Genomic DNA, 1,153,433 nt, shown 5'->3' with positions numbered 1-1,153,433 from the left:
TTTTTTTGAGAGGAAATAAGGCAAAACTACTGCTGGTAACAACTGCCCACAGATTTCCCAGCTCATCATTACAAAGATGTTGAGGAGGAGATTCAAAATTTGGCAAAAAACTGATTTTCAGATAGATGTTTTCCCACCTCACTGAAGAATGTCTTTAAGAAAAATCATTCAACCCTATCAGCAAACTCATGTTTTCTGGCCTTTTTTTCCCATAAAAAAGGGTTCCCAAGGGTCAGTTCTTTAGACTCCTTCCAGTAATACTTGCACATGTAATAAAATCCCAGGATGACAAGACTCTAGACTGATAAGACACATTCTATGGTTACATTGGATTAATTTCTTAGAAAAACATTGCATTTTCTGTAATTTGTTTCATAATCTGACACATAAGGTCAAATATTTAGCCAAATTCACGGAAGAATTATGTTAAGTGAGGTTTTGGAAGATATTAGTGGGTGGAAAATGAAGCTATTGCCACCATTTTCAAGGCCCTATTTGTCTGAAGTACTTCTGAGCTTCACTATTACTCTTCGGGCTCTGTATAGTTGGGGACAATAAAAGGGTATCAGACTCTGAGCCCATGTTGCACTTGTTCAGTCTTTCAGATTTGCACCCCAAACACCTGACTGAGCTACATTTTCACAGGAGCTCATGTGGGAAACATAAAAAGAAGGGTTATCAGAGACTAGCAAGGGAAAACCATGATCTGAGAAAGAAGGATTTAGTGCTACAAGTGGGCTAAAATCCTGAATGCAATTCCTTCTGTCAAACCTCCTATGATAATATATAGTGATATAAATCAGGATATAAATTCAAGTATGGGTGATAATTTGTCTGTCTTTCCTCAATATCCTGCTGGCAAATGTGGTTTATCAAGAGATAAACCTTGACGTGACTGAGTGACTTCCTCATTTTCTAGAACTCTCTCAGCATGGGAAGTTGATATTGTGAAAAAAAGTTTCAAGGGGAGCAACAGCTGGAGCTTCCCAGGAAATAGATATGCCAGAGAGGAGACATTTGACAAGCTGTCTTGTGCCTACAGACTGTGTATTTGTCACAGAGAACAAGTTTCTATGCCAGAGAAGAGCAAGGGGGTTTAAGAGAGAACAATTCAGTTACCTAAACATAGTCATGACAGCCTCAAATGACACAGGCCCTATAATAGATTTCAAGGCAGACAACTGAAAGCCTTAGGGAATACCCTAAGCATTGGAAGGTCTCTGGACACCAATGTTGATGTAAGTGAATCCTGCCCTAATAATCAAATGAAGCAGAAGGGTTCTGGTGAGCAAAGACATCTGAGAGGGAAGGACAAGGCCTCGAGAAGACAGCCAGAGTATACCCACAACATTTTCTTCTAGAAAACCTATGGGATGAAACAGCTCATTATAGGAAAGACAAGATAAGCGGGGAGAAGATGAAAGGGGAAAAAGAAAGAAGAACTTTGTTCAGAATATGGACAGTCTAACAAGGGGCAAAAAACAGGCACTAGAGAAACATGTCCTGGAAATGGGATATGAAGGGTGAGGAGCAAAGAGGGAGGTAGCTCTAATTTGGAGGAACATGTACAAACCACCAAGTTCAAAATACATGAAGTAATACACTCTGCTTCCTGAAAGTAGTTTCCAGTACTTTTTCAGCAGTTTTCCTTGAAAAAGATAAATCATAGATTTCTGCAGCAATGTGGAGGATGATCTCTTTAAACTTTGCCCAGTTTTTCCATAAGCTTTCAGAAACACTCAGTTTCTTTTTGTCACTTCCATACCACAGCTAACATGTTCCCAGACAATGAAATTAAAAATACATGAACCTGAAAGTTTATAGGATAAAGGAAGAAACCACACAAGAGAGAAGAAAATTACAGGGTTTTGATTTTTTCCTCTAAACAATCCAGTAGGCAAATCCTCTCAGGAGTTCTCTGTCTGAAGTAAGGACAATTGCAATGCTGTAATTAAGACAGAAAGATTACTAGTTAACTCTAATTACATTTTGATTTCTACTATTTTTTATGGTTCATTTTTTTTTTTTGAAAGCTATTACTCACTGGAATGAGCCTGAACAGCTGTGAGCCTTTCTTGGTGATATGGGTTAGGAAATACTATCATTTGAACTGATTAAGTGTGCACTTGTCTTTATCTCATTAAATTGTAATACACAATGCCCTGTACACACTGGAAAACACACAGATCACACACACAGGAGACAATCACTTGAGAACTGGAGACACCAGGCTTTCCTGGAGGCCACCTGGGATTAATTCCCACATAGCACAATATGTATTGGTTTAATAGACCTCATAAAACTGGGATTAAGATTTCAGCCCTACGTTAAGGCACAGGACAAATTTTCAGCTGTTTTAAAAATGAAAGAGAGAGTGAAGGAAACTTTTTTAGAAGAAAATATGGGGCACAATTTACATTATAAAACTCCCCTTATCTAGGTAATATAGTCTTTTGCCCAGTGGCAGCAGCCTATCTGAAAGGGTTGCATCAGGACGTAATTTTCTTCCCCCAAAATAGAGATTAAAACCTACCTAGTAAAAGATCACCAGAAATCCAGGATGTGTTGCACCTCCAAGACAGAATGTTTTACTGATGGTTATTTCAATTCTTTATGAGACAGTGGTTTCCAGGGCAGTTTAAATTTAAACAGAAGCAGGGAGGTGTTGCCTTTTACAGATCTCTCTTCTATGGTGTTGCTCCTACCTCTAGACCACACAGCATGACAGAATACCTGTGTGCAATCTTTGGTTTTCCTACCCTTCTTGCTGATCTCTGCTCTTAAATCTATTCTTGGTAAGTGCAATGACTCGGAGTAATGTATGTTTCCTACATGAATAACAAAAAGAGAAACTCCTGTTACACTCTCTTATGGCACTTGATGCTTGATTTGCTGAAGTTATAGGGACTAGTCAAATATTAACAATCTTCAGAGCCTTTGCAAATGCCAAGGCTGTTTTGCCTAAGGTCAGAAATTATGCAAAAACATTTTCTTAACACAAATAATACTTCAAAATCCCAGTTTAGTGCCATATATATATATATATATATATATATATCAGGTTGTTCTCCAGTGAACTGCATTGAAAATCTCAAAGCCCCATTTAGTAATGCCCTGCCTGCCTCTCTTAGCCTGGGTCAGTTGCCATGGCATCTGCAGAGCTCTTTAAAAAGAACCCAAAGCCAGTGTGAGCTACATCTGAGTCAGCTCAGTTCCTGACCTAACAAAAATATTGTTGCCTAAAAATGAGCACTCCTAGTAGATTTTACCTGAAGCAGACTAGTTTAATCCAGACAATAACACTACTAAGGCAAGAAAATGCATGAGTGCATACAACAATTATGACCAATAAAATAATGAATTTTACCACTGCGCTTGTCAAAGAATTACACAGTATCATAACACCAAGTGTCAGAGAAGACAAAATAATACATCAATGTACAAACAAGCACTTAGTACCCAGGGTAAAGGACTTGATATCTCTTTCTTTCTTTCTTTTCTTTCTTTTCTTTCTTTTCTTTCTTTCTTTTCTTTCTTTCTTTTCTTTCTTTCTTTTCTTTCTTTCTTTTCTTTCTTTCTTTTCTTTCTTTCTTTTCTTTTCTTTCTTTCTTTTCTTTCTTTCTTTCTTTCTTTCTTTCTTTCTTTCTTTCTTTCTTTCTTTCTTTCTTTCTTTCTTTCTTTTCTTTCTTTCTTTTTTCTTTCTTTCTTTCTTTCTTTCTTTCTTTCTTTCTTTCTTTCTTTCTTCTTTCTTTCTTTCTTTCTTTCTTTCTTTCTTTCTTTCTTTCTTTCTTTCTTTCTTTCTTTCTTTCTTTCTTTCTTTCTTTCTTTCTTTCTTTCTTCTTTCTTTCTTTCTTTCTTTCTTTCTTTCTTTCTTTCTTTCTTTCTTTCTTTCTTTCTTTCTTTCTTTCTTTCTTTCTTTCTTCTTTCTTTCTTTCTTCTTTCTTTCTTTCTTCCTGCCAATAAAAGCAAAAGAGTGTAGTGCTTGAGTGTGTAATAGTGGGAGTCGGAATTCATGAGCACTTAAAGAAATCCCTCCTAAAATTTTAGTAAATAATAACGATTTTGAATACTGCATTTCATGCAAAATACTGGATGTCTTCTATTTTTAGCACAGCAAACTATCTCTTCTTAAAGCAGTCACTATTAAATACTTTTTGCAGTATGTGAAAGAGAAGGGAAGTTTTGCCTGGTAAATTTTAGTTTTTTTATAGTATCATGAAGCGGTGGTGAGGGGGGGAATGTCTATGTTCTGTGTGGACAAATGCCTGTTTCTTCAGTCATTCACAACTGACAAAATAATAAAAAATTGTGCAACTTACATGTTTAAATTAGAGTAGTAGGGACTGCTTTGGGTCGTTTGCCCATGTTCCAGACTCCAGTTTTAAAAAGTTTTAAAAAGACTGGGCACGTCCTGCTGCTAATTCTGCTTTCCTAACCATTTTAGTCTGGAGAGCTAGAGGTGAATGACTGCATCTCGTAAGGAACTTTCTTTTGCTCTCCAACCTGTTGAAACCTTAGAAAATTCTCCTAGCCTTACATGTGGAGCTGAAGCAGGAAAAGTCTCAGATACAATCTAACAGCACCCTAATCTAGGACAAAAACACACACAGCGTGTGAACCAAATGCTGCCCATTTGACTCTGCCATACCCAAGCCTCCTGCACAGCTGCTAATGGAAAAAGCACACATGCAGACGCATGCAGGTTCCTTTGGAACATTCTACCCACTGGAAGAGAAGAAATCTGCCTTTCACATGAAGTCATTTTGCCAGTGTTTTGAATAGTATTTTCCGCATGCTTTTTCTATGAGATCAGCAGTCATGCCCTACTGTTCCACATTATCAGCCTTTTTTTTCCACCCTGTGTTTTACATTAGCAAATCAGCCAGCTCCGAGATCATATTACGTAAGTTTCTTGTTTTCTTTTTTTTTTCAGTTTCTGTGTTTCTCTAATTAATAGGAAGTGGCTCTCCATTAAGGCCTACAGATGACAAATGGCTTCCTTTCCTCATCTGTGCACAGCTCAGCTGCGAGCCCATTGTTCCTTGAGCTGCTCTTTCCCAGTGCTGCCAGCCCCAGGGCTGTTGTGTTTCACAAAGCGAGAACCACTCCAGGAGCAGGACAACAATGTCATGGATACATTTGTCCCTCACCAGCCAGAGGCCCTTGTGACAAAGTACAAACGTGCACGCAATAAACTTTGACCTGTAATTTTAGCCTTTCCCTAAGGAGGATTCATCCCACTTGACATTGACCTACTGAAAGGCAGCTGTCTGAGCTATTGGGCTGGTTACTGATGCTTCCTCTGTAATCAGTGGGGAGGAGTATTCAACCCAACTGAGGTGGATGAGGATTTTCAGGAGGTGCCTACTTGCCGCTGGCTACAGAGCATACTGAGGCAGCTACTAAATTAAACATCTACTTTCCACATGACTGAAGTGTTATTACATGAATTCCATTGTACATGGTTTCCTGCACCAGTTGAAGCCTGCTCTGAAGGAGAAATGTCTTCTTTATCCTTCAGTCTAAGACAGTCACCACCACCTCCATTTTTTGTTTTGAAGCTGTTGTATGACTTTCCTTTCTTTTCTCTCTCTTTCTCTCATTAATGGAACAGGTAAATATTTTGCAACACATCATGTACTTCCATGAAATGAAAATTTTGGAAATAAATAGTGAACATCTCCCAGTTTTCTTTCAAAGCATATGCTTTTCAAAATTCGGTGACTGCATCTTTTATAGACAGTTGGGTAAGAATATTCAATAATTAAAATTCTAAAGCTGAGTCTTAGTCTGGTTTGGATTCATTCACCACAGAGTATTTTTCCTGTTCTGTGGTAGAATACAACTAGAGGTTATTTGCAATAACTAATTTGACTCTGCTTGGTACTGGTTTAAAGGCATGACAGTGGTCTGTTACAATGACTCAGTTGCATGGCATTAATTTTGAGCTGAAATGGAATTATTTAAGATGCTGAAATATGATGGAGATTATCTTGTCTAAAAATTAAGCTTTATGAGTTGAAAATATATTTTCTGCAGATGAACGCTAATAAGCATTTAAAATTCATAGTTTCTAAGAATACTGTTAGTGAATTTATTTGCTGCAATATTCCTGAAAAAATTTATGTAGAGCAGAAGTTTGTATTGGAAATACAGTCCTTACTTTTGTTCAGCAAGTTAGAAGCTGAGCATTAGCGCAGAACAGACAACAGATTAGAAAAATAAAAAGGAAAGGCTGAATTGCTATTCCCATTGTATTTCTTCTCAAACGAAATGTTGAAAATTGTTTGGTTGTCTCTGATATAAAAATGTTAATGAGGGAATGGTCATTTCAAGTATAGCCATTCTCACTTGCATATTGAAATCTGAAGATAATCTCAGATTTTTATTTGGGAAACAAATCCTTGAGTTCTGCCAGTTATTTTTGAAAAGGCCTGGAATAGTTAGAACTGGGTGGTGTCACAGAACAGAACACATGCACAGTAGCTGTTAAAATAAGATGTCATATTGACAAAGCTCAGGAGCCAATACCCTGTAAGAGCCTATGTTACATCCATGGTCTTTCTTCTCTGAGTGTCTCCACTGAGAATTCTTCCTGAAGAGTCCTGGAAACAGCACCCTTCCAAAGAATCTGGAAAGTCTTTTGCCTTCCTAGCCTTGTCCTCATGTCTTGCTAGAAAGTGAGCTGCCTTCCAACAGGCAATTCTAATGTGCTACTTTTTTTTTTTTTTTGTTCTTCTATATTTAAATTTTGTTATTCCATATTCCTCTCCTGCATGGTCTGGGATTTCTTAAACTGTCTTCCGTGCAATGGAACAAACTAATCAGCCAGCTAACATTCTCTATCCCCTTTATTAATTGGTCACAAAATCCAAAGAGTAGAGCATTGGACATATTTCAATTATTGAGGTGAGTAAAGGAAATGGGATGTGTCAGAACTGATGCTCTGCTCTCTGGCAGCTAAATGCTATAGCAGCACACACTGCTGAGAGTTACTAGATGGAGGATCTGTTCCACAGAGGTGTGCTGGTAAGCTGATTTAGCAGCTGTGCCTGGATACAGGTCCAAACAAACAAGGATCTGAAAGCTGGCTCCAAATCAACAGCCTGGTAACCATTCAGCTAGTCTTAGAAAACATTTTGTTCCAAGGCTTTAAGTGCTTTCTATTTTCTGCAGGAAAGTCTCCACTGAATTACTGTTATGCACCTTTCACCCAGCTGAGGAAAATATGTGATTTCTTTGCATTCTGAAAAGTTGATTTAATACAAAATCCTAGTTGGTAATTTGGCATTGGTATGGATAAACTCCCAAAAATTTGAGAAGTGACTGTTCAAAGAGGATGACAGGCATTAGTATGCTTTGGAAAAAAAAAACCCACACTGATAACTCAGCACATTCTTCTGTGTTTTCTTTGTCAGGTTCTCTAGAAGAAGCATTTTGCAGCCACACTTACAGAAGTTCCATTTGGTTGCAAGACCTTTGCCCACACTAGAGAAAGTTATGCCAGCATTGGAGTAAAATTACATCCAGAACTGTAAGGGAAGTAAAACATCCCAGAATATTCCTCTTTCAAAAGCTACTGGTGAGAATGATGGGCAATGTCCCCGAGTTTTATAAAAGCTCTGAAAATTTCTGTTTGTTTCCAAAGCTCCATTTCCAAGAGCCTGTTTGACTGATGCAGATCTCTGAGATCACATAGGTTTAAATACTTTCCTTTAAAAAGTGACAGCCATATTGCACCTTCTCCAACAGGAGCATTTCCTAGCTAAGAGTAATAATTAGCAGCAAACCCAAAAATTAAAGGCAAGCTGTTTGAAAATATATGCCCAGTCACAATTGTTAGGGAGCTAAAATTTCCTTATTTCCTTGAAGAGGCATGTCTGTCAGCCTGACAATCCGTTAGATGCAGCATATCCAACATCTGGTTGAGGAATCCAGATATTTATAGGATTTATAAAGTAAATCTGAGGTTTTTAGGTCACTAGACTACATCTGGCCTACTTTGGTAATGACTAAAAAGTGTTATCATCACTGCAAGTGATTGTGTTCACGTTCATGTCTGTGGTGGTTTATGCAACTTGGATGGACTAAGTTGCTTTTTTTTATTGTTAGAAAATGGTGATAGCTTCATTATCTGGAGAAGGTCGACAGCTCCAACATAAAAGAATTAAGTCAAAAAAGAAATATGATCACAGATCAGAATGGAAAAGCCCAATCATCACGAGCATACACAATCTGTGTAAGGACCAATGAATATTCTCTAGGTTTGTAAGTCTAGTATCCTTCACAACATGAGAAAAAGTCAAAACAAAAAGAAAAAGAGGCTGGCAAAATTTCTATCCTTACTATTGTAAGTCATGCACAACACCTGGAAATGCTTAGGATTCCAATAACATCTCAAAATACAGGGTTTTTTTATATTTTTTTATGTAAAAAAATACATTTTAAAATGTAAAAATATACATTTAAAAATATATTTTAAAATATATTTAAATACATAATAAATATAAATATATAGTAAATATATTTTTTCAAAATATAGCTTTTTGTTTACATTTTTTATGTAAAAAAATATACTTTTTTTTTTTTACAAACCGTACTAGTATTATTCACTCCATTTTGTATCTGAGCAATGTAGATTGGCAAGTACTATAAACATTTCTGGAAACAGTCACTCAAATTTTGCTTCACCCGGACTTAAAGCATTGGTATTTATTTTCTTGGATTACTCTCTTCCCTGGGGACAGAGCCAATATTAGAGCAAATGTCACCCCATGAGAATATAAATGATTGATAACTAGGTTATTCTAAAAAACAAGAGAAAAGGGCACTTAGCTACTCTCCCTGTAATGCTTCAGTATTACTCTAGTATCAATGTGTACCACTGAGAATTAGTTTTGTAAGTCAGACACCAAAACTACGAATAGAATAGCTGATTCCGCCGGATCCATTGCACATTTTCTTTGTTTCATGTTTCTTTGTTATTACACAAAGTAATGGAAAACAATTTATTAAGAACTTATTAGAAAGAAGATACTGCAGGCTGTCCCCTACAATATAGTATTTAACTATCTTACTGGGCTGGGCTTCCTTGAAGTAATCCCTTGTGCTTTGTTTTGGACAGTTTTTATCATAAATTTTGCTGAAAACTTCCATTTGCTGCAATGCTCGTCATGTCACAGTGCAATAAGAGCAGGGCTGCTCAGATCTACCATGTCACCATGCTTAGTGTTTAGTTGTGTCCTCATGCTCTCCTGCTCATCCACCCTCTGTGTCTGGATAAAGAGGTGTCTGATGCCAGGCTGCCTGTGTTTGTGTTGTGTTTGCACAGGGCCTGATCCCACAGAGTCCCTGTCTGTAAGCATATACCTAAGCTCTCTAACTTTTATAAGAGACAATATAAAAAAAAAAAAAATCCTCTTCTACTTACACATAAAAGACAAAGAAAAGTAATGGAAGTAGTCACATGTAAAATATTAATAAGAGGAGAGCTTTGAAGTTAGTTTTGAAGAGAGGAGGAGTCACAACTCACTGGTGAAACCAAGCCCCTAGAGAAGAGTCTGCTGCTAGCTCAGGCCAAGGTGAATTTTGGGTGGGAAACAGGACAGGCTCAGTGAAACAGGAAGGTTGACAGTTACAGAGGACAAAGGAGGGTCCTTGCCAGTCCACATATTTTGTAGCCAGGCCAGCTGGATTTGATGGCAGACCACTCCAACCACCTGAAAATTCTGCACCAGACAATTTCAATAGGGAAATGAAGATTTTTATAAAATGAAACAGAAAAACATTACCACCCACTCTGCCTGTCTTCCTGCAGAATTTAGCACACAGTATTGTCATTTGCAGCTTATAGAGTACTGCAGGTTTCTGTCCTTGTGCCAGCTTGCAGAATTAGCAATGTGAGAGGTGAAGGTGTTGTTAGCTCACTGTACAGCCAGTGGGGTGGGTGAGTGTGGGGATGAGTAAGGGCATGGGTGCAGAGGCAGTATGGAGTGGTGTCACATGCCCTGCAACAGCTCAAGTGAAATAACTGGCAGTGTGGATGCTGACACAGTTGCCTCAATGGTGGAAGGTTCTCAAGTGATTGGAATAGGTCACATCTGAAATTTTTCATTAGGCTGTCTACATATCCAGGAAAATACAGGTGTTTTGGATTGACCCAGTTTTTTTTTGTTTGTTTGTTTTTTTTTTTGTTTTTTTTTTTTTTTCTTTACAGGTAAGAGCTAGAATTGGATTTTAGATTAAAGCCCTTACTTTGGAAAACAGTTTTGTGCTATAGAGCATACTCCATAGCCTGTATCAAGCCTGCATGAGTGCAGGTCACCTGTAGCTGCAGACTACTGAGAACTTGCTTAACAACCAAACATGCTGTGACCATGTCTTTGAACAGGGATTATTTCAGTATAGCATTAAAGGTTAAATTTCAAACCAGCATATCCCTCAGTTAATGTTTCCTTTAGCCTTTGATGTCTGTTTACTCTTCCCCATACCTGTTTCTATTTTCAGTCAGAGGGCATTTGTATGTAGCTAAGAGTACACATATCTAAGAGACTATTTCTGCAGGGATATTATAGAGGGTAATTTTAGGTCCAGGACACATACTGAGAAGTGGACAAGCTGCCAGAAGGATTATAAAACCAGTCGTGTGTTTCTCAGATCCAAAGGACAGGTTTCAATTAAGCAAAGCTAGGTTTGGCTGTAACAAAAATCAGTGCCAGATAGAAAAGGCTTCTCTGATCCCTCTCCTGCCCCATCCACCCTTCCCATTTTGTACTTCTGGCCAGCTATGAGATGAACATTTGCTCTGAACTTGCAAAACCCTTGCAGCATGCCAGTCTATGGAAAGCAATTCCAAGGTGAAAGGTTTCTACATAGCTGGACAGACTAGATTGGTGCAAGAGGCATGTCAGAGGCTGGCCCATTATCAGGAAGATAACCCACCAGTCTATATTCTGGAAGTCACTTGCATTGAACAGGCAGGAAGATACTGTGTATTTTGCCATTGTATAGGTTCTGACTTGATGCCAAAATAAGCTCCTGAATGGATGCACAGCGCAGCATCTAAAACACTGCACTGTCCCAACTGTGGTAAAAGGAAAACACTTCTTTCCCTGTTGCTATGTACTTTGGCAGATCTCCCATCCAAAGAATTGTGCTCAAAGTACTCTGGAAACACCTGCCAGGAGACTACTTGGGAATGTTGTTTAAACAAGCCTACCTGCCAACTTTCCAGCACTGTTGACTTTGCAGTACCAAAAACGCGTCCTATTTTAAAACAGGCTTGATGGATAACAGGAACTGGGCCATAAGGATGAAGCACAGAATGTGCTTAAAATCTGCTTGCAGTTCCTGAAACTGCTCAAAGTATGTAACTGTCTAATGTACAGACATTTCAATATGCAGCAGCATACATGGTTGGACTCCTGACAGGAACACATACGTAATAATGGTATGTGTTGATGCTGTGTGAGGAGAGGAAGGATATGTTTTTCTTACAGTAATTTACTCTAAAAGGGCTTCCACGTAATTGTTTTCTGATAAGATGTCTTTTTAAGTGTGTGTACAATATTTTTAGAGGAGCTATAAAATTTTTCAAGCTTTAGTGCACAGTGTTTGTTCTCAGGGGAGGTCATGCAGAATCAGAGGTAAAGAGAGTAGCCTCTTGCCAGATTTGTCCACTGAAGGGAAGAGGAGGTGCAGACAGACAGAAAAAAATGTCCTTTTTCACACACACACAGACTTAGCATGCAGACAAACACACTGGCAGGGCCAGAGTTATCAGGTAGTGATAAAAATAGAGTCTGCTCCATTAATATTGGTCAGTGCAAGACATATTGACAGATCTAATGAGGGAAACTGAATTTCCTTCCATCCCCACTATGCACATACTTCTATTTCCCCATACAGTGTGTTTATTTTCAGATGTAGGTAGCTCAGTGTCCATTTAGTTAAATTCCCTCTGGTCCCTTTGAGGATTTCAGAGATCTGTTCATGTCTTTGTTCTTGGCCCAGTCCTAACGCATTCTTGTGATGGAGAACTTGAATCCCATAGCAGCTTTCTGTATGTGAAGGTCTGTGAGGTTCTTCCACCCCCCTTTCACTACTTCTAGTAATAGCCTTAGTTCATAAATTTAATCTCTTCAGGGAACTTCAGCAAACATGGAAAATGGTTCTCCAAAGGATCATGTTAGGCACAAGGAGGAAGCTCAGCCTCTCTGACTCAATTATCCACACTATGCAAGTTCAGTTCTGCAATAACTCCAAGAAAGGCTGCATCAGAGGTTTTGCTGATCCATGGATGTGTCAAAAGTCTTACATCTAAAGTTGCAATTAACCCCCAAGAATATGCAGCAAATCAATGAATGTCCATCAACATGGCAAACAGTGAGTTCTTTCAAGCTGTCTCAAAAATTTCCCACTGTTGACCCACAGCAATGAGGAATACATCTGCCACTTGTAATGCAGTATTTTGTGAACTTTAAAACTGTTCTAACAAGCTAAAATCAAGAAGCTGTCTGAAGTGCTCTTTATGTCCAGATAAAAATAAACTGTCTGCTGTGCCAGCAGAAGTATATAACTCTATCCTGAAATATTTACAGCCTTTTTGCACTGCATTTTTCTCGATCTGAAGCCAAAGAAGTATTTCCCAAAGACTACTGACTTTGTAGGACTATTTACATCCAGCTTCTCTTGGATATCAATGGAAAGATTCTTGTTGACTTCAGTAGGAGCTGGATCAATGATCATATCACTGAAATCATAATTCATTAGACAAAAGGCTCACAAAATTAGCTGCAGCTACTCTGTCACTAATCAGTACATACAATTTTTTGCTGACCTTTCCACTGCAAAGGCACCTGTGCCATCAGAATAGTCCCAGCTGTTATTCAACAGTTTAGAAAACATTCACAAATATTATTATCCAACTTTTCACCATGTAAAGTGCTCTGGCTCTATCACTCCATCTTAACCTGTGGAAAAGCCAGAGGTATCCCTTATGACTAGAGCAGGCTGAGTACTGCAAAACCAGCTCCACGGAAAACACTAAAATGCACAGCTCTAAGCTTGGCTTGAGGACACTTAGCGTTTGTTTTTGCAAGCTTCCATCTCTCATGTGCAGTATGCTGTCAAGGAGAGAGTTTATATCCTCAAGCCAGTAGCAGACACATGAAAATGTAAAAACCTCCCATATCCTTAATCAACAACTGAAATCCATAGATGGTAGGGACAAGCAAAGCCAATGCACATGCCTTAGTTATCTCCTTTATTTTCTATAGTGAGAGTGACTTGGCTTTATATGTATTTTCCCTTTTCTAGTGTGCTTGATTCCCTTCACTGCCATTACAGTCTGATAGCTCAGTACATCTTTGACTACAGTGTTTTTTGTTTGTTTGTTTACTTTTCTACAGGAAAGGTACAGCATTTGCTTTGTTTTCTGGTTTCCACTACATCAGAATTAATTTTCTTCTTTTCAACAATATAGAAACCAAACCAAAATTGTATCTGTTAAAAATAATTTTAGGAGGAATAGTGCTCTAAGGTATTTATTTTTAAAAGCCTTATGGTATTTAAAAATGTTGAGTCCACAGAAAATAAATGCAGCACTTTGAAATTCCTGCAAGGTTCAGATCTCTGACTTCATGGGAGGAAACTTTGTTTTAGTTATTATGAGCTCTTTTATCCATTGTCTAATTCTTGTTTCCTGTATTTTAAATACAGGAGACTGAAGAATTAAGCTGATTAAAATCAGAAAAAATGTTATTTTAAAAAGTTAAACATAATTTCTGAGGTGAACTGTTGCATATATAGCATTCTTAAACATGAGAATTTTTCAGCACTCTGAAACTGAAATACTTTCTATTATAAGGTATTTTGCCTGCATACTCTGAAAGATGCTTGAGATACTTGGCTCAGGTTTATCTTCTATGTGTAATGAAGTCTATAAAGCAACATGATAACAGGTACTAAATTACAGCAACAGATATCAGTGAGAGGTGGAGGTTATATACAGGGCTGTTTGTGATGTCCTATTGTGTTTATCAAGAACTTAGTTATTATATTTCCCATATTGAATTTTCATTTAGAAATCTCTTTTCTATGTCTGAACCTACAGATTGCCATGCATATGCAAGGCCTTTGCCTAAAACTGAGGGTCTTTTTTTTTCCCCAGAGAAACAATAATTTGCATACAGTCACTGAATGCAGCTGTAATCTTGACAATTTTGTCAGGAAAACTTCAATCCTTCACATTTTGGAGTGAAGTCTTGAAGACACAGGAGCTTGAGGACTAAGGACTTCTAACCAAAAAGCCTCTCTAATCTTACCACAGGTTTGGGGAGATCAGATTAAGAACTATGAAAACTTCCTTCATTTTATTTTGGGGTTGAGAGTTTTGCTTCATGAGAAATGCTTTCATTTTCCTTCTGTCTTCTTTCTCTCTCTAATTTTAATAGTTGAGATGGAGCTACAAAGACTCAGTCATTTAATCCAAGCAGCATGTAGACCCTAGCTGCTTTCAGAATTGACTGTATTTGACTTTAGCCACAAAACCTAGGTCTTAAATGCTGGCTGTGCTAGGCAACTTTAAAATCCTAATAATAGGAAAAAAGATTCAGCTAGGAATTACAGAGCAAGTTGCTGGAACTTCACAAAAAATAGTGTCAGATGTGTGTGTGCTGGGCAACTGTCGCTGCAAGAGACTGTAGAGTTCTTTGTGGTAAATGGGTCAGAGAAGGGTTGCTAGTGAGAACTGATAACTTCATGACAACTTGCTTAGCATGGCAAAAAGCAAAGAGTATGGAGAGTAGCATGAAGTGTTGCTGATACACAGGAATTTCTAATCCTAAAATGGAAATTTGTTGGAGTTGCTCCAAGGTATGCTATTGTTCAGTGCTTAATGTTGACCCTACAACATTTGATTTTTGAAGGATGGGGAAAAACCTGCACTGGATTTCATGTCTCCACAACAAAGAAGTAAAGTGGTTATAAGAACCATCTACCTTGGTCTTATGAAATCTGAGGACTTCTGAATATTATATGCAATTTTGGCTGGACAGCTTGAGCCAATTCCAGCTCCCTCAGTAGTAAAAAATAAAAAAAGAGCAGCGGAAAAGAACCTGCTAGTGTATTCCGTAGAAATAACAATAATAAAAAAGTGGTATGCAATGATGTGGTGGTATGCAAAAAGGAATGGTATGGCCATAGAAATACAGTGATAAACAGCAGGGAATAATATGTACCAGCAAAAGTAATTTGCTTCTACACTATTACTAACCTCTTGCTTTTCTGTTGAGGCCAAGAAGCAAGGGAGCAGCACCAGGCCCAAATCAAAGCAGACATGTAAGAAGCCTTCTGGGACAAGAGCAATATCCCCAACCAGACAGATCAGGTGAGAAGACCACACATATTAAGAGATCAGCTCTCCCTGCCCCTCCATGTACTGTGCTTCTCTCCATCAACTGCCTGTACTTGTGGTTGTGATCATGGCAGGGCAGCTGGGGTGTCACTAAATGGCAGGAGAAAAGAGAGGAGAGGCAGGGAGGCACCAGGACCAACAGCAGGGGCTCTGTGACTCCAGGACTCCCCAGGACGCATCCAGATGGGGCAGCCCCATCTCTCTGATTGTGGCATGTAGCCCAGGTGACATTTTGGTGACTCTATATTTGCCTGATAGTGTTAAAGCCTTTTGCTGGAGTCACAACACCTTGTTCTTCTATTGAAAAGTGCTAATCAGGTTATTTTCCAGCAACTAACTCCAACAGCATTGACACTCACCTTTTAATTTATGGCCACTACCCTGCTTTCTTAAAGTTCATTTTATTTATTAACCTGCTGTTTTGTAGTGGTCTCTGTTCCATTTTGATACAAGTACAGATGCAAATTGCAACAATTTTATTAGTTCACAGATTTTACATCTCTAACAGTTTTGCTATTCACTACACTCTGACAGGCAATGTTATCACAGTTTACTGGGCACAGTTTACAAGATACAAGTCTTGAAACAATTCTGCCCTTTTTTTAAATTAAGATACTAATGAATGTGGAAAATGTCTCAAGTTAATTTGGTTCCTCTCAGAGGGACTGGAATGGGAAAAGGAAATGACAAGGGAAATAGGTATAAAAATAAACCATTCTTGTGCTCTAAATTTCCTGATCCCCTGGAGTTTTTCATAAGCTGAAGTAAAGGAAAAACCTCACAGCTGGTGCATTTTTGCATTTTAGATGCATAGGAATAGGAATATTTATGCTTTAAAATACCAACATAATTTTAAACCACCATTTTCTAATTGCAGCTGATATATGCTTCGTGTGTTTCTTGGCGGCTTCCTTTGGAAAAGACACAGAAACCTCAAAAGTGTAGGATTTCATTAGGAAAAAAAAAAAAAAAAAGCAGCACAGGCTGCTGTATATAATGAGGAGCTTGCCAAGCCTATGGGGAATCAGAGGAACAGATAGGCCAGCCTCCTTCTTCCAAGCTCCATCTCTATGAATTAAACTCAGGAACATTTTCTGCCTGGGACAGAAGAAAATCCTATGTGCCTAGGTAAAAAAGAACAGTATGTGCTTAGGCTAAGCCAATCACCCAAACTCATTTTCCATAAACAAGGCTCTGCTACGGAGACATAACTGTGTTTAATCCTGTCTGGATGACTTCATTAGCTAAGCACTCCAGAGCTTGCCATAGACCATGTGATTCACCCAGCTCCATTCACTCCAGAAAGCGGCTCTCTCTTTGACTCTGAAGCAGCAAAAAAAAAGGTCATTTATCAGAGCAATAGAATTAACACAGGGTCATGAATACCCTAAAAAGTTGTGTTGGTTTTGCAACTGAAACTGCCACAAAGGTATCTCTCCCCTTCAGGAAAAGTCTTTCCAAACTGTTGTATTTGATTGATTTTTATCCTTTTCCCATTGTTTTTAAATAATCTCAACCCACTTCCAACATGGATTCACAGCAATTCCAGCTACTGGAGAGCAGTAAGTGTTTCATCCTGAACAAAAAAGAACTCCATGTTTTGATTTTTTATCTATGTTATATTTTAGGACATTATATAACTGCTTCATACAGCAAATAATTTTTAATTAACCTTTATGCATTTCTGTTTTTTACTCCCCACTACATGGAAGAGCTTTCCCTACCCATGAAAGGCGGGTTGGAACCAGATGTTCTCTAAAGTCCTTTCCAACTTAACTAGAAAAAGCTGGATTTTGAGTCCATTTGTGCCTTATGTCGTAACTCTCTTTGAACTAACTCAAGCATGCAGACAACTGAGGAGTAAGAACTGACTGAAAGACAGTGCAGGTTTTGGCCCTGAAGGTGAGGTTTTCAGATCTGCCAGTGAACGTGAGGTGCCACAAAGGTTTCTCAGGCTGAATTTCTCTCCACCATACCCTCGAGCTAGAAATGCAGGCCAGGGAGCAACAATCCCTGGAGTCTAATTAAAAGATCCTGGCTTGTAGTGTGGGAAATGCCTCCATGATGAATAGCACTTTGCTGCACTGAACAATCTGTTCTTAAAACATAAAATGGATGTGCTGATTGTAAAGTGGGAATCTGTTTTATTTGTACATAACTAAGGAGCATTTGCCTACATGCAAATAGGGTCTGGGCAAACTGCTGGAATTCTGCAGCTCTTGGCTGCAGCAGTAATCAGTGGGCAGTGACTATTAGTGTGGGCAGAAATCTGATCTGGATCATAAGAGACGTGGACCTCGGCAAAATCTACAAAGCCTGAACTTGTCATATGTCTGCTGCATAACAGAGTGAAGGGCAGAGAAGAGGGCCCAGATCTGGAACAGAACAAGGCAGTTCAGAAATACCCATCATGGTACTGCACCAAATACCGCTTTAAGATGACTTGACTGCATTTTGTTAATATATAATTCATTCATGTTCAAGGTTTACACAAAGAGGCCTAAAGTATGTTCCCTGTTATTCCCATGCCATTGTCAGATTCTTTTAACAGATCAGGACAAAAAAACTGATGCCATGCCTCAAATGTGAAAAACCAGGGATCTCTTTCTAGTGGGAGATACTGAAACCTAGTCTGAAACAATGTTATTCTCACACTTGGACCACAAGTTCCTGGAACTGAAAAACATTCTCCAATTCATATTTTGTCATAAATGACAAATTATCCTTAGAAATTTTAATTTTACCAAAAAGAAAAAAAAAATTGTTTGGAAGATTCCAAACAACCTTGCAAGAACAGAACTGAATGTGTGGATTTGGAGGACAAATTTCTCAGGAAGGGATGAGGATGGTAAGCAGATACAGGCATTGACTACTAGAAATAGTCCAAGAGAAACAAGGTGCAGCATGTAAAGTACTTTGCAAAATACCAAGATATGGTCAGCTAGTGCTAAGGAAATTCTATAATGTATATTCATATTGGATCTTCAGGGGGATGCAAGGCAATTTTTTTTAAGAGGTGTGCTGTAGAAAGATTTTACTGCCTACTCAAGATTTTTGCTGCTTCTCCTGTTGGATTAGTATTAATATGACTTTCAGAATGGTTTTAAGCTTTTCGTGATCCCAAATATTGTAAGCTCTCTTGGCTTTTGTTTGTTTGTTTATTGCTGCTCAGTTGAACTGACCTAAATTCTGGGACAGTGTCTCTTGCAGAGAGATCAGTATCTCATTTCTCCTTTTGTGGACTTGGCTTTTATTCCTTTTGCTAATCTCATCGAGATTGCCTGTAAATCATTCCCATCAGGGCTGGTTTTCTCATTTTCTGCTTTTGTTTCTAGTGTATTTTACTGGCTGTCTTCCTCTAAGGAACAATTCCTGCAGCCAGTCCAAAGAGCTTCTTCAAAAGGCACTTATTTAAATGCCTCTAAAACTTGAATGGAAGATGACAAAATATCCAAACTTGAAACTGATGTATTCAACACAGAAAGAAGTAAAGGGAATGGGAGATGGGGACACCTGAGGAACTAAGCAGCACCACCACAGGGTCCTACCCAGTCTCACAGCACACCAGCCCTCCTGCCCTTGTACAGGTTTGCAGGCAAGAAAGTATTTAGTTACTCAACTGCCCCCTCCGTGTCACAATGGCTAACTTACTTTCTTTTTAGATTTTACAATGCAGACATCAGTACCTTTAGATAATATAAAGCACCATGTTCTCTAGCAGAGTAGAATTACATACATATATGCATACACGCTTCTTGTATGACAAATGCTGTCACCAAAATTATGAGAAGAAGCTACAGTTTGGAAAAAAAAATATATTCCCTACTAAAATGTGAATTATGTACTAAATCTATCTCCTGTCACATCATGATTCAGAAGAGTTCCACACCCACAGTGTCAAAGGCTGAGTGTATTCTGTGCAGAAAGATATTTTTTAATCAGGTTTTACAGGGCCAAAAAAAGCCAATAAAATCTATTGGCTTTTTTCACACCTCAAAAAATTAAATGTCTTAAAAAATTAATAACAGATGGAAAAATAAAAGACCATATTTTTGAAGATAAAAATAGTTATGATTCCCAGTTAACCCTGCACTGCAGTAGCAAGAAATATCAGGCTTGCCTAGGCCATTTGAAATTCCCAACTAAAAATGCTACAAGCAAAATTTGGGCTAAAATCAGGTCATCATCACACAAAGGATATTAGGAAGAGAGCAAAGAGAAATATTTTATTTTATTCAGATGAAGCATTTAAGCAATGTGCATGAGCCAATTCCACCCCTCACTGGATACTGAGACTCTCTGGTTATGAGAAACTGTTCTTCAGAACAATCTGATTGGAGCTGCTGGACTGGATCTTACAGGACTTACAAGAAAAAACTCTAACATTTTGTCCCCCAGTTAGCACTTCCAAATATGTTGTCCAAAATCTAAATTTTAAGAACTTTGCCTGCTCTGTAGATTAGATTTTTTTTTTCTCCTATCCAGCTTCTTTTACTGCTTGAAGAAGAAAAAGAAAGCAAAAGTCACTCTTTAGGCTAATGATGCGTCTTAAGGATTAAGAGGTAAAGAGAAAGACTTATATCTTGATTAAAATTCATCTGTTACTGGGGTTGCTTCTGTGCAACTCTTGTGAGTCAACTGTTAATCAGCCCAGTTAAAATACCATGCTATATGTATCATTCCTTTCTACTCCCATGACATTTTGACTTTAGAAAGAATAATGCCAGCCCCTGTTATCTAGGTTTGCTTGGTAATATCTCTTTTCCTTTTTGGCCTGTGTGTCTCTCACTTTCCCAGCAAGTGTCTTGCTGATGGAAATTCTTGCACTTTTGCTTCTTCCCCTAAAATTTCCTGTAAATGTATTTTTTTTAATGACAGTTGATGTTGCAAAATAAATGAGAAAAGGATATGCCGTAAACACCACATTTCAGTTAAAATCATGTTTCTGAGAAGAGATGGACCATTCCAAATGAAAAGTGAAACTGTCCCAGTCTCACAGCTGGACTGGGTATTGATGAGACACAGAGATTTTAGCAATTGCTGGGATGAGATGAGATGTGGGTCCCAGGCATTTTCCTAGAAAATCAGAATGGACAGCTTTGTAAGTCAGAGGACACACACATCCCCACCCCCCTTAGCCTTTCCAATTTGCTTCATCTAAAACTAATCTGGATTGCCCACAGTATGGGGCTTTTATCAAAAGGATTGAGCAGAGATAGGGTGGGGATCCTGTTATGGCAGGGTGTGTTTCTCTGTAGTTGTAAAGACTCATCCCTCCATTGTATTTACAGGAAAAGAAAATCAATCTTATGAGCATGTCCTCATCTTAACCCAGTTTCTGTACACACAGATAAGAATGAAAACCAGACTCCCCACCTCCCCTGGGCTTCATCTTATTGACTGTAAACCTCTAGATCTGCCATGTACTCTAATGCTGAGATATTACTTGTAAATTGGTAACAGAATTCTCAAGGATGTAAAATATTTATAAAATCATGGATAAATCTGGATCAAAGTATTATCTCAGATTTTAAAACAGTCAGCTGAGTTAGGTAATAGTAGAATATTTTTTAGCTCATAGACACTATTGAAGGACAGTAAGGCAATAGACAAATTAAATCCCTACAGTAAGTTTTAGTCTAAATCTGAATAATCCTTATTAGGAACATGGAAAGCCACATCATCTTCAAAGCTGTCAGCTCTGACACTGTTGTCACGCCAAGACCTTTTTGTTCCAGAACTTTTCTGGCTTCTAGATGCAGTGGAAGAGTCTTGAGAGCTTCACAGCAGAGAGGAGGGAGCAAGGAGCATACCCCGAGACTGAGTTGCAAGAGTGTATTAAAATTGCAGTCTAGGATTCAACCTCAAATTAAGGGAGATGCCTAATGAATAAACTGGATGTATAAGAACTCTGGTGGAGTGAAGCATTTCCCCAGCCCAATCTCCCCAAGAAAATATTTCCATTTTTTACTGCTAAAAAAAAAAAAATTACAAACTTATTCCAGTGTGTCAATGGGCTACACCTCCAAAGTGCCTTACTCCAGCTCCACCAGACTTCTTTCTCCTCAAGTGTCACCTCAGATGACCCAATGGGAGGAATCACATTCTCTGTGTCAGCCAGGGCAAGGAGGACCAGAGGACACCTCTTCTGGTGACAGGGTTTTCCGCTGTGCCCCCAGAGCATGAGCTGGGCTGAAGGGTTGGCACACACCAAGAGACCTGTGCAGCCCAGCAGCCACAAAAGCAGGCTGTGTCCCTGCAGAGTGCTACTTAGATTAGAAAAGGCAGCTTGATTTCTGCACCTCATATGGCTTGCCCCACTGGAAACCTGTCATGATGGTCCAAATTGCACAGACTTATGAAGAAACAGAAGCTAGATAAATATGGAAAGACTAGAATGATTCTTACTACGAATACAGTTATCCTGGATTGTCATACAGCCATTGCACCACAGGATTAACAGAACTCCTTGCTGACAAATTTTCCTGCTTTTAGGCTAGCTATTTTTGGGTGCTAAAAATTGTTTAATAAAAAAAAAAAAAGGTCTTAGGTGTTTTTAGCATATCCTTAATATTCAGTCCATAAAAATTTACTAGAGATATTTTTTTTTAACAGACAGGGAAACCAAAGAGAGTGATAAAGAGTGATTTTTCTTAAAATGGTGGAAGAATTATGGGGAAATATCTGATATGAAATATGTAATGGTATGTGTATCATCAAGGCTATGGAATAACACAGATAGATATGACCATTTTGGACAGGATATTTTGGGGAATAAAAAAGTTGTATAATAATTTTCCTAATAATTTTTAATAATTAAAATGATGTCTTTTTCATATGGTCCCTCTTTTCCAAAATGAAGGATTTTTATCAAAATATGCTTTTCCAATGCTTCTGTTGAAAAAGGGTTTTGCAAACACCCATGGAACAGTTCCATCAAGAACAGGGTTTCATTTTTACAGTTGGTACTACGGTGTTATTTCCCCTCACACATATTGAGTACAACCATTAACAGCGTGGTTATGGAATATGGCAGACACGGTTTCACACTGCTTCATAAAGCAGCATTCCTTACCAGAACTTAACTACCCAGAATATTAGAGATTAAGGCAAGATAAAGGAGAAGCAACCAGGTAACTGCTGTAGAGACAGAGAACAAAGCTGGGAGGCTTTTTCGCCCTGATGCACAGAGATGTTGGAGGACAGGCAACGTGCTTTGCAGAAATGAAGCGGCTGCATTTTTTAAAGCGTGGGAGGAAACTTACGAGAAGGTACACTGCCAAAAGGGGGATGAGAAGATGGAGGAAGTTGTCCTGGGGAACAAATGTGCCTGAAAACTTTTAGCAGCACTGCCTGACTTGCAAACTCAGCAGCACACTCTTTAGTCCATCGATAGTGCATCTAATAGCACTGGTGTATACATTAGTGGCAGCCTGTGGAACTCAACCCCTTTTCTGCTCTGCCATCATGTTAGGTTAATGGATGGACGTGTTTGCATAAAAAGATTAAAATGCTGAAAACATTGCAAGCATGCAGTATTTACTAGTAACTGTCAGCTTTCTATCTCCTACAGCCATTTTGCTTCCTCACATATAGATGTATTTACATAATTTTCAAAATGCTTATTATCAAGCTCACTGTTATGGTACCTCTGGAGTGGTTACTGTCTATTATGTAAACATGGCACTGCTACAATTTATAACAATCCTGTTATTTACCCCATAGAATGTGTAACTGTTCCAAGTGAGCCATTACTGACTGCCACATAAAGTAAATTCATCTTCAGCTGCTTTTGCAAGCATGAGTTGTAACAACGCTTAACATTTCAATAGTGCCATGCACGTTGGAAGAGCTCAGTGCACCTTATAAACATTAATGAATGAATTCAGAATTAAAAGCAGTCCAGTGTGGCGAAAATTAGAGCTAACCCAATAATTCATAACCATGTCCCAGTTCAGGAAGAAGTTTAATCGTGCGCACTGACTTCAGTGTGGCTACTTATGTGTCAGAAGCTTCACACATGCCCAAGTTCCCAGGTGATGCAAGTCTGCAGGGTCCGTGACATTCATTTTTCATCTCTTTCTATTGGCAGAACATGCTCAGCTTGCAATCTTAACACAGGAGTTCTCTCTGCAAACCAGTCTTAATTCTGTAAGACATTTGGTTTGAATTTCATGCACACACTCCCCCCAACCACACAGTGAGTTCATTCTTTTCAGGTGCCTTGTATTTTGGGCTAACTCTTCCCAGAAGAGTGCTCCACCCCACTGCACAGTGTTCTTAGAAGTGCTGGAGGGAGGCAGATGGTAAAGTCAAGCTGAGCTTTTCCCAGCTGGGCAGCAAGGACACAGCTCTGCAGTCAGGCATTTCTGCTTGCTGAGGGTTTGAAGCCTTCAAAGTTGTTAACAGAGAAAATAGTTGCAGGTGTCCAGACTAGAATGCTAAAAAACCACATGTCCACTGCAGAACAGCAACATACTGGGGAATAGTAAAAAACCCTCACCTCCAGTTACTACTTTTCACTTTAAATCCAAGATTTTGACTTACTAAGATGTGCCATGACCAAATGGTATTCCTCTGAAGTGCATTTTCTTATGACAGCTTATTTGGGAAAAAGGGAAATGGAAATGAAATTTTATATTAACTTCACTATTAACTTACATATATATATATATATAGTCCAATTATCCTCTAAATTGTACTGGCTCCTGAAACACTAAAAACAATGGAGCTAAACAAGTCAAACAGGAAGACAGCAGCACAAACAAGAAGAAAATTCTGTCTTCTTATTTAAATTAGTAAAAAGTCAAAAATGCATAATAAAATACTCTAATAATTACAGTGCCTACAAAAATAGTAATAAATAAATTTAAAAGAGCTCTTAAGAGACATCATCACCTATGGATGATAGCATTTCTCCATGAGAGAATATGTAGTGAAGCAAGTCAAGGCTTTTCACTTTAAGAAATGGAATAAGTATTTTCACTTTAAGAAATGGAATAAGCTCTAAAAATTAACCAGGTTGCCACTGCTGAGTTATACTGGATTGTATTTTGTTCTGCAAATCTGTTTTTAAACTGCACCAAAAGCATGCAAGTGTGTTCTGGAGCATATACAGTACACAACTGCTCTAAGTAGCAGATGCTGCACAACCTACTTCTGATCAGGGATAAATTTTAAAACTGAAACTCCAGTACCAAAAGTGTTCTCAGAAGCAAATTCCTACACAAGTGGTGCATGGATATCAGATGATTTACTGTGTTCCCAAAGGTGCCAGAACACTAGGGGGTCTCTATGAACAACATTTCAGGTTCATATGCAATTGTGCCTTCTTAGTCAGTACGTGGGAAACAAGTTGCACATACACTGCGCATCAAGCAAACACTGGTTGGAGAACAGACAGATGTGCCTGAAACAGCCTGGCAACAGCTTGACATTCTGTGGACTTGCAAACCAATTGCCGGGTAAAGCAATGCACGGCAGGAAAACAACTCACAGGAAGGTTACCCTTAACTTTCCCTCTACTTTATCATATTCTCTTCTATTATTTACTGCTGCCTATAGATTTTCATTCACCCTGCAATGATATGGGAGAATGCAATGTCTGGAAATTTGGTGGAAGTGACTCCCTTAAGACTTAATGAACTTGGTTCTTGTCTGGCAGCTGGTTGTCCTTGCTGCACCTCTATTTAAATCCAGGGAGTTAAGTCATCCATTAAATCAAAATAGTTTTGATCAACATTTATGTAACTAATGAAAGCATCATTTCCATAGCCTCTCTCAAGTGATACGTAATCTTCTGTGGTGACTGAGCGACGATTTCCCTAAAAGTAGGACTCCTTTTCTTAAAAGCTGAATTCTGGGTTCTGTGAAGTTGATGACAAAATGCTCACTGCTTCTGATCTTTTTTTCTGGCTTTTCAACAACATGTAAGTAATTCAGAATGGAGAAGACAAGTGCACAGTCTTAGAGTACTGAGCAACATTGATGCGACAGATGAATGATACACTCAAAAAATAGAGAACTTTGAATATCCCTTCTTCTGCAGATTTAATATAAGTCAGATCCTTCAATATTGTATGGATGTTGATTATATTAAAGAGTTTGAGAACAATCCCTAAGTAGTGAATTAAACACTATAATTCAAAAACGTAATACAAAAGTGAGTTAGAAATCACAAGATATGAAAGACTTTGAGAAAAAAATTAACGGTCATGCTCTCATATCTCCTAATGATAAATGATGTCTTGCATGCAGATAGAAAATCTCTTGCCTTTTGCTTATGATGAGTTTTTTCACTCTATATAACTGATATAGAAAAAGAGGACTTGAAATATTCCTAATTACAGAAAAATTCTGATGTGGAACATATATCTCATTTCTATGTTCCTCTTATTGCTTTTCTGAGAGATACATGAAGTGCCAATTTGAAATTCGGCAGAAGTGCGTGTATTCCAACTCTCCCCAAAGATCAGAGGTTTGTATGCAGCTGGGCCCTGTGTATTAGCAAACACAGTTATTTGAAACCTAAACATATGGGTGCTTTGTACTGTCTCATGGAGTAGAGCAAAAGACGTGAAAAAGGTTTACATTTTATCTTTCAGCATGAAAGGTACTGCGGGACCAGGCGAAGGAGCCTCTCCCATCAGCACAGGTTATGGGGATGACCCTATTTCAGCTCTTTTCTCAGCTCCCTCTAAAATGGGAAATGTCAGTCCTCTAAAATGGGAACAAAAGACACAGGCAGAGGAGGGAGTGCTAAATCTGTATTTTCTTTCTCATGGCCCATTAACAAAACACACTTTAGAGAGGTCTCAATTTACAGTGGGAGCCAGTCAGACCTAAGAGCACAAAAATACAGGAAAATCAAAGAGTTTTTTTTAAATATCTCTCTTTCTTCACTTTCTACACTAACCACAATGACTGAAATCAAAGAACACAGTTTATGCTACTGCCAACAAAGATTCTGAAGTTGGAAATTCTGAAATATTTTGCTAGCCTTTTATGAGCAATAGTTCAATCAGAATGCTTCCAAGGGTCTCTTCCGCATTTGATTTTTTTCTCTGTTCCTCTACTGATTATATAATAATAGATCTACCAGTGAAAAGACTCAAGTGATATGAGATTTTCAGAGCCTTTTTTCCCCATCTTCAATTTTGGAAACTATCTTCACTCATTTCAGGAAGCAAAGGGGAAGTAAAGTTCAAATGAGAAGAGAATGAGTTTCAAATGACCATCTTCCAAAAAACTGACCTCCTCTTACATGTGTTTCCATCATAGTGGAGAGATTTACAGAGTCTATTTTCATTCCTCTTACAATTGTAAAACTTCACACTTAACACTCAGGCATCCCCATTTCATTCTTTCCCAAATACCTTTCAGTCAACACGACAGCTTAACTGCTTCTTTCAGCCATGTAGTTTTGCAGCCTTGCTGCCCAGCACCATTCCTCTCTTCAGAAACAGATCATGTTTCTGGATGAGAAATTTCAAGGGCATGTCACATACACTCATGAACTGTCACTGTGCTTTCTACACCTACTTTGGACACCATGAGATTTACCTCTTGAAAAAAAAAAAAAAAAGAAATATATATATATATATATATATATATATATATATATATATATATGCAGTTGGCTTTTGATATCCTCCTTAAAAGGCTATAGCTGGCTAAAGCCAGATCCAGGCATTTCCACACAAATCCAGGCATTTAAGTGAAGATCAGAATTAGAAGCATATTCACTACCTGTTTTAGGTGACTGGCCTTCTGGAAGACCTTAAGCACCTCCACAGACAGACCCTTAAGTAGGTGCAATGTCTCAGCCAGAAAAGAAGCTGCAACTTTAGGTTTGATTATCCATTTGAAAGAAATGTAATGGAGGTAATTAATTCCATGTGACTACCCACAGACTTGCAACTAATTTTATTTGTCTATTTTGTGGGACCAGAGTGCTTGAAATTTAGCAGGAATAGTGCTGAACATCTCAGGGGACAGCATTTTTCTTCCTTTTCTGTTGCTATATAATCACAGAGTATAAAATTGGTGTCTACTTACCAGAATTTGAATTTCTTATTCCTACAAGTCATGTTTTGCCAGTATAAGGTGCAATTGTTTGTAATGAACCATGCAGACTTTAGCTTTGCTCATTTAAGCACACTCATTTTTGGGACCAAGACATTTGCTTTATCAGTATACATTAAATCAATGTGCTTTGGATTTGTTGCCTGCAATCTTGGCTTGAAAGCACATGTTAAGCTTCTATCAATTCCATTTCTTTCCACATCAAATGCATTAGAGTGAATAGAGGGACATGGGGTAACCACCATGGCCCAAAACTCATAAATGGTTCAAGCACTCCATCCAGCTGCGCAACATGTCTATATGACAGTTTTGGGTTTGCCTCCATGGATATGACTGTAAGAAGTGGCTTCCTGGCAAAGTCTGAAGCAAAGGCCACAGTCTAATTACTTACTATTTGTAGAAGTGGCTTTAGGTAAATTTATTCCTAAAAGCCTCAGTGTAATTGTTGAAGCTACAGACTTTTCTAAGGAAAATAGAAATGCAAAGGTAGAGTAGAATAACCAATTTTTAATTTTTTAAATTTTTTTTTTCCCTCCAGAAAAAGCTCAGCTGCTTCAAAACATCTAGATTAAGGTTTACCCAGAAATCACTTTTGTGCATTTTGAGGCTCCTGGAAAGTGGTTAAATACCTGTGAGATGGCAGAGTAGGCTCCACTCTAAGTACTGAAATGAGTCAGTCCCCAGTTCTGATAAAGGCTGAAGGAAAGAGTCTTACGATGGAATTTAGGAAACTGCACCTCTCTCCAATAAATGTTGTTACTGTGTTTTGACTGGAAACATTTTGCACAGTGCCATGGTTAGATGGCAATGAGATCCACTTGGGAGAGATCACACAGGAACCCTGCATGGGGGATCTCCACACATTTTGAAGGGCCACTGCTCCCCAGCTCAGTTTGCAGCCAGGCCACGCTGTGGTAATGGCTTTTGGGAACTTAGACACCCCTCAAAGTGGACTCTTCTGCTCACTTTCACTGGTACTGAAAACGAATTTTCTCTCATAACATTTTCTTTACAAAGTAGAACAATAAATTAGTGATTGATTCTGCAAAATACAAGCTTCCCTGTGTCCCACTAGTTCCATCAGTATGGAGAGTGCTCTCTAGGCTTTAATACAAATATTAATTTCTCCAACCATATTGCATTTACCACTAGGATTCCCAGGATTAAGCTATCCAAACCTCCTTGTGGAACAATGATCTCCACTTTTCCTTCTTTACTGAAGTCACCACAGACATGGGATTGCATAGCCACAGAGTCTGGCTCTGCTTTACAGCACACCTCCTACAACACTACTTTAGCTGTTCAAAGTGTTGATTGCTGCAGCTCCAGGGGCCTTTTCAATATAAGGATGAATGTTTTACATTTTATTTCTGCCAAATGTAGAGAACTCTTTATAGATTGTACAATATTAACTGGAGCTTTTTTTTAAAAAAATACATATATGATTAGAAGAGAAGCATCATCCTGTGGGGATCCTGCCAGCTGACTCGATATGTACTTTTTTTCCTTTAGTGGCTCTGAGAAAAACATATCAATTACTAGGATGAGGAGATGGGGAAAAATCTAGGGTTCCATTTTGGGAAATAGGGCTCATCGCAGTTAGCTTTAGCTACCTTGAAGACAAGCAATCCAAGCCAGTCACAGGTCTACTAATTCTCTCTTAAGAGAGTTGGGTTGAATGAGTCTCAGGAGTTGCCTGTCTCTGTTCCTTCGTCTCCAGAGAGAACTAGGATAATTCACTTAGATTAAAGGGTTGTAAGATGAGTTTAAGATATAATTAGTATGATCCTTGTGCTGAAGCCCACTGCTTGCATGAGAGGAAAAAAGAAGAGCAAATTCTGGTGAGTAAAGGGTCTATTTTTTCTTTTAATGAAGGGTAGTTTCAAGCATTTTTTGTACCCACTGTTTCCAATCCATTGTTTAAATGATGAATTATTGCTTCTTTGCATACCTAACAGATTTTGCTCTTATTTACAAACTGAAATGTCTCATGCTTGATCCTGATATTTTGAGATATAAGACATTATTATGCTTGTGAACACCTGAGAACTATCCTTCAGGCTGCAAGGAAAATGAAGCACTGCAGGGCTGAGCGAGTGTCCTGATGACTGAAAGAAGTCAAAAGAGAGGAAGACAATCCTAAAGATACCAGCCAATAATATTTTTGTGATTCTGTTAAATGATTATATTCACTCAAGAGTCAGATCTGTGTAAGTACAAATCTAGGAAAAATGCCAAACAAAATTATTTCAGTTCAGGGAACTGTTTCTCATGAAGAGCACTAAAAATTTAAAGTACCCCTCCGCAGCTTTCAAATTTCTGTTTCTCTGGCATCTTCACAAACAACATTACAATATGATAATAGTGGTGCTTTTGTAGTCATGAGCAATACTATTTATTTTGAGTCTGCCTGATGATTTTATTCAGGCTAGAGGAAATATTTGCATGTGTGAAAACTTGTCTCTGTTCTCCAAGTGTTTCAGCTGGTCTTATGCACACAATAGCCCCTCCCTTCCAGTTTGTGGTTGCTTTCAAAAAGAACACGCAGACACCTCTGGTGTCAGAAGTTACTGTAAAAGGCCTGGATCAATACTTCCCTGCAACAAAGGCCAAGCAACAAATTGGAAACAAGGATGTTTCAGTTAAACAAGCAAAGAGTGAAGGGCAGTGCTGGGGAACACAGCAGCAAGCATGGAATGTGAAGAGGACTTTGGGAATAACACCCAACACCTGCAGCCTCACTAGCAGACAAATATTCAATGCTCTCAGAAATGACTCATACTAATTTGGGAGTGTAGAGGACAAGCTTTGACAGCACAGTCAAAGAGGCATCTCTTATGCCATGGAGCCAAAAGGCTGTTCTTTAGCAAACAGCATACTCAATGTAATTTTAATCTCACCATGAACATTTTCCAAGCTTGAGAGAGGAAAGAATCTGTGCGTGATTGGCTAGTCAATGTCCCCCTACTAATAATTGCTGTTGAAGGGCTCTAGTGTCACTCACTCATAAACAGATTTGTTAAAAAGCTCTAATTATTCCAAGACATTTATGGAAGGAAAAAGTGTCAATGGGATGTTGGGGAGGGGGTTGCAGGCACCACTTTCTGCAATTTTTGAGAGCAATGCTATTTCTTAATAGAAGTAATAGTAGAAAAATTCCAATGAGAGAACAGAACAACACGTGGGTCAGGTTTGGCAGTACAGATGACTGCATCCAAATTCACACCTCTTATGATTTGCAGGCAAGCCTGCATCCCTACACTCACTAGAACTAGAGCTTATTGTGATTGTGGCTGTCAAAGCATTAGCACTCTGCTGTTCCTGGATATATATAAAATGACATCACACAAAATGGACACTTCAGATTGCCTCCAGCTAGTTTACCCAGCTTCTATTGCTCCTAAAGCTGCAATACTGTGGCCTCTAGCAAGGATATTCCTGAAGAGAACACATTAAGAGCTGGAATTTCTTCTCTGTAGGAAATTCTAGACTTCTATTTTCCCTCTTTGGAACAAAAGTACAGACATTTCAAGAGTTTCCTATGGAAGTGAAAAATTCCCAAATATTTTGTTTCAAAATAGCTAAAATGACACTGAAACTGGAGACTGTGACAGACTTTTGCTTAATGCCCAGCTCCTTGTGTAGCAACAGGGAGTCAAGGCCCCAAAACTCCATAAGCGAGGCAGCAGATGAGGAATATGGGAATCAGCATTCCAGCTTATTCGCTAAGGTGTCCAGAGCATGGTCCTCACACAGAGCAGGATTTGAAGTTGGCTTATTCAAGTCCTGCTTTCTACATGAACCACCATCAAAAACTAGAAAACAGTATCTCAGCCTCTCTTTCTTCCAAACAGGAAAGCAAGATTGTTCTGGGCAGAATGAAACGCTGTAGCTTAAGGATTTGTGGTGGGTTTTGGTGTTTTCAAAATTTTTTAGGTAATTTTAAGAAAAAAAATCTGACTCTCTTTTTCACCCAAATTATCTATGAGTTTCTTGCATAGATATAAGCAGCTATTTTTTTTTCATTAAGAAAAAAAAAAGGCAGTTTATTTCTAGAAAATTTCAACAGTGTCTGCATGAAAGCCCTGAGAAGGGTTCTCAGCATGATCTCTCAGCATGATCTCTCAGGCTGCACAACAGTGGGCCAACTCCAAGTGGGACCATAGGTTCCTTGGGCTTCCGGCCTCCAAATGCCTGTGAGAGATCCTGACAGCCATAAAAATCCAGAGAAGCCCTGTGGGGCTGAAGAAGTGACTGTTGCTGGGCTCTACAACCTCCTGCCAGGAAACAGTGTGCAACAATGACAACCTCCTTACAGTTCTCTGTCAGTCTGCTAAACTGACGGAGTTCCAGAAATCATTCCAGGTGGGATGAGTCACCAATTTCTGACCAAAAAAAAAAAAAAAAAAAAAAAGGGAAAAAGGGAAAAAAAAGATGGTTTGACTGGAGAATATCCAACCCATTCTATTCTTGGGATGGCTAGAAATTCTCTTGTACTAGACTTCCTCCTGTTCTTTGACCTACAGGAAAACACAGCCCTTGAGCTAAAGAGACCAGAGCAGCATGCTGCAGTCAGTCAGGCCTCCAAGCACATTTCCCATGAATCTCTCATGTCAAGGAATACCTGTACTTTCAAGCTAAAAGCACCTTCAGCACTGCCACACAAGTGTGCTATCCCTTTCACTGTGTCTGCCAAAAATCTTTGCTCTCAGAAACAGCACTAAAGAGCACAGGTAACAGAAAGACCAGTTTATACTGAGAATTCTTCCAAATGCAGTTTACTTTTCAGAATGACTGGGGTTTTCTTTGTTTTAAACATCCCTAAATTTGTCCCACAAGTGAATTTTAGGAGATGGAGAAGCACATATCAGAGTCTTACTGTAAACTGGAAGAAAGTTAACAATCCCCTGACAATCAGGTACATCCCAAAATATGAGTTTGACTAGCCTAGCTACAAGTTCTCCACACAGTTTTGTACACTTGTTAGTAAGGTACCTACCCTCCTGTGGCTTGTTAAGTGTTGTGCCTACCTGTCCATTCAGTCCCCAATAATATGCTCGAGCGAGCGTGGCAGAGCGACGGCAGTTTCAGAGGCATGAAGGTCCTACCAGTTCCATGAAGGCTGGGCAGAGTCAGGCTATCAGTGCCTCCCATGAGGGGAAAAAAAAGTGCAGTGTTTAGAGGATACCAGAAAGCCTGCAATATCAAAAACCCCTCTTAATGAAAAAACCCTTACCAACTCCACTGTTGGTAAGGCTTAAGCAAAACCTCCCAACTTAGGCTGTGAAGTCAAGAACCAAAGAAATTCATAGTAAAGTAAGTTTTCTTCCTTTTGATGCTTACAGTATAGACAGTTTTTTTCTAATGGAGGAAAGCAAGATAATGTTATTAGGAGATGTAGTTTCTTTCCTAACTTCAGCAAGCCAGTCTTGGTCATTTACTGCTTCTTCTTTAGTACAAGGGTTGATGCAATTAGGAGTTTGCCAGTTTTGGATAGTTACAGACTTGGAGTCAGACTGGCTGTGATAATCTGTGTGAAAATATGTGGAAACAGCTTGTGCAGGCAAGAACTTGGCTATCTCTTAACAATTCTATCAGCCAGTCTAATAAGATATCTGACACCTCCACACAAGGAATGCTTCATCAGTCATTACCTTGGCATAGCTTCCAGTGAATTTGAAGGAAACTTTGTAAAAACAATAGATGGCAGAATAACTGTAGGATTTTGTGCAAACAGCAAAATTGTCAACTCTCTCATGTTGACTCTGGTTTGGGAAACTAAAAAATTTTAAGAAAAATTAACACTTTGTCATTTTATGAAAGATCATTGTCATTAAGTCCCGTTCATATTTTAGATGAAGTGACGGACATATTCATACCTTGCACAAAAGAGAGGTAGGGAAATGTGGAACTTTTTGTTTCAAGCAAAAAGAGGCCCAGATCATATATTGAAAATACTATTATTATTGAAATAATTTTATCTAATTTGGAGAGCAGAATGTTTGAGTTGCTGAATGTTAAGAAAGAATACAAACCATGCCAAGATCCTTAAGCGAATCATTGACACACAGTGTAAAATCTGCAAGGACTCAGCAGCAGTGTAAATTTGCATTTCCATAGTCATCCCTGCTGAGATGATCTCAGATGAAACAGTGGGATCCACATATGTAATTTAGTGCAGGAACTATTCAAGCCTGTTCTACTGAAATGTATAGTGTATTCAATTAGTTTTATGCATCCTTATTTGCCAAACGCTGATGCTCCTTAAAAACAAAAATGTTCTAACCAATTTAACTTCATTCCTGTCAGGAAATTAGTATTAAATGACAACCAGCTTTTTCAGAAGTGTTTCTTGACTATTTTGATGTGTTTAGCAGGATGATGCAGTGCAGCAGATGCTGTTAGGTCTAAATCCAAGAGAAAAAAAAGTAACAAAACAGGGACTCTGACCTTGTGCTGTTGTTTAAATCCTTCCTGGTTTAGCACAATGTATTGTTAACTCAAGGGCTAATAGCTATCCACTGCATATCTAGCTCTTGCTTACACAAGTCTTATTAATAATGTCTGAGTGTCTCTGAAATATTCATTCTGACACTGGGACACTGAAGTGTGTAAGTTTCTCGTTTTGCCATTTCCATCCATGGGTAGGTGCTTTGCCTTAGCCAAAGTGTCCAGAGTAGCTATCACTGCTTTGCCTATCCACACCCAGCATCACCCAGTCAATTCCACAATACATGCCCCATACTGCAAATCCTGGCTCCACAGCTGTCCCACACCCCTCCATTTTTCCTCTGTCAAAGGCATTTCTAGCCCATGGCTCATTGCGTGCAAAGTATTTGCCTGTCCTGTGCTCAGTACATCAGTTTCCTGCCTTGAACCTCAGTATAGATCACAGTTTCAATGCTGGTTTTAAACCCCTCCACATGAAGCCACTCCACATCCCTGTAAGTGACCAATATCATAGTTGTGAACTCTCCTGACTTGTGGGACATAGCTTTAGGAATATTGGTATAAATATCCCATCTTTCCTCCAGGTCCCCTGCGGTCCCTCTTTTGGGCTGAGGCATCTTAAATACATTTTAAAGCTTCTCTAAGCATAAGTCTCTGCATGTTCCCATCTGTTGCTTTCTGGAATAACAGTGGATGACTGACCAGACTGGTTGGAGGACCAGTACCAGAAGACCCTCCTGCCCAGTGGAAAGATCTTTGTTCAAACCCTACGTAGCTGCTAACTTGATCCAGACAGAGGCCTAGTTACCCCATTCCAGCTAAAATCTCAGGATTGGTCTAGCAAGCAGACAGTACCATGCAGTCAAGAAGATGAGATGCTGAAACATTCAGGAGTCAGTCCCACTAATAGGCACAGTGAAATGACAGAAGATCAATCAGGTGCTGCAAAGGATCCTATGCAAGTTATTTTATGTGTTTTACTTCACACTTGAGTTAGCCTGGTTCCCTAGACTGAGTATTCCCACCTCTCTCCAGGCAAGGTGTCTCACCAACCCAACTGTGCCTGGTAAGTCTGCCAGACAGCACCAGAAAATAGCTAAACTTGCAAAATTTACTGCCTTTTGTTTGCATATAGCCATAAGAGATTTGTGGCAGGTGACCAGATATAGGTTCACAGCAAATCTGCTCATCAAATTCAAATTTCGGTCTTACCACTGGATTATCCTTTTACCCGGAGAAGGGGGCTTAAAGCTTTATCAGTGTGTAGGTGGCAAATGGAACAAGTGCTTATCAACACACAGAGAGTAAAGGTAGAAAATATGAGCAGCATTGACATTTTAAGCCTTTCTGTGAAATGATCCATTACTAAATATATCTTTTCTGGTATATAAATATACCATATCAGAAAGGAGGATTATGATCAAAATGTCATTTTTAATTGTATTTTCTATCCTTGACTTGGTAACATTTAGAGAAAACTCTGACTCCTTTTCCCTAAAAAGGAGAGTCTACTCTTCCCAAGTGTATTACATAAAATGAATTATTTACAGCTCCATGAGAGAGATTTCTTTCTAATTAGAGGTATAATTAGTGAATCCTTAGTGTCTGCTTTTACATATGGTTAGTATTTTGTAAATTCTTAGAAAATTGATTTTTACGTGATGATTTTAATGGTAGCCATGTAAATCTGAGCAAAAATGAGCTGTTTTATAACAGAGACAGAAAGGCAGGAGGAAAGTGTATACAAACTTTGCCATTACTTCATTTACGATTTGCTACATATGGTCCCACATGGAGTTCAGTACACAAATAAAAAGCTATTTAAGACACTCCTTTAACCAGCGCACATATAAACCACAGAAGTCATGAACAGGAAGACATGTATATGCTGTGTGGCAGACTGTGTGAACAGAAGGTGAATTCCAGAAAAACCTTTTAAAGGAAAATGTGTCACTTTCTGCCATTCAAGTATGTTTATTTTGACACTAGAAAAGTCATAGTTGATGTAACTTTATCAGATTTAAAAAAAAATTATTTTAAGTTACCTGAAAGCCAGAATCCCTACATGTGGCACCAGTTTTACTGTAACTGAACAGAATTAGACATTTAGAGCGGAATATTTTTATCTTCTGATGTAAGGATAAACTGCAGCTGTTTCAAAGGTGCTGAAGCTCTCACATCTCCAATTAAGTGCACCGGTGCAAAAGATTAAGAACTCAGAAAGTGAAGCAACCATCAGCTGGATTTGCACTGCTTATATGAGCAAGGGATTCTTCTATTTTCATCTGCATTTTGGGCTTCTTAATGAAGAAAATTTTTAGAGCAGATTCTGGGCCTCCTTTAAGTTACAACACAGCTGCTTGTACCACTATGGCAACAGAACTGCTGGCACAGAACAGTCTGGTAGCACTAGATTATATTTTAGGGGATAAATGTAGGGAAGGGAGCTATGGTCATGATTGATACAACTAAATACACCAGAAGTTAGGAACTTTTGCAAATATCCTTCCCAATAATTTATAATGTGCAAAGCAATCAAATAATTTACTTTAGCACCAGGCCTGTGAGGGAATTGGCAATATTGTAAAGCTTTTTTATGTTGAGACCTATGTGATTTTGTTGGGATTTGCTCAAAAGTCTGACTGAAAACATCTTTAAGTTTACTGACACAGTTTTCCCTCCTTTGCCAGTAGCATAAAGTCTGGGGCAAGGAAGCATTTTAAATTTCAATTTTTAACCTTTTCATGAAATGGGAATACACCAAGACATCAGGGAGAAAGCAATTCATAAAACAGCAAAAAGTAATTTTGAGGCAGAGCAGTGACTATTATTCCATTCCTGGAGGTATTCAAGGTCAGGCTGGATGGAGATTTGAGCAACCTGATCTAGTGGGAGGTGTTCTGGCCTATTGCAGGGAGCTTGGAGCTAGATGATCTTTAGAGTCCTTTCCAACCCAAACTATAATTGGATTCTATGATTCCATATATCTGAAGCAAACAATTTCAAGGCACACAACTACCTATCCCAAGCACAGAGCAGCTGTCTCTGTTTATCCTGTCCTAAATGTCTAAAAGTACAGCAAAGCAAGCATGGCCTATGACAAAGAACCAGAAGGGTAAAGGTTTGCAGGAAAGAGAAGAAGCAGCAAATGGACAAGGATGTGATAGTTTAGAATTCTAAAGCTTGAGAGTGTGGCAAATTATGATTTTTTTTATAATTTAACAGGTATGGACAGATGTTTGAAGCACCTTCAAGTCAGCAGTACTTCTGACAACAAATTTCAGAAGAGAAGGAACTCAGAACCTCATCACATTAATTCTGATTTGAATGCAAACTTTCTTTACATTGCATTTCTTTTCAAATCCAGACACTATTTTCCAGGTAGTGAAAATACAGCTACACTAAGGTTATACTTTTTTAAAAATGGAAACTAACAGTCTCAACATGACACAAAATAAACCAGGTTTTATTTGTATCATCATTGTTAACAGTGGCTTGGGAATCTGAAGAGATGGGCAAATATTTACAATTTTATGTGGTGTCAAATTCTATTAAGGAAATACTAATGCTTACTGCTTTGCACCTGCAAAAGGCTCTTTTGAAGAAAGACTTTTTAAATTGGTCTTTTTACCAGTCAAAATGTTCATTGCTAAAATTTCCATTTATGTGACTATAAAACCAGAGTCAGGATCCAATCCATAAATTCCTTTGAGGTAGGTAAATATTTCTTCAATTACACAGAAAAAGTAATGAGTTGTTTAAGTTAAGTGATTTTCCCTTACAGGCATGTATTTGGAACTAGAGAATTCTTGTATTTAGATCTGTTCATTTCTCTACCACATTTTACTTCAAACCAGTATTCATTGAGGATTTACAGTAGGTCACATGTGGACAATAAGAAAATTTCAGGGAGAATTTTTTTTTTATTTTCTTTCTTGATTCTTTTCATTCTCAACTCATAAACTTGAGTGGCTTTTATAGCTCTCAAATCAGGAAGACAAGCAATTGCTTGATGGCCATGAAAAAATGCAAATCAAGACTATGACATCAATCGCAATTGAATTGTCTCAAATCACCTTGTCTTCAATGTCTCATTTGCTTTAAAATATATGTGCTGTTGCATTCTTTCTTCCCCTTCCCATCTCAGTCTGTTCCTGGACTTCCAGAAATTTTTGATCTTATGTGACAGGTAGGGAAAAGAACACACAGTCATCTCCATGCCTTTGTACTTTGACAACATCTCCTTCCACTTTCTCCTTGTCTGCTCCACAGACATGACCAAGAACAACTTGCTTGGTTATGAACAGAGGCTGAACTCATGTTCAGCTTTATAATAATTGCAGACTACTTTTTCCTCTAAGGTGTCTCGGCATTCTCCCTTCCCAACACAAAAACACAACTTTGGGTGTCTGACCATTAACTTGTCTCTTCCATCTGAAAAACTTATGTGTTCCAACATCATCCCCTTTTAAAGTTATTTCTGTCCTTTGCTGGCCATCTCATTCCACTTGGAAACAGAGGCATGTGGCAAATTTATCTCAGTAAGTTATGCTTTGTATATGTTATAGCTGAATAAGGGTTTCAATTTTTCAATGCTTACAAAGCCTTATCTCTTGCAGCTAGAGCCTATTTGAACATGTTAAGCACTTGGTTATTTCCACTGACTAGATCAATTTGCTACCAAATTAGAAATCATCTAACCTTCAGTAATTTGAACAAAATGAGTGTTGAAGAGAGAGAGTTTGTATTTGTTGAACTCAAAATGAAACAATTCTAAACCCTGAGTAACATTCCTGACCTCATTCATACTTGAAATACCATCAAATATTATGGGTCAGATATTGATCTTGTTCAACAATGTGAGAGAAGTTTACTAGCCTTTTAGATAATTTTTCATATTGCAAGATTGATGCTAAACTTAAATGCGAAACCTCAAGCCACTCCCTTTGAAGACTAGCACAGGAGTAAGTCCAAAGAAGCTGCAAAACTTGAAACATTTTGGGTGTCAGGACTATTTCTAAACACTGAGTGTAAAACAGCAGAAATTACTGTTTCCAGGGGGCTGCTCTAACTTCCAGTGTTGGTAATATTATCAGTACAACAGGCAAGGGACTTGGTGTGTTCCAAGCCTGAACATCAAAAAATGCAAAAGAAAAATCAAAAAGTAAATTTCTAATTAATCAGAAATATTTGCAAAAATGTGCTGGAGTGGAGGAACGGGAAAAAAAAACCTGCATTTTGTGGAGCATGGTTCTTTCTTTTAAAGTTTTCTTGAAACATTTGTTTTTCTAGATATTGAACTCTCCCTTTCTTCTTTCAGGAATATTCTGGACAAGAAACTCCAATATTTTTGTGCTCGAGTCAACATTTATAAAAAAAGAAATTTTGACTGTCTGTACATACAAGTATATCTCTGTTCTCAAGAAGTCAAGTGTGATAGGGATCTCACAGTGATTTTTTTCACCAATGCACATCCTGTATCTTTGAGCACAATCAAACAAGTACAACTCATTCATCGATATGATTTCTTGAACGTTTCTGGAGCAATGCTGTAAGAATGTGCCTGCACCCTCAAAAGCCTGAGTTTTACCAAATATATAATAAAAGTATGGCTATGACTGATTCAGATTGCACCAGTGCTCTTGTTGAGGGATTTCTGTAAAGTTCTTTTTCCTCATGCATTCTGGCTTCACCACGAAATATTCTTTAGGAAGGGGCCTCTTTCAGAGGTGCTGATAATTCCCAGTTCCTCTGAAAATGAGTGAGTTAGTGGGCTTTTTGCACATTGCTACAGTGTTCTAACATTTTGAATGTTCCTTCAAACCATACCTATCTCAGCTGACTGTTTTCTGCTGTAATTTGGGATTTGGCCAGAGCACGACATTCACATCAGCCCTATCTTGACATCAACAGTTACTTATGTTTCTTCATTATTCCACTTTTACCAGCTGGCCTATTATATAATATAGCATGTCACAAGGGATTGTCTCAATTACATGAGGTTATGCTACATCTGTGAGCATAATGTAAAACTGGGGCTGGGACAATGGTGTTTTCTCACAGCTCTGGCTAAGCAAAATGGCAGTTTTACAAGAATGGGTGCTGAACAGTAAATTAGAAACCTAAAGATCCCCCGATTTATAAATTACTTTTACACGAATGAGTTATGTTACCACAAATATGTACCAAGCAAATATGCAGTTAAACTGCTTGAGCAAGTCAAGGAATCTTTTCTCTTATCTGTCTAGAGGTGCTCTGGAAGCTTAGGCTTAATGTTTGAAGTTGAAAAAAAAAATCCTTAAAAGCACTTCAAATATTCTATTGTGCAAACTGCAGTGAAAAAAAGGTCTACTTCTAAATGAAAGCACCCTCATGGAGTGGGCAAAAAAGTGCTCAACCTCTGTATCACTTCATATCACTGGAAGGGCTATCAAATTCTCTAGGCAGACAAATCCTAAGCCAGGATAAAATGACTGTGCCAAAATATTTCCCTTAAACTATATAGGGGCATTTGAAAAAAACAAAACCAAAAACTTCACAAGTCTGATTTAATTGATATCAGCTGGGATGTGTTCCAAAAAAAAATCAGTGTTTTCATTCTATTTTACAAATCATGAAGCTGTATTCACATTTTGTGAAGGTGTGGTTCTTGCAGTAATACTTTTATGGCCATAGACATTGCAAACAGTATAAAATATTTGGTGAGAGAAGCAAACACCTGCATCTTCTACGATTGTGGGTACAGAAGAAAATGGTATAACACATAGGAGCATACTGTGGCATTTAGTCTGCTACGATTCAACTACTGCTGTGAAGGGAGCTTTTGAGAAACTAAAACAATAATGTTATTATTGTCACTAAACAATACTGCTCAAAGAGTCAGTGCTATATATAAACTCCTAAGAATGTTTTCATCAAGCTGGAAAGCCAAGTCTTTGTGAGGCTGAAAAGAAAATTTAGTAAGTGAACAAGTGTCCATTCTGCACTGCATTCCCCAAGGGTTAGAAAAATAGCAGAAGGCTACATACTTTATAGCATATCAGCATTTTTTTTTTCATATACAGAACTAGAAAAATTAAAATATACCTTTGTTTTATATGGATTTTCTTTAGCCTTCAGACTACTGAGCTATTCTTCAAATGCCTCCTGCTAACAAAGACTTAACATTTACCAGAGGATCGGGCAAATTCCTCAGGCATTAGAAACATGGTTGATTAAAAAAGCCTGTATTTAGTAATTAAAACAGTGCAGCTAATCCACAACTTGAAATATTTTGGAAGCAGATCATGGGGTGAACAATGCAGCTGTCAAATAAAGAAGAGCTTTTCTCATAAGGGATCACTTCACAATACAAGCATCTCCAGATCCCCTCGAGCGATAGTGCACTTCTGCATAGTTGAAGACTTTTAATATTTCTTAATAGCTGATATAAATCACAAAATTTCATAACAGTGCAATATTTCCTAGGGTTGGTTTAACACTTACAGAGAGCAGCAATTTGCTGTCTTATCCAGCTAATGCTTACAAGCAAGTGGTTTTGATTCAAACAATGTAATTAAAATGGGTTTAATATATTGCTGGTCATCCTTTTGTAAGAGCTTTGCCATTCCATATCCTAAGTGGCTTAAAATTTTAAATTAGGTAATTAGTTATGGCAGACACATTAGGTGTGGAAACCCAAACTGATCTGAAGCAAGCCTCAAGGAACCAAGTACAGTGAACTTAATAGTGGAAAGGCCCCCTTTCTTTTTCTTTTGTCTTCCTGATGGTCATGGTCTGCTTTCCTCACATCTGTACTGCTTGATCAGAACAAACAAGTCCCACAAAACTTTTGTGGCAGCCCCAGTAAGAGCATCTGCTATTTTACAAGCTTTAAGAAAGTCAAGGTATATTCTTACATCAATTTTCAGTCAAGAAAATAATAGTTGACTGCTATTCACAACATTTCCTCCCCCCCAAAAAAAATTTCTGTTACTTCAGTCGATAAATATGCTAATCTCTCTCAATTATGTTCCTCTCTATCAAGCATGGATGAAAAATATCTTGTTTGCTGTAGAGGAAAATAACAAGGATAATTAATTTGTGTCAGGTTTTTCAGAACTCATGACTGGGATCCTGATCACCAGTGAAACCACTTCACCTGTGACTGCCATCAACCATAGCTCGCTCTCTCCACACTCATTCACAGCAGCAAGCCAAATGTGCCACGCTGGAGGTACTGAACCCTGAGGAGCAGCCATTAACTTCAATGTTCCCCCAACAAGAGGGGAATCACAAGAGAAGGGAATTCCTGGGTGGGACACTGATGTTTGAGGTGCTCAGCAGCACCCTACAAAGCTACCAGCAGGTATTACTTTGTCAGCTCTCCTCCTTAAGTTGCATCAGCCTTCACAGACCCACAGACACAAGAGGAAAACGACAAGAGAGTCTTACTGCTCACATGGAATTCAATTCAAAAGATAACAAATTACTAGGGAGCTTGTCTAGGCCTGGCTGGAAGGAGAACAATTTATTCAGTTGTGAATTGGATAAAGGGTACAGTGCAATTTTTTATAGATTTTACTTTCGATGTCTTTAGGCATAAAGACTAAAGAAAGAAAAATATGGGAGATTTCCTTTCTATTATCTCTGTCCTATGAATATTTATGCAACAAAATACAACAGACATGTATTATATGGTAGGAGCTCCCTATTTAAACTAATCCATGTAAATTACGTGGGCTCTTCACAAAGGGCTCATTGCTGCTTACTTTTACCTCCTACAGAAGCACCTCTACAGGTATTCTCAAAGCACAGAAGAATACAAATGCGCATAATCAAATTGGATCACACTAAGAAGATTATGTCTGCATTGATTGAAAGGCACTACTAAATCTGTCCAACGTTCCTACAACCCTTCAAAAGAAGTGAACACAGTTTTACTGAGAATTTTTCCCTGCATTCCCAGTTATCTTCTTGGTAAGCGAAGTTACAAAACCAAAAAGAAATGTAAAATATAAAGCTGATGAAATAGGGAAATATAAGACAATGGATATTTCTAAAGGAATAAAAGATATGAAACACCAAGATATTAATTGGCATTAAATTTAACGTGGTGCTTTAAGAAAAAAAAATGGCTATTAAATTTTTCCTCAAGATTACTTTTTATCAGTCCAAAGCCTTAATTCTGTTGAATTACCACATGAGAAACACAAATTGCATTGCAATATGTCTGTAGAAATATACGTATGGGAGATCCTAGTATCAGACAATGGAAAACTTCAATTGGTGTTTATAACTCCAGTAGAAGACAATGGTTAACCTTGGATGTTACAGAACACACACTGAACACTTCCTTCCTCAGCATACTTGTGTCTATACATGTTTCTGCACATTATTTTGATGATATTAAACAAGAAATCCCTGTTTCAGAAAAAATGTAGTATGAATACATAGACACATCTGTGAGAGAATAACAAGAGGCTGGTGGATGTGGGACATCATCGTTTGTAGAGGTCCTCTCACAGCCAAATAAACCGCATCATACAGTACTTACTGTCATGTCGCTATGGAGACTATGGAGCCAAACTCTGACATCCATATTTCCTTTTCCTCAGAAGTGGTGGAAACCTGTTGGCCTTTACCCACTTAAGAACTGCCAGCTGGCCAGGGTCAGAGGTTGCCTGACTGTTCTGAAGTACTTGACTCAGTACTCAGCTACTACACAGCCCTTCTATTCTCTGCCTTGTCTTTTTACTGTATTTGTTTCAGAAGCTTGGACCAAATCTTTGACCTGGATGAAGTCACAGCAAGCTTTGCTTTTTGCTCCAGTGGGAGCAGCATCCTGTGTAATTATACTGTGAGATCCTTCTCCCTTTAACTTACATGTCAACACATTTTTTGCAGCTCTATAGAAAGTACTGCAATCTTTAAAAAGATGCTTGTTGTAGATAAGCAGGGAATGGTATACTCTGTGCTGATTCTAAATCAAAACAGTGCTATCTATGTGAGCTACTGAAAACACTTTGGTCTTCACCAACCGAGAGCAGTGCAAGGGATTCTCTGCTGCTAGCCTGAAAAACTGCCAGCCAGTTGTTTCATAGAGCCAATATTACCTGTGGTTTTGTTGTAGCAGTATTTGCAATACACAAGGAGGAGGAATGGAAAAGTTGAGACTTCTCCAAACATCTCCACTGTTTACTCATTTTAATCCCTGAGAGTCATCAAACAAAGAGGGTTTTATTTGTCTCTCTGATTCCCAACTTGCTTTGTTTTTAAATAAAAAAGGTGTAACTACTTCTTCACTCTGTTCAAATCCAATGACAGCTTTCAATACAGTTTTTTTTTAATTAGGTTTCCAAATTTGTTCATAAGCCGTCCAGGTCACAAGGAGAATTAAAAACAAACACTGGTAATATATTTCTTCATTATTTCTACAGACCGCTATGTTTGACTTGTATTCAGAAGCAAAGTTAGCAGGATGCACATGACTGCAAAGGGCACCAGTGAAGTCTGACATTGGTTAAGCTTCTGGAAGCTCTGCTCTGAACTCTGCAGTGCCTCTGTTACTTTGGGATTTGTACAAAAGATACAGGCTTAGTAACTCTCAAACAACACTCAGGTACTGGAACTGAAAAGCTCACCACTAAACTGCATGAAATATTTATGCAAGGATAACAGTTGTATTTTCAACACGAGCAATGGATTCCTTGCTCCTACATACTCCTCAACTCCATACATTAGTGATTCCTCATCTACAGATTTCATAGTTATCAGTAATTTTATCCTAATTCTAAAATTTGCTCCCCACAATTCCCTTACATCCACAAGTCAAGTTTCTAAGATATAATTTCTCCTCAGCTCGTTTTTTTTCTTTTTTTTTAATAGAAAACAGAATGTAATACTCATTACAATGTTCATAACCTTCCAGGATTTCAAAGGTTTTTTAGATTTAGATTTTTTGCAGGTTTTTCACCATTTATCAGACAAAACCAAAACTCAACACTCCCTCAGTTTTTGCCCTCTCATGGCAAAAACAGGACAAAAAAAGCAAGATCTATCATGATTCAATGGATATATTAGTCAGAGTTAAGCTCACACATCCAGAGTTGATTAGTGATTTCCTAGTCATCCATCCTGATATTCCAATATTAGCTCATCAGCAACTCAGGAACAGAGAAGGGACAGCCAAAACCAAAACCATATAAACACTGTGATCCCTTCCTCAATTTTCCGTGCAAGTAAAGTACAATGTTATCAAATTTGCCAACTTAAAGTATTTTAAATTCCCTTGATCAAAAAAATACTATTTACTACAAGAGAGATAAAAGGGAATTTGGGAAGACAGCTATTATCCATGGGAGCAAGTCAAGTAAATTTGTGGACCCTAACTATGAATTTTCAAACTTTCAGGTGTTTGATGGCTTGTGAATTTAATCTCAACTCTGAATTCCCTAGGCTTTAAAAAAAATCCATGTATAAATACCTTTCTGCTAACTATAACATTCTTGCAGAGTGTTGTGCTGTAATTTACACTGTGTTCACACTGAAGCCAAATTGCTTTCACTTAAAAAGCACCTCTGCCACGGTGTATATCATTTCTAGTACCTTTGCTTCAGCACTTTGCTCTCCTTTTATGCACACAGAAAGCTTTTACACAAGGGTGACTGTCAATACCTTTAATCCCAGTGGTGGTACAGGCAGAGAAATGAGATTCTTCCTCCTACTCCCCCAGGCAGCTCTGCTGGTTCTGAAGTGCAGAGACCTCGTACCAGCTGCTGCACATTATCTGTGGAGCAATTAACAGAAGAGTTCACTGTACAGAGCTGTCCACTGGGATCTTTTACAGAACCATAGAACCATTACAGTTGGAAAAGACCTCTAAAGATAGACGAGTCCAAGCATTACTTTTCACAACTCTTACAACAAACCCCTGAAAATTGCAATCCAAACTAAGCTACTTAGTGCCAAGTACTGCATGAAGTCCTGAAAATGCTACTAGAGCAGCAGACTATGTTTCAGACGTGGACTAGGGGTTCTGAGGTAAGACTGAAGGGCAATTGCTTACCCTTTCTTCTCTCCCCATTTCTCAGATGCTATTGATCTAAATACAGAAGAGACTGAACACACAACTTCACTGGAAAGTGCATCCATATATTTTTTTTAATTTACAGTGAGTCTGAACCAGCAAAGAGGTTGTATGACATTTTTTACATTTACATATTTCTTTAGAAGATACCTGAATTTTTTTTCATAGGATTTTTTTTCAAGCCTGAAAAGTGGTAAAGGTTTGCATTTTCAAATCATATATAGATACAGCCTGTACAATCCTTTCTGTGGTATTGACTATGAAACAGCAACCACAACATTCAATTAAATAAAAAGAGGTAATATTTTAAAATGTATTCAGCCTCACAATTGCATTACAGCAAAACTGCACTGACTTTATCATTTGTCTGCATGGTTTCTCATTTCCTACTGTGGTATTTCCTTTTGTGGTGAAATAAGACTCCTATTATTGTCTCACTGTAACCTAGATATCCATTTTACATATAAACCATAGAAACAATTCTGGTTTTTATGTTCTCTTCTTAGTGAACATTCAGGATCACCAAGTTCACTCAAGTCATTCTTTGCATTTCCGTTGTATTAAATACAAAGGAGTCTTTGTAAAGAACTGAGAAACATCTTTTTCATCAAGGAATCATAGAATATCTTGAGTTGCAAGGGACCTACATGAATCATCAAAGTCCAGCTTCTGGCCCTGCACAGGACAGCCCCTAGAATGACATAACTTTTATTTCTTGTGAATAATTAATTTATCAAAGAAAAATAGCAATGGCATTACCAAAACTATTCTACTAGTCACAAAGTTTGGCAAAAATGTTTGAACAGATCCTTGCAGAAGTAGCAAAAATATTTTAAAGTTCTATTTAAAACACTTAGTTAAAAACTAGAGAACAAAGTGAAATAGAAGGACTAAAAAGGGATTTAAAAAACATGAAAAACTTTTACAGACCTACCTCTAAACATGGGAAATACTAATATAAGAATGCATCCTGAGGAAAAGTCCATAAAAGGAAGTAGTAGTCAGAGCGTTACTTAAATACAATTGTTAAGTATAAAATAAATACTATTATTAATGATCATATTTTTAAAAATAAATTGTATATTTTATAGTAAAAAAATTTATCTTATAACTCACAGCTCTAAGAAATATATAATGCATTTTGGTTTGCATTAATACAGAGGTATTTAGTTATTCATCTTGTAAAAATGGTTTCTATTTTTAATTATTAGAAAATACTAAGCATCACTGTAGATGAAGGAGTTACAGGATTTTCATCATTTATTAAACAAAGATTCATAACACATAACACACATTTGGAAACCCAGAGAAGGGAATTGGAATACAATTTTAAACTTTAGTTCTATCAGGAAGAAATAAAAATCTAATTTTCATGAGGCTACATGGTGTCTTTCAATTTTGAGACCTCATTCATCTTTTCATCTTCCCAATCTTGAAAAAAAGAAGTATAGTAGCAGGAATAAAACAGAGCATTTTAAGCAGCAGGGGGTTTGAGAATCATACCTTTTCATTAGATTCAGTTGCAATCAGAGTACCTTAAATGAAGATTAGCCCTTAGCAGGCAATGCACCATCTGTTCCTGGGATACTCAGGGTCTGATGGCCTGATCATGTATTTTAATGCGTATTAGCTTACGAGGGCCACTCAGAGTTTCACATCTGCAGTAAGAAATGCCTCTAAAAAGAATTTTGTCCTTTCTACTTTCATGTTAGATGGCATAACAATGAAAAGAATGAAATGGAAAAGATACTTTTTAGGGCAAAAATCTGTTGGGAGATAGTTGCATATATTATGCCTCTCAGCAGGCAGCTGAATCAGTAAGGCTTCGTAGAACTCTCTGCTGCTGGAAAGAAACTGGTGCAGAGAAATCTGTTTGCATTTCAGCTCACTTCTTCATATAAATGACAGTAGCCAGAAAACGTGCCTGTGTCCTTCTTTCCCTCCAAGACAGCAAATCCTTCTGGGATGGAAGTGCTATGGATTGGCTTGGACAGGGACTGTCCTTCAGTCAAGATAGGTCTCAGTATCAGAGCAGAACCGAGCAAGGCAGACTAAAGAACTTTAGCACACTAGGCTAAAACCTGGTCTTTTTGATGCTCGATGTTGTTGAGATAAAATGCACAACAGGCAAACGGAAACGATATCTAGAAATGCAGGGAAACAGAATGACCTCACCACATGTAAGCAGCCATGACTCTGCCAGCACAGCAAGGTCGTTAAGCACAGGGCCTACAGCTGCTCCTGGAAGCTGCTGAGGAAGGCAGAGGAGAGTTTCTCTCTAGCAGCTGCACACCAGGCTTAGCAAAGTTTAATGCCGAGAACTCCAATCAACTTTCCCACAGTGTCATTATCTGCACACCAGTTTGGAGGCGCAGCTTAATGGAATGCACAGAGGGAGAACCTCTAACAAGAAGAAAGCTTGGCTGCAGACAAGCTTGACTCTAGGCTAGAGGTCTTCTACCCTTTTCCCTAGTAGTGGCAGAAAAAAAGCAGCAGACATAACTTTTACTGAAGAGTCTGAATTATTTTAAGTTCACTAAATTTCACTTCCTTGCACTCACTAGGATGACAAATGTCAGCAGCAATATTTTAAGAGATGGCAGATAGACAAGAGTGTCAGATTACATAAAAGCAGTTAATGTTTCCTTAGAAGCAGAAAGTTTCCTTCCTTCACACCAAATTAACTCAATGAGACTGAAAATTAAATTAAATTAATTTTCCTTAATTTAAACAAACAAATAAATTCCCACTGACCTTTGAAATACAAAGCATAACAGGCAAAGGTATGATTTAAGGACCACTAGGTAATTAAAAATGAAATCAGAAGCTTTCTGTAGGCAACCACAAGAAACCTACTATACCAGCTTTACAATGGGCCTGGCTATATGAACAGGGGTTTAATTGTTAGCAATTATTTTCACATGCTGCATATTAGTTCCAATTGTTATTAAAGGCAAAGGATGCACTGTGTGAATAGCTGAGTTCAGAAGTATTTTTCAGTAAAAAGCACTGACTATCTATGATGTCTCAACTGTGCAGATATGTGTTTTCTACAGGTGCTTCACATAGGAATCAATAGGTGAACAATGAAAGTACTTGTTAATTCTAAGGCCCAAGTGCTTGGGTCAAGAAGCAAGTTCTGTTTTGAAAGTTTACTCATAAATATCCTGAGCTGCAACTTACTGATATCAAAGAGCTGTTGGTGACTCACAAACCACTTCTTCTGAATGACTGACTGTGCAATATCAAAGCAGAGATTCTAAGAGTCTCAAGAATAAATAAGCTAGCACTTTCACTTCTGTGAAAGTTTGAGTTTGCCTGTTTTCAGAATTCCATGCTATATAGATAAGCCTGGTTTATATGATTCTTCCTGATTTCTGTCCATGTCACGTAGCAGAGTAGCATTATTTCAACAGAGAATATTTTTTTAAAAAGAAAGGAAAAAGTAGGCATTCTCTGAACTATTCTTTTTAATTTTGAACCACTGTTATGATTTTTTTTCTCTACAAAAATGTAGGATCTGTACAACCAGCCATGAAAATCCCACTTTGAGAAATCACATTTCCTCTAACTTCCCCTCACATCCTGCAGAGTGACTTGAGGATGTTTTCTGTCTAAATACAGAAATGTTAACACACGTGAGGGTTTTTTCTCCTTGAAAAAACTTTTCCAGAAAATATTCTAACACGTCCCTCCACAAATAAGAAAATCAACTGAGGAAAAATATAGTGCAGACCCACAGATCCCAAGGTTGTAGAAAACCTCACATGGCTTTGCAGCTGACTTTGGAGTTGATTTATAAGCTGTCATCAAATCAGTGGTCAGAAGCTGACACAAAATGTCTTCTGCAAGCTTTGATTCCTTATTCAGAATGTCTTCTTCATTTATATTCTATTGAACCAAACAACCCAGGATTTCCTCTCCCTTTGTTGGATGCTTCCTGTTCCTGCAGCTGCCTTCTGTGATGTCAAAACATGAGAGTTAAGTGTTGCCTGAGGATTATGTTGCCCAAGTCCACCAAAATATATCAGATTTGAGCATTTAGTCCTTTTAACATTTCTAAATATGTGGCTTTAAACAGCAAAACCTTCTGTAATGAGGCAACTCTTTTCCTTCACCAGATAACCTCATGACAAGTAAAGATTCAGTATGACTTGCCTTGAATCTCACATGTTGCAATATACTGAAAGTTTCCTATTATCTTTTCTCCTTTACTGCAGCAGAAAAAACACTTTTACTGCATCAAAGTCTTATAGGAGCAGATCTCACTGTATGTATAATTGCATATTATTCTTCCCTTCCCATCTGACCTAAATCAATTCTTCTGGTGGCAGAGTCTGTACTCTGTATTTGAATAAAGCATCAGTTGTATTGAATGTGCTGGAATTGGCAGATGGTTGGTCAGTCATTCAGTTTGATATTAATTGCTTCTTTGAAATCTCTTCCAGAGAACTGAGGACAAAATACATAGTGTCTTATTACATTAAGAAAAAAAAATCACATCTGAAATTCTTTGATGAAAGATTCGTCTGCCTGGCAGAAAATGTACTTTCTCCTTAAGAGTCAAAAAATGACTAAAAAATTCCATTATTTAAAGATTATCTCATTTCCTTCCAGTGAGTAAAAAAAATCAGACATTTTGTTTGAAAGAAAAAATTAATTTTTTTTCTTACTATTTGAACAACACTTTTAACTGATTAACAGAGGGGGGTTCTATTGCAGGAAGAAGGTCACGTATTTTTTTTCATTATTATCAATTTTTAAATTCCTCACCGCTCATTTATGCTCAGCTGTGTTCATTAGTCTTTTAGTGGCTCATGTTGAAGACTAGAGTAGCAAGCAGGGGCAGGATCAGTTATAACAAGACTACTTAGCACTTGATTTTGAAGAAGTGGCAGTTTAGAAGAGGACCTAAGCAGCCGCGGTGAGGACTGTGGGTCTGTTCTTCCTGTATTATGGTGGGTCTACTGCTAGAGCCAAATAATTTTCTACTGGTATAGAAAGTACTCCCACAAACTCTCCAATATACTTGTAATTATATTCATCCTTCACATCAAATAAATTTTTCCTTCAGTATATTAAATGTATCTGGCACCTAAAAATCATTATGCATGATTTAATCTCAGATTCATTACTTCACAGATATGTAAAATGCATGTTGCATCATTTATTCATTGGCCATTAGAAATACATAAAATAGCTGTGAGCTGTTAAAAAATGTGGCACCCATTCTTCTGATACTTATGTATTACTATTTCCATCACAGCAATTACAGCAGGTGCCAAATGGCACCTATTTCTTTTTGATAAATGGTATCTTATGCAGTATTTAAGGAAGTACTGTGTCTGCTCACCCTAAACATTTTTAAAGAGGTGACAACGAGTTAAATCTGGAGGCTGCTTCTGTCACTGCAGCATTGTACTTGCTAAGTGAGCTAAATGCCTTGTTTCAAAGATGAGTCTCTCTCACATCAAAGGTCACAAAATTCCTATGCCATTTCTATGTTTCACTTTTGCACTTTTCCCTGAATCCTTTCCTTGGTAATATTTTCTTTTTCAATAAGCACGCTGCACGCCCCAGTTTTGTCCTCCTCCTATCTTACTCTTGACATCATGGTGGGTATTTGGACCTTAAGTTCAGACACTGAAAATCATAAATGTTTCAACTTCTGCCACCTATTTAGAAGCAACTTGGAGATAAATCAGTAACACACCTGGTGTTTCTAATTTTAGTAAAATCCTCCACAGTGTCTGAGCTAGTCTGAGCTAGTCTGCTCCACTGAGCTAGTAAGCACCATATGAGTTCCACTGATTTAAATGAACAGTATAAATCTACACCAGCCATGTCTTTGTCTTCAAAAAAAATCTCAAGACTTCTTGGGACCTCACATGCTTTATATGGAAAGATGGATAAACACAGAACCAAGATTTTGTCTCAAAGCTGAGCCTCCTTAGGTAAACAATAAAAATGGCTTAGTCGTATGTGGCTATATTTTGCTCTACAACTGGAAAAATATGCATTAACCAGAAATTATTGACATTGACTAAGGCTATTCGCTTAATATTTTATGACAGCAAAATACATATGTTTTTTTCCCACATGGAAGAACCACCGGAACAGCGCTGACAGCAGCTTGGATACTGTGGGCTCACATGGCTGGTTTGAGAGACGGATCAGTTGTGCTCAGAGCAAGGGAGGCCTCTTGGACCTGTCTGGGTGCTGTGACCTGGAGCTACCTCTGCCCTGGTGGATATCAAAATTCAGTGACAGTCTTCAAAACACCAGAACAAAGACAGCAGTATGAGCCAGCATTTCAGGTGGGTTTTAAAAGTTCTCTGGGCTCAACCATCATTATTATGCCTGTAGACAGAGTACAAGCTGAAGAACTTGTGCTGATAGCATCTTCAGAGGCAGTTTTGCCATGCTGTGTTGTACCTCTCTCTCTAAGAGTTGTTGTACTTTTCCCATTCAAGTCTACAGATAACAGAACTGTACCTTGTTGTGCTTTTGAAAACAGCTTCAGTATGTCTCTATCCTGCTGCCTAAGTACACTGGCTCATTCGAGCCAAAAGAAAAGTGGCTTTAGGATTGGGAAACTTTATTACAATGGTAATGAATTGTTCCATACAATTAGTGGGGGCACACTGGAGCGATGCTCAAGAATGCTGCTCGGATATCAAGTAGCCACACCATGTATTCAAGAGGAGGAAAAACAAGGTGTGACCTAAGATGCTGTAAAGATTTAGGTAGTGTGGTGAGCTTTGCAGGGAGGTTAACTAGCCTGGGTTTAGTGCTGGGTTGATGCAGCTCTGCTGCTTCCATTTCTGAAGCTAGTGTCTGCTGGAATTTAAGCTGTCTTATGTGTACAAAGCAAGATACTCAGGGTAGCTAGGTATCTCTTACACAGCACTTTATCTCATGGAATACAAACCCAGAGAGCTGCATTGAAGATGACAGACACTCAAGTAGGAATAGTTGGACAAAATAAAAAAATTCTCACTGGATCTATTAAAAAAAGAAAAACTCATATCAGCTAACTTGTTAATCATGCATGCCAGATGGCAAATGCCTATGGAAGGGTTAAGAGGAAGAATTCTTTACTTTCTCAGACCTACTGTCCCATACTTTTAGCAAAATCAAGCCAACAAATGAACAAGAACATATTGCCAGAGAGAGGATCTGCAAGAAATATTCTAAACCAGAAGAAAACACATTTGGCCACAGCAGCAAAGAGTCAGTTGACGCACTCAGCAGAATTTCTGAGCTTACGAATAAAGATGACAACTGAGAAGCGAGCCAAAACTCAGAGTAAAACTACATAGCAATATTCACACCTCTAACGAAGCCAGGGAATTTCTGGCTCTGAAGCTTTTGTGCTTTAAATACGACATTTTAGGCATTTTGCCTCTTTGTGTGTGTGTGTTTTAGTAGTGTAAAGATATCTTAATTTAAAGAACCTCTTATTCAGCTTTTTTCCAATTAAATACCCTGCTAACAATCTCTGAAGTCAAGGCCACATGAGCATCAGAGAGTTGGGCTCAAAGATAAACAAAAATACAATTAGACCAAAGTGATTTTTTTCTCCCTGAACAATGTTCTGTTACTTGCATGTTATCCTTTTTGTCTTTGATTAAGTTTTGGGCATGCTAACACTTCTCCATATTTGATTCTGGAGGTACTTTAGAGCTAAGCCATAAGTCAAGTCTAAGTCACTTCTCACCAGCCCCATAAATTTGTCAGATAGGAAAATGCCAAAATAATGTGTAAAATTACTCCATCAATTCCTGTTGCCTTACAAAATATCTTGGCAGGCTAATTTTATTTTCTTTAGACCATCTTGTAACAAGTTTGCTGGAAACATCATGTTTGGACAGATTTACTGTCCAAGGTTTTTTTTTTTTTTTTTTTTTTTGCAATACTTGCAATAATTTTAGCTTGTAATTAAGAATGGATGGAAAAAAAGTTATATGCAAAGGTTTGTAAATGGTTACAAGAGGCCTTGCTCAGGGGCCCTGGCCTAGGTCTGGAGAAGGAGACGGAATTATCCTCAACAGGTTTGCAACCACCTGTTGGAGAAAGGCATGCGGGAGGATGCAGCTGATATGCTCGAGGGCAGGGCTGCATTCAGAATGATCTAGATGGGAGAAATGAACTGACAGTAAACTTCATGAAATTCATTCAGGACACCTGCCCTGCCATCTCTGGAACAGACTAACATCCAGCAGGAAACAGGCTGGGATTGCCTGGCTGGGGAGCAGCTCTGGGAGCAGGGGCTGAGGTCCTGGGGCACACACACCTGGTTGAATCTGAGCCAGTAGGATCCTGGCAGGGTTGAAGGCTGAGTGCCCTGGGATGTGTCAGCAGGAACACAGCCAGCAAATGAGGGAGGCAGTTATTCCTTTTTGCTAGGCATTTGTTTGGCTATCTCTGGAATACTGGGTTCATCTCTGGGCCACTGAGTACATGAAGGTTGTCAATGAACTGCAGTTCAGCAGAGAGTCCCTGAGGTGGTCAAGGCTAAAGCACTCATCTTCTGAGGAGAGGCTGTGGGAGTGGGGCTGGTTCAGTCTGGAGGTGGGATGGTTTCAGGAACCTGCAGTCCCCAGGACCTACAGAGAGTCAGGCTCTTTGCTGAGGTGAATAGTGGCAGAATAAGAGACAGCAACCTTAAAAGAGAATGAAGTGTTTTTTCTTGGGTATAAAAAAAAGTGAATTTCCATGAGGATAATTAAGCAGTAGAGCAGGAGCATATCTGGTAGGCCAAGGCCCTGAGCAACCTGTCAATACAGGCTTCTTTCTGGTTGCAATGTATTCTCTTTGTTGAGCCCTACTTCTCGTTCTATTGCCTCAGCTGCTCCAACTGCACATTAATTCCTTTGGAGGGGAGGTACCTGATGAAAGATGTTTAAAACAAATTGAAAGTAGCAAGGAAAAGGAAAGCAAGTTGGGGAAGGATGCATAAAAAACTATGCCACAGTGCTGAGGCAGCAGAAAATAATCACACATAATCATATGTGCCAATACAGTTAACAACTGAAATATTTTGTACGCTGTGATTAGATTAATTGATATCAGCTTTGACGAATGTTGGGTATTTCATCTTTAAAAATAAATTTTCATGAGAGAATGTGCTTGTGCGGTCTATATTCACCAGTGCTGATGATTTTGCTCATTTCCTTCAAAGGGCTTTCTTCATTATAGACATTCCTTATACTGACAAGTGAAGAAAAATTTGACCCAAGTCTTTTTGTTCCATACTGACATCTAAACCATTGGTGTGGAGTGGTTTGTAGTAATTTCTGCTTTAGGAAGAGATCATGAAGTTACAGATATACATACTTCCCTATTGCCACAGGTCACTACAGACTATTACCCAGACACTTTTTGGATCACCTAAGGAGTGATAAAAGAAAAGAGGGCACAGAAAGCATTTAGAAGCTCACGAGATTACACAGTGGTGACAAAGGAAACATAGAGATGTGCTAATGAAGAAGCTTTCATATCAGTTTAATATTTTTTTCTTCTGCACTCCACATCTGAAAAATGCCAGTATAGATGCATGATACTCTAAAAAATATTGGTCTGTCATACTATCACAAAACAGTCAATTTCATCCACTGATTTTACAGATACTTTCCCAGTAAAAACTTTAAGGCTGAACTGCTGAATAGCCTCTGCCAGCTTGTGAGGATATGAGCTGAGGACAGCTTTGGGATTTCCCTACCTTGCAGCACAGTGGATGTAGGCTCCTGGCTCCAAGGGGGATATGTGGTGTCCATAGTGTACATGCTGGATGCAGAGCCAGCATCACAACACACACTGCTGATTTCCTGGCTGAGTCAGCCAGAACTCTCCCCGGGGCTTTTCCTGCACTACAACTCCTCAGCAAGCTCAGACCTCAGAACCACAGATGGGTCCTATCAGACGCTTTTCTTACCAGTTGTGTAGGGCAGGAGACACAGCAGCAACATGCAAATGGAAAACCCTTGTAGTAGCTACCAATACTTTCCAAACTGTAGTTTGAACCACTAACATTCAAAGCATAAAGGACCAATTTCAGTGCGGGAATAGCTCAGTTAGCTTCTAGGAAATTATACTGACCTACCCAGAGATAAATTTTCCTCTAACCATGAATGCAGTTAACATAAACAGCCATAGAAAAACTGTGTAGGTCATTGATTTTGTAGATTATTTTACATGTAAACTAACTTCACCTTCTGGATTTAATGAGTGTTGATTCAATTTTATGGACTGTTATTTCTTCAGTGGTCCTGATTCACATAAAAATCCCATAAGGAAAGAGTTCTGTGATTCCAGCTGGTAAAAATTAGCTGTATCTTCATTCTCCACCTGCTTTTCTCTTTGTTAGGATCATGTATTTTATTGTGGTTTTATCAAAAAAAGTGAAATACAATTTGATAGTTATGATTTAAATAACAAAGAACTTGTGGGTTTGGATGTAGTAACCAGGACTGTCTGTAAAAGCAGAAGTTTGTGGAAATTTATTTGCTATATTCACTAAGGCTGAGCATTCTAGTTCTTACAGTTATTTAGACTAACTTGAAAAATTTGAGCTTTGTTTTCCTAATCGGAGTTTCACCTTTTTTTGGTCTAAATCATACATACTAACTGGCCTGGGATATTGGCAATTCTTAGCTACTGGTCTCTGCAATCTCCAAACTCTCAGATATCAAAATATTTTTTTGTCAATTATGTTGAAGTTAAACAACATTCTGAAACTTTTTTACTTTTCCAAGTGTTGACTGTTAGGCAGAGAACAATTGAAAGCTAAGAAGAAGGACCTGAGTATTCTCCCTCAGATAAGAACATAGCCTCTCTAGTTACTCTTTTTACTGAAAAAGACCTCTAGAAGATAAGGCAGGATGCTCAGCTATGAAGATTGTAAGACTAAAAGCCAGGAATGTGGAGGGGAAGGTAGGCACTGAACACGGTATTCTTTAGATAAGCAAGCACTTAAAGAAACTAAACTACCTATGTGAGGTATGAAATTCCCTTTGTAACATGGGTAGAATGCTCATGTTAAATGGAAATCCATAAAATATAAACTCCAGCACAGAACTGCTGGAAGGAGCCCTGCCACTGCCTAGTCAAAGCAATGCTGATGTTTGAGAAACTAAAAACTCTTTCCTTCTCAGAGTGTTTCTAACGTTCTATTGTTTGCTGCAAACAAGGTAGAGCAATATAGCTCTACAGGATGCTGCTTGCAAATTGAAGAACCCACAAAACTTTTGTGCTTTTTTTTTGTTTCTAAAATTATTCCTATAGATAAAGTACTTGATCCTGCCTCTGTGCTGCACTTTTCATGAGGTATACTTTGCAAAAAGCTTAACAGAGAAGTTTAGATTTAATTGTGGCCCAGTAATTAAGAAAAAAATATTATTTTGCACCGAAAAGAAAACAAAATAACAAAGCTGTGCATTCCTGAGGTTATTTTAGAATGCATTTGTTCCTGTCTGTCACTGCCTGTAGTAAGGCAACAGAACCTGTGATTTTTGACTAACTTGGTGCTGCAGCCACTTTGGTCAGTCACTTTGCTAAAGAGCAAAGGTGGATGTTCAGGTGCAGTGGTGATCAGCATGCAGCACAGAACCAGTTTATCCACAACCATGTCCTCCTAATCTGTGTCCAAGCATTGTCAGAATCAACAAAGTATTACATAAAGGTAACAGCAAGAAAGATCCTGTCTGTAAGTACCATTCAAAGTAAGTTATGGCCAGAGGTCTGACACTTTAGAAAAAGTGTCAGTAAACTTTGTTTCAGTAAACTGTTCCTTTTCTCTGGAGTTAGGTTATACCATTCTTGCCTTTGTTGGCGCTAAAGAAGGAATATACAGTATTTCCTCAATGGCTGTAAAGTATTTGCAATAAATAACAATATTAAGCTTTCTCTAAACACATGCTTTCAAAAAGTTTTGGTCTGTCCTTTTTTTCCTGAAACACTCTGAAGTCCACAGATTTTGCGTCTACATTACGTTGCTGATGGAAATGACGCCTTCCTTTTCTGTGATCCATCCATTTCCTTTCTCTGTGGGCTAGTGCATGTGCACAATCCATAAACATAAATAGATAAATATAACTAAATATATATACACAAATATATATATAGAGAGATACTTAAATAGACCTATCCCCAGTTAGGGACATGAGTAGCATAAAAATGATTTAAGTAGCCTATTTGTTTCCTTGTTAGGGTTTGCTAAGGAGCAAGGTAGGTTATAAAAAAACCCTGGATTAAGTAGGCTTCAGTTTTCCTTTGAATACAAATGAAATTATTCTTTGCACAGCATTGGTTCTTAAGTTCTGTTAAAAAGCTGAGTCATCTACTTAAAGGCAAAATTCTGGTGAGGAAGATTAATTGCTTTTCAGTGAACCTCCCCATACTTAGTGGGAGCTGTGTTCATTGCAGATGGACAATCATTACCACTGACATCACTGAAACTACTTAGAATTCATGAGCTAGAGACTGATTAAAGAATTAGACTGGTATTTATTCCCATTCTCAGGAAGGGTCTGATCCTGGTTTACAGGAGACTTCTCTGATTGACCCGGGGAAGGGTGGAACTGAGCTCCAAATTGACAGTGTGATTAATAACAATAGCACAGTGATGCTCCAGTCTGTTTCATTAAAATAGATCCTGAACTTTTTGCTACAGAGATAGTGCTCCTTGTTTCATTTGTGTCCTAGTACAGGTCTCCTGATCATTTAGTAGCTGAAAAAACAAGCAGAAGCTAAAGGCCACCAGGCCTTCTGCTGGTATACACCATTGCAACTCCTTACACCAAAGGGCAATGGAGTTTTAGCAGCTCAGACCAGCTGAAGGTCTTCTGCTGAACTGCTTCTCGTAAACTGGAAGGAAAGGCAGAGCCCATATACCACAGAGCAGGCTCAGAATGTTTGAGCTGCTTTTTCTTTGTACTCAGGGAATGTGCAGGTACTCAGGGGAAAGTGTGAAAAGAGAAGAGAAGCCAATAGCCAAATGGATGATTGTGCTGAAGGAAGAAAGAGCTGTGAAAAATTGAGGAATAATGAAATGAATGGGGCAGTTGGCATGGGAGGAAGACTGTGATGTTTGGTCCCTCAGTAAAGTTAATTAATAGTTGAAAAATGTGAAACAGGATGCAGAAAACATGTGGCAAATACCAATGAGGTAACCAAGGCCATTTAGAGTACTTCCTATCAAAATTCAAACACATGCAAAAATAGAGCTGCAGCAACTCATTTAAGAGCACATGGTTGTTCATAAATTTTGGTTTACTCCTACTGGAAATTACCAAAGTGCTTTTTTGCACAAAAGAAACTTAAAAGGTCTGCGACTGTGAATATTTTACTCAGCTTGAAAACACTCTGAAACCCGTTAGCTGAAGGGAAGGTAAAAGTTTCACATTGCTCCAAACCTCACTTGCTGAGCTCTACAACTGCAAGCTATTTTCTCACAGAGGCCGGTGCCACTTCTGTGGAGGGACCCAGAGAATTTCACTGCTGTCCACTCTTTGTCAGGATCTACAAAACATCATCTGTGGGGGTTGGTCAGGATTATTGAGTGCCCTGATCCCCAGCTATCTTTCATATTTGCATGCAGCTATGCTTCTTGGGAACCCTCCACAAATGTATTGGTGGGAGGGTGTACTTGGGTGTATTTGTGTGTTTGCCAATATATTTGGCACAGCCAGAATGCATAAGTCTCAAAGAAACTACAGGATATCTACTCTGACAGCATTCCAGTAATGACATTGAACTGAGGCAGACATATCTATGGAACAATCATGCATTTGTCTGGTCTTTTGAATCTGAAATGCTAACTTGAATTGGAAAGGGCAAGGCCTTTTCAGAGCACTCATGAAGCAGTTGGGAGTAGGAGCTCTAGAAGACTTTAGGTTTTTTTTTCTATCTTGTTCTTTGGAGCCTAAATGTTCAAGAACAGAGCACAGCCCTGAGGGAGGCTTTTCTCATGCCTAAGCCCCTGACCTCAAAATGGAAAACTTGGAGTCAGCTAAGTCTCCCTGACAACAAAGAGGGGGGGAAATGGAATTGGCACTCCACATTATTAATTTATTTGCATTACAATTTAATTCTCAAGTGGGGAATAAACTGAATCAACAAAGAGTGGTAAAGAAGTGATCTCTTGTCTACTACAAAAAACATATACATATGTATATGTGTGTGTGTGTGTGTGTTTACATGTATATATATCTTTATGTATATCTGGAATGAAGAGACAAAGTCTGCTTGCCCTTGGGGGCATGGCAGGCAGCATTGGGTGTGCCAGGGCAGGAAACAGCACTTATCTTATCCTGTGACATTTTGGGGTCCTCTTTGAGCCAGGAAATGCCATCATGACCTGCAGCAGATAAGATAAAGAGCTCTAAAGAATGCTGCAGAGTCTTTATGAGTAATCAGAGCCTTTATGAGAAATCAGTTGTTCAAACAACTGCTTATATTCTGTGTATTCAGAGAAATTAGTACTGATTTCCCCACTTGTTTCTTGCCAGTGACACCACTGGCATTTTCTCAGAGGTATCTCAAGACCTGAAATCTACCCTGTATTTTGAAAAAAAAGCCCCACAGGAGTGCTTGGCAACTTGAAGAATTCTTAACCAAAACAATCCCTCTCTGCCTTCTCTAGTTCAGTTTCCCTACCTGGTAAAAGGAAGAGTTAAAGTGAAAGGAAATGGAGTATGACATCAGACCTGAGGCCAAGTCCTTAATTTGTTTTTTTGCTGATGCTGAACTCAAGGAAGTCAACTGGATCCTTGCCTGAGTAAGTAATGAGCAGAAATTAAGGAAGGGCTTGAAGCCTGGGTCTTTGATGATTAGGTCAATGCCTTCCGTGTAATCCCAAGTGACCAAAAGAGCACAGAGAAAAAAAAAGAAAACTACCCCTTAGCACTTCCCATTGCCAGCTCAAGCAGGAGGACATCGGTGCTCATAGAATGGGGATTCTACAACAGAGCTGTTAAAACCTCATGGAAATTAGAAAAACACTGGGGCTGGGCAGTTGTAACCAGTAGCTGCAAAGTTAAAATGGAGCCATTTACAATTTTGACAGATTCCTCTCTTCAAAATCACTGTGAAGCACATGGCTGTACACATACATCTCCTCTGAGCACACCTCAGGATTCCAAATCAGACTGGAGAAACATTCTGCAAAGCAATTGTCCAAGGATGTCCAAATGCCTATATCACCTACCTCAGTGAATTCAATGCCTGATTCATTAAGTCCAAGGACTGGGTTTGCAAAGCTTTCATTGAAACTATTGTACACTATGCAATTACAATAAAACAGATGACTGCTTTTACCTACAGGTATAGGGCCTGTACAAAGCAGATTGGTTCTACTAACACATAATATCATGCCAAAAGTTCTCCCAGAAAGAGAATGATAATGTTCCAGAAAGTAACCAATATGTGACCCTGCTTGGTCTCCACAGATCTGTGTACACTGTTTTTCTTGGATCTAAATGTTATGGCCAAATTTTGTATTGAGTCATTATTCAGACAGTCTTATTGACTCCAATGGAATTGTACCAATCCAAATCAACCCCAGCTGTCCAACATCCTTCCCTTGACTCCTAACCCTTTGCAATCCTATTCTTCCTACCTCACAAAGCTTGCCTTGAGCTAATTCAATGGCAGGAGTACAAATGAAATACTGCAGAACTGACCAGTTTTATGTATTCATAGCCATAGCAGCCAGAGCGAGTCAGTAATCCTGGAATCATCTCATTAGACAGCACACAAAGCTAAATTTAATTCCATTGTTTTGCTGCCTAAAGCAGTAGTAGGGAAAGGAAAGCTATTAGTAATCCCATTCTGTATTGCTCTCACTGTAAATAAGTGTTTTTAGTGGAATATCCAAGGATGTAGATTTCATATTATAAAACATTTTATTGCTGTATAAACTATGGCTGTAAATTAAGGTGCAATAGGTAATGAATATATAACCAAGAGTGCTCAGGGTGAAAGCTCTTCAAAGGACTTGCTTGAAGACTCAGATCACAGCATCAGTGAGGAGGATTTATATTTATACTGTTAATCTGAAACAAACAAGATCATTCTAAATAGGAGAGAACTTAAGCAGATTAAATAAGCATTGTACAAATATGTATACAGTTCTGCTTCACCCCATTTCTTCCCATGCACATCACTTACTTGCATTTATTATATTACACGTAGGGAAAATATGTTCAGTTGCTTAGGATTAAGCTCACAAGGAACAGAAATGGCTGAGGTAAGTACTCGATGGTTTGGCTGGCTCCAGCACTAAGGAGGCAGCTGGAGGGCATCCTCACTGCACATTGTGTCAGGAGCCGTGTGTGACTCGGCACAGTGTGAAGGGGAATCTCATGCTCGCACCCCCTGGTGCCGAGAGACTCTGAGTGCTGAGTGTTTATCACCGAGCTATTCTCACCTTGAGGAAGATGAGAATCAAGTCCTCTGCGATGCCTTTGCACACCATTGGCTGAGGCAGGAGAACAACTTGAGAGGAGAGGAGTCCAGCCTGGGAACTCAGCCAGCAGGAGAAGGAGGAGGCAGAGTCTGTCTCTGACATTTGTAATGAAAGATGGTGTTCCTGCAGTGCTTATAGAGGATGGCTGGCATTACCACAGGGATCTTCTAAGAGAAAGTAAGACTTCAGCTTTATGAGGTTTAAAATAAGTGCTATTTACTATGCAACTCTTTCCATTTGTAAAAGACAGAGCCCTCTGCAGACATTAATGCTTTCTCCTGTTCCTCTCACAAGCATCTGACATATTTTTGCTCACATAAAATTTGCCCACCAATTCCTTTGTCCCATGCTTTTAGGAGATGTCATCATAAATAATTTTCTCAGTAATTGTTTGCTTCTACCTCATGTAGCATATACACATTATACATGTACCTGGAAGAGGACAAGCATCCAGAATGTATGACCTCCCCTGTTGCCTGTCTGACTACGTATGAGGTCTACACCACATATAGCAGACAGACAGAAAGGATTTGGGAACAGCAAAACTCAGAGGGGCAAAAAAAAAATTGTATCCATTTGGTTTGTTGTTTCCAGGTTGCCAGCAATGAAGTGATGGTGTTTGTACACTTATCCTTCATGTCACTGCTACCCAACTTTCAAACCTCGGCCATGCTGTGACTTGCTGCAGAAACCAGTGTCTCTTTACAGGAAAGCAGTGTGTGCATATGTGTATGTATGTGTATGTGGAGTGGGACTCCACACTGAAGGACATAATGCTCATGACGCATTCAAAAACCACACAAGCTGCAAGTAGTGCATTTTGCCTTAGCACAACTGCGTTCAGTTTAGGACATATTTCAGGCTAGGTTAGAATAAGAAAAAGCATCTGGTGTAAACACTTAAGAGTTTAAAAGTTCGAAAGTCACTTTCTGAGACTACTCCCCCTTGCAGTATGCAATTCAATGGCAGATACATTTGCTGTTTTCACCTACATGTTCATTACCAAAGTGAGAAGAGCAGGCTGAAAAGCACACTAATAATGAAAGCACAAGGGTATTTCTTACAAGAAAGGTAGTCTTAGGTAAAGGGAAGAGATGGATGATTCCCTGCTTAAGCCAGGAACACAGATACAAACCTCAATGTAACTGCAGATTCTGATAACAGATTCATTACAAGTTGGACATTTTTTTTGTAGAAGAGAACATAATTCTGAGAACCTCTCCAAGAGACAGCTCTTTAAAATCCAAATTTTAAGGGCAAATAGAAAAAAAAGGTTAGAAATAGGATTTTCCACATTCTGCTATGTATCAAATGAGCTGTTTTTGATTTCAGAATCTCAAGTGATAAAATTACTGCATACTGGGTGGAATCTGGCAGCCTCACGCAAAGAAAGCAAACATAGACAAAATACAGTGAATCAGCGTGTTAAAAGCCCTCTAAAATAGTCTGCTATTATAAGTCAATACTTTCTGAAGACGTCAGATAAACAATTGTAGGTATCTGCAGAGTCTGCCGTGATGGTATGGCAGGTCTGTCCAAAGACAAAACTCATCAGATGGGGCTCAGCAGTTTACCCAGGTGCAAAGCCCAGAGTAGGCTGAAGTAGACCAGGGACAAAGGTCTGGCACAGCCTGTCTTCATTCAGCTGGCAGATCACAGATAAGCAAGCCACCATTTGTAGGCTGCAGTAGCTGAGATGCCAACTTCCAAAATCCTTGGGTGGTACTGCAGGCTCTCAGAGAGGCAGGCAGAAGACAAAGTACATTGGGAAAGGCTGCAGTGAGGTGGTGAGAGATTAACTGGGAAGTCTGAAGCCTAAGATTTTATCCCAAGACCACATAAAAGTCTCACCCAGGAGCAGAGCACAGCACAGTCTGAAGTTGCATTAAGAAACCAACCAACTAGATAAAAAATAAATCCCAGTTTATACTGAAACTAGCAATTTTGTTTTAAAAAGCCTCCTTCAGCTATTTCACCCTTCCCTTTGGTTTCAGCTATTATTCAAATCTTTAAAATTCAGCATCAGTTCTTTAATCTTGTGGAACCAAATTTCTGTTCTGCAAGGAAAGGGGAATGTAGGTTCAACAGAAAACCAGAAACTCAGCGAAGAGCAAAAGTAGTTTAAGTATTTCAAAAGGACATGCCCCTTCAAAAAAAAAAAAAAATTCAATTGGAAGTGTGCAACTGATAAAGAAACTTATAGTACTTTAACTTGGAAGCATTCAAACTGTTGAAAAATAACATTGAAAGGCTGAAGAAATAAATCAACGTTCATTGGCCAAATTCTGCACTCAGAAAAAAAGGCTAAGATCAGAATCTCTCCCAATTGCTATCTGTTTTCCTATTTTATAATTAAATCTTGCAATCTTTCCTCAGACAAAATCATCCTCTGGGATTGCTGGCATTTTTTAGGACTTCAAAAACTTAGCACTCAGTGTTCTCAGGAGGAAAATCTTTAAGAGTTAAAACTATACAGCTGAACTGCAAAGAACTGTCCAGAAGTGGCACGACCTCATCCCCTAGCAACAGAAATCAATAACAACAAAGATAATATAATTACACCACAGAAAGGATCCAGAGGGCAGATTATGTCAAGTATTATGTTGTTAAGAAAGAATGACATGTGAAACAGACAGTTTTAAACACAGATGAAAATACAGAAAATGTGCAAGGTCGATAGAGAAAAGTGAAATACGAACACAGAATAAATTAGCCTACAAACTCTTAAAAGGGAAAGAAAATTATTCCTGTTCCCACTTTCACTGTTTTATTTATTTAGTACACAGAATCAGATTCCCAGGGGAGCAGAGAAAGGCATTTTATTTCACAAGAAGCATAGTGGCACAGGGAAAATAGATGACCCTATGATGACAGCCTTGTTCTGGAGCTCTGAAGACCCAGTTCATTTCCTGTTTTGGTACAGATGGTCCATACTACTCAGACAAATCGTGGGCTTCCTGTTCCTCTGACTCCCATTTGGAAAAGAGTGCCAGAAAAAGTATAAGGATTCAGAGCTGAGATGGAACAGATACCACTGTAGTCTGGGGATGACATGGAATTACCTACAACAGAAGGATTCCTGTCTGCATTGGCATGGAACATGTATTTGTCCCTTGAACAATGCTTTCACTTTTGCTGTTCAGGTTGCTCAGATGCCTAGAGGAGGCAGGACGTAGTGCCTGGGCAGCCTCCACTTCTCTGCAACACTTGGAGCTCCAGCACCACCTGCCTGCCAGCACAAAGCTCATTTGGAAATGTGCTCCCTGATACAGCTCCCTGCCAGCGCTTTCAAACACCTTTGAAACACTAAATAGCGTGGGGTAACTTTTCAAGGACAACCTCATTTTAAGCAAAACTGATGGGTACCAATAAAAGCCTATATGCCTATTCCTTTACATGAGGCAATGTCCCATCACCAAATCATCTGATCCCCCTCCTACAGTTTTGCCAATTTCTTCTCTATACCTCTGCTATGTGAACATAGCTTTCTATTCAGAGTCCTAAGCGGGTTCTGGCTAAAGTGACCCTGCCTTTTTCAGCCATGTCCAAGATATTTGCTGAAATTAAACTACTTAAACTAACAGAAAATCCAAACAAACAACTGCAAAAGGAACAACAGAGGTTAGTAGTGGTGTCTCATCATCATTTCTACATACTGATATGTGGACTAAGCTACAGCTTGGTGAACTCAGTTTCTAAGTACTCAAGGATCTCAAAAGCAGGAACAAGGTGAGATGTTTATAGTAACAATTTTTTTAGGGAGTGAAGACGTGCACTAAGAGTATGATTTTCACTTATTGCATTTCTGGCATTAGTGAAAGAACCTTCTGAATGACAAATATATGCTTATGAACACTCTTAGCAGTACAGCCAATAATAATGAAAAAGCCCAAACTAGAAAGACAGAGAGAGTATTAGAATGTATGTGAGGTGTAACTCACACTATAGGTTTTGTCTCTCAAACAATCTTTATTTTACCTGTTCATTGCCATCCTTGTGGTACTTGGTGTGGTCAATCTTTCTACCTCTGCATCAAATTTTAAATTTGTGGAGTTCTTATGTCACACATGGAGGACACAAGCAGAGCAACACCAAAGCACAGAGACTACATCTGCAGCAATAAATGCAGCAGGGCCAGGAACAGTCCTGGACACTCTGCCTCAGTCATCCACGCTGTTAACTTGTTTCCAGGAACAGTTTTGGCCCAAGGCTGATAGCTCATCCTGAAAAAGTCCTGGGCACCGTTCAGAAGTTGACACTGGCCAGGGAAAATTCCCAATGGCAGTTTGGATGGAGGCACCTGATTTGGATAATCAGAGAATTTAACAGTGTGGACAGGTTCTTCCATACTATTTGGTCTCAAAGCCGGTCCTGGGGACATTTAATTGACTCATATGTACATTATCTGTGATTATTTGTGCCTTCTTACCATGAGAAACAAGTGTCACTATTCTGAAGTCTTTCTAATTATTTTTTAATTAGAAAGGTTTGAAGTAATTATTAGAGACAATTGCTTCTTGCCTCCAATCTATGCAGAGTCCTACTGCATTTTTTGAACCTTTACAGGCAAGACCCAAAACTGGGCACCTATCCAGGACTGCTTTGCTGTTATACCCATCTTTATATCTCTTTTATGAGTAGAAGTAGCTGATATCAGACCAATTATGCTCATTATTCCTGTCATAAGATGTAAAACTCATTACAGATGGTATCTTATTCAACCTTAACATGATGCAAACAAAAGAACTATTTTAACACACTGTATAAAATCAGGGGACTTTCCACACTCTTTCCCAGGAGTGCCTGAGAACTGATGATTTAGCTGTCTTGGCACCTACCCTAGACCCATCAGCCAAACTAGACTATTTTTCCTTCAGAACAATATGTTTTGCAGATATTACTAAATCCTGTTTTTTCCCCCAGCTTCATATGGAACTGTGTTAATCACAGCTCAGTGGATGGGAGAATCAGCACAGTGGATGCAGTTTCGTAAACCTTTTTCACAGCCTGCACAGTCAGTCTCCTCTAATACTGGCTGCTACAGTTCTCCCATCTGAGCTGCTGTTTAACTCAACTGCTTCTCCTTTGTATCACCCAGCTCATCTTTTCTAAATCCTAAAAAGGTTTAGCAAAGACTAATCAAGTCGCTAATACCCCTTGTGATAAAAACGAGCCAGAGTTTTCAACCAGGACTCCCTGTAAGTTAATTTGAAACAAGGTCATTACCTGCATTTATTAGCAGTTTTTGAAGTGAGAAATACTTCTGAAGGTTGAGGTTAAAAAAATGAAGCTGAAATAAGTTAATACATTTTTTTTTTTTTTCTGGTAATCTTACAATCTGCAGGGACACAGATTATTTCAATAGTTCAATTTACTGGTGTGTATTCATGTGAAGTAAGAAGATTTTCCACATGAAGTAAGAATACTTTGATTTTTTTTCTGGCAAGTACTGTGTTAAAAAAAATTCCAATGTTAGGTCAATTTAATACAGAACAACATAGAAGTAAATTGTAAGCAGGTAGAAAACACAGTCAGTATTTTAAAAATGCACAGATTGTGTCCCAGTAACAAAGAATGTACACAGAGAATCCTGCCAGTGGTGACAGGATTCATGATTATTCTCTGTTGTGTATGATATTGCCATTCCTCAAGGATACTGCAGTTATTTCATAGGTTGTTAAATAGCACATTTCATCATGGTGAAAAAACTGATTGGTCTATTTAGACCTGTGGAGAAGAGCATAAAATCTTTGCTATTTTATAACTTATACTTACATTTAAGCTAAGTTTTAGCTCTTTGTCAATGCCAATGTCTCTGAGTATCTGAATGTCAGCTGCCCAGAATAATTGGTTTGATATCTTTGTTTGGAACTCACTGTAAACAAAATAAATTAATTAATTTTTTATCAACTCTTGTGAAAGGACTGCATTATTTAGGCAAGCCATGTATTTTATTGCCTCTAAAATCTCCTGGTTTGGCTCAGAACGATTTAAAAATGACACTGAACAATGCTGAGTATATGTTTACACAAATGAGCATATTATTAGCCTTGATCCAATCAATCTTGCATTTCAATTGCTGCAGGAAATGGCACTGGCATGGATCAAATAACACACAAATCATTACAGCTAAACAGAATGTAAGTTATTGAAAAATTCCTCCCAAATTGGTGGAAACATCTGTCTACTTCCCTGCCCTCAGCTTCTTTCATATCTGGTACACAAGAAGGCATGTTGCTGCTATTCTTGGTTCTGAATTCCAGTAAAATGTTCAGGATCACATACATTTATAACGAAGTTAAGTAACATGTGATCTAGCTGGATATGGACAACAGTACTTTTGTGATAATATTTGAAGCAGAAACACTTTAGCTTTGAGAGGTATGACTGAAAACGTGCTAATAAATGTTAGCATTTTTGGTGTACAGTAAAGAGTGAAAGGGTTCATGTCTTGAGCTGACTGAAGAAGTCTTTGAGAAGAACAAACCCCTGTCAATTTATCAATTATAATGTTAATTTCCAAGTATTTCCTGATTTGCTGAATAAAATCCCAGGTTTCATGTTTGTAGGTTTTTTTCTCCTCCAAATTAAAAAAAAAAATCATGGAACTATAAGAACAATAAAATAATATACAACTAAAAATTATACATATTTATCCAGAAGTTTCTGAGGAATGAAGGCGACACACTATTTCCCAAATTGTGTTATAAGAAAAGGCAACAAAACCAAACACCCTTGCAATCACTCAGCAAATCTTATTGTTGTCAATGTATGATTAGACTGTCCTAGAATGTGGCTGGACAATACTACAGGAGAAAGTTAAAAGGTGTTTGCACACAAGTAAAAGATGAGGGGAGAAACTACAAAAGAAGAATCACAAAGGGCTTAAAAGGAAAAGTACCTTTAGCCTGGCGTGGAAGATAAAAAGTGAACCTTACTAGGAGAGTGAAGTTAATAGAAATATGATATTGGAAGAAAAAAAATTACTGTCAGTTTATTTCAAATAAGGTCTTGACTTGCTAGAACTGATAATGCTGCAAGTGTTGCCAAGGGGTAATCTCTTCCTGAGTACGGTTCCTAAAGAATTCTCCATGAGAGCATGGAGCTGTGAAGGAGAGCAGCCTGCCATGCCCTTCATTTCTGCTGCTCAATGCCCTGAAGAAAGCAAGAGGAGTCAAATGGAAGTATACCTAAATTTGCCCTCAGCAGCTTCTTCTAGCAGACTGTTCCTATGCCCAAGGCAATGCAGAAGAGTAAAGGCATTGGTAGGCAAAATGAAAGGCCTGCCCTTGCTGATTCGTCTCTGCTTCAAGAAGTACATTTATTTTTAAATTAAACTGGAATAGGTTTGGAATATATGTATACTTTGTTACAACTGTTTCTTCCTCACTGGGAAACTAAATAGAAAAGGCTTGCTCATTTTTAACCCACTGACAGAATGGTCCTGTTGGAAGAACAGTTCTTCCTTGCCCCTTAAATACAAAGGATGTGATTCTTGTCTGTAAATGAATAGCAGAAATAACTGCTGAAGTTAGTGAAGCTCAACAGTAAGGAAAATGAGAATCATATCCTAAATGTCAGCACGGTCCCTCCAGATTTTCTGTACTGCTTGGCACTTAGACAACACTTTTTATCTGAGGAACTCAAAAGGCCAGTTCTTAGTTCAATTTTGTAATACCCTTCTGAGGCTGGTAAAATGCCCAGCTAAGGGAACTTGAGTACAGAAAGGTTAAATAATTTACTGACAGTCACACACAGTCAGTAGCAGAAACCAAAGGCCCAAATGCCCAGATCTGTGCTGTAAATGTAACAAGCAAGAAGTAAATTCTGGTCATTGTCAGTAGATGTGTGTATCTGTACTTTAATGGAATGCATTGACTATGCATCCTTTGGGGCTTAAATGCTCAGTAAATCAAACTGAGCTAAGGCTTGTTTTAAATACATGTAGATTTCTAAAACAAATAGCAGCATTCACTCAGAGAAGTGGATCATAACTCATGGGTAGGCTGTTGTTTTGGAAAGAATAATCAGCAAAATGCAGGGAGAATTTTTAGAGTGTTTTCTAGTAACAGTTATTACTCCTGCACCACATTACATTTAATAGCAAAGTCCCTGCTGAAACTGCAATACTGCAAATGCCTAAAATGGTTCTTTGTGGAGGATAGGAATTATTACATTTAGTTTCCATGCAAAGAAACTGATGTCCATTTGAAAACTGAAAAATAAGAAGATTCAGCTAAAGCCAATTCCAATTTTGAATAGTTCAGATAATGACAGTTAAAGGAAAATGGAATTAAAATCCTGCCCCATTTAAGAATCTGTTATACAGTACTTTTCACAAAAACGTGATGTAAAATCTGAACTTCTATTTCAGGACTTCTGGAATTCTAGACCAATGTGCCACCCACAAGAAATCCTGTTTAGCAACATTTTTTAAATAAGTGAAATTCCAGCAATTATAGAAAAAACCCAGCAAGAGTTGAAGAGGTATGAAGAGGTAGGTCATCAATAATTTACAACTACGGAAAATCTTCTTTTTTTCTTTTATAGCCAATATATATTACAGGAAAATGCTTATTAAATTTCCAAGTGGCATGGAGCTAGGACGAATTGTGAGTTCCTTGGAGGACAGGATTAGGATCCAAAGTGATCCTGCCAGTTGGAGAAATTACCTAAAAAACATAGGATGTAAGAGGACATACAGTTAAGTAAGACTAATTAACTGCATAACTATATAATAGTAATAGGAAGAGTAGCTCATTCTTTAGGGTTTGAGGTTTATAGTGCCTCAAAAGCCATGTTAACAGTGTCATGTTGTTTGGAAGAAAAAAGCTAAATATGATACCAGGGGACATATGTAAAGCAATTTTCAACACATAGGAAGCCAAGTCCCATTTTCTGTCAGCTGCTGGTATATGAGTGCTGAGTGAAGTGGTAGACCTGGGCCCAAATTTCAGCTCAGGAGCCATGAAAAATAAGAGAGGGAAAAAGGAAAAGAGATTCTCAAAACCCAACCTTGAAGGAAAGATTCAATAAATAGTGAAGGGGGGTGGGGTAGGGAAGAAGGCAGAGTTGATAATCTGTCAAACATACAGAAGGCTACTACAAAAGAAGGAAAATCCATTCCCTGTGCCTAATATGGAACCTAAAGTTCCATAAGAAGGATTCAGGATGGGCATTGGGCATTTTTAACAGCAGGAAAGGAAAACCCCGCAGTAAGTTGCAGGAAGCTCTACAGTCTTCCCACCAGTGGTGAGATATGTAGCTATGAGGAATGACATTGACACAAGATGTGTAGATGGTTTCCCTGGGACTCTGATCCTATTCTGCTAAGTTACATTTCTTTAATATTTCACAGAAATATCAGCATTAGTAATTTTTCCTGATCTAGCTTGATTTCATCACTTGATCTAAGCTTCCACTCAGACAAAGATGGAGAGGATCTAAGAGGACCAAATGGCTCTAACTATCAGATGCCCAGTCCACAAATCACTTCTCAATTAACACAGTGCCAGCAGGCAAATGGGAAATCTGAAGCAGGCATTACTCTCAGAAGGGTTCTAAGTTTCAGTTGTGGATGTTGTAATCAAAACCAATGAGAATGAGTTCGAACTTGATCAAGTTTGACACTTAGTTTTGCCCCAGGCTAACTAGGGTGGTAAAGAGAAAATCATGGTTTACAGCTATCGTACGCACAAAGAAGATCAAACATCTGTGTTGACAGAAACACTAAAATGCAGTTAAAGAGTGTTTTAACAGATAAATCATACCTGGCTTTGATTATGCATATGATGCATCAGAAACATTTGTATTGGTGCACCCAGGCCTATACTGGTTCAAAATTATTTTTGCTTTGTGGTTTCTTGCAACTTTGCCTGAAAAATGTTTTACCCCAAAGTTTAAACTAAGTTGAGATATTTTAATAATCTTATGACTATTGTTCTCCCTCTTCATAGCTTAAAAATATCTATATTTGCCTTGAAGAAATAGGTATATGTTAGTTGATCCTGACATTCATTATCTAGAATTATAAAAGCTTACTGCAAATACATCATCAACTGCCAAAATCCACCTTTTTTTTTAAAGAATCAAAGTGTATTCATTACTTCAGAGTGGCTTTTTATTTTTGTAAACCTTCACCTGTATGGACCAGAGACAGAGTAAAAGTGAGGGAAGATGAGGAGAAGAAGAGAGGGAAGAAGAGATCAGGGGACAGCGAGAAGAGAGGAGGAGAGGATGAAGAACAATCCTAATCCCAGTACCTCATCTTTATTTTTAGAAGACTTTGTGTCACAGACCTAAGAATTTTAAATAAATTCAAATCATGCTGAAAAATTGCTGTTACTCATACATTCAATAAGTTTATGTAATTGCTAATAATGAGAGAATTTTGCTTCTGACTTTTAGATGCTTATTTAAATTTTCTCTGATTAAAACACTTGAAACAAACCCCTCTCTTCATTAGACTTTATAGCATTCAGCAACTTAAACAATAAAATGCTTCTCCCTCCATTCTTCACAGAATTCCTGGGTAAATTACGGGATAAAATTATATTTAGTGTAGTTTGAGGGTTTCTAGAATTAAGAACCTGGTGGGTGCTTAACAGTAAAACATAGAGAAGCTCAGGTTTTGTGTGTATACTGAATGAACCAAGGCCAGAGCATATATGTCTTCCATTGTGCAAAACTGAATGTGTCGTTAAATTAAGAACAATAGGTATTCATAAATCAGCACAAGTGCCCATGAGAAACAAGTCTTCTAATTAAATAAGAGAATCAGTGTTCCTTGTTCCGGGAATTGTTATTTGGTATTAGGTAGGATATATTGATAGTAGAGAGACTTTTTTTGTGAGAAGAATTATTTGGTTTATTTATCAAAAAAAGCTCCCTTCCTACACATTATTCAAGTTAATTTACACAACTGGTTTGGAGGGAAATACTATTTGTGCTTTTTGAAAAGGAGCTATAAAATGCTCATGCAGAAAAATAAATCATTGTTATCAGAATAAAACAAAACTAAAAGTAGTACTTGTGTGGAAATCATTATGGTATTTCATTCTGTTTTGATTTTATACTAAAAGATAAAACCAAAGAAACTCAAACTCATCAAAAAAAATCAAGGCAGGCATTAGTGTCCTTACTAAGGGAGAAAATTCTGCAGTGATACAAAAAAGAGTCGATTTATTGTCTCGACAATACTTCAGAATTTGAGTGGAAATATTCTCTACTTGGTGAAAAAATGTGGCTTGAGGATGGTTTTGTGATTTTCTGATCCTGATGCTTCCCAAGTACCTGTTTTTCCATCATCTCATCAAGACAGAAAGCAGAGAACTAACGTTTTCTAACTTTGATCCTGCAACCCCAAATTTCATCCACCCATTAAGATGCCTTACAGCTTTTCAAGTAGAAAGAAGAACCTGAGTAGGTTATACTTGGTAATATAGTCAAGAACACTTACATTTCAAATAATGGGGACATGAAACATCTCACTTACTTTAACCTCTTCAAAAATAAGACATTCTAAAGAAACTTTCAGAAATTTGTCTTCAAATCAGCTCTAAAAAAATAATAAAAAAAAAAAGCCTTTATACAAACAATTTTTATTATGCCAGTTTGATGGAATCCCATAGTCTGAATCACAGACTAAGAGAAGTAATTACATGTTTCCTGCACAAAGAGTAAGTACTTAGATTGCCAGTTTAGGAATCAGATTCTGTTCTCACAGTTAGTCTGAATTCCTTTTCAAGGCACAAAAATCTCTAGTGTAGACACACTTATAGTGATATGAGCTGGCTCTGAAATTCCATCTTCAGTTTTACTCAAACTAGAGAATAGTTAATACATGTAAATTCCCTTATTTTCCTTTATGTCCCTTGATGTACAAGTTCAAAGTAGGGAAATCCCACCAATGCCTTACTTTGATGGCTAAAACTAGGCTAAAACTAGACTTTGAGATTGTCCTCTACAGTATTTCCATGTTAATGTAGATTAAGCTGCCAGGGCACTTTGCTTGCCTAACCAAGAATGTGCACCAAACAACCTGAATTTGTTGTTGCACAGGGTATCTTGCACATTTGAAGCTTTTTATTTTCACAAGAGATGATTTGAACTCGGAACTCATTGTGTCATGGTGATTTGAATATATTTCGTCATGAGTAGTGTTTTAGGGTATAAAGGCAACTTTCTGCTATAAATGCTTTTTAATAGATTTAATGGGTTTGGGGTTAGTATTTTTCCACCCAAAGAAAACCAAATTCTATACAGACATTTTGGTCCTGCGAATTATAGCCCAAAATATGAAAAGTTTTAAATTTTTTTGAGTTTCCTGAATGAAAGAGAGAGTTAATGCTTGAATATTCTGGGATGAAAATGAAAGAAAAAACAGGTTTTGAACATTCTGAGTTCAATATCTTCTCTTCTGCTGAAGCTTTACATGACATATTAGACATACAGCATCCCTGGTTCTGTATGTTAATAGTGTCAGAAACTTAGAAATTAAGTATTGCAGTAACTCTCTGTTATTTAACTCTGGGCAAAATAGAAGGATGATGTGATTTCAAAAGCAGACTCTTTTCTGCTGCCATCACAAGACATTGACTCTTTGAAAGACTCTTTTGAAAGCCTTACCCTAGGACTTTGGGTCATGAGTCTTGCTGGAATCCAGTCAGTGAAACAGTGGAGTGAAGGCTTTTAAAGTATTTTCTTGCTCGAGTCATGGCTCTCAGAGCTGAAAATTTGTAATCAGGTCATTTGCATCATTCTGTGGCAGCTTCTGGAAGATTCAGTAATTTTAGTCTTTCAAAGTACAAAGGTGTGCTTTGTGGATTTGTGTCCACAGAGCTGTTGTTACTGGCATTTTGACACGAGGCAGGTTTTCCCTCAAAGTTCGTTTAAAGTTACCACTGTAGAAAAATTACTACCTCTCCAAGTATTTATATAGATCTACCATCAAACTTTTGGGTCTATTCCATGCAGATGTAACAACTAAGAAAATGTTTCTGACACTTTTTTATGCCCAGTTGAGTGATTTTGGTGACATATCAAAAAGACAGAACCCAGAAGCACAAGGAGGTAAAAGCACACTATTTTTAGGCCCAATTCTGTGATGTTAGAAAATGTTTGTGAAGGCTGCTTGCCCAGGGCGTTGTACTCCCCTTGAGCTTCCAGAACTCAGAACAGTAATAGACCACACAGCAGTGACCATCAAGGGCAGTTTTGCCTTTCAAAGTCTTTGATTTCCAGCCCTATAGACTACGTTATTTTCATGGCCATTGTAGGGCTGGTTTTTCTCTGCCTGCAGCATTTTCTACAGAGTAAATTCACAGGCCATGTGTGAGGATATATGAAACAATTCATATAGAATTTTGCCATAATTTCACAGAGGACACACATTGTCAACTGCCATTGTACCCAGTTCCAAACACAGGATGCTGATCCCCTGACAATGCAGCACCGATTTACCAATGTCCAGAACAACATTTTACGAGGCAGAGGAAAGTTGTCTAAAGAAGCAGAATTTAACTGGAGAAAAAAACACCATCAAACAACAAAAAATCCACCCAAGCAAGCATAGAAAAACCGAAGCCCATTACAAAGAAAAGATTAAGATGACATGACTATTTTTTCCCCCCATTGTTAAATGTAAACTAAGTTAATGGCAAAAAAGTTGTGGAGGATGAGGGAGGGAAGTTGTGGATGATTGCTGCATTCTTTATTACATCCCCTCTCCATCCTGGCGAGCTGGAACATCAGTGCAATTCTCATGCCAGCTTCCAAGTAAACAACACGCACTTCCTGGCTATCTCTAATCTGGGCAGCAATGTGTGTGAAAGGAGAGTGCTGAGTGATCTGTGGCTGTGACCAGGTATCCTGTTTTGACAAGGGTGTTTGTCCTTTACCCAACTTATTGCAGAAGTTATTCTTGACATTTTTGTACTACGTTTTATTGGAAAAGACCTAATTAGGTCTTTCGGGAATGATTTAATTTGGATTACTGAGAAGGTTAGAGGGCCAGAGGTAACAATTAAAAAACAACAACAACAGAAAAGCTTCACTTATAAAATGTCTATTGCTTTCAACATTTTAGTTACAGTTAATTCAAAGATATTAGTTTTCCTCTAATTAATATTTACATTATATATTATCTGTGGTTCAAAATCAAGTTTTAAATTTGATTCTAAAATGTTTTGAGGAGCTAAAGGAATTGTTTTTGTAGCTGGCTCACACTTCCATTCTGTAAGTAATGCTGCTCCAAAGTTATTTTTAGCAAAAGACTTCTATTTTGGATAATGTCAGTTAAGCAAACCCCCTGACTAATAGAATGTAATGGTTCTAGTGAAGCTCTGCTGGCAACACCAGAAATAAGAAACAAATTTCAAGATGAATGAAGTGCAGATTGGTATAACTATCTGGTACTTGGATGAGACGTCATTCAAGATCCATTTTTTAAAGACAGATATGCTGTCTCCCGAGTGAGTGGTCTATTATGTGGGCTGAAGAAAACTCTGTAATTTTATCCAGTGAGTCCTTAGATTTACCCAGATGAAGAGTGTTGTCCACAAGAGAGGTTTAAAAGAGGCTAGAACACTAGAGATAAAATTTTCGCTGGGGTAGAGTTCATTTTTTTCACAGTGTCTAGTACAAGTTTATGTTTTGGGTTTGTGCTGAACACAAAGCTGGCAATACAGAGATGTTTTTGTTATTCCTGAGCAGGGCTCATGCAGAGCCAAGGCCTTTTCTTATTTTTGTACTGCCACACTGGCAAGGAGGCTGGGGGTGCATGGGAAACTGGGAGGAGACAAACCTGGGACAGGTGACCCAGGCTGACCAAAGGGATATTCCAGACCTTATGACATCATGATCAGTATAGAAAATGGTGGGGAGAAGGTGGAAGTGTGGAACATTTGGAGTGGATGGCATTTGTCTTCCCAAGTAACTATAATGGGGCCCTGCTCTCCTGGAGATGGCTGAACACCTGCCTGACCATGGGAAGTAGTGAATTAATTCCTTCTTTTTCTTTGCTTCCATGCACAGCTTTTGCTTTCTTTATTAAGCTGCCTTGGTCTCATACCAGAAGTTTCTAAGCTTTTACACCTCCAGTTCTCACTGTAATCTCATTGTTGGGGGAGAGATCGAGCAGCTGCATGGGGCTTGGTTGCTGGTTGTGGTTAAACACAAGAGTCACACAGCTGACACAGGAAGCATAAGTGGCTGTTCCTTTCCCATCTCATGTGGAGAAAATACCTGAATGGGCAGTTCCCATATTCCATCTAGTTGCCAGAGCCATCTAGATACTGGCATTTTTCATGGGTAAAATACCTCAACCCCTATGGTTTTATGGAGAAATACTCCATAGGAGTTCACTGTCCCTTCCATAGGAGGGGAATGGATACCCCCCAAACCAAAAAGCTTGTCATTTATGAACTTAAACTATCTTAATTAAATCTAACATAGCTACGGATTTTACTCTGATAAGTGGTGCTGGCATTGAGTAAGGGAAAGAGGAGAGCAAACGAAGGCAGGTTACTTGTGTTAGAGACAGCTGGAGGATTTAGGCAAACTCTAAGCTGAGAGGTCATTTAGCAAGGCAACAATTCTATCTGCTGTATCCAGCAGGTACAGAATTTAACCATTCTCTAACTAGCTTTCTCCATTTACTACATTTGATGTCAAGAAACCTTAACTAAAAGTGGCTTTGAGCTAGCTACAGAACCTGCTTAAAATGCTGAATATTCAGAAAAACTTAATACCTCAAAACAAATTCCCATGATGCTATCTCAAAGAAGAAAACATTTTTTGTATTTTCCTTTTTTTCTTTTGAAGATGAATTTCATCTCTGAATATCTTGGAAATGTCCAACCAGGGAAGGAAAATTAGAGCCATACGTTCTCCCTAAATTCATTCCAGTTGCACAGGTGTGACCCTGGGATGACTTTGACATGTAATTTTATCATTCTAGAGTTTTGCTGGATAATTCCCCCTGCATCCCAAATTGCACAAATCCAATGATATATGAGTATTTTGAAAATGTTAAGAACCTGATGTTGAGTCCTACATTTATAACTTTTTTTTGAGAATATAGATTTTTTTTATATAATCAAATATTCATCATTGATTTTCTATCACTTCATTGTAATATTTGAATAAAGGCAATCCAGAGGCACAAATTCCTATTATATAAAAAACAGCAGGACATTTAATGGCATAATATGCAGTTAATATAGGGACTGACAGTGATGTTATATATTGTTGGGAACTCGGTGTCAATGAACTTAGAGCAGACCTCATTAAACAGAAATAATTTGCTTTTTCTTTTTAAGGCAAAATCCCAGTTCCACAAGACATTGTAATGGATTGTGATTCCAGAAGTCCTTCTGAGCACAGTGCTCACATAAGGACCACTGGAGGGACCACTAGTTAAAAGGATTTACTTTTAAATTATCTGGTATGAACTGAATATATTAGAAATAATGAATCATTACAAGCTGATGCCTTAGAATGCTAAATCCTCATTTTAGTTAAATATACTGCACAGGAATGATCTTGGAGGGTAATGAAAAGCAAAATAATGACAGATTAGCCAGTTCACTAACTTCTCTGATTAAAATCTTTCTCCATAATGAGCAAGCCAAATTAAATGGAGGCGTGAGGTAAAAATATAAAACATACTTTTTTGTTGAAGTTTCAAGTACTTTAAGCAAATTTTGTGGTCAGATTTCAGACTCAAAGACCAGAAATGTAACCTGATGTCTCTCCCTACATTTTACTTGGGATATGACATGTGCCAGTGGTAAAGCCTAAATGAATTAGACAAGACTTACAACACAGAAATTCACAAACTGGGACTTGAAATCAAGACTTAATCTCATGGCTGAAGAAAATCAATAAAGAGATGGATTTTAATCAGGTAGAGCTTCCCCAAGATAACTTTGCAATATGCTGGAAACAGCAACTTGCAAACATAGAAATCAACAAGTCCAGCCTTGGTACTACCTTAAATTGATTTTTTTTTAATTTGTTGAACACATACTAATGCAACTAATTAGTTCATTTGGGAAGCATCATTAAGAATCCAGTTCCCACTGGAGAAACACACATTTTCCAAGGAAAAGTAAAGTAATCCAGGAATTACTTGGAAAAGTCTGAGACCCTAAGCTGTCATGTTCTCTTACAGCTCATATGGTTTACCTGCCTGCACAATCCACCTTGTAAAATTTGTAAAATTAGTGACTCCAGTGCATTCTTTATTATTCCACAGTCATAAAAATTAGCCATATTTTAATTTCATTTACACTGCTGTCAGTCCAAATAAATTCACTGGGTAGCATCCTGAGGTTTTTTAAGTCAAGGACAAATTGTCCATTTACATCACTGAGAAGAGTTCCCTCTAAATTTGGTGGAGTTACTCCAACTCATTTCTGTGCTATCAGCTCCATATCTCATCTTTTATATCCTGGGGTTACAGCATAAATAAGGGAGCAATTAGAGATGCAAACCAAGTTTCAGTATCAAGGTTGGAAACGGAATGTGTCACACTAGGAAAATAGAAATGTGAATCCCAAATGATTTAGGCAGAGCTGCCAAAGGGAAAATCTAGCATTTCCTTAATGGAAAAAGTGACTATTAGGTGGAAAGCATAATTGGAAAAGTACAACAAAACTTGAAGCCATATGACTGATTTATATAGAGCATAACTTTAAGTATGTTCACCTGTTATTCCCTTTCTAAGGTCTTCAAAAAGAAAGTGTTGGTCACTTTCCCAGGGGTGTCTCAAATAGCAACAGATGTGGGGAGAGCCTTATATAGATGTTTTGGTTTTGAAAATTGTTTTGCCACCATCCTTTGTTAAGCATGAAACTCTGGGAAAATTTCACACATTTCTAATTTCCCTTACTTGTTTGCATTGCACTCATTGTTTGTGGCTATTCTAAGACTCAGAGTCAGTACAGAACAAATTATTTTAGAAAGAGAACTCAAGAAACCCAGGGCCTCTTTTTTAGCAAAACTGAAAAGTCTGCCTGTGTCAAGTCTAGCAAAAAAGAATACTAGCTTTCAGCTTGTTAGGAGAGCTCCAGATTTCCGTGAGTCACAAAGAGGTAGCATCTCCAAAAATTTTAGTGTCTAGGAAGATTTACAGTTGGACTCGATGGTCTTTAGGGTCTATTCCAGCCTAAATGGTTCTGTGGTTGGTGGATTACTAGATGATGAGTTTGACTGGCTGCATGCAGGCTGGAGTAAAATTTCTTCCAATCCTCAGCTTTGTGTGCCATGCACAGGCAGTGTGGCTGTGTTTCTCGCTTATACCCTGCAGCAAGAGAGGCAGGAAGCCCCACTAGCTGACTGTCATATTTGATGTGGTCTGGAGCCCTCATTATGCTTAACTGTTATTACAGACCATTCTGGAACACACGTGAATCAAGAAACATGGACAGGAGTGGGTATTTCTCAGACAGTGCACTTCGGATCCCCTTTTGCTCAGAGCTGACCTCAAAGGCCACAATCTGATCTTGTTTTTCAGTTTGTTAAAGAAATCCATAAACCCACAGATGTTAGAAAGTTTATTTTCCTGCATTCTGGCAAACTAAAATAAATGAGAAACCAAAACCCTATTTCTAGTAAAGAAAAAAATATTACATGTGAGTGAACCATGACTTTGACTGGTCTTTTGGCATATAGGTATGTGACTGAAATCGCTCTGAAAGGGACTAGTAATTATTAGGAAAAAAGAAGAAGTAAATATGTCTTTTAACTTAAACCAAAGTATACATCACCTTCAAGATCTTAATTACATTTCTCAGCAGGAATTAGATCAAAAAAAGAAAAAAAATCTTCAATCAACTTAAGAAGGCTTCCATAACACAGAACCTTGTGCTATTAAAGGCATTTCAGAGAAGAAACACAGTCACAGTATGAGCTTTTACAGGTAGACTGACAAGAAATTAAAAATCCTCAAGTGGAGATATTACAAAACCTAACTCTACTTCCTTCTTGCAGCAGATAAATCTGACTCATATTTTTAATTAAAAAAAAATAATGTCACTCCATCAATTTTAGCTAGGAAATCAGTGCCTTCCTGATACATTCTTAAAGATTTTACTTTCTACCAACTTCTCTTCACTTGTGTCTTCCTCTTCTGCTTTTTATGTAAATCTTGGTGCATCACAAGCTACAGTTACATGCCCAGTCTGCACCCACCACAGAGAGCTTGGTCTGTATTTCTGTCATTTGCAAGATGGTTTGTGTGAAAACCATTCAGGTGCCCTCTGGTGACTGAAACTGACAGTGAATTTACAGCTCAGTACAGCCGTCATGAGCATCTGATGGACCCAGTAATAGCAATAAGGAGGATGTGGATTTGTTGTTGGCATTTCCCTGTTGCTGTGACCAGCACTGGAACATCTCACAAACAGCATGCCTGGAAGCCAGAGGACAGAAACTACCCACCTGATATAGAGAAGGTATATGCTGTGATGACAGGAAACCACATTTGTTTATTACGTTGTCAATCTTAGGTCTAAGACCCACAAGAAATAAAAAATAATGGTAATCTATAAACAGTTTATTGCATTATTCGTGAAACAATTTCTGCTACTTTTATTACTCTATTTAACCAAATAATGGTAGAAAAGCAATGTACTAGTAATGGTAGGCAAAGTTTCCATTTTACCACAGGCTGGATAATGGATTGTAAAATTTATGCTGTTTCAATTAATTCCGATTTTGAACACTGCGATGTAACTGAGCGACAGAATAACATCTTATTCCAGAAGTGCACTATTTATTTATCTATCAATTTATCAATTAATCTAGAAGCTTAGCCTTTGGCAATAGAGAATCATATAATACAATACACTTAAATATTAAAGCCAACATAGCTTGATAAAATGAATTCAAATTCTAAGCAGTAAAGTATGAAGGACAAAAGCATAAGTTAGGTTTCAAATTTCAACCATTTAAGACAATAAATATGGCAAAAATACATGGAAATTATTTTTTCATTTCTGTTTTAAATAGTAAGTTACATAAGGGCAACAAGCCACATCACAGAGACATTTTGGCTCACTAGAAGACATCCTGGTTGTGTGGGTTAGTATAATAAAGGTAATCTGGTTCAGCAGTGAATTACCTACTGAATATATAGTTCTTAGGAAAATAGCAAAAGATACTCAACCTGCCCATGCCATCATGGGCAAACCATTTTTCCTCTCATACCAAAAGGAGGTCTACAATTCCTTTCCATGCTCACATTCGAAGCAAAAAGGGGTATTGCACTGAATTAGCCAAGGAAACCACAGTTAAACCATAGTTATTTATTGTTCTCTAGCAGTTTCATTTATACCAGCATAAGTTTGATTATGTTTAAAGATATGTTTAGACATTAAAGCCAGCACAAGTTCTGTGAAGCATGAAGAATGGAGAAAGTAATGAAAATTCAACGAAGGGCAATTCTGGGGTTTTGTGCTGGTAAGGTATTCCTCTGCATACACTTGGAGGCCCTGATATTATCACAAATTGAACACTTTGAATAAATGCATAGTGGTTTAGTCAAAGTATGCCACTCTACAAATTCTTGTTGAAGTGGGATAGTCAGCAAATGATATGTAAGCCAGAATGATCACTTTTACAAGGAGTTTTGCAAAATACCTCCTTTCTTCATGTGCTTCAGTTTTCCTGAGTTATAACAATAAATACGGATCCACGTGTGGGCTTCCTTGAAAGTTTTATTTTTATTGTGTGCTTCAGTGAACCCAGAAAGCTCAGCAAAAATACCCACCGGCAGGCACAGCCACATGCTTAAAACCAGACACAAAAAGTTTCAGTGTGTGTTAGGAGAAAAAGAATCTGTTAAAATCCACTACACAACATGATAACAAATCCTCTACAAGTGTGACTGTTCTCCAGCTTATCACTACTGTTCTGAATTGCTGTTACTTCCCTTCCTTTTACCTCAAACTTTCTCAACCTGTGAACCATTCATCATGTAACATTTTAATCCTTATGGTCCTTTTTGTTGTCTGCTCTATTTCTCCTTTGTCAATATCTCCCTTAAAATATTACCTGCAATATTATTTTTTTTGTATTCTCATTTTCCTTTTTTTGCCCTCCCCTCTCACAAAATGACAAAAATTTTATATTGCAGTCCTCATAGAATGAACATTCCTCAAAATAAATCAAACTCAAATTTAAGGTTGAAGAATAAACCCTAAAACGATCCAAAATTTCCACTGGTGGTCAAGGGTCTCCAACTTTCAAAAAGCTCCTGCAAGTGTAGGTTTTAATGGGGATGTTTATTGTTTTATTTATTGGAGCAGGCTTCTTTATTGTGGTTTTATTTTTCAAGTTTGCCTTAGAGAAAATCTCTTAAATGGTTTCTAGACTTCTTGAAGGTCTCAAAAACAATCTCTCTGCACTACCAATTTTCTTTTAGCAGCAGGACAAGTTTGCCTGCCAGCAAGCCAGTTCTTTGTCAGAATGAAGAGCTTCTCATCAGTAAATGGAACATCTTCAACACTGTATTTCACTCTCTGCAGTAATAACACAGCCCTACCAATGACTTGAAAATAATTAGCCAGCAGCAGCATTGATATTTTCTTCATTGCCAGCACTGCTCTTCAAAGCAGTAATTCGTCTCTCTTCAGGAACATCAAGCCCTTCAATTGAATAATGATGGACTTGAACAAATACCAACATCAGCAGCAGAATTCCTACTGTGGAAACTTGTAATCCAGTTTCCTTGTGCAGTAATCTAGTGTTTTTAGAACTACCATCAAACCCTCCATGAGAGTGATATACTTGTGTGCAATTAAAGTGAAGTAGATGAGATCTAAGCTTCTGAGGGTAGTGTTTTCCTTTCAACACACATTTCAAATAAGTCTGCAATTCCCAAAATTCTCCCACATTGCTACCATGTTCACACATCCCAAACAAGTTCGGTGACCAGTTTACTTTTTCAGTCCTGAGACTACAGCAAGCAACACTGTCCCTTTTGTATCAGCATGTAAATCCTCCTACTGAGCCTCACTGACCAAGACTTCAGTCTTTTGAGCAACCTGTCTAATCCTCTACAGACACTAGAAAGTCCTGAATCATGTCTTGTGTCCCCAGTCTAGCACTTTGTTTACATTGTCTCAGAAATGCACAAAAAAAAGAGCAGCTAGTTTAAATGCAAGCTACAGAAACACTTAACCTTCATTCTCACCAGTCTTTTTCATTTCCCTGTGCACACACTACTTTTGCACATGGGAATAGGAATGATGCTCTGTATTTGTACTCTACTGGGACTAAAAAAAGTGCTGTCCACCTTCCTCCAAGCCTGCAGCCATACTCCAACAATTTAGGAATGAGATAACCCCCTTTGATTAAAGCAAGTCTGAGTGATAGACAAATGGCAGTAAGAACAACCTCTGGAAGGGAGCACATGGTCAGATTGCTCAGCTGGGTGGGTGGCTTTGTCTGAGTAACCATCAATTCCTAGAAGAAGCAGGTGAGAGCTATAGAGACTTTGCTCAAGCCTAAAAACAGTAACAGCCAGTGAAAAAGCAGTTTAGGTGAACTATGAAAATTTAAGGTCTTCCTGTGTTTGTCAATCCTATACCCCGAAGTAATTTCCTTTAATGAGTTAGTCCAACTTCACTTTTTGTTTGGAGAGGGTTCTTTTCTTTTTGTAGAGTTAATCAAAACCACTAGACAAAATGGCTAGATATTTTTCTGACATCTTTTTTGAAAAAATCACTCAAGGGTGTGTGTTTATTTATGCAAGTGTATTAGGAATATCAGCTGTGCAAATCAACAGTTAATTTCCCAGTTAAGCTGATTGGTAGCAGCAATTAAGACAGCAATAGGTGGCCTGTATAGTATAGTCAGGAGGCTATCTCCATTTTCAAATTGAATAGATTTATGTATGTCTTCTTAGTAAATAAGCAAATTGTCGTTTCTTTTACTACAAAGTCTGTTTTGGTTTGTTTTGAAAATAAAGCTCTTTTTCATCTGTGCCAAGAAGAATATCCTTTGAAGCTAGAAGTGAAAACTCCAGACATGATCTGCACCATTTCTAACAATCAAAGAGCTCTTAACTGAGTACCAACACACATTCGTCTAAACAGGGCACTTTCTCAGATCTATCTGGCTTTCAGCAGAGCCCTCCTACCTCATTATTTGCATTGCTAAAAGCTGCTTGTCCTCTCCATCCCTGCTGCTGAACAGCTCACTTCTATTGATGTCTAAGATGTCTAATGTCCTTTTCATTCCTCTTGAGATTCCACTTCATTCTTCTATTCCTGCTCCAGTTCCTCACTGTACTTCTCTGATGACCTGACAACTCGGCAGAACTACCTAAAATTTGTCACTTTTAAATACCTGTGTTTTGGGAAAAAAAAAAAAAAAAAAACAAAAAACCAGAATGTTCTGTCTACATGCCTACATGGACTTTTCTACCTTTTCTGAACACTTGATGGCATTGCCTCAGAGCACGTAATATGGAAAGGAAATTATTAGGATGGTATTAATAGAAATCCCATCCATCTTCTTCAACAATTCCTTTTCTACACTTTGCTTCCCGATAAGTGGAGTTGGTCAGAAGATTTTCCAAGAAGGCCTAATCACCAACAGGAATGCTGTCTGAAAAGATCTGTCCCAGTCATTTAATCCCTTGTTTCTCTGATACATTTCCAGCATAACAATGCTTCTAACAGCTCTGATTCATGTACAGCATTGTTTCAGTTCGAGACAGCTACTGAGGCTCCCACACTCTGCTCACTCCTTCTTGGACTGCTGAGTCAAAACAGAAACTTGTACACTGGTTTGCTTAAAAATGCTCTGTGGAGAACTGCTGCTGCCTCAGGAGTGAATTCTGGAGCAGCATTGCCATTCATTTAGGACTGGCAACTCTGTTAGCTATTCCCAGCTATGTCCCCATGAAGAATACCTAGGTTAGAAATTCACTGTGGCACAGCATGTAAGCAATTGGTCTTGTACTTTTGCAATTTGCATTCCACACTGGCCCTTATGAAAAGGAAAAATCTACACTCTTAAGAAATGTTAACAGAAACTGTGGAGCAGTTCTTTCCTCACTCTGTCCTTAATTTCTGTCCAAGCATACAACTCCTGAAACATAATTAAAACCTAAAAAAGCTCTAAATGATTCTTAAGTATACTAAAAATGGAACATCTGCTTAATTAGCAAATAACTCAGAAGTTTAGGACTATTCACATTTGCTTCAAGCAAAACAAACAAACAAACAAAAAAAGCAAGTGTCATAAAACCAGGAAAATAGAATGAAAATGCCTCCAACCACCACAAGCTACACATTTTGATACCATTCATTCCACCCACAACTCAGCAAACCAATGTTAAATAAATAGAGAAATGGCAGATTTACTTGTACTGAAGTCATTTGAGAATTCTGAAGTAAGCAAAGAGAGTTGTGCAGGAAAGTGCATGGAAAATGCAAGTTGCCATTAATTTTCTTGCAGTCTTGACTAATGAGGATGTAGGCAGGGGAGAGTCTGGGAAGCATTAACAGAAAGAAAAAGTAATGCATAGCTAATAATATCTCAGGCTCCAGCTCCAAGTTTATTATTTTATGGCAAATTACATAGCTAACATTATTAATATTCAGCCTAAGTGAGAAAAGGCAGATAAATTACAGGCTAAGCCTAGGTGCACAGAACACATACCCCATCTTTCTCATTGGCTTGTTAAAGACAGCTTAAGCTTGAGTAAGCTGCTGTTTCTTCTCTTACATGCTCACCTTCTTCCATTAACACTTTATACTAATAGTTGTTAAATTGAGGTTTTTCTTTTAAAAAATCAGAAGCAGGAACTTAAGGTTTGCAAAATAAATTTGTGTCAGCTTAACTGCAGAACACTTCATTCTTTGGCAGTAAAACCATAAGATACCATTTTTATAGGACAAAAGGAACAGGTTTAATCCTTTTGTATTTAACCAAGGCTTCAATTTAAAAATGTTTATCAAAATTATCTTGCTCATAAGTTCTTGTATTGTTTTTTATGGGCTTCAGAAAATACATGTGGGTATTGAGAAATAATTATCTGCTAACAGGCACTCTTGGATGAGGATAGGTTTTAGCCTCTAAAATTTGCACAATAGACACATGACTTTCATGTCTTTGAATATCTGTCCAATTCAAATCTCAACAGCCTTGCAGTCTTTCTTATGCTATTTTTAATACTTTTTCAGTTTGTTTGCACTATATGACACTGTTTTGGTTTTCTGTGCAACTCTTCAGTTTTGCCATAACTGGCATCTAATTGCACTTTATTTTTATATAAGACCAATCAAGATTATGTTGAAACCTTACATGGCATCTACAGGTCAGTTTTCATGACACTGCTGCAGATTAGGCACAATGTAGGGTTTTAGTCTATCGTTCCTTATCTAAAAAAAAAAAAAGTTGTGTTCAAGGAAGTAGAAACACTGCCAAAAAACTTACACTCACATTCTGCTTCAACTCTATGCCTCAAACTCTATTCAGAGAACACCACATTTTCACAACATTGACAATAGAAACTAGAGAAAGAACAAAGAGATCAGTGGAAAAAAGATTCATTAGCCTGAAAACATGGGAGTATTCAAGACAAAATTAGAGTATTTGAGAAGCATGAAGAATTAGTCCCCCAGCACACTTCACAAAGGTATTTGGAACACACTGGGAAAATAAAGCAAAGCTGCAGTAAGATGTTAAGTCTGGAAAGCACTGGAGAATAAGAAATACTAAACAGTTAATATCTTTACCATAAAGACAGCACAGTAGGCCATTTATATTCTTCAATTTCAGATGGCTATTCTATGTTTTTTTTTTCTTTTTGTAAAACAGGGTGAAACCATGCAAGCGGACCAGAAAAAAAGAGTAGTAAAATTTTATCACTTCAAAATGCCACAGACTATGTACGACAGATATTCATTTTGCACAGACAAATCAAAACTAATCCTTTATTCAAAGTATAAGGTGATAATTTCTCAGATAAGGTGACTAGCTGCACTGCACTCATGCTTTTCTGACTAACACTAAGGCGGACCCAGGAAAAGCTTATTAAGTGGCTGCACTGGTGAATGACTCACTGTGAACCCTGATGCTAATCAGGAAAATACACACGAAAGTTCTGTAAAATGCCCCGAAGTTGCAGTTAGTCAGAAAACAAAATCTTGACAGCTCTTCCCTGGAATGGTGCTGAGGTTATCACTGGTGATGCATCAACAGCTCCTTAAGATAAGACTGCAGAGAAAGTGAAGTAGCCAGGCTGACTTGCTACAGAAAATGACAAGCCATCAAGGAAAGGCACTGGAACTGCAGAGTGCTCTCCTGCATTTACATGTGCTAACCAGAACCGGCAGCTTAGAATGACTGTTGGCAACACGAAATTCCAACTATTTATCCTCTGGCACATATTTTTTAACAGTGATCCTAGAAAGTGAATTTGTTCCTCCAAAAGGTAGAGTGCTTTCTGTTACTATTAAAGAAAATTTCAAAGGCAAATGATCTGAAGCTCAGTGGCATTTATGCCCTCAGGATATGCCTGTGGACAATTAGCACTGCTGCTAGTTAAGATCTGAGGATAGACATTCACTGTGTATCAAGTGTAAAACACAGAAAAGATGGTCTCTTTCTAAAAGAACTTTCAATTCAGACTGAAAAATTTGAAATGGAAACTAGGTGTGATAATAGCAGAGCATTCAGGAAAGCAGATGACAGTCTGAGGTACTGGAAGGACTTATGTCACATGTTCTGAGAGTCACATGTGAAATCATTTGGCAAAAGTTCTGTCTCCTATTTACCTGCTCTAAGCAGATGTATCGAGTTGGGGGGTGTAACAACAACTCTCTAACCACAGGGAGCAGGCACAGACTTTCCCAGGCGTTTTCCCAAAGAAGGCTGTGAGAAGATCAGAGGAAAGAATGAGAAACAATTCTTACCTGCACTTACACCTGCTGTTGTACACATGTAGAATATGTCATGGAGATTTGTTTACCAAAGGGTGATTTCTTAATTAGACACTAGATAGTGTTTAGATAGATTGACCAATTAGGTCAAAACTGTATCAGACTAGCTGTAAGAGTTACTAAGTTTCTTAATAAATATAATATAGTATAAGATAATATTAATAAAACAATTAATCAACCTTCTGCAATCATGGAGTCAATGCTAATTATTATGCAACTAAGAGCCTACAGCGACGGGGGGGGTAGATCAAATAAACAATGAACATAGGGACATAGTAGCATGTAAGTAAAACATCTCATGCTTAGATGCCTGCCCCCTCCAAAATATGCACCAAGCTCCTGCTTGAGTACTGGAACTCTCATAAATGATGTGCAGTCAGAATGAAAACCTCCTGGCATCAAGATGCAGGTGGAGCTTTCTGGACAGAGTCAGCAAAAAACACCAGACCCAGGATCTGTCTGAAATCCTGCATCTCTTAGGAGCTTTAAGGCTTGAGCTAGAGCTTGGGCAGATGTCTGGATTTACTCAGGATTAAATTTCCTGTGAGTAGGTGCTTACAAAGCTGTGTTTTTCTCAAGCAGGTAAGCAAGGCTCACTTTTGAAGATTCAGCTTCTGAAGGAAATAAATAGTATGAGATGTCAGATTTTAAACAGTAGCCTTATATAGAAATTAGATGACTCAAAGAAAACTTCTGGGCTCCTAGAAAAGCACCTCGCCCGACAAAGTGTGTGTGAGAGAGGAATGCAGTACCATGTCCCTGTGCAGAGTTTTATAATGATCCTGGGGCCAGGAGAGAAGCACAGGGCTCTGTTAAGCTGCTGTCCTGCCTCCCAAGTATTTTAAAACTGCCCAGAATCAGCCAAATCCCTTAGCCATGGATACATAAGCTCACCCCCTCTTTGTGCAGTTCAGTGACTGCTTTGCAGACACTCATATTTCAAATTGATCTACAAGCACTATCATCTCTTCCTTTGGCAATAGCTTATAGAAAAACCACGTGATCATCAAAAAATCCACCAGAAAAAAAAAACTCCAAAGCAGGCATCAAAACCAACAAAGAGTAGCATTTTGCTGAACTGTTTCATAGCTGCTTTGTCCCTAGCCTTAATTAACGTTAATGGGACCTTCTGCGAAAGCACAAAGGGGAACCAAGGCCACTACTTTGTGCCTGGAATTGTAGGGTTCCCATTTCCTGAGGTTCTTTCCTGCAGCAGGAAATAGTCCAACTGACTCAGTAGAAAGGTCTGAGTCAGTGCTGAATCACTGCCCAACATGATGTGAGGGGACCAGAGGCCACGTGCAGTTTTTGTTATGTTGTTTTCTTGTAGTGTCTTTTGAATATAAGCGTTAATTAGGACCACAACAATTTTAAAGATGGGACAGCCCACTATGCCTTCCACACAAATATCTATAATGTTTGCACCCCTAAAGCAAAGAGATACAATATCCTGCCTCCTGTTTAATGGTGCCCTAATAGCTAAGAATCTGCAAATCCTACCGGGGAAGTAACATTTCAACAGTGAATAGGAACAACAGGAACAGCAATATTGCTCATGACCTCATGCTTGTCAGAGGTCAGAGGCTTGAAACACCTAGGTTTGAGTTCTGAAGTAAGATCAAACTTTGTTTGCTTAGATACACATTCAAATGAGATGCTTCATGCCTAAACATCGATCATGCCAAAACTGTAGTCCTTAAATCCATGATCTCCACCAGGCCCATCTCCCTGGAAAGGCTAATTCTCAGAAGACCCCCAAATACATAACACACTGCAGAGTACACTAATTTTAATGCTGCCTGTGGAGAAAAATTAGAATTTTGTTTCTCTAGGTAATGATGACAATAAATTAGGCAAGACAATGTTCCAAGTTCCAGGTCTTGCTCCAAAGTCAGTGCATACTTCATGGCTGGTTTATGTCAAATGCAGACCCTCTCCAAAACAGAATCCTAAACCCAGTCCTTTCCTTTTCCCTCATAAGAATCCAAAAATTATGCCGAGTATCACGTTTCCCCTCACTGGGCCAGTGAATCTGCAACATATTCCCCTTAAGTGCAACAGCTTCAGGAAAAAGAAAGCTCCAGCCATATGGAGTTCTCACTAGTCAATACCATATGGAATGCTCACTTTTGCAAGATGTGAGTGTCTTCACCAGTCAGGCGAAGACAAGAATCAGCTGCTGTCTCCTCTGTCTTAGATCAGTGTTCTAGCCACTGACATTACCCTACTGCAAAAGATACCAAGCTGCACTTGAGAGGAAACGGATTCTCTCTTTATTGGCTGACAGACTGCAGGCAAGCTGCCTTGAAAAGAAGATATTGTGGGCTGCAATTCCCAGGAGTGAGTCTTTAGTCTTTGTGGAGTTGTATGGATGGAAGGGGTAGGTTTTAACTTGTAACACAGCAGTGCATTGCATAGTCCTATTATGCCAAACAAGTGACTCTCTGTTGACCATTCTGGTTCCTAAATCTCTCAAGGCATCCAGTTTTTCCCAGGCAGTGTTTATTGGGTGCTAGAAGGAACCTAAGCACCAGTTTGTAACTCTCAGCTTGAGTTGTTTTGGAGTTAACAAAAACAATGGGCTGTGCTTTGCCCAAGGCCTGTGGCAAAGCTGTGACTGCATTCATAATTTGTGAAATGCTCAAGGGCATTTTCAGGACAAAGCACTATAGAAAACTCAAAATACTGTTGGACTGATTTCCACACCAGAAAGGAAGCAAACTGTCTCCTACCAATGCCACAGGCAAAATTCCTTCTTGTCAGTGACAGCAGAAGGAGGTTCCAGATAACTAGAAAGCCAGTAGGAGATAGTGAGGAATACCACTGAGCAGCATTGCATTTTGATTTATTATATTGTTTGTATTTTACGTGGAAGCTCTCTCCTGTTTTACAGCCCCTGGTGTAGAGAGCTGAGGCTGTGCATTCACTGCCTTGATCCAGGAATTGCCTCTATGTCTCAGTGCTGGTTTTTAATTGGGAGCACCACCCTGCTGAATCCACTGGCACAGGCAGACAAAGGGCAAACAACTGAAAACCTAGGAGTAGTAGGGAGTGAAACAGAAGATAGTTGCACCTCATTTTGCAGCAACCAAATGCCAGCTCATTTTGAAAGTGAAGAAGATAGCTCATCCATCACTCTCCTCTCTTTCTGACTTGTATGTCACATCCTTTTTTTAAAATAGTTTCTCCTACTGCTTGTACACTGACCAAATTAGGATTGGTTAGTAGGAGGCTCTGGACATCCCCTTGCACGCCAGAATATAAACCACAGTAGCTTTTGTATATAAAGAATCTTTAGGGCTGTAATTTCAACAGTGGCCTGTGCATTGAACTGGAAATGACCTGGAAAGGCTGCCTTTCTATAGAAATAGATGATTCCTCTTTCCCCTCTAGCAGTGGGATAGAAATTATAAGAAGCAACATTGCCAAGGCAGAAATTTCCTTCTGAATCCCCTAAAATTTCTGTTCAGTCCATGGCACAAATACTAGGTGCTATTAAAAAGCTGGAATGTACACTAAATTAGGAACTAAAGAAATGGAGTGATGATTTAATTCTGAATGTGTGAAATTCCTGAGAGATTTCTCAATTATATCCTCAAACATTAATGACTTCATCCATGAATTCAGATAATAAAAGTTACTGTAAACTACAAATATGCACATATGTACAGTAAATTATTCTTGTTCTATTGTACTATTCTATAAAATGACTTAAACTTTTCAGAAAAGCAGACAGATTTCTGCACTTCAGAGAAATAATAAAGCCCTAAATAAAATTATCACAGAATGAAAATTCATGCTAATTCACTAATTTTAAAAGGGCATGCATCTACCAAAGCATTAAAGCAGCTTACAAACAAATAGGTATTTTTTACAAAATTCCTTTTTCTACTCAGGCTGAGTGTAGAGCTTAACTCCGTGATGCCAACTGAACCTAGGAGGCTCCAAGAATAAATGTTGAGATTAGCAGCAAGGCAGTGCAAAGCCAAAGGCTCAACTATATTGAGTCACATTTTGGATTGATATGAGTTTTCACAAAAATGAACTACAAAGCCCTGCAAAAATTTATAAGGTTCATGCAGACAGACCAATAACTCTCAAGAAGATGCTAGTCTAAAAAATAATCTAGAGGAAAGAGAATCAAAACAGATTAAAAAGAGGTCTGGGTGAGGTCTTGTCCATCAGACAGAAATCAGATGAAATATTTAGATTTTGTGTAGGCTCTCTAGTTCAGGACTATTTCCTAAATGCCTGACAGAAGACATTTTCCTGTTAGCACACAGCAGTAGGTGCTTCTGCACAGGATTGATTGAGCCTTGTTTTTTAAAAGCTGAACATATTCATTCTGCATTTGCAATCATATGTTGAGAATGTAATGATGGGGAGAGGAAGCAATTAAAAGTTGGAAGGATAAATTTTCTCCCTCCAGTCCAGAGTTTTAAACTATGAGATTTAAACTATGCTTTATTAGTTGGGGTTTTTTTTTAATCCTAGTACTTTTGAATTACAACATTTTATTAATGATTTCAGATATGCAGAAGAGATCAAACACATGATTTGTAGGCGTTACTTATAAGAAGTCGGATCCTTCTCATGACATTTTATTTATTTACTCGTTTTTTACTCCCACTATCACTTTATTTTGTTTAAAGATAGACAGAGACATTATTTCCCACTCACTCTTTTCTCCACTTGCTTGTCCCTTTAAGTTGCAGTTTTCTCTCTTAATAAGCTCTGAAACCATTTGTTGTTGAAGCAGTTTTGCCCACTCTGCAAAATGCAAGTTGTTGGTTTATTTTTTCCACCTAATTCACAAAATGCTTTAGGCATTATTAAGTGCCTACAGCTATAAATCACAAGTCCTGTAGCAATTTTATGTCAACGCTCTTACTTCATACATCACAGGATAGCCAGCACCATCTACGCTTTGTGCAGTATCTGTTGTTTTGAGAGGCAGCAGATTTGGATGCAATGGCCCAGAACTGTGAGGCTGTTGGCCAGAGAGGCAGCAAGGTGAAAATGCCAAGGAGTTGTAGCACTGAATGTTCCCTTTCATGACCATGGACCATCACCATCTCCACTATTCAAAGCAGCTTCCTGAAGAGTCACTCAAAGTAGCCCTCCAAGGTCTGACCACCCCCAGCCACCAATATTATGCCGTGCAAATAAGTCACTTTGAGTCTCTGGGTTAAAACCAGCAGAATTCCTCTTCAGGAAAAAAGCATTAAGAAAGCCTTATTTCCAGAGTATCCCCATATCTTCTTTCTCCTTCCACCTTGAAGTGAGCTACAACAGTGGTCTTGGGGTGCATTAATATGTGGTATTATCTGGGATTGTTTCCAAGGGCTTAATTTAAATGTTTAACGGGTTTAAGTCAACAATCACCAGAAGTGTCGTGTGGAAGTATGGAATTTAACTTGAATTCAAGACTTTAAACAATTTGTAGTTTGTTTCTGGGAAGCATTTAGTTCTCTGTGAATTATCAGAAACCTTACATTTAAAGAGACTTGAGATTTTTTTTTTTTCCGTGAAGCAAGTACTACAATTCCAGTTATCACAGATCACTGTGCCATCTGTGAGCAATTACCTTTCACCTCCTTTTTAAAACTTTGTCAACACGCTAAGCTAAGTCAGGCCACAGTTTTTTTCTGAAGTTTGGGTGCATGATCGAAGATATTTACAGTAAGATCAAGTTCAGCCCAAGCCTTCTCCTCCAACTTGTTTATATCAAGAGTTGCAGCTTCAAAATCGCCCTTTCTGAATTCTCCCTGGTTTTCTGTCTCTGTTTCAGAAACCCCTTAAAACTCCGTAAGACCAGTAGCACTTTTTGGATGGTACTACTCTCTTTTTATGAGCCGTATAAAAAATTGTTCCTCTAGGGGAATGGATGCTTCAAAGCCCGAGGTATTTCTTTCTCTCCCTTTGTCCAGGACAGACTATTAACTTCTCCATCCTTGTATGTTACCAAATTTGTTCTTCTCACCATATTAGTAGGAATAGTAACCCTGGGGGTCAGAGTGACGTTGCTGATTTGAGAGGAAAAATTTTAAAAAAGAGAAGAAAAATATTTTACTTTTCTGTGGCAGTTGAACTGCATCTTAGACAGGATTGAAGATGGCTGTCAGTACATGGTCAGTACTGTCCAGGTTCTGTTTTATGTATTGGAACAAAAAACCACCACATCCTTACATAAAAAAGGACCCCTTTTAAAAGTTTTTTTAACTGTTTCGTCAGTGCATCAGTTAATTTCTTACCATATTTTTAAGTGTTCAGAGGACTGATTATTTATTAAAACAAGGACCAGCAGAGCTGGAAGTAACTATAATCCACGCTTTCTAATTTTTCTTCTACAGTACCTCCTCTAAATGGAAGTCCTCAAAAGATAATAAAATTTATCAGATCTGAATGTCCTGAACACCCCACATGTAAGGGTTTGAAAGGCACATGTTTTTGATTAACATCAAAAATTCACCCAAATATAAATTTTCTGGAATTTTTCCCATGACCCCTGGAGCAGACCTTTGTTAGCACACATATCTTTTTAACCATCAACAGCATTATTAACGATATCAGCATCAGTAGATACTGCTGCCAACTGGAAACATTCTCCATAGAGATATTTAAATCCTGAATGGGATTAGAAAACCTCAAAATGAAGCTGATTTATACTGTTGGAGAACTGAGAGGTAACTGATGTTCACCCCTGTTCTTGCTGCTCTGTGGCAAAATTTTAACCTTTGTAGTCTTCAGTCCACCACCATCACCATTGTTTAAGAACAAATGTGAAACATACAAACTTACAAACTGGTTGATATTGCACTGTAGTAGTACTGCTGTGGTCTTTGACCCTCTTACTTCTAGAATGATCTCTCAAGGTCTCCAGAAGGTTTTCAAATAAAGTATTAGAAACACTTTTCTTTCACCCATTACTTATCCTTTCAGTACCTAAAGAGGACCTACAAGAGAGCCGGAGAGGGACTTTTTACAATGGCCTGTAGTGACAGGACACATGGGAATGGCTTCAAATTGAAAAGTTTAGACTAGAAATTAGGAAGAAATTCCTTACTGTGAAGGTGGTGTAACAATGGCACAGGTTGTTCAGAAAAGCTGTGGTTCTCCCATTCTTGGAAGAGTTGAAGTCCAAGTTGGATGGGACTCTGAGCAACGTGGTCTAGTGGAAGTGGGGAGTTACAATTAGATGATCCCTGAAGTCCTTTCCAACCCAAACCATTCTATAAATACAAATGTTCTTCATTACTCTTCTAAACCCATACCATAGTCCTATGACTGACTAATAGCTACTAGAGATTTAACCTAAAGTTTGGTGTTATGAGAATGGTGGATGATTCAGGCCTCATGAGTCAAAGACAGACACTTTCCATAGTCAAGGAGAAACAGTTGCAAAAGCTACAGCGGGTAGATGGTCTGCTTATGGTCCCACAAGCTTGTTTAATTCAAATACATATAAGATACCACTTCTGCTATTCACAGTAATCTATTCATTGTTCAGCTATAAAGACAAAATCTCTCTTCAAGACAAATAAAGGCTAATTCTTATTGATTCAATAACATTCTAATTGATAGACTACAAACTCCCTCAGAAAAATACTGCTACTTCAACAGTGATGATGGACTCTCCTATAGCGCCAGTGTTGGAAGTTTCATTTTTTGGAGCACCTTTCCAGAAAAATTTGTGTGATTTTTAACCACAAAATGATGGCTAGAGGTGTCCTAGTGTTATGTCTTGTGCCCACTGTAGCAGCACTCTTCTCAATCCCTCATTGTGTTGCATAGTGTCTATTTAGTTCTGCTTACACTGTAAACACAAACCACTCTGATTATCTGAAACATCAGAAAAAAGATAAGCTGTGAGTGGGACATTGTTACTGGATTGTGAAACTAAACCACACTGAAAAGATTTGTCTGGCTGAAGGACATAGGAGACCCCAAACAACCATCACTGCTCTCTTACACTCTTCCACCCTCAAGTATTCATAAAATGAATGAATGAATGAACGAATTCAGTGAAAAATGGAAAGCATATTATATTTCTTGCAAAACACAATTTCACACACACACTTATGAACAGCACTTCAAACCCACATTCATCATTCCAGCATCCTCTGCCCACGTTTCAAGTACTTGCACTCTCATTTCTCAACTTTTACATAGGACAGTTTCAGCTTGGTCTGAAAATTATCCTCAAATTTATTTACACTTCGCAATTTATATTTTTTCCAGTTGTCTCATGAAAAAAAAAGATTTCGAATGTCATAAACAAAACTATTTAAATATTAAAAATATGTTAAAAAACCCAGCCAACATTAATTTATGCCAATGCCATCAAACTAGACTTATAAATTTCACAGACTGCTGAGTTTCTAACACGACTCTTTGATTAAAGAAGCTGAGAAACTCTGTTCTGCTTACTAAATAAACTTTTTTTCCCCACCTCTGATATTTATAATTCCCATATAGTCTTATAATTTCTGTAACACCAGCCTATTTTTTCAAAGGTTTCGCATTTAGGCTTAGGCAACTATCAGTTTCTGGGCCTCAGGTTGGGCTCCTCCCTGGGGGTTCCCCTGTCGGGGGGAAACCTTCCTGGAGCAGTTTGGCCAACAATCACTTGTTACAAGGTCTTTTAAGACTAAACTACCCAATTAAGAAATGACACTTAGATTATTTTCCCTTTTAACCCAATAACTGATCCCTCAAAGCCTGAAATGCAGACTTTTCTTTCCAATTCCAAGACATCACCCAAGCCCATGAAGAAGAAGTTGAAGAAGAAGAACCTGCCTCTGCCCTAAAACCTCCATCTTGTTCCCATCTGCAACATACTAAAAATCCCAAAAGCTAAATTTCTCACCCAAGTGACATGCTATACTACTTTCTATAATCTATTTCACACTTTTGTGGACTCTAGCCTATCTTCGAGTCTTGGAAGCTTTCTCCATGAATGAGGGTCAAAGTCAGTGCTTCTCTGGGGTTCAGGAGCCCTCAGAGCAGACGAAGAAATATTCCCTGTGCCCTGGGTTCCCACAGGCAACAATCATGGTAGATTCCACAATAACATTGCCAATGTTTTTTTCTTGGTGATTCCCAGTGGGGTTCCACTTGTTGGTACATGGGGTTGCACAACTTCCTTTTAATCTGGGCATGACATTTTTCAGTATGCCTTTAGCGCTTCTTCAGAAGCTTACATGCTGCATTTTCACTTAAGAATTTATAACAACTCCTGCCAAGACTAACTTCAGACACCATGATGGCAGGAGGCTGCTCTGCCAGTCAGCATCAGCACTGAGGGATGAGCAAGCTGAATTCATGGAGTGGGGGTTTGAAGAACTGTTAAGTGCTCCTTTACAAAAATCGGTATTCAGGACATTCAAAGTAATAATAATAAGGCAAACAAACAAAACCATAGCTTGGCTATGAAATCAGGCTGCTCTGATGTCAGGGAAAGTGAAAGCAAGCAGGGCCTCTGAGCTCTTTCAACATGCAGAAGTGTAGAGAGCTGCTTCACTCTGGGACAGGCCCAATTTGTGCACCAAGGTGCAAGCGTGTTGGAAGCTGGATACAGCTGTGAGAGCATTTTGCTCAGCATTGTTGCTCATATTTGTCATTGGAACTGCTCCCCTGTGCTGCTGTCACTGAGAAAAGCACCTGCACAAGTGAAGAACCCCGCCCCTATCTCTATTACCGCAAGACCCCTAACAGCCAAGTGTACTTCTTCAGCAAGGAGGTGGAAATAGCTGAGCAATGTGCAGCCAATGAGTAACATTTAGAAAGTAATTCTGCCACTTAAGAAGAGCCAAAATGTCAGAACAGTCACATGTTTTGCAATATCTAGTTGAAAAAGTAAAAAGAGCCTTACATCAACAAATTTTCCTGACAGTTTTTATCCCTCTCATTCTTTTGTACTTTTTATCCTCATCATCACCAATGCTTTTATTAACTTCCTCTAGCACAAAGCATTTTAAATAAGTTCACACCTTTGTTTGTTCACAACAACAAACACCTAGACAATTTGTGTGTGTGTGTATGTAATTCATTTTAAAAAGCTGTGCAATGAGAATAAATCTTTCAAATTAAGCTGAGGCTGAATATTACTCTACTGAAAGCATAACGTCACAGAAACAATTTCCAATTTTACTTTTTTTGTGCTTGCAGCAATTTTCCACATTTAGTTTTATCACCTATGTCTCACAGTATTGCCAATATCTGTAAAAAAAATTCTCCATACCTGCCAACAACAACAAAAAAAAACCAAAAAAAACAAAAACAAACAAACAAAAAAAAAAAAAAAACAAAAAAAACAAAAAAAAAAAACAAAACAAACAAACAAACAAAAAAAAAAACCAAAACCAAACCAATGCAAAACACAGGCAGAACATGTTTCTTTGGACTTCTATATATTTCAATTTATTTTTGCCCATTCAACTAACAAGCTATGGGTATAAGTAAATAACATTTCAAGCTTAACTTTTGACATGGACCAAGAAAGCTACTTTATTACCAGAGTAAAATATCTTGGACTTGAGTATTTTTATAATCTCACGTCAACTTTGGAACATGCTAGAGGGAGATTTTTATTTTCTTGCTACTTTATGTTTGATTTTATAACATTTCCTCAAAGGAAGTCAGATCTTTTTGTTTAGCTCTATGTATACTTATTCAGACAAATCTTTTTGTTTCGCTTTGTGTACTGACTTAGCCATATGAGGAGGGCTATGGAGAGAGTGTAGAGGGTCTTATCTTCTGATTTGTTTGAAATGAAGAGATGCATGAAATACCACAGTTCAAGCTTTTTATCTGTGGTTAAATCCCACTTCCCCCCCCCTCAATTAAAGATACAGTTATACCCTTTGTGTTGTTATCTGCTGCAGACTCCCTATGATTTCCATTATTGAGAATATGAGACACAGCAGTTCAGATATTTTACCTTGTTATCTCTCCAAAGGTACTTTTTGGTCCAGTTATGTAATGGTAATTCTTGTTTTGCAAGACAACAGCTTTGAAGAGCTGAGAAAAATTAATAACAATTTTCTTAAAACTGATGTTTTGTAAGGCTTTGGGAGTAATCAAATTTCCTTTCTAATAAAATAAAACATTAAAAGAATCAAAGAAAACTATTAGGCAGTGTCTTGAAAATGGTCATTAGAGACAAGATAATCGGTCTTGTTTTGAACAGCTTGGTTGGCTAACAAGCAAAAGCTACAGTTCAAGAAGAGGAGAATTTTCTAAGTAGAGAGAAAACCACACCAATACACGCAGCCACTAAAATTATAAAAAGGCTAAGTATTATGAGCAAACAATGATCAAGGAAGTCTCTCAGATGACTAGAAGCCAAGTAGTGTGAGAGAGTGAACAAAGAAATGAACCTTTACTGTGTAAATTGAACACTTTGAGGGCATAGAGTTGACACACACAACTTTTTAAGGGGAATTTGATAACTGATTCACATGACATAAGGAAAACTTTGCAGATTTTTATGAAACATTTTTGAAAAGCCAGTTATCACTCTTCCTTCATCAAAAAATTTAAAATTATCATCAAGTAAACACAACTACGGGGCTGTCCTGTTTATGTGCAGAAGCCTATAATTCTTTGAACTACGTAAAGTTGATTCTTTCTCGTCAAATGTTATCAAATATTCTTGGGCCTACTACAGAGTGTTTTTTCCTCTATTGTTACTACATGGGCAAACTTTTCTCCACCAATCTTGTTTCTGTAGTATCAGTAGAGAAGAAAGATGATGATTAGCTGTGCATTGTAGCAATGATTTTGACATTTGTGGTTTATGAGTCAGTTATACCTTCTGTGGAGGGGGACCAAACCATCTCTGTGGAAAGGAAACAGTTTTGCAGGTGAGATGTCATGGCTGCTGAGATATGTGACTATATCTAAAAAAGGAAACTGATGTCCTCCCTCCTTGAGGTAAAGAAAAATTTGAACTTTCACATAGAATACCTACTAGCTAGGATAAAACGTTAGCACTAGCATTTACATGCTAGCTAGTTATGCAATCTTACTTTCTGCCACTCCTGAATAATAATTAGATTCAAAGGATAATATTCAGGCCCAATATTTCTTGGCTGGCTTCCCTCACTCCTTTCTCCTGTGTATTTTTTAATGCAATAGATTAGCATGGAATAGACTCACATGGAAGTTGCATAGGAGGAATTTAAAATAAAATGACACTGTGGGCATAGCAATTGCTTTGCTAATGGTTAATAATCTAATTGTGCTTCTTCCAAATACAATGAAATAAGAGGATTCGGTGTACTCCTTGAATCACAGACAAATTTACAAATCTGTCCAGTGGCACTAAATAATGAAGAAAGCAGAAGCCCAAATTTTAGAAATTAATTAAAAATTTATTTTAAAGGGGTCAAAATCATCACTATGTTTCTTAAGCTTACTAAAAATCACAACGAGAAAGTGCTATTGTTATGAAATGAAATACTACAAATGCAACTGTACTTGATATAAAAAAGCCATAGAGCCGTTTAACTTTCCTCCCCACCATTTTGGCCCATCTGCTTATTGTGTGATTTAATAAGAAGACAGTTAAAGTTCTAAGCAGTAGCAGACTGATCTAAATAGTAAAAGATTTCCAGAAAGGAGCACTTCTCAACTCCATCATCCTGTCACAAAATCTGTGAGGAAGCCAGTGCTTTACTAATTCGCATATCTTTCCTTGTGCTGGTTGCCTAAATTGGGAAAAAACGATGTTTTAAGTATGCCCTAACTGTCCTGAACTGAGAAAATAACTCCATAAACTTACTGTCAGATATAATTCTGTACAACCTGCTAGAAGGAATGGAGGGAGGAAAGAGAGTTTGGTCTCAGTGGAGAAATGCCAGAGATAAATCTGGCCAACTATTTTCACAACAATGTAAAAAAAAAAAAAATAGTCTCTCCAACCTGAAAAGAGGAACCCCAAACCAAACTTCAAATAACTTTTTCAATAGCTTTTAAGTTTCTAAGAAAAATGACAGTATTCCTGAAAGAGAGACCCCTGGTTTCTGCCAAATATCAACCAATAAAGAAATCTCTATTCATATCAGAGGATGAAAAGTTCTCAGAACAAAGCCATTTTATTTCCAACTTTGCCAAATATTAGCGTAAATTTATTTTCCAGGGAAACCTATCCAAGGCAAAGTACTTTTCCTAGAAAAAAAATTCTACTAACTTACGTCAAACAACAAGGAAAAATAACAAGCAAATTCCTGAACCTTGAATACCAGCTCATAAAACTCAACGGAGGAGAACAGTTTCCTCAAAACCAGAAGAAACTGTGGCAGACTTTCTAAAGTCTTTCTGCAGTGAGAGCTTGTGCATTCAAGACATGTTTGTACAATATGGGAAAGAAGCAAGAATAAGGAAAAAAAAGTGGTGACTCTAGGAAAACTATTGTAGAAAGTGTCTGTCTTCATAGTTCAGTAAGTGATCCTGTGCTTTAAGAAAGGCTGTGACAGGGAGGGAACTGCAACAGCGCCATGTCTTACGAAAAAACTTTGCATACCTGAGTATTCAGGAGTGTACTCTACCTGCTTCCCCTGCATACTAATTCCTTACAGTTTACAGTTCAGGACTGAAGAAACTTCAGAATCTCATCCCAGAACGTTTCAGTGCAGTGTGTAAACACAAGTGATGTGTTTTAATTGGCAGACTCCAGTAACCTGTGCTCTGACAGTGCAGGATGCAGCTGAACGTGTCTCGAATACAGAGCAACAAGTTCAACACACATACCATTGTGCAGAGACCACATGCCTAAACACAGAAATTTAAAATAGCTCTTGAATGTTGTGAAACTAGGCAGAACAAAACCTGTTCTTCACTTACATGAGTGAACTCAGTTAGCAGAGGATGCTTTCCACCCTTACTCCCATCCCAGGGAATCATCAAAAGTCATTCCAGTTTGAGACTCTCCACATGCCAGGAAGGGTTTCTGACCTGGAAATTAGCTTTGGAGGTTTTTCAGGCTCCTAATTCCGTCTCCAATGCTGTGAATTAGCATTAGCAAATACCTGCTAGGCTACTATTTGTTATGGAAGATGGAGGTTATTTTATTTTCCATGCTTCCTTTAACAAGAATGTATTACACCAATCTACCACTACTACACCTTCAAGCAGCAGAGAATGTCAAGCTTATACAAATGCTTCCAAGGGTCTGTTTCCCTTTCACCATATCCAGCTCCTGTGATTAATATTAATCAGGATATGCTGGATAGGACTACTCAAAATGAGAATTATGAATCTATGTTCAAAAACCATACTCATGCTACTGGAAAGTATTTACCTTCCATTATACTCAATTTACCATTCTTTACAAATGGAAGCAAAGGAAGAATGTGTGCAGTTGTCTGATTCTTCTTTATGATATATAATGTACAGTGTTTACTGCTGCTTTTGAAATATAAGTTTTCTTCATTTTTTGGTAGTGGTTTTATTTGGCAGTTCTCAAGATGGCAAAAAAACTAATTGGAAAACAAGCAATGTAGTTCTATTTAAATTAAGATGGCAAAATACAAGCTATTTTATCCAAATAGCAGAGTTTTACTGAGGTATTTATTTTTCAAAATATAAAGAAAATCTAATGAGTTAATGCTTATAATTTGCTCTTTTATTATCAAAGGAACCAGACAATTTCAGAAGGAATAACAAACATTACCTAATAAAGTTGTGTACATTAAAATACTTTTATATTCTTTTTGAATTAATTTTATGACTCTCTGCTCTTCAGAGGTCACTTACAATCTATATGATTGTCATATGATATGTCCATATGATGTCTAAATAGCATGGCTATTTCTGTTTAATCCTCTATCTAAATTAATTGGTTAAAAATATTCAACCAGATTCAGAGTCAGGTTGAAACATGTGCTTACTCCTAGTGTCAGTGCAACTGTAATAACCTCCATATGATGCTGTGTCTCATGCTGGGGTCATATCCTTGTTTTCTTTCCTGCCTTACCTTTACATTTTAAATTAATATCTATTTAATTCAAATTGCAAGCAAGACTGGAAAGAAAAGCTTGATTTGCGAAATATTAATTATTTGTACCTTCTTGATTAAGGACTGAAAAATGATAAATGCAAGCATTTTGGTTCTTTCAACAATTTATCATTACCAACTACATTAACAACAACTATTATTGATTAATTTTTTAAGATTAATACTTATTTCCACATTCTGTATTGATTTATTGGGCTGAGACGTAATGTCAAAATTGTGAAGAAAAATAATCTAAGCTGCAGAAAATGCTAGCATGCTCAAACTAGGAACATACAGCTAATTAAGATCTGGTGACTAGCACATGTTTATGCTTTTACTGACATGCAGTGGATGTATGCCAGCACAGCTAGTTTTGTTTTGTTGGTTTTTTTCCTTCACAAACACAGCTGTTTGCAATGAATCAATTCTTATAATTTCCCAATTGACCCATAATGAAAGAGAGCAGCCTACTTTAAACTACAGTTCTTAATATCCTTTCTTAATCCATGTTTGTGGGGCTACCTTTGTAGTGTGTTTTGTGAAGGTGAAACTGGAAATGCATGTGTGCAGGGACACATGTGTGTGTATTTTTTCTACAAAGAAGAAATGCAGAATGACATTGATAGCAAATACATGAAAACTATATGACAATCCATCTCTAAGATTGAGGTCCTGCCTTGGTCCCACAGAAGTCCAATCAGTGGCATGATGAACATATCATTATATTATACTGTCCACAACATATTCTGGACATAATTCAGATCCTAGGAATTTAAAAGCTTTCTGAAAGTAACATTCATTAATTATACTTCACAAAAATTTTCAATTTATATCCCAGTGAAGACAACCAGGAAGCTCCCGATGCCACCAGAATAGGTAACAGCAAGATTATTTTGTTGTTTGGAAGAAAAATTGCTTGGACATTTCATGTTTCATGCTGTTTGACATTATACCTATTTAGATCTTCCTTAGACCACGATAACTGTGAGGAGAACTGAAAATCTGAGTATCCAAAAAGAGAAATGCACAAGATGAGTCTCATTTCTACTTTTCTCAGTTGGTTTAGTACAGACAACTGATACACAAGTAGCAGTTTTCAGCTTCAGATCACTACTCTGACAGGTTTTTCTACCTAGAGAAGTGAAGCTACTTCTGCTGTATTTAACAGATAAAGCCAAAGACTCACCTCCTTATTAGATGAAGCAACAATAACAATACAGTATTTTCTGAAGAATATAAATGCTTTTCCTATGATTAAAATAAAGCTTTTCTAAGGTCATCTATAGGCAATAGCTATGTAGTATATACCACAAATTCCAACAGCTTAAACAGATACCTGAGTTTATGAAATAGATACACAGATACTATATTCTGTTTGAAGTACTAAAAAGGGGACACAGTCAATGGTACATCAGTCAAAAGACTCATGTATGTGGTATGGCCTTCATGGCAAAGCTAGAACACAAAGGAGTTGTCCAGCCTTTGCCTGAGCTTTTGCCTGCAGCTTTTGATGATCATGGATAGATCATATTTCCTAAAGAACTCCATAGCAGCTCATTTTAAGTAGCTCCATGAATCATTTTGCAGCAAGCTGTAAATGTTGTTCCTTTGAAGCAGCCAGAATTCCTTTGAGAATCTCTCTTCTGACGAAGTTTGGATAACTGTCAATCACTTGTCTTGGTGTTTAATGATATGAAGGCCAAAAAAAGAAAAACATACATAGAAAAGAGTTATGCAGTAAAAAACTGTCAGGCCTGATCCACACTGCAGGTCCAGAACACAGCATGTGATCAATCTGTCTTACAGATGGCTAATAATGTTCTTGGGCCCATTCTACTCAGGTAACTTTGTGGTGGAAGCAAGGACATTTGCCTTTGAACTGAGCATGGAAAGAGATCTTTTGGAAGTCTGAGTAAGAAAAGATGATTATACCAAGAATTAAGTGGAATACATTCTATGAGAAAAGTAATATATTTTTAACTGCCCAAATAGTGGAATTTTATTGTTAGCATTAGAAGTGCCATAAAAAAATGATACTGTAAGTGTCAGAAACATATTTGTCTAATAATAATTTTTAATATATAACATATGTTTTTATTTAGCTCTTTGGTAATGTGTTTTCCAAGAAAGAACAATATACCTCAATAGAGAAGCAGTACTTTATAAAGGAAAGATTTCCTTGACAACATCAGTTTTACTTCTATCTGCATGGATTGGGACATAACTGAAACACAGTGCTGCAAGGAAAACCTACAAGCCCAGGCACAACATTCTTATGACATGGCAGGCCTTAAAGGTGGCAAAAATGTCCATGAAACTTCATACATGGAGATCAGTCCATGTTGGGTTGTTGAAATTCTCTATGGAAATCATGTATTTTGTAGGGTTTCTCAAGTAATGAAGATGGAGAAGAGCCTTTATTTGGTATCACTTTAATAGATGGATTGGAACAGAATGGAAAATGTAAGAAGCGCAAACAGGTTTCTTCTCTCCAAATCATTTTGACAAAATTCAGTGGTAAGAAATTAATTACTTCATATATTTTAAGTCAGAGCTAACATTGGCAACAGCCCATTAGGTGACCTGAGTTGTAACTCAGTAAAAAAAATAAAAGAAAAAAGAAAAAAAGTACATTCCAATGTTTCGTCTCAGTCAATGTAAGCCATATAAGATATGCAAAATTTCTTTCTACAGTCTCAGCTATTTTCCAGGGGACTAAGAGGGTGAAAAGTAGCCTAGAGGTAAAAAGTGATTTTTAGCAGGCATAAATAGCATCTCATTATCTCAATGACACAATAATGTACAGTGCAATGGGAAATAATATTCCTTCAAGTGAAAATGCAACCATGTACACTATAGTCTTCAGTCGAGGAATTGGGGAAAGGCAGGTGGTGAGACTCACAGTCATAAAACAGTTATACAAAACCACAGATGTCTCAATAGATATTTGTTTGCATTAGATTTGCTTTCTGATATTTTAACATGGATTAAAAGAAAGACTAGAGTTGGAGAGGGAAGGTAAAGACAGATAGAAAATGATGAGTGAAACTTATCTTTTATCCCAAAGAAGAGTTCTGTAAGAAAGGCATAACATATTCAGAAAAGCCATTATTTCATATCAACAGGAATGAATTAGCTATGGATTATATGGTTGATTTGGTCATCAGCTGCTGTATCTGCATTATTATAGATCTTTTTTCACAGTATGAGTTTAGCAAAAACCACATGAGTGAAGGCAGTTGGAGTTTTATGATTTTGAAAGTAAAACAGTGAGACCTAAATTTCAAGGGGACCACCTTTCTATGAGCTTCTGGAAAAACAAACTGGGAACGCTGACATGAACCAGAGAGAGCATAAACTACTCATTTCAATCCTGCAAGAGTCCACTTAAATCCCCCTTCTGAACAGATAAATGAGTGACTGCAGGGGTGATAAATTAGTTCAGCTCTCAGCAGTCACAGTGACAAAAGCAGTAGAATTCACATTTTTGGATTATTTTATATAAGCAATATCATGGACATTTGAAGAGAATGAGTCTCTTTCATGGTGATTTGATCTGCTTGGCACACAGGGTGCCTTGAGAAGTTGCAGGCTGCTGCTTGCAGCTGTGCTCCCAGACACTCCTGCTGGACTCACGGTAGGTGCTGACAAAGAGTTTTGCTACCCACAAAGCTATACCACCTCCTATATGACAAACTAAGCCACCAAAAATACCTCCTCTGTAGCAATGATTTTTCCTGCCACTGGAGACACTGGATTTTCCCCCAGTCCTGGCTAAGGATACAAGGTCAGAATAACTTTCCTTTACATCCACCCTTCTGAAAAGTGTTCCTGTCTTCTCCACAAGCTAGTGCAACTGTTGGAAGATAGAGAGCTGTGAAAACAGACTTCTATCTTCTCTGACCCTTTTAGAGGACTTGGTCTTGAACTTTCAGTAGGGTTTGATACATGAGAAAAAGTTACAAAGCAACTCCCTTACTTTTCTGACAGGAAGAGATGGATGCAAACACTAATTCTAAAAAATTGGATGCAGCTGAATGAGAATAATGCTTCACCTGCAGTATTCTGAGTCAGTGTTATCCCAATACTGATCTGAAGCCTTGTTTTTCACATTTAGTGTTGGTGAGACATTTTATTGAACTGGATATTACAATATTAGACAAGGACAGAGTTGTGAAACATTCTTTTGCATTTATTTTATTGCAGTGGAGAAAAGAAGTAGCAGAATTTTTTATAGCATTAATTTGAAGTTACTATGCTATGGATCACGTGCAGTGAGACAAACCCACATATTAAAAGCTACAACTCTACTATAAAAGTATTTTTTCAAAGTCTAGTAATAATTCAAACCATATAACCAAATGTTACAGTCCATTTAGATCTAGTTCCATCACACATTCCTAAGCCATACTGTAAATCCCACCCAAAACAATAAAAATCACAAAACAAAAGCTCAAAAAACTCCACCAAGAAACCTGAAGGTAATCACTTTGCAAGCTTTTTTATTTTGTTATAAAGTCAAGCTTTTGGAAAGCTTTCAAGACAATGCTAATTCTTGAATAAATGCCACTACAAACTGCAAATGTATACGATCAGGCAGACCAGTTTCTGGAGAGAGAATGAGCAAGCATCCAGCTGAACAAACCACACTACCCCCTTATCCCACTCATATCCTTTTTCTCCACACAAAAGCCAGAAAACAAATTTCATCTGGATAAACTGAATGCTGACTGACTGCAGGTCAGTTTGGTTTTTTTTTTTTTTAATCAATTTGTCACCTTGGCAAACCTGCCCATATGCTCTGTCTCTATATGCAACCAAGACTGCTTTTCTGAAACACTTTCAAATTCTCCTTACTGTCAGGAATACCAAATGTTTTACCTATTAGGCTTGAATCCCCATGGCCATGGCATTATTCAAATACTGCTGATACAATGGTCTTTGCATACAGCTGCTCCTGCTAACACGTACCAAGAGGAATTTTATTGTGACAGCTTATGAAAAAAAGTTCATAATCAAAGGAAACGTGCTAGCACCTTAAGTGTCCAGTATCGTGTACTTCATCACAGCACAACACCTACAGGAAATGCCTGTGACATCCACAAGTACTAAATGAATCCATTAGGATTAGTGGTGTTAAAATGAATACCAGATGCATTAACAAGGGACTGCATAAAACAAAATGCTGCACAAATGTTTGCATCCCAATCCCAGCTTTCAAATAACATCAGCATATTACCCTAAAATCATTACTTTGCTATTCTAGTTCCTTTCCTAGGGAGCTCTAATGATAGTTCTTGCCCTACAGTGAATTCATATTGCATCTGGCACAGGAAATTTGGCATTTCAATTTACATAACTGTTTTCAATTGCACAAATTTGCTGTTCCCTAATTCTCAGCGTACTTTGAACAACAGTTTTCAATGCTTGACTGAGAAAGAGAAAAACTGAGCCAAACGTGTTTCCTTTCCCTCTCTCCCCTTCTGTCAGTAGGTTCTCGCGCTTTTTTCAAACAAAGATAAAAGAAGGTTGAATGTCAGATTTCAAAGAAGAGAATTTGTCCATCATTTTGCCTAGTTTAATTTGGATAGATGGGACTGACTGATAGAGACTGGATCATGTATTACAAGGGAGAACTGAAACCTGGGTGAAAATCTGGACAACAAAAACTATGACATTTCCCAAGAAATAGTGTTCTTGTTTATGTTGGATCAAAAGAAACAGAGATAAATGATAGTATTTCTGTGAGACCAAGAAAAATCAGTACAGATTTATTACTGACTGAGTTTGAGCCGAAGCTATGGAGGGCAGATGTGCTTCTCTAGGGTATGTCCAGTTCCAAGGTATACATTGCTGCATGTTGAAGGAGTAAGCAATGAGTGAGCAGTGACAATGCACTACACACCATCCATACTAAATTGCAGTGTGGAATTTAGGATGAAGACAACAAAGGTGGACTAGAGAGGAGGAAATGTGACACATAAAAATAAATCAAATCAAGCTTTAAGGAGCTGCAGATCCTCTCTAATCTAGTGGTAACTAAAGCCCTCTAAGTGCTTGTAAATCAAGGAAAATACCATTATAGTGAGACCCAGGGTTTCAGCTCACACACTGAAGCTATTTACATTTATTGAGAGAGAAACAAAAAAGCTGATATGGTGAAATTGCAGAATAGTACAGCTGTGGAAAAGAAGAGGCAGGCTAATCCTAGTTTTGTTGCCAGTGTCTCTGTTATTAGGAGCAGCAATGATAACATTATCTCTTCTGGTTGTCATTGACATCCCTAGTTTATGAACATGTTTCTCAATTTCCCAACATTGGCTGCTGTGATATATTCCATTTTTGTAATTACCTTCCCTGTGGCAAGACACCTAGTGTTTCTAGAAGTGCATTCTTCACATGCGATTCTGGTGTCTGAGACAAAAAGAAACAATTTAGCTTCTCAACAGGATGTGTCCTCAGTAAAGGAAGACAGCACCATCTTCATCCACTCAGAAGAACCTATTAATAGAAACGATAAAGCCACAAAGTGTGGTCTCTCCCAGCAGCTCCCGATGAGATAGGTAGTTCTCCTTGCTGAGGCCAGAACACAGAATTGACAAGCAACAGAGCTCAAGGGAATAGTTTGCCAGAACTACACTCCCTTTATGTGCAGCCACGTCCTGTGACTCCTGGCCTTTTTGAGGATAGAAATGGCAGCCACAGGGTGGGCTGGGGACACAGAGACAGGAGGAATTTCCAAACAGAGGAGAGAGGAGGAGCTGAGCTCAGCCAAACAAAACACGATGCCAAATTTCTAAGGTACGTCAAAGCCACAGAAAAGACAAGAACCACTGGTCTATGCAAATCCCTTCTGTCATCCTGAAGCCTTCTTGGCAGCCTGGCCCTTCCTCTTCTTTCTGCTTTCATTAACTGCTGCCACCATTCCACCCACTACAGCTGTTTGGCCATCTCCTCTTGCCCACTCATTAGTGTGTCCCAGTCCCTTCCTTCTCCTGGCCTTTGCTGCTGCTTCACATTGCCCAGAAGGAAAGCATACCAATCACCAACTCAACAGGTTTGGGGAAGAAATTAGAAGGGCAGATTTGACTTTTCAGCCATTATGTGGCAGAATTAGGGAGAAAGCCACAGACCAATGATATGTAGCATAATTATAGCTTTTGCAGATTTTACTGCTTGTTTTTTCCCGGCTTGTTTACAAATTCACTGAACAGAATATTCCAATTCCATCCTAAAGGTCAATCAAAGTAAACAGTTTTAAGAGCTCTTGAGATAATAATTTTGAAGAAAAAAATATACTGCTTTACTTAGGCACCCTACAGAAGATGGTAGAGTATAAACATAGAAATTTCTTAAGCTCCTAATAATTGAAAGTAGAGAGTGCACCCTGGAATAGGTACATAAAAGCCTGTGTGTACAGTGTTGTGGACTTAGTCTGTGCTTTTAAAATAAGTACAAGTTCCAGTTTACATCAGAGAGGTCTGATGGCAAGAGCAAAATATTCCACCATGAAAGCAAAATACCACAAAGGATGAAGGAATTGAAGCTGTATTAGTTGTTTTATCCCTGTAGTTAAAAACAAGAAAAATATATCCAAACTCCAGAGACTGTGTTGAGTCTACTAATGTCACTGCCAATAAGAGTTAAAATTTCAGTTCCTATGTTTGTCTTTTTTGAATACATTTCAGACTACATTTGCAATATGTGGTCCAACAGGGAGGTCTAAGAGAGCTGCCAAATTCCTCTTCCCCCAAACTCACAAAGCTACGAATAATCACCTCTATCAAAAAAAAAAAATCAATTTTTTGATATTATGAAAGCAAAAATAAATTAAGGAATTAAAAAAAAAAAGAAAAAGGAATAAAATAGAAAAACGGAAGCATTTGTCAAGTATTACCATTTTCAGAACCACTAACAAAAAATTGAAAGTTATGACCATTTAAAATGGCTTGAGGTGTCGTTCTATAACTGAAATTAATTTCCAAAACCTTCTGTAATTCCAGTGAAGTCAATAGGATTTGAATGAGTTTGTTGCACTACATTTATAAAATATATGAACAATGACAGTACTGTCTACCATTCATAAGATTTTTTTCTACAATTCTAGCTTAAAGAAGCATGGGGCTTATAAAACTGGAAAAATACCATGTACAAGATTTCATTAGTTTATAGATGTTTTAGCTTTTTGGGATTATGCATCTCCATGTCACTTCATATTCAGGAAATACAATTCTATACTTAACCAAATGCTGATTCAGAAATGGCATAGGGAGAATCCACTTTAAAATACTTAAAAGCCCCCTAAAACTATAGTTTCAAAGAGAGCTTGATGAAATAATCTATCTTCATGTTAACTTTTTTGGGTAGAAAGAGAGATGATTAAGCAATTAATATTTTCCTAAGTTTAAAAGTCTGTATATATGAATCACTTACATAAATGTTGTCATAAAAGGCATAATCTGCTTTTAGGCATGGATTTAAATAGCTCGCATCAGCTTGAATGTGGCATTCACAGGCAGAATTGCATAGGAAATGGTCCTTTTTCATTTTTGTGCCTTCTGAACAACAGGTACAATCACACAAAAAAGCCCCTTCGTTTGAGTCTTTACACATGTCTCATTCTCAGATCTAAAAACCGAATGTCAAAGAGAGTATATCAGAAATCTCCATTGCATTGTTTATTGTGCTCTCTGTAGAAAACAGCTGCTAATAATTAATCCATTTTGGTGTTACCAAACTGTCTTTTCTGCAGCTCTCAGAAGAGCAGCATTTGCAGGATTATTAAATAAGTTTTTTTTTTGTTTAGGATGAAGAAGAGGGTATAGTCTATAGCATTAGACAAGTACGAAGCCAGTGAAAGACTGTGTTCTAGTCCAGAGCCTCAAGCAGACACTACCAAATACGGTTGGTTTCTGGTTTTGTAATACTGAATAATTATGGCTTGAATTCTTCCAAATGGAAACAACATCAAACACTTAATCCTGCTTTTACAAGGTTTCTATACTGCTTTGCAAAACCATTGCATTGTGTACACTTCACTGGAGTCTCATAAAAGAAAAGTTGAAGAAACAGAAATGTCACCCTTTTCTCTAAGCTTATCCACTTTAGTTCATATTTATTTCATCACTATAGCTATTATTATTATCACTTCTATGTGAGCATTGTCTTCTCCACTTCCCACCTCAGGTTACTGTAACAAAGTGTTGACTGACAGATGGAGATTTCCAAAATTAACCTCAATGAGCTGAGCAACCCTAAGAGCATGACCCTTGTCAAGATTTTCAGCAGGCATTCAGATTACCTTGGTGAAACAAAGGGCAACTTTTGACTAATCTTACCCAGAATGAAGTACTTCAGTGAAAGTAAAAAAATTATATTTACTGAAGAAGAATGGAACTCTGAAGATCTGTTTAAGTTAATTCTGATTATAAACTACACTATTTTCAAGGTGAGGATTTCATCAAAGGAACACTAAAAGAGAAGGCGTCATTCTAAACATGAGTTAAACAACCACCCACCTAGAGTATTCCTTGTTGTGACTGCTGTCTCTCATACCAGTGCTGCTATTTTGGGAAGTATAATGCAAAAGGAGACTGAAGACAAATTAAGATCAGTTCATAAAACCCCAAAACAATCACAGCAATAATATGCAGAGGCTTATGAGACTGTGCACTGCAGAGATTCAAAGGCTAAAACTAAACCTGCAAAAGAAAGTACCTGGTCAAGGGAGCCCATTAACATATTTGAGGAATTTCGGCCCTTGCATACCTTACTGACAGTCAAAAATGCCCAATCTAAGATATAGATTTTATATACAGATATATATTGAACACAATCTGAAGTTGAGGAGAGCTCCTTGAAGAACATGACCAAAGAAGGATATGATGGTCAACCCCACATTTTGATCTGGAGAGAACTGCATCAACAGAGATGATGACTTCAGTAGTAGAGTTTCATATCCAATATATTTAACATTAGCAAATTTCATTAGCTTTGTATATTAAGCAGGCTAAATTGCTACAACTGTTCTTTCTGACATACTGCAGCGGCTCAGCACAATGCTAGAACACAAAATAACAATGCACAGCTAAGTCCCAACAACTGCTTTGCAAAAGAAAGATGAAAAAATCTTTAGAAATCGTACTTCCCATAATCCCTTCCAATCCCAATAGAGAATAAACCTCTTTTCCACACAAGACTATATTCATATGCCAAAATAATTCAAAAGAAAAGTCTTGCACAGTCCCTTCAGTTGTAAAAATGACATAGCTGCCAGCAGATGAAAGAATTAAAGCAGAAAGAACAAATCATTAGCAGCAGATACTTTACCCTCGTGTTAAAGTACACACCCTCATGGTAAATAGTGCAGCTGTTCTAGTGCTAAACACTTTGGTCACAATGATCTCTTGCTTTTTCAGTCTATACCTGCTTCAGAATTCTCTTCCTCAGAAATTTTGAGTGCATGGAAAAAGATGCATTAGGGCAGCTCCATTAGCCATCAGATATCCAACAGATCAAAGTGATTTTGGCTCAACATCCTTATATACCTTCTTGATTACAAATAGGCCTTGACTTCTCAATCTGTGCTCTTTGAAACTCGTTCTAGGGGCTCCTACTGGGCAACAAATAACAACAAAATCTGTTTATTAGGAGTAACTTTATAATTACCTGTTGGGTGATTTTATCCTGGACAAGGAGAAGCAATGATCCACTGTAGAGAATTGTCTTAAAATTTGCCTGTGGTTCTAATTAAGTGCTACATTTTAAAGGATTATCTGTGTTTTTCCCAACAGTGAACTTGTAAAAAAATGTACTAAAGTTGCCTTCTGCCTTTTACCTTGATACTTCTTTATTTATACGAATCCCCAAATGCTCCACTGAACTGAAAATACACAGAAACTCTTTCAGTGTTTTACATATTTCAGTTATTTTTTAAATGTTAAAAACCTTTTCTGCCATTTTCTAATTCTTTTTACTATAAACAGTCATGTTTAAATATTGAATACTCTTTTGAGAATTCTTTTGTCACTTGAGGTTTTCTATTCCAGCTTGTGAACAGTTTTGCAGATGGTATTCATTTTTAAGCTTAAGTGAGGTGATCTTTTATATTATTACTGTTCACGCTTATTCATAACTGGCTTTCTTTCAACAAAATAGAGTATTTGTGAGCTCTGTTCCACTAGTACATAATGTACAAGAATTTTTCTTTCTAAGAGTCAGGAATCCCAGCCAAACGAAGTCCCTATATAAACATTTGTCTGCACTGTTCTGTTGTTTATTCCACTCAAAGAGAGATGAGGTGCAACTGGTGAGGGGGTAAAATTAGACCATTGCATATAAATTAGTTAATCAAAATAGACAGGAGAGTGTTAGAGAGGATCATGTTCAAGCGAAGGATGATATTCAAGTGAACATTTCTCCTAGAGATATTGAAAAACCTATCCAAGGCAAATAGCTTAGACTAGCAAATGACATAGGTGCTGCTGTTTTAAGTAAAACAGCAATTAAAATCTCAGTGAATCTATAGGTGTACACAAAGTCAGCACTAGGAATTCAACTGTATCCAAATTCAGAACAAATCCAGAAAATAAACAACAGTAACTACAGGTGTGGTCAACCTTTAACTACAGTACTCTGTCTCAAATTACTTAGGCTTGGGATTTGTTTTTTTACCAATATGAAATACGTGTGCTAGGGAATTCAATGCCCTAAATTATTTGGCTTTCCTACAGTCCACCAACCACTAGATGTGAGAACAGCAAGGAAAATGGCTTTGTGTCAATTTCTGTAAGCCATCACACAACTATTTGAAATCCAGAATTTTCTAAGTGTGATATCTCTGCATGAAACAGCTCACAGGCCAAGAAGACTGAGTGAGAAACACTTGTCTTGCCAGAGTAAGGTGTGCTATGGAACCAATAGAGAAGAAAAGGTGAGAGTCTAAAGATACCTGTTTAGGTCTGTGGTGTCAAGGCTGTTGGTTTCTGTGAAGATGTGGATGTCATCTGGAAACTTGAGTACAAGATCTTCAAGTGTACTTCATCATTACAGGGTTATTCAACAGCAGCCCTAATTTCCATGAGTTTTCCCCATAAATACAGTGCAAAATGAGCTGGGCACTGAGTGCTTGCGTGTGGGCTGGAGAGGGACACTAAATGCACAAAGATATGATAAATATTTTAGGTTTCTACTTTTTTTGGCTTCAATCTCAGAATGTTAGTAAAGTCTGCATTCCTTGGGGTGGTTACACGCCACGATTTTTTTTTTTTTTTTTTTTTTTTTCCCTGAGGATTAGGTTTCAATTCTCAAAAAATTCCGTGCAGGTAGAAATGTTGTAAAACCTCTCTGCAGATCTGAAATTCAACCAATTTTTTTCAAGAGCCATTTGTCCACTTAGCATCTATCCATTCTTAGAGGAGATATTTTTAAAACATCATTCTGCTTCACCCTGAACATAGAAAGGCAGCAAACCATGCTGGAAGTCCCTGAGTGAAAGGTAAGATGTTAAATACATAATTAAGTACTATTATTCAATAGGAAAAATCAACATATCAAGAAGTACAGCATACTGAATTCCCCTATTAGTCTGAGTTACAGAAGCAATTGGAAAAGTAATCTCCTGGGGAAACCATTCCATTAACCTCACGTAACATGGCACAACCTGTCTCAATTTTTAATCCCTAACTTTCAGGAAATGTGGCTCCATTATAGCAGTAAATGTTTGTGTCAGAGCTAAAACTAAACAAACCTCAATGGAGTTGAATATGTTGCAATTTCCACTTCCTATTAGCCTGGCTGCTGGGGGGTATGTGCCTGCCTGCAGTACAGTGTGACAATCACAAGTGTGTTGCTATGGTTTAAATTAACTCTTTTTTTTTTTTTTTCCTATATTTAACAGACTAACAGCGTGCCTATGGTTCCATGTTGTACTGTGTTGTATTTGAAATAAAGGAGGGAATTTCCAACCCTTTTAGCTTTTTGCATCTCACACAGAATCTAAGTCAATTACTTTTGTTCATGCTCCTGAGAGTCTGTAGGTTTTCTTAGGCAGACTTGCTTATGTCACTGCCCTGTCATCAAAACATAATTACATAGCATCTGCACACATTGACCTTGTTTTGTCCTGTGGCTGCAGTAGGATATAACAAGCATAAAAATAAAGCTCCAGTTAAAGCTCCAGTTGCTTGGTTGGTACATTACATTAACACAGACTCTTCCTTGAATTTAAATAGGTGAAATTGGTCCTGGGAAACATGGTGAAGTACAACACTGTGCATCATTCATGCATCAGTTCAGTACTTTCAGTGATGGCAGAGAGTGCAAGGGCATGCTTTGTTAGCTTAAATTTTTTAGAAGAAGAAGCAGGAGATTTTGTTTTGAGTTCTTAATTTTCAAGGTACACTTGAAATACACTTCATACACTTCATGTCTTGTCTTATACTTGATATTTTCTATTTCATCTTCTTGACCACAACTCTTCTACAGCTAGAAGCCAGCCTCCTCCCAGAACCATGCTGTGAAGGAAACTGTCCAACTTGATTGCACCCAGGAGACAGAATGCAATTCATGATATTAGAGACATCACTGCTGATGTCAACAGAAAGTCAGTGCTAAGACAAAGCTGGCAGATGGAAGCCAGACAAATCCAAAATTGGAAAATACTACAGTTGGCTGCCAGTGTGAATTACTTTCAGGTGGTCAGGTTCATTCCTAATTAAGATGGCACCCTCAGCATGCAATCCTAATGAGCCCTCAGCAAAGGCTTAACGAGTCCTAATTCTCAGCTTGCATAGTTGCATTTCTCAAAGTGGGCTGGTTACTATGCAACAAGTGAGGCATAACAAAGGTCTTGCTTTTGCTAAGTGAAGTGGGAGTCAGATGAGATTAAAAATTTCATTAGTTCTTTTCCGTGTGCCTGTTTTAAAATAGTCTTTGAGAATGAAAAAAGCTAAAGTTCACAATTTATCCTGCCATTATGCTGGGGAAGTTGTGTTGTTTACATGGAATTTATAACATTTGAAAAGACATAGAGAATACACAAGGCTTCCTGTATGTTTTGAGTTTCTTAATATCAGAAGTCAAACAAACTAGAAAAAAATGGACCTCCAGCACAGTTTTCTTGTAGTTGAGTCAGCTTTATAATAAAGCTTGAATAAGGAACTTGGCAAGGTAGTATAAAAGTCAGGTCTCTTGTAGGGATGTCTGGCCAAGGGGTCATAGGCTATCAAGAAGAAGATCTGGCCATTCCTGGCTGAGCCACAGAATTGTTCCACTGACTTTAGAAAAGCCAAGTTTTCTTCTGCAAATAGAATCAACTAAGTAGAAGTACCTATGCAGCCTCATTGCTGTTTATTGTCTGTAACACCAAAATAGATTCCAAGTCTCACAGGCATTTCATGACAGCTGTTGTTCACAACATTCTAGAGCAAAGTAGCCTCCAAAGGTGCTCATTAGCATGATATGGTTAATCACAGTCAATTCGAAGACTCAAAGGTTTGTCCAGAAATTGACCTACTACTTTCAAAACAAAGAGCCACTTTAACTTCAAGTCCCATTTGTGAATCATAGATGCTACTTTATACAAATAAAGAATTAAATTATTATACCTAAACTCTATAGGTAAGAAGAGTAGTTTACGTCTCTGAAAGTATAATAGTAACTCACAAAATGATAAGCACACCTGATTTACCTTATCACATAAGAAGTGCCTAAACTGGCACTAAGCAATAAGGGATTTAAGTGTGGTGTCCTCCAAAATTTTTGCTCATAGGACCATAATGAATTTTAACAGGCAACCTTATTACTATTTACTCAAATTACTGGGAGTATTTGGATTATAGGCACAGTAAAACTTGTCATGGTCTTCATACTATTAAAAATCTTGCTTACATTGCTTGCTGTGACCATAAGATTGCTCACATTGCACTTTGCCAAAAATGTTGGGCTGCTTCTGGTTTTTGTTCATTAATATTTTCTTATAGGTACCAATACTTTGAGCATTTGGGGAAATACAACTCAGTTTAGTGAAAAATGTGAAGTGCCAGGTATTCAGCTAACGTGAATAAGTGTTGAAGAAAATGAGTCTGGCAAGGGAAGTTTTGCTGCTATGTCCAGGCTCGTGTGTGTAAAGATACAGAACTTGACCTAATAGGGCATCATATTCCATGGCAATATAGCCTGAAAATAAATCTGATTGATTTACAAGAAAAGATTCCTCCTTTTCTTGTCTCTCCCTTCCCCAGTGCCTCAAGGAGCTGCCAATGCGAGATATAAATGCCACAGAGAGTTTCTGGCTTTCACAGTATCCTCACCTCTCACAGATATGCTGAATTCTGAATTTCTTAAATTACTGAATGGCAATTTAAGAAACCATCAGGTAATATTTTGGCATAGATTGATCTGACTCAGCTGTTTCATCCTCCTCTCCCCCTACTCAACTGCACATGGATCTTCCTTGATATCCTTTTCCTAGCTAGGCATTGCTAGATACTAGCACACACTCTTTCAGAAAGTCATATCACTATTAGACTTGGTTGGGAATTTTATGTGATTTTTATTTTAGTTAGGAAACATTGAAAAAAACCTAAACAAGTCATGGGAAAGTCAGTTTGTAATGAAAGATCAAGTGTAACCTATGTTACACAGTTGCAAAATTGTCTTATTATTTTACATTTTCAAAAGCAGTTCATTTCCTTGGTGAAAATGACTCCTAATTTTGAAATTAATGTATCCCTCAATTAAAGGGTTTGTAAAAAACTGCAGAGGGGAGGTTGATGTGACAGGACTAGGGTTAAGTGTTATACCATGGGAAAAAAATCCTTCCTGTGATTATCAGAAAGACTTACGACTGTGCTACGTAGACATAGTTCTACTTAAAAGCATCATACAGGAAAAATATTGCCAAAATGGTAAGAAAAGTTTTGTATGGACAGACCACTAAAAACTAAGATTCTTGTGATACTCCATTTAGAACTGGATGGCTTCCTAGAGGTATCTTATACTATCCCAAAGGCTAGACTAAGTCTCAGGCTTGCCTAGGCCTGAGATGGGCTTCCCACCCTGCTCTTAAGAGCTGTCAGTGGATGGCAGGGTCCCTAGTGATTCCCATCCAGTCTTCAGACATCTCTAGCTCTACAGACACAGATTCCAACAGAACCTTTTTAGCTATGCCAGACCTTGACCTTAAAAATTAGACTCAGAACTGCTAAGCAAGCCTGAAAACTCATTGCAGATGTCTTCTGAACAGTCTGGAAGATTCTAGAGTCACAATAGCTGCTAGGACAATGCATTGTTTGAGCATAATTTTTAAAAGTAACTAGTCCAAGTGGATTTTTTTTTTTTTTTTGCTGTTTCTAGGAGCAGCCTTCCTCCTGGTTAATTACATTAACAGAAAACTTTGGGTGATAAGACAGCACGAGACCATATTTTCAGTTACAGATAACTTTTGGTAAATTCTCTTGCCTTAACCAGGTTGTAAAGACTGCTTCTTAATGCTGCTGGTTTCCCCTTGATGAAAGCCTCACTTTGCCTACTCTTGGCAAAGATATTTCCAGGCAGAGGCAAAATGCAAAACTATCTAAGTAATAGGGAAGATAACCGACTATACACAGCTAGAGAAGGGTTGAAAGGATGGCCTGGGCACAGAGGCAGCATCACAGGAAAAGCCTTGTCCTCTGCCTTGCCTAGACAGGATCACAAAAAGCAGATCTAAGGCTGTTCCTTCTGTCAAAGAATTTAGAATAAGTGATGTAGCAGCTACAGCATGGAGTTAATATCCCATCCCAGCAGCAGCAACTGTCCCCTGTGAATCCATTACACCTTTTCATTATCAACAGCCAGAAAAATGAACTTATTTTCCTATCTGTATTTCCAGTTCATCTTATCACATGTCCCTGGCTATGACTGAAAGGTGTGCCTGTCCTCTTTAGAATAATAAAATTCAGTTTTGCCTGTACCAATAAGTGTCTCTGAGAAAGATCTGCTTTTGGAGTGAAGGGGAAACAATGTCAGGGTAAATAAGATTAGTCAATTTCAGTTTTCTATAAATTTCAGACAAACTTAAAGACAACCTGCAATAACACCACTTTTCAAAATCAACTAAGTTTCTGACTCTGATCTCCTAAAATTAAAATTATGTAATTATTTAGAAATATCTATCTAAGGAAGCCATTTAGTTTTGATTGCTGGAGGTGTTGATGAGCTTTATCATGTAGGTGTCAAAGATTAATATGTTTCTCCATGGACATGTTTCTAATCCAAAGTAGATCTAAATTCCACTGAATGACTAAGGATGGTGAAGAAAACCCTCTCATATTCTTGCAATTACAAAAAGTTTGTAATAGAGACATTTTATTAGCCTCCCCAAAACTGCTTTCTCCCAGCTGGATGTTATAAAACCAACGCAGAACCCACATAATTGCAACCTCAATTATGCGTACAAATTAACTGCTCTGTTAAAAGGTTATTTACTGTTGGAATGATTTATTAACAGCTGATAATATATTTATTTATAAGTTGAGAGGGGAAAGCCATAGGGGATTTCAGTTTCAGAAACTACACACCCAATCTTATCTTGGTTTTGCCACCTGAGACACCAAGCTGTCCAGGTACAGATGAAAACATGAGAAGTTCTACCGGTTCCAGTTTTTCTTTATTGACCTAGAAGTATTACTCCCTTTTGATTTTTTTTTTTCTACCTTTAGAAACTATGACAAAACCTAAAATTTTAGGCCTTGCCTCATAATAATATAAGTTAGAGGTTTCAAGGTACCAGTGTTGCAGCAATGTATATAACGAAGAATGGCGTGAAGTTTTGTAGTGCATATGCCAAATGCTGTCATCAATATTTCATTAGTTCCAGATTAGGAAAAAGCACGAAATTGCTCCCATACATGATAGAAATATTAATTGCACACAGTATTGCCCCACTACAACTCTTCCATTTATAGCAGGATAATTGGACTGGCTATTCACCCCACGAGGCTCAAGAAAATCAAGGCAGCTGTTAAACTTCTGTGCTGGGGATCATGCTTCTCATACTTCCATGGAAGTGGTTGTTTAAGTGAAAATAAATGCAAGCTCACAGAGCACACAGCATCACTTAAACAGCACCATACATTGTCTAAAACAAAATTAACAATCCTATCCCTCCTGAGCAGCAGATCATGGAGAGCAACAACCCTCTGTGTGTCCAAATTGCTGACCCTGTGAAAAGCACATTTTAACTATGGGGAAGAGCAAAACAGTTATCCAATGGTGCCCTCAGAGCAAAGCAGCCTGGAAGTATGGTACTGGCCAGGCTAGGAGAGTGTATAACACCAAGAATATGACAATTACATTCCACTCCACATTTCACGACAGGAAAACATTCAGGGATGTTTACTTCCACATAATCATAAACAGTTCGACAGTCAATTTATGCACCTACATAAAAAAATCACCTGGAAACGTTATCACGACTCTAGCATGTACACCCTTGCAGCAGCTGTGATAGTGAAATTTCAACTGCATCTTCTTCTCCAGATGAACAAACTTTCAAAGGCTCAAAAGTTATTGTTGTAATAGGAGAGATCAAAGGCCTTGTAGCAGGTGTTTAAGCAGCTGTTCCTGTCCAATTTCTGCCCAAGCAATTCACAGCTGGCTATGGAAAGACCTGCAGAAGCTGCTCAGAGAGCTACTCAAAGTTAGGGGAAGTCTTATTTTCTCTGACTCAGTTTGTTATGGAAGAAGTAGATTATTATTATATTATATTTTCTATGTAATAGCAGGAGGAAGAGCTTTTCTGTTAAACACCTGGTTAGCTAAGGACTTAAACTCAACAGCTGTGCTGAATAACTCTGAAAAGCATCTTTCTGTCTGCTCAAAATGCCTACAGACACGTTGCAAGGAATGGAGCTAGGTGCAGAAGTAGGAAAGAGGGAAAGGCCAAATCCCTTATGTGGTGTGGGACATCACAGCTCAGTTGTAATCAAAAGAGACTCACTGACAGACTGATGTTATCGTAATGGGGTATTGATGTTATTGTAATGGGGTATTGTATTGTACTGTAATTTTAGCAATAAGCACACATATGCTGAGTACCACAATTTTCCCACTGCTTGTTAATGCCTATTAAAAAATTGACAATGGTCCAGAAAACAGCATTACAGAATGGAAAATAAACTATACAATGAAAGAATGTATGTCCCTTTTCAGAGGAAAGGGACTTAGTGGTCTGTGGTTTATAATATACAGACAAAGATTTCTCATTATGAAGATGCACAAAATACAGCACGTGAAAATTGAAGGTAGACTTTTTGTGTTGGAAAAACAATCAAATCCCTATTTAACAATGAGATGACTTTTGCATTGTCTGACATCTTTAAATGAAGTTGAGAAGTGGTTTAAGTTATGTGCTCCTGCTCCTCCAGAAGGTCTGGGATAGAGTAAGACATTGGTGACATCTTTAAATGAAGTCAAGAAGTGGGTTAAGTTACACGCTCCTGCTGCTCCAGAAGGTTTGGGATGGAATAAAACATTGGGCTGAACTGCCTTGGGATGTGCAAATGGATGTACTGATCACTTTACATTTGGAAAACTGTTTATACTGCCATAAGAAAAGCAGGCAACTGGAGGATATGCACTGTGCACATCTTCTGCCACAACCATCCTTAGGAGAATAAAGAGTGTTCCCACTCACTGTGGCTGGAATACCATCATGTTGAGGTAACTGATTATCACCCCAATGCACACCAGACCCTATGGTGACTTCACACCAATGTGATAAACATCAAAATTTTTGCTACAGCTATAAATGTCCCCAGATTTTATATTATGGAAATAATTTCAGTAGTTAAATATTTGCTTGTATTTCCATTTGAATAAAGAACAAACAAACAAAAAAACCAAACCAGCACAAAATCAGAGGATTTCTCCTAACACGATAGAATTTTCGTGAGAAAATTAGGTTCTGATCCAACATGTCTTTTCTATTTAAAAAAGTTTCATTTTGCATAACCTTTGAAATATTTGTGTTAAAAATTGAAATACTGATTTGAAATGAAATATTAAATTATTTCATTCCCAGCAATGTCAGCACCATTGAAAGTGTGAGGTAGAAATTTTCCAAAATGAAGTGTCATTGAAAACTTTGACAGAAGGTTCTGATTCAACAAAGTTGCTTTTTCCAAACAGAAGAGAAAAAAAGTGTTAGAAAAATGATTAACCCAGCTTGAGACCTCTGGAGGCAAGTTGTGGTGTAAAGTCTGACTGCAACTGAGGAAATTAAATACAGTCTACACTCTTTAAAAGGCAAAGCTTTTAAAAGTGCATTTTTTTCCCTTTTAACTTTTATTCAAGCATATTTAGCACACCTGCAAAGAGTCAGGGGGACTGTCCTGGCAGCTGACCTCCTTTCACTAGAGAACAGTTTGAAAGCAAGGAAAAGCAGAGTGTGCTTCCTTTTTCCTTTCTTCTCTTTTTGTTTTTCTCCACAAATTTCAAGCAATCCAACCCTCATCTGGGTAGACCATCTGCACTTATGAGAAGACAGCTCAGTGTCCATCCTCTTTCAAATTCTTGATCTAATTCAAGACACACAGAGAGTTTTTTATCTCCTTCCAATGTAGAATGTTAAGAGGGTACTGGAGTTCAGTAATTTTAAAGCGAACGAGAGGAGCTGGCAACAAAGTAATGGAACCAAGAGTGAAGATAGGCCTGCTGACCCAAGCAATCCTAAACTGAGAAATGACTGTAAGGGAGCCACCAGTGAATGCTAGAGTCAGGGATAGAGATTCTATCCCAAACAACATGATTTCCTCACCACGGAAAATCATGTAGCCACTTTAGAATACTTAGTCTTTCAGGTTAAGGTAACTTCATATGCTATGCACTGTTGTTGTAAAATATCAGATACCAGCCTGAGGTTTGCATGAATTAATGTAAGAGTTTAATTTTTGGACTGCAGAGCACGCACACTGCAATTAAACAGCTGACGCCAGGCAAACAATTTCAGGGAATTTACTCTTTGTCAAAGTCTTTAAGTTGCCACTCTTTTGAGGGGTTAAATAAGAAGCTATAAAATATAAAAGGATAGCAAAGATATCTGCCCTATGCAAGGTAGAAAATTTACTTCTGGATTTAATCCATGCATGCATATGGGTTATTTATATATATATATATTCCTGCCACACTTGGAAGAACTTAGAGGGTTTTATAGTTTTGTACATGTACACCACAGACTGTTTGAGAGGTTATTTTGTGCTCTGTGAACAAGGCAAATAACCACCTTTGAATTGCTTTTTGAACCAAAACCAAGCACAGAATTTTAATATTTAAAAGGCTAAAATGAATGCATTAAATAGGGTGTGGAATACAAGCATGCACTGATTTTACAGAGAAATAAAGGGGAACTTTAGCCTCTGCTCCCACTTTTCTGGTTACCATTGCTGGGTGTGCAGCATGAAGTCTGTGGCAAATAACTGGGTTGAAAAAAAAAGATAGAAAAATAAACAGAAAATAAGCCCACTCCTGCACTGTTTTCTTCTTCCAGATTCATCATTATAACCAGACCTGCTCATAAAGTAGCACAGACTTCCTCCTTTTTGGACACAGATATATATGACTGAAATAGGTCCATACTATTAACCATAATCTCGTATTGAAGGTGAGATTATGTTGTAAAAGCTGAACTCTCCATCTTCTTCCTTCAGTAGCTAGGGAAGTAGCTAGAGTTTGACTCTTTCATTCTGTTTTCCTCCAGCTATTTGACCATCTTATCCCAAAAAAACCTACTCAATAAATATTTCAAAAGCTTTTTCTCCCACCCTCTCCCTCAAATCAATTCACTCTGTGCTTTAAATTCATTCTGCTGAATGGGCTTCACAGTTGAACAGTAATGTCAGGAGTAAACATGGCTAAGTTAGGAGGACTGAGGCTGTTCAGCCTGTGGTTCTTCTGATCTTGGCCAACAAGTCATTACACACCAGTACATTTCCCATTGGGCTGGAAAGAGCACAAATTTACATAGTTTTGTATCAGTTACACGAGCCCGAGCACCTTTAGCATCCTGGATCTTTAAATGCATGGGTGCACTGGGTCAGGAAACGCATGACAAATTAATAAAGCCCTATGAGATACTTGGAGCAACAATCAATAGCTATGCCAGTGACATCATCATTATTGTGAACCTATTGCAGTTTGGCAGAGTTGTGCCCAGCAGAAGTAAGGAAGAGAATTATCTTCTATCTGATATACAACTATATTGTGACCTGAGGCATTACATGTGCTACCCAACTGTCAAATTTTAGGAAGTGCTGGTTACCTGCACTCACACTGAAGTCATCTCTTGTGACTTGGCTTAATTTGTAAGGAGTAAGGAGCTTGCAGGGTTGAGCAATGATAACAGGGTTGAATGAGACAAACAGCAAGATTTTAAAGCAGTGTGCAGAGAAACGGAGAGCCCAGTGCATCTCCAGAGACAGCTCTAAAAACACTTTTTCTCCTACAAACCATACTTAGGGTTTGCTTTGTTACGGCTCCTAAGGAGTACGTATTACACAGCTACTATAGCAAGCACTAGCTGCCACAAAGTCAAAAGGGATTTTGTTTTGCTTTTTTTTTTTTTAACCAAGATGTCTTAATTGCAAAAGAGAGATGATGATGATTATGCATAAAACTGATACATTAGGTACATCAAATCCAAAGATGAAATATCGTCAAATTTAAAGCTCAAACATCTAACTGGTCAGAAAGACTCCTGGCAGTATCCAACTGTAGCATTGGAGATTTCCTCTGAAATCAAGCCTTGCTCACCCACTTCTTCCCTCCCCAAGACAGCTGCTATCAATATTAGAAAACATAGCTTTATAACAGTCTGTCTCATTCAGATGAACTTACCTACATGAAAGCAGATGATTTGCGGACCAGGCATTTAGCTCCCAAGTGCAATCCCCCTGGGGGCTTATCCTAAGGGAATGATTCCCAGACCAACCAGCCTTGCTTAAATTACCCAGTAAGATAATGGGGTTCTAGCTGACTTCATTACTCAAATAAAAGAACAGGGGAAGGGAGGAAGGCAGGACAGTGGCTTAAGCATCGGTAAAATTATTGCCAGTGTTCTCTGTAAGTAAATTATCTAGATTAATCTGGACAAGATCATCAAACAAGAGACTGAGGGGGAAAAGATGTGATGAGGTCAGTGATGCCTTGCCTCTTTCTGCAGAGATCTTGGTGCAGGAGAAGGCTTCACTGAATCCCTTGCTACGACTCAAGCTAAAACAGGAGTGTGTTGGGTGCAGTCCTACAGTCAATTCTTAACAGCATTCGTGTCCAGTACGACAAAGGGAATCCATCTCAACTGCTTGATATCCTTGTTCTTTACTTAATGAACAGGCTTTTTATTTGAACCCACCCTTGCCTGTGTGTTCAGTTCTGAGAGTCAGGATTAAGCAGTTTTCCCAGGATGATCATGATACCTCTAAGGGCCTAGAAAAACTCATCATTTTAACAGGTCTACCATTACTGTTCTTGTCCTAAACTATGGCATCAGGTCACTTGCTAGAAGAAAATCCTCCCTAGGCATTTATTTTTTGCCTTATACTCAATACTTCCAAGTCATCCAAAGTCAGCATCTGCTTCTTCTATAACTGCAGCAGCAAGACTGGGGGAAGCATTACAAGCTTCCACTTTACTGCATCTGGATTTAGAATAACATGCACAATTATTAACTGCCTCCCTTGGAAATTTCCTTCCTTTATTTTGCTCAGACAAGCAGATTTTGGAAACTTGAGGTTGAGTAGCCTCAGCAGCACGTAATGGTCAGTGATTTATTAAGACAAGCTGTAGGTGTAGAAATGCTCACCAGGTGGCTAATAAACAAGCTTTGTGAAATAAAACTAAGGGTGAAAAAAAAAATCAGTGGCCTTTTCTTGGGTTAGTTTCAAACATTTTAAATATGCACTGGGGAAGGCACACTTTTTTTTTATATTATTATTTTTTCAGTTTGACATGCTCTTTGAATGTTAAACAGACATGCACTTGGCATTTTTGAAGTCAGTATAATTGCACAGTGAAGAAGGGGGAATATATTAATATAGAAATAGTCTCCCTTCTGTGTGGAACAGCATTTAAATCTCATAGTGAAATGGTCTTTCATAATGAATTACAAGTATAATCCAAAAGCTGAGGAGGGCTTTGATCACACTTCAATGTGCTTCCCAATCTGTGGTGACACAAGGTAACTGAGGCTGAGGAATGTTGCAGACAAAACACTTGGAGAAGTTGAAAGATGAGCCTTCTCTCTTTTTTTTTTTTTGTTTTTTTTTTTGTTTTTTTCATTGTTGTTTTTGTTTGTTTGTTTGGTTTTGTTTTTATTTTTTTTTCTGTGCTAAACTGTGGAACAAGAACATGTTCCAAACCATGGGACTGGAGTGAAAATAAGAAAATTGCTCTGGGGTGACCAAAATAGATATTTCAACAATAAGTAAATGGTCTTTTCAAACAAGTTATGTATCTTGCATATATAAAAAGGTTAGAGAGGGTAGCCTTGATAGTTTGGCAAGATAAAGGTGGATCCCAATTGTTTAAATTTTGATAATAAAAATAATTTTGTACAGTTCTTAAATTTTTTTTTCTAGAATAATAAAACATGAAATCTTAGAAACCTTTTGTTTGTGGTTTTCATCAGTTAGAGGAGAAAAATTCTTGAACTAAAAAGTACATTGATTATAGGAAATATTAAATGAATTTATAAAAAATGTAATAAAAAGAACATACTGAAAAAAGACAAAAATAGACATTGCAAACTGATGCAAATTTTGATTCCAGAAATTTAACTGATTACATACAATAAATTGTAATTCCATTACAATAAAGGAATAAGAGGATTTCTTTTTACAAGCATCACTTTTTCCTTTCTGTCACATTTCTTGTATTAGTAGTACCTTGCATTGAGACTGGATATTAGCTGTTAAACAGGTTGGCATGGATCAGCTCTTGATGAGTCATTTGAGAACAGACAGCACCCTTTTTAGCTGGCATCCAGTTTTGCAGCCCTGTCTTTGTCCATGGGCCAGAATATTTTGCAGAATGTGACCTCGAGAGATCATTTGTAGAAATAAGAGAAAGAGAGAGCACGTGTTCAGCCACAAGACATTTCCATTACCAACCATCCACCCATGTTCTGTGTTCTTTGTTCTTTGTTTCTTTCACTGAGAGAAGATGTAAAGACTGCCCTGTGACCATCTCTGTATTACACCTTAAATGGACTGCACAGAAGCATTTCCCAAGATTGCACAGATCGGGAGGCAACAGCACTGCAGCATTCCAAAGGAGCATATGCAGAAAGCATTGTTGATTACAAAAGGAGAAAGGTATCTTACAGTGTTTATGAACAGGTCGCTGAATTTGCCAAGCTATGAAATAGGCAAGCTTTTGAAAACTGAAACACTTGGGATCCATAGTCTTTGTAGGCCACATATACATCAGCCCTCTCCAATGTACTTTTATTCACTCTTGAGCAAAATTATTCTGCTTTCCTTTTCCTGCCACTGGGATTAATTCAGTGAACTTCCTCAGATTGCATAATTACTCAGTAAGAACAAAACCTGAGCTCAAAGATAAGCAAAATATCTGGCTTATTGTTTAAAGCTTCAGTCCAGAAGCACGTGGTTGCAACTATCCAAATTCAGGTTAATACTTAAACATTTACTGAGGTCAGACCAATCTCAATTACATTTTAAAAAATTTAAAATGCCCTCCTGAATGTAAGCAGGAAGAACTCCTGGTAAGCACGTCTCTCAAACTGGTGGGAGACCTCCACATTTCTGAAAGGATTTGCAGCTGTACTGGGATTGCCTCACTTGCTGATCCTTTTAAGAAAAACTCTTGCTTTAAGTAGTGTTAAAACAATATTTTAGATTTTTCCCTCAGCTTCTTAACCTTGATGGCCATGTAAGTCACCATAAAGATATTACTTATGAAAAGTGACAGATTAACACATTTGCAGTAGAAACTGTTCTTCATCAAGGATTTGTGGAAATAATAGTGAATCTGTGGTACACCCAGGCTATAAATTCCAATATAAAGAGTTTAATATGGAATGCCTATAAATAAAAGAACTCCCCACATCAGAATTGCCTTCCTTCTTGGCTTCCACCATCAGCTGTCAAAGGAATAACATCTTTCACTGATGTTTCAAGCAATGATCCCATCTCCCATGCCAATTTCAAAAAAGGAATATTATCAAGTAAATTGTCTAACTTTTCAAATGTATGATGCATGGTAAAACAGTGCTGCCTTCTGCCCCAACAGTAAAATTTCACAGAAATGGGTTGTCACATCTGACAAAATTTCTTTTGAGAAATGGCCTCCTTTTTACTGAAGAACCCAAATTACTGGTCCCAGTGGAGACCATAGCATCACCCTGGAGATGCAAAACCATCAGGATAAATAACCAGACAGAAGGACACTCATCTTAATTTTCACATAATGCTCTGTCATCTTCTGAAACTTGCTAGTCCTGAGAGACTTAGAGTACTAACCAGATAAACTATAAAATATGGCATGGAATGATCTACAGTGACTTGTGCATCTTTCTCAATCCATAAATAACTTTATATTTCATTTCTGGCAGCATGACAAAGCAAGGAGGTAATGAGCCATTATGGAAAACCCATCTGTTGCTCATAAGGGGAAAGGCTTTGTGCTGGTAGATTTACAGAGGAAAATTTTCACTGCAAGTCCTGTTATTCTTAATGAGAATTGCACATCTAATTGCCCATGCTGAAAGTGTACCCCATTATGTTCCTTCACTATTTAGATGGTTATTGTGTGCTCCAGCAACAAGGGAAAGTTATTATGAAAAGAAACCCCATTGTGAAGTGACAGTGACATTCAGATGGTGGGGGAAAGGAACATAGAACAGGGGAGGCTGGGAGAAGACAAGTACAAATGTACCAGATTGTGCAGCCCCTGCATCCCACAGCAAGTGCAACAGGACAAGAGGTCAGGGGAGAAGAAACTTGGGCCAGAGGTTTCACTTAGACCTTTGACCTATAAGCATTCTCAACCCTTCTTCCATGTCTCTCTGCCTGAACTTGCCAGTGCCACAGGACAAGACAGCAAATGCTCAACCACAGGGGCTTGACCATGCCAACACCTGAACAAGCAACTCCTCTCCCCAGCTCCAAGACTCAGCTTTGAAGCCACAGACACATAGCTTGTGGTTTCCTACTACCATTTCTCTGGTATGGGATCCAGGGCCTGATGAAACAGGCAGTCAAGAAGCCTCATAGAATATTATGAGTTCACTAACACCAAGAAACATAGAACAGATGGAAAGAGAGCTTTAAGGAAGCAACAATAACAGGTTCCTTCTAGTTCCTAGCAACATAAAGTTACTGTCACTCAGGCAAAATAAATTTGCCCTTCTCATTTAGAGAACAGGAGCAGGCTCTGAAGCCAGCCTGGAACAACAACATGCTAACTTAGAAATATCCAGATATGCAAAAGAATTCTGTTTTAAGAGAATCTTCTCTGGCTGCAGACCCCCAGAAAATGCCTCTACTCCAAACTAAGTCTCTGTGTCAAAAGCAGTGGACCTTGAACAACAGCAAGCTCCTACTTTATCTTTCCAAAGCATAGCTACAAAGTTAATCCACCACTTAAAGGAAAATAGAATATTGCAACCATTGCCAAAGTTTTCTCCACTTATAAAATAAAGCTGATGAGCCCCCAGATATGTTCTGGGTATTCTTCTGATGGCTTGATGACCAGCAAAAGTTTTATTCTGCTGCAACTTCCAAGTGTGGATACGATTGAAGTTACTACTGAATTTAGCAAAGCAGATGTCTGAGCAACAAAAGCAACATGACAAATCATACAATGCACATATTTTGAAGAACTGTTGTTCAACAGCCCTTCCTATTGGGAGGCCTCAAGTACTGTACAAACATGCCTTTCCTTTGCATCAACTCAGTGAGTTTGAGATGACATTCCATATGCTATTCCTGAATTACTCACATCTGGAACACACAAATTAGTTTGTGAAGAATCACAACAGAATCTGCTTAATGTTGCTGAAATTGTAGGAGGTCTGTAAGTAATCAGAATAAAGTCAAGAATTTGAACAGATAACTATGTTTGACATGAAGTACCCTGTGGCTCTTCAGTAGCCATTAGTAGCAATATTAGCTATAGTAATTTCCTCAGCAGAAACAGTTAAAGAAGTAGAAACCTCTCTAAAAGAATTACTAATTGATTCAGCACTACTTTTGGGGGGTAACAGCAACATCATTTTTAAATGTCCTCTGTCCAATACAAAGTCAGATTATTCCTTTGGGAGCTGCTGATCAGTTTAGTATGTCATGCTACAACCAGCTCCTTTTAGAGCTCTTAACTGAACAAGGAGTTCTGAAATCACCACAGGAGAAGGACTGTGTTGCTTTAAGGATTCTCTAGTTGAAGAATCATACTCTTTGTCAGCTTGTGAAGACTAACATGAAACTTCATAAGACCACATGTGCCAGCTGCAGTTTTGTGAGACAGTTTTAATAGAAACGCTATAAAGAATGAAGAGACAGTTATTTCAGTTTTATGTCTCAGTCTGTATCTATGTACACATGCAAGCATGCACAAACCCTGAATTTATAGAAGCTGGATCTTGTCTCATAGATATTTTGTTGGGATATGGTTTAAAAATGAGGATAAGGGCTCAAGGAAGGTCAGGACAACATCAAAGGTAACAAAAGTAAAGTTGGGCCATCAAAACCAACACATTGAAATTCAACAGAAACCACCTTACAACACTAAAAGTAGAAAAGAACTATGCTGTGCCCCCATAGCACTTGCATAATATAACTTGAAAGAATGAAATTCCTTGGGGAGAAAAGGAGAGGTGTAAAAACCCAGGCTGGGCTGCGATGTGGTACATCTTAATGTCAGCAAGTTTCAAATGGCACCACGAGATCTGGCACACACTTTATATAACATCCTGCAGAACTACTGTGGACAGAGGAGTATACCTTTTCCTGAAGGCATAAAAGATGCCTTTACTCTGCTGCTGTGGATAAAACAGGGTGGGGAAAATGTATGTTTAGGTGACAACCTAGCTGCAGGGTAAGACCATGACTGGAAAGGGCAGTCCTTGCACTTCAGCTGGCCACAGTACAAAGCTCTGTAAAATTTCCCTTTCCTTCCTGAGTCTGTATATCTGTCCAATGTCTCCATGCTGCCTAGCCATACAAAAGGCAACAGGAAGAAGCATTCTGCCTGGAAAATTCAGTATTTACAGATAGCACATCCATAGCACATTCATTCCCCTACTTATTAAGCCTTATGCCACATCTAAATTTATTTATAGGTGCTGGAACACCTATAGGGATCAGCAAGTTCTTTTGAGGAAATACAGTTATAGGAACATAAAAGGTCAGATCACTTCATTTAAGAACTGCTTTAAGATTCTTTCTAGTATAAGCTACGATGCCTACAGCAAAACTTGCTGTTGCAGTTCTACCAGTATAACTGTACCAGCAACCCCCTTCAAATCAGACAAGACCTTATTTCACCAGCAGAAGGTCTAAAATTGTTTTTCTCAGAAGACCTTCTCTCTTCTGCTGCCTGTGTCTCTGACGAGGTTCACCAGCTCTCTCCCTGGGGGCGGTGGCGTGTACAGGGCTGTTTTCTGATCTCTACAGGCCTTCAAAGCAGCATGATCAAATGGATGACTGAAGAGACCTGACAGGCACGCAGCTGTGTGCTGCAGCTCCACTGCCCCCTGACTTCCCAACTCATCTGTCTCTCTTGTCTCACAGCATAAGACAGGACAGAGCAGAAGATAAAAGCCACATTACACGTTACTGAATTACACCGGAAAGAAAGCAGATATCAGCAGAGGACAGAGATAATGCTCCCAAGTAATAAAGCAGACAACAAATTCTGAGAATCCCTGTTCTCTAATTGAAATGAAGCCTCCATTTCATTCTCCCCTGGATCTTCTTGGGTATTCTTGAGGTTTTAACAGTTTTAAGCTCATTCATGCCAAAGAGATTAGTTCTCCATGAAAAAAGTAACAGCAGAACTGACACAATTATCTGTTTTATAAACATTATAAACAACCATCTAAATCACATTTTTTTTTCCCCTGAAGAGCTCCTTAAGGTAGATCTGAGCTCAAGAAAATGGTAAACTAATGACATTTCTTCTTGATTTAAACTGACTTACTCAATATCAGACAAAACTTAACTGTTTTAACTTAACCTATAGCAGAGCATCCATACAGGCCTATTATAACTACAGAATGTTCAAACACAGTTTTCCTGGAAAAGTTTTGAGAAGACATTGTAGCTGTTTGGCTGCTTTAGGGAAGGGAATAGATAACTGCACATACCTCACAAATAAAATCATATATGAAGTTAATATTCAAGAGAGTTTAAAGCCTATGTCTAGGGTTCCAGTATTGTTCTGTGTATCATATTTCAGCTTCCACTTCTGATGGCCGTCTCTACAGAATTTAAGACTGCACTGGACTTAAGGCAATTAGACTGTGTAATTGAATGTACAAAGATGAGCAGGTACCTTGACAGTGAATCTTAAAGACTTCCTGAAGAATCAGAAAAATTAACAAGACTAATTCTTTCATTGATGTGTTTGAGTGCAGTGTACCTTTGTTCTTGGTTGCACAATTGTACCTGCAGAGGCAGCTAAAGGACGCGCCACTTCCACACACACCTCGATAGTTGCCATGCTCAAGTGTTCCAGAGACTGGTTTAGGGAAACAAACAGGTGTGTATCCCTGGGGATCACATTAAACTGGCAGACTGGAGGTTCCAAACCCCCTCTCTCTATCCTCTGTCATGCCATCAGAAGCAAACAACTCATTTATTCTGTGCTTTTTATACCTAGAGAAAATACACTCATATTCGGCAGGCCAGCTCCTAAAATACATCTCCTTTTATATTCACAGTAAGACCTTCAGCAGTTTGCACTTGTCTCTTTTCAAAAATAAAACCAAAACCAATGAATTGTGTATGTCTCCTTTTCCAAATGCATAAAGAAATGGCCCTTGATTTTATTTTCATTGTGTAGATGGCATGGGTGTGATCATAAACTGGCAGTATAACATGCATAGTGGTACGAACAGTATGAAAAACCAACATTCCTGGTGGAAATCCATAAAAATAATTTATTTATAAGTACTTTATCTCATTTAACCCAATGAAAATGAGGGAGAAAATTGTATCTTTACATAAGCAAATTTGAGTTAATATTTTTATTTAAAATCTGTCTACACATTAGAAAATACCTCATAACACAGTTGATTATCATTTGATAGCGTAAAGCTCAGATTCATCAGGCAAGGAACAGATCCATAGAAAAAAGCACAAAACAATTTGGACCTGCCTGCAGAAGTCTGGTTAAAGCCCTGCACAGTTCAGCAAGGATGGACACAACCCTAGACTGGGCTCCTTTCCTATTCACAGACTCAACTGAGCCTTCTCAGTACAGAACCAGGCAGCATACATTATACTGGTTAATATGTCATACTGCTGTATTTACCAGCTTGAAAGAAACTTCTTCATTAGCACTCTCTGCCTTTGATATCCTAAGATTTTAATTAAGCAGTGTCACAACAGGGTGTGCATTAACAGAGCATTGGCACATGCCTTTGGAGCATTGTGAAGCATTGGACCAGAGACCAATTACCTTCTACCACCCAAGCAGTACAACAGCAGCCCATTAATGCACACCCTGGTGTGGCCTGTTTCAATTAAAGTATATTTGTGAAAGGACAGGCAGTGTTGGACCACTGAGAAAATCAGATGTTTTTAGGCTAGGATCCCACTGATTATTCAAACTTTTACAAATGTACACACTGAAATTCAGTAAACAAATTGCCTAGCTTACTTGGTTACACTGCATAGTAAGAAACAGGGCTATTAAGAGAACAGAATGTAATTTCCATCTGAACGTAGAGAAGGCGAGGAGGAAGCTGTGGTGTCAGCACTTCTGCTCTCTCCATTCCCCCAAAGGAGGCTCAGTTTCAAGACTCTGGCAGAGACAACATTGAGGAGAAATAGGCTCTACTCACTCCATGACAGGGTTTATCCATGGATAGAGTTCATCTAATTATATAGCACAGTGCAATTCACTAGGAACTTAATATTCTCTTTGTGTCTTGGTTTGTGGCTTGTTGGGGTTTTTTTGCATTTACTACAAAGCTAATTTTCTCCTTGCATAAAAATTTCATGCATGGCTTCAGTAAAAGACATATACACACTTGGCAAAATATGTTTTAACTAAACATCCCACGCCCATCAGGCAAGTCTTGCTTCCTCACATTTTTTTGTTTCCCTTTTCTCTCTCCACTCCTTTTCCACCTTTGTATTTATGTCAGACTCTTTAGGGTAAGCAGGAGCCCTTCTGAGATCCTCATACAGCCCCAGTTATAATGCCTCACAATCTAATGGCTTTCAGCAACTTTAACAAAGTCACAAATAAAAATAAAGCATTGACCTGTGGCCAACTGGCAGACTATAATTGCATGTTACAGAAGGGGAGCATAAAGCTGTGGCTTTGATCACTATACTCCAATTCAAGCGCACACCACCAAGGGCCATAACAATACAAGTTGCAGAAAGCACAAAAATGGTGGCAAAAATTCCTTGGTATGAGTCCTACTCAGTGTCCATAGAAATCAACTTGTCCTAGTTGGTTAGTATAAAACAATTTATGACTACACTGTAACCACTGCCGAAATACAGGGCAGAATAAATCTGGCAGGAGCATCTAATCTGTAAGGAGCCATATCCTACCTTACTAGCTACCTACCAGGGTAGGCTGAGAGATGATGGACTGGATGATAGAATATCTGGCAACTAGAAGCACCAGAAAGGAAACTAGTTAAGCAGCAAAACAGTGTTATTACTAGTAAGCAACTAGGAATGAAGTTAAAGTGATGTTCTGGATGAGATTTTAAAAGAGAATTATTGTGAAGTTCCCTGTAGGAAATTAAGGTGGTTTCACTAGTCAGGGCATTGAAACTCTTCAAAACTCCAAGTAATCTTCTATTAAGGGGAAGCTGGCATTCGTAGGAGGATGAAGTGGATGGCACAGAACTACTTTTCCTTCTTAATTTTCCTGGTTTTAAATGAGTCATCAGCCTGTGTATGTAATGAAGTCATATACATCAGCTATCTTCTCCCAGGTCTCAGAGGTGAAGCTTGATACCTCTGCAGTACAGCTAGCTAGTTACACAGTCAGCATTAGAGCCTCTAGAGATTTTAACTGCAGTATTGCATGTAGCAGTTGGACTTGATTCCATATTTCAGGATCTACCTGAGCCAAGTTTTAAATGAAAAACAAGCCATATGATGAAGACCCATTGCAAAATGATGAGATATTGTCCCTCCTATTTTGTTTTCTTTCCTCAGGGTATAGTCTAATAACTCTAAAAAGCAGATGTCATCTTATGTCAACTACTCTTCTTTCTCTCTTGCTGTAATAATGAAATTTGCCAGTTCTAATTTCAAAAATGCTATGTCTTCTAATCTTGAGTCACTGTCTAAGTATCAGGAGAACAAAAGCTTTTGTTCTGCAGTTACCCAGTGAGCTGAATGCTGTGCCTATTCTCTATTTTGTGTTAACAAACTCCCAATGCAGACAATATGCTGCCAGAGTGATGGATATGGTTGAAATATTGACAATTAGATACTGACTTCTAAGCAAAATGGCAAACATCAAATGAATTTCAAACATATATGAGATGATGTCACTGTTTCTCCAGCTACCAATTCTTCTGGCCTCTTACCTGTTTTCATGGAAATTTATTCCGGGGTTGACAGAAAATGTCTCTCCCAATTTTTCACTTTCTTTGAAAGGAAAGATGAATCTGTCAATCCCAATCAAAAGGTAGTCAGAGAAGATTTGTAACGAAGCATCTAAACCTTTAATTAAAAGCAGTAAGACATATTTCTTCTATTTTTCCTGTACCACATTAAACAGGATGCCTTGCAGGACTTTCAGGATAACTTAAGAATCAAGTTTATACTTTCTTCTCTTTTCCAGATGAGATGATCTTATCATCTGCAATTGCTTTTTAGATTAGTATCTTATCAAATTATTAATCAAATAAAATGTGTATATATATAAAAAGTATAAAGGCAATATATAAATATATGGACTACACATAAATACATAAAGAGATATAAAGCATTTATCAACATAGTTATGTATATCAAATATGTGTAATATTAGAAGTAGTAAATGTGATTCCTAATTCAATTTCCTTTTAAGGAAGAAGTCAAAAACAGCACATCCCAGGTATGGTGTGTGTGTGTATATATATATATATTCAGATGAATCACTATAATTGAATTTATTGTAGATTTTCTAGAAGCCCTGTACACTGGTATCTACTGACAAAACATTAGTGCAAGCCTGACTGAGACTAATATCTAGATAAAACAAGGTATAGAACATTAAAAGTTGAACCCAGAATAATATATAGTTGATTTTAATATTTATGTTTTATATTTTTCTATTCTTTTATAATACATGGGTGTTAGAGATAAGATGTAAAAGTGTACAATCCTTATTAAAGGTTAGAAATATTTTACCTTTTTCTAACTCTAAAGAAACTTTGAGGAAGTTTTTTGCTCTCACAATTGGTTTTTATTCAGAATGAATCAAGTTGTTAGGATTTGGATTGCAGTAAACATATCAGATTGAGTCCTCTGTATACATCTTGCCATGGAGATTCAGTTGAACATTTATGGGTAACTAACTACTTCATCCTGCTTTCTGCAGTTTCGTATGATTGAGAGTTGTTACCACAGGGATAGCCAGTGAAATATTCCCCAAAAGCGAGCTAAGTGTGCTTTCCATAAGCACTTGTGTGCACTATATATGTGTGTATGTATGTATAAATAAATAAACATATATACACAAGATACTAAAATTTGCATTGTTATATCACATTTAAAATACTACAGTTATTTTAGAGATGGTTAGACTCTTGAAGGGATTCAATTTATAACATTGCCTAAAACTTCCAAAATGAGACAAGAGAAATAATGCATAAATTTCTCTTCTAAATGGCCCTTTCCAAAACAACGTAGGTTAACCCCTTATATTTCTCTTAACAAAAGTCAATTGCTAACAGACAAAATTAATAGCTGTTAATCTTTGTTGCTAATAATCTTTTCTCAAGATGTGCAATATAGAAGTTAAATTAGTTCTTCATGATTCAAAGACTATCTGGTAGAAGTCAACATCACATAAAGTGATATAATGGCCTGCCTTGACAGAAAGGGAGCATAAGGACATTATTGGTGTAAGGGTACTACTTTACAGGCCTACAGAAGAAAATTATTCTTCCATAGGGAATATCTTTTCTCAGTTGCTAATAATTGATTCCTTGCTTTAAGTCAGCAATTTATTGCTGCACTGCAACTGTACAAAGTTGAAGACATTATTTCAATAAATATGAAAACTTTTTAGGTTCAAATATTGCTTATTGTAATTGTTTAAATAAAATATAAGGGAAAATAGAGTTCCTCTATTATTTTCTATGCATTGTGTTGACAACACTGTTACAGCTCATGAAAGATTTGTAAGTTTCATTATTTTATTTTGTCCTGTCACTTCACTGACTTTTTGCACATCCTGCTAAAAAGGCAGGGAGCGCTAGATTTCCATGTGTGTTTTTAAACAGCAGTTCATGAGGCTGATCACTATTTGGATTGATTTATGTTTTAATTTTATGGATGATATCACACAATTATCTCCAGATGGAATAATCGGGATGAAGCATTGCCAAAGAACATTAGACACTAAAGAAGTCAGCCAATGCAATCCATTCAGTACTGTAATTATTTTTGTTTTGGCTTCAGATATTTCTACAGAGGCACAAACTCATTCTGGTAGGGCCTTGTTCAGTATCTGCATAAGTCAATGGAAAGACTTCTATAGATGAAAGGAGGCTCTGGCTCAACACCCATAACCCTGAATTCCCTCCACACATTCCCCTATGGTATATCTCAGAGATTCCTTCACTGTATTTCCTTTCTCTTGCCTTCCTCTCTTCAGGAGTCAACCCTTGCCTTCCCACCCTTGCATCCACTGGTTTTTTTTTTTTTGTTTGTTTGTTTGGTTTTTTTTTTGTTTTCCTTCCCAGAAATCTGCAGCTGATATTCAGGCTCATTGTTTTTGGTTTATTAAACATAGACAAATGACATCAAAACTTATACAGCCTGGGTAAACCAGGAAAGTTTTAATTCCTATAGAAATCTATATATAGTTCTTATTTGTATGCATTTCTTGGACAAGCAAGATTGATTACTTCAGATTTCTTGAACTCAACCAAATATTTCTTCCTAGATTAAATCCAACAATCTAAGAGATAGACAAGGTTCTCTTTTTTGTTTTCTTCCTGGGAAAACAGACAGATTGTCTTGCTTAACAATCCCATTTTACTCAGCATCCAACATTTCAATGCATACAAGTAATTTTCTAGGCGTGAATTTTCAAAAGAACCTGCCTCAGCTAGTAGCACAGATCCCACTACAAACACCCAAACTATATTTAGAAACTTAAATAAAACTGAAAAATTGATTCTGAAATATAAGTGTAGACTTAAGGCTGTGACTATTTTGGCTCTACTTCCTACTGCAGAACCCAAACAAGCACCACAGGGGAACACAGCAGATGGCCCTCTTAGGACACATCTGCATTGGTAAATGGCACTACCAGAGAGCTAATCAGCTACCTCAGGAGCTGGAAGCAGTGTCATGACACCAGTGCAGCTTGCTGAAAGATAGAGATAATTACTGTACCAGTGTCTTTATAATGCTTTCAGGACACATGCCTTCCATCATGGATTCTTTCTACAGACCAACACAGAAGTAAATCACATTTCTACAAATAAGTCTGATCTGCCCATAGACCTGAATGAGTTACTTGGTCTTCATCATACACTCATGCTACCTTAAATACGTTTGTTTATTATCCTGCACTTGTGTCTGGCTGAATGAGGCATGACAATCTATATAGTGTCATAGTGTGTAGAGTTCTACTTGCTTAAGTTCCCAAGCCAATGAATGAAACTGTCAGGCTTAAGGGGTCTGAGCCAAACTTTCTGAGTTACACAACTTTCTGCTAGGTTTTGGATCAGCTGCATAGATTGTGACTGACACTTGAGAGTAGTTGAACAGCATGTTCTTTTTCTTCCTATAAATATAAACATATAAAGGTTTTAGTGTAGGGTATCATGTCCGATTATTTCAACTAATTCCTGAGAATGCAAAGGGCAATATTATTTGATGGGTTTGTATCAAATCTGGCAATCTTTTAGCATCATTTTATTAACCTCCACTATAGACTTTTCCCTTAGCTTCTTCTGAGACATTCTCTGTAGAATACCACTGACTTAAATATAATTACGGGGCATTGGAAAAAGAGACAAAAAATTGCCCTTTCTCTTTGCACTGGTTCAAAAGTAATCAGATAGCTGTAATGACCACTTCCTTACAAAATTCATAAGACTTTTGGTCAACAGCCATACAAAAGAAGGGTTGCTTGCCTCTCAGTTCGTAAAAAAGAAATGTATATTTAAGTTTTTAGCCTTAACATAAGAATCCAGGATATGAGTTTACAGTTTATGAGCTACTCCACAAAAAGTGCCCCTCTGTATGATCTACGGTGGCTTATCCTTTAACTGAGCAGCAGTCACCTCTACAGCAGCTGTCACAGACCAGTTAATGCTGTGTGAATTCCCTGAGCTTGCACCAAAAAAGCAAGAGGTAATGCAGACACTTGGTTATTCCTTCTACTTCATCCCACAGCTCTGGCGATTTCTCACTTCCTATAAGTAACTTGGCAGGATAAATCTCATTTTAAAAGCTACTGTGACCCATTACAGTGCATGCACGAAGTGTAAGAAAAGTAAACAAAGCTGAGATCTGAAGCGCAGAGACACCATAAGCTAAATTGCAATACCTTTCACCAGAAACTTTATGCTGAGTTCAAAAGGTTCTTGCTGAATAAGGTGCTAGCTCTAGCCACAATAAAAGCAGGCATGCTGACAAGATGACAAGTGAATTTATTAGACTGGCATTGCTTCTTGGAACCTCCAGAGTTGTATAGAGATGTTCAGGTGGCACTCAATAAGCCTGGCTGGCTTTGAACTGCCTCTGTGCAGTCCCATTCCTTGTGGGAAATAGGAATGCAGCGCTGAAGTCTTCCTGATGACTCCACAAAATGAGTCTGAGTCTTTAGGGCTATTAGTTTGTGTTCTGAGACTCAGTGTGGCTAAACTGCTCACAGACCCAAGCTGGCTGGGAAGGCAGCACAGCTGCCTCTTTCTGGCATTGGGCCTAAACTATTGAGTATGGGCAGCCCAATGCTGGCTGGATAAGGAGAGAGCTCAAGTATTTCTGCTTCCATGGTATGATTAACCTCAAACTGGTTAAAGCATCCACAGATAACTGAGTGTTGATCACAAATAAGTTCAGAGCCCAGGGCTCATTCAGATCTGCACCTCCTGCATCTCAATCTTGTGCCTAGGAATTAGTGTACAAGATTGTTTCCCCTTACCAGAATGTTTTCAGTCATGTGCCAGTAAGTAAAAGGTAGCTTCTCTTTGTGCCTGACAAAATCATAACTAGCAGAAGACACCTACAGCAGTGCATAGGTTGTTAAACAAAAAGAGCAGTAGAACAATAATTTTTAAAAAAAGGAAATAAAAAGAGCCAAGTGACCATTTCCTACACCGGATAAGTGAGGCACAGCCACTCTGATCACAGGTAGTCCCCCACCTCGTGGCTAACTGCTTATGTCAAAACTGCAAATCATTTCTTACCAATGCACCAAGACAAAATTACCAGTTAGTGGTTTTATTTCAGTCTCTGGATTCAGACAGACCAATGTGATTACTGACTGTACTGTAATCTACCACAGTTTACAGCTTTAAGCTGAAGCTGGGTGTTGCCTGAGCACATTATGAGGATGCTTGAGGGGTAAATTCTGCTGGTGTAGATGCCAATGTAATGTTACAAATCATAAGAGAAAACACCACCAGATGCACGGCAGCCTTACGCACTCATCTTTCTGGTGAAGCCTGTTGAGTGTGCTCTTTCACAGAGTTGTACCCACATGGTGACTTAGAAAGCCAAGCTGTGTGACCCAAAGCAGAGCTGGGATGGGGAGGAGTGCAGAGTGGGCACTAATACTGACAATCCAGGATCCAGTGCATGAATGTTGTTAGGTCTCCTTTTCTTGAAGCGTGTACATTTACCTTGATGTTTACAAACTCAACCGTATGGTTTCAAAATAGATATAATTACATTTAGAAAGTATTTCTGTATCCCAGGAGTGATGATGGACAGAACATGTGAATATTGGCACTACTCAGTACATATTTCTTAGACATAAAAATAAAATAGCCTTCAGTTGGAAAGCTTGCTAAAGTTCATTTCATCCTAGCGGCGTGCTTAGTGCTAAGAGAACTATCCTAGGAAGAGGCTATAAATATCTCTTTCTCCTTGTCCCCTCCCCAATTACTAAAAGAAAACACATATGATGGTGAAGAAAACAACCTGAGAGAAAAAAAAAAAATCATAACTTTGCAGAAAAAAGGAAATGCATCCACCATTGTATTGTGACAGATCTCCTTGTATTTGTTTGACAAAAGCATTGAGTTTGTACAATACAACTGAAAATGAGAGAAGTCACCTTTGCCTCCCCCTAATTATTATCAAAGATTGTGCAATGAGTTTGAAAAATTCCATTACTGGCTTGTGACTTTATTATTTGCAATAAAAAGAAACTGTGCTAATAGAGATAAGAAAGGTAAAGGAAATGGAAAAGCATTCTGCATGGATAGCAGGATAGAAATCAAAATTCAGCACCAACATACAACATTCCTCCTAACATCTCGGTGAGGATCAGTGGCATTCTCCTCTGCATTCACAGACTCCTGTTTCAGAGGAACACAGCAGAAAGACTGCAGAGGTAGTAGAAATAAGATTACAATAAACTCAGCCAGCCCCCTTTGATTCCCAGATAAAGGCAGAAAAAGCTACATTGACGCAGTCTAAAAAATTTTATCTCCATCTTGCACTACATTTGAGGGAGCATATTCTTGAGCGCCAATGAAATACTAAAACCAGCAGCAGAAGCAGCTGTGGCAAAAAGGCATGGTAGACATGTCTAGTGTTTGGGAGGTGGCAGAGGGTGTGGGTAATGGCTGAAACTGTTTCATGACCAACATTTTGCTCCATTACCCAAAGCAACATGCCACTTTCCCTACTCTACAGAGTGACAAAGTAAACAACAGCTTGTGGATTATGCTGGTTCATCAATAGTGAGAATCTTTTGTCTTCTAACACATCCTCTGAAGACAATCTGAATCATGGCAAGTAGTCACACAAAAAATAAAATAGCACTTGCTTGCTCTTGAGATTGTGGAATTATCTTTATTATAAAAACATGCTCTAAAATTATATATAACTATTTAGAGGTCCTAAAATTGTCCAGTTAAAATACGTCCTGTCACCTAAATTTCCTTCTATGCTACAGTAACTGCCTTGTGGAGTGAGGGTTAAAACCCCACTAGACACAGTACATCTTGACTTTGACATAGAATTTCCATCAGCAGACTATGAAATGAAGTATTGACTCCATTACAATACAGTGGGTGAAAAACCAATTGCTTTGCCTTCCAAATGGGTTTTAAAGGGATGTACTCTGGGCCTGATTCCACTCAATGCTTTCTTAATGAACAGAATAAAGTATGAGAGTATATGTTTATATATTTAGTAATGATAATAATTGGGACTGCAAAGGGTAGGGTTCATCATAGTGTTGAAAACTGAATATGGTAGAAATAACAAAAGTCAAAAACCTCAAAACAAATGTAAAGTACTACAGGCTGGAAAGACAGATCAAATATAAGACATGGGATAAAATATGTAAGCTGTTTTACAGCAAAAGAGACGCAAGGGAATTAAAGTAAGTAATAAATAAATTTTGAGGCCAGAACATGGCATCACTTTTCCTCAGTGTACTGTATTTAGTGCTGGTGAAATTTATCTGGTACATCTTTCAATTTAGGACATGAAAAACTGAAGAAGGGAAGAAAATATCAACAAGAATGGTGTGAGAGCTAACACACTAATGAAGGAAGAAAAGCAGATTGATTTGATGAAATAGTCTTCTCTGAAAATAAGAGATTAAGTAAAAACAGAGTTCAAAATACACATTGACACACTTTTCCAGTACATACAAGGGAGAAAAATCAAAAGCTACTATGGGAAACCTAAGAAAAATTTTGAGCTTCTGAGTGTAATCAAGACTTCAACTAGAAAATAACTAGAAAAAAAGGAATTATTTAGTAATATTTTCCATTAGAATTTGTTTTTTTAGATAGCTCCAAGAGGGGCTGCTAACTTATTAGTCCTCCATCACAGTAGGGGAAGTTCTCATCCACAGTCTCTGAAGTCCCTCCTACCCATATACTCCTAAAATTATGCCACAATTTATTTGTACAATGACAAAGAAGTTTTGGTGCAGTGCTCTTATATAAATATGCTCAGAGCTGAACAGCTCCGCAGTGACTCTCTCATGTGCCTTTTAGATGTTTGTGCTAGGACTCCACAGGAGTTTAAGCAGACAAACACTTCTGTGCTTCAAATGATATGTTTACCAGAAACTGGGAATCTTGATCTAACTATAGTGTTTACAAAAATTATGTTTCTGGTCTGCATTTTTGTTTTGCTTCTCTTGGTAACAGGATATAAGATACAGGATTACACTTTTGGCAGGTGGTGGGAGTTCAGTGCACTAACAAGTGCTTTGACTGTCCAGGGTAAACAACAAAAAAAAAAAAGGGGGGTAGTGGAAGTCATGAAAAGAAAATTCCTACACATTAGAGTTACTCCTAAACAAGCTGGCTACGGACATATCTGTGTGTCATTAGGCCCATGCACAAACCTGTCTGGACCACTGAAGTCTCATTGGTCAATTCATTACTTGCTCTAATTCTAGGAAATCTGCCATTGAATACTGAAATGAAAAGTAGCCAAAAGGAGTCATGAAAATGGTATTTGCAATGTCTTGGACTTCATGGACAATAAGCAATCCTTTGGTGTGTAGTATGAACTGCTTACCACAAATATGATCTCCTAGGAAATAATCTTCAACATGTAACTTTTGTAAAGCTCAGCTACAGATCCCCTTTTCACCTAAGACTAAACTAAATTTGCATAATCTGCACTGACTTTCTCTCTGTCATCCTGTTACAAATGGCAGTCTTTTGACTAATCAGTTGAAAGAATTAAGAATATCTTCTTCCCATGACCCTAAAAGTTTGGCTGGGTATAGAAGGCAAAGGCAGGGCGAGCTTTCTGGTATAGGGTTTTAAATTAATTTATTTCCCCTCCTTAAATTAAACAGTTCCATCATTAATTCCAGTTTCGATACTGCAATAAAATAATTCATGGGGCCCAAAGTAGATAAATACTAAAAAAAAAAAAAAAAAAAAAAAAAAAAAAAAAAAAAAAAGCACTAAGAATTAAAAATCTTGTAAGACCTTGCAGAGCAATAAACTATTGTCAACTGCTATATGGCAAGACCTGTGGCAGCTGTCTGTTGTAAGGAGAAGATATTTTATCTAAGAAATTAATCTCTCCTTAAAGGTAAGCTTTACTCTCAGTGGAAATAGAGGCAAAAACTGAAAAAAAAAAAAAAAAAAATCACCACAGCTGTAATTTTACACCCACCTGTTGGGAATATAAAGTCTGTCTAGTTCTGCCCTGGCACTGCCCCAGTTCCTGTAGCAGTACAAAATATACAGCCCTCTACTCTAGCTCACCCTGACGATGCACACAGAATAGGAAAGGCTTACAGGGGTAATTTAGTTTATCTGGCCTGTGTAAGGCTCTCCTGACAATCCTGGATGCTGTGCCATGTCTTTGAATAAATGAGAAGTATGCCTCTCTTTTTTTAATTGAAAACTATTTCAGTGCACAGACTTCCATTATCACGCCAGTCCCCTGAGATTCTGCTGAATCCAGGTGATGACAGTATTGCCAGTATCAAAGTTTATTTCTCTGCAATCTTGCCTAATATTGCCCTGTTGGGAAAGAGCCCCCAAAAGGGCTTGAAAAAGTAGCTGGTCTGGATAAAGAAAGCAAGCAGGCTTCAAAATCTGAATTCTGACTGCCTACTGCCAGCCAGTCTGAAACACTGCCCAATTGTCCAGGCTAGCCTGCAATCATGTGAGAATACAAAGCTACACTTGTAATCTAGACAAGCAAATTGGCTGCTGTTTCCTGCACAATGATACAGATTTAACTGGGACGCTCTCCACTGCAAACACAACCGAGGTAGAATCCCTTAACAGTATTAACCTTAACAGCCTGGATTTTGTCCTTCTTTAAATGGACATGTACCAAAAGTACATCTGTTTGAACCTCATTTAATAAGGGTGACCAATAATTAGGTCCTCTCTCTGCAGAACCTAGGATGTGGTAGTCCCTGTTTTGGTCGCCTGCTTAAAATAGTAGCTGAGTTTCTCCTCACCACACTCCCTGCAACCTAGACAAATACAGCCTTGCCCTACACTTAGCCATTCAAAGATAATTTTCTTATCTTGTCTTCCTGTTCATCTCATGGTCCATATCTATTCTAATTCCCTCCCTGATTTTCTTACTCTACTCAATCTAATCCAAGCTGCTTCTCTTCCCTTTCTACATGGACCACAGCCTAACTTCAATGTACCTGTTATTCACAGTGGAAAAGCTGACTTTTACCTCACCATCCACACCTGCTGTCCTTGACTTAATTTGCATTTGCAACTGGCTATCTAAGATGCAACACTAAATAAATTGGTGCAGAAGCCAGCTTTTATCATCTGTAAATATGAAATTTTATTCTGTAACAAAAATTCTCAAATACTACAGAGATGTAAATTATAGAAAAGAGTACTAGTCTAACACTCTAGAAATCTCCAGTAGTCTTCTACTGACCACTGGGCTTAATCTTTTAGTTGCTAAATATATAGGACTGAGCTTACTAACCTCATTAATATACTTAATAACTTTCAACCACTCCAGTTCCTCTCATTTAACCTCACTGTTGGTGTGTTATAAATAAGTCATTATAAATGTAGCCCACATGCCTGACATGTTCCTGGAAAAGCCATTTTACCATTTTATCAAAGGTGTGGTCAAAACCACATGTCCAAAAGCCATCTACATCAGTTGTAGATGTACTTCAGACTCAACTTTCATCTTCAGCTTTAAGGATCATCATGTTTTCTAATTATTTCAACTTTTGAAGGGTGAAACCTTCAAAGATTCTTACTTTGTCACTGGGAGAAGTGGTGGTATAAAAATGAATTGCAATTGTTCTTTGTTTCTTTTAGGAGTACCCAGAAAATGTAGGCCCTTTGAATCTCTCCCTCTCCCTTATGTTTATAAACATTTCTATCCTTATATATATATATATATATATATATTCATTTCTAGAGTCTGAATCTGGATTTTTGTGAATGGAATGGATCTGAATTGTTTTGCAGAAGTTTTCTGGGAGATACAAGATTTAGCATGCTGTTGCCAACCAAATCAGACTTAATAGAGATACGTACTCTTCTTTAGATATTTATTTAAAATTTCTGCAGTTGCAGAGATCACAGACTACTAAGTCAACAGAAAACCTAATATTTAGTCTAAATCATTCTCACAAAATGCTTCTTTAACCCAAACTCAGAAACATACTTTCCTTAGCCTGGCTGGGTATTCACCAACTGTTAAAGTCAGCATTCTCTTCAGTTGGAAAAGAAATCTCACAGAAATCTAGGCCCACTTTTTCTCGTCTCATCTATCACTGACAAGGAAAGCAAAGAAGACTCCTTCCTTCCTTTACACTGCACAGTTTTATATTTTTGAAGGCTGCCACATTGTGTCCTCCCACTCTTCTGATGGAAAATCTTCCTAGATCATATTTCCCAGGTGTCCAATCCCTTTCAAGACTGATGACTTCTCCACATCCCTTTGCAACATGTGCTTGCCTCTGTAACATAGTAGCTGCTATGGGGAACTTGACATGCATTCACCTCAGTCTGACAGGCATTTAGATCCCTATTTGTCTTGTTTTGAAGTTTTTGGGACTCCTCACATTGCTTTCAGTGGGGGCAATGTCAGATCCCATTCACAGCCGCTCATGCATTCAGCTTGATTACTACACGTATTCTGAAAGATACGAGAAAGCCAAGGTCCTTTTCTGAAAAAGGATCACACACATTCTGTAATTCCCTTTAGAGCTGAGATAACCCATGAGAACAAAGCAGTGATCTTGGCTCAGACACATACTGGCTTTGCTCTTTGTGTTACACTTCAATGTTCCTTTTCTTTCTGAGCAGTGTTTCGTGAGTACTGTTGCCTCTCTATCAGTGAGGCTCAGACAAGTCATCAACTCACAAATCAAACTTGCTTGGAGATCTGATTTGCAGTTAGTCCAGCAATATATATGTAAGTTCTTTAGTTGATAAAAATCTAGTTTACACAATCCATGAAATCAAAAATATTACTTAGTATAATTGTAGCCTACTGATAAGGTTTAACATCTATCAGTAAAGTATATTTAGTGTTGAAATTGAAAAATAATTTAAGGAAAAGCTAAATCAACCCACTTTAAAGACTTTGAACTAATCAAAATATCAAGTTATTTCCCCCCTTTCTTCATTAAAAAATATGTGAAAGCCAGAAAGAAAACCAAGGATAAAATATTGGCATGATCACAGAGAAAAAAAAAGAAGTGGAACAGAGCTATAAGCTTTAACTTTGATAATACACATAAAAATTGAACTCATCTCTTTACCTGTACAAAGGGTAGGTAAAAAAAACAAACAAACAAAAATAACAAACAAACAAAAGCAGTAGCATGAAATCCTAGAATACCAAACTGAATGAAAAAAATCATTTGGTAGTGACCATGAATGAACACTGAAGCTAAAACAATTTTCAGATGCCATTTGGTGAGCTACATGAATCAATAATATTAGAATAACATCCTCTTGGCTTTATACGGTTTTATCCAAATCTGTAGTGGAAGAATTTAATGGAAATAGAAACCAGCAAATAACTGCAATAATCAATGAAGCCAACAGAGTTTAATGAGACCCCTTTTTTAGCTTGAAATGTGTTTATAAACACATTGCTTGTTCATTTATTATGTACTTTCTCTATACCTTAATGTTGTTTTGCACCTGCAGAATTCATCCCACACTGCATGCTGCAAAATGAGTTAGCCATACTGCACTTAGACAGGAAAGTTCTCATTTCAACTGAAGTGACAGATCAAAATAGGTGAAAAGTCTTTAAATTACTTGGAAAAAGAGTTCTGACTTCACTGGTCAAGATCCTTCATCTGTGTATTCTCTTTTGAATAACTTCTATGCAGCCTTTTGTTACATGGGACAGGACAATTTGTTAGAAACTGATTCTAGCCAATAGTGAGTGTAGTCCAGGATCAAATTTAAATGTATTTTCATGATTCATGGTGGAAGGTGCTGCAGTTCTGAATACAGTTCAAGAAGAAAATTGGCCAAAGTTATTTCCTGAAGAAGTCAATACAAACTGCAGTATTAGGTTTCTATAACTAAATAGGCATAAAAAGGATGGGCTACAAGCATATAGAACATCTAAACCACTCCTTCCTCTGAAGCAGAACTGCTGGCAAGAAACTCATTCCTCATATTGGGCAGCATGGCCAGGATAGGATCAGGATGGACTGGGAAGGAACAGATTTATCAGGTTTTCACACTGGCTTTGAATGAAGAAGAAGTCTGTCAATCCTCATGAGAGAAACTGCTGCCCAGAGATGTGTTCCAGGAATTTTAGTGTTAGAAACTGTCTTTAGTGGGAATATATGCTACCTAAAAATGGGTACATGCTGTCAACACAGACATTTGAAATTCCTTCATAATTAGACCAAGGGAGGTCTCCATAATACAGAAAAAATAGTTTTAGTAGGATCAGGAAAACAGGGCAGGTTGAGGAAATTATTAGCATATTTGGATAAAATTCAGCACATACTGAGAGGAAAGAATGCTGCAGTGATCCCTTTTGACAAATACAAACGAAACCCATTATTATTCCTTCAAGACATCATTTGCAGTAGGATGTAGTGCTACCACTTCCCCTCTAATGCATGTATTCATATTAAGACTCTGCTTTAAAAGATAAGAGAATGAGGGTCAACTTCCGCCCATACCAGCTTGGGGTAGGGCCTCAGTGAGAGGCCTCTTCTGACTGAACTGTGCCAAAATGAACATCTTTCAATGTTCCAAAATGGATGTCTTTCAATATTCCCAGCTAAGAACTTAAACCTCACCTATGTGTTCAGATGTGTTGATAAAATGGCTTCTAATGGCTCTAAAATGGGAGGGTGCCATCACAAGCTGTCTGTACACAACCACTTTTTTTTCCTTCTGTCCTAATGAAGATGTGACAGGTGATTTAGCTCTAAGAGACGATGCCCACCCTCTCTGTACAATATTTTTGTAGTGGCAGCACAACTCCTTGCTCCTAGTAACAGAAGTATCAGAAGGAATGATGATCAAAATTCCAGTTCAGAAGACTATATGAGGCTGCCTGTGATATACTTGCTTTGATCTTTAAGACTGATTTTCCACCATATTTTTTAAAAATCTCTTCCAGTAAGGTTTCAGCCAGCCACTTTTCACTCTTCATTGCTATTCTACCTTCTGAAGTACTGCAGGAAAGAAGGGACCTTTCTGCTTCAAAATATCTATGGAATTTAGGTCAGAATAGTGTAATACAACAAATGCTATTAAATTACAGAAGGCTTGCTTTCTCCACCTAGTGGCTAAAATAGGCCAAAGCTAATACCATGTACAAGGAAAAAAGGCAAAATAAAAAAGAAATTAACAACACAAAGGATAAAAGATAAATCCTCTGATTTACTAATACTTAGTGGCTTAATTGTACTGAAAAAAAGTGACAAATTTTTCCTCTTCTCTCATCCTCAATAAAAGCAATTTTGCCTTTTCAGGCAAATGGAAGTACATGGATTTTGCCCTCAATGGAAGCTGCTACAATAAGATCCTTGGAGATTCGAATCTCCTGTTTTTTTCATGGAAAAGGCATAGTGCAAACTGAGAAGACCTCTATTGTGACACTGCAAGCTGTCCAGATGCTGAGCAATATGACAGGAAGAAACTCAAAGGAATGATTTGTCTTACCATTTGTGCTTCTAAGCTCACTGTGGGCAAGTTTTCCTGACTGCCATAAATAGAGCACCCCAAAAAGGGAGGAAAACAATTTTTTCTCTGATTACTTCAAAGTAAGATCTCATCCAAGCCTGGGTACCTCAAGCTGGACTTCTATATGAAGTGTAGTTTCCCAGGACTTTCTTTACAATCAAGGGACAAAAGCAGATGCCTATTGAGAGTGAGTCTTCTGGTCTCTCTCAGAGCTTGGCTCAGTAAGAGCTGCACTGGCTGCTGCAATGTTCATATCTTCTAAAGAGACCTGGGAAAAATAGCTCAGAATCAAATTGTTTCTAATATGAGGCACTAAAATAGAGTACAAGATAGGTACCTGGCATAGTAGGATGGGAATTTTTAAATGTTACATGCTATGCTTTACTTTTCAACCTGAAGAGGCACTGGCCTCTCAGAGCGATCAAGGCTCCCAGTGAGCACTTTGTTTTCAAGATCAAAAGTCCTGTCAGCATATTTTCCACTATTTCAAAATAGGATGAGGACAGAAGAAAGTTTTCGGTTCATATTTACCTCCCCCATCAGCTAATCATGTAAGCTAACTGGCTCTAAGTTTCACAAAATTAAGAAACAAGAAACAGAGGGAATGCTGAGGTAAGTTTTGCCACTTTCTAAAGGCCCAGTACAGTGAATTCTGAGCTATTGCACAAATAATCTGGCTCAGCAGCCAGCACTGCTTATTGACATACTCAGATCTGTTAGGAGATGACAAACCCTTGCCCACTGTGTCATAAGAGGCACAGTTCAGAAAAAAAGTATCTTAATCATTTTTTTGGTAATGAGAAACAACAGAAAAAACTTCCTTCATTCTTGATGTCCAGTACATCCAGGCCCATCCAAAAGCATATGTTTGCACGTGTTCTAAAAAGCTAAGGAATTCAATGTGCTTGTGTCTACAAAGAAGACAACCAGAGCAGAGTCAAAGTCTCCAAGCAGAATGAACTTTGTTAAATAATTGCAATTACTAAACCCCTGGTTTTAGTTGTGAAGACCACACAGGGCTGGTTTGAGTTAAATCATATTTTTATTTGCCCTTTCATTTAAGCATATGTTTAAGGGATTTCCTGATTAGACCTTGATTTAAGTCTGCATTTAAGTGTTTTTGCAGATCTTATGTCATAAACAGGACCTAAGAGAATCATTTTGATTTCAGGATTTTCGACATCACAGGAAAATTTAAAAAGTCAATAGTCAAAAAAAATCCCTAAACCTACAAAAATGCCAATAACAACCCCCCACATCCTCAACATATGGGGAATAAAGAGGCCTTATTTTTATGGTTTCTAATGCTCTAGGAGGTGGAGGAAAATATTTTGTATTTGTTTGGGGATTTTTGCAACATTTACACTGAGAATATTCAGTTTATATATCACTATCTTCATCAATGGATCGTCAGCATGAAAAGTTGGACTATACCATACTTAGGAAAAGATTATATTATCACTTATGTTATTTAAGATTAATCTGAAATAGTTGTTTAATAACCCTAAATAGCCTTTCAGAGTTACAATACCAGGTTTCTCAGAGGAAGGCACTTCCTGAACAATATATTTTAAGAATTACTGACCTACTTTCACTCTTCTGTTCAAGCAGTGAAAAGTATTGAACAGATACTTGCATGGCCATGAAACATTGCAAGTTGAAAGCAACTTAGGAAGAACCAACACCCAGCAGCTTAGCACCTAACTTTAAATTAATAGACTTTTCTCTTTTTCTAATTAGCAATGGTAGTTCATAATGTATATCACTATAGTAGTACACATTAGTAATACGATCTTTGCTCTTGGAGATAACATCTTTGAAAACAACTTCTTCAATCTACTTCTGATAGGTTGAAAAAAGCCCATGACTTCTACATCTTTCACTCTGCATCTCTGAACAAGCTTATTAATTAGAGATAACTACTGCATAATTCATTCACCATCTTTTAAATTTATTTCAGTATATTTTTCTGTGCAAATTGAAGGGAGAACAGCATATTCTGCTTCTTTTCATAAACCAGTAGAGGGTCAGAACACCCTCTTCAGCCAAAATAGGTTATGTTATTATTTTAGCACTGCATTACTGACAGTATTTTTCTACAGTGTGGCAAGATTACTGCAACATGCTAACATGATAAAATTGCTAGTCACACTGCTTTTCTCTTCACAATCTATCTTAGCATCTCCCTTTTCAGTGAAGGATAACAGCAACCCAATGATGTATAATAGCTGACATTGCTAAATCTCCTTTTCTATGCTGTGAAGACCCATGGTGGAAACCTTGAAGCAGCTCCTTTGTTAAATCACTTACTAGCAGTCCCCAATTTAAGTTCTCTCTATCTGACCAAAGGGATAGAGACACAGATCAATAGTACTGAGAGATGGAATAGGATGACTCTTTCAAGAAATTCATAGCCTTTCAGGAAGAATTTGCAATTGCATTTCAAACAGGATCTAGGAATACCTGTGCACTGTGAGCTTTGTGAATTGTTTTAATGGCATTATCTGAGCACAAAATGGATTCTTTGACCTGTCACTCAGAAAATTTGTGCTTTGGATGAAATCTACCTTATTAAATGTTGAACTATTTCTGCCCCCATAAGAAGACACCCCAAATATAAGCAAGGACATTCACATTTTCAGCTAAGAAATTACCCAAATATTTGGAATCTGATACAGGTAGACAGAAGTCCCACAGACAGACTGCAAGAACAGAGCTGTTTGCATTTCCTACTCAGACACAGGCTATTTTTAGACCATACTGGTTCACCAGCCAAATAAGATTTACTGCTATCCTAAAGGTGAGATGGAAGGGCAATACAACTCTTCACTGGCTCAGTAAAAATGATTGCTACTGTTGCAAGCATGAGAGGATTTTGCCTTTATTTTTTGAAGATGTTATTAATATTCTCTGAATTAATTAAGTGGGGAAAGGCATTTTGTTTCCTTTTGCTTTTCTGCAAGGATTGCTTCATATTGCTTAGATACACAAGTTATATGTTGCAGCCAGCAGTCACAGGCAATCATGCATTTGTATACCACATTTCCACTAGGAAAGACAATATGCTGGTGGTATAAATGACAGCTATTTGCACTGCTTGGTCTTCAGACCTGGCAAAGGTCATTAATAGTCAGTATGTACCAGGAGACTTTTTGCCTGTGCTCTTCGACAGTGCTCAGGGGACTGAAATAATGAAGCTGTCGGTGACATCTCTTTAAAAGGTAATTGCAGGTAAAAATACAAGCAGAAATGAGAAATAAGTAAGAAAAATCCCTGGCTACAGTTAGTGAATTACTTGGGTGGCAGGGGAGAGGAAAGGGGAGAAAATGCTCACCAGCACAAAGCCTGATTCTCACTGACTCTGCTCCTGCCCACACTGCCCTAAGCTATTTCACTCTGTTGAAGCAATTTCACATTGTAGTGATTGAGACTTTCAGAGGCTGATTCCTCATCACCACACACCTTGTATTTCTGGTGCAATGTAATTTCATTGTACAATGTTTTACTTCAACTCTTTGCTTGAGCAGACAATTAAATACAGTACCACATTAAGCTTATAGTCCACCACTTACTAGAAGGAAATCCAGCAGATGAAACATAGATTTCAAAGCAGAGCTTCTGCAAATAAGGAAGAGTTTGTAAAAGTAGGAACTTAAGATAAAAAGTTACTTTGAACCTCCAAAGATTCTGATTTAGACTGGTACTTAGGTGTGAGGCCCTTAAATTTCAGTTTGGATTTCAGTTTGGGTAAAATTGAACTAAGCCATACTTTCATTTAGATATGGTCTTACAAATCCATTTCAGACTGCCTAACTGTACATATGATTTTAAATTAGACACATTTTAAGTGTCTTAATGCAGTCCAGATAGATGACCGGCAACTGGGGTCATTCGAATGAGTCATTTTTCACCTGTAGGAACTATTTATCCTTCAACTCCTGCCTAGCACAAAGCCAGTTGTAATTTCCAGATAAATCTCAGGAGACAGTCTGACAGTTGAAAGAGAGAGAGAAGCCTGCAGCTATGCAGTGCACAGTACATGACTAGCTCTCATCTACAAACTGCTCCTAAGCGTGGCTTAGAGTCATAATGGACACTGATCTAATGGAAGGCCTTGCTGTTTGCTTGTGGGTAGGGTTTTTTTTTTATTTTTTTTTAATCATAAACCCCACAGAGTTAGTGGAGTCTTGTAATCAACACTGTAACATGACTTTTTTAATGAGTATCTCTCATTTCTCACACTTCAGTCTGACTGATGCTGATGCTTTCCAGCTTGTTTTGGTGTTCGCACTCCATACTTGTACAGCACTGAAGCATCTCTCAAGATTTGCTTTCATGACCTCTGAAACACTTCAAGGTTGCTTTAAATCCCATCATTGTCTCTTTCCTCCCCAAGCAGACACCTAATACCTAAGGTGTTCAAGTATGCACAGGTCATGCCTAAGTGGTGGCCAGAGTATATTGTGGATGTCCAATATTTCTGCTCAACAGGAATCCTTGGAGGGAGCAAAGGAGCATTTATTCAATATGTACACTCAAGAATGTCCAGGACATGCATCTCTGTCTTGCACTACAAACAAAATCTCTGTTACTTAAAATTAAAAGGATGTGCCAGATTCATGGCAGGTATTCCTTCTCTGGTGTAATTGTGTTTCTGAAACAAAGGCAGTAGCTTTAAGTTAAAATTTCAAAGATGCAGAGTCCTGGTTCCTCCCTTAACCAGAGAGCAGAACCACAACTTATGGTTCCTCAGCTGGTTCCCTGATGCCCCATCTTCCTACAATCCTGCTGCAGTATCAGTGAGCACAATATGAGCTCCTTTGCCTCAGAGTTATGCCTTGTCCTCTGCCCTCAGCAGCTTTCTTATATCACTCTGTTGAAGAGATCTCACTTTTTTACTAAGACACTTGGAATACACCATGCACTCACATGAGCTGCTTCCTTACAATCTGCTGTAAGTAAATATTTTCAGTTTGAAAAAAAACTTCAAAAACTTCAAAAACCTAACCCAACAACAACAATGCCAACCAACCCTTTCAAAGCAAACAACCCCTCAAGCACAAAACACCAAAGAAAACAAAAAACAAAATCCATACAACTAATCCACCACCCCATACCTCAAGCCACTAGGGAGAGTGAACATAAATAATCTGTGTAGTTTGGTGTGGGAATTTTTTTGGGGGGGGAGGGCGTTTGTTTCAACTATGTAGATTTTTATATTTTCCTATTGTTTTCTGCCTGTTTGGATTTTTTTTTAAGGGGAACAAGGTATTCCTGTTGTTTAATTTACTACAGCTCATAATTTCTAAACTTCTTGGTTAACTTTACTAGATCTGAGAATGAGACAGATCTCAAAGTAACAGTGTATTTTTTTAATACATGTTTTTTCCATAAAAGGGGCAGAAGGGAAGTTCCAACAGGAAACAGATGAAGCACTGAAGGGCTAGTTAGCCTAGACAGGTTTGCCTTTTGGCACCCATCAACCAGGCAGCCAGTCAGGCCACATTCAGCTGTGACCCAGTTATGGTATGATGGACTTCCAGATCTGGAAGGCTTGACAGGGGATAGATTAGAGGTTTTACAATGAGAGAATAAGAGCACAACAGGGAAAACAAGAGGACATGCAACAGGAAACTCATGGGGAGGTAGGGAAGTGAAGAAGTTGCAATATCTAAATTTGTAGCAATTCAACTGCAACCAATTTATTTTTCTCAGTGTTCCTGTTTGGAATTACAAATGACAGCTTCATTTATTCTTCCGGCTTTGCTCATTATTTCTACAGGAAAGACTCCAATAAAAGTAAGTACAACAGCAAGGAATGAAGCTTTTTACAACTGCACTCACATAGAGCTAACATCCTTCTTCTACCTTCTCCCACACCCTCAGAAATACACAATTGAAGAAGGGCTGAGAGAAAGCTGAAACTCATTACTGGCCTGTGAAAGCAAGATGTCTGTGTATATGCTTTCAAATTCTGATGCAACACTCTGGTATGGTTGCACTCATAAGAAAAATAAAAGATGGCTGAAAATTAATCTTAGTGGGAGAGACACTACATTTTAGTTAATAGGACATATTTCTTAATATGTTCATCTTCCTTAATAGCTCTAAAGTAGACAGGCAATTGTGTTGCATCTGTTCTGTATAAAATTGATTTTATATTAAAATTATAGCCCTCTAAAAATATTGCAGCACCCTCAGGATTCAAAGACAGTCATATATCATAATTTTATCTTAGAATGCATACTGGCCATATTTTACCATGTGTTTTGTTTCTAGGAAACACACCCTAGAAATAACAATACAGTACACACATATTGAGTAAGCACAGGGAATTATTTCTCCTCTGACATGGGTGTACAGCTTCCACTCACTTCAGGGACTACACAAGGCAGGCCTGGACTTCTGTTTTCAGTGTAAATTCGAGTGAAACATTAAAAGTCTACAAGCAGTAAAGCAGAGAGGAAATAATGCTGCTCTGCCCGAAATAAAAGCATAGACTATAATTTCACTGTATGTGCTTAGCTTTCAGTTCATTTATTAAGAGATACTAAAATTAACCACGCAACCACTAGTTTAGTTAATTATAGGCCAAGAAGATCTCAGATCATCTCAGTGGATGATCTAGCATACTTCTGCTATTGTTAATGATGCAAAAGTAGTTTATACCAGCTGAACGCATGGCTTCTGTTATCATGGAGAAATAACTGGCCTTGCCTTTGTACACTTATGGAAGAAAAAGGGATGTGGAATAAGGAGGCAGAGATACTGAATGCCTTCTTTGTATCAGGCTTCACTGACAGGATCAGCCCTCAGGAATCTCAGGCCTAGGTCCAGGGAAAACCAGAGGACGAAGGAAGATGTTCCCTTGGTCAAGGAGAATAAGATTAGAAATCACCTCATCAAACCTGGCATCTGCAGTTCCATGGAGCCTGAAAGGATGCATCCACGAGTGCTGAGAGAGCTGGCAGACAAGAATGTGGTCAGGAGCAATAAGCACGGGTTCACTAAGGGTAAATCCTGCTTGCCAACCTGATTGCCTTCTACAATGGCAAAACTAGCTGGATGAATGAGGGGAGAGCAGCCCATATTGTCTGCCTGGACATCAGCAAGGTTTTTGGCTTTGTCTCTCACAGTATCCTCATAGGCAAGGTCAGGAAGAGCAAAGGGTGAAGTGGACTGAGAACTGGCAGAGTGACACATCCCAGAGGGTCGTCATCAGTGGCACAGGGTTTAGCTGGAACCTGTCACTAGTGGTGTCTCCAACAAGAAGCAAGCAGAAACTTGTTTGCACAGGAAGCTCCACCTGCATAGGAGGAAGATCTTTATACTGTGCAGGTGACCATACACTGGAACAGGTTGCCCAGAGAGGGTATGGGGTCGACTTCACTGGAGATATTCAAGATTTGTCTGGACACAATCCTGTGCCGTGTGCTCTAGGAAACCCCTGCCTGAGTAGGGAGATTGGACCACTAGTGGTCCCTTCTGACCTTACTGTTCTGTGACTCTGTAATTAAATAGAGTCTAGTTATTAACATTTATTTATCATTAACTTATTAATTAATTCGTTATTTCTGAGAAAGTTACATTTCAGGTTGTAACTTCCAGCTACTAAGAGAAAATTCTTTAGAATCTGTTAAAAAAAAAGTTTCATTTGATTTTATGGTTTTGGTTAAAATCACAACCTTATGGTGTTTGCCTTTCTGCCAGGCTTCTTAATGCATCAGGAAGTCATACACAGAATTGAAATACACTGCTTTAATATGATTTCATTCTATGATTGGAGAAAATACCATGAAAGAAAGGGACTAAATCACACCTTATTTTAGCTCCAGAAATGCTTCTCCTAGGTACTGAAAAATGTAAATACAAATCCAGTAATAATACATTTTACGGTTAGTTAACCCACTACCTTCATTTTGACTTTACCCGAAATCAAATTCTGTGCTGCACACTCATGTGTTAACATGTTCACCTGCTAAAACAAGCTTTCTGGTCATTAAGTCCCCCCCCCCCCACAAAACAACCTACGAATAAACTCTGAGTAAACAAAACAAAGCAAACAAAAAACAACCAACCAAAATAACTGAAAAGGCAAAATCTTGTAGCATCTGCTGTCGGTGTTGAATTACATATCAAGGAAAAAAGTTTTATTTCCATAGCTTTGTTTGCTTTGGCAATTGATGTTTCTTCCTCTTGTGTTTTAAAGCTGTCTTTAACAAAATGACAGCTTAAAAGCCCTCCTTATTCACAGCTTGAGGTTGAAATGGAAACAAGCCAGAGCTGGAATGGCTTTCCAAATTAGCAAGGGAACCTACTGTTGAAGTAGACTATTAACCTGCATGTGTTTGTGCATACAGCCTTGTTTCTCCTACCCACAACTGGGCTAGCTATCATTTACTCACCTCACAAAGCTGCCTCCTTCCTGTTCTTCTCAAAGAATTTAGTTAAAACAAAAGAAAAATCAACATAAAGTCTTTTGTGCTTGAAAGCACTTTTCACTTCAAATGGCCAAGCAGCATCAAATCACTTAGGAAATAAAGAAAGAGTCTTGAAAGTGCTCAAGGCAAACACAGTGGGCTGCAGTTTCAAAGGGGCTGTGAGAGGCTCTGAAGGGCTCATGTCTGGTGAGTACCTACACAGTGTAAGTGGTACACAAAAATCCAGGGCTACAGTCACATCAAAGAAATATACAGTGCAAATTGCATAGATCATCTGGCTTGCAGTTCTGTTGAGGAACATCTTAATGCACGTGCCAAGATAAGGCTTTTTTTGTTGAATTCAGCCCATGCCATACATTTTGGGGAGACCAACAGATGCAAGGCACTTTAGAAATGGGAAATCTAAGCCACATAAATGCACCAAAACATAAAAAGAAGACCTTCAAAGAGTTAACAACAAAGACAGAACATGTCCTTCCTGATATAAGTTTTCTACCCTTGCAAAGAAGAATCCTGAATTATAATGGACATTAACAGAAATTACCTAGCTATTGGGCTGGCTTGCTTACAGGTATTAGCACTCACAAAGCAGCCTAGCATGCAAAGATGATGGGCAGTCATTTCCCAGATGTCTCTTGATCATTTTCCCCTTGATTTCAGTTTGCACTGAAATCCATACAAATCGTCAGTAAATGTGCTCCTTACAGAGACACTCCAGAGCTCAGGAGCAATGAAAAAGGGCAGGACGAACAGCAAAACTACTCCACAGCTTTTGGGAGATAAAGGGAAAATGTCACATGCAATCAACTGTGTATGTCTATGGGCTGCAGTCAGAGCACTATTGCACATTGCAACCCAAGAGCCCTGTGCTAACACAGTTTAAATTAAAGAAGCTAAAAGTAAGAATTTCATAACCAAGTAAAAGGCACATGCAGAGCCTAAAACCACCAGTAAAATTGCAGCAACAGCAAAATGAGACCACATGTCAAGAAAACTAAAGAAACTGCTGACTATGATAATGAACTACCTTGGAAAAATCACAACCTTATTCCACCTTGCCAAGAGAGTTGGATCACACATAGTCCTCAAAGCAACTTAATTATTACTCACAGTTCACTTTCTCAGTTGCCTTGCTGCACTCCTTGGACTCAAACAATAATCATGGGATAGAGCACCACACAGTCAGCTCTGCTGAGTCAGCATCAAGGGCTAGGTAAAAGAAATCACATATGATTTCATCTGCCTAGTTACTTTCCTCATCAGCTGCAAGCACTTCTATTTAGCTCTCTGATAGAGCTAATTAGGAAAATACGGGAAAGGGGTTTGTAGCCAGGTGTGGGGCAGTTCCTTCTTCCAAGTAACAACTGATAGGATGAGGAAATGGCTTCAAGTTGTGTGAGGAGAGTTTTAGATCAGATATTAGGAAAAATTTCTTTATTGAAAGGCTTGTCAATCATCGGAACAGGCCGCTAAAGGAAGTGATTGAGTCACCATCCCTGGTGGCATTTAAAAGACCTGTAGATGTGGAACTCAGGGACACAGTCTGTAGCGGACCTGGCAGTGCCACATTGATGGTTGAGGTCAATCTTATAGGTCTTTTCAATGATTCCATGATTCCCTGGAAGAAGTGGATGCAGCTAGGATTGACTCAATTTTCCTGGTTTAAGCACTCATCCCCAAAACTCAGGTGAAACTCAGTTTATCTCTTTTGCCTGCTTCCAGTGAGAGGTGATCAGAAGGGACAGCATGGGATGGCTGCCTCTTTCTGCATGGCCCTGAAGGCTGGAGGTGTGTGCCAGTTCTCACCTCCCTGCCCACACCATAGCCTAGTTTGCAGGACATTCAGGTGTTAGTTTTGGTAGTAAATCCCAAAGCCAGGCAAATGTTATTGTACTTCTGGTATTTCACTGGGCATTTTTTCATAATTTTTAGGTGGCTTTTCTTCAGAGGCTAACCTTTCTTCCTAGCCACATATTTTCCTTTACTTAGATTATTGGAAATGACACTGTTTCAAAAGATGCAGAGCAGACAGGGCCTTAGACATTTTTTCACCCTACATTAAAATATAAGTCCCAAATAGCTTCATAAAAATTTCAGTTTTTAAAACAGTTTCCTACTTGAGATTGATTACCTCAGCAAAGTGTCTGCCCTGGGATCAGACATTAGTGGTTTGAGACAGAGAAGCTGTAGATGAACGTAGAAGCAGCAAGGACAAAACCTGGTCCTGCCCAAGCTCACTAACCCTGGTGAGAAGACAAGGGTATTTATGTTGTGAAAGGCCAAGGTTTCTGAAGAGGTGATGGAAAAGAGATGTACCCATGGCCAGCCATGGTCACTCAGGCTGCTGCTCCCTCACACAGCTCATGGGTGACATGGGCTGCCTGTGCTGGCCCTTGCACCCAGACAGACACGTGCTCTTCAGTCACTCTGGTGTGGAAAGGATGACTCCTAACAGCATCAAACTTTTCCTCCAGTGTATCCAGACTTTCTGTCCCATGCTCTATGCAATGTTCTATTCCCATGGCCGGCTGTGGGATCAATACAATTTGAATCTCAAAAATACTCCCCTGATGTGACTTAATGGAGTCAGAAAGATGAGTTGGCAAAGGGGTATTCGACATTAATCTTAGTGGCCAGGAAAACTTGGAATTTATGTTTTAAAATAGGAGTGAGTCTTAATGTTAATGTTTTTTAATATTGTATAAAATGAAAATAAATCAAAAGAATTTATTGGGGAAAAGCTTCAGATTTGAAACACATTGGTGGGGGCAGGGAGGAGGGAAGGCAAACTTCCTGTTTTTCTGGCTTTTTATTTCAGGTATTCTATCATGAAATAGAATCAATCTTCACTTAAAATAAACTGTGCCAGTGTGATGTATTACTGTTTTTAGGGGACCTATTTTCACAGCAGAGTGCTACCTGACATGAGTGAGCCCACGTGGCATGTTCTATCTGTGTGAAAAAAACTACTTTGTTTTGAGTGTTTCATCATTATACCAACAATTTTAATATTCATGGCCCTCCAGCCTTTGTTCCCTAAGCTAGAGCTCTCCCACCTTTCTCCTATTTACCTCCTCATCCTCTCTTCCAGTACCTCCTTCCTTTTGTTCTTTTCTGTGTATTGCAGCCCTTGAATCACACCCCTGTTGCCAGACAGTTTGTCCTCTGCGGTGCTGAATGGGGCACTTCAGAAGGCAGCGTGTCTCCTTCTCAGGAGTGAGTGCTTATTTCACACACAGAGAGGAGCAGCTATTCAGCACAGCGGGAGAAATTACGGAATGCAGCCTGGAGGGGAGGTCGATGAGACAGAACATTTTTCTGGAGCTTTCTGGCTCCATTTAACCTCTCAGTAAAAGTAGGTTAGAGCATCCTGATATTAAGGACTATGTGAAAGGGGAAAATTAAAAAAAAAAAAAAAAAAAAAAAGTGTAGAGAGGGGAAGGAGGAAGAGAAGGGAGCCTTTGGTTAGGAAAAATGTCCTTGCAGGTAATGCACATAGAATTCCTTCCTGATGCATAGGATAAAGGAGGGGATCATTATGCTTGGCTCAAGAGTTTACAAGTGTGACTTTTTTTTGGGTCAGAATCAGGTCTGAACTGTCACAACTCTAACCATGCTTATTTCTGCATTTGGGCTTGGTGGGCTTGGAGGATAGAAAAAACATTGTCACTTACAGTTCAAACAGGCAAATCTAGAAAATAATCTGTGCTGTATTCTTAAAAAAAAAAGTAAGTGTCTGAAGGTCCCAGATTCTTTGCAAACACAATCAGTTATGCTTTCAAACAGGTGCTGAAGTGCTGAGCAAAGACTTGTATTCCCATTTCTCTATATGGGGAAACTGAGGAACCTTTCCCAGAAGGTAGTGTGAGACAGCTCTGGACTGGCCAGACACAGGTGAAGGGATGGGGACATTACCATTAAAATTAAATGTAAATTGCTTGTTAATAGAAAACACCCAGAGAACCATGAGGAAGCTACTGCTTCATTGCAATTACTAATGTAGACTCATAATGAGGGGGAAAAAAATAGATCAGCAAGCCAAGGCAGTTTTTTACCCCCGAGTTATGATGGATAAAAATGTTTGAGTGGGATTTTATAATACATTATTTCTGTTTTAATCAGGCACTATAAAGCAGCAACAGGGCTTATATACTTCACAGCCACTTTGGATTATTGAATGCTCACAGTAGGCTAAAAGAGCACTTACAGTTCATCAAATTAGGCAAAATGTATAAATTAGGTACCATGAAACACACAAGCCAATGCATTTATGAGGAGTGAAGAAAGGGAAATAGAAGAGATTTAAAGGATGAGGCATTAAAGTGTACTTTACAGTATGCTTTTAAGAAATTACATTCATGACTGAAGAAAATAATTAACAAGCACCTCAGCCTGTTTCTATCCATTGTGCAAAGCTAAGACCTTTGTCTTAGCTACATGTCTCCCTAGTCAACTATCCATCTTCCCTGGCCAACTATCTATCTTCCCTGGTCATTGATTATTGCAGTATTTCCAAAGAGCATGATTTATTGTCTCCCACACATGTTGCAGTTTATATAGCTCGCCTGTCATGCAAGGCAGGCTCAGCCTGGAGTTTAACATCTGCAGTGTGGATACATACAAAGCTCAGGGTCTCACACACAGAACCTGTTTTGCAGGATACCATGTGGAACAAAGGCACAGGTATGCTATGAGACGAAACTGCAGCCTTCTGAATGCAGAGCAGCTTTCCTGTCACATAAAAGCCTCATCCAGGTTTAACGAGCCTAGGAATTTCAATACTTCTCCCTGTCTCTGGGTTATCAGAGAGGGGTTCCTAAGTGGAGAATCTCAACTTGCTTTTTGGTGCTATGAGTTTGCCAGTCAGTCACTATTCTTCTTTGCTGCTGGTTCCTGGGCACCCATCATAAATCAGTGATGCATTTTTTTCCCCTGGTGGTTCCCATGCAAGTTCTCAATATGTTCAGGATTGCTTAGAGTCCCAGCTAAGACTGGGGCCTAAGACAGGCTGAAGAGGTCTTCTGCAGGAACAGGAGGCAGCAGATGCCAGCCCATTTCAGAAAGAGCTGCAAATTAATATCTTAGAGGCATAGGGTGAGAAGAGGGCAGTTTCACCTTTGTGACACCTAATCAGGAGGGAGGGAAGGAACAGCTGGACATGAACAGATGAAGAAAAAATGCAACAAACTTTTTTTCTTCCATATACACTAAGATGGTATCGTTTCTGTTGTGTCTTTTACTGTTGTGATAGATTATGAGAATTGCCACAAAGTAAAGATAACAGCACAAGCTAAGATAACTCTTTAAAAGCATGGAGGGAAAGCCATCAGGATTGTGAAAATGTCAGAAATTAAAATAACTTGGAAATGAATCTCAAACCAAAAACCTTTATGCATCTGATAAACTGTAAATGAGAGCCATATATCTTTAGTCTACACTGCAGCATGAAACACCACCTTTTCAGCAAGGACTTTACAGTAACAATTAGATATCATTGTCCTCAAAACAATTACTATTATTTCTCATCTCTATGAAGACAAGACCTCAGACATTAAGTAGTCAGCTGGAAATCCCCATTGAGGACTTTTCAGATAAAGGAGAGGTTTTGTTTCTAAAATTAACTGAAACAACTGAGAATTGATTAAGAAAAAAATGGGAATACTAATTAACAACCAAATTTACCACCCGTGATTTAAATACTAACCGGCTAGATAAGGAACATTTTATAAGCATTATTTGCCAGTTTCTTCTAAAACCATTTTTCTGTGTCCATTGTCAAATTCTGCTCATCTTTCAGATTTCTACAGTATTCTTACAGGGAATGTGTTAGATGAAACTACTGAAGAATCAAACCAAGATAAGGCAGGTAACCAGTTAAGATAGAAAGCATTCCCTTCCCATTTCCTACAGAAACATTGGGTAGGCAGCCCATATTGGGGTGTGAAACAGTTGGACTGAAAAGATTTCAGATTTGGATTCTGTAAAATAATCCTTCAAAAACTGAACTGTATATGAGAATGACCATGCAGTAAGTCTTGCAGTTTAGAAGAAAGTGGCTACTTTAAATTGTACTAGAAATTAAAATTTATAAAATGCACTGCCTCTTTTATAATTTTTATTTTAAATAGTCTGGGGTGCCTGTACCCTGAAAGTGTCAAATACAGAAGCACTATTTCTAGCATGGTCTCAAAGCATGGTGTTGGTTGGTCTTGCTCCTCCTTCTGCCTTGTGTGGTAGGATAAGAGGCAAGGAATGTGAGGTTTGTAGGTGTCTAGTACTCATGTGTTTTCACTAACAAATACATGTCTGTGGCTGCGCTCATATGCACATACATTTATATAAATATGTATACGCACACACACACGTATAGACTGTGGCTATGGCTCACAGTCTGTGGTGCCATCTGGTGGAAAGAAGTCAGCAGAGGCCCTACTGCTGGAAAAATAAACGTAGGAGTAGCCTTAAAATAAGGAAGGAAGGAAGGAATGAAACACCAAAAGAAGGAAGGCCTGATCACATGATTAATGGAAGCCTCACTGCTCATCAAAACACAATCAGTTCCAGTCTGTCTCAACACGTAAAGCTTCTTACCTTTACTGTCTCAGACTGTCACACTCATTGATATGGATCAGCAATCACTGAAGAGCATTTAAAACCACAAAAAGCTTAAATGGGTAATGGAAAAAGAGAAATACTCCCTCACATTTCTAGCTGTCTCCTGTCCCGATTCTGTCTGAGTTAGAAGGGTTGGAGTCCTTCAGACTTAATGGAACAGAAGACATCTTCAATGTATTCAACCTCTGCATCTCATAGAAAACCTTTAACAGCGAGCAAATATTTCCAGGAATACAAGGCTTGGGGTTTTTTTCCCCTGATGCTCTGTCAACTTCAGCTGACATGAGTTGTCTCCATTTCTATCAGTAGATGAAGTTCTTGGGACCAAATAACATACCATAACTTCTAGACAATTAAAGCAATCATTTGTTTTAAGGATTTCTTGGAGTGACGTTTGCCATACAGGCAGAGGAAGGCAGTCATGTTTTATATGAAAGATCTGGGTTTCTTTTCTCAAAATTTTTTGTTTGTTTGTTTGTTTTTGTTTGTTTTGGGGTTTTTTTTGTTTTGTTTTGAAGAAAAAAAAATTGAATGGTTACATTTTTAGAGAAATACTTTATCTTCAAGGAGAGCACTCACATCAGAACAGATCAAGGCCCGAGGGAGCCTGCCCAATATGAGTAAGGTCTAATTCTTCACTAGGTTATGCAAAATTTGGTCATTTGGGAATGTTCTTTTATACAGAGTTATGTTATATTTCTAACTGTGTACTCACAATTACACTGAGGACTAGGGATAGGCATAACATTTTATATTTCTAACTGTGTACTCACAATTACACTGAGGACTAGGGATAGACATAACATTGTTAAAGCTTCCATGGCAGAAATACATGCAGCAAAAACAGTTTTGTAGAGAAATAAAAAATAGTTGAAATGTTCATTAGTAAGGGTGGTGACATTATATCATGTTCATATTCTTATGAAGTAGCTTTAAATGACAAAATGTAGCTGACAAATATCTGCTTTCCTTTTTTCAGGTTGAGATCCTGAAATGAATCAGTGAATTAAAAAAAATGATCAAGATTGTTTCTTAAAAGGCTGGAAAGTTTGTCAAATGTTCTGTGTCTCATAAAGAAAATACTCTGGAAAGCAGAGACTTTAAGTACATAGCTGAGCAATCACAAATACATATCTATATACCAGCTGTAATTAGTTTCTGCAGCTGAGGCAAATGAGCCCCCTACACTTCTTCCTTCATTTTCTTTCCCCAGGCTCCCTTTATCCTTTTCCAATTCAGTGGTTGTATATCACTTCTCCACTTAGTTCTCAGGCTCTCTTAAGGCTCCATTCACCTCTCTGACAGCCATCAAACCCTCTCAAAAAAGTGAATGGAAATGCAGTGAGGAAGAGCGGTGATATGACTAAATAAAAAATCCATCCCTGCTGAGATAGCATCCTAATCCGTTGGCAGTCTTTCTTGATAAAGAGGGAAAAAAATCTTGGATAAGATTTCAGAACTTGAGTTGTGGTTGAACCATCTTTATAGCTGCCAAATTAAATATATTCCTTGACCTTCAAAACTCAGCATTGTCAAAATGTGATCTTAAAACTCACTCAAAAAGAGTTAAAATGTATGACTCCTGTTTCAGCCATTGCCTTATTTCTGCAATTCTTGCTTTTTGCTCTTGTGTTCTTTTGTTTCTCACTGCTTATTATTATGATGTCTGAATCACAGGCTGCTTCTTGTATTCAGTGAACTCAGCAGAATAATTTGTATTGACTTTACTTGTATAGAATTGGATTTACTGTCCATTGCTCTAATCTGCTAGCTTACTTTTCTCCTGCTATTTCTTTCTTATATGTAAATAAACAATGAATATAGTGAAGTTGTACTTATTGGTTAATGTGGTTGTTGGAAGATTGGAAACTAAACTAAAGAAATGGCTATTTTGGGGAATATTTTTCACACATTTTTTTACAAAATATTTATCCATAACTTTTGACGATGAGTTGTTAAAAAACAAACTTCCATTTACTACAGAAATGAAACATTTCCCAATAACTATAAACCCCCTTTCTGCCTTCTTGTAGCTGAGATTCTTCCTCATCACCATCACTCAACAAATCCATTGGGAAAAAATTATCTTTTTTTCTCCCAGTTTTTCTAACAAAATTTCTTCGTTTCTGTGTAAGCTGAGAAATAATTTCTGAGAAGGGGAAGGTTCAGCAAGTTCAGTGGTGAATGCCTGGAAGACCCTGTGATGTGCATTGTTACTGTGATTAATGACTCTTATTATTGATGCAGAACTATAAATTTATACAGTATCTGTCTAGAATAAGTAAGAGAGCAATGTGTTCTGCTAGAAAGGGTTACAGCAGGAAAATAGCTAAGATTCATAAAAAGCAAAACTTAAGAGATAAACAAATATATAACCAAACTGTGAACATGATATGCTCCCTTTGTAGTTCTTGGAATGTTGTCTTTTCTCTGAGATGGGAGGCAGACTGGGCTCTTAGTGGATATAAGAAAACCAGAACACAAAAAAGAATTTTAATTTAACGAGGGAGCTGATTCATTTCCTCATAAAACCTTGAAAAAGTCATTTGAAGACAATTTGTTTACAAACACACACCCAAACTGATGTCTGACTGAAGAAACTGACAGTAAATGGGATGGTGCTACAATTCTGGGGAGCAGAAAAGAGACCCCCTTTTCAGCCCCAGTGATTTCTTTGCAGGCTCCAAATGGGCATTATCCTCTGTGGTCTCAAGGTGCTCTTTTCTCTGGGGTGCTGCACTGCACATCCTCACTCAACAATAAACTCTCTGCATAGGTAGTGACACAAACTTGGTGTGTGGAAAGTAGGGGCTGATAGTGTCTGGTAATCTGTAAATTATTTAGATAATCAACAGCCAAAAATATACACCCTGGGATTTGGTGCTATCTGTCTTGTTTACATATCCACCTCTGCCTAGGGCTAACAAAGGGCAGCCAAAGTAATTTCACCTGGGGCCTCAAGAACTATTGGAGAGATACTGCAGAAAAATCCATCAGGGAATTGTGGGTTCCATATTAAAAGAAAGTATTCTCATACTACGGGTCAAGCTCACTTTCAGTGGTTTTTGGTCATAAAATGGTAGGAATATCTATACCTATTTTTGTGCATAATGGAATGTATCTTTGAAGTGATTCTGATTTAAAAAAGAAATAATATGGAAAAAGTAAGACCTAAACTCTTGTAAAAACCTCCAAAGTTTGCATTTGGATGTAGAAGTGAAATCTAGTATAATGAAAGAGTACAAAAATGGGAAACCAAATGACATGGATGTTTTATTGGCAACATGTAGGGAAGGAATGGGTTCACATGTGCTACAAAGCTGAGGAAAGAGGGCATAGACAGGATTGGTTTTTCCTCCTTACCTCAATATCACAAGAATACCTTACATGACCATATGCATCACAGTTCTGAAATCTCCTGTCTTTCCTGTGTTCTCATACTGTACTGAAAAGCACAATTTAAGCTTCTTCCATGCTTGATTCTTCTGGGCTGCTCTTGTTCTCTCTGTGGTTGTATTCCATAAGGTTTCCCATTTCATGTCATGTTCGGCTCAGGGACTCCTTCAGTTGGCATCTCTCACACACTGCTGCTGGCTTCATTCTTAGAACACCTCTTAGGTATTTCCACTGCTTTTTCTGAGCCTTAATTACTGAAAATGTGTCTGGGCAGTATCAACTGACACTAAAATGATTTCCTCTTTAATGTCAATTGAAAAATGAGTTCCGTTTCTTGCTCCAAATGTTACTTTCATGTCAGTAATTTCATGAGGCCCCCGAGAGTTTTACTAGAGCAGCCAGCTGCCATGATGGAATCGTGCCGTGTTGGACCAAGCTCCGTGAGCGCACACTCAGCTGTTACAGGCATTCTGCATTTTGAGTGCTCAATACTTACAGGAACACCAAATATTTTGAATAGATCTTCATTGGGTGGGAAGTGGAGATGGTGCTGCAGGGAGCTACTGTGCAGACAGAAACAGTAATGAATTCTATTGCAAGAAAAGAAGGATTGAAGGCTTCTTAAGTAAAGCTATGGGAGAGGACTGAGAGGGTTTTTTGTTGTTCATTATGGTTGAAAAGATTACCCTGCTTAGGTCTTTCTCTGACCTCTGCACAGAGATAATTTTTCCTGTCTAGAGTCATGGACTTCCATGCTTTTTATTCTCTAAAGACTACATCTCTGCTGTGTCTGTTTCACCTAATGGCATCTGCAGCCTCTAAAAGTGAGGGTGGCAAAAGCCCAAGTTGGCACTGGCAGGCAGTGGTGTGATCAAATGGACAGTCATGATTTGCACGTGTGCCTCGCTACCAGGCAGTTTTTACTACTGAAACGGGTGTAGGAATAAAGAAAGAAACAGGTTGTCAGCTCTGTAGCTTGCACTTTCATTTGAGTTCTGAGGATGGGTTTTGGGTTAAAGAAGACTGAGTATAATGCACCATGGAGTCCCTATGGCGTAAAATTATCCTGGATCTGTTAATACACAGGTACATACATTCAAATCCACAGCACAATGCCTTTCCTAAATGGCACTTCATGAAAGGGCAGAGGAAAGCAGAACTTTGCACAGGATGGAAAGCAGACATCTTTCTTGACTCTGGTCAGCACCTTAGTCTGCAAACAAAGTTATCACACAAGTGTGAATCTTCTATAACTCTTTTTGAGACAAGTCTGAAATACTCAGTGTCCCTCCTTGCACTTCTGATAAGGTCTGTTGGCAGGGGTAGCTGTGCTTGTTAAATGTCTGTTTGTGTGTGCTGGGGTTGGGGCAGGCAACAGGTACCTGAAAAAGGATAGTGACTGGGGCCTTTTTTTTTTTTCTTTTTTTTTTGGTAATTAATTTATTTCTGCTGATTGTAGATATCACTACCAGAATAAGTAATCCTGCTATAAAATTTTTCATCCTGTGTTTCTGAGCCCCTTTTACCAATAAAGTGAAAGCTTGTTTGCACCACAGTGAGGAGGAGACAATTTTCTGGGCCAAATGCTGATGTCTTGCTATTTAACATTGAAGTTTCCTTGTTCCCTCAGAGCCTGTGTGCACCTCAGCCATCCATGTTGCTTCAGTTCTTTCCCTTTAATCTGTGCACAGAATTAATCAGAATTATTTGTTAATTCATTCACCAGGGCAGCTCATGGTCACATATCTAAACGTTTGTAGTAGTCTCCAAAGAGAGGCAAAATAGGATAGAGACTTAATAGCCTGCTAAGCCTAGGGAAGATTCTTTCATACCTCTTCTCTTTGGGAAGTTTGTTTAGTTTTGCACATTTTTTCCAATTATCTAGAACATTTAATACTCCTACACAACAGATGAACTGCTTCTCTCAGGTAAACAGTCCACATTACCACAGTGAGCTTTGATGCTCAAGTCCCTACTGTTGAATGAGAATTCTTTCCAAGCTTAATAAAAAATTATATGCTTTAGGAAAAAAATAATGGAAGAATTCCCAGCAGAGAATCCAGTGTGGTTATAGCTTGTTGAACCTATACTTTTTGAAGGTTTCACTTTGGTGCTGTGTAAGCAAGTAATAGAAATCACCTCAGAAAGTTACACTCTGCTTGCATGTCAGACAGGATGTGTCATAGGGAAGGGAGAGATAAATGAGCTTGAGTGGATTGGGAGGAGCAGGAAGTTCTAATAAAACCAACTATAATTTAGCCAAAGAGCAGAGGTCTTTGCTGTTGCAGTTCCCTGATCCTGGGTCTCCACAGCTGGAGGAAGTTTCTGACACTTTTTTTTTTTTTTTTTTTTTTTTTTTTTCATGGAGAGGAGACATGAAGGACTTGTTCTCAGGACTTCCTGTCAAGAGGAGCTGGCTACAAGAGCTGAAACAGTAATAAACATAATTCACACAGGCAGGAGTGGCAAATGGAAGGACTATTTCTGCAGTCCAGGGAAGCCCTTGATGTGAAGTGAAAGAAAACCTTCTTTGTCCAGGGGCCTCTCATGCCTCTCTGCAGGGGCAGAGTCCTTGATGCCTTAGGTTTTAGCTTTTACATTTTTCAGATTCTGTACTGCTTTAGTGTGTAGTTCTGAGCTTCATATTAAGGGATGGTAAGCTCTCATCACAGAGTAGGAAGACAAAACAATTACTTTTCTAGCTTAGGACCAAGGACAAATGATCCAAATTTCAGGCCCAAGAGCATAAACAACTGTGGACTGAAGAGAGAAAAACAAGAAGGATGGGACTTCCAGACCTAAAGCTATAATTGAACAATTAACTCCAATATGCAAATGGACCGGAACTTATAAAAGTGAGAGACCCTGTGACTGGTCATCCATTTTGTGACCATTTGGGTTCATCTTGGGTGTAGCCCTGGCTGAGCTCTTGTACTGCCCAAGGTATATCCATTGAGGCCTTCTAATAAATATCTACTTTATTCTTTAGCTCTGTCTAGCCTCTGTTCTAGGTCAGCCTTCTCAAGGCATCATCCTCACTAGAAATACAGACACAGTTCCCAGCACACTGTCAGCATGGAAAGGGTCATTTTCAAAGGGAAAGCAAGGAAAAAGTGTCATTTTCAGAAAACACTTGTAATGCAAGCCCTGTCCCCAGTGCAAAAGACAAAAGAAGAGCCAATTTTATGGCCAGCTCACTGCACTAGACATTAAAGTTATGTTCAGGTGAGGTGCTCTCGTACAAAGACAAACCAGTTCCCTTGTGTGGTAGAAACAACCCTGCTGTGAGCATCCTGTCTCAGTCATTGCTACAGACAACACTCATCACTACTCGGAGCACGCTCAAAGCTTTAGTACCTTGTAAAGGTCAGTCTGGCTGTCTTTTTGGATTGAAGAAATATTTCATCCTCACCATACAGGTCTGCACAGGGGTGAATCATGCACCTCAAGATGATTTTGGTGGCACTGAAACTACTGGGTATCTCTATTTTTCTAAGCAGTAGTAGATGTTTCTTTTGAATATTTTTTCTTCTGAAAGAAAAAAGAGAATTGGATATTCTCCAAAAATTGGCATCTGCAAACAGCTGTTTATATCCCAAAGCCCTCACAGTACGTGAAAAGGGAAACAGATTTTGGAAAGCAGTCCTTGAACTCTGTGTTATTTCCAGCTATTGCTGTGAAAAGTAACCAGAAACACCAAATCCCACTGAACTCAGGTGTGTCAGAGGGTCTAGCAGAAATCTGAATCACTGAATAAATTAGACAGGTCATTTTTTCCTCCCTCATAAACCTACCAGAATATGTCTTTTTTTCTGTGATTGCATAACACCTAGTGGAGATTGAGGCTACTGTGTGTTACTATAATAAATATTTACTTGCTCATTTGGAAGCATGCATGGGACATAATACTGAAGGGTCACAACTGAGAAACAGGGGTGAAACATTGCAAAACTGATTTTTTTTTTTTTTTTTGGTAGCTTTCTGGACTTCTCAAAGACTCACCTTTAGAGCAAGAAAGCCAGGCTGTCAGAGTGCTTGCTAAGAGGAGAACCTGGAACTTGCAGCACAAATGGAGAAAGGGAGCACTGGATCTGCACTTCTCCTGGTGGCTTACTCAGTTTGCTGTGCAGTGCTTGTTCTTTTCTTCAGCTAAGGTTTGCTGTGTCTTGGTATCAACTGAGGAGATGCCTCTACTTCCCTGCTTCTGCCCCTTCCTCTAAAAGGGGCAGAAAAGAGACTCAGTGGTGGCAGTGCAACTTTTCATGTCACCAAGACTAACTAGAAAAAACCAAGATGATGTGTGGAAAGCTCAGAGGAGCCTGGACTCCATCAAAGAGTATTTCATACAAGATTAACAACAGGCAGAAGTTGCTCTGCCTGAGGAAGAGACCATCCTAGTCAGCTGCCTTGTGATGTAGCACAAGGGCTAATAAGGAGGAAATGATTTCTGAGTGAAAAACATGGAGCTCAATCCCGCAGGAATTATGTTCAAGGAGCTTAGACAATTTTCAGTTGGCTGCATGTCAATGGCTGAATTCTACAAAAGACAGAGAATGTACTGACTGGTAAAAAATGGTGAAATAAATCAAATAATAGATGTGAATAATGGTTTCTATCTTTTTCTCACACAGTTCTATTTTTCAGCAGCATTTCCATGCAGCAGAACCTAGGGCCTCAGCTAGTCACACTGTAAACATAAGCCCATTCAACTTTTAAAAATAGCTGCATCATTTTAACTGCATTGATTTTCAACTCCTCCATTAAAGCAGTGCACATATCTAGTAGATTATTTACCTGTAATTTATGCTCATTCAAGTAAGTTCAGTGAGGTACCAGGCAAAGCATCTGCTAAAGGTGAGCACACCTGTGACAGAGGTCTATACACATAAATTTTGTAAAGGAAGGAAGTGGTTTGGTCACAGGACCTTGCCAAAAAGTGGATTTTTTCAGGAACATTGTAACATTGGTAAACAAACCTTGATGACTGTGCCTGTGTTTCCCCAAACAAATAGGCTCTGGGAGGGCTTAAGTGGAGGGATGTGCTATCTCCTGCCTGTCTCCCATCTGCGGAGATGGGAGACATCCCCTGCCTTGTGTGCAGCAGTGGGCAGCTGCAGCCTCCTGTCTGGATGTGCTGGGCAGCACGTTTCCCTCCTGGCAGGCTTGTTATCTGCCTGGCAAATCCTCCCCTGTTGCCTGCAGCCTCAGGACCACTTCTGTCAGCCATTAATTATCACCGTTGCTCGTGCTCACCTAAGCCAAATGGAGGCTTTTGCCCAGTGTATGGTGTTCTGCTGAAGATCAAATTGACATGAATGGGGCAAGGAGCTGAGGCACACACAAAGGCTACAGCAAGTTTGCCAACAGTCAGGTGGACACTTAGGTTCAAATCATGGCTTGCTTGGTACTTTCAGTAACTCCTGATGCAGTCCTGTCTGCTCCCGACCTTTTGCTTCTGTGTTTGCTGATCATTATTGGCACTCTGAGACCTTGGTCTTAATGGGCAATCTCGGGTCATCCAAAATATTAAAATTAAAATTTATATACACCTGCTAATTGTGGAATTGTCCTGAATTTATGCTATACCGGCTATTGATTTGTTTACTCTCTTCCCCTCTACTTGAAATCTCAAAGAGTGACAATCAAAGGATGTGGCTTTCTCCACATGGAAGTTATGGACATCCATTCCAGATGCAGACTACTGATAAAAACTGCTTTCGCCCTCTGGAACAAACACACCTCACAGATTATAAAGCCCCATTTGTCCTTGTTATTTTAATTCTAAGGCTAAGACAGATACGATGATATAATTTGCCAATTGTTTTTTTTTTTTTTTTTTTTTTGGATACTGACAGCGGGGCCAAGAGGATGCGAAGATAAAGCCTTCTTACCTGAACTTCTGTGGAAGCTGATGCAACCCCCCCTTGGACTGGTTCCGTATGCACACAGAGAGACAACTGACAGACAATAAAACCAAAACCACTAATGCCACAGTTGTTAGCAATTTCATTTTAGTAGAGCTTGAAGTGGAATGATCTTGGAAATGGAGCAATTCTGGCAGTGACAAAGATGAACCTGACACCAGAACATCAGCTATAAACCACCTTTGCACCATCTGTGTTACTGGAACATGGTGTCCCACTTTCTGCTGATCTCCCCAGCCTCCTCAGCCACCACTCAGAGTTCCAGGCAGGCTGCAGCTTTAGCCTTCTGCCTTCTTCCTTTTCTCACCATTATCATGGCCAGAAGCAATGCACATTTCAGCACAGGTGCACTTGAAAAAACCCCTCTCACCTGCTTCGTCATCTCATTCCTCTGTCTTCTAAGGATTTCTTTGTTCTTTCCTGATTAAGCTGAAGGGAGTTAGAAGCTCATTGATGCGTATTGCATTGGGCAAAACAAAGTGAAAAGAAAGTGTGCAGGCAATCGCACAAAACATGTATAGGGCTGAAGGAGACAGGCACACTCCTGGTAGGTAAAAAGGAGCTCTCAGTGACTCCCAACCTGTGAACAAAGCCACTCTGTTTGGCTGGGGAGGAGACTGGAGGTGGACCCTTCCACCCCATCCTCACCTTTGCCACAGAAACTGCCTGGTAGGAAGAAATGCACATGGCAACAAGAGAGCTGCTAAGTGAAGCAGCCATGGGGAATGCACCAAATACCTTTATCCCTGTGAGATATGGCTGAGGAGGCAATTTATTTTCCACTTTCCTTTCAAGATGAAGTATGGCTCACTCTACCACTGCTTAGGCTGTACTTATTCCACAAATAAAGATTTTTTGTCTTCCATGTGGCAACTTTTGCCCTGAAGTCACTCTTTAAAATAAACCTCAGAAGCAGAGGCAATGTTATTCTAGCAGGTGCACAGCTGAGAGCCTGGACAGCAGATACCCACCAGCAGTGTATATTCAGTCTGGGTGTGAGAAACACTTCCTCCTGTATTTCACCTCCTAGCAGGTGGTGGCTGTGCTCCTGGCAGGGCAGCAGAGCTGTCCTGTCTCTCTGATTCCTTCCTTCCGTTTGGTGAAGATGCAGAGGAGGCAGACTTTGCTGCAAAGCCTTTCTGCTCCCTCTGTGCTCAGCCACAAGAGTCACAGCCTTGGGAAGCCTCTCCAGAAAGGTGCCACAAGAACACAGAGTCACCCATCTCTTTTCTTTCTTTATTTTTTTATTGAAAGCTTCATCAAAGAAAACAGAAGTTTAAACCTAACATCCACTGATCTACAGAAAGCCCCAGGAGTGGGAAAATGGCAGCTATTTAGGACTGTGTTACAAATGGAAAACATTAAAAAAAATCATAGCAGTACAGATCTTTCAGAGACATTCTGAGACATCAGCACACAGATGCCCATATAAATAAGATTCATAATTTAATGTATCTCAGAGGTTCTGTATTCTACATTCTGGCTGCAGTGAAGTCTGTAAGGGCTGTAAAGAACCTCTGACCCATTTTTGTGATGCATGTTTTCTTGATAGGAAGTTCATCTGCTTTCAAAGCTGCTTTGATTTTTCTTACAGATAGAATCTATTCATTCTCCTTTAAAAAGGAAAACAATAAAAAATTCCTAAATGAATTCTGTACACTTCCTGGTTTTACATAAAATTGTTTTGCCTCAAAAAGATAGTAGAATTTTCTTCCACTCTGGAATACATCATATTTAATAATACTTCAATTACATAAACATCATGTTCTCTTCTTTAGGCTGTATTTTTGGGCTTTTAAAAATATAACTGACTGTAAATTTCACCAAATTCATAAAATTATTATCCAAGAGAAAGACACTTAAAGGCAGAAAATTAACGTTGGGCAGATACTCTTTTAAGGACAACAGATCCAGATCTTGGAAAGTGCTTACACCTTGCAGGCTTTGGACCTACAAGGAAAAATGGATTTGTGAACCTGTCAAGGGCTGACATTTTCCACTTCATTACACATTTTTATTAAGGAGAAAGAACTCAGCTGTCACTGTTGGGGAATTAACAGTTGAACTGAACAACTTCAACAAACACAAGAATTTTTTCTTATCATGGAAACCTGAACCAGTGCTGGGATTCATTTCTTTTACAGCTTTACTCTCATACTTTTCTGTTCAATTTTAACAAAGAGCATGTTAATAAAGGGGAGAATAAAGGGTCTCTTCTGCCTGCTTCGAGGCACAAAGGTGAATAAATCTCTGGGGTACATAGAGATCTAGCCTATTTGGGTGACAGGAGCAAGATAGAAAAGGTTGGTGCTCTTTTTGAGGGGAAAATAACTCTCCTTACTCTGCATCTTTGCTGTTTGCTGAGATTCTAGAAATCTGCTCCACTGAAGGGGAGGAGAAGTCTGCTGCTCACTCAGCCCTCCTTCTGAGAAAGTGTGCGTGCATGACTGTGTGTATGTGCATTGGAAATGAAAGGAATCCTTGTTACTAGAGTCAGTTGTCATTAAACAGAAAAGACTAATGCACCAAATGTCAGCAGTTTCATTGTTTCCTGTTTTGCATTTCCATCACACCGTGACTGTTTTCTTGGTTCATGTGGGCTACCGAGAAAGACCAGGAAACTCCCTTACTCTAGGGCACTTTTTTTATATCCAAACCAATTTCATGTTAAATAAAGTTTTGAAAGGAAATGTTGATCACGTGTGTATCAAACATTACTATCTTCAACTACCACATTTGGTCTCATCACTAAAAATTGATTGACTCATTACTTTAAGCACATTATCACTCTTTAGCATGACTCTTGCTATAGGTGGAGTTAAGTGAGTCTGCCTAAACCTGTTTTGCTCATGTCAACCTCAGCATTAAAATGAAGTGGCATGAGGAGCACCATCAAGCTTAAAACCATGAAGCATGGCAATTTTTTAAACACTTAGGATCAGTCTCAATCTTTAGTACCATAAACAACATAATATAGATCCAAATACTATGACATATTAAAAATAAACTTTATTACAATGCAGGCTTCCTCAAATTTGCTGAGTTTTGGTACACATACATACATAAATAATACCCTTCATTTGATTTTTACTTGAGTAAAAATCCATTTGAATGCTACAGTCCAATTGCCCGTTGAAAGTTTAAGCCCTCACTTCTCTAATGACCAGCCTTTATCTTATGCATGTTTGGGCATGCATCCATAGCAGAAGATGATACAATGTGATGCAATTGCTCTCAGATATGCCTCATTCTGCATTACAGTGGATTTCTTGACCAACACAACCAAGGCAGTCTCTTGGTAAACAGAACTACACAAGTAAGCACAGGCTAAGGACATTTCAAGAGTCTGTTTCACCAGAAGGCAATAAGAGGACATTCACAACTTGAGGCCTGACTGTCACAGGTGAAAAGTGCTTACAAAACCAGCAGTAGAGCCAGATAGGAAGAAGAGTCCCTCTGCAATCTCAGCAGGAACAGTGAGATTTTTTCAGTGCCCTGATCTACACTCGGGTCAGCACCTGCGAATATAATACTCTCTTCAGTTCCACTGTATCTTTTTTTTTTTTTTTTTTCTTAATTGTTAAGTGACAAGCCCAGGTATTCAGAATTTTCTAGCCATAATTCATAGTTTTCTGACACCCCTTCTGTATTTATCTTTTAAGGTAAAAAAAAATTACCAAACCTGAACATCCAGATTTGATTATTTACAAGAATTCAGGTGTGATGGAAAGTAGGTACGCAGTACAGTTTATGGATTTGATATTACTTCTAGACCTCTGGGCCAGGCACCATTGCCTTAGACATCTAGAGTTGCTTCTGCAATGTTTCAGGAACTCTCCTGATATTTAAAGCTAATTTGGCAAGACAGACAAAGATGTTGACTTTACAAATTCAGGTCTTCAAAAAAAAAAAAAAATGGAAACCAGAAACTAAACAGAGCATAACTAAAAACCTTCAAAAAAACATATTAGCCAGAACAAACACAAAGTTTAAGATTTCAGAGGCCACCAAGTGACAACACCCATGCAGCAAGTGTGCTGCTATTTCACTGTTCACTTTTATATAATTTTTAACTTTTAGAAATGAGTTATGACTTTCTGAGCATTTTGCAAGTTCCAAATAAGCTTTTTTCTTACCTTATGATCTATGACTTTATAATCAAGGCTCACAGTGTTTACAATTCATAGATTTCAAGTACCAGTTCACTGGTTTTTTGGGATCAGTAAGATGATGAATTGTATTTAAGGGGTCCATTTTCTTTCCTCTTCTTCTTCCTCTACTTCTTTGCTTTGTTTCTTTTGATTTCAAACACTATTGAACATTATAGCACGAAAAAGAAAGGGAACAATTCTAATACAGAATGCACTTGAAACACTTTAAAGTGACAGGCACTGTGATATCATGTTGCCTGCCTGGCTTAATAAAAAACACTGAGATTGTTTAACTTTGCTGAAAAAATAAGAAAAATGTTTCTGAATGTATAAATAAAGCAGCAGAGTTCTGAATAGAAACAAGAAGGTACCTCAGCATATTCATCAGCCACATGGTAGCTACCTTGTAGCCTCATTGTTGATAGTAAATGAGACTTTTTGTGTGTCACATTAGAACTAACACAGAAACAAATGTCTTTATTTCATATTTAACTGACTTGTGCCTGGGGTTAACTCCATTTGTACAAATAATTCAGAGAGACACAGAAAGAGAGTATGCGTAGAAAGGAAGAAAATAAGGCTAGATTGATTTTTTTCCCTCATATGCCCTCTAAAGAAAGAGGGAATCTTTATCCAAGGACAAAATTCAAGTGCCCCTCTCAAAATGCAACAAGTAATGAGACAGCACATAAAACAGAAAGAGAGGTTTGGGGTTTTTTTCTGAGTTGAAAACATGTTGTGGATGATGTTGTTCTTTAACTTTGGCATCATCTGGTTTTCAGAAGTGTTGAATACCAACAGCTACTCTGGAGAAAGCAGAAGTTTTATCACTTCTGAAAATCAGGCCCTTTTCCTATGGTGAAGAACCATGTGAACTCCCATTTCTCTCTTTTCTGTTGCATACCTAGCAGCATTTACTTGGGAAATCCCCTCCCCCCCCTCCCATTATGTTAAAAAATACGATCTTGTTTTATCGATTTAAAAAAATAATTGTGTTCTTTTCCCCCAAAAAGTCAGGTTAGGGAAACACAGACCTCTTTTTAAGATTGGGCAGCTGAATCAGATTGATCCAATACATATGTTTTCGTTTTCCTTATTTTTAATGGATACCCTGTCTCTAATCCACCACAGTAAATGTGATGAGCATTCCCCTCTCTTCTGGATGGAGGAAAGTTTAAAAATGTTTGGTTTAATATTTACACATAGATATGTGTGTATGTATGTATATATGGAAATGCTGCTTCACTTCTGCCTCCTTAAGGAAAAAAATCATCTTTTGACTTCCTTCTCACCTTTTTCATTTGTCTGTTTGGAAGAAGTAAGGGTCATAATCAAGATTTCTGTATGGAAAATAACTGTCATTCCTAAAACATGTTTTGGTGGATTAAATTTAATTTTTTTTTTTTTGCCTGATCATACTAATTAGTGATTGTCAGCCAACATATTAAGACAACAGAAATCATAGCAGAGAAGAACAATTTTTAACTTTCTGCCTGCATGACAATACGACATAATTTTCAAAATTTCTGCTTGTATGGGAAAGCTAAAATGAGAACAAATATCAAGTTTACTTTCTCTTATATCTACCTGGCAACTGAAATGCAACACTGAGAAAGAAATGCACAATTAAGGTGGCTATGCATGCTGGACGATGACAAAGACTGAGGTGAAGAAATGAATTGGTATGTTAGAATTCAGAAGGAAGACTGTTGTTTCAGTAAAAATACCAAAGATCAGGTAATTAAAGAGAAAAACTCCCCAAAATTAAAGCCTGCCTGGACAGATTAGTTGATAACCCAATCCCCCTTGCTTTGGAATGTTCTCCAAAGCACATCATCAAAAACCTGGACAGCTTCTGATACCAACTATTCTGAAATTTCCACTATAAACATATGCAGTATGTAAAACACCAGTGGAAGATAGTTTAAACAAACAAGAAAGTAAGAACTGGTCCGGCCATGTAGGTCAAATAAAGATAAAAAAAAAGAAAAGAAAACCCTCTATCTTCTGGACTGCGTTAGGGTGTCACTTCATCTTTGGTATAAAATAGGCCATCCATAGGCTGCATTTGTTCACAACTAGGAAAGACTACAGAAATTGTCAACAATTTCTTCTATCTATTGCTTTTTTTGCACTTTTTTTGACCATAAGCTCCTATCTACTTAAGTTTTTTTAATGCTCTTAAGCTAGGTTTTTGCAATGTGACAAGCAAAGCAGACTAAAAACTTCTTAAAGCTCATAAAAAAGACTGCAGATAAAAAGCACTAATGCTTTTGCTAGCGATCACGCTTTGTAAATAAAAAAATCTGCATTCTGCAAGAAAAAACCCCTGCATTCTCTATAATGCAGCAAGTTTTTTTCTCAATTCAATAACTTTACTGTAAAATGCTTTAGCCTTCTAGATTTTTTTTCTGTCAACACTTAAGACAAAGTTCATAAAAGTCCCAGCATTTTTCCAATCCTTTCAGTTGTCACAGTTCCTTTATCATCAGCTTTTCTTCAAAAGAAGAAAATCATTTTCTTTTAAACTGTACAGTTTATTTTTTGTTCACCCCAAAAACTCAGTCTATTAAACTTCTGCACCAGCACCGGTGTGAGCAGTTTCAATTCATTCTCGGGTTTTCTAACAAGACGTTGACAGCTTGCCTTGAGAGCCTTTGACGTCCTTAAAATTAAGGCAATTAAGATTCAAGATAAACCTTACCTAAACATTTCTTTAAAAAAACCAAAAAACAAAAACCAAAAAATACTCTAGATTAAAACAAGAAGAAAAAGAAAATGAGAGAAAAAGAGTAGCTTAATTTCTGAGGAAGACAATTGGTTTTCATCACAACTTGCTCCCTCTTGACATCATCAGTTTTTCTGTTAAAAAAAAAAAAATCTAGCTACACCTCCAGGTAAATTCTGAATTCAAATGTTCATCCAGATGAAATGTCAACCCAGCATTTTTCCTCTGGGTTTTTCCTTTAGTTGAAAAAAAAATAGCAAAAATAAAATTGTCAGACTACATGACGGAACCATTTGCACAGCACATAAAAACACTGTTTTGTTTTCGTTGGGAAAGGTAGAAAAAAAAAAAAGCATTCATTTGACGCCTGTGCAAACTGGAAGCCAACTTCTTGTTCAGTGAAGTTTCTCCATTCAAGGCAAAGATTTCAGACCGACATTCTTCAGTCCTGTTTATTGTCTGTAAAAACAATTGAATTGAAGTGGTCATTAAGTCAAAACAACTTTGAAATAGCCTCCTCTCCTTTTTTTCCACCCAATTCCCTTTAAAAGTTATCCAAGCTAAACTAACTTTGCAGCTGTTTAAATATGATACCACCACTAAGCTGAAAATAGTCAGGCAAAAATAGGGAACTCCTGTTTTGGGGACATTAACACATCTTAAGCAGATGAATTTACTCTTTGAATGCTAGGCATTAATAGGCAGTCTAACTACACTGAAATGAGATGAATACATGGCTTAACACTGTGTAAATCTTTCACAGGTAATTCAATAAGAGGGTGAATATTTTCATAATAATAAGTGCCACTATTTATTTTGGGTATTAATAATAAAATGAAAGATAAAATTACAATAAAAGGATACAACCAATTTGCTAGAAAGAACACATTTTCTGATGGCAAGAACAATTACACTGTGGAGCAGTCTGCTTAATAAGCCAGTTAAGGCTAACTTAGCAGAAACCTTCAAGGCAATATTAATTAGAAAAATATATTTTTTTATCATATAGTGTCATATCTTTCTAAATTTAGCACAGAGAATAAGGAAAATTAGCAACTTTTTTCCTACAGAAGATACCTCTCATTTTGTGTTTCTGATGTTTTGTGTCACTTAAAGATATGTCACATCTAACTTATTTGAACAAGACTGTGTGAGATCTTTAAGAGAGACCCAGAACCTACATAAGAATTCTATTCTGTGTCTAGGGCTATCTGTAAGGATCAGCTGTTGCTTTTCCCACAATCTTTAAAGTTTACATGGAAAAAAATCCTTTCCTGACCAAAGTTCAACACAAGAAAGTCCAACACCTTTTCTTTTGCAAACATTAATGCATTTGCCTTGACTAGTTTAAAATAAATTTTAAAATTAGGAGTTAAATTGTGAAGAACGTTGATGACCTAACATTTGCCACAGAACTTTTCATCTGGGAGTGTAAACACAGAACTACAATTTTAAATACTAAGTTTGCCAAAGGGTTTTTTCATTGCACGACACCTGAAAGGTAATATTTTGGAAGTTAAGAACAGATTTATGTGGAATGCAACAATTAACTATTTTCTTCTGGTTTTCTATGCATAATTTCAGGTAGGACTACTCAAGCTGGAAGCTCACCTCCTGAGATTTTACTGCCCCTATGGGTTGAGTGGCTGCCATATGTGCAAGAGACCAATATCACCAATGGGTCACAGTACATGCCCTCTAATCTAACCTGGCATTGAGTTTGCCTACAAAAGGCTCCAGAAAAACATAATTCTTTCCACATTTAAAATCAGAGTATGTTGTGCAGCAGAGTTTTGCTTGGAGGTAAGAGAGTATACTTTTTGGGGGCAAGGATATCCATTGATCTCCGTTTCATAGTGTTCATGCTTTTATGTGCAAAATTAAATATTTACAAGGAAAAAGGGTAGTAGGGTCTGAAATAATTAAGGTGATTTCCTCATAAAGTAGATTACTCTCCTCAGAATCAAGGGCTTTTTTCATCTACACAATATGTAGCCAGGTTTTTGCCATGAAGTTATCAATTCTGAACTCTGTGGGTGGATTCCTCAAGTACAGCATTCAGCATATTAAATAAAAGAATATGTATGCTGATTAGAAAGTGGAACTTAAATTCCAAGTTTCATGGTTTATTTTTACTTACAAAGAGAGTACAGAGTCCTTATACCACCCAGTTCATTCTTAGTACATTTTCTCTCCTTCGTTGCCTGCAATTTTATGATTGTTGCAAAGAAAATAAATGTAAGGAAATATACCGTTATAACTTTCCTCCTGACCAATCAGCTCCCATGAAATAATTTTACATAGTCTGCCTGTTCCTTTGCCTATATCTGACAAAATCATTGTCCAGTCATGTTAATTACTTTAGTATATCTCACGTTGACAATTACCGTTTTATATCTGGCATGAAGTTTGTTATTAATAAATGTGCCCTTTGAAAAGCAGAGTAACAAAATTATATTTTAATTATAAAACAAATTCACTTGGTTTTATATTAACAGTCACTGGAATATTTTGTCAGAAGTTATTTTTTAAAGACAGAGATTGTGTACATTTTGGTTTGTTTCTACAGCTTCCCACACTGCATTTCTGCCTGCAACTGGCAGATATAAATAGAGGGCCAATTTAAGATTAAAAAAAAAATACTGAAATAAGCATAATAAAAAAATCTGTGGTGGATCTGCCTGTCTGATTAAAAAACAAAGAAAGACCTCTGAATATAAATGCCAGTGCCATTACAAGTATATTCATTGCTGCAAAAATGCTGTACATGACAAGGAAAGATGAGGGATCTCATTTTCAGGGAATTTACCACATGAGCAAGAAACACAGCATCCATTTCAATAAAGAATTGCAATGTCGTTTTCTCCTTTGCTGGAAAAATGCCAGAATCTGCAGCTCACTGCTACCTTATGAGGGCTTCTAGACCTAAGTCCTTTTTCTTTGAGATGTAAGAGAAAGGGAACTGAGATACAGAAATCATCAGATCCAAAAGCTACAGAACACACTCATTAAAATAAGTCAACAGGATGGTACAGACACATATTTCTCTCTGCCTTTTATATTCTGTAAGTATTTTGCAATCATTTATTTATAGGTGCTAGAGAGAATGGCAGCTAGAAAGGATAAGCATACATAGTCTGTGTCTCCAATTGGGTAGCTTGTGATTGATTGTTTTTGCAATGGGTACATACTGACAGATCTAAGCATAACAAAAAATAGTCTTCTGTCTTATGGTGGTCAAAACCGCATAAATCTGAAACCATTTGATACTCATATGGTAGAAAAACAAATGCATCTTTCACTTCCTGAGGTCAAAATGAAGTAAAGCAATTGACAAATTGTTATAATTCTAATCTTTATATACCAGCTCGTATCTGATGCCTCTGTAAGTACAAAGTCTTGATGCATTGACTGACATATCTATCATATTTCTTGTCTGGCTATTTCTCTCCTTTCTTCCCGAAGATAAAACAGGTATAATTCTATTTTCAATGTGATGCTGGTGTTCAATATACATGTATTAATGAAAGACTGCATTTGTGCTCCTTCCTAGAATCTGTCCAACATTTATCAGTCCCAGTGATATCAATAAGTAACCTTCCCTTTGTGAAGATTTTTATTGTAGCAAAGAGAAGTTGTGTTTGAAGAGATTATCCTGAAGATGAAGGGACTCTTTAGAAGTTCTAAATACAGCTGTCAGTTTATAAATTTTGAACTTTCCAAGATATTCCATGGGAAGCAAACAAAGGGATCATAAGAATGGAGACAGATTGAACAGTGCTTCTACCCACCTTCTTCTTATCCCTCTTCCATTTCCAGGTTCTGCCTATTCTGTATCTGCATGGCAGTTTTGCACAATCACAAATACCAGCTTGGGGTGATTTATACTGTTTCATTAACTACACTTTCAGAAAGAAACCTTTACATGTGGCAATGTGCGCTGTACCAATATTTTCACCCTTTTTAACCTCTCATGCCAGATTCTGCTTTAGCCTAGCATGACGATTGTTAAGGCAGTTGTTCAGATCCTTCTGAGTCCAGAAAAACAGCAGACAGTTAGAGAGCATATCATTGTGGGCAGGAGCTCAAGGACATTTTGCCAAATTGAGACCATCAGCCAAAACCTTTTGCTAATTGCAGTGCTATATATCCAGAATTCATCAGAACTTAATGAAGCTATTCAGAATACATATTTCTGAAAGAGGGAGTCAAATTTGTCCTACTATAATCAAGAAGCAAACCCTTCTGACTCCAAAGCCTATGCCTACTTACTTAGACTGTTGGTAAGAGTATGCAGGCGCATGTTCACTGGATGTTTCCACTGTCATCTGTTGCTGTTGACCACTGGCTTCCTGTGATGAAGATGCTACTGTCTGTGGAGAAGTATCAGCAACAACACCCTAGGGAATCAAATAAGAACATGAAAAACTTACTAATTTCGCTCATGGCAGTGAGTTATGTACAAGTGCTCAGCACCAGCTCACCGTTAACGCATTTCTCTAGAGATCAAGAGAGTTTGAGGTAGCAGAACCACATGCTAACACAACAAACTCCATCAGTTTTAGAAAGCTAGTTCAGCAACAAGATTACTCAGCCTACCAGTAGTACTTTGCTCTCACAGGCTGCAGTGAAAAATACCTTCCTCTTTGAGGGCAGTTCCCTGCCCATTCAAAACTAGAGGCAAATCTTCTGATTTTGGTGGATTCTGTGTTTTACTTCTTGGCTTTTTCACAATGTATATATTCCTCTTCTAATTTTTGCTTACCTATCCCAACTTCACAGTGAGTTCACATTTATTTTGCTTGACTGAAAATGCAATACAGAAAAAATGCAATACAGAAAAAATACAGAAAATGCAGAAAGAATCTAGGTCTACCACTTTCCACTTTACTACACATCCAAAAGAATTTGAGTCACCTTAGAAGAATGCTGTCCTCTTCTACACACTGTCTCTATGCATGTTCCCTTCAAAAATAAATTTGCCTTACACTAAATTTGCCTTACACTTACTAAAGTGTAAATTTGCCTTACACTTTAATCTGTTAAGTCAAAGCTCCAATGAAGTTTTGTTTTATTTATATGTTTGCAAAATGTAGATAAGTAAACACATAAAAGATTATATTCATGAATGTAACATTATGCACAATTTCTTATCCTATTTAGACAGTCTGAACTTGGTTTAAGTTTTTCATATGCTTTCAAAGCAAGATACATTTTCTTTCCTCTACTCTCATACTTGGTGTGTTGGTCTCATGAATAGCAAGTATCTTCAGGGAACATGCTTTATTACTCTATTGCACACAACAGAGCCAGAAGAGGGAGCACAAAGCACTTGCTTTGTTTTTATTTGAGCCCTGTGTAAACAGGTAGTTTATTTTAAAACATCTGTTAAAATATCAGTTTCATTTTTCAGAAATCCTTTGTATTTATTGCTTAGCAGACTGCCAGTATTATTTTTTTCTGTCTACTTCCTTGTCTTTATCCTTCTCCTTTTGTCCATCTCATCTTGAGATTGTAAGCTCTCTGGGGCAGAGACTGTATTTTTTGGTCTCTGCTTGTGGAGCATCCAGCATGGTAGGGTCCTGGTTCATGAATACAGATAAACATTAACAATAATCATCATCACTGGATAAGAGCAAAACAGGCTATAGATTCAGATAATATTTTGATTATTATAGTAGATAATTATGACATTGAATTACTTTAGAAGGCATGAATATACTAGCGAGTGATGGGGAGGAGGTCTTGACAAGTAATTTAAATTAACCTTAATTCTTGTTTGGACAGGTGTGCAGCCAACCCCATGATATGAACCACTCTCTATCCCACCATCTCCTTTAAATTCAGATTTGTATCTGCCTGATTTAGACTTAAGAATGGCAATTGAAAAGAGGCACTCACAGTGAATTTGCAAAAAAATGAGGTTTAAGGCAAAATTATACCAAGGCAAAAAAGACTGAAACATAACCAGCTCAGTACAACAGAATGGTAGTAGCCTTTCCTGTGGGACCTTATCTGGGAATAATTGCAAAGAACTAGGAGAAAACAGGATAAGCCCACTTGACTGCTGGTGAAGCCATGCCAGCAGTACCACTAACTCACATCCTCAAAGCACAGAGTAGTAATAGCACAAAATCCAAAGTCCACACAGATGAAGACAGAAGTACAGAGACCCTGGCACTCCTTGCCTTACCCCAGAGTAGGGCAGAAGTTGTTAATAAAAGAGGGTAGTGCCAAAGAGAAACACACAGGGAAGAGGATGCCAAGGCTCCCTCCTCTCGCTGTGCTCAGCTGCCCTTATGAAGCTTCACAGAAGTGGAGGCCAAGCTGATGCTCTCCCAGCAGCTTGTGGTCTACAGGGTTGAGTAAATACTTACTCATTAGACTGTCATCAGCATGACTCAGCCCCAAGGAGGGAGGGAGCGAATCCTTCCTCAAGGATGAAAAGCACTCAGTCAGTGCAGCATCCTCCATGTCTGTATATACAAGAGGAAGGTTTCCATTGCTCAATCACTTTTTCTGGTGGCTAAATGTTTCAGCAATTACCTATTCTTGCTAAGGACTGCATCAAACCCTCTTGCAATCTTCTCTTCTTGAAATCTCTTTTGGTTTCGTGGTCTGCCTGCTGGGTTTGTTTTCCTGTCTCTTCCCATCTCCCTCCCAAGTACATGGGGAAAAAATAGTCACAATCACTGATGTTTTTATTCCGTGTCCTGCTGTACAACACAACAAATGCAAAACAAGAGCCCTTGCAAATAATTTAAAAAAAAAAAAAGAGGGGTTAGAAAAAAGAAGGAAAAGGAAAGAAAGAAAACAAAAAGAGAAAGAGATGTGCAGTCCTCATTAAAAAAGCTGAAAGCTTCCAGCCACCACTCCATAAAGAACCTTTAGGCCCCTTTCAAACAACAGGTGCAAGAAGACATAATAAGTAAGAGTTCTGTTCCCCCTTCACTCTACTTTCACGGATGGAGATAAACTTACTTCAATAGGGACAGCTGTTGGAGGCACAGGAGTGTACTGGGGAATGTAGGTCCCTTGCATAGGTGCAGCAGCAGTCATGTACTAGAAGAAATCAAAAGCAAATGAACAGTAGAAAACTACAATTAAGATGCATAAAATCATGTTAGAAGAATGATACTATTTCAATTTCCCATTCAGAGCTTTTAGTAAGAGTATAGCATATTATTTCTTTTAAGTAAGGACTTTAGGTAATGGTAGAACTTACCCAGCTATAAAAAATTATAATCTTGAACTTCAAACTCAGGTCATATCTGAATATAGGCAATAGTAAACCTCTTACTGACAGAAGCATATTGTTCTCTAAAATTGAGAGACTCCTATTTGTACTTACAAAAAACTCAGTGGAGACATGATAGCAGCATATATATATATATGAAAGTGGTTACAGATACAAAGCAGTCTAAACAATCTTTTGCAGTCTTATTGACCTTATCTAATGACACCTACAAAACATGAAGCATTAAATTTGAGAGGTTTATTGCAATCTATATTTAACCCTATCAACAGCAGCAGTTGGGTTTACAGGGATACAAAGCTGCAGATATGTGCAATCCGAGGCAGGAGAAATAAAGCAAGAGCAAGATCCATCTGGAGTTTCTCCTTTTGTACACAAGTTAGATAAACTCTTACGGCTTATTCTTACTATCCAGGGATCTTTCCTATGCATTTTGAAACTTGTGCAAATTATTATAGCAACAATTTGTATTAGCTTCCCTGAAACATGGTCTCTCCCAAGTCCTACAAGACAATCTTTTTTAAAATTCATGTATGCATGTGAATTTTGTCATTGTTATGGCACTGACTTCTTTATATAGAGCACTTCTCAAAAACCTCTTGAACTGAATGCAACAGTCATTGTTCAAAATTTCAAATAAAGTATTGATATTAAGTCCTTATATCTAGATGTACTTTTCTTTCTACAATCCAGTCCTAACTACATGCTTCACTGACAAGAATCTCAGAATGTGCCCAATCCCCCAACTGACTGTATGACACTTCCACTACATATTATCTTCAAAGACACACCAAAGATCTGAATCAGCCCACAATGTATTTGATGAATTTTAAAAGGAGTTAAATATAACTTTGCTTCCTGGCAGAGCTAGGAAGTGCTTGCAAGATTTTATTCCACTGTTTATAGTAAAATTTACATTTAAAGCACTCTCCCACCTCAATTCTAAACTAACTGGATGGTTTGATATGCCTGTCACAAACATGCATTTTGAAATTGCAAAGTGGGGTGAAGATTGCAGCAATGCTGGCAAAATGCCTAAGGGAATAAAAACAGCATATGTAAGAATCTCACAGCTAAATTCTGAAATATTCTTTCAAGTAGAAGAAAATAAAAAGTATTTAAGTGAAATTGTTTTCTATTAAAAAAATAAGTGAGGATCATCTGTGATATAGAAGGCATACTTGCAATATGAGCAGCCTATGCTGTTGAGAACCATCACAATATTTTTCCCCAAATTCAGAGTGTTTTCCTGAACTTGAGCAGAGACCGGAGCGTCCTCAGTGTCTGTGTGCCTATATCAGGCCATGTTTTTCTGCAGCTCTTTCTCCTTGTTCTTCAGGAAGAGAATTGAATTCTATACTGTTTTTTACGAAGGCTAACCCCCCAAAAGCATTAGGCTAACTCTCCCTACTGTACTCCGTGCAGCTGGGCTGTTCTCCTGCCTTACAGATTAAGAGCTAATGAGAATGCTACACTGGGGTGTTGCAGAGCTGCTTCCTCTCCATTCATTCTGCCTTGTAATGGTGCCCTCACATGTTGGGAAGACATCTATTGTGTGGCATTGTTCTAAGTGCGTCAATATTTAAGATTAACCTGAAGCATGCATTCTTAGAGTTCTACAAAGACCTGCAAGGGTTCTAAACATCCATGCAGTCTAGCTTCACTTGTACAAATATATAGAGAGTTTATTTGAAAGTGTTAATTTAAATAATAAAGTGGTATCGTTCAACTTGAACTTCCTCTGTTTTCTTCCTTGAACTTAGCAGATCAACATTCAGACTCTTATAAGATGTAGTTGTCTGCCATTCCCTACCTTAGGCACAAACCCATGTGACTTAATATAAAAATAATAAATTACGCAACTGCCTTTTAATTCAGATCACTCCATTTTTGCAAAATCCTTTGGCACGGTGTTCTGTAGCACAATGGAAACTGTCTGGGAATTCACTGATCTCTTTGCTGACTGTAAAAGCTCTGCTCTCAGTTTCTTACTCTCTTATTTTTTATCTCTCAAGGCAGATCCTGATCTTACTTTCCAGCCTTCTTCATGTTGCTTCTTTCACTGCCAGACAATCTCTAGGGAAAAGTGTACTGTTGACTTGAGTGCTACTGCTGGCCCTGGCCAAAACCTGCTTGCCCTGGTCTTTTCAGATACTCACACCTCCTGTTTTTTTTTTTTTTTTTTTTTTTTTTTTTTCCCAGAAGTTTTAACTGAATTCAGCCAAACAGCAATGATTTAAAGCACTGGATACCAAAGCTATCCAGTTACTTGCCAGACTCCCTGGAGAACTGTAGGAGAGTAACTTCTCCCTTGTATATAACATTCTGCATGTCTAAATGTCTGTACTAATGGTGGATCAGTTTTTCTGACAAATCCTTTAGAGTTCTACAATTAAAAAGAAAAATGTTGTTAGCCAAATTAGTTCCACTAATGGCACAAATGAAGTCATAGTACTTGGGGCAAAGATTTTGGTCCCAGGAAAATTTAGCCAAGGCTCAGTGCTACAGAATACTGGTGCTTTATAAATGGCCCTGGATCACACAGTAGCAGTGGTCTGTATCACAGGTACACATATTGTGCCCTTCAGTGGAATAGCCAAACATATTTAATGTCTTCCTCTTTATGAATGTAAAGATACCCTCACCATTTTGGGCAAGAGTTATTGGGGCAACAATTAAACATGTTATGGGGTTTGGAACTGGTTCTCTATCTCCAGGGTCTCACTGAAGGCTTCACTGAGGCTTCTGTAAAAATCTTTACCAACCTATAAAGGACAACAATGACTTAGTTCTCAGAGACACATAATTGGTGTCTAGTATCTGAAGTCCCCTCACATGCAGCACAAGGGAGTCCCAGCTGAGACCACATGAATTTGGAGATGTCTGCCCTGCTGGATCAGTTTCTACCATGGGAAGTAGTGCTGAGAATCTGCTTTAGCTTAGTTTGTTTACTAAAAGTGTCATGAAAAAGGAGACAGATTAATTTTTTTTATAACTGACACTAGCTCAAGCAAGTTTACATGTATTTCTTTCCTTTGTGAACTACATAATCCTAATTCTCTGATCTCACAGGATAAATAAAGATTACACAGTGCTAAGGCACAATGTCAGTGTTGATACTTACAACAATGGGTTTGGATAATGCAAGAGTTGAATTGCTTGTCATGAATATTCATGGTTGGTTGTTTAGCAAAATGTTTCCTGAACACTGCTGTTCATTAGCTTCCATATCCAGCACACAATGAGCCCACTGGAATCTGTGTCCCTTCCTGTGTCCCCCAGACACTTTACCTGGGTATTCTATTAAAAAATGTGCTCTGGATCTGTTAAAGTGAGTAGAGTCCACACTAGGAGGTGGAAAAGGTATTCAGAAATTATACTGAGATTTAAAGAAAAGTTAAATATTTTATATCTACTCAGTTATATAGTAGATATAAACTACACCCAGGATGAAAATTCTAGTCTAAGGACATCTTTGAGCTGAGGGACTCTGTTGTAATGCAGCTCAATTTGGAATTCCTGTAAATGTTCATACTCTGCATATGGCTTCCCATCTACCTCAAGAACCTCATGTAACTTGGAAGTAGGCAGATGGCAAACAAAGAAGATGTCTGTGTCAGAAGGTCACCACTGACATTTATTTTCTCCTGAGTGAACCACACTCAGTACAGTTCTTTATCCACACATATGTATGAAATAGAGACAGCATGACTCACAGGCTCAGCTCAGCAGCACCCAGCTACATCCACTAAATATCAATATTATGAGCACTGAAATGAGAGAATCTGAAAAACCCAAATGCATCCTTTCTTTGTCATGTGTTTCCATCAGGATTAAAGATTCTTGCACTGTGATGTGATCAGTCATTCAGCAAGGTATGTGCAAGGCAGAGGAAACGACTGTTCATTCTTCCACAGATGAACAGGCTTTGTGGGTCTAAAAGTAGAAGCTGCTCATTTCTGACAGTAAAATGAATAGTGACTCTACAGGCAGAGATGATGGATCTAGAGGTTATAAAGGAGCTTTTCTCAGCAGTCTGATCCTTTAAAAGCAAGTAATTTCTACTACAGAAAACGACTACATTGCTGGTGGCAACAGGCTCTTAATTTGCTTGCAAACTATTGTTTTCTTCATACAGTACAGAGAACAAATGTTTTCAGCACTGAAGACGTGCAGTATTATAATATGATTCATGCTTTATGATGGCAAACTGCGTAATTCAGACTGCACTGATCAGGTACCAATTTAGTCTATATGCTACATTAAGAATTCTACTCATGTCTTTTCCAATGGGGTTTTTGTTTTTTACCATTTTGAAATGACTTAAATGTGTGGAAGAATATATAGAGAGAAAACGAGAGTGTTGATGTACACCTACATCTCTGCTCTTTTAGATACTGCCCTCTGTGACTACAAAGAGTTAAATGCCAGGAGGTAACAAATGAGAAGGTGGGCTGAGGGGACAAAATGAGATCCCTCAAGAAGGATCATGTTTAATTCAGAGAGCAACATCACTTCTTCGAAATCTGCAAACAGTAGGGTGTCCCAGCCTGGCTCCAGCAAGGATCATGTTAAGCCTGCAGCAAACACCAAACCCATAAAGGTGACAGGCACTGGGAAATAAAAAACAGGAGGAAGGCAGCTGCCTGTAGCCAGCAGAGTGTGGGAGCATGCTGCAGTAGGATAATATGATTTACCCATCAAAGATGGAGCTGAGTCACCTGCAGGGAATTTGCAGGAGCTTTTACATTGAGACTGTGGCACAGGCAATGTCCATTTATTCATCTGTCCTAATAAGCTCTTAGCCTGCTTTTCTCAGGCCCAGGTTAATGCAGAGTCAGGCATCTTCCTAACAGCTGAGGTACATAGCAAACACCCCCTACACCAGCCATTAGTTACTGAATTTCAGCTAAGACACTGCCTGAAAGAGTGCCTCTTGCAAGACCAAACTATTTCATTTACATCACCAGAAGAGTTTGGCTGCACGCTCTGTTTAAATTCTGAAGGCCATCATTAACAGAATGTGTAAGAAACCACCCTAAAGTTCAGCTCTATTTATAGGCCTAGTTGCCTATAAAATAACACAGCTGTGATTAGACAGAGGCTGCTGCAGATACATTAACTCTCTTGGTTGCTATGAGTACTGTGAGATTTTAGAGAGTGACAACAGTTTATAATCTGATCAATGTTGAATAAGTTTCCTGGTATAAAGAAAACAAAAAAGAATTTACAAAATTAGATAGTAACAGATATGTTGCAGTAAATCTGGAAACCTCAAACAACACTCAGAATCAGTAGACTTGCTAAGGACAAACAGCAATGAGTGAGGAAAAAATGCTTAAGAAGGCTTTTATACATTCCATATGCAAATGCTTTTTTCTGGTGTTTTGCTTTGGTTTATGTCAATATATATCTGTTGCAAGAATCAAAGATCTCCTTCCTTATATCATCAGCCTTCATGTTCCTGAGAAGACATGGAGCCTTTTCACTCAAGGTGAGAGCCAAAATGCTCACTCAAGGTGAGAGCCTTGTACCAGAATATGCTGGTAAGCCTTTACACCAACCACCACAGCCTGCTAAAGGGAGATTAAATGGGATGTCTAACATGAGCAAATGCTAAACCATGTATCTGAAATAAGCAAGGATTCCAGAATCTGGTCTTCAATGACTATTTGTGGTTTCATATCACTGCATGAGCTATAGTACAGTGATAATGACTTAGCTTTTCAGGATTCCCAGAATTAATGCCAGGGTTTTTTTTTTTTTTTTTTTTTTTTTTTTTTTTTTTTTTATCTTTTAAACCATCTAAGAAGTCTAGACACTGCATCACTAACAGAATTATGTGAAAACATTTGAATTGCTGGAAAACTGAAGGAAATGAGTCTGTTGGCTGAATTTTTTTTTTTTTTTTTTTTTTTTTTACCCCATGAAGGAAACCTGCCCTTCCACTTTCAAATCTCTTTCCCTTCAAAGAACAAAAACTGCATCTCTCTTTGACAATTGTCACGTGGCTATAACTTTAATGAAATATAGAATAAAACCACTGCTTTTTTCTCTCTGGTTCCACCTTCTCATTTGAAAATACCCTGTTCTCCAATAGAAAAGAACATTGTCTTGCTGTGTCCTCTTATCCCATAGTCTGGCATGGAGATATGGGAACTCAGGAAGAGAAAAGGACCATCTAGTTCATCAGTGCCGGTGGCAGTTCAATGAAATACAATATCCAGCTGCCACAGTTTTCATTTTAAACTTAAAATATCTTTTGCTACCCAGAAACATTCTCATTTTCCAGCTCAATCCTGTACTTATTCAATGGCTGTTATTAATTTCACTTTCTCCCAATTAAAGAATGGGAGAATAAATGATATGAAATTTTTGCATATATTACAATAATTTTGCTAATAATTATCAGCCAGGCCTAAAATATAATAATATAATTCCATTTTACCACACAATTATCATAGTCCTATCAAGAACAGCTCTGTCATTCAACAGAATCCCATTGCTGGGCCACTGCACTCATTGTTCAGGCAGAGAATAGAAATCTTTACCGGATTTAACATCCCTTCCCTGCTGCTCAGTAATACAAATGTATTTAGGAATGCTGGCTATCAATTCACTTTCAACCTTCCTAATGAGATGTTACCTAATTCTCTGAGCAAGTTAAATGAAGGTAGAGAGAATAATAACTTCAAGAACTATATTTGCAAACTAATCTCCTTTTCTCTTCAGGAGTGCTAAACATCCTTCGCAAATCCCTATCTTTGGAAATCAGAGTAATACAAAGGTATAGAAGAAAAAGTGCGGATGAGCTAACCCCCCCATAGCTAACAGGTCTTTTCTTCTTTCTGAAATTCAGTCCTGCCACTAAAGCACAGTGATCAGGACTAATCAGATAAAGACTAATTAGAGTAAATAAATATGAGAACAGTCAGATACCCACATACAGCTGTGCACCACACTCTCACTACCACACACTTTGTAAAAGCTGTAGTAAATGCAAGCAGTATAAAGAGATAAATAAAAAACCTGGCTCATTCACTTTAACCACTTCTTAGTCTAAAAGCTGGCACTACAAATGAACTCAGTAAAAGTCTCAAACCACTTCCAGATATCTCATCAATGTGTGAAAAGGGCAAAAACAGAGGAAAACTCATCAGGATGTGAAAATAAATTCCCATTCTGATTGCATCTTTCATTAATTGTAAACTTCCTTTAGGCATTTGACCTGAAGGTGCCAAAGATCCTTGCAGTCCATGTGAGTGTACCAAGGCCCATGATAGTTTCACTCTTTCTTGTCACATTTTAGGTCGGGACTCATGGAAACTGTACAGAAATGTAAACCGATCTCCCATGTATGACTGCATATATGAACAGCCCCAAGATGCAAAAACTGCTTTTTTTGTGAAATTTGAATAATGCCATATGTCTGATGGATAAATTTGCAAGAGAGGAAGACTTCTGTGCTTAAAACAAAGAACAAGACTCTGCCAATTCGTTGTATTTTCTTAATTCCTCAGTTCCTTCATGTTTCTCTACAAGACAGGCCTTTTTTTTTTTTTTTTTTTTTTCTAATATCCTCCTCTATGTACCTGTTCCATGAATACACATTATGAGCTCTCTGGGGCAAGTTTCTGTGCATGGGTTAGTGCCTGATTTATTACAGTCCTGTCTGCAGCATCCTATATAAAATCAGGGTATAGGGTCTGTGTCATAATGTAGAAGTATCCTGCATCAGTCTCAGTCAACCAGGGGTGGCAATCACTGAGATTCTGTGTGAGATCCACACATTTATATTCTTCTTTCAGATCCTGTATACTGAAGAATGAAGGGGTGATGCGGCGGCATTATAGCTGTGGCTTTTGATACTTAAAAATTCCCTATGCACGCCTTTAGTTGGAAATTCTTAGACATTTCCATTTAACTGCAATTCTGCCAATTAGTCCCCGATGAATGGCTGCTAGTAAGATGAAGGAAAACTGATCTGTACATTTTTGTATTTTCAACATAAGTAAAAAAAATAAAATGTATTGGTGAGTCTCTCAACATATAAACACATTGAGGTATAGTTAATAACACATCTATTTATATGAACAAATAATTATTTTCTAGAGGTAAACATGTCTTCTAGATGCTATTAAATCTCCAAGAATTTGAAGCGTCTAAAGAGAAGCAGACTGCTGTGTGCAAACATTTTGTATAGTTAAAATAAAAGGAGAACTGCTTAGACTTTTAAAATAACAATTGCTCATCAATCATCACATGCACTTTCTGTTGCTCTTTCAGACCAGGGATAAAAGTGGCCAATTCATGGGCCAGCTGTCCAAGAATGAAGCAGATGAAGGCCAGGACAATCAGCTGGAAGCTAAACCAAACCAAAAAGAACAGTAAAACTAGACAAAAGGGCACATGAATGTTAGTATTTCCAGTTTTCCTAGAAACAGGAAGAATTTCAGCATCTCCTGCATGAAAAGGCAGTCATGCCAGGCAGAGGAAAGGTAGCAAGATAATAGAATTATACCTCCAATGTACACCTTGGACGTTGATAAGAGCAGCTAAAGCAAGATATTCTTCAGTCCTTTATCTCTAAAAGATCCTTAGAATCCAAAACATTTGGCTAAGTATCATGAAAGATATCACTGTGGGAACGGAGGGGAGGACAGGGCAGGACAAGGATCATTTCAATACTTAATAAAAAAGACTGCTGTTTACCAGTACCCTGTATCCAGAGATGGAGGAGAAGCTGTCAGTTCAGTGAGCCTGAAAAACCTTGGAGATGTCACCTTTTGGGGCTTACCCTGGAAGCAAACAGTGGCATTAGGGATGCCTTGCAAGCTGGCCTTCCTGAATTGATGGTGAGCATGCCAGTCCAGGCTTAGGCAGGGAGAAACACATTCCCTCTGGGAAATGCTGGGCCCTTATGCCTAAGGATACAAGGAAAATCAGCCTGCTGTTGGGCATGTGTGGATAAACATCCCACAAATCATGCACTCAGGCCTTCCAGGCAGCTCAACACAGAGATGGTGTGGTTCAGCAGGGAGTCTGCAAGCACCAAGAACCCTGCTTCATATCAGCCCTCATGTGAAACTCTGGGATGTCCTTACCTCTTCCTATACATCTGGGAACTGGCAGTACCTCTTCAGTCTTCAAGCCAGTGCCCTGCTTTTTTTTCCAGGACAATCCCACCAAGTTGCCTCACCAAAGTAACATTCCTGGGGTTTTCTGACTTGGCTGTGAGACTAATCTGGCCCTCAGTAAGCAGACCTGTAAGCCGACCCAATAGGAGGTCTGGAAGCCTGCCCAAAGCACTGGACATGCTGAGGCTGCTCTGGAACATGAAATCCTGGGAGTGTTTTGCAGCTGCTGCCTGAAAACTGACAGAAACCAAGATGGACATTTAAGCCAGTTGGCAGCTGCCAAGATCTCACTGATTAGATTTTGTATTGGGAACAACATGAGGCATTGTTTCTGAAAATTAAATTCTTTTTGGAATTTCTGGCTCAAGGGAGAATATTTTGGTTTGCTCTGAGTTTTTAGAAGATGAATCAGAATGAAACCAAATTTCATAAGACTGATTTCCCACAAACTGGAAACCGTGAGTGTTACTTGGCTAACTCTTCACCTATCTGCAACTTCAGCCATATTCATATTTGGATAGGGTGGGGATACTAGAGAATACTAACCTTTAAAGGCTGGTGCCAACTACAGTACATTTAAAGTAAAGTGTTTTAAAGTGATGCAGTACAAAATATTGATTCTCATTGGCATAAAAATTATTGTGTCCAAATCTTTAAATGTATTTACATGATCATTAGCTTTGCTTATATGGCAGGGCTGTGAAAGGTGGTAATAGTAAGCATTTTTTAGGAAATCTTCCTTTTCCCACTTCCCGCAAACTCTTGAAATTCTTGTGGAAGAAGGATCACCTTAAAATTAAAGTCGGTGCCCTACTGATAGAGTGTGACTGTGTAAGAATATTACAGTCTGCCCCTGGTATATTACTTATCAGCTGTGGGAGGATCTCTGAGACACATTGGATCACATCAGCAATAGGGCTACAAAAGCAAAGGAGAAAACTTGACTTTTAGCAGAGTGGACTGAACTATACTGCTATGTCATCAGCTTATCTACCATGTAATGGTTTGCTAACAATGTTGAACTCCTAAACTTGTGTGATAAAAATTACACAGAATCTCTCCTAATTTGTCATTGTTTCATCCAAAAGATAAGGTGAAGATGTAAAGAAGAAGAAAATATACAAAAAAATAAAAAAAACCAAAACAAAACAAAACAAAAAAAAAACACCACAAAACAATAAAAACCAGCAGAAGAACAAAACAGAAAATGAAAGAAGGAAAAAAAAAATCTCAGTACCTCAAAAATAGCCATTCCAACTTGCCATAAGCCCCCCAGTTTTATCATCTAATCAATAATTTGTCTCCTACAGAGAGGTCCCTTTAGAATGTCTCCCATTTTGGACTCCTGCAGGTCTTTCATAGTATTTCCCTATAGTATTTTCTTAACCTATTAGATACTGTTTTGTTGGGGAAGTGTGATCAACACAGCTGATGAACCATAAGTGAAATAACCAAGATTGCAAGCCTGATGCTTCAGCTTTAATTCTCACTTTGTACAGGTGAGCAACTTAACACATAGCAAAATGAGGTTTGTTTGAAAAATAAAAAAGTGCAAGTACTCATTTTTTATATGACACTATTAACTAGAGCTTTATGGGTATGCTTAACAGTTATTTTACCAGGAATAACATGAGCAATGCTTGAAGGGGCCAGTAAAACAGATGTGTCTTAGTGCTGGCAGAATAGCAACATTCCAAGCCTGTTCTTTGGGTTCTTTCACTTCTAGTTTTCCAAAGGAGACATAATCACCTCATATGCATTCAAATTATATACAATTATCATTTGGTATGGATTTGTGCTTTAACACCTTCTTACAGTTCTGGAAAATACAAGCACTGAAAGTTTTCAGTGTTGATGTATGAATTTTAATAATTTCTATGGCTAATAAAGACCTGACCAAGTATAAAGCAATTCCCATCACTGGAGAAAAAAAAAATATCTTAATCAGTCTTTTCCTTGCTCTCACTGTACTGATTGTAAATAGGTTTAGACAGGGCTAAAAAAAGTGTAGCAGCAGTCTCAGCTTGATAGACGAGTATGCTGAAATGGTTGCTCTTGATATATTTTTTTCAGTTAACACATTCTGTGAAAAATTAGAAGCAAAGCTAAATAACAAAATCTTCCCAATTTCTTTCATTCTCTCTTATTCTGAGAGAGATTATGAGGAGAATAATCCAGGAAGGGAATCAAGATTGGGGAAACTATAAATGCATGTTCAAACACCCATATTTCCTCCTTATGAATGCCCTTTATATGACAGAGATGTCCAAACAACACTTAAGGAGCAACAGCAAAATGCCTGACAGACAGGCATGATAAGTAATGGCTCAAAATGTTTGCAAGCCAGACAGAAAGGGTGACTTTTTCTTTTTTTTTTTTTTTTCCCTGAAAATCCTTTAAGGTAAACTCACTCTGTGTCTGCTGGCATGCAGCCATTGTCCTATAAATTCATATTACAATGCTGTATTTCTAATGGATTGGGTATGGTGCTTTTCCATTTTGCTAATGAGAAAAGCTGAAGGCCATTACTTGTTCTGATTAAGATCCCAAGGGAAGAAATGTGATGTGTATATTACCAAGCCATACGTAAAGGAAGTATTTGGCATTTCCAATCAATCAGATGAAGGGTAGACAGAAAAAGTCTTATCCTGTGACTGCAGAGGAAGAAGATATAGGGGGAAAAGAAACCATAGAAAGTGTCTTTAAAAGGTGACTTACAGGAATCAGTTATAATGATATTAGTATGATCAATGACTAGAGCTACTATCTGGGAAGGATGTAATTACCAAAATGAAAACTTTCAAATGGGAAGCCTGATCAAGGGCAGAGGTACTGTCATATTTCTCAGAGCACTGTCAGCTCTCATCCACGCAATGTATTACGGTGCCACTCACAAGCACTATGAGGTTGTGCTTCCCTGGAGTGGGAGCAGACCTAGGAGTGAGGGATTGAGAAACTCTGCACCCAGCTCAGAAACATGGGTAAGTCTGGCCCCAAAGGCAAATTCAAGATAAAGAAAGATAAGGCTGGGCAAAGGGGAAAATAGAAAATTCCCAGTCATGACTGGCTTTAAGGAAGGTTTTGCAGCAGTGCACATTTAAAAACCATTTCAAGAGAGAGAGAAAGGAAATGCTGTAGACTGATGAGCTACTTGTCATAAAGGAGAGGAAACAAAAGCATGTACCAAGAGATGCACTGCTCAATTTACAGAAGGATAGCCTGGAATATCCTCTAAGATGTTTCAATACGCAATTCCTACATGTTTAATCCTGTTGTCATAGAATTTTTAAAATTTATATCTGAATGAAATACAAAGTTTAGAGACAATTTTTCATCCCTTTTTCAGTGGCTGTGTAGTAACAGCTTGAAAATGGTACAAGATAGATGCTCCAAATGGCAAATAAAATGAATAGAGCTTGGAGATGGGTGTTCTAAGAGAGAACAAGGTCCCTTGACTGTGTCACAATGCACAGTCAGAGCTGTAGATATACATTAAATAGTATATTAATTTCACATGATTTATTATGTGGTGACAAAAAATATACCACACTACATCCTCTCAAGTGGAATTCCAGATTAACATTTCTGTCAATGACAGTAAAACTATAATAACTGATAAGGTCAGCAGGAGAGATGGTCTCCTGTACTCGCCCAAATCTGTATTAGGGCATTTAGCTTTCCACATTAGGACACCATTGATTCTTTACAGATATTTGGGAATGCTTCAAATACTGACACTTGGGAATAGAAAGAAAGGGTGTACCACTTTCCCCCATGTGCTTTAAAGGAACATTGTCAACCCTTCCCTTTGTCATGAGATCAGGAGGCAAAGGGGAGAGGCATATTTTTCTTAAATTTATTGGTGACAAGGCATGGATGAAGCATACAGTGCCAGAAAAAAATATAAGAACCACAGCTGAGAAAGCCCACCTACAGCTATCAAACTGAAATTCAATCATCTTCAGCTTTCCTTAAAGGCATATATTTAAAATATTTCACACAGGCCCTAACAGGAGTTCTCAGTGAGCTCTTCTGATCCCTCTGCTCCAATTATGTGAAAAGGAACAAACACTGCACAAATGCAACCCCAGCCTGTACAGGCAAGCAATTTTGGCCTCTTCTGAATATCACAGCCTGGTCAGGGAATTGTTCTTCTCAGGAGGATCTTGCAGAGTATCTATTTCTAGGCTAGGTTGTCCATTCTGGTTCTTTGATGCACTTCTGGCTCTGGCACACGGACTGACTGGAAAGCTCAGACATCTTCATTTTGCACTGGCACTCACTGATCACCATAATGTTCCCTTTCTCCTTTCCTTTTATACACAATATTAAAAAAAAAAAAAAAAAAAGAAAAATATTAAGTGCTGTGCAAATATTTGCAGTGGAAAAAATCCTAACTGCACCACAGATTTCCATGTCCAAGAATATGACAGAGATGACAAAGTGGCCATTTTTCTGTCAAATAAATTTATATCAACACTTTAAAGCCACAGGACTTTGCATGATTCACCTTACAAAGAGGGATCGCTGCTGACATACAAGTGTTATACTGAACTTATAGGCTACACTGCTGAAATACAAATCAGCAGAGGTAACACTTAGAAAGTATAAAACTGGCTATTCTTGAAGCTGAATAAGGGCATTTGCAGATTCCTCACACTTAGTGGCTGAAGTCAGGGACAACGAATTTAATCTTAAGATGGGAGGGTGTGTGGGGGGGATGGTTTGCCAGCCTGCCCAGCTGTAATATCTCCTAACAGCCTTGAAGGAATGGTAATTGTGAACTGAAACAGCATCTGCTTAACTGTCATCCTTGCCTCAGGACTGGAACTTTTTTTGCTTGTTGTGAAGATCATGAGAAACACTACATGGAGCATGAAGATGAAAACAGAGCAAGATTAAAAATATTAAATACAACCACCAAGACACAGCTGTCCATACTGCTAGAGAACTCAGGGAAATATAAATGCCAAAATTTGACATTCAAGATATAACTTGGTATGGGAATTTAGAGCACTGAGTTAACAGCAGAATTCTATTTTAAAATATTTTTCATGATTATTCATATAGAGGACAGATTATTACACATTATTCAGCAAGAAGCAATTCAGATTCACTGCTAGGCAGTAAAGCCAAATATAACTTCAACTGGTAAAATCTTCTCTTTTCTTACTGAGAAGAATGGGCCAATTAGCTCAGCTGCCTTGACCAGAACAGCTTATGGCAGTCCATCACACTGAGACTCTGGGCTTTGCCTCAAATGTACAGCTGAGTATCCCTGGGTTTGGAACAGAAGCTGCTGTCAATACTGTAAGAAACACTACACTATATGGAAGTCATTTAACTCAAAGGAAATCGAAGAACTTGCATTAATTTGATTATTTATTCAAGTGATGCTATAAGGTCTAATTAATATTTTTAAAACACCTTGACTATATAAAATGCATTATAGGTACTGCTGTTGCTATTTGTCACTTGTTCTCTGCCTCAGGATGTCTCTGAAAAGACTGGAGTCCTGTTGTGTTTGGGAGGAACAGCAAATGCTACAGATTCCCTCCTGTATAATTTGTACCTTAGGGGAAAAAAAAAAAAAAAAGAAAAAGAAGAAATGTTTGTCATAAATCTGCAGGATATGTGCAGATGGAGTTAAAATACTTCCATAGAAATGCCACAGCTTCATAAAGTGAACTAACTGAACTGCCTAAAAAAGAAGTGCTTCAAACTATCAGTAAGTACTGAAATTTCTTAGTTTACAATAGGATCAGCTCCACCTGCCAATATCTCTTTATAACAAGTATAGACAAGAGACACTAATACTTTACACTTCTGTGCCAAACTCGTAATTGCAATCATATAATTAAGAGTCCTTGGAACACATATCCAATAGTGTATTCAATAAAGTAAAAATCCTAATATTAAAAATAAGCTCAAGATGATGCCATGGTGTTTAAGCCATATTTTCCTGTTTTGAAATGCAAGAAAATATAACACTGCTCATGACATCTGTATGAAAATTAATGAAAGACAAGAGTGGATTTATACGCCTTGAAACGTTATTTTCTTTGCCTTCTGTTGCAGATTAATTACTTTAAATTTTTCCATCAATCATTTTCTGTTTTCCAGCTCTGTTACACTCAGTTTTAAACAAAGGGTAAAGATTTCAGCAAGGTCAGTGGTCTTCTGCTCTCAATATTGTTCAGGTGCAAATAAAATAAGGAAACCTCCTTCTTCAACCAATGGCTACACACTGAGTGGAATTTTTTGCTACTATTTCATTATGTCCCCTAACACATCAAGGAAATCTGAAATTGTTGCTACTTCTTTTAGTTATGGATAAACTTCACGTAATACAATAATCTTATAAAATAATCTTATAGTGTAGAGGAAAAATAATACCAATCAACCAAATGATGGCCATTTTGTTGGAACAGCCCTTTATTTCCAGAAGACTAAAGATTCTGAGATAAGTCCATTGTCTTCATAGGAAGTCAGTTCCACTAAAGCTAGATAGGAGTACTTGTACGTTAAAAGAAAGTCAGCAAAATAGCAAAATGGCTTTTGTTAAAAAGTTATCTTCAAACACTAGAATTTTGAACACCAGTTTGGATTCTGTGGATAAACTAGGCAAGGTTATTTGTAGGAATACCAACATAGCCCAATTCTCACTTCCCCTTACTGTATTTTTGTCACTCCAGTTTGCACTGTCAAAAATGGCGATTGAAAAAAGAACAAATAGAACTCATTTTTTAGTCAAATGCAGGTGTTTTAGGTGGAAAAGGCTGGCAGTAGAGCAAAATTACAGTAAACAGGAGGAAGGGAACAGTCAGGTGCTTGAGCGGTTGAAAAAAAAAAATCACTTTGGAAATCATAGCACTTGTGGTCTATATTGCAAATACTGCACACAGCTGTGGTTCACAAGGCAGAGAACACAAACAGCATGAAGCTCTTGCATCACTGAAATCAGTTTGTGTCATATAAATATTCTATTGATTTAAGAGAAACCCCCAAGGGAAACACAAAAAAGGAAAACTGGGAGTTGAGGCTGGCAAATGCACAATAATTTGGACACTTAGATACTAAAGTCTTACATTTTCTGTTGCTGTATTACAACTACTAATATTAAAAAGGCAAAATTAGAAGCATACAGGTGAGTCTATGACATTCAAAAGTCATAAAATGTCACAAAGGATAGAGCAGTCCTTCATGGGACCAGAAAAGGATGTGCCTCTGGATACAAGGGCTCCCTGGACCCATCCCCATGAGGTGTGGCTCACCTCTGCCACACAGTAGAAATCTGCTGAGTTCAACAGTTCATCACCTTGCTAGAAAAACAATTCAATTCAGCAAACTCCCAAATTCACTCAACACAGCTGCTCTCAAACCCCTTGCTACATCTCAATGAAAAGTGCTGACTGAGATGTTTCATAGTAAATATTAGGTACCACAGAAATCTCCTCCCAAACTGAGTCTTTTAGGAGCAAGAGGATTCTACAGCCTCCTAGCTCTGACACAGAAGCACCCATAACTCATAGATAATAAAATACCATCGGAAGGCACAGAGGTTATTGCCATCAGCAGCTCCCTGTAGATTTGTAAATCATTTGAACAAAGCTTATCCTTTTCTGAGAACTTCAGGCTGAAATCACTGTGTATACAGGATCCCAGTGTCTTACACAATGTATGAAGACTGTACCTTTAACGCCTTCATTTAACCTTGCTTCACAAATGAGTGAACCCTGAACAGGCAGCTCTTTTCGGAAGAAAACAAGAAAGATACCCCAAAAGCACTGGTAATTTGTCTTACAGGAAGTTTAAACCTTTGGGGTACCAGTTTGCCAATCATCTGATAAGCCATGTGGATTAACTGTGAAACACACTGTGAGCTGAAATTCAGTGGGATATGATATGGAAAAAGGCAGTGAAATTCAATAGAATATTATTTTTGTGAGCAGCTGCAGGTCCAGGACTTTGTCCAATACACAGGTTATGTTATCTCTTCCACTGTGATTAAAATATGTAAAATACTGAACATCTTTCAGATTAAATTCACTTTCAACTCCATTGTATATGTTTTTGGTAACATGGCAACTGGTCACCTTCCAAAACACTGAAACACCTTCAACCTAGTGTTTTTGTGAAGTCCCAATTCCTCTGGAATTAAAAAATTTCCCTTATGAAAGAATATGGGAAATGTAATTCAAAGGTTGCTGCTCAGAGCAGAAACATTTTGCTTAACAAAATATACCCATCTTATTGGAAAGAAAAAAAAAAATTCAAAGAGTGCAGTATATTTACTAATCACACAACACATGTTGAAATGAATCAGTCTTACCTCTCGGTTCCAAATGATTTTTAGTAAGACAACACTGTAAATGGCCAGTTGCAACATATGTTTACTCTTTGACTGTAAACCTCAGACATTGCAAAAAAAAAAAAAGTTATTTTGATGCACAGCTCTTTTCTGAGACTTGGTACATCATGCTCAGCAAACATTTTTAAAACTTTTTATAACATCCTGAAGTCTCAGTATTTAAATGACTATTACTTGTTTTGAACTGAAATAACAATGTCTTTTTGTGATAAAAACTGAGGTTGGAGATGAAAAAAGGCTATTAGCCACTGCTCTGGATTTGTGTCAACACCTGGAAATTCCTCCTGTGGATTTTAAAGTCCAGTTGAGTTCTAGACGTCCCAAACAATGAATGTTCTATGCCTTGTTTCAAACATTAGTCTAACTCTTAATTTCTTCTGCAACATATTAAAGTTATGCTTTCCCTATTCAACTTCTATAACCCTGTTGTTAACGCCACTAAAATTTCTTTTCCTTTCCATGGATACCCTTCATGCACCTATGTTGTGCTGTAAACCACTGTCGTCTTTCACCTCCATGCCATTTTCTTTCAGCTAAAGTTTACATCTCTCTCTGAGGTTGATACAGTTCAAGTGCTTCACCTTAGACCTGAATGATAATGTGGGAAGGACTGCAACAGTACTTAGGATAAGCTAGCTGGTTTTCCATAAAATTTATCATGTTGTTCTTTTCCTCTGACAATAACTTCTTCAAGGATTTCAAGACTTCTTGCTGTATTTGTGTGCACTTGCATACGAGGAGAAATGACCACCGATCTGTTTCCCAGCTCTTGGCAGAGAAGAGCTGTGGAAGCAGCACTCTGGGAGACACTTCTTGCTTTTCACATGGCCACAGTTTTGAAAAACACCCTTCATCTCTCTATCCTCAAACTTGCCTTGTATTACAGAGTCCCTACAGAGCTTGTCTTCACCACTTATATTTTGATTTATTACTTCTCTGGAAAGCCATATTCCTCATTTCAGTGAGAATTACCCAAGCCTTGTTTAAACACAGGCAGGACAATAAAAACAAGTTTCATTCTAGTAAGACAAAGAGTTCTCTTCTGATTGAAAAATGGAAAACACACTTACAAAAGAGAAACATATCAAGAAAATACAGATGACAGACCTGACATTTAGAGTACTTTTGTTTTCCACCTCTTATTGAGTTGTCAGTTGTAGGTGTGGTGGGATGTTTCAAACTAAGAATAATTTTCAGGATTTTTTTTAACCTATTATTTTTTCCTCTCTTCTACCTCCCTGTCTGCTAAATAAAGAGATTCTTTCTCTCCTCAAAACTTGCCCTGGCATTTACAGCATTAGCACAATTTCACAAGAAAATGTGTGAACATTATATTTTTCCTCTTGAAATTCAGAGTATTTAGGTAAATGACCTACTAGTAGTTAGCAAAATGACTTCGCAGTCTTGGTTCATCTGTAGGAGAGATAGCAACAAAAATTTCTGGGAGTATGACTATAGATGAGCCTTTTTGGGGGGAATTTTCTGCAGACCACTAAATTTATGCCAGATACTACTAGTTTTATGGCTTTCAGTTTCTATTTATTACCACAAAATAAGAGTTCATTTTATATGCAGTGCATGGCTATCACTAAATTAAAAAATAACATGCTTGGAGGAGGTGGCTTTGAACCGCACTCCCATTCACCAGGTGGCACTTCTAGAAATCACAAAAAGAACTGCAGCAGTCATATTTAAGAAAATATATGAAAAACAAGCCTCTAAATATTCTAGTTTACAGTTATGTAAAGTCATTTGCAAATAAATTATATGAATGAAGTTAGTTTGATGATGAAAATGAAGTTATATTAGTTAGGGCTTTTCTGGCTGATACTTTCTGCTTTCCTGATCCATCACTGTTGCTTTGTGTTGATGTGTATTTTTATCACCGCAATCAGGGAGTTGATTCCTTCTCTGAAATGGAATCTGGGCTAATGTCACTTTGAGTCAGTAGCTGAGACCTCAAAGAGAGGCAACAAAAGCTCTTTGTTCATTTGTGGAAGTGTTGTATGAAGGTAAAATTTAATGCAGAATAAAAGCTACTGACCTGTTGGGCTCAGATGAAGTGGTGCATGGACCAAAAATGGAATTCCCTCCATCTTTGTTTATTCACCTTTTACATTTTCCCTTCCTGCCTACGACAGGTAGTGGCTTTGAAGATTGAACACTTGCACATAAAGGCAAACAGTAAGCCACACCAACAAATGGTAGGAAGATAGAGCTGAGTTCAGAAGTGAAGGGGGAACACTACAGAGATATGATTTTATAAACTCTATTCATTCAAAATACCATCTAACCACAGCTATGGTCAAACATAGACTGTGGAACCCCTGTTGAAACAGATGAGCAGAAAGAGTCTCATCAACACAGGAGCTGACTGCTTAGAATCTGGTGCTTTTCAGTTGCACTGAGTGCCCCTTTTTATCTCAAATTACATGAGTTAAATTGGAACTGTCTTTCAAGAGAATGGGAAAAAAGTGCAGGAGGAGCTACTTGTTTTTTATAAATCTCACAAGAATTTATGCTGATCTTCTCCCTTCTAAATAAATTCTCCTTAAATGGATCTCCTGCCCCGGACAGCTCCATGTTATTAATCATTTACATTCACCCTAGACTTTGGCTGAGTAAAAGCATAAGGAAGATCTTAGTTTCAGCCTGTTTCATTGGAAATGGGTTCAGTCCTATATTTTCAACACAAACAGTAACCGAAACTGTCAGTCAATAAATAAAATAAAAGAGCTCTAAGATTAACACCTGATAACGTGAAAGGCACAAGACTGCAAAGAAACCTTGCTCCTGTAGCTCTCCAAGGACCTTGTGACATACAATTAGAATAACAGAGAGTACTTTTTTTGAGCAAGAGCCTGAACATGAGGAGAATGCGATGATGTTTCAGCTCCATGTAGCTGTAGTATCTGCAAATTGAATGGAAGATTAAACAGGAAAAAAAAACAACCCTATCTAACAAAGCAGTTATTCTGCTGAGGCCTTCAGGTGACATTTTAAACCACTAGTGACCATGGAGCATCCAAAGGAAATAAAAGATAAAAAACCTATAACAAGCTTGTTGTTCCATTGAAGGGTCCTGGAGATATCATCAAGCCTTGCTGGCAACAAAAAGAACTAACAAAGTGAAAGATAAGACTGATGTACCTGCATAACAAGCCTGCTATTCCACTGAGAAATTTCAGTGAAACTATAAACCAGGAAAGCCGAGTTAAGGTAGTTTGCAGTTACAACAGGATGCTACATTATGCTATTGCAATTCTTTCACCTGTATTTTTAATACAGAGTATCTGGTACAATTAAACATTTTTTGTTTGTTTGTTCTTATTGTTTAAAAAGTGCAATGGAGGGTTTATTTTGTAAGTTGCCTATCAAGTTTCTAAATTAGAAACTGAAAGCAGAATGGACGTCAAGTGTGGAGAACAATTAAGCAGCTCAGTTGAACTACCACCTTGAGTAAAAAAACTGGCTTCTACTCACTCTCCCATTGGAGTGGGCCTCAAAGATTTAAGACGAAACAAGGCTACACTATGGCAGTTCCAAAGGAGCGGGAGAAAAAGCTGGAGTTAGCCCTCTGCCTATGAGGACTAACAAAGGCTGCCTCAAACTATTGAATGAAACTGGAATCCAAGCAGTATCTGAAATGGATGCTAACACCAGGGAGGAGAGGGAAACCCCAACCAAGAATGTGCAGAACAGCAAACTTCCTTCAGGAATGACAAGCACAGGAGAAAGAATAAAGCAAATCTGCTTCCCACTGAAGAGGCAGATTATTGCTGCTGACGGCCAAACTTGGAAGTGCCGAGCAGCAATGACTGAAAGCAGTGATCAAACTGCTCAGTTTTTACATTTCTAAAGGTTTTTGTATTATATCCACTCAGGCATCAATCACAATGTTATTAAACCACGAAAGAGATGTCAGATCAATGGCTGTATCAGAAACATTTTGAGTGATAGGCTGATGACGGAACAATTCCAGCCTCTATACATTATTAAACACATACTAATGCTGCTCTTTCAGTGCTACCCTTACAGACTAACACACTCTGTTCTCCCTCTACAGTACCTTTTTTAATAGCAGACCTAATTGTAGGTGACTATTACATAGGAAAAACAAGACTTACTATAATAAATAATAATAAACTAGGAAAAAAAGAATTCAAGCCTTAAACCTCTTGTCTGTCTTCACATTATGCCTTCTGGCATTAAAATTTCATTTTAATACAATTGTAGGAGCTGAGGCTGGGTTGTCAGCCTTAATCAGAATATTCAGAGCTATTGCTTTCTTGCTGTAATCTTGACATAATTTAAGCTTAGGTTTCCTTTATGTATTTGCCCACAGCTAGCACACCCATGTAAATGCTTTTTGCTCTTTTTGAGTGAAGAGGTATCTATGAAAAATACATATAAATATGGCAGAAATCACCCCTCTGGCAGATCGTCTGCTTAACTCCAGATTTCAAGCAGAATGGGGAAGTGATCAGAGCAGCACACGTGCCTCTCAATTCATCAGCATCAAAAACTGTATTTTCACCAGCAGAAATCAATTTGATTTTCATAAAGGCAAAAAAGAATTATGTTCTTGGTGGATAAAGCACAAAGCACAGTAACTGGGACATGCAAATGCTGTACCAATTTCTCTCACAACACAGGAGCATAGGGTCAAGATGCCATAAATGGCACACCTTTACCTCCTCTCTCCCTCCAGTGCCCTATACCATCCTTTGCCATTGGAATCAAGCAAAGATGGATTTGCAGCTTTTCCTGGCATCTTGATAGCCTGATTAGGCATCCTCCTGACTGGGGAGTGCTTGGTATAGCAGAGAAGTCTAATTTTATGCAGACAATTCAATAATAGGTAAGAATCAAGAATGTTAAAAATATAATGAAATGAAATTAAATATGCATTTTTTAGGAGTTTGGATAGAAAGAAAACTTCCTGCCCCCATTCATGGCAAATAGTTTCCTAAACAAAATTATTTGTATTTTGGGGGGAAGGGTTTACCTAGCACAAGGGAAATGCAGCTGACCATGAGTGAGTCTGTAGGAAAGCTACTTTGTTTTGACTGCTGAATTGGAAGCTCCCAGATAGAAGTGAGCACCCTAGCAGCATGAAGCCTAACCAGGGCTGGTGACCAAATAATCAAGTGGATGAAGGCAGCTACCCCCTGGATTCCCAAGGGTTTTTTCAGGGCTGACAGATCAAAACTCAAATCCAGTTTTTGGATGGAGGCAGGAAATAGCAGAGGCTGCTGTTACTCAGGCCACTCACCTCACCAAAGAGCTAAAGAGTGAAGGGGGATGGAATGGCTCCCTCTGTGAAGGGAGATGGAATGGCTCCAGCCTGGACAGAGTATTTTAATGTTTTAAGGTACATCAAAAGGCTGAGTAATTCCCACAAGATATAAAGATGCATAGACCCTTGTGCTATTTCTCTAGCTCTCTCACTAAAGAGTAGATTTTCTGTTGAAGCAATGTTTTAGAAACCAAGTGTTCATCTTGAATCAGGCAAGTGTGGAGGTGGTTTTGAAGTCAACTCTCACTTAAGTGACCATAGGGGTCTGTTTCGGCTGAAAAATATGTTATGCTAATTAGCAAATGCTTTGTCTAAGAAAGTGAACCTATGAAAGCCTTCCAATAAAACCTGCTTTGCATACTGCAAGCTTTTAAATTAAATTGAGACAGAGTTACTGCCAACAGTGAGTAGAATTATTTGAGTAGAATTATTTGTGACTTTTTGTCTTGTTTGCCTAAAAAAATCTGGCTGGATTCTTGGAAGGTAGCTGGTGGCTCTTTATCGCACTCTGTTGCACAGTTTTAAGGATAAAAATGAAAAATATATTCATAATAGATATGTATCATTTATATCCTTTATCTCCCATAAAACCTAGTCCTGCTGAGGCACTCACAGTAGTATGGCTTGGACTTGGCACAATTCTTCATGCTTTATGCTCTCAGTGCTCCTCTCTCTGGACCAAAACTCAGAATTCCAAATAAATGAAGTAAAAATATCTCTAAATAAATCAAATCTCTAAATAGCTTGTTTTCCCCATGCTGCTTTTTTGGTGTTTCTGTTTTTGGTTTTTTTTTTTTTTTTCCTGTAACAGAATACATGCCGAAGAACGAATTTCACATCTGGATGGATACATCCAGCAAAACTGCTACTGGCAGCCCAAATCATGATTTCTGATAGGAGGAATTCCCAACAGAAGAAACTATCTATGACATCCATGATTATACTGCTTGCATAAGTATTTAAACTGAATTTGGTGCTGATGCTGTTTTTATCTAAGAGAAATCCCGTATGTGATAAAAATAGGGTGTCATTTGAGATGTTTGAAAAACCTATGGATATTGTAGCACTCATCAATTGTTTACTCTTTCTTGCTCTTTATGTTTTCTGCAAGTGACTTAGGAGTTGTACAGATAGTAAACATAAACCTGTATGGTATACCTCTGAATGTCTTTCAAGAAATTATCACAGGGAATGCTGCGACCTTGAAAGATAAAATTGTGTAAAGAGCGAGGAAAAGAAAGGAAAGATTTTCATTTGGTTGCAGAAACATGAGTTTAGATCTCAGGATCTCAGGATCCTACTATATGACCCACTGCCTCTCAGAGTCCTTTGCCCGACTCCCCAGATGGATTTGTTACTGTAAGCACTGTAACACTGGTCTCAAGCAAGGAGATAACATTAATTGGGAATTTTCTAGTTTGCATTAAGATTGTGAGACAATGAGTGCAGAAGGCAATGTCTGTTAAGTGTTATGCAATTGAAAATGACAGGCAGAGGAAAAAATTCATAGGAGCTGCCCAACAGCATAATCAGAATTCATTTTCCATTTCCTTGTCTTAACTGTTAAACAAGCTTTGGAATCACAATAATTACACAGGCAGAAAATCTCACTAGACCAAGTATTTGCTTCAATTTAATGAAGGGAAAAATGTTGAGATTAACTTTGCCATGTAATTCCTACTTCTTTGGATTATTGAATGCAACCTTTAAAATGTCAGGAATAAACAATGAACCATCATGTTTAAGTTTTGTCAGAAAAAAATACAGAACTCTTAGATCTTAACTGAGATTTTTTAAAGAAGTGGGAAGAGACACTGGAGTTAGATTCAACAGATAAGAAAGAAGCAACAGAAGAGAAGAGATCAGGAAGAGAGCCAACACAGTGAGTTAAATAACTTTGTAGAGCTGCAACTGTATTAAGTACCTTATTCAACTAAAAAAAAAAGTTGGAAAACTGTGTTCCTATAGATTAGTATCAAGTAGAACAGTGGTGAAAAAAAGGGTAAGTGCATAACAGAGCATGTTATGTAATTACATGTTTCATGTAATTATGACATAAAGAGCATGTGTGCTAAAGTAACAGAAGTCTAATATGTATGCCTGTACTTTTGCAAAAATTTACATTACATGCAGTGTTCACACATTCACATATCAAACCATCATTTATGATCTGCAGCTGCTGCATTTTAGGAACTTTTCAGAGAGAGTAAAGGATTTTAATTAAGGGTGGTTTTTGCATTTCTCTGACTCTGAGGGAGTTAACTGAGTATGACCTACACAGCTGAAAAAGAAAATTTGAAAACAGCTGTTGAAATATGCATATTTAAATATGATATACTAGAAACACAGCTGGCCTTGACCAAAAAATCCCATTTCTAAGCCTGGAACAAAATACATATGGCTGGCTACTATGGTTTCAAGTGAGTAGTGTATCCCACCACAAAGTCAGAACTCCTGATCCCAGTGGTATGAAACTTTCTCAACTGACCAGCAAACAATTTAAAAAACAAATTGAGAGAGCAGTACTTCCATAATTACATGAGAACAAGTACAGATAATTCCTCTTAAACATAGATCAGGTTAGGTTTTAGGTTTTGTTGGCCTACCATTTTATTACTCATACTACTTTGTCATTTCTGTTCTGTAATAACTAATGCTTACTTTGTGATGATGAAGCCCTCACTTCACCATCAAAAGCACTGAAAAGAGTACTCAATTACCTTAGGAAAATCAGTACCCAATAGATGCTTTGCAACAGAGAAAAAAAAAGTGATCTTACCGTTCCTGTTGTGCCCAAGGAAAGGTGGTTCATCTGTTGGGTCAGAGGGCCCATCATGCTTGCTGGCTGCATTGACATAGTGTGGTCCATTGTTGGTGTTATCACAGCACCCTAGAAACACACATTATTTACAGTTCAACCTCTCACATTCAAAAAAACAAAAAAAAAAAAAAAAAAAACCAAAAAAAAAAAAAAAAAAAGAAGAAGGAGAAGAAGAAAAAAGGCATTCTTTAAATGAGTGAATCTGACTGAAAACTTGACATGAATCTTAAAAGATGCTAATACATCTGTCAGAAAAAATAAGTTTTGTTCCTATTGACAACCAAGCTACACACATATATTACTTGTATTGCTAATGAGGCCATTTTATGTCAGCTCCAATTAAGTGTCATTTTTTACTTCATTGCTTCTGACAAACAAATGCATATGTTCTTTCTATGATGAATGCTACTGTACATTGCAAAATGCCTGTCATTTCCATTTTTTCATATCCTATATAGAACAATCTTACAGACAGAACACATATGTCCCCAATTTTCTCTGACTTCTAAAGCCTTCAGTCTGAGAGATCTTCAGCCTATTACGGTAATGATCTTGGATTTTTCCAGTCTCAATTAAGAACCCTTACTCATGGTGTTTTATAGCTGATTAAGTAAAGCTAGCTATTGACAGTAAGTTTGGTAGTGACACCCATTTAAAACACATACACAATGTTTTAAAGTATTTTTCTTCTCTTCATGAAAAACAAAGACATTAATAAAAAAGAGCATATGTACTAAAGCAAGACTGAGACTTTGACCAAAAAATGAAACAAAAGACATGCCAGAGGAGCGTTAGAGAGAGAGCTTCTTTGCCATTCATATTCCTTGGCTTTTGGTCTCCCACTCCCCAAGGTCCCATGTTGGCCACATCATGACTTAATGAAGTGTTGATTCTCTTCAGTTCTATGTTGTAAAATGCTATTTCCTGTGTTGGTTACAGAAAGTCAGTCAGAAAGTGTGGTCTGCTCTTTTTCTTGCAGATAGTGCAGTATTTCCAGTCATTTCTTCAAACAAAATAATAACTTTACTCTGTATGCATCTTTGTGCGCACACATCACAAACTTGCACAATCACATTACATCTACTACAAAGCGCGAAAGATGTAGATGAATGTATCTGTTAAAAAAAAAATTACTTTTTTCCCCCTTTGAGAATACTGGAAAAATTCACCTATAAACAAACTTGTTTAACCAACCTGTAAAACAAACTTGTTTCAAAACTCATAGCATATCTGTTCTTACATGTCTATCTCACATTTACATAGAACTATTTTTGCAAAGGATCTGATTAGAAGGATTTCAAATTTTCAGTTGCAAATAAAAATAAATAAAAATAATTCTGATTGCTTGGCAACAGCAATTGGGAAAATACCAATTCAATTTTGACTCACCTTCCAGCAATATTTTTTCTATGCACATCCTGTCTGAGAAGTATAGAGTCTAGAAGGTAGGCTCATTTTGGTCAGTCCTTTTTGTAATACTCTCAGCATATGAAATACATCCACATTTGTTTTATGTCACAGAGTGGATTACATTTCTTGCATTGACAAGATTCCCTAAGGAAATCTGACAAATTACAGAAGCTAGCCTCTGTGGAGTATCTCTCATGATTCCAAATAAATGCTTAGGAAACAAGCCAATCAGTGTGCATGTGTCAAACCTGCAACACTTGCCACTTTTGTCACTTTAATGGCTATTAATTATTTGCACTGGTTTACATGGATTAATTTATTGATTAGCTCATTTAATGAACTACCACACAGTGAAATCTTTCCTTTGGGTGAAAGAGTCTAAAAGCAAGTCTGCAGGGCACACACCCATTCAGCCCATCCAGCAGTTCCTGCATAGCAAATTCAGTACAAGAGTCTGAAGAAGAACCATGCACAACAAAAGTAATCTTGTTTTGGTTTTGAAATCAGTGGCCTCAGATACCATGCAGCCAGATAAGGTCCTAGGGTTTGGACTTCAACTGCACTTTTTGGTTATGATAGGAAATTGTAAGCTCTGTGCTCAGAGTGATCAGTATTTTTACTCTATCAAACCATATGCGCTCAAATTAAATTTGTCAACTGATAAACAGTTCTCAGTTCCCTCTACAAGCAGCGTTCTCCTTTGGCTCAAAGGTGGAGAATTGCCTCAGGGCTTCCCATGACAGACAAGTTGGGCTCCCACTTGTGATGTCAAGGACGGTGATTCTCCCTCTCTTCTCCATGTTCATAATATCCCACTTTGAGAGATGTGTCCAGCTCTGGGGGAGCTCTATAAAGAGAACGTGGACCTGTTTGAGAGGGTCCAGAGGGGGAACCATGAAGATGATCAGAGGGCATCAGTGTATGTAAGCATCTGAAGGGAAGGTGGTAAGAGCATGGAACCAGGCTCTTCTCAGTGTTGCCAAGCAATCAGGCAAGAGGCAACAGGCAGAGACTGATGCACAGGAAGTTCCTGAGGAAGAGCTTCTGTACTGTGCTGGTGATCCTGTACGGGAACAGGTTGCCTAGAGAAGTTGTGGAGTCTCCCTCACTGGATATACTCAAGAACCCTCTGGATGCAATCCTGTGCAAAGATGCTTAATTGCAAAAGTGCAGTTAGAGGAACTTGCTGTGATTACATATGTAATCTATAACTGATAACCATTCCTGGGTATAAATTCAGGAACCTGGAAATAAAGGAGGGGCAGTGATGAAGGAAGTCTTACGGTTTAGTTTAACAAATGTAACTGCCAGACAAAGAATGGAAAAATCTGAGAGCAAATGTCTTTCAGCAAATAAGTTACCACGACAGGTATTACAAACAAACTATTAAAAAAATATGGGCTAGAGAGAATATATCAAGGACAAAAAAATTGCTCAGAGACAGAAAGCATATAATTTCCAAATTGAAAATATACATATTCCTGTCCCTAAATATACACCATTTAATATGCTAGAAAAAGAAGCTGAGAAAACAAATCAAATATTTGCAGCTTTCCTAAGACAGCTTAAACATGTTTTAAGCTGACAGTTACCTAGAGCAGAGAATTACATGCATTTCCCAGATCATTAATTCACCAGTTCAGAATCTTCTTGTGATCACGTAGGAAAGAAATTATACTTAATTAAGGAAATATTGTCTGGTTGTTAGGGCGACCCCCAGTCTCCAGACCATAATGCATTTCATATTACATGCTGTCAAGTCCATTCATATTCAATTTATTTAACTGTAGAAGACAAAAATGTTTTGCCTCAGATGTTGCCATCATATTAAAAGTAATTTGATTCTTTTCAGCCTATAATATGTAATTGCTGATAAACATCCAGTTGGCTACTGGCAAAGGTTATATCAAACATATTGTTTTATCTTCATCTGTTTGGATGTCTGATTTTACTGGGTTTGTAAATTTATAGAAAGGCATCTTAGCATTGCAAACTGTTACTTAAAGCCCATTTTAATGGCAAAAAAACCGTAGAAGAAATTATCATGAGGTTTTGGCACTGTCTTTGCCAAAAAAAGTAGTTGTCTAGTCAATTATTTAGATCTGTCCTGTTGGTTGCCCTGTTGCCTCGGCATGATAACTTTTTTTTTTTTTTTTTTTTGTAATTCCCACAAGAAACTGATGACAATGACTTTTAAATTTGGCAACATATTCTCAGCATATGATTAGTCATACAATTGTGTCGATGCTAGAGTGGTTTTAAAAGAAATTTACAGGGCAAATGGTAAGGAATAATGATACAGACAAGCATGTTTTTTGTAACATTTTGATAAACCTAAAATAAGCTGACATACAGATTAGCTTTTCTTTTCACTTTATTTGAAAGACCTTGCTGTTTTAGAATGCTTTAAGCTTTATGCACATATTTTTCCTATAAGAAAGTAAATGTATATATTTCAGAATATAGTCATCACTTACAAAGAGAGAAGCCAGACTTTATGAACACTGCACACCCCCTCTATGGCAACAAACTCAAATTACAGGAAGGACACCAAATACAGTTTATTATATGTGGTAAAATATCTTTAAGTATTTGCCAATATCAAAAGGCATCAGCAAAACAAGTCTATGTTGATGCAAAGACACATGCCAACTTTTGTCTGCTGAAGGGTGGGAAACTGACATCAGAAATAAAAAATGTATTAGGAGGCTTTAGGAATGGAAAGTTCACTAGTTGAGAGATGCACTAAGGGGCCAGTGGGAGGATAGATTAGTTGGTCACAGATTTCTACAATAATGAACTGCATTAAAGGCTTCTATTTTATTTCAGTGTTCTAATACTGATATTGGAATTACGGGGAAAAATACCAGCTGAATAAATATTTTTAAAGCTTACAGTAAGCATGTGTTTATTTTAGGAATCTACTTTTCCTTTATTTAAGACGTTTAAACAATTTAACCATACTCACAAATTCTGCTTTGTAAATACTGGTCAATGTAAAGCCAATAAACTTTACAGCAGAAAACTTACTATTTGTTTTCAGATATCTTGTGCAGACATATAAGCACTCGGCCATTCCATCTGACAATTTATTACCCTACTACCAAGTGAATGCCTTTATGTTATTGAGAACATGTTGTTCCTTGAGGTTTTATTAAATTGAGTGAAAGGATGACTTTCCTTATATTTATCAGACAGACACATCTATCAAGAATTAATATGAAAAAAATCAACATGCATGCTTTTTTGCAGATAAATACACTCTCTCTGCACACTGAACAAATGATGGCCATATTTCGATTGATTTACTGATCTCCTTGGGCTGCCTCTTACAGGCAGCAGAAAAACCAGGTCCCCTTGTCAGAACTGAGTCTACTGAACTACTCCAAACTGGTTGGTAAGGGTCAAACTCCTATGACTGTTGCAGGAAGATTAAAGGTAACTTTGAAATCCTCTATGTCCTTGTCATCACCTCTGCTGGGAATACTTATTGATATTTCAAAACAAAGCAAAACTTATTTTCCCTTTCTCAGTGAAAAGGTAGCAATTGCCGTGGCACTTGCCAGTTTATCAGAGATTAAATAATGATTTGAGTATAGTGAAGAAGATCAGCAAACATCAGCTAAAAATGTATATTCTATAAATCTTAGGATCTGTTTTCATTTCATTACATTGTTGATTTCAAAAGCTTGCTAAAAATGTGGCAAAGTGAGCAAGAAGCCCAAACCCTCCACTAAATTAAAGCAGCTTTAACTTTGGAATAGGCAAACCTGATACAGACCGTTAATGCTGAACCCTGCTTCTGTACTGAGTACTAAACCACAAGTTCACACGGTAATATTTTGAATCATGGGCATAAATTCAAATTCTTATCTGACATCACCTTCATAACTTAGTTGAACCTCCTAGAAGCAACGAGCATATTTGCTTTCCCTTTCTGTATGTTTTTGCTGTATGTTTGTGAACTTTCCTCAGCTGAAAGTATATGTCATAGGTCCAAGAGAGTTACTGCCCAGGAGTAACTGGTTTTAAAAGATTAAGAATCTAAATATAGTGTGGTAAATAAAGAACAAAGGTGACCCTTGTGTAGGCTTCACCTTTCTTCAACAATAGCCAACTTTTTTTGATGGTTTCTTTCCCATTGTCCTTCTTGCCTTCTATTTCCTGTCTCCTAGTCTGAAATACAGCTTTGATAATGTACAGATACAAGCCTACATGTACAAATGCAGATTAAAGGGATGTAGAAATGGGAACATCAATATATGAGGAAAAGACAGCTGATGCAACAGGAAGAGTTTTATATTAGCAACTTTTTGTACAAATAAAGCAATACCTGAAACGATATTGGACCAGTTAATAAATGTATTATATCAGGCAGTACCATATGTCAGTAGTTTATGCTTCTACCAGAGTAGAAAAAAATCAGTAAATATCATAGCATACCTCTGTCTGTTAATCTAAAAGGACCTAGTAAAACCAAATAGTTTATAATATCATTTATTCTGCAAACAAAAAGCTGCCTATGTCACTCAGTGCCTAAGGTGACTTTTGCATGGTGACTTGTATCTTTCCACCCAAAATAAGGTCTAAAAAGAAAGGCCATTCAAGAAAGTGACAACATTGACAAATATTTATGAATGGAAAATATACCTGAGTTCCTACAGGGACTCTGAAGCAGATTTTGTGGGCCCTGTGTTAGACCTTTGTCCTTACTCTCTGCCCATGCATGTTGGACCACAAGCCCATGTGCTTCTCCATAGTCTGAAAATCTGAAGTTTTCATACCCTTCTTCAACTTGCCCCAGGAATAAAATAAAATTACTGGTATTATGTGCAGTAACAAGTGGGAGTATTTTAGCTGGGGTCTGCTATCAGGAAGGAGCCCACAGCAATTAGGAAATGAGCTGTTGCAGTGGGGTATTCATTCCAGCAATTGTTGGAGAAGGCAGAGAGGCCATAGGCAGATCCCTCATCTGACCTATTCTAGAAGGGAATGAGAAATCTCATTTGCTTTTTTCCCTACTCTTCAGCTAATGAGTATGCACTTGGCTGTATGATGGCTTCACGTAGCCACTCCAGGTATCAGTACTTTTGTTATGTCAAGAACAGCCACCACAAACAAAAGAATCCTCACAACTCAAATAGGGTTTAGCATCCCCAGAAGACAAAAAAAGAAACACAAAGGTGGTAATTTGCCTGGGACATAACTACTGTAATTCACAGATCAAATCTTCTCCTGCCATTCCCACTCTCAGATTTCACAAAAGAAAGATTTCAATCCATGTCAAAACAAGCAATTCCATTCCGTTTATATTCTTATATATATATTCTGATGTGGATGAAATCCTTCCTTCCTCCACTGTCTCCCAGCGGCTGATGTGCCATCCTAGTAAATGGGAATCTGGAGTCTCTTTTCTGTGGACTAGTTTTTCTTAACAACAGAATGGAATTTCATCTATTAAAGTTAAATCCAAATAATACTTCCCCTCAAACAGCTCTCTTCTATTCCCTCCCTTCTTGCCTATAAGCAGGTGTGAAAATTCACTTAATGGCACATCCTAGGTGATAAATAGATATTATCAAACTGTACATTAAAATACAAGCCATAACCAGTCTTTAGGTAACATTTTCACTTCTTCATCTTAGTGGGTTCAAATGAAACTTTCAAAATGGATGTCATATTTGTATCCTCAATAGTTTGATTTTACATCTCCATATATACACTCACAAAATTACACATGAGAAGACAAATTGTATTGCCAATTCTACTTCATCCACTCAGGCCACGATGTTTTTTCAGTATGTGGATAGGTTTTCTTTAAGATTTGAAACTCTCAGTGCAGGATTTATTACGGCATATGTAACTAAGAGCAACAGTGACTGGTTTTTAAACTTCCTGTTCATGAGCAACATTTAATGAGCAATGAGTACAAACTTCTGTTATTAGCTGAAAATGCTTACCAATTTTATTTTACTCAGGCAAACATGCTCCTAAAACAAGAAAAATGCTTGACAGAAAATTTTGCCTCCAGAGGTTTGTGCTTTTAACTAGAGTTACAGAGAAGGTTGGTGACATGAGAGCATGTAAGATGTTTAATGTAGTGGGGCCTTGTCTCTCCCTGGACCTCCAGTTTTCCATGCCAGGTGAGGCAGTCCCACCTGTCTGTGTGCTCCAGAAAGGCATGACAACAGATGTCACCCAGTGTCTGACACACCAGGCTGTTCATCTCTGCTTTTCTGGCAAGATTGCAGATGCAGATCTTGGTTTTCTGGCAAGATTCAGTGCACAGGTCATTTGCCAGGCACAGAGAGTGCTTAACTGGGTTTGGGGAGGAAACTCCAGTGACATTTCTGCTATGTGCACTTCTAGCCTCGACACTGCAATGGCCAGTGACAGGGCAGAAGCCATGATCTGTAACAGATAAGCTGTGTGTTTTGTTTCCTGCCCAAAACCTGAAGGGACTTGCACTGTAATCTTATAGCTGAGCTGGATGAAATTATTCACTCATTAGAAGGACAAACACTGACACTGGGAGAAATGAGAAATTATGAGGAACTGGCTATCACCAAGAGAAAAAAAAATAAAACCAAACAAAAAAGCGGGCTGGTAATATAATCCTATGTATTAAGAACATATTAGAGATAAGATGACAAAAATGACACTCTACACAATGAAGAAAATGGTATGGCTGTGCTTGGTCTTAACTCCACAACACTTAACACAACCAGACTTAGATGGAAATATCTGAAATACCTTCAGCTTTCAAAAAAGTGAGCTGGTATCACTGAATGAAGTTCCAAGGAGACATACTGAGGTGCTAGGGTGGAAGACAGCAGAGTGCTCCTTTGTGAAATCCCAAATACTTGAGAGGACAATGGGAACAACAGTCAAGGAATGGTTAGTATCAGGATGTTTCCCTGCAATTCTGAGATCAGAAAGGCTCTTGTAAACCAAAATTTATCAGTGATGGACAATACAAATAAGGCAGCTTTACACTTGCTCCTGGACTTTCTGTCAGCCCTTCCAATGTCAAGCCAAAGGGAACTCTTCAATGTCAGAGTTAATTCCTAGGCAAGGCTCAAATCTAGGCTGCACTCTCAGAAGCACAGTGATGTAAGGGCTACCATGTAATCCAGGTACACAGCTGCATGGGGTGGGTAGAAAGCCACCTTGAAATGCTGAGGTTAATGTTGCTGTATCACGCCTGAACTTGGCTACAAACACAATGTCCATCCTCCATGAGGATGCACTATGGTGCACTGACATCTGCTGCCTATGTCTCAACTCCTTGTTGGCAGCTCCTGCACAAAGATTAAAGGCATGGAGGGTCTAAAAATTATGTCCTTTCCCTCCTCATACCATTTTTCAAATTTAAAAGTTCTGGAAAGCTGATGAGGACCAGTAATATGCACATAATCTTCACAGGAATCCTTCTTCTCCTACCTATTAGGAAAGACAGATAGCAGAAGATGCTATAAATTAAACCCTGGGTGAGTAAGGATGCTTTTCTAATGATATGCTTCTGTTCAATAATAGATTTTAGACCTGAAGATTAGATAGACTGGGAAATCTTGTACTAAGCCACTGTTCATGTTATGTATCAATTCAGTTCTAGATCACGGTGATTCATACCAATCTTTAAATCTAAAAACGCGCCCTTTATTAGAGAGGACAAACACAGAAATTTGTCTGTCATGTTCTGTTAGATTTGTAACCTGTAATGTTATACAAAACCCTTTCCCACACAGTAATGGAAAGACAACTATTCCAGCCTGCCTTTTCTTTCACTTAAACCCCAAAATTTTCACAGCCTGTGTGTCCCGGCCCAGATCCCAAATTGCATTTCATTTTCTGGACTTGTAACTCCTTAGGGGAGGCTACGAATGGAATCCACTCCATTCTATATTGGGATTTTTCCTTTGACCATTTAAAACTGGCTACCTGGCACTGCCAGCTTTGTGACAGACCTCAAATTCACGATTGAGGCACATATTTCCAATAGTGCCTTCTTACCTTATATTCCATCATTAAAAGTAACACAAGACTATGTCTCACACATGCCTCTACAAATTTCAAGCATGATTTTTCTGACTAAAAATTCCACAGCAGTTGCTCCTTGGACTCTCTGCAAGCAAAATGCCGCCAACACCTGGTTTTTGCTGCTCCTGGACAATCCGCCCCTCTTTGGATGATGCTCCCAATGACACCATGGCAGTTTGTACACTGTTTTGAACAACTGAGACTATAGGAACAGTCAGACAAACTGTGGCTGCAGAAGTGTCCCTACCTAAAACTTCTCTCCCAGATGCATGAGACCTCAAGAGGCCAGTAAATCAGATGGCAGTAAGTAAACAGAGCATGTCCTTCAAAGGTAACCACATCTAAATCTGTGAAGGTACAAGTCATATAGATTAAATCAAATTCAAGCCCTCAGCCATGTGTCACCAGTCAGAAAAAAAATGGAGTCTAGAGAGGGTAAAGAGATTTTTTAAACTAATAATTGGATATTTTAAGTTCTCCTTTACTTTAAAGTACTTCCAGTGAAACCAGTCTTTGTGCTAGAATAAAAAATTAATATTTGTAAGTCTCCCTTCTACCAAAGATCTCCAAGTGTTTTCAGTCCTGTGTGATATACAGAGGACTCAGGAGCTGGTCTGTTATCAAGGTTCTGGGATGAGTTTGGATCTACATCTGAACTTCCCAAGTCCATGAGTGCTCAGACTGGGGGGCTACATCTTGGGTCATCACCATTGCAGCCCCAAAAAGAACAGGTGCTTCCAATTACACACACCAGTCCAAATTGATCAAGAAAATGATACATTTTAACTCTTGATTCATGCTGAGAAGATTTGAAATAAGTAAGAGAAAATGGCTAACTTGAGTCTACTTTGCTCCACACTCCATTGTCTTTTAAAAGCAAATGAAAATACTGAGGAAAAGTGATTTAAAAGCAACCCATGTGAATAAATATTCAGTGCAAAAATGGTTCAAATAGGTCTAAGAAGCAGACATGAAAAGTTCAGAAAGATGCAGATTTTGGCTATTATTAAGGCTAGAAAGAAGAGAAAGTAAGCAATCCACCAAGGATTACTCTACTTTTAAAAAAATGTATCTTTACTGATTAAGAATGACTAAATTGATATATTTTCCCTTTTGTTTTCTGTCCAGATAAAGTCACTCTTGGGCAGAAATCTTCCTTATAAAGTTTCAGCCTAGAGCACATTTTTACAGCTGAATTATTATCCTTAAAATACAAGTTCATACTGGAAATGCTGGCAGCCCTCATAACTATTGTATAGCAGTGTGCACAGCTGTAACATGTTAAATATGTTGAAAGTACATGGGGGAAACAGAGTGGCTCAGGGGTCTGGTAACAGAACAGAGAGTCTCCGTGCTGGGTCACCAGGTTTGGTCGTTGCTGGGACTGAAAGTTATCAAGCAACAGTTGCTCAGTTCTGTTCAGGTATCAGCTACCCATGGAGAAACCCTCTACCTCAGACATACATCACTGTGACTGGTGATGCCCAACAGCCTTCCCAAGCATTGGGAAAGGTACGGGGCTGCATCTCCACAGGTTAGCTTGAAGGTGGAGAGCACTGATGACACAGAGGGGAGAGACTTGCATGGTCCTTGTCTGGCATGCTGCTCTGCCTACACTGGGTGCTTGCCACTAGCCTATGGCTACTGGGTCTTCTCAGGGCACTCAGTTTTATCAGAAGGATGGTAACTACCAAAGACAGTTCCTATTTCCACATTAGTGAGTGGACCACATCCATGCCATCACACTACCAGTTTCAGAGGAATTGCCAAAGCAACATAGGCAAATGAAGTCAAAGTCTGCTGCTTCAGTTTTCTCTAAATGAATTTACTGGAGTAAATCAGGTAAGTTGCTCTGTTTTACTCTTATCCATATCAATGCTGCAGTAATCTCTACAAAAATATTTTATTTATTATAGCTTTTTTTTTAATACACCACCATTTCCTACCAGCCACTGTGCACTCGTTCATGGTAATGCACAGCAAGCAGTCAGATCCTGACATATGACAAAGACGTTTTTACTTCTTTGTGACTTTGTGGTTTCCACACACCATCTGATTTGCAGAAGTTTAGGCTGAAATAAAAAAAAAATTTTGGGGCAGCTTTCCTGAATTTCTTTCAGCTATTTGAGTATTGTAGAGGTGCTCAGTTTTCTCTGGAAAAAAAAAAATCTTTATGTTTATTTTCTCTGGCATCTAAAAATTAACTACCATTGTGGCCAACAGTAATTCCAGAGGTTCTGCGAATGAGCCAAGAAAGAGCAGTTCAAGTTTTTTTCAAAGTAATTTTCTAAACCTTACCTGAAGTAAATTCTTCAGGCTACAAGGTAGCTGATGGGAACTGCCTACTACCAAATACTGCTCTGAAAACATCTCAGACAACAGAGAGCACCTTGCTCTGGAGCCAGAGAGGAAGAAGCTGATGAGTCACTGCTGTGGTAAACGTACCAGAGTGAGTCTTTGACCCAAACTGGATGATCAGCCTTCTATGAAGCACTGATCAGGCAGCTGAGTCTGCCATGAGTAAGATGTCTTTTACACGATGGTAAGAAGATGTTTGGAGGAACAAACCATAGAGCAAGCTAAAGAAAAGAAGGCCAGCCTGGATTGTATATGCATATTGCTGAGATGAACAGTAAATTATTTGGAAAAAAAAAACCCCAAAACTCTGAAGGGGAATAAAACATCCTGTGAATCCAGGTTGCACCTGGCACATAACTGTGACCAAAAGAATGAAAAAAATTGGAGCTGTCAAAAAGCAATGTTTCCAGCATATTTCAAAATTACATGACATTTCAGAATTTATCTAAATGTGAAGGGAAAAAATAGCTTAAAATTAGTTCAACAACCCAGAAATGAAAACAGGGAGATTATAGATATTTTGTCTTTGTTCTTCTTTTCACCCTTTCCACACTCCCTAAGTTCTCTCTGGGAGTGAAGTCAAAACAACATTTTCACAACTTTTTCCATGTCACTACTCTCTCCCTCTGCACATTTCCACTTGAAGACAAGTTTTAGAGCTATTATTTGATTCTGGCCACAAAGCCAAATTTTATAATCCACAGAGTATTATATATGTAATAGTCCTGTCAGTCCTAGCCAGAGGCAAAGGGTAGCCTCAGCGGTAAAGGAAACAAGAAACATCCAAAGGAAGACAAACAGGAATGAGATGATAGGCAAATGGCTAATACTCCCATCTTTTGTTGAGAGATGTGTGGATAGAAGAATAGTGCTCTAATTAATTCCAGAGTGACAGGGACTTGAGGGCTGGGTTCTGTGCACTGCATGCTTGTGAATCTTCATTATATGTGAAACCCCTTCCTCCATAAACCAAACAAACTCTTGTTTTGTCTTTGACATCAAAAGATGCATCATAACTAACAACAGATGTTCTGATAAACTCCAGTAGAGACAAACCTCTTGGCAGCCACATTTCTGTTCTGCAGTGACTTTTCTAGCCACACAGAAAATCCACTTGTGGGATTAAAAAGTACATGAAATGGTTTTCTGTTAGTATTTCCTGTGGTATTTTCTGTTACTATTGAGGAACTGCAGCATCATGAAGGACCATCTTCTGGTGTTTCAGTTGAGGGTCATTGCAGGTGATTATGAATTCAGGGAAGTAATGCAGAAGTGCACAGCTTGAAGAGGAAACTAGATGAGGCAAAAATTTTAGTAGAAGCTGATTGCAATTTCAGTGGTTCAGTCTTCTGTAATCCAACAATCACAGTAACATACATATCTTAGTGAATTTGAAAAATTTTGCTTGAAATCCTGGCCCTGCTGAAATTAATTACAGTTTTGTCATCAACTTGAATGCTACCAGTATTTCACATTGTTTTAATCCTTTGAGATAGATGTTGAGCTGTACATCACTGTGCAGGTATCCAAAAGATTTTTATATCACAGAGAGAATTTCATTAATTAGTTATGTCTAGCAGAAATGTTTCTGCTCTTATTTTCAGATTCAGATTGTAATTCAGTGGTTTTTGGTTTTTTTCAGTAATCCAATTATAAATTTTGTGGCCCTATGCTGCCTGCAGACTTGTTTAATCAAGAAACAAAATTTTGTTTTCCGGCAAGACGGCCATCTTGTCTAGAAGCTAAAGTAATTAATAAAGATAAGGACAACCAACCTTGGAATGGGAAAGAATCAAGTCTAATAAAAATTTCCAGTAAGAAACCATCTAATAAACACTTGTTATGCACACTAAGAAGGATCCTTAGGCTGAAATGTTGCCATAAATTATTCATATGGAAGTTCTGGACTGTAAACAAATTTATGAAGATAATGATCTCTTTGCAATTCATGAACAAAAGTGGAGGGAGGGGTCAATCCCCAGAATAAGCTGCGATGTATAAATCCACCAGCTGGAGGCATAAAGTACTTATGCAGAGATTCACTGCAGAAATTGTAAAATAATCCCTGTGTGTTTTCTCCTTCCAGAAAGACAGCTTTGAAGAGCAACTGCAGAGCCAAATAATTTAGCATATCCTCATTTGCTGTCCTTGACCAGAGCAGTAATCACAAGTTAGAAATCAAAGTCTTTGGACTATAATGGGTGAATCAAATGAGAACTGTGCACAGCATTAGCCTGTGCCTACTTAAAACTAACAGCAAGCAAGCGTGAAACCTTCGTCAGTACAGACCGCAAGGGGTTGTTGCAACTTTGGGAAACACTGATGTTCATTTTTGTTTGATGTACCCTGCTTTTCCTCAATTGAGGATTCATACTGACTGCCTAGGTGGTTTAATAAGCTGAATGAATTTCACAATGGCAAAGTTTATTTCCAGTACATTTATTTAATGGCTGAGGGAACTGATGAAAGGGAAATAAAAATCTGATGAGGGAAAAAAAAAAATTAGTCTAGAATCTAGACTCCCCCAGGACAATTTCTTGTGCTTTGTATCCTCTGTACTGACAGATAACATATTTGCTTTCCAGCTAATTACCAACAAGACTAAAATTTTACATCTTTGATGTGTATGAGATCAAAGAATATTAGGAAATAAAAGTAAGATTAACATAATTGTCTTGTACAGCTATAATAAATTATGACTACATATACAACCAGACACCCTGCTCATCGGGAAGGCATAAACTAGAATCAATTGAACTATACAAGAACCTTGTTTAACTTTGTTTCCTCTGCAGTTTCTCACCTCTCTTGACAGCCACCGCTGGATCCCAGATGGAAAGCCACAAAAGAGGCCCCCTCCCAGTGGCCTATCTGACTGACACCCATGAGATCCACAGAAGCTCCCATTTCAGTTGTTGAGCCTTAAAAAAACATAGCAGCCTTGTGCAGACACGGCAGGCCACCAGCAGGGGATGAACAAAGGATTTCCAGGTCCAAAATCACATATCCCTACCACACACTTGATCTAATTTCTATTTAGGCTTTTTATTTTTTACTACTATTGTCTACCTAATGTGCTTACACAGACTGGGCACCCAAACCTCTTTGGGAGCATTTTATGGTAGTGCAACCTTTTTCTATTATGTATCTAGGACACGATTCTCATCCATCAAATCGCTGCGACAGTTAGCATGCTCAGTTTAGGAAAAAAGGGGAAAAAAAAGGGGGAACCAATGCTTTGATGTATACCTGCATCTAATTCATCATTACCATGGCTGAAATAATGTGTTAGGAGTGTTGCATTTTCTTTAAACTGTCTATGAGAACAATGCTGCCCTATAATAACTGATAAACGCCTGGCTTTGATTGATTTGTCTTCAGTCTTAATACACACAGCATGTTTGTTTACTCCATAAATATCTTAGTATTCCTACTTCCTCACCCGCTCAACTATGAGAAAAAAATCAAAGGCAGCCAAAAGTAACTGCCTTGTAAGAGTAAAATGGGGTGGGAATGTTTGGATCACTCTGGCTCATTAAGGTGATGTGAAAGGTCTACTTCTGGCTAGGAGCTGTGAGTTATTCCTTCAAGCAAAAGCATTTTGAAGGTTTTATTTGTCATCAGGTGGCAGTGACAATGAAAAACATCTATTGCACTTTAAGACAGCTGGTAATAAAGCAGCATGGGGAATGACTGACAGAATAACTATACCACTGTAGCTTCTAAGTTTTTACAGACATTCAGCTGGAGCTATACCATTGTATTAAATGTGGTTTAGGGTATAAAAAACATTTGATACAGAGGGGTTCTCTCCCTCCACATTGCTGTATGAGGAATCAGTGCAACAAAATTTGGGTAAAGCGGTCTTTTGTTTAATTTAATTAATTGTTTTTACTGTGTAGTTTTGCTTTAGTTCACACAAGGGCAAGCCTAAAAATGTTTCTGACTTTCTGACAACTGCCTCATTCAGCTCCCTTGCAAGCAGCTCCCAACAAATCCCAGTCTTCAAAGGCACATTGTTTTTGTTTGTTCTCATTGTAACAGATGTTTTGTATCATGTACTTCAATGAACTAATTCATCTGCAGAGGACCGCCTACTCTGGCTGGTGTGCATCCAGCTGTGGAAATAGCTCAAGTGTCATCTGTGACCACTTTCATTCCATTCTTCTGACCTCACAGGATCTCAGTGACCGCATCCAAGCCCATTAAAAATAAACAGACCTGAGAACATCCTTTTAAAAATTTTCCAGCAGAGGAGTAATGCTGCTCTAGGCAGGAAGCCTTTCTGGAAAGAATGTAACTGATGCTGAAGGAAGATTCACTCAGCTCTGGAAGTCTCCTCCAAAACATGTTGCTTTTATCATATGAACTACCCAGTCAATATTAATAGGCACAGGAGCAATGTCATGTGTGATTTTGATGGAGCTGAGAGCTTCTGACTAACTCAGTGCCATATCAATTAGCCTGAGCACCAGACAATCAATTACCACTTCTGCTCTAAATGTACTGAGCTCCCATTAGAAGTTACAAATACCATGAGGCTACTTCATCTCAACACACTGAGCCCTTTTATATATTGTGGCTCTACAGTAATATATTTCTGAAGTAGAAACAAAATCAATCTGAATTGCTCTGGAGTGGAAGCATATCCCATTAACAGCTGTGCACCAAGATTAAAATGTATTAGTGAATAAAATATAGTCTATGTCTGTAAGAAGACAATTACTGCTTTCTTAAAAGTGACCAAATAAAACATCCAACAGCAATAAAGAACAGACTTTCTGAAAATGCCTTTAGAATCAGTTGGGATCACTTCATCACAAGTCAAAACATGCCTGGGATGGTGCAACCATTCCTTGATTACCATCCTTGGAAGCAGGAGCAACAAGTTGCTTTCTGAATTTCTTGAGAAGTTGATGACAGTTTTCCACAGGAAATAAGTAGTTCCTGATAAGATGCTGATCATACACTTCAGTACTGGGTCCACTGTATTTGCTAATTACTTTCAACCACTTAGTCAAGTCACCCATTAAGAGGAAATTATTCAATTGCAGATTCACTGAACTGAGAAACTCAGTGACCAAAACTCCTTGTGGAGCTAGAATTATCCACCTGTGTAAGAGGGCTCGCAATATGTCAAACCAGGTAGTTAATTTTGGCTTTGAGGAGCAACTATGGCTGTAGTTAATTAGACAGCTTGGAAGGATCTTTAATATTGTACAACACAAATTACTAGAATATTTCAGAAACATTTCAGGAGCCTTTGAAAACCTTCAGGAAAATTAGAGCCTTATAGCAATCATCAGAACTGATTCATCACTTTCAGGAAGTTGCATTCCAAACCCCATATTCTGCAAAGAAAAATTTTAAACTTTCTGGCAACTGTCCTATATTTTAAAGATGATAATTCATCTTTTCACTTCAGCTTAGGTGTATTTATCATGAACTTGCTATTTGGGTATATCTAGGGATCAGCTGCTTTAAGGTCTAAGCAGATCATGCAGAAGGCATGAACAGCTGGCTGCAGCTCGTGACATTTTCTGTACTTCCTAACCCAGGGGTCAACAAAATGGACTCACTCACAGCAACGCTAAAGAATTTCACATTAGTGTTTACTGACTTCACAGTAACTCATTAAATGGTGATACCTAGGGTACAAATGGATGCCTGACAGAAGACTCTTTTGGGATTTTATGTCTTTGTCACACATTCTAGCCTTCCGCTGATTTTGCTGTTGCTTGGTTTGTTTGGCTTGGGCTTTCATTTTGGAGCATGTCAGAATGATAGATAGCATTCTTTGAAATAGAGAAAATACTTCTCAGAGGGAAACCACCACATTTGAGTAAAACTGCTGTCCTTCAGCACATATAACATACAAAAGTAATGCCCGTGATGCTCTTATGACTTATCCTGCATATTGGAATTGTTAACGACAAAGCGTTCTGTCCCTTGTATTTATCCACAAGACTTTTGCAGCACAAAAGAGTTAACACAGCTTTTTATGCTGTGAGAAGCAGAACAAATATTGCATAATGCCTGGTTACATATTGTCCCAGCTTGGCCAAGCAGATGAAAGGAAACAGCAAAGCACAGTCTCATACTTCACTCGATACAACAGTACTCATGGCATGTTTCTACTTACTCCTTCACTTGTCTGTTGAACAAAATAATGAAAAGAAGCTCAGAGAGGATTCAAATACATTGCATATTGTGGAAGCAGGCAAATGTCACCACAAACAGATCATTGCTAATCACCACAGCCCACACTCTCAGAGCCATGACCTGTATCACTGATTGTTATCTGGAAGACAGATTTGAATGGCAAGTAAAAGTCTAGGAAGAATAAAAAATGTACACATTTTTAATATTGTGAGACAGTACTCTTCAATTTTGGTATTTGAAGCTTCCCAAGCTCTATTACAAGATGTTTATAATGAGTTCACCTGGCTTACACACATGTCCAATATATATATTTTTTTTCCTGAATGGATGCAGTTACACACATTGGTACACTTATATTATCTCAGTGAAAACATCCATGGTTACTACCCACTGAAGGATGAAGTCCAGAATCTCAAAGACGTGCACATCACCTGTGTGGGCCAAGCGAAATATTTCTCAGGGTTATAGCCAAACCCGAACTTTGTAATCCAAGGATAAATTATATTGCTTTTCTAGCCTGGAAAGTGGAGGCAAAGCGAAAGAAAGGGCCAAACTAGTATGGAGTTCCCAGGACCTACTCCAGGTCCATGCTTTTAACGCTGGCATGGATTGAAGGTATGTTTGCTGTGTGAGTCCAAATCTGAGCTCTGAGCCATAACTCTTCTCTGGGCAGCAGCAGCAGTACCAGGATTCCCTTTCAAATACCAGTTTCCCCCACCATTACCATGCTCTAACCAGCTGCCTAAAATTTGCTTTATAGTCATCTCCTGGTAGAACCAATATGCCCAAGGTGTTGAATATCTGTCAAGATTTAGGTTGAAATGTTTTAAAATTGGGTATCAAGTGAAAGCTGAAGATGTGAATAGGGTGTTACTGTTTGCAGAAAGCAGCATGAAACCAGGGGAATTGCACAGGTCTTTCTCTTCAAATTTTTCTTATTCCTGCGCTGTTCCTGGGGGAGGATGTGGCCTGTCACAGCTTTAGCTGTCATGATGAGTGTCTTTGCTTGCTGCACTTGGAGTGGAGTTAGCAAGGGAGCTAATACAGCTTAGCTACTTCCACAGACACAAATCAGTGAGATGGGGTTCTGCATCTGCTTGTCTATCAGAAACACTCAAACTGTTCCTGACAAATGTCCACCCCTTTCTCTCCCTGAAGAAAGAACTGTGACAAGCACCAGGAAACGATCATTGCATCAAACACTTCATCCTCATTTAAAAGAAGTACATCTAGAGCAATCCTCTCCTTTCCACAAAAATGAAGTGGTCTGCCAGCAGGAAGAAATGTCAGTGGTGAAATGCATACAATCATGCTTTTCCTGGAACACTGTTTGTTCTCCTGGACCGCTGAACTTTGGGTTAGCCAGGAGCAGCTGTGGCACTGTGGATGAAGCAGCTTTACAATGGCAGGTCTCTTCCCCTACCTGCCTATGGAAAATATACTTCTAGCCACAACCCTGTCAGATGTGGGACATCTGTGAATGTGACACCCACCCCCACCTTCTTGGCTAGAGGCAGGCAGTAGACCAGTAATTTCCAAAGCTGCAAGCAGGAGTTTCTTATTGATAGTGCTAAAAAGGAAGGCTGCCAAGCTGGGAGCTGACACAGACTCACATCCTGTGTGGATTGGGCAAAGAGGGGGTGCATAATGATTTGCAGATTGCCATACTGCAAAAGTACAAAGGCTGTTTGAAAGCAGGCTGTGTGCTGTGTGAATCATATGCAGCCCTCTTGTCCCACCACAGGGATCAGTAGCAGGGTGTCAATCCTGTGATCCTCAGCTTGAAGCTGAAGTAATCATCCAAGTCATCCCAGACTGAACCCCCCACAAGTACTCCACACTCTGAGTTTACAGCATTTTAGGAGGCAGAAGCAGACAACTGATAATGAGGAACCCAATTGTTTTTCTGCTTTGGGATGTGCATGTATGGTTTCCCATGCATAGAGAAAAGATAACTTCCGCTCAATTGCTCGCTCTGAAAAGCGCGGTGGTGAAAGGCTACACCTGGGCTTTGGGGTGGATGTTACAGACAGGGTCTCTCCTCGGCAACAAGACCTGCAATACCATTACAAAACATCCCAGGTAGCTTATGTAAAAGGCACAGATTGAGAAAGACTGTCCAGCAGATGTCATTTAACAAGAGGTTGTAGTCAGTAACAAGAAATAAAAAATTGGATTTAAACTGTAGTAAGAAGAAGTGAGATTTCAGCCCCTAATTTCCAATTTCTTGTTAACAATAGGCCATTTGATAAGAGAACCTACACTGCTGTAAGTGCATCTCTTTGGCAGGTAGTCCAAAGGTAGTGGTTTCACTAAATAACAACTTGGCACTCCTTCAAAATTCTTCAGATTCTGTTGATCTGTGTGTTACACAACTCATTCTTCATCAATCCACTATGAAACAGGCAAAGAATGTTCAGTGTTTATGCTATTACATTTCACTATTTGTTTTTGCAATCATGTAAGAAAGAGGTTGAAACCATCCTCTCAACAGCACTGTAGATACCACTGACTCACAAGAGGCTTTGTGGCAAGCACTACTGAATGCATGGACTTAATCCTAGTTCAAACTGCTTTGAGAGGAAAACAAGGCCACAAGGTTACAACCTGAAAACTGTAATTAAGCAATTATTCCATTTCAGTGGGATTAAAATCAGTTTAGGAAAGATACACATGATTTGCCTCAGTACTGTACAGTTTAGGTCAATATTATATTCTTTCTAAGGACATTTGAAATGAAAAGAAAGCATTTTACCTATGACAGTTAGAAAGGAATGTCAAATACTGTTAGACCTGACTACATTCACTGGTTTCAATAACAAGCTACTACTTATGGTGTCTTGAATGTTTCTAACTTCCAGGGTGTCAGAGCACAGATGACATTTATACACTGAGATAAAAAAATAAATTGTTAGCACTGCTTCTGCAAAAATAATTTAAAAAGAATTATGTTATTAAGATGCTTCAGCAGTTACGGTTGAGAAGGTGTTAATTAATCAGCCACTTACTCAGACCCCTCAATAAGTATATCAGGAATGAACACAGAAGGGAGGGAAAAAAAAGGCAAGAAAACACTACATTTGGAGGCCAGAAATAAGATTTGCTATAAGTCTACCTGAGACGCTGAAAATTATATTAAAACACCTAACAAAAAGTTTCTTACATAGATAAGTGAAAACCAAGGAGACAACCCAGAACTTGGCTCCCCATGCAGGGGGAGGATGGGGGATGCACTAAGGTGTTTCAGAAGGAGCCCCAGCAGAATAAGGACACTATCTCAGTTTCCTACATCAGACAGCAGAGGCAGCACTCAGAGAATGAGTGTTTGGGCAGAAAAATGAATAGAGACAAAGGAGATGAAAAACCCCGAGAAGTCACTGAACTCAAGGTGAATTGAGGAAGCAGGACTGGATCATCTCTATTGCAGAGCTGGAATATATGAGCACAGGTCCAGTGGCCAGGACTAAAGGATATTAATGAAGATAGAACATAGATAAATCAAAGATAGATGTAGCTAACCTCATTTTTTAAAATAAAATTCCCTATTTTCTCAACAAAGGATATGCAGCAGATCTAAACTCTCTGAAGGTCAATAAAGTATTTCAGGCAGTGCTACAGCCAGAAATTACTAAACTTTGGGGATGATAAAGGATTAACTAAAGCAGAAATGATAACAGGTTGTGCTAAAAGACAAGCTATGCTACTTCAGTGGGAGGGTCACTAAAATCTCCATCAGGATTGCTCTCATCCAATGTTTTTAATAATTCCCTTGAATAATATTTGGGGAAATTGCGAAGTTGTAAAGCACAATTCATCAAGTCAATCAGGCTAACATGTGGTTTTCTTTATCACGTAGGAGCATATGCCAGAAACGTGGAAGAAGGAGAAAACCTAGGTATATCAGTGAATTTCAAGATGACTGCATTACCAGTCATGAGCACAAGAGAAGAAAGATATTTTACAATGCAGCAAAGTCATCCCAGAGAAGAGAAGAAAGTATTAAAGCTATTTGTACAAAAGGCTTGAATCCTTTGAGCTTTTGCTGCTCCAGAAAACTTAATTCAAAGTGGAATAGATCCAAAGAAGGGTCATCATTGCAGACAGAGGTATAAAATCCCTACATTACTGCAAATGAAGTGATGTTAACATAGTTAACCTAAATTGAAAATGCGGGTAACATTTTTGTCTATAAAGTAATGTGGTGAACATTGAGAAAGGACAACAGTTACTGAACGTAGGAAGAATGTTTGACCAAGAAAATGGAGGTGAAATGAATAGGAGCACCTTTAGGCTGGAAATTAAAAACTGAGTGCTAAGCCTCAGAGCAAAGGTGTTTTGAAACAAACCTCCTGATAGGATTATCAAGAGGCATAAAATCAAAGTATTTAATCAGGTTTTGCAAGGGATTATGTAACATGCCACTGAGATTAGCTCAGTTGGTTAGAGCATGGTGTTAATAATGCCAAGGTTTTAGTTTCGATCCCTGTATGGGCCATTCACTGAAGAGTTGGACTTGATGATCCTTGTGGGTCTCTTCCAACTCAGAATATTCTGTGACTCTGTATGGATCCTGGATACAGGAATTTTTAATCTTATAAACTGGTCACTAAGTCCTTAGAGTACATTATTATAATTTTTTACACGAGTCCTGCACTAGAAAAATCATGATGCATTTGTAAGTAATACATAGATTAGCTAGTTTCCCCTACTTATGTAAATTGGTCCTTGAACACACTTGGCGTAACATAATGGTAATTTATGGAAGTGCTGTTGTTCCAAGGATTAAGAAGGTGCCAGAGTCTCCTTCATCAGCTTATTGCTGCAGGCATGATTCTCTTCTAATTCTCACTGTTTCACACCTATGCAATTCAATTTTCTTAAGTGAAGTTAACTCTTGATTTATTCTGGTAAAAATCAGATCCAATATTTCCTTTTGCAGCTGGGACAGGTTTATTTTAATAATTAACATGAAAACCCTGAACCCTAATAGTATCACTGTGAGGATGTGTTTAGAGGCATCAGTCAATACAGGCCCTTGTTCCACCAGACTTTTCACAAACTTCTACTAAAAACTACTTAGCAGTATGACAGTTTTATAATCTAAATAGATCGGGATTTGAAAAAAGACAAATCTGAAACTGAGCCTAAGAGAAAGATGTTTCTCCAAGGTCAAAAAGCTGATCGGTGGCAGATGAAAAAGTATCTGTCACTAAGTGCTCTAAGCCTACATGTATTCTTTGAAGCCAGTGTGAGGAAAGGCAGGCTCAGGTAAAAAAGGTGCTGCAGCAAGGATAAATATAGCTATTAAATACATTTGTAGCTAAACAAGTATATATAATTTCCATTTGGAATTTATTTTCAAAACCAGTTGAAGCCTCTGGGACAAAACCTCAAATGAATACCATATTTTAAAAAATAGTAAATTTATTAAACTTGAAGATTACACCTTGATTCATACAAAATCTTCTTCCTATGCAATTGTTTATAAAAGGACATCTTGTCAATAGCCTAAAACTTGACTTGATCCTTCACTAATAAGAATTCACCTTTACAGCTTTGACAGGTTGTGCCAGTCTTTTTAAATCCTATTTTGGAGCTATCACAGTTAGGGTGCTGCCCTTGTAAATCACACGCTTTCCTCAAGAATCCTCTTCTGGGTTTGCAGAACCCCAGAACCTGTTTCCTGCTCCAAAGCTGCCCAATGCTTCTTCTGTAAATGGAAATGCTGAGTTCCTGCAGTTGTAGGGATGGAGTCTGGGAGGCAGAAAGGAGATCCAGGTCCCCTTCTGCTGGTGAACTGTCCTCTGGTAACATCTTGTATTTTTAACTGTGCTATGAAAATAAGAAGCACATCTCCATCATGGGAAAGGCACCCAGAGATTATTCCCAGCCTTGCCACCAACTAGTGTGGAACCTCTGTGCTCTCAGACCACAGAGCACATTCAAAGCTCTTTGCTGTCTGTGGCAGATGAAAATTGTTGCCTTTCCCTTCCACCATCACAGAACTTGCATATTTGGTAATTGCACCACATGACCACCTTCGTTACAAGCAGGCTGGGATCTGGCTTACGACGTGCACATCATCTGATTTGTTGTAAGCCAGCAGAGCAGAGCGCTCTCTGCGGAAGGTGGGTAACATCAGCATCACCTGCAAGATAGCAGACAATGCTAGGCACAAAATAAGAGAAAGGTTCATGATGGAGGGTAAATTTGAGAGGACTGTAACACACATGTCACATGCCTCAGCCTGTTCACGGCACACATATGCATGCATAACCAGAATGCATCACATGGGGCAAAATACCTGATGGTGAGCTAAATTCAGCACTCTGCTGAGCCCATTACTTTCTGCAAACTGATTCTTCTAATTCTTGGCCTATCATTAATAGCATACATTTACACAGTCCACCACTCTCTCCTGATCCTATTGCAATCTGCCTACTTACTAATATATCACCAGGTAAATAACTAACTGGACCAGCGCTCACCAAATTAGGAATTTTTGCTCAAAATGGCAAACAAAACATATGAATCTTACAGATTTGTGTTCAGGATTTTGACTTTGTGTAAATCTAAAACTTGATGAAAATGCAAATCTTCATGAAAACAGAGCTGTTACATATATTAATATGAGATAAATTAAGTATTGCTGATATTCTTAGGTGATGCACATGGAATGGGAAAAGTGAAAGCAGAATGCAGGCTTTGTACAAAATTGCACGTTGATTTTTTTAAAAAAGGCAGTATATTCTTCCACAGAAGGTACTCTAATGTCTATTGATTAATAACTATCTATTTAAAAAATAGTTCCCTTTGGTAAAACTGCTTTTAAACAGCTGTTGTATTAAGGTTTTTCTTGATAATGAAGGTTGACGGGTAAGGTTGCATCTTTTCTGTTAAAAAGAAATCAAAATTCCACAACCTCAACCAAAATTTCCTGGCTTCAAGGAACTTTGGGAAACCTTTCAAAATATAGTGTCAGATGCCTTCCTTTCCAAATATCTTTTTCATTTATGTTTATAGATTTATATGAAACATAGATGTTATGTTTTTTTCCACTAATGTTAATGTTTTTAAACAGACTGATGGTTTATCCATTTAGTGTTTATGCTATCTGTAGAATATTTGAAAGAAAAGAAAATTTTACTAGAGCTCTGAAGTCTTTTTAGGATAAAACAGCACACCACAAGTTCCACAAATGCAAGGGCTTGTCTACTGGAAACATTTGTGGTTCTCCTGTCCATGTTTTCTAAGTGAATTCATATGTGGTGTGTCTTGCTGCCATCACAAAAAATGCTCAGTTTCACTAGGGGGCTCTAACAGAGAGTCAAAAAACGTTGGCAATCAACCTTATATATATCTTTTTCTGGCATTCATATTAATTTCTACAACAGCAGAACAAAGGACTGGAGCAATACTTTGATATGATTCCAGAAGCATTGTATAATCAGACTTAAAAACTGCTACACTTGAGTAAGAGATATAACTTGGCTGAATCTCTTACACCTGTTTTCTTTTAGAGGTCTAAGTTAGTTGAACTCAGGCATGGCTTTTCAGTCCTGGGTACTCTCCCCAAAACAACAACACCTGGCACTAAAGGAGGTCAGCAAGCAAATGCTCACCAGCATCTGAAAAACCCGTTTAGGTAGCACCGAGACAACATCTGTATACAGTGGGTGCTGGGTGAGAGGGAGGCAGAAGTGACCTCATGTGAGCCTGCCTGCCCCAAAGGAACATTGCCAATTATTGTCTTGATTATCAGAGTTATAGAATTTGCAGTCCTTGATTTTCTGCCTCAGGAAACACTGGAATTAAAATTGCTCAGCAGAACTTTGTCATTGGTATTTGGTTAGTTATTTCAACCTCTAAACACTTTAGCCTTAAGAGTTCAAGTAAGTTCATGTTCAAAGGATCTCTTAAAAATACATGGCTAAAAGTTGAAAGACTTGCTGAAGATTCCAATTTCTAAGGATTATTTCCTGTTTACTTTTCATACCAGCCAGCTGAATTCTCACATTTCATCTTGGAGGCGGGACTCAACTGTCTGCAGAGGACATACTTTGTTTTCTTACACTCAAACAGGCAAACTCAAGATAGACTCCTGGCTCTGTTTACTAAAAAGGTAGAGCAATAAACGTGAGGTAGAGAAAGCCATCTTGGGAGAGGGATGTGGATTGGAGCACAAGGAACTTCTTTGTTCCAGAGTGTAGGAATCAAAACACTGAAACTGCTGTGGTATTTTGGGTATTATCCAAAGCAGCAGAGTCGCTAGTGAGAAAATGAAAACTGATCCATTCCAGTTGAACAATTTGTACCTTTTATACTGCTACATTCATGCACAACAATCAAGAGGCAAGGATCTGGAGCCCTTACTCAGCCTTGCTTCTCACCAAACTAGGGGTTTTACACTGCTTATGAAATAAGACATGTTTTTGTTGGTGCTTTTAAAGACAGACGGATTCCATTTAGCCATGGGCCACAGGAAAGATGACAGAAAAAAATAATAAGGGTGTTTGTTAAGACATTGACCTCTCTGGAAGGACTGTAACGGCTTGAGAAACTTCCAGAACAGAAGTTCTCCCCAACATACTTTATCATTATCATTTATCTTTATAATTATAGTGGTACATTTTTCCATATGCTGCTGTGCTTACACCCTTCCTGCTGCCACTGGCGTACTCCATCTCCAGCTATTATGTAGAAACTATTCCAGACTGACAAGAACATCTATCTGTGCATACCCAGTGATTACACACACAGTTTTACTTGGAAATAAAAGAGGATAAGTGTAAAACCGGTGTGTACATTGAGTATTAGCATAGCACATTTCTGTTGGTTCACTAAAAAAATTGCCTTTAAAGAGGAATACTACAAGTATTTTTTGTAATAAAGATTTGAATCAAAATGTTTTTTACAAATGCCCCTATCAGTAAAAATGGAATTGTCTACATGTGAACTGACGTGTAAACATGTTTTTCAAAGTATCCCCATAACTTTCAAACAGCCTTCAGGGACTACAGGAAAAACACAGTAATATGGCAAATGTTATAAATCTCCAGAATAACTCTTATCCCATTTATGTTTTGATTCTGTCATTACCATCCATCTATCCTTATCCTGAGGCAGTAATGAAAAACAAGACTTGTTTCAAACATGGAAGAATAAGCACTGTGCTTTGAAAGATATAGTTAACTAAACTGAGCCTGGACTATCATCAGTGCATTAAATGTTTTGCCAATTTTAATCCAAACTCACACTGCTATAACTCTTTTGGAGCTTGTCTTCCATTAAAACTGCGGAGAATGACCAGGGCACATGGCAAAGCAATGAAACTGACAAATTTTAGCTATTCTTACTTTGACACAGTGAAAGCAATATGGGAAAAAGTGGTGAAGGTTCAAATCACAAAGGGTGCATATTTCAAAAGTGTCTGAGTCACACATGAACCTCCAGGTAGATTTTTCCATCATGTCCACATGACTCAGGAATACCGCTCTCCAAAACCCTGAAGGTTGTGTAAGCATTAAGATGTGAGAAGTTTTCATGTATGACCTTACTATGCCAGCAGAAGTTTATTTTCAATACTACTTATTCAGAAATAGCAATGCTACCTCAACCTATTTGATATTATTTTTCCATGGCTTTTGGAGTAAGACCAGCAAAAATCACTGATAACCAAAAATAAAACCCCTTTTAAAATTATATCTGCAGTTGTTTATTAACAACGCCCTACAATATCAGTTCTATACCTGCAGAGTCCTTGACTGTTCATCTGAGTTTCTCTTTTTAGGATAAAAATGTTCTGAATACTATTTTCTTACAAAATGTAATTTTGGTTGTTTTCTGTTTTTAAGGGTATCACAGAAGTAAGAAGACAAACAAGGCTGAGAAGGAAAATCAGTATACTCAAATATTTTCCAGTTAATATATATGTCATTTTTGGTTGTTAGGGTCAGAAGTTTATCTGCTTGTAGTTAAAAAGCTACAGAAGGAATTGGAGATACAATCTTTTACTATAGTGGGCTTTTTAATCCGCCAAGTAAATGGATACAGAATGTACACATGCACACATCAGGAAAATGTTGCTGAAATTGATATACAAAGGGAAATAAAGGACAAAAATATCTGACAGGCCAACCTACTGCAGGGGATATCACTGAAGAAAGAGCTTTGTATTTGCTTCACAGGGAGGCAGGTGGGAAGGGAGATGAGACAGGCAGGCAAAGGAGGGACAGACAGACACAGGATGGTAGTGCTGTGCAGCACAGCTCTGGCCTCCTGTCGGCAAGCCTGCCAGTCTGAGAGAACATTGCCCTGTCTGTGCACGGCACGCTGAGTGAAAAACCCCCTTTGTCTCCTCTACAGCATGGTTCTGCCTGTCTTTTTGTCATGAGGGACACTACGTGATGTTAAATTATACATAAATATCAAGTAGGACTTTCTGTCAGAAATGAAAAGCTAATCATTCAGTAATGTGATTTAGTGGATACTTATACTCAAAACAAAGAATTAACCACCACTGTTTGGGCAATTCAAACTGTGCTTTCTGTATGAGTTCATCTCTACTGACAAAGAATAATAGAGGCTCAACAAAATGTTCTCCTTCCTGGAGCAAGGGGAATGTAACATTTACCTGCAGTGGTGTCCATGGGGACATCACATGCCACAATCAATCACCTCATAAAATATTACGAAGTAATATGGTGGCAATTTAGAAAATAGCATGGAAAACTAGCTTACAAGAAGAAACAAAAAGCTACCCAAATTAGAACATTCCCAGTTTCATCAGCTCACAGGATTACCAAAACTCACATCTTTAATTCTGCCAACTTTATTGTCATCTTTTCTTCTTCTTTTTTTTTTTGAGCTATGGAGCTGCCTAGAATAGCGCCTATTATATAGTTAGGCATGGAGCTACAGAAACTTAAAGTGAACACAGATTCTTTATTTTCTTTCAAAACAGACCATTAATTCTGAAGTCTCCCGAATTCTCTGTGTGGCAATACTCTGACAAGTTTTCAGACATTTCTAATAAAGAATTCATCTCTGAATGAAACCTGGGGAATGGTAGTTCTGCCTTTTTGCTTTTTATGCTTCTTTGGTACTAAATGCCTCATGTCCTCATAAGAACATAATCTTTGGAAACATATGGGAAAAATCTGTCAGTGAAGAGTCTAGGACTGCTACAGAAAACACATGGAAGTAACCCACAACAGCAATGAGACTGGAATAGAAATGGTACACCACTTATCCACTCTCCCTCTACTTTTCCATCTAGAATCACAATTCCCTTTTATGACATGACTCTCTGGTTCACAGTGAACACCAATTTAACTCAGCATTTTGAGGGGGCCACTCACTATAAGAGACAAGTTTTCTCTTCATGTCCTTACTAAGGGGTAAATACATTCAATTACCTTATCATAATACCTCTCCTAGTACTGCATAAAAATGCTTTGCTCAATATTGTCAAATAAAACTCAAACACATAATTACACAAAACCTGGGACTGGTAAAGTGCTTAAGTTTTTCTTTTAGAAAGGGAGTCTTTTTGCAAGGATTGGAGATTCTTTGGCTTCCACAAGTCTCGTAACTCATTATGTACACACATCTAAGACTTTTTGTGGTCTCCTATTAAATCCAAATATTAGAATATAGGACTGATGTTAACTGTGAATTTGCTCAACATGTTTCATCTTCCTACAAAGAATACAGCAACAGCTTTACTCCACTGAGACAGAAAGTTCTCCCAGGGTCTGCAGAGAGGTGAAGTACTGCAGCAGCAGGAATTGGGTGACCAGTCAGAACCACATTATGCTCCCTGCCTTGCCAGAGAACTGAAGAACTTGCCTCCAAAGACCTGAGGGGTGTGGAAAGGGGGCTACAAATTGGGATGAGAGACTTGTGCAACTAAACAGATATATAGTCTATCCACGTTGCTGTACAGCTAACTCTCACCAGAAGTTACACTACTGTGAAGTCAAAATATTTGAACAAAAATATGAATAACAAACAATCCTAAGCTACAGACCTTCATTTTAATATTACTCCTCTTCTATAAATCAATATATTGATGATTATGTGGAGCATGCATTTAAATTTTGATTAATGGCACTGTCAAGTGGATCTATACCTGAGAAACTCAAAAAAGGTAGAAATGTAACTAAAGTGATCTGTCTATAGTGGAATTCAACATGCTGTTTTCTCCTGGTATATCACTAATATTTAGGTAAAAAGCATCAAAACTCTTCTGTGAGGTAAACAAAAACCAGCTGCACTAGACCTAATGAATGTTGGTTAGAAACATATTGCTGCTTTAAGTAGTTATAAATTGATAAAATGACAATTTACTGGGGGCAGAGGGGGAAAGAGCTGACTGGTCAAATCATAAAGCAGATTCAGATTTAGTAGAGACTCTCTAAGACAGTTGTGCTTCACCCTTTTCCATTACGTTGAAATGCATTACTGAGGCACTGTATCCTCATCCTTGATATGAAGCTGCACAGGACGTTTTTGATGGATAAGCATGTAAGGGAATGGTCACGTGTTGATCCTGGCAATTCAAAGTACGCAGGAATGCGGTTATTTTGCAGTCCCTGAAGCACAGCTTCAGAAGCAACACTTCAGAACTTGTTACTCTCTTACAATCAAAGCTATTAGATAACACATCACCCATTCTTCCTTTTCCACTAAATCAAATGGTGTTCCTTAAAGAAACAGAATCTTTATGGCAGAGGGCTCTTGTCACAGGGAGCAGCCGGCTGCTATTACATGACCCAAGACTTCAATGTGGTTGGACAAGCAGAGCAAGGCTGCAATGGAAGCACTTTTAGCCAGATATAACCAAGTATCCACTTACTGTTGGTTGCATAACATATGGCGGATGAGGCATCCATGAAGTACTCTGGACCTGCATATCAAATACTTTTAATTAGCATAGAAAAGTTTAAAACTTAAAGATTTACTTGAAAATATTTTCTCTATTACAACTAAGGTGCTAATTTTGACAAAAGAGTTAAGTCTTATAACTCAACACAAAATTAATTTACGCTTCATAAAGTTATTGACAAAGGAGAAAGATTTCAAATTTCATTTGATAATGTTTTCCACCAAAGTCAGAAGTCTGAGTGATTGCAGCACTTCTATGAATCACAACATTTTATCTCGTAAAGAAGCCTTCAATATTCTATGTGTCCTATTTTTTCATTTGCATTGTTTGCTTTCATCCATCAATGTAATCATGAACATGTCATCCAACCGACAGTGCAGGAGACATAAAATGTTCAAAGTTTATTTTCAAAAGTATCTGTATGAACTTTTAAAGGCATAACATTTTCAGAGATCCCACAATGACTTATTCTGTTTCCAGGAAGAACTGCAGATCTAATTCAGAGCTTTTGAAAAGTATTCTAATTGAAATCTTTCACAGCAAAGCTGGCTTAAGAAGTCTGTCCCTCCAGGATCATTCTTAGCTTGAACATCCTGGGGTCTGCTCCCACCAGAACTCCATACGCATCACCAAAGACTTTCTTTGTTGTTCTGCCTTGTGACTATCATGTAATATATTTCAAGGATATAATAATTTTACTAAGAATTAGACACATGATAGAGTTTTTGCGTATTTGTTGTGGCATCTCTGAGCCACAGCTACCTTTTGTGCTATGTGTGAATGGCCCACATGCTATCATAACTCAGTCTCAGCCCCAAGAATTTTGTATGTTAGTTTCCTTTTGCATCAGCCTGGACAACCCAACACATAAGTACACAAAAGATGTAGCTGTGCTAGAGCCACCAGAGGACACCTCACTTGCTGTCCCAGAGATGGGTGTGTGTCACCTCAGACTGAGCAGGACCAGGAATAACAAGGAGAAAGCTACAAAGTCCCACTTCTCCAGATGCCCTGTGATTTTGTTAATGAAGAAAGTGTTGCAAATTAATTGTATAACCGTGTGCTCCAACATTTGCATATGTTTATCAAAGGCTATTTTTTGTTAAAAAGCAAGTTCAGCAAAACATCTTTAGAACCAAAACCAGCACACCCACATGTGAACACACCTCTACTACAACACTTTCTGCTGTGAATCCCCATGAGCTGAAACACACTAGAGCTGCCACAGCTTGCTGCTGCTCATTGGTCCCACTCTTGCACCACTGCAGCTCCTTCACAGTGCCAAGGTAAATGTCTTTGGGCTTACAGTGCAAACTATCTAAGCAAAATTATATAGGTTAAAAAAAAATAAAAATGAATGGTTTTGGTGCAAATGCATGAAAACACAAATTGACGCAATGGTTCAAACCAGAGTGGGAAAAGGGGAGCAACTGTGAACTGTGGAGCAGTGATGAAAGTAAGTGGCTGAGTGGCCTGAACTCAGTGGCCTGAATGGGAAGTAGTATGGCTCTTAAGCCAGCTTTGCTACCAAGAAAATTGCGTGTGAGCTGCACTCAATGCAGCATATGTCTCTGGCATTGACTCTTTGGCACTGCCATTAGTGAAATTTACTGAATTTACCTCATCAAAACAACTTTTGTTTGGCAAATGCTGCATAGCCATCTCAAATAAAATAACACAAAGAGAATTACAAGAATCATCTATCTTTGAAGATCAAGTTTAAAGTAGAGTAACTGCCCAGAATTACCTGTAGGCAGTACCATACCACCTGCAACCCCCCAGCCACAACCAACCAACCAACCCTAACATTAAGAACAGACCACCATGCAGCTTTGAAAGTTTGAGTAGCTTATTTCAGGTAAGACTCAGGGCTGGAAAAGCACTGATGGCACAGGAGAGAAATAACTAAAATTGGAAAATGTATAGTCAATGACCAGATTCTGTGAAGTAATAAGTTCCCAGACGATGGCTAATAATAAAAATGTACAATCTGGTTTTGACTTCCATCTCAGAAAGACAATGATTTCCCAGTGGAGACCTGAAAGGGATATGCTGAAAAGAGAAATTCTGAATAACATGGCATGTAGCAGACTAAAGAATGATTTGAGGACACTTATCCTCAAGTAATTTGCTTTGTCAGGGTTTATTGGATAAAAATGAGTACTTTTAAAGGATGTAGTTACTGGAAAAGTAACTACAAAGTATAATGCAGTCAACATAAATTATTAAAAAAAACCACTTAAATTTTTTTGGCTAATGAAGGGGAGCCAAAATGAGGGAACAGATTGGAAATTAAGCAAAATGTTGTTTATCAGAGAAGCTGATTGAAATTAAGAATTACAGCGGCTTTCATTACTGCTGTAAAGAATGCAGGAAACACTTAAAACTCTCCCCAATGATACCTGAATATTCCTAGAAAGCCCTTTGTTTCAAGTGTGACTCACGAGTACAAGCACTCACAATTTTCTGTGGTATACACTCTGCCTTCATCCACATCCAAAACATCATTAACTGGGAAACACAGTAGACAAGTGCATATCTGACGTACCTGATATGTAGAGACAGGGGAAGCAGCAATGAATGGCGTGATTGATGTCTGTGGAATCATGCGGTTTGTTGGAATACTGTACGGTGAGGAATAAAATCTGCAAACAAAGAACAAAGGCAAGAGTTTTTTGAACCTTTTGACTACTTAGGCTCTGACTAAATAATTCACTGCCTCCTGGGCAAAGAGAGAAAGAGTCTACCCAGGTAATTATGTCCATCTATTTCCAAAAGTACAATAAAAAAGATGTGATGGCTCCATTGAGCAGATCTTGAAAATGGAAAGGAGGAGGAATATTTACACAAAGCATATTTTTTTTTCACTTCAACTAGCACAAATATAGAACTTCACAATACAAGAAGCAATTATCTGAGATGCAAAGACAGCTGATTTTCCAGGGCGCTAGCTAGTGAAAGGAAATTTCTTACATGATATCGAAAACAACATTACTGATTTCATTTTTTACACAGGGTACTGTTTTCTTTTCATATCCTAGTGCTTCAGTGCTGAGAATAACACATTCTATATACATGCCTGAATTATTTTATTAAGAGGTGGCTACAAAAACTCTGGCTGAAATTTTCGTATTCATCTATGCAGAGAGCAAAACCCCCTTTTTCTGCTGAAATGTATCAGGAATTATGAGGCTAAATGCCCCAGGCAGCACTGAAAAGCTCAGATTTAGTCGGTTTTATTTCCACTGTTGCATGCTATGAACAGAATCTGCACCATCTCTTGCTTGATGGTAATGTTATATTCTTTCTCCTTCCCCATGGGTTAATGATTATTGATAAAATTATCACTTGGAAAATATCATCACTATTGCTGGATTGTGTTAGTACTTAATATGTGTACGCATTTGACCTTTTTGCAATTTCAACTGTTAGCCAGAACAATAAAATTGCTTAAAAAAAAGAATGTTTGTGGTTTTACTGTTGTCTAAATGCCTGTATTTTGGACTCAGAGAGGAACACTCAGGTGCAGTGCTCTTTTGTACAATTTAAACCTCATGTAGATCTTTCTCACATAGGATGCACCAGTAAGTAACAGAAGATTCTGCACAGTGAAGTGAATTGCATTCCCTCTCTTTTCATATTTTTTCCCCCTCCCTCCTCTGAGGCAATCAACAGTAGCTTTCCATGAGAGCTATGCAACAACAACAAAAAAGTCATTACTGGTGTTTAAACAAGTACTCTATTTCCTGATCGCCCTGGCATCACAGATTTAGTACTAATCAGTCTAGTTCAGACTGGATGCATTCATTCTGGATGCAGGCTCAAATAACTACCGACATCAACCAATAGCCTTGGAAAAACAGGCTGCTCTCTTTGAACGTTGGGTGGAAACATTCAAAGTTAGGAGGGGAGAGGGAGACAGAGAAGCAATCATTTGTTCTTTCTATTCCAAATCAGATTTTAAAATGCCAAAAGCAGCAGGTGGTATCTGAGTGATTTTTTGTTTAATAGAAATCTAATGCTATTTTAGGACCATTTATCAACCCTCACAATGCTCACACAGAGACTATTTTAAAATAGTCCAATTGCCCAATTTTATATATATCCTATTATGAGAACTTAGAGGCAATTGTATCCCCATGCTTATACCAAATATTGCATTCACACAACATCAAGGGAGAAGGGATTTTTATACCACTAGGGAGATTAATCTATGGCACTAGCATGTTGCATATTATCTAACCCCTTTACAGGGGTTTTCTCCCAGATTAATGTTAACCAGAAATCTCTTGGCTATGCTCTTGCTAAGTGGGTCAATTAATAAATGATCTGTGGAGCAAATGAAAATACTCGATGGCAGACTGACAGAATTTAGTCTATGGGTAAAATGTGTAAAGTATAGAAATATATATAAATCTTTTAAACTAAAAGATAATATAAAACTATAACTCTTTTGAGAAAACCACACATTTTTGTTTATTCTTTTCTCATTCTGTTCATAAACCTGGCATTGATGCTGGGCTCATACCCTTAACGATGCATGAACCACTCGGACAAAGACAAGTACAGGGAAGAAACAACTTTACATTTGGAAATAGTGCTGACTCTTTGGAATAAACTCTCCAGTAAATCCCAGCAAATACTAACAAATTTACAGAAAATGTGTGCTAAGCCAAGAAGTTGACTGACAGCTTGCCATTTCAGTCTCAGCTTAGAGATGCATTTATCTGAATAGTACACAAGCCTGTAGAATATATACTATGGTAATGTGGAAAATACAGCCCTTCCCACACCACTGCCAATACCGTTTATCTGTCGCCATTTGGAAGGCTCTCAAATAAGCATCAAATAAAATATACCACAGGACATTCAGCTGTATTGGGAAAATTAGTGCACAAGGGCATCAAGGAAGGGAAATGAAGAAACTCTGATGCTGCAAATGACAATGCAGGAAAGTCCAGTTCTTATATATTTAAATTTTAATAATAATAAAAAAAAAAAAAAAAAAAAAAAAAAAAAAAAAAAAAAAATCAAGTGTTACAATCTCAGCCACTGCAACAGGCTGCAAAGAAATTATTTTGTAGTCAGGAAATCCTTACATCAAGAGACAAAGGCTTGTCTTCTTTCCTCAGTGCCACTTGTGGCCAGAAGGATCTAATAGTAAAAATAGTGGATGTCTCTGCCATATGTGAAGAACAGTGGTGTGGTGAGGATAGAGGTGTCCTTGCTGGGGATGGACTCAAGCATAGCCACCCTGAGGTATGGGATGCTCAACCTACCAAACTGCTGGAATAATTTGCTCCCAGGGCAGAACTCGCTGACAAAGAGGGCTCAACACACCCTCACCCATGGGACACTGAGGCATCTCCCTAAATTCCCTTTACATACAAACGGGCTAATATCCTCATATGCAACTGGCACAAGTGGCATGCTAGGAATCTAATAAGAGACATGGGGAACAAAAACACAAGGGTGGCCTGGCCTGGCACAAACCCTACAGCAAAACAAGATTTGCAGCTGAGGACCTTCCTATAGTCAGTCTTAGGCTTTGCCTTATTTTTTTTCTTTAGGCTTAGGGAGAAGTGCAATGAGGTGGGAGATGTATGTTTTAAGTTCATTCAAGGGAATACAGGACTCTCAGTCATCAGAATATCTACATCAGAAAGAGGAGTGTAAAGAGATATGAAAGGCTTTGATTTGGCTTAGATATATTAAATTATGCCTCCAAGTTTCCTGGCATTAAAATGCGCACAGTGTATATAGTACCGTGCACTAGGTATTGTGAGAGCTGTAGGCTTTGTGGTGTGGTTGACCCGGGAGCACTAAGGAGAACTTTCCAGAAGGCTCAGCTGCATTTTCTGCAGATGCAGTTTGCATCCTTACATTGATCTGTGCAGTTTTTTGCAGGTGCAAGACAATGTCCCTGCTCCTCAGCTGCAATTGCAATGCTAGGAGCACAAGCACGCAGGTGGCAAGGGCAAGGCAAAATGGACCTCACCCTTGTATTAAAAATAGACTTTTTCAGCATGCCTAGATTCCATAAGCAAAGGGAAACTCATCACTAGTAGGCAAAAAGATGCTCTTGGAAGTTCCTGAAGGGATGTTTATAAGGGACTCAAAAGAACACATTTTTAAGTGACATTTAAAAGAAGCAAATTTCCAGCACCTCATCAGGCACACAGAGGCAGCGCTTTAACAACAATTTCTGTTGCTTAACAGACAAAGCACATCCTCCCCTACTACACCAACCCTCCCTTTGCATTTGGGGACTGCATTATCTGCAGTGTCTGGTCACTATTTCCCTGCCAAAAAGTGGGAAAAAAAAAATCCATATGGTTCCCATTCTATTGGGGAATGTGCAAGCTTCCAGACAGAATCTGCACAAGAGCAAGATTCTATTTGCACTGCAATAAACACCATTTGCTCATGCCTCGTGCCTGCGGGCAGTACTGAAAAAGTTAGATTCATAAATAGTATCCTGGGGCTCACATAATGTAAGAGTATTACCAAGCATTATCAAGGCAGCAATTTTCTGTTGCAACAAGGCACACAGTCAGATGTTGGAGCTGGAAAAGACCTAGCTGAATATTGAGCCCATTGGCCAGCAAATGCACAAAATTGTCCCCCAGATATGAGGTACTAAACTGATACAGCACATCACAATCTTAGTCAAATGGCCAGGAGGACTCCAACCTCAGGAACATTTTAAATGAGCTTCCTTACAGTGCAAGTACAAGAGCCCTATCCTGCTCCTTGTATGAGTGCATAAAACTACTAAAACAATGTTAATGCCACAAATTAAAAAATCAATAGCATTTCACAACAGGCACACTACTCCCCAAAATAAAACCCGAGTACCTTTGTAAATACAATTCCAAAAAGGCTGATTATAAAACAAGAAAAAAAGGCAAAGTGGTTGCCAAGTGAAAAGATCTTATCTACTGAAGTGAGTGCTTACCATATCTTCAGTACCTCATACTGCAATGCTATGGTACACTATGGACTGGATTCTCCACTGCATTATACCAGTTTTACGCTGATGTAACTCCACTGGATGCTTAAACAGAGCTACACGGGCATAAAAACAATATAATGAAATGGAGAATAGAGCTTTACAATGTAATAGACTCAGAAGAAAATCATCTATTTCTTAGCAGAGAAAAAAATCATAGTAATTTTTAGTGAAAGCCTCTCTCACACTGTTTTATTTCTGCTATAGATTTTCAAGGCAAATATGCAGTTATATGGTAATAAAAGTCATAGTATGACACCATGAACAATAAGAAACTACCTTTTCATTTGGAAACAAGAGTCCATATTCTTCCCTGAGGTTTGGTTATGGCCCAACTCAAAACCTAATATAATCTATGCCTCTTAAGGAACTGTGAATTTTAAATACCACCCCATGACACCTGCTGCAGAGACATGTTTCTCTAGTAGGCTTCCATCCTCCACATAATCCTGTGTGGACTTAGCAATTTAGATGCATCCAAATGCATCAACCCTATAAAGAACTCTAGTAAACGTCAGCATATGCAGTTAAGCTTTCTTTTTAAATTTTGTTGGTGGTTCATAACTCTTCTGAATCATCACCTTGACTTGGTATCTTTACATTTCTCATCCCCAGACTCAGTTCACTAAGTTCTGCACTGGTGACCCCAGATGAATGCTACAAGGAAAAGGCCTTTGTTTTACACATCTTTGGGTAACATTGTTCCATGCAAACCTTAGTGGCTTGGTCCACGTTACAACCAAAGTATTCTGCAGCCTTTTAAGCACAGTATGGGTGTGCCACACTGCCCTTCCTGTGAGGAAGATGCCCCTTTGCTGGGTTAACCTGGGTCATTTCACAGAGCTTAAGAGCCTTTGAGCCTTTTTCCCCATGGCCACACAGCGATGCCTGTGTCTTGTGTCAGCAAGCAACAGACCAAATTTACACAGTTCACAAGCAAAGCATCAAGGTGCTCCCAGACTTTACTAAAACAAAACTCCTGAGCTAGATTTTCACTGTACTTGCAAGTAAAGAGGCTTATGAAAACCAGAAAAAACTTAAAACTACAGGACATCTAGAGATTGCTCTGTGAATGTCTGGGGAGATAAAAAGATCCTGCTGGACCAAAAGGGTCCTGGTGATCCTCATGATACCGCACACAATCAAGATCTCACCACAAGAGCATTTTGAATGATGGTTTAGTCCTGCTAAAACTGAAAATAAGTGTCAAAAGACACTTCAGAAAAAAGACATATGTCAAAGTAGTAATTAATTGTCACTCTTAGAGAGATATCTGGTACTCTAATTTAATTTATTTCTTGCCTTAAAAATAAAAGAATATTTATAAAACTGCAGAACTGTAATTCTCCACAGGGTACAATTTCTTTACCCAGTGATCAGTGACAGTATGCTCAAGCAATTGAGTGACCAAACCACCTGAGCAGCCTGAACACCATGGGTGTTCTTTGATATAAACAATGTCTGATTCTGAGATAGCTTTCATAAGTTCAGAAGAATTTTTCTTGAATTAAAATTGTATTAGTCTCAATGGATCATCCAAACTATGGTTTCCAAAACACTCACACATCTGACATGCAGGAATTTATATGAAAAAAAAAAGCCACTTGTCCACATGAAACAGTGGCGGATTATGAAGCAGTGATGTTTTTATCTATAGATTATAATGTTTTACCAGCTGAAAAGTATGACAATAGAGAAGAATGACTCATTTGGAGGTCAGAACAGGGAAACAGAAGCAGAGAATTCTGAACTCACAATTATGAACAAGCTCTCTATTCTTCTGAGTTTGGCCTCTTCCTCCACAACACAGAAATATCACAAGTCCTACAAAATTACGGCTTGTGAAGGAAAATTAAGCAAAATAGCGTAACTATTACTATTGTTTTTTTTTTAACTACTGGGAATGTCAGGGGTTTTTTCTTAATGCTTCAACTAGCAGTACCCTAACAAATATTTAACAAATAAACCCATTCATATCTATGTCAATAAATTCTCCCCTTCAGCTGGAGAACACAGGTGGGAGTACACATTAAATTTGATAATCATATCATACATCTCTCTGATCAGAGCGTGACTGTCAGAGAGTTCAGGGCTGAACTTCCTGCCTCTTTTCAAATGGTTGTTAACCTAGCTGAAAGAGAGCTAGATTTCAAGGATATGTTTTTCTAGTTTATGAAATAATTGGAAATATAACCATGCAGGTAAATAATATGATGATGTAATTTCACTGCTCAGTTTGAGAAAAAAATTGCAATTCCTCATGCCAGCAAATGGCAGCTGAGAAATAAAGAGTGTTGCTCAGAATTTTACCCTTAAATCCCATCTGCTTACACACTAATTTAAGGCTTTCTCCCTATCTGACATTTGTATTCAGACAATGCCATGGAAGGCAGCCAGCCTGCAGAAAGAACCCCAGAAAAAGTAACAGCTCTATTATTCAAAATACGTTGGAATCTTCAGTGATTATTTTAACAAAAGCCAAGTCAGTAAAGGGAAACTTTACTGGTTTCCACTTCATGACAGAGAGAGATTAAAAAGACGTCCACTAACATTTGCCAAATATAGATGGAAATTATTAGGAAAAACAACTTCCCATTCAAATGGATATTGCAAACAAGAAGGCATAAAATGAAAAGGAAAACTAAAGGAGAACTTGATAATATAGCATTATATGCTCAGACAAAATATGACTGAGTGGATTTGCTTTTCAGAAAGTTTCACTACAGAAAGAGAAAACAGAAGATGACATTCAAAATAATTTAAAAAAAGACATAAGAAAACATGCATTTCTTACCCATTCTGTATAGCAGCTGTTGGATCGTAAGTCAAAGCCATGCCAGCCTGCACATAGTTAGGGAAGAAAAACAGATTTTTACTATTACTGAAGGAAAAGAGGAAAAAAAAATACATTAAACATATTCAAAGCCAATATGAATAAAAACTGTATGCAACTTAAATAGAAATCTAAATTCTCAAGGGAAGCTCAGATGGCCAAAAGCAGCATGGACAGATTGGGTACCTCCCCAGCCTGAGAGATCACTGAGAAACAGATCTGTTCAGTCTTTTGGTTGCCATCTTTCCATAACATTTAGGGCAAACGGTCTTTTTGTTGCACCAGTATCAATTAATAACTCCACTGAAATTAATGTCTTTACAGCTGATTACTCACTATAAGAAGAGAGGCCCAAATCCTGCTATGGACTGTGAGATGGGTAGTTGGCAAATATTCCAAAGCCAACTTCATGAGAGCTTCACAGGAAGGAGTCTCGCCTTTCCTAAAAAGGTCACACCTTGTATGACCCCTGCCTACTGTTTCCCTGGGGTGTAACTCATACTTAAGAGTTAATACATTACCATGAGACAAGAAACAAAAAATTGGATGCGAAGCAGAAAAGCTGGAGCTTTCAAATAAGGCTTTTAAAATACTTCAGAGGTCTGGACAGCAAAAGAATTTGCTAATGTGTTATACAGAGCTTTTCAACTGCCATTTACTACCAAGCAGACCATGACCTGTGCAAAAGGATATGGCAGTGTCAAAACATTGTCCAGCTAACAACTATCATCACTGCCACTGTTAGCAGACATATCCACAGGTACCACAGGAAAGGCAGTGAGAGAGCAGGGCTGCAGACAGAATTAAGCACTCTACCTTATCCTCCAAGATAGCAGCCAGGGTCATGCAGGAAAGACCTTTCTTCCCCTCAGCATTTACTTAAAGACATGGAACTGACAATCTCTCCTCCCACATACTGCATTTGCTTTGACTTTTTCCTTTCCATATTGATTTTTATCCCTCCCTTTGTGAAATGCTTTCCAATGTAAGATACCAAGAGACGAGAAGAAGTTATCCTTTGTGCAGGGTAAGAAGCACAGCAGAGAGACATTCTATTGCTCAAGGTGCTGCTCTGCCTGTGGGAGCAGCTAAAAAATACCATGGCACTATCCCACCCCAAGATACTGTATTCCTCTTCATTTTTCATACATATCCTATGCTTGTTGCCTGAGACAGGCAGCATTTTCTTCAAGGACAGATGCTTTACCAACCACGTGGCATAGTCTGTGCTCCTGCTGGGAGCTTTTCATGCCCCTAAAGCCATCTACCAAAGTACTTCTGAATAATGGCATCTGCCCCCTTCCAGATGGCTGCACAGACAGGTCAGGAAAGTGTCTGGGCTTGGCTGGTTCCCAGGCAGGCAGGTGAGCAGCCAGGGTAAATGCACTGGTGACGAGCAGGCGGGACAGCAGGCAGCATTCCTGGAAGAGCTGGGTTAGCCCGGCAGCTGCAAACTGGTCTAAGAGGAGGTGGTTCAAATTTCCAGAGGCCAAAAATAATTTCTGATGTGAAAGGCCAAGTTTCATGCTACATTATGCTGCCAAAAAAAGGTTCATATCCTTATTAAATTTGTATATTTCTCTCATTATTCTTTTAAGCAGATGCTAGGGCAAATGTTTTGCTTTATGAAAATGCCACTGTTTTAATAAAATATGTAGTCCCTCCCAGGCAAAGGACAATTCAGGAGACAAGTCCAAGTACATGTGGCTATTTTTGAAGGAAGTATTGATTTTATACAAAGAAAAATCAAATGGCTATTTCTGCAAGATTTAAATGTCAGAAAACTGAATTTAGGGAGACCCAAACCACTAATAATTTTCATGTAAAAAATAAATTAGCTTAGAAAATAATAATCCCTTACTTAACTTGGTTTTATACTCTTATGTCTTATGCATGCTTAGCACATTTTACTGTTTAGTAAGGTTGCATTAATTACTAATGGGGATGTAGAAATTTCCAAACAAAAGAGAAAAGAAAACTTTTTGGCTGCAATATATTTTTGAGGAAACATACTGTCTTGTTTTCCTTTCTCTTTTCAACACGTATAAAATTTGTTATTGCTCTCTTTTTCTATTTCTGCACCAGTGAAGACAACTTAAATATTACATACAAGCCCTAGAGGGACAGAAAAATTAAATATAACAATTTTTTTAAAATACTCTTTAAAATAACTTAAGATGTTCCCTTTAAATTGAGATGTTTACATTTTACCTCTCATCACACATCTACTCAGACTAACAAAAAAAAAAAAAATTGTAATTTTTTGGGAAAGGACATATCCAAGCTTTCCAAAGTAAAAGGTTTCTAGATCTAGTTGTCCTTAGAGCTGCTGGATCAGGGCTCACTACATCCTGCAGCCTGCATTAGTGACTGGGGGGTAAAATGGCAACAAGGTAGGTGGGTCTGGGAGGAAAAATGAAAATGAACTACTGATCTTATCTTAGTTTCTTTGACATAAATAAGAATGAAGGTGCAGGAATGAAAACCTACAGCAGCTCTTTCACTTGCTGTCCACGTGAGACCTGCAAACACATTTGTGCCGCTTTCATTTACTTTTCTCACAGATGTTTGAGCGCATGGTCATGGCACGGACACTCAGCTCACCCTTCAACCCCATCACACCCAGACCTGTTTTGTGTGGGTCCATGCAGACAAACTGCACAAACTCAGTTCTCAATATTGGTATTAAGAATAGGGGACACAGCTGTGATCCTCAAGAGTACAACATATGATAGGCTAGACACTCATCTCCTCTTTATCCACGTCCCATATCCATACTGCATGGAGACAGATTACCAGAACCTGCTCAAGTACTTCAGCAGTGACCACTATAAATATCACCATCACATTTAGCAGTAAATGAAAAGTCTCACATTAGACAAATAGGACACAGTGTGTGGCAATATGTGCATATGGTAACCACCTACGGCTGGCCCAGTAATATTGCTAATATCCCCCGTTGCTGCATAGCCTTAAACAGCTGCTATTTCAAATAGCTGCTAACACAGGACTATTTACTTCTTTCCTATCAAGTCGTATAATTTCTCCCCACAAAATTATGCTGGCTGGAAGCCCAGGAGTGGCAACTCTTAGCCTGGACCGGTCAAAAATTTATGGTCTGAAGCATCCTCATTCATCAGGAATAAAAACTGATGAGCAATAATAACTTACTGGCAAATTGTCTGAACTTTCCTCCATAGCAGACAAACAGGAATTCCAAAAATACCAAATGCAGAATATTAGGGTTGGCCTCAGATTTCTGTGTGAGAGTGGTCTAGCTCATTCTGTTAAAATCAGAATTTAATATAGCCATCAAGCACTGGCTGATGCCTCTATAGCAGCCCTCTGCTGTGCTGAGACTGTTTTCTTCTGGGCCTTTTCACCCACTGGTTTGCTCGTGTCTCAGTAGAAGGAGAGAGTCTTACTCTTTCTTCTCATAATGACACTTCCTGATAAAATGGCATCTTGAGGGAGAGGCACTGATGATGGAATGTTACTTTAGGGAAGTATTTGTCAGATAAATATTCTATTAAGCAACAACTAAACCACATAATTTTCATGCCACTCAGCCAGATAATGGCCCTAGACTCAGCTACTGAATGAAAACACTCTAATAGAAATAAAGGTCATTCTTAATGACTACTGGTCTGTTCAGAAAGTCAGGTGGCACAGAAATTAACACAGCTTGTTAAAAATATTGATTTAAAAAAAAAAAAAAGATTACTTAAACCATATGAGTTTACTTATTTCTTATTTTTAACAAAGTGCCTGAACTTAAAGGACATGAGGAAAGAATGAAAGTTTTTGTTATTTTTTGCTGCAGTTTTCTAACTATTGACATCAGTGAAAGAGATTCTAAGAACAAGAGATTCAGTCTGCACCTGTCTTTAAATTTAAGCTCTTTCATTCAAGAAAGAGTAGGAAATATCAAAAAGCATCTGGAAAACAAGGGTTTGAAGGCCTTTTGTTCAAAACTTTACTGTGAAAATTTTTCCATGGGCAAAGACAAGATGTTATGTTTCTGGTTTGATTTTTTTCCCCTCTTTTTTATGATTTGAACATAAATGATCTGATCTTCAATATCATGTGAAATGAAGTGGGTTTATTTTTTTTTTACCCAATCCCTGTGATGTGTCACAAGAAAGAACTTACCAGCGCAGTACCTGTCTTCCAGCAAACACAAATACCTATAAATGACCAATTACTTCTGTGCATCTTCGGTGTTGCTGGGGAGCTGCTTTCATGAACAACTTCACATCATGAACAACTTTGTATCATATCCCCATATCTACTCTCTGTGTACATGTCTTTCTGACACTGTGCAAAAATTCACCACAATATCAACCTGTTACAAGATGTGCTTTGCCTCCTCCTCAGAGGTGAGACTTCCACATCATCTCCTCAGACCTGACCTGGCCACCCTCTGCCTAGTGCTGGAGCACCTCTGCAAGGGGAGGCTGCTGCCACTGCAGGATCTGGGCTGTGCAGGAGGCCACAGTCCATTGGCAAAAAAATGGAGAGGCCTGCAAATTAAAAAAGGGTGAAATCCATGGATGTGGTGGATTTTCCAAGCAGAAGGCCCCCTGGATTTCTCCTCCTTAAGGTGAGATTTGGAAAGGCAAGGTTGTACACTTGTACTTAAGGGATTTCAGTGGTGAACTGACGTGGGAGTTAGACTAAAAGGTAAGTCTGTCCTCTGGATCTCCAATGACTCAGAGCTTCACCCTTTCACACTGGAGGACTGCCATCCCAGGGTGCACTCTTGGCTGCTACAGTGGAATCAATTGAAATTTCAACACTCAGATTCCTGTACTTGTTTTGCTTCCATCAATAATATCTGCCAGGCATCACAACACAAGGATCTCTTGTGCCCTGACAGAAGATATCCTTATTGAAATGCTTTGAAGAAAGAAGAGAGTAGGGAAAAGAAATCATCAACCCAGATGAGATTAATGCAAAATACTGATGTAATAAAATAAGATCAGTCACCAGTAAACTTGGCAGAATTCTTTTCTTTGATTATTTAAACAGTTCTGACAGAAATATTCAACATTATTGGAAAGACTTATGAATTTAATAGTGAATAACTGCCCCTCCCCTTTCATTTTTAGAGAAGGAGAAATCTAGAATATAAATGTGACACCTTGTAGATATCTAGATGCATATGAAAGGAATGGAGCATTTCTCAGTGATGTGTGCTTCTTAAGCAGCTGCAGATTCTGAGGGGAAAAGTGTTGTGGAGAGAAAAGTATATTCTATTAATGTCAAACTTGGGAAGTGATTCATGAACCTCAGAACATCAGAGACTGCACTGATAAACAAAATAACAAGTTCAGATATCCAAATGAATGACAAGAAGCCCTTTTGTCCTATAGAACTGGAATGGAAGTCTGACATACACAGCTTCTGTTCTTGGGATTGAGTCACTTTCTTTGCACTTCAACTCATCTTGTTAGTTAAAATACAAATGCCGAAGACTACAAAAATTGAAAAAAAATCAAGAAAACCAAGAAAACAAAAAAAGAACATTTATAATATAACATAATTATTGTTTCCACAGCCAGTCTATACATTCAACCATGTCACCTTCAGTTCTATTAACTATCTGCTTTTGGGGATCTGGCATTCCCATTTTGCCATGAGTGTGTTCCAGTGCTATATCAGCTGTGTATTACACTGACATCTGCACACTAGATGTGTGTGCTGCAGTAACTTGGGAAAACTTCTAGGGGCTGGCAGCACTCCTGATATCTCTTGGGGATACAGCAGAAAAAGGTATGTCCTTTCCCTGTTTCCAACATTTGTTTATTCTGCCTAAGAAAGCACTGTTACAGCAGCAGAATTTGGAGGAAAACCCAACTGCAGGAAAATCTCCAGGGCAAATGGCATAACATTTTTCACCAGAGAAGGAAATTCTTAGCTAAAATGAAAACAAAGAAAACTGATCTCTAAGGACAGGTACACTGCTGATTCTATTTTAACTGAACCATGGCCCTTTTAAAATCCTGATTGCATTGACAGTGATTTCACGTAGGTTTAAAATATTTCTGTGTAATTTATAAGGTCAAAATCCAAACCGGTCTTTGGTATTTGTGCCACTGAGGCATCTTTTCAAAACGTTGCCCACAGCATCAGCACCTTGTGTCATTATTCTAGATCTTTTCACCTACTGGTCAGTTATGCTTTGCCCTTCTCTTTCTCCATCTGGAGAGAGGGCTTCTTTTCAGGTTCAATGCCTCTCTTCGTTAAACTGAGCTCTTGTTGAAAATAAGCATGCAAAGTGCCAATGTTTAACTTACAGGCATGCTAAATATATCTAGTAAATGTCTTTGTGGGTGGTTTACATATGAGGATACTAGTGTTTCTCTCGACAGAACAGGGAATTGCCTCTCACAGCAAATAAAAGTTACTTGTCTAGGTATAAGAAAAGTTGCTTGTCTAGACACTCATGATTATGGAACACAACTAAGTAGTACCTATCTCCTTGGAAGCATAAAAAAATATCCATGACTGAGTTATAAATAGGCCTGGAACAGAACTACTAATAATTTCTAAATGCATCTGCTGGTAAAGAAGAGACCATTGGCAGCAGGATCAATTGCTTCAGCCCTTCACTGGTACTGACTTTACAAAAAATTTGGGAAGTATCTCAAATTACCGATTTTATGTTTTTCTCTCTAAATTGCTGTTTGAATTAGATAAAGTTGTAATTAATAGTGGATAAAAAGAGAAACTGTTACAAAAGCAACATTCCCAAACTACCAGGTCATTTTATTTTTTTAAGAAAGAATTAAAAACATGCTTAATTCTTTGGATATTCCACCAACTGAGCTTGAAAGAAAATAAAGGAGAAAAGAGTAAGCAGAAAGAGAAGAAAGGGAAGGAAAGGAAGGTAACCGATTGGATCTTTAGAAATAAAAAATGTAACTTAGATTATGGAAGCAAAAAAGCAATCAGTGGAAGAATTATTAGTGACAATTATTGAATATCATTATAGACATCAGACCAAATTCAATGCATTCAGTGCTGCATCTCACTGTTGTGATAAATGCCACAATACTGTAAGGGTGGTACTCTTTTACAAGACAATGCAACTATTTAAATAGCACAAATTTTACAGAAACTTGCAAATGAAATATCAAGGAGTTCAAAATACTGTGACCATCAAAAAAACCTTAATCACATTGGGCTGACCAGATGTAGAAAAGCTACAATTTCTAGAAAACAGTAATAAACTTTAGGCAGAATTCTCCCTGTCTACCATGTAATTTTCAAATATACCTGCTCTTAAATACATGTATCAAAAGACTTTATTTCTGAACAACCAAAACAAGGTTTCATTAAATCTACAATAGAAGATTATGCTGCAACATTTATGTTGCGGTTTTTTATCCAGTCTGATCTCATCGTGTGACTACACTTGATTCCCTGTGTGCATTTTTGACTAAAACATTTTTGGAGATTTATGTCACCCACCTGTAGGCTTGTCAATTTCAATTTAAAGGTAAATTGAATCAAGTATTTTACAGACAGAATTTGAATATGATTATCCTCTATCACCACCTCAATATAATCTTGTCAGGTTAAGTTTCAAAACAGAGTGCTTAATTAAACCAGTGTGAGGAGAAGCTAGCCCAAAAAAGAAATTACTGAACTTTGTGCAGAAATTATGTCAGTTGTAAATATTTCCAATGCTTGCATGTATCACTGTACATTTATTGCACCTGTCTATTCGATGTCCAATTTGACTGCCTTATATAAAGCCATCACTAATATAAACTTTCAGCTTTGTAGTCCAGAACTGGTCAACCATCACAAACACTCAGTTAAATGTCTCATAAATCTGCTGAACATTTCCTGAGACTCCAAACAAGAGTGTAAGGGTAAGGACTAGAAAACACTATTCAAAATCTGCCATTCTTCCCCGCTTACAGCTGGCCAAGTAACCAAGCACCAAACCCACCCACCCCACCCCCCACCCAGACCTCCAAAAATCCCTAGAGAAATTCAGTGTATTTCTAAATATTTTACTTTAAAAGAGCAGGCAATTTAACAGCCAATTATGTATGGTTATGAAGCAATCTACAAAGACGTAAGATAAGAATAAGATTTTCTACTGCATTCTGCAGTATGACCTGACAACTTCACAAAAAAACAGAAGAAATCCTGTTTTATAAAATTCCACAGAAGCTCTTCATAAAAGAGAGCAAAACCTCTGAGAACAGCATGACCAGAGACACACCACTACAGCAAACCTGCTCCTCCCCACTAAATCTCCTACCATTCCCTCTCTAAAGCAGAGTACTGGGAACAGCTGTCTGTCTCTACTTTGCAAGCTCAAGTTTGAGGCCAGTGACAGAACTGCTGCTGTCATTTCTCTGGGAACTGCCCTTCCGAGAAATACTCCTTCTGCACGCTCAGTGCTAATGCTGGTTAAACCTCAGATGCCTTAGAAATGCCCTTCATGAAAGTGTTCAAGAATGCAAAGGCTTATCTGAACAATAGCCAAAATACATCTTGGTCTACATACCACAGGATTTGGCCAGGGTGGGAACACTAAGGGAGTAATCTCTTGGATGGTGTTTCAATACTTTTCTTTGGGGAAGTAACCAAGAAAGGGCAGACAGAGGTGCAGGGAATATTTCCAGATGCCATTTGTCATCAGAACTATGACACTTGTCATATATCACATTTCTCACTTTTCACTACTCACTGCCTGCTCTTTTAAAAGGAAATTAAAAGAAATTAAAGCTTACAGTAATAACTGTAGGAAGGTTAGTCAAGTGCTGCTACCTAAAGAACAACTCAATGGTAGATCATTTTTAGAATAAGATTGTTAAAGGATAAAGAGTTTGAAAAACCTTATTGCATATGAAATATAAGAGTAATTATACAGAAAGATTTTACATTGGAAATAAGAAAATTAACAGTGGGGAAGAAATTCAATAAATTAGGGACCCTAAAAGAGAACATGCATTCTTGTCTTTGACGCTCTGGGTAGCAAATATCCAATGTGCAGCAAGGTATTAACCAGATGTTAGTAAACAGAGAAAATCTGAGAAAATCTAGCCTGAAATACTTCTGAGTTTTGATCTTTACCACCTTTTCATGTTTTTCCTTTATACTATGACAACAGCTCTGTAGTTGACTGTGATCAACAACAAGGAATGATGTCTTCCAGCCCTGAAAATCAGTTTTTAAGTGTTGGTACTACAAATACACCAGCCACACCCTACCTCTAGGTCACCAGGATATCATTGGGCTAATAGGCACCACTCCACTAGTAACAAATGAACTACAGAAGATGCAATAAGCTGATGCCCTGAGGCCACAGGCATAATGGTGACTCGCTGTCTTTAACTTTATACACTCTTTTATTATTGATTTGAACTGAAGGAAGTATAAACAGCAGAGATAATAGCTATGATGGCATTTACTTTTTAAACAGGGATTTAGAGGTCTTTAAAATATGGATTGTTGACCTTATTGTTGTCTCCTATACATAAATCTTTGTTTTTCAAGCTATGTATAGGCTGACCTGAGTCTACTGCTTGAAGTACTTCTTGGGCACTTGTTCCTCAGTAGATCCCTAATATGACAAACCATAATGGCTCTTAAGAAGTTAACTCCAGTTTTTGAGACATACGGTGTAAAATACTGCAATGACCCTTTGGAGACTTCTGCAATGTCCTGTAGCAAATGTGTCTCCCATATTGGGATTTCCAGCCCACAGAGCTAAAAATGGAGCCTTTGCTGTTGGAACAGTGTAGAACAGCTATGGGATGGTGAGAGTAATTTTTACACTTTCAAAAGGCCTTTCTGTTTGTTTTGGGAGCTCACCAATAGTGCTAGAGTACATATGTCATAAACCAATGGTCTGAAAAGTATCAACTAGAAAAATCAAGTAGTTACAAAAAAGCAGAAATACTCCAGAAACATGTAACTCAGAAAGAGCAAATAATTTTATTTTCTTTTTTTTCAGTTTGCCTTGTAAAATTGAAGTAAACATAGCAACACTCACCCCACCCCCCCAAAAAGAGATACCTTTCCCTCACTTCCCCCACAATTTGTATTCTAGAGAAACACAATTGAGACCAATACTTTTTTTTTTCTTGAAGGCTCAGTCACAAACACAAAGATAGTTGTTTAGGATAGAAATACTTGCAAGTCCTTCAGCCTTCATAGCTAACACCATGTATATATAAGCAGGCACTATGAGCAGATCTACCTTATTTGTTCAAGTCTTTCTTCGGTAATAAAATTCAAAAACAGTAAATAAACTCTTGAAGAATCAAAAAATGCCTTTCTTATTTCACTTTCATATGGAGTCACTTCACATAAAAGAACACCAAAAAGAAACTCCAGTAACAGACTACTTGCAGCAGAGCAGAGAGCAACCATTACATTAGTTTATTTGAAAATACTGTATACATGATGAAGCTGAGGCTACTGTAAATTGCTTTGTCTTGAACAGAATTAAGAGCTCAGCTCAGATAAGCTTTTGGAAAACTTTTACATGGACCCTACATTTGGATGCACATCTCTCTCTTTAGAAACAGCTCTCACATTCTCTAAGGATATTTTACCACCAGAAACTAGAGGGAGGAAATAACATTGTTGAATTGCTTCAGTGGAAATTGATTTGGTTTGTAAAAGGCACACCTTGAGTGCTGATGGCACACCAGTAAGAGAATCCTGAGCTCGGGTCTGCCTGCAGAGCACTCACAGTGGGACCAGGCTGTGCACAGTTCCACACCAAACTCAGAAATTCTCCTTTCCTGTAACTTTACACTCTGCACATTATCATAAACCTCCATCTCCCCACTGCTTACATAGTTTTTTTTCTGTATGAAACTATTGCATTTTGTGTGCAATCTGATTTCTTCACAGTCTGAAAGGTAGACTTCCAGGTCTGTCGCTGACTTCTGCCAAACCCCAGGAAAATAATTGCTACATGGCACTTACCTCTCCTTCTCTGGGCCATGGCCTTCCATTCTGTGTGTATTTGCTTTGATTCTGGCGCTTCTTTTGCCCTCCATCAGCAAATTTGCACAGCAAAGGCTCAGTGGGGGCTGTGAAGACAAGAAACCCAGTCTATATTAGCATCCCCCCCAAAGAAAGTGATTATACCAGCAACAGTAGTGCTTTGTAATACTGATCTTTTGAAGTAAAATCTTGCCTTCTGCAGATATTTTTTGCCTCTTTTAGCCTTGACTCCACTGGCAGCTGTTCTTATTAACTAAGCTTCAAAAAATATATACTGGCAGCCCTTAAAAGAATTTAGCAAATATTGTTGAAAAAATAATCAGCCTACGCAGAATGTTAAGTTGCTGTAGTGGAACAGTATAGTCAGGCATTAGTTCCAGCTAAGTTAGACACGTATTCATGACCAGCATTAGTGCAAGGATAAACACTGCTTTAGTAAAGCAGCTTTCAGTTTTTAATTGTAGAAACTCTGCAAGAACCTGCTTAAGGAATAAGTGTTCTCACTATTTTGGTGTTTCTCAACATCCAGTCCTTTAAAAATCTGACTGAACTGAATAAAATGGAGACTTTTGCCAAGCCCAATCCAATCAGCTTTCTTTTTCCTCTTAACTCCTTCTTTTAAGCAAGCTGGCAGCTGAGAAAACCCTTTTCCTCTCCAAGTGAGACCTGGAGTGTGTGAATACCATAGTCAGGAGGGGCCAGAGTCCCAGGAAGAAAGGATAATCAGAGCGCTGCACACCCCAGAAGGCAGCCCACAATAGGGTCCCCTAGAGAAGAAATTAACACACATCAAATGGGCACAACAGGAAGGGAACTTGGTGTCTTGGGATCTCTTTCCTATCTACCCAGATTTTCACAGCCTCCTAAAATGTTTTTTAAACAAAACTTTAATTACTCTGCTAGTGGGAGCTTGTCTACTCACTTAAGTCTATGTTAGGGTTGTGCTTTATTGCCTATATCAGCAGAGAAGTAAACCAGTGTTTTCCTGTTTGAAAGAAATCTAAAAATCATGTGTCACATCTGAGTCCTTTCAGGAATCTTTGAGTTCCGAGGCATGGTAAGTCTGTAATTAATTAACCAAGAGTTTTGATGGAAAAACTAATAAATGTGGTTTTTCCCTTCCCATTTCCTGTTTCTAGGAGGTTAGAAATGTTGAAAGAATACACCTGCAGAGACATGAAGAAAATTTTTGGGTGAGGGTTGCTAACCAAGTTGTTGACTTATTTATTTGTAATAAAAATTATGATTTGGTTAAGGGACAAGTTCATGTGGCATTAAAACAAGTTAACCTCCAACAAGCTCCTGATTATAGCCAATTCAAAATGGGTCAGAAAGGATAGATTAAAACTGTGATCACTTAAAAACTGCAAACAAGAAACAATGCATGGAGAGAATCTCACATCAAAACCACAATTTCGCATTGGGACAGCATCACTTTGGCTACTTCTGAAGCTATAACAGCTTTGTTTTTTCATTACCATTTTACCAGGCTAGTAATTTCCAAGGTCACTAAAAACTGAACAGCAGGAAACAATCCATTATTGGCAGAAAGCTTGACTGTGTGACCCCAGAGGTCCTTCCCCACCTCCAACTTTGATTATTGTATCAGATTTTTCTAGAAGCAATGTTCAGACAACCATTTTAAATTTAAAATAATGAAGGTTTAAAAGCATCCAGGTGGCTATAGAGATTCTTTCTGCAGATGGAGAGACTTCACAGGGCTGATTGCCCTGCGCTTTCACTGGTTTTACTCCATGGCCTGATGCTGCATGATTTCAGAGTGGTTACTTAGAGTTCACTTTGATGTGATTGTGAGGGAGGAGCAGGTGCTAAGCCAGCATTAGAGAAAGACCTATTAAACATCACATTTGAAGCTTCAAAAGCTTTTTGTTTTAAGCACTGAACAATTACCAAGGAACATATGATACCATCAGGAGGACCATGCAAAAATCATCTGCACAGTGGATATTTACACACGCCCTGATCATCTGCTAATGAACACATCTGGTATTAGCCCATGTCCTGTGATGTGGTTTAACATGCTAGGAAATCTACACATCTTCTCTCTATATATTAGCCAACCACAAATAGGAAGCTGTTACCATTTCTAGAAATCCCATCTCCAGCATTACCATCTGACAACTGCATATTTGTCAATTAGCGGCTTCCTAAGGTTGATTGAGATCAAACAGAGCTACCAAACAACCTTACTAACGCCATCTAGAAAAAATGTGAAAAAATATTGTATAGACTTTTCAGGAGGTTGGAAAGAAGGTGGAAAAGTACAGTGCTCTACACAGGCAAGTTTCTGCATGGGAGATTATATTCCTCTATGATAAACTGAGGGTAATTCTGTGGATAAAATCAGTGTGTGCTGACCAACATTAAAAAGAAGCAAAAATTTGAAAACAAAATGTTCTGACAGGAGGACAGAGCCCATATAGGATGGTTTTAGGTTGATGATTTTCAGGGTTTTGTTGGGTTTTTTTTCCCCCTAAACACAGGCATGTAGCATCAAACAAGACATGAAGTGGTGTAGGTGCTAATGGTTTATACCTGGAAACAATTATGGTAACCAACCTGTGTATGTGTGTGTGTGTGTATAACCAAATTAATAATCTCTCTTCTTTCAGGACATAAAGTAGAATGTAACAGTCTTGGGAGCTCAAAGATGTTGCTCTAAGTACACGGAAGAACTCAAATCTTGGTTTACTTCAACCTCGAGAAATTCTTTGCAAGAAAGGTCCTCTAGGCTTTCCAAGATCAGATGCACCCACATATTAATACCATCATTCTTAATGGTCAAATACAAAGCAACAAAAGATATGAGAAAGACCACACCCCATTCCACCAGGCGAGCATAATTATTTCTAAGTAGAATTATTTTTAATGGCTTCATTACATTTCTAACATGCTTTAAACTATAAATTTACTTCAGCCATGAAAAGGATCACAATTAGGTACCATGGTTATCAATTCAAAAAAGAAAATATTTAGGAACTAGTCAAACAATATCAACCTTAGATGAATAATATTTATGGGTTGCAGAAGAAGTGGTATATTTCACCCCAAATACTTCAGAAGGGGAGGAAAGAAAAAAGGGAATATTTTAAACTTTCAATTTCTTTTCTTTTCCACTCCATGTACAATTTATGGACTGCATTTTTACTTTTCTCTTTTTCCTCTGTATGAACATATGGACTGAAAATAAATGCCCATGTCTCTGCCTCTTCTCTCACCTTTTGTACTTCTGACTTAATAGAAAAAATAATTTGGATATGTGTAGATGTTCACATTTTGAAGTGATAAGCAGATCTTTTTATATGGTTCTTAACATCCTTTAGGGTTTAAGCATATGTGGTATTTTGAAGCATATCTGGAAAATCTACTGCTGCTATTTTCCTGTAAAAAAAGTGAAAATTGATTCACTTGAAACAAATTTCAGGCTATTCCATCCTGATAAACTCTTCAAGATAGAAGGCACTGCTCTTTCACTGACTTCTACCTGACAGCAACAAACACAAATACCAAGAATAAATAACTGCTTTAAGCTGAACAAGGTTCATTAAGCCATAACCCATTTTTCAAGGCAAAGATTTAAATGCTTGCTGCAGTTCCCATCCAAAGCCTTCTCTAGTTAATAAGGCATAAATAGTCCTGAACTTGGCTTTGAGTCTTGAGAAGGAAGTGGGATCAAATTGATAGTGCTTCTAAACAGCATTTGCCAAGATATTCAGGGCTGCCTTAGGAGAGGGCAGTAGCTGCTAGTGTTCAAATTCTGTTCCCATGGAAGTCAATGGCTAAAACCCTATCTCACTTCAGTCAGACCCTGAATTTACTCTAAGAGTTCAGTGGAGGTGAAAGAGAGAGACTGGTTTTATGTCAATCAAGCCTGTCGATATTGTTGGAGTTCCCTCAGGAGATCAGCTTCTCATGCTCTGCTACTTTAGATGGACAGATTGTGCAGACAAACAGCACAGAGCTGCCAAAAGGCTGTTAGTATCACCAAAAGCAACACTGGTACTTAAATAGCACAAAAACTTCTGAAGGAAGGAGAAGGGGTAACAGTGCCCCCTTCTCAAATCTGGCAGTCTCTAAGAAATGTTCCAGCTCAGGAAGGGAATTTCAATTAAATTGGAGAATTCAACAAAATAAAGCAAACTTATAACTAATTCTGAATACATAATTTCCATATTCTTTCATTCATCGGAAGGCAGATACACTTGAGCTCGTACATGTGCAAAAATGTATAAATTCATGAGCATGTGCTTCATAAAGAAAGATGAAAGATGCCATTTGCATTTGGTGAGACTTTTTCATTATTTCAGGTGCTCTGAAACTTTTACTGCCTTAAGAGTTACTGAGAAAAGCTTGTTCCCCACTGTCTTTGAGCATCATCTGTACAGCAATGGCAAGAATTACATATACAAAAAGCAGTAACAGGACATTTTTATGCATTTTAGCTGCTTTTACTAAAAATATTTTGGAAGACAGAGTATTTTTCAGCATGTCAGGAAGAATTTAGTCTCTTCTTCTCATTTTTTGAAACAATAAAAGTAATATTTTCAGTAAAAACAGCCATGTGCATTGTGAACATTCATGTGGGTCTTTAGCCACCTCTATTTTTTTAATGTGAAGAAAAATAATTAGAAAGTCATTGGTATGGCAATGAATGGCCAGTGCACAATTAATGATCTTTTTCAAAGTATGTTTTGATGAGAAAGTTGGATTAATTTCTTTTTCAGCCTTGGCAAATCCTCCTCCACAGTAAAAAACTGTGCACAGTAATAATTGGGTTCACAATCAGACCAAGCATTCACACTGACCAAGCTCTGATAACTATTTTAATTCCTAACTGCCTTCCAAATTTTAAATAGTTTGGTAACATTTTCATGTGCAAATCACACAGAACACCTGATTGAAACACCCACGTAAGAACCAGCCTCTTCGTCTGTTTCAGATCAAACATTTGTAGCCTTTAAGAAAAACTTCACCTTACGGTAACATCAAAGCCATTTGTAAGGGAGCAGTATTTCACAGGGAGACATGAGAGACACAAAAGCTGTAGAGCAAGGTAGGACAGAGCAAGTTTAAGTTTTGATTTAATATCTGGGCTCAGATGCATGCACCCAGCAGGACTATGGTATTTACAGAGCCTGCAGAGTTTATTTACAAAATGCATGTTGCTGTTGTAAGCTTTGAAAATGTAGAAGACAGAACCCCATCAATAGAGTCACTCTCTGCTCTAGTGAGTCCACTAGCCTCTAGGAAAGTCCTGCCACACAATACTTTTTCATCCCAAAGTCATAAATAAACAGATCTTGAACTTCAAGGAAGATTATAAAACAAAACCATAACTATTCTGCTCTTGGGAAATGAAGATGAAGAATTTCAAAAGATGGTATGTGACAGAAAAGGACATGTAAGGATGAAGTGTTAGCTAAGTAAGGAAACCATAAATAATATGGCAAATAACCACTTCATCCTATCCTGTGAGGAGTTGCTAAAGGACCAAGTAATAGATTTTGTCCCAGAATTCCAGGATACAGGATGTGATGTCACAGGAGAGACTCTCAATGTTTGCAAGAGTTAGCTTTTAACAGAGGTTGAGCCATATATAACATATTTCATAGAACCCTAGAATATCCTGATTTGGAATCATAGAATATCCTGATCCACTAGGATCATCGAAGTCCATCTCCTGGTCCTGCATGGAACAGCTTCAAGAGTCCCACCATGAACCCGAGAGTGTTGTTCAAATGCTTCTTGAGCTCTGTCAGGCTTGGTGCTGTGACCACTTCCCTGGGGAGCCTGTTTCAGTGCCCAAACACCCTTGGGGTGAAAAATCTTCTCCTAACACCCAGCCTAGACCTTCCCTGACACAGCTTCAGGTCATTCCCTTGGGTCCTGTCACTGGTCACCACAGAGGAGAGCTTGGTGTCTGCCCCTCCACATTCCTTCACGTGGAAGTTGTGGACTGTGATGAGGTCTCCCCTCAGTCTCCTCTTCTCCAGGCTGAACAGACCAAGCGACCTCAGCCACTCCTCATTTGGCTTCCCCTTCAGACCCTTCACCATCCTTGCAGATTTATCCAGTATTTTAGTTAACTTAACTACATGATATTAATTGGATTTGTGCAGATGATTATGAAAACAAAACAACAAGTTATCACTGCATTTTAGTTTCTATAAAACTTCACTTTTACAACATAATTATAGTAACTGGGGGCACAGTTAATAGAAAAGGACACCAAAGTGAAAAAATATAGAGCAAACATCTATTTGGATAAACAAGAAAAAGGAAGTGATCTACTTTTGATAAATTGTATCAGAGCTTAAGTAATTATCTCTTGTTCACCTCTTTGTCTTAAGAAATGGAAGCAATCCTTTAATCTTTTCGTATAATAATTGTTTCTAAAGAGCAAGAACATGTAAGAAAAGAAAAATAAAGCTCAGAGAGAAATAATGTGTCAAGCACAAAGGTAGGACTTCTATTCTTTGAAACAGAAATTACTTAGAGCAGGTGGAACAGGTAACCATATGTGTGTGTATGTTGGAGGAACAGCATGCCAACTTGGAAGTGTGGAGCAGATCTTGTTGCGATCAATCTAAATACTCAAGCTACTACATGGAAAACTTTATCATATTGTTGCCAAAATGTTCATAACTATTTGTTAGAAACTGGAGTCATCTTTCTATAAGAAACTGCAGCATTCATTTTACAGTGTTGTGGGTTTGTGGGTTTTTTTTTTTTTTTTTTTTTTTTTTTTTTTTGGTTGTTTGGGGTTTTTTTTAAACAATTTTCCTTTTTAAATTTTCAACGGAAGGGCAGACTGAGAGAGCCTGATTCAGGCCTATTAAAGTGATCTACTCCAATCTGCTGATAAGGAGGAACTGTTGTAAAGGTTATAGAAACAGATGCTTCAATATGGAATGGAAAGTTAAATCAATCAAAATAGAAAAACTGAGATACAGTACTAAAATCATGCTGAAATGTTGTAATACGATGGTCTATTTTTATTTCACTAAACTCCATTTCTCATACAACTCTAGTGCTGGTCTCCATTGGAGAGAATGAATGCATGCTGAGCAAATCCAGAATAGAACTTTTATTAGTTAATTTTATTATCTATTAAATATTTATAAAATACGCTGCACTTTAACATTGGAGTCTTCTTTTATTATAAACAAAAGGCAGAGCTCACAGAAATTAGACATTCTCATTGAACCCAAAGCCTCTACTGAACTCAAGTTTAAATTTGAGGTAAGTGTAAGCAAGAGCTGACTCAGGCCCACGGGCTTTGCCACAGAAATCAGCTTCCTCAAACTTGACGATACAGCAAAGTTCTGCCCTATTGGAGGTCCACAGCATAATGCTGAAAAATTCCAGCTGTAGTTCATTCTTTGTAACCAGTGCTGTGACAGCTCTTCACAACCTTTAACCACTGGATGAAAAGGAAGTGGAAGGACTGATTTATTTTGCAGTTTTAAAATTTCTCCAAGAGCCTTTCCAGCAAAAGCGTAGATACTCCTACTGAATGACTCTGCAACGAAATCAACTAAGCATGTGCATCAGTTTGAAGAAATTATTTCACACACCTGTGCTTAAACCCAGTATTTTTTTTTTCTGTGACTTTCAAATAGGATCTGTTACAAACTCAAATTCAGGCCACATTCTTTTAATGTGCCAATTCTAATTGCAAAACATGTAATTCAGCTGGGTTAGTATCTCCTCCAAAAAACACTTTGATAGACTCCCTTGGATTTGTGCCTCATTGGAAAAGCCATATACAAAAGAAGTGAGATGATCTCATGTTTTGAACAGGAGCATTTGTTTAAAGTCACTGGAATCACTTCACATATTATCTGTGAGATACATAATAAATAAATATTGAACTGTTAATTTATGTTAGATAAGGAAAGCCTCTGACTTGCTCTATCATCACTGTTAAAAGATGAATGCTTAAGAAGTCCACCCACCCTGTCTGAAGAATTTTTCTGTGGAACTTATGTGCCCTAAATTCCCTGTTTTTCTATCTTGCCAGAATAACTAAGCAAGACACTGAAGAAAGAAGAGTCTATGTAGCTCTTCTGGAAACTATGCAAATAATCAGTGGAATAAAGATTTATGATAATACTATGGTCCCCTATCAAGAGTTTCTTCCCATTGACAAGAGCTGACAGCTATGAACAGTTTTTCAAAACAAACCAAACAAAACAACAAAAATTATATTTTTTATGTTTTTGTATAGATTTTTTGCAAATACTAATTATTGTCTGGGATTCTGACTTATATAGTTAAAAGGAAAAAAGAAGAAAAAAAACAGAAGGGTTGCTTGTACCACTGTTATCCTATTGACTTACTGCATCAGATGCTCATTGGACTACATGATGGGCAGGAGCTGATCCATCCAAATAAAATGAAAAAAATGTCAAACTTAAAATATATTCCTGTATTAAAAAATAATTTTAAAACCTTTTTGTGTCTCTCACTGTAGATTTCTAGACCATGCATGACTTGCCACACAGACACACACACTTCTGCTGAGCGTGACAAGGAACTAATAGAGATCAGGCAAACAATGTCCAACCCAAGATCCCAAGATCCAGTGAAGCTGATGAGAACACTTTCACTGGAAGTAAATATGACAGCAGTTACACTGAAATAGATCTTACAAACTTTGGTTTTGTGTTTTATTTGGTCTTTAAACTTAAAGCTGAAATCCCTTCACACTGGCAAAATGCAAAGAGAGTGAAGACAATGGCTAACATGACATCAGAACCAGTTTTCAGGAAAAATAAGTTACACAGTGAGGTTCTGCTGTCTTACTATGTTGCTTGTAATCCCAGAGAAGCATTAAATCTGAAAATTCATACACTGAGGCAGTGAACTAGAGGAGAGGTCTGAGTTGTATCACGGTTTTAAACCAGTAGCACAATGATTTTCCTGCATGTACTCCATACTGGTTCTCCTGAACTGACTGTGGTTGATACACCAGCTGTGTGGGGCCCCAGGATTCCAATCTGCAGGTAGAAGCTCACTGAGGAAACCTGACCCTCTCAATGTGATTCCAAAACCACTCTTTAAATCCCCCTCTGAGACTGCCCTGTGAGCTTTTAGGAAGATTGCACTTCATATACCTTTTACTCTTCTCCCATCTCACAAGTTACTCGGATGAAAATGGAGATCTTGTATTTCTTACTGTTCAATTATTAAGGAACGACAACAGAGGCGGTTTCATCTGAAAGGCTGAGCGATTTTTAAATGATCTCATGTACCATAATTTATAATGGAAAATCAGGTACAAATAGTGTGATATGCTTTCTAGTTCCTCTCTAATGGAAATAAAATGAATCCCTGGTAATGGGTGACCCTACTTGCTTCTGTGGTCACCCCTTTTATTTTTTCAGTGTTCTCTTTAGTAGCCTCAGGAGAAAAGAACAAACGCAAAGCTTTCATCCAAAGCTGCTTCGCAAAACAATAGCTCTATGCTTCTGCTATAAAATCCATTTTTACTATTCTCAGAAACAAATATTATTGATCACAGAGGCTTTGCTATTCCCACTGAGAAAAGCTTACTTGCACTGACAGTCCAGAGATAAAATTATTAGAATTTATGCTGTACAAATGAATTCTGTTCATAAAAGTTTATTTCATGTAGCTGTTTAAGTGTTACTCTAATATCTAGTGTGGAATCTATTTATTTTAGATTTAATTGTATTATGTTCTGTATTAGTTTTTACTTTGTATTTATTTAGATAAACATGAACATTACCATCATATATTCCTCTGTATGACACTGCTAGAACTAACTCTAGAGAGACAAAAAAACCTCTTCAAACATGTTTTCAATATAAACACGGAAACCAGGACAAATGTCTCATGTCAATGAAATGATTTCTTTCCACCAGCATAATGATAATTCCTGTACATTCACATTTATTTTTTAATAATTGCAGTTGAGCTTTGGGATTCCCTGCTCACACTCCAACACATGTATATTATTAATGTTAAGAAGAGCTTATGCAACCCAGGGTTATACTACATGAGTTAAAAAAAGCTTCAGTTATGACCATTAGCTTATTTAATTCACATGTATGTGTTCTAATAATACTTTTTTCCTTTGTCCCAGTTAGGGAAAGACACATTTGTTGTGTCTTCATGAATGGCCACTGTAATAAAAAAAGTGGCTACATATATACAATGCTAACACTATTTGCAGCTCTATTCACAGCCTGTTAAAGAGTAGCAGTAGAAAATATAAACAATCAATAAATATTTGGTTTGGGTGAAGATGCCCTGTGTGTTGTCAAAGTAATCACATGACCTTCTTGACATCTGAGTTGAAACAATCTATTTCTAAAAGCACTGATTACTGCAGATGCATGAAATATTCCAGTGTAAATGTAAAATAAGGCTAATTTTTAACCAGCTATCAATCTGTTAAAAAGTTTTAAAATATTCAGAAATATTCAGACATTTTTCTCAGAATGCCTAGTAAGAATCCTTTTATTTAAATCAGTTCTAATTAACACACATTCTAATAACAGCTGGGTACAGCAGCAAAAACTCCAACCACTAATAATCTAAAACATAGCTCAGCCATATCATTTTGCCATTAGTCTGAGAAAGAAGGAAAATCTGAAGGGAATTTTTTAAAAAAATTATTGTCCTATGTATGCCCTAAAATGAAGGAGTTTACTAGGAGCTAACAGATAGCATCACCAGCTTTCTCACTTCAATGCAGGAATAATTTTAAAAAGTGATTTTGACCCTGACTATGACAAAACCAGGGCTGGGTATAGGTTCCAAAGCAGGAAGCATTTAAAAAACAGTGACTGACTGATTCTTAAAGGCAGGAGTTCATTTTGCTGTGGTGGACAATAACCAAGTCACACTAAATGCCTTGGACAGCATAATTTGTGTGCCACAAAACCTCACTGTGTGCTCTCACTATCTTCTTCTGTAAATGGGCCCAAAGGGAGGAAGGCAATACTTTGGAAACAATATGTAAGTAATGATGCCGATACACCTTACCTTTTTCTCCCCAGAAGAAGGGGTGAGCAGCAGCTCAGAACAAGGACTGCAATACCCCTTGCAGCTCCAGCCTGATGCATTGGCTGCTCCTCCTGGCAACTTCCAAGCCCTGAGTCTGAAAGACAGACTTTTTTTGGGTAGTAACTGTGCTGAATGGCTACTGCCCCACTCACCAAGTACCTGAAGGTAGGGAGTGGATGTGGCACAGGCATTTATGTGCTAGAAAAGGAAGATAAGACCTTGGAAAAAAATGCTCAGTAACTCCCATTTCCTTGAAGGGCAAGAAGGCAAAAAGGCCCTGTAGCACATGACCACCTGGAGCTCCTCTCAGGACATCGAGGCTTTGCACCAGCTTGAAGTAAGCCTTCAAGGCACAACTGTACCTGTGGTTTCCATGACAGAGAACTGCACAGTGGATTCACTGGGAATTTTCCACTAAGTCACCTATTTATGATGACACTTTATTTGAGGGAAAGACAAAAAAGTGACATTATAATCTTTTCCCAAGACAATGGAAGATCTTACTCATATTTCATAGCTCTTTGCAAAATGTGTTGATGATATCAACACTAAATCTAATGTGCTACGACATAAGGAAAATTCTATGTCTTGCAGCTTAAAAATCTTTTATTATCATCTGAGACAATATCCTAGAATATTAAACAGATAACACTAAACCCTTCGGAAATTTCAATTGCAGAGCTCTCAGCTGAGGGTAGACAAGGAAGCAAACCTACATATTAGAGACTGAGTGATAGACTAATCTTTAATGTTCTAATACATTGCTCAGAGATTTTATGAAGGTCATACTAGATTCTACTTTGCCATGCACCCCAAAATTACAAATTTCAATGCTAAGATTTGCAAAGTAAAAAAACAGCCCTCTACTCCTTCAGTTAAAAATACTGGAATAATTAGAACATGAGAGAGCCAAGCACAAGGAAGAATATTTGAAAAGGAAAGAAAGGTATAGAAATATGCAAAAGAACCCACTTTAACAGAATGAATGGAAAAATAGGAAAAGAAAGGAGAGCAATGTTTCTGAATTGTCCTTGAAAATGTCCTAGCTTTACAGAAAAGTAAATGCAACTCATGTCCTCCATTTCTGGATGACAACAGGGGCCTTCACAAACACTTCACAGAGACTGCGGCAAAAAGAAAATTCTAGCAGAAATGGCTGCTTAAATGTCACTGCCTATAGCAAACAGAATGACAGAAGTTTTTTAAAAGATGTAGTACTTTCTGAAAACAAAACAGAAGAACTATTCTGTTGGATTGCGAGGAACCCACTAAGGCTGTGGATGGTCTCAGGGACAATTGTTTGGCATCAAATCACTAAAGATACTGGGGGAGACGATTGAGTCTCCACTATACAAAAATACCAAGGCTCTGCTATTAAAGTAAATTCAAAAGCTTATCTCAAAACTCTATAGATGAGTCAATGCTTACATGCCAGAAAATAAAATTAGAGACAACTATATGAATGATGAAAAAGCAAGGACCTCTCTTCCAGATAAATTACATTAGGAGAAATAGTAATAGTTGCTTGCACCAAAACATATAATTTTTTAATGTTTTGTCCCCATTTGAGTGGGATCTTTCTTTGCTTTACAGGCACATGGATGCAGCCATGCTGGCATGATGAGTCTGTGTGCAACTCTATTCAAAGCTTGATTGTAACTCAACAGCAATATCAAAGTCTGGTCTGGCAAAAGCTCTTTCCAGCTGATGTGAAACAGCAATTTTCTTCACAGCAAATTATTTCATGAATCAGCCAGCAGGGAGTGACAACATTCTGCTGCCAGTGACTAAGTGTATGACCTCTGGGTTGTAATTTCCACCAGCCTAAGAAGAGTTCATTGCAAACATGAGCTTATTTTTCACCCTACTGTTAAGAGAGATGCTAATCTGGCTCTTGGTTTCCTTCCTTTCTTCTTTTTTTTTTTTTTTTCTTTTTTTTTTTTTCCTTTTTACCAGCTTTATTGCTTACAATGTAGTATTTCCCTGGAGACAGAAAACAAAGTCTAGAACAGGTTGCTAATAAAACTTGAAGACAACACAGCAGAGTAAGAATTAAAGGGCAACAACTTTTCTACTTCAAGGAATTTGGCAGGCCTAGCAGAGACCTAATGGCTTTCTCCTGTCATGAAAAGGCAGGTGAGTACTGAACCTTGCAACCTGGCAAGAGACAAGCAAACTGAAGTGAGAGGGGAAAAAACCTTTTTGAGAATGCCTTTTGATACAGAACTAGAAACAGAGGAAAAATCCCAGTCCTGAGTATGGTGAGAAGATGAAGAAGGAGTTTTAAATGAAGGGTAAGGTAAAGACTGAGTAATGAAAATATGAATATTACCCGAATTACCAAATGTTCTCCAAATACTTCACCTAGGATCTGCACACAAATAAAACTTCCAGCTAATGAACCACAACAGATTGATGTCAGTATTAATTCTACTGAATTAACACAACAGTAGAATATGTACTGCTCTATGTGACTCGGTTGTAACAATAAACCATGGCAGAAAGTGATTTTATACCCTTAACAGAAGTGTTGAGGAGAGGAAAAATGGAACCCTAGATTTTATTCAGCATTGGGCTTCCCTTTGACTGTTGATCCTAAAAGGAGTGACAGCCTTGTTAAAAGAGCTGTCATTAAGCCATATTTGTTATTTCTATTCAGTGCAGCTCTGCTTCTTGGGTTGTTATCAGTGGGGAGAACAGTCTCAGGCTCTAAAGCTCAGCTCCAAAATGAGAAGGACAAGCTTCTCATACTGATAACCAGTGACTCTTAGACTCTATGGCAAGGGTAGAGGAAGCTGTATTGAAAAGGCCAGCATGGACTTCTTGGTGGAGCAGGAGATGAATGTAAGATTTCTTTGTCTCCATCTCTGTCTGGGGTGCCCTAAGAACCGGACTTCTGGGACGTGTGCCATATGATTAATGTGGTTCTATCAAACTGTGCATTCAGAGGGACAAAGTCATACGAGATCTCAGGGAACTTATTGGTTAGCTACATGGTATATGCATGGGGTTTTTAACTGGCCTGGATAGAATATATTACTTGGATTTAAATACAAGCACATGTTGCATGAGATGAAATCAAGGTGATCCAGGCCTCAGCACAGCCTGTTTGCAACAGACTGCTTTTGCTAGTGGATAAGCAAAGATGAAAGCATATTTAGGCAAAAGCTTTTGTTTTAAGGGTGCCTATGTGCCAAAACAGAATAACATTGCAGGAGGACTTGCTTTATAGTAACAGAAGAAAAATATATTTATTTGAAATGGTCAACTAGATTACTTTTATTATCAGATTTTACTGTGTTTACACAGCATATAAAATGAGCACAGAATTATTCCAGGTTTAATCCTGTATCTCTTATTCCTGCTTTGTAATACCCTTGTAGGAGAGTCTTCTCATACAAACTGAACTCTTTATATTTACATTATGCAACATGTTCTAGCACTGCAGGATTAGGGTACGAGCATGCCTACGTAGTTCTCAAGCTGTGTCATGCCAGGCTCCTTCAAGGTAACTTCTGCTGCCACTTTTTGCATCCTAAATAAGGTGGGGGTTTTTATAGTGCTTATCACTGACTTTGTTTGCAAACACCTTACAAGCACTAATGATTTCATTCTCCCAGTAGGCAGTAAAGTATTTCCTTCATTTCACAAAGGGATGAGATGCAGCACAGGGATAACAGAAGTTGTCCAGTGTCACACAGTCACTGAGTACAGATCTCCTGACTTGCTGTGCAGTATTTATTCACACGTTAACCCTTCTCAAACAGTTCTGCCTAGCTGCACCATTTTCTCAGCCTCATTTCCCATTTCAGTCTATGTCAGGAAAAATCCCATTCACCGATCCAAGTTTGCAATGCCACCATCAGCTCACTAAGTGGTTTATCAGAAGGCAGCCTGATCTATAGTGCTCATTCAAATTGAGGTTGTAATGATTATAAGGACTGGATGCAATCACTGACACACACATTTCTCTCTGTACATGTTTGTACATAACATAGGTTTATATACATATCTATATTACATAGTATCTGTAGAAAGTTATCAAATACAGAACATCAGAACAGTAAATGTGCAGTTATCTAAAGCTTCAAGCAGACCTGTTTATTCAGTGCAATATTTAGCTATTCCAGGCTCACACTCGTATCTATATCCCTAGAGGGCAATGTCACCTAAGAGGTTGTGCTCATGTCCCTGCCATCTTCATGTGAAGTCAAAAATGATGCTACTGCAAAGACAGACAGAAGTAAATATGTACTTAATAAAATTAGTTGTAATTAGACTTGTCCCTGTTTATACTGAAGAAGTTTTGAAGCCTGATTTCAAGAACAGCAAGGCACAGTTGATTATCCCAAATTTACCTACCTTCACAAACCTCTGGGATTTTCCTAGTATGTCCCAATGTCAAACAGTGTAACACATAAGTAAAGACAAAATTCACAAGGGTCTTAGAGACCAGCATGCAGAAAACCAAATCACAAGAGAACCTTGAAGGGAAAACAGAACATTCATTTTCTTCCACGAATTTACTGTCTTGCTGCTTCACAAATAATATACTTTCTGCAAAGCCAAGTTTCCTGCTGGCAAGGCCTGTGTCTATCCCCAGGTCTCGCTCCACATTTACTCTCAACATTGTTCAGGTTGGATTGTTCAACAGCGCTGCCAACCCTGGTGGGCACCATTTCAATGGTCTCTTTCAATGTGTGAAACGAAACTCCTCACTTCAACAATGTTCTACCTCTGAACAGAAAAATAATGTTTGGGTGGGGAAGTTTTCCAGCAAACCTTCTGACAGTGCAACTGTCTTTTAAAATCAGAATAATGCCATATAATTTCTTTATTGATGGATCTAGCAGCCTGGATTTACCCTCTGAAATATAAAAAAAGAAGGCTTCTGTTGTTTGCTTCCTTTTTGTTTTAAATGATTGATAATTATTTCACAAGTGTCTTCCCCTGACATTTGATTTGCTAGATAATACACAAACATACAGTTTCTAATGGGTTTTCTGGCCTTTTAATCTGATTTCTTTTCTCATTACTTTTCATTTTATTTCCAATTCCAATATAAAATCTGTTTTCCAGAAGATTTTTGCATGATCTGAAGCTTCCTCACTTTAATGATATACAGAATGATATTTTAAAACAACGACAAAGCCAAGATCAATGATAGCAGAAAAGCAAAATCAACCCATATTTTTAACTTTTCTTTGTCATGTTGAACTCCTTCACATGCATTCTCTCTCCAAGAAGGTTCCAAAATTACAATGGAAATGAATAATAATTTTGCTAACCTTTAAAAAGAATCTGCTACATGAAAACAGTTAAGTGAAGACCAAACAAGAGAGTTCAGCATAAGAACAGATGTTTTGCTGTCAAGCATTGTTACTGTATTGCAAGGATATATTAGCTATTTATTGATTAGGGAGATCACAGAGATAATCATTAAGAGATGAAAATTATATATTTCACATTTTTATAACACAGAAGAGGAAATAACAGCTAAAACTTCAGAGATATATATGAATGTGCAGAAAACAATGAAAAAGTCTCAGTGTTAAGGGAGGAGAAATAGTAAGAATTCCAGTACACTCACCAATTGCAGTGGCAGTGACTAACAAAAGTCCAGTAATTTATTTGCTATAACAGCATTTGCACTCTTTGGAACAAAGCAGGTTGTCAGAGAAATTGTTCTGAGTGTATCTTTGGGATTGTACTAATTTACTCAAATTTTATCTGTATAAAGAATTACACTGATTTTTTTAGTTTTCCTCAGCCAATATAAATCTGTTGAAGTCAGTGGGACCTAGTGATTATTGGTCTTATGGCACTGCAGGTCCACCCACCACTCCATTCATAAATGCATCAAAATGCAGGTCATCTTTCTAAAGAAAACTACTTAAAAGTATAAAGGACAATAGCCTTTTGTGTCCTTTACTGGAATCCAACACGACTAGGAGGGAGACATAACTTTTTTTTTCCTCCAGTGAAGATTCTTAATATGCTATCTGTATATCATCATTCTTTACAAAAACGCACTGAGATTTCCTAGCACTGCATTAAACAAATGAAATGCATTTTTGTATTTCTGTCCTATTCAAAAGATTGCTCCCATGCACTAAGACTCAGAATAGAAGAAGCCTTCTGAAAGTGAAGTCTAAAGAGAACACATCCAGTCTGCTATTTAACCTATTTTTCCCATTCTAAAGACTTTTTTTTTTTTTTTACCCAAGGTGTAGCTCTGGTTAGAAAGGATAACACAATAATGATCTCCAAGCAACAATACCTGTATTGTAAAATCCCAATTTATTCAGATGTCCTTTCCAGTGTAGCCAAAAGAAATAACCTGACATGCTAACAGACAGGTTTCTATTTAAACAAAAAAGAAAAAACAGAAGTCCTTAAGAAATAGCCTCTAAAAAACACGTTTTTGACTCTTCTCCTTGAATTCCACTGACAAAAGTAATAAGTGAAGTGACAGGAAACCTGATATTAATTCTGCAAGTTCTAACTAGATGTGCAGGAGATCTAAGCTCAAGGAATAGGGCTCGAATGCAGAGCAAATAGGCAATTATTCTGAGCAGGAGAATTCTGTGCCTGATGATGACTTGCCTGTCTCCTTTCTCTGGGAGAATCTTCTATGTTGATGCCTATATTCAATCTTAATGCCTGATACTGAGCAATGGGAAGCTGTAGGGATTCTTTGGAGATTCACTGTTAATAGGTTTAACTCAGTTGCCATGTCTGCTGGGATATTTCATAAATACATAACCCATGCCATGTGATCGGAATAATTCACTAGAATCACACAGAGCACACAGCTCTAAAACTTTTGCCATCTTCTGCTTTAGCCCCTCATCATCTTAAAATAACAAATGCTGGTAAAAGGGCATGGAGTGATTGCTCCTCCTTTGCAGGCATTCATGGCGTGCTCACACAGCTCCTGCCTTTGCAGTTGTGAGGTTCTGAAGGAATCAAGATTTTCAAAAACATTTTTTTCCACATGCTGGGATGGCTACAGTTCTTCTCTACTGTCTGTATGAAGTATTCTACAGAATATATGCAAGTTATACTCAGAACCTGAAAATTCCTGTCCGAAAGAAAACTTCAGGATATGAGTGAAATGTTTTGAGAAAGAAAATCCTGCTGCAAATGTGTTTTTCAAGCAGCTTAAAATTTATCCAGCTGCTTTTTTTCCATTATTAATCTTCTGTATCTTGGTCCTCTCTTTCCCAAATGCAATATCAGCTGTTTTTGTTAGCATACAACATGAGGAGGTTTATTTTTCTGTAAGGCCTCTCCATAAATAATGCAATTGCTATGGCTTCTAACGTATCTGAATTCCAGCATTTGAAGTGGACTGCATTCATTTATATGAGTGGACTTCCATGACGTGGATCTCAATAATCCACCAGTAGCAACATTCTCAGCATTTGCCTTTCCTGCATTATTGTATTAAAGAAAATGAGGAAAATGACATAGGGTCCATCCCTACGTCATTAGGTGCTTCAATTTACTGTGCCAGGTGTCTGACACATGATTCAGGCATAGTGACCCCATCCTCTAAACCTACCTTCTTTTACTCTACAGTTTTCCCAGTTCCTTCAAAACGAAGGAGTAATCCTGAATAAAATATATGTTCAGAGGTACAGGACTATCACATGACGTAAAGTGTTCCCACTCAGTCCATATGAGAGAACCCCAGGGGTATATTCAGCCTGCTAAAAACAATCTTGCTGCAGTATCATTACAATGCAATCTTCATTTCCAATCCCATCAAAACACATGGCTAAAAATTGTTTTCTGAAAGCTGGATCTCATCAGATCTTCTCATAAGAGTTAATGTGGCTTTCCTGATGATCAACATGAACATGAGAACATTGGCCCCAGAAACTCCATAAGGTAAGGGTGACAAGCATGAAGCCAGCAAAATTTAAAAAAGGAAAAATCATACCATTTAAGTTTTATGATCAAATTGACAATGGGTTGTGTTTGTTTTTAATAGTCATGCCTAGTTAATTCCCTTCAATTAGTAGTTGTTGAAACTTTAGTTTGAATTAGGAAAAATGATATTACTAAGTAATTTAACAATGGTTATTACCACTTAAGACTTTCAGATGTGCAATTATGCAAATTCATCAAGCACCATTCTGACTATTTTTTCACTACTTGGCAAAAATTGCTGATAGAGGAATGAATTTACATAATGTCATCTGCTATTTCATTTACAATTTGTATTTCAAAATTAAGGTGTGTATAAGGTAGCTTCTACAACAGTTCCACTGCTTCTCACTGCCAGTTGTTGCCATTTTAATTTTTTCCCACATGTTTAGTAAGGATGCAAACACAGGACTGAAAATAAGCAAGGAATCAAGAATACAGCTTAGGATATTTGCCAGTACTGGTCTAATTTCCAAAGTACATGCTCTCTGACATATGCATACTTCATTTTAGACACAGCTAGAACACAAATGCAGATCTAGATACAATAAAACTTCCCATTTTCGGCGTACCATGAAAATACACATATTTTACAAACCTCAAAGCATAAAACAAAAAATTGAGATATTATCTCAATCCTCTCTTCTGACTCCCTCCTCCAATTCTCCTGAATTAAGTATTTGAAGATTCTGGGCTCTTGAACACTCTTTCACATGGCAAATTAACAAAACAATCCTTTATCCTTTCAACCTTGCTCTACTGCATTTCATATCAGTTCTCACTGTGTATTCCTCTCATAAATTTCCTTACCATTCCAGTTGCCTGTATTGCACTCCATACTTGGTGACACTGTATTTTCCATTACACTTCTTGACTGCCTAATTGGTTGACTTGAGTATTACAACACTCAATGAGTCAAAAGTAAAAAAAAAAAAAAAACTTGACCAAAAATTTCTTCATGTTTCAATAACGTCAATTACACTCACAGAATAATGGAAAGGAAAAACAAGGAAAAGAAGAAAACCACCCTAAAGGCCAAAACGGACCATTTTATTCCTATAATTCTATGGCATAGTGGGCTGAACATCCTGTCATCACCCTCACCATTATTATGGGCTTGAATTACTGGAACACAAGGTAGTTTATGGTATTAGCTTGCCTAATACCATAAGGAACAAACAAAGCATTTACTGCTGAAGTACAAAACTAGAAACAGAGGACACATAAGACAATATTTGACATTATTCTTTATGCACAAATAATGTAACTCATCAGTTTTCTGGTAGTAGACAGAGACTTTGCAAACAGGATTTTTAGAATGGATTACCAGGAGAAGAACTGTGATAGAGACTTTCAGATGCATCTACATTCTAAATATATACAACACAAAGTAAAAGAAAAATAAAAAGAAAAACAATGCACATTTTACAGGAAAGATTGATCAAGGAAAAGGTGTTAAAACCCAAATGAAAGTTAGTTCAAACTCACTTTCAGGACCATTGAAATATATGACCTTTCATTGTTTGATCATGAGGAAGGAAATTTTTGTGATTTTCATTCAAGAGAGCAATGCTACGAAATCACATCCATTTGGACAGAAAAACAAATACTTTGGAATAAAATAAAATACTGTACTTTTGTCTAGTTCCAAGTTTTCTGTTTGTTTTCAAATTTTCTGTCCTTATTCTAAGTTCTCTTTGTTATTTCAACTTAAAAGTTTCCTTCTCATTTTTAAAGGGGAAAAAATCAGCACTTCTTTGAGAGGCTGGCAACTCTTCCTGAGTTCTGCAACTTGTGCCCTTGTCTAGAGATATTAAACTTTGACTTTAACTTCTTCTGCTTTGAGTGACAAAATGAAAATTAGATCAAGGTAGCTGGAGTTCAGAATTGTTGTTGACACTTTCTTTGTGAATGCTTTCTCTTCCCATTTTCACCCAAGACAGTTTTTTTACTCGTTTCCATTTTTTTTTTTCATCAAAACATTTCACTTTTATGTATCTGCAATACATGGGGCTGTACAGCTTTTGGATATGAAAACACTGAATCTGTGTTTTAACTGACCATATGAAATAAAAAAACCAATAAGTTATGAAACATTTTACAAAATGTTTTTTCCATTCTTTTGGCACTTTGGGACTAACTTTAAAATTAAAGTTGAACAAAGAACTATTTGCTATTCCTTCTGGAGACAACAAAAGCAAAGTTAGTGCACACATTCATCACACATACTTAAATACATTTATACCAAAATTCAGAATGATTCAGTAGTCAACTACTACTTGTGTCACCTCTGTATAGAAAGAATCACAGAAATAAGAAAAGACTCAATAGGTGATTATTCAATTATCACTAAAAGTGGTGGTAGCATTCTTTGCATACTGCCTTGGAAAATATCAATGACACACAGAGTACACTCTAAATTAGGGAGACAATATAATGAGAAACGCATAGAACCTTTGAATAGCACATTTGCACATAAATTAATTGAAAATAACACATATTCCATATAAACACTTCTTGGTTTTCTTTTTTTTAAATCCTTTAAATTGACACACCACACTACAGCATGACTGCTATGTGGGCAAAGATATTAACACCAAAAAAGTCTTTGTAAGTGTTTATTTCTGCTTGTAGCATGCATTTAAAAGCTGCAAAAGAACAATGAGGCTAGAGCCAAAATTCCTCGAAGTTTATACATTCAATGTTAGCATTAAAAACTCAGTTTGTTTAAGAACGAGGCTGAGATCTGCTATTGTCCTTTCCATTTTAAGCCAAGCTGCTAAATACTATTTTGGTTTTCTACTTAAATGACGAAAACTTGCATATATTTATTATAACCCTGAATATTCCTTTACTTCACCTTCTGTAAGAGGGGTAACCCTGTATGTGTTGATTTGACACTGGTAACTGGCACTACCTAGAGCACAGCATCTGGTGAATCAATCACTACCACCATAGTGGCACATTGCAACTCAGTCCAGGGTTTTTGTGTTCATCGCACAAAGTAAAGAAAGTTTATTCCAGATAAACTACCAACTTCAAGCCAAGTATGCTGTCTTATCACATGTTTTACTGTAAGTTGTGATACCAGACTACGCTCAGTGTACTGATCTGCAAACTGGCTTTCTGAGGGAGGAGATGGAGGAGTCTCACTTCTCTGCCAAAATGAACTGTAAGAGAGAGTCATTACATACAACGCCATAATAAAAGATTGTGCAGTGCCATCCACAGTTAATGTATTTTTTTTATATTTTACTGTGTTCAGTATTTAGCTTTAGCATTGAAAAAAGCTACTTTTCTCTCTCACTGACAGGCTAAGACCTTTACAAATCTCTTTTTAAGAGACCTGGCAAAACCTACACTGCTCTTCCTCTTGCTCTGTTCAAGAGAAACACACTTAAACCTCCAGCTCAATACTACTGTTGGTAGAATCAGAGCTCATTTTCTATGAAGTAGAATTCATGGGGTGGGAGTGCTTCTCAGGATGATTTCCCAAAGCATCACCTAACATGACAGAGATGGTGGCTATCTGCTTCTGCAGGAGCCTGCCTGAATAAAACAAACTCAGCAGGTTTTACTAGGGACAACTGCTATCATTTTCTTCTAGTAATGTCACATTCCCTGTGAAGTTTATATACTCACTGGCTGGGTAAAAACCCTGCTTAGGGTATGTGTCCTCTCTCCAGAGGCAGGAAAAACGCAGCACAAGGATCTGAGCATACATATAGCAAATGGTGCAGCCACACCACAAATGAAGAAACACTTTGACAACAACCCTACGGTTTCTAAGCAAGATCTCCTCATGTTATTGAACTTCCACTTTTCTGAAGGAATTGTTTCTCCTTAAAACAGATTGGGGCATTACATGTGAGCTGTTCCTCCTGAGATTCCTCTATAAGCAATTAAGAGATGAAAAAGTAGAATTGGGAGATATATCCAATTTCAGAATAAGATGAAACATTAATTGAAAATGTCTATTTCCTTCTGTTAACTGTAAGAAGAGACCAAGTGATGTGAGATGCAAGATTCTACATCCAGCTTCTAGTGGGTAAATTTAGGCTCTTGAGCCTGAAGATTAGAATTCCTACTCATAGAAGTGCTTACCAAAATGGAATGAGATTTGATCTTTTCTAATCTGACTAGCAATAGTATAAAAATTAACAATATTCTTAATATACTGATCATGGTAAAAATATGCAGAAAGGATTAAAAAAAAAGACATTTAAATCATAAAATCAGCAAAGAAGGTGGTCAATAGTACTTTACATATGGAAGTCAGTGATTCTGATTCAAAAAAGCAAAATTTCTTGGCTGCTTGTTGATGACATGGCAAAAGTTAAAGTAATTGATTTATAATGCAAAGGGTAACTTATGCTGCAGTATTATGTCACTGCCTTACTGTAAACAGAATTCCTTCTCCAAAGCCAAAAGAAAAATGAAACTTGATCTTATACATTAAATTTAAGTATTCATATGCGTTGGTGAAAGTCTGCATTTGTATCAGCTCTCTTTAATATCAACTGAAGCTGCCTATGCACAAGGACATTCTCTTCTTTGTTTGTGTTATGTTACTGTTAGATTAATTTATCCCTGAGCTTAACAGGTCTTATTTATGACACAGTGATGCACGAATGTGAATGAGAGGTCAGGGAGAAGGATTCCTTTCAGCCTTCTTTCTTGTGTAAAAAAAAAAAAAAGGAACCTAATTATGAAGAATTTAAGACTCCAGGCTTTTCCGCTTTCTGCCTTGTCTGTGAAAACTGTCCCCACCATATGGATGGGTGAAAGACAAAAATAATGATAGAAATTACCATCACCCTATTCTGTCTACCTACAGAAGACACTCGTATTTGATCCAAATCCTGGGCTTGGTTATTCTCTTCAGTCCCTTCTCTTAGCCATTCACTTACTTGCATATAACACCAGTCCAGCATAGCAGATGCTTTCATTAGGTATGCTGAGAAATGCTGGTCTGGCCTGGAATTCAGAAAGAAACTCAATTTAAAATCAAAATGAATTTAAATGTCTCTGGATATGACACTGCTGAGAGAAGCACTACTGAATCTCTCAATTTATTCCAGCAAGAGCTTTCAGGTTAATATATACTAATGTATTTTTGGTAGGTCTGCAATGCAAGTTTGATTTGTTTCTGCTAGGAGTAATTTAAATTTAAATTTAAATTCCAAAGCTGTAGCTATCTAAAGAATGCTTAGGTTCTCTTAATCATGTTAAAACACCATATACAAGGATTAAAAGAAGCCAACAGCCTATAGAGAGTCTGTTTAGAGAAGTAGTCACTTGATAGCAGTAAGTTGAGAGTAAAAAGAAAACAAAATGAAATCCCTCTTAAAACTTCCAAATAGATTTTTAGAGCCAGCAGGCTTGAATCTGGGGTTTAATCAACACAACTAATTACCTTCAGCATAAGAATTGAGAGAGGAAAAAAGTGAAGAGACCTCTTTCAGGCACCATCTGAAGCTGCGTCCAGTTCTGGGTTCCTCAGAGAGACATAGAGCTCCTGGAGAAAGTCCAGTGTGGGTAACAAAGGGACAGAAGGATCTCCTTCACAAGGAAAAGCTGAGAGAGCTGGGCCTGTTCGGCCTCGACAAGAGACGGCTGAGGGGGAACCTCATCAATGTCTGCCAATCTAAAGGGGGGCTGCCAATGGAGCCAGGCTCTTCTTGGTGGTGCCCAGCAACAGGATAAGAGGCAACAGCCAGAAAGGGATGCACAGGAAGTTGCACCTGAACATGAGGAAGAACATCTTTACTGTGCAGATAACCAAGAGAGGGTGTGGAGCCTCCCTCACTGGAGGTATTCAAGAACTCTCTGGACACAATCCTGTGCCATGTGATAAGCCTGCTTGAGCAGGGAGATTGGACTAGGTGACCCCAACTGTGGTCACTTCCAACCTGACCCATTCTGTGATTCTGTAAAAGCTGTCTTCACATTCACAAGCCTACTCTGACTCTTCCTTGAATTAAAGAAGATGCTGGATGGGAAGCTGCAGCAAGCATTCCGGCTGCAGTGGGCAAAGGCTGTGAGTCAACAGCTCTGCTCCACGGAGGACAGGGTTTTTTTTCCTATTTTCACAAAATCTCAACTAGGAGAGACAGCTGTGCCCATTGAGACTCTTTTGTCATGTAGGGGCTCTCTGGCCTCCAGCTGTCAGAGGAGGCAATGGGAAAGTGTAAGGGTGAGAGTGGAAGGAGATGCTTAACCCTTGCAGTCCCCAGTAACAATCACCATATGCAGAGCACCCAGCCAAGGAGCACTCCTTGGGCAAAGGGATAAGCTGGGTTTTTTGAGGTTTGATTTGGGACACCTTTTTTACAATGATGTTAGAGGAGTAGTCCACCTTCTTTGTCAACAAGGGAATGTCAGGTTTACTTATCTTATCCTGGGTTTTCTCATCTTCATGCAACTGCCCTTCCCAATACTAGCCACTCATGTCATGGCAGTTCACAAATTTATGCACAACAGGTAGTGTCAGTAAGAAAAAGTGGCAAGTTTCTAAGTAGTCTATTTGTGTTTCTGCAATTTTTTTTTTTCTGGGAAAGCTAAAAATTCTACTAAAATAACTTGGCTGTCTTCTGCTTTCTTTAATCACACTGGCTAGCAAATGACTTCTTGGTAGCTGAGAAATTCCTATCTTGCAGGCTTTACTAGTAACACCAATTAACACAGCAGGAAATACAAACATTTCTACCACAAAAGTGATTATTCCAAGGCAATTACACTCTGTTGGTCAGGGTGAATAACTCCCAATACCTAAGCAAGCTTCTAGTCTCCAGCACTGGGAAAAAAAAAAAAAAAAAAAAAAAAGGAAGAATTGGAGAAATGTTTTTTTACCTTTCTCAAGAAATAAAAGCTCAATAAAAAGAAAAATCCCCAAGCTGTATTTTTCAGAATGTGAAAATGTATGTGAGATGTAATGTCTATTAGCTTCTATTTAGCATCTTCTTCACACCAAGGAACTTTATAATAAGAAGCAGTTGAGGAGAAATCAATGTTGGCCTCCATGGATGTTCTGTATTCATAGGATGGCTCCTCTGATTGATTTGTTTGCAACATGAGATAAAAACAATTTAAATAATAAAAAAAAAAACTTAATGAGAGCTAAAGCTTATATGAGAGAAGAGTGAGAGACTAATACTAAAAAAGGGAAAAGATTTTTAACAGCTCCTCTAACCTTGCTTTATTAAAATTTTCTGTGCATGGACAAGGACAATGGAAGGAGAATGGCTTCTCCCCTAAATTTGACCTGCTGAGATAAAATAATCAGGTCAAAATACTTGTGGCCTTCCACAGTACGAGAGGACACATTTGGCTGAAATAATAACAGAGACCCATTTATTCTTTTCCAGTTTGCAAACTAGACAGTCCTACATTTATTTTTTTATTTATTTTTTATGCTTTCTTATGGAAGACATAATCTACTTGCTCTTTGGCAAAGCTAATCCTCCAAGATTCCACAAAGCACTAGTGGGACAATGCCAGAGTATACAATAGATTATGGGTCAACCCAGCACCTGACCCTACCTTTGAAATGTATTTCTACCTCAAAGAAATACTTCTCATAACTACTAAAACACACACAGAATTTCCCTTTCCTCTTGCACACAAAATTTCAGACTGTACTATATACATGTATGCTTCATAGCCACAGGATAACCATTTTAGCAAATGTTTAAAAACAGGGAGCCTCTACGTGAAGGCATCAGAGAGGACCTGGAGCATTCACAGAGGTATTAGATGAATGAAGCTTGAAAATGGTGTGAAACATAAATTACACTGCACATAAATTCAGCTCAGTGCCACTCTCCATATGAAAAGCTAACTAAATGTTCTGGTAGAACTACATGTTCTGATGCATATTTTCTTTCCAACCAGTATTGTGCACTTCTTATCTGCACCACAGGTCTCTGCTGTATATCCTGAAAGTGCCTAGTGCACAGAAATCCTGCTGAGATCAATGAAACTTCTATGCATAGAAGGGGCAGGGAATGAGCAACGGAGATCCCTGAGGTAGATAAGTCTTTAAAATCAAGTTTATGGAAGGTGAATTTGCCCTGCGTGACTGGTAGCAGATTTATTTCAGGTTTTGTACAATTCACTGAAAGCCAAAGATAGGTCTGGGGTTTTACCTGTCATTGCTTTTAAAGGAACACTGAATTAATTTTATTTAGAGGCAGATCATGCAGGTCTGTACACTGACCAACAAAGAGAAGTGACTATGACATCTAGCATAGACGCAGAGTATAGATGCACTGAGGAGAAAAAAATTCCAAATCAAGTGGGATTCTCAAGTCTAATGTATAGCTGTGCACTTAGTCTGAAGTGCTTTGGGCAGAAAAGAATCAAGATATAACAGGCTTAACAGCAGAGCACTTACTCTTGTCTTTTGTCTCCTGGTGGTGGTTAAGTGGCAGAAGAGAGCTGGTTATAATGCAAAGTGCTTTCATCCATGCAGGATTATGCCCCTCTTTCTTCTTCACAATTTCAATTTTTGTGCTTTCCAGGATCACACATATTTTTCCAACACAAGACAGAGTTATGGGGGAAACTGAGCTCTCATAAGGATTCATACCTTATAATCACTGAGCCCATCCCAGTATTTCATACAGACTTCCTGAGATCACAGCTGCTGTAACTCTGTAACACAGCAAACTCTGAAGGACACCAAGATTTTAGGACAACAGCTGACAACACCACCAGAACACAGAGCAGAAAGTTTGCTTTAAAGGTCATCTGTTTATGTGATTCACTTTGTCTCAAAGCTTTGCAGTTTGAAAAATGTCTTTTTTCTTCATCTGAGTTAGTACATTCCAATGCAACATCACAGTCTCTTGCAGCTCATCCCTTGTAACTCATCACTATAATCAAAATGTTAACATGAATGACCCAGAAAGCATGCAATCACTCAGCATCGACACAAAACTACCTCTGTCAGGCCACATGGGCTTACAAAGCACAAAAGAGCTTTTGGCTGTAAAGGACAGATATTTCAGCAAACACACTTTGCTAAACATCTACCTACAAAAGTTAAAGCTCTTCCTCACAGTTCTGATCATACAAGTGTAAGTAAAAAATGATATCCCCTTGTATCTTAATCTCTGCAGCATGTTTCCATAAAATGTTAGTCCATTCCACTGCAGTGTACATCCACTCAGCTCTATTTTCCCCCTAATTTCAGGATTTAGAATATTCCTTACATTTTTAAGAACTTTTTTTTTTTTTTTAATAAAGAAATCTTTTCCCTCCAGAATGAGGAAACATTGCCTGTTCTGTGCATGATGAAGCACACAAGCTGCCATCCACTACAGGGCCTCCTCTACTAGCTCAATTTCATAATAGTGAAGCCAGTCTACAGCTGTTCCAGGAGTCCACCAAATTCCAAGACTAATCACATGTTACTGACAAACTGCTGAAACTTAGAACAAATGCCAACTAATCAGTGCAAATAAATGCATTGGCTTGTGCTATATTTCTATCCCATCCAGGTTAGTGGAACAGCAGTCAGCATTTCATCATTTGTCCATAAAATGTGTGAAAAGTGGAAACCTGGAACCCGTAGCACACTATGGCAGTGGGCCTTTCCTTGTGTCAAACTTTGGTGTATTAGGAGATATTTCAAGAAAAATGTTAAGCCTCAAATCCTTTGTATAGAAAAATGCATCATTGTACTCAGAGTAGAGACAGCTCTCCTCACTTAGGGATGCCCACCTCAGCTGATGCATGGCCATGAGCAGTTGTGGAGGATACAAAAGGTGGACGTATCTCCCATAAACTCCCACCCCACAAGAGAGTGAGGAGTCAGTAGTCTTAAGAACACAATCACAGAACCATAGAACAGCCTGGGTTGGAAGGGACCTTAAAGATCATCCAGAGCCAGCTCCTCTGCTGTGGCCAGGGACACTTTTCAGTAGATCAGGCTGCTCAAAGCCCCTTCCAACCCAGCCTTGAACACTAAACCTGAGCATACCTCTGGTTATGACTGCTATGCAAGCTTTGTTCAATTCCTGACTTTGACAGCACAATTTATTTACATACAAATGATAAAAAATCAGCTCAAAAATGTAATACAAAACAATAAATCATGTACTCAGATATACCTGTCTGCCACAAATGAAAATACACCAGTAGAAATCAGTGAAATATATTTTCAGCAGAAATGCCCCAAAAATATAGGGCCTAACCATTTACACAAAAATCACTTCTCACTAATCCCAAGATCTATACTCTGTTTTGAGGGCCAGTTAGTAGAGATAGGAGTATTACAAATATATGTTTTGGTCTCAAAATGAAGACCCAGGTATAGAAAGCAGGAGATCTGGGCTCTGTTTCTTCCTAGGCCTCAGAGACTCATGCACTGCACAGGAAAAGTAGGAGTCCTTGGAAGGTGAAGTCAAATCATCATCTCACTGTATCTTTAATGGGAAAACTGGGATGTTTACCTTATACACAGGAATGGAATTAAGCTAAAATAACAGGTATTTGGAACATATTACTTTGAATGCTGCTGACAGACAGCAGCTTTCTTAATCTGTTGAGAAGATCTGACTGAAGAAAGAAAACAGTATCCCTGTGCTGGTCCTAAATATGAACAACTTTGTATCCTGAGGCACGATGAAAGAAAGGGGCAGGTGTAGTCATTCTTTGCCACTCTGTGGTGGCACCATCAGCCAGTGAATCTATCACCAGTAATGGACAGATTTTCATAGCTTCACCCTGCAAACCACCTAAATGAAGATTAGCTTTTTAAAAGTACCCTGTCCCTTCTAACAGCCATTTTGGCATTTAAGACTGAGCACTTTAAGGATCTGAAACACTGGATGTTTTATCTTTAATGAGCATCACAGAAGCTCAAACCATTAAAATCCACTCACCATTGATCACCTAGAAGAAGAGAATATCCTTCAAAGTCATGTAAAATTTTCAACATAAAGCATTGACTTCTTTTGCACCACCTTTGAAGATATCTAAAATGCAATTTCCTTACATCGTATCAACAAGATCTTCATCAATTTAGTGAGAGAAGCATTTGTGCATTTTGTTTTACTCTCTTTGATAACCTTCCCCTCCAAACACATAACCAGGTCCAAAGGATGATTAAATACGTAACGGGATGAGGCATAATGTGACATCTTACTGAAAGATAAGAGGGCAAACACAAGTATTTAAACTTTTCTTCTAGCCTGTGACAGATAAAGCCAGCACCATTATGTAGCATAGGCTTCATGTTACTTTAAATATCTCGTACAATTCCTATAAAGCTTTTGTGTAAAATCCTTCCCTGCATATATAGAAATGAATCATATCACATTATAGCTTGCTATCCATTCTTCCTGAAGCACACTATGTTTTAAATTACAAAATCCATTTTTATTTTCTTTTTCATTTGTCACCTCACCACTGGAAGGAAGGTTTCCTGGCGTGTATTCCATTGCGTGCCTGACAATATCAAGTTTGTCTTCAATATATTAGTATAAAAAATCGAGGATAAATGATTACATGAGGTCAATGAGCAAGTATAGGAGACAAGAAGCCTACATGATTCATTGTATCTTCTGCTACAAAACTCTGAGACTTTTTGATGAGACTACAGATACAATAAGTAAGCATTTAGCAGAGAACTAATTTTTTTAGTACTCTGATAATTTTCAGATAATTTGGATAAATAAACCTGATATGAATATGTGCTCTTTGTTATCTGTTATCTCACAGTACAGTAATGTGCTGCACAGTGTAAGCCTCTCATAGTCCTTAATATAACTCAGCCACTTGGAGATGAGGCGCTGATAGAATTTCTCTCTGAGGCATTCTCCTTTTTAATTCTGAATTTGTACACCATTCCAATTAATGTATATATTCACAACATACTTATACAATAAAGCTTTAAAACTGGTGCAAGCATCCTATAATGCTTTTTCATGCATGTGTTATTGAAAAAAAGAAAGGTAAAAAGAGTAACATGTAAAACATGTATAAAGCAGAAAGGCTGAGCATGCTCTGCAGGGCTGAAACGCTTTTCAGAGGACTGAGGGAGAATCCGTAAATATTTAACGTTGCTACAAGCAGAGGGATTAACAGAGTAGAGCTCTTTGATCAATACTTGCAGCATCATGTATTATTTCCAGCGGGCATGAACAGCAAAATGCTATTTATTGACTAAAGTATGCTACACATCATTGAAGTTTAATAAAAGGGGACATGAAATTCTCTCTTGATCAGGAGTAAGCCCCTGACCTGACTGTAGCCTAATCAACCATTTCTTGCACTGCAGTAGCACTTGATAGTTCCCAGACTCATTTTTTCTGGGAGTTTTCCACGACATAGACAAATCCAGTCTCTGACATCAAGAGATTAAAGTATTAGATAGTTTAAGATGAAATTAAATAAAGCTAGTGCAACAGAACAAATAGAAGTATGAGTAGTGAGAGGGCAAAAAGCATAAAATCACTTGGGTTCACAGACTAATTAGGACTTCAATTAGAAGTTCAGAATAAGAAACAGTTTTGGTTTAGTTGTCTAGCTTATAAAGATAGTAAGAAAGAGTTTTGGCAGCTTTTGTCCCACTTTCATTGTATGCAGTGCTACGCAAGCTAAAAAGGAACAGCAAAATGAACACAGTTGCCAGACAGAAGAGAGTTCTTGTTGGGGCAAACCAGAAATGTCCCGATCAGACCAATGCCCCATCTGCCACAGACAGTGCTCCATATCAAATATATATAAGGAAAATTCCAGGAAGCAAACTGTAAACATCTGTGAAACAAATGGATGGTAAGAAAACATTATTTGCCCTGTGATCCTGAGTCTCTTAAAATATATTGCAGGATTCTCACTCATTAATCTCATTGGGATACATATGAAATTACCCAGCACTACTTGGGAAAAATCAACCAGTGAACTTAAATTTCACGTGCTTCCAGTAGCTGAAATATCTTGAAACAAATGGTATGGCCCCCACCCTTAATGCAAAGCCCTGCTGCACATACAACTGCCAAGGAAAAGCACAAACAAGGAAATTTGCATCAGTCATTCCTAATACTAAGACCTTTTGAAGATAAATTATTGTACTCCACTGTCCTCCCAGTCTGTTCCAAATCTCCACCATTTCTGTTGCTGTGGCATGCAATGGTTGTTGTGTTTATGCTAAAGCTTGGAGTAGATAATTGACCAGATAAAAATCCCATAATAACAAAAGTGCATTAGTCCAAAGTCCAGGAACATATACCCTTGTATATTCAGGGGCAACCCAGACAACAGAGTCCACATGAAGCTCTTTTCCTCTTGATGCTGAATACAGATGAATTAGTGTCACAACAGACAGCACCTGAAAATTGTGGTTGTCTGCTAACTCAGGTACAAGGAGAGGCCTTCCAGAACACAGGAGCTCAGCTGTCTCCAGACCCATCACCTTTCAGGGCTGAGCTCATCTCCCATAGTTCGTAACCTATATTCGACGCTGCTGAATCTAAATCTGTACTGCTTATTTGGAACTAGGTAACTGGGATAAAATGAAATAACTTTTCCTCAGAAGGGAACCCTCTCAATTTTCCCTTCACAGCTGCACTTTCTGTTACTCAATTTCAAGGAAACCAAAGTGACTGAATGCACCTGACTTAATATTTTTACAGGGCTCAAATATGGCTTTTAATCTCTCTTCCTCGCTGACTTACGTATCACATCCAGGAAGCAAAGAGATGCTTTCCTTGTAAGCTCTGAATAAACTTTTCCAGTCAGTGTATTTTAACTCTTATTTCTAGGAAGGACAAAGGTTATTCAAATAGACAATTGCTATTTCTGAATTTTATTTAGCATATATCTCTCATGAGGTTTCTAAGTGATACATGTCAAAAGCTAAATGTGAAATTCCAAAGAATCCTTCAACCACTCACCTAAAATGTCGTTTGCTGCCAAAGAATGATGCTGGAAGGTAAATCCTTAAATGACCATTTTATATTTTCTTCTTTCCAAATATGGTCCTCCTTTCCCTGACAAAGCATTTTGAGTCCTCTTTGGAGATATAAGCTTTTCTTAAGGTTTTTCATGTGTTATGATAACATTTTATGATTGCTTTTAACAATGACACATAATCCAAAACACCTGTGAGGGATTTCAGGGAACAAATTTCAGCAGCTACTGAAATAAGGAATCACCAACTTCAAAAGGCTGCCACCTCAAGCTATCAGACTGACTTGTTTTCTGCATCTGGTTTAAAAGATACAGTAACTCCACAATGCTAAAACAAATGAAACCAAATCAAATAGTGCAATGGTTGAAAATACTAACAAAGAAATGATGAATGGAAAAGAAATGATGAATGGAATAAAAATAAAAATCCTTTTCAGCACTCCAGCCAGCCCACAAGAACCCCTTTGGGCATCTGATGGGTATTTTCTTGGCTAATAGCAGGACTGAGGCAGAATACATTGCGTACATAAATTACATGAAGTGATGAAAAGAGGATGAAGAGGATATATGCACTTAAAGAGGAGCAAAGACACCAGGAGTAGAGTGAAAATATCCTGTAGAAAGTTTCTAAAGACACTAAAGAGGTGTCTAAGAGAGACTCAGAGAGGCAAATGACAGTGTCTACTGAGGTAGGTGGTTAAAGGCAGTTCATTCGTATACATTCAATAGACAGAACACTAAGGAAGACTCATGTTGATGAACCTCCTTGCCATGAAACTTTCCCACTGTTTTTCCTTTTTAAATAGAATTGTGTACATAAATGTGTGTAAGGGATTTTAATGAGATGTACACTTTAAATGTATTAAAATGAATTATGCAGAAAAGCAGTAGGAGAGCAACAGATGTACAGATCCAAGGGTGACATGCTTAGTTTCACTTGATGAATGTTTGTTTTGTTACTTTGAAAAATTAATGTAATGAAATATTTAAAGTGAACAAGAAACTTTAAAATTAACTGGGGGATGGATTACTTCCTTACAAGGACAGGGTTTTATTAAGGAAAACATGCTTTTAGCATTCAAATCAGGACTCTATGAACAACCATTAAAATAAGCCAGATATTTTAGGAATGCCTTACAGACAATGTGTTTTCAAACAATGATATAACACCTCTTATGGACCGTAAGACCAGAGAACTAAGTCTTCACAGCATACTTAGAGGTAGTGTTTCCAGTTTAAAAGGTGGTGACATGATAACCTTTAAAAACTTTCACAATCTGATAGAAAACCAAGGCTGTCCACTGGTCCAAAAAAATTCTGGACCATTGCTCTTACTTATACCAAATAGTGACAGTAATAATTCTAGGAACTTCATTAACATCTAATTGTTTTCTTTCCATGCACTTTACCAAATGAGGGAACTAGAAAATGAGAATTCCATCCATCCCGTATTTCTGTTACTAACAGTGTCTGCTTTCTTGTCTAGAGCAGGATTTTCTGAAGTTTATGTTAAGCAGGGTCTTTCAGTAGTCTTTCGGTTTGAAAACCATGTTCAGGTATTTAAATTTATGTATCTACACCAAAAGGACAGTGGACCCTCTGCCTAGGCTCTTCAGCTTTCATTGGCAACAGCTATGAGGGGATCACCTATGTCTGCCTGGTACCTCAATGCAGTCTGTACAGCATATAGAGAAGCAGCAAGTACCAAGCTTTTGATTTCTGAGTCCAAAGTCAAATTCCAGAATTGTAAATAAGAATTAGGCTGTAATGCCCAACTGAAAGTGACTGTGAATGAAGCAACAAACTGGAATTGTTAATTTTGCCAACAGCACCTCAGGGAATCAGATGATTTTGAGTATTTTCAAAGAGAAAGCATATTCTTGAGAATATCCAGCCTCTCCTCCATGAGAAAATTGTTCTTGAGGCAAGTAAAGGAGAACAGAGGAGGTTATGATGACATAACTTGCATGCCAAGCCTTTGAAATGATAGCCTCATGAGAAATAACATGAATCAAAAGGATTCTTTGATTTTTTCCTTTTTAAAATAAGACCCCAAAACCTCACTTTGTCCAGTACTATGCTCTTTACCATTTAGAATGGCTGGTAGCCAAGAAACACAAACTAACCACGTATGAAGGATACATGTCAAGGTTGTTATGCAAAAACAAAAGAACTTTTTGTGGCCTAATAATGTTCCCTGACTCTAATCCATCTGTCAAGAGATTGCTACCGATACAGCACCAGCAGCAATGGGAAACCTTCTGGGTAAAAACATAAATTGCATAAGATGTGGAAATTGTATTATTTTGGTAACCTCAAGCCTTGTCTGTGTATCTGATAGACACCCTCCCTCTCCCCATGTATCTTGATCCCCTATATACAGGATCAACATGTAGAACACATTTTCATGGTGGACTTTTCCAAAATCTATTTTACTTTCATGAAAATTCAATTAAACAAGAGACTGCAATTATCTGTTTACTGGCAAACAGGCAGTCCACATTAGTTCAGCTCTGCTTTGCTGAACTGTGTTCAACTGCTCAAAGCATTCACATGTTTCATTATGAGATTTCATCAGACACCCCTGGCTCCAACACAATGGCACAGTAAATGGAATGCACAATGCCCACTGCTCTCCACATTTTGGCTGCAGCTTAAAAGCTGACCATGAAACTAGTCAGCTTAAAAGCTGACTACAGAAACTGTTCACAAGTATAGCAAAGGTTAGGATAGCTTCATACATATTTGGTTTGTATTTCCCACATCTTATCCAGGCTACTTCCTCTCTCTCTTTTTTTAGCACGGAAAATTGAAAATTAACTTTCATGGCTTTGCTTTTGCCTCACTTTAATCACAATGCCTAAAAAATCAACAGTATAAATAGTATTTTTTATTTTATTAACCACATGCAGCCTTACTGGTGTAACTTCCCATCAGTGCACACAAAGCCACCCTGTCCCTGCACGGCTGAGCTGGCATCCACATGCTGATGGCACAAAATACATCTGACTGAATTGCCATTTAAACCTGAAAGTCTGATGGAGCCAGAAAAAGCTTTGATCCTGGGAAATGTTTCAAGTGAGCTGTCCCCCTTCCTGAAGCAGACAGATCTCAGATCTGAAATGTCACGCACAATTACCCTAGAGTCTTTGACTCTGAATCTCCAAATAACTCTGGGCATTATGCAGGCTCTCCTCTTCCCCCAACAACTTCAGGACTTGATTTTAGTGTAATTTAAAGAATTTTCTTTCAGAAGTAGTGGCTAAAATGAGACCTATGTTGTAGTATATGAAAAAAATATTACAACACTGATTCTTACAAATAAGAAGAAGAATGCAAACTGTTAGGAAACAAATAGTAAGACTGCTTCAATATGCAGGCCATCTAAAGATTTCCAGGCTTCTTTTTTATTCTGTGTTTGGGATTTCTTTAATGAAGACAAAATGTCCCTCTTTGTAATGGTGGAATAAAAAACCATGGGCATTTGGAATCAGGTTGTATTGTAATTCAATATTGTGTATCAATATTGTGCACTCAATATTGTGTATTGTAATTCAATACTGTGTATTGCTGTATCATGCTTGTGCTGTGATTTCCACATATTGCTACATGAATCTTGCAATTCAAAATCCAATGTAACATCAAATATCTTCAAAACCCTACATTTGGCATTAGAACATTGAACAGTTGTGTTGCCTCAAACCTGTTGAAGCGACCACCGTTTGTAGGCCAGGACTGGCATTCACCAAGCTTTCTTAGTGCTACAAGGATGAGGAGCTTGGTGAGTTCTGTGCCAGCAAGAGGGGTCTGTGGTTCTATGGGGCTCAGGAAGTAAGGTAGTGCGGCAACTCATGATATCAAGAGGTTGTTTTGGTGGTCATGTGCAGGGGCAACTAACCCAATGACCATCAGACTAGTCTTCTGATGCTCCATGTCTGCATGGATACCTGGAGCAAGCAGGATCAAGGAAAGCAGAGGCTGCTCTCCTTTGAGTAGCATGCCGAAGAGGCACTTCACTGAGCCATGAACTTTCCTTGACAAAGAAAGACAACAGACTAAGAAAAAGAACACCAGAGACAACATCTTTGCACAGAAGTTACCACCACTGCTTGTGTAAACAATGATGGGGTGAACCCCACAAAGCAAAGTGACAGAAATGAGCCCAGGGAGGCTTCTGAGCTCACCAGCATTTCCCTTAGGCATATGTTCCCAGCCTCAATATGACCAGGCAAGAGGGCTGGTCATACATGGGATTAAGTTCACTGTGCAACATCAACAATCACTACTGCTGGCCTGAGATGGGAGCCGAAAGTCACTGACCAACAGCTCATCATCCTTGGACTAGGTGATGGGCACAGGTGAGGTATGTGCTCATGAAGTTCAGTGAAGAATATACAGGCAACCACAGCTTTGTTAAGAAAGCTGAACTGAAACCAACACAAATGATACCCACAAGGTAAAGAGCCCTTTGCTTTAGATAAAGAGCATTATCAGTTGAGTAGATCACCTGTTTTGTGCAAATTGTGTTCCCCGACTCAATCCAAAGGGTGTAAATGTCCTTCTGAACCATGCAGGAAATGTCTACAAGTTTCAGGCCCATGAAAAGTATAACACACAGGCAGCTAATAAGAGAAATTTGGAAAAAAAAAAGCAATCAGTTTGAGCTGGCTTTGAGCCACATGTTCCTCTGCAGTGACTGGGAATGCTCAGCACCATAATACTGAGCATAAGACTGGCCCTGGGAATCATGCTTCTATTTTGATTCTGTTGTGTAAAACGATTGCCATATCTCGTGTTGTAGTTTCAGTGTATTGCTCTTCTAAATCACAACCGCACATAATATCAAGTATCTTTAAACAAATCTGGAACTCTTCTCATGTGAAATGTCTGAAGGAACCAGATCAGAAAGTATTGGACTCTGACAAGTGGAGTCTCAGGAGGAAAAATGTTTTTTTTTGTGGGCTGTTAAAATGATACTACTTAGAATCTAGGGGTCAGAGATTCCAAACTTACCCCTTTTTATTTTTGTACAGTGAGAAAGCCCAATAATTATAATGAAGACTATAAATAGACTAGATAAGAATCTTTTCTCTCAACCAAGCAGTAAGAGCCATGGGAAAGCAGTGATGATGCCACTAAGTGCTTATTCCCTAGCATCCTCCTCCTGTGAGCTCACAAGCCCAAAGACATTCCCAGAGCTGTCATCTCACTGTGCAGGGAAACAAGCAACTATTTAAAAGCAAATAAGGGTAAAAAAAAAAAAAATAGGAAAAAAAGAAGGTGAAGTCTTTTAACCAGGAAATTAAATCCAGGATCTGGCAAAAGTCTTAAGCAGATTTCTAATTTTGGCAAAGGAGGAGATTGAGCATCTTAAAGACTGGCTTTTTGTCTGGAATAAAGCTTTGAGATTTCCAAATAGGCAACAAGCAGTGAAAAAATTTCAATGCACAGCAAAAAGAATGAAACTAAAGACCAAATATTAAAAGAAAAATCTATCAGGATGTCAAAGTCAAGGGGACTTTCTGAAAACTGCATGTTTCTAAGACTGACGCAACTTTTAAAAGCTAGCACGGAAGAGGAGGAACTGTTTTAAGTTGATAGATGCTTTTGAGCTCTTAACACAAGAAAACAGGAAATACCTAAGGAATTGTTATTTTGGTTTTGGCAGATACTAGGGACAGACCTTTAAAGTGCCACAAGAGCAAAAGGATATCCTCTTGAAAGGAACACAAGTCCTTTGCTAAGAGTTAAGCTCAGTTACAGAAGCCTATAAAAATGAACTAAGGCAAGTGAATGTTAACAGTCGTGGCTCAATTCCCTATCCAGCTCAGCTGAGATCTAATTCCAAAAGACAGGTATTTCAGCACAAAAACACATGCCAACAAATTAGAAGCAGTACGCAGAAGGAAGATGCAGGCAGAAGTGGTCTCAAAAATTGGAATATCAGGATGATAAAATATACGGAAACTTAATTCCTTAAAATGGATTACCTAGGAAAACAGATTTATAGTCACTAAAACCAAAATAAAATCCATCAAAACCATCAAAATGAACACAATCTGACTCTAAGAAGAGTTAATGAGCTTGAACTAAGATGTAGGATTAAAAACCAGATTTCTTTTGAGCTCCATTAGTGAAAAGGTATATGAAAAAGCTATGCATTAATTATTCTTATTATTCTTAGCACTCCAAACTTCCTGCATGACATCTTCTCTTTCTTGGTCTCACCATCGCTGCCAAAGAATGGCCAAAGATTTTCTGTATATTATTCTGTGAGCTAATTCATTTGTAAGATGGTCAAATAGAAATAGATATGCATATTGAACAAACAAAAATGGCCAAAGCATTCTGAGTATAAACAGAACATAACTGTTTTCACTGTAAGTGGATGTCAATATGTATCTAAAGATTTGGTGATTCAGAGGAGTTCTTGGCTTGCTCAACTAATTCAGGTAAATTGATTTTGATCTATCCAATTTTTTTTTTTTACCTTTCATTTGTCTTTAAGAGAAAGATAAAAGCCATAATTCAAATCCTTGGCAGATGTTAGAGAATGAATTTTCCTCTCTCACCCAAATACTCTTTTAATCTTTATACAGAAGGTTCAGACTCAGGTACCACTGCTATTCAGGTACAAAAAACAAGCGTTTATTTAAAATTTGAGTAGGGGTTATTTAAGTATGTGCTAAGAAAACTTTCTCAGTCAAGGTCATCAGTGAGATTTCAGGAGGAAAATAAACCCTATATATATATATTTATACATACACACAATCCTGAGAGAATCAGCTTTAATGGAAAATGGGCTTGCCAACAATTCTGGCATGACAGGTGGGAGCACAACTCAAATTTTCCTAGGCTGTTGGACTGAATCTTCAACTACAAAAAGCAACAATGCAAGGCATATTCAAGTCAGCATATTTCACATGTATCAGAGCTTGAAAGGCCCAAGCAAAAGGGATATACCAACCTCAGGTAACTGTCACATGGATTTAGCTCCAATGACACAAACTGGTTAACAAAAGAGGTTACCAGAAAACAGAAGGTTTCTGCTGTCTAACCTGTCACAGGCTAAAATATTAAACAATTTTGACCCTGCATTGAGCAAAGGACACAACAGACAGGCTCTAGGTCAAAGTCATTGGTCTGCCTACCAAGAGTGGAGGAATATGCGCTTTGTCATCATCCAGCAAAACCCTTCCTTCAGGAGAGGGTAAGTGACAAGATGCAGACGGTGTCTGATCTAGTGCTGCAGGCACAGCACATGGAAATGAAGGATTGTATTTACAAGGAAGTTCTGTGCAGCTGAGGCTGCTCAAAACCCATGGAGGAAATTTTTGAAATGCTGGCATAAAAGAGATGGTGACAGCAAGGCAATGCTAGCTGCAGGGAAGACACACTGCACTAAGCCTGCTGGGAACAGGGAAGAATGATGGACAACCATTTGATTAATTGAGATACTCTCTGCAAGGTGCAAGGAAAGTGAGATGCAGTCAGCTGTTTCCCAAGTAGTTGCTTGTACAGGTTAAACTGGTTCTTACCAGCAAAGTAGCAGTTTAAGAAACACTAAAAAAAAAAAATTTAAAATGTAGATTAAACCAAAGACCAAACATACCATATTCTTAACACCTGAACTCCCTCACAGAAAGCATGATATCTGCAGTTTCCAAAGGTCTCTGCTCATAGGTGTAGTCGGACTGACATCCCCATGAACTTGGCATCGTGTCTTCCCCTGCCTAATCTTCCCCTGCCACATCCCTCTTAGATGTTGCACATAAACCACCCCAGTCTGGAATCCATCAGCTGTGTTAGATAACGGAGTTACTTTGACTTCTTAACTAATGTTGGTAAGTTCTGACAGCCACACTTAGTTTTATTAAATGTACTGGTGCTGGCTAAAGCCTTTCCCAATACCTCCTTAGGGCACTATTACAGATTTCAGATTGAGACTGGACTGCTTGGGAATCATTGTGTTCCTGGAAAATGGGCTAATTACAATGGCAATCTTGCACAGCAGTTACCAATAGTCTCTGCCTATATTGTTTTCCCCCTGAAAAAGGTTAGAAGCATGAAAATAAATAGAATTAAGTCTGTGTTTGTTATTAGAAGATATGCAGCAATCAGGCAGAAATGTTTTCATGTTCACTGCTAGGTACAGGATCTGATGCATGAGAAATGGTAATGAGATAACAAATTAGCCATTGATTCAGACACATCAATGATGACTGAAAACCATTATGTGGTAACTTCTCTTTTCTGGGGGTCTGTTTGAAGTATGTTGGTGGTCCTCATGTATTTCCTAGGAGAAGAACATCTGTTGAACAAAAAACACTATTAAAATCAATATAATTAGCATCTTTTTGAAACTCTTGAGTTAAAGGAAGGGTGGATCTTTTTCCTGACCCTGAGCTGATCTTTCTTGTGTGACAAATAGAAGCTTTCAGCTTCCAAGTTGTTTTTGTTGGATGAAGAAACAGTTTTATTTCCCAGGTCTGACAGTCTGGCTCTATTAATTTGTATACACTTGGTTACATTAATGTTGAATAATAGTCAATAGTTTCAATTAAGCCTAAAAGACTTCAATACCCAAATATCCCTGCAAATTATTGGGACTGACATACCTCTCACTCAAACTAATCCAAAAAATGCCCAAAATGTTAAATTAGTAACAGATACCAGAGGAATAATATCCAACACACTTACAGAATAAGCCTCCGTTATGTCACTACTCTGGCATTCAGAAAAACCTTCTGGAGTCAATGATCACATAAAATGATCAGAACAGCAGAATCTTGAATCAGACCACCCCTAATGTGTATTTTTAGGGGTGCTGAATATTTTTTACTATTCCAGAGCCAGCAAACAAGCAATGTCTTGGGAAAAAAAAAACAAAAAACAAAACCTTTAAATTCAAGGCACATGCCAATCCCAATATCTTCCATATTTCCCACCTTCAACTATTATTTCCCATCTACATCTCTTAGTTTCTTAGCACTGAAACTAAATCCCATTTTGGATGCAGCTCCTAATATACAATGCTATATCAGCAACCCGGGTCATGTTGTACACAAAAGGACTATTTGGTTGAAATTACAGGCAGGCAAAACATATATAAATTAAAAATTGCCTACCAACACCTTAATCACACACAAAAAAACCATTTAAGCTTTTTAATGATTATTTCTTCTTACATTACATGAAATATGCTGAAGTAAAGATATGGAAAATGAACTGCTCAACCTAAACTTGTATCCACCACAATTAAAGCCTCCTAAGGCAAAGGTAAATTTCTTGGTGCTACTGCTCACATTCAAGAAGAATGCTTTCAAAGAATCCAGCTCAGTTTTCCCTGGTTTCTATTAGAGCCAGCCTTGAGGCTAGTCTGAAATAAGATAAATTAGAGATGAAAATAACCAATGACATCAACTCCTGCATCAGTGAAATGCAGGCTCTTGCAATATATTTACTCCTATGCTACCAGGCTTCTTTTGAAAATTCCAAATGCTGAGGTTTTCGTTACACTGTAATGTAAAATTCAGCTGATGAAGAATTTCTTTGAAGGGCAGGTGCTCATTCATGGTGCTGTTACCATGGGTGAGGTTGGAAAGGGAAATCCAGACAAGAATACAGTTAGGAAGCTGCTGGGTCATATTTTCTTACTTTGAATACATATTTCAAATTTTTACAGTATAAGCTCTGAACTAAAGAGCTTCATATATGGTCACAAAGTTACAGTATTTACTGAAAGGAGGATAGAGGGAGAAGGAGGGGAAGATGGGAGAAAGGGAAGAGGGGGGAAGAAAAAGGAAGAAAGACTATGACGAGGGAAAGGGAAGGAAAAAGAGGAAAAGAAGGCTCAGATTCAGTGAATTCATTGTGCAATCAGTAATCTAATTGAGAAGAATGCTTGTTATATTTAGTAATATAATACTGTAACTGAAGAGCCACCCATGACAACTGGGATATATATCTTTTTAGTTGTTTTGGGGGGATTTCTTTTGACATTAAAATTTGCATTTTTTTTAAATGCAAAAGTCTTATGTGAATTAAGGATTGTTAAATTTGGTGTTTGAAAGTTATTTTTCCTACCATATCTGTGCAATCTAAAAGTCAAATTACTCCTTTGCCCTTTTTCTCTTTTTTTTTTTTTTGGTTTCTTTTTCTTTGCTGAACAGCAGCAATTCCAAAAATACTATATACAGAAAGATTATATACTGGGTGGTAGGGTAAAGGCTACATATAAAATGCTGCTTTAATGAGCTTTAACAAAAAGGACAAATGTAAAATCAGATATCCATCACCTTTCCCCTCCCTCTTGATGTCTCTTACATTGTAGAAGATAAATTGCAGACACATCATAGACACTGAGGCAGCCCAAGTAAAATGTAGGCTGCTTTGCCCTTCTTTCAAGTTCCTGTGATTGAACCTGGGAAAGACCTTTCTATGATCTTGTGATCAAATGCTGCCATTCAAAAAAGAAAAGCTCAGAGAAATGACTAAGAAATGGGGCTTTTACAGCTGCTCAGGACTGCTGACCAGTACAATGACATTGTTGTTGGGACAAACAAATAAAAAATCAAATAGAATCTTAGCCTCCTGCTTCCCTAGTGCTTTCAAGGCTGAATTGCTTTTCTCCGTGTTTTGCAGCACCATTCGAGGAGAAGGGTGAAAGAGAGACTTCAAGTATTCAAGAGGCTCCTTGCATACTTATTTGACTACCTTGAGGTATTCAAAACATATGGGAAAGGGAGAGAGAAGCTTCTGGTATTCAAAACATATGGAAACTGCTCTTGTGATACCACTGATCTTACTTTGTCAGGATGAATCTCAAGGGGAAATATCTTCACACGCTACTTCAGACACTTCGTGTCACTTCATGCTCAGGGGGAAAGGCCTGCAGAGGAGTCCTCAATGCTCCTCTGGTGCCAGGGACAGTTTTACTTTGGAGGGAGGGAGGAAGACAGTGTGGCAGAAAGACGAGACTACAAAAGGATGACAGGCTCTGGGTAATTTTTCCTCTTATATGTGTCTTCCCCTTCCCGTGACAACCCTTTCATCACCACAAAGTCCTTCCTAAAGGCATCCACGCCAATTTTTCCCTAAAATGCTTAAGGACAGACACACCGAGTTCCTGCAGGACTTCTGTTCAGACAGGTACTCAGAAGTTTGGATACAAATCCTCTTTCCAACTACCAAATTTTTCACATGCTCTACCAATGAAAATGTCTTTGTAGAAAACTCTCTGTACCAGCCCTGATGGGACAAACCCAGCTGAAAGCCTCCATAAGGCTGTCTGCCACCCAAGGGCACTTCAAGGCACCTCTCCTGGATGTTTGTTGAGTGGTGTTCCAAAACATGTGAAAATTCAATACTCCAATTTTATTGGGACATCTGAAAAGTCTGTTCCCAGAGGCTTCCACTTCTGGTTGAAATACAGATGCACAAAGCAGTGTGTCAAAAAATATCTGTTTGCACATTGTTAAGCTTCAATAAAACATTTTTGTTCAGCTTAGTTGGAATTTACAGGGTAACAGTAAAGAAGATTGAAGCTTCTGACATAAATTTCTCTACATTTTGAATTTAAAAGTGTTCAATGCGTAAGCAAGTGGAAAAGTGTGAGGGAGGGAGGAGGAAAGGAAGATTTCTTCTATGAAAGGCCTGCAAGGGAAATAATTTTCCTCAGTTAAAAAACATGAGATCATGCAAACCACTTGCTGGGTGTTATTATTATTGAGCATAACACACTATGAGCGCAAGTGGTTAGTCTGTGCTCAGCCTTGCTCAAGTTGGCTTTTTAAATGACTTTTAAACTAGTTGGCTCAGGTGTGACAACACTATACTGCAGCAGTAGGGTCTGCAAAGCAGATGTACTCCATCATTTAAAGTGTCCTGAAGGGACTAATAAAGTAATGCAGGAGAGGAAGAAACAGGAGGAGTTGTGCCACTGCTGGCCACAGCTGATGCAAAAGCAGAATTGCTCCCTGAAATCTGAATCACGTACAAATAACTTTACAATGTTCCACATTGTTTCATGCTCTGATTTGCTTGTTTTTATTTATTTACATTGCTTTGTTTTAAATTGCCAGCCCTTTAGACCTTAACAATCTGAAATTCAAGCTGTGAATCTTTCTGGCTCATAAATTTTGCCTGCCATAACACCTGCGCAACTCGTCTGTCTTGTCTCGGATTTTACAAGTGCATCCAAGGAACAGCACTGTCCCTGGACCAGAAACTTGTCGACACTTCTCCTGCTGATGTATGAGGCAAGACAGAATTCAGTGCACACATTCAGCTGTGCTGGTTATGCAGCAGTAGCATACAGAAGGGGCTTCTTTATTCTTAAACAAATATATCCACCATTTCCCATAAAGGGAATGGATTTTCTGAATTAGAAGATTTACATAGTCACTCTTAACAGCAAAAAATGCCCATGAGTTAAAAGAAACAAAGAAAAGTATATATTGAAATTAGTTTAGATAAACTGTGGCACAGTTCATTGCCACTAGATATTATGAATGAGAAAGGAATGCAGTTCTCTGTTTATGCTGCAGACTTTCAGAAATCTTAGGAAAGATATGACAGGCGCTACTGTGTCAGGAAGAAAAAACGGAATAGTCTTTTCTCATTTATATGCTATATTGTTCTCTAACTTTCATTCTTATAAACCAAGTGGAAGATTTTAATCCAAACTGCAGTAATGCTATTTTTTACATCATGACCTGAATTACTGTGATATCACAAACAAACTGATCTTATGCATTTTTTCGTTATCTCTAGTTACAAAGTAATACAAAAACCCCAACCCTGTAAAAGACTTTCTCCTTAATTATACAGCTAGATTATAAAACTCAATATTTGATCGTATAGTTTTTTGAAATACAGAAAGATACAGTTCTTTTCCTAGGAACTTACAGACCAGTACAAGATCAAATGAAACCCAATGTAAGTATGAAGCACTTCAGATCTTTGACACTGTCCCCATCACCAATAACTTTTTGTATTTTTGGAAAAGCAGGCTTTAGATGATGGCAACATTCTGTCTTCTCTCATACAGCTTTCCTCATGAGCTCAAATTACGTGGTTTAGCACTGATACATACCTCTTAACACCTTAAATACAAATTGGCTCAGCCCTCATTCCTCCAGGAAATTAGTGTGTACCAACTACTGGGGTTTACTAAGTAAACGAATATGTCCGTATCCTCCTAACCAAAGGGAGTCTTCTTTGAACTAAATGGAAATGACATAAAATCTGAAACAGATAGTATTTTTTTTTCTTTTTAGAAAAATAACCCTTGCCTTTAAAGAATCTAAATAATATACAATCTTTAAGATCCAAGAGACCTAGGAAATTGGAATGTATCTTTGCATCATGACATGGAAATATGTGATATGAAACCAGAAATGCCTACAGCAATGTCAGCACAGTAAGGACAACTGAAGGTTACATAAACTTAATTCTGAAGAAAAAAAAAAAAAAAAAAAACCAAAAAAATAAAGGAACTAAAGAGAGAGAACCCCATCTTGTTCAGGGGCACAAAATGACACACTTCACATTTGAAATTCTTAAGAGAATGCCATGAAGTAAAACAAGTATCATCAGATTTTAAAGGCTGTCTTTAAAAGGAAGGAAACTTTAAAAGTCCAAGAAACACTTGATTTCAGGTGAAGTCAAAAGCTATTGGAAATCTCTGAAGAGTTGGTACACGTTAGATTAACTACAAATGATGTTTGACCAAGTACTGGAAGGAATGTAAAGCCAGGAGCCTGTGCTGGTCGTGTTAGACAGCTGTGAGTCTAAAAGGGAGGGCAGAACGTGGAGCAGTGATGAGGTTTTGTCCACATCATAAAAGCCTGCATGAGCCAAAAACCAAAGCCACTGAGATCTTAACAGGGAACTGCTTTCTAAGCAACAGCTTTTATATTTACCAACAACTCAGTACCCATTCTGCAGTTTCTTGGTTAGAAAGTCCATCTTTATGACCATCTTCTGCAAAGTTTATGTCATCTTAAATATTATGTGAGATCTGAAAAATGAAGCTATTTCCCAAGGGACTCTCTCTTCTGAGAGCTGTACATACCACCCAGACACCTCTTAACATCTAACAATCCCAGCAAAAGGTCCACAGAGCCCATTCTGCACGGAGCTGTTTGTCAGAGAGATGTGAGCTTGGGACAGCACCTGCGCATTGCTGAGGGCATGGGAAGCACACGGGGCCCAAAGCAGGACAGGGGTTACAGAGGCCTCATGGTCGCCACCAAGACTCAAGCAGGAGTCAAAGATTTTAACTGTTTGTCAAAGATGAAGACTTGGAAAGAAGATGAAAACAACAGAAGTTAAAAGAATATTCAGAGGATTTGCAATGTAAAAGAAATTTCTGCTAACAATGAGCTGAGTTTGTGTATTTATGGAGCACAGAAAGTGAAAGATAACAGCAATTCCATAAAAAAATGACAGCCAGAAGTTGGAAACAAGAAAAACAAATAGAAAATTTGTTAAACTGTTACTTTTTATGAAGGTCTTTCCAAGGATCATATGTTCTGATACAACAAGGAAGAATTTATATAGTGCTGTCAGCAGATAACAATGAAAGTATTTACAAACCTGAATCCCTAGAATTCAGGTAGACAACATAAAAGATTCAGAGAAAGTTTTTGAGGATAGCAATATGTAAAAGATAACTTCCTTTTTACACTAGTTTCACTGAGTATTACCAGTAGAAAATCTAGCAGATTTTCCTTTATTCTGGGTTCTCTGTAGCATTCAACAAATGTTTCAAGATATCTACAAACCAATATCTGGTTTATAGTTTTGGCTGCTGTCCTATTGAGTTTAAAATGTCAAAAACATATACATATATACAGACAGCTATGCAAATGTTCCAAGAAGAAATATTTGGAAGAGTTTTTCAGTGTTTTATCTATATAAATGAATAGAGAATTAAATAAAAAAAGATAAAGCGCCAAGAGATATGGTCTAAAAAGCTATCAAAGAAAACATTTTAAGTTCATTCACTCAGAAAAACAACTTACAGCATCACTAATGAGAAACAAGATAGTATTTGTTCATATACTAAGAGAAAAACAGTGGAAAATGTTAATATCCAGTACATAGTTAACCCTCAACTGGAATACCGTTCCTTCATCACCATTTAAGGCACAATATCCTACAAAACATGTTGCTCTAAATAGAGTATTCCAGGTTCTAAGCCTACTTCTCTGAAGCAAAGGTTAACTATTTGAATTTACTCTCTATGGTGCAAGAACCTGAGAGACGTCCTAAGAGAAATATTTAAACTAAAGAGAGAGGCAGAAAATATCAATTGATTTTGGTGAAATGAGTCCATAAAAATGCAGTGCTTGGAACACTTTCAAGAAGAAAAAAAAAGAAGTAATGATTAAAGCAAGATATGAGATATTTTCAAATACATCTGTATTGTTGCAGATAATTTCTGTGTATTTAAGAGTTTTTACTCTAGTAAAAGTCAGTATAAAAACGATGCAGTCACTTGTTACTTGTGGGGTTCTTAATGTACACAAGGATAATAATTCCCTGTTCTTTCTTTTTGTCAGATATCTGTAATTAAATTAGCAATAAGAAAAGGAAGATTATTGACCATGTAATGTAGCATTCATGTGTCTCACTTGCTTTAAATTTTCTCAGAGAAAGTGACTGGCCCAGTGTCCTCTGACAACTCAAATGAAATTTAGGAAGTACTATAACAACTAGAAAATGCTGTGAGGGAGTATAACGGATATATCAGCAGAGGACAATTACTGCAATTGAGTCTTGTTCCTGTGAAATTCCAGAAAGAAGTAAGAACTTGTTAAATTTTTGCATTAATTCAGAAAGAGAAAATGAAGTTATTTAAAAACATCCAAGGATACCAGGACAAAAACAAAAACTGTGTCAATATCATACCCTAAACTTGCCCATTCAAACAGAAGCCATCTTGTCACTGAGAGACGAGCTAGGAAATTTTAATTTAATTCAGTGATTGCGAAATGTCAACGATTAGCAGGATTTCGTATCACCATCAAAAATATATGCAGTACAGAAAGACTGAGAGCTACCTGCATTATTAGTAGTGCTCTTCACATCTTGATGGACACGTAGAGCAATACAGAATTCATTTGCTAACTTTCAGTGTGGCCATACAGGGCCTATACCATTAGTTCCACATGAGGCTGAATTCTCTATAGGATGAAAACAGGCTATATAGGCTGTGTAGGTCTGTTTATCTCAGGAAAGCAGTGCTAATAAAGGGAAAACAAAAAAAAAACTCTCACAAATAAAACCCACTAAAATAATAATCACTCAAAGCTACTCAGAATATTTATGAAGTTGACATGGAATCTGCCAAGAATTGAGATTCTGCAGATTTCTGGAGATGACTGTGCTTTTTCAGTCTAAAAGAAATGCAAAGACATTAACTAATTATTTATGGAACAACCAATTATTTTGTACTGTAAATCTAAAAGTGAACATCATGAAATGCTTATTAGTTGAGCAAGCAAGAGAGTGGAGCAATTCCTTCTGGAATGGAATGAAGCCAAGCAGTTGTACAGAGAAGGCCCCTTAATGAGAATGATTCACTAACACAGACACAGTGATGCTCAATTTACCTAGGCACTATACAACTGCCCATCAAAATGTTTCAAGAGACAGAAAGTAACATTTACATTGTGACTGGGTCTGGAGCTACAAGTGCTCAGTTCTACAATTTTTAAGAAACAACAGACAGTGATTGAAGTTCTAAAGTCAAAGAAGGACGGATGTTTTGCCTTCAGAAGGTACAGAGGACAGAGCCTCCAAAGTGCCCTGTGTGCCCTCCTTTCCTTCCAGTTGTAACACTGCTTTCCTGCTGCATTGTTGGCCTGGGCTAGCTTAGATGTGTGACTCTTGGCTAGGCTCAAACATCCAGGTACACAGCACTTATTCTCTCGTAACTTTTTTCTAACTTACAAGAACAGTAAAGAAACCCCAAACATGACAACAACAAAAACCAAATTTAAAAAATTCAGTTGCATTTACATCTCATTTTCCAGAAAAAAAAAAAAAACCAAAAAAAAAAACCTAGTTGAAAAAGAGTTCTGTATTCAAAATTAATGTTTCAGATAACACTTTGGGAAGGTATAACTAAGTCAGGTAAGGTATTAACTTTATTCTGGCATGAAAACCAGAGCTATGGTGCGCAGTCTTTCTAATGGGCTGTTCAACATCATATGAAAGTTACCTACTCCAGATCTCCTGTCATGACTGAGTAACCAGGCAAAACTGCCCCTGCAGCACATGAGCATTTTATCCTCTAAACATGCTAATCTTACAAACATACATCCCACAGAACGTATGGTGACACATCACCAGGATCACATCTCAGGGAGCCCAGTAGGAGAAGACAGCAGGGATGGAGGAGAGCTGCCAAAATGATTTCTCTGGTCCATAATCCCACTGCCTCAGGCCAGTAGCACATGGCCAACAGCCAGGTTGATTTCTTTCTTGATGGGCCTCATGCAACCTTCTATTAGCTGGTAAACCTGAACCAGAACATTAGAGCTTGGCTGAGAGATGTGGACAAAAATGCAAAAAACTCTTTCAGTTCACTGCTACATCTGAAAGAAATTAATTTGAAAATCCAAAATCAATGTAATTTAACCCTAAAAGTATTGATCCATTTTCACTCTAATTAAGATCAGGCCTTTGAGCTGCAGAGGTTAGTAACAGATAGTGTTGCATATTTCCACTAATGTTCTCTGGTCCTTTGTTTTTTAACTGATATCCATAAAGAGGTCACAGCAATAAACTAGAGATGATTCTCCTTCTATGCCAATTACTGAGATGCTGGGAAGATCCTTTTCAGACTGTAATTGTGACTTTCCAAGTACATTAAGAGAGTTAATTTTCCTTCCTGCTTCATGCAAGACACTTCTGTCTTTGCTGAGAGGCTTAAATACAGGTTCATACCACAGATGTAGAAACTGAGTACAAGCTTTAACAGGAATTTACAACAAAAAGAAAGTAGGAGTGAATAATTTTTTGCACTGGATAAAATGTAAATGGTCCCTTGAATCAACCTCCACTGCCAAGGTGATCGTGTTTGTTCTCTGGCTTCTTAAGAAGAAGAGGAATGAATACAACAAATATTTTAATTATGGATTTAAAGAGTGCTCTACTCTAATAACAAGGCACAAACAGCCTCTTTTATGTGGACCAAATACCCTGCAACAAGTTCTAACTACCTGTGTTCAGAGATACAAAATCTGCCTCCCAAAACTCAAGGACAAAATGGGATCTTACAGATACCTTGTGCATGGTTGAGTGAGTTCAGTTAATGGTTCAGTGACTTTTTGCAAAGCTGCATTATGCTATATCTGCATCTGAACAGTACTTAGGTAAATTAAAACCCTTAATATAGTCACTTCCTAAATAATCCTTGCGACTAAATGCCATCTGACAACAACAATCATGAGAGAAACAGAGTAGACAATCTTTTCACATGGACATCTTTTCTTCCTCAAGAAACTAGGAACTGATTCATGTCCTTTAAGAAAGCATCAGAAGTTATAGCCATTCAAATCCAATTTCAGTGTATCTCTTGAAATAAGATATAACAAGAAATAAATAACCATACTGTCTTATCAAGACCCCTGTTTCAATGTACAACATTGTTCATGTTGAATACGCAGTTCACTTCTGATTATTTAAAAATTTTAAAAAAGAAGAAAAAAGAAAATTATTTTAATTTTATAGCTTTCATTCTTTACCATGTAGCTTTTTGTCTCAAGCAGGGCCTGTAAGTATATTCTACTTTAATACTGGATTTAATGATGTGTCCTTTCTGAGATAACTGGGAATGTGACCATGGAGCACACAGGCTTATACTGACAAAACCAGCCTAGCCTTACCAAGTCCTTGCTATTCACACTCTTTCCATTGGGTGTTGCTATGATATTAAACAGATTACTGCTGGGATTCAAAGTGTGCATACAGAAAGGCAAGCCAAAGGTTAAAGTTCTCCGCCTATGCTGCTCAGCCCATTGTTCTACGCAACCCAAGTTTGTTGTACTTGACAAAGCTGGTGGTGTAATTCACTAGCTGGTGCTGAGAAAAATTGTCTGTGGCTGCTTTTGAAAAAGCAGTCTTAATATGGAGCCTTGCAGCCTGTACTAAAAGCTTTATCTTCTTTCATGAAGGTGATCTGACTAAAATTTATATGTACATTGCAGCACTCAATTACTGTACACTGTAGCTGTGCAGATGGCTTTCTTTTAATTAGAGTATTTAGTACATCTTCTGCATAAAGAACCAGGCAATGAATAAGAAGAAATTTAATGAAAGTAACCAAAAAAAGGAAATAGTTTAAAGGAGGCTAGGGGATTAAAAAAAGGGGGAGATAACAACTTAGGACACAATTCTTGCAAGCATTTCCTGCTCATTTAATGCAGCCCTTCAGAAAACCCAGAGGAGAAATCCTTGCAAATTTGTGGCCTTGGAGAGGTCTTGTCAAGCAGTAAGTATCAAGCAACTGATCACTACACTTTGCACAGCTGATGAACGGACGGATGACAGCTAAAGATTTGAAAGGCAAAATAATAGCTGGAACTTGACTTTCAATGTGGCATGAACACACAAGTGAATGTGTTCTAAGGGTATTGTGAGAAAGTGTCAGGACTTCATTAAGTTATGGCAAGAAAAAATGATATAAAATAATATTTGAAATATCCTCAGTGTTAATACCAGTAGCTAGCAATACTGAGTAGTAACTGTGATGAATATAAAGCTGCTACAACCTGAAATCCTGGATATTTAATAATCAATAATGAAGCTGCTAGGCTTATATTCTTATATAAGTTATATTCCTAGTTTGTTAGAAAATCATCGGCATTTAGTTATGTGGCCTCTATACTAACTGGAAAAAAAAAAAAAAACAAACCAACAAACAAAAAAAAAAAAAAAAAACAAAACCAAAAAGAACCAAAAAAAACCCCAAAAAACAGCATTCAAAAGGAAGAAACACAGTGAGACAACATGAATTTTATATGTTCTTAAATTTGCTGTTGTCAGGCACAAATGCTTAAAACATACAATCCTCGGTAAGAAGAAGTTGCTATGGGTCATAAAAGATAGGATTCAACCAGGGAAGTTATATGCCCTCTTAGCAGGGGCAGTAATTTAGGCCACTCTCAAGATAAATTCCAGTATTTCAGTATTCTAAACTCTTCAGTGAATTTTAAATTTCACAGTGATGGCTAGACTTACCTGGTAGACCAGGTGGGGTTTTCAGATATTTGCCATTAAAATGCTGAATTACTACTTCACATTTTTCTGTAGACTCCATTCTGGAAAAGAGAAGAGAGTGGGATATGGGTAGAGGCAATATGTGTTACTAGACTGTTATGGAAGCACTCAGTCAGCAAAAAAAACCAAAAAGCAGAAGGAGAAAAAAAGGACAAGCACAGATGCTCAGAAAAACCTTCAAAGCTGTTGTTGCTGATTTTTGCAGAGAAACTGGTTGAGCCCATTAGGACAGAGTGTGGCTCCTGAGGGGGACCTGCCACCCTCCCTGCCTGCAGCTGCACTCCCAGCTGTGTTTGAGCCACAGCCCTGTCAGTGAACAGTCCCCTTCTGGCTCCAGGGCATCACCCTGAACAAGGACATTCTTTATGCTCTCATGTGCTGCTTGGAAAAGCAATAGACACGTTTCTAGCCTCCTTGTGCACCCAAAATAACTTCAAATGGCTTAAAGAAATGAATTGCAGGATTTAGAGAAGAACACAGAGGATTAAACAACAATTATTAAGGATTACAATGTTAAGAAAATAACCTGCAAAGACAGGCTTTATAGTAAAACTGAAGACAATGCATATATGACTATTACAATATAAAGCTGAGTTCTGGGTGAAGACAGTAATTTATGTGTAACACCGGCAAAGGAAATGCCTTACTGTTCATCTTCTATGAGTTCAGGATAACTTTCAGCATTGAGATATTAAAGCATTAACAGTGAATTGGTAAATTCTGGAGAATTGGTATTTCTGGAGAATTGTTAGGAATACAGTGTTGCTAGTCAAATCCCAAACCACAGTTATACCACATCTGGGAACTCAGTATTGCTTCCGATCTTCTAAATTAACTGCATAAAAGTCCAGAAAAAGAGTTAATCTTGCTCCAGAGGGGGTTTAGAAACTTTGAAAAGAAGAAAGAGAGAAAAGGAAAGCTAGTAATATCCTAGAAAATTTGTGTTTAAAAATTATGTTCAATGCTCCTCCAATACACCAGTACATACCTCCAGGTATTCTCCACAAAATAACTCTGCTGACATATAGATTGCTTACTTCTCGCCAGTCTAGATCGTTTTAAAATGAATTTATCCACTATCCTTCCTGTCACACAGTTTGGGGAAAGAGTGGTTCACATACAACAGCAGTTTGTCTCCCAGGATACAATTTTGCCAGAGTCCAAAAAACTACACCACAAAAACAAACAAACAAACAAAAAAACCCCGAAAAAACCTCTAAAAAATCCTGCTTGCCCATTTAATTCTTTGAGGAAGTCAGACGATTGTCCAGTTGTTTCAGATGAAATTAAAACTTTGCCCTTCCAGGTTGTATCACTGTGTATCATGTGGGCTGGGCTATTTCTACAAGTACAAAGACAGCGACTTAGATTGTTCGCTTTGGCTTCATTCAGATTTAACTAAGCGAATGTCTGTGCTGAGCCTTTAGAGACTCTTGTCTCTGAAAGAATAAATGCAATAAAAGTCTGTTTTCTGTAGCTGCAGGCACTTGGTGTCAAACCATGTTATGTTGCACCACACAGCAGTGACAATTTCATTTTAATACATGGGGTACATTTTAACAAGCCAAAGCAATTCCTGCAAAGAATGCAATATATAAGCTGCCAAATGAAAGAGACTCGGTGCACTTCATGCGTTTTATGTGGGAAGAGAATAAAAGTGAAACCCACAGTGTTCTGGGATAAAAAGCCCATAATTCGAATAGCACTCTGAAAAAGAATGTGCACATTTTCCTCTCAAGTTTCACAATTAACGGCTCTCAAATGCCATTGCTGGCTATCTGTAATCTGGCACACGCTTCGCTTGAAACCGACACTGGCATTATCGACTCAGCCTGAAAAGGCAGCACAATAGACAAAGCCCTCTATACATGTTCCCCTCTTGTGTTGCTGAGTAACAACTGTATCCATCCTTTGCCCACCCCACCTGAGGCCTCGTGTGCTTTCTGCAACTTCTGCCTGTGGGGGTGGCCTTTCCCCCAAGCTGGGCAGAGGCTGGCCAGGCGTCCACCACTCCAGGGCCACCAAAACATGAATTATAATTGTCCACAACACCCCTTTGCTTAGAAATAACCCTTTCAAATTGAATTCTGCAGGATGATTAGCTCACTGACTGACTGGGAAAAATTAGGGGTACAGAACAACCAGATATATTAGCAAAATTCTTGGATTCTTGACATAACAAGACCCTGGTTTTAGTTTAGTCAAAATTCTGACCAGTATCAACACTTATGTGTCAATGCTTACGGCAGGCACCTACACATGAGTTGAAGCTATCCACACACACAGATTCACACATTACTGCTCTTCTTGTTTTATCCATAAAGATGAGCTGTATCTGGGCAGAGGTCCCAAAAATAAACTTTCTTTAGGTCCACATTAATGAATTCCTCCTACTTTTCCTTCAGAAAGCTGCAGCACTCCTCTATTGTAGAATGTGCTTTGAATTATTCTTCTTATATGAGGTAGCAATGTTTCAAAATGTTGCTTGAGACAGGTATTTAATAAAAATGTCACTAATGGAATTGTTATGTTAAAAGTTTTTCTGTAAAAGAATGTCGTTGAGCACAGGTAAACTTGAGAGAACATTTTTTAATGTTAAATGTTAAAACATTTTTTAATTTAATACATTTTTTAATATTAGCATTCCTTTCATAATTTATAGAACAAAAATATGACAAATATAATATTCCGGATAAAAGATAAAGATCCTAGATGCTTCAAAACTTTCTACTGAAGGATAGATATACAACACTTGCTGGATAGGGAAGGAAAACAGCTTCACATGATAATAGAAATTTGGTCTGATTAGATAATTTGTTCAGTATTACTTTCAAATTCCTTTCAATTGTATATTTTTGGTGTTGATCCTAAGAGGATCTAAGATAATAATTCATCTTTAAATGCAATTTGGAGATAACCATAATTCATCTGAATATTATTTTGAACCAGCAAATGCACTGCAGAAAAATAATAATTATCAAAGCCACAGGATTTTATATTTTTTAAAAGGTACAGATAATGATATAAACTCAAAGGAACTAATAAAAACATGATAATTTATTTTTACCTGTGTCTATATACCTCCCAGTTCAGGAAACTAAGTTATAGGGTTCCCAAATACAAAATAAGTAATGAGACTGTCTATATTCTATCCAATTTGAAAAGAAGTACATTTTTTAAAATCTGAAGAATGTTTTTATAATTTTTTCTAGCTATATTTTGTAAACTAAAGATATTTCAATAAGAAAAGTAAAAGAAAATAAATCCAAACAAACTTAAACAGTGAATGTTTAAACAAACATCAGAACTAAATAATTTGATGTTCAGATCTTGGTATTAAATATTTACTTTATATAATTTGAAAACTTTTTATTATTATATAATAATAATAAAATTTATTTTATAGTATAAAATTTATATGACATATCTCTCTACAGACCACAATGGTACCAAAGTAGTCATTATGTGTTATTAGAAATAATAGGGAACATTTAACATGAACGAGAGGAGAGGGAGAGGGAGAGGGAGAGGGAGAGGGAGAGGGAGAGGGAGAGGGAGAGGGAGAGGGAAGGGAAGGGAAGGGAAGGAAGGGAAGGGAAGGGAAGGGAAGGGAAGGGAAGGGAAGGGAGAAAATAAAAATTATTTTAGCCCCCTACCTAAAGCTCTTATACATGCTTATTATAAAGATTGATAGAGTGTCAAGAAACAACTCAATACAATTTTTATATAAGGAATACCATGGTAATTACATAATTATTACCTGAGAAATATTCAGTACCATGTAATTACCACTTAGTGGAAAAGTGTGGGTTTGGTTTACATATATTGTATAGTCACTTTGCTTAATAATAATAATATAAATGAGAATCAGGACTATTTTTTTTATATCCAAAGTAAATATTTAAAGATGAAATTGCTACTACCACATTTATGTTATGATCAACATAATAATATTGTTTACATTTACTAGAGTGGGTATAATAAATCTTGGAGAACAATGTTTCCTTACTATTTAAGGCATTTTGCAAAGATGGAAGCAGGTCGGTAGTACAGTGAGGGGAGCCCAAAGAATGGAGACCATAGTTAGAATACACATCAGAGAACTGAATTTCTTTAGCATATCGAGAAGATGACTAGAGGGGCAGTCTGATAGCACTGCAGAAGTACCTTTGTGGGGAGAAAAAACTAGGGAGTAAGGACTTCTTTAATCTTCCTGAAAAATTTGTGACAAGAACCAGATAACTTCAAAAGAGAAATTAGGCAGAAACATTTAACTGCAAGGAAGATGATCCACTGGCAAACATTAGCTAGAAAATTGGTGGTTCTTTTTTTTCTGGTTGATGTCTTAGAATAATTTCTGAAAGTCTTATTTTAGTAAGACATAAGCATTATCCCAATATTAGGTAACAGATAGTATTTCAACTGCCTAGGATATAAAATATGTGAGGCAAAATGATCTTCAGATTTCAAATACTCTAAAGAGTATCTCTAAGCAAGATAGTTGTGATTAGCATGAGGTTTCCTATGTTTTTCATCCTGCCATGGAAACACATTCACTAGCTTTTAAATTTATTTCGCTAATTTAATTCCAGGCATTCTAAGACCCTGATGTGGCTGCAACCTTATTTCCTCCTTCCCTGTAACAGACTTAGGTATCTTGTCTCCCCAGCTTTTCAGTCAGTAAGAGATTGCTTCAAGATGTTTGTGCTTTTTGGTTTGAATCCATTTTATGTTGGAAAAAAGCTATTCCCTTTGCCACTCACAGCCTAAGAAGACATTTATTTTGACAAGTTCTCCTCATGGCTCACAAATTACATCTTTTCCCAACATCTCTTGCCTGTATATTCTTCAACTGTCTGCTTGAACAACAGGAGGTTGTTCATTTTCTCAAATAAATATAAAAAATATATAGAAACCACTCTTTTCCTCTCAAGTTGTGGTACATTCTATACCTTGTAGCACTACCCATTATGCCAAGGTGAGCTGCCCGAGTATCTCTGCACTACAGTATCTGTATTTACAACACTCTCCATAGAGAAATTAAAGGCTCATCTCTCTTATTTTACTTCAGTGGAAACTGGAGCATAACCATTTCTACTGAAATCCATGCAGAGCTTCTATAAATAGAATAATGATCCTGTGATAGTTCAAAATCTCATTTCCTAGTTTTTGTTGCTCCCTTTTAGTTGCCGAGTTGAATATTGTTTCCAAAGACTAAATTTAAAAATGTAAGATGGGGACAAGCAGGAGATAAGTTTAGTAAAAAAGATAGAAAAAGCAAAGAAAAGCAGCCCATTAGAATCTTTTCCAGAAGAATAAGGTAGGGAAAAGATGAAGATGAAACCCAAACTCCCACTAGCAGAGTGTTTAAATGCCTCACTACAGACCCCTAGCTAGGTCACAAAGGGATGGAAGCATCCCCTGATGTGTACCTTTGCTCTGAAGTGACAGCTAATTGAGAATCTCTTGACTTTGGTCATTTGCTGGGAACAGCATCATAGCATTCTTTTATGACAATTTGTGTTGTACACATTTTCTCGTGTGACTAGAAAAGAACAGTACGAACACACAGTCATTTCCACCTAGACCTACGCTGATTTATGCTACTGTCTTCACAGTCTCAGGTTAAGTATTATACTGGTGCCTGCCAGCAGTGCAATACTTGACTGTCTGACTGTCAGCATTTCCATCATAAATTTCTGTTTTCAGAAGCTTATGACTTCGTTGTAAAATGTCGCTTGTGGGAGGAATCTTGCAAGGTCGTTTTCAGTTACAAGACAGCAAACAAAATAAAAAAGTTAGTGGTTTCTAACTCCTTCTTTGCACTTTATCATTTAAAAGGACCTATAAAATGCTTGTTCTGCTGTTCAGCTGAGTGTGACAAACCTGTGTATGGTATTATTAATACTACTATCTCTTTAGGGAAGATACTTAAATAATACTTGAATGGTATTTTATTGTGGGGTTATAAAAAGCAATTTTTATTTCATTGATTCAATGGTACCAGTTAAATCCCTCCCTAAGGTATATACCAATATCTCCTTGCTCCCTTTCCCAAAGACCAAGGAGTTCTTCAATTAAACTCACAGTACCTCAGGCTTGGATTATGCAAATTGCTCAGCCAAATTATCTGATGGCTCCCAACTTTCCAGCTTCCTCTCTCATCACCTTTCATATTCATTTTCATTTTATGGAGTCCCACTGATATTTGTCTAGGGATCCTGATCCATCTGTCCTTCCCTGGAGTTTGCTTCTCCCTGCTTCTTCCTGAAAGTGCAGCTTCATGCCTGACAATTTTCTTAGGGATGTACAAAGTCCAGCAAAATTTTTCCAGGTTGTAACAGCAGATAGGAATGTGAGGGCCTCAGAGATACATCCCTACACACACGTCCTCGCCACCCTGCAGCGTTGCTCTGAGACTTTTTCAGGGAAGCCTTTCAATGGAAATGTACCACCACAGGCATTGGAATATTTTCCAGATATCACACAAAGTCTTTGGAGCGTGCTTGGGATTTCCAGTTTCACCTGAGACATTAAATTATAAAGCAATTTCCTGGTTAAGATGCAGGATGTGACAGATCATTCTTCTGAGTGAAAGTAGGAATGATCCTTATAATATCTAAGCCTGTACTACCATCCCAGATGAAGGATTTATTCAAGCTAAATTATAGCACCTTTTCAACCAGCTTCAATTAAACCCTTGAATGAGGAAGAACAAAGCACTTTTCCTCTTTACAAATGCATTCCTAAACTGCCTGAATGTTCTTTATCCCCTGGTGCTGCTGACACTTCTGTCTCCAAAGTAGCAACATCACTGATCCTCAGAAATCTCTCTCTAAATATTTCTCCTAACAAAACAGCACCACTGCTTTCCCTCCACTGTGATTTTGTCATTCCTTTATCTTCTCACACCTTAACGTTTGGAATTCATCCTCTGTGGGCCTGTGGAAATCCAGGTCTTCCAGCACATACAGTTACCTCTTTATAAGTGGCAATACATCTTCAGGATGAAGATAAATATTTCCCTCCATGCTCTCAATACTTTCCCCTATCCAGTAGTTCCAGCCTCCCTCAAAGACCTTCTTACTATCTCTGATCTGCTTTTTACTCATACCATCAACAACACTACTAATGTTGTTTGCCAAACTCATATCAACTTTAAAATTATATCTTGAAATAAGTCTTCAAATCCTGTTTCTGTGGATTTCTTTCCATTTTTTGGTTTTTTTTTTTGGGAGGTTTTTTTGTTTTTTTTTTTTTTTTTTTTTTGTTTCACATTGTTTTGTTCTCTTTCATCTTGCTGATTTTTTTTTTTTAAGGATGAAGGACTATGATTTTGTTCTAAGCTCTGAAGAATGCACTTACACTTTTAAAATGGAAGATCAGCTGCTGAAATTATTAGATGACTCCCAGCAACAGGTATTTAAGAGAAACACCTACAAATTTAATCATTTTGATGAAATTCTGTGCAAGGGCATCACAGTGTCATTCCCTCTTTTAATAGGCAATCTTACAAAAGACTGAACTCAAAGCTTCACATCCAAAGATGTGCCTCCTTTTTTCCAATATCCTACTTCTAGTAAGCATTTCTGTCCCCTTCTATTTCTTATTTCTCTCTCTGCTCTAGGATAGGCTGTGTGTAGTCTCAGCTTCTGCTTGCCATTGTCAACAGAAACACCCCTGCCAAAACGCCATGGCAGCGCGAGCCTTGTGGAATGCCAGCTCCCAAGGAGAGTCTGAAGACAGGTACTATGGCCTGGAAGTAAAAAGCATGGGTCAGGGGTGAGCAGAGGCAGATGTGTAGAGTTTATAGCATGGATTGGCTTTTATGAAGCCACAGTCAAAGTCTAAAGTTTCCCTTCTCTGGCCCCTTGCTCCTCCCCAAAATCTCCCCTGGGGTGTACCCAGTCATAGCTGGTGCAGGCCACAGTGAAATGCGCTGGAAAGATTTAGGAACATCTGTTCTGTTGCTTTTGAAGGATGCAAAAGAGAGGAAATTGTTTCATGGCTTGACTTTCACTCAGAGCTAGTTTTGTACACACATACTCTAAGGGAGGCTGTTAATGTCACCTATTGTCATAAGATAATTTTGATTCAAGAACATTTGAAGTTCTCCAGGTTATAAATGATTGAGTAGCCACCTGCAGTACTATAAAACTGCTAATCTGGCCCATATAGGAGAAACATCTGACAATAGCTGCCTACATTCAATCTTCTGATTGCTTTTTGAATGAATATACTTGTTTTGAGATTGACCATTTCCATGATTGGGCAGACTCAGAAAGTGACTTTTAATCATCATAAAATGTAATTAATAACTTTGAAACATCACATTTCAAAATTGCTGGATGCTGCATCATTTCAGCATATGCAAATTTAACTGTTTCTCTGGTGCTTCTATGGCTCTGTTTAGAGCTATGCTAAGCATCATGGTACATTCCACAGGCAGGCAAGACATACTGTGATAAAAGGTCCCAGATCAGAATAGCCAGGATCCTCACCTAGGGTGCTGGTTTGAACTTCTAAAATCTTATTTGGACTGGAAATCCAGCTTCCATCCCCTACTTATACTGCCTTGGTAGCCATTCACCATGTGTTCATACCATAGGTACACTAGAATGAAGCCTTCATGACTACAAGCAAAGCTAAACAAATTAACAACCTCTTTGGTTTGACATCCAGGAAAAAGATACCAGGTAGCATTTCTTTACAAAAAGAAAGTCAGCTGGTTATGTAATTAAATATTGTATTGATAATTTTGCAAAGACAGGAGTCAGCATTTAACTATGGTTCTAAATTCCTGGATTAACTTTAGCCTCACTCAAATCAGTGGGAGAATTGCTGTATACTTTGATGGAGGTTTTAACCCACTGTCACTGACATGGTGAATTACACAACCTACAAGTTAGATCATTAAAGAGTCCCTGAAATATGTTCCATAATTAAATACATTTTCACAAAGTAAGTCAATTTTCAAAAAATGCGAGTTTATCCATGACTTAGACTAATATATATTTAGTGAGCTAGAAAAAATCATGTTATTATCTGCAAGAATGCACAAGGAACAGTGTGCCATCTTTCAGCATAGATGTTTTGCCTTTTCCCAATGAATTCAGACAATATTATCTCAACATTTTTTGTGCATGATGACCTTTCACATCAAGGGCTGAGGTAACACTACAATGTCACTTTTCTTGAAAGCTAACTTTTTATCATGCAGTACCTCATTTCACTCAGTGGTATTATGGCACTAACAGAAGTGCCATGATATACCAAGATATGATGGATTTCAGAGAAATTTGCAAGACTGAGTTATTTTGCCTCCCCTACAAAGCACAGTATTATGAATATTCTGTAGAAACAATTATCTGGGATTTTTTTTCCCTTTTCTTTTGAAGCAGAAGACTGATTTGCAGCAGAATTGCAAATTTCTCTTCTTATTTGTTTTTTCAATACCTTTCTATATATAGCACTCTATTTCTTGGCTTTTGAAAAGAAAACTATTTGATTTGAGAATGTTTCAAGCTGAAGAGAATCTATGTAAATATTCCCTGAGAGTAAACATGGAGTCCTGTCTATCTGTACTAACAATGAAATACATGGTAATAATACGTTGCCCATTCTGTCTAAAATGTCTGACTACCCCATAAGGGCTTGTTCTATGCAAATATTTCTTCTTAAGCTCTTTTCACAGCTGCAGTTCAAGGAAGCTGCAGCTTTCAAGGAAGACACGTTTCTTCAGTTACAACTCCTACCCTTTGCTCTTCCAGCTGTTAAGTTTACTTTTTCCTGTTGCAAAATCTTCGTCAAATATTTAAACAGTTTCATAGAATGGTTTGGGTTGGAAGGGACCTTAAAAACTATCTAGTCTCTCTCCAGATTTTTTACAAGACCCCTTCAGGTAATGAAAGACTGCAATAGGCCTTGGCTTCTTTACCAAGTGTGTGCTTTTTGCTGTAGGACATTTATTATTACAGAGCTTGATCCTGAATGGATAGCTCACTATTCCTAGACATTTTTATTTAGATATACCTACACAGAATGAACTGGGTTTTAGAACAACGAAATGAACATCCTTCCTCACTGGCATTTCCTGCTGGAAAGAATGGATACAATCGGATAAAGGTGCCACTCTGCATCTTCCATAGCTGTGAGGCTTCAGAGCTACAGAACAGACAGCAATTGCAAAGGACCAAAGGTGAAAAAATGCACATGAAAAGTAAGAGCAAAGGTTTCACCTGGCAAAGCCGACTCCTCTGCTGACTCCATTTGCATCTCTTAATATTCTGGTGGAAATGACATGTCCAAAGGGTTTCAGCATATTCTCCAGTTCCTGCTCATCCATGGACACGGGTAAATTTGAGATGTATAGATTTGTGGGATCTTGCTCTTGTTGCTGCGACAAAATAAGAGAAATATCCTCAGTTAGGCTTAACACAGTAGAATAGCTTATGGCTCATATAATAGGGTTAGTCAAAATAGGACCAAGCCAAGAATTCATAGCTGCATTAGAAGAAAAGCTGGGTAATCTTTTCATGATGGCAACATATTTGCCAAATTTCTGCAAACTCTCATGCATGTGCTTAATTCTGTGCGTGATTGCTCCTATTGAACCCAGTGACACTACTCATTTATAGAAAATTACTCTCATGAACAAGTGTTCTTGGATTTGTGTCCTAATTTAGCAAAGAAAATGTGATTTCCACAAATGTGCTAATGTTAACATAAAGAAAGACAAAAATTCAACATATATTTTAAGCAGATGTTCTTTCCAGCCTGAACACTTCCCATTCAGCCTGCTCATGATGAAAAAGATTGGTTGAAAAGACAGAACACTTTTCATAGCATCTTCTCCTGTTCTTTCCCCATCGAAAATGTCTTTTTTAATAATAAGATCTAACTGGGCTGGGGGAAGGAGCGGGCAGTTCTGCAATTCAACCTATGGTCCTGGGTGAGATAGGTCACATGTTTGTTCTGAGACTAAATGAAAACATCTTATAAAACAAAGCCTGTAGCATGAATAATTGAAGAAACAAATTTGAAAGCAGCTTTCTTGTTCTGTTTCAGCTCTTTAGGTTAAACTTTCCATTTCCAACTCCTGTTCTTGCTCGCTGGACTACTGCATAGAAACATGAAAGAGACATAGATGCCATATGTAAAATAAGTGTATTGAAGCAATGAAAACCCCCTTGACTACAGACAACCAGGTCTTGATTGCATTAAATCAATTTAGTTATGCCCTTGCAAATTTTCATGGCTCTGTCCATTTTTATTGATACAAGCTTTACATAATATCTGATCACCTGCCAGTACAAGTCTGACTGGGATCAGGCATTACTACATTATTTTAGCCAATGTTAAATAACCAAAAATATAAGATGCAATCATTATACTGTGAAGTAATACAGACAACACCTTCTCTGAGAAAGTTCTCTGAAAGAGTTTTTAATTCTTTCTATTACACATTTTAATAGGCAGAATTAATTTGTACTTGTTCAACATTGAGTTGATAACAGCAATACCCTATTTTTGCTGAGTTGTCCTAAAATCAGATTAATAACCTTGCAGCAGCACTGCAACTTTGCACTGTTATGAAATTACACACAGTCCTGCAGCCATCTGCCCTGGTTTAACTAAACTAGTTTCAAATTTCACTCCATTAAAATCAGTGAGGATGTGCCTTGTCAAACACAATCATGCATTCTGTTTCAAGAAGATGTAAGAAGACAGGACAGAACCAAGATATCTGCTCCATCACTGCCTTTTACATTCAAGGCCTCAATATTGGAAAGAGAAATTGCTTCAAGCTGTGATTCAAACACACCATCTTTGCAGGGACTAGAATGACTAAGGCAAGTCTAATGTAGCTAAATACCAGAATCAGAAGCTGAAGAAAGTTTTTAGCTTCTCTTACCTCAGGCCCTAGGGAAATTTTAATCCTTTTGAATGAGACAAAAAAAACCCTGCAAATAGAGATCCCAAAATGCCCAAAATCAGAAGGCATGTAATACTGTTATACTGTTTAATGTGGATTCTGATCTCAGGGCTATGGATGCTTGTCTTTGGATGTACTGGCTAATGACCACTGCATTCTAGCTTTGCATCTCCAGACTCACTACCCCATGAAACAACACATTACTGTGCATGATGAATTCTTCACTGTTTTACAAAACAGAAATAAAAGACCAAAGTGGGCATGTTTGCAAGCTGCTGTCCATAAAAATATACCCAGTTATTACCATGTCCTTAAGTAAAGGGCAGAAGAGAGGAGAGGAACATCACACACGTGAACACTGACCTTACTGCAAATTCAACTGAAGTTACAAACCTCAAATCTAGAAAAACCTTATTTCACTATCCAGTTACTTCCCTGCAGTCATCTTCCTTCCTCTCACATCAATTTACATTTATACATGTCCAAAAGCTAGTTCCTCTCCAGTAACCAAAAGATGCTAGTGAAGGGTCAGAACTGCCACAGTACTGACAACGGAAGGAAAATCATGCAAACAGTCCTGGAGGGAAAGTAGACAAGAAAAGAAAAGGAATATGAGCTTCAGATCACACTTTTAGCTTTGGGAAAAGCAAGGAGACAAGAATGCAAATAATTTTCTTTCTCTGTCTCTTTTTTTTTTTCTTTACATTTTTCAGCTTTTCTGTATGCAAACTAAGGAAGTTTTATTGGTACTTCCCCCCTTATCCACCCTCCACACCCCAAAACCACACAAAAAAAATGAAAGATGTAGGAATTTGGAAGCATCTTCATTGTTACTAAGTGCTTTGAAAGGGTGAGCAATATAGGCAGGTAAAGCAGAGGCATTCAAAAGCAAATCGAAGCAGAAAGTTTTGCAATTTCAATTGGCACAGTTCTTCAGAAATAATGCCATTATTATGCAAACCTCTACCTATAGATTGGTTAAGGGCTTTGATTAATCCTCCAATCAATGCTCAAGGACTAACATCTCTTGCTAATATTTAGAAAAAAATATGCTGATGAAATCCCTGTAGCCAAAGACCAGACTAATGTGGAAAAGTGGAGTTATGCATCAGTAACTTCACGACAGCCTCTGCTTTCACTGAAGCAACTCAGTCCCACTGCACATTAAAATGAGAACTCCTCCTTTGACTACTCAGTTTTCAAGCTGGGTCATACAAATAAAATAAATAAGAACCATTGCCAATGTGTCTCACTTCTGAACCAGGAACACATAAGCTTTTTAACTGTGCCAGAGATTGAATGTCGTTGTTTTAAATATCCGTGGAAAGTTAGCTACGCTCTGAGGATGAATGAAAGACTAGCAGACCATAGTCACTCTTTCACAGGGATTTGCCAATCCTATCTTTTATCAATGTGATAAATAAATGCTGCAAACAGAGAGAGACAGATGAGGCCACTCATGCTACCTCCGCAACACAACTGTGTTTTCTAAGAAACGAAAAAATTCACAATATTTTTCCTTACTATACAAATACAGCATTTAGAGAAATACCCCTTTCCTTTACAGGGAAATATCAGGCCACAGAAGCCATATATTACACAACCAACTGGAACAAGATGAAATGCTTTCACAGTAATGCAGCTGGGAGCTGAAGAGGCTTTACAGGGGTGATGTGAAACCCAGCTGCCCTATCACTGTGCAGCCAGAACCCACTGCCACTTACCCTCATGAGTTCCTATTTCTCAGGCTTCATCCCACTCCCAGCCTCTGGTATTGAGGCTCCTTGTGACCTTTTTCAGTTGTGCAGAGATCTCTGATGTTCAATGTGTGTTGACACACGCCTCTCATTTTGCCCAAGCCTGCGTATGAGATATTCTCTTCCCCACCCCTGTGCCACTGCTGAGCTTTTCACTGTCAAAGGTAAGTGCCCTGCTGTGCAAAATGTGCCTATTTGTTGACAAGATAAGCCTAATCAGAACCATATGTCCAAGCACCCCATGAACTACTTGCCTTTCATAATCTTAACAGTTGACAGCTCAGTTTCTGCCTTTAGTGAAGGAACATCTCCTGGGGTTGCAGGACTGATGGCGATGTTAGTGTCTGGATCAGACTCCCTGTGGTTAATTTAATTCCCTCTAAGACTTTTCACTAGACATTAAAAAAATGCTACTTGCCATCTTGGGCCACTAAAATCCCATTTATTATTGTCTCCAGTCTCAAAATACACTGACTGACCAGTCATTAGTGAGAGAGCTGAAAGTCTTTTGTTTGATACTGAAGGTCATTTCAGAACTGCACCTTCATCCTATGACCCCGATTGTCTGGGCAGGAACCAAAAGGGTGGGTAGCAGAAAGCCACACGCTCACCACAAACAACTCCAACAGCACCGTGACTTGGATGCCCCACAGCTGGAGACTTGGAGCCAGCACCGTGGGGCCACCAGCCAAGCAGAGTCTGGGCTTTGCTAGTGAGTTCATAGAATCCTAGAATCACTAAGGTTGGAAGCAATCTCCAAGATCAAGTCCAACCAGTAACCTAACACTGCCAGGTCCACCCCTAAAACCATGTCTCTAAGCACTACATCTACGTGCTTCTTAAAAACTTCCAGGGACAGTGATTCTACTACTTCCCTGGGCAGCCTGCTCCAATCCCTGACCATCCTTTCAGTGAAGAAATTTACCCCTCTGGACCACACAAGAGACACCATGCTGGCCCTGCACCATGGGGGAGTGACACACCTGTTGATGCAGTCTTCCCAAAGCACACCTGTCCCTTGGATCTAATCCCCCATGAGTGAGAAGGGCCTCCCCAGGGGGACCAGGGCCAGCCACTGCAGCTGACTGCTGTCCTGGAGGTTTGCAGGAGCAGGGGGCTGCTGGGAGCAGTGGAGCAGCACAGTTCCTCTGCCTTTCCCAGGCCCCGTGCCAAACACAGATAAATAATGGGTACAACACCACGCCAAGTTGCTGCTTCATGAAGAGAGTGGTGAAACAAGTGTGCAGCATGCAACTGTGCAGCCTGTGTGCCAACTGCCGAAGAACCATAGTCAAGACATGCAAACTTGCAAGCGCAGTCTCAAGGCACCATCAAAAGCCTGCTCTTGGCTATCTTCACAGATGTTCATTTTAGCCAAGATCTCCCATTTGACAGCCCAAGGATTTTCCACATACAGTTTGCACTTGCACTGCAGCCCCAAAGAAGCAGGGATAAACTTATCCAGTCAATTCCAACCCTAGGAAATCCTGGCACAGCCTCACACCTTAGGCTAAGCACATTCTGGGACCCTGGTGTGTGCCAGTCTGTGTGGGTACACTGAGTGTCAGAGAATGAGCCAACAACAAGAAAAAAGAATAAGCTCCTCTCTCCAGAGAAGTGCATGGCTTTTGCAACTCTCTTTGCTTCCACTGCAGCTTGTTTCACCATCATTGTATGAGCATAACACCTCAGCTCCTCCGGCCCTTGTGCTCCAGGGGCCTTAGCTGCATGCATTTGTTGCAGCTGGGCCATTCTGGCTGGGGATGTGTATGATAGACACTCTCAAAGTGGTCAAAACCACACCTAGGAAGGCTTAAAATTGTGAAGATTTAATTTTTTCTTTTAATTCTAATTTGGAAAAAAAAAATTCCAATCTTAAAATTGGAAGGTTTAAAATTGTGAATACTGCAAACTAGCAGTAGGTCAAATCCATGTTTTTTATTAGCTCAGACCAGCTCCAGTGGTCAGCAGAGCAGGCGTCCTGCTGCAAGGCTCTGGAGTTCAGCAGTCAGGAGCAGTTGTACTGGGGGAACAGCCAAAATTTGGTTACTGCCTTTAAGTAAGTACTGGGCCAGTCACTCAGCTCCCAAGGCCTGTGCCAAGGAAGCGAAAGAAGTTTATAATGCAGAGGATTTGAAGTACACTACAGCAACAGCATTTCAAAGGAAAAAAGAAAAAAAACAAAACCAAACCCAACCCTAGTGGGGCGTGTACTACAACTCAAAGTCTGCTGTTTGCTTTGTTGGGTCCTCCCAGACACTTTTGAAAGGAAGGACAACGTTCAGATGGGATTTTCCCTCCCATCTTGAGATAATCTTTGGAAGCAACGTGTGAAAAACTGAAAGAACAATTCCTTCTTGTGCGAGCTGAGGCTAAAGCTCCTTACACAGTACATTTAGTAATGCATTCTTTAAAGACACGTGTAGGGAGGGGCAGACAGCTTTTGGCGATGTTCTTTTTTTCCCAAAAGGAACTCAAAACTCTTCTAATCTGTGATCTCAGTAGGACTGGAAACTGAGTATGTTTGGTTTATCTGGAAACCTTGTGTACCAATTCCTTTTATTGAACCTAATTTATTTCTCCTTAGATCAGCTTGCCCTAGGAAACCAAGCACTGATTACAAGTTCAAATTATTTCTTTTTCCATCTTCCAAACTTATTCTGGGAATTTAACTTTGCATGTGGATCAATATGAGATTCTGAACTCCTCCTTTAAAAGATATAATCAATATTTATACTAATAGATCATATGATTTTCTTGTCCTTAATAAATTGAATTTTCATTATACTCATTTTGACACATGTCAGTATTTCAGTTCACCTTTAGAAACACAGTTCTATCTTTTCATATGCAGGTTCAAAACACCCTTTGAGCAGTATTTTCCCCAAATTAGTTAAACTCTGCCTTATGGCTACTGCCCAGATCTTCAGCCTATGCACTGAACTCCTTGTCTCCTTTAAAGATCTACGTTGAACTTCTGTATCCCCTCAAGATAAAAATAGTTGTGTTTTATATAGAAAAAAACATTTATGTGGATCCATATATATGAAACCAGATAATTTATATGGAAACATTTATGTGCCATTTCATACGCTTTCCAGTGTTCGCTCACTGTTTTGAGAACTGCAGTTGTATGGCAGCATCAGTCTCATCCTCAGTTTATTAAATTATTTCTAAACTGGAGTTTTTATAGCCACTAAGCTTAAATTAAATTTAGACGAAGCATGTAATATTTACACTCAGTAGCTTCACATTCAATAATTCTTCTTGTTGTTTTATTTTGTAATAATCACGTTTCTAGTCCTGCAGATCATGAGAACTGTTCAGGACATCTGAAACAGACATTCATGTAAAAGCTGATCTTATGCACATTTGGTTGGATTCACAGACCAAAATTTGGAATAAAAAGACCTTCCCCCCAGATTTCTATTGTTACTCAATTTAGTCATGCTGTTTTTTCATACTAATATAGCATATTTTTTCACATGTGCAAAAGATGCCTGGTTTCAGACAAAGTTACTGAATTTATAGTCCTCCTGTTTAACTTCAGCTCTAATACCTAATGTCTTCAAGGAACATTTAGAGATGTTCTCTCTTCACTGACCTATTCAGGCACGGCAGGATGCTCCTAACTTACTTAATCACTGTTAGACAGGATGAATATGGGCTAGTAATGTGAAAGTTAAAAGAAAGTCACCCCAAACTCCACTACCTCCTGGTATCAGAGAGGTGACAGCAGGAAATCCTTTTCCTCCTTCTCAGCGAGGATGGGAAGGAAGGGTATGGTGTAGGGGTTGGGGATGGGGATCTTGCCTGTGTACCTGCATGTGGTGCCTTCCCAATCAATGAAGATACACTGATATGAATTAAGTGACAGTAGTCCCGCTTTCAAAGACTTTTTACATTACATATTTGTTGTATAAAAAGAAGGAACAAACTAAAATACTCTTGTGAAACTTTTGCTATAGCCTTCCAGATTTGCCAATGACATATTTTGAGCCATCATTGCAGTAACATGAGGTGAACAAAACGAATGAAGTGCAGCTGCCAGGGTTCCCTTTGACTTTTTCCTTGCTTATTTGCTTTCCTTTCTGCGGGCACATTTTTAACAACGTAGAAAGCTAAATCAATGGCCAGCTAACTATTGATGCCTCGCTAGTTTCACTCTCTTGTTGAGGACCACCCCAAAAGGCTTACAATGCTGTACAGAAAGCCTAAACTTCACATGGATTTTATTAGTGAACAATGTATTAATAATATAACAGATAGAGTTGAAGGAAACGCTAAAAGTAATGCAGACCTCTTTGTCAAGAGTATTTCTGAAGCTCTTTTACAGAATCTTGGAATTGTCTAAGTTGGAAAAGGCCTGTATGATCACTGAGTCCATCCTTTAACCCAGCAATGCCAAATCTGTCATTAAACCATGTCCCTACCTGATACACATACTTGTCTTTTAAATCCCTCCAGAGATGGCAACTCCACTACTTCCCTGGGCAGCCTGTTCCAGTGTTTGACAATCCTTATGGTGATTATTTTTTTTCCTAATATTTAATCAGAACCTCTCCTGGTGCAACTTGAGGAAATTTTCTCTTGTCCTATCACTTGTTTCCTGGGAGACTGACCAGGCTATAGCCTCATTTCAGGCAGTTGTGGAGAATGATAAGGTTTCAGCTGAGCCTCCCTTTCTCCAGGCTCAATAACCCCTGCTCCTTCAGTTGATCCTCATAGGACTTGCATTCCAGAACCTTCACCAGCTTAATGGCCCTTCTCTGAACCCCCTCCAGCCCCTCAATGTCTTTCCTGCAGTGAGGGCCCCAAAACTGAACAGAGGATTTGAGTTGTGCCCTCACCAGTGACAAGTACAGGGAGACAATCACTGCCCTGGTCCTGTTGGGCCACACTGCTGCTGGTATAAGCCAGGACGCCATTGGCCTTCTTGGCCACCTGGACAGACATTGGCTCATGTTCAGCTGGCTGTCAAGCAACATCCCCAGGTCCTTTTTCCGCCATTCAGCTTTCCAGCCACTCCTCACCAAGCCTGCAGTGTTCGATGTGGTTCTTGTGACCCAAGTGCAGTATCAGGAACTTCACCTTGTTGAACCTCACACAATTGGCCTTCTCCCATCCCTCTGGATCCCCAGGATCTGGCCTGTCCAGATCCCTCTGTAGAGCCTCCCTACCCTCCAGCAGATCAAAACTCCTGCTCAACTTAGTGTCATCTGCAAACTGACTGAGGGTGCACTCGATCCCCTCATCCAGATAATTTATAAAGAAATTAAACAGGACTGGCCCCAACACTGGTCCCCGGGGAACACCATTTGTGACCAGCTGCCAATTGGATGCAACTCCATCCACCACCTTGCCCTGGTCCTGGCCATCCAGACAGTTTTTATGAAGTGAAAACACATGCATCCAAACCATGAGCAGACAGTTTCTCCCAGAGAATACTGTGGGAAATGGTGTCAAAGGCTGCAGTAAAATCTAGGTAAACAACATCCACAGTCTTTTCCTCATCCACTGTGTTACTTTATCACAGAAAGAGACCAGGTTGGTCAACCAGGACCTGCCTTTTCAAAAACCCATCTTGACTGGGCCTGATGCCCTTGATATCCTGGATGTGCTGCAGGACTGTGCTTAAGATGATCTGCTCCATAACCTTCCCTGGCACCAAGGTCAGGCTGACAGACCTGTAGCTCCCCAGAGATTGCTGTCCCTATAGATGGGTGTCGTAATTGCTAACTTCCAGTCAACCACAACCTGTCTGCTGGGAAATGATTGAAAGTGGCTCGATGAACACTATGTCAGTTCCCTCAGTATCCTTGGGTGGTTCCCATCTGGTCCCATGAACTTGTATAACAGAACACTAACCATTTCCCCTGGGAATATATGGGCTTCATTCTGATCCCATCCCCATCTTTCAGCTCACCTGAACAACTGCTGGTCTTATTATTAAGGACTGAGACAAAGAAGGCATTAAGTACATCAGCCTTTTCCTCATTCTTTGTCACTGTTTCCCTCTACATCCAATAATGTATGGAAATTTTCCTTAGCTCTCCTTTTATTGCTATGTATTTATAGAAGCAATTTTTATTTTCTTTCATGGCAGTAGTCAGACTACCTTCTAGTTGGGTTGTCAATCCCAACCTGTTTTTTGGGGAAGAAGCCCTAATTATTACATGACCATTCTCAGGTGCTTCTGAGGTTTCCAACACCTCAATAACCCCTGTGTTCTTGCTCCTGCATGGATGTCCATCCCCTGTCTCCACTGAGACAGCAGATCTCACTAGCACACTGTCCCTCACACATTGGCATGATGCCCCCAGGCTTATCTGTACTGAGCCTGGCTTTATCCCTTTTCCACTTTAAATTTTTTTGCATTAGGCATTGTCAGAAGCATGAGCTATCTCCTCAACCAAGGCTGCCTAAACATGGATGGTTTCACAGGGAAAATACTGAAGAACAGAGGACATTCAGTTATTCAAAGCAGCTTATTTTGTCTTAGATACCTTCAAAAGAATCTCTGTGTTGTTTGATGGTCTTCCAAAGTCTCCAATACACAAAGATTTAACATCCTGAGATGTTAAATCTCACACACTGACAGATCAACTTCACAGTAGTTGCTGTGCCTTTTTAGACTTAGTGCTGACTACATGTTTCATAAATTATCTTTCTTCTGTGCCCAGCCCTATCTGATGTTTACACTACACTACGGTTCAAAATTTATCAAGTGTGGTGTTTCCAAAGAGTCACAGGAGATTTGGCCCCAGTATAATTATGCAAACACTATATAGCAATAATTAAGCCAAATCCATCAAACATTATAAATACAGCTAAAACTAAACCTACAGCATCCATTTTCTGTATAAGCTTGATTGTCATTAAGTCATGTCAAAAGTCTGTTAACAAGGTCACTTTCTGAAAAGACACAGTGGTTCTGCACATGGACACAGGAAACACTCATAAGTGCTATTCTGAAGAAAAGCATTTTCCCAATGATTTTCAAAAGTATTTTATTGTTATTCACATACGTAAATTTAAGCACTACTGAAATTTAGAATGACCCAAGAAAAGAACTCCTGCCATTTGAAATCCTTTTCCTGGAGTAATCTAATCAGAAAAGATGTGACTTGGGCATCCAGCATGACTGGGCCATCACTGAAACACTCTTTGCAATTACTCCTTAAACAAGGCATAGGCTAAAAATTGCTCTACCAAAATTTGTCCAAAAAATGCAAACAAGCAAATTCCTAAACTCCATGACCTATGAAGAGAAAAAACGAAAGTTATTGTAGGAAATTATCTGTCACAAATACCTGTATCAGCTCCACAGTAGAGTATTATTTGTAAGTACTGTTTTAATTAAAACCACAAACTTTAAAAGAGTTCACAGTTTATATATGCTCAGAATTTCTTCTCTCTGTGCAAATTATCAGAGTGCTGTGTCTGCTGTGTAAGCTGGAGTCAGCTTTCTTTTAATTAAGTTTGTTCATGGACAGCACAGCATTTGCTAAAGCTAAATATTGCTGGAACTAAATTATTATTGGTCAGTCCAGCACAGAGCTGCTGCAGAACCTTCCATCATGCAATTCATCTGCCACTGGTGATTTGATTTGCCCTTTGTCTTCTGTGGGAAATATGGGTTTGAGTCACTGTATTTGTTGCCTCCAGATTCTATAAGATACATGGTACCTCCCTTCACTTCCACAGAATACAGTTGTAACCAGAACTATCAAATACTGATATAAAAACCTCTTATTCATACTTTTGCTATTACAAGATGAGATTTTTAAAATTTCTTACTTCTTAGTCTTCCTAGAAACAAATTTCCAGTTTCCAACTTGCACAGTACAGTGCAGCCAAAAAGGCAGATCAGCTCAGAAAAAATCATTGTGTCATTCTAACTTTGAATATGTTCAGTTGACTCCATATTCTATTTCACACTGTTGTAGTGACTGGTTTGCTATTTTTATTGCTGTTAAGTAAGAATCAATTGATTACCTCAGATGATCTGATGACTGTCTATAGCAATTTCTGAAAATGCTACACTAAACCCTACCCCTGAACCTGATATCAGAAACTCACTTATAACCTCTGGAAGCAAAAGGCTAATTTGCCAGGTGAGCTGCAGCCTAAGTTGAATACCTTATCTATTTATTTTGATTTTTCATCGATGGTGTGCTGGTCAACTTATGACAATTTTCTATTGCCCTCTGGACAAAATTGCCTTAAGTATGTTTGTTTCCTTTATGCTATACTGAGTTAATGACATGCTGATTGATGTATATTTTGCAAGATTCTTTTACTGATATTTAGACAAGAGTCAAGTCCTTTTTCCCTGCAGAGAACTGATGAATCTTGCAATTTAACTCTGCTATTCGCTTTCTCCCAGAACTGTGTTTTACGTGATGCTGTCCAACAGAAAGGGTGCATTTGTAATTTGTAACAGAGAGCAAAGCGGTCATGGAAGAGTTTACTTGCTTTGCAGAGGACACAGCATGAAATCAGACCACAGTATAAACTTTCCACTATCAATAAGGGAGAAAAGAAAACTAATTCGACCTAAATTTCCATATGCACTAAATCAATAACATTAACAGCTTCATTTAAAGTGCTCTTAAAAAAAGAACTTAGAAGTATGCACTGAAACATCCCATTTTAATTGATTCTTGTGATTATTGTTTGTAACTTTGAAAAATATGATATAGCAAATAATATTTAGTAGCACTGCTTAATTCAGTTCTTCAAAAAGTATCTGCAGTGCCAGTGACACTAATTAGTTGAAATGTTTTTTATATATGTAAAATGCTCAGTGAAAAAAAAAAAATTCTGATTGCAATAATATATGAAAAAGAAATTCACAATTATTTTTGCTCTAATAAAAATCATACTTCAAACACCTGACAGAAACACCACGCATTTCCAGACGAAACTCTTGTTATGTTGAGGCACTATAACTCTTACAAAGAATTCTACAGTTCTACTTTGTGTAAGCTGAAATATCAAGAGTTATGATAATCAATAATCAGAAGCTGGATTTTTGCACACAGCAATGCAGATTCTAGAAATGGTTCAAATTATTACAGAATTTCTAGATCTTGCTTTTTTTAGTCTACATTTGTCAAGATGGCACCTCTCAAGAGTGGTGAGTCCTGGAGCTGACTGGGCTGTTCCACTTCCTTACCTCAAAGTATAAAGCAGAATGTCTATGTTCTCATGACAGTACCATTCGACCAAAAGGATTGCAAATGGCAGTGGAAACAAATGGTTTTCTCCCTAATCTGTCCCAGGATACAGTACCACTTGCTCAGTGCAGAGGTCAGAGTGCAGTGTCATTGTAGGGGACAAAACTGGGTTCCTCAAACTGTAGATAAAAAGCATTTAGGTCAACCTGTGCATTTGCCTCTCCTGTGTAACTGTGGAGACTGTAGCAGGCGTTAGAGCAGAGGTTGGATGCTCCTTCCTTGGCAAAGGAAGCAATGAGACTTAAACAACAGGAGCGTGGCAAAACTGAGGGCTTTGCTGTCTGATCATCCAGAGGCTATAGGATGGCATAATGGAGCAGCAGAGCCACAAGTTACAGATGTGGTCGTGCACATATGACCTGTATTTGGCCATGGTAGCTTTAGGACTTTCTGTCCACTATTTTTGGTAGCTATTCTGTCCAAGGACAGAGTATTTGCCTGTCATGGCCTGATCCTTCTCTAACTGAATGCTACAGAAAAATTGTCTTTGTTTTAGTTGGCAGCATCGGGATCTGTGCTTGGAAAATATTTTCAGAACTGCATTCAGTTTAATAAAGATGCAAATAGCCCGGTGAATACATTTCTTCTGATGATTATCATGCATTTATTGTTTTCCTTTAATATTTCATTTCAAAGCTGCCAGAAAAATAAATATAAAATAGATTTGCACACACGGTTAAATTATTATCAATGTTGCACCCACCTGTAGATCAGTAGGAACTCATGTGTTTCTCTTGAGAAGCTTCTCTAGATTTGAGGCTAGGTCTGAGGAATCTAAGGAATCTCAGATTTCTTCATTTAAAGTTCAAAGACTTAACATTTAACTGTCTACACTTGGACTGGAAAAAGGCCATAGCTATTAACAGTAGTAAATTATCAGCACTGGGACAGCATTAAAAGCTTTAAGGGGGCTTTTTGGGACAGTAAAGGTTTTTTAATATTTGACCTACTGACCCAAAGGCGAATTCAAGCAGTGCACAGGTCCCATGTGATTGCCTGTGAAGAAAACGGAAGGCTTTCTTTTGTCATGTTTTGTGTTACTTCCTATAAACCATAAATGAAGTCAGAATTTTCTAGTCTGGGAATTCCTGTTGGGATAAAGGTTGAGGCCTACTTAGCCTGAGTCCATACAAACTGCTAGAGAACAGTTATTCATCTTGATGCATATGCCAGAAATAGAAACCTACTAGTCCTTGAGGATGCATCAATTTTCAGGGAGTCTGGATACTTTTAACTACTACAGAAACCTAAGGAAAAAAAAATCTACATAGACACTGCTTAAGGAAACCAAAATCCATTGTAAAACACTGCCTTGACAGCTTTATTTTGAGAAATCTGTATTTAACAGAGACAAAAATACCATTTCCATTTAAGATCAGGCTCAGCTTACAAAATATACACTGCAGAAATACTTGTACTATATCTAAATGCATCAGATATAAAAAGGCAACCAAGTCATGTTTCAAATGTGACAAGGGATGGTTATCATTCAGAAGCACGACAGATGCAACACTACCACATTTTCCCTATTTGTGGAATTTCCAAAGCTGAGTCAGCATGTCCCAGCAGAGGGTTAGCAAGAAAGAAATAATCAGTTTCCACTCCCACAGAGGAAAATGAGGAAATATTATGAGTAACAGAGGAAAAAGAAACTTTCATTTATTTAAAGCATAACATACTAAAAATAGAACAAAAAAGCAGGGTTGAATTGCTGTGATTAACACTGCTGAATCCCATTGCATGATACAGTCCTGAACTGCTGAGCTGTCTGTGCTTTCCTCAGCACCCATCAGAGAAGGTCCTGCTCTATGTGATGAGATTACCCTGGTAATGAAGTTGAGATTAGTGGCCAACATCAGGAAAGAAACACGCAAGGGTTAATGATGGGGTTAAAATCCTGTCTCTTTGCCAAATGGAGCAGGCATGGATGGTTCCATGGTGTCCAGGCTGGAGTCTCAGCATTGCTGGCACTGTCTGTCTGGATTTTTCCTGCCAAGGAACTCCACTGCTTCAGTCAATGTCATGCCCATGCACAGCAATGCCAGGAAACAAATCAATAACCCATGGTGGCAAATTATATGGTGTTCAAACACATGAAATTTCACTACAAGAGTGGTAAACAAAGTAATCTTTCTATATCCCTTCACAATCCTTCAGAAATACCATGCACTTATTCAGTCATGGGCACGGATATGTGGGCAAGTTAACTCATGTAAGCCATGGATCACATAGTGTATCCTGATGCTGCAGATGAGCTAAGTGTCAAAGTTTACCTTCCCTGACACAGAAACCAAGTACCACTGTGAAAGGAAGCATTACTTAAAGGTATATTATGCTTTGTGTAGGCAGAAAATAGGGAGCTGAGCGGTTCAGTGCATTACCTAGAGGTTTGGGGAACATCAGGGGAGAGTAGTAAGCACTGTTATATGTCTACAATACTGGGGGAGAAAGGAAGGATAGAGAGAGCAGTACGAGAAACATGGTTCTCCTCTTGCCATATGATGAAAGCAGAGAGGAAATTGTACAATCTACAAAGAACATAGTGCAAGATGCTGGTGGGGGGAAGCAGTGAACCAAAAAGTAGTCTATGAACTCTTTTACATCCAAAAACCAAGGTAAGCCCAAGTTCTTAATGAGTTTTCCTACAATCCTTTCATTAATTCCTTCCACATTTCATATCAGCTAGAAGAATGCTGTTTTCTCAGCAACAGACCCTGACTCAAGTTTTCCAAGCCAATGAATGTTTCCAGTTGCATATTCACAGAGAAAAAAACAGAGTCAACAATTATATGCAGAAGAAAGCAGAAAACCACTCTGAAATTAAAATACTTATAGCAAGGTGGACAATGTTGCCAGTTCTATCCTCCTATCAAAGGTCAAGACAGAATTATAAAGCAGATTTTGTTGAGCCATGAGGGGCCATAAGCTGGTCCTATTGTGGAGAGGAAAAAGAATTTCCCTCTGCTCAGGAAACTGGTGTGAAAGGGAATGTGTACTGTTCTTGTGGCAGAAACAGAGTTTTGAGAAAGCCATTAAGCACAGATATCTGGTAACCAACATGAAATAACAGATTCATTTGTCAGCTGGTCAGCTGGTGAGATGCATCAGGACTGGTGTGGCTGGACAAGGGCTGTGCAGCACAGAGCTATTCAGGGTGGGAAGGACAAGCTCAGAGGTGGTGCTGCATGAAGCTCATGCAGTTCATTGTCGGAACCCAAGGTGTCCCTCAGACACTCTTGGATGTTCCGGGTCCAGGGCAGAAGCCTCTGAGACCCTGGCAGGCAGTCAGAAACCCCTGTGGTCTTGAGTTTGACTCATGGAACAATTTACCAACTTTGCAGGAAGAACAAGAAATCACAAAAGTTTAGATATTATAATAGAAGTAATCACAAAGTAAAAGGTAGGATTTTTGAGTGCTGTACAGGGGGGTTTTAGGCCTTGTACAGAGGGGTCTGAGTTTTGTACATGGGGGTCAGAGGTTCTAAGATGGAGGGATTTGGGCGTGCCCTGTCCTCCTTCTTTCTTCTTCCTATTCCCCATGTTCTTGGTGGTGTTGGCACTCACAGATTGGTTTAGAGTAGAAAGTCACTGTTTAACATAGGTAATAGGCATTGGGGAAAAACTATAAACATCTAATACGTAATGTGTGATATAAAAGATGGCACCAGCCCCTCGGGAGACAGAGACGAAGGAAGACGAAGGAAGACGAAGGGAGACAGAGAGAGACGCAGAGGGAGAAGGAGTCAGGGACAATGTCAGGGAGTCTGTGTGCCTTGAGATAACATGCAATAAACTGCCTTGAGACCAGATGACTGAAGACTACTGAGTCTTTCTTTGAAGGCACGGGTTGGAGGAGAGACTTTACCACCACCCGGAGTCACCCCAATCTGGAGGAAGGCTCCGGCAGTTCATGGCCTTTGTAAGGAGGCAAACTGCAAGGATGGCACAAGAAGATACAAGAGAATAGTACAGAAGAGATTGAAAGACACTTCAAGTTGGATTCAAACAGAGCACAGTACTTGAGACTGAGTACACATGACCAGTCCCTGCAAGAAGGAGAAATAGAAGAAGAAAATGATCCAAGCCCTGTAATTCCATCTTTCATTTTGTTTCCAGAAATCTGGACTTGGCTGGCTGTGACTGCTCACATGTCAATGACTTGCTATGTTTTACTAAACTGGTCTGTGAGAAAAAGCACTAGCATTCCAATATTAAGCTCTCTGAGGTTCATGCATATCTGTTCTTACATCTGTATAGATGTATATATATACAGATATGTATATATATATATATATACACATATATATATATGTATATACTATACAGTACATAATACTGTATAGTATATACATATATATCTGTTCTTACATCTGTAAGAACAGATATACATACATATATATATGTATATGCATATATACATGCATATCTGTTCTTACATCTGTATAGATGTATATATATACAGATATGTATATATATATATACACATATATATATATGTATATACTATACAGTATATAATACTGTATAGTATTTCAGCTGTGGGTAAGGTGTGTATGTATGTGTGTGAGCCTATGTGTGTGCCCTACATGCATGGGAATCATAGAATCATAGAACGACCTGGGTTGGAAGGGAACTTAGACACCTTCTAGTTACAGGCCCCCTGCCTGTGGCCAGGGATGCCTTCCACTAAATCAGGTTCCTCAGAGCTCCATCCAGCCTTGCCTTGAACACTGCCAGGGATGGGATATCCACAGCTTCTCTGAGCAACCTGTTCCTGTGCCTTGCCACCCCATGGTGAAAACTTTCTTCCTAATATCTAATCTAAATCTACTTTCTCTCAGATTTAAGCCATTTCCCTTTGTCCTATCTTAAGTATAGTGCTGTATTATACACATAACAACAAAATGTACACATAAAAGTGCATTCTAGTTTACATATGCTTTCAGTTTTGAAGATCTGGCTAAACAGATGCCTATGTGTAAAAACATACAAAACATAAGACTACATCCAGACTTGCAAAAAAAGGATGCACAGTTGCAATTACACATCATATGTGTAAGAGACTGTGTATGAAAAGTAGGTTTCCCTACACATAGTCACTTAATGTGCTTAGCTGGTAGTCTGCTTGTGTGTGATTAAATATATCTGCATGTAATCATATTTTACATTTACTTGTATAAGTGTATAAACTCTTCATATAAAAAGTGATGTCTTCATCAATCCAGCAAATGAAGAATGTTATTATTCTCTTTCTCACTTATAAATCAGAAGCAACTCTAAGAATTTCTGCAGTAATAAAACTGTAAGACAAGATGTACAGGCATTCCTTGAGTCCCAGACTGGAAAGTAATTACAGTGGGGCATTTTGGATGTAGTGGATGGCTGGGAATTAAAGAGAAATGAGAATCTGCTTCAGGGTATAGAAGGAGTGGTGTGGTGTCCTCCTAGGATGCTGAAAGCTGGACCTGGTTCTTGTGTTGGTCCTTAAATGATCTGAGTCATCAGGACAAGGGGGAATGGGTTCAAACTGAAAGAAAGTAGGTTTAGATTAGATATCAGGAAGAAATTATTTACTGTGAGGGTGGTGAGGCACTGGAACAGGTTGCCCAGAGAAGTTCTGGATGCCCCATTCCTGGCAGTGCTCAAGGCCAGGTTGGGTCCCAAGGGGGAGCTCTGAGCTCCGGGTCTAGTGGGAGGTGTCCCTGCACATAGGCAGGAGGGTTGGAACTAGATTAACTTTAAGGTCCCTTCCAACCCAAACAATTCTATGATTCTATCACTTTATTCCAGATACAGAATCCTTCTTTTTTTTATAATGAAAAAGCATTAAAGAAGAGAACTTGAACTGAACATTTTAGGCTTCTGGATTACCTCTCTCAGGTGCTGTATTCATAACTTGTTTTCAGAACAGTTTTAGTGAAAAGAAAAGCTGAAGGCTTAAAAGTGGAACATCTTAAACTCTCAGCTCTCTAATATTACACCACTAGTGCCAAGAAGTAGAATGAGAGAGAGCCATTTTATCATGCAAATTAGGAGTGCTTTATCTGAGGTGCACTACTTATGCCAGTGCTTATCCCTGCTGATACTGATACCATCAGTTGATGACATAAATAAATAAATAAATAAATAAATAAGAAAAAAAAAACCAAACCAAAATAACAAAACAGCCTTACCCTTTTTTTTTTTTTTCTGGAGGTAAAATGAGTTGTTTGTAAAGGAGGTAAGATGGAAAATATACCTGTGAAATTCCAGAGTTTGTTTGTGAGGTTCCTGCCATGACTGTAGCAATTCCTGGTGGCACATGGTAAAACACACTGCTGTGGATGTGTGAGCTTTCTTTACTAGCTGTGTAAACACTTTAAACCTAAGGGGCCAAACCTGATATTATGCAGTCCTGAGAAATCTGTGTTCAGCTCAACTTTTTGAACAGATCAAGCGAAGGTTACATGTATTCTGTGGACCACTAAAAAAGAAAAAAAAACCCTTAAAATGCTCAGGTTCTCCAAGAGAAAAATAAATATCAACTGAACCCCACAGAGTAATGTCTCAGTCTGATGTTGACTCAGTTGTGGACCTGCAGATTGGTGATTGCCACAGATGGATTGCACATCCAGCAGCCTCAGGATGGGATCTGACACTCAGAGGTTTCCCAGCCTTTCCACGCCAGGGAGCGGATGAGGTTGGCTCTGCTAGGAAAAGCATCAACAACCTCTGCAGCTTGTTTGTTTTTTATGGGAAATAGTTTCGAGTTACATTACCCTGTTTTTAAAGATCAATAAACTTAACCTGCTAGGCTGCCTGTCACATGTTTTTGAGATATTACATTGTTTCAAAAGATCAAGCAATTACCTGAGAAAGTGAATAGCTAAGGAGTAGAGCTATTTGCATTTACTGTGCTATTAATTTTAAGAGCTTAAATAACAAAATTTAAAGAGTTCAAAATAGTCAAGTATGAAAAAAAATATTTTGTGGTAGTCAGCCAATCACAAGTCATGCAGTGAAACAGGAAGAAAAAACAAAATGCACAACCAGCTCCTGCCACTTGTGATACATCTAGAAAATTGTTTTGTACTGTCCCAGTGTTGCTAATCCCCATGTAAGTAACAAATTTCCCCACTTTTCAATTCTGCTAAACCTGCTATCCATTCTATAAGCTCCAAAATTAACATGAAGAAAAAGAAATACTATTCAGAGACAAAGCCCACTTGAAACCAAGGCCCTGAGTACTCTGGGACAATTAAAGTGCAGCCTGGATATATTAATCACAGTCTTCTGGCCCATTTCCAAATTGGGCAATTACAATCTGCCTACCTCAAATTCTCTCCAGAGTTTCAAATGCAAGACTTATTTGTGATTTCCTTCCTATAAAAAGTGTTGTTTAGCACAGTCAGTAAAGACTGGTTTCATTCAAGTGATGGGTGAATAACCCACATTGACTATAGAAAATGTGTAAAAGCACTTTAGGATACTTCAGGAAGAAGGACACTTATTACATGGTCATTTTACAGTGCTTTTATTATTCTAAGAGGAAGTACTCCTATCTAGATATTTCTTCACAGGCCTCTCAGTAACCAAGTAGTTCAGAGTTTAGACTTGTTTTTCTAAAATTATATTATGGTAGATTATTTTTTTTGTTAATTGAAGATGATAGATTTGAAATGCAAGCACCGTATCACAAAGACAGTTTAGGAACACATACACAACTTCTGCTTTGAAAACTATTCAGACAATTCCTGAGCCAAAAAAGATTAATGATTTATTATGGGGCTCATTAATCAAAAATTGTGTGTGCATGTTTTTTAAAGGACCAATTCCACTGTTCAAGTCAATTAGGTCCTCTAAAGCTATTACATTGGGAAGGAGCCACAATATTACCAAGACTTCCTGCAATATTGTTGAGACTTCCCCAAGTGTATTTAGAGTATAAAATAAATGCTATTATTCAGGAGATACTGAATTGCTAAGCTTCTTAAATTTGTACAATTGGGAAATTGAAGTACATTAAAATGCTGAAACTCATTAAGAGTCCTTTTCACAGCTGCAAAATCGTTGGCATTCACAGCACCGTGCAGAACAATAAAACACTCCCCACACCTTTGAACAGGGCGACTTCCGTTCCTCCAGCTCTGCTTTAATGAATCACTGAGGCAGAACTGGTATCTAACCTCTCCGTCAACCTCTCTCATTGAAAGTAAGAAACAAAAAGCCACAATAACACTAATATTCTGAACAGAAAAGAAAAATGTACAAGCATACTGTACTAACCCTCCCCCAGCACAAAAACCTCAGCTATTGCTGAGTCTTTGTTAGAATGTAATTCAATTTTCTCCATCAACAAGAAACAAACCATCTTCAGTGGCAGAAAATAATCCCTGTTTTTCTCTCAAGTCACCCACCAAACCATGCCAAGTAGACTTTGGGTGTCACTCTTCTGAACCCAAAGCACAGAACTCAGCATTTGGGTGGGTGTTTTCACTAACACTAGCTGGAAAAGGTCACTCTGCATGCCAAAATGTCTTCCTGCCCTGATCACTGAAGGGCTGGATTTTGTGCCTCCCAAGTGGTACCAGAACAAACAGCCCAAGACCACAGGAAACTTGTGGACACCCCATAAAAGTTTGTGACACATTCTCCAGCAGATGCACAGTGCTGGTCCTGATGATCAGAAGACAGCGCCTTTCTGAGATTCAACAAAATTCCATCTTTCTGCAACTGCATCAAGGTAAGCTGTGCCCAACCCTTCCCAGCCAGCAACCAGCCACTCTGCACACCAAGAGATTGCAAACAGCACTTAAAACCAATCCCTCCCTTTGATCTGGGAACAGTATGTTCTGTCTTCTCCTCAGTCAGGAGGGTCACAACTGCACCTCTCATATCTACAGGTCTCACCAACCCCAGGGCAAAGAAACCCAAGTCTTATCAACACTAGTGTGCATCAGCCTGATTTCTTCAGCTGAAGGATTTGTTTCTACGTAGATTTCCATTGGGCCACCTACTGCACTTCCTTTGGTATTTGAAAAACAGAAGGATAAAAAGTCAGTAACCAACCAAAAATTAAGTGAGAGTAACAACTATGGAAATAGTGACTACTCTAGACTTTTCACAAGATTCATCATAATCTTGGTGCTGGACAAAACTGAAAGAAACAGTTTTGGGACTATTATTTAGCTCATTAAATTCTATGCGCAAACTCTGTCTGTTTATTTCAAACTATTTCCCAAAGCAACAAACAGATTGTCTCCCTGAGAGGGGGAAGTTTTTCCCGTTTCTCTTCTCAACATTTTTGAAAGAAAAGTACAATGCCAAACTAGTGAAAAGATTATCTATTTCAGAAGTGGGTTTGAAAGATTCAACAAGAGATATTCACAATAAAGATCACAGAATTAATTACAGAAAAAGAGGGGGTGGGGTTCTGTGTGGGAGTTCCTGTCTACATCAAACAAACTCAAAGCAAGCAACATTACAAGGGAAGATTACAGTATGACAAAAACAAGGCATGTGGTTAAAGCAAAAGATGCTTTGATAGTATACAAGCTGAGATGGTTTTTTTACTAGCAACAACAACAACAACAACAACAAAAAATGTAGCTTTCAAAGCTTAGCTTAAGAATACTACCCCAGCCCTAGAGTTCTTGACAAAACACACCACCATTGGCACATGGTTCAGGCTCCATGTGTTCAGCTGGGGATACCTAAACGCATGCCAAGTGAGGAGAGCAAGAAAACTTGCCTGCTGACTGCCACAGGAGCACACACAGGTGTACCCCCTGCATATCCCCTCCAGGACCACATTCCTCAACTGCTTCCCAGCCATGGAGACTTGGGACCAGGCACTGCTGGTGCATGGCCATCAGCACTGTGGGCAAAGGAGGTGTCTGCCTCCATGCCAAATGTTGCAAGAGACACAGCAGTGGCAACTTCTTCCTAAAAAAAAAACCCAGTAAGAAACCCAGTTTCATCTGGCCAGTTTGGGGAACTGATTGATACTTGTATGGAGACAATAAAAAGAAGGAAAGGAGACCTCTAAGCTTTTCAAAACATAACTGATAATAATTTTTTTCCATCTGAACAGGAAAACAGTGCCCAGCAGAAAAAGAAGCATTTTCAACAGCTTTTTATCCTTGAAGTGTTTTGGCTTTCCCTCCTGAATCCATCTTACTCTTTCTGTTGGATCATTTCATTACAACAAAAGGGAAGGGGTCATTGTGGAATCCATTCCCTTTGCTGAGTCAAACAGTACTCAAGCTTCCACCTTGAAATCATACTGTAAAAGTTGTCTTATGCTGACAACTCAGGGCTTTCCTTGTCCTGTAATTTAGAGTAATTGAACTTTGCCATCTTGTGTTTTGCAAACTTAAAACAGAATGCCAACCTTCTATCACAGTCTTATCAACTACCTTAATTTATTTCACCTAAGCTTTTGTTCTCTTGGAAAATAACATAACTGTGCTTGCATCCAAGCAGTACAATTAAGCATCTCTCCTTATGCAGTGTGACCCAGTACACCTTCAGAGCTATGGTAATCTTATGCATTTTAGAGTATGGGCCAGTATTTTTACACAGTAAAAATCCCATCTGGAGAGAAGATCTTGGCCAGAATCATTTTAAAATTACAAATCAAAACCTTCTGTTCTGCATCCCAAATCGTTGCACTTGAATAATACTGGGCATTTGGAGCTGAAAGCACATGGTTGCTAATAGTGACTGAACTGCACACAGAGGCAGAGGTATGAGCTCAAACATCTGCATGCCCATCATGGAGGTTTGGATGTGCATTATGCACCTGACTTTGTATATCCAACTCTGGCTCTGGGAAAAAGACATGCTTGATTTCAAACACAGTGCCTTCAAGCATGAAATATTTTCTATTTTTCAAACCAACTTTTGAGAACAGCTTGAATTATTTTCTTTCTTCATTAATTATGCTTTGACCCTTAATGTAGGAAGTTCTTTCCAGGAAAAAAAAAAATCTGAATAGTTTCCAGATGTTGTCCAGACTGCACACTATGGAAAGAAAAGCATTTACTAAAGTTTTAGGTTCACAAATGAAATATTAATATTTACGTGCAGTATTTAGAGTATCTGGCTTTGGAGTTAGGAGTAGGTACCTCATCACACAGAGTTTCCCTCCCACATATGTGAGAGACATTTAAGAGATGTTTTAGTTTGGGCTGTTGTCATAAGGGATCTCAACTGCAGTAATCCAAAACTGCCCTGCTTTAGCACCTAACCCTGGTGCCAAGATTCACCAGGCAAAGACTGTGTGGATTGCAGACCCCAGCCCAAGGACTGTGTCTGATTTTAAAAGCTTTTTCTATGCACTGCCTATGATTACCCTTTTAGAGAAGGAAATGAGAGGAAGAAGCCATTCTACATGACTAGACGAAATTTAACTTAGGTATCTAAGGTCAGACCAAGAATTTTTGTTTCAGAGTTTGGGTTGTGTTTGCTTTTACTCCTAAGTGAGTTCCAGTTTGATCAAAGAGGCCGCCTGTGGCAGCTGAAAATGGTACCATCCCTTCAGGTCTCATCTTCAAACAGATCTCAGTACTCTCCCCTGCAATCCCCTGTGGTTTTGAGCATCTGGCCTTTCCTTTCCTTGCTAGATAACATTAAGAGGATGAGTGTAAGGCTCAGAGTGGGGCAAATGAACAGCTCATTTTCCTCAGCAACACCTAATGTGCAAATATGGCCTGAAAAGACATGGAACACCAGAACCTGTATTTCTAAAGCAAACAACAGTAAGCAGACAAAACCCCAAAATCATCAAACCAGAAAAAGAAGCAAAAAAAACCTACCAAAACCAAAATCAAACCAACAACAAAAATCGTCACCAAAGAAGCAAAACCAACCAAACAAAAAAGGATTTCTCTTTCAGCTGTTTCAAGTATATGAGTCAATGGTGCCTTATTCAGCCAAGCATTTTGCTGATCTAACTTACACTAGTTTTTATAAAATCTCTAGCAGCAACAGAACCACAGAACCAAAATTAAGTTATCAGAGAATATCTTTCCTCATATTTTGCTCTAAATACTATGTGCATCAGAAAATCTGGAGGTGAAAGACTTCCTATATTTTTGATATAAGGTAGCTAAGCTTTTGTCCAACTCTAGTGAAGCAGTTTCTCAATCACCCAAGTAACCAACATTAAAAAAAGAGAGAGCAAATATTAATTTGGCCAAGCAGGTTCAACACCAAATTATGCTGAATGGGATGGGTTGTGCACAAGCGAAAGCATAATACTTGTTTGTAAATCCCAAGATCAAAGGCTAGAGAAACAATAAAGAGTGCATATCACTAAACTCATAAGGTAAAAGAATATGTAAACATAAGGAAGATTGTTAACCAACATCATCATATACCAAACGTATTTTTTAATTACTTTTGAAAGTGCAATCCTCTGGGTTTAGGTTTGCATTTTGACTCTTCTACACTTGTGCCCACTCTATTAAAAAGAAATACTAATTTAATTTTTTTTTTTGCATTTTTTAACATGTCAAACTTGTAGCTATACTAGGACTACTAAACTTCCATGTTCACATGGTTTTAAACAAATTCTTTAGTTTGCCAACACAGAGGACCAAAATGAGTTGAAATCTTCTTATGGAAATGTGTAGAAAGCTAGGAACAGATTTGTGTACCTAGCAAGCTGAATAGAGTTTGCAAGTTAAAATTAAGCATAGTTCAAATCCCCTGAGAACTGCTACAAGAGCACTTTCTTTCTGAAAATACCAAAATAGTTAATAGAGGAGTTAATAGTTAATGATGCTTAAAATGTGGACCTTAATTCATGAACTTTATGGGGTTGATAAAATATAGCAATGGGCTTTTCTAATGGCTTCCACAGTTCAGCCATCCTCTCTTAACGGGTAGGACCTCAGGCTTTATGGTGAGCATAAAAAAGCAGTATTTGCATCTTGGTGAGGTTGCTGGACTACCTAACCTAGAGATTACATCCCTTTACTAGTTTTGTCATCACAATGCAAAACTAACAGCAGCTTTTACTAATATAACAGTGAAGTTTAGTCATACATATGGGAAAATGAAAATACAAGTCATTACTGCTTTATGCAGTATATAGAAAATAACCTAAATTAAGATACATTTCAGATATCATTTTTTTTCGCAACTTGTCTTTGTTTGCCATTAAAATGAAAGGCTGGGTTAGAAAATTGCAAGATTACATGACAACACTGGGTCCTGCCTGTTCCTTCTATTGCCTGTCATGGCAGTGGCAATGGTTTAGGAAATCCACTGTCCCTGTCTTTGGAGACCCCAGAAGAACACCACAGTTTCTGCCTCATGGAGAAACGACAAAATGTTTTCAGCAAAGCACATCTTTTAAGTTGACATCATCCTTCCAGAATATGTCAAATACAGCCACTAAAACTGCAACCTACATATGGTTTAGATTAAAACCAACAACAAACAAACCAGCCCTTAAATTATGAGGCTTTCCAGGAGCAAGAAGCCAAAAGATCAGTAATTGCTTTATAGAGCACTGCAGGGACTGCCAGCAGAGCAGCACATCCGGCGCCACTCAGAGGAGAGAGCGCTCCCTGTTTCCAGTGAGCAGGATGGAGTAACAGCCTCTCCCAAGGCAAAAGGGCTGCTGGGATGCTCTCATCCCTGCTGCACGCTGGCTGGCACTTACCCCCAAGGGCACCTGCACTGACAAAGGAGTGAAAAACCTAACACAAAGCACAGAAAATCCCTCCATGCAGCCTGTGCAACAGGCTTTGGACCTCCGCCTCAAGGAGAAAAGAGCTCCAGGATGGTTTGGTATTACTGACAAAAATTAAGAAATTACATTCATGCTGCTTCCTACATTTAGTAAAGGAAATTATGCATTTCCCACAAAGCCTAATGCCAGCTCCACAGGGATTATATTACTATTTATTGTTTTGTTTGCTCCAATAAAACACCTGTTGAGGTCAGCTATTCAAAGAATTTTTAATATACAAGCCTTACACTATGGAGAGTAAGAAATGTTTATAGAGGCACTCCTGGTAAGATTGTTGGCTTTTTCCCCCCAGGTAGGTGCATAATGATTTAATAACAAAAACAGCATGCCCACGAACCTCTGAACCTCAGATTTAAATAAAAACTAATATATCTGAAATCTGGATATCAGTCTCCTTCAGCCTTCCCTGTTATGGAAGGAGGTGTAACCCTAGGATACGGCATCCTTCTTTTATAAAGTCCCATCTTAAAGTGTCAGGAGTCAAGGAATTAAAAACAAAAGCAGCATAAATTGTTGTCAATCATTAAAGTCTTTGATCTTCTCATTTCTTCAGAAGGCATTATGCCTCCTAAATGGAGGGATCAATCACCCTATGCCAGACCTGCTGCTAGGCACTCCTGCACCTCCCCGCCAGCATGGAGGGCAGCCCATCACAGCACATTCCAACTCCCCTTCCAGGCAAACCAAGGGGCAAAACCACACTAGCAGGAGAACAAAACAACACAACACGAACCCCTTTGTGCAGCTACACAACATAACTGCCTTCCCTTTTGGTATATTTTTAGGCTTTTCTGTTAAACAGCAGCTCACTTTGGTCTGCCTTTCCCAATACGTTCTCAGTGTGTGTTCCACCATCACCATGCCTCACTAGCAAACAGGATTATTGGGGATGTTTTTAAAATCAAGGAGAAAATGTTTATATTTTCAGTCATCCGTGGCCATATGAAATTATATGTTGGCCTACATTAGCTTGTCTCCTCCTCTCTTACAGTAAACAAACAGGCTGCATAAGTAAAGGAAGAATAATTTATTCACCTCTTCCTCAAATGCCAAACCTCCCCAAATGCAGCACATTTATCTCACAAGGAAGACTGAGCAGTTAAAAGAAAAGGAAAAAAAAATTTAAAAAGGAACTTTCTTACCATGACATCTATGCACAGAGATACATACACTGAATTAGCCATGGTTCAACCCAGACAAGCCCTGCTGTCCTGTCTTGCAGGATGGATCCTGAAAGCAGGCTCAAAGGGAATGCAACCTCAATGCCCTGTACCAATGCAGGAGATGCAATGAGCTCCAAACAAATTCAGCAGGATTAGGCCCTTGATTACCATCCTGGCTGCTGATAGAGTTGCACAGATTTGGTGAAAAAAAAAAGGATTTTAATAATAGCAAATGGTACCAATCAACTGCTGGCCAAGAGAGAGTATGAAAAGAATACTTGTTTAATATGGGTGTGCTTGGCCTGTGGCAAGAGTTAAATAGGTTTTCATCCAAATTCAAACATCTTTGTCACTTAAAGGTTTCTATTCCTCACATGCCTCCCAGGCCTTAATTCTGTTGCCCTTCCTCAGTTTGAGAGCCCTTTTCCATAAACATTCCTTTTAATTTCAGATTATGGCAATCATAGCACAATCTGGTCTTTATAAACAGAGAGTTGAAAAGAAAGCAAACATCAAAGAGATAAAAGTAGTATTGTACTTTTAATTATCAAAGTATTTTATTTCTTTTAAAGGAACAGATTCACTGGTCTTTTCCAGCTGCCTTGCATCATCACAGCGATGCAAAGCATTGTAAATCCAGTTTTCAGGCGAATGGTTACAGTGAGTTAGCAACTGCTTTACATCACTGGAGCAGCATAAAGCAGCAAGCATTTCAGTCTAACCCCTAATCTTTCGAGGCATTTTACAAAACAAGAGAAAAGGTTTTTCTCTCCATCAGTGACTACTGCTTAACTGAGAGCAAAGAATAATCTAGTTAAGAGGAATAAAAGGTACTAGAGAAAATCTCTGAAAACAATTTTGAGGCAGAATCTGTACACTTTATTCTCCTTTGGCTAGCAAGAACAGTTAAGTCTCCTCAGTGTAAGTGGTGGGAGAAAACTGTTTGAAACAGTGTGCCTCATTTTCAAACCTGATTTTAGACAGGTTACAATATAATGCTTCAACACAAGTTAGAAGGGCAGATTCACTTTTATTTAGGGCTTGGAGCATGGAAAAATCAACGCTCAGATTAAAGACAATAAAGACAGATAAGCACTTTGGGTGAATATTAAATAGAAAGAAAAATACCACTCTCAAACCCCTCCTGCTTACCTAATGCAAGGTAAGTGGAAGTGTGGTATCTTCCATAAGGTGACTGCAATGCTTTTTTCACATGCTTTCAGCCTCATATCTGTTCAAGGCTTCCTCTGTTCATGAGCTGCACTGCAGCCTGATTAGCTGACCAATTAGCTATGCCCTACATTGTTCTTTTTCACCTGGCTATTGCTTCATTTCTCAAGTGGATGGAGCAATTGCTCCTGTTTGGCTAAGCTCTCAACAACCACAACTACTAATTTTCCATATACTTTCAGGCAACCTGCAGTTAGGAGCAAACTTTTTTTCTTACCTGAATGCCATAGAGAATGGGGGAATAATGCCATTGGGGGAATGCCATCCCCTGTCAACTTGTGCTCCACTCCACATGTGCACGCACACACATGTTTATTTGCGTACAGTTGTCGTCTTTTACCTTGCCATGTTTGAAAAATGACTAAAAAAACAAAAGTAGACTTCATTCCCATCTCCTATCAGTAAACAGTGGTTGTTTTATGCAAGTTCCTAGGGAAATGAGGCAAACACAGGATCACAGAATATCCTGAGTTGGAAGGGACCCACAAGAACCATGAACCCCAGCTCCTGGCCCTGCACCGAGCCACCCCAAAAAACACACCATTTGTTTGAGAGCATTGTCCAAACACCTGAACTCTGGTAGGCTTGGTGCCATGACCAAACATGCTGTTTGTGTTCGTAATTTTTTTAACCTAATAGCTGCTAAACCCAAGAGAAAGATAAGGTTTTCAAAGACAAACTATAGTTCTACATGTCTTTTGTCATAAAGGAAGATAAGAGATCAAGCAAGTTCCCCCAGCTGTAAGGAAAAAAAAATGATGTGTTAAGAATGTGTAAAAGGGAATGATGTTAAGAATGCTGTTGCAGATAACTGTGCAGCATTCTTTCTTGGCTCCACTTTGTGATAGGCCTGCACTGTGGGTAGCTGCATTGCACGAACATTCAAGTTGCCCTGTATTTGCATCCCCATTGATCTGCACCCATGCAACCAAATGCTTAACTTCATTTGCACACAGGGCTTCAGCATGTGAAATTGTTCATCCCTCCCTCCCATTGACTGTGGCATGTCTTAGGTGGGGCTGGGCCCAGCACTGCAGCCTGGCTGCTGCATCACTCCTGATGGACATCCTGGAAGCACTTGGCTGGCTTCCCCATTCAGAAAGTGGGAGGCTTGAGCACAGACAACACTTTATTCAAATGACAATTACTGGAGTGCTTTCTTGCAAGCCATTTCAACTCAATTACTTCAGTGAGCAGTAACATTTAATTTTACAGCCTGGGAGCACAGTGATTCTGTAATTTAAATGTTCCTGACAATTTCAATCATACTGTGGTCTTCATGCAATTTGGTTCTTGACATTGAATGGCAGAAACTGCAGAACTGATGCCACTTGCCACATAATCATGCTGTCACAACAACCTGGCAGCCTGGCGGCCATGCTACCAGGTCCTGGACACATCCATAGCTCCCTACCACTGACCAGCCAGATAAACAGGACAACAGACAATGGGGAAGAACGCAGAGTCCACACTAACACACCTGCTGTTCCTTCTGGAAGACAATGGCAGTAAAAACAGCGATTCACCCTCAAATATCCCGTTTTCTGGATTTCTTGTAACACAGGAACACCACATAAAATCCCAGAGACTTCAAGTACAGTCCATCACACCAGTCTGCCAGTCTCATTTTCTACTACAGGCATTACACCTGTAATTTGCTACAGGAACAAGCATTCTTTCTTCCCTTCCCTGAAGTGCAAGGAGGGACTTGGTGTGGTGGAGGAATTTGGCAACTCACTAGGTAACAATATGGCTGTGCAGATCCCACCTGCTCTGCATTTCTAAAGGATGGCTGAAGCCTACATCTCAGAAAAATTAGGACCTTGCTTTCAGAGACAATCAGAGAGGCTGTAATGCATTCATCAGAAATCACAGTAAATGTGCACACCTTCTTCCAGGGAAAAGCTAATAACTAAACAAAAAAAAGGAAAGAAAATACATCCCCATTTAGGTTTGAACACATAGAAGAAGCAAAGCTTTTAGACCTGTCTTTCTAAAATTAAAAAAAAATAGAAAAGGTAAATTTACTTTAAAATTTAATTATGAATACTAGTTACAAACATTTCTGATGACTACATGGTATCTATCCAGTTTGGACTGTTTGGCCTCCTGATTTACTAGTACTGACACCCTCACTTTCTATTTTCATGTGTGAGAAAGGCAGGGATGAGTGGACAGTGACCAGTCAGACTTCACTTTCCTCCTTTACCAGTCAAAATGAAAAGGAAAGAGAAACCTACACCATGGTGAAACAGGGGGCAGCTGGGTGCAATGCCAATAGCACCATTGCCATTTTGCAAAGGCACTCTTTCATTCCTCTTTATGCATCTGTCCTTGCCACCTTGCCAGCCTGAAGCCAGGCAAGCTGAAGGAGAAGCAAAGGACAGCTGTCTGACCACCGAGCAAGGAAAAGTGCTGAGATGGCTCAGCACCAGGCACAATCCTCCTCCTTACTTCTAAGCTACACATGGAGTAACATTTCCCACTCTTCCTTTCTTTCCCTCCTTCCTCCACCCAATTCTTTTCTCCCAGAGGACAAGAATTATCATTAGGAAGGTCACTTTATAGCTGCTGAGTTTCTCTCTGGCTGTATTTCAGCTGAAGCTGAAGTTAGCACGCTGCTGGGTGTGAGGCAGAGCCCTGCAGACCAGCTTCTATCCAAATCCCCAGCGCTATAATTAAAGTAATTGCTATGTCCAATGAAAGAGGTTTAATTTCACAGGGATTCAGGCAAAGCTGGAGTGTGTCTTCCCTTCCTGAGGGCTACATAACAAACTCCAGTGGCATGGAATTTTATTTTGTCATTTTTAATTGTTATTAAATTTGAGGAAAACACCTGAAATGTTTCCACAAGTATGATCAAATATGTTAAGCTGGGGAAAATGTGCTATCTGAAACTGAAAGCAATTTTTGAAAATGTATAAGAATGCATGACAGCAAGTGACTTCTTTCTCAGAAAAAAAATGTTTACTCCAAATGAATATGCTTCCCATGAAACACAGTTTTACCTATAGAAAAGTTTTGGTACTGGAGCAAGTATTTAGTCTTGAAAGACAATAATTATTAGAGTTATTGATGAAAAGATTAGTAAAACAAATAAAACCTTTTTTTTAAAAAAAAAAAAAAGTATGCAGTATACAATATCAACATCCACACTAATTTTTCTACCCACGCCTTAGGATACTATTCTCCGTGTGAACTCCGACAATTTGTATCCAGAAATTTTTTGGAGAGAAATCTATGCCTACAACTATTGCACATATTTGGTAAACTCAACATCATACTCTATATGTTCTTTACAAACAGTCAAAATGTTCACATGTAAATCCCAATGCAATGAATGCTGGAATGACTGTTTCACACAAATCATCGGGTGACACATTCATGGCTCAATGCTCTGGATTTGCTGTGCATTGCGACACAAACAAAGCATGCATGAGCAGTGACTTCAGCCACACTGCAGAACATCTGCACATGGTGGACATGGCTACAGTGCACCAAGCTGCCCCAGGGATCCCTAAGATAGTTGGCAGTGGAAGTGAAATTGAGTTGAGTTTAACAAAGGTCTCATATACTGCCCAAATAAAAAGCCTTGAAAATCTCCCCTGACAATTCTGTTCGTAAAAGAAAGATATTAATGGAAAAAAAGTGGGTGATGATCCTTTTATGAAACGCTCTTCTGTACCTTGGTTATCAAGAGATGACCATTGCACAAGCAGGAGGACTGCTTGGGTGGCTACTTGTTTCCTAGGGAGGCACAGGAACTGTCTGCAATTCACCCATTTCAGAAAAGAAAACTCAAAACATCTGGAGATTTTCTTTTCTTTCTTCCCAAAGAAAAAATATGAGTTAAATGCTTAAGAGCCCTGGGAGAGTTGATGTACAACTACATATAAAGCATCCACTCCCCTCTGCGTGAATCGGCTGCTTGGTGCAGCTATGTGGAAACTGGGGGGCTGGGAGAGCTGTTGGGTAAAAAGGATGAGAGTACATTTTCCCTGAGGCTGCAGTTTCAGTCCAGCTCCAGAGTGCCAGAGCTGTTGCTGCCAGACACCATTTCAGTTATTCCTGCGCAATGATGGATAGCCTAAACCCATTCCCTAATGAAGATTTCATCAGGAAGGCTGCCATTGCCATCAGCTTCTTTTTAAGGGCAGCCTTAAAAGACAGGCTAAAGAAGAAGAAAAACGAAACAAAACAAAACAAAAAATCCCCCCCCAAAAAAAAAAAAAAAAAAAAAAAACCCAAACCAAAACACTTACTGCCCTGTGCAGTTCTCTTCTGAAAAGTGAGGTGCTAAATAGAAGCAAGAAAGTCCTTGAGAGATTCCTTTATTGTATTTATTAGCATCTCCTTTGTGTAAAGCAGAGAGGAAAGGGGAAGAAAAGGCCTCTCCTACAGGCTGAGACCTCAAATGTGCATGCCAATTCATGCTGTGAATTCAGGACATCAGCCAGTTACAATGACAAGGAATTTCTGTTAAATTCTATAGCATCATAGTGGTCAACTAGATTGAATACTTCTGCTGCTAAATGTTCCACCCAAACCTCTCTCAGGTCTCTCTTATTTTCTTGAGTGTGTATATGCACCACATACATATGATACAGCATAATGGAACACAGTATTATTTTAGCTAAAGAAAACAAAAAAGAGCAATTCTTACTTTAACAGTGTCTCGTACTAACTAGTTATAACAAGGACAGACCAAAACTCCAGCAAAATAAAAACAACCAACCATCTAAAAATTGATGTTTATTCTTTTAAACATATTCTTTTTATCTCAAGTACTAGGGTCATCTTCATCCATCTTTTTAGGAAGAATAGGTGACTACTTGTTTGCTGGTATTATAGCACTTTTTCAGGGATTGGCTACAAAATGCAATTTAGTCATCTCCTCTATAACAATGGTTTACAGAAAGATTTTCCCTTCAAAAACTAAATACAGAATAATGCAAGTAGCTGAAATGAGGACAACATGCTACATTTATTCTAAGAAAATAGCACTGTCTCCCTTAAAGTAGAATAAAGCCCTAAACTTTCCACAAAGTCAGCAGCTGGTGAGAGTAGAACCAGGCTGCTCCCACTGTCTTCTGAGAAGCCACAGAAACTTCTTGAATTCAGAGCTTTAGCATTGTTGCATTTAATGTACTACCAAGAAAGAAAATGCACCTGCATTAAATTTGCCCCTTCTTAAGAGGGCACAAACAGGTCATCCCACCAGCAGAAGACCAGATGAAGAAATTATTTGTAACACTCCTCCAAAGATGAAGTTGAAAGATTAGCAACATCACAGCCGAGCAAGGTGTGACTTTAAGAGTGCTGAGACCTGGGAAGTCCAATGCACTCTTTACCCACTGTTGTTAGCAGGGGAGAAACACTCCAAAGAATATTGTCAGTCGCTATTTCCACAGCTCAAACCCTAAGGAACCATGACTGCTTCACTTAAATTCCTATAGCTATTGCTTATAAGGAAGCATTGTTTCAACGGCAATGATAATGCTGGACTTCATAATGGTGGTGCTCACATGAGAACTTCAGGGTACTGCATCTGAAAGCGCCTGATGCTCTGTGGATGCTACATCAACGATCACAGCTTTGAGTTCAATATGAAAACTTGGGGGAAAACAATTTTTTTTCTCACTGTAAGCACACTAAAAATGCAAACCGTGACGTTATGCACATTTTTGGCTTCAGACTGTACTTGCTGGTATTAGCAGCCCTTCTTTGCACATTGGTGATACACTCTCCCTGCTTCCATCACTTGCCATGAGGTGAGTCAAACCCTACACCCAGCCAGATGTTTCAAGGTTAATGCAGACTAATTAGTTGAATTTCTAAGGTCAGTTTTGTGCAGAAAATCCTCTGTTGGACCAGTAGCTATGAATGATATCAAAGACCAGCTGTGAAGAGGGGTAGCTGCTCACAGACAGAGACATCTTTCCACATAGCCTTTGCACTTATTAATAGGTTCCTTCTTCTTAAGTGCTTCCCTCACATTTGGAGCAAATACAAGGATGTAGACTTTAGCATCATAAATAGGAGGCAACTCTTTTAGGAATGTTTTAGTGTTTCCAACAATCATATCGTATGTCTTTGTTATTGCTCGCTGTTCTCCTGTGTGGATAAGGTTTCCTTGTTAAAAAGTGTCCAGTAAAAGAAGTGCACAGAATAAGAACAATTGAAGATGTTTTCAAGACTTACAGTAAATTGGTTTTTCCCTGGCAATAATATTAGGATTTAAAAGTTTAAAGTCATTCAGGGATAAAAACAAATATTAAATCACTGAGATACTGGGTGTTTCTAGTCTCATTTTATGGAAATGAGTTCCCCTCCTAACTACCAAAAAATGTATTATTGTACTGTTTGGAGAAATGCCCTACTATACTTTCACAATGCTTCAGCCTGTTGCTTCTGCTTCTGCTAAGAGCCACACTGCATTTGGCCAGGTTCAGCATAACTGCTTTTACCTTGTCCGGTCCAAAGCTGCAACTTTTACACTTTTTAAAGTGAAAATGACATCATAACAGAAAGATTACCCTCACCTTTTCAGATGATCAGTGATGTGTGCTTTATGCTATCCAAAACTTTCAAATATGAAAAATAAATTTCAAAAAAGATGAACTAGAGGAGTATGTAGGTCAAAATGTCCAAATTTCTTCTTGTACAAGCTAGTATACTCAATACTTCTTTTTTTTTTTTTTTTTTGTTATAATTATTTACCTTATAAATGCAACTTCATAAGTAGCTGTCATATTCTGCCATTTCTGCCATCATATGCATAGAGAAAAATGTAGAGATAATATTCCCTTCACTGGTAACTGGTATTATACTCTAATTATACTGGCACAAATTATACATCTTTAAATATTTCTGGTTGCTGTTCTTTTATTTGAATCCAAATTTTTACCTAAATGCTATTTTATTCTTACTTGTCAAATCCCTTTATCAAAAATAAACAGGAAACGTCTCTCTTTACTAGCTCCATAATATTATAAATGCAATGCAACTAAGCTCTAAGAAAAAGAATAAGAAAAAACTGTAATAGGTGACAAACTGAGATTGGTTTGTAACTCACTTGAGCATTGTGAGGAGCGGGTCCAACCTCAGCATGCACCACTCAGTTTCAGCACGTTGTAAAGTAATCTCATGTTGGGACTAAGAGAGAAATTGAAGCTTCCATTCAATACAACAGGCCACATTAGAAATATATCCTGCCTGGTCCTCATTAAACTTGTAAAACATGACTGCAGGAGTGCAGTGCATAACACCCTCTAATAGCACCATTTAAATACCAGTCAACACTATAGAAGAGGTAGAGAAACGTGACAGAAGTATTAAAGCTAAGTCAGCCCTGAAATGTCTGGAGTTTAAATGTCTCTCCAAATCTCTTTGGATTTGGAATCAAGAAGAGAAGTCTTGTGTGAACATAGAGATGTTTTTTCTCCAATACCTGTTTGCAGTCAGGCTTCAAATACCAAGAAAAAAATCACTAGGAATATCAAGGAAAAAAATGTAATGTTGGAATAAAAAGAACCATATCTTTTCCTTTTCACCTCTCACTGGCTGAAATCATTCTTTCACACCCCAGAATACTTAATTCCAATGAAATGCTTCATTTCAAAGAGTTCCTACATTATCTTAAAAAGGAAATATGAAGCAAGCATTCTCCAGGGGAGAGTAAACACTAATCTAACTTGCTGCTGAATTTTAAGAGTGAGGGTTGGGGGAAAGAGCATTCAGTAAACATTAAAAGCAGCTCCAAACAAAATGAAAACAAAATTCAAAAACCAAAAAAAAAAAAAAAAAGAAGGGGGGGGGAAACATAAATGATAAATCCAGGGACAATGCAAATTGATTTTGAAAGGAAAAGCACTTTTTTCCTTACTGTTTTCAGCCCTATGACAATTTTCTTTTAAATACACTTTTATCTGTTATTTGTCTTAAAGCATGTTAAGCATGCATATGTGAGCTGTTCCTGTTGCTAATTACTATTACAGCATTATAAACAGAAAGTTAAGTAATACTGAGGAGGTTTAGTTTCAGAAAGGCATGTCTAGTCAAACTTTCAAGCTTTGCAGGAAAGACTATGCTTCCCTCCAACATTTTTAATCTTGGAAGAATTTTCTCCTTTGAGGTTGAGATCTAGTAAAATTTCAGTGCTGTTGACTTAATGGAATTTATTTAACTTCACACTTCAATACCAATAAAAATTCAGTACAGTTATCTGAAAACAGCCTTACTGAACTTATCCCAAACTCTACTGATGGATAGGAAAATAATGTTCAACACAAATAAATGCATAAAACATTTCTAAGGATCTGAAAGACTCCCATCCAAAAGCAATTGTTTCAGCAAGTCTTTTTCTACCTTTCTTGCTTAAGTGCTGCATGAAATAAAATTATTTCCAAAATGTTTCTTCATAAAGTAAGTGTTCAAGTGAATCAGTACGTGTAAACAAGCTCTACTGAGGATTCATGCTGCCAATTTAGGATAAACTATTTTGTATATTCAACTCCATTTCTCTGGTAAAATTTCCCTAATGAAATGTAGTAAAACTCACAAACCATCAGATCAACACACACCAGCAAAATTAAACCCCTGAGAATATTCACTGCTTTATTTTTATTAGTACTGCTTTAAATATTCAAAATGTATGGGTCATAAAATTATGCTTAGGGCAACATTTTCTCATAAGTTCATTTGTGCATGTTTTAAAACAGATTTAAAAACTAAATAATTTTAATCTCAACCTTAATGCAGACACAACCAGCAGAAGTAGTGATGGGGGCAGATCTTAATAGGCCCCTCCTCAAATTGTTAATTTTAGGATGGTTTAGAGCAGGAAAAGAAATGTATTTAAAAGCCTGAAGCAGTTTATATAATGCTTCAAATTTCTAGGGCAGCCCCCACATTCCCTTCCTTACAAATACAAGATAAAGTTACTTGGAATTTCCTTATATTATTACTGAATATAGGACAAACAATAACACAGTCAAGAGTCAGACATGGTGACCTGTGATTATTTTTCATGGAAAGATCACAAGACAATATAAAATCTGAGCAATTGACTAGAAAAATGGGCTTCCATGTAGTTTAGACACATACATCTCAGCCTACAATTTATCATGCTATTACCCTGATCACAAAATGCAAGAGGAAAAGTTCATGTCTGCTTTCTTGCAGATGTGGGGTATCACTGCAGACCCATGCACAGGAAAATCACAATGCGATTTGAATGGGAAGGGTTTTTTTTGTTGTTGTTTTTTGTTGTTGTTTCAGTTTGGTGGGTTTTGTTTGTTTGTTTGTTCCAGGGGTTTTTGTTTGGTTTGTTTTTTTAAGAAGTTTTTTCCCTCTCAAGGAAGTCAGAACAGCCTGTGATATGACACAAGTTACTTCAGGAGATAAAGGATGCATTATCTGCAGTAATTGGAAGAAGGGTGCCCTCATGTTCACCCCAAGAATCAAAAGATGCTAGACCCCTGCTAAATATCAGAGGACAGCCTTGCAACTCCTCCCAAGTTTTTTTGCTAGGTCTGAATGTAAAAACAAGGCTGAAGAAGAAGTGGAGGAAGGTGGCAGGTTGTGCAGGGTGCCTGGCAGAACTGGGAAAAGAGAATCTGCTGCTAGCAGGATCAGCAGGGGATGTGACACCTCATATTAATCCTCAAGAGCCTGGAAGCATCAGGGACAATATTCAGCACAAAGCAGGCAGCTCCACAAAATGCACTCTGATTTGAATTGCTCTCTGCCCAGCTTTTGGGTTACCATGAGCTAGAATGTAGATAGGCCAGTGTTAAAGCTTTCTGATGAGGTATTGCTGCAGGGCTGTGTGTTCCACCAGGAGAAGATGCAGAAGCTGCAAGAAAAGTCACTATGAACAGCCACCTCAAGCACATAAGAAAGCTTTTTATTTTCTTTCCTTTCCTTCTCTCACCTCTTTCTTCTCCTCCGTCCCTCTCTCTTCACACTCCTCTTTGCCGGTCCCTCTCATCAATGTGTCCCCTATGAACAGACATTAGCTTCCACTTTCTTTTACTTCTGCTTGGAGGCAGGAGCAGAAGTTGCCACAAACAGAAAGTTCCAATGCCAGTGACTTCTGGGTACAGGCAGTACAACTGCTCAGTACTATCAGGGATTCTCTGTATGAAGAAGTCAGTGGCGAATATCTGAATAAAAACTATCGACAAAGTGCAAACTGGCTGTAGATTGCCTAGAGCAGAAGACTGCCTGACTGGAGCCTTGATGTTTAGGCAGTCACAGACAACACAATGGCAGCATGACCTAAGAGTACTGGGAAGGAATTGGGGGCTTGGTTCCAGCAGTTAGCACCAGGAGAAGTTTTGGAGCAAACCCCAGACTGCTCCTTTGGTCGTGAGTTAGACCTACGTGTCAAGTTTTACCCTTCTGTGGTACAAAATTTTGCATCCAAGAAAAACCGGCCTTGGCTATTACTCAGAACAGGCCTAAATGCAATTTCACAGAAAATTATTATTGAGAAGAATCTGAAAGTATACAACTGGTCAATCCTACAGAGAAAATCACTTTTTTAGGGAAAAGGAATGAAATCTTATGTACATCACATAGCACAAGATCTTAAGAGAGACAAATTGACCCAAAATGCACATCTAATGTTGCTTTCCTTTGGGATTCTTTTTTTGTTCAGACATTCCATGCCAGATAATAAGGTATCTGGATAAGAATCCAAACTTTTGGATTTGCATAGAAAACCCACTTTGACTACGCAATGAGGCAAGAAGAAATTTTTGTCTAAGAGTTAAAAAAAACAAAACAAAACAAAACAAAACAAAACAAAACAAAAAAACTTTCTTGGTGAATACAGTGAAATCACAGACCAGACAGCAAGAAGAAATGGCACTGGTGAGGTGCAGACCATTATAACATTTCTCTAGAAAGATGTCAGTGGTCAAAAGTGACAGGACACAAATCCACAAGTGAACATGTACAATGACCACCCTGAAAACACCGTGCAATGCTAAAGCTGGTTGAAAACCATTTTTAATTAAATAAACCTTTCAAATGCACAGGGAAATGTAACAGCCAAGAAATCACCTAAATGCTTTTCATAACAGATTCTCAGTAGAACATTAGTTAAATATTAAGGCTTATAATTGATGAAATTACTATTATAAAATATTATGTTAGCAACAATATTTCCCAAAACCTCTTCCTTGCATTATACTGCTCCTTATTCTATTTTCAGGCAGCCTCTCTAACATGAAATGCCAACATTGTACACATCAATGGCCTCGAGGGTATAATTAAAACTTGTTATTTACATTTATTTTTTAAAATAATTAACTGGGAGCATGTCTAATGAATGGTAATGGGGCTTAAATTGAGACACAATATGTCAACTACCTTGCCATTTGGAAGCGAACTCCCATGCAGCTCCATGTGATCGAGAGCACAGGGCTGGCGGGGGAGCCCTGCGGATGGCACTGCCGGTATAAAGTCAATGGCACACATTGGCTGCCACCTGGTTACTTTGAAGAACCTGATTTTCACAGATATCTTCATTTTACATATAGCATTGATGAGTTAAGGCACTGGCTTGGTTTTGGTAGGCATCAGAAGTTAAGCAGAGGCTTATCCATACCCTAAGCTACACCTGCTGCAGTCCTTTGTTACTACAGTCTCTCTGTCTTCCACTACTCATAGGTATGTCCTCAGTTGACACAGTTTATAGGACATGGCATAATCAGCTATTCATGCCAGAATAAGCTTCTGACTCAGAAAGAAGCTATGCATAAAGAAAATCCTCACACAGTGATGTACTTTCAAAATGCATGACCTCATTCTTCCCCAGTCAGGCTCTCAAAGGAAAACAGAACCAAACAAAACATTTTGTGGAGCGAAATATGAAACCAGTGTCGGCTAGGTCACTTCCAAGAGTGAAAGGCAAATTGCAGATGTGTAATCAATGTAACAGCGCTTTTGTCCACTTACTACGGGTATAAATCCATTTTCCCAGCTTCCTGAAAGATTTTGCCACCTTGTTGCACTTGGGTAAAAAACAAGGAATTGACCTATAAAGGTGTACTCATTCAAACTTGATCACTGGTTGGCAGTGCTAGTATTACTCTTGTCCATCAGTTAAAAAATACATAAAAATCTATTTGCAATGTTTTCTCTAACAGACTCCTATAATCAGTTCAATTCATGTAAGTTTAGACAAACTCCCTAGTTTTCTTATATGGCTTCAAATGTATTTCATAAAAGATTTGCAGCCGTTTGTGTGTAATACATATGTTCCATAGTGTGAATGAAAAAACCTCTCTAGGAAAAAAGCCTGAAGGCATCTGTGTCAACAGTAAAATACCTACCACATGTCACATAATCATCTGAATGAAGTTCCAGGTTGTAGATACAATAAAAAAAAGAAATAGAAATAATATGACATTTTTCAAACACATCATTCATAAGCTGAAGAATAGTTAGATGTGTGTTACCATCTAACTTTTATTTATCTTTTATTTATCTTTTCCCCCCTGCCTTTAACTTTTTCCCCTAAGCCTGTCCATTTCCAGGATATTTTTTCCTTTCAAAATCCTTCTTGTCCCTCCTCCTTCCAGGTAATTTTTTGGCCTATTATTGTGGGCTGCACTGGTAATATCTGATGTCACCTAATTTAGGCAAGTCTAATACAATACTAATGAGTTTGTAGTAAAGGCTGCAATATCTAACAAAGCTCATTTGACATCAGCATGACTACCTTATATAGCTCTGTGAGGACAAGTTTAAGAACATTCAAGATGAGGATAAAGAAATACAGGGATTTATTTATCTGGATCTATTTTAAAATGTCTGCTATATACAGGGATACAATGGAAACCACCTCAAGTAATGGGCCAAAAATCCATGAATTCCTTGCCTCAGCTAAAGCAAAACTGTGGCCCATAGAATTATCCCTTCAGACTATAGCAAATCTACTCTTTTGGTCCAAGAATTTATTAATCTTTCTTTAGATATAAATGTGCATGTATGTGCATCAGTTTGTGGTAAAAACAGAAGAGAAACAATGCTTCTGTTTCAACACTAAATATTTAAATTTTTAAAAACAGCTAAAAATATTTGAATAATTGTACAAGCAAGGGAAGTTGTTCTAACTAGATAATTATTTCTTTGTATGATATACAAGAAGAAAGTGCATCACAATCACATGTGTACAGCTGGGTGCACTTCTACAGAGCAGGTAGGAAAACAGCAACCATAATGCATATGCTAAGAGAAAGCAGAAGGTGGTATTCTAGACAGAAAATGTACTCTACCTGTAATATCTGTCAGTGTGAATAATTTCTTGGCTGCTGGCTAGAATATATTCTGCAGTTCATTTTGTTTTATCACATTATTCACACTTTTTTTCTGGAACAAGCCGTTCTCTTCTTATAAGACTATACTCTAGTGGAACAAATGAGCTCAAGCCTATGATTGATTCTCCAACATAGTTGAGATGCTATAGCTTTATTCACTTTTTTTTTTAAACAGCTTTATTCATTTACTACCTCCAGCATGACTCCAGAGTATCAGCTGCTCAGAGAAACAGCATTTTGAAAGGTTCTTTCCATGCTCAAGGAGGTTGTGGTAGCTTTTTTTTTTCATAGTAAATTCCATGATAAGGAGGAGGAGAAGTGCCCAACACAGACAGACTGTCTCTGCTCACCAGTTCAAAAAGTGCACTCCCAGAAATATTTTCTAAAAGCTTATCAGTCTAAACATTCCTTTTCAGCTCTGTTTCCCTGTTGAAATGCCGTGTGAGTCTATTTGGATCAAGGCAGCAACTCCCTGTTTTATTTCCTGCTGAGGAACTGGCAAGGATGGGATATCAACAGCAATCTGAGCAGGGTCCCAGGAGAAGCTAAAGCCATGCTGTAGATGAGTAGGTTTTGTACAATGCTGTTCTGTCACAGTATCACCAGAAAGAAAAAAAAAGAAAAAAAAAATTTAAAAATTCCAAATTTCAATAATAAGAAACTCCAAAGCAAACAATGACAAATCTTTTTTTTTTTTCAAAGCTGTATACATATTTTTTTTTTTTACCTCTACAATAACCAACTAAAATAAACATATTTTGGGGGATACAAAATTCACACAGTAGTCACTATATTCTTTTCTTGAAAGACTCTCATGTTAAGAGCAGAATGACAAGGACAAGGACTACCAACTAACATGTCGTCTTTCTCAGGACTTGCTTGTTTTGTTCAGGGAATTTTTTTTTCTAGGAAAAAAGAAAAAAAGACCCTTTTTCCAAGATTTTCCTTGTTATCTCAGACCTGCAGCACATCTGCCAAATGGCTCACACACAGCTATTTCTGCTCAAGAAGTCCTGTGAAGTAGTATGGGACATATATATTCATTCTCATTTACAAATTCATACAGTCAGAATAATCCTGGACAAATAACTACATTTCTTAAACATCCCAGTAAAGGAGAGATTTTTAAACATCCACCAGGAATGAAAAGAAAAAAAATTAACTGCTAGTTTGACAACTCAAAAAAAAGATGTAAAAATATCAAAGGAAAACACGGGTTTACATACAATTTAAAAGGTACACATTTAGTCACAATCCAAAAGTGACCTAAGTTGCTTTTCTTTATGACCAAGGAAAGCAGCTAAACTGAGTTGGGCCCCATCAACTGGAAACAGTATGAACATACAGCCAATTCTGCAGTGTGGATGTTAAGATCTGTGATAGATGAAATTCAATGACAAATAAAACTGGTTTTAGAATAAATTGTGAAAAAAATGTTGCAACATGTGGAATTAGAAGAGCCACTGCTATCTCGTAGTGTAATGGTTTTGCTATTACTTTTCAGAAGTATTTAGTTGTTGTTTTAAAGGCAAGAACTTTATATGGTGTAGCAACCATGGCTTATAAAAATGTAAATCTCTACAGGAGAGACAAGAAGTAAAAACATGCATGAATTTAACCCAGATCTCATGAAATAAAATGACCTTTTAAAGTTCTGCTTAGAAGCAGCTGCATAATTTACTCTGCCACAATCTTTAGAATGCTCAGAAGGCTGGAGAAGGAACAAAATTCAAATACTTGGAACCCAACCACTGAATTTTGGACTCCTTCCTTTTCCAATGTCTTAACTTTGTTTATCAGCAACTCTTCTGCTGTGCAAATAAAATTGTAACCACTTAACTGAGCAAGCAAGAGATGCCCTAAATTAAAAATGCTCTGTGAAGAGAGCAACTGTGTAAAAGCATCATGCAAACCAAAAATTACTAAGAGCAGAATCAAGCTAAGCAAGTCCATGAGCTCAAGGATCTCAAGAGGAGAATGTTTTCCAAAAGCTCAACCTCCCTCCTTTTCCAACATACAGGACAGGAGAAATATGAAGGGAGCAGAACTTCCAAGGGATTGCAGGGGCAGAGAAACAGGGAAAGCCGCAGCTGGTTCTTGTGTCTGTTCACAGAAAGGCTCCTTACCTTTAGAAATACCTTTTTGTGTCCAACACTACCTCTTGCTGGGAGAGACTAAGCCTGCTTCTCTGCTATAAAGCCAATACTCACCAGGTGCTACAGCAGTAAAATAAAGAGGGAATAGTAAACATCATCTTTGTCTCTCTGACGGATACAGGGGTGGGAATTACTGATTTTACACCATTTCCTTTCAACTTGCAAACAAACACCAAAACCCTTCCTCCTGCAGTAAGGGAACAGCCTTACTGCACTGTGCCCTGCGCCAGTGCTACACACACTGGTCTGCCATTCTCTGCTATTATAGTCGGTATGATTCACCTCAGGTATGTATTAAACGTGAAGCTTTTTAATGTCTTCTCATTTTTAAAATAATTAATGTAATTTTATGCTTAGGAGAGAATCTGTAAACTCTTCCAGGCTACCTAGAAGACATTCACCATTTGTGGTTTGTATGTTTTCTTCATTTGGCTTCTTTAGACATCCTTGTCAGCAGTTTTGGAAGAAAGGGCCTTCAGAGCTCCTGAATGACCCAGAACCCTTTCACCCCATTCCACCAGCTGCCTCAGGCTCTGCAAGGCAGTGCAGCACTGCAGCACCAGCTTCCCTCTCTGCCTGTGCAAGAGGCTGAGCATTTAGCACTCTGCTGAATGTTTATTTCAACCACAACAAATGGGAAAGAAATGTGCACTTGATCTCGGCCACCTCCTCACAAGCAGGGGTTTCTTATCTCTCCTCCTACCTCTTCAGAGCTGTAATTTAGAGCACAGTTCTGGGTCTGTTATATGCTACTTGGAAGTTATCACTGCTCCAGCTATTCATGGCTCATAAAGTATTGTTCTCTCAATTGCACTGTATGGTTCTTTGTGTGGAAATGATGGATGAAATGGGATACATATTACTTAATGATTAGACTTCTGCAAAACATGTTCAAACAGATATGCCAGGCTTGATGATACCTTATTATCATCAATGAAACAGAGACAGCATAATGGTGCCATGTATGTATTTCTCAGCAGTAAATGCAAGGGAAATGTTTCTGTTTCAAAACCCGACAGCTCTTTAGTCTCAGTTATTTCAGTTCAGCTAAAGATGACATGCTAAAATGAGGGCATTTATTACTAAGTGGCATTAAGAAGGGGGATATTTAACCTACCATTGCTTACAGCAATGCATGAAGAAATCATCTAATGTGTGCTGGCAGTAATTTATGACATTGGAAAAAATGCTATCATCTTTTTTCCCCAGTCTGTGGTCTGGCTTTGCAAACTACAAGCCCTCAGGAGCAAGTTTGATATAATGCGGCTAATGAGAATAAGTGAGCATACTGCAATATTCTTAAAGGGTTACACTGCTGAGTCTTTGACTCTTTATACTTTTTAATTTCCTTGCACAAACAGTGCAGTGAAAAACGGCAAAATCCATTTGGCTGGTCTGTGCTACAAATTAAATCCTTGATTAAATTTTGGCAATTACTTCTCCGGGTCTTTTTCATTTAAACATTTTTAATTCATTTGAATAAGCTTCTTAATCATGATTCTGGCAATCCATTGTATAGCAAGACAAACTCTAATAAATGCTATAATGCAGGAACAGGCAAACAGAAAGATGGATGGGTGCTGAAAAGGAAGGGTTCTCTCTTTTGGGCTTCTTTTTTTTATCTTGGTAAGTGTTGCCTATATCCATCTTTCATGAAAGTTGTATTCCAGTCTTCTGTGATGTTGAAATTTATCTCATTATGTGTTGACATTTCCCTTTGTGATGTCAAAAGCTAATAAAGACTCCAGGTAGGGTTTCAAACCCTCTTAATAAGAGGGTGGAAGAAAGATTAAATCATCCTTAATGCACAAATCAATACTATAGTCAACCAAAGGGTACAAATTAAGAGGAAAATGTGAAGGGCTGTCACTCTTGTAGCAGGAAAGACGCTCAATGGACATTTTCAGCAAAGTTGCTTTAATTTAGCTGCTTAGCCTTTACTGCACAGGATTGTATTACCTGTTGAAAAAGTATCACAGAACCTGAGCTCTTCTCTGGAGGTTTTGGATGGATTTTTTTCATCTGAAAAGACAGACATGAGACAGCAGGAGGTAAAGTATCTCCTTAGTCAGAGAGGAAGTGTCTGAGCATGGAGAGCAGCACCATGCCCTTTTCTGTGCAAAAATGGCGTAAGGAAAAGCAATGGCAACTTGATGAGGACAGAGTCAGGAGAGAACAGAAATTAAAAGAAAACCTACAGGAAAAACAAAACTGGGTGGAAATAATAAAATTTTAACGATTTGGTTTTAATTATTGTGCTGCTAGTTTACTGCTGCTAAAATATGTAGAAAATAATATAGAAATTCAAATTCATACAATGTTTATCAGTGACCCTAGAAAAGAAAGAGTTAAAGTCTTACAGTAAGGCCAACTCTCTGTCAGACAGGAAATATGCTAACATCTAACCCAGAGTATCCCTATTCCTGTAACCTCTGCCAATGCTTAATCTCACCAAAACAGAAAAGATAACCTCTGTGATCCTGAGAGAATAAACAAAGAGAATGCATATGCCCCATTTTCCCCCCTTTCCTTTAAGCCAGAAGTCACCTGTAGATAGGTTTTGCTATTTTTTCCCACTACATTCCAGAGGCCTGGCATTATGTGGTTCATAAAGGAGAAGAATTTAAAAGCTGTACATTAATTTAGATGCACTTAATTGCAATTTCACCATCACATTACATTGTAGGCTCAGTGTGAGGTAAAGGCACAAAGAAAACAGATAAATAGAAGACCAACCAAGATTATATTAAAAATTAAAAGAGAGGAGACACTAACTCTTAGCAAGCTGCATTAATGTTGTATCTGCCTCTCCTTGTCCCTAAAGGCAAGGGACTGAACTCTTGGGGATTTAAGCTGAGAGGTGAAGGTTCTGCACAAACGTTCACTAGCATGCAGGGGATACAGAGTAGGTGAGCTCATCTGTTCAGTATAAACCAGCAATGGCTAAAGATATAGTACCCAAACAATAAGTCTGTCAATGCCATGTCATTATGCTTATGCTCAGTTTCACCAATAGCACATAAAGCCTTTTTGAACTTCAAATGTTGGGCCACGCAATTTAGTTCACCAGTTAATAAAATCGGGGTATTCTTTTTAAAGCCTCTTCTCATGACAGAATTTCATTCTCTGGAGTGTTCTTATCAAATTTTTGTTATGATCCTGAATAAAAACCTAGTGCCTGAAAAATACTACAGTGAAGGGAGGGGGGGGGAAATCCCAAACGAAGCACTAGAGAGAAAAATTCTTACCAAGATAAAAACTTTCAATGTATCACAACAAATCATATTAGAGCACAGGTGACAAACACTCCAAATCCATCACCAGGAAAGAAAAATAAACTATGATCTATTTATACAAGTATAGTGATATGAAAGGAACAAGGAAAGAATAATTCACAGGAAAATTGCAAGTTCTGAGCTTCTAATTTTGTAGATTGTTGTCATTTTCTCTACAGATGTTGGCACAGAGAGACAACTTTAACCCTGAATTCCTTTCTTGCATAAATGAGGGACTACAAGCCTCCTGATACTAGATTCAATATAATATGAAAATTAAATCTGGCAGAAGTAAAAGTCATGTATGAATCTATTGAAAGGGTAAAACACAGAAGTCATATATAACATCTTCAGGATCGGCATTCTAGTGCAAGTGGATGTTTTTCTGTAGAATCCCATAATTTAGTAAAGACTAAATTATTATCCCATAATTTAGTAAAGATGCAGACACTTTCTCACTGTGATTAGAAATAAAGGTCCGAATTATACGTCTGGATGCCCAGGGATTTCTCTAAATGGAGCATGGGAGTGTAAGGGAGACATGCAGCTCACTACCTTTGATAAGGAACCATACGATGTCAACAATGACAAGAACTCAAATCCTGCTCTAAGCTGGGCTCTTCACAGGTGCCTATCATCTGCTCGTAAGACTTTTCTATTTTCTACACCCTCAGAACATTACCTCAGTGTTGGTGTGAAGGATCAGACCCTCTGCTTTGAAAGCAATGAAAATATAACTACTGGCTGATTAATTGGTGCATCAATGCATTTTTTATCAATTATTATGTATTAGAAGCTTGGCCAAGGACTTCCATAACCAAAGGTTTGCAAGGATGGCACTACATTCATATAATTCCCTCTCTCAAGTAGTCATCCATCAAGAGGCAGGCTTTTTTCACAGCTCTATTCTTCTTCTAATGATTTTTTTCTTATTTTAAAATAAAATCTTTTTATTAGCTTCAACTCCAGCACATCACAGCCTGCCAAATTCATCTGCTTATAGCCCTAGGCTGAAACATCCTTTAATGCTCAGTTTCTACAAAGCCTGAGAAGGACAATTCCAAGGCCTGTTTTGTATCCACTCCTTCCCTACCCTACTCTGCTCAGCTGGCACCTCCTGCCCAGCCCGAGGGGAACCTTCAGGACCTGGCACTGGCAGAGAGACACCCTTTGTTAATCAGTGTAGGGGGCAGGCTGCAGCCCAGAGCTCATCAGGACATTACCATGCAAGCCAGCATGTTACTCTTCCCTATTCAGTCCCTAAAGGAACTGTGTTTGACAGAAGTGAACAGCTGCTGTGTATTTAGAGATGTGAATGTATTGCATTATTTAATGAATTGTGTCATTTTAATATAATTATTACTAAAACCCCAAATGTAGGCCTATTTTTATTTATGCTTAAAATTTTTACCCACTAAGCATTTTCAACTCTGTTTGCAGCCAGAAGTGCTTTCACAAGGTTAGACCACCATAGTACTCCCAGTTTCGTTTGTGGATCCTTATTCAGCCACTTTCTTTTCAACAAGAATGATCTCCTCCTTTCCAGATAGTACCAGGACTGTAGCTGCACTGCTTGCACTTGAGCCAGCTCCCCCACATGCCACTAATATTTCTACCTCACATACAGTATTTCTGGGTTTTTAACAAATAACATCCATGCAAGGATTCCTGTTTCTCCTCATTATTTTGTAAAACTCTTTTATTACCCCAGTGCCTCCACCTACATGTTCACTCTTAATATCATGACAGTAATACCTATGCCAAAAAGTCTTGAGCATGAATTATTCCTTCATGTGCTAAGAGAGTACCTCATGTGGAGCAAAGGATGAATTTCAACAAGGCACTTGATGCTACCAATTTCTTAACACACAAGCAGCCTAACAGGCACCAGTGCAGCTCAGCAGGTCTCTCTGTCAAGCCCAGAGCACAGCTCGGCTCCCACCATGTACAAGGACATGACAAGGCAGTTTTGATCCCGGTGTTCACTTTTACCTTCAAAACAGCACCACTAATAAACTCGTGGGGTTTTCAGAACAAGAGGGAATAAAAAGAGAACATGGGTTGTGACACTTTGCTACCTTATTAATGGAATCCAGAGCATGACTGGACTCTGCCTATCTACTGCTTAAAATTACAGTGAGGTAAAAGGATTTTAGAAGCCGTGCTCTGTCTCTAGCAGGAGACGGATTCAAAATGACTGGTCACACAGTCTGGTGATCACATGCATTCACAGGCATCTCATTTTATGCACTTATGCAATAACCTCATTTCTGAAAGTCATCTGGAATCATTCTCTGGGGCTGGGACCCTGGGCCTGACACATGTTCTTTTTGGAAGGTGTTTCTGGTTTCCCAACTGTTGTTCTGCATTGCTCCAGGGCTTACAGACACTCTAGTGATGGCCACAACCTCATGCCTTATTCACATACCTCTATATTGCTACATTACTGGGTGGATACTGAATTAGTCATCACCAAGGGTCACTGAAATATTCACCTATTACTTCATTTGCAGTAGATATTCGTGTGGATGCTAGCCAAGTTAATGCTGAGTATGTTTTTCCCTTGCAGTGTTAGATGATGTCCTTCTTCTTTTTCTAAAATACCTGTTGCTATCGGAAGGAAAGAAATGTCTATGTATCTTTCCATATATGTCACACACATCTGTATGAAATCAATTGAAGATAGGAATGTTGCTAGCCCACCTTAAAAAATGCTTAGGCAAAATGTGTGTACACCAAACTACCCCATGCTGAGTTTTTTAAAGATACTGTTTATTTAAAGTAGTCAGACCAAATGGCCTCTAGGATAAAATTCAATTCAATCTTAAACAGCACGGAGAGAGTGATCACAGAAGGGTAGTGGTCTGTTTCTTTCTAAAGAAGTAGAGAACATCATATGAAACTGTCAGAGGTCTAAAACAGATACAGATTTAATAAAACTGTAGAACTCGCTGGCACGGGACACTTTAGATGCCTACGCATCCACAAAGTGGTAAGTATGGAAAAAAGATCCCATCTGTGTGAAGCAATCCAGCCCAGGGATGTCAAGGTACACCCAAATATGTCTGTATTTGGATACCATACCCCTACATGCTGCAGAAGCAGGACACAAGCCCATTGAAAGCCTCTCTCAGCAGTGCACCCAGGCATGATGCTGTTTAATCTGTCCCTTAGTACTAGTTTTCATTTGCAAATTGAAAGGGGGAGCTGTGGGCAGGAGGGATGTAGCCTGTTCCTCCCAAAGGGGTGCTTAAAATCCAACCCCTTTTCTGAGCAGCCATAAGTGCAAAAGGCAGCAAAAAAATCCGGACAGGCACTCTAATGAAAATGCAGCCTGTTGTAGTCCTTGTGATAGAGAAAAATTCAAAGAAAAGGAAGGAGCAGCCAGTGAGGCTTCACAAGGGACTACTCTGAGGGTTTAAAGAAAAAAAGCAGGCAATACTGGAAATAGAGAGGATCCACATAAGACTACAGAGGATCAGTAAAGACTTGCAGGGAAAGTGAGAGTAACAGAATAGCAAGGGGAGTTCACGCTAGCCAAAGGGATTAAGGGGAGTAAGAGAGGCTTTTACAAATACTTCATGTCAGGCAAGAAAAAGATGGAAGAGTCTCACTAATAAATGAACACCAGGACAAAGAAAAGACAGGGACTCTAAAATGAATAAATCGACTTTTAACAAGGGACATAAATAAGAGAAAGCCAGATAATAAAAGGAAAACTGGATAATGAAGAGGCAGGTAAAGGGAAGCCTGAGTTTGCTGTTGCAGCACTGAGGCACAGGGAACACAGGGCAGCAGGGGAGCCTCTGCAGCAGGCACTGTTCCCTCTCCATGGGGCAGAGGGGACAGCATGGCCCAGCAAAGGCTCTTCATTAGCATTATAAGGCACTACATGTTCCTGCAGCTCTGCTGCATCTCTCTGCCAGAAAGCAAGGAGGGAGTGAAACAGCTGTCCTCCTCTTCCTCACCCACCTCAGAGACCAGGAGAAGGATGGGGAGCTTCTCCCAGGATCTTGCAGATGTAATTGACTGCACAAAGCTCAAAGGCACGAGAAGTCAATAGTTCATATTTTGGACCCAAAACCATGTTAAGTGGCCATTGGGCAGAGAATTTAGTGAAGATCTTCAATTCTTCAATTGTCATGTCAATTCTGTCTCCCTTTGATGATACACTGGTTTACAGATGCCCTGGTTTACAGATCAGACCTGCTGTGACATCCCTTATGGCACCTCCATCAAGAGATTAAAATTTAACCTGCTGATCAAGTTTAGGCTTTTCCCCAAAGAAGCACAAAACCTCAGTGCATAGCAGAGATGGGGTAGCAAATTTCCACCAGAAGACTTGGCCTGTCCATGACACCCATGGAGGTGGGTGACATACAAGGCCAGCAGCTCAGGTAAAGGCTTCCAGAACAAACCTAATGTCACTGCAGAACATCTATAATACAGGTAGAGATAGATCAAAATAACCCGTCAGTTCTAAACTGCTCTTCAAACTTGACCTTGAAAAATGCCTTCCTGGAAAGGATCAGACTTGCCTCAATCTTTTATGTTTAGGTTCCACTTATCAACAAGAATACTACCAATGTGATGGAAACGTATGGGCTACTTGATTGCTATGTGCCCTTTACCATCTCTAAAACTAGGCAAAAATGATAGCAATACAGTCAGATGCCAATGCCTCGAGAGCCACACAGCAATTTCTGAGAAACCTTGAGAAATTTTCTTTCAGAGATGAAGATATTAAATAATTTAAATGTGTTTATGGGAAGTTTCCCTGATAATAATCTCAGCCAACAAAATATATATGTGTCAGAAGTAAATTCTGTATTTTTTGGACTGTCCACCTTAGCTATATTAATATTTCTACTGCAGCAAGTTGTCGAGTGCAGCCTAGATCCAAGAAGGGAGTGATCCTCCAATTCTGGGCCCCCTTGCCCTCTTACTGAGGACCCAGTGCTCCACAGAGAGCAGTTCCCATCAAAACTACTGCTGCTAACTCAAAAGCACCCAAAGGCTGCAAACCCAAGCCATGTGCTCCAGCTCTGCTTGCAGGGGTGGTGGGATGATGCCTGCCACCTTTGGCCCCTCTCACGCAGCCTCCATCTCTCTGTGTGGCCATTTCCTGCTTCTTCCTTGCCCCAGAAGTTTAAGTCCTATTTTTCAGGGAGACCCTGGTGCAGGAAGGAGGGCTGCTGAGCCCTGTGGGGAGGCACGGCTCAGCCCTGCTCTCAGCAGGTATTGTCCCCCATGTGCTAAGCCCACCTACTCCACCTCTGCACTAACAGCTTCTTCCTAATGGTGTTCAGCTCTACACCAGCACATCGAGTAAAACAATTTATGCTGCCAAATGGAGATCCACAGAACCAATGTACCAAACAGCAGAGATATTCAGCTTGTTCTCTGCCTATTCTACTCTGAAATGCACCCAGTCTCATTAAATTGCTGATCAGAGATTATTAACTCTGAGTACTTCCTTCCATTTTGTCCAGCTGTCTCTAGGTTTTCCCTATCACCTGCCAGAGGAACCCATTAAATTTCTACAAGAGTTTTAGCCACTTTAATAAATTAAAAAAAGAAGCAAGAATGAATGGAGCCCGAATACAATTTGTACCAAGTGGAAAGTAGTCAGAGATACTAGATTGTTGGAAAATAAGCAAACACAGCCATTTACACTGAATCTTTGTCCATATATCAGCCTCTAGACAAAAGCACCTGAAACCACTTCTCCTGTTTCAGACAGGAGATACATTAAACTTACTTCAGACGAGGGTGGATAATTAAGCTCAGGACCTATTAAAATCTTGACATCTGATTTAAAGTACAAGAATACATAAAACAGTACATGTCAAAGACCCCAGAAATTTCCAGGCATTAGGATACAGGAGAAGCAAAATGCTGCAAGCAGTGACCCAAATTAATTATTCCACTGGAAATCCAGAAGCTGTCAACATTAAGCAGGGACACACCAAACTACATGAGAGAAATAAAAAGTTACTTCAAAAGGTATCCATTTTTCTTTGCTAATACCCCTAACCTCTCCTCAGTTTTTTTGATAAGCTAATAACATAGGCTGCTGGGGGAAAAAAGCCTGCCGTGAAGGAAGAACTGGGTAAAGCCAGAAATCAGATTTCATACAGGAGTCAGAAAATCAAAACGTTTTTTAGATACAGGATAATTTATGCACTAACTTTGCTTTTCAGAACAAATTTGCTGCTGAGGCCCCAAGAATGCCTCTCACTGAGGCAAAATATTATCAAACAGGAATGAGTGCTTTGCTTTCTCAAAATCCCAAACAACTCAAAGAAGAAAACCTGAAGCTTATTTACAAGCATCACTTGTGCACTCTCAGCCATGAGTAACAGATTTCCATTAACACTCTGAAAGAGTATTTGATTTTTACAGACAAGCTACAGGCTATGCTTAACTTTGGATACAGCCAGTGACCAAGCTTCAGTGATTAATTTTATGTGAATCACAATTATTATGAGAATGTCTGTGCTGTTTTCTTCATTTTCTGATTTTTCACTTGTATGTACTTATGCCAGAGACTTCAACAAAACAGATTTATAAACAGGGACTTGCATTATTACCCTTGACTCTTTCATCATCTGAAATAATGCAACATCTAGTGTAAACTTGAACAAAACCAATGAAATATACACAGTTTATCTGTTCACAATAAAATTACACAGAATAAAAATGACTTAAAGAATATTTCATCTTTCCTCATCTTTCATGTAAATTGAATTTTGCTACTGTGAGCTCTTTCTGCACACACAGGGGTGGAAAACCAACTAGTTTTTATGGCATAATGAACACTTAGATAGCTGCAGAGAGAAGCATTCAATTGCATTTACATTTTGCAATTATTTAATGCCACCTATTAATATCCAGCTACTGTCTCCGGCAGTCCTACCTAGCAAGGTGGCTGAGCATGCAAAATGTGCTAAAAGGGAATTTCCTCCTCATTTCCATCTTTGTTCTATTAACCCATGGGTCCCATTGTCCCTGCATACCATTCCCACCAGGAAGGCAACTCATATTAAGCACAGCCCCAGCACACCAAGCCTGCTGCCAGCACACTCTCAGCACATGTTACAGTGCCTTACTCTTTTTGGGTTTTGTTTTTGCAATCACTATCCTATTGCTGCTTGGGAGGTTGAGTTCCTTGTCTGCCTTGGAAAAACCCCAACAACAGAGCTTTGAATGCCCCAGGCTGTGATTTTGTCTTATCTTTCCATCTATTGGGAAGATTTAGGTGCAACATTGAGACTCATAGAGCCAAGTTTCTACTGTGCCACTGATATATCAAAGATAATTTTCTGAGAAGCAGACATCTATCTAAACTGATCTCGTGACTAAATTTCAATTTTCATTGTTTAGATCCCTGCACATCTTACACTTGAGTACTGTTTTCCAACCTGCTGAAAGCATGGAGTGGTGCTGCTGTGCCATGAAAACCATGTGGTGCACCTGTACAAAGACAGATGCATGTCATTCAGGCAGAGAGCCTGTGTCAAACCAGACACAGAGTGATCTGAGGTCTGAAGCATTAAAGGAAGCTTGTAATAAGTATATTTTCAGAGCTTTACCATATTATTGACTCTTTTCTTTCACCAAAGCAGCCTGCCCACTTTTAGTTTCCTAACACACCTTCCTTCGCCAATTCTCAAGATGATCAGCATCTCTCTCAGGAGCCCTCATTTCCCCTCAAAATGAATACACATGAAGTCAGATCAGCTGATGATTAATCCCACTATGTCTCTAAAGGGTCAAAATATTGGCAACAGAAATCAATGGTCAATCATGTAATGATCTCAGCAGGACTCTGATTACATGAGCACAAGAGAGCTTAACACAGAAAGCTGGCTACCATGTGAATCTACTTTGGAGCCCCAGGGTATTAGAGGCTGGCAGCCAGAGCACAGACGGGCAGCAATTCTCTCAGCTACACATGCAGATGGATTTTTAGGTATGCTGCAAATAAGTCCCAAAAGCAAGAAGAAAAGCCCAGCTTTCTTCCTAGTGTTGTTTCATTGCTGATAACTGGTAACACCTTTCAATTCTTCTCTCTTCTCCTTTGCTCTATAAAGACTGTGCTAGCAGAATAGATCCCACTATATGAATCCATGAAGACCAGTAGCCCAAGCATATTTGACACTAGTGGTGAAACTTCCCTTGGCTTCAGTGTGGGAGAAACTCATCCTCTAAGTTCCAATCAAAGAGTCTGAGGTTTACCTCTGAAAACTCATATACAAATCTGGGTCAAAAGTTGCAGAATTCCTACAAATCTGCCATGACCAGCTCAGAAAACATATTTATTTTAATTTGGGACATGAAAACAAAACTCCAGAGAAAGGCCTGCTGAACCAACTGCTATTCACTCCAAATCTTAAGAAAGACTCTCAATTGTTTACACAGCATTCTTTTGGCTATAAATAACTATTCCAATTGGTATCTACTGCAGCCACATCTGGTTTAGACAAATACTTTAAAACCATTCTGCCCAGGTGGGAATTTATTTAAATACACAAAAAGAAAAGAGAATTTAAAGTCCAACAACAATTGCACACTTTTAGGAAGCAGATTGGAGAAATGCTGAGAAGAGACTACTTCGCAAAAGTTTTCTGACACTCTGCTTTGGATTGGGTGGGTCATCAGCCAGCCCAGGTGTAATCCTGAAGTACTGCAGATGGGAAGATCATACCAAACATGTGAAACAATCTCACCACAAAAAAGCGCTGAAGAAGTCAATGTGCCAGTGCAAGGACTCTGTAGCATCAACACTGAGCCAATTCTTTCTGAATGACATTGATTCATATCCATGGAAAGACAGTAAGGTTTCCAAGGATGTAACGAAAATCGAAGATGCAGTTTGAAGTAGAAAGCTTTTGAGAGAGGTATGGCTACCAAATCTCTCTACTTTTTTTTTTTTTTTTTTTTTTTTTTGGGGGGGGGGGGGCAGCAGGTTGGGGGAGGGGTGTGGAATTTTGCTCTCTTTGTTTCCAGTCCCAGACAAAACAAGGAAGGAAGAAAAGTTCTCAGAGATTCAAATCTGGCTTTTAAATAAATGTCCCACTGTCTTGCGAGAACCAGTCTTTTGTGGAACAAGTGTCCCTCCCTCGTATGGGGAGAGAAAAGGGAAGGCTTTAGATCTTGACCAATAAAATGAATCTATAAAATACTGACCAGAGCCGCTACTCCTTAAAAAACTGCCACACAAAGGCATCATTTTGTGTTGCTGATATCTGACCAAAGGCAAAGAGGCTGAGCAATGTGCCTTCATGTCAGGAAAAATAATGCAACGCTTAGATTGTGCCAAGTGTGGAAGCCCACTGGGGCAGAAAGGGAGGAAATGCAAACAATAAGCCTTTAGTTTCGCACTCCACAGCGCTACTCTGAGGCTGAGCATCCCAGACCCTTTCCAAGTCCTGCCTTCAGGACTTTACAGTAGTCTTTCTGCATGACTGAAGCATACAATAAAATAAAATTAAATTAATAATAAAATAAAATTGTAGATCATCGGTTACCCTTCTTTGTCTGAATCACTGGGCAGTTTTCTTAAATCCACCAGAGGGGGTTTTGCCCAAGCATCTTACAATCCAAATCTCATCTGTGCCAGAAGTTATATTGTGAAATACACCCACAGATGTTAATAAGGCTTTGAAAACTGTTAATCTGATATTCCTCTTCTAAAACTCAGTGGCACTGAGGTACTACTGATAAAACAAACAATGTCCAAAGGCTCCAAAAAGAACAAAACCCAAAACCACTGCTCTGTCACCATGTTTCTGAGCCTTCTTGCAAACCTAGCTTCAAAAAACTTAAACTCCTATTTTAACTTTTTTAATTAAGAAATGAACTAAAATGAATTAAAACTATTTTTAGATTTAACCTGCTTACCTCTTAAGTAAACAACTACCTTGAGACAAAGTGTCTGAAACACATGTAAAAATGAATATTAAACTCTTAGTATAAAAATACCTCCTGTGGATTTCAATTTTACTTTTAGACTCCTCTTGGGAAAATTATTTTAAACACACATGCAGATAAGAGTAGACTTAGATAAAAACTGGTTTTCAATAGTTTGGGGCTGGATTACAGGCTAGTAATTCCTCTGTAAAGCCACAACAGTAAAGATAGCCTGGACAGATGCTGAAAACTTACATATGTACATTATAAATCTTACACAAGATTAGATACTGCTCTTAAGGGTGTTAAGAACCTAACAAAACACTCACAGCTCTCATGAACAGAGCCAAGACAACTAAAATTTGTAGTTTTGGACACCTTTTCCTCCCATGAGAGTCTGAATTGTCTGAGAAAGATATTCAAAGCATACCATTAGCCTAAGACTTTCCAAAAAAGCACTCTGGGTTAGTTTTTTTAATGGAATTTCCATGTTTAGGAGTTAAGTATCTATCTGTTTTTAAAAATCTGCCTTCAAGCATAAGTGCATCTTTAGATATTTAAAATAAATTTTAAATTCTGGCCAATAGTGCCCCATTTTCTCCCATCTAGCCTTCGTAAGTTAATCAGCCAACTCTTCACTTTGAAAAGCAAGAGCAATTAAATCCTTGTATTAGAACTGGGTCCCATTAGATCTCCTCCAGCAGAACATCTTCTTAAATGAGATCTGCAAGAAAAAGACATCTGCTGGAAGAACTGGGCTGTAAATTACAATTTGAATGTTGATGGCACTGAAAAAAAGAGAAAGAACTAAAGGCATTTAAATTCCTATACCTAGAGAGGTGTGTTTTTTAATTAGATGGGAGAGTTGACAAGGCTTGGATAATAATATTTTTATGTGCTCTGCCTGAAAATACAGATCTCTCTCTTCAGTCCTAAGAGAACTATCAGTTGGATGCGATTGTGTGCTATAACTCTATTTATGGTATAGTCTAACACATTGCACTAATGTGTTCCAAGAGGTCCTCCCTAGGAAAAGCCAGTATCCATGCAAGCAATGAGAAAATTTGCCTGTGGAAGGCATGGCTTGCCTTGCAGTGCAGGGGGGGGCACAGGACCTGTGTGTGGGTACTGATCCATTGTGCCTGTTTCCAGGTAGCCCTGTGCTCTCTGAAGGAAGATAAATAACTCCAAAATGAGAACAATCCCACTGCTCCACATATTAAATTAATTTGTCCTGAAGGAGCCTGTGCTAATGATGGCAGAAAAAAACTAAAAAAGTTTCTCTCTTTTCCTAGTCTGACTTTGGATATAAATCTGTGGCAAAAGAAACATTTGTACTTGGTCCAAATAAGTTGTTACTGAGTGAGTTTGACAGATTGATAACACTTTCTTTGATGCAGTAATAAACATTTTCAAACAGAAATCAAGATTAGTCGTTTCTGTTTTAAACAAGGATCTGGAGAGGTCCAGTATATTCAGTTCAATATTCCAGGCATATATTGAATTAAAACCAGTTTGGTAATGAATGTTTGTATCTTTTTTGTCAAGTACTATAACTAAAGAACACTGTGGAAGGACAGTTTTTACCCCGTTACCCTGCAGCTAGCACAGAGACGCCCAGTAATGACCCAGCGTGTGAAAACAATGGCAGGAAGGCTAGAAGAGGTACAGCAATGTCTTCAAGAGGTCTCCCAGCTACCAACCTGACACAAGGCTGAGTACATTTACTCACTGTTCTTTATAGGGCAAAAGATTGATTTCAAGTGCTGGATAAGCAACATGGATGAGCTGGAGGAGAAACCAAGGTTAAGGAGATGGTTTGAGGGAGCATTACTATGCAAACTGGATCTCTCCCCATTTGGCAGGCCTCTGAACAGAGATGAAGAGAACTGCTTGCCATAAATATATGTAGGGCTGCAGTGCACCAGCTCTCTTGTGATGAGCAATAAGGGATCAAAGCTGATCCCCAAGGCTGCCATGTGCAAGATGCCAAATAAGTCTCTTATGGACTTCCAAACCCATGACATTTCTATCTTCCTTCCTTTTATTTTCCCCCCCCATAATTCACAGATGCCTGAAGATCTCTGATATGTCAGCAATCTACTGGGGATTGCCAGATGAATAAATGGCTGAAAAGCCACAATAACAGCCCACACCCTCCCCTCTTGCCTGGATTCATTTAGTAATGCCAGGACTTTCATACGCCCCAGGAGCTCCAAGAGCAGCACGGGCGACTGACTGTCTAGTAAAATAAGGATGATTAAGTCAGATCAGAGTCATTGTTTGCCTTTATGACCCACGTCTAGTCTTTCATCACATTTACAACACTTAATCCTTAATAGGAAATGCTCCATTTATTTTGACCACTGATGTATTCAGGACAGTCTCAAGGGTCAACACAGTTTCCATCTTTCTTCTTCCCAAGCTACATTATTAGTACTGTCCCATGGGAAAATCAGGCTTCAGCTTATCACATCAGTTTCTTGCAATTTTCTGAAGAAGCTCACTGAGAGGAAAGTGAGGGAGAGCCAGGGCAGAACTCTTTCCCCCCAGAAGCATATCTACCAAATACATGTAACATGAGCTTTGGTTAAGTGATCACAGGGAGATTCCAGCAAAGCTTGGCTGACATCAACAGCATTTCCTCCAAAATACTGCAAGACTGCAGGATATTGTTCCTCCACCTTGATTTGTATTGAAAATGGTATGTACATAATTTAGCTAACTTGGGGTGATAATCACTGGGATTATTAATTGTGTTCGTATTAAATTTTTAACATATTTTAGTGAATCACATTAGGATAATAATGAATATAATAAATTTAAGGAAAATAAATACTTAGTTCTCCTTTATAAATAAGTTCTTCTATTTATTATTCACAGAAGAATATTGATGTATTTTTACATCACTGCATTCTTACTGTGGTCTGTTCATTTATAAAGTTTTGAAGTCATGGATATCATATCACTGAGATGGTTTCTTTAAACTTCCAACTTCTTTTACAGAGTTTTTCACCCGGATAAAATATTTTCCCTCACAAACACAATGTGATAGCTCTGCACTCCACATATTTGTAATGGTAGACAACCAATGGACATCTGACAAACTAAATTATGTAGGCTTATAAAGGAGGATTGCACAGATGGGTACATTTAGCAAAGCCATCTTCCACCAGCCTATGAGTATCGAATTTCTAAATTCTTAGGTTTTTATTCATTGACTCTTGCAAGGTTTAGAGGCCAATTCATTTTCTCAATCTCTCAACTTCATAAATTTTCATTATTTGCATTTTAATTCAAGCACGACCTTCATTCTAGATTCAGAATGAGTTAAGATAGGACAAGAACAAAAGAAAAAAAACATTCTTATAGATGGTAGAAGTAGAATTAAATGAAGGAAAGGATATAAGTTGATTTCAGATTTGGAAACTTAGAAACACCAGGGAGAAAGCTATTTATTAAAATTGGAAAAAAAGAAGGAAGAAAACCCCAAAATAAATGGAGCACTGATTAAAACCTCCATCTGGTTAAACAGGATGGAAATAAATTTAATGTACTTTTAAAAGAATGAAAAATAATATAAATATCAGAGGAAACCGTAGGCAGGGGACAGCCTCAAGATGAGAAGACGTCAAAATGAAGAACATGGAGCACAGAGGAAAGGTACCCTTAAAAGGTCATTCTTTCTATTCATTGCATAAGTTTGACTTTGCCACACATTTCCAGCACTCACAACATTTTCTGTGGTATGTGCTGACCTTTTAGGTTTGTCTACTCTAGTATTTTCTTTTACTTCAATATTTTTTCTTTAAACATTTTGAATCAATGATTTAATGTCTTGATAGGTAGAGCACTAGTAAAAATAAACCCCTACACAGAGAACAAAAAAAAAAAAAAAATCCCATGAAAAATAACCCTCCAGAACATTTCCAGCTTTGTCTTTGGACATGGGTGTAAGACCTCCTCCTCAGGGCTAACCTGTGAGCTTTTTTGGGGTCTCTTCAGTGTTGTGTGGGAAAGCTGCCTGGTACAAACACTTTTATATGCAGCATCTCTTAGGACACTAAAAGCTTAAGGATTGATGTAGCAAAGTGTGAGCCTGTGACTGATGTGGCACCTGAGTATTACGCTGGGAGCAAAACGATGGGTTATAATGCCAAGCTCTGACATAATGGCCTCAACCAAGTGATTTAAGCTCTTCGGGCTTCTTTCCCCTCCTATGGTCTTATAAATACTACACAGACCACAAAGAGTTTTGTCTCTCGACATTGCCTGCTCACGCTGCTCCACTTTAGGGATACACAGACTGCCAAATAGTGGTCCAATGCTGGAGTTGAAGAAGAAGGGAAAGTGAATTTTTCACACACAGCAATGGTATCAGTAGCATGATACCATTTTTCACATATCAGCAATGGTATTTCTGGTCTGGCAGTAGGTTTAAGCAAGACTGACAAGACCTAAACTCAAATGAGGCTGGAATTCATGCTCTGGTTAAATACAAATGCTGTACTTCCAGTCCAGAGTATTTCATTTGATGGCGTAAAGAGATTGAAAGACTATAGCAACGACATGAATAAAATCAGCCAGGAACCTGACCACAGTTTATTAACACGAAAAAAGTGAAGTGAAACAAACAAGGGGAAAACTGGATAAAAATTGAAGGCCCTATATATTACATTAAGATTTTTAATGATAACTCCGTCATCATTATCCAGAGTTCAAAGTCCACAGTTATTTCCTTGTACAGAAAGGCAGACTGATAATTCCCTTACGTCACTTAAGGTCTTTTTTTCCCCCTCACTCCTTACACAAAGCCCTTCTTGTCACTGGGAAATTCATTAGACAGCAGCAGGCTCTCTTGCTAAGAATGAACAAGACACAAAGCTCAACTTCTGCAAACCACTGCTCATTCAGCAGATATTAATTTGAATACTGAACTCAAAGTGTCTGTTGACAGCTCAACATCACTGGAGAAATGCAAGACCCATGATGTAGAGCTCTGAGAGGGCCCTCAGATTTGTACATACCTATGCATTGCTGCTGCCCCACTCAGCAGGAGTTTTAAAACTGGTGGCCTGAGTCTCAACATCTCAATCATTAATCACAATTTAAATAATGAATTAAAATGGACCTCAAAAGACAAGGAAGCCTTTCAGCTATCCTATGTCTTTTAGGGCAGAAGTTTGATGATGTTTCTTTTCCTGCTTAATGAAGTTGGCTCCCCTGGCCCCTATCTGCAGATTGAGGTAATTTTACTTAAAAAATTCTTTTAAGAAAAAAGCCAAGCAAAGCATGTGTATCTTATTGAGCCACATAAGGAATATTCAAAGCACAAATCTCTAAACACAATAACAAGTCCTGCTTGTTTCAAGACACTGGTTTCATAGTCTCAAAAAGTCAATCACATAAGTAAAATGTGCACATAGCCAGCACATCCAAGAGTAGAAATTTAATTATTTGTACTTTGTTAAGGAGTAATAATCAAAGAGGATTCCGGAAGAACTTCAGGAGAATCTCACTAATATTTCCAAAAGTTACAGATAACTACTGGCCAAGAAAAAAGATTAACTAGAAAGGGGGGATCTGAAGCTCCTGAACATAAAACAGTGTTTAGAAGAACTATATTTACATATGAAATACATTGCTGTTCCTTGCTACTTGATACAGAAATGAAACTACATTGGGCATACTAACAATTTTTTGCATGACTCTACTGGACCCTGGTATGGAATGGCACCATCTTCAGTTCTTAGAAGTGCTCTGGAACTGCTTTTTCCACTAAGTCAAAATTAAAAAACGAGCCATGCTTTTGCAAAGCTGGCTCTTGCAGACTTTTTCTGTCAAACTTTACAAATGCATTTTTGAAGATCAGCTCAGATCTGGTACTCATTTGCAAGTGAAATGCTGAACTTGGCATGAAGTTTAGCTCAATTCTTCTCACGGGGTCACTTCTTCCCATTCTCCCTTTTGGTGCATAATGCCTCCTTGGTGAGTTCTGCTTAGTCACTAGGTTCTCACAGGAGACATCGGTATATCTTCTTAAGGAATTATTGTTATTTTTAATTGGAGCCATTTGCCCTTCTGAGAAATCCACAGCACTAATGGCAGCTCTTCTGTTTCTGACCTCCACCACCTCCCTGTCAAGCTGGAATGGAAAACAACCAGCTCTTCCATTTAAATCAGCTCCTGCTGTCAGTGACAACACCCAGAGTTACACAAGTAAAGTTAAAGCTGAAAAAAATGCACTTCCAATCTCTACTGCTGCTGCACAAGCTGTCTTCACTCAGTTAAACTCCCTTAATCTGAGCAAGGTGAGAAAGATGAAAGGAATTTAGATATAGCAAAAATCAAATTGAACTGCAACATCTGGATCCAAAGTGTTATTCCTATGTGACTGTTGGAGGGAGAGACAAGGAGTTTCAGGATGGAGCAAAGGTGCAATTTAAAGCACACTGAATAGGAAGACCACCAAATTTCAAATATCTTATTGAACAGTTGTTTTCTAGAGATAGGAGAAAACTCCATACCTGTCTTTCCCGGCCGAGTTGATGTTCTGGCCTGATGTAAGAACAAGCAGTCTTTCAGGCAGGCCAGCTGCTTTAGCGCTCGTTCAATTAAGCAAGGATTAGAGAGGGGAACTGAATGGACATTTTTTTTTCTCTTTTTTAATTCTTCTATTTGAAAATTATTTCTGCTTTATGTAGGGGTAACTTTTTCATATACAAGGATGTTATTCAGAGACAAAATTGCAGCCCCATTGCAGGGAGTTAACCAAGCCAAAAGGTAACTGATGATATCTAAACCTTCAGCAAATTCAAGCCCTCTGATTTCACAAGAAAATTTGAGAAGCAAGCATTTATATATCTTCTGGCAGCCCACAAGAATTCTCTTTTAAATGCAAGTGTAGGAAAGACCCACATTTAGAACATATCTTTCTTCTTCTCCTGAAGTAAGAGCAAGACATATCTTGCCCACTTACAAGAACAGTGGGTTGGACTGCAGAAATAAATATATGACAGCACGAGGTCTGCTGCCCTTGCAAAAAATGATGAAACATTCAGGGATCAGCAATTTTCGCCCCAACCACTTACAATCCAAAGCAGATATTTCAGGCTGGCAAGTTATACCTCTGAGGACAGAGTTATGAAATAATTTCTCCCCTGGCTTGACAATAAAATGGGGGGGGAAGAAATGACAGGCGGGATAAATGTGCCTGTCATACAACTAGCAAATAGGAGAATCAAGCCTTAAGCACTCTTAAATAAAAAAAGAACAACAAAAGCAGGAAACTCAAACATCAGAACTTTTGCCACAAACTGAATTAATTTTTCTCTGTGAAAAATCCCCCTCAACCCACCTTCTATACCATAGATATGTCACATTGTTTGACATCTGGCCTGAAGATAACTTGATAATTGTTGGCTAAGCACTAAGGTTTTGTTTGGTTTTGGCTTGTTATGTTCTACAGTTTACCATAGGACCTTAGAAAAAAGGAAAAAAGGAAGGAGGAATGATAATTTTTGACTATGTTATCAATGTCACCTCTTGGGTGACACCCCTTTTCCTACATCATGGGACATCCAAAATGAATAAGTATTTTTCATATTTAATGATTGATGGTGAACTGAGGAAGTATCAAAAGAGGTTATCTCAAAGAGTGAAAGCAAGTCTGAACAGAAATGCTTTATCATAATTTAAAAAAAACAACCTGACAACAAACAAAGACAATGACATGATGCCTCTCTTGTGTCTTCCATAGGCTACACTGGGCTAAGAGCTCATCCCTAAAAGCTCTGCATGTGCAGCTGCTAATGCACAGGAAATGTGATTAACTGACTTGAGAAAGGCCCAGAATTACTCCCATTCTGACTAGATTACTGGATAATTAGATTGGTGGCACTCTTCCCTTACTGGGCTGTCAGATTAAATCCTGCTGGTTTCCTTCAGATAACTGTCATGTTTCACAATAATAAACAGGGACTGACACCAAGTCTCTTCGTGTTCAAAGGAAGCAAATGCATCTTCTACCCCCATGCATCCAAACAGAAAAATACTCAATGCACTTACTATTTCATTGAAAATGTCATTAAATTTGATTAAAACATACCTAGTTGATGAACCTGGTCAGAAACATTTAATTTGACTTGATAAATGGGAATCACAGGGCTTTGAATACTCATCTGGCAGATTACTTAATGGGAGGGCAAAATCAAATTATGCTTTAATAGGGGATAAAGAAGGAACATTTCAAAGTTCTGCTTACAGAGAAACAAGTCTCTCGTTCACATGCTCCTAATGGGGATTTGTTCAGTCCAAGAAAGGAGCTGGCAGGTATGTTTGGATCTTCCACATCTGCATAATGTGGGAAGTGAAAGTTTTTTGTATTCCTCAATTCCTGTAACTGCTACTGCACCCCATGCTGTTAAAACAATAGTCAGTATATTTATGGTATTTGGCTCCTCTCTTCCTTCCATGAAGACCTTGACCGAGCTTGATATGAACTCTGTGATTTGACCGGAATGTAAAGTTCAATTACCAGTTCCCAAAATGCACATATAATGCTACCATTTTCAAACCCACACATTTAAACCTCAAGAGGATCAGTAAGTTTGATGTTTCTTCCTGAAGTAATCAGTGAGTGGGGAAAGCCTTCTGAAAGATAACAACAGACACATGCCAAACCTGAGCCAGTATCTTAACTCAGCTGAAAACAGTGCTGAGCTTCCCATCATCCTGAAGAGGATAGAGTAACAGCCCTTGGAAGAAAGGGTTACTAACAGAGGGAGCTTTGCTGCCCCATTGTAACCCTACCCCAAAACCGAATCCCCACCGAGGCACCCACAAGCGATCACAGCACCACTGCAGTCTTGTTCCTGCAGATTTTGAGAAGGCTGCTATTTGGAACAAGGCAAAAAGCTTGATATTCCAGTATTTTTTCTTCTTGTTTTAAATTATATAATAGTGCCTTATTTGAAGTATTGCCGCTGCTAATTAATAAAAGCAAAGTTTTCTGTTTGCCTGGTCGCACTGGCAAATTTATGCAATGTGATGAAAAATGTATCTTTTGAAGTTTGCATAAGAAAAAGAAGATTGGAGCCAAAGAAAAGGTGAAACATCTCTGATAATGTACACCAGAATATCAAAAACATTAGAAGTGTAAATCTATACCTGCATCTCTATTTTTCCCCCCCCGCCTTCTAAAGGCTTTTAGGTTTCTTTTATATATTTTAAACTGAAAAAGTTGTTTACACTTTTGTATGAGATTACCTGCAACAAAATGGGGAAGGGATAGAGTTAAAACAACAATGGCAATAAAGTAGGGGATAGATAAGCAGCTAAAACAGTAAACTATAAATGTGAAGAGCATAAGCTAGCATTAAAAAATATGTCACAGTTATATGGCTTGCATTTATAACACTAATATATGTTTATCATATTCAATATGAATAATAGTTCCTAGGACTCGCAGCAAGAGTTAGAATAACAAAACTAATCACGTTAACTATATGGAGATACTTATCCAGAGAACCTTTTTTTTTTCCACCCACAGGTTCTGTTTTTTATAAAACTAGATTAGAATCATTTGTCTTTTTCACTTATGGCTGAAACAGAACCATTTTGGAGGGAAAATGAACTGGCTGATCTACAGTGCCCAGCAACATCAAATAGCAAGTTTGGATAAGAAGTGACTGACACTTTACCTAAGGAAAACATAAAAGGGATTACAATGAATTTCTTGAACTAGAATTTGACAAAAACATTCAAATTAACTCTCTCCACTCTCACAGATTGAGACAAACAGTAAATATTGTGAGATTGTCTCCATCAAAGTATAATAAAAAGGGAATGCTCAGATATTTGTATTAATGAACTCTATTTGTTAATACATGCTAAATTATTATCTTGAGAAATAAGACTAGCAACACAGTGCCTTGAAGAAATCTTGACATTTGCATATGTCTTCTGAATGCTAGAAAAAACTAAGTTCCCACAGAAAATTGACATTCCCAACAACTGGGGCCTTTGTATGCCTTACAGAGAACTGGTGTAAAACTTCAAAAGTCCATTGGCTTCAATGGAGCTAGGCTGATTTGTATCCATGTTTTATCACATACCCTCACGCATTTTCAAACCCAGATCTGTGACATTTCTTAAAAAACTATGCCTAAGAAAATTGCTGATGAGTCAGCGCCTTGGGTGGATAATTTTGGGCTACTGGGTATAAATGTGTTTTAATCACTACTCAGGGGGCTGGGATTAAAATCAATACAGAAAGGGGTTCAGAGTAATTTTTTAATAAAGAATTCTTTCTCTCAGTAAGGGAAAGAAAAATGTCTTTGACTACTTGACAGAAGTAAAATGACACTTGTTTAAGGTTGCTCGGGGACTTGGAATGGCAGAAAATGACCTGTGAGAGATGGATTAATATAAAGTTAATCCTGCCACAAGTACAAATACATTATTCACCTGTCTGTGCTGTTTATGAGATGGATAGATAGATATATGGATAGATACATGTCCATGCAGTTGGGCACTCATAAAACCTTGCCTAATATTTGAAATACTTTGCTTTTGCTTAATTTTCACTATAGCTCTTCATGCCTTGAGGCTGCTTTGATAATGCCAGTTGAAGGAAACCTTCCCATGGAGTTGCCACAGAAGAACTCAATTTTCCTGGGTTTTCATCCTCAGGCTCGCTCAGGAGCAGGTGTGTTTATGCTCACTATGATGGAGGTCTTCCCTGGACACCTGTCCAATATGAGCTGAACAGAAACCTCTGACACCCTTCACGGTGTCTAACAGCTATCAGATGTTAATGCATTTTGGCTATTAACGAGCGGGACTATGATTAAAGCCAGCATCGTAGGAGTAGGAGGGTTTTAATCACATTCTGACATGCACTGGGGAGGGAGAGCTCTCCATTTTGAAAGGCTATCATCCAGTCCCTTTGTGAGAACTAAATGCAGTAAACCAATAACGCAAATAGTATCCACCACCTCACATGCTTTGGGTGGCCTTTCTTAACAAAAGGTTATTCATGCTGTTACATTATGAGAACCCCTAAAATCTCATTAGCAGCAATGAAGCAGATCCAGTGGCAGTAATAAACTCTAGTTTAAATTAGAAACAGCTACATTTTGCACATTCACATGTGTATACACGATCTGTTTGTTGATAACCCAAAATTACCAATTTATTAAAGTTTAAGTAACTTAGAGATGAAAAATAATAATCAGCAACCTCTGCATTTAGAGTAATAAATCCTTTATTCATCCTACAGCTGAGCTGCTCCTCTGATCATTAAGGAAAAATTAATTAAAACATCTTTGCAGAAATTGCATCCCAGGGTGAAATGTGGTAGAGCCAAAGTAGGCTCGCATTTATTTGCAGTGTGTGGTCCCTGCTGTGAAAAAACACACAACTTACAAGAGTCACTCACATTTTAAATATTTCCAGCCTGAACATTCACTGCAAAACATTATTGCTAAGTTTGTATTCGAAAGACACAGCATAGTAACAGCTCTCTATAAATGCAAAAGGAATGCTTTTTGTTTTACAGCTGAACACTCCTCTCCCTCTATTCCACTGAGGAAAACACTACATACTGCAATTCAAATCAAGTCAAGTTTGCTTTCCTGTATGAAAATCCCTATTTCAACATCACAACTGCTATTAAGTTCAAAGGAAGCTGACAGTTCTGCAGTTATTAAGTTAAAAGATGGCCAACTTTCAGCTGGAGTCATTGCAAATTAATTCTGCCTTACAAGGCCACATTAGGTCATTTCCTGAGCTGGTGGTAATAAATAGCCCTTTCCATAATGTAAGAACAAATGAGTGTAGTGAGGCTGTCCTGATGTGAAAACAGGAGGACCAGGCTAGGCTGGGCTCAGGAAGTGCTGTAGGGCAGCCTGAGCCACCCACACTCAGACCCCCCTCCAACTGGAACCTGAATCTTGCCATACAATGAACTTAGGTGCATGTCCAAGCTAGAGTGTTGCAGTAGGTATGATCTCACAGTGCCTCTTTTACAGCCCCTTTACTCTCTCATTTTATATTTTGGGTTGTAACTGCCCTTGCCAGCTACAGGGCAGAGATGGTGGAGTGGAATTGAAATGGGCTGAGATCATTAGGTTTTGTCTTACAGGTTTGTGCTCTATTAGGTCCTCAGCTTTGAGGGGCATTTATTTATTAATGGATGTATAGGAAGGAATAGAGTTGGCAGGGACATGCTGTGTAAACAAGCATCAAACTCCTGACATTTTCCCTTCGTGCCTTTGTGCTGAGTAATTTGCCACAGACACGTGAAAGCACTAGTTAACAAAGCCTAAAACCCAGGATTTTCTCTTCCTACTAAACTGTTCTGTTAGCTTCATTTCTTAGAATGCAATGACCTCCAGGCAAAACATTTCCTCAAGTAGTGGGGGGAAAAAAAATCCTGCCTAAACCTTGCATGGCCTCAGATTTGTGTAACCGTATCTCTCTATAGATACAGAGATGCCACAACATCCAGGTACACGGCCACCCTGTAATACACTGTATTATCCTGCATCTCTTATCACCTGCTGTCTTCCACATGAATCTGTTCCACTCATGGGGCAAGGACTGCTCTTCTCTTGGTTTGTTCAGGACCTAGTAGAGTCATGGGCCTGACCATGACAACGCTAACACGAAGTCTCCATGGTGTCCATGTTATGATCAGGATCAAATGACACAGGCTAGTGAAGAGACAGCTTTTCTGAAAATAGCAACAAAACTTAGGGGAGTTTTGCCATTATCTTTAGTGAAGCTACCACTTAACCCAGAAGGTCCACAACTCATGTTGCAAGGTGAGTAGCAAGAAGTCTGCACTGGGCCTCTGACACCTGCCTTTCATTATGGGAACACAGATTTCCTCTTTCTAGCTTTTATCACTGAAACCTCCATAGCCACATTCTACAATGGTTAAGTGAATTTCAGGGAGGATGGCATAGATTAATTCTCATTATTACTATTACTATCATTATCACTAAGTACAAAAAAAGGAAAAAAACCCAAAACCTCCGACTCTGTGGCCAACAAGCAAGCTTAGGTTTAATTGTGAACAAAATGGTCTCTATGGTAGGCTTTTGCACAAGTCTTAGACAATCAAAGCTACTGATAACAAGGATTGTTTACCATGGGAATACACTGTTTTTTGCTTTGTACAAAAGAAGGAAACCAGAGAGCTGGGAGAGCAACAGGGTATCTCCATGGGTTAAGTAGTGTATCTTACAGCACACAAAACATTATTGGGAAAACCTATACTGAGATGGCCACGCAGCCCATTGCTGAGCTTTGAGGGACTGAGGAGAATGCAGGTCAGGAAGAATAACTGGCAGATTATCCTGCCTTTTCCCAAATCAGAAAAGAACATTAAAGTGCTGCACACAATCTGACAGCACAAGGCCTCACAGGGATTCCAGGCTTCTCCAGGAGGATGTGAGAGCTCTGAGTTCAAGGCCCTACATCCCTTATACCTAGCAGGCTACAGCTTTAGTCTCTTGCCCTGCCCCGATGATTATTCAATTATTCATACAAGGTGAGAAAGGTCTGGGTGAGAGAGAATGAGAATGTCTTCTTTCAAGACTGCAAATAATCTGATGGAGGGGCAATCACCTGGCATGTAAGAGACCCTCCTTAGAGCCTTAAGAGACCCTCCCTAGAGCCCCTGCTGCAAATTAGATTGACTCAGGACTGAGGCCAAGCCACCAAAATCTAAGCGAGTTCCCTGAGCTCTGAATTATTAACTGTTCTGAAGAAAAAAGATTCTTTCGCCATTCAAATTCTGCAGCTCTTTTCTTTTTCTTCTTTTGGGGGGTAAGGTCAAATAAGACCTTGCCTTTTTGACTATCATATTTATCTACTGTTGTAAGTGGCAAAGCAAAGTGACGTTAAGTGGTCCACTGTGACTCATGATGAAAAGTTCTACACAAAAATAAGAGAGATGTACAAGGATTTAAGTCAAGAAGGAAGAAGGTAGGAATATTAAAAACTAATAAATAACCTACATAAATTGAAATTTCATTGACCCTGCATTCAGAAAATTGCACTTGGAAGGATTTTAGGAGTGCCTCAAAGAATTAGAATCTTGGGGGTCTTGATAAACAGAATTTCTTAATGAAAAATTAAGTCACTTAACATAGTTCAGCAAAGAATACAGCAACTAGTCAGGTGATACCATAGATATTTAATATATACAATCAGGATAATTTGTTCACACAACACACTGCAAAATAAATCAAGTAGACTGATTATCTTCAGTTGAACTGAAGTCAGACATAATTGCTAACACATTGGCACATGCTATTCCTCATAACACTCATATTTTTCACCTCAGAAAGTAGCCACTCATTGTCCTTTGTAACCATTTAGTCTTTTCCATTGCTTTGAGACTCTCGTTGTCATATAAAATGCATTATGGCTACTACACAAATCCTTTGCAATTACAGTCAAATTTTCTGAAAATGGAAAGAAACCCAGCAATATAACCAAGTGAACCTCATGGAGTTCAAAATCCCAGGAGAGCTGTACAGTGCAGACAATTAGTTTTTGCTTACTGGTAATATTTTGCAGGCAAACACAAGACAATGAAAAACAAAAAAAAATCCCCTCTTAAATAAGGAGAATGGATAAGAACTCTGAAAGTGGGAAAATTGCAAAGCATAGGAAGAAAAAAATCAGAAACAAAATTTGAGACTATCAAAGCCTGCTTGTGTTTCACCTCTGTAGGGTCTCTGTATGTACTTCTACCTATTAAAGCATATCCACTGACATTTTGAAAACAACATGAAATAAAGCAGGTCTGTTTGGAATAGCATCTTTCATTATTTATTTACTATAAACCACAAACTACTACGCAATGCATTTGCTGTGATTGGGAAAAAAAGTAATTTTTATTACAGTCTGAGTCATTTCCTATTTTCTTCCATTACCGAATAATAATTTAACACAGTAAACAAATATCTACTCTTTAAAGTTTTTTAGCAGACTAAAGCTTTGAGTCATTGTTCTGGCAAAATTTGCTTATCTGAAATCTCTGTGAAGTGCTTTGTGATCAGTATTACATAGGTAATGAACACAGCACATGAATATAAACAACAAATGTTCTGTGTTTCAGCACACTGAAAATCCAACCATGCAGAAGAGCTGTTCATACATTCGGTCATGCTCATTTTGCAAACCTCCTTTAGCAGCTCTCAGGATGGCAGTCACCAACCTCATCACTGGTTTAGCCCAGAACAACACTATGTGGGTCTCATCAGAAAAAAAAATCTGCTAATTAGGACACAGCTCTGGGAGGCAATGTCTTGGGTCCATGATGAGCACAGAGACATGGGGGAAAAAGGCTGAGAACAGCACACATAATATGGGCAGTGACAACCATAAAATCAGAGTAAATGGCTGAAAATAACCTCTTGGCTGCCTTGATTAAGTTTAACACATGGCAGGGTTCAAACCAGCCATCTTCAGATACATGGTGGAGTGTGACCAGCTCTGTGGGACTGTATCTCATCTCCAGGGCAAGCACAAGTTCACAAAAGTGACTACTGAAAGTTTAGAGACCAAAAGAGAGAATAGCGTTTAAAAAGTTTTAGTAGAATGGAGAGAGGAAGCAGGAAACCATTTGCAGGTGTCGTTCAAGACTATGCATGGCAGAGACTACCGAAAGTCTGAAGGAATCTGGCCTTCTCCTAAAACATAAAGGTGAAGACACGTGCATACACTTTTTGTTTAGATCTGTACTTTCTCCAGTGTTTTGGTAGTCAGAGAATACTACTTGGTGTAAGCAAGGGGTTTGCCATTTATGATGGCCAGTATTGATGGTGCTCACAGAGGTCAGGGAGCTGCACGTGCTGAGTTAAAACTAGACCTGCTGAGATAATCACCAACATGTGATCCTGCTCAGGGTATTTAAATAAAATATAGAAATCTTGCACACCCTGTCCCAAGACTCGGCAGTAAGCAGGATGCAGAAAGCTGGAAAGGACTCTGGGAAAAATTAGGAAGCAACAAAAGTCAATCTGTAGCACAGACTATTAAAATCCTGATTTTAAAATTAGGGAACAAATCCTCTTGTCCTAAGTAACTTTTATCAACTTTCAAGTAACAACAGTAAGACAGTGCCTATATATATCCATGAAACTGAAGTTTCAGCAAGCTTTTGGTGAGAGATACAAAGCCCAGCCTGGGCAAGCTCAAGTCAGCATCCCATCCAAGGAGGACAGGCTGTGCAGCTACACAGTTAAAAATAGATGGAGGTGCACATAAAAATCCCTCAGGAACAGAATGGGAAAGCTAGGAGCTCTCTGCAGCATCTTCCACATCCATGCACCTGTGCCCTTTTCTGGTAAGCTCTCATAGAAGAGCTGCTGAAGACTTCTCCAATTTGCAGAAAAAGCATTAAAAAAAGAAAAGAACTTCAACAAACAAATCAGACCAGAAAGTCAGACACAATCCTGTTTTTCCATATGGTACCAGTGAAGTATTTTGAAGCTGCCATGAAGATGAGCTGCTGGCCTGTGAGCAGGTCCACGGGAGCCACATCTCCTGTGCAGCGATGTAGGAAAAGGAGATTCAGCTGCCCCCAGTCCCAGGGGAAGTGAGAGACAAGAATGCACAGCAACACTGTGGACCTCATCAGCAGCACCAGCGGGGAGGACCTGCACCCAGCATCCCTCCCATGACACCCTCTGTCCCTTACCTCCCAACATGTTCTGTACAAAGAGGATTCCAGAGATTCCCTCTGAGGGGATCTACTACAAATAAATAAGCTATTACTGTTAAGGCCAATAGGGATCGTCTTACAACTGTGATTTCTTTTAGGTTTCTTGCTGCAAGTTAAGACATCTAGAGGACTGAAAATGCACACAACACCACCACTGTCCTGTACAGTGAAACCAGTGGCTCTGAGGACATTTGAAAGCTCTCAGTTTTTTTTTTCATTAAGCATCTGGGACTGCTTTTTTCTCAAAACATCCAGCAATTTAACAAAGGGCAACCCTTCTCCCCTCCCTCAACTCTTCGCAAAACATTTATTTTTCCAAACCATAATAAAATTTATTCAGCAGGTACATTAGCATCTGGCATTCAAAGAGGCTGCAGAGAAAGGAACAAGCTGAGAGAGATAAGGAGGTAGAGAAGAAATAACCAGAGTTGAGAGGGAGGAGGTTCAGACTGGTTTTGGACATTTCAAAATATTTTACATTTAAAGATAGGACTGTGAAGCTCCAGATGACACAAAGGTCTACAGCAATATTCTCCTCTACAGTAATCTCCAGCACAGATATAAAATATCAGAGGAAGAACAGATGTAACAGCCAAGCATTATAAAACAAACAAATAGCCAGTCTTTTTTTTTTTTCTTCCCCAATTTTAGATCCTGAAAATTCAAGAATTGCCAATCTACTGTCAGGAGTGGCTCCAGAGACTTCTGAGCACAATTTTGAAGGCTTCCCTTTTATTTTATCATCTCTTTTCCACTTCTGCAGCCTCCTGTCTCTCCATTTAATTATAGACGTGTCAATGAGGTTGATTAGAGCAAGGTTTTTAGGAGCCAGGGGACTGCCATTATAAAATCTAAGGAGAGACAGTTCTGATGAAAATCTTTTATAAATAGCTACAATTTGCAACTTAGTCTACTTAAGAGGCCAGAGGAAAAGGGCATCTTAACTTGGGTCACATCGCTACGTTTTGCGATCTAGCCTTCGAGTACCTGGAAATACCCATCTTTACAAAACTCCCCAAATCCTTAAAACCTAAGGTACCCTTACATCAATCCTCTGGTAAATGTATATTAAATCCCCTGTGTCCTGAGTCCCCGAGCCTGCAATCCTCTTCAATTTGAGCACTCAGTGCCTTAGCTTAGGCTGTACCACAATATGCTTTTGAACTCTGGCTCCTCAGCACAGACTCTATTTGAAGAAACATGATAGCAGGCATTGCATTTTTTTCTTCTCCATGCTTTTAGATAACTGTTATTCTTGACAGTACATGTTGCAATATTCTATACTGAGCAGAAATTTTGTTACAAAGGCTCAAGGGACTAAACTTGTAACTGGAGAACAGAATCTGCACTGTTATGAACAGATAACAATATGGGCAAAAGACAATCCAGTATATCTTTTTAACCTTATAAAGTAATCTACTTGCTCTATTAGGCTCTTTTCCCAATAACGGCTGTATGAAGCTATTTACAACATAAATTAAGGCAATTACTAGCCTTGATTCCCACTTACCCAGTCTATAATTATTCCCATATCCTAATATGCTCTCACTTGTTTCCTTCACATTTTCCAAGAGGTACAAAGTACCTTGAATATAAACAGGCACAAAGCTCACTGAGGTTGCATCTACATTTGCATTTCAGTGTGAATCAGGCATGTATCTTTTATGCAAATTTCCTAATTATTCCCACTTGACATGTGCTGGTTCATATCACAGAGCCATTGTGGAGCACAGGGAACTCAGGCACTTTCAGATTAAAATTGCCCAGAAGTTCACTTCAGGACTCCACTTGATGTATTTCCACCATGACCAAGCCTGCTGCCCCCAGGGCCTGAGGAGAACTCAGAGAGATAAAACCTCACTAAAATGCACAGTGTGGATGTCAGCTCTGCAGCACTGTTTGTCTCCCCACATCTGCTCCCATTAGTCCAAACTGCTCCTTACAGTAGGCACAACCTGAACACTGGACTTGGGCAAAGACCTACAGCTCTCAGCTTAGCTCAGCAAACTGCCCAGCTGGAAACCACAGACTCACTTTGCCCTCTGTTAAATAATATATTCAGATTATGCAGATCTAAAGATAAAGCAAGTGAGTGAGGAGCTCAGAATCAGACATCATTTTGGTCCCCTTGTGTCACTCCAGCATTGTCCTTAGCAGCAGTGCCCAAGAATGCAACATACAGTAACACCTTTCAGTCTTCACTGACTCTAGTTAAGGACAGGAAGGTTGACTGCCCACTGCTATCCCCATGTCTGGACAGAAATAATGAACTCTTAGGAGCATAAATTTAAGAAAACACCTAAAACTCCTTCATGATTTCTGTTCGAGTAATAGTGATACTTTCATATAAATATTACTGAAGTTATAGAATATTCTTCTGGTAGTGTGAAACTGAAATGTTTATTCATTTTTATATATTCATATTCATATATATATATATATATATATATATATATATATATATATATATATATATATATATATATATATATATGGAATGACCAAATTTGGTTTTATTAATGAGAACATAATTTTTACAATGAACATGCCCTGAAAAGTGTCAAAACAAGTGGGGAAAAAAAATAAAAAAGGTCCCATTTTGAAACAGAACTTACAGCAATGTAGCCTTAGTGACCATTAAACAAAATCTCTTTTCATGGTCATGGTAAATGTGTATGCTGCCTAGGACAAGGAAAAACATATTTCCTGGACATAAAGAAGATTTAATATGTCCTCAAGAGGTCTGTAGGATATTTACTAGTACTTGAATTTTAAAAATCAGCTTAAATTATTAAGTTAAATAACATATCCATATCTAACTTTCTATAAAGATAATAAGCAAATACCTGTAAAGCTTACCCACATATTTGCTGTCTACAAGAGAAAAAGCATCATCATACACTCCTGGGGAAAAACCTCTCTTTTTTTGACAGGACTTTTTCTTGTCAAGGACAGCACAAAGACAACATAATACACAGACTACAGAATAAAATTAAATACTTAGAAGAAACCTCAACTTATCAAATAATCATTCTGTCTGTATAAGAAATGTCTTGTTTAAAAATGGCAGGAGTATATTTCCTCTAATTTGCCAGTTCAATGCTATAATTATATTAATGTTGTGTGTTTCCTTGCAGTTTTACTATAAAGATTTAAACATTCTCTTTTGCTTTTGATGAATATAGATTTTCTCCCCTAACTCCTCCACATCTTTATTTACCTTCACAGAATGGAATGAAGGATTTTCAAAAATATATCCAAGAAAACATTTTTATTGTGGCAAATTACAGAAAAAAATACTAGTAAAGCAGGTTCCAGAAAAAAAAAGTAGGCGCTTTTTTTTTCCCCTCTGGAAAGGCTAAGCAATGAAACAGGTGCACTGGGGAAAAAACAAATTTGCTGGCTTTGCACAATGGAATGGAAAGTCCACTTTGTTTTATTACCATTTCAAGCTGCTAACAGACTTCAGTGTGGAATGAAAAAAAAAAAAAAAAAGAAGAATTAACAAAATCCAGATTTTTCTTGTATATACTTCAGGAAATTCCCTTACTAAAGCAGAGCAGTAGAGGTTTTCTCTTGTTTCCCTTTTCTCCCCTCCCTTTTGAAAGAACTGTTGTGATCTTGAAAACATAATCTTGGAAGAAACATCTGGTCTTCACTTTTTAATTACATTTCAGTCATCTCAAAGGCTTTCCTGGAGGTAGACCTACCTACAAGGGCTTACTGTCAAAACTATAGGAGTTACAGGGCTGCTGCATAAATGGATCAGCTGTAACGGTGGATTTGGGACCGGTCTAAATAAATAAGATCATGCCACGTAAAACTTCAGAAGTAGGGACTGCATACAAGCAGATTGAGAGTTTTTGATGCCGACAGAAGCATGGCTTGGGGAAGGGCAGGGAAACCTTCAGGGAGAAGATAAGGCCAGGGGCAGAAGAAGCATCCAAACTGGATGGTGGAAATAACCCAGCAGCCTGCCTCTGGCCACTGCCCAAACCTTTTTACATTGGGAGCAAGAGTAGAGCCTTATCAAGGTCAAAGGCAGTGCCCTCCCTCAGCACTATCTCAAAATGAAGATGGAAGGGAGAGCAGTGCCACGGCAACGGCAGCGGGGCTGGCTGCCAGGCAGCTGCGCAGGTGGGCTGCAGCCGCCTGCCTTGCGCCTGGGACTCGCTTCCTGAGCCTCCCCCAGCCCAGGTGCTGACACTCGGGAGACCACATGGGGGGAGCAGGAGAGCTGCCAAGTACAAGGTGTTACCTTGGACACTAAAATGCCTTGCTACAGCTCTGAAACATGCAGTAATGGAGATATGAGAGGATAAGGAATTCACAATTTGTTTGGGCTGCGATCCAGCAAAAACCACTTAAGCAGGTGTATTACCAACAGAGCCACCAGCTCCATCACACAAAGGAAACAGACATCCAGTTTCCCAACAACAGGCTCTACACCATCCTGAGGGAGCGGGAGGATCACTTTGAGAAAAGCCCTTTTTCCTACTATCCATTTCCAAATTTTATGTCAACCTGGCCACAGTATTCCAGTGCCATATAGAGTGCAATGGAAACACTGAACAACAACCAGGGAAAAATGCTTCTCTCTTTCTTTTCTCTAATATTTATGCTACAGTGAGAAGAAGAGCTCTGTGCTATGTTCTGCACCGATAGAAAGTAAGAAAGTGTCCAAGAGCAACAGGTATCAAAAAGAGAAAAGCTAGAGACAGTACAAAGATGGTGAGAAGAAATGAGTTGACCAGTGTCACACAGTAAACCATCAACAGAGTGTGGAAGAGTATCCACACTACCCTGAATTTGCTGCCTCTTAATTGTGAGGGTCAGTACTATCTCCTGTGTCATCCGTACTCTGGCAGCCCAGAATGAAGGACCAAAATCTGAAGTAGCAGATGTAGATTATTTTTTTATAATCGGTACTATGTGCCATGCTTAGAGTACTTTGGGGACAACATGTGCCAAAGCCCTGAATCCTAGCAAGTATTTTGCTATTTTCATTTATGTAATAAAAAATGGTTAAATAGTTAATTCTCTTTTTAGAGCTCTGTGTGCACATATGCACACATATGTACATATTAAATCTAATATGTACTGACAAGACAAAGTAGTTTTCCCCTATTCTTTCCTTTACATGAACCTAATGAGGCTCTTCAAGGCTGTTATGTCTCAAAGTACCAGTACCATCAGTGACAGATAGGTAAATAAATAAATGTGTCATCCACACCCCTTTTAAGATCTTTGCTCACAGTGTCCATTGCTGGTAAGGTCGACCCGACATAAACCAGTTCTCAGCAGGCATCTCCCAGCTTTCAAATAACCACTGAACTTAAGCTCTGCAGATGATAAAGCACCTTGTGTCAAAACCAGTGCCTTGTGACTTTGACCTTGAAGTTAAACCTCAAAGGTCTGTTCTGAAATGATGTAATCCACAAATTATTTTTCTTCCTTACTGTTTTTAAACTTCACAGTGGTGAATAGAAAATCATGACAGGCTGGAAAAATACTTACAGGTAGCAAAGTGAGAGCAGAAATTATTCCTAAATTTTCATTAGCCTGCCTTACTAATAATTAATAAGCAAGATAGTTAGCGAGATGGAAACAGTTGATGCTATTTGAAGTAGACTAAGTCATGACAAACAAAAATACCCCACTTTGATTAGCAAACAAACTCCCAGTAACCTCAGTTGTTTGTTGTTCCCAGGTGGCAAGGAATGGGTGTGACTTTTCTTGTCCAGAATAGAAGTGTGCTGACCCTGAACTTGACTCAGCCACATTCAGGGCATGGAGTTTTCCCAGCTTTTACACCTTGTGTTGGCTGCTGTTAGTTTATACAGCCTTTCAGTTAGACACAAGACCTTTCCATCCTGAGCTAGCTCCACAGTCCATTTAAAAACCCATTTTCTAAGAAGGAACAGCTCTATTAAATAACACTCTCAGTGTGATCCTGCCAATATTCATATTCAATTGCTTGACCTGTGGTGGCAAAAATATTTCATGAACCTACTGCTGCACATCCAGTAGACTCGCATTTGGCAGTGATGGATACTGCTGGCAGGCAGTGCTGTTGGCCTAGTCCAGCCACACAAGAAGGCCAGTTGGGGTGTGGATGTGGTTTCTTCACTACACTTATTAATTTCAGCAGCTTAGATGATATGTGATATTAATGGATTAGAGGCAAAGTTGGGAAACACTTACTCACATTTTAAAACCACCAATCCTTAAATTTGGGATGAGAAAACACAGAAGGAATCCCAGCTCAGAGGGCAACTTGCTTTTACAACTACTGCAGCTAGAGAAAGGCATATGTTTGGACAAGATTTATTTTTATGTACTTGGGGACGGATCAAGAGTAAAGCCCTGTCACACCCCTTCCAAACAGCTCATGGAGAAGTAGTCAAAAAGCCAAATTGCTTCATGTCCTCTCCTATCCCCCCCTTCTGAAACCCTGCCACACACAGGTGATGCATCTGATGAAGGGATGCCAGGAAAGTTAGTTGGGCCCCCAAATTAGGTCCATACACATATTATCTATCTGACTAACCACTTACTAAAAGAGAGGGACCCAAATAAAACAAATTAAGAAATCACAAAAGATGCCTGGAGCTGAGGTACCCTGAGCATTTTGGGGAAAAAATTAGCCAGGACTACAGGGTCTTGTACACTTCAGAGTGAAGAACTATTAAGAAAGATAAGGAAAGAACCCTGAATATTCTAGGTATTTCAGAAGTGCAGGGTACTTGAAACCAGGTTTTACAGCAGAGGAAGTCTGGTGTATTGGTTCTGTAATGCCCTTTGGATTTCCATGAAGGAATATCCTGTGAATAGAAATACAAGCATTCACAAAAATGGGATCAAGATAAAAAGAAGCTAGCAGTGCTGTAGTTAGAGCAGCATCAGTGACAGTGGCATATGCCTTTCTGTTATTGTAATATGAAAACATACATACAGTACTTTTATCCTGTGCCAGGGACACTAAACCCTGCAACCTTCTCTTGAGGTGAGAAAAACAGCACAGAATTTCTGATCTGAGTGTAGCCTGGACAGGCACAGTCCTTGAGACGAACAGTAATGAGGGCTGGTTGTCTGCCTGCTGCATAATGTTTTGGAGGGGATGTTAAGCTCCAGCACAAATGAGGGCAATGCCTCAGAGCTACTAAAGCTCCTTGCCATGACATGATCCAGACACAGCATCTCGTTTCCATGCTGCACTTGTGGGCCTCCAATCCCTCTTCCAGCAATCAACAGTGGTCCAAATGGAAACACAGTTATGGGAATTTGTTTCATTAGCCTCCTGCACCAACATTACATGTTTCCTTCTCACTCCTTTAATCTTTAAAAAAGAGCTACTGATTTTAAAGATCTTGGCATCTCTTCCTTCTTGTGCACTAACCCGTCCAGCACAAGACAAGTTACCAGTACCTTTATATTTCTTTCCAAAAGAGTCTCTGGTTTCTAAAAGAAAAGGAAAATTAAAGAGATATGATTCTTCCTTAAAGTCTCCATAGATATTTGTTTTCTCTGGATGACTGTTTTCCTACATTTCAGCAAACGGCCTGGCTGCATGACCCTCCCCCTCAGCACCTGGGAAGCACATTGTCAACTCTGGAAGTGTTTATTCTCTGTAGATTAAACAGCATTTGCTGGACGGTGATCACAGAAAGTTATAAAAACAGATGGACAATGATCTGTCCAGACTTCCAGAGCTCACCACGAAAAGGCTACTTACATAAAAACATTTTGCTGAAGGATCAAAGGATTTTCTTGCCCCCCCATCTATACTCAGTTGTATGAGGAATTTTATATAAACACGGGAATGCAAAACAACCATCTTAAATAATGCCTAAATTCTAACTTTTGAAACTAAGATGTTAAATTAGGCTAATAGAATTACTGGATCGGTTTAAAAAATCAAACCAATCCTATGTATGATCTTTTTCCCATTTCACCTTTATCTTGAAGCCTTTTTCTTTTTTTTTTTTTTTCAGATATACAATCATTCATCTTAAAATCATGCTATTTTCAAAGAAAATAGCAAAACTATTTATTCTCACTAGAGCTCCAGATCACACTGATTCAAAAGTTGACATCAGTGTGCCCTCTCATGTATCAACATAACCAAACAATGCACTGTTTAAAAGCATACAGGCTTTCATCTAGGAATAAGAAATAGCATTTTTCTAGGTGGTGAGTTCAGCCCTGAGCTGTACCTCTGACAAAGTCTTGAGGTCAGGCTAAATGAGAAGATGAACATGAATTCTTAGAGTAGCACTGCTTGAAGAGGCTATGATGTGATGAAAGGGGGATACAGGATGAGTAAGTACAACACCCTGGCTCTAGTGCTTGCAATCCAGGAACTGAAAGTGAGGTCCAAGTTCTCACTTTCACAGTAAGGGCTTGGAAAACCAGAGCAGTCACAGGGGAAAAAGCAAGAATGATGAAAGGATCAAAGCATTTGCTTCACAGTGTGAGATGCAAGATGATCAATTTATTTAACTCATCAAAGAGATGGTTTAGAGGTGGCTTGGTCTCAGCCTATGAGTGCCCATCTGGGAAACAGAAATTTAATAGATGGGTTTCTAACCTAGGAAGAAATTACTGAGATCAAACAGCTAGAACCTGGTTTGTTCACATTATAAAATCAATTGCTACCTCTCTGTCACCAATCCTGACTGTATAACCATCTGGTCCTTCTTCATATACTTCAAATTGGAATTTAAACAGAAAACTAACCAAAGAACTGAACAGTATAAAACAGGAAAGAGAATTTACATGAACAAGAAAAACACCAGTGATCTGAGCAGTATGCAAATACTGTTCTTCAAGCTCTGACTTCTCCACCATTTCATGCTCATGTTTTTCTGCATTTTGTGTTTCTAATTATCTCATTTCCTAACTGTTTGTTGGCAGAGAACTAACTTTTCTGACAACAAACATTGTCTTTACACTTATCTTTATGCAATCAGGTTTCTATGTTGCCTACAAAGTCAATATGAATAGTACCTTTATTTTGTGTACCAGGAAACTGGAGTTAGTCCCTTGCCTGGAGAGCAGCAGTTTTTTCAAACTGGAGATAGAGCACTGCCATTTTAGTGGCCCTTGAGAGGTTATCAAGGGGACAAGATGATTAGCATTTCTGCTCCTATACAAAATGTGGCCTCCCAAGCTTTTAGGCATTCTGTGATACTGTTTTGCAGTCCCCCTGGGGCATGCATCTTTGTACTCCCAGTTGGCAGATTGGGAAAAACTACTGTACAGGAATGTCATAGTGCTACTGCCCAGAAGGCAGCAGTACTTTTTGCCTTTTTTTGCTAAAGAGGAATTTTGTATAATGTTTTAAAAAGTCTGAGTAATACTATAAATTTGCATGTGCAACTTTCAGTATAACATCCATTATTTTTAGAGAGTAATTGATGTTGTTTATTTTCTTCTATTATGGTAGTTAAGCATTGGAATTTGACAGGCAGATTAAAAATAAAACATAAGGAAACTCCCAGAATATGTTTCAATCTAAACAAGGCAGATAAATGTTGGGAAAGGGAAACACCCCATGTAAGAGCACCATATTTCCTGGCATGCAAAGCACCAGCATGATTATTTGGAGCTGCATGCTTTCTTGGTCACATCCTCAATACCATTATGCTGTATCCAGCAACTCATAAGGAAGTGGGCACTATGCCAGCCTTTATCAGAGGAGGCTGAATGGTTCAGTACTAAAAGCTTCTAGTGCAGTAGCAGCATGCTGTATATATTTAATAGGTGTATGCTGTACATATTAATCCACAAGCACTGTGCAAGCTCTCCCAGACAAGCATTTTGCCTTGTGTGGGATTTTTTTAAGATACATTTAAAGCACATTGTAAGAGTAACAGTCCTGAGATACATACAAAGAAAAGTATTTGCCATACCAGTGTGTGAAATCTCTGAGCTGACAAACTCTAACACAGAACAGAAGAACACCCCACACTTGACTTACCTAAAGAGCTCTTCACGAGCAGCTGAGTTGGACTCAGAGTCCGCCTAAGAAAAGGCTAATTAAGAGTTTCTCTTGTGAAAATTTAGGAGGAAATGACAGAAGCAGAAAAAGGGAAGACAGAGGGACATGAAAAGCCCAGCCCCCCACCTGCATGATCTTTGTAGGGCAGCAGGGTGTGGGGACCCCAGCAGTCACTCTGTATCTACTCTGATCCCAAAAGCAAGCAGCCTGCCCCTCAGAACACAGTGCAAAGAGGGTGAGAGCCTACTCCTTCCCTGTCTAGACTGTCACACTGGGAAAACTCGGATACTCCCCTGAAAGAATTAAATAGCAGACATAGGGAGGAATGAGAAGAATCACCCCTCAGAAGGCCCCTCAGCTTTTACCCCATACCATGAACTGCACCTTGGTGATGAAATCATGGCCCTGAGAAAATAATAATTAGGTGAACATCATCAAGGAGGAAGAGCAGTTCAACTCTTTTCAGGGGAGATGTTTATAGAAGATCTCCTCTGGATATGGCTAAACCATTGCTCCTCACGGTCCTTGTCCTGCCAGCCCCCGGTGTCAATGTCCACTCTGGGCTGCGAAACCAGGGCCACTCCTCAACTGACACAGTGCGTAAACACGCTCACAAGAAACAAAACCTGAGGGAAACGGGGGCAGTTATGTCACTTAATCATGAGCAAAAGGAAAGCCATTTAAACAATGGAAGCCAAGGATGAGTTAAGTCCATCTTCCACCTTTCCAACGATGTAAACAAAGTTAATTCTTCTTTTCCCTATCTTTGTCTTCCCTCCCTTCTCCCCTACTGAATAGTATAGCACATTAATATAAGTTTCAAATGGAGTCCTTGCCCCTGACAATCAGTTCTTCTTGCTCCCTGCCTCAGGAAACACAAGCTGTTTGGCTAACCCTCCTCTTTTAATTTATGGAAAAGAGCTACAGTGCTGACTAGCAATTATAAGCAAGATTAATGATTTGCCAAGAGATCTCTTTGTACTTTCAACTACCTATACAAAAGCTGCTCTTTGCCTATAGAAAACAAATAGTGTTTTGAGAGAAAATATGACACAGTTACCAGACTGGAAATTTTTCCCTGAATAGTACAGGTTGAATATTTTAAGCCAGCACTACTGTAAGGCCTGCTTTGCACAGTGTCTGTTTGTATCAAGTATACCCTACCAGACAGAAACTCCTCTAGCTTACTCAAACCCTTACACAGCAATGTTTTAGACAGGGAAACCTCCATCAGAAAGCAGCAAGCACAGTGCAGACACACCATGTAGCCAGTTAAGTTGCTTTAATACTGATCTGATTTTTTTTTCAAAATACTTCTTCTTCAGAAATAGTTATTGAATCAATTAATTGTAAAATCAAGCAAAAAGACTTTTACATACTTTCTGTCACTGATAATGTTTTTGAAAAATTGTGCAATTTTTTCTAGGAGATAAGAAAGGGATCATGGCTTGCTATTACAGTGAGTTAAAATATCTTTCACCTAAGTCCCTAGAAAGCACTATTATTGTTTCTAGGCATCACTGTGTTTGCTATGAGGACTCCTAAATGTCCTTTCTCTGTGTTGAATTCTTCATCTTTGTGTAGCTTAAAATTTACACAAATCATTTATATATCACAGCATGAAAAAAGACAGAGGTTTTAAAATGCAAAAAATGCACCTAGCTATCATATTTTCTTAATGTGCCTTTCCTGCTGCTTGCCTTCTTGCTTAATTACAGAAAAAAAAAAAATATGAGCAACACTGAGAAAAATAAAAAATAGTTATTCAAAATAGGAATTGTGGTGCAGAAAACAGATTTATATTCAATAGATTGTACATATTATGCTCAATAATGGTTACTATCTAATACAGCTCCAGCCTCCCATATACACATACATATACACAGTATAGATATTTTCACTCTGCGATCTAGAAAAGAACTGATAGCTTGCAACCCACTAAAATTGGTAAGAATAGCTGGAAATTAATTGTATCCTGGAATTATCCTATTACTTGTAAGAATAAAGACTAGGACAAAAGAAATAATTCCAGTGACTAACAAAAATATGAACAATTTATTAAAAACTCCAAATTGTTTAACAGGGATCATGATTTCTGCCTACATCTGTCTTTTGGGGGGGAAATTATGACAAACAAGGAGTCACTCTAGGTGTTCTCCTTGTGACTACTCATTACTTCAACAATAAACTTATGCATAATTTCATTTTGCTACTGATAGATTCAGATTACCAGGAAAATGGTGCATATACCAGACAGCTCCATCTATTTTCCAATACAAACACTTTTTAAGAAGACAAACAGGTCTGAATCTTATGCCTTCAATCATGGCTACCATATTCCTGGGAAAAATGTTCCAATAATTATGACTAGCGCTACTTTATGTTGGATACTAAAAGCCTTGGGTAAATGTGATTTTCTTATTATCTTTCTAAAATTCTATCTTTTCCTTTTACTCCAGGTAGTTAAACTAAATACAGGCCAATACGTTTTCCCTGACACGAGTTGTGGAGGAACCACAGTCAGTCTAAACATATGTGAGGCTGTGACCATCTCTTGCTTACACATAGTGACATCAAAGTCACTCACCAAAACTACAATTCAAGCTAAGACAGTTTATTGGACACCTCTCACTAAGCTCACTGCAAATGACCCTGTGCTCCAAGGGCAGTGTCAGTTCTTTTCCTCAGCAAGGAGGCTGTGCTTGTAGGGTAATTCTGTAGGGACTTCCCCAGGATCTCATTCTGCCCATGTTATGAGCAAAATGAAAATCAGAGAGCTGAAGGTTAGAAGAGAGCTGAGCTATGGACAGAAAAACTGGCTGAGCAGTTCATATATTTAATTTTAAACATAGTTAAGCTCATCTTCTGAACAAAAACTAAAATGATCAACTACAATACGAGAATTACACTATATTTTAAAATACTTTTCTGAACAAAGGCCAGGTTGCAGTATCTCACAGAATTTGGTAAAAACAGGGCATTTACATTAACACATTTGCTAAGGCTGTGCAGATGTGTTAATATAAATTATTTGTAATTCAGTTGCTACCAACAATAAAGCACTTAAAAACATGATGACAATAAAGGGAGCACATGTAAAAATAATGTAAATGGAGAAAAAAAGGCCAAAAATTGAAATGTAGCCATAGCATTGCAAAAGCAGAGAAAATAGTGACAAGATATTGAGGTTTATTAATCAATTACAATGCTGTTTGCAAAATCGAATATTTTCTTCTTTCTTTTTTTTCCTTTTCTCCTCAACCTCCAACCTGCATTTCAAGTAGAGGAGCATGCAGGAAGGGAGTGATTGCTGCATTATCTGCTATATTCAAAGAATAATAGTTTGCCTTAAAATCTGAAATTTCAGAAATAAAGGGAAAATACTGATAGTTAAAAATGTTTGACTAAGGCAAGGCAATTCGTGATTATTTCTATGAGCCCCAGAGTGGAGCCTGCAGAAACCACAGGTAGTTTGTAGCTGGTTCTAGAGCAAAACTTTTGGAGAACTCTGCTTTATGTGACATAAACAACTCTAATAATTGAAGGCAAACTGAGTATTTAAACAAACACTTTCTTTCACCATCAAATTAAATGCCTTCAATGAATGCCAACCTTCCAGAAATGCAAACCTTCAAAACTGCTTCCTACCTCAACAACAGCTATAGATTACCCAGCTATGGATAGCAAACACATTGTGTTGTATTTAAAGTATGTTTTTTTAAATGCTTGGCATAAAAACTAGGCATTATAATAAGGTATTATGCCAGTGTCATTACAGCACACAGTCTGCAGGTTGATTAGTAGAACAGAGCATGGTCCCAACTATCCCTATTTGTTTTCTGCAAAGGAGGAGAGTATTTATGAAAGAAAGCCATAAAGCATGCCACATATATCAACAATCAAAAGCTTATCCGCATTCCTGTTCCTCAGGATGGTGGATCATTTACATTCTGACACCTCCTGAAACATTTATGGTTTTTTTCTATAATTGCTCCCCTTTTGATGATTCAAACCCAAGGCAGTGCCACACACTGGAAAAGGGAACTTAAACAGGGAAGAAGAAATGCTACCAATGTACAAGAATAATGGAATAAATTTCACCTCTTGGAAAGCAAATGGCATTTCTTTTCTGCATGGGTAAAGGCCAAATTTTTAAAGATGCATTATCCTAGGCTTTACATCTGGCTTACCACCAAGTTCCCCTTGATGTAAAACAATTTATACACAAAGATCAGTACTTCTCTGTGCTAAAAAAAACACAGCTACTGCAGAGTTCCATTACCTCTATCATCTCACATCATTTCTTTATGCTGGCAAACTTTTTCTGGATTACATACACAAGGAGGAGTCTTACCAGGAGTGCTATGAATTTACATAGCTTTTTATCTGTCACCTATGGACCTGACTATTCTCACTGCATGTAAGACTCAGTACCATTCATGCATTTGCAAATCCTTCTGCCCATAGAAAATAAAAAAGAAACATATTTTTTTTTGTTTTATACCAATTCTTACAAAAACTTCCCTTTTTAAAGTTTCTATTCCCCACTCTCAATCCTTTCTTAACCATCTTTTATTTTCACTATGTTTTTTACCAACCATCTTTAAAGATATTCAGGAAACCTCTCGATAAGATGATAAAAGATCCGGTAGGGGAAAAAATTGCCTAGTACCAATGGCAAAAAAACAAACAAACAAAAAAAAAACACCCACAAAACAATGTGAAAATTACAAAGAAGAATAACACTTTCTCTTTTCAAAGTTTTCCACAATCAGCTTTAACATACTCCCCATAACTTCACAAACTACACAGATAAGGCAAAAGCCTCATTATGTAATTAGACAAAATCTTTTAATGCCACAGTGTGCACCAAATGTCTACCTGACACCGAATAAATATGTGGGAGGCTTCCCATTTACTTCAAAGGTTACTGGACTAAACTCTGTGTGGGCTCACTAATGAGCAACCTGACTTGTGCTTATGAGCCTGGCAAAGGATAGCTCCAAGAAAATGCAATCTCTACAGCTCATAATTGTTTAGATGCTGGAAAATGAAAATAATGAACTGGTAGAGACACAGCCCATGACACATTTTCTTTTAATGTATGCCACTAATAAAAATTTGTGGCATACCATTGGAAGAATAAAGTATTTTTTAAAAAAATAGAAAAAAAAATAGAGCCTAAATTTGTTATCTAGGGTGGGTTGACAGCTCGTTCATAACTTTGGCAGGAAAAGCCTGTCATCTATTTGGAGACATGCACAGAGACAGTGCAGAGAGAGGCATACTTAGGGGCATGTTTACATTGCAGTGCAGGAGAAACCCAGCCATGGTCTTAGAGAGTTCTCAAGAAGCTAATTTATCTTGCTATGCAAATTAGATACAGACCTAACAGGAATTATTTTCTCCAGAGCATCTTTAACCCTCACACACCCACTACCTAGTATCAATCTAAAGCTTCTTTAAAACATCAGGTCTTGATAAGATTAGGTTGAATTACAAACATGAGATTGGTACTTTGATTTACTTTGTGCTAAAATACAGCCAGCACACAACATTGGTTTTTTACTGCTTTATGAAGTATACAATTACATGAAATACACATCAAACTCATCTAAATAGCTGGCCATTTAACTGTCTGTTTGGAGCAGTTGCACACTTTGTCATCCTGTGTGATCTAAAGCACAGAGTCAAGTCTGGCTGCTGTTTGTAATTTAAGATAGGTAGCTCTGAACAACAGGGTCTTTCCCCCTCCTCCCTCCCAAGCAAGGAAAAGCTCTTAAAAGGTCAGGCACCAATGCAGTTTACTGAATAAAGCTCAAGTTTGAAGAATGTGCCTTCTAAAGTGATTTTACTACCTGGGATGTAATGAGTTTTACAGACTCGCTTTGTTAAATTGCCCTGACAATTTCCATTTCCACTTGCTTCAATCATATTAACAGAAGCTAAAGTTCACAAGTAGTAAAATATTTCAGTGTACTGAGCTGGGTCTCTAAAAAATGGATCACACACTTGACAAACATATAGGACATAGCATTTGGCATTCCATTTCATGTTTGGCTTGGCATGTCTCGTTTAGGGCAGGACAAGATGTCCTATCATAGTATCTCATTACTCATGGAAATAAAACATGGCTACACCAAAGACTTGACAAATCCCATTTAGTATGTCAGAAGGACCGGACTGCCCCAGTGACTTGGAGTGGGAATGAAAAGGGAAATGTTGGAGATGCTCCACTGAAAGGGAAATGTACTTAACATCATAAAAGACAAACATACAGAACCTGGGTAAAAAGGTAAGAAACCAGAAATACCTCATTGAAATGAGAAAAGGGACAGAAAAAGTGAAGACAGCAAGGATAAGTCTTGTTAATGAGGGGATAATTCTATCATTAGAAGACTACACACACTACTCTGTCACTACCTTGTGTAATTGCCTTTGCCTTTTTAAATCACACAGTCCTTGGGGCATGGGATGGACCTTCCTTTGCCTTTGCTAAGTGTCCAGTGCTCCCTGAAAGGTACTGCAATCCAAACAAAAATGACCAACAATTGATAGTTTCCCCTTTTCCAATGCTGAAAGAGTTCTGAAATCTTTTTAGAGTTTGCAGAATATAGGAAAGAAAACTTCAGTGAATGATTATATCATGCAGAGAAGGACTTGAAATCTTGCATTAATTCAAAGCAAAGGTTTATAATGTGCAACACAAGATGCTCACCCATGTATGCTGATTTACAAATTTTACTTCCCAAGTGTTTTTCTACACTATTATCCTTAAGTGCCATAGCTATGGCTACATGTCAGCACTAGACTGAGATTTAAATTGATATACTATGACTTTGATTTAAAATGCAACTTGATGCAACCAAGAGTAGAGCTAGGCCAAGAAATGCTTTTGCTGATCTAACCCACACTAAGTGACACATAGAACAAATAGAGCATCTCAACATATCCAACAGCAATCTACAAACTCACTGAGTGAGGGAGTCAGACACAGACCTTTAGGATGCTGGTTAATGAACTACTGAGGCTCTTCAGAGGCAAAAATAAATAAAAAAGGAAAATCAATGATTTCAAAACAATTTTAAAACAAAAAATTTGGAACTCTGCATTATCATCCAACTATTCTCGGAAACATTAATAATGCTGAAGCAGGTTGAGATGCAGTCAATACTCAACATAAAAACAAGGGAAAAAACAAAGCAGTACTTAAATAAATGCTGTACTCATCACTCACTGCTCCTCCTGAGTCCCAGACTACAGTAACTGGCCTGACAGCATGGTAACCAGATCTGATGTAAAAGATCTTTATTATATATACTTATCTGGCGGCACTGACTGAAGGTGGCAGACAGTATGTGAAGGAAAGATGAGCGCATAATGGGAATGCGGTTCCCCAGATCCCAGAAGGAATAAAAACCTGTAGCGATCAAGGTAAATCAAAGCCGAATGAAAAGAAACGCTCACCTCATTTAGATGCAAATATATCCCGATGCCACTGCACGCCACCTCTAAACAGTATCTCACAGACAGTATTACTTTCATTGTACCAACAAATGCCTGTCTTTGCTCTAATAATGTTCTCTTTGATGCACATGCTGTGTAAGAGTTAAGGCATATTTACATTCAATCAACAAAACTTCATCAGCACAGTGAGATGAACAGAGATCATATCCATAGCCCACATCTGACCTTTTCACCGCTCTCTCCCTGAATGCACGCGTGAGGCAGGCAGGCGTGCACATGCACACCAGCAGAAACCAGACATAATGCCTGAAATCAACTTCTGCCCAAGGCATCCTGATAGTTTCTCCTATGGTAAGTATTTTATTCACTTCAAACACTAGATTTTAATTTGTAACTTCCACAGAGCTATGCACAGGGTTGGTGCTCAGGTAATGAGCATTTAATGGAATTAGAAGAAGGCAATAAATAAAAAAAAAAAAAACCTCACATTTGTTAAATAAGTGCATTACCTTTAACTGAAACCACATATTTAGTAAATTACTTATTTACCAATTCACAACATTAAGCCAGGTTCATGACCTACTCATCACAGGCCTGTGCATATTGCAGGACTTTCACCCAAAACCAGGTTATTACACATCAACCACCTTTCAGAATCCATCCACATGAATATTCTTCTCTGAAAATACATGTAACGATTTCAGTTTAGTTTATCATTCACTAAAGGAAGGATAAATCAGCAATGTATTACTATGACGCAATTTGTTTATGTGTCTTGACCTTGCAAGTTTTACACAGTTGGACCTTGATCAAATCTATCATTCAGCATCTAGAAATAAAATCTTTATACATACAGTGAACAGCAGAAGCTAATAACACTTTTGATGCTACAGCTTCATCTTAACAAACACAGGACTGCAAGAGCAAACTGCATTGGTATAACAGGCCAAACTGTAATGGTATAACAGGGCACTGGATGGAAAGCTTCAGTTACAATGGCTTCTTTCTTACATTCTGCATAATGTGAGAAGCTATTGACTTCTAATTTTAAGAAAGCACATTAATTGTGCCTTTTTACTTTGTTAGGACTGGTTTTGAAAATTCTAAGCTGTCTTAAAACAGCTAAAATAATGTATACTGCTTATACAAATCCGTTGTGGTCCTCTTTTGGAAGGGGTTCTTGAAGAAACTGCTGGAACCTCAGCTGTGATTTAGGTCCCAGCATGCCTCAGTTGCACCTCAATTCAGCTCTTCAGATTTTTGAGGGAGGAGGTGGTTCATGGATTCAGCAGATCAAAGTGCACATCACTGACTGTGGCTGATAAAGAGAGAGTCGCCCAGAAGGCCAGATGCTTAGATTTTGGTTTCAGCTTGATGGGCCAAGCTGACATCTGGGAAAAATTCTGTTATCTCAGCTTTGCCTTCAGGCTTCAAACTATCCACAGCAGGCATGGAGGACCTACACTGAGACACAAAAGTTTTGTGGAATCATTTAATATGGATATTTTCCTCTTTTTGAGACTTGAGTTTTAAAGGCAAACCTGACTCCCATTCCTAAATTCTTCCAGAATGAAATCTTGCACCATTATCACTAAGGGTGAAAACCAAAGTTTGTTGCTTGTTCTCAAAGAAAAAAGTTTTCGGTTGTTTTTGTTCTTACTAATATGTTAAGGAAGGTCAGTTACATTATTGATGACCAAGAAGAACAAAATCAAATATTTGAGGTTTCTTTGCCAAATACATACTACCTTGAATTATTCTTTCTAAAACAAAAACTAAGAAAAAGTGTGAATGGAATTAAAATTAAAAGATCAACAGAGTTCATTTGTTGAACAAAAGTCTTCAATACATTCCATTTCTGCTGCAAGATAAAATAATAAGCAGAGATAACACAGTGAAGTATTTTACACAGGTGGAATATTAGCTAGGGACCAAGACTGTCAAAATCTTGAAACAATCCAGCAAAACTTTCTAACAAAAGCCTTTATACTCATTATTGCCAGCTGAATACACGTGTTAACTTTGCATTCAAAATATAGGTCTATATTTTAAATCAACTAACTTCAGAACCACAAAAGACTGCTACATGACTCTGAGCAATCTTGGTTTTAAACATAATTAGAAATGGCAGTACAACAAGGCTGAGGGTCATCTGAGTCATCCAAACTTCCAGATTTGACCTCACAAAAATTAAGTTCTGCCTTAAAACAACCAAACTTGATTCCCTGAAAAATATTTGTACATATATCTGTCATCTGGATATTTATATTGGGATACCAAGATTTCAAAGTTGTCTAAAACAAATATTAGAGACATATATCTCTAAAGTGCATCTCTCAAGAGTACCAATTTGAACAGAGTAGATCATTCTCTTAACAAACATTTTGCACATCTCAAGGTTTTCCTCTACATAATATTTATGTGAACAGTAATTCTGACAAAAAAAAAAAAAAAAAAAAAAAAAAAAAAGACCACAACACAAACAACCAAAAACATGAAAGGAGAACTAGAACTCATTTGCATCTTATGGCTCTCTACTTTAGGCCTATATTTCTCACCATCCTATCTTCATGTTAAACCTTTTAGCTGTGAAGTATCTGCCTAGATAACAGAGTTTGTGGTGGCTGCTTTTTTTTTTTTTAAAGGTAATCCTTAAGGTAATAAAAACCTGCCAATTTCATGGAACCTAATACTCATTTCTTAAAATGTGAGATTTTATCATAACTGAAGCAAATGTTCCCATGGGGCAAAAATTCCAAGATTTAATATGCTAGAAACCCATCTATCCCCTATTGCTAATTTCTTATATTCACTTTTCTTTGCGAAATGCAGCATTTTGGGAAGCATTTAAAGTTTAGAAACACATAAATATAACTTACTTTCTATATCTCCTATTTGGCTTACTATATTTTTGGAATTATACATGGCTAGAAATTAAGCTCTGGGACACTAAGCCTTTCCTAGCACAACTCAAGATAACCTGGGGTGTCACATTTATGGTGTTAAACAGCCAACCAGTTGGTATACTCACTAAAGACAAGTTGAAGAACAGATCTTTAGCTATGAAGGTTTGCAAACACTTGTGGCATAATTTTAAAACTTGTGTTTATAAAATATAACATCTGCATTTGACTCTAGAGCTGCTAAGGCATTCAGAAGTTTAATTGAGCAAATGAAATTTAACAATAGAATATGCAAAACAATGTAGTTCATACACCTGCTAAAAATCAGAATGTCTAATGCAAACTCTACAGTGCCCATCAATTGACTAAAAGGCAGCAAAATTATTACAAAATATTACAGCACTACAGACTCTCTGAAAAATAGCATACAGCTCCACTCAACAAGATTTAAGAAAGATGGATTTTAAATAGAAAATGTATAGAAAAACACTATCAGTCAGTGGAATAACACAAGAAAAAATGTGAATATCCGAGAAAAGAGACTTTATCTGCCTGTTGCAACAGCACCACTCAGCTCAGACCCAAAACTGCAACAGGATTGTGATAAGTGTGAAGGAACGATCTAAAAAGAATGTGTTATATTCACAATAGCAAAAGGAAGGATGCAAATGTGGTATCATTCTGCTTTCCCGATGTTTTATGTGGATTGACTAGTGTGGAAAAGACTAAAGTGAAAGGACTTCACTTACGTGGGAAGAAAGGGGGACATTACAGAAGTAAAAACATTTGTCAAGTCAAATACCACTATTAAAAACTTCTAAAATATTAAGTTAAATACCAACACAATGGGTTATCAAAGAAATACCAGCAAAGAGGCAATAAATAGTATCTATAGCTATTATTCCATGACTGATCTGATCTATGGACTGCTAAGACCAAGTGACTTGAGAGTGCTCTGTTTTGTGAGTGGTTTCCGTCAGAGTGTTGCAGGTCTCAGCTACTACACTGATTCAAATGACCTCTCAGCAAAGAAATGGAGAAACCTTTAGTAAAACCCACTACAGCAGATAAAGTACTAGATGATGCTCCCAGCAGGAAAGTGCCGAAGTTGCTACATTTTCAGACCACGTCCTTGAGGTAAGTCTGCACCAGGCTTCCCAGATCAAAGACAGCCAGCACAACAGTCACTTAGAGGAGTAACCAATGTAACCCCTGTAACCAATCTAATTGCTCACTGACATAAAATGTTGAGTCTCTTCAAGGTATCCCTCTAAGCCAATCTGGAAATTACTTATATACTCAAGAGAAGTAAATAGCATGCAACAATGCAATCATGCAAGATGAAACCATTTATTTGAACTTCAAGGAAAGCAAAGCAGAGTCTGCATCCAACACTCCTTCTTAACATATGAAGTCTGAGTTCAAGCAGACTCAGAAGATTTATCATGCAAAAGACAGCCATTATGTATTTGAGCTAATTAAATTTTATTCTGAAAGGGAAGCATTTCCATTACTCTAAGCTCAGCAGCCTCAGTAAAGAGGGCAGGGCAGCAAGAGCACTGCAACCCCATTACAGCCAGATTTCAACCTGGTTTGGATCAGTTCTGGCTCCTTTACCAAACCCATGACTTTACCATGTGCAATGTGCCATGCAGCAGGAAGGCAGGCTGATGTGAATTAGGTCATGCTATTAGGAGTGGTGACCTTTCACTGATGAACAGTTTTTAAGCAAGGGAAAAGATTTTCTGGAAGCTAAGACACTGTGAAAACCCTCACTTCACTGACTCCACATGCTGCTTTATGCTACATCCCAATAATAAAGCAACACAGACATATAAATGATAGTTCTGGCTTTCCATAACAAGCTATAATTGGAGTAGGTGACTAGGAAAATGTTTAGATAAATGGTGGGATCATAACCTTTTATGCAAAATGGACAAATAAGTTATGGAAATATCTGGGAAACCCTGAGGCTGTGTAGCTATACTGCAAGCTGTAGGCACAGTTAAAGCAGACAGTAAATCACTAAATCTCGTCTCAGAGTTTACAGTTTTGTTGTTTTTTTTGGAATTTTTTGCCAGGTTTTGCTGACAGATGGAAAAATACTGACTGATTATGACCAAGATTTAATTTACCTCCAATTTCCTTCCTATTTCTACAGCACATGTCTAAAAAAAACACATACTATTTTATTTTCAGGGCTTAGAAGTATTATTAGCAAACAGTCAGACTCCAACAGCACATATTATGAAAATACTACTGCAATACTTTTCGCTACTCATGAGAATCTCATTATATTATAAAATTTTCTCACTAATATTTCTAAATTATCATCTATAAATGTAGGCATACATTGATATAAATATAGTTTCTTGAACACTTATCAACTAGTCATGCACAAAGTAAACCCCCGTATGTCCATGCACAAAGAGACAGAACTGTGATACTGCACTGGAACAGCATCACCTACCAACTAAGTGAGGTAGTAAAGTGCCAAAGATACCTTTGAAGATGGGGAAGCCTTTCTTCAAGGTGTCTTCTCTTTCTTTACCTGTCTACCAACTGAATTTAAAGACCAAAAATAATTTAGTTGCAAGAAGTGACGTCTGAGACACAGAGTTCAGTCTCAACTACTAGAAAGGTATGCTCACTTGTTCTGAGGAATTCAAAGCCCAACTTTCTAGCACCAAGCCCTAATTATCCCAACTCCAAAGTTTTTTGCTAGAAACGAACACATATTTTCCTTTTTGAATTGTGGTAAGAATACCAGGATAGAAGATGACTGACAAGTGGTAATCATTGAACACAGCCCAGTTTGTTACTTACTGGCATCCAGATAAACAAAGCTGTATCCATTTTAACAAGGCAAAAATATACCTCCTACCAAATACCATATCCATATTCTAACGATGTGTTCACATGGGGGAGGTCCAATTTTTCCAATTACAAAAATGTCTTTACAGCTGCTTTCATCAAAGTTTACACTGTTCTCTTTGGTTTTTGAGAGCATAAAGCTGTGAGGAGCAGTAGAGAAAATAGCTGTTGCACCTCCATTAAGGCAGTGTAAGGGATGTTTTTGGTAGGCGTAAATCTCCCTGACGTACTCAGTAGATACCTTTGGGAATCACTGAAAGATTCCACCTACCTACACAGTGGAGGAACTGGCAATTTAGGGCCCCTAGGTTCTTGTATGTGTCCACCATTGTGAACTATGACTAATAAAATGGCTAATATTTTCTTCCATGAGCTCTAGAGAAAGCAGAATATTAATATAAATCTCTCCTAAATAAGGATTCATTGCACAGCATGACATCTGCTGCAGTCCTTTCCTCAGTTTAGATATGAAGGCATGTGCTGCAGCATTGCTGGTCACATCATGCCCAAGCAGTGGGTGCAAGACAAAATGCACAGTGGTGCTTCAGTAGCCCCTGGCAAGAAGAAAGTCCTCAAGCCTGCTGATAGAATTGGCCAGATATCGATCCATTGGTGGCATCAGCTTGAGGTATTGTTCATCAACATGACAGATACAAATTAATCTAATATTTAAGGAAAGTTGTGACCAAACAATTCCAGACTTTAAGGCAGTTATTTATAATGCCTTATTCATACAGAGATGGGGGGAGTTGGGTATATTTCCTTTTGACACACTGAACACATGTCCTTGTACTTGGGGTTATACTTCTGTTCACTTGCTGCTTTCAAAGGAATAGCTCTGTTACATTTTTTTAACACTTCAATTATTTCTGGGGTATATTTTTCTAAAGCTGACAGTTCTTATTTTAAAAATTGATCTTCCTAGGTTTAATCAAATATGTGCATTTATCCTTGTGCAAAATGAGGACTGCCTTACAAAGTACCTGATACCAGCCAAATGTACTGTGTCGTCTCTGTGTCCATTTTCCCATTTCCCAGGCTGCAGCACTACACAGCATTAGCAATACTTGCCTCATTTCCAACATATTGATATAAAATGACCCTCTAAGCTTCCTGTCAGCTCTGCTCTCATATTACAAAGCCACTTTAATACGCTTCACATTCATTACTTAGCAACTGCTCCTTGCTTCTAAGAACCACATCCTTATTGACGCACACATATCCTGGCACATCTTTCTTAAAACTGGAAACAGAACAGGGATTAAGGGAAGTTATGATTGCATTTTATAAAATCGTAAGTGCAATGAAAAGGATTCATAGGGAACAAGAGCCTTCTGTCTTTCCTGATACAAGAATTAGCAAGCAATCAATGAAATCTACATTGTAGGTCTAGAGCAAGCAAAGGAGATGGATCTTTGAAGAATATGAAGTTAAACTGAAGAATTTCTTATGGCTGGATATTGTGCTGCCAAAATTTTAAATGCAAAACAGGCAGCATAAATTGTTTATTTGGGGATGGGGAGGCAGTTCTACAAATGACTATTCAATACAAGCTGAAGAAATCCCAAATTGCAAATTGCTAGAGGCTAAGAGACGGCTCTGGGGAAGTATCCTCAGATGCTTGTCTGGTTCTTGTACTCCTCTGCTGGCACATGCTATCGTGCATTATCAGAAAGAGAATCTGATATCAGAAGGAACTTTATTCTGGTCTGGTATGGCCAGAATGGATTTTACATTCTTATATCTCTTACATTTATTTTGAAAGCAAATTTATCATGACTACAAATAGAATTCAGCTGTTCATGTCATCATTATCTCCCTTTTTGAGCACAAATATATAAAGGGAAAGGACTAAAAAATTCAGTGAGCTTCCATTATGACTCAGTATGTTGCATGTAGCATAAGCACAGCCTAATTTCATATTTTTATAAAAAGGAAAAATAGAGGTTCCTATTATAGTGACAAAAATGATCATTCATTAGTGAACAAATCTGCATCTAAGCCAAAATTTAGTTAGATTACAGCCAAACTACTCAGACATGTCAGTTGAATGGGAGACAGTCATTAATAAAGAAATAACAAGCAGAGTATTCACTAATACAGTAACATTTAGATATTCAGAGGGAGATGCATAGCTGCACAGGGAATATCTATGCATATTACTGGTAGATTTGTGTTTACTTGTAGAGTGTGCACCTGTGAATTTCCAGGCTGATGAGCTGTTATACAGGCATTCACATAAACTCAGAAGAAATGCCACTGAAGTTTGCACACCTGCTTTCCAAATCAAACCAAATAATCTGAAAGTGGCCTGGTTTTCACACAAATTGCATTGCTTTGTTGAAGCTGTGTTTCAGTCCACATTAAGCAGTACCCCAAAAAAGCATGCGCATATCCTCCTGCTGGTGGTCACATGAATCATCATGCTAGATACAATGAATTTTTGCTTCTCACCTTACAAAAGCATTGTCCTCAGGCCAATCTACAGAAGAACATAATTAAATGATATGTCACTGAAAGGAAGGATATGTCCATTTTCTACCAGAGTAATATTTTCTAAAACCACAGCTTTTTGAACATTTCAGCATTCACTAGGTTTTTCCTGGTGAGTAAAGCTGTGCTTACTGAATTTAGAACATAGTTCTGCTCAGTCTGAGCTGCAGATTCCCAAGCTGCATAGTTGTGGTCAGATAACTCTTCTGTGGGGCGTTTGGAGTTTCCTGAGTATGGAGGCAAAAAAGAATTAATCTGACTCCAGTGTTTAACTCATTTGCAGGACTCAGATTTCCTCTTCTGCAAACATAAAGGGTTTGCAAAGAGTGTGTGAGAGCTTCCAAGATGTATAGCTATGTGAGTGCTAAAGATAGGGAGCCCCATTCTTCTCCCCAGCTTAGATTGCCAAAGCACTGTGGATTTCAGCTGTATTATTACCAATTCAAATGTGTTCCAAGTCAGAGGAAAGTCAAGAACAATGTGTATTTATGAAAAAAGGCCAACTCTTGTTTGGCTGAAGTTCATAACCCGAAAAGAACCCAGTAATTCCACCATTCTTCAGCCTAAAAGTTGGCTACATTTTTCACTTTCAGCATCTGTTCTGTGGTGCAAAGCATTAATAGCACGGAGGTGGATATATTTACTGATTGTTTATATTTTAATTTTCAAAGGCAGAGGAATGTTTTAATGCTAGATGAAGTTACAGTATATAAAAAAAATAATCAAGTAAATCTAGAAACTAAAGCAGCACTTGAAAAGGGAAGGAAAATACCACGGCCAGGTCTACCTGAGGTGATAGCTAGAGAATAAACATGACTGTGTGTGCTGTAAGATTTTCTAAGCTAACTTAGTGGTTAAGAAAGATGCTGAACTACAATTTTTGGGAGCAACGGAACACAGTACTGATCTAATTCCTCTCAACTGGCCAACAGTAAAGTTCCATGGACTTTCAGAGAGTAGAATTATGTCAAGTTAAGCACTTCTGAAAACCCCCAAAGAAATTATTGTTTCTAATTTTGGCAGGTGTGGTTCAAACACTGTCGATGTGCATACCCTCCTTGATGCTGATCTACATGTTTTTAGGAGAAACACGTGCAAGTGTGAAAGGACTGCTGGATTTTAGTACCCACAGGATAACTTGATGTTCTTTCAAGAATGGCTCTAGCTAATGCATTCTATATTGGCTTGTGAATGCACATCTAAAAGCAGGAAAAGGATCTTAAGATCATTTCACACTGGCTACCATACAGTTCTCAAGTAGAAGCATAAAATTTACAAGGCTAGATAAGACTAGGAAGTCCTTCCATTAATGTCATGTATCTTTGCTATCACCCCAATCTATCATTGTTTGTGCAAAGCTGCTCATTGCTTTAGTCTTGATTGTCTAGGACACTCATGGGACAATGTCGTCTGCTACTGCAGATTTTCTGAAATTTAAAGTTAGCCCTTTGCTGGCACATCTGTGATTTGAATCCTGAATTTAGACAGTGTTTCATCTGGGGAAAAAAAAAAAACAAACAAACAAAAACCCACAAAAAAAACCTTCCAGGTTTTGAAAGGCATATCTTCCTAAGAAATTTTGAGATAAAACCTAATATAAACAAATAATTTAGCATCTTGTTAATGCTCTTGCTTTGTTAATTATTATCCTTTAAGTAATGGAAAAAATATCCTAGATTTACAAAACCTGAAAAGGCCAGCTCCATCTGGGAACCTCATTCCCCATCCCAAGAGTAAAAGATAGTTTATGAAAAACAGAGGTAAGCAGGCAAGAGAGGATGAGGACAGCACGACTTTGATAAGCAGCAGTACATGAAACTTGGAACTTCCAGTTAGTGCTTCTGCAGGACACCTTTGGTATGGCTGACTTGGTAAAAGAAATCAAAGGAGAGAGACACTTGCATGTATAATTTCCAAACCTAAATTGAACTACCTGTCATTTCTTTTCAGCTGTAACTTTCCATTCTCATTGAACCCAGGACTGTTATCAATTCAGGTCAGTACTGGTCAGCCAGCATGACCAATATAGTATATACGTGCAAAAGCACAGGGAGAGAGGGTGCACATTTTTGGAAGACGAGAGGACAGCTCACTGGAGAGTGCTCCATACACGTACAAGAGTTGTGCCAAACGTCTCTGACAACTGTTGCAGCAGCAGCAGCCTATGCCTGGCTGTGCAATTCATTCAGAAACGATGTGGAAGGTGGCCAGCACAGCCATATTCTCAGCTTCTCCTACACTGCTGAGCATGGCCAGGTTTCCAGAGACACCAGCTCCTGCTCCAGCAACAAAAAACAGTGTTTTATAAATCACCGATACAAATATTAGACTTCATAGAACAGTTCGCTGGGGATGGGATAGCTGATAATTAAAGCACAGGAGTAAAACAAAGCCTGACAATTTCAATATTGAGCTCTAAAACTCCTAGAATCCCACGTTGGTTTCAAAAGGAAGGTTAGCTCAGTCAACCAAAAATATTATCAAAAATTCGACCAACCAGTATCTTGAGGTTTTGTTAGCTAAAATTTGCAGCCATTTCAATCATGAGTTAGGAAACCAGTGTATTATGCGTATAGGACATATTTCATATTTTGTATGGACAGCATTCTTATTATTTTCATGAATTTTTAAACTGCAAAAACAAACAAAACTTTTCATTAAAAAGATAAAAAAGCATTGGAAAGAAGGGTTTTCATCGGAGTGTTTTCATTTTAAGGATGAGCCCTTTAGAGTATTGGTATCTGACAGAGGAAAAAAGGGGAAGTAATTTAAAAATAAGAGAATATGAAGCTAAAAAATAAGCAGACAGAACTAACTTATTTGGTCAGCTGACTCATACCAGAGCAATGCTTAAAACCTACGCAAAGGTCTGGAAAATAAGTAAGGTTTTCTTCTGTGGGATTTCCTTTTCCTTGTTCTTGTAGAAAATCTGCCTATTTAACTATACAGCAACCAGCTCTCTATTCCTCTTTAGAAGCTCTTGTGCTTGGCTCTGTTCTGTGGGAAATAGCTCCCTTTTTTCTTTCACCTAGATGGCGATTACTCCCTGTATTTAAGCTTCTGCATGATGGAAAGATGAGGAAAATATCACACAAGAAAGAAAATCACTTTCTGCAATTCCCTTGTGGAGGAAAACACATCAGAGCCTACTGGCACAGCCCTTTCTCAGAACCAGTTCCTGCAGTGTACTCTCTGGATGGCAATTACTGCAGCAGAGTAGTCAAGAAATGATTCCTTGGACTTAGACAACTGCCAGTGCTAATTAAATATTCCTTCAATATCCGCATTTTTCACACAGGTCTTAAGGATGTCTAAATGCATTATACGTACAAAAAGAAAACCCAGAAAAGATACACAAGATCAAATACATTTTTCATCTTTTTAAAAGCAGGACTGAAAACCCTTCCTTTGTGAATGCATTTGTTTCAACAGGTTTGATGGGCTGCTAGGTATTAAAGAAGCTATTAGATACTCTGCAAGAGCCTACCTTCACCTGAACTTTCACATTATGCAATCTTACAGCAGACTAGAACTGGAAATAAAAAATGGTAGAGAGGACCCCAAATGTCTGTGAAGGGATAAACTGATTGCACAGTTCAACTGCAAGCTGACACAAGCTCAAAAGCTCAAATTTATTTATTTAGACAGCAGACTTCTATTGATTTTTCAGGTGATTTAGACTCCTTGGCATCATTAAAACTTACATATAAAGTAGATTAGGAAGTGTCCTCATGAATGTGTAATTCTAGGTGAAGGACTATTGCAAATCCCAAGAATAGATGTGTCTACAGATTTTATTAGAACACTGATACATTTTTCATGTGTACTAGGCTTCTTTGCCTACTTGTCTGAGCCAACACCCATATTACTAAGATTCTCCTTATTAATTTTCCATATTCTGTCTATAATATTTTTCTAGGAAATGCAGGAAAGGAGCATCTGGAAAAACCTAAACTGATATATAAATCATGCACATAAGCAATGTTTTTTTTCTGTCATGTTTCTGTGGTCCCTAGCACAAAGAGACAACCAAATCAATAATTCCTGTGAGATTATCCAATTGTGTCGGTCATAGGAAGACAAACCCAAAAAAACACCTGGACTCTGCGAGCCTGACCAAGTAGGCACTACATACACACAAATGAATCTGCATGTCCAAAGGCACACAGGAAGCACACAGCAAAGTAAACCAGGCCAGCTAGGAAAATACCCCTCAGGAGCTCCATAGCATTCATTCTTCTCAATAAATGAAATGCTTAATAAGCACTTCTGAAAAAGATGGATAACTTAGATGAACATAGAACAGCAGAAGTGGTTAGAACTCCTGGTTCATGTACCTCTGAGAGAGAAATGCAAAAGAAGCCAGGTGACAACATCTGAGTGCAAAAGACTCACACAACTCTCCTGTGGGTGGGAGGTTGTGTGGGTCCTGTCCTTGTGTGGGTGCCTGTCCCACCAAGTGGGCCACATGAGACCTCATCTCCTCAGCTGCCACCACCACCTCTGCAGGCATACTACTGCTGTTCCTCTCCCTCAGCCCAATCCTCACCCGCCTGCTTCAAACCAGAACAAAAAGAGAAATTCAGACACGTTTAACAGCTGGGTTTTTTTTTTCCCTTTGTGGGTTTATGGGGTGTATTAGCCTCAATAGAACAAGTTTTCCAATACTGATGGGACTTGGAGCATCAATCCACCAGAGTTTAACCTTCTTCCAGAGGCAGCACTCTGAAACAAAATCAGCCAAAATGCTGTCCAAATTCTATAAAAAAAGAGGGAGGTGGCTGTATTTTAGCATCGATAAAATGAGTATATTTTACTCAAGTATCCACAAGATACTTCTGCTAGCCAACATGGACAGGGGTTCAGTTCTGCTTTTTGTTTTTCAAAGAAGATTCCTGGATTTCTATGAGAAAAATTATATTGTGTTAAAACTGAGAAAGAACCACTCTTTCCGAGCAAGAGCTCTCTCCAGGAAAACATCACAGACAATACCGACACTTCAGCATATTTTCTCTCACTACTGAAGAAGGCCAGCACATAGAAAGAGTTGGCCAATGCCTCTTTCACCTTTATTCAAAAGCATCCACAGCTAGACTGAGATTTTTTGACATTTGCTGAACACAGGTTACAGTCTGTCTCCTCTCTGGCCTCTACACGGGGCAGTTTCACTGCTTTGCAATGCAGAGTAAAGGACACTAATACTATGAAAGCATGGCACACAGAAGGTTTAGGGAATTTCTTCAGACTTAACTCTCTTTATTTTGATTTCATTTGAAAGCCACCATTCACCACTAATTAAAGCAGCTCTTGAAATAAAACTGCTCTCGATAAACTTCCAGAAATGCAGGTTAGATTATTGTTCTGCCCCTTTCCTCAAGCCTCTTCTGAGCCCTCGCTGTTAATTCTGACACTGGCAGGTAATGCTGTCTTTCAGTCCTGTTATGTAACTTGGCTTCCAACATATGCAAGAACTAACATGTTTCTCCAATAGATTTGCTTTCCCAGGCCCTGCCTTCTCGGCAATGTGAGGTACTTTGCGTGGAGTCATCTCAATTTCCTTTGAAACCTCATTTTTCTAAATACTTAGATTTTTTTCAGAGATAAGAAAAGTCAGTTGTATATTTATCTTGAGCTATCAGACACACTAAAAAGAATCTATCTGAGATTCCAGGCACCATGGCTAAATAATAAAAATACAGTCAGTCTTATGCAAACAAATCCCTACACACCAGCCGCCTAAAAATCTCACAGGGCAAAAAACTGCTCCTGCCACAGGTTCTCCAGAAAACAAACCAACCAAGGGCTGGTATAGCTCTTCCCACTCTGAAAACATCAGGCTTTGCTTTTAGTCCCTAAACATTGGACAATCCAAACCGTAACATTTTAAGTCACCATCTTTTCTGGTGTTTCCATGAATATAAGTACTGCAATTGTTCATTGTTCTGAATCCTGACAACCCCAAGCATAGATTTATCTTTCAATCCTATCTTTAAATCTATAATTTTAAATCTATAACTGTACAGTTTTATATGGATTTAGGTTTTTTTACAGATTTATATATAGATTTACTCCTTTCTAGAAAGGGCTATTTGATATCAATCATTAGGACAAAATATATCTCCTGTCTTTGTTTTTTTTTTCCCCACAGCTTGACTAATGCATCAAATTGCCTATATTTTAAGAAGGAGCTGCCATATATCTGAGAAATAAAACAGCACAATCCTTAGTAGAAGTTCACATTCTTCAGCTTGCCATCTTTTACCAATTTGAAGCAAATGTTTTTTATCACCATGTGTCAATAAACACTAAGAACCAATAAAACAGCCTAGCTTGCATTGTGGGACACTGTTAAACAGAAATACATTTGTGACATCCAGTTTCTTTCAGGCACAGTGAGTGCAATTCAGTAGAAGGCAAAAGAACCTCATTTACCAGCAACTATTTTTCTCCGTTAAAAAAAAAAAAAAAAAAAAAAAAACACCTAAACAAAACTATGCTTTTACTAAGACATCATTGAAAAACAAAGGTTTAAACCACCAACATTCCTTTAAGTAGAAATCTTCAAATCTGAGGGCTGTTTATTGGTTGATTTCCCTCTTTTTTGTAATTACCTGCTTGCTTTTGCTGTTTTAGGTTCTAGGACAGCATCATTTCTAGAGACACTAAGTCAGGCAATATTAAGTGCTTTTTGTGATTCTCAGGCAAGGCATTTTTAAAGTACAAAGCAACAGCTATTTTTGCTGGCTGACACAGTCTAGAGGCCAAAGACACATTATTCCACCTTCAGAAAGGCAACAGCTGGACCACATAGTGGTCATTACTATAACCCCTGTCTCACCATCAGCCCCTTTACCTGGGGATGAAGGACAATTCCAAGCCCAGAGTGACTGAGCTCACTGTTCTTGCTACAGCTCCTGCAGCCTCTGTGAACAGATGCCAATCATCTCCAGACAATCTTTAGCAACTATTCTTTCAGCAACCTTCTACACTTTCATTTATGTCCTCAAAATAAAAAAAAAAAATAAATAAAAAAAACACCTCAACAAGCAGGAGAAGCCAAACCTAGGCAGATCAACCAGATTTTCCTTATGCTCAGTCATTCACTCCTTCAGAGAAGCTCACCAGGCACATCAAAAAAGAGCAACTTTTCCAAAGCAAAAGAACCAAATGAAGACAACTTCAAGGTGAAGAAAAGGCAACTCTTTCACCCAGTACTTAGCAAAGGGCATTTCCAATGCTCTTCCACTTCAGTGCTCTGTCTTAAAACCCTCTCCAGTCAGAGGGGCAGAGGGGGAGTCAGAGCAGAGCCCATTACAGGAGACACAGCTCTCAAGAACACAGACAAACCATGGGATGAACAAGGTGCTGGAGCCAAAGGATTCGTGAATCTTTGGAATAAGCAATCCAAAACCTTAAGAAAAACAGGAGCAAAACAAACCCCTGGAAATTTAACCCAACAGTTGAAATAATCCTGCAATTACACAGTTCTTCTTACCTTTGCCATCTGCGCCTGCACGCCATTTGCTTTGAGAGATGCTACTGCTTTCTGTGCTGCTGCAGGACTGTCAAAATCTACAAAACCATAACCTGGAGAATAAAAAGATAAATATAGGTTTTCAGTATTATCCATGTGTATGAGCACAGATAAAGATTTTATTTTTTTAAAGAAGGAAAATCTTTCCATTCTCTCACACTGTCTCATAATCTTCCAGCAGCACTGCCACCACACCTCTATTTGTCACATCTTTTCTCCTGAACCTAGTAGGGTTTGAGGGAATGCAGTGACCTGAAGCTTCAAAGTGCCAGAAGATACACAGCAGAGGGGGAGTGCAGGCAGGTCTTTGTCTGTCCTAACAGACTAAACACCCCTGGCAGCAGAAGGGCACACATGCTCAGTGCTCTGGAGTACTGCCCCATCTCTTCCATAAGAGGAGGTAACATTTTGGACCTTCCTGGGATACAAAGCTACAGCTTGCAATGGCTGATTTCACAAGAAAAGACTCCTTCTCCTGTCCTTTAAAGCCATACAAAGATTAAGCTTCAGAAGAGGAGGGCAACAAGTCCGTACGGCAGGCTGGGGTCATGTGTGCAGGGGCAAGGAGAGCAGCCTTCCAGCAGGTGGGACCAGTTCAGGGAGAAATCCCAAGTGTGCTCTACAGGCAACTGCCAGATAGCTCTAGAAGATGGTGAGATAGCAAAATCTCAGCTTTGGTTAAACCACATCCCTTTCATCTCACTGCTCTCTCTGCTGGAATAAGGGACAGATCTCTGCCAGGAATTGCTTTGGGGTATCATCTGAACAACAGCATAGAGGTTAGATCTTAGGGATTGGCAAGGAATAATCATCTGCTTTTAAGTGGCTTTCTTACTCCCAGTATTTGCATTAGTTTAGTACATTAATCAGACAGTCACTTCCTATCTTCTCTTCCTACCTCTCCATTTTTTTCTTCCTTTAGTCAGCAACACCAGTATGTTCAAGCAAGCCCAGGGCTGTTATCCCTACTGGCTAGCAAAAACCCTGAAAGTTATTTTTACTTTCGTAAAGACATAAAGCAGGGGTAAGAAGACAAGGAATTGACTTTTCACAACTTTTAAAGCACTGAGCTCTCTCTGACCTTCAACAGCATTCAAATGTCTTGCTCATAAAGATTTCAACTGAATTAAGAAGATCTAAAAATCTCACCAAGCACCTATTTAGGCAGCTGCATATATTTCACAATCCGTCCAGGGAAAACCCTACATCTTATTAAGCAATTACAGCGCAGGTAGGCATGTGCTGCTCAGACAAGCTGTGGCCAAGGGCCACATCTTTGGCTTCTCCCTGGAAAGCCATATGGATGAAACTGAACCGCCTGAAAGCTTTAATAATATTAGCACAAGCATATTTATAGCTTCTTTGCAGACATCTCCCATTTACTAGGTCAATACACATCCTACAGGAGGCAACCACAGATATGATTTCCTGCTGTATCCATTTGTATTTCTTTTCCCAGCCTTTCTTCCTACTCCTAGGAGACTTCATTGCCATCATCTCTGCACCAAATCTAGGTATAAGATTGTGTGCTTGTTATCACCCTGCCCCTCAAATTACAAACATCTCTATTATTATTTTGGTATGCATACATTACTCAATGTAGGGGTTAGTCCAATCATGAAAGAATTTTGTGTACATGGATGTTTTTGTTTCTTGGCTAAAATCTCATCCATAAAGTTTTAAGAAAACTAAAAGAAGTAAGAAAAAAGAAACAGACTCTAGCAAAGTCAAGATCTGTACCTTTCTTTTCTTTTCTTTGCTCAGTTTTCTATTTTGGTTTGTTTAGTGGAGGGTTTCTTGTCATGGGGAAGACTGGGGAGATTTTTTTTTGATAGGCCATTACTACAGACTGAGGGACACTGCGATACAGACACTGACAGATTGAGGGACACCATGATAACAAATCTAATAAACACTAGAGTTTGATCAACTTGGGGATGTGAGGAGTGTTTGACCTTCTCTAATTCCCTCATTTGATTTTCCTTTTTTACTGCAAGCCACTTTTAAATCAGGTTGTCGTACAGCGCATTTTCCTTTGCAGTGCTATCCAAGCTCTCTTCCCACTACAGAGCAGCAGTAAAGCTGATGCTGCTTTGAACTAAAAAGCATGCTACAAGAGAGCAAGAGTTCTCCCTGGATTTCTCCAATGCCTTTGCCCTCTGGAAGAGAAACTTCTGGGAGGAAGAAGGAGATACAATTAGATGCAACTTCCAATTTCCTATATGAGAGATCCTGACAAGAAGCCAGAGCTGTCAAACAGGAAATGTGAAACATCTTGGGAAGTGATGGGATGGCTTGGATCAAACACTGAGAAAATTACTTTTTAGGACAGTAGAGATGGTCTTCTCATGAAACTAAATTGTTTTTATTTCTCACCATTTCCATGCCCAAAAATTAGGAGGTAAAAGTGCAAAAGTAATTTTAACATTGTCGTTAAAAACAGATAATGGAGTTAGATTTTTATATTTAGCATCAGTGTACAGTTCAGGTTTCATGTATGAAGGAATAGAAAGGAGATTATTTTTAATCTGACTTTCTAGACAGCACAGTAGTTATTCACATCTAAGTTAGTTTTGCTTGTAAATAAAAACCAGAATGTGTAACAATATTCCAGTGTTGTATCACAGATATCAGGTATATCTAGCATAATAAATTATTGAAGAGTAATATCAGTCCATAATATCTAAAACCACTAATATCTTCTAAGAATTTTTTCAGTGGGCACAAGGGGCAATACGACCATATCAGAGATCCAGTGGAGTCTCAAGACAAAAAAACCTCACATCTTTAGCTGCCCATTATGCATTCTAGTATTACTACTCCCAGTCTCACTGCAAAGCTGTTCTTTTTCCTTCCCTCAAGCTCATTTCCATTCCAAGTATCTTTTTCTAGCCCTCCCCCCTCCTGACACATCTCTCCACCACACACAGAACATCAGGACAAAATCACTCCATGGCTGAAAACCCGTCCAAAGAACATCAATCTGCCGCAAGGGAAGCCAAGTTCCCAGGCTGTTTCAGCATTCAAGTATCCTTACAAGAACCCTGCAATGCTATATAACAGAAAACCAGGCATGATGCCTTTTTGTACAGTTTCCGTTCTTCCACGTAGATGTTTATAGTCTATGTTAGTGACCTACAGTAAAATATTTCATTTGTTTATAGCCTCACTTCATTTTTTGTCTCAGGCACTAACTAAATAGTTTTGGTTTTTCTGTTTGGGTTTTGGGGTTTTGTGTGTTTGGGTTTTTTGTTGGGTTTTTTTTTATTTACTTGTCTGGGTAGATGAAATTTAGCCCTCATGAAAGCTAAAACTGGGTCTTGGAACATCCTCTCCAGTGTTCTCCAAAGTGTAAATGAAGCACCAAACTCCCTGTGCTGAGAGTCACTCCCTCCTGTCCAGGCTGTGGCTGAAGTGGGTTGTGCTCCCTGCCAGCAGAACTGGGCTGCTGTGGCTGCCCCTGGCAGGTGCGCTGTGGCTGGGTTTGGCTGCTCCAGCATCTATTTCTGCTCTGTTCCTTGGCTCCTCCTGGGACAAGGTAGGAAAATGGTTGGAATCATCTCCCGGGATGAAATTCAGATCAGGGTCTGCCAATTAGACGCTCCTCTAAGAAAACATTTAAATTTATTTTTCCTCCTTTAAAAACAAGTGCAAACCCCACCAGACTGTCCCTCTCCTAGACTCAAATTCCACAGTTTTTTTTCTTCCCTTTCCCCTGCGTTTTTATTGTGTTTTCACCGCCTTGTAAACATTCTGGTCAATGGATTATACATTTTTCCCCCCAAGTCTTTATGCAGAACATCATGAAAAACGAACTCAGATTCTAAACCAGGACCTTCAGACTGTGCTCACAAGAATCCATCACTACCACAGGAAACCAAAACCAAAACCATTTCCCCTTTTTTCCTGAAGCATCCTGACATTTTCCTTTAAGAACTCCAAACACAAATAAGGAAAGCTGTGCTGTCCCCTGATGCTTTGAGAGATGGGAACTGAACTTATCACTAACATGAACCCCTCACCTCAAGTGTACTTAGACTGAGGGTGACTTTGGTACTCCAATGCTACAAGTCCTCCAGGATCCTGAGGTTTTTTTGTAGAATGACATATTACAAGTTCCTACATGCAAGCACACAAAGAAACCCAGGACAAGACTATCTAGAATAATTGTTAAACCTTTCCTTTAAGAAATACAGTGCCTGTAATTTTGTACTGGCCTGATGCCATTAGGGCTAAATAATTAAATATAAAAAATAAAACCAGTATTTTTTTTTTTTAACCTGTGGGGGGAAGAAAACAGCTAAGCATCAGCAAACTCAAGTTTATAGCTAGCTGCAGTGTTACCCAAATACACTGGCAGACACTAAACATCTCCGTCTCCTATAACCTAAATGGCTGGGGGCCTCCCAGTCTCAGTTTCTCAGTTCCATAATTAAGCTTGGCAGCAGGTTCAAATGAATTAAAACTGAATGTCACTATTTCCTCAACAAATCCCTCATCCTTGTTTTTTTTTACTTGTCAGGAGAAGACCCGCAGAACAGCAATTAGTGGTAAGCAGTGCAGTGAAAAAGAACCAAGCATACACTAATTAGGTCACTCGCCAAACACGTTCATTTCATTGGCAGATTTAATCAATGTTTTCCTGAAATGTCTTAAATCTCCTATGCTAATTTAAAGTTTTGTTATTGTTGCTACTTTAAACACAGATGGGATGCCTGGAGATTTTCAATTGCTTTCCACAAATCCATTTCAAAATAACAACCCCTCATATAGTATATCATCAAAATTTCGGCACAGGTTTTAGGAAATGGCCTCTAATTTTATGCCAACATTTTTGTGCCTGCAAATACCTACGGCTGCAATTTTGTGGATTTAAGTAATTGCAGGTGTGTAGGGCTCTTAGAAATCAAACTCTGAATTGCCCTGATGGATCGGGTACTTAGGGGTAATGTCTATTTAAGGGACTGCCTGCCACTTGAGGTTCCCGTAACTCTTGTGAAGTGCTGGATGGTGGCACAGAGCAAAGGTGAGCTTCCCCTGGCACACATGGGCTTTACACTTCACCTCCAGGGAGCTCTGCTGGTATATTGACAGGAAAGAGAGCCTTGCTGCCTTTTTGGAGCATTGAGGCAGCTCCTCAGTCACTGCTGAAAGCAGCATTAGTTACTCAGAGTGCATGGGAACAGCAGTTTCGGGGTGTCCTAGCAGCTTGGTGCCCCAGTTAGTGCTTACAGCTAGCACACCAAGGTGCTTTTTTGCACGGAAGACACACCGTCGGGAGTCGTCATTGCTGTCGCCGTGGGAAAGAGAGCTGCCACGGCTGCTGAACTAATCTGCACCACACCAGCCTGCCCTGCCCTCCTTCCTGTCCTGACTGCACAGCCTCGGGTCCCTGCAGAGGCTCCATCCTTCCTGCTGGCGCTGCCCCCAGACCCGGCCCGCCCACGGCCCCGCAACCACCAATGGGTTTGAAAGGGCCGCATGCGGCCAAGCCACAGCTCGGCAGCCACCTGATCACCCAGGGTCAAAACAAAATGAAAAAAAAAAAGCCGAAGAGCAGAAGTGTGGTTTCCTAGAAGTGAGGAGCGGAGTACCCTGGTACGCTGCTGAGCTGGAGCTCTGCAAAGACAGGAACCTCTGGCAGGAGGCTGAGAAAGGAGAAGCCGTGACAAACGAGGGAAGATAAGCTGGGGATGGTGAGTTCTGAGCCTGACCCTGACATAAGGCCAAACACCACATCTGACCTCTGACCAGGTGCTGCTTTGAATCACTTGAATTCAAGTTAACCAGTACTCTCTGTTTTCTGGCTCCCACACATCCACACAAGCAGAGACAAGAGATGGAGACCTGACCCATCCAGCCAGGAGACTGGCATGGAGTCTGGGCACTAATTCAGCCAGTGTTCCTGGGTCAGTGACTGTGAAAGCACCTAAATACATGCATTGATGGGGAGCTCACACATACTGAGGAGCTCTTCTGGTTCCACTGATGCCAACAAACTCACTTCATCAAAAGAGTTAATGATTGGTTTCTGTAAGTTAATATCTTTGCTTCCTTCCTGACAGATGGAAAAGGCTGACTGTCCCAAGCAGCCCCCACTCCTGCCGGGCCCTCTGTACTAGGAGCTGACGTGGACATTTAAACCAAGTTCTGGCAAAGCAGGAACTCCAGCTCTGACATTTTCCCACATTGGAGAGCTTGACTTGGTCACAACGACTCCTTTTGGCAGCATAAGACGTGTACATTTTGCATAATATTACATAATAGTGGAGAAACTTTTAAAAGATGAACACAGATTTGCTTATGTGTAATTACTATTCCATTACACCTAAACTTTTTCCCTAGGTCTGATGCACCAGACAATTTGGAACTGCGCTTGCCACCAGCATACAATGTTCTTTTAATGTAAAAAAAGTTCCCAGTCCTTGTTTCTGACCATCTAGAATTCCATATATCAGACCTGAAATCCAGAACAGAGAAGACTGAGCATATCATACAGGTTTGGTCTTCAAGGAGTGTAGAGGTTGTTTGGACAAAAAGGAGGATAAAGTAATTTCAAGAAAAATTTCATCAATGTTTCTGCTAATGTTACTTAGAGACTGGAAATTAAAAACCACCCCCAAAAGGAAATGTGATGAGGGAGAGGAATACCAGCCTAGAGACGAGGCAGCAGTCAAAATTACTTGGTGAATTAAGAAATAATTAAATAGAATATATTTATCACAAATACCTGATTTTAACTTTATGAGATCACCTCCACATATCTATATATGCATACATTTGAAGACACAAGCATGAAGTTTTGACACAAACACTAGTATAAATACATATCTAAGCAAATATATAATAATCAAAGACATATTTCTCCTTCACACTTAGAAGAAACCACTAGAATCTCACAAAAGCCTATGTTAATTTGAGTTTTAAAGTTCACTTTTGCCCAGCAGTCATTTAGAGTCTCTTAACAGGCAGTGTTTGTTCTGACAGTCAGATAGTCTGCAAAGTAAGTGATTATGTAGTAATTTACTATACAATTTTCAGACATTGTTTTATGCTCAGATAAAGAATCAAATAAAAGTTTTATAAGCCTTGGAAAATTAGAGTTAGGAAGCAAAGAGGTTGAATTACCAAAACCAGCTTTTTCTTTCATTGTTCAGATTGTCCTAAAATATTCCTACAGCTCCAAATGCTCAGAGTAATAGTAAAATAGTCTACATCATTACTATTTTTAAATCTCTACTTTATAAAAATATTATCAGTGGCTAGAAAGTGGTGAATCGTCACCTTTTAATTAAAACAGCTAATATATAGTTAGAAAAATAATTGCAAGTGAAGACTCTTAAATGCAAGAAAGAAAAGATGGTCCCTTCATTTCAGATCACTCCCCAGAGATGCACCTACATTGTTAAGTATGCATATATAGCTGATTTTTTTGTTTGCTTTAGCTTGATATGGAAATACAGCACAAAACTGTCACTTTGATTATGTTTCTGCAGTGATTTCTTTTGCTTCTTGCATTTTTTGAATCCCCTTTATAACAAGAGAATTGCAGAAAACCAGCATTAACTAACAGAATTTTTAGAGATCTCTTTGCAAACACATTCTTAATTTGAACATTCAATTACTTTGAATTAAGCAGAGTGCATATGAATACAGGTTATTATTAATTGCATTGAGTAACTAATGATAATATTTTAATGCAAAACTGAAGTATGGAACTCATTATGATCTTTAAATGTATTTTAAACTGCTTATAAATTATTTTTGTCAATCTCTGGTAAGTAAAGGAAACAGTACAAAGACACCTACAAAATTTTGCTTTGTGGGAAAGAAGTACTTATACATCAAGTAAGTAACTATATGTATATGCATATTCATGTCTACTTTTCTGGAACTTCATGCTTCCAAAACCTTAGTCTCTGAAGGAAAAAAAGCAGATCTTAACCTGACAAAAGCTCTTTGTGAAAGATGGTTACAATAACAACTGTGAGGGGGAGAGGCATAAGGAGTTATGAATTTAGCAAGTACACCTATCAAGAAAACAGCATTGCACTTGAGTACCCTCTCTCAATTTACACTGCATTCCTTGCAATTCAGAACCCCAAAGACTGGCAAACTACAGAAAATCCTAGAAAGAGCACAAACGTAGCCATAAAAATCCAGATTTTGCAAGTGGCAGAACACAATTTGTTTATCCCTAACAATATGACAAATGTTTGGGGCCTTAAAAGTGAACCCACACGTGCATGAATACTTTAGGGTCCAGCACAAACAGAGAGACCTAAGACTTTCTGAGAATCTGTCAAAGAACAAAAATCTTGGTGAAAATGAACAGAGTGAAGTTGAGAAATATTTCCTGGTATTTGCTAACAGCGCTAACTTGGATTAATCACACAAAACCAATGATGGAAAATTCATTGCTCAAGTTACTAAATATGGACTGACTAAAGAAAAACCATTGTAAATCTTGCAGTGTCAGAAGAATATGAGATAAACACACTTTTCCATCTTTAACTTTCAAAGTAAATCTCTCCTCAAGTCCCATTGATTCACTGTCAAAATTCAAAATGAAGAGTAACTCTGTTTTTAAATACAGGGATAGCTTACATCTACAATTGCCATATAAACCTATGTATGATTCAACATTACAGTTATTTACCACCGTAACATTTTTAACAATACATTAGTTCTATAATGTAATCATTAAGTTTATTTTCACTAGATTTCTGTAGCACGAGACGTCATTGTGGCTTTGAAGCTGAGCTAAATTTCACACTTGAAGCAGTAATTGAAGAAAGCAGAATGTTCTCCCAAAGAAATACTGCAAGAGGAGTGCTTAGTTACATATTTATATAAAAGGGAAGGAAGGATACAATAGCTGTTTCTTTCCTTGACTGGAGAAACACTCAGTGCCTCACAATATTTTGTAATACCCAGAACAAAATAGCCAGAATTTGCAGTTTCAGATTTACATCACCTGCTCTGAGATCCAGTTACAGTATCAATTAATAGCTTCCCTGAAAAACTTGAAAGGAGCCCTTACACCCAAGACTGAAAAAGGGTTTGCTTTTTAAACTGCTATTTTTCATATTCACTTTCCTCTGATTACAGCGATGTCCAGATGCTAAAGTTTCAAAATACCACAAGAAAGACTATTTTCTCGGTATTTCCAGACAGCAGGAAACACTGACACTCTCATGAGAAAGTCTGCTCTTCTGAGGTTTCATGCTCAGTTATGCAGACTCCAGAGCTTTACTTAGCTTGGATAATGTTTGGGTAAGATATGAAACCAAATCTCTTGAGATTTGTCCATCACTTATTTTAGACCTGAGCGACTTGAGTAAAAAACCTGGTGTAGAGAAACAGTTTAGGAAAAAATCATTCAGCCATTACTTCTGAAAGCTCCCTGTGCCTGTGTAAAGCAACTGATTTTCTCTTCTAAATATTGGACCTCAGTTTATCCAAAGCTAAGCAAGTTATCCACCAGCTGTTCACCAAAAAGGCACATAACCTAAGAAACTATGAGACTAATTCCAGCTCCTGAGGACTAGTTAGAAATGAACATTAATACTGTTCTGCATCTCTCAGGGTTGGAATCTGGCATGGCATTCCAGCAGGCATTTATGGACAGACAAAACAGGATCTATGGGTGCTTTACTTCCAGTGCACCACACCCATGGAAGACAGCAGGGAAATACTGGGAGGGGGGAAATGAAATCTCTCAGCAGCCAACTCTACCAACACTCACTTTAAACAGTGATACTATTCTAGGAGGCAAAGGAGGATGTTGTGTATCACCCAGGGATCTTTGTCAGAAATGAAATATTCCATTCTCTTCTTCCCAACATTGGATTGCCCAGCAACCTTAACATTAAGTAACTGCAAATCCTTGCAAGTAGGAAGAAACAATCTGACAAGAGAAGATGCACTTGGTGATCACACTGTGATTACTGTACTTTATTAAAAATAATTTTCTTTTCAGTATGTTTTGACAAGAAAATAGAAAGCATCTTGTGCAGGCTTCAGGAAATATTAAAATAACCTAAGGTGATGAACATGCTATTATCCAGTCTGTTCCAGAGGGAGGATGCTCAAGTACTGAAATGGTTTTCATTTCAAATACACATTCATTTTCAAGACACTGCACTTGAAAAATTGGACTGTATATTTGTCACACAGTAAGCAGTGATAAAGAGCACAGCAATTTATGTTCTTCATGCAAACCACTTGTAATTCAGAAAACAACTATAGTTTCTAAAAGGCAGCAAAGTGGTAACACTTTCCCAAGAAAGTGAAATGTTTTTTTTCATGCCAGTTGGCCAATTCTAGCATGCCAACCTTTGCTGAGATAAACATTTTGGATAGCATGAAAAGAACTCCTATTCCAACCCATCAACACTCATGATGTCTTGGAGCTTTAGGCAGAGATGAGCAATACTTTCTGAATATTTCATATTTCTCAGAAAAGGATCCTGGTACCACCACCACCACCATCATGCTAAAATAATGATGACCTTTGAGCAAGAGGTCAATGTGCTTTCAAGAAATGACTGGTGGTAACAACCAGCATTCCACCACTGCAAAGGAGGAGAAGCAGAGCAGATTAGGGCAGTACAGAGCAGGATAAGCCACAACACACAGGTAAGAAAATTGGTGTTAAAGACACAATGTACATTTATTGCCCAATGATTTTGGACATAGACAGTATTTCAGACAATCAGAATGTAAGCTTCCTTAAAGTTTCATAGTTATATTGACCAGGGTGTGGTGTTCTTTTTTCTTTTGTGGTTAAATACCAGTTGCACCTTCTGAGCCTTTTTTAATGTATCTACCACATTTATCTGTAGCCTGAAGTTCCAAAATGCTATTATTATGGTAGCCAGAAATGGCTATTACTTTTCCAGCCTGAGACAAAATGAAAAAAAAAGGAAAAAAAAAGGAAAAAAAAAGAATTGAGAAGAAAATAAGAAATCACATCAGAAAATCTCTTTTCAAGATCTCTAATCCATTTTCTTCAGATTTGAGATAGTTCTGCAATGTAGGTAAGTAGAAGACACAGAGAGAGTAGGTAAAGTACAGGGTTTTAATCAAATCTGAATTTTGAACTAGTAGAAGTTTCCTATCACTATAAACCCCATATCTCTAATACATGAAAAAGAATCAAGCGAATAATATAACATTTGAATCTGAAGCAAACACCTTCCTTGCTATCTTGAATTTAAGGTAGCTCTTCTGTGGTAAGCATCTACAACACTCTTCTGTGTCAGCTTGCGTGTAACAACGTTCCTTGCTGGTACAGAACATGGGGGTCACACACCACAAAGGTCTGATGAAGGTGCTTGCTGAAACCCGTGCTGAAGCCCCCTGAATGATGACTGTGAGGCATCAGGAGGTCAAACCAGCAGGAGGACAATCCCCTGTGAATAAATGCCAATATGTAGGAAGCCTCTTGCACACTGAAATTCATGGCCTCAACTAGCCTTCACAGAGCTTGTAGAGAAAAAAGGCGCAAATATGGGATTGGAAGAGACATCCTGGGTCTTTCTGGAATGTGGATGATGAAAACCCAACATTAGATGACCACATGGGGTAACATCAGTGATTTACACAGTTCTTTTAATATTACCCTTTACTTACTGGAAGGATCTCACCTGATACATCCTTGTACCATATATATATTGTCTTAACAATTGTGGCTATTTATGGCTTGGGCACTTACATAATCATCTGATACTTTCCCTAAAAATAATCTTTCAACTTTCCATTCAGGATTTCTTCTATTACTTCCTAAGTAAATTATTTTACTATTGGATTTTTTCTCTTTTTCTCAAAATCCAGCCTTCAGGATCATCTAAGTACGTCTCCACGTAATTGCCTTGTGTAACAAGCAGGTATTGAGGGAGCTTTGGCAGCAATATCATGGAAAAATAAATAAGAAGTCTGATACATGCCTTAGAAAGAGGGGGTGGGTGGGCATTGCTGATGGTAGTGACTGCTGTGTCCTATCCTGAATTCAGATCATAAGAATATCAGCAAGGACTATGTTCAGTAGCATTTCCTAAATGCTCGGGCATCCTCTGAATATAAAGCTGTTAAGTTTAGGGTCTCCAGAGCCCCTTAAGGATTTAACTAAGAAGCAAACTCATTGATATATATTGCCAGTGAAAGGCCAAATATACACTGAAAAGAACTTTCACCACATTAAGCCAGTTTAAGGTATGAATTTCAAGGCTTAAAAATAAAGGGTAAATGTGAGGAAGGCAGATATGCTAAAATATTCTTTTTAAAAATGAAAGTGAGGACAAGTCAGATATAATCATATTCTGTTATTAATGAGGGATACTTTATTATTAAAAATATCACCATTTTTATAAATTATACAGATAATTACTGAGATGTCCAGGTCTGTAATAGTTTGCAGAGAGTGGTTGTACATCACTGTAGCACAACAAATAAGCAAAAATGAAAGAGGAAGCAGCAAGGAGTTTAGCTGGGACACATAAACCCAGCAAACGTTATTTTGCCAAAATGCGCAAAAAGAGAAAAAGACATTTGAAATGCCCAGCAGGATCCTCATATACCACATAAAAGAAATAAAGAAATGGCAACCAAATATTTTTCTTTCAAGAAAAAGTGCAAAATATCCCCACAGTTTTGTGTGTGTGTATGCTCTTGGTCAATCACTCAGCCTTCGTTTGCTGTGGCAGACGAGACAGGGAATAGACACAGGCACTGCCGCGCCTCTCTCACGCAGACGCCAAATTCATGTTGGTGTTGTCAATGCAGAGATATGTAAATGTTTTGAGCCTGAATGTCTGCTTCCTGTCAACAGCAAGAATTAGCCAGACAAATATCCGGCAGGCACGGCTGTGCTTTCGTAAGAGTGTAAAAGTTCTACAAAATTTCGTGCTTGCTTTATCACTGGCCTGTAGCTCTCAAAGCCATTTTTGTGACCAAATGCAAAGGAAAGCACCTTCCCACACCACCATGAGACCCTGAAAGCAATGAGGGGTGTGTATGGAGGAAGATGATGAGGTACTAGCTGGCTGAAAAAAATGAACACAGAGCTACTCAACGACCAAAAGGGTGCCCACAAAAGGAGACCCATCTCATTTCCATTACACAGAGATGGCAGCCTTTACAACAACTTGCTACTCTACCCCTACACCTTCCTAGGCATCACTTTGTATTTCTGGGGCAGTCCTGGAACTCTTTCTTCCAGAGGTGACACAGGCAGGTGGTGTATCAATCAGAAGATGGCATGTCCACGTATTTCTGTATATATAATGCAATCAAAAAATCCTGCATTGGGTATTTCTATTACACTGAGTGATATTCTCTTCTATGACCCTGAAAGCAGGTTTCTTTTTCACTGCTTAAGGGCAAGGGTAGGGGGTAACATGGAGCTGAGGTGTAAATTCCCTCACATGCCAGGCTTGAAACCTTTTACAGAAACGGGGATTGCCACTCTCATCTATTCATGGGGTGCAACAGCTTCACCCTCCCTAGTGCTCTCTCCTGCACTAGAAGACAATATAAGGTTCCAGCAACAGACAGGGAAAACATTTGGAAAGAGAAAACCTCCCTAGTCTTCCAGAAATCATACAATTTTGTCATGCCATTTTATTACTTATTTTTTCTTTCTTCTTCCCAGATGGTTGGGACAAACGTTGCACATAAAAAAGAAGTAGCCTTTCCTTGCCTGTATCTAGAAACAAGCAGATGGAACAGATGAAGGATCTCATGCAAAGCATGATGGTGTGACACGATGGAAGACAGACTACGGTATTAATCAGCCTTTCCCTCCCGAAGTCTACACTACACCTAATTAGGATGCCCATTTCACCTTCCTATCATGGATTTTGTCACCTAGGAAGTCTGTATTTATTGCATCAAGGCTTTGTTGTCCCAGATAACAAAACCTAAGATCTTTTAAAAACAGGAAAAAAAAGAGTCCAGCAAATCACGTGATTCCAATCCTAATTCACATATGTGGCACAAGTGCATTGCACTTGTTTAATGGGCAACTAACAGAATCAAGCTTCCCTCAGGAAAGTCAACATTTTAGTGCATGCTAGGAAAATTAAGAAAAAGCCATCTTCCAACCAAAAAATAAACCCCACATTTAATAGCTTAAAATGAAGCCACCGAAGACTAAACATCTGGGCTTTTTGGATATTATCCCAGATGCTGCGTGTAGCACTGAAGCTCTTCATCCCAGTATCCTCTTAAGAATTTGAGTAAGATCATTCCCCCAGTATATGTTGCTTCTCTGCAGGACATCAAAAAAACATGCATGTTGCATTAAGACCTCTGCTATGTGTGTGAAATTCACACAGAACCACTTTAGATTTCTTTGCGTTCTCCAGGACTTCACATAATACTAATCACCTACCTGCAGCAGTAGCAACAGCAACCACCATGTGGATCACAAAAGCCAGTTAGAGAGGGATGATCAGAAACACTAATAAATCAGCAGTGTTTCTACAATTTCCACTGGAGGTCAGTGGGATTTTTTGTTCCTGAAATACAGCAGGCACATCCACAGTGCGTCTCACCAGCATCCATCAGAGACCTTCGCACCAGCACTGAACAAAGCAGTATTGCCTAGATGGCAAAGACCAGTGCCTGAACAGTGTGGTCCTCCCAGAATATTTAGGACTGTTTCTCATCAAGTATAAAAAGAACTAACAGAGAACCACTGTGTTACTGGTTTCAGTACTAGTTTGGACAGGTCTACTCAGTACAACACTGTGTTTTTAAAAACCCCAGTTCCTGAACAACTTGTTTTGAGATCTCCACTGGTCTCATCTTCCAGGCCATACCAGCTGTGCTGAGATGCAGCCTGGATTTACTGGGACTGCTGCACAGAGTTCTGGACCTGGTTCTGTGCAGAAGGTCAGACTGATCAGTGGATTTAAGCTCTGCAAACTTCTGAGAAAGAGTGTGTGGAACTGGAAAGCAACTGAACCAGCACAACATTTCATAGGCCAGAGGCACACAGATTATAACTATAGCCAAACTACACAGTGTGAGAGAGCCACACAAAAGACAAAAGTATTGGATAAGGCTGAAACAGAATTAGCCTTAATACACACTGCCTCCCTAGAGCTTTTATGCTCACGGCCAAGCAAAACGGTTCTGCACAGGAAGACAAGAACTGCAGACTTCTGGCATGGGTCTTGAGACATAAACAGTATGAGAGACTTGTTCCCATAGTGGAACAAAGAGGTGAAGCAGACCCCCTTGAAACAAACAATTCCTGGCCATCATACCATCCAAACAAGCACAAATAAAATTGTTTCATTTAAGCTTTCCCTTTTTTTTTTTTATCAAATATATAAAGTAGAAAATAATATTTTAGAAGTTGCTAGCTTTTTTTGTTTTATTGACCTTCCTCTACTTCCTCTAGCAAATCACACACAACCACATTCTCCCTTTTTTTAGAGATACGTTGGTAGTAGGAAGCTCTGTTGTAGACTCTCTTTTTGTTTCTTTTTTTTCCAGACAGCCTTGTCCATTTTTTTCCAGTCCTGAGACGATCACTCCTATTCTTCATTTTCCTCCTCTCCTTGCTCCTCTAAGGTGACTTAAAAAGAGAAAGACTCACGGAATAGGCTAGGAAGATGGCTTGATTAATGGCTTTTCCACTCCTGTAAGTAATTTCAAAGGAATCAATTCTATGCAGGGATGACAACAGGGAAGATGTTTCCATAAACCCCAGTATGCTTCCTGCAAACACATAAGCATTCCAATGCAGGCAAGGAGAGAGTGAAGATCTCATTCTCTAGCAATGCAATTATTTTCCTTTTCTGTTTGCTTTTACTCCCCATACTTTCTGTTTTTTCCATACTTTCCATGTTTTTATCTTTCCTTTACTGTGTTTTATGTATCTCTGTAATTTTCTTCCATCATCTCCTCTTTCCTAGCATGTTTTTCTAGCTTCTTCAGCCTCCGATTTCCTTTGTCTGCTAATTTCAGCAATTAAGATGGAAACAGTAGTTCTCAAACAAAAAAAAAAAAAAAAAAAAAATAAACCAAACACCTCAGCTTTTAAAGTTGAAACAAGAAAACTGGACTTTGAAAAAAGGTGAAAAGTAAGGATAAAGGTTTGTTTTGAAATGATAGTGCAACAAAGGAAGCAATTAGGGAAAAAAGTAAAGTGAAAAATGAATCCAAGTTTTCACTTGGAATTCAGATTTTCTTTCAGTTAAAAAAAAAAGTTCTTGTCCAGTATGTTTCTGTACTTACTGATTTTATCCATAACGGGGAGTAGATTTGCCAAAATATCATGAGAGTCTTACTAGTAATGAGACTTTTAGACAGAGAAAATGCCAGAGTTTTTCGATAAATCAGAAACAGAAAGTACTAAGTACTTAAATGGAAAATTTCTCTCATGAGGGAGTGCAGCCCTGTATCTCAAACAAAACCAGGCTCACAAATTGCTGTACTTACATTTTTAATAGTCTGCCATGTTAATCAACTTTCTAAGATTCAGTCTAGCTGCTTCAGGAGGGGCTTTGTTATCCACACTCTGCAATACGCAGGACAGTTTGGTCTTAGCTGAAAGGCAAAGGGCATAGAACAGAGAACCCAAAACCTCTTGATGGATGCTGCAGCTTGAGGTTGCAGCACATTTCTAGTGCAGTTTGAGAAAGCCAGTACTCTGCTGCTGTCACAGCTTTTGGTTGCCTGCTGCAGGGATTCCCTGCTGCCACTTGCTTCACAGACACTTGCTTCTGTCCTATAAACACAGCTAGAAAACATTAAAGATAAACTTGGGGCCTTGGAAAGTTTCTGAAGACACTTCATATAACTATATTTTTATCAAAGGAACATGTATTAGAAAGAAGATTATTATTTTGCTTCTCAAAGTATGGTTGCTACAGGAGAAAACTTGTTCACCAAAGTACAACTCAGAAGATAGCTCAGTTTCTGAACCTCAGTTTTGCCCAGCTTCAGGTAATGTTGACTAATTTAGGAGACAGGAAGACTACATTCTTTATGCGTCAGAGGAAATGGAGAGCAGCTCCTTTGTAGGGCACTTCAGAGCCCCAAAGGTAAATTCATTTTCTGAACCACCTCTGAAGGAGCTTCTCTCTGCAGGGTTCATATTGATTCTAAGAAAACGAGTTTTAAAACCGAGAGTTTTGCGTTTGTTTCTAAAACTGGGCAGGGCAGACATTTCCCTCTGCAAGTGTCACTATTCAGCCTTTATCAAGCTTACAGTGTGGGGCAAGATCTTGCCAGCTCATGGCATGTGCCAAAACGAGAAGAAAGGAAGGGAAAGGAGAGTGAGACTGTCATACTGGGATTGCACACAGAGGAAGGGACAGGGCAGTGAGGCACTCATACAAGGCACAGCATAGGTGGATAAGGAAACAAAAAAAAAAAAACAAAAACCAGGGATACATGCACATTGGATTTCAGTTCTAATAAATAAAAACTAGGGCAATGCACCCATTTTTATCACAAGGCTTCACTAATGAGAACACTGCTAATGAGAACACAACATGGACAAAAGCTTCTCTCAAAGCTTTTTCATTCAACACCAAACACTTCCCAGTCAAAATCCAGAAAGACTTCCTAATAGGGATTAGCTCATTTTCATTGTGAGCCAGAGGCCATTGGAACAAAAATACCAAGTGTTTGGTCAGGAAAAGTAATTTGGGCCAAATATTGTTCTCATTTGGTCTTGGTCTCCCTTTCACACCCCTCTCTGTTCTCTCCCAGTGATGATGAAGGGTATGACTGTCACCAGTACTTCTTCCTGTTAGCACATAGGAAAGGCTCCAGCGAAAGGCTCTTGCTCAATTCCATTCATTGCAGCTGGGTCATGCAGACAAACCACAGCGAGCTGATACAATGAAAAGCAAGTTTTAGCTGGAAAGCATGATTATTTTTTTTCTTTTGCCTCGAATTGTTCTGCTCTCTTATATAATTTTAAAGCAATGTGCTACTATGTGTATTTTTAAGGAGCTGAATAAATTAAACCAACTAATCCTTTCTTCTTGAATTCTTTTTTCCTTACAAAGTAGGCAGAGCATACAAGCTAAATAATATTATTACATGTATGCATAACTTCTAAATAAAAATAAGAGGTTAACTTTGGTGTGATTTACTAGACTGACAACATACCCCCATCAAGTATACAACACCCTAATAAATCCTGAATTGCTCCCTTAAATCTGCATAATACGTATGCACTATCACTCAAATCCAAATGTGGATTGATACAGACATCTCAAGGAACAAACAATTCACTGCATAGGCACAGACTACAATAATAATCATTCTCTGATTATGGCTGATGCCCAAAAGATTAGCCAGCTAGCAGAGACAACTATCTACCAAGCTGCCTGAATTTAATGAGCATTTCATTCACCCTCAGTAAGAGTCTCTTTGAAATAAAAATTTAAAAAAGCCCCAACACTGTGGTGGTTTTTTTTTAACTGAAAGTGGAAAAACACATTACAGACTTCAGGTACATCGGCTGAAGTTCATCATTACCATGGGAGATCAAAGCATTTTTCTTAATCTCTTCTTAACTAAAACAATTTAAGCCCATTTTCATTGTTACTTCCCCAGGCTATACCTTTCAAGGACAGTTCCACTGTTTTTAATCTAAAATACAATAAGCTGCTTCATACACAACACACATAAATTTCCAAATCTCCCCGTGCCAGGCAAGGGCAGTAAAGTGAGAAAAGGACGAGTTCAGTAACTTCAGCTGTGCAAAGCCTGTTTCCTAGCAGGGGATCAATAACAGCTGACTGCATTATGGTCAGAGAAACCAGCAGCAGCTTTGCTGTTTTGCTGCTGGAGGTCACTACTACCCTCAGTGCAACTGAGCCTGATGAGGTACATGTCCAGGGTACAAAGGTGCAGAGATCCCCGAAAGAGCTCCAAACAACCCAGCCTGGTTGCTGGAAGCAAAAGAGCTGCAGGACTCAGGGAAAATGGTCAATGCAGACCCAGGTTAGCGCAGCAAGTGCCTCACAAATATCTTCACTTCTTCCACAGCTTAAGTAGGACTATTTTTACTTCTTTTGACCTCACACATCACAGCTTTACTGGCCATCTCCACTTCCCTAACAAAAATAATAATGCTAAAAAAAATTTAAGTCATAGGTCCTATGAGGAGCTGTATGGGGAGGTTGGGGTTTTTTAGCCTGGAGAATAGGGGGAGGCTCGGGGAAGAATTTACCACTCTCTACAACTAGCTAAAAGGAAGTTATAGGGAGGTGAATGTTGGTGTCTTAGCACAAATAACAAGAGATAGGACAAGAGGAAATGGCCTCAAGTTGTACCCGGGGACGTTTAGACTGCATATTAGGATTTTTTTTTTTTCACTGAAAGGGTTGTCAGGCATTAGAACAGGCTTCGCAGGAAAGTGGTTGAGTCATCCCTGGAGGTATTTAAAAGATGTGTAGATGTGGCACTTGGGGGCATGGCTTAGTGATGGGCTTAAAAGTGCTGGGTTAATGGTTGGATTCAATGATCTCAAAGATCTTTTTCAAACTAAATGATTCTATGGTTCTATCTCAGTTTCATCTTTGCAGGGGTTACTCTTTCCTCTCAGAAAGGAAGGATGAGTTGATCCAGCTCACAGAGTTACAACTAAAAGGGTGAAATGAAATACAGAGTGCTCACTGATTCACCTAGATCACCAAAGAGAGAATGTTACTTTGCTTTATCTCCCTTTCTGTTTATCCGTTGAACTTGTCTTTCTTATTCCCTTTACTACAACCAAGGCTACGGTCTGCAGACCTTCCTGTAACTTAACCTCTTGCTGCCTCAATTTCTTCTTCTCTAAAATGGGAGTAATACATTTATATTCACCTTCTGGCAACTAGACTTACTAATCCAATTAACCAGTTGTAAAGAACTCAAGCTCATCAGAAGCAAAGTATTACAGTAACACAAAGTTTTATTGTTATTGTTGTAAAAAATAATCAAAATTCAAAGGGAAAGGAAAGATGCCAGTTGGCAGATTGAATATCCAGTCTCACTTATTGGCAGCAGGACTATTGCTGATTATGCAAACTTGTACTTCCAGTCTTCAACTGGTTAAGGAGCTGTTGTCAGCTTATTTCACAGAAAGCTCCTTGTGGCTCAAAATACTGTCTGATCAGCTTCTTTTCATGGATCCAGGATTCCCAGAAGCAGAAAAGCACATGCTAAGTGTAAAACCAGGATTTAGGTGCTGTGGTTAATCACACTCACAATAAAAAACCTCCTCAATGCAAGAAAATAAGAAGTTTTTTCCTCACAAATATAGGCATATATTAGAGTATCCAGGACCAAAATTTATCTTAATAAAACTCATCTTCAAACCTTGCATTTGCATAGAGTATATTCATATATATATACATATATATATATACAAACATATTTAACATGAATCATACATATTTCATTTAAATAAACCTTTTCTCTGGGGCTTGGGTCTTGGTGTTGCAGAAAGTTTGTAAGACTCTGCTAGGCTTTCACTCACACTTGTTCAAGATATCTGAATTACCCAGGTCTAAGGGATATATTCAAATTTGAAAGGGCCTTTCTGGATGTCTAAGAAAAGTTACGTGGTCATGGACACAGGAAAATGGATGTGTGCCACAGAACACACCAAGGTAACAAACTCTATACTGGCAAGCATGGACTCTTCTTGAAAGCTGAAAAGTAGCAATCTGTGAGGATGTACAACAACTTCTGAAATAGAAGTTTGGAACATTTGGAACATGGCTGAATCAGCAAAAAGGTAAAAAAAAAAAAAGGTTATGAGAAGAGTCAACAAATAGAATCTCCTCCTGGAGTAATTACTCTTTCTGGAATAAGCAATAGTTAATAATGAGAAGCAGACAACCACTGAAAAATGAAAATAAAAACACAATTTAGTCGAAGAGAGACGATAGTTACCACACACAAGAAGCATCATTAATTAGGACTTCTAAAGGAAGATTTCTCATCTTGAAGGAACTTATTAGCAACTGATTGCTCCAAGGTAGGTTTCAAAACATGTGAAAATAACACTTACAGAATGTTGCTAGCTAGAAGATGACTAAAACGATGAGATCAAAGATTAAATCTTCAGGGGTTTTTATTGGTAAATTCCCACAAAAGAGAATGGGAAAATGGGAAACTTCATCATAATGGAGATACTGACAACTGAGTAGAGAAAACTACAGGCAAGTCAGATACTGATAACCCTTGCCTACTCAGTAGAAAACCAAGCTGATTACCAGAGAGCTGTTTCCCCAGATCAGTGCCACAATATGTCCTGAAACATACCTATGTATTAGACCATCTCACCAGGATGTTAGAGAAACTAACATCATGAGCAATGTAATTCCTGATAGGTAAAACTAAAAATCTAGCTTGGAAAAACCTGATGGTCTCACTCTTTTAGGAAAAGCAACAGCTAGCAGATAGCTGGAGGGTCCAACAAAAGATTTGATATACCACTAGAGAAATCTAGGCTGACCAGAAGAACAGGGTTCAGTGTTCTTAGATCAGACCTCAGGAACTGACACATCTCAGTTTTGTCTGTATGACAGCTGAAAGGCAATGCAGCAGCTACAGCTGCAAAAAGCTCCAGGGAGACTCATCTGAAAGCCTGCATAGGTGGGGATACCAGCATGAGAAAGAAAACAAGTCAAATCAAATGTTAATTTCTCCAAAATTTGTCCTCAAAGGAAAAGGCAGGAAAACATAGTGTGTAAATCAAAGGTGATCTAAATGAGTCTGATTATTGGTGACAGGGAAAATAGATGACCCATATTAGCATATCTAAGAGAAGAGCAGACTGGATTTCAGAGTCCAGAAGATTTTGTGTGCCTACTGCATTTCCACTTTCAGAACAGTTACTGAGAAGCACATCAAGTGGCAAAACAAGCTCATTAACTTAATCAGTTTTTGATGGCATCTGACAGCCTCCATCACTGCTCACTTAAACACTAACAGAGGCATCTGAAGGTTGATCAGAGGCAAAACAGACCTTTGTTGTCGCAGACACAAGGGGCCATGGCTGGATCGTTCTTTTCACCAGAGAAGAACAGCATAAACAATTTGGTTTTCAGGTCTTGAAAGACAATGTGAAAAGAGTCCCTTTACACTTTGCCCTACCCCAGTAGTAGCCACCTTCCAGCCCATCCCAACACCTTGTTGGTCACAGCACCAAAAAATGTAGGTTCCTAGGACTCTGCTAGGAGTAGCACAGACATGGTGACCACCATTATTATCCTCCAGGCTGTTGTTAAATTTGCTTACTTGTAGCATCTCTGCATCTTTATATGCCATGGATTCCTTTAAAAATAATGACAAGGCGTAACATGAGCTCTCAAAATGAAACAATAAAGGCATGGGAGCAAAATAGGTTGTTTGTCTTCTGCAGGACACTGCCACAGATTTTGACAGGAGGAATGGATAAATGGATACTGTCTAAAATCAGTGTACCCTTTTAGCATGAGGCCAAAATTTGGCATTCAGTGCCAAAGTAGCAAAGTCACATTCAACTATTACATACATGCCTCAAAACTTCACACCCAGTAATGATAACACAAATAAGATGCTGCAAATGATAAGTTAACAAAAAACACAGATCACAAATGAATTTTTAAAGCAGAAAGCACAGCCGAGTTCATATATATATTGCCACTGGCTTGCATGTTAAGAGGGATAGTCACAAAGACCTATCAGCAAGGTGTTAAGCACTTACTCATTCAAACAAACTCAAAATCTGGCTGTCAAATCCAACACTTAAGACTGCAATATATGTCTTCTTCCCCTTAATAAATTGGCATAGAACAATACCCTTGAAAGATAGATTTATGGTAATAGTCCCTGTAATTTATCTTAAAAACATGATGAAAATACCTAGTTCATTTGCTAAGAACAAAGCCTTACCATTAACCACCAGGTAGCTGTGGAACATATAAGGATATCTCTCCTTAGGCATTTCTTTTCTTCAGGAAGAGATAATCTATGGATCCTGATAGAGAAAATGCACTGAGACCAGGCCAGGGGTGTCCAAGAGTGAGTTATTATTTGAGATCAGAGGATGTATTCCAGTTAAAGGACATCATCTACATACATTTATTGCCTTTACTCCATCATTTTCTATACTCCATAAGATATATCACTGGACCTACAAGCATTTCTGGGGTTTTCTTGCTATAAAAACAAACCCTGGGTTTCTACTCTTGGTAGTTCTTTGATCTGAGATGTCTTGGTATTGATGACTCATCTTAAAGTCAAACTCAAGAGTTTATTTTCCTGATAACTTTTGATTTGTTGGTGGTTTGCTTTTTCAGTGTTTGGGTTTAGCAAAAGATGAGACTTGAGGAACAGAATAAACAAACCTGACTAAGCACATAATGCTACCTCTTTGAGTACCATTTTAAAAGATGACAAAAAATATGTGATAATCATTGATTATTTGTATTATATTGTAGAAGAAAGGCTTGCACTACCCTTGGGGCTCACATTGCAAAGCCTTGTAGAGCAAAACAGAAGATATATTTCATGTCTCAATCAACTATGGATAAAATATGCATGACAATTTCAGCTTGGGAGGTCCAGAAAGATTATTTATTTTTCCTGTCTGGGAAAGAGTTATTTGTTTGTTTAATTGTACTGTGCCTTTTAATAAGGAATGTTAAGGAATCTTCTGTTGACAGGAAAAACAATACAGTCCAAACCATTTCAGCAAGAATGCCTATTATTCACTGGATAGCATTATGCATATGACATGCATTGTATTTGCTGCAAACAGGACAAACATTTGCTGTTTTGCTCAGCTGAACAGAGAACAGCTTCTCACCCATGTTTTATCTACTTTTTTCCCAAACACTAAATATTACATCACTGTGAAATAAATTAATTGACCTTTCCTGTGAATAAATAAATTAAAAAATTCAATATGCTGCTTTGAATTTGCAGCTCATTTCTGCAAGATGGTTTTGCAGTAGCTGTAACATATGAGTTAAGTAAGCCTTTCTGACAGGTGTAAAAGCCTTTCATACCGCTTGCAAGGTTACGTTAGCGAAGTGTGACAGAAAATGTGGACTAGTCACAATATCATATGTTCCAGATCAGCAAGTATCATAACAGAAAGGCTCACTACACCAAATAAAATGTACTATGTGGTAAAACAATGGGTGTCTAGAAATAAGGCAGGAGCTGGGGCTCTAATTTGGCATGTTGCTTTGCCATAGGATTAACCCAAATGAGACTCAGTATCTGGGAAAAATAAAATAATGAATTTATCCATCAGGAGCATTACCCTATGCTTGGCTAAGGAGAGAGGAAGCAACATTTATTTATTTGTTTGCTTTTTTAGAGCTGAAATGAACTCATACAAGATATGGAAGTTTTCATATGTACTGCCTTTCTCTGCCATCCTGTTGCATGCGCTTTCTCAAAGGGACTTTATTGATCCCTCTTCCCAGATGTTTTATATTTGAGGAAGCATTATAAATCACTGCTGGAGCAGGAGACATTGCTGGCTTTCACCCATCCAGTTCTCCAAATCTGAATTTGATTTTGTTTTGCCTAGTTAGTAGCTCACGCCCAGCCCTGGACTGAAGTGCCTGTACCCAGCTCATCCCAGTGATACCCTGCGTACTGCACAAAGAACATTTCAATGGCCTTGGCCAAGGAATGTTTTTGGTTGCTATCAAAGCTGGGTGACTGCTGAGCCACTCCATTCAGAAAAACAACTAATGCCGGAAAGGAACTATTTTTTCTATCATAAGACTGAACAGCTGATGAGCCAAACATCATCTAACTACTCACTTGTGATTTTGGAAAGAGCTCTACCCTGGAAAAAAAAAGGAGCCTGTGTGGAACTGCAAGCTGGACTTCAATCAGGGTCTCTGTGCTACAAGGCCAGCACTTCATTTGGTATGTGATCCAGAAACTTCTGCAGAAGGCTTATGTGAATTACACATTGCCTCATGTTGAAAGTCAGGCAGTTAAGACATACTGTTCTAAACATCCTTGTTCACATGAACTTCAACCACTATTTACTAGTGTTCAAGAGAAAAAAATAAATAAAAATGACATCAACACTGATCTAATGCTTCGATTTTTCACTAGGAGGACAGCTGTTTATACCAGTCTGCCTCACATCTGTGAAAGAGCACAACTTATCAGACAGCTGAGGGATGTAGGGAGCAGTACTGAAAACCAAGTTTTAAACTTCCCAAACCTGAACTGACACCAAAAAGTAGATTTTTTTACTGCCTCGCTTTAAAAAATGCCAAACAAACAAAACAACAAAACTAACCCACAACATCATAACCAGTATTCAGAGAAAGAAATTCGAACAAGCTAGGTATCAACAAACAAAAAACCAACCCAGCAGGATAAATAAACCAGGGATTAATTGTTTTGCTCTGTGACCATCAACAAAGTCTATCCGCTAGCATCTATTTCTAGAACTTCTAAATTCAAATTACACCTAATGAGTTTACAGTACAATTTTTAAAGGGTCTCGCCTGAGTCATAAAGACTGAAGCAACCATTAAGGCCCATTTGTTAACAGCTATGATAACTGCACTGTCATTACGCTCGCTGTAGGACATTGTGCTACACAAAGGACTAATGTTATTGCACCAGACTAGAAGCACTTTAAAGTCATCTTGTGCAACTAGTAAGACAGGCAAAACACATTTTCTGATCATAAAAAGCATTCTGGAAATTGCCAAAATTCATGCATTAGCATCAACTATACATGTAATATATGATGTTATTTTACCATTTAAGTAGATTGCATTAACCTGCCACGTTTAACTTTTAAATTTCATAACTATGGTTATGAACTATGGTTTCATAACTATGGTTACACTTATCTATGCATTTAGATTTGATGACAGTTTTGTCCTCTTATGCCCTTTAAATTATTCTCATTTGAGGCATCAAATTTGTCATCCCTTCTTTTTTTAACAATATTAATTAACATGTTATTTGTATTATAACAGTTCACAGAGTCTAGACAATGACACAGAGTGTCAGCAGATATCTTAGCAAAAGTGATGAAAACTATGGATCTCTGCTTGAAACTTGATGGGTAATCAAAGCTTATCTACTTGTAATTAAATTGTCACCAGGCTAAAGATTGCAAATTGAAATCTACTGACCAGATTCTGCTCTTAATATATACCTGGAGAACACTCATGATATGAGAGATATTCTAATTTAGAGTGATGCAGCTAAAATTGAATTCTGAGGGTTTGTTGTGTCTCAACTCTAGAAACCAGGGCTTTTAAAAATGCACATCTAAGATATAGTTAGAAAAAGTAGCTTTATCTCAATCTTAAGGATATCTTTACGTTCCCACTTATTTATAGAAAATTAAAATGGAGCAATAGCACATCACAGAACCTTGTGGCTATGTCCTATCAGGCTAGAAGTCAGACATGAGACCTTTGATAGTTCTTTTGTATCAGAAAGGAGGTGTGTCTGATAGCATTGCCATGAGGTACTGCAAAAGAACTGAATCAGTTTTGAGGGGACTGCTGGATGGATAGCAACTGCTACTATACCTTCACCCCAAGAAAACATGTAGCACTCATATAGTCCTTGTGAATGTTTCATTTCAACATTTCAGCCAAGGTATTCTCAGAAAGCCTAATGACTTAGAACCAAAGAAAGCAGAGATATTGCACAATACGCAGTGGTTTTTAGAGACTGATAATCACAACACGGCATTCTTCTTTGCACAGAAGGATGTGAAAGACAACTTAGGATAAAATTTTTAAAAGCCAGTCTCTAGAAACCCCAGTTAATGATCCATTTATATACAGCTTTAACTACGATCCTGTGATGACTCTTCTAGATAAGCAGAAAGAATTAGCAGGCCTTTTATATAGAGCAAAAATAGAAAGAAAGAAAATCTTGGTCAAATCTGTATGTTGAAGGTAGAATCTGTCTGTTGTATGTTGGTATGCCAGAGAATTATTTATAATACCATTTGTTTATACGCCTCAGAATAAATAAGGCATCACAACAGGGAATGAGTCCTTGTCCTCTCTTCCTTACAAGTCACTTTATCATTATAATTTTCTGAAAGAATTATTTATAAAAGATTCTCTATAGATATTCATTTTGGGGCATATGCCTAAAGAGATAATCACTTAATATACAAACATCTTAATTTAGAGTTAACATTTGGCAGCATGTTCCTCTTAATGTTCATCTGGTAACCACCAAAATGTCTCAGTTTAGAGAGGGACTTTCATCTGAGGGAGGAGGATGGGAGGTGCATAACATCTAATGTCAGAGCAATGTTTTAATCCTCTTATCAGTCATAAACCTTATGACTTACAGTGTTTATACTACTTACTGTAGCTATTTAATTTCTAAATCAAAGGCTTTCCTACATCTTACTATGATGTCTGCAAGGTTTTCACTTCTACTTCCCACATACAAGTTAATATCTTGTAATGCCCCACACAGTGACCACCAGCACACAGCTGTAAATTAATGTCCGAAAATTGGGTGCTTACTTCTTCTGGTTAAATTTAACTTCTAGGCTTCTAGGCCAGACTAGTGAACTCCTCACTGCTCTGATTATTCCTAGTCTTACAGCCTTAGTGCCACTACAAACTATGCAAGCTGCTTCAGGCTTTCCTCTGACCAAGTGCAGTCTGCAAGCAGTCCTGGACACAGGCGTATTCACTCTTCTGGGCCACATAACCCAACACTTTGACTCTCCAAGTCATTAACACTTTTCTCTGCAACTTGTTCCTAAATACTGTAGTCCCAACAGCAGAATGAGCTGGGGTGTTGCCAAGAAATAGTTCTCTGAAAAATACCCCAATCTATTCAAATTAACACAAAACAATGTAGTGGTTTCCACAGACCTTTCACCTCCACATCATAATTTCTACTAAAAGCTGTCACAGAGCTAAGGGAGGCAGAGCAGCCTGAAGGTCAGGACACCCTCAGTGGGCGTGGAAGGGGTCAGGCTGGGTGCTGATTCAGACCCAGAACTCCAGCCTGAGCTTTTCACCTCTCAGCCAGCTGTCTGGATAGGGTGTTCCTTTCCGTGGTTACTATTAACTGTGCCAAGCTAAGAACAGGAGAAACGCAGGTACAGACAAAATACATTTTACTAGACCAACAGACAATATATAAGCACATATATATGTACTTATATATGTGCACATATAAGCTTTCCTTCAGATTCAAAAAAGCTTCTGTTTCTTCCCCCACTCTCTTCTTCCAAGCCTCCATTTTTTTAAAATCTTGAGTTCACCCCATTCCAGAGTAGGTGAAGAAATCCTCAAAAAGACTTAACAGATGGGAAACCCCTGTTTCATTCAAGAGTATTAATTCACAGCTGACTGCAGCTGAGAGAAAAGTTGGATCTCGAACAGGAAAAAACCTACTGAAACAGCACTCCAAAAGGACATAGGAAAGTACTAGGCAAAAAGCTTATTTCTAACATTTAAAAAAAAAAAAAAAATCATGGAAGTGTTGTTCCAGTTGACACTGCCTGCTAATAAAGTAACTGGTAAAACAAGTGATTATTTGGATTTTAAAAAATGTTGCAGAGATTTGGGGGCTTAAGTCTGAGGATCTTATCTTTGTGATGATTATGTGTAACTACACCTATTTGTAACTAAAATATTTACAGACAAGAACATTTATTCTTGGGAATGGTCCACATTCTTGGCTTTTTCATGAGAGCCAAGAAAATAGTCCTTTCATTAGTTCAAACTCTGTATTGACACATGGGCTTTGCTATCCAAACAGTAAAAAACACAACTCAGCTGAGCTGCACAGATGTTTTGAACTGGCCCAAAAGGCCAAGCAACGTGATCAACATCCTATCACCTAAAGTTGTCTCCCTGAGCACTCAAGTACACATCTGTACTGCATATTTCTTCTTTCACCAATGACATCCAAAAAAAACCCAACTAATTTAACGTGATTGCCAGTGGATTCTTCAATATTTCACTTAAGTCAAAAAGAAAACAGATTGTTTTTAGAAAAACACAGCTATTTAATGTATCATTATTGCTGCTTGGACTTGGAAGCCAGGCAGCAGACATGCAGCCTACAGAAGTCACTGAAAGCAGGGAATAAAAATGTATTTTGAAACAGCATATTGATTTTTATTTCTTTTCTAAGGGCATGTGGAATTTTCCCTGGGTGTAATTCAGCTTGTCTTGTCAAGGAAACATTCTCTTTGTGTGTGCAAATTGACTGTTTATCCTTTCAGCCACTTGGGAGCCGGTGGCTTTGTGCTCCTGGTGCCCCTGATGCCAGCAGCGTGAGCATGCTTTGCTCATCCATTTCTTACCAGCCTTTCAGTGCTGTGACACTGGGGCCAAGCTGAAGGCTGCCTCTTAGCTGCATGCACTTATGATATCATTGTGCTTCCTTTGTAGTCCTTCAAACAAGGACAAATGTCAAAGAAGCCCTCTAATACTCAAACTCCGAACAGTCCCTCCATGTTCTCCGTTTGCAGCCATCACTGGCGCCCACTGGGCTTGCCCAAAGACACAAAAAGTTTCCAGTGAACACATACATTGCCTTCTTTTGTCTTTCATTTCACAATCCAATCGCCGCTTTTTTTTTTTTTTTTTAGCCTCTGTGTATTTCTAGGGCAATTTGGTCCTTTTTACTATATGTGATCCATTAGCTGCATAACTTTACAGACCAAGACATAGGTTTCAAAGGGATTCTCAGGCCCCTAAAATCTTGGAAGCTGAGGGAAAAAATGGATTAAAGGAGGCTAATTTGTCTGGCTTCCTATGCCAAAACCATAAAGATGACATGAAAATCAGAGACATAAATGCATGGATAGGTGGTCTGGCTCCAAAAAATGATGGTTCTTGAGTTCTAACATATGAGAGTGGGATCATTTTCCACGTGTAATAAGCTCAGCTATTTATTAACATTTTACAAAGGGGAAAAGTTTTTTAGGAATAAACACAAAGTTAAAAAGAACAAAAGAAAAAAATGAAGACATTTTAATTTTCCACATTTAACAGTGTTTGTTCGCATAAGTATAAAGCATTACTTCTCTTCCTTTATGATAATTTAAAAGGTATGCTATTAAGAGTACAACAATACCAGGAACGTATAGAAGGGAAAAATGCCAACAACAAATTAAATGTACTGATAAATGATAGGCACAGATAATGGCATTAAATAATGGCATTCTACAATTAGAAATATGGCCAGATTTTTTTCCCTTAATTTTATAAAATGTTTAGTATTAGTACTTTTTTTTTTTTTTTTAAATGTTTAATTAGCCTCCCAATTTCCCCTTATCCTTCAGCCATTGGAAGCAGCATGTTGACACTCAAAAATTATCTGGAAGTACTGAAATGTTTCAGATTGGAAAACAATGTGGAAGCTAGGTTGGTTGTGGGACACTGCCCTAGCCTTTCACCTCTGTTGAGCTGGGAAATGAAATCTGTCTTAGGTCATAAGTCAAATGGACTTCGTGATATGAAGGAGTCCCTCAGGAATGCAGACACAGAAATGAGGAATGAGAGAGAGACACACACACTAGGACTCATAACCTACTTCTGTATTGCTCTGAGCCAGCTTCCTATTAAAACCTCATACAAGCAAGCTCCTTCCTACCAAATTTAACCTGGATGTATCCTCAAAAATCACAGAAAAAGCTAAGCTTTCCATCTTCAAACATCACACACACAGATATACAAAAAGCTCTTCAACATTTTTTGGACCTAGATTGATCCTTATTCAGCACACTGAGCTCTTGGCATGGAAAATGCAGGCTTCATTCTTCCCACCCCTGCCTGTATAAACAGGCATTTGTGTCCCATGCCCTGTCGTGTTCAGTCACAGCAATTCCCGGCCACTGCCCTTGGAAGCCAAGTGACACAAGCCTGCTCTCTGAAAATGAGGTTTGGATGTTCAGCCTCATCTTTCTTTATTTAATTCTGTAAGCCTTTATCTTACACTTTTGAATCATCCTCCAGGCCAGGTAGTTAAGGAATCTCCTATTTATATCCCCTGTAGCTCAGGACAGCAGTAAAACGCTGGTATGCCAGGAGGATTACCTGAGCAGAGAGGTTTTCGCTACAATACTTTTCCTCCCTGCCACTAGCACTAAAAATGCAAGGCAAATCCTATCATGCGCACAAGGAGTAGCAGTGACTTTCTGTAGTCCAGCTCAGACAGCTAAAAAGCTTTGGGGCACCAATGACTTTTTCAGGGCTCCCTGTTTGATCACTGCACTGCTGTAGCTACAGCTATATATTTATTCCTGTGATAAACACTAAAGTTATTATATGTATTTATATGTGTACATAAGCATGTATTGATAAATGCATGCAGCAGAGGAAAGCAGCTAGACAATGAGATATTGCAGGTAATATGACAAACACATCCTACTACAGGCTTTGCATTAAAGGACATGTCCAAATACAGTTCTTTCCTCCAGCTCCTGAAGGCTGACTAGGCTGGACATACTGCAACAGAGCTGTAGCAACTGTATTAAAATTGTTTTCTGACAAGCAATAGCACATTTTCACGAGGCTTTACACATGGTCAGAGATTCAACACTGCCATTAAGGAGAACAGTCAGCCAGTAAATATCTTGTGCTGTTCTTCCCTAGCTGGAGTGTAATTACACCCCAGCATACCAAACTGCTCTATCTCGTCCTTATGACCTTTGTCCTTTAGCAAACCGACAAAGGGAAAAGCTGGTATTCCTGCTCCAAGAGAATTACATACAAGTTTTAATCTGCTTCAAGATTTCACTGCCCTTAGAAACACTGAACTCTCTTCTGTGTGAACAACCTGACAAGAAGCCAGGCAAAGGGCCACTCGCCGGTCAACAGGAAGTAAGCTGGGACAAAAGGTCCAAGTTGAGGAACGCTTCTCTGGGCTCTCTGTCGATGTGCAGCCTCGGCAGCCTGCACTTGGGGCAGAGCCAGCATAAAAATGTACTCTGGGTAACTGTGGGCTTTGATTAAAAAGCCACAGTGCTTAATAACAAAACCTTACTGGAGAGAAAAGAGGACTGAAAAAGAAAGAGCCAAGTTTATGAAAAATAGTTTGTGCCCTCAGGCTCATTTTAAAAATGTGTTTGATTGACTTTTTACTTGATTAAAAGATATTCTTATTCTCTCCTCAGATACTGTCCACTGCTTCATACTGCACATCAATAGATTATGAACCAATGCAAAAAGCTCAGGTAAAGCAATCCAGAGCAACTGTGTGAACTAGTTCATGTTTCTCTCAGCATCTTGGAAAAATGAGCTCTTGAACTATTCGGAAATCCCATTAAACCCACACATGGATAGAAAATAATGGCATTTCCAGAATGTCTGTATGTGCACTGATACTATGAAATACTAAGTACGAGTAGAACCGATGAGTTCCATGAGCTCTTCTGAGTTAACTGTTGTGAGAAGGAGAAGCTTGCAGGCAGCTGAACCTGGTGGCATTGCAAGTACCAGAGGATGTTTTTCACTGAAAAATCTCCAAAGTAAGACTTTGAGCAGAGATATGAAGGCTCTTTAGAGATCACATCAAGCACTCAAAATCAAATCCCTTTCCTCACTTGAAATAGCCTTTGTGTATACAAAGAACATGTAAATGTGTCCTTGTGTGGGAATATCTGTTCGTAGCCATCCCTGCAATTTTACTGTGTGCAGCTTTGGGGAATCAAGTGGATGTCTCTTCTTCCTCTCCCCTCTCACCCTTTTTAAATAAGGTTTTGAATTTCTTTTGCACATAAGGAAAAAATATCCTTAAAATGAGATTTAGCTCAAATATGACTTTCTAGAACAGGACTGTGTATTCCTCTCCAAGTAATTTTAACTGGATGACTAAAATTTTCAACTGAATTATTAAAAATAGAAAGATTCTATTTCCTTACTGCCAGAAAATTTCTGAGTGCTCTGATGTCAGTTGGCTTAAAAAGTATCACTAATAAATAGAAAGAATAAAAATAATTCATAATTTTAAATTCAACAATACAATTTCTAGTTTCAATTAGGAGACTTTTGCACTACATTATAAGTTATGGTTATAAAGCCCTTCATATTTAAAATGTGGTTAATTATTTTTTCTTATAGTTCAGGATGAAACCAAAGTAGCAATACAGGGACAAATTACTATCCATCACCTGTTTTGCTACACCCTTTGCAGGTTCTCACACCATAAAAAATGCAAAGCAGCTTGTTGCTCCTTTGCTGAAAGTAATCTCTCTGGTAAATAATGTGCTTTTACCCCAATGTCCTGAGATGTGTGTGGACCTGAACAGTCCCTGAGGAGCATGCAAGAACTTGCTGCTTCACAGTAACCTGCACATACAAATCTTCATTCACTCCCTCTCTCCTTCCTTTGTTGACTTTGCCACATAAATAGCAAGAACAAAAAAAAAAAAAAAAAAAAGTGGTAAGAAGAGATTTTGCAACAAAAGTAATCTAATACGATGCTTAGGTCATACTAGGGACATACTTTTAACTAAGGAGGAGAATGACTGTCTGGCAGTAGCTTTGAAAAAATATATGCTGGAGTTAATAGTGCTGGCAAAGTCACTAATGCCATCAGAGCACTGAAGAGCAGATCTTACTGCAATGAAAGAACAGGAAGGTGGTGCTAACACCAACTACAATAATCTTTCCACTGTTTAGTTTGGAGGTTTGTGCCCTTTTCTGAAAGCCACATTTCATGACTTTACTTTTTCAACTTTTTTTTGTTCTACTCTGAACTTTACCTTCTGGTAAAGTTCAGAGTAGAACAAAAAAATAATTACAAGGTTAGATAATATGAGCTAAGAGGAAAGACTGGAAAACTCAGGCTCCAGTTGCTGGACAAGGCAGAGCAGAGACAGGATGACTCTAATCTGGTAAATTAACAGTTGCTGCAATGTATAAAGGTAAAACTATGTTTCCTTGTTCATTTGGAACAGTAGCCTAAAACACAGCAAGGAAAACAGATTGGGTGTCAAAAAAAACCCCAAACCCTATGGGTAAGCATAGTATGCATTGCCTAATAATATTTAGGAATCCCAATCATGGAACTTTCTGGGGATAGGATGTAGGAATAACTGTAGAAAACAACTCAGCCTGCCTTAGGATCAGGTGGATGGACTAGATAAAAGTCTTCCCAGCCCTATCTTCTACAAGTATTATTTTTATCTAGCATCATTATCATCTCATTTGGAACTGCAGAATTTATGCTAATATTACAAGGAATATGTCTCACAACAGGTTTATACTACTGAGCAGTCCTTGATAATTTGAAGCCTGTAATAAATATATTTTGTAACTAATGAAAAGTTATATATATTACACTACCAGCTGAAGACTGCATATTTCATTGCAGTATTTTTTCACTTCTAAGGATACCAACATTTTTCTCATGTTAACCTCTGTGAATTAAAAGATAGACTAGTGTTCAAAAGCTTATGTATGATGTGGATATACAAATCTCAATTTTACAATGGAAAAAAAAAAAACTGCATAGGTATAAATTTTAAGCTATCCAAACAGTCAATTACTACACAGCTGGCATTTCTGTTGCTGTCTGCTACAGTCTGTTTGAAATTACAACAATCTCTCACTGTAAAGCTTGCAGAAAACTTGACAATGTTTTCTGATCCCTTTTTTTATTTTCACTGCTCAGTAACAAAACCTGTGGAGGACACCTGCTTCTACCTTCTGGACATAACTTTCTGCAATCTTGACTGGTAGAAAATAATAAACTCAGAACTTTATTATAGTGGTAGCCAGCTCTGTCATAGGGATTTTCTATAGTCATCCTCTGTAGAACTCAGAACTTCGGATGGATTTATTAGGAAAATCTGAAAGATATTCTGGAGTACAGTATCTAAAACACAAGGAACACTGATTTGCTATTTCCTTCTTTTGTGCATTCTGTGTTGTTTCCCTCATTTGTTCGTGTGTTACACTGTCAAGCACATTGGAATTAACCAGACGATATGACCCAGATGTCGGTGCATTTGTAGTGGAAAAAGGCAATTTCAGAGTCTAGTGCTTAATAAAATTTTTGCATGATTTCCTACAGCTGTTATCCATGTGTTATTTCAGGATAGCTGAAACACTGCACTGTTAAAGAAATGAAACAAACACTCAAAACACGCTGAAAATGCAAATCCACAAGTGACTTTAATGTGGGATGTAAGTCTAACAGAGTATTTGAGGCTAGCGCTGATAAATAACCACTATGTTATCCTTGCCACCAGATTCTGGATCCTAAAACCAAAAACCTACTAAACAGATGTATTTGCCATATGTAATTATGGCATCCTGATTTAGTCACTGGAGTCTCTTCTTTCGCTGAGGTTTAATCTTGTTTATTTTTGACACAATGTGGGTTCTTATTGCACTCTAGAATCCAGAGACAAAATACTAAGACTGTGGGTTAAAACAAAATAGAAATCCTTCCATATGAACTCCATGTCTGATGATTCTAAGGGCTACAACTATGTGTAAGTTTCAAATAATAGTCCTGAAGATTTAAAAAAACAACAACTCACTTTCTCTTTAAATGTTAAAGAAAGCAGGAGTTGGTTTGCCCTATGCTATGAACCAGGCTGGAATCCTTCTTCATTTCCTACACCACATTTGAACACAGAGCTTTTGGTCTGTGTGTCACACAATAGATATGTGAGTTCAGCAAGTGTTAAGCTTACCCTAAAAAACAGATGAAAACAAACATCCATGCTTATGAATACACTGCTACTGCACTTGGGTGGCCATCTACAAGAGAAGAGATGCTGGGACCAAAGTCTTCCCTGGTATATTTCCAATGACCTCAAGGTTACATCAAGACCTACTTGCCGATTGCACTTACTGATACACATCAGGATTTTTAAATAAAAACATATCTTGGGTGAGAGAGTTCCAGAAACAGATGCACAAAGCCTTAGAAGGGTTTTATACTCAGCATGGTGTAACTGAGTGATCCTGTCCAGCAAAACACCGGAAAAGCACATTAATCAAGAGCCAAAAGCCCACATTCTGGATTTTTTTGTTTATCTTAACATAATTTGTTTACATAAACTTTGCACAATATTTTTCAACCCACTGTTCCATTGGTATTTACTTATCTTCCTAGAAAAAGCTTCCTGCCAAATTAATTATTAGAAAATAGATTTTCCCCTTCCCAATTATTAATTATTGCTGCTTGTTAGAAAAGATATTTAAAGAGACTTGATAGTCAAGAACGGCCTCCTATGATATGTTCATCAGTAGTCCCACAACTTCAGCCCTTTGCACTGTTTCACATAAAAATAGAACATAAAATGTTTATAAAATATATGGCTTTTACAAAGGCAGATGGCTGAAAAGATCATTCCAGGTACAAAAAAAGCCCAACCCTAGGCTGTGATTTAAGAAGGACTTTTATGAAGGAAAGGAAATTTTGCAGAATTTCATTTCATGAGGGCAAGCGTTAGAAAGAGGGGAACCAGCTGCAGACACCTAGAAGGTGGCTGAGTATTTATTTCTGCAGAGTAAGGAGGAGGATCCAGATCAACAGAAAAACTCTATGGTATCTAAGAATGATCCTTCCATGCCCAGAGCTCTGGCTATAATCCCAGGTAAATACTGACAAGTGTGCTCTCACGCTTCAGAGCAGAACACTGGATACCTGACCTTCAGATGCTCTACTGCTGCCGAGAGAATGCTTTTATAAAACTACTGGAAATGCATGTATCAAATCTCCTTCTAATACCTCCATCAGAAGTAATTAATGATGGGAATTTATAGGTTTGCACAGAACTTGCACTTGCAGGACAAGTCACTATGGGTGCTCATGACAGAACTTGTTTTTACTTTTTTAAAACACCTTAAATAACCACTGAACAGACACCTTTGAAACTTTGTTAAAAACTGTTGGCCTATCAATAACAAAATAACACACCCTCAAAACCAGCTGTTTCACATTCCATTCATCAATCTTTTGGTTGCTTGTGTCAAACATTGACAGGTTTAATGTATTGAGAGATAGGAGTTTGTCCTTGGCTCTAGCAGGAGGGAGGAAATGACAGCTGAGCACCAACTCACAGCACACATACTGAAAACAGACTAAACTGGGGCCTTGAAAAAAACTCATCCTGCCATGCCCTGGGATCACCCCACACAGACACCACAGGAGGCACAGATGTGTGTGCATGTCACACTGAGCAAGGACAAAAATAGCAGTCCCTGAGCTTTTTATTTGATCCATTTTGGGCAGTGTAACAGTAACGGACATAAACCTCAGGTACTATATACTGGGCAATTCCAAATCTCTCCTAGGCTTAAAAAAAAAAAGAAAAAAAAAAAAAAACCAAAAGAAGTATGTTTATGCAAACACATATACCAGAATGTATATTCTGCACTAACACAACGTAAATAGCCCCTGCAAACATATGCATACCCTAAGCAGCCAAATAGTGTGTCCAGTTTCAATTTTGTGGGTAAAGCTGAACCATGGAAAGAAAGTACAGGTATCTTGAAAAAACACATGCATCCTAAAAAGAGCAAGTGGTAGTACCTTTTGCCTGATGATTTAAGGAAAGGAAAGGCATTGGTGATACTGAATTAAGATCTCTGTTTCCCAATGACAGTTTTGTACACAGCGTTTGGGAAGCCATTTGATCTCAGCTAGCACTGGAATTTTGTCCTGTCTTGCAGTGTCCCTGAAACAAATGTGTTTGCCCTGGTAATCTACTGATTAAAGGGAAAAAATAGGGCTGCAAGACTGAGCTCGAGTTGGATCCTGTTTCCCCACAAAACTGGGAGCATCTCCAACAGTTCTCAGGACATTCTTTGCTTTCCTTGGGGCTTCTTCCCCCCAGCTGCTTCACAGCTTGCTATGAAAATCAGAGCAAGCTCATTCTCATGTACACATACCCAAGATAATTTGTTTGGGAAAGAAAGGCATCAGCTTCAACCATAAAGACAGCAATCTTTCCTGCAAGTTTGTAATACCCTCTGGTGCAGGAGAACATATCAGTATTGCTTAAGAAATTCAAGACACTTACTTTATTCTATTTGTGGTATATGTTATTATTAAATTCATGTTGAACACAAGACAGTATGTTTTAAATTTTACCAAAAACCTGGTCATATTTCCATCCTTACGCTGGACACTATTTCCCAGATAGAAAGAAAGGTTATGTTCATACCCTGGGTCTTGGTCTACTTAGCCCAGAAAATACAGTGGCTACATTACTGGAGCTACTTGGCACTGCAGCATCTGTATTATGAAAATAGTCTGAGGGAGCTGGGCCTGTTCAGTTTTGAGAGCAGATGACTGAGAGAGGATCTCACCAATGTATATAAATATCTAAAAGATCTGTGCCAAGAGGGCGGAGCCAGGATCTCCTCAGTGGTGACAAGCAATAGGACAAGACACAATGAGCAGAATCTGATGCACAGGAAGTTCCACCTGAACATGAGGAAGAACTTCTCTCTCTGTTCCAGAGAGGTTGCCCAGAGAGGTTGTGGAGCTTCCCTCACTGGAGATATTCAAGAACCACCTGGACACAATCCAGTGCCATGTGCTCTGGGATGGCCCTGCTTGAGCAGGGAGGTTGGATCGGGTGACCCCACTGTGGTCCCTCCTAACCTGACATTCTGTGATGCTGTGATTCTGTGAACAGCAGTTTTGGCCACCCAGCTCTAATCCAGTCAGGAATACCTACATTTAACTGAGAAATACCAGTGGTATAGTTGGCGTCACAGCATATTTCCTGAAAGATTGTCCTGGTTATAATGTAAGAAGGGCCTACCTTGGCTAAGAGAGGCAATAGTTATTTAGCCAACTCAACTACCCAATTGACACCTTCACCCAGGAGGATAATAAAAAAAGTAAATGATACTCTCAGGATCCTCCACCTTCTCTGGGTATTATATACGGTTAGAGGGATAAACGTCTCGTAACAACCACTGACCTGCAAAATCTGCTCTACCACACACTTTCTTTAAAATTCTGTAAAAAGGTATTAACAGTACGTCTCCCACATCCTGGGATGCTGGGAGATCAAATGCATCCAAGACTGGGAGGCACTCAGATACTTCAGTGATGCAAGCTATGGAAGAATCCAAGACAGACAGATAATCCTCATTTATACCATATGGGGAAACACTGAAGCAGAGAGAAGTTAAGCAACCTGTCACTCAAAAAAAAAAAAAAAAAAAATACATAGAGAGTGCCACAAGGAGAATTTCATCCCCTTTCCCCAGTACTTCAGACATTTGGAACAAGCTTCAAGATGAAGAATATTACTGGAAATAACAGCTTGGGAGACAAGTGACTAGCAGCTTCCCAACTACATAGCCCAGTGCATATAAAACACCCTCTCCTCTATCCCGTCACTGGTATTAGCATATAGAGCACAAAATGACTGAACGCAGCATGACTACAATCATTTTGATAGCAATTGTTTAAGTCAGTCAAGAGAAGAGCTGGCTGTCACTTCTAATCCTTTTGTTTGAAATGTGGCAGCACCAGCTCTGCCTCAATCCTTCTGCAGGATCTTACACCTCTGAGCATCGAGGGCTTGCTACTACCAAACAAGTTGGCAATGTATTAACTAATGACATTGGAAGAATGACTCTTGATTTCCACTGGCATTACCTCTGCCTGGGTGGTTTAAAAAACAGAGTTATCAGATAAGGAACAGCAATTTAGAAGCCATAAATGTGGGGACAGAGATACCCATGGGATTTGTGTGCTAGCTTTGCTTGCAACAATAGATCAGAAAACCAGATCAAGAGTTACTAAAAAAAAAAAAAAAAAAAAGTAAGAAACTAAATACAGACTGATAAGAATTACTGCAAACCCTGCACCTCTGAAATATAGGTCTAATAAGAAGATATTAATGGGTCCAGAGAGTTTCTACTTCCCATGTGTTCATTCACAAGTTACACACCTACTGTATTTTCCATATGCAAAGCAGTCATATGTAGTGATTTAAACTACCCATGAAATCAGCACTTTAAAGAATTATTGTTTTACTAACAAATGTTCACATGAAAACTCAATGTTTTTCAAAAGTGTTTACAAATCAGAAAAACGTACTGCCATGTCTTTAAAAGAATAAGCACCAATGTTTCACCAGATATTTTAGTACAAATTTTGTCAAGCTCAGCCCTCCAGACATGTCCAGTTTAAAACAATGCATCTTTTTAGAATGATTTGAGCTATAAAAATCACATAATTATAATATTAGCAAAGAATGTATAGCAATTTGCTATGGCAACACTACTTCAGAATTCCATGATACAATGGAATTGTATCATGGAATTCTGGAATAATCTGCAAGAAAGCAGATTATTTAAATATGAAATTTTATGTCTGTCCTTAAGCTTTTCCAGGAACAACATCAACATTCCAGTCAATGATTTAAAAGGAAATACAAGTGTCTGATTTTTATTTAGCTATCAAAAGCCTTTCATTGTGTAACACTACATTCAGCAGTTCTCTTGATTCTCTCCAGAAAACAAAACAAAGTGCTGAGTCAAGTTTAAACCTAAAACAGCAAAGTACCATGACACACTCCTGATTTTTGATGGCAAATGCTGATGGAATACTGTCCTCCCTCCAAGACTACAATGTGTCTCCCATAAATCTAAAAAAGTACTTCTCATAAACAATGACAACTGTGAAACTCACTGCATTCAAATAGTAATGGAGAAGGTCCACAAGGATGTATGGCCACAATAAACTCATTATCAATTCACGAGTGTATGCATGGAAACATATATGCAACTGTTTATCCATCACTACTGCTATATTTTTATTGTTATGAATCATTGTAGCTGTAATTTGCATGAGGTGTACTTACTGCTACATGTTTTTAGTGGATAAATTTGGCATTTTTGTAGCACTTCTAATAGTTTGCATGGCCAGAAATAATTATGTTTCCCTACAACTGTGCAACTTGAAAAACGTTTTGAAACTCAGGTTTACTACAGAGCATTTTGAAATGCAGACTTCAATAATTTAATTTCACTTGCCAGGACTCCCTGTTTTCATTTTCTTAACTACACCAATTAATACTGACTTTTTCTGATCTAAATGGGTTTTACAAATTCTTTACCTCCTGGAGCCAGTTGTAAGAGTTTTGTGAGATGCACGTGAGACAGCAAAGAAAACTCAGAAGGTTTAATCCTAGTTTTGCCAACACTTCCTCCTGAGACTGTGGATAAAAGACAAATTCACCCTCCCTCCCTCCAGTAGCTTCAGTTTCCTTGAAAGGATCTCAAAATAGACTAATAGACCACCTGTGAGGAGATCTTAAATTCATTAAACTCTTATAAGAAATAAAATTTCTTACTATTTATAATTTAGTCCTATTGCTGATCCATTTAAAGAGAAAGACTGCAAAAACCAATTCACATGTCTATTAACTCTGAAGTCACCAGTAGCCCATTATTTGTGACAGTTCTCCAGTTTGAGCTTATTCAATCTTCCTGTTACATCAATTAGGACTCTTCTATAATCTCTAAGGTAAAGACTCAAAATGTATGCATTCAGAGCATTCTGTCAGAATAGTCCTTATTCTTACTTCTCCTGCTTAGCATTTATTAGAGGCCTACAGCAATTTTCCTCAGGCCAAGTACTATCATCAGTGCTTTTACACAGTTTGGCCTTTCTTCCTAATCAATCATGGAAACATGGTCCAGAGAGGGTCTCCTCATTGTCAGGTGACAGAAAACCAGATTATTTTTTTGTTATTCATTCTATCAAAATATTAAGTCTTGGAGAATTTTCAGATGATAATATACAGGACTTTTTGCAGAAGGTGTTGGCCAACATATCCTAACAGACATCATCTCTAATAAAGGATTTATTCTTTTCAGGAAAAGCTTATATTGTTCCTTCTTTTTGCAGCAGAATGTACCAGATTTGCCAAGTGACAAGGACATGCTCTTTCCAGCCTTTATTTGCTCATCAGGTGGGATGTGGGTTTAGTTTTGTTTGGGTTTTTTTCCTACTTGGGTTTGGTTGGGTCCTTTTTTCTTATTTTTAAGGTGATTGGTAATATGTGATGGTACTGCGCTCCCTTTGAAACAGGAGTGCAGACTATTAAATGTAAAAATTATCTGAAGTGCCCTTTTTGACAGAACCATTAAGATTGAAAAAATCCTCTGAGATCATCATAAACCCAGCACCATAATATTCATCACTAGATCATGTCCCCAAGTGCCACATCCACTCAGGTTTTTTAACAACTTGAGAGATGGTGACTCAACCATTGCCCTGGGCAGCCTGTTCCAATACCTGAACACTCTTTCAGTGAAGTATCTTTTTCCAAACATTCAATCTAAACCTCCCCTGTCAAAACTTGAGGCAGTTTCTCTCATCCTGTTGCTTGTTACTTGGGAGGAAACACTTGACTCCACCTGCTACAACCTCCTTTCAGGTAGTTTTTGAGTGTTTTGAGGGCCTTTCTGAGCCTCAAAGGCTCTCTCTTATAGCCAAGATCCTAATTTTTAGAGCCCAAAGCCTTGCTCCTTGCCTTAAAAGCCTCCTGTGAATAGACAAAGCCTCATTTCAGGGTAAAATCTCCTCACTCACAGTTCAAAGCCTCATTTTCTTCATTTTTAATACCTCATTTGGAGTGTCCAAAGACATATTTTTAAGGTGTAAAGTCCCATTTTTAAGGCCAAAAGATTCATTTGTAGGGTCCTAGCCTGTCTATTAATACCCATGGAAGGAAGAGAAGAAAGGATGGTTTTGGCAAAGTTCAGATGACTAATGACAGAGTAAGCATTTGTTTCATTACTGAGTTGTTAAAGTTTACCTAAAACTGACATGTAATATCTAGGACACAGATGATAATAGCAGAGGAAAAAATGAGGGAGGACAGATGTGATAGCTGTGTACAAATAGAAGATAGAATGTCATTAAGGAACAGAGAGTCTAATTATTTATTTAACCAACAAAGGGTAGAATAGTAAAGAAGGGGCCTCAAAATGTTAAGAAATCATTCCATAAATAGCACTGATGGAAAAGGAGAGACATGCAAGCCGAGACATTTGAAAGGTTCATGCCAGGACATCCACATATATATCAAATGGCAAAAATCATCAAATTATTAAAATCACCTATACCCTAAATATTTATTAAATAGGACTTCCTAAGTACATTTAAGAACTGTCAGACTGGTTTGATTTCATATCAGATCATAAAAACTACAATTAATCTGCCTTTAAATAAAAACCCAAAAAACAACAACAAAAAAGCCCAAGAAAAAGCAAACAAAAATGGCTTAAAGGCACTGATACATAAAAATCCCAGTTTACAAGGTCACTGACACACTTACCTGGGGTAATGCATCTTGTTCTGATCAGTTTCATACCAGCAATTTGTAAACAAATCAAAGGGTTTGTTCACTGATGAACAATAACATTGAATAGAGGTCAGCAGAAAGTTTTACAAGGAAAGATTGCTGGAGCTCAAATATATCTGTTGAACTGAGTAAATACAAGAAAAGAGGATTGCATTTTAACATTGAACTATAATATTGAAGGGTAAGAAGCAAAAACCAAAGAGGGAGATGAATTAATTAGTGTGGTGCCCAGAGGTAGGGGAGGAAGGATAATGAAGAGTAGTGGGATTAAATTAGGAAAAGCAAAATTTAGGCTGAGTATAAAGAAAAAAAACTTACTAATAATGAGTTTTATTATTTCGGGAATTAGTGTCTCAGGTGAAATGATGGAAACACCTGTCTCAGATTTAGGACTTTTAAATTTAGGTTGCGCAAAGGTGCTAATGCATGAAGCACGAAGTGTGCACAAAGACACACACACACTTCGGGGGAAAAGACAGTGCTGGTAGGGACAGAACGAGCGGATGCAACCACATCCTGTTTCAGCTCCATGGCTACAGAGCAATTACCAACATCCTCTCCAAGAACTGCCCAAAACACAGCCTGGCACAAAACACATACATGGCACAAGCTCTGCTTGGAAGCACTGCCCACGTGGAAAAGAGATGGCCATGTGCACAAGTCGGTGGTTGGCAGGAGTTCCTGGCCCAATGTAGTTCCAAGAACAGTGGGGTAAGGACACATCAGCACACCTGGTCTTTGCTCCCAGCATTAGCTCTCTTTGCCACCCTTGCAGGCCTTCCAGTTTGATGGTAACAGCAAAAGAAATCCATAACCAAAACTGTAGCATTTTGTTGTTCTACATCAGGTAATTTTGTTTGGACATTAGTGAGCCCATGTCACACCATTCAGAGGCCAGTCTTGGTGCTCCAGTCACAGCACTTTGCCTTTGAGCACTTTCTGGAATCAACAGTGCAGTTCAGAGGAACAGCTGCTATCGCTCCTGCCTCTTCATTGAGTTCATGAAGGCCAAGCAAACCAGCAAACACCATCACCAAACAAAATAAAACATCCCTTCAGAAAGGGCTGCAAGACAAAAATGCCATACACTGCAGCTAGTAATTGGATGTCTTGTTTATAGCACTTTTCCTGCTATCTTAAGTGGGAAGCATCACCCAAAACTGTACTAACATTTATTTTTCTGGGGTTTTCTTTGCCTACCTCACATAAAAATAAAAAACAGCAAAACCCTTGCAGGCAATTCTGAGAGCACTGCCAGGACCACAACTGGATAAACAGTTTGTGCCTAATAACAAGCAGGCTGCCCACCCTGTGAAAAAGAAGGGTTAAACACTGCAGCTTTATCAGGAAATTTGAGGCTTTACACTGGAAGCAATTTGTTCAATGGCTATTTTGACCATAGAACTTCCTAATCTCAGTTCCCATAAAGTTTGGCTTGGAGCCAGCCAGAATGGTTCGTTGCTGCACAGATATCTTCCACAGAGGAAATAAAAGGATTTCAAACCCCGGAGTCATTTCCTTTGGTTCTCGGCTCATTCAGAAAAAATGTCCTTTCGGTCAGTGATATCTCCAACTTAATTCCTGCAGCATGACTTTAAAAAAAAAGAAAAAAAGTCTTTGTGGGAAACTTTTTCTGAAGGTTTGGAAGTGTGCCCTATAAGCTCTTTGCCAGTTGGTGTAAAATACCTTCTTTGCTCACAGAAGTTTGCAAAGAAAAATGTCTTCTTCACTTCTACATTAACTCTGAGCTTTCCAGAAGTTTTTACTCATCTAGCAGTCCCCATTTAATAATTAGAGGAGATATTCACACTCATACACACAGATATATGAGTTTACAGAACTGTACATCAAAATAATCCACTAAATGTATTTTAATCACAGGGATTGATGCATGTGCAGCTTCAGAGGTAGTAGTGCGAGCAGAACAAGCAAGCGCTTACCAAGTGCAGCAATGTATTTCCCAAAAGTATCATAGACTTTGACACATTGTAAGCCTCAGTATCTTGCTTTTGAGAGTAGCTGACAAACATCTGAAGATTCAGCCCCACATCCGAAAAGTGATCCAAATGGTCCAAACAGGATATGTTTAAAACAAGCATGCAGGCCAGCCAACATAAATACCAGGAGTACAGTGTCCTCTCCAAGTGAGTGGGATACATACTCCTTGAGGCTGCTACCATCTTAAGCAGGTAGTCAGGGTTTCACTGAAATAATGGAGATAAAATTTTTGTCACGCAATCTAGCTGTAATGATCAAATTCATTCCAAGCACATCAGACCTGTGAATGCTACCTTTACATCATCATGAAAGGGAGAGGAAGCTTTTTAAATATATCCTCAGACCCGTGATATTTCTAAGAGCCCAATAAAGCAAAATATAGAGGTGCAGGACTCAGTAAAAATGGCAGCATTTGTGGGTTCCGTAATAGCAAGCTTACGCATCCTTTGTCCTAAAATGAACTTTGAAGCACCAGGATGCCTAGGAGCTGACACGTTTCATCAAGAAGATTGATTTTAGTGAAACTCAAAGCCTTCTTCAGTACTGTGCTTCAGCATGCATCTAATATTAGGCATACACATCCTGAGGTGGCCCCATCTCATGTTCAGAAAATTCAGAAAGTGGAGTAAATGACACATGCAAAATGGAAACATTAATGAGTTGAACCCTACTGTCAACTTCAAATGTCAGTGCCGATCTTGATAATTAAACTGCTCTTTCTAGGAAAGTTTATCACCTGATTAAAATTATAGTTTTAGTTATTATTTATTAATTGAGCATTGTATAATGTACTTAAAGGCTCAAAATTGTTTCTTCCTGCATTTTAATAATTCACGGTGTTATATGAGATGGACTGAGACATCAACTCCTCACAACACATTCAACACATACACACTCATATTTACATGTATCTCCATATATCTCACAAGTTTCATTATAGCCCTGCTCTGCAAAGGGCAACTGAGGCCTTAGAACTGAAGGCCTTCTTTAGCCTTAGATATTTTCTTACAATGTCTTGAATAGCACAGACTAGACCTTCAGTCCTTCAATCTGTGGATCTCTACCAGAGAAGAGATAATCTACAATATTAGATCTTATTTCTGTTTTCTGAAGGAATGGGAGAAGGGGAGGGGGATGTCTATTCAATTTATAAAATAAATTAAGAAAGTAAAATAAACAATGAAGCACCATTTTCTATATGCCAATCCAAACATCTCTGTTTTGCAAAGTTCCCTCTATTTAAATCATTATTTACCAGGATAAAATAACAGTGCCAAGATACTGATGAAGCATATAGAAAGAAAGGCATGGGGGAGATTTACAGATAATTTTTCTGAGGATAAAGTAGACCTAGACTGGAATTGTAATGGTACCTTTTTCCTCTTTCCCATTCTTTTCTAAAGCTGTATGTAAATTCAAACCAAATGTTGAATGGAAATTTTTTCCCCTTTTACGTTCCACTCTCCTTCTCCCTTTCAGGAATGCCAAACACAGGAGCTGAGTGTCAGTAAAGACTGACCAAATTAAAACAGAATTTCTGGTTTCACTTAGCCCTATGGGTAACATACTTCTACTCTTGCACAGTGGGAACATGGGACTTTAAAGTGTAATCTGCAAATCCTATTTTCTTACAAGACTTATTAATATGAAATGACTCAGTGACAGTCAGAACTTCCATTTACAATAATAGAAGAACATTTCATAGCCAGTCCTCTGCCTTATCCTCACTTCCAAAACACTGAAAGCTCACCTTGCTGGGCTTTTGAAGGTTAATTTGACAAAGGCCATTTTAGAGGTTTTTTTTTTTTTTCTTTAATGTGCAAACCTGCAGACATTTCCTAGGCCTCACACTGGCAAACACACAGGTAATTTGCAAGGAGATGAACTGTAACAGAGCCACACTTCACTCCTCCAGCTCCTGCTCCCAAGCATTTCAGCCAAGCATCACAGTTTCCCCCACACACTCCCATGTGCTCCAACACAGCCAGTCAGGCTGGCTCAGGATGAGTGAGACAGTTGCCCTCTATTTTAACTCAAGAGCCAGGCTTTTTCTTCAAAGAGTTGCCCTAGCAGCTGTCTTCCAGGTAAAGATTTTCTCAGCTGGGCTGTAGATAGTGTGGTGCATCACACCACACTGTAGATAGTGTGGTAGCATCACAGTCCCAAGAGCCCTGAGCCAACACCCAGCCCTAATGACCCCAAGGAGAGCAGTCCTAAAGGGAACATGTCTCCCAGCTCCCTCTCCAGTGCTCTTTGTGGGGGTGCAGCTACTGAGACTATTAAAGCAGATGCATGAAAATGTATCTTACAACATTTGCCAGACTCCAGACTTAGAATATTGGGGAAACTCTTCAAAATAAGTGCACACACTGGGGAAAGAATCCTGACTCCACTCTCAAGCAGGCTCATGCCACAACTCCTGCTATCATATAAACTGAGTTTGCTCCACCCTCCGTACCAGCTGCTCTGCTGGTCAGAAACTCTCACCCATATTTAATCATGGCCTGTTTACTCTCACTTATTCTAGCTGCCAGCATTGTATACACATTTTTTTCCCTTGCCTAATACCAGACACTGATTTCTTCATAGACATTTCTATTTTGTTCTAGTTATGTGAATGTTGTTTTAAATGCTATGTCTTCCATTCCTCACCAATCATTCTCTATACTCTTTCAAGCAAGAAGAGCCTCAGCATTTCCAAGAACAAAACTAAGACCATAGGAGCATGAATTTGACTGCATGGAAGAAGGAACAAACTCTAGCTTTTGTCTTTAGGGCAGCAAGACGAGGGGAAAGTCAGTTAGATTACCTGGATAGAAAGAAATGGTAGGAACAACCCTATCAAATAGTTTGGGAGAAGAAATTAAAGTGGGAATTAGCCAATTTAATATGCCAACTATCATTTCCATGTTTTGCCCGTGGGAGAGCTGCACACAAGGGCAGCAGGTCCAGGTCTATTAGGGCAGTTGCCAGTTCAAGGCAGGACTCAGATGGTAAAGCAGGATGTAATCCAGTGCTGGATCTTTCCCACTAAGAGCTGCTGGGTTGCATCTTCTTGCCTTGAAAATGTCCCTCTAGAATTTGGAGCTAACCAGAAGGAAGGAGTAGGTTGGACTGATGACAATCTCTCTCTCCAGGCAAGCAGATGGGGGAATTGAGAAAATAGAGAAAATTATAAGGTGATCCATCCCTATTGCAAATAAAACACCAGGCCCGAGAAGCTAAGTGGACATACTGCAAAGTAACCATGGAGTCACTCAAATGCGGTGCTGACAACACAACTGAAACATCAGTGGCTCCCTAAGTGTCTTATGCCTTAAGAAATAAGATGGGTAAACTTAACTACATAATGCAGTCAGAAAACAGTCACAGAAAAACTGTGAAAGCAATGCAATGAGTGGATCATCTTAACACCAAGATCTAATGTGCATGGCAAAGACAGAGCAGGGGTGCTGGTGGGGTAGAAATGATTAAACAAAGCATGGCAGAGAGCCAGAGAGCAACACATAACCTGAAAGAGCTGAAATGCAGAAATATGCAGAAAAGTAGTAAGTGGAGTATTGCCCCTTTTCCGGTAAAAAAAAAAAAAAAAAAAAAAAAAGGAAAAAAGAAAAAGAAGTTAAAAAAGCAAACTTTATTTTCTAACTCCACTATATATACAGTAGCAAAAATGACAGTGGATTGGAGGGTGAAACTGCTACCTCTCCAACCACACTGGTCAAACTAACAGCCCATTAATTCTTTCTACCTACAAAGAAGAATGCAAAACAATCATTATTTACATGAACATGTGTGAGAAAACTCAGTTGAAATATGTAAATATCAGAAGGTATAGGAACTTTTAGAAGAACTTTAAAACTCTCAAAAGAACAGGGCAACAGTGGAGTGCTCATAGAGGACCTTTATCATCCCTACACAGATTGGGCAAAATGGGATGTAAGGCAAAGATCATATTTTTAGGTGCTGTTTCAGAGAGCAGCTGCTTAGGAAGCCCAGAACAGATGCAACTCTTAATTTTCAATGACCACAGAGAAGGTTATAGGACAAATTGACAAAAGTGAACACTAACAAATTGCAACAACAGATGGTATTCACCCTCCCAGTTTGAAAAAAGCTCCAGGACACAATAACTGACTACACACACTAAGAAGTGGTGTGCAGGTTTTTTTTTTCCCTAAAACTGACTTTGTACCTGAGGACTGGGAGGTGGCACACATGGCCCCAACATTCTGAAAATACCCCAGGTAAGATTCAGGTACATAAAGATCTGTAAACTTGATGTCATATCACCAGAAATTACAGAAACAGAGTAAAATCAATGGAAATAAAGTATGTTGAAAGAGTTAACCTGACTTTTGTAGGTTTGTTTCACAGACCTATTGGAGTACCTTGAAAAGGTCAATAAGCCTGTGGATAAGGGTGATCTGGCTAATATAGTCTGCTCAGATCTCCAAGAGACATTTGACAAGACCCTCACAAAAGACTTCTTAGGAAACTAAGCAGCCATAGCTTAAGAGGGAAAGTTATTGGGTAAACAACTGGTTAAGAGATAAAAACAGAGGGTAGAGGGCATGATCTTTCCTACAAGGGGGGAGCAGGACCAGTGGACTTCCACAAGGAACTTTGCCAAGACCCATACTGCAGCTCTCACTTCTAAATGATGAGAAGAGACTAATCAGTGAGGTGACAAGATTATTTAGGAGACAAAACAGGAGATGCATCTGTGAAGAGCTGCAGAAGAAACTTATTAAATTAAGCAACTGGGTAATAAACCAGAAGAAATTAAATGGAGATAAATGTAGTGATGCACATGGGAGAAAATTCTCGTTTTACGTTATGATGCCCTTTGAAATGTCCATAAAAGTGTCAGCTTCCTATTTGCTCAGAAAGGCAAATTGAATTCCAGGAATTATTACAAAAGAAGCAGAAAGCAAGGCAAAGAACATCCAGCAGAAATATCTACATATATTTCCCTGTCAGCCCCTCCTTTCCCGTAACTTTTGAACTGACTGACCCCATTCCAGCAAATTTTTCAGAGGTAGCAATCTCAAACACTTTTAAATTCCAAAACCTCAATCTCATTAGTAGATACTGGTGAAAACACAGCAGAAATTTGTTAATCCCAGCAGCCGCAGAAGGATTTGTTGCACAGCATACAACCCCCTCTTTTAAGTGTAACAATTTTACCACTTCTGCAGTAAAAATCCAAGAAAATAGAGTATGGCAGGAAGAGCTATGCAATTCTTTCTGATGTAAGAACTCAAATTCACCCAACTTGATAAATATGTATATGTCTCCAAAACTTGAAGCATATTTAATGTCTGTTCCATGACTTTCTTCTCTAATAACTGTCTATAATAGCAATAAAACCTGTTTCTATTTAAAAAGGAAATTACTAAAACAATGTGCAACAAATGAACAAAAAATTAAACACTAAAATATTGAGCATAGATGTTTGGGGTTTTTTCCCCTTAGTTTTGGGGCTTTTTCTAAAGATACCTTACATCAATAATGTGGAATTTACCCTGCAATTTACTGTGAGCTGAAGTGACTGACGAGAGCAACCAAGATACCTCAGGCAAACCAGGTCACTGAGACTTTTTCTTGCTGTTTTGTGATTAAAGGCTGACCACAAAAACCTTTACGTTCTACCGAATGACATGCTTGGTTGGTTAAATATGCAGGCAATTAACATAGAGATAACATGCATTTAAATGGAGGTCCCATTGACCCCCAATCTCCTGACTGCAACCTTTGCTCTGAAAGCAGACAGCTTAGCAAAAATATTAAATTAATAAAAAGCCATGAAGGGCAACAACTCCATTTCAATTAATTTAAAAATAAATAGTGTTTACTGCTCCGTATTTAATAAGTGAATAAAAAACAACAGCACAACTAATATCTCAAGCAGCAATGTGCCTGAAAGATCTTTATAAAGATCATGCAAAAATACCCAACCCTTTTTCTCCTTTGTTTAGAATAAAACAGAACATTCTATATGCAATGAAATAAAGCAAGCCTGTTTAACACATTTGAGCCCCTTCTTTCTTGCCTCTGCCCATTTCCTATCCCAAGTATGATGCTACAACTTGCTGCAATGTCTCCCATCCCTCTCTCCAAGCATTCCCTACTGTTTCCACCCTCTACTCTCATAGCTATACCTCCCTCCCAAACACCTTGCTGGCCAAAACCAGCACAAGCTCTGGTTCCACCATAGAGGAGCAACTAGTGAATTACTGTAGTTACTTCAGGTGGACCAAAACTAAATCCATCCTGGATTTCTTGTAGCAGGAAAACTGAGTGTCAATTCTATATAACTGCCAATTTTCTGAAAATATTTAACTTGGTTCTAGTTGAAAGTCCCAGCCCTCCTTTGCTTTAAACTGGACAATAAGTTGTAAACTTCTTTGTGAATAACAAATTGACAGCTTGGAGACTTTGAAATTGGAAACCAAACTAAGAAAAATTTAACCATTTGTAATTTTTTATTAAAACTTGTAGTTTGGGGTCCAGAGAAACCACGTATCACACCACTGCCATCTAATGGAAGAAAACATCAGCCAATTATTGGTCCTGGGGAAGACCCACTCAGACAAAAACTATTCCATAAAGTAGGAGAGTCATTTCTAGCACCTCCTTTTCTCATCTATAAATTTAGCTCTTCTCAAAACATTCTGGGTTGAAAAAACTCACTAAATGTTATCCAAATATACGATTATTCTCGGGAGAGCTGAAAGACTGGTTTAGTTAGGGTTTTTTGTTTAGGAGTTTTTTTTTCTTGGTGGAGAATTCAGTAATTTAAAGAAATGTCATTTAACTCCATTCAAAATCCTAATATTACTTACGGTACCTAAACTGATTGTGGAGCCTGCACTCTTTTTCAAAGACCTGGGCTGCAAAGCCCATAGGGCAAAGTTGCCTTTTAGATATTTTTTTGTACAGTACAATTGTTTTCTGTACTGTTGATTAGCACCTAGAGCTTTAGTGCTCACATACCTGTATATGGCTACCATAGCCTAAATAGATGGAGTAATATTATTAATGCCCAGCAGTTCCCTTCCCAGAAGTGGTGTGGGTGGTTTTTTTGATCAGCATTGAGGGAACTACATCTTTATTGACAGCAGTTATGATTTTTCTCCTGCATTGTACATCTACTCCTGCTCAAGCAATGCTGCACCATCTCCAGACAGGCAGCCCTCAGACACCCAGAAAGACAGATGTAATAAAAATGATGGACCAGTCTCTTAGTGTTTCACGGTTTCATACCCTCTACCAAGAAAGAGAACATCTACTTAATTCACTTGGGTAAGCGAACACTGCTCTTCAAAACAAAAGCAGGGGGTGTGCAGTAATAGGGGAAAAGTGAGCAGTGACCTCTCTGCTGGAAAACCACAGAAATGAAGTTGTGTTGTAATTCACAGATCTGATTCAGAATAGTTCCTGTTGAGTACCCACGCACAATAAGAGCCTGTCAACTGGATTCATTATCAAATTGTCACTATATCAAGGCAGCATATGTTTTGCATATGTTGTATATTCTGAAAGAGCCTAATGGAGTAGGCCCTAGAAAAACTAAGGAGCTGGGCACTGTCCTCCTCCTGCCTCTGCCCTGGGCTTCTGCAGGTTGGCTGCTGTGCTGAAGGTTTTGAGACTTTTCAGGAAGTAACTTCTGAACAGAGTACCATCGCTTTTAAAAGAGATGACTTGCCTTCAAGCAACTAGAGGCTGAACAGATATACTGCTGTATAGGATGCTGTATCATTGCATCAAAAAAAAAAAAGTTTAAGCAGAGTGATTCTTTAAGACATTTGAAAAAGTCAAGGCATTGGAAGGAAGCTTTCAACAAAGCTGATTATGAGCTGCTGTTCAGATTTAAAAAAAAAAATCTCATCTGTTCATTTCTGTGCTATGAAATAGATATTTCCAAGTCTGTTGAGACCACTAAGAGCCTACTAGCATTACCCAGTCCCAAAATGCACTTCAAGTGCATGCCAAGCTATTGGCAAAGTTTTATACAGACCAACGAATCAAAACATTAATCACTGTGTACAAATGGAAATTTTACTTTTTTTATTTCCCTGGAAGGAAACAAAGTTAAACCAATTATCTGTCAGCGATATGGGTCTGCAGATTTTGGAAGCAGTAAATTAAGAATAATCACAGATTAGATATGTCACAGAATACTTGAGCATCTTGGGTCTCCCTACATAAAATATTTGCTAGGCCATGAGTTCATTTATGAAAAGATAATGACCCAGGAAATTTTTTTCCTTAATTGCAAAGAAGCCATTTAAGAAAATGTCTGGGGAACTAATTAGGAAGGAGTTTTCTCTGTAGAGGACCTGGCTTTAAACTCGCTAAACAACTTTTAGAGGTCTTTTTTGAGACAGAGCACCATTTAGAGGCAGTCAAGAATGTTTGCTGAGGTGCATTTTTGCAGGCATTGGGGTGTGTATGTCTCAGTCCTTACCATGGTGATGCACTGCTCAGTGCTGGTGTGCTCCAGCTATGATGACTTGCTGGGCACAACTCATTGAATCCTTTCCTATTTCAATTCAGCAGATGTGAAAAGTATTCAAAAATATACAGACAGGAGAATCTTTACCTCCAAGCTAAAATGAGAGTTTGCAAAACACTTGCACATTTGCCAAGACATAATAATGCCTGCTGGCCAACCCAACAGGTGCCAGGAAAATAGCTTTGTTATGACACCTAAACACCCATGAATACATCATCTGTAAATTCAAGGAGACAATTATGTAGTTATTTTATTTATATATATAAAATATATATAAATATATATTTATATATAATATATATTATATTATATATATATATATATATATATATATATATATATATATATATATACACACGCAGCTTTCCCACTCCCCCAGTATAGTTCCTGGTAACTTCTTAAAGTGGTCAGATTTACAATGTATCATAGCTCATGAGCCCAGCAATCAAACGAGCTTTTATTTGCTAAGCTTGGGTGTGAATTTAGACTTCATTTGTGAGGGAACAACCTCATGGGTTTTTTTACTGGCAATTCCTTTCACTTCATTTTGATATATGTCTGCCATCATGGTGTTTAGATGCCTCCTTTAGGTATTTTTTCTTAAGACTTGACTCTTGGTCCAATGTGGTTCCATAGTAATATCACTTTTTAATTTAAACTGAAAAAAATTATCTCAACCTTTACTTATAAAAACCACAGGAGTCAAAGTAAAAAAAAAAACCCTGAAGTTTAAAAAAAAACTCCTAGAAAACAGACAAAAATACCTCCAAATATTTACAAATTTTAAACAACTAGCCTCATGTTGTTTTGTGTATTTTTTCAAAACACACAGCATTGCAAGTTTGCTTTTTTCCCTTTCAACTGTTGAAGACTTTGTCCTTCTGTCTCTGGAGATTTGGTTTTATCAGCTGGCTTGCTAACCAAAAGTGATACAACTCAGCATAGTTTGTGCACTCTGTTCAGGAAACCCAGGAACAGAAGGACCAGATTAGCTGAGGCTGCTGCAGGTCAGTGGTGAGATGGACCAGCAGAGCCACAGACAAAACTTGCTGAACGCCTGCCCCACACTCGGACACTCAGCACACGTCCAGCTTTCACAAACGCCTCACTGTCAGAAAACCTGCTGAATTAAAATATTCCATATTGCTACACTTTTCATAACTTGAGAATTATTATACCACTGATTACGTAATGCTTTGGAGTGGATCAAAAAGGGAAGAAAAAATTAAAAGAAAGAAATGTGAACAAACAAAATTAATGCACAAAAACCAGCACATCTATTGCTACTCTGGCATCGAAAACAGGACTGATTTATTAGCTACACAAGTCTAGAGTTTCAAAATTAAATAAGTCTGTTTTACAAATTATTTACTTTCTACAAGATCCATTTCCCCTTGAAGCACACTGTGCATGCCCTCCTAGTGTGAACAGTTTACAGTCTGTGATCAGGCACAGACCTACTTGTCTGGATTTTTTTCCCTTTCAAAATGGCAATTCTGAGAATCATAAATTACACAGCACAGTTATTGTAATTCGAGCTTATTCCCAATAAATAAAATTTATTAACTAAATAGCTTTCTATGTGGCTTAGCTCTTTCCCACCAGCTTATTATTTTATATAGACTTGCTTCTCATTCCTAGTCACAACCTTATTTTTGTCCCATCTTAAGAATATGAATTTAAAAATACAAAGTAAAAATGCATAATTTCATATAATCACAAATAACCTTCACTCCCTATAGAATATTTCCAGAGAATACTTTGTAAAATTTGAAGCTTTGAAAATATTTTATCTAACACACATACCAAGGTCTATCTAGTATGAATATAAGCTTTGTTTATCAGAACACCAGAGCAGAAGCCTCCAGCTCATTAAGCTCCAACGCATTAGAGTATTTAGGGATGCTGGTGAGCTTAAGCATATGACTAGCAACACTGACACAAGGCAGGACAGACTCCTTTTGGGAGATATGAAACATCACTTTATCATGCCATTCCAATTATCTCCAGCACTTATAGCAAGCCTTCAGTTATTCCATTTTTGTTACACAAATAAACTCTCAATTTATAAAATAGGTCATGGCAAATTTTACGTCCTCGTCTAAAAACAGCAAGGAAACTGGAGAAATAAAATTATATGTGATATATGGTGGGTTAACACAGATGACCTCATGGCTTTTTTTTTTTTTACCATAAACCTACCCCAATCCTAATGAGTGCATATCTGCATCCACAGTTTTAATATTTTAAAAAGAAATAGATCATTGCTAACATTTCTCAAACAGAAAAATGTCATAATGAAATACTAAAATTATAAGCAGAGTCACTGTAGTTCCTCTCATCATGTTAGGCACATTTCCCTCCGGAGACAAACACTGTTATTCAAGTCACCCCTGGTTTGTAAAAAGATACATAAAATGCAGACTATACCACTGAAGTGTTTGTCTCCTACAAATTACAAATTTAAAAGGTTTTATTTATTAAAAAAAAAAATCCCACATGTGGAATTTCAGACTTTTAGTCATTCTCCTGTGCTCATCTTCTAAGGTAGTAGCAAAATACTCAAAATCATGCAAGCCCCTGATTAAACCAGGAAGCAAATCTGCATGCATGCAATTACAGTGTCTGCAAGGGCAGACGCAGATGACAGTAATTCATACTCTAAGAAATGGGCTTGTGTATTTGGCAGATTAACTGTTCTGTATTCCATTGCTATGAGGTATGGAAACTGTACTGTGAAACAACCATTACTCATTCCCTCAGCTCTGAGCACGTAGGTCTACCAAAGGCAAGCCAGGCTGAAGAGGGTGGGGGGCGAGGGCTGGAAAGAGAAGAGTCTACATGTTTCAGATTAACGCTTCTCTTGAATGGTTTCTTTTATTCCATTTCCCCCACTTTTTAAATTAGCAAATACAGTAGGCCCAGAAGGGGAAATGAGCAAGGGGAAGAGGGAGAGAGGGGAGGGAAAGGGAAAAAGCAAAAGCAGCCAAAACTCTCCAACTTGTTCATTAGGGGTTTTGTTTGAACATCTGAATGAATCATGTGTCTGTTTTTCATTATTCTCCATATGCATTTGTTCTTTGCTTTGTTCAGAGAATTCTGGCCATGTTGTCATGACTGTGCTTATTTTGTTTTATATATTGTTCCATTACAGGGTGATGGTTACTTCTCGTCTGCCTCACTTAGCAGTTACGCCACCAACAAAGAGCAATCTGAAAATGAGAGGTTATGTCAAAAGGTGTCCCTAGTGAACTCCCTTGCAGCCTATATGATTACTTTAGATCTGACTGCTTAATTCAGACCAGGGAGAAATCCTGAGATAACACTGTTCCTTATCATGACAGGAATGCTGTGGGTATCTTTTTAAAAATCTGAGGAATAATGGAGAATGACTTAAAGTACATCACTGAATGCCTTCCTCATTTCTCCAAAAGGAAAGCTAACACTTGCTAAACAGTAACCTGTTTTAACAGATTGGCTGTTACATGGAGGTTTTGAAATAATTTCCTTGCTAAATTAAATCTTTCTACTTTCAGCTTTACTCTATACCTTGGTCAACACATAAATGACACTGAAATAAATTCTGAAATCACTAATCATGTGACAATTTCTATCATCAAATTTAATCCACCCTACTTCATTGGATACACATCACAGGATGATGTGCTCATTTAACAAGATAATCTCTTACTTGGCAGAAAGTGAGTGAGACCCAAAAGACTGGAAAGGAGCAAACAAATAGTGTGTTTTTTTTTCCTTTTTTTTTGATGTTTGAGTACTGGGTTTTGTTTGGAGGTTTTCTGGGTTTGGAGGGAAAGGGGGATTGTGTTGTGGCGGGGGGGGGGCGGGCAGTTGGTGGTTGGTTGTTGATTTTTGTTAGGTTTTTCTAGGGAATAGATGTAGACTCCACTGTTTTAGAGACAGTTTCAACTTCAACTTTCAGCAGATAGGAAAAAAAAGGTCTAGCTGAAAATGCTGTGAAGTAGGTGCCAAATTGATTAGCATATCCAGTTTAAAAAATAAGTTCTCAATGGCTTAGTATTGCACTACCTGGTGTACTGAGAGGGTTTCCTCAAAAGTCTTCCCCAGGTCTGTTATTATTCACTCTTTTCCACATTATCTTGTCCAGTGGATTAGAGAAACCATTTATTAACTGTGAAGAGGATACTAAAGAGGTAAGTGCTGCAAGCACTCTGGAGGCTTAAGATTATACTCAAATCTTAGTAAATTAAGGAGACCACAGGAAAAAAATAGGATAAAATTCAATACAGACAAATGAAAAGTTCTAGCTCTAGGAGGGAATAATCAACAACCCAAAGCAGAGCATGCAATAATGAATGCCTGGCTAGCAGTAGCACTGGAAGAGAGTGACAAAACCAAGGGCTGCACAGAATCTCTCAGCAAAAACCAGCACCATTTTTCTCATGCAACACCCTGTGCCTCAGAGATGGATCTATATTTTAAATATATATAAAATTATATATATGTATACATCAACAAAGAGGAGAATCATGTGATCACAGAGAAGGCAAATGAAACCCCTCTATACTATTTAAAATGATCAAATTTAGGGCATCTAAAAAACTATGCCCAGCTCCAAGTTCTTCAGGTAAGAAGAACTTGGAGAACTTAGAGTAACCAGAAAAGTGCATCATATTGAGAAATTTAAAACAAATTGCCTTTAAGGAAAAAGTTAAATGACTAGTGTTTAGTCTAAGGAAAAGATAAGGCAGATGCAGATCAGTCTTCAAATATGCTTGATGCAAAAAGGAAAGGAATAAACTGCTCTACATGTCCACTGGGGGTAAGAAAAGAAGCAATAGACTTAAATTACATCAAGAAAGATTTGGGTTAGCCATTAGGAAATGCTTCATTGTAGTGAGGACAGGGAGTGTTATCACAGAATGCCTGAGAAGCTCGAGGAATCTCCACCACTGGAGGCCTTTGAGCAAAGGTTACAGAAATACCCCTCCACAGTGGGTTAGAGCTGATCCTGCCCCAAGGCAGGTCCAGACCTCTTCAGGTCGCTTCCACTTCTGATTCCTGGGAAGGTTTTCTGGTTTTTTTGGCAGCCTTACTAAAGAGAAAGAAAATTGCACCCAGCATTTAAAGCAGTAAAACATCTATTATTTTTATGCCATAAAGCATACTGTTAATAAATCCAATTATGTTTATGATCTTTTAATGGCACTGCTTATGTCATAAAGATCAATCTTTGAAAATAGAAATAGATATCTCTGCCCTACAGTGTAATACAACAGCATGAAAGCAAACTAACAGAAAATACAAACTCATTGTTATATGGCTCCTATTAAAATGATCTTAAAGCTAACTATAACATAAAGAACACTAAACCCAGACATTTTTCTTTCTCAAAATTCTACCATTAATATTCTTTATAGTTTTTTCACTTCACATTTTGTGTTTCACAAACAGATACACTCCTTTCCTTGTTTACCACTGGCAATGGGAGCAAAGGAAGTTCTGCTCACAAGGGTATTCCTTTATAATGTAATCCTAAAAAAAAAAAGAAAAAACAACACCAAACCCCAAACACAATGAGGTCTTGTTCCTGGTGTGATATTCAAAGAAATACTGAGTGATATTATCAGAATTCCGCCAGAAGAGTGCCTCAAGGAAACCAAACGCACGTTCAGGCAAAAGCAAATGCACAGCAGTGCAACTTATGACAATGGCCCTGACCAACTGGGTTGGTAGAGTTTTCTAAGTCTAGAACTACAGTCTTCCAACTTACTTTTCTCCTGAGCAGCTAATAAATGCTGTTTCTGGCAGGCAACAGATAAGGTCACACAGTCCTACAAATCTCAAAAGCATCTCTGGCACGGGTGGCAGGATTTTTCTCCCATCTCATAATTTCCCCAGAATGCTTCTCTGCTGCTTCTCTTCACCCTGTATCTGGTCACTCACAAGACAGTCCTAAACTGCAATGCCTTTTCTTTTTACTAACACATATAGAAATGCTCTCCAGGATGTGTTTCTTTTCAGGAGAACCCACTCTAGCAAATCTTATTACTCCAAAAGTATTCTGTACACCACTAGTGGAAAGCTACAGAATCATTTTAAGGCACATTTTCTCCCCCATAGACTGAGTGACACTGCAGACTCATAAATGAGTAACAATTCTAGTCCTGAGATAGTACTACAAACGTTAGTCAATATTTTCCTCAGCAAGTATAGCTACACACACACACAAAACATGCTATATTTCATTTAAAAATATTTTCATACATTAGCAGAAAAATTAGGAACATAAAACTGGAAGAGGAATTATTTGTATATCTTGGTATTGCAACTTGTAGATCTAATTGTGTCATAAAAAATAATTTCTTCTTCTATTAGCATATGCCAAGACTTCAGAAAAATATAAAAATTAGATCAGGTTTTCCTTGGAAAACTTTTCCCAAAGGTTTCTCAGTTTTATACAGGAAATCAATTTGCATCACTGATGATATCATTCAAATCAGACAGCACTATGTGCTTAGAAGGCAATTTACTCTTCTGCCGAAGCAATTTGATACTTGTTCTGATTTGTGATTTTCATTTTGTTTGTTAATGAAAAAAATTAATGAGCAATGTTACTGGAAGCACAACTCAAAGCTTTGGCATTATTAAATATGTTTGTAATATACTGTGCATTATGTTGATTGCACAGTTGGAGCCAGAGCTTTGGCAGTCAAGCCACCAGTCAATCATTTAAACTGGTAATGAACTCACAGGGTGGACACTTTGCACGTACCTTTGCACTGATTTGTGTTTTTGTCAAGAATTGCCTTTGTGGATACAATTTTCCCATACCTATGGAGAAAACAAAAATCAGAGGTACAAGTTACTATGTTTTAGTAAAGTACATAGTGATTTTTGCATGCATATATAACACATATCCTAGGAAGAGGTCTAGAGCTCCTGAAAAATGTTCATCTGATATTCTGGAGAGATCCCTTATGCCACTAGCTCAAACATGTTTAGAGTTCCCCAAGAGCACTTGCCTGTCCATCTCTGGTCCATGCACTGCCAACACAAATGCCAATCACAGGAAGGATTTTAGGACACTAGTAAAGAGCCTAAGTTATTTTAAGTTTGTTTAGTTTAAATACAGACAGACCACATTCCTTCAGGATTAATGAAAATGCAGGAATTATGGTCACTTTTTATACACAGGCACGCACAGCTGTGCTCATGTGTGCATCCATGCCTATGTATATACACTCTATCTAGTTTGGATAAACAGAACCTTTGAGGTTTGTGTGCATCTCCCAGCTCTTGCCAAGATGAATGTTAATATTCATTTGAATTTATATCACCTCCCATAGATAACATGGCACTGAACTGCAATTCGATAGACTTGGTACAGTGAAGAGGGAATTCAGGCAGCTACAATTTGTTATATAAAGCAACTAGACCATAAAATAGGTATCTGTGTTTACCTCACAGAGATTAAGACTAAAAATGCAGACTTAATAGTAAGTATCACAAAATCTTGGTAAAAGATCACAGAAGATGGCATTTATGGATGAGCATAAGACATCAGAAGAATAAGCAAAATAATTCTATTTCTCAAATCACAGATACATTTTGTTCTTTGTTGAAGAGAACTTCCCTTAAAATGCCCTTTCCCACATTTTTTTAAAAAGCATTATTGATACTCTGATATATTGGGCTTTCATTTGGAGGACTGTTCCATGAAACACAAGTTTCTACATCCACAAAGGACATAATACTATGAAAGATTTAAGAAAATTATGTCTTCTAATGCCAAAGCAACATCCATGGAAAACAATCAACATCAATTATAAGCTATTGAAATGTATGGTATACAAATGCTTATTTGGTTAATCTTGATTAACAGCAATATAAATTTGGAGTTAGTGGCTTCTACTTGCAATCCAGAAACAAGAATGTGGAAAACCTGCTATTCCCTTCTCTGCCTCAGGAGGAAATCCATGTCTCCCACTATACAGAAAAGAATTCAAGAAGTCTAAGGGCAGCTAGAATACTGTATTCAAGGACACACTCTTCTTTGTCTTCTTTGTCCTATGGGTCTGTAAACATACTGAGAAAACCAGCCCAAAAAAAAAACCCAACAAAAAAAAAAAAAAAAACAGGGAGACAAAGAGGGGATGGTACCATAACTCAGAGTGTAAAAGTGACTCTTGGGTTTCAGTCTGAAATTAAGAAAACACTTAAATACCTCATGAAGGGGAGTAGCACCTACAGGACAGAATGGGAATGGCCTATCCAAACATACAGTTTGATATCAGCAAAAATTTGCGACAAAGTTCTCAGCTGAAGTTTCCATACTGCAAGTGACATGTAGACACTCAGCTTAAGATAAAGTGCACTGAATCACTCACAAAAGCAGAGTAAGGAGAGATGAAAAGTGAGACTTTCCATTTCACTGTTTTTCCTTTGCCTAAGAATACACAAAAGCATTTGTTTCCATTTGACTTTCATTTGAGGAGGAAAAGCATGTTTAGCTTCATTTTGTTTCAGTCTGAAACCAGTCAGGAGGAGGAGGAAAAACTGATCTAAGAGTATTAACAATTTGTGTAAACTAAGTCAAGCCCCAATTCAGATATCTTTTAGCAACCAAAAAAGTCAAACAAGACTTCCTTCCCTTCACCTCTCTCCACCTCCTTTTTTTTGCTGACTCTGTAGGTCAGAAGGATTTTGGTCTCTGAAGGCAGAAGCAATCTGTTGTTCACTGCACTACGATGGGTACATGAGCAAGTAGTTGAGAATCTGTTTTGCCATAGCTGGCTCCACTCCAACCAAAGACATAATAGATTTAATGTTAACCATGAGATCACATGCTTTTCTACCCTCAGGACCTTCATACTCACTCATGTTCCACTTAATTTTATAATTCTTCATGGTAGTACCTGAAGTTGACCTTGGCCTCTAAGATATCAGAGCACATGTCTTCAGAAGGCAAAGAAAAATTCAGTTCAGTGATTTATGGCTGTTCAGTGGGTCAACCTACCCAGCAGGAAATCTGGCCCATGCAGTGCCTCTTCATTTATTTGATTTACTTAGATTTAATATCAAGTACATGAAAAACATGCAAAAACACGCCTATCTTCTACAGTAATACACCTCTGACAGATAAATGGGAAAAGAATCCAACAAAAATCAGTGGCTAACCCACAACAACCTCAAATAAAACACAACTCCTACTTAAACTTCCGCCTATAAAAACCAACACCCCGCCTCCATTTCAGTCCAGCCACTCCTAATGAATTGATATGTTGGTCCATCCAAGTCACGAGAGAGCTAGAAGTTTGCATTTCTTGCCAGTAGAGACAGGCATTTGTGGTTCCACTGCTTTTATTACAGATTTCACAGAGTTATTTGCTGCATACTGCCATCCTGCAAACACTTCATTACATGAGAGATTTTACTCACAGAATTCTGTTCCGGTCAGGAAATGCTTCTCCCCACATTCAAAGTTATGTGCACACCTTCAGGTTTGCAAAAACAGACATCAGAGTGGTAAAGAGGCACCACAATAACAAACACTGTTATAGGCAATTAGCCATATGTTGGCGATTTAATCTACTGCTATAAACCCTGAGTGCTACCACAAGAAAGTAATTGGAATTAATTTGGACACTGTTTTACTAAATATTTCAAGTAATTATTCTACAGTAATCAGAACATCAGTTCTGATGAAGAATGTTAGTTTGTGTGCTGCATGAAATCAGGAAGGTATTTTGTTCCTACAAAAGCAGTCATATTTCTTTCTCTCATGTGTGAAGTGTGGTATTAAGCTATAGCTTATCTCCAAAGTTGTTTGGCTTTCTGCTTGTTTTACCTTTAATCATAATTTGATTCACCCAGAAGTAAAAAAAAAAAAATGTATTCAATGGGAATGTTCACAAAAACAAGGATAAAGTACATTACAAGAGTTTACCTCTTGTTTTCTTATATTTAAATAGAAATTACTACAAAATTCAACAGCCTGCACACCTGTGTTCTACAAACTACTGACAACATTAATGTAAAGAAATAACAGGTATGGTCTCCTTTTTGTGAGAAAATGTGAGCACTATTTAATTTTCTCTTGGGTACAGTTCATACACTCTTTCAAAGATATTGAATCAAAAATTCTGGTCATAAAAGGATGACTGTAAAATTGAGTTCACCTCAATGCCATATTACCAACCCTTCAAAACAATGGCTGTATTATTAATGATAACCTACTGCATCACACGGAAACAGATGTAATGAACCTGAGATGACTACCTCAAGAATGTGTCTATTGAGCATCTGAGTTGAAATTGCTGTCCAAAAAGTTTCCAGGCACTCTTCCTGAAGTGTTATCTAAATGCACAGTAACCACTAAAAAGTTTGTTCAAGTGCTTTTTAAAATCCTTGCAATTATTTTTATTCAATTTTGCTTTTGATTCTTTTTTATGTAATAATTAGCCTGGAAAACCAGGTGATCAGATTTTGAAAGCGCTTCCATGTCAAGAACAACTGCACAGATTAGGGCTTCACCACATTAATGAAGAACCCATGCAGTGAAATAGCGACTAGTTGTCTTCACTGTTTCTCATAATATATATCGACTGCCCAGAAAATTACAAAGTTTAAAATCTGCAGGTTCTAGATTAGAGAGCTACTTGGGGAACTCATTGCCACAGCCCACACTGATGTCCCAACAGAGACATCACTACAAAAAGCTATTGGACAGCTTCTAGGAGGGAAAATCTGTCATGAAATTAAAAGCAAAGACACATTTGTGCCCTGGAAGTCACATACCACCAGAAACTGTGAGAGGATACCAGAGCAGCATCATCACACGTTGTCCCTGTTTTAACATCAGGCACCTCCCCAGCTGCTGAAACAAATTCCTATCTGGCCCAGCCCAGCCATGCTTACATTCCAAGAAAACATTCCGTTGAGGGTGAAAATACCTTCTTAGAAACATAACCAATTCTACTTTATCTTGTATATATCAGTGAAACTGTTGAAGTCATCTGACATACACTATTAAAATTACAAAGGTCACTTAAAAACTCTTCACTTACCAACAGCACTAACTGACACCATGGCACACAAAAGGGAGAACCAAGGGAAGAGCTCTGCACAGAGAAACAATCTTTCTGTTCAGTCCCGGCTATAGAACTATGTCAAAAATCACTCTTGAGAGCCTCATCCCATTGCACCCCACGTTTTCAGACTACTCAGCAGACTCAGGAAAGATGCAAGCAATGCAAAACGAGCCCTTAATGTATGTACATCAAAGCAGATCACTTTGAGAGCTTTCACGCAGGCGGTCGATCAGCACTTACACTGCAGACAAAGCTCAACACACTCATTTCCAGGAAGTTACTTGATAACTGCTGTTAAAATGGAGATGGTTCCTGAAGGAAACCATTCAGCTGTGGGTGATAACTCTCATAAGATGCATGAACCTTAACCAGAGCGAACCCCAATGAGAGGAGAATTTGCTGTCTCAAAACACACAGAGAATTTGAGGCATTTCTCCTCCTGCCTGTGGGAAGCTAGGGTGCAGGGAAGGTAAGTGGACAGCTAGGGTTAGGAGACAAGTGAGATTCAGCTAAGGACTAGCTCAAGGCAGAGGAGACAGATGCCACCCATCCCACTGCTGGCAGGCAACATACCATAAGAAGCTGGCTGAGTGACAGCTGTGACCAAGAGTTGCTGCATCAAAGGATGGATTTCCTAGGAGACCAGGCTGGTGGGGGCTACACAGGCTTTTCAACTTTTCCATGTCATTATGGGCAACAAAACCTCTGGGATAGGCATATTCCATCTTTTAAGCCAACCTTGAGGCTGGCCATAGCTAGTCCTGTAACACAAGATGTCTGTAGGAGCAGACAGGATAAATCTCTGACCACTCACCCAGCTCTCTGCTGCACGTGTGCTGCCATCCTCATCCACAAGGCAGCGGGTGCACAAGCAGGTACAAAGTACAGCTTTTACCCAATCCCAACCACTGCTTGTATGCTTCAAATAAAAGTGAAGCTTGGAACTGAAACTCAAGTTACCGGTGTAGAGAACTCTTCCTTGCTTAGTAAAAACCAATGGAGTTATCAAGTAATTTCTGAGTTCAGAGCTTAATAATTATATCCCCAGCATTCACTCAAGGCCGCAAGCATTACTCTGAGCACAATCCACCCCACTGAAACTGTCTGCGTTTCTGGGCATTTAGGTAATGTATGCTTTTATCTTGGGAACTTTTGTACTGGGATGAATTTGACCAGCAGTAATTGGATTTAGATAAGCAACTCTGAGGCTCTTTCATTCTTTTGAATTAATATCTAAATAGCATAACCAGGTTTATTTTGTTTAAAGCAGACTCTATTAGGCAATTCATGGGTTTTGGGAGAAAATAAAGCCCACATTATGAAGACCTAAAGTAGGGAAAGAACTGCTGTTGAATTTCTTGGAGAGATATTTTTCCTGTAATACACTGTGACATAAACTTACAACATCCAAATACACACAAAGGGGAAATTCACTCCAAAAAAACCTTTTAATATTTGCATGATAATTTCTGGGCATTTCATCTACTGCATGGCATTTTATATGCTTATATTTTTTTCCCTAAAATATAAGTTATTCTGTCCCTTAACAAAGACTGACTTGCTTTGTTGCCCTTTCTCTGTATATTATTTTAATTGTAAAAAAACCCAAAAACCTGAAAATGTAAGACAAAATTCTTATATTCACACAAAAATACAACAACAAAATACATGCCACTCAGAGCCCCTCACACAGACCAGTGCATGGCTTGGAGAACAAACAGAAGGAGCTACTTGTAGGGAACTGATGGTGTACTGGACTGACAAGACCATGCTTCTGTAAGAGCTTAACATTTGGAAGCTCTGTCTTCTCTAATTACTTTACTCTGGCTGTCATGTTTACAAAAATCATTCATTCACTCAGTTAAATACAAGCTTTTGTCACAGCCTCTCACAGTATGCCGCTGGACAAAATGTCCAGCACACAGCTGGATAAACACATCTTGCAATGGGTGAGCAACTGGTTCATGGGTTGGGCACAAAGGGTTACAGTGAATGAAGGGACATGCGGCTGGGCATGGTCACTAGTGGGGTTCCACAGGGCTCCAGCCTCAGCCCAGTGCTCAAAATCTTCATAAATGGCTTGGACACAGGACTGGAAGGGACACTAATTTTGCAGAGAATAAAAAGTGGGAGGAGCTGTTGTGTCTCTCAAGGGCAGAGAGACCTCAACAAATCACAGGACTGTGCAATCACCAACAGTATGAAGTTCAACAAGGGAAAGTGACAGATTCTGTGCTTGGGACAGAGTAACCCTGGATGTATGGACAGACTGGGGAACAAGAGGCTGGAGAGCAGCACTGCAGAAAGGGACCTGGGTGTCCTGGTTGACAGAAAGCTGAATGAGAGCCAGCAGTGCCCTGGCAGCCAGGAGGGCCAGCCCTGTCCTGGGGGGCAGCAGGGGCAGCATCACCACCTGGGCAAAGGAGGGGATTGTCCTGCTCTGCTCCTCACTGGGGCAGCCCCACCACGAGTGCTGGGGGCAGTTTTGGGTGCCACAATCTAAGAAAGGTATAAAGCTAGCAGAGAGTATCCAGAGGGCTGTGAAGATGGTGAGGGGTCTAGAAGGGAAGCCATATGAGGAGTGGCTGAGGTCACTTGGTCTGTTCAGCCTGGAGGAGACTGACAGGCGACCTCACTGCAGCCTGCAACTTCCTCATGAGGAAGAAGAGGGGCAGGCACTGATCTCTTCCCTATGGTGACCAGTGACAGGACACAAGGGAATGGCCTGAAGTTGTGTCAGGGGAGGTTTAAGTAAAGGTTCTTCACCCAGAGGGTGACTTTGATGATCCCAGTGGGTCTCTCCCAGTTCTGCACAGAATATTGTGTGAAGTTAGTAAGCAATTTAGACAAACAACTTGTCCAAGAGTTTCAGAAACATCACAAGAAAAAGGAGAGTGGCCTCTTAAATCTTTTGTTTGTACATCTAAACCAGCCCTGGACTTTCAGAAGCCATCCTAAGTCATTAGCACCAAATTCTGAAAGGGCAGCTCAGCAATTTTTGAAACTGAGACCTTCTATTTCTGTTCCTAACAGCACAATTAGAAGCCTAGTTTTAAGCAAACAGTAATGAACACTGTAGCATGTGGAAAGAGTGAATTTTCAAGAGAATGCAAGCTGATGAATCACTAAAAACAACATATACATATTCAATAGAATCTTCTGGTACAGATATTTACTACTAAGGGTGTAATGATTTCACTCATAGATGGGCCAATTAGTCACCATTATCCCACATCCACTGAAAATATGTTTTTCGGAACTAGGAGAGAGAAAAAGATACAAAATCCATAAAATAACTATATTATAAACCATGTCTATAAATACTATTATTGCTTTAGACAAATAAAATCCAAGATCTTACCATTCTACTGAAGAATGGTTTCACGTTAGGAAGAAAGAACCTAAAAAGCTATTTCAGATTATGGATCATGCCATTTACAAATCATATCCAGAAATCCTACTTTTCAGAAGATGCAAGCACTCTTTATCTCAAATCACAGGGCTCTAATATAGCCCTGGAAGGCTCTGGTAGGTCCTTTGGTGCTCTTTTATTGAAGAATGGGGAAAACTTAGTAGTTTTAGTGACGTTTGCTTCATGTAAAATTTCAACAACCTCAGAAAAATAATCATGTAAATAAACAGGCATGTAAAGAAACACCTATAACTAAAAAATTCCTCTGCAGTTAAAATTCTGGCTTTCCTTTCCAAAGGAAAATCTACTGCTATCAAAGCCTAGGAATGTGTCTCACCTTCACCCTCACTAAATTGAAAGACTTGTCTCACATTAAAGTTAGAAATATATTTACAAGACAACACATATTTACCAAGAAAGAGAAGGTCATGCTTCATATTCAAACTAATCTGCATTTATATATATCTATATTTGAACCTTCAACTCTGGAAAAACAATTTCATATGAGATTGTACAGGCTTGAAGGCTTATTGAAATTGTTTTAAGTATTTGAGAAATTAAATCAGGTAAAACAGAAGTTAAAGTAAATGAAATTTAAACAGACACAACATTTGTTGAAATAGTAAGACCTTGAATTTTCAGACCTGCAAGACATATATCACTTTAGTAGTTTACAGGTAACTCTTCCTGTAACCTTGTCCCTTTCTTTGCCAAAATCAGAATAATATTTTTTTTTCAGCATGTAAATGACATTAAGTGGTTTAATCTAACACTTTCAGACACCAAAGATAGTTTTTTCATTGCCTTCTGTGGGGTCAACCTCAAATCCTACTGACAGAGTTTACAATAAGGCTATCACACCCTTGTTACTCAGGACAGAATAAAACGCCACTTACTAATGTGGCACTCCCCACAATAGCCTGACATTTTACAGTTTTTCCTCAGCTTGTTGCAAGTAAGACACTTGGCTATTAGCTGCAGTTTCTATTCTAAATGCTGTTTATTCTTAATTAGTGCTATGTATTATATTCATATTAAATCTGTGTACTTAAATATTGAAGCTATTTAAGACTATTTAAAAATTAATTACATTATTGTATATCATATTAAAATTATTACATTTATGTTTTTACTTTGACAGAAAACTATGTTTTTCCCTCACAGCTCTGCCATGACAAATAACCAGTGTTAATAATTAATTAGCAAAATATTCTACAGTTGCTAAATTAAGTATGGAAAACTAAATTCATGCACAAATTAATAACTATGATTTCATGCAGTACAGTTCAGTTCCTTTTCTGGGCCATCATTAAATCTTCAATTACTAATTATTCCACATTTTCAAGAATTCAGATGTCTTAAAGAATAAAATGCAACTTTTGTTTACAGACATTTAGCAGTGCCTCTAAATTTTCTGTATGATAGCAGGCACTATTGGGAAGACAGTTTAGGGATCTGAAACCCTTCACAGAATGACATGTGGTTTACTGTAGCCTTTCACAAAGGATAATGCCAGGCACACCCTAATTTTCAAAAGGCAGTGGATTTATTAAAACTCCAGATCTTTTCTATGATAAAGACATTGCTTTGGAAATAAAAAAAAAAATGAAGCATTTGAAATAAAAAAAAAGAAGCAGCTCTTCAAACTTGAAGAATTTCCTCTATCCAACAATTAAATTATTTTAGACACTGTGGAAATATCCCCTCTCCTCCCTAACATATCATTCCAAAATGTAGAATTTATTTGCTTTGTATGTTATAGCATGCTGTGCTGTCTTGAATCCGATATCTCATTCACAGTTTTGCTTACTTACGGAAGATTCATTGTTAAATTACAGTTGGTATGAACCAGCATGCCAGCATACCATGATATTAATCTCTGAAGTGTTCAATCATTTAACAATAGCCTCATTATTCAAGGCAACTCTGAGAATTCAGTTTGTGAAGATTTTCTGACATTTCACTAAAACAATTTACACTTAAAAGAATTCAATGACTGCAATATATTATAATATTATATTATATTATAATATATATGTATATATACATGCCTCAATCAGATGGTTCTTCTCTAATAAGACAAAAAAAAAAAGAAGAGGAATTGAAAAGAAAAAGAAATACAGATAAAAGCAAGAACTGCAGCTACCATCAGGGACTGTGAACTCAAACAGATAATTTAAAGCTAAAGCATTTTATAGGGTTCACACAGAGGCCACTTGAGTCAAATGTGTGAGTGAGACTTCTTGAGTTCACACAGCTCCCATTTCATTATTTACAAGTTAGAAAAATCCAGGTACATGGGTTGTCTTTAGAAACAATATAGATTTGAGAGGAACTGTTTCTTCAGTATTTTACATTGTAAAATACATCATTTGAGAGCTACATCACAGAAAATATTCTTTTTCTTCAATATTTTTAGTTTAATCCTTTTATTTCCAGGGCTGGAATATCACAGTTGTATTCACTTTCCAAAGGCTGAACTTTGAAAAAGGTGGCACAGAGGCACATATATTTTTCTGCCTGAAATTTTCAGGAAGAAACAACAAGATTTGGATTTTTACAATTATGCGGGCAAAAGTTCACACTGCTCACCCAGAACTGGGACAGAACACCTCTGGGTTTGAGTTCCTTTGAAGTTTAATTCCATCTAGTATATTTATAAAAGCAAAGATTTTTTAGTCCATTTATTTTTACAACTCTAACATAATGTCAGGCTCGGGAGAGTGTGTGAAAGCAGATTCGATAAGCTATTTGTTCGTGATACTTTTGAATACTCATGCACATGTACAATTTCAGGCATGTTGAACTTAAACAGGATGAACGACATTTCTCAAGGTTAAATTATGTTTGTAGGCTCATAAATTAATGTGCTTGTTTGGTGTGGAAAGTCCTCCCTACAGCCTCCACACAGCAAACAGATGTACATGGGACATATAAGGACATATAAGTGCATGTTCCCACTCAGCCAGGGCTTTGCTTTCCTCAGTGCAAGGCCTATAACCACCACAGTAATTAGTTTCAAGAAGACAAATCTGCTCTGGCTGGTAACTCACCACAACTCCCAGGTATTCACCAAAATCTTCTCTTGAGTGATAGTTATGCCAACAATTAGATTCAAACTAGGCAAAGCTGCCCCACATGCAATATAGATACACAATTTATGAATCATGTAATAATACTTTTTATGTTTTCAAATCCACTAAAAACTTGCAAGTAAATGCAGCATTAAATGAAGAGTCACCTGATACAAAACCACATTTACAGGTTTAAAAAGATAATTAGTTTAGAGTCTTTGTCTATTGTATAAATAATTACTCACTCTTTATTATCCAAAGACAGATGGACATATTTGAACATATTAGCCTCACTATGTCAGGTGGATAAATATCTTTGGAGGGGGAAAGCTTATTGAAAACTTCACTTTGGATCTGACTCTTGCTTTCCAGAAATGTGGTACCCATGTGCTGGCTCCAAGGGTGGCCCTAATTTACACTGTTGGGGCAATTGCTCCATGTCTTGAAGTGTTAAAGATCTGCTTTTATAAAACATCAAGGGGTAGGTTGTGCAGCATAACTAGCACATCCTGTAGCTCCCTGCTCATCAGTGAACACTTCTGAGCCTAAGAAAAACAAAATTTTAGTTAACCCAAAATCTTGTGCCAGCTACTCCCACTGGACAGCTTGGCCATGAGTCTTCTACAAAAGAAAAGCCAACACTGGCAATTGCTGTGCTCTGCTGTGGTTCGGTTTGTGCCCAAAAACAGCTAACAGGGACCAGGAAGGGATGAGACAAGCCATGGGATTCATTAAAGAAATAAACTCTTTATATCCATAGAGTCTTCTGTCCTTAAAAGGACATGTAGTTGGTCCTGCTAGGCAGAACCCTAGAAGGAAAGCAATACAGAGATGCATTGTAGCCCATCCTTTCTGAAATATCCACGGGCAGATCTACAGAAAGGCACAAGAATTTGCATACTTTATGTTTCTGCTGAAAATTTTTACCCCAGGAAAATAAGACACACTGAAAAAACACAGCAAGCCCATTTTGAAATCTGACCAGTAATGCTGAATTTGGAAGCAATTTAGCTTCAATTGCTTGGGAGTCCTCAAGAAAAGACTTTTGTATATTACTGGCTTCAGGCATCTTCAAATAAACTAATTAAATAAGATACAATCCTCAAACCATATAAAGATACACATGGAAAATCTGAGACCTCATTCTGAGTATGGGGCATACTTCGAGAGAGAGAGAGAGAATTGTGATTCACTGGGATAAATCCACATCTTCCTGAAACTGGTCAAGGAACATAGCACTGTCTGCAAGGAGCAAAGCACAATTGCTCTTTAATGCACAAGAAAAGGTTATGAAGTTAATTTTGATATTAAATAATTACAAATAAATATGAGACATCCTTTTCTTTTGCTTATATATTTCAAGCCCCTGTTATAGACGCAGGCTGTATTTTCATGCTTCTCTTTAGAGACATGAGGGAAAAAACCTACATTTTTATAAGAATGGAAAGCTGAGTTCTCTACCTTATCACATGCCTAAGGAACTAAGGGTTTAAGAAACAAATACTGTGAACCTAGCAATAAAATTTTGAGGCATGGCAACACCAAGGGCTACATCTTCATCAAATATTAGTGAACAACTTCAGCTAGGATAAGAACATTGCTTGGGTGGTTTGGGTCCCAGAAAACAATCCCAAGGAAAAAAAAATATAGCAAGGAATAAATCCAGCCGGTGATCTATTCCCCAATTTATAAAACGAGATGGAGTTAAAGATAGATCAAAAACGCAGTACTGACACCCCTCACTTACTGCTATCACACACATAAATAAAAGGTATATCTTATACAGATAAATTATTTTCCAGCATATCTATTGTGCCAAGTATGATCTCCCAAAGGTGCTGGGTTTAAAAATTAGTACACAAAATTTACAATGATCACCTATAGCAGCAAGCTGCCTGCTTTTTGAACACCCCATCAGAAGCAGTGAAAGCACAAAACCTATGTAAAAAGGTCACAGTCATTCTTCAAGGAGTCAAACACACATTCTGCAAGAAACAGGTAAATATTCTGCAAATATTTACAACTGTGAATGACTGAATTAATATTCTGGACAGTCTTGAATGCACCCAATGGCCAGCCTTCATCAACCTAGCACTTGCAGTATCAGACCATGTATTTATGCATTCCTGAAACATCTTATTCATCCACAGCATTTGCACTCTTTCCTCCCACTTACTCAGACCTTGGGAGTTTCTGATTCTTTCCCTTTCTGCTGTTCAAAAAAGGAAGTTCTCAAAAGACCAACATCTTGAATAAGAAGCCAAGGCAAAAGCAAAGGTCTACTCTAGCTATTCATTTCCCATATGCCTTTGCCCTCCGCTTTATTTGGGCTTGTTCCAGAGACCACAGAGATCAAGAGAAAAACCTGTGGATTTGCCCTGTTTTGCAATTTCTGAGAGCCATTAAATGTTACTCTACATGCAGCATTCCATTTTGTAAGACAATTTCCTATGTTCAGACTTCAGTTTCTTTGTGATTCCCACATTCTCAGGACAACAGTTTCTTTGTTCAAGCTTCCATGTTTATGGTATGTTATCTTATCTCTGGTTTAGCCTTTAATATTGAGCAGAGTCAGAAAAGAATCATCCTCTTGTTTGTGATGCAAAGTTTTATGTCTGCTTACATTTTTAAGATACACAAACATACTTTAAAATGCCTAAGAAAATATATTCTTATTAATGCTATTATCTGAACGATGATATTTAACCCCAGTTGCAGTTTAGTTCCTTTATCTCCCTTGTGAAATAGCTTTTTTTTCTCTAGGATGCTGTCATGTTAGTCTCATATCAGAGTCTGAAAAACTTTCTCCAGCTCTGCAAAGGGAACAGCAAGGTTGGATTAGAAGGAAATTCACAGAAGTGAGAGTGAAGCAAACTATTACAGTGGTGGGAGAGGGCAGGAGAATTTCATAGCCTCGAGGCCACCCAAAGTTGAGAGACACAGTGTCACAGTGAAACTGATTCAGAGAAAAGACATAAAAGCATAAGAGTGGAGAATGGCAGAAAAATTCAGGCCCTCGTCTGAATGCCAAATTGCACCTGCCCATTGTGAGGAACAAAAGGACCTGTCCACACCACAGCCATGCCAGTTTTGCAGGAGAACACAGAGCTACCTCAGCTGGCTTTGACCTGGTCCCAGGTTTCACTGCATGGCTCTAAAACCCAGAAGCATCTTCAATAGAGGCTCCTTCAGGAACTGCATGCTGTGAATGTGAAATGCACACTACTGACTCAGTTCTGCATGCTTTTCCCCATCTAAAAGAAAGCACTTCAAAAAAGAAAAAAAAGAATCATCATTTGTTTAAACCCCAGTCAGGGTTCTCGCCAACCTTCCCATGTCCCCCCCATCCCCAACCTTCTCCCAAAGGCTGATTTCTCGCCCACCTCTAAGATTAGTATGTTCGAGATCTGCTCAATTTTGACAGGAAAAAAATGGCCACCTTGAACAGAAAGCCTTTTGAGTCTTCCCTTACTTTTGAAGCCTTTATATTTTTTAATCCCTGCTCTGCCAATTTCATCTCCCTTTTCCCTCCTCCCCTTCAGTGGAAATTTTCTACTCTTTACAAGCCTGTCTCTCTGCAGAAAATTGATTTCCCCTAGGATACAGCCATCCTACTGTTCTATGCATGGTCATTAATGACCATCCTGTTCACCACAGAGACAGACAGGCACGGTGGCACTCCTCCCCTGCACCTTAGCACAGAAAGCACACGGGGGAAAATGGTAACAGCCTCAGAGCTCAACCATACCAAGAGTTCATCATCCCCAGAAAACACCATACAAAATCCCCAAATGAGCTATTACAAGAATAAAATGATTCTTGCTGGTTTCTGTCACTCTTTACTTACACTGCATTAGATGGAATTTTTTTTAATCTCTCCCAGGTAACAACCACTATGCATTTTCCTCTCTCCCAGAGGAGATAGTTTCCTTCTTCCCCCACATGGGAACAAACCCTAATCAGATGTTACTTGGACTCATAGAGGTTTTACTTGGGGACTGGCATCAGGCTATCCAAGGGCAGAATGCATTTCAGCACAGATTCCACAGCCTCCCTGAAGATGTGAGAAAATACCTGGGTGCTGCACTATTTGCCATTTCAGCTCCTTTGCAAGTAGTGTACCTGCTGGCTTCACCATTCCTGGGAGATCTGCCATCTCACATCTGACTGCAGCAATGTCCCATCCTTGGAGTGACAATTCTCCCCTTAACTCCTGGCGTCTCTGATGCCAATGGGTAACACAAAATGACTGTACTCACAAAACTGCTTAAGCCTTCTCTATAAACATCTTGTGGATGGACTCTAAACTGACTCCCTATCTCCTCCTTGACCCATGGGGTTCTTGCAAGAACTTCCTTTTGTCCCTGCTGCTACAGGGAGGTACAATGGAGGACTTGAAGTCACAAGCTACATTACTAGTTTCAGCAGGAACAAAAACAAGGAAAATTACTCGTAAAGCTTAAAGATGGATATAGAGCTGGCTTTTGTGGGTTCTGTTTAGTATTCAGCTTGGTTCCAGTGAATTTACATTAAATAAACAGGAACAGTGTCTTTAAATCAAAAGGCAAATTTTTAACAAAAGAAAACCTTTTTAGTGACTGATCAGAAAAAAACCCAACTCTCAAAATTAGTTCTGAAACTGAAAGAGAGCCTTAGCTACTGAACTGCAACTTGATCTGAAAAATGTCAACATAGTGAATGCCTTGATGCAGCACCTCAGAAAAGCTGGGGTGGGGAACTGTCCAAACCAAGACGTTAATATTTAAATCTCACATTGTCCAGCTATGTCCACTTTGTATATTGTGCCGTGATTTCTTTATGCAACTCTCAATAATGCTGGCTGATACTAACCAAGGAAATCCTCTGCATACAAACAGGACAATCCACCCCACTGTAGGTCCCATAAAATCACACACTCTGTGGAAATTTCCAAATACCTTGACACAATATGGGCGAGTTAAGGATAAAGTTTCAAGCCTGAACTCCATAATTTCCTGTCTTTTGCTGGTCTATGCAGCCCTTCAATGCTATGTTAATATCATTTCTGTGGGTGTGATTGAATTACCACTCCTGATGTCAGCATTAGTGGATTTCTGTGTAACAGGAGAGCACACTTTACTGCTCATACTGTTACTAAATACTATTAAGCAGAGCAGCTGCCACACTCCTGATAGCAGGACTGGAGGGCTACCTCGTTAGGAGGGGACAAGCACTTTACTGCTGGCACATAGCCTGAATCCCAAGAGCCCTCAGCACGTCCAATTTGCCTCGATGTCCCCACCAGGCAGCCTGCCACAGCATATCCCTCAGCCAGAAAAGGTCCCCGGGCCTGTAAGTCTGCTGAGATGCAGAGATATCTCTCACAAGCTCAACATCCCTAGTCCTACACGATGCTGCCGTGACTTGGCAGCTTGAAAAGATGGAGATGTATTTACTTGGCGACCTTTTGGCTCCAGGTGCAACAGAGGGCTGCTAAACTGTCCACTGAGAGCACACCTCACACACTGGGGACAGCTACTAACTAGTGGCACAGTGCTTTAAAAATCCCTTTCCCAAGTCATTGCGAAGAGATTAAAATGCCATACGTACGTGGATTGTAAAAACTCCATGGCAGCCTCCAAAGGGAGATTCAACATGAGTTTCTCATCAATAACCTTGCACTGCTAACCAGCACCTACTAAGCAAATATGAGCCTGACTACTCCACAGACACATCCCTCTTTAGAGGATTGCATTAGAGAAGAGAGGGAGAGATGAGGAGCAATGGAAAAAAGAATGAGGGAGAATGAGGAGTTTACGCATAGTTGCTCACTACACACTGACAGACAAAATCATCCAAGCAGTTGCAATGAGCTGTAGTTACATTTCCTGCCTCTCTAATCCACTTCTTCCTCACCAAAAAAATCCTCTATGGTGCCTATGCACTTGACCAGAAGCAGTGGGAGATTCAGCTGCTAGCACTGAACTAACAGCAGTCCCATGTTCTCAATGGACAATGGGAACAGCATGGCAGGGACACAAGAGGGACAAGAAATGTGCTCTTGTTATTGAGAGAAATTCTTGTTTCTCTATATCTAAGTCCAGTAAGAACGAACAAACAACCACAGGAATCTAATAAGAATTACCACTTGCAAATCCCATATTATAAAAGAGAGAGTTATTTCTTACCACTCCATGAAAACAGAGATGGAACAACTACAAGTCCTGAAAGTGCTGATAGCATTTAACAGTTGTATCATTACAACCTGCCTCCCACATCTATAAGAACTGCAAACAGTTATGTCTGTAGTTCAATTCTTATGTTAGGCAATGACCAAAATCACAGCATGAGTATAGTGCCCTGCTTTCATTTAAACCCCACCAAGGACTTGGTCATTTTCCATTTTTTTCACCATAGGCATAATTTTTCCTTTCCATCTAGTAGCACATGCCTTGACTTCATTTTATTCTGAGTCCAGAGACTGTCCTATATGAATCCTGCAGGTCCGTGAACTGGCTGTATGTTCAAATAGGTGATAGGAATTAATTTTTTATAATGCACTTCATTTGTTCCTAAGGCACTTAATAAACTTTATATTGAAATATTTGTATTAAATTATTATAATTAAAAAAACTTCCTAGCCGTAGTCCATTTAATTGGCAATTCTAAATTTGGTGTTGATTTAAGTAGAGCAGAGGAGACCCAATACATTAAAGGTAAGTAGAGAAATTGTTAGGTATGGCTTAGATCCAAATTTCTTACTTTTAAAAGTAAAGCTTCAAGGGTGCCGCAATTTTCTCATTCTATGGGGTTTTTTTGCTCACAGCTGATGATGGACAGACACATGACATAAAATTAAAGGTAATCAAAACCTCAGAGGTTTAGAGATGAGCTTCTGCTTCTGAAATAATGCCAGTACCAGTGTTCTGTGATCTCACAGAGCATATGTGGCACCTCCTGACACTCTTATGAAGACACTACAGCAGCTTTTGAGTATCTTTTCTCTTGCTTAGGAACACAGATGTTCCAGTAATATATTTCATCTATTTAAGGACACATACAAACATACATAAACTAAATATAATAACAAATGTCCATAAACATGAAATAATTCGTTTTTAAAACATTTAAATGATGCCTGTAGTCCTTGATGAAATTATCCAAAAGCTGGAGAAAACTGTCTTACAATCAGATACTTAAACTGCTCCACCTATTTGGATTCTTAAAGAAAAAAAATCTGAGAAGTGACTGCAGAAGTGCGTCTCGGAGAAGAACAGAGCAAGAGAATTCAGAGAGATCCTTAATCTCGTTGCACCAAGAACAAACAGCGAAAAATTAAGACCAGACACTTGATTTGCAAGTGGGTTAGAGATTCTGACCAAGTTAACAGGAACAAACTCTTGGCAACAGTGGTAGGTTTGCTGTTGTTTTCATATCTTCAGTTCCAGCATGGGTGCTTTTCTGGAACATATTCTTTACATCAAAATAAATTTTTATGCTTAGTCCAGGAACAAAGAAGGGAAATTTAAAAATCTTAACCAACCAGAAAATTATGGTAGACTGTCCCTTAGTCTCTTCTGGATCTTAAATTCTATGACTTTGTGAATAATTTTATCCCTTTTAATTATTAGTTTCCTACTATAAAAAAAGCTAAGAAGTTAATGTTCTTGAATCAATGAATTACAGAAAATAATTGAAGTTTCATAATTGGATTATAACCCCAGGAGAATATGGAAATGCTGAATTGGGAAGCTGAAGTAAGGAAAGCACGTCTGTTTTCTTTTTTTTTATGTGATCACCAGGCAGTAATAGCCATAAATGCTTCACTTATTACCTGTATCACACTGAAACAATAATATGCCTGTGATCCTGCAATAACTGCTATTTGAACAGACTGCTGTGCTTCCGTGAAGCTTCCATGGACTTGGGTGTCTGTTGTCAGAAATCTTATTTCAGACTAGGTCCTATAATTCCACATTGCTATTGCCTTTATTGTTTTATTCAGGGTTGCTGTGATTAGATACCTTTCAAGAGAACCAGAATCTAGAGGTCTCCACATTCCCTAGAGGTCCTGATGGGGACACAGAAAATACATTCCCAAGACAGAGAAAATCTTTTTAGATCTCTGTGAGTTCAACATCTTTTAAAAATTAGGCTGAAAACATTCCGCTGTTCCTGTCTCTGTTTATAACGAGGCAAATAGAAAAACCTCTGACATAGTTGCAACAATTCTAAGAAATTCCTTCTCCAGTGAACATATTTTTTAAAAAATTAAAGCCTTTGCAGTTTTTAACACAAATCTAGTAGCAACACTTGTCACACAAATAATTCTGGGAAGTTACCAAATACTTGGAGTGAAGGACATTGCATGCTACATAGCACAGAGCTCTTGTCGATGCTTGTTTGGAATGGTATGAGAAAGTCTAGCGGCTGAACACAATGACATTTTTGTTTTCGTGCTGATAATATTCAATAGCTTTGCCACCAAAGTTGGCCTGCCACTTCCCCTTGCATAGAAATTGCAGGCATGCACTAAGGCTTTTGCCATTAGCTGGAAGCAGTGCCCAGGTTATTCTTGGTTTGGGGAGGGGGTTGTTAAGCATAGTTGGTATTGTTTTCTTTCAGCAAAGCTTTAGGACAATGTAGTTCTCAAACAGAGTAGAACATTATCTGCGTCATACCTTCAAGGAAAAGGTTAAAGAAACATTTCTGCTACACAAATGTCAGAGCGTGAACAGCATGTCTCCATCTCCTCTCAAAAGCTGGTGGCTCCTAAGGAGTAAAAACCACATGCCAGTCACAGAACTTCTGTCTCCACTCTCTGCACATGCAAGACAGCAACTGGCTCTGCTCTCCCACTGCTGCCATCAGCTCTCAAAGGATATGAGATCAGAAAGACACACTGAACCTGACACCGTGGAATTTAGGAGAACAAACACCAAAAATGCAGACAAATCTAAAACACATGGAAAAGCTTCAAAACAGAAGAAATAAAGATAACCAGAACTTGCAATGCCGCTAAAAAAAAACAAAACAAAACAAAACAAAACAAAACACCATTATGACTTAAAGGACAGAAATGAAGTAACCTTTATCAAACCAACAGCATTTCAGCCAGCCCCCTCACTGGAAAACAGAAACCAAGCATCAGAGTTTTACAAGACACCTTAAGGGGCGGAAAAATTCAGACTGTCGAGAGATCCATGGTTATAAAAGCCCTTTTCACAAAGAACATCCACATTACAAAAATAGACATGTCCCACAGACTTATATGGTGGAGAGCCTGTCTGTCTTCTGGACAGTGTCTGGCAATGAGCACTTCCAGACTCAAATGGAGACATGAACGGATGGTGATGCCACAGCTGACTGGCTGCACAAAAAATATGCTGGTAAAGTGAAGAAAGAAAGAGGACAAGGAAAGACTGGAAACCTATATCGCAGCACAGGTTAGAAGAAGCTCACTAACTGTGCTGCCCTCCTATCTCAACACCCCTCCTCACAGTAAGCAAACAAGTGGCTGTTATCATCATGCCCTTTACACTGCTACAGAAAATTCAGTATTTCTGAGTTCTCTTTTCAGTTGGGGGGTGTTTTTTTTTCTTTTTCTTTCTTTTTTATTCCACAAGGACTTTAATTAAAATTCATCATAAGAAATATTTTCAGCAGCAGTGTCTGAAAATGCAGCCTCCTCCCATATCTTCCATTAAATCAGGTTCATCCAACTTGAAAGGAGATGAGAAACTCTCACTGACACTGTCACACTCCAGTGAAAAGACAGGCACATTCAAAACAGAAGAGAGTGCAGGTGCTCATTTATTACTTTACGCAGATTATTTTTCTGCCTTTCTTCCTGAAAATGGGAACGTTCACATCCCGGATGGAGCTCTCTGTAGTGCTGTGGGCATTTGCTGACCTAAAGTTTTGTTTTCCCTGATGAAAGAGGCAAGGTAAGAAGAGGATTGGTTCATTGCCTACTGAGGCAGCTTTAATGTTTGTTTCTAACAATGGAAGACGTTTGGGGATTATTTCAATGGGAATGAATGTACAAATAATTTTTCAACTATATCAGGTAAAGGAGAAAAAAACCTGTACACATCCATGCCCATATTTACACACTGCAAAAATATAATATTCATATAAATGACTTTGCAAAACTGCAGACTTCCAAAACTGATTTTGGAAACAAAGATGCTGTTCAAAGGAAATACAAGGTCACTGCCTTGCATCACTTCAGACCTAGAGAGTAACCCCACAATGTTTCTCGCAGCACTGATAAGCATCATCACTATAAAGACATCTTCAACGCAAAAATTAACAAATCACATCCACAGCATCAGTTTTCTCTGCTTTTATGCCTACATTATGCATCCTTAGCCTTCACCATTTGTCTCCTGATCAAAAGCATTTTCACATTAAAAAATTACCCTTCTTTCCCCATCCTGCCCCCCTCAATAAACTTTTAGGAAAAGTCCATGATATAAAGAACTTGAAAAGAATGTAGATTTCTCCAATCTAATGCATCAGTGTGTTTTTCTCTGGTCTGGAGACACAAACATTAATAAATGAGAGGAATATACTCATGTAGTTCCCCTCCTTGCTTTCTATCAGCACATTAGTCCAGCAGTGTGCTTGGTCCAGCAGCACACCTTTCTTAGGACTTCGCTTTTCTGATTTTACTTGGAATAACAAAGGAAATCCAGGGGAGGGGAAAGGGGGAGTTTAGGTGTTTTTCCTTTTTTTTCCCTCAAGTGTGGGCATTTCTTCAGCTCCCATGAAGACTGATCTCTTCAGTAGATTTCATAGCCATTCCCAGTTCTCATATTACCAGGATACACTGAACCAAAATATCCACCAAGACTTTAAGCAGGAACTATTCCCTGTGATGCCACATGGTTCCTATATGAGCTAATCCCACTGAATGAGTGCTCTCACCTTCATGCCCTCTCAGTCTCTGCTATATCACAGAGCAATGGTGTCAGCTGATATTAATTACAGGAGAGACGGAGGTTGTGGTTCTGTTTGAATTAATATTGAAGACAGAGTGCACATTGCTTTAACATACAGAATGTTACAGAATGCAGTAAATTCCTTTACCACTCCCAAGATTGCTTCTTAAAAATTGAGGAGCAGACACAGCCTAATGCTCTGTAAGTCTGTAAGTCTCAGATAGTTTGGGTTTTGTTTTCATCAGGGTTGGGATGAGAACATCAGTTTACACTGGGTACAAATTTTCTCTGACTTCATTGTGGAACAGATTGACTGCAGAGATTGTTTTGGTCTTTTTGGTCCTGAGCACACTATGGCAATTGTACTTTGATTAATCTTTATTTTATCTATAGTTCACAGTATTTTCAATTCTTTTTATTTAACTTTTTAACAGGAAAGGAAGAGAATTTACTTTCCCCACACCTTCATTCCATCAGATATTATATATGATATGATATATGATATGATATATGATTAATATAATATAATATAGTCTTGTTATTTAAACAAATTAAAAGGAAAATAAACATAGTCAGGAATGTATAACTCTTGCTGCCTTAACACGTGGCAGGAATGACGATTATGAACTTGCTATAAGGCTTGGTCTAATGGAAATGTTGTACTTGTTGCAGCTATTAACAAGACAACCTATCCTGAAAGGCACCTTGAACTCCTCTGAAACCTCAATGAACTCAGCCTTTTTCTGTGAGAGCAAAAGGAATACACACAGTTCATTTCAAAAATAGTCTAGAATTTAAGTTTCAATTGATAACCTCAGTTACATTAGCCTTGGGACTAACTCTTTAGTAGAACCTAAACAGTGACAGCCTGAATATTTATTCAGACGTTCCACAACACAAAACCAAGGACATCCGTAATTAAATGAGAGGCTAAAAATCTCACACTTAATGAATTGTCAAGGAGTCAGTTGGGATACCTTCAGACAAAAGAGAAATTAAAAAAAAAAAAAAAAAAAAACCAAAACCATTAAAACAACCAACTCCATTAACCCAAAACAACCACAAATCACTGACCAATCTGCTCAAAAGTATCAATTTAGACGTTTTTTAAAGAAAGCAATACTTATGAAAATAATTATGCAGCAAGAATTTCCCATACCTGGATAACCTCAGAGAATTCTGTCCCATCTTCCTCAAGAGTTAGGCTGAGCAGCATACAGACTTACTCTCTTTAGGTTTAGATATTTTTATTGTTGTTGTTGTTTTAATTAATTAAATAGGGCCTTTAATTTTACCCTGGAACACAAAGAACTCAAGTTGACCGAATCAAGATGAACAGGGATTATTTTTTGAAACATGTCAATGTCTTAACTGTGAAATGCAGAAGGCTTAGGTTTTAGTCAAATGCTGGAGCTTTAAGCCAAAATTTTCAAAATTAGTTGGGGCAGGGGGGAGAAAGAACTATAACATAACTCTTCTCCCAAATTTTCTTTCCCTTCTGCAAAGTTTATTTTATCTTTTAAAAATTTTTGGGCCTAAATCTTCTTCGTTGCAAAAATGTAAGAACAAACAAAAATAACAAAATCATGAGAAGCGGACTGACTTCTTTAAATTAAATATATTTTAAAATCATAAAGCTCAGATATTTAGTCTGTGTGTGAGATTTCTTTCAACTTATCTTCACCAGGATGCAGTTAGGAAGAACAGGATGAGTGTAATATAATAATAAGGCACTAATTCATCTGTGCATGTTTTTAAGAAGATCTTAGAATTCTTCTGGGTGAAATATAAGGCAGTGCATGAAAATTAAACTGGCAGATTATGAATATTTCAAAGATAATAATTTATATTTTGCTTGTAAAATGACACAGCATGCAAATGTTCCTGTCTATAATGTTATATTTTAAGTCTGATTATCTTTCCTTTTGATGGAAAGCATATTTCTACTGGACATATATACAATGATAGATACACATACAATGGTGTGTACCACTGCACCAGCAGAGAGCGTGTACCTCTGAGAAATAAATGATAACTATGTGATACATACTATTAACATTATGAAGTATGTAATTATTTAAATTTTAGACTAATAAGTTCTGATGATCAATATAATCACAGATAAGTATAAAGCCTCTTTTTTTATGAATCTCAGAAAAGGTTAAGAGAGTCCAAGGTCCATTTTTGGCAGTTCCTTTACTCAGTGTTTATGAAAATCCAGAAGATTATGCATACACTAAAGAACAACAGATTCTTGCTTGCTTTAACACTTTTACCCTTTTTTGATGTAACTTTTGAAAGAGTTATTGTATAGAGTCCCAAAAGATACAGTGCAACCTAACAGCTCCCTGCTGCAAAAGCGAATTTGATGAAATTCTGCTGGACACATGTTAAAACAACTACTGAGGAGCAGAACCACACAAAAAGAAAAATCTTCCAGTAGCAATTTTTTTTTTCATTTACTCAGCTACTGTACAGCCCATGATGACTTGTTTTCCTTTAGTTATATGAACAGTTTGACAGATTACTGTGACAAGGTTACTCTCAAATTGATAAAAGGTTTGATAGTGTCGGAACATTTGTCAGAAATGTCTCACATCACGTGTAATGGACTCTGCACTTCAAGCATCAATGGTACTCCAATCTGCTGTTTTCTGTTTAGTGTGCAATGCACACCAACAAAAACACACAGCAAAAAGACAGAAAAGCAGGCAGGATTCATCAAAACAGCCCCATACTTTATCAAACCATTCTGATTAAAGGGGTTTTGCTCCCTTAACGCACCTCACAAAATGAAATTAAATGAAAAACTTTACACATGACTTGAAGGGTGGCCTCCATATGGGACTAAACCTGAAAATGGAATGGGATATGATAATGTACATAAACATATGTGTTTACAGCATTTCTGGTACTTCTAACAGGGAAATATTGTGGGTTTAGAACATTATTCCTCAGCCTGCCAAATGTGAGACATTAGAAATGATAATTGTACTGCTAGCAGCCTTGTCCCAGGCTAGAGCAGAGGAAATGGGTTCAGAAGGGCTCATTTTAGGCACTGGCAGCTAGCCTATGGGAACCAGTGTGCTGGACATAAGCCAACTTTGGTGAATACTTCCCTTACACAGCTCTCCAAAAATATTGTACTACAAAATAATAATATGGTTTGTGGATTGGAATTAAGGTTTTCACTTCACATCTTGCAGCAAATGATGCTAATATTAGGCTATGCAGGAAGCCTAGGAGCCAGCACCTTCTGCTCATTTGTAAATACCTGTTTACATTAAGACTTTAATGCCTAGTGAAGCCCCAGTCATGTAAGCTAGAAGAGGGCTCTACATAGGACAACATTTCTGAGCAGAAAAGTCCTTTTTGTTCATATAGCAGCAGACTGTTGGGTTTGGATTTTTGTTTGGGTTTTGGGGGAGAAGGTTTGGGTTTGAGGGTCTTTTTGGGAGTGGGGACAGGTGAAGAGATAGGAGCTTTGGACCTTTATCTACTTCTACTGAGTAACCACCCGCAAAGGTTAAGAAAATAACTCGCAATGTATTACTTAAAATCTGCACATTGCTGTCATGAGCAAGAGTATCTGAGATTGCTTTAAAAAAATCACTGGCAAGGGTATGAGCAAAAAGTCAAATTTAAGCATTTCTCAGATCATACTGCAGCCTGGAAAGCAGTGAGAGGGAATGCACCACCACAGCAGCCAGTACAAATTCTTGTCTTTTCATATGTTTAAGTTTCCCTACATTTTCTTTCGATTCTGCCTTGAAAAATTCTTTTAATTTTCTGAAAAAAAGAGTCAGAAGAACTATCTGTTTTCTCCTCACTGACATTCAGGCAAAGGATAGAAAAATCAGCAAAATGAGTGTCAGCATTTTTCTTAAAGAGCATCTGTTCACACAGGAACCTCATGACAGCAAGACAAAGCCCTCTAATCTTGTATCAGATTAAGTTTAGCGGAGCACATTAAAAATGTTGCCACAGTGCTAAAAGGAAGCCCTGAGATACTTGATTTGCACTTCCCATACGCAGACAAGGGGTAGAGACACACTCTGAACTTCATGATTCAAGTATCACTGCTCACACCGCAGCATCACACCACAGCAGCAGCACTTAAGCACCAAAGCTGTGAGGCTCCTTTAGGAATAGTTAGTTCAGTCCTGATCAGCTGAAAGGATTTATGAGAACTGGAGAAGGATCAGACTGCAAGAAGATGTATCGCAAAACAGCTTTTTGAACGACAGTAGACTACAGTCAATTTATACCTACTGAGGATCTGGCCCTTGAACTGGGATTATCTGTGACTGTCATGAGTGGAAAGTGTCAGTGAATGTAGTTTGTACAAATGTTGGACAGGTACACTCACATTTCAGCTTGCATGAAACACAAAACGTCACCAGCACACTATTCTCCTGTGAACAGTGAGTCAATTCTACCCACAGGAACTTTAAACGCAGAAAGTCACAGGGAAGAGTTTCAAGCTCACTCAAGTCCAGGTATCACTTCAGTAAGGCTGCTAACTCCAATCCTGGCCAGTCATGCCCACATAAAGAGTACTCAGAGAAACCTTTCAGGACTTTAAATCAAAATCAGGAAAGGCAGAGTGTCATAAAATTGTAAAAACACACTGAATTGTTACTCCTATTGCAAGTTTCAAAACAACAGTCATTTGGATCCAGGTCTGTAGATCAGCCTCAGACTGTTCCTTACTTTACCAGATTTTATTGATATCTATTTGAAAGGCTGATTTTTGATGACAAAATACAGAGATGATGTTGTCTTTTGGAATAGATGACTCTATGGCCAAAGCACTGCAGTTCTGCATCATAACAAGAGTGGATTTTTATTTTTCAGATTTCTCCTTGTGCTTATTTTGACGCAAAACAAAATGTGTTATGCTAAATTCCACCATGGTGATCTCTGGCTGGAATCTCAAACTGGATTATTCTCCTCCCACATGTCAACAACAATAATCAAGAGTTTGGAATTCCAAACAGGTTGTCATTTCATATTGCCCACTACATTTAGTCAAGAGAAAAAGGGTAGAAGAGTGCAACGTTTTAGGAAGTAGGTCTTTTGATGATGCATGAGGAGCGAAGAGCTCCTTTATGCCACTTCTTTGGTTTCAACACAAATAAAACACAATAAAACCATATTCAACAGTACAGTGTGCAAATATGACTCTCAAGATAAACAGGGAAGGAGAAGGTGCCACTTTCTACAGTATCATTTTTCAGTGGCACTACAGTTAATTAGATGTTAATTATATGGCTACAAGGCCACCTTCAGTGGGTTTCATACTTCTCAATCTTTGAGCCCAGCAATGTGACACAGCAATCATAAAATGTGATAAATGATTGAGGAACACCCATGTATTGTTGTGCACTGGGTTGTGATTCACAGATCATTATGACTATAAAATCTGTCATTAGGGAGGTTTTCCTGCCATGCAAATTCTCCTTTTAACATAAGAAATCAACCAGATTAGAGCAAACAGAAGTCAGTGTGAAGGCCTTCACCTCTCTTCACCTAAACTCATTTACCTGAAGGTTTTTAGCAGGCATTAATTTGCCATTCAACTAAAGGAAAAACACTCAACCTTTAAGTGCAGGAGGCTTCTGATGCCTTTTAGGGGCCACACAAGTGTAAGCAGGAAGGCCAGCTCTGACATCTTCCCACAGAAAGACACTGAGTATTTTACAGGCACTTACGGCTGGCACAGCTTGATAAGGTCCTGGTCGGTGGTGCCGGGTGGAAGGCCTCGAATGTACAGGTTGGTTTTACTCAACTGCTCTCCGCTGCTGTTGTTGCTGCTGTTGTTGCTGCTGTTTGTGCTGGGGCTGGGAGGAGCCATGGGGTGGGGAGCTGGTGCATAGGACTGCTGGAAACAGAGCAAAACAAAAAGGCTGTTACAGGAAAAGGCAAAATAGCATGGCAGAAGCGTGTGCGTTACCTGGGTAAATCCAGCACTATGCTATGCTCGTCCTGCCCTCCCTGACCACTTCCAGCTGCCCACTCCTATGGCACCTCTACCCACTCCCAGCCAGCAATGCCTTTCAAATGCAAAATAGGACCAACCAACATTTTTGGTTCAGCCATAGCTATGAAATGCATTATTCTACTATACTTTTTAACTTGGAATTAAAGTAGCTAGATCACAAAACAAAGCTCTGAAATGACAGATACTCAAGGAGTAACTAGCATTAAAGATAGAAATTAAACACAATCTGCTCTAAGAGTATGCTAAAACACAAATAAGAGTATCTAGCCAAAGGTACAAAAGCTGGTGCCAGAAGCCGAGTTAGTCTTTTCTAAACATGGGGAGTACCCAGTACACACACAGTCAGGTGGCAGAGAGTTGGCTAGTCTGAGAGAGGAAGAAAATTCCATAGCAGCCTAAAAACGCTCTGTTGTTACGGATGTCTTTCGCAATAGAGAAACAGGGTTTGGAAAAGACGATCAGGCCAAGACCTTCTGCTCTCAAAATCATACCCACTTCTGAACAACCACAAACCACACACAGCAACTGGGACATATTGCTTAAGAAGGGAGGCATTCTCACATGGCAAAACAGTATTCTCCCCTAACTCACTGGTAAATACATGCTGTGAAAAAAGACACCCACATGCTAGAAAAATTACCTAAACATCTCTGATCTGAGGCAACAACAAAGAATTTCAATTGCTGCAACCATCCCTGGCTCTCTGAGCACTGGAGTTTTTACTCAGAGCACAGGGTGCTTGCCAGGAGAACAAAGGAGCAATTGGAAGGAGGAGACCATCCTGACACCATTGTGACCTATGCAGAAAAACTGAAATCCAGGGAAGAACTTGCAGGATCCTGAGGACCAAGCTCCAGATAGGCAGCCAGGGGAACTGGAGTCAGAGCTCCCAGTATGTAACTGCCTGCTGAGAAGGAGAAAATCCCATTTCCACAATGCAATCAGCACACTCTGCTAGCTTTATGTGTAGTGACAACAGCAGGTAAATGTTGAACCAATGCTAAGTTAACCATGCTATGCTAATGGACTAATAAAAGCAAAACATCTGCAATTTTCATTACAGCAGCAATGACACTTTAGTGACTTCTAATATGCTTGTTCTACTTTTAGGACTTGAACAGAGAAAATATTTAAGTCTGTGAGTAATTCTGATCACGCTAATCAACTGCCCCTTTAATGTCAGTGGCTCTACTTTAGTGCTTAAAATTATGCATACACTAAATCACAGTCTTAGTAGATGGATTTCTAAATTAGTAGCTCTAAACTCTTTCAAACAAGTCCCTTTGTTTAGTCCCTTATTTAGAAGGAAAAAGAAAAAGTTGGAGACTATAAGGGGCACATCAATGACAGGTGATGATCAGATGTTTCAATGAAATGAAACGCCACACTTGCACTGATGCCTTTCCTCCTGGCCTCCTCCTTCCTTCTTCCAAGTTTCTCCCATTTAAAGCAGGAGAGAGGGAACATGGCTCCAGGTGTCAGTTCATCAATTCCTCTGCAATCTCACCTGGCTGTAATGTGACTCAAGTAGGAGCCATTAAAAGAAAAAATACTGGGTTTTAGTGTGATCACCATGCTATCAAGTAATGACATTCACTCTCATCTCCTGTAAAAGAGAAAGGGCAATGAGCTCCCTTCCCCAAGTCTCTGCACAGATACTTTTGCTGACAATCAAAAGCACTTAATGCATACGTATCATATTTCTCTGCACACACATTTTATCACTGGGTAATCCCCACCCACTCAAGCTTCAATGTCATTTCCAGAAATAGAGAGCTGAAGCAGCAGCCTGAAGTACCAGCACAGGCAACCACCTCAACTGAGCCCCAACACTGGGGACACATCTTGGAAATCAATTCCATGACGTGGCCACAGCCCAGCTGGATAACACTACAGGCAACACTAACATATATTAAATATGTAGGCATCTTTATATTATCATATCCTGTCTGAAAGCATATTTAAATCTCTGTGCACTGCAGGACCATAGAAGAAGCAGGTATGACTGTGTATAACATGTTGTTCTTTAATATATCAAGAGCTCAGGAAATATCCCATGCTAATCTTGCACATTTTGAGCATTGCTAAGGTTAAATAAAAAGACAAACAGAGGTCGATGTTACATTCTTACCACTTTAGCCTACACCTCCCAGATTGCCATGAACACTCAACGCACGTAAATGATGTAAAGCAGAGAAAGATCTTCCCATAAGCCAATGAGGTGTTGTGTACTTTAATTATTAATTGTTATTATTATATATGTCTTACCAGGGAATAATGAGTATATGTCCTCTTCTCACACCAACTTAATAAGCAAGAAAAGAAAAAGTTGAAATTTACCTTTGAAATACAAAGAGCAATTTTCATTCTATTATAAGATCTTTATCCTCACACAGAGGAAAACACTGGGGGCCTAATTCTAATTTAAGCTTAAGACATTTTATCCCTATCAGCCAGCTGAAAGGGGATGTAGAAGTGAACACAAAATACATTTACATCAATTTTGATGCCATAGCTATTAAAAAAAAAAAAAAAAGAAAAAATGTCCTCGGTATACAGAGAATGAGGCCATATGACAGGCTGTCCCTCAAGTAAGAGCTGCTCACACAACAGGCACACATGGATGCCTCAGCTCCCAGCAGTATCCTTGGAGATGCTTTAAGGGTGGACAGAGAGGCAGCCACACTCCACTTTAGGGGATGCTGATCTTCTCAGCCCAACAAACACTGCTACACTCCAAACCCTCTTAACTAATAAATCTCAGCTACAGCAGCCCACAGTAATTTCCATGCATATCCAATACCCCAGAATACCATCTGCAGAAAGATTACAGAATTGCCTGTACTGAGGCTGATGACATCTTCTGGCTGGTTGCCAGACTAAAAGCTTCAGGTCAGAAGAAAGCTTCACCCGGTTCTTGTTTCCTGAGCTGCTGAGTATATGACTGATGGCAGAAGTATGAGCTTTGCCTCTAAATGAGCAAAGGATCTGGTTTGGTAATCTCCAAGTAATAACTGGAGTGAAAGAAATGACTGGCAACCTAATGATGATCCCAGATATGGACCACTTGGTACAGGATCCTGGATGATGCCAAAGTGGGGCACTATCTGGGGAACCACCTGTACATGTGGTAGCAGGAAATCTGTGCCTTGTTCTGACTTTTGGCCCCTTCATGGCTGGGGGAAAAGCACTTAACTTCTCTGCCTCGAGAGCCAGAAGGAGCACGCACCACTGTCGAGACTAGTTCGAAACACCCTGACACCAGCTGTAGAAACCTGGAAAAGAGGTTTTGCCACCACAACCAAGTACAGGACCTACACTGCTAGGAAAAAAAAAAAATCTAAATGTTTCACTTCAAAAGAGAGCTGGAATTCAGAGCTGGTTTTGCCATTAATTTTTTTCATAACCAATGCAACCAACTCATTTTTCAATTCTCATGCTTCATTATTCAGTGGAGAGTATGTGGGGAATGAACTGGTTTGTAGATCATTCCAAGCAGCTTATTAATTTAGCATGGATGGCTAATAGGATTTGTTTTCATCTTTGAAAAATGAATGAAATTTCTCCTTTTTCATTATTTAAAAGTGAAAAAAATAATGTGCTAATTCTGATCCATTCTCAGGAACGCACCCTTCTTCTTAAACCCTACAGTTCAATTCTTTGAAACAAAGTGTCCTGTGAAACTGCACACAGCTAAGCATGAATAATGAGATACACCTTGGTCTTTCTATGTAAATAACTCAGAAATGCTGAACCAGAAGCCTCTCGGATATCAAATGAACAACGCTCCTCCTTCCAACATCCAACCTCCTTACACAAGAACAGTATTTATCTTTCCATAGCAACCAAGTACTCTTAGGTAGTTTTTCACTAGTTGCAAGCTTAGACTAAAGTATTTTCTTTCCAAAGCAAAATACTACTTAAAAAGACAAATTTAAAATATTTTTCACATACAATTCCTTTTGGATGGGAATCACAGGCCCCAGATGCCAAGTTGTAGAGTCTGCTTTATTAGCAGCAGCTGGCTCCTTGGCAAGCTTCTGAGGTGGTCGGGCTTGTGGTTTTGGAGTGGCCTCAGAGCCTAGGATACAGCTGGACAGTTATGCTAATGGACTAGCCAATTTGTTTTTAGTCACCTTTGGCTATCCCAGATTTGTATTCTTTTATCCACTTGAAAGGGAAGTCTTGGAAAGATTCCCTATTAACACCGATATGTTGACTTTTCCTATCATAGTCCATATTTTATACGAAAAAATGATTACAACACACAGTCCTACATTAAAACATGTGTTATTTAAGCAATTGTGAACACACACTATCTATTTCACTCTGAATAGAGTGTTTTCCAGCTGCTAGATTCATCTAAGTGCCCAATTACAACACAATTCCCTTCTCTTCCAATTGAGAAAATAAAATAAGACAAAGTAAATACAAATAAATTGTGCAAATACCACTTTACAGCTCACATTAGGAAAACCCTGTTCTGTCTGTACTCTACTGTACAAAGGAATAATTTTTGTGAGCTGGAGAGTTCTTACAAGTCAATTATAGAGAAGATGAGAGGATGCCACCAACTATTAGTCTGTTGATGGGATTTTGGAGCTGAGTGAACAGAAAATCGCCTCTTAAGCAAAAGACAATCATCACAGTTGAAGAGAAAACAGAGCAGTAAGGGAAATTCAGGGGAAAAGAAACATAGGTCAAAGTAACAGCAACTCTCCTGCCATTGGTTTGCTTCCTCAGTGAGGAGCAGCAACAGAAGGCAAGCTGTATTTCCCATCCATAGACAGGTAGAACAGAAAAGTGAATAAAAGATGAACATTGAAGTGGGCAACACAGACACCCCACGTATTTTAGAAAGGCTGCAGTCAAGGGAACTCAAGTTATAATTTTCTTCCCAAGTCTGTAGAGCATTCAGTGCTCTTGCAGAATCCAGCCATGACTATTGCCTATCTCTCATCTGGCCAATGAAGACCTGGACGATAGAGCTTCTTTTGGATTCTTCTCTACATATATGAGAGAAAATAAACAGATCTAAAAGAATCTGAGTTTTCTAACCCCTCTGCACAGTAAAAAAGCTTCCTAGACTGTTTCTGTAGAAGCACCTCTTGGCAGCATTTTCAATTTGTAAAGGAATGGCACGTGAAAACGTGAGTAAACTCAGAAAATGAGCACAGACAATAAGGTTCAAAGTCTATTCCCTCACAGTTCTTTCAATCAAGAAAACCAGAACACACCTCAAGAGGATTTTGATTTCTCTGAATTCCTTCCAAGGCCTTCAAAAGTGATTTGCCGGATGCAAGAAGCCCAGTGAGTGATAGCTGCTGGGTTATACTCTCTGTACTGCAAAATCACTGTGCTACTCCAAGCAAGTCATTTAAGTTCCTTACATCTCAGTTTACTAATCTATAATGATTCTTCCTTACCTTCTTAAGGCATATATAATGCTCTGTGATTAATGGATGAAAGACACTACTAAGGATTGCAATATTACTTAAAGATGAGGAAAATATTATTAAAGTCTAGCTTAATAATTAGAGCTAAACCAAATTCTTTTGCAGATAAAAATGATTTCTGCATAGAATGGTTTTGCTATTCTGTATCTAAACTGAATGAATGAAATAATTTAAAATAATAAAATACCAATTAAATTAATTTTCTCATTAATATTTTTTTTAATTTAAAAACAACCTTAGAATTATATGTTCACAGGGCTATTGTGATTGTAATATATGTATTGAACTCACTTTATTCCAAATGATATCTTTATTACATGGGAAAAAGCTGCAATTGTGTTTTGCTTACCCTTTCATTTCACATAGGAAAAAAAAATAAGGCCACTTGGGGAAAATGGAAATTATGAACAAAGCCTCAACCTAGTCCTCCAACAGACACAGTAGTCACTCAACAGTCAGACTGAAATTGGGATTTGATGGATCAGTAAAATAATTTGAGACCTTTGCTTCACAGACAAAGCTGTTGAAGTCAATAGGCTAAATACTCCTGAGGCTTACAATTCCCTTGAACCTGGTACAAAGCATTAAAGATCTATAGAATGAAAGCATAGGCACAATTTGAGTCAATTTTCTCTATTCCAAAATAATTCTCTTCTGATCTGCATGACTGTGAAGTTTTTAGCATTTTATAAATATTTACAGATAGACAATACAGAGAAATCGAGGCATCCACCGGAAGAGGAAGAAGTTCTTTATTGGACATTACTCCATGAAGTAGGTCTCATTTTATACAGTTTTCTGAATTAAAACCAACCAATGAGACAAAGAAACAGCAATTCACTGATCTGGCTATCTTCATGATCACTGAGAGTTTAGCAGTCATTAGCCAGGGTGACATTCACTGGAAGCCTGAAAATCTTCTCACTAATCATAGTATCTCCTATTTCCAGTAAGACAGACTGAAATAGTCTGCACTACCACCATTATCAACAGGAAATTTCAAAAGCAAATCAGTTGGGTGTAAAGTAGCTTGTTTTGAAGTGTGATGAATTCGAAATAATAAAGTGGATTAGAGAACATTTCATTAAGAGAGTCTGAAGATCATCTTATCTGAGGATGAATAGGCCCCAGCAAAAACCAGTCCAAGACAGGGGAATGGCATATAAATTAGAAACATTATTTGCAGATGGAGAATACCCTGGCCATCATTGCCTGTCTGGGGTTTGGTCACTGAATAGATGCTACAGAGCTGCCAGCTACAGCTCTTCACCTTCTCCTGCCCACATACTGTTATACCACACATGGAGCTACTCATCCCTCATAAGCAATTTTCTGTTTATCCACAGATTACCTGTAGTTTGGGTCTAAAATACGGTAACTGCTCTGAATTTAGGGCTTCTTGCATCCAGCCAGGAGGGCAAAATTTAGTCCCTAGCATTAAAAAGCCAAAAACTAGCAATAAGAGCTGTGTCATCAAATAAATATTTTCTAGAGAGGAAAATAACCTTCACAGCCTTGTCTCCTCCCATTTATTTCGTGGCAGGAGGCTCCCATGACAGAATATTCCTGAGGCATTATTTATTTCTCCACAAGGGAGAAGAAGAATTCTTTCTATAGATAAAGTATTTTGGCACTTTGGCAAACTCGTAAACAATAGCCTATATCCTTTGACATAAATTACTGTTATTGCTTCATTATCCAATCCATTCATATTTTATTGATGCACTGAGACTAAATGTGAACAGACTCGAGATCTTAAAATTACTAAATCTGAGCAATCTGGACAATAAAATATTGCAATTCCTCTAATAAAAATATTTTAGAGCACAGATCAAAATATGACTGCAATTACCGTTTGTGATACAGCAACTCTGTGGTAAAAAAAAATAAAAAGAGAGGAGAAATAACAAATTCAAGAAGAAATTATTGTTTGTGTTTACATTTCCACATAGCCAGTTTTGGGGCTACAACGAGCTGTCGATCCATTTAAAGGTTAAGAACGAAATTGCAGACCAAGAGGCTGATACTTAACTTTCCAAATGTTTGCAAGAACAAACATACATTTGGTTCTGAGGAACTAAATTTACTCTCGGGGTATTTGTTTACATGTGGCAGACTAAAAGCATCTTGGAAATGAGATGCAGCAGGCATATGCTGCATTGCATTGCTTTTCTGCACACAGTCCACACATACCCCAGCATCAACACGACTGTGAGAACCTGGCTACAATAAAAGCCCCCCACATAAATCTGAATTTACAGCATAGAATGAAACTAAATGTCGGTATCATGTCTTTCCTCTCCACTTGAGAATTTGGCAAGCAGAGATCAGAAGCAGATGTGTTTTCATTCTGCAGCAAGAAAGCCCAACCAAAAAGGTTTTTCAAGATCCAACCAAGTTTCCTAAGTTTATCTTTCTTATAGAAGAATTAAGCAGGAAATCTGCCACTGTTGACATAAGCACTGCTGGGATGGAGGATTCAGGGATGGCAGAACTCCCCAGGAACGTTGCTCATCAACTCCCCATGTTACCACAAGGATCTTCTGTAGATGTGCATGGGGAAGCTCTGCCTCCTCCACCCAGTATATATAAAGATGAGTTGTGCCTCCCGTCCTGTGGCCAAAAGAATCCACGGAACGCATGGTTTGGTAAAGGCTTTTCCTTTCCACAACAGCGTGGCATCATCACCACAGAATGTGGGGCATTTCACAATAGCCAGAGTTCATGCTTTCTTTGAGACCTCTCGAGCTACAGTAACACACTGGTCCCAGGCAGGGTGCCAGAGGATGCCTGCAGAAGATATGAGCCATCACAAACCTCACCACATTTTTGCTTCCAGTGCAAACTCATGCAGCATATTCATCACAGAAAACAGCTTTTTAAAAATTGCCCACAGAAGTCATTACAGTTCATACATAATTCCTCACTTAGGAAGAAGAGTACACGACCAACCTTGTGAGACCAATGTATGTAATGTCATTTATAGGAGAGCTAGAAAACCCTCCAAGAGCAAACTGATATAGTGGGGGTAAGAATTTAAATCCAGGTTAAAATTAAGGTGTCAGCCTATGGACATAACTGGTCAAGGTGGTGCCAGTCACCTTCATGCTTCTGGCAGCCCTGAATGCTGTACCAAAAAAAGGCTAAGGGAGACAGGGAAGCTGGGGTAGGACTCACTGCAGGGCTCACTGGGGGGTGAAACCTCACATTAAGAACCTCTCTGTCCCATTCCAGATACTCCTCTACATTTTTAAAACCAGTCAACTGCGTAAGAGAGAGAACTGCATAATGAAGTCACCATTATACATGACCTGAGATACTGTTTGGGCCCATGGAACGACTGAAGGAATGGGACTCTGCAAGCCTTAACTTGGTGGGGAGGTGAATTCCAGACCTCCTTTTTGAGGTCGAAATGCAATTTGAGCATCACCTGACTGGCATCCCAGGAGCACACAAAATATAAAGAACATGGGAAGGTGAGCAAGATATGCCAGGAACATTCTGGGATGTCAACTATGAGCTTTAAATCATTTGCTACAGAAGATGAATAAGCACTCTCGACTTTGTTATTGCAGATTCCGATACCTTATCAAATCTCCATTTTCTTTAGATTTCATGTGGCAGACTTGGGAGGGAGTATGGGAAAAGCTGTTTAATTTTATTTGATTTAGCAAGTATCTAATATAGCTTACAATTAAAACATCTTCCAGACATCAATCAAACCCACTTGAGGCAAAATCTACTAAATAAACTGAATAATTAATGCAAAAAATAGAGAACTTTGTTCTATCGTAGGAATTTTCAGAATTTAACGCAATTTATTTACAGTCTTTTTTGTTTTCTGTAGATTTTATTGATTTTGAGAATGAACTTAAGCATGCTGAGAGTGAGTACAAAACCCCAACACTATTGTCTTTTTTGGATCTATGAAGCAAAATATTACCATACTTTTGTTTCCACTCATAATCTTACAAGGAAGTCATATGTACCTTAGGTTGAATTGAAGCCTGAGCACTAAACTCTCAAGATACACCCAATACTCACACCAAATGCAGACTGAGGCAAAGGTGCTAATTGATCATCCCACTCACAGGGGTACTTTGCCACCTGTCTAAGTAGATGCCACGGCAGTTAATGCCCAGCATGCACTTTGTTGCCATGACTTGAGGTCCTGGAACTGCAAGACTACTGAATGATGGAAATTTTGTAATACTCAGAGTCACTGAAAGATGACAACTATTTTTTTTTTTTAACTAGTGAGATTCTGGCATGTTTTTCCTACAAGGCAAATAAAAACTATGAAGGTTTTTTTGAAAGGTAAAATAACTTTAGAATGCCAATTTGGCTTCAAAAACAGTGAATCTGAATATAGATAAACCTGACCTGCCGCTTAGATATGCAAAAGACCCATCACTTTTAAAATTGCAATCCAGTATTATTCAGTAAGTCCTTTCCCATCTAATTCCTACTTATTTCTTCAATGTTTCCCCTATCTCTGATTTTAAGCAGTTTTCAGAGCAGGGGAGGAAAAAAATTAAAATATCTACATTTACTATGGTGTAAGTTCTAAGTCTCTTCCCATTTCTTCAACAACAGATTGTGCCACTTGTCCGAAGTTTCAAATGTCATTTGACTCATGCACTCAGAAATGTTGACTCAATTAAAATATCCACACAAAACTAACTTTCAGTTTGCTAAAGGCAACCTATTCTCTTTTTTTCTGATATGCTTAGGATGTCTCATAGTGCAGAAATACAATTTCAACGCAACAACTTGCTTTTTCTCAGTTCCCCAAAATCATCACTATTTTGTGCTAAATGTTGTGGCACGATGAGCCAAGTGTCTCACTAACAGACACAAACTCAGCTGAAGATGCTCTGCCTAAACCATTATGGGCTCTGTGCCATGTGCTTTTTCCATACCACACGAAGGAACAATACGAAGAACCTCAACTTCTGCGCTCGGAGGTGAAGAGCTTTGCAATGTGGGGATGCAGCTGCTTCGTTATGCATCGGTGTAAAATCCAACGTGCCACTAATTGGGATAATGAGGTACTCCTGTTGCAAGCAATAGGAATTTAGAGTAAGAGAGTACATATGTTAAATTCCTGAAACAAGTCACCATCTCTATTTACTGTTTTTCATCCAAATTATATATTTCCTGATAAACAAAAGCTTAAATTTCCTTCTGCACTGCAACATTGCCTCCAATCTCTTCTGCTAGCTTTCTGACTTTTTGACCTTTTAATATTCTTCATTCACGCATGATTTATTTTTTAAGTCGGCATTTTTTCCTCTGGAAAGAATATATATTTGAAGTAATTTCAAATGTTAAATCAGGATAAGCAAAGGAAGAAAGAAAATCTCCTTAATACATTTTCTTAATAAATGTTGTACCATGCTTTAGAATAGAAGCTTGAAGAATTATGGCATGTAATAATAAGGTTTATATTTCAAATCAGATACATATAAATACTCTAAGTCTTAATACCACTTAATGCCTCTGTCATAGGCTCATATGCACAAAATGTTGTGCAAAAAAAAAAAAAAGTTCAAGTCTAAAATGAAAAATTATTTACATTAGAAAAACCAAACCAGAATGGGGAAGAGTGGTAACTACAATACTTCTAGCAAGTATTACAACTTTTGTAATTATAACACAGTGTTACCAGCTGGAGCAGAAAGATAAATTTGTTAGGAATACCAGCTTGTCTACAGGAGTGTTGGCAGCAAAAGGAAGACTAAAGAAAAGATGTGCCCACTGCTCAATAGGACAAAGGACAGATGAAAGCACTTGGTGCTTTCTTTGCCTCAGTTTCCACCAGCAAGGTCTGCTGCCAGTCCTCTTGGCTGTCTTCCCCTAGTAGTTGGGCCTGGGGTGAGAAGTGCTGCTGAGGAAGAGGAGCATTAAGTTAGAAACTACTTCAGGAAACCAGTGAGAGCTTACTGAACACAAACTGTAAGGGAGCCGGCTGGTGTCACCCAGAGGCTGCTCTCTCTTTTCTCTGAAAGGCCATAGCAACTCTTCAGAAGAGGGTGGATTGGGGCATCAGCAGGCTGGCCACAGCCTAGCATAACTAAGGAAAAAAGCCTCATAGGTGCTGTGCCTAAGCATGTGAGGGGCAAGAGTATGTGTAGGTATGAGCAAGGGCAATCAAGAATTGGCCACCTTGCTCAACTTCTGCATTGGGACAAGCAGCTCCACAGATCAGGGGAAAGTGGTAGATGCTGACCTTAGCAAGGTTTACAATGTGGCACTGTCACAACAAGCTGGAGGACAGGAGGGAGTGCACCCTCACCAACACTGCAAGTAACACCAAGGTGGGGGGAGTGGTTGGACAACTAGAGATAAAGGCTGTCTGAAAATATTATTGTCAGTATATCCAATGTTATAAGAAAGAACTACTCAGCACAAAACTCCTTCACCTCACGTATTATGTATGCTAAAAGCTCTCCAAGTTTACTTACAGAACAAATGACTACTAAGTGATTTGTGCAGGTACATCCTATAATCAAATTCATCTGCACAAAAAGGATTTACTAAAACTGAGACATCTGAACTTTATTCCTTTGCTATGCTTTGACCTCAAATTTAGTTCATTTGCTAAAGTCATTTTTAAACAACAATGTTCCACACAGATTCCAACAGCAGTAGTATTTACATTAATGCCATATCCCTGGATTAAAGGAATTAGAAATACTGAATATCCTATTCCTCAGCTTCTTTGAAGATCTACAGTGTAGACTAAGGAAACACTCTCTAAGAAAAAGCAGCACTAATTTAAGGGCAGTCTGGTTCTCAATAATTTGAAATTAAATAAACTGAAAAGTCTTTAAAAAGCTCTGAGACTAAAAGTTACACAATTAATGCCACCACCAGTTGCCATCAGATAATCAAAGTTCAGGCTGGGTAAGATTTTAAATTACACGTATCCATAGTTATAACGAATTGCCTTTTTTTTTTTTTTTTTTTTTAATCATCTTCTTAAAATGGTGAACAGAATCTGACTCCCTCAGCATACTCAGTCCAGGTACTCAGAATATCTAGGCTCAATGTCAGACACAATGTGTCACACACAATAGAACTAAAGGGCTAACTTCAACTTAAGCCTAGGTTTGGGGAATTTGATCCAATAAAACTTGAAAAACATCTGCAATGGGACACTGAAAGTCAGCACCAAAATGCTGCAGGTCTTCCAGGTGGGTCTGAGGACAACTGCAGGATTGAGTCCTAGCTATAATGAACCAAACTATCACTAAAAACAGCAAAGCCTGAGGTCTTGTGGAAAGCACAACATATCCAATCAAGTGTTTAAATGACCATGTGCCAATGACTGCTCACACAGGATCCAAATTCAGGCTCATGAAGAATTCCAGTATTTCCTAAATTCTGACTCTCTGACTATATAGTCTTAACTTCCCCTGACAGAATTAGCTAAGCATGATAAAAGGAGCTGAGACTTAGTTTCTGTAAGAAACAACCCATTTGGGAAAACAAAAAACCTACGCAGCAAAAATACTTACATTTGGGTGTTGCTAATAACAGGTGGGAACATCTTAGGAAATGGCATAAGAAATGCAAACAGAGAGTAAATATCCCCAGAACACTTTTCACTTTGCAACCAGATGTTGTACACAGATCATCATCCTACATCTTCTGTGATTTGATCCATCAGACTTTAGTACTCTAAAAACCTCCTAGTGGGAATCAGTTTTAGAATTAGATTTTATATTAAAGAAAAAAAGAATATGTGTGGTTTAAATCTGCCACCAAAAAAGTGTAATAGAGGCTGCTTGTCCTCATTCTTGTTTTACAAGAAAAATTTTGCAGTGGTTCTTTTTCCCCCTTCTTCCTACCATTCAGAACATTTTATGTGAAGCATTTTATCTCATGTCTTATGTGGACAATCCCCAAAAACATGAGGAGGTGGCAGCCACACAGGCAGGGGGATTGCTATCACATCTTTTGCAAGTAAATAGAAACACTGTTAACGTGGCAATGCATTTGACAAAATACAGAGACAGGCTATTAAAAGCACTGGATGTTTTTAACACACTTTTAAAAACAAATGTCTATATTTAAAAATGTTTTTTTCACAGGGATTTCTCTTAAAAGAAAAAAACAGGGTATCCTAGGCAAAATGTATATTGATACTCTTAATTCTGCTGGTGTTAAATATCTGTGTTATTCCTCATAGGCCTAATATTTTGTTTGCAATGGCTTGCCACCACATTTCCTTTTGTGAACCCTGGGCTAATGAGTTCTTGCCAGGCAAGAAGTCTTTCAATGATAGAAACAACCTGTTATCAGCCTATTTATAAATATGTTTCACTGAGGTCCATTTACCATTATAATTCCCCCAATCTATAACACCCAACAGACAAAATGCTGCTGCAGAGGAAGAAATAGATAAAGCATCAATGCACCTCTGGGAAGGACCATGCCGCAGCTTTTGGCTGCCAGAGCCCAGGTTTCCCTGCTCAGATCTTGAGACCTTACCCTGCTCCAAACACATCTGGAACAGCCCCTGTAGCCAGCAGACCTTCGATGATCCACTGGTCTGGCAAGGAGGACACAATTTAAAAGTTCCTTTGCAGGCTGTATACTGAGGGCTTCTGAGCCGCAAGTGGTCTCCTGACCTCTTCTAACCTTTCTATCCTTTCCCCCTTCTAAACATCATCAGCTGCATAAAGATGACTCAGAACATTTGGAAAGACAGGGTTTGTTCAGGCTCTGATGGCAAAATGGGCAAGTATAGGTGAGAGTCAGTCTGCAGAGTGATTCCTGCAATTCAATACCATAGCTCTGAAAAAAACCAGCAAAGGCTGTGAAGTTGTAGATATGCATTCCCTGCATTTCTCAGTGCCCGTATCTTACATTTATTCACCAAAGTAACAGCTCTTCTTTTCTCATTAAAGCTTTTTACAGTCTTCAGTAATTTTTCTGTAGGAGGCTGTTAGTACATCACCACTAACCAGGAAAACAAGACTTTGAAATACTCCCCCTGTGGCTCCCTGCTAGGGGTGCCATCGAGAACAATGTAGCCCTGGTTTCCCTCAAAGCACTGCCACCCTCCCAGAGCATTAACTGCCAGGTTTCTGCAGCCACAGTCTGCAAGGCTAAAATTAGCAAGCAGCACCTTCCCTTGCACCTCATCACATGATAGGAAACAAACATAAATAGGGAAATACAATATGTTCCTAAAGGTGGAGTCAAAACACTTTCATCTCCATAATAGTTTAGTAAAGGACACTTATACAAGCAGCTTCTCATAATGTGTCATCTGTTACTTGCACTGTCATTTGCTTTCTGCGTAGCACTAACAACAACTACCTCTAAATGTACTCTTTCAGAACCATTTCTGGCCTCAATCAAACTACTTAATATCTTTGCTACATACAAACTGTTTTATTAAGCACCACTGTGTGATCAGATGCCTATTTATTCTTGCATCCTTCTGCATGGATAAACTCCGACCTTTCAGTGGATTCATCTCATTGGCAGCTGTTGCACATTTCACCCTGGACTATCAACTCCTCTGCAGGCCACATCCCTGCCTCCTGCACTACTGAGGTGCAGCTAATTGAAGGCTGCATGACAGACTTGAAAGATAAAGGTCCAGGTCATATTTTCCTAAACAGTGCCCTGCAGGTCTTAACAGCCATGCAAAGCAGCCACAGCTCTTTTATTTCAAAACCTTGTCCAGAGCACTCACAAAAAATTAGGTGTATTGAAGTAAATTTGCAGATTCAAACGTAACAAAGGGCAGAATTGAATCTGCTGAAGTTGCATCACAGTCTGCACCCAAAAAGAAAGTGTAGCCAAATTATTAACACATTTAGGACCTTTATATCTCCTGCATAAGGGAAGCATAAATAGTCCTTTGCACGCATACAAAACCCAGACATATATCACAGTGTTACATAAGATGACACAGCATACAGCAGGAGGGCATAGAGCTAATGTGATTCTACTTACACAGACTCTGACCACCTGCTTCTAAAGCTTATCATCACCTTGCTGGCTCAGTTCTAGCACAGCTCAATCAACTGCCCCATGTACTCCTCTTCTTGTGCACTGTGCCTGTGGCTGAGGAAAAGTAGCTTCTCCCTGAAGCAAGGTTCTGGCGTGGCCACAAATTCCCAAGGCAGCACCCAGGATGTGCTGGAGCCACAGCCATGTCAGCAGACCTGAGGTAGGGAGAGACTGAGATTTTTGAGGGTTTTTTTTGGTTTTAAATCCTCAGGGATCTGACTGCTTCTATTTTAGCATTCCTAATCGCAAATATGGTTATTTTGGTCCTAAAATATTTTGAGCTTTTATAAAATTAGCTGCAGCATTTTACTTGAAGATGCCCTGGCAGAGGGCAGTTGCACAGGCTAGCAGCCTGCTTGCTAAAATAGTATTTATCATCTACTCACTTGATCACAATCATATTTCTGTCAGTTTACACTTGAGTTCAAATTTAAAGACATTTAAAAAAAAAACAGACCTCTTGATTAGCAGTTCTCACCCAACATCCCACGTTTGTGAACTGACCTTGATGTTTAATAAAATCATTCATGCCAATAAAAGGGAATTAAAAACAAACACAAAATCCCCTCCCCTGACACAATTGCTAAGGAGCAAACAAGGCCATCACCATCGATTCCTCTCAAGCCATTTATCAAACTACTGGCAAGAAAAAATAAGGCCCAGCTTCATTACAAAGAGAAAAATTAAAAAAAAAAAAAAAAGGTTGAATATAAAGGAAGAAATGCTCACAGACAATAGACGAGTTTAAGAATTATTTTTTACAATATATTTTTTGTCAATAGTCCAGGCACTAGGTTTTTTACACTGCACTTAAGAATTATCAACAAAAGTACTAACAAAATTATGTCGCTGTTTCTGGTTATGTTTCATGACTTTGAATTTCAATTCGTTTTTGAAATATTTCATTATTGATCAGAGCTTTTTAAAATACACATACAACATTCATTAATGAAATCAAGACAGGACAAATCACTTTCATCTTCATAAGCACTAGCCAGTCTTACTCAAACAAACACCCAAATTAGCTTATTCTTGCTGCCTGTCTTCCCAGACTATCATTCATATTTACAGATTTATAAAACGAGCTCAGCTTTTTTGAAAAACAAAAGAAAAACAAAGTCCTACCAAAAAGAAAAACCACCACCTAGAAAGAAGTCTCAACACTTAGTCCAATGTAAGGCTGCAATTTTTGTATTCTGCAACCAGAGGCTTAGAAGTGCCTTAGCTGCATTTATTAGCTACGAGGTGCATCAGAAGATCAGCTTCCTTTGCCATCCCACGTAGGCTGAGACAGACACCTCTGCCAGAAGGTTATGGTCCAAGGGCTTGGTCGTGCTCTTGTCATCACCACGGAGAGACAACATTAACACTCAAGGACCACCACAGTCCCCCAGGGCAGACAGGTTTCTTAAGCAGGGGTGAGATGCTGGGCAGAGGAGCATGGAAGTCCCACCAAGAAGAGGATGCAAACCCTCAGGATCTCAGGGCAGCAGCACTCAGCAGAAGGCCACTGCCTCGCTGCAGCACTTAACCCCTTCTTCACATTCGTCACTCTGCGATGGAGCGGAAGCTCTCAGAAATGAATGTAGACACTGCTGCTGGCACTTTGTATCAATTAATACATTTTAAAATAAATAATACCAACTGTGTGACAAGGCTGGGAAATGATTACCAAGATGCCTCATAAATCTGCATCAACTTGCCATATTTTGAATTTAAAGCAATCAAGGCTGTGAAAGGAGAGCCTTTTTTTAGGAAGGTAAAACTGGCAGGATAGAAGGTTTCTTGATATCTAGTACCAATATTAACACTTGCACACTAAGCGAGGTAGTAGGACAATTACCCTATCTGAAAATCTGGAGTATTGGTTATATTAGCAGGTTAATTTTCTCAATTTTCTAAGCTCCCTTGCAGTGATCCATTGATGGCCAGCCTCCCTCTGACAGTTTATCCAAATAACTGATACTATTGCTGTTATCATTAGAATAGCTTTTCTTCAAGCTGCTATTGTTTAGCAGCCATGGTCTGTGTATATGAAAAGGGAACCCATTAAAACTCATTTCAAAGATCTCTGTTAGCCCAGGAAATATTTAACAGCAGCAGTAGCTATGCAACAAGAAGGTTAAGCCAGTTAGTGTTTGTGACAATTGCACTTAATCATTCTATCCAATGGCAAGAACATCTTTGCATTTATCAAGGGAACAGATTTAGTAAGAAACTACACACAGCAAGAAATAAATGAGAGATGCGGGCAAAACTTGTATTATTGTGGCATCTGCTAGAGCTATTTTAGAATGGTGTCCCCCTGTGCTGCTCCACTGATGGGCTTGTGAGTATCAACTAAAATTAAAATCTGTTTCTCAGACATTTGTAAATAGGCCACGAAAATTTAACACGTCTCAGTGGTGGTTTTTTTTGGTTTTTGGGGTTTTTTTGTGGTTTGTTGTTGTTGTTGTTGTTGTTGTTTTCATGTAGTCCCATAATTTTCTACATTCATTTAGAAAGTGTTTCAGCTTATGCTTTGGAATGGCCCTTGTGCCCTGGACCTGCTGTGAGAAAGGCTCTGCACTTCCCTCCTCCTCTGCCAAAGAAGATATTCCTTATGGCACACCCTCATCTCTCTTGCACATAGGGACAGTTGCAGCAAGAGTTTGCCCTAAGGAGTATTCATTTCTCAAACAGGACTTCAGTATTAAATCCAAAATTTTTGTGAGGACAAAGCAGCTTTGTTCCTAACAGCTTTGCGCATCCAATTTCTTAACATGTGTGTAAAAATTCTGCTTCATCTTCTACTTTGCCTATGCACTGGAATCCCTTGCACAAGGAAAGCCAAACATTTATGCTTTTTCACAACTCACCAACGTTTAATTGTGTTTTGGCTCCCTTTAGGATGTGGCCGTCTGACCAGACAGCCAGAAAAACATAAACGCAGAAATGGCTTTGAGCAAGATTGCAAGCCCTCTACTCCCCTTGGCAAATTTGCAATACTCACACAGGCACTGAAAGAATTGGGGCAGTATAAAAATATGCTCAAATGTGAGAACAAAGGTTGTGTAAAACCAGCCACAACTAACTTCTAGAAAAATGCACGTACCATCACTCTTACCACGATTTCTTTTTTTTTTTTTTTTTTTTTTTTTTTTTTTTTTAGTGGGAGTTACATGCAAGGTCTATGTTACCTCCAGAGACAAAGAAAGAAAAAAAAAAAAAAAAAAGCACTGGGAGCCTAAGAGAGAGAACCAAAATGGCATGTCTAAAATTTAAACTAATGCTAATCTTAAAGCCTCCTTACTACGTGACTGTGTTTAGAACACAGAAAGCAGAATATGACATGATTTGAATAAGTTGCACTTGGCAATATGAAGGAGAACTGCTGAATCACTGACTTCTATTTCTGGAAAGATGAAGTTTATACTGATTCTGGCTATACCAACACATTAACTCTTCATGTCATCAGTCTCCACATAGTACTATCAAAAGTGCTTTTCTTCTTCCTCAACAGGATGATAAAAGGAAATCCTACTCTTGTAGCTATGTAAGTGTTTCCAAGAAAACCACACTGCTTACTTTTAGGTGGAAAAAACTGTATCTGTATCATCAAAATGGCCATCAGCTTAGGCAGAAAAAATTCTTTGCATGCCGAAGAAAGGAAGTGCCAAACTGAAGAACAGAACATCTGTTCTAGAGAAAGCTATAATTATCTCATACATCTGAACACCACTGGGCATTGAAGTTACTCGAGCTGTTTTGCCAGATACTCTGTGTTCAGGGTTCCTACTTGACACCAGCTGGAAATAATCAAGAGCTTGAGAGGCCTGTCAATATAGACCTTACACACTTCGAAGGGCACTACTTTTGATGTCGGATGCTGAGTCTTGTTGCTCTAAGGGGATGAAAATCTGAACTATTTTGCTGCCACTGTCTCATATTACAAAACACTCTAACATTGTTAACTGTATCACTCGCAGTTTAACAACTACTTCTGTACCATCCATCGTGGTGTGCTTCACTGGTTAGGCATTTTAATGGAGTCCTCGGCAGAAAGAAAGCAAAAAAATAGCAAAATTGCCACTCTGCCACCTTACCTCCACCCAGCAGAAAAAGCAAGTGGTTTTCCTCAACAGATGTACAGTAAGTGTTGTTGCAGGAGCTATTCCCTGGGGATGCCAAGCAGAAAAGGCTCGAGCCTGCTCCCAAACCTATGTGCAGGAGCTAGGCTTTTCTCTCTCTGCAGAGGCAACTCCCAGTCCCAGGCACCACATTCGAATCCTCTCAATGAAAACCTTTCACGAGTGCACTCTGGTATTTTGTTAGCTTATCATGCACTTCTGGTCCTCTCACAGAGAACATATCAACTGCAGCTGAGCCCCAGCAACACTTTTTTAAATATCCACCTCACGTGTGTCATCAGCAGATCACACAGGAAAATATGGAAAAGGGTTATAAAGCTGTTCTTCTTTTGGGACAACAAATAGCTACTGTTCTATTTTCCACAAGTAATATGCATAATCGTTCACTTACGGCAAAGCAACAGAAGAAAGAAGTAAAACACATCTTTCCCTGCTAATTCTCAGTCTATGCCTGTGCTTTTCTGAAAAGGGGATCAAGGTAGAAAAGGAACGATAAAAACACAGACAGCAGCAAGAAGGAGAGCGTACAACAATCTCCTTTGATTCTGGGAACACTAGAGGCTAAAAGAAACTCAGCTGCCTGGGTATCTCAAGGACAGATTCCCATGTGAGACTCCAGCCCGGCTGTGTCACAGACACTGACAGATGGGTTTCCCCAGCCTTGAACAACCTAATGGAGCTTTTAGCCAATTTGCATAGTGGCTGTCCCTGGGTGAAATGGGTACGTGTCAAGGACATTAAGCAGGCCAAGACAAAAGTGTAATAGCCTTGTGTACAATATCACTTCTTACTGCTTGCTATTTATAACCCCCAGGGGGAGGAAAAAAGAAAAGAAGAGAAAAGGAAGCCTCGCTGAAAGCCAGTTGTGAGGCAGCAAGTTCCTGCTTTGGGGAATGGGCTGAAGAAACAAGACACTTTTCTTGCAAAATGGAAGAACAAAAGCACTGTGCAGACAATTACTAGCTAGTTTCTTTTCTTTTTTTAAAGCAAAACATTGTTGGAGTCTCCCAAAACCTGTCTATATTAGTGATCTATTTTGATCCCAAACCCTCAAATAGAAGCATGTGAAGCTGATTCCTGCCCCTGAAACAGAGTCCAAAATATAATTTCTAGAGTCCCATGCAGGTACAAGAGCCCAGCTGCTGCAGCTCTATACAAGAGCTAAACCTAAGGCTAAGTTTTCTCAGGTCTAAGTCCAGATCTTCTTTCATATCTCCTAGCACCTCACACACGGCTGCTTCTTAACAAATGAGGAAGAAGAATGAAAAAATTCAAATTGGACTCACAACAAAAATTTATAGCTTGATGTGAAATAGAAGGTCAAGCCCTGAGGGTGGCTGAATTACCTGCTGAGTTGCTGCAGCCCTCGCACACTCCAGGGAAAAGCACGTGTACTTTATATTTGTTCGGCAATCACCACAACCTCCTGGCTAGATTCTGCTCTCAGCCACATTAGAATAATTCAGCTACCAGACAATAAGCTGTGATTGAAATGTGGGGCTGGGCTGCAACTTGTGCAAAAAGAGCCCCTGTATGGAATCACTGAATTTTGTTGCCTTGCCTTCTTCTTCAGACTTGCTCCTTACAGATTGCTATAATGCACAATGGAGGGTCTGCCAGTGCTTAAACTAATTCTTTACCATTTAGTAGAGATCAGATTAAAAATTAAGCACACAAACAGAGGCTTCCCTGAGGAAAGATTCAGCTCTGGCAACTAAACGCTGCACATAGCATAAAACATACCACAGAAAATGTCAAACAGTATTTTTGACAGAAACAAAACCCACACCAAAAAGGCTTAGGATTTAACCCAGCTGAGCTATAATACATCAACACTGAGTGAATACACCCATATGTGATGCTATGAAAAACTAGAGATCTTCAGCAAAGGAGAGCTGTCTGCAGATTTGACATCTGTTTATGATCCTCCTGCTCATGGTGGGCGATTATCCATCCTGAGAACACAGGAGGGACCAAGAAGGTAGGTCCTGGTTTTGAGTGTAGCTACCTCAGTGCTATTTTTGATTTTGTCATTAGCTGGCTGCATGATTTTGACTAAACTGTCACTAGGGACTCCCATTGCTTCTAAGCGAAATGGGAGCACTAACTTTATTTTAGGCATTTCTGAGGTCATAGGATAGAAAAGCTCTATAAATGAACATTATTACTGTCAGCAATACTGTTCTACCACTTCCATGGTTATTCAAAACCAAAACCAACAGTAGTGCACAAAAGAGCTATCTAACAGTTATCTGCAAATCTAGGTTATGACATAGGTCACCACTTTATGTGTTAAAAAGCTGCAGGATTTCCAGATGAGCATCTTCAGTCATCATAATATCTCAAGCTCAGTTCTCAAGTCCATTTAATTAGGGTGGATGGAGAGGAATAAAGCCCAGAGGGTGTTTCTGCTTGGGTAATGTGTTTGTTTAGCATTACAAAAAATGCTATGAGCTTAAGTGTAAATTATTTGAGCCTTTGGCACTATTCAATTATATATGCTAATTTTAGATGGAGTAGATTGTACTTGAAATGACGGGATTTCATGTGAGCAAAGCCTTCTGTGGTGAAATTCTGTTGATGCTCTCTCTAATCTCTCTTGCAGAGACCAACCCTTTCTCACTGCTGGACTTTTATTGTGAAGAGAGGGTTCACTCTTGGTGTGACAAATAAGCATTTCAATTTAAGCTCCTCATTCAGTTCAATTACATAGGAGCATGCATGTATCTACCCAGTAGCTAATGATAGGGAGTTGTAAATACTGTCACATCACTTGATTTTAAGAATTTCAGTGTTACTAGAAATATGGTAAGTTCAAAATTTTTAACATATTAACCGATACAATACAGCATTTCATCCCTTTCTCATTTCACCTTTTATAGACAGAGACTGGATGACCAGCAGCAAAAAGGTCAGTATAACAGAACCAGAAGTAAGGCTAAAGCTTAGTCAAAATAAGTCTAAGCCTAATAGTAGAGGTAAACTGCATTTTGCACCTGAGTTGGTTGCTCTGCAGTAGCAAGCATAGACCCAGCAGCTCATTCACAGTGAGCTGAATTAAGGTTGCGTTATGCCAGGTAGACAGTTCCTTACACAATTTAAAAAAGAATAGAATATAAAAAAACCAAATATGCAGCAACAATATGCAGCCCCACAATACCCAATGTCTAAAAATCTAGAGCCTGTGTAGAAACCTATCTTCCTAATGGAAACATCAGAATAGCACACAAAAATAGCAGTATCATAAGGGACATTTAAACAAGGGAGATTTTTTCTTTCTTCTATACTTGTCCTGGAACTAAGAAAAAATAAAGTCATAGCAGAAAAAAAAATTATTTGGGGCTTAACTTTGATAGTCTTTTCTTGGTTTCAGGGTGGGAGGGAGGGGGTTGGATAGTTTGGTTTTGGAGGGTTCTGTTCGTTCTTAACTCAACTGCATTTAATTGATAAGACAGATCCATCAAATAATTTTTGAATAGCAGAGAATGTAAAAATGAAAAAAAAATTATTATTATTAACAGTACTTCCTTCACTAAAGAAGGTTTAAGAGTTTTACATACACAGCAGCAGTCTGAAATGCCAACCTCCTCTAGATCTTGGGTTCACACCTCAACCCAGCAAGGCAGATTCAAAATTTACAGCTTAGTGACAAGTCTGCCAATTCATCACCACTAAACCATCTTGAGCCCTCTTTGGAAGTGGCACAGGTCAAAAGAGGAAACCACCAGCTGCTGTAGAAATCCCTTCTCAAATAAATTCATTCCACAAGTAGGCAGCCTGGCACTAGCTCTCTCACACATCTTCCCCCACCCTCCACCAAAATCGGTGCTGCAGTGGGGCCATACTCATCCTGACTTTTCCACTTACCTTCCAAAATCACAAGCATAAATTTTAAAGTGTTACCAAACTTTAGGATGAGTTAATAGAAAGAGTCAAAAATAGAGTAAAATATAATCACACAAAGCTCCAGTGCTTCTGATGGTTGAGTTTTCTCTAAAGACAAGAGTGGCTGTCCTATTATCTTCCATTCTGTAGAGGCACAGTGGTTGGACATCTTAAGTTGAAGAGTAGGTGAAAGAGAAAATTTACTTCTATCAATCTTTAAAGGAAACTACAAAATAATTTAACAGCCTATGTGAACACCCAAAGAGAGGATTTTTGTGGAGCTATTGTTCTGGCAAAGAAAAATGAGGCAATTTAGGATAGTTTGACCAGGAAATGCATATCCATATCTACACACCTTCAGTATTCCTACCTACATAGCTATTTTATCAAATATACTCACAGTTCAGTTTCAGAGTGACTTACTTTACCTTAGTTTAAATCTTTGTCCTAATTAATTTAAACCAAACTGTTATAGAGCCAACAGAATGTGGACTTAGGCTTATGCACACAGTCTTTAGCATCAGTTTAATTACATCAGTTTGAAATTACACCATAAATTGGACTAGTAGTATTCTGCATAAGCTTAGCCCTTGCAGCATCAGACACTTAAACCTCATTGAAATGCTGTGACATTCTTGTGCTTAATTCCCTAAAATTCCTTAGGAAATCCTAGCCTAAACTGTGAGCAGGAAGCAATCACACCGAAACCCTTCAGAGACGAAGGGGGCAGCTCACATCTCCACCAGAGCTGTTTTCTTACCACCCCTTGCATAACAGAATACTTCAACCACATGCTTAGTGTTTTGCAGAGGAGCAGCAGAATTACTCAGGTGTTTAGGGACAAGTTGTGCTCAATTCTTTGCTGGGACCTCAGAAATTACTGTTTTGGTCACCTCTGCAAAAGGTACAGTATCTCTGCTCTTCAAAAGCTGCCACTGAAGAGCACTAAAGCTTTAGTGAGGATCGGTGGGTTGGGGACCAGCCTGCTATGTCATCTTCCCCATCATCCAGTGCCCTCTAAAAAATGCAATGGGGAGGGCTGGAGTGCTACCTGGCTCAGCTCCCCCCAGAAAACTGCCCTCAAGAGCTGCTGAACAGCCTGACTGACTGAAGAGACATTCCCAGATTGCCTCTCCATCACTGCAGTTACTCTAAGGCAGCTGGAAAGAAAAAAAAAAAAAGGAAAAAAAAAAAGTATGAAGGCTGTTAGCATGTAATTTTGCATACCTCATGGCTGCTATTTCAGAAACAGTTTTCAGATGAGTAATTTGGCAAGATTCACTGTTTGCAAACTGCATACTTGGTCTAAAGAGCACTTAGAGTGATGTCTACAGCACCAATGTTCAGGCCACAGATCTCTGTTTACCCTGTGTTTTAGACCACCCAATCTGCCTGCTTCCTCACAGTGCTGATTATTATTTATTCTTGTAAAACTTCAGCTAATGGTGCTTCTGATACAAGGACTTTTTTGGGTTTAGTTTGGGTTTGGTTTTGGAGCGGGGGGGGGGGGGGTTGGGATGGTTTGGGTTTGCTTTTTTGACTTTTCTTATTATTTTTTAGAAATAAAGGGAGGGAAAATAATAATGTTAAAAGAAATAAAGCCTAAACCAGAAAAGTTCATGTCCTGTCATTCATCATCTAGGAGAGCTGTGAGGAGCAGTGGCATACAAAAAGACAAGTTCTCTAACTGGCACGTCTCCACCAGCCTTTACAATTAACAAGCTAGCTCATTGTCTGGGTTCTTATCTAAATTACAGTCTAGCCATTTTCTGCTAATATATTTTCTGACTTTTAAAACACTATACTGTACAGTACCTAGAACAAAGGCATCTTTCTCTATTTCTATTTAAATCTCTATTTCCCTGTTTTAAAAATTAATTACGGTAACCATAGCCCTAAGCAAAGAATAGGAGAAGGGGAAAAAGGAAGAGAACATACTTTTAGCAAGGAGGGAAGGGAGTTCAGGTGTTGGAGTTTTCTTTGAGGCAGAGGCCATAAAAACTCACTACTTTTAAAAAGACTTAAAATCCATTTTTGGTCCCATCACATTTGTTTTATCAGCATTCATCAACAGCAACAGGCAATTGAAAGAAAGAACAAGATCGGTCCTTTCTTATGACATATCTGAACCATTGAGTATATCTTCACTTTCTTGTCTTCTTTTTTTAATACCTAATTCCAGTAGAAAGAAAATTACTACAAAACTTTTTTTATAAAGAGATCATATAGTGGGGGGGATACAAAATAATAAACGTTAAGTGTCATCACAAACATATGTTCCATTATATTTATTCTAGTTATAGCACATAAAAGATAAAATGCACAAAACTTGGGAAACATATAATAGGCGTTTTACTAAAATTCATAAACAGTCATCTTTGGATCAGTCTACCTAAAATCAAAAACTTTTTCTGCTTTTACGTAACTTCTGTTTCTCGAGATTCCCCTCCCAAGTAATCTTTTGTATGTGTAAATCTTGCACGTATAGGCAAGTGTGCTTTTATGCTTTTCAACCATTTTTTTAACTTCAGATACTGGAACTGCTTTTAGAACATATTAACCACAATTACACATATCCCATACTCTTCTTTTGGCCAACAGGAAAAGGGATTAGGGAAAAATGGAACCTGCCTCATTAGTTGATTATTTTGAATTTGTGGAGTCTGTAAAAATAATGCTTCACTCAAAGTTAAGAAAACACAATTTTCTTCCATTCCAGAAAACAAAAAAGCAGCAAGGTTTTTCTCACCATGTATGTCATCATAAGCAATATTACTTCTGTGACTGAAGGCAATGTAAAAGTAAAAAAAAGTTTGCCATAACTTTTAATGGTGAAGTTGTAGGATAGCCCATCAATAAATCTATTTTTAAAAATCAGCAATAATTACAAACCATTGAACAATTGTAAACAAGATTTCCATATCTTTGATGTTTGCTTTTCAGCACAGGGTTTTACTGGTGCCGCTTGTCTAATCTGGCTGACATTATTTAAATTGGAGAGCAACAAAAATAAACCTCTTTTTTTGACCAAGAAAGATTACAGATATGAGAAACTTCTCAAAATTTACTTCACCCTTTTACTGAATGGTGGTCCTGACACACTAAATCATTACACCATGAGAAAACACACTGAGGGCTGAAAACCTCCATTAGAAGATATCTACCAGCAAGTTGGTGTTTACCAAGGAATTAATTTTCGATTAAAATACATACTACTTGAAATTCTAGATATTAATTCAGATGATTCAGTACCCGCCAGTAAAGAACATGGATTTGGTTTTGATGAATTGTTTACATTCCTCATGGGATGGGGTGCTGTAACAATAGTCTTCCCTCTATAAGTGCAGACACAATCTAATGTGATTGTGGGTTGGGCCATTTTTCTCATACAGACTTCACTGAGACATTTGTAATGTAAGGAAGTTAAGACAAACCCTCTCACTACTGAATGTATTCAGCTCGTTCCTTATTATTTTTGAAAATTGTTCCAACCTCACTTTTCCCAAGCAGCATTTATTGCTAAGACACGTCCCCTTGGTTACATTCCCCACAGCCAGACAGTATAGGTGCCTCACAGCAAACCCTGAGCTTCAGCAGCAGGCTGACACCAGTGAGGTATAAATTGCAGCAACTTTTAGTCTGCTCCAGCTGGCACCTGAAACAAAACCAGTCCTCTGATGGAAAGCTGTCATTGGTGTCAAGCTAAATCTGACCCATCCTTTCAGCTCAATACCAGCAAAAGCATAGAGCCGCTTTAGGATCAATAACTTAAAAAGCTGTTTGCTCTGATTTGTAATCCAAACAAGTATTTGGGAGACAAAGAACTGGAGGATTGAGCACAAAGTCGTTACGTCTGACTTTATACTTCCAGAAATATACCTCAGCCATGCATTTTAAATAACCACATTTTGGAGGTTAAACATATATAAACTGTAAACAGAGCACAGCATAGACTCAACACAGGGCTTTTAACATGAAGCATTAATATTTATTCAAAGTGTAAGGCTTTTATGTGAAAAAAACAATACCTTTTCTTAGCTGAAACATGTTTAAAGGTTGATCTTCTCTGAGGAAAGTATCAAAATGCAGTGTGACAGATAAAAATCCAGCACATACCATGTCCATATTCACATATAAAAAGATATTTTCAACCTTTCAATTCAAAGACCAGCAATAAAAAAATCCCTCTCATATCCTTAGGATGCTAAATAATCATTTCATCCATGTCTCAGTATTGACTTACAAAGACATGACTTGCCTTTGCTCTGTAGTTTTTATATACAAACTAATTGAGGACAACTCATTGTTATGGAAGTCAGTGGGATTGTCAGCTTCTTTACCAAAAAAAAAAAAAAAAAAAAAAAAAAAAAAAAAAAAAAAAAGTCAGCTAAATGCAGCTGGCTCACAACTCTGGAAAAATATTAAAGATGACAGAAAGAGTATGATGTTTTGGCTCTTCTGCAGCCATTATGATATTGAGCAATATGCTGCAAAGAGCTATTGCAGTAAAGTGCTGCAAGACCACCTCCTTGCTGAATAAGGGTCATGCAAGGACTCTGTTGAATACTCTGAGCTGCATTGCTATGTCTGCATCTTCCAAATTATAATTTTTATGCATCTTTCCACCATGAATTTTGGGCTCTTCACATACCAACAGAAATTCTGTGTTGATGAATAAGATCTTCCAATTCCAAACATTACCAAAAACCTAAATTATTTGTTTCATTTTTACCATCAAAACCGTGTTAGCTGTTTGCCTCAAAATAGCTTGAAGAGCTTTTCACGATCCCTACCACACAGCAGAGAGACAGAGGTGCCATTCTTGCCCTGAAACAAGAGGATACTGCTCTTCTCCAGGGAGTGTGCTGATTATCAGAAACATCTCTACCCACCCATCCTCACCACAGCAGTTGGTGGTGGTGGCCAGACATACAGAAAGAGCCCTGCATGGACAGATGTACAGAAAGAGCCCTGCCCGTCTGACAGGTCCTGACAGCCACCCAGCACCTGCCTGGCCCAGTATCCAGCACCCATCACTAGCCTGGGACTCAAGGAGGTTTCCCTCTACTGTGTTTTATTTCTATTATGTTATCTGATGGCACTTTATATATGAATAGAATGTATACTTTATATAGATCATGTATATTTATGCCTACATAATGTATACAATATATATATACGTACACATTGTAGGGAACATACATCAGCAACAGGCCTCTATTGTAGGGATTGCTTCAGTCAATCTAATAGCTGACAATTTTACAATTTGTACTCTCTCCCATATTTTATATTTTCAGAAGGGGAAAGGAAAGAAGAGACTAGAATTTCTCCCTCTAGTTACTCAGACCACAGAATCAATGTAATTCTGCTGTCTTCATTACATTATTTTCCCCAGAACCCATAATAATACAAAAAGATTAAATTAAATAATAGTCTAAAAAAAAAAAAAATCAAGCTGTTCTTTAATTTCATTTCAATACCATCTTGTTCTTCCAACAGCCTCTCAGATGTGCAGGAAATGGCTTAATGATGTGCCTTTATTAGAGGGAAGTGCTGAGGTATCTCTGCAGGTTGCTCCCATCCCCCAAAAGTTTGCACAGCAACAACTCTGAGAATACATATCTGCCAGCAAAAAATGTCTTCATCAGAGCCTCCTTTTATCACAGAAGCTGCAACAAAAACAGCACTTAAAGGACATAATCATCTCTACTCACAGTACCTCCTGAACTGTAAACACAGTTTAAAAACTGCACGCCATGGAGCTCAGGCGTGTTATCTAATCCTTTAGAAACTCTATCCTACTGCAAACACAGGGAGCAGCAATGCCAGCCACACCATGTGCTTCCACTTACTGACCCACTCCCTTTCCACAGGCACACAGACACCATCCCTCACCACCCAGCACAGAAATGCTAACACAGCTCTCATGGCCCAAACACTCAGGGGCTCACCTGGGAAGCAAATCCAGCCCTGCCAGTCACCTCCCTAACGTCCCCAGATGTAACAACAAGTGCAACTGTGCATTATATATGCACAGAGTTGTATTTCCTCACCCTTGCCTTCACCCCTCCAGCACTACAGCTGAAAAACAGAATGAAAGGAGTAGGGGTTTTAGTGTAGTTAACTGGGGCTGCTGAGCTGCTGAGCTTACTCTGGCTGGTGGTGTGTTTGAAACATTACTTACCTGAGCAAGTGTTGCAACACTCCGGCCACACTTATTTTGTTAGCAAAGCAGCCAAACAGCTCAGGTGACTTTGCAACTGCTTTGAAGGGCAACACTGCAACAGTACAGGCTTTGACAGCCAGACCTGTCACAACAAGGAGGAAACAGATGTTTTTTTCTTTTCTTTTTCTTTTTTTTTTTTTTTAATCTTCACTTACTCTGCACAAGGTAATTTGATCTAACTAGAAAGCCATTCTTTTATTTTCTTGCTAATAGTGCTGAAGACTCCTGACAACACATGTGAGCACAAGCCTCATTCAAAGTGGCCTTGGGTGCAGCAAGAAATACTTGGTACCTGTTTCAGAGCTTTGTGTGGCTGGGGCAGGAGCCACCCTTGACAGGCTCTCAGTCATAGCACCAACACTATCGTAACTTGTAATGGAATACAGCTTCTCCACAATAAAAACAGACAGCAACTGGTAGGTGAATAATTCTGGGCAAGACACCTGAAAGGTGTGGGCTTTGCCCTGTGCCCCAAATCATACCAGATCAAACTGTGCCTGAAAAAAACTCTGGCTTTTGTAAATCCTAGTGCTGTGAAAAGCTGATGGTTTTTCTGAAGGGTAAGCAGAGATAGTTTTTTTCTACCCTCATACTTTCAATACAACTTAGATGCAGTAGTTTCACTAAGGACCATATGACATTTTGTAAAAGCTGTTACCCATTTCTGCCTCTGTTAGTCTCTGTCCCAACACTCCACATCGCATTTGAAGTGCTGAACCAGAGAGCATTTAAGTTCTAACTTGCACTGATTTTTAAAACCTGCCCACAGAGAAAGAGGAATCCTCCTCTACAGATCAACTTACACAACCATCATGGCACTAAGGTCACAGACAATCTTCTACCACGCAGTTACCCTGTAGGACCTGAAGGAGCTCTCCCAGTGAAATCAGCTTTGCCATTGGAAACACACAGGACCCTGCTTTGGATGATCTGAGACTCAAAAACTACATTTCAAAATCACACATGGAACAGATGAACATTCAAACATTCACTCTTCTATTTCTCAGACAACACTTGTTTAAAAAAAATTAAATGTATCTTTGTTAAGGGTCAGCCATACTGTAGATGACAATTTAGTCAAACACCAATCAGCTTCATCCAGCTGCTCTCTAGTATCACAGATCATGTACTCGCCAAGCACAGCTTCAATGCCAAATCATTCTCTACACAACTACTCCCTATAAAGTTTACAAGATCTCAGAGACAAATATTAACATCTATACAGGTATGAAAACTAGAGCAGAAGATAACGTATCCCTGTGCCTAAAATTATATATTGTAAGAGAATTCCTATATTGTGCCTGGATTAATTACTTGCTTCAGTACAGGACAATTTTTACAGGATTAGCATACATTGGTCTAACAAAGGGCTATGAAAATTTTTGCTTGCTTCAAGCCAAACATGAGATCTAAACACCCCTGAAAGCCACACACAAAGCTAGACCTTAGCAGCACCCACACAGAGATGTAAGTCATGTTGCATTAGATCCTACGAAGTGGAATTGCAGCCCACATCCAACACACAGATTGTGTCCTAGCAGGCCAGATGTTGCATGCATGATTAACTACCAGCCTTCTAGGGGAATGCGACGAGCATACTTGTACATGTCCTCTACGCAGACTGTGCCTGAAAATATTTTTTTTCTTTTTTTTCTACCTTGTGAAACAAGAGTTAAGCTGTATTTCACACAGATTTTAGGTGCTGTTTGATTCCCATTGTCATCACTGGTGGGTAGACTGATCCACAGAAAGGAAAGGCAGTCCCACATCACAGGAAGTAGCAGCTGCCTTGCAAGTACCCCCCTTCTGGAGCTTTGTTGGGAACTATTCACTGCTGTGTACCCAGCATGCAATCTTAGGATCAGTCAAAACTACATCATTACCTTAAGCAAGGATTAATCACAAAAACAGGGAAGAGATACCTGTCCAAAGACACTGCTGCATTCACTACCTACAGAAAGACATTGCAGTCGATTCTCATGTAAGAGATGGGGATGGAAAGCCAAGGGAACAAAAAGGGGAAGATTTTCCACCAAAAAAACCTGTGTTGGGCATCTGGTCTAGGAAACACACTGGGCAAGGAAGAATGACTGAATCTTCACTGGCCTTCACTCTTAAGGCACTTAAAAATGCAATGATGCTAATCTCACATTTCACAATTTTTTTTTTATTATTTCTTTTTGTTTTATTCCTTCTGTGTAGAAAAAAGAAGTTTAGACAGCACATGTTTAAAAATGAAGCACAGAGTTCTTAAAGGTTTCGATGACATAGGGTATTAGCAAACACCTTACAAATCACATCTGGCTGAAAAGACAAACAAAGACCTTAGAGAAAACAAATTCACATTTTGTAAGACAGTCTGAAGATGTTCTATCTGTATTTATCTTATTAGCATGAAGCAGCTGACACTACCATGAACACTGCAATGCAAAGCTATTGTGACTCTGTACCATTCATAAGTGCTTCCATTGTACACCTGAGGACTTAGTAGAGCGTCAAGGGGGAGGAGATTTTTCTGCTTCCTAATTAGCTGTGAAGTGACAGAGTTCTTTTTATTGTCTGCAACAGAATTTTGGGAAATGGTTCCTCAGTGCATTAGGTCACACAACCCATGCAAAGCTAAATGCACAGTTACTACCACAAGATGTGAAGGTGCTTTAGATTTCAGCCAGCCTACTTATTCTTCTCTTGTTTGCCAGCTACTCTTAATTTCCTTCACATCTCATTCCTTGTTGGTCTGTTCCCCACTTTACCTCCAGGACAAATAACTTTTTCTTTTGAACTCATAATCTAGATTGGCAAAAGCATTTGTTCAACTGTTTGTCCAATAGTTCTCCACTGTCATTTTGCAGATGTTCCACTGAATTTACTAAAATTTTAAAGCTTGCCACTGATACAGGAAAATATTTTATCAGCATATACTTCAAATGTTAGGGAGGACATCGAGGAAATTACTATATTCACATCAAATTTTGTTTCCTTGAGGGGGAAAAAAATCAAAACACTGTGTTTCTGCTTCCCTCCAGTCATCAGGGTAATACCCCTAGTCTTTTTTTGCTACTTTACTTAGTTCTAAGCTATTGTTTGAAACTGATGCTTCAACTTCTTTAAAAAGCATTAAACATGTTCTGCTCACATTTGTGCCAATTTCTTGGATTAAATTTATCAAAACTTAGCTGCACCAGTAGGTCATTGAAAAATGAGCCTCTGCCTAGGAGCTTCCTGCATTATCCATTAAAGGAATAGCTCAAACAAGAGTGCAACTCAGAAACGCACCACTAGCTGAGCAGCATCATGAACTCTTTCAGCTCCTCCCTTGCATTTTGTGATCATTTATACTTCTGGATGAGTTTTGATTATCGCTCAGCCAATGTTAAACAAAAAGTAATTAACCCTAAGAGTATTCATTACAGGCACACACCCATAAACTGCAATATGAATGTCATCTGTGATTCCCTAAGTAAGGGAGTCCCTCAAGGCTCAATTACTTGCCACTTTTTGCTCCATTTCAGATGTTAGCAGCCCTACTCTTCTAAATGGGTAATAACCACAGATAACCATTTACAAGCAGCAATTAAGAGTTTTAAACTGATACCAATGACTTCTCTCAAAACTGGGACCAAGCTTTACTTATGTTTTCCAATTTCCTAGATAATTATCTCAGTGTAATCTGTTTCGCACATACTTTACTGAATCACTGTTTTTCACAACATACACCTAGATGTTCATTGAAAATCCCTGGTAACAGGGAAACTGAAAGTATTGATATATCAGATGAATTTTTCTCTATAGCATAGATCCAAGAATGGTGATTAACTTTGGATGAGACCATGTTAGTTCAGAATATCTGCTTATATCCAAGTACAGCAGACAAACCAGGCTGAATAAACTCTCAGCCCCACCTTTTCTGAAACCAACTTCTACCCCTTCTCTATAATTGAGCTTAGCGTGCCAACATAATTCTAGGAGATACTGGAAGAAATCAGTATCACATAATGATTTATCATGTGTTAATTAACTGTCTATTGCACATTCCCTTGACCATTCTTTTGCAGCTTCCCTGCTCCTACACTCAGCTATTAGCTGTACACACACCCATCCAAGACAGGAAACAACACAAAACACCCCAAATGAAACAGGATCTGTCCCAGCACACTCAGAAACTGATTAGCCAAACCAAAGCCTGATAACACACTCTGGATGTTGACAAAACATCCAAATGTCTGACAGCCTGCAAAAAGGAAAACAGAAAACTTCCAGCAGAGGCATCTGAGCTGATCACGGCAGCAAGACTCATTTCACATACAGCAACAGCGAGCAGAAGCCACAGAGCTCTCAGCACCAGAGACCAGCAGAATTACCCTGAGTGATAAAATACAATGTCAAGAGTTTCAAAGTCTTTATCAACACCCTTTAAAGATATTTCCTTTGTTATCTAGATTTTTTTTCACCTCTATCCTTTTAACCCTGAAGAGCATGGCACTTTGCATTCTACTTTATTCATTAATTAACGATGGTTTGACTCATAATTTCTGTTAACCAGTTCTATATACCAAGTAGATATTTCCATGGATTTAAAGAAAGTAGTGAATAGGTACTCCAGGAAGTAATGTAAAAATAGTGCAAATGTTCCACATGTTAAGAGTGAATAATGTACCTTGCTTACATTCCTTTTCTTTAAGATTCATTTCTAGAAGGAAAACCCTACTCTTCAAACTTTTTAAACTGGTTTTTAAACCCTTTAAACCTGCATCTCTCCTTCCCAAGGTTACACAGCTTGTGGCAAAGTATATGTATGGAAGTAGAGTAAGAGAAGTCCTTTCACAGTTATTAGCCTGAAACCTAGTCAAATGCCAGACCCAAGAAAAAATAAAATTCAATAATCTATACTTTTAATTGCATGTTCAACTCCCTTTTTTTGCGCTTTTTTTATTGCTTTTGCTTTTCTTTTTAAAACAATTCCTGTATTTGAAAAGAACAAAAAAAAAAAAAAAAAAGCCCAATCAAAACAAAACAACCCACAATATAAAATAATACAGAGTTTAGACACAGTGCCTGGTGGGTTCTTTGGGTTTTTTTCCCTACAGTACTTATATACTCTAGTCAGAGCAGGAGACAAAAAATAGGAAAGTATAATATATTCATCTTTCTTCAGAGTCACGTGAAGATGTACTTGGACGAGACTGAGGGAAAAAAGGAATAGAAGTGATGTCTTTTTTACAGTGCAAACTTTCAAATGCGTACTACATTAAAATCAAATATCTAAATGTAGCATCTGTAGCAGTCAAAAAACCCCACAGATCCAGCTGACCAGGTTGTTGTTATTGCCGTGATCTCCAATGCTGAGCTTGTGCCGCCTGAAAACAATGAAAATTAAGACTCATAAGCAGCAGCAGTCAGACCTCTCAAGAATGTTGATACCTCTCTTTCAGAGTGTCTTCGGCTCCTGACAGCCAGATGCAGACAGGCAAGGTAAAACGTTTCAATCTGTGCATCCCTCTGGTCTGGCTGCAGCGCAGTGTACGACTTCAAACAGCCCTCAGTAAACAGTCTTCTCATCACTCCAGCCTGGGCTGAATTTTAATCAGGGTCCTTTAAATGCCATTGAGCAAATCCATATACTATGGATTGCTTCTTGCATGCCTCCGGCCAACCACTATTTGGAGGGTCATTTATTATTTTTAGGAAACCAAAGCAATCCAAAGTTACAGTACATATCACAGCACATCTCAAAGCAGAGTGCAGTTATTTCTGGACATTTCATATTGCATGAAAATGAAGCTTTTAATTATTCCTTTAACGTGGCATAGTGGATGCATCCATCTGTTAGCCCCACAAGAAGAGGAGCTAGGTTTATCTCACGACACAACAGCACAGTTAAGTTTTCAGGCCACTCAGATGTAAAACTTGGATTCAAAAATTCACATATTCTGCACTAAAGAAATATGGGAAGAGCTCCTAACCATAATAGTAGCAATAAAGAGTCTACAATTCAGAAGGGATGCTATGTATGATGAAAACACTAAGCCTGCTCATAAACTACTTTTTTTTTTTTTTTTTTTTTTTGCAAACCTGTCCCAGGGAAGGTTAGGCTCTGTGCATCAATTATAAAACCAAGAGGATGTCCCTAGTAGAACTACAAGCTCAGCAAAAACTCATTAGAAAGTGTGTGTGTGCAGGGTTGGGGCAGGGGGGGTGGGGGGGGAGGAGGGAAATGTGGTCATTATTTGACTGCTCTGTTCTGCAAAGAACTGTATTAGGGAGGTGTAAGCCAGCAGTGCTGACTGCTACAGTTCTTTCTATCTCCCATAGATAAGTCAATTAATCAAACTTTGCTTACTACCTGTCAAAAGCCTGTGCCTGTCCTCTTGTTGAAATATAGAAGGAATGCAGGGGCACTTCCTCTGCCTGCAGGTTCTCTCTTGCTTAAGGAGTGGTTCCAGTAATTTTGAGAAAACATTATTTCATCCTGTTAAACAGCTTTAGGAAAATTCTCTTCTCTGTCTTTCTTGCAAACAGAGCAGCTGACAAGCAGGGAGGGAAGACATGCACCCAAAGAGAGGAGTGGCAATTAGTACAGCATCTGAGTGCAGCCTTTAAAACCACTGTAGTGCTGCTGCAGACACCTTCCTCCTGTCCAGGGCTTGGTTTGGGCCAGGTACCAACATGGGCATCATCCCTTGGCTTCACAACTGTCCATCTGAGTTTGAATATCAGACTGAATGGGCAGTCTCAGGACCAGCAATCCACGTAACTCTGCTGGCTCAGAGGAGGAGAGTGAAAGCAGGTCTTTCAAGAAATGCATGTCTGGGAAAAATATTTCCTTTGCCTCTATGTCAGGCCACCATGATACAATCACGGCAGCAATGTGAGATGAGATGATGTTTCTCTTCTGCCATAACAATTACAGACATTACTTCCATTATGGGAAACGTTTGAGTATATTCTTAATTGGAGACTCAATAAACATTCTTTAATAAATGATGTCATGTCCTCTTCACAGGAACAGGGAAAAAAAGGAGGAAGAATTTTCCCTTACACCTTGAAAAGCCTGAGGAGCTGGATTTGTACACTGGAATTCAGGCAATGTAAAGTGGTCCCTATATTTCTTGGAAGGTATCTTAAAAGAGGGATGTTTCCCTAGGACTTTGTGGAAGAAAAATAGAGTGTCACAGAGGCTGGTTTTCATCCAGATTTGAGGAAGATGTGAAAAAGAGCTACACATATAAATCCCAAAAGATGTATGTCAGGGAAAACAAATGCAGGATAAGGACATTATTGCACCCAGGCCAAAATGAGCCCAGAAATCTGGGCAAACAGTCACCATATGATGAATCGAGAGTCCACCAAAGTAAATGGAAACACTACCACTTGTTACCATTTGTTCTGTCCAATTCTGGCCTATGATTGACTAGGATTTTTAGTACTTTTATAGTAGATATTTCTTTCACACTATTGCCTGATGAAATGCTAAAAATGACCAGTTGTTGAATACAGCCAATTCCCAGAATACAATTATTTTGGATTAGTTTCTGAACTAGGTTCAGACTAAACATTTTTAGGTCTATTTTTATTTGTAGATGCTTCAGTGTTTTTAGCTGTTTGAGCAGCAGTTGTTGCCACAGACTACTTTGTGGCAGCATGAGCAAGAGTTTAATTCAATGTTATTATTTGGAAAGTATTTGAATTTTTTTTCCTCTTAAAACTGTCCTGCATATAGATTTGTTTCTAATGGTTTCTGCAGTTCCTCTAAGAGAAAAGAAAATATTCTTGATTAGGCTCCCCAACTCAAGCATAGTGAGAGGCCACAAAACATGAAATCATAATTCTGGCTGTGGTTGAAGCCAATAAGACAAATTTAATTCCTGTTAAAAATATTTCTTAGACTTTCTGACTAAACTACTCCATTAGGCAATCACAGCCTAAGGTATCAACTAAGAACTAAAATTCTAATCAGAGGATCCCGCATCCTCCATGATCATAACCTCCAGACATTTAAGAAAAGCCCCACACAATCAAGCAAGACTGGTGTTTCCACTCCCTAGCTTTTAGGCAGCAGCTTTCAATTCACAACAATCCATTTCATTAATTGAATTCTCACACTCTGAAAAAATTCAGAATTTTGGTAATGGAAGAAATTACAACTTTTGTCTAAATACAAGTATCTTTTTTCTCTCTAGTGAAGTCAAAGTAACTTTAGTGAAACTTATGAAGGAGCATTTCACATCAATTAATCAAGGTAGGTGCCAAATTCTTAATTGGAAGATAAAGATTATGCCCCCTTGCAAATCTGTCTCCAACTCTTCTACTATTTTCTTCATGTATTTGTCTTCCTTGACACATACTGTGCTCCTCCCCCTTGCTCACATGCATGCTATGGGTGAGTGCTCTATCATGCGTTAAGTAGCGCAAAACAGCTCAAGGTAAAATGTTCCAAGTCAAGTAGGCAATTCTAGTGGTTCAAGAGACAGTTTTTGACAGAACATGAAGTATACTCTTTGGCTCTGGCCCACTTCACTAACTGGCTGATAAGTACCTTGAAACATCCAAGCAAACACACTCATCAAATGAAGCAATTTAATGCAAGCAAGATGGCTTTGGGAAACAAAAAATTGATTCAACACAGTTGACTCTGCAGATTTGTACAGGCACTACTCTTACAGACCGTTCCATGAAAGAATTGTTTTTCCACTGGCCCCTTGACTTTTGGATTCTTAAGAGTTATTCTTCTAAGCTATGCTGCACCAGTTGCAAAACCTGAAGAAGTTCATTTGTCATCCTGATTACACAATGTAGTCAATGAGTCCATTTTACAATATTATATTGACTAAAATATTAATAGGAAGTGTTGACAGGAACCAATCCAAAATAGCAACATACACTCTGTTATTAGCAGTGTAGTTTCCACCATTAAATAGTTTAAAAAAGCTTAATTGGATTTTAGCAGCCCTAGAAGTCAAGAAAGGAAAAGAACCTTTCAAAGCCTTAACATCTCAAGTCCTGCAGCATGTTTCAGGAGCCAGCACAGCCCAGTGACTTGTTATGCTTGTGAAATATTGCAGAAGATCACCAATCTTTTCCAAAGTCCTGTTTCTTTAGCCCTTGAATTGAAAATTAGAACACGGCATATAAGGAATTTTCACCTGAAGTTTAAAATGCCTGTATACATAGAAGTTTAATTTATTATTCTAATGACTTTCACAGCTTGAGATTCTCACTGGGAGACATGCCTGTATGCATTTAATAAGGCTGCAGAGATTGGGACTATTCCTGAAGGACTTTCGGAATCATTTCCAAAGCATCTTTTTATAGCTGGCAAAGTATAAATTATGTAAAAAGGCAATTAGATAGATACCATCAAATCTATTTGACTGTTAACCCCTCTTTGTTAGATTAATCTATAAACCTGAAAAGAATCCACTTTTAGCATTCCAAGACCATGCTCACATATTTAGATGTGAAGATGTAATCATTCAAATAACTGCAGCAGGGGGGCAGGGAAGGGAGGGAGGCAGGGAGAGAGGAAGGAAGTCTTCATGTTCTTCTCCTTTTCTCTTGAGACCTAAACAGCACGTTCATGACAAATATGCTGTCCTCTTACTATGATGTTGGTAACTCACAAACATAACTAATGATCCCAGCATTAGATTTTTGGAAATCTGGCAGAGATTTGATACACAAATGTATAAAAAAAAGATTGTTGTATCTCCTTTCCTTACTGATGAAATCCTAGTTCTTTTGGGATGTGAGAATTGAGAAGAAACATTCCCACACTTCCCATAAATCTTCCAGTAGCAGAGAATGAAGAGAGCCAATGGCACAAAATAGAGTTCCAATTAAGCCATAGAATTTTTTTCCCGCAAGATCATCCCACAGGTAACAAAACACCAGGGTTGGTGCCACAGCTCTCTGTTCCTTTTCATAAAGGGCACTTCATTGCCTTCTTGGAATTCACATATCATGGCACTGAATATTAAATACAAGTTGCACAGGGAGGGCAAGAGCATGAAATTCCCTAGCGTTTCTACCAGGGCATAACTCTAAGTCAAAAATTTATCTTCTCCTCACAAGGAAGTTATAAACAACACACAGTGTGTTTCTGCTATTCAAAGGAAAGATTCAAGGCCTGAAAATTGCCCATCTCCAGTGTCAGTGCCCTTGAAGCCAGACAAGATCATTCAGCCTCAAACACGAACTGCAGCCTGCCTGTAATCCAGACTCAGATCTGAACACCCTCTTCTTCAACCATCTCTAATTATGGGTAACCTTGATTTGCTTTTTAGCTGGATAAACAGACAGGCTGGCTCACCCCATGGCAGAAGAGTAGCTAATACATACATCAAAAGAGCTCTCTTCCCCTTCACCGCATGACTTCTGTTTTACGAGGCATGCCCAGAAGTAGAGATCATGTTAAACCATTTGACAAGAACATTCACTATTTCCTCCCCCCTCCCAGAAACTGACTGTGAGATTCTAGTTACAAAGACATTTTGTCAGTTCACTGCTGTAAGTGGCCACTTTTCATACGCACCAGCTAAGCAGAAACTACCTGAGAGTTATGAATACTTATCAGATTGTGTGAAAGTCACAGGCATCACACTGCTGTCTGACTCTCAATAGCAGGGGACTTCTGGGTGTCATTTGGGAATGAAAAGATGCTGTCATTACTCCAAGAGGAGAAAGAGAGCCAAATGAGACTACTTGTGAAAGCAGCCCAATGATAGAACATTTTGATTAGAATAAATGACACCAAGAAATTGTCTGCTGGCAACCACACTTTTTCCTATTACAAGAACATGATATAATAAAAGGGAATTTCTTTGCCAACTCTCATTCAACTGGAAGGTTTCTGAAACCTCAAATTTCATGAGACAACAGCCTCTAGAGATGAAGAAACAAAGGAAAGTATTTTCAGCTAGTGCTTTTCTGGGGAACAAAAAGAAAAGTTTCCTTACTTATATATACACGTGTACTTCCCTTCCTACAATTGATCTGGTTTCTTTACAGGGTAAAAATCTTGCATTTCAAAAAACTCCAGACTATTAAGAACACTCTTCAGTAAAACTATGTTGCCTGGCATGAAAGTCCATCAATAGTACCAATGGCGCTGCTCATTCACAGCCAGCAAAACTGGTCTTCACAAGGAGCAGATGAGTATGGAGAGTATTTGAGAGCTGTTTGTACCCAACAGCATTAAAAACTGAAGCCCAGCCCAGTTCAAAGCTCCCTGCATGCACTGCCAGCTCTGCACCTCAGTCACTGACCCCATCACAAGGCAGATGTTTGGAGGCATCTGTGCTCAGCTCTCAGCTTCTCTGTCTCCAGATCTTCTCTCTTGCCTCACCATTTTACAGATATTTCTTCTATTCACATTTGAAGAAAAGAGGCATTGCCAGTACACAGCTGTACTTGGGGGCATTTTATATGAAAATATAATTCATGGCTTTCCTCCACCAGATCCTTTTGCTCTCAGTCATCAACTAGACATTCGCCCCTGGAATAAAGCTCTTTTCCAGACACCTCGAACAGATGGAAGGATTCAAAAGAAGTTGTTCTGATATGTGTGCCATACTAAGTGCCTGATCCATGCAGCTAGAGAGCCAGCCCTTCTTGAATGAATTTATATTTAATTCTACAAAATTGAACCAATCTAAGAGAAGGAAAATGTTGGTTTGGGTATGGGAAACCGAGAAACCGGGGCTCACATACAACTTAGAAAACAGCTGGAAACTGCACTGTGATCATATTCTTTGCATGTGACTATCCCCAAAAAAATGTGTTAGCAACTACACTGGACACTTTTCCTCTCTCTCAACTGAAAACTCACCATACACCTCAGAAACATTTACCTAGAATCTTGTTGAAATTGGTAGGTACTTGAGCGGTAAATAAGTCTGGAAGAAGTGGTATTCTGTAACTTCCTGCCCAGTGAAAATTGGTTTAAATGTTCACTGAGAGCCCCAGCAAGCCTGAAAACTGAACTGACCTTGGACTGAGCCACATTTTATAGAAAGCTAATCAGGCACCTGCAAGTCCAAATAAAAATAAGCACATAACACTTTCAGCTAGATCAGGGGAAAAGGAAGAAATCAATACTAAATACACCACAAATTTTGTATTTTGAGATACAAACAGAACCTATCCATGGTTAAAACTCAGATAATAGTTTCAGTGAAAGGAAGGTTTCAGCTCCTATATTAACTGAGAAATTTGATCTATAAAAACAGTAAGGTTTTTCTCCACATTTTTTCACTAAATCACTTGAAACTGACATTGTTTAAATATTAAAACGCCAAACAAACCCAGAAGTGAGCAACACACAGGATGTTCCAAGCAGAAAAAGATGAGCTGTTTTGATCTAAACACTCTTACCTTAAAGGACATAGTATCATTAACTAAGATGGAAAATTTTAGATTTATTTGGTTCGATGCAAATCAACATTTCAGCCAACTTTCCAATTAATTGTCAGACTTGAAAACCATTTATACATACAGCTCCACGAGTAATGTATCTCCCACCTTGCTCTGGTCCTCCTGCTCTCTTTTGGATCACTTCCTACATGGCTTGAGATGGATGTCCCCAAAAAGTGGTAGCACTCAAGTACAAATGAGCTGCTGAAAAGCCAGTGGGTAATTATGGCAATCCTACATCTCTCTTACTTCTTGGAATTCAACTGCTCAAGTTTCTGGAAGGTAACTTGAAATGGATGAGTGCCCAGGACTGAGTGCCCCAACCAGGAGGAACCTAAGTGCCACATCTAAAAATAAAAGTACTCTTTTGTCAGGTCAACACTTCAGTGCTCTTGGGAAGTCATCCAGATGGAAATTGCAGTCTTCCCCCAAGAGCCACATCCAAACACTCTGAAATCAAGGTGCTGTGAGATCAAGTTACAGCTGTGATGTTTTTCACATTTTAGACCAAGACACCAATCTCCACATCAGCTCCTTTCTGCCACATCCCAGAGGTGTGGCAGTATGAAAGCCTTGCAGCTGACCTGCAGAAGATGCACCAAAGATGCCTGAACTCAGAACAGTTTTAAGGCTACTGTAAATACCACACTTATCCCCAGCATTTACCTTGTGGAAAGCTGCAGTACTCTCACAACACCACTCATGCAGTGACTACAGACCACTTACCCAGGTTCAAACCACGTGGTCGATGCTAAAAGCCTTTTCTGGAGCTCTACACATGGGTAAATGTGACAGCAAATGTGTGACAGCTTTGCATGAGCACAGCCACCCTACGCTCCACAGAAGAGGGACTCCATCTCGCCGCTTCACAAAGCATCACACACATCTTTGGGACTAAGGAATACACACTAACAGCAAGAAGAATTTAAAACGAAGAAATAGTATTCATCCTACAGCTTTCTGATCACAGTGAGGCACTCTACTACGCACAGGGGCCTTTCAGAGCAGAGTTTACCTCTGGCAAGCACAGTCATTTGCAAGCTAATGCTCTTCCTAGAAAATACGGATTTACACCTTTGAGGATACACAAACAATGAAGTTCTGTGACCAAATGAGAACTCACAAAAGCTTATCTAAAAAATCACCTGCTTGTAACTTAAAGGTTTGAGTTTGGGTCGTTTTATTTTTAATTAATTCTCCCAAAGCTGTGCTAAATTCCAGATAGATACACCACTTTTCAGTACCATTCTTGCATGCTCTTTTCAATGCATTTTATTAATGCACACTACAAATAAATTCTATTGTAGAGTGAATGAAAGAGAGATTGTAGAGAGGATGAAAACATTTAGTGGCACAATGCAGATTTGTGGCATTCAAGTAAAATACATGTTTCAGACCTCCTGATGTAAATGTGAAGACAGCAAACTGAAAAAAAGATGGGAAAGAAATTGGAAGGAAAATCTTCCTTTCGCATTGAAAAGTTACTTTTGTTATGAAAAGACTAAATCAAATAGTAAAAATTCTTGTGACTCAAACTATATTCTATTAATGTGGCTCCACAAGATAGTATGTTTCTACACTGTATAAATTAACTTCAGTTTTCTGGAGAAAGTAAGTAAGGAGTGTTTTGTCTAGCTATATGGGATCATGAACAATGTAACAATTTCAAAGCATTCCCTTCACGCATAAAAACCCCTGCATACTCTTAATATATCCTGACTAGATTAAAAGTCTTGCAAATGATTTTGCCTGAAAAGCCCTAGTATGAGATCTCCTTCAGGGAAATATCTTCAGCACCAATTATTTTAATTGACAAGGAAGCCAAGAGAATAGCAGCGAAGAGACAGAGACAGAGTAGACCAGGAAAGGCTCTGCTTCCCCATTTGCTCTCACATCCTGGAGTCTATTTGCTATTCGTACTTGCAGCCTTCCCCACCCTAACTATTTATATTACTATCTCTTCATGGATATGTTGAAACTTTAAATCATGGGAGACCATGTAAGAGTAAAACTTAATAGGTTATCGGCACCATAGCCATGCCTCACACACCTTTTTTTTTTTTTTTTTTCCTTTAAAAGCCCCACTTTCATCATTTGTTGTCCCCAAATAGCTGGTATGCTTTTGAACAGTTTTAGCACACCACAATTATTTCCCTCCACCCTCCAGGGAGGAAACAAAGGAGAGCAAATTTAACCTACTCGGTGTGATAACAACTGTGAAATCTTCTGCTTTCCGTTCCTCACTCCCCCCACAGTGCCCTCCAGAAGTAACCCGAGCCTACCATCCCATCAAATCAGTGACATTTTAAGGCCCCTGTGCAAGGAGGAAGAAGGAAAAAAAAAAGTTGTTTCAACCTTGGGAATCATGTGGAATCCACATAATTTACTATTTCCTGTGATTCATCAAACTTCCTTCTTCCCAAGAGTAATTGGTCACCACTTATTTATACACCACAGAGTGGCTTAACTCCAAAGGTCAGTCCAAGATTAAAAAAAAAAGCAGACCATTTATTCAAGAAATCTGGGTGGTTTGGGGTTGTTGGCTGTTTCTTGATTTTTTAAATTTTGGTTGGGGTTGGGGTTTTGGAAGTGGGGGTAGGGGTATTAAACGCATAAAGAAAAAAACCTTACATGTCTTAAGCAGGCACTCAGCCTTTTGGACAACACGTGTTACCGTCGCTAAAGCAGTATGACAGTGAAGATTTAGGATGCAGAATCTTTAGCAGAGAGAACTGCTTGCATGTGTGGTAAATCAGGTCTCAATTTCAGGCAGAAAAACTAGGAAAAGTGGGAGCATGCACCACAGCATTGCACACTCACTTTGGCAATTCCTTTGCCCATTGTAAAAGAAAAGGATGTCACATATTTGATCCAGACCTGCCTTGACGCCCAGGCAAATGGGGTGAGTGTCGGTAACAAAAATACTTTTGCAGGAAGAGTGTGTGTGTGGCTTTGTGTTTAAAAAGCAAACCATTTGGTTCCCCTACAATAAAAATGTTTAATCTTTACGATAATAAGAAGTAAGGAAAAGCAATTATGAATCTAGAAGCCCAGAGGAGAGAAATAAAATAGTCCTTAAGCTCCACATTTCAGACAAAACTGTCATTCTAACATTGAGCATCTACTTTTAATATACATGCACTTTTAATAAACAAACACTAAGACACTATGAAATTGAATACTTACTCTAGCTAGAACTTCTGCCCAGATTTCTCTCTACACCTCACAGCCCTGTAGCCCTATCTACACAAATGAGTGAAGTAGTATGAAAAGAGATGCTTGAACAAGTTAATATCACAAACTGCAAACCCCAGTTTGGGGGAACAGTTTATATCATTTGAATCAATTCAAATGTTAAAGATTTGAGTAATTAAATGCTGAGATACAAGATGTCCAATCAAAAAGAAAGCTTACATATGTAATGCACATATATTACAACGTCTATAAAAATACAGCATGTGACATAGCTGACATTAAGAAGGGGACATTCTAAATCATCTTCTTTAAAAATTAGAAAACATAGCCCAGCTCTTCTTTTAGGATGGAACTGAAGCATATAAAACATATTTATTTATTATATCAAGAAAACAAAAGAAACCTGCAGAAGTTAAGCCAATTGTTACAGAACAACCATGTATTTTCTATCCCTCTTACAGATTCCAAAGATCTCCTTTATGGGGAGCAAAGGAATTCCAAACATCCTTGCAGGGTACTTTGCCCCAGGCATTAACTGAAATTCCCACCATGATCAAGACAGAGAAAGAGGAAAAGAAACCACATATTTTTTTAAGTGTATATGTATACATACACGAATACATATATATATAAAGCAAAATTATATATATGCAAACAGTATGTAACAAGATGTAGTCAATTTTATTTCAGATGAGGAAATAGATGGAATTAGTCATTAGGAATATGTATACTCCTAATTATGATGTTAAATATGATTCTCCATGACAAAGTGGCACATGGAGAAGTCCCAAGATATTTAGGAAAGAAAATCTATGTTACTGCTTTTATTCATGTGTTCAGGTCAGGTTTTGTTTCACTTTTTTACCTTCATTTCTTCATTAGGAAATATCTGATGTCTGAAAAAACAGGGATCTGAGACAAAGCCTTCTCTCCTTCAGCTAAAACACTTCAAGTTTTTTTTTTTTTCCCCTTTAAGCATTTCTATGTACCTGCCTAACACTGGTCAGATGTATGGTCAAGATCATAACCATTTTTTCAAATTAGTTCAAAGTACTTCTTCTACTCCAAATTAATCATTTTAATTATGCTGTCAACAGCTGCATCAGGGCATCAAATCAAATCTGTTTCCTTAATGAGATCCTGTTGCCCTACGCTTTTTACCCAATACTCTTTTAAATTGCTAAACTACATGTTAGGATATTCCATTATAGGCAGGTCTTCATATAGACAACCACTTCAAATAATTTAAAGAACACATTCTGAATTTTCATATGCACATATTAAAAAAAAAACACAACCTCCTGGAAGTCTTGTCTCAGGAACACAGGAATTTTTATCCTTCATTCGAATGCTCATAAAAGTAACAGAGGGAAAATCGGTTTAAATGGAAGTGTAGCAGAGAAGGAAGATAATAATCCTTTCCTTTTTGCTTTGTGATGAGCTGTGATCCTTCCTGTTTCTGCATTTGCTTCAGTGAAGCCTTCCTAAATTGGCAGAATTTTAATGCAACAAAAATATGTACTGGCAAGGTCGGGATTTTGCTTAGCTTTTTTCCTCCCCTCCCTGGTGTTCCTTTAAACCTTACAAAAGAGCCTGTAGACAGGATTGTCAGGTAAAATTCACAGAACAAAAGAATGCAAATTGCCACCTATTACCTCTCAGGCACATTTCAAATAACCAAAAGAAGTCTAGATAAATGATAAGATTCCAGTCAATAGCTCATTTCTGCTATAACCACACAGTTCTGAAAGGAAATACACTGCAGTTAAACCAGTAGTGATTACTGGACAAGAAAAATATAGTTACCTTTTAACCATGGCACAGTAGCATTTACAGATCAAAAACATGTTATTAAACTCACAGACTGGCCACTCTCCGCGTCTTCTCAGAATATTTCTCAAAAGCTAACATTTCTAACAGCACAGCACCTGAAAGTATGCATACCTCGCATTTTCTTTCCTGGCTAGAGCTTCCATAAATCCCATCTGCCCCTCTCGGAGGCTAAATAACTATCCTTTTAAGAAAAGTATTAGCTTTTGTAAAGTCACACGCTTAAAGCTGCCACTGAAGCAAGGTGCTTATAAGCACTTTGTGTTGGCCTAACCCACACTCTTTTGAAAATACCACCCTCGGGCAACTAAATCCTTGGCCTAATTTTCAAAATTGCTGAAGATTCAGCAGTTTCTAATCATTGCACGGGAACTAATGGGGTGTTTGAAAAACAGGCCACTTATTTGAGTCCCTTAGGACCAGAGGATGCCTAATTTTACACAGTCATTTTTAAACACAGCAGCCTTAAGCCAGGCTTTTTGCCTAAACTTTGGCCAAGCAGCCTGCCCCTTACCATGAGAGGCTAAAAAAGGCTGACACATTTGAATATGGAGAGGAGGATGGGCAGTACTAAAAGCAAAGTTTACAAAAACTGCATGGGCAGTGGAAGAGGTGAATGCAGAACTGCTACTCCGCAGAACTGCTGCTGCATGGCAGGTGCCAGAAAAAAAAAGAACAGGAAACCATCATGAATTAGAAGTAGAACCATCATGAATTAGCTATGTGGAAATGACAAATATGTATCCATCTTACAGGAAGACATAAATTAGAGCTATAGCACTATTGCTTAGGCTCTATGCTGGATCATAAGAAAGTTGTATTATAAAAATGCTGCTTCCCAAGGGTCTTAACTAAAATCTTAGCCCCAGTATACAATACCCTCCAGCACAGCATTCCTCAATGTAATTCCTGCTGTTTGGCTATCAGTAACAACTGGAACCATGTGATAGCACTCCTGACAGATCGTGGTGCTGCTGTGCCCTGCCTGTGCTGCCAAGGAACAGGTAAGCTTAAAGGGTCTCAAGGCACTGGAAAAGTCTTCCATGCTACTGAGCATGGTATTGCAGTCCCACGAGAAGCCCCACCTCGAGCTTCAAAAACAGCTTCCAGTTGCCCTTGTACATTGTGCTGCTCTGTATGTATTACAACTGCTTCAGAACTGGAAATAACACACAGAGGAAAGGACAGCCTGACACCAAGAAAGCAGCTCTCTTGTGAAAATACCAAGAATTTGGGGTTTGTAAAGCAAAAGGCAGCTCATATTTGTCACCAAATTTCTGATGACTTACATAACCAGCTATGTCTGATGCTTGACAATGCTGATATGTAAAATTAGACGGCACCTGAATAGCATTGGGCAACTAAAAGGGGGAAAACAATTATACCTATGGTCAAATTCTAGGGATTTCTACAACTTTTACACACATTTGCAATAACTACTTTCATTCATAGAGCAAAAAATGGAAACAATTATCAAGGCTGGATCTAAGTTTTTTAAATATCCCACAGGAAGGCATTTTATAATGCACTGAATCTATTTAGCAGTTTGAGAACACCAGTATCATCAGCCAGCTAATAATGAAGTCAAAACATTACCCAGGCAAAGAACAACGCACAGACAAATTCTATCTCCTAAAAGTCTGAGCTGTATTGGAACATATTTTCAACATAAACATTAATAGTGTAATCCAACAGATTTATAAGATGTATTCTTAAAAGCTTATTATCAAACAAATGTTTTATGAAGGATGGTATGTTCTGCTTTATGGCAAGGTTCTGAGGTAAACTTTCATTTAAATGCAAACCGTAAAATGGTCTAAGCATTATTTTGGCAACTTGATGTGTACGGAATTCATCCCTACTCCAATTTCATAATATCTTGAATAAATTCTTGTAGACTGAAATTGTGCGTAGCAATTATTTAAGAAATATGACTCAAGAATCTAAATATAGTTTACAAATATTGCTAAACTATTTGCCAGCAAAATACTGAAGTTTTTTCACTTTTCCCATAATGTAGTTAGATTTCTCTTGTGGGGCTTTTTCAGTGATGGAAAATAATTTTTCCCTTAATATCAGAGATACAAGCTCAAAGGACAGGTCCTGTCCTGGTTTAAATCAGGCAGCTCTGAGTAAATCTATTTTGCTCAACTGATCATCTCCCTCAAAGAAAACAATTCTTGCTTTTATGTCATCAAACCACTTTTCCCGCCATGAATTTCCATTGCAACACTCTTTTATGGAAGATGAATTACAGCAAGAGCTTACATACCTCTTCCATTTCAATTTTGACATATCAAGGTTTCACTAGCCTCTATTTCCTCCTCCTTTTCCCCTGCTGTAATTGCCAGGATTGCTTTCTTCTTTGAAATGTCCTTCACATGCAAATACTGGAGTTAGCCAGGCTGGGCACCTCTTCCCTCTCAACAACTAGAGGAAGAAAAAGCTAACTTCTATGATGAATCAGAAGACTTTCATGCTGTTTCTAATTTTACCATTTCATGTTCAAGTAATGCTGATCACAGACTTTTCTTTCCTAATTACTGTTTTGGATGAACTATATGCTTTTTGAGCTGGTGGAAGAACATCAAAAAAGTACAATAAGCAAGCAGGGCGGCTGAGAACGTAACACAGGCTAGCAAAGGAAAGCCAATAAATAAGAGATTGAAAAGGGAACTAATGTATGTATCAATTAACAGTTTGTTCAGTGCAAGGTAGTTTAAATAAATTAGCATTTGAACAAAAAAAGTTTGTCTTTGATGATGATGTAAGTCATGTTAATATCATTTCATTCCCCCATATATTACCTCTTCATGTCTTAGGAAGAATTAAATATTTGCCCACTGAAAAAAAGCTGAAATATTTGGCTATTTTACAAGGCTGTAATAATAGCAAAAAAAATATATATTTCTAGTTAAAATTTGGGTCTCAGCAAGGCAATGCACAATAACAAAGATCTACATACTTAAATGAAGGTGTTTCCCTTCCAGCTCTGGCAGCACCAGATACAGAGGACAAATTCAAAACTTTGTATTTCCAAGCAAAGAAATTAACATAGAGCAGATTTTATTAGAAATGCATTTTCACCTCAAAAACCTTTCTCCAAGTCTCTCTGCATGTCACAATCTTTATGTAAATATTTTTTAAAAAAACCAAAACAACAGAAACAAAACTAACATGTGCAAAACCCAAGCAGCCTCATACTACCACCTGGAAGTAGTTTTTAGCTAAAAATTGGACTTGAGAAATCAGATCCTAAAAACCAATTCAGTTCACTGAAGAAAAAAGTCTCTGAAATTGGTTTCTGCCCAGCCATGCTTGTTCTGTCCTGAGTCTGCACATGTGCAGTTCACACTGTAGACTCTTGCACTTCATGCCCCCCATCATATCCACACCTCTGTGTACAGGTAAGAGTTTAATTGAATGAGTTACAGTTACTGGCTTATAACAAGACAACTCTATTTCCATGGTGCAAACTTTTACTGAGACAGATTACTTCCCAATTATCAAGCACACTTTGCTTGCTCCTTTATCTCCACTGTTTGGGGCTCCCCTTGCCTCCCAGTTTCCAGATACTTTGTCCTTAATGATTTTTTTTTTCTCAGATAATTTAGCATTATGAAACTTTTGGATTTATGCCATGGAAATCACAAATTTAAAATTATATATATGTATATATATACATATACGTAAATGCAGCAATCTCTGCAGTACAGACCGAGGTTATTCAATTTATTTATGATATACCCTGTTAGGAGCAAGTCTTGTTACCACTATTAAATTACCAACAGGGAGGGAAAGTATGAATCCTATCTTAATTTTCATCAATCTTAAACAAACTATTCATTATGTAATTAATACAGAAATTCCTATGCAGACACTCACAGACTTTTATTGTTATCTCTATTCTATGTCCACTGTTATCTTGAGAATATTTTGATGTGTGGGTACTGTTGGTTGACATGCTTTGTTATAAGGAAAACTACTATTACCTAGAGTAATTTCCTCCAAAAACTGAAGAGCAGTAAAACACTTCTTACAGTTCAGCAGGTCTGATTAAAACACGTATATGGCATTCAACTCCTCTTTAAGCATCATTTGCCTGCAAATTCTGGAAAATACTTTATATTTGCCTGGCTCATTCACTAACATTTTAGGCTGACTCAAAAGCCAGACTACATAACCAGGCACTGTATGATCATGCGCAAAGTTTAGGTGGTCTTTTTTGCCCTATTTCAATAAACCTAGTTTAAGGTAGATAGCTGATTGGTCATCCAGATAAGAAAAGCTTTTTTTCCCTGCAATACTGTGTTTAAGTTATTTTTAAGAGGCACTTATGTAATCATGAACCCCCATATACTGTAGTCCTAGTGTTTTACCTTGACCCTGACTAAAGGGGTTTTTTTCTCCCCCTACCTACTATCACTAGAAAGGATTTTCAAGAATTCCATCTCATCATGTCAGATTCTCCTTTCAGAGCTGATCTCTTTGCAAGTCAGAGCCTGGAAGCATCAGGAGAAAAAATGCAGAGCAGCTTCAGCAGAAGTCATACATCACTTACAAAGACCAGACAGACTCGAAATCACATTCACATCAGTGATGCTGCACTTACAATAAAAAAATCAAGTCCAGGAGTTCTATCCCTCCTTCCTGGCATTTTTTCCTCCTCGTCATTCCTACTCAACTGTAGAAGTTGCACATTCTTGAAAGTGAAGCACACTTCTTCTGGGGGCTTTCCCAACAATTTGGTGTATCTCCTAGAGGAATTTTGTGAGAGACCCTTTTTAAATGCAAATAGATCAAGAGACAGACAAACCACAAGGAAGCACTAAGCTACTGCAAAAACACTCAGAGAAGGGAAGACAGGACCACTGGATGAGCCCCTGAGCTCCTGTGCCTCAGAGCCATGATCTGAAGCAGCTACTGCTGCCCCTTTTCCTGACAGCACTGTGCCTGGAAATATAAGTCTGGATAACAGTCCCACTGTGCTATACAGAAAGGGATATTTAAACTCCTTACACTCTACCCCCCATCTGTGGTATCATCACAACTCAGGTGCATTCTAACATGCATTGCATCTGCTGAAAGCACATCCCTCAAAACCTGTAAACCTGGATTATTTTCTTGCCTTGTCCACTTTATGAAAGCCCTAAATTTTGCATGTTTCCATTTTCAACACTGGACACAATGTAGCAGTACTCCAGGATCCAGGGAGCATTCAGGAATCAGACCACAGATTACACACCAGGAATTGGTATTCCCTGATAGCACCTGACCCCTAGTTAGACCAAATGGTCTGAAATGTGCTATATAAGAGATAGGTATTATTACTATAATTTGTCTCTTCTGTGCCAGACAAAGCAGTCTGAATTGCAGCTTTCCTTGTTTACATGAAAACAAGGAAGTTAGCTTTCTATTTCCCTAGTGCTATCTAGGGAATGCAAAAAGGATGCCCTAGAAGAAAGGCTTTCAGAGTTTGCCACAATAAAGATACTTCAGGGTGGGAACCTATGAAAACACCTTTGAAGTGGGAACTGCCACTCAAAGGCATCCTAAATATGAAATATATTATTGTACCAATCCAATTATTAGTCTATCTACTAAATGTTATCTATATATTAGTATTCAAGCAGACATGATTACATATTATTATATTTGTTATAAGTACTGATTATATTTAATTTAAAATATTTATATTTGTATAAATTACATATATAATTATATTTTATGCAAAAACATTTCCAATTCAATACCCACATATGCATAATGTGATGAAAATTATTTCCTTAAGAATTGAGGTGCTGGTTTATCAATATAATTCCTGTGCTTGTGTACTCTTCTCTGACTGCCTATCTTTCTTTTTAAAGGACACTATACCAGATACATTATATAAAGAAAAAGAAAAGATCTCGACTGGCTCTTTATGGGTTGGTTTTATAGGGGGTTTGTTGGTATTTTTAAACATATAGCAAGTACATGGTAAGATAAAGGAAACACTGTATTTTAATTGTACTTAAGGATACTTTGTAGTTAATTGCAGTTGTGTTTTCTTAAGCAGCTCAAACACCGCAAATCCTAATGAAGTAGGAAAATATTATCTTTTCAAATGTGAAGACAGAAATCAAAATGAAGTGACTTTTCCAAGGCCAGTGACAGACAGGAGAACAGAAAGAAGCAGAATCAGCCTTTCAAACATTCGATCTTTTACTAGAGAGAGGTCTTCTCAGATGAAACAAGTCTATTTTGGAGACAGTTACAAAAAAATAGCTTCAGTTGAAAATCAGAGGCCTTTTCTATTTGGCTTTCTGAGTTAGTTGGAATGGGTAATGGAGAGACTCATTAACTCCTGTGCTTTTCACCACTGCTTTCAAAGCAATCACAGAATTAGCTGAAAATTGTTCTCTGGCCTGTCCGTGTTTTCTATTGAACGAGTCTCATGATAGAAGAGCCAAGATCTGTGACCTAAACTTGGCTCCAATAATGCAGAGAGCAGCCTCTCCTCTGTGGTGAACTGAGCCTTGAACAATTTCATTAAAAGGAATCATTGGAAAAGATGAAATCGATGTTCTCATAACACAATAGCCTAAATCGTTAATACAGATCCTAATTTAAAGCAGGCAAAAATGTAAATTTTCTCTATCTTCTTTCACAGAACAACACATGGCAGGCTTTCATGGGAAGCACAAACTCACCTGCAGTACTGATGGCCAAGTACAACATTTATTAATTCCAACGACACAAAAAACAAAGGTGACAGCTCCATTTTGTAACATGGAGCTAGTCAGGCCTAAGCACACAGCAGCAGGAGGTGATCTAGCATGTAGATGAGATAGACGGATGTAATGAAATCAGCATGTTTGTCACCAAATGATCCTACTGCTGTCAAGCAATTTCAGTCCATGCACAAAGATCCCAAGCACAGGTCACAGTAAAGCATTCAATTCAATACCAAGAACTTTATCATATTATTTCACATCAAGAAAGACTGTATAGTCAAGCAGACTGACAACTTTGCCTATGAAGGACAATTTCTCCAAAACAAATGCCAACAGCTTATTAAGTTACCAATACATTGCTAAGCTATAGTGACTTAATGCCACCAGGCTGAAATATTTTCTGATGATTTTTAAAGGGCAGTGCTGGGAAGCTTGCAAATCACACATCCACATTTTAATGAAAGGTGCAATTACTGAACATTTACCTTGTATTTAATTAGAATGAAACATCAATAAGGCTCATTTAGCCTCTCTCTAATATGTCAGCAACTTTTTTTAAAGGCGATAGCAAATATTCATTTTTGATTTATAGTTATAAAGCTTTGCATTTGCTGGGTTGCTATTAAATGACTGAATGACAAATGGTGCAGTTTTGTCAATTCCAAAGCAAAGATAACTCTGCTGTTGTTCTTGCACAGAACTCAAATCAAAGACTAATTTAAAATCAGTATAATTTCCTCTAAAATAACAACAATGGTTAGGGTAATCATATGCAATTATGACAAAGGAATGTATCTGTTTTTCTGACCTAGCTGTCACTGTTTTGACTGCTTCCTAATGCATTCAAAATTACAAATAGCTGACGTATCTTTTCCAAAATTAAAAAAAAATTAATAACCAAGCAATAACACGAGAATACCTTTGCTGAAGACATCACATGCAACACAACTGATTCCACTTTGCCAGTATGGTTTCAGCATAAGCTGCTCCTTATGCTACATACCTCAAACTCCCTTTCAGCTGGTGGCACAGTGACAAACCAGACACAAAGTGTAAGAATACATTTCCTTCTAGCTCCACAGTATTTTGCTGTTTCAAGCATACTTGGAGTCACAAACTCCAGATCTAGATTTAAAATTCTATGAAGATCTGCTGATCAAGGAAGAAGGCAATGACTCCAGCTTTGCTGGACCAACTTCTTCAGAACTAAACTATAAGAATCATTTGCAGCTTCTTTCCAAGAGACTAGAAAATGATGAGAGGAATAATGGAATATAAACAGAGGAAAAAACAACACATTGGAGCCTTAGAAAGCTTACCCAAGAAAAATTTGTTTCCAGATTGGAGTACCAGGCACGCAAGTACTCATGTATTACATAAGCTTGCCATGTAATGTTGTGGTGGCTGGGATGCACAAATACTCAGAGAAAAGATCATGGCAGGTTTGGCCAAAGAGAGCTCACAGCATGCTTGAATAACAACATGCTTAAAAAAAAAAAAAAAAAAAAAAAACACAACAAAACAAAACACCACCAAAGCCCTTATGACAAATGCCAGTATGGGAGATATCCCATGAAAGCCAACAGAACAATTTCCATGCCTTTACCCTACAGTACCAGCTGCAGGTGCTGGTTGCCACTGACAAAACTCTTCTGGACCAGGCTGCAATGACATTCTTTGGAAATAAAAGCCTTAATGCCTGGAGTAGGCACTTCAGCACAAAATGACTATAGAAAAATCTTACTTTCATTTTACTCACAGTTCAATGCTCGTGCACCTAAACAAGAAAGAAACCTAAGAGAAACTTGTCCTTCTAATTCAATACTGAGCAGCAGCCTACCAGGTAGGAATATATATCTGTTACAGGAAAATTTAAATATTTAACATCTTATGTGATAAATATCTAATATTTACTCAAGCTCATAATGAATGCTTGTCTAGGAGGAGGACATGAAACTGCACTACAACTATGTCATTACTTAATTAAATTTTCCCTTTTCAAAAAATTCTAATTTCCAGCCAGCCAGCTAATGATTTCATGACCATGCTATGTAAACATTGTTTCCCTGATTTGCTTTAGATGTTTTCAAGCAGATATTGAAAGGGCATTACATTTGCCAATGGTCTCTCTGCTCTAACTCATGGGAACTCATGACAAATATCTGCCATAGAAGGCTTAGAAATCAGAGGAAATGGTCAGACACATTGAGAAGGTATCCTGCACAGGTCAGGGCTTTGAAATAAAGCAGAACTAAGCATCTCAAGGCTTTCTGATTATTGCCTGCTCCTTACAGGTCATCTGTACACAGCCAAGACATTTAAACAGGAACATCTTTGAAAAAAAAATGACTGCAAGAGACAAAAAGGACCATTCTCTGATAGAAGCTCCAGAATGCATCTCATGAATTTTGAGTTCAAATTCAGGATTCTGCCAGGCTGACTGTGGGATTTGAGAAATTTCACCCTCTTTGCCTGTAATTTCCAAAGGGGATTATTTGTAAGACTTACATGAGGCCTTCACCTACAAAAGGAGTGGAGTTTAGGAGCACGTGCACCCTGAGCACATTCTACAATTAAAACCAGAAATCAGTAAGTTTTGAACAGACTGCAAATATCCTTATGCTACAAGGAAAGGAACAATCTGTGAGAGCATGTGTGTGGTAACACTGACCCCAGCTGCCCTCAGAAGTGGGTGCCAGGTCTCCACATACTTACAAAGGAATTAAAAGCTCTTCTGTCAAGTCACTTTCAGGCAAGTGCTAGACACCCTTCTGCCTAAGCTTACGTCAAAACTTCTTTGCACTCACACTGGCAGGTCAAATTTGTGTTTTACAATCGAGGCACACACACATACAAAAAATAAAAAATAAAGAAAAAGCTAGAATTACATTTTCTGATGGAACTGATGTAACAGACTGAAAGGGGAATGAAGCCTCAGAAGGAAACTCTAGCAAAACCATACTTAAATGTGTTCTTAATTTATAACAATGCTAGAATCCAGGACAATTATAAACTTGGTTTGTTCTCAGTTCACACAGACTCTTTTCTCCCCAGAGTAATTGCACAGTATTTCTTGCCCTCCCAATTAGCATGATCTCCCAGCCCTCACTGCAGATGAAGTTAATGTGAGGAATGGAAGTGCAGCTCTGCCTATCTTTCTGCAGGTAGCAATTTTGTTACATCAGCCTAATACACACCTGCCTCTCAGCAAACTGCTCTGTGTCACAGGCCATCTTGCAACCATCAGATGACAACTTTTCAGCACTGCTGATCTGAACTGCATTCAGGTAACGACAACATTGACAGTTCTTCTGATTTTCTCATATTTGATGTTTTATTTAAAACCACAGCTGCTCCAAACAAATGATCCTCTAGGAATGTCAGCTTTCATTTCCCAAAGCATACTTTCAGCCCTCATGTTGTACATAAAAGCCTGGGAACAGGAACCAAATGTACCTTGATGTCTCAAAAATTCAAAGCAAAATGAAATATATAAGTACAATGTGTACTTACATACCATCATTTTCAGGTATCAGACTGCTTTCCACTAAGATTAGGATTTTTTTTCCTGAAAGCCAATGTGACTAGCTAGAAAATTTACCTTGAATTTCAAAGAAAAATTTGCTTACAATAAGAACTGTTTAAAAGGCACAGGCGTACTAAACAAGTTTGAACAAAGAGTAGTTTGAGCTTTTTTCTTCTCTTTCTCTTCCCACCCCTTCCCTTGGTCTTGCTGGCTGCTCATTAACCCCAAGGGATGGAGGAATTCATATTGGCTCTGGCTTAGCATTTATGAGGTGCCTGAATACTTCAGTGTAAAGTGGATTTGTTTGGCGTTTTTACTTGAACCTGTACAGGGACTCAGGGATGGACTGATTGGTTGGAAGGGATGTCCTGAGGATTTTAATAAAAATCTTTAAGGCAAGAAAATACTTTAAGTTATCAGAGAAAGAATGGAGGGCACCCCATTGCTTAGCCAAAACAAGGACCACAAGGAGTTAATTTCTGACCAACTTGCACTCTTTCCTCATATTTCACTCAAATGCAAAATAATGACTTTATAATGCCAAGATTCAACTTTGAAAAACACCACTCTCCCAGCATTATGCATTTTACAAACTGGTTAATAATATACATTCATGCATAAACCAATGCTATAATTGAAGATTCCTTAGAACAATGAAAGACTAAACAAATCCTAAATTTACAAGGCTCTGTGGTGCTATTTAAGGACATCCGTGTGTTACTGTAGACTTCCAAGCCCAACTCTCACACTCACTTGCAGGGAGGACCCAGCTAATCCTACACAGCAGGGGGGTTTAGTAACTTTTCTGCAATTAGCCTGAGGCCTGAGATGAAGAAATGCAAAGCTACCTCCACCCACCTCCATCCCATTTACTGTGGGTTGCAACATGCTCAGACTCCCTAAGGGTTAGAAAGCCCTCATCCTCCCAGAAGAGACCCCAGAAAGATGAGAAGAACTAGCTGGGCTGGATGTGGGGGGAAAGTCAGTCATCAGTTATTTGTGTGGCACTGGCTGAACAGCATCGTCGCTCTTGTGCTGACAGCTTCCATCCAGCTGCCATTTGATGCTGCACGACAAGCAACCTGCACACAGATAGACTTTGCTTAAGTCTCTGGTAACAGAGCAGCCAGGAAGGAAAACATCCCCAAAGGAAACTGGAGCTTCAGTTCAGCATTCAGTATATTCATCATCATGGGATTTTAAGAAGAATGGCAGCTCAAACAATAGAAGAGTTTGCCAGGAAAGAGAGAAATCACCACATGCAAAGCGACTTCAACTCAGATATACCAGTCAGGGACACTTTTGGCTTTGTTCTCCTCCCCTACAGCTTGGTGCAGTCCTAGTAACACACCTAAATTCAAAGGGATTTTACAAGAGAGGATACAGTATGTAAACAAAAAATCAAATCTGATGGGACAAACCTGATAAATGTGTAAAAGGAGCAATTATAGGAAAGTAACAGATATTGTGGCACTTCACATTTCCAATCAAAAGGTGTCAAAGAAAAACAAAAGAAAAAAGAAAAAAGGCTTCCAGTCCCTCTACCTTTTGTATTGCCCACAACTGCAAAACAAATTTAAATTTGGAGGACTAAGGCTCCTACCCCTTCCAGTGGGTTGCTACATATACATTTTCTGTGCCTATTTCCCTGCAAATCTAAAGAATTTCAGAACTAGTTTAAGAATGCTGATTTTGGTGCTGTCTGACTTTTCAAGACTCACAAATGAAAAAGCAACATGCCATACTGAATTAGATTCTCATTCAAGTTCTATAATCCTGCAAACAGGATTTGCACACTCACCATCCACATGCTATCTTGAAACTTTTCCCCAAACTGACTACAGTGGCAAATTTAACATTCTTATCCAATAAAACTGCTTTTATATTAAGGCTGAGAACAGAGTTCCCTGCACTTGTATAGTTTCACATTAAAAAAAAAACAACCCACACAAAACAAACGAAAAAAAATATCCTAATCAGAAGGCATAAAAAATGATTGATATTTGGAAGAAGAGATGATTTTTTTTTCTAGAGTTATTAATATTTCAATCAACTGTGCTGTAGACCCATCACAAGTAAGATGTTTGTAACATCGATTAGACAAATTCAGAGATTACACGATACCACAGAAGTCATCATTTAGCCATGATAAAACTTCATTATAACTTCAGTTATGTGATGCATAACCCCAAACATGTGTCCACAGCATTTCTGAACAGCACCAACTTGTGTTTTAAGGCAGGTCTTACAACATGCTCTCAAAGCATCAATACCTCATCACTGATGGTTAGAAATAAAAGTATCAGTGGTGAAGTATCAGTGAAAGTGAATTAAAGGAATAAATTAAAGGAATTAAAGGAATAAAGTGAATAAAGGAAGAGCCCTACTTGAGTGTAAGGAAAATCTTTTCCCACTGTTGTAGAGATACAAAAAGAATAATTGAAGATAATAAGAGGAGAAGCATTATGGGAGAGAAAAGCACTACACCACACCACCAATTCTCATGGAGTATTCACTCCAAACAAAATCTCTCCAAACTACTGTTTGATAGGGCTAGAGAAGAAGAAGATGAGCAGTCATCCTTAAAATCTTTGATAATATTTCCCTTAAATTTTATTAAAAACACATGGCTATTTCTTTCATTTGAGCCAACTTTGAGTTAGTTTTTAAATACTAGCTTCATTCTCTCTTTAGCTCCCCTTTACAAGGACAGCAGAACACTTCCTACAGGAGAATTGAAGCCAGATGCTGACAACTGGACCATGAACCAATATATTTCTTAAATCGTATATTTATACACTTCCAACTTCCTTTGTATCTTTGGCCAACTGTATCAACAGGCCTGTTGCTCAGGGTATCACTTGTGATCAGGTACTGGCCAGTGTGAGGAGCAGCAGTCAGGCACCTCCAATTTTGAAAATCTGGCTCTTCATTAAAGACAGTATATTACATGGAGTCAGCAATATACCTTCAGAATTGAGAAACATGTTTATTGAGTCATTCCAAACCTATGCATATGATGGCAAATTCATCCTTCTCTCTCACTTGCCTTGAAAAAGACAGAACAAAGTACCTGGCATGAATAGTCAGACTCCTTTGTTTTCAAACCACAACTTCCCTATTACCGAGGAAAGACATGAAGGGAAAACAAGGTACTGTTAAGGAAAGAACTTCCAAAATATGTAAAAAGAGCCACACGCTTGGTAATACTGCCCTTTGACCAGATGAGCTTAATCATGCCTAATATGGAGCTGAAAGCTTTTGCAGAAGCAAAGCTTCAAGGATGCAGCAGTGATGGAGAGAAACATTCCTGCCTTTTACAGGCCTGAAGGATCTTGCTTTGGGACAGGGTGTCTGGAATCAACACCACGCCCCACAGCCATAGAAAAGGTATAAACAGATTCGCTCTGGGTACCACCACTGATGCTCACAACTTCTCCTCCCCTGTTCTCTCTAATTATGAGAAGTAGAACCCAACCCCCTGATGAGTGATTTTGCCAGAAGGTATCCCTGAACATTTTCCTCAGTCAAATACCATGAATCATGTGAATAGAATAGGAATGGAAGAAACCTGACTCTATAGAAATGCCTTCAAATAGCCTACGGACTTGAGCTGAGATTTATGGGTCTGATCTAAATCCCTTTGAGGGCAGTGTAAAGACTGCAACAGGGTAAGGCAGGAATTCTGTTCCTGCTGTGAGAAAGCACAGAAGGACATGCCATCCTCTGTTAATTATTTTATTTCTACAAGGAATTCTCAGGAAAGGAAAACCTGGCCCTAAAACATGAGAAACAATATATATGACTGAACATCAAAGCTTACTTTAGCAAATCAATAGGATTTTATCTTTTCTTCCCAATAAAAATAATTACTCTCGGAATAAATTACAAGCATTTTGATATTATATACTTTATTAATCAAATGAGCACATTCACTAAGAAATTTTTGATCAAATCACACTGATAGGCAGTTAAGAATGATATTAACAATTGTCTAATAACAGCTTGGAGTAATCCCATTTGATTATTTCTTACAAACATATGTGAAATCATGTTGTCTTATTTTGCTGTATTCTATGTATTTGTGCATTTGTAACACACTTAGATAAAGTACATAAAAGTTCTTCTTAGCTGTTATTCACTAGAGTGTCCACCTACCATTTGATATGTATACAACAAAGTCCAAACAGAATTGAAATGTGGCATGTGCAAGTTTACACTTCTACTTTACATTACTTCTCATACTTTTAGATATTCCCCCTCCCTCTAGAAACATATTTTTAAGGTTTCTTTCCTGGCTACACTGACAAGTCCAAGCCAAAACCCTGCTCCCTGCACAACCAAAAGTCAGATGTTTCTGCTCCAAAAGGTTTACAAATGAAAACACTACGAATGCAAAACAAATGGATAGCACAATGTCTATGTGGATATATTAACATACTGACAGTGGAATGATTTTTCTTGCACATATACCTCATTTGTAAAACTGCAGCATTCATATGTCCTGAATTTCAGAACCACTAACTTATTAAGTCCTTGGGACCAAGAAGGATAAAGATACAGAGATGTCTTAATTTTAAAAAAAAAATCTATTGCAATACTAAAAGTTGTTTTCTTAATAAAAACTGGATTCTACTGGCAGCTGTCTACATTGCTGTATTGAGGTTTTAGGGCCACTATCATTTTATTTCTTTTACTTTTATAAATGCAGAATATGTAATACTGCATTAAAACTGATGCAACTAAAGTGAGTTCTTACAGTGAACTGTAATTCTTCTTTATTATCTTTATTCAAATACTGCTTGCAAATTGTACTCTGACTGCACAACTATTTATTTCAGGTTTGCTTTCAGAAAGCCAAATAGGAAAAACATTGTTTGCATCATAAAACCTTTTTTTTTTTTTTTTGTTAGCGTTGTTCTACATTTTGAGGAAATGTCTATAAAAGCAGAGATTTCACATGGAAGACATACAGACTTCCATTACTACATTTGTGTTTACTAATAGGAGCAGATGCATGTAGAAAACTAAAAATTGAACATTTGTTCCTGGTTCTATTCTTTGCAAGGAAGGCTAGAACTTGCTGAGGCTACTTGTGTGGCATCCCACTCCACAGGCAGCTCTACAGAAACTGCTGGGTTTCTATGTTTGGCTGAAATGCAATTTACCACCCAAACCGAGCACAGAGGCCCTTAGCAAATGCCTGGATGGATATTTGTAACCACCGTGCCTTTGCTCAAAAAGGAATCAAGACTTTTCCTAACTGTTCCACCCATTCTGCAGAGCAGCATGGAATTCCTGCCCAAACATCTCCTCTTGTGCAAGTTTGAATGCTGCTCCCAGTGCCAGCATCACACCCCAGTACCAGCATTACCATCAGCAATATCAAACTAGTGGACCCTTGTCTGAACCCTTGTCCCCACCTGATACCTGTACTGTGAAATATCTCCTAAGGAAGAAAACATTTTGTTTAGAGCTCAGCGAATTTCTGCTTCGCTTTTGCAAGGGTTGTAGCACTTGCAGAAATGCACACACAGCTGCATATTTTAGGAGTTTTAATATTCATGATATTCTATGTTGGAATTAAAATCAGAGAGCCAATCTCTACTGAGGCTCAGATATGAGTTGGTTACCAGCATCTTTAAGGATCTCACAGGGAAAAGAAGAAAACAAAAACCCCCACAGTCCAGCCTTGTATCTTTTCATAAGGATCACAGCCAATGGGTGAGGGGAAGGAAGAGAAAATTGTTTAGGAGATGGCTAATGAATGATATGAAGGTTTTCCTCACCAGCATGATGAGATGTTCATAACAAGATGCCAAGTCAGTGATGACTCATCATTTTTTAGCAAGACTACAAACATTGCCTTCTGAGCTTCAAGCTTTTTTCACTCTTGTGACAATTCTTACCCATTATAATGAGATTCAACTGTGCTGGCGACAGGAACCCAAGCTTTCTCACACTGTTCAGCTGTGCCTATTGATATAGATTCTTTGCACCAAAGACAGGATAAAGACTTCAGATCAGTTCAGGCTAAGCTAAAATTGGAATACTACTCTAGCATAGCAAGAGGCAGTTGTGCTTGTGTGCTACTCTGCTTATGCAACAGCATCACACACTTGAGAGGAAAACTGAGGTTTACACCAGGCACTTCTTCAGTATCAAGCAATCTCTCAAATGCAGCTAAACCTTTCAGTAGTGCATTGAGCCCACTCTTCTCAGGCAAACATAGTGTACCAAATACTTACCATTTTCTGAGCAACAAAAGCAGACATTGAAAACAAACACTTCTGAATAATGCAAAGCATTCTATTATTACATTGGACCCCTTCAGATAAACACTCATGCCAAAAATCACTTCTATGTGTAAGAAAACCTACAAATCAGAACTAGTGCATAGACTTGCTCACATATTGAGAAATAATACGGATAAGAGAAAATCTGATACTTTATTTATAACTACATCATGGTAATGAAGAGGTTAAAGGCATATCAGAGACTGCAAACACAGTTTTCATCTCTACAAATGGATAACCTGACAAGCAATGTGTATGTGTGTGCCTGCCTGTGTCTGTGCACATGCAAATGAGTGAAATATTCAGCATCTTGTATGAAACCAGCTAATTATTTGCTTACTAAAAATTTAGACATGATACATTATCTCTTGGTCATTTCCTATACACAGAAATACACACTGGTTCCCAAGTACAAGCTAGGGAAAAAGCTAATAAGCAACTTCTAAAATTATTATAATATATATTCTAAAGATATGAACTGCAGAGCATGTTCCCAGTAACAGCAACCAAGTCACTTTCTGACTTCTTCCTCCCTGATCTGTTTATTTCTAGCAAAGTTGTGCTTATGGATCATCTTGTACAAAGAAAGGATTTTAAAGTAAATACAGACACATTTCATCCTATCAATCATGATCCTAGGGATCAAAGATCTTTTGTAAAAAGAACTTCCACCTCTTCCTCCCAGATGCATTCCTTAGAATATAAATACAGAGAATGAGACAAGTTGTATAAGGTTTTCTCTCAATACACACCAATGCACAGAGCAGACCTGGGGACACACACTTAAAGGACTGGTGACAAAGAGGCACAGTGGGTGAATTTCTATATTACTAACCCTGAGGCCATTTGGCCTGTGTCATGCCAGGCAAAGTAATTTCCCTGCCTTGAAATTCTGAAAGTTTCTCAGGACTGCATTTTGAAGTTCATCAGAAGAAGGAAAATCTCCTACATTTACTTTGGAAAAACGTTTGAAAAAAAGTTGAGAAGACTACTGCTCTGATTTCAGAGTACACTACTAGGCTTCAAAAATTGTCTGATTAGAAACAGGGCCTCTAAACATGTCTATCTTGATGGAAAAAGTAGTATAATGTTTATTTTTGCAGGTATTTGGCCTGGAGAGAAATATATGAAGCAGACTGAAGTTTCCAAATAATTTTCAATTACTCTGCTGGGCTAAGGAAGAACAGATCCTTCTTGCTTGGACAGCATTCTCCATAAAAACACAAGCCCTCCTGAAGGAATCCATTTAACATGGTCTTTAAACAATACATTTTGTCTAAGCCATTACTGTATGTCTACTTTTCTGCATCTGTGAGAGTAATAATGATTTCATTCAAGTATCCATTTCCTCATCTGGTCCCAGACTGCATTGCAGACCAGCTCTGCAAGCTCAGTATGCCACATCCAGGGATACATTATCCAGATAGGAACTTCAGCTCAAAACCAGTACCAACAGCACAATGTTGTTCTCCAGAGTCTGAAAAAAAAAAATAGATTAAGAGACACAGCCCAGTTTCATGAATCATGCTGCGCCAAATGGAGATAGCTCAAGGTACAGTGCTTGTCTTTCAGGATGCAACGTGATCAACTACCAAATTGTCTTAGAGTGAAATTAAGGGAAAAGAGAAAGAAAGGAAAAAAAAGGTGGTATAGGGGTAAAGTCTACATTTTATTGAATTTTCCCTCTATTAGGCAACGCTGAGAGATATAATAAGCTCTGTATCATCCAAGAAAGGTTTACTCAGTAAATCAACATCAGTTTGAGTAAGTTAGCTGCTCACAGAAAAAGCATTGCTCCAAGATCTTAGTGAATCACCAAGTTCAGCTGGATGGATGTTTTTGCTTTTTCGTTTTGGACATAAATAAGCATCTCTCCTCTCAGCATCTGAAATGAGGATTAAACTGACCACAGAGTCATATTCTGTATTCAGTCAAGACAGCAGAGAAAGAATAAAAGATTATGATCGTCATAGCCAAGGTATCTTCTAATGTGAAACAGGGAAGAGATAACAGGAATTAATCTATATCCTTTTGATTCACAGACAATCTTTTGTGGAAGAAGAGCTTTCCCAGAGGGTTCAAAAAGGATGTATTGTTTTGATTTAGCAGCAACAGCTCTATTTTTTCATAGTGATTTTCATCTTCAGTTAACATTCATCTGAGCTGAAACTCATTCTTGACAGCATTTATCCCCTTGTGTTTGTGGTTAGAGCAAATCCAGGGTAATCCAGGAACTAAATTATCATGTATGTTTCCCTCTACTCTCTCTCTGGACAGAACTCCGATCAGGTAGAAGAAAAATTCTGAGAAGTAAAAATGAATATGCTTCTACTTCATAGATAGGTTGGCCTTATCTGGGAAAGCATTTGAACAGTAGCAACCAAAGGCTGAAAACAAAGGCTGCCATTCATATTCAAACTAAAGAAAGAATATGAAGATGCACCTATTTTTGGAATCTACCTAGATACCAGGTGTCAGATACACCAGACAGAGGTTTGCTCAATTTGTTCCTCAATCACTTGAAGTAAGAGGAGGATGTCAAATGGGTTGCACTGTTCCAACCTCAGGAAGCTGAAAAAAACAGCTTTGTTCATGTCTGTGCAAGTCCATTGATAACAACAGGAAAGCACATTTGCACTTCTGATTCTTGTTTATTTCCAGAGCACAGCCTTGCTGGACAAAAATGTCATTATGATAAATGTAGCTAGTACCCCCAAAATTAACAGCCAGGCAGCAAAGGTAGGGGAAAAAAATTTAAAAAAAGCTCAACTCCATAGAAGACTAGAAGACTTCTCACACACCTTCATTTACTTCCACAGAAAAGAGCATTTGTAGCTTCTTTCTCCCTAAGAATAATTTATGGTTTGCCCCAAAGCTCTCACTTTTCAGAACAAAAAAACCTCATACTACATGCAGAACCTGCCAAGCTCCATAGTAAAGAGATCAGAAAAGAGAGTGAAAAGGAAGGCAAGGACACTTGCTTTCATCTTTGACATAACTCAGGTCTCCTTCCTAGAGATCTGTAAAAGCAAAAGGGGCCAGAAACTCCAAGAAGCAGCAGAATTAAGATTAGTCTCCTTATGAGACAAAAGCTGTCCTGTGATACAACTGAAAATGAGACACAGAGAGAGTACTGCTAGTCCAAAATTTAAGTGTCTCTAATAATAATTCAGAAGCACAAAGGCTGTTTTGAGCCAGTCAGAAGCTAAGTACAGAGTATTCATGATTACTGCTGCCTAAAGTTCCCCCTCACCTAAACTCATCAGGCTGAAGCACCATTTTAGGCAGAGGACCTTGACAGGATTTAGAAAGAAACACATGGCTCACAGAATGCTAATTATTCATTATAAGTGAGCTTATGAATAGCATATTAGATAATATATTTCAACCAATATTCTGTGGGTTTTATTCCCAAATCCGTGGTAGTACTACAGCACTAGCCATGTCAAGACAAATGCACACTAGCACTGTGTAGAAACAGCAGCACTAATGAAGTAGATATCTTTGGAAAGAAAGTCACTGATGGTAGGAAAGTTACTGAGCATTAAAAGAATAGCATATATAAAACTAAATTGGTTCCCTATCTTATTTCTGTTGGGGGAAAAAAAGTCAAAAGCTGGATTCATTTTTCACTGGATCATTATTATGGTCTTCTGGATATTGTCTGCAGTGACTTTCATTCCAGGAAATAATATAAATCTAGTATTACAGCTGAACTCAGGAGTCACATGCACTTTAAAACCACAAGTTTAATTGGGTTCTGGGATCAAAAAGTTATATCCAGGTTGCATTTGCCATTCTTTCAGCCTCCAATTGTCCTTTCCAAATCAGAATTGCTAATAGAAACTTTTATAAGTCTGTAATAGTGAAAACTCTCACATAGAGATAATGGCCTGGATTGTGCCTGGCTCTGTGAAGGTGTGCAAAGGGGATAAGATCACAAAGAGCCTACAATACACAATATATTTTCTGCAGGGCAAGCCAGGATTCACAGTCTTCCAATTTATGGAGCAGAGGCCAGTGCTAGACTCTCAAAAGCACTCGAGGAGGGTTCTGCCTGCAGCAATTGACTTGTCTTGCACAAGAAAAAAAGGACAGACATGGTGCACCTTCTCAAAAGGGGCAATAACAGCCAGACTTTTAGAGAAGAACTGCAAGTTTTCCTTTTGCTCAAGCCATAATGTTCTTCAGGTCTTTCAAATTGTACTAATCTCAACCCTGCTTTAAAGAACCCTGAAAATTCTTATCTTTGAGTTCTGGCCAAGCCAGAGATGCTCATGTAGGTTTTAAAGAGAAAGCAGATTAAAACTCAGTACTTATTATGTGCTGCTCCTGGAGAACAGCACTTCTCAGCTCTGATTGCACCCCACAGAGCCCAAAACCACATCTCTTTCTGCACCAGGAGGATGATAAGCTAAGCCTAGCTGTTCTCAGAGAGGATGCTAGAATGTGGTATTGGACTTGCAGGAGCTGGCTGACAGTAAGAGTTTTAGAAGAAACATGTTACAGTGACAGGAGCAAGTTTAAGCTCTGGGTAATATTAGTGACATTGTAGAGTACTGATAAAATCATAATGCTAAACTGTAGCTAGAAGACCAATAGTTTACCTAATAAACGTTCTTTCTCTACTCTAGAATAGGCACTTAACTTTTTTTCCCTCAGAAAAAAAAATGGAGAAAAATATCTATCTTTGCTATCAGAAACAGTCACCAGTCTTTCAAAAAGACTAGGAAGGCAAATCATCAAGAGGGTTTGCTGGTGTTTGTTTTGGGAGTTTTATATTTGCAATTCAAATTATCTAACACAGTAAAATTTAATTTTATATAAGTTGCATATTATTTGCAAACATCATTCTAAAATAATTGCTGACATTAAATACAGTCACTTGAGAAGGAAAGGAATGAACACAAAGTAACAAAAATTTAAAAAACAAAACCAACCAAACAAAAAAGAAATAAAGAAATCTTACCACTAAGGTGTCCTGACATCAAGAAGTTACTCAGATGGAGCTTAAGGTTTTGCATCAATCTCAGCAAAAATGTGGGAAAGAATATAATTTACCTTGTTTGTGGAACAATACTTCAATACTTTTCTTTTCTGTTAACATGTACTGATAAATACAAGCCCAGAACAAATCCATCAGCTGCAGGGAGTGCCTGTACTTTCAACATCCTTTACTACCAAAGAATGTTTTCCATTCTGCTGAGGAAGTGCACCCCTTTATAAACATGTGAATCAAAGGCCCTCTATTCTTTAACAAAACATGTCTCAAATTAAAGCATTAAATCTTTCCTTAATCAAAGGAGCAGCAGAGGTTGAATAGCAAAATGATTCTGCTCAGATGTTCAGATTTATCATTATTATTATTACTAGAGTAGTGAGTAGCAACAAAAAAAAACAGACTGGAACCTCCTTTGGGCAAAGCACCAAGCAGAACATGGGGACCCCACTGGCACAATGAGAATTTGGTGAGGTAGGACACCTTGGGACACTACCCCATCTTACTTGACACATGTGTGTTCCTCAACTATTACAATTTCAAAGTTAGTGTAATCTATTTCAATGGCAGTGATTCAGGATAGTTTAATTTAACCTGCTTTAATGTGCAGCCACAATGAAATTCTGCTGAGAAGCAGAACTTCCAGCAGTGCAGAGCCAAATCTTTGAAATGCTTTGCCTTACTTGTGACTCTGCAAGCATGGTCTAAGAAAGTCCTCAGCTGACAGAGATGACAACTGAAATGACAACACAGAAAAAGGGTGTGTATCAGGAAAACAGGAGAGTTGAGTCAAACAGATGAAATCACTTGTCCTGAACTGAACGGCACACTAATGGCACAGCTGAGCAGATAATGGGTTCCCTTCCAGACTATAGATATGAGGGTAGCTATCAAACCTGCTCACCTGACCTTGGGAGCTTCTGTGACCAGTTCACAAACACCCCTCTGAGGGCAGCATCCTCAGACTGAGTTACCAGAACAGCTGTCTGAATTAAACTCTTGTGCCTATGGTTACAGTACTCTGCTTACTCTGATACTTGTAAAAATATTCTCCCTTCAAATTGCAAAAACAGCTATGTCAGTTCGCAGCATTTTTCCATCTAGCCCCAAATCTTGTCTTCAATAATAATCAGAAGTAGATGGCAAAAGGAGAGGACAGGAGCAGAGGAAACATACAGATAACTACCCTTGACCATACTCCCATCCTTTAACAATTTGACTGTTTGGCATTGCATGCACAGTCTTTCGGAGGTGATTCCTCAGTGGTTTCTATGAAATGAAATTATCAATTCTCATTTGGAACTCAGGTGAGCTTTTACCATGCCATTACTCTATGTTCTTTTTCTCTTAAACTGTGATCAAATCCCCAGTTCTCAGATTCAAAGTGGTGCCCAAGCCATGCAACTACCCATGGTGACCCATCATTATGGCTCCAAACAATTTGCAAAGTTTTACCCCCTTTCACCCAGTCAAAAGTCATCCTTTTTTACAATCATCACATTACTCTATTTTTCAAGCATCCCTGTCCTTCTGTTCCACAAAATATTTAGCCAGTACCATCAACAATGATGCCAACACAGGCCACAAGAGCAAAAACCAGCAGGGAAGAAAATCCTCTTTGAAAATAGGATATTGCTCAGGGTGGGAAGCAGGCTGTCCATCTCTACACCTGGTGTCTCTCTGTATCAAGTCTCTACTGGATAAGCAAATAGGCATCGTCCTCAGAACACAGGAGATGGGTGGTGGCATTGCACCTATATAATTTCAGGTAGAGAGATAAATTCACTATACTTCAAAAGTTAAACCATTCATGTCATTTTTGATACCCATGCAGTATTGCCATCACAACAACAACTAAAACATGCAACTGTTATCCAGGCTAACAGTTTGTCTTACCATAACTTTGAAACAACTTCTGTGACCAGTACACATCAAACATTCCTATGAGGGCAGGATTCCCAGATCGGTTTATCAGAACAGCTGTCTACACTAAACTGTCGTGCCTATGGTTACAAGAATGTGCCATGGCTAATCTGGATCTGGGTGGGATTAACTCCCTACAGCTGCTGGTGCTGAGATTTCTGGCTCTATTTAATTTGGCAAAGAACCACACAGGAAGCTGAAAGACTCAGTCACTATAGTGAAGCTTCTGACATTTTTGTGCCTGGGCCCTGGAGAATCCAAACACAACTCAAGCCAGAAGTCAGTAAACTATTCAATTTACACAAACAGGCATGTAAACTCAGGTTGCAGTTTTGTTACCAATTTAGTTGCCCAAAATGCAAGTTGTCTCTGCCCTCGCTACCTCCCTTGGCCGGGTATTTGTACTCCTTCTTGGATGCCAGTTCGAGTGCTTGTTTCGCCATGTGCTGAGCTGGCTCAGAGAGCCCAAGGACAAAGGAAAAAAAAATAAAAGAAAGAAAGAAAAAAAAAGTGACAGAAACCAGAATGCCTTAGTTTTCAACCATATCTGCTCCCTAGCCTGATTCACCTGGTAGCCACACAAACACAAATGTCTGCACCAGGGAAGGAGCAGCTTCCAACAAGGACAGAACTACCTCCTACCACTAGAACTGAATTAAATAACCGTGAAACAGCAGTGTGGCAGGGCTGTACTTGTCCTCTACAGAGCTCAGCAGTGTTGCAGCAAAGGGAGGGAACAGGTCTGCTTGTCTGCAGCACTGCATAGATCATGATTCTGCCATGGCTCTGGACAGCCACTTCTTAAGATTATTTAAATATCTATAAACACTGCCTGTTCAAAATTAAACAAATTAGTTGGTCTGACAGTGCACATTTACTAATTACTTCACTAACTCTTGGATAGTTTATCTAAGCCAGTAAGCCTGGCTCAGCTTTCTTAATAGACAAGACACTTAAGCAACAAAGTACTGTACAGAGCCCAGGCTAATTTCACAAGAACTTTACAACCTGCCATCTTCATCTCTGCTGAGCCAAAAAAGAACTAGCCTTTGTTCTCAGCCCTTGGAGAAACACAAAGGTCTATGTAAACCTAGGGCAGAGTACTCAATTCTCCACAAGATGTGATTTTCCCCTGTTAACATTAAATAGGATTATCAGGGAGAGAGAGGAGACTTTCACCAACCCTGCCTGTTCTGTGTTTGGGAAGCTTAGGTTGCTGAGAATGCCTACATGGTGTGTATCCACAGGTAATTAGTAGAGTCCATCAAAGCCACCCCACCCCTACCAGAGTTGCTGCACAGAGATCTGAATCTCTGCCTTCCTTCTAGAGGGAGGCAGGGATTCCCTTCACCATACAACAGTGAAAAATCAAATCCAGGAATCAAACTCAGGTACCTCACTGACAGATCACTAAGGCTGGCAGAAACATCAATTTTAATCAAAATCAAATAAAAAGTGAGCCACTGAACCTTCAGAGAGCTGCCACAAGCAAAGTATGCACAACTTCACTTTAAAAGACAATAACAACAAAAATAGCATAGCCTCATCTGTGCTAAAATACCTTTGACATTGGCCACATGAGCCATCCCAGTCGACTTATTCCCACTGGCATGTAGCTTCAAATTGCATCCCTTTATACAGAAATGCCTAAGAGGATTTGCCTCAAGAGAGAGCTGTCATGACTGCATAAGCCTTCACCCAAGGGTTCTTCCCTATGGAAAAAAAGCTTTAATTTGCAGCTTTACAGTATTTTCTCCATTTGAGGCTGCAGGGAAAGAAGGCTGAATCTCTGCATCTCTATGCAACTAGGACCAACTACATCTGCTCAGTCCTTCAGAGAGAAGGAATATTGTCCTTTTTCTACTGATAGAGTCATTTCTATCACCAGGATCTTGGATCCAATGCCCTCATCAAGAGGTCAAGTCTATAGACTTGTGCATTCTAAAACATTTAGTACTTCTAGTATGCCTCCCTTTCTCAGTGATTTCCTCACCAGGAAGCTTAACAAAGGACTGTTTTGAGATACAGCCAGAAATGTTTCCCCACACATCCCCTTCAAAACTTCCATGATAAAAGTCATATAATGCCTTCTATTAAGAAAGGACTTTTGGGAACTAAAATCAGAAATAATCTGTATGACACTGCAAGTGAAGCCACTGAAGTACATTTTAGGAATAAAACAGAGGTTTAAGGGTCTATAGATAACGAAGAAAGAGTCATGATGTCCACAGTTAAATATTGCATGATACTTATTTAGGCCTGTCAAGCAGCATTCCTTTTTCCTACTTACCCCCTCCTTTTCATCTAAAGCACCCTTCTGTACATAAAAAAAAAAAAAAAAAAAAAATTCTGCTTCCCATGTAGCCAATGGTTTCCACTAAGCAAAAATAACAGAGAAAGTAGAAGAAAGAATAAAAGAGCCCCAAGAAGATGTAGTAGGCAACACAAACTCACCTTCCAAACTGGCCTTTTCATTTTAGTTAGGGAGTTTCATCCTTGTTATAGAAACAGGGACAATTATGTTCTCCAATCTTTAAGGAGGGTGGCTGAAAATCATTAGCAACACCTGCATCTGCAAATCATTTTGTAATGCTCTGAATGAAAGATGATAATAAATTGCACTGACATTCATGGAACATTTGCAATTTCATCATTCAAGAGAACACAGGGATTCTGGAGGAGAAGCACGATTGAAAATCTTATATGATAGGAAATAATATGGGTAGTTTGCATTTATATAGCTCCCACCACCTGAGAATATTAAAAAAAGAAAAAAAAAAAAAGATACCAACTGTATCTCTGAACATCTTTCATAAGATTCTATAGGCCTTCTTGCCAACCTCAGATCAGAAAAGGAAGACAAAACAGTGAGTTTTTCTTCAGTTCATACAGCAAGGTAAAAGGCAAAAGAAACCAGTCAGGAATTCCTTGCTCTACCTACCCCACGGCCTCCTAAATGCTTAAGTGCTGACATCAGAAAAAGAAAAAATTCTCTAAAACATAATGAAGTGGCACAGAAACATTTATCAATGCTGCAATCTGGAATAGAGTTTAGCCTTTTAGCAATATACTCTGAACTGAGAGATGAAATAAGTTGCATAGCATGTAACTTATTCCTAAAGCAAGTTCTACTGTAACTTAATTAACATACAAATACAATTTTTCTTCTATTCAATAATAGAAGGAAAAATCCATTCTATTCCCTAATGAACTACAGTTAAAATTTCCTTCATTTCAGCTCTCCAAGAATGGAAATGTTACTACTGCATTTCTTGACTTTTTCTTTTAACCTTGTTTGTTGCAGGAATTTTGGAGAGTACAAACAACCATAAATAGAGAAAACTCCCTAAGACCACTTGGACTTAATTGTTTTCAATACAGCAGTTTATATTTCAGCATTATTGTGCTGTCTAGTCCTCTTCTAATTTTCCCCTAGCCTGAGAACATGGTTAGCTGGGGAGCAAAGAGAAAACCAGGTGGCTTATGAATAATTAGCACTTTTTATAGTATTTCTTCACATGCATTTCTACTAGCACACTGTTCCAAATTTAATGGGATTCTGAATACTCTGAACATAAAGAGAAGTATTTACATGGAGCAGCATTGTCTGTCTTGGTTGATTTATTGTTGGTAGAAAGAACTCATTAGCTGTCAGGCCAGTTGCTGAAAAGACTATAATGCCAATGCACAAAGTTGACATAATGAAAATAAAGGAAAGAACCTGGACCAAATTCAGAGGCAATCTGTAAGGTAATGTAATTTATACCCACTTATGCTCACTCAGATTCCCTCAGAACTTGTTCTACCCACTCTATTGGTGCATGAGGGAATCTAAATTGATGTAATTTATATATCAAAGAGTCAGAAACAGTATAAGGCCCCTAAGTCTGGGGCACTTAAAGTCATGGTTTCCTACATATTGTTCTATTTGTTAATCTGTCCTGATCCCTCCCTCCCTTTACTGTTTCAGCCTGTGATTTATGCCATCAACAATCCCTGAAATGCAATAGGCCAAGTGAGAGGCAGAGTGTAGGTAAATGAACACGATTCAAAGGAAATCTAAACAGATGGAACACAGAAGTTAGGGAAGCCAGGTGTCTCTCACTCTCACATGCACTCTTCCCAGTGCTTGGATTCAGTTTGAGATTTGGCTCTGCATATCCTCCATTACCACTGGCAATTGAATTTGTTACTCAAACAATACAAGCAGTCACAGCTCATAGACCTTCAATTTAGGGCCAGGAGAAACATTACAAGGGTCTAGTTGGACCTTCTGTACAAGAGAAGCTAGCAAATATAATCCAGAAACCCCGGACTGAACACAGCAAAGATGAATGAGAAAGACCCATTGACAAAGACTTCAAATGATAGTGCAATCTGCTGCATCCCTCAGCTATATGTTCCAGTGGTAAACTACCATTGCCTTCCAAAATATGCACTTTGTCATCTGCTGAATTTTACTGGCTTCAACTTTCAGCCATTGGCTCTTTCTTTGTTCTACTAAATTTCTCTGTATATTTCTTATAGAGTATATATTCAATTGCCTCTCACCCTTCAGTTCACTGTCTCACATTTTCTACATCTGGACTCAAAAGAACATAAATTTTGTACTCAAAATAGATTTACAGTGAGTTGAGCTTGCAATGAAAAGTATTTATATATGTTATACTGATAAAAGCTTTTTCATTTGGAAGAGGAAATAGGACAGCTGGAATCTGGTGACCACAGTCTCTCCCTTCAGTATCTGAGCAGTCCAGGATATTATCAATTGAAGTATTTACTCTCTCTACTCTATCTGAACATACTGGGAAGAAGAGAATGAGAGCCAGGGTTGCAAGAGGTTTGATTGTTAAACCACTGCTTTTCAGTTCCTTCCACAGCTCTCTAACTGACAGCTATTCTGCTATCCCACTCTAAGCAAACACTCCATCCCACAAAAAAAATCTGATTTTATCACTATCTGCTAATATACAGAGATATGTGGTCAGCAGTAGCTCTAGTGGCTATGATATATGGTCATATTTTCTGGTTTCCTGTTGAACTACAAAATAGTGCGTAACAAAAAATCCTCACACGTTAAGGGAAACCTCATTACAAATTACATTACAACATAGGAGTAGCAGGAACGCATGAGAAATGCATAAAGGGATGCTCTGGAGCAGCATTCTGGTTTCCTATCAACCCGCAAACAGGATTGGCCAGAATGAGATTTTTCACGTTGTTTGCATTTTTGTTTCTAAGCTCTCCAAGAAGATTTGTCAGACAGTTCAATATATCCCACTGTTGCTTCTGATTTCAGAGGTTGGCACACTAGTCTGCTCTGCACAGGCATGGTTGATGCTACCTGTCCCAGTTGGAGAGATGTTAAAGGTCTATGCCCTGTATGACTGAAAGGGATGAAGCACAGACTAGCTCAGTTTCTCTTCTGGTCAGAAATCTAACTCTTGGATAGAAACTACCTGGCTCTCGGCGAAGTTAATGTTGCTTTATTATCTGTCAGGATTCTCTGCTGTTCATTTGGAACCTCTGCTCCTCAAGAGGGGGACAGACTTTGCACAGGAGCATCAAACAGAGCCAGGAGGAAGCACATGGCTGCAGCGAACCGCAAAGAGCAGCCAGCATCAAACCTCGGTTCAGTGCTTCCTATCAGCTAATGCCTTTCATCCTGTGGCCTCCTTCACCTCCAGACTTGGCCTCTGTCTGCATTTACACCTTCCCAGAATAAAATCCTTGCTTCCCCCACCCACTTGGTAACCATCATTCAGCTAGTTTGTCTATGACTCATCCACTTCTAAACCTTGCTGACTCACAGGCCTCAAAAAGGAAACTTGCTCAAAGAACGTACTGAGACAAGGGTATGCCATCCATGCCAGCGAAGAACTCATCCAAGCTGACCCAGGCTTCTTACTAGGGAAAGGGAAGGAAGGGAATTCTCATTTGTGAATCTTTATAGTTTTAAAGCCTAATTAGCTCACAGATATTTATAACCAAAGTATACCTCAATGGCCTGATTTCCAAAAATATTACGCACCTAGTAGTTCCCACCAAACCTCATGGGCACTCGACAGTGAAAAATATGATAAGACTACATAGCTTTTCAAACAAGAATATACAGGCTGACTTCTTGAACCCATGGATAAAAACTGACTTAACTCATGTGATAAGGCATGTTTGACACCTTTGAAGAGCATGTTAAGTTAAAATAACAGCTGTAGAAAAAAGAAGGTAATAAAAAAAAAATGACATTTCAGATGGACCTGAGTTGACCATGCTTCTTCACCTTCATGTATTTAAAACTAAGTGTTTTATGGGGGTGGAATAGCAGGCTCTCCTTGAAGAAAAAAATTAAAGAACCAGACTAATTGCCTTTATTTTTTCCACTTCACCGTATAATTACTAACACACCTACACAAGTAGGTAGCAGAACCCTCTCTAACCAAGGGTGAGGGATTCAGCAGCTTCCTCAGCCACATCTCTCGCCATGAGGCAGGAATTCATTGTGCCTCCTTATAATACAAGCCACTGAGAAATGTCTGGTAGAGGTACTGTAAATCCATTTGATTTCACTTCTGAGGAAGGGAGCATGGTCTGGATGAGGTCTCTTCTAATACTGCACACCTTCTAACAAAATACTATCAGCATATTGAGGAAATGAAATTTCACACTGCAAGATTATCCTTCCTGCTCACCCCATTTCTCCTGAAATTTACCAGAATTTCTCCTTCTCCAAAAACTGCCTGCTAAATGCACAGCCTAGTTCAAATCCATGCCTTAATGATGAGTGGTTTACCTTTGATTTTCTCTAGCTATGAAATGACCACCAGTAATTTTTCAGTCAAAAGTTACCACAGACTTACATCTTCACTAGGACACCTCTGGAAGCACTCATAAATGTTGGCAGTAGGACAGCTCTATATTGCTCTAGAAAAACAACAACTAAGCAATGATGACAGAATCATTCATCTTCTGAATTAACCACAGGACTCATTATTACAATTTAAGTTTCCTCAAAAATTTCTTACTGTTCACATCCAAGGAAGACACCCACGCATATAAACTAAATATAAACTAATCAAGGTGTTTCTCTGACAGACTAGAAAGAAGGAGAGAAAACAATGTTATTTTTATTTCTCTTTGAAATTGTTTGGGAAGAGCCAAGTACCTTGTTTAAACAGATTACATAACTAGCTAGATAGATTAGCCACATAAAACTAATATTGAAATGCTTCAGAACTGAATATCTAAACCAGTTAGTATATCCTCTCACTGTCATCTTTCTTGCTTTAAGAACTTAGTCCTATGTACTAATTTAAATATTTACTGTTACTAGAGTAATTTTTAAAGGTAGAAGATTGCATCTAACAATTTACATTAGCTGATATAGATCTGGTATGCATCACCTGTAAAAGTGCAAATATTATTTGAATGTTTTTCAAACAATTTAAATAACATTGAACAACAAAGAAAACCTCTGTAACACTGGCTATTTGATAATTTATCCCTTATCTGCTTGATGTGACATTTAGGAAAACACATTTTTAAAAGTCAGTAATGTATTCTGAATGCAACACTGACACTTCTTGTACCCCAAAACCTCAGTCAAATCATGAAGAAGGGAAGAAAAAAAAATTTTAAAACCCACTTAACATCTTCCAAAACAACAAGCTAAAAAAATACTATTAGAATGTAAATTTACGTAATACAAAAATTTTTTTTAATCCCACCTGGTGTATTTTCTCACCCCCTTAAGAAAGATGTGTCAAAGATTGCACAGTTCACTGGGGACTTCAAAGTTGCCATCAATCTCTACATAGAGAGCATTCAGATACTGCTGTGATGGGCAGCAGTATAAAACCCAAAGAGAAAGAGAAAAATAGATAAAATGCCCTCAGGAACAAGTCTCTTTCCAAGAAAGTTTACTAAACCAAGGCTTAATTTGAAACAGTATTATTTTTCTATGTAGAAGCAGTTTTTCTTCTTTTAACTCTCTCTTGTTTGTAATACACTCACAAAATGAAATTTCTATCCTAAAGGCCAAATTCTGACAGTCCCCTTCCCACTGCATAATTCCTTATCCTGTATGCAGTGCTGCAGTTTCAGCAGAGTTGCTGACAAGGCAGTGTTCAGCTGGGTGCACACCTGGACCACAGGATGGGGCCCAAAGGGAACACACCTCACCGCTCACCAGGCTCCCAACACCAGCACTCCATCTGTCCCAATAAATCACTTCTACCAAACTCAGTGGGAAGAAAATTAATACAATTAAATCAGGCATGGGGTTCCCCCCCCCCCCCCAGTTGTCTGCTATGGATATTCCCACTGTAAATGCTGAGTAAGCAACAGATACAGCAGCACTTGGCATCAATATGAAACACAAACCCAGAATTTCAAAATGCATGTCTAATTAAAAAAAAGTCAATCAAGCTGAGTATTAAAACTACTACTTAAAATTATTTGAGTCTATAAACTCAAGAAATACTCAGCACTGCAACCTACACCTAAACACAAGGAGCCCTGGTGAGGCTGGCTGTTACATCCCAAGCTTTTTAGAAGACTTAATTCTGCTTTTCATTGTGTGACTTTTGAGCCTTTTAGGTATATCTGGATTAGACGTTCAATCTTTTCCCTGCAATCTAGAGGGAGATTAGAATTGGTACATAAACAAACACACATTTTGACAATTTAGATCCTTTTGAACTAAAGTACCTTAGGAAAAATAAATTCCTGCCACCTAGTATAACTGAAAGAGCAGGTAACAGACCAAAGCAGTAAGAATTTCTCAAAATGTATGTTTAATAAAAATAAACTTCACATAACTGCTAGAAAAGCTTCCGTTGCCTTTTTTCTATCTAAGCAAATAATCAGTCCATGCATCCTAAACGCTACAACATTTTTAAAAATTAAAATGAAATAAGGGAAGAAATCACATCCCTCTTCATTATCCAATCTAAGCTATGGAAGCTAAATAAACAATAACGTTATTTAAATCATTAAGATCACACCACTAACAAAATAAAGAATTACCTGTTAAGAGAGATACTTGCTTTTGGAAATACATTCTATTCATGGCTGTAAAAAAAGAATACAAACAAGCAAAACTACCCTGAAAGACCCAAACTTCTTCCCTTTGTCTCCAAACTCTCTTTTCTTCCCCTACAAAAAATACAGTAAAAGCGAGAGGTTTCCCTGTCAGCTTGCAAGTACTATTTGAAAAAAAAAAAGTAACATTTAAGCCCTAAGGAGCTCTCGGTCTTCAAAAGTGCAAAGTACATACGGTTCTAGTTGAAATTAAAAGGAGCTGCAGGTGACCAGCACTTCTGGCTCTGAGGCCCCAAGCTACTGTACAGAGCACTGTCCCTTTGAAATTTCAGCATTTACCAGCAGCCAACTTGCTGAAGTGCAAGACACATGCACCCCTTTCCCCCACAGTATTTACTTTTCAAAAGCACAGAACAGTTGTGGGAGCATGGCTCTCCTGCAGCATTACAGCCCTGGTGAAACAGGAAGCAAGCATGAAAAAATACCAGTTCTAATCCTCACCGAGAACGAGCCCCCGGCCATTGCACACCAGGATATTTCCAGAGCTCTCATCTGCTGGGAATAGACTTCTTGTCTCACACTGACCTCAACTGCTTTGCTCTTTTATCCAGTTCCATTACGTTGTCCGTGAAGTCAGCCAGCAACATCAGACTGTATTTGTTCAGTGCCAGTTTACCAACACAGGCAACTCCAGAAATCCACTCCATGGCTTCCTTCACTTTGCGACACCCAAAATCTGCTGGACAATGCATGGGAGACTGGCCACCAAATAGCAAAGATGGAGAAATTAAAGCCCAGGTAAGCACAACCATAGTGCACAAAGGTAGAAAAGAAGGAATGATTCTGTGCAACTAAAACCCTAAGTATTAGGGAAAGAAAAGAAAAAAAAAAAATCAGGAATGCATGAACTGGGAAGGCAGAGTGACTGATTCCCAAGGTGAAGGAGTAGTGTACAGTATATGGGTAAACAGTAAACACTACTTGCCATCTACCATCCAGGTCCTGGCACTGCTTTGCAATTAGATCTCCTACCAGGCACTTCACTTCTCTCCTTTGCTGCTCCTACCCATTTTTGTGAGGCTGCCTTATTTACATTGCTCATAAACTCTTGCAGGCAGGGACTGTCTCTTACCCTGGCTTTGTATGCTGCTCAGCACTACCAAACTGCAGAGTCAGAGGCAGTCTGCAAACAGTAAAATACCACCAAAAAAAAAAAAAAAAAAAAAAAGAGAGGGGAAGACTGTGACTGGCTTAGGAAATACAACAGCAGTATCTATATGTAACAAAACAGTTTTGATGGTCAAATGGCAGAACAAACACCATGGCATATACATTAGAATTAGGTGAAAGAAAAATGAGAACCAGCAGGGTTCCTATAAGGCTAAGAAGAAAACCAAAACAAGGGGGAGGAGGGAAATAGAAACAAAGACATCGGTAAAGAAGTAGATTTGCTAAATCAAAAAGAATGGATAAACTGTAGAATAGGCCAGAAATAAGGCTTCTGGCTTTCCTTACATTCATGTCATGGTAATGACACCCTTTTTTTTTTTTTTCCTACCACTAGGGATCCATTTATATCTCAGCTTTTACAAGGTCTGTCCTTGTCACCTAAGCTTCAGATCACCTCTTTGACCCTCAGGCTGGTAAAAAAGAAGGCATGAACTTACCTGACAATCTATCCTGAGAGCAAATGAGAATGTGGGAAAGAGGAGGAGGGAAATAAAATCCACCTATCTCTACCTCAAAATAGCTGACTAGTGCAGAAAGGAAGTTACCCACTGAAAGTTAAGAAACAATAAACAACTAATAATTTACTCCCATGCTAAAAGACCAGGAGAGATGAAGCATAAACACCTACTTCATCGGCTGTTGCTGGAGCATGGCAGTCCTACTTCATTCCTCAACACACATTGTAAAATCACAATCTACATCTGTGTGGCCATTGGCACAGTTCCTTGTTCAGTTTTAAAACACCAATAATCAACGCTTGTTTGTAGTGTTTTCACACATTTAAAACAAAACCCTTGGGACACAAGAAGTTATCAGCACCAAGAATATCATCATTTCTCTCCCATCCACAAAGTACCTTTGAGCCAAACAAGCTGTGATTTTTAAAAATGCAACTATTTCCAACACAACAGAGAGAAAAGCACATATGATACTGTTACAAGCCAAGGTGAGAGGAATAAAAAGAGTAATGACAACAGAAAACCTAAAATAAGTCCTGGCAAGGCACACGACGTCAGGCATGAGAAAACCAAAGCCAGTTGGCTGTGACAGTTCTGTATCTATCAACTACTACTTAGCTAACACCCACCCATAAATAACTTCTTTGCTATTGCCTTGGTGACTAACAGGGTGCTGTAGATTTGAAATATTAACCTGAAGGACTCAAACACAGACCAGTTTCCTTACACAATGCTGGTGGAATTGTGACAGTTGTTTTTCTATAACCTTCCCATCAGTGCCTGACAAAGCTGGCAAGGGCCAGTGGGACTGGGGACTGCGCACATGCACTGTTTGAAAGCATTTTTCTCTTCTCCTTGGAAGACTGAGAAGTCCTTTGCATCCTTTTCCAGATGTCTGCTAAGTTTTTGTCTCCTGGAAACATTTGGGCCAAGCACTGCTCAAATCTCTAAAATGCTGCAAGCTGGGCCCTGATATGCCCCTCATAGCACTGGCCAAACACCACAAAGATCTTTTTCAGTCACCTTAGCAAGACTGTAGTCAACCTCCTTCCCCAACACTGGGGACACAACAGGGAATTCCTCTCCTCCAGAAAGTGCATCCTCAGGCCCTTCTCCATTTGTCCTCTTCCCTGGCAGAAGGAAGGCTCAAGAGGAAGGTGTAATGTTGAACCAGCAGGCAGGTTCAGGCACTTGCCTCAGGTAAGTGCTCTTGCAAAGTCTTCTGTAATTCTGTAAGTCACATTGGGTTTAGTGTCCAATGTCTTTGAGAACTCCATCACCTAAAGCTGATGGGCACTCAACACTTCTGGATAACTATAGATGAACATGTCCCCTTCTAAAAATGCTTTCCCCTTATTTTTTCCAGCTTTTTCTCTACTCTTAGACCACTCATGCACCACATTTTCTCATAAAGCAGCAACAACATTCCCCACTTCCAGATTATGCCCATAGAGAGAAGGTGTGGATGCTACACAAGCCCCAACTCTTGATAATCCAGTACAGGCATCTGAGGTCATTATTTGCATGCAGCCATTGCATGAGCAAATAAGGTGTTTAAGGCACCTCTCAGAATGGGCTCTGAAGATTAGTTAATGTTTATACAGCCCACTGAAAATTGAAATGACTGCTACATGCTAAGTATTACCATCACCAGGGATCCATTTAATTCAAAGCAGGGCAGACAGTGAAGGAAAAAAACCTTATTTTTTCTGTCCAGCACAATTACTGCCAGACTTATGCATGCTAAAAACACCCAATAACCCATCTAACACAGTAAATTAATGTTTATGCTATTAAGTTTAGACAATCTTAAGCTGAAAGCTTTTCAAACTAGAGGAAATTGCATGTTGCACAGGGACAACTGTATACAATTACAGTGATTTCATAAAATGGCAGAGATATAAAGCAGAAACTGAGTGGCCGGCAAGGCTTCTAAATCACACAGATAACAAGTATGTCCTGGTGGGCCAGGAATCTACATCTTTCTCACAGCTGTTCCTAGAGACAGGAATTATATTCATAATCTCAAAATTCAAGACAACTCAGTGCATTGCACACCTGAATCTGTGAGGCAATGGCAGACACATCATTGATCAGCATGTACTATTACTGTCATCGTGGAGTCACCATACATCAGCCAGTTTTATTATTATCCTATCTTGCACCACCAGCTGACACTCACAGTAAAAGCAACATTAAAAAGGACACGGAAATATTTGGACCAACCCATGTGTTTCTTTAGGATGCAAAAGCTCCAAAGAGACACAAAGAGCACAAACATGAAATGCAACGAGTGCAATGCTCCCCCAGGCAGAAAGTTCCCAGCTGCTTTGCTAAAGGCCACAGCAATATGTCTGCTTTGTGCTTGTTTTCATGAAGGATTGTTTAACAGTACACTTAGTGCAGCTCTACATTGACACAGTAAGCATCATCTTAATACAGCCTAGGTAAAGCTTTCAACTTACCAAGTCCTGCTGCACGCTTTGTCAAACATCTGAAGGACTGCAGTGCCTCTGACTTTCTTCTGATGTCTTGCAGGTATAGAGAGGTATTAAAGGTAGTTTTCATGAATGCAAAACCAGGCAGAGGCTTTTCTAAGAGCTATCAGTCCTATTTTTTACCTTATTCATTGTACTGTTCACAGCACATTTTTGTTGCCAGTCTCCCTTCCACAAAACAATTCTAGAAGTGTCATTTGCACACCAAACGAGTGTATATTGTACCATTCAGTTACATGTGGCAGATTATCAGGTTGTGTATAGCAGCTAAGCAGAACATTGACAGCTGTGTAGACATCTCAGCTGATACTAAAAGAAGTCTTGTCGGCAGTTCTGATCTTAAAGTAAATACACTGAAAAACTTAGCTCCAATTAGGCTGAGGCTGATACGATTTTCTGGAATGAACACTAAACAAATGTGGCCGATAACACCATCTTTGCAAAATATCTTGTTTGGTTTGTCTTTAAAAGACTACATTTTCAAGATAAAAATGGCCTGACTTAAAAGCGATAAGTCCCTGCTGTCTGTGTTCACAAAAATTGGAATTTTGTATTTTAAGCTGTGTTACGCTTCGTTAATATGAAATTGCCACCCCACATCACTGACATATTAGCTGAGCTCCAAGTGACCTAATTCATTTTTAATATTTCATAGTTTGTTAAAAGCTGTAACAAGAGATCACTAACACGGCTCTGACACTCCCTGTCATGAATCAAAAGATGTAGGGAAAAGGTCATGTACTTACTAACTGGCACCAAACCAAATTCATCACTACAAAATGAGAGAACAGAAATGAAGACTGCATTTCCCATTATGCTTCTCTCTTTGTAAGAGTATCCATCAACTTGTATGACTCCAAAAGCAGAATTTATTTATATGCATGTCCCCCAATAAAAGGTCAGAAGTGAGAAAAAGAAGAAATAAGGATTGCATCCTTTGTCTAAGCAAGTAGTTCCTTCCCTTTAAAGCATACTCAGCAGCAACAGCTTTTGAAGACCAAAAGGAGAAACAATTCCCAACCACATAAAGAAACTAACAAGTCCCTTATATGGCTAAGAATTGCAATGCCATTTTTTTCCACAGCCAGAAAAATTAGAGCAAGAGGGGAAAATAGAGCAAACTTTAAACAGGCAGCTCTCTGAGTACCAAAGAATTCACAGAGGCACATCATTCCAGCTTTAAGAACTGCCAAACACTTTCTTCTTTAAAGGGAAGGAGGACATTACACCAGGTGAGTCCCTGTAATCTAGATTTTAACTCTCCTGATGTAACTATGGATACCTAGCTTTAAAAACCTTTTGTGATGTAGTGGTACACCAGGCTCCCTTATTCCATCCTCTGGTGAAATGTCTCCATCTGAAGCTCTCTAATGTCCCTTCATCTCACAAGTCATCAATGCACCACTGAAAGTTATTGCCAGCTCTGAGACTGCACATCCAAACCAGCTCTCTACCCTATCCACTCCATCTTCAGACTGCCTTTCACCCTCCCATAACCCTGGCAAAAATGCTGCCAGCTTCTCAACAGGGAAGGCAGCTAGATCGCATCACATGTTGTTCCAAATAACCAGAGTCTCTCACAGGCAAGACACACGAACAAGACTTGATGGTTGATCCAGTCCGGCCGTCTCCCACCGGCAGGAGGAAAGGTCAGGCTCCTGCGCAGCATTGATACTGAACTCTGAATGGCTCAGCCTGGCTGGTCTCTAAATATAGCTGGGCAGAGGAAGGGCTGTGAAAGTGGGTGGGGAAGGGAGTGGGACAGAAGCCAAATGAGCAATCAGTTAAATACAACAACACCATGTTGGTCCACCAGTAAGACTTTCCCTCTCTGCTATGCCAGGTTCTGCAGCAGAGTATTTAAGCACAGCTTCAGGATTAAGTCTATGAATGCAAACTCATAAAAAAAAAAACCAAAAAAAAAACAACCTGCTGGTTGATTTATACTTGGGGAGGGGGAAACACAAATCTGTTCAACAACTTATCTTCTTGAATGAATTTGAATCACACAGGAGTGACATCACTTCCACAACATGACAGCACATAAATCATCATCAACCACATGGTACTAACCATAAAACATGTGTCAGGAAGACACCAACAAGGAACAAAATATCAGAGTGCTTTACATTGTAAACACATGTCTTCTGGCTTCTACTATGATCTATATACATCAGGTGTTTTATTTCATTCATTTGCATCTGAATGAAGTCAATACAATTAACAGAGGAACCCTCATAGAAAATGTCCAAACAATTTCATCTGCATAAATATACCACAAAAGAAGCACTTAAAAATGTAAATATTTACTTTTTAATAAACTATCACATTTGATACTGAAGTTATCTATATAAAAAATAAGCAATTTATTTCCACCATGGTTGCAAGCAAGTCCAAAAACAAAGATGGAAGGATGGAAGGAAGGAAGGAAGGAAGGAAGGAAGGAAGGAAGGAAGGAAGGAAGGAAGGAAGGAAGGAAGGAAGGAAGGAAGGAAGGAAGGAAGGAAGGAAGGAAGGAAGGAAGGAAGGAAGGAAGGAAGGAAGGATCTTTCCATTCAAAAAAGCAGGAAAAATAATCTCTTTCTCTTATTTGACAATGTCAGACCTGAAGTCTTTCAGATAATAAAAAACTTCTAGGAGATTAGACTTTGCTATAAACCAACAAAATATAAAAAACAGTATGACTGAGGAATTCAACAGGAGCTTCCAACCTGCAGCTACAGATAGGACAAGCAACCTCTGCTTAAGTTCTCCATTTAGAAACACTGTATCTTCAGAAAAGACCAACACAGAAAATTGACTTGTTTCAAATTTCAAAGAGGCTACACAGTATTTTTATCTTAAAAATTACATAACTAAAAGCAAAAACAGCTCTCAGATACTTTTTTGTGGATTAAGTTCACTTAGCCTCTTACTGAAATTGTTAATCTTCATTATAGGCACTGGGCTCCATGTGAGACATCTCCTATGGCAATTAGACTTCCCCTCTGTATAAATCGTATCTCAACTGGCAGAGAGAGAAACAGACAGAAAGACAAAGCATCTGGTTTATGCTGCTTATTCTCTAAAATTATAAATCACAAGAAATAATGTTAAATAGAAATTATAGCCAGAGCAAACACAAAATGCTGTTAAGAATCAGATGAGCTATTTCCTTGGCCCCTTGCTTAACGTGGAATCATTTTGATTTACTGTTTTTATTTCTTTTGTGACTGTTGTTTGGTTGGGTTTTTTGTTTGGTTTTTTTTTTTTTTTTTTGGTTTTTTTTGGTTTTTTTTTTTTTTTTTAACCTGCATATTATTCAGCTGTCCTGGTTTCACCATGGTGATCAGTATGTGCTTTGTGGGCCTGATTCTGTCTTGCTGAAGACAACTGAATCTTTTTCATTGATTTTTCAAAGGTTGCAGAACAGATCCCTGTCACTATAGCTTCTATTCAATAATATTATTGTTAACCCTCTACTTAAAATACTGGTACATCATTCTGCATCAGTAGACACCATTCTTGGGCTGATACCTGCTTGTTTAGAGTAGCTCTCTTTGTAAAACTGTTTACTTCTAACCTTCCCTTTGTTACTCAATCTTTCCCATATGAGTGGGAAAGCAATTGCAAAACACCACTACAGGAATACTCAGAGTATAGGCTCTGACAATATCTGAGTAAATCACTGTTCTCTGTCTCCCTTCTCTGCCCATCTGCAGTCTTTGGTATGGAACAACTATATCATAAAAGCTCTTATTCACACATGCTTTTGATATTACACTATATAATCACATACAGCTGTAGCTGATGAGACTGTTACAAAACACAATTTTAATGCAGCACTGGAAGCAAATTCTTGAGACATATTAACTATTTTCCTCTACATAAAATTTCTAGCACTAAAATTCTTTTCTTCAAGAAAAAAAAAAATACAACTAGACTATTTGTTTTTTTGAAAAGTCTAGTTCTCTTCCTGGACAGTCCAGAATGGGGTTGTTTGCAAGCAAACCCAGTCCCCGCCTGGAGTATAGACAGTGGAAAATTTACTTTCCACCCCTAAATAAATAAATAAATAAAACTTAAATTGAATTAGAAAATACTGCTTGCAATTATATGCAAAGGGAATACTATATAGGCTACTCACAGCAAGACCTGAAATGAACTCCGACATCCTACTTGAAATTCAGCCTTTCTTATCTGTTTTTTAATTCATGGAAATTTAAGAACTGACAGTCTGATGATTTTTACCAAGATACTTGAATTAAAGTGCAAGCACACCATCATGCTTTCTTTGCAAGGACTTCATGCATTAAAAACCAAACCAGTTCATTTCTGAACCACTGCACTTTATTTTGAAAGGGCACCTTGTATAAGGCATTCTAAATTATAATTATTAACACACTCACCACAGCAAGGTCTTTGTAGCCTCATCTGGCAAATCCTTGCAACTTCCATCTTTTGTTACAGAAATAAAATATCTGCTCGCAAAACAAATAGCCATCGAATATCATAATAGGTAAGTGTTTGAAGTAGTAAAAATTTGATTGTTCTTTTTCCACAGGTTTGATCTGTTTTTTTTTTTTATTTGTTTTTTTTTTTTGTTTTTTTTAAATTTTATTTTATTTGGTACTTTCTTTTGTGGGTATTTGTGGTTTGGTTAGTTTTTAATTTAAACAGACTTACATTGAGGCAACATATGAAAGGAAGATCAATCAAAAAATATAACACCATTTTAATACATATCATCATGTCCCTTAAAACAACAAAAGTATTTTTATCCAGGCATGCAAGGATAAATGGAAAGCAAATGAGTTCATATATGCCTTTATTTTTCAGAGGAACACAACTTTTATCTTCCTTATTGTTTAAGCCAATTGGCAACTACTAGAGCTAAGTATTAATATTACCATCAAAATCATAGCTAGGCTGAAATACTTTTAAATGACATTTAAATGAATTTGTGTTCCTCTTGGGCAGCTCTCTGAGGTATTTAAAACATGCTGTGACATACTGAATCAAACAGGGCTAAGTGAGAACAAACTTCATTCCTAGAAATGCATTTCTCTAATTGCAAGTGTTTGCCTTTAGTTTGGCATGATCACATGGGCTCCAGCTAGACTTTTGAGCTCTGGCAGCGATCCAAGCTGCAGATGGTTGGAAATGCAGCCTGAAATCAGTGTGTGGTTGATGAATTACTCCTTACACCTGACCCCTGCTTCACACCAGGCACCAAACACAATCTGAACACTACTAGCCAGAGAAGCCCTGTCAGGCATCTCCGTATCTGGAACGCTTTCTTCAAGGCCTTCTGTATGGCCAGATGGCCAAAAGTGGGGAACGCCATAAACCCTCTAAACAGAAACATGAGTGACTAAAGAGCACAGGATTGGTAGGTAAGAGGTGAAAAGAGGCAAGAGCTTTGTACCTATGCCAAATGCACACTTTCTAAAAGAGTGATGGAGCAAAGAGGAAGGTATGCTTATGCCACACAATTGAAGGAAGTCCCCAATTCCCTCATGCCAAAAGATGCCCTAAAAAATGTCAAAAAGGAGATATAGCACACACCTGAATGTGGGCCCATAAAATCACTATATCAAACTTAAACTCTTCTAAGTACACCTGTTTGAACTCCCTAACCGTTTTTTACTCAGGTGGGGCACATATCTGTCATTTCAGGAACAGGTTCATTAAGCCCTCTTGCTTGCAGGTCAGTCCCTTTCACAGCCACAGAGATGGGGTTTTATTCAGGTAGGCATTGGGAAATCACACTTCTTCCTTTTGCACGTGTTCACACATGCATCAGGCATACAGAGATGAAGAGGTACTGTGGGTACTGTAAACACTGCCTCTCTGTTTGGGGTGTTACTGCCATCTGACTGGGTTACAGAGTCAACACCATGAGAGTTAAACTACCAGACCCAAACCATGACTAATAAGTAGGAAATATCTGGAGAATGCATGAAAGCAAACTGCATGGAAATAGCTGCTTAACTGGCATATTTTTACCCCGAGCGCAGGTATAGAGATCGTAAACCAAACAATTCCTGTCGACAGGTAACTGTGGCATCACCTCCTTTCTACCCAAGTGATTCAGGTTTTTTCAGTAGACTGTTTGCAATGAAAGCTGACCCTAGCAAGAGGTCTAATCATAAGCTGCAGAGGACAAATATAAAACACATCACCTACTAAATCAAGGAGCCTCTTTCAAATATACTGAGTTAATATTTTTCTCCTCTTTTTCTCACTACATGATATTTTGTAGTGCTTATTTTTGTTTTCTTCTGTGCTAAGTGGCAAAGAGAAAAGAATTTGCATTGGCAAGCAAGAAACAAAAGAAAGAAATTCAGACCATAATGCAAGATTTGGCATCATTAACATTCTACATGACAATTTGCAACGTACTCCTGTAAACCAGTTGTTTGAGTAGTTACACCATCAGCAAGGATGCAACTGAGGAAATTCTCTTAACATCTCAAAATAAAATAAAGAAGTACTACAGATTCTCATCAGATATACATGAGCTGAACCACTTCCCTGCAATATTTTTTGCAACAAGAACACAAGACTATGCCTCACAACAGTAACCAGAAACACTTACTGTGAAATAAACTCCTAGGACAACTGGACTCTCTCCCTACTCTCAGCATCTACCTAAAAAAGTTCCAAAACTGTAAGTTCAAACTGAAGTTGTACAACAGCATCACACCAAAACAGAAATAAGGTTATGTATTGTCTCAAACTCAGTGCTTGTCCTTAAGAGACATATTAAATTCCTTGCAATTGTCTCATAAGGATTGACACCCTCCCCTTCTTCTCTTTTTTTGGATGACAATGGCTTTTCCTAAACCTGAAATTAAAGTTTTAGCTTCAGTGGTTGCATTTGATAATGAAGGAGCACAAATAAATGGAACGAGTGCATGTTTTGTGTTCCACAAAAGGCCACAAAACTCTAAAAAGTTAAAGCAATCAGACAAACATATGGAATCCATTTTTTCTATTTATAATCTCATTACCCACATAGCTATTCATTTACACCCTTTCTGCACAACAACGTGCTAGCCACGTTAGAAGACACACACATACAGACTGTAGGCTGGAATCCTGCGCAGCTCCGTGCTCCCCTGTGAGAGGGACGTGATGTACAGTAATGCGGTACTTCTCAGAGGAGAGCCAAGGCAACTTCACCAAACAAGCAAAGCAAAAGCACTTCACCCAAACACGCTGGGGAACATGAATTTCCAAACTTTGTCTGTTGAACATGCTGCCACTCTGAATTTCAGAAGCTGTACCATGCCATAAGAAAGCCTAGAATTTCTTTCTTAATTACAAATTAATGTGCACTGCGCCCCCCCCCCCCCCCCAGCATGCATGACTATGAGCATAAAAACACATTCTTTTTGTAGAGCTGAATCCTACCATGCTTGGTACAAAGAGCAGTTTTTGGAAAATAATAAGTTGAAGTTCTCAGGCCGGCTGGAATCATACAAAGGTTTATTTATATGTGTTGCTCCAATAGGGATGATAAAAGATACAGCTCTCCACCACAAGATTATTTGATTACCCAGCTATTAGCTTTAGACATACAATGGATCTAACTGCTTTAAAATGTCCCAGAAGCTGATGGCTAGCTTTAAGGTAACAAAATCCAGATGCTGCCTGTCTGCACTACTTTAAAGTCTTATAGAAGAGAAATACTTGCATCTGTGTGTATATGTGTATATATGTATATGTATATATATATATATATCTGCACACGTGTATATGTGTTTATTATTTAGAGTTTATGTATGCCCTTAATTGTGGACCAAGGAAAATGAGAAAAAATAAAGACATCTAAAATATATCACCAATTTGAAATTTTATCTGTCCTTACTGTAATAGTGCAAGTGTGCCAAGACTGATGCACATGACTTTTCACAGGGTTGATAATTTTATATACCCGCTATAAAAATACATTTAAGTTATTTTTTAAAGCAAGGGGTTAAAAAAATCATGGTACAGAAAAGCTATTTTTCTACTTTAAGCCCAAATATAATGTTAATTTTCTAAAAAAGCTTATTTTACAAAGTTAAAAAAATGAAGAAAAAAAGAAAGAAAAAGGACAACTGGCAAAATGTAAGCTACGTGAGTAAAAGGGATGGAATGTCCAATATTTCTCCTCCAATACTCGAGGCTATTGTTCTTTCAAAAAAACACTATCAATTGTTTCATGTCCTTGGCTTGCCAGGTTTTGAGGAATAGCATCAGCCTGCATCCCCCAATCCCCCAAACAGTTAAAGCTATAGGCAATATTGCAGTCAAGCTAGTGACGAGCTGCTGCTGCTGCAACAGCAACATTACACACTAAATGGTCACAAAGGTAAAATGCTATTTGGATTGACCTTGAAAAAAGGGGTAGAGAAATAATAAATTTCATGCCAAAACACAAAATTTAAAAAAGGATGAATTTTATACAAAAAAAAATACCTGCATGATGCAGTGAAAGAAACAGCAGAGCAAAGAAGTGAGAGGTAACCCTGCCATGAATTTCAAGGCTGTAATCATACTGAGTGCTTCTGGTGTCATCACAACTCCAACCAGCCTGAATCACAGTTTTTACAATTAGTTAATTTATATAATGCAGTACTTCGGCTATAAATGTTAATGGGAAAGTAATTTTTATTAACAAGGAATATAACTTATCCTTTCCCAACCGCAGCCAGATCAACATGCTTCAAACCAAAAGTCTGGAGAAGTCAGCCTCCCTTGTGGCACTTCACCACACACAGTTGCACACATCAAGTGTCCCATGTGTTAAATTTGCCACAGGAGCACAATGTGTATATTTGCACGCAGTACCATATGCACGTGTGTGTGCCCTGCCCTGGCTTTTCCCTCCTAAAGGATGTTCGTTTATTTACTGAAACTGTTAATCTGGGGTTGTGAGGTCACACTTCACCTTGTGAAGCATGTATTTTTTTCTCTTTCTTCCCTCCAAATACAGTGTCCTGACAGGGTTTGCAAACTTTCGGTTTAGGGCTTTCTTTTGTTACTGTCTTTTGGTCACAGGAAATCTTTTCAGAGAGTAGACTATTATACAATGACATTATAAAAATAAGGCTTTAATTAACTAACTCATGTCCAGGTAGCATAGACTTCATTCAGCCTCTCTAGGAGAGGCCGGCCTGCTTTCCAGTCTGCTAGCATTTTAAAAAATATTAAGAAAACAAGAAAGAAAACGGAAGCGTCCACACTTGGATACACTCTCCAGAAGTAGTTACCCTCTATTTCTAGACCTCTTAAATGCAACAGAGTACAGCCATATCATCTTCAATATTTAATGAAATATTAAAACCAGTGCAATGCACTGAAACAAACTCCACCAGGTTTACAGACGGGTAGCTCCGAGCTCCACAGCATCTCCTCCTCAGCCGATTAAAAGTTTGAGTTGCCACAGACAGCTTCTCTAACAGCAAAATGCTTTTAAGCTATGAATAAACTGTAGCGATCGCCGGAAAATCCACCAAAAGTGTTTTATATCCGATGCTGTCCAGAGCAATCTTTATCCCATGCAATAACAAACACACTACCTGCCCGCTGTTACGATAGCGTTAACCGCACTGTTCTACCCAAACAATAAAAGGAATTAGCCGACGCCAGCAGCCCTTGGGAAAAAAAAAATAAATTAAAAGAAAAAAAGAAATAAATGGGAGGGCAGACAGTAACCTTCCTGCCTCTCTCACGCCGGCTTTATGCCTAGCAGCTTGGCTCTATGTGATACCAAACCCGAGAAAGAGACAGAAAAATCGCCAAAGAGAAGAGGAGAGCCCGCAATTCGCGCGGCTCCGCTCTCCATCCCCCGCCAGGCGCCCGGCCCCGCCAGCCCTTACCTTGGTTTGGAGATAGTGGGGGTAGTAGTAGGTGTACTGAGGGTACATTGGCTGCTGGTCCAGGCGTTTGCCCATGTAGCTGGAGTCCTTCTGGCTGGTGCGGGGAACTCGTTGGCAGGGTGTAGTGCCCCAGGGCCTTTCTTCCTCTCACGCCGCTATTCCTGACAGCGCGGGCGACAGAGGAGGCTGCCGAGACTTCCTCGCCGTCTACCGCGCGCTACTTCCAGCGCAGCCAAAAACGCGCCCGCATGAACATATACGTGTGTCTGTGTGTGTGTGGGGGTGTGGGTGCGTGGGTGGGTGGAAGCCCCGTGCCCGGGTGCCCGCGGCGGAGCAGCCCGCCTCCCCCGCTGGCAGCAGCGTGCCCCCGGCGGTGCCCGCTGCCCGGCTCGGGAGGGAACCGTCCTGCGAGAGCAGCCGGGAAGACAGTGCAACTCCAAATCTCCGCAGAGCCGCTCGCTCGCTCGCTCGCTCTCCTCGTCCTCTCCTCGGCTCGCCCCGCTCTCGAGCCCTCCCCTCTCGCTTCCCCACCCACCCCCCTTCCAACCAAATAATAAAAAAAATAAAAAAAGAAAGAAAGAAAGAAAAGAAAAGGAAAAGAAAAATAAAGAAAAAAAAAGAAAATAAAAAAAAAGGGGGGGGAGGGAAGAGCCTTCCCCAGCCTAGTTGCCGCTGCCTCCTTCACGGAGTGACATGGTGTTCAGGGCTCGTCCTGTCTTTCATTCAAACCCCCTCCGCGCCGCGCCGCCGGTGGGAGGGACCTCGGCGCGCCGCTCCCCCGGGAGGTCGGCGCAGGCCGCGCGGCCGCCTCCGCGCCCCCGCCCGCTCCGCGCCCGCGCCGGACCGGGCAGCTCCGGAAAGCGGCCATGGGACTCGGGAAATCCTAACGCCGCGGGGCGGGGGACAGGGGAGAGCAGCTCCAAAACACGGTTTTATATTTATGGTTTTAATTTTAAATATATATATATATATGTGTGTGTGTTTTAACAAACGGGAGGGGGAAGGTCACGGAGCCTGGTCGCCGTCCGCCCCCTTCAGAAAACTACTCCGCACCGTCATCCGGCGCTTCGCGGAGAGGCGACCCCGGGCCAGACATATTAAATACATACTTTGTTAACCCGCTTACATAAGACTTGGTTTATTTAAAGTTGGAACAAAATGGAGGAAGAGGGTAAAGAGGAAATTCGGCCGGCCTGAAGGGCGGGTGCCTTCCCCCAGACGTGTGAAAATACCACGGTGCCACAAAAGTTACCCGCGGCTGCGTTTCCCCCGGCCGGGCTCCCCCGCACGCAGCTGCCGCCGCCCGGACCCAGGTGAGGGCCAGGTGTGGCCTCCGCGTCCGGCCGAGAGCCCCACACCTGCCACAGATCCCAGGCGTGCAGGACCTGTGTCAGCACCGCCATCCCAAATATTTATCCTCCGAAAGACTCGAAGGAAGAGTCTGTTTTACAACGGGGCTATAAATCACCAGGAAAAAAAAGTGCGTGAATAACAAAATGTTTCCTCTTGTACACAAATCCTAGCGTTTCTCTTTTTTTTATAATAACTTATTTCTTTAACATGTCATCAGATTCCTGAGCCTTTCTACGGTGGTTTTGCCTATTTATAAATTTTTGGGGAAAAAAATGTGGGGAAGCATTTTCTTTTTGTTTTTATTTAAATCATCCATAGTATGGCAGCAGGACTGTCAGCTGCTGCATTATCAACCAAATTGCTTTAAAAAAAAAAAAAAAAAGGAATTATAAAAAGAATGTCTTTAAAGGGACATTTCTCAAGGCTGGTAGGGCTAAAATTAGACTTGCCAGCTGTGTTTTGGTTTGTGGGCACGTGCTTGCACATGACAGGAACATGGAAATATCACGCTTTACTCTGGCAGTTTGCTGTTCTCATAAGCAGAGGGTTTTGTTATGGGTTCCCATAACTGCCCCATAGCCAGTCCAAAAGGGTAGTGCGGGAAGCCATACACAGGCTTAAAATACTGCATATACACTGTGCATACATCACCAGCCATTCATAATCGTCGGTACTTAGGTACCAGCCCTCTGCCATACAGTGGGAACACCATGCCATGCTCGCACAGGTATTTGCCTCGTGTGGCAGGAGAAAAACTTCTGCAAAACGAGTGCTCTGTTCCCAGAGCACTGTGCAGGCATTCAGCGGGTTCCTGCAAACCTGGACGAGCCCTGTGGAGCACTACCATTGCCCCAGTTTTCAACAGGCTCAGAACAAAAGCCTGGTTGGGTAAACTATGGAGTATTTTCAGTCCCTATCTTTAGTATTATCATTCCAAGCTGGCCACGACCATGTGGTCCCTCTTCTGAGGGTCCCTCTTCTTCATTCATCTTCTCTTTTGAGAAGTGAATTTAGAGAAAGAGATAGGAATGGGAGGAGAAGCCTGCAATCCCCGCCTCCCAACCCCTCGGTTTGTATCACAGCTCAGCTTTAAATACGCTGCCTCTCATTGTAGTGCATGATACTCTTGCTTACACTTTCTTCTCCCCCCGCCCGGCTTTCCCTGAGGGTGAAATAGACTGTTTGAGGGTTGGGATCTGCAGAAGTGAATAGTGATTACTTGACTGTACGTGATACTTTGAGCCGAGACAACTTTCAGATTGTTCTTTCAACTGCCAGAATTAAGTCGTTGTGCTTCTCTCCTCACCTTCTCAATTTTCCCTCAGGATATTAACGCAGTTTTTCTTGCTAAGCGGTTTGCTTGTAGACGTGGACGTAACCAGATTTGGGAGAAGAAAGAATCTATGTGTACAGGGTGAAATAAAAGATAAATACTAAAGGAAGCAGAGAACGGCGTTCTGACCAAGAAAGCTATGTGAACACACAAGGTTTTCCATGGTTGTTAATTTAAATCCAGGAAGGACTGTTTTGTCTATATCATCTGACTACTGTGAGTATTTCAAATCATGCCATAAAGTTTCAACCCAAGATTTCCACACACTTCTCCATCAGATGCACTGGCTAGTAGCTCCATCAGTTCTAGCAACTGAGAAAAGGTGGGAAGCTACAGAAGTGTGACTATTATGTGAGTGGGGAACAGCTCCACCTTTCATCTGCTCTCTCTCTCAGCAAAAATCCTCAATATGCAGATGCTTTGGATTTCCCTTTTCACCTGTAATCCTGACCAGGTGCTGAGCAGCCTCTGCTGTTTGCTCTGAGTGTTCAGCATCTCGCATGATTGAGCCTTCAGAGATGCAAGACAGAGTGGAGGCAGCAGAAATAGGAATTCAATATAAAAGAGTGGGGGGCCAAGGGGAGAAGACAGGAGGCAATATAGCATAGCAAAAATGCAAATGAACAGCCACAAAAGCAGATTTAGATAGCATACAGCCTCTGAACAAATGCTAGTGCTGGAAAATGGAAAATTTCCATTTGCAAAATACAGACATCAAAAAGATCATCTGTGACTTGGGAGCACACTGTTTAAATAGAATCCCCTTCATTTTCTGGCCTGTGCATTTGAATAACTGAATCCACTTGCAAACTGAAATAGCAGTTTGCCTACTGAGTGTTAAGTATAAATGTTCCTCAAAAGAAAAGACAAGCTGTTCGATCCCAGTGAGCAACAGTGAGCAACTTCACAACTTTTTTTTCTTCCTATGGGAGGGCTCATTATCAAGCCCCAGCCAGTCCCAGCCTCGGGAACCCAGGGAGTGAGCCAGATCCCAGTGCATCTGCAAAGGCACTGCTGCCACTGCTGTCACTGACCTGAGGGCAGATTCAAGAACCAGGTGAGCAGTAAGGATCTCTTCAATGGAAAGTTTAGAAATGAAATGAAATGAAATAAATGGGAACACATCATCTATAAACTTGACAGCCAAGTGCATTCAAAGACAGGCACCAAAGGATATTAACCCTGCAACAACCAAAGCTGTGGATAAGAAACCTGGAGTTAACCAACAGAAGGGAAAAAAAAGGAGGGAAAAAAAAAAAAAAAAAGAAGAGACTCATTCTCCTGGCAGCCTGAAGTACAGAAAAATTACATATGTTTGGATGTATTTTTACCTGTCATAGAATGCAGATTTCTTCATTCACTAAAACTGAGTTAAAAGAAAAAAACAGATACCTAGTAGAAAATTCAGGGGTTTTTATTAGATAAAATACAATTCTACGTACACTTTTTCTTTTTTTTAAATAAGCTTACCTATCCAATTACAACCTTCTAAAGTCAGGTATCAGAGTCAGGGAGCAATTAAAATATTTTCTAGCACCTTGCTCTTGAAAAGCAGCGATATGTATTGTAGAAGATTTAACTTCTGGCAAAATTATGTCAAAATTTTCTAAGTCAGGACTAGAGAAATAGAGATACCACCACCTAAAGCAATATAATAGGTTAAAAAAAAGAACAATTATATTTGACTTACATTTTTTACCCTGTCTCTCTACTTTTATTCTCTTTATTTACTCATTAAAGCTATTACAAAGGAGACCATAGGAATGCTTGTCAGCTTGTTTACAATGGATTACAAGAAGAGCACTGATTTTATTTTTAGATCTGTCAGCTCCTTCAGTCCAGCTACCTTAAAACTTTATTGACAAACACAGAATTTTAATATTAAATGGATCATTTATCAAGTTGATTTACCTAAGGAGAGCTAACCAAGTTTCTAAGAAGGGACATACCCTGGTGCAACCATCAGTAAAGCATTTGATAGCCACAGAGAAGGTTAAAAGACATAGAAGATCAAAACACGTAGCTTAACAATGACAGTATTAAGTGTCTGGGATTGACAGAACCTCTCTGAGTTGGGGGATGCCACTGTTTTCAGGTGCTTTCCTTTCATAAGAGACCAAACACCACTGGAGGTGGCTTTACCCACACACACACACCCCACTTCCCTGCCTGCAAGAAAAAACCCAGCAGGTTTGCTCTCCAGCCTTCAGCACTAACCATCACAACAGCACAAAGTATAGAATTAGGCAGAGTTACAGATGGCCTAAAGTAAATCTGAAAGAGTTAACGGATAAGATTTTGTACAACAGCAAAGACTTGCCATCTATCATCATACTTCATTATTTTCACTTTTTCAGCTTCTGTCTTTACTTTATGGCTCAGGGGTTTCCATTAGTCTACTTTTACCTGAACATCCAGTCCTAAAGGAAATCTTTGGACAGCAGCAGAGTGAAAAATTTTAGATGAAAAGTGAACAACAATGAACATTCACTAAATTGTTTGTGTTTTCCACCTGATATAATCCCTTACAAGCACAAGCCAGTGAAACTAGCAGTCAGTTGTACAGACAGACTGAAATTATGCACTAATGTTTTCTTTCTGCAGATGTTAATGGATACGACCAAAGTAAATAATACTTAGTCTTTTGTCTACAGTTTGTTTCCTACACATCTCTGAACACTTTGCAAGAGCTAATTCATCCTGCAATGTGGAAGAGGATTAAGTAACATGACCAGTCAATGGCAGTGCCCCAGTTGTGACAGTAAATGGTGGATTCCTCTCACCCCACAAACCCTCATTGCATAGTAAAAGCCACAGCAAATAAGACCAATGGGGCAAAAGATTGGTACTTTCAGTTCTGTAAGGGATTCATGTGGAGAGAAAGCAGTGCAATGGCAGTGAGCGCATTGTGAAGAAATGGGAGAGAGAGACACTGGCTGTAGCATATCATAGGATCACACAGCAGTAGTTTAGAGCTTTCAGAAAATGCCAGGATTGTGCACAGGCTAGAAGACATGCCATTCAAAGGTGGCATATTACATAGCAACTCCACATCACAAGTTAGTAAATACTGCATCTGGTCTTGAGTCTAAACTCTTAGGATAAAAAAGGCAAACAAACCCCCCTAAACACTAACAGGACTAGCCAAGGCCATTTGTCTCTTGCAGCATATTAACTTAATACTACCAGCATTAGATGTGGTATGGTTCCAGAGGGAGAAAATTCTTCACCTCCCACCTTCCTCCCTCCAAAATCCTGCTTACTAATCATTTTCCCCACCCATTGTTTACTTAAAATTAGATTGTAATCAGGGAACATGAGTTTTTTTCTCTTCAGGAAGTTTATTTCTGAAGGTAATGGGGAGATGTAAATATGCTGCCTGTTTACTGAGGCTCATAAACATATACGAACACAGGCAATTAATTGTCACTGAAGGAGTTCCAGCAAACATTGAAAATCCTAGCTTTTTAAGGCATGTTTGACTAAATGTTCACCCATCATGTACTGAATTACTTAGTGAGATATTAATTTTGTGCTCCAGCTGAGGGTAATCACAGAACAAACTGGCATTATTCAAGTTACTCTGTGAAATTACAGCAAGGGTAAGCTTAAGAACAAAGGCCAGCAGGAGTTGAGCCTCTCGACTTGAAAGGAATTATCTTTTCCTCTAATTGAAGTGAGGACTGTTTTGTTTTTTCTTTCCTTCCTCTTGCTAGATTTCCAACAACACTCTTTGGCAGAAGGTCTTGCAATGGGATTTTGCAGCCCATGAGCAGGGGCTCATCTGCCTGGGAAAGTTTACTGATGTAATTGCATCAATATCCTCGACAGCTAGAGTTATACCTACGTAACGCCTCATATGGGCATTCTTCCCCGGGAGTGATTATGCTGGTAAATGCCCCTATTAACACAAATGCAGACTTCTGGGTCCTGTTTTCCTGCTGGTGCTGCCACTGACCTACACCATGACCTTGGACAAACTACTTCTCCTGCTCCCTCCTCTCTGTCTGTGTCTCATGAGTGTCAACTGGAACTCTTTATGGTCAGAACAATCTCTATGTTTTTACAGTACCACAGGGGAACCTCAATTTTGGTTGGGCCCCAAAACAACACAACAGAAATCTGCAATAATGTATGCAAACAGTTTGTTGTTCTACCATCAAGACGGCTGCTATTAGAGAATTCACTGGTTGTGGATTTTTTTTTTTTTTTTTTTTTTTTTTTTTTTTTTTTTTTCCCATGAGAAAAAGTTAACAATAGGAAAGAATGGAGGGTCATTTCAGGCGACATTCCATCGCTATCAAATATAATAGATTCTGCTTTCTCCATACTTATATCCTCCCCAGCATGCCAAGACACATTTTTTTGTCTCTTTCATATCTGGCAGGCTTATTTGCCCACTAAGTAACACTTTATCTAATGCTGGCTGTAAATAAGGTCTGAAGGAGCCTTTGCTAACAATTTCTGTTTCATCCCCTAATAGACTCCCTTGTAAAACATGGTACAATTATGGCACTACCCTTGCAATTTTGTCCAAAACTACATTCAAAAGTGTTTGTAAAAATAATTTTTCATTACAACTACTGGAAATTTTATGGTTTTGATGAAATCTCAAAACATTACCTCATTTTTTCCAGTTTAGTTCAAATTTGATTTTTTATTTTAATTTTTCCATTAAAGTTCTGCCTTGACTCAACTGCAATAAGTATTTTCCTACTTAGTCCCCCTGAAAAAGGAAAAATCAAAGTCTAAAAAAAGTCTCTAACATATTTTCAAAAATATCTTAAGCAAAAACTCTTTTATCTCTACACATGCAGGAAAATGTTATTTAGGAAATATACAAATGAAATACCCCTATTTAAATCAGTCTCTAGGGAAATGTGTTCATCAGTTGTTTGTTTTTAACTGAAATTCATGACTGGGAAAAGCGATCTGCACTTTAGCTTGTGCCAGTAAACCCTACAGTAATTCTGAGTCTATTCAATCCAAAGTATTTTATAAAGAAAAATCACAGGTTGGGAGGAACTGTAATCTTCAGCCATAACAAAATGCTATTCTTTTCCTTCTCACCTAAACACAACTGAGAACTGAAGTGGAAAGCACATAAAAACAAGTGCTAAGATTGCCAGCGCCTTCTTATCAACATGCAAAGCTTCCCTGAAAGCATTACAAGAAAAATTGTAAGTGTCCACTAAATATGGAATCAAAAGATTTTGTGTAACGATTCCCAACAGAGGGGGAATTTCTGGCTCTCAAATTCTGTCTCACCAAGATAGGGAGAGAATGCATAGCAAATGGAGAAGTACAGTACTGGGAGTTGGGTAAAAAGTTCCATGTGCAGGTAAGCTGCAGACTTGAACCAGTTCTCCGTTTTTCAAATCAGTTCATTCTTTTATGGGAATAATGGCTTTTTTTGTAATGGACAGCTACCATTTACCACAGAACCAATGCAGCCTGCTGTGCAAAATGAAACCTTATGTCACACTAGATTACTGTCCATCATAACCCAAGAAAATGTATTGAACTGAATATATTTGGTTCAGGAAACCTGTATTTTGTCAGCTGCAGTATAGCTCATTGTCCACTAAACAGTACCAAGCCCATTCTGAGCAGAGCACACTGTGGAAATGTTTCACCTCCTAATCCTGCACTTGTACACTTGCCAGAACAAAAGGGAGGGTAATACCTGACATCTAACAAAAACAGGGTTAGGACTGACACTTTGCTGTACCAGAAAAATTCTTTGCGTAAGAGATCATTTATTTCCTGCAAACAGACAAATGCTAATTATAGCTCAAATCTTCCCTCTTTTTCCTCTACAATTTCTTTTTTCTTTTGCTTCCTCCTCTCCTTTGTGCATCTTTTCTTCAGTCTTGTTCATCAAATATTTTTTGCCTTCAAAAAATCTCATCAAATCTCTACATTCTCATTCATCTGAAAGTTATCTGTCTTGAGAATAATTTTCCTGCCTTCTTTTATGTATTCCAGCTGGAGTTTTTAATAAAGCACAAGGACTCAAGGCTACTGTATTTTTATTAGGAGATGGTGGAAACTTTATAGTGATTTCTATTCACATTCAGCAAATGTTCATCCCTATTGTTCTAGCCTATTTACCGCTCCCAACATCCTATTCCCATATAGTTTTCACTCTGTAATCCTTATTCTGTTTTGTTTCCTCTTTATTTCTGTCCCTGCCTAACTGCCTATCTTGCCAGCACAAGCACTTTCTTTTTCTCAAATTTTTTCTCCATTATTTTTTTCTCTTGCCCCCATTCCTCAGCCACAGATGCTTTAGGCTCCACTTTCTTACTTATGTTGCAGTTCTTTGAATATAGAACAAAAATATTAATGGGGGGAAAAAGATACCACTGCACTATTCTTTTTAACTTAGAAATCCATCCTACTAGATGGGAAGAGAGAGCATAAACATCTAAATTCATGTCAGCTGAGGTGCCTTGGCAGGATTGTGGACAGAGTTAAAATAAAGTGGAAGGTGAGAATATTAAGTTCATTAACAGAGCAAGAATTGGGTCTCACAAACTGAGGAGCCAATCAATCTCACCTCTTACTGACTTGTTTTCAATAAAGGGCTTTAAAGACATTTCTGCTAAGTACAGATGTACACAGGTTCCCTTCTCCTCACAATTGCAAGTTGTACACCCCTGACGTCACCATGCTTGTCTTTTCAGGATCCTATGGCAGAAAAACATATATCAGCTTAAAACCTTAAGAGCAATCTTTGCCAAAGAATTCTCACCTCATACAGCAGGGTAAGAATTACAAGCAGAAACCACTGAAAGTGAGTAGGAGTTAAATATTAATCCTTTGATATAGCTTTTCAGATGAAATACTGACACAAATTCAGCTTGCAGATAATTTGCACTTTGGCCATTTGGTACATTCCCACCAAGCAAAGGTAGATGTTTCTGTACTGTGAAGAGCTTGTAGGAGGAAAAAAAACCCCAAACATTTAATTGTATTTTAGCAATAGATATTTCTTTGTGCTAGTCAATTACTTCAATGTTTCATCAGAAGGGCCAGGAGTGTTCTGTCCCTATGGGGTACATATTGACATTTCCCATGGTCTCAGACATTCATTGGAGTGGAACACTGGTTTGTCAGAACTCTAGCACTACGGCCGAATATTTCCATCCTGAAGATTGCATCCTCCCTTCGAGCTCATGGTGAGAAATTTGAGTCAAACCATTTGTCCTTTTCCTGTTTCTCAAGATACATTTTTTTTACCTGTGTTGGAATAAGGTGGTGCCAAATGAAGGGAAAAATAGCCAAGCTCATCCAGCTTCTTCTCCTTGAATAGTGGCAGAAAGGAGCCTGAAGGAAGGCAAGGTTCCTTAGAACATGTGGAAGAGGGACCAGAAATTTGCCTAAATGAGTGACTCATTCTGCTAGGGATATACCTTCTACCTTTTTTGTGAAAACTTTCCAGGTTTGGCCACATGGGAAACACTTGAGTAGGCACAGTCCCTGCATCCTCAGCATATATCTCCCTAAAGTCCCTACACCTGCTTCCCTCCCAGCTTCCATAGACCTCTGCAGACAGACACGGAATGGCACCTTCCTCCCAGGAACAGGAGCTGTACAGAGCAGGAGGCAGGGATGACAGGCATAGCAGGAGATGCTGGCACATAACTCTAGCAGTACTGTGAGGTATTGCACTGTCTCTGCTGAGCTGTTGGGGTGCTGCCCATCACTCACTGAGATGAGGAGGTGTGGAGGAGGGAGCACAAAAGCAGACTGAGGAGTGAAAGAGGGATGTGCCTTGGTTATAGGGGGAGTGAAGACAATACATCAAGGCACTGGTGTTATAAAAGGACCCTAGGGTGAGTAAGCATTACAGTCTGAGGTGGAAAAGAATGAAATAGGGATTTCAAAATACCTGTGGAAAATGGGACCTGAGGTTAAGAATCAACTAAAATTGAGAATGAAAAAACAGTAGTGATTGCAACCAGGTAGTCAAGATGATCCAAATTGATTAGGAGGGATAGGCAGGACATGAGAGGAGCCAAAATGGGTGAGAGCAGAAAGGCACAGAGACATACAAGATAAAAAAGAGGACAGCCCTTTTCCCTCTTCATCCTGGCGGTAACCCCCAAATTCCTGACATTGACCACTCCTCCATTGTCAAAAAAATCATCTACACTCAGCTGCAAAGTAATCCAGCCCCTTCTAACATGGGTCCACACAGTCTATTAAAATCTAATGCTGCCAGACTCTCCATGTCTCTGTGATAAATAGAAAGATTTCAACCTTGCTGACAATCCATTTGTCAATATGCCATGGGATGGTATTTTCAGGTTCCTTTATTTTTTAAAGGAACCTTTTTCACACACAAATTAAATTAAAAGAACAAGTGGCAAAATTCCATATGATCCCACATTTAAGGTTAATGAGTAATGGCATAATTATAATGAATAATAAAATGATAACGAGTGTTCACAGAGAAGCCCATTATAACTGCATAGACAACCTTATTCTGTAATTTTATACCTTTTGAACACGTAACTTTGCAACCTTAATGCTTTTTTAACATTGTTTTTTGCCTGTGTAATGATATATAACAATCTCCGGACACCATCTGCAGTCTTCATATTTCCTTGATACCTTTCAAACAAATTTTTATACTGAGTATGAGAAGAGGCAAGTGATTATCTCACTAAGCAACAGCCAGGAGATAGTGGGGGATGCATTTGGTTGTTGCCTTTCTGCACATTCATAATTCCTATCTCAACAGCTGGGACCATGTTACAAACTCTTGGGCTTGGTTCGTCTTTTTTAAAGCCTCCATTTTTATGACAGTTTTCTAAAAATTTTCTGATTTTTCTGATTTTGCAGTTCACTTCTCCCATTGTTCTAACAGTGGAAGCCAAGTTAACAAGGTTTCAGGACACAATTAAATACTTTATTTTATTCAGTTAGGGTTGTGGCTAAGAGCAAGGCATCAACCATTTCCTTCACTCCTTTCCATCTGACACTGTACCGATTTACCTTAGTTTTATGTGCTGTCCTTCACTGCTGGACTCCTGCTTAGACACAGTACTAGGTACATTTTTTAATTGGAAAGAGGCATTGCATGCTTACAGACTATCATCATATTTCATGTTTACTGCTAGGAAAAGCCAATATTAATAAGGGCTGGTTTGCATTTCTTCAGGCATTACATATTTTAGCTGCAAATGTCAGCTTTTAGCAAGCTCTTAGCTCTTCTTTCCAAAGTATGATAATAATAATAATAATAATAATAATAATAATAATAATAATAATAAAAAATAGGACTGTCCCAAATCCTTGTCACTCAAGCAACTCTGGGTCACCTTAAAGCCACTGCAAGTACCTGAACATCTGCATTATTCAGACTAGAATCCTAGTGTGTACCGTATAGCAACGCCCGCTACACTACCTGCATGCTTATATGCAGGTGGCTCTCTTGGCAGCTGAGACTTCTGTTTGCAATAAAAGAAAAAAAAAAAACTGTTTGTAGTAAAGAGCAGACACTTTGGGGGGCCAGCTCAGTGAGCTGACTACCTGTGGAGCACACATTCTCATTTCCAGCCGCATGACCCTGAAGCAGTCATTGCAGTCTGAGTGGAGAAGGGGAGTTAACACTAAATAATATTAGATAAGAGTCAATCTCTAGTCAGCACTCTTCAAACAGCAAGAAAAACATGTCTTAGGTATAAAGTGAGAGATCAAGTAGGAGGTAACAGTAGTGAAGAATGATAGGGCAAATGAAAGACCCTCTCTGCATGCTTCTCTGAATTGGTCTTTTCTATTATTAAGTTCTTGGCTATAAGGGAAAGGTGATGGATCCCATGCTCTCACTGCCACAGCAAGTCATTCACTTGTTCTTCAGCATCACAAAGAACAGTGTATGAACTTCAGCAGATTTATGTATCTATTTTATGCAATAATTTAGTTGCTGCCTCCTTGCATGTGGGAAACACAGTAACACCTAATTCAAGGACTAGTCTTGTAACAGTACTAACCAGCAAGACAAAGAAAAAAAAAAAAAAAAAACACCCCAAAAAAACACCAAAAATCAATCAGGTGGTATATGGATACTTAGTTGTATACCTCCTACAAAGATGAATGAAATCAGATCCTCTAACTTCCAACATGCTGCATTGAAAAGGACCATCTCTGAACTGAAATGGTGGATGGCTCCCTATGTACAAACACTTAAATACACATGTAACCCATGATCCAAATAGGCTCATAGATGTCAGGGTGCCATGGCACACTTGGTCCCACAGGACTGTCTGGAAGCAGTTGGACCTGATTAAGCAGAACTCCCTCTTAAACATCACAATAATTTCTTGAACCAGGTATTCAAACCCACTTGCAGCAGTGGACTTTGCAAGCTGCACACCCTGCCACTCACTCCAGCTCCCCTAGGAGCCCTACAGTGCCTGTGGCTCTGCTTGTATGTGGCTCTGGAATACCTTCACTGCTCAGTCCCCAGCTCTGGCCTCCTCCTTAGAGCTGGTGGTTGTTGCACGTCTGCCAGCATGAATACCAGCAGCTTTTGGCTGGGGAAGAGGTGTCATACCAAGCCTGGGATTTCTGGAATATGATACTAGGATTTCTACATTAGCCTGATGGAGCTTCTGAATTTCCACCTTAGCCACTTTATATAACACAACAGAAAGTATATTAAAAGACAAGTTGCAAAGTTAATAGCTAAAATTCCTGGAACACTGGAATTAAGACTGCTTATTCCACATTAACTACATCCTTGAGTCTCTTCCTTTGAAAAAAAATCTGCAGAATTGCATCTAATTCTATTGAGAGGCCCCTTCCCTTGTTCTCAGTGTTGAATGGGCACTGCGAGCCATACGACAAAATATTTCATATTTTATTTTCTCATCACTTTTTAATGCCATACCATATTTCCTGTACAGAACTCAAATTATGCTCTGAAGACAGAATTATTAATGTTTGCATAGATTCTAAAGCAGTTTTTTTTTTTCACTATAGTGACAGTGTGCTTTGTAACACATGTAAATTTATCTTCCTAATGCCTGAGGAGATGGAGAACTATGTTCATCTCCAGTTAACCAGTAGGAAACAGAGGCACATACAAAATTCACCAAAAAGTCAGTGCTGGATTTTAGTGCACATTTTAAGGAATGTGCCTACATTTTCTGAATACTGTGTATCATATGGCACAGTTCTGCTCAAAGCTCAAGCTTCTGCCAGTTGTCAGCCACAAACAGAGTGACCAGTAGCAACAAAACCTTCCTGTCCTCCCCTATGAGACTGGCCCATCAAGCTGCAGCAGTGAGCCTCATGTATATCCTGGCAGCAGAGAGACCTTGGCAGGCAGGTGCTGCTCCAAGCCCCAGACCTGCATGCTAATCTCAGTCTTCTTGCTCAGTAAACTTAATCCTGCTCTTACAGCAACTGAAAAGAAAGATTCCTAATGGGAAAGGATGGGAAATCTTAACAATAAGTAGTTCCATCAATCCTTTTCTATATATAAAATTAATGATACTGAATTGTAAAATTATCAGAGAATGAAGCAATAATTTTATGAAATAGAGAGTTAAAATAGACTCCAAAGGATTAACATCCACAGTAGATTATCCCCTCCATACTAAATTGGGTAATGGATTTCACTGAATAGGATATTTCTTTATAGCAGAAGCATGAGATATTCTTTCAAAAAAGATCTGTAATATCTTACTTTACATATGCTTTGTGTTTTCTTTTGCTAATTCCTTCAGTCATTTAGAAGTAGAGATCTTGACTGATGACACAAGTGCATATTCTTGTTGAGATATATTAATATAATGGGGAGGAATACACAAGCTACACATGATCTTCTTTGGAAGGAAAGAGCAGAGGTCTCCACGTGAAGATTTCTGGTCACTAATGGAGTATGGTAGGACACAAGTAGGCAAAAATAGCAGTGTGGTTAAGATACTGGACTAAACTTGGAAGCTATCTTCTGGTTCCTGGCTCTGCTGCAGACATCCTGTGTGTCCTTGGATAAATGCCTCTTGTGAGACTAATTTCATTTATGTGCTCATGTACATAGTAATGAGCCTCATAAACACTCTATAAATATAATCACTTGAAATAATTTTTAAGGTACAATCTCTCATACTCAGTGAGGGATTTCATATTCTCCTGGGAAATGAGAAAGTGTTTTCTAGGCTAAAGGCATGAGACTGGTACTGGTTTGGAGCCATCTCTATTTCAGTGGCATCTGTGTGCACATTTAGATTTGGCACATGCAGACGTTTATTAAAAAAAAAAAAAAAGTCAGTATTATTTGCACTATTTTTCTTTCTCAGACTGGGATTGTTTCTATTTATAGGAACTCAGACTGTAGGAAGCAAGGAGAGACACACATATAGATGATGATATCTTTGAAATATGTACTGGCTCCATGTAGTTTTTGTTCAAAATTCTTGGAAACATCCTGTAAAAATCTGTGTGCATGCACAACAGTTGTGATTATTCACATAGACTGCACTGTAAATCACAGATTCATTCGTACATCTGGAAGTTACACATCTCCCCACACACAATATGCATAGCTACACAATTCACAAGTAAATTTCTACAGGAAGGGTGGTCCTAGAGCAAAGGGAGATCTGCCAAATCTGCTAATCAGTGTGATATTTCACCATTTCTCATGCAAGGTACTCCTTTACTGTTCAGGGGGTTTTTTGGTGCTCTGGCAGCCTCTGTTACAGACATCCAGAAAGGCCAGATAAAAAACTGCTGCTCTCAGCAGGTCTGCTTCAGGTGGGCAGCAAATGCAATACACCATGGACCCTGGGACTAGTCAGCAAACACAAACCATGTCAAGGTTAGGCTACCACAGTGTTCCTAGTTTTGTTTGTGCATCCTTATTTAACCACTTCCTTTTCAACAAGAATTATCTCCTCCAACATGTATCTTTGCAGTTGTTGACCCTCTGTGGCTTATATGAAGCGTAAGGTATCAGGAAAAAGTAAATTATGAAAGTAAAGATTTTAAGTCTATATCTATCATCTGCACCAATGACTTTGTAAAAATACAACTACCTGCTTTCCAAGGTAGACACGCCTTACTTGGGGTGGGTCATTATAGAAGCCTCTTTCTTTCTTTTTTTTTTTTTTTCTTTTTTAAAAAATTTAATATATCCAGTTAAAAAGCCATGCATATGGAGTAATTTCTCTATGGATCATTTATGGGCAAAACAAGAGTCCAAGTTTTAAAATTCACCCCATCAGGAATATGTTTGCCAAAAACCAAAGAGTTTAATATTATGAAAGTATAAAAGAAGATACTCTTGATGATAAGCCAGGAAGTAGTGTTCATTATTAATCTGTAAATTAACTACTGTTGCCCTTAAATCTCTATAGCATTCCTTGCATCATGTTACTGTTTTCAAATAACTAGAAATGCCAATACCTTAATGAATCAGACTACTACCAAATAGTCTAAGATTGTTAGAATACAAAAAAAAATTACAATTCCTAATATAAAAGGGAGCAGGCAATAAGACAAAATCAAGGACCCAAGCAAAAGAGACCTGCTGTCTCCAAATAAAAAGCATCAAGGTGCAATGCAGCTAAAAAATCTGTGACTGTGGGTTCTACAAGAGCTGATAATTCAAATGTGATCACTTACATATAATCTATAAAAGCAAGTGCATATCTACTGGGACAGTTTGATAGTTACAGGGGGGTTTAATATTTTTTTTTTCCTGGATGGGAGTCATTGTGTACTACAGTTACCTAAGTGAATTCAAGGTCATTTAAGGGCAAAGATATGTTTCTGGAGCTACTCCTGCTGTCTGATCTGTCAAAGAATTAACAGCCTTAGCAGTTAGGAACAGAAGCCTTACCAAGCAGGATCCTTTTCTAAGGGAAAGGAAAGAAGACATGAAATTAAGAACCAGGGCCTCTCAGGAATGGCCTGAGCTATTTGTTAAATGCCTCGGCACTGAGATGTCCCAGTAACAATAAGGCTGTTGCAAATCAAGAATCTTGACACACCCAAGAACTTGTGAATTCTGGCAAGTAAGTTATGTCTGGGGAGATGAAGTGAAGAAAGTGAGGATGTACTAATTGTCACATTGCAGTACCATAACATTATGAATAACATTCATAATGCCATCAGATAGCTTCCAAAAGAAGATTCCTGATACAGCAAAAAGCTGCCCCTAATATTTGCTCATATTTTATTAAAGCTGAGGATACAGTGACAGCTCAACAGTAAACTGTATGTAACAATTACTCAATAACAGCTTGTATAGAAGGCTTCAATAGTTTCTTGCTTGTATCCTTTGGGCTTTTTTTTTTTTAATCTTTTTTTTCTTTTTTGTCATGTAATGACAAGGACATTGCTCATGTTCACTGAAATACCTCCAAATATACAAGCTGTGATCAGTAACACATTTACCAGCATCTCACACTGCCCTTATATTGCTATTTTCTATTTTTCAGGGAAATACATTCAAGACACATGCACAGAGTAAATCCAAAATGAGCCTTAAATAATCTTGTTCAGGGCAACAGAGAATAATGAATGTGTCTTCAATGAGGGGCATAATTACAACAAGCTGTCAAAGGAAACTTTAAGAAGGTTTGGGGGCAGGGGGAATTAAAAGCTATTTACCTCTATCAAAGCAGAATGAATAAGGGTAATGAGTAATAACCCTGAGAAAATGACAACAAAGGGGAACAGTCTCAGCACCATGAGCGGGAAATTAATCAAGTTCCTCTTTTGTTAACAGGTGTTACACAATAAATTCCCTGTGTTCCACCCTGAGAAAGCATCCTTAATACCAGAAAAGAAAACGTTCTAAGAAGTAAACAAAAAAAGAAAAAAATATGCTACCTTGACCTTACAATACATCACTGGCAAATGTCTCAAAGCACCTTTTAGTTCAATACAGTAAAAGAAATACCAAAGCTCAGTGTTTCATGGCATTTGGATTTAAAATTATGGGGAAAATCCAGTGTCCTAAATTAACAAGTAGGCAATGGATGCATGACTAGGAGAACCATTTGGACAACACCAAATAATTTGCAGGAAGCACAAGGTAACAGCTAACAAAGCCCCAGTGTGCCTACTGGAGATAGGCAAGCTTGGATGTCTTGATTACCTCTACCACACCTCAGTCCCTTAAGCCAGGGAATACTTAGTTCAAGTCAGAGCAGCACAATGCAGTTGTGTAAACAGAAGACTGAAAATCAGGAAATCCTTAGTTCTAAAATGGGATCCAACTGTGCCCCTTTTTCCTGTCCACAAAAAAGTTAATGAAGCAGCCTAAGCAACCCGCCCTATCCTCCCTCCTGGACAGAAATAGGAGTGTGTAAGTGCCAGTCTCAGTGAAGTACTGGGAAAATTAACAGGGATGGATTGAATAAGTTCACGTCTTTAACATATTCTGAGGAAGCAAAAGGCTCCATAAGAACTAAATATTATTAAAATACTGAATAAAAGATCTTTTCAAGGGGAAATTACTACATTTCCTTTCCTTATGTATCGATTACTCATTAATGCAGCAAAACTGAGAAAGATCAGATTTGACAGTTCTCAAGGAATGGTTTTCACTCTTACATATGCTTTTGATTTGACACTACAGATAAAAATGTTATTCATTAGACCCCAATCATCTTCCAAAACTACTCCTGAGGGCCACAGTTTTAAGACTTTCTGTGCAAATTATCTTCTCTAATGTCCATTCCAGTTTAATCTTACGTACTTATATATACTTGAGAAATAGCATGCACAAAAATTGCTCCTGCTGCTTCTTGTAAAAGTATTTGAAGACAATTCGTTTAGACACCTATTAATTTCAGAGATTTTGAAATATGCTTTGCATCTTCAGATTTATCTAAACTTCTAAAAATATATTTATATTTATTGAAAGAAATATAAAAACCCTGAAAAACAAAGATTATTTCTAAGCAAAAAAAAAAAAAAAAGCAGCAAAAAAACCTCCAATCCCAACAGTATTAAATGTTCTTTATGTAAAAGCTAATATGAATGCCCAAGAGCTCTGTGCATTGAATGCAAAGCTGTGGAAAACACAGATGAAGGTATTATATCAGATCATGGAACTGTGAGCTTAAAAAAAGTTCAGAAAGCAGAAACACAAGAGGGACAATGACAAGGTCATTTTGCCCTTTATATCAAATGACATATTTACAAATTGCAGTACATAAAAGTTTAAAGAAACTCAACCAACCCACAAAAAAAGAAAAAAAAAAAAAAAGAAAAGAAAAAACCCCACGTAAACAAAAAACCCCAACCAACCCACTCAAAAATAAACCAACACCAAAACCAAACAACACAGCACCACCTTTTCTTCGCTTTTTGCACTTAGGCAACTGACGTAGTTGCATTAAGGGATGTAGGTAGATGAATGGCAGTAGGTAATATGAGACTGAATAGGAGGGCAGCATTTGGAAAAGACCCTCTAGAAAGAAATGAGCCATGTAGAGAAAACATGAGAACCTTTCTGCAGAATAAAAGGCACTAAATTGCATTTGAGTTTTGCTCTTCTTTCAGAAGCTATTTGAAAATAAAAAATGCTCTTTGAGTAACCATAAATAATTTCTTTAAAAGGACAATGATCCTGTACAAGAAATCTCAGTGTCAAGGTCTAAAGAGAAAGAAAGGGTTCTAGAAAGCATAAAGTCCAATTTACTTGCCAGCCAGGCACTTTTCTCCTCCATCTGTTTTGGAGAATCTCCCCCTAAAAACTTTAATAGCTTTTTTATTATGCACTTTTGCTTCATGGTGAGCAAATACAATTAAAAGCGATGGTATATAAATGTGAGAGTCATGAGCCTTGGAAAAGTCAGTGAAACTTGCAGCATATTTAGCCCTTAAGTGAGATTTCACATGAACATATACAAGCTTTAGATCATGTATTAAATTGTTTTGTTCAGATTAAGACAGGAAAATTGATCCAATCACACTAAATCCTGAAGAACCAATTTGTCTGGAAGCACACAAAAAGAAATCTCCTTTACCCAAACGACATGGTTAGAATGCATTCCAAACTTCCTGTGTGTCATTGGCCATGCTGAGCAGACAGGGCTATGATTTCTAATCTAATCAGCCTCAGACTGACTGTGAAACCAACAGCTGTGTCTGAGCAATTGGAAAAATAGATACAGAACAAAGGGGACGACCATCTCATTGGGGCTTCTCCCTCAAGTGCATAAACTCAGCTTCAGTGGAAAGTATAAATATTTCATTCACTATTTTGTACTGTATTTCTCCTGGGATTTGTGCTCCAACTAGTTTCTTTTAAAGGTGCATTAATGTCTTCTTTTAACAGCATCCCTTCTAAACTTTTCCCCTTGCTTAATGGGCCTGAAGGGATTAAACCCTTAGCAGAAAAATGCATCTGTTGTACATAACATCACAGTATTAGACTATCATAATACCAAATCATTTATTCTCGTTTTGTGGAAGTATACCTTCCCTTAAGAATGATGCTACAGGGTATATTTCCTTCCTGATGCTTCCTTTCATGTATTGTATGATGTTAAGGAGAAACACTTGTATTCAGACATCAGAAGCCCAAGGCCCACTTTTTGCCTTGCATTTTGAGGCCACATTATCCCAAAAAGGCATCTAGGCTGGCCAGCAAAAAGCTCCAGAAATTCTGCCTAAGTGAATACACATTGTATGTTCTTTGTGCTTGTCACAGCTTGGGACACTGACCAGACAGCCCTGACTTAAATTTGCTTTTGATTTAGGTGACCTCCTTCCTCTGCATCAATTTGAGAAAGCTGAGCTTAATATGTCAGTGAGGTCAGCTGTGGTCTAACTGCTCGAACACATACCATAATAGTCAACACCAGTCTGAACAGTGGTGCCATTTGTCTTGGACTGGCCAAGGCTTTGTCTATGCAGTTACAGCTTCCATTGTCCTTTGGCTTCGCATTACTTAGGATTCCCTGCAAGTGCATCATAGACTCCATCAAGACCAAGTCTCAAAAACAGCCTTGAAACCAAGAAATTAGAGGGAATACAGGTAAAAACTGGTAACTACTCTCAGTTAGTCTGGTAACTTAGCTTTGGCAAACTTGGCAAAATTTATAGTTCACCTGAATGGAAAGATGTTACTTCATCTGTAAACTAACTTCACTTTAATCCAGATAAAAGAACTTGCGTATATTTTGTGCCAGGATGAAATGTAAGATGAACATTTTCCTACTAGGGCAAGAGAGGAAAGATGGTCTTAGGCAAAATTTTCCAGGGGCAGTTTTGAAGAAGCCATTTTTTGAACTGAACAGAGAAGAATGTTTAGTTCTCCTAGCTAACATGACAGTGATCAGGAAGAAGTATAGAGCCAATGTTTAATGGTTCAAATGGAGATGCTGGCAAGGATCTGGCTTGGAAAGAGACAGATCTGCAGAGGTTTTGACTCTATATTAATCTCTTTTGAACTGAAAACCCTAAGTGCTGGAAAGGGAAAAGGTACCAAATTTTCCTGTTTCTTCATGCTAGCTTTTTTGCAGGATCTTACCCTCTTCCAGGTTTAAAGGCAGTCATCAGTATTACCTTAGCAGAAAATTAAGATGTCTAGTAAATAACAAAGGCAGAGGATGAAGGGGTCACTCAGTCAGAAAGCAGATTATGCAGCCTGCAGTATGCTTGCAATGTGACAGACTTCCTCGAGTACACAAGTGTGTTAATCAATAGTTAGGATCTGTCTAAATGTGTAACAAGCTTCACCTTTTGAGAGCTCATATTATCCAAGAGGGGGGCTAACGAACATTAGCACAAAACAGAACCATGGTTGCAAAATCCTAAAATGACAGGGAGAGGAAAATAACACCAACTTGGAATCACTGCGGGCTTAGCTGCTGAATGATGCTGAGAAGGGCACAGTCCCTGTTGACTCAAACTAGAGATGAATTCAAGCCACACAAATTCCAGCTCAATTTCAGACTTGCCATTATTTTTGCAACCCTGCACAGATCAGCAATCTTCTTGACTGGACTTCCCTTGCTGTCCTTCTCAGTGCAAACAGCGGAATAGTCTGCTCTTCCTAATGCACAGAATTGCCAAGGAAGAAAAGGATGCTTCTTATCCCTTTCCATGACTTTCCTGTTTACTGTGAAGCTTCCCCTATTAGCCGGAAAATGTAAATGCATTTGACTTCCATATTGCAGCAATATATGGTTGCATAGTCCTTCAGTCTGGTTAGCCTTCCCAGTTGTCTTTCATCTTCCCTGCATAGCATCTGTTTTTCAAAGACAACAGATTCTCTGCTGTTGTCCTGGGACAACACTGGGACATCTTCCCTGAGGAAGACATTTTGTTGCTGTTCTGCTTTGTGTAAATTAGCAGCGACATCTTCTGAGATTTTTGCTAAACCTCTGGGGCTGCTTTTCCTTTGTAAGTTGTCTGAGTAAAGTGTCAGCTCTGTTTTCACACTGGACAGCAAACATACAGTTTTGTTGGTGCTTTCATTATGCTGAACTGTGTAAAAACCACTGCACAGTGTTAAAGGCAGAGCATAATAGAACTTATTAGCCTCAGCCTCTGAAGCATTTTCGTGTCTGTTTATCTCAGAATACTGATAGAATATCTTAGTCAGGGTGGTAACTGTTACTAGATTCTCTTTTCCATATCACTGTTACATGTGCAGCATAAATACACAGCCCTATTGTGAGATTTTGTGGTCTGTTTTACTTTACCCTCAGCTGATAGTTCTCATTTATTTCTTGACATCCCAGTATATCTAATGTGGAAGCTCCTGAGACTAAGAAGTTTACTAGGACATAAAAATTGACTGGTTTTGGTCCTTCCTCCATTATGGAGAAATGTTCAATTAGAAACCCCCAAAGACACCAAATCTTTAACCTTTAGCATCTTGGCACTTTTAGAAAATTAACCCATTTTGAATTGTCTCTTGTTAAGCATTGAGGATCAAATTTGCTTATCAGTTTTAAAACTATGGATACATTACTCTCTCTCTCTCTCGAATTTCTTTTACATCCATAGAGCTATCCACACTTCTAATAAATCTGAGCTGGATCCAAGACTGTATTGATCTTCAGACACTGGCTGTGTATATTAATCTCCACTATTTTTCTCAGAGTGTATTTCACTCATTGACGAGGTAATTGGACCACTGGGCAGGTATAATGCTACAACCACAACTACTTCCACAGAAAGCCCCTTTCTGATTGCATTTTAAGTTACTTTTCCCCAAGTCTCTCTCATCGATAAACATTGACAATTTTGCAGCAATGGAGGATTACTTCAATCACGTAGAAAAGGAATATATAAAATTACCAGGGCCTTGTAAAAGCTGGCTGGAAAGGTTATAAAAGTAATAAGTACCTGAGTCAGGTAAAATGTTTGAATATGTGGGTAATACAGGAATATTTACATAAGTACTCTGTTCTATTAAAATCTGAAATAAACACCACTATTCAGTTTACGTTTCAACTTGTCAGACTGATCAAAACAGAAGATGTGCATGTGAACTGAAAATTAGGAAGGAAAAATAAAAAACGTTCCATCAGGCAGTAATATGTAGTTCATCTTTCAAGTGAGGAAATAATGACTCTGCATGTGTGCCTTTCTGTGGAACGAAGGCCACAGCTTTTGTGAAATACAGGCAAAGGTAAGACTGGAAGTTAGATTTGTTTTCTTATCCCTTAAGATGGCACATAACAGCTATCCCAAGGATCTCTTACAGGAAACAAAGGCTGAAAACTCTCCAAAGATTTCAAGGTAAAACAAAAGTTAAACTTGAAAAGACTGCATTAATATTGGGTCAGTCAGACTAGCATCCCTCTCACTGCAGGCATAGTGTTGGCCCAATTTCCTTCTCACCAAAAGCCAGAAATCACCAGGTGGTGATGTATGCCATACTTCAACAGGAAGATCTTTTCATTATACTGCTGGGGTCAAATTCTGAACTCAGCTGTATTAGCACAGAGCTACTCTATCAAAACCAGAAGAGCTGTTCCAAATTATTGAGTAAAAGAGAAATTCCAAACTCCACCCGGATAGAAGGAGACCATTATTTTATTTTTTGCACGTGTATACAACTATTTTAAGAGGCCAAGTATGACCTTAAATTTAAGGAGACCTCAACATGCTTAGATCCCATAAAAGAGAGACTTGGCCTTCCCACATCCTCCTCTGTTCTCCTTTCAGATTCTTGCCTGATTTCCCAACTCATGATCATGGCTCTTCAAACCCTCTCCCTCCCAGCCCACTTATAAGCAGTGAGATAGCAGGAGCAGAGTCTGAAATGAAATCCTACAAGCCTACCTCATGGAAGGCAAGGTCAGATGCTGAGCAGCCAGATCTTGCTAAATTCCTGCTGGCTGCCTTGCACTGCAGCAGGAAAGTGCAAACCAGCTGATTGACAGTGACTGGCTCCTGCCTCATGAATAGATTGCTCAAATTTAAGGGCAATATATCTATATTGTAGAAAGGTTTCCTTGGAAAAAGGATTCTCTTTAACACTTAGCAATAGGGCAGAATTGAGAACTTGTGTGTCCTTTTGATTCATATTTCAAACTTTAGCTTCCATTTTGGAGAAGCTGCATGACATAAATCCCCATCTCCCCCTTCCACAGTTTAAGCCAATAAATTCACAGAAACCTGATCACCTATGAACACATAGTTTCCATCTTTCCTCCTGGGTAGCTGCTAAAGTAACCTGTTCTGCTCAGAGGGAGTATTTAATGTTGCTCAACTACTCCCATTGCTCTTGTCCCTAAGAAATTTCAAAAAGAAGGTTTTGCTCAGAAATGGTCATTTAAATGACCACCAGGAGTAATGCAGTTTTCATCTTTCCTGAAGACAATAATTGACTTTATTTAATCGAAAATTTAACGCAAGATATATTTCTGTATAGTCAACCACTTCTAACCACTCTCCAAACAACCTTTTTTCAAAAAAAAAATCCCCTATTTACCATACCTAAGGATCATACCAAACTTTGAAGTGATTTAACAGCAGACAGCCACTAGCCAAAAAAAAAAAAAAAACTGAAACTTCAGAAGCTATAGAAATTCATTGTTTCTTTTAGCTGATTATAAGCTTATACCTAAGATTATACAAAACAAACTTTAATAATTGCTGAGGAGCAATGAGTATAAATTCAAGCTGTGTCTCACAGAAAAAAAAAAAATTAAACAGTCTATAAGTTGTATCTCAAAATAAAGTGCACTAGCTACACTGTGCTAAAAATAAATGATCCCGCTACTATTCTAGTGAAATATTTTATTAAATCTCCTAAAGTGTGATCCAAGGCTCTGAGATTCACCCCCACCCAGTAAAGCTGGTTAAAGAGACAGCAGAGACAGCTTACTATTACATAGTTACCAGAAGAAATCCTACATTTTACTTCTGAAAAAAGACAAAATAATTCTCTCTGCTATGTGAAAACATATCCTCTGCCCATTTTAACAACAGTCAGACCAATGCAAGGCATCAAAAATATCTAACTGCCAATTCAGGCAACAGGTTTAAACCCACCAAAATATTAATTGTTTTTTTCTCAGCAAGCATAAATAAGCATTGCTAGAAGACAGCAAATAGACCAGAAGCATGGGAAATTAGAAAAATCTTTAGGCTGTTAACAGTTACGAAATTCTATGATTTACATGTAATTGGGATAAGGAAGTCAGTGCCAAAGGCTGAAAACTATTTCACTGCAAATGTCACTCCACAGGTCCTGTTAGCAGCCTGGCCTTTACCTCTGGCCTGGCCTGAGCCTGTCTAGCTGTTCCTGCACATCCACAGGCAGGGCCAAGAACTTCTCTGCATAGCACCTGGATCAGGTCATTATGGTTGAATTGACCTAGCTTGCTCCTGAAGCCTCAGGATGTCCAGGTATGCACATTTCAGATAGTGAAAAGAGCTAACCCATGGAGCACTGGACAGACAACATCTTGGAACTGATGGAAATACAGAACTTGCCAGTGTTCAGGAAGGACAGATTATTATCTGCCAAGGAGCAAAATTAAGATCAGAATATAAGGCCTGTTTTGCAAAAGCGATTTAACCAAAATTTGCCCCATGTAAAGTAACTATAATCTATAATCAATAGAAAAGTTGAGTATTATTTATTTTATATATAATTCTAATTTTGAAATTAATGAAATATTTTCCCTACATTTAAATTTTAAAAATAGTTTTCCCTTACATGTCCACCAACATGGACAGTTGCCCATCTCATAACATATTACATTGCCCCAGAAAGAATGAGAAGGAAGATAACAGATGAACTGGGAAATGTTTACCTAATGGGACAGAGGTCTTCATACTTTGACAACTCAGTCAGGGGTTCTGATGACATAATCAAAATCACACCTAACTCTTTGTTCAAAAACCAAGGACTTTGCTATATTTCAATTTCATTCCGAAAATAATAAGGGAATAAGCAGGTTTTGGTTTGGTTGTTTTTTTTTTTTTAAGTCAAATTCTACTTTCTTTTTGCCTTTTTTTTTTCTTAAATAATGTCTTCTCAGATTTCAAGCTATTTGTGAAGGTGGTTGTACATAACCCCGAGAGTTATTGATGACTAATGAAATACTTCTCTGGGAAAATACAGAAATATTTTCAGTTCAAGTGTATGTTCAGATGAGAGGTTTCAAGTCAGTTGGCAGCCCTTCAGTAAAACCTCAGAAAGCACTTGAACCCTTCTACCATCTTAGTTACTGAACTCTTAACCCTTCAGCCCATGCGTATCTTGACTTCAGTTTCAGTGCAACTAATGGGTATTACAGCTTTTAGTCCTTGGGGCAGCGTCTCTTCCACTTCAAATGCTACAGGAAAAAAAAGGCATCTGAACAACAGGCATGGGAATAATGTCATTTCCACCAGAAACAACAGTAATCTCTCTTTTTAAGGATACCCTCACTCTCACATGCAACAATTAAATATTCTTTCTCGTTTTTCACCAGTAAGTCAACTCCTACTTGGAATTCTAATCTTGGTCCCCACTAATTGTATATTAAATTGTCAAAAATAAATTTTCCTTAGATTGTCCCTCCCAGGAACTGCCTGAGAGGGGAGTTCTCTGTAAAAACCACTGAGAACAATTGTTTTTCCTATTTTTCCTTAGAACTGCTGCGATTCCTCCACAAACACTAATAGTTTAAAAAGAAACACTTCTGTCTCAGAAAGCACGTCAGCTGCAAGCTCTTGGAGGTTGGGAGAGCAGCAGTGTCTGGCCCTTCAAGTTTGCCTTGCTCCCTGCCATGTCCTAAGACAACTGTATTGCCACTGGCAAGAAGAGATAACTTGGCAAGACATATCTTAAATTTGCACATTCCTGTGTCACAAGCTGCCTGTAACCTCAACAAACACCTTGCATGGCTTCTTTGCATTGCTCCTCTCATCCTGCCTGCGTGCTGCCTTTACTGCCAGCCCATCATCTCCTTGTGGTCTGCTTCTCCTCTTTTGCTCTTTTCTCCTTCAGCTTGGCAAGGGCACTGGGGCCCCTGGCTCTGAATTTATGAAAACAAACCACAACAACAGCCTCAGGGTGATTTCTCACCAGATAAGCAGGCTATCTTTGAGGTAATATTTTGAGATACAGGCACAATCTTCTTTACAAACCTCAAACTTTTGGAGAGAACTGGGGAGTTCAAGCACAGTGAATGACAGACAAAGTCACCACATCAGCAAACAAATTGTTCCTGTCCCTTCAGTGGTACCAACTTCCAATCCTGTCCAGATTATCCAAGCCAAATCCACTCCTTGAGCTCTTCACTTTGAAGAACATTGTGGGAAAATGCCTCAAAATGGAAAGAAAAGTCAGAAGCATAAAGTGGCAGATCCACACTACTTACATGAAAGTGAAGGATAGATAAAATGTTAATGTACATATTTGGGGAGTTATATTAGAGACCATTATTTTAAAAGCTGGTTAAAATTGTTACTCTGTCATGGCATTATTACTGAACAGCAGGCAAAACTAAGGATCTTTTTTTGAACTCTCCTTCACAAAACAAAATTCTTCACTTTTTATTTCCTATGTCTGTTAGAAATTCAGGAAGATAATTAGATAGTTTGCTGGTTTTAGGATGGTAAACCACTGTCAGAAATATTTAGAAATACCTTAAATTTCCCATGGCATCAAATTCTCAGGGCTATTCCCTTTACATGTTTACTTAGATTTGAAACTACAATTATGCTTGTGGGTGGCTTATGTAGCTCTCTCAGTTTGCTGTTTATTTACAGCAAATAGAGCTCAAATGGAAAGGGTTTCTCCTTCTGTACCTTGAAATCAATCCAGATAGATGCTCATTATAAGCAGTCTACAAACTAAAAAACAAAATAAAACAAAAGACCCCACCACCCTCCCAAGAACAGCATCTCCTTCTTGTATGGCAGGATTTCCACATATGCAGGGAAAGGTGTCTCTTCAGCTGGAATGAACTGTCATATTAATGTAAAATGGAAATTTGCTCTTTAAATCTACAGCTGATTTCTACATCATCTGAAACATTACAAATTGCATTTCTCATTATAAGGAAAAACAAAGTCACTTGGGAAATTAGTTTTACTTCTCACCTTCTTTGTGTTAAAAAATGTAAAAAGTCTGAATTGAAAAACAGCAATAATTGACAGACTATTTCCCCAGCAAAGGGTTATTATGGGAACACATAAAACTGGACAAGCATTCTGAATTCATCCTATTAAAAAAATGAAAAAATCCTTTTTTGTTTGTTTTATGCAGGTATAAAATAAAAATCTTTTTCTCCTACAGACTTGAAAAGACACTCTAAAATGTTCTGTTAAGATCCCACTTATCATCAGTGCTGAATTCAAATGAGTTTCAAACATACTGAACTATCACTTTGCAACATATTACTTACCCAGGATTACTTTAATTTTCATCCAGTGCTACTAAAAATTCAGCTCTCCTCCTCTGCCACATCATTGTGTACATAATGAACTTTATGATTTCTTACAGGCACAATCTATTGCTTTTGGTTTGACTTTCAGGAAGTTTTCCCCAAGTAATTTTTCAGCAAGTGAAGAAAGTCTAAATAAAATAACTTTCCTGATGAGATTTGGCATCTTATTGTATTACAAGATAGGATACTTAGGTTTTTTAAAGATCAATGTTTTGAATAGATCTTTGCAGAGCATATGTTTAAGAAGCATTCACCCTCATGACACCTCTCATATGCCCAACATCACTCTTTTGGAATTAAAAAATAAACAAACAAAGAAATAAAAAAAACCCCTGTGTAACTTCTTTTAGTCATAGATCAAACTTGTGGAGGCTTCCACAGGTCTATGGAAAAAATACTTCACTGACCAGGTCAGATTTCATTTGATTTTGGACTTTGACTTTCAAAGTGAGAGATCAAAGATGCTGGGCCAAAAATATCCTGAATGCTGTAGAGTGATCCATGTGGGGAGCCACCCTCATCTCTACCTCAGGCAATTGCCTTTGTGCACATGGATTTAATGCTGTCTTAGAACTGACAATACTTTCAAAACATTAGGAAGGCCAATGGCAAGTATTACTGCATCATTCTGATTAGAGGGTAAAATGCTACAGAAAAAATTGGGTGAGTAATATCTGCTAGTCCATTTAGCAATGTGGTAGGTAAGAAGAAACATGAGTGCCAGTCCCAGTAATGGTCCCCATCTAATTTCATTTCACCTTAGTTCTCCTAAACTGTAAAGGAAATGTTCCCCCATTGAAATACTGAGGGTAACTTCTAATACTTGTGTGATGCTACAGAATCCTTTTATTAACTAATCTGAAAAATATCATCAACAAAAGTGCAGGGGAACATTACATTTCCTGGGTCTAGAGCCTGGGCTTCTTTCAGCAGCCTGTGTTGCCTCAAAGAGGACAAAAGCAATTTTCAAACAAAAACAGTGGTGAACACGTGTCTTCAGCAACTACCAAAATAATTTCTCAGAATTTCCAAAAAAAAAAAAACCCACCAACAAACCCCAAAACCTGAAAAAGTAAGCAAAAGAAAACAGCAAAGCTATTTCCATGAGACAGAGCTAAGTACTGAGAGAAGAGTTGCGGGATGAATTCCAGTTTGCACAGCTCTGTAAGTGGGTGGTTGTATTAAATACACTTTATTCCAGCATTTTTAAGCATTCTGAACACTTCTAACAAAATAGTTGGAAATAAGAACTATCCACAATTGACAGAACAAATGTAAGCAACAGCAACCGTACAAGCAATTATATAAAATGTGTCTAGGGAATTTCCCTCCATCAACTAAGAAAACAACACCGAAGAAAACCATATGGGGATGGAGTATACCATGAAAATATTTTAACTGTTGCATCAATAGGAAAGCGTGAGTATTTTTCTAAGATGCCATTTCTTAGAGACTATGCATTTTTCTTCTTTACCAGTTGCAGGAATACTGTTATTTTTACATTCATGGAATTTAAGAGCAGATACAGACGTGAAAGGTGAATTTTCTAACCATATTGAGGAATATTCCAAACACTACTACTTGTCCATTCTGGAAGTGATACAGCAGAGTACTATCAAGGCAGCTTCTTAAAATGAATAGCATGACTATCTCAATCCCCACCTATCCTGAAAAGTTAGTTTATTAATATGCAGTACTGCAGGAAAATTATTATAATGTTACAATTTTATATAGACTTTATTTAACAAAATACTACCAAAATGAAGAATTTTTTTCTCAAAATTTTTAGATTTAGATTGACTGATAATAAAAGTGAATAATTTGTAGGATTTCCTTTAGTGAGATTTGGAGTCCTTTTAGGATTTACCAAAATATTCAGTGATGTTAATGTCTACAGTAATTAATCTCAGGAAGGCTCTTTGTTGTTGTTGGGGTTTGGGGATTTTTTTTCTCTCCTTGGGTTCATTTGCTTTTACTATTGCACATCACTCTCCCCTTCAATAAACAAAATCCAATGCAAGCAAAGCGACTAGCCAAAAATAAGTTCATTTGCAGGGGTACACTCCCATTTGCAGGTTCTGGTCTTTGAATTTTTCATGCTTTGCTGAGCACTTCATGTGGGTTGGCACATTTGGTGAGTCATATGGTGACAATTCTCATTTTCTGCAGCATCTGAAATGTCCACTCATGGCATCACTGACAGCTAAAATTAGGTATTTGGCAAAGCAGACCTTGAAACTAAGGGCTTGATCAAGTTGCCTAATTATAGCTGCCTAGTGCCATTTGAGATGCCCTGGAGTACCCCCAGCAACCACAGAGACCTGGCAGGTATCACACAAAACCTACAGGAGACCTGTGGTTCTCCAGAGTGGGAGCTGTAGGCAAGGAAGGATAATCCCACAACATTTCAAAGGGCACAGGACCTTTTGTTTTGACTCATTCAGGAACTGAACACTATGTGCTTGCCACTGGGATATTGAAGAGATCAATTCTCCTGTCTTAGCTTGTTCTTGCATCACATTCCACCTCTTTGCAGGCGGGTGCATGAACTCTCACTGTTGCTCTGTGCCTGCTCTCTGGCACAGAGCACAAGGAATAAAAATTATGAAAATAGATCAGAACAAGTGTTAATTTTGGTGGGGTGAAAGGGTTGGTAGAGAACCTCTTCCAGGGAATAGAAGGGAAGGCTTGCATATTTTCTCCATATTCATCTCATCACTGTTTATTCAGAGGATAAAAAAAAACAAGATCTGCTTAAGGAATTGTTCACGTTAGTTCCTATTGTGTCATGGGTTTTCCTTGGAGGTGTCCAAAGCAGAATCCAGTCTTGCTTAATTTGTGAAATTTGACATGATTTCAGACTGGGGTTGATAAGGTTTGTGTTTAGGGAGTCCTGATGGCACCTCTAAAGATTGTAATTCTTCACCCACCTCTCTTTTCTGACAAGATTGTATAAAAGTAGAATAAAAAATTGCTTTATTCTTCTTTTTCACATTAAGCAGAAAATGGCTTTCTTGAGATTATGCATTTGCACTGGACTCAAGAAAACAGACCCCTGCAGAGCATGAAATGACACTGGGGAATATATTTTCCTTGACATACTAGGCATTTTTCATGTGAGGCAGCTCTCCACCATTCCCTCCCCTTTTTATTTTTAACATAGTTATGCAGTACCTCATATCAGCACTCATTCTTATATTCGCCTTAAAAATATAATGAGCACCAACAGTAGAGAGGGACAAATAATGCTTATCATAATAAAAACATTATGGTCTCAAGGAAGTAAGCACTATTTGGAAAATGGTATGAAAAATACAATGCTCATGTAGTTTCCCAGTGGCCAAAATTTCAAATTTACTCATGAAGGTGTAAAATATTTCCTAGAAACCTGCTGAAATTACATGAAATCTAATAGTTTGATGCCCAAGGCAGGGCTAATAAACTTTCCCTACTTCAGCCCAACAATTCAACTGCCTGAATAAACAATACTCAACAATTACCACAGCTCAAGTGTCTCCTGAATATTAGATCCTTTTCTCCAAAGAAATAAATCTCATTGAGGCCAATATTGATTCTGACTGGCATATATTTCTGTTCAGATCAGCAATTTGCTTTTTTTTTTTTTTTTAATCTGAATCAATATACATTGGTCTTACACTTTTCTGATAGGGAAACTGCTTCTAAAGCCCTCTGCTTTCTGCATTAACTCAATCTGTTCAGCTGCACAATGGATTGGTTAAGACGATTATTAGTGATATGACTGAAGTTATTTGCTCACCATCATAATCAAATAGTGCATTCAGAGTACAAGCTAGAAATAGCATGCTTAAAGAGTGGCTAAATGGAACAAATTTTTAAAAGTAGTGAGTAGTTAATGAACAAGGATATTCACTGAAGTACTTCTCAGTCAGAAACTGAAATAAAAAGCCTGCTGTTGAGTAAAGATCATTTAAGATATTTCAGGACCCAGTGTAGATTGGTGGTGAAATGAGAGCCACGCCAGGAGTTCCTGGCAGTTGGTGACTTCTGTGGGTCAAATTGTCACCACATGGCACAGCCTCACATGCCTAAATGCCACCTTGTTCTTGCTTCCATGGAGAAGCTCAGAGGCTGTGGAGCCTCCCTCACTGGAGATACTCAAAAATCACCTGGACACAATGCTGTGCCATGTGCTCTGGGATGGCCCTGCTTGAGCAGGGAGGTTGGAGCAAGTGACCCACTGTGGTCCCTTCCATCCCGACCCATTCTGTGATTCTGTGAAGTCTGGGAAGCATTGTTATTAAAGCATAGGCTGAATGGATACACCCAGAGGTGTTTTGTTAGAGTTGGTTTGGTCTCATTTTAGTGTCTAAAAGTTTTAATTGTCTAAATGTTTGAACCATTATATTTTCTCTATAACTGTTATATGAATATAACAGTTATATATATGTTAACATATATATATATATATGTTATATGAATATAACATATAACAGTATATGAATATACTCATATAAAAATATGAGTATATTTTTATGAAAACAAGGTCCAAGAAAATATCTTGCACATCACAAATTTTTGTCATCTTAATATTAAACCAAGGAAACTTTGTATTTGTTTCAATATTAGAAAATTATAAAGTATAGAGATGTATTAATACTCTATTTAATAAATATCCAACATTTAGCAGTCCCAAATAGTTTAAAGTAATTCTAGATAGAAGGGATGAGATCTGGTGAATTTTAAAATATAGGTTAGCCTGTTAGACAATATTTTGAACAAATTTTAACAAATTACATTTGGATTAAGTAGATCATGTATTAATTTATTAATGTCTTATGCTTCAGCTGGGGTCTTAAATCTGTCATAATGCTACAGAGAAGAAAAATATTTTAAGATGGATAGAGATAGGACAGTTTGGAGAGAAAATTAAAAGTTTATGAACTGATCCCATATTCCTATGAGAAAAAAAATACACACTTCTTATTAAAACCCTGTGGCACCTTGATGCAACTATCACTTGAGTAGCATCTGGCAGTGTCAAGTAGGGTTTCTTGAAGACTCAGATCTTTTGGCTTCTAAAATAGTTACAAATAACCCAAACCAGTCTTTTTTTTTTTCTGAATCACCATAGCAGGATTAAATAATCTGTACAGGGAAGCAGATTTTTCGAGAAATTTTTTATGTATGACACTAGAGAAATTATGTGGCATCTAAGTCACTAAATATAAATCTGGTGAAAAGGTTGCTTTATTTGCTGTGTGTATTGTTTAAAAGTAAGCACACAAAGAATTTGACAACCTGAATTTTCTGTTTATCTGAGAAACTGTACACCTACTCCTTATATTTGGAAAGAGATTTCCTGTCAGCACTCATGAATTTCTCTCTTGACCCTGAGCAGCAAGAGATATATTGCAAAGGCAAATGTTTAAAGTTTATATCAATACACACGTGGGACAAAGGTAATTTACTCAGTGAAGGAAGAACCCCCTGCTACATTTAATCATGCTCAAGTACATGGGAAAGTGCCCTTACAGCTGTTGTTTCTCTCTGCCTTTTTAACCCAACTATTGAGAAGCCCTTTTCTTCTCATGAAACACCTTAAACCCAAAGCCTAATTAAACTAGTAAAACAGCACTAAACCTGGTGGGCAGACTTATCTCCAGTCACTACAATTTGCAATTAGATTTTGGGTGAGGGTACAGGAAATCGATGCTATGGTCACTCCTTAATGAGAACATAAACACTTCCATATTAAAGGATTATTTTCTTAAAATCCCCACAGGTAGGCAGGGGATTCTTGCACCTGTGAAGGAACAAAAACATAGCAAAGAAAAAAGTGGGAAGCAAAACAAAAAAAATCTCTCTGCCTCATGTGGAAAAGGTATTTTCCTTTCTCCCATGATCTCAAGAAAAGCCTGATGAGGACAGAAAATAATAGTATGTATACATGTGGTCAAAGCAACAAGGTCAGGGCAAAACTCAGAGCCATTCTGCCTCTTTAGAACCATCTGAACCAGGCTTGTTTCAGTGTACTGATACAAGAGATAAAATAAAGACACAAAGACAAAGAAACACCTTCTACTTTTGATCATCAGCGAATACAAAGAGAAATGTCTTGGTGGAGGCCAGTGGGACTTCATCGCCTCTGATCATGCGAGAGCTTGGCTGATTGTATTCTCCAGACAGAAACTGCAAGTGTATATTTTGGGGCTTTTAGAGAGGAAAAAAGCAAAAGTGAGATATCTGTGGGAGACATTCTGCACAGCAATAGAGACTGGAATCTGCATATGAATGTCCAATAGCAAGGAGTCTCACACTCAGCTGCAGATCTGCTGATACCAACACCATCACTGACCATCACTGTAGTTAGAGACTTCACTGAAGTAACCTTCCCTTCCTCATGAAATTTAGGCATTATATAAAGCAAGAAAAAAGCTTCTCCTTACAGTATGTAATTTGCACAGAATGACTCTCAAGTTTCTCCTCCAGTCCCCTGTTTGGACCAGCAGCTAATACTTTGAGATCACTAGCCGTGTTTACTTCTGCTTTTCAATCCCATTTTATTCACTGTCATTTTAAACAGAATGAACTATTTTTATTTTGGATGTAGTAAAATTAGATGGTTTTATTCTTCCAGACATATGACTCCTAAAAATGAACAAGGTCAGTTTAAAAAGCATTCATTGAGTGGGAATGGCATCTCTGTTGGGTCTTGGGTTTTCGGTGAGAGAGGGAGACGGGGTACTGGGTTTTTTAGAACAAATTTAAATATGTAAAAGAAAAGTCCTTAAGAATATTCTAGCTAACAATGTAAGTTCACTTTTGCTGAAAGAGATTATATTTAGTTTTTTTCTCTCCTTTTTTATATTTGACATGTTTTTTACAGACTGTTTAGCTGTTTTCCACAAAACATAATCTGATAGGCATTTTTCTTTCTGGGTGGGTTTATTCTTCCTTTTACAGAGGAAAAAAAATCTTTACACTTCCTCCTACCCATTGCTTTTTTTTTTTTTTGCTCTTAAATAAGGAAAAATATTTTCAGCCATGCCTGTTACTCTACCCAGAGGGACCACGACCAACACAGACACCCCTTATGAGGTTAAAAAGACTAGAAAAAGGTGTTTATTCACATGGAACATCTTACAATAAAATATCAAAATTGGATGTAGTCATTCAAATAATTTAATTTGGTTTTAGTCAGTTAACAAGATTTCAATGCTGGTTGCCCTTTAAAAATCAGTTATTCATGAAGCCATACAACTTAGCCATCACAAAAGTACTAACATGCTTAGCTTTCTTTTATTAATGTTATGTGATTTTTTTTGTTTGTTTGTTTTCTGCTTCACTAACATTTCAAGAAAAACAAAGTGGTTGCCATGTGGTGCAGTCAGTGCTGGAATGGCAGCACAGCCTTTTATTCCCAAATTCTGAGAATTTTTTTTTTGATCTACATAGCAGCCTGTATTTTCTCTGAAGGGAATTATACATCTTACCATAAGCAGACACAGTTTCCATAGTCAGTTTCCCTATTGTACAATACTTGGCTGTAAGAACAACAAATTGAACACTTGTCCTCCTTCTGTTGCCCCTTTTACCTTGAATTAACTCCTCTAGGAAAAAAAAAAAAAAAAAAAAAAGGTGTGGGGGGGGAAGGTATAGAGGGGCACTAAAAAAAGTGATGGCAGAGAATCACAAATTACTCAATTTTGCATGTCAGAAAAGTCAAGATGCCCAAACTTCTGCTTCAAACACCCTCTATTGGAAAGCATCAAGTTTATGTCTCTTTCCCTGATGTAACTGAGCATGCAGGAAGAAGTGGGGAAGCATGAACATTTAACTGCCAGAAGAGACAGGTATCCATTCCATAGATCATTGTCTTGCATTTCGAGGGAGGAAAAGATTTGATGAATAACTGCATTTGACATTTTTGACTATGAGGTGCAAAAAGGACTCTGTTCAAAATTACATGACAGCATCCCTTTAGCATCACACCAGACCTCATAGGTTTCTCTGGAAAGGTACAAGTGTCATAAAATTCTCAGCAAGTAAAAATAGGATCTGAAATAAAAAGACTTTACTATGATACACACAAGCAGTAACCTGACTTATTTGCCCCACAGATGGGAATTTTTTTTTTAAATTTGAATTAAATAGCTTTAAAATAAATCTGTTCATTTTGTGTAATTCTCACGTAACAAGTATGATGGGAAAAAGCTTCTCTGCAGTTCTATATGACCACAGCTAGAAATTGTTTGTTTACCCAATGCAGAATTTTGTTCTGTAAGCAGATCTTTTCTATCATTAAGTTATTAATTATATATTGAATATATTCACTGTGGGCTGAAACCCCTATGTAGCCTGAGTATCTTAACTCAGTGCTGGACAGATTTGCTCTTTTAGGAAAGATTTGTCAAAATTGAGAGAAATGTCATCAAAAGAACATTTCAATTTTGACAAATTGAGAACTTTCACTCTTCAGAAACAGATTCTGAGCTACACTTCTGAAATCTTGGTCCCCATTTTCATCATGATGAAAGAAAAAAAAATACTAAATTTTCCAGGTAATGATGGATCTACTAACATTGCTTTAAAATCTACATCCCAACGAACTAGTTGGAGAATGCTAACACATCCTTTTCCTTACATAGCAGTGCCAAGAGATTTTTAAGACTGAAAAGGCAATTCTATCAAGCTTCAATATATAATTAATTCTTTTACTTTCCAACTCCAAAACAAAATATTAAGATAAACAGCTTGGTATCAGGCATTGTTCATCGTATGCTCTCCTTTACAATGCTACAGCTTTCACAGTTCTGTTTGTCTTGCATAATGTACTGTATGTGGGGCAGTGAATTACATTCCTTTCCAAGAGACCATGCTGAATTACTATTTCTTTCCCAGGACTCAGAGGTGAATAATTGCACCTGTCCTCCTTAAGCAGACAAAAGACATTAAGCAGCAGCCAAATGGAAAGAAAGATTTAAAAAGAAAATCACTTTATAGTTTGGCAGGAAAACAACTCAATCCAACCTTTCACCCAGCTGTATACAATATGAGGATTTTCTTGTGCAGCTTCTGAAGAAAATTAAGTCTTCAAAGAGACTGCCCTGATGACAAAGCAAAAAGTTGAGGTGCTTTCTAGAAGTTTAAAAGATCCTACTTTTAAAATAAATCAATGACAATACTAAAAGAAAAAAAAAAAGAAAAAAAAAGGAAAAAAAAGCTCAACGACACATCTAAGTGTTTGTGGGCAAATATTCTCATTTACAGGATACAAACAAAGAAATAAAGTAGGATGGGGGAACAAATAAAAACACAAGGCTTTTCCAAGACCACACAGAGATGCACTAGGATAACCTAGCACAGAGCAGAAGTGAAGATGCTGGAACTTCCTGACAACCTTGACACTGTGTCACAGGTTTGTGGTATCATTTAGACTGGGAAAGACCTTTAAGACAGAGTCCAATTGTAAAGATTTTGTGACCATGCTGAATATAAAGGCTGAGTTTTGCTCTCCCTGACTACAAGTAGCTGGCACAGAGATCTGCAGCAGCTCTGGTTTCAGCAGAACAAGCCATGCTGGCAGGCATCCAGGGACAGGTCACCAGGGCAGAAGGACAGAGCCTCAACAGAGTATTTGCCTTTGGTGCCAGGAAATTCCTAGCACCTGACCATGCCAGAGGGCTAGTGCTCAAAAAGACAAGAAAAAAGCATGAAAGGTGAAAATACTGAAGAGAATCTCTGCAAAGACCTTTGTAATATTTCCAGACCCTTACAATTTTTTTCCTCTTGCATGGAAGCTGACTATATACCCAAGGAAGAGAGGTATTTGTACATAAATGGAAAAATATTCTGCTCCTTGTGAAACCTAAAGGTTGTCAGTCTCTTTGGCAAAAATCCAGGCAGTCCATCTTATGGCTAAAAATGTAAATGCCATGGAAAAAAAACTATATTAAAATATTGACAGCACCCAAGTAAAATAGAAGCAAAAAAAAAAAAAAAAAAAAAAAAAAGGAAACAAAGGAGTGATGCCTTGAGGGGAGATGCCCTTGCAGAAAGCAAGTCTCTTTTCCCAAAAGCACAAATGCCTGTATTTGACATCCCTAATGAGAACCTGATACTGCATAGAAGAGAAACACTGGTGGAAAGCAAAGAACATAATTAACCATACCTCCTTTCAGCCAGAACTTTTGGGCTTCACTAAAACACCTCCATCACCTTATAGTTACAGGTTTTAGAACAAAAGCAAACACTGCCTAGTTATATACTTGGAAAAAAATACAGAAAAGAGCCAGGTTTGACAGATAAGGTAACAACCTGGAATGAATGAAAACCAAAGCTTACTGCCATTCTTTTCCTCCAACAGCTGCAGGACCGTGGGTAGGATCTCTTTCGGTATCATTGCTTCCCTTCCTATTTTCTGTGCCATCTAGTTACATGCCTTGTGATAGGGACTTTCTTTTGCAGTAGTTTTGATACAAATCTGAGGTCAATAAAGTCCTTATCAAGGAAAAAGTCAACACAGCACTGTGATGAGTTGTCCCTGGATTTCATAAATAAATAAAGCCTGTTATTTTGTGGATCTCTATTTTTCCTCTCAAAAATTCCAGCTCCCTCCTTGAACAGTGATGCAGAAATACCTTCTACAAAACACCTTCAGTCTCTTCGAAATGAAGTTCTCCTACAGAAACCTTAAAACTGGACAAAAGTAGAGAAATTAATGAAAAACTTGCCCAACACTGACACACAGATCACAATGTCTCTCAGGTGTCTCTTTTAGAGGAAATCCAGCTAAGAAAAACAAGAGCAAACATTTCAGCAAAGGTGACAAAGATGAAAAAGGTGACAAAGACGAAAATTTAGATTGCTTAACAAATTAAGCATGTAAGGAACTCTAGGATTTTGATCTTTTTTAGATCATGTGCTCTCAGTAGAGCGTTTAAATCACTGGTGGAACATATGTCAGAAATCAGCAAGGGACAAATGATCTTTGGTCAGCATTTGGGTTTACAGTAAAGCAACATTTGAAATTTATCAAGGGTAAAAAACTGAAATGTCATCAAAAGAACATTTCAATTTTGACAAATCAATATTTCCCACAGACATGCATTTCTTCCACCTCCCTTTGTAAACAGAACTTGCTGTTGACAGTGCTGCTGAATAGCATCCCTGGTGTAAATAAATCCTCAAGGCAAGGAGATAGGTCTAAGGGCAAAAGGAAAGTTTCGTCCCTTATGCCTTCACTGAATTGGGTAGGTTTATCTTAAATCAATAACCACAATTAAAATTAAGAGAGAAGAGAAAGAGTCCATCAGCAAAATGATTTGAAGTAGTATTTGCTCAGACTAGTCCAAAACCCTTCACCCTTGGAGGCTGCAATATAAGGAAGTTGCCTGAGCGTGTTAATTATTTAAAATGAAAGCAACACAGTGGCTGGCCTTTTGCGATAATCAATCTTTCAAAAAGTGTCAGGTGTCTCCAAAACATGTGACAGGTTGGCAGTTTGTAGCATCTACTGTCAAGCCCTAATACCAGGATTTTCTCTGGAGCCTGAAGGAACTCATCACCTCAACTAACAAATCCTAAAGACAACCTGTCTGGCTTACTGAAAATGAGATGGAGAAGCTAAATTAGAACCGTACATCTCCTATTTGCTAAATTAAAGCAGAAAACCAAAACAAACACTGGAAGCATGTATATACATATATATAGACACATTCATGAATACAGACAGAAATGCATATAGAGATATGTATAGGTAGATATATATCTGTAGCTGTAAATTATAGACATTTACTAAGATCTGTATTTACTGCCTCCTACAAGACTGTTTTGCAGTCTAAATTTAGGGAATTTTCTTCTCTTGAAAAAGGAAAGAAAGGAAGGGGGGGAAAAGCAGCATCTGGTTTGGGTTTTTAAAGTCTCTTTCTGTCTCTTCTTCCATTTGAGTACGCAAGAATAAAAAATGTAGACTCAGCAAGAAAATTCTTGCTTCCCATAGAGTCTGTTTATAAACAAAAAGTTCCCATCTCCAAAATGGTTGACTTTATTAGCATTTGGAGGTGATGAGAAACTTTCTAGCAGTAGTTATTTTGCCAATAAATAAGTGCTGTGGATATATCTGTGTAATCCTTTTGGTAATTTCAAAGATCTCAATTATACTTCCCATGAAGAATTCTTTTTTTCTTGAAAATAAGGGCACTAGTTATTTACAGGGGATTTTTTTCCAATCCTGCTAGCATTAATTGTTGAAAAATTATTTTTTCCTGTGGTTTTTGCAGAAAATTTGACTTTTTTTCTGTTAAATAACACACAGGAAACAAATCAATAAAAGGCATCAACAAACATCAATCTACAAAATTCTTAATCTGTTAAGATTAAGAGAAACGATGACAAAACATAATATGTGTGATGTATAAATGAGTAGAGGATACCAGAAAAAAAAAATTTAAAACATCACTTACAAATAAAAAAAAAAAAACCCAGAATTCTGAAACCAAACATTTCTAAACTCTAAACTTCTCGATTTCCCCAGATTTTCTGAAAAATATGTTTTTTCAGTCAGTTGAAGGGTTTTGTGTTGTCAGTGCTCTCCCTCCCTTCTGAGAGGCACTGCCCTTTTGGAGCAGGGCATTCAACTTCAAATTGGAATTGCCATCCATCAAAAGTGTAATTGCCATCCACTCCAGAACAGAAAAACTCACTTGGTCAACCTGAACCACCCGTGGGCAGCAGCCTTTCACACACTCCACAGACCTGGCGGGCAGCATACACAGCACTGTCCCTTTGCAGGAGCCAAGCAGAGCCACAGGCAGCATTTAACACAATTATTACAGCATCATGTACACATTTTTGAATAAAACTACTCTTTGAGGTAAAATACAGTTAACTACTTTGGTTAGAGTTCTATATTGCTAGTGACTTTTCCCTACAACCCTTCACTATAGTTCCATGTCAAAGCTTAACACACAAAACGAATATGCTGGATAACTCAAAGGCGGAATGCAAAACCCATTGGTGGATTTTGTGATTTTTTTTTTTTTTTTAAGGCCTGGCCAAGTTTTAATGGGCTGTCACACATGAACTATTATGAAAGCACTACAATGAACTGAGCTGATAAGCTGATCTGATCAGAATTAACTGCATGTGATTGCTGCTTTGAAAAGCTGGCCTAAAGAGGCAGCATTGAAAGCAATCTCACAAGTCACTGGTACCGCTTGCCTCAGCTATAAGTAAGCACAGATGGTGAGAAAAGTTAATTAAGAGACATATTTGTTTGGGGGTTTGAAATTTCCACCCTCTCTTCTCCAAAGAAGCCAAGCCACAGTGAAAATGTGTTTTACGTTAGCGGCCTAATAAGTTCATGTTTTTGAGGCTCTGTTCCTGTAGATGGAGGTAATAGATAAACAGAATAAATAATTTATGTCAGCAGTTAGCATATGGATTTGCAGCTGATCACTAAGCTACTCACTGCACCTGATAGCTACAAATCTTGTCAATTAAAAATATTCCTTTCTCCACAATCCTTCATTACTTTTTTCCTAACTGGCACAGCTTCTCTCTTATAGCACAACTGTACCTAGCAATGGAGATGTCATCTTTTTGATTCTCACTTTAATGACTGCCTCTTTATTTTATACTCTCACTTGTTCTTGCAGGATTTCATAAAGAACATGTCAGCAACTACATAAAATAGCTTCTGCTGATACACTTCTCTTTTCCTTCTGGTTGGGAACTCTCTTGCCTACTTCTTTCCAGCCAGTGCTTGATCTTTCCCCATATTAATTAATGGGGGAAAGCTGGGGCTGTCACCAACTTGAGAAGATCAAAACACATCCTTTACACTTTATATACTGTAAGACTGTGACCAAAGTGACATCTGGCAGATATTTTGCTCAATGGTCCTTCAACAGTGTATAATTTCTTGGACCATTCTCCACTTTTTTTTCAACTGTGGCCATTATAATGACAAGGGCCAGTAGCACCAAAGAAATACTGGCTAGAGAATGGTAGGGAGCAATCTCACATGAAAGGCCTATGAAGGTAAGAAAGGGTTAACACCAAGGACAGAGAAAGCCAAGATTTCAGAACTGCAAGTGTAATTGAGAGGTTCTTAGAGAGACACTTCCCAATTCATGCCTACTGTACTATTTATTTCCTTTCCCATCACTGCTGATTATAAGGATGTGCATGTGTAAAAAGAAGTTTCTTCCTCTCTAATCAGACCAGCTCTACTCCACGAATCCACAATCCACTGTTCGTGACATTACAAAATGAATCAGGCAGGAGGCTCAAGTTAGATCAGGAAGTGACAGCTTTTGTTTAAACAGATATCTTGGAAATTAGTGATGACAGGATTATACTGCATAAGCATTTCACTCTTTGCACTTTCTCTCTAAGGAGAGGTGCAACAGAATTACTCAATGGGAAGATCTTAGTATTAAAAAAATCACAAACCAAACTTGATCGCTGATCTTTTCTACTTATATTTCTAGAGAAAAAAAGGTCTGTTTGGAATAGGACACCCATGCTACGTATTGCATGCTTCCTGAATTTAAAGAAAGATGATTCTTAAGACATTAACTTTGCATTATAATGCATCACATCATATTTGGTATGATGTGTGAATTTGGTATGCATCAGTAAATTGCTTCTGTCAGTCTTATTTTGGTGTTATAGAACCAACTTAGAGTAGAATATTTCACTTACAAAAACATGTCCCCTAATTAGGTTTACATTTCAGAGAAGAGGATCACATTAGAAAACTAGAAATTGATAACCAACTCCAGCCCTGCACTGAGAACCTTCCTACATCATTCTGTGAAGATTTTAGCCAAAAGCTTGGTCTGTGTTTGATATATATATATAAAAATGTATATATACACCTAAAACTAACAACTTAGCCATTATACATATGTATACATACAAACTGATAATTGTATCTCACACCCCCAGGTGGTTCCTAAACATTGTATTACCTAATCCCATAAAAATGGTAGGTTTTCTAATTTTATAAATGTATACAAAAGAAGTTGTTTAAACAGTCAATCACTGAGAGCTCACTACAGATGTTAATCCAATTTGTGTGGTAATGATCAGGTCAGTTTACATAAAGCATTACAGCTGTGCAATGCTGCAGTCCGGCAGTTCTGTCAGCAGCAATGAGGCTTACCTACCTGGAACTGGAAATTTTTCCAATGGACTATGCATAGTCATGCTGACAGTGAGTAAGCCCTTCCATTAGACTTGTCCACAGTGACAGCCTTGCTCCCTTTCTGCTTTTCTATGCAAGGATTGTCAGTGTAAATGTGTAAAAGGAGCTACAGCTCCTTCTACTGGGTCTTAAGGTTTCTAAGATTAAAGATTTGAGATCCTACTAGGGTTTGCAGAATTGAGTAGAAGAATGCCAGTAGTATCTCACAGCGCTCTGCATCACATTTCTTTTTAGTTCTGCTTTTCACATTCCAACTAACAGTATAATTTCAGAAGCAATCACGCATTTAAAGAAGCTGTAGAAAGAAGTCTGGGGACAGACTGTTGGAATAGGGACTGCTAAGCAAACTGATTGTCTGATCCATATATGACATCTTAGATGTAACAGCTTGTAAACATTATGTGTAGAGCTGCAAATAATAACTCTACAGATTTAACCAATCATGCTTTGAAGGCTGTCACTGATTTAGTGGAGCATGACCAAATCCTGTTAGAGTGCAGAATAGATTCTAGCTGGAAGTCTTACATACACTGGGTTGGGTATCTAGATAAGGATTTCAAAGACATTGTGCATGCTACAGGCATGTATGCACATAGAGAAATTAATACACGCAGCTAAATTCACCATCCCATGGGCATACAACAAAGGCATTTCAAACCGTGCAGGGTTACACACTCTGTAACAGTTCTGTCTGCTTCATCAGAGAATATCACATGGCCAAATTCCTTCATAAGCAAGGACTGACCTTTACACAGGTGAGCATGGCAGGTATCTGAGACTGCTACATGAATATCCAAGAAAGGCATAAAAGATTCCCTTACAATTTCAGCTGGAATACTCCAAAGCTGATGAGATCTGTGTTTGTTTTATCACTTTACAGATGTGTTTCTTTAAAACAGAACAGCCTAAGTAGTTAATTTGTAAGAGTTAATTCAATGAACAAGATTTCTGAAGATCTGTGAAATTCTATCATCCTTCCAGCAAAATGTAGAGAAAGGGACATGAAGTGAGTCTTTAAGACTTCTGAAAAAGCATAGGTAGGAAGCCTGTGTAGATGTGAAAGTGCTCAAAGGACACTATCACTCAAAGGTTTCTATCTTGCCCAGCAGGGATAATCAGAATTACTTTGTCTTTTTTTTTTATCTTCCTGTGTGAAGAAAGTTCGAGAGAAAAGCATGACTAGGTGTCTTCTCCTATTCAGGAATAGGATCTTCTCCTAATACAGCAATACATGCTGTATTTTTCCTGCTGTAAGCCTCTGAGTGTGAATGCCAGAAGAATTTCAAGCCCCTAATATCAAAAATAATTTACTATGTAAGGACCATCTACCACATTATCATTTATATTAGTATACACAGATCCTGCAGGGTATCCTGCTTCCCAGTATAGCTAGAAATTAGCACCTTCTTGTTTGTTCAAAAACTGCATTGCACTCTTGACTGGGTTGATATGCAGTCTGTTTTTCCCTTAGATAATTCAAGAGCTGAAAAATTACCCTGTTTAAACAAACTTCCTGTTCTTTTCTTTCCTAGGGTGGAAAGACTGTTTTTAATCAATGATTGCAGCACTATGGAAGAGAGATGCCAAGGGTGCTCTCTGATAAAACAAAATAAAAACCTCACCTTTGGCTCTGACATACTCAGGACCAGCCAGAGTCATAAGGGTCTCTTAACACTGCACTTTGTAAGATATTTTTTTCTTTCATTTAGATTAAAAAAAAATAGAGAATTGATTTTTTTTTTTTAAATTACATTTGGCCCAATTAAAATTAATCTTTTTTTTTGTCTCCTTCAGCTTTCTCCAAACAGTAGAGAAATCCAAGGCTTTTCTCTTGGTGCTGTCTTCAGGGACTAATAGCTTTAAGTACTCCAAGGGTAGATCCAACTCCCTGACATTTGTCTGCCTTGAACTTGCAAAGCACTTGTAAGTTTGTTAGCCTCCAAGTGTCAAAGAACTGCAATGATCTTTAGAAATAGTCCATGTAGGAGGTTTTGCAGAAACAACTTCATACAGCTCTACAACCTACAACTTGTTCTGGTGAACCTGTGTCAGATGAGGGCAAATAAAATCCTCTGAAGTAAAGCAGATATCCAGTTGAGCACGTAATACTGGGAAGATTCACAAATAAAGGAGCTCCCCTGTATCCAGCTTTTATAATTGTCATTTACCATAAAAAGGTTGGTTTGAGCCCAGATTAAACAAATCCAAGTTAGAAACAGGAACCAGACTAATTCTAACTTCATAATATACAACGAAACAGATATCCAACCCAATATTAAGGCTTTTTTTTTTTTTTTCCTTGGAAACTTGAAATTCATTTGATGCTGCAGAAGGGAGGAGCTGAATTTCCTGGAGTGCCTTGCCCTGGCCCTGCTTATGGACTCACCCTCAGAGAATACAGAAGTAGGGAAGCTATGGAAAAAGCATGTGATCACAGTAGTAGGCACTGCAATGGCAGCTAACCTGTTACAGCTTCTTACCACCAGCTTAAGAAATCTGTTCAATCTCTGCTGAGTAGCACTGCAACAGCTCCTCAGATGAGCCAGAACCAAGAAATGTGCCAAGTTTGTAAATGTCTGAACCCAGGGACACTGAGGACAGGGCTAATCAACCAATCTGCACAAAGCTTTATGCAATTCTGCACATTCTAAAATCTCTGCTTTTCAACAATCAGATAAATCAACTCCCAGACTGATGTATCATTTCCAGTGACTACATATTAAGAAGCTCAATGAAAACAAATATTGTAGAGACTGTATATGTACAACCTACAGATATTGTACTATGATTCTAGTGGAGCTACCCTCAACTTTAGTCTAAACAAAGGAAAGAGGAACTGTGGAAGTAGCTTGAAAAGACTGAAATTTCAATTAAAATTTTAAGCTTTCTTCCAGGAAGTACAGGATTCTTCTTGTATGCTCTTTTGCTAAGCAGAGTCAAACCTTGAGTCACAGAGGGGATAGTGTTTATTCTAAATGATCAAAGTTAAGAAGCAGTTAATTATTTGAATACCCATAGTTTAAGATAAATTAAGCTGTCATGGGACTCCTTTTGAGCCGTCATTCTAAACAAGGAAAGTATGTGTGCCCTTGTGATGTCAAATACTTTATATTTCTTCACAACAGTTTTTATCATTTTCAATGATACCATAATGGAAGTGAGCAAAGAGAAGAATCCACAGAGATGTTTAATTTATTCTGAGAACTCATCATCCCAGAAAAAAAGTAAGATTTTACAAATTTATTCCTCTCCTTTATTTCAATTACCATGTTAATGTTTGAGACAATTCCTAACCCAAACTTCTGGACAGAAGTCTGTTGGCAGGTAAGACAGCAAACCTAAATCAAATCACAATGACCTTGCAATAAGACTTTATAGCACAATTTCCATTCTGTACCAAAAGCTGCACTTTCCCATTTCCCTACTGGAATTCAGTATAGGATGGCAAAAGTTCATTACGTACACACGGCAGGAGGTTAAGATGCTATGTCTTTTAAGAAGTTCTGTAACCAAATGTCCAAAGCTAAGTTCAAATCCAAACATTAAAACAACAAATTGTGGAGTGGGAAAGAAAGGAAGATTGCTTACACTAATGAGATTTTCCCCCATTAACTCTCTTGGGGTCTTTCAAAACCAGAAACTACATGAATGAAAGGGCTCTACTATAAGCAGTCAACAACACCAATATGACAAAACTCACCATCAGCCTATAGCTGTGACCCTTTAATGACTGTCAAATTAAAACACACAACAACACTGAGCCACCCTTCCCCATTCTTTTTGGCCACCAGTTCATGCAATTATAGAAGACCAGTAGTCTTTGCTCAGCAACAAGCTTGCATGTTCACCACTGATCACATTAAAGATAAAGTAGTGAGTCTAAACAAATTTAATGATGAGAAGAGATGCTCTCCTCTGACTAATCCACACAATTTAAAATGTCTGAAATATAAAGAATAATTCATTCATCTTACAGGCTTACCAGAAACAGAAATGAGGCCCTATATAATGCTGCTTTTCAGATTATCTTTCTGACACCAAAACCCGGGCATACAACAATAATTTCATGCAAGGAGAAAGAATGCTAAATGTACAAAAGTATATGTATTTGTACTGAGGCATAAAACTTTCACATTTGCTTATGTCTAAGACTCACTGTAATATTTTTTTTAGAGTTAGGGCTAGTATATGTGAGCTGTTCTGTCTGGCATGGGACATAAAGACTGCTGGAGAAGGGTGCTGAACCATCAGCCCCTGAGTGCCTCCACGTCCCAGGAAATCACAGAGCTCATTCAGGTAACTGCAGAAAAGGTTTTCATTACTTACAGCAGGATGTCCAGCACAGTAGGTGTAGCTAGCATGAGACTGGTAGTGCAAGCTTGCTCTTGGAAAGGTGTATGTATTCCAAGCAGGTTGGCTGCTATTCCACTGGGAGCTAAAGCCAGGGCTCATGGTCACTCTCGATTTACTGTTTTGGTACGTTCTCACTGTGGAGCTGGACTATCAAAAAAGAAAGAAATGCAACGTAAAAATAGCTTTTAGGGTAGAATACAAAAAATGCAGCTATAAGTCATCATTGTGCATACACATAATGCCACATGGTCTGGAACTAACTTGAATGTTTCCTGTAAGGAGGCGGGAAAAGCAAAAAATGGATTCCATCAAAGATATCAGTGAAAGAGCTATGTCACTGTAATGTCCAAAAGGAAGACTGATGACTGTTAGACTTCAGGCTGGGTTATAAATCAAATGGACAATCGATAAGTGATAGAAGTAAGGAGATGTTCTGAAAATGTGTAGAAGGTACAATCCCAAGATTAATTGCAGAAACTTCCATATCTTTTTATTATATTGACATTTATTGAACAACTGATCAGCTATGGCCATTTTACAGTAAATGGCAGTTTGGGGCCAATGTTTAGATCTATTTCCTGAAGACTTGAAATCCCATCTCATGGCTAGCTAAGGTTGAGCCATCACAAAGCTGCATATCAAATATGCAAACTTCTAAGCACACTATAAAATTTCATGACATTCTAATTACTTAGGAAAAAAAAATCTAAAATCTTGATTTTTTTTTTTATTCAATTATTTCATCTGAAAGTAACCTGGACTACAGATATGTAAGTCATATGCACTCTTTCTGTCCGTCTCTCATTTTACTTTAATTGTAGCTTTCTGCTTCTAGTCCTTGTTTTATGAAAAATATTCCTAATAAACATCTGCACTGTTAGGGGTGGTTTATTAGGGCAGCAAAAAATAATCCATTTTCAAAAGAGTAGAAGATGCATAGGAGTGGATGCATTTTTAGCAGGTATTTAGATTGGTCTTCAAAGACATGCAAATGTACTTTTTATTCCATATTCTGCTCTTCATTTGGGTTTTGCTTGCTTTCTTTTTATTGCAAAGGTGTTCTAAATTTCCCATGCAAATTTACCCCAGCTAATTGTAGTTATTATAAAACTAAAACTATTCTTTTTAGCGCATTAAATTTACGGTGACCTTGTTTATACAGTGAAAGCTTGAGAAATATGAACACAAATAATATTTCTTAGAAATGCTTATAAATGTCCCTGTTAGCAAATTGATGCTATCAATTTCAAAAGCTATACTCAAGAATGACACTTCATTTATTTTTACCCTCCTTTCAAAGACAATTTTTATATATCATATGTGTAGCATTAACCAAATATCAATATGGGCCACCATCAAACAAGGTGTTTCACATGATCCAAAACCATTCTTACCCTGAAGTGCTTACAAGATAAATGAGAAGGTCAGGGAAAGGATGAAAGAGCATAGTCTGGTGTAGAAGCACAGAAAACAAGCTTCATAAACATGACTTTCAATTTGATTTCAATGCTTCAGCTCAGTTTCACTGGGAGAGAATCAGAGAAATGGAAGGAAAAGAGGACAGAGAAAAGACATACAAAAAGGTTTCAAGGACACATTCTAGCTGTAAAAATATATACGCTGTAGTCTTTCCAATTTTTAATACTGTATTTAGACCAGCTGCTTGCAGAAACTACAGGCCATGCTGGCATGGGCTGAACATGCCCTCTTAATTTAATTTAATTTTCAAAAGTTTAAGTACACAAAGTTTGCCTCAGTTATCAATTGCTGTATAAACTTTAAGTTCAAGAAAAGGCCAAACGACTTCCTGCATGTGTTTATTTCCTGTGCCGCCGATTAGGAAGCCTGAAAAGAGCAGTTTCCGCTCACCAGCTCTCAATATCTCGACAGATTCGCCTCCCGCCCCCACTCCTAAGAGAAGGATTCCTGCGGTGTGATTTCTAAAGATTTAACTTACGACTAGCTGAACACAAAGCGTATGAATGAACACTAAAACCCACACTAAACTCTCATTAGTCACTGTGTGTGACAAGTGGTTACTTTGTTCTTACAAAAGGCTTTAGGAGAAAAAAATATCTGCCCCTACAGTTAAAGGGGCTTATTTGAAATAAATCTTTTTGTATGAATTTAAATCACGACAAATCAAAGGAAAGAGGCTATAGCTATAGCTAGGGGAAAAAAAAACCACACACAAAAAAAAAAAAAACAACTGAGGAGTTTTAATGCGGAGTTTTTCTTTTTTTTTTCTTTCCCCTTTTACCCTCTTTCCCCAAAGAGCAGAAACTGCATTTTCTTTCCTTTGACATATTACTTATCTTTCAGATCACTCCTCAAAGACATGTCTTTCTTTCTGGGCCTTGGTAGATTTGCTTCTGCATAAGAGATGAAGGCTAGGTTTTGTTTCGGCCACATCAAGTAGGTTTTTAGCCCTAATGTACTTTTCCGTGTACATTTCTCCCCTCTATAAACATCAGATATTCAAGTGTGGCTGCTTATTAACTCCTCTTGAGAAGCTGATCCCTCATTGAATATTCTGTGAACACTGAGCTATTCTATCCTAATAATTACTTTGCTCCTTCCTCCCATTTCTGATGGGTTTTCATTGTATGGACCAGTGGAAGGTATTTGTGGCTGATGGGATGTAAAGGTGCATTGTCAGTTGTGATAATTGTTAACTGATTATTTTCAGTTAACTCCACTACAGTAAGGAGAGATCTGCTACTGGCACTATGTAGATGTGCACAATCCCTGTTCACTTCTGAGAGAATAGGAGCAAAAATAAGCCTGTTTTTCACACAGCCTACCTGAGTTGCTGGACAGCCTTCTCCCTGACTTTTGTTTGTGTGCCACACAAAACACCCTCCCGGATCTGTCCCCATGCTGGGGGCACAGTTCAACCCCAGTACTAAATCCAGCCCCTCTGCCCCATTTCTATTCTCCACCCAGCTCCTACCCCACACAGGGCACATTAGGAACAGTGAGGCATTCAGAGCACCAAGGATGCAGAGGGTGTCCTTCCCAGGCAGATGTCTCAGGATGCAGAGGCACAGAAATGAGCTGCCACACACCCCTCAGGGTGGCTGGGAGCCATGGGTGAGAGGTCCCTGAGAGGAGACCCCTCTGCTCTGAATAGCTGTGGTCAGGGACCACCATGTCTGAACCCATAAAAGCTGCTCTCTTGCTGCTGGATCACTTCCAGAAAAAACCCAAAACACATAGCAAAACAAAGCAAACATCAGCGGAGACACTCACAGGATAATTGGCTTTGAAATCGTGGAGAAATGCAGCTTGTCTGCCAGAAAATAGGGATCTCTGCACCACCAGCCACAAAGTCCCAGGACAGCCTGATCCCCTCAGGTGGTCAGGGAGCAAGGATATGAAACCAGGGACTCCAAAAGTCAATGGTTTGATTTTCTCTGCTCAACAAAACGCTGCATACCTCTGCTGCCTTCTCAGCGAAGTGAAGAGGCAGCTCTGGGAAAGACACTGGACCAACTGGGAGAGCTGGAAGGGGACAATGGTGCCCGGGGGCAGGTGCCCAGGTGCTGGCAGTGCAGGGCAGCCCCTGCCGGGTGAGGCTGGGGCCGTACCCTGCCATACACAGCCACTCCCAGCTGGCTCCCGCCACCCACACACTTCAGGCACAGCTGGGCCCTGCAGCCTCTGGGAAAATGGATTTTGAAAAGAGCAAAACGCTGCCTGGGAGTGAGGGAAAAAGTGAGAAAAATTCCTGTGAGCACTGGGGGCAGAGCTGGAGGAGGGTGAGAAAGCTCCTCCCCTTAGCCCCTGGAGAGCCCACCTGGAGCAAGTGTGGGACAGCATCTGTGAATAAACGCATGCTGGAGGAGGTGGAGATGTCCTGAAGGAACTGTGGCCTACACTAGAGCAGAGGATGAACATGAGGAGCAGGAGAGGGAGAACATCCAACCTCCCTGTGCCAGCAGGGATGGGAACCAGGCTCAGGAACAGAAGACTAAAACTGAGCCTGGGAAAAAGGCAGAGGGAAGAAGAGGTGCGTATTGTCATAATTTACCCTTCCTTCTCACTATGCCAACTTATTTTAACTGGTACTAAGTTATTTTTCCCACGTGGAGTCTGGTTTTGCCTGTGAAGCTAATTGCTAAATGATCACCCTGTATTTATATTGACCTATAAGCTTTTCCACCTTATTTTCCACCCCTTTTTTATTGAGGAGGGGAAGTAAAAGAGCCTCTGGATGGGTGTCTGGCTCACCACAAACTGGTGCAGGTCTTGTGGCACATGAGCTTTTACTCAGGATTTAGAAGTGTGTCTCTTTCCTCTTAACAACTGATTCCATCAAGAAAAGGAATCACCTCTCCCCATAATCCTAATGTCTTATTCATAGCTCTTAGGTTGTCAATGGCAGATCACAACTGCCACTTCCGGGACAACCCAGTCCCCTTTTCTCAGAAAACTTCTGCAGAAAATTATTATATTAAAACAAATAAAACCCATCACCAAACCCAAAATCAACCCAAAAAAAAATCAGAAAAACTTTTGCCCTCCTTGTTATGTCTTGCCAGAAATAAGAAATATTATAAAGCAAGAGGAGAATTTTCTTTTCCTTGAGTAAGCCAGTCCAGCACCTTTATACCCCCAAAGGCCTAATACAATGCAAAATCGAGATCAGTAAAATTTAAATGTCTAAGCATATTTTAAAGTGTAACTTTTTTTTTTTTTTGTGCCTTATTTTCTCTGGTTTATAAGTATGGATAATCTTACATTAAAACATTTAGAGTAATCTTTTCCTTGTGTTTGTAAAAGATTTGAATATTTTTGGACATAAGCATGAGTGAAGTGGAAAGTGTTATTAGTATTATTAGTACTTCTTGAGCTTTACTGCTTTCGGTTCTTAGTTCTTGTAATAGCTGATGTGTGAAGTCTAACAGTGGAAAAAATAGAACATAGTATTTATGGAACACTTTTTATCATCAAAGCACTGTGCACATTTTAAATGATGGCAATATTTTTGACTGGTGCAACATTTCCAACTTTTAAAGAAGTTTATAGTGGATGTAAGGACTAGCAGCCTCTCTATTCACACCCTTGGACTAGGACATTAAACAAAATTGATAGTTCTGACACAGCCTTAGTCTTCATGTCATCACACCCATGCCCTCCACTCTTTTGCATTACAGTGTCATCATGCAGTAAACTAACAGGAAAACTATGTGCTAACTTCTGAATTTCTACACCACATCAAATACAAGATTTACTACATCTATCAGACACCTTTCTGCCAAACATTCCAAGATGCTATGATTATTATTGGCTTTGGCACTCCAAAAGAAAGGAGAGGCTCAAATGTTCTACGCCACCACACTACCTCTTGACTAACGTTGACTTTAAAAAAAACAAAACCAAAACCAAAAAACAAGTGGGATTAAAGAGGTGTAAGCATCTGAATTCAGCCTCCCATTTCCTCATCTTTTAAAAGCAACTTTACAAAGCTATGATGTCATTTTCTTAGCCCACACAATTTGAGCTGTTTTCAGTTCCCTGGATTTTCATTATAGAATGATTCTGTATTCAGCTGCATCTTCTGGGTTTTTTTTTGTTTTTTTTTTTTTTTTTTTTTTTTTTTTTTTTTTTTTGTTTTTTTTTTTGTTTTTTTTTTTTTTTTTTTTTTTGGGGGGGTTTGTTTTTTTTTTTTTTCCTGAAAGGAATTGTGATTGAAAGGGTATCCACCCTCTTCCCATATCCCTTCAAGGGATTTGACATCCTCTATTTTGGATGCTAGAATGATTACAGAAGATGGAAAATGCCAAGGATAGAAAGTGCCATTCTGGAGATACTGCTTCCAGGAACTCTTTGCCTGTATTTGGATCAGGCCATGATGCAAAGCACAGTCCTGTACTCTTAAACGTTTGTATGCTTTACAAAATACTACTGTTCCCACACTAGAAATCAAAGGTTTCCTATGATCTGTAAAAGTAAGAAATGAAAATAGCTTCCTTGGAACATTGTTGCATGAGCTAAAATGTTGTGGGTTTTTTTAATGCTCAGAGAAAATATGAAACTGGCAAACCAAATCTGAAGTTAGTTCATCACAAAATCCCCCTGAGAGACCTTAAAGATTTGGGAAACTGAAGAGTGAAGTTTTTTTTTTTTTTTTCTTTTGGGGTTGTTATGAAAACTAAACATGGAATATATTGCAGATTGCTTTTGGTTTTTTTTTTTTTAATGGCAGAAAAGAGGAATTTTGTGCTGCTACTTTTCCCAACATAATCATTCACCATAGCTTGCAAATCTTTTACAGTCTAGGACCAGATTCCATCTGTTTCAGTAAGAAATGAGTTTTTAATATTTGGCCATTGCAGATTTCAAGTTTATCAAGGTTGTCTCATAACTTTAAAAGAAAAAAAACTTTAGAGACATGATCAAATTTGAGAGAAACATTGTTTTTCCAGACATGGGATTGAAACTCAATATGTTCTACCTGGAAAAACAGGATCAACTGAAAGAAATAGCATTCCACTGAAACCACAGAGAAATGATGAAGCTGTATTTCATACTTCAGCATACATGTAAGATTACAGCTCATCCAGAGGATCCAAAAGCACTGAGCGCTTGCCCCACATCATGCCAAAAGCCAGGATGTGCAGCCCATCTGCCCCCTCCCAATAAGTGAGAGAGGAATGCTCTCTTGGCAGGCAGGCTCCCCGCCAGGCAGGTGAAAGGGACCCAGGCCTGCACAGCTGGAATACTTACAGCTGGGGCCCTGTACGAATGCTAAGTTGAGAGACTTTTTAGGATAGGTCTCAAATAACTCAAGGAATGTAGTCCAGAAAAAGATTTTGCCATTCATTATTTTCCCCCAGAATTATTATGCCTTGAAAACAAAATATATATGGCTTTCACACTTTCTGGTTAGAATTGCTGTCATTTCCAGTGACAACACTGTAATTCATGTTGTACTTTTAACTGTTACTTGAATCCCAAGAGCATTTTTTTCCTGGGCAAAATATGAAACATTACTCTTGTAGTTACAAGAGAGTGAGCAGAAGAGCTGAAAAAATGAAGGCCTTCACAGCTTGAGGAAGAGGCCATGAAGAGGCTGGTTTTCTGTCATCTTAGCATCCTCACCAGGGGCAAAGAACTATTAATAGGAGACAGGCCAGTGGTAATCCAGATTAAAGCCTTAAAACCTCTTGGCAACCTGTGTGGGACACACCAAAAAGTTGCTGTTACCTGATGATTCTCTAAGCAAGAGATCACTGGGTTTCAGTCAACTTCTGCACACACACCCCTCTTCAAAAGCACTACCACCACCAGTTCTCAGCAGGCAAGGTAAGTGCAAAGGCCAAGACTCTCAAGAAATGCTCCTGTACTTCAAACTAATTTCTCCAGAATAAGAAAAGGAATTTTGCATGCATAAGAGACACCTCTAATGGTTTTGGTACCCATGTAGTACCAAGACATAGGGAATGGGGACATTCATGTTTCTGGACCACTCATTTGTATGTCTTCCTTCCACAGAAAGGAAAATGAAAGGTGACTTTCCAAAACGTATGTATTTTATTTGTTTAACGTGGTTACCTTCTTTGTAAAAAGTAAATTGGGATTAAAATGCATTTCTGCTAGATGGGATTCTTTTTGGTTTAGTTTAAACCTTTGATTTACTTTTAAACACAGTGAATATCTTGACTCCAAGTAAGGCCATGTCAAAGTTTCTTCTGTTCAGAATATTATTTAGTCAATGTACTGTGATAAATTTAAATCATAACAACCTCAGAAGGACACTGAATATGACTTTGTAATGGTAGGTCATTAAGTAATTATTTTCTGAAAATAAATCACACTGGCATTTGTTAAATTTACTCCAGCCTTTTTTAAAACATCACGGTTGCAATTTAAAGCAGTGAAGCATTTTGTTAACCCAAGATGAGCATGAACTGAGTGTTTCTAGTAAACTCTGGTAAGATAGCACAAGTTAAGACCCTTTCACAGATGCCCTGAATACTTCTGATTTCTAAAGAAGTCACCCACATAAAATAAACCACTCAATGCAATACTCCTACAAATGCATATGCAGCCCATCTGTACAGAGTAACTGGAGAAAATTATGTTCTTCAAACAGCAGCTGTTAAGCACAGAAGTCACAGAGGCACAGAATTTGTTCTAGATCAGAAAGTCAATTGGTGAACACTATTATTAAGGATATTTCTGGTTGATAACATACAAAACATATCACTGACAGATCTCCAGAGTAATATTTTTTACAAGGTCAAAGAATCCCTGTCTCATATGTGTCTGTTGCCACTGTTGCCACTCTTAAAGGAATTTTCTGCAAAATACACAGCAGTATTTGGGACTTAGAGCATTCCCTTGGTAAACCACAGAACAAAGCAGGGTGCTGTAAAATTTTTTTTAAAAATTTATTGTTATAAATGTATTTCCTTAGGATCACATTTCCAAGTACACAGAGCTCTTCTATAAATTCTGTTGTAAGTCAACAAACCACTTATATCTACATCTTATTTTTCTGTGTAACACTAACTGCAACACAAGTTCAGGAGCTTTACAGATTAATGACCGATTTTAGCATTTACCTATGCGCCAAGTTGGGACTTTTTACAGACAGCTAACATCTTTTGTGAAACTCATTATTTTTTGATAGTTTGGGTAGAAAAATAATTATTTCATTAACACTTGAATTCCTTCTCCTTTTACAGTACCCAAAGGTATTTTTCACTATGTTCTACAAGATCTTAACGTTCTTTCTGATGTATCTGTTTACTTAATGTATATTGAATTACTCCATGAACAATAAATCAACCACTGTCTTGGATACAAAATGCATTTTCCTCACACTAGATCTGCAATACACAGCTTTTTTTAGACAACCACAAGAGTAATAACTGGCTGACAATTTAAGAAAATCTGAAACATTAACCAGTGAATGTAATCTGGACTGAGATATCAGGGAAGAGGGATGCTTATGAACAACTGAAAAATGTCCGTGGCACAACATCACTTCTACAATTCTACCAAATACAGTCAAATTTCTTTCCTTGGCCGCAGTAGGGCAAGTGTTGATTCCAGCATCACATGCATATTACAAGCCTTCATGTAGGGAAAATGCTTACTTTACTAAATGAGTGCAGTTATGAAACACATTTGGCCACTGGGAAGAATTCTATAAATCCTACAAAACTAACCAATGTACTCCAGCTAACTCCTGTGGATGGGCTTGCATTCTTTTGTAAACCTCACTGTGGGATTAGGACATTTATCAAAGCTATGATTTCCTTCCCATAATATTATATCTATTGTATACCAGGAGTTCTGCAGGTGCATGATTTATCCATCCTGTCATTAGCTACAATACCCTGCAAACAGTTTTTATTTTCTGCTGGAGAAACAAATACTCCTCCCATAAATTGTTTTACTGCTGATTGGTGAACAGGCTCCTGCTCCCTTGACAATAAAACAGCTTGCATTCTCTGACCATGGAGTTATAATTTCCAGCACAACAATCTGAAGCTCAGCACCATTTCTTATGGAATTAAGTAAAACAGGGAAAATTATAGCTCACTTTTCAATATCACGCCTGAACTCTCATTATCTGTTAAGCACCAACCCGTTTGATCACTTGAGGGACATTACAGACAACATAGCCCTAAAGATCCAACCAAGGGAACACAGGAGGATGAAGCAAAAAGCAGATAAATAGAACAGACAAAATCATCTTTTTAAATCTAAATGAAAACCTAATATGAATTTTGCTACTTGAATCAGGATTTGCCAAAGGTTTCTGTTGGGCTGAAAATGCTCCATGAACATTTTAAATAACAAGAAGCAAACTGGATAGCCAGGAAATCCAGAAATGAAAAGCTATTTCTTACTCAGTGGAATCATACTCAGGCAGGTCTTTCACTCAAATTAATTATTCATAGAACCACATATATTGTATATGGCACATTTGAATGTGAAAAGGCTAATATCCTCTGTCTTTTCCAGTACTCAACTGATCCATTAGAAATGTAATAGACAGTCTAATAATTCCATTGCTTCAGTAGGACAGACAAAAAACAACAGAGAAAGTGGAATGAACTACAAAGAGAAAAAGAAAATAAGAAGACATTTTCAAGACCATGTCTCAGGGTATTCCAAATCAATTTCAACTGCCTCAGATATCTGTTGAGTATCAAATACGGAACAGAGTAACATGCACACAGGCACATGCACACAGTTGTCAAGAGAAGCTGCTTTTTCTTCCCTTAAGCTTTGGGCACTCATACTGGAGAAGAGAGAGATGATTACCTTATTAAAAGGGATGAGCAAATTATAACTGGGAAGTTGACTATAAATTGTATGATTTCAGTGTAGCAAGAACTGGTTTTCCAGGATACATCAATATACGGTTACAGATTTCATTAAAAAATAAGTAAATCTCAATGAAAAATGACATTAAAATTTTCAAAATAAAAGACAATAGAAAAACCTAAGTGATAGTATGCTATGGGATCAGAGCTTATAAGATTTTCTTAGTTTTGCTTTTATTCCCCTGGGAAAAAAAAAAAAAAGGAAAAGAAAGGCTATTAAAATCCAAATAATTCTGCAGATTATTGACAATCCTGTAGTCTAAACTAGTATGAAGGAGAGACAGGCATCAACAAACAAACAAAAATATTATTAAGTTAATGGAACACTTAGTGAATGTGAAGGAACAGAGCAGCATGAGGTACACGAGGCACTCATGCTGAACATCTGACCATGCAAAGCTTCTCTGGCTTTGGTCTGCACGGCATTCGGAACAATGGGACTACTCATGACCTCAAAGTAAACCATGAGTAAAAGCAAACAGATCCCTGACAAAGCTTTGTCAAAACTACTTCTTGAGTTAAACACAGTTCTCTTGTGCATCACTGTCTACTGTATGTAAAGATAGTATCAGTCAAATGCTTCTAAATATATTATAACACTTTACTATAAAATATCAACATGAATGCAAACAATCAACCTCCCCATAATAGTCCTTTTCTTTCAAACTATAAGCCACTCCTTTTATTCTTACCAGCTAGAGATTCAGGGCTGACTTGCTTTTGGCCAAGCCACAAGTGTTTCAGATTGGCTTTTATACTTTATGAATTGATAAACCAAAATAACAATAACAAAATGCCAATTACTTACATTTTAGAAAGGTTACTGCAGTAAGAAAAACACAGATAGGTCTGAAAATAGCTTCAGTTGTCATGAAATTACGCTGCTGAGAAAAAGTAAGCCCAACACACTACACATTGAGGGACTCTAAGTGGAAAGCAGAGATCTTTTGAATTCTGTTGGAGGGTGCTCAAATAAGAGAACTCATTGAGCCTCAAGAGAGGAAACCCAGCTGAAGCTCCTCAGAGCCTGGCATGTGGAGCTGTACTTCTTCACTTATGAAACACTGACAGCTAGGGGAATAACTCAGTGCAACTCAGCCTAAGATATTTTTTCCCCTAGTGCCCAAAAGGATGAAGAAGATTCAGATCCTTTCTACTGAACTTCAATATCATAAAGTTGACAGGTAAATGGGGGGACTGAAACCTCTACTTTTGTGTTTTTCTCTGATGTAACCAGAGCCCCCTTTCATATTCCCACGTTTGTTAAAATGTTAAAATCCAGATTTTAAAATATAAGTACAGCAATCATGTCCAGGCTGCAAGAATCAGATGAGAAATTATCAGAGACTGAGCAGAAGAGAGAAGATGACCAGAAACCACAGCAGAAGGCTCTGAGGATAAACAGACACTGTCCTGTCACATTGTTCCCAGCTGGTTTAAAAACTCTGCTTCTCAAGTCAAAGCCTTTCTAGAGTTGATGACTGTATTTCCAAAGCCTGAAGATGAGTAGAATTTCTTACCCCTCTCTAAGGACACTGGTCTTAAAATGCTAGAGAATTAAAAGAAAATTAATACCCTAGAAATTCCTTTAAAAGGCATATTTTAAATATCATGTTTCTATGTCAGTAGATGATCTCTGCAGCTCTCTGCTTAGAATATAAATTTCAGGAAAATTTCCCATACAGTATATTCAGTCATATCTTTTGTATCCCAACATGTATGGGTGCCATAACCTAATAGGAGAGACAGGAAAAAACAGTAATAATAAAAGATTTGTACAGAAGCTTACAACATTAGTTGCCTTATTCTACATGAACAGTTCAGAACTTTTGAAGATTGTCCAAGAGATATTTTGGAGGCACATTATTTGTTCAGTTTAGAACATATTTTAAAAGTTCCAATCACCTATAAGTAGCTTCATGATTATTTAAGTGCAACTTTCAGTATCTAGTGAACTGTTACATAGATACTAAGAGGGTAAGTTAATGAGTATAGATATAAAAGAAAGGAATCTCATCTACTATATCTGGAATAAAAAGATGGTTTTTCACCTAAGGAGGAAAACTATTATTTGGAAGATCAAAAATCACCATTACCTCTGAGTCAGGCTTCTTATATGACTCAAACATTGCACAGCTCTTTCTCAGCCTCTGTAACAGAATTTACTGCTTCCTCTTTTTCACCCTTTGGGAGAATGTGTAACACATTTTGTCCATTCAAATTTTAACAGCAAAGTCCCAAATCAATCACCAATCATCTAATCACTGAATCAGGTTTTTGGTCAATTTTCAGGTATATAATGAGTATGAAATCTTGTATGATCAGGAACAAACACAACAAAAGACACAGAAAGGCCTCTAGTAATTCACATGTATCATGTAAGCATAATTAAGTGGAATAAATAACAACACAGGCAGAATTACACAGAGGATGTTTCCAATTTTATTTAAATCTGGTGGCAGACTAATTTTTTCATGAAGCAAAAAGCAGGAACATGAATTAGGTGGATTTAAGAAGCTAACAGCATAAAAGAGTAAAGATGAGGGAAGTAAATTTGAGGAGCTGAATCATTATAATAGAGCTTTACTCCATCTCATTTAGCTATGTATATTTACATGTGTACATCTATGTTTATATTACATAAGGGGAAAATGTTGAAATTAAAAATGCCATGTTACAGCATTTTGAACATTCTTTTTAACTTATATATTTTAAAAGAAACATTTATTTAGGAGGAAAGGGTTAATATAATTTTTTAACTGTCTGTATAAGCTTTTATGTAACGTGAATGCAGAAAGACACAGGAAAAAAAAATTACAGTCTACAGCTTAAATATTGAAGAAAATCCAAATATATTTATGTCGCTATCTCCTGTAATTTTAGAAATATCTGCTGTAGACTGTCATTATACCCAAATTGCAGGTACTGCTGCACAGTGGAATAGTCAGACTTAAACTGCTCAAATATTTGATGGCATTGTCAACCTTTTAATAAAATAAAAAAATACAAATGGATGCTGAATAAATGCTAGTCACACTATGATTTGAGGTTACCCACCTTTTTTACAGGCCTCTTTTACTTAGGCCATGATACAAAAGAATGTGTATTTTCTACATTGACTTTCCTAATAAGAATTTTTAACTTAGATGGATAGATCAAATTGATAGAACACACATAAGGTTTTTTTTTTTTTGCTGCTGCCCAATATTCTGATTTGAGTCAGAAACATTGTAATTCATAAAAAACTCTCTAGAGAAAATATTATTTAATGCAAAACAAAACCATTTTTAGTTTAAAAAAAGACTTTTAAGAAACAGAAAATTTTACTCTAAAAAGTAAATATTTTATTCTATCCTCAAATTCAAGAAAAAATAGATGCTATAAAAGCAGTAGAATTCAGATTTAGTAAGCCAAATTTTAAGAAATTATTTGATTTCATGGATCACATCCAGCTGATCAAAGAAAGGCAAATTTGTTAGATGAAGCAGAAGATATAGTGTTTATCTGTCTCTTTTAACATCACAGTCATACATTTTGACAAGATTCTGATAACCATTCATCTGCAAAAATTTGATAACTTTAGGAGGTGTCATTCAGGCCCTGGATGTCAGTTTTGTTCTGGATGCCAAAGTCCCAGTGCACCAAGAACCCTTAAGCATATGCACAGCTGTAAGCACAGGAAGAAGCCTACAGGAACTCAGAGGATTCGTTACAGTAGTAGAATCATAGAAAAGATTTTCGTTTGAGAGACTTAAATATCTAACGGAATTGATCCTGTGCTGAAGATAAAAACTTTATTTCTTTGCAAGAACAAAAAGATGGAGGCTTAGATAGGAAACTTGTTGTTTACTTTAAAAGGATATAAATCTTCATGATGCAGGGTATAAAAGAAAGATTAATACTCTCTGGGCAGGATATTCTACTCTTATTATGCACAGTATATCTTGCACCTTGTTCTGAAGCATTTAGCAATGGCTCATGGAACAAGAGATGTTTAATGGTCTGATACGGCCTTGCTGCATCGATCACTGTGATGCAGCAATCAAAACCAGAGGGTGCATATGGCCCCATTTGATCTTTACATGAGAATTCCACTATGCTAATCTCCAAAACATAGCATCAGATTATGCATTTCCCTCCCTTGTGCTTTTCCTTGCTTGAAAATAAATAAATCAATCAATACCGCTATGATGCAAAATTTCTGAACTTAAGGGAAGTCAATAGTGTTTGTAGGTTCTTGGCAGAATGCTACCTCTGTGGTAACAGGGTTGCAAATTGCAAGGAGCCCTATTGACCTTCTTCTTTTAATAAACTCATTTTTGGAAAAAACACACACATTCATTATGTCTCTTACTTCCTGGAGGAAATATTGGTGCAGCTAAGGTCTGGAAACAGAAGACACAATAACAGGAACAAATGACTGAAATATTTCACTGTCTTGTTTCTTCCCTCAGTATTCTTCCTACTTCTATTTACTTTCTACTAGGGCTAATTTTTTCAAAAGGTGAGTCATCCACTGTACCTTTTTAAAAAAACCCACATTTTTGAATGAAAAAAAAGATGACAGAACAGAAAGAATTGGTTGTGTAATCTGTATTTAAATACTTAACATTTGGCTAGAGAAGCTCAAGAATTTGCAGACAAAGTAAGTAAGCAACTAGCATCTAGATTTTCAATTATCACCAGCTTCAGACTACTCCTGAGTATCCATTTCATTGTCCTCATGTCTCTTCCATTCCTCTCTGATTTTGGCACACTTCTTGTGAAACTTTTCTCTCTTCTTTCTCTTTAGATATTGCTAACAGTTATAGTTAGGTAAATATATGTAGAATCCTCACCTGATAATTTGTATCCTCATCTGACTCTCAGGAAACAAACAACAATTTAAAGCACAAGATTAAAGATTTTGAGGTTTATAACGGCCATCAAAGCCTCAGTAACCAAATGTCTGACATGAAAAAATCTATTATTAATTGCTTCTGATAAGAAGCACAGGCATCTCCACTGATTTTAAGAGTTGATAAAACTTTACTGGTTTTTATCTTTTTTCCTTCTTCAGGGTTCACTGAGTTATGCTGAGATTGATATCCATGAATTTATAACATTTTTAAGAGAGATAGTGAACTTTTTTTTTTAACTATTAATACTTGAAAGTATAGGTTGACTCTAAGGTAGACTTTGCATTTTAATAAATTATTGTTATTGATATTAAATATTATTTAATATAAAGCAAAACAGTCATAAGCATGTCCCAGTTGGACTGATCACAGATGTTAGCTGGGAAATGAGAATTTATGCTAAAGTCCCCAACTGAGCAGTAGCAGCATAAAAAGTGTTTAAAAGAGAAATTTTCAAAGAGAAATATACTTGCATATTCTTGTAAGTAGACTCTATTAGCATCTTATATCAATTTAGTATTTTCTAAGCAAAAGAATTCTTATGGCAATTTGGCAAATAGAAACCCCCAGGGGTAGGCCTCTTTCCACTTAGTAATTGACAACTTTCCCACTGAATGCACAATCCAGGTTTTTCCCTCTTACCAGCACAATTTAAAGTCTACAAAGAGCACTGTGATGGTTTTCAAGTACCCACAAAGAAAAAGGTGATAACGTGAAAGAAAATCTACCGATGACTAAACATGGGTGAAATTTTGAAAATGGCAGAGAACCAGCTGGGAACACTTCCACACAGACTTGGTTATGCAAAGAGAGAAACACTAAACTTGCTTAATGATATCTACAAATAAAATTAGGTAATCAGCAGAGCTGCACAGTCATGCATGGGACACTCCACCTAATATTAACTATTCATTTGATAAAAAACATTATAGGTCACTGTGAAAAACAGTAAGTTTCTTCTATTGAATATTCCCTAAAGGTTAGACAAAGGTTAGACAGTATTTTCCACAAAACACAAGTTTCTTCTTTTTAATTAATATTACCCCAAACTAGGGAGAAACAGGAGAAGGTGTTTAGAAGGCCTACTTTTTTACTTTTTCTTCCAAAGTGGCACAATGAAGCATCAGTCTGACACCAGCAGCTGCTAAATAATTTTTTTCCCCTACTATATCTAAGAGAGACAGTTGTTTCTGGAGAACACAGTTCAATTGCTAAATTAATATTCACACTGTATTTCCACATTTCTACCCCAGAATGAGAAAGGTCAGATCCTGTGGAGACAGATTTGGGAGGTGGGGAGAGTCAATCCCTGAAAGAACAGTTAGGAGAGCTATAGGCATGTTGTACAGTGCAGAAAGTGGAAAGATCACACAATGAAGCACTTTGACTTCTTGCCAGGTATACCCTGTGAAATGAATTTCAAAACGAAGTTTTAGATTACAGACAGCTTTTCCAAGCCATTGCTGGCAGGAGCACAAGTGTGGAAAAGCTGTGACACCAGCAATTAGGGATAGAAGAACCAGAGATATTAAGGGAAACTTGTCAGGCAGAACTTAAAATATCTAAATATTTCTCCTAAATATTTGCCAAAAGAAGAAATAGAAATTGCTTTGGCTCTGCTTGCCTATAAATTTACACCTTCTGGATTTATTTTTTTTTTAATATTCACAGATACTAGTTCAGAACTTCTATAAACATAATACTAATTCACGTCTAAAAGCATCAGGAACAGAGAGGCTAAAGATAGAATTCTTTTAAAATCTAGCATGTGGTGTGCCAGCCACACAGTCCTATGAATTTCATGTTTGTCCTATCTGTCCAAGTAAAACACGCTGTGAGCATCTAAGCAAAGCTTCTTGAATTCCTCACTTAATGTTTGCAAGGAATCCAGTTGAAGGAGTATTTGCTGAAATAATTAAGTTGAAGAAAAGAAAGCGTATGCATTTAATGAGTGACAAAAAAGGCAAAGTACTTTAGTCCTCTCTTAAATGACCCTTATTATTAACCATTCATGGGGAAAAAAATCCAAACTAGTAATTAACATTTTAAAACCTCATGTAACATCTGCACAAACGCTAGCAGTGCCATCAGAAATGACCACTGCAATGAAAAGAGTCATATGACTTTTCTAAAAAACCCTGAAAATTGTAAAGAAAAGAGGCATTCAATAAATTATTTCCCAGTACTTAATAGAAAATTATTATTTTTTCGTAAATTTGGATCATTCAATCTGAATTTACAAAACATTTAAAAAAAAAGCTAATGAGCTTCTTTTTAAGTAGGGCGGAAACAGTTCTATAGTCTCCAACACTCAATACCAGGGACAAAAATTATTTGCTACCCTTTAACTCCCAAAAGAAGATGCAGAAGGTGTTAAATGTAAATGCAGACAACTGGGCTGGCTCCTGCTTCCACAGGGTGAATGAAAAATTGCCATTGGCACTGTTTCAGGCAGGATGTATTTCTAAAAATATCCTCCTAATGTACAGTACCCCTCTAATGTCTCCACCAAGCTGCTTGTCACTGTCCCCAGCTCCTTAGCCAGGTCTTCTAGGATAAAGAAGTGGAAGAAAAGATGTCCAAACAATGCTCCAGACAACAAGAGGTTAAAATCACATAGTTCCAGTTTGCTGCAGGAATTATTTCAGATCTCAGCAAATCTCACAGCACAAAGACTTTGCCTTTTACTTCCCCTGCTGGGTCTAGCTAAGGATTGAGCCCCATAGCTGAATTTTGAGTATCCTTAAAGTTTGTGGATCACAAATTGTAACAGATGTCCCTGCTGTGCAGGGAGTTTTGTTTAAAGGTCCATCTGCCGGCAGACTGAAATCTGGGATTCTTTGTTTGCATCCTGCAAAACCAGATCTTACAGGCCACTCACCATAAAAACACAGAGATTTTTCTGAGGGGTATGAAAGATCATTACGTTGCATACATTTGTTCCTCTAAAAAGAGGAGCAGCTTAGACCATCTCAGGGTTTGGCAGGACACAGTCTGACTCGTGGTAATGTTGCCTCCACAGGATTGGCTGTCTGCTGCAAGAAGGAAATGGATATAGGCACCTACAGCTTTTTTCTTTAAACCCCACGTAACATTGAGTGCTCTACATGTCTGGGGATGTGGCAAGGGAAGGGCTCACCTCAGCATGGCTAGATGGAGAATTTGGGCCAGGGAGTGGAACACAGGGTCCAGAATGTGGTCATTTAGAGGAGAAAGGCAAAGAGACTACAGCACTGGTATATTTAGCAAAAAGATGCAAATGTTTCCAAAATCTGAGCAAAAGAAGATAGTAACGATGAAATGACATGAAATCAGAATAGAAAAGAACTGAGTGACTATGAAGGAATGAAAATCAGGACATGGGAAGAGAAAATAGCAGAAAGGGTACAAGTGAAAAGAGAAAGAAAAAGTATTTACTATGCAATTAGATTTCATGCGGAGATGCACTCAATTCCTTCCTCTGTCCAGCTCACAATACCACTTTTCAGAAGAAATTCTCCACACTCCCCTCAGCACACGAAGGGGGAGGCATGGTGGGGGGAAGGGCTTCTTCATGCTCCTCAGAATCCACTGTTCTTTTCCAGGTTCTCCCTGGATCAGTACATTTTGGGTTTTGGATGAGAAACTTGCAGGAGTGGATGAGATACTTGCATTTGAGCAGAGCCAACCCCAGTCTAGGGTTTTTTTGAGCAGGCATTCACCATACTCTTGGGAAAAGAGGCTCCAGTTTCCTTCCTTGCCTTCCTCAGCTCACTTTCAGCCCAGCAGTTCTATGTTTCTTTACACAAGTAGCACCTCACTTGTCTGTACATTCTCCAATCACCACCAGGTTCCAGTGGGCCTGTTTTCCTCCTGTTCATCTGCTAAGAGCATGAGGTTATCTCCTACTCATAATTTCAATTATTTTTTCCTCAGTTCACCTCTTTGGTGGCCAACAGGCAGGCCCAAAAGCTTGAGAAACAACCATAGAGAAAGCCAAGAAATTGTTCCAGTTTTCCAAACAGTCTTAACTGTTGTCTTTGCTTAAGTCAGACCTTCCTAAAAAAGTCTTTATTGGCCTTCCTTTGACTTCTCTACCGTGTCATGCATAACTTCTTTGCAGTCAGCTTCCTGCCTCCTGGACCAAGTCCTGCATATGCAGTCATGCCCAACACAGGCGTGCCACTCTGTTTCTCTCCCCTGTCCAAGCTCAGAAATTACATACCTACAGATATGAAGCCTTGAACTGAATACAGCAATTTCATAAAATTGACCAGAATTCACGGGTTATGACAATGTTCACTTACTTGAAACTGGTTGCAAGTCTTCTTGTATCTTCAACTCTTTGCTATTTTAAAACAGTGTGTTTTGCCTCTACTTAACAGGCAAAGGAAGTCAAAGAGTGCATCTTCCAGCTATTTCAGAAAATATTCAGCTACAGGAAATATATTTTTTCAGACACTTACAGTAAATCTTTGCCATTGTTTTAGAATCTGGCATCCTGTTCACCAGTTTAGAGGTAGTCTATATGAGAACTCAGAAAACAAACACTGTCACACACTTGTAAAGCTTAGTAACACTATTCATCAGCTCAGGATTTTTTAAAGATACATTTATATATTGAAATCTAAGAATTAATTATTTTTGTATTTACATCTTTATAAAGGCAGTAGGCACTGGTCATAATAAACAATGTTTTTTCTCCTGTAAAAATATCACAGGTTCAATATTTTCTGAAAAAAAGTATTACTTTATTTTTATGGAATGCCTTTATATTTTGTCAGAAATTAGATGTCTATGTTCTTTTATTAGTAGCAGAATTAGAGAGATGGGTCAAGCTTTCAGCATCATATTCCCCATTTTTCATATATCAGTGAAATGTTCTGTACCTCCTTTTCAGGTTTATTCTGTCATTTTGTCAGTTTTCTGCACTATCCTCTTGTTCACATTTGAAAGACCTGGAAGTTTTCTAAATTCTATTAAATTTACCCCTTTTTTTCATATTGGACAATTCAATCCTTACACTTCACATTAGATTCCTGTGTATAGTGGTCACAATTTGTTACAAGACTTCTTACATGGCCCATCAGTTTCAGACATTTACTTTTCTGCTTCAAGCATCTATTTAAACTATTTGCTTTTAACTCCTGTTGTTTGACCAACAAGATCTTTCACTGGCTATCTGTGACTGCACCTCCTAAACTGACGGTCAAATTGGGCTTGGAGAATTTTTAATGGGTATTCAGTCCTACTGATAGCTACAGAGAAGTTCATCCCTCCTTCCAAGGAAAGACTCCTCAGGCAGTGCAACCTTTAATTGTTTCCATAGTCATTCAGGGTGTTCAAGATCCAAAAGTTTCATACAGCTCCATTTCCCATTTACAGGCATGCTGAAATAGGGTGAGATTTTCAAGTAAGGATTTTTTTTACCCCCAAAAATAGAATATGCACACAAAAGCAGACAAAGGGAATGCATGCTGAAGATGAAAAAAGAATTCGCTCCACTCCACTAAAAGAAACCAATAAATGCTTTTACAACAACAGTGAAAAGCTAACTGGGGTCTGAACTTGCTCTCACTAATGTCAGTAACAGTTTGATTCAATGGGAGCAAAGTAAATCCCATTAGAGCCTTTTACAAAAAATCCCTAATAAAAGCAGACACTACAAAGTAAAGGCCCCGTTCAGGCCTCGCTTACACCACAGCCATTGTAAAGCCACACCATCATATCTGGGGTTGGCATTCAGAGCTGGAGCTTTTTAGTCCTACACTTGCCACGTCACAGAAAGCCAAAAGGAGATGCTGCTCTGAAGTGAGAATTGCAAGTCTCCCTTAGCCGTGGATTTAAAACACTATTGTTAGGTTTACATAAGATCTGGCCGAGTCCCAGTTGTGCATTCCCTGACACTCACACTGCCTGATTTATGCTGTCTTCTTTGGCTGGTAACAGAATCAAATTGGTGACTGGTTTTGAATGAAGGCAATTAGGGTGCTTGATTGGTTTTGTAATTTGGAGAACACTACTCCAGAGTAGTCAATTGTGTAGAACTGTCTAGGCCTTTAATCACTAGTTTGCCTATGCAAACAGCTGATACTTTGCATCATCTGAAATTTATACCACCTATAATCAATTCCATTCTCCCCACTAGCCTCCCCTTATTGCTCCCTCCCCTCCCTGCACCTGGAAAAAAACATTACATTTTACTGGAGAAAAAGTTAACTATACTGTGCCCAATTACTTCAAAGGTACAACCAAATTTTATTTACAGGGTCAACCAAGTGTATGGAGGTAATTGTCATTACAGAGCATCTGACAGCTGTTGTGACATAGTAGTCCAACACTTCCTGTTAGAAATCTATTGGGAAGAACTTGTTCTAATTTGAGTTAGGATAAACAAGACACTTCTCTCTGCAAATCCTAGAAAGCAACATCATCAACAAAGAAAACAGTCTTACATAAGTCTCTGGGGTTCCCCTAAAAGGCTGGAAATTCTCTACTCAAAGAGTTTTCTTTCTGAATGGATAATAAAATAAGAAGATCCTCAGATTTAACTCACAAAAATTAAGCCAAGCACTTAGAAAATCATACATAATTTGCTGATGTATAGTAACCATATACCTTTATGAAACACAGTTTCTTATTTAAATATACAGGCTTCATGTATTCCAAAGCTGAGAATTAAAATTGCACTCAAGAGTTTCCTCAAGCAATTTTTTTATTCTCAACAGTGGACAGCAGTTGAAGCATACATTTACAAGATAAACAAGCAAAGAAAAACTCTGAAGAGTTACATGATATTCTAGGCTACCTCTTGTGTTCCCTCATCACAATCTGCACTCCTGACATTTATTCAGAACAAGGCTGTGTTCTGCACAGTAGCTTTCAGATCACTAAGTCCCAAACCTTTGGGCCAATGCTCCGCTGAAAGTCTCTGCCACTGATCACTGACTACTATGGAATTATTCCAAACATTTACCTGAAATGGTAATTCATCTTACACAATGCTGTAAGCAGAATTTCACTGAATTTCACTTCTCAGCAAGGCTGCATAAGAAACAATATGTGCTTCACTGAAGGGTTCCACAAAACCCCTAGTCAGCTCAGAAGATGTGAAGCAGTTTCAAGGCTCTCTATAATGTATCCTAATTTTATACTCCTCATTGGAAGTCCTCACTATAGCTGAACCCTGAAGCCCCATGCAAACTGACCACCACTGACAAATCACAGTTTGGAGAGTCAAAATTTTATTAGTAGGTAATTAAGTAACTAATTAAGTTTTATTAGTAGTTAATAACATGTAGGGTTATGTATCTTTGTACAAATTCCCTGCATACGCCCTTAATTTATTGTGGTCCTGAAAGTGCTCAGATTTTAATAAAATCTGCCAAATAGAAGTAAACTCTGGTTCCCACTCTCAAGTAAATAGCAAATCGTACTGATTATGAGGCAATAATGAAGCTGTGTCAAAAGGTTTGTGTAGCATGGAGTAGATGATGTTAGTTAGCTGCATTTAGTATTAGTCAGACTAAGCAAATTCTATTGTAATTGAAATGATCCTATTCCTTAAAATAAAATATAAAGGAAAGAAGAAAAACTTCAAATTATTGCTTTGTTTCATCACTTACAAGGAACAAGGAATAATTGAAAATTCATTATCAACCAACAGCTATGCTGCTGTGGCTGTGCAATTTAAATACCCAATCATCCCATTACACCTCACCAGAGCACTACTCATGGTATGTTCAAGAAGAGCGATAAATTTGAACTTGACTGACTTTAATGTAGCTGCTCACCTAATAACATTCACATGCAACACTACACACAGAAGCATTTATTTTGACAAAAATTGGCTTTACTATTGCAACCATTGTGAAATTACTAGCACATATTTGTAACAATCCCTAGAAACATTCTAGGTAAACCCCCAGAAACTGGACAGATGCTTTGATGGAGTTTCTCCTCCTAGGTGACCATGTTCATTGGAGAAAGAGCGAGGAACCACCTCTCTGCCAGCTTCCCAGACGACCATTTATGCCTGCCTAAGTGACATTACTGGCAGTGCCTGGAGTCAGTATTTCAGATTAATTTGTATCTTAAAAAAACTCCCCAAACTTATTTGAGCACTTTGTTGTGCTCATCATATTGACCTGAAGAAAGTGCTTACAGTCCCAGCCTAGGCTTCCTGGGGCCAGCAGCCATGGGCAGAAGGTGACACTTCTTCCAAGGACAAAGGCACAAATAGGTAAAAGTCAGGGACCTGGCTGCAGTGCATCAGCCCTCTATGAGAAACTATGAGTTATTTCTCCTCTTGAGCTCATGATGCAAACCTGAAGCATATTTGTGACTGAAGGTGCGTGTCTACAGCAACTTTCCTGCCTTCCTATAGATAGAGAGCAAACTTGAAGACTCAGATTCTTGGCTAGAAAAAGTGAAAACATATACAACAAATACTGTTACAGGGTGAGGAATTCACATCTTCAACAACCGACAGGGTCCAGCAGCGAAGCAAAGGAAGGTACAGAACCTTCCAGTGACAAATCCCATTCCCCCTCCCCGCCATTTTGCAATGTGTTTCAGGTGGTTTTAGAAACAAGGGAAGAACCAGGAGCTCTGGATGAAGGCAACTGGTGACAGACTACGGGCCATGCCAGCAGCCTTACCAAGATAATGGAAGCAAGGCAGAACAGGATTATTTCCAAAACTGTCTCCAGACACAAGGAAATGAAGGAACAGCTCCAATTTGAAGGCCTCAATGATACCAGTCAGAAGCACAACCCAGGGCAAGCCAAAGAGCATTGAGCAACAGCCAGCAGGAAGGGGAAATTCTTCCTTGTGATTAGTGGTACATTCCAGCAGTGTATCTGAAAGGGATGATGGCAGAAAAGCTTCACATCCCTCCCTCAGCAGCAGGGAAGCTGGCTCCAAATCAATCAGGAGATTAAGGGATCCCATCCTTTGGGGAGTACAAAAGAGGAAATAATATGCCAGAAGCCTCTTGTGCCAAAATCCTTTCTTGCAAGCCTCTGTTTGGGGGTAATAGCAATTCAAATATTAGGAGTACAAAAGGGTGCTGGAGAAGAGAACAAGAGGGTAAGAGAGGGTGCAAGTCCCCCTCCTAAAGCACTGGCCTGCCCTAAGACCGCAGGCTGAGCTGCAGATCTCCAGGCTACTAAGCTAAAATGTCTGAATAACATCTGGATATAGGTGTAATTGTAGGAATCATTCTTTTAAAGCACAAGACATTGTAATTCACAAAAGGGTAGGAGTTTCATCCTAGCACTGCCCACTTCTCATTGAAAAATCAGACCCCCAAGAGCTGGGAGATTTAGAAAAGAGCAATGCAGCACACTTGAAGCTGACTTTCAACCTCCCCTCTGGCCCTCCAGAACAAGGTGTAGAAGGAAGACAAAAGTGTTTCATCCTGCAGTTATGCTTACAAACACTCTCCATGCCCCCTACTGCTCAAACCGAGTTTTACCTTCGGGCAAAAGAGCCATATCCCACTTTTTAAAAATACCAAGAATTTTCTTGACTGTGCTGTCCCCTGCAATCCCTAAGAGCCACATTTTTCTTCACAGAGCAGTGGGAAGCAGGGGGAGGAGGAGAAATACTGCTGCCAATTGATTCTAATAAGAGAACTTAAGATGAAGGAAAAAAAGAAGTAGAAAAAGAAGCAATTAAAAGTGCTATAGCTGGGCAAAGCACCAGATGTTTTTTTTGCTATTTTCCCTAAATCCTAGCTCTCAGGCACCAGGATTCTGGCTGAATATACAACAGCAATGGTGGGTTCATGTCTACAACTCTGACACCTTCATGAGAGATATTTCCCACTTCATCCCCAAAAAGCCTCCTAACAAAAAAGCTTTGTGCAGTGCTACAAGGTGCCAAAATGACACAATGCTTCACAGAAGATGGCTAAACATTTCTTCTCGAAATGGGAAAGTGAGGACTCTCCTGAGAGCCACTGGAGAAAGCTGACTTGCAAATGTTTAAGAACCTCGTCAATGAACAACTGACTGATTCTGAATGATTTAATGAAAGTGCTCTGTACTGCTGAGAGGGTATTTACAAAAGGAGAGTTTAATCTAGTGAGACTGTGTTCCCACCAGAGCCAATGAACAGACATAGGCTTGCCCTGGGCAATGTAGAGAAGGAAGTCAAGCTAAAGACTGTCTTTGTTAAATGTTCTGCTGTTTCCCACCATGCAGGGAACGTCCATTTGCTGACATGGACCATTTCCTGTATCATGTACCCTTTTCGGAAGCATTTATATGATAACCTCAAGAACAATTAACATAGAATTGTTTCAACTAATTAGAATAATGAATACACTAAAGAGTTTAACTGTAAAAGGTTCTGATTTCTCCACCAGCTAATGTAGAGCAAAGATGGAGGAAGTAACAGAAAACATGGTTGCAAGTGAGTTTTCTGAGCAGAAAATACCTGTAACCCTCACAACCCAAACAGATTAATGGAGTTTACTGGAGTTGCAAAGGAAAAAAAAAAAAAAATCTGAAGACTGAGCTTGGAAGCCCTGGGAAAAAACTGCAAAAGCATTCACAAGTAGGGCCAGATTTGTTTTGGATGTATCTTGCATCATGTAAGATGTGTTACTTTACACATAAGCACATAAATGTTAAGCTCATGTAAAGAAAAAAAAAAAAAGAGTAATCGTAGGGGCTCCAACCATAATAAACCCTCTTGTTTTAGATTATTTTGATATTCTATAGATTACTGAAACAGTTGCAATTCAAAATGAATACATCAAAATGCAGTTAGTAATGTGAAAAGGACACATGCTCTGTATCAGACAGTTTTAGCAAAGTCTTCTGAAGGCTGCCAGAATATTGAACAATTCATACACTCCATTAATGCTTGAAATAGGAGAAATTGCCTAATTTCTTTTGAAAAACAATACAAATATACTTCAGAAAAAGAAAAAAAATCAAAAGTCAGTCAATCATACAGGCTAATATTATTCTAGATAATCAAATATTGGCAGAAGTCTTGCAATCTCACTCCACTCTTACGACTACCACCAGATCACTTGGGCTCACCTGGCTACATTCCACAGGCACACACAATTACAAATATTTGTTGAGCATTACACATTATTCACCATTTTAAAAATTACTAATATAATCTTTATTTGATATTATATATAGATAAAATGGCCCATAAGCATTCTACTTTTTTAAATTTTTTTTTTAACATAGGAAAAATTCTATTTCTGTCAAAGAAATCCACAGTTTTCACTATGCCTTCCTCAACTGAAACAGCTCTTGATTAGAGAGCCTATCCCACAAAAAAAGCATTGTAAAGCGAGCATATCTCTGGTCACTTCAACTGTTCATTCTACAAATTTGACCTTCTTCAGTAAGTACCTTTAACTCTTATGTGTTTCAGAGTAGCCCCATCCATGCTTATAGAAGGAAAAATCCTTTCATATTAACATCTTTCTTTCTTGTAATCAAATTCAGCCTTCATTTACCACCTTAAAAAGCTCCAGAGTCCCCGGTACCTGATTTTCAGGTAAATGTGGCCAGTGGGAGCTCTTGTCCACAAACAGACAGATTTTCCATGCTGCATTTCCTATCCAATAGCCTAAACAATATAACTAGTCTATCCCTGCTGCTTAAGCTTTTATATTAAGACAGTCTGAATAAAAAGTGTAAGGGCTTTCTCTGTAAGACGCCTTTCCAGCGTATAATCACAGGTCTTCTTACCTGCATGATCCAAAGCAGAATTCTTGCACAGCTATAACTGGAACAGATCTTTTTTGATTGCTCAAGTCCCAAGACCAAAAAAGAACTGTAACAAGAACCTAGTACCCAAGGCAGCAAGAAAATGCGCGTACTTTGATTATTCGTGACAGCTGCCTGATATCACAACTATCTCTGCTGAAAGGGGGCTTCCCTGAATCACGGCTTACAGAGTGGCTAAAATCTCTGGCCTCAGTATCCTTCTGCCAACTCTGCTCTGGCTGCCTTATTTGGATGTTACCACTTCCAGTCTTCAACAGCTGCCATCAGGTTTGTCAGAAACAACCTGCCATGGAAAACAAAGCTCCATGATTCAGGAAGAAATGGGTAATGGAAACATTTCATGGAGTAAAGCAAATTTAATGGGAAAAAGCAATCTAATGGAGTCAGCTTGTATCTCAGTATCTATCTCTTTCACGTACAGATGCTTGCAAGGGCTTGTTACAAGTTAAACATTGCTTGAAATTCAAATCTGAAAATTCTCTGAAGGAAACTTTCTTATGGGAGCAAGATGGGTGCCTCTTTTGACTCGGAAAGGAAATATTTCTGAGAGCTCATCCACTTCATTCAATTCACCTCAACAGTTGAGATGCTCAAAAAAGTGCTAATTAGTCAACTCATTAGGCAGTGTTTGGGTTACAGAACCAACGTTATATAGCTCAGTTGTGGCTATTAATTCTGTATTTCATTAGATCCCAAGCAGTCGTCGAAAGGAAACACATGAGGGAAGCTACTTGTACGAGCTCCCTGCCATGGGATCACATCTGGGTATGGAAGACATCTGTGTCCACAGCGAGCTCACCTCAAACCCACAGGCACTACCAAAGGCAACAGAGAGCTCTGCAGCCAGCTAGACAGCTGAAATCCAGACTCATTGATCAGCACTGAAATAAAATCAACTAAGGGATTCATACAGAAATATCACAATACATATCACAATAAATAAACCAGCAGATAGCTTCACTGATTTCCAAAACTACCAGATCAACACCTACGCTATCTGGGCAAAATATATTCAGATCATAGGGACAATGAGGAAAGGGTCATTGTTTTAACAAGTACTATCAATATGCAAGAAGACAGACCAAACTAAGCATTCATTAACAGCAAGAGATGCCCCAGAGCACACTTTTTTCTTGGCAAACATCAAATGCAGAATTCTTTGTTTCTTCCCTTTCCTTTCTTTTGAATGCAATACAAATAATAATGAATATTTATTAGCCTAATTGCTTGAAGGTCTTTCCTCCTTCAGCCCTCTTACAAACACTTAATTCTTTTTTCCTTGTCCAGTTGAAGTGATGCCATCAGTAATCAAATAAAGAAAACACAATTAGTATAAAGAAGGGAGAGAATTTTAAAAATAAAGAAGTCAAATAAAAAATTTAGTTGGAAGAAACAGCAAGAGGCACCGAATGAAAAATAAGTTTGGACTGCAAGAATGGGAAACATGAAAAAAATGTTTTCACTTCTGATTTTCTTCCCTTTCTCCCCTTTCTTGTTATTTCCTTGAGTCAAGTGTTTTCACTAGATAATCCAGTTCACCTTGAAGTGTTTTTCAGGGCAACAGACCTCAAAAGCTTCTTTCACTGCAGAAAATTGAGCTAAAATGGACTTGTATTACTAGCATTACTAGTCCAGTTTCATTTATTACTTTTCATTTATTGTTTCATTTACTTACACCCAGCCAAATTCTAAGGTCATATTTTAGAGATCATCACATAAGACTAGAGAGAAGAACAAGACTCAGTGACTTTTCCTGATGCTTGCACAAACTCCTTCTGTGATTTCTAGACAGTGAGTGGCTGGAGCACTGTGTGATAATATGTAAGGATCTCATTGTGCAGAGAGAAAACAAGTTGGTTTTAAAGCCCATTGATATCATTAAGGATTTTACTGGGGATTATGTTACTGCAGCAAATATTGCTCAGCTATCTTTCCCTTCCTTATCAGTTCTCCTATCCTATGAACTCTAGCTGTGCAAGGAGCATCTGTAATCCTAAAGGGAAAGAATAAACACAGACTGCATTGGCTCTGATCCTTCCTAAATTCAGATTTAGTGACCTTGCTAATGTTCTTGGGTTAGTTGCACTTCCTTCAAGGCCTGAGAAGCAAGAAAAGGAGAGATGGCCAGGGCTTGTTTTAGGCAAATGCAATCTGATTTTGAAAACGTGTAACTATTTGAATAGCTAATGTACACCATTAACTACATCGGTAATAGCTCATGGGACAAATTCTCATGAAAAAACTATTTACAAACCAGCTGAACCAAATTTCTGAAAATGGATTTTTGCAGGAACATGTTAACAAAAAAGAAAAAAAAATCTTCCTTATTGAAGCATTTATAATAAAATTAATTTTTTTTCAATACTTCTAATGAAAGTAACAATAAAGTTATCATGATAGTCTTTGAAGTAAAAAACATGAAAAATTCTGCAGATGAGGGGAGAAAAAAAAGCATGTTGCAACCTATAAATCACAAACTATTGTAACATTTCGCAATATGGTATTTTTACATTAATTTGCATTAAATAATGTGAATGAAGATGTAGACACAGATCATGTGGATTTATAATTTCTGTCACAAAGAGTGTATAGTAGTTAACAGTCTTGGTAAAAACTCTTGGTCACAGATGCTGAATTCAAAAGGGTACTCCTATACACCTCTTCCCGCCAGATGTAGCAACTGTCCTTTAAGTGCAGTGGCTTGCAGTTCACTTTGTATGATGAAGACAATGATGAGACTTAACACCAGAGATATCAATACCTGATAATGTGACCTACATTATCTTCCAATTATTATTACAGTAATTCATAATAAATACACTAATTACCTGAAAAAGTTCTTTGCAACTCATGAGTGCAATATATTCTTACAAGTTTGACTTACAAAGATTTAAGTGCTTGGACACTCCTTGTGTGAAGATAGTCTCATTCAATAGTAGAAGGATTTGGGGTTTGTTGTTTGGGTTTTTTTAAACTAGTTACTAGACGTAAGTGATGGGACCTTGTTATTGCCAGTTCATTTTTGTGCACAACATACACCATCCTTTCAGGGAATTTAATGAACCATGCAGAAGGAGGAAAAGAAAATATCAAAGGAGTTAGTGATCCTTGCCCCAAAAGTAAATTGTAAAGCCTTCCTAGTATTTTTGCTGAAGCATTTTTCTATATTTGCAATGTACCTATGCTAGAAGTCGAGCTGTTATCACCAAAGAAAATTGATGTACAACTTGGGAAAGCTGATTGAGGTGTCAAACATCCAAAGGTTTAGAGAATGATTTAATCAATACAAGAGGTATAGGGCATGCAGTTTGTATTGCTGTAACTTGTCTCCTTTGAAGCTTTGTTGTTTATTTACAGCAGATTGGAATGCTCCTCTGCATTTGAACCGACAACCCACTTGAAGTTCCCATGTTAAGGTCAGATGCCACTTGCAGAAGAACTTCAGAGGGTTCCATCATCCTTCTCCTTTTGCAGGAAATAGCTTCAACACACTTTAAACAAAAAGAAAACTACTCATCATTCCAACCCAGAGCTCTGGATCCAAAAATACCTGAATTTAGAAGTCTGGATTCAGATTTTGCCAGTCCTTCTTGGATATGTCATTCTTCATTGCAAGCAGGAATAAATTGGATAAACATCAACTATTTGCCTAATTTTAGTTTTCAAGTATTTAAGCCCCATTGTTGAATAAAAAAGGCAGCTGTTTTTCTTAGGACAATTTTTGTAATACCCCAGTAGCCAGCCTGTGCAAATAGCATATTTCCACTTACTTAGATAAATAGTTTTAAGTGAAAATAGATCATATCACTTTGCACAGCAGTTTTGATTTACTCAGGCTGAGAATTTGAATGTAAAGAGTAATTTGGAGTTTAGGTTATTTCATTTTTTTAACCTTTATTTATTTCCCTGCCGTTATTTGTGGAACAACCTACTCTATTAAAGGGTTGTATTTTCAATTTAATTTCTAGAGTTTCCTTCACTAAAATTGCCTATACTTACTGAAAATTTTGGAGGGATGTAAGTATTTCACTTTTAGTAATCATTTTATAAAATGAAAACCCTTCTTCAGCATTGTACCTTGCCAGGAGACCAAATGTAACAATAGAACCAGATTGAAGGAAAAACTTCCATTAAAGGCAGAAAAACACTCTGACATTATAATTAGCCAAATCAAAACCTCATAGAACAATGACAGGACTCTTCAGGTAACAAAAACATTGCTTTAATTTATGTTAACATGCTGTAAAATGCAGAGACATGCTGAAGAACCCAACAAATTTGACTCTAATTTTCACTCTGACTGATACAACAATTTGAATAAGTGGAGCTGTTATCTCCCAACAGGAAAATCAGGCACTTTGTAACTAGAGGAAGAGTGTAGAAGTGGCTGCAGGAGACAGCTGTGCTCCTCACACCTCAGTAGTCAGGATCATCCATGGTTAAAGAAAAAAAAATAAAAAATAACCACAAACTCCAACCCAAAACCTATTTTTCTATCTAAAATCTGACATTTTATGTGACATTGCTTCCCTTTTTACATGTCATTAAAAGCCAGGTAAGGCTGAGAAGTGTCTGTTTCAGGGAAGGAATAAAGAAATCGGTATCAGCAACACTTCATTCTTCAGAAGGGCTCAGATTGTCAGAGTTATTAGAGTAAGAAATGCATAAAAAGTGAGGAACATGAGACTGCAAACTTACAATTTTTATTGAGCTCCACCATGGAAAAGCGGGTGGCTATTTCATTCCAAACCAGAATTCTGTCAATGACAAATAGCAGTGCCTTGCGACGATCCTTTCCAAGCCCAGTGGCACATGGGCCCCAGGGTGGAGGGCCCTGGGCCCTGAGCCATGGGCTAGAAAGAGAGATATCCTCCAGAGTGACAGGACTTCACAAACATCACTTATTTAAGAAGACAAACAGAAGGGGCCCTGTTATGCTCTGCTGCATATGCATCTAAATTAGTGCTTGGCTCCCTGGACACTTCGTCTCACAATAACTACATACAGGAAATTGAGAAGCTACAGGAGGAGGTAACAAAAGAGGTTAGAGGTATGACATTGCTTCCACTTTGGAAAAGAGATAAAAACTGAAGAACAGGGTGATAAAAGTGCACTAAAGAAATGATAATTAATGTGGACAAGTGGCAAGGAATACAAGGATGGGTTGCCCAGAGAAGCTACTTGTCAGTCTTAAGGGCAGCAGAAGAGCTTTATTAGGAAAAGCCCAGCTAAGCTGTGCAGCTCAAACTACCCAACACTTTGGTAGCCAGAAGTATGAACAGCTGCAAAATAGATCACAGAGAAAGGATCCAGCGATCACTGTGAAGGTTAATAGCCTAGATGCAGCCTTGATCTCAGAGCCACTAAGCCATTTATTGCTAGGAACTGGGCAAATAAGCAATGCAGCAGGACTGCTTTAGACTGGAGCTTTTCATATTCAATATGTATTCAAGTTTATACATGCAACAGCACTGTTCTTTTAAGGGAATTTTCACAAGAAATTCTACCTAGTTCTTTGCCAAGAAAAGTTCATCAAAAAAGGTTATGTTCCTATAAACACTTTAGTTTTGACAAAACTGGCTCTTTCCACTAGGGGGAAAAAAAAAGAACAGCCAACCCAGTTCTTATCCTCCATGTAACTGAAGCCAGTGGCAACTTTCTCCTGAGCTACTTTAAACGAGGAAGCATTCCAGTCAAACCAAAGAAGATACTGCAGAGTTCATAAAAGAAGCTCCCCACTGAGTCACTGTGTGCATGGCAGCTATGTATAAGGTGAGCACTCAGTTATGTCTCCTGCTGACCAAAATGCATTGCATCTTGGGTCGGTAATTTTAAATAATGAGGTGAACATGCAGTCTGTATTGAAATAGATTTTTAGAAGAAATTTAATCTAAATTACTTTAAAAACAAAGGTCATCCTCTTTCCCTGCCTTAGTTTTCCCCACTGACACAGTGGCAAAACAAACACAACAAGAGAAAGAAAAGATACTGAGTACGAATTTTCATTGTTTTACAAAAAGTAGCTTAAGAACCATTTTTCAGTGTTTTTCAGCCACAAGAGCAGTTGACCTGCTTTATTAGAAACAGAGGGAACTTGCCAATTTAAGGCAGAGGTTTCAATAAATACTAATTTCATATGTATGTGTGTGTGTGTATATATATTTATCTATAATGTCCTTAAACAGCTGGTGATATTCCAGTAAACAGCTCTATGTATGTTTAAATCTCTAGGCATAAAATTGAGTCTATATTTGCTTGAGCCACTAAGGAATGATAACAATAAATAAATTAATAACAGCTGTGATTAATAAAAAAAAGTAAAGTTTCGGAAAAAAATCTTTATGAACAGAAAAGAAAACAGCAAAAATTCTCCTTAAAAATTACAGATTAAAAACAGGGTTAAAAAGCCTTCCTGTCTCCACTTGGAACAATTCTAGAATCAGAAAAGAAGGAATGAAGGAGGTAGAATGAGGAAAGTTCACTGGAGAAGACAAATCAAGCAATCATTCCTTTGGAGCACAGTTATTTTTGAAGTTACCATATAGTTTTTCTTAATATTAAAGGATTCTTAAGATCAACACCTAAGATTTTAAAAGCTTTTAGATCTTATTTTTAACAGTGACTCATCACATCAATGAGATGAAATACAGATCTGTGTCTAAGATCAAAAAAGATCAAAATCAACCCAAATACAATTTAAACTTACAGTTTGTCAGTGTAACACCTCCAAGATATGAGCACATTTTTTTGCAAAACTATTAGGAGTTCCTCAGTGTGCGCCATAGTGAGATCAGCAAGAATGTGTCAAACTTAAGAGAATATGCACAACAGCATACCAAATCTCTTCACATTTTTTCTTTCTTTGCATATAATTCTCCTATTTTAATGCACTAAAAACAAGACCAGAAATTAATATTGATGGCAAAATATCTTACCTTGATCTTGAAAGTATCACTGCTTTTATACAAGAGAAATGCCATAAAAATTAGACAAACTGCACAAAGAGAAATATCCCATATTTTTCAGAGAAAAATGCTAATTTCCATTCCCAGTTGTGCTGAGGCAGTGCCAGCGATTGGCTCCATATGTTTCAGCAATTGGAGTCATATTAACATTCTTACAGTTCTTTTGCTTTCACATGCTTTGTCTTGGTTGCATTATGCAAAACCAGGAAATCCAGCATTTCTTAACACCCTCCCCTCCTAATAAAGATCAATTCAGTTTCTGACTACAGTAGTTTCTCTATCCCAATCCCAACAATGGTGATTTCTCCAGACAATGCAAGGAGGGAGAATGAAACCCATACCTGGCTTCCAAAATATATTCATTTTTTTAGGAAACTCTGATTGAGTGCATAGCAACATGCAAAGATCACTTTTAAAGGAAGAGCATCCTGGCTTCTTGTTTCAGCAAAATGTCAATAGATTCTACTTGTATTTTGCCTTGGAGAAAAAAAAAAAAAGGCAAGCAGAAGTTTTCATCCTGAGCCAGTGACAAACGAGCAGTAAAATGCTAGTTGGGCTGAGACAAAGCAGACTAACTTAATAACTGTAATTTTCATCAGCACTGGAATATGGAATAGGATGAAAAACCCACATTCCAATGCATAACACTGGCAAATGTATTTTTCCAAGACAACCTGTTTTTCTAATGCTGCTGACCACAAAGTCATCCAAGTGCACTGCTGCCTTCAGACGAAGGTAGATCTGCTTAGGATGAGTAAAACTACCACAGCAGGAATTTTACATAAAGGGTTCACCAAAGTTTATGCTTCATCATAAAAAAAGTACAGGAGGATACTAACTGGGAGTGAGTGCAATAGTTCTCTTTCAAACAATATTACTAAAAGTCAGTGAGTTAAATCACAAATCTTTTGTCACAATAAAACTCCTACTGAAATTAGTGCTGGGAGCAGGGAGGTAAGTAAGAGCTGAGCATCAAAGAGAGGAAATACTGCTTTCTTGGATTTTACTGTGTAGCTGCTTATAGGGTGGTAGATCATATCCCCACTCCTAAGTAAAAGATGAAACACCATCATAAAACAGGCTGGCATGAAACAAGTGCTTGTGGTCTTGCTGGTATGGGGTTTTTCAATTTTAAAATCTGACAAAACCCAAATCTGATTCAGATTCCTATTAATTTAAAACAAAAATTCTTGTGTGACTTCCAACCAGCAATTTCTCAAACCAAAGCTTTGAAGTGCCACCTAACCAGCAATAAAGGGGGCGTCTATGCTATGGAAACACATGGGAGGAATTCAGAAAATTCTTTTCAAGGACAGTGGAATTTTTAGGACTGTGCTCCATTTAGAAATACCAAGCATTTTCAAAGCAGTAAAGAGAAGAAAATTTAAAAATCCCCCTAAACTGAAAGCAGAAACCTTCTCCTAGCCAAACCACAGATTACGGATAGTCTTTCTGACATGCACTTTTTGGTATTTACAGAACTTAACTAATGAATCTCGCAAGACACTGGTGACTGAGATCTTGCTGCAGCAAAGCCTTTAAAACATCTACTTAAATATAAGTCAAGTGAAGGGAATAAGTTTTGAGCATGTATCAAAGATTACTCTGATTATAAAGTCAGGAGGATATGTCAAAAGAACAAAGTAAAACAAAAGACACTAAAACTAATCAGATGATATTTATGAAACACACACTTTCAGGACTAAAATAATTTCTTTATAAAACAAACCAGGGAATAGTCAGAAAAAAAGGAAGAAAATCACACAAATTGTGAAGGAAAATAACTGACAACTAAATGCAGCTGTATCACTGAGGAAGAAAACATAACAATTACTCTTACGTTCAACAGATCTTTTTCCCCCCTGCCTCCAAAATGGGCTGACAGAAACTCTGCAGACATAAATTATAGTGCCACATTTGTCAAATGCCATTGTGAAATCTTAAAAAAACTATTCCAGTTCTGTTGGTTGTGAGCAGTGCCATTGCAGACTCTTCCCAAAAAAAACATATTTTGGTTAAAATGAAAATCAAGATTATGCAGAAGCATTAAACAATGTTGGCAAACTGACTAACTACAATCGAGGAAAAACATATCGTCCTCTGCAAATTGGACAATAAATATTCCTCATTGTCAGGTTCTTGTACTGAATCAGGAATGAAATCTCCACTACCTTTTATTTCTAAAATCTCAAATTCTATCATTTTCAATATAAATTTAAGAGTTGTATGCAAAACCTTTTTGATGTAGAGTTTCTATCTATTTAAAACTTTTAAAAAAATATTAAGTACTAAATACGCATTAAGCAAATAAATAATTTGAATATGAAAGGAAATATTTATCTTCAACCGAGACGCTTTGTAGTTCTAGAACATCTGAGGAACATGAGCCATATTTTGCCCAACCATCCTCATCCTCAGTGGGGAAACAAGGTTGGAGAAAGTTTGAACAATTTGTTATGGGGCTGTGTGACCTTGAGTCAGAGCAGAATATAATCTTCAATCTCCCCAGGCCCTAAATCTAAGACTATGGTGCTTTCCAGTGCTTTGCCCTTCAACTTATACATTTGGCGTGAAGACAAAAACAGAATCCACACAACCCTTGCCCGCTTAAATACAGGATGTAGTGGTATTACCATTTGTCTTGAAGGTCTTTGAAGACCTTTGTTGAGCCTCCTCATCTCTCATTTTCAGTGAGAATTTAATGGAGGTCCTGCTCGACACCATTATCTTTTCACCAGATCCCTCAATGACTTTGGAGATTATGGAGAAGAATGGTGTCACATGGTGTTATTTTAACCAAACACTTCTGTATCACTGAAGAAGGGAATCTGTTTTCTTGCTTTTATTTACTAGTTTGCCTGCAGGGAGGCTGCTGAGGACCCTTGATGGTCCCAAGACAGTAAGGAAAGTCCTGAAGTATAAAGAAGCAGAAAGCAGCATTTCCCATAGTGACAGAAGCATCAGCAACAAGAAAGCAGGAATGGAAGCTGGATTAACAGAGTTTAGCAGAAAGTTTCAGCAAGAGTCACCAACTGGCTCCTGAAAGGAGTTTGAAGCAAGGTAGGGGTCAACCTCTTTTGCCAGGCTACTAGTGACAAGGACAAAAGGACACAATCTCAATCTGTTTCAGGGGAGGTTCAGGTTGGGCATCAGGAAGAATTCCTCATGAAAAGGTTGTCAAGCATTTTAAAAGCTGCCCAGGGAGATAGATGGTAGAGTCACCATCCCTAAAGGTGTTCAAGAAATGATTTGACACATGGTGCCATGGTTGGTCAGATGTTGGACTTCATGATTTTGGAGATCTTTTCCAACCTAAGTGATTCTGTGATTTTCTAAGGGATAACATCCTAACAGGGTGTATCCATTTTTCTTCTGTGTCCAATAAATACTTACAAGCTGAAGGACAAGGACAGGGGACCCTTGTGCACGGGGATTCCCACACCAACCATAAAAAGGTGGCAAGTAGGTTTTTCCACTTGATCACACCCACATTACTTGGCAAAATAGATAATGAAGTAAAGCAACTGGGTGACAGTAAATAACTGCTAAGGTGAACTCAGAGTCCTTTTGCTTTGCAAACAGTACTGTGTGCCATTAATTATGGGCAAGGAGAAACAAGAGCACCTCCAAGGCAGATATCTGGAGAAGCAGAAAACTTCTCACTAGCAAAAGGATCATGCACAAGAGGGAGATACAAAATGCTCAGACATAATACTGCCTCAAACACTTAGCTCATCAATAAATTTGCCTCCCTAACACGAACACTTGATAAAATGCAAATATACTGAGAAAGGGAAGGCTTTACTAATTTCAGCACAGATGTAAAAAATCTTGATATATTTCTGTATGAAACAAGCAAAGGAACAATAAGGCCCCTTCTCTGTGTTTTTAAGAGGCCGACTGTCCTGATTATGAAGGACAATAACATGAAGCTAAGCTTTTGCAGGCTTTTTAATTTAATTTCTTATCACCCTTGTTGATAGCAGCATCCCTTTTGTTTATATTTTAAAATTAACAAATAATCACGCTGTTTCAGAAATCTGCAAGAAAGGGACTCCCACCCGGGGGGTGGGAGACAGCTGTGTTTACAACAATGTCATTAGGACTTTTCTGTCAGTAACTAACAGATCTCTGCAAGACTCAGTGCTCTGGCAGTCTGGACATGCTACAGTGAAAACTGAGCCATGAAAGGCCAAGCCCAGAGACTTCATTAATCTGTTTGGGCACCATAGAGACCTGCCAGAATAGAGCCACACCGCATTTCCATGGTATAGCTCCAAGAAAATGGCTCTTTTAGAAGAAAAATTATCACAGCAGGGGATCAGAGTGACGGCAGAAGACTCCCTTCGGTGTGAGCAACAGCTTTGAGACAGGGTCCAGGTTTTTGCTATTGAATGAACCTGATTTCTCTAATGGGCAATGTGGAGAATGGAGAGATTCCCCCTGCCACAACTGCCTCCTGTATAACTCACCCCAAACAGGTAATTTGGCCAGAGTTACCATGAAGAAGTCAATTCAAAAAACAAATGCTATATATTTTGGTCTGCACACATAAATATTAATGATCTCTGATCAACAATTGCCTCTTAACGCCAATGTAAGAGGAGAATGCAATGTTGTTGTCAAGCTGATACAACACACAGCTTCAGTTTCCAAACTGAGGATGTTGAGTAAATGGTCAATTTCATACACTTCCACAGGAAGCAAAATTATTCATTCAGAACACCTTATTTTTATACATACTTGCATTCAAAATCTGTTGTCACCTGTTTGTATGAGTTGCAAAATGAAAGCTTTCTCTGTTTTCTACTTATACATTAATTTTTTCCACACAGCAGAATATATCTCTTCACTGCTTCCACAAAAATCTTGTCAACAACCCACAATTAATGATACCATGAATTATTTCACTGAGATGCAATAATACCAAACGTCAAACATTTTAAATAAATGCCCTCCACTCAGCACAAGAGGGAAGAGTGAGTAAAGCCAGAATCTGCTAAACCACCAGAATTTTTACACCATCCCTATTGGAAATATTTACCCTTTCTAATGAGATTTAGCAGAAGGCATCCCATGCAAAAAGAGGACAGCAGCTGGCAGAAGGGCTGCTTAAGTTCCCTACAGGAGTTTGTGCATGCTCTCGTTTGTCAGGGTCACTTCAAAGGCTTTGCTTCCTACCTTGTGGAAAAGAAGGCATACAAAAGAGACTGTGAAGGACCACTTCACTGCCTCTTTTCCTCATTTCACTAATAGCTACTATGAAGGGCACTGGGGATGAGGAGTGGAATTATGATAACCTATTACCTGCCCTCTCATCCAATGCCAGAGGCAGCGCTTTCCAAGGCTCCACACCCAGTCTGCGCAAAGGGCTACAGTTCAGGGACACACACAGTTCAAGCTCTGCCTTCTTTCCCACTTGACACTTCAAGAATGTAGGACAAAAAGTGCCTCAAACAAAAAGTTCTGAAAATTAACATTTTCAAACCAGCTACCTAATTTATTGACTTTTCTGGAGGATCTGTGTAGCTTCAGTTCATGTTGGGGAGGAAGTAGGAGTAGCTACCTGAGAATTCCAGCCCTAAATGCAAAGAAGAAAACTGGTATTTTAGACATAGATTTCATATGAAACTAAATGAAATTACTAACTTTGCTGTCCCCAAAATCCCTCAACTCCCACTGTCCCAAAAGAGGAGGTTATTTTTCAGTTGAAATATCTCAGGACCCTAAAACTCACCTTCTGGATCTATCACATTTCATACAGGCCATTTCAGAATGGGTTAACATTTCCAACATGCCTCTGTCTTTGTCTAATTGAACTGAGTGGTTCATGGAAGCCTCTCTTGATGTTTGTGTAGGGAGCTTGGAACAACAGAGTTGTGATTCCAGTTGACACTTCTTGTGAAGGAAGGGTAAGGCAAAGCAATACACTTGCAAGAACTCTACAAGGCTTTATTTAAAAAGGAAGGAAAGTATTTTAAACATCTAAAGTATCTACTTCTAGAGTATCTGGGGACTCAGTCACAGGTCACTTCCTAAAGTCACACCAAAAAAAATGAACATCTGTTTTTTTTGAGGACCCCAAGTGGCTCCCAAGCCCACTGTGGCTCCCACTTAGGTAGCATTCATATGCAATCTTCAAAATCCTTTAAGAACGTGTGTAACTGCTTGCTTTTTTCGTATTTAGAGAAGGAGAAGCACAGGACTTGACAGCGACTTTGCACAAGGACAAACAACTGGAACAGCCAAGGGAAGGACAGAACTCAGGTGCTTTATTCCTAATAAACTGCCTGACTCTCTAAATCATTTTTTATATTGCCATTTCCTAAGTACACTGTGGCACAGCAAACTCATTAATTTACTAAGAACTGTTAGTAAACATTTTCCTGTAACATTTCCCCAGTTACCAGCTAATGTTTCATTTGAAAACTGAAGCTTTTATTGACGAACCCATTTAAAAAGTAAAATGAATCATGCAAACCTGCAGACAGGAGGGGAAAAGTAATCCATTGAATAATTACACAGGAACGTTTTCAAATGTGCGAGGGAAGGGCTGAGGAGACCTGGCTGGGAAAGGCAAGCGGGAAAGGAGAGCTTTCACCTTTAACTGGAAGCAGCTGCAGTAACCTGCCTAACCCCACCGGAATGCACATGCCGGGGCCGTACCTTGCCAGGGCTCTGGCATCTGGACCATGGCAGCTTTCCTGTGGGCAGGGAGCTAACTCACATTTCTGTTACGTTATCCTGAAAGAAGTTTCCATGGAGACTGGCATGAAAATGGCAATAGACCAGTGAGATAGAGATGCAAAGCACCAGGTACACAGAGTCCAAGGTCTCAAGCTCGTCAGGCTTGCCATGCCCACGAAGTTCAGCTCCATCCTCCCACAGCAGCAGCCTATCAAAGAAGGTTTGATGGAGTAGATAAATGCCAACCATTAATAGTAATCTATCACAGCTCATGAACACCTAGTTAACATACATTAGATTGATTCAGATGTATTTGTGTGTGCAAAGGTTGTTAAAAGCAGTGTTAAAATGGCACAGTAAAGGCAGGTGTTTATTTCGCAGGACAAAGCAAAGAATGCCAATGGCTTTCCAGGAGAGTGTCTTGTCTTGGGGTTTTACTGAAGCAAAATAACATTGATCAAATACTGTTCTCTAATTCCCTACATGGAAGAATGATGTAACTTTCAAGGGAATTAAGAAAAAAATCTCAATTTTATGGAATAATAATATTTCATTTGTTTCACATTTCTGGTTACTATGGTGCACTTTGAGAAGTGCCAGTGGAGCATCAAGATCTGCCCTTTCTCAAAGAAGGACCCAGAAATACTTTAACCAAACCATAACATGCACAGGGAGGGGAGGAGGAGGAAGGCAGGAGATTCCATTCCTGCCTGGAGATACTGGGAGCCTGCAGAGGGATGGGTGAGGGCCCTGGCATCCAGAACATGTTGAAGCTGAGGGCTGAAATGTGTATCCCATCCTGTTCTATCTGGGCACTGCTCTTTAGAAAACATTTACATAAAACTCAAAGCTTAAGACTCTGCCCAGGTCAACAGTAAAATCTGTGCAAAAATAGAACAAAAGAAGGCTCAGGATGAGAGGAACTTCCACATGCATGGTTTCTGGGGGCTTTTTAGTTTGTGCTTTTTCTTTTCTATTTTTTGCCTAGATGAAGGCAGAGCTGATGAAGCACAGGCTCCCCACCACTGAGTTTAGCCAACAAGCGCAAGAGTATTCCAACACACATTTCTGCTTTTCAGACCCATTGTGAACTTTATGGACCATGTTCTTCCTCCATCCACAGGGCAAATACTCCGGGAGTGATTCACAAGCCCTGCTACTTGGTACCAAAACATGCTCCCCTGAGCTGGTTAATTTAAGACTGGAATTAGTCTCTTTGTGCTGACAACCATTTTATGAAGGCAGCATAATCCCACAGAGCACTTACTGCAAGCATTTCAAATCCTGATGTTTTATAGTGTTACTTTTTACAACATGTGTGTATATTTGAAAGGTTTCTTTGATACATTCCTTTACTGCAGTACAAAGCATAAAATACAACCCACAGAGCTTCCAACTTATTGACATTGCTCGTTGCATTTGCATACATAATGACAATGTCATCTAAATTGTTTTGAAGTACAATTTACAGCCTTAAGTAAAATGTTGATTTTTTTAAAAAATGTAGTTCCGATTTTACTTTTTGCACCACAGCGCAAAAAAGGCAGTTTAGTCTAGACGAAAAAGCTTGCTTAATCCAGTAATCTCTCTATAAACCACTGAAACAATGCCATCTATTTCTGCGTATGTGTCTCTGGAAAAACTAACAAAATTTCTGACATTTCTGGAGATGCTAAAAAGCCGTAAGTGACATGCAAGTATTCTCCATAGAAAGTTCTGAGGTCAGACGAGGAAACCAAAGTATTTTAACAGACTGAATAGCTTAAGTTTGCATTTTATGACACTGAGTAATGATACATACCCAGCAGTTTTACATGTCTACCTTAATTCCTCTTAAAAGTCTCCTTAGCAGCATAATGAATGCTATATGTCTGCAATGGCAGGGCTGGTCCTGAGAGTGCTGACAGAAACCCATCAGTCACAGCTCCTGAGACTGCACCTCTTCCATTTTAGAAAGTAACTTCACATATGACTTCCTTAGACAGCAAAGCAGGAAGCAAGTCATGGGCTGGGAGATGCTGGAGGACACAGAAGCTGCTTCTACTCCTTTTGCCCCAAAATAAATTATGCTGAGACTGTAACATATGTTAAAATAAAACAAACAAACACAAAAGTCTTATTTCTTGTTCTCATCCTGTACCTTAAACCTTCAACTCAATGTCCCACAAAAGCTGCAATTTCAACTGCTTGTCCAGTAAAGAAGACAAGATGGACAAGTCTTTCCTATGTAGCAAAGGGCATCATACAATCTGCAAGCAAGTCAAAGACCTGATAATTCACTGCATCCAGCTTTCAAGGAGAAAAAAAAATCCCAAGGAAAGTGGGGAGTGGAAGGCAAATGTCTTATATTTCAAGATAACAAAGAATCCTTTCTATTCTGAGGAGTCCAAACCAAGACAAACTTTGCCAAACGAGAGAAAACCAAAAAGTGCAATCAAAAGTGTATTTATGAACCTATGAAAATAATTATATATACACATATATATATATATAACTAGGCCACTTACTTATTGTAAGATAATTTTATACCTGATTTTCTGGAAAGGCCAAAAAAAAAAATTTTAAATGGGGAAAAAGGCACACCCAGCCATGCTGTGAGTTCACCATGTGCTCCTTAAACACCCATACAACAGTGTTGTCTCCTTTAAAGCCACACTTAGTTGCAACTTTCCCCTGCAAAAATATCAATGCTGATATTTTGGATATTCCTCCTTCCTGCCTTTCCAACAGACTTTTTCTGATTAATAACTTCTTGTTACAAAAAAAGAGAGGAAAGAAGAAAAAAAAATCCCTTGAAATCACAGATCCTTAAGATCTTAGAATTAACAGCAAGTGTGATAATTGATCACAAATTACCCTGAGAAATGACTGCTGACCTTTTGCTAGGCTCTCCACTACTGCCACTCACCTTATGGTATTTTATAACCCCACTAATCACCTGTCAAACATATTAGCAGAACCTTAGTTCACTACTTTCAAGAGGGTCACAAATTTTGAAAGCTAGGGGTTATAATTACTCACTTTTTCTGCATATACACACACCAGTGCACCTTTTAACACGATCCAGTCTAGCACTCCTGTAGATGTTATTTGGGACCATTCAAGATTTCACTAGTGCAGCTCACACATTGCATCTCAGACCCTCGAAAAGGCATTTGGATGAGGAACATGTTGCAATTGCAACAGAATAATTATTATGCTCAAAGAATTCCTTCTACCTTCTTTTATTCACTCCCCAAATCTATTTCAGGAACTATTCCTATCCCTCTGACTCTCAAGCATCAATGCATGTGCCACTGTAGGCAGAATACAATGGCAATCAAGAAAAGTATCACCATAGCAGAAATGCCTCTCCACGAGGAAGAAAAACAAAACAAAACAAAAAAACAAAACAAAACAAAAACAAACCAAAACAAAAAAAAAAAACAACAAAACAAACAAACAAAAAAAAAAACCAGGCAGACATAGTTTTCTTCACAAGAATTTACATATTAAAAGCTGTATTTATCAATATTTGATTTAAACGTCTGTGCCCGCACATTTATTGAACAAAGCCAGATGGGTGCAGGCAGCTGCACATCTGTATTCATTAATAGAAAGGAAGAGAGACATTCACAGTCAGCCACAGCAACAAATAACAGAATGAAAAATGTTTGGCTGAATTGCAAGTGTTTTACCTCTGTTCATCAACAAAAACTGGAGTCTTCCTCAAGGCCTACATTCATCCTTAACTTTAAAGACCAAAATACTTAGGTTAGGAGAGTAGCTGATCCAGCAATCAGTGGAGAGAGATGCTTGCAAAGGTGCTACACCCCACTTAAGACATGATTAGGTTGACCTCTCCTCCTTGGCCACAAAGGGAAGCTACAGTTCCTGAGTCAGAGGATAAATTTCAGCCTCAGTGTTTAACTGCCAAGAACAAATTTGAGTTTATAGTGAACTAAAATGATGAAATGCCTTTTATGGGTGGACTTACATTACCACAAATACAATTAAGTTTTCAAGAATGCTCTTATCATAAAGGATTGAAGTAAAAACTTCTATTTGTCTTTAAAATTGAAAACTAAAGTTCACTTCCTGACTGAAGCTGTGACTGCACCGCCTATTTGAGTATCACATGTGATAGAAAAATATGTACAACCCAACTTCTCTTGCAATTTGTACTGATGGAACCAAGATAAAATATATTCTGCAGGAATTCATCAGTTCATAGGATGAGGCCAACTATTTGGGGCAGCCTATTTTTAGTTACCAGACAAATAACCTTCAGACATGCAAAACAACCATCAGTCTGACAGCTACCATAAACAGGAAAGGGCAACTGCTCACAGCTGTAGCACCTGAAGCCCCACAGTTTCCAAGAAACACAGTTCTGAAATTAAAACTATCCATGAAACTCCTCCTAATTGATAAGCATGCTGGGTATGCAAATTTTCAAATTAAAGATGTTTTCTTGCTTAAGTGGGAGCTGAAGCCTTCACAAAAATTAATGATTTCATAGGTGCTGATCACCCATAAGATTATGGCATTCTCTTAGGACTGTGGGCTGAGGAAGTCAAGTGCACTAAATGCAAAAATGAACAAATTAAATATTAGGAGAGAGGACTCACACAGGCAGTGCATGTTAGCTCTGATAGACCCTTCTAACAGGGAAGAAAAGGGAATGGAGGGGGAGCAGCTGATCTGTTTTGCCAGCATAATGCAATTCAAAAACGAGCCTTGCAGAAAACTGAAGGCATTTTGAGGAAAGGCCTTCTACATTTGGATCCTCCTTAAAGCACTTGCACATGAAGACGAAAGGGGATAATGGGACCTCAGTGTGGGACTTAGAGATAACACAGGACCAGTGAGAGATAGGTCATCTGCCTTTGCACTCAAAAATACATCTTCTAGATAAATTACTGAGATTATAGAACCCAAACCATGCATGATTTACTCTGAGTGAGAAGAAAACTCTATGCCTTTCAGTCTAGGTCACTACCACTGATAGTTCTGCTTCGAGAAGGAGACTCATACACAAAAAACATAACTGGACACTATGCTGTGTGCAACAGAACTTAAAATTAAACACTGACATAATCATGGAGTTTAGATCATAACAGCCTCCTGCCAGTCTACAATATTATGCTTAAATCTGCCAGTAGAACATGGAACAACATAAATATTGCATCAGTGCTTTGCAGTTTACAGTGTGTGTTTACAACTTTGCTTCACAAAGAATATACTTAATGTATTCTCCTTTGGGAGCTAATATTAATTCAGCAACTCACTGAAGTGCTTTATGCAGAATAAAGGCAAATACCTTAATGCCAGAAGGAAGAAGTTACCTCTTATAACAGGTTACAGAATAAAACCATGCAGCTCCCTACTTCTGTTGTGCTAGGAAGGATGCAGTGAAAATGGTGCTGCATATCCAGCACTGGGCAGCAGGGACTGAGCATGCAGCACAGACGTGGGAATTGCTGTGCTTTGCATCCAAGAACACTAACTCTGCAGAAAAGCCTTAGCTACTTATCACGGTTGCTAATCACCACTTCTGGGAAAACAACAATGTGACAGGAAAAGCTTCAGTTTTGTTCCAAAATCCTCAATGCAAAAAAAAATATTTTTAAAACACCCTCATTTTAATTATTTTTCTGTGTGTCAGAAATGAAACAAAGACAGAAGCCCTGCTGATACCCCCCCTGCATGAGAGCATGCATCCATTTTGCAGGGAAGGTCACACATTTCCATGTGTGCCATAAGTTATGCACAGAGTCATGACCTGCATCAGCTTCCTAGAGCCACCTAGGCAGGCTGCACACCGCAGCACCGGAGCTGGGCAGCTGCTCCTGCCTCCAGAAGCTCTGCTGGTCCCTCAGGGCTGCTCTGCCCACCGAGGGCTTGCGTGTCCTTGTGTGCGCTTCACACTCCTTCCCCACGGCCGCTGTGCAGCAGCCTGCTGAAAGCTTCACCCAGCCCTCAATTCTGACCAAGTTTTAACCAGGCTGTCCTGACACCTTCCCTCAAACACACCTTGTCTCCCGAGGAGGAAATTAAGAGCCAGATGAGAGGTGCCTGGGGCAGCTTTTCTCAAGCAAGCATACAGGAGCTGCATTTGAGGCTCTCCAGTAAACTGTCAAAGCTCCAGCTACAGTGAAAGTATTACGCTTACAGTTCTTTGAAATGATATGTTTTCACGTGGTGACCACACATGAAGTCCCTCATGATCACGCATGGCCACCAAGGCAGTACTCGGGGATGCCTTGTTTACCAGCATGATTTTATGGACTTTTACTGCCAGAAAACCGAGATGAGGAGTACTGGAAGGGGACAGAGTGTTTACATCAGGAAAAAAAATCTCTCAGCCTGCCAGGAGCACAACCCATGCCTTGGTCCTTCTGTGTTTTTTGTTCATTTTCTCATGACTCCATTGGAACCCAACACCCACACACTCAGCAAGAGAGCATTTGCTTAGTAAGGAGATCCTGATGAAAACCCCAAGAAATACAGCTTCATGACTGAACAGCTTCCTCAAGTCTTTTCCTAAGGGAGGAGATCTGGTCTTGATTTAGCTGAAGTTTCAGCTCTGGTTCTACACAATGGTAAAGCCTGACAGGTATCATAAAGGTACCTTGTACTCTGTGCTGCCAATCACAGCAGCTTCACTGACCATCTTCTGCATTATTTGCCCTTCACTAGTAACCAGCACAGTCTGGGAAAGAGCAGACATTTCAGTCTGTTTTCCTGTGCCTAAGACCTGCGATGAAAATCCCCCAAGATCGCCTTTCAACCACTTTTCCAGGACAAGTGGCCACTGGGCACCACTCCTGCTGAGCCGTGCAGAGTTGTCTCAGGCTGCAGCCCACATGATCACAGCACTCAGAGACAGCCACAAAGAGGAGGCACCTGGCAAATCTTCATCTCAGAAAACCAAGAGAAAGTAGGTGCGGTGACATCTTGTACTTACTGTACACTGAAAGTAAAAATCTGACCGACTGCCAGGCCTCAGATCAGAGAAGAGCCACAACTCCTGATTTGGCTCAAAAGAGAAACTCTCATACATTTTAATAATTCAACCCTCTACAGCATGCCATAGTAGATGAAATCATATATATTTCCTTTCCAGAGTGCTTTCAGTTGCTTATAAATTTGCCAGTGTTGCTTAGCCCAAAGCCAAGGGCTTGGTTCCTGCACGGGAGAGGCAGACCTCAGCCTGGCTGCAGCACAAGGGTGTCCCTGTTCTGACACCTTCTCGCCTGCCCAGCCCAGGGCAGCAAGAAGAGGCAGGAGGCTGCAAGAGATCATTGCTCAGCCAAGGCACGTCCCCCCTCAACAAGTGACCTGAAGGGCAACCCCTAGCTGTCAGAAGAGATGGGATTCCCCTAAAGGTACTCCAGTAGTTCTTTACAGATCTGACACAGCAGACTGGCTGCTTTGACTGAAAGATCAAGACCTAAACACTGGGCTGGGCCGATTTTTAATTTCCTCAGTAGACCTTCCCCAGCTTTTCCTGCTGTGGCCAAAGAGAAGTCTGTCTCTACTTCTTCAGCGGCTCCAGATGCTGCAAAAGCTCTTTTCCTCTTTCTTTCATCATTCAAAATTGCCTTATGCTACACAGCCTATGAGTATATAGGTAATTAAAGAGACCAAAAAACATAAAAATATTAAATGGTAAATTCTGAAGCAGTCTTTACTACTACCTTTGACTGCTGAAAAATTAGTCAAGGTTTCTTCTTGAGATTAAATCACTTCAGAGCAATGAAAAGGTATATTTGGTTTTCAGCCAACCATACAGATCTGCTTTGTGCAACACCTTGTAAACACCTGAGACTACACCTGTAAATACATTGATTTCAACTCTTTTCTCTCCCCTCTCCTGCACTGGAGGCAGTCAAATACCCCAACCTGAAGTTTGTATCTCACAAATGATTTTGCCTGGAATGGACAAAGAAACCACTGTCCCATGAAAGACTCATTCCTCCAAATATCTACAAATTTGAGTGGCACAACAAATCAGCCATCCTCAGATGAACAAAAGAGTTACTTTATGTGATGCTAGTCAGGGAAGCTGCCCTCATGGAACACTGCTGCTTTCCTGCTCACCAACAGTTTCACACGCGCCAGCTCAGCTCACCACAGCACAAATCACTGCTGAGCTACTAAGAGCCTCTGCTTCCAGGTTTTAAAAGCTCACAAACTGCTCATCTCCACAGGAAAAAAAAAATAATCCTAGGCTAAAATTCTCCCCTTAGGTGGGGAGGAAGGGCATGAAAGGCAGACACCATGGCAAAGCCCTTTGTGTTATTAAATACAACGACTGAGCTCACCACTCTCCTGCAAGCACAACTCCCACACTGAAATCAGAATTCACAAATTCCACAGTCAAGTTTTGTACCAATTTTTGTTACAGTAATTGCTTGGGGTGAGGCTCCCTTATCTGCCCTTTTGACAAATGTGATTTGCCATTAAACTGAACCAAGACCCATGTGCTTCTCTCTGCTTCAACAACTTTTTAAGTCATTGTCCCCCAGAAATAAGAAATGTGCACAGTGTGTGTTGTAATCAACATCACAGGAGAATTCTGCTCCACTTTACACAAAACTTAGTGTCATTTTAAAAAGAGACATTTGGCATACACAGGTAAATGGATAGATTAGATAACAGTAGATACAGATCTATAATCTCTATTTATGAACACAGGGAGCCCTAGATCTAGTTCCCTCCTTCATCTCAGGAAGAGACAGCTTGGCAAATGGTTGGCAGTAGGGCATTTTACAGTTTAAACAACACACACAGTCCGCAAATGCAATTCCTACCTGAGAAAATCCCATATTGTGTGCTGACTGACACGTCTCCTGAGGTCATTTTAAAAGCTACTTGTGTCCTGTGGGTTTATTTTGCTGTAGAGTTGTTCTTTAATCTCCCAGTACCTATACATCAGGACCATGTCCCATCTGTCAGTTAGCTGATGGGCTGAGGCAGGGTGATGGAGAGCAGAAAGCGACGAGATTTCACTGCCTCTTGTCAGTCACTGGGAGGGGATGTGTGATTTTTTCCCTGGTGGAACATATAATGAAAGGTTGCCCACCACCACATACTTAAGGCAGACAGCAGGATGATGAGCTTCTCTGAATCTCAAACAATTTCAGCTCACATTCAGGACTGTGGACCTCAGTGCACGAATATATCCTGACTGCTAGAAATGTCACCGGCATCAACAAGACACACTGAGGAATGAGGGGAAAAGCCATAAGTGAAGAAACAAGAATTTTGGAGTAATGGCCTGGTCTCTTCTAAAGCTATATGAGACCATGTTTTCCTTTTTATTGTCCTTTCTCAGTGTTAACAAATAGGAGAGGCACTTATTTAAAAATAGTTCACTGCCAGTTAAACACACAGGATAATCTTTCGTTCCAAACTCCCGAAGCTTCAGACTGCAGATGTTCTCCCCTGCTACAATGAATCCTAAAGAGCCTGACGGTGCCAGGACCCTTAGAGCTTGCTTGGCTGATCATTACTTCTATAGATTACATTTATGGGAACAAAGCAGGGCAGTTTAATGAACTGCTTTTCAAGGAGCAAGCACAAGCAGTGATGCTGCATGCCATGAAAAGAAGCATTTTCAGTATCTTTCTTTGCACGTGATATGGTTTGCCTCTCAGACCAAAGCAACCTGGTGTTCCCTGTGCTGCAGAAGTCTGCGTTCCCAGAGTCCACCAGCCGACATGTAGGATTTTGTGGTTATTAAGAAAGCTTGAGTAAAGCACATTTGGAAATGCAGTTCCCTAGCAGGAGCCCTGGGAAACATTTAAGCCCAATGCCTCAGAGCTACAGAGGCAAAAAGAAGTGAACAGATGTAGTATTAAATTGAACTCAAAGTTCTTGGTGCTGCAGTTACCAAAGTGAAAGGGAGGAATGTAAAAAGGTAAGGGATTTATTACAACCACGATCTCATTCCCTCTATGCTCCTGCTAATGCACATAAGAATTTTGCAGTTTTCTTTTTAATGGATGCTGTTTCCATGGGCACAGAGTTAGTACTGGTCTGCACAAAGGCAACTCCTCTGGCTGTCCACAAAAAACAATGGATATTTTTATCAATTAGTATTATTTCACTAGTGTCTCCATACATAGCCACAGATCTTCCCCCAGAAACCCGAATAAAATGGCAGCTTACTTGTTCTGCCAGGAAGTGCTAAATTCATAGAGACACACGGTCAGAAAACACCAGTTTGTGCTTTATTTTTGCATGGCTGTGGGTGCTTCCTTTCTAAATGCACCCACATAGACCACAACATATGGCATACAACTTTTGCAAATATCACCCTGGGGGGGACACTGAGGGAGTCTACTGGTGATGTGGCTGTTGTAACATCTCCAGAAACCAAGATCAGTAACTTTGTCCTTCTCATTGTGTAAGCTGGTACAATGATATGCACTGCTTTTTCAGAAGAAACATCTGTGTCACTTTTATTTGCTGAGTGTATACAAGCAGCTTCATGTCATCATGCGGGTGCACAAGCAATTAATCCTGGCATTTCCATTAGCTCGTGCAACACGAGTGAGACCAGGCTGCTTCTGAGCTGTTACACCTACAGGTCAAAACAAACTTAACCTATCAGTTCTTAAGTACACTTGCACTTTATTTTGACTCATCCGTTAGCAGCGATGAAAGCATCCCAGTTTCACAGCTAATTCAAGCCTAAATTTATCCTCATTCACTTTCACATTTCCATGTAGACCAAGCCACTTCAATATCTTTCCTTTGACAGAACTTCTTTAATAACTAAAGATCTCCAAACATTTAAATGCCCCATGAGAAAAAATGCTTTCTTTCAGTTGATGCCCACTTGAGATAGTGATCACTTCTACTACTTTTTTTTAACATTCAAGGTCTTTTCTTAAAAACCATCATACTCCAGCAGCATGTAATTCCATGGAAAAAAAACACTTTTTTATTAAGTAAAAGCTAAAATTTTATCCATCATAACTAGAAAATCAAATTACCCAAAGTCACAAGCAAATAAAAATTATATCTATCTTAAAATTATAAAGCAGTGTAGGATTTTGAGGGGAAAGGGACAACTACATGGTGCCTGATTGCTGTGGCTGGCTCTTCCTCTGTTTTCACTGCCTGGGACAAGTTGCACACAGCTGCAGCATCACTGCTACTGTGCCTAGGCTAACACAAAGTGAGGTGAGGTAAATGGGAATTCCTGCTGCTCTGCAGGGCAGACCTGATCTAAGACTATGTTTAGAAAACAAATCAGAGTATTCAAAACCAGATAGAGTTTTCTGTCAGCATCAGTGTGAAAAGAGTTGATGTCACGGTCTCTTAATATACATAAAGATAGCAAATTCTCCCATTTGGGATTCTGTAAACTCTGTACTGTCTAAAATAACCTTTAAAGACACCAAGATATATTTACTCTAAAGCAGGCTTATTGTCAGAGACATTCTTCAAATTTCTTATTGACTTCATTGTTTATAAATGATGTTGAATTTACTCTTTAAAGTGGGAAAACAAAATACCCACTACCATTTCTCTACACGCATGAACAGCAGACTTGCTGTAGTGCTTGCATAATAGATGGTGGGAGCTCTCTGCCTTTGATGTCATCTTAATGAACTCAGCATAATTGCCTTTTTGAAACAATGGCAAAGAGCACAGCAGTACTTAAATACAGCTCCACTGCTCTTGGTAGTGTGCCAACTTCCCATCTCTAGGTTCTTCATTACTTCGTCTCTTTCTCTTTTCAAAACACTCTTTTCTCTAAAATACAAGGCCAGGATCTCAGCTGATATAGAATGATGCAGCCTTGTGTGATGTTTACTAATTCACCAGTTCAGAAAAGAAGAGACATAAGTGTATCCCAGCCTTCTTCATGCTCCACACTCAGCTGTGGCAGCTCCAGCTCCCTGTGACACCTACCAGCCCTCTCTCTGTATCACTGGCTGGTGGATTGGCTGGGTTTGGTATCAATCTCCTGGGATGGGAATGGAAATTCTGCAGCTCTCAGAGCAACCTTCCAAAGCAAAACACTTTAATTAAATATAAAAAATTGATTAGCACAGCACTTGATTAATCTCTGGGTTTATCTGATTCTGCTGTTCAAGTTTTCAGTATTTTGCACTATTACAGGTTACCAACACACAGCTGTGCTGCACACACCAATAAATTGAGTGCAAAAAATATTTTGGGGTAACCACTTATTTTTGAATGCTCAGTAATCACTGTATTACAAAGTGAATGTGACAGGAAAGCTACAAAGAAATCATGCCTTTCTTGAATGCCAAATTCATATCTGAAAACATCTCTCTGGAATTACACACAGCAGGGTATACTTGTCATCCCTAATTTGGCAGTGACAGGCTTGGCTGATTGTGATTTAGCATTTGAATTTTCACTTTGCTAAGAAGAAAAAAAAAAAAAAAAAAAAAAAAAAAAAAAAAAAAAAAAAAAAAAAAAGGCCATATCTTTTAAACCCGGAAGTTGAAGTTAGATATTTAACTTTGAGATTCATCAAAATAAAACTGCCCTAGAACATGCTGCTCCTTTTATCTTTTTTGAAGAGATTTTGGTAGAGTCTTGTAAACAATGCACAACAAGTTACCCAGTGAAGCCAGTAACTGGTTATGTATGGATCTTTGCAGTACTGAAGAACAGGGCTGGGAATAGTGAGTAACTTTTAATCCAGCTCTGACACTGCTCACACAAACTAAAAGTCTTCTGATGAAGCTAAAATAATCTGAGAATATGCTATTACATGACCAGAATGATTGTTTGTCTTTAGACTTCCCTCTAAATCACCTAAGACCTTTGCATGCTATATAAATAAATTACAACCAGTATTTTAGCTTCTTTCAGACACGGCCATTATAAAAATGTCACTGACATTTTAGTCAGGATATTCTATTTAGTTTGAAATATGATAGGAGCCTAATGAGGTTTTAACCACAGAAAGGCAAATGCTAAGAAGCCTGAATCCAAATATACCTAGGAAAATTAAAGGAAAAATCCTATAAAAACTATATAGAGAGCAAGCTGATGGTACCTAATGCTGAGCATGGCCTCCTTATCTGGAGCTCCAAACCAAAGAATGAGGAAATAGCCGGAGGACTGTAGCAGTGGAGATTTTGCTCTGGCTGCAGTACAATTACAGAAGCCTGAGTGCTCCAGTAAAGGACGCACTGACCGCAGCTGCCCAGTCCTTGGCTGCAGAGACAGGATCTCATGTGGCAGCCTAAGACAATGCATCCTGCAGAACATTTTCCCGCAGGCACCAGACAACACAAACCAGAGGATGAGCTGGATAGATGGCATGACAGAGCCCCAGCTGGGGCTTCCCCAGCACAGAGCTCTTGCCCCACCAGGCAGCTGTGGAAGAAAGCACTCTCCTGCCTTCTCACTTGTCTCACCTAGCACATGGCATGGTGCACAACCTCCATGGCTTTCTACCATGGTGCTCTTTCATTTATTTATGAGTTGCACAGTTCACCTAACAATCAGCCACTTTTTATTTCTGCTTGCGAAAGCTGAATGCAGAGGTCCTTCAAACCATTAAATATCCATCAGTAAAATAACAGTGTAGTTAGTGAAGGATTAACATATTCAAAATATGTATATATTCTAAAGTTAATTAATTTCCAAGTACAAGCACTCATATGACCACTGGTTAGAACAACCTAAAAGCAATGCTTGAGCAGTATAAATCAAATTGAATTACAAACCAATTCTAAAGCTGTATGTGTAAGTGCCCCCATCAACTTGTACAAAATTATAAAAACTAGGAATTAGGAACAAAACTCTGACTTGACATTCTTTTTCTTAATTTGAATTTAACTGGATTACACATGAATTACTAATTGCTGTTTCTAGTGACCCATGGTGATAATATGAGCTCTGTATTACAATGACCTGACATTTAATTAGTTTGTATGAGCAGATTATGCAAAGTTTTATCATGAAGTGATTTAAACTGATATTGCCCTTGGTAATGCAACACAGCAATAGTGAAGTCTGTGCGTTGGTACAAACATAAAATTTCAAAGAGAATCCATTAAAGGAAAAACCAATTGATTAAACGCAAAATGAAAACAAGCTCTGCAGAGTATTAGGTACTAAATTCTATTCAACCAAGCTTCAAACTTTGTAATCATCAACTTGAACTAGGTAAAACAAGCATTAGTCACACTTCAACTACCGAATAACTCAGTTTGTATATTACTTGCAATTCAAAAAAATCCTGAGAGCTCCACTAGACATTTATATATGAGCTACAAAACTAGCTAATCTAGGTATCATTTCGTGTGGAAAGGAAGCATTTGCCTGCCTGGCTCCCATATGGAGTAACACTCATAAATGGGTAGCAGAATAAGACAGCATGGACACCACACTGCAGAAGAAAAAAGCAAATTACTCTATGACAAAGTATCTTCCCAAGAAGTTGAGAATGTTTCTAAAGAGCTACCAGCAAGTTCAAGCAACATAATCCAACTAAAAAAAAAAAAGGCACAGATGCCACTGAAGACCAGACTCCACTTAATTTACTTCTGCCCATCACTGAAGAAATTCTAGTCCCATATTGAAAGAGTTTTCCTCCTACTGAAGAAGAATTTACATAGATTACAGAGTTCCTACAGGCTTCATCTCTATCTGATAACCTCTAAAATGTGTTTCTTTGCTGAACCATTAGATTGACACCATCTAAGTGCTGCTTGGTGAAACTTTGGACATCTCTACAGAGAAATAAGTCCAGGCTCTAGAGAAAATGCTTGCCTGTCTAGAACAGTATGGAGTAAGAAAGGCAGATCAAGTTTCAGGTTTACAGCCAACCATTAGGAACCCCTAACAATGTTGCCCAATAATCAAGAGAGCCCTTGAACAATAACCCAAGGCCTGTCATTGGAAAATAGATGCTGATCTTTGCTTTGGACAAGTGTGTGATCAGATGTCAGGCTGTACATTTCATTTGCTGTTCATTTTTGTTGCTTCTGTGCCAGGAAGGACAATTTGATCCTGCGAGGCTCGCACAGGAAACGTGATGCTGTGTCAGGGAAGGTCTAGGCTAGATATGTAAAAGGTTTTTATCACAAAAGGTGGATGAGCACTGGAACAGCCTCCCCAAGGAAGTGGTCACAGCACTAAGCCTGAGAGAGTTCAAGAAGCATTCAGACATACGATGTGATTCTTGGAGTGTCCTGTCCAGGATCAGGACTCAATAGCTCTGATGGATCTATTCCACCTCAGCCTGCTCTGTGATTCTATAATAACCCTCTTGCATGGGCCAGTCTGACATAGCCTGAAACATTTGCAGAGTAAGTCTCTGAGGGAGTATTTTTACTTCACGTTTCTATTTCTTGAGTACATGTGTGTGTATACCTTTCTAGCTTCAGATTTCCACCAGCATTCATAAATGAACATTCATCTCCAAAACTTATGATTCCTGATGACCTTATTGACTTTTTATCTGTCAGGGTCCATCAAGATACTCAGAAGACAGGAGAAGCTAGCTGGATTTGAAAAGGACCTGAATAGTAGTTATCTCCTTGAAACTACAGGAACCAATTGCCTGTAAATCCAGCACACAGCCTGCAGTTAGGAAGCATTTTCCAGAACAAAGTGTGGCACACCCTGTTCTTGTCCCCTGTAAGTCACATACCAGCTGCTCCCAGAACGCTGTGCTGCAGGTCACCTTTGCCTTCCGTGCTGGCTCAGTGCAGAGCTGCTTGTTGGGAGCACACCTGTGCAGCCTGGGCTGCAGGAGCACAGCTGCTGCCCCACAGGGTGGTCCATCTCCTCAGCAGCACCCCAGAGACCATCTTGCATCCAGCAGGGCTTACAGTGCATGTCTTGAAGGACGTGCCAGTCCCCTTTAAATATTTTCTCACTTTTCAGCACTACAGCCACTCAGCCCCTTACTGGTGCTGTTAAAGGAGAGCAAATCTTACAGGAATTAGTTCTATTTTTCAGTTAGTCTGCCCTACAGGCCCCTGGAGAAGAAAAAACAAATAACCAAGAACCTGTGGGTCACAGGTTACTGCAGCCATACAGTTTGCCATACCCATCTGCCTGGTGCCAGAGGACTTGAACTTCTACCAAGAAAAATGCAAAAACCAAAAAACTTACAAGAACTTGCATGCTCACTTACCTTTACAAGTACAAGGGTACTTCACTCACATGTCCTCACTCTTCCAAAGATATCTCTACTTCACTGAGTCAAGGCTGATAATTTCCAAAATCATCTCTTGGCAACGAGGTATCGGTTTCATCCATTTCTCGTTAGATATTAAGCCCTTAAAATATATTGCTGGCTTTGAAAACTACACACAAAGTGTATGTCTCTAAATTGCTTGTAATATTTGAAATCTACCCTACAGCCTGAGCTTGAAAATTGCACACAGCTGAAGTCTACCTCTATTATTCATTGGCTTCAATGAGACTATTCATGCAAAAGGTCCAAGGCAGTTTTAGGGCTTTTGGTAATATATGTGTAGATATATCTTTTTACTTTTAAAAATGAACAGGGATTTTGGAACAAGCATAAAGATCATAAAATGGGTAAAGATTTTTTTAAACCACCACCAAAATGCAATCATGCTGGAAGAAGCTGACAAATTTCAGCAGCTCTTTTTCATTAAAGCGCATTACTTTAAACAAAAGCCCCCAAGGCAAGCTCTGTGAGAAGTTTGCCATGATGGGAATATACTCATGTGAAAGAAATATAGCAAAATCTAGCACATTCATAGAAACATCACTTTTAAATATAAAGCCCATTATTCATTATTAAAAGAAATGGATACATATGTGAGAAAAACACCCATCTTGTGGCTACATGCCTGACAACAGCTTATATTCTTTGCAGAGTATTTTACATCCACAATAAATGTGAAAGAGATGTATCTATCTAGCTTTTAGGATGTTTTTTCAGGTTTATCGCCACTGGGAAATAGCTGTGTCTGATTCAAAAAGAAAAGAAAGCTGCATTTATCGAGTGAGTTAAAGTGCCAGGAAATTCAAAGACATGGGAATGCTGGACAAGTTGAGACACAAATGGCAATGTCTGCTTTACACTGTAGGACACATGGTAGCCCCTGATAACAGGGGGTCAAGAGCTTGACAAAATACACTTCATAAAATAAAGCGGTGTAATTTCATTACAGTCACAGCAGTTTATGATGCAAGGTATTGCCTCAGCATTTTGTGGGGCATTCTTTTGGTCTCCTGTTTGAAACTAGTCAAAAAGAGAGATGGATATTAATAGCACTGATGCACAAGCAAGTTATCAGAGTGCATCTGCTTTAATTGCTGTTGTATTTCTTAACCCTAGCAGGGCACACAAATACTAAAAAACAGTTACTTCTGCCAGAGAATCCATATTTAACCAATACATCAGCTTAAGATTCGAATTTTTCTTCTGCAGGATATTCCCACTGTTAAAATTTACAAATGACAGATGCTCTGAAGTTTTCCACAGTAAAGACATTTTAAAGAATGTCATTAACACTTTCTAAGACCTTTGTGGCCCTGAAATTTCACAGATGGCATCTCCTCAAGCCCTAATGGTCCTCTCCAGCTGTGCCAATGAGACAGCGCTGGGAGACTGGTGGTAGCTTTTTGTTTTGGAAGTTTCTCAAAACATGTTGCCTTGAAGTGTGGCAATTTCAATATGCTGTGGCTTTTTTCTTTCCCTCCAACAATAACAAGAAACACATACCTAGGGAATAGACAGAGAGTGGAAGGACACAGAATTCACCATGGATCATATGTTCCCATCCCAGCTGGAATAAAAAGTTACAACAGGAACACTTTTTTGCTGCACCTGTCACAGTGGTTGATTCTGCAGTCTTCAGAGCTGAACTACCTGGTTGGATTCGGGGTTGAAATTTGGTTGAACTACTCAGAGACTCACTTGCACAAGGTTTACATATCTGAACATGTACTGGCAGTGAAGTGCATGTTGCCTTGCACACAGGACAGTATCAAAGGGCAAGAGTAACCACCAGAACCCCCTGCCTCTGCAATTACCATGCAGTACTAGGTTTTAGTCAGGGAATCTCTTAAAATTGGCAGCACCTTTTGCTCATCTAGGAGCACCAGACTGGATTCGGCAGGTGATGCACAACAGGAACAAGCTGGTTTCTGGGGGCACACCAGGCACCACCTGACTTAAAAGGTAATTTTGAGCCATTGCAGAGAGACAGAACCTGTTGGAGAGGGCAGCAAGGGTACCTTTGATTTGGTAACATGGATCAGGTTTAAGACATCCATCCACCCTGCTGCATTCAGGAAATGCTTACTCAGCTGGTAAAGGTGGCCTGTGCTGGATGCCTTTACAGTGGCCAGGTGCAACCAACTATCACTATACAGACCAGTGCCTTCTGCACCACAGGACCTTCTCTTTCAGAGTGCATGGGCTGAATGTGGGATGAGTTTTGGACATTCTTGTTTGGCATGGTTTTTCCCTGAGATAAGGACCAGTTGGAGGAGCAAGGCCCTGTCACCGATATCTAGAGAAGTTCTAGCCCTCAAGGGTACAATGGAGAAGGATAAGCAACAGGCTGCTTGAAACCTGCACTGGGAGAGGGAGTTTCTCTCTTCTTCCTGGAAAGCAAGAAGTAATTTTGAACTTCTTAACTATAACCCCTACATCACCTTTCTTGGACTCATAGTCCTTTCTCCACTTTTGCAGTTGTAGCACAAGTGAGAGCCTGGCTTCAGACTTTATAGTAATTTTGGTGGGGTGCCAGCACTTCTTGGAGCACACAAGGCAACAAAGTGAGGTGTCATTTTTTAATATTTGATATTGCATGACAAGTTAGATGTCATTCTGTGGAATAGGATAAAAATAATAATAAAAAGAGGCATTTCCTTAACCAAAGGGTTATGCGTATGATCACTCACTGCATATGATCACTCACTGCAAACAGGAAAAAGACAGGACCTCCTCAAAGGAAAGGCTTCAACCATCTTTTGTAATGGAAAGTTTTAAGCAATTTACTAGTAGGAACTGCTAGTGACTCCTCCATTAAACATGAAAGATAAATCAGTTAATCTGGAAAAAGTATACAAAGCCAACAGGAAAGGGAAAAGTTTCCAAACTGATCTATTTAAACTAAGAGCCATTGATTTCACACAGGCACTGCTCCTGATTAGAACTGGAAAGCCAAGTTGCCTACTGTGATGTTGTTTTGCTCTTGTGATTTTGAAGCAGTGTGAAGGGCAGAGAGACAGAGGCTAGGTTTTAATAGGGATTACATCTAAACTCTGCTCATCACTGAAGATAGAATGTAATCACTTAGTACAACTAAGGACATTGGTGAAAAAATTCTAGATGTCAAAATGCTGCTGAAGCGACAGCTCTATCACCATGAGAACAAAACTGCAGGAACAAAATTCTGCCATAGCAAGATCCTGACACATTAGTAACCTTGAAAAAAACTGTGACAAATGTGCTCAACCCCCTAAACAAAACCAGCAGTAGTTTGATACATGCTCCAAAAGTGAGGTAGATTTTGAAGTTTCAAACTCTCACGTATATTTACAAAGTGCAAAATCAAGGCAGAATATGTGTCATAGATTCACAAACCTAAGCATAAACCTGCCTGCTGTAACTACATTCCATTTTTCATCCTAGTAAGGTTGAACAGAAGTTCTCTTGCCTAGTTGAGGAGGAGAAGCCTATTATCCCAAAGCACTGAAAAACAAATACATTCCCTGTGGCGTGAATAAACTAGGTTCAAGAGGCTGCCAAAAAGGGAGGCCAGACAGTCTGCAGAAAATGTTTAGCTATCTAACAACGACATTGAAATCTAGGACAAGATATCAAGTACATGTTAAGCCAAGGTCCTGCTACCCACAAGCATCTCCACAACAAAATGCAAGCGGATGGGTAGACAAATACATATTTGCATCCAGATAACCATCTTCAGGAAATCTTGGTAAATTTGTTTCATTTTTTCAAATACCTTCAGTACACTTTCAAATTAATCAAAGTAACTTCAAATCCCAGAAAGATATTGAATGAAATTAAAATATTTGCAAGTAGCAATTAAGGAGACAATGAAAATTATAAACAAACATACACATACATATCTTACAAACAATTTATTCCATGACATTATGGCTCTTATGGAGAATGAAAAAGCAGAGGCTGTACTAGGTTTTGACTTTAGTAACTATTCCAATACTTGTTCACCAATTTATCATAAATGAGACAATCAACCAAGGTATAGGTGAAGCTCTACAGTTTGGTATATGACTATTTGAAAAATCATACAGGCATCGCTTCACTGCCAAACAGGAAAGCTGAGTGTGGGAACCTGTTTTCATTCTGTGAGTTTTCAGTATTTGCATGACAAATTTGGTATGATGAAGGAGAAAACATCAGACCTGAAGAGGGAAAGTACAACAGATCCTTTAGAGGAAGAGATTTAGTGTCAAAGTAATCCTGAGATGGAGGGAAAGCTGTCTGAGGCAATGAGGATTCACTTCAGTAAGTGTGGAGCTGCAGACTAGGAAACGTGAGGACTGCATGTTCATATATGCACATATGTATATATGTGTACCTATATATATATGTACGTATACACATATATATGTGTATATATATGTGTGTGTATGTGTATATATATACCTGTGCAGCTGACAAAAGCCATATAAGAGAGGAAACAACCGGAGAGGCAGTGGGTCGTCAGAACAGGATTTGCAAATCTTAATGGATTGTAAACTGCATGCAAGTCAAGAACATTTTGCTTTTGAGAGAAAGCAAATATCAAAGTGGGATGTATGAAGGGGAGCACTGCTCCTAAGACAACTGAAGCAAACCTTCTGCTTTGCTCAGGCTCCCACAGCTGGAGGACTGCAGCAGGATTTGGGCGCAGTATCTAATACCAGAACAACACAGGCTGGCTTGAAGGATTTCAGATGAAAAGAATTATCACCAGAGGTCTCAAAACCTATCCTTGAGGGAAGTCTGGGAAAAGCAGAGTTGTTTAGTCTAAAAATAAAGATGTCTGAAGGGAGATGTGATAACGATCTTCAAACATAGAAAAGGACTGCTAGAAAGAGAAAGGAAATAAGCCCTTTTCCATGTGGGCCAAGGTTTGTATGTATAGAAATAGGCTGAAAAGGCAGCAAGGGAGATTTAGGTTAGACTTTAGGAAGCGCTTTCTTCTAGTGGTAAGAATAGCTAAGTCCTGGAAGAGTTGGCCCACAGAGATCTTGTGATCACCATTATTTAGGCCTTTTAAGAACATCTATAGAGACACTTGTCGGAAACATATTGGTTTTATCTGCACTGTCTTGGGGCAGGTGGATGGACTGACTGACCTCTACAACACTTTTTGCTTTCAATTTCCACTGTAACTATGAAAAATAAGTGATTGGAGTATAAACATGTTTGTTTCTAGCATAGCATCTCTCTCTTTGAAAGTGTATGAGCAGTCACTAGACTAGTGCTTGGTGTCATCACAGCACCTCCTCTGAGTTTTGGTACACAGATAAAGGCAGTAGAGGGGAGTGCCTCAGAACTCACAGGCAGACCTGAGTATGGTTTACAAGACAGTTTGGCTTCTATCCTGGAATAAAGGGGACACAGGCTCAATCTCTCTTTACCCCAGGGAACAGGTGTTCAGTGTTTGCTCATCCAGACCAGAAACAGAGACACAGCAACCACAGAAGGAGTGGGAGCTGGCCTCTATGCCACACTGCCCAAGAAACATTTTCATCCTCCAATTTTACTGCAGGAGATTTGAAAACAAGACTTTCTCTGTCAGTAAAGATGCAGGCAGGAAGACTTGGTCCATTTAACACTAGATATTTACCCAGATGACTTTAAAAGCTCTGCATGGATTTTGGACCAGCATTTTTTTTTCTCTTGTGGGAGTGCAGTAAAACACCAGCTGCTGTTAATGTACCTTGGTGAATAATCACACTCAGCTAATTTTCAGCTATGAATGATTAAGCACTTCATACAGTATGTGAACATAAAGAGCCATTTTCTCACACTTAAAATATATTTGATTTGAGAACACAGTGAGGCGAACCCACCCCACACCAGTGTAAAGACAAGCAGCAGAATTAGACAATTACTCTTTTTCATCCATGATCTTGTGTGATATACAAATTCTACAGGAACACCATGACATCCCTGCAGAAACTGATACTTCTGCAGCACTGTTCAAGAGCTGACTGCACTGCCTGCTTTTACCCCTGGGTTGTCATGCACATATTACACTTTGCATCTTTCAGAAGAACATCCCTAGAAAATATGAGTTTTTTAAAAGAGGAAACTGTCAAAATTTGGCAGGTCACAATTTTGTAAGCCTTACTCATTTCTAGTATTTACTCCTGCAAACCCTTTGCTGGAAGTCAGTTTGACAGAAAAAAATACTGTTCACTGATCTGACGCAAAAATTGCCAAGTCACACTATCATTCCACATGAAGACAATTGCTGTTGCTTTAGCACAGACTTGGGTTTGGGTTTTCAGCCTCAAGTCAACAAAAAGCACACTCTTACAAGGCTTTATTATGAAAAAGATTTTTAAATTCTCCTGAAGCTAGAAAATTCAAATGCCCTTAGAGAGCTCAGCTCTCTACTCCTTTATTTGCTCGTTTCCTGCATGAATACATGTTGGTAAAGAGAAGCGAGTATTGTGGGCTTGGCCACTAAAAATGTGCTTCCATCAAGAGTGGTTATGTATTGTTCTCCACAACAAAAAGGTAAGAAAGATGCTGTATTGTTTTAGTGCTGACAGAAATTTTGGAGGTCACATCCCCTGGAAAAACCCTTGTAATTATGCACATTAGGTGGTCATCCTTTCATGAGTGATTTTTGCTACTCTCCATCCCCAAGAAACTCCTTTGCATGACACATGCAACACAGCTCTGAGAAGCATGGGCTGTCAGGAAATAGCTGTTCTGATTCTGCACCAGCAAATGGAGGTCTGTACGTATGGTAATAACAATTTACTTTTTATAGAATAATAATAGGCTTGGGTAATTCCTGTGCCAACAGATCAGCGGCTACTGTTTCCACTCAGAGGTTATGAAAGATTCTGCCCTCACCCCTTTCCAATGGCCTCTTGTTCCAGAACAGCTGAGCGTTATTTTTAAGCCATAAAATTGTAGGAGAATGGCTGGGCAGCTATTATTAACAATCATACAGAATTCCTCATAATGTGTGTCTCAGTCCACTTTATATTCTACCACTTAGCACAGAAAGCACAGGCTGAAATAATTTACAGTCAAGTGACATTTTGCATGTATAAAAGATACATCTATTTGAACAAGGTGAGTTCAAATCTGTGGTCTCTGTTCAAAGAAAACTTAAATATAAGTCAATGAGAACAATGTCTGTGAAAACAGGGCTTGCCTGGCTGCTTTCAGAGCATGAGATCAAGTTTATTCTTTCCAAAATTCCTTAGTGTGCCGGACTCAGGAATAGCTCTTTTATCTTCAGGTTCTCCATTCCCCTGATGATCCACCTGCAGTTACTACTCCAGCTGTCCTTTTCCCGAATATAATGAGATTTTTCTGCCTTTTTCTAGTTGATTCTCACCTGCTTTCTGTTCACTTCTACCTTTCCCTGACAATGATAGCCTCCTCCCCTTGTCCATCTTTTTTTTATGACACAGGAATTGAGAGCAAGTAAGGAGAGGAAATTGCCATGGTGGCTAAAGGGATAAACTAGCAAAGAGAAGAATTTAGGTCCTTTTGGGAGGAGATATAACAACTCTTATTCAGATTTCCTGTAGATTTTTTTCTTCCTTTTCAGATTTGTGAGAAGGAAGCCAGAATTGAATCTTTTCCTTCCTCCTTCCAGGTTCAACAGGAAATTAGCCGAACAGCTAAAGTGCCCACTTTGCAGCCCTTCCCCAGCAGGCCATATGAATGTCTCCAATTGTTACAGTTTGTTAATTACCACAGAGAAGTTATCACATTAATGCAACTTTGATGCCAAGAATAGTTTAAACGAAGTTAAATGAGTAAAGCATGCCTAGTAGTTCCCATTGTTCAGCCCCATAGACAGGCAGTGAGTTGGATAATTGGGCATTCTGACACTTCCAACTCATTTGTTTCATTACACTGTGTTGCTTGCACTCAAATAAACATCTGCAAAAATTGTGAACAAACAGATCTAGGAATTCTTCATGAGGAAAAAGCTGCTGTATTCAGATTGATTATGCGCTAAGAACTTGTAGGATTGGAGGGTTATTTTGTTTTAAGAATGAGGGCTTTTACCTCCCAAATGCATGTCATGCTAGAGCAACACAAGCCATTGAAGTCAAAGCTCTGAATATCACACAATGGACATCATACTGAAAATAGATTCCTCTAAGACCCTGAATTTCTCCTAACATCACATCCCATTACTATTATGCAGGTGCCTTTCACCCTAACACAGGGACACACAGCACTTTGCAGAGTCAGATTCCCACAGCCAGACTGCTACAGTTCCTGGACTTCCACCACTGCCGTGGGTGCCAAGAGATATCCTGCACTTAGAGACAGGCATTCAGCCCCTGCCAAATAAAATACTCTTCAATGGATATAACTTACCGTGAGCTTTTCCTAGCTTTTTTCTGGTATAGCTCTCTTGACTTCCACAAATCTTCCCCAGCAGAGAACCACTCTGACAGCAAGAGTTACTGAATTGTCAGGCTGGGCGCCACTCATTTTTGTGGCCTAACATGACGCTGGAACCCAGCGTGGACTCTCTTGGTACCTTCGTGCTGGCGCTATAGGACGTGCCAAAACACATCAAGTCCACTTGTACATCTAGTTCAGTAACCTGCCTCCAGCAGTACCTCCGTGCTTCAGGGGGAGACAAACCTTTTGTAGTGTGTATAATGAGAGGAGAATTTCCCCTCTCTAGCTATTCATACAGCAATTTGTGGATAGCCTGATGGATGAGAATTGATTAGCAAGACTTGAAAGGTCAGAGGTACGCACAGACCTCATCTGCAGTACAAAGGACAGTTTATCCTCCACATCGCAGGAAGCATATAGTGAAATTTTCAGTGTTGCTGATATAATATGGGATATACTGAAACAGCAGGTTGAATTCTAATGCAGCCCTTAACATTAAAAATCCCAACACAGCTATGTTATTCTTCTGAGCCCACATTTTCAGCCTTCCCCTGTTAGACAGTTGGTTTTTTGAAGGCTACTGAATCTTGATTTATTTGCTAAAATAAATTCATAAAGCTTGAGATATGTCAATTAGCTGGTTGGCCAGGCCCTCTCAAAGTTCCAGAACTAGAGCAAGGTAATTTTATTTCTACGTAATCTTACTGAACTTTTCTCCTTTTGAGAATGCTATTTTCTAGAAATAAAAATATGAAGATTCTCTGCATAAATGCTCTCACTCTCTGAAATTCCATTGAGAAGAAGATCAAGCAGGCACCATATTAAATACTGAATAAAACTGCAATGCAGCAGCTGACAACACAAAAGCCCAAGACATTTCCAGTTTGGAAAGAAATAGTTCAGATGTTAACATTTCCACAGAAAGGATTTTCTGTGCTTGAACCAGTTCTTTTTCAACCTTATGAACTTATGACTCTATAGTGGGTTGTGTATTTTCTTTGATTAGCTGGTTTGGGGTTTTAACTCCAACAAGTTTCACAGCATTTGACATAAACACCATATAAGCAGATTTAAGGTTCTAGCTCTGAAAGTTGTAAAGAATCATGTAAAATCATGAACCTAAAGGTCTGAAATCCATATGGTAAAGGAAGATCAGAAAAGTCTATGCTTTACAGTTTCTGGAGTTTCAAATCAATCTCATCTCTTGGGAGCTGGAAGTATTTTCCTGAATGTGAACATGAGCAAAATACTGAGCAAGGAAACGAGGCAGCAAGCAGACTAACAAGTTTTGTACAATATAAGTATTTTTATACAACTGCAGATGCATGGCACAAGATTTTGGGATGACTGCAAAGAGCAATGGAGGGAGCTGGTTGACTAAGTACTTGCTCACCTAGGGCCTGAAAATAATTTTTGCTTCCTGTGTCTCTTTTTTCATATACACACATATATATAGGCATATGCACATGAACACATTCTAAATAGCATGTACAGTAATTTTTTAGTATTATGCTAGCATTTCGGAATTGGGATATTAAGCACCAGGTGTTGGAAAGATTTCCACAAAGTTATGCCAGTGTAACCAGTAGGATTATGCCAGCAATATTACATTTACAGGACCAGGCCCTAAGGTCATAACAGTTGCTCTCTCATAGCAAATGATGAGCAGAATGTCTGGGAATACTGTAAAAGTGGCAGATAATTACATATTTTTACACTTTTATTTAATAATTTTCTTAGCTGTTTCATTCTTGCACCAACCCTGCCATACTTCATAACTCTTACAAATATTTCATTAACATACTTAAAATTATTTAGTTTCTCATCCTGCAGTGCCTGCATGAATCATAATTCCCACAAGAAGGGAAGGAACAGCTACACTAACCCAGGACAGTGCAGAACTCAATACATAATTCATACATGTTCCTATCTTTTTTTTTTTTTTTTCCCTATTGCTGCATCCTTTATATTTCCCCCCTGGCCAGGAAAAGTCCATACATGTAGACAATGAAGCCTCACAGTCTAGTAACAGGACACATTATTTATTTATATGTAGAAAGCAGATGCATATCATGACTTTTTACTGTTTAATTCAAGTCTGTATTACAGAATTTTCTGATATCCCCTCTGCTTTAGGTTTAGTTAAATACACCAAATGCTACCCTCAGTATGTCATTTGGGAAACTGAATTAGAAAATGGAGTTTCCTTAGGAGCCAGGTTCATTAGAATAGAGGCATCCCTTCATTTAAAGAGAAATCCATTATTAATAACATAACCTTGAAGAAGTCTAGAACACAGTATGTGTGCTATGACATAATTTGAATAAAGGACAGGGAACCAGCCCCACTATATTGTAATAATTTTTTTAACTTTGGACTCAATTTATATTTTTTGAAGCGCCACTGTTCAAAGAGAGGAAACCAATTTAAGTTTTGTATATGTACATAACACAGACCAAGGTTAAAAAAAGAAAAGCTTCACTCTACTCAATTGTTATTCTAAAGCATTTCAGAAATATCTGGTAAATTTGCATTCTCCTCTGCTGCCCCCATCAGATTTTCATACATTCTTGAGCCTCAGCATTCTCACTGGTTGAAAGCTTTTCCCCATCTGAATCTCACACAGTGGTTGTAAATACAGAAAGTATTAGTGATAGTTTCATTAATATTTTGAACTCAACACAAGTAAAAAGCTCTTGAAATTATCTTGCTCCTGGTTTCTGAAGAAACTTAATTCAAAACTGACTAAATTGAAAAAGAGTTGTTAAAGTGACATGAAGTTCAGGCTACCCTTTTTGCCACGTCTTTACAAACCTCCTTTCCAAAGATCAAGATAACCTTCTCAAAACTGAAACATCTTAAAGCATCTTGCATCTGATACTCAAATAAAGCTCCTCAGTTAGATTTCTGAACTTCTAAATCAGCCAAAGCGTATAAGCACACTGGAAAGAAAACAAACAAACTGAGGAGAAAAAATAAAGACCTGAAGAGAAGAAACATATGTGGGAAGGGTAGAAGAGCAGAAGGAAGAAGTGGGTGGGGTGGGAAAAATTCATAATAAATCACAGCCCTGCTCTACCAGCAAAGACCAGTAGATTTCAGCTGAAGAAACAGTCAAGCTAAAAACTGCCTATGACTGCAATGAGATTCTGAGCACAAGAAAGTTTAATAAAATTACAAAAAATGGCCAAAATCAGAATATATTTCTTTTTTAAACATGTGATACAGTTCCCATCAATGACAATAAAAGCTTTGCCGGTAAACCCAAATATGGGCTTAGACACTGCTATTATTAATTCTCAGTTCTTAATACAGGGGCATGAAGTGTCTGTAGAGAATAATCAAGCTTGGAGCCTGGCATAGCCAACCCAGTAAAGCACTGAGCCTTTGGCCTGCGTTATGGACTGTATTTCAACCCCAGCACGTGGGTTGGAAGGCAAAAACACCAAGAGGAAGAGACACTCACTGTCACCAAGCAGTATTATATTGTCACAAGAATTTCACAACACACACAAGCAGGTACATACCATTATAGACATGCATATATAAATATACACACACGTTATTCAACTAGAAACAGATTAGCATCAGCTAAATAAAAGTGAACACACAGATTTCAAAGAAAAATCACACAAGGTAAAAATGTGCTTGCCTGCTTGTGGCATCAGTTGAAGAATAAATATGATAAAAAATCATCACAAAATGGCATATGGTACATTTTTGTACACATATTATTCACTCATTTTTTATTGTATTTGACTTGACACTGACAATATATCTTACTCATTAGGGGAGCTTATATTTCAGTCTCAGCTGTATGTTAAAAATCTCCCACTGTTATGTGGCAATAATACATAAAAAACAAATAGGCAAAAGCACGCTTGCCTGGAAAGACTTAATATTTCTCAAAATGTTCAAAAATTATTCTTCCCATTAAAAATCCAAAGTCAAAGGGAGAAAATACAATTGTTACCCTTGATTTTTCCCTGGTGTTTCATTTATTACATCAAGAGTTCCTTGATTGGATTCAAATGCAAAGTTGCTCCCATGGCTTCAAAGTCAGAGTAAATTGAAAAATGCGCTTCAACAACACTGATACGCAAATAATATCCCAGAATACTGTCTTAATGGCTTTACCCTTATTAAACAAAAACATAATGAAACTTTGGGGGTCCTTTTAAATGAAATAACAGAATGATAATAAAAAGCAACAAAATGAACCATGTACAAAAGAAAAGCCCGTTCCCTCTTTAAACCCCCTCTGGAAATACTTGTTAGTTTTAAGTTTTCCTGTGACTCTGAAGAAGTGTCTCTGATCCACAGGCACCAACATCCTCACACAGACTCCAAACAGGCATGTCATGTACTAAGGGGAAGGCTCTCATTGTGGGCAGTGTTTTGAGCAAACAGTTGGGTGTAAAACCAGACCAGAGCTGGGAAATCCCAGGAAGAACCATTTCTCAGAGGGAGCATTTCAACACCAGATTCTCTCTCACAGTTCTCAGCAATTGTCACCAGATTCCTCTCCAGCTATATCCATCTGTCTGCAGAAAAGCAGGCTGGAAAAAGAGGTCCAGAAATTGCTGTCTGAAAAAAAAAGCTCTCAAAAAAGTTCTGAAAAATCATTTAAATAATCTAAAAATTCTGTCAGTCTGTTATAGTATTTAATAGTACCTACTCTTTATTTTAAGTTTGGCTCCAGAGTTTTAGACAGCTGCCATTTCATGTCATTTCAATGAACCAGAATATGTTAAATAATTTGGGGGAAATGAAGAAATAGCCCAAAAACTGCTGCCCTTTGTAAAAAATATCAGATCATACCACCACTCTGATTCCAGTCTTTTGGGACTCCATACAACTTGAAACCACATTAATTTCAACCCTTCCTTCCTCTTGGGAGAAAAACAATGCAAGGATGGAGCAATGACACCTGTATTTGCAAAGCCAGTATTGCTTTCCCATGAGGTCACCTCTTGCCCTGCTCCCAGGTGAGCTTCCATCTGGAATGGTTTTCTTCAGAGAGAAGCCAAGGTTTGACGTTTTCTCTCTGACTGGTGCAACTCGGGCAAAAGCAGTGTGTTTGTGAAAAGTAAATGGGGGAAAATGCTACATTGTCCTCAACCAGGAAAAATGCTATATTGTCCTTCACCTGGAGTGTAGGCGGTGACATCAACCCATTCAGATGCAATGAGTGTGTCATCCCCTCAATGACAGGGGATAAAACAGCCACAGACATACCAAACTGGGATTGTATCACTGAAGTGAATCAGCTGGACAAACCCCTCTCAGGCCACATGAACACATCAGGACAGTGAAGAGGCTCATGGCTCATCCATGTTGCTAACTCAGGAGCTGTCAGGTTGTCAGTCACACCATGCCACGTAAGGACAGATGCACAGAGTGGTGGAACAGGGTGTCCTGAACCATACCAGGAGTCCAGACAGGAGATTTTCTACAAAAAGCATGTGCTGCTCAGAAGAGAATCAGCCAGAATGGCCAATTTTACCAACATTCCTTGCTCAATAGGAAATTAGTACTCTCTGACTCTTTGACTTTGTTATAGAAAATACTTCTAAGTGTTTTCTAAGAGTAAAGACATGAAGTGGGTAGACATAATCTACACCTAAGCCCTGAACTTAAACTGTGATATTTCCACATCCTACAACCCTTGGAATGATGGCATTTTACAGAAGGTTTATCACAGCCTCACCTAAATCACAGTGTGATTAAATGGGTTTTTCAGTTTTTATTCTTTCCCCTCCAGGATAACAGGCCCAGACTATTACAATTGAGGTATTTCAACTTAACAATACTGTGAGACAGCATTGCTCTTTAGTTTCCATCCAGAGAAATAATACTTTTGAAAGCAATACAGAATATTTTCCAGCGGGAGAATGCCAGGGTTAACAGACATGAGGCTTAGGAGTGCATCCATTGTCACCCAGGTGGCCCAGCATAAAAGGATGCTGCAATCTCTGGCCACTGAGATGCATGAGGGGACTGCATCTCCAAGCCAGATATGACTTTCATTACACTTATGAATTATGCCTGACATTTATATTTGAATGTAATATTTTTAGTTTTAATAAAGAATCACTGGATCATCAGAATAATGGATAGCACTGGTGCAAATATAATGAAAATGCCAAGCTTTAAATAGCTTGTTTAATTATTAAAAATGTTACCGGAAAAAACTAACTTTGCATTGCTGTCAAGATCAAATGAACATGAATTTCAATCAAAAGAGAGGCTATTGTACAATATATTAAAACATGAGGTTCTGCCTACAGTAATTATTGTGCACAGCACACAAAGGGGGAAAAAAGGCAACACTATCAATCACAGTCTGTCCACAGTCAGTCAATATGAGCCCCTCCCCTGCTTTGTTGCACAGTTTTTCCTTTGTTAGCCATATTATACAATATATAGGGCTTTCAAGAGCTTGGCATTGAATGTGCATTAAGGAAGGCTCTCGAGAACCTTCTTGAAAGTAATTCGATATCTTTTCTTGTTTGAGAAAATTGCAATAAACTAAACAGCATCTTATTTTTATTTATTTATTGTTTTTTATTGTTAAATCATCAGTCATCTGCTACTTACCACATTATCCTTTCTATGTGATCATTCTACACAGAACACAACCTTCTTATATGTTCATCTGCATTACAGTGACAGTACAAGCACCACTCATTCAGGCTGCTGAAGGACTTGATTCTGCATCCAAGAGAAACACCAGGACCAAGATTTTCAGTTTGCACCACTGTGCAAGGTTTGCTGAATAAGTAGATGCTTTTAATTTGCATGCTAAGCAACTGCTGGGGATAATACAGAACACACCGTCTTGCAAGAATCCCACCACAGCATCTGTGCATGCTAAAAAACTTCAACTGCATAAGCACATCAAGGCTGGTAGCTCCAGGATTTTTCTTGGATTTTAGAGAAGTGGGAAGTAACACTACACATGTAGCATGTCCTTCTTGTCCATCTTTCTGCTTCTACTTCTCAAAATTTTGCTGGTAGACAACTTCTGTATCAATCAGAATGTGTAGTATGTATCCTTGGCAGGATTCCACTGACACTTCAAAAATATTTCCACCACTGCTTTTGAAATTCAAGTTCCTTCCTTCACCCCCATTTTTTAAAATTTTAAATCTGCATTGTTTTAAAATTGTTCTTGACTTCTGACTTTTTCTATTTTTGCTCAAAGATTTATTGCAGTATGGCAAAAGCTCTTGTGCTGTATTGCTCATTTGGATATCAATAAAGTACATTTTAAAAGGTAAGAGTCAACCTTCACAAAGTTATAGCTTTATGGTTACCCAAGTATAAATTCTGAACTATATATAATACATACACTAAAAACATTAAAATGCAGATATATATAATTTCCTCCAAGTGGCTGTAACACATCCTGTTTCTGTACACTTCACCACATCTATGGATATAGCAGTAAAAGACCCCCTCCAGGGTAAGCTTTCTCTTAGGTAAAGCATCTATGCAACACTTTAGGCTAAAGCCGATGGGAATTTTGTCCTCAGGCTTCTCACCAAAGTTAGAGCAGACATGAAAGCTCTAACACATCTCTGTTAAAAGGGTAGGGCTTGCTGCCCATTTTACTGAACACAGGGGTGTTTGTTTATTTACCCATGTCTATGAAAATCTTTACATTCTCTAAGCTGAAGATTCATAGGGGTGCTTGAAATTAAACAACAGAAGCAAAATATCCTCCTGCACACGCTTAAGGGTACGATCACAAATCCTGTAACCAGGGCTTTATCTCAAGAGAGCTATAAAGCTGTAATAAAAACCATTTTATTGCTACGCTGTCCCATGATGGGGCTGCTGTTCTCTCATGAATATTGGAGATGTCCTGCACTTAGCCATAAATGCCCCCAGCATTACAAACCACTAAGCACTTCATTCCAGCAAAACACTTTAAACCCACACATCCTGAAGTGTGTACCCAACCCTGTGCAGACTATTTCCAAGTTCATTTCCATAGCAGAAGAACCCTGTATGGTTGTGTCCTATACACAGTGTTACAGACAAAGGGATCCAAGGCAGGGTAAGGACATGGTCTTCATATCAGTCCAGTGGATAAAGCCTGAAAGCTGAAACCACAGTTGCTGATTGGCTATGTTTTTTCCCCTAACTTATGGGACTGAGTTCAATTCCTCTGACTTTATATCATTTTCCTCTGTAAAGAGGGAACTATTCCTTCCTACCATACTGTCACCATGATACCTTATCAAGGTAGCCATGAAAGTGACAGCCGAAACACATAAGATGGACTAAAGAATGCATCAAATGGATTTCATGAGAAGCTTGGCATTAAAAGACTTGCATAAAAGCTGCAGCTTCTTTCTTATTATTCATACCCCATGGCCACCACCCAAAGCTGGAAAGAGCAGTACCTGGCAGAACTCTCACAGAAGCAAGAGGCAGATTTTATAGCACAGCATCACATTTGAGCAGTAAAACCACTTCCACCCTACAACTGGCTTATTTGTGACTAGTGAGTGACTTAACAAGATCAGCCTTGTCAGCTTCTAACTACACTGGCTAGCACTTTTTAAATACCAGCACTGTCCCTATACCTGCTCAGTCCTGAGTCACATTAGGACTAACAGCAGAGGAGATACAGGAAAGTAACTGCAATGATGCTTCAGCTTTGTGGAAGTCAAGGGGAAAAAGCGTGTTCAAGAAAAGTTGGGAAAGTGCCAGGCAATAAATTAAAAATTACTGAATAAATCCACCCCATCCTTCCACCCCACAGCTTTTGTGGACACAACTTCAAATGATCAAACAAGGGTAAGTTCAACACAAACTCAGACAAGGCATCTACCGAAGCATCAGGCTCTCTCTGCTCTAGTTACCTCTAGTAAACCTGTTCTATGAAGTTTTTTAAACATTGGTTTCAAGTTTCACAGATATTAATGCAAACATTTTAACTGATAATAGCATGGAGAAATTGCTTGAGGAAAGTCACATCTTGTAGCTACTTTAAGACTGCCTGTGTTGTCCCAATGGAATCAGTTGAGAGGACAGGGACAAAACACTGAATCTATTAAGCATGTTGGGCTAAAAGCAGTAATTGGCTTCACTTGATATTCTGCAGACTTAGTTGCATTATGCTGTATTAACTTTTCATGGCTTCATGCAGTGTACAATTTTTGACATTGCTTTCCCCTTGTCCCCATGAGAGCAGTCTATTCGTTCATCTCTGTTTACATTCTTTCAATAAATTACACGGATAACTATTTTGCCAATTCTTCACTACTGGCATTTTTAGGTTTGCATTTACATGAGACATTCTAAGTTTATGAATTGAATTGGAGGCCATAAAGTTAAAACTAACAAGGCTATAAAAATGAATTTACTTTAATACTGCAAACATGCTCACAGCAAAACATTAGTTGCAGCACGTTTTTCCTCATTTTCTCCTTCTTCCCCCTCTCATACAGCACTTGCCTCAAGCCATGAAGGAGAAGGCACCTCACCCAAGCCCTTCATTAGCAGAATCTATCATAGCATATCATATAGAGGAGCATCTCCATTTATAAATTTAGTTCTGGGGCAATCCAACAAGCCTATCCACAGCAGCATCACTGCAGCATCACAGTTCAGGAGTAAAGGAGCTCTCATTATGTGGAATACAACTGGAAATGCACTGAGCTGATGTTCATAAATTTCCCAGTAACATCTCTACAGCTGGTCAGAAGAGAAAGAGATATATAAATGTATTCCAGGGAACAAAAAAAAAAAAAAAAAAAAAAAAAAAAAAAAAAAAATCAAGGTTCTGCAATCAGAGAAAGAAAGAGAAATATTTCCACAAGAAGAGCTGCTAACACCCATACCAAAACAAAGGAAATGAGAAATAGATGGGGCTTGCTAGTCTGCTTCATAATTTAATCTTTACGGCATCTCTCTGGAAGGCTGAGTACCAGTCAGTAGCTGTATTTTCCCATAAATGATGCAGACATCAGTTCAGCCTTTCAGACACAGACAGACTTCTGCTCAAGAGCAAGTACTGTGCCAAACCACCCCAAAAAACCAGAAAAAGGAGATGCTGCTGAGCTCCATTTGACTCGTGTTACTTACTGACACAGCCTGCACCACTGCTGCATGACACAGCCCAAGGAGGAGCAGGAGGCAAGGCAGAGGCTTTGCTTGCTCTTAAACCAGAGAACTTGCAGGCAAAGATGTAACTCTATGCTAGCTGAGAAAGTTCAGGTGTTTGCAGACCCAGGGCTTTCAGGATTCTGGGCCAGTCACGTATATTTGAAACTGCAATGTGTGTATTTAAGGCTATACAATAGGAAGTGTTTTGAAATAATGGGCTAAAAACTACTTCAAAACATTTTAGCTAGACATCAAAACCTTGATAAAATTCTAACATCATGTAAGAAACTAAATTCAAGATGACAAGAAATTCAGTGGGATTTAACCTCACATACAGAGAGGAAATTTTATGAAAACAGTCTGACTAAAGAAATGAGAGTCTAATGGCAGATCTGATGATCCAATCCTCAGAAAGACTGCCTAACAATTTCATTCATATGAAACCAGTTCCTATCTTAAACAACCAAAGCTAATTTGAATGTTTAATATATGAATTATTAGTTACAATTAGAAACACTTGTCATATTCCAGACAGAAGATTATTTCCTTGACTTATATGTTACATTATTCTGATATTATCTAAAACAAAGAGCAGCTTAAAACAAACAACAGCAAGAAAAGATCACTCCCAAGAGCACAACAACAACAAACCTGTTAGACTGAGTTGAAAGGAGATTTTTAGCCAAAATAAAGATAAAGGATTAGCTTTCTCCTGTGATTTGCATTTAATTTTTGGCTTGCTAATGAGTAAAACTTCCAAATTATACAAGACTTTCATAATACAAGTTGGGAGAGAAGTCCAACTATTTCAGGCAGGGAGCAAGAGCTATTAGAGCTGTTGATAAGCATTTTGCAAAATAACATTTCCATGGCAAACAGCACTTCAGCAAACAAGATTTCATTCATGAAAAATAAAACCAAAACGTTCTTATAAAGCTGAACAACTTTGACCTTTTTAGAATGCAATTTGTAGCTTTTGTGTTGTCTTATATGAGGTTTAAAAATGGACAATAGAAATGAAATGTTTTTTCCTAAAGGGAAAGAAAAACATGTAGATCTCTCATCCAAGATTTTGAAGTTTTGTGGTTAGTCTACTTAAAAAAGAATTTTTCATTTGTCCCAAAATTTTGTACCAACTGGGACAACCCATCTCCTACAAGATTCCATGTTTTATATAACCTCTCCTGGTTCTTGAAGGTATGGGTGTGTGCATTCATGGCCCTGGGAGTCATCTTCAGGAACCACAGCTGGGCACTTGCCATTCATTTTTGAAAAGAAGCAAAGATTTTTCCAAGCTAAACTGAAGAATATATCTGCCTGCTCCTGGCTACACATGTGTATTTTATTAATTTGTGAACATTGGCTCTGAAGCAGATTGAGAAAGAAAATAAAACACTGTTGAAGCTTGCAAACTTTGTGATATGTGTCCCTGAAAGCAGATTTGAAACTGAAAAATTCCTGGCATTTCAGGCATATAAGAGTCTCATCATTATTTGACTCACGGGGAAGACTGGGAATGGAATAAGCATTATATAGTTATGCCATGTTATCCCTAAAGTTAGGCATGACAAAGGACACAAGTGTGTCCTAGGCCTGAAGGCTCCATCCAGAAGAGCAGCTCTCCCTTGTAGGTCCCAGGCTGCTCCAGGAGACAGAGGCAGAGGTGCAAACCTACAGCGTAGCTCAGGCAGGGTCTGAAGGCCCCAGGCCACCCCATGGAATCACAGCTAAACTGGATGAACACAGAAGACTTACAAACTCCACACTTTGTGCAGGTTTGGGTTTTTTTCAAATTGCTTCAAGTGGTCAAATTACCTAAAGAGAATCCACAACTCTCACCCACATCAGAAGACACATTCCTTTTTCCCCACAGTGACAGAATCTGTTTGTAGAATGGGACATGATTACCCATTCAATGCCTTCTGCTATTGCAGGGCAGTGAAGAAATGTCACCAGAGATTTCCTCTGCACGTACTTCTAGGAAAAGGGGAAGAAGAACAGAATAGAACAATTCCTCTGGAAGGGAGCTACAATGATTGAGTCTGACTGCCTGACAGCTTTGAGGCCTACCACAACTTAAACCATTATATTAATGGCATTGTCCAAATGCCTCTTAAATTCTGACTGGCATGGAGCATCAACCACATCTCCAAGAAGCCTGTTCCAGGATTGGACCACCCTCTTGGTGAAGTGTTTCCTCATGTTAAGGAAAGGAAACCTCCCCTGACAGATGCAGCTTTGAGCCATTCCTGTACATGCTGGTATAGGATCCCAGGAAGAAGAGACCAGCCAATATTCCCTTCTCCATTTCTTCTCAGGAAGCTATAGAGTGCAGTGAGGTGGTTTCTAAACCCTTTTCCCTCCAAACTAGACAAAACCAGCGTCCTAAACTACTCCTCAGAGGACATTCCTTCCAGCTCCTTCACCATCATTGATGCCCTTCTCTAGAGTTCAAATATCTTAACATCCTTTTTAAATTGTGGGACACAATTTATGGGATTATATATTCCTTTACTGTTTTCCCTTGCAGTATAAGGACACAATTAGTACAGTTACTAAGCTAATTGTTTCACGATGTGCTATGTCAGCGTTGCACAGCCCTTTGCAGAGAAGAAACCATAGGCTTTAAATACAGTAGCTATCAGTTTGTTTTCAAGCATAAAAGTCAACACATGGGCTTTAGCTCATAAATCCCATGCAATTTTAAATCCTTGATACTTAAAGACTGTGTTTTTCCTAAAAGCTCTCTGGACAGGGGGCACTCTTGGTAGGCAAATTCATCTCTAGACTTTTTCTGGCTGCTAGTCTATCAGATCTCTCTTTGGACACATTGAGGTTGCATCAAAATATTAAGGTTCTTTAAAAGAAGAGACAGTCTGGCAGCTTTCTGCACTCACTACAACAGTTTTGCAAACTAATTATTATGTGTGCCAAAAGATTGCTTTTCATGTATCTTTTAATGATAAAAAAGTTCTATCGAAATAGATAATATCTGATATTGATATATGGTATTGCTAACATCTCAAGTTTCAGGTGGGGATATAGAAAACAAACTCTTCAGTCCTGCTTTGCAGTTATCTTACAGGTGTGTAGAAAGTCTCAGAGAGAGGTAGTCATCTTTTATAATCAGGTGGACAGCTGGCCAGTCAAATCCTTATCCACATTGTTATCAGCAACAAGATTTTTAACTAGCTTAAAAACTCAGCAAACCTTTATTCACACTGCTGCAGAGTAAAGCATATCCCCATAGACAGGAGCACCACTAACTGCATCACACTGATCCACCAGCATTTCATGTCTTGTGGCTTTTTCAGTACCTGGGCTGACTTGGCACTTTCTCCATAGAAACTTCCAAAAGGGAACCTCAGTTAATGCCAGCTGTGGTTATTTTCTTTCCTAGGAGGCAGGTATCCATTTTGAAAGGGCTTAGACTGACAGCAGCAGCTTTTTTGTTCAGAGCCCATCACCACAGTGCATCCATTGCTCAGCTGGCAGGTGGAAGGCTGGATGTGCTGGCCATAGCTGCATGGAGCTGTGGTCCAGCAGACTACTGATGGGTGAAAGCCTCACTAGGGTAACTTCCGGGCTCTACCATTCTTTCCTGGATGTCCTCAAAAATATGAAACAGTGAACTGCATGGCCAGATCTTTTAAATGTAGATTGCAGAAAAGCATCGTTCAGGAAATTTAGATTTCCTTGTCCATATCAAAGTCTTGATTTCATGGCATCTCAACAAGGTAGTGCATATCTGTTGCTGCTCCTGATTAAACTGAGAAAAGCAATAGGCATAGAAGATCAAAACCTCCAACAAAAGAGCTCCATCATGAACAAGGAAGGCCAAACCCAAAACCTCAAAATGTGATTTATATTTAAAAAAAAGGTAACTGTAAATATTTTATTTGCCAGTACATAAGAAGTTAGGACTGAGGTCACAGCCACACACTCCCTACAAGACCACACACTGCATTCAAGATCTTGCACAAGCTGCCTCTGTTTAAAGGTAGACGCCGTGCAAACATAGCTCAAAAGCAATATCTTTATAGCCTCGTTTTCCCATTACAGAAAAATTCACTAATTTCTTTATTGTCATTACTTTTAGCTCTCATGTATAATATCCTGCAGAACATTAGTCTCCATAGAAATTTCTCAGGCATTAATATTTGGGAGTAAAAGCAATATGATCTTGTTTACAGCTCTAACTATAACACTTCTTATCTCAGCAAGTTTCACTCAAACAGATTGATGTTTCAATTTGTTTTTTAAAAAGGTTTTCCTAACCCAGCCACATTACACTGGCAAGAGTAGCCAAGCTAAATTCAGCATGTTCTGAAGATCCAGAAAGACACAAACAGTGAGCCACATCAAAACCCAACTCTGATAACTCCTGCGCTCCATAACAGGTCAGCCAGGCTGTGGATTAGCCACACCTCAGGTTTAAGTACTTCCCTATGGGGAACTAGTTGTACCTCCAGTTCTTGATGGCTGAACTGTGGCACCACATGAACCCAAACACTCTCCCAGAAGCAAGTAAGTTTCTTCGGAAAGAGAAAAGCACAAATTACTAAACCCCCTCAGCTACACTAAACACAGTCAAGGTAGAGTGGGATTTTTTGAACATCCACCAAAGTAGATGGCCAAAAATCTGCTGGGGCCAGAAGGAGGAGGGTCGTTCTGAGTCTTTGTGCCATTTCTATCCACAGCCCATTGCACATCTCTGCAAGGCTCTTCTGAGCTTCTCACAGCAGCTGAGAGCTCTCCCACTACCTTCTGATCCTTTAACACCCTTAGGGATTCTTGCTAAAGGACTAGATCATCTGTAAAATAATCTAAATACACAGATACTGAACAGGAAAACAGTGTAATCCGTGCATCTGTTCTATGATGAACATTTTACTTACACAGATTTATGCAGCAACTACCACTTTCACCACTGAAGTGCTTTAAAGCTACAGTGGAATGCTCTTCCCTACATGGTACAGGGCAGGCAAGCTCTTGAGTTATACTTTAGCACTCACACAGAAGAAAATTGGTGCTGGGGTCTTGCTTTGTCGATCCTCTGTGTGGCAATATCAGTTTTGTAGCATCATTTGCTTGGCCTCCAAGTCTGCTGTCCATCAGAAATGTAATCCATGTGCTCCAGAGTCAAACCGTGAATCAAGCCAGTGCCTTGCAAGCAGGCAGGCTTAGCAGAGCTGCTTCAGAGCAGCACTGCTGCTCTGAACAAACCCCTAATGTAGGTGAAACCTGGGATACCCTTTGCATTCAACTGAGGTTGGAGCAAATCTTTTTTGCCAAGGAGTTCAGACCTAAGACTAATATCAGAAGGAAATGCAACTTCCACCAGAAATGCTTCTAGATCCAGTCTTATGAGCTTCCCAATTCACAAAGGGTAAAACCAGCCCTGGAACAACTAACTGGTGTATGAAGCACCAAATTATCATGCACTTGATGTCTGCTCTGTTGAGCAGAAAAAAAAAGTGCTTTTGGCTGCAGGAGTGCAACTGAGCAGCATCCTACCCTCTTTCAGCAGTGCAGCCTACCAAAGGGCATCCATGTGCCAGGATCTCTGCTCCCTTCCTCCAGATGGCATAAGGACCAGCAGGACTCGTTACTTCTTTTCAATGTTTTGTTGTGTTCTCTTTGGAGCACTTCTAGCTTACACTCTAAAGAAATCATCATAAAAAGATATTACATTTGCACATAATACAATGCCTAGAATGAAATGCCAATTCTTAAGTTTTGTTAAGTTGCTATATGGTTGTTGACTAAATATTACTGTAAAAAATTATATGAATTATGTAAGCATAAAATCTCTCAGGTCTCTTTTCCTATTTTCACAAGTCAGAATTATAAAAGCAGACATAATTCCAATATCTTAAACAAAAAAAGGGTAAGTGAGACTAGTCCAGAAAATAAATATTAATCAGACATTTTTCATTCCTTTCAGAACAATATCCTTTCTTTAAAAACAAAAATTCAATGTCCTAATAGTGAGAACTGAGCTCTGTTACTGTACTTCTCATTGAACAGCTCTACGTCTTGACTTTGGCTTTATTATAGTAGAGAAAACCCAACTGAACAGAGAGACCACTGGTCCCTTTTCTTCCAGACTGCCAAAGAAGACACACTGCAATCCAATGTGCCAATATCCATAGCCCACATTCACTCATAGTGTGATTTCTCATTAACAAGGCAGCCTAAATCCAACAGTATGGCCATTCTTTTGCAAGAGGCTGCAGAGGCACAAGGTAGGTGAAAGAGCAATTTGAGTATTTTCTTTCATGCCCAACTGTTCCAAGAGCACAGATTTGATCAGCTGCCTGCTGACAGATGTATCACTGTTTACTCCATGTCCTTGCTTGTGGGTTTCTCCTCTGATCTCTAACAGGATCCACTGGGGCCTGCCAAGCTTCAGCTGCTCAAGTCTCTTCTCACAGGAGCCTGTAATGCTCAACACAGGAAGCCACGTAAAATTCAGCTACCAGAGCATCATATACTCACTAAAATCCAAAAGGGACCATATCAGTCCTCAGATGACAGCGGGCAGATCTCAGTTTCAAGAAAAACAGCAGTCACACATTTAAAGGTGAAATACAACCCAGGAATAAACCCCCAGTGCTGGGAATAACTGGGAACAATTTACAGAGTCAAATACCTGCTTTTATCATTTTGTGTTTTCACAGGTTTCATATTGAGCTTCACTCCATTTATTCAGCAGCAGAAAATTTATAACAATAGACCATCATTATTTTTAGATTTCCTTAAAGGCTCTGTTTGATTTATGCAGCGAGCAAACAAAAACAAACAAAAAAAAATAGCTGCTTCTAAATTTATGAGTTGACTGTCAAAGTTTTGCAGAAATGGTATTGCAAAAGAAAGACAACCAACTCTTTCAATATTAAGATATTTTAGTGCTATTTCTACTAACAGCTCAGGGTCTTACAGTAGTAAGACATTGCCATTCCTTTACTATACAGGACCCTCTGGGGTGCATGGGCAGTCCAAACGATGGAGCCAAAATGACACTGTTATTGGGTAAGAAGCAAGCATCTTCCCATGAGACAGGTAGAATTTCTAACCCAGAACAGACATGCAGAAATGCTGGGGACAGAACATCCTTGTATATATATTCAGAAGAGGATTAAGGTTTATAGGAAATTTCCTAGATAATGTTGCCACATAAGACTAGGGTTATCACCCATGGAGACAGAAATCAGCTATGAGCAGCTGAATTATGCCTTCCTGATGAATATCATCTTTATTGCTCTCATGCCCTTAAGATCAAATTAGCTCATACTGGATAATTGCCTATGTCCCAAAAATGTGCTCATCATTGAGAGTAAACTCAGATTTAGCCATCAGAACCTTAGCCAGGCTAATAGACCAGACCATTGCAGGCAGGGATGGTTAGCAGCAAGTCTACTGCTAAGACAGCAAATGTTGATGCTTCTGAAGGAAGCAGCAAAAGGATGCTGGGGTTAAAGCTTTTATCATTGCACTGTCACTAAATTTACAATTTTAAAAGCAAGTTGGACATCTGGAAAATGGAAGGCTTGGGGTAACCTTATAGTGATATTCATGTAACTGAAGGGAACCTACAAAAAGATGAGAAGAGACTTCTTGCAAGGATGTGTAATGCAAGGTGGAGCAGCTTCAAACTGAAAGAGGGGATGTTTAGATTAGATACCAGGAAGAAATTCTTTATTGTGAGGGTGGTGAGGCACTGGAATAGGTTAGCCAGAGAAGTTCTGGATGCCCCATCCCTGGCAGTGCTCAAGGTCAGGCTGGATGGGGCCCTGAGCATCTAGGTTGGTGAAAAGTATCCCTGCCTACTGCAGGCTGGAACAAGAGGATTTTTAAGGTTCCGTCCAAGCCAGGCCATTCTATGATTCTTCAACACCGATTTTTCAGGAATGAGATTGCCATCACCTAACAAGGCATATTAGGAGCTTTCTATAAAAAATGGCAGCTTTCTGTATTATTTCACATCATTGATATGCCTCTGATTTTCTCCGTTTTATTCAATATTCACAATATGCAAGAGGATTGGTGTAAAGTATGACAGCTAAGTGGGTAAATGCATTAACCAAGACAGTGCATGCTCTTGGTTAACAGCTGAGACACTCCATCAGCAATCTAACCCTAACAGCAAGGAATATTTTGCAAAATGGGCTAGATGTATAAAAGTTCACAAAAGCAGCTGTCAACTTCTAAACTCATAAGAAATTGGGTAACCTTGGAAATTCTTTCTGAGCTCATGCCTTTAAGTACAGTTTGCAGTGTGATGACGACTATTGTGGAAGAACCTGACTGAATTATAATGCACATCCTACTGTGTTACTGGCAAGATTACTATCAGGTTATTAAATTCACTCTTCTGTTGTTTGTACTTATCAATATACTAAACTTCAATCTTCCTGAATTTGAAATGCGTATTTATTAACTTCTTTGGAGAAATTAAATAACTCTTCCTGAATCTTAAAACAAAATATGTCAAATTCCTAAATAAAAGCATTTTCTAAAATATTCTACAGAAAAGACGTATTTCATATAGACCTTGATTTCATTGCAAAAAGTCATAGGAATCACAGGAAAATTTAGGAGTACCACTCCACTCAGAGTCAGCTTAGGCAGAATACAGCCCTACCTAGATATTGCTTCTAGGCCTGATCATCCAATCAGATTTAATTAATGCATCTATTTAAATACCTGCCCCTAACATGGGTTCACAAATATTGCAGGAGACCACATCAGAAGTGTTGCTAAAGACAAGGAAAATTACACCCTCCACTCCTCTGTCCACAGGCCTAGTCCTTTTACCACAAAAGATTGGTCAGATGCTTTACTCTTGGTAAATCCATGTTGTTTCCTCACTCACCCTTTTTTCTTTTAATCTGTTCAGAAATGTGTTGTTCAGCTGTAAAATAGATCTAAAAACTACAGCTTTTCTTTTTCCTTTTATTTAACACTCATAATAGTACACCAATGGAGGAGACCAGCAGGTCAGGCACTATTTAAGATATTCATACTGCTCTGTTCTTTGCATAATAGTCCAAATTCAAAACACTTGTGCCAATTCACATTACGACCTATCTTCAATAAAGAAAAAAAGGTAAAGCATTATATCTTTTTGTTGTGTGCACACATAAGGTATGGGTGGAGCCTTGCAAGTAGTTCACACTCAAGACCCCTAGAAATGCATAACTACAGAAAAATTCCACCTCTGACTGAGCTATCATGGGAAGCATCAGTTACAGCATACGTTTATGTGTGGCGTTCCAAATTACTACCAGTGATTTCAAGAATAAATCAAAGTCTTTCTGCTTGAAGTAATAAACATTCATAGCCTTTAAACCAACATATAATCATCATTCTGTTAATGCTCCTTGAAGCCAATAATACCCAAAAAGTAAATACTTAAGAGCAACTGAGAGGCTTGGGAATAAATACTATTTTCTAAGTATCAGCATTTATGACTAATGCAGCTTATCATCATACCAAAAGAACAGTGTAGGGTACTGTGACTGCTTGCTCCTTGATGCTACAGCTACCAACACAACCCCACTAACTTCAATGTTACCATATGACAAATAACAAATTATGTGGCAAATATTATCTTCCAAGTCAGCAAACTCTTAATTAGATCATATGGAAGAGTCATGATTTCAGTCCTCAAGTGAAATTGGTCTACTTTAAAAAGCTAGACTGTTTAACTAGTGAGCGGTCTGCATATTCTTAGAAATAGCAATAGTCAGTATGGGGAGAAAAAAAACCTAATAACAACAAGGTTTTCTTCAACAGGAACATATGTTGGGAAGAGCACTGTTTTTAATGTTTGCCAGTGATATCCATCAAGCCTGTATGTTTGCTCAGGACCTTAAGGTTACGTATATAAATAATTTCAAGATCAGACTTTGATAGCTCAGCTACAGAGAGGTCAATATAACACATATGCACATACAATTGGGATATTGTGCTGACATCTCACTATAAAAAACAAAAACTAACCAAATTGTGCACCAGACATCAGAAAAAAAAAAAAGAAAAAAAAAAAAAAACAACAACTGAACAGACATCCACTCATTCATGTAGGCAGCATGAAACATGGGGAAAAAAAAAAGAATAAAACTAAGACCTATGTTTACAATCACCAGGATCACATGAATGAAAATAATACAGATTCTGAACAGGGAAAACTGCAGTTTCCCAGGAACTGTACTGTCAAAGGGTATTTTAAAAGAACCACAAAAACATTCATAAAAATGAGCATTTATCTCTCTTGCCTCTAATACTTGTTAAACATAAAATGGAAGGGGAAGCCAAGGCAACTCCTACAGGTATGCTCAAAATCAGGAATTTAGATTTCTGAAAAAGCTGCAAACCTTCAAAAGACAAAAACTGATGCCACACAAAATCGGTCTTAGAGCAGACTGATGTATGCAGATATTTTCATAAGACTATTTTTGATCAGAAAAAATAAAAAAATCCCTTGAAATATCTTGTATTGTTAAAGAGATTAATAAAAAGAACAATAAGCGTAGCCCTACTCTTAGTCATAGCAGGAGCTTGTCAGAACTTGCCAAAATCATCTGCACATTTCAACAGTACAGAAAAGTACTAGTAATTCCTAGAAACCCTATGCAAGTACATCACTCAACATACATCCCTTCTCAGATATTCAGGTAAATCATGTTTCCAAAGTGACCATGATGACAGAATCATATGCAACTATTAGCTAATTAAAAAAAAAAAAAAAACACAATCCCTGTAAATCCAACTGAAAATAATATTTACCTGGAGACAAATAAGACCAAGAGCTGCTTTTCCTCTCTAGGTACATCTTCACTTGCAACTAGAACAAGCTCTGCCCAGGTATTCTCCCCAGGTACTTTGTCAGTACCCATGCTGAAGGTATTTCTTCTCAAAATAATCTCTTTTATTTTGTATTAGAACTTCCTGGGAAAGGTAAAGGACGACAACAGTGTTTTTTACAAACATCATCCATTATCACACAAGGAAGCCTGAAACTCAAGTGTCAGCTGGTATCTGCTAACAATGCTTATTGCAGTGGAACTTCTCTCTTCCCTCCTCAGATGAGAGGTGTATTTGTGGGATTCATCCTATTTGAGGTCACACAATTTCCCAAGTTGTATGAGCAGAAAAGAGTTGAATTTCTCATCAGAAGGTATCTGATGCTCAGAGTTTCCTGGGAAAAGGCACTTTTTTGGCCGATTTCTCCATTCTGCAGTTCAAACTACCATCAGATCATGAAGGCCCAAAGACATCAAAGGAAAAATAATGTCACCTCAAAGAATCTCATGTCTCTTGATTCCTCCCCACAAATGAGCTGCTGCATCCATATCCCACCCAATGGCAGGAACACAGCTTAGCAGCAGTGCCCTAATGAAGTTGAGGCACTACACTGTGTATCTGAGCTCAGGTACCAGCTCTTGTTTTCTCCACTGAAGTCGCAGCCTCTGTTCAGGTCACAAAGGACTTTGCACAGTTCGTTCCTGGCATGCTTCAGGCTCAGCTCATACCACAAGCATGACTTGCCAGAAGTGAGAAATGATGAAAGAGGAAGAGGGGAAGAGTCCTCATGCCCTTTTGCAAGGTCACCAGTAGCAGGTGCCTAACAGGGAACCAAGACATGAGGAAAAAACACAAGCTTTATAGGGGTAAGAACTTGGACATGCTGAAAAATTATAAATGGATAATTCCCAATGAGGACAGCAAGCCAGGCTGGAGCTTTCATGCCTACTGCTGGAGAAGTGTGGGAAAAGAAGGAAAAAAAAAAAAGAAAAAAAAGAAGAAAGAATAAATTAGACTGTTAAGACAAATTCTCTATGTAATTCTACTTGGATATAGTAGATCTGACAAAAAAAAACCAAAAAATGTCTCCAGAAAGAAACAACCCCTTTTGCTCATCCTGTCTCATGGTTTAGACTGAGTAAGTGGGTTGCTGAGTGTCAGAATCTGACGTTTCATTTCAGCTTGTCTAAAGGAGGAAATAAGGGACTGGCAGGAGAAGAGAAAAAATGGTATCAAAACAATTTCTAATTTCTTGGCCTCCATTTTAAACTTAGTTTTCCTCTAATGACTAAAAGGAGAAGGTCTGAAAAAATTACACAGTGCCTCATTAGAGAATTCACCTCCTCCCATGAAGAGTGCAAGGAACAGGAATTTCCACAAAGCTTTAAAATACTATTTTACTTGCCTGCTGATCATCTTGGTCAAGTAGCAGAGCTACAACTAGCACCAAAACTGGCACCACACTGGTCTCATCTCTTGCTTGAAGTCATGGTGGGACAGGTTACCTCCAAATGGTGAGTAGGAAATAGAATGTGGCTGTCATCCTTGGGATAATGAAGCTTTAGCAGATGTTTTTAGAGGTTTCCCTGAAATAATCCTGGAAGTAATGCTCCCAACCTTATTCAGCGCAAGGTTTAAATGCCTACTAGGAATTGCACTCTTCCCACAAGCAATGGAGGCAATCAGAGAATACATGTGAATTTGAGAAGGAACTGCAACACATAACACCAGGTTATAGACCCACCTGGAATTCCAAAGCCATTCAATGATGGCCTGGTTAAAAAGCAAAGACTTTGAGCTTTGCTTCCAGGAATGGCAAGAGGGGGCTCTGAAAGGGGACTCTCTTAGACCAGCAAAAAGAGAGTTACTAGTAGACACAGAGCTTTACCCAGAGTCAAACAAAGGAAGCACAGCTGAATGATTTACACCACAGGCTGAGAGGAACAGATAAGAGAAAGGCACAACCTATAATATATGTAGGAGGGGGTTCTATACATTGTGGCTAATAGCAGCATCTTCTGGCTTTCAGGGCTCCTGCAAAGCCACAGCAAAATAAAAACATATCATGACAAATGCTTCAGGAAAGGGGCAAGAGATAAACAGCTGCAAAACAGAAGTCAGAAGAGAATACAGGAACTCCACCAAGGCATGGGAAATGTCAGCTATCAAGATCAGACTGAACTCCAAGAAACCGGGGAAGCAGATATACAAATTATTCACTCAGTAGAACAGGAAAAGTGTAAAAAAGAAGGAAAAATATGATTTTGCACAAGACACAAAATCATACAAGACACAAGGTAAAATAGTTAAACAGAATGGCAACATATAGGTGCAGTAGAGAAAAGCCATGACAAAGTTTATTATAAAGACTTTGTGTACAGAATCAGAGCTAATAACTGTGACAAGAAGATTATATCTATCCTTGCAAACAAAGGGAAAGCACACAGCAGTAAGACTGCAGGCAGTCTCAAAAGATGAAATATTGTATGCATAAGACAAAACTAAAAAGAATGAGAGCAGTTTTAAATCATAGACTAGTAGCAACACCAAGGACATATTTGTGTGTAGCAGGCACAAAATAGATAACACAACTAAATGGCTCCAGAGACAGCAACCAATATTAGAATTATATCTTCACATCTTTGCTAGAAACAGACATGGAGGTAAAACACAAGATAGAAGAAAATCAATATAAATCTCTAAGAGTAGAGCTATGTCCAGACCAAGTGCTCACTGTCCGCCCAAAAATTGTGCTGTTACCTGAAGGAGGTGTGAGAATTACAACACAAATCTTTCCTAAAGACATTAAGTAAATTCAAAGGTTATTTAGCTTTACAAATTGTAAAAGTGTCTTCTGAAGTTTTCAATTCACAAGCTGTGCTGTAGTTATCGAGTAGTCAGAAAGAGTTGGGTCTTACTGAAATTCTGCTTTAAAAAAAAAACAAAAACAACAGAGTCCTAAAATTATTCAGTGAGGCAAAAGAACCTTTCCACAAACAATTCCAAGGTTCCCAGTGTTCAGAGCTTTTGTTCCATGTTCACTTCTGCTGAGGGAACAAACTATCACCGCAATGTGGAAAAAAAAAAATTAAAGTCTGACAAATAGTTAAATTCACACCATAACTTTGTAGTAATATCCAAGAGTAGGATACCAACACACAGAGAAGACTTTATAGTAAGGTCACTGCTAGTACAACTACAAGTTAAAAAAAGATCAAGGGATATATCAGTGACTCCTGTAAAACAGTCTTGCAGCAGAAAAGCATAGCATCTGAATAAGAACATGAGCTTTTAAACTAAACTTGTTTCAGACCACTTCAAGGTAACAGTTGGGGGAGAGGGAATTAAAAAGGAAAATTTTATATCAACTGCACCTGCATAATCAGACACTGCAGGAAAAAAAACTTCATACTCAAGCACATTTTAACTGTCAAGGTGTTTTGAAAAATACTTCAGTGTTACACACAGTGAGAGAAAACACTTTGGCTGTGTAATATAAAATTCTTTTTAGAAGTTTCTCAGAAGTATGTGGGAGTCACTCTGAAATAGAACCATTTCTCTGGAGGCTCTAAAGATACAGTGCATTCCCCACCAGAGCCATGACTGTTCCCAGCACAGAACTGTGATGTGCATGAGGATATCCATCTTCAGCAATAGGCTGCAGTTGTGCTGAAATACACAGCAGATTTTCAAGAATAGTAGAAATCAACAATTTCACCAGGGGAAAAAAAAAAAAAAGGCACACAATAGCATCATTATCACAGACTATTATCTAGACACCTGGGAACTAAAAAACCTGTCAGACATTACCTCAGTGACCACTGTAATTAAAGCAATGAACTATTTGCTCAGCCATGATACCTGAAAATCTGAAGTATCATTACAGTAAACCGGGCTTCCTTCTCTTTGTATGATTTACCTGGAAATGGGAAGTCAAGCATGTCACACACCATGTCCATAACAGAAAAGTCAATCAAATGGCAGTTAAAATTGTTATGTCTAGTCAAGAGGGGGAAAAAAAAAAAAAAGCATGGCAGGCCATTCTGAAATGAAGAAACTGATAAAATATTCAAACAACAGAAGTGAGTTTAAGGCAGTGACATTAAGACAGGCATGTGACATTAAGGCATGCATTCTGCTACGCGACAATCACACACAGCAGTTTGTGCAGTCTTGAGATGCACAAAAACAACCCTCCTAAACACAGCAGAAGAAAGGTCAGTTACCAGAAAGGTTAAGTGATTACTTGCATTAGCGGGAGAACATAGCTCTTACTGGTTGTAACAGGACATTAAACAGCTTACTTATATAAAACATTTATTTTATGCTCCTCATAGTGGTGTTGACACATCTTTCGCAGAAGTGTTTACCAGTATGTGAGGCCTGTAGCAGGACAACACATACCACTGATTTTTTTTTTTTCCTCCAAGCATGTTATAAAATCACAAGAAAGTACAACACAGAGGAAAGAACCAGGATGCTAAATTACGTTCACTGTCTCCTTTTTAACTTTTAATAATGAATAAAACAAAAAGAATAATTATCAAAGCTACATTTAACACCAAAATGTAAGAAGAAGAAAATAATTTTAGGTCAAAAACTGGACCTTACTAAGGCTATTTTACTAGAACAGCATCATTAATTACAATCCAAAGCTTCCATAAGTTTAGAAATAAAATCATAATGTCCCCTATTTAAAAGCAGGCATAGCCACTCCTTGATATACACAGTACCCAAGAAAGAATTTAAATCTATTGATGCATTATTTACTCATCACCTTGTATACAGTCTCCTTGGGTATTAATTAACACATGAAAATGTCCAGTGTATTTAATAACTAATTAGAGTGGAAGCTAGATGATGTGATCCCAAATTCAAGCCCTGGGCTGTGGAAAGACCCGTGCTCAATAGGCTATTGAAATAGAAAGGCAGTGCTTGGAGCAGAGGAAGGTTACAAGCCCCACATTCACAGAGCTCCCGGCATCAGAAGTGGGGGAGCACACGCCTGCCCTCAGCAATGAGCATTTGTGATTGCATACAGGATGAGAGGGAAACAACAGGCTGCTCTTCAGAAATGCATCCCTGGTATCAAATGCCTTTTTCCTTCCTTTTCAGTTGTGAGCCACTAAGCCACAGGAGCATCGTGACTGCATGTCAGATTGCTGCATGAGTATCAGAAAGCACCTTTGAAGTGCCATAATCTGTAATTTAAACCTGAAATACATCTTAACACAATGGACTGCAATATCCCTTCACAGGCAGAGAGGTGCTCCTTACACAAACATTTTTTAGTCAGGAAGAAATTTCTTTTTTAAGTGGATTTCAACACACAAACCAGCTTACATTAACCAAGACAGCACACAAGAGAGGATCTGTATTTACAGTCAGTCAGATGAAGTCTGACACAGATGGTAACAGGTAGGACATCTGACATTACAGATGATACCATGTCCTTAAACAAATTCCATTGTGCCCAGGTACGTATTGAGCTGCAGTAGTTTCAGATAACAGAGTGACCTCTCTTCCATATGTGCTTTGATACTTAAGTAAAGGAGGACAAATTAAGGACAAAATACAAGCTTTCACTTTGAATTTTGCCTCCCCTTCTCCATTTCTTTCATGTGCATTACCAGGTATAAAAAGCATACACAGCAAACCACCACCAAGCTTTCAATAGTCTGTTCACCGGGATGCAAGTGGGATTTCATTCGCATGCAGCAGTGCTGTGAAGGGATCAGACTCAATTAAACCACTCACACTTTTTAGAATTCTCTATGGCTAGCCTCTAAGAGAATTATCACAGTGCAATCAGACCAAAAAGGTAGTCCAGAAATACGAATATGCCATGCTGTGTTTCTGAATTACTGCAAGCAGCTGAGCAAGCAACTTATTAGCTGAAAAGGAAACCAGGCATGCTTGAAAATACAATTACTGCAATGTTAATGTGTCCCTGTCGCTGATCTGGACTTTAGAGTTGCCTTCACAAAGGTAAAGTGACCAAGAGTGATAACTATGAAATGCAATGGCTGGGAAACTGTCATGTAACTTTTGCCGGGGGGTGGGGGGGGGTGGGGGCGGGGGTATGTGTCTTTTCTTTAATTGCTGCTTATATCTTTTTATAACAGTTTTTTCCACCTTATCAAAACACCAAGTAAAACCCTACCATGCACAAAATTCTTTGATGTTTTGGATTCTCCCCCGTAAAATTTCCCTCTCCCCAAGCTTCTGCGTACATCAGAGGCAGCTATAGATACTCCAAAGCATGGCTTTAATAAACTGAGATACACATCAAGGACGTGGTTTACAAATATTTTAAGATTTAATGCTTCTGCCTCCTTGTGGCAGATGCTGGTATGAACCTCCCTCCAGAGCTGGTTCAGCTGCAAACGCATTTGTCAGCTCTGAAACGCACAGAAACGTTGGCTCTCCTATAAAATCATCAAAAAGCAGACTACAGTTAATATTTTAACTGAGTGAGAAACCACAAGAAGTTTCAGGACAAAAAGAAACAGGAAAAAAAAAAAAACACTGGAAAATTTGTGGTTGCTCCTTCCTCTTCCTGAGTTAATGGCTATTCAGCACATCCCTGCAGGCATCAAGCTTAGGGGAAAGAAAGGCTGGGCTGGGTCCTGATACTCATCTAGAGGCCTTAGCAAGCTGAGCCAACAGGAGTCTCTGGCTTTGGTGTGGAAAGCATTCAGTTGCTTGAGACTTGGTCTGTGCAATGCTTACTTTTCTTTTTGGTACACTGACACAAATAAAATATGCCATGGTGATGGATTACTGTCCCACTGCAGCAGAAGCTGGAAAAGCTGACCTGCCTTACATGTGAAAAATATTCTCCATAACCAAGAATAGCGTTCACCTTTAGACCACAATAATACACATTTAAGTACAAATAAAACAGCTGTAACAATTCAGAGTAAATGTCCAAGTGGGTCCTGTACCCCTCCAGCCCTGAGATGAGCAACTGCTCCAGGAAAAGGTACAAAGTGAGATTCAAGCATGGAGTTGTACTGCTCCAGAGTGAGCAGTCCTGTCTTCTGAGCCCTACTAAAGTGACAGCATTCAGAGCCAAGGGTTAGATATGTATCATTATGCTGAACACACCTCAGTAGATTTCTTTTCCTGAGGAGTTAGTGAGCTTTTCAGTTTGGTTTGGGCACCTTCAGTGAAAGACTTCAGTCAGACTTTTAATGCTGGAACACAAGTATGTTGCAGGATCCATGCCACTTTTGCCTAAGAGTTTGCCAATTCCTTGATAGAGTTCAGGCAGATTTCTTTCCTCATGGCACTTCCAAATTACAGAAGAGATTTTAATCAAGACCCTTGCTGGTTGCAAGTTCATTATATATATCAGTAAATATATATATTTATAAAATATATAAAAATATATATGAAACCCAAGCATCTCTTTGGGGAACTGGCATCATATTCCACAATTCTGAGTGACAAGGTATGAGCCAGAGTTGAAAGTTTGGTGCTTTCAGTTTAGTTTATTTGCAGCTCTTCAAAAGCCCTTTCAATAGTGATAGTTTTGTTGTATTCAGGGACTAAAATGGAGTAGTTCTTGAGAAAGAACATATCAAAAGCAATATGAAAGATTTAAATACTCAAAATTGATTCTGCAGATGCTTCTATACTGTAATGGGGCAAAGTACACAAGGAGTTAAAAAATACTACAGACTATGTCCCTAAATGAAAGCTTTCTCACTGAAGACAAAAAATAATCACTGCAACCTTAAACATGAAGAATTCTGAAACTGTTCTGGCATAAGTGTAGCCACTTAATTGTGACATGAAAACACTCCAGTTCATGGACACTTCCCATATCAGTCAAAACACATGGCCTTTTATGGGTTTGTTTTTTTCCTCATACTTCTTAAAGCAGATATATCAACAGTTTTACAACCACTGTTATAGGGAAGATTTCATATTAATATTTGTACTGCAAAGACTGGTACAACCACTATTGCTTAGTAACTATAAAACTTCTCATATACTACATTTGGGAAATAGCAGCCTAGAAGAAACAAGATTAAGGAGAAGCTAGAAAAGAGGACCTTAAAAAAAAAAGCTTAAGAAAAGCTTAAGGAGTTTCTATTTCACAATGCAATTTAGTTAGTTAAATAACAGACTGAAATGAAAGCATACCAGACTACTGCTGAGATAAATACTTAGGCTTGATGACTACAACTGAAAACAAGTAGCCAAAGGGCACAGAAATCAGAACTTAAACCTATTTTCACTTTGTTTTCCTTAGTTACTTTCCAAAATAAGTGCAAACATAACATTCCTAGATAAAAATCAACCCACAGAAAGTTATGTGAACATTCAGATGCCAGTAGCTCAGATAACACTTCACAACCTGAAGTTTGTCAATATCTAGTCATTTGATATATGCATTGTGCTATTGCCCCAGAGAGTACAAGTGATGGAAGCCCAGGTGTAATATATTTATTTTACCAAACTGTGTATTGACTGTAGAATTCATGTTTCCCCTTAGAGAAGGAGAACCTCATGAATGTCCTCCTCTGCAATGTCCTCCTCTGGACAATTCATGCTTTTAATTTTTACTATCGGATACCTGTAGTATACTTCACTCAGTAAGACAAACTCCTCCTTCAGAAGTTCACAGTGTAGTATGGAGAAATGTATTAAATTCTTTGAGGGAGATATTTCATTGTAGTTTTATTTTCCAAAGGAATCCAAACAGAGCTTGCTGGCCTACTGCATAGTGTCTCCTACTACAAGGACTAAGTATTCTACTTGTATGATATATTTTCAGTTCAATACAGCTAAATTTCCACTGAGACCATAACATCATCTGTTTATATATTCTGTCAAGTGTTCCCAAGACTTACTTCAATTGTTTTTCTAAGTGTAGGGCCTCTGCTGTAGGTCCTCAAATAAAATGTGCAATATTGATCAAAGTCCTGCTTGCACTCCATGCAAGATTCAATATATTCCTATTAGATGGGTACAAGCAGAGCTTGATCTTTAACAGGATAAGCAAGCTCTGTACTGCAGGACACAATAGAGCTCAGTTGTCTAAGTGGCTTGGAATTTTGTCTAGTCTTTGGAGGTCCATCTAAAAGTCACTGGGAGGATTAACAACAATTTCCCCCTGTTCCTTATTGTCCAGCCATGGTTATGAAGGCACACAGCATGATTTTGCTTACCACTTCCACTGTCCATAAATGTAAACCATGGAAAGAAAGTTTGTGTGCATTAAATCTAAGACTCATTAGCACACTCTGCCAGCTTATCTTCCACCACAAGTTTTTGATGATCACATTTGCAATCCTGAACAGTACTCGTTTTCCCTTCTGAATTTTGCAACAATCCAGTCAACATTCTCATTTTAACCTGTGCATGAAGAGGTTCAAATCAATCTCATCCATCAAGGCACTGTCATTCATTCTTGGGAATTCAGATGCTTTCCCCATTTGAGCACCATTCATGCTTAAAGAAAAAGAAACCAACAAAATATCTCATTTTGCAGAGTCACATTTTCCTTATATTGTCGGTCACAAATTTATGTTTTCATTGAAGCCTGTAGGATTTCTGCTTGCAGTACTTCAGCCTTTTTAATAACTTCTTAGTTGCTTTTGGTTTTGAAGTTTTAATTCAAGTTTCTACATCTATGCAAATTTTGCCCTGACACATTAATTGTATTGAACAGCCACTACAGCTGAAGCAAGAAATACTGGTTTTATGGCAATATGTAAGTCAAGTTTATACAGAATCGTTCTTTCTAGTTCTTCACCTACATTATCCCTATTTCAGTTCCCTTCTTAGAAAACCTGGATATTTCATTTAGAATGGAATTAAGGTCCTGGCCTCCCACATCAGTGGTCTTTGACGTTTTACTCTAAGTTAGCTGTAAGCCCTTGGTGTTTTTAACCATCCCCCAGATGTGTGAAACATTGGTGCTTTTTAAAATAATCCCAGTCAAAGCTGAAAGCCCATTTCACAAGCAGGGTAATGGTCACTCTACAAAAGGCTCTCAGGCAGTGGCAGAATTACAGAGTAATAAACATGGTCATCATGGACCTTGAAAACAGAATTTTTAGATAGAGTACCAAGCTATGGATAAGATTGAGTAATGCAAGATTTGGTGACTTTGGTGAAGTTAACGAGCTTCTGCTAGGAAGACATCATGAAATTCTCAAAGAATTTCCCTCTAAGCCTAAAAGCTGATCATCAGAATGAAACAGGATCTCTAAACATGCTGGGAGAACCAGCACCCTGAACCTTACATTGATTTAAATCACCAGTATAAAAGTCTCATTTTCTTTCTAGCACCATATTCTTGCTTTTCAGATAACTGCCACCAATGCTTAGCATTAACAACTAACTGAGTCACTGTTAATATAGAAAGGGCGGAAAAAAGGCTTTCATTTCCTGATTACAGTTTGATTTCAAATATCAACACAGCTTGATGGAACAAAAAATGGAGCATTCACACAATTAAGATCTTAACTCAGTAGGCAACTAATGTGTGCCTTGAAACATGACTAACAAGCATCTTGATAGAAGTGAATTTTATCAGTGTTCAGTGACTATTTAAGCTTATGTAGAGCCACGTAATAGACAGTAGAGCTCACAAGCTGTTGAAGCAAAACTTAAATACCAAGATGTCTAGTTGACAAAAGTTTCTTGGCCAAGACCAGCTCTGAGACTAGACAAAGTGACCCTTTCTAGAGTCCACACTTGGAAAACCCTGGAACAAACAAACTGACTTTGAAGACAGAATATCTGATTCTTTCGCTTTGAGTTAAACTCATTGTATGCTTTGACGAACTGGTCTATATGTTCAAGAGGTATTTTCCATCCCCAGCTTTTATGATTCATACATAGATTGCAATTTCATTGCTATGGGGTAAATACATTTTAAATTAGACTATATAAAGAAGCTCTGAAGTTGACATGACAGTTGCAGCCCTGTCGTTTCTCATTACAAAGCAGAACCTATCTTTATAACCAAATTAGCTTTTTCAGCTATTCCCCCAAATGTAGCCTGCAGATTTATTTTTGTTGATCCACCAATTGTTTCTTTCAGATTTGCATAGCTAATTATCAAACAGAATGATCATCACTTAGATTATTAAAACAACCATCAGCCAGCTTTCTTCTCCTTCATGTAAAAGATAGGAAAGGGCTCTCAAAGAAATTTTTGTCTGTTTTTGGACCTGGTTTAGAAAGGCAGAGAAACAGTTCTATGCCACCAGCCCTGATTTGACCACCTTCCCTAGACATGCCCCTAGCATGATCAGCCCCTGGACGCAGCTCAATGCCAGCTGTCACTCCTCCAAAGGTTAACCCTCCTTCCTCAGCTAATGTTTGCTCTGGAAAACCATCAATCCCTTTGTTAGTGGAGCTGATGGTGGACCCAGCCATGTCTCTTCACTGCGTTTCCTTTCCAGGTGTAAGTCTTCAGGAGCATGAAAGATGAGAGGCACAAAGAGTAAAGTCCATCTGTTACTTTTAAATATTAGAACAAGGGGGCAAAAGGCCACTAAAAATAACTTAAACTCTTCTGCTCCCACCTATCTTGCAATCTTGAAAAACATTGGAACACTGAAGAAATCAGGGGGATGCAGTAGTATGTGTGTAGGCTGCAATTATCATACTAATTATCATCTGCATCAAATTGATTGCCTTAACTAGAAAGCAGAATTTTCAAAAAAAAAAAAAAATCCCTCTGAACTGTTTATTCCAAGAACAATTAAATCTAAAGTAAGAAGAAATATGACAAATTGCTGACAAGTGTTAAAACATCATCTGTTGGCATCTTCTCTTTCTTTTAAGATGTCATAGCAAAGCCAAAACGAAGACATCTATCACAGAAGATATCAAATGACACATTTAATAGAACATGAAGCAAGATGTTTGCATGTAAAGCACTTTGTCAATCTTTGCTATTAGTCAACACATCAGGGATACTACAGATAACATAATGAAAAGACCCTACTGTAAGATTATGTGCAGCTTCAAACAATATTATCTGAAGTTTATATGACAAGATCTGAACCTTGTGAAGAGTCAAGAATAATGTTGCTAGACACAGCAAGGAGACAGTTTCCTTAAAAGACTCACAGATTTAAAGAGTTCTGAATTCAATCAATCCACTATAGAATTTTGTTAGAATTCAACTGTGTAGCTGTGTGAACAACAAAACTAATTAAGCCTGATAGTGAATGTACACACATCTTGCAGCTGATTGACTTTAACTGAATTATTCCTTGAGCTCTGGGGTAAGCGCAACCCTTAACCAGAAAATCTGCACAGGAGAGAAAGTTTAGCCTTATTCTTGAAAAAACACAGACACCAACAACTGAGTTTTTTGCCCCATGTCAGGAAATCCATAATGAGGCCAACATAAGAGAGCTAATTGTGGACATCAAGATTGGAGGCAGACTGGGCTGCAGTGACCCCACATTGCTGGAGTTTGCAGTTCCAAGAGATATGGATCAGATAAAGAGTAAAGTTAGGCCCCTGAACTTCAGGAAGGCAAACTTTCAGCTCTTAAAAAAGATAATCAATAGGAATTCCTGGAAGACTGCCCTCAGGGACAAGGGAGTAAGACAGAGCTGGTAGACCGTTAAGGAAGTCTTCCATAGATTCCTAGAGCTAGCAATCATCACAAGCAAGAAATTGGTCAAGGAAGACAAGAGACCCACACGGCTGTGTAGAGAACTGCTGGTCAAACTAAAGGGGAAGAAGCAAATGCACAGAGGAAACAAGGCAGTTGTATAGGGATAGGGTGAGGAAGGCCAAGGTGAAGTTGGAACTGAACCTGCTAAGGGATGCAAAGAATAACAAGGGCTTCTACAGGAATGTTAAACAGAAAGGGAATGTCAAAGAAGGTGTATTCTTCTCAATTAAAAATACTGGAAAACTGGTAATAACAGATGAAGAGAAGCCTGAAGTACTAAACAACTTTTTGCCTCTGTCTTCAATGGCAACTTCTCTTCCTACGCCTCTCAAGTGGATGAAGAGCACGTTGGGGACCACATTCTCTACTGCAAGTAAAGAACAGATCCACCACCTGAGGAACCTGAATGTAAATAAGTCTACAGGACCCAATGAAATGCATCCCAGAATCTTGAGGGAATTGGCTGATTGCAAAGCCACTCTCCATGATATTTGAAAAGTCATGGCAGTCAGGTGAAGTCCTAGGTGACCCGAAAAAGGGAAACATTGCAGCCATCTATAAAAGGGGTATAAAGGAGGACCCTGGGACCCATGCCAGCCTTACCTCTGAGCCTAGCAAGATCATGGAACATATCCTCCTAGAAGCTATGCTTAGACACAGGGAGGACAAAGAGGTGATTGAGGACAGTCAGCATGGTTTCACCAAGGGCAAGTCCTTCCTGACTAACCTAGTGGCCTTCCATGATGGACTGACTACATCAGTGGACAAGAGAAGGACTACAGATGTCATCTGTGGTCCCCTATAGCATCAGTCTCTCAAAATTGGACAGAGGTGGATTCAATGGCTGGACTGATAAGTGGATAAGGAATTGGTTGGACTCCTGCATCTAGAAGGTAGTGGTTAATGGCTCAGAATCCTAAAGGACATCAGTGACAAGTGGTGTCCTTTGGAAGTCCATACTGAGACCAGTGCTATTTAATGTCTCCATTAATGTCATAGGCAAAGGATGCACCCTGAACAAATTTGCAGATTAAACATCTGAAAGAGGGGATGTCATCTAAAGGGACCTCAACAAGCTCAAGAAATGGGCCCATGGGAATCTCATTCAGTTTAGCAAGACCAAGAACAAGGTGATGCACCTGGATCAGCAGATCGAGAACAAACAGATCGAGAGCAGCTCGGCTCAGAAGGACTTGGGGATGCTGATGGATGAGAGGCTGGACATTATCTGGCAATGTGCACTTGCAGCCAATATGCGCTTGACCCCATCCAACCCTGGGCTGCATACAAAGCAGCTTGGCCAGCATGGCAAGGGAGAAGATTCTATCCCTCTTCTCTCATCTGGTGAAACCCCACATGGAACACTGCATCCAGCTGTGGGTTCCCCAGAACAGAAAGCATGACTAGAGAGATGGAACACCTCTCCTATGATGTAGTACTGACAAAAAATGGAATTCATCAGCCTGGGGTTTTGGGGTGACCAAATTGTGACCTTCCAGTACCTGAACAGAGCGTACAAAATGATGAGACTTTTTGCAAGGGCATGTAGTGAGAGAACGAGGATAAGTGGGTTTAAAGTTAAAGAGAATAAGTTTAGATTAGCTATCAGGAAGAAATTCTTCATTGTGAGGATAGTGGGGCACTGGAAGAGGTTGTCCAAGGAAGTTGTGGAGGCCCCACCCCTGGGTTCAAGGCCTGGTTGGATGGGGCTCTGAGCCACCTGGTCCAGTGAAAGGTGTTCCTGACCACAGCAGGGGCTTGGAACTAGATGATCTTTAAGATTCCTTCCAACCTAGGCCATCCTATGATTGTCCCCTATGAACTGCCTAATGGTTACTGAAGGGTGATCTCATGCTTTCCTTTGGTATAGCATTACCAATATATCTCCTCTGTTGTACTCTTACAATTCCCTTAAAAACCTCACATCTCTGAAAGGTTCAACAAACTTTGCATCCTTCCTTTTCTTCACCAAATTCAGTCAAATAGGGAGCAGCCAGAATTCACAGATAAAATACCAATAAGCTTAACTTGCTAAGCCAAACAGGCAAAAAAGACTTATGAGAGGAGCATTCCTGGGATTTCTCAAATTGAGTCTGCAGTTTTGAAGTGAGGCTTCCAAAAGAGGATAGGAATCTTCCAGTGATGACACAATACGTGACACAGGGAGAATTTTGTCTTTATGGTTAAAAAATTTGTAGAACAATACAGTTTGCAGTCTTTTTAAATCTTATTAAATTCTTCTTCAAGAAGAAAAAAGTTTTGAGAGACAATATAAGTGCAGGTGACACATAGCTTTTGGAAATGTTTTACAACTACAGAAGTCATTACAAATGCTGCTAGTTTTTTCCCTCATGCCCAGCACACATATTTTGCTAGACAAACCTGAGCACACTGAGCAGATGCTTAACACAATACATACATTTGGTGTTTGTCATCAAAAGTAATTACACAACAATTGAAGGGACTAAAAAGTTTGCTGGCCTAGCAGGCAAAAAAAAAAAAAAAAAAAAAAAAGCCAACCAGCTGTTTAGAAACATAATTTTGAAAAAAAGGGTTTTTCTCCCCTGCATGCTGATTTTTAAGATTAGCCAAGCTATAGATGGAATCTTCTGAACCTTTACTTGAAAGTGCAACATGATACCCAGTGGTATCTGAAAGGGTAATGATAACTTTCCCTTACTGAGAAAGGAAACCTGCTATTTCTTCCTCACACCTGTAGAAGAGAAATACACAATATTGAGTCTTGGAAGAGCCCTCCTATGTTTTCATAACCATTACAACTAAAGTTTAACATTTATACAGTATAATCGGGAGAAATTTCACATAATTGGTTTACCAAGACTTCGGTACTGGGAACTAATGTCCAAATGCCATGCTTGGTGAAGAATATATATATATATATATATATATATATATATCAAACCCACAGAGTAGACTAAAGGTACCAGATGCACAGATTGCAGAATACAGCCCGCATTTTGTCATTTACAGTGACTATAAAACTTAAGCCCTTTAAATATAAGTTTGGGGTTCTTTCTAAAGATACCATCAGACTTCATCCTGCTGTGTTAGTAGTTGTGTCAGACAAGTGTTTCTCCACAAGTAGTTAAGTGAAAGCATGGGGTTGGATCTTATGAACACCATTGCTTCCCTCCAGGCACAGGCTCTTACCCTATTGGAGCTTAAGAAACAGCTTTATGCTCAGTTCAGTCAGCTGCCTGGTGATTATGCCCAGACAACAGTTAGCATACTTGGAAGAGCAACCTGTAACAGTGCATACATTTACATATATTCTACCACTGACCATAAAAAAAAAAAAAATCTGTTTCCTTTTTAGTTCCCCTCCTATTTCATTTACAAAAGCCTTAACTTTTCAACGCTAAGTTTATGTTGTACTTTGGTTGGCAACAGACACAACTGCTCCCGAGTCTCATTTGGCTGAGTTATCTTCACACAATAAAAATAGCTTACACATCCTGGTGTACTGATGCATTTAGCTGAGCAGCCAACTCAGTGTGCCATGCTCTCCTGTTACTTGCAAAGCAGTCACCAAGATTAACTCTGCCTTTGCCCATGACCTTGGTGAAGCTGGGGCTGCCAGTGCAGATTCCTGTGGCTTTATAAAACATATGCCAGGTTCAATCTTCCCTTATGCTGTCCTACAAAAAGCATCATGCTAGAAGCAGCAGCTCACAGATTTCACTGAGGAATCATCAAACCTTGGAAAGCAGAACCTTTAATATCAGGTTTTCTACTGAACCTACCAAGCTGCAGCAGAAAAGGTGGAAAAGTATATGAGAGGTGAGACACACAAGAAAAAAAAGAGAATGGCTAATATTTTGCTGCTACTAATAAAGACTGACCTAACACATGGGTCAATCTCTATCAATAGATGACAAAATCCCACAAGGCTCTCATGTGCATAACATGGCATATACAGTGGATGTAATAAGAGCAGCAGACCTGGAGTGCTGATCACAGACATTCACATTTTCCAAACTTTCAGTAAACTTAGGGCAACACATGCTGCATAAAAGAATAATTACGCTTCTAATTGTTTAACTGGCTAAATTTGCTCTTGCAAGGCACTCTCCACCTCAAATTCAATTTTAATGAGTGATCTAAGATAAATCTAACACAGGCTTGTTGAAATTCAGTGAGTACCTTTGACATGTCAAAAAATTCAGTTTCTATCATTGCATACTTGATTTTTCCATGTGCTTATCCAAATGTAACGAAGATCGAAATGCAATGCTGCAAAACTGTGATGACCTATGGTAAAAAGGAATACCTAATTCTGAAAAGATATATTATTGAAAGGAGGTATTTAGGGATTATTCACTCCATTATTGCAAAACTGGAAAATTTCCCTTATTAAATCTAATTAAGCCTATTGAATTTTGCTCCTTTTTTGGGGTAAACACCAAGTGCCAGGAGAAAGAAACATATTTCTGTGGCTTGGGTTGTCTGGTTTGCCTTTGGAAAGTCACCAGACCTCATTTGACCCTTAAAAATAAGGTTTAACCCTAGTAGCTGGACTAAGACACTGCCATTTAGATGAGCACACTGCAGCTCAAACCTAGGTCAAGAGTGAAGTAATTCTGTTGCCACTTGACAGCTGTTCAGTGGCTTCTGGGAAAACTGTTGGTGTTCTCAGTAAGTTTTCTAGCGGACAGGCACATAACCTAAAGTTTACTGCCACAGTGTGCAGGGCTCAGCAGAAAAGCAAAGAGCTGAGTCATCAGGGAGACAGTGACTTTCTCAATACTGACTTTTTCTAAGTCAGACTTGAGGCACTGAAGGAAAACAAGTAAGACTCAAAGCAGTTGCTTACATTATTATTTATTACTCTTTATTTAGTATTTAGAACTAGCTATCTTCCACCAGTTTAAAACAAAACTCACTTCACAGGAATGGATCTTCTGAGCCATTCCTTCAATTATCTTTATGTTCAGGCAGCCTGCCAGAACCCATCAAGGAAACTCACTATTACCCATCTTCCTGCTCCAACTAGTCATGAATTCCACTTGGAGGTGTCTTAGGCTACAACAATCCCAACTGCTACCAGAAGTTGTACCTAGTTTGGCTTCTTAAAACTAAATAAATTCTCTACTCATGCTGCACAATTAATCACAAGGTTCATTTTGACCTTGTGCGCTGTGAAAAAGCCTACTGAACAGACACCTGTCTAATTACCTTCTTATCAACACATTACTGCTCCAACATACACAGGAAGAATACAAGGGCAAAAACAAGGCAAAGGGAAGGCAGGGACACACACAACAGTGACAAAGCAAGAGAAGGAAATTATGTATACTGAAATCTCTGGCCTGAATTTCAATGAAACAGCTGCCACAGTACAGCTGGAATATCACCTTCTCTAGCTTCTGCCTTCCTGACTGGTACACTGGTATTTCCATCATCCCCATCACAAAGAAGCTGTATTATAAACTATCATATGGAAAGATAAAATATTTTGGCTGTTTGAAATATAGACACTACACTGAATGTTTATCAGCATCCATTGTCTGTCCAGATTCCTCTGAGAAACTGCTAACCACTTTGTGCTAAAATATAGTACTTATCCCTGTGTTTAAAGAGCAGGATATTGAAGGAAAAACACATTCTGACCTTAAGGCACTGATGCCAAGCTCAGCAATGGACAAAGCTCTGACTACCAGCAAGAAAGCAATGAGCTTGTTTTGCCTCTACCAGAAAGTCAGAGCAATAACTCTGTAACAAAGCAGCAGTGGAGCCAGACAGAGGAACATTATGGAATCACAGCTGAGAGCCCTCCTGTCCTGTGGCCCATTGGACATAGTTTCACTTTCTGCCTTTTTTACTTCATTTGCTCTTAAACTAATGCCTTGCTAATAGATACGAGGAGGAGAAAGATGCTGAAATGTTCTATATTATTTTTAATGGCATTTAATACACACCAATTATTCTGCAGGCTCATTTAGCACCTAATATTGAAGAGGCATTCGAATATTTCTAGAAAGTAATATAATCTAGGCATCTCTAAAGATATTCTTGCTAACAACCTTTGTGCAAGAGACCTGGAATATTGCCACTAATATGCCAGCCAACAGTGGAGACCAAATGAATTGTCAGATTTCACCAGCTCCCTAGTGTGCTCATGAGCAAGAAAAGTCAGCCTATCACTATCTTCTACTTGCATACAAGGTGGATTTATTTGTGAGATCTGACTAGGTGCTACTGACTTTTTGCCTCTCATTAACAGTTAGCACATAGCAAATTAGGAGGATCGTTGTCCCATTACTCTTTCTTTTAGGACACTTAATCTATGGTTTCTTTCAATGCCTCGACCTTAAGCTGGCATCCGAAAGATATGGTTTCTTCTCTAAGGAAAAAAGAGGGCTTTTCTCTTAATTTTCTTCATTTTTGCTAGCACACAGTTCTCAAGTCATTACCAGTAATGAGTGAATTGTTAATGTTAAAACTGCTTTCAGAGACAACCGAGCTGCAAAGCAGAGTTGCAGCCTGCCTGTGTACCTTTGATTGCTAATGTCAGACAGACTGTCCCACACAAGGATTTGCCATCACTATAAGAAGCTCTGCCTTGGGTGTCATCCCACTCAGAAAAAGCAGCATCGTGTTAGAAATAGCTATATCATCATCCCTGATAAAGTGCCACTTCCTCATTCATTTTCATCAGTTCTAAGAGCCACTTGCACTTCAGGCAGCAGCCTTCAGAGTACCACAGAAGGCCTAAGTTCAGAGCTTCTCACAAAATTGCTGCAGACTTCTTCACACATCAAGCAATGCCACTAGCCAAGACCATAGTGCAGGCAATTTGGGTTTATTAGCATCTGTATCTCCTCCTTGATTCCATCCCTCAAGCCAGTTTAGTAAGATTCCACAGCTCCATGGATGCCAGTTCAGAAGCTGAGATTTGGTCTGGTCTTCCTGTCCACCCCTCAAATTCCTTAACTAAATTGATTAATTCCTTGAATCAAAAAAAAAAAAAAAAAAAAAAAGCCTTTTAGACTAATGGCTTCTTAGTTTGACATTGAGAAAGAGGAATGCTTAAAGAAACCTAGCTTGAACCAGGTACTAATGCTTCTTTCCCAGGGCAATCAGAAGGAGCCTCTAAATCAAGTTTCAAAGATGCCTCCCCTGCAACAAGACACTTTCTCAGGCTCAAGGGGCAATGGAAACAAAAAGAAACCCAAACAACACTATTCTGTGAACAGCTTCATATAAAAAAAAAAAACACACAAACCTGGGTATACAAATTCCTTGTGTCCATGAGAGCGATAAGTTGATAGAAACTTATTAAAAACCTTCCCCAGATAGCATATTTGAGATATATAAACATGCTTCAGTTTATCCAATACAAAATATAAGCATGTCTGGGTACAAAGCAAAACAAGGGAAAAATGTGTTATTTTCTGTGACTCATTGGCCTCACCTTTTCAAATCTCTCACTTAATGGACCTTCCAACTGCACATAGATAGAGGAAATGAAAAAAGACAAACTTAGGGGAAAGAAGGAAGAAATCAATTTAACTTTTAAAATTTCTTCGATGCATCAAAGGTCTCAGCTATGTAGTTCTATTAGATTTGTGTGTGGATTCCTGTAAGATGCACGTGGAAAAGCCTTCATTGGGTTCACTGCTTGAGACTAAAGAAAATGCAGACTATGAATTTGGACTTTAATCTTTTTCTTTCCTGGAAAGCGATCTTAAAAAAAAATTTTAAAAATGTTTAAATAAACTATATATAGATGCTGGCAAGTGGCAAGGCTGAATACAAATATCTTGTCCAATACAAATATTTTGCCACTCAGCTCATGAGAGCGCACAGCAGTATTCCAGTCTCCCAAACGGAACCGCAGCAAGCCTATACATCCTCACAGTTGGTACTGGCATTTATAATATCCATGAGGCAAGTTTATAAGCTTATTAAACCCAAAACACAGAAGACAAAAGCTGACAATAAACATATAAGAAAAAGATTAGAGTGGAAATGACAAAGGAAAACGAGAGTCAAACATAAGGGGTACAATATACATGGAGGGAAATAACCACGGGCACGCTTTAATACATTAGAACAATTTTTTTTCCCGTAGATGTTGGATAGTCTAGACATACTTTGAAGCAACATTCCTGGTAATTAGTCCCTCAACTCTGCTAGTGGTTTGACAGGGTTGTAACATTACAAACAATCTTTATTATGCGCTTATGTTTCCCTCCCTTCTCAAAAAAGAAATCATGTGTGTAGAGCATAAGGTGCATTTCATATGATTTGTTAGGATGACCTCCTCCTGACTTAGGAATTCATCTCCTATTAATAGATAATTGCAGAAACAGGAAGAGGGGAATACTGCTTGTATGTATTAGTTATACTCCATGAGCTTTTCCTTGCTCACTGTCTAATGCCCTAGGATGGAGCAAGCAATAACCACTGAAAAGTTAACATTTTGTCTATGCATTCTTCACTTTTACCCTCAACAGTAAAAATTCAGTGTTGAAAAAGTGAAAGACAGAAAACATGGAAAACTTTGCAAGCAAAAGAACTATATTGTTATATGAAGAGAAGGCACAAAACTCTCACAATACTTTGTGAAAACAGGATTATTAACACTGGGAGGATAGTGAAAAAGGTGGCTAACAGCCCATGAAGCACTTAGCCACTTTTTTTCCGATCCTAATCTGAACACAAATTAAATTCATGCTTTCTTTTGCTTTAGTTTTTGAGGTCAAATTGCAACTTAATGGAAGTTTCCTCTGTCAGTTTACAAATTTCCTTCAAAAGGAAAATCCAGCACGTCAGATCAAGGGTTTGTTCACCATGATACTTTATATTTTTCATAGTGTCAAGGGGGAGTGGTGGTTTTGCTTTTTGTAGGTTACTGGGGTTTTGGTGTTGGTTTTTTTTTTTAAAGCGTATGTAGAAAGAGGTACAAAAAAACAAAAGTAGAGGCTGGAAGAAATCAATGCCAATGCAATCATTACTGAAAAGACACCCAAAGAGTTTTTGAAGACAAAGTTGCTTTAGTTGAAATAAATTGTTCTTTAATAACAAAAGCAAGCCATATCCTTGTTTATAGTCAAAAAAGACTTTTGATTTTGATCAAGTCACAGAAACCCTGAATACCATTCAAATTCTTATAAAGAATCATTAACTATAATACTGTATTGTTTCCTGGCTATCACTTAAGAGTTTCTGGCTTCAGTTTCAATTAACAAGTTTTCCTGGAAGTTTTGATCATTGCAATCACTTCACAAAGAAACACTGGGGCAGTGGGGGAGGGAAGGCTAGCATAGGAGAACAGACTCCATGTGTTGCCAAAGGGCATCAAACACCCACACTTGTAGCTTAAGTGACAAGATTCAAAGGATAGGGGGATCCAGCCACGATAACATTCCTGACAAACCAGAGAGGCCCCACTGCATTAGAGGAAGCATAACTGTACAAGCTCCTCTGTGGGCAGCAACTGCATCCAAGAGTTTGCCACAGGATATCCTGCAACAACCTCAGAGACCAGCATGACCCAGCTGGGCTAGTGCGGGTAGGTAACGCTCTCGGATCCCCTCACAGATTCTTTTTAAAAGGAAGTATATGTCAACCTGAGCTTCATATCCTTTTTGACAAGGGCATATTACCTGATGGGGCTGTGAACTGGACCATCTGCTGTAGGAAGGAGCACCAGAAGTCTTGTTGGCTGTAGGTCTCTGCAAAATAAAAGAAGGACATGTCAAATATTCACCAACACGTCCTCATACACTCTGGCAACTTCACCAATCTCAACCACGTAAATATCCATAGTTAAAAAAAAAAAAATGCAAAACCCTAAACAAGAGCCTCCAGAAACCACAAATATGAGACAGGTGCACTAAAACCACGTAGATGGAAACTTGCAACTCATGCGCTGTTCAGCCTTGAACCTCGGGACTTCAATATTCACTTCAATTTGCAGTTTGTTGCCTAGACTGCATAATTAAATGCTAAACTCCAACCTAAACTGAGGCTAAAAAGCACTACCCATCAGGCATACAATTTACTCAGTTTAAGTAGACAAGCTGTAAGGGAAGAGCAACTGACATCATCTCTGTGGACGTATGAAAAGACTGACACTGTCCCATACCAGACCCATATCTCTAAATTAAAGAGGCACAGATTTGACAGACAGATCAAGCAGCAGATAAAGAACCGGCAACAAGGTCACACTCAGTTGTGGTCAATAGCTCACTGTTCAAGGGGAGATCAGTGACACATGGTGTTTCTCATGGGTTGGAAAGATTGAAGGGAGGGTGTCAAAACAAAACAATTGTTCTTTCAGAATCATTTCACCTTACCTAAGTTTCATTTCTGAAATATGTAGTGGATTATTTATAGACCAACTTTCTTTTTAAGAAAAACAGCCTTTATGATTTATCCCTATATTTTTCATCCATTTCTCTATTTTTTCCCCCAAAGCCCTAAAAAAAAAACCAAAAAAAAAAAACCATACCGTGTACTTTCACATCCATAGCATATTTCCATATCATGTGTGTCACACAGAGACTTTACAATCAAACTGCCTTTGATACTGCAGAAGAATCAATGCATTATGGCATTGAATCAAACTCCAATTATTTTATTCCAAATTATCTCTGGTTTCAAAATTATTTTATACCATCAACTTATACACCATCTATTCCCAGTTTAAGCTAGCATCTGGTGTAACAGAAGACCTTCAAATCCACTCCTTACTTATGTGAATTTGGTGCTTCTTAAAAAAAAACCAAAAAAATCAACCAAAAAAAAAAAAACAACCAAAACCAAAAAAACAACAACCAAAACCAAAACCAAAAAACAACAACCAAAACAAAAAAAAAACCAACCAAAACCAAAAAAAAAACCAACCAAAACCAAAAAAAAAAACAACCAAAACCAAAAAAAAAAAACAACCAAAACCAAAAAAAAAACAACCAAAACCAAAAAAAAAACAACCAAAACCAAAAAAAAAACAACCAAAACCAAAAAAAAAAAACAACCAAAACCAAAAAAAAAAACAACCAAAACCAAAAAAAAAAAACAACCAAAACCAAAAAAAAAACAACCAAAACCAAAAAAAAAAAACAACCAAAACCAAAAAAAACCAACCAAAACCAAAAAAAAACCAACCAAAACCAAAAAAAAAAACCAACCAAAACCAAAAAAAAACCAACCAAAACCAAAAAAAACCAACCAAAACCAAAAAAAACCAACCAAAACCAAAAAAAAACCAACCAAAACCAAAAAAAAAAACCAACCAAAACCAAAAAAAAAACAACAACCAAAACCAAAAAAAAACCCAACCAAAACCAAAAAAAACCCAACCAAAACAAAAAAAAAACCAACCAAAACCAAAAAAAACCAACCAAAACCAAAAAAAAACCAACCAAAACAAAACAAAAAAAAAACAACCAAAACCAAAAAAAAAAAACCAACCAAAACCAAAAAAAAAAACCAACCAAAACCAAAAAAAAAACCCAACCAAAACAAAAAAAAAAAAACCAACCAAAACAAAAAAAAAAAACCACTGGATACCACAGCTAACAAACAAGTTTCTTACAAGCATATCACTACTATACTGTGTAAGCTCATGTGTTACAAAATCTTCATGACAACCAGGCTACTTATATCAGGAAGTCCGGGTGGGTTTAAGTTTCTTTTGCATGAGATCTGAATTCAAACAGGTTTTCCAGACATGAGATACTAATTTATCAGTACACTATGTCACCAGCAGGATACTAATAAGGGTAACAGATTCATATTTGAACCATATGGACATCAATTACAAAAAAAAAAAAAATGCAATTGTGACATCCATGTGAGATTTATACCACAATGTAGTACAGTCTTTGTAAGTATGAAAATAAATAGCTTATGGCTTTTAACATCCAAGGATATACTACATTTCTATGCCAATTATACCAGAGCTTATACATCATTACATAGTCTAAAGCTGGCATGTCATTCTAACTAATGAGAAACAGCCACTGCTGGAATTGTATTTGTGTGTTAGTCTATCAAAAAGCAGTTATTTTACAAATTTAATTATTAGCATTACTGTGTAGTGTATTTATCTTCTCCTAGACACCCTTAAAAGGATAGGCATTTTTAATATACATATACACCATGTAACAGAATAACACTTTTTTTCATAGTTTTTCACGAAGCTGAGACCAGCATTGTGTGCACTTCATCTTTTCTGAAGTGTCTATCTCCATTTGCTTCAGAAGAATGACCAGCCAATCTCTGAACAACAAGCTGAATAATGAGATAGCTGGAGTTTTTTCTAGAAGCACCTGGAAACTGTTTCCCAGTAAGATGCCTTTCCACAAGCACCACACACCTTTCTTAATTAATATATATGTAATGTATGCCTGCCATTAGTATCATCCAATAAAGTTGCATCTTCCTCCTGTCTAAACTCATAAATACCAGTCTTGGGTTTCATTACTCACTCCAATACCTTTAGTAGGTACATTTCCTACACAGCAATCATTCTTTTGAACTTTTTTGTCTGTTTCAAGGACATTCAAAAGAAAAATATCCCACAGAGAAACAGTACTGCAATATTACAGAGAACCAGGCAAATCCTTTCCAGGAGAAACACACAGCAAACAAATACTTCCCAAGACAAGAACAGAAGGTTGTTTTTTTTTTTTTTAACTTTACAAAAAAGAAAACACTAGTGCTTCAGAAGTATTTATTAGATGACTTCTATCTTCCAATATAATTAAGATGGCACTTTTGAAAAACTGCAAACAGTAGTATAAAAGACTTTTTTTTCCCTACCTTTCCAGTTTTTTTTCCCTTCTCCATTCACAGACCAAGAAACAGGCTCACTTGCATGTTCCAAGGCAACCGGACCACCAGGTTATAGAGCAAAGGCTTGCACTGCTCACACACAGAAGCTTCTGTATTAGACTATTCAGAGTGGATTCTGAAATATCAAGAAAATACTTCCATCCAAGCTTCTACCCAGGTTCTAAAGGGCAACAGGAAAAAAATCTGAAGGCCAGGCCACAAGCCCTGGTCATCTCAATGGTTAAAATATTTAAAGCAAGTGACTTAAAAAGTTACGCACAAGCAAACTCCAAATGCACACACGCCCACCCCTGTTTTGCTGCAACCAGTAGAAATCAGACACCCACCTACCTCTAGGAATATGTCTCTTGATACCTAGCAGCACAGGTCATAGGCCAGACCATATTCTCTGCTGGATGAGTAGCTTCTGCATACAGCTTGCACCTCAAAGACCTCAAGGTGTTGCATTTTCACAAGCTAGTTTAGCAGGGAGTTCACAGGCTACATTCAGCCCTTTAAGCCACATCCCTTTCTTCAGTTAAAATCACCTCCCACATCACTCCTCCTTTTGAGAAAGAAGGAGCATAAACACAGGATATTTAAGAATGCTCCCTCTGGCACAATTAGCACTTTAGCAGAAGCCCTGGACATAACTTTCCTCCCTGGTCTTGCAGAGCTCCCTAACAGCATCACCGAAACAACCTAAACCAAACAGCCATCAACACCTCCAGAGCCCCTAGCAAGTCCCACTCTTAGCTAACTTTATACCCATTCTGCTTTCCCAGCTCACTTCAGCTCCCTAAGCTGCCTCTCAGCCATATGCAGATATAAAAAGCTCCTCCCCAGCTATTAAAAACTAATTAAGATTGACTTCCCTAATTACCTTCTTATCCAAGCTGTTCTTTATGTCCTGGCCATTTCCCTCATTCCCTCCACCTGTGAACAGAGGTCAAACTCACTGAACTGCAGGTGACTACCAGTTGTTTTAAAAGACCACAAAGTTTTGTTGAAAATTTTAGAAAGGTTTAAGAATCACAGTGGACTGTACTTCCAAAGTCAGTAAGACTGGAAAGTGGATGTGCGAGCTTCATATCTGAGATGGAAGTTGTGGAAAAAATGGCAGTGGTCTGCACACTGCTGCCCAGGCAACAGTCAGTGTGAGAGAAGAAAATCTGATGTAGATTCAGGTGCAATGCTTCAAGCAAATAGCCAGACCTGAGCCTGAATGTGAGGAATGCTGATGAAACATCAGACTGCCTCCAAATCCTAGTGAGACCAAGGAAAAAAAAAAAGTACTTCTCATAGCAGTAAAGTGGCACAGATAAAAGAAGAGCAAATTATGCTCTTGTGCAAAAATGCTTTTTTTATATGCAGCTCACAGGAAAACTGTTTTCTCAGAAATTCCTACTACTGAACACAGTAAATAACATAGCAAGAAGCCAGGAAAAAAAAAAAAACTTTTAGAAGAATACATGGAAATCAATACAATGGAGTATGGCTCAACAGAATAGTTCAGGGAAATATGTGTTACTATTTCATTTTTGGGATAAGGCTACCAGTGGCTGCATGCAATACAAACCAAGAAACACATACAGTCCCTAAATAATTCCTCAGTCAGTAAAGGAGAGCTTCAAGATAAGGACACACTTCAAATTCATGAAAAAAAAGCAGAGCCCAGAATTACAAGTGTCATTAGTCTGACAATATTTCTAAAAGCAAAAAAAGGAGTAATGTTCTGATAACAAAGGCAAAGTTAATAACTGGTTCTACACCCAAATAAACTTATAAAGTCTTGTGATGAGCATGGTAATTCATCCCATTAGTCTGGAAAAGTATCCTGAGATGGGATGATTTACTGTCTGGAAGTACCTGTCTCTTTCCATCCACTCACTGGAGAGACAGGCTAAGTAGGCAGTTTAATTGAGACATCTAACTGGGGATGGCGAATGTTAGGTGAAATTAAATCTACCCACAGTCCCTGTTCTTCTTGCTACCAAGGGACCTAAGCAATTTGTCCTCTTCTATGTTTCAAAGGGTTATTATGGTAGCAAATTTGTTATGCAGTCAGGGTACTTCTGAACTGCCCTGTGAACTCCCACAAACTGTGTTAATCTTCAAAATGCAGCCCATTGGTAAAGACATGAAATACTGTCTTGACTTGTAGGACTTAGAAATTTTTGGCTGGGCAAGAACAGGAGAAAAAAAAATTTCTTTATAAATCAAGAAAATAAAATACGAAAATAACTGGAACATATACTTAAACATTTAGTCATATCAAAATCTTTTTTCTTCGAAGAAAATCTACTTGGACTTACACCTGCAGTACTCTGAGAATACAATTATAGTTACATGAAACACCTGATATACCACCAATTCCTGGGCTCTTTGGCTTTTAGGCCTAAAACCTTGCTGGCATTCAGCTGGTCTCTAGTTCATCACGTTTACAAAGTTGTTGCTTCTTTAAAGAATATAGAGTCCAGTTGTTTATGTGTAGGTGGATATGACATTCAGGATATATTATGCACTGTCCAATATCTAGATTTCTTTTTTTCTAGTATTTGCTAAGGAATCCTCCTGATTTTCTCTTAAATGAAAAAAAAAAAAAATCATTTCCTGAACAAAGTAATAGAGACAGCTGACAATTCTGTAAGATGTTAAGGCACTGAAGTTCTTTCTCTGAAGTTTCCTTTCTTTTTTTTTATTGAGTTTTGTATATCTGCAACTTTTGCAAAAAGAAACCAGCAATGTTATATTAAAAAGAAACAATATTCAGGGGGTGCTTCTTGTGAGACATAGACCTTTGGGTTAACTTGTTTATTTTTTTTTCCACAGCAGGAATTTATGAAGAAAACACGAGTGAAAAATAAAGTTTTAACTTCTCATACTATAAAGGGCTATAATATCCTTTATGACTGTCCAGGAACAAATAATGAGCAACGTCCTTTTGACATTAACCACAGCAGACTGGAGCAGTGGGAGCTGGTTTTTGAAGTATTGAGTTTTATTTCTTTTTACTTATTGAGCTTATCCCACAACAATGCAGTACAGAAAAAGACAACTTATTAATTTCTATGTACAAGGTAAATAGAAATGGTGACAACTTCTCTGATACTATCTGATGAAAAATGGTGCTTAGAGGAATTACAGAGTCTGAAATTTGAACCAGGAATATCTCATGAAACAACACAGACTTCATGCCTACATATCAATCCATACCTACCTCTGGTCTGGCTCCAGACACCCTTAAGCCATGCTGATTCTCTGTGTGAGGTAAGACCTCACACACTTGATAATACTAAATCCTTTACAGCCTCTTCCTCACAAACATCATCTCAAGAGATCAGAGAAGCCAGCTCAGTGGAAAGGGTATCTCTGTGCTTCCAATCTGGTATCACACCTGGCTCCACGGGGAGACAAACCCCAGTAAAGCCTGTTCATTACAAATGTGCTGCTCACCCATGAAGCCATTTTCACTTTTGTGCAATAAATACACACAATTCCTTGCTCCCTTTGAAACCTCATCCCATTTTTCAACAATACCAATACCATGCCGGAAATTTATAGCTAGCACGCTGGACATAAGATTAAACAAATTCCAAGTACTTTAAATATCCATGTTTTTTTCAAAACCCTACAAGTTAAGAAACCTCCAAAACTTCCTGGAAAACCGTCTGCTTTCTAGTGATGCTAGTGCTACAAAATTGCAGAGTGGTGGATTTTATTTTTTTTTTTTTAAGAAAAAAGGAAGACAGGAAAAGGTTATATAATCAGATTAATAACAGGAATGTAATTTCATTACAGCTGTGCAGCAGTTTTTACCACTCAACAGTGAACACTGCTGATCACGGGGTTAGGACACGAAGCGAAGCACAGTGATGTTGTCAGCAGTGGAAGGATGGTACATGATGTGACAATATGGTCTTCTTCTCCATGCAAAGGGTGCATGATGCATCCTTCAGCTTGCTTGGCAGCTGAGAGAATAGCACATGTCAGGGTGACATCATTGCTATGCAGTGATGAGATGATGCAGGGGAATCACCAAGTGCGTTGCTCCATAAAAGTGTAAAATCAGGAAGAAAACATTAAGAAATCAGCTGATCTGGATAGAATGGCAGGACATAAAATGTAACAGAGTTGCAAGAGGTAAAGTTTGTAAGTAATGAAATACATTTATAAATGGTGTATGAAAAAGTGCGTAGTGGGAAAACAATCTTTTCTTAACGCTGTTACACAATGTCATTAGGGATTACTTCCTCTAGCTTACAGGAATCAATGTTATGACAGGAAGAGACAGAGCAGGAGAGATATTGACTGAGCTGTCAACCATAGGAGTACATCTCTCTGAACCTTTGGGTTTGGGCTGTGATGAAGAAAATGCATTCAATCGACACTTTTATAGGAACTCAGGTACTCACTCAAAGTACTCACATTTCATATCCACTGTCTAGTCATGACCCTCAACATAGTGACTTATAATTTTGAGGTGAAATTGCCAAAAGTAGTATATGTCTATCACTCACCCCCATCCATGGATTCTTTACACCTAACACTTTGACATGGGCTCTGAATCATGGTGCAGGGGTTGTCATGACAATGTGATTCCCTCTCTTTTTTCTCTTTGTCCACTCCTGTTTACTTATTTAATAAAGATATTAAAGAAGGAAAAGAAGAAAACTTCTACACAAAGCCAGAGATAAAAATATCCTTTCTTCATAAACTGTCTTTACACTTACCAACCAGGAGCTTTGTGCTAAAAAAACTTCAGACCTTCCCTATATGGCCTCCCATATGCTATTTGATTGTTAAAAGTAATAATTAATATATTTTAAGTTTCAAAGTATGTATTTCAATGTTAATAAAGTCCACAGGCCTTTTATATCTCATAAATCAAATAAGAACTGATACTAGAAATTGTGTCTTAGAAATCCATCTCAAACCACATCTACTTTAGCAGATCTGGCTGGTCAAGCTCAAGCCAACAATACTGTAACCACTAATTCCTTCTCCTTTCTGATTTGTATTGATCAAGTGAAGCACAGCATCCTTGAAATCACAAACAAGCTGAACAACTGTTACTGTTGGTGAGAAGCAATAACATATATCTTAGGAATTTTATATGGTGAAAGAAATTCTCTGTGGAGATGCCATAGACACCATGATTTGCTATGCAGTCAGCACTTTCTTCCAAAGCCAGAGAGTTTGAAGATAAGCTGCAAAGAGATTGAGGAACAACCTTCAAGTCTTCCAGATGGAGTTGACATAAAGTTGGCATTCTTACCACATAAAAAGTACAATTAAGAAATTGTAAGAAAGTCACAAGACATAGAAACATGCAATTAGATCAGGAGGAGAAATCAGCTGGGGAAAAAAAAAAGAAAAATATGAAGACATTCAATTGTTTGAGGTCAAGAACTCCCTCAAGAACTACAGAGAAGGTAGGGGAACACAACACAGCCATATGAGAGAAAATTTAATCATAAAGTGGCTTTCTAAAGCAGCTGCTTTTGTGGAACTAAGAACTAAGTGTAGTATTACGTTAAGCAATGTTCTATTATAGCAATCAGTACCATAAAGAGCCAGGGAATGCCACAGTCCTGGATATCACCAGGATACCCACTCCTATTGAAAGAATGCTCCAGGAAGTATAAGATGTGTTATCAGAAGAACTTGGAACGTATGACATCTTTATGTGCTTTAGACTCTCACCATTCTCCTGGGTAAATGAAATGCTGAGGCATGAGGAGATTAGGGGAAGTGGTCACAGCACCAAGCCTGACAGTGTTCAAGAAGTGTTTGGACAATGCTCTCAGGCACATGGTGTGACTCTTGGGGATGCTCCTGTGCAGAGCCAGGAGCTGGACTTGATGATCCTTGTGGATCCCTTCCAAGTCAGGATATTCTATGGTTCTATGATTCTATGAGACAGACAGTCTTGGCTATGGCAGAGAGCAAAATAGGATTTGTTTTGTGGGACCAAAAGACCCGGCTTTCTTCACAAGCTTCCACAGACCTGCAAAAATGGAATTAACAGGTCTATGTTGATTTGAGATAAAGGAATAACACCAAGAACGTAAAAGAAATTGATTGTAATGAGAGCTGTTCTCTTTGAGCAGCTATTCTGAGAAAGATTATCTGTTCCATTTTAATAGCAGACAAGAAATATGAAAAGTGACCCAGAATCTTTCAGTAATATTGGGTCTGAGGTATTAAAAGATAACTAAGTGACCACAATGAAAAGTGATACTGAGTAGGAAACCATCAGACATACTACAGAGAATATCAAAAAACATTAGAAGAACAAATGCAAATATAAAGACAACGAATGCTCTCATAAAGGCATGGGGGGACCTTTCCTTTTTTATTAATGTTCACCAAGGAAAATAAGAATTCAGATTCATGCTTACATTGAAGATTATAATAAAGCCAGAACAGAGAACAGCCTTGATAAGACAATGCAAAAGACAACAGTGCAGAAATTAAAGTAAAATATGGCATACAGTACATGTAATAATCAGAATATTTTACATGTGTTTCAGTACTGGGAGGCAAGGGCATGATTCATGAAGGTTCAGTAAAATACAAAAATAAAAATCTTTATTAGCAAACAATGCAATCATAGAAAAGTGGAGGAGGTACTATAATGATCTCTTTAATGATGAGAGATAAATTGAAGAACAAATGGTTATTTTCTAGATAAAGGAGTCATTCCCAGAAGAATCAAATTTTTAAAGTATTCAAAAGGCAATTAGACATTCAGGAAAAATGCCGGCAATTCCTGCTAAATTATTAAGACTTGGATGCAATAAGCTTAGTCAAATTTTTTACAACCTAATTTTGATAATATTTCCTAAGAGCAGAAACAGAAAGTCACAATTCCAATTTCAAAACCAGGATGTATTGGAAGCGTAGGAGTTGTTTTTATGTTTCTTCCCATTTCAACCTCAAAAATCCAGCTTTCATTCCTTTTACAGACACATACACTTTTAACACAGGAAACAGTGAGTGATGGCGAATATTGGTGTCTGGCAAAGAATTCCCTCCCAAGATTAGTCATAAAAAATGAAAACAAGCAATCACTTTTAGTTAGGTGTTGTCTCCAGGAAAAATGCTGAGATAAAGACAATTAAAGTGCAATTTCTTAGAGGATTTAGGAATAATCTAGTGGGTCCTTGGCCTGTAAGGAGAGTATCTGACATCTTGGAACATCACAGCACAAGTATGAGACTGTTTATTATGTAGGAAATTGGATGCTTTTCAAGTAGAGATACAATGAAATTTCTGCTCTGTTTCATAGCAATCCAATGCTATAAGGTGGGAAGATGTAGAAGCCCCACACTTTTCAGATCAGTCTAGTCATTGGTTGGAAGGCACTGAAGCAATCTGCCTCGATTTTGGAATAAGTGACTGCTGCAGGAAAGACAAGGTCAGAAAAAATGGTGGGTTTGGATCAGTGAACATGAATGATATTCAAGGATTGTAAAACCAGGTAAATAGCCTTGTAATGATAAGATTCTGAGCAAGCTTTCTGTCAGGCAATGAGGTTGCAATGAGTTTGGTAGCCTAAACAGCTGGCGGCTTTAAATAATAGTAGAAGTCTGTAGGAGGAATAAATTCAATTTTTTGCTGCTTTGAACCTAATGACAGAAGGAAAAAATTTCCTTGTACAAAAGACCCTAAAAAGTCACCAAATTAAAAAATGAGATCTCTTGACTAGATTGGCACAGGTATTGCCTAATCATCAGCTGAGAAAAGCTGAAAACTGGAAGGGGTGACATTGTACTGCAGTTTGACTGTAGTCAGTGCGAGCATAATATAACTGGATGGGTGACAGCTGCTGTGACTGGGATGTGGCACAAGGTTTGCTAGCTATCAACCACCACAGCAAACTTACTGAGCTCCTGGGTACATAAAGTGATCTTATTTTGTTGTAGACATTTCTAGAGAGAACTACTTAGCTGACTGTTCTGCACAGGATTCACACCACCACTTTTACTGCCCAAGCAATGTGTTGAACACAGGTTGTTACAGGGATTCTAGTCAAGCAGGTGGTACTCTTTTGCAAACAGCATGCTTGTTTATGCTGTGAAATCCTACACCTATTGTCTCCACTTTCCTTCCTCTTCTACCAGCAGCAGCTGTCATGTACTCCCTGTTCCAAACCTCAGTGCTCACTCCCTGTTCTCAGTGAGCATTCCTTCTCCCCCAGGCCTATTGTGCAATCTAAACCCCAACACCACAGAAGGTGAGATAGACTTTCAAATCTGGCTGCCACTGCAAGAGGAGAGATGCAACATGGTGGATAGAGCAGCAATAACTGCAAAAATTTATCATCCCAGCTTCTTCAAATGCCCCTCCCTGCTCTGTGATTGAGACACACCAGAGCAATAAATTCTTCTAAGAGCCCTTAAATCTATCACACTAATTGCTAAATGCAGAGTAGCCATTCATCTTTCCTGCTAACATGGCAATGCATGAATTTGCTGTAAGATTTTTTTTTTCTAATGTTTCCTTATGATTAAACTATAAAATAAAAGAAAATGTAGCATCACTGTCTGCTTTGAGGCTAATGCTTTTTTTGAAGCCTGGAGAGGAGTTCAGCATGAAAATCATGAAAGATTAGGAGGACTGTCAGCACAAAGGGACAGATATTTTCCTGCTCTATTCACACGCAGTCTTAGCATTTAGAAATGCATGTGAATAACACTTATTTTTAGACTTCAGAAAGAATCAACAACACACATATTTCCAGAAATTTCCTAATCTCATTCTCCTAAAATTTCTTTCCAGAAATATCACAGAAAGTCTTCCTTCATTTAGCATTAAGAGTAAGTGAAATTGGACTGTATTTTACCAGAGGAGTGAAATATTTAAAATAATAATATCCTTTGCAGTTAGTTGATAAATATACATGGAGAGAAACTTCAATGAAACACAGGCAATAATAAGAGGCAAACTTCAGATTGTGAGCGTCTCCTTTGTCAATTTGTTCAGCGTACAGGAACCTTGTCAAATTAAGAAAATTCCAAGTGTATTAGGAAAGGCTGCCCTCTTCAGACAAACTTAATAAAAGGTACACAGAAGTTCTGAATGTCTTGAAATTAAAATAAGAATGTGGTGAAATTAACTGTGCAGCGCAATATTAGCATATTAACTTTCTTCTGCTTAATAACAATTTGCTATCACATGAAGAAAAGCATTTTTAATCATTAGCTATACATTAATGTGTGTTTTTTTAGACTCACAACAGACATTTCTACAGTTTCTGTAAGGCTGCTATAACTTCAAGTCATATGCTGAAATATCGAGACATAATTAATTAAGAAATTTCTTGAGTCTGAACTTCCCCTATGTCATGTTGTGTGCTGTCATATGGAAAAATAACACATTTTGCAGTACTGAATTTCTGTCACAGGGGAATTTTCATTAAACATGATAAAATTGCCTTTTTTCCTCTCACAAAACTTGGAGTTTAGATAGGTTTTGATCTTCCTAATGATCTAAACTAGTGAGTGGAAAAAAGTCTTTGTCATCATGATTGGTGTTTTATACTTGATGGCTATTTTTAATTTCATTCATGAACAATGAGAAAACAGCTTACTTAGACAGAAAGTATTTTTTTATTTTCCTCACTATTTGTCATCTGAGTGTCTTCACAGGTGAAATTGTGGATTTTTATCTTGCATCACACCAGGTGACAAAACACAAGGCTACCAGATATTTTCCTGGTGTATATCATAGAATTTTCATAAGGAAGACCACCTGTATGAGGTAAGTAATTGTATTTGGGTTAATGACTGTAAGTAACAGCTTCCAATTTACTGGGGAGGTGAGGTGGACATAAATATTTTTTTTGGTGTGTTTACTTTGAAAACTGAATCTTAGAATATTCTGAGGAGACCTAGAAATACATATTATGCTCCACAATATCAAACCTAATACTTACCTATCCACGTTTTTCAAGACCTGTACCAGGACCTGGAACTGTACTAGAGAAAACAGCCATTAAGTCTCAATATATCCCCCTAAAGTTCTCCAGAACAGGGAGCAGAGACAGTGCTGCTAAAAGATGGTCCTAAGACAGAAAGATATGAGGGATTTAGGTGCCAGTTTGATAGATGTCTCTCCATTCATTAGAAAAGGTCTTTTTTTTAGCTTTTCAGCAAAGCCTCCAATGTCATGATGTCTCAGGAGAACATGCCTAAATGCCCAATAAGTTTGTGATTGCAAGATTGCACTTTTCCTTGCAAAACACCTTGTTTGTTTTTTTTTTTTTTTTAATCTTGTCTCAAAGCATGATAATTCCAATTCATTCTATATTCTGATCAAAAATTTGAATCATGTTTCCTTCCTCCTTCACCACATCATAAAGGTTTTCTGGACAACAGGTGATTTCATATATCATGTCCCTTTCCACAGTCAGCCTCTTCATTCTCTGAAACAAGCAATATTTCTAAGTTCACTTTAAGAACCACCCCATGCTCTTAACTTTAACCATGTGAGGAAGTCTCTCTGAAGACTTGTGGGGCTTCATTTCCCCTTTGTTAAATAGGATTTGGTTTAAGATGTACTTTAAGTTAAGAATTACTTAAACGCTTTGTTGAACTGAGGCCTGAAATGGGACTTTAATTTCCTTAACAACTCTCAGTATACCATTACTAGAATAAATGCAGAAAAATCAGACTTTCTGAAAAAATGTGTCTCGAGGGTGCTAGTACAAGCAAATTACAGAGCAGTTAAATAATGCCAAACTATAAATCTCATATCTACCAACACTTATCCATCTGTCTTACCAGTATGTTAAGGAGTAGGTCTTTTTTAAAGACTGAGATGTTAGAGCTGGAAATGAATACTTGCCTTTTAGTCCCCTCCTATGCTATGGTATTCAGTTTCATGTATAATTGATGGGCTGAAATTTTAAGACAGACTGAGTAAATAAATTATGAGTATTCAAAATATCACCCTTTTGCCAGTAAACCCCTGTTATTCTTCACACTGACTCAGCCACCTCTCATGCTGCTATCTTTATTTATAGGAATAGTATTTTCTGTGATTTTGTAGTATACACTTACTAAAATGATTTCAATGGTAATTATTTCAATGTCAAACATAACCATGAATTTTTAATCAACAAAATATAGTACAGCTTTGTTTGGGTATTTTTCCTTCATTCAATTGAGACATAGTGTAAAAGAAAGGCATATTAGTTGAATACCAGCATTTTTTATGCTATTGCTAGTTCTTGCACAATAGAATTCCTAAGAACTGTGCTGTAATTCTTTCCTGCAGTGAAACACAGGGGTGTCCACATTGGCATTCTTGAATTTTCTTAGGCTGTTAAATCATAAGGCTGCCTGTAGTATGCAGAGAGAGATTGGGTTATGAATTTTCTGAAGTGACAGATCCCGTTATATAAGCCACTGGTGAGTCTGGGAATGCCATTCAACATTTTCAGCTTTGGAATTAATTTTATTCTACTTTTTCCCATGAGAAAAATGAAAATGTTCACAATTTTACTGGTAAGGAGTGCAGTTTCCATGACAAAATCACATCCCTGGGAAAACCCCAAGTATTCCTTCCAGCTGAGGGTATACAGAGGTACAATTCTGACCTGACAGCTGTGCACCTGATGTGACTTATTGAAAAACTCAAACAAGGATCCAAAAATTAAAAGGCTGCTGGATAAGATAGCTGCAGCATATTTTTTGTAAGAGGCGAGGCTAATGGACTTGAAAAAAATCTAAGAAACCATTTTTGCAGAATGCATTATAAGCCTCCTTCATATAAAAATACTGGTCTTTTCTCACATGAAAGTCTTGCCACTGCATTCAGGTCCAGGCTAGTGAGCGGGGTAGTCAGGTAAGCCAACTGTCCTTCAGTATTACAGAGGTGGCATCAAAAGTGAACTGTAATGTAACTGATACCACCTAAAAAAGGTAATATACAATTACACAATTTAGTTCATTCAGTGACAATCTGTAACCACAGTGTACTAAGTCCTTCCAGGACTCATAAAGTAAATAACTGGAGCAGTAAGAACTCTTCTACAGACAGCAACTTTCAGTAAAAAAAAAAATTGAGCGGGTGAATGAACACATGCAAGTTTATTAACAGAGAAGGAGCACAAGAAATGAAAATTTGCAGACAGATAGACATTCATTTTGAAAAATTTGAGGAAGCCAGTGTAAGTTCAAAGACAAGGCAAAGATGACTCATTTTCCTTAAATAAAAACAAGAAAGCAACCTAACTCTGTCCCAAATAACAGCTGATAAATTCACTTAATTTGGCCTGTGCCCCTTGTACCTTGGAGCTGGGATTTTGAAATTTCCCTAGTAGATGAACGTGAAATACCCCTTTATTCCTTTGAAGAAGCCAGTCTGAAGCTGCAATGAGCCTGCAAATAGTGATTAGCATTTAAAGTGGCACCCTGAATAATAAAATGTCTTTGAGCTGGATTGTAATTTTCTGGAAGTGAAAGATACGCTTTACATTTACCTCACAGGAGACTAATTTTGGTCTTGTCCCACTAAATGAGAGGTCACAAGGAATCAGCTCCAATGAATCTCTCCTAGGTTTTTTTGGGTAATACTTAATTCTTGACATTTCATTTGCGAGTTTTCTGGAGACTGTAGTTTGTGGCTCCCTGCCCTGTTCCCTTCCAGCCTGAAGAGCAGTACATGTTGCGAGCCAGGCTGCAGGAGGCTGCAGTGCTAACTTCCTGCTCCAAAGAACTGCACCTCTTCCCAGGCAAGCCTGAATAACCATCTCTGAAGTCTGACTTTCTCACAACACTCAAAAATCCTGCTCCCCACATCTGGACCCTGATAGAGGTATGGGGCTGTGAAGGTTTTTGTGGTATCATCTGCACCTTTCCTAGCTGCTGAGACAAAGTTCATGGCAACCACTTACAGTGCTCGGCTCAGTCTTCAGCCAAGTATTTAATCAGTAAATGTTGTACCAGGCACTCAGGAAGCATTTATCATGACATCAGACTGAAGCCTAGTAAAACCAAAATAACAAATGAAGAAACCCACAGCTAGGTAAAAATATCTGAATCCACAAGTGGGGAAGCGTTCAAACAGCAGTAAACTCTCATTCCTATCTGCTTCTGTGGAAGTAGTGTTAAGCAGAAATGCCTAATGGAAACAAACCTAACCTGGGCAGGCTCTTTCAGGAGAGCAAATAGACAGAGAAGTCTCTTGATGCCCATGTAAACGTCATTACCTCTCTTTGCAGCCCACACAAGGACTGGTCAAACAGTTCACAGAAAAGGGCAAGCGCAGGCTTCGAAGTTGTACATTCCCCAGAGAACACCTCCTCTGCTCTTCTTTTTAAAAAGCATAGTCTCCTGCTTTTCTACAGTAATCTTGAAATCTGTTCTATTTTCCATGCTTGACTATAGAAATTCTCTCTGGATTCCCTGAAAGAAAAATATTAAGCAGAACACCCAAAGTTTTTTAAAATACTGTAGCACTTGAGTCTCTGCCTGCCACTCAGTGAAACACAGCAATTTAAAATTACTGAAGCTCTTAAATTAAGTGCTTAAATTTGAAGGTGATCACCACTCTGAACATGTGAATTGTACAGCTATCTGAACTATCAAAGCTCTTCAACTTACTCCAAGCAAATCATTTTTGGAAGTGATAAGGGAGTCTGTGATTGCCCAGCCTGTACTCATTTAAAGCTTCTGCTCAGTTTTCTACTTCTTTTTAAAAGTATTTGAGCAATTCTGCTAGCTTATAGAAAGACTGTGCTGAACAAATTTGATCAGCTTGGGGGAATATGTGTGACTTTTGTTTTGCTTGTAAGCAACCATTTTGGATCAGCATTTTCCTTCCGGAGTTATGTCAAAGCAAGTGGTTTTATCTAACCCTTCAACAGTTGTGTGGAGATAAAAATTGAACACTCATATCCATTTTCAAAGTCATCAATTCACTTAATAGACAATGTACAATTTTCTGAGTGTACTGAAAATGTTATTGCTTTGTAGCTACAAACTGAAACCTATAATGCTCATCTCCAGGAAGCAATTATTAATATATTTTTTTACCATACAATATATGTATTCTTGCAATTTTGGCACACAATGCCTTTTGAATGTATTTTCTTAAATGAACCAGTAACAGCTAGTTACCCTCTACAATATATGATGAAATACTTCCATTCCATACACAAACCTCTTACAGCTGTGAGGACTATAGAAAGATAAGAGATTCTAAAACTCCTGCATGATTCTTTCCTGTACCATCCAAAGTAGGTTCAGGCCAGAATGAGGCCTTGACAGGTTTGGTTTTTTTTTAATTTGGACAGCTTTCTAAATATTCCCAGAATGGTTAAATATTGCACTATTTCCCACACTGTATAAAGTTCAATTAGAAACATTCTTTCTGTGGGCCTTTTTCTTGTGCTTCTCCAACTGCCCCATGGCAGAGCTGTCACGGCTGATGTTCTGCTTTGATTCACAACTCCCAGCAAATATTTCCCATTTTCCTTGCTGAATAATATTAATGATAAAGCATAATTATCTGAAAACTCTGATGAATTCTAGTATTTGTTATAAATTAATTCCACTTAATGCCTCATATTTTTAAGGTACTCCATCAGAAATAACTTCTGAGCTGAAGATTTGTCAGTTAGCCTTCCACTTGTAGACCCTTGAAAATCAATTGTCTTTCGAGTGGAGGCACATTTTGGCTATTTGACAGCAGATCCTTTTATACATCTGTACTGACCCATAATCTATTGCAAAGATGAGCATTTGCATGCTCTGCCTCCTAAAATAACACGTGAGCTGGGACCTGGGGGGTTCTTGCTGTTGGTTACTCACACCTGATGGATAACCAGCTCATATTTATGATGCTAAGATATCTTGAATGCGGGGAGGGGGGGGATTTTTTTTTTTTTTTTTTTTTGCCATTTTTAGGACTTTTGCAACCAGCAAAATCTGATTCCAGTGAGTTTCTGAGTCATATGGTGCTTGTGCTGCATCCACCTATGTTTTCTGTTAATGGCCAGTCAGATGCCAGAGGTGAGATAATGCAATGATGCTTGACATTTATCTATTATCAAATAATTCGCTCAAGATTACACTGATCTAACTGTGCATGCTACACCTCAATATTTTTACAGGTACACTGTGACACATCAAGATTTTTCAGAGTAATTTGTAAAGAAATCTGTCACATGAATTCAGAAAAAAATATGAAGGTTTTTTTTAAGCTGTTTGATGATCTCTCGAATGATTAAACCTTGTGTGAAAAATGAGTTGACGGGTTAGTTTTCCATGTCAAAGTCCAGGCACTGCCATTTCTTTCATTTTGGTTTATATTTCAATGTGGAAGAGTTTGCCTGTCAACAGAAGTGTAACAGTCATAGTTGCTTACTTTGTTAATTGCTATCACTTTGTGCATCTCTATTCCTTGATATTTTGGCTATAATATTGCATTCTCCATAATTCTGTGGGATTTTTTCCTATTTCTCTGCTTTGCAGAAGAGTTCCATAATTTATCAGCCATCTTGTTCTCACAAGAATTTCCCTAGTGATATGAGCTTCATCTGAAGTTTTCTCAAGTTTCTGAATGTTTATCATATCTTCCTACTGTACATGTTAAGCAAGTGCAGTAATAGTAACTTCTGAACAGTCAAAGTCTTAAAGCAGTAATGGTTGAGCTGGTAGAATCCTTTACTGCAGCTTAACCAACTGTTTGACCTTCTTGATTAAATTATCCATGTTGTTCCCTTCATTTCTACTCATGTTGCCTTGTACTATGCTGTCCTTAAAACTTTTTGCTGTCCCTTTTTTCAAAGGTATTTCTGAGCAGTTAATAATTTTCTTGTCTTGCTTCTTCACTGTCCCTCAGTTATGCAGACTTCAGAGGCACTTTTCTGAAAATCAGTGACAGCTGTTGCAGCATCTATGATACGGTCATCCAAAAAATACAATGGCACATGAGGGCTGACTTGTGCAGGGCCTGAGCCTCAACACATGCAGACTCCTTTCATTGGTACAACCTGAAATGTGGGATTTGTGTCTTGAATAGCCTTTTCCTTATGTTTTTTAAGATTGTAAAAAAATGACTTAGAAAAGCATTCCAAGGCAATTTTGGCCCCATTCTTTGCATTATAAGCTGGGATCAAGACGTTCTAAACTATTCCTGGCAGAGCTTCCTTTAACCACTTTTTTTAAACCTCAAATGAGGAGCCCTGAATGAGCATCCCAGCACCACAATTGCTCACTGTTCCATCGTTCATATATGTTTTGGAAGATGAAGTTTCCCCTCAGGCCTCTTTTTGCTAAATTTGACAAATCAGTTCCTTTTCCTGATTTCCATAAGCAGGTTTTCTAATCCTCTTTTCCTGTTACTCTCCTCTGGGGTCTATCCAGTCTGTCTACTCTTAAGCCCATCTACCAAAAACCATATTTCAACTGCAGTTACACCAGTTTCAGGTGGAGCAGAGCACGTTTCCTGCCACTGAGGAAAAAAAAGCTTAAACATCCCACAGCCTCATTAGCATGATTTTGCATCATCATAATAAAAGGGTGTGCTTTTATTATGAATTTGTTCTTGCCAAACAAAAAACTTCTAGCATCAGCTCATCTACACCAGCTCACATCTTCAAGAGTTGACCCAAATTTCCTTTTAGTAGAAGTTAAAGCAATCAAAGCAATCCTTAGTGACTCTCTTTGAATTACTCCTATGAATTGTAAACAGCAAGATTTAACAGTGATTTCCACCCACTCTGAACTCTGCCATTGAGCACTGATTATTAATTTTTCCTCATGCTGATCTAAAACACAGGGATGGCCTTTGCTCATTGCATTTCTCAGTATATTTTGACTGCCTCAACTTTAGTTATTGCCATTATTGCAGAGATCCTGGCCCAGCAACGTTGTCAGTCGGAGCACGCTGATGAGTAACTCCACAGTCATAGCTGGCTCTTAGCCTACGAGTGATGATGCTGTTTCTGCATTAATGTTATGCACACTGAATAGTAACTATCTTGCACCCTTGGATATATTGCAGATTTCCTCATTTTTAAAATGCTTTTTGTCAGCAGTGATGTTTGTGTGCTACAAGGATTTAGGGCTTGCATTTGTCCATTTCTTTCATTGCTGCTATCAACTTTCATTATCGCAACTATAGCTCTAAATGCTCTAGAAATTCTCATACATACTTACCGTCAGAAAAGTCTGTTGTAGAGACCTGGCTCATGGAAAGACTTGCAAAAATTGCTGAGTGCATTACCTTGCTTGTGTGACTACCTTAGCATGCTTTTGATGTTTGACTTTATTTTGCTAATGTGTATAAGTTATAGAACTATCAATCACCTGCCAGTCTAGCAAAACAGTGAAATTCATTTCATCTGGCCTCTTTGACCTGTTAGACTTAAGTGGCCCTACCAGGAGTTAAAACTCCAGCCAGCAGAGATGATAGGATTAATGAAACACAGGCTCTTTCATTACCACAAGGGGTAGCCCTCAAAGACTGAAATCTCAGTGGTGGCACTCATAAAGATTAACATCCCTGCCAGAAACCACTGCCCAGCATATCGAAACACTTCTACCTAAAGCAAATGCCTGAATGCAAATTTAGGCAATGAAACTGAAGTAGCACATTTTGGGAAGGTGCTGAGTACTCACAGCTTTCAGCAATTTTATGGAATTAAATGAAAACAGTATGCGAAATAATAGACCTAAGAGAGAAAAACACAGTGGCACATGGCTATAGCCTTTTCAAATCAGAAATAGATCTTTGTGTAAACTTAAATAAAAATTCTTAAAAGGTAAAATGACTAATTGCTTCTTTTCATATAGTTTAATTGATGGCCTTAAGCCAAGAACAGATTTAAAATTTATCAATGTTTCCTAAATAATTGTGACTTCATGGTCATACAATCCTGAATAATGGACTGAATAACAGGTTAATCAATTGACTGATTCTTTCACTGAACAGAATATCAAGTGAAAATATTCACCTATTATTTGTATTCATTTGTATTTAGATGTAAGCACATACAGATTTGACTTCCTGCCGTACTGAAAAAGGATGGAGTATTACAGCATGAAGTGTTTAGAGAGAATTTGTCATCCACACAACTGAACTGCAGGCAAGGGTGACTGTAACACCGCCTCGTAGAACTCACAGCCCAGCACATGCTGTATTTGATGTGCCAAGGAAAAGGTACTGACACTTGTTCAGCCCATCCATCAACAGCAGCTCTTTGGGAAATTCCCTCTCTGTTCTCTGCAGATTCAGACCCATGCAAGCAGGACACTGAAACTGGATAATACAGGCCATCTACCCAGCATGAACATTGCACACACTGTCTGACACCAGCTTGCAGATTTGGGGTGCAGAAGAGAGAAGAAATGAAATAAAGAACCTCTGCCAAACAGAGGAGTCTTTACCCCTAAAAGACTGATACCACTACCTCTCTTATAACTTCATACAATTAGGTTTTGATTGCCCTTTTTGTGAAAGATTCAAGCCAGCTTATAGTATGCAAGAGCATAGTTAGGAGCTGTTCAAAAAAGGAACAAAATGTGAAGGAAGACATGGAGATAGTCATGTTATAAATTAATACATGAGTCTGCATTTTCAACAATAAATGTTTTAAATGAAGGGCATCTTTGAGTCAGGTGCTAAACTAAGAGGTGGCAGGCCAACACATTTTCTTTTCCATTTGCTAGTTCTAGATTTTATTTTCAAGTGTCAGGTTACTTTTCAGATCAGTACTGCATATTTTTTTTTACCAAAGCAAAGCAATACAGATCTTCTGAAATAAAAGTGCATATTTATTTGACAGCACCCTGCATTACAGTAACCAAATTAAAACATATTTAATATTTCCTGTGCTGGCTTTCTATTATTTATCAAATGTTTCTACTTTTATATATATATATAAGCATATATATATATATATATATATATATAAGCATATCTAAATGTACATATATATATGTGTATATAAAAGTATATATGTGTGTATAAATATATTTATATAAACATATATCTATATCTATATCTATATCTATATCTAACTAAATATGAGCATCTTTGAAAATTCATTACCCTTTCTCAGGACCCTCCAACAAGGGCTTTATTCTTTATTGTTCAAAGATGCTGTAAAGAGAGCTGCACCAAAGGGAGCCATTTGAACTGCACAACAATGAACTTTATTGATCCTACATAAGTCATGAGTACAGTTACATTTTTCTGAGTGCCTTCTATGGGCACGTTTTCCTAATGACATTGTATGTGTGCCTATGTATTAAAGACATCACCACTGTGCATCACAGCATTCAGCCAGCACATGGTCCAAAATTTCCAGTTTTGGAAAGGGATCTCTGCAACATTTCTACATTCTCACTACCATTTTATAAGTTTATTTGGAGGCAACCCTGGACTCACACTAAAATACAAGACTGCAAAGATTTTCTGCCTTTTTATTTACAATTGATTAAATTGTTCTAGTGGTGGCCTTGACAACCAGACCTGTATACTGACCCATTCACTCACATTAAGAAAAATAAAAGGGGCACATGCATGGAAATGAAATAACTGTGCCCCAAGTAAGTGTTCTTGCAAATAATCTGGCAGGTTACTCAGTAAGCCAAGTAAGTTCCCATATTTGGATAAATTATTTGTGTGCCCAGACTGTGAAGCACAGAAAGGAGAGCTCTTGCAGACTGGTACCATAAACATAGCCAATGTCAACAGGTTTTATTTTACAGCAAACATTAAACAGGAGATTTTCAAAGAAACATAAGAAAGTTATGAGCAACCAGGGATCAAACACCTTTAGGCTCCTCTGAACAGTAAAATGTCAAACAAAACAACCAGTACACCAGCCCATACCAATTGCCACACTGTAATGCTCTCTGAGGCTTCAGTCCAAGAAATCAGGACCTTGTTTATGGAAACATGATTAAAGCACTTTCTTTGCTTTCCTGTAAAAGACACTTTAGCACCTTGTAATTAAAGGGAAATACCTGAAAAATCTGTTATTGAATTGCACTAAGGCCATGCATTAGAAGTCTATTTGCTCTCCTGTGGCAAATTTGGCTGCAAATTCACATGCCAGGGCTTCTTTGACCCACTGGTACAAACCAGAGTGCACATCCCTAAATCCTCTCTGCTGCTTGGTGAGCCTACCTGCAGAAGCTTCCTTCCCCTTCCCACTTAGAGGAATTTAGTTATCCAGGATGCATTTTTAATATGCTCAAGTCACTTCCACTTTTTAAATGTTTGGACCCTAATATACCTGCTACAATGCTGAGAACATCAAATGGGAATCCTGCCCTTAACATCCACAAGTGATTCACATATATGCTTCCCTTGGCTCAGACTCTGCTCAGGCTCATCTGTTTGAAGGCACCAATCCTGCTTTGCGGGTGCAATGCTCAGGCAGCGATGCCAAGAGACAGGAACAGTGAGCAGTGAGCTTGCTCACATAAGGCTACAGGAGTCCTTTTCAATGCTCCCACCCCTGCAGTCACACTAGGTCATTTCTGCTGCCAGTCTCTCTGGAAAAGGCCTCACATCTGCTCACTCAGAGTGCAGGGTCATGGAAATGGGATATGGTCCAAGGGAGCTTCGGCTACACATGGTGGCTGCTGCGGGTGAAGCCTGTCGTCATGGGCTTGCCCAAAAGCCAATGCCTATAGCAGAAATCTGTAGCTCAGGAAACAAAAAGTGATTCTGCTATGGACAAATCTCCTTTGTATTTGAAGGATCAGTACAGCAAAGGTGCCACAAGGACCCAGAGCTCCCCACACATATACTCAACTCCGAAGAAACTAATGAAAGACACAAGTCAGAAACAAAGGACTCTGAGTAATGAAATGATTAAAGAGAAAATACAGTTGAAAAGTCCTGGAACACATTATAATTTAATATCTCATTATTTACTAGGCACATTGAACATAACATGAATTTCCCTCTGCTCCACCAAGCCCACTTCATATTCCACAGAGCCTACGCTTCTGTATCTCATCCAAGCTGAGATGAAATTGTCTTGTATATCAGACAAATGTACTAGAGAGTAGCCTACACTTTGGTAATGTACAAGCTGAATGTTCCCAACAGTCCAACTTCCACATCGTTTAGAGAATTTGCACTCACACATTTTCAATGCATAATGAGGGGTTTTAGCAGTTCATAATTATTAAGTAGTTATTTTACATGCCCTTGTGTGTGGTAAATAATACCATAGAGGAAAAAAGTAACTAAGGGTTTGTATAAATGATTCTGCATAAACCTACAAGCTCAGGTTTTAAATCTGCATTATCATGTTGGTTCAGATCTCTAGGCTTCGGTCTGAACAAACATGAACTTCAGAGACATTTGAAATTCAACTCTGTATCCTGACCTGGATTTTCTAAATGACCTTTGAAATTTGGAACTAAATCCAAGTGTTGCAGAGTCTCTATCTGGAAGCTTTTTGCTGATGGATTTTCATTCAGTCTAATGTAGGTGGCAAATTATGCTGAGAATAAGTCATTTTCAAGAGATCCAAGGTCTGGCATACAGACTACTGCTTCCAGCCGTTTTAAATGGAAAACAAAGGTTCTTCATTTACCTCTGAGGCTTCTGTCTGATTTATTTTGCTTCTCTGGTTTGCATTTATTTGATTGTTTTTGCCAGGTATAAAGGAGAAAATGCAGGCATTGCTAGAAAATCTGCAATCTGCAGTCCCTCAGCCACATTAACCTCTTGCAGAAATGTCTGAATCACAGCAGAAAGGAGAGATGGCATCTCCCAGCTAGACAGGCCTTTGCAGCTTGCCCAGATGTCAGAAAACTAGTCTTTGTTGGCCAAGATTGAGACAGACATAATTTTTATAAAGCAGTGAAACACATATTTAACTTTAATAATGTATTTTAACTTAAGAATGCACATAACTGTTTTGCTGAACATGGGCAGGCACAAAAAACTTGACATGAAACTGGCACTGGCAATGTAGGGTCAGTCATTCTTATAGCACCAAAATATTCTCTGAAAATGGGAAATACAAGAGATCCTATTTATCAGGTAACTACTCCAGTGTCATAAAATCTTCATAGCATGGTTTGAGTTTGAAGGGACCTTATATATCATCTGGCTCCAACCCATGTCATGGGCAGGGACACCTTCCACGAGCCCAGGTTGCTCAAAGCCCTGTCCAACCTGACCTTGAACACTTCCATGGGTGGGGCATTCACAGCTTCTCTGGGCAACCTGTTTCAAGCCTCACTACCTTCACAGTAAAGAATTTCTTCCTAATATCTAATCTAAACCTACCCTCCTTCAGTTTAAAGCCATTTCCCCTAAACCTATCACCACATGCCCTTGTAAAAAGTCTCTCTTAAAGCCCCTTAAGATACCAAAAGTTTCTCTAAGGTCTCTCCAGGTCCTCTTCTCCAGGTTGGACAAACCCAGCTCCCTCAGCCCATCTTCTTAGAAGAGATGCTTCAACCCTCTAATCACCTTGGGAGGCCTCCTCTGGACTCACCCCAGCAGATCCACATTCTTCTCATGCTGGGAGCCCCAGAGCTGGATGCAGTGCTCCAGGTGGGGTTTCAGGAGAGTGGAGTAGAGGGGCATAATCCCCTCCCTTCCCCTGCTGGGCACACTGCTTTGGCCATTCTCTTGTGTCAATAGATGGAAATTAGGTAAATGTCCCTTCATCTGACAACATCTGATACTGCACTCCAACAACCTCAACAGTCTCTGACCCTTCCTGTGAAGGCAGACATTCAACTTATATTGGTAAGCCAGCAGATCTTACCCAAACAGAAACCAAAGAGAAACATCATCCCAGCAGTCCTCTTCTGAACTGTACTATAACTAAAATGAATATATAAACATAAATCTGAAAAACTGACTTGTATTTCTTATTACTGTCATATGTCTTGGTTATATAGAACCATGCACAATTAAATTAATAAAAAAAGAAATTATTTTTGAAATGCACAGAAATTCAGAGGCAGAAGTCAGTCATATTTTCAGGCATCTATTAGTTGCTCTCTTGATGTGTTGAAGAAAATAAAGGAAGATTAAAAGAATCAGTCTAGTTATTTACCTGCAGGAACTGATAGTCCTTTAAAACAACTTCAGTTTGAGAAAAAAAATCCAGGTTCCAGGGACAGTAAGAAAGCTACTGAAGCAAGTCTTTTGTTTGCCTTTTGACCACTTCTGCATGCAGAACTCCCTGCAGTGCTGTCCAGCTCTGCTTCCCAACTGCTTAGAAATATGCAATCTACCTTTGACTGTGCCTTAATCTACATTTTTCAGAACAAAAAATTCTTGGCTGCTATGCTGATCACCCAACCAGAATTTTTAAGTACCTTCGAAAAATCTAATATCAAAATAGTGCTGTGTCCTCTGCCCATTTTGCTGTATCACTTTTCATTCTGTTTTCTTAATGGGAACTATGGACACATTTTATTTCTGCTGCACTGACAGAAGATTTACGTCTCTAACAGATTCTTCAGCATAACTGTCTCTACATTTTGTGTGAACAGTTGTAATTTTTTTAAATTGCATTGTTTTAATTCCTATTTTAAATCAAAATTACACATAAAGAGAATTAAGTTCCTGCTGAGATGAAGACCACTAGAATCAGAATTATCACATTGTTTTTTGACTAGTATTATGTGTGGTTGAAAGACGACCTAAACTTTCTTCCATCATTGTAAAAAGAAGAAATGTGAATCAAAAGTCAGCCTTCCATTTTAATCAAATTGCCCTGGTAATCTGGTATGGATCTAAAGAAAGAAGGTTTAAATACCTCCTACAATGGAAATATTTCAGAATTAATCTGACAGTACAAGCAAAAAGAAGTAACTGATAGAAGCAAATGAACTTACATTGTAGTGATCAGGGAACAACTGGGGAAAGGGCACAAAAATTGCAAGAACCAAATGACTACTGCGGATTGTTTCTACATTAAAAAAATTAATTAATCTATACTCTTAAGGCTACTTAAAAGGAAGAAAAAGGAGAACCTTTTTCTTACTTTGTCTGTCTATAGAAGTGCATTACTGGATTGGTGTTTGCTGAACTTTACAAGAAGAGAGCAGTTTCATATTAATGAAAAAACTGATTTGATGATACAGTTTTCTTTCTGGAGAATCAAGGATAGTTTTCTGAATGGGGTTAACATAGGTGTTAACTAAGAGGCAAATTCAGAGTCAGACCTCCTGCTGAATGCTTAGGAAGGAAAATCAAAATCCTTCACCGAGAACAGCACTCCTATTTCTTGCTTTTCCTATCAGAGCTCTTGGGGATAATAAAGTTTTATATTGCCCAAAGAGCCTCTTACCTGGAGACATTGCTGATAACTGTGTCATCTTTTCACCTGGACATAAGAGAGGAAAGATAATGGGGGAAAGGCATTGGACTGTGCAGACAAGCCCCAACTGCTGTGAAAGAGTTGAGGTTCGCCTTATATCAAAACAGAGGTTTGCTGTTGATCTCTGGCCAACACAAAATTTGACAAGCCACTTAAAGACCCCATGAACACTCTTGAATCTTACTTTATCCGTGAGAAGTAAAATATCTCAGGTATGCTGCCTAGAAAAATTTAATCATGATCCTTACCATGGAGTGCCAACAAAAAGAAATTTACATATCCAAAATTGTGATTTGTCAAAGGTCAGACAAAATCTACCACATGCTGACAGATTAGTACCCTAACATGCTTCAGAAACATTTTTCAACCTGACAACTAGCAAACTTCAAAATAATTGGTATTTGATGTGTTCCAAGGACATGATTGTGATTGCCTTTAGCAAGTGGCTCTTCCTGTACCATTCATGCCTTAGTTTGTCAAATGTTTGTTAAAAGCAGAAACTAAAGTGGAGCTGGATGTAGCTATAACACTCTGGAAAACCCTTTTCTGTAAGAGGATCAAGTTAGGAGACTGTGGAAATTAAAGAGCTGTAATGTGAAACCTAATGTATAGTAACTGTCAAGTGAGGTAATGTAGAAACTGGAAAGCCCTGTCTTAGAGTTAATGCCTTAATCCCAACACACCACTTACACTGCGAGAAAAAAATGTAAGAAACTGAAAATCCATGAAACAAGGTTATGGAACAAAGACAATAAAATAAACATTGTCAGTGACAATGTGTTGAAATTGATTTGTTTTCATTCCTGTAACAGGTACTTACTTTCTGATTTGACAAAATCTCACAGCCTCCTTTTATGTTTAAGTTATTTATTCTGAGGTCTCTTCTAGACACTAAATATTAATTATGAGTATCTATGACAACCATTGACACTAAAAATGGAGTATTTATCCCATCCAATGCCTGAGCTCTGAGGGATTAGCCTCTCAAAGTTTTGGATAACCAGAAAATAAAACTGTGACGTTAAAGGATGTGGTTATGTGGTGAATAGTGAAAAAATTTCCTTTTAACTAAACACAAAAAGTAGAAGAGTTTCCTGATTATTAATGATAAGCTTGTGCTCAGGGCCTAGCCAAATCAAAGCCAAGTGTTTTCAACCACAGAAACAACAAAAAAATGATTGCACGATAATCACATGTGTTTTGATTATATGCATCCTACAGGCTCCCACAGAACCTCCAAGTCCTTAATCCAGGCCGAGCTCAATCTGCTGTCCCACGGCAAACCATGCTAGACCCAAACCTATCAACTTTCACAGTTTTGACATTAAAAACATAATGTGGGCAAACGTAGCCTAAAGACCACCACCTTGCCAAGGAACTGCCTGTATCTGTATCTGGAGCAGACAAAGCAGCAGAGGGCACCTACAAGGTCCATCAGATGTGTACCTACATGGAACAGGGCTCAACACCTCTCTGCAGGACTTTCCAGCATGTCCCATCTGATCCTTTCACCATTTCTCAAGAGAATACAGAGGGATTTGAATGCCTTCCCGTTGGAGATATCTTTGGTGGGGAAAAAGAGGAGGAATGGAAAAACTCACTCTTGGATTTTCTACTTGTGTACACAGGTTTTAGAAGACTTTGTGGACCTTCCGTAAAGCACTGAACCAAAAGACACAACACCATGGACAAGAAATGGGGACACAAAACAGACAGACATCATTGAGACTCAGGGAAGGAACACAATAAAGACCACTGGCATCAGCCATGTTGGCCCTTAAGTTTTCTGTTTAATGTTTGGAGCAAGGGTGGTGTTGATATACACCAGACGCAGCTCAACGTACTAGAGACAAGCTTATTATTTGGCCTCAAGGACCACATCTGTTCTGCTAAAATAGTGAAGTCCCACAATAGTTAGTGCCTAGCCCCATGTTTCTCACAGGATGCTTGAATTCCATCCCCAGGTTTTGAGGGGCAAGAGAGTTTAGCAGCGTGCACACACATCATGCCACACCCCTTTGCTTCAGGGATATCAAAGGATCTTTGGTGTAACTAAGTGTAGAGACTTGAGTGCATAAAGGAAGTCCTAAAAATCAAAGGGAGAGGCAGCCACAGTGTCACCCCTGGTGAAAGACTGAAATAGAGACAAGAACAGTCCCCATCTTCAGTATGAGTATTAGCAGCAGAAAAGTTCTGTACTGCCCTGGTTATTCCTTCCCCTATAGCAAGGAAGCATCCTGGCATGAGTGCTTGTAATGCAGGTGTCTCCATACCCTGAAAAAGATGTCAGTACTGATGTTTTCACCATTACAAAACTCAAGAGTCAGGAAATGTTGTTGCCAGTGACAGTGGTGCCTGCTGCCACTGAAACTACATTACCCTTCAGAACAACTCCTCCCCTAAGAGATGGTAGGAATGACAAATTAAAGTGTTAATTTGTTAAACTGAAATAGCACTGTCAAATTAGCCTGGCTGAAAGTTAAAAATAAATCCATTCACTACTATACAACAAAAAGAAGTATCAACTACAGAGCCAAAACAAGCATCATACCCTTTGATAGTAAAATTCTGCGTGCAGAGCAGTCTTACAAGTCCAAGGGAAAAAAAAACCTAGGAAAACAGGTAGGCAGCTCAGAATATTTGGTTCATACAAATGCAGCAAGTCCAACAAGGACGTTGCCTCTGAAGAGACTTCAGAGAGCGAGCATATGCATCTGCTGAACACCCCTGAGGTTCACCAAAGTGACTCAAACCCTCGCTTCTCTGACTGCTGCTCTGGTAGTATCAAAGACTGATCACTTGTGACAAAACCAACAAGTACCAAGTAGTGAATTGCCTCCTAATAGATAAAGAAAAAAATACACTGTCACAATTTTTTTTTTTTTTTTGGTGGATGTAGGCCAAGCTGCATCTGTTCCAAGCACCAGGGCCAAAATATCATCTACAATTAAAGCATTGCTGACAATGATGTTGAGGCTGCATGAGACAGAGCAGATTACAGGTCATCCTGCAGCTTGGAGGTATATTGGCACTGTGATGGTAGTAGTAAAAAAAAATGTGTTTCTGTCAGTAAAGTAAGCAAATATGACTCAAAGCACACAGGCAACCGACAGGCTGAATAAGAATTCACTTTTCTAAACACAACCACAATTTGAAGCGCCAAGACATGGTGGCCTACAGAGCTTCACTGCTGGACAGCTGTTGTGGAAATCTAACAGAAATTAAATTAATGAGAGAAGAAAGCAACACTCACAAGTCTACCACAATAACTGTTTTGCAAAAGCAGAAGTTCTTTTCTATCACTGATACATTCAGGAAGACGTTAAGATAGAGTGAATTATGACAATTGATAAAATCCCACATCATAGGGGTCATTAAAAAGGGGGTAGGTAAATGCAAGCACTGCAGAGGCCCTGCCATATTCTCACAACTGGAAATACAGAGTTGTGGAGATGAAAAAAAAAAAAAAAAAAACAACCAACCAAACAAAAAAAAACCAAACAAGAACAGGTATAACTGAAGCAAAGAGCTTAGCCTTCACCATCTGGGAACTTACACCCCTTTGTCTGGGAATGATCTCTAAACCCATGCTAAAAGATCAATGAACTGCAAAAGATGTCTCAGTCTGCCTGGGAATCTGAAGAATGAGTAGAATGTGGTTTTGCTTTGATTTCAATTTACCCAGCCCACATTACAATTCTGCAACATACTGTCAACCCAAAAATATTTGTTCTATTGCCAGTGCCCTATCACTACTGAAAGGGAAACAGTGATATTTTGATCATGATGGGTAAATGGCAAAAGCACATGAAATAAGGTGGGGGTGCAATGGCAGTGGGAGAGAGGAATAGCTGGGGGAAGACTCATTCCCTAAACAACTCAGTAAGCCAATACTTTAATACTCATTGTGAAGCGTGATCATGCTGCTAATGAAGCAATAAATCCTCCCTTGCATTGGTGCTGGAGGGAGGGGGGTCAGAAGGTGGAGAGAGCTCCCTTTCCTTTCTCATTATAAGCAACAATGCAAAATGCTTTAATAAAGCTCAGCAATGTCCTAGAAGGAATAATCAGCTAATGCTTCTCCTCAGGAAGTCGTGCTGCAAAATGGCACGTCTCCTTGGCTCTTGTGGCTTCCCTCTTGGGACTCCTGCGCTGAAGTCAGAACCAAGCCTGGCCCTGCCCTCCGCATCTTCCCCACCAGCCTTCATCCACTTTGGGACTTCCACAGTTGACTTCCAGACCTGGACCAGACAATTTAAGCATAAGCCGCACTGATAAATTCCTAATCTCCCTCCCCCTCTACATATACGCTAAAATGCCTTTATTTTAAATTGCAAAGGAGAGAAATATTTTCTTTCCCAAAAACTGAAACTGGCAACGAAAAATGAGCAAAGCCTATCTCTAATTAACGCTAATCTGTCTGCCTTGTGTACGCACCAGTGAGGGAGCCACAGTACGCTGCGGATCAGAAGATAAAAACACACTCAGGAGTTCAACTGCTTTAGAAGCACAACATCTGTTAGCCATGTTATTCTGCAGCTATCCAACAAGCAGAGCACTCTTCACAACACTTAATAGCTTATGCATTATGGATGCTGCCGTGGGTACAGAGGTACTTGGGCTCAGGCTTTCCTTCTGCGCAAGTCTCAAATTAAAAAAACTACAGGCAAATCTGGGCAGTGTCTCTCCCCTCTCCTTCCTCACATGGGAAGTGAGAGCTCAGGGCCAAATTCTGCTAAATTACACTAATATGGCTCCACTCAAAATCAATTTGGTGCAACACAGAACAATATCTGACTGACTCCATCCTTAATTCACTCAGTATGGGGAATTAGAATAAAATTGCAAAAAATCTCTTTAGAAGAGAATATTTTAAGTCAGCTATTGTTGTAATATCTTTGATTGATTTAGCCACTACATTATTATTACAAATTAATAAAGGAAGGGCACACATTAATGGAGTTTATAGGTTTTTCAATTACTGTTTTCCTATTATTCTTCCTATTATTTAATTCACCAGCTTCTTCATATAGTTTATCTATAACCCTAATGCATTATGGTGCTTCAGAATTTATGAAGGATACACAGAGCATATAAATCCTATTAACTAGCCCATTATACTTATAATTGATTCAATTAAAATGTTGTGTGTGTCTACAGTGCATAAAGGGGAGAGAAAATAAAACTGAGACCAAGGGGTTAATAAATTCTTGATTATTTATATATTTTTAATCTTCTCTACCACAGTGGAAACAAGACACAGCATGAATATTTTGGATTCTTTTCCTTAAACCCAATAGCCCAGCATGTAACTTAAGGAATATAAGAGACCCAAGAGCAACTTTAAAGGATTTTTGTATTCATTTTAAGGCCAAAGGGAGCATTTTGTCCTTCTAATATGACTCTAATATTCACATGGCATGAGCCATAGTGAATTCAGGGATTCTTTCATTCAGGGATTCTTTCATAAAGCTAATGGTTTTTGGAAGAGTTGGGTTTTTTTCTAGTATCCAGCCTTCATTTAGGGATTTCCATCTATTTGTTCCAATTTTGTAACATGGCCTTGCTGGTAAAAATATACATTCTGGCAGGTTTTCACATCATATATGCATGCCCATGTTAGGTATCTAGCTTAGGAATGATTCAACAGATCAAAGTGAAGGACTGGAGTTCCCTGCCTAGTCAATGAAAGGAGGCAGTCAGTCAGCTTCAGCACACTGAGTCAGAGACAGCTGAAGGAACTAAAAGCAGACTGAATAAATACCTACACTGACTTCTGTTCTGAATTGCTCGAGATCCTCCTCCTACTGATAGCTGCTCCTTCCAACTATTGTCTTTGGCAATACACTTCATTTGCCAGACTGAATAGGCAGCTACTTTCTCTATAGCCATACATGCAATTCTGTAATAACTAAACCACATGGAATTTGCAATGTGACAGTGAGACAGATTTTCCAGAATTCAGATCATTCAGAGAGGTCTTTCTCTCTTCTTTTTTTTTTGCTGCTATCTTTTTTTCAGTGCCAACTCAGCACAGGGTTTAGGCAACAGAATCCTAAGTGTCACTGAATTGAATTTGTGCTACAAAGTCATTTAAGTGCTTTTATAAATCACACCCTTGAACTTTGGATAGGACTGCGGCATTATCCTTGCCACAGAATCCGAGTGCAACATCAATGTGTTAATTCTATTTTTAAAGCACTTTGAAGATGCATATACTACTGCATTGCACCCTGCAGATTTTCACTGGTGCTAACATGGTACAACTCTGTTTTCTCCCTCCCTCCAGCCTGAGAATAACAAGAAAGACCAAAAAATGTGTTTTTCCCGTGCATTTGAGAAGGCAAATTTTGATGTCCCAGCATGAATTATTCTGCACCACACAAAAATGCTAATTAAGCCTTTATTCTATAACCTGACAGATGTTTCTGATGCACTGTTCATCCATTTCATACTGTACAAAAGCTAAAGTTTTAAACTTTTTCTGTTATGACGCAATTAGCATTATTCATGAAGACAGCCATCAAAAGTCTGCTTGAAGCACTGTCCCATTCCTCAGAGAGAAGAATTTTGAAAGACAGGGCTGGAGACTGGCCTCCCTATGCACTAGGTAGACACAATGCATACACACACATATGCAAGGAGTCCACAGGCCCCCATTCCTTCTCCCCACACACCCTCCCTTGTCTTTCCTACTAGGACCATCTCCTGCTGCACATAAATTCCAGTCCTGGTGCCTTACAGTCACTACTCATACCCAGCCCACGCAACCTAGTATTGTGCATATAGAGAAGCAGTTCAAGCAAAAGAAATGTGCTTTTGTGACTGCAACATCACAGAGAACAAAAGATGAATCAAAAATCTTGGTAGCTGACCACCCTATTCCTCTATGGCATAGAAGTTTGTCTCAGTGCCTTTCTGTCCCAGCAGTGGCCAATCACTACTGGCTCCCACTGTCAACTTCCCTGCAGTGTCACAGCAAATTCATCTTCATTCCTGTTCCTTTTGCCTTATCTTCTACACATCTACACAATATCCTTCTGTATTTTTGGGTTTTTTTATTCTTCTTACCTATCACTATTCCCTTTTCTCCTCTGTTCCCCTAAAAGAGAACATTAATACTCCAACATCCTCAGTCTCCTGCCCTGGTCACCAAATCAAAATCTGAGAAAACACTTGTCCTTTTCTCTTTCTTGTTCTTTTCTCTCCAGTTACTCTGGAGTAACTGTCAGGAAAAGAAAGATTTCTTTAAAAATACTGATTCAGCAACTACACTCTCTTAGTTGGAAGGAAGCTTGTCCCTGGGGTAGTGATTGTACATATAAAGACAATAATAAGACTGGGGGCTGCAAAGCTGTGTAGCAAAGGTAGAAATCTTAAAGTCTGTCTTTACAATTCTCCAGAGGTTTAATCTATGGCAAAAAAAAATCTTATTTTACACATGTGTAAGTGCTGTGAAAACAATGCATTTGCCTGTTCATCACAAATTACACTATAACACATCTCAAGGAATGCATCAGTAAGAGGATAAACAGAAACAAATAGGCATATAAAATGTTTATGAAAGGGATGCACAGAAATTAATGTCCTTAATAAAGAATCAACCAATTTTTTCTATTTGCATTTTTTTAAAACTATATTTATTAATAATATACACCAGAATTATTATCTGTTACTGTAAAGCTGAAGATGTAAGCTATGTGATCTGTGACTTAACAAAGCAAGGCTAAATATTCACTCTGTCATTGTTTTACATACTTAACAAATAAGCAAATAGGCAGGATAAAGATTTCTAAAAGCAGAATTTAATTGAGCCAAATTGGGTTATATCAAATTCCTTGCTGTACAGAAAAGACAGGTAAGTGAAACCTGGAAGTGTGGCATAGATAATTTAGCTATAAGTTTATCAAGAATCATGATAATTTGTGATTAAAGAATCAAGAATCTTCTTATTAAACTGAAGATGAGACCAAAAAATACCGAAGACATGAAGATTTCCTATGAGGATCTTCCAATCCTAAACCTGATGTCCCTTCCTTTTGCCAGGCTGAATCCAAACACCAGAATTATGTATGGGATCCCTGTTAATGTGAAGAAATACACATGTCATGATTTAGGAATGGTGCTCCCCAGTTTAGTGCTCCCACTGAGAGTCTCCAAACCATTTGCTGCTTACTCCTCTCCTCTTCCTCAGCAGGATAGACAGGAGAACTGGAGGCACAAAAGTTGAAGATCACAGGTTGAGATAAGAACAATTTACTGGAAACAGCAGTAAGATAAGGAAACAAACAGTTGCAGCAAGAATACTAATGACAGAGGATAAAAGAAAGAGGCCAAATACCCAACCACTCCCTCTGCCATGCTACAGCGACCTAGAAGAGGGCCCTTCCCCCATCCCCCGCAATGACATGAGGTGATATAGAATCATTTCCAGGTCCTAGCCATGCCCCCTCCTGACTACTGCAAAAATCAACCCTGTCCTGGCTGGAATCAAGATAGCACTTCAAAGAGGCAGTCCAAAACAACCCATACCCTCATCATACATCTAGAGCAAGCAACTGGGCAACACTATGAAGAAGGATGCGACACTGACACTGTCCTTCCTGTGAACGCATGATAACAGTGAAAACCAGAGAGAGGTTTCCCTGCTGAGCTGGAGGGATGGCAGGAGAAACAGTAAGGGTACCTTTCCTCTCCCACACAAACACAACTACTGTGTGGTTCAGGATTTGTAACACTAGCGAATAAGAAAAGCAGAGATGAATTTTCAACTACAGCAGCCCCAAAGTTAAGGAAGTCTTCTTATATGCAAGGCACTGAGGTTTGAATGAACCCAGACTGGAACAGCAAGTGACTTTGTTTTTCCTACTGAAAAAAAAATACTAAATTGCTCCTGATAATTATATATTAGTAAGGAAAATAGCTCCCTTTCTTCCTCCAGTGAGTTTAAAAGATAATGGCCATTTCTGCCTCTTGGTGAACTAGATATAGGGAAGAATTGCCCCAGAGGTATAGTGGATGCCTTATCCCTGGAAACATTCAAGGTCAGGCTGGGCAGGACTCTGAGCAACCTGAAGTAGTTGAAGATGTCTCTGGTCATTGCAGGTGATTTGGATGAGTTGACCTTGAAAGGTCCCTTCCGGCCCAAACTATTCTATGATTCTCTGAAGGACCTGGTTGTACCAACCTGTGTCAGGGGGAAGTCAGCAAACCTACAGTGTGGTAGCCAACAAGAGGTTTAGGAGCACATGGCTTAGGTAGAAAGTAAAAGCCAAGGAGCTGTCTCTTACCTGAATAAATCTGAGCCATATAATCCCAGATCCTGTTTACCAAGCAAAGGAGCTACCAGCATGCTTTCCCACATCACCAAGTCACTCAGCTTCCCATCAAAGGACCTGCAGCAGCAAGCATGGGACCTGCACAATCAGGGGACTTTCCTTCACTGAAGACTTTCCACTGTCTCAGTATGAAAATGTTTGGTCAGACAAAAGCAGCCCTGGCCACTTGCACTGGAGAGAACAGCAGCATGGAGAGTCTCAGGGACAAAATACTCTATAAGTAACTTCCGACACCTTCAAGCTGTGGCAGTGGCTGTTGAAGCACTCCTTATTTCACTGTTTGTGAGATATATGACACACAGTGGGATTAATCTATTCTATAGCTTGATATCCACCATATTGACCTAGTCATTCTCAATCCCCTTTTTAGTCTATGGCTCTTTTTAGTTTTGGTATCTTTAGGACGCAGTCAGTTTCAACTGGTTTGGCTATCTTACTTAAGAGGTGAAAATGACATCCTCCCTCTTGACAGGAGAATGGGTGTAGATGAACACCAGTAGATACCTGCTGCATGCACACTGATGTACCATCAGAGGCTGCATCTGGTTTCTTTTATGTCACTGTGTCCCGTGGAGATAGCCCTAAAGATCACAATGACTCCTTTAGTCCTTAAAATCTATTAATCTTCTAATTAGAGCTAATTAAAATGAAATGCTTTTTTACTTTTTTTTTAGACAACTTTCTCTTTCATCATTAAAACACTGACATTTTTTAAATGAGCTCCCCTAATAACAGGAGGACATTAATATACTTGATTAGTATTCTTTTCTAATAGTTAAGACCTTGGCTTATCCAATTACACATTTTTATACCATTAGAAAACAAAGCGAGAAGCTACATGTAACAGCACACCCTGGTTACCACAAAGAACCCAGTGTAAACAGAAAACAACCAATTAAGTGGTTCTTCTGGGTATCAGGGATGAGGGAAAATACTTCACTGTAGTTTGTGAATTGTGTTTAAAGTACTCACAATAATTTTGTATTAAATATTTGGGATAAAAGTGAGTGATATAGAAGTGGGAGAACAACAGCAAGGAAGCAAGGGCGTGCATAAGTAGAACATGTCTCCACTCAAACTTCCATCTTTCTCTCTATAGCTCTTATGAAAAGCTTACAGCAGCAGAAGACAACAGGAGATGTGTCATTTAAACAGAGGTAGGCCATTAATATATTGTTTAGAGTAATTGAAATGCATTGCACAGGATTAGTTGCCTGACAATCATCCCAATTAAGCAGGCGTGTCATTGATCAGCATAGCAATTAAGAGGATTCTAGGGTATCAGCAATTTATTCTTAGCAGTCTCAATACTAATTGCTTTCAAGCACAGAACCAGGTTCAACATTCTTTAAAAGAGAAATGAGAGCGTCATTGGAAAATTTCTTGTTCTTTTCCCATGAACGACCTACAGGCTAAACTAGATTAGGAGACTTCACAACACTGCAGAGTTCGAACATAGTAACAAATTATTCCATCATTATCTACTGCTAGCAACAGGAAATGACAAGATCAAATGGAGCAACACTTGGTGTTAACTTTAATCTGGATTTTGCAATGTCCCTGCAAGTCAACAAACAATTCAAACTCCAAAGGCAGCACACAATAAGGCAAAGGCTCTGTGGCAGCACAGGAGACAGACTGTACTTTCCTGCAGGTTCTTTGAGAATGAAGAAATGCAGCCCTGCAAACCACCGAACTTCTGGCATCCATTTAAGTCCAGTTTCAAACTGGTGGGATTTCCCACACTAGCACTCTCCAGTTGGTGTCCTCGTGCTCAACCAACTAACACCTAGGTCTATCCTCTGAGCAAATTGATTCGTTTGACGCCAGTCTATGTTTTACAAGTGTGCTGGGGTATCTGGTGGTGTCTGCTGTGTCAGCTGCACTCAGGAGATTCTCTGTGCAAGCAGGTGAGACTGAAAGAACAAGGCATTGTACTCCAGGTAGATCAGAGGCTCTCGGGACCCAGGTTGCCAGAAGCATGAGTAGGATAGAAAAAAATGGATAATTACATGAGCAGAGTGAGGCACTGCTGGGCCACAGGAACAGCAAGGAGTCAGGCTTGGACATAACCTGAGCCTTGGCACAAAGCAGAAACCAATAAACCTCATTAAAGTTCCAATGAGAAACCTTGTGTGTGCTGCAGAATATTATTCTATGTTTTCAGGCTTTTTTTTTTCCTTTTTTTGTTCATATAGTTTTTATTCATGTGCATCAGTGAGGAAATAAATAATGGATATCTAAATTGGAATATTTACATTTTGCTTTTCTTATTGTTTTCTTTCAACACCAAAACTACTGTGCACTGAGTGAAGAAATTAACATACATAACACCTCTAAAAGCACACTGATTATACTTGAATGCTTATGAACAGCAGCATCTGTGAATATTATTTTGATGTATTAAAATCTTAGCATAGGACTTTATCTTTCTGAAACCTCAAATGTTTGGTACTATAGAAATACACACCTGATTTTAAAATATTTATTATGCAGAAAGCATAACGTTCACTATTAATCATAGGATACAATTATTACATCTATATAAATATGCTATTTTACAAGCTACCCTTTACCTAAGATTCATTTTATTTTAAGAGAATAATTTCCCTCACCAGGATCTGCAGCTCCTAAGGGGAGATGACAACAGCAATGCAGACCAGCACACTGGAGACAGTGAGAGGAGGAGGGAACCTCCTTCTCAGTCTTTGGAAAATCACAGAATCATCAAGTTTGGAACAGACCTCTGAGATCATCTAGTCCAACCTTTGATTGATCACCATCATGCCATCCAGACCATGGCACACAACCCGACCAAGTGCCACATCCAGTCGTTTCTTGAACAGCTCCAGGGATGGTGACTGCCTACCATGTCCCTGAGCACATCATGCCATTGTTTAACAACTTCCCATTAAGAAATTCCTTCTGATGTCTACCTGAATCTCCTCTGGCACAACTTGAGGCTATGTTCTCTCATCCTGAAAATTCCAGATCTCTGTCCAGTTCATTTTAAAGCTTCCAAAACCTTATGCAGAAAGTAGACTGCATTTCAGCCTGGAGAAGAGAATGCTCCAAGGGAGACCTTAGAGCACCTTCCAGTACCTACAGGAGGCCTACAAGTGATCTGGAGAAGGATTTTTTACAAGGGCATGTAGCAGTAAGACAAGCAGTGATGGCTTTAAATTGAGCATAAATTTAGACTAGAAGGTAATTGTTCACAATGAGGGTGACACAATGAAAGAGAATGCCTAGAAATGTGCTGAAACCATGCCTAGAGAAGCTGTGGATGCTCCAAACCTGGAAGCGTTCAAGGTCAGGTTTGATGGTGTTTTGAGCAACTTGATTTAGCTGAAGATGTCCCTGCCCACAGCAAAGGGGTTGGAACTAGATGATCTTTAAGGTACCTTCTTACCCAAATAATTCTAAGATTCTATGGTTTTTCTACTGCAAACAGCCCACCAAACCCATATTCTAGCTTCATATCCATAACAAGATACAGGTATCTTAATTTCCTTTTCTACATGAATTTAACCTCCTCAGACCTCTAGACTAGGCATGGCTAATATCCTCATTTTAGAGGTGTGAGACCCAGAATGACTCACTCACACAAATAGACCAGACAGATCCCCAGGTGGGATTTGGAATTTCAGAGAACCAAGAGTCTCTTGCCCTAACACCTGAACATGCAAACCAGGAGTGTCTTTTAAGGAGTATCTCTTCTTTTTTAATGAGCCTGGGGCTTGCCACTCATGATTCTTCTTCAGGCCTTGTTTTGCAGTTTTGAACAAACAGCAATGTCTTTCCCCCCAGTATTTCTCCCTGTAAAACTAATGTTGGCACCATTTTAAAAGGCTTTGATATCCTGGCCTGACAGATGCAGTTCCTATTTATCCATTAAATGCTATTTGGCATATTGGACCCTTGCACCAAGAGACAAGAAGAACACCCTATTCACATGCTCCTAGCCTAAAGAGTAATAACTGCAATTAAATTGTACATTGCTTTTTGCAGAGGTCAGTGAGGCTGCTATGGGTAATGGGACAGAGAGTGCAAAACTAGCAATTAAAATAGCCTCAGTCTCTCCTAAGAAAAGATGCAAAAGCATGCAGTAGAAAGATACACTATGCATGCAAGCATCTGTTGTAAATGCATATTTGGCAACTCAGCAGATAAACAAATGGGTCAGTGAGTTAAGAAAAATTGTTTCTTTTCAGGAGGGTAAAGATTGCAACAGCCTGCATTTTAAGTAAATCAGACTCTTTCTACTTGCAACAGTGGAACTCTTGATTTACACAGCTTCACAACTACACATTTACTTAGAAAAGGGGAGTCAGCCCTTGTCCCCAAACCAGCTTTTTCCTATTAATTTCACTATGCTTGCTCTATGTGTAATGGAGCCATTTGAAATCCTTCCATCTTGTTTGCAACTTGAATCATTTCTCTATTTTTAGCAGACTTGGAGCTACACTATGACTTTACCAAATGGAAAATGTAATCATGTCTGTGTTATGTATAACAAAGTGTGTGTTTGCCCTGAGCCAAATGAACTGCATCATCAGGATTTTGGATGGAGTCAGAATTTGGGGACAGTAACAACCCTAGGAACTAACCCTGCCAGCAACTCTGCTTTCCTAACTTGCATTAGCTGGAGTTTTGTGACAGCTCCCCAGAGAAAGGCGCTGAGGCAGCACAGCAAGAAGACAGTGTCTCAAGAATGCAAGAAACCAAATTACTCAATTTGTCCATATAGTGGAATGGGATTTGGTCTATTCAATGGGAAAGGACACAGTAATCTTGGGAAAAAAAAAAAAAAAAAAAAAAAAAAACACAAAAAAACACAAAAAAACCCAAAAAAACAAAAAACCCCTCTTCCTTTCTTTAGGAAGAGCATGTATGCAACATGCTTATAACCGACTCTCAGTTTAACTAGCATTGGCAGAGATTCAAGGGTGTGAAACACTCCTCCCAAACTCCACGGGGGCTGATTTATGCCACTGGGCAGCCTTTTCACATAATGAGTTTCCCTCCCAGAGGGTCACATTTACTACTGTCCTGCTCCAGAGGCAAATCACATCTAGCTTCCAGGCTCTGCATTTAACAGGAACAAGAACAGCAAAGCTGACAGAGAAACTGAAGAAACATATGGCAGCTCTGTGCATGTGGAAAGGAGAGGTGTGACTGGGAGCATACTGCATGTTGTTGCTATTGGAGCCCCTCAGAAGACCTATATACGTGCAGTAGGGAGCAGGAACCCTAAGCTGTTTGTTTGTACACTGGTTTTTAGAGATTCTTAAACTAGCACCTGCTAGATGTGTTATTCAAAGCATTCCGGATGAAAAAAGCAGCCATTCTTTTTCAAATACTTAAAACATTTAAATATATAGTGTGCCTTTGCTGATGACAATAGAGAGGCATAATGTAAAAATAACTGCATGTGTAGTCTGGTTTTCCTCTTACAGCAGTTTTATACCAGTGTAATGTCATTGATCCCACAGAAATTGCTACAGATTCACTGCAAGCGAATCCTGAGAAGAAGCATTCAGTGAATGTCACTGTCTCAAGACTGGTACATTATACTTTAAAATGCTGTAATAAATGCCCACAGAAGCCACAAAATCTTTTGCAGAAGGAATTCTGAATCATCCACATGTGGGACAATTGTTCCTCAGTAAAGTGGTCTTCCCTCAGTGGAGGAACTGTCAGCATACAATTATAGATCTCTGAAAATCATTAAATCTCCATGTTTACTGGAAATACATTAGTGAGAAAACAACATTCTATTTCTCCAAATGTCTTTTGAACATAATAGCTTTTTTTTTTTCTGAAAATGAAATTCCCAAATCTGCTAAGAAATTACCACAAAATGTCACAGTTCTGTAATTAATAATTCAACTCTTTTCTCTACCCCAAACCATAAAGAAATCAAAAATACAATCAAAATGTTGTTTGTCTGCCAATATGTATTCTACTTCACAGCAGCAGTTGTCAGAAAAGTACTTTTCGTGTTAAGAAAGACACTTTGGGCTTGGTTTATAAACAAATTTTTGCTGCTACAAATTACATAAATCAAGCTAACTACATGATTTACATCAATTGCATTATATCAAATTAACTGCTAAAGTCGAGCAAAACCATTCTGTTCTCCTAAAAAAAAATGCTAAATGAAGAAAAGCAATTCACATCAGGCAATTTGTAGGCATTTCCTAGCTGTTTGCAAAGTTATGATCCCACTTTTAGAAAGGCTGCAAAAATATTTGGCATAACATCACTCCACCATACGGTAACTTTGTTCTGTATCAATTATAATCTTGCCTTAGCACTTTGCTCTTCAGCAATTCCGATGCTCTGCAATTTAATTTTGTCTCTGCTTCCACATGGGGGAATAAAGGAACAGAAGGAACGGGTTGAGCCATGGACCCTGCCATTTTCCCACTTTCTAAATAAAAACCAGTGCCAACAAGCACAGCTGTGGCAATGAAAGGACAGAATAAATTGTACAGGTAAAGGATGTTAACAAATGCTAGGAACCAGGGATCCATCAAAAACATGAGTGTCAAAACAACCTTGTATAGAAAAGCAGATCCACTTGAAAAAAAGTTATTCACGTCTTCCTGCGCTGTCTGGGTTTGGATGAGTATCTGATGCCATGATGTTGGCCCTCCATCTCCGAACACTAGTCCAGTCACTGACAGACACATTGTAAAAAGCTGCCTGCAAGTGAAAACCTCCTCTCTTTGGAGACTGCATCAATTCACTTCTGAAGTTCCCAGCATAATTTTGTCAGATCTCACAAAGCACCATCACTAGGCAACCACTTTTTGGTGGGCTCCAACTTATTGCTTAAGACAAGTTTCTTTCTGCTCTATCCATCGTCTACCACTCCTTCCCTAGGGGTGTTGAAATCTGTCAACATTTCTTAAGACAGAGGCAAACAGTTTTATTTCTACATGACCCAATGGCAAAATGGTATGGCTTTCCTTCACTGCCTGTAAATGTCTCAGCATCCATTTGCTTCGTAGTGAAACCGAATCAGTAGCTGCCCGGAGTCTTGTCTATTGAAATGCATTTAAATTCTAATCCATGACTGTACCAGACTTTTTTTTTACAGTATTTGAGTTGCATTTTAAAGGCATCTAAAGCCTTTGATACTCATTCTATGTACAACAGCAGCAATAAAAACGGTGTGGGAAAAGAGCAAGTCCTTAAAAAGTTTGCAGGCAGTGGAGAGGCCAGGAGCCCTGAGTCCTCCAGTGCCTTCCAGCTCCCTACCAGCACAAGCCCTGGGCCTGGAGCATGGACCAGCTCTTCAAGGGAAGGGGTGCAGGCCAGAGGGGTGCAGAGATTGCTCAGCCCCACAGATCCAATAGGCTGCAACCTGTGTGTAAGAGGGAAGCCACTGCTTCCTTTTTTAGAAAGTCTTCTCTGCTTCAGAGTCCAGACAGTGCAAACAGGATCAGGAAAAAGGATGTGTGCACACTATGCAAAGTGAAATGTAGGGTGTTTCAAAGAAAATCTCTCCTCAGTCTCCTTCTTTTCTCCTCTCTTTTTCTGTCATTTTACTCTTAGCCACCTGTCCCCACTTTCTGACAATCTCTCACCATCAGAAAAATACGTTTTAGAAACATATTTCATTTCCTCAGTCCCACTGTCAGATTTGCTGAATCTAGACTTCTAGAGAGTCCCACGTGCTGTTGCTTCTTTTTAAGACTGCTTACATTTTACAGATGGAATAAGACAATAGGAAATATTCTTTTATCATATACGATTAACCTGTAGCAATTCAGGTCTTGGAATTAGGAAGATTTCTGAAAGAGCTATGCCCCTATTTCACCCGCTCAATAAAAAAAAAAATTACTTTGTACAACAGATTCTTATGAAAAAAGCTTTTCCTGCATGAAGGAATTTTCTCCATGTAGAAAGTTTATACCAGGCAGGAATGTTGCTGAATCTTGCCTTATGCTGGACCAGCTGTATTCCTGTTTTGAAAAGAGTATGCTTTTGGCAACTCAGCATTTACCTTACTACAAGGACAATATAAACCCCACAGAGGAAACCACTACCATTGGAATTCATCCAGAAAAAACAGAAATCCCACACCAGTTGAGTGGAAGGCTAAAGCCCTGCTTGGTAAATGCTAAAGTATTCATCTTGCAGATTTTTGAGTTGTCTGTGATAATTATTTAAAACAGCTATCAGAAGGTGTCTTTGTGAAAAACAATATATAATATTACATCAGTGCCAGCAAAGAGGTACTGCTGCCAGTTTTACACTAGTCCAAATAAACTCTGTCCACATTCTGTGTGAGGTATTTCTCATTTGCACAGAAATACCACACAGAAGCTCTAATCAATTATGTGGGCTCCACAGTACCGGCCATTAAATGGATACAGGCAAAAAATTACTTCTTTCCTACAGAATTTGATGAAGGGATCCAAAGCAGAAGAATCACCTAAGGGAGACAGAAGTGTTTTAGAAATCTATCTAAACTCAACTGCCATTCTTTCATTGACTTTACTATGCTTGAAATGCATAAGTTCCTAAAGTTCAGAAATCATCTGATCCACCTTTTTATTTCACACAACTCATTTGGAGTTTAATACCATTAATTATGTTCATATGATACTCCTAATTATGGCATAATTAGTTAAACTCTGGGTCTAGAAAAGTCTGAAAGCTATTCAGAGCAACATCACTTAAATCAAGAGCTATTCAGTGTGAAACAGAGGTCACGTGGACAACCATAATTCTGAACAACATTGTGCAACTTTATCAAAACATTAGGAAACGAGGAACCATATCAAATTAAGAGGACAGATTGTTTTATAATACAAACTGCTGGGTAGAAGGAATGAATAAAAAAAAATTAGTTGTGATTGTAAAGCAATCATAGTATTATATTATTAACCTATGGGGTTAACATTTATGGTTACCATTATACCAGAGGAAATAGTGCCAGTGCCAGAATACTTAAAATCAGCATTCAGATGTGCTCTGGTCAACTCATCAGTAAGTCTCAATCAAAAATCTCATTTAAATTAGGTAAGACTGAGCTGCCCACACATAATGTTGACAAAAGATAAATACTGAACCAGCAAAATAAAGTTTCAGTTTCAGAGTGATCTTTCCTTCTTTTTCACCTTCTTTGAACAGTAGCTCAATGAAGATTCCATTTGTTTAAGAAAACAGTGCTAGTAACCACAGATCAGAATCAGGCTCTAAATGGATGGACTGACTGAAGCAATTAAGAAATAAACCCCTATCACTTCTTGGAGCTCTAGATCAATATGAAAGACCGTGTGTCTAACCCACCAAAACTGCAAGTTTGTTTTTGTTAGAGAAGTGAGAAACCTCTTGTGCACAGTGACAACTCTAAATGTCCCTTCTTGCTTAACAAAAGAGATTACCTCAGGCAAGGTAAGAATCTTGCAATGAAAAATCCCAGTATCCATCAGAGTTTGTGTGTAGGACCCAGAGGTGCTAGGCAGTCTGCAAGCACAGGGTGGATCACTTCTGCCCCAGAAGGGCTAATTGAAATGCATCACCAGCTTTTGGTTAGGAGCAATTGGAGCTGGTTTATTATTTTAGTCAGAAAAAAAAGCCTGAAAAATCCTGCCTTGCTGTGTGTTTTATCTTCCATTGCGGAAAACTAAAACAGCAGCAGCAAATAAACCTCATACCAATTCAATCTGGAAATCACAAGTTCAGCAAAAATGCAGAGACACAACAAATTATTGAAGTTACCAGGTTTGAAAAGACCTTTACAGGAAGACAAGGTGAACTAAGGTGTAAATAAGTTTTTAAAATTGAATGAATTTTCTAAGAAAAAAACAGACAACTTACAAGGTGAAGATATAACAGAGATTTAGAATGTCATTTAACCATGGGAAATCAAACTAGGGAACAAGGCTGCTCACCTCTGGGACAAATCCTCCAGCTCCCCAGGAAATCTGCTAGAGTGCAAGGAACTGATAACTACTGCAGCAGCAGGTGGATCAGGACCCCATGGAAACTTTTCCCACAGCTGTGCTTATGACAATGCCAGAAGGCACTGAAGGCCTGTTCCATAAATCTACAGGGATGCAAAGGCACATGAGGAGCAGGACACACACAAGCTTCCCAAAACAGGCCATGCACCACAGGCAGGAATGAGAAATGTGTAACAGAGGCTGTGCTTTATCTCTACAGCAAAGATGCTGGGATGATGAGGATGGCAAAGGTCATGGCCATGTCCTACTGACCAAAATATGGCACAGGTAAAACAGGCCAACACCACAGACCGATAACTTCTTCCTTTCCTTCCCATCTAGAAATTGTCCCAAAACACATGATATTTTGGTGGTAATACCAGTGAAAGTGGCAGAGGTTATGAGCCTTTTGGCTCAAAGTCAACTTACTGAAAAACTTCACAGACTTTCAGAGCTCCTCACATGACTGCCCTAATTTGTGTCTCCACTGCAAACAGTGAGTCAACAAAGAACCACCTAAAGAACTCAGATTTTGCAGTTTGTGAGCCTTCCCTTTTCTCCCTGCTCATCTGTGCTGGCAGGTTGATTTTTTCCTCAAACTGGACTAAAAAAAAAAAAAGACATCAATTTATTTTTTCGAATACTAACAAAACCCAGTGGGAGAATCAGGCAAGAAGAAAATTGCAGGCTTTTCAATCTCCTATTGTAGGGAAGTATGCTGGAAAGACATTCATAAAATGAAATGAATGTAAAGAGTACATCCAAGAGTGCAGATTAGTGAGGAACACATGTGCTAGGATTTGCATAATTCCAGCTGGTTGGTGGAACATTTCATATTAACAATAATGCTAAAAATAACGTATTTTGAATATACTTGAATAGACTACACTTAAGCACTGCTGTTTTCTTCACAGTCAATGGGTGCTTTACGACAATCAAAGGCAATGGCAGGGCAGGAAAATTCACCCTCGAGTGAGGTGGTTACAGACAGCACTGCAAACAGCAACAGCTATTGCAGTGAAAAACACCAACATGTATAACCAAGCAACACAAAATTCCTCCACCTACTCATCAATAACCCTTTTAGCCTGCAAGAATCCAGACATTAAGTTCTTGGCCAAGTGAAGTTCAGACTTGTTCGATAGTGGGTCTGAATTAAGCATTGCAAGGAAAAGAGACTCCTAGAACTCCATTGTCTCAAAAACTGACATCTTTCAAGAGTCTTTACTTCAGTGCCTCTAAGCTTTGAACTGATAAAAAGATATTATTTTATGTTTATAGGTTGCTCTCTCTAATGCTCCTCTACCTCTGGCTTATAATTTTATTTTGTGTCTTTTGATTTGGTGGGTTTTTTTAAAGCCCAGCTCCTTCAATGATATATTTATGTAAGGATTTCATTTTTCCTTTAATAAAAACCCAGATGCTCTTAGCCTTCATTGTTGAAAAGAGGAGTTTTGAAAACATCTCCAAGCTGAAGATAAAAGATCAAAAACCAGAAGGCAAGTAAAAAGAATGCACATTTTTTAAAGCCCCGTTTTTTTTTTTTTCAGCTGACATCATGATGTTCTTGAAGTAAAACATGATTTATAAAGGTTGAAACTGGAGGAAAAAAAAAACAAATAAAGAAAATGCCTTCACCTCCAAGCATGAAAATATCTGCTTAAGCATACATGCCAGTATGCCAAATAAATTAATGGAATTATACACATGCCTAAGTGTGAACATGTATTAATATTCACAATATGTGATACAAAGTTTTATTCATTTTTGTTTCTATGTATTAAAAGTGAATATCAGCCTTGAGGATGTGATTGATCATGGCTCAGTCAACACAGCATCCAAAACAAACCCTAAATCAAAAGTGTTGCATGTAGATATACAGTATGAAGATGAAAAAACAGCACATCAACCAAGCTCTGTAGTTACCAAATACCCAAACCAATAAATAAAACGTGGCAGTTACCTGTGAATAGAAAACACCACTTTATGTAAGGCTAAAGTTTGGATGGTGAGGTGACAAAAATTCTTGAACTGACAATCTCCTGAAAGACGAAGGCAGCAACCTCCATTAAACTCAGAAAGAGTCAGTTGGTAACTCTGACTTAGGAATGAACAGTAGATATTTGATTGACTCATTCATACCTCAGCTTTAATTTTTCAGTATGTCAGTAGCTTGATTTTCAGTCCTGGAGCACCTACAGCTCCACTGAAGTAGTAGGAGATGTGAGAATTCAGCCTCTTTGAAAATTCAGCTAAAGGCACTTGGAGTTATGAACAAAACGCAGGCTCAGTTGCATGCCTATTACTGTACCATCATTATGACTGCTCACAAATTAGGCACAGAGTCTCACACATGGTCTTAGTCATATGGGGGACAGTTTCAAAGACGCATCATGAGATGATATGAAACCAACTCCCTATAAAAGCACATACCTTTGAAAAGCTCACCCTGGGCTTTGAACAGTTTTTCACAACGGTTCTCTTCGAGGATTTGGTGGTAATAGAAATAATTCCTTATATATCATTGGATAAAACCTCAAGATTATTGAAAAAAGGCTTAGATTTTGTGCAAGAGGAGGGAAACTTTGCACATTGCTCCTGGGAAATCTATGTTGCAACAAGACGAACAATGTAGGGCAAAGATCATGCAAGAGTGAAAAAAATATAGCTGCTACACTAGTACATGAGGGACATCTCATTTTAGTCCCCTAGTAAGTTCCTTCTTTTTTTTTTTTTTACAGTGAATTCATGCCAGAAGGGCAAAAAAATAAGCTACCTTCCAGTTAAAGCCATTCACAAAATCAACACAATTTTGAATCATCCCTTGTTTGCTTTCAAACCATTAAAGTTTAGAATTAACATAACCTAGTTTATTGGTTTTTCATGCTCTTCAATATTTGTCTTTTTATACTAGACCCAAAACTAAACTTCAGATGCCAAAACTGGGGCAGGTTAGAGGAAGGAAGGCAGGCCCCTTTCATTAATCTCAGACAAGGGTTTCAACCTCAGACTCACATAGGATTCACAGTATAACCACACAGTTGGCTTTTAAAATTACTCAAATGTATTCAAAATGTTTGCTTAGTTGAATCTGTTACGCTTTGATAGCATCGCTCCATGCCATAAGGGTATGGCAAGGAAATAAAATATGAACGCTAGCACTAATAAATTATCATTGTAAACTACAACCACAACTTTACGTGATTTTCTGATCTTTACTGAGAAAAAACCATTTAGGCAACAGGTAAAAAAAAAGTTCCTTGGAGTATATAATCTTCTGAAATATTATGAAGGAATGGAAAAAGAGTGATTCATTGGATAAAACTGTAATTTCATGTGCAGTTCTGATGAAGCCAACAGGAATTTTGTTGATATTTTGGGGATTTTACTCCATCCAGATACTGTTATATACATTATTATGACCTATCTAGGTATTGTTATTGCATGCAGCTAAGCACCTGGTTCTGAAAGATGAGGATGAGCACAGGACAATAAGCCTTACACCCCACACAGAATAACAAAGTGATGCCATCCCAAGTCTGGGCAATATATTGGCCTAAATAACGTTTATGACCTGTACCATAAATCTGCTTATCAGCCTACATTTGCAGTTTCATGAGTCTCTCTTCCTCTATTCCTTCGTTAAGGACAACTTTAGCCTCTTCTTAGGTTAGTTATTGATAAGTATAGGTGAATTACTCAAATCAGTTTCAACTTGATTTACAATACACCTGATCTCTAAGACACAATTATGAAACAAGGAGTTAGACATGCGACTATTTTGTCTCCAAATTAATTCCTCCCCATGGATGAATGCTTGATGCCATGGTAGATTTTGGTTACAAAAAGAAGGGAAGATTTCTCCCCTTAAGCCCTATAAAGCTTGATTTACCACCTAATCTCATACTTAGGAGAAACCAAGAAGGTGAGCAGAGCATAACAGTGATGGACAGCCTTTACCCAGGGAATTTAAAAGGGTAATTTGACATTCTGGAGATCAGATTTTCAATTTGAAAACAGAACATATCCTGAGCTAAAGGTATGTTGGAACACTATCAAAACATTACTTGTCCACAGAACATTTGCTGATAAGAGGAGGGAGGAAACATTTTGGAAGTCACCACTACTTGAACAACCATGATCTAAGGGAAAAAAGTGAAGATCCATTTAAAGAGTACATGTCATTTGGAAAAGTTTCATGGGCAACTGATGATGTTATGTATTATCTAGTCTTCAAAATGTAAGCTCTTCCTCACTCCTTTAATTTTGCCAATGTATGGTTTAAACCTGAAGCTTTTCAGGGAAGTCTTTTTTTTTTTTTTTTTTTTTTTTTTTTTTTTTTTTCCAACTTAGTTACAGGAATAGTCAGAAGTTTTACGTTTTCCGAGTTGAATGCAAAGGACAGATGCTTATATGTGCTAAAGGACAGTTAATTTTCTCTTCGTGCTCATACCAAGACAGGAGTGAGGTCAGCATTTTGCAGGCTTTGTACAAAGAAGAATACCAGGAGAAGAGTTGTAGTTATGCATTACAATTCAGTCACTGCAGCTGGATACAATCCATATGATTTGCTTACATCTTCATAAGATCTTCAAGGCGTATCAGCTGCAATGCGTTATTCACAATGTCAAATATTCTAGACAGGCCAGAAATAAATCTGTCTATGAGCTATTACTAAGAAATCATCCATCAGCAACACAAAAGTAATCTCTGCTGTATTCTAGTCCAAAGTCCAATTGAGAGGGTCTAACACACTGGCTGAGATCGGTTGCTTTCTGCGCTTGGCCTTTTGCCATTTTTTTCAGTCATCCCAGAAAGAAACAAGGAATTAGGCAGTGTGCTAGCTTGCCAAACCAATGACATCCAAAAAACCTATTAGTCCTGATTGGATTATTGTGTTTTCAAGGAAGGTGATAAATAAAAAGAAAAAATATTTTACATTAAGTACATAGACACTCTTCATAATCTGAGGCATATCAACTATCTTTTCCTCATGTTCTTCCTCTCTCATAAATACTCTACAAAGTGCTGGTATGCATCAAATTCTGAAGACTTGAAAGAGAGGGGCATAGAAAAATAATCTAATTTGATACATTGCCACTATGCCTGTATGGATGCAGAGCATAGGTATTGTCTTAAATGAGAATTTGTTTTCTGCAAACCTGATGATAAGAGAAGGTTTTAAAACACATAAGCATTCATCCCTCTATCTGAAGAACTCCTATGTGTAGGTCGCTGATAGAAACAGCTAGGTTTGAAGGCGAAAAAGGGAAAGATATGCTAAATACTGATAATGTTTTCAGTTTCTTCCTCCTCCCCAAATCATGTCTTCCTGAACATTCCAGACAAACAGAACATCCATTACTGTTGTCCTAATTTCTGTCAACAGTGAACTTCAATACAGGCCTAAATCTGCTGCCACTGCAGTTGGTGAGAACACCTCTTTAACAGCACTAATATCAGCCACTGCTGCCAACACAGCCTTATTACAGATCAGCCTGCCCTTAAACCACTTTGAGTGGAACCCAGTTCTGCTGAACACTTAGAGACAATCACAAAAGACAAAGGAAAGCACAACTCTGGGTATTTTCTTCATCTTGGGATTTTTTTCAACAAAGCAAAACAGCCAGCCCATGAACTCCCTCTAGAACAGGGTGTACTCAACTCATATGCTTCAGTCTCGACAGCAAACAGCCTGTGCTGCTGGGCTTAATTGCTGTCTGGCAGTTCCAACACACAAACTTCTCCAGCAGTTTTCAGATGCTTCAATAGCATGGCTCCCTGGAAAACCATCAGAATCCATTCCCTGTCCTGTATTTTTCCCACTTGTCCTGAAGACTTTTCTTCACAGTTCATTCTGGGTCACAATTGTCAATTATCAAAAATGCTGCCTTGACTGCAATTCCACCCAGACCATACTGCAGGAAAGTAATATCGTTGGGATAGGATTCATCTCACCTAACTCACTTTATTTCAGAGTTCAAGCATATATCCTTGGCTAGCCAGCTAATTCCCATCATAATCAGAATCTTCAGGCAGCTGAAGATTCATTTAATTCCAACACAGGCTTCTAAATTAAGTGCAATGAATTTACCTTCTTAACTCCTTGACTACAGAAGGAACCCAGAGAATTAGCTCTGGCTAGCTGCTTCCTTTTTTAAATCTGGTTTAGCAGAGGTTACATGATCCAGTTCCATGCAACAGTGTCAGATCCCGGTGGGAATTTGATTGGCGTATATATTCTAAAAGATTTCAAATATCTTTTTAGCTGCTCTCTGTTTACCCAAAACACCATATGTTCGATAACTTCAAGCCAATCTCTAAGAAGTCGAGCTGAGGTGTTCAAATGTCTTAATCTATTCCTCTTAGAAACTGGAAAAATGTATTTTATGAGATAATACAGTAGGGCCCATCTTCTCATATGACAATCAACAATACTTTATTTTATGTTCAGTTTCAGACTTGTATAGGAAATAAGGTGCCTGTGTTTTTCAATGTATGATATTTTTCACTTTGATTTTTTATTGGGCTTTCAAATCTGCATGCAATTTTTGCTTTTAAACCAGTTGAACATACAAACACAACTATAACTGATTTTGGCATTCAACAGAACAAACAGAGTCTCATGTATTTGGGGTTTCTATTATCAGAACCCATTTTAGCTACTTTTTTTTTTTTTTTTAACATAATAAAATGATTATGCAAGAAACTACAGTACCATGCTAAATCTTCCAGACATGAGAACAAATTAATGACTTAGTGGGTGAAACTCTGGAATGCTGACAACTGCAAGCTAGGCTCCTCTAATGTACTGGTAGCATGGTTAACAGTTGGCAACCAAAATGTCTTATAATCCTTATGTGAACCATCAATTTAGGCCTTAAACTGACACTGCTATCATACCATTAAATTCCTATTTTTTCCTTGCCAAAGCTTACTTTATTTTCTTGGGCAAATTGTACACTAATACAAAATGTTAGCCTGTGGTTCTTTGGAGAAACAGGTGTATATAGAAAGGAAATGTATATCAAACTTTGTGCATATTCACACAGGGTAAAATAGATTTAGCTTGCATGTTGAGATGCTGAAGGGAGAAGTATCTGAAGGAGTAATTAAGAATAAAATACAGTAAAAAGCCATGTATCCCTTCTATCTTACACCCTATTTAACTTCCTGCTTTTCCTTCAGCTTTCTCACAGTCAGATCTTTTTTCATATAACTTACATATTAAGTACTTTCATGCTTTGTGTAAAAATAGTGTCAGGTTGTTCTAGTTTCTAGCAGGGCAATTACTGAAACACAGGTGCTGTGAAAAAATAGATAAAGGAAGCCTTCTTTCAGAGCCTTGTCACAGAGAAAGATAAACCAGATGTTGCTTCCCCTGCTCAGCCCCCCTCTATTATTGTGCTTTTTGGCTTAGGAAATTCCCAAATCTAGGAAAGTATAACCAAGTGGTATCTCCATAAGCTCTCTGAGACACCTGCTACTTCCTTGTGCTGGAGATACTACCTAGACTTTCACACTGAGCCTGTTTCTGGCACTTCTTACATTAACTAATTCCTACCTGATGAAACAGACCCATCAGCCTACAAAGCCAGGTAGCTCTGGGGCCATACCTGCCATGAGACATACTCTAAACCAGTCCAAAGGCACTTTTCCTCCCTGCAGAAACCTATGCCAAGACCCTTCATTTTGAAACCTCTACTATAACATTTCATGACCATTCCAAAAGAGAACACTGCTTGCAGAATGTAGTTATAAAATACTACCCCATAAACTCTGAAAACTATTCAGGGGACTATAAAGTCATCACATAAACTCACCAAAAACAAGGGCAAGGGGGGACAAGGATTAGAAATTCTAACTTTTTGAAGGAAGCATAATAAATATGTTTTTATTTTACAGTAATTAACATCACCTCCTTGTTACCTTCACATCTTTTAAGGTGTCACATTAAATGATGCTCTTAATGAAAAGCAACTTCTAGCCATTTCTAAAAGGCAGAAAAATTACTTCTGAGTAAGAAAGCTAAATTGCTTTTCTTAAAACAATATATTCAAAAAGCCTTACAAGTGTGTCCTGAAAGAAATAACTGCATCAAAAACCTAGAGATTTTACTCTGGATTTATTCTTATAGGGTGATATTCTATTCTCACAAAAGCCAATGGAAATTTTGACATCCACTTCAACGGTGACAGAATTTCACTCACTGAGTTAAATGACATTTATTAGATTTTCATGTTAAATGCAGAGGAAAATCCTGTTCAGGATTCCTGCTAATCCAGACTCAGAGTTTCTAACAACTAAAGCAAGAAAGTTGGTAACCTCAGATCTCTTCTAAACTGTACAGAAATGACCCAATTTCCCACATTCTTTTGAATACTAAATCTTTGAAGCCTGAGATGAGGGAGGGACCGCTATGTTGCACTTTGAGTTTCACTCAGTATTCTGACTGCAGTCTTTGTGAGTCTGCAAGGATTTACATTCATTGTCTCTCCAGAGTCACTTGCAAAATGATTTCTAAAAATTCTCTCTTTCAACTACTATTAGGCACTGTCTAATACAGGAACAAGGAATTCCTGGCCCAAGGGCCAGATAAAATCTGCAACTTAATTGCAGGCAGTCTGCAGCCAAATGACTTTGTGTGTGTATGTATTTATTACTGGCTGAAAAACCAAAGTGCTTATTGACATATGACTTGCCAAATGCCTCCGAGGGACCTAGAGGGTCCTTCTCAAGGAAAGGATCTCTACTCCAGGGCTAATAAACTGCAGCTCAACATTAAAGCTACCAACCAAGCAACACAGAAGCATAACATTGCAGATTATTCCAGAGTACATAAATGCAGTATTCCAGTGTGATTGTCACTAGGTTTGCCAGGCTGGTGCAAAGGGTACCATTAGCAAGGCGTTAGTGAGGCTACTCTGTGCTGGCAGCTTCAAATCAGTAAATGGCAAAGACGGAGAGGAGGAGAGAAGGAAGAAATTACTATACCTTAAGCTTCAGAGTTCAGAGAAGATTTGGGGACTGCCAGGAAAACAAACAAAAAAGCATCTTTTTGCTTTCAAACATTTTTTTGAGCATTTGAAAATGAAAGTGAGGGAGAGATAGCATAACTTCTGCAAGGTTCCTTTTTAAGCAAACTGTACTTTTATATCAAACAACATTAAAAGAGAAAGCAATAGATTCAGAAGGAAAAAAGAGTTCAGAACTGAGGAAGTTGCTCACATCCTCCTGTTACTTGATCTGAACCATCTAATTTCCATCTAGGTTATTGCTGTTTCCTCTATCTGTCACAGACTGTTCATGCAGTAAGAGCCACTGCTATGCAACAGCTGTGCTCTAATGGACATTTTAAAGCTCCTTGAGTTGGCAGATGCAGGGAAGAAGGAAGGGCAGGGCAGGGCAGGGCAGGGCAGGGAAGGGGGAAGGAAGGGATGATGAGGTGGAGAGGCAAATGAGAGAGAGGCAAATGTAATGGGTTTACATTGTCACCCTTCATAAATCTTGATTGTGTCTTCCACAAGATCTAGAAAAATCACAATTTTACTCCAGGACAGGGATGTTCATTACCCAGGTTCAAACTGTATGAAAAATTGCTGTGGGAGAATCATTCACAATTGATTTATGGCTAAATTGAGAGAAGTGGAACTGCCATGTCCAACCCACTGCCTTCAAAATATCTTCCAATCTTGCACCAACACTAAAAGCTTTGCAGGAAGTTCCTTCTATCATTTATGTACCCAAACACAAGGCATTAGCCCAGCATATCCCATTAATCATTCCAGCCACCTAGAAATGAAAGCTGTAATAAAATGGAGAAAGGGAAAAAAATAATAATTTAGTACTTGATCTCTATATATTTTAGAATATATCATTCTAAAATAAACACTTCTCTCTTTATAAGCCTGAGAGAGTCCTTAACAATAAGTATATTAAAAACTCTAACCAATTTATTCATGTTTCTTTAAGAAAAAAAAAAAAAATAAATCTGTCAGAGGGAAAATTCAGGCTTCAGAATATTTGTTCATCTTATTTTTTAAAAATACATAATTTCTTGAGAGTTGTTCAAGGCAAGCTATACAAAGGCATGGCTTCGTATAACAGATCGTTTTGGAGATCAGCTGTTAAATGTCTCCATATGCTTCAAATCAATACAAAGGGCACGTGGATGTTTAGATTAATTTCTATGCTCCAAGAAGTGCAAAAATATATAAGGCCATGTATTCTATGCTCACCAGCAAGTTCATCCTCAACAGACACATTACTTAGGAGCTGCATCATGCCTTCAGGAAAATTCAACCAGTACGCTGCTATGGCACAACAAACGTGTTGACCCCAAGCAGCAGCAAAATGAAAGGAAAGTGAAAGGAACTTAAAAAATGATGATTCTGCTTCAAGGAACAATCTCTCAAGGCAAAAGGCAACTTTCTGACACTGTAGAAGGAACTAGGACCTACTGTAAAAGAGCTATCTGTGTACAACCCTGGAAGAAGGAAGTCACTGAAGCCACTAGGAAAAAAATCACACCGTGTTATTCTTGTTTACATCTATTGAGTCATCCCCTATCACACTTCACTATAAATTCATTTGTGCCTGCACACACCCAGACACACACATTTGTTTCATGTACACCTGAGCAAGTGGCTTTAGGCCACTTGTGTTTTCCAAAGCATGCCAACTAGACTAATAAGATACTACATGTTTTAAGAGAGATTTTTAAAGTTGCACAGTAGCTGAATTACACTGTATCAGCACAAGCACTAGACATCTCTATCAAAGGCTTTTTTTTTTTTTTTTTAATGAGTACCATACACTGTATTATTAACTTCTCTTATCGAATGTAAACAGGATTTCAGAAGAGGAACTAATGACGAAAAATTCAAATAACAGTTTGAAAACTGGAGCATGAAGAAACTAAGTAACAAACCCTCTGACGAAGCACATTTGTTGGGAGTTACGCTTTTATAGGACTACAGCTGTCACCTATCCTTTACTCCTCTTAAAATCTTAAAGTTGAGGCCATGACATTAAGACTGAATTGTTAAGATCACCTCCCAAATTAGTAATAATTACTACCTTTTTGAACCACTGTGGGGTTTCATCCTGAACCCCTGTGGGCTTATGCTATGGGATGAGAAGAGACTAAGTTCCTGACATCTTGCCTCCAACATAAGCAATATCCTCCATATTTGTATTATTTCTTCTCTTCTCTATGTCCTAAGGGTATATTTTTGGTACTTCTTCTGGCAGGAGCTTTCCCAGGCTCTTGAATGTTCTTGCCACCCTTTTTCCAATCCCCCTATTTCAGTTATGTCCTTTTTGAGCTCAGGAGACCAAAACTGTGCATTGTGTTCTAGCTGAGACCACAGGCACAGCTTTCTACAAAAGGCTGTGCAATATCCTCTCAGCTACTCAACTTCTTAGCAGTCTTGAATGATGTGCAACCTAATATCTCAGTTGGATTTTGGCTGTTGTAATTTGATCAAGTGTCCCCACTGATCTCTCATACTCATCTCTTCTGGATCTGTCAGGACTGATTGTTCACACTCAATCGTTCTTTATTCACGACTGATCTTCATCCAGCACTGTTCTGCCCACTTGGTGGAAAACTTTAAAATTAATACTTCTTGCTCCTCCTGAACAGGTAAGTATTTCCACACAGATTTTGCAACATGGTGGCTCCAACTCTCTCTCAATAAATAGGTAAACAACAGAAATTTTTCTTAATTTGCAGATGTCCAAAGCCCAACTTTTGTCTCTTTCTACCTCAACAGATTAGCCTAACCCTCTGCTTTTCCTTTCCTTCCCCAGCCTTCAGTCTGATAGTAGTATTTTGTCTGTTACTCCACAACATTGGAGTTTTTGTAGATTTTTTTTGTCCAGAGCTCTGGACAAAACTCACCAGCATTTTGTTTCCAATTACTCATTACTTTTTTAATACATTCTTCATGCTAGAAGATCACCGAAACATTTGTTCTTACGGGAAAAAAAAAAAAAAAAAAAAAACCACCCCGAAAAACTGGTGGACTACATCATACCTCTCTGGTACTTTACTATTGTTTTTTAAATGAGGATTTCAAGTTGGTTGCCAAGTCCAGATGTAAAGTGTTACTTAAATATATCACTGAATTAACTAACTATGCCTGTAACTGATTCACAGCTGACGCTCTGTTTCCAATAGAATTTATAGGAGACACAAGGCTCAAATCACTGTGAAACCTAGCCACAAATCAAAATCCTCTGGCATATGGGACCAATTGGTCTAGCAGAGGTTTGCTGCTGGAGCACTCAGCAGTTCGTGCTTGAATCCCAGCCCTTGGCCACTCCATTTCTGCTCACAGCATTTTGCTCTCTTCAGTATTGCACTGCTCTCCTCTACAGACTTGCCAGGCACCCATGAAGATTCACAGGGGTTTTGGTATGACTTCTGGAAACCAGAGCATGTCCAGCTATTCTAGAAGCCTGTCAAGGGTTCTTCTTGCCTCAGGGTCCTCCAGAATTTGAATTCTGAGCTCCAAAGACTCATCTGCCATGCAGGAATTCAAGACTTTGATATGGGATGCAAATAAGCAATCCGGGAAGGACAGGAGAAATGAGTAGGGCACAGTGTCTTCCATGATCTCTGCTGCACCAAGGAAGCAGCTCTGTCAAGGATGTATTTTTAATCCTTCTTCTCCAAGAAAAGGTCAGCTGGATGCTGTGTACCTTTGAGAATGAATGCTAGGAAAGAACAAGCCAGAAGGATTCCACTGACTCAAGCAGCATTTTGGAGAAAGGAAACAAAGGAAGAAAGGAAACCTAGTGTGTATTATGTGGTCCAACTTCGCTTTCATCATCTTAGCTGGAGAGACAGAGACTGTTCTGAAACCATAGCAGAGGCCAATATGACAGCAGGGTTATTGTAGATGATACCCGTAATAAAAAATGCAATAAAATTACAAGGATGCACTGGTGTTATTACCGTTTTGAAACTAAATTCCAGCACTGAAAAACTCAAAGGCATAGACATATTCTGAAATCTTCCAGACAGCCCTCACAATGACAGCATTGCTTACTCAGGGCTCAGTCCTGCCTCGTCTGAAATTAGTCTGCCTCCTTTTCAGTTTCAGCACTGCAAGACTAAACTTTGGCATCTTCGCCCCATGTAAGCATCCACAGGTCAGTGAAGAAACTGCAGCTACTCTTCCTTGGATCCCTGTCGCATGCTTGTTTGTTTAGGAGTCTGCAGCATTATCAATGTTTCATTATTGGATCAAATGCCACCACAGTGACTGAAATGCAACCCAAAAGTGGGCACTTCTTATCTATTTGCCCCCAAGTCAACAGCACACAGGGCAAAAGGACAACAACAAAACCCCCTATGTGTGTGCTTCCCCTGCTCCATGACAGCTGCCTCTCATGCATGTCATCCACCCCAGGATCACTGTCTCTGGGTTGGGAATATAGCTCTGTTCCCAGCATGCTCCCCATTTGCCTGTCAGTTTAGTGTGGTGGGTGCTGAGTAACCCTCCTTCTTCCTTACATCAGCATCTTTAAGGCTTTAATATTCTGTTTGATCTGTTTGAGGCTGTGGGAGGAGTAAGCAATTTTCTGTCTGGCTTATTAGCTAGGTAGGAAATACTCCCCAATAAACACATTCCTTAGCATTCCCTTTAGACCTCTTATCCATGACGTTGTTCTGCCCTTTTTTTGGTTTCTTATAGACATTTTTGTTTAACTTTACGCATTCAGGCAAGTAGATATAATGCAAATAACCTGAGAGCCAATGTTATTTATAACTTTACTGCACATAACACCCTCATTCTCCCCACCACCCTTTCTCTCTATAAAAATATACAAGAGTAAACAGGCACTCCAGAAAAAGAAACCCAGGCAGCCAGTCCTTAAAACTGAACAGCAAAGAGCTTAGCAGCAGCAAATATAACCTCACCTCCTTGGGAATAATGCCTTGCTATTTAGGCTGGTTACAGATGCCCTATGCTGCAAATACTATGCTGTGGTATCAGCTTTTCTCTACAATCTTTGCCACAAGTCTGGAGGATTACGTAAGTGGAGGCCCAAGAACCCATTTGGAGAATTGAAAAACAGCAAGTATGTTCAAAAATTAGGACTTTAAAAAAATGTACAAATCAGAATGAAAATGCTGAAGTATAAACAGTGTAATGTGAAAAAAAAAAAAGGGAAGGGAAGGGAAGGGAAGGGAAGGGAAGGGAAGGGAAGGGAAGGGAAGGGATTTGGCTGAACAATTTTAGAGGAACAGCTTTGCCCAAATTTTTTCTCAGATACTGTGAGCGGCATTTCACATCAGTTGCCTGCAGTGTCTTTCAAGGTACAGATAAAGGGGTAAGTGTCACTTAAAACAGAAACATCTGTTACTCAGGTGCCTGCTCATCACAGATGAGGCATATCCCTGGTTAACACATGGGCTTTATCTCTGTTGAGGCTTACAATAGCTTCAGAGCATTTGGCCAAAAGTCCCAACAAGCCTGCCATCAAGCTGAGAAGTGAAAGGGCACTCAAATGCTTATTTTGTGTTGTGTCATGAAGAAAATCTTTAGAAGAATTTTACAGGGAAGCTTTTAGAGAAAATAAAAACATTTATTTCTTTCCTCTACTGAGGATTTCTGAATTCACACTGACATTTGACTGAGCAGTTACTTAGCATGCTGTACACCACATTTCTCTTACAACAGTGGACACAGTAAAGTTCCCCTTTTCCCCAGAAGATGACAATAGTGCATATTTTTCATAGAGTGTTACAATTTTTCAAGGTTTGGGGATTTTTTTCTTCTTTTTTTAAAGGCTCAAACAAAGGAAAATATGTCTGAAAGGAAGGATCTATGATGAGAGGGACACTGAAACTGGAGATACAAAACTTGTTTCTATGATACATTAAATATCCTACCATGGTCAAACAGACACACACAATAACATTTAAATGTGCAAAGGATCCACAACCGTAGGTCTTCCACCACCTCTAGAAGTTGCTTCAGCAGCAGATTTTGTAATCAGTCACAGGCACCTGTAAGACAAAAGAATATGGAACAAGTGTTAACAGAGAGACACTTTTCCTATCCACATCTTGTAGCTCATTACAATTTGCAAGAATCTTTAAGATCAAGGGTGACTAATTCATCTCCTGGTCCCACGCCATTCTGTGATCAGCAGGTGACTGATATCTGATTTATCTGTGATCTAGGTGTATAGCAGGGGCAGCAGGGCTGTCCATGGAGACACCCAGCAGTACCCAAACCTATAAAAGATGGAGGATGTAAAGCAGCATCACACCTGTCAGCCTCCAATCAGCAAGACCACCCTCCATCTGGTGCACAAAGTGAGTGTTTTTACCCACCACACAGAATTATGGTTTATGTCACTTGTGTTGCTAACAGCACGCTGGGGAAAGGTAAGACAGCAAGCACGCATTTGTAATGCACCACCCAGCTCATCAACAGGAACAGTAAAACCTTTAAAACAGACATAACAGCAAAAGCAATTAAGGAAACTCCTTCAGTTCAGAGCTACCTGGGGCGAGCACATGAACTGGCATACAAGCTGCCTGGAGGCCCTGGAGAGCAGTTGCTGAATTAGTGAGGATTGGAACAACTAATTGGTGATTGTTTATCAAATAATACACTAGCAATTCCACTGTGCTCTAAGAGGGAGGCAAGAATAAAGCCATTTCACGTGCCACCACTGTGAACTTAGCATTTTTCTAAGATACATAAGACATATTCTTCAACTCTTTTAAGTGTCCATATGCAGACTAGACAGAGGCTGGCAGGAGGCACATTTATAAGTGCATTTATTTCAAGTGTCTCTGCTAGTTCAAAGGACTCAAACAAAAACTGTTGTCTAAAAAAAAACCACAGATCTGGTTTGGAGAAGAGGACAACTTATCACTTTTGAGGTGGGAGGAAGGGATGGCAAATATGGTACTAATTAATATAAAGCCTTCTTCTTTGCTGGCCTGCTGTCCCCAAACACACAAAATGAAGAATCTACTCTGCTCTGCTCTCTCAATACTCTTGGCACATACCTCCTTCTCTCTCCCCCTTGCACTCCCTCTCTCTCCATAAAGGGGCATGAAATGAGAAATTTTAGCAAGGTTTCTTTACAGAAGAGAGGCTTGGCTTCGAGCCCAGTATACATATGTGGGAGGGAGTCTTCAAAGAGAGACTCCCTCAGCGCTGCCCAAGAAAGCCGTACTTCTCACGGCCCACAAGCGAGGTTTGCTGGGACTCGCTGGCTCAAGCCCCACCAGTCCCTCAGAGATAATAAATGCCCAAGGAGGTAAAAACATCTGCATGATGATGTCTTGAATTTTCCTTAGTTTGAACTTTAGGAAAAAAAATCGACCACATAGGAGAGGACCACATATCGAGAGGAATGGCTTTAAAAAACCCCAAACCCAATTAAAAAAACAGTCAAAAAAACTTGGGGTGTCAGTGGATTTCCCTTTTATATAGCATGTCCAGTTGCATGAATCAGTCAATTTATACTAAAGATTATTTGTTGTCAATCTTTGTACAGATGATTCCTTTTCAACAAATCCCTGAAGACTCTTGTAATGGTGTGTTGGTATAGTTATACTCTTGCAAAAAGGCCATTTGCAGGTATAGTTTAACAACATTTCCATAAGCAAATTGAGTTGTCCAAGAAAAAAAAAAAATTTCCCCCTGGTCTAACTTCATACATTCTAGAGCTTTTGCTAGCGTAGCAATGATGACAAAACAATAATAAATCCCTACCTGGCACAGCTATGCCAGCAAGACTAAAGCCTTCCTCTCAATTAGGTTGAAGCACTACATATTTAAGCAACATTTATACTACAAGCTTTTCCCCTCACAGCACAGTGCATCCTCCCCAATCCCCTGGCTTGGCATTGCTTCCTGCCCATACTCTGGTAACCATGCATCTCCTAGACAACATTTACAGCATCAAGTATGCAACTGCAGGCTCACCTAAAGCCATTTAAAAGGAGTTTATTTTTGATTGTTTAAAAAATTTCCCTCCATTATGCAGACAGACTTTCTGCAATTTCTGATGAACCCTCATCCCCATCTTACAGCCAATTTTGACCCACTTCTTGGTATTGTGGCAGTAAATGCTGACCACACAGTTGAAATGTATGTTTGCTTTAGTTGTGTCTCCATCCTGTTTTAAAATGCACAACATGAATCAAATGCCTCTAGTTTCCTCAGCCATATTTCCACTTTGAACATATCAGGAGGTAAACAAAGCAGACAGCTCTTAAAATTTGTTTTTTCTGTTTTTAAGTGGGAGTTTCTTACCATGCCCAATGAAATCCAGAATGCTTCAGTGCAGATGCCTGAAAAAGAGAGAAAAGTGTTTAAAAGACAGTCTTTTGCTCAACGGAAGTCTAACTCCACAAAAAAAAACCAAAAAACAAAAAACAAAAAAACAAACCAAACCAAAAAAAAAAAAAAAACCAAAAAAAACTATTGCCAGCATAATTCTATAGGTTGAGTTAAATAAATAAATACTTATCTGATTAATTGTTGCCTGGAATCCATTTGTGCTTGTATCTCTTGAGTTAGAGGCCATATTAAAAAAAGTGCACAGGAGATTTGAAATCTGAGGACAACCTAAAGCTTGATTCTAAGAAGGCTCAATGCACCAGTACTTTCCCATGGCGTGGGTGAGACAGGTTTAGTCATCAGGTGTGACAGAGAGCAGTCTGTTGCAATCCAACATTACATGGAGAGCCAACTAGAAGGCAACGTATTTAGCACATACACTACACACATTACAGTACCCTCAAAGAAAAGAAAATCAGGTGTTTCAGTACACAGCCTTTATTCGGGTCAGCTGCATTTCAGTCTCTCTGAAAAGCTACAGCAAGTGCCTGGATAGAAAGATGTTCACAATTTGGAGATTATTGCCAGACATCAGCATCACTGTTATTCACATGTGGGTGACACACTAAGGTACTATGTATACAGCTATTACGACAAAAAGATCCTTCAAAATAATTAAAATATCTTTGCAAATTAGGACTTCACCCTGAATCTGGTTTTGTCCATCTCAGACTTCTCTTTTTAAAAATCCTTCTGCCTTTCTTTTCTGCAAGAACACTCCTGAAATCCTTCCACAAAAGCTCAAATTGCTTTTTGAGGGCAGCATCTTGTTTGTCATGTATTTAAACAATACCTGGCATGGGGAGAGTGCAATTACATGGGAAGAGACAGATGGGATAGGCTCAGAGACTGAGGAAGTCAAGCATCCTATCACACTCGTGACTTTCACTTTTTCCTCCTCAGGCAAATGCAAACAGCCTCAGCTCCTTCTCCAGTCCCACTGTCCCAACCTCTGGGACTCCCTAGCTGATTCAGAACTACATTTTTGTAGTTACAATAGCCTCTGGGAGAGTTTTCTTTAAGGGGTATGTCCAAACACCTCTGTTGGCATGGGAATTCTTGGCATCTATAATATCCCAGGGCAATTTCACAGCTACAGGAAGTCCTTTTTGCTAGTTTCAAAACTGTCACCTAACCATTCTCTTGATGCTGCTTGGCTCCCATGGCATGGGAGACTGAACGGGCATTTTCTATTTGCTTTATCCATGCACTTGAGAGTTCATAGACCTTTGCTTCTTCCTGCTCAGATAGATGCCCAAGTATTGTTTTCCATATGGGAGTCACTCCACATTTTTATCAATATTTCCTGTATTATCTCACCTTCTTCTGCATCCTTTCTAAAATGATGGAGCAAGGATGCAATATTGAAGTGTGCCATGCATTTATGCTGTAGCATAAAGACTCTTGGTTTTGTTCACAATTTTTTTACCAATCAGCTCCAGTATTCAGGTTGTTTTTTTTTTCTTTCACTCATTCCTATTACACATTCAGCAGACATTTTTATACAATTATTATAAACCAAGTTTTTTTTCCAAACATTAATTTACATTCCATCACTGTGTATTTCAATTTAGAATTGTTTCTCTTCCTCTGCACTATTCCATGTTCTGCCAGGTCATCCTTTGGTCACTCTCTATGTGAGGCTGTCCTGCAGTCCCATAGCACACCCTCACCTCAGCTATCCTGTTTGATCTGGTATCATCAGGAGGCTTTTTTGCCTCATTCTCCACCTCTTTCAGGACTATGCTGAGAAGCACCAGACTCAACAGCATGATCTCATTGGTCTTTCCATCCCTTCTCTAAAAGTTGGCCAGTTTCCCCTCACTTTTATTTCCTAAACTGAAATTATTATTAATCCACCTGAGGACTTTGCACCTCAGCCTATGGCAGCTTGATGTCCTTGAAAGTTTTGGAAAACATATAAATAACAAAACAAACAAAACTTAGGAAATTTGTATATGTGATTGTAACAGAAGCACAAACATCCTGAAGCTCAAAAATCTTCTGTCCAAAATCTACTGTCCAACCATTCTTTAAAGTAACCCTTACCCTTCACACACCAAGGTTTTAGCTTCTTCTTGAAATGACAGCATACATTACACCCTGGAACAACTCATGCTCAGCCACAGGAGTTACCCCATTTGTGGGGAATGTGTCACTTGCCTCAAAAAGAGCTTTTCTCACTGTGCTTTCTTGAATCACAGGGAGCTGCTAACAGGAGGGCCAGTTCCAGACCCAGTTATGGGCTGCAAGTCCCCCGTTACTTCCAGGACATTAAGACAAGGTATGTAGTAGGAGACACCAGCTCAGGAGATTTTTTTTTCCCATATAGTCCATCTGGAAAGACATTTTTTTCTGTTGTTTTGTATTTTGGAAAAGCTGTAGCTCTCTCTCCCACTCTCAGCCTTCTTGTACACACGCATAGGTTGAACAATGATGCATGTTCCATGCTCACACAAACCCTCTGGCTTTGAATGTCGTTCAAACAACACAATGCCACATATGGTTCCCAGTGTTCAAGCACAGTTCAGAAGTCCCAATTTAGACTCTGAGGCCCACCAAATAAAAAGGAATGCGATGCATATGTTCCCAGTTCTAGCTCAGCAAATATAGGCTAGAGGAAGAGAAAAACATCAAGCCTGGTAACTTAATATTACACTAGATGAATAAGTATAATTTTCTAAATAAAAATAATTGGCTCAAATATAATGCCAATAACCCTTCAGGGACTTGAGCTGGTGAGTACCATTGAAAATAATAAAAGAGGCAATTCTTACTGCATGCATACACTTTAAGAACAAAAACACAGTGTGAGAATTTTAATTCCAAAGATTTGGATAAAGCTGGCTGTCCTGAATCAGCAAGCAAAGCACAACAGCTTTTTGTACAGTGAAGTACAAAACCAAAAGAACTGTAACTTTTAGACAGCAATCCAACTTCAGCTAAGCACGACTCCAGGATTGCTAGGACAACACACTGAGTGAATGCTGTGCTACAGCGTAGCTTCTTTAGGAATAGGATCTGCACCATAGGAAGTACAGGTCCCTGGCACAGACTAGATCTGAAGTGGCTTGTGGTCCTCACAGAGCAGTGCTGTGGATGGAAAGGTGCCTGCTCAGGCCCTGCATGGCCCTTTTCTGCACGAGAACCAGTACATAATTGCTCCTAAGCAATGAAGGGTTGAAAAAAATAAAACTTGAAGGAAATAGATACTGGTATTATTCTGATTCTGCCCTCTCCAGCAGAGTTCTGCTCATTGCAGCCTTAAAGGACAGAAGCAGCTGGTACTTTCTCCTCAGAGGAAACTACTCCAGAGACTGGTCAACACTGCAGTTAAAGGATGCACTTATTCATTACACAGACCTTCTAGATTGTCCCAAGGTAACCAGAGAAACCCCACTTTACCTTTTTCAAGGACATAAACACTGTGGGAAGAGAGCAGTCAGCCCCTGCCATCCTGGCCAGGATGCACCTCCTGCAGCACACGTTGCTTCCTTAAGACCCAGTGCAGCAGGGAGCAAGGAGTGGATTCAGCCCAGCTCATTCACCATTTAAAAATTAATGGCAAATGCAGCCTCTCTAGCTGCAGGTAAGGCACCCTGGAGACCTCTGAAAACTAATGTCAGTCCTCCAACTCCTGTTCCTATTACAGCACTAATCTTCAAGTTCATCCACGCACTGGCAAATGCTTAAAGCAGCCTGTTAACTCTATCAATGGTCTGATTTTAACTCGGCTCACATACCCAGAAAAGTAAATGCAACATGCCTATACACACATTCTGCTATCAAAGAATGACTTAGAAGTATCAAATTTTTAATATCGCATACTTATTTACTGATGCCTGCCCTAGCAGGCATGTGTAACCTAATACTGTATTTTACTGATATTGCAGACAGTATAACCAATCTCCTAAACTCTCAACACTCTCAATGGATTAGTATGATGCGTGGAGCAGTTTTAGCTTACAAAGCACTACTTTAATGTGTAGAGTTATTGATTTAACTTAGAAATTCTGCTATGTCGTGTATTTTTACTGATTTACCTTTACAGTAGTGTAAGAATATCTTTTCTCCTCCCAAAAAAACTGACACACTTCCTTATACAATACAAAATATTGCCCCTAGTAGGATTTCAGGACAGGCACTCAGTAATGAAAATTATGGATTTTTTGGAAAAATTTTTTGTGTTGCAGGGCTCCTCCCACATTACTCATGTCTTTTTTTCTAAATAAACCTGGCATACCCCCTAAACTTTCCAGAAATTTCTCAAAGAAACACCTGCAGTTATATATCAGTGTGCCCTCCTCCAGCCTCAAGCCAGGTAGATACTGTTACAAAGGGAAAAAAATTTTCCCCCATCTGGAATACTTCCCAAAGGTACTGATACATTTTCCTTCTTCTCAGCCATAGTAGTCACTCAATCCTCTAGTCTCCTCTCCTTTTGAATGCTGCAGGAATCTCCCATGTGCCAGCCCCAGTCCCAGCTCACAGTTCTAGCACATATGGAAAGCTGCAGCTGAATAGTGCATGCAAATCACAGCAATAAAATAATGCTGTGGCACTGCTAAAAGCTTATTTTGAAAGCACATTTTAAAAACAAGACCAAACCTGAGAAACACACAGGAACGTCAATGGCATTCTCCTCCAGCTTTTCTTCATCATCAGCGGTCTCTGCAGCCATGCAACTCCAACTCCTACCTTCTGCCCTGCACCACACCTCTTTCATCACTATAGCACAAGTATCTTTTCTTCTGTTAACTATTCTGTGTTTAAATCCTCCTTTACTCTGCTATGTTAATCAATAACAGCCCCCACCACCTCTATCTTTCATTCCTCTGCTAATCAATGTGATATTGAAAGTGCTTCAATTTTACCTTATGATGACTTCCCATGGCAAAAACCACCATCAAAAAAGAAGTCTAGAGTCTAGCTCTATAAATATACTTTCCCCCTTTTTCTTTGCAGAGGCAGACTTACATCAATAGTTAGATATGCCAAAAGGCTCACCTAGTCTGTATCTTGAAGTACTCCAACTCACAACATTTTTGTACATTCAATGAATTATAGGCTTTGAATATATTAATCAAAACTCTCCATATCAGCCCATGCCCAGTAGACATGGCATGTGACTTTAGTAAGGGCTTAGACTTACAAATAATTGCTGCACATCTGTTGATTCACATCAACCAGTTACATGTATGTTTTTCTCTGGCTTATGGTAAATGCAGGATAACTCACAATAGCTTCAAAAAAGTCTTGCCTCATAGAAAGAATGCCATATGGTTCTATCCCACTTCAACACCACAAGGAAATTGCCACAGAAAAGATTTACACATTAAAGCATAGCTTTAGTCTCAGATATTTTACCTTGATTTACAGTGTTTCCACACCTTCACACTTTAAGATAATGTTATCACAGTATCTGGATGCTACCAAATTCTCACTATGTTAAAAAATATATTTAAGTTTATATCTAAACTTCTGTTATGGTAAATAAAGCCCTGTGATTTCAGAAGGCACATAGATCATAGACAAATGGGTCTAGCAACCAAAATCTTCTCTCTCACACAATGATAAATTGTGCCATTCCAGCAGCTATTTAGACCTCACTGCCTGAACTCATGCTGACCTGAAACATACCCATTCCTTCATTACCCCAAGCTCTGTGTCATGTGCAGCATCAAACAACTTATCTTCTTCCTGCTTACAACACCTCCAGCAATAGCACTCTTTTCAAAGTTAAAAAAAAAAAAAGGAAAAAAGGCAAAAAAAGCAAACTATTTAAAATGAATTGATGCTTATGAAGTTAAAACAAAACAGAACAGCACACCCGACTCTGCTCTGTATTTTTCAGCAGCAGAATATCCTGCGGTGGCCTCAGCCAGCTGGGCTCTGTGACCCTCGGATTGATCCCTTGAGTGTGTTCCCATTTTATCAAGCAATGAACACTCCAGCCCCAAAGCCAGCAAGAAGTTTGTCACTGACTTCAGCTGAGAACAGGAATCGGCTCAATCATAAGAAACCTTGAGCTAAATAAAGTGGCAAGAAAAGGCACAGGAGGGAGGTGGGGGGTGTCAGCTCAAAGTGCTGTGGGGCACAGCTCTGCTTGTTACCAAGGTTACTTGGTACTTCCCCACATAAGATTTCATTTTCAATCACCAATAAATCTGCAAAAGTTTGACCCCCTCAGCTGGGAAACTGGGGTTGAAATGCATTAAATATGTGCTGCAGCCTGATTTGGGAGGGAGGAAAAGGTTTCCAGACATAATATTATAGGCAGTTTTGAGAAAGAAGTTACAGGGAAATGTGTGGATGTGGAAAACTCTTTTCCAGTAAAGACTCGCCACTATGGCCCTGCTTTGGGTCTGACAATAAGTATGTCACAGATCAAAAATTTACTGATTGTGTCAGGCATGTGTCTAAACAAAAACCTGCCCAAATTTGAAGTGGTTCTAAGTCCTCAAAGAGAATGGAAAAGAAAAACACCAGTTAAAAAAGAGTCAATAAAGATATATGCAATTTTTAGCTGCTTAGCCAATAAGCTGCTTAGGCAATTTCAGCCATTCCCTCAAGGCTCTCAAGCCAGCATGTTTGCTCCAGGCTGGGGCTGAGCAGGACTTTCCCTGAAGCTGCAATTCCAGTGCGCTGAATGCTGTTCTTTATAAAAGCATGGATACCCTCTTCCTCCACCAGTGCCTTCCCAGCCAACACCTCATTTGCTTCAGTGAACATAGAAGAGAAGGTTTTCAGAACCAAACATAGTAGGTGTCAGGCTTGCAACATTTACAGAGAAATAGAGGAGAAAAAAGTATATAGATAGGGAAATTTCTCCCCCTAAACCCTTAATTACTGACATGGAGAGGCTGAAATTACAATAGATGAGAAATGGGATCTGAAAGTAATGGAAAGAGAGATCATTCACAAGTCTGGCACTGAAATCTAGCTAAAAAACATGACAAAGAGGTGTGGCAATGTGGTGTGAGTCTCAGCTCTGATGATCTTAGATGCAGAAGAAATGCTGAGACTATGTCTAAGGGGCACCAAATGGCTGAAGAATCTTTGGAAAGGAGTCCAGGCCTGAGGTTCAGTGGGTACAAACCAACATGGCAGAAAATACTAAAGTCTAAGCAGAGACTGACCAGAGGAAGATCCTTGATCAGGGTAATTTTTGTGGCTGAGCCAAAAGCTGAGATTTCTGTCAAATCTCTATGAAGTGAATCATAAATGGGATGGGGCTGCTTCATGCCAGCCTGTAGGAAAGATGCTTGGTGGCCACCGGTTATTCCACTAGGGGTCCTGCTCAGTGTGGTAGACAGGAAGATCTCTGGTCTGTCCAATAACTCACAGAGGTGCACATTTCACACCCTACAATTAATCTGGGGTATGCAAAAAGTTGGCGAGGGAGCAACTTCTTCCCCTGTGTCTCTCATACTCCCTGGTCTGTTCATGTAGTTTTATTTTAAAAGGCTTGATTTTGTTACCTATAGCTGAATCCATTCCTGTGGTGCCTCAGCCTGTACTTACACACCTACATTTCTATTTCAAACAGAGCCTACACACCTCTATTTCTTGAAGCTCAATGAGAGTTGGGAAACTGTTTTTAAATGTGCACCTTGTCATTGCATAAAGACCTTATACCGTGGAGGAGACAAGAAAAGGGGTATTTTTCATGCTTGAGAAATAGTTATGGCCATATTGAAGAGTACAGCCTCCTTCCCCTCAAAGAGTGTTTTAATCCTAATATCATACAAAAGGATAACTTTTCCACTATGGTAAAATCTGATCTGAGCAGCCTCACGGACTTAGGACAGCATTCCTTCTCATGAACAAGCACAGACAGTATTGTTCTGGGATCTTTTCATTAATTTCCTTAAAACATGGTGATTTCAAGTTTTGCATGCCACTTTCTGTTAGTTACTCAGAGAAACATTGCTAAATAAAATCTGTAAGCATCACTACAGATGGGAAAAACAGAGCCCCATGAGAGAATAGTACTTGCTCCAACTCCCTATGCAACCCAGGAGGTGATTTGGAAGAGAAGACATAACCTCCTACCACACAAGCCTCCTCTATGGCAACCCCAAAAAAACCCCAGATCCAAGATTATTTAACTTGTGGTGACACTTGCCTTTCAGTAAAAAGGCTGGAAAAAAATCATGATCAGTGCCATAGCTCCTGAACTTACCCAAAACTTTCCAGTTCAAAGCACACAATCAATCTAGCATATGGCCTGTCTCACCTGCCACTCTGAGAACTACCAGGTCATTTGTTCCCTGGAAGGATCACTTCATTCATATCCTGGTGCTGTTTCTTTCCCAGTGCTACACTGGTTGTATGGCTGACAAAGGAAAGGACAGTTCTTGCTAAACTTGCAGCATCTCAGAAGTTTCATCACCTCCAGGGAACGTTCTTCATTTCCATTACTACTCCTTCCCCTTCAAATGCTGGTTCTTGATATTTGCTGTTCACCACAGATGCACTGTTTTCTGTGCAGAGGTTGGGCCAGCACAAGCCATTTAGCCTGGCAATTTGAAGAAAAATGTTAAAATGCCTTTTACAGAAGAACAAACATTGACTCACATTAGGAAATGTCACTTGTGCGATGCGCTATTTTGCAAGACCACCATGGTTGCACTGCCTCACTCTGATCAGCCACATTAATATTTGAATACTGGATGGCAACAGTCGAAGATTAATTGCAGTAAGTTATTCATGCCTGTAGGTTCAGATTTCCAAGCAGAATCATGTGGGCTAGACTATGACTGTTCAGCACATCCCCAAGGAATGCAGTGGGAAGTTGCCCAGCCCCTAGAGGATCAGAGTAGCTTGTACCTTAACAAAATAATCCCCCTTCCTGCTTCTCTGTATCCAGGACACTTCACCATCAAAGATGATATGTCAAGGTCTTTGCTTGGTGCCAGCCAGCACTGCCAGACAGTATCCTTACAAAAGGTGTGGGCATACTCAGCCTTATAACCTCGTTGGAGGAAGACACATCATTTATTTAGCCAGGGAAGCAAAAAAGGCCATTCTCAGACAAGCAAGACAATGTGTGTGTACTGATCGAGTCAGGACCTGTTTGGCCCTCAGCATTTACTTCAGTTCCATACTCCTTACATAAGAGTCTTCAAGCGAGAGAGACTTTGAGAACATGACAGTGTGAGAACAGATCCTGTCAAAATATAAGTGTGAGGGCCTATGTGGTGAAGAGCCTCTCAAGAACACTTTCTGCCACAAGAACAAACCGTTTCCCTTGGATTGTTCCTGACGCTCACGGAGCATGAAACTGATGTCCAGGAGCATTGCCAGAAAGCCAAGGCAGAGGGGTTCAGCCAGCCAGCACCTAACCCTCTGCAGGAGGAGATCCAAGCCATGCCTGCATCCTACTGCTAGTTTGCACCTAGGGTTTGAGGAATATAAACAGTAGTGAGGTTATTTGAGATATTATATATTTTTTCCTGAAGTCATCATAATACACACTTTTTCTTCTACCATGTGTTTTCTTAAATAAGGAAGGAGAAGCAGCATACTTCTCAGAAAGGCCCAACAATCCCAGCACAACCCCAGCAACATGTAAGGGAGTGCCTTCAGCATGCAAAATTCTACTGAAGACAGGAGTAGAAGATATTATTTGCTGATTCCCACCCTTGCAATGGAAGTTCAGAACCAGCAAAAATAAAGTCTCTAGTATAAAATTCAATACTACCAAATCACTACACAGAAGCCACCAAGACATCAGGTCTTAAACACATGAATCCAGTTATTATTGCCTTCTTGAAACTCACTGCCTGACATCTCCATCTAACAAGTAACAAAATATTAAAATGTTGGCTAAATCTTAATTAAGAGATATGCAAAGGAGCACAAATTGAATTCTTCAATATACTGAACACTATTTTAACAAATGAACCCATGTTTATGCTAGGCAGAAGTTCAGACAGAAATCATATTGAAACGTGACTTTCAGTTCCCACATAGGAACAAACCACAATAAAACAATTATTAAAAATAGCTGCAATTTCTCTACTGATTGGTATTGAAAATCAGAAAGGTTTTTAAATAACCAACAAGAGCGTGAGAAGTTTTCTTGGGCTAAATATAAACAGTAAAAAACACTGATCTTTTAGGCTTTCTGAGGGACAAGAGTCCTCAAAATTTAAAGTCCTCTCCTTCTCCTTCTTTCTATGACCTGGGCAAAGACAGGAGACATATATAATGATGTGTAGTAAAGTCAATTTTTCCACTGCTTTGCAATCATGTACCTCCATAAAACAGACAGAAAGCTGCCAGTGGAAAGACAGAGAATTTCTGGTGTGTGCCTTTTATCCAGCTATTTTACAGCAGTATGGGCATAAAACAGGTTCACACAGCTCTCATGGATCATTACATAAGTCCAGGTCAACAAAGATCAGGCTCCTTGTCTAAACTGTCAGCTGTGACCCTCATGCAGATACCCTGCCTCTAAAACACACAGCATTGCTCTAGCAAAAGACTGCTGGAAGTGATTCTGTGCTGCTGTCTGCTGAGATTACACAGACCAATCCAAAGATTTCCACCCCTTCCAAAGCTATTAGCCAGCCTCTGAAGTTTAGTGCCACAAATTATCCACATTGTAATGCAGCACGTTTTATGCAGCTACAAGATACTCAAGATCACCAACACCTCGAGGAACTGAGAAAACAAATAAACAAACAAACGGAAAAAAAAAAAACCTAGCCAAAAAAGAAAAAGGGGAAAATGTAAATAACAAGCTAGAAAATCATCTTCACCTTAAGCAAGCCATGTTAGAGGTGCTATTTTAAAAGCAGCAAGCTCAGGATTTCAGCCTGAGATACAGACAGTGTTGAGACAAGGGGTTTACTCCAAATTCAATATAACCAGCATTTACCAGAGGAGGGAAAAGGTTCAGAATATAGAGCAGGTCAAGTAAAAGGATTGTGCAAAATTGAAAACACATGCAAGGAGGGGCACATATGGTAGATGTGCTGACTATATAGGAGTAGACAGGAAGAAAAAGGGGCTTGTATTCTGGATGGAAAAGAGCTGTCTACTGCCATGAGCCAGCATCTGAAATTGTACCATTACAGCCATGTTCCCAAGCAAACAACTGTGCTGGGCTTAGTCCTCACAGCTTCACAGGGAAGAGCATGGGAACTTACTAGACAGAGGCCAGCGCCTTCCCATTTCATCTTAGTCCTTCCCAAAGAGCAAAGGGCATGTTCAAGTGTGAGCAAGCATTTGTAGAAGTGTTGCTGTCATCCTGCTTGGGCTTCCTTCATCCCAAATTCTAGCAGGGCACAGACATAACCACTCTGGACAGATTGTGAGTAAAATACTGGGTTAGGGGGGAAAGGGAAGGAGGTAAAAAAACATCCCCCGTGTATCTAAATGACAACGGATGAGACAGTGAATTAACTTAGCTGGGGTTATTTTCCCTTCAAGTTTTGCATAAGAATCATTAAGAACTAAAGGGATAGGAAAATTTCTGAAAGAACAGTTGAAAAGATATGGCTTTACAGACTGTCAGCATTTTTTTTTCTTTTTAGTAAAATATTAAATATTAGCTATAATAAGCTATTGAAAAAAACAGTGTGTTAAATATTAGCAAAAAACTCTCTAACAGTGTTGTTCCAGAGTCACACCCAAGAGCCAGTTGGGAACTGGCTGTGACAATTCTGATGCTTCCAAGGGGGCAGGAGCAGGGAAGACAGCAGTAACTCACCAGCAGTAGCTTTCAACATTACTCATTTTTTCTAAGCAATAATCTCAAGAAGAAAACTTAGCTCCATTCCTCCACACTGTTTCTCTGCCCCACTCCCCCAAACGCAGTCCCCAGCAAGTTTAGGTTCTGATCCTAGCTGTCTATAAATCTTGTAATAGTCAATAAAAGCATGAATTAATAAATAGATAATTAGATCTAAGCATTTTCATGCTCCAGTATGCCCTGGCTCTTGCTTCATTAATCCATGTGCAAATGGCCCTCAAGCACAGGTGATTAAGACTGCCAAAAGCCAGACATCCCACTTCTGTACTTCACAGCAGTCAAGTATCTGAGGATGCAGCACACTCTTGCGCATTAACTGAAGCTCCTACTCATCAGGAGCCCAAAGGAGCAGTACTATTGGAAATGCCATTTGATTAGTCTGTGACTCAAGGAGAAGAGCCTTATTTATTATTAAAGCAAAAACTCTCATTAAACTGTATTTTTCAGTAAATCTGGGACTAGCTGATCTCCACAACTTTCTAGCTTTTTCTGCTAAAGTCTTAAGCAGCACACTAAATACATTGTTTCACAAAGCTAGTTGGAAAGAGTTTGCAGAGCCCTTTTACCTCATTCTCATTTTAGCTAGTATATTGAACTTATAATGGAACATAATGGACATAGAAACATTTAGCAGAAAAGAAAACTAGGATTTTTCCCCCTTCCTCAAATTCTTACAGAGCTTCACTTTAGGGGCAATTCAGCCTCCTTTCAGAGATGCTCTTAGAGACTGTCTCAAAACAGGTAACAACATTCAAGATTTGGAAAGTGAGAGGTCACATAATGCAATTACTTCAGATAATCAGATCTGCAGAGTTACTGAGACATCAGCAGTGTTTGTCACTGCCTCACAGGAGTTTAAAGCACATAAACAAAATCAATTCCAAGTCCAGAATCCCAAACAAATAATCGGTTACCCAAACAGATGAGAAAGAGGGAAGCAGATTTACATCACCAGAACAAAGTAATCCACTGTTTTCAACCACTTTAGAATGTTAAAGGCAAAACATAAATTGACATCATAATGTCATCTTAATAAACACAACCAGTATCAGTATCACAGTCTAAGCCTACCTACCACTGCTCTAGTCTACCCCTTTGAATTTATTACTGAACAGGGAAACAAAATATGAAGGTGTTTGTTTGTTTGTCTTTGAAATTAATTGGTGAGTCAGTATTCACCAACAAGTAAGTCAGGACAAGAACGCTTCCATGTAGGGTCCTCCTCCATGAGGTTCCTGCAAACTTTCTGCAGAAATCAGTTAAGAGTTGTGTCTGTATAAGAAAGAGTTCAGCCACGTACTGTGAGAATTATGGTGCACAACACCTATTCTATTAGAAATAAATTATCTCATTTACATTTTAATTCTGTGGAACAAGCCACTCTCAAAAGGGCAGTTTGCTAGAGTTACTGAAGATGTACAGAAGTTGTAATTTTCATCATAAATGCCCATTATGTTCTCATCAGAGAAATGAAAGGACCAATAGACAAATTAGAGAAACTGCCTGTCTGGGAGGTGCCTCCAAATCTTCATGAACACAGTCTCTTCCTATCTTGCAGTATATTATTGAACAGCTAAATATCACAAGAAGTCTCATTAGTTGAATGGAAATAACTACAGAAAATATTGTACTTTTCATTGACCCTTTGGAATGAATACCATTATACAGAGGGAAATCACACCCAAATATCTAAAGCCGTACATAATTTAACTGAACAAGTTCTAAATACATTCCAATAACTACAGAATGTATACTGGGTTCCTCTCTTTTATTTAGAATTCCATTTCTTTGAATTGTGTACTCCTTAAAATAAGAACCTGCCATCCCTGATGGATCAGAGGACAGAAAGACAAACTCTTGTGTAGGTGCTGCAGTGCACCAAAATACCATTTCTATTTCTTTTTTTCTCTTTTAGCAAAGACTGCAATCAGGGCTGGGTCAAAGTTTGCTTAGAGGATGGGGACATTGGTTTTACTGCATGCCTTTTGTACTCACTGTGATCTTAATATTGCTCATGAGAAATTCAAGTAGTGTTTGGCAAATAACTATGGCTCAGTGAAACAGCCAACACCCACTCAAATATTAAAAGACCTTGAAATACACTCTTCACAAGTTATTTCTACAGTGGCAATCACATGTTTATGGGGTGTTAGTACTTACAACAAACAGAGGCAGAGTCCTTATTTTAAGCTCTTAGGTAGGGAAGTAATATTAACCCAGTGCTTTCATTTCCAAGAAGAAGATGCAATCATTAAGTTGAAAGCTATTCTGAGGAAGATTTTTCTTCAGCATTTCTAACTGGGCTTGCATCACTTTATACAGAACAATAATTGGAGCCAAAATGAGAAACCTTCCATGTCACTCTCACTGTCTTTCTGGTTTTATGACTATTAGTATTATTGTTTCGTGACAGAAGAGCTTCAGGATAACAGAACATCCCAGGAGAGCCTACAGCCCTTTAGTGAGCATTCCCAAAGTAGGGTGAGAGATGGTTTTGCACGACGTCAAGACCTGGGTCAGTGCCAAACACAACTCAGACCAAGTCTCTGTGATATCCAGTGGTGAGATTTCAACAAGCACTGTTTTCTTCTTTCTTCTCTTCCCATTTTCTGTGTTTCTTTAGAAAACCTCAAGATGAAGTGGGGTTACTTCGGGATGAGATCCCAAAAGAAGCATAGGGCTAAAACAGCATTATCCACTGAAACAGCTTTCATTATAAATTGAAACATATTCAGATAATTTTCAAGATGCTGTCAATGGTGAAAAATGGAATAGCTTAATGAAGAACTTCCCTTAGACTAAAAATTTAATGTGTAAACAGAGTATGAATTCAGCAGTTCTACTCACTTTATAAGCACACTATTGTCAAAGGAAATATTCACCTCAAGTGAGTATTTTTTACATTTTTTATAGACCCTGCCTGAGAAGTGGGGCAGCTCAAGAAGGACACCTCACACCAGCACACAGATACTTACACTGTTATTATCTCTAACTACTCACTAAAACATGCTTTGCAGCAGAGAGAGAAGTCTGTAGCCTACAGAGCAAGGAAAGAGTCAAAATTATTTTGCTCATTCGCCACCCCCCCAGTCCCTTATCATCATGCAGGAGGAGGAGGGCGATCTATTGATACTGGGTGTAAAGACAGCTGCTCTTCTGATCCAGCGTGGCTTTTGTTAGCAGCAGCAGAGCTGGTGAAAGAGAACAAACGCTCTCCCATACATGCATTGTTAGGGCAGGAGACAAAAGAATACCTGTTTTGAATCACTGAGGACTATTACTGTAACAAAGTACAAGATAACATTTCGCCAGAGGATACAAGAGATTCTGAGAGGAGCAACAATGAAACCAGACAACCTTTCTGTCATCTTATCAAAAACTGCTTGGGGTACTTACTGAACAGTGGGGGGGCAATAATAGCAAATAGAGAGCAAACACAGTTAATCTTTGCACAAAGGCTTTTTGATAAGTAATAAAATAGAGTTAAGAGAGGCGTGCTGGCCTTTGCCAACTCACATTGCTTAGAAGAAAGGATATAAGACAGGCCTAAACAATTTTAAAATAAACAAATCCATACACAACAGGGGAATGTTGCATGAATGAATTTTCTCATTCTCCTTTTTCAAGCAATTCAAGAAGCAATCAAAGCACTCCAAGGTTTGCTATGCTTTTACATACTTTTTTTGACACATTGCTTTACAGAACCTTCACAACAGCCCACTATCAGTAGCTTTGGTGTCACTGTATGGTATGTAAATGGAATAGGCAGATCTTTGACATAAAAATAATAATCTCTGGTAAAATTGCAGTACTACAGTGTATCATAGCATCAGAACTATGGAAATATTAATACATGGATCTTTGACAATACAATGTAAGATGTCACTTTGAGCAGTTATTATGCTAATAATCTAGTTATTATTAAACAACATGAAAGAGGTAAGCTATGTGGGTGTAGAAAGGGATATTTAGTATTCAGAAAATGTATTTAAAAGGGAAAAAAAAGCAAGTGCTTCATACAGCATCTAATCCCACATTAGGCAGATGAGGAGTTCCCTTGCAGATGGGTGTCAGGGTACCCTGGGACTTGGATGAAGCAGCACATTATCTCTCAAGGGAGCACACATGCCATTATAATTTACAACATCCTTCGAGCTTATTTTTGTTATGCAGTGGGCCAAACTGGGACCAAAATCATGAAGGCAGGGGGAAAAGTGGCACTAGAGCTTTGAGGATTAACTAGAAAAACTGCTCATCAAGTCCAGCAGGGTTTCAGGAGAACATATGCTTACTGAGTTCAAAATAAAATAAAGTAAAATACATTCCAATACTAAAGAAAGAAAGAAACCACAATGAGGAAAATGTCTCATACCAAATTTCCTATACAAAGCAAGCAATAAGCCAGCATCATGACTGGTTCCATTCAAACTACAAGGAAGTGTCCATTTACATTTAAAGAAATACTAAGACTATTAAATGTTGCATTTAAAGCCAAAAGAAATATTTACAAAGAGTTTGTAATATAAGGAGGAATCCAAGGAAAGAGAGTCTCTGTTTGCCTGATGGCTAAAGAGTAAATTTGTCTAAGGTTTTTCCTTTCTTGGGAAAGGAGCAATTTATAGATATTCTACATTAATTTTCACCTGGGCTTTTTTACTCTGCACTGAGACCCTGTTTTCCACCTAATCTGAACTACAGAGTCACTCTGGGGGCAGAATCACCCATTTGACACAGGGCTACTGCACACTAAATTCAAACCTTAGCTGCGCTTTACAAAAACTTCCATACCACCGAAGCCAACTGAAGCCATTCTCATCCTTACAAATAGATCCCTCAGCCCTGAAACAAACACAAATGCCATGTTTGTGAAGACAGAGCAGAAGATGCAACACTTCAGACAACAGCCATAAATAAAATTCTTACGTGCACAAACATAATCCATTTCAAACAGGAATGTTGGTGCTCATGCTGCAGCGCTTGGAAATACCTGTCTTTCAACATTAAGCCTTGCGAGGATAATGCTTAGCTGCAATCTAAACCGGGGTGATTGCAGCAGAACAACCAGAAGCTGTGTGATTACTTATTGCAGCTCCCAGTCAGAGAGAGGGAAATCTGCCACATAGCTCACATGCAGGTACAAGGAACCCCTTGTCTACAACAGAATAACACAGGGAATTACTTGGATTTTGCTTACAGTTGCAAGGATTTCCTCATACACATTTCTGTGTACAGATGCATCTCCAGGACAATTGTACTGACCATGGACTAGATCACAGATCCTTCTTTTAATTACTTGGCACTTTCCTGGGCCAGTGACAACCACCCAGCTATGCACCACCTATCCTTCCCCCTCTTTCCAATTCCTACATTTTTTCCAGGTTAGATGCAGGCTTCCTGATAACTTTATGGCCTTTTATGTGGTTTAGTTACCTTCTGTGGAAGAGAGAAGGCAATGGCCACTTGTAAAAGCTATCAACAAGAACTTAGGAATCTGCCAACTAAAAGTTACTGCTTTACTATCATGACAGCAATAGACAGCTGTGACCAGCCACTGCTGTGTTCAAATCCCTGATACCTCCCAGTCTACAACTTGTCCTTCCCCTGCTTTTCATTCTGAACTTAATTACTGCCCAACATACTACAAACAGGATTTGAACAGTGGTATTTATCCAGTATTAACAGTGGTATTTAGCACTACTGCTAACATCAGTTAGACCTGGAGCAGGCTGGAAAGATGACAAGAACATAAGGCATATAGGAGAAGGCATACAGGAGAGACCAGTATGTTTTCCACTGTACACACCCTTTAGAGATATGCAGATGGAGTGGAGGGGGTAGGAAAAGAAAAGCCTTAGGCACATTCCTGCTAGCTCTCATGATAAAATTCCTACTTTTACAGTTTTAGGGTTTTTTTTTTCCCTAAACTTTCAGTTCTAATAATCAAGGTATTTTGTCATACTTGCAAATTTCCCTTTACAGAAAGGTGGCGGGCAGAGCGTAAGAAAAGTCTTGACAAGAAAATTCCTCCAGAAGCTAAAAAGCAAAAGTCATTCATAAATCATTCATGAGTCCTAAGCTATACTCATCACTGGGATCTGGTTTCATGATTTGAACTGCAATGTCTACCATAACCACTGAATTTCTCTTCCCGACAGGTGAACATAACTCATTTTGCTCTGTGTGCTAGGAAGCTCTGGAATTTTTTTTGGCATTTTAAGATAAACTGTCCCTTCAGGCTCTTACAGTCTCCTCTTTCCTTCTAATACCAAAGCCTCAATTAGACCATGATTAAAGAGGATGTACTTACAGATACCAGCAGAAGGTAAAGGTTGTCAGCTTTACTACAAGTCAGGAATGTGTTTCTCTCTGTACTCGAGACTTCAGAGTTTAATGGGGAAATAGAGTTTACTAATAAGCAAGTCAGATTTTCTCAACAGGATTCAATCGTGATTATCAATTAAACAGGCATAAAAATATCTAACCAGATGGTTTCTGCCAGTCAACAGAAGTCTTGAGGGCAAGAGAACTTACACTCATTGACAGAAATATCTAACAGAAAACTAAAACAAATCCAACAGGAGATGTGCTTCACATGATGCTTTGAGCTCCTCTTTGCTAAAAAACCAAGAATGAATTTGTGTACTGCAGAATATTGTTTAACAGAATTCTTCAGCTCCATTTTCTTTGTGAATTTGTTTATCGTGCTTCAGAGTGCTGATCAGGTTTTAGGAAAATGTGATGCAAAATTATTAACTACTGTGGCATAGAAGCCAGGCATTGAACTCCTCACCCCATTTGCATTGAGGCCCAGCTCCATTTATTCTCCTTTGCTTTTGACCAGTTTCCTTCTGCTTTCCTTACACTTCAGCTTCTGCACAGGTTCAAACAGCTACCTATTTTTTAATTGCCAAAGAAAATATTGCTTTCTCCTGCACAGTTCTTCACGTGGTTTCCTCACAAAGATGACACTATCCCATAGTGTTTAATGCGCAACATTCATTTTTGGATCAGTAACAAGCGGAAAGTCTGGTAATGCGCACTCTCCTAATTTAGAAATGGAGCTTTATAGCACTGAAATATTGCAAGAAGCTCCACTGCTTGCCCTTCCATTAATTTGTTACTTACTGAGTTGGATTCTCATCAGCAATTCTTAATTGATGTACTCTGAGCCATGCCATCAAATATTCTCTATGGATCTAGTTGGCAATAATGGTTAATTTCTAAATTTTGGTAAGTTAGTGATTATTTAGGTTGTGATTACTTCAGAGTAAATATATTCCTACATTGGAAAGCCCCAATAAAGAGTGGGCATTGCTACAGATAAATAATATACTGCAATAAGTATTCTTATAATGGTAATGTATGATGAAGAGCCATTTTCCAGATGCTACAGAACTAATTGTGCTGCCAACAGAAGCAGCCAAATCCAAAACAGATCCATATGAGGAATTACTGTTGAATCAACCTCATCAGTGAGAAAAGCTTCTGCCACACAAACCTTTTTTCACCTTAGCATAATCTTCATAAAGTTAATGAAATGCAGCCTAGCCCTGTTACAGCTGTAAAACCAAAGTAACTCCCATACAGGTGAGTTGGAACTGATATAAAGGAGAGCCAGGACTAAGGATATTTTCCATCAGAGCAAAGAGTGATCTGCTAACGCTGTTAGTGATGTGACACCACTGCAAAGCAGCCACTGTGTGGAACAAAGACTGCCTGACACAGATTCCGCTTTGTCCTGGAAAAACAATGTAGTGGCAGAGCTGCCATACTGAAGCTGCATCACCACCCAAAAGTTCTTTACATCCTCAAGTCTTACAGCACAACTGGCCCCATTGGTTTCTCTGCAGGGTAAAATATTTCTCCACAAAAAGAAAAACCGTATTTTACTTCAGGTTTTAAAGAACTAGGCAAGTAGGATGTATGGACTTTAAGACTAGAAAGGGTGACTAGAACATCTAGTTTGACTTTCTTGAAACCAAAGCCAAAAGCCTTCAGCCAAATATACAATACAAACAAATCAACCAAGAGGAAGACTTATATCAAAACCTTTCCTAGTCACACTTAGCTAATCTTTAGACTTTTAGTATTTTTAATCCTCCCTCATAAATCAGTACCTCTAGCTCCCGATTATTTTAGTAATAGGATCTCTGAGCTGTATCATGTATAGAAAATTAATATTTAAAATAGAAGGTTTATTTACACAGATATTAATTGCTATTGTAGCATAGATGAATAGTTAAGCAGGCCCATGAAACGTTTTGCTCAAGAACCTAATTCAAAAGAAGGAAATACTTTACACAAATCCTTGGATGACAAAAGGTCAAATGCAATGAAGTTCCTATCAAAGAAAAAACCTGCTTAGGTCTATTTGCCAAGTACTGCAAACAGGTTAACCATACACATAATTAAGTTCTGAATCCCTTTATAATCATATGGCATCAACCTGATTGCAATTATGGTGCCTTGGGCAGAAGATGTCATTTTAAGTAGAGAATCACTACTCTGGACAGGTTTTATAAATGATTCTCATTGATTATCATTTCCAATTAAAGGAAATAAAAGCATTAAATGGCCACTTTGATGTTGGAAGTAACCTTTCACCTGGACTATTTCTCTAATGGATGAGGGTTAAATTTACTGTGACAGCACCTAACCACATTTGATATGGCCTCAAATTTGATGGTACCAGCATCACATCAGCAGCAGGCTGAGTTGGTAAGATCATAATATGCAGTGTTTGTACCAGAAGTATGATTATCAATATCCTAGGGAGTCAGAAAGCCTAGACATTTTCCAATCACCTACTTTACATTTCAGCAGCTAAAAGAATGACACATAGCTATACTATGACCTACAACAGAATTTGCAAAGGAGCACACATTTTTCTCTTGTACATTTTTTTCTCTTTAATGTACCTCAACCTTGTTAATTTCATCTCCAAAATGTTGGCGTTCCCAGTAACAAAAAAATAACCACAAATAAGTAAATCATAGATAACATCCCTCTCTCCAAACAAAGAAAATATTGTATTCTAACATAGTACTGCCTCTTTCAGTCAGCACAGCCATGTGAAATTAAATATAAAAGCTTCAGTGAGTGATTTTTTTACTAATCCTGTGTAACACATTTTGCAAAAGTGTCAAAAAGAAATATAGTTCAGTTGCTGAATACAGAATGGAAATTGTTTACTTTACAATCCAAACTTCTCTATTTACATAAAAATAACTTCACTACAGCAGAAATTTTAGGCTACAACACAATATTAATGGAGTTCGATTGCATATTATTCTAAATGGGTTATTTTACAGTCATTGTAACATTAGATCTAAATGCAAGACATAGACTTATGTTTTAGTGTATGTTTTAGTGTACAAACAATATTTCAAAAAGAGCCATAGGTAAGCATCAAAAAAGAGCTTTTCTAAAACTACCACCCTCCTAAACCCTGTATTTGTATACAGGCACAAAACTCTATTTTACTATTAATGTTACTTATCTCAGAATTACAACCTGATATTCCCATGAGAAAGACTGACAAACACTTCCTGGTTGTAGAATGAGCCATGTATCACCTTTGCTTCATCTCTTCACTGGCATTTTTTTAGTGTTCCTTTTACTGGCACGGTTTTGTTTTATATTGGTTTTACTGTCATCCTAGCTGTAACTGTACACTACACATGCCTCTCTACAGTCCATCCACGAAAGAAATGAATCATTACAGCTTTTACTTACTTGCCTGACTTTTCAGTGCAAGCTGTAAGGTTTCCATCCTCAGTATCACTCAGCACAGGGGCGCTTCCATTAGATTGTGTTATTAGCCAGGAGTCCTCTGGAGAGCTCTGCTTCCACCGGAAAGTGCCATAAACATGAGCCGCAGTGAATGCCAGCTGGGAAGAGAAATGCATTGCTGTATCCCTTTAATGGGAGAAGTTGCTCCCCAGTGCAGCTGGCAAGCTGTTCTCAGGCTCCCCTTTGGAGCCAGCCAGAAGACAGCAGTTCATGTTCACCAGGAATTACTTTCTATTTGCTTTCATCTTCTTTTCGATTGAAGAAGTATTTTAACAAATGGAATACATTTTTTAAAGCTGCCTCTGCCATATGGCTGGGACACTCTGCAGGCTTCTGCTTTGGGAGGGAGGTGATCCCCACCACTTCTCTGAGCCTGAGGGAAACTGGTATTGATGTCAGCAGTAGCCATGAGCCTGAGGAACATGTCATTTACTCCAAGCAGCGGTCATGCCTCCCAGGGCCAGGGCTCCAGGAGGGCTGAGCATCCTCCTGGCAGCCACACTGCCATGGACTGTGAAACCAGAGCTTGCACACCTTTGGTTCTGTTGCCTCTCCAGAGCTATCTGACCTTTGGAAATCTCTAGGCTTTTTCCTGAGGACCTAAGAGGTAAGCATCATTTACTGCTGGGACGTACACCGTTCTGAAAGTCTTGGCTCCACACCAAGTGCCAAAGTGCAAGGGTATCAGACTTTCCTGCAAGGGAGATGTTCACTAACAGGCTCCTGTTCAGCTTGCCATTAATCCACATCTGGCTGTGAGAAACTGTCTCTGAGTTACTGAAATAAGATTAAATCTGAAATTCTTCTAAGGAAATATTTTTGAAAAATTCTTTTAACCAGCCCAGGTCCCCCAGTGACCCATCAACTCTCCATCCAGTCTACAGGATCTGTTGATGCTGCATCCTCAGAGATCCACAAAGAGGGACTGAAAGAAATGGAGAGGAGGAAAAGAAAGTAGTAGGCAAAAAGTTAATCTTGAGTCTCTCTTGTCCAGTGCCTAACCCTCACTTACACTAATGAAGAAAAATAGAATAATAACAAACAAAAAACCCAAATGAAACCGAGGGGAAAAAACGGGGAGGGGAGAAAAATAGAAGGAAATTCTCAGACTTTGAGTATAACTGGGTCATTGTCACTAGGCTGTGATTCTATGGAGTACATAGTTTGAGAGACAGAAGACCTGGCACACAAAGCAGGCCAGAATAATGAGCAATGGCAGATTTGCATGTCAGGTCTTTCCATCATAGTACAATTAGTCTACTGATACTGTAGGCATGACTAAGGATGGTGGGATATGAGGGTAAGTGATAGAGACAAAATGAATGATTAAATGGCCTCAGACCTAACTTGTGACCTCATTCTATCATAAACAGCAAAAAGTGAGAGAACTCATGTGTGCATCAAAAACCTGGCAGGGTTAGCTGAGCACATGAGACAAAAGAAACAGCACATGCACTCATTCTTGGGCTGCCATGATGTTCAGTCTGCACCAAAGAGACAGAAGATTCAGGTACCATCTGGGTCCCAGAACAACCTCGCTAACTACCAGGGGACATGATTAGGCTGCTTCCAGAGATAAAAAGCAGCAGCTGCTGATTAAGGAGAGCCAAGAGGCAGCAGAGACACTCTCAGCGTCTGCTGCAGAGCAAGCAGTAAGCAACAAAAAGACTGGAATCCACATGAACAAGATGTCACTCTCCAGATCTCTTATCCATGTAGCACACATCTCACCAGGCTGAACAGGGACCAATCTAGAAATGCTGGTTAACTCTGCACTGCAGGCTTTCCCATAGTCTCCACAAATCCAACTCAAAAGCCTGGCTCTAGGCTCTTCTGTTTGCTCAGCAAAATACAGTCCTGTTTGGGCTCTAGGAAGTGTGTTCAAGAGGTGCCAGGATATGTCTAAGAGACTAGAGTCACCAGGGTGTGTCAGCGGGTGAGAACAGGTCATCTTAATTTTCCTGCTCTGTCTGTGCTGCTTCTCCATGGCAATTCTCAGGGGCCTTTCCATTAGACTGTGATATTAGCCAGGAGTCCTCTGGAGAGTTCTGTCATCCCAGTTCGTTTGATTAGCAGCTACAACCATGAACAAATCACCTGGTCCTATGATGCACTCCCATTCCCAAGAACCAAGCATTATGCAACACTGAAAGTATTCCAAACCTGTCCTATGTCATACTCTGGAAACCAGACGTACTTGCTAATACCCACATGTGTGGGAGAGACAGTCACCTTTAGAGAGAAATTTGTGGCATTTGCTCTTTAGAAACACTGAAATGTAGTGACTCAAATTCCTAATGAGACCACAAAAGAGTCTGCTGTGGCTTTTAGGGAATACATAGACATGATGAGATTTTGGAAAGAAATGGGCACAATTGTGGCAATCTGTATAGTAACAAGAAATTGCTACTGGAGATCGACCCAGACACAATACTGCAATCGAGAGATTGCACAAGCAGCTAAATATAGGGGAAAATTGACCTCATCAATAACAGAGGTGCTTCAAACAAACAAGCATTTACTTTTTCCACCATTATTTTTATTTTTTTAATCTCTACCATTGCAATTGGATAGAATCATAGAATAATTTAGGTTGGAAAAGACATTTAAGATCATGGAGTCCAACAGTTAACACTGCCAAATCGACCGACCCTTAAATCATGTCCCTAAGCCTACCCTGTTAAACTCTTGCCCTCAGAGTTACCCAGCGACTTCAACTGCCATCAGCAATGAGTTCCTGATATGGCAGAGTATTTCTTCTGACTTACTTTTGACTTGTCACTTTTAACCTTCACCGAATGCTACTTGTTCTTCCCTGATGGTAGAAATAGCATTTCTTGCACTGTAAAGCCTACACCTTCGTTGTCTGTAACCTTTTATCATCTCACTTCTGACTCATTTCCTCTCCAAGGTAAACAGCCCCAATCTTTTCAATCTTGTGCTATATGAAAGCTTTTCCTTGTCTGTTTAAAAACTGATTTATGTAAACAGTTAAAAACTTACTCTGTTAGCTTAGCTTGTATCCATAAATTAGCCATGCATATTAAATTTGTATTAGCTAGGTTTAACTGAATTAAGTGTATCCACACAGGATTTTTCATCAAATTCCTAAAGTCAGTTTAAAATTACACCTTTTGTTAAAGCAAAGCAAATGAAAGTGTAGTTAGGCCATAGCCACTTTCTGATCCACAAATACTTCCAAGAAGAATTCAGACAGTGCTTCAGGAAAGGGTATATTTCAGCAGACCCCTTAGACAGTGTTATTATCCTGAAATTCATGAAGCCCCCACGCATAGCAGGGAGTAATTCTTCTGAAATATTTTCCATCAGCAACACAGAGATTTGTTACAGAATTAACTTAACATGTTTTACCTTGATAGCACCTCCATTTGTGGGAGATAGTTTATTGCCTAGGCAAGGCAAAGTGCTATTAAACCACAGATTTTAATTCAGCTGCAAGTAAGCTGCCCTATTGTACCCAGAACACAGCAGCGATATAATGAAAACTGTTATAAAATTAATTCTGAAAATATCAAGTACAATCATTGTTAAGTTTAAGCAAAGGATATTTGCTAGTTCATTCCAAGACTTAACTGCACTCAAAACCTAATGAAAACTGGCTTTTACACATACAGGCACACAGAGACATTTGCCTATGGAATAGAAGTTTTAAATTATGGCTATTAAATGTGTGGTATTTCTTAATGACAGCATTCGTTGTTATCCTTGTAATAATACATTTGACAGAAGAAGAAAAGAGGAATTTATCAAAAAGATGTCAATGGATTTTAATAAAAAATATTTCCCAACAGAGGGCAACAACATCCTTATCTACTAGGCCACAAATGCTCGAGCATTTCTCAAGGAATTCAGATGCATTATATTGCAATAGAAACTTACAGAAAGTTACAAAAAAACAAATAATTCTAAGAATCAAACATACAGGCCACTGAGTTGAAAGAAAGTAATTTCCCACATTAACATTCAGATCTATTATACATGCATACAAATTTCCATGCAAATCAGACTTCACTTATTGTGTATTTTGCCTTATTTAATGAAAAAGGAAAAAGACAGAAGAACACCTAACCCCTTCCATTTTGCCTATTAAGTTGCTGCTTCCTGCAGGACCCTGGTGATGGCATTTCCACTGAGGCTAATCACAGAGAAGAAGTGTGCACATAAACAAGAGAAAACTCATGCTCAGGTTAGAGAGAGCAGGCACCCGGCCTGTCTGTCACATTCACCTCTATTCACACAGTAATTGCTGTACTCTGGAAAGATGACTAGACCCATCATGATCTGAGAACACTAGTTATCCCCTACTGAATCATTTTCAAAATTGGTAAATAATACAGCTAAGTATAAAAGGAGACATTGTCAGACAATTCAGCTTTAGAGAACTCACTTTCACGGTATGCAGAGAATTGGCGAAAGCAGCTGAAATACACAGTCAGTCCTGGACACTGCTACAGCTGCAGTCCTGGCAGAGATGCCCCTTTGTGTCCATGCCATGTGAGTGTCCCCTTGACACTTCCCTATAACCTTCATTCCTCTTTTCCCACAGGGAAATGTGCTGGCAGTCTCCTGCCCCCATCAGCTCCGTGCTAGCGGGACGTGCAAGCTGGATGGGCAGAGATGCTGCAGGAAAGGCTTACAAAGAGCCCCATTTTGCTTCAAAATGCCTTCCTGCCAGCTCACTTCTCCTGCCTAACTCCACTATCTATAGCTTTCAAATGCTTCCCCTTCATAATCACACCTCCTACTATTCTGAAGACTATTTTCTGGGAACACCGAACATATTTGTTGGCTCACTGGCCCCTAGCACACTGACTGCTCATTCAATAGCATTCACACAAGACTGGAAAAGACTTGTCATCCTCTTACTATCTGGCACTCTGTTAGTAGCTTACTACTGTTTCCCTCTGCAGTACAGGTCCAAATTGAATGTCAGACACAAGAAAATGCCAGCAAAAGCTCCGGTTCACAGTCAGGAACCAGCCACGGGCTACAGTCCAAAACTAGATACACACTGGCACATTACCATTATTAACACAACATTTGCCATGAGTAAAGCCCTTTGTCATTCTTCTTTTTGACAGTGAGGACAAGGAAAATTAGGGTTATTATAGTATTTCAAATATCTGCTGGGTGATAACATCCTATAGTGGTAGCATTAATTAAAAACTCAGGCAGACATTAGGATAAACAGATTCTCCTGCTTCCATAGCCAGGACTTCTCAGAAGCAAATTCCCACGGAGATCACACAACCTGCAGTGTAATTGTCTCCTGGTTGCCTAACTATTCAGACAAGGAAGGAAGGGATTAGGCCTGCAAGTCTTCCTGCTCACTAACCAGCCTGCCAAGCATATCCACCACCCAGCCTCATTCCTCCCACTGCCTGGCTCTGTGACTGACTGACCTTCCCAGACTCTGCACAGCCACAGCAAATACACCTGGGGCATTCCTGATGGTGGCTGAATTGTCAGCTAAAATAATCACCTGGCTGTCACCAGGAGCAACACAGGTAGGGCAAAGGGGAGCAGTTCAATGCGCACGCTTTCAGTCGACATGGTAAACAGCTAACATATGGTAATTCTGAAGGGTTTGACACAGTGCAGCAAATTATTAAAAGGCTGACACTCAGCTGAAAGAACTGACACTTTAAAGTTACTCCCTAGCACAAAAGAGAAAAAATGAAAGTGAACTATGACTGAACTGCTGTCTTGTATGCTCATATTTGTTGATAAATTTATTTGTAGGTATGAATTCGGCCCTTTCTTAAGAGTGTCACCATCAGCTGCTGATAAAAAAGCAAAAGCAACCTGACTCTATTACAGATGTGTTACTCTTCAAACTGACGCTCCAACAAGAGCAAGAGGACAAAGAATTCCATTCTTATAAATCTGTTGTGCAGGCTAAGGCTACGCTATCAACTGCAACACTTGACATTGTTCCCTTCTAAAAAAGACTACTTAGAATTTGAAATATTGTATTATAATGAAATACCTCTTTAAATATATCAACCTTGGAAAATGCAAGTTAGCCAACAGTTCCCACTTCAAAATACATTTATTTTTTAAGGTCCTTCAAAACACTGTTCCTTTATTACACTAACACTTTATATCAACTGTCTATTACCAAAAATAGATTCAGATTAGGTATCACATCCCCAGGACACTGGTGTTCCTGAGTTCTACAACTGTTTTTGATACAGTAGGGTATGCAATTTTATACTGTTGAAATATTATACTTAGTGCTACATGAACATGTAAGTGTAGAGGTTTCATTGTAGCAGCACTGTTTAATTACAAAAAGGAAGATAGTACTTCTCACTCAAAAACTCAGAATTCCAAGATCTGATCATGCAAGTATGTAAAACTGCAGTTTTATTTATAGTTGCATTCACTTAAGACAATTGTCAGGTAATTCATATCAACTGCTGGAGCTTAAGTGCATCTGAAAACTCTCTGTAGATGCCATTTCATTTTAAAAACCATCAAACCATTTTCCAGCACAGAATCATACAGGAACAACATGGAAGATTTACAGCATTCTCCTGCTCCAAGGAAGGATAACTCCTAATCCCAAATAAAATCTCTCATCAAGGGACTTTCTAGAGGGTTTTGCGTGGAACATAGTAAGATTTGAACAACGAATTTTCAGTAAATTTGTTATTTTAGTAAACTTTAAACCCTCAGATTTATTTCAAAATGAGACCTGTCCATGTTCCTTCCTTCTTCTTTTCCAAATGTGGAAATTACTCCCAAAATTATACTGCTCAAAACAATTCTCTTACAGCTCTGAAGAATAGAAATGGGTTTCAATTTCCCATTGATACTACAGAATCTCATTCTCCTAAGTATGTAAATGCAAGAATTCTGTAAGTTGTTAGAGCACTGACAATGCACATCTTAACCTGCTAGTACATCTTTCTCTGGATTTTTTTTAAACAATTTGTACTTCTCAACTCCCTCATGCATAGTTTCTACTTGTAACAAGTTTTACTTAGTCATAAATCATTTAAAGTCAGTAAAATATAACATGCCTGTGAAAAACATGGTGAAATTCCTTTGTTAGTAGGGCACAAAATTTGTCCTTAGCCTACACGAAATCAAATATTAGATCTCAGCTTTAAAGATGTTGCTAGATTATTAGAATCATTTTTCCAAACCCTGTGGTTTTTAAATTTAATAATTTACTAGTCCTTTTGATCCTTACACTTCTGGGCTGATGCTGAAGTGCCATCAGAGAGGTACAGTAATAGTGATGGCAAGGGTGTAGTCTCTGTTTTCTGTTGCAGAATCCGCAGGAGCACTGCCAACACACTCTGGCACCAGTTTGGAAGGAGATCAGAAGAGAGGACCGTAACAGACTACAGATGTGAGATAAGACTTTGTCCCTCTCTGTGGCCAGTATTGCATTGGCATCCAGTACCAGCTGCACAAATGGAGTATGGTAATAGTATTTTACCTGTGGTGAATGTGCCTCCAGATACTACAGATCAAGCAGTGGCCTGCCATACAAGCAGGTCGCATTCCCTCATTCTTGCTAACTGAGGGAAAAGGATAAACTGCCTTGTTCTTCTTTCCTGTAACTTAGCCTCTAAAATTTATCACTAGATCCCATTGGTGCATTTATGCATTTTACACTGGTTTGGCTTTTAAATATGAGTTTTATTATTTTTGCTTCACTGGTGTAAGTATGCTTCTCCCCCATTATTTTATGCACCATGATAACATAACAAGTGTCAGTTGGAAAAAGAGCTCAACATTTTCTGCCTTTACTCTGCACAACACATACACTTCTGTTTGTGTACAGAGTAGCTTGGTAGCTTAGCACAGTTCATTTCTGTACTTTTCATTTGGTAGCTCACCTTTTAAATTCTCTGCAGTGATCTTCACATCACCTTTCAGGGGTCCTGACCCTGGCTACTGAACTTCTGTACTTCTCACAGTGTTCTGGGTAGCTGTGACAGTCTCTGCCACAGATGTATGACAAAACAAGGACCACACTGTATGCTGAGACTATTGATACCACAGAACTGTGTGTCAACAGGTGTAACTGCACTGACCTGAGTCTTAAAAATGGCAAAAGTTCTACCTGTGACAGATTCATCTATAATTTTCCTTTGTGTAGGTGAGAAACAAGTCATCTCTATCAGCAAATAAGACAGTAATGCTTTAGGCCGCTGTTAACTGTTGTGTCACTGTGTCTTCCTGCTCCTAGTTCTTAATATTACACAGTACATAACACATAAGCACTTGTTAGCTATGGTTTCCTAACTTTACTGTCTCTAGTCTCTTCCAGTTACTACCATCAGATGTGTGTGTGTGACTGAGAGGTGTCATGCTATGATCACAGGTAACATGCACAGTCACTTGTGAAATGCAGACTGACATTGTAGAATGACACCTTTCCATGGGTTTTGCTTGAATTTGCAGTGTGGATAGTTCTGGATACCGGGAATAATACCACAGTCAATAGGATAGCGTGACCAAACAGATAACCTGCTGTGAGGAGCTAAGTCTGACTCTAAAACAGCAGCAATTAAGTACAAGTGTGACTCCATCACCTGATTGGTTAGGAAGACCTCAGTGACTGTTTTGTCTGCAGCAGCATGCAAAAGCATACAACTGTGAAACACTGCCTGAAGAGAGAAAGTTGTTGAATCTTACCAACAGGCAAAACATGCAGAACAGAGAGCAGACCAGAGAGCCCAGAGCCTTTTTCCTGCCCCGAGCAGCGTTTCCCAGCACACGATGATCCCAGTTTTGATGCTGATCTGGCCAACTCTCTCACGACAGTGCTGCGGTGTAACCCTTCTTGTAAAGACTCCCTGAGACACATCGACCTTGATAATCTCTGATGCTCTAACCTCCACATGGTCTCTCTCTGAATTGACCCATCAATCTTTTGCACAGGGTATGTCCTCTTGACAAGTTCAAGAAGTGGCACCCTTGGATCCCATTTTAAGGTCAAACAAGTCTATGCTTTGCATAAGACCACAACAGCACGTGACACCGCATTAGCCACCTCCCTGCTGTGGGAGGCAGATGAAGTCTGACTCTTTCTCGCTGCCTTGCTCCTCTTGAAAACCTGCATGGCTTTCCTTCCCTCTAAGCTTGCTGCACCTTCCTTCTCCCTTTGGAAAGATATTCATGACCTCCTCCAAACTTTAATGTTCTCTGTTTAAGCAAAAATTTCCCGAAGCACACAACAGGCGCCTTTTAACTACAATGCACTGAAGTGACTACAGAACATCTGTGGATGTCTGTCTTTGAGGCCATGCCAGCAACCTCACCATTTCCCTGCATCCCTCTTAACAGCCATCTGATAATGGCGTGTCATTTCCTGTGCCACAACATGTGTGCAAGGATGTAGATGATAATGCGGATGCTGGCTGCTCTGCTTAAGGAAAAAGTCATTTTATCACTTGGAAATTTCAGCATGTCCCTGACATAGTAAAGTTGAAACATGTTTCCAGTTATAAATTAGTTCATATAGAAGCACTCTATAAATGGACCGATCTTCCCGAAACCACTTACTAGATCGGGGAAAATTTAGTTTAATTTCTCCCATCCTATGATGGGAGAAGTAAGACAGGACAAAAAAATGGGGATTATTTAAGTCCCAAGATATTTGGGGAGATCCTTTTTAGCCTGTCATATCTCAAACCAAACTAAACTAAGTATTATTGTATCTATTTTCTTTGGCAATGGCTTGCTGTTGCCTTTTATTAGATATGAAACAATAGGTGGGAGAGAGTAAGCCAATTAATTATTAGAAGTGTTTTTCCCATACTTTGAAAGTCTGCATGTTCTCGAAGCACACTCAGTAAAGTTAACAAGGCTAACCAGGGCACTGTACAATGTCTGTGAAGCCTCAGCAGGCATTTTGCGAACGGTGAGGAATTCTGCTGTGTGCTTCCTTAACTCCACATGGACCCAGTGCACACATCATAAAGCTCTTTTGCCTCAAAACACAACCCTTACAAACTTCTCTCTTCTAGCCCAACTCAAAAGTTACTGCTTTCAATTAGCTTTCCAGCTACTCCCTCTCTGCCCCTCCACATCAACTCCCTCTCACTATTAATTCACCTGAAGAGCAGACGTTATTTACAACCTACCTCCACACATCATGCTCACCTGCCCATCTCTGAGGACTTGTAGTCACCCTTCCTGTGTCATGTCTGATTCACACAGTAACTACCTCAAGGCAATAAACTACTCTTTTTGAATCCATAGAAAAGCACAATGCCTATTTATTTATACTATGTTGAATACAAAAATTGCTGCTAAATATAATAGCCCATAAAAGTTATCTTTGGTAGATACTAGCTCTTTAACTCCCTTTCCACAAAGACCTTGAGTATGTTAATTTGGATCCAAAACCAGATTTTCTGCTATGGTCTCCTAAAAATCAGTACAGACTCAGTAATAACCTCAGTGAGAAAACCATCCCTGGGTAATAGCAAAAAGGAGATGCCAGTGGTGCTTGAGGCACTTGTTGAAATCAGTTAACACAGACTCTGTGCTGATGGAACAGGCATGGGTTCCACAGTATTTTCATTTAATTCTCCAATCAATTGTAAGAATCTTTTGCAGATGGTCTAGAACTAAAGGGGGGCATATTGCCTTTATTTTCCCTGCACTTGCTGATCACATTATCACTTTGAATAACTTATGTCAAATAGCTTTTTGGAGACAACAAACTCTGTAACTCTGTAATAGGACAAGGTGTTCAATGGAATGAACTCTGAAGCCCAGGAACACTAAGTGTGTTAACCAAGCTTTGTGGCTTGAGTCTGTGATTTTGATTCACCCAACACTTGCTTTTCAGTCAAGGAAACTATTCCTATTCTGCTTCTATAACAAGATTGGTCTTCATATAATATATAATTAAAATAACAGCTGTATTTAAACACATGGCAGAAGCCATTAGGCATGGAAGAATTACACTTTTTCTAGTAAATCATGGCTGTCTAACACATTTTATACATGACTGTCCTTGTCCATACTATGAGCCAAATGTCTTGTTTTATCCCAGTTAAGATGCACTGGTTACTAGAGTTCCTGAAACAATATATATTGCCCCTGTATCACAGAATGCAAAGTGCAGAATTGAAATAAAACAGAAATTTTTGTTCTAGGCAGAGGAGAATTTCAGAACCATGCAGAAAGGATGACAGTGAGGAAGGAAAGAAACTATTGTAGAATATGAACATCTGCATTGCCTTTCAGATCCAGTTTTGGTGGTTTTTTTTTTTTTTTGGTTTTTTTGGTTTTTTTTTTTTGTTGTTGTTTGTTTGGTTTTGTTTTTTTTTTTTTTTTTTTCATTCTACACATTTAAACATCACACTAAAACCTGATCTGATCCCTACTTTTATGGAAATTATTATCAGTGGTCCTGTTGTTACTTTTCCCATTTGCAGCTGTAGTCCCATTTTCTTTACTATTTGGGTATTTTCAGAGACAAGGTGTTAGAAAACAATAACTCTACTAAGACTCTGCAACTTTTTATACCATTGCCGGACAATACTGGCAGCGAGTCAGTACAAAAATCCACCTAGCACAAGGTGCTGGGAAACAATCCCAGTCACTATATGAGCAGCACGGCTACAGCCAGGCAGAGAACAACCAAATATGGAACCAAAGAAAAACTGAACCACTTCACACATCAGTAACTATACATCTCTCTTAGCTTAGGCAATTAAGTAAACTGAAACTTCAGTCTAGTAAAAATTGCTGTGCCGTAAGGATTCAGCACAAGACAGTAAGTTTTTACCACAGATAGAGATGGCCTAAAAACACTGTGAGCATCTAGGAAAACACTGGGAATAGCATGCAACAACATGGGCATTGTTCATCTCTAGCTTCATTGATTATCCATTGTTTGAAGCCTCAGATTTGTTACAAGCTGGCACTCAGCTCTTGGCCAGGAGCTCCTGTGAATACTGGGCTTTTGAGAACAAGCTCTACTTAAGTGGGAAGGATATGCCATGCACTGGCCAAGCTCTGAGCTGTCGTATGCAGTCCTGAATAGGACTGCTTTCCAGTCTCGGCACATAGGCATGAACACATACCTCTACATCTGAGTCAAGGCAACGTCCCAGCTGCTCAAGAGGCGATAACAAAGCCCTTTTCAGTGCTGCATCTTCCTCCAAATAGGAATCCTCACAACCCTTCTGCAGCCAAGACGAACTGCCTTTAACCACAGAGTCAGTTCTGTGTCTTCTGCATACAAACCTTGTGGTTGTGTTGCCGATGATTCAAGAACACTGTTCAGCTTCCACCCATGATGTTCATTGTTTATGTCCCTGGATTTGTTACCTAATCAACTACATATGCACTTAATTTCACTTTGTATTAACTCTAAGCAGTATTTACTTTTCATGAAATCTCTTTATTACAATGAATATGTTTACCCCAGGAACCAGAGTTTGATCACCTTTTCAAGCTTCATCCACTTATTGATCAGTTGGATGAAAAATTTAAACAGCTGCAAGACCAGTAAACTTCACCAAAACATTTCTCATACAATTTATTTGAGAGGACAACTATTTTAAATAGCATATTCTTCTTTCAGAAATCTCAGTATTGGGTAAAATTTTAAAGAATCATTCACATGCACTATCATGTGTATTGTTTTAACACAGACACAGGCAAATCACAGAAGTCATTTCCTCACTCTCCAACTTTATGCTTTAACATAAAACACACATTCTCCACATTCCAGATGCTGGGATACAGTTATTTATCTTCTCAGTAGCTGGTACAGTGCTGCATTTTGTATTTAGTGTAAGAATAATATTGTCCTACTGTTGACATCTACTTCAGGTAAGATTTTTTCCCATATCATAGAATCATAGAATCCTAAAGTGGTTTGTGTTGGAAGGGATCTTAAAAACCATCTAGTTCCAAAACTCTTGCCACGGGTAGGGACACTTTCAACTATACTGTAGTGCTTAAAACCCCCATCCAACCAGGCATGGGGCATCCACAACTTCTCTGGGCAACCTCTTCCAGGTGCCTCACTCCCACACAGTTTATTCCTAATGCCTAATTTAAAATTGTCTCTCCCAGTTTAAAGCCTTTTGCCTTATCCTGTCATTCCATGTCCTTGTAAAAAGTCCCTCTCCAGCTATCCTGTAGGCCTCCTTTACACACTGAAAGGTTGCTTAGGGTCTCCAGAGCTTTCTGTTCCAGACCAGTGAACAGCCCCAGCTCCCTCAGCCTGTCTCTATTGGAGAGGTGCTCCAGCCCTCTGATCATCTTTGTGGCCTCTTCTGGACTCACTCCAGCAGCTCCATGTCCTCCTTATGTTGGGCTTCCAGAGCTGGATACAGTGCTCCAGGTGGGGTGCACAAGAGAGGAGCAGAGGGGGAGAATCGCCACCCTTGACCTGCGTGTTGGTCATGCAGTAAAAGGAATTCCCAAAATACGAGGCAGAAGTAATTTTGGAGATATAAAAATGATGAGGTCTGGTTCCCAATATCTTGTTTCCTTTTGGGATTCTTTGATGTCTAATAGAACATGAGTTTGTTATTCTTGACTTCAGATGCTAACAGTTTATCTCTTTCTCTCTCTTCTTCGCATCTGCTTAATTTTGTAACAGAGGCACAATCCTAGGTTCATCTAAGGATTCATTTTCTCACTAAAAAGAAGAGTGAGGCAGATACATTAAATGCATCAAAATGCAGAAGTAGACCTGCCTGCAAAGCAAGGCTTTCAGTTCATAGTGAATTTCCTCTTTTTCATTTTTTTTTTAATCTGAATTTTTTACTTAGTCTCTTCAAAGCAGATAGCTCTTGGGTCTTGCTCATCATAACAGGTTAATGGCAGGGTTAACAGCTTTGCTGCCCACATCAGCAATACAAAGGACTAAAACCTCCCTTCCAGAGGCACCTTGCAGGCGCTCTGGCTTTGGGCAGCCATTCCAGGAACACATGTCCAAGAGTCTCTCCATATGGTCATGAGTTAGCCTGGCCCAGAGCTGTAATCTTGGAATGTGCAGGATAAATATCTGAATATGAGGGACTCAGAATACCCTGGGTCTGTGGCTTTGGGTCAGGCTGACCACCCAGGCAGCCACCAGGCTCTGGGAACTCTGGAAGAACAGGGTGCAGACTTTTTTTCAGACCACTTCATCAGGAAGAAACTGAACTTTGCAGATCAATACCAATATCATGATGGTCCACAGCACAGATAGGAACAACTTAAGAATAAAGAACAGGTGCTTTAGAGTGGATCTGAAAAAGACAGAGTTGATGTTGCTGGGCTGGGGAATGATTTCTGAAATCTTCTTACCAATGATTTAGACAAAGACACATTATTCTCCAGCTTTGTCCTCACTTTAAGCATACACCTGAATTTCTGTCTGACATCAAACTCTCAGAATAGCAACAGCCACAAGTATAATTTTCTGCCATATCTGTGTGGTGAAGAATTTGACCATCTATACATACCTTGACCTTGATTATTTATGCCTGCATTACATCTTGGCAGAACCATAGCCCATGATACACTTGGCACAAAGCTTTCAGTACTTGAAACTCCAACTAATACAAGGTGGTGCATTTTACACTATTATCAGGAGAAGCTGCTACCATCAGCAACCAGCAGCGTTCTCTATTTATGCTTTCTTCATCCCACACACCCCATACTGATTTCAGTTTCAGCTTTTGGTTCTTAACTTCTGATTGCTCAATGGGATGGGTCCAGATTATCTGCAAAGGAAAACTCAATCAGATCTCCAGGAAACACGACAGTGGTTGACAACTCCTCTTCTGTTCACAATGGAACTGCCTAAGGTAAGATAAGCACATCTGATTTGAGACTGGAGTGATCTACCCCCTGAAAGAACCCCCACCATATGCTTCAAGCATAAACTGCATTTCTTGAGCCTTCTCTCCCTAAATGTAAACTCACAGTAACATTTGGCTTTCCAAGTCAAACATAACTAAATACATAAGAGAAACCATTAAAAAATAATTCCTCTGAAGTGTCTTCCACTATTCCTGACCTACTGCTTGTGGAGGATGAGTGAACAAGCACTGTATAGTTCATAGCAGTATTTTTGTAAATACGCTAGCAGAAGGCTTTCAGAGACTGATGATCAGATCATGTGTACAGCAGAACAGAATTCCCAAGTTAATACCAAGTGCCTTTCCCCAAAGCAACCAGCTTTTCCCCTCTAGAAGCTCACATTTGGGTGCCATTATCACACAGCACTATCACAGGTGAGCATCCAGGGAAATAACATACAAAAAAGACCACAAAACACCTCAGAACTCTTGCATCAAATGCCGGCAATTTGGTTGTGAACCAGAATACAATGTAGCCAGCCCACATAAGCTTGGTTTTGCTAAAACCTCAGTGTGCTCATTTCCATGTAAATGCACAGAAAGTTCTTTGCTTTGGAGCTATTTCACAGATGGTTTTATATCTGGAATGTAGGTATAAAGTGAAAGCTCTGGGGGTGCTTGTAGATCATTTGTACTAAATGATTTGTGCATACCAGAGTTACAGGAGTCCTCCTCAGTATGAAACATTACATTACCAAATCCATACCTCAGACCAACTTTTGAAGAGCTTGGGGGCTTTGGAAAATGGAAACACTGTAACAGACTGGCTGTAGCTGAGGGCTTGAAAGTCCTAGCTCAGGGCTCAGGGTATCACCTCTGGGAAAACTCTACCCATCCTGTCATAAACCTCACCCATAGTCACCAGCTTGCAACGGAACTGCAAAGCTGCCTTCTACTCCCAAAGTGCTCCATGTGCTGATCCTTGTAAAGATGCAATCATTGCAGGATAAGCTGGAAAGACTCCTTGGTACAATTTAGGGGCCTGGATCCATTGGCACCGAGTCATGGAGTGGCAAGATGGTGTGACAATCCACCCACACAACTTGTCACAGGCATCAGCTGCACCTCCAGCCAGGAATGAACAACCAGAATTGCAGGTTGTTCTCTCCCCCAGTCACTCACTTTGCCATACTGGAGAATGTCAACATGCTTCTGTATATAGGATTAGACCTATATGCTTTTAACTAAAATAACAGAAAACATTGTAGGAGTGTTGAAAAATATTTTTGATGTGTTTTGCTTTAAGAGAAAAAATATTATCCACATAGATTCAGCCTATTAGCTTTCTAAATCTTGCATTCTACTATTTGTGCTTCATTTTCTCCCATTCAAATGGCAACTAGGCTTTAAAGCACCAAGTACTGTATACTTAATAAATTATAAAGTCAATCTTCATAATTTCTATTCTCCTACATCAGTCAGAGATGGTCTCAACAGAAAGATATATGAAAAGTAACCTAGTTCTTCCTCCAACAAAGCACTTAAGCACACACTCCAGCATGTCAGCATCCCAGCTGAAGACAGTGGGATATATTTCAAATTACATACATTTCAAAATTTTATTGAAGCTCAACAACAAACAAACTAATATACAGCAGGGAAAAAACCGTCAGTATCCATGTAAGTGAGACTATGGTAGTATCTTCTACTGAAATTCCACAGACTTAGGAAAATACTTGCTTTGGTTAATTCGATGTTCCTTTTGGAGGCAGTGACAAAAAATACTCTTATTAGAATATAAATTTGACCCAGCTCCTTTTAGATGGAAGTAAAACTCTTTTTATGTCCACTGGAAATGGAGCTCAATTATTAAATATAAGATTTTTTTGTAATTGAAGCATGATCCCCAAAAGCAAATCTGACAGTGAAATCAGGAGGCATTGCAAGGTCTTAATATTTAGGTAGTCATAATTACACACTGTCAGGAATCCAGGTTCTAATGTCCTTTACAATTTCCATGTAGAGTGCTTACACTTCCAGCAAGTATCAGTGTGCCTGGGAAGTTTGTATAAGGACCAAAAGAACAGTGGTACAGTTATTTCAATCAATTTAGAAAGTTCTTAGATTATATTTCCAGAAATGCTTGAGCTCATTTTTGTAGTAGACTTGAGTTTTTTTCACAACAGTGTTGGATTTTGCTATCTTTCTAATGGTTTTTCCCCTTCTCATTATATTTCTGTTGCCAGTACTTAACCAGATATCTGAAATAGTTCTGCACTAATAAGAAGTACTGGTTGTCCTGGGACAGCATCCAGAAAAGATACATACATTTAGAGAGGTTTGAAATATCACAGCACATCCCAAAAATACAAGCTAGTCATTGCAACAACCTTGGCGATGGCAAACTTGGAAAAGCTAATAGTGGAATTAAAAAAGAGGAATATATCACAGTACTTTAGCATGGCTATAGATAGAACAAAAAAACAAAAACAAAAAAAAAGAGGTAGTACTTTTGTTTCCACGTCCAGAAAATGCTGGCAGATAGAGAATAAGAGTGCAATCCTGAATCGTCTAAACACATTAATTAGCCACACCACAGAGAATCAGGCCTTCTTTGGTGTTCATTCACCTTGAGTCACACCTTCTTTGCCTTCCTCATGTCCATGATTGGTAAAACATTAGACTGTGTGGTACATCAGAAAGTAATTATTGAGCATGGATTTCTGCTGATGGCAGGGTTTTAAAATTCTTGAGGCAGTGGCAAAACGAAGTCATGTGTAAATGGCAACCTTGGCTCTACATTTTAATTATTTTGAAATAAAACAATTTTAAGTTTAGTAAGTAGCATAGTGCAATGAAAGAGATCCTAGAAAGAATCATACACACACAAATCATTCAGCAACGTACAGTAACATGCAGCCACGACAGAATTAAATATTCATAAACTCAAAGGGGATGGAATTCTGTGTTCATCTATCACAATATGTAAACCACCAGTTACCATTTTGAAAATAAAGCCCTTGCATCCACCCTCTTAAACTGTACAGGCCCTGTTTAAATGATCCAGCATGGATACCCTCTTTTAATTAAAACAATAGCACATATTTTACCAAACAGTAACAAACCTAAAAGTGTAAGAGGCAAATGCTGAAAACTCGTAGTCTACATTTAAAAATACAAATTTTAAAAAATACAACATGAGAAATCTTTCTCATGACAACTGGAGTACTAGTCATGCAGATATGTGGTGTAACATAGTTGTTGCATTGATTTATTGCACTGCTCGCTTACATTCCTTCATTGTGCTACTGTTCTCTTACACATTTGTAACAAAACCAAACTATAGTAAAACTAGTTGAAGAAACACGGCTCAAATCCAGTATAAGCCAACATTTCTTTTTATACATTACTCTAGGATTATAATCTGTTTGGGGGTATCTGTGCATTCAGATAATTACTCGTATTTCAATAAAATATAAACGGATGCGTTTTACTGTCTAGCACACACGGATCACACCTTGCAACCATCACCGAATTACGATGAAACTTACACATTTATCAGTCTCTGCCTGTCACAGACCTACAGACACAGCAGAATTCATCGGCTTCAGTTTAGCAAACCCATGCCGAGAAAAATGAATGAAGACAGTGCCCACAGACAAAAGCACTGATCAATGCACTCCGCTGACATTATCTTAATGGCAACCTTTTTCTATCCCATCCTCCCTACTTTCCGATTCTCCCAGCAGCAGCCACATCGGCACCAAAGGGTGCGATCTGACCCATTTCTCGCTCAACTCCGTCACCCGCAGGTTCTCACTCGGCAGCGAGCAGCCGTCCCCCGGTCCGCAATGACACAGCAGGGCTGGAGGGACACAGCGCCCGGGCTCCTTCCCCCAAGTGACTCGCCCCTCGCCGCCGGCTGGAAATCGAGGCGAGGCGCGGGGAGGGAAGGGGAGCGGCCCCGGGAAGGGCCGGCCGCGGCCCCTCGAAGTGAGGTTAAACTTTGGCGGCGGCACCCGGGCCGCTCCCGCCGGGCGGGCGGGCGGAACAATGCCCGGCGCCCCGGGCCCGGCGGCGGCGGCCCCGCGCTCCCCGCCCCGCCGCCCCCGTGTCCTCAGACAACCTCCGCCGCCGGCCCCCCGCCTCCCGCCGCCGCGCTGACAAAGGGCGGCGCGGAGCTGCCCGCGGCCGGGGCCGCCGAGGAGCGGGAGCGGGAGCGGCCCCGCCCGCCCCGCCGAGCGCGGCCCCGGGCAGCCGGCCCCTCCGGCGGGCGCGGCGCCGGCCGGCCGGCGGCGGAGCGGACCTACCTTTTTGTCCTCTTTCTCACTGCCGTGCCTCCGCTCCGGGTGGCCGCTGTCGGCGGCGGGGGCCGGCTCCGCGGGCTGCCCATCGCGGTGGTGCGGGCGCTGGTGCGGGCAGCCGCCAGACCCCGCCGCCGGGGGGATGGGCTCCGGGCACGGAGAAACTCCCTTAACATCCATCTCCATCTTCCAGTTCACTGTATTGCGAGACAAAAGCAGGCAAACACTTTCCACCACCCCGCGTCTTTCTTCTGCTTTCCTTTCTCCCTCTTTTCTTTTTTTCCTTCTTTCTTTCTTTCTTTCTTTCTTTCTTTCTTTCTTTCTTTCTTTCTCTCTTTTGTTTTTTCCTCCTTCCTCCCTTCCTTCCTTTTCCCCTCTCAGGAGGCCGTGACACGCATGGCTCTGGCCGCGGCTGCTGCACCGATCCGGCGGCTGCAATTCTCCCCTAGATCCTCCAGACTTTTGTATCCAGCGTGCGTGTGTAAGAGTGACTGTGTGTGTCTGTGTGTGTGCGTGTGCGTGTCCTTGGCACGGCGGCCTTCAATCGCCCCGAAACAGCAAACGCTAACTAAGCAGATCTCTCGCCACGAAGACCAACTCCCGGCCCCAGCCTAATTGTGGTGGTTATTTACTTTACGCTATCTGTGTCCCAGGCCCGGACAAGCCCTCCCGGCTGCAGCCCTTTGAACAAAGTTAACTGGAGGGAGCCGAGCCCGGGGAGGGGGTGGGGGCGAGGGGAAACCACCGGGGTTTAACACGGGGGAAGTGACAATAACCCGGTAATGTCAAGTAAAAGTTAAACCTCCCCCTTCCTCCCCTCCCCCTCCTCCCTCCACAGCCCAGGCAAGCGCAATACAGCAAAGCAAAACAAGCGATTTCAGACCTGTGCAAGGTGCTGATGGCGAGAAGAGAGGAGCATTTACCCGATTGTTGCTTTTATTTTATTTTCCCCTCGCCTCTCCCCCCAGCACCACCCGCTATTGCAAATGTGGGCTCCTTGATGTTAATCTCCTCTCAGCGGTCTGAGTCTATGCGTGTGACTGGAGCTCCCTCTCTCTCAGGCTGCCAGCGCCACGCAGCACTGCACAAGGAGAACTGAAGTAAGGAGAAAAACAGGAACAAATCCAGGCTGGAAATCTAAATCAGTGCTAGCCACCGGCTCTCCGATTTTATCAACACAGATAAAAGAAGAGAAAAGGAAAAAAAAATCGCGTGTAAGCTGCTAAATCAGTTGTGACCGCAGTTCACTCTCGACAGCTTTATTCTTTGTGTTATTCTCCTTCTCAGACTGAAGTTAGACATGATAGGGAAAAAAATGCAATCTCATTAAGAGTGGTTTATGCCAAAACAAGAATTTCTTAGTGGTGCCAGAGTCAAGCCACCTCTTTAGCTATTTCCCTTTTCATTTCAACGAGATGAATGGTGAGCACAGACCTGATCACTCTTAAATCAGGACACCATCAGGTGACCAGTCTGCACTTCTAAATATAAAACCACATTGTCCTGAGGAGCAGCTTCTCTGGAAGTTAACTGGAAAGATCTCCTAAGAGCCTGCAGTGCAAAGATCTGATCTATACATCATCCAGCTGATGCATGTACTGACCTCTGCAACAGCGACTACCCACTCTGCAGAGATACCACAGGGCACATCCTCAGGAGCCAAGAGAGAACCTGTCCCAGGATATTTTGGGAAGCAGGTGACTATTAGGTACTTTATGATCCCCTTTTATTCCTGGCCTTGGGTTGTGTTATCCCCAACAGTATTGTTACTGTGGGAACCTGAACAGTTCTTATTGTTAAAATATATTCAGACAAAGGGCAAGAGCTAACCTTGCCATAGAGAAAAAAAAGTCTTTGTCACACCAAAGCTGTATTTTTAAAATACACATCTCTAAAAATCCTTTTGTAATATTCTCAAAGCATGTAAAGTATTTACAGTCCCTACTGTTTTCTCAGATTGGTGCAAATGAGGAGCCTTTCTACTGAAATTACCAGCATAAATGTTTAAAATTGAGGTAAATAATTAGACAATCAAGCCATATATATTAACTTTTATAATCAAATACTTCAGACTACTTGCAGTCATCCATTTGTAATCATTGCAATAGACTTTATTGAAAGGCTACATTTTGGGGTAGAAAGCCTTATACCTTCTGGACACTCTTGCAGTTCTGGTCTCATGAACAAAAAGGAGTACTAACTGCAGACAGGCACTTTGGAGGGGAGGCTGCACAGCCACAATGGCTGCGGAACTTGTACCAAGGTGGACTTGATGGCAGAATTGCCCAGAACAAAGCAGTGAGCCCACACAGCTGATAAGCCACCCCCCTGTCTGTCCACCGACACAGTCTTCTTCCTTCCACAGAGAAGTTATGCAAGGAACAAACTTCTGTCCTCTAGAGCTTTCCAGTCAAAGTTCTCCCAGTATCACAGGTTGGAAAATGGCAAAATAAAAGTGAAAATAAATGTATTGTTCATTCAGGCACTACAGTTCGCATTTATAAAGACAACTGATAAATTACATAGAAAACTTACCATGGTGGGTCATACTAAATAATCCTGTTAGAAAATAACAATTCCCAATCTACCATCTCAAGGACTGCAAAGTAAAATTCAAAGCAAAACCAAGCCGCCTAAAAATACAGAAAAACTTACCCAAGTACAAATATTTGTCAATGCGCTCTGAAGATTACTGGAGCTGGAAATTGGCAGAGAACCAAGGAAAACTAATTCCAAAGGTGGGGGCCCTGGACTCAGAAAGTTCTGCTCCTAATCCTAGAGAGTTTAACCCCCAAAGCCAAAAGAAACTTCTGAGATAGTTTAAGTGAAGGTGATCATACATAAGAAGAAAAGATCAGGCCCTAGACTATGTGAAAGTCAGTACAAAGTTTTGCATCTGGCTTCTGAATTTCATACTTCCCTTTCTTCCTCTTTTTTACCACATCTTTCTGTGCTGCAAGAGATTTACAACTCTATTGCAAAAATAAAATTATTAAAAACAATGCATCATGACAATGCTCTCAGTTGTTGCTCTGCACAAACCTGATTGTTGTTATTCAAAGGATTTCTAGAGAACTCTAAGTAGAATATACTTTTTTTAGGCTAAGGTAAAGTTATGAATAATCATTGCAAATCTCAGTGAGAGAAATAAAGATCTCCAGGCCAAGCACAATTTGAGATAGAAACAGGAGCTACAAATCTAGAAACTCTAACAGATTGGACAGGAAAACATGATCTGAGGAGATGGGAAAGCATGACCTCCTTCCAATCTATTCAGTGTTTCTTCTGAAGAATGGGACTACAGACCATGATAATGCAATGAGCCACAAAACTGAACAGTTCATCAGCATTGCCTAATGAAAAGGCTTTGGAACCTTCAGCTTACTTGGTACATACACTGAACTAAAACCACAGAATTGTATTTGGAGCTGAGGTGGAAGAATGGTGAACCAGAGCAATTTACCACATGGCAACAGTCTTGGAAGAGCATGCATTTGAGAAGCAGAAAGCAGAAAGTCTCACTAGAGGGCAAGCCAATCCACACCAAATAGGCTGAGCTCCTAAGAAAAAAACATTGTGTTGGACGCTTCTCAGATGTCCTGACAGACTGAAAAAAAATAGCAGGGATCTTTCACTTATGTGCACCATGGTAAACCAGCATATATTTTAGCTTCTATATAGAACAATAAAGTGCATTACTGAATATGGACTATTACCATACACAACATATATTAAGGATTTCTGTGCCCAGATCTACTGTACATTTTTCAAGAGAAACAGCATTAAAATATTGCTGGTGAAATCAATACTATGACTCATTAACACACCCTCCATGCTCTTGCATATTTTGCAGTTGTGTGTTGTACTGTAAAATGGGTGTAGGTGACTAAATAGACTCCAGAGACATAAATGTTCTAAAATGCAAAAGGAAGAATTTCATGACCAAGTACATTCTTAGCTCAAAAAATTAAACTTAGGGAGTGATGACAATATGAATTGAATTACAGGCCAAGAATTGGAACAATTTGATGGAAAGGGTCAAAGACTTCTTCTAGAATACAGTGTAATTTTTATCTTGTTATTCTTGGTTATGATCAGATGACAGTAAAACATACTGTGCACCAACATGGCAGGGAGAGTCTATGTAGTTATAATTAATAAGGGTAGAAATGGTGGGAAGACATGCACAAATTAAATTAGTTGCCTAAGATCATAAAGTAGTTCAGCAGCAGATTAAAAAGAACATTTATCCCCTTTCCACAATCTCTTCTTTTGGTCATTTGTTTCACTTTACAATTTGTCACCTCTTATGAGTAGTTAGGATAACTGCTCAGAAACTAACTAAGGCATTTATTGATATTTACTTACATAAGAATTAATGTTCAAAGATATTTTCAGGTCTTTCTCAAGCACATTTACATTTACATTAATGTGGATGAATTGAAGATGTTGCTTGTAAAATGTACAAAAGTGGCTATTACAAGTTTGCAAGATTTACACAATCTTTATAAAAATGCAGCTATTGGAGCATTTTGCTTTCTGCTGCCTCACAAGTCTCTTGGTTCAGGATTCATCTATCCACTGCATTCAGCATTTGAATAATTTTGACCTTTTACCACCCTTAGACAATCCAAATAAAAGGTTTCCTGTTGTCAGCACAACCTCCTTGGGGCCTCACTCAACAGTCTTATCTGTCAACTTGCATTCTAGGCAATTTCATTTCTCACTTAAGAGTTGCAAACAGAGTTGCTTTCTCATGAAGGCTCTGACTTTATCAATAATTCCCTTCATACTGTACCTTTCAAAGTGGCTAATACAAATATCCAATGGGTCATTTTCCCACTCATCGATCTCTGCTTCTGCCCTCTTAGGCACTTTACTGCAGGTAAGCAAACATTTGGTAACCTGGGGACTTCTGTAATTTTTGAGATCTATCTATGCTGGTATTTTCTGTCTCAGAAGTCTATAATTTTATGTGCTTAATAAATGCTATCCTAAAACAATTACATTGCACTGGGATATAAAGATATGCTGTGGATGTTCATAGAGAATAAAAGGTGAATATACTATTTGAATTTCACCATTGTCTACACAGTCCACATGAATATTGATACATTAAAAGCTACTTTTTCAAAATCATCATATCTTCTAGTTTTTTACCTACAATTTTAATTCACTTCTCCCCTTCATTCCAACATTTTTGCTCACAGATCCCAAAACCACAAAGAATGGCTGCACAACTCAAGCCTTGAATGATAATTTTGACACCTTTAAAGACTTAACTCTGTTCCTTTTTTGGAATAAAGAATCCTTTAACCCTTGGGAGATCTACCGAATTCCTACATCTCCTTTTCTAGAAATCCATCAAAATAGAATTGATAGGCTTAATGACTTTTAAACATGTACATAGCTCCTTGTAGTTTAAATTCTACATGACTGATGAACAAAACTATTCTCTGGCCATAGCCAGAGCTTCATCTTCCCTCCCAAGACAATGAGAGAAATGGCCATGCACTCACTTTCCATGGCAGCATCATGATTTGAGCACACAAGTATCTCTTCTTTTTGTGTGGAAGTCTTTATTCACCTCAAAAGTGTTATGTGAAGTTGAAAGAGAAGCAGCTATTTGTGCTGATTTTTCCAAGAATTTGCCTGGACTCATAGCTAGTCAGGACACCACTGGGTGGGACAAAAGGCCTAACCTGGAAGACTCAAAGGGAAGAAAGGAAGCTCTGAGGGAAATGGGTGGGCAGCAAAGCCACATTTGTTTCACACACTGAAAACATCTCTATTTCCCTGGGTGATGCTGCAGTCTTCTTGGCTCCTGTGGTAAGCCTGGATCTGTGTCAAAATGAAAAGTTTGATGTAGTTTTCAGTACCTGGGAAAGGACTATCTCTACTGAATTCACTTAAGTTAGAAATTGGGAGAAAAAGTAATTTGTCACTATAATAATTTTTAGAAACAAACAAAAGGGAGATGCTTTAAAACAACAGAAAAAGAATTTGTCTAGATAATTTCTTAATGGATGTTATTTCTTCATTGCTAGAGAAGAAACTTCCAGAAGTAGACAGAGGCATGAGAATGTTCTACACAGGATAGAACATCTCCAGTGGCAGCCAAGGTTGGTGTGCAAGAACTGAAGTTTGGAGTCACACTAACAAGGAAAGATGGAGACAAGATGATGTGTGGGCTAAGCCCTTCAGCATTTCGGCTTCACCAGCTGATCTGAAAGCCACACACAGCCCTGCTGTGTAAAGTGGAGAAGATTTTTGGAGGAACAAGTGCAGGTATTAGGAGCACCAATTCCTCTCTGAGCTTCCATGCCATGGAGTGTTCCTATGTGCCTTTATATCTGATATTCCCAGTGGAATCATAGGGAAACATCATCAGAACAGGAACATGCCATGGGATAAGGAAGAAGCCCAGAGCAATTACATGTTTAACTCCAGCAATCCCTTTTTTCTTGGATTTTTTTTTCCTTTCCCAATCTCTTTTCATAGATTCTGTCTCATGTAGTAGGTTGAAGCATAAGGACTCAATGTGCTAATAGCATCTTTTTTTTTTTTCATAGCAGACTGCATATATACATATGCAAATACAGTTTTGAGCTGGGATGATGGGTTTTGTTTAAAACTGTCAAAATGATGTCTGGAAATTTTTCTTGATGATGGAAATAGATGAGTAATCCATTTGGTGGTATCTGTAAAAACAATATGCACAAACTCACTTTTTAAAAATGTTTCTGCTTTTAATTCTTAAATTAATGCATACTGCTCATTTTGACTATTTCTTTCAAGTTCTGCTTGCTCTCTGGTCCTGCTGAGATATGCCCCATTCTCTCCTTGCCCTTTATGCAGATTGGAAATACATTCAAACTCATCAAGCTTCTTAGAGTAGAAAACACCAAAGTGTTAAGCATAAATGAGACTGAACACAATTCATCACATCTTCTTAAGGCTAAGAATTGATAACAAGTGTATACATTATCAATTACTCTTCTATTCAAATGCAGGGACTTGAGTACAGGATTTTCCAGTTTTGTCCACTATATTCAGGCCTTAACCTGCAACTGGTTGAATCCAGTGAGACAGAGACTACGTATTTAAACAGTATAGTCTTCAACACTTTAAATAATATTTAGAAAAGAGTCTGACTTTGCTGTCTCTGCCTATGATAAACCTGTTTTGATGCCAGTTTTACAACTACAAGGTGAAATAAAGGCTATGGTTCTGAAAGGGAAACACAAAATCCAGAAGTTTCCCTTTCCAAAATAATTTTAAATTCCATAAATAGTTTCAATATATCTATACTTTGGACCTAGCAATCTCTCCTCAATTTTAAAACCGTTGTGTTCATTATTTCGGCTTTTGTTGGATGCTATAGAGAAAAAGAACCCACAGAGTAAAAATTTGAAAGAAACTTTTGCTGATATATGATATATATCATATATCTTCAAAAACCAACCTGAAAAATATTTTTTTTAATTTTTCTATTCAGAATTGCAGAGTTTAAAATAGACATTTGCAGGAGTAAGTATTAGTGAATACAATAGTGAAGCAAATTAATGAGGAAATGAGAAGACTAGAAGATGCAAAAACCTAGGAAACTGATGAAAATTAAAAACCCTGCAAACAGTTTTCTGACTTTGAATGGCAAACTCAAGAGAAATGAAAGATGAATGCATCAAAAAGAACATCTTTTTGTTCCTTGAAAGAATAGGTTATTGTCTACTTGTATTTCTTGGACACCATCACTGGTAATTCACTCACAAAATAACAATGGAAGACACATCCTTGCCCCAAGGAAAGTACAATCAAAAGAGCCAATGGAAAAATGTCCAGTCATTGCAAAATGAATAGAATTAGATCCAAAATTAAGCAAATGTACTTAAACAGCAACGCCTCACAGCATATTAGCAATAGCTCAGCAATAGACATCAGTCAGCCTAACCATTCAAAGATAGATGTTTTGATGACAGATTAAAAATAAATAGACATGGTAATGGATATAAAGAAAATAAACAAAAGTTGCAAGGAAATGTTTTGATTTAAAAGCTGAAGTTCTCAGGTCAAATATGCTGTCAACAGGGTATGACACTTAAGGTCTCAAAAAGCACTCAAAGCTAAACTTCAGCTCTGTGTATGCAAATTACTGGTGTGTGTGGTTGTTTATCACTGTCACTTGTACAAGAAAATGATAGAATTTACATCTGTAAAAGCCTGTTTGTGCTTAGTTTGTATTCAGTTAGCACATACAGCCGAGGTTTGTATGCATATCTGTATATTTTATCATTTGCTTGCAGAAAAAGCAGAGCTCAAATTGTACCTGAAAAACAGATGTCATATTTTGAAAGTCTGCTTCTGAATAGTGCTCAGAAAAAGCAAAGTCCCAATACAATGGTTCAGACAGAATCTAATCTATTTCCAGCAATGATACCAAAGTAAGATAATACAGTTTACAATCAAACAAACAAGATGCCAGACAACATGCAGATGTTAAGAATATATATGTTTCCTTTCTTGTGCCCTTTATTAACAATTAAGTAGTTCATAATTTTGACAGTTGTTAGAGGTCACTTTACCTCAGAGGAGGTTCTAATGCTTTGCTGCAACTAGACACAATTCATAACTCTCAATACTCTTGTTTCATCCTGCCATGAAGACTCATGGCATGTCTATTCTTTATAATGGTGTCAGTCATGTCAACAGAACCAAAATTCCTGGATCAGGAGAGCTGTGAGGCTGAATTAGTAAGCTAACCTCCCTCTGTGCCATCTTTGGCATTAAGCTAGGCCCTTCGCCAAATTCTGTATCAGCACAGTCCAAGCTATCCCCAGTGCACAGGGATCCATTGGCCTTTGTGTATTTGCCATTAATATATATTATTTTTATATTTATTCATGTTTCACATGGTATTATAGTAAGATCTAGATAAAATTTATTTAGTGTAAGTGCTTAGATTCTGAAACACAAGGCCCAGCTGCCAAGGAGAAGAATGGGACTATAAAGCTGTTCACTGTCCAGTTTAGTTCTTGCATTTGCTTCTAAGAGACAATGTTAGCCCTCAAACAATAAACCACATTCAGTCATAGTCTGGGAGTTTATCTATACGGATATTTATCTTGTTTCATGGGAGCACCAGAAGAACTCACAACTCCAGAAAATAGTTGAAGTCAGAATCCAACAGCAATCCAAGAGATTATGTTCTTACTTCTTCATCAGCCACTTAATCTATTCTCGACTTCCAAAAGGTACTTTCCTTGCATCTACATGTATCTACCTCAATTGAAACTCATCTTCCAGATAAGATAAATGGTGTACCTCCACAGCAGAATGCAGTATACTTAAAAATGGAATTCAAGTTTGAGAGCTAGAGGATGTGTCTGGGAAGAGAAGGCCTAAGTGAAATAGATCTAGCAAATGTTTTCTGGTTTAATACTGGAAATTTGTCTGGAAGATAGTCAAAGTGCTAAAAAACAGCTTTTACTAGAATTAATAAAGCTGTATAATAACCTGTGCTGGTTTGGTCCTATGAAAATCCTTATTTTCTTAGAATTAAGCTAACGGCAAGATGCCTGTTGTTTCTTGGGGCATTACCACACTGATGTCTCACAATAAGAAAACAATTTTGCAGAAAAAAACCTATTTTGAGTGCCTTCTATGAAATCAATTTGCATTTCTATTACTTTCTAATGAAAAACATTACAGTTTACATACTTCACTATATTTATACGGCTTTTATAAGCTTGTCAAGTTATCTATTTTGTTAGCCCTGCATTAAGTGCTCTGGAATAATTGTGTTTACCGTATTAGGCACTTCTGTCTTTTCTAAAGAAAATTAGATGAAAACTAGGAGTTGATATCTTATCTAAGACCAACAGACCTCCTACTCCAGTACCCTGACAGTGGCCAGTGTCAAATACACTTCAAAGGAAAATAAGTAGACAAAAGTGTCAAATAAATCTGCAATAACTAGTGGGTACTAGACTTTCCTCTTAATTACCACCACACTGTCATTAATTTATGCCAAAAATAACAAATTATATCTACATTGTAAAAATATTTTTGCTGTAACTCCTGTAACTTTTTCTCTTTACCCATCTAAAGGTCTAGTACTCTAAGAATCTAAAAGCCATTTTAAAATTCCAAAATAAGGTACAGCAAAGCAAATGCAAATCAGCAGACATTACATTCTCAAACATGAGTAATGACTCAGCATTGTTCAGATGTGCAGTTTTATTTCTACAGCTGCATCTTGCAGTGCAGCGCTATCAGTCAGATTGAAGCTCTAAACAATCTGGTGATTTTACAGTTCTGTGACATCTAATAGCTCATTAACTTTTTTCTACCTGTCACAACAACATAACAATCTATTTAAAGAGCTCTTATTTAAGATTTGCCTCCTACTATAAAAACCTGTGTTCTGGGACATGGTTCAGAGGGATGGGAGGATTAAATAGGTACAAGCAGATAATATTGCCTTTGGGCCATTCTTTCTGAATAAACTAACTTTACAAATGCCATCTAGAGTGAGAACTTTCTTATTCTCTGTTTAGGAAACAAGTTCAAGTATAACTTCAATTTACAAAAAAAAAAAAAAAAAAAGGAGGACAAGAAAATATTAAAAATAGTCTCTACATTTCATTAGAACATCCACTCAAACCATCTTGTGTATTTGTGAATTTAAACATATGGGTATGTATCTTCATATAAAGCACAAACATATATAAAGTATGTATCCATACCATATGGGTGCACTTAGCCACCCCATATGTGACATGGAATAATGGGTAGATGGTAAACTAAAACATCCCTGCTTGTCATTTGCCATGTTTCAGGATGAACTAGAAAAGCATTTACAAGCAAGAAATGGTAAGGTATTGGGAAAAAAATCAATAAAATAAAATAAAATAAAATAAAATAAAATAAAATAAAATAAAATTATTTTTATAGATGGAAATTTAAAATTTCTCTTCAAACACAAAGGCCAATTCAAGGCAGTATCCAGGGGAGGAAAACAAAACCCAAAACAACCCATAATAAAATCTTGACTGATTAAAAAATTCCAAAATGTTGGAAAAATAAATTAATCTGAATAGAAAATAGCTAATTGGTGTAGCTGATTATGGATAAGCGTTAAAAGAATAGCAAAAGATTAAGCAGAAAGCTAAGACTAAATGAAATGGATGCAGAAGATTGGCTGGAGAACAAGTTTATGATTTAAGAGTAGCAGAAAGAAGAGATATAAATTGAAAAGATGTAGGACTGTATTGGCTGTACATGCTCTCAAGTGGAAATTCATAAAATCTGGAAAGTTAAAATTACAGGTACTGATTTCACTAAAAAGATAAGAAGTTACTATTATATTGGAATATCTCATTTGGCCTGTTCTGGGTAACAAGTTTAGTATGCATTACTTGTCATAGTACAAAGAATTCTTAATTGCTTGAGATGCAATTTCACAGCTCAAGTCTTCAAGTGAATCCATGATTGCTTGTTTGGTGCTGGTGTATATTTTAAGAGTTGTGGGAAAATTCTCTGGAGTGATTTCTTTTTCAAAAATAAAAACTTAACTTTTTGACATAGCAACCAAGTTATCTCTACTTGTAAAAATACAGCTCCTTGTTATCTTGCTAATACTTGGCTAAATATGTTTTGTTTTTAGGAGGCAACTGAAAGGAATCTGATGTATGAACAGCCTTTATGACTGATGGTGATGGTTTGATGAGTGAAATCCTTGTTCTTCTTCAGCAGGGATTTTACATCAACAAACTTTTTCTCTGCACTGAAAAATAGGGGTTCAAAAACAATTCAAAGGTGAGCGTTTTTAAAAATTCTTGTGAAATACTTAATTCAGAGAAAACAGCTTTGTCATAATATTCAGGTGCTTATTGATAATCAAATTTTGTTTTTCCTTCTCATTGTTTAACATTTGTAATAACTGAGATGCACTCAACATTGTTTATTATCTTGAAAACTGTTCAGGTGCCTGATAGGCCTAACTTTTTGGGAAAAAATATTCATTGTAAATGCAAAAAGATAATTAACCTATTAAGTATAATTCAATGCTAAAGGAAATACAGCTACAGTATATCACTTATAATGATTTACAATTAAATTATCTTTAAAAAATTCTCAGAGTGATAGTTCAAGATTTTCGCATGGGCTGAGAAAAGCTGTACTTAATACAATAAGTATTATTGTATTAAGAGATTAAGGAGGATTCAGTTTTTATAGACATAAGATCGTCAAAGGGAAACCTTTTAGAAACTTTAATGGGAGGCTTCAGAAAAAGGTAAATATGATCCAGCTTCATAGGACTCAGCCACCAGAGGATGATACAGCCAATTTGTAAACAAATGGTTATTTATTAGCTGTGGTATTTGAGAGATGATGATTGCTAGGGATTTATGAGTAAGTTATCTCATTTCCCTTAATCGTGGCAATGACTCAAGATTCCTAGCTAGAATGGAGTTGCAATATGTTCCACCAATCTTGCAATACACTTTATCACTTGAGTATTTTGGGTTTTTTCTTAACTCTAAGCAAGAGTGATCATAAGACACGATATCTGTGGGGAGCATTTACCATGACAAAGCACTGCATACTTAGCAGAACTACAGTCAAAATACTCTTTTCTGTTTCATAGCAGAACTTCATTTGTAATTTGATGTAGAAATAAATATCAGTGCTATTAAAAATGACAGAAGGGAAGAAATGGTAAATAGTAAGAAAAAAGAAAAATATAAATGTTGCATAATAACCCAGTTAATTCTACTGTACAAAGGCAAAGGAAACTCCTAAATGCTTATTAACACAATCAGTTTTTAAATACAGAGCACCACACAGTGTGTGGGAATGGGTCAGTTCCTGTCTCCAGAGCTCTAGCAAATTGGGCAACATAGCTGAAATTACCAGAAAATAATTTATTGGATTTTTGTCCTTTGACCTTGCAAATTTCTCATCACTTAACTTTTCCAGGCAGCTGGAAAAGCATTTTGAGCTTATACATAACCCCTGTCTTTTAACTTCATGAGCTTAAATATGTCTCAGATACTTTTATTACTTGGATATTCCGATTTAGACTTTTCCTTCTCAGAGACACATGGTGACAGAAACGCAAACTACAATGTAGACTCTTGAAGGTATTCTAAGAATGACTGATTCATGTCAGGTTTCAGTAAAAAAACCTTGTAATTATGAATTTTTGAGGAAATAGGTATATGTTATTCATAAAAGACCAAAGAACAGGACTATGTTTGGAAAGTTAGTGCAACTGTCTAGCTTCTAAAAGCAAAAATTCTAAACAGAGTTTGCATCATATGTACTCACTCTCAACTGGTTTGTGTTTGTGGGTGTAGTACAGATCTCTGACATGTTACCTAGAGTTGTGAAAAACTGTCCCTCTTCTGTGAATCAGCCACAAGAGGCAGGTGAGACATGCATTTCATCTGGCCTACAGAACTATTGCCTGGCTGGAGCAAAACACTAGTTGCAGGGGAAGACAAAGGTAATACCTATCTATCATTTTCTAAACAGAAATCCTCCACGGGTGCTATTTCCTGTACATCCATATTACAATCATAGGTTCCTCGTGGCCTTCCCAGTCAAGTAATTTCTTTCTGAGATCCAGACTGTTCCCACTCATTTCTATTAACTTTGCATTTTAATTCCACTTTTCTCTGCCTTCATTTCTTTTCCCTAATAATTTCATTTACTCTCTCTTGCCCTGTGCTCCATCGTTTTCCCCATCCTTGTAACACCCAGGCCCAGCTCCTAATGCTCCACTTAGGCAGTTTTCCTTTTATTGCTGTGGCACCAGCAGGGGTTCTTTGACACTAAAAGACAGATAATCTCCCGCTACAAACTCTGTTCTCCAAACCACAATACTTGTCAAAGAGAGGAGGAATTGCACAGAGCCCCACTTGGCCACTTCAGTCCAGGCAAGGAGCAGATCCAGTGAAGATGAAGCTTTGGAGAAGGTAACTGCCAAACCCTAGTGGCTAAAAAACATGGAGGCTTTTTCTTTTTTTCTTTTTTTTCCATGAGGTTATAAATGCAAGCCAAATGTAGGCAGATTTTCACAGCATAACTCATGCTGTGCTTTAGGCCACTGCTCCAGAACATAAAGATAATAGAGTTTCCTTGGTAATTGTAAACATTTCTCATAGGAGCAAAAATGTTTTCCTATGAAATGTATTGTGAGGCATGGACTTGCTTGCTTAAGCTTTCCAAAACAAGTAAAGTACTACATTCATTTCAGCCTGAGGCAGACACCTGCCATGAAAAACTTCAAGTTGAGTATTTAAAATTTAGCAAAATTGTATTTTATCTGAAGACACTTAATAATGGGAAAAGACAGTGTCTTAAATAAGGGGATTTCTTATGTGCTTATTTTAGATTTTAACTGTACCCGGCATTGTGGGAATTGAGTTATTTCCTCTCAAGGGGATGAGAGTAATTTTGCAGACAATCTTAAAAACAAAATTTAAATACAGCTGTCTGCTTTGTTCTTCAAGGGCATGGGAGATGCTTCAAAAAGGCTGAATTGTGAACTGAACAAAGCTTGTTTTAATAATTTCTGTGTACGCATTTGCAAGGCATCTGAAAAATACTCATGTGATTTCATCAGATTCAGTGATACTGGGTGTGTTTCCCAGGATGAGATTAGGCAGATTGCCTTGGGTTTGCTCCACAGGGGACAGGTCAGCTACCTTTATTGCATGCCATCAGCAATGTGCCACTGAGACATTTCCAAAAGATTAAATACTTTTCAGGATTAAGAGGCCTGGTTAAAATGGAAAATTTCCTTTTTTTGTTTTTGCTACATGTAATGCCTATTAGGGGGGCTATAAAGGGGATTATGGAATCATAAATCACCAACAGTATTGTTTGCTGAGGTCTTTTTGTTCTTTTTGCTTATACTTATGAAAGTACATGCATTTTCAAATTGTATATGCATGTATATTTTTATTAAAATAAGTGCAGAATAGTATGTTGTTTAGCCTCCCTAGGCAACTGCTGCATTTCTCAAGACACTGAGGTTTGCCTTGTGGTTAGAAGTGGCAGTTGGGATAATTATTCAAGAGAAGAGATTTTCAAGGATTGAAAGGATTGCTTATCAGCAAGTACTCTTTATGTGACTCCATAATACTTTCCTGTTCTCTAGCAGAGATTTCTTTAAAATTCCCTCTACAATCAAGAAGAATTAAATTTAAGAACTATGCTAATAACGGTAAACTCTATTTCTTGTTAATTATTTCTCAGTCTCACATAGTACTCTTTCAGTTTATATTATCTGACTGAATAATACAAGATTCACAGATTTTGGATTTTACCCTTTTTGATCAAAATGTTATTGAGAACAATATACAGAATCTCAGTCAATCAAATAATTACTAAAACAATTACCAAAGCCTCACATGATGCTTTCATAATTTTTTTTTTTTTTTTTTTTTTTTTTTTTTTCTTTTGGAAGCAGTTGTAACCTTCTGTCTTTGTGTTTACTCAATGCACAAATGAAGGCTGGCATGAAATTCATAATTTCACATTACAGGTCAGTCTCAGAGGCTGCAGAACTGTGGATGGAGTATCTTATTTTTGGCTAAAGTCTCACAGAGCCCCCACTTTTTCTTTCCAACTATTTTGCTCCTGAATCTGACCCTGTCTATAAAATGGGCATCATGCAGTGAAGCACAGAAATTCAGATGGCATAGATCTATTTTGAAACTTTTACTTCCAATACATCTCCTCTAGAACTTTAAGAAAATCTGTCTCAGATCAGGGTCCCATTGTGCTAGGAGCTGTACCAAAAAAAAAAAACCAAAAAAAAACCACCAAAAAAAGAAGAGAAAGAACAAAGATGACTCCTACTCCAAAGAACAAAACTAAAAAGGAAGACTGGCCGGGGGGGGGGGGCAATGTAATAATTCTGGTAGATTTTAATATGCACTTGCGTATTAGTATAAAATTAGTAGGAATTAATGCTGTATAGGAAAATGAATTCTGGCATTACAGACCATGCTATATAATTTAAGACTTTTAAACTAGGTAAGAAATACCAAAGCAAGTGCCAATGGAAATAATCTGAGATCAGTAAAACTGTACTTTCCACTTCTGACAGACTTAATCTCAGAGTAACTGAATTCGTCTTAGGTTTAACTTAGCCTCTGTGGAGGAAGACTGACAAAAATAGGTACATCCACTTGCCAGATTTGTACTAAGACTGGCTCAGGTTAGGGCTCTGAGACAAAACAGGACCCTAGCCTGAGAAAACATTTCACTGCCTCTGATTCCATGTTCATACTCAATGACCCAGCTGAGGATACATTAGGATCTCTGCTACTTTGCAGCTTATTGTTTAGAACTAGGATAAGGTTTTTCCCTAACAGCTGCCTAGCTGTTGACATTTTTCTGCTCTTTTAGAACTATTTTTCTTTATCATACGACCACAGTCTTTCTGCCAAGCTTATCAATAATGCACTGCACATATGTATCTTTTACAAAATATTCATATTGCCCTGTTTTTTAAATTACTACTTTTGTCTCATGTCTCCTGCTTTCAAGATGTTTTTTTAAGCTTCAATCCTTTGAAATATTTTCTCTCTTTAGGGCAGGAACATTGAACTCTTCCTGATGCCTAACTCAAGTGTGGAAATTAACACATATACTAAGTTTGGAATATTGAAATGTCAAGTGTAATTCTGAAGAAGATATGAAGGACACCCAGTGCCTAAGGAGACAGACTGAACCACCATTTCCTGAGATACCTGCAACTAGAAAGGATGAATGTGATCATGGTATAAAATAAAGCTATTCAGACCTGGCAGCACCCTTGGAAGGTGACAGCTGTGCAAACTTTCCATGTTTGGCTCAACAAAGCAACTGCAGAATAGTCTGGTGACAATAGCAATGGAGATTTTCAGTACATTCAGCATGCTTTGGGAATGCAGGATACATATCCAAGGTCTCTTAAGTTAGCACTTAGTAACATCCTAATATTGTCGTCCTATTTACTGTTGCTCATGTTAAACTGCACAGTACTATACACATGCCTGTTTCCATTTTATTGTACAGGATCTGTTTTGTTAGGGAATGCTCATTAAGTTCTCTTCAGTTTGCTATTAGGCATGCTATATATAACCTTTGTCTCTGTTTTTGTGGAATGTGTGTTTAAAGCCCATTTCTGAAGGCCCATTGTCATCCCAGGCCCACATTCTTTGGGTATGAATGGTGTGTTTATTGTGTACTTGAGAACTGAACGTGAAATAGATTTGGGGTGTGTTGCAGACTGCAAACTTAGATCATGTCCAAGCAAGTTGGAGCATACTTCTGACTGAATCACACGTGGCTGAGCATCAGCTGCCTAGAAGTGCCATAACATGGCCAATGACATGTCAGCCATGTGACTCTTCATGGGAGGGTCCCAATGTTGTGAAATCCAAAGGCAGATGGATTTCTAGGCTGTGTGAGCTCCAGAAGCCGTTCTTAGCCTGTAGGAAATGCTACAAGTGTCCTGTATTTGACCATGAAAAGCACTAAGACACATCAAGGGGCACAGCAGCCTTAGTGAGCTCCATGGTTCAGCCGCTAAGGTGCCATGCAGACAAATCATATTCATGAACATATGTCTAGTTCTTTTACCCTCTTCCACAAGCCAACCCTTCCAATATCAAAAAGTGTTTTGTTTTTGACTCTTCCTTACAAAGAAAAGAAAGCTCTGAGATGCTTAGAGAAAAAAATTATAATAATTACTTGACAGCATTATTATTACAGTGTTCCACCTGCTCTCTCATTCTCTACCATTGCAACAGCAACTCATTTGTTCAGTCTTGACTTGAGTGAAGCACTGCAGTTTCTTTCCAGCTCCTCCAGTGACAGAGAGAAACTGCAGTGCTGTGCAGGACCTGAAAATGTGAGTGCAAAAAAATATGCTTTGCAGCTCTTTGGTTGGCAGAATGCCCCACTGTATGACCCAGCCTGCAGAGAACGACCTGAAACTATGGAAATGGGACATAGCCTTTCCCTCTGTCGTGAACAGCTGTACTGCACCTACCTCTGGCCTCAAACATAGCAAGGGATTATAGTTCTTCTGCTTATAGCAATATAGCTCACGTCATCCATTAATTTTGTGCATGATAAAACTGCTTCATTGTGGTGATACATCCTCTCTTGCAAGCAGCTCACAAAATTGGTGAGATAAACTTGAGAAAAACAAGATGCACTGTTCTGAAAGTTGATACAGTTTATTTACATGCTTGCAGATCAGAGAGCTTGAGAAGGGAGTTTGCCTCCAAAATAAAATTGCTTGGTTTTATTCCATGTTCCAATTCACAATCATATACTATTTGCTCTTCAATTATTGTCCTTGTAGCTTCTTTATTTTTACTACTTTCCATATTTCTAATGCTGAACTTTTTTCATATTATTTTTCTCCATATAATTAACTTGGAATTTTCTAAGCAAAATTTCCTTGGTTTACTTATTTCCTTCCTGTATTTGCAACCTCCTTTTGCTCTTCTCTTTTATCTGTTTTCCCTAATATTTGCAACACCTTCTAATTTGCTTGCTATTTTCTTCTAACACTCCTCTCTTTCAGATTATTAACAATACTGTTAAATAAGACATGTTTAAGAGATTGTGCTGCTTCCTTTCTTGCATTCTCCATAACTATTTGCATCATGCAACCTGAAGAAATCTGTTTTCCTAAAGATCAATGTGAATAAATGGTAGGACACATTGTTTAGGGATCATATTGTGTTCTGAGGAACGGGCACCTCTCTGATCTTTCAATAAAAACCACTCCCACCTTACACTCAGAGAGTTCACAAACTCAGGTTTTGCTAAATTTAAGTAGAAGATTCACAGATTGTAGATGTAGCTAGAGATTTTTATAAATCCAGAGATTTTTTAATAAAATGCTCTGAAGAAACTGTCCTATCCAGCCACATCCATCTATTAACTCTAGCTTTGGCTCCTTCCATGCATGCTAAAATCCTGCTCTACATGCCATTCTTGTCCAAGTACAGCCAGCTGAAACAAGATGATGTGCTGTTTATCTTGTGCAAGGTAGCCAGAAATGGTATTGTTCCCATGCTGCTCATAATATTTTGGCTGTCAGTCATCTACAAGTACCTGAACAGTGAAAAACTCAGAAATAACTCCTCTCCAATATCCATTACCTACAATCTTTGGTCAAAATGTTCAGGTACCAGGGAATTTTCTATTACATCCTTCTCACCTTTACATTAACTTTGGTAAAACATATTTATTCGTTTATTTGTTTAATGGTGAAATTTTATGGCTTTGTTAAGACTTCTGTGTGGCAGGAAACTCTTAGCCTAGCCTTTAACCTAATTAATCAGCTTTTTCTGACTCTATTCCTACTAAACATTGGGAAAAAATACAAAAGATCAACTTGTTTAATATATGTGAAATGCTATATTAGTAAGCATATTTAATACAGTACATCATGCATGCTTATATTTTGTTTTGTAAATCTTCAAGCATCCTGTGAAGTTCAATTACATTTTAAGTATTTCTCATAACAATGCAGACAAGACTCTGCTGGCTCAAAAGAATTTTAATATTTTTTCTTAGTGATTACCAATTTGATTGTTGGTTCAGTAAAGTAAAATGGATCCCAGCATAGCTGTCTGGTGAAAATAAATATATAGCTTAAAGTTGTATCATATTTTTATTACAGACTTTTTAGGGTACCTCTCATCATTGCATTTATCAGAAATGTCTCACCATTTGCATTTCTGTCTGAGCTAGCAACTACAAGAGTTCAAGTTTGAACTGAATATAATTGACTTCACTACCTGTTCTACTGCCTGCAGCTGTTAGACACAGCTTCAAAAATAATGTGAAGGAAGAATAAACTGGTTTTACCATCAAAAGAGTGAATCTCCTGCATCCACTATTCCTGCCCTTGCTCCATTCCCTCTCTTACATCACCAGATGTTCTTCTGTGACTACATGGTGAACTGGATAAACAAAGTAGCCTGGACAATCTCTAACTCCTTGCTGGAGGGGATATGGGATTATTTTGATCCAGATTGGTTTTATGACCTAATTTACTAAATACTCAGACAAATACTTCACTGCATCAAGGGACACTGAAAAAAACAAAGCACCAAAGTCAGGAGGACTGGACTGCAGCAATGTCAATTCAATGCTTTGAAGCTGTGATACTAGAAAAATGTGATTAAAATAAAACAGTACCTAAAATACATCAGTGGCCCTAGTGAACTGTGATGAAAAGGCAGTCATGAGAGATTTCCTGGAAAACACCAATCTAGGTAGCATAATTATTGAAACAAAGAAAATTATTAGCTAGTTGCTAAAAGTATAAAACCTTTTTCCATAAGTGTTTCATATTGCCTGATAAGAATTCCTCTCTAGTCTGTGAAAAAACTATTTATTAAAACTTTGTCTGTTTTGGATTTTTTACTTACTTTTAAGCCTTCTCAGAATTTTGGCCTTACCTCTTGGCTGCTTTATTTTTCTTCCCAAATTTCTTCTGAGAGATTTTGCCAGAAATCCTTTTGAAAAATCAAAGTAAATTACTTCCTCAAGATGCCCTTTATACAATGTACAGTTGACTCAAAGAATTTAGCTGGTCAAGAATGTGTGATTTACGCTTGTGGCAGCTAGGCCAGTTTGATCATATCAGCATATATTTATCCAAGAGTTTCATTACTTTCTCCTTAATTATACTGCATCAGTTCTTATAATACTGAAGAGAAGTTTGCCACCCTGTGATACCTAGAGTTATGCTTGAATCCTTTTAAGGATGGGAACAATGTTAGACATTTTTCAAACATCGCCATTTTTTTGCTTTAAGTGTTGTACAGATTTTAGAGCTTCACTTTCATATTTTATATTTCTCTTTTGCTTTGAGTTCTTTTGTCTTTTAGTCACAAGCAACATGTAGTGAAGAACAAGTATTTTCAAAGATAAGTTATGTTTGCTTGAGGCCATAAAAATACTAAAAAGATTATTGGCATAAATGACATTCTTTATTTCTTAAAATATTTCTTAACACTAATATGTAATTATGTGACACTAAGACCCCTCAATAACAAGAGCTGTCAAAAATAAAATTGTTTTCAGAATAATTTCAGTAATATTTTCTTTATAAAAAGTCTCAAAAAGAATTAAATTATTGCAAAAATTGCACAAAATAATTTTAAAGGTCTTTTAACTGAAAAATTAATGTGAGAGTGGTGACCATTTATCCCGTAAAATAGCGAAGAGAAGGCCTTTATATTTAAAATTAATATTTTATCTGTCGCTTTCTGCCTGTTTCCTAATTCCATTTTTATCCGCTTTGTTCTATTTCTCTTTTCCTTCCCTACTCCTTAGGGTGGGAGGAAAGAGGTTTGCTTTGATCTTTATTCTATTTTGTAGGTTTTTCTTTCTTAAGAATAATTTTAGTTATAGGACAGTGAAATGAGCATGCCTTGGATGTTCTCTACCATAACTAAAATCTGTGTAGCAGCTAATAATCCTCTGGACAAACATACTATTTTTGAAGTGAAAAAACTCTTAGAGACTACTTAGAGTTAAATTTTCCGGTACTGAACTTAATGTTAACCAAAAGGGATTATAGATGAGGATCAAAGGACAATTAAACCTCACTATTGTTTAATATTGGAAAAAAGGAGGGTCAAGACTGTACAGTTGAAATGCAGTTTCTAACCACTGAAAGATATGTGCAAATCAGTTCCAAACATATAAATATCCATAATTTTCCTATAATGCATTAAAAATTGATTTAGAATTAGAGAAACTTGACTGATTTTATTTAAGCAGCTATGTAAACAGTCGTTTTTGTTATCTGCAGTTTTTAAAAATCTAAATAAAAATATACCACATAGATATGTGATAGAAAAAAAAACACTTCAGTTTTTAACCTTAAACTAGGAAATACAGCAAGCTTTTTAAAAATTGTGTCATGTCTCGTAATTACCACTTAAAATAATTATTCCTTTTAATAGTTCAAACTATTCTGCTTCATGAAGAACCAGTGAATTTGTGAGAAAGTGGGTAATATGTGAGTAGAGTTCAGCAGGGCTGTAGTGAGAATGTGATGACACAAGTCACTAAGTGATTCTGCAAGGCTGAATCCCAAGGTATGTTACAAAGTAAATGCAAAAGATCTAGCTTTGAGCACCCTGATATAGGGAAAGATACCTCTGCCCATGACTGGGGACTTGGATTTGGTGATATTTAGAGGTTACTTTTAACCCAGAGCAATCTATGGGTTTCTGAAAAAATAAACTTAATAAAGCAACATTTCTTAGGTGCTGTCATTATTTCTGTACCATCTAAGCTTACAAAAAATTATATGCAAAATAAACCATTTACCAAGAATGCTGTGAAAAGTGTTTCATGAAGAGCTACAATATTATACTGGACTGTGAAAAATTACTCTATTTTTAAGCCTGGCTCTATCTCATATGACTGGGTGGCTCTACAGTATTTCTCCTGGTACGAGATTCCAAAAAAGTCTTCAAAGGTGAGGTATCATGGTTCTGAAGATGGTACTAACAAAACAGAGTAAAAAAAAAAGCAGCTGCTTAGATAGCGTGTGCTTCTGAAGAGAACTGTGGTAGGAAGCAGTATTCAGTTCAGCCTGAAGAAGAGAAGGCACAGGGCGGTCTTACCAATGCATACAAATAACTGAAGGGACAGTGCAAATAGGATAAAAGTTCTTCCCAGTGGTGGCCAGCGACAGGACCAGAGCCAATGGGCACAAATTGAAATACTGGACTCTTCCCCTGAAAATCAGGAAACACCTTTTCACCATGGTGGTGACTGAGAACTGGTGCAGTCCGCCCAGGAATGCTGTAGAGTCTGTCCTTGGAGATATTTAAAAGCCACCCGAGCGTGGTCCTGGGCAAACAACTCTGGATGTCCCAGCTAGAGCAGGATGGTTGGACCAGACAACCTTGGGAGGTTATTACAACCTCCACCATTTTGTGTTTCTATGATAATCCTTTCATAATGGAGTAATTTTGCACCAGGAAAGGCAAAACAATGCAATAGTAAAAAAACACAGAATTTTTGTCCAGATTTTCAGGCATTTCAAAGCATTTGTAGATCTGATGCTGCAGAAGTACAGCAAGAATATGTTGAAATAAAATATTAATAACTGAGAGATTGAAAAATACAATTTCTACTGCATAGAAATATGAAAGGTAAGACCCTGTGAACGCAGTCACTAAATTACACTGAATCATTACATTTTTCATTTTCAAGAGGGTACCAGGAGTACAGTCCCTCCTGGTACTGCTGCTCCTCCTATTTACTTTAAAAGCATTTGTGGGAAGAGATCATTTATCCCTAATTTTTTGCACATGCATGATCACTTTTAAGAAATATGATTAAAGTCTGAGATATGAATTTTTCAATAAGAAATTGCAATACAAATAATCTTGCCAGAACAATTTTTAAAAGTAGAGAGTAAATAATCAGGAGATAATATTCTAAAGAATGTAACACCACAGGTAAGTCATTCAAAAGACAAAAGGTAATTTGATGAAAACTTCCTAATTGCTAGAAGGCTTTTGGAAATGCTGGAAGATACCACCTTTTTTTACAGGAGATAATGTAAGTCGTAACTAACAGAGTTCGCATTTTACCCAAATTTGCTTTTAACATTTGGAAATAGTTTACTTAGAAATAATGAAGGAACAAGAAAATTTCTTCCTTACCAACATAGGATATGCTGTTGCCATCAATTTAGTTCATTAGAAGTCAATCAACTACAAGTTTCCTCTGTCAAAAACTCAGAATTTTAAGATAAGCTCTGTCCTGACATCTGAGTAGGTAAAGCTTAAAAGATGACCATTTCTAGACTTTAATTACTGAGTTTCATCCCTTTGGATAATGTCTTGGATCAAATGCCTTCACAACAATTAACTTCAACTACACAGAAATATGCTTCATGCATTCAACTTAGTCAAACATGCTATTTGATATCTCAAAGGAGAACTTTTGGTTTTGCAAATTTTGGAAAATATTTATAATAAATTGCGGTTGAAGAAATGCCTTAGGCCAATATGGCTATCCTCAAAGTACACTGCACTAGCAGACAATGCACAAGTCTAAAGTTTCTCTTAAAGCAAAAGCTGTGACCCATTGCCTTATAAATAATTTCAATCTGACCTCCCTCTACATGTAAACACAAAACCCCCTGTGAAAAAAATCAAGAAAACTTTCAGATCATGCAGAATACTTAAATGCTCTATAGCCCTTCCCAGCTGCTTTTTAAAGTAGATGTCGATTCTGTCTTACTGTAGAAAAAAAGCACATGAATTCATGACCCCATTCTGGGGCATGGGGCAACATTTCCATCCTTTTCACATCAACTTTGACTCAATATGAGGCCCTACAACACAGGTGAAGCAAAGAACTTCCACATCATGCCCAAGAGGCTCTACAAGCAGAGTGCATGAGGGTGCATTTCAATGCTAATAACATGTAGATTATATAAACATATCCTTACTGTGTCTGACCTAAAGGGTCATGATGAGAAAATAAAGACATGAAACAGATGAAACCTGAGAGAGCTCAAGTATATCAAAAGCATTACTCTTAAAGGGCTTTCCTGTAATAAATAGTGTAATGGGAACCAAACAGCCTGGCATAAGATAGAACAAACTCTGGGCTTTCCTGGGATAATGCTCCCAGGAGGGAACAGCAAAAGAAGTGTATTCTCATGTCCAAAGACAATGCAGACCACTAATGTTTCAAGGGCTGTGAAAGGAACAGAGTGTAACAGAGTCTAAAAAGTTGCCCCAAGTGACAAGCCTCATTTCTCTGAAAAAAAAGAAAAAAAGTCATTTGAAAATTATCCAAAATATTTCTTTTTCAAATAAAAGAAAGTGCATGGAACAAGAAAAAATAACAAATGTTGAGTTATAATGCTGTCTTTTAAAATAGTCTGCAATACACTGAGACATCGTTATGAGGTATGGAAATATCTTTCTTCAAAATCAGTTAGAAATAAATTGCATCAAAAAAGGCAGCTGATTATACATCTCTACAAATTCCCAAGATTGAATAACAAATTTTTATTACAATGAAAGATTTGAAGTGGGGATCTATTCTGGCATTATCTTTTCCAGCTCAAATGCTGTATTTTTGTTCAAATTCCAGTGTATGCTACTCACTGTTATGTTTCTAACTGCCATTGAAGCACCAGCTCTGTGTAATCAAAAAAGTTTGCTGTGAGACTGTCATTCTCACTTGATTCTTACACTTCATAAGACTATGCAAGTTATCATCATTCTCTGCTGTTCTATAAATTAATTTCCTATTCACAAGACAGAACTTGTATTGAATCCAGTTGAAACTTAGAAAGGCAGATCTCCGGTGTAATATCTTAGCACGCAATGAGGCAGAAGGGAATAGCTCTGATTTTTTTCCATAAAGGTCTGACCTTGGAAGTACACTCAAGACCTTTATGAAGACTGTGATGGCCCACTTGAAAGCTTACAAAAAACAAACCACCAGCATTCCAACCTATGCATCCTACCTTGTCTGAGAAAGGCAGCAGAAATGTCAGTACAATGTGGAAATTACTTTCCATATCTGACCATTTGTGATAAACTGGATGCAAAATGAGAAAGTAAAATATCTGCCTTCGAGAAGAATACAGACAGGATGATAGGATGCAGCCCTTTGAATTGCAACACTCTGGATTCGATCCATGTCAGAGTGATCACATCAATCAATTCTCACTGATCAAGTGAATTACAATGAAATATAAATACTTAATTAGATATGTGGCCAGAGTAGCAGTTCTGACAAATATAGTACATATTAAAGGACTAAACTGGGCTAAGAGTGGTCTTTGTTTTTACAGATGGGTCAAGCAAGTTAATTCAGAATGAGTAGTACTGCACTCCCTAACAGACCTAGAACTTCTGTAGGCCAATGAGGAGAGATTCAGATTTTAGTGTTCAAATTATGGAGTACCTCATAGTACAAATTATGAGTACCACATATGGTGTCAAGTAGACACCATATAAGAAATGCTTCGAGACTTCAACAACATTATTTGCTTTTAGGAATTATTTTTATTAATTGAAAAGGAATTTTAAAATTTAATTTTATAATCATGAATATACTTGCAAAATGCAAGAATTACTGTAGTCATGAGTTACCAGCAAAATAAGTATAATTTATACCTTTTTCCTTGTATTTCTCCTTTTTCTTTCTATAAGACTCACAAGCTGTTTTAAAGCAACAGCTCTGCAACATGCCTGAGTTCCAGATATTTTATGCAATATTATTTCTATTATTTGATGATTTAAGATAGTATCTCAGAAGGGCACTATTTGTAAGAAAAATATTATTTTAACCATCAAAAAAGGGTTTCACATTAGCAAAGCATACAGAACTAAACCAGCAGACAAAAAGATCAGGTCTCATTGATACTAAAATGAGTGAGGCTAACTCTGTTTTAGATTAGGACATTAATTTATCCCAGAGTTTTTACTTATTTGAAATAAGTGAATAATATTCAAATAATTGCATCTGAATATGAAAGTATTGGGTCAGTACTATAACTGACGATAGTAGAAATATTATTAAAAGTGAATACTTAAGAAAAACATGTTATTTATACACAGAAATCAAAATAGACATCTTCACCTTTTTGGGCAGAACATTCTGGAAAAATTGTTACAGTACATCACAAGAGAAAATAAAGTTCCTGAGGCTGAACTTTCTGGAAAAGGCTATGGATTTTTTTTTTTTTTTTTTTTTTTTTTTTGGTTGGTTGGTTGGTTGGTTTTTGCTCATCTGTTTCTCAGATACAGAATTAGGACAGCTTGGGAGTTCTACTTGGAGAATAGAGGATTGTGGACAAATAACCATACATGGCCATTTTCCATATTTCCATACATGGGTATAAGGCAAATATAAGAGAGAAATAAATTATTTACATATTGGTATATATGTTTAAAAATTTGGTTTATTTCATGTTTACCACAAATACTTTTCCATTGTTTCTACTGAAAATAAGATAATTTGAAACTGGTCATACTTTACATGGTTAATATGTTTCTTCACAACTAAAATTTACTTCTCTAGCTAAGGCTCAGAGTGGCATACAGGAAATCATTAAGAAGTATTTTACTGCTTTCCAGCATGTTTACATGAACTAATTTTATAACATACCTGCAAAGATGGAAGAAGCCAAAGAATTTTTGCTGTTAGCTATTTTTAATACAATGTAGTCAGCAGATAATTGTGTTTGCCTTAATGTTAACTAATGCCCCTCCTACTGTGTTTTAAAAGGAAGTGGATCAGCAGGAAACATTTAATTTACAGCAGCTTCTTGCTGTTTACGTGAAAATCAGCTACCAGAATAACAAATGGTTATTTTATGTATGATTTATTTCTTCCTTCTCAATAAAAATTCCTCTTTCAGAAGAAAACACACATACCAAGAAACAGGGAGAAATACTTTAAAAATACATGAAATGTCAAAAGTTCAAGGTTTTTTTTACATATTGTGGTCAGAATATTTTAGAGTATTAAGAATATTTGCGAAAATGCATCCCTCAAAGCTGTAGCTAAGGAAAAACAGTTGTACTCAACAATTCTATATCCTAAAAGTTAATATTATTAATTACTTTCAATGTCACTGCTAAGAATGCTCAGCAAGAAATCTGAAAAGCAAAACCAAAAGATTTTTTAAATTCTGTTTTAATTATTTCGGGATATTTGGTTTTGATTTCTTTTGGGGGACTTGGCTTCATTTTCTTTTTGTCTGATTGACAGTACATATCTTCATAAAGACCACCTATCAATGTGCTTACACAAAATTCCATACAGTATTTTCAAGGATTTTTAAATCAACCCACAGGTTTTGGGAATGACAAACAAGAAAACAGGGAAATAAAACAAATAGTTACCATTTAGCCTCCAGTATAATTTTAATATTACACTGAGGGGTTATTTCACTTAGTAGTATTTTCTTACACTTTTAGGTACTGCAATTTGCAGTCACTTCATAGGTTTATCTATCAAAAGCACATACTCTAAAACTGGTTGTGAAGTTTTTAAGGAATTTTTAGCACAGTTGAGAATGGAATTTGTTCAAATACCTGCTTTAATTTCCTGGGGTTGCCTGTTAACTATTTCCTTGAAAAGCACAGAGGTATCTAGCAAAACCAGGACTAGCTAAAGAAAATTATACAAGCAGTACAGAAGGTTTACACAGAAACAGCTGGAACTCCATTGGGAATCAGTATGACAAAACAACTTGTGAATACTTACTCCTGTAAAATTGGGGAAAAGAAAGCCTCATACTGATACTGAAATTACTTCTGTGATTCTTGTTTATTTCAAAAATGCTTTCATAATTAACAGCATAGATGATGTTCAGTTTTCCTAAGTTTCACTCCTTGGACCTCCTAGATAAAGAACATAGAGAACTATACACCCAGACAAGGTAAGAGCAAAACAAGTCCAGCTTCTCTTCCCTCAGGCCTGCTCCTCCTTTTCCATCCTATCCTTCCCAAATGCTCTGCAGTTTATAAGGGGATGAATTTGGCTGAGAACTGTAACATTGAGTAACAATGAGGCTAAAAAGGCCTCATTTTTTTCCAACCAATATAGATTTAAAATTAAATTTCCTAAATTTTATAGCTTTTTCTGAGTGGAGTTTTTTCACACCACACAGTTTATAAAATAATTAGCTAAATTAACTGATCATCTGAGATGCTGCACAGAACAATGTGTGGCATGAGAATACCACAAAACCTAGTAGAATCTTTCTTTTGGATACTAATGACTCCTTTACTTATATGTTGGTTCACCTGGTTTTAAACTAAATCTAGTCCAACAGAACTCGCAACTAAAAAATGTGAGGCAAAGTAAATGTTGTAATCTTTCCTTACACAATACTTAATAAAACAATAAGGTGCACCAGTAGGATAGCAAACTGTGTTCCAGTGCCAAAATGAAAACTATTACTTATACTGAAACACTAAGGATGTGGCTGCTGAAAATTAGGTGTTCAGTTGCTTTTCTAATTTATATTATCTTGAAACTATTAGAAGTAAAATGTGGTATGGCAATAACAAATGTCTTGGAAATTGTTTTTTTCTTACACCATTTATATATATTGTACTATATATATATACACACTATAGTATATTATATATATACTTATTGTAACTATAGTAATATCATTATAATTGCAATTATTTGAGCATATTAAAAATAATAAAGCCAAACAAATCAAATACTGTAAGAAGAAAATATTTTTTTAGGTAAAGTAATACAGCTGGGAGGAAAAAAAAGCACTACCAGAAAAGCTGGGCCTGATGTATACAACTGACTTGACTGCTAAAACATGGCTATATCAGAAACAAACTCTTTTCTCCTCACAGAGAAAGTATTAAACATTTCACATGTATTTAAGTAACATTTCACTTGTATATAAGTAATTTCTAATGAGACAGCCCTCATAAAGAAGGACTTCTATGTGTCTTGCCTCCGCACAAGAACTGTTTCAACAGAGCATCTTAGCACATTTTTCCTTTAAAAAGATTGTATAGTTTCATGAAATTTCATTACCACTCATAAGGCTCATAATTTCAAAAAGTGAAATATTATTTCCAGACATACCATTTCATGAAAGAATTGGTGGCTGGAAATTGACTGTGGGAAAATAATAATTTCACTATTTAGCAATAATTATAGTAACTTAGCTTGTTCTGCATGTGTTTTTTAACAGGGAAATAATTCCACTGTACCACACTCTGAAAAACAGCTTTTCTATTTTAGGGAACTCTGTTGCCTAAATAGCTCACTAACTACTCTAAGTTATGTAGACCCATAAGTAATTACTTTCACTGATAAATGAGACACTGAAGGTATAAATGGCCTGTCCTATTACCCAATAAAAATTGTATCTGCTATTGTTTTCATTAACATAACTTGGATAAGAAATTAAAACCTGGTAAAAATCACAATGAAAATCTAACTAATTAGAAATAGCAGTAAGTCACTAAACGAGAAGCAGATGTGATTTTGGAAAAAAAAAAAAAAAGAAATAATTCGTACTTAAGAGTGTGTCTAACTTCTGAATAAAATAATTTTATATTTACTCTGAAGATCCTTGCAATTTTTAACTATTACCTTATCTGTGTCTTTTTCTTCAAAATTCTTTATTATAGGTGTCTTGCAACTACAATGACCTTCTTCCTCTCAACAGTTGTGAAATATTTGGGTTCTATATAAGGGGTTAGCTTTCAGTGCATTTCTACAGCATCTCATGCAGCAGGCTTTTTGATACACTTAAAACATTAATGAAAGTTTCCTATTATCTATTAAGATTCTCTAAATTAGTACACACTAAGGAAAATCAGGCAAATTTATTGGGATATTTCCATTGATGGTAGATAAGAAATCATTTTAAAATGCTAGCAGGTCACATTCAGTCCAGAGGCACAAATCAACCAAACAATAAATCTGCTTACACTTAAAATCTAAAGCAACTTCTTGACTTGTCAGCCTGTGTATTGAAGTCAGCTTGAGGAGTTACTGCCCACATCAAGTATTAAACCTCTCTGCACAGCTCAGATTTCTCCTTGTAACTGTTTCTTAGAAACTTAATATAAGCCCTGCAAACACAGAAAAACCTATGTTCTCTCACTTTAACCTGTACCTACATAAATATATGTAGTTCTCAGAAAGGCTCTGTTTTAATAAAACTTAATTGTGTTTTATACCCTGTATTATACAAAAACCAGCTAGGTTTCTTTTCTTTTCTCAAGCTCTTGCCTCTCCTTCCCCAAATCTAATGATTTTCAGATATTATCCACCTTGTCAGAAACGTCTTTGGGCATTTGCAGATACTCATGAGAGAAATTCAGTAGTCACCCATACTTGTTTTTCAAATGACTAGAAGGACAAGTCCTGAAGTTTATACTTAGAAATTCTGTCAAATGAAAATGCAGTACTGTTCTCCAGGTCTGTTTATTGCAAGCCTTCAGTAACTCCAATATTACTGATTATAACAATAATTATTACTTTCCCTTTTTAGAGTACTAACAATTATATACTTAGAAGAGTCTGCTTTATATGTCATTATAACTTATCTGATTCTCTCAGACTTAGAATATTGTTCTATTAAGTTCTATTGTGAGTGCAGCCAATCTGCAAACCTTTTACTTATCAGTAATACTGTATTCAACAACCACAGCTCTTGTGTTCACATGTAATTTAAGAAATAGCAATTTAAATATTAAAAAAATTAAATATTTAAATTTAAACACGTAAGTTTAACTTATTTTAAGGTGATACTAATTTTGTGCCTTTTTGATATTCATTTTTCACAATATATTTGAACTCTTTGCAAGTTCAAGTGAACAAGGAGTCCCATACAGTAGTATGTAAAGTCTTGCACTCATTTAATAAGCAATTTTTATCAAATGATTCTGTGTGAAGAACAAGCATGTTTAATTAAGAGCAGCAGAAACTGCTACAGTAAATTCCAGGTTTGGATTGAGGCATGTTCTAATACATTGTGCATTTTTTATCAAGAAGTTAAAGAAGAATGATACCAATTTGTCGATTATTTTTAAAACATCTATACTGAGAACATACTTCGGATAAACTAATATACTTTAGTGCTGGCTGCTGTACATTTCCCCTAAATGTTTTTCTATAGGGCAAAATGGTGCATTAAAAATCTGCTGAAGCAATATGCTACTATTTAGCAAGTTCAACATCTAAAAATTGAGTAGGTAGTATTCCTGTAGCCTCTACTAGATCACTGTAAAACCCACCAATCTGGCATGATTTAAAATGACACATAAAAGCTGCTGAGAATGGAACAGCAAAAGTACTACAATTTTAAAGTTATATAATGTACATTATACAGAAAAACTCACATATCTTCAGCATTGAAATAACTTTCTTTTTTTAATAGCTATTTCCACTTCAACTCAAAACATGAAGCTTTCTAAATCCTCTGTTTAAAGACAAATGTAATTCAGTATTCATCGCAGACATCTGCTCTAACAGACAAATCCAGGTGAACTTTGTACTTTTGCTTCAAATTTGCCCTTACAGAAAGAAATTATGTAATGATATACTATTATGTTTCACCTCATCATTTTTCAAACATCAAGTAAATGTTTGTATATTCAAATAAATGATCATAAATATTCTGGACCAAAATGCTCCAGATTAAAAAAAAATATAGAATTCCAGACATGGATTAAGTACCATACTGCCCCTTTGCTCTTTCATTACTTAGAAGGCAAAGGCAGGCTTTTGCAGTAAGATTCTATATCATAGTTTAATGTTCTTGAATGAGGTGCCAAGCAAAAAATTAGTATAATTGTTAATGAACACCTAAGAATACTGTATTCTCTTCATACAATTCTATAAAACCCCATTGATTTCCTGTCAAGATTCAAGATTCATGACAATTCATCAGTTTCAACTTTCTTCTGGAAACTAGCAATATGTTTTTCTCAAAATAGTGCAATAATTGAACAAATTTTCTATTGAAAGTGTACTAGATTACAGTCTTGTAACCAATCTGTCAAAGACTGCTTATCCATTTTTACTTTGATTATCTAGGCTAAGATTTCTCTTACAGGTCACAGTTAATTCAGTCTTCTGAATTTTACCTTGTGCACAATGTCAAGGAATGTTACCACAGTAATCAGTAATTCTGTGCTTGTAAAGTGAAAATGTTCCTAAACTAAAACAAACAAACAAAAACCCCATCTATGTTTATCTCTCCATTCATGCTTTCTTTTCTTCAAGTCATGCTAACTTTTAAATTGTTCAAATAACACACAAACAAGTGAAATGACATGGGGAAAAAAGAAGAAAGTGATATAATGAAATATTGTAAGATTCAATATTTTTAAGCTAACTAATTTTCATTTCCTATTTCCTCCATCTGTTTAACAGAAACATCTTCCTTAATTATTTACTAATTAATGAAGTCTGGAGAGATATCGAAGGTTAAACAATTTTCCTTTTTTTTTTTTTTTTTTTTTTTTTACATTGAATGGTAAATGTAAAGCATAGAACTTAGACAATTTTTGTTACAAAATCCAGAGGTCCTCGTGCCAGAGTCACTTCAAGCACTGCCCCATATACTCCTGTGCTTTGTATAACTAATAAAATCAGTATCATTGCTATTCTCTATGTCTGCCCATCTCTCTGAATGAATTTTTGTCTCTTCCCATAAAACCTGGCTCAAAAAACCCCCAATACTTCCTTGTCTACAATAGATTTCCCACATACAATAGAAGTGCAGCATTTTGACTTTTTAAGTGGCTACCAATATTCAGCATATGGGTTTTTTTTCATTCTTAGTTCTCAAAGCACAAAGAAAGATATGCTCATTTGAAAACAGACTGCCTAGGAATTAATTCAAGCTGAAATAATCTTGACAAAATAATCAACTCTGTTGTATTATTAAAATAAGATGGCATTTCCAGCACTTCATGGCTATAAAATGCCATCATTTACAGATTATCAAGGCAGGAGGGCAGGCAGATTTCATTTGGTAAGGTCTTTTCCTCATAAGTATAGAAAATGAAGATAAGTGCATTCTACATGACAAGCTGAGAGGAAAGGTTAATGTTATTTGAATTCTTTTGCATGTTTGAGGGACTTGTTTTATGTATCAGAATTTTTAAAAATAAGCAGCAGACTATCAAGGCCAAAAGGGACTATAACTACATTAACACAACCACACTTCCTCTGAAGGCCAGAGTATCTCCTGCTATTACATCAAAACTAAATGTCTTTGTAAAGATTCCAAGTAATGACAATCTTAATCATGTGTTCCAAAGGTTAGTTACCCTCATTGTTAAGAGATATGCACATTTTTTATTAGTCTAGATTTGTCTACATTCAGTTTCAAGCTTTTGGACCTTATTACATTCTATATCGTTTAAGGCCATTAAATACTAGAAATCTTATTTTCATGCACCTATTTGTGGACTCTGATCAAATTACATCTGAATCCTCACTCAAACATATTGAAGAGATTGAGCTTTCTAAGCCTCTCATCATAACCCACATTACAAGTAGCACACAAACATTCTTACAGCTATTTCTGAATATTTTTTTTAATAATTTTTCTTTTTTTGAAATATAACAACCATTACTGAAAGTAATACTACAGCAAGTCTAACTTATGCCATTTGCTAATGTTTTCCTACTTCTCTATTCCTATACCTATTTTATGTCAGCAAACAGTAAAGAAAAAAAAGTGATCTATACACCTGAACATTTTACTCTGATCTGAGACTACAAAATATCTAATATAACTTCTGGAGAAAATAAACCATTAAATATATGAGGGTGAACGGAAAATGAGATAAAATGACATGACTAGCAAAGCAATCCTGCTAGAATGACTGGATATCTTTAAAAAAGGAGGAATTTTTATGAAAAAATAAAAAGCACAAAAGTCTCTACACAAAAAAGTTTTATATAAAATTGGGGTTATTGCTGCAATTGTAAGAAGTAAGGAACTGACTGTGGAGGAGATGTCAACTCCTATGAGCTAGACCTCTGCCCTAGAGTGAGGTTCGTAGTAGAGTTCCTCAAAGATCATCTTTGAGAACCATCTTATTAAATATTTTTAAAACTCCCTGGCATAAAAAGTAGGAGTGATGTCAATGCCTCCTAACCATGTGTCAATACAGAGAACTGAACTAAGATAAAGGAAAAACCGTGTGACTCAGGGACTGGAGTAATAGAAGTGTCATGACATTTAATAATACGAAGTATAAGGTTGGGGCACAGACTCAAGGCTCAAGGCTTCTTAGCAGTGTATACTAAATTGGATTTTGATGCCCTCAAGGAGAGGATAAAATTACTTATTTTCTCAACATGAACAGGCTTCAGAACTATATTTTGTGGTGATGACAGAGGAACCGGGACAGGAACATCTTCCCCGAGAAGTTTGTGTTGCTAAGCTAAGCAACATCCCTACCACCAATAGCAAACAGCCTTGGTCCCACTGCCTTCTGCACAACCCTCTCTCTGACTCGGGGCTGGAGCCATGCACCCTGTCTGAGGAGAAGAACCAAAAGCTACTGGCAGAGGCAGAAAAGTGAAATGTGCACATCCCAGGTGAAAAGAACTTCCAGTTCCAGCGTCAGATAGCCAAGATCCCAGTTTGCTCTGTGCTCACCTCTGTCAATGGTGAAATCCTCCTAGAACACTCCATTTTCTCCAGTCTGGAGAAATTAAGAGGAGGCAACAAAGATCACAACGAAGAAAAGCATCCCAGTCCAAATAATATGTGGCTATGAGACTTAAACCACCCAGCCCTGCTAGAAGCAGGGACTAGCTTAAACTCTTAAATCCATCTTCCACTCCCCCATTTTGAAATAAACACTTTTCTCTTTTGTTATCCTCTCTAGCAACCAAGTAGACAGTGTTGGGGAAGAGGTGTGAGCAGTGGGGGACGAGTACACAGCCAGCATAGCAGCAGTCATGAAATTAATGCTCGTGTGATCTTGGCACCCTGAGCTGCTAAGAGAGGATGAAATATGGGAGCAATTCTGTACCATGATGATTCTGCAGACACATCAGTCTGTCATCATACACAACTATTTATGCCTAAATCTAGTTCTGTGACAGTTCCTCAGAAACTAATACACTGAAAACCTATTAGGGAAATGAAGATCATAACATATTAGTCAATCTCAGGACAACTGAGCCACCAATGTGATGCAACCCTACAAGGCAAACATGACCTTAAATCAGAAATGATCATTTCAGTAGAGTAAGAGAAGACTTTATTCTATTTTACATTGCACTAATGAGCCCCTGTGTATACTGCTACGCAGAATTCTGGCAACTTATATTAAAGAAAAATGGATTCAAACTGGGACACATGGAGAACTGTTACTAGGATGATCAGAGAATGGAAATTTCCCTGTTTTGTAAGATCAAAGTTAAATAAAGTGATAGCTCACTACCGTTTTTCCTTACCTCCAGTTCCACATTTTGTTTTGGCTTCTGCTTCAGCTGCACCATTCTACCAGCCCTAATGCTCCTGTACCTATGCAGTGAACTGAGTCGAGGAACTCAAAATCAATAAAAGCCTTTCAATCACCAGTTTTCTGATGGGATTTCTTTTCTGAATATGTAAGTCTATGGTGGCACACAGAAAATAAGGCCTGAAGCTAAGAGTAACAATGCAAATTTATGATGCAAGTGCATCATAAATGTGTGTATTGTTGGCTAATAAACACATGTTGAAAGGAAATGCCAAGAAGGAATATAGCTATTTAAACATAAGGACAACACAAGCTTGGAGAAAATGGTTAGACATCTATTAGAAACCGCATTTCAGACTGGAAATCATAAATTTTAGCTGTCACGAAAGTACAGTTGCAGTTCCAGTTAAAAGGACAAAGGCACAACCTGTTCTTACAGTACAACTACTATATGCTAACACTTTAGAATTTTTTTTTCAATCCCTATTTAATAACAGTTCCATATTTTTGATAATAAGTATGCATTTCATTGTGTTGAAGTGTAGTATTGTATAAAATTAATTTCCAGGAAGTCAGAGATTAGTAAATTAATAAATAAAAAAGTAGTACCACGTACATCTGGACAAAGTGTAACATCTGGAAATGCTACTAATAGTAGCAAGGTAAAAGAAACTTCAGGCAGGGTGTAATTTCTCTAAAGTTCCAAAATTACTGTAACAGCTTTTTTCAAAGAATTGCCTCCTATATGTGATGTGAGACTTTCAGATGTGCCTTATATACCCTGTGACCTGATTTTTAACAGAATTCGGGTTTAGTATTTTGGATTTTTTGAAACTTGTCTACCTATTTATGCATCCAAAGCCATTATTTAGCTGCAAAAACATGAAATATGTAAAAAATATATAGGTAGATAAAATACTCTTTTTTAAAATCACAAAAAAAGCTCCAAAATATAGGTAATCTGTTTTCATGAACATTAAGTGGGAGTTTAATCTTAGAGGCGGAAAAAAAGGAAGCACCTTCCAAAATCTTTGATGCCAGTTTTGAGCATGGTTAGTGCTCATGATTTTGCATGAGAAACTTGACAAACTATGGAGTCCTGAAACACAGCAACCTGCAGGAACTGGATTATATTTAAACATACATGGTAACTCTTACTTTTCATACCAATGACTTGTACTGTGGCAGCTCCTTTGGGAGTCTTTGCTGGGAGCAATGAAAGTGCTCTTCTTTGCTTGTTTGTTTTCACATTCTTTGTACTGAAAGAGTTACTTTTGGATTAGTTTTCCAATAACTTGATAGCGAGTGACTATTAGATACCAGAATCGTACCTTGATACAATTTTAAAGACATTCTAACACATTTAATTAAATTGAGACATATTTCAAGAGTTAGCTGAATTACACTGTTCAACATAATCACACAAAACAAATATTTTACATGTCACTTGTTAAATAACATTCATATGTGACCAGGTAAATCTGAACTATGTCTAAAGACATCAAAACCTTCTAAGAATTTTTTCAGATTTTACACCTGATCCTGCTTTCTTGCCCCTCAAAACATGCCCCCTTTGTGCTTCACAGTTGTGCACTAGCACATTTCAAATATCTACTTTTAAAATACAGAATAATACACAAAAAATGGCATGGAGAAAATCATGCCATCATGGAAAAAAAAACAAAAGTATGCAAAAAACAGTAATATGAAAGAAATTCAAAATTCAAATAGTATTTACAAATACTATTGCTTTTATGATACTTTAAAACACATTATTACAATCTTCTAGTTATGCTTTTTAAAAAATTAAATTTTTTTCTGTCCTAAAGAACATCAGAGTTGTTGTGATGGAGGAGTTCCAGTTGTTATTTCAAAGTACTTTAAGAGCTATAAATTAAAACTGGTGGACATTAAAAAAAATACAGGTAAGAGATGCAAAAACTATGAACCTAATACCTTGCTTATCATCTCTTTTAATCAGAATGTTAGAAATTCATATTTTACAGCAAATTTTATAAGAGAGCTCACTCTTCACTTGACCATTACCACCTGTTTGATCCTGTAGTACTGCCAAAAAACATTTCAAAACCAATACAGGCAGAAGACAAATACATCTGACAAATAAAATAAATTATATTATACTGGTTATTTGTAAGATATATGTACTCCTTACCTTTGAAATATTAATACAGGTGTTGTAATTGATTTATTATGTCACAATAAACCAGTATAATAACATTTCATCATACTTTTCAAATTACTTCAATTTTAAATGTGATTTATCCATTATGATTTTTAATGAATAGCAAACATCATACCATTAATGAATAACATATAATAAAAATATGTTTGTATGTCTCATTCATTGTTAAAACATCACCTTCCCCTCAAAGGGACATATTAAGTCTGTTTATTTTTTGGAAATTCCTGCTATGTAGCAAACTACTCACAGGCACTTGTCATCACCGAAAAGGTCAGTGGATTTGAAGCACTTGTCTTTTTGTAAAAGAAAAATGCATAAAGTTTGACAATGCTTTTTTTACCACAGGTTATCCAAAGAACCACTGTGTGCTGCCAGGGATTTTTGTGGCCCCTCCTCATCTCATTACAAAGTCTGGTAAAGATGCCACTGTTTGAAGGCTCGTTTTTGTCAAGTTATAATATTGATGCCATCCTGTAGCACACTGTGCACTCCTGGCTCCAGCTACTTTGCTGCAATAGCTCACCCCTGAGTGAGGCAGTGAAGGAGTTTCATATGCAGTGCTCTCTCTCAGTCTGGAGCCTTAGTCTGGAATCCCTTTCTTATTCCAGTCAAAGCAGCCACTCCATCAGTGGCTACATTTGCACAGTTTTTCCATTAAACACTGATTTCATTAAAGAAACTGTTTCCTGTTGAGAATAGATCTCCTCCAGTACATTTGGATCAGTAATTGTCTTAATGCTTGTCTCTTCAAATCTTCAGCAGTGTCTTCTATGCATCTTTCAACAGTATTTACTGATAAGAATGCATTTCAGATTGCTGCTATATTGTTCTACCTGTGTTATTTCAGTGATTTTTATTGTTGTGGGAGTAACAATTGTTTCCTCAATGGCATGTGGTCTTTTGCTATTACCTATGAAACTTCTAGACTTTTATCATTAAGTTTTGCAAAGTACTGGATTGAGCAGCATGACTGAAAACATCACTGAAAAATATTTGTGAAGGTCTGTCTTCATGTTCTGAATGCATAGCTTTCTAAACATCTTGCTAACCATAGTGGCTTCATACCACCTTTAGCTGACATCTCAAGACATAATACACACTTTTTCATTAGCAGGGGATGTCAGTTCATAGAATCATAGAGTCATAGAATCATAGAGTCATAGAAAGAATGATAGTTCCAACCCCCTGCCACAGGCTAGGACAACTTTACTAGATCAGGTTGCTCAGAGCTCTGTCCAACCTGGCCTTGAACACTTCCCAGGTATGACATATCCACAACTTCTCTGGGCAGCTTGTTCCAGTGCTTTGCCACCCTCACAGAAAAAAAACTTCTTCCTAATATCTAATCTAAACCTACCTTCTTTCAGGTTTAAGCCATTCCCCTTTGTCTCCTTTGCCACCTTTGTAAAAAGCCCCTCTCGATTTTTCTTGTAGGTTCCCTTCAAGTACTGGCAGGTTACAACTAGGTTGTCCTGAAACCTTCTCTTTTCCAGGATGAACAAACCAAATTCTCTCAGCCTTTCCTCAGAGGATATTTCAGTCTTGATAATTTTTAATGTGTTTAATCAACTTATTGTCAGATCCAATCAAATCACCTTTGGTTTTGATGTCGTGTGGCTGACAGAAGTCACACTTGGAACAGAAGTGTCAGCTCTACCATTTTCTTGTTCCCTGCTTGTGTTTTGAATCATCTTCAATGACAGTTTCTTTGCAGAATCTTTTTAAGACACTTGTCCATTTTGTGAGGGTTAATGTAATCAAAACTAGTTAATACAATCTGTAAATCCAGTTAAACAGGCACATGGAAATGGGAATTTAGACAATACACTGAAAACAAACAAGTGTTGGCAGCACTGCCAACCCCTCTGCATTGTGGAGTACCCTGTGCTCCCCCAGGATACCTCGTATGCCATACCTGCGGTGACCATCTGACCAAATGATGGCAGCAGTTTTGTTTCGGGTTTTTTCCCCTTTTAAAGACAGACTCATTGGAGGAGCTATGTATAAGAATGACCAATGTGACCAGATGGAGAGTAAACAACAGCAATACAGATATCATGTTGCTGGTGGTGCCTGTTAATTTCTACTGAAGGGAGAGGAATTCTCCCAGTAAGACCTAATAAATCTGAATAATTTGAACAGTTGTGTGGTTGTGTGGGTACTGGGTTGTGTGTCTGACTGTTGGCTCCATCAAACGCTGAGATGTCATCCAGGTGAGCTCTCAGTTATCAGTTGCAACTACAGTTGTAACTACATCCTTGTGGCTTCTTTCTCTGTCCCACTTAATGCCTGCTTCATTCTGCTTCCCAGTGCTGACCAGTCTGCCTGTCTGCTTCTTGAAATGAACTCTCACCTTGCCCTTCTATTTAGTATATATTTTGATTCTGTGGCATTTTCATTCCAAGTCTGATTCCTGAGTATGCTTTCTCTTTTTTGCCTTTTTTTTTGCCTTTTTTTTTTTAAGATGTTCTGTGCTACTCCTAATTTCTACTTCTTTGGCTCACCTTAACTTTTTTCCTGCCTCGATTCTAGTCTAATGGCAATCACTGAGTGCAGTTGCCTATTATAGTACCTACCCACAGTTGTTTGATATTGTGTGGACATTGACAGTGTGAATAAAAAAAATTGAACTTTCACAACTATTAAGTGTGTTTAGAGCTGTTGCTTGAAAGGCAGCATCAAATCAAATTGAAGACTGCAGTAATTTTCTATATATTTACTGAGACATGAAAACTCCCTGGGCATCTGTAGGAAATCCAGGATAGATCTCTCTCTTTCACTAAGAACACTGTTCAACTCTTATAATGTGTCATTCAGGGAGCATCAAGCCTCTAACTAATGATAAGTTTTCATCAGGTAGAGTGACTTGTGTGCTATGGCATTACTGAAGCTAAAATGTGGATTTTTTTCCTGCAGTTTCTAAAATAATAAGGTGCTACTTATAAAAACTAGTAATTCTGAATCTGAAAAAAAATAAGCATAAAAGAGAATATAATTTAAAATTAATCTTTTTAGTAACTATTTCTAAATTTGATACAATTCCCAATACTGTCATGTATTAGGACTAAAGTCTTCAATATGAGACATTAATAAAACAATAATAAAATCTATACTTGTAATTGGTATACAAAAATAAAAAGCTTCTAGATTCAATATCTGCTTTGTGGCTTCTGTTCAAATCTCATGTCCTTTTGAGATTTCTGGTTTCACAGCTTTAAAGAAGCCTATCTGAAATTCTCTGTGTTGGTAAAAGAGCACTGAACTGAAACTTAGTAACTTGATCAAAAAATCTACGATGAAGAATCAGATATTTTTGGGATCGTGCTTTTCACTTTTTGACAAGAAAAGAAAGTGAATGCCTGTAAGTTTTTGGCTTCTAAGCTTAAGCAGATGTTCACATCTGAAAACAGAGATTATCTTCAACATATTCTTAGCACTCTTGAATTTTGCCATACCCAGGTACTAGGACTTGCATCTGAAGATACCCAGCACTCCTCAAATGAAGTGGAAAGACCACTACAAAAATATGGACCCTTGTACTTTGTATTTTTTGGACAGCATTATAACTTGACGGTTTCTATTCAACATGATATTCACCTTGACTGGGACACGCTGGACCAGACACACAGCTGTTGGACACTAATGCAAGTTCCATTAAAGCCTTCTGAGAGTAGTATTATCATGATGGTTTGTTGTTGTCCAAGATCTTTCCCTCAGAATCCTGAAAATATCTGTCTTCTGCTCCATACCACCCTTTAGGATGGAACTCATCGTGAACTGCAGCTTGCCAGCAAACTATGAGAAATCAATCAGCACCTTAAGAGAGCTTTGAAACTGGAGAGAGAAAGTCAATGGGAGAATTAAGTTCCTGAGCATATCTCATTAAAGAAAATTTACCATGAGGGTTACTCCTGTATATTGTTGTTTGTGGAATTAACTTCCTCTGATTATAAGCTTACAATATCCTTAACAAATCTCAGGGTCACTGAAATGAACATTTGAAAGTTAAATGTTTACCTTAGATCCTATTTCCAAGTATGATTGTATTGTAAACTGGTCTAATCAACTAGAAATTCACTTTTTGCCAGCTTAATTTTAATTTTTCTTTTATTTTAGAGCAAGAACTCAAAGGGAAAGATGGGAATTCCTCTTTCAGTGGCATTGTTCTTCAAAACATTCCTAAAAAATAACTTGGAAATATCTGAGAGTGAAGTGACTACACACTGAGTTAAACCTCTTTGACTGTGATGTTACCTTGAGCAAAGTAAACTTTGATGCAGAAGATGAAGTGGCGGAAAATTTGTGGTGATAATTCTTAGGGAACCACTATTTTTAACAAAGAAACAACATTCCTTCAAAGACCTGAGTAAATGTTATGGTAACAGTCAGAAACCTGTTAGGACAGGAAACATGTATTAAACAAAAGAGACAGCATAATATTTAAGCAGAATTTCTGATTAAGGTGCTGGCTACTGAAGATGAGATGTTAACTCTCTCATGGCTACTCTTCATATTTTGATTTGTGCTTCTGCAGTTAAGGCAGAATACGTAGAATAATTCAAATCCAGGACAGGAACTTCATTCAGACTACCAGTGAAGATGCAGCAGATAGGTATGTACCTAATATTTGGATAACTCACCAAGTTTTTCAGGAAAATAGGATAGAATGATGCTCTATGAAAGCCCAACTTTCCTTAAGGAAAGTCAAACTGATACTTTAATTCTATAAAGAATTTCCAAATAGAAAACATGTCAGTAGTAATGAATTTTTTTTGAAGTTTGATATTTTTAAAGCATTGGGAAAATTAAATGATACACACAGGTTGATGCTAAATGAGCCTTCGGGATTTCAGAAGTTGAACTATTCACCCAAAACCCAGAAAAAAACCTTCACTTTCACACAATGCCAAAGAAATACCAAACCAACCACCCAACCAACCAGACAAAAAAACACGCAGAAAAATACTGCCATTTTTCCTTCCAAATTAACTTGCACCAAAAAATAATCTTCCTATTTTATTTATTTTTCTGAACATTGAAGTTATATAATGGGGATAGATAATGTCATGGATGAGGAAACATCCACAATGACAGTGTAAAGGCTGTACCAGATGAGTTTTAGGATACAGTGCTGGGATGATGGTACTAGTATGGAGAGAATGGATCTATACAATGCTGCTGAATCACTGCTTTGAAAAAACACTATTCTTCAAAGATCCTTCAGGTGATGAGAATACTGAATCACATCTTATCATAGAGAATGAATATAGATGTAAAGATTATTACTTCCACTCAAAGTCCCTGAAGTCATCTGCAAGTATCTTGACAAAGAAATCAGGTTAATACAACCTTGAATTTCTGAAAGGCACTTAGTTCCTCACTATAGACTCTTAAGACAACTAAGAATATCACGGTTTATGGATCCTCAGATGACTAAGCCAATGACAAAAAAAGGAAAGAACAAAAGAGAAATGGGTAAAAGCATATTTGGACTCTTTTCTCAGTAATGACTTTTTACTAATGAAATCCAAAAATTGGCCTTTTCTTTGTGCAACATGTGCATAAATTACCTGGAAAACTAAGTAAACACCAAAGGGAATCTCTAAGTATGCTCCAATATTGATACTAACTGGTTCCAAAAAGAGGAAAGGCATGGGGATAAGGAACTGAAAAACAACACCAACAAACCAACCAATAAATAACAAAAAACCTCACAGAACTTTCTAGACCTGACTGGCAATAAAATGGCAGATGAACAGAGCAAATTAAAGTTTAAAAGTGATGAATATGGAAAAAATAATATACCTTTATAAAGATGACAAGCTGAAAAATTGACATTTAAACATGACCTTGAAGTTATGACAACTCTATGAAAACATTGGTTCAATGTTCAGGAGCAATCAAAAAAGGAAATCAAGTATTTGGAATTACTAAGATGGAACAGAGGAACACATCACCATGCCACCACATGATTTCACAAAGCTCCCAAATCTTACAGGCTGCATGCTTTTTGGTTCCACAAGAACAAGACAGAATGAAAAAGAGAGTGGTAACAAGGAATCAAGGCAGAGAACACCTTTTAAGTACCACAACATAAGGTAGAATTCTTTACCTTAGGAAAAGGATGGCTGATAAGATCATAAAATGGAGATATACTAAGTCTTGACTGGCATAGAGAAAGTGAAGAGATTTTTTTATTATTTCCTATTTCGCTATGTTCTCACAAAAATACAGACAACAATAGGGGAAGCAGTTGCTTAAAGGAGAAAAGTATAACAGTACAGCTGCGAAGGAAGCGCAATGAATGTTTGTCACAGAACAGACAAAGTATTTTCACTACCGAGTAAGCAAATGGAGAGCAAATTATAAAGGCAGTTGAAGACAGAAATACTTGCCATTGGGAAATGAATACTTTTCCGAAGACACTGTTGGGAGGGGGTGGTGTGTGATGCTCCTCACGAACAAGGGCAGGGAAGGCAGTCGGTGGGGTGAAGCCGAGCTCCGCGCCCGCAGCTGGGCTGTGACATCTTGTGGTCACACGGTCTAAGTGCAGTCCAGGACACCGCGCTGCAGAGCACCATTTATTGGTTTTTTCCTTCGATATTAAAAGCAGACACCCTGAAGACGTAACTAGTGGTGGGGGGCAGGCGGAATAAAATCAGAAGAGTACACTACTTACAGGCTCTCTACATAGAAATGGGTATTCTAAAATTTAAGTGAGGTTATTAGTGATATATGAAAGAGAAAGTTGACTCAAATGCTGTTCTATCATTAAAACAGACATGCTTTCATTAACACTGTTAAATATTACTTCAATTATTGAGGAAAACAGACTAAATTTTAAGCCTAATCTGAATCAAAAAAATCACCGACCACTTGAATTACACTCCCTCAGCTGTAAATGGAATTGTATTTGGGTTTTATGACACACAGACCATATGGTTCTAGCAGACACAAGGACATGAAATCTTAAAGACCCATGCCTCAGAAACAAAATAGATCTCTTTACTTGAAAGCCCTACTGGAATGCAACTTCCTCCTAACCCTTGTTTTGGCTCTGTACATCTTGGAAGTGCAATTCATCTCATCATGGCTAAAGCAATACTGAAATTTTATTTTGAGATCCTTACAAGAAAGAGGTATGTTGAATTTCTCACACCTATAGTACAAGATTCTAAGTCTTACAGATCCTTTCACTTACCTACTTTTAGGTTTGCGAAGAGATTGAATATTTAATTTTAAAGGCAAATCAGAATCACAGAATCACAGAATATGCTGAGTTGGAAGTGACACACAAGGATTATTGATTACAACTTCTGGCCCTGCACAGAACCATCCCCAAGAGTCATACCATGTGCCTGAGAGCACTGTCTAAATGCTTCTTGAACTCTGTCAGTCTGGTGCTGTGACCACTTCCCAGCACCTGAACCAGTGCCCAACCCTATTAAAGTTTGTGTTGAATTTCCTTCCATAAAATATATTGGATAATATGGTCACTGAGCTACCGATTCAAGTGAAAATTTCTAATATAAAAAAAAATAAAATTACTCAACTCATCAGAAATTTTTAATCAGAAAAACAGTATCTCTTGAATAAAATATGAATAAAGTAACAGAAGGTGTTTTTTAAAATCCACACTATTTTATCTACTTACAGTCATTTAGATTTGTTGAATTTCTCCTATTTTATCAGCTTACAGTAACCACAAAAGAGTTCACTTCTTTAGAAAGTCCCACACAACCTTAAAGGGTTTTTTTCTGCCTGAAATCTCAATTAGTATTTGGTTTAACAGCCTAGAATAAGTTTATATATTACAAGAGCTCAGTTGTGTTGCAAATCATATTCATCAACTTTTTAAGCAAATTACAGTCTTGGCAAGAATATAATACTAACGAAATAAAATGAGCATAAGTAATGCTCCCTTATTATTAAGTTACAAGTATGCTTTTCCTAGACGAGAATTAAATACATTCATATGGCATACAGCAAAGTGAGGACTAAAGTCTCCCATTTCTATCTATTTTGTTAAGTAATAAAATGCAGTCTTTGGCAACATAAACAAAGTGCATTCTGAACATTTCAGAAGGAAAACTAATTCTCAGCAACAGGATGGAGTCATGCAACAGAGTTACTTCTGTGAAAAGGATTGCAGTACTATGACCTTTCATAAAACTCTTAGTCAAGGCATAAGTAAGTTCAGAGGGAAGACAGAAGAACCCAAACAAGATGCCAGAGAAACTAAAGACATCTACACAATAAATAATGTGACTATATACATACAGAAGGAGGGGGCTACGAATAAGTGTTTTGTCCCACACAAAAAGTTGTCCCCCCATAAAGTTGTACAACACACACATTTCCAGAGAGCATCTTGACTTACAAGTCATTTACACTGTCTAGCATGAACTAAGCCATGATGTAATGATAAGGATCAGACAGCCTTTTCTCCATATGGAAAGGAGATACTGATGAAAGGAGGGAAAATATCAGTGTTGCTGCTGTCAGATCTGTATAGAAGAAATCATCATGATACATTGTGATTCACTGTGCATCTGTCTGATTAACTCTGCAATTGAGAGAAACTCACAAAAATAAATCCAGCACAAAACTATTCATGACGAAGTTTCCATCCACTTCTATTTGACAGTGAATACTTTCTATCCATTAGGTCATATTTTGTCTACAGGTAGATCAAGGCCCCTCCTGAACAGCAAGCTTAGTGTAATACCACGGTCTAAGCAGCACTTGTGCAATCTTGAAACTTGCAGTTGAGACCTGCTGGTAAGGTTCTACACACCTTTGGCAAAGCTGGCATCAGATGTACTTGAGAAGGTAAACATCAGTCCCAAAGGGCTACCAGAATGAAAATATATAAAGTCCCTTATGTTCATTAAAACACATCTCTCTTATTTGTGCCTGCTGCTGAAAGATGCACATCTTGCTCAAACTTGAGGGGAGGACAGAAAGAGAGGAGTCAGAGTTCTGGAACACTTACATAAAGCTGCTTCTTGTACCCCACCCCTCTTGGTCAGGGACAGCCTCTCCAACAGGGAGATCAGATGTCTCTAATGATCAGAACAGATGGATGTGAAGAATTGAAATAAGGTCCTGAAGCATGTTATCTTGGACTTCTCATAAGCAGATGGTTCTGAAGACTTTTGGAGGAATGCTCCACAGACCTTATGTATGGTACCCATTTGGAATTAATTTTGCTGCCATTCAGTGCTCTAGGTAATCACCTTCTCAGACAGGTATTAGTAAAAATTCAATGAAAGAAGTCAAGAGGACCACTAACCTCAGGTATAATCTTGCTTGTCTAGCAGACTGGCATGCCAAGCTTCCTCACAGTCTTAGCTGTGAGAGATGCTTAAACCAAAGGCAAGAAGACAGTAATTCCTTTAAGAATTTTTTCATTTCTACAAGAATGGACACATCTTTATTGAGAAAAAGAATTGAAATATCTGAAAAAAACCCAGAATGAGTACATTAAGAAATACATGATGAGCTGGGGGAATTAAGCATAAGTTGTATCAGGCCCATGACAAATACTTCTGGTCGATCATAAAGGCCAAAGGTTCAGTTTATCTCCAAGCACATAAAAAAATAATTTCAGCCAATCTAAGACAAACTGGAAACTATTTAAATTGTCAGCTCTGCTTGAGGGCCGATCTGTCTACACTCTACACCTATACATTTAATAATCTGTTGGAGGCTCTAAAGATCAGTGACAACATGCTATCTTTCCTAGAGAAACCACTCCAGCACTTATCACAGACATAAAAAGACAGATGGCCTTTTGTGGTGGGTTGACCCTGGCTGACTTCCAGGTGCCCATCAAGCTGCTCTGTCACTCCCCTCCTCAGCTGGACAGGGGGAGTAAAACATGACAAAAGGCTTGTGGTCAAGATAAGGACAAGGGAGGTCATTCAGCAATTACTGTCACAGGCAAAATAGAGTTGACTCAGGGAACTTAGTTTAATTGATTACAAATCAGATCAAAGTAATGAGAAATAAAACCAAACCTTAAAACACCTTCCCCCTACTCCTCTTTTCTTTCCAGGCTTAAATACTGTTTTTCCTTATCTCCTCCCAGCAGAGTAGGCGGACACGGAGTGGGGGTTATGGTCACTTCATCACACACTATTTCTGCCACTCCTTCCTCAGGGAGAGGACTCCTCACACTCTTTCCTTGCTTCAGTATGGGGTCCATCCCATAAGAGACAGTCCTCCAAAAATCTTTCCAACATGAGTCCTTCCCATAGGTTGCAATTCTTCACAAACTGCTCCATCATTAATCCCTTCCATGGGGTGCAATCCTTTAGGCACAGGCTGCTCTAGCACGCGTCCCTCCTTGGGTAACAAGTCTTGCCAACAAACCTTCTCCAGCATGGATTCCTCTCTCCATGGGTCCATAGGTCCTACCAGGAGCCTGCTCCAATACAGGCTTCCACAGGGTCACAGCCTCCTTCGGGTATCCACCTGCTCTGCCATGGCGTCCTCCACAGGGTGCAGGTGGATCCCTGCTCCAACATTAACCTCCCTGGGCTGCAGGGGCACCACCATGGGATGCACCATGGGCTCCAGGTGGAATTTGTGATGGTGCCTGGAACATATCCTTTCCCTCCTTCTCCAGTGACCCTGCTATCTGTGGTTGCTTCTCTCATGTATTCTCATTACTCTCTCCTAACTTTTCACAGCAGTTTCCCCCCCTTCTTAAATCTGTTACCCTTTTTTTTTTTTCCTTTTTAAATCTATCATCCTAGAGGCACTACCACTGTCATTGATAGGCTCAGCCTTGGGCAGTGGCAAGTCCATCCTGGAGCCAGGCTGGCACTGGTGCTGTTGGAATTGAGGGAAGCTTTCAGCAGCTTCTCACAGAAGCCAGCCCTGTAGCCCCGCCATTACCAAGACCCTGATACAGCAACTCATTGTATCTTTTCAGATTTTTCCTCTTATAATGGTAGTCTGAAAACTAAATAAAAACAATAAAAAAGGACATTCATACTTGGGCTAGTAAACATACATAAATAAGAAAAGTTCATGGTAATATTACAGAATATTTTTTAAAAATTAACCAGGACTCCCTTCTGCACATAATATCACATATCTCAGGACTATTCTTATTTTTTTAAAACCAATTCCTTTTTAGTTTCAACATTCAACATTCCAATTTAGTAGTATGCATGTATGCACAGGTATATATCCACAGATAGAAAGCTGTGCTGTGCCTGAACATTCAAAAATGACAGAACTTCAACAGTTTCTAGCCCAAATAAGTGAATATTGAGACTTACAGACTCCTGTATGAATATATTGGCATTCTGCTGTTTCTATCAGTATAAACCAAGCAAGCATTGGCTGTGGGTAACATAGCAACTATCTTGCCAGGCACTATTGATTTATCGAAAATTAAGATCATCTGAAAAATGGCTCAAATAATATTAAACAAGAAAAGATTGTGCTTTTGATCTCCTTTTTTTTTGTATTCCTCTATGTGGGATGTAAGGAGTAACATCTTCCAGAAAAAAACATGCTTGTCACCGAGGAACAAGTGCTGATACATTGAACAGAAGGAAGAATAGATTGTAGTTGATGACAGCATACAGAACATACTCTCTTAAAATATCCATAACCTATATTACATTTAGAATTCCAAAATAAATAAGAAAGATATTTCATATTTGATTTGTTCTGGCACAAATCTGGGTAAACTAGAGTGCAGGGCTACCCAACATAAAGTTATTAAAACAAAATTATATCCACAGTCTAATCTCTGGCAAGCACTCAAAGGCAGTCAAAGCAATAGCCATGAGATAGTTTTATTTTATGGTAAGTATCTGACATTTTCATTAGTATACACTGGCAAGAAATGCATGTTGATGTTCTAAATGACTATAAAAAGCAAAAATTAATTCACACCCCCCCAAAAATGGCAAGTAATTTAGAAATTACTTTATATTTTGTATCAGTTTTAAGCTCCTGGGAGATTGTCAGCAAGCATGAGTAAAAAATATTTTGGTGAGAAAAAGTGAGGGTTTTATATGCAAATACTGCTAAGTCAGACAAAGATCCACATAGCACAGCTCTTTGAGTAACAAAAGGAAGTGCTGTGTAGGGAGAACACACATCCAGCTAGTTTCTCCCAGCACACTCCCAGAGCACCTACAAGTGTAGGGTTAGGAATGTTAGAAACATACACTTGCCTACTTTTGTTCTTACTAAGTAATTACTTTGGTTATGACAACAATTCCTTTTTGAACCCACTTGTACTACCTGACTACACAATCTCCAGTAAATTCCAAGAGTTCAATGCCTACTTGCATAAAGCAGCAATTCACTTGTCTCTTTTCAATTCACCTCCAACTACCTTAATTGAATGCCATCTAGTTTTAGTACTGTGAGATTTGTCAAGGAACAGTTCCACATTTCTTTTATCCACTTCCTTCATGAATATAGGAACTTCAGGCATATTTCTGTGCCTTCTTTTTTGCCAAATTGAACCTACAGTTTTGGTTACACTACTGTATGTATGTGTACTTTCAGATAGAGCGTGAGCGTAACTTTCAATTTTCAATCTCCTTTGTACTTTAATTTTCCTTTTGAACAGAATTTTTTAAGCCACTTCTAAAACATGGTTTTATTTTCAACTTTTGACAATTGAAAAACCTCAAAATTCCCAGAATAATTAGTGCATTATTCTTATGTCTGTTAATACCTATATAATATGAAAAATCAGATTCCAACTACCTTTAAGCACAGCTACACAGTGACTCATATATGAAAATGTTTTATCAGTCATATGTGCATAACATGATATTTTCCCAACCTTAAAGGAGTTTGGAATAACTGTTAATGTGTTTTGGTGCAACCCAAGCTCTGGAACAAAGAGTAACCAGGAATTCAGCATGATAGCTTTAACAAAGACATCTAAATTGTACACCATGCGCTGCCTGTTACCTGGATTGGAACAAAGTTTGTCAGAGCACCCTAAAAAGTAACTGAAAGAAAAAAATGCCTTCTCAGTAAGTCTGTCTGGGAGATGTATCCACATCTCTGCTGCCATCAACTACTGCATGGAATGCATTAGGAGGAAGAAATAAAATCCTTATCTTACTTTGAAAGCTCTCACAGGTGAACAATTATAATCCACATTGACTTCATCTGAATTTTGTGATAAACCTCTGTACCAACAGAGGGCAAGTCCAATCTGATACATTTAAAAAATTTAGTTTTTCCATTTCATTGCTATTCCTGCAGTAGCAGGACACGCTAGCTGTTTGTTTTTTACTTTACGCTTATTATAATTTAAAAGCACAGAAAGTAAAGATAAAAAGTTTCAAAGATCCTTCATTGATCAATTTTCCAATTGTGATTGTCTTTGTAGACATTCAGAAATCCTTTTAATGAATTTGAAGGACCTGTTGATGCTAAAATCCAAAAGTACTATGATACAAACATCACAGTTGTGCATTTTTTTTCAATTGTGGATCATCCTGCTCCAAAATAAATAATGATTAAAAAAGTACAATTGAAAGAATTTCTACTGGAGTAACATGCAAGATGCATGTTTTGTATTCTCTATGTTCTTAACTTTGTTATAAAACCAGAATTCACAGAAGGACTTAGAAAGCTTTCCTGTTCAACAGCAAAGGGCCAGGCATCCTGTCAATGCTGCTGCTGGCAAGAAGAGTTAACCTTTGCTCCAGAAGAGCTGCAGCTGTTTGGAATCAATGCCAACAGGCTTGGGAACCACAGGCCAGGGCATAGGAGCGTCTGTGAGCTCTATACAAAGCTGTGCTGTGGGCACTGTGTGAGAGAGGTGAGTGCTGGGGGTGAGGTTCTCCAGACAAATGCGCAGAGAACATTTGTCTGCTAGAGGGCATCAGACAGGGGTTTGCAACAGTTCAGCATATTCATTTGTGGACTAGATTATGGTATGGTTGCCAAGAGAGTAAAACTAATAGAAAGCCCTGAGGAATAAAAAGCTTTGAAAAATGCAGGGGTGGGGTGGGGTGGTCAGGTCAGATTTTGCTCAGTTGAAAAGATAAGATTGGTTTGCATGTTTCTCTTGTTTCTGTACACCTTAACCCAAGCCTTAGATCATCAGAAAAGTCAGCTTTGCTCAAAGGCAACTGGTATTAGAAGCTGGAAATCACAACAGAGACTTCTTAAAAACATATGTCAGTAAAGTTAAACAGGTATCAATAGAGACAACATGAAGAACAATCTAATTAAAAAATACACTGGTGCTGAAAATTTCATACAAATCATCCTGCCCCCAGTAATTCAGCAGTGATTGAAATAATAACAGATTCAGCAGTGATTGAAATAATATTAAATGGCTTTCTACAACTAATTTTTATTTTTCAAACTCTTGAGAAAAAGAGCACATCTAAAATACTTCTGAGTATAATACAAAGTATGTGCATGCCTTGACAAAAAAGGTGACCAAAAAATTAGGATTATAGCCCTTGTAATCTTATCTTGGCTATCTGCATATTTTTTGCAGAACTACTTCCTAAAGGAAGCTCAGACAAATATGATTACTTCCACTCTTATGGGGCTCAGTCTCTTCAGGAAGATACTTGTCCGAAATCCAACACTTAAAACATGGATGAGTATCCATATTGCAATACCATGTCTGAGTTGTATAAACTTGCATCATCAGTCCCTGCTTTATACACTTTCCATTTTCATTATGAACCCACACTTTATACAGATAAACTTTTCATTTTTTTCAGCCATAGGAAAGTAAAGGCTTTGCGAGTCCCTCATTACAAAGTCAAACTGTATTTATTCTAAATTTTTCAAAAATCCCTGAGTTATAACAACTAATGCAACAGATTTTTTTCAAGAAAGATTTACTTACCAGTAAAGTTATTTTTAGTTCTTTTTATGATCTAAAAGTAACATCTTTTAACAAAAGCATTTTATCTTTACATACCACAAGGATACCAGGAAACCGTCAGTCAGTGCATATGCAACAGGTTACTTCAGCTACTGACTTCTCTATCACCTTGTGAAGAAGGTAGAAAGAAAAAAAGGCAAGAAAGTGTTGTGGAGAAAAAGTAGGATTATGTAAAATATATATGTCAATACAGTTCTTTGAGATCACCATTTCCCTATAGTTCTTACATCCAAATGAATAGCATATATTTAAAATGCATAATTAATTATATGAACATTAATGACATTTCAACAACAAAATCATTACATTGCTTCCTATTTTCATTCATTTTCTAGTTTACAAAATCAGGTCTGTTTTCTTTTATCCCAGAAGAATGGCTATATTAAAAGATTTTTTAATTTTAGTTTTGTCAAATCAGAATATTGCACAAAGGGAGGAAGAGAGTCTTGTTAAAGAATTAATTGCTGTGATAATGAAATGGAGTATGACAGCAACGACCCTTGCCTACATTACAAGGTCAGTACAGTGATCAGGAAGTACAGCAGGCACAGCTTGAACCCAAGACTGGTTTAAGTGGTTTAACTGCAGAATATGCCATATACACATATGCAAGAAAAAGAAATAAAAAAAAAATTTAAAAATCAGCAATATATTTTGATATGTGGATGACATGCCTGGATGGTTGGTCCATACTCTTTTCTTTTTCTGTCATATACATTCCAAATGATCAGAAAGACTTTCATAAATGCATTCTCAAACAAGAGCCCAATAGAAAAAAAAAAACAAAAGAGGAAGAACATAGGCCCGAGAACATGAAGCCTACCTTCAGTACAGTATGCATCTCTACAACTCTCCTTCTTCTCATGGTTCAAAAAAAATGGAAAAGCCGCCAGGAAAATGCTTTTCTGAGAAGTACATTAGTCTATCCTGAATTGTGATTATTCCTCCAAAATTAATAAAATTAATTATCTTTCTTGGCCTTCTAGAACATGCTGCAGACCCATCAAGGAGCAGACTGGACCAAAACATCTCTCTGCATTTCTTTTCACATCACGCTTACCAACTAAAGGCTTTGAAACTGCAGTCTTGGAATTCGACTGGCTCATCAGTATTTACTTGGTAGAAAACAGAGATGGAAAATTATGCCAAAGGATCTTCTGTTCATGAAGGAGATCATAGGACAATGTTTTTGTTATCATCTGAAGGCCGCACAAGAGTCATTCAGTTTTCCTGAGCTGAAAAGTGACAATTTTCTTGAACTCAATTAAGATATTTAAAATACTGAAGCTGTTGAAAAAGAGTTCCATTGGTTAGGGAAGACTAGAGAATACAAAGCATTTACAGCGTGTATCACTGAACTGGAGGCTTATTAAGCCAGTCTCTAATTAATGTAACTATCTCAGCAGAAAATTACTCACTCATTCTTTTTATAGTACCAAATCATCTATTTATCACAGTAGCCCTTAATAACTTCCATGAATAAGGAATACAAATATTTCCTTCCTATAGCCTGCTTCCCACAAAACACCTCTTCCTCCCCTCCCCCCGAAAAAAAGGAAAGAAAAAAGAAAATCAAATTTAAAAAAAACACAAAATGAACTCTACAAATTCTTTTCCTTTCCCTTGTTCACTTAATGTGTTTCACTAAGATTTGTACAAGAAATCCATAAAGAAACAGCTAAACAGCAGGGAAACCTGCATTTGAGCAAGTTCTGAAGACATTTAGCTAAAAAAAGTAGCTACATTTCCAATTCTAAGTACTCATAACTGAGAGATGAGCAGTTTGGGATTAACACTGAGATAAAATTCAAAAGCTTAGTCAGGGTAATGGAATTTTAACTGGTTTTATCAAATGGGTATATGGAAGTTCAAACTCGTTGTAACTAAGACCAAGTTCTGTGTGCTCAGAGCAGCTCCCTTTGCTCAGCTGAAATGCTTCCAGAATACACTGCCCTGACAGTCAGCAGAGGCCTCTGGCTCAGGTACCCTGATTACAGCTTCTAGACAGTAACAAAGCATTAGGAGCCAGTTACTTCAGTGCCTTCCACAAGGGAAGGCAGTGCCTATGGGTGGGGACATGGTAGTTTTTGAATGCAGAAAATGTAATGTCTTCAGAGAGCTGCAAGTCCTGACCATTTCTCTACCTTGTATTTTGACATTTTAACAGTCTGTTACTGGAAATGACAACACTCATACAATGTAAAGGCTTACTATAAGAAGGGTTATGAATAGGATGACAGAAGACACTAACAACTTAACCCTAAGTCATCAACCTAAATGGTAATTGAAACCAAGGATTATACAAAACAGTAAAAGCATTTCACAAGAAAACATCCATTAGAATTCTGATTGTGGAATCAGACAAAAACCAATTTGCTACATGAAGCTGTCTCAGGACACTAGAATGTTCTGAGGGTATTGTTTTCTCTTACCACTTTCTTCTGCTGTAATCCATGAAACAGTAGACAGACACAGCTTTAATTTAGGAGACGTTCAACAGACAAATTAACCCAGAGCTAACAATTAGCTTGATAATAAAAGTATTATTTATTCAGCTTATGAATTGCATACTACTAATAGTTTTATGTTTTCTTTATCATACTGAAATCAACTGAGTGTGCTTCATCTTGGACCATTTGTGCCACATCCTAGCTGCACTGCAGAATAAAACTAAATGCACACATGAAATAGATAAGAAAAAATGTACAAATAACTAACTGTCAATTAGAAAAATAAATGCTTAATAAGCTTGATACCATACTAAGCCAGTAGCAAAACTCTGTTCATGCTCTAAGCTTCTTCCCCTCATCCCTGATTCCCTTACAATTCAAAAACTTCTTCTGTAAAAACGATGAAAAAAGTTTATGGCAAAAAATTGCCATATTTGGAATGGCAATGGCAGTGCCTCAGAGTTTATGCATTTTGTAGCCAAGATTTTTTTTCAGAACAGAGTCTCCTATAAAAAAAAATGAATGGAATGACCTCTCCAAAGCATGATGTTTACCACCAAATTAGTTCTGGACAGACTCCTTTCTGTTTCCTTTCTCTTTTCATTCACACACAAATAAACCTGGCAACATCACACAATAGTCAAAATAGAACTTCCAAGAGTTTTCCAGACATTTGTAAAATTGTACAAAGCTTCAGACAGTTCTTTCATTTGATGAACAGAACAAACCTGGTAGATGTGTGTCTTAGCTATAAAGAAAGAAAAGTTAGTCGAGTTTACTGAATGCAATAAGGACCTAATATTTTGTTTTAAACTTCAAAGTAGAGAAGGGACAAAGAATAACTAAAAATAATATTTGTTTAAGTACAAACAAGAGATGTTCCATTTTAATGCACAAAACAATTTAGTATTTCAAAATCTAGGGAATTTTGGGGACATCATTAAAGAGACAGCAAGAGAAACTTAGCTCAGCTGAATTGAGTAAAAGGTTTGACACTGATTTTGTCAATCAAAAACCACCCCTACTCCTTAAGCTATAGATAATGATGAAAGCTGAATCTTCAGTATTTTGCATTTTTAGTCTCTTTTAAGTACTATCTTCCTTATTAGGAACTTAATATTCATCTGCCAAAGCATCTGTTCTTTGCAAGGATTCACCATTTCAGCTAATTCACCAAGGCAGCACCATTAGGCTCAAGGAATATAAATATATGTAGACCTATTGTGATTTAAAAAAATGTCCTTCAGATTTACTGAGAAGCCTGTTAACGGTTAGCTAAAAAAAAATAATTAAAAAAAATTAAAAAGCCAAAAAGCCCCAGCCACTGAGCTCCTATGATCAACCACTTCTTCTTTCAACCTATTACGGCTCTGGATGAGGGGAATGAAGGGGGGTTTTTGCGAGGAGCCGTCAGGGCAGGGAGGGCTCCGGGGGCAGCCCCTTTCTGCTTGCCCGGCCGGGGCTGCCCTGCTTCCAGAACTGCTGCTTTCCGAGCGGACCGGAGCGGGCGCGGTACCTGCGGTGTTCCTGCAGCGCCCATCGCCTCACGGAAAGTCGCACCCGGGCCATCCGCGGGCACTTGAAGCGAGCGTAGGAGGCGGAACCGCCCTGTCCGCGGCCGGAGCCCTCGGGCCGCCCTGCTGAGGAGCGAACCGGGCATCACTGAGCGGTATCACTGCCCTGCTCCCCGCGCCGCCGGACAGGGAGCCCGGGGCCGAGCCGGGCCCGCCGCCGCCGGGCGCAGCCCGAGGTGAGGGGAAGGGGCGCAGCAGCGGCGGCCCCCGCGCGCCCGACGGTGCTTCCCGCCAGGAACCACGGCCGGGACAACGGGGCTGGGCAGGGCCGCTCTGCCCCCCGCGCCTTCGTCCCGACCCGGGGCCTCAGCCGCTGCCTCGCACCCTGCGGGCATTACCGCAGCTGTTCACGGGCTCGCTGAGCCCGTCAGGCAGCGCCCGTCCGGCCGTGGAGGCACGGAGGGATGTGAGGGAAAACGCTGCGGGAGCGCCGGGTGTGAGGGGACTGGACCCGGGCAGCAGTCTCGGAGCTTGACAGCTTTTTAATTTGGAGCGTCATCTTTGCTGGCAGCTGGGTAAGACAGTTCTTAGTCAGAAACTTGTCTTCATGACCTTTTTCAGCACAGGACCCAGTGGCGCCCAAGTCAGCAAGCCCTTTCTGGTGAAAACCAGCTTTTCAGCTCTTTCTCAAATCCTTTTTAACTAAACCTTTAGAAATTATTCTGCAAGGCCATTTGCTATTGCAATAGGGATAATTTATGTGCTGTAAGGTTAAAAAAAATTATATATATATATGTTCTTCCACTGCAGTGTCCATAAAGCATTTGGTTCAATGGAAGTGTCACCCACATGTGTCTCTCATACAGGACTGAGTCTATGTGGGGGTTTTTAGTCATAGCTTTCTTAGGGGACTGTAAATACCTCAGAAATAATCAAGGAAAATGGTTCTGTTAAGAAAATAAAGGTGGACTTTGCTTTTCTTCTGTTCTTAGTCTTCACTTGCTCTTTGCCAATCATAAAATTATCCAGTTATGCGTCTGCATTTTAATTATTAACAAAAATCCTAATAAAGTAACAAAGTAAAAATGTATCCTAAAGAACTTCCCCCAAAGAGACCTGTTTGTTTTTTTTTTTTTTCTTTTTGTGTTATCAAATTGAGAGGAAAGTTAATGTATTTATAAGCATTTGTTGGGTGAAGGTATGGGTGCTAACGTTTTGAAATAGGTCTTAATGTCTCTACTGACTTTGGGCAGGGGTTCGTTGCAGAGCCCAGACAGCTTGGCTCCTGGAACAAACAAGTGGGTCTGCACAAGCCTGAACTTCCGAACTTTGGGGTAAAATAGTAGGTTCAAGGGGGGAATATGCGGCTGGCAGTTCGGGAGGGCTGTGCCTTCCTGGTACCTCAGCAATGGAGAAAGGAAGAGGGCAACACGTGGCCGGGAGTTCAGGATAAAAGGTGGCTGTGCCCTCTGAAACCTCGAGAGAGAAAACTCAGCAGGTGTATGCCCCAGTTGACTCTCTCCCTTTATTTGAATTAAGCTGAAGGACTCCTCTATCTCCTTTTTGGACATAAACCTCAGGCATTTGTGGATTTTCCTGACAAAATCCTACCTTTCATAGCCTTCCTAAAGAGGCCCTGCAACAATAGCCAGGACAGAACAAGCTCCAGCTGCCTGCCAGAGTCACCAAAACTATGAAGATTTACCTTCCAGTATGTCCTGCATCTGTCAAGATAGACAGCTAAAAAAATACCAGTCCAGTCATCTTACAAAGTTTAGTAATTTTGGCAAAGCTAGCATTGGTCCCATGATCTTGCATAGCCCATGTTACTGCATGGATTTTTTTTTTTTCATGTCTAATAAAGGGCTTGATTTGTTATAAATCCATAAACAATGCACTTAAGAAATCACACTGTGTAGTGTTTTGGGCTTGGTTTATTTGTGGGTTCTTTTCACTTTTTTTCTACCTCTACAGCTAACTACTGACCTTAAACAGACTGCTTGTTTGTGCGGGGGCAGACTTATTTTAAATGTTACTTATGATTTATCAGCAGTCTAGAGAAATGCACAACAAGGATTTTAATTGCATGCATTATTATTTGGTACTTCCAAATTTTTACTGTAATGCAGCTTTGTGTCCTACTTTGACTGGTGCGGGATTGCAAAGAGTGTAAAGACTGCTGAGCCATTATCTTTGAGCAGGACAGGTTTTGTGATCTTTCTGTTGCTTCTGTACAACGTCAAGCACAGAAAGGGATCAGAAGAAAGCAATATGACTTATTTTTGTATTTGCAGACTTGCACTGCATAAATAGATGTGTTTAACACAGCCTTTGCATCTGTCAAAGTGAAATCTAATGTAATGTGGTTCACAGAATGCTGATTTTTATATCAAGTTTGTTCTGTTCTAATTATATGCAATAAGAGTTTTGTATCATTCTAATTGTACTTATTTAAATCACACATAATAGAAGTAGTCAAGAGAATTCAACAGAGTACAGGGAGTAAGATGTTCTAGTTCTAATGCATCAGAGTTATTTAACTGCCACAGAATCATCATGGTATACTAAGGGGCTGGAATGGACCTTAAAGATGCCCTAGTCCCAACCCCTCCATGCCATGTGCAGGGACAACTCCCACTAGACCAGGTTGCTCAAGGCTTTATCCAACCTGTCTTTGAACACTACCAGGGTTCACACTGTCATCTGGGGACTCAACATTTCTGAATATTTTATCTTCTATTTACAATTTTCTAGGTGAAAATCTGATGTGGTGTCATTTAATATTATTACCAAACAACTATATTTGATTGCTGATCAGTGGGCTTTTTTCATGATAGAATTTTTAACTTTTCTCTTTTGTAGCAAAGCATGGTCTTCCCATAAATCTGAAAAACAAACAATGGAATCAGTTAACACACATTTCTGATGGGTCATGGAAATGAATGAAACTGGAATGTATTTAATACTGGAAAGTTACTAATCTCAGTTTAAAGACACACCTTTTGACACTGGATGCTCTGGCACACATCCTTGTGGCCATCTGTTATGGTGAATTATTTGCTAAAGTCTGAAAAGAGCTGGGATTTGGTTTTGGTGGGGTTTTCTTCTAGTGTTTTAAAAGTCCAGCATTCTGGTTCTGCAGGCCTAATGCTTGTGGCAGGCAATATATTTCCTTTGCATGTGCTTAACATATGCTGGGATTAGGATGTCAGACTGAAGTACAGGGAAATGTCTTGCTAATTAGAAAATAATTCTTGGTAGCTTCCAAGCTCTAAGCTGGGCAGCTTACAAACAGCTGTGTAGCAACATGATGGTATTACAGGAAAAATCTGTCAATCTAATGGTATGTTTCATTATCTTTTTTTTATTCCATAGTTGTTCAACAGAACAATGCATGCCCATATGCAGTTGTACTATGTATGTTTTTACACTTTCTAATTAGCTTTTTAATCCATACCCTGTTCTAGTGCTTTCTGTGCTAATGGGGTGATAATAAATTCATTTTTTTCTCTTTAGAAATCAAAGCATGTTTCTTTCAGAAAAGATAAACGACATGATGAACCATTGTCCACCTAAACATTCAATAATTCAAAGAAAAAAACATAAAACCAGAACCTCTACTACTGGAAAATTCTGACATTAGTTTAAATATTACTGTCTTTAAGCTGGTTTTAAATGTGTAGCACCGCATTTTACAATACTGGCCATTGTTTGGGGCTATTTTTTGTTTAACTGTTCTGTAGATAGGATGCCAACTGTGTATTTTAATGGAAAAAAGATTACAAATTAAATGTATGATACAACAAATGTGATAATTAGTCTGTGAATGCTATCCACAAAAACAGTGGGTATATTTGACAGCCCAAATCCTTATGTGCTTTCCTTCTGGATTTCATAACAGCACTATTTCAAATCAGTGTTAATCTATGTAGTAAGACCTCTGTTCTGTAACTTAATGACATGCAAACACGTTTGTATCCATGTCATATGAATTGTTACAAAGAGGTGTCAACTTGGAAATAGTATTTTTTGTTCTTCAACTGAAGGCCACTGCTCTTGGTAAGAAACAGTGGAAAATAGCATTGTACTACTTTGGCTCATAAAATACAAAGCAGTTTACATGCAACATAAACTTCTAGTGAAAATCTTAGTAATGGTAGTATGCTACAAACTTTTTAAAAATTTGTTTTGAGGTCTGTGAGCATGATTAATGGAGAACTTGTGGTTTAGGTTTTTTAATTAGATTCTTCTCCAAAAAACAATTCCCTACCCACAGCAGGGGTCCTGTTTCCATTTGGTCTTTAAGCATTTAAGGAGTACTCAATATTGCAATATTTTCCCATATATAGATCAATTTGGCATGTTAGTACACTTCCCTTGCTCCAGCTGACCTTGTGGCACAGTTGCCAAAACTCCTTTTGGCTAAAGAACTCTCACAACATAAAAGCAAACTGTTTTTTTAGCGGCAAAGGAAACTCCTGTTAGTTTTAAATTAGTCTTGAACAGCACAGCTGCTCTCCCCTGTAGATCTACATTAGACTTGTTGAATCAGCTTGCTTTTATTCCCTGTAACAGAGGTCCTGATCTTCAACTTAGATTTATTCTTGCTTTGTTTTGACCTTGGTGGAGGAACAAAAGCTGTGGTTTTGGCAGATGAGGTTACATGCGATGATCTTTCGCCCTACTGTAACAACAGAGCATCCATTGCCTTTCATCTCTGCCTCTGGCTTGTGGGGAGGAAAAAAAAATTAAAAAGAGTACAAATGTAAAATGTTACACCATGTCTCACTAGCTCTTCAGCTGTGTGCAGGTGTAACTTCTCAAGAAGCTGGAAAGAGTTTGAAGAATGGGAATTGGATAGGCTCCTTTGCTGAGGACTACTTGGAGCAAGTTGGGGGCAGCTCCCACTAAAAGTCACTGATTTTTACTGCTTTGGTACAGCCTTATTTTGAATGATGGCAGGGAGTGCAGTGAGCCTCAGAAAAGGGAGAAAAGTGGGCTTTTAGTGGTTGCCTGCTTGTGGAGATGCCCAGTGGTGCTGGAAGAGCAGGTGCTGGCAGGGAGCACATCTGCACCCTTGCCAGACAAAAGTGGAGTGCTGTGCCCGGTTCTGGGTTCCTCAGTACAAGAAAAACAAGGAGCTACTGGAAAGGGTCAGTGGAGGCCCCTCAGGGGTCTCTCTTTTAAGAAGAGACTGTGGGAGCTGGGCCTGTTTAGTCTAGAGAAGAGACAACTGGGAGGGAATCTCCTTAGTGCATATAAATATTTCAAATGTGGATGCCAAGAGGATAGTGCCAGAGATAGTACAGGGACCAATGGCCATAAACTAAAACACGGGAAGTTTCACCTCAACATGGGGAAGAACTTCTCTACACTGAGGGGGGAGCACTGGAACTGGCTGACCAGGGAGATCGTGGAGTTTCCTTCTCTGAAGGAATTCCAAACCCACCTGGACGCGTTAATGTAGCACTGTTCGTGGTGACCCTGCCTTGGCAGGGGGCTGGGCCTGGATGATTTCTAAAGGTCCCTTCCATCTCCAACAATTCCGTGACTCTGCCACACCGTTCCAGGGGGAAACGCCGACCCGCAACAGCTGCCAGGCCGCTCGGGTGGCAGCCCCACCAGCGGCCGGGCGGAGCCAGCTCTCGGCCGCGCTTGCCGAAGTGCCCGGCTGGGCGGGGCGGCGGCCCGCTTGCACGCCGGGATTTGCAGTCCGCCCTCCCTCCTCCCTGCCCGGTCAGGCGGCGGGGCCGCCTCTCTCCTTCCGGGAGCGGCGCGCACCCGTTGGCGGGGACGGACAGCGGCGTTTATTGACTTCCTCGAAGGCGGCGGGGGCGGCGCCGAGCCCCGGGAATTCCCCGCGGTGGCGGAGGCCGAAACCGCGGCCGGGCCGGCGGAGTGGGGGCGATGGGCGCCCGAAGGGGCCCGAGCGGAGACCGCGAGGGACGGCGCTGCCTCCCCGCCGAGCTGAGCGCCCGCCGCTGACCGCTCGGCCGAGCGGGGCCCGGACAGGTTGGTCGCGGCGCGGGGGGGAACGCGGGGCGGCCCCGGCCGGGGTTTCCTGGGGGTGCTGGGAAGCTTCTGCCCCGTGGAAGAGGAGCGACTCTCCCTGGGAAAAGAGGCTGGTCTTTCGTTTCTCCCCTTAAAATAGAGTCATTCTCGTAGAAGCCCAGAGTTCAACCTCCCTGCCAAGGCAGGGTCACCTCGAGCAGGTGACAGGTGACACAGGAACGCGTGCAGGTGGGTTTTGATTGACTCCAGAGAGGGAGACTCCACGCCCTCCCTGGTCAGCCTGTTCCAGTGCTCTACCTCCTTCATATAAAGTTCTTCCTCATGTTGAAGTGGAACTTCCTGAGTTTCAATGGGAGCAGCCTATCAATCTTGTGCCGTGTCCCTGCCCAGTCACACTTGGCCGGAATAAGGAGTCATCCCGTGGGGGGACAGTGAGCAAGGCTTACAGGTACCGCTACCAAGCTGGGGCTGGGCCTCGGGCAGGCTGTTAGGCTGGTTACAAAGCTGCCTCTGATGAAGTTGATAAACTGGGTGGGTTCTTGGAGCTGCAGTTTGTGCCTTGGTACAGAAGAGTCTGGCAAAGGAAATGAGCAAAGTAGGACTATGGGTGTGAAAACAGAAGCACGATGGAGTATTGGAGCTGACAGGAGTACAGGTGCTGCAGGAAGTGTTAATTTGGAAGAAGGAAGTGCAGATGAGCATTGAGGTAGTTGTGTATGCTAGTGGTGCTTTAAACTTTTAAGAAAATGCCTCTTAAAATCCTGGTGTTTCACCTGGTAGGGAATATACCCTTATCTCCTTAAATAAATTGGTCCCCTAGCAACTTAGAAGTGAGTATCAGCTGTTCCAGTGAGTGCTTTTAGGAGTTTTTTGTTTCTTAAGGAATCCTTTCATTTCCCCACTGCCCTTCTCTGTATGTATGCAGTAAAATCAGTGTGCTGGAAACAGTCTCTGGAAAAAGTGGAGTTAGGGGAGAATTATTGCCAGGACAGTAAAGTCTGCTCTGGACTCCAAAGGTCAGTTTCTCTTCTGAGACAATTTCCTGGGAGATGATGTTATGAGCTATGGGAAACTCATAATTTCCTGGATAGGGGTGTATGATCACATGCTTCTGCTGCTAATAATTCAAGTTATCTATTCCAACATCTATTTTAGAATTTTAGTAACTCTACTGGAATTACTGTAGAAACCAAAAGAAATCAAAGATTATGACTACTTTTTGTTCTTTGAATAATTAGTGTTTAATAACAGGACTTTTGTTAGAAGTGTTTATCAGATATTTGCCCTATAGCTTAAGTAGATTATTATAGCCGCAAATTTTAAGCAGAATTTTTTCATCTAAACTCTCAGTGAAGTCAGAAGGCAGAAAACACTGGTTGACTGAACTCTAGATTAGACTATATGAAGGGTTTAGCCACCTTCTCACTCCCAACACCTGTATTTTTTGCTAAAATTTATAATTACTCAGAACTTGTTTGCTGCATTTTCAGTTTAGAAAAGTGTGAGGTGACCATTGTCCAAGTACTAGCTAGGTTATGTTGTACAATGAAAATTAAATAGTAAAAAGTTTTTCAAAAGAGCAAAGAGGCTGAAGTGACATCTTTGTGCAGCAAAAATGGGTAATAAATTAGAGATAATTTTAAGATTGCCTAAATTTCAGCAAGTATTCTACTTTGGTTTTCAGTATATCTGTTTTCTATGTGACACTCAAAAGGTGGGGAAAGTGTGAAAATTATTGGTTAAATATATGAACAAACTGTACTTAGTGGACTCAGGGCAGAGAAATAGAGTAATTCCATCTCACAGCACTGGAAAATCATAGAGTTGCAAATGCAGTTACATTTGTTTGTCTTATTTCAATAGATGCATTGAATTGGACATTGTGCACTATAAAATGTTAAATGTGGGTTGCCTACTTAGGAAAGTGGAAACTCCCCTGTCACTACACATGCTGTCCATATCTGGTTTCTTTAGAACAGAATTCGAAGAAAAGAAGAGAACATGAAGGAAACAGGATAAAATGCAGTGTGGGTTTACCTTTTGATATGTTTTCATTCTTTCACAGGGATTTTCTATACAGAGGAAGTCTGACAGTCCATATTGAATAAAACAGTGATAATGAGATCCAGTTTGCTAAGATGGTAATGATAGGATTAGCAAAGGGGTCAGGATAGGGACCAGCTTGGTAGGAGTCAGTGGGGAGCTCTTCTGAAGGAGACTTCATATGTTGTGTCCATTATCCATGGTTCACGTTGGACTCAGTCTTATGTTTTTGCTAAATGTTTATACTATAATTGCATTAATTAACTAATTTACATGATTATATGATGTTTTTATGTGGAGTTTTTAGTGTATGAAATTGTAGATGCAACTAAAATTTGACAGGACCTTTGGGGAGAAGAAATTAAGCTTGAGAGGGTAAGTGAAGCATAAATGGCTTGAATATTTGAAGTCATCCACTTAGAAGCTGCTATGTGGAACTTAGGTTCAAATTACCAGGTTTATCTGAAATACTGCCATATAAATCTGAATATAGAATTTTAGAAGGCAGCCCAAATTGAAAAGGACCTGGGAAGATCATCTGGTCCCCCCTGTAAAAGGGAGCCTGGATGAGATTTGCTGGCATCCTGTCCAGTTGTGTCTTGGAAACATACAGATGTTGTGTTAGTGCGTTGCAGGATGACCAAGGGCCATCAGTGAGACTCACTTGCCTTCCACTAGCTGTATCAGGTGAGGCACATTTCCAGTTGAATTAAAAGTTAATGCAATTACAAAAAGCTTATCACTGAACTTGTGAACTTTCTGAATGGTAATTAATCTATTTAATTGAATAGAAGGAAACCTGTGATTGGGAGATAGGACTTGCTGTTTGGTTTACAAAAGAAGATATGAAAAAAAAATTCAAAACAAATCCTCTAAACTTTTGGAAATAGCTATTCCTTATAAACTTTTTGAAATGGGAATGAATGAACAGCAAAAGAAGGGTTTCAGTAACCTTTTAAGATACTTACATTTGGTGCTAGAAATATTTAACAGCCAAAAGCCATTTTGCTCCTACTTACCTTTGTTTGACGGTACTGCTTTTAATTACTTTCAACGTTAAATGCAATAGTTTAATAAACAGGATTATATGATGCTGAAAGGATAATATTTTATTGATTCCTACTTCTGGGTTTTTATTTTCTCCCTTTTCAGGTAGATGTCAGGGAAAGTTATTATTGTGACAGCATCCACAGAAGGGCAGATTGAATACATTACATTGAGGATGCATAAGGTTTGCAAATTAGCAGTGGAGGTACTGGAGTCTGACACTGTTCAGAGAAAGTAAAATTTATCAAGCGCTGTTGTCATAAAATGGGCTTTTTATTGCTTTTTTGGTCCTTGTGAGAGTAGATTATTTATTGTAAAAACCTTGAGATTGAAAAAAATTGCTTGGTGTACCTAAGGAGATTTTACTTGGCTTTTGTAGCTTACCCAGATGTTCAGGATAGATGAGCTACAGTGATCTGGTGTGTGAACTCAGACACAGTGAGTTTCCATTTCCTGAAGGCAATAAAACGAAAGTGCTCTGGAGGTCTGATATAGCTCACATGCTGACAGAGCACCGAGTACACTGAGAGGGCTGGGCTGTGCCTCTGGGCTCAGGGACTCTCTGGGAGGGTGCTGGGCCTGTGGACTTTGGCCACCGTTCATCCTTCCATATGGCCAAAGTAGCAGCTACTGAGATGTGTGTGTGAGCATTTTTATTACTCTTCAAAAATGGAGCAAGTATGTGTAAAAAGTGATGCCTTTCTCTGTAGAACAGTCTGTTCACAACTGGAATCAAAGAGAACCTAAGATTTCTGAAGGAGAGATGCAAAGTGATGGATGCTTAAAGAGACTGGAAGTCTTACTTGTTTTAACATCTTGTGTCATATGCTCCAAGTACTGTGTGGAGTTTTTGATGCTGGCTGCAAGAATTCTGTATTATTCCTTGTTGTGCTAAAGTATATTTTTTTAAAAAGAAGGAAAAAAGCCAATACATCATTTCTGAAGTTAAGGTGAGAGTTGTAACATGTTCACTCAGGATTCCTTTGGTTCAAAGGCATTTCTTGAATTTAAAGGGTTTTTTAATGTTTGCATGCGTATATGTATACTCTTCTCTGTAAGGCAAGATAAATCAGTACAAAAATTATGCTGTTGTTATCAACAGCTGGAAATTGTTCATACTACCATTATGAACTCAAACCCTTCTAGTCTGGAAGGCAAAGAGGAAAACAACCATCTTGAAATTATTTGCATTAGATACTTGGAAATATTTTGAAAACTCACTTATTCTCTTTCAAATCAACTGTTAGGCCAAAATGAGAATCTGCTTCATACTGGGAAAAATTTAATGTAATCCTGCTTTTACTATCTCTCCTTCTGATCCGAGAATAAGTTTAGCATTACAAACTACAGAGCTCTGTTTGTGCAGTGGTCTGTTTGCTATTAGAGCCTCTGCATCCCATGTTCCTCATATGTAGAATGTGTTTTATATTTAACTGCCCCCCATGGTGTTAATGACTAGTATTCATAAAACTCTTTAAAGAGAAAAGCAATGTTTCTGCCTAGCATTAGTAAGATATGGGAAAACATTATTTTGCTCAAAATATTCACTGTATTGAATCAAAGCTGTTCTATAACCTATGTTGAGCAACAAAAGTGGTTCCTGTTAATTCTTCTTTTCTTCACATTATGTGAAAGAAAACTTAAGTGGTGCCACCTCTTCAAACTCATTTGCTTATAAACAGGGAAAATAATTAGTCCTGCTAGAACTTAATACTGTTTCCTGTCAACAGTGTATTCAGGTTGGGTTTTTTGTTTGTTGGCTTTTAACCAGCAGTTAGTTAATACAAACAGTAGTACTGGTACTCATTGAATGTATTTTTTACATAAAGATTCAAGTCCTTTTAAGTAGGCTGTTTTGTGTGCAGATCATTCTAAAGTGTAAATGAAATATATTTATCACAGGCAAAATGCTTAGCTACTGTGCTGAAATAAAGGGAGTAAAAAGTACTAGGAAGACCTTTCTTGAGATAGGATGTATGGTAAATGGGATTTGCCTTAAGGACGCTGAGATGGACATCAATTGTATTCATGGAGATTAGCTTGTCAGTATATTACTTCAGATATTTTAGTGAGAAACCTTTCACTTGAACTGGTTACTGTAGGACAGATTATCTCATGAATTGCAGCTCAAGAGAGGTCAAAATTCACTCAGGTGTTTCAGAGTGTCAGCTCTGGGGCATTTTCAGCAGTGCATACAAGTGTGACTTTGAATTAGGAGAAGTCAAACAGATTAAAACAGGGCAGAAGTCTGTGGCTGAACTTGGTGAACTATCCTGAAAGCCCTTCTGGCATCCTTCTTCCAGATTTGAGGAGCTGTAACCTGTGGAATAATGAAAACACTTATTTGATTGTTGCTGTTAGTTCATATTTTTTAAAATGAGGTAGTATAGTACTGGGGAATCTAAATTTTGATTCCTGTCCTTGAGTGAAATTAAAGACTACAGCTGTAGATGGGGGCTTCTTACAGACATAGCCCTTTTTCTGTACTGAGGGTTTCTGTCTATCCTGACAGCAAAAAAAGCTGGGTGAGCTGTGCATTTCACCATGGCCTTTTATAGTACTGCTGATCTTGAACTGTTTAATGGCAGTTTGTCATCACTTAGTATGCAATACAGTTAGTAAAAAATGTGTATATTGGATTTTTTTTGGAGCTGTAACTTGGGTGTAGAAATTTAGAAAAGCATGCAAACAGAGTCCCTTTCAATTATGTGGAATTATATGCTTCTCTTCTAAATAATCTCCAATTCTGGCTTAGAGAGCAGCATCAGAAAACCCGAGTTGAATAATGTTATAAACTAAATGAGATCTTTCAAGTAAAAAAATGTTAGAGTAACTGGTCTTCCTAGCAGGTGCAGGTTAGGTGTGTACTTGAATTTATAAAATAGTATTTGTGTATGCTGAGTCTTATTTGGAAGGTGTTTCTCTCTTGGAAGCTCATGAAGGCGCTTTTAGTTAACAAAATGCAGAATAAATATGGTCTTGTTTTCCCATATTGCCATCTCCTGGTAGCACTGATGTGTGCAAGAAATAGGGAATGTATGATGTTCAGGTTTAGGAGCTATAGGAAAGCATGGGGACAAAGATCTGTGTTATGTACAAGGTCACAAATCTGCTGCTTTCTTTGAGAGATAATGATAAGCTGTGACACTTCTTGAACGACATTTGAGTCAAGTGTTCTGAGAAAAGATGTGTTGCCTTGAGAGGACAAACTCTTGGGAATTTGATGAGATGGGTGACAAGACTTGCAGAGCCTTTGGTGAAATGGGGGAGGATAAGCTGGTATGTTATGCTCATCTTGGAAGACAAAATGAGCAAGTCCTTCAGTCAGTTAATGCAGTTTGAATGATGTGGTACTTTTAGTCAAGGTCACCTTGTGCATGGAGGGATACTGTTCTTACAATGAAAAGGAAGCAAACCTTTCTTTAAGGTTTCTTTCTACTTAAATATCACAGAAATCACAGAATGTTCAAGGCAGAACAACAAACAAGGGGAAGCTTAGGCTACTTTTTTATCCGAATGCATCAAACAATGTGCAAGGCATCTATTCACCTCCTGAACATAACCATTAAAAGGAGTTCAGCTTTGGTTTGTAGTGTTCTTGTCTTTTTTTCACTGTTGAAAAACTCCACTGCTGTCTTATTTAGTAGAAATGAGCTGTCACAGGTTTTTATCATGTTGTCTAACTGGCTTGGAGTAAATTGAGACAAATGTGATAACAGTGCTATTGTTCAGCAGTAGCTGTACTACAGCTCTTCATAATGCTGCACTCTGAAAGCTTTCCAACATGGTGAGAGAAATTTGACCATACAGACAAGCTCCAGGGCTTTACTTCTTATAATCTATAAACAAATGGAAGTCTAGTTTGAATTCAAATAGCAAATACACAGTAGAAGCAGCAATTGTGGCCATTTTTTTTTTTTTTTTTTTTGCACTAATGCCTGCCTTTTCTGCAAGGTTCTGCTGATCAAGTCTGTTTTCTGTTGAAGTAAGTTTTTCCTGCAGGACAAAAAGCTGTCTTCATTATGCTCAGTTCTTTCATTCCAGCATTTCTGTTAGTTCTTTAGCTAATCATCAGGAACCTAAGGATTTGTTGAAGGGGAAAAATATAAAAGTCTGCTTTTTGTAGAAGTTACATCACTAGTTTGTTTAAAGGGAGGTGGTATTATCAGGCACTCTGTAGCATTTCTTAGTACTGCATAGGAATACAAGTAATCTTGATGTTCATAACTAAATGAGATGTGTCTTTTTTTGGTTGGTTGTTTTTGTGTTTTGGAGGTTGGCTTGTATTTAAATAAAGCCCTAAACTTGTTCCAGATAACTTGTGACTCTTAAGGAAAATACTTTTGGGGGTTTTCCACCTGTTGCTCAAGAAAATATATAGAATTTCTTTAAGATGGTATTTTCTTATTTAATGTTTTGCTGTGCCTGAATGATGTAGGTTGTAACAAAAACTCAGTGTAACATCTAATTTGATTTTGTCATTCAGGTGGATCTGCCTGGTATTTTAGAGTGACACTTTACTAATGATCAGATTATTGTCAATTTTCTCCACACATATTGAGGCAGGTCATGTTACTGTGCATGTTTTCCTTCTCATCATATTTTCAGTCAAAAATTACTGTAATTGTTGAGAAGGAGATTTTCTACTGTGACCAAGGAAAGAAGAACTACTCATGCAGTCTCTTTAAGGACAAATACAAGTGTAATTTAAGATTCTGTTTTAAAGTTTGGGAAAAATATATGTATTTGCATTCAACAATAAAGAGGCTTTGGCACTTGTGCTCAGGAACCACAGGATTTGGTTGATTTGTTAGAACTGTACTCTTTTACTGCTCAGTGCTGGCTTGCAAAAGCTCTGATCTAATATTCCTTTGGAGTTCAGATAGTTGGTACCAGCTAAATTCTACATTGGTGTTAAGACTCAATAAAAATGAATTTGAGGGTTCATACATCTTATAGGTACTCAAAATATTTACATCAAGTAACACTGAAATGTGTCTTTTCTAAACAGTGTATTTTCAAGGTGAAATTGATTTCAAGATTTTTCTGTGATATTAAGATACTTCCTGATTATTCAGTCTTGTCTTTCTAGACAGAAACACCCTGCAGTATTATTTTGGAAGGTTTTCAGACTCTTGATGAATTTGTCTTTGTGAAAACTTAGCACTTATATCTGTCTTTTTAACAGCTGTCATGGAGGAGTTGGTAGAGGATGACATCTGTATTTTGAACCATGAAAAAGCAGACAATGCTCACAAGAGAGACAGCGATATTCCTGTTCCATCCTATAGTGGAGATGAGTCTGTTGCCTCACACTTTGCACTTGTCACTGCATATGAAGATATCAAGAAACGACTGAAGGAGACAGAGAAGGAGAACTCCTTCTTAAAAAAAAAAGTGAGACTTTTAGAAGAGAAGGTAAGAAAATAGTTGATGTACCAGTTTCTGGTAGCAGCTTCTTTTTTGCTCCTGGCTGGATGGCAGAGAAAAGGTCAAGGACTTGAAATATACACTTGAAATAATTTCCGTGTTTAAAAGTTTTTATAAATAGTTTTATTTATTTAATTGAAATGCAGTTTGCTCTTCTGGTAGTGTAGTTGTGTCATACTGGCATTTTTGATTCTCACTGGGCACATGTATGATGCAATGCAAAGACAGCGGCTGATTCAGACAGATGTGTAGTTGCATAGAATTTGTCACTGTAGTTTGGGTGCCTCTTTATGGTGTTTATTAGCTTGGGCACATGTGACACAGTATTGTTGAACAGTGAGGTGCAAAGCTTCTAAATTATCAGAATCCAGGACATGTCTAGCAAAAGACTCTTGGGCTCAGTATACCAAAATGATAAGGAAAAATTGGTTGCTAGGAATATCCAGCTAGGTCTAGCTAATCACAGCCTCAAGCGTGAAATGCAAAATTACAATGCTTAACATAGATGTTGTCTGGCTGGCTTTTGATGCAGTAATTCTAAAATGTAAATGAATATTGGAATTTGTTTTATAGGCAGTTTCTTATGGCCATAAACTAGTGAAATTCATTAAAGCTAAAAATTGACCAGGGCACAGGTTTCTCTCTCCAAGTAAGGAAGGCCGTGATTAATGGTATATCCATTGTTCTGCACCAAGTGTCTTTGTACTGCAGAAGTTCTTGATTTTGGTAGATTGCTTTCTTATAGAAGATGCAAAGATAAATCCTAGTGTTACAGCTGAGACATCTTTTACAACTTTCTCCTAACTGTGCTACTGACTCTTAAAAGCTTTCCAAGTGTGTATTATTTTGTGGCATTGGAATAAAGAACTTGAGTCACATTTGGCACAGCTTTGAGACACTTATTTGGGAATTCTTGATGAAGACAGGATTGACTTTTTCTCAAAAAAGAAAACTATCTCAAGACTGTCTTTATATAAGGTTTGGGGGGATGTTGGGAATAGGAATAGAGCTTTCGACCTGAACCATGCTGAGTGTAACATCTTTTATGTTGTTACTCAAAATCACAATAAACAGGATTTGACCTTGGCAATTCCTTTTGTTTTGTGTCTTTTGGTTTGGCCTGGTTTAGCTTAATTCTCTTGAAGATGCTATTTTGTTTTCTGTAGAGAAAACTTTTTAGTATGTGAATACCATTAAAATGTTTCCATGAGGGAGAGGTATTAAGAAGGCCAAGACTGTTAATGACTTTCAGTCTTTGTCAATAGCTAATGTACCTGTATGCTTAAAAAATATATGGGGAGTTACTCCTTTGGTGTTTGTAATTTCAATGTGCGTGGAAGCTTCCAGAAAGCTTATTAAGACTTGTGTTCTATTTGAGTGGCTTTATGAGGGGGAGGAAAATATAAAGGACAAAATTTAAAAGGAGTCATACACATACAAAAAGAAAAAGCAAAGGGCAGGAGCTTCCTATCTCTGTGGCTTGTTTTCCCATACTTCCTTTCAAGCAAACACTTTAAAAGAGGAGATATTTAAGGTAGATATATGAATGTCAGTGCTTTGTTTTAGTATTTTTTTTGCATGACTCCTAATTTTAAGAAAATACGTGCTAATCTGTTGTGAATATCTGCAAGAGGTACACTTAAAGGAAGTGTGCAGGATAAAAAGAATGAAAAGCAAAATACAATACTTAATTAAAGCAAGAACTTTTTATATGAATGGATATAATTTGATGTAAGACTTCTTTTCTTTCTGTCATATTAAAAACACTGAATATATTTTAACTCTGTTCCCCTTTTTCTAGCAATCCAGTGGGTAGTGGTTATTCTGCCTTGCTTGTCTTTTGCCATAGCAGGCAGTGAGATGGTGGTGATCTGAAAGTTAATAGATATTTGTAAAATAATTCTGATTTGGCTTTTCTTACATAAATACACTGAAAGAAATCTTTATTTACATTATGGGGCATTTAAGAAATTATGGTTGGTTTCCTTTGAACTTTCTATATGTTGTGCCTTTATATGCTTAAAACTCCTTTGTCAAAAAGCAGTTTACATTTTTTCAGAGCCTGGAAAAAATATGATTAAGGGATTGTCAGTGGGAGTAATCATAACTTATGAATGGTTAAGTACTCATAAGAGTGAACTCATAGCAGTCTACTAGAAAGTATCTCTGACCATGGCAGGGGGGTTGGACTAGATGAGCTTTTAAATGTCCTCTTCCAACTCAAACTACTCTATGATTCCATAAATTAGGGAGCATTAAGTATTGTTAGAGATTTCCGAATTTGTAGACAGCCTTGGTTGCAGTTTCGGCAAAAACTTTGACCCATATCAGTGTATTTGATTAATTTGTTATCTAAACTGAAAAAAGGGCAAAGCTGTTAGATTAATATTGCAGGTTGTACCATTGCCTTTTTAAAGTTTTGCAGTTGCCAACACAACATACAAAACTTTTCACTTCTCCTGTGTGTTAAACATTCAGGTGCTTGGCTCCCGGCTGGAAGAGGAAGGCAGCTCAGTTGGGCGGGAACAAGTCAATAAGGCCTACCAAGCCTATCGAGAGGCCTGCATCGACCGTGATCATTTGAAAAGCAAACTGGAAAAAATGGTGTGTGCCTTTTTAATGGTTTCAATGCATGCTTTATCAGTACTACATAGTTAGTACATGTTTACTGTAGAATGAACTTTATATACTTAAGATCAGTGATGTTGGTTTTATCACTCTTTTAAAGTACATGACAATACTTTCCATAGAAATAACGATTTAAAGTACCTCCGTTTAATTACTGGGCTAGAATAATGCTAAAAAAAATCAAAGTAATATTTTTTGTTGTTGTATTTGTTTTAAAATATTGAATTGTCAGGCATGATAGAAAAATGCTTCACAAATTATTTTGGGTTGCGGTTTTTCTCCCCTCTGAAAATAGGCAAAAGAAAGTGCAGAATCCTTGAAAAACTTGAATGAACAGTTGCAATCTAAAGAAGTAGAGCTGTTACAGTTGAGAACTGAAGTGGAAACTCAGCAAGGTATGCATTTGGTACTTCATCTTAAGGTATGTTGAGGAGCTGTAGTGGTTATATTGTGATCTTGGGGCATGAAGAGGTTTAGCTCTATATAGGGGCAAGGTCAAGAGAGGCACGGACAGCAGTGAGGTACTTTGAACTTGTCTTCATTCTCATAAATGGTGACGCGTATATTCTGAGGCTGTTGTGTTCTTCCACCTTCGATGATTTACAAATTTGAGAAATGGGCATCACCTAACAGTTTATAGGCTGTGTCATGTACATCTCTGGACCCCACCACCTTTTCCTCAGAGCAGGACAGAGGCCTGTTAAAGTACAAAGATCACTCAGTCAATCCCACTTCCTCTGGCACCTGCAGAGGGTCCAGTATATTGCTTTGTCTTGCTGTTGGGATATGACAAATACAAGAGGATGTTGTATAGCAATAGCTGCTGTTGCCAACAGTTACTTAGATGACTGGGAAATGAGGGAAAATAGAAAGATGTTGGTTGTAGAGAGCTGGTGAAAAGAGGAAGGAGAAACTAACAGTATATCCTGGCGATTCCAAAAGTCCAAATCCAGCTTCTCTTAGTGCAGTTGTAAAGAGCACTCTGTATGTGATAGATGTGTAAAACAAAACACCATGGAAGAAAAGAACCCTTGATTAATTTTGTTACAAAAAAAAATGCCATCTGTATAAAGTTAGAGATATGGACTGACTTCAGAGTCTGTACAAATGCAGTCATTTGAAAGGTACTTTTGAGTATGGCTGTGCTTGGATTACTCTCCAAGAGGACCTTAAGCATCTAATGCACTACTTCAATTGCACAAATGTTTAAACCTAGAAAAACAAATTGCAGGTAGTGCTAGTATCACTGTTGAGGGCCTCATCATTTCAGGAGGTAAGAATTGCAGAGTTTGTACAGAGAGCTCTGAAAATGTGATGATTTCAATCCTATTTATAACTCAGTTTTACTCATAAGTAGACTCTGAGTACCTTGTTTGAAAAAAAAAGAATCAGTGTGACTTAAGGTTGTTTAAACTATTAAATCTGGAATAAGTGTACCACGCAGTTGAAGACTTGTGGGTTTTTTTCCTGTCATGTTCCTTCTTGCTGTCTCACTAATGCCCTGCTACTGATTTGATGGTAGCATCACTGTTACCATGTGAATTGCTTCAGTCTAACAAGATTTGTGTAACTTTATGCTTTCCCCTTTTGCTTTGATTGTATCTTTTGTTGTTCTGTGTGGAACTTCGCGATATTAAACTTTGGGAAAACTTAATGGTAAATGATGTAAAATGCAAATCTGAGGGTGAAAAGGCTCATGTTTTTGAAGCATGTAAGAAGTATGCAAGTTGGCATATATGATGTGTATTTGCCATAAAATTATTTTTTTTATTTCCAGTGCCTTTTTATGCTAGTACTTCCTATTTCTCTGTGTCAAATTTCCAGTGCATTCCTAGAAAGTAGGGCTTCATGCTTTAAACCCAGAAAATAGACCACCTCTGCCAACAATATTACCAGTGCTATATTTCCCTGTTGCCATAGACTCCAGTTTCTTCAGAATATGATGTTTTTGTAGAGCATGGGCTGATTGAAGATCATCTTGCATGTTGAGTTACATTCTTTGGACTGAGATTGGAATCTGATTGTCTTGTTTGTCTTCTTTACAGTGATAAAAAGTCTGAATTGTACTCAGGCTAACTGGGAATTGGAGAAGCTGAACAGTGACCTGAAAGTGCATAGTCTGGAACAGGATCTAGAAAAACTCAAGGAAGAGTGCAACAGTCTCAGGAAGGAGTTGCAAAATTCTAAGCAGCAGGTACCTTAATTTTTAAGGAATTTTTGTATTAATGGTTAGTTTTAAATCCAGTGGTCAATCAAAATCAAGGGTTAACAAAAATATGAAGCATACAATTGAATGAAAGATTAATGTCTTGGTAAAATTAACCTTAAATATTTTCATAGACCATCATTTTTCTTGGAAATAGGGACAGACTCTTCAGGGAAGTGTTCATGGTATCAATCCTGACCAAATTTAAGAAGTCTGGATGATGCTCTTAATTATAAAGTTTAGCTTTAGGTAGTCCTGTAATGAGCAGGGAATTGAACTTAATCCTTAAGGGTCACTTCTAACTGCAGATATTCTATGATTCTATACAGGTGAGATTTCCCAGCCATTGCCCATATAGCAAGACAAAGTAAAGCTTTATGATTTTTTTATAAGTAGCCACTGAAGTTCTATGTAAGCTGGGCTACTAAGAAAGTTCAGACAAAAGCTGGTCTCTATATATTTTTTTTTTTTTTTTTTAAACAACAACAGGATGCTCCATTGATGGCACAAAGTTTGTTTAAGGAGGTCTGGTGCTTTTCTTTAGGGTAGTTGCATGAAGCTTGTCAGGAAAGTACCTCTTTTGGCATCCTTCCTTGCCATTTCTGGGGCAGATATCTGTTCTGAGGGACACATTTTATAACCTAGGCGTTGTTGGGATCTCAAAAAGAAAATTAAGATAACAGTAACAAAAAGCAGTAAGTTATTGTCTAGTGCATTCTTCCTGCTTTCCATCTTACCTTTGATGAAAGGTACAGTGCCAGTCTCTAGGACTCTGCAGTCACATTGAAGTTACACAGTGAATGTAAAACACCTAAATGTGATTGTTTGAGGAGGCAGACTGTTTTAGATTCCTTATGGTCATTAATAATGATGATTATATAATCTGGAATCACACAGCATTTGAGTGAGTCTGCTTTATTTCCACTAGGTGGGGATAAAGCATATGAGGTGTTTAGTTAACTTCCCTTACTGTTGGTTATTTCACTTGGGTCTGGAGCTGTTTCAGCTGCTTTCAATAACTTGTAAAATCTGAAGGCTTGCTGTAACTTGTTTGAAGTTCTGGTGTCTTCAGGTAACTCTAGAACAGAGTAACAGCTGCATAAATAATTGCAGATTGTACAGTGAGAGTGAATGATGTCAGAGAGAAGAGACTAAAATAGCATTTGTAAGGAATACTGCATATTCCTGATACTGTTTAAATTATGTTTATGCCAGCAGCTTTTGTTGCACAGAACAAATACAGGGAACAGCTTTTTGTTTTGTTTTGGGGGGTTTTGTTACGGTGTTTTTTTGTTTGTCTTTCATATAATTTCTTCTTGATCCTGGTAACTGCTTAATACAGGAAATAAAAAAGTGCTTGTTTTCAAATGTGGATAATACAGTGCAACTTTTTTTTAAGCTATGAATTTAAATCTTTGGGAGATGGTGAGAAAGTTCAGGAGGGGAAAATGCAGTTAAGTGTGATCAATGGGCAATGACAAATCAGCATGTATTTTCATTATTATGGTAGTAATAATTACTGGTATCTTCATTATTATTTTCATTACATTAGCTAACATGTAATGAAAGTAAGTAATAATGAAAATGAAAACAGGAAAACATGTTTTCAAATGTCTTCTACCTTTAGGCAAGTGCACTTTCTATGTTTCTGTACTTTTAGATATTCTTACTGAAGTTTTACATTGTAGTTGATGCAGTGGGTACATTGTATTGACAAGTTGCTTGAAATATGTACAGACTGTCTTAAAGCCACTGTAAAGGGATCAAATCCATAACAGCTTTGGCTAGAGGGAATGATACGAAAGGAACATGGAAAGAAGGGATATGAAAGGGAGGGAGCTCATCACAAGTGAGGGTCTAACAGAAGCACAGCTAACAAAGTGAGCCCAATGTTTGATTTGTTAAACAGCCCTGGTAAATTCAGTGTGGCGGCTTATATGTGCAATTTTAAAGTAGTCTTTCAGACTGAAGAGATAAATTATGTCATAAAAGTAACTTGTGGAAGTAAATCTATACTGAAACAGTTTCCTTTAACTCAAAGATCTTTATATACTGTGACAGAGAGAGAACAAAAAGACTGTTTAAAAAGCAGAAATTGAGAGAGACTTTTCATGTCCATTTAAGAAAGTAATCAATCTCTAATTCTGAGAGTTCAGCTCTCAAAAAGAGAGTATGGAGGCGGCTGAGCAATGCCTTTGTATAAGTAGGTAGTTTAAGCATTTTTTTAGTGGAAATTCTTAGTAGAAGTCTTTTTTTTCCTTTTGAAACCCACTGCAGCTAATACAAATGAAGACTACTTTACTTTTGAATTTCAGTATCTGGCAAATTGGAGTTTCACTGCCTTTTTTTGAGAGAGAAAATGTGAAATCATGTTTATTCATTCTCTGTCTCCCCTTCACTCTGCTATGCAGGACCAGGCTCAAGAGGAAAATCCACTACATGGAGACCACCTTCAAAGGCAAGACATCCAGAGGTATGAAATATTTTATTTTCAGTTTACTGAGTTCAACTTCAGTTAGTTCAACAAGTAAATTATTCTTGAAATAACACACTCTTTAGGTGTGTTACATAATTTCATTGAAAGTCTAGGTATAGTTATTTAGCAAGATCATTGTACATTTTTTTCTTTGTGTTTGTAGTTCAGGATGATGATGATGACTATTTATATAGTTATGCCTGTTCGTGCACTTACAGCATTTTCCACCAGAGGGAAGAGTGGCCCTCCACAATGCCAGGCTTTAGTGCCATGGGCCTTGATGCTTCCTTGGATGTTGAAGAGACTTTTCAGCCACTGAAAGAGAACATACAGACACTTCCCATCATCTGTTCTCTGGTGCCAAATAAGTTTTAAAAAATTCATCCAAGCACTTTCCTTCTGGCTGGTGGCAGACACTTGAGCTGTCCTTATATTTGCCACTTCTGTGTTAAATATTGGACAGTTCTGGTTTGTCATAACTCAAGTTTTTGATCTTATTTTTTAGACCAAAACACAAGAGTTAAGGAAGTGTGGTTACCACATTAGCTTTAAAATTGTCATCTCTTAAGAGCTGAAAGAACCAAAAGGAGTCTGCAGTAGAAAGGCCACAGGTTTAGCTGACTTCTTGAAATACCAATTCTGAAAATTTTAACTTTCTATCTCTCAGAATTACTGACACTTAATACATTATTTAGTAAAATAACACCTGCCTGTGTTCTTTAGTAGAGCTTTCTGAATCTGTACATTTGTGTTCTGGGGAAGTATTTCTGTGGATAGAAGTTCTATTTCTTTGTTTTAAGGGAACTCTCTTAGTGTTGACTTGCATAATAGCTACTTCTCAGAGTCGTTTTGAACACATTTGTGCTTGATATTCAATGCAGGAATGATCCTATATTGCTATTTTTGAAGGATAGCATTACATACATTTATAAAGCTTATTAATTCTTACTCACCTCAATAGCTTGAGATACTGAGCTGTTTTACTGAGCCTTTTAGTGAATGTAGTGAGGAAGAAAAGAATTCTGGAAACTTTCATCCATTAAATTTGTCTTCAAAAATGTGTTCTGGTAGAATGTTAAGCATTAAAAAAGCATTAAATCATTGAATTCATGTTTAAGTTGAAGTAACTACATCCTTATGTCTTTGAACACTAAGTTAATTATTAATCAACAGAAATGTAATAGTCAGTGAGCCTTTGCTAGAAATTTTACCAAGAAACATATGGTAATGCTGACTTTTCTTCTTTTTCCTCTTAATTTTCTTACCAGTTATTAACCTGAAACATCAGTGTTGGAACACTGTTGCTAAATATGTTTCTTGTATTATGCTGTCTTAGAGAATGTGGAAAAAATGGAACACCATTTTTTACACTGTGTGATAAGGCAATGTATTAACATAAATTGGAGGCCTTGAATATGAAAGAGTATGGTTTATATTTTAGATTGGACTCTGTGTGTATGCTCAATTTGGGTCTCAGGTATTTAGTCTGAATTCAGTGTAGCAGTATGCACGGTGTAAGACCAAATACTGGTCTTTGATTATTTGAAATTACAATCAATCAATATTACTAGGCTCATAATATGTGTTGGGGTATGTGGTCATTTATTGAAAGGTATTCACAGTTAACACTCTGCCTTTTCTATAACCTGGTGTCACTTTAAAGGAAGTATTCCTTTGAGATGACTAATTTTATTGGAAGATGGTTAGTTTCAGATACTGAAATGAAAAGTATGCTTCATATTTCTTTCCTTTGGAGAGTTTAAATTATTATTATTTTTACCTAGTATGTCAATATATAATTCATTGTATATTGCAATAGGCAAGAATCAAATTAAATGCAGAGGTCCATCCGTTTCAGGTAATTCTCGGTACTGTTCAGTCCATTTACAGTTATGGTACTGTAACAAAATTTGCAGAACAATTTATTAACAGTCAACACTTGATAGACATGTTAAGAGGCTGCTTTAAAGGCAGCAATATTTAACTTGTAATAAATTTTTGTTTTGAAAGTTTGCAACAAACATACTGGGACCTGAAGAGAGAAATGTCCAATTTGCATGTAGTGACTGACAAGCAAGTTGAGATCCTACAAAAACTGAAAAGGAACCCACCAGGAGCCAAGAAAGGCAAGTCAGTGTTTGCAATAAGAGACCTTACAAACACAAACCATTGATTCAAGTTGTAGCATTTTAAAAATAAACCAGCTATCATATCTTATCAGAATCTCATCAATTGAAGCTGATAAGCTAGACTGTGTTATGGTTCCAGCTTCCTCATTTTCTGCTTTTGCTTCTGTTTCATACTGGTCAACTTCACACATAAAGGTGTTGCTGATGTGTTTTTTCTTCAGTACTGTATTCTGTTCCCCTTGTGGCTTTTTTCTCAGTCAAGTGTTGCTTATGTGCACAAGGCTGAGGTGTTAAGTTTACTCGTATTTGACCTTTTACCACAACTACTTCATATTAGGGGGAAGAAAATCTTTTTGCAAATGCAGTCTTATTTTCCCAGTACAGAATATATGAAGTATTAATTTGGCAACATTTCAAAATCAGACTTTAAAAGACTGAAATTCCTTATGGTTCCCTATTTCTTTATATTGTATTCAGAAAAGGTGTCTTTTTCTAACAAGATGCTACACAGTGTGACATTTTCTGCAAGTCAGAATACTGGGGAAACAAAACTGCCTTAAATAATTTTAAGGGTTAAATATTTTTCACATAAAGTATTTAAAATTTCTGTGAGCACTTCATCAGACAGTTCTTCTGTTCCATACGTATGTTTCTCTCAAGACAAATGCTAGACTATCAGTCAAACAAACTGGTAAATAGTTAATTTTCTTTGCTTTCTGCTCACTTCAATTGTGGTCTTTACTGTGCTCAGACTATTGGTGGAAGACAGTGAACTTGGTTACAATGTACTGGTGACAGTCTCTGATGTCCCTGTCCATTACCAGATCAAGACATTTTGTTTCTAAACAGCTCAGTGAGGTAATGACAGGATTCACCTCCCGAGCAGTCCCTGCCTTTGTGGTCAGCAGTGACTAATGATCACTTTGTCTCTGGTACTTGGCTGATACAAACTGTCAACCCATTTTGTAGACTTGGCCATATTGTTACCAGGTGAGTCTGTGTTCCTAAAATTCTAAAACACGTTTGTCAGATAGCTTCAGCAGAGAAACTGGGAACTAAATGAGTCTAAATAATCTTAGATCTGTTTGATGTGATCATAAACAGTCCTTACTTTTAATTTGGAGTTACCGGTCTTGCCACTACACAACTACTGATTTTTCTTTCCTCCTTGCTGAGGAGACTCATTTTCTGCAGTTCTTAGGCAGTTTCTTCCACAGCCATAGAAGGCATTCTTGATTGATCAGGAAACAGTGGACTTTTGCCTTTTCATCTGTAGACTTCTTTCAGTAATTTTTCAGAAGTATGTGAGAGTGAACAGGTCTGATCTTGGTCATCAGCACACTTATGAATGCAATACAGATATATCTTTGCTTATATTTATAGACAAATCTTGGCTGATGGAAAATATGGGTACAATTGACTGAAGCCTTCCACTTCCTATACCTCTAGTGACTTTTGGCATCTATAGACCAGCTGCCATTGTCGGAGATGCATTAATTCTGCAGAACACGTGTTCATTACTTTGTGTGGGACATGAGCAGTATAAGTTAACATGTCGATTCTACTTAGAATGTAGAGAGGCATTTTATTTATGTTATGTATGGAGGCATTTTCAACAAATGTGTGTGCTTGTGTGTTTTCTGTTTATTTTTTTCTTTTTTTTTTTTCTGGTTGGGTTTTTTTTTTGTGGTTTTGCTTGTTTTTTAAGTTTCTTTTTGTTTGGGTTTTTTTTTTTGTACATTTTCAATCTGTTTTCAGTGGATTCAATTTTTCTTGAACTTCTAAAGGTCTGTGGGCCTCAAATTACATTTTACACCTGCCAGCACAAAGATGCCAAATCCAGTGCCTTAGCATGTCTTTCAGACACCATGCCCATGCTATTGGAGAGTGGTTTGGGCTGACATCCATAAATATTAATTTATTATAACAAACAGAAGTTGTATTCTTTGACCAAGATACTTCTTTTTCTGTCCCTTAAGAACTAAAGTTAAAAATTGCAATTGATGCTCAAGATAAACAGCTGCTCTAGAAAACTCTGTGTAAGATGTGAGTTTTAACTCGGGAAGTATTAATCTACTCTGATTACATGTTTATGTACATTTTCACTACAAAACCTGCTTGTATTTGGCCATATGTTCAGATGTGTGTTGAAGGTGCAGCTCTTCCATTTCAGGTAGATCCTGTTCTGTTTCAAAATCCTCCCCTGCCTAACAGTTTAAAGCTCCTCTGGAATGTCACATGGCTGAACATTGCAGTCTGTCACTTTAATTTTGAAAGTCAGACAAAAGAACCTGTGAACACCACGTGTTTCCATCTCACTGCTTCATGGGCAGTGAGAATTTGGGTTCTGGATGGCATGAGAATACAACTTGTTAAAGAATCAGTAGAATAGGAAGCAGCATTCAGTCTTCTGCATCTGGCTGATTTCTCCAAGCATGTGAAAATGGTCTCTGTTTCAGCATTCATTTCAGTCTGGTCAGAAAGATCCATCCGTTTATCTGTGTTGAAATGGGAGTTGAGAAATATTCTTGGAGTTGTGTGTGTTTTAGACACTGATTTCAGGATTTTGGGTTCATCTTGAGACTGGTGAGGGTAGTATGTTGTTTTTAGCTTTCAAGTAGTTATTGAATATGGTCCAAAAACTTGTGGCTTGAAGAAACTGTGTTTAACATCCCTGCTAAACTGTAGTACACTTGGAGTACATGAAAAATGCATTAGATAATGTAATTTTAAAAATATTTTTTTATCTTCTTCCTTCAGCTGCCTGTACTGCACCAGTGCAATGTGTTGACTTGAACATTTCAAAGGTGAATTTGACATCTGGGGTAGGCTATAAAAACCTCTCACAAAACGATAAAGCCCTCAGCAATGCTGTGTCTTCCCCTCTGCTGAGAAATGCCCGTGTCCCATCAGAAAGGGTGACCCTACACGCTTGGACAGATGAGAGACCAATTCCAGCTGATGGCAAAACGTTCCAGGAACACCATTCCTATGGAAAGAGCTCTCTGGAAGATAATTCCTGGGTATTCCCAAGTCCTCCAAAGCCCAATGAGAATATGTTTTGGGAAATGAAAAATAATCCAACTTTGTTAAACTCTCCAGCAGATTACCTGGATCAGTGTAATCAAAACTGTCTGCACAAGAGTTAAACAACTTTTAGGATGAACTGAGGCATTTTTGGAGTGATTCTGAATAGGCACCTTAATGCTCAAACTTTTAAGGAGAGAAAACAAATTGCTTGAAATGTTCTTTCTTTATTTTTAATTCTAGTTCCAAATCAGAAAGCCTAGTCTTCCTCTGCTGTAAATCAGGAGCGAGTTCCTTGATGTTAAAGCTGTGCTGGTATAATGTAAATACAAAGAAATCTAGCATGAGGCCTAGATAGTCTTGTACTGCAAATGACATACATTTGCTAAAGGTTACACTGAAAAGTGAGTTTGTGGAATAAAACAAAATAATCCAGTTCTGTATTTGTTTGCTATTTGTATATTATCAAGAAAATACTTGGTATCCAGTGTTAGAACTTGTACCAGGTCTGAGCTTTTATTTTGACAGTGTTCTTTTTCAGAATAAGAGATAACATGAAGAATTGGATTCTCTCTTCCTTCCTCCTTTCAATTAGCTTTGATTCCTCTGGTTTGTAAATGAATTTTTCTGTAATATTTAACTAAGAAAGGTGAGTTTGGTTTTTTTTTTTTTTAACCTTGATTTATATGAGATAGTTGCAAGAGAAAAACCACCCTTAGGCTATCCTGTTTCAATTGCCTCATTTAGGGCTTGATTGTGAATGGTGAAGGACCGTAAGTAATGCTGCTGCTGAACACTGTGAATCCTGGAGGTTCAGCTTGTTTCCCTCAGTTCCTGCTGAAGGAAGCTGCTGTAACTGCACAAGGATGCTGCCACAGACCCAGTGTGCTCACAGTGTAGTTTTTCATATTGTGCCTCCTTTGCACAGCACCACAATTCTGACTCTTCATTCCTGTGGTGGTGAAGGCTACTAATATTTCTTTTGTTAAAGAAACAAAGCCTTAATTTAATCAGACTTGGTGTTGTTGCATTGTTGATATACAAATATAAGTATTTTTGTGGTGTTTTTAGTATGCCACTGAGAACCAGAGCTACTGGAATTTCAACTACCTGCTTTATAGATTATGGGTCTCTAGGCACTCCTTTTTCATTTTTTTTCCTCTTAAGGCCATGAACTGTTTCTAGACAAATACAATTTATGCTTTTTTTTTTTTTTTTTGTAAAATTCTCTGCTTCATATCTGGCTTAATACAACAGGGTTAAGTGAAATGTCTTGAGTGCTCAAAATGTTGAAGAAAAATGCATTGTATTTTAGATCCATGATACCTAACTTGTAATGGGCAGGAAGATATTTAATACTGAATACGCTCTTTACAAATGTGTGGGTGGGTGAAGTATTCAGCTTCACAGATCCAGCTTAACATCAAAGTAATAAAAATTAATTTCACAGCTGTTTAGTAGCTAATTATCTTAAGATTGCTTGCAAATACATGGGGAAGCTCTGGCTGTAGCACAGCCATAGTAATGATGCGCTGTAGAAGTGTTACAAGGGTGCTACGTGACCTGTGTGGTTCCAGACCCTGTACAGTGAGTACTTCAGATAGAGCCCATCTTTCACTTTGTCGATCGAAGGCAAAAAATGCCTTCCAGATACCTTCTCCTGTAGTACAAACAGCATACATAAACAATGTTTCCCATTCACCAGATATTGTTTTTATCTTTCTATTATCTTGCTCACGTATACTGGCTTGTCTGTGATTAATGGAAATGGTGTCAGATGCGGGAATTTATTCTGACCAATGAGCACAGCTGACTCAGGGGAGTACAATCTCTTGGAAAGTAATAGAACAAAACCCAATATGCATAAAACAAATCTAAGTCACTAGGCTTTAGCTGATAGAACCAACTACCTATGTAATAACAAAGAAAGCATTTCTCATGTGGCTGCATAAGCTATATGGTACCTAGTTCTAATGTAGTTTACTTTTGGGATCCCCCACCTCAACATTACAGAGGTTTTTTATTAAGGAATGTAATATTCAACAGGCATTAACATGTTTTGTGCAATGAAGGAATTCTACTGTGTAAGATATTAAATAAATTTATTTTTGTTTGAAATTGGTTTCACTAACAAATCTCCTTTCTGTATCTGGCACAAATTTTTTTGCGGAAGTTTTAATTCCTTTATTGTGTATAACTGTTATTCCAAATACAAGCAATTAGGTTTGAGGTTCATCACTTTGACTCAAGGGAAAAAAACAGCCATCTGCTGTAGCCTGCTTCAGCATCTTCTGGGAGAAGTATCCTCCTGGATGTTGAAACCTGAAGGATTTAGTTGACTTTGACTACTGTGTCAAAAGGTTCCCAGTCACCTTGTCCTGTATGAAATTAAGATTTTCTGTGCAGAGCCTGAGAATTTGCAGGTTTTGCATTTGACCCTTGGTTTATATTGTGGTCCTTCCCAGGGTGGAGAATGGAGCAGCAATGTTTGATGAGAGGGACTTCAGGAGTGCTGCTGCTAACTAGGGAGAAGAGGGACTGATGCCAGAGTTTGCTGCAGGCAGCATTTCCAATCCAATCACTCATTGTGACGTCCAAGCTGTAACATTTGAAAAGGAAGTCCCCAGATTTGGAGTCACTTGGGAGCTCACTGGCTTGTGAAGCATCTGTTGGGTCTGAAGCTTACAATCAGATTTTGACTGAAGATGGAAAAGTCATTTAAATCCACACCACTAGTGGCTTACAGTGCTTTTTCCATTTTCAGAAGTGAAATCTTTTCATAATGACAGCAAATTACATGGGCAAGTAGCTGAAATAACGGGGTTCTGGTGTTAGTGTGCATGTATTACATAAAACTGTAAAATTGCATATAGTAACGACCAAAGTTCTCAATTATGTTAAATGACCCCAAGACAATTTTAACTTGAATGCAAACCTTGAACATTTTAAAACCTCCCCCAACTCACCAATATCACTGTTTTTAATTTAAGAAAGCACTAATTCCATTTAACAGAAATGAAAGCCAGCTTTTGGGGCAGGAGGAGGTTGTTGCTTTGCACATTTAAATGAGCAAATGGCAACCTAATTAATATGTATTTGGGTATTTGGTGAGTTGGATGAACTTTCTAATAACCTTCTAATAACTTACATGTAAACTTGCACTGTTTGGTTAATTTTAAGTATTTTTAAGATCTGATAGTTTTAAGTTTTCCTGAGTTTTGTGATGTACAGCTGATTAGTTTTCCTCACATGTGAACTAGCCATATTGAAGAAAGCAAACCCCCAAATTAGCTGTGATGCACTGTCCAATTTTTACAGCTGGAAAAAGACAAGAGCAGCACAAGACATATGCTGGAGTTACAGTAAAACAATACCCATTCCAAGTAATGAAACACAGGCCCATATAAGTATCACATGAACTATACTGGTGGGATAAAGCAGATTGAATTTTCTTCCAAAACCAATTTGCAGCAGACTTTGCCACTCCTGTGCTGACAGAACTGCAGCTTTAATGATGCTGTGGGCTGGTAAAGGACAGTGGTCACAGAGGTTGTAAGGTATTTCCCTGATTCTCTGTGTAGTTTTAGTGTAAAGAAGGGCATGTGAGGGTTTGAAATTTTTTTTTTGAGGTTTTATTATTTTTTGAGGTTTTTTTTCAGGTTTTTGACCCTTTCTGTAGGGAGAGTGGTGTTACTACTTGCAATTGTATGAACATAGGGCAGTCAATGAAAGCATTTTATTTTTTTATGACCAGCAGTAATGTAAACACTAATTTTAACTGAGTTGCAGTTAAACATTAAAAAACCCAACTTGTGCAGTAACTGTCCAGCAAAATTAATTTAATTTTATTTTAAGATGGAAGAGAGCAAGTCAAACATTAAGATACAGTAATTAAAGTGGTAAGATGATCATGTTTGAGTGTGGCTGTTTGATCTAGGGAGAAGCATGCAAGAAACACCCAGGTGCTTACTGTTACTGAACCAATTTTTATCTAGGTGGAACACTTACATTGCAAGTGTAATTTGACCATTTTTTGATCAGCAGAGTAAACAGGACAGAGGAATTACCCAGGAGTATAGCTGTACTAAATGTGGAGCAGAATGGGTTTCTGGCTTGCAGGTTAATTTTTGCGTGATGTCTCAGACTGCAGTGGCTGTTCCACTGCCCTTTGAAAATCCTGTGCATTACAAACTGCCCCTCATCTTCCCTCCAAGTCTGGATTTTACTCTCTGAAGGCAGACCTTTAAAGTACGTGACACCTTCTCCCTCTTTCCTCTCATATCTTCCCTTTGTAGGGGGCTCCCCTCAGGAGTTTGAAGAGACCTTTAATACAGCCAGAGAGTGCAGCCTCCAGTGAAAAATAGGGGTGTGTTGGGTGCCTACCAAGTGCTCTGAAGAGGACAGATAGGCCGCTGAGCTCTGTTTTCTTACACTGATTAGAATCCAGGGCTGCCTCCAGTAAACTGAGTATGAAGGAGAGTTACGGCTGAGACAAAACCAAAACCGAAAGTAGTTCAGTGGTATGAGTTTGTCATGTCGTGGTACTCAGTCTTTCATTTAAACTTTAAATAAAAGCTGTAAATGCAATTCAAGTACAGGATATGCACAAAATAAAAGGTGTGAAACCAGGAATTCAAAGCTAGGGAACAGCACATTAAGGCCAGAGGTGTATTATGGAGAAAGCTGATGCATGATCCAAGGGCCAATCCTTGCTCTGAGTGCACACCAGAGTAAACAAACAGAGGAGCTCCAGTAATCCAGATGTAGGAAAAGAGAAATAAATGGCTGACAGCACCATTCAGTACATGGAATTTCAGGTGTGACATCAGTGCGGGTGTGAGCTGTGGCTGCTGTTCACATACAGCCTGTATTGAAGGGTGGGGAGCAATACCTGAAGGTTCACCTCAGCTTTGTTCCATTCCTCCCCTGCTGTCCTGGTCACTACACCTGCTGCACACAATTTCTGCTGAGGCAGAAAAGGAGACCTCTATTGCTGGTGCAGTTGTCTGACTCAGACCTGAGCCATAGCTGAGTATGAGCCAGGTAAGCCCTCAGTGCAGGCACACGCCACTGGCAGCAGCCAGCACTGCCCCTAAGAGAATGCTCCCTCCCACCCCAATCCTCTAGGGCAGGGCTTTTGCCAACACTTTCAAACATCCAGGCTGGCTTTCCAGAGCTTGAAAATGTAACAGATTTTCATAGTGGGACAGAAGAACAGTCGCTGACATTAAAAACACATGTCACCATCTCTTTTAAATTTCCTCCTTTTTAAAATACATACAGCAAAACAACTAATAAGGGATATTTTTGTTTTCTAAAACGCTTGAGATAAGAAGCTGAGTATATGTGTAGGACAGTGTTCCACGTACGCAATTTCAAGGTGGTTACTTTTAGAGCTGAGTCCACTTAAGTTTGCCTAACAAGGCAGAATGCTACACATTTTCAGTTTGTCACTCCCAAGTCCAGTCCTCCACCCAGTCTGCTGAAGCAACATAATTAATGATTATTTCAGTAAAAGGCACAGAATAAAAGGCAATGACTAACCTGGAGCATTAAGTCCTTCATATACAAGTGTCAGAGCTTCCTCCTTGAATAGAGGAATACTGTTTGTGGTGAAACAGTATTAAAATAAACAAGTAAAATGTTGCCTCTTCTAGCAGAACAGTATCAAATCCTACTCCTTACTCAGAAAATTACTTTTTTTTATTCTTTAATCAGGGCATTAAAGTTACCAAGTTCAAGTGCAGCCTTTCCTTGCTTTTAAAAAATTTAGTTTTATTTCAGAATGCTTGGAGGATACTCCAAGATAGTTTCTAAAACTTTATATTAGTATCTCTAAGTGAAGCCGTAAGTGAAGCCATTTAAGCAATTACAATTAATTTTTTAATAATTTAATTAACTGCAATTAAGCAGCTTCAAGTATCAGTACATGAAAGATGGTTTGTTACAATTAATTTTTTAATAATTTAATTAACTGCAATTAAGCAGCTTCAAGTATCAGTACACGAAAGGTGGTTTGTGTGCTCTTTTAAAATTAGGGACCTTCTTAGTTCCTGCAAGGTGATCTGCATCTTCTATGCCTGGTTTAGTTGTTTATTTACCTCTGCCTGGGATAATTTTCTAAGTGAGGTCACTCACTCACTCCTGAAGCATGGCAGCTTATTCCCTGTTCTCAAGAAAGGTCTGGATTCAATTACTTTCTCCCCTAGAGTTGAAATGGTCAGTCTGGGCCATGCACAAGTGCAAGGCATCCATCCCTTCTGACAGTGTAGGCTTAAAAGTGAGTCACAGTGTAGACTTAAGGATTTACGGTACAGGCACAAGTAATGGCAGGCTCTCATCTGACAACATTTTGATGAAAAGGGTAATTCACATTGGTCTGAGTAGCTCTTCTGCATTTGCCACCCTTCTCTTCTATTAAGTCCATCTCCATACAGTCAGCTTCAGGTGATGATTAACAGACCATCTTAAGTGTGTACCAAATCTGTGACCAGTTAATACAACTTAAATTATTCACCCATAAGTTTTTATGTAGCCTGGCTCATGTAGCTAGATACAGGCTTTAAATTCCAAATGGACATGCTAGAGTTGTAAACTCCGAATTGTACACTAGTAACAAAATCCCAAGTCCAGATAGAGGAACACACCTTTGCAACCTCTCTTGTAAACTGTGACAGGATGCTCTAGATCTTTAACTATGAAAAGTTTTAAAATTGACACTTACTTTCAGACATTATTTTATTCTCCATTCATCTCATTTTGTGTATTTCAGTAAACTCCACACAGAGTGGTAGAGACAATTTAAGTCTGTTTAAATCAAGTGAAATCCAAATTGCATATAAAAAAAAGTTCATTTTAAGTTTTAATCACACATTCTGAGTAAACTTCTGTCTTTTTTTCTTAATTCCAGTTGCTCTGTATTCTTCTCTTTGCTTCAAATATTCTGCTTTGCATTCTTCATAGAATGATGGATCAGAATAGCTACAAGACAGAAAAATACATATTGTTTTTCATTTTGGGATATTGAACAGATATTGCATAAGTACCACTCATAACTGATCTTTCTTTTACACCCAAAGAAAAGTTGTCTGCCTTTAACAGTAAAATAACTTTCCTTTTCAAGCCTCTGTAGTGAAGCTGAGAAGAAAAGCAGAAAAAGGGAAACACATTTGCTATTTAAGTTCAGCTGAAAAATTCATTTGCAGTTACCCTCCTCAGCACGGGAAGCTGCTGGAGATGACTTATTTTTTTAATGCATCCAAGTAACTAACGGAAATAGGTTTAAGTGTGTGTCTTTAACAGTATATATAATGGTCCTTGATCATTACATTAAATTCCTTTTTCTCATAATGTTTTGAAGTATAACAATTCAATACCATAAACCTTTTTTTGTCAGAAGCATTTTGTTTAATTTTATTTTTTTCAAAAGGTGAAGGAACAGACAACACTGAGTAACTCCAGCAAGTTCTGACTGCAGTTAGGCCTAAATTCTTGCCTGGCTGCATATGTTTTTTTCACCAGTTCCTAAATACTGAATAACTGTCACTAGTTCAAAGGCATTTATTTTTAATCTCAATCGCTAGTTTAAGAGAGCAGGACACACCAAAAATCAAACCTACCTCTTTTTTCCCCCAAACTCAAAAACTTCACAGCCCTCTCACCCTGGGAAATTCAAGAATCTAACACTTCAGCCTAATGGCACTGGGGTAAATTAGGACTTCCAAAAAAGATGTTTCAATCCACCATGGCATTGAGTTGACCTCTCATATAGAACAATTTCCCATTGCTCCTGCTACTGCTGTTCATAACAGCAGGACATTTTCAAGACAGACTAAATATTAAAAAACAGTAGCAAAATAAAAACCAACTTTTCCTGTCTTACTAACAGACTATGAAGAAGCTTCCCTGTGTGCCCCTATCCCCACATCTGTGATGCAAATAAAGGGCTGCAGGTTCTCTGGGCTGAAATCTGTCCCCAGGTGAATCAAGAAGAGAGTCTCTGTAGACATATATTCATATGGTAAATAAAATCTTGTCAGTTAGGGCCCTGACCAGCATGGTTTTAATAAAGCAAAGATATAATTTTCAGGAAATACATCTAAGTACCTAACCCTGCACAGCCTTTTTCAGAATAGTTAACATTTCTAGATTAGTACAGGCCATGCACAAAACCCCAGCAAAAACTCACAAGGGACTTACTAGCCAACCAGACAGTCCTTCAGTGCTGTGTTCTCCTGCCGACACTTCACCACCATCAGAAGACCAGTTTCTTGACAGCATTTAGTAAATGCTGGGGAAAAAAACCAACACAAACTAAATTGACAATAGGTGAAAAAACCCTGTATGTAGGAGGTAGCAGACCAGATCTGATTTATTATTAATATAACCATAGTTGGCCCAGATTCTCATACTGTTTGCAAGGTCTTTGTCACTTGTTTAGCAACAACACTTTAACTGGGATTCTCCCTCATCATGTAGCACGTTCACACACATATTGCTGTTGCTAATACCATTTCTGAAGTTATTCTTGCAGCAAATCCATGATTCTTGTGCCTGCTTTTCACATGCTCTACTCTACATGTAGGCTACCACCTACATCTCTAGCATTTAAGAACAATGAAGTTGCTCAACAAGTGAAAGCACCTGGTCTGTTTTAAGGATCTTAAGACTTATAAACAAGTCAGAGAGATACTAAAACAGAACAGCAAAGTCATGGCTAAGGACATGGGATTTATCTGGGAGTAACTAAAATTATGCTTCATTGTTACCAGCACCCTGTACAGATGTTTCACTGAATAATAACCCTAGATAAGAATTGGCTGTTATTTCTATCAGGAGATTTCAAACTGTTCTAAGAGGTAATCAGCTACATTTAGCAGATGGAAAAGAGAGAGAAAAAGAAAGCCATGTGTCCACGATCAACCAGGAGCCAGATCAAGAATAAAGTTCACCCCTACCACATCCCCTTCCAGAATTCCATCCATTTCTCCTCCTCTAAGGTCTTCCTGGTAGTGATTTAATATCCAGCAAATTTAGGGCATACAAAAAATATTTTCTTGCACATAAGCAAAACTTACAACTAATCTAGTAACATCAAAATGTAATGGTACTACATCACACAACAGCTGAATCACATTACCTATGCTCAGTGTATAGGTACATCAAGACTTAAGTAAACAAGAAAGAAGAGATTTGTGCCTATAAAGGCAGCACTCCTGTCCTTTGCTTATAGCTGATGCCCACTGAAATGGACATTAAGCAATTGTGGACCTCCGTGCAACAAAACCCACCTTCTGGGATCCTGGACACTACTGGCAAGATTTTGAGAAAGTGATCCAACAGCTGCAAGCAATCCCTAGGTAAGGTTAATCTGCTTGTCCACAGGTATTATTAATTAGGCTTTCACTAAAATAATTTACAAGACAAGGTAGTGTTTGCTGAAAGTGGTGATGACAGATTTCACTGTCCTTATACTGCAAAATTTTGCAAAGAACTGACTTCTTAACTACTTCAAACATATTATTTATTGATGAACACTTAAAAACCTTCTCCAACACAGCACCCAGTGTTACACACACTGGCAACTCCACCACACCATACATGAAAACCAGATGAAAGTGTGCAGAAAATGGGTTTAAGTTAACCAGTTAATTACCAGCTGGGAAGACACTGTAACCTGTGCTCAAAGGTATCTATTAACAACTACACCCAGTTTCTGAGATCTGTATGTTTCAGACTTCAAGTCACCCAAATGCACAAGCATAGCTTTAAGGAAACACCTGGACAGCCCAAGTTTACTAAGCAGTTTAAGCTCAGAACAAGGCAAATGTGTTATTAGGTTATCAGAATATTTCTTTGATTTTCAAGGGTGAATCTGACATTTCTTCCATTCTTTCCTGGACTATTTATATTGTCTATTCCTACATCAGCATCTCAGAAAAATCATACCTATTAGTACATTTCCAAAAATGACCTTTGTTTTTTTGTGAGAAAAACATCCAAAGCTTTTGAAAGCTTTTGGTCTGTCTAGTTTGATTTATACTCTCTACAGGCACTTCTTTAAGTGCTGTGCTGAGGTTTTGGGTTGTTTTTTTTTTTTTTTTTTTTTTTTTTTTGTAGTAATCATTTCTTCTGGAAGCTGTGAAGTAAAAAACCACTGAAGACAACAGGAGGTCCCTCTCACTTGTTAACTCACCAGTCTTGATTGGTTAAAGGCGTGATGTCTCAGTGAACAAAAAAAGCCTGAAATGCAATTGCCAGCATTCCCTGGCTTCAGAAGGCCCTGCCTGTGGTACATGGCCAGGCACTGCTGCAAAGTGATAAAACTGCTTCCAGTTGTTTAGCTTTAACATTACTGATGCTTAACAACAGAGAGGAAGAAAGAAGGTTAAAGCATATTAGGCATCCTTATATGAGCACACAAAACTTCATTATCTATCTCTTCTGTTTGGCAGTCATGTAAGGAATGCAAGACAGGTTCAGTTATAGATGCTTACCAGAAATCTTCCAGGAGTCTGGAGAATGTTTTTTTATTTTTAATTGGGCTTTGTCTTGCTCATAGAGGGGCAAGTAGCATCTCTTCACTCTCCTAACCAGTGACAGGACTCAAGGAAATGTCATGAAGCTGGGTCAGGCTGGTTTAGGTTGGCGATCAGGGAAAGATATCCACCCAGAGGGTGGCTGGGCACTGTAACAGGCTCCCCAGGAAAATGGTCACAGCACCAAATATGCCTGAACTCAGGAAGCATTTCAACAATGGTCTCAGGCACATGGTGTGATTGGGGTGTTCTGCGTAGGGCCAGGAGTTGGACTTGATGATCCTGATGGATCCCTTCCAACTCAGCTTATTCTGTGATCCTATGGCTCTTCCAGGAAATGAAATGTGTCAATGTTGAACAGCACAAACAGTGCTACTTCTCCTTTGGAGAATAATGTCAGAAATTGTGCTTAATAGTTGCAGATATCTCAAACCAAGAATTAATCTCCATCTGACAAGCCTTAGTCATTCCTCACTCACACAGTATCTGCATTGTTGACCAAAGTTTCAGGATGCATAGCAAGGCACCACAAAAGGAGCAGATACACAGGATCTGGTTACAAACCTATTGTAATTTAACACTTTAGCAGCTATGAGGGGTAATCAGAACACTAAAGAATCCAAACAAAATTTATTCCTGATAGACTGCACATTATTGAAACAACAGAATTGACCTTTTCATACTCTTGTGTATGATACTATCTTTACGTCTTCAGGAAATGGCTTTCCATGACTTTAGAAGTTCATGGGCTGATCTGTTTTCTTTTTTCCTGCAAGCAGCAAGCTACCAAAACAAAACCTCAAGCAGCAGCAAAACAAGAAGTAAATTTGGGCCAGTATGCATATTCATTGCAAACAAAAGAAAGTAATGTTTGAAACAATAAAAGTTATCCCAAATATTTCCAAATACAAGCCAAATAAACTGAGGAACAGAGCTCAATACCACAGAAGTGAAAATGCCTTGTTAGAAAGGGGGAAAAGGCTTGCCCTCCATCAAATCAAACCTTTGCCAAGGCTTTTCTAGGATAGCTACATATGTCCATCACTGAATGCTCTGTGCACAGACAAGGACAGATCCACTACTGCGTCAGCGAACTGCAGGTGCCTACCAGTTACCACGGAAACTGGCTACAGACCCCCCTTTCACCTGCAGCAGTCATGGTTCATGACATCATATCTGACATAGGTTACCCCACAGGCTCCTCTCTGTGCCACAGGCTCTGTCTAAGGGGATGCACATGGAGCAAAGATCTCTTCTTGAGGCTATGGCTCAGAGAGACTTCACTGAAAAGCTCAACACTGATTTGAGGCTGGATTTCTTCTTTTCCTCTCACAAAGAAAGCTTTGCATTCCTGTTGCAAGGCAAGTCCAAAATAAGTTTTGGTCACAGTTCAGAGAATTTTAAGTCTCATTACATTCTGGCCATTACAGCCACATAGTGAGATTTTATCTGCTAAAGCAAGCCTGCAATTTAATTTAGTACCTTTTCTAAATCAACCAAGTATGTAAGGCCAAAATGTATCTTTGCCAAGACAGAGATCTGCTGTCAACTGAACAAAAGCTGAGCAGCCACGTCTGAATACAGAGCAATTCAGTTTTGTCAGTTCTCACCTGCTCACTATGGCATGCTGGCATGTGCAGGGGATCTGCCTATGACGGGAAGACCACATTTTCAGGGAGAGACAGGAGGGCTTTTTGGCTGAGGCCAGAAATGAGTGAGTCCTTCTTCAGCAGGGAGCATCTCTGGCCCTGAGCAGCTCAGGGAAGCTACTGAGTTTGGTCCCTGGCACCTCAAGACTTGCCCTGGATTCAAGAGCCAGATTTCACTCGGTCTTCCTATCCCAACTTACCCTCCTGAGAAAGCACGACACAAACAACTAGGAGAAATTAGATCCTGACATATGTAAAGTCACAGAACAGAAAAAAAGGAGCTTTTTAAAGCCTTCTTAATTTATATATAAAGCTGTACAGACATGCATTTTTTAAATAAAAATCCAAGTCTTTCTGTAATTCCCTTTAGATATAGAATTATACAAATTATGTTGGAGGGATGAAGAATTAGTTTTGAGTGCCTGACTTAGTATATTTGATGGTTGATTAAAAACTTCTTTAAGTTACAGAGCACTCTTTTTATTAAGGTTTCTTTGATAATTAGCTAGGTTGGCACAGTAAAGAACACTGTTTACAAAGATCTTTACAGTCCACACTAATCTTTGCTGAAAAAAACAGTATCTAAAAAGAATGTTTTTCTTTAGTATTTCTAATTACTTTTTCCCCAACTCTGTTTTATGACTTTATGACAAGATAATATGAGAAGCAGATGGAAACTGAAGTGAAACTGGCTAACAGTTCACTTATCACAGAATAAGTACTGGACAAATTATTTCCCTGTCTATTCAAGCAGTCAGCCACATGCAATACACTCTAAAGTACTAATTTTAAAAGATCAGACACATTACCAGAAAACTTCAACAAAGTTGGTGGGGGTCCACCAACAGCTGTCCTGGGACATATAAGTTCTAATTAAAATAAAGGAGATAAAAAGCCAGGGTCTTGCCCATTTTAACTTTAGAACATATTCATAGGTTCAAGAAATATTTGCTCCCTATGACAAAAATAAAAAACTTGTAGGATTTTGAGGCAAAGGGACAAAGCAACATCTGGCATAAGACACAGGCACAGCTCTGCAGAATAAAGATGATGATTTTCTTCCACACCATTAAACCAGACAAGGTTAAATTTAACACTCTTAATCTCAGTGTCTGCAGGACTACAAACAGTGGACAGCAAAAACAAGGCAACATATTTATGATGCAAGGGTTCTTCATGTATCCTACAATACCATCCCAACCCAAACAGAATTCAGCTGGTTTCTTCACTGTGCTGCACTCAAAATGAAATGGTGAAATAGGTGTGTTGGACTGTTGAAGTTTCAGTTATGTGTATATAAAGGAAAGACTTCATGAAAAAAAACATGTTATGTCCTGTCAGAAGCTTAAAAACAAACTGAAAGTTGTGGGTTTTTTTTTTGTAATTTAATAAAGAGGAACAACCAGCATCAGATTATGTTTGTAGCAGATTTCTAAAGGATTTGTTCTCTTTACTTAAAGTACTTTAGAATATTAGATAGTTAATTATTTCTTCTTCCAAACATCAGTCTTCCCTTATGCAAAGTAAGAGAAGAATAAAAAGTGGGACTTATCTCCAGACAAGCAGCTGCATGGAAACTGTGTTGACATAACACCAAGGAAGCATCCTCGTTATTTTCAATGTATGAACTGTTTTGTAGCATGAAGGTTATTTCTGAAAGTTCATTTTTTGCAGATTCAGATTATAAAAATACTTGGCACTTTCATATTGCTGCATATTGTGAAGTGTTGTACATTTCATATCATGTTGGAACTGTAGTTGTATCAATTATAATTGTGCATCTATTTTGAAGATGTGCTTGTACCCAACATAAATGAAATATTCCCCATTATCAAGATAAATTGATCCTCTCAGGTCTGGCTCTCGTTTATTTAAAGACTTTACAATTTTACTACTTAAGAGAAAGTCCTACAGAGGTGTTATCTCACCATTTATATTTTCTCAACACTTATGATACTGCTATCACACTCTTAAAATAAGAAAAAAAAAACCAAACCAGCTTGCATCATGATCCAGACCAGATTTATTCTGGGGTAGCTTTTTTTCCCCCCTACACACACACACAAAAAAAAAAAAAAAAAAAAAAAAAAAGTTTTGTCCAGTGTTTGGGTCATTCCTTGGGGCTGTACCACTGAGTGGAGAAAAGATGCCCAAATAACAATAAGGATTTGGGGGTGATAATAGAAGGAGGAAGAAACAGTTCCCTTTTAAATGTAAACCATGGGCAAAATTTTAAAACCTACATTTTGTAAAATGTGTACAAAAATATTAAATGATCCAAAACATTACCAGCAACATTTTTAAGGGTAGTTATTATGCTTTTAATTTTGTATTCAGTTATGATTCATTAGCTTGTTACTTTGAAGATGACTCAGTATGCACAGAACAGATTACTGGTACATTTAATGAGCCAGAGGAAGTAGTAGCATGAACATGAAGAGATTGTTTTACATTGTAGAGTACAAGCTATTTGATATTTCCAACACAGTACAAAAGAAAGCTTCTCTGTAGATTGCTCATGGTTCAGTTAACATCACTGAATATCTAATACCTCCAACTCAATTAATTCTCACCTGATTAAGATCAGTCTGATATTCAAACTAAATCATCTCTCCAGTCAAGTAGAAATCAATATTTCTGATTTTACTTTTAAATTACAACAACAAATAAAATACATGCATCGTCAGTATGCTAGGAGTAGCTTTCCTATTCCAGCCTTCTATGGCATGCATAACACAATTGATTAAAGAATTATTCTAATTTGAGCAACAATATATATAAGACAGATTAATTTGAACAGAAGGAGATAGCATGAAATAATTAAATGCATCTTATATAGGGCAAAGAGAAAATTGACATAAAATAACCTTGATTCTTTCAAGTGAACCTCTGTTATCAGATCAAATACTTTGCAAATATTCATTTGCTATAACATAGAAATCATATACTTTCCATTTTCCTGCTCATCACCAGCCCCCCAAAATCTGCTCCATTTCAGCTTTTTTAGCTGCAGGCATCTGTCCTAGGAGAGATATGATCAATACATACTAGCACACACTACAGGACTGGGGAGCAGAAAATCCCAGGAATTCAGGAATTTTAAGTAAGGAGTATTCATGCTCCCGGCCAACCTTTTCCAGGGCACTCTCAGCATAGAAAAGCAGCTTTATCTGTACATTGTGCAGAGGATCCCCCAGCAGACCACAGCATCTCTGGCACTCCAGAATGAAATGTGGAAACCTCCTTCATCTCATGACTGAGGTGAACATACAGCATGAGAGAATCATCAGGAAGGCAAACAGCACAACTGTGATCTGTAGAGGAAGAATGTTTCGCAAAAAACCCTAGAAACTGTTTGTCTAAACACAATGCCTTGGGATAAAGAAAGCATCTTATCAATATCCTAGAACAAATCTGAATACTCTTCTTTAGGAGATATTTAGAGATGAGAAAATAACATACTGAATCAAAGGGCCTATTTGTCCTGTACACCATCTTTCTCAGAAGTCAGTAATAGCTGCTTTAAAAAAAAAGTGACAGAAAGTCTACATTATGGAAAAACATCTTCTCAAGTGAAGTTTCTTCTTAATCCCTATGAACTGTAAGCTTGGCTTATACCTTGAAGCATAAAGTTCTCACATGCCCTTCAAAACCCTTAGGATGCCTTACATGGTGGGTCTAAATGGACAAGCATCCAAAACAAGAGGATGAAAGAGGGGAAAAACCTCTTGAAACCAGAAAGGTATATGCTAGCCTGGATTCCTTCAACATCTATCTGCTCTGGCCCACTCAAGTCCTGCTAAACTCCCAACTATTGCAATTGTAGTTATTTGTTTCATACCTTTTTCATTAGCAGGTTTTCAAAATCCTGCTGCAAAAATTAATTGGCCTCAAAGTATCTCTCATCTGGATACAGAAACAGGCCAGAGCAGTAGGGAGGCAAAGGCACTCTACACAGATCAACAATGTTTGAGAGTTGGTTGGGTATTTTTTCAGAACATCCAGTTACTCTCTCTGTAAATGCCACCTACCTACTTAGGAATAAGAGTCTCCAAAGTTTTCATGTCCTACATACATTGATATTACAAGGATCTAGGTTTGGTCAACTGCTTACAATGAGCTTTTAAAATCAATACAGGAAATCAATGGCTTATTTAAACATTCTGTTTCAAAAATTATAAAAAAATATATAGTGTTTTTTTTTTTAACCACAGCAGTTCTGAAAACTGATGTAAGGCACATAGGGATCCTCCAATATCAGTTAATTCAAATCAGAAGTCATTGCTCAGTCGCTGATCTTTTTACTACAGAAATATTAGCAGGGTTTCTCTTGTTAAACCCAACAATCATTAAAGACAGAATTTGTGGGGGGAAAAAAAGAGGATCTTAAGAAACTACCATCAAGGAATGACATTCACAAAAGCCACGAACAATGGAGATACAGTCCCATTCCCATGCGATGCAGAGACTTGTGCTGGGGGAATCTCTCTCACCAGGCTCACTACACGTGTTCTGCAGTTCAAAATTTGCTACCATTCAGATTGAGAATTGAGGATGTTTCTAAGAGGAATAACCAGAAACCTCAAGCAACAACAGAGAAGCCCTTCTGTCTGTCCTAAATAACCCACACTTATCCACAGAAGAACGTTGCACCTTTTCTTTCCAATTTTATAATAAGCACCAAGAAACAGAGAATGGAACTGAAAAGTAAAGTTTAAGAAAGAGAATAATTGTTTTGTTTAAGAAAAACACATAAAACAAGCTGAGGAACACAGCCAAATACAGTAATTCAAGCCAACTCAATCAGTTCAACAAACAAAACCCAGACAAATACTTAAAAGTATTAACAAAAAAACGCCAGATTAAAGTAATTAAGAGTTTAAAAAAAATAGTTTTGAAAATAACATATGCATGCACTCTCAGGATACTTTAAGGAGCATTTAGTTCTGCCATTAGGACAAGGGCAGGTCAGCTCTGCTCATTATATGTCCTGCACATATGAGATCTGACCAAAATGTCTTCTTGGGGACAAAGGTTGGAAAGACTGAAGTTAGTTTTCAGTTTGATATGAATACTGAATGCACACATGAAACTTGACTAGGAAAAGTGTTTTCCTAGGAGTCACAGAGTCAGAAGATAATCTACACCTTAAAATGTCAGGCAGTGCCTTCCTGACTATTGCTAAATGATGAAATACTGTGGAAGACAGAATATATTAGCAATATATGTTTATGTCACTAGACTTTCAACAGAACTTGGACTTTAACAGCAAAAGGAGCTTTGGCAGGGATGATACAGAGGAATGTCTACTTGTTAGTTTTGGTGACATAGACATGATCTGATCTTCCATTCCGGATGTACAGAGTTGTCAGCATTTTCTGTATGCATGAAATATACACACCTACCTACTTATGTGTGTGCATGCATTTTGCCCCAAACACACAGAATTTTAGTACACCGTCATATTTTTTAAGTAAATTCCAGCAACCCAGTTCTATAAGGGCTACAAGACAAGTCCTCCTGCTTCTGACTAAGCAAGACAGGCAGAGCACAGCAGTACACCAGAGGGTTATGTCCTCAGAAGACACAGGAGAAATAGCAAGATCATAACTATTATGTATAAGGTGACTACTTTGTCAGTCAAGGTAGATTTAAGTGCTCAAAGATGACAATCTGCTGGGCTATGCAGGCAGATTTTTCAAGAGAAGCAGACCTCCTTTTCTTCCTAGTGAAATTACAAAAATCTACCATTTTTAAGCAAACTAAGCACACTGCTGTGAAGCATTTTATTTGGGTAAATCATGATTTATCCACTAAAGAAACCTGCTTGAGGAATGTTCTTGTCAAGTACAATCATCACCTTCTCTATAAGGCTGCAGGTAAAGCAAGCCCAGCAAGTACAGCCACCTGGTTAAACTGCACTGGTTTTAAACAACTGCTTCCTTTAAGACTGACTTGATCTAATTTTCCTCCCACCCTGCAGTAAGTATCCCTGACATCAAGCGTTACCATACCAGGTGCTGGAAGAGGCAGAACTGGAACAAATGCAAAGTTCCCCCATGGCTACTGTCTGTCACTGCCTGCTTTTATATAAACAAGTTCATCCAACTTGATCTGCACAGAGCAGCCTCGCCTCTGCCTATCCTCCCGCCTCCTTCGGGAGCTGCCGAGCCACTCAGGGACTGCTGAGAAGTTCGGATAACAGATGATTTAAAGAAACAACATCCCCTCCCTCTGGCCCATAGCGACTGACTCTTCAGCTGAACTCTAAAGGCAAAATATATCTATTTCTCACAAACAGAGCTTCACGGAGGGGAAGAAGTAACAGTAATGTCCTTCTACCACACGGTGGGGGTAGAGCAGGGCATTTATATAACTCCTGAGGAGGCATTTGCCCAGCTATTCCACCATGACACCAGCTCTCAGTTACACCGTGCTGTGTCAGGGATTCTTCCTTTCCCCCTGCCCCAGTTCAATTTAATGGACTTCCAAAACTACCTATTTAACTCAGAGCTCCAACACTGAAGGTTGGTGGTAGCAGTAACAGTAGTTCTCACTCCTCTGAATGAAACAAAATATCCTCAAACGAAAGTGAAACTGGTTCCAGCTGGAGGGTGAGATGGGGCACCACAGAATAGGATCAAAATCTCAGGTCTTTTGAGAATATAGAATATTCCCAATTTACAGCATATACAATATTTATACAGTTATTAAAAGAGGAAGTTACTTTCCCTCACAGGTCACAATTCATCCCCAACCAGAGTTCCAACATCTCCAAAATAGTTATCATGTCCTTTCCAGTCAATGTCTTGTTTTTCAAAATTGACAGCCATAGGCTGGTGTGGAGGCAGGAATTCTTCACCATGGTGAGGTAGTACTCAGTGCTAATAAGGATGACAAAACCAAAGTGCAAATTTTCCAGGAAAAAAAAAAAAATCTGTTGTGTCCATATTCTGAAGTGAACAGTGAAGAGGAACTCGACCCCTGCAATTGTGGCCACAGTGTGATAAAGTACGTAAAGTTACTTTTTCAAATAAAATTGCATCATTGAGGCATTTAGAATGCCATTATGGAGGCATTTAAAATTTCAGACTACCTATTCATTTCATGATTTTGAAGAGATGACTTTAAACCATGTGGCAGGAAAGCACACTATCAAAACTCAGCAATATCTGTAAATTTGGTAGTAACTGTGTAACATTTATCTTTCATCTTCTGTAAAATGTTTTAAATAAAGGACCACAATAACCAGGTATATTTCTTCAGAATAAAAGTTGTAATTTTGAAGACAATAAAATAAAATACTGGTAGGTAGGGGATTTACAAACAAGTCTTTGATAAACCTACCATGCAAAACAAAATGTACCAGAAACTAGGTATGAAAACCCCACAAAAGAGAGGAATTATTTTGCAGTGTAAAGCTTAATAGGCAAATGGCATAAAAATCTGTGTTAGAACATTGACTTTACTAGCACAAATCCAGGTGTAGTTTGGTAAACTGAAACCTCAGGGACACCACTCTACCTTCTGAAAGTTGATTACACTGTTGTTCCTCAAGCTGCATGCAGAGGGATTCAAGTTTGGCAGGAGGGAGTTGTTTAAGTGCATCTATTCTGCCTGCTCCAATTATCTTGTTTCTGTTACAAAAATGTTTTAGAGCATCAACATACAAATACAGCATCAACAGTGTTACGAAAGAAACAGCAAAAATAATCACAAAGATGTGGTTTCCATTTTTAGAAAAACAACCAATCTCTTATGAATTCATTTAGCAATTGTTCAAATAAGTATGTTAGCAGTACATCTGCTACAAAATCACTGGCAAAGGAGATACAGAAAGTTAAGACAAGGGGATATGTATATGTAGCTCCAGTTTAGAAGCCATTTGTCACACTTCCTATGGCATGAGGATACTTCAATGAAATATCACATGCCTATCCAAGCAATCAGGAACTACTGTCGTTTAGAAAGCAATTTGTCAATTGCTTTCTAAAGGAGACTAAGTTTATTTCTAACACATTCAATCACAGACCAATATCCAGGGCTCAACCTGCTGTAAGACCAGAAGTGACAGAAGATCTGTGCATTACTCAGTGGCAGCTGAGGACACAAGAATCTGAAGCAGCATTCAGCAGCTGGGACATGAGCAGAAAGTGACTGAGGGTCCTGGTGCTGCCATTACAACCCCCTGTGACTTTTTGTCTTCTTGTTTACTTAGACTGAAAGTAAGGACCTTTCCTGGTTGGGACTTCAGTGCTATGACTGGTTGACTGTGAGTGCATTCTCCACTGGTACAACAAAATTAAAAAGAACCTAATCTGGCTAAAAATCTTTCCTCCATTTTCTGGGTTTTGAACTAAATGAGTTTTACTCACTGAATGCAGATGTACACATGCCTCTATCACCACAGATTTGCCAGCACGTAAGTTTATTCCAAAGACTTGTCTCACCTTTATTCTGAAAGAAGAAAAAACCACCCAAAAGCTAGCATATGCTGTATTAATGTAAAACCCCTAGAGGGCAACTAAGCTTCAATTTCAACCTGCATAAATATTCAGCTCCTTAACTAGTTTACAGATTATGTAAACTATTTCCTTCAACCTTGTTTTTTTTTTCCCTCATTTAAAAGAAATGAATCCTTTTCATTCTCAAATCACATTATTGCTGCCTATTTAGTGTAAGTTAATCACCACTGCCCAACCAGAGACTGAGTCCTCAACCCAACAAAGCTCAAATGTGCGCAAAAGGGAACAATAAAGAAAACACATGCAAAGTCTTCATTTAAACAAAGACAGAAAACAAGCATATGAAAGTCTGAAATCACTTTCTTTGCATTAAAGACCTTTAACAATACATCTTGTTTATTATTCAGCTTAGTATTAATTTATTGCATGGCATCTGTTTTCTCGTACAGCAGTCTGGTTGCAAGTCTCAAATTTATAAATCGAAGTTTACACTGTTGAGATTATTTGTCTGTTTTCCCCTACGTACCAAGATTTCAGCCATATATATTTGGTGACCAAAAAAAAAAAAAAAAAGAAGATGAAATAGGAAACAAAATGTCAAATTAGTTATGTAAAATGGCTTCATTTAGATTTTGGTCTTTATCTAGAGTCCAGGACTGCTGCCAGTGGTGAAAGTGAAAAAAAAAAAAAAAAGGAAAGTAATTGGAGCCATAAAAGTAAAAAGCCTATATTCAATTACAAGTGCTCTTCCCAAATTTTAAATTGGTAACCAGTGTCCAGCTGAGCCTTGTTTGACATGAACCAGCAGGTAGTAACTGCCTTTCCCCTACTCCAATCAGATCTTGTTGGGAGCTGAAAGACACTATCCTGCCAGTCCACACCTGCACAGAACCTGCAGACACATTGATGCTTAATGTTAGAGAAGACACTAACAAACCAATGGGATTCCCAAGATACGGAGGCAACCAGAGACAGACAGGAAAAAACCAGCTCAAAGGAATCCTTAGGAAATGCCTGCAAAGTCCAAGGGTTTCTACAAGGTTTTTGCAGGAGATCAAATACACAAATAAAGATGGATAGCACTGCCATTCTTGCTTTATGCATATCAATGCAATGTTCCATATGCTTTGATCATGACAGTTCTCCTTCATTTATGAAGGTCTTATCTCCATTTACATGTCTGAACAGAGACTAAGAATGACTACCAGTAGAATACACTTTACCTCATTTTAGCCAGCCAAAATTTTGTCCCACCCAAAGCTGATTCTGAAAGTGCCTTCCTGTCCTTGTTGCCTTGAGCCTTGACAAGGAAGGGGGTAATGGGATGGGGAAGAGATAGAGAGGACTACAACTGGGATATCTTCCACCCTTCATGACTTAACCAAAAATCAAAGGAGGAGTTTGAGGAGCTGACGTAAGTCTCCAAGGGTGTTCCACTTATAAGGGTCTCCTCTCTGAACACTGCAGAACAGGATGAAGTAACTTCTATCCCCCTTGAGATCTGAAAGACCTGAAGGGAGAAGATGAAGGCTAGACTCTGTTTCTTACTCATATTCATCCCTTCTGATTGCTTGAAATACAACAAGCTTTACGTATTCATTCTGACTTTTTTGTCACAATTTCAGCCAAGGCTTAGGGACCTGAGGACTTGACAACTGTTAGTACAAAAATGCCCAAGTAAAATGTTACTGTACAATCAGTTCAGGTCTGGACACACAAAAGATTTTAAGTACCAGATCTCCTTATAACACAGTAGAACCCAGACATCAATGTATCAATCTTACAATCAAATTTAAGACAATGACTATATTATGTTATAAACACAGGGATTCTACTAGCTTCACACAAAAGAATTATAGTCACTGTTAAAATTTACTGCTTATGTGAAATGGATCTGGCTGAACCTGATACGACAACCCAAACATTGTTACCTTTAAGTACTTTTAACACATTTTCCAGAGGCAATTATATCTCCTCTTTATTAGAGTGGCTGAATTACTTTCAGGCAACTCAAGTCATTGCAACTCAAACATTAGGGCCACAGAGATCTGTAACATCAGGTCTGGAACAAACAGCACTGCACTGAAACCAGTGCAGAAATGAAAATCATGAGACCAGAATTGTTCATCTGGTGGGAGAAGATAGACAAAGCAAAAGTTCATAACTCTGTTAAATACCTTCCTTCTATAGAAGTGCAAAAATTGGTTTTGGGGGTTGTAATTTACTAAGTATTACTAAGCCCAACAATGAGTGTTGCTAAATGGTTTGTGCACCGTCAGTAAGTAGTATTTGCATGAATTTGACAGCAGAGTGAAAAGGACAGATTCCCCAACAGCATTTTGGTTTAAAACTGCTGAAGTTTTATAGTTACTCAACAGATGGAGCATATAAAAAAAATGAACTCACACTAGTCTTGCTAAAGCAAAAACATCTTTTCCACACCATTCTCACTCTCCACAAAGAACTCAAAACTTCCTCAAGCTGTTTGGAATGTATAAAATAAAATATAAAAAATCATCACACATACATAAATACATGAATATGCCTTTCAATTTCCTTAAACTTGGAATAGTTTTCAAAAGTATGGGGACATCCCTATTACAAAGAAAAAGCTGAAGAGCCGTTAATACTACTACTCAACTGTCATGAAGCATTGTTACACGTAGCTAATATAAAATATTTTAAACTTAGGATTTTTGATGTAATTTTCAATATAAGTCATTGAAGACACCAGAGAAGCTGTGAGCTCTTCTAGCACCCCATTAAAGGCTAGTTAATTACTACTTATATCTTAAGTTATATAACCCTAATTGCTATACCATTCTTTTGCATTCCTCTTTTCCATATTCTATTGAAAGCAATGGTAAATTCTGTTCATTAACTAGATATATGCTGAAGCCTACATTTAATATAAAAAAAACCCAAACCACTCAGAAAAGACATGCAAAGAAGAACAGAGAGGAAATCAGGACAGATCAGACATGACAAATATAATTTACACCAGAGAAAAATAGACTTCTTTTCACCATTTGCCTTATGAATCATTTTGACTGGGCTGTCAGAGTCACTGTAGAAAATTATCACTCCAAAGGCAGGAAAAAAAGTAATGAGTAACAAAGTTTGAAGTTGCAGACCGTGGTCACTCTTTTTACTGGATATAATTTTCTTCAAGCTGAAAGCACGAGTTCTCCCTGTGAATTTAAATGTCATTTTTAACATGACAGCATTAAAGATTTTGGGCATTTGTGTTTAAAATTCTTCATGCTCCTGAAAACAACCCTGGAATCTCAGGGTTCAACACCTTCCCTAAGCCATTTTGGGGACTCTGATAGAAATAGTTTTCCAGGATGGTTTCTGAATAAGTCTTTTATTTTTCTTTTTCCTTTTTGCCTGTTTAACATAAATCAGATCATCCTCTTTCTTCCATTTAAAGTCCTGCTTTTATTCAGATCACTGCCAGGAATCTGTCCAATGTCTGAGAACACAAATTGTTTGGCATACAAAGAAAAGTTAGTTCAGACATTTAATCCCAAAAAAACTTAGAAAGCAAAAAGTATTATTTTTTTTGTAATAAAAAATTGGTAAAATAGAACTAAGCAAAAAATAGAACTAATGCAAAAAGCATTCTTTTTGCTGTAATTAAAAATTGGTTGTTATTGCTAAAATAGAACTAAGCACTGAAACAGGCTATAGTAGCTGAAACATTAACCAGATTACAGGACAAACACAGGCACACTAGGTATGGCCCCAAGAGAAGAGGATGGCCCAAAATGTCTTCCCAAAGTATTTTGCAGACCTGCAACCCTTTCATGCTTGATAAATGTGCCCTCCAAGGGCACTCAAATTTGATAAGCATTTCACAGAACTGAAGTTCATGCTTTTGAAGCATAGTTAGACCAGTCTAGATTGCATCAAGAAGTCCTACTTTCAACCTTCTATGTCTTTCCACATTATACATTTTCTGTACTTTTCTCACATATTAAAACATAGCATTCAGAACTTCTTTTTGCAAAAATTAGCTGTCTTCCTAAAATAACTTTGTTTAAAAGTCTGACAGTCTACAGCCATAGGTGAGATTACATCTCAAGCCACAACCTTGCAGTGCTTTATTTTCACCTACTTCATGAGCATCCCATTACAGCAAAGAGCATGGGATATTTCTGTCACCAGGAAACAAAGCAGGATCTTTGACCTGTATGAAGCCTGGCATGCAAATGTAACAATAAATTTTTGATTTTGTGCTTCAAAAAGGACTATTTAAACATCCCTGAAATATGTTGTTGATCTGAAAGCTTGAAGAACATTATTTAGTGTATATTGAATAGGAGGGAAAGGAAGAATAACTAGAGCCTCCTTGGGAGATTCCAGATCACAGCCAGAAAGGAAAAAAAACTGTAAAGTGTACAACATTATGGATGATAAAAGTAATACAAGGAAATCCTGAACTTGAATATCAGAAGCCCAAAAAAATAGGCATTAGTGACTTAAAGAAACCGTTCTTTATACTCATTTTAGGAAAAAGATAAGAAGGCAGATCTCTTAACACCATAATGGAAGTTCAAGACTCCCTACAACCATTTCAACTCCTTTGCAATACAACAAATAAATACTAAGAGAAGAATCTGTTCACTTCATCCACGGGAAATTTTCATGCACAGGTCTTCTATATTTTCTTCTTCAAAATTCCTCATATAAGTTCTTTCCTCTTCATTATCCCATCAGAATTACTACCTTCCCTCCTTTCCATGATTCCTTTCAAGTCCTTTACTAGTAAAGCACTCAAATCTAGGACACAGCAGCTAAACTGCTTTTCTTGTTCTCTGATCAAAAATTTAAAGCCTCATCCATACCTCCAACGGTCTGTACAGCTCTAGCATTCCTTGATCATCCCCTCTCCTATCCTCTGACCAGCTCTGCAGCTCTTGATTCCTCATCCAAAACACCTCTCACCTTCATTACATGATTACACTTCCTACAGAGATATCCATCCTGATTTGGGGCAGCAAATGTTCCAGGTGCTCTTTTCTGCAGGACTGTTAAAGTTCAGAGGAATGACAATACAGCACAAGTGTCTTATGACCTTTCAGTACCGTAGCCTTTACTCCCTCCTTTCTTAGCCATCAGACCTTTAAGTAAAACACTCTTCAGAGCACAAATCTCCCTACTCTTTTTATATGCAGCACCACAGAGACAACTACTGGAAAGCATTTACAACAGCAACAAAACTAAACTTGGTGGTGGGAAAAAGGGGGATTATTTTTTGTTGTAGTTATTAAAAGGACCTGAAAAAATAACATACAAGAGCATAGTTTTATTCAGCAACAGACAACATTGTCTCTAGCATTAAAAAAAAAACACTTGTGCATTTCAGTGTTGTTACCATATGACCCATTAACTACTACATCAAATAATAAGTGCTAGAGGGACAACTCCCTCAGTTTGAGCTAAGCAATCTTTAGAACTACTGCTCTACATGTAAGAAGAAGCTTAAAATGTTTCCATCCCAAAACAGGATAAAAATTTGAGATTTCATTTTTTCGGAAAACAATGAAGAACACTTTGACCAAAAAGCTTGAAGGACACTTAGAACACCACATCTTGTTGAAAGTGGGTATAGTTGCCAAACTATATTTCAACTTTGTGTTACCTTATTGCCTGATAAGATCTGTGATTCCTGCCCCCCTTTTTTTTTTATTATTTTTTTTATTGATTCTGCTGAGTTGTAACATTCTACACAAAGATATGTACAACAGGTATAGGAGATCAAAAATACAACTCTTCAACATACAGGAGATCAACAATACAACACTCATAATCCACTGTCTCATTAAATAAAAGCATATTAAGTAAAATCACAACTCCTATTCTACTCACTCTTACTCTGATTTCCCTTTAGTATTAATTCCTGTTGAGCTTCATTTCAGTTTCTGAGATTTGGAAAAGCAATTTTCTTTGGCAAATACTCTTGTCAATTTCATATGTTTTCTAAAGAATAGACAGAAGCTTTCCACTATCACCTTATGCTGAATACAAGGTCAATATATTGCTTTTAGGCTGCCTGAATGCTCACTATTTATTGTATTTCTTAAGACACAGAAGCAACATTTTGACCAAACTAAGTTTTATTTTCCACTGCTGAACCTAATGGCACCTATACAACACATTCTGACTTCAATAGTTGAAAAATAACCTATTTTCTGTGTGAAACTAACTCCAGGGTAATATTAATAATTAATATACAACATAAATATTTATACACCAGCAATGAGAATATAGCATGACCTCTTAAAAGTATTAAAATTTATTTACACTAACTGCTAACTGTGTAACTGTTGAATGTAGTATCTAAGAGGGGTTTATAATGCAAAGTTTCAAAGCAACTACTTCATACATTGTTAAGGACAGGCAGCTAAAACAGCAGCTACTGTGAGTCAGGTGAACTGCCACTGCTCTGTCCACCCACGCCACAGTAACACCTCACTGTAACACTCTAACACTGCACCCATAGGTTATTGCCACCATCAATGGAATGGATGCAAAAAACCCCTCACAGAATCCCAAGTTTGCACTCACTTTCTGGTAACAAGAATGACTGACAGAGAAGAATCAAAATGTGTCAAGTGGAAAAGAAAACAATGAGATCAGCAAACACTGTATATAACACCTGGGAAAAGGTATTAGTCAGTGGCTGGAACAGCACCCTCACCCTTTTGTTGGGAGAAGAACTTGACCATGTCTCCTCCACTATGGACTCCCCTCACACAGTTCCCTAAAGACTGATCTAAATACCATGAAATACCCCAAGATCATGAGATACAGGCAAGGTTGCATTTCTCTGTTTTTACAGTTTGTGCCAATCTTACCTCACCAGGACCCTAAGACACAAAACCTGCTATTCAACCTAACCCTGCAGAGTGTACTAGTGGAGAACTGGAAATAATTAGAGCGCATAAAAGGCATATAAATCAATGCTAGCATCAATCCTGAAAAAAACAAGTTTGGAGAAATTATGATAGAGAAGACACTTTTAAACTTTTCTCATCAGTGGGCAAGGAATTTCCAGGTTCCAAAGTCAAATGAAGACAGCAACAATGATTCAGTATTAATGGGGAATTTGTCAGGGAGTAGTAATATGACTAAAGGGTAGGAACAACTGATGATTCGGATGCTTAATTTCAAGTTCAACTCTTCCAGCAATCCAAGAAATGATACAAAAGAACAAAGGCAATTAGTTTTTTTCTTTCCTTATATACAATTAAAGTATTCCCATTCTGCAGATGTTAAAACACATGAATCCACTCTGGAAGAATAGTTTTCCTCCTAAAACTGCATCACCAACTGAACACCATAACACAATAATTGTATCTCACCATAAGAGCTGCAAAAGAAGCAAACCTACTGTTCAACTTCCAGCAGTTAGCTTGGTGAGTGCTCTTGTCATGGATATTACTACCATGTACTACAGTAATCCAAAACCACACAGGCATCTTCTATTTACACCAGCATTTGTTAAGAACATGTAATTAATCTGGGCTATATTAATCTATTTATACTGGACAGGGAAATCAATTTGAAATTCAGGATCTTAGCTGGAAACCAATAAAATGTGTAACTTGAGAAAAAAAAAAATTGAAAGACTGCACAAAACACAAGTAACCTCTTGAGGTTCTCATCTATGAGCTTGGAATTACCAGTATCACTTTAAAATCTATACATAAAAATCTCTACCAGGTAAGAGAATCAAAATCAAAATGGGGCTTGTAAGATATGGCAACCTGGCTGAAATTGATATTCATTAAAGTACTCTTTGCATGAATAGGAGCATTTGGACTCTGTGGTCTTTATCAGAGCCCCAGCTGGTAATGGTTGAAGGTTAATGCCTTACCCCATTCTGTTCTATTTTCTGTCCTAATTAGTCCTCTAAATCTATAGCTGTGAGCACCAAGTGTCTGTGCTCAAAAGAAACTAATTAATGCTAGCAAATTAGATCAAGTCCAAAGATCCAACAGCCAAACTCTTAAATGCTCCTTGTTAATAGGAAGTGTAGCTGTCAATAACTGCTGTTGGTGGCTATAATGAGGCCTCTTTCTTTCACTGAAAGTGATTTCATTTCTCTTTGTCCCTGTAAAAGCTGTTCCTTTTCCTAATAAATAAAATTAAAAAAAAAAAAAAAAAAAAAAAAAAAAAAAAAAAAAACCACAACAAAACCAAAAAAAACCCCACACAACTAAGTTGCAGTGGTAAAGCTAGCAGCAGTCTGACCCATTTCTAGTCATCAGCTGAGTTGAAATGACATGGAGGGGGGGAAGAACAAAAATAATCACACCAAGCAAGTTCCCTCCCTGGACATTTTCTTCAAAGTGTTCAAAACTAGTTAGGAACACTGAAATTTCTATCATCAAGCAAGACAATATACCTTCATATTTCTTTTCTATAATTAGCTGAGGGTAGCTAATGCTGTCATCATTCACTCAAACAAACAAATAAACAATCACACACAAATCTACACTCTCATATCTTCAAATTCTAATTTACATATAGCTGTTCTCTCTGCCCAGTTTGTTGGAGCAAAGCTCAATATACCATAATCCCTCTAGAGATTGTATTAATTCACATAGTTAAATGTGATGAGAGTAAATGTTCACTGGAAATATATAGCACTGCATATTTTTTTCCAAAATAAAAGCCATTGTGTGCAAATAAGAACATCATACAAAGATTCAGCATCTCAAGGAATGCAAGCCAGAAAAAAAAGCTTATAGCAATTTACTACCAGTACTAAATATAAGTGTATACTATCAAAACATCTAAAATAATTTAAATAACTGACAACTGCAGAACACATAAAACATAATGTAATATCAATAGTTTCATATAATGTCATGTGGTCGCACATGATATGACTGTAATATACGTCAATATTCAGATAATAAAAATAGCATCAGAGGACAACAGTTTTCCTCCATTCTCCACCTGCAGCTTTATTGCTGAATTGAAACTATGTTCTCAAATTATACTAACCTTCCTCTCAAAATGGAGTTGCAGATAATGCAGCAATTTTTTTTTTTTTCATCCTCCTAAGAGAAGGCTATTGTGGTCATAAAAATAATCTGTGATTCTTCCACTGTAATCTCTCAGGCTTTCCACCAAACTCTGAATAATATGGACATAAGCGCATGTAAGCAATCTCTGATCACAGCAGCTCAATTTAAAAAAAGGTACCAGCAGCTGTCATGTTAACTCATTGATTTTTATCAGTCACTTGATCTTTTTGCTTTGGTCAATTAGAAGATCACTGTGTTCCCAGATACTCCTAGGAGATGTGAACTTGGAAAAAAAAACTGTAAGGACTATATTTTCACAATGATGCAAAGTTGATGAGCGAAGTTGAACTGTAAATGGTGATTTTAGTTTTCATTTACTGTAAGACAAGAACACTCATCAAAATTTTTAAGTAGAGCTGTCACGTAATTTGCCTCTACTATCAGTCTTAGCATCTTCTAATATCAGAACTGTACGTGCCAACAGGTTAATCCTCCCTCAGCATTCAACAAGGGATGGCAACAATTAACAAAACTCAGTCTGCAATACCAGGGAAAGTAAGCAACATCAAGCAAGATTTGCTAAGGATTTCACACGTTTCATTATCTGAATTTCTGATAGGAAAGTATATCTAAAAAGAATGCATTTTTTAAGAAGGAATATCTAAAGGTGTGCTTGGGCATTTAAATGTACAGCACCACATGTATTTCAATCAGAAATTTCTTTGGATTTATGGACCTTGCTATGTCAGGTGTAAGGGTCATGGTCTAGAGCAGGTGGCCCCTACGGGGACAGAGATAATGTCAGCGACAGGACTGTTGAGTAACTGCACATTATCAAAACTCTGGATGACACTGGTCATGCTCAACTGTAGAGAAGCCTGCAGTAGTGTTGCATCCCATCATCTTCACTAAGTATCAACATGAGCCCTGAGGAGGAGAGGGCTAATGGGAAATCTGGAGAATGGGAGGAGGATGGTTGCTTGGAAATGTCCTTTTCCAGCCACACTTTCTAAACCATTTTTAAAGCCCTGCCAAATATTATGAGATTTTTTCAGCAATGTAACTCCAGTTGCTGTAATTACACAGCTCCTCCAGACAACAGAACCAACACAACAGCGTTCTCTAGAGAAGGTTCTCAACTCAGTACAAGTAGAAATATCTTCCTTGTGTCTCCCTCATAAAAATTTTAAAATAGATTAATAATTTTTTTAAAAGGACAGAACAACTTGTCATCTTGATCAAATGGATGTCTCCCACAATATGCTTAAAATAAGAAATGGCCACATTTAGTCCACCATCTTTCTAATGGCAGAACCAGGCTGAGTTGGACTATCTGTCCCTGCAGTGACCCTGAAAAGACTGTAGGTCTATTTCCTATTGAATCCTTCAACCTTACAAAGGAGTCTCAGTTACAGAAGACGTCTGCAGGTCCTCTTCGTGACCTTAGAGGCCCAAATCCAGATGATGTGACAACAAAATTCAGAGGGAAGAAGTTCAGAACTTAAACCCCTTGTCACTTGAGCAAGTTGCTCTTTTCCCAGGGGAAAAAAAAAGGTTGTGAGGTTTTGGGAGTGGGCAGAAATGCTTTACAATACAACAAATACACAAAACACCTACAATAAATATAATACATAATTAATTTCATTACTGACTCTGTGACACAGTAATATCTTTTTGGGATCTCAATTCAATACAACTTCTTCAGAGTCGAAACTCACAACATCTCAAAGTCAGTCAGTTGTTTCTATTTTCCAAGCCAAGTAACCCAAAGTTAAACCAAATTAAGCTGACAGTCCAAGTTTGTGTGTTTCTGTTACCAAAAAAAAAAAACCAAAAAACATCAAGTTCAGTTTCAGAATTATAACTTTGGAGAGCAGAGTAAGTGCTCTCAAGAAATTAGATAAACTTCTCTGTAGAAATGATCAAGAATCAACCACAGCTGCTCTATCAACCACAGCAGTTTTTTCTATGACTGTCCCTAGTTTTAGAGCATGGAGGTGTCCCTAGTTTTAGGGCATGCACTCATGAAAAGCAAAGCTCAGCTGGATAAAACAATAGAACTTTTGATGTGCTAAAGATTACCATTCTGATGAAAAAGAATGGTGAGCTCCAGGTTCCTGAAATTTGCTATGATTCTGCTTTGAAGAAGCTTACTCATATTTAAATTTTATAACTGGAAATTAAAGCAAAACAGGAAATCAGCTTGCTTAAGAAATTACTTCATAAAAGCATTAAGTGAGGAAACAGCTAACAAATGATCCTTTTAGTTACTTAGGTTTGAAATGCAAGAACATGGTAATACAGAAATATATCATTTAATATTGTTCCAGGCAAACTGATGCTACAGTTTGTAAAAATACAGTGAAACATTCCTGTATGACAATGTTTTGGGGGTTTTTGTTGGCTTGTTTTTTGACACTTTTGCCCACAATTTCACATATACACATACAGTCCATGGATATGAACAAAATAAAGCATATTTACATAACACACAGAAAATTGACTAGTGTTTCCCACTAATTCTGTTAACAAGCATGTTAACAGAATTACGACCTAAGTCAACAAAATTACTAATACATCCATTTTCACTGAAAAAAGTGCTTGAAAATCTTAAATAACACAGAAATCATACTGAAGTGGAGAGCTACAAAATTCTTAAGAAACATACAGCACACACAAGAGCTTTTACTGGAACGATCTGAAAAAATAGTTGTAAGCAAATTTAAATAATCTAAGTAAAATTAAATATGACCAGAGTGGACATACTTTCCATGGTTATTTCTTCCCTAAGCCATTTTGGTAGGCTGACAACCAAGCAAATCAATGAGCCACCCATTTAACTGTGTACTAGGGTAGCAGGATCACTTCTTAAGTTAACAAGACCTTTTTTTTTATTTATTTATTTTTGTAATCCTTGGGGTTTCTTTTCCCTGGATGGCTCTGGAACACGTGCTGGACAGCCTGTCATTACTTGCATTATTAGCTCTGATAAGCACACAGCTCTAGGTGGTATAGCTGCAGGCTAAGGTACCGGGCTGGGTACAGATGGACCCTGTGCTCATGCAGAGCACTATTGAATGTATAGGGGCTCCCCATAGGGACACATGTGAACCCAGCCTGATCAAGCCAATTGTAAGGGCCCATGCTTGTGGAATAGCTTTATTTCCTACGGTACCAATGCATTTATCACAATTTCCTAAAGACAAAAAGAAACAGAGGTCTACTAATAGGAGTTTCTGAAACATAAACTTAACATAAAGCAGAAAAACCCCATGTTGAGAGGAAGTTAAATGAATATCTCTGCCCTCAGTGTACACAACTCCATTTCATGCATGTGTGTACACTCCACAGCACAAAAACCAAGTCACAAGAGCTCTGATTACTTAATTACACAGCTTATGTTCATAGCTTATAATTGTTTACAGCATAAAAAGCATAGCCTCTGTACTCTGATTAACACCTATCCCTGTGTACTAACAAGACAAATTTATTCCAGGAATAATCTCACAATGGATTTATGAGATGGTAAATCTACTGATCACAAAACTGCTTAAGCTTCATTTCCCATGATTTGGTCTCTCCCCTCCACCCACATGAAAAGGTGTACAACAAAATAACTGAAGCCCTGCTACCACCTTTTTCTTTTAATAGAGGTATTAATGTGGGGTTTTGCTCACCTATTTGATTAAAAAAATTGTTTCAGAAATACCCAGTTTCCACTTCTAAGTTTCACACAATTTGATCAAATCTGGCTTACAGGTGACAGAAGAATGACAGGGAGATAGATGTATCCACAAACCTTATTTTCCTAAAGATACAAAACTAAACTCTACACAGGAGAAAGAAGGAAGAAATTATAATTTTGCTTAACATCACAGAAAAAGAAAAATCATAACATTTGGCTTTAAAATTTATGGAGGGAAAAAGATGGAGAAGCTGCAAGGTAATGGTCCACAGCTCAAGAACCTCCAATACTGGTTTCTGCCACAGAAAATGAAGATGCTGAAACCAAAGTCCTCATCTTACACAAAGCTCAGAGGAGAAAAACACATTCACACAGTCTCTTTGGTTAACCTCAAACAATATTATACATATAGCAAGCTCTCAAAATACTTTTAACCAACATCTTTCAAATGACCCACACTACTGCAATTGCTTTTCATCTTCATTTTTTCCCCCAACAGGTATAGAATTTGAAGTAAAAATGATTCAACTATTGTTCAAATGGAAAAAAAAAAAGGTCTGTTAAGTCCTTCTGGCAGTGCTGGAATGGAAGGCACCTGTTACATGATGCCACTTTTCTTTGGCAGATATTACTGTAACACTACTTTTTTTTAAAATTTTTGGAGAACCTCTAAAAGCAGCTGCTTAAAAATACACTGGTCCACTTTACCTAGACTTGACTCTAGTCATAGAGTGCCCTAGTGATAAAACTCCAGAAACTTCCTTTGAAGTTTCTTAAGTAATAGCAAAACACAAAAAGCCATATGCCACTGGGGAAACAATTGTTCTTCCTGCCATGGTAAAAGTCACTGAAATAATTCAGGGAAAACAATATGGCAACAAGCTAAAATGCACTCCCTTGTCAGTAAATACTGTTGGAAGATCCACAGAAGACCGTGATGAAGATTTGAAGAAATGAGTGTGAAACAAGTTACATAGTGTAGGAGGTTTGCTATACAGTCGAGTGAAAGTACAGAAGTTTTTAACTTCTCACATCTTGTGGTATTTGCATCTCATCAATGAAGTGCACAAAAATTTCTCTTTTTTTGTGAGCCACTAAAGGAACAATGTACTGGAGAAGATCTATTCTCAACAGGAAGTGGCTTCTTGAATAAAAAACAATGTATTATGGAAAAAGTGTGCAAATGTAACTACTTATGGAGTGGCTGCTTTGACTGGAATAAGAAAGGGATTCCAGACTAAGGCTCCAGACTGAGAGAGAACACTGCACATGAAACTCCTTCACTGCCTCACTCAGGGGTGAGCTATTGCAGCAAAGTAGCTGGAGCCAGGAGTGCACAGTGTGCTACAGGATGGCATCAATATTATAACTTGACAAAAATGAGCCTTCAAACAGTGGCATCTTTACCAGACTTTGTAATGAGATGGGGAGGGGCCACAAAAATCCCTGGCAGCGCAGAGAGGTTTGCTCTCTGGATAACTTGCGGCAAAGTGCTTCAAAGAGTTGTCTTTTCTAAAAAAAATGTGTCAGGTTTGACAAGCGCTCCAAATCCACTGACCTTTTCAGTGATGACACGTGGCTATGAGTAGTTTGCTACCTAGCAGAAATTTCCAAACACTAAACACTCAATGCGTCTCTTTAAGGTGAAGGTGTCATTTTAAAAATTACTAAGAAAGTAACTCCATTGCAAAAGAAACTTGCATTTTGGAGAAAACATTTTGAAAATAGGTATTTGAATATGTTCACCTAATTATGTAATTTTTGGTTTAGTTTTGTTGGTGAACAAAATGTGTGTCACCTACAAAAGCCTCCTATATCTGTACACTTTAGAAGGATACCAACAGAACTTTCTAATCTGTTAAAAATCTTCCCAAGTAGAGTTTTAGGGAGTTGAAAACACTGACATGCAACACTTTCTTGTTAGTTTGGAAGAAAAACTGATTGACATCAGGGGAGAATATAATTTATTGGCCCAATTTCAAGCAAAGCCTTTGCAAAACTTGTGGATAGAACTGAAAAATGAGAATAGTTAAGTAAAATTTAGTAAGTGCAAGCAACTATGTACTTCTTCTATGGGGATCTCTGCATCTCTGTAAGGTATTATTTCCAGGCATGACACCCATTAAGATCAAGTATTGAAATAAACTGAACTTAGAACCAGGTACTGAAATTCCTATATCACAGGGCTGAAGACTGTAAAAACTAGGATGCATGTTCAGTTGTACAGATCTCAATAAAAAGTACTATTATTAACAGTAATCTTTTTAGATTGATAAATAGCTTAAAATATTTTAAAGTATTGTTTGTTTCATCTTTATCACATCCTTTTTTAACTTCTAATTTTATGTTTCACAATGTACATAACATACAAGTACAGCGATACATTTACATAATTTATAAATGAATATTCCTATATTGGGATTGTGCAGTCAAAAAATTTTTACTGATGGGATGCATGAACAAAAGAAGTTTAAAGAGCTCAGGTCTGGATGACCGGATGTGAATGCCCTCTACTGAAAGCTGACACTTGTACAGAATAATTCCCTGGCTTTTCATCCATTCTTACATCCCCTTTATAGCAGCATTCTTGGCTAACCTGTGTGTAAGCAGCTCTCAGCAGAGGGGGTGACACCACTTTAAAGAGTTATTAAAGAGTTATTAAAGAGTCCGGTACTCTTCACAAGAAAATGGAAGCAGAAGTGCACTGCATCACCCTATTTCAACATCTGTCTAGTAATATGTGTGTGTTTATGTGCATGGATCATTTCAGTGCTGGGGCAAGGAAAGGATGCAGTAAGTCAGGAATATTTAAACAAATTTGTTATAATTAGAGAAGCCTTAACTGAAGGTTTGCATAAGGCAATTGAATTTATATAAGTATTAAATTCTTCATAACACAGAAACACAGTAACTCTTGCACTGCTCTGTCACCACCAGACTGAGATGTGAAGAATTTTGTATTAATATTAAATTCTACAGCCCTTGAGAACAAGTAATTTTGGAAAATAGTCCACATCCCCAAGCAGCCAAAGCCAACACAGTAGATTTATATGCTTCAGTACTGGTTTGACAGTGAGCTGATAAGATGGAGATCACACATATTAATTCTCTGATATGATTTCAAAAACAAGGATTATATTCAGGGCACAAAAGTGAGTACATCTGATCTCCTAATGAATATTTGACTCTTACCTTGCACCTTGTCTAAACACAGCTCCTTGGCTCGATCCCTCATTATTTGTGGAATCAAAACATCTTTTTCTACATGTCTCAGCTTAGAATTTTCTGTAAGAGTGAAAAAAAGATAATTTTGAAAAGAAAAATTTGTTATACATCAGAAATAGTCAATCTAAAGAAGTAACACAGCATTGTTTACACAACATACAGGAGTACACTAAAACTGTCACAAACAGCAGCAGAAAGTACCAAAGGAGGACCACACAGATCAAAAGGACAGAAAGTCCAAAATTTGCTCAGATACAAAGATGAGCATTACCCTGAATATTTCTACTCTTTAATATGCACTGTGAAACAAAAATAAAGGAGCAAACTCTGGCAGCACCTTTGAATTTCTGCCTTATTGAATAAAAAATCTGCATATAGACAGCACAGCAGTTAAATACTTTTATTTCTGGATACTAATATTTTTCTATGCACATGATCTGTATGTGATATTACTAGTGGAATCTGGCAACAAGAGAGGATTACAATGAGCAATAAACAGAATCTGAACTAAAGACATTTCTCCTCAAAAATATCCTTCTTAGCATTTCTACAGCAGGAAAATACCCCTCTATTCCGTACATACAACAGAAACACTATAAACAAATCGCTCATGATTTAGATTTGCTTCCATGCTCTGATTTTCATATTTAAATATTACAAATATCAGATTTCTACAAATATATTATTTTACAGATTAAATATTACAAATATCCTTAATTTTAACTTTCTGCAGAGTATCGGTGCAATTACTGTACCAAATACTTGGTGCAGTATATAGGCTACAGACAAGACAAAGCTGTCAGAAAACTTCCAAGCATGTTTTGCAAACAGGACAAATCAGTTCAGCTGAATGACATGGCAGGAACCACACCACCATGCTACGTGCCTCAGCTCCACTCCCTCCAGTCAAAGCAAGCTGGCACTGCAGCCTTCCTGCCCTCTCCCCATCCCTATGATGATCTTTTCCCTCTGCCCACACAGACATGCTCAGCAGCCCTGTGGTGAATGAAAGTGGAAGTTAATTTCTTTTAAAGGCAAATAAATTTCCTGTTAGCTAATTTTTCAACTAGGTAAATTCTCTGATCCAGTTCACTGTAGAACTCCAAAGCCATCCATATGAGGGAATTCAGTGAGACGAGGACAAGAAGACTGCAGTATCACGAATACCACTGGCACAAATTACAGCCTTAATTTCTGCTCCCCACACTTTCTTTTTCTAAACTCAACTTGGCTATACCGGTGCTTGGAGTACAAAGAGTACAAATGCAGATACAGTGAATCAAGTGGGTCACCAAAAGGGAAGTTTTACCAGTGCCGCATTGCCCTCACTCACCCTCATCATATCATCATTATTATGCACCTAACCTCTCAGTGAGTGAGCAGGTAAAAACAGAAAACTAACCCAAATACATGTGAAAAAGTGCTTCTCAGCTGATTTACACTTTGGAGTAATTAGATCTACTTATCTACTTCCCATAATTAGCATCATAGACTATCCTACATTGGAAGGGACCCACAAGGATCATCAAGTCCAACTCCTGGCTCTGCACAGGTTCAACTTTTATACCACAGCATACATGGAAAGGAAGCAGAGAGAGGTCTTTAGGGCCTGGGAAGAGCAGCTACACTTCCCCTACTGGCAAAGCTGGCCAGAAGCATCCACGATTTTCACAATGACAAAGCACAGGCCTCCAGTGTAAGGATCAGCTATCCCTCTACTGACAAAGAGGAGAAGTGGGCAGGAATGCAGCTAAATGCTAGAAAGGAAATAGGACACAGGGCCATCTGGAAAAAAACAAGCAAGCAAGCAAAGAAAAAGAAACTCAGAAAGAGAAGATTTCCCTGATAGCCCAGAACAGTCAAAAAAGATTGTCGGGTTTTCTCTTAGGTTAAACACCCAATCTTCTGTTTGATTATTCAAAAGAAAGAGGCGTAAGACTGATAGCAAGGAGTAGCTCTACTGGTGTTAACACCAGCACAACCAGAACCATGACAGGACTGTGCTCCAGGCAAATTCCTTCTTTTTAGTCCCATGCTGTCAAGTCTACAAATGCTGAAAATGCAGGAAGAAGAGGGCACATCAGGACACTGGGAAGCATCCAGTAGGAAGAAAGAGAAGAGAGCTACAACAGTAATTCAAAAGTAATTATACAGCAGTATAAAGGAAACTACAGCAAAAACTATTTATAAACTCATCTACAGTTTTTAGAAGTATCTCTTGTGAAGTATCAGTTTCAATGTTTTTTTTTTAATTTTAAAAATGTTTGTATTTACAGGATTTTGGTTTTGTATTTTTAATTAGAAAATATTTAGTACTTAATAATGGTTGGACTTGATGGTGTTAAACCTAGCCTAAGTGACTCTATGAAAAGCCCAAGCAATTTTAATCAACTTATACTAAGTTTCAGGCTCTGAAACTACCTCTCCAAATATCTCAAATGCAGATGTTCAGTTTAAGTGAGTTTCTACTGGAGTGAGTGAGTTTACTTGTGAGTTTCTACTGGAACATCTTAAATATGTGAATATTTTTCCTTGATTCTAAACTATCCATTGCACTACAATTACAGTGATTTTCCTTCAACAATCTTAAAACTGAAGTCAGTACTGAAGTCAGTATCCCTAGCATCTATACAAAATATTTAAGAAAAATAAGGTGCAAATATTAAAAATAGCAGATACCAGCTAAAGCAAACGTGTTCACACACAAAGCACCTGCATTTCTGATACTGATGTACAAGCACTTGCAAGATCATCATCAATTCAAGCTATCCATCTCTGCAGTAACATATATGGCAACAACTTTCAAAGAACACCTCAGAAGCAAGACTTCATCAAAAAATAGGACACAACCATGATGTAAAACTATCAACTCCTTTTGCCTTTTTTCAACTATATTACAGTTTCCAGAAGAAGAACTTTTTTCCCCTTTTTGGAAGTTCTATTCTGCACTAAGAAAGGTACTTCTTACTCTTAAAACCAGATACCTGTGGACTAGTCCCTACAGAAGAATCTGCATTTCAACACCTGTCTTACACCTGTTTTATATAATCATGAAAATATTATTCCCAGACAAGTAAGAAATAGATTTTCCTATAGTTTGCCTTCTGCATTTGAAAGTTGATACCTTTGTAATCACCCACATCCTCCACACACTTTTCCTGATCTTCTGGGTAGGCTGTTTGAAGAGATCATCGCCTTTCACCTCAAAGTGAATCACCACATTACCCCAGACAAATGCTAGCAGAAGCTTTTTCTTCTCCCTCTGCCAGCCCAAACTTGGGCATTTTTGTTAGATCAATTTAATACTCTGGTAGTTTACCCTTACCTTACCTTCTGATGAAATTTCCAAGTACCATCAAACATTACAAGGGACAGATGGATGAACACAGCTAATCAAGTAAAGGTTACAAAACAAAGAATAAATACTACTAATACTAAAAAATAATTATTTTGTAAAAACATACACAGAGGTTAGCCAGAATTAAAAGCAAATTAAGGCTTCCAGGGGCTACAGCTAAGTCACTAGCTCCTTGAAAATATAAGTCTACAGACAAGGAATCCATGTGATAGAACTACTGAATGTTTCCTAAAGACTCATCAGCAGATTCCAGAATGCTGCTCTTGGGGACAAAGAACAGATGAGAAGATAAAGAACAGTTAAAGAAGTTACAAGTTTGCAGGGTAAAAAAAAAAAGACAAAAGGGGAGAAACCTACAGAAAAGGGAATACCTTTGTGAAAGAGAAATTGTTTTCCATGAAACCTCAGCCCAGTGTAAAGAATTAAAGAGAGAGATTACTAGACTGGGAGATATCCCTATTCACCAAATCACTAAGAAACATTTCTGACTTGTTTTTTTTTTTAACAAATAAAATCTGAGGGGTTTGGCAAATCTCAGTGGTCGTGGTTCTCGTTGCATACAATATATAGGGCACAAGACTACAGTTGTAATAATAGCCTTCTGTGATTGATCAAAACCCCCAGCTGCAAAAGCTCTTTCTTGCCAGGGAAGGCCAAGGACCACAGCTAGTCAGTTTAATAGTTTTCATTATTTTTCTAAAAGTGACCAAGCTCCAAGAAACTAATATACATTAATAGGAACAAGAACATCCCAACCACTAGAACACAACAAATTCACTCTGTATGGAAGCTGGGAAAACAGATGACAAATACTTTGCTGACTTTCTAGCCTCTGACCAAAGGACCCAGGACCTTGAGAACAACACGAGCAATGTGTAGAGCTGTGCTGCAGACAGCAGACCTTTAAGGGGAAGAGGAGGATGAAATACAAAGCTGCTTTATAGTCCTTACAACAAAAGGGACTGTAGCAGCTACTCATATTAATTAGAACACTATTACGAGAAGAGGATACCAAGACAAAAGCTCTCCTAGAAGAGTGTCCTGAGAGAAGTCATATAATCTCCCCGCTTCATTCAACACAGATAGTAACTGACTTGCTCACCCTTTACTCATCCTGCTGGTAGTTAACAGCTCTGCTCTCACCTCTTTCATGACTTCAGGTAGCAGAGACACAGATTACTCAGGAAAGTTGAAATCTGCTCTATCCAGCTACTTAAAGAAGCCTCACACTTTCTCCATCCAAGGGGAACTGAGTCAAGCAATTCCAGTAACAGTCTTTGAAATGTGCATTTCTAGTTATACAACTTGTTATTTGCATTTTATTGATTTTTTATTTAGCCACTTTCAAAAAATGTTCAAAATAGTACTTTAAATACTATTGCTTTTCGTTAAGAATCACAGTGTGTATGAAGAACAGAGAAAGCTTTCTATCATTTTAATTAGCAACTTTACTACCGCATGCTTTTCTTGAAATTCCAGTTCTATCAACTTTTAAACATCAATTATATTCCTTACTAGAAAAAATGCTGTAGAAAGTTCAGTCAAAGTTCGTGAATCCAAGTTAAAATACAACACTCCACAAAATACATACATTTTAAAAGCAATTACTTTCATTATTTTGGAAGATTGGTTGAGAAATGTGGAGCCATAAAGGGAACCTTCTTTTTTATTACACCTTAATATTTTTTCCTACCAGTTGCCATCAAAGGTAAGTAATTGTGAGTAGACAGATTTCTAAGATACTCTTCTTTTTTAAGCTAAGAAATAAAACTCAAAAAAGTATCAATAAGAACTTCAGCACTAGAAATAGCAGTTACTAAAGTGAAAAGGGAAGAAAACCAAAGAGATGCATGCAGAATTACCATTCTTTAACCTATATCACATTTAAAGAAAATGTCCACTACAAAGAAGCTGTTTTTCTGGAAGGTCTTGTTTTAATCTATGACGAGTCTACTAAAACTTGAATTTAACAGCCATTCTGTCATTTCTTCCATATGCAGACCTATAGTTTACACAACACTTGAGATGGTTTGGAGAATGAATAACAAGTTTATTACTAAGTTGCAAAATTGCGTTAATTTAGAGGATTCGGTTATTCTTCATGTCACTTGGTAAAAATTGTTTCTGTGAGGTAAATACGCCATTTCATTACAAAGTTTTGCTTTAGAACACTTGCCTATGAGCAATTATAAAAATACACTAGAAAAGTAAACTTTTCTTAATAACAGAAGGAGCAGCACAGTGTCCACTGCTTGCTTATTGGCAAACATTCCTTTCATCAATCAGACTATTGGTTCTAGACATTAAATGTTTTTTACAAAAAAATCAGATCTATTTTAGTGCACCTGTAACAATGTTTTGAATAAGCAGATATAATTAGAGCTTAGTACTCCTCCAGGAAAAGAATGCATTCAACTCAACATTTTCATCTCCATTATTCTGCCTAGCTTATTCCCCTTGTATTAAATAAAAATTACCATTCTTAGGTTAATTCATGTGAATCATTTATGCATATGTGCATCACAAAAACTTATTCAACAAGTATGTATCATGGAATCAGACTGTATCAACTACGTAAAATCTCTATTTGAAAACACTAAGTCGCACATCAGAACAAATTCATTTAGAGATAGACCCATTAAAGTCATGGGAGAAAAAACCAACTTATCTTTCTAAAATCTTAGGGTATTTTCCTAAAATTGTTACTTTAAGTATCCAATCCTGTAGCCTTTGGGAGGGCTTCTGTGCCTTTACCAACAAGGAGTTGATGGGGTCAAAGCTACAGAATAATTTCAGCATCCTGCTTTGTAAACCTTGGTCCTAAAAAACCCTGCAGAATCCTGTTAAAGAATTTTATCAGTCAAAGACATCCAGTGTGAACTGACGGATGATGGACCAGGACCAAACAAACACCTTTGTACATATGTGAAATACTACTGAGTTTGGTAACTTCATTTGCACATCAGTGCATACAAACTAGAGCCTTAAGTAGTGAGCTTCTACTGAGGTTTTGAAGCATAGAAGGACGATCTGAAATGACAGAAGTGTTATAATCCAAGTGAAACTAGATCTGTGATACCCTGAAACTCTAATTTAAAAGCAAAAGAAACTTATCAATGCAGCTTTTCCATGCAGTATCCCTTTTTCTTCTTCTTTAAATGTATATGAATAAATTTATTTGTATTTTAAAAGTTACAGATTTTGAGATCTTTCTAATACTGACATCATTTTAAATTAAGATGGAGTACAGGGATGACAACACCAGGGAAAATTTCCAAAGCTTAAACTTCTCACCATTCTATCATCACCTCAAAGTCAATTTTCACCTTTTTCACTGGCTGAATTTGTTATCTTACATTTTGCTTTTGAGCTCATGTTCCTGCAATATGGCAGTACTGGATTACGAGAAGGCTGTTTGCTAAAAGTGAACAATGGCTGTATTACAGCAAGTCTGTAATGCCTAGAAAGAAAAGGAAAAGCAGACCTACAAAGCACACTTTCTTGTTAATTACATGCAGATTGCAAATGCTCATACATCTCGTGTGTAATAAAGCCGACATGAGGAGATATTTTTACACTGCTGATCACACAGCAAATCCAGTTACAGGCCCTGAAAATTAATTACAGATTAGGACTTAATATTTACTACTGGAAATAATGCAGCTTCATTAACACGTAGCCTGTACCATTGTTCAAGTATGACAGACTTGCCAGTTAGGAAAACTTAGGTTGTGAGCTACCTATAAAGGAAACACCTCAGCCCACCTCAAATCCCATCTGACAACAGATGAGAATTCCAGCAAAGTGCAGTAAACACAACTAGGGCTGTGGGCTGACCAAGGATTAAACCAGCAGAGCCAGCCCTAATTTCCACCACTGTAATGCTTCTAAGTGCTTCACTTGGTAACTGATGCAAAATCCTCAACACAACTTTCTGTCACTTAAACGAAACACCATGCAGCAGGGTTTCAGCAACCAAATGCACATTCCAGGGATTTTTCTGAGATGCCAAAATATACTAACAGCACAGACACAATTCAATTCTGACATATAGGATAAGGTTGTACACTTTTTTTAAAAAGTCAAGCCCACACATTTGAGCACCTCTTGTCTGAAATCAGTCCCATGTGTATAATCCCTATTTCTTCTATGCCCTTTCTAACTTACAGTGAATCATGTCCAAAAATTTACTGCTCACTTCCACTTGGGAGTAAGAAACAGAGAAAGGTCCTGAAAAAACACAAACTATCTGAATTGTATAAACCAAACAGATCACATAAAATAGAGCTAAGCAGTGACATAAGAAACTGTGCAAGAATTTGCACCAGAAACAAGAGATGTGTAAGAAGTAAATGCAACATAGAAAGAGCAAAATACCCAATATGGATGAGGAAGAGATGCAGGAAAATCTAACAACCAACAAATCCCCCAGTCATTACAAGAGGAGATGTTAACCACCTAAGATTTGCCACCATGCCCAATACCATTAATCAGCTGCTCCAGCACTAGATAATTTTCAGAAGTGTGTGACAAGGTGTAATCAAAAACAATATAAATCACAAATAAAAGCTTCATTATAGAAATAAATCTGCCCAAACTCCTTGAGAGGTTGAATATTTAGCTCTTTAGCCACTCCTTTCAAGATAAAATTTACACCTTTCATTGCAAATAAAGAACATCACACACAAATGAAGAACAAGGCTTATGAATAACAGGATCGAATACCATTCTTCCTGCATTAAAAAAAAAAAAAAATCTTTGACGGGAAGTAAGGATTAAGAGACAAATAAAAAACAATGCCTACCTTTGACTTCTGTACCTCTGTAGTAAGTGAGCAATCAGTACATACAATATAAATGAATGAACATCTTGGAAACTAATACCAAAACACACCAGTGTTCTCTTAAGTTTCAGAGCATGAGGTGACAAGGCTAAAAGCCTTCCAGTTACATTAACACAAGGATTGCAGATGTTATTCTGGCAACTTATGTTATTAATCACAAAACTTATCTAAAAGAAGTTTAATTAAAAGTTGAAAAAGAACAGCTGAAAAATAACTTTTACTTCTACATTTTTCCCCTTAAATTCAACATTGCTTTATCCCTTATTATTTTATCCTTTCTAGCTTTTGAAGCTATAATTTCATTCTTTTCAATGTATTCTTCTAGCTCTAGTCTTACTGCCCTTGCCACTTTGAAAGAAGTCACATACATTCTGCAAGCCCAATTTTCTCCGTCCACTGACAAAACTGCTGTTGTATTTAACAACCTACACTTCCACCTGACATGAAGAAATAGACATGTTAAGTAGCTTAGGAAAAATATCAAATCAGTCTTCAGACCCTCTGCTTTTAAGCCCTATGTCAAGAATAGGTATCAAAACCTGTATTTCTATCTCAGCTATTGTCCATGACTCCACTTTATGCATCTGTGAATCTTCAACTAGGGATCCAAACATCACCACCTGAAAAATGACAGCTATAACCAAGTGCATATTAAAAATAAAATGAGCTTTCTCATAACCCATGGCCTCTATTCCTAAAAGCAGCACCATACATAGCTTTGGAAGTGCTTCAAATTCGATGCTGGGCTGTAGCACATTCATTTTAGAGAAGGATAAAACAAAATAGTGTAACATTTTCCTAAACTGGGAGAGGCTGTTGACTCCCTCAAAGGCAGAGAGACCCTCCAGGAAGACCTAGACAAATTAAGGACTGAACAATCACCAACCATGTGAAGTTTAACACAGTTTAACACCTGGGATATAGCAATTCTGGATGTACAGGCAGACTGGGGAAAAAGCATCTGGAGAGCAGCACTGCAGAAAGGGACCTGGGGGTCCTGGTTGACAGAAAGCTGAATGAGAGCCAGCAGTGCCCTGGCAGCCAGGAGGGCCAGCCCTGTCCTGGGGGGCAGCAGGGGCAGCATCACCACCTGGGCAAAGGAGGGGATTGTCCTGCTCTGCTCCTCACTGGGGCAGCCCCACCTTGAGTCCTGTGTGTTTTGGGCACCACAATACAAGAAGGATATAAAACTTTAGGAGAGCATCAAAAGGAGAGCTACAAAGTGGTGAGGGGCCTGGAGCCACCCAAGGAACAGCTGAGGTCACTTGTTTGTTCAGCCTGGAGACTGAAGGGAGACCTCATTGCAGTCTACAGCTTTCTCACAAAGGGAAAAACAGAAGCAGAAGGGGACATTTTTTAAATTCGATAGTAGGAAAAGGTTTCTCATCCAGATGGTGGCTGGGCACTGGAACAGGCTCTCCAAGGAAATTCTCAGGACATCAGGCCTGACAGAGTTCAAGAAGCATTTGGACAACACACTCAGGCACGTAGTGCGATTCTTGGGGAAGTCTTGCAGAAGTCAGGGCCAGGAATTGGACTTGTGGATCCTTGTGGATCTATTTCAACTCAGGATCATCTGCGATTTTATGAACATAAAATCTTGTGAACATGTTTACTACTGATTTATTTATTGGATATAATCACCTAATGACACAACCACAGTTTCTTCCCAAACTATGGCTATCAAAAAACTCCTCCCATACAAATCACAACATAATTCACAGGTTCTACAATCTGAGCTTCAGAGGACTCCTTGATATTCGCTCCCTACTGCCTTTCAAAGCCATTAGAATACTTGTGTCTTTTGTGACCATAAAATGAAGTATCAGTCATGGTAACAATTTACAGACTGTGATCCTCCCTCTTTTTTTTCTCATATATGAGCCAAGAAGCAGTTAACAATGTTTAAAACATTAAAACCTACCAAACCAGGGTATTTGGGTTAACACCTTACTAATACAAACAGGGCAGCTCACACCTCTTGCAGCTATTGCTCCAGTTTCTCTACTACCTCACTTAGACATCTCCACATTTCGTTCATTCTGAGGTTTTCAACAGAGCTGTATAAGCCAGATACTGATGGGGAGTGGGGGGAGGAAAGCAAAAGATAGTGGATAACAAGGTAGCAGATTTAGAGAGGTGTCAGTAAGCAATGTCACTGCTCAGGAGATGAATCTCAGTATTGGTGCCACACAGCAGGTACCAAAAGTACACCCTTAGCAGTCCTACCACAGCTAACGTACAACCCCAGTATGGTTTGGGAGGGACAGATACTGTCATTACATGCATAAATATGGAAGCAGAACGCTGATGACTTTAGTGTTTGGTGCCATGCCTTTTGTTCTGCACTGAAATCACAACAGACTGAATCGCTAGGATTAGCTCAGTTGGTTACAGCATGCTGCTAATAACACCAAGTTGTGGGTTTGATCCCATTATGGACCATTTACTTAAGAGTCAAACTTGATGATCCTTGTGGGTCCCTTACAACTCAGCCTATTCTGTGAATCTGTGAACTAAGTAATGTAATACTAGGCTTTTTCCAAAGGACAACCGGGATGTGAAATTATGCTGTAGATGAACATCTACCACTTGAAATACCATGGTAAGCTTTATAACATTTTCTTAACTAATTAACAGATCAATGCTTAGAGGATACTATCAATAAACCCAGAACTCAAATATATATGAATGCCTTGTTTGCAAGGCCTGCAGACCCAGGTCCGAAACCATCCGAAACAGAGAGCCTGGCCTTGGCCAGCATCCTTCGGCTTTTGGAGAAGCAGCCACAGGCGGCTGGGACGGAGGTGCACAGCCACGACCACTGCAGGTTACCACCACCTACGGGAGTCTCAACACCTTGCACTAGCTGAAGGGAATAGCCTTTTAAGACACCAAAGCGAAGGCACCTGACTCGGGAACTCTGGGCACAGTGAGTGAACATTACATGGGTATAAAGGCCACGGGCTTACATTCATGTGGGCACGTGTCTATAACCATTCGGACAAGACCTCGATAGCACGAAGCCGAGGACATCATAGCCTTGGTACTTTGCCTTTACGTTTGTTACACAGCCAGAGAGGCCACAGCAGGCACCCGCGGGCGCCTGGACAACCCGGAGCTGCCTTCGCCCCGCGTCCTGCCGCTGGAGGTCACGGCGGCGGCAGCAGAGCGGCAAGGAGGGAAGCAGGGAGGTGGCGCCGGGAGCCCGCTGAGGGCAGCAGGAACGTCCCAGTCCACCCGGAACCTCGCGGAGGCCGGGACGGAGCCCCCCAGGGTAGCCCTTCCCAGCACCCACAGGCAGTGCGCCGCAGCCCAGGCTACCGCCCTCTCCGGCGGGTGTGAGGGGCCAGCGGAAAGCAATGGGGGTTTCCCACAGGAAGCCTTGGCGAGGCGAGCAGCGGTGGGGGAGAGGAGGGCGGGGGTGAAGTGAGTATGTCTGTGGGGACGCTCCGCCGCCCCGCCGTCCTCCCTTCTTCCCTCCCTCTTTCCCGCCGGCCCGTCGGCCGCCCCTACCTGCGGCGCCGGGGGCAGGCTCCATCTGCGGCCCCACGCAGCGGCGGCAGCTGCGCACACCGTGCGCGACACTGCCCCGGCCCTGCGGCGCAGGCGCTGCACATCCCGGCCGCTCCTCCCGCGTCGGGCGGAAGCGGGGGCGGGAGCGCTGTGGGCGAAGGGTGTTGTGCGTGTGGGTGTTTGTGGGCACGGGGGCGGCCCTGAGGCGGTCCTGAAGCACCGTGGCTGGGCCGCCGCTGCGGTGAGCGGCTCCGAGGGACCGTGGGTGGGCTCATACTGTGTGAGTCACCGAGGGATCACAAAATTACAGAATGGGTCAGGTTGAAAAGGGACTGCAGTAGGTCATCTGGTCCAACCTACCTGCGCAAACAGGGTCATCCTAGAGAATTGCGTCCAGATTGTTCTGGAGTATCTCTAGTGAGGGGCACTCCACACCCTCTCTGGGCAAGCCGTTCCAGTACGTGGGCACCTGCACAGTAAAGAAATTCTCATGTTCAGGTGGAGTTCCGTGTGCATCGGATTCTGCTTGTTGTCTCTAGTCCTAGTCTTTCGTACCACCGAGCAGGGCCTGGCTCCATCCCCTTTGCACCCCCGCTTTAGATATTTATATTGATAAGGTTCCCTGTCAGATATTTCTTCTCGAGACTGAACAGGCCCAGCTTCTTCAGCCTTTCCTCATAAGAGAGATGCTCCAGTCCCCCACTCATCCTCATTGCCCTCCGCTGGATCCACTGCAGCAGCTCCATGTCTTGTACTGAGGAGCCCAGAACTGGACTCCCGACAGGCCTGGGTGCTGAGCACCAGGTTCCCGGGAACCTCAGAGAAGGTTCTGTGTGTGTCTGTGTGTGTGCAGCCTGTGACAGGGACTGGTGTCACATCCTCCAGCCCTTGGGGTGCTCGAGGCTTCCACAGCAAGGACTTGAAGTGGCAAATGAGAATTTCATTGGTGGCTGTTTTATCAATGAGTTCGTTTCTGACCATAAAAAGGGCTTCCCAGTCAGCGGGCAAGAGGTCCCTTTTCACACCTCAGTGTCGCTGGGACCATGTTCCTGTGACAGCAGTGCGGTTGACGGAGGAACCAGGAGATCTAGTGCCCCACCTGCAACTCTTAGTTAGGAGTCTGCAATATATTTAGTTGACCAACCTTTACTTATTACTTGCATGAAGCAAGAATAACCACTTTGGGACACAAAACTCAGAGCAAAAAAATTAATTTAAAAAGTGATAAATTGTCAGAAATTGTCATACACTTAAAAACTCAAGAACACTATTCCCGAGAAATTAAGAGAAATGAGAAGTAAGGAGACATATCTGAAACTCTGGTCTTGTTTTAACAAATACAAGCCAGAATTTTCAGAAAGCCTACCCTCTTTTCCTATCTTTAACATTTTAGACTGACAAGTGATATGAAAAATCAGTCATTTTATACAGTAGCCTCTTAAAGGAGGCTGAAAAAATTCTTCCAAATGTAGCATTTCCTCTGTTACCTGGCATTGTTGCTTTCTGTTCAGTGGAAAAGTGAGTTTAAAACATGACATTCTCAGGGAAGTGAGAAACCTAGGAGCCTTCCCCAAACTTCCAGATTGTGTGTCTCTGAAAGATAATAAGCAGTCTAAAAGATTCAGTAGGAAGAATGTAGATAATTCTATGTTATTTATTATTAAAATTCTTTTCCATCAAAGTTTCAAGTGCAGTTTTTCCCCAGATTGGCATTATTTTCCCTATTTGAAAATTTAGTCTCTTTATTAGAAAATATATTGTTTCAACTTGAAGCCACACTGAGACCCAAGTTCTTCGTGTTGATACATTCACAGAAATTAGTAGAGCGTGATGTAGGCAAAATCTTCCACACGAATGCTTTTGGCCTTACTGATCTAGAGCATTTCTGCTTTATACCATTAAGTGCCTTTATGCTTTTCTTTTTTTAACCACAGGTTTGATCTCATTCCTTAGAGTAAAATATGAATATTACAATTGTTTTCTGTAACTTTAAACTATACCACTTCAGTTAATGTTTATAAGCTGTTTTGAGAATTTTAATTGAACAAAGCAATGCAAATGCAACATGTCAATTTATTTGTATTTGTTTCATTAAGGATTTTTGGCTATGCCAGTTCTGCAATGAATATAAGAGAATGTTTAAAAAAAAAAAGATACCAGCCAATCTGCAAAGAGTTCTTATATAATCTACAAAGAGAAAATACAAGAAAACACATGATACAAAGAGGAGCTTTTAACATGAGAGCCAAAAAAGGGGAATGTATGCTTTCAAAGTAAGTTGAGTCTTTTTTAAAAAGGCATTATTTAAGTTAGCAATTTTTGCTGCTCTTAAACTCTTGGCTACGGATATTTTATATATGCCCTGCAAAATTAGAACTGTAAAGATTTGTTTTACTGATGAAGATCTTTGAACTTATATGTCAGCTCCGTGTGTTCTGTTAATTTGATCCGTTTCAGGCCAGAACTTTGCTGCTTCTTTCATGGAAACCATACCTGCAAAAATAAATGTCCAATAGCTTTGTAGCTTGGAGAAGTTGTCCTCTGCTGCTGCTTCTTCCAGTAGCAGGTCTGGAAAGCAGAAACTGGACTTTCTGGGAGTTTTATTTCCAAGTCTGACAGACAAGAACGATGAACGCTGAGAAGGGCAAAAGGGACTAAGACACACCTTGAGGAAATAAGAACAAAGGAAAAAACGTTGATAGAACAACTTTATTCCGGAGATTTGAGGGTCAGAAATAGTTTTTGAGGGAGGCCATATGCAGCTTTGAATCTGATAACAGTCTCATGCTATTTGGAGCTAGTAGAAATTATCAGAAATGAGAAAGTATCAGAGAAAGTGTTATCTTGACAGATAAGCAAATGAGGCTGCCATGCAGAGCAGAAATGGCATAAGACAGTAAGATGGCAACTGTCCACAAAGGGCTTTGAATTAGGATAAATATCTTGTGTCTGACTTGGGAGCCAGTGCAGTGATCCCAGGAAGTGGTACAGTGGCTGACTTAATGACACAGTAAAATTAGTTCTTAGAGCAGCTTGAATGAACAGAAGCAGAACAGTTTTTGCCATCAGAAAAGAGAAAATTACTGTGTGAGAGATGTGAAGTGTTAAGTGCCATATCAAGAATTTTGGTAGCACAGATAAAAAAGCAAAACTTTGTAAATACATGTTCTTCATGGTTTTATATGCAGACTTGATGTTAGTAAGATCATCGACTTATATAGAGAAAAGATAAATTTACTTAATTCATTAATGTGGAAGCGCCTGTGAAAATGAACTCCATGCTGTAGGAGCATCCAAGGGTGTAAAGGGATGGTTTAACTAAAAAAAAAAAAAAAAGGAAAAAAAGTGCAAAGTGGGTCTCCCTTAAACATGAGGTCTAACTTATATCTTATCCCAGGAGAGAGTTTTGAAGTGACACCTGGAGTATACAATTTGTGTTTAGTCAGATCTTTTTTTAATATGAATCTTGCACAACTTGAGCAGCCCTGTGAAGTTGTGCTGAAATATGTGGGGCATTTGCCATGTAGCACTTTGATACAAGTTTGTACCGTATGCTTCATTTAACTGAGACACTTAACTGGTAAACTTGCTTGATTGGGACATCTCCTGGGGCACTGGTGTAAGACCTCTACTACTTAATATACACAACTGCTACTTAACAGGGCCCTAACAGAACTGTGGCTACTGCTTAGTGCCCCTGGTTATTCAGTGCTGGTTATGTCATCTCTCTGTCACAGTTTCTTGGAATTTGTCTATACAAAGAAAATACTCCCTGCAATTAATTCCCTGAGGGTAAAATATCGGGTGTAGTAGTGGAAATAAACTGATGATGGTGGTCACAATTTCTGCACTGATTGTTACAGTGGGGAAGATGCGATAACTTCCCCTATGGTCTTGAAGGATGCTTGAGCGAATGTTTTTCTTATACAATTTTCAAAACCCTATATAGTCAGAAGTAGTAGTGTTGGGTTACAGTAATTTCTGTGTTTCTAAGATTCATATTGTCATTTGATTAGCTAATCGCCCATTTTCCAAAGTGTGAACATATTTTCACACTTCAACCAAGACAGCGTTAACAAAGAAACTATAGATAGCAATAGAGATTAATTATCTATCCCATGAGTCTCTACACCTTGTTTTAACCAGATAAAGAGAGCCTATCTGTCTGCACACAGGTGTGATTTTTTTTTTAAACAATAGCATTTGTCAAATGAGTTCAAAGGCTTATTTTCAGGTGGCACCTCTTAGACATGTTTGTTCGCTCTTGATGTTTTTGATCTTTTTTCATGAAATACAACTTCCAGTAAAGGGTTGTGATTCTTTGCTAAACTTACCCATGTGAAATTCATTCATAGGTGTGAGATGTGAGGGAGCTTTAAATAAAAATATTTAGAATCAAATAAACTTTTCCTTCTTTTCTGGAGGGAAAGTACTCTTACTGAAGTCACTGCAAAGTTGTTGAGGGCCTTATTTGCAATTGCCATCTGAGATTTTCACTGACTTGAGACATCTTCCAGAAGAGGGAAAAACACAAAGGAGTTTTAGTGTCTTTCTGTTGTACAAGTTACAACATTTTGTATTTATTCGCCCACAGAATTAAACCCATCCATATGTCTCTTTAAGGATAGGATGTCTTTACAGCAGAATCTGTTACTGTAGGAAGAAGCATTAAGCATATTGAACTATTTCTGCCCTGTCTTATGAGCCTCTAATTCTGCCTGTTCTGGATATTAGTGGATGCTAGTGTGTGGCAGACCTCTGAACCTGCAGCCTGTCAAGACTCACTTAGGTGACGTGAGAATTCTGCAGTATTTTCACAGTGCAGGCACTGGCACTGCATTGCCTTGGCCTATCTCTTGCTCTCAAAGAACATCTGGCATGTTGCTAGGTGGCAAGCTCTGTGGTGGCAGTGCCTGTCTCAAGTCCTGTGGACTGTTTCTTACCACTTCACCAAGAATGAAATCTTTCCCTTCATGGGTCTGACCTTTCCACTCAAGTTTCAGGGTAGTTGGGACCATCTAATCAGGGTGGCTACCAAAACTTACTGTCTCTAGCAAGATGGCACTGAAGTTGTATATAGGGAGCTGGCCATCTGCTCAAGTAGAAAAATTGCATCAAATAATAATTATTTTTGCCAGTCACTGCTAGACCTGATTGGCAAAATGAAAAACACTTCTATTTCGTCTCTGAAGTCTGCACACAAGAGCACACTCTTTCACTGGCTTTTGTTTGCTAAAAAATTCCTCTTTTATGTCAACAGATTCAGGTGTATCCCAAAGTTATAAACTCTATAGCAGGTCTAGATCATTTGGCTGTATTTTTAGGTATTATTAATCCAGTAGTGTAAAAGGAAGGGAAAAACAAAACAGACTGTAAGCTTTCATCATTTGATTTACCTTGCTTACAAGAACAGTTATTTTTCAGGCTGTGGTCAGAATGCTTTTCTGTCTGAATACATTCACAACAACTATAGGGTGATTCTCAGTTGTATTACAAGTTTTGTTTAGAAATTTATTTGAGTCATTACTGGAGCTTAGAATTTTCATTTTCTGTCCTTGCAGCTCTGCATCCAGTCATAAGTTTTATTTCTGTTTGTGATGTTCTTTGAAAAGCTACTTAGCCATTATCTTACTTTACCCTTTCCCATTTTTTATGTGCCACACAGAGAAGGGCTAATCCTGGAAGATAAATGTTAAAAAAGGAATGGTTTAGTGTTCAATGTGGCTTCTAGGCCACCGTAACTACTGTGTGGTGCAGTCCTTTAGGTATATGAGCTGGGAAAAGAGCCCTCTTGCTGTCTTTACCTCAGTACTAGCCTGGATATTTCCTAATCACTCCTTGGTATGGTTTTAATTTGTGTGGGTTTTTTGTGCCACAGCAGAGAACATCTCTATGGAAGCAAGCTCTGAAATTCTAAGGTACCTTCCAATCCATTCTTTAATGCAGACAGAGGTTACAGCTCCACCCTTGGTGTCAGGAGTTGTACTACAAGTACAGAAAAAGAAAGAGTAAGCCTTTAATAACTGAAATGCACTACATAGTCAGTCCTGTTTGAGTATTAGTCTTGTTTGTACTCATTTTGTTTAGTAAATCCCTGCTTAGAGATACAGATCCTCTTAACTGCTGGTTGAGCCTCTTGAGAGTCATTGCCTGTTTCTTTAGTTTTGGAAATGTTTGCTTCTCATAGGGCACACCACCCTGAACTGTAGGATCACCATTCTGCCTTGAGGTACAACTGCAGTAGTTGCTTCTTTCATCTCTAAACCACAAAAAAACCTTAGAGATAGGAAAAAACCATCACAAAGAGTTTAAGCAGTTTGCCTGGCACTGTGGAGGAATGCTAGTGATAGACTAGAGATCTGAAGATCAAGCTCCTCAATTTATAGTCCATTCAGATTACTTGAGATTGTAACACTACTCATGATTCAGGAAATTAAGCCTAAATACAATCCATACTTCTACATTTGGATTGTCATCATTGGAAATGATAAGATCTGACTCATCAAGGCAGAAGAAGGAGGTGATGAAACAAAAGCTGCTTATTAATGTATGTAGAGACGAATGCTGAAATGAAAGAGAAAGAATGTCATTGCCAAATGTGATCCTGATGCTATCTCAAAAAATCTTTCTGTCAGCAAATGGCTTCTTTTTGCATGCACCTAGCTCTCAGCATTTAACTTACAGTAAATCCTCACACCTATCCAACCAGATTTACTGTGTTACATTATTATCTAGGATGTTATATTTGCATACCTACTTAGTTTATAGTGTTGAGAAGTCTTTGGTTGGTTGTCTTTTTCTCCATGAAATAAAAAATACAATCTAAGATACAGGGATTTTTTTACCTTAACATTTACATTTGAATATCTATCCTGCATTTGTTTCTAACTCAAACTTGTTTCTAATTCAAACTTGTCACTTAAAGTCTGATAAACAGAATGTGAGTAGAGGAAGATGAAGATGCTTTTCTACCCCAACAGATATGGTCAGAATATGTTTTTTGCAAAATCTTTTCCATCCTCTTTAGGTGCATAAGAGTGATGCAACAATAATAACGCTGAACACTTAGCTTCTCTATATTCACCAGTCTGGAAAATTCAATGTGACTTTAAGTTTAACACTACTCTGCTAAGGAACCTTAACTGACCAGCACTGCGGTTTTAGTTACTGAGGTTTTAGTTACTGAGGTATGGATGTTGTCAAGAGGAAGAATTGGCAGTCATATAACTCCATAATCTGAAATTCAGTAAGGGAAAAAAAGTCTTACATGCTTCTTTGTAGGACATTCATTGCTTTGAAAATCAGCTTCTTAGTTCCTAGTATCTTACCTATGTTGTGCAGTTAAGCATTTGCCTGTTTGTGAGCACAGAACACTTATTGGTGAAGGCAGTGAAATTATAATGTCCCATATTTTCAAGCTGAGAGAAATTCTTGTTGTACCTGCAAACAAATGTTATTTCTACCCTCTTCTCCCTTTCTCATCTCTTTTTTTGTGTTGCTTAGTGTGATTTTATAGCTGCTGTACTTTCACCTACTGACATTCATTTCAGCATTAAGTGAGCGCTGAATGCAGGGGAAATCTGATCTGACAGCTCTCAACATGTATTTCTCTGCAATCTGATTCTGGTGTGTACCTAATTCCCTGCCTGTGATATCTGCATCCCTAAGTAATACAGGTTTTGGGTGACTCCAGTTCTGATGGCTGGTTGGTGGGCAAGGGTTGGTCACTGCTGATGTGTAAAACCATAGTGTTGTCTAAAGAATCATGAATTATGAATCAGTCCAAAATATGAGATATGAGACTGTTTAATGCGACATGTTGTAATACACAGAATCCAGGTGAAAACTTGAGGGATTTATCCCATTGATTCCAGTTGCATTTAGGAGGCCATAAGAGTCTGACAACTTCCACATTCAAGTTCTTTGCTGCAAAGCATTTGATTAACCATGTCCTTTGCTTTACCACCAGTGTTCAAACTTTACACACAACTGAAAATTATATGAGGACATGTATGTCCTTATATATTGTAATGTAATTGAAGCTTGATACAGAAATACATACTCCATAGAAACCCTTGGCAAAATTAGTAAAACAAATCTTTTAAGATCTAGGAAGTGCTAGACGATTCTGAAACTTTAGTGACAATGGTAACAATATTCATGTAGGGCAAACTGAAACTGGGAGTTGAATACAGATACTATGATTTATGGTTTCGTAATTCTCTCTGCTCTCCAATTAAATAGGTAGTTAAGGTGTATCCTTTATTTCTCAACTTTTCCTAATAAGATGCAATGTTGGATTATGGATTAACTGTTTTTATTATTTACTATTTATTCAGCATTAGTCTGATCATTGTGCGTTATTAACATCAGTATGAGGGATTTAAGTCTGTTTTTTCAGGCATTGTTAGCATATCTGTTCCAAAAATCTTGCAGTATAAACAATTGAAATGGGCTAACAAGCAGAACTGAATAAGGGCAAAGAGTGCAAGAAGACATTACAATGTCATATTTAGCAGGAAGACATCTACTGTGTATCTGTTATCATTATACATTGATAATACATGTGAAATGTAGTAAAAGTTTCATATACATAGATATTTAATTCTCTTTCTGACTTTTCTTACAGAATTAGAAAGGAGCATAGCATCAGAAATGACTGAATGGGGATGTGTCAAAAGAAAGTGTAACTTTAATGTTTAGCTTTCTGTCATGTTTTTATATAACTGGGACTAAATGAGGGATTTTTGGTCAGATATTTTCAAATTCATTCTTTCTTGGAGGTTCCCTCCCTCATCTCCCACTTTTTATAACACCTTTTATTTAATTTCAGTGACTAATTCACATTTTAGAGAAAAGAATATTCAGTGCTCTAAACTTTCAGTAAGGTTCATAACATTTTTGAGATTTCCCAGAACTTCTACAACAAAATTATGGGAGAGCAAATTTGGTATTTCTGGTAAGTCAAAGGATTGAGAGAAATTGAAGACAATCCTTTTAAAAATGACCAGTTACATAAATAAACATAGAGAATTAGAAAGGCAGAGAAAACAATGAAAAGCCCATCCTCTCAGTCTTTTTGTTCTTTATTTTGAATGGATATTTGGAAATGTAACTGAATCCCTGCAGTGGATAAACCAACTTTTTTTCATGAGCACTGTGTTCTGACACAGAAACGTAAATCTCCCTCAGTATTGTAATTTGTATTCAGTTAAGTACCAAAAAATTGATTGCAGTGTGTGATTAATCAATTCCCATGCTGGGATAAGCTGTAAAAAGGGACGCTGAAGTTTGAATTTCATGATTTTCTGATGCAGAGCAGCAGATTAGGAGTAACAGCCAGATTTTAACCCCTGAGCCGAGTTCTAAAGAAACACTGCATTTGGAATGTCAGAATAACTCTTTTTCACTTAGTTATCTTTGTGATGTGCTGGCATCTATAGAAATAAAAGTTCTGTTTGTTCTGAAGGTCCTTTCTTGCTGCTAAAAGAAAGAAAGTTTTAAGATGTGAAATTTGCATAGCTTGGTATTGATTTCCTCAGGGAGCAAATCCTAACAAAATGGAAATGGCCAAGTTAAATGGAGAAATCATAGCACCTTTAGAGAATTACAATTTTTTAGTATGTTTTTATTGGGTTCTTAACAAAAGCTTCTTCTACCTTCTTGTTATACTGCTTAATTTTTCATTTGAAAAATATATACTGTAAGTACAGTATCTTAATGTTACATCTTTTCTTCCATTGATATTTCATGCATAATAAAACATTTTTTATTCTTTTGCTCTCTATTACAATATGACCACTTGTCCTTTTACAACATATAAGGAATCACTTTTGGTTAATTTTAGCAGGAGAAGCAGTATGTAGAAAACTTTATAATCTCTGGCAAATGCTATTCTTGCTAGGATTCCCATTTCAAACCCATTGGTATGCCATGGTTATACTGTCATCCACTGTCTTTCAGTTCATTAATATAATTTAGTTTTCATCTCCAAATTTGTTGTGTGAATTGTTTCAATTCATCTCCAAATTTGTTGTGTTAATTGTCTTTCTTGCCATCCTTTGTTGTCCATTAAAGTTTTGATTTACTTTTTTATATAAGAAGGTTTGGTTGATGAGTGACATCTGATCTTGTACCACCATTGACAGATGTGCAATATTAATTAGGTGTGTGGCTGAACTGCAGTTTCTGCAGATGCACTTTTTACAGTCACTTCATATTCACTGCTTAGCCATTCACACATTAATTCACAATAACAAGGAATCCAGAACCTGGAATGTCATTAAAAATGCTGTATATGCATTGATGCTACCTTTTAGAAGTATTTAAATGTATTTGTACTTTACAAAAAGGATGGTAGATATTAATATCAATGGTACATAAGTACCATTGTAATTAAGTTCAAATATTGTTTGAATTTTGTTAGCTGAAAAATTAGGGAAAATTTTGAACTTATTTTTTTTAAGCTCTGTATGGTTTTCCCAAGCAGGAAAATATGTTCATTTAAAAAAAATTAAAGCAGTTTGCCATACCTTCAGGCTTCTAGAACAGTATGATATTTAAGAATGTCTCACATCGATTTCAGTTCTGGATTTCATTGTGGAACACAGAGCTACTCATATTTGAGAGACACAGAATATAATCCTAACCAGGACACCCGCCATTAGTGCAAAGTCCCTCTAGGAAGGTGTAACCAGCTGTGGTGGCAGTTTAAGCTATATATATATATATATATATACATATATATATATATAATATATATAAAATAGATATATCTCTATGTCTGTTATCTATATCTCATGTTCTAATCACATTGTCACCAAAAATGGAAATGTAAAGGATTGTTCCAAAGAAAATATTACAATAATGTATTACCAAAGAAAATATTTCCTAGTTCTGTGAAATTAAAATAACATTTTGAACTCTTTAGCATTAAACTGAAATGGCTGTGCATGTGGTAGTTAGGACATCCATCTATTGAATGCAATTTGCATTGAATTTTGTCTTACCTAGCCCGTGTTCTGAGCTAGCATTCAGCTAGAGCATGGCTACTGCAATAATATCAAAATAATTCTTTTGATATTGGGGCGACATACAGAGTCCGTTTGATTGACTTCCTATTCATCAATCCATGTTCTGCCTTGAATGTACATAATTCAAAATGTCCACTTCAGCATATTTTTTCTCCCATAATTTCCTTCCATTGGTGCAGCAAAGACTCCACAGTGTGCCACTATCTGCACCATGTGGGTACCAAGCCAGTTAGGAAGCTGCAAGCCTACAGCTGAGGAGTTCTGGTTCCTTGGTGGGGTGACATTCACTCTCCAGGGCCAAGGCCATAGAAAGTACCTTTGGGAGAGCTCTTGTTGTGGTGAACCAGCACTGGGAGGGTGGGAAGCAGCTGCAGGCAGAGCTGCTGGCCAGCCTGCCTGCTGGAGGGACAAGACCAGGGCAGCACAGAGCCAGGGTGGGGAAAAGCAGCAGAATCTCTGCGGCACGGTTCTTGCCAGGTTAGGGAATGTGTAACAGAGCAGCTGTTGGATAGGCAGTGACAGCTACCACGGCCACCATGGCTTTGCTGGCTGACAGCATGTCTCCCAAAGGGGGGTAAAGCATGGGCTACTCTAATCAGATGTTCATTCGGAGAAAAATGAACTTTCTGTCATTCAAGTCCTTGCGGGTACTGCAAAGAGAACAAAAGAATACAGTCATTAAAAAAAAAGTCACTGGCTACTGACCTGCCTGTCAATAAGCATTAAATAAATGTGGTGCTACTGCTGAGAAACTACCAAATTTGTTTTAAAGAGCAATGCTAATGTCAAATACAAAGTCAGAATTGGTGTTGGTCTGTAACAATCATGTTGGAAATCAAGAGATACTTTTGATTTTATTGTAAAGGAAAAATCCTCCACAAAAGATACTTTCATTAGCAAGGCAGAAAATCTGCAACTGAATTAGGGAGAGACTAGAGGAGGGAAAAAGGTAATTTTTCATTCCACTTAGTTTGGATATCCTCTCAACAGTTCACAACAGCAATTAAGCATTTGAAATTATCAGTAAACCCTGGGAAAAGATGAGCATATTGTTAGAATAGTTGGGTTTTTTTAAGTGCATTCACGCTGAGTCAGGGAGGAGCTGGAGTCTGCAGTGAAGGAGAACAGCAAGTACTAGCATACTTAAAACTCTTCGGAGTTGGAGGCTTTGCTAGCGTAAAGGAACCATTTTTTTAGGAAGGATCTGCAAAGCCTTCAGAAGAAGAAGATGTGCACATACCAGTTTTGCATAATCAAATTTATAACCTGTTTCAGAAAAGAAAAAGAGCTTTGAGGTCTCACTTCAGCTTTTACTGTGTTTGATGTACATCAGAAATACCCTCCTAGCTTTTCACACACTTTAGTCAGAAGACTACTGTAATTCTGTAAGTGCTGTGGCTGTTCTGGCTAGGTGGTTTTGGCATAACCTCTTCTTAACACCTTTTCATTCAGTTTCTCTCTCCTCTGTCATTTACTCCAGACCACTTCTGACTTCTACAGTATGAAAAAACCCAACTAGTAATGTAAATAAGTCTGAATCATACTTGTTTAAAACAAGTGGTTTTTTCATTTCTGTCCATTTTATCATCATGTTTGAGGCTTCTACATTTTTCTTGTATATTGGTGGTTAGCTGGAAGGACATATAGACATTAAGACCTTTGGGAGAGATTTTTCCTGCTTTTCAGTTGAAAGCAGGTCACTGCTCTTATTGATTTCTGGACTACCAGATATTGTATGTGTCAATGTCAAGTTTTAGGTCTCCTCTTGTAATGGCAATAATGATGAAGAATTCAGTATTTGGATTTTATAGGGGCACACGTAGGTCATTTTACCATTAAACTTATCAGAGGACCAGAAATACTCTCTTGTTTTCAACTAACAAATCTCCAGATTGTTCAAGTACATTTACAAAGGTGATTTGCATAATTTCTTTGTGTGCTAGTGGATTTTCTTTTGTATGTCCAGAAAAAAACTTAACAAAGGACTTTTTTCCATTCTCTTACTATTTCATAAGAGCTAGGCTTGTTCCTGGAATGTTAATATGGGTGTTATATGTTTTACAGAAAACAAATTGAGATTGAGATTGAGAGAGGGTGAGTTATGATGTAATTGAATAGTTGATGATGAATGATGACAAAAGTGTCCGTGGGAAATATGAAAAACTGTTAAGGTGTGTAGGAATTAAATGGTGTTTAAGATTTGTATAATCTGTCTGAAATACAGGAAACTTTAAAGAATATTGCTAAATGTTTAGCTAGAAATTTATAATTTTCTCTCCAGGTCTTATTGTAAATGTTAAAAGTAATTTTGACCCACATTTGAAAGGAAAGTTCTTGTATTTTTCATATTAAAATGTTAATATGTTTGTTATTTTAATATTACCTGGAAAATTTCTTGATAAAGCTTATAAAACTAAATTCTATTTTGGCTGGGAAAATTATCTTTTCCCTTTCAAGCAGCACTGAATATTCTGCAACCTCCAGAAGTGCAGACCAGCAGCAATCTCTTTGAGGAGAAATTGTCAGAAGATTCAGATCCCTTTTACATGCTCAAACATAGAATGCAGAAATACAAACCACAAAATAAATTGGGTGTGTTTATTAATGACAATGTTTTTTTTTTTTATTTCCCCTCCTCACTTTCCCTGTGTGGAGACTGCAGCAGGAACCACATGACTAGATATATGCCTTTCAATTAAGTCCTTAAATTAACCTGCTGTTCTTGAAAACAGATACAAAACTAAGAATACCTTAAGCAACCCCAAATGTTTCCAAATGTGCACATAGATTTGGTGGCATAGACGTACTATTTCTTCTAAGCATAAACTAGTATACTGCAAAAGTGAAAATAAACTTGTATTTATAAATTAAAAGGAAATCCTTGTAAGCAGTCTAGGAAATGGTCAAACTGTCAATGTTGAATGAAGTTTGCACATGAGGTGCAGTGTGTTGAACTTCTAGTCTGAAGTTCACACAGAAGAGAAACTGCTTCAACAATTTCATTCAGGTATGGAGTTAGAAATGGACACATTCTTTTTGACTTTCTGAGCTTGGCTTTGACTTGGCTTGTTTTGTTCTATAGGAGAAAACTTGTCCTTTAACAGTTTACCTTGGCCCAGAGTTCACTTTCTCCAGTAGAAATGGAATAAAGTTACCATTCAGGTACTCTGTAAGCCATCTTTATGTGGTTGGATTGATTCTTTCATTGTGTTAAGGCACCTTTCTGGACTGCTTGGGAAGGAGCTGTGTCAGCATCATTGCTTTAGAAAATCCAGCATCAGAGTAAACTCTGCCTACTTTTAGCAGCTGTCTTTATGCTCTTCCATTCCCTCTTAATGCTCTTCCATTGCCTCTTAATGCTCTTCCATTCCCTCTTAAGCTCTTAACTTTTTTTGCCTCCTGCTTATGACCAACAGTACCCAGCGGTCTGCTCTTCACAGTCACAGGCTTTGAAAAGTGTCCCTACACACTCACTGTGTGCAGCTGTACTCAGGCAAATGGCTTAAGGGCAGATATAATTATTTCAGATTTTTCTGAAAATCTGAATTTGAACATTCTGGGAACTTTTTGTCATTGTTGGCTTTTTTACTATATTGCCTTCTAACAATAGCTGGCTTTTTAAATGTCATCTTTCTGATATAACTGTTCTATATTTGCCAAGGGATTGTCTTTCATCATCAGGAAATAAAAATGACCCTATGAATATGTGTTCTCTGATCTTAATATTGTGTATGTAGAAGACAGGAGAGAAACAGAGGAGGCAGGTTCAGCAAGGAACAAAGAGCATTAAATGACTTACAAGTTCACCAGGGTATCACACAACTCTTAAGATAACTACTACCAGTCTTGTTGAAGAAATTACATGAACCCTATATCCCAGCAGTAATTACAGTGGCCAGACAGCTCTGGTTTTTGGGAGCACAAATTCTCCCACCAATCCTGCTCCAGCAATACAATGTATTAGGACTTCTACTCAGCTGGAAGGGAGAACAAAGGCAGTTACTGTCCTGATCCATGAACTAGCATTCAGATGTTTTTATACTCTGTTAAATGTATTCTGGAAATTTTCCTGTTTATTGCTGAGGTGTCCTAATTTATGAAAGCAGTTATATGTTTAGTGTGTTTTGTAAAAAACCCCTATGAACCCCAAAATCTAGTCTCCCTAAATCTGTAAAATTTACCAGCAGTTAATCAAAAGTGTAGAACATGTCTTTGCAATAGGATTGATAAAGGTGCAAAAGCTAGGTATTAAGTGATGATTTGCTTGATTGGTATGTTAGTGCTTTTAAAACCTTTCCTTAACAGGTCAGCACCTCAGTGTGCTCTGCCACAGTGACCAGGCAACCACTTTATTTTCCCTGACAATGTGTCCCCCTCTCCTCCTGTAGCTTCAGAGATGCTCTCAACCCAGCAGTATTTGTTCTAACTGCTATGTCAGTCCACCAAACAAATATGCAATATGAAGTTACAGAATAGAGAGAAGGGATTTTAGCACTTTCTACTTCCCTGAGAGGAGAGCTAGTAACACACAATGATTTGGGAAAACATTCCAGGAGACAGTGGCTGGCCTGAGGAATAAGGGACCCTTGAGCTGAGTAGTCCCGTAAAGGTTCTGGTCTTTGCTTTCAAGCCTCTTACTGTAAATGGGAATGTGCTTGGTGGTGTTGGTGAGCAGAGTGAACATTTCATGCACTCCAGCAAGTTTGTGGCAGTCTCTCACCATAAATGGATGGATAATGTTTTCTCATTTAACCCTATTTTGGTGATAGTTTCAGTTTGACTCACTATTGCTGACAAAAAGACTTACAGTAATAGAAACCTGTACAGTTGTGAGAGATGTTATGTAATCTCATCAGTCATTTTGTGCTTGCAATGTATACTGTAATTTTTTAATAATTTGAATTCTTTACAGATATGTTGTTAAAAGTTTCATATCAAATTTTAATTATAAATCGTTACAAAAACCCAGTAAATTTCTTGAAGCTGACTGGAAAAACTTATGGGAAAAGCTTTTGGCAAGAGGACATATTTTATAGACTTGTATGCGGTAGCATATTTTTGGAAAAAAGATAATTAAAGTCATTAGGTAAATTGAAAGACAGGAAATTTGTTTTGAGTAGCAGCAGAGAAAAAAAAATCCATATCTAATGAAAGGTGGTTCAATTTTACTAAGTTTTCCTTTTAATTGTATGAAACATTTTGAGACTGTGTTGTCTCAAGGTAAAAATGGAGGCTGAGAGATTTTTCTCTGATGCAGGAGGAGAGAGGCAGAGACAGAGAAAGAAAAGAATAGTGAAGACTTTGGCAGAAAATATTTGGCATCATAAAATTGGTAATATATGAGCCTTCTTGTCTGAAAAAGCACACAATATTTTCATATATTTACCATTTCAAATGAGCGCATTTGAATGAGTGTGGTTTTTTATGTTTCTTTTTATGTCTGGACTTATTTTTTGGCATTAAATATTTGTGTTGTATGTACTAACAGAACTTTGGAAAGTATCTCTCAAATACAGTGACAATGGTGGTTCTGAGAGGCTTGATGAAATTATTTAAGTTCTCTGTCCTTTGGATAAGATCATTTCACATCTCATTTTTTTGAATATTTGCCTGTTTTCCTAAAACACTAAATAGCCTGTGTCAAATTCTGGTCTTCAGGGCAGCAATAGTGCCCTGCTTTGGGAGCACTGATTAGTTGTGCAATAGGGAGCAGAATTAATTCATTGCCCTGTGTTTGTGTGCTGTTGTCTGTTCCTGTTCATTCGTATTCTCCATGATTTGTTTGGCAGCACATTAAGAAGAAGTCTTGTTTAGTGGCTCATTTAAAAGAACAATGTACTTGAGTTTGTTGAGGAAATAACTACTGCTTCAAATTTGAATATCTTGACTGCCCCAAGATGAGTCCCCCAACAGTTTGTTGCCTTACACTCTAATGACCGGTGGAAGAAGAATCTGTCCTATACAGATAGTTGCCTCATCAGAAATAATTCAAAACTGCACAAAAGAGAAAAATAAAAAATAACTGAATCCAGACAAACTGGCAGGCTGGGTTGTGTAAATAAAATGGCCAGCTAATTGTATTCCCTAGTGAATTCAGTCCAAATGGACCAGACGGGTTGAGTGCATAATAGAACACATGCACCACAGTTTGAAAATCTCTGGGAATACTGAGCTGTCTTGTGCCACCCCTGATGGAGCTGAAATTGTAGTGAACAGAATGCTGGAACCATGTTGTATTATCAGAGGACGTGGAACCACTTATTTGAACTAAACACTTAGTGCTGTCATGCTGGTGTGACAGAAAATGGCACTAAAGCACAGCTGAGTGGCTATTTTTGTCTGGATAAATACTCCAGTTTGTCAAGCTCTGTCTTCTGGTCTGCTAAAGCACAAAGGTAGAGTTCAAAATTAGACAGTAACAACTTTATGTTATGTTAGCTCAGGAAGAAGAATCATCTCATGCCTTTTCTTTTCTGTGTGCAATTCCAAATGTCGAGTAAATTAAAGAAGTGCGTCTCAGGTGATTCAAAGAGGATGCTTAAGCCTATGTTTAATTTTGTATTTCCACAAAAGTAAATTTTGTGTAAATTTACCTCTTTCTTTATTTCAGTTCATCAAGTTTTGGCGTTGCTGCTGGTGGATGTAGTCTCCAGTTTAAAAAGGATCTTGTAGGGAGATGAGCTTCACTAAATAAGTATGCTTGTAACTCCCACTTTCACAATTATCCTTACTGTGCTGGAGCATTTCAGTTATTTGATTTTGTGTCCTAAAACTAACAGCAAAATAGAACAAAAAAAAATAGAGATTACAGATATAAAGATTAGAGTCTTACTGACTAAGCAACCAGGCTTGGGGTATAAGTGGGAGTTCAGGATTTCCATTATCGAACTAAGTCAAAATTTAATACTCACTTAATAATTCGGGGTGGGGGGTAATTTTTGTAATTAAACTTGGCTAAAGTTGGGGTTCAGGTAGATGAGGGGGAAATCATAAATTTAGGGCCCGTGATTTCTCTGAAGCATTTTCAGCAAATGTGGGCCATTATCTCAAGACATGTTCATGGCACCTTGCAGCTGGGGAGCACTCTGTGGCAAACAGAACAGGATCAGTGTGAGGCTGGTGTCTCCTGTTGGGGTGAAGAGCCAATAAAGATCAGAGAGAGGGTAAAGATGTATTTCAGGCATATCCCAAGGCATTCCAGGGACAGAGCTGTCAGGATACAAAACTTCAGAGGAAACCTCAGTATATGGGCTACATGTATGGAAGGACTGTGTTGCTGTGCAGCAAATCTGCTGGCTTTCTCTCAGAACTGCTTGAGTGGAAATTTTTTATTTGATCAATACTCAAAACTGTGATTTTATATTGAGTTAGTACATAGAACTTAGAGAAAGGGCACAATAATACTGTCTTGAGTATAACTAATGGGTGTTCTTGTTAGGCTTGTGAATAAATACTGCTGATGTTGCCTTGCAGTCAGGAGTGCTATGCCCTGAGAGAGCAATGGGAAAAGGTGAAAACGATGTTTTGTCTCTGTGGTCCCCTAAAGGCAAACTTTCACTACCCTTTTCCTGCAGATTAAGAGAAAATTGTTTGGTCAGTGGGTGTTTAGGGGACAAGAGAGGAACAGAGGAAGCTGGTTCTTCAAGGAATGAAGAAGAGCAATAAATGACTTCTGAGTTCATCAGGGTATCACATAGATTTTGATATAACTAAGAGGGCTACTGCCAGTCAGTTTGGTCAGTGAAGAGTTCTCTCTTCCTCTTAGTTTTCTTTCTTTTCATCTGAATTTTTCTTTTCTGAAATTGATTCATATCATGTAAATAGTGATATCCAATATACCAAAGTTAAGAATTTAATATGGCTTTAAAAATGCAACTTATTCAAAAAATTTTACCCTTACAATTTGAAGATTTTTTTATAATATGTTTTAAACTTTTGATAATACTTATGATAATACTCATACTGATTCTGAATTTTCAGGTCAAAGCATGTTAAGAAACAGACTGCAGTCTAAAAAGTTTTGTTTTGGTGTGAGGCATATATTTATACAGCCAGATTGTGCATGGATATCTGTGGGGAAATTCTGAGGCTAGAAATGAAAGCAAGACAAATGAAAATGAGCAGTATGGTCCAATTTTTAAAAGGCAAGATAAAAATTCAGTATCAGATACTTTTCCAACCAAAATGTTCTGGTTTTGTGTTTTGGTTTTTTATTTTTTTGGGGTTTTTTTGTTTTGTTTTGTTTTGTTTTGTTTTGTTTTTTGGTTTTTTTTTTTTTTTGTTGTTGTTGTTGGGTTTTTTTCTGTGTAGTTCTGTAGCTCAGTTGGGAAGTTCAGTCTTCTTTTTGAGCTGTAGTATTCTTTGCTCAGTAAGTCAGCCACAGTAGTAAGAATGATCCCTTCAAAGTATATATATAAATACATGAAAGTAGTGGAATAGGTGTATAGTCTGTAATAGATTCATTGCTCATGTAAATCAAGACACTATGGCAACACTGGTTGAAGCAGTAGTGGATCTGTAAGAAGAAGGCTTAAGTCTTGAGAATATGATTTTACTTCTGTCTCGAATCTGTGATTTTTCACTTTTCTACCTTGTATTTAAGAACAATATTCTTTCTTTAGACTTTAACATATGTCCAATTTAATAGGAAAGTTATTTATGTTACAGTCATAGCAGAAGTTTCATTGTGCTGTGTGCACTGATCTGGTCACAGTGTGAATATGCCTTTAGCTTTGAGATACAGGAAAACATGCAGTTTGAAATTCTTCATGGTCTGAGTCTGCTTTGAGTCTAACTTGTTTTTTTTTTTTTTTAAGCAGGAAAACAATCAAATCAAAACAAACAAATAAATCTGTCTTCTGGGGAATGAAAACAAAACCAAATAAGCAAACATAAACACCAATATACAAACAAACAAAACCAAAATAAACCACAAAACCAATAACAACAACAAATCCAAACCAACCCAAACAAACAGGAAACACCCTCCCCCAGAATCCTACTGAAAAAAGTTGTTTTTTCACTGTGTATTTTCTTGCTTGACTACTGCTTTCCTGAGAAATGCTGTTGCTTTAAAGTTTTCAAGCAGCTCTTCACAATTTTCAGAGATTTTCTGTGTACAAATCTGTTTGAGTTTGATGGCCTTTTAGTTGGTATATGTGTACTATAATCAAATATGTCTTACCATTTCACTTTTTCTATTTTCAAGATTCAGAAAAATACTGAAATAAACCATAGTCTTTCTGCTGATAGGATATATATCCCCCCTGATTGTGCACATAGCTCCCTTTGGTGCATGTCAGAAAAAAAAATGCAATTATTGGAGCAAATCAGAGTACAAGACCAAGTACAAGACAGGATCAGAATACAAGATCAATTTAAGTTTGATTCATTCTTATGGTCAGGTCAAAAGGGAGTGGTCTGAAATTATAGCCTGTGCAAACCTAAAGAAGCAGATAGTAAAACACTGGTTTCATTATGAATTTTTTGTCCCGTAGTTTTAACATCTACTCAATAATATTCTTTTTCATTAATTCTGGTAAAACAGGCACTTAATTATCTTTAGGGAGCCCAAATGGATAATATTTTGAGACAATTAACCTGTAAATACTAAAGTCCTTGTTTTCCCCTTTGAACAGGAAATAGACTTCTGTGCTACTGAGCTGCATGTTGTAGCTGGTAACACTGACAGAAACTGTGTCAGAATTGCTGTACATTCCTCAGGACAAACCCAAAGCAAGTGTAAACTTCATTATGTATTGTGCTGTGTACACAGTTTTACATAGCTTTTCCACAGGCTAGACAGACATTTTCAAATGAATTTGTTGAGATGGTTCACTCTTGAATTACATGATGCCAACCTAGAAAATTGACAGGAAGCATTATTCAGATTCTTTTAAATTTTTAATTTTTAAAGCACATTGTTATGTATTTCTACTAGGTAGGGTAAAGCATCTTCCTGGCAGTACTGGAATGCCCTGAGGATCCCCAAAAGCCTTTTAAAGAATATTTTATTTACTGTGAGGAGGACTTGAGATAACCCTTTTAGGTGCCTGCAAGAGTTGTAAAGTCTGGTGAGAACAGATTGGTCATGGATGCCTTCAGCTCAGACTGTACTGAGAAAGGTTTGCTGTGTATGGTTTCAGGCTACTGGCAATACTTGAGGCATTAAGAGTGCCATTGCAGCATTAGTGTTGATGATATGGGAGCTCATATGCACAGCTGAGGCAAAGTCCTGTAGAGGCTGATCCACCCAAAACTCAGAAGTGGGTTTCTGTCTTTCTTTTCTGCTGCTCTGTGGTTCCCCAGAGCCTTGTTTTACTTACTAAATCTAAAGAAAAAGAGGTGCTGGACAAAGCACAAAGAATTTGGTTTTGATTTTTGGAACTCATGGCAAAAGACTTCTTGTTTATTTGCAAACAAAAGTAAATTTGCTTTCATTTTGAATCAAGAAACAAATTTTCTTACCTGTGCTCAACCCTTGGTAGCAAGTAGATCTCTTTATGGCAAAAGATCTGAGTAGGCACAAGAAAGAAGATTTAATCTGGGCATGCATATCATTGAAAATTAAAATTATTTTAAGAAGAATGAGCCCTGGAACAACCTCTTTAAAACAGCAATGGAAAGAACAAATGGGGTTGATTTAAAGAGGACATTTCATCAGTTCATGAACAGGATTAGAGGGCCCAGCTGATTTTAGCAGCAGGAGTCTGACATCAGTCATGAGTAACATAGAAAAACACTTTTGAGATCTGTGTGTTACCAGTCAGTATATTTCTGATTCTGCCTCATCTGTTTTCTTCCAAATCTTCTGCTTTGGGATACCATTTTAACTGATTTGACAACATGCTAGACTCAACATTTGTGATGTGTATATAAATGCATTTTCACAAAGGAACAAGTTCTGCACAGCAGGATCGGAGCAATTCTGTGGTCCTCAGGTCTGTCAGCATAGAGCATATTTCTTTCTCTGCTGAGTATGAAAATTCATAATCAAGGGGGTAGGCTCATCTGTAAGAGAATTTGGCCATGAAACCAAATTCTGTGTTAAAGGCATTCAGAACCATCTGATGCTTCTGCTTCCAGTATTTGAAGAAAGATTCTATGAAAAACAGGAGGTTTAAGTAACATCGCTCTTTTGTGAATGAGTAAGTGAAAAGTTGAATGTGCCTAATTAAAGTATTTATTCATTCAGTTTAGTCACAGGATGGTAGAAAAGTTGTTTGGAAGGAACCTATGGTGGTCACCTACTCCAGCCTCTTGCTCAAAGTGGGATGCATTTGACCAGTGTTTGACACTTTCCTGCATGACATCCTTGTCACTAAACTGGAGAGACATGGATTTGATGGATGGACCATGCAGTGGATAAGGAATTAGTGGGATGGTCGTATTTGAAGTGTTGTGGTCAATGGTTTGAAGTGGAGCCCAGTGATGAGTGGTGTTCCTCAGGGACTGTCTAGCATATTTTTTTGCAACATTGTCAATGTCATTGAGTGTGCTCTCAGCAAGTTTGCTGATAACACCAAGCTGTTTGGTGCAGTCAACCCACTGGAGGGAAGGAATGCCACCCAGAGGGACTTTGACAGGCTTGAGAGGTGGGCACATGCTAACTTCATGAAGTTCAACAAGGCCAGGTGCAAGGGCCTGCACCTGGGTCAGGGCAATCCTGAGCACAAATACAGGCTGGTCAAAAAATAGATTGAGAGTGTAGGTACAAATTTAAATTGAGAAAACTGACTCTCAGGCTTTTCATTTCTGTTCGATGTCTTTAAAACATAGGGAGGACTAATATCCTGTATGAAATATTCACTTGAAATACCTACTGCCAGACAAAGTAAATTACCACTAATAGGTAGGCAAGTTCCTACAAATGGAAAGGAAAAAAATACTTAATATTCCAGATAATTAATCTATGCAACATACTGCTAAATGAAATTTAATTGCACAATGTAACTGAAAAGATTTTGAAGAGATCTGTTGCATCCAATTATGCTTATTCTAGCAGATGCAGTTAAAATTACTTCATTCGTTCTAATTCTTCTCAGTATGTTGGGATTATTAAGGAGATAAGGAAATAGAAATCCATTCTAAAAATCTCTTCACTTTCCCTTAGCCTGAGCAAGAGTCAATTTCTAATTTTCCCACAGATGTTTTCTGTGCTAAACTTCATGTAGGTGAAGCACCACAGGTGTTTACATATTTATAGATTTTGCAAAGTCTATGATGCTTGTCTGCCTTTCTGTGCATATTGAGGCCATAGCTGGGTTCAGCTAGAGGATCAATTAAGAATGTCCACTTGTAACTTAAAATATAAAAGAAAGTATACATAAATGAAAAGAGGAAGTAAACTTCCCTTTCCAAAAAAAAAGAAAGTCCTTTATCTGATAAAATATAGTATATCTGAGTATCTTAAGCATACTAACAGAAACAGATGTAACTATTTAAACAGTGCAGGCCACAAACCAAATTTAATAGTTCTGTTGTAAGCATGGATTGCATAATGTATTTGCAATATCTGAGACAATTTTGTAAATGAGCCGGGACCACAGGAAAATACCTGAGTAGGTACAGAGATAAAATACTGAGAGATTTAACCACCTCAGACTTGCAGGTTTTAGCATCAGCAAACTGATGAATTGTCCCCCATTTTGCAAATGAGAAAAGTGATCCTATTTAGATAACAAATGTCTGAACTTTCTGTCCAAAATTCAGACCTTATTTATTAAGGTTCAGTTGCATTCAGTGGTCATTCTGAAATGATACACACTGCTTTATTTTCACTAGACTTCGGTCTAGAACTAAAAAGAGTGAGTGGCACAAATGGTGGTTGTTCTGACATAAGCAGCAGAACAAATGGCAACCATCTTACTGGAATAACTCTTTCCATTCAGTTTTGCAGATTCGAAAAGATCTTGTAGTGTGAGTAAAATTCACAGAAGTAGAAATATTTAACTGAACTGGGTACTCATCAAAATTAGTTTAACTTGGATAATTCTAAAATTATTAAAAGTTAGACATATAAACAAAAATTAAAAGATCAAGGCTTTGCATGTATGGTGCTTCTTTTATTGTAAATATTAGTAATCTTATAACATCTGTGGAAATTACTGTTGGCTTGGGTGAACTTATTTTAGGCTCAACATAAAATCAAGATGGTCAACACAAGACATAAATGTAGTAATCTTCAAGTACATAAAAGCTAACTGACTTACTGGTAGCAGTCAAAATAAATTTTATGTACTTATTCAAAGTGATATGAATAATAAAAATACTTATGTAATTCACAGATTAAAAAAAAAAGGCTAATGATTTCACAGCTGTGGATTTCCAGTAGTAAAATATCTTCTGTACATCTTGTTAATGAAGGTCCTTGGAAGTACTTTGAGAGGAGAGTTCTGCTTTTTAAAAAATTCAAATATGCTTTTGTTCCAAGTGGTAAATGTTCATTCATTTTGATAGCTAGTCTAGCAGGAACTGCATACCAAGAAGGAAAAAAAGACTTTTTCAAAATGCAAACAAAATGTAGGAAGTCAAAAACCGATATTTAAGGTCCACCTTTTTGTTTGTTTGTTTGTTTGTTTGTTTTGTTTTGTTTTGTTTTTTGTTTTTTGTCTTTCTTGGCTCTTTTGAACCATTCAGAAGTGAGTCTCAGAATCACTACAAATTCAGATTTCTGTGTTTCCACCACTTTTGTGTATGCTGAAATACCTTCTAGAGTTTTAAGATTTGTCAGGACTGCCAATATGTATTGGGTATTTTTTCCATTTGAAAGAAAATTAGTAAAGAAATTTATGTCTCTGGTTATTTGAACAAAGGCTGACACCAGATTTAGCTAGGATAAGAGTAGTTCTAGACTTTATTCTACATTAATTCATATTCAGGTTCCATTTTAGTTTCAATATATTATTTCACTGCTTATTTTTCAAAGACTCATACACTTGTCAATTAATATAATAAATTTATTTTTTCTTATTCACACAGTTGTGTATTAACACTAGCTATATGTTCCTTCTCAGCAGATGATGGCAAACATATAATTCCTTTTCAAATTACGATCTGCAAAAGGTTTCTTTAATTATAACTTTTAAATTAGCTCTTGGTAATAACAATAACCAGCTAAATAAAGCATTCCTGTTCTTTAGCTTCAAAACTGTCTCTCAGCTGGCTTGCATGTACTGTATGAGTCAGATTAAAAAAAAAAAAGAAAGATGTGCAAGTTCTTTGACTCAGGCTATACAGCATATGATTGAAGTAAAGAACATCTGCTTTGTTCACCAGGGGGTTTTATTATTATTATTTCTCTCTGGTCTTCTACTTTTCTGCTCCTCAAATAAGGCTAATTACAAAGGAAAAAAAGTTGAAACTGGTAGAGAGAGATCCTTTAAAGCCATTCCTTTTGCAGAATGGAACAAAAGAAAGTACCAAGGGCATGGATAGGCCTTGAAAAAAAAGAAAAGAGAAAAACCATCTAATGAGGATGCTGAGATAAGTGCTTGTGAAGAAAACTGGCAAAAAAGGGCTTTTAGTCTAAAATCCATAAATAAGTGGGCATTAGATGGGTACTAGAACATTTTTAACAAGAGAGGCCACCAAACTGTATCATCCTATGCAAGAGCTACTACCATAAAACTCTTCTTCTTAACAAGATAAGGGTTTTTCTCTTTGAAATATTAATTTGAAAAAGATATACTTGAAAATTAAGGAGTATTATTCATGTCTGTGAATCCATTATAGGGGAAGACACCATCAAAGCTGCTTTAGATATAATTATGAATGCTGTAGATTTTCTAAAGGTCAAAGATCCTAAACAGTATGAAGAAATTGTTCACAGCATATCATGGTTCAGACAGGGTTTGACCTCCAGTCTCTCTTTGGGTCTTCTAGTCTGTGCTGAAGAAGAGGCATGAACAGCGTCAACTACAGAAGAGTTTAAGAATCAAATCATTTGCCCATCCTCCAAACCTATTTCTTAATACTCCTGGGTAATTGGGCACTCAGACGTGCTTGATATCCATAGATGTGCAGGTCAGGTGTTTGAGGCTCGGTCTAATTACCAGAGAATGACTGCCAGCTAAGCATTGTCCATTTCAGCTCTCAGTGCTGCTCTTGTAACACATAAAGGAGAAAAACAAATCTGAAAGGGAGAGAAGATAAAAGGACAGGGAAAAATAAACTATAGGACCTGATCCAAAGACTGTAGAAGTTAATGGAAAGTCCCATTAGCTTCAGTGAGGTTTGGATTAATCTTGGTTTTTAACAAGACTGGCAGTTCTTTATCCCCATCATGCATTAGATCTCCTTTCACCCATGTGTACCAGAAAGTTTGCATTTAGTACCAGTGATCTGATTTTGAACATGTTCTGACAAACTGATGAAATTAGTTGGGAAATTATTTGATTTAACTTTGCGGTTTTTCAGAAGTTTCTCTTAATTGAAAATTCTCTTAATATGAAGTTTTAAGGGCTTTTAAAAACTGGTTTCAGTACAACAGCAGTAATCCCCAGAATATAATAACAACAACAACAACAACAACCACCACCTGTAAATCCCATGGCTAAAAATCTGATGTTTACACTTTCTTTGGGGCATTTTGGTTGTGAATTAAAAAAGTAATAAAATATTTTGTGCAGATTTATTAACTGTTTCCTAAACATGTGGTACACTATACTGCTCCTTTCTTACTCACTTTAAGTCATACTTCTGGCACATGTTCTGTGCCGCAGATGGACCAAGTAAATACACATGTATCTAGTGATCAGGTGTTTGAACTTGATTGCCAGCTAGCAGCTTTTGGTGTGATAGAGGATTCACCCACAGGTGTCCTATGCACAGGAGAGTAATTTTTTTGGCACAAACTTTTCACAGCAGGTTACCTGTGTGGTTGGTAGCCATTGGCCATTTTGTGTCGCTGCAGTCTTTCCTATATTCTGTGTAAATTATGAACAAATATAGCAGGATAGTTCCAGATGGTTTGGTAGATATCCTGCAATTATCCAGTTTTATTTATTATGGTTCACAATTTGACTTACTGAGTAGTGAAGCTGAACTAGTATCTTGGATGGTTTTCTTTATATCAATTATTTTCTTTTTTGAGCAGGGATTTTCTTGAACCATCACTCATAAAACTGATGTTTTACGAGTTTTTGATAGTTTTAGATATTCTGATAATATCTTCTGCATAAATATTAATAAACCAGCTACAGCTGCAGACGAGATGGTAAGAGGGTTTTTTTGTGCTAGATTCAAGCTAGAGAGATAATAATGTTGTTTTCTTGTGAGACAGTCTTTTATTTTGCTTTACAAGGCACACTCAGCATCAGTGAAGCATCAGACATAATTCCATAATTAAATTCTATTGATACTTGCTTGAAAAGCAAAATTATAATCCTTCTGTTTCACACATTAAAGACTCGGAGTTCGGTCTCTGAATAATGCTGTAACTCTTCAGAGGACACTTGAATTTTCTTTATCACATTTTAAGAAAAATAATTCTGATTGCAGCAGAGAAAATTTATATAAATGCCCTCTTATTGACATTTTGCACAGTTTCCTCACGTGTCTTTGAGTTCAATTAGCTAAATAAACACAATTCCCACAAACTGCAGACTTCATAGACTATATAAAATAGTGTCTTTGATACATAGAGTATCTTGAAACAAGTATCTGGCTAGATGTAATAATAAATACATTGATGGAATGTGGTGTCAGTGAATAGTGTATTTTTATGCTTCTCACACTGAGAAATTTCAGACTTGTGATAGAGCCCTCCCTTCTCCCCTGTACCAAAATGCCAGCTGTTTTTAGACAATTCAGACAGAAGATAAATTATTAGCATGTAAACATTTTATTATAGGAAAGGAAAAATTCTCTTTTTATTAATCTTTCATATAAGCAAGCTAGACTATAAATTGTTATCCTTACCCAGGTCAAAAACATAGCAAGTTTAGCTAGTTCAATGCAGAAAAAAAAGCGCTTTTTGTTAAATGAAAATGCCAAGGAAGGGGTTATGTAACTGGAAATGAGCTTCTAACAACATAATAGAACATGTTAGATATGTGTCTACAGAGAAAAAATTGATCACAGAAAATGAATAATTTTCCAAATTATTTCACTTCTGTAAAAATATGTTGAAAGTGTGCAGGATATATGATTTTAAAATCATATACTGAAGCTGTTGTTTAAATCAGAATGCCAGTTTCTTCAATTTGTTCTCAAGGAAAAATGATAGTATGGGCCATTCACTTAAGAGTTGGACTCTATGATTATTCTGGGTCCCTTCCAACTCAGACTGTTCTGTGATTCTGTGATTCTAATATGAGGTTGAATGAATGAGTGAAAAAAGTGGCCTTGCTGGAAGCTTGGCTTGATTCTTAGCTGTAGCCTGCCTGGTTAATGGAACACAGTTGTGGAAACAAACAGAAGTTCTCTGAGAGTAAGAACCTAGACTGTGGTCAGTACTGCACTTTGTGCTTTCACAGTAACTCAGATAGCCAGCTCACATATTTGATTTCAGAGCCCCTAAGTACCCACTGCTGGCTCACATTCAATCTCTGCTGCAAAACAACTGGTTCCCAGCAAGAAAGCTTCAACTGAAATGCAGAACATATGGAAGACTTGCCCATTCTTTGTGGTTCTCTTAAGACTTGAAGGGGCGGGTCAGTAAATCTTCATAGGTACTCTGAATTCTATAATGCAAGCCTCAGGAGTCTGCCTAGATCTGGAAATATAGAAGTGTCCTGGCTGGGACTGTACTTAGGCCTAACAAGATAAGAGTAAAGAGCAAAGAAATTCTGTGTCTTGTAACTTCAAGGGTGTTGGCTTCAAGGCAGGGGAACCACTTACATCTCAGACTTTATCATCTCAAAAATGCCTATGCAGTTTGCTTGTGCAGGGAGTTCAGTCCTGACTGAGCCAGTGAGATTCTCACAGAGCGTGCTGGGAGATGATAAGATATGTGAAATGCACAAGAATCACTTCATGTTTAATCCTGAGAAGGCCTCTCATTGCTGAGTGCAAAAGCAAATGAGCCCAACAAGCCTCTTAAAGTGAGTTGAGTACAATGGGCATCAGTTGTGAGTGAATGTGGGATGACAGTGGGGACACAAATGGCTTTAGCCTTCTGTCTTTGGGACCTTAAACCTGGCAACCAAGAGCACATAGACACACCCATAAAATGCTCCAAAAAAATGTAAGATTATTAGCCACATCTTTCTTGGTGGTGCAACAGATTTACAGTGGTACACTGGAACAGAGTCCTTGTGTCCAGGCATGGAAAATCTAAGTATATTGTGTGTTATGATCATAAAGTTGCATTTAAAGATGAATCTGCTGCATTCTAGTTTTTCTTAATAAAAGTATCTAAATTGTATGGCCTATATAATATTATTAGCACCTATCTAGTAAGACACTTGCAGGTTTATTGCACAATCTAATGTAAGCAGAATTTTTAGGTGTAAGTTTCACATTTTAGTTGCTGATAAAGGACTGCAATAAATGCTGCTTTACCTGAATTAAGACTGATGGCTAAAATAGCAAAAGGAAAGCAAAACTGAGGGAACAAGGCTAAGTCTGGGTGGCAAAATGAAACAGAGAGGAAGTCTTTCCACCTGTACTGCAAGGCTTCAGTCATCATTGTGGTTGAGTGTCCGCATTTCAAAGAAGTTGATTGTGATGAGTTATTCAGACCTATGGCTGATTTACTTTTTTAACTGACTGTGCAGCTAAATCTGCAAATAGTTGTGTGAGCAAACATCATTTGTGGAAGCAAACTGTGTCTGTGTACACATGCTGTTGTACCAGGGATATTGTATGGATAACTACACAGCTCTTGTATTAACTGAAACCAGGAACCAGGGGGACAGAAACTGCTTCCTGAATGGCATTTGGCTTGAAGACTCCAGGAGTCACAGGGTCTTAGGTAATAGCACTTCATAATGAAAATATAACTTTTAAGTATGTAGTACTGTGTTTGGAGATACTCAAAATACATACAGAATATATAGAGTAGATTTTTTGTTTATGAGCCAAACAAGCTTATAGGGCCAAAAGCATATGTGTACATAGTATATACATTTATATACTATGTAAGCTGCACTTGCAGTCAGTGAATCACTGCTTAGGCGGGCTACCATATTTAGCTGAGCTTCAATGTTTATGTTTATTCAACCAAAGGTTTGAGAATATTGTGATATAAGAGATTTTCACTGACCATGCAAATATGGCCACTTTGAAAATAGAATTTGCATCAACATTAGCCAGTATGGTAGGACAAAAAGTGAAAGAAATGCCCTGTTCAAGGGGTCTGAAGAACTTCCTCTTTTTAAATTTACCATATATTAAAAATGTATGACATTTCAGGGAGTGGGAGTTGTTTGTAGCCTATAGCAATGTGTTACTGAAATGAGACAGAAAAAAATGTGTCAGCATATCAAATTGCACAGATATTGGTAGCCTAGATGTATTTGCTAGTTTGGAAAGTTATATTTGATGTTGTGAAATTGAGGTACTGCGTACTGCGTTTGGATGGTGGTACCATATTTCTTTTAAAATGGCAATACTGAAGTAGTCGGGTGAAAAGAAATTTAATTCCTCTCTCATGGCAACACTACAAAGAGAAATAATAAATAAAATATCTTCTTATAACTTAGTCTAGAGCTAATAAAAATGATGATAGAAATACTGAAATGCATTGCACCCGCCTCCACAAAAAAAAAAAATAAAGCTTAACAACCTCCTTCTCATTTAACAAAATAAGGGAAAATATTATTGAGGATTATATGATGTGGGTATATATTTTGGTTTTCCACTTCTTTGGGAGGATATCTTTCTCTAGTAGTGATTTTAGCTCCAAAAATTCAAAAGGAACTCCTCCTTCACATAGGAGAAGGATCCCCAGCATTCTGGGGAACAGTTTTGGGGTTTTTTAAAATTTTATAGTACTGTGTTTTACACTATGTTGGATGTTACATATAGTATTAGCTCTATTTTTACAGTATGTTTGGTTGTTATTTTTATATCTTTTGATCCCGTGGAAAGAGAAACTGTCTTTCTCACAGCCAAAGACAAGCTGTTGAAATGGCTGCCAGCAGAATTCTGGCATTAAAAGAAAACCAGCAAAACCAATGAAAAACCAACCAAAAAATATCGTACAAACAGGAAATGGTTGAACCAGTCACAAATTTTTTGACATTCCTCCTGTCCTACCCACTTGGGTGCCTGTCTAATCAAGTGTGAGGTTCATGAATATTAGCCAGCCAATTTACCAATCGTATCTGAAGAAGATTTTTCTCCTCGCACCTTTGATTTTTTAGGGACATAAAAAGGAAACGTCCTTTTTCATATTGCTGTAATCTCCATTGTCCATTGTAAGGGAATCTGGATGGGAATTTCTCAAAGTCTCAGGACCCACTGCTGCACAGTGCAAGATGATCCATCCTAAGCTTGGGTAAACATTCTCATCTGTGCTGGTACATGTTGTAGTTAAGGATTTGCAGTTCTGCAGCTCATCTCAAGGTTAAATCAGTTTTACATACGATTATTTAATGGACTCAACATTCCAGTTTATCAAAATGTAAAAGCAATGGCATTTATTTTAGGAAGCAAAAATTTAAGGTGAGAATAGCAGTTCCTACAATATGTGCAAACATTGGCTATAACATCTCTGTGCCTTAGTGTTTTCTTTTCACTGCTGCCCCTATTTGGAGTTCTCCGGTTTGTGCTGCCCATATTCAGTCCTGCAATAGCTTCCTATCCATTATTCTTAAAGGAGACATCAGAGTTCATCAGAAAACACTAATAAGTCTCATTCTTATTGACTACTTTTTTAGATTTTGTAGCATCTTCTAGCTCATAGTTCTCATTTGTTTTTTAATATAAATTAATTTGAAATAATTTAAAGCATTTGGACAGTTTCCAAAGTACTTCATTTTGTTTTGCAGAAGTAGAGTGTATTGTACTGGGGTATTAGTCATGGTTCAATACTCAGACTACAAGCTGTACTCAAGCTGTGAGTGCTTTTAATTTCAATGACAGGTAGTACTTCACACTTACAGAGGTTTTTCTCTTACATTTTGCTATGCTAATGCTCCTCTAGTCAACTATATATGTACTCAAGTATTCTCTTCTCCTTAGGTTTTACCATTTTATCCCTGTGCCTTCCATCAGTGTGTTAGGCTGACTAATGTTGTTGTGTTTGCTCTTGGACTCCAGAGAGGCAGCAGTGTGTTCAGTAAAGTGCCTTTATTTTGAGACAGTTGGAAGCTCAGAAGTATCTACTCTAGCTTGAATAGGCAGACATGAGGTTTGTGATGGTCTGTAGCCCTAAGAAGTGGTGAAATGAAGAAGCACTTCATAATCTGCATCTTCTGTGCAGACAAAATAATCCACTGAGCCAAGCAGAAAATTGTTGTCAATTGTCATCTTCATGCATGGGCATTAGGTCATCCTGCATACTGATAATCCTTGTGTGAGCAAATGAATGCACTCACTTTTGATATTCAGTGGCAAACCAGAACAAAAAGTGGAAAATAGGTTTTGTGTGCCTGGTGTACAGTAGCTGGGAAGAAATGCTGCAGCATTTTGTATTGTTGATGTCATACATGGTTTATAATATTGCTAGAGCAGTCTAACAAGCACATGGTTAATGCAATTTTGGGCAGCAGTTCATGATGGTTCAGCAAGATAGAGAAGTTACCTACCCAACTGAAGATAATGTTCAAAGGACTGGTAAGCAAAAAGTTAGCATTAGCTTGCTAAACTACATACCAAGCCTATCAATTGTAGAATGCAAGTAATGAATTATGTGGTTGTACATATAGTGGTTTCTTTATGATAGAAATGTTTATAAAATGCTCTTCATTCTTTAATGGATTAACTACAGAAGTGTTCCACTTTGGCCTTTATAGCTAGTGCACAGATTGCAGTTCTTACTACTACTTCATCCATTACTAGAATTCCTCTCGTTCAGTAGGCCGCTGAATGCCCCAACTGAATGAGAGGAATTCTAGTAATGGAAGAAGTAGCAATAAGAGCTGCAAACTGTGCTATAAAATCTTAACAAAAATATATTTTTGAGAGACTTTTGGGCACATGAAAACAGCAGCAAAAATCTCTCTTCCATCTTCTGCTGTTCTAAAAGAAAATTTGAATTCAATAGGAGAGGAAAAGTGACTACACTTTAGGCATTTGTATTGCCTTGATCTCTATCATATGGAACTGTTACTGTGTTCTCTATTACATATAATAAATAAAAAAAAATAGAGCCCGGTTTTGACAAAAGTTAGCAAAATGTCTGTGAGGATTGTTTCTTAACAGTGAAAAAGGAAAAATGGTTCTTGCTTACTTAAACTCTCTTGTCTTTTTTGTCTACAAGGACATGCATTTCTTCACTCTTGTTACCATGTCATCTTCCTCCTCAGTCCCTGTTAATGTCTTCTTCTGGTCTTATCCTGCTGTGACTGAGCATTACAAAGTTTTTCACGCCTCCATGCGCAAGTCCATCAACCAATTAGTTTTCAGAGCACATGATACATATAGATGGCATGGCAGTGGGTTCAGACCTAGGTCAACATACTCCCAGCTTTCAGTCAATATGAAAAAAGTATAGGTCTACATTATCAGCGGTATCGATTTAGAGAGTGGATTGTTCATTTTTGCTTCTTTTTCAAACTTACTCCCAGCTGTGATCACCACTATTATTCAGATTTTTGTCTCAACATTCACCACAGAATTTCTCACCGTGAGAAACACTAATTTTAAACAGGCACCTGAAATGTATCAAAGTATGAGACTCATATTGACTCCTTGTGGAGGTTTGTTGCCCATCTTGCATACCCATCTTTTAGAACATTCCAGTAAAGTATCCAATTTTTGCATCTAATTCCCTTCTGTTTTCCTTTGAAAAAGTTTGGAAGACTTGTTGGTGAGGACTTTTGAGGAAAGTCTGCCTCAAAAATACATCTTGCTTGTAAACTAATGTAGAACATAATGGGTAATGTATTTTAATTGAAGTAAAAAGTCAGGTTTTCAAAGTCTGAATTGAATAATCAGGGATCAATTATTATCAATTGTGTTTAATGGAGATTGAAACAAATATGAGTAAAACAGTGAGACATCCTGAATTAGAATGGATTGATCTTGGCATTTTGATGGAGGCAATGTATCACTTTATAAATATACTGAGGGTTTGGAATCAAGTGTATCTCAGCAGAAAAAAGGGAAATGCTTTTCAGAGAAATATCTTGTCTGCAACTTTAGGAGATAGGAAAAAGCTTTTCTTCTGGTTGCTTTGTCTTTTATTTTATAGTAAAGAGCAACATTTTACCTGCACAGTCTCTTTAATTTTATTGAGCATGCTGAAGCATAAATCTATATAGCTGTGTTCTACCTCTCTCATGTATTAACTTGATTGTTTTTTTTCTTGTAGCATTTCTGTTTTGTCATTATACCTAAAATAAGAAGTATGCCTAGTAGTTTAAAACAAATACACCTTTATATTACTGTGACGTTTAGATATTAGAAAAAAAAAAATTAAATGGTACTTACTGTAGTTAAAGCAACATAAAACTAGAAGCATTGATGGAGATGAAGAGGGGTGTTCACAATTCAAAGGTACTAAAAAATTCTTCTGTTTCCTTTCATTTCTGTTTTCTCCATTCTTTTTCTGCTTTGAGATAAGTGAGATTTCAAGATCCCCTGTAATCAATAGAATTTAAATTATTTATATTAATTTTGAAAAAAAAATCCAGTAACTGGGATATACTGATATCAAAGCTACCTGGGACAGTAAAAATACTATATTTATTCTATTTTTGCTCTATTTTTACCCATATAATAATTAAGATCTAATGATGATAGTGTCCCACTATCATTTATTTCAGTGGCAAGAGAAGTGTAACTTAGATTGGCCCTTCACTGCATACCATGATTCAAAAGAGTAGGTTTGCAAATTTTCACGTTCCAAAATCTGCTGAAATCAACAGATTTCCATCTTTTCTAGACAAATAGTCTCTGCTGTTTTACTCTCTTTGACAGAGGTGGAGCTATTATAATTCCATATAATACATGGAGTAACTGTATTGTAATACAGCACACATTATAAAATAGTTCTGATACTACCAAAAATATAATGTTTTATATATCTTTTTCTACAGGAATGTTGATTATCAGTCAGTATGATAGAATGAGGTAGGTAAAAGATATTTTTCTGCAATTCATAAAAATAGCTACCCAAGATAAAAATCTCAATCCATACTTAGGCAATCAAAATCTTATTTGATATTTTAGAAGTAATAATTACTCTGGGCAAGGTAAATGGGTAACCAGCAGTGCTGATTATGAGTCTTCCTGACTAAGTCATTCAGTATAAAATACAGGTGTTTAGCTTCAGACAGCAATCGAAACTAAAAAAATAAGATGTCTTGTTTCCTTGTTTAGCAACAACTGTATCCTGCTTTGCTTAATTCCCAAATCCACTGAACTGGATAGTTGTTACCAGTCATCTTCAGTCTGTGTGAACATAGATAATTTGTTCTTTGTGACCAAAACCAGTGAATTTTGCCCAAAGATCTACCAAAAAATAAAAAAAGCCCTATGGGATTGTGAGCTAGATAGGGTATCATTTGGGAAAGATGGACTAGAGACAGGTCACTAAAGCCTTTTTTCTTTTTACTTCATTTGAACTATTGACCTTGTGAAAATATTCAGCTTTCTGTGAGCTGTTTTTTCTTGTTGAGATAGGTTTTGGTGCCTGAGCTTTGAAACATGTATGATCAGACCCAGCTTATCTGTGAGGCTGCTGGGTTTTGTAACTCGCCGCGCTGGAAAACACACCGATCTTGGGAAATCAAGCTAATGTCTCTCAGCTGTGCAAAAAAAGTGTGAACAGCTCTGTCAAATGAGCTACCCCCATCTCCTTTTTTTCAGGCAGCATCTTATACTGGAGCAGTCACTTCACATTTGCCATTTGAGTAGTTGTGATACAACTGCTGTTTTATTGCCTATAGGAGAGTTTCTGTGAGGAATCAGAAGCTGGTCTTTCAGCTACCCTGGCCAGGAAAGGTTTTAATCACAGGACTCCATTACTGGTGAATGCATAAGGAGTCCTGACAGGATTACCAGAGAATATGAACACATAGCTCTGGCCTAAAGGTTGCTAATTGACCAAATGGTAATACGAGGGGAAGTATTTTCCAGCCTGGATCCTCTGCCCCCAGATAAGTATATTAAATGCCATCAGTTAACCCCTTGAGTGCAATGACCCAGTGCTGCCAGGGACACTCCTGGTGTGATAGACCCTTACCCTCCTAATCAGTGGTGATGTATCAAGTAGAGTCATAGGTCCAGATGAGTCCTACATGTGTCCCTTTGTTGGATGGAAAGATGTCTCTAGACTTGCAAAAGGTTAAACACAAAATTTAAAGTGCACAGCTACAGTGGCTTAAAAACACATGAAAATTGTAAAGCAAAAGAGCAGTCAGGAATGAAAATAGAACAATATAAAGTGAAAAACATAATCTAAGTAATTTTGCTTTGGAATTTAGTTGGGTTTTATTTAATTTGTTTTATTGAATTTTTACTGTTTTCTCTAGATAGTTTCTGAAGAATGAATGTGCTTAGTTATCTTCAGCTTAGTTCCTTCCTGCACTTATTCTCAGGTCATGAACATTACTAAATTTCACTGAAAAATATCAAAGCTATTATAACAAGTGAATTTATGAACAGTAAGTTACATTTCATAAAAGAAGGCAGTTCTATAAGATATGTTCTATATATGTAGATATGTTTTCTTTACTTTTTTTTTCCTGTGGCATTTTTCATTTCATTTCCAGGCAGAATATTTCTGTTGTTCAGATGGTGTCTTCTAAATCAGTGTTTCTCTGTAGTAAAAAGAGTTAAGTTTTGTATCAATTTATGTATACAGAAAACGACAGTCTAGACTTCACTTCTGTTGTCTTCAAAGATTTTTAAAGTGAAATTGTCCATTATGGAAGGTTATTACTGCCCTTCAAGTTTAGTTAATACTGGGATCTTCTTTGTTCTTACATTCTGCAGGACTTTGCCTCTTGCCTGATTTCACTGAAATTAGTGGGGTTACTCATGTAGTATGGTACCAGTCAGAAGATATATCAATGGCAGACTCAGCCAAGTGGAAGTTGTAGCTTTAACAAAGGTTTTGTCTTTACTGGCACAGAGGTATTTATCTATATTTTTCAATGTGATAATTAATTCTTTCGTTTATTGTGGGTATTTTACAAATTACGTATATTTGACCACCAGAAACCATCTCCATTGCCTTGAGGCACCTCACATTGTTGCATTAATGGATGAAAAATTACATTTGCCATTTCATAATTTGTATCCTTTTTTTCATGGTTTAGCATCAAGTCTGATAAACTTAGAAATCAGTAACTCATAAGCTATATTGTTGGCTTTTGGATGTTAAATGTGTTACACAGGCTTAATCAAAAGTAACACTTGCCACTGGAACTATTAAAAGAGCCAAGTGCTGATTTTTCAGGCCAGAGAACAGTGCTAGAAGGCAAAAGTCCTCCTGAGATATGACTACGAGACATTGTAGGTTTTGAGTGTTGCTTTTGATCATGAGCTGGTACATTAATGGATATGGCATTACCTTTTAAAGAGGGACACTACAAATTGTAGGGAGGAGAGAGACTCATGCTGTGTATTACACAGCAGTGCACATCAGCAATTCCAGAGCATGGGAGGTTTTTTAACCTTTTCATTTTAAAAAATCCTTCTTTCAAAGCACCAGTCATTCCTTTACTGATCACGTGGCACTACATTAACTTTGGCTGGAAGAAGCTGTTCTTCAAGCTGACTCATGTGCACCCACATTGCTTCCAGCATCCACACTCTGACTACAATCTGAGCTGAGGCTTCTTACAAACCCTAGTTGCCGTTCTGACAGGTGATGTTCTAGGAGAGGTTCCTCTGTCATGTGCTACCTGCATATATGTCAGGCTTATATGTGCTTGGACTCAAGCTAAAGTGCAGCATGAACCTGGGTTTTTATTGTGTGGACAGTGGACAAGTTTGAACATGAGTGTTTGGGGGAGCTATACTGCCCAATTTTCTGCTTGTGATCTTTTCTGTTGTGTTACAACTTTATATACATGCTCATAAAAAGTTTTATCCTGCCTGTAACAGCTGAGGCAGCTGGGAATCCCCACCTGTGTTCTCACGAGCTGCAGGTCAGTTGCCACTTCATATAGATGTGTGCCCATCCCTTACAAAATGCTGTGCTGGTACCAAATAAAAACTGGGCATCCCACCTCAATTGTGCTTGTGTTTCACTGTTGGTTTTGCTTACAAGACCCTGCCTAACAAGTGCAGGTCTATGAGATATGTGCTTCCCTGCCATACAGCTGTTTGCAGTGGTTGGAGATATGCTGATAATGCAAATGAATGATATCATAATATTAATATCCATGTGTGATGTCCCTGTAAAGTGTAATCTCTTGAAAAGGTGTGTCTTGTGTCTGGAGTGCTAATAACATTCATGTTAATCCTGTCTTTAGTGTACTTTTTCTGATTAAGAATCATCACTTCAAATGTAACTAGTACAACTGGTAGGAGGGCATTTTCTAGGAGGAAAAAAAATATTCTCCTTTTGGAATGTCAAGCTTTAGACAGAACCAATTCTAGATTTGTCTTCCATAACCTGAGCTCCAGAGCTGCACAAGAGCTGCCTTCTCCAGTGTTCAAGTACTACCAAGATCCTCTTCAAGAGGCATCAGAGCAGGCCAGTCAGAAGTTATACTTTTTATATTTGTATTAATTGGGTTTGGTTTCTGAATTATAATAAATTTAATTAGATTGTAGTCACTTGACGCCCAGGGGCTCAATTCTAATTTGCTCTTACTGCCTGATAACTGGTTAACTAGGTCTAGACATGAACCATTCCTGGCAGGGTTCTCTACACATTAGTTTAAGAAGCCATCATTTTTTGTAACCATCACCCTTGCCTTCATTCAGTCACACCTCTAAGGTTTCCCCAATTATACAAGAGGTAGAAATTCCCCATATCAGATTCCCCTTTGCCATGTATGCCATCTTTATCCCATCACGTAGTACACATCATTCTGGACTCTCCTGTTTCTCCTGGGGGTAGTGTGGCTTGTGCCATTCCATGGGCCAGAAGAATTTATGTGCATGTACTATGCCTTGCACTAACTGTAGAGCTCTTTGTTCATCACTACTTTGCAATTCATTAACAGAAACTCAAATCAAGAAGTGAGTAGACAACCTATAAATTCAGCAAGGTGCCTGGAACAAGGCATCTGTGAGGTATGATAGACCATGATCTGCAAGACAAAGACTGCAGTGTGAATTCAACTGAGATTAGATCCCAGAGAATCCACAAATATTATGTTATTTAGTAAAACCTATCATAAAAGAAGCTTTAATTTCTGATAATACACAAAGACAAACCAGGAGACATCAGTTCTACTTTTCCTGGAACTACCCCTTTTTCTCTTTTTATAAATAATATATCTTACTATTCCAAATAAAGCTGTGTGGGTGATCATTAAAGAGTATTATCTCCAGCTTTACTGCAGATTTCATTGCATAGAAAGTAGCTTAAAAGATGACTTAAAATGTGAAAGAGTATTTTGTCTGCTTTTTAATCCTTGCTTGTTAAGAACATTGTACTAGAAGGAAATATTTGACTACTGGGTCCAGTCCCTGCAAACAGTAGAGATCCCACTGTGTAATCCTTTTAAGTAACTGGCCAAGCTCCACGTGCAGAATAGCAGTGTTTCTTGCCATGTATCTTGCTCTAAACTGGGCACACTTGATGCATTACCAAGTCTAGTTGATGCAATGAAATAAACACCATTTAGTAAGGTGTAAAACTGGTTCATGTTTGCTGCTAATGCCTATTTAACCCAAACAATTAAGAGGGATGTTTGCTGTTACAGTTCTTTCCACATTTCATCTCTTCATTTCAGGGCTAAAACTTAGTCACGGGAAATGATTAGAAAAGCTGGAATTACAGGAATAGTTCCAAGGCACAAAACAAACACTCAAAATTATAAAAACTGTGTACATAATGTGGCAAAAAAACCCAAGGAAATTACAGTGGAGATTGCAAGAATAAGGGGGAAGAAAATGTTTCCCAGTCGCTTGAGACATAATATGATGGAACTATCTCAGTTTATTTTTTTGATTGTCCACAAATCCCTATACACACAAAAAAAGATGTCCAGACTTTAAAAATTGTTTCTTACTTCCATCATTTCTGTTTTATGCTTTTGTGTCACACAAGATGAGTTTAATTTTTCTGATATATTTTATTGCTTCCTCTACCAAATGTAATTAGCAAGCATGAAGTGGTTTGCTCTTTTTTTTTCTCATTGAGTGAACAGTTGAAAAAAAAGCATTCCTGTTTCTCCTAGAACAGTCTGATTTCATTGCCTTAATTAGTGTTATTCCTAGTTTTTAAGAGTGTTAATGTATTTATTTTCTGCTAGTTTATAATATATCTTAACACAGTAAGTGCCATTCACTGTATTTAACATGTCTGATTATGAAGTAAGAAAATAACTTTGCTATCCTACTGCTTAATTCACTGGGCAACCTTCCTTCCTGTCCTTTCTCTTTTCAGATGTCTCCCCTTGCTAATTTTAAATCTGTTAGACTCAGATCTCATCACATCTCTCATCTAGCAGTTCCCTGTTTCTCTCATTAATTTGACCAGTTTGTTCCTAATTTTCCAGGTTTCTGTAAACACATTTCCAGGCATACACAATTGAAAACCACATTCTGGTTAGTTTGTATAATCACGAGATCACAGTAGTTATGTGTTCCCTTGAACACAAAAAATGAATCAAATTCTCTCAGCAAAAATCAAGTGAATCCTGAATGTAGGTAGAAGGATGAAATAGTCTGCATAAGGATATACAAAATAGAGTTAAACACTAAAATTTTGTCTAGAAGCTTTCAGAAGCCTTGTTAGTGGGTCTGATACCATATAATAGAAGCCAAAAGGCTCACAGACATTTTTTAACTCTTCCTGTACAAAATTCCAAAGCAATACAATTTTTGAAGATTAGATAGTTTCAAACATGAAACATGGTTGTTGTAACCACCACGACCCTCTAGATTATAAGTATAAAATCCAGAACTCAAGAAGATGGGAATAGCTTTCAGAAACTTAATCCTGTCACTGGGACCTTTCCTGTTCATTGTGCATTTGTTCAGATCTAAACAATGGACATTGTGGAGGGAGAAGCAGAGGGGAGGAGGGGATAATAGAGACAGCTGGTTTAAGTTTTGTATGTATTAAAATAATGTCAATAGCAATATCCTTATATATAACTTTCATTCATATATATATATATATAGATATATATAGATATATATATATAAATCTTATTCAGTGATCAACACAAGAAATTCTATAGTTTCTTGGGCTGATGCTGAATAACATCTAAAAATGTTATGAATGGTATTCCAAAACTCTACTTTAACCTTTAATTTATTTTCAGATAAAAACTATTAATTTGTGCAGTGATATCAGTCTTAGTTCTACAAAGAAATTGATTGTCATCTAGCTCTCTTAGGCCTGCTCATTCATTTATTACTCACTTCAAAGCCCAACAAGAACAAAAAAATAAAGAAACTCTAGGAAAAATCTTGAGGGAATGAGGGACTATTTATATCACAAGGCCCAATCTCATACCCCTTTGCTTATATTGTGATTTTTAAAAGTGCAAGTAGACCTACAGGGCTATCATTTGCAGGATTTACCAAATAAAATTTTTCAAATATGTCTTTTCTGTGACTCTCAATTCTTTGAGAAAAGAATAGGTTACATTGTTGTATTAGCAATGTATTTCTTTCTCTTCCTTGAGCTTTATCAAGAGTTGTCACGCATTATAGTTTGGTGACAGTGCTAGAAAAAAGTGAAGACAGAACTGACCTCTCATAGCATTTTTGTGACCATGGGGCTCACACAAGCAGCTTGGCATCTGCCGGCACATCTTTAGCGAGTTGGCAGCCCCAGCGCCCTTTGCAGGTTGCAATCAAACCTGCCTTCTACAGCAGCCTCTTTCTGGCTGATTAAGTTTAATGTAATTTTAATTAAAAACCACAGTGTCAAAGGGTTTAGCTGCTCGAGAAATGAGCACAGATTGTGGCACAGTGGCAGCAGTCACTTGGAAAATGGAAATGCATCCTGACAATATTGTGTAGGGGCCAGATAAACAAAGCTGCAGCTACTGTACCTTGCAAAAAGCAGGGAGAGACCATCATTGCAAGGCAACTTATTCAAAAATAAAGTATAGAGCAGTTCTTGTATTTTAACCATTTTTAAATGCACCTCAGCAACTGAGTAGAGTAATAATTGCCTAGAATTAATTTTAATCTTCCCTCCACATTTTAACTTTTGTTCATTGGCATGTTTAAATTTTTAGATTTCAGTCCTTATTTATTTTGAACAGCAAAATATTTGCTTCACGTAATAGACTTATACAACTTTTCTCCTTAGGCTATAAAGAAAAAAACCATCACAGATTTTATCAGTGCTGAAAGCAGGTTCCATTTTAGAGAATTTTTTGCTTTTTTCTGTTTCCAGCTTTTCTTGTCCCTTGAAGCAGATCACAAGGAGATTTTAATATTTTACATACTGCAGATATTGAGCAACATTTGGAGAATGACCAAAAGAATCACTTCACCAACAAAAGGTTGCATCATATTTTTGAGATTTAATTTCACTGAGTCTCAATATACATAGAAATATTGGTAAGAATAGTTTCCAAAAGAAGTATCTCTGTAATATTTTATTTTCTTAGTTGCCATAGTTTTTTTGAGTAAAGAGAATTGATTTGGAGTTGTTAAACACCCTTGTCTTGGCAGAAGTTGCTATTTTTTAAACCCATCCTTTGAACGCGCGTATTTCTGGAACGAAGGCTTGATCCAAAATCCACTGAGATCAGTGGAAAATCCCCAGTGACTTAGGCTTTGGATCAGGTCCTGAGAAGTATATGTGCAATAGGTAGGTAATGTAACATTGTTCCCAGGAATTCCTTTCAGCAAGAAGCCTTTTTATTGTTTATAGATGCTACTGATGCTCAGGGGCCAGAACCCCAGGAGAATTCCACCTAGTGACGTCAATTCTGTAGAGGAGAACTTCCTCTGTCCCCTTTTAGGTTTGTGGGACATTTTCGAACAGATGGAGCCTATATAGGTGGGACGGGTTCCATCTGAACAGAAGGGTCACAAATGCACCAACTGAGAGGATAGACAGAGCTATGGGGGAGAGTTTAAAGGAGTGGACAAGGGGGATGGGAAGTCTGTACAGAATCCAGCAGAGAGGAAGAAGCAGCTAAAATAAGCAGATGGATAGACAAGGGGAAATAATGTTAAGGATTGAAATATGTAGCACACCTAGAGAAAAGGTTAAGAGAGAAAATCAGAAGACAGAATTGGTGTTGCAATACAATTAGGAGGTGTAGAAAAGTCATTATTCAGCAACACACATAAAAGGTCTGACAAAGAAATTCAGTTTTTAAAAGTAGTAACATTCCAAGGGAAGGGTTGTCCTGAGCATCATGTGGTGGATGCAGGTAATAGAATGTATTTACAGGCATTGAAATTGCTTTGCTGCATAGAGTACAACATGATAGAAAGCCAATGAAGACTTCAGGTAGGCCTCTAAACTAGAATTTACTGACAAGTAAAATGCCTTACCTGAAGTACATGAATGTATGATAGATTCTCTGTCTCTGAAGAGAATAGCAGGGAGGGAGAAAAAGAAAACAGAAGGAAAACAAAGCAACATCCCATCACAAAATCTGAAATGCAAACCAGCCTGGAAGCAATAAGCCAGGGGATGCACAGAAAAAAATGACTGTGTATAACCAAATTATATAGGAGAGAGACCCTGCAAAACTGAAAAAAAAAATTTAATTTGAGCAATACAAAAAAAGAAATGTGTCACTTCCATTTATACTGAACCTGGATCGAGGTGGAAAAAAATATTTGAAAGCAGCTCCATTTACCAGTGGTTTTGGATGCTGGTTTAAAAAGGACTTTCTCCCAACCTTAGTCCACCACCACTATTACTTAAATGAAAATTTAAGTGAACATAACCAGCTTTTATTTAGTAGTGGTTATGGTGTGATGATAAGATTAACTTCCTCATATAATTTTGCAAAGGACAGCAGTTTTCTCATAAAGCAGCTATGAAACCACCAACAGTTTCAAGTTAATAAGTGCTACCATCCATTACCCTCCTACTACTAATACTATTATTTTCTAAATATATATGCAGTATTTTGTTTCTAAATAAATGCTTTAAACCAAAGCATTTATAACTTGTAATTACAGATGATTGTCTGTTATGGAAAGATCTATCAAGTCCAAAATTAATAATATCTTAATCTAATATCTTAATATTAATCTAATATCTAGCTTTATAACAGACCAGAGCAGACCACTACCAAACATTTAAGAATAGTAAGATATCTTCCATTATTTGTAGCACATTGCTATGTACACAAGAACCTTCTCCTCACAGTTATTATCTCCAAAATCCTTAGGGTGCCAGAACCACTCAGGTTTGCTTCTCAGTCCTCCCTATTTGTGAACAAGGTTCTGAGAATATTCCATATGGAAATATGCAAGTGGTGCTTTTATGATCACCAAAAGAAGATGTTTCCCTGAAGCCTTTATATGTTTTCAGAAAAAATCTGAGCATGTGCCTGGAGCCCATTTGAATCATATATGCAGTTCACTTCTACATCAAAATCTGACTGTGAACGTAAAGGAAAATGCCCCAAGGGTTACATGACACAATAGCAGGTAACATACAGCACTTCACTGACATATATATAATCCTTTTATTTATGAATACAGAATTAGATGTTTATCTAGGCTTGTACAAATAGCTAATTATATTTGATGAAGCAGTGAACTAATTAATACCTTCGTAACAGGTAATTAAAAAATTCTAAAGTGTCAAAATATTTGATTTCTGGAGCATTCTGAAGAGAAATGGTGCTATTACCTTGTTAAGAGTGCTAGGATAAAAAGAGAGGGTAATCAATAGCCTCCTTTATCTGGTTTCATGGTGAAACAAATATAATATGTAAATATTTATGTAGATTCCAAAGGATTGACTGAATACACTGGTAAATCTTTGTATTCTATGAAGTACAAAGTTTTGTGTATTTCCAAACTCCTGTAGATCTTATACTGCACAATATCATTTTGGGTATATCCAGTCATCCCAGTTCTGTTGCACAAGTAAAGCAAATGCAGGTTAATTGGGTGGCCAGCCAATATTTATTGAATGTATTTAGCAGCATATAAATTACATAGAGTAAGTCTCAGTGACACCAGGCATTAGTGGTAATGCAGTTCAGCTACTAAGATTGGCTGCAGATATGCATAACAGAATGCAAAGGGTACAGCTCTGAGAAGAGTTTCACTTTTTCAGTATTCCAAACAAATTACTTGATCTACCTCTTGTGTTTGTACAAGCATAATATTTTATATTTATAGAAGATATTATTGTATAAGCGATAATCTACAGAGTATAAATAAGGTACTATTTTTTTTTTAGTGCTGATTCTTACAGAAAGTATTCACTAAATTGTTTCCAGCTTTCTATAGCCCATTAAGTTTTTTAAAATACTTAACTCACATGAATATAACATTACAACATTGGTGCAAATTGAATTTTTAGACCACTAAAAATTACAGACTTTGACCAAAACACGTGACTTCAGCAAAGCTTCTTCATTGAGGGGTCTTTAGTTTTGTTTTAGTTGATTTCCTTACATGCTTGGTTTGGGGTTTTTTGTTTGTTTTTTTTATTTTCAATATAGCGAAGTATTTAAGATTTATTTAAAGTGTTAAATAAAAAGTTAATTTAATTTTTTTTCACAGGTACCTCAGTAAAAGCAGACTTGATGATAATGATTTTCTCTCTTGTGTAAGTAAAAATAATTGTGTGAATGAAATGTCTTCTACTGTCAGTGTAGCACTTCTCTCTGCTGTGCTGCTGGCAAAGTGGACATTGTATTACTGTGCTCCTATTTAAATTATTTTTGAGGTTTTTCTCATTAGTTGTACAACCTCCTCTCTGCTTTTCTACAACAATAACAATAACAATAACAGATTGGAAAAGTGTGTACTGTATACTATTTTTTCAGCCCTTCTAAAATTAAATTAAATCCACTCACCATAGCAAAAGAGCCCTCAGGCATAATTCTACATGCTATGTATTTGCAGTATTAAATATTCAGTATTTTTTCTTTTAAAAGCATATTTTTTCCAATTGTCATAAACTTCCCTGCTAAGCCATATTTGGGGTTGCATTTAACTTTGTTTTTTTTTTTTTTTTCAGGTTGTCAAAACTAAGCTTTCCATATTCATTACTCTTTCTGATATATAAAAAACTCAGTTGATATGGAAGGGAATTTTTAAGTAGCATCTTCTGAGCTTACATCCAAGTGTTCTTCTTTTTACATAATGTAGAAGAGTGAATAAATGGGTAAATTAGTCCAAGCAGTAGCATAGGTCCAATATACTCATGAACATTGATGATTCTAACCCATTGACTGTTTGTTTGGGTTAATCTGATCTACACATTCCATATTTCTCTTGATTGACAGTCACTCCAGTATTCATATCAGAATCAAACATACACATTTAGAACCATAAAAAAAACCTCAATTATAAAATAAATTCCATACATTGGCCACATAATATCTATTGCTAAGTTTGAGTCATGCTTGACCTTTATTTATATGGCTAATTTCAGTATGCATATTATGCACTGATTTGAAAATTTGCTTTCTGATTTCCTCTAAGTATCTTCCCGATACCATATTAGATGGATTTTAGGAGCCATAAGAAGTGTGCTAATTATCATCTTTGAAACAAAAGACTGCTAAACAAGGATATGACTTGGGTACAATTCCATCAGTGACAGCAGAACTTGTGTATACTCTCCAGTTAGAATGAGCAACCCTACTATCTTTTGCAAGGATGTATATCATGAATTTTGAATGCCTAATGTACAGAAGAGTAGTTTAATATAACAGCAGAAAATACCTCTTTATGGTAGCTCATAAATTGCCTCATTGACAAATTTTGTTTTCCAAGTTAAAAGTATGTGAACAGAAGCCATCTTGAGTAAAACTTTTTTTGTGTGGCTACTTTTTTTACAGGATCACAGAATATGTCAGGTTGGAAGGGACCACAGTGGATCATCTGTTTCAACCTCTGTGCTCAAGCAGGGCCATGCTACATGGCCGAGGATTGTATCCAGGGAGGCTTTGAATATCTCTAGTGAGGGATACTCCACACCCTGTCAGAGCAATCTGTTCCAGTGCTCAGTCACTTGCACGGTAAAGATGTTCTTCCTCATGTTCAGAAGGACTCCTTGTGCATCAGTTTCTGCTCATCTCTTCTTGCACCTTGCTTGGCGCCACCAAGAAGAGCCTGGCTCCATCCTCTTAGTACTCCCCCCTTTAGATAGTGGCAAACATTGATGAGGTCCCATCTGAGCCATCTCTTCTTGAGACTGAACAGGCCCAGCTCCCTCAGCCTTTCCTCCTAAGACAGGTTTTCCAGTCCCATAATCAAATTTGTCACCCTTCCCTAGACCCACTCCAGGAACTCCATGTCTCTCTTGTACTGAAGAGCCCAGAACTGACTTTTTTTCCCTCTTAGAATTTATCAAGAAATACTGCCACTGGGTCACTGAATCAGAAATTAAATTTTCTTACTAACTAATTATTAATTAATTTTATAATGGATTTAAAACTTTAATGACAGCACGTTCCAGGTGCCAGAGTGCAGCAGTGACCAGGGTACTGCAGGCCAGGAGAACAAGGACCTTGTCAGGCAGGGTCTGTCCCAGTGCCCATGGCAGCAGAGTAGGGCAGGCACAAGAGGTGATGGCTGGGTCCCACCATGAGCGAGATCAAAAAAGAAAAGTCTTTGGTGTACCATCCTCAAATGTTCTTCACTTGTGGCTTTCTATCCATCTGTAGCAAGGAGTGGAAAATAGTTAAGTGTGATCCCACTAGAAAATTGATATGGAGATTTGAATCTTTCCTAGTATTAGCTTACTTTGAGATGACAGTAATTTTTTTCATAATGTAAAGCCATAGACAGAGACATTAGGTCAGAGACATTTACACCTTTGTAAATATATAGAGCTGAGCTCTCATTCGCAAGTTCCTACCCATTTTAATTTGCTGACCACAGAGGAAATTGTAGAAAGGATAAGATGGTTTTATTTAGTGAGTTTATTTTCATTAAATTCTCCTTTTAGAGTAAAATATAAACATCTGAAATTGAAATCCTCATTATAGGTATAATTTTATTACAATGGCAAACATTGAACCATATTGATGCCGCATAAAATAAAGATGAACCTCTCTCTAAGGATCTTATATCAAAATTTCAGTCTGTAATGCTGGCTCTTACGCTATCCAGTTCAATTAATCCATCTCCTGCCATCATCTTGATGTGCTCTGAAATTGCACCAAAGTATAGCTGGTCACAAATTTCACACTTACCGCTTTAGACAAGTGAAAGGTCAAGGGCTTACAACAGTTGAGCAGCTCCTTATCAGTACCATAAAGCACAGACAGGCATGAAAGTGACTGCAGGTCAGATCAGCTGTAATTTACACTAACTGTGTAAGTCCACACAGATCCATCCCACTACCTCACATAGCAGAGCATGTAAGTTTGAGCATTGATCATTTGTCTCACATCTCATCTGCTCTGTGCAATGTTGGAATCAAATGTACAAGCACACTTTCATTTAGTGCCATTCTTTTATTTTCAGAATAAACAAGCATTAAGTAGCTCTTCCAGTAGAAAGACTTTTCATATTTGGAGGGACCAGTTCTGTCTCCTAAGACAGAACTGAGATTTAAACCAGCTAGCTAATCAGGACATGTAACTAGAAGTGGTCTAGTATCTTGTTGAAAACGCTGCTAGAGAGAAAATATAAAATTACATATTCAGTACATTCTATAATCTGAAAAATAGGCATTGTGTCTAATCTACAATGAGAAATTGTACTCAGTCTTGGTCTGAATATTATAGGCTAAATAAAACCTAAAATGTGCTGATTGAATTCCCTCAAGTCATATTACCAGATCCCAATTCAGCAGGCAACACTGGATTTATGGATTTTTGTTTACAGGAATCTAACAGTGTAGGACTTCTATCATCATTTTAATGTTTACAAGTGAAAGGACAGAGTTTTGTACATCTCCCAGAAAGAGAGAAAAAGCAAATTAATATTGATGACTTAGCTTTCATTCCTGAATAAACCAAAACCAGAAAAAAACAAACCATCAACTTGTAATGTGTAGCTTCTTTACAAGTTGGTTTTGTCCTACAATGGTCTCAGATACAGATTCACAATCGTTCTTGGGGAATAAGAAATTAAGATCTCTTTGTCCTGAAATAAATCCCATTAATCTCTTTTATTATTTTTATTTAGAACTGGGTCTGTTAATGTTCCAATTATCAATTAATTTCTTTCCTGAATTAATTGTCATGTTTTAAAAGGAATTTAAATATATTATGTACACAGAGTACTAGTTTTGAAAAACAATCTCTTTTTGGTTACCCCAACTTTTTTGTTTGTTTTCTAAATTTGACACTTAAGTCAAACAACTGGTTTTCTTTCTTTCATGGTTTACCGAACAGTGCAATTCAGCAAATCAATTTATTCCTGATAAACAGAATCCCTTTTGTGGATATCCTGTTTTCACTATCAGTGGCCTACTAGAAACATAATAAAACCAGCATTTGTGCAAGCAATTCCATAGTTACTATTATCAGACACTATCATTTTTTTTAATTTAAATAACTTTAAATGTTATGATATACAAACAAGTTAATTTTTACATAAGCCATGCAAAAGGCACTTCAATTATTTTTTAAATGGGAATGGATTATTCCCCCATATCTAAACTACCTCTGAGTACCAATAACAATAATAGCTTAAACTTTCAATGCCAAGGTCTGGTAAAAAAAGGGGTTTAGAGTCAGTTGCAATTATTGGCTTAGTATGTACCACATCCAGTCTGTCCATTGCAGAACACTTAAAAATTCTGTTCAATTGGAATATATTTATTTTGTCTTGAACACAAAAATTATATTGAGATATCTTCAGATGTGATGTTGTCATAGACTATGCCACAGTATCTTTGTACTATGGCATTATAAATCAATAATGGTGAATCTTGGTTTTTTATGTCATTGGACCCAGTTGGGGAATGTGTAAGAATAGCTACATTGTACTGGCAAGCACAGCTGGAATAGTTGCTGGAAATAGATATCAACAGAAAAAAAAACTGAAGCCATCATCAAAAGCAAATCACAATCAGCTACTCTGGCACTGATATTTGTAACTCAAGAAGTACTGGATTTTTTAAAGCACAACTGTGCTTTCACATCAAAATAGTGGAATAAATCTTTCACATCAAAATAGTGGAATAAATACATGTAGGAAAATATTTCCTAAGAGAACAGCACAAGGATTTGACTCAGGTTGTTGCTCTACTCAATGTGAACTTGACTAAAATTCAAATTGTGAAATAATAAATTTGACATAAATTAAAAGTTTATTCTTTGCCTCCCAGTGCGTGCAGTAACTTAAAGCCAAACACCAACAAACAAATTGGCAGCTGGTGTTTTAGTCTGTGAGGTGTTAGACATCTGGTCCCACAAAATGAAACATTTATTTGATTTGTCTTAAGTATGTAAGTTAAGAGATATCCAATATGCAAGGGCCTTAAGACTTTGCTTTCAGAATGTTGAAATTCCTTTTTCTTGAAATTTCATCAAGAGTATACATGCTCATTACTATGTATTCATCTCTGCTAAGTCAGATGAGGAAATTCAGAATAAAAGTTGTCTTCAGAAATTCCCATATGGTTTTGAGTAACAGCTGCTATAGCAGAAGCCAAGTGGCACACTCAGCTTTATATAACACTACCTACATGGTGCTTTCTGTTCCAGGGTTGCTTTCATTTGTTCCCTTCCTTGCAACATGTACACTGGTCCCATCAGTTAGAATATCCAAAGGAATTTCTTCTTTCATGAAATTGCATTGCTAGTGGTTTCTGCAGTACTCCAGATGCACAATGATAGTAGAAGATTATTGTAAAAGTTTAGTCACTGATTTTGGCTTCAGCAACAAAAAATTTCAAAATATTATCTATCCTTCATATGACACTGAAATGGTTGAATACCAACCTAATATTAACAAGATAATCCAAAATCTACCAAGAGCATTTAATGCTGTCCAGAACATATCATTTGCCTGGGTATGTTTCAGTGTTAGATGATAAGTTACAAAACTAAAACCACCCAAAATGAGACTTAAAAGAGCAAAAATCTTCTTCTTTGGTAAGATTTGGCAGTGCTCTGTATGTATTCTTGCTCAGAATGTTGGATATGCACAGGAGGACATCAGTGGTAGGTACCCTTGCTTTCAAACACCAGAGGCTTTCCCACAAAGCAAATCAAGGGCTTCTTACAGTGCCTTTTCACTGAGGTTCTGTTGAAATTAAAGGCTTAGCTGCTTCCATGCATGCGAGTCATGCCCACAGGCCCTGAAAAGCATTCTGGGACACCACCCTTCTCTAAGGCTCTTAGGCTTATTTGCATGAAGTTGTCTAATCTTAGCCAGGAGTTTTTTGCTAATGTGGATTATCAGTGAATAAAAGCTCACTTACAAGTGAGGAACAAAATTTTGTATATTTCTAAATGACAATGGAAAAAAAGGTAATCCAAATTCTCCATGCCAGTGTGTTTACAAATACATTCCATGTAATTTACAGCTAGAGATAGCCAAAGAAGTTAACTTAATGGTTATCCCAAAACATACTGCAGGGCAGAGTTAAGATTGTTAATTTCATAAACTGGTTGTACTGTTTTTTAACCTTATGCTAAACTTGGAATCCTTTCAGAGGAACTACAGATATGATTGGTCTTTACAGTGTGCAGGGGCCATAAGACACCATGCATATCTTCAGCTCCCCAGTGTGTTTGCTCTGGAGACAGGATACAGAAAAAATCAGATTACTCTCAGTTCTGTTACCTACACAGAAGTGTCACAAATCTAAAGAATGATGATGGGTTGTAATTTACTATACAAAATGTCCTCTCTGGGTTAAGTGAACTATTAACATTTTCCACAAAATCCACAAAGAATCCCTTTCTAAGTGGAAAGGAGTCAAGTCTGCCAATACTAAATTCAAGTGCTTCAATTAGGAGACTGTCACTTATCAAAACAACATGGCAGAATATAATAAGCTATTGCAGAGAGGGTCTGAGGCAAGAAAACTAGTACTTAAGTAGAGGCTTTCAAAGGTAATAGAGAAATCAATACATAGTAAAGTTAGCCAGCAGCCTAGAACTGTAGGGGAAAATTTAAAAAGGAAATAAGTGATGTTTTTGAAAGCTTCTCTTTTGCAGTAAAATTCCAAGAGCTGCCTCTGCTGTTTTCACAGTAATGCTGTGGTTACATGGTTAGCTCCCAGTACCATGCATTAACCATTTTTACAGTTTTCATCAGGGGCCAGCAACAGCCAGAGGGCCCCTAAGGGGAATGGAGCAAGGCAGGGGTCTTGTCAGCCAGCGGCCACCCTGAGCAGGGCTGGCCCAGAGGTAGTAGCCAGGCCCAACCAAAAGTTGCAATCACCAGGCAAGTTCATGATGATGAAGCAGGTCTGAGGTCAAGCCAGGAAGTCAGTCTGCATGTCAGAGTCAGGTCCAGTGATTGCTGGGCACATCCCAGGTTCAAGCTGGGAAGGCAGTTCATGGGGTCAGCTGGACACACTGAAGGTTCAAGCTGGGAAGGCAGGAGCACAGTGTCAGCTGAGCTGAAAACCAACACTCCTCCAGAGCAACTTAGGAAAGAAGCAAACACTCAGGGCTGAGCTTAAGTAGATCATCTGGACTTGTGGGTGTGTGTGGAGATTCCAGTTGAGGCAGGCCAGGGCCATTTTGGCTATTAGTGCACTCAGGCTGTGTGTTACCTAAAATTCTGCTGCCTCCTGTGTTTATTACATCTGACAAATATTGTTCACCCTTGTGCTAAGGATATTTCAGCTGGTTTTGCTATGTTTGCACTGAAGCTTGAGTACTTCTTAGCTAGATTCTGTTGGGGGATTAAAATAAGTCAATTTTTTTTTCACACAGGAAGGCCTTTTCTTAAAACCAGTCCTAAAATCTGCATCTAAAATATTCTTTCTCTGCTCTGTTTAAATTGTCAATGAAATGGTACAGACTGGAAGGACAAGATGAGAAATAGACATGACCAGACAGAAGCAGTTTTAAGTCTTGGACTCAGACACTAAAGGCAGGAATTAACTGTCTAAACACAAGTACTTTCCATTTGAGGTGCCCTAGAGTATCCAAAATATCCACACATATGATCTTTGCCAACAGGCTTTAAACCAGGTACATCAGGGGATGGTGATGACAGCTTGCAGATAAGTGAGGGAAGAGCAGTCGGGGCAGTAAATACATAGGACAGGGTGACAGTAGCAAGAGAGCCCTCAGCAAAGATAAGACAGGTAAAAAGAAGGTTTGCCTCAAGTGTTTGTGCACAAATGCATACAGTCTGGGAAGCAAACAGGAGGAGGTGGATCTCTGTGTGCAGGTGCAGAACTGAGGCAGCATAAGAATAACTGAGATGTGGCAGGATCTCTGCATTGTAAGGAGCACACAAGTTCTTTAGGAACAACAGGCAGCAAGGACAAGGAAGAGGGGTGCTATCTATGAGGAAGCAGCCTGGATGTATTGAGCTCTTTTGTGGAACACTAGGTAGGGTGATTGAGGACTTGTGAGCCACGATCAGAGGAGAGGCTGGTAAAAGCAACACTGTAGTGGGAATCTGTTACAAATCGCATAGTCAATATTGGGAAATAGATAAAGTTTTCTTTAAGCAACTCAAGAAAGTCACCAGATCACCAACCTTTCTTCATACAGATTGCCACACTAGCACTGAAAGATTCTGGAAAGGACCTGAGGGTGGGCAGTAGTCCAAGTGCATTGGGAGATTTCAAGAGGAGTGTAGCCACTAGATCAAAGCGTGATAATTCCCCTCTGCCACTTTTTGGGGCTGCCTTCAGTTTTGGGCTCTCCAGCACAAGGAAGATGCTGGTAAATGTCAGCAAGTCTAGCAGAGAGCTACCAAGATGGTCAGGAGGTTGCAGCACATGTCTTGTCAGGAGAACCTGAAAGGACTGTGCTTCTTTAGGGAGCAAGATTGTTTAGGGAAGGTGTGGGGTGTCTAGTAGCAGCTTTCTGATACCTAAGAGGTAGTTTTTAAGAAGGTAAATGCAATTTCTTTGCTAAGGAGTACAATGGGTGAATGAGAGCTATAAATTGAAATAGGAAAGGTTATAGCTTATATGAAGTAAGGAAAGATTGTTCCACTGTGAGAATAATTGAGCATTGAAAGAGGGGCCCAAAGAAATTATGAAACCTCTATCCTTGAAGGTTTTGAAGACCCTCTGGACCCTGCAAAGTCCAGAGCAACATCCTCTGAATGCTGTGTTGATCCTTTTTTGAGCAGGGTGTTGGACTGAAGACCTCTTGAGGTTCCTTCCAGCTGGAAAGACATGCAGGTCTATTTTATATGGGATATATGTACTTGTATGTGGTGCAGCAGCCACAGGAGACACTAGACCTTCTGGTGCTCTTCTGGTGAATATATGGTATAGGGGAAACCCAAAGGCAAGTCATATTGCTTTAAGGATTGTGTTCAGGCAAAAGAAGGTCTGATTGACTTTGAAAAATAGCCATATTACATGCTTATCTTCTCACAAGAAGTGAAGCTTATACAGAGGAGTATGTGACTTCCTCTTCTTTTTTCATCTCTCTTTATCTGTTTTATCATTTTAGAATTATTTTCAGGCAAGTTTTTCATTATGGTCTTTTGACCAGATGGAAAGACTTTTCTGGCAATACCCAACAAGTAAAATTCTCTTTTCAAAATGCTGTTCAAATTAAGGAACATGTTTCATGGTAATATCAGGACATTCCTGATTAATTTCAAGTCTATACAATTACAGACACCACTGAGGCTAAAAAAGGAGAGAAGAGTAAAATGGACTTAAAATGTTCAATCCTATAAGTAATAATCCAATGGAAAATATAGTCTAATTTATGATATTACTGTGGGCAGCTCACACTCAGATGTTCATTCTTCTTTAATTTAAATGCTATTGGGCATGTGGTCATATGTTGCTACATTAAAGATGTGTCTGATACATTTTCCTTGCCACAGGTCTTGTCCAGATTGAGATTTCTTGTTTACATCCCAGTATATACAAGTGAGATGGGTAATTAATTGCAAATTACTTTTGTTATTTATGAAAATATAAAGGAGATAAAATACAGAGCAGGGATTTTCTAACTTCAACAACTTTAAACAGCTCAGAGCAAATTCAAGTTTCATTTTTACTATCTATATATTATGCTTTAGTCCTGCCTATTAAATTCAAACCAAGCGGAAGGAAAGGATGAATTTGCATATCCATTTCCATTCAGGTTATGGACTTTTAAATCCATGTTGCTTGTGTCTATAGACTAATGAGTGCATCATTATAGAGGAGGCTTAGTATGTCCACTGCATTTGGAATGTCCAGATTTTTGCTCGGCATATAATATTTTGAGAGCCATTTTTTTCAAGCATAGTGTAATAGGCTTTAACTTTGCTAAGCTTTTCTGCCAGGCCTCCAGTGCCCTGCTGTTCTATTATATTGAACTTGTAAGCAGGATGCTCTGCCAGGCTCACCCAGATTACTGCTGCAATAAGGGCCCTGCTGAGTGACTAGTGTCATGATAAGTGCTAGGGAGGGAGTTCACCATCTTGGCATACTGTTCTCATCTTATTAAATTCAGCTTTGTGGAAGCAGGGAGTCTGCCTCTCGGCCTCACTGGCTCTGGCTCAGTCCAACTGCTACTGTCAGACAATATGAAAATAGGAACCACCACAGCTAATGGCAGGTGCTGCACCACCATAGCTGAGGGGAAAAAAAGAGATTTTTATTTTTTTCTTTTTCCTTTTTTTTTTAATAGGTACCTGACTGGATTGATTCGGAAACATTTAGCTATTTAATATAGCCTTCATACCCACAAATACTTGCTGAGATACTGTTCTTTTTGAATTTATTCTGTCCACTTTATACAGATTCCTTTGTTCTTGCTTGCTTACTTACATTAAATGTAATGTAGCAAAGCCCCTGGAACAGGTTTAAGGCCACTCAGATTTAGCAAAGGATGGTATTGTAAAGATATAGTCCTGACATCCCTATTCAGACAAAAGTCCCTACTGGGTCCTGCCTGAGAAAAAATTCCCAAATTCCGGTCTTGGATTACTGCTGGAGGTAAAGTGAGTTAGCTGTTCCTCCCCCCTAAACTCAGTAACCCCTGCTTGCCTAATTCTCATATTTCTCTTAAAAATATAACCATTACTTTTGGGTGGAGGATTCAGAAACTTCCCAGTGCCCTGAAATGACCAGCTGTGATTTGAATGTAAACTATGCTGCTGAATTCAGAAGGAAAAGTGCAGCATTCATAGAGAGGAGAGAGGGAACAAGGGAATATATGTTTGCAAGCCATACCCATGGAGAGAAAGAAAATTAAAATCACTCATTTTGTAGTATGAATTGCAGTAAAGCACACCTTAGTTCTGAATCAGAGGGTATTTGACCATCTATTTTTGAGCCTAAGGCTCTTTTGAGCTACAAATGAAAAAGAGTTTTCCAAGGGCTTTTGGACGGATAAATTACTTCTGCACCTGCTGGTGTCTGAGCACATATAGACTCTTCCTTGACATCAGCAAATACGTTGTTTCTCACTGTTCAACAATAAATGTTCAAATAACCCCATCATTGTCACTTCAACATTTTGTAAATTGAACATGAACAACACATGCAGTAACCTTTCTGACAGAAATATCGACAAGGTCTAGCTACAGAAGTCACCTTATAGCAAAACCAAGTTGGGATCAATAGAAAATCCAGGTTTTCAACTGTGTTTGTGGCAGGAGTTGCTAAGTCTGGCAGGTTGCATTTCAGCAGCACACTTGTTGGCCATGTCAGTCTTCATAAGAGTGACAGCTTTGATTAGAGTCTTTGAGAGAGGCTGATTCAAAAATTCAGACAAAATAACCTCTTTCTGCCAATTTGCAATATCACATTCACAATCCATTCCAGACTCATCAAAGCTAAGGAATAAAGGACTTAACATTTTAATCCCCCCCTGAGAAAATGAATAAGAAAATTATGTCTCTGAAAAGTGTGATTTTTTTACTTTAAAAATAAGAGTGGAGAACTATTGGTGGAATTGACTACCATGAATGTTGTGTGTCAGACCTTTCAAACCCCAGGCAATTAGCATGTCAGAGAATTCTTATCAAAATTCGAGGGCAAATGAAAAGATAAAGCAAATCTATGTGGTCATCTTCATATGTAAGGCAAGTCTAATTTATTTACATCTGTTTTTCATTTCTATATCACATTCAAAGCTGTCATTTTTAAAGGTTTCCTTTAAATATTCCTTCTAAATCACAGTTTTTTCTGTTTTTAAAAATTCCTTGGTCTTTCTTGTTATCCTGATTCACTGTGCTGTAACTGGGATGAGCATGGGTGGAGTGGTGTTTTTCTTGCTCTGATCGCTGTGTGATCCACACAAAGTAAACTGCCAAGAAAAAAAATTGTTCATTTAGAAGAGGTTTGAACCTTAACTTTCCTCTTTTTTCCATCTCTTTTACTATAGCCTTAAAAAGTTCAGTTAAAATTCAGAACACTGCAGCTAATAAGTGAATTACAGTGGAATGGCTGCTGGAAGTTGTCCAGGAGAAGCGTAACCAAGAGGTAAGTAGAGAATGCTAACAATCTGAAGTTTTGCATTGTATGAAATTGGTTTTATTTTGTTTTACTTTGAGAAAAAAACAAAGATCTCAGGCTTAGATCTTTGCTACTGAATCCAGGCTTGGAATCAATAAATGTGGGATGATTGTGGCATGATTCTGGAAGTATTTTATGAGAAATATGTGGAATCTACTCCAGCTTACACATAACATTGATCTCTAGCCATTGTGCCTGAGAACATGGAACAAAGAAAGTGTTTGCTGCTGCTAATCAAACAGTTTTATTTTTGGTTTTCATGCTATAATATAAGTGATTCAGTAGGGAGTTGCTCCTCTGTCAGATTCTGAGGGATTAAATGGCCTTGGGACATGACCTCTCTTTGTGAGGCAGAACATCAATTCAGGATTCAGTTTTTCAGATTTTTCTTCATTTTAATATGGAAGAAGAATGCCTCTAAGATATTCCAACTGAAAAGCAAAAGGATATCAGAGCTGGAACCACTCTTCTTTGCAGTAAATCTGGACCTTGAAACTCGTTTCCATCCTCAGTGATTTAGCAGCTAAAGAGTTTAGTGGTTTTAAATTACAACAATCAAGTGGGCAGGGCCTTAAGGTGGGACTGTAAAAAAATTCACACTGGTCTTCCATTCATCACATAAAAGTAACATAGAGCACCTCACCGAAGACAAGACCTTATCAGCACTCTTCAGGCATCCTTTGTCCTGGTTAGCTGACAAACTTTTTGCAAAAGGCTTTTGCCAAGTACATCAGATATACACCAGCTGTGTAAATCCAGGCTTGTCTGTAGTATATTGGGAAAAGTTATGAACCTAAAAATCTGAAACAATGAGCCAATCATGTAATTGTTTTAATTACGTCAAGTTATTTGTGTTTGGGGTTTTTTATTTATTTGTTTGTTTATTTATTTATTTATGAGAAAAGCATTTTTTGATTTGACATTCTGGAGATAAATATGCCCTTGCAATGTTTGTAACAGAGACACTGAATTGTCATGCTAATGCAGAAGAGTAAAAGAGAAAAAAAAATAATCTATTTTCACTTTCCAAGTTGAATGAAATGTGAAAAATAAACAAACAGGACAGATGGTGAAACAGTTTAAATTTTTAATACTCTCCCAGTGTTAATCATTTCCAATATTTAAAACAGCATGATAGCAACATATATTAAAATATGCTATTTTATTTAAATAAAAACTTATTAAGCAGCTGAGCAATTCACTATTTTCAGCAAAGTCAAATCTAAAAAATATTTTTGGAACATAATCAGTTTAAATTTTGCTGCATGAATATTAAACAATATGTTCAAATGCTGAATCTGGCAGAATCTTATTGCCGTCTACTGTGGATAGCATAGCTGAAAACTTACAGTTCCGTATGTTCATTTATTTTTCTTTATTAATTTGCCAAGCAAGTGTAGACAAGCAGAACTGGAATTCTCAGTAAGTCTCTTCATTGTTTTTCAGTATTCTCACAAATGGAACACAAATTTTGGAGAGAATCCCAAATGGCAGGTGCTGACACTAAGTAGAGACAGGAACAGCCTTCTTGTTAACATATTATCTACTCCTCACCTACCACTGCTCTGTTACAAAACTCATTGACAATGAAAGCTAAATGAAGGAACTGAAAACTAATTCAGTACTGTTACAAATATTTCAGATAGCTTTCTGCATCTTGGGAGCAAACAAGCAAAGAAATCTTCTCTATGCCTAGCCCTGTTGGATAATATCCAAGCTGCTATATTTTCTTTCCAGAGCAAATTTAAAGCATTCTTTGCAAAAGGTGGTGTCCTGGAGTGCTGAACTGGGGAAACAGAAAGACAGATGGAGGAAATCAAATTAATCAGGTACTGCTGCTTGCAAAAGGAATTGAATGAGGTGGACAAGTAGTTGATATGACCTTAGTAGAACTATTTTGCTGTGTAACAGAGCCATTAATAAATTTTGTAATGTTCGGGTGTTCTACATGTTAAAATTTATCTAAGTAGTCTCATCCCAACACAATCTCTAATTTATTTATTTCCGAAGGTTAGAAGGAATATATTAGTTTATGCAGTGTTGCAAGTAGTTTAGGTAATGATATTTATTTATACATAAACCTTTTCACTGTTCTCCCCTTCCTCCTGTCAAATCCCAGGGTGTGCCCATTGTTCTCATAGTCTGAAGAGCCAAAGAGATTTTCATGCATAATATCAAAGACAGCTATGTGGCAGTCACTCTTAAAGTATCTGAAGGATATTTTTTTATTTAGAGGTCCCCATGAATGTCCATTCTGATATGTTACTGACTGTGCTGTCCATTCACAGAACTTTCTTTTTTATTTTCTCCTTTAACTTGAGGATTAAATTTCAATATTAATCTGAAGAAGCTAACATCTCAGTGTTCATACCCTTTTTGGAACTATAACCCTGTGGTAGATACCTTGTGAGTTTTGCTGGGTAAATATGAAACTGCAATATTAGCTTGCTTCTAGGCAACTGAAATAGGGAGGAGAGGGTGCCTGTACCCCCTCAGTGGGTAGGCACATATTGCACTGCCAAGATTTTCCAAAATGGTTAGTGGCTGAAGGTGTTTTGGCTGGTGAGTGCCACAGCTGAGATAACTTATAAATAGCCTGATTTTTGGAAAATAGCCTTTGAAACTAGGCCTTTAACAACAAGGCTCTAACACTCTCGGATTTCTGGCAGTGTGCTGCCTTGTTTTCCTCCTTGATTTTTGTAGCCCTCACTGTGGACCATTTCTGGTGGCTATCACAGAGGCCATCTATATTGAATGTTAATTTAAGTGGTACTCGTGATAGATTCACATCCTTTACATAGCAGCCACAAGAGGGGGATGTGGAACACTCACAGAATATTAGGGTTTAGTCCTCTCACAGTTGTCAGTGTTATCGATACTTTCTCTACCCTCCATCCACTTTTAGCACCTGGCTTATTTTTCTGGAGATCACGGCTTGCAACAGTTTATTTTAGTTATGAGAAACCTTTAGAGGGGGTTCAGATGGAAATATTCTGTCACTTAAATTTGACCCTCTTTTGCTCTTTAATAGAACAGTTACAGCTGTGTAAACTTTCAGAGAACTATGCAGCTATCTCAGCACAGAAAAAGGGGTTAATGGAACAACATGGTTTTTATTCCAATAAACAAATTCTAAGTGATACATAGACTGTAATCACAGGAAACCTTTTTTTTTTTTTTTTTTTTTTTTTTTTTTTTTTTTTTTTTACAGCAGCTGTGCTGTAATGGGCTATTTTAGGGGCAGAGTAGTACATACTGTAGAAAATTTGTACATGAGGGCAAAAGGAATAGACAATTGCTTTTGGGGACTGTGTAGATTAGTACATCATTGCACACTAACAAAGTGCTAATTGCTCCTTTTGACCACGGGCCCAGTTTGCAGAGCTTTAGCACAAATGTGTCCTGTACACTAAATTATAAAACTAACACTGCATTATTTCTCTCTACAGCTTGCAAATTCATGCAAATTTCCCAGGTTGCAAATCCTGCATTTGTTTTGTAGTGGTTACAGTAAAAGCAAATAGTTTACTTATATTTATATAATTTTAGGATTGTTTTAATACTGTGTATAACTACACAAATAATTTATGCCTACTCAGTATGTTAACTAAAAACAAATAGATGTGAACTACTTTGAACAGGTTGTTGGTACTGATTTTACAGAACTTTTAAAATAGCAGCTGTTTAGAATAATTGCCAAGTATTTAATGATCATTTAATAATTGGGAAAAACAAAACCATGCAGAACAATCTCTCTTCTTTATCTTTGTTGGAATCACCCTCAGAATGGTAGATGTTTTAGTTCAGAAAAATAATATCTCACCTCTCTGCAACTTTTATAGAAGTCAGGAATTATTTGCTCCCAGAATCTTTTCACCCCTCAAACAGGATAGAAAGAAGCATTGCAACGAGACACATGCAGAGTTAATAGGAGACCTCATTTGCTTGGAAAGGCATAAATCTACAGGTGTCACTCCCATTCTGCTGCACATCATTTAAGCCTTTTATGTACCAGCTCTCTATTTTGTTTTTCGGCTAGCAGGGAAATTTGAAGATTGGGCTTATTTCACATATCTGGTTTGGTCCCTCTTGTCTTTTCATGCAAGAATTCTGATAGATCTGACACTCTCTTTATATAAGCAGCCTGGCACTAAGTGAATTTAACATTTACAGTAATTTAATTCTAGCTCTGCAGATTGTTCATTTTGGATCTTAAGAACTGAGTACTAGAGACTGAACCTGAGACTTCAGTCATGTGCTGTAGTATTTGAGGTTAGAGCATGTATCAAAATATTTTACTAAGGAAAAGGTATTTTACTAAGGGAAAAGAAAAGATGCTATAGGGAATAATCCAGTTTTGTGAAAAGAACAGACTGAAGTATTTCATAGGTTTCCCTTTCACATATTGCTGAAACAATGTGAATACCGAATAATACGAATTCTACTCTCTAGTCTATTTTTATAATAAACAAGTTGATTAAAAAAAAAAGACTAACTGAAAAGGACAGGTATGTGTCACCATAAGGGCAGTCTGTGTCACAAAGCAAGTATGCCTTAGTTCCAGCCAAAACAACCACCCACTCAGGGGTACTGAAGGGTAGACATGCTGTTATGACCCAGATTCAAATGGTGAAAGTAGGAGTGAGAAAATGAAAGTGTTAATAATATTTCAAGCACAGAGCGAATGGGAGGAGAATTTCTGGGATTCCCTTTCATTCCTATTCTCTCTCAAAAGGAAATTATGGACTTACCTCAAAAAAAAAAAAAAAAAAAAAAAAGAAGTAGTCTCTATGGCTTATCACCAAATGTTGAATATTTTGACTGAGTGGTATGTGGCAGAACTGTACACCTGATCTGGCTGGAAATATATGTGTGAACACTGAAGAGGAATAGATGAATTGAGAAGTATAAAATATCTGAGGACTTGAAACTTTGACTAGTGCTGAAACATTTTTTGAAAATGGGAAAAGATTTGTCATTTAACATACTGACATACTTCTTTGTTTTGCTGCAGCTGACGTAAGTTTGAAAGACAATAAATCTGTTGCAGACATCAACACCAAACCAGCAGCCTACCCCACCAAATAGCTTGCACAATGTCATTTTGGAAAGGATGGAACATATGCTTACCATATTGCTGCAAAAACTCCTTTTTCTTACTCCTTGTTGTGCCTAATTCAGTTCATTCTTATTAGAATAAGCATTTTTATGTTGCTGAATTTATGTTGTGTATTTTATGTTTTACAGAAACATTAGGAAGGCCTCCAACTCAGATAGGCTCGGTATGATATTAGCACTGAATGTGATTAAAGAAGAATTTAACATTAGCAAATTCAATTGTTTTACAGTAGTTGCTTTTTTAGTTTTTATTTACGTTTAATAATTGAGACATCAAAGCTTTATCAGACTCTATCAGCTCCCACTTTGAACAACATTCATAGATACAAATTACTTGATTGATTGCAAGTGTCTTGTAGATAGATTCTCTATAACGGAAATAAGGATTGCAGCATCAAGCTCTGTGAAAACTTCGGCTCCTATGGAAGTCCTGTATTCAACCCATTTTCACATAGTAAGTGTAGGACAGTAAAGATAATCCTCTCATAATTCTCCCTCAAACTTGCTCAAACTTAAGTGGGTTACAGGGCTACCACTACTTGTTTTCTGTTAATGTTTTCTTCTTTGACGTAGGCAGCTTTTTGGTTGGAAAGAATGAGAATCATAAAGTCATAGAATTAGTTAGGTTGGAAAAGATCATGAAGTTCAACTGCCAACCCAGCACTGCCAAGTCCACCACTAAACCACGTCCCCAGGTGCCACATCTGCACATCTTTTAAATACCCCCAGGGATGACAACTCCACCATTTCCTGGACAGCTGTTTCAATGCTTGGCAAACCTTTCAGTGGAGAAATTTTTCCTAATATCCAATCTAAACTTCCCCTGGCACAACCTGAGGACATTTCCTCTTGTTCTATCACTTGTTACCTGGGAGAAGACACTGACCCCCACTTGGCTACAACCTCCTTTCAGGCAGCTGTAGAGAGCAATAAGGCCCTGAACCTACTTTTCTCCCCAGCTCCCTCAGCTCCTCATAGGACTTGTCCTTCAGAACCAGTTCTGTTGCCCTTCTCTGGACACACTCCAGCCCCTCAATATCTTTCTTGTAGTGAGGGGCCCAAAACTGAACACAGGATTTGAGGTATGGCCTTACCACGAGTACAGGGGACAATCACTGCCCTGGTCCTGCTGGCCGCACTCTTTCTGATACAAGCCAGGATGTCATGGGCCTTCTTGGCCACCTGGACACACAGTGGCTCACGTTCAGCTGGGTATCAAGCAGCACCCCCAGGTCCTTTTCCATCAGGCAGGTTTCCAGCTTCTCTTTCCCAAGCCTGCAGTGTGCAATGGAGTTATTGTCACCCAAGTGCAGAACCCAGCATTTCCTCTTGTTGAATCTCATACATCTGGCCTTTTCCCATCATTCCAGCCTGTTCAGAACCCTCTGTGGAGCCTCCCTACCCTCCAGGAGATCAAAACTCCTGCTCAGCTTAGTGTCATCTGCAAACTGACTGAGGGTGCACTCGATCCCTTCATCCAGATCATTGATAAAGATACTAAACAGGACTGGCCCCAACACTGATCCCTGGGGAACACCATTTGTGACCAGCTGCCAACTGGATGCAGCTTCATCCACCACCTTTCTCTGGGCTTGGCCATCCGGAAAGTTTTCTTTCCCAGCAAAGCATGCACCGGTCCAAGCCACGAGCAGCCAGTTTCTCCAGGAGAATGCTGTGGTAAACAGTGTCAAAGGCATTACTGAAGTCCAGGTTGACAACATGCTAGACAACAGCTTTTTGCTCAGCCATTAGAGGAGTCACCATGTCACAGAAAGAGAACAGGTTGGCCAAGCAGGACCTGCCTTTCATAAATGCATCCTGACTGGGCCTGATCTGGTTATCCTGTATGTATGATGGCCGTGTCATGAACCAACAACATTTCTCATCATCAAGGTCAGGCTGAAGGCCTGTAGTTCCCCATATCCCTCATCCAGAACATCATGTAGATGGGCCTTGCATTTGCTAACTTCCAGTCAACCAGGACCTCCCTGGTTAGCCAGGACAGCTGGGAAATGGGTGACTTGATGAGCATTTCCGTGAGCTCCCTTAGTATCCTTGGTATCTGGCCCCATAACTTGTATTTGTCTAAGTAGTGTAGCAGGTCACTAACCATTTCCCATTGGATTATGGGGGCTTAATTCTGCTCCCCATCCCCCTCTTCCAGCCCAGGGGGCTGGGTACCAAGGGAATAGCTGGTCTTGTTATTAAAAACTGAAACAAAGAAGACATAAAGTACATCAACCTTTTCCTCATCCTTTGTCACTATGTTTCCCCCCCACATCCAGTGAAGAATGGAGATTCTCCTTAGCCCTCCTTTTTTTGCTGACATGTGTTTGGAAACATTTTTTATGTCTTTTGTGGCAGTAGCCAGACCAAGTCCTAGTTAGGCTTTGGCCCTTCTGATTTTTTCCCTGCATAACCTCACAACATACTTTCAGTCCTCCTGAGTTGTCTGCCCCTTCTTCCAAAAGTCATAAGCTCTCCTTTTTTCCTCCTAATCACCAGCCCTTTGTTTAGCCAGGCCAGTCTTCTCCCCTGCTGGCTCATCTTTTGGCGCAGAGGAACAACCTACTCTTGAGGAACAACCTACTCTTGAGGATTTCCTTCATGAAGGATGTCCAGCTTTCCTGGACTCCTTTGTCCTTCAGGACTGCCTCCTTAGGGGCTCTGTAAACCAGGCTCCTGAGCAGGCCACAGTCTGCTCTCTGGAACTCCAAGTTAGCAGTTTTGCTGACCCCCTTCCTAACTTCTCAGAGAATTGAAAACCACTATTTTGTGATCTCTATGCTCAAGCCAGCCTCCAACCATCGTGTCACCTATAAGTCCTCCTCTGTTCACAAAACAAGCAAGGTCAGTATGTGGTTGGTTGCTTACAATATTTAGAATTACTTCAATAAATATGACTTTTGTGCAAAATACAGATGATTTTTTTTACATTATCAGTTGTGCTTGCAGAGACACTCCCTTAAGATAGAGCATAAATTAATTAGAAGTGGGGCTCAGGGGTGACTCATTAGCCTGCTTTCCTCTGAAGCTTCTCAGTGTTTGCAGGAGAGGGTGATGGAAAGTTGAGGAGGAGGAGGAGCAAATTATCTCCTTTTGTGATGCCTCTTGTGAAGGCTTTTTCTCCCACTGACTGAGCACAGATATTGAAAGTCTGTTCTATCTCCCAAAAGTCTGATGTCAACATCAGATGTCATCCACAGCAACAGCAGCAGCCGCCGCTGTGACAGCAAAAAGCAAACAGTGCAAGACGTAGCCAAAATGTTGAAGTCCCTGCTTCCCTCCTCAGGGCTAACAAGGCACGCAGAGACCTATATTCTGAACTTGGGACACAGCTGTTAAAAGCACTTTAGTTTTCCAACCTGTGTGTCTGGAAAACTTTGTGATTGCAAGTGGTTTGGACAAGTCTGGCTTTTGAAGCAAAGCAAAAACTGAGTTCTATAAGTTTGAAAGTGTAGGAACTGAGTAAGAATTTCACACCTCTTAGTTCAGATTTTCAAAAGAGGCAAAATAATATTCCTGGTATTTTAACTCAGTTTTGTAAAAAATAGAATAAAAATTAAAAATAAAAATAAAAATAAAAATAATAACAATAATAATAGTAATAATAATAATAAAAATAAAATACTATATGGATGTAATTAAATGAGCCCTATAACACACCCCCGAAACCATAAAAAATTGCAGCTGCATAGAAATTTTCATTTGAAGGCACAGTTTGGAAATGGTTCAGTTCATGTAAAGGCTATTTCTCATCACACTTCCTGGTACAATGGAACTGTTAGTAATATATAGCAGTATTGGAAAACACTTTTAAATGACCCTTATCCAAGGACTGGAGTGAGTTGCCTTACAGTAGGTTGTCATGCTGTTTCTTTTTCTTCTTTTTTTTTCAACTGCCATCTGTGCTCCAGAATTTAGGTTTTCATTAAAGCAAAAATCAGCTGTAAGGATTTCAGTCTCATTCACATTAAAACCCCTTGGAACAACTGAGAACTTGATCATATAGTTACAAAGAAAAACTCTGTAATTCCATTTCATTCTTTTCCAGTTTATATGTGACCCTGGTCAGTTTAAAATCTGGCAGTGCTAGAACTCTATAAACCAAATACCAAGCATTGTAAACCAAATACCAACCTCTTATGCCCTTCTGCATGCTTGCAATTGTATCTCTGAGAAATCATAAATGCCCCATTAATCTCATTGCAGTATCAGCCTGGAGATCTAATGCCATTAACTTAACTCTCAACTTCATTAACCATTTCATTGTTTATTGAACTGTATGGCATTAGGTGTATAGAGAATGGCACAGGCTATTTTATGCAGTAAACATGAATAACTGGAGAGATAAATTACCATCAGTCTGAATTGCTAATTAAGGCAAAATCTAAAATTTCCTGTGATAACTCTAAAAATGTGTTTATTTTAAATCGGTTGGGTTTGTGGGTGGGCTTTTAGGAACAGTACTGCATTTTTCCTATCCTTGTATTTGTATAATTTTGAATTGTAAAGTACCCAAATGCAAAAAAACCCCAAAACCTTACTAGTAATTAATATTACACTGATACCGTTATCCAAAATGTTGGGAACTTGTTAGTGGGTCAGATGTTTGTTTTGTACTTCACATCAAAGAGGCCACCTGGCTGTGCTGGTATCAGCATATCTCCAACTTGTTATTGGTGCTCAGAAAGTGATGCCACTGTGAATTGTTACAAGAACAAGTGTATATTGAAAAACAATCAGTGAATACTCTTCTCAATGTTGGTATTCTTTGGGGGGGTGGGGGTGGGGTTTAACCCATTTTAATCTAAGTTGTTTGCATTTTGTTTGTTGATATTGGTTTCCCATTCAAAACCACAGTCTTCTTACTGTTCCAAAAAGTTTTTTTTTTAAATGGCATTGGCAAAACCAGGCTCAGTATAACTCCATGAAAATGAAAGTCTTTTTATTATTCTGAAAGTTTGCATTCTGAAATTGTTTCATCTGTTCTGGATAGCACGCAATTGGATATCTCAAATATTTCCTTTCTGAGTTTCTAGGATTTGGGGAGGCAGGAGGGAAGGGGTCTATTCAAAATACTAACCAGGAATGACCTGATTTAAAGTGTAAAAAGTGACACTTTATGAAGCCCAACTCCTGTTTGCACAGCCCTTGGAAGGTATACAGTGCAGTATAATTGCTGAGTGCAACATAATTGTTAATTATTTGGCTTCAGGCAAGACAAAAATAGCTGTGTCCTCACACTCTTCATTTGTAGGAGACACCAGGAATCACAAGATTTTAAAAATACTGTATTGTATGGGCCAGTTAAAAAGAAAAAAAAAAAAAGGTGCGGTGGAGAAATCCTGGGATTCTGAAACATGACTCTGCTAAAGCAGTGTTTTATGGGGGATTTGTGTGATACTTTAAGGTAAAATGCTCATCAGTAAGCTTCACTTTGCCTTGCAAATGGGCAATAGCAGTCCTGCTGGCATTAGTTAAAGATTGTAAGGTAGGTTGATGGGTAGAAAACCGTTCAGAAGATTGTTTTTCCTTTACTAATGCAACACAGAATGATGCAACCATCTGGTAAAAGAAAAAAAGAGGTAAAAGAAAAAAAGAGCTGATAGAAGAAAAAAAGAGCTTTGAGAACAGAAGCATCAGTGCCTTGACTAAGAGGTGCTGCAGGTCATTCAGTTTCCAAGTAAATTCTTTAGAAATTGGTGAAGCTGGTGAATAATATTTTACTGAATTGGTCTCTTATAGTTGTCAGTGAAACAGGGTGGGAAATTGTGATGCCAGCCACATGCTGCAGGTGCAGTTCTTCGTGAGGCTGAGTCTAACTTCTTGCCAAATGAAGACTAGAGAGGTAACAGAGACTTAAAGCTCCTGAATCTCCTTGCTAACCTGTGGCATAGATGTTCTGGGGTGAAATGCTGATTCAGTTAAGTCAGTGCCAAAGCTCCAGCTGCCTTCAATGGGAGCTGGGTTTCATCCATTTTTTTTGCCCTTAGTAAAGGAGACACCATGAATGCGCTTAGGCATCTCTGCGAGAATCACACTTAGTTGTGGCTGGGCAACATCTGATCAACATGGAGCTGTGCTTTTTACCTGGCATCAACACCCATCTTGTGTCAGCTCCATATGTTGCCTTTCAGTTTCCCTGCTAGGCAGCTGTAACAGAGCTCACCTGCCCTGAGAAAGTCAGAGCTTGCTCTCCCATGGGTCTCCTGTGTGGATTCTGATCCACAGAGATGAAAGAAGTTTGCAGATCATACTCACCACTGTGCCACAGGAAATTATTGCAGGTTCTGTTTGCTGTGGATATGGACAGACCTGGGGTTTTACTACCGTCGTTGCTCTGGTCTCCAAAGGGATTTTTAACTGTCAGCCCATGAGTATCTGCAGGTCAGGAAGAGAAGATATGAAATTATACCCATAAAAGATTTGGTTCCTTATCTACACACCCCAGTGCAAAATGAAATAGTGAAGAAAAGCAATTTTCATATGGCTGTTATAATTAGAGGGGGTATCATTTCACACTATCAAATCCCTATGGAGTTATGAGGCCTTATAATAATTTGGTCTGTATCACACAGAACACTGTGCACCAGTACAAAATGAACAACTTGGTACTTTGAAAGGAATGGTACATATTACTTATTTGTGGGTTTCATGTTGGAGGTATTATTTTTTTTTTATATTGGAAATAGTTTTATATGCAAAACTTCACCCACATCAAATGACTCAGACCTAATACAACAACCCCAGTGAGAAAGCTGCTTGGTAAATGATGACCTGCCAGAGACATATTGATTCAAAGCAGTTTGAATACATCTTATGTGACTCATGATTTCATTCACTAACTCTCTGCTGAGTCTAGCAAGTGTGCAATATAAAAGCGTTATTTTGCAAAGCCTTTATATATCTGAGAGATATTTAGCAGCACACTTACAAATCTGGTGGAAATCTCTTCATCTAGTTACTTATCTTGTAGCTTGTCAAAGATTAACACAAATCCAACACAATGCATGTGTTCAGTTGCTAATATGTAATTTTACATTATAGATGGTCAATCTTATACCTTTTTTGGAAGCTTCAGGGGGTCTTTCACTTGGGCACAGTAATTCTAGCTACTCTCAACTGGTTTGTGTCATAGTCTTGCAGATTACTGCATTTATCAAAGGAACCAAAGAGGAAAGTATCTAGAACACTACATTGCTGATGGGTTTAGTGAAGTGGGATATTCAGGGGAGCTTTTGATATTTTTCCTCTCTTTTTCTAATGTACAGTGAGACTTAGAATATTTAACTGTTACTGTAGAGATATTTATAGTTCAATAAAACTACCTCAGGTTTAGTTGTCTTTAATATGCAAAAATGTATGTGGATGCCTAAATGTAGGTGGAGTCACAGATTAATCAGATCAAATAGCTATAGACCTTTAAATAGTGCTGTAGTCAAATATGGCCTATATGCCACCTACTAGCCAAGACAGATCAGTAGACATGAAACAAAAATGACTGATTGACCCACTGGATGCCATGTTAAAGGAATTAGAATTTAAGCGATGACTTAACAAGGAAACAAACAAAAATAAACTGAGCTTTATTTGTCCTGATACAGAAAAGCTGTGGAGAATTATTTGAGAGAAAGAAGATTAAGAGCTGCAAGAACAGACATTATTTGAAATTCCTTTGAGAAATATAAAAAGCAGAGATAATCAAGCTCATATCACAGATTTGGAACATACATATCAATTCCAGAAGCTAAGTCTGCATTTTCAGAGACACGGGTTTCTAATGTAGTGATTAGAAAATTCCATGGGTTCACTCTAGGTTAGGTGGAATAACTAATTCCCCAGGTAGATAAACATATCAGCCAGATCAATACAGCAATGACAATGGGTATTTTAAATGCTAGGAAGAAAAAAATGGCTATTTCTATGAAAGGCATAATGTGTTAAAATAATTTAAAATAGTAGAACAGTTCAAAAGTCTTATTTAAACCATGAAGTGTAAGTACTTTTCTAAATAATCAAGTATGTAGCTATAGAAGTAGACTCCAGTGGGTATGTCAGTTCAGTTATTGCCTAAACCATGAAGTTTAAGTTATTGTGGAAGAAACAAAAGTCCTACTTCTATGTTGACTATGTTCATTCCTACTGAATTCCTTTGGGAAGTGATTGATATAATCTCAGCCACCAGGAAGCAATACCAGCAATGGCATAGTTTTAAGATGACTGAATTATAAGCCAAGAAAAAAAAGAAATGCCTGCTGGCCAAATAAAAAAAGTATAATTCTGTCAGGCTTTTAGTCCTTATGTCTCTGTTACAAATGAAAGTAGTATAAAGAAAGTCTATTGTTTCTAGCTCCTGACCATACTATAATATTGCTCCCATATGAAAATGTTGAAATGCCTCTCTGCTATATTGGTGGTGTTTAAATTTAATTTTGTTCATATTTCACATGCAGATTCATAATTCTGTATTCCACAAAGTATGCCCATGTAGCAGTTAGTTGTCCAGGCCATGTTGCCTTACCTGATTTACAAGAATGTTGCAGAAAATAGTGGCAGAACGTAAGTGACATTTAATTACGGCACAGGTACTGCTTCTGTCCTTGTCTGGTGCTTGTCATAGATGGAAATTAGGTTTGCCTGACCTGATTTGATCTTAACAAATGTATCATAGCTGTTGCTTTTCTCTTTATTAGATCTTGGACTTGTATGTGATTATTAATTGTGCAGAATTAGGCTGGCCAGCTGCTAGATATGATCATGTGGTTGTGTTACCAAAATAAATTTGGGCTGTCTTGTTTTGCTCCTTGCATATTATTTGCTTGTTCTTTTTTTTTCCTTGCATGGCGTTGGTGTCTACACAGCCACACGCTAAGTAAAATTAAGGATTTGTTCCAGCAGAACTAACACAGCTTTGAGGAGTGGAGTAAAGAAGGAATGGGAGGAATTTTCAGTTTCAGACAAACTGGTTCCTTGACTTGGCTTACCACACAGTTGAAAATAGTAAAAATAACAGTGCTAACACAGGGAGGTGGACAGATGTGTGGGACAAAGTATGCCTGCCCTGTCCATTGACTGCATACACGTATATTGGGTTAAAATTATTATCAGCTCTTCTTTCTGCCTGTGCAAGCCAGAATGCTGGTTACTTATTTCCAGACTTTTAGCACCCCTTGTATCCTCAAGGTTGTAAAAAATAATTGCTAATGGGCTTAAATTACTTTATCCAGTTCCCTATGAGCTCTAGACCATAGTGAATTTTCATCAGGTATATGTAATTTAGTAACCTCTAATTTATCAAAGTAGCCTCTGGCTTGTTCTCTTCCTTCCCTAGCCTGAGTTCTTGCTTTATGTCACTGTGTTAGCCCTGTGCTCATTGCTAACCTCCTGAGGCTGCAGCTTCATGTTTGTTGGCTAAATAGTATTCCTGTCCCAGTTGCTCTGGTGTTTGTCATAGGACATCACCCTCCGAGTTGTCCTGGTGCAAGTGGTTGTGAGTCAGTTTTGCACATAAATCAGAGAGTTGATCCAAGTTGTAAAAGTCATGCTTTATTAATTGTTTTCTTTTAACCCAAATCCCCAAGGGGAGAGCACGCCAATGAAAACAAGCCAGGGGTTGGGAATACCTTAAGCCACTGACCACTTTCTATTGTAAAACAAGCCCCTGCAAAGACTTCGGCAAACAGCTTTAGACTTACATGATTACAGCTGAGATTAAAATCTGGCCTTGATGTATCCAACCATCTGTTTCCATCACAAGCAAAGAGACTCAGCAGGAATATTTGCAGTTTTGAGGACAGGATTCTGGTTTCATTCCTGTAGTTACATATCACAAATAACTCTATTGCTGGTGTTAGAGTTATTTTCTTGTTTATTCCAGAGTATATTATTTGGCAACATACCCTCCAGAAAATTATAGAATAAAAGTGCTTTGGGACAGTCCTCAATTTTAGTTTCTCCAGGTTTACACCAACATAATTAGTGGACAGGTTTGGATTCATACCAATCTACCTCAGAATATGGCCTTTTTTAAAGTAATATGAAATGTATATAATTTTGTCTCAACAGTTTTGGAGGAGTGTACTTTACGGCTATCTTCATAGTCCTAATTAAATGTGACATTTTTTCATCCCTTGAATTTTGCCAATCTCTGAAGTGACCTGCATAGGTAATGTATTAAATCTATGAAGGAAAAAACACACAGATGCCTATACTTTTATTTTCTGCAAATACATTTTAAAAATATATAAAATAGAATTGAAAATACATACAGTGAGATTAACTTCACCCAAATTTAACAACCCTTGGGAATATCGTCTTGCTGTCCATTGTTTGTTAGCAGTTACAGGAAAAGTTTTACTCTCAGACATATGGATAAGCATTTTTACTAAGTTTCTATATTTTCTGCTGTTCTTTTTTATCTGTTCCTACTACTTATGTCTGGTGCACAGTGTCATCCACAGATTAATGTCACCACCAGTGTGATGAAGTATACACTTCAGTTTCTTGATAAGAATTAAAATAACTGGGAACCAGTGTTTATAAAACATGATGGAGGAAAATGTTACTTACCTGTTGAATTAATAGCTAAAAGAATATAGCAAAAGATCAGGGATGAAATTCCCTATTCCTTTTTATACATCTGTGGGCTCGTGTTTACTTTAAAGGTGATGCACAATTTTGAATGGCTTGGCAAAGTTTTGTCTTTTTGTCTGATTTTCATACCTCTTCGAACTTGCGAACTATCCTATATATGGGATATATTTATTCAGTATGTGTTTGTTTTAATAGTGTCTTCTTTTTTTCCACATCGTTCCTCCTCACCTCACACCGTGTGGATATTCTCAGCTCAGTCAGAGAGAAAGAGAAAGGTTTTCTAACCAGGCAAGAACCTGGGAAACAGTTGGGAAAGAATGTAAATAATTCTCTAATCTATCTTGTTATTCACATTGTTTATAGATATGCTCTGCCACTGTGCGTCATTCACTGCACACCAGTGGTGTGACATGTTTTTACTCTAAGACCAATGAAATTAATCTTCTCGATGTTCTCTATATATAGAGCAGTATATTTGAAATAAATCAGAGCTCATTTTCTTTGCCTTCTGATCTGGAGTTCTCTGTTCCCGTCCTGCTCGACAGCGACAATACCGCAGTCCTGATTTTTGGCTCCATTTTCATTTTATATCTTCCTCCTGCTGTTGACTAGATTTGCTTATAAAATAATTCATTAATACATCAGAGAAAGAACATAATTTTTTTGCCAGTCTCTGCTCTGGAAGCCAAATATTGGGAATATTTACAGATGTTCCTCTCTTTACATCTTCTTCTCCTGCATCATCAACAATTCTTACCACCTTCTTCTACACAGGAACCATCTGTCTTCCTTGCAGGCTTAGCTTCAATCTCTCTGCTTCTGCAATTTCAGCATCCTTCTCAAGGCCTGATTCCCATACTCAATTTCCTAAAAGGCACCATCAGCAGAGCTGGCTTCTTCCTTCTTTATAGACCAAGACAGATTCCACACTGAATCTCTGCATGCCTCTCAAGGAGTGAAACTGCTTGGATCTCAGTCTGAAGGAGGAAACTTCACATGGATGCACATATAACATGACAGAGTGCTGAAAGAAGATTCCACTTGTTAGACTGTTAATCCACAGACAATTTGGTTATTTTTTTTCTCTAATACATCCTATTACATTGTAGAGCACTGCTGCTTTCAGGGTCTTTTTTTTTCAGAATTTGTTGTGGGTCATGACTGTAGTTGTTGCAGGTCATCACTACAATCCAAAGAATGTAAAAACTGTAAGTATTGTATTTGGTATTCATCAGAATGTGTGATGTGTACAAATTTTGTCCATGTGCTATAAGCCTTTTTATTAATAGCTCCAGAGAATTTCTCAGTAGATGTGTGTGGGTTAATGGCAAGATTTTGGTATTTAGGTTATGAGCGTCTAAGTGGTTGTATACAGAAATGTTGATATGGCATTCGGACTCTCGACCATGAGTCAAAAGTGTCCTGATTAAGGCTAGCTTCATACTGCATTAGTAAAACAGGGCAGCAGGCTGAGGGAAGTGACTGTCCCCCACTGCTTAGTACCTTTAAAATCCCTTGTGGAAGCTGGTTTCCATTTTGAGGCATTGGGTACAAGAAAACTATGGACATATTGGGGGTCTACACTTTGTTGTAGTATGCAAGTTATCCATGTATATGGGGGATCTTGCCAATGTCTACCAAAACATGAAAGGAAGGTGCAGAGAGGACAGGGCCAGGTTCTTTCCAATGGTACCCTGTGACAGCACAAGGGGCAATGGACACCCATAGAAATACAGAAAGGTCCCTTTGAACATAAAGAATCATTTTTTCACTGAGAGGGGGACTGAGCACTGGCATAGGCTTCTGCTTCTCAGAGAGGTCCTGCTGTCTCCATCCTTGAAGATATTCAAAAGTTATCTGGATACAGCCCTGGGCAACTAACTCTAGGTGGTTCTGCTTGAGCAGTGGACAAGGTGGCTTTCAGATGTCACTTCCTAATTCAGCCATGCTGTGATTCTATGACATGCAGATTCTATGACATGCATGACTCTATTGAAGAGTCAGAAAGACAATTAGAGAAGCCTCTGTTGTAGAAGGCTGTTGAAAATAAGATGGTGGGGATGAAGGAACAGTGGAAATAGGACTCAGATCAATCATGGAATCTCCATTCTTTGAGGCATTCAGAACACGATTCATCAAAGGCCTGAGCAACTTGGTCCAACTTACAAGTCAGATCTCAGTGTTGATTTTTTAGGCAACCTTTACATTGGCCCTTCAGAAACTTAAATTATTCTGATTGATTCTGATTGATTTTGTGCAAAATTTAAGCAAGATTTCCTGCTCTTTTCAGGAAGGTCTTAATGAATGCAGAGATATTTAAAGCAAGACACGATATAAAACTGGCAAAGATTAGTAGTATGAATATATTTTGAGATCTCTGCTATTATTATTACTTTGCATGGCATTTGTGGAGCAAGAACCACAGCTGTTGAGTGTACTACATTGGCATATATGATATGAACAATATCCATTTATAGGTTGTTTCACAGAGGAGTCCCCTGGAGATGTGACTACAGGAAGCTGGGCTACAGGGTATGCTGTATAACACACTGTTTTGGCTAAGTGTTAATATCACAGACTTTAAAGACATGACATGAAAGCAACTTTCAGGAGAAAACTTGGACACGAAACTTCTGCAAAAAAAAATTATGGTAGATCCACCCCTTCCTGCCATTTCAGCTAGTCCTTTATCTACTCTGGCTTACATCCACACTTTAATAACACATGTGGAGGTAGCAAGTTCCCCTGTAAAAGAATTAGCTTTGGTGGACAGAAATGTCTTTGCACTGCTTCTACTCATAAGCCTTGGCACAAAAAACTCAAGGCAGGATTGATTGAATCAATACTTCCTCATAAGCCTGTGTTAATGCTGGTAGCTAACTATCTACAAGCCAAGGAGGGAAAAAGTAGGTGCTGAGAAGGCAGTTAGTGAAAGTTTGCATGGGATAAGATCTGAAGACAAGTAGTTATGTTGAATTTGCAACATCCAGTAAACTCAGGACACCTTGAGTCTGCTGAATTTGTGAACATGCTGGCATTAACGGTGAGTTGTATAACTTGGACCGCATCCTGGGAGACATTGGCAGCTGGATACAGGATTGTATGCCCACCTCATGAAACAGGAGGACTCTCTGAAGGACTCTCTGAATTACTACCTAGAAGCTTCAGCATGGTCCTTAGCTGAAGGAATTGTTGTCCCTACTATTGCTGTGACTGGTAACTGTGAGTGAAAGCATAAGTGAATGTGTAACACAAATAGCTATCTGCTATCAATAGTAGCAACTTAATAATCAAAGAAATATCTTGCATTTCCCCCAGTCAAACCCCTATCAGAGAAAAGGGAATTTACAACACTTCTACAACAAATTAGAAATATAATGAGACAGAGAAAGGTTCAATGCTGCTGGTTTCCTTGCTTTTTATTTCCAGTTAAAAATAGGTGATACCTTAGTTTCAGATGGGATGGAGTTAATTTTCTTCCTGGTAGCTGGTACATTGTTGTGTTTTTGATTTAGCATGAGAATAATATTGATATCACACTGATGTTTTAGTTGTTGCTAAGTAATGTTTACCTTAATTCAAGGGCTTTTCAGTTTACCATGCTCTGTCAGCAATGATCTGCACAACACACCAGGAAGGAGCATAGCCAGGATAGCTGACCTTCACTGGACAAAGGGATATTCAATAATACAGAACACCATACCCAGATATAAACTGCGGGAAAATAGCCAGGAGGTGCCAGTTTCTGTTTGGGGACAAGCTGGGCATTGATCAGTGGATGGTGAGAATTGTAGTCTGCAGAACTTGTTTATCTTGTTGTTTATTCCTCCTTTTCCCCCTTTCTTCAATATTATTATTGTTGTAGTTGCTATTATATTTTACTTTATGTCATTATTAAAATTTCCTTAACCTGTGGGTTTTTCCACGGAGGTGGGGCTTGTGAGTGAGCAGCTGCATAGCACTTACTTGCCAGCTGGGTTTGAAACCACAACAGTGGAAACAGATCAAGCAGCAAAGTTTTGAAATAAAGTCATTCAACTGATAGCTTCAATACCAGTATGGACTATATGCAGTACTAATCATTTTTATTCCAGTAATTACTCATAGTAGTATCCAGGGTAAATCAGATCTAAGGTGTATTGTCCTACCTTGAGCAGTAGCTAGTACTAGATATGTCAAAGAAACTGTAGGAAGTCGGGCAGCATATTGCCAGGGAGTTGGTTGACTCTGTAGAAGAGTGTACTTCCAAAAGCTGTCATTGTTGGTTGTTGAAATTATCTGTTGTGTAATATTTAACATTATAATCATAATTATATGTAATTTTGCTTTGTGTGAAAGATTTTCCTATTGCTGCTCTGAAATTGCCACTAAATTTCCATTTCAGTGGATGCTCCCTTGTACTGAGAACGTGTTATTTGTTATTGTGATTCTTTTTGTGTGTTCCTACTTAATTGCCTTCTGTCTAAGGCAAACATGGGAGAGTTTGTTAGTGTCTTTTTACTATTTTTTTATCTCAGTTAATTCTTCTGTCACCTTTTTGATAGGGGTAATTAAAATTGTGCAGTGTTCCGGATGACAAGAGATTTTTTAGTTAACTAAATTGCAATACATAGACATACATAATTTTATTTCTGTTCTATTACCACTGTATTTTATCCATAGCCCACTGACTGCTTGATTTTTCCACTACTGTTTCTTCATGAATAATAGTCCTTTGGATCTAGTACAGTGTTCGTTGAGTCTTTTTCTGAGGTACAGAAAAAGGTCAGTTCAGAACCCAGTAAAGTGAGCAGTTCCAGTGATTTCCTTTAAAGTGTTCCAATGAGACTTGCCAGCATTTGGTTTTATCTGCCATCATGTTTTATATTCACTCTACTTGCTTAAGACATTTTTTCACAGTTTCTCTGGTCTGCATCTACTTGAATAGTTTTGGAATGTCAGCAAAACACTTTCCAGATAGTTGATAAACAACAGATGCCCTGGGATGGAACCTTGTGGCACAACCACAGATAACCTCACGCCATAGCAACCATCTTTTCTTTTTGTTTCTTACTACTTCACTATTTTTGACCTGTGCAACTTTGTCTCCTTTGCCTTCTCCACTTTGCCCACTTAGCTTCTGTAGCTAAGGACCAAAGGACCAGAGAACTTCATCATTTATGTCAGCCCCCTCTTTTACCTCTAAACTACTGACTCATTTAAATAAATTTTACAAATTAGCTCCTTTGCAGAGCTCACAATCTATAGATCTCATTTTATATTAAGTATTTTAAAGGCACCAATGCAAATAATTTACCAGTTATTGAAAGCAAACTATTGGTCTGGAAGTCACTGGATGACTGCTCACTCTTTCATCTAACTGCCTGAGCAACACTGACCATCCCTCAGACCTCAAGTATGGCAGTCAATCCTGCTCTTCCACTCAGGACAGTAAAAAATTGTGTGTATAAATGTCCTGTCTTTCAGTACTGAATGTTTGCATAAGCACATGGTACTATCACATTTAATGCAATGAACACAACTGACCACTGAGACATTGGGTTATGCTGGTGTGATTGCATGTGTTAGCACTCACCTTTTACTCTCTTGATTTGAATCTCACAGTTTACTCCCTTTCTTCCCATATTATCTTCATAACAGCTTTATGCTTTTCTGAACTACCTGTACAAAGGGTAACATGTCTTAAGTTTTGACAGGCAGGAATTTACACACACAGATTTGCAGCTGGGTCCAATACATTCAGCCACCTTCTTTCCCAAAATTCTTAATACCAAACAAATCTATCTGTGATTAGCTTCCTACTCTCTGCTCTTTCTGAGCAGAGAGCTGTTGCCAGCTTGTCTCTTGCAGCTTGTCAGTGTTTGCTTCTCTAGTGCAGATAACGTAATGTCCAGTCTCTCCTGACTACAGGGATGGGGACTAATCTGTCTGTAAGGGAGCCTTATGTACTGTATACCAACCAGGCTCTATTGACTTCATTGCTTTTAGATTAGTCTATAGCACCAGATGGCCTTCTGTCTTTTTGGCACTCTCACAAAATGGCCAGTCTTACTCTGCTGCTCCTGGGATGGTGAGTATTTGCACATGGGGGATGGCGGCTGCATTCAGAAGTCTTCCCTTCTCTGCTAGATTGTTTTGGATTTAGAGCAGAGATTCCTGGATGCTCAGGTAGCATATCCTGACCCAATCTGCCCCTTTTAGATAAAAAAAATATGCTTCTTATTACAATGGAAAATCGAACTTGACTTTTCCACTACATCTGGAAACAAGCACGTAGAGCTTTCTTTTCTCTCTGGACACATACCTGGATATACTGGAGCTCAGAATGAGCAAAGGAGTTGGGAATGTGCAGTTAGCAAAACAAGGACTAAAACTAGGAAGAATTTGTTGCAGACAGTTGGAGATCATTTGTGTGATTTGATTTGATGGTTAATTATGAGCAGAGACAAATCTGCTGTCGAAAAGTGATTCTAGAATAAGTAGATTCATCCTCCTGGAGATCCTGTTGGAGAGGCCACTCCTATGACAGCTCCCACACAACTCTAATTGCAACTTCTGTCTAGGAACATAGAAGCACAGCTCATGACATTGTCCCCTATGGCTGGCCAGCTGCAGCAGCAGCTCTTTACTTTGCAGCTGTTGGCAGTTACAGCAGAAGGTTACAGCAACTTTTGGCATCTCTATTCCACAGAAGAAAGTGAGCTTAGCTCTGAAGAGAACACTGCAATTATATGTGACAATTATGGGCCATAATGGTGACATATTCTATCTATGATTCTCTAATCACAACTGCATGTTCTTTTGCAAATATTGAACATTCCTCCCTACCCAATGAACTAGAGATGAGTTCTAGCAAAGAAGATAAATGGGCTAAAGAGGTGGAGATATAATTTATGACAAGGAATTTGTAAAAATGTAGAAATCAGAGTGCAAACTTCAGTTTTCCCAGGAGGCAAGATCCTGAACTCTTGCACCTTGCCTCTTCAATGACCCTTACCTCAGCAGTCCTCCTTTTTCCAAAATGACCTCACACTCGTTGTCTGGTCACCTTCTTTAGAACCAAAGTGAGAAAATGAGATGGCATTAGCTCTATTAACACGTTTGGCCAAGAGAAACAGAGAGATGAGGAGTCAAGGCCTTGTCATCTTCTGTGCTGAGCTGATGCAACAGGCTCTGCTAGGGTGCTCGAGTCTGGAGCAGTACCTGACTAGGAACAGTTAAAACTTTGTTTTCCCTGTTTTCATGCTAATATGTATCATTTTGTGGCTTCCACAGTATATGACAAGACAAATTATTTGCAGTGAGCTCCTCCTGTACAAGTGGTCAACACACATTTCATTACAGAGCCAACAGCTAGCATATCAAAAGTGAAGACCTGGTACTTCATTAATTCACTTTCCTTCATGGTTTGGGTTTTTTTTTTTCTGGCTGTTCTTTTTTCAATGTTTAGTCAAATAAATCTCTTTGCTGATTTTATGGAGAGATAACTAACAAGGGATTCTTGGTCTGAGTGCTCAGTATAGTAGCAGATAGCTCATCTTTGGTCCAAGGTTACGGTGTTACTGGATGACTGTCCTTGTGATTTTCCCCTCTCCATTTCTGAATGATATTGAGGACTTTATACCAGAAAATCAACTAAACCTAACTTGTGGATTTCCTTCTTTAAGCTTTCTAGGAAAAAGACATAAAAATAAATTTGTAGTTTTAGAAACATTTTCATATCACACAAGAGGCAATAGTTGATTTCTCAGTTGAGCTGTCTGAGATAATTCAAATGCTTTTAGAAGGAAAGCAATCCAGAGGACTGTCTAGCTGAATTCATCCATCCTAATGCATGGGAATTTCAAAGTGCCCATGGGGTATACAACACCCAAGCAAGGGGAAGTAACTGTTTCAATCGCTCCTAAGGCTTTCTTAAAAATTGCAGTCTACATGCAGTCAATGTCATCAGTGTTTTCCTTGAGGGAAAGAGCTTAGAAGAGACTGATGTTCTAATGTTCTGAAAAGTTCACTGAGTTATTTTCCCTCTGTAGGAGCAAAGGTGCTGAAATAACTTTAATTTTATATCTCTGTTTTCAAGTTCATTTGAACATAAATATTGCTGTTTTTCTTTCTTTCTTTCTTTCTTTCTTTCTTTCTTTCTTTCTTTCTTTCTTTCTTTCTTTCTTTTTCTTTCTTTCTTTCTTTCTTTCTTTCTTTCTTTCTTTCTTTCTTTCTTTCTTTCTTTCTTTCTTTCTTTCTTTCTTTCTTTCTTTCTTTCTTTCTTTCTTTCTTTTTCTTTCTTTCTTTCTTTCTTTCTTTCTTTCTTTCTTTCTTTCTTTCTTTCTTTCTTCTTTCTTTCTTTCTTTCTTTCTTTCTTTCTTTCTTTCTTTCTTTCTTTCTTTCTTTCTTTCTTTCTTTCTTTCTTTCTTTCTTTCTTTCTTTCTTTCTTCATGGTATATGTAACTTTTCTACAACCGGGAAATTCTTCTCTTTCTAATGTGCAAATGCAGCTGTTTTAACATGGCTTCAGTTTAGGTAGTGTTCCTGAAGAGCATACAAAAATAATTTGGAGCACTCTTCTGACCATGTGATCTTCAAAAATGACCAAAACCCTCTCAAGCTATGAAGGGAGAACAGCTCATCCACAAACAAAACTTCAGGCTCCACAGGAAGGTAGTCCTAATTCTCTTGATTATATCTTTGAGTGTGCTCTAAACCAAGTCTCTTCCTTCAACTATCTGTAGAAATAAAAGCCACAGCAATCTCAAAACCAGTAATCAAACAAACTTATCAAAAACACCCATCTTTTGCGAAGATTATTAGCACAATTCGGCTTATGCTTAACCTGAGTGTGGAAGGCAACGTCCCGCCTTCTAAGCAAGTGAGGATGTTAGTGTTTATGAGACATTTTAGTAGGGAGAGATGAGTTGCTACTAAGAGTCAGAGATATTATGTGAAACTGATGTAATACACTATTACTATGAAAGTTTACTCCCAGCAAGCTACATGAGAAATTCAGCAAAGACTCCTAAAGGGTTTACACTAAAAATCTGTAGGATAAATAAATAATTAATTCTTCTGTCAATCTGGTTCTTCCCAGTAAAGGTTCCTCTTGACTGACAGATAAAAAGGGAACACGTTACCACGGCCTCCAAATCCCTGTTGCTTAGCTAAAGTACAGCTTTACAACTCAACTGAGTTGAGATGACAATGTTTGTGTGTTGTAAGATTATGGAGACTGTGTGCAGTGGAAGGCTGCATGTTAGCTGGGTGAGTGAGTAGACTCTGAGCACTAAAACATTGGTGTATGACAGTAGAACACAGCACCAAAGGGATATCATATCACCTGGTCTTCTCTAGACTCAAAAGGCAATGTAGGTTAGATAAAGTCAAACAGACAATGTTCTTTTGCTTGTTGTAGCCTCAGAGGGAAGATGCTGGTTGAAGAGATTTTTCTGATATACTCACAAGCCGAGTTATTGATTAATGCTAGATATACACTTCTTCAGATTAAGCACAGGGGTTTTTGCCTAGTAGTAAGGAAAAATTAAATAAAAAGCCATTTTTTTCAAATCTGTCTAAACAGATATTTTTAAAGGTATATTAATAGTGTTCCTATGCCAAAATTTTCCTTGGTTTTTTGAGCATTATGCCAGCCAAGGATCACCATCAATAAGACAACTATCCCTATTTAGATCAACTGGCAAACATGAAACCCATCTGTGTGTTGTTTAACAGGTGCCATTTTAGATCCATGGGGAGAAAAGCAAGCTTTGTACAGATGGACAGTTATTCATTGGACCCATGCTAGCAGTATTATATTTATTCAGCCACTGACTGCCTACAAGCTCAATATTTGAAAGAGCCAGTGAAAAATGTTTCTGGTGGAATATTTTCCTGAGAGGGAAATAGGAGGAGGAAGTAAAGGAAATTCCATTAAAAATTGTTGGCTTACACCCACCAACAGTCTCATTTTGATCAAGAAATGCAAGTTCTGACAAGTGTTATGGGAATCACTTGCTGCAACCCAAAGGCTTTCATTATTAATCAAAATACTATTAAACAGTATTCTTTTCGTGGAAAGGAAGTGAGTTCCTTCGACTGACAGCAGTTGTATAAATTGAAATGGAAACTGGTAACTCACATCCACTATGCCAGGTAATGAAGGATCCTTTTCTCCACTTACGTCATCCTTTCCTTTTTGTTTTTTTTAATTTTATGGATGACCTTGAGAATGGGGAGAAAGGTATATGAATATTTTCATTTATATTAGTAATGAAAAAATATAGGAAAGAAGATTTCAAAACACATTTTGCTAAGTCTAGTGAAAAACAATTAGTTGGGCTGACTTGTACCAAAGAGGAATATCTTTTGCTGTGGAAAGCACTGCAGAGATTCTGTGGGTTACTGTGGGTCTTCTGTGCATGTAATAAAGTGATCCTCTTGACTGCAGCCTCACAGAAATGCCTAATGCAGTTTTCAATAACAGCCTGTTACTTGTTCTGTAGTCTATGCAGGAGCATGGGCATACAGACATTTTATGCTGCTTAAGCTTAGTAAAGGCATCTCCATATAAATGACAGTAAGTCTCCAGCATGGCAAGGCAAGCAGTAAGTTCCTGGTGTAAGCCAGCTGAAGTTGTTATTAGCATTGCCTGCAGTTAGGTGAATAGTGATTCAACCAGTAAGAAACAATCATTGTGGTTTGGATGTTAAATATAGCACCCTTCGTGTTGAAGAGTGGATAGACTCACAAAACCCAACATCATTTGTTGCAAGACTTGCCAACTTGCCAACTCTCAAGCACTGTGTACAGCTTCCTGACTGTGGCCACCTTTTCTCTCAACATGGTTTCTAACTCAGGTGAAAAAAGTGAGTGCAATATATAAGCATTACATATTTGATGTTAAAAACTGGCTTATGAGACCTTAGTAACAGGGGACATAACAAGGTATTTATGTTATCTGTTATTGCTTTCAAGAGAGTCATAATTGCTTCAGGTTGATAAAATTTTAAGATGTGATAAAAAACCCCATGATGACAGCAATTAAACTTGAACATAAAGCCAATTGCACTGGACAAAATTACCATTTCTGTTACTACTTTTAAGGTATAAATACTACCCAAAAAAAAAGTTTTAAGTACTGAGATAAGATGAAAGGACCAATTTTGCCAATTTTATATTATTTTTCTAGAATCAAAGAATGATTGAATTGAAACCTTTAAAGATCATCTAATCCAACTCCCTGCCATGGGTGAGGAACGTCTTTCACTAGATCAAATTTTAAAGCCCAGTTCAGCCTGACCTTGAATACTTGCAAGCATGGAGCATTCATAGCTTCTATCATCAACCTGCTCCAGTGTCTTACCACCCTCATTGTAAAATATTTCTTCCTTATGGCAAATCTAAATCTAGCTTCTTTAAACTACTGTCCCTTGTCCTAGCACTACGTGCCTTGGTCAAAAATCCCTGTCCATCTTTCTCACAAGCCCCCCTTTATATATTGAAAGACCACGATAAGGTCTCTCCAGAGCCACCTTTTCTCCAGGTGGAACAAACTCAGCTCTCTGAGCCTTTTCTCACAGCCCTCTGGCCATTTCTATGGCCATGCTCTGGGACTCTCTCCAACAGGTCAATGACATTCCTGTGGGGGGACCCCAGAGCTGGATGCAGGTGAGGTCTCATGAGAGCAGGGCAGAGAGGGAAAATCACCTTCCTAGGCTTCTTGGCCACCTTTGGATGCAGATCAGGATGCAATTGATTTTCGGGGCTGTAGGTACACATTATCATCTCATGTCCAGTTTTTCTCAGAATTTTTTGTTGTGCAAATATAGCATCCTGGTGATTTGGAAAAGAAATATTCTGCATCTACATCAGGCTGTATACAGTTTATAGACATGGTGTATACAGATAAAGAAAGAGAAAAAAAAAATCACTCAGGATTAAGTTGGGAAAGTGTCCAAGAAAACACAGTTCTTGTTATACCATGAAGAGTTGCCTATTATAAACTCATCATCAGTCCAGTTACTGGTGTGCATGGAGAGGGTAGACTCTTAGCATGGATGGGAAAATATTGCCTACGCTTTATTCCAGAGTTTTAAAGAAGATTCTGATCAGAATTAAAGCTATTTGTGTAGATGAGACTGTTTAAAAAAAAAATGCAAATTGTGTTTTCTTATAGGCCAGTAAGTCAGAACAAGAAGTGGAAAATCAGGGGCAACCAGAGGCATTCATGTGATGCTTTAGAAAAATAATTTCTGAAAGTATCTGCAAAAGCCTTGGCTGCTGCTGTCAAGTTTCTGAAATGACCCTACTGGGCTTTTCTAAAATATATGCCTTCATTGATAGAGACAGAAAGTTGAACCGCATTTAAACAACATTGTAACTACAATAGTTCAGTTTCAATTATCCTATTCATTGCTTTCACTTACAGGCTTCTCTATGGAATTCTGAACTGCCAAGGATCATACCTACAATGCAGATAAAAGATAAAAGATGGATAGACATGAAAATATATTTTCAGGTAGTTCTGTCTTCCTTAGAACAAGGAAGATTGCTGCTTCACATCAACATCAGCACCATAGCTTGGCTCTGCTCTCACCTGCTTTTACCAGCTGCCACTCCTGCTCAGAGTTCTTCTCCTGTTTCCTAGTGAACATCATCCACACAGTCCTATTTCTTTGTTGTTCATCAGTCAGACATATCCGTCTGTGCATGTGTTGGGAAGTCCTTTCTCCTGCTCCCCCTCCCGGAAGGTGTGAGAGAGCCCTGATATGCTAAATGCTCCTCTTAAACTTCCTTTTCCCAGGGCCTTCTCGGTTTCCTTTTCCTTTGGAGACCATATGAAGTTTTTCTCAATATGCTCCATTGTATTTTATATCTAAGTTCACTTTTTATTTTGTATTATGAGTTCATTTGTTTTCTTTGAGTTTGCTAAGTGCAGCTAGTCTGTGCATGGCTCATTACATTACTTCTAAACAGCCACAGCCAAACCACTGCCAGAAGACCCTGTTGAAAAAGTGGTGTTTTCCTTGCTTGTTCTCTTGCTCAAGGAAAGTAATTGAGTTTGTATAATTCATATTTTAAATTCATCCAATAAAAAAAGAAGATTCTTCAACCTGTTTTTTTTTTATTCCCAAAGTGTGAAAATTAGATTTATCAGTTATTAACTTGTTTATTTTTTTAAGGTATCTAGCTTTGTGTCACTGTTGATTTCACTATTTGCAAACTGGCTTTGTCATTTTATTGATAGCACTTGAGTGAGGAACTCTCTGATAATATATGCAAACTCACAGCTCTCAACAAGCTTTACAGCTTCGTTAATGAGGGGATTAACAAGAGCACTGCAATGTATTTAACCTGCGGCACTAGCTCTGTTTCAATAAGACTTCAACAGCCTATTAAATGGAGTGGGGGCTCAATTAACCCAGACAAAGGCCACTCTACAGAACATGGCAGGGAGGACCACAGTTAGCATCTGCCTAAGCAGCTTGTTCCGAGCTGGAAATAAAGAGGGTGACATGTTCTCGCCCCGAGCTATGATATAACTGAAATGGTGATTCTAGTTCATCTGCGCTGACTGAATAGGTGCCGGCATTGAAACCCACCACTATCTCGCCATATGACAGTTTGTAAAATCCGAGTGCACTCAACGGTCACCCAGAGCCTCCTGCCTGCGAGCACCGAGGTATTGTTCCCAGGGAGCTTTCCCCAGCACAAGGATGCAGTGCCGGCGTGGTGTTACGTTTGGACAGTCAGGGGACATCACGTCAGTAGATCTTTCAGGGAATGTTTTAACAATCTCCTGCCAGAGAGGGATTCGGCACGGAGGTGTTACTGGTCTTTGTGTAATCTGATTATTTCATTGGAGGTTAAAATAAGAACGGGAAAATGACACATAGGGTGGGAGAGAAACAGAATTTTTAGAAATGCAAATTTTACAACAGCAGCACACCTACGTTTCTCAGTTTTTGGTTAAATTTCAAGCATTTTTAAAAAAAGATTTTACTCATACTTATGGTTAAACTTGTGTTGACAATGCATTACTGGGTAAAGTTCTAATTCTTCCCTTGTCTTTGGGATGAGAAGTAAGGATTTTTGCTATTCCTAGGGAAGAACTACCTGCAGAAATTAGCTATTATTTTATTTGGTAATATTGGCTTAGGTTTATTAATAGATATTTTTACAGACCACAGGTCTTTATCAAAAAATAGTCACTGATGGAAGAATGGCATTAAAGTGGTGTTATGTGTCCTGGTGTAAGAATCTAGAGACCATGTTGCAATTATTTGCAAGATAATTAGAAATACTAGAAAACAGATTCTTTTCCTGTGTTAAAAAGTAGAAAGTAACAACAGTTTTAGCTAACAACCAATCAAAAAATGCAAGAATAATTATGTCTACTGCAAGATTTGTTAGATAGACAAAAGAAATAGGGGATATGAATTCATACCTAGATTAATTGTAAACCCTTTCAGAAAACACAACTCTGCTCAAAAGGGTGTGGCAATTTTCTTTCATTTTTTCTTTTCCTTGAAGAATGCTATGTGTTCATTAGAAAAAACGTGCTCATGAGTGTATACCAAGCAGCAATCTTGGTATATTGCACATGCCATAATCTGGTGGCAAGGGCTAATAAATAAACTTGCATTGTTAGCAAAATAGATGGAGGAGCTAGGTCTACCAAAGTAATGTGGAAGAACTGGATGGGCTCTATCAAGTTCATAAGTGAGTGGTAAGTCCATGGCTTACCTGAAAATAAATGTATATAAATAATTTCCAGGTTAAAGAATCCAAACTGCATCTGTTTTTTATAGATATCATGTGGATTCATCTGCCCTGTTTTCAGTGATAAACATGCATAATACTTTTTCTCAGGACCATTTAGTCTAGTGCTCTGTACATTTGTTTTTACATCACATTCAAGGCCAAAAATGCATAAGAATTCTTCCCTTCTATGCAAGTCACTTCCAAGTTTATGTGAAGTCTTAGATCTCAAGCCTTCCAAGGCAGAAAACATCTGCATTTCTAATGCATAAAACAAACAAAAGACATTTTTTTTTATCCCCTCCAGAGATAATTAAGAGACACAAAAGAGCAGAAACCCAATTACTTTTGCTTTGAGGTCAACTTTTAGTATTTCTGATTATCATAGTAAGGACACGTGCTGCTAATTTTATACTTTTATGTAGAGGCTAATTTTCTTTCCTTGGATCTGTATGTTATTATGGTTTGAGGATAAAATAGATGAATTACCATAGCAATGTATTGATTTCCAGCAGGGAAAAATAAAGGGAAGTTCTTAAATGTACACTGTTTTTCTGATGGGATGTATTTGCTTTACCTTTTTAAGTCTAACCTGAGGTTAATAGGGCATTATTGCCTCTAATCACATCTAACTAGACATGCCTCATTAGTAGAATACATGCATTATTGAAAGTTTTAGAGGCAATGTTGTTGTTTTTTAAAAGAGATGGGGAAATTGGAACAAACTATGTTGTCAAATAACTAGGAACTGCATCAGGCCTTCAGCAAGTATGTTAGGTAGTTTCTCTAGACTTGGGTGTACCTTCTTAAAGTTTATTTTGATTCCTTGAGCCTTTGGCACAAAGAGGTCCCTCTTGTGCTGGAAATGGTACAAGCATGTAGAAATCAGAATACAGGTTGAGCATAGAGGATGTGATGCTGGTGTTAGCAATGGTCTAATCCAACAGGGCGATTTTTGATTTCCTTTTCCTATCCAGTGTGTTCTCCCCAACAGTGACAACTGCAGATGATATTTGGGAACAGCAGGCAACCCTAGTTACTCTCTGCAGTCCTTTCCTCTTGCATTTTCCCACCATTCACAGCTGCTGGATAAGGGATGTTTGAGAATGCATCATGCCTGTTAATGTCACTCTGTGCTTATGGATCTGTTGTCCATGTATTTATTCAGACCTCTTTTAATCTGATATTTTCTGCATCTAAGGCTGCCTGTGGCAATATATTCCAGAGGTTTATATTCCTGTTGGTTAAAACCAAACAACTTAAAAAATTATTTCTAGGCGGGTCACCTATTTGTTCTGTAACCGCTTGTTAAAATAGTTTGGAACTTGCTGCATAACCACTGACCTTGTCCATTTCCATCGTAAGCTTGAAACCTGTCCTTTCAGCCATCTGCTGTCCAACTTGGAGTTCCATCCAGTTTAGTGTCTCACAAAGGAGGAGTTCTCTCTACTTAATTATTTTATTTGCTGTTCTCCATACTTCTTAGCTTTGCTCTGCCATTTTTTTAGGTATGGAACTGCAAATAGTATACTTAAATAAGTTCTTGCTTATCATGTGCATAATTTCCTACTCATTCTTTCCTTTTGGTCATGGTCCATGGTCATTGAATGATAATAACAATTTAACCATAAGACAATAACACGTTAAGCAAAGTGATATAATAGGAGAAAATAATTGCTTAGCACACATTGCTACTGCTCCTCTTCCAAGCAATTTTTTTGTCATTAGGAAAAACATACACAATATATAAGCAGCAGATAGATCTTTGCCCCCTGTCAGTGTAGTACCAGATATGCTGGTTTTCAGCCAGGCCAAGTCAACTGGAATTCAATTAGCATCTTTGACACTTTTAAGCAGTTATTTTTCTACTTTTATTGGCAACTGATTCCCTGTAAGTTTAGCTGCAAAAGAATGAAGATGTCTGTTAATTTTTCAACTTAATGATTGGCTTTCAGGAGAGGACAAAAATCAGTGTAGTATTGGAGGTTGAAGTGTGAAAAAGAAATGAATGAGTTTGTGTATAACAAATAGCAATATTTCAGAATGTAAATAATATACAAATAATACAAAATATAAGTCATAGGAATAGCCATTAGGAAATCCATCAAGTGTTCTGCTAAGGAAAAATATCTATATATCTGTTTGTATTAAACTCTTACCAAGTGTCAGAGAACAGGAACACATTGCAGTGTGGGCATTTGGATGAGCCAAAAAACCAGAAAGAAGACAAAAGCAAAATTATAAAATGTAGTTGAAAGAAAGTACACAAAAATGTCCAGTCCATAAAGATATACCTCACAGACAATTTATCCATATAATTAAGAACTATGGTTTATGGAATCAAACCCACATTCTCTTATTTCTAGATCCTCAGGTGAAAATTGTTTCCTTCAAAGGATCACCAAACCTGGTGAGAGGTTAGATTGTGCAGCTTTTGACTGTCACAATAAACCAGGAGTTCAGGAAGAGACTGAGAAGCATCTGAGCAAAGAAAATGAACATCTTTCTGGGATACTTGGATAGCTGCCAGCTCACACATTAAGCTCTGTTTTCCAAACCAGTTGTTCTGTTGTTTCAAGTGAGAATAGTCTTCATCCTCCGCCTGGACTTCTTGTATTTCACAAAATGAATTTACCAGCCTAAACGTGGGGGTTTTATTTTCCCATAACTTCCTGACAAATGAGCATTTACAATGGTATATGCATTGATATAATTTATATAAGCAGGAGAAGATGATGCTAGGTAAGCATTACGGAGCTCCTGGAAGATACTCAGGAAATGCAGTTTGATTATGCTTTTTGCTTTTTTTGTTGTTTTTGTTTATTAAACTCTAGATTGCAATAAACAAATCAGCTATTAATTATTAGCTAATATTTATAATGCTGGACTCTGTTTCAAGGCTAAATACTGCTAAATGCTGCTAAATCTATAAGTGCCCAGAATTAAAGCTATTAGCCAGTATGAAAACTGTAACTATACCATTAATTGTTCGTGTCCTGGAAAATATTTGTAACAGATGCCAAATGTGGGATTAGGTACATGCCAGTAAAGCCTCACTTATGGATGGTTTTCAAATGCTGTAAATTACTTCATGATTATCAAAAGGATACACATATGAGAAAATGTGTGAAGGAGCTTGAGTTTTTCAGCCAAATCAGAAATATGGAAATTGCTTTACTAGATCAGACTTACAGTTAGAGTACAACATCCAGTGCCTGACAGTGAATGACACTAAGGTGTGTCTTATCCTCTAATAATTAAGTTCTAGTGAACCAGGTTTAGCATCCCTTCAGGAATTTTGTGGTTGGTTATGATATATATAGATTCTCTTTATATCTGTATAATGAAGTCAAATCCACTATTTAATCTTCTGGTGTTCTTGATTTCTTGGCTTCCCATGACAGCTAGAACTTGTGTGGGAAAAAATTCCTCAAATTTTTAAAGTATCTTCCAATGTAAATGAATGTTCAGCTTATCCTTGTAGAGCGGTACTCTCCTGTACTATGCATTTTTTAAATAGACTTCCACTTTAATTCTTTTTTCCTGGTTTCTCCAGTAACAAGGACCTGAATGTCAAATAGGTTGTTTCCTGTACTTCTGAATATTGCCTCCCTGCAGGTAAGCAGGATAAATGGATTAGGCAAGTGTGCCATGGTTATTTCTGTGATTCTAATAACTGATTTTAGTTAGGATTTAGTCAATTATTCCCATAGTTATAGAGTTTATGTCAACAGGAGCTAGAATGATGATCACTGACCTTTGCTTTTGTGCTTTTATTGGAGCTGAAAGAACTGAGATGGAAGAGAAGCAAGAAATATGTTCTTCCTCTCAGCCTCATCAAACTACTTATGATCTTTTGTCCTCATTGAACCTCTATCCATTTTTTGTTCAGAAAGTTTTTTGAGTATTTGGAAACATGCCAGTTCTGAACGTTTATGAGATGTGAGATTTGTTGTACTTATGATCACAGAAATTATTTAAATTATTTTAGCCAATTGAATGTGAAAATAGATGCTAGCCTATGTACATTCAAGTTAATACCTTTAATGAACTTGGGAGCATTGGACATACTAACAATAAAAATTACTAACTCACAGCCGGCAATTATCTCAGGTAACCTGATGGAGTGGTAGTAAGTCGATCCACTGTTTTTTAATGTTTTCTACACATGTATAGACAGATACCTTGGAAATATCCATGTTTCTTAAACCTGTAGGTGGTATTGTTCATTCTGTAAGTTATGTGCAAAACAATAGCCCCAAGTCTTTTGGCTCCCTCTTCTTCTGTGGATGCCATGTCATGGTCCAGTTACAGATAAGCATTACTTGCTGGAACAGGCTCTGACTCCATTAGGCTAAGCCAAATTCCTCCAGTGTTTTTGGGCTCACACACTGCAATTTGACATTACGGAAAAGAGGAGATAAGCAACTATAGGAGGGAAAATGAGAGAAGGAAACATCTGTGATGGAACTGCTCATTCAGACTGTTTCTGGAGGGCAATTTGCTTGGATTTGGTATGTTTTACTTAGTTTTGGCCTAACTGGCTTGCACTGTTGCTATGTATATTGCAGCATTCTCTGGCTTTCTATGTTGCTGGTGAGAAGTGGAATCTTATTTTTTCAAAAGTCTGTCCTGTGGATCAGATCTGTGCACAGGCTTTTAGAAGCAAAAGCTTAGCATTTAGATTTGAACTGAGAAAATACAGCTGCTACTTCTTTAATTTTAGATAAATTTTCTTCACTCCTGTAGCAAGATATTATGGTAACTGTTATAAATATAGTTGTATATATAATCCTACCTCTAATTATTTATTTCTGGGGAAGATGGATTTGTCCATCCATCCTGGCCCCAGATACCCTACTCAGTCCACCTGGAGCTGCTCACTGCCAGTGAAATTTTGAGATGTCAGAAAGTTAGTTTGCAAGTTCTTGACTTTGAGTAGTTGAAGGGGGGGAGAGGGTGGTGTTGGTTGGTTTTTTTTGTAGGAGAGTGTCTGTGGCTTTGGTTGTTTTTTTTTTTTTGAGAGGGATGTTTGTGATTTTGTTTGTTTGTTTGGAATTTTTTGTAGGGGGAATTATATTGGTTTTGTTTTGTATGTGTTTTTGTTTTATTTTGGTTTTTGCTTATCTATATATTCACTCGTTTTTTACCAAGGAATATCTGTCCTTATAAACATCTCAGCAAGGCAGGGGTATCAATGATGCTGGGGAAAAGATCAGTAGTGGTTTTAATAGAGTGTGGTTAAAGATCTGTGTGTGGAACGTTGTAATAGGCTTCAGCTCACATTAATAAAGAGGTGTTATTCTTTTTTTAAGACATTAAATTCATCCCTGTGGACAGCACTTTAGAACCTGAAACAATAAACGAGGCTTGTACTGGATACAGCCTCTACATCATGCCCAAGCTTTTAGCTGAACACAGATCTCTGAAGACAAAAAGCTGTTTTTCTCTGTCTGCCTTTTGCTATGCTCAGTCCTTTCAGTCAGCTGTAAACAAAGGAAGAAATGACTTTTCTAGATATTCATTTAATCAAAAGTGTTAACTGTAGCACTCTTTCTGCTAAGGGGAAATAATACTATTTATTTGACTCAACAGGGAATGATAAAGGTAAAAATATAAAGTAAACAGAATTACTTTTTTTTCTTTTGTGTTTGTGATAACAGATGTGACTGGACCATCATGATCTTGAGAACACTGAAATACTGACCATAACACTAGTTTTCATACCCTTTTAGCCTTTCTGGGTGGGGAAATGCAGTTGCTATTTCTCTGTAATCAAGGGAAAAGAGACTGACACTTCATAATGTTAAGACAAGACTGTCAGACTCCACTGGAAATAACGAAGTTTGACAGTTCCTGGGTTAATACTACAAGTACCAATCCTGTAAATTTCAATTAGCCCTGACAGCAGTAGGGCATAACGTGATGTTTATGTGAAGTGGTATGTTGGTAGCTTTCCTTCACACTTACGAGGAAAAGGATCTCTCTCTTCTCCCTTCTTTCTCTCTCTCCCTCCCTCCCTGCCCCCTCTCTCTGACACACACACACACACCATACACACACACACAGACTAGGGTTCAGCCTTCACCCTATTAACCCTAATTATTTCTTGAGATGTCATGAAGATACTTTAAGTGTCCCAGACTGTCTTTTGTGGACAGACTTAGGAGTCCAGCTATACAGAACATACGTTTTAAGAATGGGTACCTAAAACTTGCCACAAAATATTCCAACTTTAGCATTTAAAATTTTCTCTATCATTCCACTACCTGAGCTCTGTGGAGTCCTGGTAAAGGCAAGACACCAAACTTGATGCACACTTCCCTGCATAAAGCTGATTCTGCTGTAGTCCTACTGTTGCCTTCCCCTCTGGAAAATGTAGCTTTCACCGGGAGCAGCTTTGCCGGCTAGCAATGCTTGGTCTCTCCTTTCCTTTTCCCTGCCGTATGTATCAGTGAAGAGGTACTTCTGCGATACAGTGTGATCATAGCTGTGCACCCACTTGGTTTAGATCATTATTGATGTCCACCCCGACTTCTATCAGCAAAACACTTCTTTTTGCTGCATCTTGTTTCAGTTCCCTGAATGAAATAAGCTTTTACAGGCAAGAAGTAGTTTTTTAACTGTGTCTGTGCTAGCACTCTGGCTGACGTTAGCGATGCTGCACGAAAATCACACCTCTAACCAGCTCTGTGCTACACACTGCTTTACCAGCAAAAGTTTCTAATGCCATCCTGCTGTCATGTAGTCCTCCATGTCAATTTGGTGCTAAATATAGGTGTTATGTGTGAAAATTTTGGCCTACCTGTTGTTCTTAAGAGAAATCAACAATAAGCCTCGGTTAAGCAGAGGTTCCTCTAGCAAAGTTCCCAACAAAAAGCCATCATATTTATGCTTGAGATGACCACAGGTATTATTTTTTTTAAACAAGTAAATGTGACACATATAAAAGTGCAGGATAAATAACATGTGGATGGGCTTAGAAGGCATTGAGCAATGAAGTTCTGTCAGTGGCTTCCTTGTTAGCTGTCAGGACAGACATTTTGTGCATGGGACTCATCAGGACTGACTTCCCTCTGCTCCCACTGAGACTCGTGGGAGATGGTGTTGAGTACATTGGACAAAAGAAAAATAGCTCTAGGGCTGAGTTCTCTCTTAGCAATTAAAGATAGCAAAAATATATGTTAAAGACACATGTCTTTAGATAGTAAGAGCCTGAAAAGGACGCCTAATTTTAAAGTTCTATAATAACACTAAAGCTGATCTATTGGCACCCTTTCCATCCTGCACCACCTCTGGTTCTCTCCTGATCCCATAATGCTGAACTTGCTAAACCAACAGATCATTATGCAGCAAAAGTATGAACAGTTTAGTGCTGAATTTGCTCCAGAGCTGCTGCCACAGAGTTGAAGTGTGATATGTGAAGTAGAAGAAGTGATATGGCATTGGAATATACTGGCAGGAGTAGGGCAAAAGGGAAGGAGATCTCTCCTTTCAGCTGATGGCAAGTTATTAGAACATCTCAGAATGAGATTGGCCCATATTTTCAGCAATCTTGTATTTAATTTTGCTCAAATCTTATTTCAGCATGCAATCGTATCAGTCACAAACTCAGGAAGGTATGCTTAAAATTTTATGATAATACAATAAATCTAGGCTATGTTATGTTTTTCATAGGTCTTGGACACCAAATGCAGCTGCCAGAGGAAAGATATTTGATTTGTTCAGCAAGTTGAATTTTTATCTAGCTAAAAATCTTGCCATTCTAGAATGATTTCTGCATGGATCTAAGATAATCAGAAAGAGGTAGTGTTAAGGAACAAATTCTGAAGTCAGAAATTTGAGTAAGTGGGAAACAAAAATTTTGGACTTGAAATGAAGTTATCTCATGTTAAAAACAATGAATTGTAAGGCTAACATATGGAGCATTTTCTCATTTTTATCTACTGAATTGGATAGGTGGAAAAATTAATGAAAATCACTCCTTGCCTATGAAAACTGTGAAAGAAATGCATTATTCTAATGGGGAAAAATCAAATAGCTTAAATATTGCTGTACATATTCATTGTGGCATTCTGTGTATGCTTTGATTTATCCTAGTCTGTCTGTCTTGTATCCTTCCGTTCTTCCTCTTCCCACCTCCCTTGTTACTTGTTAGGTGATTTACTTAACACTTTGCAAGTGCCTCTTCTGTGCTATGCATATTCAATTTATCAGAGCTTCTTAGAACAGGTGTCCTCAGGAGAGGAAGTCTTTTTCCTTCCTAGCCACTCTTTCTCTATACAAACATCAAACTGCAAATTTAGAGTCAGACAGCAAAGGCAAAGGTCCTCTTTTTTGTCTTGTCTAGCAAGTGTGCTGATTCACCTCAGAGAGCCAGTTCCTCTTCAGAAGTAAGACAATTAAAGTTCCTAACTGGAAATAAGGAAAGAGGCTGCTTTTCCTTGCTTTTTGATTGGGAAATCCTACTGTCTTGGAAGTCTTTAAGTTGCATTTCTTTTAAGAATCAAATTTTTGGAAGGACACAGTCCTGTTACAGCTTTGCTCTGCTGAATTATTGAAAGTTTTATAATAGCTTCAGTGGGATAAAATCAAACCAACAATGGATACAGTAGAAAATCTATCTCTTTTGTATTTTCACTGTTATTTTCATGTGTCTCACATCCCATCCCCATTTTCGCAGACTGCTTTCAGGAAGAGACAACCATCAACAGTGAAGTCATGTTAAAGTATGAGGAGAGTGTTCAAGTCAGAAAGAATTTTTCCTCTCTTTGCTTTCACCAGTTCAAAGGTTTTTGAGCCTTTTGCATCAGCACTATGGTGCTTTGCAGTGCCAATGTTTTTTAATTACTCTTCCATGTTTGTGCTTTAGATTCTGTCTATGGCATGGCATAATGTAACACATGGCAAAACAACTCCTGTAGGTTCTTGATTCAGAAAAGCTTAATATTTTACTGTTTGTTTCCAAAGAGTCCAGTGAGTAATGTTGTGTGAAAGTGAAACTCTCTGTTGCTTACTTAGGAGTTTTTTACTTAGTTGAACTTTAGATTCCACTGTGGTGTCATCCAATTCAAAGCTTGTATTCTTGTGGATATTTACATAGTACAGGAATTCATTTTCCCTCTCCTTTCTCTTTCTTTTTTTCCTTCCATAATTCCTTTTCATGAAAAGCTAGCATGATGGAAATCAGTTGCAAGTTTTACACTGCAACACTGGATTGCTTTTCATGCAAGAATACTTTTGTACAAAATAAATCTTACAGGAGGAGGACAAGCCTGGAATATCTTATATTGGGTCATTTTATAAGAAATCTCTGGTAGCTCTCAAACCCCATCTATACCCTCTTTCCAAATAATTTCACGTACTTGTTAGTGCCCTATAGTTAGCCTCATGAGCTGTTCTTTGGTTTGTTCAACTCTGAGTGTCCCCTCAGCTTAGGCACTGAAAAATCAGAAACTTCACAGTGCTGCTTTGAAAATACAGCAGTGCAAATGTATGTGTGCATGCTTAGCTTAGTACAGCATGAGTTTGATTCTGCAAAGCAATGAATGCTGCTCCTGACCCAAGTAGCCTTGTCCTCAGTCATTTGTGTTAATAACATACTTGCTATAACCGAGTAGGCTGAGGGGTCCATTCTGGGTGGAAGTCTGGAGTGAAAGTGAGACGTGGCAGACTACAGGATTTGTGTAGCTCATGGTTCTTCTCGGAGCTACAGTGCATGAACAGCTCGGAGAATGAGAAACCAATCTCCATTTCCATGCAGAGGTTTAGTCATTAAAAATTAGAGCTCGCTCGTGAAATCATGAACCTTGTCAATGATGTGGTTTTTAGTGTGCTATCAGAGCCCACTAGAAAAACACATTTTACATACTGAAGAAGAAATCAGATGTTTTCAAACTCACAGAAACTACTAAAGGGATTTGTTTATCATAACCAGACAAGCATTTAAAGTAAAAATTGGTTTCATTTTCTGTTAGTGATGACCTTTATTAAGAAACACAAATTGAAAGTAGCATAACTTGAATGTAATGAAGCTGTTAAGGAAAGAGAAGATATGGTAAAAGTTTGAGACCTTTTGAGAGGTAGTCTCTTTACAGTGTTTTAAGACACTATTGAGCCAAGCAACTATTCTATTCTTTGGCTGAAGTTTCAAATATCTTCATTTCTAAGTAACAGATAGAAGTCCCTTCTGTGTACATCTGTTTCTGTGGATCTCATTTCAGTTTATGAGTGTGAACCCACTGCTTCTGGTAAGAGAGTAAACGGGAAAGAATAGGGGAAGATTGAGAACTAGGTGAGAGGTATGAAGGAAAGTAATTGAAGTCAGTACTGCCCTACATCTGTCAAAAAGAAATAGAACAATTATGTGCTGTGAAGATGAAGAAAAATGTGTACTTAGTAATTTTCTTTCAGCATTCAGGGTCAATATTCTTCGAAGTGTAAATGAGCAGTTTAATGGAGAGAATTAAATGAAAGGCCAAGTCCTGTAACACAGCATTATTCTTTCACTACAACCTGGTTTTAAATGTAGCTGAGTCTGTCTGATGCAGATCTACTGGACTTGTACCAACCTTTACTGGTAAGGAACCAGCTTAGTGGTTTCTGTTGCATTCAGTCACTGCCAGCCTTACAGCAAGGAGAAACTGGTGTGATTGGGAATCAGGGCAGTTGCTGCAGTGACTGCCAGCCCCAGCTCTGGCCCGTATTTCTGTAGAAGCCTGGCAAGAATCTCACCAGGACTGCAAATTGTCATGAGAATGTTTTTGCATGAGCAGCACCCAAAACCAAATCAAGTGGCATGAGCTTTATTTTCTCCTAAAGTATATGGTTCACTATATGTTCATTGAGTTTGGTGAAAGTTTTACTGGAGCTGGGATGGTGGAAAATGGCATCTTGACCCCAGTCCCAGTTTGGGGAACACATCTAATTTCACATCACTGGAAAAATCCCAATATGCTTTGGTTGACTCTGATGATATCTGTCACATGGGAAACTTGCAGAATTAATGACAGTAATTTTTTTTTTAACTAAGACATGTCTGTCTTTACTTGGAGTTCTGCTTTTACTGCAATGCAAGCCATGATGAAGTGGCAGGGCTGTGAAGCTTTCACCTTGATTTTGTGGTGGGAGGGAATAACAGAGAAAGGGGACAAAGAGGGCACTTGTGGCAAGGAACATTGTGTGGGAGAAAGTACTAAGTGAAGTTTCCCTAGTTATGTATTTGCTTTTCTTTTTCTTTTGGTTTTTTTTTTTTTTCTTTCACAGTAAGTTTTTGGTAGAAAAATTACAAGACAGGTTTTGCCACAATCTTCTGTGTTGTCACTTCAAAATATGCTGATTGTTTCTGAACTGGCTATGTATGCTTTTATGTTAGCTTTCAGTATGATACTGAAGCAACAGAGAACTGCCATAATAGAGTAGCTATCCTTCTCTGCTCTTCCCTCACTACTTCCATGCCTCTTCCTTTATTTCAGCTGTAGCAGTCATTGGGCTCTCCCATGAGCCAATTTAATTCACTGTAACAACAGAAAACTGTCATGGGCTTTCCTATTGTTTTTCTTTTTTAGTGAATTAGACTGGCATCTATCAGACTGGATCTGATGGGTGGAATAGCTGGTAGTCATACCTGTGTTTCAAATCAAGCTCTAAGAGTGTTCCTCCTATAGCTATTAATGAATTTTGTGCACTATTTTAAATGGTGCAGTGTTTTTTTTTTTTTCCAAGTGTCTTAGGGTTGACCATAATTATATCATGTCAACCTTGCTACCCACATCTCAAAAGGCTCCAAATAAACACTCCTTCTGTCCTCCTGAGATCTCCTGACATTAGAGAGACTTTGTGCTAAGAAAAAAGGAAGGCAAAGGGACTTATACTGATGTTTCTAATGCCCAAATGGCAGCATTAACCATCTTGTAGAGAGCCTGGTGCCCACTTTTGGCAGTAATCAATTGCCAGCTGGCCAGACAAGTGATCACTGCATACATGCAGAGAAGCATCTGTGGCTTTTCAACATGTCTCAGACACTGGGGATTCATGGCACATGTGGAACAGTGGGATCAAGCATGGAGAGCATGTGTGAGAGTGAGTCTGTGCATGCATGCAGAAAAACTGATTCATGGAAAGACAAGTAAATCCAGAAGCGTGTTAGTCCTACTGAGCTAGTCAACAGAGCTTGCCTAGTAGGCCTCTGATGGATGCAGTCAGATTCTCATCACTCTGTTCATGATAGATGTTGGGTGAGTTCATTCAGTCAATGCAAGCTCCAGTCTGACTATATTTACCTGTACCTGTTATCAACATTTAGGATTAGGGCTACTCTGGGGTGTAGGCAAAGTCTTAGTTATCCTCTTACCTCAAGAGATTGTTAGTGAGCAAGGTGGGAATAAACTAGAACATGCTTTCCTGCCATTAGGATAGCTTGATAATTTGGCTTGTTGGTAGTAATGATCAAATATTCTTTAAAAATATTCTTTAAATAAGTGCATGGAGGTTCCCAGGGCAGGAGCACATCTAGCTATTTGTTCATTGAGAAACAATAAGATGCAGTAGGGTGCCTATCTGGTTATGCAACTGTTGATCATTACAAAAATTCAGGAATTATTCCTCTGACAGTATTCTGTAGAGACGGACTGGAGGAGGAAGAGCTGAGAATGGGTGGGAAAGTGAGTGACCTGAAATTTCACATTACTGTGAAAGCCAAACATCACTTTATTCTGTACAAAAGAAGACCAGAGGAATAGGAGCACTTAATTTAGGTAATCATCTAGAGAGGATCAGGAGTGTTAAAAAGCTCATAAGCCCTTCTCTGAATCGCTGTTTCAAAACCCAGTATTTGAGACCTTGCAAGCCTTGAAAATAGGCAAACATTGGTCCTTTCTCATTTTGAGATTTTTTAAACATAGAATTATAGAATTTCAAGGTTGGAAAAGACATCTAAGATCAAGTCCAACCTCCTCCCTCAAACTTAAGTGGGTTACAGGGCTACCACTACTTGTTTTCTGTTAATGTTTTCTTCCTTTGACATAGGCAGCTTTTTGGTTGGAAAGAATGAGAATCATAAAGTCATAGAATTAGTTAGGTTGGAAAAGATCATGAAGTTCAACTGCCAACCCAGCACTGCCAAGTCCACCACTAAACCACGTCCCCAGGTGCCACATCTGCACATCTTTTAAATACCCCCAGGGATGACGACTCCGCCATTTCCTGGGCAGCCGTTTCAATGCTTGGCAAACCTTTCAGTGGAGAAATTTTTCCTAATATCCAATCTAAACCTCCCCTAGCACAACTTGAGAACATTTCCTCTTGTTCTATCACTTGTTACCTGGGAGAAGACACTGACCCCCACTTGGCTACAACCTCCTTTCAGGCAGCTGTAGAGAGCAATAAGGCCCTGAGCCTCCTTTCCTCTGGGCTGAATACCCCCAGCTCCTTCAGCTGCTCCTCATCAAATTTGTGCTCCAGACCCTTCACCAGCTTTGTTGCCCTTCTCTGGACACACTCCAGACCCTCAGTGTCATTTTTGTGGTGAGGGGCCCAAAACTGAACACAGGATTTGAGGTATGGCAATTAATATTTTTTTTAAAACGGTAGGATTTTTCTTAAAATAGTGGGATTTTTATACAGTGAAATAAAAAACCTTTGAGCTTTAGTTCAAAACCCTTCAAATCAGCTCATGTGGTGGGAACCATCCATATCTCCCTTTGGCACCTTTGATGCCGCTTAGGTTCAGATCAACATGTGGCGTGGAGACCTTTGGAGCTGATATGTAACTCGGGCATCTTTGCCTTGGGCTCCTTCAGTTTTCCTTCTGCTCCTTTGATAAGGATGTCAGAGATGACACCTTTATATAAAAATTGTGCAAGTCTCTCTGATCAGGTAACTCAAGGCAAATTATTTGCTTATACAAATGAAATATAATACCCTCTCCTTTGGCAGTATGTTCATCCCATCCACAAATGCCTGTCACTTTATGTCCTGATCTGTGAGCCTTGTTTCTACAGTGCAAACATGTTGATGCAAAAGTTCCTCCTTACACTGTTCAGTCCACTTGTTTCAGTCTGTGCTGCATGAAAGAGACATTTTCCAGCACCTGTGTTCTCACTGGTGCCTTCAGCAAAGCCCTGCAGATGAACCATTAGAAATACATGCTGACCTTAACAAAGAAGGAGCCGACACACTTCACTCATAAGACCCAGAGAGCAATCAGACAGCATCCCAGTGACATTCATCACAGCTGCTGGCAACAGCCTTTAATTCATCTGGTATTTAACCAGGGTGAAATAGCCTGTAGCTATATCATGTTTGTTGGTGTTAGATGAACCCAGCTCATCACCCACTCACTAAAGTTCAGGATTTAACACCAATCTGTGGTCTGCAGGCAGTTAATCTCCTGACAAAATACTTGTCTCCTCTTTGTCCTTTACTATATTTTTTATTCACCACAACCTATTTTCTAAACTCCAGTCTGCTCACCTCCAACATGTAATTGAATTCCATTTTCCTGAATTTGAAAGCTTTGCTACATTCTGGTACAGGTCAGAGATGCAGCCCATCAATGACATAATTAAGCCCAGTGATTACAGGCAAATTTTTCAGTTTTCATTGTTAAAAGTTAAGAATATTCAAGAAGTGAAAACTGCGAGTGTGTTTTCAATGTTTGAAGACTGAAGTGATGTGGCTGCTTCATCCTTTTAAAAAGATGGATGAGAATGGGAGATAATTAGGAACAATAGCTCAGATAATGAATAGCTATGTGTCTCATATGCATTCACTGCTGAGTCTTTAAAGGAATTAATTGGACTTCTTTCAGTGTGATTCTGATCAAGAGAAGTCAATGAAAACAAATCAGTCACTGGGGGCTAGAGCAAATTTAGTGGGTATTAAACATGGCCTGGTGCAGTCCTATAGGATGGCCTCCCCTGATTTAGTGATACTTACATCCTTCTGCATATAGGATGTGTTCTAATTGAATGCTCCAATGCTGTAAAGTTGGAGAAGTAAAACTTTCTGGATTTAATCCTGGTTCCATTGAAGTCTAGAGGCTCCTACTGATTTTAATGAGGCTGGTTTCGTGCCCTGTGTAAGTCTAGGTACAAACCACATTATTGTATGGATAAACTTTTAGGGAGAAAAAAAAGCATATAGCCTACCTTTGAACACTACAGTTCCATCTGCTTTGAATCTAATTTAGTTTTTAATATATCTAAAAGACTTTAACAAATATTTTTTCTTAAAATTAGCCATCTGTATAAAAAAAAATCTTCCTCCAAAGGCCAGCTTCACCAACTTCATTAGGCTAACTGAAAGCCCTAGACAAGTAATCTTCTTGACCTTGAAAACAAGAATAGGGACACAATAACTGTATTGAAAACATGAGGAAAGGAGTTGTGAATCTTACATGAATGATGCTAGAGGCAGAAGAAAACCCACATCACTGACATGGATCAATTATTCCAGGCTATCTAAAAAGTTAAAAATAGTAAAGTACATTTTTATGGTTCCCAATATTCAAAAAAAATTACTAAAGGTCCTCAAATAACTAGATTTAAACAGTAAATCTTGACTACTTTATAGGGCAATGGTAAGACTTGGTTTCAGTTTCTGAGTTTTTCATCACAGTGTCAAAGGGTGGAAATGTTCTCTTCCTTTTATTTTTTCCCCCTAGATTAAAGAATATTGAGGTTCCTGGATGATCATTTGACACTGGTAATTTGGTAAATAGATAGAACACCAGGTACAGTGAGATTTTTATTAAAACCGTAACAGGTATCAAAAATTAACATTGTTAAAACAGTGGAAATAATTTTGGCAAAGTACCAGCATTGGTACAAGGGGTTTAATTCTGTGTTCATCAACACTGAGCAATCACCTGACAGTGCTGAATCAGGCATTCTTACTCTTGGGCTGAATTAAGTGGAGTGCAAGATATGGACTTCAAGCAGGACTTAATACTGGGTGCCCTGAAATCCCATGTATTGCTTTGTGGCCACTCACTTGGACTCTGTTGAGGCGAGGGGATTTCCAGCAGTTAGTTGACCTTTGTATACCGTAAATAACCAAGGCCAGAAAGTTTATGAAGTCCTACTCCTACAGGTGAGATACTTACCTGAATATACTCTCATTATCAGTAAAACTTTTGTGGTACAAATGGCCCTTTACATAGTGCTAAAGGCCCTGAGTCAGTTGTCCTGGCTGAAAGAGTTGTTACCTTTCCCTTCCTATCTGCTGGAGAGATGACCTAGAGCAGGAATAGCATAACAGGGCTTGCTCCTCAGCCAAACTCACAGCCTGGTAGTTAACCTAAAGCAAAACTAAGGGTGCATTATATAAATACTGCAGCACCTGTTTCTAAGGTGCTGTAATCACTGACAAATGATTACAAATTACTTTTCCTAAGGTGCAAATCACTGACATCCATGGGAAGGGGGCTGTGACCTCTGACAGCAGGGGCATGTGGGCAATGACGTGCAGTAACTGCTGTAGCTGATCCTCCAGAGAAGGAGCAAACCCCTTTGGGCCTCTGCCCTTTAGCTGAAGCACACTCTCTCCCCCTACACTCAGCAAACACAGATCATTCAACACTCTATAACAAGGAAAGATGCTGTTGTTTCAGGCAAAATCTTTGCATCTATGGATTGGTGTATTCAAATAGTCCTGTGTGTGACACCTACACAGACAAGTTCAAGCTGATTTGAGTCAACAGATATGACTATTTAACATAGTGAACATAGAATAGATAAAGCAGTTCTTTTCTAGTATTATTTCTTCACTGTCTGTGTGTTAACACTTCCCACACTCCAGGATCAATGTTTTATTACTGTGATTTCTTCTCAGTCTTGGTGTTCTGAAATGACCCTTTTAAACCTGATTGGTGCTGCATAAAACGGTATGGAAAGTATCATGGGTTTGAAACACACACACATTTATTCTTACGTGTGCCTGACAGGTAAATTCAGGATGAAAGAGAAGGACCTTCTTAAAATATCTCTAAGAGAAAAGTATGTCTAGAACATGTATTTAGGTCCTGTGGTGTTTCCTAGGCATTTGACATCATATATGAATATTCTGAAGGCATCACTCACAAATGAGTGGGATGTGATTGCAATGAAAGATGCAGTTTTCATGGAGGTTTAGTGTAGCAAAGTGTTGAGTGAAACAATGGAAAAACCCTAAAATGTTACAGGACCTGTCTGGAATTTCTGAAGTTGTATTTGACATTTAAACCAGAACTGGTGCTGGAGTTTCATTTTTAAGAACAAGAACACAGAATGTTAGAAGGAGTTTGTGTGGGTGGTTCACTGGAAGTTAGCATTAAGACTGGCTTCACACCTATCCTGCTTTTTCTTTGTACTGAAATGTAAATTGTGTGGTTTTGCAATACCAAGAATTATAGATGATCTATTAGTTTGAAGGGCATTACAAGGGATATCAACAGAAGACATAGTCATTCTTATTGTGATTATAGCCATAACATTTATTCGATGTTATGATGGATTGACACATAACATTTGCCATTAATTGCTTCTGTTTCATCATTTTCCATCTTTACTGCTGTAGTTGCTTTGAGTTTTCTCCCATATAGATCAGTCTGTAGGTCCAGCCATTGCAACAATACAGAAAAGCCTTCAGTCCCCACTGCCATCACACACACACAGATCCAGTTGAATTTAGTGCTGGTCAGGGATGTTTCCCCTCTGTCTGTCTGCTCTGGTGCAAAACACTGAATGATGCCAGCCCCCATTTCAGCATGCAGCCACACTCTCCAGCTTGGCAGTGCGCATCCCGCTGCGGCTGGCCCTGAGCAGGCAGCGCTGTCACTGCTGCCACATCAGCTCTGATCTAGTCTGATTCAGCCTGCTGCTACAGAGTCACTTGAAGGGATCCTTGTGGGGATACCAAAGCAAAAACACTTTTTGCTTCTAGGATGAATATTTCTATTTTGGACACAAGGATTTCTCTTTTCCTCTTGTGGGATTTGGAGCAAAGACAATTGTACCACCTGCGGGATGGAGCTGCTGGAGGGTGTCATCTCCCCAGATCCCCTTTTGTGCAGTTCTACTTACAGTCTGGTATAATATATATATATATATACACACACCAGATGTGTTCTCATAAAACAGCAAAATACTAGGCCTAATTACAAAAAAGCAACACTTTACGCAAAGAAGGTTGGCCAGGTTGTTCCATTATGGAGGAAGCGCTCTTTTTAACCCAGGTGCAACACATGAATAAATTTTGCCCAAATACCAGACACATGATGCTTTCTACATTCTTGCAAGATATCCTGCATTTCTTCCCCCTGTACTGGAATGCTGAGCAACAGCAGCAGCATGAAGCTACGAAGGTAAAAATGGTGCAACAAAGCTGAAGCTAACACACCACAGCTGCTTCCCCAATATCAAAACTTAGGTGTTAAAAATAGGTATTGTAAAATAGTTGATAGTTGTTAAGCATGTACTGTTAGTTTGGTTATGGTAAAAGGGGTTTAAAGGGGTAGTTGTCAGAAATAAGGTACTCTACATGCCATAATACACCTAAGTAAAGTGCACCGCCCCCAAGCGAAATGAGCCAGCCTGGACAGAACTGTAATGGGCCAATCAAGCATCCCGTTTTTAACATTAGGTATCTATGGATTAAATTGACAGTTTCCTAATTTTTGATGCAGACTTCTTCTCTGGGACTACATTAGTTGTTGTGCATTTTACAATAGCAGAAAAAATGGTGGGAACATGCCACTTCAAAAATTAGTAATTTGTAAGGTTAAACTTTAGGCATTCTCCTTTAAATTGTGATCCTGTTAAAATATCAGGGCAAGAGAATTGGATTTGATCATTCTGTTACCTTTTTGTTTGGTGGTAAAGAACTTGGTATGAGTGAATTAACTGTTCAAAGTTTGTTTTTCCCAGATGGATGTGCCTCCAAGGATGGACATTGCCTTTGAATTAGATTTCGCAATTGTCATTGGCTGCATCCTTGATTGCTGAAATTAAGAATGGCTCAGACTCTTATCTAAGAGCAGGGTGGAGAGCTAGGTAAATGTTTCTTCCCTTAGCCTGTCTCCATGGCGGGACAGGGAGGGGTTTGTTTGCCTAATCAGCCTGTGATCTGAGGGTTTGTTTTGCAAAGGAGCATGTGGGGCTGGTGTCCTTGGGTTCTCAAGCCTGAGGCAGTAGTGCTGGGAAAAATGTAATTTGGGCCCATCCTTAATATTTATAAAGAGGACACAGAACTTTTTATTTTTATAACTGAAGCCAGTCATGCAGCAAAGCAAAAGTAAGTCAGAAATAAGTATTTTATTTGTAACTCAGTGCACTAAAAAAACAACCAAACAACCCTAAATATAGTCCAGTTCAACCTTTGTTTTATGTCACCATACTGTACTTGCTCTTCCTCTTCTCAAAATGACAGTTCTGGGATCTTGATGTCGACCTATGGAAGAGTGATTCCCAGACAGAGCATCTGGCTCCTTGCATGAGTCCTGAGGCAATTGCTTGTGTTGGGGGCCATTGAGTTGCCTCTGGCTCTGACATGTGGTTCTGTGAGTCGCTTGATGGGGCTCAGTTGTGACTCTGCCCTGCTGAATGCTGCCTTGTTTTGACTTTCCCAAGAAGTCAGTTTGCACTTTTTAATTATTTTTGTAGTGATCATTCCCTTTAGGAGATATTGCCCTTCCCTCCCAGCCTTTTCTACTCCTACAGCTGGGTGCAGTAAGAGCAATGCTGTAAATAAACAGCATCCTCAGCCTGCTGAGGGGCACAGCCTTTCCGGGTGCCACATCTGAGAATTACTTTGTTTTGCCTTCACCTTGCAACTTAAAGCACAATACTTATGGCTCCTTCTTGTCTGAAGAATTTTGAGAATATGGATGTTGAAGGCATGAAGGGGTTTTTTTTGTACAAGTAACGCAAGGAGGATTTAAGGATTTGGCTCCTGAAGAGGCTTTAATTGCTGGCAAGGCCAGAGGAAGAAAACTGTGTGCTGTGACTTCTGCTGATCTGGTGTGGGAGTGGTACACAGCGCTGTGCAGAACTGAGCCCCTCTGGTCTCAGGGCTGGATACTGCACATACATCCACACTGGCACAGAACTAAACACAGTCCTTCCCTTTAGTAACTGATGTACAACAGTTTTACATGCTAATTAGATTCATGTCATGACCTGTCTTTCACTTATAGACAGGTCCTAGACACAAGAACAGGTCCAAGAACAGAAATTTTAATCCCCTTCCCCATCCAGCCTGAGACATTTCCCTAAATCAGAGCCATTAAAGCTGCAAGTGCACAAGGAGGATATGTAACTCAATTATAGGAGAGAAGACTATACGCAGCTGCAACTGATGTGGAAATTGAGTATGGCTGCTGCAAATCACTGTGGAATTATACAAGCTGGCATTAAACAAGCAGCAGGGCAAATTAGCACTGTACTGAGCTGCATGCTGCTGTGCTTACACAACTCTTGAGTTAACATGTCTAAATGCAGCACAGCTATCTCTACGTATCGCTGTATTTTGCTAAATACAGTGTGGACCAAAGAATAAGAATTGCTTAAAATATCCGGTCTGCCTTTCTGCAAGTTTAGCATCTTCTCTCATCTCAAAGCTCAAAAGACTATTCTGAAGCAGGGGAAAATCCTGTATGTAATTAACTAGCCCTGGCTTGTGTCCCCAAGACCACTTTTCTGCAGACTAACTCCCTGGAGCTAGAGCCAAAGAGTGCTGCATTTGTGCTTTGATATGGGGCATGCTGTGGTTGCAAATCCTGTGGTTTTAATTGCTAGAGGCCATGCAGCACTGCCCCATGAGCAGTAGCATGGGACCCAGAAAGAGGCAAGGGTTACTTGGCCTGGATTCAGTTCTGTGCAGTGAGACTTGCAGAGACCACAAAAGGTATGCAAGAGGCAGCTGGAGAAATGTTAGGGATGCAGAAGAGAAAAAGGGTTTACAGGCAAAAGCACCTTTATAAAAATAAGCAAAGTACCAAAATAAAACAGAGTAGTAACTACTTTAAACATGACATACATAAACTAAGAGGACATCTATTTTCCTTGAGAGAATACCTATATTTTCAAAATGCATAGCCTTGATGTCTCATTTGGGCAGTGCAGCAGAGATGTACTGAATATTTTTTAGAAATTATACCCAAAACACTAAAAGCTGGATCTTACAATTAGGCATAGACCGGCACAGATTGTTTGGTAGAAGTCACAACTAACATTAAAAGTCTGTTAATAGCAAAGCTTCTTGCCCTGCTGTAATTAGCACTGTGTGATTTTCCCTTTTGCTCCTTTCCAAAGTATCAGTTATTTCAGAAGTAGTCATAAAGGTCAAAATATCAAAGAAGAGCTAATGGTCTTTCTGTATGATAATAATTGCTGACAAGTGGCTTGAAGCTTAGATACACAAAGACTTTTTCAGGCAGCTACTCTGGGGTGGGCTTTAAAAATGTATTTTGCAAAAACTCACAGCTTCTTTGTCAAATGCTTCATTTTCATACAATTTTTGACTGAGCAGAGAAAGACCATCTTTAAGGGGCTGGATTGCCCATCTGGGGTCAGTGCAAAAGAATGGAACAGATTTTTTTAATAATTATTTATAAGATGTCTGCTTTCATAACGCTGTTCTTTGAGTGTCAGACAACCTTGGGGGCCCTTGGCCACCCCCCTCCATGTGTTGGTCATCAGTAATGATTCATTCCTTGAAAAGCATGGAACAACTCTTAAATCCATCTATGTTCCCCTCCCTCCCCATGTTGTCCATCTTCTTTTCGTATGAAATTTAAAATTTGAGGGCATCAGAAACACATTTCTTCAGGTCTCCCTACAACTCAGATGCTGTTTTCAATGGAAACATCATTGGCAATGTATTTGTAATGTTTCTTTTGATCTTGCAGCCCCACCCTGCCAAAAAGCTCTTCAGAGGCACACTCTGGGCATTGATATTACCCCACAGTCTAGTGACTGCTCCCTTCTGCCATAATTCTTATTCATAGTTTGGTAACTCTAGTGGCCTCAATCATTGTGCAAGGTGCTGCACAAATTCTTAGGGTTTATCTAGAAAACATTTTACATTCCTAGTTTAAATGGCTTGGCTGATTGACTGATAGTGTAACAATATACTAGGCTGGACAGACCATTGATCCTCATTCCAGGACTCAGATGTTATTGTCTCTTTTTACATTTACTGTAAATGCTCCAGAAACGTTTGTCCTTGGGGAAAAAAAAGGCAGTGCTTACCTCTTTCGAATATATTTGGAACAACAATCTCAGCTAAAAATGTAATCTAAATTGCCAAACTAGCTGTCTCTTCCAAGGCTTGATAAGGTTTATAGTCTAAGATCACAGTGAAAGGTCCTCTTGCAAGACAACCTAAAGTAGTTTAAGCATCACCACCCCATCTCTTCATTAAAACACTGAATTTGAACAAACTGCACCAGCACTCCTGTTTCACAGTGCCAGCAGAACCAGGTTCATTTGAAGAGCCTATGTCCTCAACAACTTCTGCAATTCCTACAGCTATACTTGCAAGAGAACATCTCACTATGACTGGGATAGACAACATAGGATCAGAAACAGCCACAAAATGACTGGTGGTTTTTTCTTGGCTTTTGACCATGACTCCTAAAACTAGTAAATAGGGTGTTGGTTTCTAAAACTAATAATTTAGATGTTCCAAGAATCTAAAGCAGTTTCCTGTAAGGGAGGGAAGAGCTGCTTGTTGGACATGTCCTGGTGAATGGCATCTGCCTACAGGAGGTAAACAAAGGTGTAATTTTTGTCATTTTGTCCACTATCATGAAGTGGTAGCAAGTTAAACACTGGATGAATGTGTCAGACTGGTTTATATATGCCTTTGCAGCTAGAACTGTAAATGCTTTAAATTGCAGTCTGCTCTCTACTGCTTGGAATGGATAAATGCATTGCTTTGGCTGTAGCATTTTTCCAGCTGATCTACAGAAAAACAGGGACAGACAATCCTCCCCAGGGGCTGCCCTGTAACAAAGAACTGTTGAAAATTTTCCATCAAGTTCCCAACTTTTTCATTAGAGGTGTTTTGGCTAGTTAGTATTGTCTGAAGATCTCTCAAAACCTGTCTTTTTCACAGAGAAAAGCTTGTTCACAATTCTTGGCAAAGTCAGCACATGTTGTCAGCCAATTGTTGGAAAGTGCTTCTTATGGAGCTCCCCTCTCTGGGAATAGAGGTCAGTGTTGGAAGGGAATGGGTAGACAAAGAGGGCGAATGCTTGTCAAAGACTGAGATTGACAGGAAAATTGATTGTTTTCTGAAACCTGGAGATAATATCACATTTGGTCAAGTTGGAGATGCTTTTTTTATCAGGAAGCCTACTGATTGGAAAGGTCAGCAAGTCTAGAACAGGGCTGTCTGATTCAATGTCATGCCATAAACTGGATTTACCCAGAATTGAGGTTATACATGCTATCTTCTCTCTTTTCTTCCTGCTCTGTGCTTTGTCTCTCTTCTGCAGAGCTCTGTGGAGGAAGGCACATGGAGTTCCATGAGGAAGCACCTTCGGGGCACAGAAGCAGAAATTTGAAATAAATGCACCACTAGAGGGCATCTGCTCGTTCTCACAGCTGGAATGGAATCCTGTTCACCACTGCAGAATGTGAGCCCAGTATTTACAGCTAAAGGTAAAAAAAGATCCTGGAGCTCAATGCCTCCAGCATTTTCCTTTTCTTTAATGAACACATCCTTGTGCTTTGTGTCCTCAAAAGAAGAATACACTGAAATGCGTTAATAAGCAAAGTTTAAGGTGGTATATCAAGTTCTGCAGGTTACCAAAGTTTGACAAAGATCATACTAAATGTACAGAAATGGATGTTTTCTTATTTTCCTGCATGTTCAGAGAGAGCAAATGGGCTTTGAGACAAAGAGGGAGGAACTCAGTTTACCTAGTGCCCCTATGAATACACTTGGAATTAATCTACGCAGAGATGCTGAAGGAAGTCAGGAGAATGTTCTCACTAGCTAATACAATGGCCTTTTTTTGATATGCTTTAATTCATCCTGACAACTAAAGAATTACATATATTGATAAATTTTAATTTGGGTGTGCTTTCTTCACAGGTTTGGTTGAATGCCTTTGCTTGTCTAAGTACCTCATGTGGTTGTGGCTTCACTATGGTACACTAGGTTTTATGAACCCTGCGGAGCTCATGTGGTAGCTGCAGAGCAGTCTCTGAGCCACACTGTAGCAGGAAGATCTGCACACAACTGGCTGGAGGCTGGTTGGACACAGCCCACAACACATCAGTGCGGCTATTGATTCACCCATGGTCAGTTGTTTTCCTTTGTGTGTAGATTTTTCCTCTCTCAAAGAGGTCCCAGCACAAGGTACTTCAGTCCTTCTCTCCAACACCTCCATCTCCAGAGAGGAGGGAAAAGAATTTTATTTCAGCTCTAAAATAAAACTCCAATGTCTTCACTTGACAGAACTTATTCCAGGTTAAAGATAATCCAAACCTCCTGTCCAGTCCTCTCCAGGCTTGCCTTCTGCAGCTGAAGGATGATAGTCCTGCACTAGTGCAGATTAAGGCTCATCCCTTCCTTCACCCTTTCTGAGCAGAAATCCTCAGATGTACCATACTGTGCCAAATCCTTTACAGTGGTTTTGTGATGTGAGTTAGTATTGCTGGAGATGCTGAGCTGAGAGGTGAACTCATTTCACAGAGGGCTTGACCTGAATTCCCTGAAGTGAGAGTCTCGTCCTTTTACTCACTGAGCTCCCTCTTTTTGTACTTAATCAAATCCTAAATCCTCTGAAGTGAAAAAATGCACATTTTGTTTTCAATGACTTGCTGAAGCTGAATGCTTCTCACAACCAGCAAGGCCTATGAAACTAGTATTTATTAAGGATGAGTGATTTCTCACACTTATTCTGTTTCTATCCAAGGCTGCCGACTTGGTCCACCTGGGTTTCAGAACTGAGATATCACATTTCCCACGTCTCATGCCTTCTCTGTACTTGCCCTGCATTATTTATCAAGGCACTGAGTGCTCCTGGGGTTCGCTGTCAGGCAGGGTCAGACTGCTTTGGGCTCACCTCTGCTGCCACAATGTTGGAAGACTGATGCACCAGCCAGTTTATTGAGCAGACTGGTCTTGCAGCTGGTGCTGCAAATTGAGGTTATATATATTATATTGAGGTTATATATTGTATAACTTAGAAGCTACTCAGTGGAGAAACTCAGAGGAAACTGGGAATCAAAGCAGAAGTGAGGACCTGGGGTTTCTGACTCTGCAGGAGGATAAGTAGATTAATTGGTGTCTCCCTCAGAGCTGTTTTGGCTATCAATTCTTTCAGGTCAGGCAAGGTTGCAATATCCCTGCTGGCAGTAACACTCTTAATGACTGAGTTGATCAAATCAGTGTCATCCATTTGGACCTTTCTTGTCAGACTGGGCTTGTAAAAGAGTTTCAGCAACTTTTCCATTGAGAGTTTTACCAAACTGGCGGGGGGGGGGGGGGGGGGAGCAGGGGGGAGCAAAATGCTATTTAGTATTAAAGATTTGTTGCTATTTTTAAACTGCTAATTGGATCTCCTCTCTGAATCATTCCAGATCAAACATGTATGTGGTTAACTAAGGCTCTAATTTGGAAATTTGTTGTGCTACCTTTTGTCCCAGTGAAAAAGAGTTGTAGCAGCATGGCCTGCATGGACACTTTATTTTCCCTACAACTGTGATATTTCTGTAGCTTAGGAGGAACAGTGGCTGATTACAATAGGAGAAAAGCATAAACAGGCATTAGTGACCTGGGAAAAAATGTTCTATAAAAGAAAGAGCTGTTAATTTTCATGGTATTCCTTTATTTTCCAAGAGATAGGCAGTGTGGCCCAAATCTCCCTGAGATGGTGAGGAGTGTGAGTGCTCCATTAAAGCTGGTGTTTGGATGAGACCACATACTACTACTATCAGCAAAAGAAGAAGCATATACATGTGGTTCATCCTTGGACTGCAGAAGTGGGGCAGATGCTTCCTAGATCTTGCAAGTCAAGTTTCATATTTTGAAATTCTGGGTCACTTCATTAATTAAAAAGTTATGGTTTTAAAATTGTTTCTAATCAAATGCACTGTGGCACTGGGAGCTGGAGTGGTTTTTGTCTGAAGCCTATATTATCTATCAAAACGTGCTTCATGAAAACAGCTGGATCTCATGTTTGAGTCTTCATAACTGAACTGAATGTTTAGACTGTCTTTTTCCATCAAATGTGTGATTTAACAGTGCAGCAGTGGAAGAATCTAGGACAGTTTCTGAATTGCAGATTTCTGTACTAGCTGTTTGCGAAGCAAGAAGAAAAAGAAAAGACAGACTGCTGGCAGAAAAGTACAATACTACCACAATAAGCATATACCACATTCCATTTGATGGACAGCAGTGCCTATTCCCATAGAAAAGGGCTGGGATTCATGTAGATTAGTTCCTCATTAAATGTGTGTAGAAATCCAAATATTCTCTTCTCAAACATGTTGGTTGCCATTCTGTTTTCTTCTAGTCACTTACTAATATTAGAAGCCGCAAACTGTGAAACCAAAGTTGCAGGAAAGGTATAGTGTGTTTGCAAAAAAACCCCAACAAAATTAGGCCTGTGTGTGTCCATCCTGCAGTCTTTCCTCCTGCAAAGCTCCCCATAGCCTGTGTGTGTCCGTGTCTATGCCCATGCACATGGGTTCCCATTTGCTACAAATGGCTCTGTCCCTTTTCTTCAGGATCTGTCAGAATGAGCATCTGTACAATGTTCAGCTCTGCGCTTGACTGAAAGCTTGAGAAGTTAAAAGCTTTTAAAACAGTCTCAAAAAAAAAAAATCAACAACATGCACAAATAACTAAAAACACATGAGAGAAGAGAAAAAGAGAAATAATGCAGCATGCAGTAACATTTGGAACCTTTCTCTTTTTTTAGTGGTATCAGAGAGGCTCAGCAAGAAAGGGACCCCTGGAATCCACAGGGTTGCTCTCAGAAACACAGTAACAGCTGAACAGTGCATGAGAGCTGAGGCTACAGGGAAAACCTCCATGAAAAATAAAAGGAAAGAAAAGAAAAAAAAAAAACACTGTTTTTTTTTTAAAGCTCTGTACAGATGCAGTGACAATTTGATGAGTCCTTCTGCTTTTTTTGCTTTCATGCAAATTGATAGCCTGCTCCTGGGACAGGTCTACAGTGGTTGTGAGCATCCTTTTGTCTGCTTGAAGTTACAAGCTGATTGGATAAGCTAAGAAAAGAAGCATTGTTGAAAAGTGAAAAGGTGTTTGACAATGTCAGGAATTCTGTGTTGCTAGTGAACACACACTCAGAGCTAAGGCTCATAGGCAAATTCACAACATTAAGAAAATTGCAGTGGAATCAATGTAATGCCACTGCCAAATACTCAAAAAGACACTAAGTTCTGCCTCGCAGGGTCATGAGAGTATTATAATACTGCATGGCTTTTTCAGGCAACGATGTGCTGTTTTGATATGCTTTCTGTTTTTTTAACTGCTGTGGGTTGTGTTCTCACGGTTTGCCCTGCAACCACAGGGATACTTTTTGTATTCTTTAGATGAAAGCTGTTCCTTCAGCTTCTTCAAGAAAATTGAGAGTGTGGCCTTTAAGAAAATAATCAAATGTGACAAGTGTTGCAGTAAAGTCACAAACAGTGAACCGATTTTTATTATGATGATTTGGCATCTTATGGATAAGAACACAGTTGCACTTCTGTTTTTCTTGCATTCTAAAGCCTTGTGTGTATAAACCTTGCCTTCCCCTGTCGTACCAGCTTTTCTCTGACCCCAAAGAGGACAACTAGACTTCTCAGGCATCGTTAGCTAGTGTTGCCTCTCTTGCCTTACTGCCTGTCAATATGGGAATAGATTCACTCCAGCATTAATGTGGATGAACATCTGAGCTTAAGCTGTTGTAGAGGGTGAGCAGTCACAGTGCAAAACCAGTTACAGGCACTGCAAGGGCGTATGAGGATTTGTCCCCTGAAATTTATGAGTGTGGTAAGCTGAAGTGCTCTGTGATCCTTTCCTGGTCTGTTGTGAAAGGGTTTATCTTTCCTTCCCATCTCATCACAGAATACTATGGAAGATGTTGGAGGAATGCTGATTACAAGGAACGGTTTTGTGTTCATCAGAAAGTGAGAGGGTTAAGAGACCCCTTACTGAAGGTTTTACTTGGGAGTTCACCCCCTAAGGCAGGCCAGAGAGTTAATCACCCTGAATTACCCCAGGTGTAATCTGGTAGTAGCTTTCTTGGCAAGGGAACACGCAAAGTTAGAGAGTGTGAGTTAATTCTGCAGCTAATATGGGCACCTGTGAAAAAGTGGTGGTGACCATATTTTACACTTTTTTAATGTGGCATCTTTGTTGGGGAATTACTGTAGTAGTAGCAGAATGGTGAGAAATTCATAGGGAAATACCGTGGTTGGTTGGACATGAGTGCTTTGAACCTGGCTGTATATCAAAGTACCTTCACCTGCATGTTTTGGTCCAGAGCATGTTGGGTATGAACTTCCATTGTCCTGAAACAAAAACAGTTTTTTACTCCTATGACAAGTAAATAAAAGAGGGTGTAAGACAGGTCTGCTCTCATGTGGTAGCATTTAACACCCACAGGTGTGACAGGTATAAGTGACCATATGTGATGCAGGACAGGGGAAAACCAGGCCGGTTATTATTAAGTCAAAGATACAACCCGTGTCAAGGCTCTAAGCTTGTTTCTCCTTGAAAACATTAACTGCTAGAAGTGTACAATAATACCTCAGTGGAAACTCAGCTTATATAAGCAAAAGAGTTCCATTACAAAACACCCTCTTTGCAGGAGTTCAGTTTTAGACATACAAAGAAGAGTTTGGTTTGGGCACCTGGAGAGATGGCCCATCCTGATCAAGTAAAATCATTTGAGGCCATGAATTAATCTGCTACTAGGTTTCTCCTATAAGCTGTCTAGGGGTTGAGAGTGCAGGGTATGACTGGACATTTTCTAGTACAGAAGATAGGTGAAGTGTAGATAATGTCTGCAAGAGAGTTCCTTTGGGTTGTAGATGCCCGCATTAAATTAAACAAGCTACGATGGCAAAAAGTTGGAAGTTCTGCCCTTTTATTTTCCAGCTTTTTGCCAGCATGGGTTTTTCAACTCTGAGCCAGCACAGCTACACTAGGAAAGCCTGTCAGAGGAACCCAGACACATTTTCTTAGCCTGTGTAGATAAGACATTTTGATCGCAGTCAAAATAGCAAAAAACAGCAATCTGAAAGTTCACAAGGTAAGGAGCACTTCTCACCAAGAATATACACTGCAAACTGTATTTAGAAATAACATTTTTAATTAAAAACAGCATTTCTGATCCTGTTGGCAGCAGCTATGGGGCATAAGTGAAGATATATAATCTGACAGGAGATGTTTGGAATCTTGATGCAAGAGACTGCAAACCAGTCTCAAGCCTGCTTGAATAATCAAATTAAGAACTTCCCGTCTTAGGCATACATTTCTGAAGTGGCACATGCTGGTCTGGCACAGAGCATTCATTATTGCCAATAACACCTGACATCAAAGGCTTTCCTATTATGAAATTCTGTAAAGATGCAAGTACAGACCCTTTGTGTAGATCCTGGCTGTAGTTTCACAGTATACCATTTCTGGTGCTACAATCACCTTTAAAAGTTATGGTTCCTTCTGGTTCCCAGAGCTTGTCTGCAGTGTTTGTGCTGAAGTTATCTCTCTGCTGTGCTGCTTTAGGATCTAGGAGAAAAACAAACCAAGCACTTTTATTTTTGGTTGGGATTATTTTACTGATTTACTTTGCAGCACAGCCCCCTACACAGTGATGTGTGACCAACTGTGACATGAAGGTGGCAATAAATCATTAGGACATATATTAGGAGTGGGATTGGATGTGGGTGGGATCACCTTCCACCAGTTTTGTGATGGAGTCAGGGTCTTGTGAGACTGCGCAGTACTGGACAAAGTCTGTCATTGCAAGTCCCACCATAATCTCCTTGGCTCTAGGGCCTGCAACCCCAGCCCTGGAAACCACTGCATAGGAGTGCCTTGCTTGGCCATCCCCAGCTGCAACCCCATTCTATCCAATCTGAGAAAATGGACCTTGGATCTATTGCTTTTTTATGCTCTTTCTGTGAATTCAAGGACCCATGGGCTGCCAGGCCCTTCTCAGTAGAGCTTCTGCTTCTCTTGGGCTCACAGCCTCACCTCCAACAGAAGCAATGGCGCTCCCACTATGGGCACTGCACGGTCATCACTGCCTTGTAGGGTTGTGGGCCAGCTCTGGGCATTGCCTGCACGGAACTTACTACGCAGAGCCTTTTTACACTGTAAAAAACAGAGGACCTGTGTGGGATTTGAGGGGGACACTCATGCAATGTAGGGGTGGACCAGCCCATGGCTGGGGCTTGTCTCTCTTGTAGTGACCAGTGGAAAGTAAGGGACCAGAACAAAATCTGTGCCCTGTTCACTGAGGCATGTGGCTCATCATCTTCCTGTGCTCCAGGGAGGTTTGGACAGGAGGCAGAGGGGTATCTCTCTGGTGTGATGCAACGCCAGAGGGAGCGACAATTCTTGGGCAAAGGGCTTGTCCAAGTCCCAGTCATTTATCCCACATGCCCCAGCCAGTGCAGTGGGGCAGGGAGACATCAGGATCAGACTGCTCCACCAGTGAGCAAACATGTGATACAGCCTCAGCCCTTGCTCCCCCCCACAGCCCCTTTGTGAAGGGACCTTTTTTTTGCTCATCCTCTGAAGCCTTGGATGCTCACTTGGTGACTTTACTGCCTTGGAACCCAAGTACCTAGCAGCAGGCATGCCCTCTTTGGCCAGTGTCCCAAGAAAGGGCCATCCAGACCTCCCTGTGCGTCAGGCAGGCAACTCCAGAAGGAAAAGACACTATACATCCTTGACAGTGTGACTGCAGTTTATTTTAACACTGCTGGTTTGTCTCATCACTTGTCACTCACCATGTAGCACAGTAAAAACTAGAAAGCAAGCTGAGTGCACTAAGTAAAGGCAGTAAAGCAGGAGCTTGCACATTGAACTTGCTTCCCTGTTGATCTTAGTGCATCTTGCCTTGCCAAAACTAAAGCAAAATACAATGCTAAGTGGCTCTGAATGAGCTAGCAGCGTTTTGCTTCTACAGAGATTTTAATCTTTAATGGGACATGCAGCATTAGAAAGAGCTAATGTAAACAGTTCCCAGTTTAAAGGCATTTTTAGTTCTTTTCTCATCGCTTACTCCAGCAGTGTTCACCAGTGGAACAACTGGGACTGCTGCTCTCATTCAATGTCACCATTTTTACTGAGTATTCATCTCACTTCTGTCACTGTCACTTAGAGGCAGGTTTATTCCATTCAGATTCCTATGCCTGATTCAGAAAAGCTACAGGAGTCACAGAGAAATCTGAAGGTCTCTTAGCTCCTTTGGAGTGTGTCACCATAAATCATCCCAGCCAAAAGGCCATATGCCACTTTGTGCTACACTCTCTCAGTTAATAAAATGCGTTAGATCTTAATGCCTTGGGGCAAAAGGATGAGTCTAATGGGTCATGCTTTATCTATTTCAAGACACCAGGTAAACTGATAGTTCTGCATTAATGACGATTCCTTTAACTTACTTCACACTAAAGAGACACTGAAGTAGTTACAATATTTTTCATGGCTTCAGCCACTGCCTCAAAATGCATAAGAAAGGAGGATAGTAAGTAATAAATCACAACATTTTGCAAATGCATAAGCATATTTACAAACCTCAGAGGAGTGTTTACCTTGGTTTTTGAAGCCTTTCACATTCACCCTTTCTAGCTATCCTTGCACAAGGTAGAAAAGTTATTTCACTGAGAAGATCAAAAGAGGAACAAAATTGCCACTTAATCACAAGACTTGAAAAATCAGTACTAACAGATAACTTCTAAACTCATCAATTAATACCAGAGATAAAAAATACAAGGTTTGGCAAAACTGATAATACAAATAATTTTTACATTTTCATTCTGAAAGGCTATCAGGGTAGACCTCATTTATGTTGGATGCTATAAAAATATAAAAGAAGGCTCTTGACAATTTAAAAGATTCTCCTAAAAGAGGTAAAAAATGTTATTTTTTGCATCATTTAAGGAGCTCTCTATTAGCTCAAGAAAGGCAGTCCAGTCCACTTCTGAACACAGAAGTGTTCACAGATAAGATTTCTCTTTTTAGATTTTATGCACATTTTATACTTTGCACATAAGGCAAAGTGAAAATTAATGTAGGTTCTCCTGACAGGTTTAAACAATTATCTTTGTTATAGCAATAAGCTCATTTTACTCCTGAACTGTTAACCAAAATAAGTGACAAAGAACAATTAAACCATTCATCTCAATTTAGGATCCTAATGCACACCATGGTCAGAAGAGCCCAAGTCCTTAATTTTCATCAGAACCCATTTTTAAATGGTTTAATGCTGCTTCTGATTGTCAAGTGCTAAAATATGAATCTTCACACTTGTGAGTCACTGGTGTAACTAAACTGTGACTTTGGCATCAGAGAGTTTCCTGGGAGTAATGCTAGCTGGGGCCATGAAAACATCTGAGTCACGATTTCCGGGGTAATTCTAGCCCACCTTTGTCAAAACTGAACAAACTCCCACGTTCTCCCTCTTTGCCTCAACAGCAACCCCCAGTAACTCCCTTTAGTGGTGACTGGGTGGTTGACAGCTTGATTTTGGGCTTTTTGTCAGAGTGAAAATTACTCACTGCTCCTGCCTCTTCTGACAGCATCAACGCTGGCTTCCATAAAGGCGTTAAAATACATGCCTTCCTCAGATAGGCAAATTCCTCTTGACAGAACATCCTCAACCAGTGCATGTACAGGGGAGTGGAAATAGGAACAGGTACAGTTTTGCTTCAGGTCTTAGGCCTGATAGCTGTGAACACCTTGTGTCTCACACTCACCCAGCTAGATGTGTGATGCAAAGGGGTGTAGCTACAGCCGTAGCTGGATATTTTTAGAAGCAAATGTCTGTCTGTAAATAAGAAAATATGGAAGACCTAAATCAGTACACCAAAAATATTGTCTCTGGTGTCAGTGTAATGAGCTAACTACTCATTTTCTCCCAGTAACAGGGCAGAAAATGAGGGGATATTTTGTCACATTGAAAGAAACAATAAAAACATCTTTCTTCCATGCTCTGCAAATTTAGGAAAAAAATCATCAGTAAAGTTGAAGGAAACAGCTTTCCTTTCTTTTGATTTTCTGAAGTCTCATCTTCTGGAGTCTTCTTGGATTACCTTGGTTGGAGAGATGGCTATCTATGCTTTGTGATGGGGTTTTTTTGCATTACAGGTGTGGAAAATGAACCACAAGGAGGAAGGAGATAGGAAGTCTAGGTGCAGTGAATGTGGATAAACAGCCTGTTAAACATCACAATTGGGATGCAGCACATCCTTAACTGAGCAGTTTCTCCAGAAAATAATTTTTCTGGAACTGCTGTTAGCAACAACAGGGATTGAAGCCCTGAGGTCCCACCTGGCAGCAGAGGAAACTGCACTCCACAACCTCCTTAGGAGCCATGGCATTTCTGGCCCAGGAAGCATTACGAAGAGCAGACAACAGCACCCCATTTTCCCACTCCTTCCAGCAAATCACAAGTCCTTCAAGGGGTTACTCACTCAGATGCTTTCATTAGCTCTTGCTGGAAGTTTTACCTTTGGAAAAGGTGGATTTGGTATGTTCACTCTCTCACTGGCACTCTTGTATTCAGGCTCTGTTTTTTGGCAGGGCTGTGGCTGCAGCCTGGCAGATTAACGTTCCTATTAAGTATGAAAATTAGGGAGGAAAATACCTTCTTTTTGAAGTACCTTCTCCCCTCAACTGAAGTTATGTAATTGTCATTAGCAACTGTAGAACTAGTCACTGCCTATGTTACAAAAAGATAATGAGCCTAATCTCCCCCACTTTCTGTCCAGCAAGTCAGTCATGGCACAATTATATTAGTACCAAATCTATACAAATTGTGCAGTTCTGGTTATTACTAATAGTGTTTTCACTAGAACCTGAAAATTAGTTGTGCTGCTTTCAGGAATGAGCCAGTACTTGAAATCTCCTGGAGGCCCTTCTGAAGGATTCAGCCCCAGTACTGTTATTTTGGTTTGGGTTTTGCAGAATGGGTGACTAAAGAGATCAATCTAAAACTAGGGTCAGATAAGAGAGTTCACTATGAAAATAGTTCAGATAGAATTATCTGCATCTGACAAAGAGTTATGTACAGTCTTGATGACTTCAATTACACCATATATGGGTACAGAGATCTGGTTTTGCAATACTAAGTGTAAGAACCAAAGGGTTCCATAAAACTTTCTCCAAGAGCAATTTCTGAAGGACACAGGTGAGCCTGTTTATTGACCAGTTTCTTGCCTCCACTGAGGTCTTCAGTGGTCTAAATAAATCTTTTTCTTCCTTTTTAGGGATAGCACTTAAAATTTTGGTTTTGGTTTTTTTTTGTTGTTTTTTTTTGTTTGGTTGGTTGGTTTTTTGGTAATCAACTCCTTGCTTTAGGTCAGTCAATTAATGAATTAAAAAAGCACACCATAAACAAACCCACACAAACAACAGAATATCTAAAGGGAAAAATTATTCTGGGAGACACTCTTAATATTTTCCATGGTCTGACATCTACACACTGTCTGGGCAAAGTACACAAGTAGATATTTTTTATTAATGCTGAACAAAATTGATGTCTAACATCAAAATATTTATTTCTTTTCAAAGGCTAGCCATACACGAGAATTGTACGTTTTGATTGATGACAAATTCTACAAGAAATAGCTTAATAACACAATAAATTTGATTGCCCAACTAAAACAAGACCAAAAGTTGATTATCTATAGGTTGCAAATGAAGTTAATCAGAATCTTCTGTCGGCTTCAGGTGGGGCCCCAAATTTGCTAGAGTTAAGAATCTTCGGGTGGAGATGTTGGCATTTGGATACAATCAAAAGTGGTGTAGCGCACCTGGAGACCAGTGGCAGCAGCTTACCTTACACGGGGTTGGGGATTTGCCTTTCAGACGAGGATGAGGTGTCTCATATAAAATTAAGAGGGAGTATTTATTCCTCTGAACCTTTCGCCAGAGGAATCTGCATGAGAAAATAAGCTTGCTTCCAGTGTTGTTGGTGTAAAAATAAGTTATGCGCGGTGTCTTGGCTGATGCTTGTATACCAAAGTGCCTTCGTGTGTGACTGTACCATTGGTCCCTGGCAGCTTCCTTGGAGAGTTACTTGCATTTAAATGGTCCTAACTTGGCTTTGAAAATAATATTTCTTTGAGGAGAAGGAAGATACGTACTTATGTCTTCAGTTGTTTGCCAGACTAGCTTAGTAAGGAAGTGGAATTCGGGTAGTTTTACTTGGGCAGTAATAACCCGCAGGACTTCTACCAGCCTTCTCTGTCTTCAAAGTCCTGTGCAAATACAGGCTGACTAATCACACTGATGAGCACCCGATGCTTGTTGGGAAAAAAAAAAAAAAGCGTTTTGTTCTGTAGGGGAAAAAGAAAAAAAAAAAAAAAAAACAAAAAAAAAAAAAAAAAAAAAAAACAAGGTAATGAGCCATTAAAAACACAATATCCATTTACTCCTCCACTGTAAAAATAGACTGAAGCTTCAAATAACTTACAGGCACACCCAAATCTGCATACATTGGTGATTCAAGGAGTTTTGTTCCCTCTCCCGGTGCCTTCAATCTCAGTTAATTTTTCTCATTGTCCTTACATTTCCTAGCATCTGAAAACTTCAAGCGTATAGAGAAGAAAAACAGCTGAGGAATTCAACTTCTTTTTTACCTGGCTGTTAAGGTAATCACCGCGCTGTTGTTTGGAGAGGAGAGCCAGACGGCCTGGAACAATAACAGCGTGTATAAACTTTCCCTATTCACCTCAAAGGGCTTCAGTTCTAACACCTCATTAAGATGGTTTAAATGCTAAAGCTGCCGTTTTGTTGTTGATTATCATATCAGAAACCTTCACCTAACGTACTTAATTAGTACAGCTGCAAGCCCTGGCATGTCTTCATGGAGGAGTAGGTTTTAAGTTTAAGCTATCTAAAGACTGGAATCGCAAGTCAAGTGCTCCTTAAGGCTGGTGATCCACAGCTGGCTTTGTCAATGCTTGTAGTCTTTCTCTCTTTTCTACTTTTCTTTTGTCATTCTTGTTCCGTAGACATAATGTTGTTTTAGCCCATGTTGAATTTGTACCCACATAACACTTATCATTAAGATCACAGCTGAATCCCTTCAAGAGATAGTAGTTAATGTTTTCCTGCAATTCGGTGTGATATATAATTTTGAAGAGTGAATTTCTTCCTCTATCTTTCCTTCCAAAGACTCATTGTAATAGGCACTGCTAACTTCCTCTGCATCTTGTTAGTGTGATTCGAGCTCAGTTAAAATGAGGCTTTATTGGCATGACAAGCTACCAAGTGTCACCAAAGTGTTAGGGAGAAAAGAATCATGCTGCTCTGAGCATGAACCAATGGCAAGTACTTCGTAATACAACTATCAAAATAATACAAACATATCAATATACAACCATCAATCAGAAAAAGGAGGGGTGACAAAGAAAAGGTCCAGGAGCTGAGCCCTAGTTGGTCCCGGCTCTGTGGATTTGCTGGGAACCAACCTGAGGCAGCTCTTCGTGAGTGCTGGACTGTGCCTAACACTGCTGGGTTGTCAGGTGGCTGGGGAAAGGATGTGTCTGAGCAAGGAAAATGACAGACCTGAAACACCTGCACTGTAGTTTGTGAATTCCCTAAATTGCAGTCAAATGCCATGGGTGTCAATGTGCTACAAATACCTAGCTAAGGCAGTTTAGGAGACTGAAATTCATTAGCTGTCTTTAAATAAGCAGATGGACAGATAAGATCTTTACCACACTCAATTTGCCTGTCCTATAAGGACTTTCTTTCTGGATACCCTGATCATCTGCATTTTTACAAACCAGCACATCTAAGGTAGCATCTGGATGCTGTCTGAGAGAAACGATATACGATAATTCCAGATTTTTACCACAATAGCTTGCCCTTTTGGCCCCTTGCATCCCCAAATTGTTTAGTTTGCATTTAAATATGCATAGCGTGTTACCTCTGCCTGCAAATGGCACTTAACTGAAATTCAAACAAAGCTCCTCTGGCTCAGAGCGTACCTGCACTTCTCATTGCTGAAAAAAAGATAGATGTTTTGAGATGCTCCACTGCCACTGTTGGAGGACAGTGGGCTCCGTGGACTTATGTTTGAGCAAGACCATTCTTACACTTTGTGTCACAGTGACAGGCACAGGTGAGCAGTCATTTCCTGCTGCGACTGATTCATTCACGTTTGCCTAATTCCAGTTTGACCTGCCAGCTCCTGCCTAGGCTGCAGCTTGAAACAATGGTTTAACACAGCTTCTTGGGCTTGTGCTCCAGCAAAAGGTTTTCCTCATCTACAGGTACTGCGGCCACCTGTTGTTAGCCCTGGCCAGTTTATCTAGCGTAAACAGAAAGTAATTCTATTCAATCTAATTGTCATCTTGGCTGTTGACTCTGCTAGCAAACAAAATGGTGTCAGTTACCAAGAATATTTTTAGGGGAGAGAAGTGGAAGGGGGAGGAACGAAGCAGATTTATGAGGTTCTATACAGAGATCAGTAATCCCTATGACACTGAATATAACCAGAGCTTAAAATACAAATGATCTTGTATGTAGCTGCTTTCTTACAGTGGAAGACTTCTTAGTGACTAGGTTATCTCATCTTTCTCTTCCCACAAGGACGATGTCAACCAACCCCAAAAGAAATAACCTAGCTGTTGTCATGGTCTTACAGTGATCTTTTCCATTTTTTCTGCCTCACAATGACAGACTCTGGGCTGGAGTTTAAGCAATGAAGCACACATGATTGATTTCACATGGCTGTGAAAGCTTGTAGCATGTGCCACTGACATGACTCTCATTTGAATTGAGTAATGTAGTAGCTGCAGTGCTGAAACAAGCTCTGCTGAACTCTTTTATTTTCCTCCTTGAAAATGTTCCTTCAAGCTCCCCCTTATCTACATTCTAGTTTTCTCTGCATTGTAGGATATATTTTTACCTATTGGACTTGAGAAGTAAAAGAGTTCAGTGGGAGAAGCTTACTGCAAGCATAAGGCAAATTCAGAAAAGGCCCAGAGAAACCAAGAAATTTTGTTTGTTTGGTCATCTGTTGTCATACATGCTGGAGTTCACCTATGACAGCAGTTGTTGAGGAATAACCCAGGAACATTTTTCTTAAGATTGTATAAGTTTTCACTCAACTGCCACAGATTTTGAAAGAGAGTTAAAAAGGAATGAGCCCTTTGAAATAAGAGTTTCATCATGAGTTTTTCTAGGACAGACGCCAAGTATGGTAAAACCTTACTTAGGCTTGTTCCTAGCCATTAACACATTAGGTACAAATTTCTAGTCCTCACTCATGTGGAGACCATCTGTGTGAGTAATACCTTGTTTGACTAGAAGTGGTCCTTGGGTGACTCAGTATTCAGCAGTATGACTAAGAGTTAGAGTCCAGTCCCCAAACACTGAGGAAAGAATTTAGTATTCTTTACATGTCAGTTGTGTGCACAACCATCACTGAATTAAAGATGATCAATTGCTAGTCCTGCAACAATAAGAGTTTCCACTGTGTAGGTGATTTTTAAGGAATTGCTTCTCTCATGGGGAATTGCCATTTCCCCATGCACTAACATATGGCTTTCTTAGACTAATCTGAGAAGAAAAGCTGCTTCAGAAAGATTCAGACTACCACATTAGTTTATAACCTAAGAACAAAGCAGGAAGTAGAGATCCATATAATGCATAGAAAAGGGATTTAAGGTACATCTTTTATGGTATAGAATGCAATTAAGAAGTAGTTACTTGTATAGATATGGTTTCTTAAGGGAAGGAGTATATCAGGGGAGGAGAAAGATCTTTATATCTCACATTTTTTAAATAACGGTTTCTTGTAAAAGAGAGGAAAGGACTAAATTTACAAAGAAACAAAAGAGAAACTAGAATGAGCAACAAGATGGGGAGGAAGGAGAGCTTTGTGGTTGTAACACTCAACAAGGACCAGCTCAGTAGATCTGGGTTCACTTTCTTGGTCTCCCAGAGGTTTCTCATCTTTGAGCAAATCACATCTTTGTACTTCAGTTCTCTCTATGCGAAACAGTGGAACACTTCATTTTGGCTGAAATCTCTCCTGGGCTGGGCTTCTTATTCACCTATGTGTACCTGTAAAACATAGCTGTTATTTTACAAATAGCACATCCTAATATCCTCAAAGAGTTTTGATGAACTTGCACATGCTTTTGTAGAATTCTTGTAATAGACTGGCTTTTGATAATCCAGTAACAATCTGATGGTGCCATTTTCCCCAAACCCTCAGTACAAAGTATCTCATGAAAGTGGAGAATTTCCACAGAAGTAGATAAGAAAATACAGGAGGAAGCACAATTACAAACACATCAACAAATATATCCAGTTTTTGCAAGGTAGGAGTCATTTATTCTTCTCCTGTACCTCCTGGAGTAGTTTGTCTAGGTACCAATCAAGTCTTATCAGTATAAGAGCTGCAGCTTAGCCTTACAACACCTGTCAAGGTGTAGAAAGGGAAAGCAACACCTTCCATTAGTGAACAGGTGGAACTGACGCACAGGCGGAATTCAAACTCAAATTGCTGGGAACTTAGCAAAAAGCCCAGGAATAAGCTTAACTGTCCTCAGTCTGTGCATTACTTTACTCTATAAAAATTTACTTCAGCTCACCTAACTTTAGATGAAAAAAACCAGATGCAGTAGAAAATCCCAGTGAATGGTGGAAGGAGTAACTTACACTAACATCTAAATCACCATCATCTAGATGAAACATCTGTTTTTCCATTGAATATGCAAAGAACCTCAATGGGATGTTCAAAATGATGTAAGTAATTTGCTATACCATTTAATTTTTTTTGTTGTATAATTCTTTTTTCCTCAGAAACAATCTTTGCTACAGAGCATTGGTGCAATTTTGGTGCAATGCCACAATTTTAACTTAAACAGTGATGGTATTACTTCTCTTTTGATAGTTGAAATAGATGTTATAATTAGATAATTTGTCAAATCCCAGCCAAGAGAAATTCTGAACTCAGGATACTAGACAAGTAAAGGAAAAGACCTTGAAATACTGGATTTTTTACCCCCTATGAATCCTAAAATACTCTCTTATGTAAGTTGGAAATTTTAAACATGTTGCTGATTGTGTGAAACTGCTTTAAAATTCATTAATCATTAACAAAAATAGGGTGGCAGGAAAAACGTAAGAGAGAGAGAGAGAAGATTTGACCTGATGTTACCAATATCAGGGGAAAAAAACCCAGAAATTTAGCTGTGTGCCATGCACTGTCTCACACATCCACTGTGTTCTATAGAGCCCTCTTGGTTTTAAGGTAGTCTAGTGTTGATAATTCCCATTTTCTGTTTATGTTTTTCTTGCAATTATTTATCTAAGCTACAGTCTCCCATCTATCAGAAGCATTTACTTTCATTTTCACTTCATGGCATTTTGAACTAGGCATTTAAAGTGTCTGAATCACTGCAGGTACATGTGGATTGCTTTCAGTAGTGTGTAGCTGCTCCATTAAAAGAAGAAAAAAAAAAGGTGCTATAGTTTTATATCTTGGTGTATCCCAAAGTGTATCCCTTGATGTAGTTTTTCATCTTCCACCAGACTGGTTCACTGTTGTTGATATCCCTATGCAAAATATAAGAAGAAATAAACTCAATGTGGAAATAATGGCATTAAATAGAAAAGCTTCTTGTAAATGAAGAAAATTCCTGATAAGGGAGACCTGAAATATTTTTTTTTCTTGAAACAGCAAACTTATTATATTAAAAAAAAAAAAAAAAAAAAAAAAGCTAAGGAAAAGCAGAAAGCAAAAGCTGGGGGGAGGAAGAATAATGAAAATTGGGCAGCACTCTATATCCAATGAGTGTAACTTTAGGTGTTAGTTAAGACAAGAGTTAATAAAATAGCACAACTCTATTTTACGTTTAATACAGAGAATGTTATGCTTTATTCGACAGAGATTTTTCTAATAAATGTTGATGATTAAAGTAGTAGCCAGTATGACAGCACATTCATCTCTATATTGATACTACAAAACAAGAGGCAACCTAAAATATTTTAGCTTCAATGACTTTTTGGCTACCCTCAATCCCTTTAGGCAACAGCACTTTCTGCAGCCTCTGTTAGTGTTTCAGCACAGCCTGGAAAGAAATAGCTCTTTGAATGCATTTCTGATAGTGCATCTCTAATACGATGCATTTACTGCTACTTCTAACTGAAAACCCTTCTCCAGATTCTATATAATGTTTATAAACAACATGCCTTTCATTTTTTAATAACCAATCTTTCAGTTGTCCCAAGTGTAGCTTCATAGTGTAGCTAACCATGTGCAGCTGTGACCTTGCTCTGGGCACTGAACTCAATACTGCTCGTGTAGGAATAGTCACACTAAAAACCCCAGACAAAGAAGTTGCTCCTCCTTGGTATTGTTTGCTCCTGTGTTAGCCATGTTTCTCAGCCCTGCAGGAACATGGTCTACTCTGGGAGGCTGTGCTAACAAACTGGTGTAAAACATGCCTGGTTTTGACCCAAGGGGAAAGTCATGGACAGGTGATGGAGAACTGTTGGCATTCCAGTGGGTTGGCAGGCAGTTTTACTGCAAAGTGAGCAGGTTGTTAACTTGAGTGAGAAAAATTAAAGCAAACTTAAATTCTTCAGTGGCATTGTTAGCTGAAAACTCCAAAAATATAGCTAAGACCAGGTCACAGGTTTCTGTGTGAACAGCACTGCATGGGGGACAGCTGTGGAGCACTAGACTTGTTTAGATCTGCAACCAAAACATGTAAATAGTGGCCAGCAAAACTCCTGAATTATGATCTTAAAGCATTTTCTGCCCCCTCAGAACACTACCACAACAAAACCAGCAAATCCACATGATTATACTAGAGACATGAGGAAGATAAAAGGGGAAACAAAATTACTCTACAAGCACTGCCACATGATTGTTCTAGAGAAAACACTGTGTCAGTGCTTTGCTTAATTTAAGAGACAAAAGACCAGACAAAGACCTTTGGACTCTGGATTGTGTAATCCAATGCTTCGCCTCTTCTGTTGCTAAACTTGACTTATCTTGGTTTATGTCTAAACATGTTTCTGATATCGTTTGTCTAACAAGCATGAATCTGATTTCAGGGTTTTTCTTTGTGAACTGTTAATTGATGAGTCTGTCTTTGTTAGACCCTGATTCTAAAGGATAGTAAATCCAGTCATGGGATTTCTAGTACAAGTGTTGTGCTCACTCTGCAAGGTTTAGTTTTTTCAAAGAAGTGGTGAAGGTAACTTCATCCTGGCAGGCTCTACACTAGATCAGTTGCTGTCTGTCATGTTGTGAGGAATTACAGCCAGCACTTACAGCAATTCACCTTATATCCTGGCATCCTTTGAATTTGAATGGAGTAAGGATATGGATATGTACAATTGGTGGGGACTAGCTGGTGATTTTTAAGACCACACTATATTATGGACTTATTATTTCATTTGTCTACATCCTGTGTATCACAATGTGTTGCTTATGTGTCCATATCAAAGGTTTGTATTCAATGGGAACTATTCTGGTTTAAGTCAAGATATGAATTTTAACAGATATAAAAACATTTGAATTATATAGATCTTGCCTTAAGGAAGGGATATTTTAGTTTGGTAGAAAATTATGAGAAGCAAATTTGTCCCCAAATACAGCATAAGCATACCCCCCCACTAGCATATTGTACAACATTCTTCAGCCTGCATGGAGATAATGCAAAGGAGGCTGGAGAAAGCACCTTGAAGTGAAGCACTTGTAAATCAATTCTTTAACACAAGAAAAATCAAGAGCTACTTTGTTGTCATGTATATACGTATAAGTCTTTAACCTAACAAGCGAACAAAAAGTTTCAGTGACTGAAAAGGAAAGCTAAGTAAATTCATGCTAGGAATAAGATCTGCTGCTGAGTTGGTTAAATTGTGAGGAGAATAAATGATTGGTGGAAACCACTGGCAGCAGTTGTAGAATTTCAACTTCTTGGTGTTTTTACAACAAGGCAAGACATTTCTTTAGAAGATTTGTTTAATCACATAAGTGTTCCTGGGGTCAATTTAGGTGCAACTCTGTGAGACTGTGAGTAATATATATAAATATTATATAGCATCTTGTCAGCTGGATGAATAACCTCATATTAACTTTTGCATAGTATGGGATTGTGTGCAGACAGGGTTTTAGCCAGTTTGGTTGCATCGCTGTGAAAAGACCTCATGACTTTTACTTCATCGAGGGATTTGACCCATGCCCCTCTGCAGTTCTGCCACAACTGAATCCAAATTCTTATCCACAGCATGGAAACTTAAACTGCTGGATCAACTCTGGTTGGCAAGACAGAAATTCAGTATGGTCCTGTTTGTGTAGCTGTGACTGTTTGAAGTCTCTGTGAATAGTAAGGTAAAAGTGGGAATCAACATCTAATCTATTTGATTGACAGATGTATCACAATTTGCTGTGACAGTGTACAGGCCCATTCCTGGTCATTTTGCTCTCAGTGATGCCTTGGAATTGTCTTCTGCTTTGACAGGAACATGCCATTATAACCTGGGGTGTCCCAGTGTACACAGCCTATATGGAGCTGCATCCCCATAGGCACTGTATTGGCCAGGATGCTGACTGTGCCTCACCTCTGGCCTGAGCCATATAGGCAGATTAGGGCCCATAGTTTGTCTCTGGGACAGAAATATTTTGACTTCATCTGCACCAAGGTCTTACCCATTGCTGTTAGCGTATTGATCAACACAAAATGTTGACCCACAGCACAAGGGTCAGATGCTTGAGCTCAGCAGTGAAAAGAGGGCAAATTTTGTTTCCAGGGAGTAGCCCAAAATAGAAGTGAGACTATGCTGCTTATCTTGGCTGTGTCACTGCCCACTGCTGTGCCTTGAGCAGCTGAAGGTACAGGTCCTTAATACAAGCTGAGGACTTCTGTTCATCGCCTCTCAATCACCTTATTCTTTCTGTTCCGTACAAGACAAAGTGAGTATTATTTTTATTTTATGATACTTCTTGTGACTTGACAAAGCAAACTCCTGGAAAAGGCCATGGAGATAGAGAATTACAATAATCGTGCCTGGAGAAGACAAAAGTGTGAATAAGACTTTCAGCAGAAGTGTGACTGAGACAGTGTTGAATGTAGGGCAATATAGTGAAACTGTTAATAAGCAGATTTACAAAGATAGGAAATGTGAGAAACAAAGGTAAGCTCAGGATCAAAAGAGCAGATGGATTTCTTTCTTCAGACACAAAATGGCTTCAAATTCTTAAAATTGTCAACACACAAGTTAATGACTTTTCCACAGTGGCCACCACTAGAATGAAATGGAAAAGATAAGTAAGATTAATAAGATTGATCCTTGCAACAGGGCAAGCAGAATCTTCTTAACTTAAATTAATATACAGTTAATGGATACATACCTGTATGTACTAGATATTGACAAAGACTTCTAAGCAATGAGAAAGTTTCTCTAACCCAGCAGAGGATCTCCATGGAGAGTTTGGTGTCCTGAGACAAGAGGCATTTTCTAAAAACTTCCTACTTGGCTCTCTTGTCTGGATTTTAAAATATCATTGTATTTTCTGATCACTTTGCACTGCTTCAGGTCATAGTGAAGCTGCTGTAGTGTCTAGTGATGGTGCTGGCAAGGGCAGCCTGCACCATCAGCAGCAGAGACATCAAATCCCTGTGCTTGGAATTATGCCAGCATGGCTTTGTGTGCAGGAGTGCAGTTGCCTGCGTAAAGTCCCAATACAACCAGTACAGATTTTTTTTCTGTAGGATTAGTTTCCCAGTCTGTTTCATGACCTTGCCTTACAAACAGTGCGTCAACTCAGGTGGTTGAGGAAAGTTATGGAGTTTCTAGTCTTTGCTGAAGCAATTGCTTCTCCCAACCCCCTTACACTTCTAGTGGATGTTTGTTATAAGGCCTTTGATGTGGTCCCCTAAAACATAATTCTCTCTAAATTGGAGAGAAATTAATTTGGTGGGTGGACTATTTTGTGCACGAAGAATTGGTTGGATGGTCTCATCCAGAGGGCAATAGTCAACATCCCAGTGTCCAGATGGGGATAGGTGGGTCCAGATGTGGGGGTCTGTATTGGAACCAGTGTGGTTTAATATTTTCATCAATGACACAGACAGTGGGATCAAGTGCTCCCTCAACAAGTTAGCCCACAGTATAAAGGTGAGTGGTGCTTTTGACATGCCTGAGGGACAGAGTTGCCATCCAGAGGGACCTGAAAAAGCATGAGAAGCTTTTCTTATGTGAATCTTACAAGGTTCAAGGCTGAGTGCGGGATCCTGCACCTGGGTCAGTGCAGGCTCTGCTATCAACACAGGCTGGAGAATAAACATATTGAGAGCAGCCCTGCTGAGAAGGACTTGGGGGACTGGTGGATGAAGAGCTGGATATGATCCAGCAGCGTGTGCTCATAGCTGAGAAGGCCAACCATGTCCTGTGCTGCATCCAAAGCAGCATGGCCAGCAGGGCAAGGGAGAGGATTCTGCCTCTCCACTTGAGTGAGATCCCACCTGGAGCACTGCATCCAGCTCTGGGGCCCCCGACATAAGGACATGGAGCTGCTGAAGTGAGTCCACAAAGATGATCAGAGGGCTGAAACACCTTTGCTATGAAGACAGGCTGACAGAGTCAGGGCTGTTCAGCCTGGAGAAGAGAAGGGTCCAGGGAGCCCTCATTCCAGACTTCCAGTGTTTAAATGAGACCTTTAAGAAAGATGGGGAGAGAAACTTTTTACCTGGGCCTGTTGTAATAAGACAAGGCACAACGGTTTTACACTAAGTGAATGTCAATTTAGACTAAATATTAGGAAGAAGTTTTTTATGGTGAGGGCAGTGAAACACTGGAACAGGTTGCCTGGAGAGATGGTAGATGCCACATCCCTGGAGGCGTTCGAGGTCAGGTAGCATGGGCCTTTCAGTAACCTTATCTAGTGGAAGATACTCCAGCTCATTGCCAGATGGTTGGAATAGGTGACCTGTAAAGGTCCCTTCCAACCTGAACTATTCTATTTTTCTGCATCTAATCAGGAATATCTGACTTTTTTCATCTAGCAGGTGTGCTAGATGGCCCAGTATATTCAGGCCAACCAAGGCTGATGTGTTGCTAGTTTAATAGGCCAAAGTGGTGCTTTAGGATCTGGTTTATAAGGGGATCAGATGGCTCAGAAAACAGTGGTGTGTTATGGACTATTGCAAACAAAACCAGCTCGGGCTACCTGAGCTGCCCAATATCTGTCATTATTCTCAGAGAGGGATCTGTTCCCCAAGGGTCCTTTTAACTGTGGTCATGGTTTGGCTATTAAATTGCACTAATTGGTTAGGATATTAAATGCTCCTGTGATATCCCAGATTTCCTTTAACAGGGGGATTGAATGTGGAAAAAGATTCAGAAGACAGTCATTACAAAATTAAATTGTATGTGATATTGGAGGTCACTTTTGCTCTCTGAGTTTCACCTGTCAAAGTTGGGAGTTTGACAGTCACATTTTCCTATTTTTAATGCATTTTTCTCTCCCCTGTGTGAAGCCCCCATGAATGGTGGGCAAAGCCAATGGAGCAGCCAGGGTGGGAGAACTTGAATTTGTGGGTACACAAAGCGCTGCCAGTTGCATGCACAAATGGAAACCTTGCTTCTAACAGTCCCCCCTGCTGAGGCTCATATTCAGTATTGCCTTTTAGTGCCATGAATACAGACCTGCCTGATAGAAAGTGAGCTTCAGGTTTTCACAACACTTTTTTTTTTCAAGTGGCTTGGGTGGAGATCACAGAGGAAGTATGTGACCCCCTTCAACCTTCATACCACAAAGTAACAACCAAGATAAAACCTAAAAAGGGCTGTGCTGAGCTTTCCCAAGATTCTCATACAGAGCAAGACTTTCAAATTTAGAAAAGGGACTTTCAGCTCGGAAGGGGATGAATGAGGAGCATTACTCCACCACAATCCTTTCCACCCCCATACCTACCCGAGCAAGGAGACAGGCAGTTCCTGAGGTCCCAGAGCTGTAGTATATCAGAGGAAGAGTGAGTGAATTGTGGTTGGACAGAGTAAGAATGAGACAAACCTACAAGGGTGTTCTACAAATTATGTTTGCCTTTGAGTTTAATCATAATGCTAGAACCTGTAGAGGACTAACTTGAAGAAATATTTGCTTTTAAAAGACGCAAGGAAAGGCCAGTACCTTGTTGGGGTCAGTGCAAGGTGGGCAGCACCATTTCCTACAGATACCCCTCCAAATGTTGTCATTTGAGACCCAACTCCATACCTACCCAAACCACTGATATTTTTCAGTATCCTTGCTGCAGGCTCCTGATCCTGGGGTCAGAAGGGATCTGTAGTGCTATTGGAAATCTTCTAAGCTGCAGCATTCCAACAGGTACAGTGTACCAAACTTTGCTCTGTGTGAACATATTGAGAACAAATATATAAACACGTATTTGCTGATTCCCTAGGTTGGATTCTTCCCCCCATGGATTTCTGGCAACAATATCTTAGAATGACTAAAAAAAAAAAAATAAATTAGCTGTGACAATTACTTGAGAAGGAAAGAAGGAAATAAAGGAAATACTTAAAGTGAGGGCAAACTCTAGGCTTGTTCTTGGAGGTCTCCCTTTGGAAGCCTCCTTCCTTACTTGAGCATAAAAACAAGGACAGTTTGGTGACTAAGGCTTTGTAGCTGGTCCTGAATTCATACGAACCCCTGAATGCAAAGCAGCACTGTATTTTCTTGGTATGGTTTATTCCTGGACCACTGGCATATCACCTCCCAATTCCTCCTGTCTAAATTGTCCTTCATCAGTTTCCTATCAGTTTATCAGTTATTTCTGCACTATAGATGTGGGATATGCACACTGCCAACAGGCAAATAGAAATGCTGTTTCCTGTTGAGTTTAGCTCAGCTATGGTAAGTATGACCACAAAAATGTCTGCATTCTACACTAAAATAGTAACATTGAGTTTCCTATCTAACCCACAGAAGCCAGGAAATTCATAACCTATTCTAGGTTAAGCATAAAAAGTGGATTGTAAAAAAATATTTTAAAAAATAATAAGAAGAAAAAGAAACAGGCACTACAAATACCAGTATCTCAATGTCAGGACAGAATTTTAGATAAATTGTATTAACAATAATTAAGGAGAGTGGAGGGGAGGAGGAAGCATTCCCAATTGCTATCCTTGGAAGCTGCAAGATAGCCCCAGGGCTGCATTGGGGCACCCCAGGGGAAGGCTGGGACAGCTTTGCTCACTAAACTCTTAACAAGGCACAGTCAACACTTAGCTCCCACTTCTGTCTGTTATTTGTTTGGTTTTGACATTTTGTTGTTACAAGAGCTTAAAGATTTTTTTTCCTGTCTTTCCAATTCTTTCTGTGGGACTGTTGACAGCCTTTGGTGCATACACATTTCCATTGTTTTCTCTGCTTAAGCACTTAGTCAGATTTGCCCATTTGTTTGTGGGTTCTTCAACTGGCAACAAAAAAGATTATTTTAATATATATTTTTTTAACATAGGAAAATATGATGCAAAACCACAAACATTGGGGGATTCAGGGACAGGTGTAGTGACTAGGAGTGCAGTTGAGTTTTTGAAATGGCCTAGATTTCAGCTGTTTCTTTGTTCTTTAAATGTTGCTTTAAAGTATGAACAGGGAAGGTAGTAATTGCTTTCCACATTCTAATTATAAATAATGAACAAAATTCACTAGAGCTGAGCAGGAAAAGTATGATGCAGGAGAGAAGAGGAAAAGAGGCCCTCTCTTTCCAGCAGAGGTGGAGATTTCCATGAGGGTGGCCCTTTCCAGCTCAGTGCCTCCCACAGGTTTCACTGGGAGTGCTGAGCTGTCCCTGGACTGATCCTGCATAGACACTGCTGGGCTTGTGTTTTGGGGTGGAGACACCTGCCCAGTGCTGGTTAGTGTTGGGTGAATGTGAGATGATCTTGGAATAAAACCTACACAAGCTGGCTGACCTGGCTCTGAGAGAGAACCTTGACCTGCATCTCCCTTGGCTTGTGCAGCTGCAGCCCCCACCTGATCTGCCTCTTAGAGAGGAGCAGCTCACCATCACATGGGTCCCCTGCATGCAGGGATTCTGAAGAAAGTACTCCATCGTGGTTTCCTCAGTAGAATATCTTCAGCGGGTGACACTGAGGTCGTAGGAGGTCAAAGAGTATCTTACCCAGAGATTTTTGGCAAAAGTGACACCAAGGCTTTGGGACAGTGGCAGAGGCACGCAGCAGATTGAGAACAGTGACCACTTTATTGTATGAAGATGACTGCACTGCCAGGATGACTGAGCATGCCCTGAATTGTCTTGCCTTTGTGTGCTGGTTCTCAGACTGTGCAGAGCTCAGGCCAGGGAACTAAGTCTCTGGAGTCTGTGATTTCTTAGTTGTGCAGAGCTTTCCATACTGATAATAGTCAGATGAAAACATGGAGAAAATCCATCCCTTTAATACAGGTATATGC

General features: G+C 38.4%; 3 protein-coding genes and 2 long non-coding RNA genes across 9 annotated transcripts; 3 read left to right on the top strand and 2 right to left on the bottom strand.

Annotated features, from left to right (window-relative positions):
- Positions 1-77,425: 77,425 nt before the first annotated feature.
- Positions 77,426-81,092, top strand: LOC128792037 (uncharacterized). Of its 2 annotated transcripts, XR_008432290.1 has the most exons (4): positions 77,426-78,099; positions 78,307-78,398; positions 78,804-78,928; positions 80,877-81,092. It is a non-coding gene; the product is annotated as an uncharacterized LOC128792037 (long non-coding RNA). The 2 variants fall into 2 exon arrangements; XR_008432289.1 differs by having other exon boundaries at positions 77,426-78,398.
- Positions 81,093-182,176: 101,084 nt separating this feature from the next.
- On the bottom strand, positions 182,177-883,940 carry RBMS3 (RNA binding motif single stranded interacting protein 3). 3 transcript variants are annotated; one of them, XM_053943264.1, is made up of 17 exons: positions 883,837-883,940; positions 882,960-883,150; positions 778,091-778,159; positions 669,620-669,793; positions 527,532-527,701; positions 500,089-500,147; positions 439,465-439,556; positions 331,976-332,133; positions 321,699-321,778; positions 268,512-268,618; positions 257,508-257,554; positions 250,250-250,346; positions 247,672-247,722; positions 216,801-216,911; positions 190,941-191,021; positions 188,232-188,359; positions 182,177-184,418 (listed from the first exon to the last, which is right to left on the bottom strand). In XM_053943264.1, the coding sequence occupies exons 2-17, from the start codon at positions 883,137-883,139 to the stop codon at positions 184,412-184,414; spliced, it is 1,611 nt and encodes a 536-aa protein (XP_053799239.1). In that variant the 5' UTR covers positions 883,140-883,150; positions 883,837-883,940; the 3' UTR covers positions 182,177-184,411. The 3 variants fall into 3 exon arrangements, with proteins under 3 accessions (XP_053799239.1, XP_053799240.1, XP_053799248.1); XM_053943265.1 differs by lacking the exon at positions 883,837-883,940 and having other exon boundaries at positions 882,960-883,199; XM_053943273.1 differs by lacking the exons at positions 669,620-669,793; positions 778,091-778,159; positions 882,960-883,150; positions 883,837-883,940 and adding an exon at positions 621,526-621,676.
- On the top strand, positions 221,511-222,594 carry LOC128788336 (uncharacterized). Its single transcript, XR_008431037.1, has 2 exons — positions 221,511-221,690; positions 222,428-222,594. It is a non-coding gene; the product is annotated as an uncharacterized LOC128788336 (long non-coding RNA).
- Positions 883,941-945,506: 61,566 nt separating the features above from the next.
- AZI2 (5-azacytidine induced 2) lies at positions 945,507-969,171 on the top strand. 2 transcript variants are annotated; one of them, XM_053938187.1, is made up of 8 exons: positions 945,507-946,063; positions 954,342-954,571; positions 957,062-957,187; positions 957,507-957,606; positions 959,257-959,405; positions 961,829-961,890; positions 963,904-964,019; positions 966,783-969,171. In XM_053938187.1, exons 1-8 carry the CDS (start codon positions 945,562-945,564, stop codon positions 967,169-967,171), a joined length of 1,674 nt encoding a protein of 557 aa, XP_053794162.1. In that variant the 5' UTR covers positions 945,507-945,561; the 3' UTR covers positions 967,172-969,171. The 2 variants fall into 2 exon arrangements, with proteins under 2 accessions (XP_053794162.1, XP_053794171.1); XM_053938196.1 differs by lacking the exon at positions 945,507-946,063 and adding an exon at positions 946,194-946,291.
- Positions 969,172-970,867: 1,696 nt separating this feature from the next.
- CMC1 (C-X9-C motif containing 1) lies at positions 970,868-1,015,622 on the bottom strand. Its single transcript, XM_053938209.1, has 4 exons — positions 1,015,373-1,015,622; positions 1,003,623-1,003,715; positions 975,249-975,339; positions 970,868-974,030 (listed from the first exon to the last, which is right to left on the bottom strand). Exons 1-4 carry the CDS (start codon positions 1,015,395-1,015,397, stop codon positions 973,916-973,918), a joined length of 324 nt encoding a protein of 107 aa, XP_053794184.1. The 5' UTR covers positions 1,015,398-1,015,622; the 3' UTR covers positions 970,868-973,915.
- Positions 1,015,623-1,153,433: the final 137,811 nt, after the last annotated feature.

Source organism: Vidua chalybeata, chromosome 1 (genome assembly GCF_026979565.1).
Source record: "Vidua chalybeata isolate OUT-0048 chromosome 1, bVidCha1 merged haplotype, whole genome shotgun sequence".
Taxonomy (NCBI): Eukaryota; Metazoa; Chordata; class Aves; order Passeriformes; family Viduidae; genus Vidua; species Vidua chalybeata.
This window is presented reverse-complemented; position numbering and strand designations above follow the sequence as displayed.

Excerpts from the sequence above, each read along its gene's own strand:
- RBMS3 (XM_053943264.1), bottom strand. The coding sequence starts at position 883,139 with ATGGAGATGGATGTTAAGGGAGTTTCTCCGTGCCCGGAGCCCATCCCC. Across the intron at positions 321,779-331,975 it reads AGAGGAGTCGGCTTTGCCAG|AATGGAGTCTACAGAAAAAT; the intron begins GTGAAACCTTTG and ends TCTCTTTTCCAG. Across the intron at positions 257,555-268,511 it reads CATGGCCCAGAGAAGGAGAG|GCTGGCATGGCTTTGACTTA; the intron begins GTAAGTGCCATG and ends AACTATGTGCAG.
- AZI2 (XM_053938187.1), top strand. The coding sequence starts at position 945,562 with ATGATTTCTAAAGGTCCCTTCCATCTCCAACAATTCCGTGACTCTGCC. Across the intron at positions 957,188-957,506 it reads AAAGCAAACTGGAAAAAATG|GCAAAAGAAAGTGCAGAATC; the intron begins GTGTGTGCCTTT and ends CTCTGAAAATAG. Across the intron at positions 964,020-966,782 it reads CCCACCAGGAGCCAAGAAAG|CTGCCTGTACTGCACCAGTG; the intron begins GCAAGTCAGTGT and ends TTCTTCCTTCAG.
- CMC1 (XM_053938209.1), bottom strand. The coding sequence starts at position 1,015,397 with ATGGAGCCTGCCCCCGGCGCCGCAG. Across the intron at positions 1,003,716-1,015,372 it reads GCCTGCCCCCGGCGCCGCAG|AAAATTCTAAGCTGAGACAT; the intron begins GTAGGGGCGGCC and ends TCACTCTTACAG. Across the intron at positions 974,031-975,248 it reads AAGGACTGTCTGGTTGGCTA|CTATTCTGATCCATCATTCT; the intron begins GTAAGTCCCTTG and ends TCTGTCTTGTAG.